At 35.7% G+C, this 1135941-nt stretch overlaps 1 protein-coding gene across 9 annotated transcripts; it reads left to right on the top strand.

Annotated features, from left to right (window-relative positions):
• Window positions 1–206109: 206109 nt before the first annotated feature.
• On the top strand, window positions 206110–1126230 carry SGCZ (sarcoglycan zeta). 9 transcript variants are annotated; one of them, XM_079908976.1, is made up of 13 exons: window positions 208470–208485; window positions 209247–209449; window positions 210918–211028; window positions 494430–494533; window positions 501022–501078; window positions 513516–513631; window positions 807361–807555; window positions 968580–968681; window positions 1031204–1031291; window positions 1083330–1083452; window positions 1107576–1107648; window positions 1119200–1119323; window positions 1125494–1126230. In XM_079908976.1, exons 7-13 carry the CDS (start codon window positions 807361–807363, stop codon window positions 1125686–1125688), a joined length of 900 nt encoding a protein of 299 aa, XP_079765102.1. In that variant the 5' UTR covers window positions 208470–208485; window positions 209247–209449; window positions 210918–211028; window positions 494430–494533; window positions 501022–501078; window positions 513516–513631; the 3' UTR covers window positions 1125689–1126230. The 9 variants fall into 9 exon arrangements, with proteins under 9 accessions (XP_079765100.1, XP_079765099.1, XP_079765104.1 ...); XM_079908974.1 differs by lacking the exons at window positions 208470–208485; window positions 209247–209449; window positions 501022–501078 and adding exons at window positions 206110–206262; window positions 511082–511304; XM_079908973.1 differs by lacking the exons at window positions 208470–208485; window positions 209247–209449 and adding an exon at window positions 206110–206262.
• The last annotated feature ends 9711 nt before the right edge of the window (window positions 1126231–1135941 follow it).

The raw sequence follows: 1135941 nt of genomic DNA, 5'->3' as shown, positions 1-1135941 counted from the left end.
CATTTTTTATATTTCTCTTTATTTTCTCTGTATTTTTCTACTTTTTTCTCAATATCACACACTATAAGGATAAAACCATAACATGTATAATTTGAGATTATAGTAAATAATCTGACACCAGAAAATTAAGAGCATATTTTATTGTGTAAAAGACTCTCTTTCAAATGGTAAAAGGTAATAATTATAAAAATACTAACCAAATCATAAAGCTAGAAAAGATTCAAGAGATAAGCATAAGCAATATGCTAAGTGACAGAAGCCAGAGATAAAAGGTCACACATTGTATGACTCCATGTATATGATTCCATGTATATCAAACCTAGAGAATGGGTAAATATATCGAGGCTGAAAATAGATTCATGGTTATCAGAAGGGAGGGTGGGGAATAACTGCTAATGCACAGAGATTTTTTTTTTTAACTTTGCGGTTATGAAAATGTTTTGGAATAGATAGTGGTGATGGTAAAAAAACTTTATGAACATAGTAATAACCACTAAATTATACACACTTTTAAAAGGGTAAATTTTATTGCATGTGAATTATGTATCAACTAGAAATAAAAATAAAATTTAAAATGGAGCCAAAAGACAGGACATCTACTCTTTTATTTCAAGATGACACACATCTTGGTGGAGATCTTTTAGTTATGTCCCAGGGGAAAAAAAACAAACAAGCACAAGATTTGGAAATACACAATTGAAGGTGAAATATTTAAGATACGTCTGATGTTTAACAATTGTTTACTGTGATGTTTGGCAACTGTGTAACATGCACCGTATAAAATGAAATATGAAGAAAGTCTCCCTTTGAGGTATATATTGTTGAATTTGATCATTTTGCCAGAAAGTACAATCATCCAATAGCTGTGTACAAAGCTTAAATGTGAATATTGTGGCTTTTTCTTGCCCCATAATAAATATTAGGATGTTCTCACAGCCCTGTATAGTGTAAGTTGTTATTCACCTTCACCCTAATAGGTGTGTGTGTCTATATATCTCCTCGTGTCTGACTTTGTGAGTATGTGCACATGCGTGGTACATAGTAGCACAGGTAGGAATCGGGTGGAGGTCAGTTTGAGGAGGGACATATGACACTGTACTGGTAAGGAGATCTGAGTTATTTTAGCTTTGGGAATAATTTTCTAATGACCTTACACAAATCAATATACTTCTTTGTTTTTAGTTTCTTCATCTCTAAAATAAAAGGATTGGGTTAAGAGAAATTATGGCAAATAGGTATAATCTCAAGTGACAATTCTGAGCTGCTGGTAGAGGCTCCCTGGAGTTCTTTGCTCAGAAGGAAGTCCAGGCTTCCAAGGAAAGTGGGAGTTTTGATTAATGACAGGTCACAGCTGAAAGGGTACAAGGGACTCTAAGCACTGATACCACGAACTAGATGATCTTTAAAGATCTTCATATTTCTAAAGTTCAATCACATTTTATTAAGATCTTTTCCCAGTTGCGATACAATTCAAATAACCATATTAAAAGAAGCATAGAATTAATCAGCTCACTCCCTAAAATTAAACTTAAATGATATAAACATTCTAACATTATATACTACTGTTAAAACCATAGACTCATTTGGAAATATATTCTTTGTAATGGATAACCCACATTTTTATATTTTGCCTGATTGTCTATTACTCATCCTTTTTATTCTTCAACAAACAATGAGGGAATAGTGAGTGACCTTTTATATTTCATAGAATTAATTGTCTAAATATAGCCTGTGTAAATCAGAAGCATTATTGCCCTCTGGTTAATGGTAGTGTGACTGTGAGAGCAAACACTTCACATAATGAATGGCAGAACAGAGAGTTTCATAGAGAAACCAAATTCTTTCAGCTCCAATTTATAAAGCTACCCACTTTAATTAAGAAAAGTAATCTGCATGGTAATAGAAACGCAAACCATTCTGGACGGGAAATCACCTGCTATAGTACCAAGAAGCTATATATGTATCAAGAGAAATACATAGAGCCCAAGTGTAACGTATTGTAAATGAATAATGCCATGAAGTAATCAAAGTGAGAAGCAGGTCTGCAACAAAGGAAGCTAGTAAACAAAATGAAATTGTCAGTAATTAAGGTCAGGTGAGAACATTGGAAACATTTTAGTCACTTGCTTTAAAAAGTTGAAATAGATCATGAATTCTGTATATTGGTTGGCAATACATTCGTCTGTAATTGTTTTAATGGCCGCTCTATGCTGAATATATCAAGGACAGAGTATAGGAAATATATATGAATTCTAAAATCAATGAAGGAATTTGAGGCTGAGAGAGTGTAAGTCAACACGCAAGTAAGCGGCTGAGTCATAATTCTGAAGCCAGATCCACCTGATTCTGGAGCCCGATTCCAAAGGAATCATGAATACCACGCTATGTGATTACTTTCATATGTCTTTATAAAATAAATAAGATAAAGTGGCTTTTGAAAATATTATTATTAACATCAAATAAACATAAGTGTAAAAATAGTTTAATAGGACTTCCTTTGTGGCGCAGTGGTTAAGAATCTGCCTGCCAATGCAGGGGACATGGGTTTGAGCCCTGGTCCGGGAAGATCCCACATGCCAAAGATCAACTAAGCCCATGTGCCACAACACTGAGCCTGCGTGCCACAACTACTGAAGCCTGTGCGCTTAGAGCCCATGCTCCGCAACGAGAAGCCTCCACAATGAGAAGTCTGTGCACTACAGCGACAAGTAACCCTGCTCCCCGCAACGAAGACCCAACACAGCCAAAAATTTAAAAAATGTAAATAGATAAATAAATTTATATAAAAAAGAGAATTCTTTTAAAAATAGTTTAATAAACAAATATAGGAAGCTATTCCATACCAAGAACCAAACACAGCAATTGGGTCCCTTGTTTCAGATTAGATATTGTCTTCATATTTTTAAATAATAGTGTATAATTCTCAATTTATCTCCAACAAATTAAACAGTACCTTTTGATTCTCCCCATGAAGAACAAAGAAAATGGAAATTTTAATTCTAACCACCAACTCCCCATCTCCCCATCTATGGCCATTTTTAAAATGATTTTTTTTAATCCGTTACTATCAAGTTATTGTTTATCTATTACATAGTTTTCCTTTCCTGAATTACAACAATTATACTACATTTGTAGCTACCAAGTTATTTATACTTAATCTATGTTTCTTTGGATCTACTTCTGTTAATCAATTTTTATGTATTATGACACTCATTTGTGAGTTTCTAATTTTTACTTAATATGTGGGTGACTGTATTAAATTTTTAAGTAATATTTTCAGTTATGTTCATGAGTATGATAGTTCACAATGTCCTGAAAGTTTAGGATTATTAGGAATCCTCTCTGGGCAAACACTTCTTGGGTCATGTGCTAGGGTTCTCCAGAGAAACAGAACCAAGCATACACATATATGCAATATACATATAATACGTATAGAGATGTGTGTGTGTGTGTGTGTGTGTGTGTGTGTGTGCGCGCGCGCGCGCAGATTTATTTTAAGGAATTGGCTCATGTGATTGTGGAGGCTTAGTGAACCCAAAATCTCATGGAGGAGGCTGGCAGCTGGACACTCAGGGAACAGTTGATATGTGAGTCCAAAGGCAGTCCACTGGTGGAATTCCTTCTTGTTCAGGGGAGATGTCTTTGTTCTATGAATGCCTTCAACTGATTGGATTAAGCCTACCCCATATTATGGAGCATAATGTACTTTACTCAAAGTCCATTGATTTAAATGTTAATTTCATCCAAAAGACACCTTCATGGAAATATCTAGAATAATGTTTGACCAAATATCTGTGCACTGTGGGCCAGCCAAATTGGCACACAAAACGAACCATCACAGTTTTTTTTTCTTCTACTGTGTTGACACTTCGATTCTCTCCTCTTCTTTCTCCTCCTCCTGATGCTTCTCCTTTTCCTTCATCTTCTTCATTCTCCCTCAGTGAGCTACTAGCTTTAATAGGGACAGAGTAAAGTGACGATGTAGGTGATTAAATAGTTAATCCCACTAGGGGATTGTAAATAGAGGAAAAAGTATGGGAGACCCCTGTAAGTTAATTATCATGCAAGAAAGCAGGTTTGCTTGCCCACAAAACCAAGCAGGCTTGCTTAGCTAAAAACCATGCAACAGAAGCATGAGACATGCCCCAAAACAATAAAACAATGGTAGCATGAGACCCATATCCTGCCCAGTGAGCCCAGTAAATTAATGATTCCTAGGACACGGTCCTCCGTGCACACTGAAAACAAAAATATAAGGAAGAAGTGACATTATACTGAAACCTGAGATGATTTACCATATTTTAGTATATGTTACCGCCTTTTTGCCCATTTCCATTGCGCCACGACAGTCCCAGTTTGACCATGTAGGGACAAGAAATCTCCCCCACCCGACACAGAGGAGGAACTGATGATGGATGCGTGAAGTCTACTCAAGAATGACGAAGAAAGTGGCCTTCTCCCCCTCCCCACTTTTCCTTTGATTATCAAACTGTAGGCCACTAAGTTCTGGGCACAGCACGCCCCACTTGCCCACTGGCTTGTAAGCCTCACAGCATCCTATTCTAATAAATCACTTCTTATCTATCATCTTGCCTCTGGCTGAATTCTTTCTCCTCTGAGATATAAAGAAATGAAGCTCCTTGGAGCTCCCCTTAATGCATTTCTGTGCATTTCAGTTTCTTTTTTCTGAATTCTTGCAAGGTTCCTTTTTTATACTTACATTATAAAACTCCCTTGACTGTGTTCTGGCGGATCTTATTAATTTTTTATTTATTTTCCTTTTTTTAGACATTGAAACTTTTCAGTCCCTACATTTAGGCTTTCTTTTCACTGGACCTTCTTTTCATAATATTTTAATTTTTTTTTCTGTTCCATTTTTCTGTTTTCTTCTGCACATAGCAGGTTGCCATTGTCTATTTACTTGTGATATTATGATTTATAAGAAATATATATTTCATTATTCTAATGACCAAAATATATTTCTCACATATATTTGGTCTTTATTCACAGTTCTTGGCTCGCAGCTCCTAAAACCCTTGGAATTTCCTAAGTGTTTGAGGGTAATAAAGGTGTCTTTTGTGTAAATGAAGTGACCTCTGGAAAGCACCTACAGAAGGGGGCTGGTTGCCAGGAGAACCAATCATGTGATTAGAAGGTTACAACTTTCTGCCCCACCACATGACCTCTGGGGAGGGGAAAAAGGAGGGGCTGGAGGGTGGATCACTTGCCAGTGGTCAATAATTTAATCAATCATGCCTATGTAATGAAGCCTCCATAAAACCGCAGAAGGACAGGGTTCAGAGAGTTTCTGGGTGGGTGAACACATGGAGGTGCTGGAGAGTGGCACCTGGAGAGGCCATGGAAGCTCTGTGCCCTTTCCCTATACCCCACTGTATTCATCTTTTCTGCCTGGCTCTTCCTGAGTTATATCCTTTTATAATAAACCAATAATCTAGTAAGTAAAATATCCTCTTGAGTTCTATAAGCCTCTCTCATGGTCTACCCATACTGCTTAACCTCTTCCTTCTGAGAAAGGACCCTTCATAGAACCCCCTGGTTGCTATCTTCTGCAACGCCAACCGAAATGTATGGTACACGCTTGTCAAGAACTGTGAAGGGTCTGGGATTTTTACAGTACTTGCAAGCTAAAAATTAGCTTACCACAGTTTCATGGATGCCAGCAAAGGACACAGACTCTTGGGTTAGAGACAAAGGACTTTATTATTTATGGCACAGTGGGCAGCATGAGCTTAGTGTTCGAATAGTTTCTTCTTGTCCTGCAAGTCTCACAAGGGCAAAACACAGGTCGTCCCAGGTGGCTACTATACACACAGCTGAGCTTAAGAAACCACCAATCTATTAATAGGCTGAGAGCAAATCTGCATAAACTTTGCCTCAGAGGGAGAAATTATCGTTATTATTTTGGTGAAGAAGCAACTAGAACCTCAATCCTGATGGCAGACACTATGTCTATCTTCCAAAGTCTAGAACATAGATGTCAATTCTTCTTGCTCAGAAGAGGAAGAAAAACAAGCAATCCATGAAAAATTGTCTCCCAAAATCTTGACCTCATTGTTCAATTTGTTTCACATTTTAGGGTCTTAATTATTTGTGACCTCCCCCCATTTTTGTTCTTTGTTTGTTTGTTTTGGTACATTTTAATACTGAAAGTTACACAAGTGTCATTCTAATCCCTGGAGGATGGGATCTTCCTGATGATGAACCTGGTGAAAGATGCAGAAGTTCCTGATGACTATAAACTCTATTTTATCTTTCAGAATGGTGATCTAATCTCATTACAGAAGAGCTATTGAGTAGTGAGAGGTCAACACTTTTCTCAGCACTGACAGGACCCCTCGACTGTATAATGGTGAAGAGTTACAGGCAAGAATGTATCCCTTTAGGGACCAAAGATGACCTACATAGATGATCATACTCTAAAGTGAGCCCCATCAGTCCCTGCTTTCTGTAACTACCTTGTTTTGCTGTAGTCTGTCCTTCAGGCCTCATAAATCCAGAATTTACAGCAGGAGTGTGGATGTTATCTCTTCCTAAATCAATAACTTGCCTGCCATGCAGCACTAATCTGAGATGTGCAACATTTTTTGGTAAACAGTGTAGAGCCATTAGAGATTCAGGCATGCTCCTAGTGACACAGAAGGATGATTCAACTACAAGCATATACAGGATTGACTGGAATATGAGAGATGATGAATAGAGAAATATTTTTATAACTTTGAATATGATATAAAAATTAACAACCTTATGTTTTCTTATATTGTTTGCCTCAAATAGAAAAAAATTCATTTTATTTTCAAAAACAGTGATACACGCACTTATTAAAAAATTAATACCAAAAGCACTTTGTTAAAATAATGCAATTGCTTGCACCCAATGTCTCTCAGCCAATTTTGGCCTCTCAGAAGCAACGATATTCAACTCTTTCAGCTACTTCTTTGGGGATTCTTGAAGTATAATTGACATAAATAAAATGAGTATTTTTAAAGCATAAAATCTGCAAGATTTTACATGTGTACACACTCATGAAACCATCACCATAATCAAGATAATGACCACATTAATCACCCACAAAACATTACTCATGCCCCTTTATAATCTCTTCCTCCTGTTCTATCCCTTTCTCTCTTATATTGATATCTCTGAGGTTTTAACTTGAATTTCACCAATGATTAATGATGATGAACATCTTTTTCTGCCCTTAATTGAAGTACATCCACCATCTTTCATGAGGATCTGTTCAAATCATTTGCCTGTTTTTTTTTTTTTTTTTTGCGGTACGCGGGCCTCTCACTGTTGTGGCCTCTCCCGTTGCGGAGCAGGCTCCGGGCGCGCAGGCTCAGCGGCCATGGCTCACGGGTCCAGCCGCTCCGCGGCATGTGAGATCTTCCCGGACCGGGGCACGAACCCGTGTCCCCCGCATCGGCAGGTGGACTCTCAACCACTGCGCCACCAGGGAAGCCCTTTTGCCTGTTTTTTATTGGGCTTTTTTTTTTTTTCTATTACAGAATTTTGAGAGTCATTTACATATTTTGGGAACAGTTCCTTTGTCATATCCCAATCCATGGCTTATCTTTTCATTTTGTTAAGAGTGTCTTGCAAAGAAAAAAGTTCTTAATTTTGATGAAATCCATTTTAGTAATTTTTTATGAATCAAACTTTTGGTGTTATATCTAAAAACCTGTTGCCTTACCCAAGGTCCAAAAGATTTTCTCCATTGTTTTCTTCTAGAAGTTTTATAGTTTTAAAATTTAGGACTATGATCTATTTTGAGTTAATTTTTGTATATAGTATGAGATATTAATTGAAGTTTATTTTTTGCTTGTCAGGTCTAATTTTTCCATCACCATTCGTTAAACAGAATTTCCTTTTTTAATTAAATTGCCTTTGTACCTATGCCAAAAATCAGTTGACCATACATTTGTGGGTCTATTTCTGGAATCCCTCTCCTGTTTCATTGATTTATTTCTCTGTCTTTTCACAAATATCTCACAGTCCCAATTATTGTAGCTTTATAATCAGTTTTTTCCTTTTATTTATTTTTATTTTATTTTATTTTAAAAATAAATTTATTTATTTATTTTATTTTTGGCTGCTTTGGGTCTTTGTTGCTGCACACAGACTTTCTCTAGTTGCAGCAAGCAGGGGCTACTCTTTTTTGTGGTGTGCAGGCTTCTCACTGTGGTGGCTTCTCTTGTTGTGGAGCATGGGCTCTACCTAGAACTTCAGTAGGCTTGTGTGGGCTTCAGTAGTTGTGGCTTGGAGGCTTTAGAGCACAGGCTCAGTAGTTGTGGTTCATGGGCTTAGTTGCTCCACGGCATGTGGGATCTTCCCAGACCAGGGCTCGAACCTGTGTCCCCTGCATTGGCAAGCAGATTCTTAACCACTGTGCAACCAGGGAATTCCCTATTTATTTTTTAAATTGAAGTATAGTTGATTTACAATACTATATTAGTTTCAGGTATACAGCATATTGAGTCAGTATTTTTGCAGATTATACTCCATTTCAAGTTATTATAAGACATAATCAGGGATTTCCCTGGTGGTCCAGTGGGTAAGACTCCATGCTCCCAATGCAGGGGGCCTGGGTTGAAACCCTGGTCGGGGAACTAGATCCTGCATGCATGCCGCCACTAAGAGTTCGCATGCTGCAACTAAAGATACTGCATGCTGCAACTAAGACCCAGTGCACCCTAAATAAATAAATAAAAGATATAATCGTTTTTTTAAATTACATAGTGAAAAATCTTTCAACATTGTCCCTGTTTATTAAAGTTGATCTTCCAGGTTCCTTGCATTTCCATATGAACTTTAAACTCAACTTGTCAATTTCTACAAAGTGCCTGCTAGAATCTTGATTGAGATTGCATTAAATCTATAGAAAAATTTAGGAACAATTGACATTTTAACAATATTGAGTCTTCTGATCCATGGACACAGTATATGTCTCCAGTCATTTAGATCTTCTTTAAGTACTCTCAGCACTGTCTTGTAGTTTTCAAAGTGTAAGTCTTGCACTTTTTTGTCATATTTATTTATAAGTTTTCATATTCTTGATATTATTATAATTTGTGGCATTGCTTTTTTTTTTTTGTGGTACGCGGGCCTCTCACTGCTGTGGCCTCTTCCGTTGTGGAGCACAGGCTCCGGACGCGCAGGCTCAGCGGCCATGGCTCACGGGCCCAGCCGCTCCGCGGCATGCGGGATCCTCCCGGACCAGGGCTCGAACCCGCGTCCCCCACATCCGCAGGCAGACTCCCAACTCCTGTGCCACCAGGGAAGCCCGTGGCATTGCTTTTTAAATTTCAGTTTCTAACTGTTCATTGCTAATGTATAGAAATAGAACTCATTTTTTTATATTGACTTTCATTTCTACAACCACACTAAACACACTTATTAGTTCTAGTAGCTATTCTGTATATTTCATCACATTTTCTACATACTTAACTATATCATTTTCCAATAATGACCATTTACTTCTTCCTTTTCAATTTTTACGCCTTTTGTTTTTTATTCTTGCTTTATTGCACTGGATAGATGACCTTCCAGTACTATGTTGGTAATAGGGGACATTCTTGTCTTCTTCCTGAACTTAGGGGAAAGCATTCAGGCTTTCATTAAGTTTGATATTAGCTGTAAGTTTTTTGTGGATGCGCTTTATCAGGTAGAGGAAGTTCTATTCCTAGATTGCTGAATACTTTCCCAGGAATTGACGTTAATTTTTAAAAAATATTTTTCTGCATCTATGGAGAATATTAAAGGGTTTTCTTTTTTAGTTTGTTAATAAGGTGATTTGCATTTATTGACTTCACAGACATGAAAACAATTTTGCATTCTAGGAATGAACTTCCCCCCATTTACATAGTGATGCATAATCCTTTTTACACACAATGTCAAATTAAATTTGCTAAGATTTTATTTGGAATCTTTGCAGCCATAGTCATGAGGGATATTGGTCCTTGGTTTTATTTTCTTATAGTATCTTTGGTTATGTGATCAGGGTTATACTGACTTCATAGAATAAGTTGGGAAGTATTCCCTCCTCTTCAATTTTCTGGAAGAGTTAGTGTAAAATTTGTGTCATCTTTTCTTCAAAAATTTGATAAAATTTACCAGTAGAGCCATCTGGGTCTGGAGTTTCCTCTTCAGGAAAATTTTAAACTACAAATTCTTTTTTAAAAAAAAGATATAGAATTATTAGGTTATTTAGTTCTTCTTGAGTGAGTGTTGGTAGTTATCATTCAAGTAAATTGTCATTTCATATTAGTTGTTGAAATTATTGATGTACATTTGTACATAGTATTCCCCCATCATCACTTAAATACCTGTAATTTCTGTAATGATGTTACCGGTCTTCTTCCTGGTATTGGTAATTTGTATTTTTTGTTTTCCTGATCAGTCTTTTAGAAGTTTATCAATTTTATTGATCTTCACAAAGAACCAGCTTTCAGTTCCTTTGATTTTTTTTTCTTTTCTTATTTTTTTTCTGTTTTCTATTACTTTGGTTTCTGCTTTGATCTCTGATATATCCTTACTGCTTACTTTGGGTTTAATTCTTTTCATTTCTAGATTTTTTAAGGTTTGAAGCTGAAGGCTTTGACTTGAGGTCTTTTTTTTTCTTTTTTTCAGTTATAGGTGTTGAAGGCCAAAAATATCTCACTAAGTACTGCATTAGCAGCAGCCCACGCTTTTGATATGTTGTATTTTCATTTCATTCAGCTCAAAATAGTTTTTAATTTCCATTTTAATTTCTTTTTTGACCTACACATTATTTAGAAATATGTTATTTGGCTTCCAAATAATGGGGGATATTCCAGATACATTTCTGTTATTCGTTTCTAATTCAATTCCATTTTGATAGAGAACGTACTTGGTATGAATGGGATCCTTTGAAATCTATTGAGCCATGATATACATTCAGAATATACTCTCTTGTAAATGTTCCATGTACACTTGAAAAAGTATGTGTATTCTCTTTTAAACTTATTTTTGTTTATAAACTTAATCAGTTCAGTTGTTTTCCCAGGGAAAAGCAAAACAAAATCTGAGTTATAATGCCCTAGTAAATAAATTTAGTCAAGTAGAAATTTACCCTACAAGTTTCCTGAAGATGATCACCACTGTTGAAACTTTACTAAATAGGACTCCATTCCAACTAACTTGGAAACTTTCAGACATGGAGCTTCTCTTTGCCTTGAGGTTTGATTTAAATCTGACTATTGAATTAAACTGGAAACTAGATATTTAAGAAGACAGAGGATGAATCAAATCTTGTTACTCCAAAGCACATATAAAATAAAAAGATTAGGACTTCCCTGGTGGTGCAGTGGTTAAGAATCCACCTGCCAATGCAGGGGACGGGTTTGAACCCTGGTCAGGGAAGATCCCATATGCCACGGAGCAATGAAGCCGGTGTACCATAACTACTGAGCCTGCGCTCTAGAGCCTGCAAGCCACAACTACTGAGCCCACATGCCACAACTACTGAAGGCTGTGCACCTAGAGCCCGTGCTCTGCAACAAGAGAAGCCACCACAATGAGAAGTTCACGCACCGCAACGAAGAGTAGCCCCTGCTCGCTGCAACTAGAGAAAGCCTGCATCCAGCAATGAAGACCCAATGCAGCCAAAAATAACTAAATAACTAAATTGATTTAAAAAAGATTAATTTTATTACTATCAACATGTTTGAACTGTCAACGCTTTCTCGAATCTCCTGTTTAGCATTACATAAACAGAAAATAACTTGTTAAAACATATATACATATGCATGTTTTGATCAAGTTGATCAACCAAAGCACAAGAAGACAGTCCCTTTGTGTATTCACATTCATCTCATTTCTAAATGATTATGTCAGTTAATTTACAGGGATGGAATGTGAACTTCAAGATGATTTGCATTTTAAAGATGAGATGAACCCCAGAGATATTAAAAATTACAAATCCAAAGTTAGGACTACAAGTTTGTTCTGATAATACCAAATCTGATGTTTTTGCACTGTTATATCACAATTTCAAATTTCACAGAGCATTAGATTAAAAAGAAAAGGAACCTGACATAGGGTGTTGCTGCTTATTTATTGACAAGTAAGTACATTAAAAAAGAAAACAAAAGTGGTCACTAATGTTCTCCAATATCCACGCTTCTCTTTCATTGGAAAAGAAACTTGATTTTTATCAGACCAAAGGATTTCACTCTTACCTGGGCCCTCAGTGTTCCTCAACTATTCTTTTCTCTTTCCCCATTGGCTTCTTCTCCAATTCTCAAGAGAGTTTATCCACATCGTTCACAGCTTTCCCTAACTGTCCCTCTCATTCTGAGCCAATGCTCTTATCTTGAATTACAACTCTATCAATCAAGACTTGTACAACCTGGGGCAGTTACATAATTTCTTAAATTTTCAAATTCCTGTTTGGTAGAATGGAGTCAGTAACAGTACCAACCCTGTTGGGAGGAATTAATTAAGGTAACACATTTAAAGCTCTATATTTATTTAATATAAAATGGGAAAGAGACAGTCTCTTCAAGTGGTGCTGGGAAAGTTGGACAGCTGCATGTAAATCAATGAAGTTAGAACACACCTTCACACTATGCACAAAAATAAACTCAAAATGGCTTAAAGACTTAAATAAGAGACAATAAGAGACAAGACACCATAAAACTCCTAGAAGAGATCATAGGCAAAACATTCTCTGACATAAATTCTACCAATGTTTTCTTAGGTCAGTCTCCCAAGGCAATAGAAATAAAAACAAAAATAAACAAACAGGACCTAATCAAACTTACAAGCTTTTGCACAGCAAAGGAAACTATAAACAAGATGAAAATTCAACCTATGGAATGGGAGAAACTATTTGCAAATGATGTGACTGACAAGGGCTTAATTTCCAAAATATATGAACTCATACAACTCAACAGCAAACAAACAAAAAAAACCCAATAGAAAATGGACAGAAGACCTAAATAGACATTTCTAAAAAGAAGTCGTACAGATGGCCAATAGGCACATGAAAAGATTCTCAACATCACTAATTATTAGACAAATGAAAATCAAAACTACAATGAGGGACCACTTCACACCGGTCAGAATGGCCATCATTAACAAGTCTACAAATAACAAATGCTGGAGAGGGTGTGGAGAAAAGGGAACCCTTCTACGCAGTTGGTGAAGTGTCAGTGGTACAGCCACTATGGAAAACAGTATGGAGTTTCCTCAGAAAACTAAAAATAGGATTACTATATGATCCAGCAATCCCACTCATGGGCATATATCTGGACATAACTATAATGCAAAAAGATACATGCATTCGTATGTTCATTGCAGCACTATTCACAATAGTCAAGGCATGGAAACAACCTAAATGTCCACTGAGAGATGAATGGATAAAGAAGATGTGGTACATATGTACAACAGAATACTACCCAGCCATAAAAAAGAATGAAATAATGCCATTTGCAGCAACATGGATGGACCTAGAGATTATCATACTGAGTGAAGTAAGTCAGAAAGAGAAAGACAAATACCATATGATACCACTTATATATGGAATCTAAACTATGCCACAAATGAACCTATCTATGAAATAGAAACAGACTCACAGACATAGAGAACAGACTTGTAGTTACCAAGGTGGGTAGGTGGGGGAGGGATGGACTGGGAGTTTGGGGTTAGTAGATACAAATTATTACATATAGAATGGATGGGCAACAAGGTCCTACCGTATAGCCCAGGGAACTATATTCAGTATCTTGGGATAAACTATAATGGAAAAGAATATATAAAAGAATGTACATATGTGTATAACTGATTCACTTTGCTGTACAGTAGAAATTAACACAACATTGTAAAGCAATTATACTCCAATAAAGATGTTGAAAAATAAAATAAAATAAAATAAAAAATAAGAAAAAATAAAAGAACGGAAGTCTAGATTCCTAAACTACCTTAATGTTTTGCCTTTGGACTACACACTTGTCTACAATCTCACTTCATCCCATTTAACCATTTTGTCAGTTTTCTAAGGAAGAGGCCTCCATCTCTAGTTTTAGCTAATCTGACCTTCTGCTTTTTCGATCGTATGCCCTCCTTCCCTCTTTGAGATCTTGTCAATCATCCACCCCTTTTCTTCCCCACAGATTCCTTCACTTCAGTTAATGGAATATCCTCAAATCTGTCCCACAAAGAACGAATGCTCAGAGCAAGTTTCAGCTCATCCTACGTTACTCTGGCTCACATACTACCTCTTCTGTTAAGATTTGTTCACCTCCCTCCGTTCTGTCTGGCTTTACCTCTTTGTTAGGCAATTCCTCTCCTTTATTCCCTTTGCATGTTTATCACTTAACTGTAATTCTTTCTACTTCCTCCCCATCCCCCGCCCAGTATTAACTCCAAGAAGGCAAAGACTTATTAGTTGAACCTTCAGCAGCTGTCAGATTCTCAGTACTTAGTGCTTGTGAAATAATTCTTGAATTAGAATATGAGAGGTTATAGAAATCATCCTCATTTACATCCATTTTCTTTGTCTTGTCTTTGTTCTTATAGATTCCTTTGACTTCAAAAGAGCATTATCTAACTTTTGAAAAATTTGATAAAACTGAGAAAGGGCAAAAACTCTTAATTTTCTGTAACTATAAAAAGAGCTGGAATCTAAAAGACACATGGAAGATGGATGTTTTCCCATTTTTTTTTTCCAGATCACCATCTGTCTGATTTTCAACAAATATTCCACTTTAAGAGAATTTTGGTAAGGCATGAACTATAAAGGGATCAGAGTTATGTATATGGAAGATATCTGAAAAAACAACCACCAATAGACACTTCTTCCTCCCAATTAAAAAGGACCCTGAGGCCAGGGAATTAAAATATGCAATAGGAGAAATCATGTTTAAAATGGTAAACTAAAGCTTACCTTATTATTCTTTCTGTCCCCGTAATGAATGCAGATGCCAAGTTCTTCTATAGTTTAGGTAATTTACTACGTGTTCCAGCATGAGATGGGAGTTACTCTCTTTTTTGCCCTCTCTTCACTCAAGGCATTTTTACAATTTTTGGTGCAGACTCTCTCATCTAGAAGCTATTGCAAACACTAGTACAGCAGCTTGCTGTGGACAGGGATCGTGGGTTGGTAAATTGATTCTTGAATTGTTTTTAACCTCTTCACTGTGTCCTATTGTTTGTGTGGCCAGATTAGGCAAGAATATATTCCTTAGGATTTTACAGAGATCTGTAATGAAGTGCTAGAAAGGAATGTTCTCCTTCAACCACTGGAAGCCTATATCGAATCCTTTCATGTGTTTACTATCAATCCTTGCTTCCTTTGAGGATTTAAAGCAAAAAAAAAAAAAAAAGTAACTTTACAAATATAAAGTAGTGTAAATTAGTGTTCCCATTTTGGCATAGGATTCATCAGTTAAAAATATAGTTTTTCTGGCCCCTCTTTCAGCCCTACTAAATCAGATTTCCCACAGGAGAGGCCTGAGTACCTCTATTTTTACTTCATGAGTCTTAGGACAGAGAAGTTTGCAAAATTCTGTGGTAAAGGAAGCCACAGAATGGGAAGGAACAACTAGTGTGGCAATGGAACAGGCAATCAGGAAACGGTCTGTTGTTCACTGCTGAAGACTTTACCAACAGGAATAATAATGTTGCTAAGATTATGCACCAGCAATTAACACTCAAATTGACTGATAAAGAAATAGACATGGTACATTAAGTACAGACCTAAAAATATGTCAGAAAACAACTAGACTTGGCACAATGCCATAATAACAGACAAACCCCCTGGATATCAAATTATCAGAATAACATCCTAACTCCTTCTTTCCTCCCTTCTTCCTCCCTCCCTTCCTTCCTTCCTTCCTTCCTCCCTTTTCTCCTTCCTTCCTTCCTCTTCCCTCTCTTTCTTTTGAACTGACAGTGCACTTTCACTTACTGATATAGATGTCTTCTTTAGAAGAAATATTCCTAAAATATTTTATCACAGAAAAGTAGCTGTGGCAAAGGACATGAATCATATAAGGAAACAGTTGCAAAGTAAAGCCAGTTCTCATGTTGATAACTGAGATGATTTATTCCAACTGATGGATATTTTGTAGGCTTGGCGGATGGAAGGCAATCTGTCCTATTTTCATTATGTGGGAGCCAGATTTCCTCTTACCATATGGAAATAAGATTTTTATTATTTTGTTTAATGTTTAATGCATATTGAAATAGTATTGTTTAGGAAGTCTCTACCTATTTTGAAATGGAAAACACATGAATTACAGAAAAGAAAAAACAAACTTCAAAAATGTCGCTCAAAAATATTACCTTTAATAGGAGAATTTGGTTTGGCAACAGCAGACATAGTCCCAAAGAAAGAGCACTAACAATATGGTGTGATAGGAATGTATTTCCTTTTGAATAATTTAATAAACTGGTGTTAATAATAATGATGATAACTAATACTAATACTAACTTATCCTTGCTGAGGGCTTATAGCTACGTTGTCTCCGGCATTATGCTAAGTAATTTACATGGATTAATTTACTTCTCACAAAACCTCTATGAATTGGGAATTCTAATGATCTCACTATTTTACAGTCAAGGAAACTGAGGCTTACAAACTGAGAAAGCTGGCTAGTAGTAGAGCCAGCATTTGAACCCAGGCCCACATTATTAACCAGCACTCTGTAGAATTAAAGATTTGCCTTTGCTGGAAGCATTGCGTGCCTGACTGAAATCTAGTCCGAAGTGAGCAGTGGATGGGGAGATAAACTGTGTGCTCTTTTCTACAGAAATTCTTTTTATATCCATACCTCTTGGGTCTTATAACCCAGGCACATGAGGTTCTTAGTTATAAAGTGAAAGTTCAGTATCTAATCCCCAAAAGAGATTGGTACAGAATCGGTCAATAAGTACTATAATTATATGTTAAAGTTAGATTAATATAATTTCCAAAAATGATGAGCTAGTAAACTGACATATTATTTCCTATTTTTGCTCTAACAAATTATCACAATTTTGGTATCTTAGAACAATACAAATCCATCATTTCATAGTTTCGGGAAGTCAGGAGTCTACTGGGCTAAAATCAAATTGTCAGTACGGCTGGTTCCTCCTGGAGGCTCTAGGGGAGAATGCCTCCTTTTCTGGCTTCTAGAGGAAGATGCCTTCCTCCATCTTCGAAGCCAGCAGGATAGCATATTGAAATCTCTTTCTCTCTCAGACCTCTGATTCCACCAACACATCTCCCCTTCTCACTTTGGCCCTCCTGCCTCCCCCTTGTAAGGACCCTGTGATCGTGTTGAGCCCATCAGGATCATTCAGAGTAATCTCCCATCTTAAGAGCCTCAGCCTAATCACATCAGCAAAGTCTCTTTCCCATGTAAGGTAACACGTTCCCAGGTTCTGGAGTTTAGGATACAGCATCTTCAGAGGGCATTATTCAGCCTACCACAACAGGACTGATAAATTCAAAGACATTGTGTGTATATTTTATTTATCCTACAGAATTTTATTGCAGAAAAAGACTGATTTCTACTGATGGAGAAATCGAGGTCAAGAAAGAATAAAAGAGTGTTGAAAAATAGCTTAGGCTCTTCAAGTTTCTTTTAAAACCTTAAATTAGAAGAGAAAATGGAAACTACGTGACAGCATGTTTGCACACGAGCCAAGTGAAAATAAAAATAAGAGGCTGGCCTAGATAAGCAGTTGTGCAAAAATATACTCCCATTTCTTTTGCCATCCTAGATGCTTTTACTGATGAAACTTTTACAGTGATAAGATCATGCACTGACAATTCTTGTCTTTCGCAGAATCACTCAAAAACGGCAAATTTTATGCATGCAGTCAAATTTGCTGAAGCGTATGAATCCCTAGATTTAAAACTCACTCTGAGGGCACAGCACAGTAAATTTAAAAGACCCATGTCAAGGCATATTAGAGTAAAATTACAGACAGTAGGGCATAAAAGGAAGATCCTAGAAATATCCAGAAAGAAAAATGGCTCTCATGCAAGAATCAATCTCAGAATGGTACCAAATTTCGCTAACACTGGAAGTCAATGGAGAAATACCTTCAAAATTCTGACGTTTCTAAACTCAGCTAAATTATTGACCAGATGAAAAACAGAATGAAGACACCTTAAAAAATACAAACACTAAAAATAGTATCTAACTTGCACTCTCTTTGGGAAGGTACTGAAAGATGTGCTTCTGCAAAATGTAGGATAAAGAAGAGATAGAAAAAAACATAGGATCCAGGAAATGGTGATCCAGTAAAGGCACTCTAATAAAAGGAGGTTCCAATCAGGTTCCAGAGGGTGGAATTCTGGAAAGAGATCGCAGTGCTGAGAAGGCTGAGATAAATTACAGATTATATGATGTATTTGAGTTGGAAATATATTGCTTAGGTATTTGACAAATTAGTTGGGGCATTTGGGGGAAAACAGGAATGTATATATAAAACTAAGCAAGTGAAGAAATGATGGATATATAGACTCCAGCCAAAAAAAAGTACAAAGGAAGACACAAGCATAGTTTACTATTTGGCTTAAATGTGAACATTGTTTACATTGTCAAAATAATCTAAACTCTGCAGCTTTAACTAAAAATTGTGATGTAACTATATTGAGAGCGTGGATGTTGAAAAGATATAAGAAATGATGGCAGAAAGGAGTTCAATCCTCATAATAACATGAAACTAATAGACGATGACTAAAATTGAAATATCAAGAAATAGAATTATGAGCATAATTGTTTGGAAATATGGAGGTAAATACCAGAAGGAATAGACTAAAAGTGATAAGAGGTACTTCTACAGATCAATGCTGGAGGAAGGTGGGGACAGGTAGGATAAGAGTCTGCTGTTATTAAATATGTTTTCAAATACAATTTGCTTTTTAACTTTATACCAGAATAACTTAGACAGAAAGGAAAACTTTAAAAGAGCACTGGAAACAAATTAGTAAAGCAACCAGCATCCTATTAGGTATACAGTAAGCACTCAATAAGTATTCTCCATCATTCTTATTGTTGCCCTTTTCTGGAGGGAGAAGACAGGAGTAGGAGGAGAGGTGAGTGCCTTGCAGACTCACTGACACTTTGGGTGCCTATGGGAGTCTTCCGTCTGGTTGAGGACGACTGCCACGCTCAACCTGGCTTCGTCCTCCCTGCTCCCAAATAGTGTACCAACTTGAAAGGATGAAAAGAAAATCTACCACCATTCCAGATTCAATAAGCAGCTACTGTTTTCAAGGCACTAGTGATTCAAAGATGAATATGACACCATCCTGCTTTCCAATAATTGAAGACCTACTGAGCATTATAAAGGTGGCAAGTTTTGCTAATTGCTGAAGTGAAATATAAGCAAAGTGCCACGTGTGAACCAAAGAGAGAACAACTGGTCAAGATTTGCCTTCAAAGGTGGATTCATGGAGGAGGAGGTACATATTTTATTTAGGTCTTGAGAGTATCTTCATGGATTTCATTCAGAAATGGAGAAAAGGTACGGCCAAGAAGACAAGTTAAGCAGAGCCTCTAAAGGGAAAAAAATATGAGAGAAGCCTCATAGTTTTTTGTATGAAGGCACAGAGAGATTTCAACAGTTCTATATCTGATTTGGTGATGATAACATGGCTGTATCTCGATCTGACAAAACTCATTTAATTGCACACTTTAATCTTTGCATTGTATTGTATAGAAAGTATACCTCAATAAGGAAAATATATTAAAAAATAAAAATGTTAAAAAATTTCAGACATGAAAAGAGAGACAGAAAGAGAGAGATAGGAGAAAGGAAGAAGGAGGCTGGCTTGACATTGGAGAGATTGACACTGAATCCAGAAAGAAAGCATCAAGATGAAAGCAGCAATGGAACGTAGTGGTGGTATAATTGATAAGAAGAGATCTGAAACTGAGATGGGGCAGAGGTTAGGGAAGAGGAGAGACAGTAATTGGGCAGCAACAATGAACAAACAAGGAAAACACCTAGCTGACCTCCAGGCCCAGTTTCCAAAGGTCTGTGGGAAAAAATAAAGAGGCACCTGGATCGGCTGAGGTTTAATCAGGTAAGCAGAAACACTCTGAATGATGTGGAAATGAGAGAATTTATCATATGGCTTAGACCTTACACGTTGGTAAGAACGGGAAAAGAAGTCTATGGAAAGCTCTAGTGTTTGCATCTGGGATGGCTAAAAGTCGCTGTAGGTGAGCGGGGCCGACAACTGGGAGAAAAACCTTGAAGGGAGGAAAACAAGCAGAAGTGGAGGGTCACCAGAACCTGTATATTTTTCACTATTTCCAACGTTGACAACGCAGGTGACCTGCAGAAGATGGGAAAACCCAAAGCACTGGTTATTTCCAACGCTCCACCTAATCTACACCTGCACTTGTGCAACTAATCGAAGTTGGAAAAAGACAAAACCATGCTGAGTGATTTAACTTCAAATTCATGGCTAGGAGCCTCAGGAAGATTCCTTGGCCACCATACTGTAGTTTTCTGGTCTATGCACTCTCCTAGAATAGTATTTCATACCTACTCTTCTCTACTCAAATCTCCAACATTTTCTTATTTTCATTTTCAACTTTTGCTCTTACTTCCTACTTCACTGAGAAAATTGAAGCGATCAGAAGAAAACTTCCACAAACTCAACACCACATCTATTTATCTATTCAGTCTCTATTCTTATGATCTCTTCCCTCTGGAAGCTGTAATCTTAAGGTTGAAACCTATACTTTCAAATAAATCTCCCCCCTTTCTCTACTCAAATGCACCATCGAGTAATTTTGCATCCCCTTTCCCAGATTACCAATTTTTCCTCATTTAATAGGTAATTTTTTATCAGCCTACAAACGTACTTTTGTCCCTTCCACCTTAAAAAAAACAAAAAGAGAAAACCTGTTTCAAGTACACTTCCCTTTTAGCTACTATCCCATCTACTGGAGCAAAACATTTCAAAAGACAATAACTATAGACCTGTAATTGTTGCCTCTAAATCCTCTCCTCTCATTCTTTCTAGAACTTAACTGCGATTAGGCTTTAAATCCCATCACCAATTGCTCTTGTCAAGGTCTCAGTCACTGGAAGACCATTCCTTATGGGTCTACAGCGTTTCTGTAAGTTTTGTGAGAAGAGGCACTGACTCTCTTTTCTAAAATATCTTTTAAGGATGTTTGTGTAGTGAACAACCTTGGATGATAGAAATAGTGTCTTTCTCTGGGACAAAAGTCAAGCAGGATTACTACTCATTATAAAAGTTTTGGATACCCTCGTTTAGGGATTTTTCTGCCGTGTAACCCACTGCCTGTGTACTCATTACCTGGCCCTCTTTACATCATCCTGTGGAAATTAGGGCTTGAGAACAAACACTGACACTCTGATTCATTTCTCCATCAAGTCTCTGCTCAAACTTAAACTTCTTAGAGATTTTTACAATGAATATCTCATTAATTTTTAAATAGCATCATCACACTTTTTAATCCCCCTTACCTTGCTCATTTGCCCCCCAGCACTTATCACATTTTCCACATTATATCATTTACTTATTTATTATGTTTATTGTTCATCGTCTACCTCCCTCATCTTCCTGGGGACAGAGATCTTTTTCTCGTTTGTTCACTGATATATTCCTAGTGTCTAAAACAGGGTCTGGCACATAGTAGATGCTCAATAACTATGTTAAAACAATGAGTAAATTCACATTTATTCTTGCTAGATTTCTACTCCCAGCTTCTTTTAATTCTGCTATGAAAATTTTCTATGCATACAAATCAAGGTTTTGAAAATTCATTCAAACCAAAATATTAATTCTTAAGATTTAACGTAAGACACAAACATTGAAAAGAAATTGTCAGATGAATTTTCCAGCATTGTTTTTATTTTTCTCTGATTAAATTTTACACATTTGATAGAATTTGATGTAACTGCATGGTCATGAATAGAAATTTCTACTTCCTCTCTGTTCCACTCTTTAATGAATATCCTGCCTGCTAAACTACATCTAAGAATTTGCTTCACAGGGAATCCAAACTGACCAGTGATACTTGATGCCAGGAATGTTCTGAGAAAGCAGGAGCTAAAATGGGGTTTGGAGCTGCATCGCTCATTGACTGCTGGCAAAGAGGGCCCTAGAGCTGGTAGAAGGTAGAAAACAGATAGCCCCCCACACTAATTGTTAAAACCTTTACCAGTAGTGAATTGGTATAGTATGCAAATGGAAGGACTGAATTAGCTGGTGTAATGTATCATGAGTTTGAGGTTTATGGGAGAAATAATAAGTTTAAAGAAAGTAAGATGCTAAAATGGCCCAGCCCTCCCTATTCAAATAAGTCACTCCTTTTGGCTTCAAGGTAATGAGGCTTCTTCCATGCAAGATAACGTGTTCCGTCTTCAGGATCTGTTCCTATTCCCTACTTGGTCACTGGGTCAATAGCTAGGCTTAACTCACAAAGCAGCTCAGCTGGGAATGTGCTGAGAATGATAAGTGAGGAAAATGATTCTATATCTAAGGACACACAAGGCCTTGCTAGAAACATGCCAACAAAAGCCAAGAAAGTATGTGTCGGCTTGAACTCAGGGTATTTGATCAAGAGGGCCAGTGCAGGGCTTCCCTGGTGGCGCAGTGGTTGAGAGTCCGCCTGCCGATGCAGGGGACACGGGTTTGTGCCCCGGTCCAGGAAGATCCCACATGCCGCTGAGCGGCTGGGCCCGTGAGCCATGGCCGCTGAGCCTGCGCGTCCGGAGCCGGTGCTCTGCAACGGGAGAGGCCACAACAGTGAGAGGCCCACGTACCTCAAAAAAAAAAAAAAAAAAAAAAGAGGGCCAGTGCATAAGGTTGGATAAAGAAAAGGTTATTAATTTGAGATCACTCTCCCAGAATACTGTATTTAACACTCTGGTAATGACCCTAGGAGATGGTGCAAATTTGCTAATAGGATGGCCCCCAGAAGCCTGGGGTAGTCAATGGCCTGGGCTAAGTGAGGATGAAGTGCCAGACACTGCTTTGGCAGAGAACAGACAATGTGTTTACGGGCTCAGGGAAGCGGGCTGGCTATGTAAAGCCAAGAGGTGTACCAGGTGATTATGCGCCATAGGAAGACCCAGAGGGTACACCATTTACCAAAGCCACAAGGAACGCTGCTGAGAGTGGCACCAGCATCACTGGGATTAGTGGTGGTGGTTCTCTGTAGGACAAGGCTGGTGATAAAAGAGGGTATTAGGGAGCTAGCAACACTAATAGCAACAGGACCATTGCTAGGGGATGACAGGCTTGGAGCAGTGGAGGAAACCTGGTAGGGTTACCTGTTGGAAGTAAGGTGGATGAAATTTTCATATTTAATTGCAAAGTAGGAGAAGCAGAAGTTCACTAATTTAATAGAGCATGAAGACCCTAGGGACAAAATAAGTGAGAAGTAAACAAAGATACATTCAATCTGTAAGAGCAAAAGAAACTAAAGGTGGATGATTATGAGTTCAAGGGCAATTTCTCCAATATAAAGCTCTAATGTTCTTCCCAGTTTCTCTACTGATCCAGTTTTTGGAGCTGGAGCCCACTGATGAAAGAAAAAGCTGCTTTCCCTGGAATAATGACCCTGAAAGATTATGGCAAGTACACTTGGCAAAGGTTCCCATCCTTACCCAATAGGGACCAATTTCTTGGGTAGAATTGTACAGTAGAGACTGGGGAATACACAAACATATCAAGGGCTACAATATACAGAATCTGAGTTATCACTAACATCTGGAGAATGAAAGTGTCATCACAGAATCCTGCTAGAAATGGGGCATGTATGGGACAGGGGACCAGCTCCCATCCAGGTGTTCATCAAAGTCACCTCATTAAAACAAAAGACACTGCTATCACTCAGCAAATTCCAAGGGATTTAGGAGCTCTGTGTCAGAAACTGGGGCCAAAGACCAAATGTTAGAACACAAGACACTCTTAATGCTTTTATCACTTAGGAAATTACAAGAATTTTAGGAGGTCTGTGCCAGGAACTGGGAACAGAGACCAATACATATATTTTCTATTATCTCACAGTTCTACGCACCTTTCTCTTCTAAGTTTCCCTCTAGAAGAGTGGTCTATTGGATTCTTGGAGGACCTTTTCACAGAATGTGTATGAATTGTGACTCCCAAGTAGCACAAGGGAAGGGCTGTAGCTGACACTGTGATGTGCTGCCCAGATCCCTCTTCAATGAAGTACTTGTTTCTCTAGCGGCTAAAAAAGCTGCTGGGAAGCCCTTGGCAGCCAGACCTCTTCTGAAATTGCCTTGACCCCAGAAAGCCTCCTTGTCCAAGATCACAACCCTTCCTGATTAACCCACACCCAATGACAGACCTCAGAGTGACTGTGGCTACTCTGAAGAGGACCTTCTAGCCCGAGAATCCCTCATGGGGTCAGCTGAGGCTGGCATTTGTCCCACATCAGAATTCAACTTATCTCTCTGTTCATTTTTTCTTCTTCTTCTCCCTTCCACAGATACCCCTTAATAAATATCCTACATGCTAAACACCATCTCAGAGTCTGCTTCCCCCCAAAAGTTAATCTGTAACAGATATCTTAAGTATCCATTGATTAAAAAATGATAAAACTATATAAATTCAGTAACCGTTTGAATAAATTTGTTTTCTTAATCATACATATATGAAAATAGTAGTACATCTATGCTTGTGTACATTCCTTATTCTGCCTGTGGCAGGAATATGAGTTTGAGAACTGCTTGTAATAATTCTTTAGTCCAGTAGAGATATACTGCCCATAGGTTGGAAATTGGAATAGAGGTGTCTCATTGTTCCATAGGTATCTTTCATCTACGGTACATAATTTCATTACCTGTTAGACAGAACACTACTCCATGTCACTCATACAATTTAGACGGTAGACTCCAAATTAGACGATATGACAGCCATATGACAACCATGAAGGGCTTTCGATTCAAAATTAATCGACTATATATGGCACAGGAAGACCACTTGAAGCAACACAGCCTAGTGGACACTGTGAGGACAGTAGCGGTGGCCGAGAGCAGGGCAGCTCGTGGCGCCTCAGGCTGGTATGGGGGGCTATTCTTGAACAAAGATCCAAGTATGTTACGAGTCTAAAGGGAAGGACGTGCAAATAATACCATGTTGTGTAAAGAGCGGCTGGACTTGTAAATCAAAGGGCAAATTTTATGGGCACAAATCACTGAAGAGGTTATGGCATATTTATTGGCCTTTTCAGTGAAAATCATTAGTATAGTCCTTCAGCTATGGAAAAGGGCACTATTTAGACATTTTATATCTTGGTTTCCAAACTCAATCAAAATAATGGTTATAACTGGCTAATTGATTACCTAATTGATTGGGTAAGTGACTACTAGGAAGGAAAATTATAACTTTTATATTCTAGATGTAAAATTAAGGTTGATGTGCTGCACTCAACTTTTTTTTTTTGCACTCATCTTCTTGATGTGATTGTTAGTTAGCCTTTAATATACAGTATTTTCTTTTCCTAACTGGATAGTTCAACTCCTAAGGGCAAGAACTACATTTTATATTTATTTAAAAATTTTATTAAACCTACCAGCAGCAAGCATTCAATAAATATTTAGTGCTTCATTTTTTTTAAAGTTGATGTCTCAAAGTGGGACCCATAGAATGTAGTAAATTAGTACAGAATCTGGAGTCAGACTAAGATAGAATTTTTAGCTCTTTGATTCACTGTGTGACTTTGGATACGTTACTTAACCACTCTGTCTTAGTCTGTTAATAATAACTACCTTGCAGAACTTTTATGAGGATTAAAGATTATGTTTACCAAGCACCTAGCACTGTGTGTGGAACACATCAAAGGTTCAGTAAATGGTAGCCACTGTAATCAGTTCTCTCTTTTTTACAATGTATTATAGGACTTGGTGAAGAGAAGAAAAATCAACTCCATTATTTTTGTACGCTTGTACATTTTGAATATTTTATATATATCCATGAGGATAAAACTTCATGGATATCATAACTAATGATATATTTAAAAATTTACATAATTTATGTCTAAAGTAATCTGCAAATCACTACGTAAAATCTCCTACCCAATGCATTATCTATAATGTTCCTAGGACCACCCAGTTTCTGTTTAAACACTTCCAGAAATAGGGTTTCTACCACCTCAAGTTTCAGTTTTGGGGCAGTTCTTAATATTAGAATACTTCATCTTTAGGGACTTCCCTGGTTAGTCCAGTGGCTAAGGCTCCTTCCAATGCAGGGGGCCCAGGTTCAATCCCTGGTCAGGGAACTAGATCCCACATGCCGCAGCTAAAGACCCCGCATGCCACAACAAATATCTCACGTGCAACAACTGAGACCCGGCGCAGCCAAATAAATAAATACATATTAAAAAAAAAAAGAATGCTTCATCCTTAAGGTGAAAACAAATTAGGAAGATGGCGATCTTCCTCCTACTGGCCTTAATCCTGTCTTCTGGAACTGTGTAGAGGAGACTTTATTGCATACAAGGTCTTCAAAGAACAAAATGCAAAGAATAGTAATACGGAGAAGCTAATGTTAACTGTCATATTCATATCATTAATATGAGGGGGAGGTCAATCGGGTAAGACGTCAAAGTGTGGGCATTTCTGAAGTTGCTGCTAACTCCTATTGCCCTTCATGTCATCACTCTGCCCAAATAGGATTCACACACCTATCCTCTGTGTTCCCACAGCCCCTGCACGTACCTACAGACCGATGAGCCCCTAGATGGTGGCAAAGAGACTTCCATGTGGTGAGTACTCAACACATATTTTACAAATAAATGAATGAATAAGGTAGATTAGGGGTAGAGGCACTTCAGGAAGCGGGAACCATGTGGAAAAACCTGAAAGTATGAGACTGCATAGTTATTTGAGGTAACTCTAGGTAGTTATATGCAATTAGCTGTACTAATGAATATTAAAGTTGTCGATATACAAAAAAAATCATTTAGAACCGTTAACACATGGGAACTGCTTAGAACAGAGCCTTGCATGTTGGCCCTGTTTTCTTTAGGTCATGTCTCTGGGTTGATGGGTAGCAGCTAAATATGCCTGTGGTTCCCAGAGGATGCTTAGCCCTGGTTTCTCCACCCTCTGACTTGTGAGTCAGCTGGACAGGGTACAGCACAGAAAGGTTAGGGACTTGCTTCCTAAGGACAGTCAGCCATATTTAGCAGAGTGTGTGTAAGCAGAGAGAGAATTCAGCGTGGAAGAGGTCTGTAATTCTACCTCTTCACTAGAAATCTGGCCTTGTCTTCGGGTTTCCCAGAGACTCATTCTGATTTGTAATACAGATCTAGCTAATGAAATTCTGAGAAAAATATCTCCTGCATTGTATTGTTTCGGTGAATTTCTTTCATTTTGCTAAGTAATATGAAACGATGTACTTTCTTTGATAAATATCATCCTTATTGCAGAAAAGAGTGATTTATTTTTTATCAGATATAAAACAAATCAGCACCTCTCTCAGACAAAGGATGGACTGTTTTATAAGAGGAGGAAACCAGCATGCCTATTATGTATACTTGGGCTGTCCTGGGCTTATTGGCCCTCAGGTCCACTCCTTTCTCTTGCCCTGTAGGGCTGGCCTCTGCAGGCTGCATTTCCCAGGCTTCATGTCAGCAAGGCTGCAGCTGGGTGCAGCCAATGGGAGGCACTGCTGGAAATTGCAGGGTGATATTAGGGTTGTGGAGGGAGCGGTGAAGAAGGAGAGGAGAAAGGTGGAGTGTTTTTCCTCCTCTTCCTCCTCCCCCTGGGGCAGCTCTCTGGTGGGGGCCATATGCCTTCTCTGTGGTTCCAGCTCCCGGTGAAGTCCTGCCATGATTCTACTTTCATGTGGTCGTGATTCTGGCTCTTGCCCTTTGATAACGGTACCTCTTTTCTTTGTCTCTCCTGCCTAGGGGTGGTGATAGTTTCATGTTGGTCCTAATATCTGACATTACTCACCACCACCTATTTGGCTTTCTAGTCCTCCATCATCCATGTAAAAAAGAAATCTCTGTAATAGACTCCTTCTATTGTAAATACTTTTTGAGGGCTCTTTCTTTCTGATTAAAGCCTCATTGATACAATGTCTTAGTAAAGCAACACAAAAGAAAACATCTTTTCTTCTCACTGTGTCAGCACCAACAGAATGACAATATTTTATAATATATTATCATCTAATCATAATGGAATTAATCTTTACTACCTTATATGCCTGATTTTGGGGGAATAGAATAGGTTCTGATATAATGTATTTTGAATGGCTAGGAATCTTTAGAAACAATAATTGAAACTATGGGGGGCAGGAGTCTCAAAGTTAACATACTTATATTCCTAAAGAGGTTACCATAGTGACAGAAATATTTTAGAGATAAATGCATATATTCAAAGTTGATATTGAAGGAAAATTTTAAGTGACACAGGAAAAGGAAACTTCAATCAGGATGGGATACAAAGTCAAAGAAACATACAAATTGTCTACTTTAGATCTTCCCTTCCCAAATGTGTATCATTTTACAGATAATGAAACTGATGCTCAGAAAAATTGATTTTCTAGAGGCCACACTGCTTAGATTAGAGCTAGGAGTAGAATTCAAGTCACTTGAATTCTATACCACTTTTTAAAAAAATTTTATTTATTTATTTATTTTTGTCTGCGTTGGGTCTTCATTGCTGCACGCGGGTTTTCTCTAGTTGCGGCGAGCGGGGGCTACTCCTCGTTGCGGTGCGCGGACTTCTTATTGTGGTGGCTTCTCTTGTTGAGGAGCATGGGCTCTAGGCGCACGGGCTTCAGTATTTGTGGCACGTAGGCTCAGTAGTTGTGGCTCGCGGGCTCTAGAGCGCAGGCTCAGTAGTTGTGGCGCACAGGCTTAGTTGCTCCATGGCATGTGGGATCTTCCCAGACGAGAGATCGAACACGTGTCCCCTGCATTGGCAGGCGGATTCTTAACCACTGTGCCACCAGGGAAGTCCCAAGGTCACCTGCATTCTAGATGAACGTGTTTTCAACAACTCCATACTGCCAATCTTCTTTTTAGTGGAAAATATCTTTGTAAGCATATTGACTAGTCTAATGACAAGAACAATAAACTAAGACTAGATAAGAAATTTGGTAAAGTTTGCTTTGAAATTTAAGGGAATGGTGCCAAAAATATGTGATTATTGGAAATATCTAACATGGAAGATAGAATTTAGGAAAAATAATAGGATAACTTGGAAAATGTTTTGTATGTAAATGTAGGAAGATAGAATTACTTAGGGAAATAAGTGCTTTAGCTTATGAAAGAAGCAAGATATGAAACAAGCTGAGAGGATTAAAATACACAAATAAAACTAAATAGATGATTAAATCAGGAAACTATTCCTCAAATATAGTAGGCAATAAAGAAAAAAAAAAGAGATAGAATTTTATTGCTCTGCCAGAGAAGAAGGGAAACTAATAACAGATAATGGTATAAAAACTGAAGGTTTTCAATGTATACATTCCTGACACTTCAGTTATTTAAAAATAAAAAAAAAAAAGTTAAAAATAAAATAAAACCCAACTATATGTTACTTTAAGAAAGCAATGACTGGGTGACTCACATTCCAATTATATTCAAAAGATGTAAGGCATAACTTAGTAGGAAAATATATACAGTACCTGGATATATCCCTATTATTAAGAGGCATACTTAAGGAACTACATTGTTATTAATTTCAAATTTTGAAATAAAAAATATAGAATAAATTCCTGAAAATTAATAAAAGAAAAGTAATATGTTTATCTTAAATAATTGTAGAATAGTAAGAGAGGATTATTCTTGGAAATTACAGAATAATCAATCTAAAAAATATTACAACCAAGTACAGGCAGTCTCACTTTGTATAGCCTGGATATGCACAAATTTCAGTTACCACATTTTAGTTAAGTAACACCAGGCCCCTAGCAACACAGTTCAAGTTTCAGTTACCCTATATATTAACTATAAATAATTGCATAAAGGACAAAATTAGCTGATAGATCTTCAGTCCACAAATCACCACAAAAATAATAGATGTATATTATGATCAACGACCAATCATATCTCTTTTCTCAAAATCTGTGGCTAATTGATCACTGTGCATCTGTTATTCAGTTCCTGCCCAGACAGCAAAGTGTGTAGTTATGTTGCTTACTTGTTCCCCAATGATAAACCTATGTGACATTTTATGAAAATGGTAGTTGAAAGAGGGAATTAACCAATAAAGATGAAAGTGCAGCAAAGAAAACAAAAGTGATAACACTGGAAATGAGATGCACACTGAACAGTGGAATTACAATGGCTGGTAACGGTGATTTATAATTGCTGCCATTTGAAAGACTCTAGTTATTGAGCCAGAAGAACTTGGTGACGGTGAAATTATAGACACAAAGGAGGAATGTGGTTGTGATAAAAGGGATAAAAGTGTCCTAGAGGAAGTGATGCTGGCAAAAAACTTCACTTTCAAGGTTCTCTTGGAGATATTTTCTGATACTGAAAGTGCAAAAGATAAGTAAATTACCTGATCCAAACTTAGAATGGAGCATTATGATTCTTTAAGGCATAGACAAGATGCTCACTCCAGTCATAAACTATACTGTGAGAAGAAAGCAAGTACTGTTCAAATTACTCTTGATAAGTTTTTTGCACAGAAATAAAACATGTCTCAATTTTCTAATGTTTTAAATTAGAAATTTATACATTTATAAATGTTTAAATTTATATCTAATGTTTAAATTTATACATTATAAAATGTATAAAATACACACTTCTTTTACTCTTTTTCACTTCCTTCTATATTTATAGCCAACAGTAAGAGTTCTTAATATTGACAAAATTTTTAATGGTCTTTGAACAATCATAAATTTTCCCATAGATTTTTAAGATTGCTTTGCATGGTTTCAGCTTGCACAGTCATCTTCATGACTCTGCATGACTTTGCAAAGCAAGAACTGCCTACATTAAGCAACTGGTTCATATGTACCAAGAATAATATAGTATAATGCCTAATTATTTTTGTGAAGAACAAGGAGCTCAAGATTAATGTTGCATTTTATCTATCTCATTCCTACTATGGAATGAGAAAGGGATAGACATGTTAGATCTCATTTGACTGAACACTTAGATGTATCTCTCATAAATACTGTAACACTTATGGGGTTACTGAGTATTTACTGTGTGTCCTCTATTACACCAGAAAGTGTGGAGAAAATTAAAGAAGCTTTTACTTCAGTGGCTTCATAAAATAATCATAAATATAAATGAGCACAAATGAAGCAACTAGAGAACAATTAAGTGGTGAACTATGTTCATTTCTGATACAGAGTGATTGATGTGGTGTTATGCTTCCTGGGGAACTGGGCTCAGGGCAGAGTGGGGATTTGAGTTAAGAGGTGAATCATGAGATGGATTTGGAAAAGTGGAGACAATTATATTCTAAGAAGGAGATGCATTACATCAGCATAAGATCATAAGTGGTTGTTGTCTCTGTCTGTGTGCCTAGTATCCCTAGGGCTCGGAATAGCAAAGGAGTTTGCTAGAATACACAAATAAATACTTGGGAGTCCACAGATGAAAGAGTGCATAGATCTTCTGGAGCCAAATGTGTTACCCTCTGTAGGTCAGTGCCCAGGTCAGAACAAGAGAAGAATCAGTGTGAGAAAATAGAGGGTGAATTTACCACTTCCCAAGGACCACACAAAGTAGATGTTGAATTCCAAAGGCTAGAAAAAGAGACAGGAATTCGAAGGATAGCATAAACTCTAAGAATACTATTTTTGTACCTAACCTTATATTTACACTCCATCAGGAAATATATATTTCCTTTTAAGGAAGGCATCAATTCATAATTTCCAGTTGTATTTCACCCAGGACCTGAAGGTGGCAGCATTGCACTGGTGGGTTTAAATAAATGGGGGTAAGACAGATTAGAAGATTAGAAGGGGATAAGACAATTGTTGACAGAGTATGAGAAAAAGGGCAGATAAATAATCATACTATGAAAAAGTGGATGGAATAACACTTAGTTTTCAAATGATAGCTCGTAGAAGACGATACATGATTCTCTAATTAACGGGAAGAGGGTCAGAGATAGTTTATCTAATATATTAGAGCAAAAGGGTCTGCACAGAGCTGCTTTATGTAATCATGAATAAGATTCTAGGAAATAAAAAGAAGTCAACTCCAAACAGTGAAAATCAGACTGGTCTTAGACTTTTTCACAGTAACGTTCACTGCAAGAAGGAGATGAAACAAAGTCTACTAACGAAAGAAAATCTGACTCTAAAATAGGCATAAATGTAGAAGGCAGATTTCCTTGAACATGAAGATCTCAGGTAATAGATCAGGGACGAGCCCCCATTAAAAAAAAAAAAAAAAACAACTACATGATGGTAACACTCCCAGCCAACCAAGAGGATCCAGAAACGGAAAGCGTGTGGCAAAGAGCTGGTGGAGAACACTGAATCCACTTAAGTCAAAAGCAAACAATTTGAAAAGTTTGGGTTGCGTAACCAAATATAAATATTAAAAATTTCACTAAAGTAGACATAATGTAACATATGTGACAGGATAGTGGGAGAGAAAAGAAGAACATATAGCCATGCTCATCGTCTCATCTTTTACAGTGGAGATACAGCATGTAGTTAGAAGTCACAATGGCTTCCTTTATTCTTAACTTCAGAGGATTTTTTTAAGGAAATAATAACTCATTATTTAAAAATATGTATCTGAAAAATTAAATGTATTCAACTTTACTCCAGTTTTTCTTTTGTGAACTGTAATTAACAATAAAATTTAATACAATTTAACTTCAAAAGAATATATATGGTATTAACACATTTCTCCCTTCTCTCTTTTCTCTTGTTCAATATATATGAATAGAGATGGATCTTGTATGTTCTGCAAATGTTTAAGGTGGTTTTTAATCTGCGAGTGTTTGCAGTTTAAGATGATTTTTTTCCTTGACATTTTTATATGATTTGAATTTCTGTGTTTTGTACTGGTACTATTTTAATTTATTAAGAGTCATTGTGTGAAGTAATATGTACTCAAGGTACAAACTCTGGAACCCAAAAGAAAGTTGAAAAAGGAGAAAAAAGTCACTCATCCTATTATTTAAAGACACTGCAATTAAAATTGTGTTTCCTGGATTTTTCTAATTTTTTTCCTATTCCTAAGAATTTCAGTAGAAACAAATTTGTTATTATTTTGTGTATATTATGTGTTACTCTACCACAGTATTAATTTCCCATGTCATTATAAACTCTTCATAAGCACCCCTTTAATGATTGTTTAATATTTCATTGTGTATATATACCGTAGTTTAGATTAAGTACATCTAATACAGTTGAAAGGGCAATTACACAAATAGCCTTGAATATGCTGTAGTGGTTCAAACATATGATTAAAGGAACAGTGATTGGCATACTAATATTCAACTTCTTTCTGAATTATATTGATTTTTAACTATGAAATCACCAGTAGAAGCTATAACTTTTCTTTACATGTCTTGAAGAATAAGGTCTTGGAGAGTGACATTGAATGCACAAGACTCCTGGATTTAAGATGAAATATATAATTCATGACATTTTATATATCCATTTTATTAATCAATAAAATAATTTAATTTCTTATTTTCAGAGCCATTGTAAACAAAACAAGGGATCAGGTACTCAATTTTTACCCTTAGGGTATAAGGAATCACAGAGGATTTAATAGGACATCAATGATGTACATATATACGAATCAAAATAAACTGTATGCTACAAAAACAAATGATCCCCCGAATATTAGTGGCTTATATAAACAAAGATATATTTCTTGCTCACTATAGATATCCACAGAAGACAAGCTTCAGATAAGCTCTACATTATCTTTACTCTAGGATCCAGACTGTTAAAGAAGCATTTATCTTTAATAGTGCCCAAGGGAAAAGAGATCATGTGAGCCACAAGGTAGCCTTTAAAAGTTCTGCTTATATTTCATTGGCCAGACCAAGGACCAAGAGGTAAAGAGGTAGCAACGTATAATGACAACCGTTCCACAGGGAAGGGTACTGGAGTGAGGGAAAGTAGATTATTTGGCAGAAGAGTAGTTTAGTCATGTTATGGACTAAATTGTATACTCCTCCCACCAAATTTATGTCTTGAAATCCTAACTGCAAGTACCTTAGAATGTGTCTGCTTGGAGACAGGGCCAAAGAAGTAATTAAGCTTAAATGAGGTTGAATGGATGGGCTCTCATCCAACTGATAGGTGTCTTTATGAGAAGAGGAGATTAGGACACACGGACAGACACGAGGGGTGTGTGTGCACAGAGGGACAACCCTGTGAAAAGGGAGCAGGTGGGTGGCCACCTGCCAGCCATGGAGAGAGAGCTCAGAAGAAGCTACCCACACCAACCCCTTGATTTTGGACTCCTGGCCTGTGAGAAAATACATTTTTTGTTGTTTAAGCCACTCAGTCTGTTATGACAGCCCTAGCAAACCAAGGCATGTCAAGTATAACATATCTTCATGAAAGCTTCTGTGAATATTTTACTGATTTGTGTAGCGTTATGGAGCCTAATTCGGAAATAGGCAAGAAGGAGAAAAATAAGAAAAAAAAATAAAGCAGGAAAGCAAGGAGATAATTTAGCCATCATGTGATTTAGGACCTACAATTCTTTGACAATTTATATGAAAACACCATAGTGTATAACATACATTTCTCACTATACTTAGTTCTTGTAAACTGTCCAATGTGAAAAGTGAAATTGATTTTCGAAGTTAGTTAATTGATTGCAACTCGCTATTTGCAGAAGTAAACTATCTTTACAATAAAAATTTGATGTTAGGTTGTAGGTTTTTTGAGTCTCCATCCCAGGAAACTTAAAAAAAGGTGAGCTTGTGGGTGTGGGTGGACAACTAAATGGAGGCTTTCTGGGCAATGGAATTGGAAAATTCCAATTTTTGAGCACAACACAGAATAAATTCCTTTGTAAATAACATTTTACGAATATAAGTGAGCCCAGTGTTAAACCTTAATCTCTGAGGATTTACTGGCTTTGGTGATATAGCTACTGTGCTCCATAGAGGGGAAAAAAAATCACTTTAATCAATCAGTAAAAAGACCACAGTGTGTTAAAGTCAAAACACTCTGTAAACTTCTGAACTATTCAAAAAAGATAAGCTATAATAGAACATAAATGAATATAATACATTAAGAAATAAGACACATATTTTGGGTGACTAAATACATTTCCTAGGGTTTACTGTAGGTTTTCAAATTATTATACTCTGCTCAGTGTTCACACTGAATTAGACATTACTAACTTCTTTTTTCTTTAAATGGATTCTTTTCTTACATAAGAATATAAAACCTATTTGAAAAATCACACAATTACATAGTCATTCCTTGGGTACAGGCTGCACTTTGGTATGTTAAAAAAATTCACTTTATTCAGAATGAAATTTCTAAGTTGTAGCAAACAAGTATTGTAGGAATAATTTTAAAGATATTTTTGAAAGCTTGATGCACAGAAAGCCAAAAAATACCTCATTATGTTGTTAAAATTCTAGAAGTTCTACGCTATTGAGTTCTAAATGTTCATCAAACTGAGTTATCCTTGTTAGAACAATCTCATTAGAAAGGAATATATTCCAGAATCACTTAAACCTATCAGGGAAGAGAATTAATGCAACTATATCACCTAGACTTTCAGAGTGCATACATCCTGTTAATGCTAATTATATTTATAAAATGCAAATTACTTACTTCCCTTTGCTCTGTGTATTTATGTTAATGTGCACAATTTAAACGAAGGCAAAAACACACAAGCTGATAATGTTCATGTAAACTTAAAATGATCAGTTTATTTTAAAAAATAACTATTGTAATGGTGCATATCCCCCAATACTCTAAAGCTCCAATTTTCCAGTTTATTTATTTATACTTTTTCTTTCGACTCTATAAAAATGAAAGTATCTGTACAGGGTTAAATAGTTTCTGGTCTCTAAGTTTATCTAGGGGAATTTAAATATCACTTTTGGGATTTGGCTAAGAGGCTGAGAGATAAACGGAAAACTGACAGATGGGAAGAATAATATTGGTACTAATTAACTGAATATGAAGATGATACAACCTAAAAATTATCTCAAATGCTACCTTAACTAATAGGTAAGCACCATACAAGAGCACAGGGTAATAGTGCCCACCTCTGGGGACAGACTGATTTAGATTCTGCTCTTAGCTCTGTCCTTCATCAGTTCTATAACTTTAGGCAAGTTTCTTAACATCTCTAGACTCATCTATAAAAGGATCTAATAATCATATAAACCTCTCAGGGTTGTTGTGAAGATGACAGAGGATAATTTAAGCCCTCAGGGCTTAGCAGCAGTGCCTGGCAATATAATAATTGCTCAGTAAAATTAGCTATTATTATCATGTAGCAGCAAACCACATAAAAAGGGGACACATAAATGCAGTAGTTAGATCATATCAGTTGATAATTATCCAAACATTTAAGTAGCTAATAGCAAAATAAACTAAATGAATCTCTGTATCAACACATGACACAGAAGAGAGGGGTGGCTTGAAGATAGAAGAATGCGTTCTTGAACAGAGTGAACAGAGTCTGGCAGTGATGCTCAGGGTTGGAGTGGGATGAAAATGGGATGTGGGTGTGTGCGTACAGGGGAAGAATACAGCAGGTGAGATTATGAAATAAACCCCAAGTTCTAAACTACCCAAAATTCCTAGTTATTTCACTTATATTTAAATGTATTCTCATTTCTTTGAACATTCAGTTTTAAGTTTTTTCTACTATGCAGAAACAAACACACATAGTTACTAGTTTAAAAATATCACCACAAACCCACAGCTGTAAAATGATGCATTATTTTTTTTCCTGAATTTTCAATAAAGAAGTCAAATTCCAGGATGCATGCAGCTTTTCTTATTCCATTTGTTACTCCTAGTGAAACTCAATGACTTTGTCAATGAAATTAGGTAACTTTGCTCAGTAGAACTGCAGGTTTTTTCTTGTTCTGTGAACCTATTAACTCTAAACCAATGCTTTGAGTGACAATGCCAACAAGACTTCAACTTGAAGAACAATTTCAGATGAAGCAAGCTTTTTTCATATAATGTTTCATATTAAAGTAAGAAGCCCCACTACTGGTTTTATGGATCCTGATCTGTATATCAAAACACCTGAGATATCAGTAGCCACCACAGGAAAGTTTGATTATTTTCAGAGATAACCTCAATGTTGAAATTATACCGTATACTGAAAATACCTATTCTCCAGATTGGTATAGAGAGTCATACAATTGCCTTCCAAATTCCAACAGAAGTTTTCAAATTTGCAACCTGATTCTAAAGGCTATATGGTAGAGCCAAGTTACAATACTAGGCATAACAACCTCACACCTGTCAGAATGGCTATCATCAAAAAGACCACAGATAACGAATGTTGGAGAGGATGTAGAGAAAAGGGAATCCTCCTTCACTATTGGTGGGAATGTAGTTTGGTACAGTCACTGTGAAAAACAGTATGGAAGCTTCTCAAAAAAAACTAAAGATATAAGTACCATATGACCAAGCAATTCCACTCCTGGGTATATATCCAAAAAACCAAATACACTAATTCGAAAAGATATGTGCACCCCAATGTTCATAGCAGCATTATTTACCATAGACAAGATACAGAAGCAACCTAAGCATCTATCAACAGATGAGTGGATAAAGATGTGGTATATATATACAACGGAATACTACTCAGCCATAAAAAAGAATGAAATTTTGCCATTTGTAACGACATGGATGGCCTTGGAAGGTATTACGCTAAGTGAAATGTCAGACAAAGACAAATACTCTATACTATTACTTATATATGGAATCTAAAAAATAAAACAAATGAAAGAATATAACAAAACAAATATACTCACAGATACAGAGAACAAACTAGAGGTTACCAGTGGGAGGAGGTGAGAGGGGAGGGGCAGGACAGGGGTCTGGGGTTAAGAAATACAAACTACTATGTATGAAATATATAAGCTACAAGGATATAATGTATAGCTCAGGGAATATAGTCACTTTTTTATAATAACTATATATGGAATATAATCTTTAAGAATTGTGAATCACGATGTCGTACATCTGAAACTTATATAATACAGTACATCAACTATACCTCAATTTAAAAAAAGAATAGTCATAATACTCTTGAATAAGAAGATAAAACCAGAGGAATTTCCCAGAGAGACATCAAGGCATATGATAAAGCTGTACTAACTCAGATAATGAGACCTTGCCTCATATTGATCAGTATATGAGAGCTCGTCTAAATAGGCTCATACGTATAAAGACATTTTCAATATCATGGAGTGGATGCCACAAATCACTAGGATAAAATAGCAGACCTGAACAACCTGTACTACACGAAAAAAAGAAAAATCAATTGGATTTCTACTTCAATTCAGATAGGGTGCTACAAAACACCACACAAACCTTTAAAAAAATGATGTGGCAAAACTTCATTGGTGCTTTCTCTAACAGTAGCTAATCGTTTGGCCAATTATAGTAATATTTCAGACATTCAGGGAGGGCCCGTGTGACCCAATTCATTGGCTCAAACTTAAAATAACATTATTTGCACCCTGTGTAAATACCAATATTTCTGGTAAGGGTAACATTTTAATCCACTGAGTAACATTTATATCAATCACAGTGGGAGCTAAGTATATGAAAGTGGATTTTTATTGAGATAGGAGCAACAAAGACATCAAATAACCACATACTTTCTTGAAGGTCACTAAGAAATCAGTCCATTTTCAGTTTATAGCACTGTCTTTTCCAGAAGACTTTTAAACAAATCTGCCTATTAAGACAGTATTACTTTTTGGTTCCTTCCTTTGCAAGTATAAACTACATGGGCTTAGTTTTTTTTCATCCCTGACTGATAAACATGTTCAGGCAAATATTTCTGAAAACCAACTGTATAGATTAGTTCTTAGTAAGTCTAGGAAGTTGTGTCATTGATGCTATACCCAAGAAAAGGCTCAGTAATTTTTTGTCTCTTGAAATACTTTTCTGTATTTGAAGAATTTATAGAATTAAAACATTATTTCTCACATCAACCTGAGACTCAAATGATGTAATTTATTCAAGTTCACATCTCTTGTGAGGCTCACAGCTGAGATTAGAATCCAGGTCTGCCTGATTCCAAAGTTGGTATTTTTTCTACCACGTTTATCATTCATACACAGAAGGAATGAAATAGTGAAACAGAGTCATGCAGCTGATATAAATAACATTAATGTGAAAATGTGGTAAATTATTTCAGATTTTGCTTTAGGTATAGGTCCAGAGTTCATGAATAATTTCAGATACAGCTTCAGGGAACATAACTACAAACTAATGTATGTGTCTGATCAGTGAATATATGTCATCCTAGGCATAGGCATTCTGCCTAATTATATCTGTAATGCATTTATCATTTCATTGCATAAAATATTTGACCATATTTATGCAGCATAATAGATTTGACCTTGATGTTTAGTAGTAGAAATGTGGATAACTGGCTACGTGGAGTAAACAATTTTAAATTGACATCATTTCCAGTTTACAACTTGAGTCCCAGGACACTACCTTCTTGCCTACGTCCTTGTGTCATACTCAATATCACTAAAGTGAGCTTTATTTCAGAAGAAAATAATATGATTCACTTTGATGTCCCACTTGAAACAGAAAGTTGGGGCTTGATGAATACTTAGGAAGGACATTAAGATGATGAGAGAGGTTTTGACTACTTCGAATGTACTTTTGTCCATAATGGAAGGAATGGCCAGAGACAAAATTCAGACCTTCAAATATCACTTTCAAAAATGATTTGTTCATGGTTATATCACAAATTGATGTAAGTATGATATTGAATCTTTCGTTCAACCTCATGGATGACAAAGTTTTAGGAATTTATTTTATGTTCGTTTTTGTGGCCAATTATCCTTGATCTAAAAATATTTCACCATCTCTTAGGCTTTGAATTACAGAAATCATTTGAGGCAGACATTTTGGACGTTTACCACAGAAAAGCAAGTCAAGTTTTAGGCATAAGTTAGAGAGACCTTTATTTTGCTTTCTTTATATGGTATTTGAAACAAGCTAGTTCCAATTTGGAAAATTCCTCATAAATATTCCCATCAGAAATACACCAAAGATATTTTCTCAAAGCTAAGAATTATTTTATATATTTCTCATGTATTATTGAATAATTACAAATCTGTTCACTATAACTTGGTTGAATAGGGTAGCCTATTTTAATTAATTTTTCCTTGCGCACATAGCCAGAAGACACATTGAAATTACGAATTATGTTATTCAATTATGATATTAAATCAGTGGAACTAGAACGAAATTTCACAGTTGTAAATTTATAACGCTATGATTCATGAGGTCTTTTATGTGAATGTCCACTTCTTCCCTAAAAAATTGAGTAAACTTAAGATAGTTTCTCTCAGAGGTGAAGTGAAGAAAAAATTTTCATGGTAATGAATAGATAGAAAATATCTTCTTCCAGGGACAATAATACATTCTTTCAGAACAGCGTTTTTTAGTTTGCAAGTGGCCAGAAAATGAAAGTAACAACAATTGTTATAATGAATGAGCACCGGAGAGCAAATTTCATGCAAATTATTTTGCATCCGTTTCTCAATGAAACAGATAACACTACACTTGAGAGGCAATGTGATATTGTGAAAATAGTATGCTTTGGGAGTAATATAGAAGGTCTTTGGACTTCAAGGGCAGTAAATATTTTCTTATTGTTATGTTCCATCTTGCTGTTAATTCAATCAATCTTTTTCCATTAAGCAAATTTGATGTTATAGCAATTTTGACACTATTAAAACAATTTGCCACTTAAAATTGATAAGAGAATATAGGAAATGCGCAAATTTTAAAAAATTATTGGTTTGCCATTATCTTAAAGTTTGAAGAAAAATTAGCCTTTGGAGATAAAATATTAAAATAATCTCTAAAACTGCAGTACTGAAAAGTTCTATGTTTTCTTTGAAACGCTGTACTAAGCATTAGTACCATTGTTATTGTATTAATTATATTATGTGAAAAAAATAGTAGATCACCGCAAAGTTCAAAGGGCAAAACTTTTTCAGCAGTTCATGTGTTCCTCTTATTTCATCAGATAAAAGCAAAAGAGGTTGGAAGCTTGAGGCCGTTTGGTCTAGTCAGTACATAAGTCTGTTCACTACATTTCTAAGCAGATTTTATTTTTCCTAATGTATCTTGCATGTTTCTTAATTTTTCGTGGCTAATGTCATCCTGGAAGAGTTTCACAATTTTATTCTGTGGCTATTGTAAGCGCTCAGAGCTCAGCTATTTAGTTTGAATTTGAAGGATGTAGTAATGATAAGGATTTTTAACTTACCCTTGCACTATTGTAGAATTCTGAAAGCATTAAGAAAATGTAATACAGATGAAATACATTAGGACAATCATCTTATATTAAGAAATAAGCTCTACTCAGATATTAAAAGGTATACGTATAGCTCAAAACAGGACAGGCTTTGAGATCACAGAAAGAGGCAAAGCTTGTCTCTGCATCCTTTCGGCCGTGCCCTTTGGACATTCCCAGAAACAAGACACCTTATTTCTTCATGGAAACCAGTATCCATATTTCTAGTTTCATATTTTCTTCCACAGACATATCCTCAAGAACTCAGGACACAAACACCTTCTCTGCATACTAATCTATTTAATTCAGGTCTGCTGATGCATAAAATGAACACACTCTATTCAGAGAATAGGATAGTTCCAACTTGAATAGTAATGCCAGAATGGTAGTGTGAGAAGTAGACAGAATAATGGCTTCACAACCAGCTAGATCTATGTTTTAAACTCCTTCCAGCCACTACTAGCAAGTTGTTCACTTTTTTATGAATATCAGTTTTCTCATCTGTGAAATGGAGTTGTTGTGTGGACTAGAGAGCACATGGGGTATATATTGAAGCAGTGATGAACGCTCCCATGAATTGCCCTGTGTGGTCCACAATGAATGACTCGACAGTGTGGATGACTTAGAGCTTTTTGATTGTGCTTCTCTAAGCAAAATGTGGAGTAAACAAAGGATCTTCATAGATACCAACCATACTAATGGATTTTTTTTTTTTTTTTGCGGTACGCGGGCTTCTCACTGTTGTGGCCTCTCCCGTTGCAGATTAATGGATATTTTGATGATCTGAAAGCAGATCCCTAGGAGAGATTTCTATCCAGTATCATTTCCTAAATAGTTGCTATTTTCCTGAGAACTTGCTTTTTTGTTGTTGTTTATTTGTTTGTTTGTTTTTTGGTTTGTTTGCTTTTGCCTTGCGGGAACTTGAATTGATCAGGTTTCCCTTTTTGGGAGAAAAGTTTAGTATCAGAAGTGACATAAAACTATTAAATATGAATGTTGTTTGACTCTTTCATGGATTTAGTTTTTCTTCTATTCCTGTTTACTTTTCTTCTTTTGTCATAAATATATATATTTATATACATTTATATATACACACATATGTATGTATTCACATGCACACATATATATGATTTTTTCAATTATCTCTCTACATAAATTTATACTATCTATATTATTTATACCATCATGTTGTATTTTAATTACAGTTTTAAGTTACATAATTTTTTCTGTAGGACAGTAATTAAAAGTAACTTGAAGTATTTTAAAAAGTAAAGTATTTATTATTTCACAAAATTATAGGGAAGAGTAAAGAACAGAAAAAAGGATAAAGTTTATTAGAAGGGCTGATTTAAAATATTGAGTGCATTACTGAGCACTGAATTCTTATTCCTCTTTCTATTTTAAATTCCAGTGAAAGAAATATGGTGCTGACTGTGAACTTGTTACCTTCTAATAAAACGGGTAGAGTTCTGTGGGAAAGGATATCTGATTATCTGTTCCCAGTGGATTATTTATTTATATTCTTACTAAAATTCCATAAAAATGTAGTACAGGATGAACATGTACAATATGGGAAAGTAGGACTGATAAATAGCCCGATGAAATGATCTAGAAGGAATTAATGACATTAGTGACAAAGATTCCTCTTTGACCAAACTTTGGTCAAAATCCTGTGAGCCCTCATCTAGACTAGACCTCAACCCTGGTCTTCTGTGTCTATGCCTGGTTTTGGTGTGAATCCCCTGATCCTTGATATGTGATCAACTTCTTCATCCCCAATCCTTGATATGTAAGTTTTTTGGTCTGTCTTTAGCAAGAAACAAATTAAACCAGTTTAGCAAGAATTCCACTATGCATGATGTCTCCTTTTAGTAATTTTTCATCCACTGATCCCTTCACTCTGCTTGTGGGTATAAATCTGTCTTTGTTTTATTCAGAGATGAGCTTGGTTCTCAGCTGAGTTCAACTGAACTGAAGTCTCTCTCCTCTACTACAACAGTTTGAATAAAAGCTGTCTTGCCATTTTTAACCAACGTCTGGAGAAAAATTTTTCTTTATACTAGTAAGCAATTAATTGATGCAATTACACACACACATTATCCAGGCTATAGCATACAATACATTGCATCTTTGCCTTATAAAATAGACCACTTAAAAGTAAGAAGAGGCTCCATATTGTTAAAGAAAAAATTATTCATGAAACTTGTTAATGAACAGTGAGGCTGACTTTATATAGGAGGGCTACTGCAATAGATACAGAGTCTACTGTATGGGGTTTTACAGTAGGGGGAGAGATTGGGCTCAACTACAAAGACAACAGGAAAAATGGAAAATTACAGCCAAGGAGCAGGGTGTGTGTGTGTGTGTGTGTGTGGCAGGGGGTGATCAGTGAATGGAAAATTACTAAGAGGAAACACCAGGAGTAAGGGGGTATTCTGGCTGAAATGACCTAACAGAATTTTTGCTGTAGGCAAGCTAGGGTGATTAGACACCACCTGGGGATGGTGGAAGGTGAGAAACCTGATCAGATACTGAGATTGATCAGATATTGAGAGTAGGGAAATCTGGCTAAACTGACTCAGCAGGATTCCTGCTAAAATTGGACAATGCAGAGATGAACATTGAAGCCCCAAATCCAGGATCAAGTTGAGAAGAGAGTTCAGAGGATCCTCATTAGAGTTGGGTCAAGAAGAGAATCTTTGTCAGTAGCTCCCAAATATCTGTTCTCTGACTCAGAAATTTAGAATTTATGATATATAAAGAGAATGATAAATGTTTTCCTGTATCCTTAAAAGAGTACCAAGTGAGGCAGGTAGATACCATTTCCTGTACCTCATCTCTCCATTTGTCAGTATTCTTCATCTTGAGAGAAACACAAAAATCCCAGCAAACTACTGGAAAGGAAGTAGAAGGAGAGTGCTGACAGAGAACATTCTGGGAACTTCAGACCCAGGAGAAGGGTAAGCTGGGAAATGTATTGTTTTACTCTGCTATGTCAGTTTATATAACAGAAAACTGGGCAGTGGAGGAAAGCAGCAGATTAACTAGCAGAAAGCACAGTAGAAACAAGAAATTTGAAATGAAGCTATTAACATCAACAGCCCTTCCAGTGCAGGTCTGAGGACGGAGAGGAGGAACAGGGAATGAGGAAAATTAAATGATCTCATGTCTGTATAGATCTCCTTGACCTAAGGGTGAGTAAGAATAAAAACTAACTGTAGGCTATTAAAATCATTGCAGAATAAGGAGAAAAAGTCTCTCCTGGTGGGGAAAAGCAAAACTCTAAAAATGATCTATTCCAGGATCTATTAAAAAATTCCAGGGAAATGTTTGTGATAATCTACAGACTGAAAAAAGATAATGGCCTGTTTAGAAAAGATGTAACAGGTCACATGGAGAGAACAAATTGAGATGAAAAGTGAACAAAATGGAAGTGTAGGTAACAGAATAGGACAACAAAAGGAGGTAAATAAAGTAAAATAAGGATCTGAAGTAAATAGCAACACTATTCAAATGGAAATTCAGACTTAAAGAATGGAAGGGTTTCTGATGAAAATTCAGTTGGTGATATGGAGGCAACTTAACACTGTTTCCTAACTGAAGAGGATGAAACATACAATTAAAATAATGAGATGAGATAACAGAGAATGTAGAGTGTTCTCTGCATAACAGATGTTCCTAAATTTAGTTCAAGACAAAGTATAAGGAGAAATCTGAAAAGCATCTATATTACTCTGTTAGGACTGACAAGGTTATTTCTGGTGAGGCCTCTCTTCCTAGCTTGCAGACAGCTGCCTTCTCACCGTGTCCTTACGGCATCTTCTCGCTGTACAGGTTATAAGAATCTCTGGATCTTTTCCTCTTATAAGGACACCAGTCTTACTGGATTAGAGCCCACCCTTATGACCTCATTTAACCTAACACCTCCAGAAAGGCCTTATCTCCAAATATAGTCACATTGGGGGTTAGGGCCCCAACCTATGAAGTTTGGAGGAGACACAATTCAGTCCATAACAATATCTATTCAGGAAAAAAAAAAAAATTCAACCCCCCCCCCCCCAAACAACCAGTATCATACTTCAAGGGACGTACACTTAAAATTCAGAAGACAACAGAACAAGATCTGCGGAGTTTTGATGAGAAAATGCTATAACTCAATTTATATACCTGATAGTACTTCATGTGCTAGAAAAACAGAGACAAAAATTGAAAATAAATAAAAGCATGTGAATGAGGAAGAAATGGCATTAATGGAGATTAAAGATGCAAATTTAAATTACTGTTAGATACCTCATTATAAAACTAAAAATTAAAAAGTTTTCTAAGAAGAAATTTTAAATATAATAGAATATTTCTAAATTGAAATGCTCAAAAACTGAAAAGTTTATGGTACAGGAGTAAGAAAAGAAGCAGTAAAAATGTAGCAAATGCTTTGTTTAAAATAGATTTGACACACAGCTTCTGTCACTTTGACACTCTTGATACTAACATGCTTCAGAAATATAGGCTAATGATTACCTTTGAAAAACATAAAGGCAATTATGTCACTTGTTCAGTTATTTTTATTTTTCCTATTTAGAGGACATTATGTTCACTTCTCTGCAGGAAATCAAATGTATGTGATGTAAAATGTCAAAAAATTATTACCAATACAAGAAATGTTAAGGAGGGCTTCCCTGGTGGCACAGTGGTTAAGAATCGGCCTGCCAATGCAGGGAACATGGGTTTGAGCCCTGGTCCGGGAGGATCCCACATGCAGCGGAGCAACTAAGCCTGTGCGCCACAACTGCTGAACCTGCGCTCTAGAGCCTGTGAGCCACAACTACTGAGCCCGAGTGCCACAACTACTGAAGCCTGCATGCCTAGAGCCCATGCACTGCAACAAGAGAAGCCCGCGTACAGCAACGAGGAGTAGCCCCCGCTCGCAGCAACAAAGACTCAATGCAGCCAAAGAAAAAAAAAGTACCAATGTCATTAAAGGCCAAAGGAAACTAATTAAAAAAAAAAGAAAGAAAGAAACGTTAAGGGATTTCACACAAGAACATACAAAACCAGAGATAGCCTCATAATGTTTTAATGTATAGTTCAAAAAACAGTCATAAAGGATGAAGAGCTGCATTATTTGACATGGTAGCCCCTGGATACATGTGGTATCTAAATTTTAAAACATTTAAATTAATTAAAAATTAAAAGTGCAGTTCCTCAATTCCACTACATCAAGCAATCAACAGCCATGCATGGTTAGTGGTTACTGTATTGCATGGCATAGACACAGAACATTTCCATCATGGCAGAAAAGCCAACTGAACAGTACTGTTCTAAAGGGTATTATGCTGAAGGAAATAAGTCAGATGGAAAACGACACATCAAATGATTTTACTCAACTGTGGAATATAAAAGACAAACAAAAAACCAAAATTAATGAACAAACCGAACCGAACCGAACTGAACCAAACACACAGATACAAAGAACAAAGTAATGGTTACCAGAGAGAAAGAGGCAGGGAGAGAGGCAAATGGGTCAAGATGATCAACTGTATGAGAATGGATGGAAACTAAATTTTTGGTGGTGAGCACGCTGCAGTGTACAGAGAAGTAGAAACATAATGCTGTACACATGAAACATACAATGTTATAAACCAATGTTACCTCAAAAAAAAATCTAAAAAGAAGAGTAAATAAATATTGATACAAGCTAAAAGGCACATATCAGAATCACCTTTGGAACTTTCTCCTATTTTAAGATGGACCTACTCAGTCCTTCACATGTTCTATTATTTGAAGAAAATAATAGGGCAGATGTGAAAAAAATGTACATAGAGTAGTGTCCATTATAGTATTATTTACAAGCTTGAAAGAGTCGATATAAAGCTTTGCCCAATAATATTACAGTGCTGGTTAAATAATGAGTATAACACTATCAGGCAAATATTAAAATGATTTAGACTTTTTAATTGAAGTGGAAGGATATTTATGATGCATTGTAAAAAAGAAAGAAAAGAGTAGTGCTAAAATGGATATATGACATAATTATATATACACACACACACACACACACACACACACACACACACACACACACACACACAAACTCATATAGAAAAGCTTAGGAGGATTTACTCTTAACAATATTTATCTCTGGGTAGTGGAATTTTAAAGTTTGTGTGTGTGTGTGTATTTACATGCTTATCAGTATTCTCTTTTTTTTTTTTAAAGCAAGAATCAGGGTTTTTTTGTGTAATGAGTTTAAAAATTATTATTAAAAGGTAATTTAGAAAACTGCTGCTTTATACGTATTTGATACATACTTTATTTGGTGAACTGAGTATTTAGGGCTCTTTTTTCCCACTGAAAAGACTTTTTTTTTTAAATCACACAATGAATACATTCTTCTGGAGAGAGTTTCAATAACACTAAAGTTCTATCACATATCTTAATTACATGTAAACAGAAATTGACTCTGGCTGACTGTTTTAAGCAGGCAAGAAACTAATTAAAAGGATACTTAGGTAGCTCATAGACCCTCCAGGGAGCTACGCAGGCGTACTTAGAACCTCCAAAGCTGGAAGAAATGCCTGCATGGCCTATTGGGAGGACACTGCTGGAGTCTGCACGGGCGGCTTGGTTTGCTGACCCTGCAGGTAATGGACTGGGCACCACTTCTAGCATCTGCCACTCCAGGTTGAGAACGGCATCTGCCAGAGAGGACTCACTACATACCCCTTTCCTGGACATCATTAACTCTTGATTCAAAATTCACTTGATGACCTTTGGTCATGAGTCCGCGTCCTCCCTGCAAAGGAAGGCTTGAGGAGCAAGTACGTGGCATTTTTAGCTTCTATAATGTGAGAAGGTTCTAGATCATGGGCAGCTCCAAAAGATGATGCTGTCTCACATGAGTGATTAGACTAAAATAGGAACGCACTCAACAGCATCACCATTGTCTCCTTCTAACTCCTTCCCGCGCCTGTAGTAATTATGATAGGAACTTAATGGTAACAGTACTTTGTAGGACTTGAACCATGAAATTATTGAGGGTTTGCTATGTGCATAAAAAACACTTTTAAAAGTGTTTTAACCGTAAAATCACATTTAATTTCTACAAATGACCACATCAAGTAGTTCTTGTTAGTATCCCTATAAATTTAGCAACAGAGAAGTTGGGAAAATTGACCAGGGTCACAGCGCTGATGAGAAATATGACAAGATTTTAATCCAGTAAATTTGGTGCCAGAGCTCACACGCCGAAGTCTGCGGTTATGCTGCCTCCCATATCTTCAAAGAACTCTGCTGTGGTGATGATTTATATTTCCCTTAACCAGATTTATTAGAATATCTTTCCATGCCAGTAATAAAGTGAGAAAAAACTGTCATTTTCCCATCAGTGTAGCTGCTTTATTTTACCTTGCTCAGGGTGAACCTGGGGATGTTTTTGCTTGTTTGGTTTATCTTGGACGTGAGGCTGTGATAGGCAGGCAAAATGTTAGGTTTTTTGTTTTTTTTGTTTTTTTTCAGGAAAGAAAACATTTGTCAACAATGGAACATTTTGTTTGCTGACTTTCTTCTCACTTCCCTTTCTTTCCAAACCTGTTTAAAAACGTTTTGAGCTCTTGGTTTAAATACTACATTTTCAAAGTCAAAAAGAAATTGGGATGAACTTGTAAATTAAATATCAGAAGATCCATCAGTTAAGGCAAAGGGGCAATGATTACCAATTCCTTTAATTATATGCATGTAGAAATTATTCTTTCCCTACCAGAGTAATAGTTTGCTAGTTGTAGATATCTACTTAAGTTCTACAACTTTCCCGAACTTTAAGAAAAGGCAAAACATATTACTAGGACTCCTTTTCAAATAGAGATACCATAGTATACAGGTGAACTACGTAACTAGAATTAGTGGCTAGGATAGAACGTAACATACACATAAGCTGGCGATTTTAGTATGCAGACATGGGTGACCACGTCCACCCATTTTGCTTTCTGTAAAGGTCAATGCATGGTTTATACGGGTGATTGCAGAAAAACTGCCAACTGGAATAATTTTTTTGAAGAATGCCTGTGTGTGTGACTTTACATTAGTATGCTAATAATTATTATAATTATTTCAAATTTTAATAATGTCCACAAACCATGAAAGCAATAGACTCTTCTTTCCCAATCATTCAAATAAATTGAATAAGTATGTATATTTATTCCATGTTCATTTCTCTCTCAATGACATTGCCTGTTTACTTTTACGGCACCAGCAAAATAGCATGTAGCTCCTTTCCTGTCAGCATCTTTCAAGAAAAAGTGATTTTCCATCAGACCTTTGACTTGTCAACTTGAGCAAAATGACTCCATGCAGCTGCTGCGAAGCATTTAACAAATCACTTTCTTTTCCCATCCAGTTGCAGATTCATTAGCTACGGTGGCCACATTTTCAACACATGCATAAATGCATGGATTTCTTGAATCACCAAGAGGTAGACAAACAGGATTTAAATATATTCATAGAACATTCTACTTGGGGCAATCACTTGGGACTTCATAAAATTACACAGAGGACTAATTCTCAGGAATAGGGTAACTATTTATTCCCAATGTGGAGCCTATAGATTATGTATAGATTATTTTAGCTACAGGATTCTGTTTTGTCTTTCCAGATTTTCTGTCAGGCATTGACGCTCTATCTAGCCTCCAGCCAGCTATTTGATTCAATTCCGTCATCTATCAGGAACACAACTTTCTCTGACTAGCTATTCCTTTCTTCTTTTAGGGTTCCTTTTATTTTGTAAAATCACTCAAATATTGCTGTAACTCAGAGGGAGCCCTTATTTTGTATGTTATGTAACCAGAAATAACTTTGAGAAGGAGGTATTGAACTTGCCTGCCCAATTCTTACAGTTAAGTAGGCAGAGTTGATTTGGAAAATTATATCCTAAGCCTGTCAGGATATAACTTAATCAATGATTCAATAAGCACGTTAATTGCCTTGTGTGTATTTTTCATACTAAATATAAACTTTTTTTCTGTACAATTTCCAACGTTGTGTAAAGCATATCAGTTTAAAATGTTAGAATATTCTCTTAGCCGCTAGTACTAGTTCCCTCTTTCAAGATGAATCCTGAAGGAATTAAAGAGGAAAAAGACCAAGAATACCATGGGAAACCCTTAAGGCAACGGGTGATGGGAGCAAGCAGGGTGTTTTGAGATAACTGGAAGGTGACGACTTTGACCTGGGGGAGGAGACAGGCTCAATGGGCTAAGGCAGAGTAGAATGGTAAAGAAGACATTTGTCCTGTTCCTGCCTCTCTACACTACCGCCTTGAGATAGACACCTGTGAATGAAGATCCCAGAAAAATAAGTTCATACTAACTGATCACTAGCATTTACTTCCCATCCCTTTTTCTCCAAAGTCTCAGGGCTGGCAAATCATGATCTAAGGAGAATCTAATGTGGCTTCTCTCTGGGAAGTGAAGAGAAAATTCCTAATCTGTAGATCTGTTTTATAGACTGAGGAGCCAGTGGCTGGCTTTCTGATGCCTGGGTTTCTTCATCATAGGGCCAATAGGTTAAAATGATATTTGAGAAGTATAACTATTTAAAAGAGGAAAGAAGGCATATCGGACTATGGAATTTCATTAGGAGCAGACATATTAGAAAGATGAATTGAGAATATGTTCACTGCAGCACTATTTACAATAGCCAGGACATGGAAGCAACCTAAATGACCATCAACAGAGGACTGGATAAAGAAGATGTGGTACATATATACAATGGAATATTACTCAGCCATAAAAAAGAACAAAATTGGGTCATTTGTAGAGATAGGGATGGACCTAGAGAGTGTCATACAGAGTGAAGTAAGTCAGAAAGAGAAAAAGAAATACCGTATATTAATGCATATATGTGGAATCTAGAAAAATGGTATAGATGACCTTATTTACAAAGCAGAAATAGAGACACAGATGTAGAGAACAAATGTATGGATACCAAGAGGAAAAGGGGGGTGGTGGGAGGAATTGGGAGACTGGGATGACATATATACACTATTGATACTCTGTATTAAATAGATAACTATTGAGAACAGACTGTATAGCACAGGGAACTCTACTTAATACTCTGTGGTGACCTGAATGGGAAGAAAATCCAAAAAAGAGGGGATATATGTATATGTATAGCTGATTCATTTTGCTGTACAGTAGAAACTACCACAACATTGTAAAGCAACTATACGCCAATAAAAATTAATTTAAAAAAAAAAACGAGCCAAATGAAACGTTCTAAAGTTATTAGGAAGGGATTAGCCATAAGTCTATGAACAAGAAAACATGAGAAAAGACCAAACATAAATATCAGGCCTAATTTTTTTGAACAATTGCACAACATATATGAACTAAATACCAAAAACATAAAATTGAAGAATGAAATAATGCGTTGGAAGTCTAAATTGAGAAAATCTTCTAGAATGAGTTGGGAGATTTTTTTTCAGTATAGAGCCAGAGAGTAGACTTTTCGTTTTGTGGCCACAGATGGCCTCTGTCATATATAGGCATGCCTCATTCCATTGTGCTTTGCTTTATTGTGCTTTACATTTTTTACAAAACGAAGGTTTGTGGCAACCTTACATGGAGCAAGTCTATTGGCACCATTTTTTCAACAGCGTTTGCTTACTTTGTGTCTCTGTGTCACATTTTGGTAATTCTCACAATATTTTAAACTTTTCCGTTATTATTATATTTGTTACGGTGATCTGTGATCAGTGATCGCTGATATTACTATTGTAATTGTTTTTGGGTGCTGTGAACAGCATCCATGTAAAATGGCAAACTTAATCCATGAATGTTGCCTGTATTCTGATTGCTCCACCAACTAGCCATTCTCCCATCTCTCTCCTTCTCCTTAGGCCTCCCTATTCCCTGAAACACAGCAATATTGAAATTAAGCCAAGTAATAACCCTACAATGTCCTCTAAGTGCTCAAGTGAAAGGAAGAGTCATGTGTCTCCCACCTTAAATCAAAATCTAGAAATGACTAAGCTTAGGGGGAAGGCAGGCTGAAAGCTAAGACAGGCCAAAAGCTAGGCCTCTTTTGCAAACAATTAGCTAAGTTGTGAATGAAAAGGAAAAGTTCTTGAAGGAAATTAAAAGTGCAACTCCAGTAAACACAGGAATGATAAGAAAGTGAAACAGTCTTAATGCTGATATGGAGAACGTTGTAGTGATCTGGACAAAAGATCAAAACAGTCACAACATTGCCTTAAACCAAAGCCCAATCCAGAGCAAGGACCTAACTCTCTTCAATTCTACAAAGGCTGAGAGAGATGAGGAAGCTGCAGAAGAAGAGTTTGGAGGTTTAAGAAAAGAATCTGTCTCCATAACGAAAAAGCAAAATGTGAAGCAGCAAGTGCTGATGCAGAAGTTGCAGCAAGTTATCCAGAAGATCTAGCTAAAATAACTAATGAAGGGGGTTACACTAAACCACAGATCTTCAATGTAGACGAAACAGACTTTTATTAGAAGACAATGCCACCTAAGACTCTAGGAATTTCATAGCTAGAAAGGAGAAGTCAATGCCTGACTTCAAACCTTCAAAGGACAAGCTGACTCTTTTGTTAGGGGCTAATGTAGCTGGTGAGTTTAAGTTGAAGCCAATGCTCATTTTATCATTCTGAAAATCCTAGAGCCTTTAAGAATTATGCTAAATCGATTCTGCCTGTGCTTTATAAATGCAACAACAAAGTCTGGATGATAACACATCTATTTACAACATGGTTTACCAAATATTTTAAGCCCGATATTGAGAACTACTTCTCAGAAAAAAAGATTCCTTTCAAAACATTACTGCTCATTGGCAATGCACCTGGTCACCCAACAACTCTGAGGGAGATGTATAAGATGAATGTTGTCATGCCTGTTAACAAAATACCTGTTCTTCAGTCCATGGATCAAGGAGTCATTTTGACTTTCAAGCTTTATTATTTAAGAAATACATTTCAAAAGGCTATAGCTGACATAGGTAGTGATTCCTCTGAGGAATCTGGGCAAAGTCAATAGAAAACCTTCTGAAAAGGATTCACCACTCTAGATGCCATTAAGAAGATTTGTGATTCATGGGAAAAGATCAAAATATCCACATTCACTGGAGTTTGGAAGAAGGTGATTCCAACCCTCATGGATAACTTTGAGGGATGCTAGACTTCAGTGGAGGAAGTAACTGCAGATGTGGTGGAAATAGGAAGAGAACTAGAATTAGAAGTAGAGCCTGAAGATGTGACTGAATTGCTGCAATCTCATGAACTTTAACAGATGAGGATTTGCTTCTTATGGATGAGCAAAGAAAGTGGTTCTTGAGATGAAATCAACTTCTGGTGAAGATGCTGTGAAGACTGTTGAAATGACAACAAAGGATTTAGAATGTTACATAAACTTAGTTGATAAAGCAGCAGCAGAGTCTGAGAGAACTGAATCCAAGTTTGAAACAAGCTCTACTGTGGGCAAAACACTATCAAACAGCATGGCATGCTACAAAGAAACTGCTTCATGAAAGGAAGGGTCAAACAATGCAGCAAACTTCGTTGTTGCTTTTTTTTTTTTAACTTTTTCTTTTATGTTGGAATATAGTTGGTTAACAATGTTGTGATAGTTTCAGGTGTACAGCAAAGTGGTTCAGTTATACATATACATGTATTTATTCTTTTTCAAATTCTTTTCCCATTTAAGTTGCTGCATAATATTGAGCAAAGTTCCCTGTGCTAAACAGTAGGTTCTTGTTGGTTATCTATCTTAAACATAGCAGTGTGTACATGTCAATCCCAAAGTCGCTAACTATCCCTTCCCCCCAGCCCGCCCTGTAACTATAAGTTCGTTCTCTAAGTCTGTGAGTCTGTTTCTGTTTTGTAAATAAGTTCACTTGTATCATTTCTTTTTAGGTTCTGCATATAAGTGATATCATTTGATATTTGTCTTTCTCTGTCTGACTTACTTCACTCAGTATGACAATCTCTAGGTCCATCCATGTTGCTGCAAATCGCATTATTTCATTCCTTTTTATGGCTGAGTAGTATTCCACTGTATATATGTACCACAACTTCTTTATCCACTCCTCTGTCGATGGACATTTAGGTTGCTCCCATGTCATGGCTACTGTGAACAGTACTGCAGTGAACACTGGGGTGCGTGCATCCTTGCCTTATTATAAGAAATTGTCACAGCTGCCCCAACCTTCAGCAACTATGACCCTGACCAGTCAGCAGCCATCAACACTGAGGCAAGACTCTTCAGTGGCAAAAGGATTACAACTCACTGAAGGCTCATATGATGGTTAGCATCTTTTTTTAGCAATAATGTATTTTTAAATTAAGGTATGTACTTTGTTTTTTAGACATAATATTATTTTACCCCTAACAGACTATAGTATAGTGTAAACATAACTTTTATCAAAAAAATTTGTGACTCTCTTTATTGCAATAGTGGTCTGGAACCAAACCCACAATATCTCTGTGGTACGTCCGTATATATTTAAAAAAAAAAACTATTTAAAAATGGAAAAACCATTCTCAGCCTCTGGTTATACAGAAACAGGCTTTATGTCAATTTGGCCCATAGTCTGATAACATTTCAACCAGAAGGAAGAAGAAAAGTAAACTGAAGAGAAAACAGAAAAGACCATTCTAAAATATACATGGAAATGTAAGTTAATAATAGCCAGATACCACAGAAGAATAAGGGCACTTATGGTCAGTTAATCTATGACAAAGGAGGCAAGAACATAAAATGGAGGAAAGACAGTCTCTTCAATAAATGGTGCTGGGGAAACTGGAGAGCTACATGTAAAAGAATGAAATTAGAATACCATATACAAAGTAAACTCAAAATGGATTAAAGCCCTAATGTAAGACTGCATACTATAAAGCTCCTAGAGGAAAACAGGCAGAACACTCTCTGATATAAATTGCAGAAATATTTTTTTGGATCCATCTCCTAGAGTAATGGAAATAAAAACAAAAAGAAACATATGGGACCGAATTAAACGTAAAAGCTTTTGCACAGCAAAGGAAACCATAAAGGAAACAAAAAGACAGCCTACAGAATGGGAGAAAACATTTGCAAACAATGTTACTGACAAGGGATTAATTTCCAAAATATACAAACAACACATACAGCTTAATATTAAAACAACAAACAACCCAATCAAAAAAATGGGCAGAAGACCTAAATAGACATTTCTCCAAAGAAGACATACAGATGGTCAACAGCACATGAAAAGATGCTCAATATCACTACTTGTTAGAGAAATGCAAATCAAACTACAATAAGGTATCACCTCACACCAGTCAGAATGGCCATCAATAAAAAGTCTACAAATAATAAATGCTGGAGAGGGAATGGAGAAAAAGGAACCCTCCTAACACTGTTGGTGGGAATGTAAATGGATACAGCCACTGTGGAGAACAGTTTGGAGGTTCCTTAAAAAACTAAAAATAGGGCTTCCCTGGTGACACAGTGGTTGAGAGTCCGCCTGCCAATGCAGGGGACACAGGTTCGTGCCCCGGTCCGGGAAGATCCCACATGCCGCGGAGTGGCTGGGCCCGTGAGCCATGGCTGCTGAGCCTGCGCGTCTGGAGCCTGTGTTCCGCAACGGGAGAGGCCACAACAGTGAGAGGCCCGTGTACCACAAAATAAAAAAAAAAAACAAAAAATAGAGCTACCATATGATCCTGCAATCCCACTCCTGGGCATATATCCAGAGAAAACTCTAATTTGAAAATATAAATGCACCCCAATGTTCACTACAGCATTATTTACAATAGCCAATACATGGAAGCAGCCTAAATGTCCATCGACAGTTGAATGGATAAAGAAGATGTGGTATATATGTACAATGGAATATACTCAGCCATAATGAAGAATGAAATAGTGCCATTTGCAGCAACATGAATGGACCTAGAGATTGTCATGGTGAGTGAAGTAAGTCATACAAAGATAAATATCATAATATCACTTATATGCAGAATATAAGAAATGATACAAATGAACTTATTTACAAAACAGAAATAGACTCATAGACATAGAAAACAAACTTATGGTTACCAAAGGGGATAGCGGGGGGGGGGGGGCAGATAACTTAGGAGTTTGGGATTAACATATACTTACTACTATATATAAAATAGGTAAACAACAGGGACCTACTGTATAGCACCGGGAACTATATTCATTATCTTGTAATAACCTACAATGGAAAAGAATCTGAAGAAGAATATATATCTATATTCTTTATATATATATATATATATATATATATATATAACTGAATCACTTTGCTGTACACTTGAAACTAACACAATGTTGTAAATTAACTATACTTCAATAAATAAAAGAACACGCACACCCAAAAAGAAAGTGTGTTGCTTAATTAGAAAACAGTTGTCTGTGGAACAAAATAGCGAGCCTAGAAATAGAGCCATTTGTCTATGAAAGGTTGATATAGACAGAGGGAGGGAAAAGAGGAATTCTTCAAGAAATAAAACTGGAAAAAAAGAGTTGTCCATATAGATAAAGACAAAATAGGATTCCTGTCTCAGAGGTGGGTTTACGAGAAGTAAACCAAAAAAAGGAGAACAAGAAAAAGGAAGAGGAAGAAGAGGAGAGAAATCAACATCTTTAAAATTCTTAAAAGAAAATGTGTTGTGTATCTTTAAGATCTAGTGGCAGAAAAATATTTCTAAATAAGATTCAAAAGACATTGTCTCAAATAAGAAAATAGACATAATTAATTCTATTAAAATAAAACATTTATTTACATTTATCACTTTTATGAAAGTGATAAGACAATTATGAGTTGACAGAAGATATTCATGATTCAGAAAACCAGCAAAGGGGCCGGGGTAAGATGGCGGAAGAGTAAGACGCGGAGATCACCTTCCTCCCCACAGATACATCAGGAATACATCTACACGTGGAACAACTCCTACAGAACACCTACTGAACGCTGGCAGAAGACCTCAGACCTCCTAAAAGGCAAGAAACTCCCCACGCACCTGGGTAGGGTAAAAGAAAAAAAAAATAAACAGAGACAAAAGAATAGGGACGGGACCTGCACCAGTGGGAGGGAGCTGTGAAGGAGGAAAGGTTTCCACACACTAGGAGCCCCTTCGCGGGCAGAGACTGCAGGTGGCGGAGTGGGGGAAGCTTCAGAGCCGCGGAGGAGAGCACAGCAACAGGGGTGTGGAGGGCAAAGCGGAGAGATTCCCGCACAGAGGATCGGTGCCGACCAGCACTCACCAGCCCGAGAGGCTTGTCTGCTCACCCGCCGGGGCGGGCGGGGCTGGGAGCTGAGGCTCGGGCTTCGGTCGGATCCCAGGGAGAGGACTGGGGTTAGTGGCGTGAACACAGCCTGCAGGAGGTTAGTGCACCATGGCTAGCGGAGAGGGAGTCCGGGAAAAAGTCTGGACCTGCCGAAGAGGCAAGAGACATTTTCTTCCCTCTTTGTTTCCTGGTGCGTGAGGAGAAGGGATTAAGAGCGCTGCTTAAAGGAGCTCCAGAGACGGGCGTGAGCCCCGGCTAACAGCGCGGACCCCAGAGACGGGCATGAGATGCTAAGGCTGCTGCTGCCGCCACCAAGAAGACTGTGAACAAACACAGGTCACTCTCCACACCTCCCTTCCGGGGAGCCAGTACAGCCCGCCACTGCTAGGGTCCTGGGATCCAGGGACAACTTCCCCGGGAGAACGCACGGCGCGCCTCAGGCTGGTGCAACGTCCCGCCGGCTTCTGCCGCTGCTGGCTCACCCCGCGCTCCGTGCCCCTCCCTCCCCCGGCCTGAGTGAGCCGGAGCCCCCGAATCAGCGGCTCCTTTAACCCCGTCCTGTCTGAGTGAAGAACAGACGCCCTCCGGCGACCTACACGCAGAGGCAGGGCCAAATCCAAAGCTGAACTCCGGGAGCTGTGCGAACAAAGAAGAGAAAGGGAAATCTCGCCCAGCAGCCTCAGGAGCAGCGGATTAAATCTCCACAATCAACTTGATGTACCCTGCATCTGTGGAATACATGAATAGACAACCAATCATCCCAAATTGAGGAGGTGGACTTTGAGAGCAAGATTTATGACTTTTTCCCCTTTTCCTCTTTTTGTGAGTGTGTATGTGTATGCTTCTGTATGAGATTTTGTCTGTATAGCTTTGCTTCCACCATTTGTCCTAGGGTTCTATCTGTCCGTTTTTGTTTTCTACTTAAAAATAATTTATTTTTCTTAATAATTATTTTTTATTTAATTTTACCTTACTTTATTTTCTTTTCTCTTTCTTTCTTTCTTTCTTTCTTTCTCCCTCCCTCTCTTTCTTTCTTTCTTTCTTTCCTTCTTTCTTTCTTTTCTTTCTACTTTTTCTCCCTTTTATTCTGAGCCATGTGGATGAAAGGTTCTTGGTGCTGCAGCCAGGAGTCAGTGCTGTGCCTCTGAGGTGGCAGAGCCAACTTGAGGACACTGGTCCTCAAGAGACCTCCCAGCTCCACGTAATATCAAATGGCGAAAATCTCCCAGAGATCTTCATCTCAACACCAACACCCAGCTTCATTCAACGACCAGCAAGCTACAGTGCTGGACACCCTATGCTAAACAACTAGCAAGACAGGAACACAACCCCACCCATTAGCAGAGAGGCCGCCTAAAATTATAATAAGTCCACAGACACCCCAAAATACACCACCAGACGTGGACCTCCCCACCAGAAAGACAAGATCCAGCCTCATCCACCAGAACACAGGCACTAGTCCCTTCCACCAGGAAGCCTACACAACGCACTGAACCAACTTTAGCCACTGGGGACAGACACCAAAAACAACGGGGACTACAAACCTGCAGCCTGCAAAAAGGAGACTCCAAACACAGTTAGATAAGCAAAATGAGAAGACAGAAAAACACACAGCAGATGAAGGAGCAAGATAAAAACCCACCAGACCTGACAAATGAAGAGGAAATAGGCAGCCTACCTGAAAAAGAATTCAGAATAATGATAGTAAAGATGATCCAAAATCTTGGAAATAGAATAGAGAAAATGCAAGAAACATTTAACAAGGACCTAGAAGAACTAAAGAGGAAACAAGCAACAATCAACAACACAATAAATGAAATTAAAAATACTCCAGAAGGGATCAATAGCAGAATAACTGAGGCAGAAGAACGGATAAGTGACCTGGAAGATAAAATAGTGGAAATAACTACTGCAGAGAAGAATAAAGAAAAAAGAATGAAAAGAACTGAGGACAGTCTCAGAGACCTCTGGGACAACATTAAACACACCAACATTCGAATTACAGGGGTTTCAGAAGAGGAAGAGAAAAAGAAAGGGACTGAGAAAATATTTGAAGAGATTATAGTTGAAAACTTCCCTAATATGGGAAAGGAAATAGTTAATCAAGTCCAGGAAGCACAGAGAGTCCCATACAGGATAAATCCAAGGAGAAACACGCCAAGACACATATTAATCAAACGGTCAAAAATTAAGTACAAAGAAAGCATATTAAAAGCAGCAAGGGAAAAACAACAAATTACACACAAGGGAATCCCCATAAGGTTAACAGCTGATCTCTCAGCAGAAATCCTACAAGCCAGAAGGGAGTGGCAGGACATACTGAAAGTGATGAAGGAGAAAAACCTGCAACCAAGAGTACTCTACCCAGCAAGGATCTCATTCAGATTTGATGGAGAAATTACAACCTTTACAGACAAACAAAAGCTGAGAGAGTTCAGCACCACCAAACCAGCTTTACAACAACTGCTAAAGGAACTTCTCTAGACAAGAAATACAACAGAAGGAAAAGACCTATAATAACGAACCCAAAACAATTAAGAAAATGGGAATGGGAACATACATATCGATAATTACCTTAAATGTAAATGGACCAAATGTTCCCACCAAAAGACACAGATTGGCTGAATGGATACAAAAACAAGACCCTTATATATGCTGTCTACAAGAGACCTACTTCAGACCTAGAGACACATACAGACTGAAAGTAAGGGGATGGAAAAAGATATTCCATGCAAATGGAAACCAAAAGAAAGCTGGAGTAGCAATTCTCATATCAGACAAAATAGACTTTAAAATAAGGACTATTAGAAGAGACAAAGAAGGACACTACATAATGATCAAGGGATCGATCCAAGAAGAAGATATAACAATTGTAAATATTTATGCACCCAACATAGGAGCACCTCAATACATAAGGCAAATACTAACAGCCAGAAAAGGGGAAATCGACAGTAACACATTCATAGTAGGGGACTTTAACACCCCACTTTCACGAATGGACAGATCATCCAAAACGAAAATAAATAAGGAAACACAAGCTTTAAATGATACATTAAACAAGATGGACTTAATTGATATTTATAGGACACTCCATCCAAAAACAACAGAATACACATTTTTCTCAAGTGCTCATGGAACATTCTCCAGGATAGATCATATCTTGGGTCACAAATCAAGCCTTGGTAAATTTAAGAAAATTGAAATTGTATCAAGTATCTTTTCCGACCACAACGCCATGAGACTAGATATCAATTACAGGAAAAGATCTGTAAAAAATACAAACCCATGGAGGCTAAACAATACACTACTTAATAATGAAGTGATCACTGAAGAAATCAAAGAGGAAATCAAAAAATACCTAGAAACAAATGACAATGGAGACACAACGACCCAAAACCTACGGGATGCAGCAAAAGCAGTTCTAAGGGGGAATTTTATAGCAATACAAGCCCACCTTAAGAAGCAGGAAACATCTCGAATAAACAACCTAACATGGCACCTAAAGCAATTAGAGAATGAAGAACAAAAAAACCCCAAAGCTACCAGAAGGAAAGAAATCATAAAAATCAGATCAGAAATAAATGAAAAAGAAATGAAGGAAACAATAGCAAAGATCAATAAAACTAAAAGCTGGTTCTTTGAGAAGATAAACAAAATAGATAAACCACTAGCCAGACTCATCAAAAAAAAAGGGAGAAGACTCAAATCAATAGAATTAGAAATGAAAAAGGAGAAGTAACAACTGACACTGCAGAAATACAAAAGATCATGAGAGATTACTACAAGCAACTCTATGCCAATAAAATGGACAATCTGGAAGAAATGGAAAAATTCTTAGAAATGCACAACCTGCCAAGACTGAATCAGGAAGAAACAGAAAATATGAACAGACCAATCACAAGCACTGAAATTGAAACTGTGATTAAAAATCTTCCAAAAAACAAAAGCCCAGGACCAGATGGCTTCACATGCAAATTCTGTCAAACATTTAGAGAAGAGCTAACACCTATCCTTCTCAAACTCTTCCAAAATATAGCAGAGGGAGGAACACTCCCAAATTCATTCTATGAGGCCACCATCACCTTGATACCAAAACCAGACAAGGATGTCACAAAGAAAGAAAACTACAGGCCAATATCACTGATGAACATAGATGCAAAAATCCTCAACAAAATACTAGCAAACAGAATCCAACAGCACATTAAAAGGATTATACGCCATGATCAAGTGGGGTTTATTCCAGGAATGCAAGGATTCTTCAATATACGCAAATCTATCAATGTGATAAACCATATTAACAAATTGAAGGAGAAAAACCATATGGTCATCTCAATAGATGCGGAGAAAGCTTTTGACAAAATTCAACACCGATTTATGATAAAAACCCTGCAGAAAGTAGGCATAGAGGGAACTTTCCTCAACATAATAAAGGCCATATATGACAAGCCCACAGCCAACATCATCCTCAATGGTGAAAAACTGAAAGCATTTCCACTAAGATCAGGAACAAGACAAGGTTGCCCACTCTCACCACTCTTATTCAACATAGTTTTGGAAGTTTTAGCCACAGCAATCAGAGAAGAAAAGGAAATAAAAGGAATCCAAATCGGAAAAGAAGAAGTAAAGCTGTCACTCTTTGCAGATGACATGATACTATACATAGACAATCCTAAAGATGCTACCAGAAAACTACTAGAGCTAATCAACGAATTTGGTAAAGTAGCAGGATACAAAATTAATGCACAGAAATCCCTGGCATTCCTATATACTAATGATGAAAAATCTGAAAGTGAAATCAAGAAAACACTCCTATTTACCATTGCAACAAAAAGAATAAAATATCTAGGAATAAACCTACCTAAGGAGACAAAAGACCTGTATGCAGAAAATTATAAGACACTGATGAAAAAAATTAAAGCTGATACAAATAGATGGAGAGATATACCATGTTCTTGGATTGGAAGAATCAACATTGTGAAAATGACTCTACTACCCAAAGCAATCTATAGATTCAGTGCAATCCCTATCAAACTACCACTGGCATTTTTCACAGAACTAGAACAAAAAATTTTGCAATTTGTTTGGAAACACAAAAGACCCCGAATAGCCAAAGCAATCTTGAGAACAAAAAACGGAGCTGGAGGAATCAGGCTTCCTGACTTCAGACTATACTACAAAGCTACAGTAATCAAGACAGTATGGTACTGGCACAAAAACAGAAAGATAGATCAATGGAACAGGATAGAAAGCCCAGAGATAAACTCATGCACATATGGACACCTTATCTTTGATAAAGGAGGCAGAAATGTACAGTGGAGAAAGTACAGCCTCTTCAATAAGTGGTGCTGGGGAAACTGGACAGGTACATGTAAAAGTATGAGATTAGATCACTCCCTAACACCATACACAAAAATAAGCTCAAAATGGATTAAAGACCTAAATGTAAGGCCAGAAACTATCAAATTCTTAGAGGAAAACATAGGAAGAACACTCTGTGACATAAATCACAGCAAGATCCTTTCTGACCCACCTCCTAGAGTAATGGAAATAAAAACAAAAATAAACAAATGGGACCTAATGAAACTTCAAAGCTTTTGCACAGCAAAGGAAACCATAAACAAGACCAAAAGACAACCCTCAGAATGGGAGAAAATATTTGCAAATGAAGCAACCTACAAAGGATTAATTTCTAAAATTTACAAGCAGCTCATGCAGCTCAATAACAAAAAAACAAACAACCCAATCCAAAAATGGGCAGAAGAGCTAAATAGACATTTCTTCAAAGAAGATATACAGACTGCTAACAAACACATGAAAGAATGCTCAACATCATTAATCATTAGAGAAATGCAAATCAGAACTACAATGAGATATCATCTCACACCAGTCAGAATGGCCATCATCAAAAAATCTAGAAACAATAAATGCTGGAGAGGGTGTGGAGAAAAGGGAACCCTCTTGCACTGCTGGTGGGAATGTGAATTGGTACAGCCACTATGGAGAACAGTATGGAGGTTCCTTAAAAAACTACAAATAGAACTACCATATGATCCAGCAATCCCACTACTGGGCATATACCCAGAGAAAACCAAAATTCAAAAAGAGTCATGTACCAAAATGTTCATTGCAGCTCTATTTACAATAGCCCGGAGATGGAAACAACCTAAGTGCCCATCATCGGATGAATGGATAAAGAAGATGTGGCACATATATACAATGGAATATTACTCAGCCATAAAAAGAAACGAAATTGAGCTATTTGTAATGAGGTGGATAGACCTAGAGTCTGTCATACAGAGTGAAGTAAGTCAGAAAGAAAAAGACAAATACCGTATGCTAACACATATATATGGAATTTTAGGGAAAAAAATGTCATGAAGAACCTAGGGGTAAGACAGGAATAAAGACGCAGACCTACTGGAGAACGGACTTGAGGATATGGGGAGGGGGAAGGGTGAGCTGTGACAGGGCAAGAGAGAGTCATGGACATATACACACTAACAAACTTAAGGTAGATAGCTAGTGGGAAGCAGCCACATGGCACAGGGTTATTGGCTCGGTGCTTTGTGACAGCCTGGAGGGGTGGGATAGGGAGGGTGGGAGGGAGGGAGATGCAAGAGGGAAGACATATGGGAACATATGTTTATGTATGACTGATTCACTTTGTTATAAAGCAGAAACTAACACACCATTGTAAAGCAATTATACCCCAATAAAGATGTTTAAAAAAAAAATTTGACCAGTAATAATATGTAATCAGTAAAACGCAAAAGAAGCCCATGATCTCTTCTATGGTCAAAATTTAAAAGCTGCACAAAACCAAGTTTGGGGGTTCATATGTATTTACATGTACACACCCTATGACCCAGTTATTTCTGCAACCAAGAGACATTTTTGCACCCATGCATCAATAGAGATGTACAGAAATTTCACAGCAGTGTTGTTCACAATAGCAAAACCCTGGAACCAATTCAAAAGTCCATTACAGGAAAGTGAAAAATCGCATTATATTCACAAACCAGAATAATTTACAACATTCAAGTTATGGGTGAATCTTAGCTATATAATATTAATTAAAAAACAGGTTCCAGATAATATCATACAGCCTGACACACTTTCTATAAAATTTATAAAAATGCTAATGTTTAACAGCACATGGTACGCGGGCCCCTCACTGTCGTGGCCTCTCCTGTTGTGGCGCACATGCTCCGGACGCGCAGGCTCAGCGGCCATGGCTCACGGGCCCAGCCGCTCTGCGGCATGTGGTATCCTCCCGGACCGGGACACAAACTCGTGTCCCCTGCATCGGCAGGCGGACTCTCAACCACTGCGCCACCAGAGAAGCCCTTAACAGCACACTTTTAAGGAATACATCTAGATGCATTAATACCATGTAAAATGGAAAGCAAGGGAATGGGGAGTATGGAATTCAGGATGGGGGTTACCTGTAGTGGGGGAAGTAGAGGGACGGGTTGGGGTCGAAATCATGCGGCAAAGTGTAGGCTAAAGGTCAAGGTCCTCACTTTTGTTTGGGATGATGTACTTGCAGGTGCTTATTTTGTCATTACAAATAGCCAGTTAAATAAAATCAGGCCATGTAGGGGCCAATGATGAGTGTGCCATGTATCAATAATTAAGATGAATCTATAACCCAACTCTTACACTGTAGGTCCAATTTAAAAGAGTTAGAGTGCATATCCTTCCTCCCAATTTTTTAAATAAGAACTAATTTTCTATAGAATTTAGAGTGATAATTAACTTGGGACTGAAAACTATCCATCTGTAGGAAAGAAACATCAGTTTGTATTTGCTAGGACAAAAGCCAATTCCTTCTAGGTAATATTTTTTAAATGTCTTAGCTTTGCAGATGACAAAGCATTAATACGTAAGTTCCTGTACTTGGGAAAGCTTGTTCTGAGACTACTAGTTCCATAAGCCCAAGGACACTAAATGGGTTTAAGCTCAAGAGTGAGTCTTGGTAAGTGTTAAAACCAGACCTAGTCTTGCTTTTCCTGATACAAATTTAACTTGAATTTTTTCACCAAATAAACCAGGTTCATTTTTATTAAATACATACTGGGGTAACTAACCTTCATTTATGATTTCCCCAAATGTTCTACATCTGATATTTCCTTGAGTATCTACATTCATAGCCTTATCACTCAGTTTTATGTTTTGTAGGTTTGAAAAAAGCTCTGGAAATATCCCTGACATGACAAAATTTCATCAGTATGATATTTATCATACTTAGCTTTAAGCTGTCAACAAACTCCTAGTTGAATTAGTATTAGTTTGCATTCAGTAATGGTGTTGACTTTCTAGTTCTGAAAATTCTTCAGTTCTAAAGTGATAACAGAAATTGTTTCACGTATTTATTTTGTTGCTATTAATGACTCAGTATTCTTGCTCTGTTGGGAATGGAAAAAACTCCTTTTTTAATAACCAATTAACATAGACATTTGTTTGTATGTCAAATTAAAGGATGCAAAAAAAATAACAGGTGTGTATATATGCTCAAATTAAAAGATTAAAATTATATAAGGTTTTATTTTAAAAATAAATTTACTTACTTCAATATAAAGAAAAGGGTTATGAAAATATAACCCAGGTACTTGGAAGTTATAGTGAAATCATGAAGGTAAAAAAAGTATGCTAACACATATATATGGAATTTAAGAAAAAAAAAAAATGTCATGAAGAACCTAGGGGTAAGGCAGGAATAAAGACGCAGACCTCCTAGAGAACGGACTTGAGGTTATGGGGAGGGGGAAGGGTGAGCTGTGACGGGGCGAGAGAGAGTCATGGACATATACACACTAACAAACGTAGTAAGGTAGATAGCTAGAGGGAAGCAGCCGCATGGCACGGGGATATTGGCTCGGTGCTCTGTGACAGCCTGGAGGGGTGGGATAGGGAGGGTGGGAGGGAGGGAGACGCAAGAGGGAAGAGATATGGGAACATATGTATATGTATAACTGATTCACTTTGTTATAAAGCAGAAACTAACACACCATTGTAAAGTAATTATACCCCAATAAAGATGTTAATAAAAAAAAAAAAAAAAAAAAAAAAAAAAAAAAAAAGTGAATGGGTGGCTGAAGTGTGGCTAACATTCCTTCAGGCGATGGTACCGGCATCAAATCTTTGGCCGTAATTGTTTTCTTTCTTCACTTTCTTTTGAGAAAATTGTATTATAAGACCCCTAGATTCTACGAAATATCAATGTTTCTTTAACAGATGAAAAGTGTTTAAGGGCCATGGCTATTAGGTTAATAAGAGAACCTGGTCCAAGCTGCACAATAATAAATATTTAGTGCATGCCCAATGTCAGGCCTAATTCTGAACGCTCTGCATGTTTTAAATAATTTCATCCTCACATCAGTTCTATGAGGCAGAACATTTTTGCAAATTATATATCTGTTTTCACTTTTTAGATGAGGAAGGCGAGATGCAGCAGGGCTAAAGAGATCGGCCATGGTGACAAAGGCAGGATTTGAATCTATGCAAACTGGATCATAATCTTTACGTGATGACTACCTTTTGAAGTTATCTCCTTTATGTTATTAAATTCATTTTCAGAATTCAGAATGCTGTTTCTCCAGAAGAATCTAAGTATTGCTGCCTTAACAAACTGCATTATTTTGAATAGAAGCCAACACTGTGTTTAAACCAGGACTTTTTCTTAACAGACATGGCAAAAAGTTGGGTTAGAGGCCTTTCCTTCTTAAAATTCTGTCTCTTTTACTGGCCTGTGGTGGTACTGGTATCTCTTTCCCTGCTTGACAATTTACCTTTGCACCTGTACAAAGCTGTTAATGCTCTGGTTTCAGAAATACAGTCCAACAATGAGCAGAAGGGATGCTGTTCTCTTATCGATAATTCTGAGTCACTAACTCCTTGGATCAGAGAAGCCAAGGGAAAGACAATTTACTTCTTTTCTAGCAAGTGTGAAACAAGTCCAAAACCAATTTCTCAACTGTAAATGGGTAGTAAAGGGAGACAATAAAAAGAATGTTTTTGGTAGTAACTTCAATTCTTTTCTTTTTTTTCTCTTCCTTTTCTTTTCCTTTCCTCTCTCCCTCTCTCTGGTTTACAGACATTTAGGAGACTACTGTTTTGATCCATCAACACATAAGTATTGCAACTCAGTAGCAACTGTATAAAATATATGGAATAAAATCTTTTATCAGGAGACCAGTTGACTACAAATTATTTAGCCTGAATTTTAAAATACCTTATACATATTGGTAAGAATAAAAATACATGCTGTTATTTTAGCTACAATTAGAGAGGGCTTCCACTCCATGATTCAGATAATAAACTAGGCTCAGAGGGGATTTTTTATGGGCTTAGAATAGCGGCAATATGAATATTAGTAATTGTCTTGGTCAAAATTATAATAAAAGCATTTATTTTTGGCATCAAAATTGGACTGGATAAACTTATCCGATTGTGCACTTCATGTTATTCCCCTTTTATATGCTCTTAATTAGGAAGCAGCTGGTGAATGAACACCTAAGTGGCAGGAAGGTAGTAGGATGGGGTAATAGCTCTTCATATTGTTTAATGGGCTGTACTGAAACAACTTTTTCAGATCATGAAACCTTTTGATTATTACCAAATAATTAGTGCTGCAAAGCACCATTAAGTTATCTTTTTCATTCACCTGCATTAAAGAGGATATCAAGGCAAAACTCACACGGCTTGGCTTATCTTCTGCTGTCAGAGATGGTTATCAGTTTATAGTCTCTCTAAAACCACGATGATTATGTTGCTGCGGTTTATACTCGTTATCAAGTACCCCAGCGTTTACTATGACATCACATCTTTTCAAAACTACACTTATAAAGTTCTATTATTTCCTTCCCATTAAGCTCTACTTGCCTTTTTGATCATTAGTGCACTTGGGCATTTCTTTAGTAGTGTACAGTTTTATGAATGAAGGAACTGTTGGACTTGTGAAAAGGATTCCTGAAGTTGCTATAAGATGCTATTTAGTAAGAATCTATCAAACTGTACTCTAAAATCCTCAGCGTTAATCAAGCCGTAAGCGTATACAGTCAGCTGGTGCATGGCAAATTGGTCAGTATGATTTACTGGTTACCAAGATTATTGATTCTTCCAGATAAGAACTGGAGTTTATTTAACTACTGTGTATCTCAACAGAGCAGATATGGAGCGACTAATGTCAGCCAGGTTGATGGTTCCGCTTACAGAGTTGAGTCTCGTTAAATAGGCCCAAGAATGAAATAAACATAGACTCAAGCTACAAGCACTTGATAATTCAGGAGGGACCATAATATGTATACAAATAGCTATGCACCACAGGATGTGATTTGATCCATTAATTAACTAACTCAACAAATATTTCTTGAGTCCTTATTACGTGTCAAACAATATTCTAAACCTAGGCATAACAGCACTAAACAGTGAGAGAAAAATCTTTGTTTTCATGATGCTTTCTCTCAAGTGATCTATTTGAAGCATGAAAAAAATATATGTGTTAAGATAAAGTTAGCCAATATTTAAATATGATTGCATATTTATTAATATACTATTTTTTCAACAAATAAATTTTAATCTACCTCCTTTTACCAGTAAGTTTTACTTTTTCAGTTGAAGATATGGAACCTTCACATTTAACCAAAGCAAGTGTATAATAGAGTTCTAAACTTTGATTTTCTGCAAAGCAAATGGGCTTATAACCCATTTTATTTGTAGGCAGTTTCTTATCCCTCAGTGATACCTTCGTGAGGCATTCAATGGCTCTTTTCTCTGCCCAAAACTTGGTCATGATTGATATCTTCTAGGAATTCTTGAAAATTTGTAAGACAAGTTTCAGTTTTACACTGAATGTAAGAAATCTTCCATTGTCAGATGGGTTGTTATTTTTGCATAGTATTATGAAAGCAGAAACACCCAAGGTAGGATATCAAAGGGCCTCACAATTAAGTGTAAGAGAAAAAATAGATGAAACCAATATGAGGAAAGAGAGAGCAAGGAAACGTACATGTCTCAATCCTAGTACCATGTAGTAGGAGGAAAAAAAGTGTATCTCCTCTGAGAATTTGAACCACAACCAGATTTGTGTTCTGAATTCACACCACCAACGTGGTCCAAAAGCTCATGAAGAAGTTTTAATTTAAATTGGTCTCAGTGTATTCCAACAATGATGGAAGGACACTGCAGATTATAAAATGCAAACTGATTTAACAAATGTTAAAATGTTTAAAAAATACACCTTATATTCAATAAAATGCGATCAAAGTGTTGCTGCATAAAACTGCATTTAGTGTCCCTGATAGCGAGTTATTAAAGGCTTATTTCTCAGATCGGGAAGTCAAGATCATGGAGGAGTTTCACTTGCAAACATCTTTCATCAACACGTGCTTAAAATAAGCCATAACATTTTGAAATTAAAGCTCAAACATAGGGACTTACCTGGCGGTCCAGTGGTTAAGACTCTGCACTTCCACTGCAGGGGACTTGGGTTCAACCCCTGCTTGGGGAACTAAGATCCGGCATGAAGCGCTGTGTGGTCAAAAAAATAAATAAAGCTCAAACATAAAGGTCCTTTATGAAATAGTTACTTCTCTGCAGTGCATATCTATTCATTTGTCTTAAATGGCTTGTATGCTGAATTGGTCAGTTTTCTCTTGGGCCTGCTTTAGGTTCTAGGTGCCCTCAAAGTTAACAAGCATTTGTTCATTTCTTGTCACGATCCACTTAGTGGCCCCTAGTTCAGTACGGAATACGCAGGGAACACTCAACAGATATCAAAATGAATTAAATCTGTGTTTTGTAATGTTTTGGTTTATAGTACAAATCTCTCAAAAAAAAAACATTATTAGAGTAACTTGATAAAAACTCAAATTCAAAATTTTTTGTCTGGGGGAACTTTTGAATTTGTAAACTTTAGTATATACTTCTTTTACTGCCTGGGAACAATACCTAACATTATAAATAGTCAAATAGTGTTACATTAGTTTACCTAAACAAACTGTAATGAAATCACTATTTTTCTGAAAGGCGCATCTTTAAAGTTGTTTTTCTCTTCAAGGTAACATCTTTTCTACCAGGGCCTAATTGTAGCAGACACATTCCTTTGGAACAATTTCAGTACACCTAAAGAACTCTTTACATCAAGAGGAAAACACTTAAAAATTACCTTTCTCTAGAGAATCTCTTTGGGACTGAAATAGTTTTTTATGTTGCACAGAATCTTAATATTCAAAGTAATTATATGACTTTATATACTTTAGAACCTTATATGAGTTAACTCAGTATTTCAGAATTATAAAAGCCTAAATTTACAGTCAAAGAGGTGCATTCGATATAGGGAAAATGTTTATATAAAAATTTAAAAAATGGTTCTTAGCTAACTTTTTCAGTAAAATTCAATATTGCGTGCACAATTAAGCTATTAAGAATCTTGAAAGAGTTTTTATTCTTAACGTTTGAGTTGAGACTTCCAGTCTTGTTTCAACTCACATACTAGTTATCTAACTTAAACAACTAAACTAGTTACCTAACTTCAACAGGGCATTTCTCAAATGTTCTTTTGAACTTGTGAATAGTGGAAGAAGGCAAGTATTACTCGCTTTTTTATGTTTCCTTTTGTTGTTGTTTTGTTTTCAAATGAGTCATTCTTTTTAAATTCACTGTTTCCCTTTCTGGTTTTCCTACAGGGGAGTGTACTTTTCCCTGTCATGATGGAATTCTCAATTGTTCCACTTTTGATTTGTCACTGCAAGGGGCATTGATCATTGAACATGGCTGCTCTTGTCTCCTTATGTAAAAGACTTCTTCCCTTTAGTTAAAGGACTTAGTTTCTAATATTTAAATTCATGACTTCACCTTCCTTTTGATTGTAACTTCATTGACATTTGTGAAATGCTTTTCCCTTTATATGCAGGAAAGGATAGACAAGGACACGTGTACAATTTTGGCTACACGGTTTAAGAGCTTGGAATATTTGGAAAGGATTCAGAAAAGACATTGATGAAGAAGTAGTGAAATAAAATCTATGGGGAAATGATTAAAAGGCAACATTGATAGGTTTTTTTTTTAAGGGTAGTCAACAATGTTTAATGTGCATTACGATGATATTCTACTTGGGATTCATTCTTATCTCATTCTAAGGTACCAAATAGAAAAGTTTTCTAGTCAAAAAATTGTGAGTGTGAAAACTTCTCTATTGATTTTCTTCTCTCATAATAACCTTTCTCTCTTAGATGCAGTCAACAGCTTGGTTTGAAAGCATGATGTGAAGGAATTTGAGTGAACCCATTCTAATCAGAATCAATTACAGGAAACTACAAATACAGCCTTATAGCATAACTCTGCTTTACGCTAAGACACTTTCTAATTCCTCAGTCTTGTGGTTACAGTTCTTTGCACTAATTTATCTTGCTTTCACCTCCCTAGTCCTTAAAAAATAAAGTCTTTTCTTCTTTGCACCTTGGGAACACACCTATTTGGCTTCCCATGGAAACTGCTGCCAGTATGGTAAGTTCCTTCATCAAAATCAGCAAGTGGTCCATGGCTTTGACTTTATTCCTCCTTGACGTCTTTGACCCGCTAAAGTCCTTGTATGTGTAATCAATCATCTGAAATTATATTTCTTCTCTGTCTCTCTCTCTCTTTTTTTTTATCGCTCTACTGTTTTTCAGTACCCTGCATTTTATTTTAGATAAATCTGCTTCTTACTTAGGACTTATTATCCGCAATATCTTCCTACAATATTCCTTAGAGTCCAAAAATATAACTTACTCTCTTTGCCATGGAAAAAGCTTGTAATTTCATGTTATACATATTAAAACATTTGAATCTAGATTTGTTGGCAAGATGGTGGTGTCAATATAAGAATGTATTACAAAACAGAAGATAATTCATAAATAGGTAAAATATAATGTAAATAGAGTAAATTTAGATAATATAACATAGATTGGTAATTAAAAAGATGATGGATATCATGTGCCTATCATATATATATATAAAAATTTTTTTATACAGCAGGTTCTTATTAGTCATCAATTTTATACACATCAGTGTATACATGTCAATCCCAATCACCCAATTCATCACCCCACACCACCCCCACCCCTCCACCGCTTTTCCCCCTTGGTGTCCATACCTTTGTTCTCTACATCTGTGTTTCGATTTCTGACCTGCAAACCGGTTCATCTGTACCATTTTTCTAGGTTCCACATATATGCGTTAATATATTTGTTTTTCTCTTTCTGACTTACTTCACTCTGTATGACGCTCTAGATCCATCCATGTCTCAACAAATGACCCAGATTCATTCCTTTTTATGGCTGAGTAATATTCCATTGTATATATGTATCACATCTTCTTTATCCATTTGTCTGTCGATGGGCATTTAGGTTGCTTCCATGACCTGGCTATTGTAAATAGCGCTGCAATGAACATTGGGTGCATGTGTCTTTTTGAATTATGGTTTTCTGTGGGTATATGCCCAGTAGTGGGATTGCTGGGTCATATGGTAATTCTATTTTTAGTTTTTTAAGGAACCTCCGTACTGTTCTCCATAGTGGCTGTATCAATTTACATTCACACCAACAGTGCAAGAGGGTTCCCTTTTCTCCACACCCTCTCCAGCATTTGTTGTTTGTAGATTTTCTGATGATGCCCATTTTAACTAGCGTGAGGTGATACCTCATTGTAGTTTTGATTTACATTTCTCTAATACTTAGTGATCTTGAGCAGCTTTTCATGTGCTTCTTGGTCACCTGTATGTCTTCTTTGGAGAAATGCCTATTTAGGTGTTGTGCCCATTTTTGGATTAGGTTGTTTGTTTTTTTAATATTGAGGTGCATGAGCTGTTTATATATTTTGGAGATTAATCCTTTGTCCATTGATTCATTTGCAAATATTTTCTCCCATTCTGAGGGTTGTCTTTTTGTCTTGTTTATGGTTTCCTTTGCTGTGTAAAAGCTTTGAACTTTCATTAGGTCCCATTTGTTTTTGTTTTTATTTCCATTACTTTAGGAGGTGGATCAAAAAGATCTTGCTGTGATTTATGTCAAAGAGTGTTTTTCCTATGTTTTCCTCTAAGGCTTTTATAGTGTCTGGTCTTACATTTAGGTCTCTAATCTATTTTGAGTTTATTTTTGTGTATGGTGTTAGGGAGTGTTCTAATTTCTTTCTTTTGCATGTAGCTGTCCACTTTTCCCAGCACCATTTATTGAAAAGACTGTCTTTTCTCCACTGTATATCCTTGCCTCCTTTGTCATAGATTAGTTGACCACAGGTGTGTGGGTTTATCTCTGGGCTTTCTATCTTGTTCCATTGATTTATGTTTCTGTTTTTGTGCCAGTACCATATTGTCTTGATTACTGTAGCTTTGTAGTATAGTCTGAAGTCAGGGAGTTTGATCCCTCCAGCTCCATTTTTTCCCCTCAAGACTGCTTTGGCTCTTCGGGGTTTTTTGTGTCTCCATACAAAATTTAAGATTTTTTGTTCTAGTTCTGTAAAATATACCATTGGTAATTTGAGAGGGATTACATTGAATCTGTAGATTGCTTTGGGTAGTATAGTCATTTTCTCAATATTGATTGCTCCAATCCAAGAACATGGTATATCTCTCCACCTGTTGGTATCATCTTTCATTAGTGTCTTACAGTTTTCTGCATACAGGTCTTTTGTCTCCCTAGGTAGGTTTATTCCTAGGTATTTTATTCTTTTTGTTGCAGTGGTAAATGGGAGTGTTTCCTTAATTTCTCTTTCAGATTTTTCATCATTAGTGTATAAGAATGCAAGAGATTTCTGTGCATTAATTTTGTATCCTGCAAATTTACCAAATTCATTGATTAGCTCTACTAGTTTTCTGGTGGCATCTTTAGGATTCTCTATGTATAGTATCATGTCATTGCCAATAGTGAGAGTTTTACTTCTTCTTTGCCAATTTCTATTCCTTTTATTTCTTTTTCTTCTCTGATTACTATGTCTAGGACTTCCAAAACTATGTTGAATAATAGTGGTGACAGTGGACACTCTTGTCTTGTTCCTGATCTTAGAGGAAATGCTTTCAGTTTTTCACCATTGAAAACAATGTTTGCTGTGAATTTGTCGTACATGGCCTTTATTATGTTGAGGTAGGTTCCCTCTATGCCCACTTTCTGGAGAGTTTTTATCATAAATGGGTGTTGAATTTTGTCGAAAGCTTTTTCTGCATCTATTGACATGATCATATGGTTTTTATCCTTTAATTTGTTAATATGGTGTATCACATTGATTGATTTGTGTATATTGAAGAATCCTTGCATCCCTGGGATAAATCCCACTTGATCATGTTGTATGATCCTTTTAATGTGTTGTTGGATTCTGTTTACTAGTATTTTGTTGAGGATTTTTGCATCTATATTCATCAGTGATATTGGTCTATAATTTTCTTTTTTTGTAGTATCTTTGTCTGGTTTTGGTATAAGCGTGATGGTGGCCGCAGATAATGAGTTTGGGAGTGCTCCTTCCTCTGCAACTTTTTGGAAGAGTTTGAGAAGGATGGGTGTTAGGTCTTCTCTGAATGTTTGATAGAATTCACCTTTGAAGCCATCTAGTCCCGGACTTCTGTTTGTTGGAAGATTTTTAATCACAGTTTCAATTTCATTACTTGTGATTAGTCTGTTCATATTTTCTATTTCTTCCTGGTTCAGTCTTGGAAGGTTGTACCTTTCTAAGAGTTTGTCCATTTCTTCCAGGTTGTCCATTTTATTGGCATAGAGTTGCTTGTAGTAGTCTCTTAGGATGCTTTGTATTTCTGCAGTGTCTGTTGCAACTTCTCCTTTTTTATTTCTAATTTTATTGATTTGAGTCCTCTCCCTCTTTTTCTTGATGATGAGTTTGGCTAATGGTTTATCAATTTTGCTTATCTTCTCAAAGAACCAGATTTTAATTTTATTGATCTTTGCTACTGTTTTCTTTGTTTCTATTTCATTTATTTCTGCTCTGATCTTTGTAATTTCTTTCCTCCTGCTAACTCTGTATTTTCTTTGTTCTTCTTTCTCTAGTTTCTTTAGGTGTAAGGTTAGATTGTTTATTTGAGACTTTTGTTTCTTGAGGTAGGCTTGTATAGCTATAAACTTCCCTCTTAGAACTGCTTTTGCTGCATCCCATAGGTTTTGGATCGTCATGTTTTCCTTGTCATTTGTCTCTAGGTATTTTTTGATTTCCTCTTTGATTTCTTCAGTGAGCTCTTGGTTATTTAGTAACATATTGTTTAGCCTCCATGTGCTTGTGTTTTTTACGTTTCTTGATCCCTCGATCATTATGTAGTGTCCTTCTTTGTCTCTTGTAATAGTCTTTATTTTAAAGTCTATTTTGTCTGATATGAGAATTGATACTCCAGCTTTCTTTTGATTTCCATTTGCATGGAATAACTTTTTCCATCCCCTCACTTTCAATGTGTATGTGTCCCTAGGTCTGAAGTGGGTCTCTTGTAGACAGCATACATATGGGTCTTGTTTTTGTATCCATTCAGGAAGCCTGTGTCTTTTGGTTGGAGCATTTAATCCAATCACGTTTAAGGTAATTGTCGATATGTATGTTCCTATTACCATTTTCATAATTGTTTTGGGTTTGATTTTGTAGGTCCTTTTCTTCTCTTGTGTTTCTCACTTAGAGAAGTTCCTTTAGCATTTGTTGTAGAGCTAATTTGGTGGTGCTGAATTCTCTTAGCTTTTGCTTGTCTGTAAAGCTTTTGATTTCTCCATCAAATCTGAATGAGATCCTTGCTGGGTAGAGTTATGTTGGTTGTAGGCTCTTCCCTTTCATCACTTTAAGTGTATCATGCCACTCCCTTCTGGCTTGTAGAGTTTCTGCTGAGAAATCAGCTGTTAACCTTATGGGAGTTCCTTTGTATGTTACTTGTCATTTTTCCCTTGCTGCTTTCAATAATTTTTCTTTGTCCTTAATTTTTGCCAGTTTGATTACTATGTGTCTCAGTGTGTTTCTCCTTGGGCTTATCCTGTATGGGACTCGCTGTGCTTCCTGGACTTGGGTGGTTATTTTCTTTCCCATGTTAGAGAAGTTTTCGACTATAATCCCTTCAAATATTTTCTCGGGTCTTTTCTCTCTCTCTTCTCCTTCTGGGACCCCCTATAATGCGAATGTTGTTGCATTTAATGTTGTCCCAGAGGTCTCTTAGGCTGTCTCCATTTCTTTTCATTCTTTTTTCTTTATTGTGTTCTGCAGCAGTGAATTCCACCATTCTGTCTTCCAGGTCACTTATCCATTCTTCTGCCTCAGTTATTCTGCTATTGATTCCTTCTAGTGTAGTTTTCATTTCAGTTATTGTATTGTTCATCTCTGTTTGTTTGTTCTTTAATTCTTGTAGGTCTTTGTCAAAGATTTCTTGCATCTTCTCGAGCTTTGCCTCCATTCTTTTTCTGAGGTCCTGGATCATCTTCACTATCAGTATTCTGAATTGTTTTTCTGGAAGGTTGCCCACCTCCACTTCATTTAGTTGTTTTTCTGGGGTTTTATCTTGTTCCTTCATCTGGAACATAGCCCTCTGCCTTTTCATCTTGTCTGTCTTTCTGTGAATGTGGTTTTTGTTCCACAGGCTGCAGGACTGTAGTTCTTCTTGCTTCTGCTGTCTGCCCTCTCATGTGCCTATCATAAATTTGAAGTATTTCTCCTAAATGTATGAAACCATGTGGAAAAGCAAAACTGAAGACTATTGTGTAATTATCTTCCTGAGAGAAGCAGAATGTTCCTCCTTCCTCCTCCATGCAGGAGAGAAGAAGACAAATGCCCTGGTAAAATCCCACAGAAGACCCTTTTGTCTCAGAGGTTAAAATTGTGTTTTCCTAAGAGATGGAAGCTCACAGGGAATTGAGAGGCTAATGAAGCATCTCCATTTTACTACCTAGCACCTCTGTGGACAAAAACATTTCATCAGGTGCATTAAGAGTGAACTACCTCAAAAACAAAAAGACCAGGCATTGCCATGGACCTTTCTCCAATGGTACTATCTATATTTATGCAGAGAGATGACTCATGATCATAGCTCTGCCAGGGATGAGAGGTTCATTTTCCTTCCCACTCTTTCAAATTAGTAAGGGTATGTACTGTCAAACTTTTTTCCCCTTAAATTCAGATCTGATGTTTTCTTTAGGAAATATTTGAGTTTTGAAGTAATGCTCATCTTGGTGATAAGTAATTCATTTTTTGCCAGCTTATACCACAACCCCAGACTAGCATGGGAGCTTCTTAGAAAAGAATGAAGAAGCAAAGAAAAATGACAGTGAGTGTGCAAAAGATCCTTCATATCAGTAGAAGGGTTTCAAGAGATTTAGCTCTTCTGAATATATACCTTAAGATATATTCACAAAATATTTTAACTCTGTTTTCAAATATAATACAAAATTAAATGCTGGAAAGGGTGTGGAGAAAAGGGAACCCTCCTACACTGTTGGTGGGAATGTAAATTGGTACAACCATTTTGGAGAATAGTACAGAGGTTCCTAAAAAACTAAATATTGAACTACCATATAATCCAGCAATCTCTCTCCTGAGCATATATCTGGAGAAAACCATAATTTGAAAAGATACATGCACCCCAGTGTTCATTGCAGCACTATTCACAATAGCTAAGACATGGAAGCAACCTAAATGTCCATCAACAGATTAATGGATAAGGAAGATGTGGTACATATATACAATGGAATATTACTCAGCCATAGAACGGAATGAGATAGTGCCATTTGCAGCAACATGGATGGACCTAGAGATTAGCAAATTAAGTGAAGGAAGTCAGACAGAGAAAGACAAATATCATATGATATCACTTATATGCAGAATATAAGAAATGATACCAATGAGCTTATTTACAAAACAGAAATAGACTCACAGACATAGGAAACAAACTTATGGTTACCAAAGGGGATAGCAAGGAGTGGGGGATAAATAAGGAGTTTGGGATTAACATATACACACTACTATATATAAAATAGATAAACAGCAAGGACCTACTATATAGCACAGGGAACTATATTCAATATCTTGTAATAACCTATAATGGAAAAAATCTTAAAAATGTTGACATGTATATGTATAACTGATTCACTTTCCTGGACACCTGAAACTAACACAACATTGTAAATCAACTATATTCCAAAAAAAAAGAAAGAAAAGACTAAAGAAATTAGTTTCCATGAAAGTCTTCAGTGAAAAGGGAATAATCTGAGTTAAGTAAAGAATGCAGAAAGATGAAAAACTCAGATGCTGAATAAAAAATAATGAAGGAGGCAGATGAATAGATTTGACCCAGAAGAAAAGTAATTAATAAAAGGTAAAGACAAGCCACAGAGATTCCCCTAGAACAAAGAGGGAAAAATGAGACTCAGGATCAGAGGATAATAATAAAATACACATCTGATCCTGTAGATTATAAGCTTCTCAAGAGATAATTAAACAATTGGAACCACAAAGTCATGATCCATGAAAAAAAATTGAAAAGCTGGACTTCATTAAAATTAAAAATTTCTACCTTGTGAAAGACTCTGTCAAAAGAGTCAGAAGATAAGCTACAGATTGTGAGAAAATATTTGCAAAAGACACATCTGGAAAAGGACTGTTATCCAAAATATACACAGAACTCTTAAAACTCAACAATAAGAAAATGAACAACCTGATTCAAAAATGGACAAAAGACCTGAAATGACACCTCACCAAAGAAGATATACAGAGGCAGATAAATTTACGGAAAGATGTTCAATATCATATGTCATTAGGGAGTTACAAATTTAAACAGTCAGATACCACTACGCATCTACTGGAATGGCCAACATCAAAAACCCTGTCAACATCAAATGCTGGAGAGAATGTGGAGCAACAGCATTCACTGCATGTGGAAATGCAAATTGGTACAAACTCTTTGGAAGGCAGTTTGACAGCCTCTTATAAAATTAAACATATTCTTACCATATGATGCTCCTTGATATTTCTCCAAATGACTTGAAAATTTATGTCCACATAAAAACATGTGCAAGGATATTTATAGCAGCTTTATTCATAATTGTCAAAGTTGGAAGCAACCAAGATGTCCTTCAGTAAGTGAATGGATAAATAAACAGTGGCATATTCAGACAACAGAATATTAGTCAGTACTTAAAAAGAAGTGAGTTATCAAGGAATGAAAAGACATAGAGGAATCTTAAATTCATATTACTATGTGAAAGAACCCAGCCTGAAAAGGCTACATACTGTATGATTCCAATCATATGACATTTTGGAAAAGGCAACTATGAAGACAGAAAAAAGATCAGCTGTTTTCAGGGGTTAGGGAGGAGGGAGGAATGAGTAGGCAGAAAGCAAAGGATTTTCAGGGTGAAGCCATTCTCTACGATACTACAATGGTGGAATATGTCACTATACATTTGTCCAAACTCATAGAATGTACAACACCAAGAGTGAACTCTAATGTAATCTATGGGCCTTGGGTGATGACGTGCCAGTGTCGGTTCATCGATTTTATAAATGTTGATGGTGGGGAGGTCGTGCGTGTGAGGGGACAGGGGTATGTGGGAATTCTCTGTACTTTCTCCTCCATTTTGCTGGGAATCTAAAACTGCTCTCAAGTCTATTAATTTAAAAATATAGAAGAAACCATTTCTAACCTAAAAATTTTAGTGGAGTTTACTGCTATGTAAGGATGATAGTTGTATAACTTGACTACCTGTATTTTATCTCTACTCTGTCAATATCAGCAGCAAATTCCTAAAGAACAACCAAAAAATGTTCCAGTTTTCTGACTCTAAGCACATAATAAGCAGAACTGACCACCTAGATGAGGTACCTATCCTTGAGAGAGGTAGAGGTATCACAGTGGAAAACACCCAGAGACAATGATGTTGGTGATTTCTGGATGGCTGGAATGAGTAAGAGAGGATCATTTAATCTGAATATTTAAAGGAATATATTTGCATATCTTGACTGTGATTTGTGATGCAGAATAAATTGATCTTTGTGGGAGGGTATTGGTGATCAGGCAACCTGGCATAACCCCTGTCCTTTTACAGGCACAGATAACTAGTGCAGAATTTTCTAGCCACAAGAACAAGGCGATGAGAGATTTGTCTGAATAAAAGGTAGAGACTAATATAATCTTTGGCTTTGGTCCACAGGGCCTCAGCATTTAGCCTCTTGAATTTCAAGCCCTGATGGCTCAGACTCAGCACCACTTTGAACTTATATGCAAACATCTGTTCCCCAAGGTCTCCCCACAGTGCCTGAGGGATGAGTTTTCCAGGCAACATGTATTCTCTACTTGAAAAACCATCTCTCTTGTCTTCTGCATCTTCTATCCCCCAAGTAAAGAAATCTCCCTTCTCTCAGTCCAGAAGTCTTCCCTTAATTTTTGTCATAGGATTCTGGCACCTCTTTGGAGAGGAAATTTCACCTTGCTGCATATCCAATCAGAGGCTGCTCAAGCACTCTTAAGGAAAGAAGAATCACACAGCTGTGAAGGTTGGTAGCATAACAAATTTATAGTTTCCAAACTCAACCAGGCCCTGAATATGGCTTAGCAATTTTTTCACTGGTTTCCTTCTGACATTCCTCATTGCAAATTAAAAACTTTACTACTCCATTTAATCCCCATCTCCTCGCTAGCAGGAGATGATCTTTCATTTTAATCATGCTATTCCTTTGCCTACCTTGGCAAAGCTTAATTACTCATAAAGAGATCTCAGTTCTGCCTCTTTTTCCAAGCAAACGTTTTGATCTCCACAAGTGGAATTGAGCACTTTTAGCCCTAAGGAAATAGCATGTTTTTAATACCTTTGTTATAGCACCATCATTGATATAATCGCTTTGCACATGTCTACTCACCCCCAGAAGCTAGTAACAAAGGGGGTGCACTGGCTATTTTTTATTCAGCTTTGCATCCCTAAGGCTGAACACCGCAGTGCTGGGCACATGGAGAGCTGGAGTAGGCAGATGGTACTTTTGTTTGCCCAGAAAATTTGATTTGGGAAATCACATTTATTCCACTTCCTATTGGTTTTCTAGGTTATTATTTAGAGTATTGTAGTTTTTCCTCCCTCCCTCCCTTTAGACATAGTCCGATTTGGTTAGTCATGTCTTATTTTGAGACTGATAAACAAATATTGGGAGAGGGAAGAAACCTTCCCATTTGCTAGACTTGCTAAGTTGAGATGATGTCTTCCTGGAGCTGCCAGTGACTGTCATCTCTGATGGGGTAAGAAAGAGAAAAATGAAGATATTCCCAGAAACATCTGGGGTTAATAAGAAGTCCTAAACACCCTCTCCCAACAGGGATCAAAAATGACCTCAGAAATGGCAATTTCTAGTCCTTTCCCTATTATGAGGGCTCATGAGGGCAGGAAGGTCTGTGGAGCTCAGAAACATACCCATTTATCTCAGGCAGACTTCATAAAGGAGAGGGTAAAGGTAAACCTCTGACTTGTTCTTTCACTTGGAGTGTGTCTACCTACTCCCCTGGGAGGGTCCAGAGTGGACGCTTGGAGGGACTTGCACTCCTAGTGATGGTCAGTAGCTACATCAGACCTACTCTCCTACTGAGGACAATTAGAAAATCAGACTAAAATTTAACAAACACTGGGAGCAAACAAGGAGTTGAAAAATTATTGGGTCAAGATTCAGATACAGATGGATATTGAGAGAAGCAAATTTAGAATTTAAAGATAACAATAATTACACGTGTCATTATAAGAAAAAATAAAATCAAACTAGTTAAAACTAAATTGGAATTTTTTGGATGATGTAACTCTGGGCATGTGTCACCCTATCATAATGCCAAATATGCCCGTATTTCATGGTTTCAGGTGATGTGCAGACCTCATTCTCTTTGCCTTTCAGCTCGGTTTAGTGAACAGGTACCTATAGAGTTCAGTACCTGCTATGTTCTTTGTTCGTTGTCTCATGAGTGCAGAGAACTGACAAAAATCCCCTTCTGTATGGAGCTTGCATTCCAGTTGGGAAATAGAGACAATAACAAATAAATATAATAAATAAATTAACTTTATAGTTGATTAGATGGAAATAAGTGATACCAAAAGATAGAATGAAGTAAGGGGACTGGGAGTGCAGGTTGTTATTTTAAATAGGTTGGTTGGGGATACTTTTTTGAGCAGGTGATACTTGAGCAAAGACTTGAAGAAGGTGAAGGAATTGGCAATTAGGATATCCGAAAGATCGTTTCAGAGAATAATGGCCCTAACATAGTGGGTGCTTTATGTCTTCTTTGAATAAATAGAGATTAGTAGAAATTCAATCAGAAGGTAATAAAGAGTCAGATGTCCTTGTAGGTCCTTGTTGGCTGTTGTGAGGACCTTGGCTTTTACTTTCAATGAGATGGGGGCTACTGGAGGGGCAGAGGAGTGACAAGATCTAACTTTTGTTTTTAAAAGGATCACTCTGGCTGCTGTTGAGAACAGGCTGTAGAGGAGTCAATGTTGGAAGTAGCAAGACCACTCTGAAAATCACTGGGGAGGAATCCAGCTAATTGATGATGGTATCTCCAACCATGCATGGAGATGATGACAAGAGATACTTAGTCCACATAGGATTTGAAGGCCGTCAGGATTTTATGATTGATCAGATAGTAAATCTATGAAGAACCAAGGAAGACTCTCAGAATTTTAGCTTGAGTAACTGGAAGGATAGACTTGCTATCAAGTAAGATAGGGAAGAATATAAATGGAATACTTTGGGAAAGGGAGCCAAAACTAGTAGTTCCGTTTCGGACATATTAATTTGGATACAGCTATGCCACATCCTAGCAGATGTTGAGTAGGCAGTTGTATATACAAGTCTAGAGCTCAGGATAGAAATCTTGGCAGGAGATTAAAAAAAAAATTAGAGTCATTTGCATATAAAGGGTATGAAATCAAAGAGACTAGATGAAATCACCAAGAGATTGTGTGTTGTTAAAGAAGAATAGAAGATAAAAGACTGAGCCCTAGGCCAATCCAAAGTTAAGACACTAGGGAGATAAGCAAGCATCCATGGAAGAGACAGAATTAGTGACCCATAAGGTCAGCTGAAGGAGGGTTTATAGGGCCAGGGGAAGAAAGTGTATCAGTGAAGAGGGAGTGGACACCATTGTTAAAATCTGCTGAACAATGAGGTCACTGGTCACCTTGACAAAGGCACTGTTTGGAAGCGTGCAAGAGAAGCCTGACTGGACATGGTTGGAGAGACAATAGAAAGAAGTGAGGTAAAGAGAAGTTATAATCTTTCGAGGAGTTTTGTAGGGAAGAGGAGCGGACAAATGGGGTGGTAGCTGGTGGGAAAAATGAGGTCAGAGGATACAGAAACAGATCCCACATTACTTTTACTTAATGTGACCTTTTTAAAAGCCAAAGATTTATCACTAAAACATAACTTTTCAAAGGTGAATTTTCAAAGGCCAGGACAAAACTCCATTTAGTGTGTATAAGCTTGGTTAAAATGTTATCTTTTGCCACATTACATTAAAAAAAACCTAATATATTGATTACAAGCTACCTACTGATATATTTTATTTTTTGATGGAAAAAAACTGCAATATATTGACCTTTACCTGGTGATTTTAATTGAATATGTGGAACACTTCAAGAGATCCAAGAATATGGATTTATAAAAGATAGTATAAATGCTCTGCAAAAATGTAAAATTTCTCAATGTATTTACAATGCATTGTGCTAAATGATCTTTTTCTCCATTGTACTTTGCACAAAATTGAATATATATGATATTAAACACATACCCTCATTTATTAGATGAGGAAAGTGATGCTTAGTTACATACAAAAGGCAAGTTGTAGAAGACTGTACATATACTATAGTCTCCTTTCTAAAACTTCAGCTTAAATTCTAGATGTTACGGACGAAAATCTTTGGCATTTATGTTTATATTAGTTCTTTACATTCATTGCTTTGCATTATTTCATGCATATATATCCCTAGACGGAAACTTTTTGAAAGGAAGAACTTTTGTATTGCTACTTCTTTTCCATATGTGCATCACACCAAATTTGGTACCATATGTGTTCAACAAATATTTGCAAAATTTATGAATAAACACCCTAAGATATTATGACTGCTACCTCCTAATTAAAGCAAAGAGTAAAAATCAGAAGATAACTGACTTTAGTTATAAGATATAAAAAACTCAAACTGGACTCAGTTCAGTCGTCTCCATCAGCTGCTCAATCATCTCCATCAGCTGCTTTTCTCCCTCTTACAATTAAATCACTGTGATGCTTGACAATTTTTGAAAGTATTTTTAATCTTTTTTTTGCCATATCTTTTATCATGAGACAGAAAGCTTTTTTCCTTTCTCACAGTTACCCTTCAGAGCCTTTGTTCACTGGGATAAGACAGAAGGACTTCTTTACACAAGGAGGTCAAAGGAAATATTTGGAAAAAGGGAAATGTATAATCATTCTCTCTTAGGATGCTAGAATGAAATTTAGCAGCAATGTACTTTTCATGTTTAGTTTTTAATTTTACCTCTTTAGTATTGGCCAAAACCCAGCTCTGGACTCTTAAACTTACTGTCTTTACTCTCATTATACCCACTCCTTTCCTGCTATTTCACATTCCTTCTCATTGCCTTTTGCTGCCAAATTTATTAATTTTTATTTTCTGACATAAAAGCTGCTGATTCCTAACTGTTCCCCTTCCCTATCTATCAGTAGTGTTTCTTGACAGTCCTGTGGGGCTAATGACAGCTTTGTAAAATAAACTTGTCACACGTAGCAGTAGTTGGAGAAATGATACTTGAAGTAAATACTTGTAAAGACCTAAAACTTTTAGGACTCTGGCAGATGAAAATGGTTTTGTTTGGAAAAACAGTATAATCTGAGTCGGCAAATGTCTATTCAGAAAGTACCCTTTGTTGACATTCCTCAGCCTGTCCACATAGGAAGATCACCTCTCTCTCTATAACAGGAAAGACAAGCTATGCGCGTATTGCTAATAGGTTACCAAGGGAGCTGACCCAACCACAGGAAGCCTGAACGTGTTTAATGATGAATTTTATAGTAGGCACTCAGGGACTGCTGTAGACTAGCTTACTCATTGTGCTTATTTGTAACTGAGTCTCAGTTTCTTTCTCTTCAACATGAAATAGTACATTGCTTTCTCCTTTTTTTTTTTTATTGAGTAGGAAATTCTCATAACTGTCTATCAAATGGAACAGACACCTGAAAGCTTTTGTTTTCAAGTGTTATAAAATGTCACAGTTTCCCAGGCGTATAGAGTTTTAATAATTGGTTCTGTAATGTTGCTAAGAACTTCCCCACATTGCACAAATATTGGCAGGTTTCCACACCTTCCTCCCTTTCCTCCACTTAATTGAGATAGCTTCATACTGAGAAAGGACAAAAAGACCACAGTCTTATTTAACAGTACGACCACTTAACCATAAGCCAACACTCATCAGGAACATTCACTGAAGGTACTACAGCTGGCCACATCACAGTCTGTCTCACCAGCTGTGTGAAGGGTAGCCCTCAGACGATGGCTGCTTACACATTACACATTGTATGGGTAGAGCTATTTCCCACCTAGTACACGTTTACTCTAACTCATTCTTTACATTCTTCCCTGGAATAAACATTTTAAGTCCTAACTAAGTAAAAATCTTGCAGTAGCTTGTGATGACATGACTCCTTAGCTAGACATACATGAGTTTACAGGGAAGGACCCAAGTCTATGTTGTAGCCTCATCTCCTGACACTGATCTCATGTAGTCCATGCAACATCAGACTGAGCTCACTCACTGTGACTGCAGTCTGTTCTCTTTGCCTGATGTTCTTCCCCTCCTTTTGTATTTGGTGAATTTTTGCCTACTTTCAGCTCAAATATTGACACCACTCTGAAGCCTTTCCTTTTTCATGCAGAATTAGTCACTCCCTCATTTCTGTCACCATATATATGCCCCTTATAGCATCACATTGCCATAAATAGTTATTTGCCTGTTCCTCCACCCAAGAGTCAAAATTAGAGCTTATACGTGGTTTGTCCAGCCCCAAGCACAGTGCTTGGGTATCATGAAGGCTCCTCAATGTTTAGTGAATGGGCGGCTCCTGTTAGTATTTTTGTTTTAGTGTTATTTCATAAAATACTACTCCCTTGTATCTGGAATACTTTTCTTCAAATATTTTATTAAATAAAATAGCATATAATTTGGGATGCCCTTTTTGTCTTAAGAACTTGAAGTTGACACATGGATGTAGAATTATAAAAAAAAGAAAGGATGGTAAATGATAATTGGCCAATTCCATGACTGTGGATTATACTATACATCCTACGTGGAAAAGTGCTCTCCCTGCAAGTCACATAAGAGGCATCAGTTCTCTAGAGAAGCAATAAAATATCCTTCCCTAGTGTTTAGGAACCTTGAATGTCACAAAGCTCTTCTTATGGGCTAAATGAAATCTTTCTTAATGAAGTTTAATTCTGTTTCTTGGTTCATTCCTCAAGGATAATTGATAGTGGCTGAGTCTTATCAGTCAATTAACAAATAAGCAAGTGCTATTTATTGAGTTCTTACTACATGGTCACCACTGTAATTACAAAATTGGGAAACCTAAGATGTATAAGACATCATGATTTTCCTGTTGCAGTTTCAATTTTCTTCTGAGATGCTACATGGAAAAATCATTCAATCATTAATCCAAAAATGTTTATTGAGAATCTGATTTGTTCCAGGGACTGGAACAAAGGGACTAGAGTTACAGAAAGAAGACCTGATCTCTGCAAGAAATGCAGAAATAGAGTTTATTCTCTCCCCAAATTTACCCTTCCTATTATGAACACTTGCACTAAAATGTCATAAGTTTTGTTTGAAGCATGGTTGCTGACCATATTCTGTAGCTATAGTAGAGGTCATGGGTACTAGAGTAGCATTGATTGTTGCATGTATCAATTATGTGTTGCCACGATAATACTATATAACAAACACCCGCCAAACTTAGCAGATTAAAGCAATAATGATTTATTATTACTCTCAAATTTATGGGTAAGTTGATTCTGCTGAGCGGGGCACTCTAAGGCTTACCTATGTACCTTTGGTTAGCTGTAGGTTGGCTAGGTGACTCTGCTGACATTGACTGGGCTCTCTTACTTGTCTAGGGTCTCACCTAAGACAAATGACTAGGCTTTGCTTAATGTGTCTCATCCTCCAGCAACCTAGCCTGAGCATGTTGACATGTTAGCAAGGCAAAGGCAGAAGAGGCAGATGAAGAGAGAAAGAGCAGAAATGTGGAAGGAATTTTTCAAAACTTAACTTGAATAGCATTTATTCCATTGGCCAAAGCAAGTGACTTGGCCAAGCTCAGCATCAGAGTATATACTAATGGGCATAGACACAGAAAGACATAAAAAATGTGTCCACTAACACCATGAATCTGCCACAATAGAGTAGCTAAGGCTTGAGAGGTGGGTTCCAAGCCAAAGTGACCAGAATGCTTATGTTAAAGATTTTCCAATCCTTTGCCCCTTCGAATGCAGGAGGTATGGGAGGTTGAGTTGATCTTACTTATACAGATGATGATCTGATGGATATGACTGTAGAATCACTAACTGCACATAAGCATCCTTGCAACAAGTGAGTTTTCCGGGCAAAGACAGAGGCTATGGGAGTATGAAGAACCCACCTATATCACAAATCTGTTTTCAAAGTTCATGTCTATAGTTTAGCAATAAAGACATTTCTCTGCTCCAGCTGCTGCCTGTATGGTTCTTTTTGGAAGAGCAATTTCCCATTATCGCACATAGTTGAGGGGCCGTCATGCCTAAAAGGCCTGAATTACTGGCATTGTTCAAGTTACATACTGTTATGGGTTGCATTGGATCCTCCAAAAAGATATGTTGAAGATCTAACCCTCATTATTTCAGAAGGCTCTCTTATTTGGAAACAGTGTCATTATAGATGCAATTAGTTAAGATGAGATTATACTGGAGTAGGTACGATAGACCCTTATTTCAATATAATTAATGTCCTTATAAGAAGAGGAGAGAGGGCTTCTCTGGCGGCGCAGTGGTTGAGAGTCCGCCTGCCGATGCAGGGGACACGGGTTTGTGCCCCGGTCCGGGAAGATCCCACATGCCGCGGAGCAGCTGGGCCCGTGAGCCATGGCGACTGAGCCTGTACGTCCAGAGCCTGTGCTCCGCAACAAGAGAGGCCACAGCCGTGAGAGGCCCGCGTACCGCAAAAAAAAAAAAAAAGAAGAGGAGAGAGAACCATAGAGAGGAGAACGCCCCGTGAAGGTACAGAGAAACACAGGGAGAAGACAACCATGAGATGACAGAGGCAGAGGTTGGAGTCAAGGAATACCAAGGATTGCTAATAACCTCCAGAAGCTAGGAGAGAGGCATGGAACAGATTCTCCCTCAGAGGTCTCAGAAGGAGCCAACCCTGCTGACCCTTTGATTTCAGAAATCTAGCCTCCAAAGCTGTGAGAGAATACATTTCTGTTGTTTTAAGCCAACCAGTTTGTGCAAGTGTCTTTGGAATTGTGTCATGGGTAGGATTAGCCCCAGGAGAGCTGTTCTGGGTGAGGTACCAGTGCCCAAAGCTCTCCAGAACTAGAACCCCCAGTTCCTCTTCCTCTTCTGTGACCAACTCTCTATGGCATAGCTTTAAAAAAATTCTCAAAACTCATGTCTTATTGAGGCTATTCTCCCAGGATTATTGGAGCCAATTGCTGTGCACCTCTGTTTCTAAGAGACTGCCAAACGCAACGATCCCAGGGTGACTGACCCATCCTAACTTTACTGTGACATTTTTGGTTACTATTCTGACTTAAAAAAATCACACATTTATTCTCCGAGCACCCCAGTAGGGCTGCTTGCTAACTACCCATCTAAATAATTTTACCTTGTGAGGCTTTAAGCATGTCCCATGCCCTTCTGCATCCCCTCAAGCACTGTAGGCACTACAGGACACTTCTGTTCTCTAACTCCTTCAGCCTTTATTACAAGGACCCCCAGGAGCGCCTGCTGGCCCATCTTGCTCTCTTGTGATCATCAGGGATGAGGATTCTTGTTTTACACCCCCTAGAAGAAGCCTTCACTTCTTTCTATATTCCCAAGGTGCCTAGCACACTGTCAGGAGTGTACTGGCGCTCTCCACCGGGTGATGAACTGATTCTTGACCTTTCTGTCAGGCAAGCAGTTGTCATAAATCCATGGAGAAAGTTCTCTGGAGCTTTATTGGTGGTGGTGGCGTGGGGAGATGAATTAAAGGGAGGAAAAGCATTACACAGAGCTGGCAAGGCAGCTGTCTTTATGCTCCAAGTACTATCTGTCCCAGCCATTGACCAAAGGGCCCTGGAATGATTTCCATTAGAGTCACTTCTCAGTGATGTTTGAGGGATACTGGATTCTAACTGGTAAATAGGAGATGGAACATATTGGGGAGTTGGCCCAGGAGACATGTTACCTAGTGTAAGTACTCACAGCGCGCAGAGGGAGGGGGGATGGGGAAGGGAGGTTTCCGGCAAGGGGAGGTAGAGGTCTGGGGAAAACAATCCCCCTTTGTTCCAGCAGCAGCCTCTGAATGACCGGAAGCAGTTGAGGGGTCTCTAGGGAGAAAGGAGTTCAATCAGCACGAAGGTATCAAAAGTGAAAAGGTAGAGTAAGATGTGGAGGAACCAACTTCGCCAATTTCTTAGGCTGATCTCTGGTTGGAGACCTGGGGTGTTTCTCTCCCCAGTTTGGTCTGACAGGTGAGCAGGTACGTCTGGATTTCTGCTTCATCCATGAAAGATTTCATATTATAGAAAATATACTACGAATACTTAATTTTTTTTTTTTTTTTTTTTTTTTTTTTACAGAGCCCAGGGAGCTTTTCACAGAAGCGATTAAAAAAACCTCTCCAGCTTTGATCCACTCCTTTGCAATGTTTTGGTTTTAAATCAGACACGAGTCCTCTATAAAAATAGCAAGCAAATTTCACAACCACAGACATACATTTTAAAGTGTAAATGTTCTTAAATTATATTTAGACTAAATCAGGATTAGCTTCATGTTTTTAAGTAAAAAAGCCTCCTATAAATTATGAATATATTTTGATTTGGAGTAAGTAAATGACTTTTAAGCAAAGCAAAGTATTTTTATGCCAACATGAAACTTTACTATAAGAAAGGTACTTTTTGGTGCCAGTGTTTTTCTTCTTGTTTAAGTATGAAGAAATGTTACATCTTTGAAACAGCAGGTAACCCTTGAAGCACTGACACTGCTTAACAAGCGACACAACGAGGCATTTCAGGTTTGGATCGTTTGGAAATAATCTCACGAGGTTAAGGACTCTGGAAGTGAAGGCCTCTGATTTAAAGGGATTTTAGTGTTTGCCCAGGTCTCTGTTTCACGGAAACTGTGGTTTGAAACAACATGGCTCAAGCAAGATAGAGAATCTGCAACCTGTAAAACCCAGGCAGATAAGATGCTCTAAATCCTTAAAAGAGCTGTGGTGAGTAACAAGCTCTTGGACATTCAATCATTTTATCCTGTTGATGTCGTGTTACCTGGTAACCACCTTAACTATTTAAGTATCTATATAGATACTATATAGATACTTAAATATAGATACTTAAGTATCTATTTTCCTAGATACTCCGAGAAATTAGAAAATAACAACGGAACATTTCTTCTATGGTACTATTCAACCATCAGCCAAGAGATTGAAGAAATCTTGTTTGAAGACCCTACCCCTAAAACCGCTAAGACCCTACCCCTAAAACTGCTAAGACCCTACCCCTAAAACCGCTAAGACCTCTTTACTGCTCCAAGTCTAAAACAACCGCGAAGGAGATCACCAAGAAAATGAACACGTCTTGCTTTAGAAATTATAAATTAAGATGCAAATGCTTACTAGACTGAGCGATGGATTTTTCAGTGACCAGCCCCTTAGCTAATCATATTAAATCACAGGTGCTAAGTGGGCAGGCCATTTCCCTCCAAAGGAAGATGGCTCACCAGAAAAATCCCTCCTGGCTATTTTGTAAGCCTCATACAATTCCCTCTGTTTTCCTGACATTTGCTTTTCACACCTCAACCAGCTTCTTGTCTTGTTTAGGATCCCCGTGGAGTCAATGTGAAGGCAGAGTGAGAGGAGGAAGGTGCCCAGTTGTAGGCAGTGGCCAGTAAGGATGACCTACATTTCTGCTCCCAACGGTTGAGCTTACCAACTTGGAGTGAGACTGTGTAGGTCATTGCAAAGAGTGTAAGACACAGAACTTGTCTACAAGAAAAGAATTTTCAAGAGGCTTTGGGAATAGTTCCTCCTACTGAAAGAAAGGCGCTATCTCTGAAGGAAAGAAAAGAGAAAGCTTTAGAAATAAAGCGTGAATTCCCTTCTATGTGTTTCGATTCTTAAGTCTGCAGGGAAACAAGGCAGCAGGGAGCATCTACACGCAGGATGATGAAGAAGGCAAGCAGGGGGAGATTACCACTCATTACACACTTGACATTAATTAAACGTCTTTTAAATAAAGAAGGTGTTAGATTACTTTTCTATTGCAGGCAATATTTACATTAATTATGCCAAATGCCGAAACTGTTTTCTATAACCAAGTCATCTGCGCTTGTAATCAACTCATGCGTTTTGGAGACCAACAGGTTAGGTTAGCAGAGGATGCTAGCAGGCTTTCCTCTGTGCATGTGAAATTAAAACGCGCTGCTTGAGAGAGCTAGTCCTTCGTTTCCACATCAGATAACCCTCCCGTTTCTTTCTCCCCTGTGGAATCATCGGTGAGCACGATTCTGCTGAAGCACACTGGGGTGAGGACTTAAGTCCTCCACTCTCAGCTTGTGGCCTGGAATGTTATTTCCTGGGGCTGCAACTCTGACCAAGGGCTGATGGTTTACATAAATTGCAGGTGACTCTGGCAGTGTCCTTACTGTTTTATTATTGGTCTCCTGTACCAATTGATTTGCAATGCTTCTAATTTTGCACCTGGTAAGATGGCAATGGATATCATTCCATAGAACCCATGCTCCCCTGCCCCCTCCTCCATCCAGGCACCTAGACCTCCTTCCAGGCACCTGTACCCACCTTATTCCTTCTCCCTGTAGATCTTTGCACATGCCAACTTCTAGACCTGGAAAGCTATTCCTTCCTCACTTTGCCTAGTTTCCTCTATTATATCTTCCCATAGGCCCATGAGTCTTTTTTTTACAGGACAGCACAATGACAATTATACATTTGCAGTGTGATTATTTGACTAACTCCATTTCTCCTATTAACATATGAGCCTCTCAGGGACAGGGGTGTGTCTATTCTTCTCCACCAATATATCTCAGGATCTCCCATTGATCTCAGAGGGCCTGGCATAAAGAAGGTCTATAAAAATACACGTGGAGTAAATTTAATATATGAGTGGAGTGGATGAATGAATGAAAATAAAACCCACACATATTGCATCCATCCAAATTATACTTCTTATAATATTCACTGGTCTTTCGATATTTTGATTACCTTCTTCCCATCATTTGAGAGAGGTCAAGGGCCAACTCCTTCATGATGTGGTTTTTAACTATTAAATCCTCACCTAATCCCTTCTTTCTCCAAATTTCACATATCATGGATATACATGCCTTGTATTTATGGTAGGTTTTCCCCCTACATCTGTAAACTTTGTCTTCCTTAACAGATTGCAGGTTTATGATGACACAGAGATACTTTCTACCACGCTAAGCACAGCGTCTGACACATAGAAGATGCACAAATAAATTTGATCTATTTCTGGAATCATTGAGATTCTATCTCAAGCTATCTGAAGCAATATATTTATGGCTATGAGGATAACTACTCCACTCTTTCAAAAATGGATTGGGCTGGGTTAGGAAAGAAGGATGGGGATAATGGCACAGTGAGAAAGACTGTATCTGTCTAGGTCTAGTCAGGAAAACGTAAACCACACCAGTTATTTTAACAAATACCTGAACACAGGGAATTGGCTAAACAGGTATGAGAGAGCTGAAAAAGTGAAATGGGGGGCACTAAGACAGCACAGAGATAGTAAACACAGGCAGCAATTACCATCCTCAGGGTTGGAAACAACGTGAAAAAGTTGAGACCATTAGGATCTAGAAGCTTGGAGAAGGCACTCAGTGAAGCTGGGACTCAGAGTCTACAGCTCATCTGGTGCTGGTACACCAGAGAGGTCCCAAGGAGTCTGGTTCTGGGTGTGAGAAGAAGGTTGGAAACTGGAACCAACTGCTCCTGGAACAACCAGCTGCTGCTGGGGCGACGCTGATAAGAACAGGGAGCATCCACTGGTCCCCTCTCCCTCCACCTGCCTTCTAGTCTCATCCCGATGGCAGAACTTAGCAGCTGAGAAAAGAAACATGTACTTTGTCTCAGCTGTAGCATCACACAGTAGAGTATAGATGGGAAGGCTTAGAGCTGAGAGACAACAGCTTCAAAACTGACACAGCAGGTTAGAGGAAGAACGAAAACTCCTGTTACGATAAACTGTCAAGAATGCAGATATTTGGCAAAATATATGTAACATAGTAATCCTTATTTAAGTGATAATTCAGGATTTTTAAAAAATGACTTTTTATTACCTAGTTTTAAAATTGATCACTCTGATATGAGAACAACCTAAGAATCCATTGATAGATGAATAAAGAAGATGTGATATATATGTACAATGGAACACAATTCAGCCATAAAAAATGTAATTCTGCAATTTATGACAACATGGATGGACCTTGAGGGTATAATGCTAAGTGAAACAGTCATATGGAGAAAGACAAATACCATGTGATTCCACTCATAAGTGGCATCTAAAACCAAACCAAACCAAACCAATGAACAAACAAAGTAAAACAAAAACAAACTCGTAGGTACAGCAAACAATTAATGGCTACCAAAGGCAATGGGGGTTTGAGGGGTGGGAAAAATGAAGGAAGGGGGTCAACTGTATGGTGATGGATGGAAACTAGATTTGTAGTGGTGATTACTGTAATGTATATAGATATTGAACTATAATGCTGTATACCTAGAACTTATATAATAAAAAATTTTAATGAAATTGATCACTTCACATAATTATTATTTTGGGACTAGTTTATTACCCTTTCCACAGAATCATAATTAGTAAATTATCTCACCTTGAAGTATCTGGGGAAGAGAAGTTTCTAGTTTCTAGCCCCTCTAAGCCTTCCTGGCCATTCTCTGTTCCTGATGCCCTTCTACCCTCCATCCCTCAACATACTCACCCCAAATCCAATTTCCACCTTTCCCTGCTTTACCCTGTGCCCCAGAAGGTTGACAGCTAGGGACTTAACACCCATACTTTCTTGCCACGTGGATTCCAATTGGATTTGGTCAGTGGTATATATGAGCAGATCAGAGGAGAGGATGAGAGAGACATTGGGATACATTTTCCTGACCTTGAACCTCATTTCGTTGTATTTCTGGCAGTGGCTGCCATCTCTTCTTGATTACCACACCTGTTGTGTGGTCCCTTTCCATGGCTTCAGTACTCACTGGGTTCCAATTATATTATTTCTCCTCCTTAACCTTTTTCTTCTAAAGGTAGCAGTGGCTTTCTTCTCTTGGTCTCTGAGCACCACAGATTCTCTGTCCATTCCCTTAGTACTGTCCCTGCCTCTATAAGTTTTCCTTTCTTTAAAATCTTTTGAATCATTGGAATTAGATTCTGTTTACTGGTAAACCTGAGTGATTCATAGGTGCACGGAAGCATCATCTAGGTGCCAGTTGCAACATCAGAAATAATGTATAGCCTTCATATATTTATTTATGTGACTCTTGATAAATGTTTGTTTTAATTATTGGAGCATAAGCTACATGAGGGCAGGGATGATGATTGTACCCCTCACTATATTCCCAGCAAATAACACTGCATCACACAGAATAGTAGATAAATATTAGTTAATGAGTGATTTCATCCATTCAATAAATATTTATTGCATTTATTATATACTATGTACATTAATTGACATTGGGAGTACTATAGTGGGGAGGCAAGGGGCTATGTGGAAGAGGTCTCATGATAAAGGAATTGAGAATTATGGTGGAATAGCTGGCTGTGTTTGGAGTTACTTTGGATGGGTGGTCAGGGAATGTCTCTTTGTGAAAGGTGATACTTGAACAAAAACTCAAATAAGGAACAAGCAAACTAAATGAAATGAGAGATGAACAGCTTCCACTAAAACCTGCAATAGCCAAGTGTACTACCATGGAAAATCATCAGTTCACAAAGAAAGACAGCAAGAAAAGAAGAAAGAAACAAGGGAACTATAAGACAGCCAGGAAAGAATTAATAAGATGACATTAATAAGTCCTTACCTATCAATAATTACTTTAAATGTAGATGGATTAAATTCTTCAGTCAAAAGGCACAGAGTGGCTGAACATGTTAAAAGACAAGACCCAATTATGTTCTGCTTACAAGAGATTCACTTCAGCTTTAAGGAGTCTCACTGGCTCAAAGTGCAGGAGAGGAAAAATGTATTCCACACAAATGTAAACCGAAAGAGAGCAGGGGTAGCTATATTATATCATATCAGACAAAGTAGACTTGAAGTCAAAAACTGTAAAAAGAGACAATGAAGGTTATTACGTAATGATAAAGGATCAATTCACCAGGTGGATATAACAATTAAAAATATTTTTTTTTCCTCTAAGTTTATAAACAAGAGAACGGTCCTGACTATCTAACTCCTATTCAACATAGTCCTGGAAGTCTTAGTCAAAGGTATTTGGCAAGAAAGAGGAATAAGTGGCAACCACATCAGAAAGGAAAAAGTAAAATTGTCTGTCTGCAGACGATATGATCTTATATAGAGAAAAATTCTAAAGATTCCACAAAAAGACCCTGTCACAACTAATAAACAAGTTCAGTAAAGTTGCAGGTTATGAAATCAACATACAAAAATCAGTTGCATTTCTATACACTAATAATAAATTTTCTATCTGAAAAAGAAATAAAGAAAACCATCCCATTTACAATAGCATTAAAAATAATAAAATACTTAGGAATAAATTTAACCAAGGAGGTGAAAGACCTGTACATTCAAAACTTTAAGACACTGATGAAAGAAACTGAAGAAGGCACAAATAAATGAAAAATATCCTGTGTTCATCGATGGGAGGAATTAATATTGTTAAAGTGCCCAAACTGCCCAAAGGCATCTAGAGATTCAATGTAAACCCTATCAAAATTTCAGCAAAATTTTTCACAGAAATAGAAAAAAAAAATTACCAAAATTTGTATGAAACCACAAAAGATTCCAAATAGCCAAAGCCATCCTGAGAAGGAGAAACAAAGCAGGAGGCACACACTTCCCGATTTCAATCTTTATTACAAAGCTATAGTATGGTATTGATATCAAAACAGACACATAGACCAAAGGAACAGAACCAATAGCCTAGAAATAAAACCATGAATATATGGTCAACTATATGGTCAACTAATAGTTGACATGGGGGCCAAGAATATTTGATGGGGAAAGTTGATAATTGGTGTTAGTAAAACTGAATATTCACATGCAAAAGAATGAAATTGGACTCCTATCTTTCCTCATTCACAAAAACTTAACTGTAAATGGATGAAAGACTTAAATGTAAAACCTAAAACCATAAAACTCCTATAACAAAACACAGGGAAAAATACCTTGACATTGGTCTTGGCAATGATTTCTTTGATAAGCAACAAAGCAAAATCAAGCGAGGCTGCAACAAACTACAAAGTGAATGCACAGCAAAAGAAATAGTCAACAAAATGAAAAGATAACCTATAGAATTGGAGAAAATATTTGTAAATCATCTATTTGATAAGGGGTTAATCTTCAAAATATATAAGGAATTTGTACAACTCCATAGCAGAAAAACAATCTGATGAAAAATGGGCAGAGGTTTTGAACAGACATTTTTCCAAGGAAGACATACAAATGGCCAACAGGTACATGAAAAGATGTTTGACATCACTAATTGTCAAGGAAATGCAAATCAAACCCCAAATGAGCTATCACCGCACACCTGTTACAATGTTATCACCAAAAAGAGCAAACATAACAAGTGTTGGTGAGGGTGTGGAGAAACGAGAACCCTTGTGCACTGTTGGTGGGAATGTAAACTGCTACGTTCACTATGAAAAAAGAGTATGGAGTTTCCTCCAAAAACTAAAAATAGAACTACTATATGATCCAGCAGTCCCACCTGTGGGTATATATACTGAGGAAATGAAATCACTATTTAAAGAGATATCTACACCACCACGTTCATTGCAGCATTATTCAAAATAGCTAAGACATGGAAACAACCTAAGTGTCTGTCACGGATGAATGAATAAAGAAGATGTACTATGTGTGTGTGTGTGTGTATGTATGTGTATATATATATATATATATACACATACATACACACACACACACAATGGAATATTATTCAGCCATAAGAGAGAAGGAAATCTTGCCATTTGTGACAACATGATTAGACCTTGAGGGCATTATGCTAAGCAAAACAAGTCAAACAGAGGAAGAAAAATAGCGTATGTCCTCCTTTATATGTGGAATCTAAGAAAGCAGAAACCATAGAAATAGAAAGTAGAATGGTGGTTGCCAGGGACTGAGCTGCTGGAGGAATTGGAGAGATGTTGGTCAAGGTGTAGACCCTCCAGCTATAGGATGAATAAGTTCTAAGGTGAATAAGGCATGCTGGCTTTAGTTAATAATACTGCATAATATACTTGAAAGTCGCTAAGACTGTAGATCTTAAATGCTATAAACACACACCAAAAAAATGGTAATTATGTGAGGTGATAGAGGTGTTGCCAATGTTATTGTGGTGTTTCATAACATATATGTGTATCAAATCATCACACTGTACACCTTAAACTTACATATGTTATACGTCAATTATTTTTCAGTAGAGCTGGAGAAATATAATTTTTTTTTTTTTTCTGTACGCCGGCCTCTCACTGTTGTGGCCTCTCCCGTTGCGGAGCACAGGCTCCGGATCTTCTATAAACCCTAATTGCCACTTTTGCATGGTTTTTGTTTGCCAGGACCTGCGGGTTTCTATGTCTCCTGGGATATCCTGAGTGTGAGGTAACATACTTCCCAAACTAGCTGTAAACAACCCAACCAGCCCTTGGCCTTCTAAGATTGTGGGTGAAATTTAAACCTGAGCGTCACAGTCAGAATTAGAGCCAGAATATACTGAGTGTTATACATTCTCCTATCCACAATATTGTTTCAGACTTTGCAAAATGGTATCTAATTTCATCATATGTCTTCCCACAGTGCCAGGGATGTAAGGCTCTACATACCAGAAGGAAAGGTAGACTGGATTTTAGAACTAGATAGAGAAGAAGCTTCATTGTATTTAGGGCATAAATCACAAGTGTGGCCTAAGTATTGATAATGCATCAGTTTATTTTATAATAAATAAAAAATGCTTAGAGGTGATGGAGTGCTTTTCATCCAGAGAGCATTTTATGAACATTGACTAATTTATCATTATTTGCAAGCCAATTAATTTTCACTACCCCAAGGTAGAAATTGTAATTACACCAGACTGGCAGATGGGAAAAAAGAAATTGGGGAGAGAGTAAAGAAGAATTGTGAGTTTGATAGTCCTGAATTACATGGATATTTACTGTTCAATTTAAATACCATACAATAAAATTTGCAGTGGATATTTTGGTAAGACACTATTTCAGGTCTTACCTGAAATAGGTAAGGTCCCCAACATACTCTCATCTTCCCTTCCTCCTTCACTTTTTTATTTTACTTATTTTTTATTTATTTTTTATTTTTGCAGTATGCGGGCCTCTCACTGTTGTGGCCTCTCCCGTTGCGGAGCACAGGCTCCGGATGCGCAGGCTCAGCGGCCATGGCTCACGGGCCCAGCCGCTCCGCGGCATGTAGGATCTTCCCGGACCGGGGCACGAACCCGTGTCCCCTGCATCGGCAGGCGGACTCCCAACCACTGCGCCACCAGGGAAGCCCTTCACTTATTTATTTACTCAATTAATCCCTTTAACAAATGTTTCTTGAGCACTGTGTTAGGTATTAAAAATATAAACTTAGGTACGATATATTAGTAGTTCTTAAGAAGCTCAGGGTCCTCTAAACGAAACAAGTATGTAAGCAAATAATGGCCAAGTGGTGTTGTAGGGACTATCAGATAAGCAAGAAGTGACTTACCAAATTGAAACAGGGAATTGAGGACAGTAAAATCTTCCCAGGTAAAGATGTTGCTTCCACTGAGTCTTGAGGGATGACTGATATTTATTATACAGATATGGTGGCAAAGGGTAGCCCAGACAGAAGAAACGTTATGCTTGAAAATTCAGATGTATGAAAGATCACAAACTTTTAAGGGGACACAAGCAATTCTTAAGGGCTATGATACAAGTATAGGTTGAAAGTGCAGGAGGATATAAAATTAGAAGGTAGACAGGAACAATATCATTGTGGCATGTGAGTTAGACGTTAACCTGAAGGCAAATGGGATGTAATATTATTATTTCAGAGTCTTTTAAAAATTCTTGTCCAGTAATCTGAAGCAGGATCTGAGAATCTATGTTTTAAGCAAAAACCCCTAATTCTTCAGATGCAGGTGACCTTTGGCTATGCTTTGAGAAATTGATATAGGTGATGGTGAGTTATTGAAGGAACTTCTGTAAGAAAACATAATCAGATTTATATTTTAGAACAATAATTCTGATAGTAATGTGAAGGGTGGATTAGGAGAGGCTGCAAATGAGGCAAAAGTTGGGAGGGGAGACTGAAATCTACTTTAACTGTTCAAGAAGGAAAGAGGGCAGTTTGATCTAAAGTAGCTGAGAGGGTTTAGGAAGGAGAGGTTAATTTGGAGGATATTTAGGAAGAGGACTGGGGATTGATTTAAGGTGAGGGGATGGAGAAAAAAGAGTTTAGGATTACTCCTAAGTTTTTAAAAAACAAGGTGATACAATCGTTCTGGAAGGAGAGAACATTTCCACTTACACTTACTGCCTCCTAAGTCTGTGCTTGAAGAAAACAAATTTGTGTTTAAAACTTAGATGTGCTCATGATCTGTGTGGAGCAAAATTAATGGCTACGATGGGCTGCAATTCCACCATTTGAATAACAAGAAAGATGAAGTCATTTTTTTTGTTGGATTGTAAAAGGGAGACACCAGAGTCAGGGCGACTAGTTAGTTGGCTGTTAGGATTATCAGTGAGGTTATGAATGTCATTGTAATAAACAATAGGAGGGGAATCAAAATTTTAAAATATTTCAAAAGAAGAGTTGACAGGGTTTTACTGCTGGTTAAAGATGGTTAATGAGGGAGATGAAAGAGAAAATTAATATTTCAAGCCAAATATTGGAAAGAAGTTGAAGTTGATGATGAAACAGAGTAATTGATAAAGAGGAGAGTGGGATAAAGGGTGGGTGAGCAGCTGGGTTTAATTTTGGGTTCAAATAATGACCTCGAGCTGTTAGTGGGGTATTCAAGGGAATGAAGACTCAATAGGCACTTGAAGCTACTGAACCGGATCTCAGATGAAAGGTTTATGTACCGGTTGCACTGACCTCAGGCCCTAATCATGACACTGCTTCAGGATGAGAAGCTGGAATTACTACCAGTTACTGTACAGTGGCCAGCTAGTCCGTGGGTTTGTCAGAGGACACAGCTATTTACAACACTGGAAATTCTGCCTCCTGTTGATTTCCTTCCAATTGCTGAAATAAGAATAGTGTAGAATATTAATCAAGAATATGTGTATAATATTCTTGGAGGTGAATCCTTTCTTGTTCTTACATAGAAAGTCTGTAACTCAGAGTTCTTTTTCTTTTGTATTCCACCAGCAGCAGTAACTAAATAACTGTCTTCAAAAACATATGTGTTTAGATGAGTTCTTCAAGGCGAAAGTTAACCTCAAACCTACAGGGATAAACCTCAAATGATTTCCTGTTTCAAATGAAAGAAAGGGTTGAGAGACTTATCTAAGCACAGGTCATTTAGAGTGGACTTACATACCAATATAAACATAGTTTTAACCACTTCTAATTTCTTTGCTTACAAAATTCATATTCATCCTTATGCCAAGTTAAATTGTCTATCCTATATAGATTGAAAATGATAAAGAATGCCGCCAGAATCTAATTACTGATTATGGGACTTAGGACAAGCAGTTATAGGAAAGGCTATTTCATAGTTACTTTATGTTTTTTTTTTTTTTTCAGAAGGAAGGAAACTTACTCCATTCTCAACCTGGTGAAACATTTACAGTGCAAATGCATTGGTACAGTGGGTTTGCTAGTGATAATATCTTCTCTAGTGAATTCCAATTATTCTTTTCCAGGCTATTTTGAAAGAACTGTAAGTCTGTTTCATGGTCTCCATGTTTTCAAAGTGGTTTCCACTAATTTATTTCAATCCAAATTAGAACTTTTTGACCTGGCTTTAGCTATTTCAGACAATCAAGGGGCATAATTGCAAATACTTCAAGTAGCAAGTGAAAACAAATTACTGTAGATTTTAAAACTCACTTGTTTTCTATCTAAAGAATTTCTATGAATAAGCCATGAAAGGAATTTCTAAAAACATTTACCAGCTGAGCAAGTGTTACATGCTTGTTCTCTGATGACATCTTGACCCCAAAACTGCAATGGGAAAGCAATTTACCGATAAGAACCTATAGATCACCGTCTATAATCATGGGCTTGAAACCAGAGAACCCTCCTTTATGTGTATTAGAGTAATTTTGTTGAATGAATGAATCTTCCCCATTTCTTATTTAAAGAATTTACTAAAACTTTTTTGAATTTTATTTTGCTGTTTATACATTTCTGTACAAATCCCTAAATTAGTGAGAAAGCAATGATGCTACAAATCCCTATTTTACATTTCATATCACAGTGTAAACCACCTTCACATACATGATCTCATTTGTACTTTAGGTGCAAGATACTCAATGGTACAAATACCACACTAGTGAATTTGTGTTTCAGATATTTTCCATATGCTTCACAGAAATCTTAATTCAGACTGATCACATATGTGCACTCCAGCATTAATCATTAGGCCATTAATCTTAATAACTTTGATGCGTTGTTACTGCATGTCAAGTAGATAAAAAATGGTGACGACCACTTAATATAGGATAGCATGCTGCTCACCATGCCATTTGGGCTCTGTCTCATGTAATCTTGTAGTTGTGAATTCATATTGGAGGTTCTCATCATTTGAAAGAGAAAAAAACGATGGGTAACCCATTATTTGTATACCTGTAACTATATGAGCAATGATAAATTTTAATAGGATCATACTTGGTATATTAGCTAAATATAAAGAATGAAATTTACTGGAAATTACCTATAGATAACTCTTGATTAGACTCAAAAGATGTTACAGTTTTTGCAATATTCCTGGACACAGACTACTACAAAGCCATGTGCTAAGCATGATGGGAAATATAAACTAGAGCAAACCCCTTGATATTCTCGAGGTATTTACTCTGTGTCTATATAAACTTTAATTTTAGTGATAACTGTTTTTCTTATCTTGGGGCCCATGGGTGATCCTCAGGGATCTGTAAAATCTTGAACTTGTGCGAAAAATTGTGTTTATATATAAAAACATTTTTCTGAGATGAGTACTGTTTCATCAATTCGCCAAAGTTTTCTTAATCTCAAAGGGGTTGAGAACTACTGAACTAGATATATAATTTCCTTCATAAAATACAGGAAATAACTTTCATACCTGTAATGAATATATAAATATGAATCTAAAGTAATTTAAATAACAAATACCAGGATTTTCTGTTGAATAATACTTCTGTCAAAGTAAGAAAACTCGCAGTCTTAATTTTCTTTCCAGTTTTAGCTCTCGCTTGTTATGTGCTTACTGTTCTGGCTGCAGCAGTCACTGTAACAGTTTCACAAATCTCTTATTTCCATGCAAAGTATATGGTACCCTATCTACATCATCGATTTGATTCACTATCAATTTCAACATTTCACTTTGTTTTTTAATCTAAAGATCTCGACTGTGTTTAAACTGGCACAACGAATTGGCTTTATTTTCAAAATCATTTTAAAAGAATCACTTCACAGGATTTTTTATATATAGGGTGGTGGGTGGAGAACACAAAAACCTGCATTGAGACATGGATGCTGGGCAGTTACATAAGTTTCCTCATTACCTAAGTAATGCTTCTGCACAGCAATCTTACATCATATACTATTCAAATTTTACTTTAGAAAAAGTGCATCTTATGTGACTCATTACTTCTCTGTGTTTCTCATAATAGTTGAAATGATAAAGTTAAATCCAGGAAGACAGTGGTCTTCTGTAGTCCTAAAGTAATGAGATGACTGTAAATAATGACTGATTAAGAAATAAACAACAACTAAATGACAATTGGCAGTAAAATAAAAATAATCTCTTTCGGTTTTAAAATGAGCTCTGATGGCAATTCCAAAGTGGAATTTTTAAAAATGTTTTCAACAATGGTAACCACGTTATAATAAATATGTAGATACTCCCTAGGTTTTACTTTAAAGAAAAGTATCTATTGCATATACAAATACAATGTTTTGTTTAAAGGAAAATTATGCTAGAAAGGTTATGAAGAAGAACCATAGCATTTCAAATATTTGGGGATGACTTCCTCTGGTGAAATAGTGATGGTAAATATTGAGAGATACAATTAGATCTGAGCTTTGAACATTTCTAGGGTAGGGAGAGTGGAGAAGAGTATACAGAATAAGTACATGCCCAGAGGAAGGAAAATGCCAGACATTTCAACATGATAATATGTTTGCTTTGAGCTATTTGTGTAGGAAAGTAAGAAACAATAATTCTGGAAAATTAGGTTGAGATCATGTTGTAAAGTCTAATTCCAAATCTTCTGGGCATTTTGTACCCACCAAGGTTAAGATTGTTTTTTTCCTTTGACCCCTAGTAACACTTTGTATCTGTACTATTCATAAGCATTTATTATTTATAGCTTTTTACCATCAGATACCTTTTCATATATGTCATTTCTCCAACTAGATTGTAAGTTTTTTTTCAACGGAAGAGCCCCTTTTACCTTTGTTTGCAAGCTGTGTGGCCTAAGTTTTCAGCATATTATATAGTTAACCAAACAAATACGTGTGTGTGGATAGAAAACTGTCTTGTACTTTTGAAAAGTTATCAATGTTGCAGAATCAATCTATATAGCACAATCCCCACCTTACTCTCTTCAATCACATTCAGGAACAAGGAAGTATTACATGGTATAGGAGAAAGATTACTAGCTTAGGTTTATATTCAGGGTTCTAATTCCAGTTATATTACTCACTTTCTTCTGGACCTAGGCTTCCTGGATCCTCTGCTGTCTCATTTTTAAAGTTGGGTTATTACTATCTGTCTTTTATTTTAAAAGAATTTTCTCACAGTTAGAGCTGACCAATAACAAAAAAGGTAGAGTACTTTAAATAAGAGATGGATGACCACATGCCTGACAGGGTGTAGAAAGAACTGCCCTGCACAAGAGAGAACCTCTGCAGTCCCAGCGAACTTAAAGATTGCATAATTTCATTATTTTAAGTGATAAACAGCAAAAGCTCGACAAATAATGACAGTAGCTGCAGGTCAAAGGCTGATCTTTAATCCAATACTGTGAAAAAAGAACATTTGAGCACACTCTGGTCTGCTAAGCCACGTTGGTGTAAAGACAACAGTCATAAAGATTCAGGGCAAGGAACTGTAACGATTAACCTCTCTGGATGGAAATTTCTTCACCTGTAAAATAGAAGAGATGGCGTGGCAACCATCAAAGATGCTTCTAATTCTAAGCTTGTTTGGAATTCTTCAGCTCCTAAATCGTTTCTGCTGGAAAAATGGGGGAAAGTCTAATTTTGCCCTCTCTTGGTGGAATAGCAGAGCTGGCTTGCGCAGCCTGGCCAGAGGAGATTGTTAAATTACCACGAGTTTAGTAAGCCAGTTGACATCACGTTGGTAGCTGGAAATGAGCCAGCTTACACCACAGAAATCAGCAGCTCTACAAATCAGGACCCCTCCCCAAGAGTTGGCTTTTTAAACTTTTCCCAGCCCATCATTGGTCTTACTTGATCATGCCATCCTGAAAGTGAGAATTATTCCGCTGTGGATAGCAAAAAGGATAGAAGACTGACATGACTGCTTGGGAATACTGTAGCATGAGAGAATACCCAACAGGAACAAGGCATTGTGGTCAGAAAACAGAAGGCATTTAGGTAGGGGAGAACAGACTTCTGACATGAACGACTACAAAGTACAGACTTGTTAAGAGACTCTGAGTAGTAGTCCTGATACCACAATGCAAATGTGGCAGGGGACATTGAGTCCACTTAACAAGCTTAATTCATACAATATGTAATTGTTTATATTCAAATTAAAAGCATAGATTCTATTGTTATTCATCTGAGTATGGGTATGATAGTTCTATCAACATATTTTAATATGTTGATATTAATATTTGATATCTGGTTAGCAGATATATATATATATTTACTCTTTTTTTAATTGAAGTATAGTTGATTTACAATGTCATGTTAGTTTCAGCATGAGTTCATGATTGCCACATCTGGTAATCTTATGACATTTTTTTCCCTCAAAATCTATTTCTTTATGGTCAAAATTACATTATAATATTTTTTCCTACAGTTTTGTTATTTTATTTTCAAGAATACTTGAGTTTCGTTTGAAAATCTTAGACCATTATATTTTCAAGTGGAAACAGTCTGGGCCAATAGAAATCAATATAAATAACTAACTTTTAATATGTTCTTGCTACATCCCAGACCTTGTGCTGGATTTTATATAAATGTTATTTAATGTATACGGCAACCCAATGAGGTAGGTACTTGTTATGTGCTGAATCGTGTGTTTCTCTAAATCATACGTTGATGTCCAAACCCGCAATACATCAGAATGTGACTGTATTTGGAGATAGGCCTTTAAAGAGGTAATCAAGGTAAAATGAAGTCACTCGGTGGGCTCTAATCCAGCAAGAGTGGTGTTTCTATGCATGATCAACACACAGACAGGCAAACATGTGAAGACAAAGGGAGAAGATGGCCATCTACAAGCCAAGAAGAGAGCCCTCAGAATTAAACCAACCCTGCTGACACCTTGACCTTGGATTTCTAGCCTCAAAAATTGTGGGAAAAAATTTTGTTATTTAAGCCACCCAGTCTATGTTATTTTGTTATGGTAGCCCCAGTAGACCAGTAAAGTACTATTATTATTTCCATTTACGTATGAATAATCTAAGGTTTAAAGAGATTAGACAAAGTGTCACATGAATAGAAAGTGATTGAGTAGAGACAGACTATAGTTATTTGCTAAGCAAATATCTCTTTATCACATACCATGTACCAGGCACTATTATATCTAAAGGTGCAAATGTTGTAAAAAATTCCAAAAATAGATCAGGATTAAGGCTTCCAAACTGTTAATAGTTGGATAGTCCTTGCATCAAAGTCAAGCACTGTGAAATCATTGTACATGTGCCTGTTGACAGTGATGGTGTTCTCAGGATTCCTGCCATGTCCTTCCTGGCGTTACAAGTGTATTTTTACTGACTGTCCCCATTGTTCTGAGAAACACAGGGAAGACAAACAAATCCTTTGCCAAACAAAAAAAAAAAAGAAGGAATTCTTCACAAAGTTGGGAGATTCTCTTTAACACTGTTTTAGAGCTTCCCATTATATATTAATTAACATATTAAAGATTCTAGAGTAAGGAAATGTCTTTATCTTTGTCTAAACCTGTGTCTCCTAACTTGACTGGTCATAAGAACTTCATTTTCTGCAACAGCTATTTACATTCTGTAGCACTAGTGTTCCTCAGTACACATTAAAAACATGCTCACCTAGAGGGAAGAGATATGGGAACATATGTATATGTATAACTGATTCACTTTGTTATAAAGCAGAAACTAACACACCATTGTAAAGCAATTATAATCCAATAAAGATGTTAAAACAAACAAACAAACAAAAAAAACATGCTCACCTAGAAGCGATGGAGGCATTAGCTAGAGCCACAGTGGTAATCAGACTGCAATATATAAGTGCATCAAATCAACACATTGGACATCTTAAACTTATACAAGGTTATATGTCAATTATATCTCAATAAAGCTGGAAAAAGTGCTCACAGAGGTAACAGGCTCTTTGAAGTAAGAGGGTGTTAATACTGAATCTTCTATTTCACAATTAGGTATTTGAACTGAATTTAAAAAATTAGAAACCCATTATAATTTATATCATTATTTTAAAATCTCACAAATACCAAGCATACATGTTCAGTCCAAACTAAGAATTTCTAAATCTACAAACAATAAATTCTGGAGAGGGTGTGGAGAAAAGGGAACCCTCTTGCACTGTTGGTGGGAATCTAAATTGATACAGCCACTATGGAGAACAGTATGGAGGTTCCTTAAAAAACTACAAATAGAACTACCATATGACCCAGCAATCCCACTACTGGGCATATATCCAGAGAAAACCATAACTCAAAAAGACACGTGCACCCCAATGTTCATTGAAGCACTATTTACAATAGCTAGGTCATGGAAGCAACCTAAATGTCCATCAATAGACGAATGGATAAAGAAGATGTGGTACATATATACAATGGAATATTACTGAACCATAAAAAGGGACGAAACTGGGTCATTTGTAGAGACGTGGATGGACCTAGGGACTGTCATACAGAGTGAAGTAAGTCAGAAAGAGAAAAACAAATATCGTATATTAATGCATATATGTGGAATCTAGAAAAATGGTACAGATGAACCATTTGCAAGGTTTGCAAGGCAGAAATAGAGATACAGATGTAGAGAACAAATGTATGGACACCAAGGGGGGAAAGCGGGGGGTGGATGGTGGGATGAACTGGGAGATTGGGATTGACTTATATACACTAATATGTATAAAATAGATAACTAATAAGAACAAAAAAAAGAATTTCTAAAAAGCAGTTTATGTTTAAGTGGGAAAAATATTAAGCATGGTTATATGCAGTACAAATTAGTTGTAACAAAACAAACTTACATCTACATCTGAGGATCAGCTGTATCAAACTCATTAATCTGAATGAAAAGTTTAAAAATTTTCAACACAATAATTTTCATGTTTTTCCATTGCATCTAAGATAATGCTATCTCTATGACACAGGGGATGAGGACATATTTTGTTGAAAGCTAAATATGGTAAAAAAAAAATACGTGGGTATTACCTGGCATCTTATGCCTCATCTTTAAAATTGATTTTCAGAGAAAATCTGTAAGCTAACAGTAATTTTCTAAGCTATAACATGTTAGGGGTAGCTAGGCAAATGACTTGAAAAACCCAGAGAAATTGTGGTTTGGTAATTTTTTTAGAGTCTGTAAATATCACATTCTACTTGTTTCTACGTCTGCCTGTATTTACAAACACCAGCTCCATCTCACAGGCAGACTTAACCTGTGTTCTTTCCGAGGTTGGTGGGTCCAGCATCAGTCCTGTGCTCAATGATTTTGAAATGACATTACTTCACACATGTCTTATTTAAGAAAATTCAGAAATTTAAAAGGAGAAATTAAGACTCATTCATTTTGGGGACTTCCCTGGTGGTCCAGTGGTAAAGAATCTGCCTTCCAATGCAGGGGACATGGGTTTGACCCCTGGTCAGGGAACTAAGATCCCACATGCCACAGGGCAACTAAGCCCGCGTGCCACAACTACTGAGCTCACACACCTCAACTAGAGCCCTCCTGCTGCAAACTACAAAGCCCACGTGCTCTGTAGCCCTCGCGGCACAACTAGAGAAGAGAAAACCTGCACTCCACAACCAGAGAGAAGCCCGTGCCACAACAAAAGATCCTGCGTGCCACAAGACACTGATGCAGCCAAAAATAAATAAATCTTAAAAAAAAAAAGACATTCATTTTACAAGACATTGCAAACTCAAAAAAAAAATCATTTTAAAGAGAAACCAATTGTAAGTTTTCCTTATATATCCTTTCAAATATAGCCCAATTTACACAGAACTTTCCAAGAAAGTATTTGTTGCTTAGAGTGAGGTACATCATCATAATATTAGATTTTCTCCCATAATTATTTTGCATATATTCAGTTATATTTAGCCTTTAGGGCACAGAAACTTACTTAGATGATTTTAAAGTTATAATTATTTTGTGCCATAGATAGAATTTTAATTAATGGGATAACCCCACACAGTCTAAATTATGATCTTTACTATATTGCAATGGTTATATATTTGAGGAAAGGACTAAAAGTATTTAAAAATAAATGCCTTGAGTAATTAGAGATAAAATATTCATGTATGTAGAAGTAATTTAATGCCTTCTAAGGCAATGGTGTTTTTTGTAGATCAGAGAAGGCTAATGTGATACTAGTTGTAAACAATTCTCTTATACATATTAATAGTCCCTAATAAGAAACTAGATTACATGCTATTTTAATAAATTATAACAGTATTCTTTACATTACATAATGGTTAAATACAGAGAATAATTATTTTTAAAAAATGATTAAAATTCAGACATATTTCCTTAAAGTAATTTTAAACCTAATTACTGCGTTTTGAGCTTTCTTTTTCTTTATCTATTAATGTGATTACCTAAATTTCACTTACTTACATGTAGGCAAAGAGACATATATAAATGAAAATACCTCTAGAGTATATAGAACTTGATAGAAAGCTAAGTCCTGTGTAACCTAATTACATTTTATAATAATAAAATTTTAATAAAAAATTGGAAGATACTCTGTTAGAGTAGTTTTTTGGTTTTGCTAAGGAAAAAAACTACATCTTTTGCTTAATATATTTCAATGCTTACCTTTTTTTCCTGAAATTGCAAAAAATGTATTTAAAATATTGTTTATTTTTTGGTTTAAGAATTTTTAGAAACATTTCTGATGGGGCATGTTGCTAATTTGAAAATGGAATTACTCAAACAAGGATAGACTTTTTTGTTTGTTGCTTGTTTGTTTTTTATGTTAGATTTTCCATGGGCTGGATTTCATGTTAAAGAAAATAACAAAGAAACAAAAAAAATCAATGTTTCCTAGGTCTTCCTCAGTTCTAGAGTAAATATAAATTTTTGTCTGTCCAGCATTCCATTTGGGGGAAATCACCTGTTCCCCTTCCTAGAGATAGCCTGCCCCATCATGTGACCCTGATGTGTTTACACTGCACCTCACCTCAGGCTCTTAGGGAGGGGCCCCTCATTAGTTTAAATGCTAAATTTGGCTTTTAAAAAAAATTCTCTTTCATCCTTTAAGACCTAGAACAAGAGCCAAACACTCCATAAAGCATTACCCGGCTCCCTCGGGCAGAAGGAACCACTTCTTCCACTTGTTTATGTGTCTCTAAATTCTGAATTTTAAACTTTAAGTTCTGAATTCATTGTATGTGAAGCATAGCCTTGTGTAATCTTCATGCACGTCTTGGTGTGGTGTTTAGCTGATAGTAAGCTCTCAAATATTGGTTGGATGAATAGCTGCTTTGACACCAGCCAGGTAGAATGAGCTCACCGTAGATCTTTGGTATTGTAAAGGGCAGCTCAGAGAAAGACTTGCTCTCACCAGTGTTAGCAGATCAAAAGGGGAATCGACGCTGAGTTCAGACATGTATATCAGAGAGATCTCTGAGCAAGGACTCCTTCAAAAGGACCAAACACATCATTGAGGTTTGCTTCAGAAGTGTGACAACTCCTGTCCATTCCAGAGGGGGGGAAAAAAAAAGATGAAGAAGAAAAGCCCAGCTATGATGAAATGCTAATGGACAGCTGAACTTGACCAAGGACAGTTCTCAACTTGCAACTATTTCTTAGTAGGGTGGTGAGTATAAAGGCAACAGTAGCATAGAACTCTCCATGGAAAATTATGAGAAGCCAGCTGTTAAGGGGTGTGTGAGAGAAAGAGTGTTCTAAGACTCGTCAGAGAAGCCAGTGCAGGCAACCCTTCAACTGAGAGCACTCAGCTTAAAAAGACACAGAAAGAAAATAATGTCATAATAGGAGATGCGCCTCAAATTAGAATTTGTACAACATTTTGCCAGAGCTATTTTAGCTTAACACACTCTCAATAAGGCTCTCCAGTTTTTGGTGTGGTTTATTCCGGGTATAACCACCACTGGCGAATGTGGTGAAGTGGGGTCCCAAGTTCTCATTGGCTGGTTTTCCTCCAGTAACGCTCAGTAAGATGCTTGCTGCATGCTCTACTTTTTGTCCTGAAAAATGGCTCAATTTTTGAGTCTGCAGAACTTTATCTAATCTGAGTAGTCAATCCTGTTTCTATCTCTTGTCAGCTACACTCTGAGAGTTCACTGTTTATTCTAGCTTGGATTTTTAAAATCTCTTTTATTTAGCTCCTTTTGAATATGAAGGTCACTTTTTCCTTGGGGTTCAAGCTAAAAACAACCTCCACCTCCCTTGGTTAATGCTATGACACTGCTCATGAACGAAGTTAATCATCCCAACCAGTGATGACAGTTACAATTTAGCACTTCACACCAACAGCAATACAGGAATGAACAAATTTCCATCAGGATACTAAAAGAAAACCATCAATCTAGTGTAAATTTTCATAGTTTTAAGCTTTGTATATACACTGGAGTTAAGAGGACAATTCCTTTCTTCAGCTTAGGTAATTAAAGCTCCAAGGCTACTTTTCCTAGAAGACTTGATTTTTCCTCACCTGCTGTTCCCTGCCACACTTTATCATGTTATTTCAAAACTGCTTAATTTTCTCAGTTTACTTTATCTACATTCATAAGACTTGTTAACTGAAGCTCAATTTCAAAACACTTGCATAATATTAATTCCTCTAATATTTATTGAGTGCCTTCAGGGTGCACAGAATTATATTCTGCATAAGCTGCTTGGGGAGGAGACTTGGGGCTGGGAGAGGAGAGCCCTTACCTTTGCCTGGAGCCCTGGTATACAAGTATACCGACATAAAAGAAGAGATAGGGAACATTACTAACAAAGGTCAACAACTTTGATCATAGAAGTTCAGAAACTGTGCTGGAAAGGGAGAGGTTAAATTTGATAGCATGATGTAGTTTGACAGAATTTGATCTGGATTTTCTAAGTAACTAAGAAATTATTAATGCAAATTTCCCATAATATAGGTTCAGCTTTCACTGCATTTTAACAAGAGCTTATTTTTCTTCCACCTCATCTTTTGACGCTCCAGAAGCCATTCCGTTGCCAGGAAACAGACTGACGAATCACTAGCAAGCACATTTTACAAGACTAGCACATACCTCACAGCTGATGATAGTTTTGTAAAAACATTCCTGAGTTTTTAAAGGGTTTCATTTATAGTAAGCTGTAATAAAATTAATGTGAGTTATTCTCAGATAGTTAATAAATAAAAGACATGTAAATCATGAAAATGGATACTAATCATAGCAGTATCTCTCCAGAGATTAATAGAAATGAAACAACCAATGGCATCACTCACCCTTACACACACACACACACACACTTCACATCATCTGTGTAACAGAAGGCCACAGATTCTGCTGAAATTAGAATCTCCCTGGTTGTATTAGTTGCTTGGGCTGCCATCACAAAATACCACAGACTGGGAGGCTTAAACCATAGAAACGTATCTTCTCACTGTTCTAAGGGCTTGAAGCCCAAGATCTAGGTGTCTGCAGGTTTGGTTTCTCTCTGTGTCCTCACATGACCTGTCTCCTTAGTGAGTAGATTCCTTGTGTTTCTTCTGCTTCTTATAATATAAGGACCCAAGTCATATTGGATTAGGGCCCAACCCTTGCGACTCATTTAACCCTTGTCACCCCTTTAAAGGCTCTATCTCCAAATACAGTCACATTCTGAGGTACTAGGGGTGAGGGCTTGAATATACGAATTTGGGGGAGGAACACAATTCATTGCATAACCGTGGTGGTTGTTTGCATTGACCTGTAAATCAGTGAATACTCCCGGGCAGTTTTAAACATTATGTTGTAACATTGAATTGGGGTGTGTTTCTAAAGATGCTGAGGGGCAAAGGCAAATAAATGACCCCCTTGGAATGTGTGACCTCTTTCTCTGGCAGCCCATAAATATTTTGCATAAAAGGAGATGGAGTTATTCATTTCTAGAATAAGAGAAAAGTTCATTGTGCCTTATTGCTGTAGGACTTACCTATACAACATCTATCCTAATGTTATTTACTAGCTATTTTTAGCATGTACCTAGTTGTTGAGGGGAGGCGCTATAACGACAAAGAGACATTTGGCTGAGAACTAGAACTTGTGGAGTTTAGTGTCTGCCAAAACCACTGGGTAGGAGGTGACTGGAATTTCGGTGGGATATATCAATGACAGGGTAGGGATGCAATAGGGGTGGAGGGGGAGGAGGGGGGACTGCAGACTGACTTGAACCTGAGTCTTAAATCTTCCTGGTTGCGTGACCTTGATTAAACTAAGTTTCTTCAGTCTCCATTGTATCACACTGAATTTGATCTGGATCTTCTAAGAGCGTTAGATATGAGAAATGGTAAATTTCTAGAAAAATAACAGTAGTCTTTACCCCAAAGCGAGCTCATTATTTCTACCAAGCCCCATCTTAATATCAGTCTGTATTTACTTCCTAAAGTATTTTGTAATCTCCCTTCATTAACTGTGAATTATAAGCATTTATTAAGTGTCTACTGTTTACCAGCACTAAACAGACTGTTGGATATATAAAACGAATGAATGCATATTTTCTGTTCTCAATAAGCTTGTCTATTCTATTGATGGAAAGGGCATATAGATAGTTTCCTACATATTGCTTGCATTGAACATTTATATATAGTACCTAAATTAAATTCAAATAACTAGTAAAACTTGAGTGTCTACTCTGTGCTAAGCCCTATGTTAGGAGCCAGGGTTACAAAGACTGTGGCACTTGGGGAAGCATTTATTGACTTTGTTCTTATTCAAAGCACTAACATTAGATATTAAAAATTCTAAACTCATATATGTCAGTTTATTCTCTATTTATACACTTCAGTCAATCACATATTTGCATCATTTTTATTTTATGAAAATCATTTAGTCATTTCAAAGTGTTTCATAGTGTTAAGATATTTATAAAATCCCATTACATTTCTGGTAATATTCATTTTGTATGGATTTGCTCCAAAATTAGTCTACAGAGCACGATAGTAGAAATTAAGAGTGCTTTTAATTAGGTAAAGCTTTCTGTTCAAATTGCACTTTACAGAAATCATTTTGTGCCATAGGCTATATGTCAACAAGTGACTTCTTGGATATAGGGGCTGCCATTCAATCATTCAACAAAAACTGAATACTTATTGTTTACTGGAAACTATGCTAGGCGCCCTCTTCTGGTGACTGCAAGATAGGCACAACCAGGAATGACACCTGCTTTCATGGAAAGTACAATGATCTTTTTCTGTTTTTAAATGACCACTGAATAAAATTATTAAAAGATAACATTTAATAATGTAACACAAAGTATTCAATTGTGTAATTCATTTAATATATTGGTATTTTCAAATTAATTTAATCTTCGCAGCTTTATTTTTTTGCCCCCTTCAATCTACACTAAGCTTTATGCATGTGGTCCTGTACACAATTGCAGTGCCCAATGTTCCCAGCAGATGGCGATATATGGGGAATGACAGCTGCACCTGAGCCAAGTCTTCCCTTTCTCAGCCTTCATTTCAACTTGGTCGCTTTCTAACAAGACTATAAACTTATCTCAGAAACTGACTAAATGCTTGGAGTATATTGAACTTATCTGATAGGGCTCATAAAGCTTTGTTTACATCTGTAAGATCCATGCATTTGAAGTGCCTAATATGAGAAAGGGGAATTAGATTTCCACTCTTTCATTTCCCTGAATTAGTATAAAAAGAATCAACGTGCATTTAGGGAGGATTAAAATTTAAGCCTTCTGTACAATTCATTTTAAAGGTAGATTGTTTTTGCTTTTATTCTAACCGTACAAATCCATACAAGAAATGAAAAATATTATAGTGATTAACATAAAACTCATGTAATTTTGTTTGGGAGAGAAAGATAGAATGACATTACTGAAAGAGCTATAAAATAAATATTATAAGAATACAGAGTAGCTATTTGATTAGAAATTGATCTTAGACGGTTTGACCTACTTTTCTCTGAATTAAATGCAGCCCCCGAAGGTATTTTGGACACATGCAGCGCTTTTAGAAATACAGTTATCTATTCTTTTTCTTTAAAATCTTTAAAGCTGCTTTCTTAAAATGCTATATTGTGAATTTCATTCTCTTAAAAAAACCTCTGTCACAGACAATAGTATATCATTCAGACAGGTAAAAGAGAATGAGTAAATTATGGAAAGTAGAAATTGCTTGAAAGATAGAGTATTATTAAAATAAAACATTAATAAATTTTTGCCAGGATTTTTGCTGATTTGTGCTATTCAATTTTCCCACAGTTGGGAGTATAGGAGTTAGATATTGTACAAGTTCAAGTGGAAAATCAGGCTCTGGCTTGATCACATTCACAGCTGAAGGAGAGCAATGTATGCCTGTCTATGGAAGGCTTGCCTCTGAAGAGGACTCATGAACTGGAATTTATTACCTGATTTTATCAACATACCAAAAGAAGATCCATCTCTTTGAGATGGACTCATTAACCAAACCCCTGGGACAGAAGTATGAAAATCTAATGCCAATTTATTGCATTCACAATGAGAAGTTCAATTCTCACAGAAAGTGGGAAACTTGTAATGGATCATGTAATTTTCTCTCTGTAGGCAGAATTACTTGAGAGGCCAAATTATCATCACAAGGTTTCCTTGTGATTATGTCTTTTAAGACATTGTTTAAGACATTTTGGTTCTTCTAAAATAGCAATAAATTTGAAGCTTCATGATAACAAGAAATCTGAAGATCAGTCAAAATGTAATGATGCTACTTCTTCATTCTCTATTCAGAACAATATTACCAGATATCAATCAACAGCAAAATGCGTAAATCAACTATTGTACATTCATACCATAAATTATTACACACAATGAAAATGATTAAACCAAAGCTACATGTAACACATGCTAAATCTCACAGATGCATACTGTTACATGTATTATGACTCCATTTTCATAAAAGTAAAAATAGAAAATACTGTATAGTTATGGACTACATACTTAGATGTCAAAGCTTCCTTTATGTATAAAGTAAGTAGAAAAATAATCATTTCAAACATTAGGAGAGGATTTGCTTCTAGGGAGAAAGAGTCCAAGGTGGGGAAGTGTGTGTTGGCAATGCTCCCTTTTTTTCTTTTTTTAACTGAGTCTGGGTTACACGGATATTCGTTAAACTGTACATTTTTGTTTTATGCTCTTTTCTGTATCTAACAGATTGAGCCATGTAAAACATCATTTTTTGATACACAAAATAGCAATTTTGTATAGTTTGACCTAATAAGTTATATTTTATCAATTAAAACTTATATTACTGGGCTTCCCTGGTGGCGCAGTGGTTGAGAGTCCGCCTGCCGATGCAGGGGTCACGGGTTCGTGCCCCAGTCTGGGAAGATCCCACAGGCCACGGAGCGGCTGGACCCGTGAGCCATGGCCGCTGAGCCTGCACGTCCGGAGCCTGTGCTCCGCAACGGGAGAGGCTACAGCAGTGAGAGGCCCGTGTACCGCCAAAAAAAAAAAAAAAAAAAAAAAAAAAAACATATTACTTAATATACTATCTGCATCTATACAGATGGTTAGGTAAATGAATAGTAATAGAAATGTATATATACATGATTTTCTTGTATACATACATATTTCCTTGTTCTGTCAATTGAGAGGGTCTAGAAGCAACGACACCCCAGTAGCAGTGAACACACCTAACACTGTAATCAAGGTCTTTAACACCATTATCCAATAAAAGTAACCAGGGATCCCTGGAGAAATAGCTGATTATAGGACCAAAGCTGGAAATATACAAGATGTGCCTAGAGTATCTTACAGTGCCAGAACATAAGGAAATGCTCAAACACACACACACATACACACACACACAAACACATACACAGTGATGGGGTTAAGTCAAAGGGACATAAGAGTCAACTAAAATAGCTCCCAACGGCCAAAACTAAAACAATTTGAGCAACAAAATAAATTAAGTCATATTGGATTATAACTCTGATTATAAAATACATATCCATGATCCATGCTCATATAAATGAATGATTGAATGAATAAATAAATGAGAGAGAATAGACAAATACCTCATTTAGAAGAATTACAAATACTTTATGCAGATACTCCGCCCTCAAGGTGAGGGGGAAGCATAACTCCCCATTCCTTAAGTACTGCACACAAAGGTTTTAAAATATTGTTTAACTCAGAGGTGGTCCTAATTTTGGTTCTTTTAAAATAGAAATGAATTTGATCCCTCAGCCTGGTGATCAAGGTCGACATCAACAGTAATAAGTTGTATGGGTAGCATGTACCCTTGACAGGATGTGATGAGAATGGTACTTTATCCCTGTATTCTTCCTTTCTCAAACCCATAATCCCAGTCTAACTATGAAAAAAAAATCAGATAAATCCCAATTGAGAGATACTCTACAAAGTATCAAAACTGTCAAGGTCATAAAAACCATGAAAAGTCTGAGGAACTGTCATAGCCAACATTAGCCTAAGAAGAGATGATGACTAAATGGAATGTGATAACCTGAATGAGATCCCGGAACAGAGACAGGGCATTAGGGGAAAACTAATGAAATCTGAATAAAGTATGGACTTCAATTAATAATAATATGTTGAGGCTTCCCTGGTGGCGCAGTGGTTGAGAATCTGCCTGCCAATGCAGGGGACACGGGTTCGAGCCCTGGTCTGGGAAGATCCCACGTGCCGCGGAGCAACTAGGCCTGTGAGCCACAATTACTGAGCCTGCGCGTCTGGAGCTTGTGCTCTGCAACAAGAGAGGCCGCGACAGTGAGAGGCCCTTGCACCGCGATGAAGAGTGGCCCCTGCTCACTGCAACTAGAGAAAGCCCTCGCACAGAAACGAAGACCCAACACAGCCATAAATAAATAAATAAATAAAATTTTAAAAATAATAATAATATATTAATACTGGTTTATTGATTACGACAAATGCACCATACTAACGTGGGTATTTTAATGGGGGAATCTAGGTGTGGAGTTTATATGAATACTCTGTACTATCTTTGCAATTTTTCTGTAAATCTAAAACTGTTCTAAAATAAGAGTTAAATAAGTTGCTATATGCTCTTTTTATCCCCTGAATATCTGAACAAATTAGTACTTCTCACTTTTGGGGGTACTACACAGAAAGCATTGCCCATAACTGGACATATTTTTCAAAGCAGGGAGGAGTTTAGACATTATTTGTAAATTATTTGATTGGTTGTGGTAAAGTCCAATTGAAACTTCATTACAATGCAATGGGCAGAACACTTACTGATTCTTGTCAGCAAAATTAAACAATTCATTCAGTCAAGTCATGGTCAAAAGGGATTGATAACACACCCATTCTGAGAGGGGGATTGATCGACCCAGAGGGCTTCTGTGATAACAGGTTGGGAGAAATAGGGTCATTTTAGTGTCTCTTCATTGGCTCAGCAATATTGGGTGGAAATAAATATTTCAAAAGGCTCCAGAGCCTCTGAATAAAAATATTCAGGTGGTGGGACCAAAGCCAGTTATTCTTACTTGCAGATAGAATTTTGTGTACCTAGGTGGAGATAGCTGAAGTATGTTGCCAATTTTCAAATTGGCAAACTACTGCAAGGAGTTTGGGAGGGGATGGTCAAGCTGGGTGGCCAGAGTTTATCATTATTAGATGTGACCATGAGGACTGAAATACCCTTAGAAAAATGAATATCTGTATAGGACATACAGTGAGACTGAGGATGCTTATATGCAGGAAGTGGAATTGTCACAGGGAATATATAAATAGGTGATGAGTCCCATGAGGAGATGATCAAAGTGGTGCAGAATTCTTTAGATACAAGAAGAGTTGTTCTTCTTTTTGCATTGGTCAGACCATAGCTGAGGCCTGTACTCACTTCAGGGCAGCACTGTTTAAAAGGGCCACAGACACATTGACCTGTGTTAAAGGAAAGCAAACGGGGAAATGAGAGAACTAGGAACCATGATATTATAGGAGGAAACATGAGGTATTTCTAGTTTGAGGGAAAGGCATGGTTTCTATTTTCAGGATTTTTAGAGTTGTTATGATAAAGAAGGATTAGACTTATCTTATGTTGCCCCAGGTAGATCGAAGTAGTAATAGGTCAAATTTACCGGAAAACAGATTTTGGAATCCTATAAGGAACCAATTTCTAATAGAACTTTTGGGAGATAGGTTAGGCTATCTTACAATGTAGTGAGATGCTTGTCTCTGCAACTTTCTAGGCAAAAGCTAAACAACTTCTTGAGAATGTTGAGAAAGGCAGTCACTCAGAATGTAGCCAGGTGATGGTATAAAGAAGGACCAGAGGTATGTGAAGTGTAGGGCAGGGGACTAGAAGGAATGCTTCTGTATCTGGAAGTCACCGTGAATGGGCGATTCAGCAACCACGATGCATGAGGGCAAGGCAATGCAGTATACTGTTAGTTAGGGTTCTCCAGAGAACAAATCCTAAGATCTGCAGTCGGCAGGCCAGAGACCAGGAGAGCCAATGATGTGGTTCAGTCTGAAGGCAGGCAAGCTCAAGACCCAGGAAAAGCTGATGTTTCAGCCTTCAACTGATTGGATGAGGCCCACCCACATTAGAGAGGGCAATCTGCTTTACTCAATCTACCAATTTAAATGTTAAACTCATCTAAAAACACCCTTACATAAACACCCAAAATAATGTTCGATCCAATATCTGGGCACCTGATGGCCCAGTCAAGTTGACACATAAAACTAACCATCACAGATACAAGCCACTAGGAGATGAAGTTCTGGATAAGGCAATAGGCAAGAGTCCTAGACCAGCTGAATCGGCCTGGAGTGAAGGAGGCATAGAGGGGATGATGGAGGAGGGAGGTGATGAATATCAGTTATGGACTTGGGGCCAGCTAGGCAAGAGGGCTGTTATTAATAACCTCACATCCTTTCAGGTATTGTGGCTGGCCACCACCAAAGGTTTGGGTTTAACAGAGGGAACAAGTGGATCTAAGAAGTGAAAGTGGTGCATTCTTGTGAGCACATACCAAATCCTCTTAGCTTTTCTCTTACATCCACCACTCTTGGGGAGACCAGTATTACACAGCTTCATGCACGTACAACATGACACCTCCTTGTGGTTTCTTTGTTGCCACAGCTTAGATGCCCACAGCAACCTACCTGGCACTCTTACACACATAAACAAGAAAGGCAGATGAGTCAATGCCCTGAGGCCACTCTCAACCAGTGGGGGGCAGGGGCGGGGACACTGATGGATAAATGCTTTTCCCTTTCATTTCACTTATGAGATGTACTTCATAAGCCTCCTCAGAAGAATTCTCAGGATTCAGCATGAGCCCCCAAGAGTTGTGGCCAACTTGAAGGCACATTCTTTCCTGTTTTACTCACCCTGACCTTTACTATTGCTCCCTGAAATCACTTTGCTCAGGTTCTGCTTTCCTAGGGAAGCCAGACCAAGACACCACCTTCATTCTTACAACTGTGTGAAGAACCAAACTGGTTTCCTTATCGTTTTCTGAATATATTTGTCCTACATTTCTTCCAGGTATTCCACCATTTGCATACTTCTTCAGTTTTCTGAAGGTAAGTAATGCCCATGCCAACGTAAAAATGGTCTAAAGAGGGTAAGACAGAAGCAAGAGCCATTTACCTTCTCTGGTCTCTTTTCATCTGAACTCTCCTCCACCTTGGAATCATTTGTGGTGGGCGTTACGTAAATTCAATACCCCACATTCGCCAGAGAGGCTAGAGATTCTAAGTTTCTGATATCCTTTTAACATTCTTGCCTGTTAGGGTCTGATCCAGTGAATTTGTTATTTCAACCCTGCTATCATCCTGGCATACCTTGCATTATTCCCAAACTCCAGAAACAAGAAATACAGGATCTATCCTGAAAGTTTGGTAGCATTCTCTTTCAGTGTATTTTTGTTCACATTGTAGGGCAGGGATGACAGTTCAAGCTGCAGAACCTGTAAAATTAATGTTTTTGTTAAAGTGTTCAACCACACAGTTTAGAAGGAAAAAGGGCTTTAGGTTTTTCTGTAGGTATCTTGATACTGCCTCTGCCCCCCCAAATAGTGTCCACTTTATATTCACAGATTTCTTTCTAAAATGGTTGCCATTCTCAAGACAAGGATTAGCAACAATGTTTATAGCAAATAGTCAAAAATAGAATCCATTATGTAACTATATAATACGGAAATTTGGAGTGAAGATGGCATATGTTTTAAATTTGAGAGCTATCCAAGTGTAAATGCCTTATATTTATGCTATACTAAAATACCCTTTCATGGGGAATTCTGTGCAACCGAACTGATCAACAGTGTATGCATTTAAAACTGATACACTTATAGCATAATTATTATAAGTGTGTCATATACAAAATGAATATCTCTAAATGTAGTATCAAATTCTTAATGATTCCAAATCTACTTTCTCACTTTGTTCTGTACACTTGTAAAGATTTGGTGACTTGAAGCTTGGAAAAGAAAGGCAGAAACTGTTTAGTTACCAGGTTATACCAACTAGAAGTGCTGAGTCAGTAAAAACAACCCCTAAAATTCATGACTAGTTCGTTGTCCAATGAGCTCCAGGACAGTATAATTTGGGGGGGGTGATATCAGGGTAAGAAAAATTCATATCAATAAAATCAAAAATATATTGCTATCTTTTGATATTTTGGAAAGCAATGCCAGTTTTGTGCCAAAAGTTATGTCTAGCAATATCTAAGTATTCTAGGTAATAAGCTGCATATTTTTCAGTGTCTCATTAGAATAATTCTAGTTACACTTTCCTTGGCCTAAACACCAGATTTTAAAATATTAATAAAAGCTCTTTAAGTGAAACTCATATTGGAACATTTGAAACTCAAGTTTTAATTAAATATTAAATTCTAACGTAAGGGGAAAGAGCTGGTAAAGTTGGACCATTACCGTGATCTATGAATGAGAATTTAGCAGTATTAATTTTTCTCCTTCCTCCCCTTGCTCTCATATTCTCTCCTTCCTACACTTTTTCCTGCTGGTGGCTTCAACAACAGAGATTTATTGTCTCAGTTCTGGAGGCTGGAAGTCCAAGATCAAAGTGTTGGCAGGGTTGACTTCTCCTGAGGCCTCTCTCCTTGGCTTGCAAAAGGCAGCCTTCTTGCTGTATCCTCACATGGCCTTTCGTCCATGCACAAGCATCCCTGATGTCTCTTCCTCTTCTTAAAAGGGCATCAGTCCTATTGGATTAGGGCCCCACACTACGACTTCATTCAACCTTGATTACCTCTTTAAAGGCCTTATCTCCAAATACAGTTACATTGGGGGTTAAGGCTTCAACATACAAATTTTGGCAGGGGGAACATAATTCAGCCCCTAATATATATGTAAGCAGGAGTTCATCAATAAGTTTTCTATTCCCTTATGACTACATAATTTTCTCTAGCAAATTATGAAACGGAAGAAGTAAATGCAACAGAAATTTTACTGAAGGAAATAAAATCAATATCCTAGATAATGTATGTTGCTATGTTCACAAGGCCCCAACTTGGCTGATCTGTGAGTTAGATAAAGTTTATTTCTAATGTTCTTCTTCTCTTCTTGCACCTTCTTTCAACATTGGTCTCTCCAGTAAACTTGTTCTTCTGCCAATGCCTTATTTTCTTGTGACTCATCTATCTTGGCTTTCCAATTGAGGACCTAACTTGTCCCCAGCCTCTACAATCAGTGTCTACCAATTTAAAAAAAAATATCCAGTTGAAACAAATCTTTATTTTCTATATAACCATTTAGCATTATTTGACAATCTTCACATTTCTCTCTCACTTGCCCACTCATTCATTTTTCTTTCAGTTCCCCAGTCACATCTTTGCCTCCTTCCTCTCTTCCAACAGCCAATCTACTCTGTTTCATTGATTCCACAGTGTACAATTCCCCCCACATCTTACATCTCTGAAATTGTGCTTTTTACAATCAATGGTGTGTCATCTTTTATTAACTGGCAGGTTTTTCGTTCTAGTGCTATATAAAATGATATACTTTAAATCAATGGAATTGTAGATTCCATGAAATACAATACTGTCGCATCTAGTAGATTGTATAACCTCATATCTTTGAAATATGCCCCCTTTTCTCCATTTCCTCTGCCACTTCTCAAGGTCACACTACTATCATTTCTCCTGAGGATGATTGCAACAGTCTCATCACTTCTAGTATAGTTCACTAGTCACCGGGGTTACCCTTTACCCCCAATTGTCTACTTTGAAACTAAAATAATCTTTTAAAGTGAAATTCTAATTTTGTCTTCCCCTTCATTTGAATGACTTCCTGTTGCTCACAGGGTAAAAAACAGACTCCTTACTATGGCTTACAGGCTTCTGCATCAATCTAACCTATGTGTAACTCTCAATAGTTTCTTTATCTCATTTTGTGATACGCAGATGCACTGAATTTATTCCAATGTTTCAAACATGCCTTTTTGCTTTCCTCAGAGACTACACACACTAGCTTCCCAGCCCACTCCCTTTCACTAGCTATCTCTTTCTCATCTCTCAAGTTTCACCTAGACATTAGTTCTTCCATGAAATTCCCCTGACCTCCCCAAGTGCAGGTTAAAGATGCCTCTTCTATAACGTTTGATAATTCTCCAATGAGCATTTACTTCTGTTTGAATTCCCTATTTGTCTCTGGAATAGGGTAAATTGTATATTTATTCCTATGATTTGTATTTCTTTTGTTTCATTTCCCTTCTTCCAGTAAGAAGTCAGATCCTTTGCGTATTCTTTGCTTTGGGCATTTTTATAGGGCTAAAAAAGCTTCTGTTTTGTAAAACCTAAACTCATTGAAGAGATTAAGAAATAAATGACTTTAGGACAGCCTTGGGAATGAAGGCGATTTCCCTCTGTGCATGCTGCAAGAAGTGAGGACTTGCTCCTTATTCACTGAAAGCATCCAAGAAAAGTGCCGATTTCAGAGCCTTGCACTGTGACACCTAGGAAAACTGATTCCTAGACACAGGGGTCCCCAGCCTCATCTAAAATTCTAGGGCCCAAGGAAGATATATACAGATACATTAGAGTAGGGGACATGAGGTGGGAGACCACATGGAATGAGACAATGGGACCTGATGCACATGGCCAGATATAGAAAAGAGGGTTACCTCTGGAGATGGGGTGGGAAGGTGGATGAGAGAAATGACATACTGAGCTTCTTGCCACACTGTTGAGGTGAGGACTATGAAACAGATTTAGCCTGATTAAAGAAAATTAAAGAATGCTATGTATCTTGCATGGTCAACTTTGTGGACTGAGATTCAAATTCATAATGTCTGCATCTTCTACCACACTTTCAGGGCATTTCTCTTCTGCTCCTCTATCTTGTTATTTATTTATTCATTCATTCCTTTACTTATTTCTCAAATCCTTTTTGCATCCACTGATATGATCATGGGATTTTTCTTTTTTAGTCTGTTGACATAATAAGTAACATTAGTTGATTGTTGAAGGTTGAACCAGCATTTCATACCTGGGATAAATCCCACTTGTTCTTGATGTATAAATCTCACTACACTTTTTTGGATTCAATTTGTTAATATTTTGTTGATTTTTGCGTCTATGTTCATGAGAGATATTGTCTGTAGTTCTCTTTCCTTAAACTGTCTTTGTTTTGTTTTGTTATTAGGCTAATGCTGGCCTTATAGAATGAATTAGGATGTATTCTCTCTGTTTCTATTCTCTGAAAGAGACTGTAGAGGATTGGTGTATTTCTCCCCTAAATGATTGATAGAATTCATCAGTGAACCCAGCAGGGCCTGGTGCTTTCTGTTTGGGAAGGTTATTACATATTGATTTAACCTCTTTAATCAATAGAGGCCTATTCAGACCATCTGTTTCTTCTGAGTTCTGGAAGATTTTGTCTTTCAGGAAATTGAAACTGAAATTCAAATATCAAATTTGTGGGCAAAGAGTAAGTCAACTTGGTTGATAGTGTTGATCATCAGTTCACTAAAGCTCTGTTTATATTTTTTCAGGCTTTTTTTTTGTCCTCTCTATGTTTTATTTTGGATAGTTTACTTGACATTGCTATGTCTTTCAGTTTCATAATTGTTTTTTCTGCAATTTCTAAACTGCCGTTAATCTCATCTAGTTCATTTTTAAAATTAATTTTTAATTTTTAAAGCAGTTTTACTTTCATAGCAAAATTGAGCAGAAAGTACAGAGAATTCCTCCATGCTCTCACCCCTCCCTGAAAGCCTTCCCACCGTCAATATCTCTCTCCAGCATAGTACATTTGTTATAATTAATGAACCATCATTGATACATCATTATCAACTGAAGTCATAGTATATATTATGGTTCGTTATTTGTATTGTGCCTTCTGTGGTTTTTGACAGATGTATAATGACACGCACCCACCCTTACTGTATCATACAGAATAGTTTCACTTCCCCAAAAGTCCCCTGTGCTCCACCTATTCCTCTGGTTTATCCTTTCCTGTCCCCCAACCCCAAGTCCTCAGCAACTACTGATTTTTTTTTAATTGAGATATAATTGACATATAACATTGCATTAATTTTAGGTGTACAACATAATGATTTGATACATGTATATACTATAAAACAATTACCACAGTAAGTTTAGTTAATATCTCTAACCACACAGTTACAAAATTTTCTTTTCTTGTGATGAGAACTTTTAAGATCTACTCTCTTAGCAACGTTCAAATATACAAAACAATATTGTTAACTATAGTCACAATGCTGGACATCACATCCCCAGGACTAATATATCTTGTAACTGGAAGTTTGTACCTTCTGACTCCCTCATGCATTTTACCCATTCCCCACCCCTTGCCTCTGGCAACCACCCATTTGTTCTATGACTAACTTTTTTTTTTATTCCACATGTAAGTGAGATCATACAATATTTGTCTTTGTCTGTCTATTTAATTTAGCATCTGCTTATCTATCTTGAGAGCTTTTCTTGTCTTCCTCCTTCCCTCCCTCCCTTCTTCCCTTTTTATCTACCTCAAGAAAAATCTTATAATTCTTAATTCCTGAGTTAAAAAGTATTTTAAAAGATTAAGGAGATATCCCAGGGTTGCCCCTGGTTCCAGACATATTTCACCCTGACTGGACTGGATCTTGGAAGAGAAAAAGGACAATAGTGGCATAACAGGTGAAATTTGAAAAAGCTCCATCGTTTAGTTACTAGCACTACACCAGTGTTAATTTCTTGGTTTTGATTATTGTGCTAAAGTTATGTAGGTTGGTAACATCAGAGGAAGATGAATGAAGAGTATATATGAACTCTCTGTACTATTTTAAAATTTCTTCTTTGAAAGATATAGGGCTTTAGTGTTTTTCTATTAGATTCTGTGTTGGATTTGCCTGTTATTGACATTCATATAATATGTGTCTTTTTGTGACTGGTTTCTTTCACTTGGTGTAATGTTTTCAAGGTTCATCACTATTGTAACATGTCTGAATACTTCATTCCTTTTTACAGTTGAATAACACTCCACTGTATGGATATACCACATTTGTTTATCCATTCATCAGCTGATGGGCATTGGGCTGTTTCCTATTTTAGTCATGATGAATAATGCTACTATGAACATTCGCATGAATGTTTTTGTGTGGAGATATGTTTTCCATTTTCTTAGGTACATACCTAGAAGTAGAATTGTAGTTCATGTGGTAACTCTATGTTTAATACTTTGAAGAAAGTTCAAACTCTTCCAAAATGGCTTCACCATTTTATATTTCCACTAGCAACACGGAGGTTCCAATTTCTACGTATCCTTCTAAGCACTTATAATTGTCTGTCTTTCTACTTTTAGCCATCCTACTGGGTATGAAGTGATATATCTCATTGAGGGTTTGACTTGCATTTCCCTAATGACTAATGATGTTGACCATCTTTTCATGTACTTATTGGCCACTTACATATCTTTTTCGGAGTAATGGCTATTCAGATCATTTGCCCATTTTAAAATTGGATTACTTGTTTCTGTTTTTGAGTTATAAGGATTTTTTATATATTCAAAACAAAAGTCCCTTATCTAATATATTACTTACAAATATTTTCCCTTCTTCTGTGAGTTTTTTTATTTTCTTTATGGTGTCTTTTGAAGCACAAAGTTCGTAATTTTTAAAAAGAATTTTATTGGAGTATAGTTGCTTTACAATGTTTTGTTAGTTTCTGCTGTACAACAAAGTGAATCAGTTCTACATATACACATATATACTCTTCTTTAGATTTCCTTCCCATTTAGGTCACCACAGAGCAGTGAGTAAAAAGTTTGTAATTTTGATACTAATTTATCTATTTTTTATTTTTTTACTTGAGTTTCAGTGTCGTATTAAAAAAAAACATTGCTAAATCCAAGGTCATGTAGATTTACTTCTATGTTTTCTTCTAAATGTTTTATAGTTTTAGCTATTACATTTAGACCAATGATTCATTTTGAGTTAATTCTGGTATATGGTGTGAAGTAGGGGGTCCAATTTAATTCTTTTGTATGTGGATATCCAGTTGTCCCAATGCCATTTGTTGAAAAGATTTCTTTGTGATATTTTTTCTATTTTTCTGTTAGTGTAAAATTATTTCAAAATAAAAAGTAAATAAAAAGATAAATAAATAAAATTTTGACTTTAAGGACTACCTCTTGCCTCAGATTCTGGAATCTCATCTCCCCTATGATTCTAGGGAGTCCAGAGTCATGAGAGTATGTCCTATGGGCATCTCAAAGATACTCATGTCTGCCTTACCAGTACAACCTTTTCTTTTGCCCAACCAAAGGGCCATCCATGAAACATAAGAGGGAAGGAGAGAATCTTCCACTTTCATGTAATAAATCCATTCTCACAATCCCACCTCTCTGAGACTTTCGATCTGTTTCTTAGTGCTCTACCAAGCAATTCTCTAATTTCTACCTCATTTACTATAGCCCATTATCACGTCCAAGCTTCAAAAAGCCATACCAGCAGTGTATTAGGCTATGTTGCAAGTATTCTTTTTTTTTTTTTTTTTTTTTGCGGTACGCGGGCCTCTCACTGTTGTGGCCTCTCCCGTTGCGGAGCATAGGCTCCGGACGCGCAGGCTCAGCGGCCATGACTCACGGGCCCAGCCGCTCCGCGGCATGTGGGATCTTCCCGGACCGGGGCACGAACCCGCGTCCCCTGCATCGGCAGGTGGACTCCCAACCACTGCGCCACCAGGGAAGCCCTGTTGCAAGTATTCTTGCTATAAGGTTGAACACTGAATTATTTCAATAAATTCTCCCTTAACCATCCTATATTCTACACCTACCTAGTCGAAAGCCGTCTCACATACATTTCCAAGGATCCTGCTGGTATGTGTTAGCCAGGTCCTATATTTCTTTCATTTTATAAACATTTCCTTCTGTACTATAAATTGTTTTCCTGCTCAGGCTGTGCTGAGCCCTGATCTTGGTTATTTTCCTGGAGGCAGTGGGGAATTCTGGAAGCAGATGCTGAGGAGGATTAGCATTATATCTCAAGATATTTGCCAAATGTTTAGATTTCCAGGTAAGGGAAGGCTATTCTCCTTTATTAGGAACTAGGTAACTTAATTAAATAAATAATTCGTTTACTCAACAAGTGCTTTTTGTTTTTTTGCGGTACACGGGCCTCTCACTGTTGTGGCCTCTCCCGTGTGGAGCACAGGCTCTGGACACGCAGGCTCAGCGGCCATGGCTCACGGGCCCAGCCGCTCCACAGCATGTGGGATCTTCCCGGACTGGGGCACGAACCCGTGTCCCCTGTATCGGCAGGTGGACTCTCAATCACTGCGCCACCAGGGAAGCCCCAACAAGTACTTTTGAGTCATTACAACTCCCAGGGACTGTTTTTTTTTCCTTTTTTTTTTTCCCTCGTTTTCTGGAGATTAATGTCTTCTGTTAGAGGTAACAGGTTTTTTTACTGCCTGCCAAAATTCCCTAAGAACAATTAACTATTGATTTCATCTTTTGTAACTGGATTTACTCAGTGGTTTAAACTTTAAAGTTAATGTAGTCGTTACAGACGAACAGGAAATCAAATAGAAATGTGGTTTTATCAATATATTTAACAAGACCTTACCCCTGGTCAGTCTTAACTATTGTTATGAATTCATAGTGTATCCTGTGTGTTCACTAAGGAAGCAATTGTGTAACAAGAGAAAATTAGTTGAGAAAAGAAATAAGAGCATTAAACCCTTGTAAATATATAATTACTGAACTGATATGGAAAAGACATAATAAATGCAGACTCTGAGATATTGATAAGGAAGCAGCTATTCAAAGTTAACTCTGGGAGTGTGCTAGTTTTCAAATGCCTTTTTCTTCTCTTACCATATCTCTAGAATTACTCTCAAATAGTGAAGGAAAAGAGGTGGGGAGGGGGAAAAATCCTGTATTGGAGAAACAGAAGAATTTACGAAAGGATATTCAATGTCATCCTTACTTACCCTCAGTAACCTAAGAAATATGATAATGTAAAAGGGGCCAGTATTCTTGACTTATTTTTGACCCATGGGAATAATTTTCTTTCAGTACAGTACTCATAGTCATTTTTTCCCCATGTATCTAAATTGGAAAATTAATCATAACCTATGCAATAAGCAGTTTCTTTTCAGCCATAGGGTGCATTTGAGGCTATACTTTGAAGAGTTCAGAAGATTCATTTTTCTGTTTTTGCTTCTGGTTGTCATCAAGAGTAGCTCTCTTTATCACTCTGGCTCACACTGAAGTTTTCACTTCAACCAACTTTTGAAAGGGTCATAGATGGAAGAGCAGCAATGTTAACTACACCAGCTTACAAGGGATATAAATGTGAATCTCTCACTTCATAAGAAATAATCTATTTGGAAATTTGTGTTTTCTCCCCCTGCAACCCTGCACTCTTCTAACAAGTTAGGCTGCCACAGTTCTATAGTAAAGATATAGATATGTAGGTATGTGCATGTGGGTATGTATACATATATGTGCGTATATACATACACACACATCTCTATCTTCATCTCCATCTCTGTCTGCTGACCACCCCAGTTCAGAGAAAGACACCATTTTTACTAACAGCAAAAATGGCAGTCAGAGCAACATCTTGCCTCAAATTCCCATGTCCTAATACCCATCAGAGTGATGTGATAAGGACTTATGATATATATAGCAGGTTTAGGTGAGAGGGCCTAAAATTGGCAGACTCTGAGTTTTTATGGGGCTGCTGGAGGTGGATATTACTCAGGACCTTGGAATTTAAGAAAGTATGCTCTAAGGAAATGTGGGGAGAGGCATCTCTAGATCTACTACCCTAGAATACAGGGTATTCTTTCTGGGGAGAGAAAGAAGGCTTATTCTCAGCTCATTAACTCAACAAGAATTCTGTTAAATGTTGTAAAACGTGTATCTATCTTAAGAAAAAATTGAGTAAACTGTTTTGAAAAAATACTATATATTTTTCCTTATTGCATTTCTGTTTTCATTTTCTTTAAAAAACAGACCCATGATTGGTTCTCAGTGAGGCATGACCATGCAAATTAGATTAAATTCAATAGTTACTGATTATTTACTACATCTAGGTGATATAGGCTCTAAACTTATAAGTATTTATAATGTGTTCCTTGTATGCTTGTAGGCCAAAATACAAGGATAAAAATATGTAATTCTATAAAGTTTGGAAGTTCTTTTTCAATTAAACAAACAAACAAAAAATAACACTAGAGAGCAAGCTTAAGAATACAGAAATGTCAGGTCTTGAGTAAACAAAGACAAAATTCAGACCATTTTATGTGGAAGTTTTAGAAAGTACTTATTTCTAGAGTATGAGATTTACTCTTTGACTTATTTAAAGATACCATATGTTTATTACACAATAATAAATTCACAGTAGGCATATTCAAAAGAACGTTTATGTATACACTACAAGAGGTTGTTATCATAGGCGATTCTAACCATCTTATCAACATGTAATATGATTCTGAATACAGGCATCCAAGATACCAATAATGTATAATCCGAAAAGAAATTGTAACTTATAGATGTTCATATTTCTTTAGTAGTGACAATTTACAGATGTCACTGCTGTACTATAATACTAACATAATGTTCTCATTTTAAGAGTTTCTTGCAAAGCTCTCAATAATTTTACTATTTTATTTTTTAAGATGTATTTGCACTTTAAGTTATATGTTTAAAAATTATTTTTCTATAAAGTCACAATAGCTTCAGAACAAAGCTGTATAAAATTCTTTGAACTAATTGACAATTAAATCCTAACATATTTACCGTGGTAGCAACAAAGTGCATAGATATAACAAAAAGGCATGATACATGGTATTATACTTTGGGAATTCTTGTGCAGGCTCATTGGAAAGTAATTTGGCTCAAATCCCTTTTCTCTCACTAGCATAAGCCTGCATATTTTAGCATTTAATAAGAGTGTTCAACAAGTTCCCTTTTCACACAATACAAGTTAAATGATAACAATGACTATATGTATCAACTTGTTAATGAGATATTTTCATTAAATTCAATAATTTAGTGGATTGTATCTAACCAGCAGTAACCCTGTACCTCACTTTCCTTACTCAGTAAGACAGAGACAGAAAGGAAAACTCCTATAAGGTCACAGAAAGACTTCTTCAATGTTTCTTTTTATATTTTCGCAGAAAGATGAAGCAAAGGGAAACTGTACTTTATCTGTGCCAGGGTATCCCAGGGTATCCCCAGGGGATTTGCATATGAAATCTTGTTTAATCCTTTGATGTGTCTACAATATTATGTGATCCTACAGACCAGGAAATTGAGGGTTCAAGAAGCTAATCATCCCAGCCAATCTAGGGAATGGAAGTCATCCTAGATTCCTCCTACTTTCCTCCACATACAAACAAGTAGGCTCTAGCTATTTTCATCTCCTCAGTAAATTTTTAACCCCTATTCTCCTATTCTGCTAGTTAGGTTTTTATCTTATTTTGTCTCACGTAATGCAATAGCTTCCTATCTAGTCTCTCTAACTCCAGTCTTCATCTGCAAACCAACCACTAAAAATATTGATAGAGTACTTTATTTAAAATACAAATCAGAAAATGTCATTTCCTTTCTTATACCCCTGTAGTATCAAGCCCAGGTTTCTAAGCATGGCATACAAATACTTCCACGCATGGATTCTAACAATCTCTCTACTTCCACGCATGGATTCTAACAATCTCTTTACAACTACTCTCTCACATTGTATGCTTTAATAAAATAGAAATGTTGGTTGTTCCTGTTCAAGAAGGGCAAGGAAAACTACTTTATCCTTGCCCTTGGTATTCACTATATGCAACAACCTTTCTTCTCATATCTCTGTACTTAGATAACTCTTAGACTTCCTTTTAGATGTCATCCTCTCCAGGAAGATGTGGATCCTTTTTTAAACTAAGTGTTCCTCCTATATATTTCATAGCATCCTGTGACTAGCTCTACAATCACACTTACTGATTGTTCCAAATTATTCTCTCTATATAAAATAAAATAAAATCTCCAAATAAAATCTCTCTCTATATAATTGAAAATCCGTGTTATTGAGAAATGTACAGTTAGGGATATAACATTATTATTCAATGTGATTATGCTTTCATAAATCCGTCATGGTCTTTATTAGGATTCCCTCTGGGTTCAGTAAATTTAGGACTCTGACTACCTTCTGACTACCTGAATAAAAATGTCAGTAACTCATAAAAATTAATAAATCATTAGCTCCTTTACACGAAGAGAAATCCAAGTTATTTTAATTTTTATCATTATGGAAAAACTGTACCAGTTAAAAATATTGAAATGTCTTTGATTCCTCAAATATTTTTTCTAAGTTATATTTAATGTAAAACTGAATATCTAAATTGGAATGAAAAAACTTGTCTCTTTGATTGGATCTAAGATTGGGAATCAATAGGTCCATTTGTCTCCTAAGGCCACCCATGGAGAACTTTCAGGAAAACCTAGGATTCCACAGCATGCTGTTTGAGAATTATTGATTTATTGCAGCCTACCACTTTCTGCTTAAATTATAATGCATCTTAAAATAATATTTTCTTATTTTCTAAATATTGCCATTTATTTTATAATAGTTTGACACATGGTCTATGTAAACTCAGACTCATATCTTGAAAGAATATATGGGGGTGATGTCAGGAAGATGGTGGACTCCAGGCCATTGTTCCCCCATGGAGATATGAATAAACAACAATAAATGGACCAAAACACCTTTGTGAGAACTCTAGATACTAGTTAAAAAAGCTGTAGCAATCAAGTGAACACTACATAGTAGCTGAAAGCTTCAAGAAAAAAAATATATATATATATATATTTATTTATCATAAATCCTTCCTATCAGTGATTACTTTAAGTGTAAATGGATTAAACTCCCCAATGAAAAGATATATTTTGAGTAAATGGATTACAAAAACAGACTCTAGTTATACTCTTTCTACAGGGACTTGCTTTAGACATAAGGATACACATAGGTTGAAAGTGGAAGGATGGAAAAAGATATTCCACGCAAATAGTAACCAAAAGAGAGTGGGCTGGCTATACAAATATCAGACAAAATGGACTTCCAGTCAAAAACTGTTACCAGAGACAGGACATTATATAAAAAAGGGGGCAATTGACCAAGAAGATATAACAATTATAACTGTATATGCACCAAACATCAGAGCTTCTAAATATATGAGACAAACATTGACATAACTGAAGGGAGAAACAGACAACAACACAATAATAGCAAGAGAATTTAATACTACACTTTCAAAATAGATAGAATAATCGATAAGGAAATAAATTTGACTAATACTAGAGAACATTCAGACCTAACAGGCATATAGAACACTCCACCCAACAACATCAGAATACAGATTCTTCTCAAGTGCACATGAAATATTCTTCAATATAGACTTAACAAAGCTGTTAATTAAGTCTCAATTAATTATAAAACACTAAAAGCATGCAAGCTATCTTTGCCGACCACAATGTATTGGAACTAGAAATCAGTAGTAGAAATAAAACTGGAAAATCCACTGTCAAATAACCACTGGGTTAAAGGAGAAATCACAAAGGAAATTAGAAAATATTTTGAGACAAATGATATGAAAACATAACATATCAAAACTTATAAAATGCAATGAAAGCAGTACCAAGAGGGAAATTATAACTGCAAATGCTTACCTTAAGAAAGAATAAAGATCTCAGATCAACAACCTACTTTACACCTTAACTAGCTGAAGAAGAAAAAACTAAGCCCAAAACTATCAGAGGAAAAACATAATAAATAATAGAGCAGAGACAAATAAAACAGAGAAAATAAAAACAACAGAGAAAAAACAATAAGATGAAGAAGTAGGTTTTTGAAAATATCAACAAACATTTAGCTACATTAACTAAGAAAAAAACAAAGAGTAAAATAACTGAAATCAAAAATTAAAGATGGGGCCTTACAACTGATCTTAGAGAAATGAAAAGGATCATAAGGGAATACTATGAAATATTATAACATATGCCAAATTAGATTACCTAGGTGAAGTGTATAAATTCCTAGAAAAACACAACCTACCAAGACTAAATCCTGAAGAAAGAAAACTACAAACAAACCTACATCTAGTAAGGAGACTGAATCAGAAATCAAAAACCTCCTAACAAAGAAAAGCCCAGGAACAGATGACTTCACATATTTAAGTAAGAATTAATACTAATCCTCCTCAAATTATTCCAAAAACTTGAAGTGGAGAGAATATTTACAAACTCATTCTGTGAGGTTAGTATTACCCTGATACCAAAGCCAGAAAAGAGTCTGCAACAAAACTATAGACCAATATCCCTATGAACAATGATGCAAAAATCCTCAACAAAAATACTAGCAAATTGAATTCAATCACCCATCAAAAGGATTATACACCATAACGAGTGGGATTTATTGAAGAAATGCAAGGATAGTTCAACATACAAAAATCAATCAATGTAATTATAACATTAACAGAATAACAAAAAAATGATCATCTCAATTGATGTAGAGAAAGCATTTGACAAAATTCAACAGTATTTCGTGATAAAAGTGCTCAACAAACTAGCAATAGAAGGAAACTACTTCAACATAATAAAAGCTGTATATGAAAAGTCCACAGCTAACATCATACTTAATGGTGAAAGACTGAAAGCTTTCAGGAGCAAGACAAGGATCTTTGCTTTTGTCACTTCTACTCAACAAAATATTTGGAGGTCCTATCCAGAGCAGTTAGGCAAGAATAAAGAAGTATTCTAAATTGGAAAAAACAGTAAAATTATTTCTATTCATAGATAACATGGTCTTATATGTAGAAAAAATGTATTTAGCAAAGTAGCAGAATACAAAGTTAACACACTAGAATCCACTGTATTTTCATACACTAACAATGAGTAATCTGAAAAGGATATTAAGAAAAGACATCCATTTATAATAATATCAAAAATAATGAATTATTTAAGAATAAACTTAAGCAAAAAAGCAAAAGACTTGTACACTAAAAACTACAAACCTTGCTGAAAGACATCACAAATGGAAAGACATCCTATGCTCATGGATCAGAAAGCTTAATATTGTCAACTTGTCAGTACTTCCAAAAGTGATCCACAGATTTAATGCAACCCATATAAAAATCCCAATGGCCTTTTTTACAAATTTCATGTGTAATCTCAAGGTACTCTGAGTAGCCAAAACAATCTTGAAAAACAAATGTAAAGTTGAGAGTCTCACATTTCCTGAATCAAAACTTACTGCAGATCTACAGTAATCAAAAAAGTGTGGAACCAGCATAAAGACAGACATACAGAACAATAGAACAGAATTAAGAGTCTAGGTAAACCCTCACATATACGGTCAAATGCTTTTTTGACAAGGGTGCCAAAACCATTCAGCAGGAAAGGGCAGTCTTTTCAACATGTAGTTCTGGGAAAATGAGACATCCACGTGAAAAAAAATAAGTTATATTCTTATCTCTTATCACATATAAAAATTAAAAATGGGTCAAAGACCCACATGCAAAACCTAAAACTATAAAACTCTTAGAAAAAAATAGGGGAAAGCTTCATGACATTGGATTTTCACTGATTTCTTGAATATGACACAAAAGCACAGGCAACAAAGGTGAAAATAAATTGGAATACATCAAAACAAAAAAAAATTCTGTGAGTCAAAGGATACATCAACAGAGTGAAAAGGCAACCTACAGAATGGCAGAAATATTTGTAAATCATACATCTGATAAGAGGTTAATATCCAGAATATATATAGAACTTCTACAATTCAACAACAACAAAAACAAATATCCCTATTAAAAAATTAGCAATGGACTTTAATAGATATTTTTCCAAAGAAGACATACAAATGGTCAAAAAGCATATGAAATGATGCTCAACATCACTAATCATTAGGGGAATACAAATCAAAACCACAATGAGATATTTCTTCACTTCCATGTGGATAACTGCTACAAAAAAAAGACAGAAAATAACAAATGTTGACAAGGATGTGGGAAAATTGAACCCTTGTACACTGTTGTTGGAAATGTAAAATGGTGCAGCTGCTATGGAAAACAGTATGGCAGTTCTTCAAAAAATTAAAAAAAAAATTATCTTATGACCTAGCAAATTCTACTTCTGGGTTGTAGCCAGAAGAATTGAATTTTGAGTCTCAAAGAGATATTTGGAAAACTATGTTCACGGCAGCATCATTTATAACATCCAAAGGGTGAGAGCAACCAAAGTTTCCACTGATGGACAAAATGTGGTATATACACATAATGACTATTATTCATCCTTAAAAAGGAAGGGAATTCTGACACATGGTACAATATGGACGAATCTTGAGGACATTATGCTAAGTTAAAAAATCTAGTCACACACAAATATTGTATGATTTCACTTATATGAGTTATCTAATACAGTCAAATTCTCAGGAATAGAAAGTAAAATGGTGGTTTCCTGAGGCTGGGGTGAAGGGAAAATGAGGAGTTGTTTTAAACAAGTATAGGTTTTTTTAAGATGAAAAAGTTCTAGATATCTGTTATACAACAATGTGACTATACCTAACACTATTGAACTGTACACTTAAAAATGATCAAGATGGTAGATTTAAGATGTGTGTATTTTATCACAATAAAAAATTAAGATGTATAAATCCACAGCCTATATTAAACAGTACATCAGAAATAACTAACATATTATTTATGTATCTTCTAAAAAATTTACTATAATTTATAAAATTCCTAAATAGCATTTAATAATTATTACAAACAATTTCATAGGGAGTTGGAGATATGCAATATATCTTTGTTTTCAAATTTCTGAATCTCCATTTCAACTGGGAAATCTATAATTGTTTTTGAGACATTGTGGGCTTCTTTATGGCCATTTGAATTTGGTCTTTTTCTTACTGTATTCTACATTCTGATTGTTTTCCTGTATTCATTATATGTACTTATTCAAACTGACATACTACTCCAACTCTTAATACTGAATTGCCTATCCTAGGTTTCTCACCTTTTTTTTTTTTTTTTGCTTATCTATACTCACTTTTCACTTCAAAATATTTGACTTTATATTACTAGAAAATTTTCCTCTACTGTAACCCACGTGACTGTCCTTAGGTTCTCTAGCTTTCTTTAGATCATTTTCACTTTCCCATTTGGATGAAGATATCCTGATTCCTCATCATACATATGGTTGGAAAACTAGCATTTTTTCCAGTAACTCTTAGGAATTTCATTGGCAGCATGTTTTTCCTAGTCCCATTTTATTCTGGTATCCTATTCATGCTGAATTCTCTGTTAAGTATTCCACCTGGTGTTGTGCTTTCTCTCCGCTAAGTGGAAGCAGATGAGCAAGGCTGTATTTCTTCGATTTTCACAAAATCACGGTCGTAAAGCAGTTTCATACAGCAGATTTTATAGCTAACTCGTAAGTCACACCCAGCCACTTCACACCCAGTGAAGATTCATTACTGCTCTTCTTAAAACTCCTTCGGCTGTTTCTGCTAAACAGAATTTACTTTTGGATAAATTTCCTTACACCCTTTTTGTCCTTGCAGGGACATGATCCCTGCTCCCCACACATTTTTCCTTCTCTGGTCTTTCCTCCTTCTCATTTGTCAGGTCCTCATACCTTCAGGCTGAATCCTACAAGCACTTCCTCTCACTTAAAATTTTTTGCAACATCTAATTTTAGTCATAATTTTAAAAATACTGAAGTATAATATATGTATAGAAAAGTGCACAGATCTTTAAAGTATAGATCAATGAATTATCATAAAAGGAACACATCTGTGTGACCACCACTTAAGTCAAAAAACAAAATGTTATCAGTCCCTGAAAGCCCCCATTATATTCAAATTCCTCACCCTTCTTCCTCCTCTGAGGTAACTACTACCCTGACTTTTAACTCTGTGGAAGATTTATCTGTTTATTTAATCTTTTAACTTTGTCAAAATGAAGTCATCACTATGTATTCTGTTTGTCTGGATTGCTTTGATCAATATTTTTTGTGAGATTATTCCATGTATTTTTTTTTTTTTTTTTGCGGTACACGGGCCTCTCACTGCTGTGGCCTCTCCCGTTGCGGAGCACAGGCTCCGGACGTGCAGGCTCAGCGGCCATGGCTCACGGGCCCAGCCGCTCCGCGGCATGTGGGATCCTCCCGGACCGGGGCACGAACCCGTGTCCCCTGCATCGGCAGGCGGACTCTCAACCACTGCGCCACCAGGGAAGCCCTATTCCATGTTTTTGTATGAAGTTGTAGTTCTTCCATTTTCTTTGCTCAACATAATTTATTTAGCTATCATGCAGTTGATGGATAGTTGGGTAGTTGACACTTTGGAACTATTATGAATAATGACACATGGAATTCATTTTCATATCTTTTGGTTCACATATACAGGCATTTCAGCTCAGTAGAGGCCCAGAAATGGAATTCCCAGGCCCTACGGTACATATAGGTTCACAATTATTAGCCAATGCTAAACAGTTTTCCAAAGAAGTTGTACAAATTTACTCCCATCAATAATGTATGAGATTTCCAGTTGCTCTGCATTTTCTCCAAACACTTTATATCTTTCATCTTTCTCAATTTATTTATCTGGGGGGGCATACAGTAGTATCACTTTGTGGTTTTAATTTGTATATCCCTGATGATTAATGAGGCTGAGTATCTTTTCATGTACTTTTTGGCCACTTGGATAACCTCTTCTGTGAAGCACCTGTTCTTATCTCTTGTCCATTCCTCTATCAGTGTGCCTGTTTTTTCTTATCGTTTTGTAGAAGTTCTTTATATATTCTGAACATTACTCGTTTGAGAGTTTTACATGTTTCAATATCTTTTACCCATGATTTTCCTTTTAAATAACTTTTTATTAAAATAGCATATACATAGAAAAAGTATATAAATTGCATCTATACAGCTTTCTGAATTTTGACTATGGGACACAACCATATTACCAACATAATGTTTAAAGAACAGATTATAGCCATCTGTGTATGCAACCAACAATTTATGCTGTGACATGTTTTCATTCTTATTTACTTTCTCATTTTCATTAAATTTCTCCCTTGATGTGTTATTTATAAGTGACTAATTTCCAAATGTTTGGAGATTTAATATTATCTTTTTGTATTGATTTCTAGCTTAATTGCAGTGTGGCAAACAATATACTCTTTCATGTTTTCCTTTTGAAATTCCCTTTGAATCCAACTTTATGAACCAGATGATAATTAGTTTTTGTGATTGTTCCATGTGAACTTGAAAAAAGTATATTCATTCTGCAATTGTTGGAGCAGCGCACTATATGTCAACAAGATTCATTCTGTTAATTGTGTTGTTCAAGTTTCCTATTTTTTTCCTGCTTGTTCTAACAGTTGCTGACATGGGTGTATAAAATGCTCACTGTGATTGTTAATTTGACTCTTTAATTTCTAAGTATGTCAATGTTTGCTTTACATGTTTGAAATCACATTGTTATTCATGTATATAGAAATTTATAATTATTTTATTTTCCAAGTGAATAAATTATTTTTTTATTATAAAACATCTCTTTTTATATCTAGTGGTGACTTTTGCCTTAACATCTACTTTGAAATTTGGAGACTTCAGCCACTTGTGGATGCTGTTTTCATCCTTTTTTTCTATGTGTATATGTGTGTATGCATGTGTATGTGTGTGTATTTTTAAATCTTATAATAAACTATTATAATTACTTTACATAATTATTATTCACTTAAATTTAAACACAAAATCCTTCTTTCTTTTGCTATTTGTCTGACCCTGTATCTTTGAGTTTTCATCTAGGATAAATTTTCTTCTATCTGAGAACACTTACTACAGACTCATTAATACAAGTATATTTGTTAAAAGTTCCATCACCTTTTATTTGTTTAAAGTGTCTTTGTTTCAACTTCCTTTTAAAATGATATTTTGCTCAGTATAGAATTTTAGATTGGCAATTGTTTTAGTTCATCACTATTAAAATATAATTCCATTGGCTTCTGACTTACTTGTTTTGAAGCATCAGCTAACGGTTTATTTCTATGCAAACTTCCAAGTATTTCTCTTTGTCATTTTTTTCAGCAATTTTATTATTATATATATCTGTAGCAGATTAAATAGTGTCTCCCCGAAAATTCATATCTACCCAGAACGTCAGTATATGATCTTATTTGGAAATAGGTCTTTGCAAATGTAATTAGGATAAGGATAAAGATGAGATCATATTGGATTAGGACAGGCCCTAGATCCAATGGGAATGTCCTTATAATCGACAGAAAAGGACACACAGAGGCAGAGAGAAGGCCATGTGAAAAAATAGACAGAGATTTTAATGATGAAGCCATGAGCCAAGGAATGTCAAGAATTGCTGGGAGAAATCAGAAGCTAGGAAATAGCAAAGGAGATTTTCTATAGGGTCTTCTGGGGGAGCGTAGCCCTACTGACACCTTGATTTCAGACTTCTGGCCTCAGTAACAGGGAGATAATAAATTTATGTTGGCTGAAGCTACTAAGTTTGTGGTAATTTTTTATCAAAGTTCTAGGAAAATAATTCAATACTTAAGAGAGTGTGTGTGTGTGTGTTTATATGTGTGTTTTCTAATAGGGATATGTAGATACCTCTCGAAACTGTAGTTTAATGACTTGTCAGAATTAATACATTCTCGGGCATTCTTTTCAAATATTTCTGATCTTGTACCTTTCTTCTCAATCTGGGACTCCAGTTGCACACATGTAAGACATTTTCACCATACCCACATATGACTCAAACACTTCCTATATTTTGTATACATTCTGTTCTCTGTGTTTCACTATGAATATGCTAATCTTAGAAATATCCCAGTTAACCAAAGTTCTCTTCAGTTGTCTAATATACTAAACCTATCCGTGAGTTTTTAATCTCAGTTTTCACATTTTTCAGTTTTGAGTTTACACTTGGTTCCTATTTATAGCTTTGTAGCTTACAGTACTCTGTGAAAATTCTTAATGATATATTTTAATTCCTTGGGCATATTAAGCAAAATTGTTTTAAAATTCTGTGTGATATCTCCTTTTTCTGGATTCTTTGTAGGTGTGATTTCTGATTTCTTTGTGGATGTGATTATATGTCATGTTGTTTTCTTTGGTTTTAACTAACATGGTCTTATCTTCTCATATGCTGGTATTTTTATTGAGTGCTCACCATGGTATAGGAAAAAAATTAGAAGTAATTTGAGGCTCTGGATGATGTTTTCTTTCTCCAGAGAGCAATGGTGTTGGCTTCTGGTTGGCTGTTACTTAAGGGAGAGTTGTAGCATAGATAATCTTAATCAATCAACACTTGAGATTCAAAACTAGCTTTTAGTTTTGCTTATTGAATTTTCAGGTCAGCCTTTCTTAAATGTTTAACTTGTTGGGTTTATCAACCATCTTTTTGGTGGCTCTAAAATTTACTTTTTCTTCTTCTAGTTCCATGAGTCTTTTGAAACCTATGGTCAACTTCCAGTCTCTTAGTATCGCTTCAGTTTCAGTAGAAACATCTGGAGGAAAAGCAGCTCCAAATGCTGGGTTAACTTCTCTGGGTTCTTTTCTCCTGCCTGATTTGTTCAAAACATATTGCATAGTTTCTCTGAAAAAGGAGGTTGGTCTGAACCATCTCATCTACCATGCTTGAAGTGAAGCTCCTGCCTTTTCATTTTACCGTAATACAAAGTAATTTTTGCCTCTATCATCTACTTGTCTAAGGGTTTAACTTCACATTGCCAAAAATTAATTAACATGCTTTACTTAAAAAATACAAAAAAGTCAATTGTTTCAGACTTTACTGTTTAGCAGCACTAAGTCTCTGATATTTCAGATATCACATCTATGTCCATCTAAGTGGAAGGAAGACATACAAGCCTTTATTTATTCCATTAATATGAATTATGCTATCCTTACAGGAAGCAGAAAGAACTAGTTTGTTGCTTTTTGGCGCTAAAAGAGTAACCAGTTTTTTCCTCTGGCTAGATCAATGGTAAATTTATCAAGGGCAAGGGTAGTTATCTTAATGCTTCTTTTTACATATTAACCATCCAATAAGTAGTTGTTGAATGAATAAACACATGAAACAAAAACTGAGGCAGTGCTACCTGTCGAGCGCACCACTGAAATAGTATTTTAGAGTTCCAGAGCACAAGGAGTTGGAGGTTACTTGACTGTCTTTGAAATGCTACCCATGAAAGACAACCATTTTCTTCTTATTAGGAAGTAAAAGAGAAATCAGGAAACATTTGATAATCTGACAATTAGACAATTTTATATTTGTCATGTGCTCAGTTGTATCATGTGAGTGATATGAAGAGGAAAGTTTTTTTTTCTCTTCTTAGGCTCAATGAAAATTATATTTAATTTCACATTATGTTAGGCATTAATTTATTTCCACATCATGATTTCATAAGGCATACAGTTATAGAAGGAAAAAGAATTTTCAAAAGTTTTGGGTAGGTTAATACATAACTTTATGTAGATATGGTTATACAAACTGGGTTGAATATAAACTTACTTCAATAATAAGAAGGGATATCTAACATCTTCTAAAGTGAGGCAAATAATATATGTGAAAGTACATGAAAAGAATAAATCTCAGACATTAGTCTGAGAAGAATTTACTTTGCTAATGTCATACATATACATAAATATGTATGTTATACATACATATGTACTTTGCTAAGGCACACTGTAATGCAATTAAATAAAAGAACACTATTTCAAGCCTACTGACAGTTCAACTCATTTGTTAATTTAAAGTCTTCAAATCAGAATTTGGATGCATCGACAGGCTTAGGGGTAAAATTATGGTGTTGTATCATTTCTTAGAGAACACAAAAAAATTCTAAAACGCGACAGCACTTAGTTAAATGACATAGTACCCTACTTAAGCTTAGGCTTGGATATGTTGTCAGTTATTAAAGCTTGATTTATGATAACTATGCCTCCCCACATACCCAAATTATCTTATGGTGTTTTTCAACTTCCTTTCTATTGTGATATGCAAACTGAAGCTTATTAAGTGACAAGAGAAATTCAAGGACAGAAAACCAACACATGTAGAAGCACGATGTGACAAAAATACAACCTGAGATTTTCTCTAGGATTACCTCTAACTTAGATGGGATAACTGAAACAAAGAACAAGTCTTTGGATATTAGCTACCCTAAATTAAAATTAAAGATAAACCAGATGATTTTAATGTTCTTTCCACTTGTGGAGAATCTCATGACAAGACTAAGCTGAGTACTGTTCCCAGGACTGAGTATGTGAAGAGGCGGGGAGAGGCCAGGAGCTACACTCATAGCTTTCTTTGTACATGGGAGGAACGTCCTCAGAGGTAGTGAAGAAACATCTCTCTCTTTTTTTAAATTGACATTATTTCTACTGAAATTTTATTTTATTATTTTATTTTTATACAATTTTTCAAGATTACACTCCATTTACAGTTATTACAAAATATTGGCTATATTCCCCACGTTGTAAAATACAACCTCATAGCCTATCTTATACCCAATAGTTTGTACCTCTTACTCCTGTACCTCAATATTTTCCCTCCCCGCTTCCCTCTCCCCACTGGTAACCACTAGTTTGTTCTCTATATCTGTAGAAGTTTGCTTCTTTTTTGTTATACTCACTAGTTTGTTGTATTTTTTAGATTCCACAAATAAATGATACCACAGTATATGTCTTTGTCTGTCTGACTTATTTCACTTAGCATAATGCCCTCCAAGTCCATCCATGTTGCTGCAGATGGCAAGATTTTGTTCTTTTTTATGGTTGAGTGGTATACCATTGTATATGTATACCACACCTTCCTTATCCATTCATCTGTTGATGGACACTTAGGTTCGTTCCATATCTTGGCAATTGTAAATAATGCTGCTATGAATGTTGGGGTGCACATATCTTTTCAAATTAGTGTTTTTGTTTTTTTCAGATATATATCCAGGAGTGGAATAAGAAACATCTTTCTTTAATATCAGCTTCTGCCCCTCTCCAGATTTCCAATTCCACAGCTGCGGAGTATTAATTGGACACTGTATTTGTAAATTACTTTTACTCTCTGCTGGTTTATACGTTTCCATAAACTTCCACTCTCAAAGTACTTATGGGGTGATTAAGTACATGTAATATGTATTTTTAAAAATTCTTTTTGGGGGAATAATTACCTAGCAAATGGCTCTGTTAAGGTACAATATTAAAAAGTGGTGCTTCATTGCAACAGTTACTAAAAAAAACCCAACACTGTCCTCAAAAATGTGCTCTACCAAAAAAGCTCTCATAGTTCATTTGGATAGCCTCTATCTTGCTTAGTTTGCAAGATTTGCTCTTACACACTAAAGCATTAATAACATACAGTAAATTTCCACTCATTTGCAAGCCTTTCTAGTAAGCAATAATGTATTTGTGATTTTAATTGCAAATTGTGCCCTTAGAACCCCCCCATAAATATTTTCTTAGTGAAGTGCTGCAAGAGCATATGCATCTTTTTTGCCAGTCAGTATAATATTTGCATTTAAGTAATACTATATGTGATAGAAGCATGCAAATTTCTGCACTGAAATTTTCATTTGTCCTCACTATTTTTTCTAGGAAGACAAGTCATACTACAAATCTCGATAATTTAACTCAAAGAGACACTGCTCTTCTAAGACAAAAGACCTGTCCCAGATGTGACATATGACTAGGTGACTAGACATTTTGGTTTGCCCAGGACAGGTCTGGTTTTTGCCAGTTGTCTTAGCATAATTATTAATAGTCCTCTCTCTCATTCATATAAAGTATCTAGGGCTTGAATAGTAAATTATACAGTCATTCTATATACAAATATAGTATTTGAACAAGATTTATGACAAATCATATATGAAGGTCTACACTCACAAATAGTTAGATCTCAGGCTTAAATCATAGTAAATTTAACTAAAGGTAAGCATTTCTTGGGAGAAAATATTTGTAAACTATATGTATGATAAAAACTATATGCAAACTATATGTCTGATAAAACTATATGTCTGATAAACTATGTTTGATAAACTATATGTCTGATAAACTATATGTCTGATAACTATATGTCTGATAAAAACTATATGCAAACTATATGTCTGATAAAAACTGTATGTCTGATAAAACTGTATGTCTGATAAAAACTATATGCAAACTATATGTCTGATAAAACTATATGTCTGATAAACTATATGTCTGATAACTATATGTCTGATAAAAACTATATGCAAACTATATGTCTGATAAAAACTATATGCAAACTGTATGTCTGATAAAAAAATATTTGCAAACTATATGTCTATATGTTTGTAAAGGAGACATATAAATGGCCAATAGGTATATGAAAAGATGTTCAACGTCACTAATCATCAGGGAAATGCAAATCAAAATCACAATAAGATATTATCTTATTCTTGTTGAGATAGTTATCAAAAAGTCAGAAGTAAAATGTTGGTAAGTATGTGGAGAAAATGAGTATGTGAGTATTTTTTCACTGTTGGTAGAAATGTAACTTGTACAGCCGTTACGGTAAACAGTATGGAGGTTCCTCCAAAAATTAAAATTAGAACTACCATATGATCCAACAATCATATCCAGAGGAAACAGAATAAGGATCTCAAAGAGATATCTGTACTCCCATATTCACTGAAGCATTATTCATAGTAACCAAGACAACCTAAGGGTCTGTCAGCAGATGAATGGATAAAGAAAATGTGATCTATACATATACATATATATAATTTAATATTATGGAATGGAATTTATAATGTATATATAATAGAATATTACTCAGCCTTTAAAAAAAAGGAAATCCATTTGTTGAAAATATTACCCTTTCCCCATTGAATGGCCTTGATATCCTTGTTGAAAATCCATTGGCCATATACCTGAGGTTTATTTCTGGGCCTCTATTTTATTCCATTTGTCTATTTGTCCTTATCCTAGTACCACACTGTTTTTGATTACTTTCATAATCTTTTATAGCTTTGTAGTAAGTTTTGAAATCAGGAAATGTGAGTTTTCCAGTTTTGTTCTTTTTTAAGATTGTTTGACTATTCAGAGCCCTTTGATATTCCATATGAAAATTAGGATGGGTTTTTCTATTTCTGCAAAAAACGCCATTGGGATTTTGACAGGAATTGCATAGAATCTGTAGAGTGATTTGGGTAATACTGTCATCTTAACAATATTAGGTCTTCCCTTACAGAAACACAGGCTGTCTTTCCACTTATTTATGTATTCTTTATTTTATTTCAGCAATGTTTTATATTTTTCAGTATAACAAGTTCATGCCTCCTTGGTAAAATTTATTCTAAATATTTTATTCTTTTGGATACAATTGTATGGGGAGTTGTTTTCTTAATTTCCCTTTTGGATTGTTCATGTATAGAAATGTATCTTTTTGTCTGGGGGTGTGGGGATGGTGGTGGGATGAATTGGGTGATTGGGATTGACATGTATACACTGATGTGTATAAAATTGATGACTAATAAGAACCTGCTGTATTAAAAAAAACGAAATGTATCTTTTTTTTTAACACCTTTATTGGAGTATAATTGCTTTACATTGCTGTGTTAGTTTCTGCTATACAACACAGTGAATCAGTTATACTTATACATATATCCCCATATCCCCTCCCTCTTGCGTCTCCTTCCCACCCTCCCTATCCCACCCCTCTAGGTGGTCACAAAGAACCGAGCTGGTCTCCCTGTGCTATGTGGCTGCTTCCCACTAGCTATCTGTTTTACGTTTGGTAGTGTATATATGTCCATGCCACTCTCTCACTTCATCCCAGCTTACCCTTCCCCCTCCCTGTGTCCTCAAGTCCATTCTCTATGTCTGCATCTTTATTTCTGTCCTGCCCCTAGGTTCTTCAAAACTATTTTTTTTTTTAGATTCCATATATATGTGTTAGCATATGGTATTTGTTTTTCTCTTTCTGATTTACTTCACTCTGTATGACAGATACTAGGTCCATCCAACTCACTACAAATAACTCAATTTCATTTCTTTTTATGGCTGACTAAGATTCCATTGTATATATGTGCCACGTCTTCTTTACCCATTCATCTGTCGATGGACACTTAGGTTGCTTCCATGTCCTGGGTAATGTAAATAGTGTTGCAATGAACATTGTGGTACATGTCTCTTTCTGAATTATGGTTTTCTCAGGGTATATGCCCAGTAGTGGGATTGCTGGGTCATATGGTAGTTCGATTTTTAGTTTTTTAAGGAACCTCCATACTGTTCTCCATAGTGGCTGTATCAGTTTACATTCCCACCAACAGTGCAAGAGGGTTCCCTTTTCTCCACACCCTCTCCAGCATTTATTGTTTGTAGATTTTTTGATGATGAGAAATACGTCTTTTTGTATTGATTTTATATTCTGCAAGATTGCTAAATTTATTAGCTTTAATAGTATTTTTGTGGAATCAGGATTTTCTACACAGGAGAGCAGGTTATCTGCAAACAGGATGATTTTACTTCTTCCTTTCCAATCTAGGTGTGGTTTTGTTTTTCATGCCTAATTTCTCTAGCTAGAATTTCCAATACCACACTGAATATTAGTGGCAGAAGTGGCACCCTTGTCTTGTTCCTTATCATAGGGTCTTTTACCATTGAGTATGATGTTAGCTGTGTGAATATAATTTAGTTTTAAAAATTAACTTTATAATTCTTAGAAAAAGAATTTTATGATGCTTAAAATGAAGTTGAAATATTGTTCATAGTTTCAGGTTGAGAACTCTTTTTGTAGATTTGTCTAGATTTATCAAGAAAGAAATAATTAAGCTCCTGGTTTCTGGAAAACACAACTGGACAAATAATACTTACAAAAATACTTGTTGGTGTCTGAGAAATGATCAGATAACATTGACCTGGGATAGCAATAAGTGTCTTTTCCAGTTGACATTTGCCAGAAAATTTAATCTGTGAATGGGACAAGGATGAAGGATGAATTCTAGAAACAAAGCACATCAAACACACACACCCCGAAAATCCTTCTTCTTACATTAAACATATTTTAAGAAAAATTTTCTCTTAAGTTATTGGAGGAAGCCTCTGATACTAAGAGCAATAAATAGCTTAATAGATTTTAATGTGTAAGGTGAGTTGATTTAATAGTTGTTTCCCAGCCATTACTATCACTATTTCAATACTTTATCATTAGGCACTCTTCATATAGGGGCTTGGCCATCTTGCTGCACACACTGAGTAGTTTGTCAAACAGTGAACAGTTGAGAAAATATTTTCTCTATGTCTTTGGACTGTCATAAAACAAAACCAAAAACCATCATCATTTGAAGTAATGAAGGAACTCAACCACAGTTCTTTTGATTTTTAAAAAATAACTATTTTTGCCTACATTAAGAAAATACTAAAGAAACCAGGCATTTTAAGCATGATTTTATCTTTAACAGATAAATGCATCTTTTTTGCGGTACGAGGGTCTCTCACCGTTGCGGCCTCTCCTGCTGCGGAGCACAGGCTCCGGACGCGCAGGCCCAGCGGCCATGGCTCACGGGCCCAGCCGCTCCGAGGCACGTGGGATCTTCCCGGCCCGGGGCACGAACCCGTATCCCCTGCATCGGCAGGTGGACTCTCAACCACTGCGCCACCAGGGAAGCCCAGATAAATGCATCTTTGAAGAAATCATCCGTATTGCATTACCACTGAATTAAAGAAGCTATTTTTTTATATGCCTCCGGTTAATTTTTTTTCAGCTTTATGTATGCAGTGAGAAGACTGAAGAATTAAATACAGTTTATTAATAAAAAAAATAAGTTCAAGCTAAAAAAAAGCCATGTCTAAATGTTTGGATGTTGAAGAAGTGATTTATCATTGTGTGGAAGGTTAAACCGCATGACCTCTTTAAATCATTCCAATTCTAAATTCCGCAATTTAAGAAATTGCCATTGTGTTTAACTGTTTGGTAGGATCCAATTATCCATCCTGTCAGGACCTTTGTGAACCCAGCAAAAATTATGCAAACTTGTAATGAGTGTTAACAAGGAGTTGGGTAACCCCTTTATCTGGCATGAGGAAATTCATTTTAATAATACTAGGGTGATACAGTTGCCTTAATTGCCTGAGCAATGTCATTTAAAGTTAACCAAGTGCATATGAACATATAAGGCACTGCACAGAAAATAAAGATGAACGAACTACATCCTAGACTTATATTATTCACAGGAAGCTAAATACAGACCACCAGTTTCATGAATTTACTGCTAAGTTTCCAGTTTAACTAAGTGTCAAGAAACAAGATGAAAATAATTACACCTTTAGTCAAAATGACTCTAGAATGTCTATTTTATGCAACCATGCAGTTTTCCTGATACATACAATTATGTGTATGTATGCATATAAGCTATTAAATAAAATAGCTTTTTAAAATTACTTTTATGTACATATATATGGTTCTGTTTGTATAACACATATGGGTAAATTAGTCTTCAATTTCTAAAATCTGATTATTGTATGAGTTATATTAGACAGAGTAACCATGTCAAGTTTGGCATAATGAAATAATACTTTGTCAAAAAATGACAATCCATTAAAAATGAATATAAAATGAGTCTGTCTCATATAGGAGCTTAAGTATCAATACCAAGTAGAGAAAGATGGAAAAAATAGCAACTTGTGTCAGTGTAGATCCTATAAATTATTAGTTTAAAATCATTATTATTGTTATTGCTATTTACCACCAGTGAGTAGGAAGGAGCTTTAGAGTGCCATTTTACATGTTGATTTTGATCACATGATGGTGATAGCTGTTGTGATGATGCTGTAGTAGGTGAAAGACCCAAAGATCATGAAGATAGAATCAGTCAGGAAGGTGCTTATGGGTGAGATTGACCTTCATCTGGACCTCAAATAACTGGTAGAATTTGGATAACCACAGAAAACTCAGAAATCCTACCACTCTGAATGAATTTAAAACAATATTTTTATGTTTTTATTTTTCAAATGGCTTAATTTCTTATCTGATTATAAAAGTAAGGATCACATAAGGACATGGGTGGTGAGGCTATGAGTTTGGTGTGTATGTGTAGGGGAGAAATAGAAATTTTACATTTAAAACTATTTATACATGAACTCTGTATTGATGGATATCAAATAATTACTGGTCAATTGAAAAATTATATATAGGCAATGTAATAATTTGACCATGCTTTCTTATCTAAAGTACACAGAATTATACTATATTATAGTCAGGATATATAGCTGAGAAATCAACATAATTTTGCAGGACTGAAAGAAGTGCAAGTTCACCATCTCAAAAAAGATCTCATTTGGGAACCCAGATTTATGGAAGCAGCTTCAACTGAGTGACTAAGAGTCATATGAAATCTCCTGGAATCATTACTTTCTACTTACAGGTTCAGTCTTATACACATAAATTTTAAATTCATGAAGTTGGGAGTATTTCTGCACAAGGCCTTGTATGACAAGGTACTGAGCAACACTTTACCTGGGCCTTGAGTACATGATAAATTTTGTGATTTATGAATGCAACATGTGATTGCAGAATGCAGTACATAATGTATTAGGAGCAATCAAAGTGGAAATGCAGGCTCATTTAGCCTGACCTGAGTCCATTTCTCAGCATGGTGCTGTGGAATCAGAACAGAGGATATTTCCCCAGATACCCTTGGGCATCATGTAGGAAACTATTTGGATCAGTTGCAAAGAAGCATCCTAAAATAAATAAATAAATAAAGAGATTTAAAAAGTAATTATTAATAATTTGGTGTATGTTCTTTTACTTTCTCTGCCTGTCTCTGACTCTATCTCTCTGTCTCTCCCTCTCTATCTACACACAGACGCACATACACACACACACACACACTTATACCTAGTCACATATGAATAGAAATAAAGTGGATTAAATGATACAGTCTGTTTGCTAAATAGCTTTAAATGATCAAGGGCATGTTTCAATGTTAAAATATTGGGGTCTGCATCATTTAAAAGTAATTTTGAACTTCTCTTTCCTTCCATCATACTGGCCTGATAAAAACCCCAACCTCGGTTTAATGCATAATTATCTGCTCTGCATGTGCAGAATGTGTTTGGAGAAAACACAACCACGGGGACTGTGCTTACTTTAAATGTATGGCTACAAATCTCAGGAAGGTACTCAGTACTGCCTTGGCACATGTAACTGTACTGCCTTGGTTAACTCAGTCTTTTATTTTGATGAATCCACTATTTTGCACATTCTTCTCTCTCCAGCTTCCATCCACTTCTCTTTAGAAACAATCAGAAGAAAACCTCGTATTCCTTCTACCACAGATGCCCAAACTAATAGCAGTTAAATCCAAATATTCTGTTTCCTCACCCATCACAGTGGGTCATCATTATGGCCAAACTCCACTTGAACACTGGATCCCTTGCCCTGCTTTCTACTTAAGGTCTTTGCTCCTACAATTCTCTTTTTTTCCTCCAGTATCATCAGCTTTTTCCTCCCTAATTAATGGATCATTTCCACCAACATATAAACCTGATGAAATGTTTTCAATCTTAGGAAAACACTCCTCCTTTTCATTATATCCCCTACTCCAGCTACCACTTCATTTTTCTTCTCCTCTTTCTAGCAAAATCTCTTGCAGAAATTGTCTATATTATGTCTCCACATCCTCAATATCTTTTTTATTTTTAACTTGAACCCACTCAGTTTAAGCTTTTCTTTGCCCATCTATTGTTTGAAGTTCACCAATGGACTTCATGTTGCCAGACTGAAGGTTCAGTTATGAGTCCTCACTAACTTGACCTCCCATTGACATTTGATTACCCCTCCTTCCTGGAGCACATTCTTCACTTTGTTATGAGGGACACTGCCTGCTTCTGTTTCCTCCCAGCTCACCTGATGCTAATTCTTAGTCTCATTGCTAGAACCTCTTCCTTTTTCTTTCCTCTAAATGCTAGCTTGCTCCAGGGTCCCATTTCTCCACAGGAGAAACCTTCTCCATAGGCTTTCTTATCTCCACTTATTCCTTAGATGATTTCATCCATTCTTAAGGCTTTACCTATATGTATATGCTAAAGATTCACAGGAATCTTCTTCTTGAAATTTAAACTCAAATATCCAGCTGTCACTTGACATGTCTCTTTGGATAGCCCACAGTTCACATGTTTCAAACTGAACTTTTGATGTCTTACCCTTTCTCCCTCACTAAATTTTTTGGGCAGACACTGATAATTTCTACTCAGTTTCCATTCAGCCTTTTTAACCTACAGAATCTTGATTATGTTCAAGACTGGCAATGTGCTCAGCTGAAATTTCCCACTTGCCCAGAACTATGTCATATAGGCAACCCTAGCCTCCATAAAAAGGATGAGGGAAGAGTCCCTTTTATTCTAGTCTCTGGAATAATGTGCATAGTACAGGGATTAACTGTTCACTGAACGATATGATAAAACTAACCCATAAATCTGATTGCACTTCGTTGGGTATGCATGTGTTTGTGGTAGAGAGTTAAATTAGATTCATCTTAAAGGAGAATATGTAATAAGTATCCATTTACATTTGGGTGCAAAACATTCATTGTGAATGACTAAAACATGAGGAAGAAATAATTTTTTCAGTATATTTGTGAAGAACAGCTAAACTGGCTAGACAGGGTGTACAACTGTTTGGAATACACACATAAATGGTATAATGTGCCCATTTCCTGGTACAGTGGACACTCAATAAGAACTTAACAACCATAACGTGATTTACCTTAATATCTTCAAGGCTACAATTGTCCATAGAAACGGTCATTCAGAAGTTTACTTCAGTTTTTTAAGACTTTACTTTTTTAGAGCACTTTTGTGTTTATAAAAAAATTGAGAGGAAGTGTGGAGATTTCCCATACACCCCTGCCCCCGCACACGCAGAGCATCCCCCATTATCAACCTCACTCACCAAAATGGTACTTTTTTGTTTTTGCAGTACGCGGGCCTCCCACTGCTGTGGCCTCTCCCGTTGCGGAGCACAGGCTCTGGACGTGCAGGCTCAGCGGCCATGGCTCACGGGCCCAGCCGCTCCGCGGCACGTGGGATCTTCCCAGACCAGGGCACGAACCCGTGTCCCCTGCATCGGCAGGCGGACTCCCAACCACTACGCCACCAGGGAAGACCCGGTACCTTTTTTTTAAACCAAAGATGAATCTACACTAACACATCATGCTCGCTCAAAGTCCATAGTTTACTTTAGAGTTCACTCTTGGGGTTGTACATGCCAAGGATTTGAACAAATGTATAACGATGCATATCAATATTTAAAATATCCTACAGAGTGTGTACACTGCCCTAAATTCCTCTCTGCTCTGCCTTCTCATCTTTGCCTTCTATCCATGCAGCCACTGATCTTTGTATCATTTCCATGGTTTTCCTTTTTCCAAAATGTTATATAGTTGGAATCATACAGTAGTATGTAGCCTTATCAGATCATATTCTTTCCCTTAGTAATAGGCATGACTTTTTGTGGCTTGAAAACTCATTATTTTAGTGCTGAATAATATCCCATTGTGTGGATAAACCACAGTTTAACCATTTACCTACTGAGGGACATCTTGGTGACTTTCAAGTTTTTGGCAATTATGTATAAAGGTGCTACAAACATCTGCAGGCAGGTTTTTGTGTGGACATAAGTTTTCGACTCCTTTGGGTAAATATCAAGGTGTGCATGGCTGTATTGAATGGTAAGAGTATGTTTTAATTTTGTAAGAAACTGCCAAAATGTCTTCCAAAGTGGCTGTACCATTTTGTATTCCTACCAACTGTTCCACATCCTTGTCAGCATTTGGTGTTGTCAGGTTTCCAGATTTTGGCCATTCTAATAGATGTGTAACCGTATCTCATTGTTTTAGTTTGCATTTCCCTGATGACATATGATGTGGAGCATTTTTTCGTACGCTTATTTGCCATCTTTATATCTTATCTGGTGAGGTATCTGTTAAGGTCTTTGGCCCATATTTTAATCAGGTTTTTTTTTCCCTTACCATGGTATTTAAAGAGTTCTTTGCTCATTTTGGATAATAGCACTTTGTGAGATGTGTCTTTTACAAGTATTTTCTCCCAGTCTGTGTCTTGCCTTCTAACTCTTTTGATGTTGTCTCTCACAAATCAGAAAATTCTAATTTTAATGAAGTCCAGTTTATCAATTCTTTCTTTAATGGATTATGTATGTCTTTGGTGTTTTATCTAAAGAGGCCCAAGGTCATGCAGGTTTTCACCTATGCTATCTTCTAAGAGTTTTTGGTTCTGTGTTTTACATTTAGGGACATGGTATATTTTGAGTTGGTTTTTGTGAAGGATGTAAGGTCTGTGCCTAGATTCATTTTTTGCATGTGGATGACCTGTTGTTCCAGAACCATTTGTTGAAGAGACTTTGCTTCATTGTGTTGCCTTTGCTCTTTGCCAAAAATCAGTTGACTATATTTATGGGAGTTTGTTCTCTGGGTTCTTTATTCTGTTCTATCTAATTCTGATCAATTGTTATCTGATGTAAACCTGAATTTTTTCTTTTTTATACATTATGTCTCTTTAGGGCCACAGGGTTCTTATGGACCTTAACATGATATATGATTGGAATTTGGATTTCTTTCATGGTTATAACTTCTAAAGTGTTTTACTGAATAACTTGGATGGCTAAATGTTGTAATTGCCATTGATGCCAAAGCAATTGTATATATTTAAAGAAGTAAACTATGTAGAATAAGAGTGGCAGTCTCGGTCAATTGTGTGCTGATCAACAATACTTGCCAAATTTAAGCGTGTAGAAAAGGACTTTTAGAAAGTTGAGAAAGCTTTTAATTATAGAAAACATTCTAAAGAAACTACACTGCAAAAGAGGAGATTTAAAACCAAAATGGGAGCTGTCTTCAAATAAGAGAAGAGCTGTTCTTTGGAAGAACAGAAGAGACTTTATCTACAATGCCTCAAGGGCAGAACTGGTGCCCCTGTATGAAGCCACCAGTATGGCTGATGGATTGTTTCAACAAGAGGAAGAGTCAAAATATCTGAAAATAGAATAGGCTGCTTTCAGAGATTGTGAATTGAAGGGATTTAAGAATCAGACAGGGAATAGGATTAGACTGTCTCTAACATTTATTCAAACTCTGAGAATCTGTGCTTCTGTGAAGTTTAAGACTTGTACATTATCTGGTACATAATGCCATTAATGAAAGGGAATATTGAAACCAGCAGCTGGCAATATTTTCTTTACCCACATCCACGTTAATAAGGTTATCACAGTGCAGTCATATTACTGCAATTTATTATGACTTTCTAATATTGATGATTAGGAAAAAAAAGTCAAGTCCTAAGTCACAGATGGAGCAGGGAATTAGGAGGGTCATGCCTGTATTGTTTGGAGAGATGACACTGTTGGGAAAGGCATCTATAATTAGGTCATTTTACAAAGAATGCAAATCCACTTTAATCTCATCCTCTCCTGTCTTTTCCTTTATTATTATAACCCATTCCAGTTTCCTACCTTCTTTTCCTTCCTACTCCCAATAACGCAGTAGAATAGAAGGAATGCTTTTCTTTTCTCCTGTTATCTACCCTTTCATATTAAGCATGAAAACATTTGATGTTTTAATAAAGCTTTGTTTTATTCAACATATGTTTATTGAGCACATACTATGGGCCCAGAACTCTACTAGGAATTTAGGATATAACAATGAATGTAATAGACAAACACTTGGCAGTTCTTAGTTTAGGGGTTGGGAGAGGGAGAACATACACTAAGTAAACAGAATAAACAGGTAAATGATTATATATACTAGAAGGTGATAAGTGCTTTAGCTATAAGACAAAGTTGACCAGGATAAAGGCAGTCAGTAGGACAAGTAGGTACTTATGGGTGGTTTGCTGGGCAGGTGGTAGTAAATAGGGTGGTTACAGTAGGCCTTTCTCTTATTGAAAAGGTGAGGTTTGAGCAAAGACTTAAGGAGAGGGATTTTAACCAAGAAGATATCTAAGGGAAGAATATCCCAGATGGAGGAAATAGCTGGGTCAAATGCTCTTTAAAATAGCCATTTTTGAAATTATAAATTTAATGTCCATTAAATTAAAAATGAAATCTATAATGAAAGAATGCAAATTCCTGCAAGGATGGTAGCAAGTGATCTCTGACTTTGTAGCATTTGACAACCAGGAAGTTGTTCTTACACTGATCCCCAACATTACCAGCTCTTACTATGTTTTGTTGGGTTGTTTATTCTGACTTGGTCTGGGAGATGGCTCCTCCCTCTGATTCATTGGCCTATGTGGTTAATGTTGGTCATTTTTGTAAAGATGAATGAGTTGTTAGATAATTAGAATATAGAAGAATTATCCATGGACAAAATAAGTCCATACAAACATAGTTAAAGGCATGATCAGACTTAATTGATCATGGTGAACATGTCAAGTGGCCAAATGGGAAATTTAAATACACATAGAGCTATAAATTTAGGAGGAAAAAGACACTAAACAAATACAATTCTGGGCACAGCTCACAATGCACAGATATAACACAAGAACCTAGGAGCTATAAGAGCAGAAAACTATAGTGATAAATCACAGTTAAGAAAACTAGCATGAGAATTGAGTATGGTAAAATAGTAATATTGAATTTAAATATAATGTGGTGACCTTTCTTACTATGTCTTGGATTTTACAATGAATAAGGACCAAGAAAAGCTTGCTATGGTTTGGATTTCATCCACATAGAGTTTGGATTAACTTACCTTTCCACCCCAATTTTCTCAGAGGCTGTATTTTATAGCTTTGCAGTTGAGTGCCAAAAGGTGATTAAAATTCAACTAATAAAAAAAGAAAGAAATTTGGGTGATTTGGTCTGAATGAAGTAGGCTGGGGAATGATTTGATTGCTCTTAATCAGATAATGGGAACTAGACTATTTATATTTCCTCACACTATAGAGTAAGTGGAAGTCCATACATTTTCTCTAGAAGATTTTAAAGAAATGAGTTCCATGCCTAATGTATTTTCAGATGTAGGCTGGGTTGGAGTTTATTTTTATTTTTTTAATTTTTTTTTTTTTGCGGTACGCGGGCCTCTCACTGTTGTGGTCTCTCCCATTGTGGAGCACAGGCTCCGGACGCGCAGCTCAGCGGCCATGGCTCACGGGCCCAGCTGCTCCGCGGCATGTGAGATCTTCCCAGACCGGGGCACGAACCCGTGTCCCCTGCATCGGCAGGCAGACTCTCAACAACTGCGCCACCAGGGAAGCCCTGGAGTTTATTAAAAGTTGGGTGGGGTGGGATTTATTAAGTGGTCTCTCAATATACCACCCATTTCTGTGATAGAGAGTTAATTTTTCTTAACCCTTTTAAAATAGAGTCTGTTCAGTTTTTCAATATATATTCTATTTTTTTAACATCTTTATTGGAGTATAATTGCTTTACAATGGTGTGTTTCTTTCTGCTTTATAACAAAATGAATCAGCTATACATATACATATATCCCCATATCTCCTCTCTCTTGTGTCTCCCTCCCTCCTACCCTCCCTATCCCACCCCTCTAGGTGGTCACAAAGCACTCAAGATATATTCTTTTTGGTGACGTTAGTTTCTTGCTCGTGTTATTTTAAAATTAAGGTTACCAATATTGAGGTCAAATTCTCTCACTGATAAATACTAATATATCAATTTTCAGGTTTCAGCATTATTCCTCTCATGATATAAGACAACTGAAGATTGTCCCAAGTTATACAAAATCAATAGGTTCAGAGGACAAGTTAATTATCACAAAATAGTTATTTTTAATAATACAGGTTTGCTCTTCTAATCTTGTTACCAATGACTTAAGGAAAATAAGAAAATAGCTGTCTAAATCTATATTTGTATCTATATTTATATGGCTATATATATATTTTATTTGTATGTATATATATTTATATATATGCATGACTGTGTACATATACATACATTTAAAGCTAGAAAGAAATGGAGTAATGTAAAATGTATCTCTCCAATCAATAGTGTAAGAAAAAATGTATTTTCAAATCTATTCATTCTCTTTTAAAGTCAAATACCAAGAGCATGGAGATATATAGAGTTCAGAATAGGTAAAACTCCAATTTTGGGTAATAAATATATGAAAGCTGAATATTGCCTACTGAGTTAATGACACAGTTAAAGGAAGAAGAGAGATATTTGGAAACACACTCCATTTTTAAAATATCTGCTTGTTTTCTTATTCCAAGGAAAATAGATATCTCTAAGTTTAAAAGAAGATGACAGCATTCAGATAATGTCAACTATAATCCTAATGGGATTCTGGAATGGTATATAAATATATCAATAGTAAAGGGCTGTGAAGACCTTATTATTTAGGCTTAAGCTTGAATGTAAAAGAAGTGACTGGGTGAAAGCTATTCCTAGGAGACTGTAGTCAAGGAAATCATTTTGTGTAGTCAGTTTCTTATGCTAATAAATAACCTGATATAAAGAAGAAGAAAAAATACACAGTACTACATACAAGTGGAATATAACTTACAATAGTTAATTTTTATTAAGTTTGTGACTATCAGGTATTAGGTCTAAAATAGTGGAAAGTGATCTTTTGTGAAAATTCACTTAAAAGAGTTTTATAAGAGAGAACATTGGCAAGCATCAATTTTTAAGACTTTTAAACTTAATCTGTGAAGCCCATAATTAAAAAACATTCAAAGACTAGGCATTTGTTTTGTTTTTTCTTACTATCAGCCACAAGTCAAATATTTTAAAAAGTGAATAATAATACTAAATGTAGGTAATTTGAAGAGAGTAAAAATCATATACGATTAGACAATATTCTTACTTTTTTAAGTAAGTTAATTATTCCCATATAAGTGAGCTTCTAACTAAAATTATCCAGATTTACAACATTATTTATCATCAGTTGATTTTTTTTCTTCTTTTCTTCCTTGCCTCCTTCCTTCTTTCCTTCCTTATATAATTTATAATTTACTATGGACTTAATCTTTGTGCTCCTCCAAAATTCATATACTGAAATCCTAATCTTCAATGTGATGATATTTGGGAGTGGAGACTTTGGGAGGTTATTAGGTCATGAGGGTGGAGCCCTCATGAATGGGATTAGTGTCTTCATCAAAGAGACCCCGGAGAGCTAGCTCACTCTCTTTCTGCCATGTGAAGATGCAAGACATCCACAGTGTGCAACCAGAAGAGGGCTCTCATCAGAACCTGACCAAGCTGGCACCGTGATTGGACTTCAGCCTCCAGAACTATGAGAAATAAATTTCTGTTGTTTACAAGCCATCTGATTTATGGCATTTGGTTGTGGCAGCCCAAACTGAATAAGATATATTTTCATACTGAATATTCCATTTACTAAAGTTCAAAACAAAACACACCCAATCTATGGTGTTAGAACTAAAGAGAGTGGTTATCTTTGCAGGGCAGGGTGGTTATGATTGGGAGGCCATGAGTATAGCTTCTGGGATGTTGATATATTCTTGTTCAATTGAATCTTATGCAATTCTTGACATAGGCAGAGGTTACAATAATGGATTTATTTTGTATGATTACTTGAGCTATATAACTGATTCAACACATCTTTTTTTTTTTTTTTTTGAGAGTCTACGATGTACCAAACATTGAACGAGACTTTGGATTTAGAACATCACAGATGACAGACACTGTCCCTATCATCATGGAGTGTACAATCTAGTAGTGAGAAAGGCAACTAAACACATCATTACAAGACAGTGGGATCTGTGCACATGGGAAACAATAGTGGTGGCCCCCAAATTTGAATGTGGTATGGAATTTAGCAAAAACTTTATGTTAAAACTTGAAAGAGTCATACCATTTTTACTTGAAAAGAAGTTTGCAACCATGTTCCATTAGAGGAAATAACACGTACATGGGCCTAGAAATGGGAAAGTACATTGGTCTTTTAGCTAACTGAAATTTGTATAGACGTGCGTAAGACCTAAGTCCTCCTCTCAAGACATAGAAATATTCAATTTTTTCCTTTGCAACTACATTTGTAACTTCTTCTTAATATATTTTATATACTGGAAATGTATAAGCCTTTTCTCTTCAGCTAGTCTACTGATTAAATTGCAGGCTAAGCTTGTACAAAAAAGACCCCAAAATACAGTTGTTTAAAGAGATAAAAATGTATTTATCTGATATGTGTTAGCCCAGAATTTGGTGGTAATTTAAGGCAAGAAAGCAGCTCTGATTCCAGAAAGCTTTTCAGTGATCTAATTTCTTCCATCTTATTGTTCCCAGAATATAGTCTTCATTTGCCTTGTTACCACTGACTCAGTTCCTTCTAGTCCATGGGAAGAAGAGAGATAAAGATTGTGGCAAACAATTTTCTTTTGAGGAAATGATGTGGAAGTTTTATACATCATTTCCACGCTCATCTGCCACTAGTAATCTCATGGTCAGATGGCTGCACTTAGCTGCAAGGGAGGCTGGAATGTGTTGTCCTAGCAGGATGTCTCTGTGCTCAGCTAAAACTCTATTATAAAAGAAGAAGGGCAGAAGGAACTGGGGAAAAACTAGCAGCCTATCATGACTAATCATTTTTAAAGCCCCTTTGTGACTGTGAGAAAATATCATGAATCAAACATGGGTCAATAGGTGGGAGATCCCAAGAGACCTTTCATATAAAAATTAAATGTTTCTATTTTATTTTAAAACAGTTTGGAGTCTTTTATGACTTGTAGTCAAGGAGTATACATTTTCATTTTAGAAAAGTATGCTCTGGATGCAGGTTAGGGAAAACACCAGAGGGAAGGAGACAAATTCTGAAGCACTGGCAGGAATCTGGTTGATATATTATGGTGACCTGAACTAAAGAAATTAGTAGTGAATACAGGAGGTCAGATGGAGAGAAATCTATGAGGTAAAATGATTAAATACATGCTCATCAATAAGATGTGAGGACAGAAAGTTTAGGGGTAAATAATAATGACAAGGCTATATAGGCTGGATGAGTTGTCACCTGTCAGTACACAGAAGGAGAGTGAAAAAGATGAGATTAATGTAGCACACAGAAAACTTCAATCACTGTGCTAATTAGACAAAACTGTGGAAATAGATTCAGCCCAAAGGCATCTGTTCAGGACTCTGTTTTAGAGTGAAGAAGGGAACCTAGAATGGGATCCCAAGGAAAGCCAACATTTCAGGGTAGACGGAAAAGGGAAAGCTGTGTTCACTGACAACTATTGGCCAATAATTGATCAAAGTCACATAAACCTCATTTACCAAATACCACCTCACAGAATAGTAAGTCACTGATTCTCGATGTACTGCTGATTTGTTAAACTCAGTTTGGTAAAAATCTTGTCCATTTGTGCACCCACATTTTATAACAATTTCATTTTGTTGAAGATATCCAAAGAATCAGTCTTTAATTGCTAAAAAAGGATATTGCTACTATGTGATTTGAAGTTAAGTAAATTAGGAGGGAAGAAAACTGGGAGTTTAGTGTCATGTAATATTTAAATGGAGAGAGTGTTTCATAGGGAAGGTCTGCTCAAGCAGTGTCAATGCTCAGAGTTCACAATGACCTTGCATGACGATGTATCATGAAAAATAGGAATTACTTAATTCCTATCTGCATTTCTGTATAGTCTCTGAGGCTACAGTGAGAATTCCCTAAAAGTAACTTAGCTTAAGGACAGATGCTGGATCTGGTGGCAGGAGCTCATAACCCTTCAACCATTTTGCCAACCACCTTGGTCCACTGCCACTCACCACGCCAGGTCTCTCTGATCTAGAGTGAAATGGAATTCTGGGGGGTCAGTCATTTTATCCACCTACACTGAGTGGAAAGCTAGGTACCACTGTATGATTCTATAGGCTTCTATCTTATAGAAATTTATCGATTTTCAAAAAAAACTCTTTCGAATTTTTTCATACTTTCACATTTAAAAAATTCTTCCATCATTTCCATGGGATTGTATTTCCAGCACACTTCATTCTTTTCTCTAGATCCATATTTCTATCTGATATCAGTTTACTTGTGCCTGAAGGACTTCCTTAAACATTTCTTAACAGTGTAGTCTGATGATGGTAAATCCTTTCAGCTTTCAAATGTCTGAAAATATGTTATTACAATTTTATTTTGGGAATATACTTTCACTGAGTTTAAAATTCTAGGTTGAAAACTTTTTCTTTCAGTCCTCTAGAGATGTGCTCTATTGTTTCAGGCATTTTTTTTCCAAAAAATGCTATCATTATTTTGCTTTTCTGTACATAACATGCCTTTTTATTTTGTATGCTTTTGAGATTTCTTGGTTTTTAGCAGTCTGATTATGATTCATCTTGGTTTTCTTCATATTCCTTGCACTAAAGGGCTGAGCTTCGTAGATCCATCAGTACCGGTTAATTTTTACTTTGCATATCAGGAAGGTGAGGAAGGCCCTATCTGATGGCTGCCTCTTTTTTTGTGAAGTAAGAGGTTGTTCATCTATTGTGAATGAGTTCAAAGCAGTGTGTCAGAAGTCTGAAGAGATGAAAAATATTTACTGTGAAAAATGTAAGGGTCTTGTGGATATTTACGACTGCTAATGTGTAGTTTTCATTAGTCTCAAGCTTTTGTTATGTTCTCAAGCAGTTCTTTCCTTTTCTGATGTGGGCATCAAGGAGACAGTTGGAAAAAATTAAGATATAAAATTTGCCAGTTGATATACCCTGAGAAAACCATTCAAGAAGAGTCATGTACCACAATGTTCATTGCAGCTCTATTTACAATAGCCAGGACATGGAAGCAACCTAATTGTCCATTGACAGATGAACGGATAAAGAAGATGTGGCACATATATACAATGGAATATTACTCAGCCATAAAAAGAAACGGAACTGAGTTATTTGTAGTGAGGTGGATGGACCTAGAGTCTGTCATACAGAGTGATGTAAGTCAGAAAGAGAGAAACAAATACCATATACTAACACATATATATGGAATTAAAAAAAAAGGAAAAGGTTATGAAGAACCTAGGGGCAGGACAGGAATAAAGACGCAGACATAGAGAATGGACTTGAGGACACAGGGAGGGAGAAGGGTAAGCTGGGATGAAGTGAGAGAGTGGCACGGACATATATACACTACCAAACGTAAAATAGATAGCTAGTGGGAAGCAGCCGCATAGCACAGGGAGACCAGCTCGGTGCTTTATGACCACCTAGAGGGGTGGGATAGGGAGGGTGGGAGGCAGATGCAAGAGGAAGGGGATATGGGGATATACGTATATGTATAGCTGATTCACTTTGTTATAAAGCAGAAGCTAACACACCATTGTAAAGCAATTATACTCCAATAAAGATGTTTAAAAAAAATTGCCAGTTGAAAGATGGTCTATTCAATTTATATTACATAGAGAAGGAAATGAACAGAAGAGGGAGTTGAATGAGGAGAAATTTAGGGAGGTAAAAAATGATAGATTCTGAGGTGATGAAGGAATAGGTATAGATGCACAATTCAGAGATCTAAAAGATTAGGAATCTAGGGATAAAATATGGAATTAAGCACTTCAGAGTTGCCGCAGTTCTGTGCTATGGCATGATCCAGAATGTAGCCATGAGAGAGCACTGCTAAAGACACGTGGAGAAGGGCTCTCCAAGAGGTTATAAGGCAGAGAATAGAAGAGATGATCCACATGAAGGTTGAAAGCACCCAGTGTATTAACCGGTGCTTTGGGTTGAAAAGAAAATCAGAGAACCAGGTGTCACATCGTTACTAAATCAGGTGGAGTTCTAGGCGTTCAGTAGTTGGTCATCAAGGAAGAGAAGTAGACTGTGGTAGAGATGGAGGGGCCTTGAAAGGAACACAGGTTTTACAGGATGGTGGAGAAATAACAGGAGGAGAAATGGGAAGGTGAGAGCGCTCACTCCCAACATCTAAAGCAAGGGATGTGGGACATGGCTGAATGAGCAGACTCACTTGAAGGGGGATCATCTCTCAAATGGATAGAAAATGAAGTCAAAAGAATCAGCATTCTGTTTTATTGGTTAAAACATATTCTGAATGGAGCAGGTCATAGCACAAATGAATGAAAAAAAAGAATGAAGAGGAAAAATAAATCATATGGAGAAAAGTACTCCAGAAAATGGAAGAACATATTACATCTGCAGTAAGAGGATGATGATAATTTGGAAAATAATTTCTCATAGAACACTATGAGAAAACATCAAGAAAATGTTTGATGTTTTAAAGTGCAACAAGATATGGACTCTATTAGATAAAAAGGGGAACATTTCAAGGATACCCCAAATATGAAAACAAGAAGCCACTGCAATGAGAAGCCCGTGCACCGCAATGACGAGTAGACCCCGCTCGTCGCAACTAGAGAAAGCCTGCGCGCAGCAACAAAGACCCAATGCAGCCAAAAATAAATAAATTAAAATAAATTAAAAATTTTAAAAAAAAATCCACATTGGAGTCAGTAAATTGAATGTGTATGAAAAATGGACCAGAGAAAAGAGAAAAAAATGATAATAAATGTGAAAGAAGAGTAATTTCTTCAATTAGGTTGAAAGGGCTCCCTGTGCTCCAGAAAAAAGAAAAGTATGAATAAAAATATCTAAAAGAAAGTCTTGAATTAGAAGGATGTAAGCATCTCAGCAGAGAACCTGGTCACCCCCGTTTATACAGGTTTTGCGTTTTGGTTGATTTTTTTTTTCTGCATGCATTTTTATATTTTAAAAATTCTGGTAGTAAACACATTCATTTTATGATTAAAAACTCATGATTTAAAAAATGAGTGGAAAAGAAATGCCAAAAGTGTAAGTAGGCTTCTACGTAAATACTGAAAAAATTTCTAGAAAACTGCATTTTTATTTTAGGTTTTGTTCAGCAAAGAAATAAATACATGCTTCATAAACAGTCGAGAGTTGTTTGATAGCTGTGGAAATCTCCCTCTCTGAAATAAAGAGTATACAGCACAAGTTATTAAGTGGTGAAGTGGATATCATCACATAGTCTGTGAAAAGACCTCTTAGTGTTATGGGAAAGTATCTTTACCTAATAGAAATGGGCTCATTTATTGTTTGGGAGTGCACCAAAGTTTGCTTCATTCCTATCAGATATCAAGGTCAACACTATTATTTCCAGTTAAACCCTACAGAGTTCTCATTGAACGTTAAATAAAAGTCACCTTGTTTCACTGTAGCTACCACAGTGATATTAAGAAGGTGGAAAAGTCTAAATCTGAAGTCTTTAAAAAGGTTTATTTATTTTACTGCCTCTGATACAGAGCAGCACTGACTTCCAAACTGAGATTTAGAGTCCTCTGAACACTGGGAACCAAACTCATATGTAAATAAACATTCTTCAGTAAATATCAGAATGTTTCCCTCCTCAGAAAGAAACCCTTCAGAAAGACAACTGAAAGGATTAAATGAGGGAAAATGTTTTTGTATTATTTAAAACAGAGTAGAAAACTATGTTGGAGGATAGGAATCTACAGGATGAGTTGGAAAATATTTATCCCTAAAAAACTTCAAGTATTTGGGGGAAAGGACCTGAGAATAGAATATAGTATCAGACTTGCATGCTGTTAGTGGATAAACTAAATGACCTAAAACACTTTTCACATCAGTTGTCATTTCTTGTAAGATTCTTTTGTTTACAAAAATGGCAAGAGCACAGAGCTTCCTGTCACTGTTTCCAATGATTTTATTCTATGACTGAGAAATAACTACCCAAAAAGTTTTTGTAAGAGGAATTTAGAAGGGCTTCTTAATCCCCCCCCAAAAAAATACAATCCTCCTTTTTCAGTTAAGAACGTGGCAAAATACTATATCAGAAGCATCTAGGGGTTCTTACCTGCCATTTGCTGGAATGTCAGATTTAATGTGGTCTCTCTTTCTCCTGAGATGTTCAACGTTTTTTTTAACAGTTTATAATCTCATTAATTTTCTCAAAATCCCTGTGAGCTATGATACTGATATTATTCTCTTAAAGTGAAAGAATTTGAGGCAGAGCTACAAAATGACTGATGATAAAGCAGCAAAAAACCCCTGCTTGGGCTTCCCTGGTGGCGCAGTGGTTGGGAGTCCGCCTGCCGATGCAGGGGACGCGGGTTCGTGCCCCGGTCCGGGAAGATCCTACATGCCGCAGAGCGGCTGGGCCCGTGAGCCATGGCCGCTGAGCCTGCGCGTCCAGAGCCTGTGCTCCGCAACGGGAGAGGCCACAACAGTGAGAGGCCTGCGTGCCGCAAATAAGAAACAAAAAAAACCCCTGCTTATACAACCTCAGACAATCGGTGTGGACACTCAAGTAACGAAACTCAGCTTGTTCTTCTTTTTGAATGAGTCTCCTGGTGCTATCAGCAGTCTGTTTTAAAGGTCTCTGGGAATGTGGAGAAGCGAGCACTAACTGGAGATGTAGGTCAGCTCAGGAAATAAAATGTTATTTGTATGATTTCCTTTCTCCGTATTTCTGTGAAGCTCTATCTTCTTCCTAATTTTTAGCATGTTAGAATTTACAGATAAGAGTTAAAGATAAAATGGAAATGTATAGATGGGCAGAATAGATGGGCAACTGGAAAATTACCTATTTTCAGAAAAATTGGTTTTTAGTCTTATTTTAGAGATAAAACAACTGAAGCCCTGAAGTAGATGACTTTTTTTCTTAGATCCCTAGTTTTATTGGACAGCATCTTATACGGAGGGAAGGCATATGAGTTGAAGCCTTAAAGGAATCTGCCTAGATTAGTGAAAATGGGAAAAATAAAAAGAAAGGAAAGGAGTTTAAGATCCAAAATAGAGCGAGCGAAATCCTATTTACGGACTTCCCTGGCAGTCCAGTGGTTAAGACTTCTTCTTCAAATGAAGGAGGTGTGGGTTCGATCCCTGGTCAGGGAGCCAAGATCCCACATGCCTCTCGGCCAGAAAACCAAAGCAATATCGTAACAAATTTAATAAAGACTTTAAAAAATGTTCCACATCAAAAATATCTTTAAAAAAAAGAAATCCTATTTAGAATTTTTTCCTATTTTTACTGAAATTCATTTTAACAAATGATAGCTACTACTATTCATTGAACATGACGTGACATGGACTATTTTAAGGGCTTTACCCATATTAACTCATGTAACCTGAACAAATCCCAAGAGGTAGCCATTGTAATTTCCCCCCACTTTATAGATGAGAAAACTGAGGAAAATGAAATTATGTGTTTTGCCTGAAGTTGAATGTGGGGCAACGTAGTTAGCCTTGCCCCAGGACCTGCATTCTTAATGGCTGTGACATACTACGTCTCTAACGCTAAAAGATCATTTCTTTATATTGTGGTTAACGCTGCTTCCAGTTCTGTGGAAGAGGCACCAAACACTGTGATGCTTTCTCTGACAGCTCATGGGGTTAAAATATAGCTTGGCAACTATCAAAGGCATTCTCCAGGTGTATCACCAATGCGGTTAGACTCGACTACTCCATAGGAACGACAGAGAAGAGGAGCCAAAAGCATCTTGCCCATGGCAAATCAGCAGCTGTGATAATTTGAGGTGGAAAGGTTTATCAGCTGTGTGGGTTTCTGGGACCTAATGTGCAGTAGATATAGATAGATGGATGGAAAGACAGACAAATGATAGATCCATAGATCGATAGATCAATAGGTAGATAGATAGATTCTGCCCAATACATTTATTTGGCTGCCATTCACATGAAAGCTCAAATCTTTCTACTCTGGGTAAACCTGCTTTATTTTAACCATTCAACATTTCCCGAGACACTATCCTTTGTTCAGATGAAACAGCATTTGAACAAAACAATAGGGCACCACTCACTCTTGGAGCCCCACAGACATGCAGTGGCTGCTTCTACTGGGAGAGAAAGTCAGAGAACAGAAGGGTCCACCCACTTGACTGCTCCTACTGAGGTACAGAAACGTATCCCTGTGTATTGGTCCCTCACTGTCTTTTTGTTCATGGTTCCTGGGGCCTCTCTGGAGTTGCTTCTACTTTTGTTGGCTGTACTTTCTGGACTCTTAGAATCTGGGCTAAGATTTTAATTTATTACTCTTTAATTTATTACTCTTTAATTTATTACTCTCTGCACTTAGTTTTGTGTATATTCTTTACGCTTTCTGGTCCTCAGAAATTAAACTATAGTACTATTTAAAAAAGTATCTTTCAATTATTTCTAGGGTTTTGTGCTGAGGAAAGAGAACTCAGTGTGCACTTGTCTGCCATATGAAAAGTGAAAACTGATATCTCCACTGTTAAAAAGTGTTTTTGAAAATGCTGCTTTGAAACTGTGTTCAGACCCTGAAATATAGGCCTTGGAATTTATTAGTGTACTTATTTTTTTCACGCTTTGATTGGCCACAAGCAATTTGAAGTCAATCCTGGGTAAAACAGGTGATTAAATAGAATAAAAACATTATTGGCAGAAAAGGAAGTTAAAGAGTGGCATGGCCGTATAGTCATGAGACTGATTTTCTTTCTGAAGGTAGAGTTAATGCTCAGCATATCAGAATCCTCACTTATTTATTGGCTCATTTATTGTATTTGTTCAGTAAATATTTATTATGTGCCATATATTTGTATGTATTATTTAGGCATGTATGTTCCCTGATCATTTTGAAAAATATTACAGTTGAACATACAACCCCAGAGTCTTTATGGGTACAGAGTGTTTACAGAATACTTCTGTCTCCCAGGAGCACTGCCATTCAAGGATACTTTTCAGTTGCAATATTATCTCCAGAAAAAATACAGTGAGATTTTTGTATTACCCTATTATTAACAAACTTACTTTCACAAAGCTATAATGAAATCATATTCTCTGTAATTCAGAGACATTCATGTTATCGCTACTAAACTCTTCAACCACGCTCAGAGTACAAGAATTACAAAATCTTGTCCTTTGCAGTTGTCTCAGCTAAAAGTTAAACTCCTAAATTACTTATCCATGATGTCTAGTTGGTAAGTTGTGACTGTATAGCGTTTTCTTTTATCTCATAGTATCTTTATTAGTGGGTTTGACCAATGCAGAGTTAAGACCTCAAGAGTTTCTGCTATTTTCCTCAAGTGTTAAAATGGCATTTGTGGCCCTAATAGCCTCAAAATTCTGACATCTGAGTTTTCTGTTTTTTCTCCAGTAAAAAAATTATCCTGGTGGAAATGTTTTCTATCTCACACTCCACATATGGAATCCAGATGTACAATGTGTAAAAGAAATAACATTAGTGTTTTAATAAGTTCATAGTTAAGGAGACTATAAAGATACTGGCCTCTAAGAAAGTTTTATAAAGAACATTGTCACTCATATTTTGAGTGATATGGTAACAGAATTATGCATGTATATATGAATATGTTATGTATATGTATAGAATTTATGTAAACTGTCTGATTAATTAGCTCTGCACTAGAGGTTAGTATTTTACTAAAACATTTTACTCCTGTTTTCACTATGGCTTACTATAGAAAGCTGTTTAAAATATACATTAATTGATTCTTTTCTGTGTGAAAAAATCATGAAACTGATAATTTGCTGCTAGTTTTCTTTTACTTTGTTACCAGAACAGCTTAAGCTTGATAAATAACTTACTCTTTATTTGATAAAGAATAACTTAAAAATGATAATGTACAATCTTAACCACCTATCCTCTGCAAAAACAATGTAAGGGAAGAAATCCAATATTAACCATCAATACAACGAGTAGTGTTAAATAATGCAGAAATCAAAGAAATTATTTAGATAAGTCATGTCTTATATAGTAAGACTTTCATAGTAAAAAGAAAAAAAAAAAGCATTTATCAGCCAATCTAGACAACCACAATAATTCCCTACTTTGCTAAGATAGGTTTAAGATTCAGCAATCTCTAACTTTCAGATTATTCTTTTTTTTTTTTTTTTTTTTTTTTTTGCGGTACGCGGGCCTCTCACTGTTGTGGCCTCTCCCGTTGCGGGGCACAGGCTCCGGACGCGCAGGCTCCGCAGCCATGGCTCACGGGCCCAGCGGCTCCACGCCATGTGGGATCTTCCCGGCCGGGGCACGAACCCGTGTCCTGTGCATCGGCAGGCGGACTCTCAACCACTACGCCACCAGGGAGGCCCCAGATTATTCTTTTTTAAAAATATTTATTTATTTATTTGGTTGTGGTGGGTCTTAGTTGTGGCAGGTAGGCTCCTTAGTTGTGGCATGCAAACTCTTAGTTGCGGCATGTGTGTGGGATCTAGTTCTCTGAGTAGGGATCAAACCTGGGCCCACTGCATTGGGAGTGTGGAATCTTATCCACCGTGCTACCAGGGAAGTCCCTCAGATTTTTCTTAAATGTTGTACTTTGAAATTTCCAACGACATCAAATACTTCTACGTTTGACCACTCAAATTCATGGTTTCAGTGTAAATTTGAAGTTACTAATCTATTTCATAATATTTATAATAATTTGAAGGTTAAGTTTATCTTGCTTCTTGGCTCGGATTACTTTTAATTTGCCTAGTATATTAAAAATTGGTGGTGCACTGGTTAAGACTTCGTGCTTCCACTGCAGGGGGCACGGGTTCAACCCCTGGTTGGAGAACTAAGATTCCACGTGCCATGCAGCACGGCCAAAAAAATAAATTAAATTAAATTAAAAAAAAAATAGTATTGCTAGCAAAAGGCCAATAGTGTAAATGGGGTACCTCCCTTATTTAAGTGCAGCTATTAAACTATGGCCAACTTTAGTGAATATATTCAAGGAACTATATGTAACAGAAGGTAGTGCTCTAGTGCCACATGGGTCAGTGCAGGGAAGAATTGGAGGGGGGATGGGGATGAAGGGGGGTAAAGAAGAGAGCAGACCAAGAAGAGAACTTTGTTTTGACTAGGATTTTGAGGTTTTTAAATAAAAGAAGCAAAGACTTTAAAACTAAAAGTGATAAACATTTAAGAAGTGGATTGATTTGTCTTTAAGGAAGCTCAATACCCAGGGAAAGAGTGAATAGAACTAAAGTGGTAACAACTGTTGAAAAAAATACCCCAAATCTTGTGGTTACTTTTCAAGTGTAGACTATTAGAGATGGGAGGACCTTAGAGACAACAACTTTCTCCTCTTTGAATGACTAACCCACAGTCTCTGCTCAATAGATACTGCTGAACAAATGAATCCTCATAATTTACCAACTAAGTATTTTCTCTAAATTCAGTTAGTAGGACGTGTCAGAAGAAAGCCAGGTGATCATCCTGGAACCATGTTACTTGATTCTCAGTCCAGTACTTTTTTAGCTTTAAAGTTAAGTTATATCTAAATTTGGATATAAACACTGTCTAGATTACTTTTTATTTTTTTAATTTTTTAAAAGGGCTTCAAAATCTTGGCTTTTTATTTATTTATTTATTTATTTATGGCTGTGTTGGGTCTTCATTTCTGTGCGAGGGCTTTCTCTAGTTGTGGAAAGCGGGGACCACTCTTCATCGCGGTGCGCGGGCCTCTCACTGTCGCGGCCTCTCTTGTTGCGGAGCACAGGCTCCAGACGCGCAGGCTCAGTAGTTGTGGCTCACGGGCCTAGTTGCTCCGCGGCATGTGGGATGTTCCCAGACCAGGGCTCGAACCCTTGTCCTCTGCATTAGCAGGCAGATTCTCAACCACTGCGCCACCAGGGAAGCCCTAGATTACTTTTTAGATCTGAATTAAAATGCTACATTAAAGACCTGAACTGTGGAGATTTTATAAATGACAGAATCTTCTGGACTTTGCTTTTTGATCATTGCTAACTTACATGGTTTAGTTAGAAAAACACAGGGACCACTTTATATCCTCCTGAAGAAAATCTTGGGTGTCATTCAAGGCTTCTCTGACTCTGCCTTGTGTATGATCGATGTCTTCTTAAGAAATACCATCAGTTACTACGACAATGTGAAGATGCAGAACTTTTTGGATGGTTCAAATTTAGAAACATTGGCATTAAGAGTTCCTGAATGTCCACCACAAGAATCTCTGATCAAATTAAAAGCTTATGGAGAGCAAAATAACTTTTCATTATACGGGGAAACAGTTCTGGGGTTCCTTGTTACATTTTTGAAGAACAATGAGTAAAAATATTAAGTAAAATGGGACATTTGTATTATCCTGTTGGTGAACAGAGCAGGATAGGAAGATAATATAACTGAACACACTCTGATGATATTAGCAAAAACGTTCGGCAAGCCAAACTTGCAGGACCCTGGAGATACCGATGATGAACTGTTAATGGACACGTCATTAATTCTGCACTCTGTACTTCCATTTTTGCAGAAAAGCACATCCATAGACACTACAGACGACTTATATGGTTACTGACAAAAATGTATCCAGCAAAGTAAGTGGTGTGATATGTCCTGATCATTGCCACTACCAGCTTTCTTACTCCTAGAAGGAGTTCATGGTTTGGAAAATTTGAAATTCTGGCACACTGTGTGATCTCCTTAGCGCTCCATCTGCTGACGGTAACCTGTGCAGATGTCTATGTGCCATTGTCCTTCTTGCAACAGTGAGTTGATTGCAATTGCTATACAATGGATAGGCTATACAACTGCAAAGGCTATACAATGGATAATTGACAACATAAATGATGCACATACTTGTGAATTTTATAAATTAAATCCTACCTTTTATGGAGCATACAAATAGAATTAAAGTGATAATAACTTTCAGTAACAGATAATTCAGACACTTTTAACCACATTGCTAGACTGATTTAATTGCAAATATCCTCAAGGCTATTCTCAAAGCTCTATTATGTAAGATCATAGAGGAATTTTTCCAATATAATATATATATATATTTTTGTAAATGGAAACTCTCAGAAGGAAAAGTTGATTTAAAAATAAATTTCTATAATACAAAATCAAATTTCATGCAATTTGTTCCTATGACTGATTTAAATACTTAGAGTTCCAATCCAGCCACTTTATTTATGAGCCTTCTGCTCTATGGAAACCACAGGAGGTAGCAGATGTTACTTAGGAAAAAGGCAAAACAAGCCAGTGTAGAGAGACAAAGCTTTCCCCAAACCTATGAAATTCCTTCAAATAAAATTTTGGTCTAGTTCTCTTATTCCTATTTCTTCCAACTTTAAATGTAGAGTGTCAGGAATGGTGTCACCACTAGTTGTATGTCTGAGATGAGTATCTGAGGACCTTGTTCCTGGTGAACAGGTTTCAAGCATTTATCAAGAAGTAGAGAGTGAGTAATAGAATATTATCATTTACTCTGTACGATATATTTTATTAATTGTGGCTCCTTACCTTTCAGGAAGTAGTAGAGAAGTCAGAGATAAGTTGGGGACAAATAAATATGACTATTCATTATGAAAAAGCATCACTGTCAGGATGGTTATCAAGTACTTTCCAGGTGGAGGACCATATACTAAAGAGTAAACATGGTCCCATCACTACAAGAGATGGTATCATCCAAAAACCAATATAAGTAAATAGATCATAGATTAATAACCGATGATTGAAGTGTAAGTCTTGTGTACAGGCTGCATTGTTAGCTGAAGTTATTCTGGAAGAAAGCAAGCATGTCCTCCCTTGGTAACCACAACTGAGGGACAAAATAAGGATTGGATTGGTCTGAATAAGATATATTTTTACTGGTCTTTTGTCACTGTGTACTGAACGTAGATGACATATAATGACAAATTCAACTTTAATTGTTTGAATCACCTAATCATATATTTGAGAAATTGAAATTGCATGCCTTTTATATATCCAGCACTGTGTTAAGTGCTAGGGGTAGCGTGATGAGGCTGACAAAGCTTAAAAGCTAGTGTGTGAGATAGAAAAATAAGTAAATAAATAAGCACTAAAATGCCAGGTACTAAGAAGGGCTCTGCAGAGAAATAACAGAGTGTAATGAAGTAAACAGTGACCAGAGGCAGCTTTAAGACTGAGTTGTAATGTCACTTAAGTATATTTAAACAGAAATCTGAATAGTAAAGAGGAACCGTGGTGAAGGGGACTTCCTGGCAGAGGGAATGGACACTATAAAGACTGTAAGGTGAGAAGATCTTAGAAACGTCTAATAACAAGAAGAAGGGGTGAATGGTCACCAATGAGGCTGGGTGTGTCATCAGGGGAATCATCACAGAGGATTATGCAGGGCATGGTGAGGACTTTGGATTTTATTATCAATTCAAAGGGATTCACTGCAGGGCTTTAATCCAAAGAGAAACAATTTTGTATTTGGGCTTTAAAAGGATTGTTTTGGCTGCTTTGTGGAGAACAGTTTGTTAGGGGGTGAGGGTGGCAACAGAACCAGAATCCAGCATTCCATTGCTGTAGTCCAGTTGAAACATGAGGGTGGAAGTGAAGATGCCATTTCCAGCTTCAGAATAGGTGCTAGAATGACAGTAGGTGGGCTCTGTGGATGAATTAGGTGTGGGTGATACAGGGGGTGGAGGGAAAGGGTATCAAGGATGGTTTCTAGGCTCTTGGCTTGAGCAGCTTGGGATGGCCGTGTAGGTGAGTGTAATGGGAAATTCTAGGAAGGAGCAGGCTCAAAGGTTTGGTTTTGAAATGGAGATGTCAGATATGCAGCTGAATATAATGAAAATAATGAAATTAAGAGGTGATGAAAGAGCTGGAGAAATAGCTTTGAGGGTCATGTACAGACATGATACGCAAAGCCTTGGCACTGGACATTACTGATACAGGGAAGAAAAAGCGGCACAGGACCATGTCTTGGGTCACTTCAAAATTTAGTGGCCAAGTAGAAGTGGATGCAGCCAGCAAAGGAGTTGCGGAGAGTCACCCTTTCTCTCTCCATTTTGGCCCAATTGCATCATGACATTACTCTGGGTCTTGGCCCAGAAGAGGGAGGATCTTACTTCTAATCACAACTTATCAATGTTTAAGCTCACTCACGTGATCACCCCTGCTGAATTTCCCACCTTTATCATAACATTTTAGCCCTTCATTTCTCTTCATTAATAAAGGTTTTCATGTTCTGTTCTGTTTGTTTGTTTCCCTTCCTACTCTGGTCATAATCACAATACCTTTATCAGAAATATAGAATTCCTGACTCTCCTGAATTTCTCTTGTGCAGCCCTAGAGTCCCCAGCTCTGGATGAGTTTTATCACTTGATTTCATTGTTCCTTGTCCTAAACTGAGGAGCATTCCTTCAGTAATTCATAAAAGCATCTTGGAGCATCCACTACCAATGCTTCGTATCTTAACATAACTGATGGGCTTGAGATGTGAGCTCTGTCCATTCCTAGGCAGTTTTCTATTTGCCCCTTATTGACTGTCAATCCTACCAATCATCATCATTTTCCAAAAATATGTCCCATTACTTTTTAGCTCTACCTCAATTACCTGTTCCCTCACTCTCAGAAGATGTTGCTTCTATTTTAATTTGATCGTGACAACATTTCTTCTGAATCCTTATAACTTTATGTGCCTTCCATTCAAATCCTTCCATTCTTTCAGTATTCTTTCATTTTGACCAGTTCCAACACATGTGCTCTATATCCCCATTCCTTTATTTTCTCTTAGTAATGTGCTTTGTGAATGACTCTCCCAGATCTCATTTCTAGCATATATTTCTTTTTTGTATGAGTATTGCCACCCTCTGCCTGCAAACACAAGTATTCCTCTCTCGAAACAATCTTTCCTTCAAGGTACCATTCTTCATTTCTTGTCTTCCTTGCCGCACATCTTGAAAAAGTGGTTTACACTTGCCTCTCACACTCATTGCCACCTTTCCACCTATTATCATTTAATTCGTAGCCCACCACTTTAATGACTCCCTAATCACCGATTCTTCCCTAACCTTCCAAGTTTTCCTCCTCTTTCCTTTGTGCACCTGGTAACAACCTCCGCCTTCCTTTGTAAGTTTCCCTTGTTTCCAGAACAGTAACCTATTTTTCCCACTTATTTTTAACTTTTTCTTTCTTGTGCTTGATCTTCCTACTTTCTCTACATTCTATTTATTATGTTTTGCTTAAGTTTAATTTTTACTGTTACTGTTGTTGTCGTCGTCATCATCATCATCGTTGTCATCATCTCCTCTTTTCTATGTTCACAATCTGTTCACCCCCATGGTCTCCTCTTTTCAGACATGCTCTCTACAGAGTGCTTCTCTTGCATTTCTAGCTGTCAGATCTACTTCTATATTCTGCTGGATTTTTTATTAGTACATTAACCGAACCGATATAAAAGTGAACTCACTCTATTTTCTCCAAACAGATTCTTTCTCTAGACTTTGAAATTTTGATTTATAATAGTATCATTCTTTTAGTTACTAGGGACGGAAACTGTTGGAGACATAGTTGTGTTTTTTGCTGTTGCTCACACTTCCCAGTCATTTCACCAACTGGCCACTTTTTTAGATTCAAAATCCTTTCATCTTTATCTCTGGACATTGTCTTGCCTGTCTATTCTCTTTGCCAATTGCTAGTCCCTCTAGCTTGAACGTGTGCACAGTTTCCTGGGTTACCTTTGATATTCCCATTGATTCATGATAGAATTTATATATCCATTCCAATTTTTTACATATAACATCCATATGAATCTTCCCTAAGCACAGAATTAATCATTTAATTCTCCAATGCAAAATGGTTTTCCATTTCCCTAATAAATTAAATTATATACATCCAATCCAAAATATGATTACAATTTTCCTTTCCAAACTTATGTCCATTACTTCTTTTTGTGTGTATTTTCCATTGACATTACCATATGCATCAAACTCTAACTACTCTTTGCATTTTTTCAAAACATATTCATTTATTAATTTTTTATACTATTACCTCTGCCTGGTGTATTTCATTTTCTGTCTCTATTTATTGAAACTTTAAAATTGCCCTTTTATGTGAAGCCCTCCCTGATTTCTCCTGACTTCTGAAACTAGAAGTGTTTGCCTCTCTTGAAAAAGTCACTTTCTAATTAAAAGCAAGACAGAAACTGGAGACGTGTTAACAGGTAAACTAGGTGATCATCTGATCTGAAAGGGTAAATGGTAAAGCCAAGGTCAATTACTGGGTCTCTTAAACATAGATACTCTATACTAAATGGGGGCAGTTAATTCTATTGTATTGGGAAATATAAGAAAGCAGTAAACTAAATAATGCAGCAGAGATGATGTACTGTCTTGAATTCTAGTTAACTGTGTTGTCCTTGTTTTCATCTCCTCTCCCTTTTTTTACAATAACAAAGACAACAATTCTGATATCCTTTTCCATAATAGTGACTCTGACTCATCATGGCACTCATTGATTGAGACAGGAATGGGTCAGTAACATCGCCACAGCAGGGAACATATTCAAATCTTAGTAAAGGTGTCATGAATAGATTAAAGAAGATGCACGTCCACTCTCCCACTCAACTCCCCCCGCCCCCCCCCCCCCCCCCCCCGGCCAAAATACCCGCTATTGTATATTATGTCTTATACGAAATGATAAACGTTTTGAAGGCAGGTATTATCCATTCTTGCATCTTCCGGATCACAAAATATAGTATATGGCACATAGTTGAGACTAAAATAATCTCTGTTATGATTGGATGAATAGGCGATTTGGATAAAAAAGTTCCACATAGTTTCCTTAATTACAGAATTAGGGTAATTTTTCCTACTTGAATATAATGTAAGATCTTCATTTATAAGGCTTGAGGGCAGATACCATGATTTCATACTTCCGAGAATTATTTAACAAAATATCTCATTCTTCTCTCTTACTTATTGGAAAATTGAAGCCTGGAAAATCATAATTTTAATAATTGACAATGGAGTATAATTTTATTCCAGGCACTAGAGTCTCCTAATTTTTAAATTACTTTTCTTTGGTGAATATGATGAGATCTTAAAGAGGGAAGAGAAGAAAATATGAATGAATGTAGCTGATTGCTTAAGATTCTTATTAAAGGGAAATTTATGCCTTATACAAATTATTTTGTTAAGAGACAAAGTGAAATATTTGACAAAGTATCTCAACCAATATTTCATTTTCTTTTCAAAAACAATTTGATATCTATCAAAAGACAAGTCTAGGAAAAAATATAAAAGGGACTTAGTTTAAATGACGTATTTTTAAGGAAGTATTAATAAAAATATCTGTGAACTTCTATCAAGCCCAAGATGTAATAAAAACATCCCTCTTGACAAGCAAATTTTATATTATTTCTAATCTCAGACACATGTTAAAGAGTAATACTAAAATAATATCAACGATTTGAGGTCCCACTCTGTATCAGGCACTTTTCTTAGTATACTGCATACCCTATATTATTGGGTTATTAATGCTACCAAATGCTTTACTTATATTATCTCTAATAGCTCAACAACTTTACAATGAAAATATTGTTATCTTCACTAGACATAATAAAACAATAAAGCTCTTATAAATTAGTGCCAGACTAGATATGGATATAAGTGTGCCTAACTCCGAAGATTTTTATGTCATCACAAAGAGAATATTTTCCAATTGTCCTGCAGGATTTGATGTAGAATGCTGTGATAAGTCTTAAGTATTCTATCTTCTCTTTTGCTTTCTTCTATGTTTAGATATAAGTCAAGTAAAAGTAGGGTTACCAAGAGATGACTTATTGTCCACCAGTGAAGAAGCTTTCCTGTATAAACAGTTCTCTTGCTATACTATTACATCCATTTTGATTTGAATATTTTTAATAAAATGCTTCATACTCTCTCTCTCATACACACCACACACACGTGCATATGCAAGTTATGTTTTGCATAGTTAGAATTCCAAAAATAGGGACAAGAAACCTGGGTATAAGTATTTCTTAAAGAGACAGGAACACAAACAAAATGTAAGCAAAAATTCAAAATCTCCCGTATAAAAAAAAAGGTAGAATTTTTACTATACAAGTGCTCCAAAAATAAGAACATCCAAAAAGCTACCAAGTTCTACCAAACCACTTGAAGAAAGCACTTGCTATGTGCTGTTGCCTCATACACTGCATCTGAGTGAACCCATCTGTTATTAACAGATGTTTAGTTGCCAAAGAGAGGAATTAAGGCTCATGATTTATGGTGAAATGATATTATATAAAGCCATGCTTTATGTCATCATTTCTGAATTGATAACTGTAACCATAAATTGGCCCAAGTCAAACGGTGACTCTTTTGAAGGGGTTGATAAGAAAAGAATCAATAGAGCAGGTGTTTATAGGGTTTGACAGAAGAAGGCAAGGGATATTTTAGATGTCTCAGTCAAGAGAAGTCATTCAATAATTCATGTGCATAAATAGAAACATGTTGTTTAGTTACATGATGTTTGTTCATCTGCCTTTGTATGTGTGGCATCCTAAAATGGAACAAACTATTGGGGTCTATTAATAGGGCCTTCTGTACGGTAGAGATCTAAAATTAGAGAATCCACTGTTCACACTCATGAGCATGGATCTTGCAGCCCTGCTTTTCTTCATTAGATCATAGCACTAAATCTGTCACTGTGACCCTGTCTTAGTCCACTTGGGATGCTGTAGCAAAAGCACCATCAATTGGGTGGCTTACAAGTAACAGAAACTTATCCTCACAGTTCTGGAGGATGGGAAATCCAAGTCTACACTGGCAGACTTGGTGTCAATGATGACCATCTTCCTACTGTAATTTCACGTGGCAAGAGTGAGGGATCTCTTTCATAAGGGCACAAATCCCATTCATGAGGGATCCACCTTCATGACCTAATCACCTTCCACTTCCTAATACCATTACATTGGGGTGAAGATTTCAACATATCAATTTTGGGAGGGAGGACACAAACATTCAGACCATAGTAGTCTCTATATAAATAAGATTCATATAACACAGTACAATTACATGAGTCAGGTGGAGGTTGTGCATTGTACGTAGAATTAACATAGATAAATTACTTAATGATTTTACATCCACTTCGAGTTTAGAATATTTGGATAATATTAAGTAGATTATAGACCTACATGCACTGTTGGGATGCTTAAATATAGCCTCTATCTGAGGGCATTATATTGCTAAACACAGACCTAACCGAATATGTTGATAAGGTCACATGATCTCTACGTATTTATTTTCCCAGAAGAAAACTACCAGTAGTTTATGGATTTTAAAAACTTATTGGTTTTATTTCAGAACAGTGGTTTTGAAAATGTATTCCTGAGGAATAATGATTCTGTAAGTTGTTAGTAAACATTAGGTGAAAACTGGATTCTGAGGATAAATATATTTGAGAGAATATGGTAAGAAAAGTATCTTGCAGGACTTCTTAGAACTTTTAAAATGCTAATGAGGGGTGTGCTGGCTCTGGGTGTGAGTGTAAGCATGCCCATCCTGTCTCTCTTACTGAATGTAGCTTCAAAAATAAGGCAGAATGCATGGAGCAGCTATTTGAGATCTCTTAAAAGTAAATAGTAGCAGATGGATTGGGGAAGAAGGCCAGAATCAAAGTACCACCAAAATAGCTGTGAGTTTACCATTTTCACCCCTGTTGTGTCTACTGGCCTGGAGTCAAGGCATGTGGAATGCTTGAGCGGACTTCTGTGTGGACAAAAGGAGTCCCAGGAGAAGTCCTCTAGTTTACATTTGAGGAGTAGGAAAGGGATCCTCTGGCAGTGACAGTGGGAACAGCAGGGACTTGCAGTCATCTACAGTTATGAAGAAAAGGAAGCTGCCTCTCCATTCAGAGGAGCTGTGGGCCAAGAGGATGGGAATGAAATTTTTTATTTTTTTTTCTCTGTCCTGCTCCTTGGCTTCAGACATGAATTCATTTAAGGCAAGTACATAGCAGAGCAAGGTAAATCAAGTCCCCGCTTTGTGACCAAAGGTCCAGAAAAGGGAGCCCTAAGGGGAACAAAAGTACCAGGGAGAGCACAGAGTTCAGAAAAGTGACCCAATAAAGTTGTTAATGAATTCCTGTGCTCAGTCCAGAGCTACACATGCAGGGATCTAATCGTACACAATGTACCAAAGACTTTGAGAACTGTACTAAGTGATAGACTATCATTCAAGCCTCGGAATGGCCACAGGTGCTGCATACAGGGGACAGACTGTAAAACAGTTCAGAGACATCCAAAATACAAATGGCATTGAAACAATAATACACAAAAAAGGCTGATCTGAATATGTGGCTGGAACCAAACCGTGTTTATGATTTGTTAAAACACAAATATCAACATTCTCCAAAGGGTTTAAACCAGCCTCAAAAGATAATATTTAAAATGTGTAAGATACAGACCAAACCTGCTTGGCGTACAATACCTACGAACATTTTGAAATGAATAGGGGAGGTTTGGGGGTTGGTAAAAAGAGTAGGTGGGCTTTTTCTGTTCCTATAAAGGCTCAATCTATAAGACAAGTTGTACCAGTTGTCCTCAATTTGTAGGACAGTTGTTTTTAATTCCTCAAAGAATTGGGTTGCAACCTGAATGATATTAAGACATTGACCCATCCATCCAACTACATTATTTTCAATTTGCTTTTTTATATCAGAGAGCTCTTCAACTAAGACTGAAATCAAGATTCCTATGTTCTAGATTTAGAGCTGTTTGTCTTTGGAATGTTTTCTTTTCCTCTGGGTACACGGTGTCATTTAGCTTAGGGCAAAGGCCTAAAGACAAGTTCCCATCAGGCTCTGAATATCATCTTCCAATTTGGCCAACTTCTGACCATAGAGCTACTTAAAAAAAAAAAAAATGCTTTCAAATATCTTGTCAGGTTTTAGCCAGTACAAATAGTAAATATTCATGGAAGCACTGAATGAGCTTATGGACGAAAGAGGCAACCCCCAAAAGAATGCAAAAGACACTACTCGCCCAAGATCCAGAGCCATTCCCCAAAATAGCCAAAAGAAAGACTTCGACAATTCCCCTGAGAGCTGGCAACAGTTGGTAGGACCGTAATCACAAATGAAGTGCAACCCACACTTCTGTCCAACCATATTTTCGGAACCCCAATGTGACAGTTGAGCAGTGTGTGTACATAAGAGCTGACAACCTGCAAGTCCCAGGCAGGCAGAGAGCCAAGCCAAGCTCTGAGGACACAAAAGGAGCCAAACAAGAAGGCAGTATCTGTTCCTAGGAATAAAGGTTTGGCAACCAATGGGTACCCCAAAACCAAATGCATAGGAGTCTGGATTTAGAAAGGAGGAAACAGTGTGAAATTTTACTTTCCTCTCTTAATGGGACACTACAGAGATCAGGGAAAGCTGACTCCGATAAGAATTCTCACCCTTTTCCAGCTTCTGCCAGTTTTCCCAGGATCCCATCTGCAGGCTCTGGAGAGAGTAAGGTTTAAAGTGGAGAGCGTAACTCAGAATCTGGTAAGATTTTCCATTAATATTAATTTTAGTTTCTCCTTGACTATTTAAGCGGTTTACCAGGGAATCTCTTGGGAGTCCCACTGACCCTGGGAGGGCCCACATGGGGGCATTTAAGTTGGTGTGGAAGAATTTGACAAAACCTTCGAGAACCATCTTTCTTCCAGTATCCTAGTTGATTGAAGATGAAACACCAATTTCTGGTCCAATGTTTTGATGATGGAGCCCTGGGAAGGTGCAGCAGGGGAAGCCCAAGTGTTTTAGGTTTCTAGCCTTGGAGCTGTTGCAGTTGTCAGGCCACTAACTGGGTGGCCTCTTGTTTTCAGTCTTATGGTATCTTCAAAGTGGGTAGGTAATTCAGAAACAGGACCAGTAGAATGAACATCAAGTAAAGGAGGAGAGGGGGAGTAGTAAGGGTCAGGTCGGTCTCCTGTCTTTTCTTTCAGGTACCTCTTGCATTTTTAATTTTTCCTTAGCCTTTGTGATGAAACTTTCAGTGAAACTCTTTTGGAATCTTGAAGCCTATTGGAAGCTTCTGCGTGTCAATTAAAACATTCTGTTTGATTTGGGAAAACTCACTTTCAAGTTCCCTTTTTAAATGAATAAGTTTGTCTAATTGGAACATTCCCAGTTGTAATTCTAGACTGTCTTTATAAGACTTCGCTATATTTGTTGATAGCTACAGCTTCTTGGCCCACGGTTCTTTGACATAAAAGAAGCAGGTGTGCCAGAAGGTGCTGTGCTCAACTCTTTGAAACATGAGGATCCTATTTTGTTAGCTCAGTGTTGGGTCTCAGAGCTAAATTAATACTTAAAAGGGATGTGCCACTGGGTTGGGGATTATTTTGTGACGCTTTACGGTGTACGTCGTCACGTGGAAATTTTCTTAAGGTGTTGATCTAGCCCTTCTGTGACCAACTTATCTGAGCATAAGAGTCTTAGAGTTAGGTGGTGAGCCCTCTAACAGGTTTAAGTGCTCTATCCATGCCCAATTCCGTGGATTTGGCTTCCGAGATTTCCATTAGCAAGAGATCTAATATTCCTTCCACGAGATTTCTTTACTGTATTGGATGCCCTGATGACTTTTAATAGACTGGCTTGTACCTACTTAGGATTTGATTTTGATGTTCAAAACAATCTGAATTCCTTGTCTTAATTTATTTTCCCAAGTTTCCCAGCAGTTTATGTTATGGACTTAACTTTGAGGCTTCGTGAGTCCCCTAAGGACTGCCACCCATTGTGAACTCCCAGTATAACTCTCCCAGAACTTTTCTGGGAATTTTAATACACCCCAGGATCTTTCCAGAGCCCCAGAAACTTCCTGAGAAATAAGTAAATAAAAAAAAATAGTTTTTTTTTTTAAATAAAGTTTTTTTTGGATCAGAGAGCTTCACACAAGGGAGCGGAGCTCAAATCCGAGTGACTTACCCCAGCCCTCCAAAATGATGAGAGGAACAGTGAACTCAAAGAGATCTTGCCCAGGTGTCATAGGCTGTTAGCAGTCAGATTCGAATCCCATTCTTCATCGTCAAAAACTGTTTAAAAAATGGAAACAAATTTAGGTGATACAACAAACATTAACACTTCATGAAGTGGACAGTCTCCTGTGGAAAACTGCAAAATGGGGTGGAAGGCAGGATGCTTTTATAGGATAATGAATAAAGAAAAAGAAAGAGACAAATAGAAAATGTCTGATGGGCCGGGGTCACAGAGTCAACCTTGTTTGGGGTGAGAAGGCCTAGAGTTGGTTTGGCATCGGGGGATTGGCTGACTGGATATACTGTGTTTCTGGTCAAGTTTTGGTTTGCCAACCTGTCACCCCAGGCAGAAGTGGCTTCATCTTGGGTTCAGAAAGTTATTTCAACACAGGTGAGTTGTCATAATCTCATTTGAAATGTGTGCTGAAGCTGTAAGATAACTGATCATCCATTATTCTAGGCGAATAAGGGTTTAAATGGAATTCAACATTTGTTCAGGCATTAGTTTTACTGTCCATAAATAACAGAAAGACAATCGAGAAAAGGGAGGCCACGAATGAGACATAAAATCTCCTGTTGGCTTTATGCCTAGAACTAATGAAGGAAAAAGAAGGTGGGCCAAAATGAACAATAATTCAAAAGGGCCAGCTGCATATCCTCTAATTGATTTTATTCACAGGGTTCATAACCCTGAGATATCAGAACTTGTGACCAAAATTAGGGTGGGTCAAGTCCACAGCAGAGGTGTCACCTTGGGCACTATGCACATCAGAAACTTAGGTAGAAAATAAATTACACACACACACACACACACACACAAAGTAATTTCTTGATAGTGACATTGGCCTAGTCTAGCGGCAGCCAACTTCCTGTCTTTTACCAGCATAGATAGTGACATTGGCCTAGTCTAGCAGCAGCCAACTTCCTGTCTTTTACCAGCATAGATAGTGACATTGGCCTAGTATAGCGGCAGCCAACTTCCTGTCTTTTACCAGCATAGATAGTGCCATTGGCCTAGTCTAGCGGCAGCCAACTTCCTGTCTTTTACCAGCATAGATAGTGACATTGGCCTAGTCTAGCGGCAGCCAACTTCCTGTCCTTTACCAGCATATTTGGCCCAAGAGTTACAATCCAAGATTGATGGCACTTTCCTTTATAACGTGAGTCATGGTAGAAAAAAAAAGGCTTTTGAAAAACTACTCAATTTTTTCTGATACTCTCAAATAATTAGTTATTGCTCTACAGAAAAAAAAAAAAACATTAAAACAAGCCATGGCAACTACTTATATTTATCAACTCAATTAATTTACTTACCTTTCAATGTTAAAAAAGTATCCCTCCTTCTAAATAATCTCTGATAATCTCCTAATACTTGCATATGTTAGGAAAATAAAAAAAAAAACAAGAGGTATGATTTTAAGATCTGGTTTGCAAGTAGGGGCCACAACCATAATACTGTGAAGGACATGTTAAGCATATTTTTGTTAGAAGAGAAAGTGAAATGTAGAACATTGTTTTTAACTCTTCATTTCCTTTAGTTTACGGGGAAGGTTTACACATGTTTTGCAGTACTTATTCCATACAGTGCTTTGTGTTTCCTTCCTCCACAGATTCTTCCTTCCATTTAGAAAATGTTGTAAAAAAGCAGACATGCAGGGCAGCCACGTGTGCTTGGCAGTAGTATTTCATCCTTCCCTAACTTCAGTTCCCTTACCTATAAGGTAGAAAATAATTTCTGTCCTGCCTACATCACCAGGTTATTGTGAGGATCCAATGAACTTACTGCACTTCATAAATTAAGATACCATAAAAATCTGGATTCCTAGCGTCATCACAATTGTTACCTCTTTTATATTCTCCACCATTCCATGCCTATCCAAATACCACTTTATTTTTTTTTTTTAAGTATTTATTTATTTATTTTGGCTGTGGCGGGTCTTAGCTGCTTCACGCGGGATCTTCATTGCAGCATGTGGACTCTTAGTTGCGGCATGCATGTGGGATCCAGTTCCCCGACTAGGGATCAAACCTGGGCCCCCTGCATTGGGAGCATGGAGTCTTTATACCACTTTAATTAAAATTGCTTTGTCAAAGTTTATTTCTATGTGAACTTTACATTTATGCATTGTCCCTTTAATCCTTTTGTTTGGATTGCTTCTCTAAGGGTTCATACTGATAGAAGAATGTGTGTAAATGAATGTATAAGATATCAAAGCATCTACGGCAGTGCTCTGTACATCGCTTGAATTCAATAAATGTTCATTACAGGAACCCATGAACCCCAGTGCGAGGGTAGATGTGTCCATTCCCTGCTGAAGCCTTCACTGGTTGTTTGCTGCCCAATCTAGAGCTGGGAGAGAAAACACTGGAGCAAGACCACCTGGGTCATATCCCAACTCGCTCAATTCTCAGTTGCATAATCTTGGGCAAGTGACCTAAACTTCTTCGCACCCTGTGCAGCTGGTTGAAGGATAGGCACACGGTAAGTGCTTAACGGGCATTTGCTGTTAGTGGACATGATGGAAACCTATAGCAAGATTTTGCATGATTTGGCCACTACATAGCTTATCTTGACTATTCTACAACCCCTGCCCCTCCACACCCTGTCCACACACACACATTTTGAGCCCAGCCATACCTGCTTTCATTAAATTCTTGGATCATGGACCTTGGACTACTTTATCCTGCCTTAAGGCATTGCTTTGTCATCGACTTGGACTAGTCTTTCCACTTCCTAATTCCTACTTGTCTTTCAGAGCTCACGTAAAATATCACTTCCCTGGGGATGTCTTCCTTAATTTACAAGATTGGGTCAAGTCTTCCTGTTAGTTAACATGATTTCCTGTACTTCTTTTTCGGGGCACTTATCACAAGTATCATGAAATAATTAATTTTGCAAGTCACTCTTTATCATCCGTTCTGCTAAAATTCTGTCTTACTTACTTCTGTTTTCCTAGAGCTTAGCACAGGGTCCAATAAATTTTGTGGAAGGTATGAGTATAAGAATAAGTAATCAAACCACTGGGCAATCTCAAAGGCTCAACTTTCATTAAAAAAAAGGCAAATTTTAAAATGTCAAACAACCATGGTTTAGAGTACATTTAAATTGTAAATATCAATGGAGTTAATACATGAAAAAGAACCTGGTATCTAGTTAATACTCTGCAAATTTAAAGGATTATTGTGATTACTATTATCCAGTATCATTCAATTTCCTTCAGACCAAAACAAAAACAGTTCATGACCTGTAAAATTTCCTGTATAATCCATGCTCCCCAGAAATGATGGAGGCTGGGGAAAGGCTATCCCAAAGATGTCCATATACAGTATAGTTTTGGAAAATGAGCAGGTTGTTCAGAATATTTCTATAGCACACTTTGGAGGAAGTATAGTGGATAATTATTAAATAACACACCACTAGACTAAATTAGACTTGAAAAAACTGATCAACCTCCCTTTCAAGGAAGAGATTTGAACGGGTTTTCATTAACATCTGGTATTTCCCAACTCACTTTTCTCATTATTAAAGCCAATAAATGGCTCAGGTTGAGATTACTCTCAGAGGGTCTTTAGATGAGAATTGACCAGATCTATTTATTACTTGGCTTTCCAAATGTTGCCCAAAATATCCTTTGGTAGTCAATGCATGACTAGCATTCTAGAACCTATTAAGAACAGAATTTGGAATCTGCTCCGCTCTAGGCTTCATTCCTAGTGGAAACTCTGTTAATTAATTTGCTAAGAAACCTTTTATACAAGAGACCTATTTAAAATATTCATTCCTCCTTGAAATTCCATTCAAGTAAGAAGTTTGCCCTTGCAGATAAACTTGTCTCTTTTTTCTCTGATTAATCATGAATTCTGCATAATTCAAAATATTTTCATTTGTTCTTTTGCTTTTGATACAATCTTGACTGACTGCAGCCACTAACTTACACTAATTTTCCATGAATATCTATATATTTTCCACTTGCTGAAAATTTCATTCTATGCTCTGTGTAATTGCCCTGTATAATATACTGTCAAATCTTGTAAGGAGACTCAAAATCAAGCAAACATATGTCGATTCTAATTTAAAAACAAGGAAACAAAAAAACTAACATTAACGCTGCACAATGCCTTTTGTACACAGGTGGTAAGTCCAAGCTCCAGACATTTCCTAAGTTTGCTTCATGTTTAATAAAGCTTTAAGAAAACATATTAGTTACTTTCTTTTTCTGACATGTAATAACAATTTCGATAAAAATATATGTTATGATTTTTTTCTGAAGCGTCAGGAAAGGGACATCACGGTGGTTTACTAGCTCTTAACTCCAGCAGGATTCTTTCCTTGTCCTCTTTTATATTGACTTGTCCTCAAGGATACGCCTCATTTCCAAGATGTATGGTATGCAACCAACCAACCACGTAGCAACTGACACCACAGAGCCAAGGAGATGCTGTCTGGAGGTAGAGCAATGAACTTTCCTCTTTCCCTTTCTTACAAATTACAGAAAAATGGCAGGGGATCCTGGCAGAACAGAAATACAGTGTGATTTGCGGTCAGTCAGTGATAGGTTTGGATCCTAATTACTCCACTAACTACCATGAAATTAGCCAAGATTCTTGACTTCTCTGTGCCTCAGTATCTTCTCAGTTAAATCCTGGTCACGCTGTTATGAGCATTACATGAAATCATGTGTATGAATAGCCAGCCAGAGAGTAGGTGATTTCAAGGATTGGTTATTGGTGATAGTGCTGTTGCTAAGAGCATTGGTGATCTCTGCACGTCCTCTTTACTCTCTCCTCAGTGAGGTGAAATGAGGATGCAGGGGCTTTTGTGGTTCCAACATGGAACAAACTAAAATAAAATCCTAACTCAAAAGAAACCAATAAGCCAACCAGTAAGAATCCTAGTATCTTTTCACTTATATGCACCACATTGGAGGCTTAAAAAAATTACCATGTAATAAACCCACTAGCCACAACGGGTCGAGGAGGAAACGTAAGCTTCTTTCACCAGTGTAACCTTTCTCTTGGGCTCCTCCCAGGTCTTTGCCCTCACTGTGCCCCCTGGGTGTCTGGAGTCCTTCCTGGAGTCTTTACTCCAGGATCCAGTCTCTCTACACAAGGCTCTCTGTTAGTTAAGTTGACAAACTCACTTTCGGTGTGGTATTAATGGCTCACAGTGGATTTCTAGAGTGACCTTCCAGGTGACATTTGCATTTAAGTAATAATTTTGGCAAATAGAGCAGACAGCATTTTGGAATATGGGTCATTTTTGGTTTTACTGTGGCAACATTTACCAAAGGATTTTTTTAACTGAATATTAATTATAAGAGATACTGATGGAACCGGAGAAACAATGATCAAATACATTGTGGAGACACTAGGTTAAACAAAATTAAGTAGATTTATACTATGCAAAGCCTTTAATCAGCCATGTGCCTTGTGTACCAGGAGACACCGGATTATGCAAAATCACTAAGTGGGCAACAATTTATCGAGCACTTCCTGCGTATCAGGCACTGGTCAGTAGGTGCTGGTGATACAGTGTCAAGGCAGGTAAGATCCTTGCTCTCATGAAGCTGACAACCCAGTGTTAAGGCTTGTGGGGGGTGGAGAGGGGAGCAGAAAATGAATATGTCAACAAGTACATAAACCAGGCACTTTGAGAGAATGTTAGCTTTTAAGGAGGAAATAAAATACAGTGATACGGTAGAAATTAATTGGTGAGAAAAGGCTACTTTAGATGCAGTGGTCTGGAAACTTCTCTGACTGAGAAGAAAGAGCTCTACAGAGTTCTGAAAGTGGGAGGGGGGGATGAGCTTGGCATGTTCACTGTATATAACATTGACTTTGGAAATCGCTTTCCCTGAACTTCACAGAAGAATAGTGTTACACAGAAAATTTTGAGAAAGAGTGCTCTATAGTTTAGGCATCCTTACATTGTTAAGTCCCTCTCTGCCTCCCGCTATCACCTGTGAGGTGGGCTGAAATACCTATCTCAGTGAAACGTTAGAAGATTTTTAAAAAGAGCCACACAGAATGTTTGGTACAAGTAGATACTCAAAACCTATTAATTTCTTTTCACTCTCTCACATTGAAAATCGTCTAGAAAGGAGATATTTAATGCTTAGTGCTATATATCTGCACTGTTTACCAGTCTCTACTGTTAAGTATTATTGCTAATTTGTTCATGCTGTAATCACTTAATCTTATTATTAATAAAATCTGATTTTATACTAGCAATATCAGAGAGAGAAAAGTAAGTGTAAAGCTGTAAAATGCATAAATACCATAATAAAAGATAAATTCTTTTTTCCCCACCAAATGGCATCCTCAGAAAATTACCACCGGGTTCAGATAAAATCCTAGAGTAACATACATTTTTTTTCCTGAAAGTGAGTTTTAATCATAAATACATGTATTAGTAAATACAGAAGGCATTCTAAATATAATTATAGAGGACCACTTGTTCTGTTAATCCTATAGAAAGAAATATGATCCCGGGTTATCTAAATTAAATCGAGTTTCTTACTTAAGAAAAAGGAAAGGGTATTAATTTTTCAATCTGTTCAAGAGGAAAACGTTAGGTGAACTTTTTTAGTGACTCATTTTCCACAGTTTCAGAGGAAAAAAAAGTTGGAAATGGAGTAGGTTTTAAACGTGAACAGAAAATTATCTGTCAAAACAAATACTTTCATATGACTTAGAAAGGACCTATTTAAAGGAATTATAGAGATATCTGTCTAAAAGATTTTAATCTTAAACTACAGTATTAACATGTTTCACACCTTTTACTTCCATTATTATAGGCAACTTAGAGGTAAAATAAGATTATGCTTAAGTAATTTGTTTTCATCTTTGCTGCCACAGAATTCATAGGGGGATTTTTGATGGGCAAATTAGTTAAATATGGATAAATGAGTACAATGGAAATGGAAGGGCTAGTGTGATAAAGCAAAGTTGTAAAATGACTAAGGCTTTTAAAAAATAAAATACTGCCTGCTCATCATTTAAATACAAAACAGTACAGAAATGTAGAAAGGGAAAAGTCTTCCATAGTCCCCCAACCCACATTACCACTTTGGAGGGATAGTCATTAGTGAGAGCATATTTTGAATGCTTCAAAATATCAAATATTTTTTACACAAATGGGTGTACTATTAAACATAATATTCTTCATCTTTTTTTAACTTTTCAATATATTTTGGAAAATGTTTCTATCAGACACAGAGCCTAGCTTCTCCTATTAATGATACCTGGTTTCTACTTAATAGATTTGTAATAATTTGTTTAGCTAATCTCCAATTAGGGTGGGCATTTAATTGTGTCTATTGTTTTGCTTTCGCAAAAAATGCTATTCTTTTTTTTTTTTTTTTGGCTGCCCCTTAGTTCCGTGGCCAGGGATCGAACCCAGGCCCTGGCAGTGAAAGCGCAGAGTTGTAACCACTGGACCACCAGGGAATTCCCCCCACAAACAATGCTATTCTGAAATTATATTTACAAGCCCTACCATGTTTTCTGTTGGTTGCTTTCCCTAACATCTCCCCAGCAGTATGTAGAACTAGGCAGTATAGTCTACAGAAGAAGTGGCTAGAACACACTTGCATGAAAATAGTTGCAACTGAGTGGGTCAGACAGTAAGAATCAGGAGAGGAATGAGGACGCGGGCTTTGCCATACTACCTCATTCTGTAAAGCTGTTACACGTGGAGTACTTTAACTGTTTTCATACTTTTTCACTTGCAAGTTCATTGACATACTTGGAAGTAATTTTGTACCATCAGAACATTGAAGGTAAATCCTAAACTAAAGGACATTGGATAAGCACATTTCAAGTTTTTCTACCCTCTTTCTCCAGTGCGCAAACACACACACACATACACACACACACACACACACACACTCACTAAAACCACCACTGCCATCGCCTATCACTTTGGTAGGCCTCAGTACAGGGGCTAGTCTATCGTGAGAACAGCTTCCGGCGGAAGTGTCTTTCTACACATATTTTGGCACCTCTTTTTGTGACACCATCCCCACCCCCACGTTTTTCAGTCCCACTTCTAGAGACGACAGTTCTCTAACTTGAATTGTGTTAGTGGGTGTTAGAGCCATACAAGAGAATGCTTCCTAAGCAATATCTGTGTTGTGCATGCAATTCAACGACTATAAATTATGCAGCTACCATATAGGAAATAAATGAGTAAGGTAGAGTTCCCTACACTGGAGAAGCTCATAGTATAATAAGAAGGTGGCTGTAAAAGGGGATGGAATACAACAAGTTCAGAATCCGCTAAAATAAAGGAAAGGGAAGAGGAACGCTGCTTAACGAACTGCCAGCAAAATTTGGTAGAGATACACAGGAGAGAGACTTCCGGGATACACAGGAGAGAGACTTCCGGGATACACAGGAGAGAGAGACTTCCGGGATACACAGGAGAGAGAGACTTCCGGGATACACAGGAGAGAGAGACTTCCGGGATACACAGGAGAGAGAGACTTCCGGGATACACAGGAGAGAGAGACTTCCGGGTGCTGGTGTTAGAAACAATTGATGAAGAATCTGGCAACTTACCTAGGTCTTGAGGATTCAAATATTTGTTTTTTTAGGAAAGGTATGAGAAGCAGCCATTCTAAACTGAGGAATAACATGAGTCAAAGGTGGGTATCGGGAAACTCTGAATGCAGAGCGATGAGTACTCCAGCTCTGCAGGAATGTAGGATGAAGAAGAGTGGTGGGAGAGTGGGTAGCAGGGAATTTGGCCCTCAAGGAGAAGTGTGGTCTTTGTCGTGGCTCCTGGAGGTAACCTCTAAACCCTTGGATAGAAGTGTCTTTGTTAATCATGGGGGGTCTCATAGACCCTTGTTGATAGTTTATGCTAAGGGTTGGCTTATGCTAGGCCCCTGGATAGTATCTGCTCACAAAATGACTTAGGATGGGGCTTGCCACACCAGAAGGACCAGTGATGTGATTAGAGCATTGAGACTTGGGGGCACATATCACTGGCCTGACCTCCACAGAGGGAAAGGGGGCTGGAGACTGAGTTCGACCACACGGGCAATGATCCAGTCAAATGTGCCTACGTTATGAAGCCTCAATAAAAACTTTGGACCCTGAAGCTCCAGTGAGCTCTCTGGCTTCCTAGTTCTCTGTGTGTATTCTCACACCTCAATGCCAGAAGATAACTTATGCTGAGGGTGACTGAAGCTTTGCACTTGGAGCCCTCCTAGATTCTGCCCTATATGTCTCTTCTTTTAGCTAGTTCAAACTTATATTCTTGGCAGAGAGAAATGTAGAAAGGAGAGTTGCTGTCATATTGTTAACGACCTTGATTGAGGCTGAGAAATAATAAATATGATATGTAATAAAAATAATTAAAGTTTTGAGCTGAGCAGTGGTATGTTATGATGTTATCTCTCTCTGCATGTGTGTGTGCGTGTGTGTGTGTGTGTAATTTTGAACTGGTGGAGAAAATTGACTTAAAGGCAGAGGAGAATGAAGATAAGGAAAATAGTTGGGAGACTTATATTAGTTTTATTTTGCTACTGTAACAAACACAGCAAATACACTTAGCAGCCTAATATAACAAGAATCTGTTATCTCACAATTCTGTAGACCAAAAGCAAGGTGTCATCAAGGCTGCATTCTTTCCACAAGGCTCCAGGGAAAAATCTGCTTTGGGGCTCATTCAGGTGGTTGGCAGAATTGTAGTCCTTGGGGTTGTAAGACTGAGGTCCCTGTTTCCTTGCTGGCTGTTGCTCAGGGAACCATTCTCATCTTCTAGAAGCCAACTGCATCTCCTGGCTTTATCTTCAAAGGCAGTAACAATGGGTCAAGTCTCTCTCATGCTTTGAATTCCTCCTGCTTCTTGCCTGTCTGATATCTTTGACTGACTCTTCTGCTTCCCTCTCCCACTTTTAAGTGCCCATGTGATAATGTTGGGTACATTCAGATAATCAAGATAACCTCTTTAAGGATGGCATATTAGCCACCTTAATCCTACCTGCAAAGTCTATTTTGCCACAAAAGGTAAAGAGTGTGACATCAAGGGATGAAGATTATGGAGCCAAAATCCTGCCTACAGCAGAAATGAAATGAAAGTGGTGGCCATGGAAATGTAAAGGAGTAGAGAACAAATGAGACATTGTAGAATTGTACAGCTAGGGACTGTTATCTGATTGGATGTGAAGAACAAATAGAGGGGAAGCTCAGAAGTGATGCTCAGGGTTCAACAATAGGAGATCGAAAAACTAGTGATGACAATAATATTGATTAGTTATGGTGAAGTTGATCAGTTGTGCTTTAGAGTTTGAGATGCTCATAGGCTATCTAATTGGAAATGGCCAGTAGGAAATTGATAATAAAGGATTCTGTCCTGGGAAAGGGTAAGCTTATAAATAAATATTCAGGACTCACCCATGTAAAGCTCGTAATTTAAATTGTAGAAATGGATAAGAGTACACACCATCTCTTCTAGATTATTAAATAGTTGCATAAATGTTTGTCTTGCCTACACTCTTACTCCATGCTCCAAATCATGCTCTAAAACATCTACACAAATTATTATTATAAATCTATAAACATTTAGTGTTTCTATCTCCCTCCTAAACACAAGGTTCTTAGGGTGCTTTAAAATCCATATATATATATATATATATATATATATATATATATATATTGCTTCCTGGAGATTTACTTTTATCAAAAACCAATTATTAGTTTTACTATCAACTATTAATTAAATTTTCTAACATAATTTTATCAATGTCTTCATTTATTGATGTTCTTTTAGTCTCATTTGTCTTCATTTATTGATGTTCTTTTAGTCTCATATTATCCCTCTGGGCATACATTATTAAAAAAAATATTTGAGAAGATGCAAGAAATGTTTAACAAAGACCTAGAAGAATTAAGGAACAAACAAACGGAGATGAACAATACAATAACTGAAATGAAAACTACACTAGAAGGAATCAATAGCAGAATAACTGAGGCAGAATAACGGATAAGTGACCTGGAAGACAAAATGGTGGAATTCACTGCTGCAGAACAGAATAAAGAAAAAAGAATGAAAAGAAATGAAGACAGCCTAAGAGACTTCTGGGACAATATTAAACGCAACAACATTCACATTATAGGGGTCCCAGAAGAAGAGAGAGATAAAACACCAGAGAAAATATTTGAAGAGATTATAGTCAAAAAATTCCCTAACATGGGAAAGGAAACAGCCATCCAAGTCCAGGAAGCACAGCAAGTCCCACACAGGATAAATCCAAGGAGAAACACGCTGAGACACATAGTAATAAAATTGGCAAAAATTAAAGACAAAGAAAAATTATTGAAAGCAGCAAGGGAAAAATGACAAATACCATACAAGGGAACACCCATAAGGTTAACAGGTGATTTCTCAGCAGACTCTACAAGCCAGAAGGAAGTGGCATGATATACTTAAAGTGATGAAAGGGAAGAACCTACAACCAACATACTCTACCCAGCAAGGATCTCATTCAGATTTGATGGGGAAATCAAAAGCTTTACAGAAAAGCAAAAGCTAAGAGAATTCAGCACCACCAAATCAGCTCTACAACAAATGCTAAAGGAACTTCTCTAAGTGAGAAACACAAGAGAAGAAAAGGACCTACAAAAACAAACCCAAAACAATTAAGAAAATGGTCAGAGGAACATACATATTGATAATTACCTTAAACATGAATGGATTAAAAGCTCCAACCAAAAGACCCAGGCTTGCTGAATGGATACAAAAACAAGACCCATATATATGCTGTCTACAAGAGACCCACTTCAGACCTAGGGACACATACAGACTGAAAGTGAGGGATTGGAAAAAGATATTCCATGCAAATGGAAATCAAAAGAAAGCTGGAGTATCAATACTCATATCAGATAAAATAGATTTTAAAATAAAGAATGTTGCAAGAGACAAGGAAGGACACTACGTAATGATCAAGGGATCAATCCAAGAAGAAGATATAACAATTATAAATATATATGCACCCAACATAGGAGCCACCTCAATGCATAAGGCAACTGCTAACAGCTATAAAAGAGGAAATCGACAGTAACACAATAAGAGTGGGGGACGTTAACACCTCACTTAAACTGATGGACAGATCATCCAAAATGAAAATAGATAAGGAAACAGAAGCATTAAATGACACAACAGACCAGATAGATTTAATTGAATTTTATAGGACATTACATCCCAAAACAGTAGATTACACTTTCTTCTCAAGTGCGCATGGAACATTCTCCAGGATAGATCACATCTTGGGTCACAAATCAAGCCTCAGTAAATTTAAGAAAATTGAAATCATATCAAGGATCTTTTCTGATCACAACGCTATGAGATTTGAAATGAATTACAGGGAAAAAAACGTAAAAAACACAAACACATGGAGGCTAAACAATACGTTACTAAGTAACCAAGAGATCACTGAAGAAATCAAAGACGAAATAAAAAAATACCTAGAGACAAATGACAATGAAAAAACGATGATCCAAAACCTATACGATGCAGCAAAAGCAGTTCTAAGAGGGAAGTTTATAGCTATACAGGCCTACCTCAAGAAACAAGAAAAATCACAAACAATCTAAACTTACACTTAAAGGAACTAGAGAAGGAAGAACAAACAAAACCAAAAGTTAGCAGAAGGAAAGAAATCATAAAGATCAGAGCAGAAATAAATGAAATGGAAACAAAGAAAACAATAGCAAAGATCAATAAAACTAAAAGCTGGTTCTTTGAGAAGATAAACAAAATTGATAAATCATTAGCCAGACTAATCAAGAAAAAGAGGGAGAGGACTCAAATCAATAAAATTAGAAATAAAAAAGGAGAAGTTGCAACAGACACTGTAGAAATGCAAAGCATCCTAAGAGACTACTACAAGCAATTCTAGACCAATAAAATGGACAACCTGGAAGAAATGGACAAACTCTTAGAAAGGTATAGCCTTCCAAGACTGAACCAGGAATAAATAGAAAATATGAACAGACCAATCACAAGTAATGAAATTGAAACTGTGAAAAAAGTTCTTCCAACAAACAAAAGCCCAGGACCAGATGGCTTCACAGGTGAATTCTATCAAACATTTAGAGAAGAGTTAACACCCATCCTTCTCAAACTCTTCCAAAAAACTGTGGAGGAAAGAACACTCCCAAATGCATTCTAAGAGGCCACCATCACCCTGATACCAAAACTAGACAAGGATACTACAAAAAAAGAAAATTACAGACCAATATAACTGATGAATATAGATGCAAAAATCCTCAACAAAATACTAGCAAACAGAATCCAAAAACACATTAAAAGGATCATACACCATGATCAAGTGGGATTTATCCCAGAGATGAAAGTATTCTTCACTATACGCAAATCAATGTGATACACCATATTAAGAAATTGAAGATTAAAAACCATATGATCATCTCATAGATTCAGAAAAAGCTTTTGACAAAATTCAACACCCATTTATGATAAAAACTCTCTGGAAAGTGGGCATAGAGGGAACCTACCTTAACATAATAAAGGCCATATACAACAAACCCACAGCAAACATCATTCTCAATGGTGAAAAACTGAAAGCATTTTCTCTAAGATCTGGAACAAGACAAGGATGTCCACTCTCACCACTATTATTCAACATAGTTTTGGAAGTCTTAGCCACAGCAATCAGAGAAGAAAAAGAAATAAAAGGAATACAAATTGGAAAAGAAGAAGTAAAACTGTATCTGTTGGCAGATGACATGATACTACACATAGAGAATTCTAAAGATGCCACCAGAAAACTACTACAGCTAATCAATGAATTTGGTAAAGTTGCAGGATACAAAATTAATGCACTGAAATCTGTTGCATTCCTATACACTAATGATGAAAAATCTGAAAGAGAAATTAAGGAAACACTCCCATTTACCACTGCAACAAAAAGAATAAAATACCTAGGAATAAACCTACCTAGGGAGACAAAAGACCTGTATGCAGAAAACTATAAGACACCAATGAAAGAAATTAAAGATGATGCCAACAGATGAGAGATAAACCATGTTCCTGGATTGGAAGAATCAACACTGTGAAAATGACTATACTACCCAAAGCAATCTACAGATTCAATGCAATCCCTCTCAAATTACCAGTGACATTTTTTACAGAACTAGAACAAAAAATCTTAAAATTTGTATGGAGACACAAAAGGTCCCGAATAGCCAAAGCAGTTTTGAGGGAAAAAAACGGAGCTGGAGGAATCAGACTCCCTGACTTCAGACTATACTATACAGCTACAGTAATCAAGACAATATGGTACTGGCACAAAAACAGAAACATAGATCAATGGCAGAAGATAGAAAGCACAGAGATAAACCCATGCACCTATGGTCAACTAATCTACGACAAAGGAGGCAAGGATATACCATGGAGAAACAACAGTCTCTTCAATAAGTGTTGCTGGGGAAACTGGACAGCTACATGTAAAAGAATGAAATCAGAACACTCCCTAACACTGTTCACAAAAATAAAATCAAAATGGATTAGAGACCTAAATGTAAGACTGGACACTATAAAACCCTTAGAGGAAAACATAGGAAGAACACTCTTTGACATAAATCACAGCAAGATCTTTTTTGATCCACCTCCTAGAGTAATGGAAATAAAAAGAAAAATGAACAAATGGGACCTAATGAAACTTAAAAGCTTTTGCACAGCAAAAGAAATCGTAAACAAGACAAAAAGACAACCCTCAGAATGGGAGAAAATATTTGTAAACGAATCAAAGGACAAAGGATTAATCTCCAACATATACAAACAGCTCATGGAGCTCAATATTAAAAAATCCAACAACCCAATCCAAAATGGGCAGAAGACATAAATAGACATTTCTCCAAAGAAGACATACAGATGGCCAAGAAGCACGTGAAAAGCTGCTCAATATCACTAATTATTAGAGAAATGCAAATTAAAAGTACAATGAGGTATCACCTCACACCAGCTAGTATGGGCATCATCAGAAAATCTACAAACAACAAATGCTGGAGAGGGTGTGGATAAAATGGAACCCTCTTGCACTGTTGGTGGGAATGTAAACTGATACAGCCACTATGGAGAACAGTATGGAGGTTCCTTAAAAAATTAAAAATAGAATTACCATATGACTCAGCAATCTCACTACTGGGCATATACCCACAGAAATCCATAATTCAAAAAGACACATGCACCCCAATGTTCATTGCAGCACTATTTACAATAGCCAGGTCATGGAAGCACCTAAATGCCCATCGACAGACGAATGGACAAAGAAGATGTGGTACCTATATGCAATGGAATATTACTCAGCCATAAAAAGGAACAAAATTGGGCCATTTGTTGAGACGTGGATGGATTTAGAGACTGTCATACAGAGTGAAGTAAGCCAGAAAGGGAGAAACAAATATCGTATATTAACACATGTATGTGGAACCTAGAAAATTGGTACAGATGAACCAGTTTGCCGGGCAGAAGTTGAGCCACAGATATAGAGAACAAACGTATGGATACCAAAGGGGGAAAGCTGCGGGGTTTGGGGATGGTGGTGTGATGAATTGGGCGATGGGGACTGACATGTATACACTGATGTGTATAAAATTGATGACCAATAAGAACCTGCTGTATAAAAAAATAAATAAAATAAAATTCAAAAATTAAAAAAAAATTTGAATGAGGATCTGTGAGCTGTAAACTCTCTTACTTAGTGTTTTTGCGTTTGAAATGCCTTTATTTTGCCTTTTGCTCTAAAATAACTATTTAGATGAGTGTAACACTGTGTTCTTTTCTCTTAGTACTTTGAAGATACTGTTCTATTATTTTTTAGTTTTTATTATTGCTGTTACGAAGTCAGCTTCAGGCTAATTTGTGATCCTTTGTAGGTAATCTTTTTCCCTATGGTAAATTTCAAGAATTTTTAACAAAAATCTTTGATGATTTGAAGTTTTACAAGGTTGTACCTATGTCTGAATTTATGTTTATATGCCATTCAGTTCCTGTAGCCAACGTTTGAGCTGAGATGCTTTTTTTTAAAAATATTCTGGAAAACTCTCAATTCTGCTATTGACAGGTATAGCTTCTCTGTCATTCTCTCTTCTTTTCTTCTGAAACTGATTGAATATACTTTGCAGTCTTTTAATCATCTAACCATATAACCTAATTGCAATTTTCATATTTATTACCTCCTTATCTGTGAATAGATTTTTGGGTACCTATTATTACTTTTTTTCTTTTCTCTTCAATCAGGTCTAGCTTTGAGTTTATCTCTTATGTAGCTCTTTAATTCAAAGGTTATTATTCATTTTTAAGATTTCTAAATTTTCATACCCATTTTTGTTTATTACAAGCTGATTTTTCAAGGATTTTAGCTTTATTTTTATCTTGTTGAGCTTTATGTACATACTTATTTTAAAATCTTTCTTTTCAGTTGAGTTGATTTCATGATCTGATTTTTAATTCTGTTATCTATTTTTACTAGCTTTTGCTTGTTTAATGTTTTGAAGTTGTCATTTGTGGAGTAATCTTGAGTGTTCATTTTCTTTTCTCCTTTCTGTCTTCGTAGCTATCTAGTTGGTTTTTAGTTTTGTATATGCTTCTCCTGCTCTCTCTTCCCATTGACACTCAGGCCAGAGTCACATCTTATAACAGCTGTTTTATGGCTCTGGGTATATCTAGGATGTGGTCACCAAACTCTCAGCTGCCTTGGCTAGGTCCTGGTCAATAGACTATGTCTTTGTCTTACAACTTCTGTAGGTTCACAGTTTTCTGTAGTCATAGTGTATTAGTTTTCTAGGGTTGCCTTAGCAAAGTACCACAAATTAGGTGAATTAAACAGTAGAAGTTCATTGTCTCACAATTCTGGGTCCTATAAATCTGAGACCAAGATGTTGACATTGTTGGTTCTCTATGAGTGCTCTAAGGAAGAATCTGTTCCATGCCTCTTCTCTAGCTTTTTGTGGTTTCCTGGCAATCTTTGGCACGCCTTGAATTTTAGAAGCATCAGATCATCACTGCTTTCACCTGCACATGGTTTTCTCCCTGTGTGCATGTCTCCAGAATTTCCCCTTTTTATCAGGACACCAGTCATATTAGATTAGGGCCCACCCCACCTTAATGACCTCATTTTAACTTGATTGCTTCAAGGTACTAGGGGTTAGGACCTCAACATATGCATTTGGGGGGGGGGGACACAATTTGATCCATAACACATACCCACAGGAAATTTTCCTTGAAGGCACCCCCTTTTTATCTTTTTTAACTTCCCTATGCTGCTGACTTTAAGCTACAAACCTAGCTTCAGACCCTCTTCTCAAGTGGAGCGTTGTGGTTGTCTTTGACTCACAAGAGCTGACCTTGGATGCAAAGTGGAGTAAATTCTTAGCTTCAGCTATTTTTGTTATGTATTTTCAGTTGCCTTTCAATTTTTTAATCTAGAGTTATTATATGTTGGGTATAAAGAAGATATGTTGAAGTATGAACTAACACCAAGTTGATGCATATTTCTAGTTCAATTGCCCTAAGAATACTAAATGAATCATACTTTTGGAACTAAAGTTAACATAAAACACATACAATCAAAGTAACTTTGGAAAAATAAGAACGACAGGAGAATGGAACTAACATGAACAGCTAGATATTAAAATGTATTCCAAAACTTAGTTATTAAAACAATATGGTACTGACAAGAAGACAAATCAGTAGAACAAACTGCAAAGCTCAGAAATAGACCCATGTCCATGGAAATATTTTGGAGATATTCTTGGGGTACAATTAAAATCAGCAGAACAAATATGGGTTACTCAATAAGTGAATATATTTGGCTAACTATTTGGAAAGATGAAGTACGAACGCTACTTCATGCCTCTCAACACGATGATAATTCAATATTAAAAATGAATAAAATTACTTGAAAATATAGCTGAATATTAATTAGAACATGGTTGAAAGGTGATTTTTTAAAGGAATAATAAAAGAGAAAGAAACCACAAAGAGGAAAAGAGACATATTAAAACAACTAATAAATAAAGGAAACAATAAACTATAAATTAGGAAACTCTAAATATGTGGAGAATACTTTCAAAACCCTAAGAATGGGATTAGAGTACCCACTGGAAAAGTGGGTGGTCATTTTATTAAAGAGAGCGAAAACAATAATGAAAATAATACAAAGTAAAACAAAGATGAAAGAAATACAAACAAAAGTAGACCAAGGACATTCATACATTTGCTGTTAGGAGTTAAACTGAAACAGTCATTCTGAAGGGTAACTTTACAACATGAAACAGAATATTTATACCCATCAAATTTGCATGTTCTGTGAATTTACACCAAGGAAAAAGAAATCAAATATGTGCACAGTTTACTGTATAAGATTATTCATCAAAGTATTAAATATAGCAAAAGGATATATAGTGGAAATGTGAGATATATGACTTATTAAATTATTAATGGCACATCTATGAGATATAATGATGAAAATAAAAATCATGTTGTAGAGGAATATTTACTGATTTGAAGATACGTCCCATGAAAAAAATCATGTTCAAAATATCACAAATGTGTGTATATACATATATATATATCTGAAAAAATATATACCAATGTTTCCTTTTGTCTGGGTTATCTTTGGATAATAGGATTATGTGTGATTTTTACTCCTTGATTTTATTTTTGCACTTTAAAAACCTTTCTGCGGGCTTCCCTGGTGGCGCAGTGGTTAAGAATCCACCTGCCAATGACTGCCAATGCAGGTTCCAGCCCTGGCCCGGGAAGATCCCACATGCCGCAGAGCAACTAAGCCCGTGTGCCACAACTACTCTACCTGTGCTCTAGAGCTCCTGTGCCACAACTACTGAGCCTGTGTGCCACAACTACCGAAGCCCATGTGCCTAGAGCCCGTGCTCCGCAACAAGAGAAGCCACCGCAATGGGAAGTCCACGCACCGCAACGAAGAGTAGTCCCCTCTCGCCGCAACTAGAGAAAGCCTGGGCACGGCAAAGAAGACGCAACGCAACCAAAAAATAAAATAAAATAAAATAAAAACCTTTCTGCATAAACTATACACATCTTTTGTGATGAGACTAAAATAACAAGTTTTACAAAAACCACTGTCAAAAATTTTTTCCTTATTTTTAAACCAAACCTCTCATGTTACTGTCAAGATAATTTTTTTCCCTTTTTTTATCTGCAATGGAGATACAGAACAAGTAACTACTATTTTTGTGCAGAATATCACCTATACATTACAAACCTCAGGTATTTTAGGACTGTTTTAAAATTGCCTTCAACGTTCTTGTTTTTTGAGTAAATTAATCAATTCTTCCAGAATTTTACCTTATGTATTATTTTCAAGCCTTTCCTATCACTATGGATTCACTGAACTTTCTGAACTCTTAGATAACCAAAAGTCTTTATTACAGAATCAGATAAAATAGAACACGTGAAAAACTGTCAATATGGCAAATTGGAGATCTGCTCCAGAGAAATACCATAATGGAAAGTCAGTGGTTAATGGTAAGAATGTGTCCCCTAGCACTTTTGTGCATCCAGGCCATCCTGTATGGATGTCTCCTGGCAACAAATGGTACTCTTGGTGCAGAAAGAGTTGATGTAGCTTCCCAATGCACCTAATTTATTTCCGGAGACTGTTTTATTCACTTCTAGAATTTGGCCTATCATTATACAGGTCCTTTTGCTAATAGTATTAGAAAAAAAGAACAAAAAAACTATTTTCATTTTCTTATAGTTTACTGACATAATTATTTATTTTTCTACTGTCCACAAATCAAGTTAGTTTAGTGCAGAAATTCTCATTTTGGGAGATTTTGAGGATTATCATTTCGGGCATGTTATAGACTGCTCTGTGAACGCAGCCTGGTTAAACTAACATTTCTGCCAGCCCTGAAATTTGAATGATGTTATAGAGAAAAACAGGTTGGTTTGTTAAAAACAAATTTATTGACCTTGACATACACATCTGGTAACTTCATAAAGTTAGAACCAATCCATCATTGGATTATGGAACTATTGTTAGAATAGGCAAATAAATTAAAATATATATTGCATGAAACATTAATATATTTTTAAGAAACACAATGGATTTGGAATGCATCCAGTTTTTCATTTAATGCCGTTTCATTTGATGCCATATTGCAATGATATGAAGGATTACTAGATTTGTTTATATAAGGACACAATACATATTTAGATAAATATCTATTATTAGATTTCAAGTTCTGCAACTAGTTAGCAGCTTACACAGAAATATCTCAATTAACCTCATCTTTCATGCCTATCTGTGATGCTTTATATATTTGAGACGGAGTCTTCCAAACCAGAAAATAATCCCTGATTATAAATTAAGCCCCTTTCAAAGCAGCATGTAATATTTGAGACCACGATATTTCTATTTAAGAAACAGAAATATTAGTTTGGATTGTGTGGCTAAGAATGTAACCCTCATTTTTATGAGATAGATATAATGTTTTCTTGTGTACTCATCAATTCTTAGAATGTTGCTTATTGATTCTTAAAATATTTTTTCACAAGTAAAAGGTTCAACGCATAGAGATTTATACACCGTGAAAAGTTTGGTGCTATAAAGTTGGACAAAGAATTATTTTATACCTTTAGCACTTTGGCTATTGGATGCTGTGCTTCTATGTATCCACTCTGCTGTAACTTTATATGTAAGTCATTGTGCCGGTTAAAGATAACCTAAGAATGGTCTTTCTTTACAAAGAAATCTTCATGAGTTTTTGTATAAACTCAAATGGCTTTTTCCCCCCATACATTGTATAACCTTGAGCATGGACACTGAGCGTTATCTTTTAAGAAATGATAATACTCAGTGTTTTAGAATTTCTGGCGGCGTAGGAGGAGGTCATCAAGAGGACATGACCGCCAGACGACCCCTGAGCGCTCTTTCTCACTCGTGTCCTTGCAAAGTACGCTCCACCCACCCTTTCCACAGCTGGAGCCATTTTCCAGGATGTAAGCTTGAGAGAGTAATGTGTTACTGAGACCATCTGCACGGTATACCTGACTGAACACCAAAAAGGTCTCCCTATAAACTGTTAGGATTATGGCAGGCCGATTCCGAGACTCAATTTTCGTCGCCCAAGACAAGCCTTGTTTGTAAGTTTCCTTATTAAACCTGCCACCCGCCAATCTGGAGCGGTTTATCTCTTTCTTTTTTGGGGGGTGGGGGCGTGGGGAATTTCAGATTTCACCTGGGAAGCTCCCGAGGTTTTGAACCAAAGGGCAGTGATATAAATTTGAAATGTTCTGAGTGTCTTTGAGCTTTGTGGTTTCTTGCTGCCTTGAACTTTTGAGTATAACTGTGCATGTCTGAACAAGTTCCCCGCGTTTGTCTTACCTTCTCATGAAGAAGCCAGAAAACTTGCTTCCCATCTTCCTCGGAGGCTGGAGCCCAGACATGTGCCCTCATCTCCTCCAGGCATGTCAGCAGGAGAGTCCAACGTGGAAGTAAGCAGTCTGAGGAAGGATGTCCTGCGCAGAATCCATTTTTGGGGGTGCGGGGGGTGGGGCGTGACGAGGGCAGGCACCTCCGGCTTGAGTGATGGTGGTGGGTGTCTGGTCTGTGTCCGACTGCAGGAGCGGCATTCCGGCAAACACCGGGAGCAGTGGAGTAGTGAAGTACTCAGGTTCTTTGCCACAAATTTAAAAAACCTGTGGTACCTGCAGCTTGTTAGTAGGAGTGCCCGTGGCAGTTGATTTTCTCGTTACCCTTGGGCGGCGTGGCTCAGAGCATTTTGTTTTCAAAGTTTAGTCTTAAGCCTGGTTCTCCAACCCTCTCAACTAATCTTTAGCCATTAAACTTTCTTCCTTTCTTTCTTTCTATCTCTCTCTTTCTCCCCTCCCTCTCTCCCCCCTCCCTCTCTCCCTCCCTCCCTTCCTCTGTCTCTGTCTGTCTGTCTGTCTCTCTTTCTTGCTTGCTTGACCAGACACACTCAGCTTCTGTGGTTTCAACTGAGAATCCTGCCACAGATATTTTTTTTTTTGCGGTACGCGGGCCTTTCACTGTTGTGGCCTCTCCCGTTGCGGAGCACAGGTTCCGGACGCGCAGGCCCAGCGGCCATGGCTCACGGGCCCAGCCGCTCCGCCGGCCCGCGTCCCCTGCATCGGCAGGCAGACTCTCAACCACTGCGCCACCAGGGAAGCCCATTTTTAATTGCTTTCTTATTGTGAAAATTTTTTTTTTTATGCTTAGACACCTGATTTTATCTCCTCTCTTAGCATACCAACTTATACTTTTGAAACCTTTTTTTTACTGGTTATCGTAGAGTTTCCCTTACACTTTTTTAACCATTCCAAATCCATCTTCAATTAAAACTATCCTGATTCATGGGTAGTGCAGGTACTTTATACGTGAGTGTTCCTAATATCTCCTTCAGTGTCTTATAATATTTCTGCCATTTATACACTTACTCATATGCTATAATTGCACAAAAATGCACTATTGCTATTACTATTTTAAATAATCAGTTATCTTGTAGCTCAATAAAGAATAAGAAAAATGATAGATTTAATTTTACCTTAATTTATTGCTTTTCCATACATAGCTCTTCCTTTCTTTGTAAGATGAGTTTCTGAACTGCGTTTTTTCCTTTCTACCTAAAGAACTTCTTTTAACAGTTCTTGCAAGGAAAGTCTAGTAGCAATGAATTCCCTCAGTTTTTTGTTTGTTTGTTTGCCAGAGATGTCTTTATTTCTCTCTCACATTTGAGGAGAATTTTGCTGGATATAGAGTTCTACGTGTTTGTTTTTTTCTTTTTTCAACGCTTTAAACATTTCATTCCACTCTCCATTAGAGCCCTTGGCATGTTAACCATAAGTATTTTCATTTCTGTTTTATAATTCCAAAGTCTGTGTCATATCTCAGTCTTAATCTGATGATTTCTTTGTCTCTTCAGGATTTATTTATTTATTTTTGATGTTATTTTTTGGTACATATTGTTATTTTTATTAGTAGCTAGATGTGTTTCATGGAGTAATGGGAACTAAGGTAAATAGATCTTTATCATGAGGATTTTTGTTAATCTGGTTAGGAGTTGAGCTGTGTTGAGTGTTTGCTGTAGCTGTAGGTAGGAGAGGCTTAAAATCCCTTTAGTGTACTTATTTTTGTTTCTCCTCTTGACTTTGGGCTTCCCTAAGAAATCCTTCTTTTAAAAAAAATTCTTTTAATTAAAAAAAAGATTTATTATTTATTTAATTAATTTAATTTTGGCTGCATCGGGTCTTAGTTGCAGCACTTGGGATCTTCCTTGAGGCATGTGGGATCTTCTGTTGCAGCGCACAGGATCTGCATTGTGATGCATGGGCTTCTCTCTCGTTGAGGTATGTGGGTTTTCTCTTCTCTAGTGTGGTGCGCAGGCTCCAGGGCACATAGGCTCTGTAGTTGCGGCGCGTGGGCTCTGTAGTTTGCAGCACGTGGTCTCTAGTTGAGGCGCACAAGCTCAGTAGTTGTGGTGCATGGGCTTATTTGCTCCCCAGCTGTGTGGGATCCGAGTTCCCTGACCAGGGATGGAACCTGCATCCCCTGCATTGTAAGGCGGTTTCTTTACCGCTGGACCACCAGGGAAGTACCTAAGTTTTTAATTAAAAAAAAATTTTTATTGGAGTATAGTTGCTTTACAATGTTGTGCTAGTTTCTGCTCTACAGCAAAGTGAATCAGCTATATGTTTACATACATCCGATTTTTTCTGGAAGGAAATCCTTCTTAGAGTCCGAGGCTTGCAGCTCTTTCAGCTGTAATCCACGGTTATTCTGTTGGAGCCCTGTGTGCAGTGGTGAGGTGTGGGCAGAGGAAGCACCGCATAGTCTTGTGATTGAATCTTTTAGTGGGGCCTGTTTCCCACCTTCACAAGTTGTTGCTCTCATACTATAGCTTTTACCCCTTGAGGTGAGACAGGAAGGATAAAGAAGCCTGGATTGGGAGAAATGCCCTCCCCCCAGGTAAAACAAGGCTCTGCCGAAGTTTTCTCCCCTGGAGGGTAAGCTTTTGTTATGGAGAACACTGGCTTTATTTCCTAATCATTACCCCTTTCTCCCCCCGCCCCCCCCCCCCCCCCCCCCCCCCCCCCCCCCCCCCCGCCAGACCCAAGAGAGAATCCTTCTTCACCATAAGATCCTGGTGGGTTTCCCAGAGGTAAAATTCACAAATATATGAGGTCCCGTTTAAAAGTGAAGTCCCTGGAGTTTTTCACTGTCATGGTGGTTTACACTCAGCCTTCAGCAGTTTGTTAAAATTACCAGTTAAGTGTTCCTGCTATTTTATATTTCGAGTGGCTTCTGCTCCAGGTAAGCAGCTATCACTGTGACTCTCCCGGTTCACCTGTCTCTCCAGATTTAGGAGTGACTAACTGTCCTGCAACCACAGTTTTCTGATGTGTCCAATAAAAGTCACTGATTTTTAGTTTGTTAGAGTTTTCTTATTTTAAGGGTGGGAGTGACAACTTCCAAGCTCTTGCCGTGTTGTAGCTGAAACCATATATCCCTGGATTTACTTTTTTTTTTTTTTTTTTTTTTTGCGGTACGCGGGCCTCTCACTGCTGTGGCCTCTCCCGTTGCGGAGCACAGGCTCCGGACGCGCAGGCTCAGCGGCCATGGCTCACGGGCCCAGCCGCTCCGCGTCACGTGGGATCTTCCCAGACCGGGGCACGAACCCGTGTCCCCTGCATTGGCAGGCGGGCTCTCAACCACTGTGCCACCAGGGAAGGCCTACTGTTCTTTATTCAACACTATTACCCAGAGTAAAAGCCTAGGTCTGCACAATGGCCGAAAATGCCTATTAGCTCTCTGATCTCACCTCCTTGTTCTCTTCCCCTCATAACTTCCCTCTGTCTATGGCTTTCTTGCTGTTTCTTGAACACATTATGTGTGTTCTCATTGTAGAACTTTTGTACTGGCTATTCCTTCTGCCTGAACTGTTTTTTATTCCTAATAAATGCATGTGTAACTCTCTTGACTCCTTCATCTCAATTAGACCTACCTTGACCACCTTGTTTAATTTCTAACTTGCCCTCCCCTTGTTTTCTTTATCCCTGTTAATCCAATCTTCTTTCTTTTCTCCTGAGTCACTTTCCATGCTAACATGCTAATAATTTACTCATTTATATTTTTAAATTATTTATTGTCTATTGTCTCCTGCTAGAATGTAAGTTTGAGGAAGGTGGTATCTTTCCAGATTTTGTCCCATGATAGAACCAGAGCATCTAGAGCCCTGTAGGTGCTTGCTATACTGTGGTTGAATGAAGGAATGATCAAGCCTTTATACTGTGCTAATTCTATGTCCCAGGCACTGTGCTAGGGAAAATGATGATGAATTAGACATAGGTCTTGCACTTGATAAAGAGACCAGTGAAAGACATGACACTGGTAGTAAAAAAGAATATGGTTTGGAGAGTGTTGAGGAAAAAATGATGCATATCTAAACTAGAGCTATGGCAGTGGAAATGATTTAAGGATAAAATTTGGAGAAATATTCATAGGAAAAACTAAAGAAGTTTTGGCAATTGATTGGATGGTAGAGCATGAAGGAGAAACATGTAAAAATAATTCAGATATTTCTAAATTGTGATTAGCAATGCGGGGAAATAAACACACTTAGGAAGTGAATATATAGACTCAATTATATATATGTTAAATATAAGATTCTGGTGGTATGTTCAGGGGTTGATGTTAAATATGATATAAATGGAGAGCATGAGAGAAAGATCTGAGCTGCAGATGTAAATCTGAGGGTCATTACTATTTTGGATATTTTCAGAGATGGGGAAAGTGAAGTGGATCTAGATGAGCAGAGAGGACACTGAGAACAGCAGTTTGAAAGGAAAAGAAAGACCTGTGAAGGAGAGAATGGCAAGATGAGCCTGGAAAGGTAAGAGAAAAATCAAAGAAGAAAGGTTTAGGCAAGGAGCAGGAAATAGTGACAACGTTTGCAGAGACATGCACACACCATGCAGAGATTAAATGACAGTACATTATCTGAAATATATCAACTTAGAACTTATATATCCCAGTTTAAAAATAGATGTGTTTGAAAGACATGTGTGCCTATGATTTTGGGAGGAAAGAGTTTTAGTAGCATATGATTGATTGCAGTTCAGAAAATTCAGTCATAAAAGCTCCATGTACTCTTTGCTATATTGCAATATCATGCAGTGCTTATTATTTAATTTGGAAAGATTCTAGAAAGGATATGTTTTCATGAGCTGTCGGTTGATGGATTTATAGTGTGAAGAGTGCATCTTTCTATTTGATAGAAAACGTATATCTATATGCGCTTTAAGTATATGCAAATGTGTATGTACAGGTCTTTTATCTATACATAGAGAAATGAGTGCCACTGAGGGTGATTCAGTTATTTTGTTTAATACAGTGTGATACTAGTTTCCTGGAGGAATTTGCCAGCCTTAATAATGAGGCGTATTGCTCTGAATGTTTAGTATGAATGTGAAATATTGATTATCTTTATTTCCTTGGACATTTAAAAGCTTTTCATGAAGAAAGGTAGTATGCCTTTACTGAACATTATAATGTATATCTTTATGAGTGTCAATGTTTATATGTTAAACTTCATTATGTGGGGGCTCCATAAAAATACCTTATGCTTCTGGCATCTGGATTTTCACTTAATTTGTGGCTGTTTTCTCCATGTATATTACTGACTGAGAGGATAATAACGGGAAGAACACATATTGTTAATATTTCTTATTCTATCATTGGAGAGATTCTAATCCTGGCTTTGGCACTTTCTGCTTTAGATAATGCTATTTATGTATGCATCTGCGTTTTTTTTTTTTGTTTTGTTTTGTTTTTTTTATAAAAGGAAGGTTTGCCAACATTGTCTTTATGGTCTCTGTCCAGTTTTTAAAAATTTTATGCTTCTGCAAGATGGTATGCAGAAAAGTCAAAGGCGTTAAGTGTTCCTTTTGTGCTTTGTTATGAACATTCCTCCAATAATTTGCTGGAACACAGTGTCTGGAGATGAATATTTGGAATAATTTGTGTTGTTTGCCTTGACCATTCTATTTCTGACCTAATGGGTTGTTTAACTATTAGGAGGTGTTCCCATTAGAGGCTTTTACTTTGGCAAAGGGCTGGCTTTTGTTAATAGTTGCAGGGCTTTTTTACTAGATCTGAGACAATGTTAAGAGCTCAGGGCCTGAGAGGTAGATGGTTCTCAATGAGTGTTTGTGAAGGAATACACCAGTGGGTGGGTGGACCTATGGGGTGTGATGAGCACAGGCGCGAATAAATATGCCACCTGCATTGACCTCCCACACCTATGAATTTCTTTATAGTTTAACAACATATATTTATGTAATTAAATAATATTAACCATATTAATATCTTATTCAGTTTTACATTTTTGCACTTAAGTCTATGGAACTAGACTCTGAATGCATGTATGTATACATTAATTTCAGTGTTAATGTAATTGTGTGTTATTCTGTATTTTTTTTTGGTTACAACCAACAAGTGTGTAAAATATTCCCTAGAGTCTTGTGTTAGAGAATGCCAGCGCTCACACAGCTCCTTTCCAGCCACATAGCAATACTGCACTTCCCAGGCTCCTCCGCAGTTAGGCAGGGCTATGGGACCACATTCTGGTCAATGCAGTGCGAACAGAAGTGGTGTACACCATTTCCTGGCTTATTCCCAGGAGTCTCCCCAATGCCCATCCCTTTTCCTTAACTCCTAGCCGGAAACACCTAAAATGTGGTATTGGCTTATCCATGACAAGGGATCAGATATCAGACACTTAAAGCCTGGAGAGCCCTGTTATAGCAGGTAAAAATCTGGTAAGACTGTTGCCAGTGATAGTCTGGAAGGCAGATCTACTGAGCTTTCAGCATAAGAGGAAAAAGTTGGAAAAATGTTTGTAGTGTGCATTCACTAAAATTAGCTGCCTTTGGCAAAGTATTGTAAGGAAGAGATGTAAGGAATAGAGACAGTCTAGAAATTTAAGGCACCAAAAAGATAGAAATATCAACTGCTCTGAGGCCCCACAATGTAAGAGATAAAAATTTTAAGAAGCTTTGTGTGGCAAAGGGTCAGCAAAATTTTTCAGTTTAATAAACTTGAACAGATTTGTGGCAAAACTCAGATTAAGGGTGGTCTTCCAGCCAAGTCTACTGTCCCTATGTCATCATGTAAGTCACCCATTAGTTTAACAAAGGGGACACTAAGAAGGAAGCAAAGATGTAATGCACATCTGAGAGTTTTATCTTGGAAAGAAATTTGGATGTGGTCATGGACACATGAAATTAAACGGAAGGAAATAGATTGTAAGCCTACTAATAATTTGAGGGAATTTCACTGCCAAAGAAACAACCTTTAATATTGGATGTTCCAACTGCAAAACAACTGAGATTTTGTTACATGTTGAATTGTGTCCCCTCCAAGATTCACATGTTGAAACACTAGCCCCCAGTACCTCAACATGTGATTGTATTTGGAGGTAGAGCCCTTAAAGAGGTGATTAGGTTAAGATGAGGCCATTTGGTGGGCCCTAGCCCAATCTGACTGAGACCTTATAATGATAAGAAATTGGGACACACAAAGAGACATAAGGATACACACATACATATGAAGACACAGTGGGCAGGCAGCCCACTGCAGGTCAAGGAGAGATGTCTGGAGCAGATCTTTCCCTCACATCTCTCAGAAGAAACCAAAATGCTGACACCTTGATCTGACACCTTGAGCTCAAACTTCTAGCCTCCAGAACTGTGAGAAAATACATTTATTTAGCTACCAGCGGGTGATATCTTGTTATGGTAGCTCTAGAAAATGAATACAGCTCCCAAATTATCTCCAGCAGGAAGTGGCTTGCAAAAGTGTCCCAGCCCTTAAGGAGAGCTTACTCCTCAGCACCCTTATCAGATGTGGACAAGAAGAATGATAAATGCAGAATAAACTCCTAGGGTGTGCAGACAAAACAACTTATAAAATATATTTAGAAAATGTATTTTTGTGAAATTAGTTTTTAATGAAGATATAGAAAATTTGTATTTTGCTTCCAGGTCAGAAAAACAGGTAGAAAAATAGGTTTACAACTTTACCATATGATTAAGAACAATACAGTAACAAAGAATTATGAAAGTGATTATAACATGAGCTACAATTTACCTTAGACGGAGACTGCTTCTAAAATGGATTATTGAAAGAAAAATCTAGAAGGGTGTTTCATTCTGTCTTTAATGTTCAGACCTCTAGTCAACATGCATTTTATCCATATGTACTTTACAAATCAAAACAAAAATAATCACAGATAAAAATTGTCTTTATTCTCTAGATGGAAGAAATTAACATGCCCAGTTATGTTTTTAGGGAATTTTGCCCTTTCAAACATACATTTCCAAATGCATCAACTTTGAAAAATAAGGATGTTTGCAATCTTTATTATGAATACATTCTGAGGAGCATCAGGAAAACAAGACAAATCTTGAAGTATTCAAAGAGGAAGGTGACTGCATTCAGAGCAGGAAGTTTAAGGAAAAAGCTAAGGACCCCGCGTTTGGGAAGGAACCTTCTTGTCTAAAAGTCATTGCCAAGCATATGAAATTTTATTTGCAATTAGGGCAAAGATAGATATTCCTGGGCTCTTTAGAAAACCTCTTGTCATGATGACATATGGCATTAGTCAGGCTGCGGCTTATGGAGAATTACTCTCAGTCCAATATCAAGAGTACATCAGTTTATGTAACGAAATTGTCACGCATAACTAAGCTTTTAAAAAACTCAAATACGTGCTCCCTAACTGGGTCCTCTCAACAGTCATAAATGGGTAGACTATGAAAAGAACCCAGGTGGTATCATGCTGCATGGGCTTCAATGTTGCTATGGCTGATTAAGCAGTTTGGGGACCACTCGATGTAAGCATAGTTTGTCATCCAAGATAGATGATTCCAGCTAACTCACGGCTGCATAGGCCTCCACTTTGCCTTCCTGCTTTATTTTTTTATTTTAAGCAAGTTAACGACAGTTTTAAACACTACAGAATTGTACTTATTTATTAATTTTTAATGTTTTCATTCTGTGTTCTTGGAGAACTTTAAAGTATTTCATATACAATAAGAATGTTAACAATGACCAAAAGACCAAAATTCTCCTTGGAGAAAATTGTCAAAATTTTAAAGATCCATGACAACACTACATATTGATGGTAATAGGAAACTGATTGCCAAAAGATACTAGTAAAATTCAACTTTGGAAAGTCTTTGGACCCTACCCCTTCTGCAAAAGTAAGAAAGAATTGAAAAAAAAAACTCAATCAAAATCTTATTATTTAGGGATACCAAATTGTTTAGAAATCAACTTTATAGCTAGGTAATTCCTTAAGGTACATATCGTAAGAGATTAACTTATTAAATATAATTCCATTCATTTAATCTTTATTTTATTTTGTTTAGTGCAGGCATGGGAATAAAAAGAGAAGAAATTTCACATTAACTAATTTCCTAAAAACAAGTTTCAAAGAACAATTGTATGCCAGCAAACAACAGAAAAAACAATAATGTTCTATTTTATGGTATTATTCTTTGTTATTCTCAGAATAGGAAAAATTGCAAACTAGAAGTTAATTGAAAGTAAGGGACTTGTTTTAGAATTTAATCACCCTAAGTATTTTCTACCAGATTCCTTAGTATTTTTTTTTTTTCTGCTCCGAAATTACTCCATCCAAGGCCGATGCTACTTTCAGTTCCTCCTGGCTATTCAGATCATTTTTTTAGAATCAATTACTGTTTTACTCAATCTCTCACCAAATCCATGGCCCTGTCCCTCATATGTCTTCATTTCTTGTTAGAGTGATGCCAGTAGAACACATCGAAAGACTGACAGTTCATAAAGATTTTATTGTAGGTATTATATTGGTTTATCACTGTGTATATGGCGATGACCTAAGAGTCTCAGGTTCTTCTGCTGAAATAAAAAATATTTTCAGAAAAGTCACTTTCCGTCCAAAGGGTTAGTTTAAAAAATTAATATTAAGCCTGTTTATAGAGATTAGTTTTGCTAAAGAATTGAGCTCTTGAAATTAAATGAACTAACTTATACAGTCAATATACATAATGAAAGCCAAAGGCTTTCCTTTTTTTCCTAATAGTAAAAGATTTTGGGTCTGAGGGTGAAGGTTGCAATTTAACAGATTCTGCAGTTGTATTTTATTTGGTGTGTGGTTATAATTTTAGGGTTCACTGTCTCTGACCTTTTAAAGCTTCTATGTAAACTGATAATCATTTCTGATGGGAAAGTGCACTGAGGATCAACAGTGCCTTTGGGTTGAAGAGTTCGACATCATTCTTCCCCATTTATTTGTGTTTATATAATAGTAATGCGATATTCTTTGGTGCTGGCATGTTTCTCTTTTGTTTTAATTATTACTGTATTATAGTGTTAACTGCTATGCATTTGTTGTGAACTTTAATTCAAGTTTTGATCAGGCTTTTTTTTTTTTCGTAGATTTGTTATGTTTCTAATTCTTATATGCCATATGAAGTTTAACACTGCTGTGGGTTGTTTTTAAAATTTCCAACTATAATTACCAATGTTCATGACTCTGAGCTGCACTAAATAATGGTTTGGGGGATGCTTTTAAAACTGTTAGCATTAATCACGAATCTCTAAATTCTGCAAAGAAAATTCTCCATTATCTTTGATAAACTAATCTATGCTATACAAAGCATGTGTATTCTCATGACTGAGGTACTTTTAAAATCATATGTGGCTAAATAATTAAGTATAATTTTAACTAAATATATGCAGTTGCCTGTAGTTTTCGCCATTAAATCTAAAAGGAATGGGAGATGTGTTCCCAGTTTCGATTTTTTAGTAGCTTTAATTCTATATTCTGGCTTCTTGTTTATGGCCAAAAGCCATAAACAGGCATGTCTTTGTCCTCTTATTCTCTTTATCCTTTGCTTTCTCTTGTTGTCTGAGCTAATCCTATTTTTCTTTTCCTTTTTTTTTCTTGAAGAAAATTTTGAGTAGGAACATGACCTAGGTTGAAGTTGAGCAGAAATTATTGTAACATAATTTCAACATTGATTTTTTTAAATAAAAAATATACATCTATGTTATAATAAAGGTTATCATTTGTGGGAAGAGCCAAAGGATATCCTTTCCACTACATCACACTATTAAATGCTAATAGCTCGTTTAATTTATTATTCCTCATCTGTTCACATAAAAACAGTTGCATTTCTTATATAAAAATAAAAACAACCAAGTATTTTATATTTTCTGAATTTTCTAGTGCATATTTTTAAAACATCATGGAGTGAAGAGTAACATTTTTGAGAAATAAACCTTTTCTGTGACAAGTGTCTAGATCATATGAATACAAATGCTAATCACTAGAAGCTAACTGGGGCAACTATGTAAATAAGTTATTACTCTCTTTTAATGAATCATAACACATTACTTATCCCTTTAATAATTACAGAAAATGTAAATAAAATATGATCTTACTATGTAGTACACTAAGATACACAAAATATAAAGCATTAAAATTTTAAATTTGGCTCAAGATTTGGGAGAGGGGAATATAAAGGCCTATAAAATTGAAAATTGTAGAAGGGTTTTTCAGGCATATACGATGAATAAAAATTATATTGTCTATTAGAAAAAAAGGAATCTTTCTGTTTCCCACTTGTGTAAATTAGTTAAAATAAAGAAGCTCCTAATGACTTGTGTACATTTCCTTTGATACCTTATGGTAGAAGGGGACATTGATGAATGTGTCCACGGATGAGTGATCCTGAAATGTAACATCTCATGACCTGCAGGTGTTTCCAAACTGCCTTCCCCCTGCTTGGGGGCTGTAATTGCTATTTGCAGTTTGCCTGTGAATTATACATCTTTGCTAAAATTGAATCTTGCTTCTTCCACATACCCTGCCATGTGCCAACTTGATCTCCTGGAGCAGCCATGGGTAGCTGTTCTTCATCTTAATGTTGTGATTTCAGGACATCTAGATAATATTCTTTAACTCAGTTCGCTTCTCCATCTTTCCATTGCCTTATTTCAAATTTATTTAAAGTTATTTCATTTTCTTACATTGTCTCCCTTAATCACATGCCAGTTGAAGTGGAATCAGGTCCTGATTGCTTTGAAAAGTTATATAAATATATTTCAGAAAACCATATTTTGTGATCAATTTCATTTTTTAATTTTAGGCGTATTTAGCTTAATGAATTTGCATAGGAATTCATGAAATAGTAAAAGACTTGAAGTCTCTTGCTTTGTAGACATTTAATTAGACTCAAATTTGGAAGTGATTTCGGAAATCACTTATAGTTTCTGTAGCTCATATAATGTCAGTCTGGTCAACATCAAATGTTGGATATAGTTTCATATTACTAAAGATTTATTAGGGCTTCCCTGGTGGCACAGTGGTTGAGAGTCCGTCTGCCGATGCGGGAGACACGGGTTCGTGCCCTGGTCTGGGAAGATCCCACATGCCGCGGAGCGGCTGGGCCCATGAGCCATGGCCTCTGAGCCTGCGCGTCCGGAGCCTGTGCTGCGCAACGGGAGAGGCCGCAGCAGTGAGAGGCCCGCGTACCGCAAAAAAAAAAAAAAAAAAAAAAAATTATTAAAGTCGTTATATATGACTATATACAACTTTAAAAAATATGGTTAAGCTTATCCTTTATTATTTAGTACAATATCACTTCTTCCAACTAAAATTTTATGCCTTACTAAGAAACTTTCTGGAGTCTCCCCTTTCTGAATAGTGTTCAGACATTAATGTTTATTTTTGCAGATATCTTTCTTGAACTGTGTTTTCACAATTGCACATTTTAAAGTTATCTCAGAGATAGTATCACTTTGTTAATGTGCTCAAAATAAATGTGCTGATTATATTCAATTTTCTAAAGTTAAGCAATAACAAATTGATAGGGAATGTAAAATTACTTTATATGGAAAAAACTTGACTTTTAAAAAACATACGTAATGATGTTTATTAATGTTCTATTATTGATCATTGCTAGAAAAGATCTTTTTTAGACATACATTTTACATAAGTTCATTCATTCTCCACCTGCAGCCTTATTATTTTTCATCATGTATTAATAAAATAATTATACAAAGTGAACATTTAAAATTTATTTTGAGAACTTGAAATTCAGCTCCACTAATTATGGACTGTTGGCTACTTGATGCTAGCCTTGAAAGCTGTAGGTACAAGTCAAAATTTGAAGGAAAGCTAGCTTTGATAAGTTTAAGGAGTAGACTAGGTGAAAACTGAAGAACTCTGCATGCTTGATTATAAAGCTGAGCTACAGACTGGGAGGGGAAGAAGTGGTCTTTGCATGTTGAGGAGTGAGGGAGTCATGGAGGTTTTTCCACAGTAATGAAATAACTGTAAAAGATTTATCTGTTCCAGACATATTTGTGGACTTATATTGTGCCAAATTCTTGGGATATATTGGCGAATAAGAAAGGTATAGAATTTGCCCTCCAGAGCTTATAGTCAGTGTGCTAGAGGAGACAGACAAAAAGATAACAGATGCGCACATGGAATAATGGGAAAGCAAGTAACTGCCACAAAGAGATGACAGAGGAGGGGAAGGTCTGAGGGATCCACCTGAGGAAAATCCTCTCTGAAGAGATGGCTTTAGTTTCATGAAGCATGAGGGTTAAACATGCAAAGAGCAGAGGGAGAGAGAGCAGTGGTCCTGACTGAGGGACAAGAGCTGGTGTTAAAGAGCCAGTGGCAGAAAAAAACGGCAGGTGGGCGGGGTAGACCAGGGCTGGAGCAGAGTGAGGGAAGAAGGCGAAAATAAAGTCAGAGAGGCTGGCCGGGAGACAGGAGCCTAGACACATCGAGTGCCCATGTAAATCCAAAACAAAAAAAATTCTTTTTAGAAACACAGGTAATTATTTATTCAGTTATTTTCTGAATCTGAAAACATTTTTAAGTCTCACCAGTTTATGTGACATAATAAAATAAGAGGAGACTGTTTAAATCCCTTCAAATTCCAGCTTTCATAAGTGAAATAAGTCAGAGAAAGACAAATAGTGTATCATAACCAATTATATGTGGAATCTAAAAAGAACAACAAACTAGTGACTGTGACATAAAAGAAACAGACTCACAGATATAGAGAACACACATTTATCTGTTCCAGTGGTTTACACAGTGAGGAAAAGGAAGGGGGGAGGGGCAATATAGGGGTAGGGGACTTAAGAGGTACAAAATATTATGTATTAAATAAGCTACAAGGATATATTGTACAACACGGAATATAGCTGATATCTTATAATAACTGTAAGTGGAATATAACCTTTAAAAATTATGAATCACTCTGTTATACACCTATAACACATAATATTGTACAACTATACTTCAATGAAAAATATTTTTAAAAAGTCAAGCTTGTTTTACACTAAGACCTTCAAATGAAGAAAATGAGACCTTTCCCCACATCTACACCCTACAAGTTAAGCATACTCACCTGTCAGGATCTATTTAAAAAATAATTTTTCTGATAAAAGATTGCTTTCTCCTAAGCATCAGCACAGGACATTTCCTCTGTTTGTCACTTTCTTTCAAAGTCTTACGTTTAAAAAAAAAAGTCGCTGACACTGAAAGCTGCAGTGATGTAAAGCAAAGACGTGTATGATGCACTCATGCGTTTCTCCCAGATCTATGGGAACAAGATGAGGCAACATGCGAGACGAATTAAAAGGCTCGTCGCCTAGTGGATTCTGGGCAGAGGACAGTCTTTAAGACCCAGCAGCATAGTATTTGTCTGGAGAGGAGTTGTTGCTTTTTGACAGATGAGAGAAATCCCCTTAGTGCTGGCTGTGGGAAGAGAGAAGTGAAGTCAGTCCCCTGGTGGTGAAGTCCAGTAAAACAGCGAAGCAGGAGGAAAATTTTTCTCTTCCTCTCTGGCTTTTCTCTCTCTCTCTCTCTTTTTTCTCCTCTGTAGGAGCCACCTCCTATTCTCTCAACTCTTTTAGCATAACCTTCAAAGGAGAACGTTCCCTTCAGACTTGATCATCTTGTTTTCCCCACTGAGAGAATACCTCGTAGCTGCAAGACATTTTTTAAGTCTATGCAGGACTTCGGGGATTTGGTTATCCTGCCGCGGAAATTGATCATTGCTGAAGCTTGGGACTCACAGTGTGCTAAATTAGCTACCAGAGTAAGCCTGACCGAGGAAGGCTTTTATCATATACTCTTCTGTTCAGTTTGAACACATTTGCTTGAAATTTGCCGCATGATGCTGTCCAGGGAAGCAGCTTTTTTTCTTGGGATGCAGCAATTCGCTGGTTTCTAAGCTTATTGCAGAAGAAGAATAAATCTTAGAGTGGATTTTCCCCCGCCCCCCTTCGCGCCCCCCGCTTGATTCCACTGAGCTGTGTTGCACCGCGGTAAAGATCACCTGTCACTAAATCTTTGAGGAAGTAAAACAAAGTGAATTATAATTATTATTTATTTATTTTTATTATTTTTAACCGGCGGAGGCGGCGTGATCACGGAGAATGAGACTGAGAGATGCTGCCAGGGCTTGGAGGAGGATAAAGCTGAGTTTAGGCTGGAAACTAAAAGACTGATTGTTTTTTGGTACAACTTGCCCGGTTCCTCTTCACTTCCTTTAGTTTCGCTTCATGGACAGATCAACAAACCTGGACATTGAGGAACTCAAGGTACGTGATGTTCGGGGCTGGCGTCGTTCCTTCCTTCCTGGCCCTCGCCTGCTCTCTTGCTCTCCTGTCTGTCTTTTTTCTCTGCCTCTTCCTTGCGCTGCTGGAATAGTTAGTGGCCCCGTGGGACGGCGAGTGGGCATTTGGGGTGAAGTGTACCCGGGCGCCCCTCCTAGGGCCGAGGACGAGCATGGAGGGCGGCTTTCTGGAGTTCGGCGTGCACTCTCGGGCCAGGTACCCCCCCCCCCCCCAACGCCTGCTCCTGCTCCTCCCGGCCACAGCCATCCTGTCCTCCCCTCGTCAGTTACAGCAGCACTTTGGGTACCAGACCCGGCGCCGCGTGCCCGTTAACCTCGCCCGGGAAACGGAGGCGGCGGGCGGCACAGTCTCTGCCCGCTGTCGCCTGGTTGCCCAGCAAAGTTGCCCGAGCTGCGCGGCCACTTTGCCTCCTCTTCCCGCTCCGAGCTGCTTGTCCCCTGGCCCGACACGGGGCCAGCCTCTTTCCTCTCAGAAATTCTCAGTACAGAGGCGTCTGCAGCGACGGCTCATTATCATTCCGGCTCTTCATGAGACCCCTTTCTCCCGCGAGCACTGACACGGTCTCAGCCACAGTTGAATGGCCCTGGGCGCGAACTCGTGTGCAGTGGGGGGACCCGCTGCAATCGAAGGGACTGGAGAGGTTCCCCCGCTGGCCCGGGGGACGCGAGCACAGCGAACGTGCCTGCCCTGAGCACCCAGCGCAGAGCGGGCCTGGGGGAGTAGGGAGGGGCTGGGGAGGCGGGAGTGGATCTGGGCTGAAAGGAGTGGGGCGGGAAGCGGTACCCAGGGAGATTCTGTGCATCCTTCCCACTGTCGGAGAAAGAGCTGTCCTGACCCGCGCGGAACCCACTCTGCCCCCACCGCTCCGCTGGGTCCTCTCAAGGCACCCTCTCCCTCCCGGGTCCCCGGCTCCACAGAGAGGGGTTGGCTGGCAGGCGCGTTCAGGCTGACAGTATACCCCTCTGTCTGTGGGCACGGCTTTAAGAAAGCGATGAGCACCGCTGCAGTGCCCATTAAAATTTTTTTTTAAAAAAATCAGCAAACCACAAAATCATTTAAATGTCCCGCTCACTGTAAATGAGAAAACAGGAAAGGGGGCAGTGCTTGGGAGCATCCTTTCTTTTTATTCTTCCCTCTTCTTTACCCGCAGGCATTTTCTACCCTCTACTCCATTGCTTCAGGGGATTATTTGACACTAGAGATCAGTTCAGATGGACTCTGTTCAGGTGAGGACTTTCAGACGCATCCTCACCAACTGGGGAAACTTCGCTAGCAGAGGTTTTCCCAGAAATGTCAGGAAAATGGGTTTGCCCAGTAAGAGGAAAGAGCTGGAGAAATCCCCTGTAGAGGGCAAAAGCCTCTCGTCTGCAGCCTGCTCTCTGCCCTGGCCACAGCGCATGAGCTTGCCCACCCAGGAGCCCGGTTCTCCTGGAACGTGCACCCCAAATCTCCTGGTGCTCTAAATTGCATATTAGGGAAAGGAGGCACAGAGAGAGAATTGGCCCTGCCACCCATTGTAGTTGAAGGTGGGGTGGAGGAAGATAATTAGAAGAACTAAGACACCCCTTCATTTAAGACTCGGGGTTTGCTGGAAAAAGCAAGTAGGGAGGAGACATATTTGTTGCCCTAGTTAAAGTTGGGGAACAATAAGTTTCTGTGTTACGGCCAAGGTCACCATCCGTAGACCTTGGCCTGGAAAAGAGGTCTCCTATTACCTGTATACTAAGGTAGGACGCAATGCCTTTGTGTTTGAAAGGATCTCTTGCTGCCTTTTCCCAAGCATCCCAGTCTCTTGGGAGCGAGGTACATGAACAACATTTGTGATGTACATTTCGTGCAGAAGCAGAGTATCCAGATTATTTTTTTTTTGTTAAAAATAGAATATGGTACAGAGACAAGCTTTTGCTCATGGGAAATGGAAGGGAAAAATGATTTGGGGTGATCACTTTCCCTGATATTCCATTAGTTTCCTACCAGCTTATCCCCCTCTGAACCCTGGCATCACTAAATTTTTTAAATCAGTGAAAGAGCAAACCCACGGTGGAAACTTCTGTCAGTTTAGTAGAAGATCCCAGCTTGCATTCACTCAGGGCTTCTCACAGCCAGAATGTGCTAGACTCAGTAGAAACTGGAAGAGCCTGTGTGTAAGGGAACATTTGGGCAATGACCTACGGGGAAGAAATGAAGGAATGTCAGAGGCAAAGATGTGTTGAGGGTGCTGAAAAATTATGTGAGGGCCACGATGCTGTGGAAAGTCAAAACTGGCAAGAGAGGAAAGGTAGTCAAACCTTACTAGAAAACATTGAGATCCTCCAGTTTGAGAAATAAAATTGGTGTTGTCATGTTTTTGACTACACTCCTGGAACAAGGAGGCTTTAAAACACTTACACTCTGGCATATATACACTTTGCAGAGATGGGTGCACTACATGTGGAAAAACTTGTCTGGATTTCCTCTTATCAGCAGAATCCATTGGCTTGGGTTTTCTAGACCATCCCAGTTGAAGTTATTTTCTGGTGGCTTCTTGCTGAAGAGTCCCTCATGTGGAGAGAGGGGAGAAAAAAGCTGGGGATACTTATTTTTGACATTGTTTGCTTTTTGGCTTTTCTGCCTGTGATCCAAGGATGCTCCAAGGATGCTCACTTTGAGACAGATTTGCATAAGTACTTTAGTTTCTGAGATGCTTTAAATACATGAAAAGGAAAACAGTGTTCACTGGGATTTGATGGATAAATAAATGTACATAATACTATAAGAATTCCATTTAGCTTAGTTTTAGGTCATTAAAGGAAGATTCTGCTAATTCTTCATCTATGTGCCAGACTATTTTCTCTTTATGAGATTTTTAACAGAGAGTATATGTATTTTTTTGCTATGCTGCATGTGTGGATATGGATTTTTAAAACTGCTGTTTAGTAAATAGTATTACTTTTTGCAAGTTTTTAAACTGAAGGTAAGCTTCAATAATTAAGTGTTAAGCTATTGCTGTCATTATCATAAGACTAAATTTAATCTGCATATTAAAAGATTTACTGGTGGGAAACTAACATATACTTATTTGTATAAAACTTGCAAATGAAGACATGCATGTTTCATCTTCTCTTCTGCACACACGTGCCTGATGAAACAGATCAGTGGCGAAGGGAGCGAGTTCTCATTCAAAGAATTCTGGTCTTTCTTTTCCCTTTGATCTCTATCTGTTTCTTTCTCCAATAAATGTATAACTTTACTCTGGATTTTGCCCTGGTGTTTGTTTTCAAGAAGAAACAACATCAAACAACTCAGCATATGGGTGACTGCTTTGGAAATGTGAGTGCTAATGAATATTGATATTAAGGAAAGTACCCTCTGTCCTGGAATATCTCTGAGTTACAGAGTACTCTTAGTAGTTGATATTTAAAAGAATAACTGTAGCTTTTATTTTAGCCCCGGGGTTGCCCTCTTTTAAACTACATATCTTAGGCACTGGAACACAGAATGCCACTAATTTGTAGAGCTGGCACTTATACATTTGCTTTTTGTAGTGTTTATTTGTAAGAGATATTAGGCTGAGTAAATGGTATGTTTAAGTAACACATACGTCTTTGGCGATTCTTTTACTTAGCTTTTGAAATATGTTTTAATTCACTTGTATTTAGCAATCAAGAAATTAAGCTTTCAGATGCTAAGTGTATATTTGTGGATAACTGTAATTTGCTTTGAGATCAAAAACATAAAACACATCAGGAATATAGTACAATTTTTGCAGTATTATACCAGCTGTTATTTATTTATTTGTCAGGACTGTTCCCACTAAAGGAAATGGGATGATTAGCTAGAAGTTAAAAGTTAAAATGGAATTTTTCCATTACGTGTAGAACATAAACAGTATGCTTCTGGAATATTTTCTTAATTATCAATTAAGGTACAAAATTATAAACTATATAGTTGTAAACTATATAGTTAATCCTGAGGTGCATGAGACAACTTTTCAATAAATATAATTGTACTTGTTTGAGTTAATTAAATATAGTTCAGTCACTGTTGTTTAATTTCATCTCTTTCATTTAAATAAAATTCCATTTACCAAGAGCTTGAAACTTGCAAGGTAAAAGCTTCCCTGAATAATACAACTGGGTCATTAAGAAAGTACACGGTGAGAAATGATAATCTAGCTAAAGAATGCATAGGCGTTTAAACAAGTGGTTGATTGAAAAATGCTGAGGTCTAAAACCAAGTCTCATAGTACATTCTTCTACAATTTCAATCAAGTAAGAGAGTTGGCACTTAGAAGAATTCTAAAAATGTTTTTTTTTTTTTTTGCTTCATCAATAAACCACTCAGCCCAGGAAAGTCGGCTTACTGCAGTGTAGGAGGCTTTGTGATGCGTGTAAGTAGGTGGTATTTTTTTGTTAGTCATTCCATAGTGAAAAATAGTACTCTCCAACAAACATCATAATTTTAGCAACCTGCCTTATATATTCATTTCTTGGCTTAGAATAAGGAAACATAATTGTGAGTACTGAATTATTTGACCTCTTTCACATCTAAATGAATTATAACTTGTCCATCCAGGTCAAGTTCCAATTCTCTTTTGATAACAGGGACCAGTCACAAAGATGGAGAAACAGTTAACCTTGATTTCTTTGTGTGCAGAGTGTAGACTTGTTTCACTGAAGTTAAAGTAAACTTCAAGTAGCCCTAGGGAAACATTCATTCTTTTATATGACTAGGAGGGATGAGGGAACATTTTTGATATAAGTGGAAAGAGAATTAAGAAAAATACCTTTGAGGGAAGTTGTGCAAATGATAATTTTAGACATATTCAGTGGGCCACTGTCATCACCAAGTGTATATTTCAATCTCTGTACTGGCTATTATAGTTTTGCTGATCTCCAGACTTTACCAATTGAAAATACATCAAATTTTGAAGGCCCAGTAAAAAAGAATATTTTAGGATTTATGAACTCAAAATCATAGCTACACAAGATGGCTTCATGCTGTAAGACAATAAATCAACATGCGTCTTTGGGGTCTTGCCTTTTATATAATATTTAGTGAGGTGTTTCTTGTACTGTATTGGAATTTCAGCTAAAATACGATTTAGCAGAGCTTACAACTTTAAGTTCTTAAGGAAAATGACCATGTACTTTTGTTCAAATCTCTGTGAAGTGTTTGAGTATATGCATTTAAATAGGTAACTGTATAAATGAATAAATGTTTTGTGTCAAAATACAAGTTTTTAATTGTTTAGAATTGTGCTTGATTTGTGACAAAATTCTTAGCTTCTAAATCTCTATGTGACTAAAAGTGAGCTACCTCATTTTATACAAGTACAGATTTTATCATACTAACATCTAAGTTTTTATTTTACTCTAAGTCTTTTCTTTTTCTTGGCAAATGTTTAGAAGCATGAGGTAATCTTATATCCTCAGTGAAACTTTTTAGAGACTTCTAGGCCAACCACAGAATGAACAAACTTAAGGATTACCATCCCTCCAAGAGAATTACAGAGACTCCCATCCTAAAAATTAAAAACTGTGCTAGTGTCTTGAGAGATTTTTTGATACTCCTAAATTATATTTTCGTAGATTGACTGAAAAATGCTGTAAGCCCTTATCTGATCTTAGAACATTTATACTGCTTTGTTGGAATTAAATAGGTTATCTAGAGTGGTCTATGCCAAGTTGAGATCAGAAATCTTTTTTAAAAAAAGGATTTCATTATGTAGCCAGAAGAGCTTTAATTGCCATGGCAATGCCCATCAGTGAAACAGGAGCTGAAGCTTCAGCCTTAGATATTAATTGAAACAATCACCCCACACCAAAATGGAGTTCAGTGGCATTTGGAAGTCAGAAACACCCCAACGTACTAAATCTCTCACTCCAAATCTAACAGCTTGTAACCTTTAAGGGGATTGATTGGTATGGTGGGAAGGGCACAGATCTTGTTGAAGGAGTACTTAGAAGACCTTGTTTAAACCCTGGCTTTGCCATCAACCAGAGGTGATCCCTTGGGTGTATCATACGTTTCTCAGGTGATGGTGGTATTGCAAGGTAGGAATTGGATTTGGTTCCTGGGTTTTGTTGTAATCATTTTTAGCCACAGCTAAAGAACCTGTTCAAACAGAATTTTCTAAACAAGTGCAATATCTAATACCAATAAAAGGGGAGCAGTTCTGGCGGGGGCAGGAGAGGTTGGGGGCTCTGTCTAACCCACTTCCCCTTTGCCCCTGCACTTGACCCCAGGACATTGCCTAGAACTGTAAGACTGAGGAACACAAAGTAAAAACCTCAGGACCAGTTGATCTCTATCTTCCAAGTCTGAGAGTCTAGGGCTCTGAATACTTTTTTGAGAATGACATTTTGGTGCCCTCCTGGGAGAAAATCATTTTCAAATTGATAAATAAAGTTAATATGGCTCTTTTTATTCCCCCAATATAGCCTCATTTGAACATCATAGTAAATTTGTCTGTTGAATATTATATTCTCATTTAAGGGTACCAAAATGGAGACTCAGAAAAATCAAGTAAAATGCCTAAGATCACAGGGTGAATAAAAAATGGAATAAGAACTCAAATCTATGCTCTCTATATCCAAATACTATGCTCTTATATGTAGGCTAGAATTCCAGGATGTTTGTAGAACTTCTTATGGTAGATATTTTTCACTGAATTTCTCTAATATTCTTGTTTCAAAGAAAAGTGACAGTATTTGAGCCATACTCATAGTATTTATTCTTGTTACAGAAGAAGTGTTATTTCTTTTCTTTTTCTTTTTTTTTTTTTAACTAATATTCTCATTCCTAATCAGTTACTTTGGGTCAAATTACTGTTGGTTGATGGTTGTGGATAAAACCTAAGAGAAAGTGGTAGATAAATCATGAATTTAGGCCACTGAGGAACAGTTTCATAACCTTGTACCAGTCTTTTAAAATAGACCCTCTATATTTTGTCTAGCTCCACGAGTCTTCCTCATTCTCTTGCCTCTTGAATCACTGCAAATAATTTTGATTTTGTTAGGGCCATAAATTGGATTTAACCTGTAACATGGCTTTGGCATTTCAGCTTGTTGTATGTTTAGTATCAGTCTTGAAATTGAAAAAAACAATAGACCTAAATGATTATACTTACACTATTATTATGTATGTAGCTTTTATGATAGCCCCAAAACCTGGAAATAAATACCAGATGATTTAATCCATAATAAAACTAAAGTTCTCACTGGCAATCTTTGAGACTTAATATACCAACAATCACAAATGAAGATATACAGATAACTGAACATTATTTTGGAGGGACATTTCTTTTATATTCTTAAGGGGATCAATATTGAATAACACCATTTTTGAAGAACACTTTTCAAAGCCTTTGCAAGTCTCAACATTTAAGGGTCTAACTAGATGGTATGATTGTATGATAACACATATTTTCTGCCTAAGAACCATCATTTTCTCTAATTTCTTCCCTTTCATTGTCAGAGCTAGATTTGGGCATCCTTCTAGAGAACACAGTTGTGACTGGTTGTGACATAATGAAGAGTACACAACCAAGTTGATTTGAGCTTTGGCTTCTGGGTGGGAGATCAGGTTGACTTAAAATCTTAGTGCATCACACAAGCACACCTGCTTTGTCAGTGCCTCGGCTGAATTATTAATGGCTGTAAAGCACGAACATTCTGGGTTACTCCTAAATAATTAGAAATACAACCTTAAATCCAAGAGAGGCAAGAGCCTACCATCATCTTCTTTGCTGGAGGCATGTAATGCTTCAATATTAACCCACACATTATCATTATCTTACTTCTTTTCATACTGGTTTTTAGACTTCTGTCTTTGTTTAGAATGGCTAGAAAAAAACATATTATCTACCTGAATAAAAGAGCCTTTGATTCTTTCTTGGGTAGAAACAACCAATTCAGCTGCCATGAGCAAGAGTGTTTTTGTGAAACATGATTTAATAAATCAATGTAATGAATGGGAAAATACTGTTATCACTGCAATTCCACAAGTTTCTACCTACTCAGAGTATTTGAGGGTTTTTAAAATCCACGTCAGAAGGAGAAGCTAACTAATCCAAGTAAGAAATTGCTTATCTAAGACTTACTGAATTACATTCTGGGTTTCCACATCCCTCTCAATGTGAGACTCATGAGAGAGAAATACTATCTAGTCTGAGTACCAGAATTAGTTACGCTTCTAAGTAACCGGTTGGTATTCAATCTTAATCTTTTTCATCATAAAACTGATTGTGTTTTCTACTTTGCCTTAGTTGCTAAAAAGCTCAGAGGCAAGTTTGTGACCCAGCTCTAACAAGTATACTTGCGTCTTAACCTAATTCCTAGCCTCATAATACGTTTTTCTCCCACTATTCTTAAATACTTTCATAAAGAATTAGTGGCCATAAATTTGTTTATACTTAGAGATTATTAAGACCTTTTGCAGAGACTCAGTTATTTTCATAATGTTTCAGTGGACATACCTCAGTATTTCTCATCTCTTCTGAGCAGCTTATACCTCTGTAGGCATTTACTTCCATTTGTCAGGGGCTACAAAGTTTTAAGTTTGAATGCACGCTATGTATATCCAGTTATGCTGTGTGCATGATTTCCATTGCACATAATAGCTGCATTACTTGTGAACCTGCTTGCCACAAAGTGAAACTCACTGTACACCCCAAGACTGCTATTTAGCACTTATGGTTTCGAAACTTCTACTTGTTCTAAGACATTCTGTTTTAAATCATTATTATTAGTTCTTAATGTTCTCAAATTTGGCCTTTGTGTAGAATGATCATCTACATTTCTAAATCTCTGCCTTTCTAATGCTTATGACTTTTGTCTCCTGTGGTGACATTATTTTAAGAAAAGTTAGAATAAATGAGCCCATCTGAATCAGCATATTGTTTAACTCTTTTTCAGATTCGCTTTGTAAAAATCAATGTTTTAATCAGTTGAATTGCTCTAGGCAGCAGAGGCAGCTGGACTTTGAGGTATTTTATCTCATCAAGTTTCTTAAAGTTCACGCTTGTGTCATGGTTCAAAGAGCAAGCAGTTCCACGAATAGTGTTGTGTCTTAATCATAAAGATCCTCATTATTAAAGCATTCTTGGGAGACATTTTAAGCATTTAGTAGTTATGTATGTGAAATATACAGCTGGATTAGTTAAACACATTTTCGGCAGGTGGCGAGTACAAGTGAGGATCTTTCATTTGCGTCTGAGCCCAATTACTATACAAAACCTTATTTCATTTTAGAAATACTGCTGTGTTGCTACATATATGTTTATTTCACTTAGTTCCTAAATCAAGAGGAGCTCTTTGCACATAATAAATAAAAACACAACTGACTTTAAAGCGTTTAGCATTGACAACTAGTCATTTTTTTTCAATACCTGTTTCATATGTATACACACCTGAAGGGAATTTCGGCAACCTTTGGAAAAATATGATTCAAGAATGCCAAAAATGTAACGTTATATGCAATGATATTCTATCTCAAAAGATTAAGTAATTAATGCTATACTTTAACTTGGTTTCATAGACTTACATAATTGTCAAAATTATCTGTGATCATGCTCAGTGTATAATTTTTTGTCTTCTTTGCCTCATTTTCTGATGTTTAGTGAGATGCCCTACCCATCTTACCTTAAACTCAGTGCTCATTCAAAGTTGTAGAACTGTACGTTAAGTGTATTCCAACATGCACAGTGCGATCAAAAATCCAGAGATTGAGATCTTGTTTTTTCCACTTCTTGTTTTACGATGAATAGTATCGGAGTATGGATGAATGAAGATGACAAGAAGAAACATCAACTAAAATTTGGGAAAGTTATCAGCAGTTTAAAGCTTAATTGAAAAAGACAGAATGACTCCAAGTAAACAGAATAAACATGATGCTCCTCCCCCAAAAACATTTGACTTAACTGGTAATTCTCTCTTTCTCTTTGGTTTAAATAATCCAGTGTCTAAATTATTACATTACAAAACCTGTGATTCACTATGGTGTTAGTAGACGTGACTCTTATAGATCTTTGATATATGCATTACCCAATTCTTAGCAAGAATTTGTCTTTTTTATATTTTCAATGGGAATGCAATATATGAACTCTTCCAATTTGATCTTTCACTCTCAAAATCTTTACTTTTTACCCTAAGCTCCAAAGTTCCTATTGCCTGGGATTTTGTCCATGGTATTTTTCAGGTCCCTCTTTATACATACTTTCTAAGTGGTCTTATCTACTCATAGCTTCTATTTTTACCTGCAAGGCGATGATACGCAATAAGACACATCCACCTTACACCTTTGGTGGCCCAAAGACCATATGCATCTCCTCCTCCCTAGTCTTCAACAATCTACTCTAGAAATCCCTTTCTGGATATTTCACACTCACCTCAGTCTAACAAAACTTCTCCTCTATTCGCTTAGTGTTTCACCGTTCACTTAAGCACCCCCGCTGGTGCTCTTGGGATCCTTTTCTTCTGATCCCGTTGACTCATCCCACTCATCTAATTGATCCACAAGTCCATCATACCACAGAGCCAGAGTTCTCCCCTTTTACGCTTTTTGTTAAAACCCTAGATCAAATTCTCATCTTCTTTATTCTGAATTTTTGTTGAATGTTCTCTTATTCTGGCAATTATGCTGGTCTTATTGCAGTGACTTCTAATGCGATGTTGCAGTTGTGGCCCTAGTGTTAGGGGTATAGTTGGAATCACTGTTAAGGGATTTATACATTCTCTTTCTTATTCTTAGTAAGTCATCTCAGAGTAAGGTGGGAAAGAATGGAAATGGGCGCACCAAGGCTGGGCCTGATGCTGAATAGAAAGGGATTTAGAGGTTTCTAGAAACGCAAAAAGGTACCCTCAAAAATGAAGAAAAGATGGTTTCTGGAAGCTAGACCTGATAGCAGCCACTGATTAACTATGACTAAAATGTTCAGGTTGGGAGAAGGGAGCCACAGATCATTTGTAGATAATTGTGATTCATTTTATAGTTTCTTTTTTTGTCTTGATGAAATCTTTGCATTACACTGTCCCAGAACCATGAATTATGTTTGACAATTTCCTTAGCTGATTTTCTGTATTTTTGACATTTTGATCAGATTTCTTATAGTCAAACATGTTTATGTGCCTCTGGGAATTTGACAGCTCTGTCTCTGAGAGGTGGCCCAAGGACCATATGCTAACAGAGTAAGCCACCTAACCAGGCAGGGAGGCATAGAAAAAAATATGAAGAAATCTCAATAAATATAGGCCAAGGTGTTTGTATTCTGAAATGCACAGCACAGCTAATGAAACTGGTTTGTTATTGACCTGTAAGTCTCAGCTGGTGGTTAGATGGCTTCACAGTTATTTTATTTTTATATCCTTAGTCTTTCAGTAAAAGCTACTTAGTCATCACAGCTGTGTTCTATGGGACTTATAATATGAGCTAATAAGAGTGAGGTAACCTAGATGTGCATATTTCAAAGTAGGAATGGGGAACCAATATCTCACTGAAGATGGCTGGTGATAACGATGGCTAGTGAGGGATCTCCTAAGAAAATGTAATTTATAAGAATGGGGAAGTCCAGGAAGCAAGATCTGTTCATAGTTCTTCAAAGGGAGATTATTCCTTATTAAGGGACCAGCCAGGTTCTTGACACTTTCTAACTGATCTTCCTTTGTCCAGCCTATTCGACAAGCAATCCTCATTCCACAATTCAGATTTCCCATTTAGGATAAGATAATAATATTTGGTCCCTCACCTGCTTAAAAGTCTTTGTCGATTCCCTGTTGCTTATTTTATAGTCCATACTCCTCAACATGATACAACGTGATATAGAGATTGCTCTATGACCACTCTCTTACCTACCTTCCAACACACACACACACACACACACACACACACACACACACACACACACATTCTACAATAATGTCACCGAATAACTCACTTCTCCTTGATCATGCCAGCTCCGTTTCCTCTTTTATAATATTTTATATTCACTTGCCTAGACTACATCTCTGCTTCTTTGCTGAAAGAACTTCTGCTTGTTGACTGGTACCTAGATCCAGGAAGAGATGGTTGTTTCTTTCTTTGTGTTTCTGCACACTTGTATATTTAACTCCACTCTACATTCTTAACTAAATTCTGTGTGGTAGAAAAAATGGTTGGTATGATAACCAGTCTTTTTAGGCTTGGTGAAAATTGCTTAACTGCCAGTAGAAGTTCAATATTTATAAATGTTCTCAGTTTCCTTGAAAAGAACGTGTATCTTTTCATTTGTTGGAGGCCAAATCCTATTAGATTAAGTTTATTATTTACATAGCTTTCACCTTCCCTAATCTTTCTATTTTGTTTGTTTAAGCTGTAATTATGAAAGAGATAGGTTAAAATTTCCTGTTATGATGGCATTCTTGCAGATCTCTTAGCTTTTGCCTTATATATTTGAGACTATGTTATCAGATATGTATAAATTTAAATTGTTATATTTCTCTGGTGAGTTGAGACCATTATCATTATGTAATGACCTCTTTATTTCTGGTAATTTTCTTTTTTCCTGATTTTAATATACATAGATCGCCTTTAACTAAAGCACTGTACTATTACACATCTTTATTTTGGTTAGTGTTTCTGATGTGTATTTCTTTCGTCCTTTTTTCAGCCTCTTTGTTGTAAGTGTAAAATGAAGGTGCTAAAATAAATAATTGCAAAGAATCTTTTCTAGTTTTGTGATAGGTAACTGCTGCTGAAAGCTAATACATTAAATCATTTCTGAGCATTAATATCTTAGTGCAAACTTACTTATCAGATTTGCTAGCCGAGCAGGACTCTGGGGGCATTTTTTCGTAGGATAGGATATTTTCCATGACAGAAAAGGAAGAAATTCCTCCCAGGTATTCCGTATCATATCATAACGTCTCATATTCTCTTAGTGACAGTTTCACATTCCAAAGTAAGTTGTAAAAAATATTTTTGTTTATTTTTTTTCTTGCTATAAAGTATATGTTCCGTGAAGTCAGTGATCTTGTTTGATCACTTCATTCCCAGTATTTAGATGGATGCCTGGCATAGAGTAAGCGCTTAGAAGTTTTATTAAATGAATGAAGGAGTGAATAATTGAATGAATGAAGGGGCCTGGTATGAGGTCCTGCATAATCAGAGAACAGAACAAATACCTTGTAAGTGTAGAGAAAGGAATAGGGAAGGGAAAAGTGGAATGCTGGAAGTGGGTAATGCTAGTCGGGGAAAGTGACCTAATTTATGAAATCATCTATGATTATTCCTGTGCCAGACCTGTAACATTACAGGAAAAATCTATAATAGGCTGTCTGTCCGCATCGCTGGGATGGCCTGCCCTTCTAATTTCTTGAGTCTAGCTACTTTACTATAGCTAATTGGGGCATGGCCGATACATCTGACCCAAGTGGGACCAATTAAATTCCTTCTCCATGGTATATGGATGAAATAACTTGATTTCAACCCTATTGGATCCAATATTCACTTTTAATGGTGAATAATTTTTATAAAGCCTCCTTTAAAATTATCTCATAAAATACTTTGATAATATAACTTACTTGCAAATAATTTTTACAAAGCCCCCTTTAGAATTCTCTTATAAGTGCTTCCACAGTATAATCTACTTGCACATAATTTTGAAAATACCATGCCCTAATTGCAATATACAAGAGAAATAAAAGGAAATAAGAGGAAAGCATTATCTGATGAGGTTCTGTGTATTTCAAAATGTAAATGCTAGGACACAGTGAATGCAGAAGCTACAATTTAAGATCGACAGAGATGTGTATGCCACTCAAATTCCAAGAGTGTTTTTTCCTGATGATATTTTTTTGAAGTTTTGAGGACCTCTTGGTAAATTCTGAACAAAATAAAAGACAGCAGTTCTTTCCATTTATATAGATGTTGTATTCCTGGACAGCTCATTAATTGTGTAAAAATTTACTAACTTTTATTTTAAAAATGTGTACAACGGACTAGGATTCAAGCCCCAGTTTGTACACAACTGTTCCACACATTGCTGGGATTTTAGTCTTCTCCCCCCCAACCCCCAGCCCAATCACTGTGACAACCAAAAATGTCTCAATACATTTTAAATATTCATTCTAGGGGGCAGTATATCCCCTGTTGGAATTTATTGGATTAGCTGATGATAAAGTGGACCTTTTTTTTTTTTTTAGCATTGCTAGATTTTTTTTTTTTTTTTGAGTTTGGAGCAGAGAAAGGTTTATTGCAAGGCACGTTGCTAGAATTTTAAATGGCTGGAAAATAAGCTTTCAGTCAACTAAGTGCAGTGCACAGCTGTGGACTCTGCTGCTGAAAAAGAATGAAACCCAACAGAGAGGAAAGAATTCCATTCTTTCTAGAGTCCTGTTATATTCCCCTGAAAATAAATTTTGCTTTTTACTCCTCTTCTATCTCCCCTTTCTCATACACATACTAGCTTATTTTGACTTCTCTCACTTGGGATTAAAATAATCTGTTTTAATACTATCCCTCTCTTCTTAAATCCAGAGGAACTCTGGGGTTTTTCATATTGACTTCTACTTCTTAAAGCAAATAAAATTATTTCAGTGTACAATAGTTTATGCAGTTTTCTAAAAGCTTATAGCCTAGTTGAGTCTAAACAGTCCAGAAACTGAATGCTTAGGACCCGACTTGTCTCTGATTCTAACCAGCATTACCCAGACTATTAGAGGTGGAGGTGAGGCAGGACCCATTTGCTAGAGCCCTGTGGTTTTGACGTCTTCACTTCCTCTCTTTTCAGCCCCCCTTCACCACTGCTGTAGATAACTGTTAGTAAGAAGGCATGCTTGCTACTATATCTATGATTCTCCTACTTCATGGAACAGGGCCATGTAACGAGAAGTTTGGAGTAAGACTTCTATTTTTATAAACATTGGTTTATTTAAAGAGAGCTATAAAAATGACTTTTGAAATCCCAATTCCTCATATATTAATTAACTCAAAAACTTCTCATTTTAGTATATACTTTTGACCAGTGGTCCCCAACCTTTGAGGCACCAGGGTCCAGTTTCGTGGAAGACAATTTTTCCATAGATGGGGGCGGAGGGGAGGGCATGGTTCAGGCATAACGAAAGCGACGGGGAGCGGCAGATGCAGCCTCGCCTGCTCGCCGCTCACCTCTCGCTATGCTGGCCCGGTTCCTGACAGGCCGTGGACCGGTACTGGTTCTTTGGACTCTATTGAGAAAAGTGATTTTCTCCTAGTATTTCAGCTGCTAAGTATGTTTGTAGATGGATGTTTTCTATTTGTTCTTGAAATTATTTTAAGATTAGTATTTGTCAGTTATAAGTTTATATTACAGGTACATGCATTTCAAAGGCATCGTTAAAACCATACGTATGATCCTCATAAGAGTTACGTTGAACAAAATGAATACATTTTATTTCTTATATCTCTTTACAGCTACCATCAAATTATTTTTGTTACTAATTTTTTTTTGTTTTATCCCCAACATCTAGAAAAGTGCATTACATATAGTAGGTGCTTAATAAATATGTCAAATTAATTAACCTTTAAATGAAAGTTGTTTTCTAATACTAATCTTACTGCTCTTCCTCCTCCAAATTCATTATGAGACACAAGTGAGTATGTGATTAGAAATGATCTATGTGCTCAGGACAGATTTCTCCTTAGTAAAGCACCTGGGTGAGGTTGATAATAGTCAACATTCAGGTAAATATGTCATCCACTCAGGCTCCCGAGACACTTGCCCTGTTGTGTAATAAAACTATTGGGATAGGGCTTCCCTGGTGGCGCAGTGGTTGAGAGTCCGCCTGCCGATGCAGGGGACACGGATTCATGACCCGGTCCGGGAAGATCCCACATGCCGCGGAGCGGCTGGGCCCGTGAGCCATGGCCGCTGAGCCTGCGCGTCCGGAGCCTGTGCTCTGCAACGGGAGAGGCCACAACAGTGAGAGGCCCGCGTACCGCAAAAATAAATAAATAAATAAAAACTATTGGGATAAAAGTGTCACACTTCATCCTGGGGTAAAATTCCCACCACCATCTGACAGGCATAAAAAGAAAAACACACCTTTCCCAAATGACCAATCTGTTGAATTTGGTATTCAATCTTTACCTGCGAGTAATAGGAAATAAATGATGGTAGATGAAAGTAGAACCTCCAGTAGAAGCTTTGCATCGGATGCATCAGAGTTTATAGATTATATTGACTCGGCAGTGTATTTTAACACAGACAAATCAAGATTGTTAGTTTGTATTTTGTACAAATCACAGAATTCCATGTTTATGTAAAACATATCAAAACTGTTTTGGAGAGATACAAGAGAAAGTTAAGGAGAATAGTATCATGACCGTCACCCACACATACAATCTCTGAGAGAGTTCAATCCGGAGAATGTTAAACTCTGAAGAAAAATGAATTTAAATAATAACTAATAAATAAATATACTATGAAGACAGCCACCCACTTAGCCAAGTATCTTGTACAAAAAGTACTTAATCCATAGTTATTGAACAGAGTTTAATTTGAGTATAAAAGATACTTACTTTCTTAATCATGGAAAATTCCTAATCATGGAGTAAATGAGTTGCAGGCTTCTCATTGAAGAAGGAATCTAATACGACCTAACAGCCTTTGAGACGCTGATTTTAGCACCCACTCTCTCTTTGCTCAGCTTTGGAGCCACATAGACGTGGGTTCATTTCCAGCTCCACTTGTGAGCTGTTTGAACTTGGCCAAGTTACTTAACTTCACTAAATGTCAATGTCCTCAAATAGCAAAATTGGATAAATAATTGTACCTACCCCTTATAGGTTGTAAGACTAAAATGAGAGAGTTATGTGGGTACAGTCATCAGTGACTGGCACTGAGCTGTCCATCTATATCTCAATTATTATTTCATTATTATTGTTAGCATGATATTCATGAGAGCGGGCAAGCATGAGTGAAACATGATGGAGATGTAAGAAAAAATGAGTGTATTCACCTGAGAAGGGTGGCAGGTTCACCCTAGAAAGAGAAGCTGATGAGCAGGCTGCATGGGACAGTATTGCCAGCTGGCCACGTAAATATCTAGCTTTGGATGAGACTTGTGTTAGTCTTTCCATGGTAGAACTAAATGAAAGTGCTTGAATTTAATAATATCAAAAGCTCTCCAAAGGTTCTTAACTGCCTAAAGGCAGCTTTTAATTTTAAACACTGAAAAAAGCCAATCAGCCTACACCTAAAAATATGCATTGGAATGTGTTTTGCATGCATTAAAACCTAATTTCACATCTCACCAAGTTTAACTACTTTTTTGCTCAACTAGTCTCAGATTCTGGGTATTTTATTTATTTATAATAGAGCACATAGGTTGTTTAAACGTACACAGGCCTGCATTAAATAGCTATTCTGCCTATATGTATGCATGCTTTCAGCAATGTTGTTTCCTTGAGATGTTTTAAAATCTAAAGGCTTTCATCAAAAACCTAAGAAAAACTATATACCATAAGTAAGTTCCCTCTCAACCCATTGGGGAAAGCAAAATCAAATAGAATAGAAAAACAAAATTTTATTAAAATGCATTCATATTACATAATAAATGGTCTTTATTTTACATAGAATTTATTGCATGTATGTTTACCAAAGTAAAATTAAAATGACACTTTTATTTGTTCTGGTATGCAGAGCACTTCAATATGCAGAGCCTTTGTTTTGTAAATTTTATTGCTATTGCTTCACTTTGCTCAAAGACTTTATACAGGAGAATTTCATCTTTTAATTTGTATAAGTAGACAAGCTAGTCTACTGGTGTATGCTGATATTTCAAAACTACCAAGTGGAAAAATGAATGCCTGCAAACCAGGAAAGAAAAAAAGAGAGAGAGAAGGCATTGCTGGTGATATTTTCTCCACATTTTTCAGTGTTGGGTTCGGGGCAAGGGGGGCAAGGACCTTGATTTTAGCCCTTCCTGGGATTGGTGTGATTTGTCATGACTGAGAGTCCAGCCTTACGGTTACGGGACTTAAGCTGACACTATCACTGAAATTTCCAAGAAGTTAGTTCAGTGAGTTCAGTTCTTATCCCAGCTTTGTGGGGCTAATATGAGCTGTAATGATAGTCACTTTTTTGATCCTATTAATTTTGTAACATAACATAAGCAGGACATGATGCCTGAAAGGTAAAAAGATTCTCAGTCTTACCAAAAGATTGTCTTCAGTATGATGGTAGAATTCTTTCCCCTTTGATCTTCCCTCCTGGCCAAATATCTTTCCACAACTTTCTTATAGCCTTGTATAAAAAGAAATAGTTCAAGAAAAGGTGAATTTTATTCTCTCCCAATTCTAGTGTTGTCTGTTAGTAACTCCATTTCTACTACAGCTGCAATTGTTATAACCATATTTTATCCTTTCACTTCTTTAAAATACTTGACATTTAGAAGATACAATTCCAGGAATCTAAAGTAACAAGATATTTTCTGTATTTTCTTTAATAGTGAGTTAATAACAGTAGTGATATCAATGTAGTCCTCTTGAAAGTTTTCTGGGAATTCTGTATGGTGATACAGAACTTGTACAGGGTCTTTGATATGGCCGACTTCCTTTAGAACAATTTTGGAATAAAGTAGTACATAAAAACTTCCTTTTTCTTGAAACTGGAAATGCCTTTTCCCTCAACCTTATCCCTAGGGAAGGAATTACTGGCTCTGGGCAGATGTTACTCATAATGGGTACCAGAGTAGATGGGGCCATACAGATGTTCTGGACATTCCTGGGCGGCATTAGCTCCATTTTTTCCTAAACTACAAGGGTGCATTAAAAATGCGCTCTTGAGGAAGGAAGGCTCAAACCAGGCTCAAGCATGAACTTCCAATATTCAGCCATCATGAAGGAAAAGTGGCATTCTTGAGAACACTAATGACTTCTATCTTTGGATTAATGTTTGTACTGCCTCATCACTATCTTACTTTGAACACAGACCCACAACATATTTATTTATTTATTTTTTGGAAAAATGTGTTTAATCAGTTTACTATCTATAAAAGTGTGTATAATCCTTTTTATGAGTGACTGTTAGTGGTTTGTTACTATTCCAGAGCTCACCAGAACTGATCAGAGATTGGCGAGGTCAGACTGCTTTAGTGAATGGTTTGGTTCAGCTTGTCTTGGTGATGCTTTGTAATTTGGACCAAGAAAACTTACACTTACTGCTCCTCTCGTGCTTAAAAAGACCCTTGGCAGCCTTTACCATAGCCTCAGATCCAGCTGACTCTAATCATCCTGAGTAACCATTAAGTGGCTAGACCAACCGTAAACATCTATAGACATCACTAGATAGATGGGTGTGGGCATCCATGTGCTCTAGACAGAAATCTGAAATCTAGACTTCCCCTAAAGCAAGTAAAACAGTGCCTGTAAAGATAACAAGTTCAGCAAGATTTTGGTTGTTTGTGTTATATTCAGATAATAGAATTTTCCTGAAACTTAAGTAAGTTTCTTTTTGTGGTTACCAAATGTGATGAATTTCAGGAAAAGTATTTTATAGGGAGTCTACCTATAACTACTTTTTTTTAAGTAGAAAGCTTTATACAAATGCAAAGTACTCACTTATTAATCTCTTGAAGAGCAAGGATTATCTAATTGTAATTCTCATGTGTCTAGTTTAATGTCACAAGATGCTCCAATCTACTTCAGTTAACTAAGAGACTTATAAACTAATTTCTTACAGTGTTTGCATATTCAGCAATCTACACTGTCATTATTTAAAGATGAAAAGAGGGAGTTGTTTCAAGATTAAATGTTAAAAGATGCAAACTAACATGCTCATTTAATTAAGGAATCATGCAGATGAGTGTGTGGGAAGAATATCAACCTTAACATTGTGTTTTATATATTGTATCTGCCACTAGTTTTCATCATAGTCTCATTATCTGAAACTTCTCATTTCTTTCTAATTGAAAGAACACCTGCTGTTCATTTCTGATTGAGTTTGCTCTTTTCATTTGCTCTTAGGAACATCTCTAAAGACCACTTGCCAAACTATATCCTTAAACTTGCTTCTTCAGCGTTTGAATGGACAGCTACCTTGAAAAGAAGTTGTCAAAGTGTTCAAAATTTGTGTCTGAGGTTTCCTATATATGACCTCTATAAGGACTATGCCTCTTTTAGGAAGACAAGTTATATATAATGTGAGCTCCCCCACTCTTTAGGAAACTGGCCTGAGATTGCACAGGAAGAGAGGTACATGTCTAGCATGACAAAATATTCTGACAAAACCCAAGAACCAATTAGAAACTGTACAGAAGTTTTAGATTTCAAATCTAATTTTTATTAGCTAGTATACTGGATATCATATAAGTGATTATACTCACAGACACATCAAAGATGGAACAGTCAAAATTACAACAATCAAATGAACCTCAGTGAATGTTAATTTTCAAAACATTAAATAAAAGAAGCAGTGTTGAGATTTTAGATTTTCCTGTAAAGTAAGGTAAATGTTTTAAATAATAATTATCTTTGCTAAAATGTGTGTTTTTAGACTCGTATTTTGTGTATTCCTTTATGGTAAAAACAAAAAATATATAAAATTTTATCTACAATATTTTATAATTCCAAAAAATAAACAATTTTATGTTCTGGATCATTCATATTATAATGATTGTTTTTCAGTGTCACTTTTGGTGCCTAACTTTTATTATATATAAAAACAGACTTTCTTTTAGATGGCTGAGCATCAATTAGCATTTTTTATATTAGAATAAAATTATGAAAGGCTAAAGTGAATATACAAAAGTTTCTATCAGTCAATGAAATTAAACAGGGGCACATTTTAAAACAAAATAGTGGAAACTTAAACAAATTAAAAACTATCTCTCTTCTTTTTTTTTTTTTTTTTTTTGTGGTACGCGGGCCTCTCACCGCTGTGGCCTCTCCCGTCGCGGAGCAGAGGCTCCGGACGCGCAGGCTTAGTGGCCATGGCGGCATGTGGGATCTTCCCGGACCGGGGCACGAACCCTTGTCCCCTGCATCGGCAGGCAGACTCCCAACCACTGCGCCACCAGGGAAGCCCATCTATTCTTAAAGGTCATAGAGTACAGCTGAACACCAACAAAACACTTATAATTTTATGGTTTTAATAACCATTCATAGCCACAATGCTTAGAATTGTTCATTTTCTTTTCCAGAGAAATTTTGTTTATTAGGACAGGTAGAAAACATTCTCCTCCTTTTATTAAAAATTATTCCAATAATTACAGATTTTGAGTTTACCACTTTTCCAACACATATGGCATCATTATATTATTTTGTAGAACAAGAAGTTCATGGGGTTCATGTCAAGCATCTTCTTGCTTTTTTTGCTATAGGAATCCTCTGAAAATTATCAAATGTAAAGAGATTTCTGTATATCCATGAGATTTATGAATCTATATAGGAATAACACATTTAGGATTCATAACTTGTTTCACATGTAGACTGATGCTGTTTAGTAAATGGAAAGTCACTAGAGAGAATTTTAACTAATATTTTACATAATTATTAATACTAATAAGCCTATATTAGAAAATTATTTTTTTCACAAATATAATTCTTTTTTCTTTGGCTCTTCAAATGCTTTATATGTAGAAACATTGATTTTTTCCTGCAATAAATGTATGTATATTTTCTATATGATTTCCCAACGGAAAAAAAAAAGTGTGTATTTTACTTAGTGTATATCTTACTTCTGTATGATGTAACATTTAAAAAAATCAAAACCCCTAGAAGATACATCAATGTATTTAGGGGTAGAGTCACTCTTGTTGCAGTTATGTGGTTAAGACTTTATTTCCCTTAAACTAATTTATTTTAAACTTCACATGGGCTTATCTCCAATTAAGGGGAATTATTTTAAAAAGCATTTAGTTTAAATTATGCTCACCTGATAGAATCAATTTTCTCACTTCTTTCTTTATGTTACCCCTCAATGGTGGGAAAAAGGTACTAAATGATTTTATGCATTTAAATTGTTAATCTTACTGAATTCCATGTATTAGAATTCTGATTTTTATTATGAAGAGCACAAACATCTAGAGGCAAATATCTAATCCATGTTTCTATGTTTTTTCACTCCAATAGACCTGTGGTCAGCTATAATCTGTTGCCCCAAAGAGGGAAGCTAAATACCATCTTTTTTCTTTCTTTTATGATCTAATGCATGAATATGGAGGAATGAATATACAAGAAAGTAAACATGACATTTTAATAAAGAAAAACGTGAAGAGACTGAAAAGAAAAACACACTAAAATAGCTATAAGTAGAATATATTACCCTATTGAAAGACAAGGACTTTTATATTAATAGAAAAATGTTCAGATGTATAGTTTCCAAGACATGGCTCTTCAGAAAAAATTGGAAAAGCAGTGTTGTAAATACAGAATAGGCCTGCTATCCCATGCAATGAAACATTAACTGGGAGAGAAGAGTGTTATCTTTTTTTATATATATATACAGCAGGTTCTTATTAGTCATCAGTTTTATACACATCAGTGTATACATGTCAATCCCAATCTCCCAATTCAGCACACCCCCACCCCCATCCCCCCATGTCTTTCCCCGCTTGGTGTCCATAAGTTTGTTCTCTACATCTGTGTCTCAATTTCTGCCCTGAAAACCGGTTCATCTGTACCATTTTTCTAGATTCCACATATATGCATTAATATACAATATTTGTTTTTCTCTTTCTGACTTACTTCACTCCGTATGAGAGTCTCTACATCCATCCATGTCTCAACAAATGGCCCAATTTCATTCCTTTTTATGGCTGAGTAATATTCCATTGTATATATGTACCACATCTTCTTTATCCATTTGTCTGTCGATGGGCATTTAGGTTGCTTCCATGACCTGGCTATTGTAAATAGTGCTGCAGTGAGCATTGGGGTGCATTTGTCTTTTTGAATTATGGTTTTCTCTTGGTATGTGCCCAGCAGTGGGATTGCTGGATCATAAAGTAATTCTATTTTTAGTTTTTTAAGGAAGCTCCATACTGTTCTTCATAGTGGCTGTATCAGTTTACATTCCTACCAACAGTGTAAGAGGGTTCCCTTTTCTTCACACCCTCTCCAGCATTTGTTGTTTGTAGATTTTCTAATGAAGCCCATTCTAACTGGTGTGAAGTGATAACTCATTGTTGTTTTGATTTGCATTTCTCTAATAATTAGTGATGTTGAGCTGCTTTTCTTGTGTTTCTTGGCCATCTGTATGTCTTCATTGGAGAAATGTCTATTTAGGTCTTCTGCCCATCTTTGGATTGGGTTCTTTGTTTTTTTTAATATCGAGATGGTGAGCTGTTTATATATTTTGGAGATTAATCCTTTGTCCGTTTATTTGTTTGCAAATATTTTCTCCCATTCTGAGGGTTGTCGTTTTGTCTTGTTTACGGTTTCCTTTGCTGTGCAAAAGCTTTGAAGTTACATTAGGTACCATTTGTTCATTTTTGTTTTTATTTCCATTACTCTAGGAGGTAGATCAAAAAAGATCTTGCTGTGATTTATGTCAAAGAGTGTTCTTCCTATATTTTCCTCTAAGAGTTTTATAGTGTCTGGTCTTGCATTTAGGTCTCTAGTCCATTTTGAGTTTATTTTTGTGTATGGTGTTAGGGAGTGTTCTAATTTCATTCTTTTACATGTAGCTGTCCAGTTTCCCCAGCACCACTTATTGAAGAGACTGTCTTTTCTCCATTGTATATCCTTCACTCCTTTGTCATAGATTAGTTGACCATAGGTAGATGGGTTTATCTCTGGGCTTTCTATCTTGTGCCATTGATCTATGCTTCTGTTTTGTGCCAGTACCATATTGTCTTGATTACTGTAGCTTTGTAGTATAGTCTGAAGTCAGGGAGTCTGATCCCTCCAGCTCTGTTTTTTTCCCTCAAGACAGCTTTGGCTATTCAGGGTCTTTTGTGTCTCCATACAAATTTTAAGATTTTTTGTTCTGGTTCTGTAAAAAATGCCATTGGTAATTTGAGAGGGATTGCATCGAATCTGTAGATTGCTTTGGGTAGTATAGTCATTTTCACAATATTGATTCTTCCAATCCAAGAACATGGTATATCTCTCCATCTGTTGGTATCATCTTTAATTTCTTTCATCAGTGTCTTATAGTTTTCTGCATACAGGTCTTTTGTCTCCCTAGGTAGGTTTATTCCTAGGTATTTTATTCTTTTTGTTGCAGTGGTAAATGGGAGTGTTTCCTTAACTTCTCTTTCAGATTTTTCATCATTAGTGTATAGGAATGCAACAGATTTCTGTGCATTAATTTTGTATCCTACAACTTTACCAAATTCATTGATTAGCTCTAGTAGTTTTCTGGTGGCATCTTTAGGATTCTCTATGTATAGTATCATGTCGTCTGCCAACAGTGAGAGTTTTACTTCTTCTTTTCCAATTTGTATTCCTTTTATTTCTTTTTCTTCTCTGATTGCCATGCCTAGGACTTCCAAAACTATGTTGAATAATAGCTGTGAGAGTGGACATCCTTGTCTTTTTCCAGATCTTAGAGGAAATGCTTTCAGTTTTTCACCATTGAAAATGATGTTTGCTGTGGTTTTGTTGTATATGGCCTTTATTATGTTGAGGTACTTTCCGTCTATGCCCACTTTCTGGAGAGTTTTTATCATAAATCGGTGTTGAATTTTGTCAAAAGCTTTTTCTGCATCTGTTGAGATGATCATATGGTTTTTATTCTTCAATTTGTTAATATGGTGTATCACATTGATTGATTTGCATATATTGAAGAATCCTTGCATCCCTGGTATAAATCGCACTTGATCATGGTGTATGATCCTTTTAATATGCTGTTGGATTTTGTTTGCTAGTATTTTGTTGAGGATTTTTGCATCTATATTCATCAGTTATATTGGTCTGTAATTCTCTTTTTTTGTAGTATCTTTGTCTGGTTTTGGTATCAGGGTGATGGTGGCCTCATAGAATGAGTTTGGGAGTGTTCCTTCCTCTGCAAATTTTCGGAAGAGTTTGAGAAGGATGGGTGATTGCTCTTCTCTAATTGTTTGATAGAATTCACCTGTGAAGCCATCTGGTCCTGGGCTTTTGTTTGTTGGAAGAACTTTTTTCACAGTTTCAATTTCATTACTTGTGATTGGTCTGTTCATATTTTCTATTTCTTCCTGGTTCAGTCTTGGAAGTTTATACCTTTCTAAGAATTTGTCCATTTCTTCCAGGTTGTCCATTTTATTGGCATAGAGTTGCTTGTAGTAGTCTCTTAGGATGCTTTGTATTTCTACAGTGTCTGTTATAACTTCTCCTTTTTCATTTCTAATTTTATTGACTTGAGTCCTCTCCCTCTTTTTCTTGATGAGTCTGGCTAATGGTTAATCAATTTTGTTTATCTTCTCAAAGAACCAGCTTTTACTTTTATTAATCTTTGCTATTGTTTTCTTTGTTTCCATTTCATTTATTTCTGCTCTGATCTTTATGATTTCTTTCCTTCTGCTAACTTTCGGTTTTGTTTGTTCCTCTTTCTCTAGTTACTTTAGATGTAAGGTTAGATTATTTATTTGAGATTTCTCTTGTTTCTTGAGGTAGGCTCGTATAGCTATAAAATTCCCTCTTAGAACTGCTTTTGCTGCATCCCATATGTTTTGGATTGCCGTGTTTTTTGTTTGTTTGTTTGTTTTTGTTTTTTTTTTTTGCGGTACATGGGCCTCTCACTGTTGTGGCCTCTCCCATTGCGGAGCACAGGCTCCGTATGCGCAGGCTCAGTGGCCATGGCTCACGGGCCTAGCCGCTCTGCAGCGTGTGGGATCTTCCTGGACCGGGGCATGAACCCGTGCCCCCTTCATCAGCAGGCAGACTCTCAACCACTGCGCCACCAGGGAAGCCCTACTTGCTCTTTAATGTCTCAATTTACCCACTGCAAATGTAAGGCACTAATAATTAGTAAGATCCTAATAATACCTACCTTATTGAATTCTTGAGAGATTTCAATGAGGTAACTATCACTAAAAATGCCTCTTCTTTCCGATACACTATGGAATAAGTTAGCTTTTGTAGGTTACTGTGTTAACAGAATCATCATGTTCTATACTATCTTGGGGGAAAAATCTATGAAAAATACATTCTGAGTGTCTGACAACTGGTTTATAATTTCATTTCTGGAAAACACTCTATTTATGAGATTGGAATTGCTAGTAATTAAATATAAAACAAACTTCAGAATAGATTACAAGAAAATTATTTGGATGGGTTAGTTAGAAATTATGTCTTAAATTATACCTGCCACTGGTAATAATTGATTTTTTGCTATAATGTGCCACACCTTATGCTGGAAATAATCAATGACATCATTGGCCTGGCTCTGATGAGCCCCTCCCCATCTCTTTTCCTGCATGAGGATCACTTTCTTTAACATCCTTACACATTTTTCCAAGGAAATCCTTTTGGCCTTGAAAGGACTTATCTTTCACTATATGTCTTCCAATGTGGCTGTACTGTTTTATGACTCATCTTTAAACAACAGAGGTAAACTATTTTTAGTAGACATCTGAACCTATTGAACATAGATTAAGAAATTTAAGTTAAAGGTTCCTGAGATTTTGGAGCAATCTGAAAGCACATTAGGAAACCAAAGGAAGCACAAGGCTTCCATCAGTCATTATTTCTTAGAGCGTCGCAGTTCAAGGAACATTAAAATTGTCAACACTAAATATAAACTTTCTCTTAGAATAGGTGTGTTTTCTATGTCAAACTCCCTTTTAAACCTATCCAATTTTTTTTAAGGATCTTCCTCACCTTGTACCTTCCCTCTTTGTATGAAAATGCTCTGGTTTCTCCTATCTTAAGCCCCTCCCCTAAATCTTATTGTTCTTTCAAGCTAATTTCTCTTCTTTTCACTTCCGAACTTTCTGGTCAGATGGGGGAAATTTTTGCTTCTATTTCTTCAATAGACCTTCTTTCCCAAACTCCTGTGTCTGCTGCCGTCACCTCTGCTCCCCCGACCCCTCTCCCCAAATGCTCTTTCATCCCTGGCTTCTACCTTCCAGCTCTCCTCGTCCCTCTCGTAAACATGGATACTTTGTCAGTTTCAAGTCTAACGTAATTTTTCTCGGTGCTCTCTTTTTGGCATACCTCCCTTATTCTCAGGACTTAAAAACTTTATCCCGAAAAATGATTCCCAGTAAATGCGTGGTCTCTTCTCTCAGAGGTCCACTTTTCCAATCACTAGCCTGCCATCAGCTGAAACGTCGTGTGTCTGGAATGAAACAGCTTTTCTCTTTGTAAAACTCCTTAGCCTCTTGACTTCCCTTTCTCTCTTAGTGACTCCAAAATTCTCACTTTACAAAGACTTGAAACTTAATAGCTTTCCTTTTGCTCTGTCTGCCTTCTTAAGCTCCATATCCCTTCAGTCTTGGAGTTTCTGTGAATTATTTCTTGACAGTATCACTTGCATTTAATCCTTTTTTTTTTATTGCAAGCTTTTCTACTCTAGGTCCTTATTGGATAATATTTATCTTACTGCAGCAACCTTCCAGACCATATCCTCCCATCTCATCTTTCACTCCGGTTCTTATCCATTCTGCACTCTAAAGGTAAATTCATCTTTCTACAGTACTGCTTTGATTATGCCATTAAAAACAAAATCTTTGATGACTCCTATATTGGAAAAAAATCTCTTTAGTCACTCATTAAAGACTCTTCCCAATGTAAAAGCAGCTTGTCTTCCTGTTCTTATCTTTCTTCACAAAAGAACCCTTTGCTCCAGCTAATTGGATCAGTCACCACTTTCATGAAATGCTGACGCTCTTATTGGCGCCTTTCCCAGAAGGCCCTTTGTACTGCTCACAACGAACTCAGCCTATAACAGGGAGCTCAGTTCTCACCTCTTCTGCAAAGCCTTCCTGGATCACCTGGCACGACGTAATCTCTGCTTCTGGAAACTTTGACAGCATTTGTTAACTGATTAATTCATTTTGCAGAGCGTCGTGTGCTGGCATGACAACCTATTCCATCATTATCTTGAACTACTTTCAGAAATCTATTTTCAAGAACTAAATCTATTTTAAGTTTTACTGTAGATATGCTTCTTTCTGGGTGCTTAATTAGAGTAAAAGACCTTAATGACAAGCGCCATGTTCATTCATTCAACTTTTACTAACAATTTTCTGTGAAATTTTTGAGAAACATGGAGCTGAATCAAGCATGATCCTGCCTATGAAAAGTGCCGCTTTGGTGGTACAGACTGGTAGATAAACGGATAATTGCTGGAGCTTGTTTTAAATGTTATAATAAAAGTTATGTGTGGGATACAGTTAGGATGAAAAGGAGAGATGACCATCACGAGGAGTGTTTAGAAAAGGTCACGCTGATAGATGAATCTGGAAAGGCTTTCTAGAGGGTAGTAATCAAGATGGGTCCTCCTTTTCTATCATGTTTTATTCTTATAAGGTGCTGTGAGCATTTCAAAAGAAGGGGAGACCCCCGTTGGGTGAGGAAATACATCACAGGAAAGCTAACCCTTTAGATGTATATTTTCCAGTAAAATAGAATACATAAAAATTCAGGTCATTTTTAAGAATAAAGTAAGCTGTCCAGTTTGACTGAAGCGTGGTGTTTTATTGGTGGTGATAAAAATTAAAAGTAATATGCTTATGTATAATGTGGATACTTGTTATTTTCCAATACCTATCTAAAGTGATGTTTGTTCATGCATTTCCTTCTATAAACAGCTGTTGAGATAAAACCCTTATGTCTATCGTTTGCATTTTATGTTGGAGAAAACATTATTTGACTTTGGCTTTCTAGAATTTATAAATTGCAAAATCTACCTGGTGGCCTCAACTCCAGATTATAATTCATAATTATTGTGAAACAATCTTAAGGTGACCATTTTTCTCTTTAATACCTTTAGATATAGAAAGTTTTCTTCAACAGTTTTCAAGAAACTAGAGATGTAGGAAAATAGGAAGCAGTACTTTTTAAAGGTGGAAGGAAATATCTACTGTAATTGGTCATGGTTTGAAAAATTAATAATTCTGGCCATACGAATTTTTGCTTTCTCATATGTGATAAATATACAGATAAAGCAATAAGAAAATGAGAAATATTTTTATTGTGAGTCACCTAAAGGTAGCCCAAAGAGAATTTTATTAAGTAAGAGAAACTTTAGTTTTGTAGCCAAAGCTATATAACACATGAGTAGGAAAAATACATCAGTTTGAATTCTGTTTGTATAGGATGTAAATGAATTGCAAAATTATTCTACTTCTTTTAAAATTATTGTCATTTTTTGGATAAGAAACAAAAAAGGAAATTATTGATCCTTAGATGGAAAAGGAAACGACTGACCCTGAAGCACATGTATGCTTTTTTTTTTTTTTTTGGCTGCATCGGGTTTTAGTTGCAGCATCCAGGCTCTTTCGTTGGGGTGCGTGGGCTCTTCGTTTTGGCGTGTGGGTTTTCTCTCTCTAGTTGTGGTGCACAGGCTCCAGGGTGTGTGGGCTCTGTAGTTGTGGCACGTGGGTTCTAGAGTCTGTGGGCTCTGTAGTTTGCGGCATGCAGGATCTCTAGTTGAGGCACGCAAGCTCAGTAGTTGTGGCACTTGGGCTTAGTTGCCCTGTGGCATGTGGCATCTTAGTTCCCTGACCAGGGATTGAACCTACGTCCCCTGCATTTGCAAGGCAGATTCTTTACCACTGGATCAGTAGGGAAGTCCTACGTGTATGCTTTTTTAATTGAAGTGTAGTTGATTTACAATATTATATTAGTTTCAGATGTACAGCAAATGATTCAATATTTTTAGAGATTATATTTCATTTAAAGTTATAAAATACTGGCTATATTGCCAGTACTGTACATTACATCCTCATATCTTCTTTATTTTATACCCGGTTGTTTGTACCTCTTGATCCTCTTCCCCAGTCTTACCCTTCCCTCTGTTCCTCTGCCTACTGGTAACCACTAGTTTGTTCTCTGTATCTGTGAGTCTGTTTCTGTTTTGTTACATTCATCAATTTATTTTTTTAGATTCTACATACAAGTGAAAATATACAGTAGCTGTCTGTCTCTGATTTATTTCACTGAACATAATACCCTTCAGGTCCATCCATGTTGTTGCAAATGGCAAATTTTCATTTTTTTGAATGGCTGAGCAATATTCCATTGTATATACACACACCACATCTTCCTTATCCACTCATCTGTTGATGGACACTTAGCTTGCTTCTATGTCTTGGTTCTTGTAAATAATGCTACTGTGAACATTGGGGTGCATATATCTTTTCAAATTAGTGTTTTCTTCAGACATATACCCAGGAGTGGAATTGCTGGATCACATTGTAGTTCTATTTTTAATATTTTGAGGAATCTCTATACTATTGTCCATAGTGACTATATCAATTTACATTCCCACCAACATATTATGTTCTAAATGAACTTCCTGATGGTAGGCCTTACAAGGTCTTGGTGACTTACTTATTCTCCCTTTTATCTGCACTCTGTTTTTACCACCTACTACAATAACTATGTGATATATATGAATACCACATTTCTCTATTTGAAAAAAGCAAAATCAAAACAAATTTAGGTTTTAAGTAGCCTGTGGCATTTGCATGAAGAATCAATATGCTTCTTGCTGTATAGTTAAATCCACAAAGTCAAGATCATGTTTTACATAAGTCCTGTGTACTCTGAGCCAAGCCTGATAAAAATGTCCATATGAAACTGCAGTTCTGTCAGGGGGTTTGGACATTCAGGCTTGACACTGGTCTAGCTGAGAGGCCAAATACAAGTCCCATCCCTATAGATTTTCTTATCCCAGTAACAGTGGAGATAAAAGGTAAAGGAATGTTTAGGAACCTTTAGAATATGCATGTATGTCTGAATTTTGATTAGAATACTTACAATAGGCAAATATTCTTGCTGAGAGTGGAATGGAATACAGACTTCCAGAAGAGGCACCTAGGCAGAGTGTCACGGAAGCAATGGGCCTTTGGGGTCAGACAGGACGGGTTTGTGCTTTAGTCTAGCTTTCTGCTAGCTCTCTGGCCCTGCCCAGGTTCCTTTCAATTTTTCTCATTTCTAAGTGTTGTTGATAGTTCCTACAATTTAGGAATATATATAAAATGTCTGACTATAGAAAACACTTAAGAAATATTCCTATCAGACATGCTATTACTTAGGCAAATATTAACATTGATAAAATATTACCTTTGGAATCCTACTTTGCTTTGAGGTTTTTGACCCATGATCTTGGGTTGTGAAATTGTTATCCAGTTCATTATAAGGCATCTTAATATGAGAATGTTGTTTTTCTGACCCTTACCTGGACCCACTAGCAACGAGTGGTTGTGCCTGTGAAACAAGAGACCATGTCTCTAATTATTTTAGTCATACATAAAAAATGAAAACAAAAGTGCATTAGTGGATAAGCCCTTTAAAAGCACAACAAGTGAATATAGAAAGAGCGTATTTACTCTTAGGGTAAACAGAGAAATGATTCTGCTGTGAAAAACCTGTCTGTATCTTGATTTTTCAAAGAAATTACCAAAAGGGGAAAAAGCTCAAATTTTATAGATTGCAATATGTGTTTCTTTTCGGTTGTGTAATTGCAATGGTTGAGCATAATTTTCCCTGTGAGCTGAGGGCAGCAACATAGCAGTTTCACAAACCCTTGGACAGTATCCATCAGAAAGCCTAGATGTAGAATCGAAGACTGTTAACTCAGGTGGCTCATGGAGTTCCAACACTGACAGGGGTTCAGGCTTGGCCTTGAGCTAACAGTTACTAATCACGTGTCCTTCGGCAAGTTACATTTCTCCAATATTATCTCTTCACCTGTGAAGTGAAGGGTTGATAATAGCTGCTCTACCTTGCTGGGTTGTTGTGAAGATTAAATTTGATTATAGATGATTAAATTGAAGAAAACTCTGAGTCGTTGGCAGGTGTCAGGTCTCTTCTGTTCGAATCCTTTTATATGGATCTGATTTTGAGGGTAGGCGTGGGTGGAGAGTTTGCTATCCCCAGTGACAGTGGAGACACAAGAGGAAAAGAATGCTTAGGAACTTTCCAAATGTCCATTTATATTTGAATTTTGATTACAACTCTTATAAGAAGCGAATATTACTTCTGAGAATGAAATAGAATATGACATTCCAAAAGGGGGACTGACATGGAGTGTAACAGAGGCAAGAGGGACTTTGGAGTCAGACAGACACGGGTTTGTATCTCAGCCTCGCTTTTTCCTATCTCCATGACCCTGCCGGCGCTCTTTTCATTTCTCTCATCTCTTATGACCTTGATAGTTCCTACAATTAGGGAATATTGTTGAGGGAACTTCCATTTCTGACCTACTCTGTTTTGTTCTCTAACCATCTTGCCTTATTTCTGCTCATGTGACAGAAAGGACCCGAGGTGTTGTGACTACACATGACAGTAATTGGAGTGAAGAGAGAACCATGGAAGCTAAGTTTGGTAGTTACTTCTCACACATCATACCCTAAGGCCACCCCTGATGCTCCCCGACCCCTCTCCAGGGAACTCTGGATCCTGTTCATAGAATCCGTGGCACTCAGCCCTTATCTATCTCACGGTGTTCACGGCAGAACAGCGAGATCATATTCTGATACCTTGTAGGAGGTACAGCAATTGCCAGGAACAACGTGAGAAACCCAAGGGCTCAAGTTCTGGTGGAATACCAGTGAGGCTCTTACTGAATGTTTCACATTTTTAGATCTGGTAACAAGAGATAATTTATTTAAATTCTAGGAACTTAAACCAGTCTGAAGCCACAGATGTAAAAGAGCACGTATGCCCTCAGAACTGACTAAATTTGAAGATTCTGTGCAGGAGCTTTGAAAACCCACCAAGCACACACCCAGAGAGCTCATCCTGGATACAAAGTAACATGTTTCTTTTGGTTAAGTAATTTTCCCAACTGAAAATTGAAAACTTGACTTGGGTCATTTACAATCAAGAAAAATGAAAGTATAGACCACAGCAAACATGCCACATCATCTGCAGGTGGTGTCCTTCTTTTTTACAAATCCTCCTGTTTATTTTTGTGATTGGTACTTAGAGTTTCATCATGTTGTGACGGGTTGGGTAGAGAAAAAGAAAGCACTTAAAAATTCTTACCCTATTTCACCCAATTGAAAACAACAAGAAAAATATTTCACCTCCCCCTACTGGTTTGATACTTTAAGTAAATATTTCTTAACCATCATTTGTTTCTTTTGCCGCTCTGCGGCATGTGGGATCCTCCTGGACTGGGGCATGAACCCGTGTCCCCTGCATCAGCAGGCGGACTCTCAACCACTGCGCCACCAGGGAAGCCCCATCATTTGTTTCTTAATTGAGGGTTATTTTTTTCTGAAGTTAGTAAAGTATATCCTTTGGTTCCCTGAGAGATAATTTATATGGTAATTACTAATTTCTGCTTTAATATTATTGGCAGGTGTTAGCAAACTGTGAATTTATATGTTCTTGCTTGTAAAGGAATATCAGCTGCTTTATCCCTTGTTTATAGGATGATCTATTAACTTACTTTCTAATCCTTAACGGAAGCCATTATTTCCTTCATGCTTTCCGTCTTGGCTGAAAATCGTGATTAGTTCTGATTCTAGCGTACTATGGGGTGACAATGATTTTGATGGATAATTCCTTGCTCAAGTTTATTACACAAATTGAAAAGATTAAAAAATTAAACATTAGACAGAAATAAATTCTGTGTTTAATGGAGATTAAAGTGTTTCACTGGTTGAGAGAATTGCGTCTCAGATCTAGACCGAAAGTAAGCTTCAGATTTTTGCTGTTTTCTGCTATCACTACCATAATGCACATTTTATTTATTTATTTTTAATTTTTATTGGAGTAAAGTTGACTTACAATGTTGTGTTAGTGTCAGGTGTACAGCAAAGTGAATCAGATATATATATATATATATATATATGGCACATTTTAAGAAAGGACTAGCATTATGTTTACACTTTGCAGTCATTCAAGAAGCATTTGTTAAATAAAGGAAGTAATGAGGAATGAATGAATGAATTGGAAATACCATCCCAACTTCTGTGAAAATTCCAAATCCTGGGCATCATTTCTGTCCAAAAATGAATGTTTCTAAAATTTACAAAACTTTGGTAGCTAGTGTGTAAACAAGAAGGTCAAGAAGTATCTTTTAAACAAATCATTGCATTATAAAAGGAGATTTAAGTTACTTTGTGTGGTAAAAATTATATTAAATGTGAATTGCACATTGCGTAGATGTTCCATTAGCCTGCTAACCTGTGCTTTTCCCTGATACTCAAATCCGACTGTAGATTGATTTCCTTGACAAAAAACACAGTAGAAGGTAAAGAACAGAAGTCGCAAGGTCACACTGAATCTGAGGCTGAAAGTTAGCTGTGCATCATTGAGCTAGAAGCGTCTCTCACGCTCCGTGTTGTGTGCCTACTTGGCAAGGAGATGGGCACTCAGTAATTCATAGTCAATAGCAGCCATTATTGTGGTGGTTATTTTCACTATTATATTAAAGAGTATATTATAATAACTCCTTTTAGGGCATACATTTAACCACATCTAAGGGGGAGCTGTAGCCATATGCTACTGTTATGCATCAATTTGAATTCTTTTTATTCTAAAGTATAATTATTCTTTTCATAAAATTTTTACATGTATGAACTAACCCAGATTAATGTCATACAGATGTGCAGATGACATTAATGTCATAATGTCATACAGATGTCCAGCTGACATCTGTCATCTGGATACAGATGCTTAAAATAAAAAGATGAGTATCTTATTGTAATGGAAACATTTTTAATAATGCCTTTTGCATTCTTTTAAACACCATGTCCCAGGTCCCAAACCTAATAGTTTCTTATTGCTACTGTAACAAATTTGTCACAAAGTTACTGCTTAAAACAGCATAAATTTGTTTTCTCATAGTCTGGGAGGTCAGAAGTCCAAAATGGGTTTCACTGGGCTAAAATCAAGTTGTCATTAGGGCTGTATGTCAGTAAGCCTCTAGAGAAGAATCTGCTTCCTTGCCTTTTTCCAGCCTAAAGGCTGCCTATATTCTTTGGCTAATGGCCCCTTCCATCTGCAAAGTCAGAAGTGTAGCATTTTCAACCCTTGCCCATTATTTTTCCATCCTTACATCTTCTCCCCCTGACTCTGACCTTCCTGCATCCCTCGTATAAGGATCCTCATGATTACATGAGGCCTACTCTGCTATCTAGGATAATCTCCCCACTTCAATGTCATTAATGACATCAGCAAACTCCCTTTTGCCAAGTAAAGTGACATATTTACAGGTTCATGGGATTAGGATGTGGACACCTTTCGGAGGCAAGTGGTGAATTATTGTGTCCACCATACTAAGTTAGGTACCAATATCTGTCTGAAAGTGTAACCTATCTGACCTTTATGATGGGGCTCTGATGCCCGTGATGAATGAGGCACCATCTCTTACAGGTTGCTTTACTAATGAGGCTAACTTCATTCTGGGTGAGTTATATCAAAGGGAGGGCTGTGTGTGTGTGTGTGTGTGTGTGTGTGTGTGTGTGTGTGTGTGTGTTTAGGGGTGGAGCATAGGGAATAGCTCAGGTCAAAACCTTGCTGAATAAGAAGTACTAAAACTACATAGAAACTCTGTTTATTTAAGCAAAGAGAAAAAAAATATTTTTGCCTAAAAGTCAACTCAGAAAACATTAAATGTTAACAGGCCTGATTTTATTTTAAGCAAAGTGAAAAATAGCTTCATCAAGTCTGTAAGTGGGAGAATATATTTTTTAACAAATTATATTGCCTAATTCAAGGGTAGAAGAAGGCCAGTGAGAATTTTGTTCCACTTTTTTAGCTACTAGAACATTAACATAGGAACATGTTTGAGAAGTAGCAATTTTAAGGTAACTGCTTATATTTTATCTTAAAATGAGTTCCATGGTTTTACATGTAAGAGCTAACTCAGCTTTGTTTTATTCTTGTCTGCTTCAGCTAAATTGTTGATTATGTATGGCCAAATGAATGCTAAGTAGCAGTTATAAGAGAATCATGCTTGAGAATATGGTTACCACGTGTAGACTACGTGAGTTCAAATTCTTCAGTCTACCATTTCTAGGTTGTGGGTGTTGAGCAAGTTATTTGACTATTCTGTGCCTCAGTTTTGATAGATATATTTTTTTATTTGCAAAATACCATTTGAGAGCACCTGCTGTATAGGATTGTTACAATGATTAAATGAGTTAATACATGGGAAGTGCTTAAAACAGCACTTAATACATAGAAAATACTTGATAAGTATTAATATAAATAGTAAGTTAGTCCAAATTTGTCAAAAATCCCATGTGTGGCGGTTATAAAGGTATCATCACAAGTGCCTTGGACCTAAATGCTTTAGCAGGCTTGGCTAAGTATAAAATTATATTCAACACTATATTCAAATAATCTTCCATAATTCTGATACTTATCCTTCTACTGAATGTCTTCCATAAATGCTCTTATGATTTCTATTCTTAGTCACATTGGAAAGTTGAGAGGAAAAATATATATTATCAGAATCAGGGAAACTAACCTGAAGGATGTTAGCCTTTTCAGTCAGATGCTTCAGCTGGGCTTACCTGTCTAAGTTAGGTTCCAGACAGCCATATCCCCAATTTCCATTTCCACTCCCAGTATTTACCATTTTAAGTGGCAAAATTTTAGTGGCAGGCATGAAATAATTTCCACTAAATGAGCAATGTGTGCGAGTTGTAATGCCTCTTTAAAACACTTTTTGGTATGAATCTATTTCTTTATCTGGGAATTCTTATTTCAATACATTTTTTGAAAGTCATCTTTCCTCTATAGATATAGCTTAAAATAAACCAGTTCAGGCTGTTTTTGCTTTTTTCTTGGAATAAGAAACCACAAGGACACAGAATCCAGAAGGATTTCCTTAAAGCAGCTCAAAATTCTCTGTGAAGTTAACTGCGAGGGAGCAGAAGACTTGAACAAAAATGACAATTTTAGGAGCTGTACAATTCCAGAATAAGAAAACATCATAGAACTTCATGGTTGTGAAGCTGGTTTGTTTTACTACTAGTATATGGGATCTCTTGATGTGTTTGACATTGGTGGCAATCAACCATTAAACATTGATTCTGAGATTTTGGAGTAGAAGTTAGCAGCTTTTCCTCCCCAAAATGAAGATTTGGAAATCCAAATTTCAAAGTTGTAGAAGAGAGTGAAGAAGGAATCTTTTCAATTGTTGCTTAGTCACAACTAGAAGACATGCAAATGGAATGATATGATTCTGCTTTCAAAATATTTTCTAGCATCCTTGATTTACTATAAATTAAACGGTTAGGTTTCAACCTTTTTCAAGAAGATTCTGAAATACAGGTGTATTTTAAGAGATGGTAATGTTCATTCTTCATTTTTTTCCCCTATATTATTCATTAAAACAATGTTCTGAAGAAGCTAGAACTATGTTAACATCATTTGAAGGGATTTGGGCCATTGAAAGGAATAAAAGGATATCACCAGGGCAATTATCTCTACAGGCAAGGGGATTCAGGAGCAAAATTTTACACTGATGAAGAAATAATACAAAAACCAGTAGCATTTTGGAGTAGGAATATTGCTGTTATTGGAGAAGGGGTTATCATGGCAGAATTAAAAGCACTGGACTATAATGGAGCTCTTATATTGTATAAAGTTCCATGTAATTTATACATATTAACTGATTTAATCTTCATAATCCTTTGATGTAGGTACTACTTTTATGCCATTTTTCAGATAAGAAAACTGAGACACCATTTTTCCCAGGTTTGTTTAACTAGAGCTGAATTTCAAAGCCAGCAATCTGGCCCCTTCAAGATCCTACCATAGAGTGTGGGGAGATGGAAGTGTAATATTTTTCTCCCAGGTTATTTTATCTTCAATATTTTAGAATAATTTTGTATAAGTAGCACTGCTGAAAATTTTAAACAAAAGCTTTACTTCTCTCCTGAAAATGATACTTTTCAACTTTTTTTTACTTTTATAATGTATTATTTTGTGCACATGCCTTTTTACTACAGGTAACATTCATGTGAGGCATGTACTAAATATCAGTTATGTTTATATCCTTGCTGTCTGTTTTTTCTAAATCACACATTAACTGCTTTCATATATAGTAAGAATTTAGTAAATATTTTTGGAAACAATGTGGGTAAAGAGAGACATGTTATCTAGGAGAACTTTAGGTCCTAACACATCTAGTTTAAAAATACTAAGGATTAAAAAAAAATAACCCTTTAAAACCTTAACTCAAGTTGTTCTCAAGGTTAAATATGATTCACATTCTCAAATTTATAGTTTAGTTTAAATCCCTTAAGCAGTGACATTCAACTTGGTCAAACATACTTTCCACATCACTGGTTATGATAAGTTTACCTGCCTGGGCTAGGTATATTTGCAAATATGACGTGAATACAAACTATTTTCTTTGGGAGAATGAATCAAATGAATACAGACTGGATCAGAAGAAAATTTCAAATTTTTTGGTCTTGAGCAGTGTATATATTTCAGTTTAGATCCCTTTTAATTCATCAGATGAATTATGTGCCAATAATAATCCTGGAAAAATAAACCCAAAGACTTTTGTTTACATTGTTTACATACGTTGCATAATTATTAAGCTTTTATATTTATTTCAATTACAATTATTATTGTAATTAAAGTGTATTTGGGAGTTTTAATTTTTGGGACACTGTATTCTTTTTTTTTTTTTCTTTTTTTTTGCGGTACGCGGGCCTCTCACTGTTGTGGCCTCTCCCGTTGCGGAGCACAGGCTCCGGACGCGCAGGCTCAACGGGCCTTGGCTCAGGGGCCCAGCCGCGTGGCATGTGGGATCTTCCCGGACCGGGGCCCGAACCCGTGTCCCCTGCATTGGCAGGCGGACTCTCAACCACTGCGTCACCAGGAAAGCCCTGGGACACTGTATTCTTGATATTTAGAATAGAAAGTTATGAAAGAGTAAAAAGATAGGGGCCAGATTAGGTCATTGGATACCACTGAAAACTTGAAATAAATAATTGTACACCTTGTCCAAATGTAATTGCAGTAAAAGAAATAGTCATTTAGCTGCTACAAACCTATTTTGGAAACACTATTTCTCATACTATTACTACTGAAGAAGACTTTTTATTAAATTGCCGATCTTTGTTGATTAGTTTTGATTGCTAGCAAACCAACACAGGCATATGCACACACACACAATTTTAAATGAGGGTTTAGGCAAGCACTTTGATGACCTTGAAATAATCTGAAAAGTATCTGAATGTATCAACCTATATGTATCACGCTTCATGCCGGGAGGACTCTGACATCTGAGACAAGCTGATTGTAGAGAGCGTTTCAAGAGGTCTTACTGTAACCAGGAAGTGTTTGGTTGGTAATCTTTGGATTCTTTGTTTCTCTGATTAGACTGTCAATTCAGAGCAGCACTCCATCTTGCTTACCACTGTCTTTTCTGAGCCTGGCTGTGCCTGGTGCATGGTAGGTGCTTAATACATATTGGATGGATTAATGAATAAATAAGGGAATTAGTTGTCCTTTTATCTCTCCTTTCCTGATTTGCCCACAAATACTATGCATAGACTGCTCTGTGAAGATGAGGACACTAATATCAGGGTTACATAAATCTGAACGAGCTATAGCATAACGGATACAAAAATAAATTCAGCCCCCGCGATGTGAGGGCGGGGAGCAGGGATTGAGTGTAGCAGAGGAAAAGCAGGCACCCAGTCATGGATTTGTGAAAGGGCCTAGGATGAGAAAGTCAGGTGGGTGTATCACTGGCAGTTTTGTGGAGAATGCCAGGAAATGAAGGTAAGTAGGTTGTAACTAGGTTGTTATGGGCCTGGAATGCAAAGGTAAGGCTTTTGGTCTGTAGAATACAGGAAGTCAATAGAGAGCTAAGGAGGAGATGAAATAAAGAGAATCTTGAAGATGGCAGGAGGTTTCACGTGGGAAAATGGATCACCGTCCTCATCAAATATTTTGAAATGATAACTGCACCTGAGGAGTCCTGAAACTTAATAGGAAATGAGTGCCAAGTCTACTGTTTTGGCTATCGTGACTTAGGTGCCAGGTAAATTTTTGGATGGAAAATTTCCCTTACAAAAACTTAGAATGACCATTTGAAGCAGGTGTTTCAAGGAAACATCCCTCGGGAGGTTATAAATCCACTGGTGAAACTTGTTTGCTTTTGTATAAAGAGTGTGTTAATACAATGAACAAATACAAATCATCATGGAGACCTAGGTCAAATTCTTTGCTCTTTATGTTTTTTTTTTTTAGTCCCTTGAAAAATTGACCTGCCAAATTTATTTTCTCTTAGAATGTAACCGAGTACATTTTCCTTACAGAAAATCCTACTTCTAAACTGAAAGAAATGCACTTGATCTATATTAAAGCAAAAACAAAATATGTTTTAGTAAAAGTACGGCCAACTTCCTGAACCACTTTCAATTAACAAATGTATTTATTGTCTACTATGCGCTACACTCTTAAAAGTTTTATAGTCTTCCATGTCTAAGAGCATATCCGTGCTACTTACTGGATATTCAATTCACGTTTGAGTGAATGGAGATTAAATGTCAAAGTGGGACTATTGCAAAACACAAGGGAAGATGTTACCATATTGTCTTCAAACTTCTTTCTTTCTTCATCCTCAGACCTCTCGCTATCTCTCTCTGTCTTCCTTCTTTCCTTCCTTTCCTTCCTCTTTCTTCCCTTTGCGAGTTAACACCTCCTGATACAATATGACAAAGAAATCTTAAAGGAAACAAATACGAGTGACAATGAAATTGCAGAATGTATATTTATTATTCCTCAAGTGAAATGGCAGATTGAAAACCTTTAGCACATTAATTGTTTATATGCAAATAAATTCTGCTAAGTACAAATGATCCTTATCTTTTTATTGAAACAAGCACAACAGGACTTTTACTTGGAAAATGTTTTTCATATTTAGAGCTGTTCTTTGTAGGAAATGCTAAATGAGTCATGCTAATGAGTGAAAACAAAACAAAATAATCCCAACACATTTCATGACTACCAAGTAGAAAGACAAAGACAAAAATTTTCCCCAGTAAATTTATTTCTTACACTGGCATATATAAACTCTGCGTTTACAGTTTTAGCTAATTTAGATCTATAGATACACTAAGAAGGACATTTTAAAATATACTATAGAATATGTTTGTACAGAACAATTCCTCTAGTGACAGACATTCTAGGGCTAATTGAATTTAAAAGCTCATAAGAATGGAAAAGAGGACATGTAATCTATTGATCACATCAATTTTGGGGCGGTCCGTTCTTCTTTATTTTATTCAACTTGTATACGTCCCACTTCATTTAACTCTCAGATTGATGAATTATGACATTTGGGGAGGTATGCTGCTGTTAAATTCTCTAAAGAATATTAGAACCATGGAAAGTGGAAATTATAATATTATTATGTTCATATGGTTAAGATTGCATATGCATACGTTCATTGTATTGTTCATGAGTAAAAAAATGTTATATACAATCTTAAATAATTTGTAATTATTATATATCATATACAAATGCGTGATACAGACACATAGATATGTTTTCTCCTAACCCTTAATCATTTTCATCAATAATATTTGATGAGTTTTTTGTTTTATATCATAAACTAGTTCAAATAGTTTTCTTGGAGTTGAAATTCTACATTTGGAAATGTCATTTGAATTAAAAAAAAATCTTCTTCCCCCATCTAATAAACTGCCATGATTGATTAAACCAACCAGGAGCTTCTATATAAACTTTTTAAAACTTCTGTCCATAGTTATCCTGGTGTTTAGAAATAGAAAAAATATATTGGCTTTTAAGTCAATAAACTGTTGGTTCTTTACTTGGAGGGTGGTCTAGGGAGGAGAAAGAATGTGCCGAAAAATTACTATGATGTTAAAATTTCTTTAGGTGATTTTGCTTCTATTTCCTCCATAAATTTGAATATATATATTCAAATTTCTGGGAAATAGATGAGAAAATACCAATTTTTAAAGAAAATTCATGAGTGTCCATGTTTGGATAATATAATGGTTTTGTATTAGAAGCATTACCTTAAACATGAATATGGAGCTGATTTGGAATACAAAGTTGAAATGAGAGAAAAGGGCTGAAAGAAGATATTGTACAGTGAACATAAGTGGCTTCATCTACTTCAAGGAATAATAAGAATAATTGGACTTAATTCAAGAATCAGCTAGTAGAACTAAATAAACAAAATTGCAATTTTTTTTTTTTTTTGCAAAAACTTAAAACTTCTTATTGGCTGATGTATGCCTCTTCCTGGAAATCATTGTTCATAGTGTTTTATATCAGGTTAATTTTAGCTATGAGTAATAGAAAAATCTCCACTTAGACATTAAACCATTAAAAAAGTAATTATCTCATATAAAAAGTAATCCAGAGGCAAAGTTGTCCCAGGGTCTGTTAATTCAGTGGCTCAACAATGCAATAACGTTCTCAGATGTGCGGTTAACCTGTATTCCCTCTGACTCCCCTCATGGCTACAAAAATGCTGCAGTTAATCTGTGCAGATTCTGTGTATCCACTGCATGAAGAGAGAAGACAATCTTCCTTTCTTCTGTCTCTTTTTCAGAGGGAGGAAATTTTACCCATAGGCTGTTCCTGCCCCAAACCTTCCCTCAAGCCTTGTTTTTAAGATTTAAGTCAGATGTACCTTTTTTACTTTATCAGATTCTATCAGGATGTGCTTCTAATCATGTAGAAACTTGAATAACATTTGGATTCTACCATACAGGAAAAAGAGAGAAATGGAAATGGCTGTTGAGTGGGTAATGAGTATCTACTACATGAGTCTTAAAAAAAAAAGAGAGAGAAAATAAACATTTTAAATAGCAGAATGGGAAATGTTTAGTTTTACATTTATTTGCTGATTCAAAAATTAAGAATGTCAATAAAACTGAATACCAAGAGTCTTCAGCAAATGTTTGTTGAGTAATACTTGTGCACAGACATTTGCACAGAATAGGAATTGAGATTACTTTAGATAAATTTTAGAGCTATTAGAAAGAAAAAACAATGATTTACTAAATAATTACTATAATCATATAATTAATAATTAAATATCAGTTGATTGTATAATAATTAAGTTATTAAATAATAACTTGTTAAAGGAGAGAGTATAACAAATACAACTTTTTTTTTTTTTTGGTAAAATGCAAAGTTTGCTTTATTTCAGAGACCGCAGCTTGTGGAGAGGGTGAACTCTTGTCCAAAGGCCCCGCGCCCGCCCCCAACAATCAGTGTGCAAGAACTTTTAAAGGGTAGTTTCAGGCAGAGAGAGGTAGCTACGTGCAGAAACAGAACAGTGAGCTCTGACAGTCATCTTGAAATTGGCCATGTGGTGGTCTGATCAGCGTCATCTTGATTGTTTTAAGAACAGTTAATCTTCAGTTCCAGGGTCAGTTTGTTCCCATTTCTTTGATGCCAGTTCTCAGAATTGTGGCAGCTTGTCTCATGGCTACAGTCTGGTCATCACATAGTTAACTTCTTACACTTGGTGAGGGTTTCAGTATCTACAAAACAGCTCTAATGATATGGCTTCAGAATATCTATAACTCTTGAGGAGGAACTAAAGGTCCTTGGCTTTGCTTAATGACTAAATTATTATTAAAAAATAAATATATTTTAAGTGATTTTTATCTAGTTCTTTTGTATTTAATCACAGGATTTCTTTTCAGTTGAATAGAACTCTCAACCTAAAGTATCACATCTCATTGACCTTGCATAATTATGGTTCTTGAAATAAAATGGACCCCATTCTTGAAGCATTGTAACGGAAATGTAATCATAGCTTCCCTCAAACTGTCTCCAAAACTTCCACAATGTGCAATCTATCTGTTTAAATTTGAAGTCATGGACAGTTGAATACTAGGCAACAGAGCCAATAAGATCTGCTTAAATGCTTAAAAACACCAGTAGCTAAAAAACAAGCTTTCAAGGTTAATATTTTGGACAAAATCAGTGTTGTAGACTTTTTTGTCTCTTAATTATAGACAAAAGTCTTATACAATTGTTAATTGCTGATTGAAATCAGAGTATTCAAATTAAAGTGAAATACCTTTCATTCACTCAATAAATATTTATTGATTGCCTAACGTGCAGTTTTATGAAGTATGAATTGTTTATACTTAGAATGGAATTTTACTGCCTTCCTTTTGAAGATAAATTAAAAACTATGACTATGAGTTAGGAATTGATATTATTTCAAAACTCCAGGAGTAATGCTTTATAGATACTGATGATTTATAATTAGAAAGGGGTGTGTTCACCTGAAAATGAAAAATTCTACCTTTATTTGGAAAGAAAAAAGAATACCAAATAAAGATTTTCCTCCAATAGTAAGAACCTAGGTGCTTCCTATTAACCAGGGTAGGGGGCCCAACATTTGTAATTATCAGCACTTTGATTATTCTTTACTCTTAGCTCCCATGCTTGACCCTAAGTGCTTAACTTTCTCCCACTCTCCCCAGTCTTATTGCTGTGCTGTTGGCAAGAAACGAACATTCAGTAAATCTAAAGATTCTAGGGATGATGTAGATGTCCCAAATTTACTTTTCGACTGCTTGGTCAGAAATGCTGTGAACTTACACAGGACACTATGTATAAATGAAAGCCAAAGGCTACATGAAGAGTCCTTACTTCCCTGAACATGGTGTTAGCACAAGCTATTAACTAAGAACATGTTTCCCGAATAAGGAAATAAATAAATGAATACTCAAGCTCCAAATCTGAAACTTGAAAGGAAAGGAATTCCTTAGTGCAAGATGTATCTTTCAAACAGTTTGAAAATTATCTCCCTTTACTAGTAATTTAAAGCACATCACAAAATAACTAATATTTTCACTGTGAGATGTTTGATTAAAGAACAGATGATTGAAACTTAGAAAATGGAGAAGAAAAGAGAAAGGCTGAATGTGGACAACATAGTAGTCCATTCGGAAGTAGAAAAATATATTAGAGACATAATGAAGTACATTTTTATAGTATATTACATTTCCATCCAATTATTGAATAGATAGCTATACTTTTTATGTTTTCCAACCCAAACCAAGTATCTATCAACATACTATTTTGTAAACAGATATTTTAATTGTCATATAAATAAAATCACTTCCCTACAAATCCTTGACAAATGCTTACTCGCTATAGATTAGACAAATGACTACTCTTTAGACTTGTAAGTATCAATAGCAACTGTTTCAGAGGCTATATGCTTAAGAAAACATGCTATGCCTCTGATTTAGTGATTTTTCTACTTAATTCATTTTTGAAAACATAATAAATAGTTCAACAGTTATTTCAAATGGCTTCTCTTACTGTGATCCATTATACTTGCTTAAGAAGCTCTCTAAAGTTTGGGAACAAATCAGCAACACATGCAGAAGAAATGTCCACCAATTTAAAGGAGACTATTGTAGTTCTTCTAATTCTATATGTTTAGTGTAAAATCAGCATGAGGTCGGTGGTCTCATATTTCAGCTAATAGATGGGGGATAGCAATTAGTGGAAAGGAAAGTTTGAGTGGAAGATGCATCAATGTGAACAGAGCAACGAGGCAACACTTCCACTTTCTCCCCAGTATTTCTTCTCTTTTTGTCTTGGAACAGAAGTGTTAGTTGGGTCTATGTCCAACAACTAATGAATAAATTCCTCAGTCTTCCTGGAACCCAGATTTGGTAGTGCTATTTGGTTCTGAACAATAGAATATTAACTGAAATGAGAGATGTGACTGTCTAGAGTGTGTATGCCCTTTCTCTTTTCTCTTCTTTCTTTTTGCTGGAACAGCAGCTGGGATCGTGTGTAAGATCACACTCACAATCCTACTTAATTATGAGTAGAAGCCTGATTTGGGGATGGAAGATGCTGAATCTTCCACTGAAGTCACCATATCAGCCCTTGGAAACTCTTTCTGTTTGGACTATTTTGTGTGAGAGAAATTAACTTCTATGGTGCTTAAGTCAATATTATTTTGACCTTTGTTTTATTTTAACCGAAAGAAAAACTAAAAAAAAAGATGCTCAATTTATTTATAAAGCGTGCATATTTACATATGAAGGTTTGGTAGGCAGAAAATATCATTAACCAAGTTGCAGATCTTAAGGATTTAGATGTCTCAAGTAGTGCAGTCCCAGAGAATTTGCCGTGATGATCTAAAGGGATCTATTGTGCGCTGTCCAATAGGATAGCTACGGGTCCTTGAAATGGGGCTGAGGCACTGAATTTTAAATTTTATTTAACTTCAATTAGTTTGTGTTTTAGTAGGCACATATGGATAGTGGCTACCATAAGGACAGCGTAGGTAGAGGGAATGAAACATTTACAGAGTAGGGAAGGTGTCCTGAGAATAGCTGTTAGCAACGTAAGCAGCATGGTTTCAGCTGCTTCTCTGCCTTCCTCCACACAACTTGCCTTCTTTCATCTCTGTCTCATTTTTTTTCATTTGCCATTTTTTTTGAGAAGGCATAGATGAGTAGGTAGATAGCTAGAGCTGTAGATAGTAGAGCGATAAGAGTCCCTGTATTTCAAGTGAGTAAATACACAAAAGAGGACTTTAAACAAGTAGGAACCTATGTGTATATCAAGCTGGACACATGGGAGTGTCCCAATGAGCACCTAAAGCTGTATGATCACCATGCTGCGTTTTTCTGAAGTAGCAGTTTACCTAATTATTTTGATGGAACTAATTATTTTACCTTACGAAAAAATTACGTAACGTAATTCTCAGACATTTATAGCAGAACTCAGGAGTTCTGTTTGTCTCTTCAGTATACAAAATCTATTGGCATTGCTAATCCCTCACGGGAAACAATTAGGAACACCCAGGAGGCTCACCTCAAGCCCTGATCTTCCCTCTGTTTCTTTCTCCACACTCTAAGTTTCCAAACTTTGTTTTAGAGAGTGTATTGGGAGGTTTATTTCATCCCTAATTAAAATTCCCATTTTGTTTATATTGCTCCTAATCTGAGTTCAGATTTCCACTTTATATGAAGCAGGATGACATTTGCCTCTGGACCTGAAAGATACCCTGGGAGATAAAGGGGACCTTCCCAGTACAAGGTTGTTTTAGATCTAATTGCTCTTAGACTCCCCAATTTTTAGTCTCCACTTATTAGTTAGTGGCCAGGCAGGAAACAGATGACATGCTTATCTGGGCTTTTGATGAAAATTTAATAAAGAGACTAAAGGGAACCAGTGAGAGATGCTGAGGCAGATAGAGATTAGCAAGAGCTAGAAACCATCGCAAGCCAGGGTTGAGAGGGAGAGTCAGCATTACTAAAGCCTGGTGAAGATGAGATCCATGGATGCCGCTGCCAGAACAGCAAAGCAGGAAGGGAGTGGGTGATGAAATAGCCTGTCCTCTTTCTTCCCGCTTCCCCAGTCTCTTACCGTGTCTCCCATTGCCTAGTGAAAACAGAGTGCAAGAGAGCAAAGGAAGTGGAACCCTGGGGCATGGAGCAGGACAACAACAAAAAAGTAGAACATGGGGCTTCCCTGGTGGCGCAGTGGTTGAGAGTCCACCTGCCGATGCAGGGGATGTGGGTTCCTGCCCTGGTGTGGGAGGATCCCACGTGCCGCAGAGCGGTTGGGCCCGTGGGCCATGGCCACTGGGCCTGCGCGTCCGGAGCCTGTGCTCCGCAGCGGGAGAGGCCAGAACAGTGAGAGGCCCACATACTGCAAAAAAAAAAAAAAAAAAAAAAAAAGGTAGAACATGGATGGAAGGGGGCAAGCAAAGAATAACCAGCAGCTGAGTTCTCAACAAAACTCCCCAACTTTGAGCCTGCCACTAAGAAATACACGCAGACTCAGCGGCCATGGCTCACGGGCCCAGCCGCTACGCGGCATATGGGATCTTCCCTGACCGGGCCGCGAACCCGTGTCCCCTGCATCGGCAGGCAGACTCTCAACCACTGTGCCACCAGGGAAGCCCAGAACCTAGTGTTTTTTAAATGAGATGGTCTTTCCTATTTTGGAGGGATGTAGCTGCACCTGTTTTAGCTTTTTAAATTAGTTTAATTCTGTGATAATTACATATTTGTGGCCAAAGTAGAAATGACACATTTTGGTGTTTTGAGTTTTAAATATGATTGGAATTTTTAAAAAGTGTTAGGTAATCTCTGTCGTGAAATGGGTTTTTGTTCCCTACCAAAAGTCTTCCGGATGAAGGCATATAAAAAGGTTTAGTGTATCATTTTACTTGAAATGAAAAAGAATTTATCATACTTATAATTTTCTTTTATGAGCAAGTGTGCTAAGGAAAATTAAACATTTTGAGCATAATCATCATTCAGAAAATATAGAAAATGTGTAATTGGAATGTACTGTTGAAATGGAGGATGAAAATAAATAAAATACATATATTTTCAGCACTGTAAAAGCAGCTAACTGGGTATTCACTCCCCCTTTAAGCATGTATGTCGATTTTGCTCATCATTCTTTCTTATAACGATTCTTTTCTCTATTTGCTTTACATGGACCTTTATTACTCTGTACACCATGTAGTAATTATGCTTGATCACAGAAAATATTTTTGAGTCATATATGCTAGCTAGTAATTTTTATAAAATGTGGGTAGATTTTGTGAGAAGAAACTGTATTTTGTAACTAAGCATCATTATAATGTCCATCAAAGCATGCTTTCCTTTATCTCGAATCACGATCACTAGTAAAAATAAATTATTGGGAAAACTATCTTGGCATATTTTAATCCTGTATTTTCATAAGAAATATATATGTCAATAAACAAGCAGATATTAGTGATTTTTCTTCTCAAGATGGTAACTTAAATAATGTGTCATAGGATCATTTTGGATTAAACCCAATCCCCTAAAACTTTCACTTTCATTTAGAGCCCAATAATCATTAACACACAAAATCACCCATAGACTATTTCAAGATCAGGTGACATCTTTTGAGTTTCCAGTTATGTTGTAGATATTTAGTATACTAATAATTTCTATTATATTCTTTTATAGTTTGATGATGTAGGTTTGGCGTAATCCTATGTCAATTAATCTAAAAATTAAATTAAGGATACTATCCACATATGGATAAACATTTATGACACATCAAATACACATATCTAGTTTTGTTTGATGATGAAAAATTGTCATTTTTTTAAAAGAGGGGACCACTTTGAGATTTTGCTGTTTCATCATTTTAGAAAAAATAAAGTGATTTCTTCATTAATTCTTTAAAGAATGTAGTCAGAACAATGGTTTATCTACTATTCTTAGAAGCCTTTTTGCCACTGCATGGGATGTACCAGAGGTTCAAAAATTGAAAGTTAAAAAATTCAACGCATTAGAAGTTATCAAGAGAGTGAAGAAACAAAGTACAACTCTCCAAATAATCCTATTTTATTTTTTTATTCTAGATCCAAATATAACTTTTTATCTTACAGATTTCTATCCATCTTTTACTTAATGCAGTTATGAATTATACACACAGACACATACATACATCTCTATAGATACTTACCTCATATAAAACTGTTTGGTTAATGACTTTTTGTCATAACAATTCTTGAAAAGTTATCCTCTTTTTGGATGACATTTTGTTTTCATTATATCAAAATCTTCACTGCAGTATACATTAGGTAAGTATATTCTAAGAAGTTGCAGTTCAACATTACGGTTGTAGGCAAAAACACACTCACCAATTTACTTAACACTACAGTTTCTTATGAAAAATGTCATATGGAACAAATTTCAATTTCGTGCTATGTATGTATGAACCAAAGCTTCTTGCTTTGCCAAGAGTTATGTTAAGAAGGCTTCTCAGTCTGATGGGCACACACACTATTTTGTAGGGGGGGCGCTGTCTAAGCTCTCTCCTGTTTATTAGTCTTTATTTTGGCCTTTAGGTGTTTTTTGAGTGTGTGCTCTATTCCTAGGTACAGTTTGAATACAAGATAAACTCTAAGAGGACTGAAAATTGGTGAAGAAAAAGGTGTGGAAAGTAAAAAATAAATATAATAAACCTTCATTCTATTTTATATAAAACTATTTATTTACTTTCAAATTGTTATTTGTAACTTCCATAACTTGTTTTCATTATTCGCTGGGTGTGCTTTTTCCTCAGTGACAATTGTTTGGGTATTTTGAAATGAAACACATGAAATGAAGCATACCATAATTTTTCCTCATTGAAATTAATGGAAGTATATTTTTTCACTTAATTACTTTTTATTGAAGTGCCTTGATTTTCAGGAATAAGTTAGTATTGCTAATTGAGAGATGGGGTGTGTGTGTGTGTGTGTGTGTGTGTGTGTGTGTGTGTGTGTATACGTGTGCGTGAGTGAATGTATTTTCATTGAGAATACATACACTTACTCTTTTATTATTTTAGTTTACTGTGAACCATGTAGGTTCATGTGCTGGCATTCTGTTTTGTCCTTTTCTTTGTCAACTTGTCTTTTGCATCTATTCTCAATTTGTGACTGCTTTTATGCCTGGATCAGAGTGAGTATTGCTTTTAATCAAAGATAGGATTTACATAAAACAAAGTAAATGCAAATTTTTGGTACTTTTTGGACTAAGTCTTACTTTCAGTACCTGTTTCTGAGCCCCAAAGCATGTAATATTGCAAATAGTATTTCATAAGGGGTCTTATCAAGTCAGTTTATGAACATGTTAGTTCAACTGCAGCGTCTCTAATAGATTTACATGAGAGTTTTGAAATAGCCAGCAAGAAAGATGACTTTGAGTTCATGCCAGTTACTCTTAATGGATTATTCTAATTGTCATTCATGTTTGAACATCTGTTTTTTTCGTGTGTGTGTGTGTGTTTTCTTTTTCATTTTAACATCTTTATTGGAGTATAATTACTTTACAATGGTATGTTAGCTTCAGCTTCACAAAAAAATCAATCAGTTATATATATACATATGTTCCCATATCTCTTCCCGCTTGCGTCTCCCTCCCTCCCACCCTCCCTATCCCAGCCCTCCAGGCGGTCACAAAGACCGAGCTGATCTCCCTGTGCTATGCGGCTGCTTCCCACTAGCTATCTACCTTACGTTTGGTAGTGTATATATGTCCATGCCACTCTCTCGCTTTGTGACGGTTTACCCTTCCCCCTCCCCATAGCCTCAAGTCCATTCTCTAGTAGGTCTGTGTCTTTATTCCTGTTTCATCCCTAGGTTTTTCATCACGTTTTTTTTCTTAAATTCCATATATATGTGTTAGCATACAGTATTTGTCTCTCTCTTTCTGACTTACTTCACACTGTATGACAGACTCTAGGTCCATCCACCTCATTACAAATAGCTCAATTTCGTTTCTTTTTACGGCTGAGTAATATTCCATTGTATATATGTGCCACCTCTTCTTTATCCATTCATCCGATGATGGACACTTAGGTTGTTTCCATGTCCTGGCTATTGTAAATAGAGCTGCAATGAACATTTTGGTACATGACTCTTTTTGAATTATGGTTTTCTCAGGGTATATGCCAGTAGTGGGATTGCTGGGTCATATGGTAGTTCTATTTGTAGTTTTTTAAGGAACCTCCATACTGTTCTCCACAGTGGCTGTATCAATTTACATTCCCACCAACAGTGCAAGAGGGTTCCCTTTTCTCCACACCCTCTCCAGCATTTATTGTTTGTAGATTTTTTGATGATGGCCATTCTGACTGGTGTGAGATGATATCTCATTGTAGTTTTGATTTGCATTTCTCTAATGATTAATGATGTTGCGCATTCTTTAATGTGTTTGTTGGCAATCAGTATATCTTCTTTGGAGAAATGTCTATTTAGGTCTTCTGCCCATTTTTGGATTGGGTTGTTTGTTTTTTTGTTATTAAGCTGCATGAGCTGCTTATAAATTTTGGAGATTAATCCTTTGTCAGTTGCTTCATTTGCAAATATTTTCTCCCATTCTGAGGGTTGTCTTTTGGTCTTCCTTATGGTTTCCTTTGCTGTGCAGAAGCTTTGAAGTTTCATTAGGTCCCATTTGTTTATTTTTGTTTTTATTTCCGTTTCTCTAGCAGGTGGGTCAAAAAGGACCTTGCTGTGATTTATGTCATAGAGTGTCCTGCCTATGTTTTCCTCTGAGTTTGATAGTTTCTGGCCTTACATTTAGGTCTTTAATCCATTTTGAGCTTATTTTTGTGTATGGTGTTAGGGAGTGATCTAATCTCATACTTTTACATGTAGCTGTCCAGTTTTCCCAGCACCACTTATTGAAGAGGCTGTCCTTTCTCCACTGTACATTCCTGCCTCCTTTATCAAAGATAAGGTGACCATATGTGCGGGGGTTTATCTCTGGGCTTTCTATCCTGTTCCATTGATCTATATTTCTGTTTTTGTGCCAGTACCATACTGTCTTGATTACTGTAGCTTTGTAGTATAGTCTGAAGTCAGGAAGCCTGATTCCTCCAGCTCCGTTTTTCGTTCTCAAGATTGCTTTCGCTATTCGGGGTCTTTTGTGTTTCCATACAAATTGTGAAATTTTTTGTTCTAGTTCTGTGAAAAATGCCAGTGGTAGTTTGATAGGGATTGCATTGAATCTGTAGATTGCTTTGGGTAGTAGAGTCATTTTCACAATATTGATTCTTCCAATCCAAGAACATGGTATATCTCTCCATCTATTTGTATCATCTTTAATTTCCTTCATCAGTGTCTTATAATTTTCTGCATACAGGTCTTTTGTCTCCTTAGGTAGGTTTATTCCTAGATATTTTATTCTTTTTGTTGCAATGGTAAATAGGAGTGTTTTCTTGATTTCACTTTCAGATTTTTCATCCTTAGTATATAGGAATGCCAGAGATTTCTGTGCATTAATTTTGTATCCTGCTACTTTACCAAATTCATTGATTAGCTCTAGTAGTTTTCTGGTAGCATCTTTAGGATTCTCTATGTATAGTATCATGTCATCTGCAAAGAGTGACAGCTTTACTTCTTCTTTTCCGATTCAGTTTCCTTTTATTTCCTTTTCTTCTCTGATTGCAGTGGCTAAAACTTCCAAAACTATGTTGAATAAGAGTGGTGAGAGTGGGCAACCTTGTCTTGTTCCTGATCTTAGTGGAAATGCTTTCAGTTTTTCACCATTGAGGATGATGTTGGCTGTGGGCTTGTCATATATGGCCTTTATTATGTTGAGGAAAGTTCCCTCTGTGCCTACTTTCTGCAGGGTTTTTATCATAAATGGGTGTTGAATTTTGTCAAAAGCTTTCTCTGCATCTATGGAGATGATCATATGGTTTTTCTCCTTCAATTTGTTAATATGGTGTATCACGTTGATTGATTTGCGTATATTGAAGAATCCTTGCATTCCTGGAATAAACCCCACTTGATCATGGTGTATGATCCGTTTAATGTGCTGTTGGATTCTGTTTGCTAGTATTTTGTTGAGCATTTTTGCATCTATGTTCATCAGTGATATTGGCCTGTAGTTTTCTTTCTTTGTGACATCCTTGTCTGGTTTTGGTATCAGGGTGATGGTGGCCTCGTAGAATGAGCTGGGGAGTGTTCCTCCCTCTGCTATACTTTGGAAGAGTTTGAGAAGGATAGGTGATAGCTCTTCTCTAAATGTTTGATAGAATTCACCTGTGAAGCCATCTGGTCCTGGGCTTTTGCTTGTTGGAAGATTTTTAATCACAGTTTCAATTTCAGTGCTTGTGATTGGTCTGTTCATATTTTCTGTTTCTTCCTGATTCAGTCTTGGCAGGTTGTGCATTTCTAAGAATTTGTCCATTTCTTCCAGGTTGTCCATTTTATTGGCATAGAGTTGCTTGTAGTAATCTCTCATGATCTTTTGTATTTCTGCAGTGTCAGTTGTTACTTCTCCATTTTCATTTCTAATTCTATTGATTTGAGTCTTCTCCCTTTTTTTCTTGATGAGTCTGGCTAATGGTTTATCAATTTTGTTTATCCTTTCAAGAACCAGCTTTTAGTTTTATTGATCTTTGCTATCGTTTCCTTCATTTCTTTTTCATTTATTTCTGATCTGATTTTTATGATTTCTTTCCTTCTGCTAACTTTGGGGTTTTTTTGTTCTTCTTTCTCTAATTGCTTTAGGTGCAAGGTTAGGTTGTTTATTCGAGATGTTTCCTGTTTCTTAAGGTAGGATTGTATTGCTATAAACTTCCCTCTTAGAACTGCTTTTGCTGCATCCCATAGATTTTGAGTCATCGTGTCTCCATTGTCATTTGTTTTTAGGTATTTTTTGATTTCCTCTTTGATTTCTTCAGTGATCACTTCGTTATTAAGTAGTGTATTGTTTAGCCTCCATGTATTTGTATTTTTTACAGATCTTTTCCTGTAATTGATATCTAGTCTCATAGCATTGTGGTCGGAAAAGATACTTGATACAATTTCAATTTTCTTAAATTTACCAAGGCTTGATTTGTGACCCAAGATATGATCTCTCCTGGAGAATGTTCCATGAGCACTTGAGAAAAATGTGTATTCTGTTGTTTTGGGATGGAATATCCTATAAATATCAATTAAGTCCATCTTGTTTAATGTATCATTTAAAGCTTGTGTTTCCTTATTTATTTTCATTTTGGATGATCTGTCCATTGGTGAAAGTGGGGTGTTAAAGTCCCCTACTATGAATGTGTTACTGTCGATTTCCCCTTTTATGGCTCTTAGCATTTGCCTTATGTATTGAGGTGCTCCTATGTTGCATGCATAAATATTTACAATTGTTATATCTTCTTCTTGGATCGATCCCTTGATCATTATGTAGTGTCCTTCTTTGTCTCTTCTAATAGTCTTTATTTTAAAGTCTTTTGTCTGATATGAGAATTGCTACTCCAGCTTTCTTTTGATTTCCATTTGCATGAAATACCTTTTTCTATCCCCTTACTTTCAGTCTGTATGTGTCTTTAGGTCTGAAGTGGGTCTCTTGTAGACAGCAAATATATGCGTCTTGTTTCTGTATCCATTCAGCCAATCTGTGTCTTTTGGTGGGAGCATTTAGTCCATTTACATTTAAGGTAATTATCGATATGTATGTTCCCATTCCCATTTTCTTAATTGTTTTGGGTTCGTTATTGTAGGTCTTTTCCTTCTTTTGTGTTTCTTGCCTAGAGTAGTTCCTTTAGCAGTTGTTGTAGAGCTGGTTTGGTGGTGCTGAACTCTCTGAGCTTTTGCTTGTCTGTAAAGGTTTTAATTTCTCCATCAAATCTGAATGAGATACTTGCTGGGTAGAGTAATCTTGGTTGCAGGTTTTTCTCCTTCAACACTTTCAGTATGTCTTGCCACTCCCTTCTGGCTTGCAGAGTTTCTGCTGAAAGATCAGCTGTTAACCTTACGGGGATTCCCTTGTGTGTTTTTCCCTTGCTGCTTTTAATATGCTTTCTTTGTATTTAATTTTTGACAGTTTGATTAATGTGTGTCTTGGCGTATTTCTCCTTGGATTTATCCTGTATGGGACTCTTTGTGCTTCCTGGACTTGATTAACTATTTCCTTTCCCATATTAGGGAAGTTTTCAACTATAATCTCTTCAAATATTTTCTCAGTCCCTTTCTTTTTCTCTTCTTCTTCTGGAACCCCTATAATTCGAATGTTGGTGCATTTAATGTTGTCCCAGAGGTCTCTGAGACTGTCCTCAGTTCTTTTCATTCTTTTTTCTTTATTCTGCTCTGCATTAGTTATTTCCACTATTTTATCTTCCAGGTCACTTGTCCGTTCTTCTGCCTCAGGTATTCTGCTATTGATCCCATCTAGAGTATTTTTCATTTCATTTATTGTGTTGTTCATCATTGTTTGTTTCATCTTTAGTTCTTCTAGGTCCTTGTTAACTGTTTCTTGCATTTTGTCTATTCTATTTCCAAGATTTTGGATCATCTTTACTATCATTATTCTGAATTCTTTTTCAGTTAGACTGCCTATTTCCTCTTCATTTGTTAAGTCTGGTGCGTTTTTATCTTGCTCCTTCATCTGCTGTGTGTTTTTCTGTCTTTTCATTTTGCTTATCTTACTGTGTTTGGGGTCTCCTTTTTGCAGGCTGAAGGTTCGTAGTTCCTGTTGTTTTTAGTGTCTGTCCCCAGTGGCTAAGGTTGTTCCAGTGGGTTGTGTAGGCTTCCTGGTGGAGGGTACTAGTGCCTGTGTTCTGGTGGATGAGGCTGGATCTTGTCTTTCTGGTGGGCAGGTCCACGTCTGGTGGTGTGTTTTGGGGTGTCTGTAGACTTATTATGATTTTGGGCAGCCTCTCTGCTAATGGGTGGGGTTGTGTTCCTGTCTTGCTAGTTGTTTGGCATAGGATGTCCAGCACTCTAGCTTTCTGGTCGTTGAGTGAAGCTGAGTGCTGGCATTGAGATGGAGATCTCTGGGAGATTTTCCCCGTTTGATATTATGTGCAGCTGGGAGGCCTCTTGTGGACCAGTGTCCTGAAGTTGGCTCTCCCACCTTAGAGGCACAGCACTGACTCCTGGCTGCAGCACCAAGAGCCTTTCATCCACACGGCTCCTTAATTTGGGATGATTCGTTGTCTATTCATGTATTCCACAGATGCAGGTACATCAAGTTGATTGTGGAGCTTTAATCCGCTGCTTCTGAGGCTGCTGGGAGAGATTTCCCTTTCTCTTCTTTGTTCTCACAGCTCCCGGGGGCTCAGCTTTGGATTTGGCCCCGTCTGTGCGTGTAGGTCGCTGGAGAGTGTCTGTTCTTTGCTCAGACAGGACGGGGTTAAAGGAGCCGCTGATTCGGAGGCTCTGGCTCACTCAGGCCTGGGGGTAGGGAGGGTCATGGAGTGCGGGGCGGGCCTGCGGCGGCCGTTGCCAGCTTGAGGCGCGCCGTGCGTTCTCCTGGGGGTAGTTTTCCCTGGATTCTGGGACCCTGGCAGTGGCGGGCTGCACAGGCTCCCCGGAAGGGTGGTGTGGATAGTGACCTGTGTTCGCACACAGGCTTCTTGTTGGCGGCAGCAGCAGCCTTAGCGTCTCATGCCCGTCTCTGGGGTCCGCGCTTTTAGCCGCGGCTCGCGCCCGTCTCTGGAGCTCCCTTAAGCAGCATTCTTAATCCCCTCTCCTCGCGCACCAGGAAACAAAGAGGGAAGGAAAAGTCTCTTGCCTCTTGGGCAGGTCCAGACTTTTCCCCGGACTCGCTCCCGGCTAACCGCGGTGCACTAACGCCCTGCAGGCTGTTCACGCCGCCAACCCCAGTCCTCTCCCTGCGCTCCGACCGAAGCCGGAGCCTCAGCTCCCAGCCCCGCCCGCCCCGGCGGGGGAGCAGACAAGCCTCTCGGCTGGTGAGTGCCGGTCGGCCCCGATCCTCTGCGCTGGAATCTCCCCACTTTGCCCTCCGCACCCCTGTTGCTGCGCTCTCCTCCGCAGTCCCGAAGCTCCCCCACTCCACCACCTGCAGTCTCCGCCCGCGAAGGTGCTTCCTAGTGTGTGGACACTTTTCCTCCTTCACAGCTCCCTCCTGCTGGTGCAGGACCCGTCCCTATCCTTTTGTCTCTGTTTATTTTTTTCTTTTGCTCTAACCAGGTACGTGGGGGGTTCCTTGCCTTTTGGGAGGTCTGAGGTCTTCTGCCAGTGTTCAATAGGTGCTCCGTAGGAGTTGTTCCACACGTAGATGTATTTCTGGTGTATCTGTGGGGAGGAAGGTGATCTCTGCGTCTTACTCTTCCGCCATCTTCTGAACATGTTTTGATTTTACCTTTCAGTGCTGTAGGAGGGATTTTTTTTAAAAAAATTCTAAATGGTTCCAATTGTTTTCAGTTAATCTTTTCTTATTAAGTTTTAGTTTTATTATATTCAGAAAATTTCCCTGAATAATTTCTACTTCCAGGAATTTATCATGGTTTACTTTAAGGCATAATATGCAGTCAATTTTTGTATTTATTCCATAGAAATTTGAAAACAGTGTTATCAAGTAAAAGTGTCTTGACACAAATTAGAAAGCAGATATTGTTAGACTGGATTAAAAATAAAAAGATCCAACTACCTCTTGTCAATTACAAGCTGCTTATTTTTAATGTAAAGAAACGGGTTAAAGGTTAAAGGATGGAGTAGTGGTAAACATTTCTATAGTGCTTTTTATATCTCAAGAACTGTTCTAAGTACTTTACATGTATTAGCTCACTTATCTTCATAAGCATCCGATTATGAAGGAGATACTATTACTGTCCCCATTTTACAGAGGAGAAAACTGAATCAAGTAACTTTTCTAAGGTTACACATTGGTCACACGAAGTTTTAATTTTTATATTTTACAGAGCATTCAGTTACAATGGATTTAGTGTGAACAAGATTGTAAAGCAAAAAGTATACAAAAATTTATTTATATATCTATGTAAGATAATACCTTTCTGCATCTTTGAAATACTGAGGTAAATGGGGAAGAATAAAGTGTGGAATCTCTCCCCGTTTTTGGTGACATCATAATTTTAGTTCTGCTGGACTAGAAGCTAATGGTTTCTCCTTGTGATGGTGACCAGGGTCATTTTTCTTAAAACTACCTGTATAAAGACTTGCCTGAATGTAGGAACAATAGGAGGAATCTGGGAAAGCCATCTTCTATAATCACTTTTAATCACTTTATACTATGTAGGAAAAAAAATATGTCTATAGCATAGCCAGGCTATTAAACAGAACATTTTGATCTGAATTTCACTGCTGGGATGGGAGCTGGCATGTCCAGTGCTTTGCACGGCTCAGTATGAATCAGTCCAGCTGTTTTACATTCTTGCAGAGCTATTGTTTTACATGGCACAGTTTAGCTCATACCTTCTTCCTAGCCTCTCTCATTCTGTTTGAGAAAGCTACCTTTACTTGCTTCTGCTAGTGATCCGATTAAGTGCCCTCCAGCCTGTTGTTATTTTGCCGCTTATCCTTGATTTCTTGTCATTCTCCTTGATTAAATTGGCAGAACGATGCTGGTGAGACTGTCACTTTTTTAGCCCTTAGGGTTACCCTCAAATAGTACTCATTTTCTGTTTCAGTCGTAAGTTACTTCCAAAAGCAAAGGCTGTGTACATACTTCATACCATTTAGAATGTGGAATAATGTATTTCCCAGCATCAATTGCAAACTGTTCCCATTACTGAAACAATGAAAATTACTTGTGATTTTTGGTTTTCTGGTTTACAGTTATCAGAACATCTTGGGATCATGAGAACCCTTTAATGCTAGTTTTGGGGTGATTGCTGATCACAAATCATATGTAGTATTATATCAAAACTGTGAAGTCCTAAAGAATAATGCTAGAAGATACAAAGTCTGTCATCTTATTTTTTTCTTTTTCTTTATGATTTGTTTCTAGTTGAAGCAAATGAATTAGGACAGAGAGGTTTAGAGAAGGGGTACTTCACTATTCATTCACATTCCTCATTCCCTCTACCTAAAAGAAAAAAAAAATTGAGATTACCTGAGATTACTTTTTATTGCTTTATTACTTGGACTTCTTCAGATTAATAGAATAAAAAATTATTTTTCCTTAAACATGTCAATTATTATTTAAATAATATCTCTAGACATTTTTGAAATTTGTTCTTTCAGGTTTATTTTCTTCTGAGTGTTTTAGGCAAAACAAAATAGCTCTTTAGTTTTATGCCTATATATATGTATAATTTATAGTTCTTTAATCTAGTACATCAACTTAACAGAAAGACAGTCTTACAATGTATCCACGTGATAAAACAATAGCTCAATATTTTTTATCATATCATTTCTAAATTGACTCACCATGTTTAGTATTAACATTCTATATCCTCATTAAAAATAAGTAATATTTATTGGATAGAGTTTATGTTCAAGGGCAAAAGTATCATTTGTGAAACATTTGTTTGCCTCGCTGTGGACAAAAAAAATGTTGCCTGTCATTTCAGGAAACAGTGAATATCGCCTGCCATCAGCCACCAAGCCGTTAGTCACTGTAGCCACCGGAAAGGTGTGCCCCGCAGGAATTTAGGATAGAGAAAAACAGAATACTGGTCGTAGATAGTTAAGATGCATAATTAAGGAATAATTTCAATAAGCGCAGGCTCTTACATCTTCCCATATATAGAAAAGCACTAAAATCATTAACTTGAGATGTCCGTTTTTTGTGATTAGCAGTAATCTTTTGATGTTTTTTTTTTTTTTTTTTTTTTTTTTTGCGTTACGCGGGCCTCTCACTGTTGTGGCCTCTCCCGTTGCGGACGCGCAGGCTCAGCGGCCATGGCTCACGGGCCCAGCCGCTCCGCGGCATGTGGGATCTTCCCGGACCGGGGCACGAACCCGTGTCCCCTGTATCGGCAGGCGAACTCTCAACCATTGCGCCACCAGGGAAGCCCCTATCTTTTGATGTTTGACTACATGGTTTGTTTGTTTGTTTTTTCTCAGCAAAAACTTTATATGTCCTGGCTCCTTCCTAACTTTTTGGAACAGTTCCTCAGAGCTATCTGAGAGGCTGTCTCCGAGGCTGTCGTCCTTAGTAAGGTCCCCAAATAAAACATAACTCACAACTTTTAGGTTGTGTGTTTTGCTTTTTTTTTTCAGTCCACATTCCTCTATATTTTTCTTCCCTGCATTTAATACCCTAGGCCAGGCTTTGTAATCATTGCCTCAGGGATTTGGATGGATAGAATGCAGGGATGTCTGAAGTCAATGGATTTCCCAGTCTTCAGTTAAAACTCCAACACTCGATAGTTTGTAGCAGGTGTCATACAGGTGTGGGAGAGAAAGAGAGTGCTTTAGAGAAGTTCCTTGGCAGAAAGAGGAGTGCCTCAGAGGAAGGGGAAGGAATGTTGTGGGAAAAAGTCAGGGAATGCGAAAGGGAATGTTGTATAGAGCTCCAGTTAAGGCTAGGTCTCAAGCTCAGAGCTCAGGGCAGAAGTTCTAGGAAGCAGTAATACCCACAGGGCAATGGCCATGTGGGGCACATGAGAAGGCTGGACCTTAGATTGGAGAGGGAGCTTCTCAGCTTCCACAAGTGTGTGGAATGGAAGCTCAAGAGCCTGCCCCTCTGAAGGGTCCACATAGATTGGTACTAGGGTGTCTCAGGAAATTTTCAGGATGGACTGATGTCGTAAGTGCGGAGCCCTCATCTCTTTGTTTTTGGGTCATAGAACAAATTTACTTCATTGATGTTGCATATTGTACATTTTAGATCTTTATCTTTCCTTGAATATTGACCTTAGCTCTTTGATTTGTTTCTTTTTTAATTACTCAATTTACGGGTCTATCAGAAATTTGCAAACTTCTTTTATCCTTTTTCATGGGAAAAAATGAACACTTCTGATGCCTCCTATTGTAAGATTAAATGTCTCTAATTTTCCTTATCAAGTAGTTGATATAGTCAACATTTATGGGTAAAACAAAATAAGGCCTCATAATCTGGAATGGTACTTGGTCCTGGAAAATTGCTGGATTTCTTGTTAATTAGTCTCTTAGTCCTATCAGGTGAGATCAGGCTTCAGCTCCTCTTTCTAGAACGTATGGTAGCCCACCTGTTGCACTGGTTCCTATCAGCTGCCGTGAGAGGAACATCCCCCTACCTGCCCCCTCATGGCATAACTTTTACCATCAGGGCACATTGGCATGTCCTTTATTTGCTGTGTTGCGTTTCCTTTATTCTAGAGGTATGTTCATGATTCTATACTGCTATTTGATTCCGGCTATGATTCATATTTGATTTAATAAAGTTTTTCAAGAGCTTTGAGTTAAGTTGTTCCTTAAAGTAAGCCTCACAAATTTTAAAGAACTGTTAACATATAGTTTCTTTTGATAAGATTTGTTTACCCGAGGAAACTATTTACTCCCTTGTGATAAGAAAATTGTTTAAATTTGTAAATCTTTCAAAGTATATTTTGCAATCATTTGCTTTAAATTGTTCACTAATAGTTTAGTTGGATCACATAATAAGTATTCTATGAAACATTAACTTTGGAATTTCTATGGTAATTTTTAGTATAAAGCTAATATGTTTAAAATCTATTCTTTGAAAATGATATATTCGTATACTGTGTTTTTTAACACAAATATTTTTGAGACTTTTCAATTATAGTGTATTGCCACCAAACACTAAATATTTATAGGTGTGAGATATTTAAGAAAAGAAAATCGATGTCTTTAAAATTGAAAATATGACATATGATGCATGAAATAAAAAAGGAGGATAATAAAATTCTATGTCAAAGGAAGAGATAACTCATAGCTGTGGGTTCCATTAACACATCAGTGGAGAGTAACTTTCTTGCTACGGTGTGGAAGGTGGGCCAGCAGAAAGCCTCTGTTTTCAATTACCACATTTATTAAACTAAGCTTTCCGTTTGATGTGTAAGAACTTTCACTTATCTAAAAATGTGATAGCATATTCATTATAATGTGGATAGTAAGAACATGTTTAATTTATAATTATAGAATTCCTTTTTGTTTTTCATTTAAAATAATTTTCAAAGTTCATATGGACAGTAAATTTTAGTAGAGTTAACCTCTTCATCTTGCTATTCAATGCTGTACCCAGGAAAGCCTCAAATTATTTTTCTGTTCTTACCTGCAATTAGCCCATCTTCCTACAAACATCACTGCTTTCTGTTCCTGAAATGGCCCTTCTCCTTTTTAACTTTGTTCCTTCATTTTGCAGTCTTCCTCACCGAGAAGTCCTTGTCTTTCTCCATTTATCTTAATTCCGCCGTGTTTCATCCTTATTTAGTAGGCTTCTACAGCTTGAAGCCCCATCTGGATATAATGTGAGTTTATTTTATATGCTCCTAGCACACCTACCCTACGGGACCTAGCAGGTCAGCTCTTGATGAGCTGTACTAATCCCTCTACTAGAGACTTCAGGATGAGGACAATGTCTTACTCAACTGTGACCACCAAGGCACTCATGAAGTGTTTTGTACTTCTTTGCATGAATTGCATCTGTTTGTAGAATATGCAGCATGATAAATGATGACTCATAACTGAAGTGCAAACGAGAAAGAATATTTAAATGAAATATCTATTCATGAAGAAGTTGTGTCTGAGAAGAAATATAAATGCCACTGAATAATTGTCTAGTCACCATTCTAAATGTATAATGTGTGAATATTAAGGAGTGCTCTGTGTACTACCAAGGATAATTTTCAAATGAATCTCCAAGAATGCCATAAAAAATGAGCTTTTTTAAAAATGTGTATCCTAGAATTTTGTTTTCTTCCAGCTTTATTGAGCTATGATTGACAAGTAAAATCGTATATGTTTAGGGTATATAATATGATGTTTTGATATACATATATATTGTGAAATGGTCAGCACAATCACTCATATCACTTATATCTATCACCTCACAGTTATCATTTTGTGTGTGTGTTGACAATACATGAGACCTACTCTGTTAGCAAATTTCAAGTATACAGTACATTATTATTAACTATGGTTACCATGGTATAACCAGAACTTATTCATCTTATAACTGGAAGTTTACATTCTTTTACCAATGTCTCCCCTTTTCCTTTACCCCCTAGCCCCTGATAACCACCATTCTACTATCTTACTATGAGTTTGATTCTTTTAGATTCTACGTAAGAGTGATGTTATGCAGTGTTTGTCTTTCTGTGCCTGATTTTTTTTATTTTATTTTATTTTTTTAAAACATCTTTATTGGAGTATAATTGCTTTACAATGGTGTGTTAGTTTCTGCTTTATAACAAAGTGAATCAGTTATACATATACATATGTCCCCATATCTCTTCCCTCTTGCGTCTCCCTCCCTCCCACCCTCCCTATCCCACCCCTCCAGGCGGTCACAAAACACCGAGCTGATCTCCCTGTGCTATGCGGCTGCTTCCCACTAGCTATCTATTTTACGTTTGGTAGTGTATATATGTCCATGCCACTCTCTCACTTCGTCCCAGCTTACCCTTCCCCCTCCCCGTATCCTCAAATCCATTCTCTAGTAGGTCTGTGTCTTTATTCCCATCTTGCCCCTATGTTCTTCATGACAATTTTTTTTTTTTTTTAGATTCCATATATATGTGTTGGCATATGGTAATTTTTTTTCTCTTTCAGACTTCACTCTGTATGCAGACTCTAGGTCCATCCACCTCACTACAAATAACTCAATTTCATTTCTTTTTACGGCTGAGTAATATTCCATTGTATATATGTGTCAGATGTGGCACATATATACAATGATTTATTTTACATAGCATAATGTCCCCCAGGTTCATACATGCTGTTGCAAATGGCAGAATTTCTTTCATTTTAAAGGCTGAATAATATCTATTAATATTATATCTATCTGTCTATCTATCTATCTACCTAGCATTTTCTTTATCTATTCACCTGTTGATGAACATTTAGGTTGTTTCCATACCTTAGCTACTGTGTATAATATTTCAATGAACATGGAGTGCAGATATCTCTTTGATTTTATTTCCTTTGGGAAAACCCAGAAATGGGTTTGCTGGATTATAGGATAGTTCTCTTTTTAATTTTTTGAGGAAACTCCATACTGCTTTCCATAGTGGCTGTATCAATTTACATTCCCCTTCTATCCCATTTTAAGACCTTTGGTTTTCACACCTCTTTGTGAAGACATACTACAATTATAATACAAAAGACACTTCTCTATTTATCATACAATGAAAGAGATTCATGTGATAATTCCTGACATTTAGTGGGTCCTAGGTATGTGCCAGGTGCTGTGTTATGTGCTTGATAGAGGTTATCTCATTTAGTCACCTTGGGAACATTATCTCATTTAGTCACCTTGGGAGCATTTGCTCAGTGTCACACCACACTAATAGTAAGTCAGGCTTATAGCAGTAAGTCTGGGCTTTTCAGTCCTGGATTTACTGCCATCTTCTTCTTGAGGTTGCCGCAAACTTTTAGACTCCAACGAGAAAAAATTAGTTGACCATTTCTATTTTTGAATGTTGTAATGAGTAAATCACTACAATATTTTTATTTCCTCCAATAATGAGAGTAAAATAGGCTTAAAATAATGATTTATTTGATTTTACCGGCTAATAGTTTTTAGTAATAAGTAATTCCTTTACTTTTTTTCTTTTTTGTATACAACTTACCAATAAAACTATCCATCTTTATTGATGTGAAGAATTCAAGTAAAATCTGTGTCTGTGGTATTGGATGATTTAAAAATTATCCACCATTGCCAAATGTTCTGAAGAGATAAAGCACACACTGAAAATGCTTCAACACGTTTCAGTAAGGGTACAATTCTATTCTAGGAAGTTTTTTAATAGACTCCAAGACTGAGTATATTTGTCAGGGATTGGCACTCCTTTTGAGGTTTGGAAAGGGGTTCTTTGATGTTTCATTAGCCATATGTACACATGAGTTGTGCACATAAATTGGGGGAAAGTCTTTAGATTTAAAAAATACTTTATTCATTAATATCATGAGATTTAGAGTGGTTATTAAATGGTTTGCTTTATTTCCTGAATCCTAATCCAGTGTATCTTCCACTAGTCATATCCATAAAATATTTGGTTTCTATTTTACTAAAAAATAAAACTAAAAGGGATTATTTTCCCTGAAGACGAGGCAAAAGATAACGTTGAATAAGTCTGTTTAGGTTAACTGCATTTGGCTTAACATAGAAACCTCCAGTTTTAAGGTATTAGTTCTCTTTGCTTGCAGAAGGGATCAAGATCGCTTTTTTTTTTTCCTTTTCAATGGAGTGAAGATGCACACTGTTCAATTGATTTGGCTGTTCTCTTGGCCTATGTTCAAGGGTGATCTCTGTAAACATAGGGTATAAGCCATTAGGTATAAAAAACTAGATGGGAAATGAGTATACAATAGCTCATGACTTTAGATGAAATTGACGAAAGGTTTTACTACGGGTCCCTACAGTTCAGACCACGATATGGCATTTGACACACTCCAAAATCTAAGACTGCAAATAAACCATCTGCAACAGGCTTGATATTTGCCTTAGTCGTAAAGGAAGACCGTCAGGGGCTCACACATTAACAAGATTAAGAAGGAAAAAATGATTCAAACTGAAACCAAAAGACCTTCCAACGGGTGGAAATAAAGTTTGTTGTCACAGAGAAATCTGAACTTAATAGAACTTTTATGTGATACCCAATTGGGTCTCCAGCCAAGAAGAGAAATAGCTTTCAGAGTATGAATGATGATCAGAGTACAGAGGCCCTGAAGGGCTGGTGGCTTTTCAGTGGGTGCTTCTTCCGCTCTAAGGAGATCACCCTTTTATCTCATGTGTCTGATAAAATTATATGAAATGCAAGGAAACATTTTAAATGGAAAGGGTATTTATGTCTCTAGATTTGTTTTCAGCTACTCAAGCACGATGTACTTTTTCATGAGGCTGAGCAACTCTGCTGGGAATCAATGCTGGGTTCTCTTACCCTGCAAAATCCGTTTTTTTTACTTTAAGCTTTTAAAATATACTTCTTTGATTATTATAATGCAGGAAAGCTAATTACCTCCAAGACTACTTTATCTGTTTTCGATTAAAGGAGTGGGTAGCAGATAATATCTGCATCCAGAGTTAAGTCCAACAAGGAAGTATTTAGAGGTCATTCTCCTTATCTTTCTTCTATGTAAATTGGTTTTGTTGTTGTTGCTGTTTTAAACTATTAGTCTTACTTTTCTTTATATTTCAGAGAACCTGGTGATATTTTTGTTAGTCTAAATATCAAGTGTAACAATCAACACTTAGAATACAGACTGCTCCAAATAACCTACATTTTGTCATTTTCATTTCTCCAAAGAATTTCATAGGATTACATAATAGTACGTCTCCTTTTGTTGGATTAAATGGGTTTTGCAATTTCATACCCCTTTCCTCATTTTTAAAGTCCATATCAAAACTCAGGTTAATTTTTTTTTATTCTGATGGATAACTTAGAAGTATTATATGGATACCCTGTAAGCCCTGTATACTGAGATAATTAAAAGCTATGTAATTCTAATTAAAGAGCTATCAAATATCTATACTGTATAAAGCACTTTTCTAGTGGCTTTTGGAAGAGAGTGGCTAGAATGATTAAAAACATAGGGTGCCGGGTTCCAGGGATGCATGATCTAGTGGACTCTAGTTTAAAATGGATTGTCAAATTCCCTAGTCTGTTGAATTAAAAGAAAAAGTTCAGTAGCTGGAGCACAAGAAAGAATTTGAGCTACAGTAACAGAATGGTCTCTAAGAGGTGACTTGTCTAAGCAGGTGTGGGCAATTGTCTATGAATCCAATTTCCTTTTAGACATGACTTCTTCAAGGCCAGGAAATTCTAATTTCTCTTTTCTCTTTATATCTTTGGGGAAGAGGAGGTGCTCAACATGTGCTTGCTTTATGAATGACTGACCGAATGAATGAAGAAATTGAAGCTCGAGAGCAAAGGTTTCACTGAGCAGGGATGGGCCGATCACGATTTTATGGTTTCCATACATGTTTCAAAAGTCTCAGCGACCAGCAAACTTCAGATGTTGGGCAGACATAGACAAGGTGGTCAGAGAGCAGATATATATGACTTCAGTTTACACGTGGACAAACGTAATTACTGATCTTCAGTTACTTATATTAATAGAAAGGTTTTCAGTTGCCATCTAAAACTTATTTTGGGGCTTCCCTGGTGGCGCAGTGGTTGAGAGTCCGCCTGCCGATGCAGGGGACACGGGTTCGTGCCCCAGTCCGGGAAGATCCCATATGCGGCAGAGCTGCTGGGCCCGTGAGCCATGGCCGCTGAGCCTGCGTGTCCAGAGCCTGTGCTCCGCAACGGGAGAGGCCACAACAGTGAGAGGCCCGCGTACCGCAAAAAAATAATAATAAAATAAAAAAATAAATAAAACTTATTTTGAATGGTTAACTTCTCAGTTATCCATCTGAAGTGTATCATTTAGCTGTTTCCTCTGACCACAACAGTTTAAATACTTTGATGCAATATTTTTATTGGAAACTATTATCTATGTTGTTTTAAATAGCTTATTCTTTACTAAGACAGTGTCAAATAAGATATGTCAATCATAGAAATGGTAAACCGTGGTATAGAAAGTTAAATGTTTCCCTGGACAATGGGACCTAGTTTATTCTCTAAACCTCTGCTTGGCACATTTTACTCATATTTGGCTTATTAAAGGGCAAACTGTCCTAAGTATTAGAGATTTTTAAGGGTAAAAGAGTCCTCCAGATCAGAGTAACAAAAGTAGTCAGCTAATGACAACTCTAAGCAAATAAATCAGCATTAAATTTAATACTTTACTTTAGGATCTCTAGTTAGGCAATGGGTAGTAGACCTTTTACTTTAAGAAATAGGTAAGTAAAATCATTAAATATATTTAGTACAGCTTCAAGAGTGAGTGAAGGAAAAAGAAAACATGAAGTCAAAGAAAATAGAGTGAAAGGAAGTTAATTAAGAAGGGTCTAGTATTAATATTTTGTAGCCTAAGAGCAGATATAAATTCAGTTTATTGTAATGGTCAATGGCATGGCTTCTGATAGCGACAGGCTTGAGGCCAGCCTTGGATCTGCCATTTAGTAGCTGTGCCTCTGTTTCCTTAGCTCTGAAGTGAGGCTAATAATGGTGTTTCCCTTATAGGACATTGTGAGAATTAAATATGTTCATGCTTATAAAGTGTTTAGAACAGTGGCTAGCACAGTTACATGTTATGTAAGTGTAGGCCAATGCTATTTAAATAATATGGGTGTAGCTCTTCGAATATGATCCTGAGTAAGACCTGCTATACATAGATGGCTATGTAACTGCTATGTATGTAATAAAAGGTATATGACAGGTTCCCTGGTCATCTTTCTGCAGTCCCAGTCACAGTACGTCTGGAAGATACAAGTGAGCATGAAAGGATTTTAGAAGAGTGCTTGAAAGGAGTTAGATTTATTATGTAAATGTACTACTATCTACTCTCACCACTTTTCTTTCTTTTCCATTTTCATCTTCATTTTCCTCGTCTAAGTTACTTAGGCTCTTTCAATGGTTTCACTGTTGCTTTACTAGTGTAGCACAATGCTTAGAAAACGTCTATTAAATGTTACTGCCAGAAACTCTCCATATAGGATTTGAACTCTTTAGAGGTAAGATGCTATAAAAACCCAATAAATAATTAAAAGCATGCAGAGACAATAAGAGGAGAAATATATGGAATGATGCATTTAGAGGATGACAATAAGGAGTCCTGGGTATCATCCATTTCGGAGAGCCATGATTTTCCTAACTCTCGTAAAAAATGCAACATGATTCTAGACTGAGTGTGATTTCAAAGGCTGCTGCTTTTAGGGTATGGTTCATGAAAAGTTGGAGAGGGGAAGCTGTCTTCTCACATTGATGTTCTCTGAGTATCAAACCACTTTGGAAACGCAGAACTGAGTCATAAAGAAATATCTGTTCATGTGTCTTGAAGCTGTAGGATATATAACTAGTCCTGAAAGTAATTTACATGTAGCTTGTGATAAATAAAAGGATCAACTTAGTAAAACGAGAATGTTTTCCAGTGACTCCATTTAAAATGTTCCTTTTGGTGAGGGCTAGGACAGGGGCTGACTAGAAGATTTTTGAGTAGTTTGAAAAATTCTTGTTTATTTCTTCATCTGTCTTTAGTGTGACTAACATAAAGCTATGAGCATGTCTTGAGTTATTTGTCCACCATCTTACCGAGTCTAAGAAAACTTTTGCTCTTATGAGTTGATAAAATGAGACACTCAAAGCATCATTGGTGTCTTCATTCTACACAAGTGTTGTCCAGAGTATAAGATTAAAATAACTTCAAGATAAACTGATTTTGTTAGGGTGAATCTCTACAATCATGAAGTCAAAGCTGTTTTCCTCTTTCTTTTTCATAATTTCTTAATTGCTGACTATTTGGCGATTAGGAAATTATGAAATATAAATATATTTATTTATATTTAAATATATTTATTTAAATATAAATAAATTTAAATATATATATTTAAATTAAATATAATTATAATATATAATATATATAAATATAATTTTATTTATATTTAAATATATTTATATATTTTATTTATATAAAAATAAATAAAATATAAATAAGCCATATTTATATTTTGTCAACTAAATAAAATGCAAACATCTTAGTTGACACGTGCTGGTTTCCACTTTTTACAACATTTCTGCTTATTTCTCTTCTTTCCTAAAACTTCACTCTTTGCTTTCATTCATGCCTTCATTCTTACACATTTAATTAATTCAACAAAAACCTATTAAGCACTCACTTGCTGCCAGGCACTGCTCACTGCTGAGAATACATTAACAGGCAAAACAGGTAAAATCCTGACTCTCATGAAGCATACGTTCTGGTGGTAGAAGATAGACACTGTCTAAAAAAAGTAAGTAAAGTGCATAGTATATTGAGAGGTGGTAAACGCTATGGAGAAAAATAAGGCAGGGAAGGAGGATGGGGAGTGTTTCAGGGAATGAGAACATTTGCCATTTTAACTATGGTTTTCTGGGAAAGACCTAACAGGAAAGGTGACATTAAGGGAGGTGAGAAAGGGAGCCAAGGATGATCTGAGGGGAGAGCATTTAAGGTGAACACTGTAAAGTTGGGGAAGGCTGGCATATTCAAGGGACAGTGGAGAGGGCAGTGTTTCTGGAGCTATATAAGGAGAGCGGGGAGTAGTAACGGGTCAGTTCAGAGAGACAACAGAAAACCAGATCCTATAAGGATTTAGAAGTCATTGCAAGGTCTTTGGATCGTCCACAGAGAGGGAGGGTGTTGAAAGATTGAGCAGGGGAGCATCATGATTTAAGTCTTAAAAGGTCCCTGTTGAGAATAGACAGAATAGGAGCAAGAACAGTGACAGGTGTTAGGAGGCCACTGCAATGATCCAAGTAAGAGATGAGCGTGGCTTAGACTAGAGGTGGTGGGAAATGGCTGGGATAAGGATATAATTTGAAGCTGCAATATATAGGATTTCCCAACAAAAAATAAAGAGAGGAGTAAAGGGTGGCATTATGCCTTTTGGCCTGAGCAAATGGAAGGATGCTGTTGCCCTTAACTGATAAGAGAAGAGCATCAATGGCAGCTTGATTTGAAGGGAGGATCAGATTAGTTTTGATGTTAAATTAGAGACGCTTATTGGAAGTTTAAGTGGAAGTGTCTGCTTTACTATATAGTTTTTATATGAAAATCTGTTTTCTACAAAGCTTAGACAAGTTTGGTGATGGATGGATGGATGCAGTAGAAAAAAGTTTGCGTATGTAACTCACATGTCTGTCTTTTCCTCTTTCAAGTTGTCCCTCTTGGGAAATAGGGTTATGTTGCTGGGTCAGTCTATGCTTATGGACTGACTCCTATTGATTCCTACTGAAAACTCTCACCTCACACCCATGTGCATAGAAGCATTATTCACAATAGCCAAAAGGTGGAAGCAACCCAAGTGTCCATCACCAGATGAATGGCTAAACACAGTGTGGTATATGCAGAATAAGGAATATTATTCAGCCTTAACAAGAAAGGAAATTCTGAACCACGCTATGAACCTTGAGGACATTATGCTGAGTGAAACAAGCCAGTCATAAAAAAGCAAATACTATTTGAGTCCACATATATAAGGTACCTAGAGTAGTCAAGTTCATAGGTGCAGAAATTTTAATGGGTATAGAGTTTCAGTTTTGCAAGATAAAGAGTTTTGAAGTGCGAATGCACTTAAGACTAGTAAACTGTATACTTAAACTTGTTAAGATGGTAATTTTTATGTCACGCGTATTTCATCACAATTAAAAATGTAAAGAACACCTCATACCTTGATGCTGCTGTTCTCTCTTACTGGTCCATCCTGGACACCTTCTCTCTTTCATCATTCTACCAAGACCCCATCGGCATAAGATCATAGCTGCCTTACAGCTTGTAGATGGCAAGATTAGTGAGTAGAGAAAGACAGGAATTAAAAGGTAGGAGTCAACCTCAAACTCGATGTCAGATGCAAGAAGCCCCAGAAAATTATCTGCCATTACCTGACACAGACTGATCATAACCCTCCTCAGACTTCACATCATATTTCTAGGGTCTTTCTTTCTCCTTAGGTCTTTGGTCATCACTCTTGGTCTTTTATCCCTCGCCTTCCATCTCCAAAGCAAATTTGTCCTTGGGAAATTCTAAACTCCTCTACTTTCATTTTGTAGAACATGCCTTGAAGGCCTTGCCATTTATATTCAAAGAGCCTATCAAGGTATTTTCTACATGAATTATGAATTCCAAATGAATTATAAGTTCTAAATGAATTTTTAAAGGAGAAGAATTATTACCCCTCCTTAGTATTCTGAATATGCTTCAGTAGGCTTTAGCATAAAATAGTAATATTTTTTTTCTTTATACCACTCATGGAAAATATTAAATCACCCTATGCACCTTGTAGATTAAATATTGAGGGAGTCTTTTTAACCCAAGTATATATCAAATGCTACAGCTCTAATTTCATATTTATTGCTACATGTGTATAAGAAAATGAATGCATATATCAGCTGTGTGGAGAACAACCTTCTTGGGACCTCAGATTCCACCAACAGCTAGCGCAAAGGGTAAGAGTTGTGAGGGACGTTTTGGCCTGTAGGACCTGCTAGAAAGATGACAGGTGATGAGCAGGTAGAGAAACCTGGCACATGGTGATGTGGGGAAGAAAGTGATGCCCCAATGATTGAGGGCTTTTTTTTTTTTTGCAGAAAAGTAGGAAAGATCTGATAAAAATGGAGAAGAGAAGAAATAAGAGATAGCAGCAGAAGAGAGGAAAGACAGTGGCAGGCCTGAGAGATGACAACATTTGTGTAGGGGGTGGTCAGCTGCAGGTGTATAGACAAGGAAAAGAAAAGACAACCAGCAACAGGGAAGCAAAAGTTAGGGCAGCTCTGCGAGTTGTTGGGCAGGAAGAGGCCTGGGTGATGGGGAGGGGAAGGAATGGGCCCTCAGAAGGAGGAGGGACGAGGTCAGATCTCTCAGTGTCCCCTTTGTACAGCAAGGAGTTATCTTGTTTCCTTCGTGCATCTGTTTATAGAAAGAGGGCTGGGTGGGATGGCATATCCCAGACGGAGGGTCCTTCTTTGGCACAGCTCTCTCAGTGAAGCACTTCCAGTGAAGTGTTAGGGCCACAGTGATCTAACACTTGAGAGGTTCATTCGGGGTGTGTGTGTGTGTGTGTGTGTGTGTGTGTGTTGTCTAGGAGGGGAGAACAAGAAATTGTCATGTGCTCCAGAATTATATGCCTAAGAGAACCCAGGGCATCAGTCTGAGCGTGCAGCCTCTTGGGCCCGCGTAGTGTAAGCCAGGAAAATGTAAGGCATGAATCCTGCAAGTGTAGAATTTATACATTGTGTCAACCCCAAAGGTCTCTTTTGTTTATTTTTAATTTTCTTTTCTTTGTGAAAGCAAAGGAAAAAGTACTGTGTTCCTCTTATAAGAAAAAAACCACATTGTGAGCAAAAGAAAAAATATTCATGAATAAGTATAAAATAAAATCATCTACCTATATGACGTGAGGCATTTGTCGGCAGAACTGTTTAATTATTCCTCTACTTCTGTATTATCTCAAGGGATAAATCAACAGCAGGTGTATATGCTCACCTAAATTTTAGGTCTTCTGCTCATGTACTTAATGAATGATTCTCAGAGAAAAGAAAATATTTGAGAGTTCTTCTCTTTAAATTAGTACTTACTGCAATGTCAGAGTTTTGAGAAAATGCCCTTCACTAGGATATGAATGGGCATTTTCAAAAATATGGTTTTATTTCAAGTTGGGGAGGTGATAGAAAGTTAGTGAGAAATAGCAAATCATGACAATCAAAAATTTTGTAGCTTTTTAGGTATTTCTGTTGGAGTACATTCTATCTCAAGAATGATTTCACTGTGCAGATACAATGAGTCTGTTCCTTGTCATGCTTGCTGGATTGTCTTACGGTTATGACAGTGGCAAGCCGTCCAATCCCCCTCACTTTTTCCTCTGTGGAGCATTCTGTTTTTGCGAATGCACATCATTTTTCAAGCCAATTTTATGGCTTAATTATGACATTGTTTCCAGTTGGTTGGTTTTAGATACATTGCTGTGCTGGATATGCTTGTGAATGTATCTTTTATGCTACTTTAAGAATGTCTCATTAGAGGAAATTCCAAAAATTGAAATTTCTAGGTCAAGATAAGGATATATTCATGGTTTTTGACAAGTTTTACCAAATTTTCCTTAAAAGATATATTTATACAAATGCTGTCACGGTGTGAACCATTGGGGACCAGAGTCTTGACTGAAAGTCTCATTTGAATTACACAATATTCCCAGATTTTGTTTATAATTGCTTGACGTTCAACTTTAAATGCAAAAGCTTCTTGAATAATTTCTGGAGGCTGTTTGCTTCCTCCAGTATTCGGTACAAATTGTTGACTACCTTTCACTTGTAGCCCAGGCAGGGTGTGGTGTTACAGTATTCTGCTCCTTCTAACTCTGTTTGTTTGTATTATTTGCTCAACATATTCTCTGCCCTCTGAGCTGGGGCCTATTCCTACATGTCGCCTCTCTGGTGGCCCTCTCTATGGAAGGCGTATCATCCCTACCCCTTCATGTAAGCCTTGTGCATGTGACACTCTGGCCAATGCATGCTGAGATTAAACAAAACCATGGCTCACGGGCCCAGCCGCTCCGCGGCACGCGGGATCCTCCCGGACGGGGGCACGAACCCGTGTCTCCTGCATCGGCAGGCGGACTCTCAACCACTGCACCACCAGGGAAGCCCTAAACAAAAGTTTTTAGTCCCATCTTTCCTCTTCTCTCCAGAGAATGGCCTATTCCAGGTGGGGACCTCCTTCTTTAGCATGGCTCGCCCAGTGGAACCAAGCATGGAACCGAGAAGAGGCTCGCCCACAGCCAACAGGTGTTGTGGATGAGAAATAACACATTTGTAGCTTTGAGCCATTGGGATGTTATTAGCAAGACTAGCGAAAGCTGACTAGATATAATCTATGAGCTGTATCTGAATCTGACAAGCTGCTTTGGTATTTTCCCATTACTGAGGTGATGGAGTGAGTTTTATAATGCTCTGGTTGCAAGTTCCACTTTGGCTACAACATGGCTTTCAATACATTTCTTGTGAGTATTGTATATGAGATGTTTACTTTGGTTGCAGTTGCTCAAAAGTTTACTGTTTATTTTCAGTCCAGCCACGCAATTGGGTTTGCATGAGAATTAGCTCCTGATGGCCTGAGCCATTCACTGTCTGTGATGGGTTCACTTGTCTCCTCTCATCTAGAATGGTACTAGTTATATGCAATCCTGGTAGTATTGAGAAAATAGTCTTTCAAATAGTTCATGTGAAAAAACTTGGATAAGTTATTGGAGGCCACGAACAAAACCACTATTTTGTGGTTATGAAAGTGCACTATTCTACACTTTCATATATTTATTTATCTGAGGCTTAGAGAGTACAAGGAAGGACTCCAAACATATATAGTCCCTTTCCTCTACCAGGTAGGCTGGTGGTAATGAGGTTGACTGCCTTTGCTGGGAATCACTGTAGCAGTGAGCAGATCAGTCAGATATATTTGGGTTCAGGTACTTTTGCTCCAGAGAATACAATAATGTTCTTAACTGAGACATTAAACACAGTTTGTTTTACAAATAAAATATACATACTCTGGCACAGCTCCATAAAATTTTTGAGCTGGTAAGTTAAGCATATTAAAGAAATAAAGTTATCTCAAATGAATATGATTTATGTCCTCTCATTCTCCTCAATGTCTTCTCATTTTCTCAAGTTGAGGATAACCGTTTTCATTGCCCTTCTGTCATGTTTTGTATCTGTTGCGGCTATTATCTCTTTTGACATCTGTGGCCTGGAGCTTGCAATGATCTGTTTTTACTGTGTCTGGATATCCTACCACGAGGCGACTGGCTTCCCTAACCCTCTCGCCAGGGCAGCCGTTTATTTCTTACTGATTGCTCTCCATCTACTCTGCTTCAGTATCACTGCTGCTATTCCTTTAAGTCTGCGATTTCCACTTAGTCTTTCTTTACATGTCTGTTCGGACACTGAGCTCAACGTTCTTTAAGCATTCTTCCTTTGCCTTTTTGCCAGTCCTACTAAAGCAACCTGTTTCCTGTGATTCTGCAGTTCTTAGCTATATTGCTAACAGCTTGCCACCCTTCATTATTAGAAGTTGGGTTCTTTTCAAGATACTTCAGGACACCTCGCTTTTTAACAGAAAACAAGGAAACAAACAACGCAAAAAGGTGATTTTCTCACAAGGAAATTAAAATTTTAAAAAATAAAAACTTTATGACTTTATGATATTTTCTTGTTCTTACTTGAAAGCTTTCCTTAACCACGATTCCAAAGGCTATTGAGATCAGTCACTTTGGGTTTTTGGTGTTTCAAATCTTTTCGCCTTAATATATGTGATTTATACACAGATTAATAGGTTCTATCACAAGAGATTGTTTCACAGCCAAGGGTCCTCTGAAGATAATAAAACTTATTAAAGTATATTGAGGGGTAATTATACAGTTGAAAAAAGCAGTGTTCTTGCTGGATAACTTGTTCATTTACTAATTGATTCATTCAATATTTATTCAGTGGTTTGATCTCGTTAGTACTGTTTCTGGATCAGTGTCGTTCCTTAATCTGAAATATTATTAAAAAGCAATTCCATGATACTTCGTATTGTCTTGTCATGTGTATATAATATATATTTATGTAAATAGTGGATAGATAGATATTTTATACCCAGAGAACTAAGAATTACAAAATTCCTATTTAGACCTGAAATTTTCAATGTTTTCAGATTTTCCAGATTTTCACTGATATTACTCAATCATCTGTTTCTCTCACAATAGAATATAGACTTATTTCAGTGAGATTGTATATTTGCAGTCTATTACAGCATATTAAAATACCCTAGGATTTAGTGTCTTAAACAGCAAATATTTATTATTTCACAGTTTATGTTGGTCAGGATTCTGGGAGTGGCTTAGCTGCATGGTTCTGCCTTAGGGTCTCTCTTGCAGCCTCACTATTGGCTGGGGGTGCAGCATCTGAAGCCCTGACTAGGGCTGGAAGGTGTCCTTCCAAGCAGCTCATTCACATGCTTGGCAGTTGGTGCTGGTTATTGGCTGAGGTGCCTTCTTACTCGTCCGTGTGGCCTCTCACCTTCCAAGGCCCTTCCAATAGAGTAGCCTGGAGTTTTCTACACGGCAGCTGGACTCTGAGAGAAAGAAAGAGACAAAAAGGAGGAGAGACAAGAGTCAGAGAGTTAAGACAGACAGAGAGAAAGAAAGACAAGACAGAGGTAGAGACAGAGAGAGAGATGAAGACAGAAAGACAGGGACAGAGAGAGAATCTAAGACAGAAGCCCATCACTTAGGGCCCATCACTTCTGCTATATTCCATTAGTTAGAAGCAAGACATGTTAGGTCCAGTGCACACTCCAGGGGAATGAATTACACAGGGTGTGAGTACCAGAAGGTGAGGGTCACTGCGGACCGTTTTAGAGACTGCCCATCAGAGATTCATTAGTTGCAAATGGTAGAAAGTCAAACAAATTTAGCTTAAGCCAAAAGGAGAATTTATGGTATCTTCCAGAAATGAATACATCAGTTTCTTTCTGTGGGTACAAATTTTCCTTATCTCTGCTTCTCTTTTGGCGTCTAGGTGGAAATAGTCTTCCAAAAATCCCAATATATTTTTTCAACTCAAGCACCAAAAGGGACCAACTTCTGTTGCTTTGGTCTGAACCAAATCCCTTTGAAAGAGGGATTAACCCAGTTGAATCTTGTTCCAATCAATTCTGTGTGTGAGTGGATGAAGGGGGAAGGGTCGGGCGTGGAAGCATGAGTGGGGATGAGGTCACATGACTTTATCTGTGCTCATCGGGGGTTATGGAGCATTTGAGAAGAGGCCTTCTCGAGAGGGAAATGCAGGTCAATTAATTCATCTTTAAAATAACTGGCTGACTTAAGTCTAATGCAGTTCTGAGACATTAAACTGTATATGTTTGGCAAAGCTAACAATGTTTATTTTTTCTCAGTTGTAATAACTGTAAAAATTATCAACTTTTTTAGTATGTTCATTTACTGATTCCACTAAGTTTTAAAAAGCAACACACAAAATGCAAACAATTATACCAACACCACTGTTCAGACAGATCATGTGTTGCTTTAAAACAGAGCTCTTGCATGTCAGTGTGATTTTCAAGATACTTGCTTATCAGATGATGTTATCGTTTTTTTGTATCAGATTTTGTACGAAAGCTGTTTGGGGTGTGTCAGTGCCCAGTGAAGGAAAGTGCGGATAAGCTTTACATGAAATGTGACTATTGTACATATAAGTATAAATAATATTATAGTAGAGTATATATAATTATATACAATTATAAAAGCAATACATTTTCCTTATAAACTATCCAGAGAATACACACTTTTGTAAAGAAAGAAGTGAAAATCACTTATAAATCCATGAGTCTGGATAACCACCACATACATTTTGGTGTAGAACCTTTCAGACTTTTTCTCAATGAAAATTTTCCACAGGTAGCTGTTCTGTAGCTTGCTTTTTGCATTTGCCAACATATTGCAGATTTTTCCTGTATAACTAAATATAGACATATACAATTAATTTTAATGGCTACAGTGTATTTCTTTGTATGGTGTCCCATAACATTTCCAGATCCCTATTGATGTACATTTTTTTTCTGGTTTCTGATTATTCTCTATTATCAGTAGAATATCCTTGTACTATATCTTTGAACACTCATCTGATTATTAGTGCGTATTTTTAGAAATGGAATTGCTGGGTCAGTGAATATGCATTTGAAGCAGATTGCCAAATTACCCTCCAGGAAGATTTTTTTGCAGTTGATGTTTCTACCAGCAGCCTTTGAGGGTCCCTGTTTCCTTCAACTTCCTTGAGTTGGCTATTATCAATGTTTGTAATCTTAGCGATGATATAAGTGAAAAGTGATATTTCATTGTTGTTTTAATTTGCATTTAAAATCTTATCTTTAAAACAGAAGGGCTTGGCCAGAGCATATCAAGTTTAGTTTGCAGAGACTCTGGGGCCTGGGAAAGTGTGAAAAAGTGGGATATAGGAGAACTTTTTGTGCCTTTTATCCAAATAATTTGCAGCCAGTGCATTGATATTAGGTGCTCAAAATTGTTTGATTGTCCTCGGCACATTTGTGAGAAGTCAAGGTAGCCTTTCTGTCTTGTTGGGCACCTTTTATATCTTGAAACTATGCTTTGCTCTTAAACTGTGCTAAATTGGTGGCCAGTTACTTGGTAAATTTGGGTTTCTGTCTCTGGGATCCACTTTTCCTTCCAGACCTTACCTCTTACAGGAGGAAGGATTATCTTTCAAACATCATCATGATTAATTAGTTGTTTAGTTAACAATTAAATGAAAGAAGTAATTGCTCCTTCCAATTCCAGTCTGGCTTCCAGAGCCTCTCATCTGCAGGTCAGAGAGGGGCCCACATCACCAGCACTCGCTCCTTCAAAACAGAGACTATGAACGGAGACTTCCAGAATATTCTCTGATCATTTTCTGCTGCTTTGTGCCAGCTTTCTCAGGAAGGTAAATTCTGGGCAGTGTCCTGTGATTTTCCTCGCTTTGGTTCACACAGCAGTGGATCTGTAACATGTGGTTGGTCATCCTGCTGGTTTCAGTGCTGGTGCAATTTTATTCCCAGTTTTTGCTTCCCCTTGTCCTTCTCAGTCAGTTTTTTGATGACTGTGACAGCACATGGAACAAGTGGTTATATGATTCTTTCACCATTCTCTTTCCTGGAGGTTAACGTGTCTGAATTTAATCTTGTTATGGCATCCAACGTCCAATTTCTGTATTAGCTTGTGTCTGAAATTCAGTTATAAGTCAAGGATCCAGGCTTGCTTGGAGAACAGTATCAGTATCGCCTGACAAACTCGTGTAATGGGGAAGCGTCTTCCGTCTTCACACCTACTAACCATAGTATGTATAAGGGAGACACAAGAATATAGTAAATTCAGGGTTATATTACTCGAGCAAAAATAACTGACGGTGGGCTTCCCTGGTGGCTCAGTGGTTGAGAGTCCATCTGCCGATGCAGGGGACTCGGGTTTGTGCCCTGGTCCGGGAGGATCCCACATGCCGCGGAGCGGCTGGGCCCGTGAGCCATGGCCGCTGAGCCTGCGCGTCTGGAGCCTGTGCTCCGCAACGGGAGGGGCCACAACAGTGAGAGGCACGCGTACTGCAAAAAAATAAATAAAAAAATAATAATTGATGGTTACTAGACAGAGGATAGTGAGAACGACAGGGAGCATGTCTCCTTGCAATTCCTATCACTCTGGAGAAGACTGCTTTAACCTTTGATTTGCTAATTAATTATGGAGAGGGACAGTCATGCTATAATACCCAGGAGGTCACACAGCTGTACACCTAACTCACTTTCATGTGAAGGAAGCAAATGAGCAAAACTCAAGCTGACAGCAAGGCAGCCTCTTTTTTTTTTTTTTTTTTTTCAAAATGAAGCTCATTAACCATCAATGAGCTATTCAGCCTGTGTCCTGTATCAGCTTTATGCTCTCAGATCCTCAGTGTGTCCCAACAATTGTTGCCTCAGTTACTGGCTCAGTCATCAAGGACAGGGTGAATTGTTTTGTTCAATTTATTAAAAAAGGCATCCGTGTGTGTATCTTATTTTAGAAAAGTTCTCACTGCAAAGAAATTAGCTAAGTAGAAAATATATGTATTTTCACATAGTCTTTTAGGGGCTGCCTCACCTCTGCCCTAGCAGAAGCCTTTGGAGTAAGTGACTTTATAATTTATCATCCAATTCGGGACCCTTCTGAGAAGGAAAGGCATCCCTATCCTTACTGATTCCAGGGCAGTAGGTATACATTTGGACTGCTGGACCGAACTGGAAGTTCTAGTTTTTCTACTTAGGAGTCTAGACTCAATGCTGTGCCACAACCCCAGAAAAGCAAGCCCAGCCCCGCCATGTAAAATGAAAAACTGCATTTTATAAAGGTTGCCCAGAGGATTCAGAGACAAGTGTTCACATTTCTTCTTATGGAGAGATATGTAATAAACACCCATCTTTAGCATGTCTGCCCTTCCACACCAAAGTGCTTCCCCAGGGACACCCAGGAACATGCGCTCTGTCCCTTCAAAGAGGCTTCCTGCACCGTGGATTGAGTTCTGGTCCCCGGCCCAGATCTCCTTCTGCACCCAGTCAGGTCTGGGAGGAACCAGCCTCCCTTGGAAGCCTCTTCTCAAGCATTCTCTCTGAGGGGCGTCCCCCACCCAGTCGCAAGTGGAATATCACAAATTAACCCAATAAAACAGATCTTTCTCTTTTTTCTTTTCCTTTTCTTTCTTTTTAACTTTTTTTAAATAGAAGATACAGATAGGTTGGGAGGCTTTACTGTCATCTTATTCAAGTTTTGGAGAGGCAGAGGAGATAAAAACATGTGCTTAATCACCTGTGATTAATAGACATTTCTGTGCCACGTTCTTTAAATCTTTTACTGAGTCTTCATACCAGTCTAAATGGTTGATGCTACTGTAACGATTCAATATGCAAGAAGATGGAAGTTCAGAAATATTAAGGGGCTTGATCCTTCAAATTTGTTCACATCGTAGATCTGGGATTTCAAAGCCTCAGTAGCCTGCAAAGCCCAAACCTTCCTCGGCCTGCATCACAGAACATCTTTTTAATATGAGGATACTAACAATTCGTAAGCTCCATGAAAAGTTTCCTATCAAAATAATATTTTAATTTTTGTGGTGTTTTAGATCAGTTTCATTGCTGGTCCACTGAATTTAATAGTTGATCAGACATAGGCAGAAAAAATAATATCTAACGAGCATGTCTGAATTCCAGAACATTAAAGAATGAGTTAAAACCTTCCCAGAGCAGCCAGAAGAACTGAGGAGGTGTGGCAGTACTTGGGGTACAGTGTGCTCTGACCAAAGGCTGCCTAGTGACCCTGTGCAATCATTTGAAAATAAAAGGAAAACAAAATCTGCAAGTGCTTAGGGAACACTCAGAGAACAATTTATAGGGAAAAGTCATAAGAGTTTATTATGCTAGACAAACTTGATTTCTAGTGTTTTGTAAAATGACATAGTGGATGAAGAAAATGTAAGCAGCAGATGGAAGGTATCAGGGCTTTCACACAACACTTGATACACCAGAAAATGTTTGGTAAATAATTAATTAAAATTAGTGTCTCTCTAAGCATTGTTGCTTGCACTGAAAATTAACTGAAGTTAAACATAACTTTTAAAAGATGAATGTCAGCCTGCTGAGATGAAGAACATTTCCAAAAGCAAATGGTAGGACCACTTTTAAGCATGCTGCGTTGAATATCCTCATTACACTCATGACCATAGATACATAAACACAATGACCAGGTTATAAGAAAATCCTACCTTACTTTAGAGATGGAAAAAGCAAGCCCGAGGAGATGGGTTAATTCATCTAGTCTCAAATATAGAGAGAAAGTTATTAAATAAACCATTAGTTTTTCTGTGTACTCTTGTTTTAATAAGACATGGTTTTCAGAATGGAATAATTTAGCCAAAACAAATTTAAAACGGCACTGTTAACTAATTTCTGAAGATTTGGCTATTATCAATACCTTTGTAAAACTGGAGAATGAGAATATTATAAACGCAAATGTCCCTTTATAATTTTCTTAAAGCATTCCATTTCTTTTCCTAAGAGAATTACCTGACTTGAGCCATATAGAAATTATTCTGCTTTTGAGTACTAGTGAGAAGAAACATCTTTATTTCTTCAATAGACATTTTTGCATGCCTACTCTGTACTAGTGTTGTGCTAGGCTAGGGGTAGAGGGATAAACTAACATATCAGGTTCCTCTAATGTTGGAGTGTTCATTTCAGTGGAGAACTAGACTTTATATTATGGTTGTAAGCAGGCAATCTAATTAAAATTTTCCTTATTTCCAATGTCCAAGATTTCTGGTTTTCACAACAGCTATCACATAATTATTCTGACATTCTACACATATGGTATTACTAGATAGCCATGGCTGTGAAACGTGGTTCCTTAGCAACTGCAGATGTACCTTGGAAAGGCAAAGAAATTGTCATGAAATGCTCTAGGACAACAAGTCCTTATCCAAAACTGTAGGTTAACCCACAATATAATAGTTTTTAGTATGCGGTGAAAAATATTTCAAGTAGAAAGCATAATTCAAAATAGCATTTTTTTCTGGTGATTTCTTAATGTCGGAAGTCACACTGTTGCCTAAATGATAAGGTTTACCTTAAATTTTTTGCCCAGGGTTTGCGGTGTATGCGCAGTGCAGGGCTAGGCTTCCACATTCACTGGCTGCTCCTCTAGCATCACATTATTCTGAATTAAAATGATTTGAAGGGAAAATTCTTTAAGCTCTAGGTGCTCCCAATTTTACAGGCTCCACACTATAATATATCAAATATGTAAAAATGTACCACATCCCATATTAAATATGTAATTTAGCGAGCATTATGTTCAGAAAGTAGAACTTCTCAGAGTGCAATCGGAAGCAGCTTCCCCGCTGCCAATCTGAACACACTCTGGGGTAAATTCTTTCCCCACCCCTGGATAAAATCTTAGACCCCAGAACCCATCTGCTTAGTCATAGATGGTTAAATCTACTCTAGTCATTTTGTCAAAAGAATTATCTCATGTAATTGTAACAGATGTTGCCATTCCAGTGTGATGCTCAATTCAAACTTCAGAGTCGGAGGGTTTCTTTTCCTCCAGATTTGGTGGAGGGCCGTGGTCAACTCTTGCTCTTGTGGGAGCATTTCCGAGCTCCTGAGAAACCCTCTCTGTTGACAGGTCCCTCTAACTGAGCTTTTTTCAGTGCAGTCAATGCCTAGGGCTGTCCAAAGCTCTGCATTCCACAGCTCTTTTCACTGAGGTTCTCACTTTGCCCAAAACCTTCTTGCACAGGACCTTGGACAGGACAGAAATAAGTACCCAGATCACACATTTTACTCTGTCATCATTGAAAGCACCGTTACTTCCTAAAAGTTGTCCTTTTTCTGCAACTACTGGAAACTTCAGCTAACCACTGATGCGTAGACATCTTGTTCAGGTGTGAATCAGCTACAAGTGTCCAAAACTCTGGGTCCCACGTGTAATATAGCCCGGGCCCTAAGAGTCTATATCCAAGTCAGCGTGACTCATTGCAATATGAAGTTAGTATGGGAGCCATAGGCCCTACAGAGAAGGACCTGGGCTGTGAAATCAGGCTGAACTGTGTTCAAATCCACAACCTCCAGCTCCAGTCTCTGGCATTGCAGGGTGGTGTGGAAAATACAAGTTACTCAAGTTCTTTGAGTTCCAAATTAGCTAATCGATCGTTCATTTTTCAGTGTTTGGCATAACATATATATAAGTGAATGATTTTAGATGTAAAATTATACAGCAGGGTGAAAGTTAAATAAATCAAGAAATCAGGGCAAAAGAAAAATGTGACCATAAATTTAAGATATAGTCAGAATTAATTTTAGTACACAAAGTGCATGTCATCACAGTTTCCTCATCACTTAAGTGGACATATGAGTCTCTGACATGTAATAGTCACTCATTAGTTATATGGTGGTCATCATTATTGCAGATATGCACAACTTGTCACTGCAAAGACTGCAAAGATGTATTTGTTTTCACTTTATACTCAGTTTTCAATTCTTCTGAGGTTATCATGAGAAGATAGAAATGAATGGGTTTTGAAATGAAGATGGGCTGGGCAGAATGAGTGAGCTGTCTTGATGGATAGTAGATAAAGTGCAATCCGAACTATAAAAGCTCTCAGAATATAGAAGCAAACAATAAAGGCAGAGAAGTAAATTATGCAGTTACTTATAGAAAAATGTAAATATTTGTAAAAATCATTATAGGAGAGGAAGGAGGCCTTAAGGGTAAACTATTTGGATGATTTTTGGTTTTGTGGGTATTACTATTATTATTTTCAACTAATTTTTGTTGAATTATAAATATGAGCTAAACCCTTAATGTGTGTTTTCACTTAATTCTCAAGAGTGAAAACATTTGTTATCTTCCAATAGATGGATGAGGGTATTGAGGTTCAATTTGCCCAAGTTAACACAGAATTCAAGTCCAAGACTGATTTTAAAGCACCTCTTAACCATTACATGGCTTACATTATTTATAAGCCATAAATAAACACAGTAACCAGAGCCTATCCACCCACTTCTAAGGCATAAAATAGAGGTACAAACACTTTATCATATAACCTGCTCTAGCATAGAATTAGGTAGGTAGTAATGAATTTGACAGTAGCTCTTATAATGTGACATGACATGGGGGAACTTCAGTGACCACCATGGTCATTTTTAGCCTATCTCTGATAATAAAAAAGCAGTAGTCATCACAATAATAATGATGCTTTTGTTATGGACCACTGACCTTATACAAAGTATAAATAATAACATCTTTAGGAAATTTGACCACATTTATTGATCCCTAACATATACTCTGGAAAAACAGTGTGCTTGATGTGTAAACATTCCTTTGAAAAAAGTCCCCAAGGCATACCCCTACCTTTCCCACATTTGATAAATATTATTATCCATTGATCTTTCTTTAGAGAATTCTGGAAGCATTAAGGGTATGAACTATGTTCAAGAAATTTTAATACTGAAATTACTAGAGGAATGTAGTTTTGGTGCTTATTATCTGATAATATTTAGCAGCAGGAACTGGAGAGCCACCAAGCTCTGGCCTGTTTATATTGATATTAATTTACCTTGTTTGTCAGGGAGGAAAAGAAAATTTAGAGAAATACATATAAAGAGCAAAATGCTTAACCCAGGTCATGCTTAAATTCAGCATTAACTATCAATCTGTTTAGAAATAGATGAAACCATGGAGCTGATACGAAACTATTTGATTCCTCTAATTGGCATTTTCACATTACATGATTTAGACTGTCCTTTTCTATCTTGAACTCCATCTTCTCTATGCTTTCAGTTCAGCAAGGCTTCATTTTGGTTCTTCTTTCCAAGACATGTGGTATAAAACATTTCTAATCTGAGCATCCTTCTCTAACGACCACTCCATCCCACCATCACAAATAAGTCATCTGTGTATCATTACAATGTGGTACTTGTAATGGAATGTGCTGGAGTGACACCTGATATTCAGAGGGCACATGTAGCACCTCCCCCGTCACTGTGATATTCTCTCAAATAGCTTAAAGCATTGAACCATACAATCATGTTGGTTAGAAGCAGTCAATTGAGGCAAAGAATGTTTAAATACCCACAGACCAGGTATAATGGTCCTGAGCAGGGGCGTGTACACGATCTAAACATCATTTGATATGTTTACCTAATGGAAATACAGAGTCACAATTTGTAAAAGCCACTGTAATTTGTAGAAGTCCACCACCTATACTTTAAAGACAAAAAAAAAAAAGGTTTCTAGACCCAAATTTAGCTCCATCTATTAGAGTTGGTAAATATTTAGAAAACAGCATATACAGATATCTGCACATTTTAATAAGATACTGAGTCTTGTTGACAAGGTGACTTTGTTTCCTTTATACGCTGGGAAAATGTGAATGGAAGAATTATAGAATGTCATTCTTTTAATTTAGCATCATTCTATAGCCTTCTTTGCAAGTGAAAAGCTAGATTAAAATGAAAAATCAGCTAAAATGATCCAGTTTAAGGAACTCTGCTTTTCTTGACTTGCTTATTTATCTGAAAATGTTCAGCAATATTTTAGGTGGAAAATATTATCAGAAATAGATATAGGGAAATAGATATAGGGATAGATACAGGGAATAGATATAGGGAAATAGATATAGGGAAATTTCCCTATAGGGAAATACATTGATCCATTTAACATGAAAAATAAATGGTAAATTGAATGCTCAGAACCATAATTTATCTACAATTTGGAAAGGGTCAAAATTCAAGAAATAAACTTGCACATAATTTTTTCTCAGCTTGCTGGCTGTGGGGAACTAGATGTAGGACAGCATCTTGGATATTAAGATGCCTAAATGGACCCAAGTCACTCTAATTTATCTATTGAAGGGCAAAAATGCAAGCAAGCCAGTAACAAACTCTCACAATAATGGCATTTCAAAACAACACTTTTTGAAAAACTGTTGTCTTTCAAAAACAAAGAAGATACTTAGAACAAACTGTTTTACATTCAAACGTGTTTTGGAAACATTGAATACTATATTCCTTCTTTAGAGATTCAAAAAATATATTCATAGATTAAAAGCTGTAATGTATTTATTTATGTATTTATTTTCTGTGACACAGAGTTTTCCCAATTTGCCCATTATAGCATTTTTGGAATATCAACTATAACATTTTGTCAAACACAAGTGTTTCAAAAGAAATAACTTGAGAACGCTGAATTGGACTTTTTGGTGACTTTACCTGCATTACTTAAAAATCTTGCACATTTACACAAAGAGTACATGCTATATTGAGAGTTCTCCAAAGCTTGGTTTTAGTTGTTTCTTTGAGTCATATCCTATAATTGAAAGGATTTATTCATACAAAAGGAAAAGGCCCTACTTTTCAATACAGTTACAGAAACCTCCTTACTGCTTAGTTAGGGAAGACCTTCTGCTTGGGGATTGCGATTATTCATGAACGTGCCTTAGGGTATATTGCTTAAATTAGATTTTCTGGTGGTTTCGTGACCATGTAATTTAGTTTGTGTTCGAAGGCTAAAATCGACAAATGATTGGAAGTTAAAAAAAAATTTTTATATTACTACTCTTTCCACTTTTGTGTATGTTTGAAATTTTCCATAATAAAAAAGTTAAAAAAAATAGGCCCCCCCAACATTCCTACCATAAACATGTTTACAAGTTGATATTACCCATGGAAGTGACACTTTTCCAACTAATATCAGAAAGATGTTTTTTTTTCCCCTACTGTAAAGGGAAAGGGAATGTAAACACAGATAATAAAGCTTGATTTAAAAAGGATGCTTAAATATTTATGGAATAGTCTTACAAAAGCCAAATACATTAATTGGTCTCAGTCGTATGCCTTAATCAAGGATATTATAGATGTTAATCAGCGTGTACTTAATGAAGCTGACACATCTGATACTGTTAATATTAATTTTCTAGAACACTTTAATTTTCTTTGGTAATGCTAAATAACAGAAAATTGAAACAGATGCCTCATAGTAGGCTTACTCGGAATTAAGAATCTAGTAAGTTCTTTTCCTGCTCAGAGCAAATATATACTTCAACCACTAACCTCTTTGGATATGGTCTGATTTTATTAGCTTTGCTGTAAAGGCTGCTGTTTTGTTTTGCTGTTGCTGTTGCTAAACTGAAAGGACATTACTCATAATTAAGGACAAAAAGGTGAAAGGCATCATTCTGCTGTGGTTATGTTACAGATACTTTTTCCTCTACAAGTGAGATACTGCAAACGGTTCTGAATGCAGCATTCGAGAAAAGACTGAACTGGAATAGGTCCAGAAAAGAGTGCCTAAAAAGAGCTGAGGGGAAGAGCAGCAGTATAAGGAAAGTCTAAAATAAATAGGCTTTTTTCAGCCTGAAAAAACCAAGGCTGAGAAGGGATTTCATTGGTGGCTATAAAATCAGGAAGTGTATAGATAGAGAGGACATGGCTTGTTGACCAAATTCATTGACGTTTTAAAGAATCATTTGTCAACTTATTAAAAGAAGTACTTATTTACAAAATGACTAATATTCGTACTACAGTTAAAATCCCAAGAAGTAGACTTGATAAAAACATGTATACAAAAAGAATTTTGGAAAGAAAATGGGAATGTCACATCGTGAGCTGATTATTAGGAAGTTAGGAACATTGGGAATCCTCTTTTTTTTGGTCAGAGGCTTATGAAGGACTTTGCAATAGTAATGTGGCAAACAGACTCTCAAAAAAAAAAAAAAAAACACAAACCAAAAAACCCTGATTGTTAGCATTTGCTGATTTCCGTGGTGTAAATAGTCACTCACCATGATTGATTTCAAGCTACCAAGAGTTTAACAACTGGCTTCCACAACCCATCAAATACACCACTTACATCATATTTACAACCTGTAAACAAAGTCACTGTCGGAGAGGACTGTTATATTTAGACTGAGTGACCAGGAGGGAAGAAACCTACAATACTCCCATAACTTAGCATAATTGGGTTAAAATGATCATTTAAAAATCTAATTTCATATGTCTTCTCCCATTTGTATGCATTTTGCCTTTGGTTTTCATTCATTCATTCATTTATTCAGTCTCTATGTCTTCACCACTTGGCATGTGATGTGGGCTCTAAGAACAGGAAGACTTGGCTGGAGAGGAGATTGGGGTGCAGGCCTCCATAGTCTGATGGTATATGTCTTCTTGGGTAATGAAGAGCAGTGTACAGGGCGGGCAGATATTACATACACAGCATCTGTAGGCAAGTAAAAGATGATGGCTCTGTGGGTATGAGAACCACAGGGCCTCTGGTGCGCCCTTTCCCAAATATAATTGCTCTTGAGTCTCTTGCTTTCTTTAACTGCACTCAAGTATGCATGGTTCTTCCTAAATAAATGGCTGTGTTGAAAGAAACTGTAGGAAAAAAATAATAGCAAGACAATGACTTGTAGTTAACTGAGTTAACAGCTTCACGTAAGCAAAATGAACAATATCCAGGGGCTTTTCCACCAAAGCACTGAAAGAATTATGATTATACATTTGTTCTAGAAAGTGGCTGGAAGGAGTTAAATTTGTTTAGCTCTATTACTAATAAAAAGACCTGCTTAGTAATTAACATCAAGGCATTCATTTCATAAAAGGGCATTAGTGTCTTGTCATAAAATAGGAAAGATTAAAAATCGAAAAGCGGAAGGGCTAGCAGCTCTTTCAGGCTGAGAGATATCTTTTACCTGCACCAAAACTCTATTCTTTTCAAGATATTTTCAGCCATTTACTATGCCAGCTTCATGGTTGGCTCTGTGGGATAAGCAGGAGGTTGGCCTTTGGTGATGTATATGACGGATAGAGCTAGTTCAAACTGGAAGCCTCACTAACTGCTTTAACTAGGAAGCAACTGTTCGTTGATTAAAAAAAAAAATGCTTTCAGTTAAAGAAAGTCTTGTGTTTATTCAGCTAGTCAATATAAATTAGAGTGCAATGCTTAGATAAATACTTACTAGTCCCTCAGAAATCAGGATTTCCTTTGGTTAAAATGTATAAAAGACCTAGAATATTTCTGACTTCACTCTATTTCGACATAAGAGTAACATGTTACGTGGTTGCACACATAAGATACATATTTGGAACTTCAAGAGGCAACATTATTTATTCTATGTCATTAAGTAATAACCTAATGCATCACGATTATTTATTATTAACACATTTTCAAATATTGGTATGTAAATCCCAAAGTGTCCTAAACTTGCTTACAGATCACATTCTGAGAAAGAACTGGCAGCTTCGTGGTGAGACTGCAGGGCTTCTCGGTTCATCCACCTCCATAAACCCCAAGCCTAGCGCAATGCCTGGCAACTAGTGAGAGTTCCATGAGTGACTGTAAAACAGATAGAATGTGTTCGGAAATATTAAGTAATAACACAGTATCTTCCACTTGATGGATTTACTAATAATTTTGTCACTCGGATCTCTTCTGTAGACCTAGGTGATGAATATTCAGAAAACATAAGAAATGTAATCTTAGGTAGTATGCATAATTTTGAAATATAATCACTGCTTATCATGCTTACAATTATTTACAGTATTTCATAGCTGTGGAAAATATTTTCATCAGAGTTGTCACCACCCCATTATGTCATTTATTCTTAACGTAACAGACATTGCAAGGGATTGAAGTGCCTTAACCAGTGATATAATTAAACAGAAGGTAAATATTGCTTTTCAAAGGTGAACGTCAACCAGCTGACATGAGGAACATTTTTAAAAACTATTTAGCTTACTAGAGTTTAGCTTACTGTAGTCTTTATTTACTGTTGATACAGAACATTGCCTTTTTGTATTTGCTACAAAATTACAACACTCTTAGTAATCATGTTTATTAATCGTTCCCATTTGCAGGGTTTTGTTTTTCTTTTAGAGCATTCGTATCCCTGGCCTGAATCTGAGCAGTCTGGGCATGTGGAGCTTTGTGTCAAGTGCTGAGGCTATAGATTTGTGTCCCCAGGGGTCCTTCCAGCCAAGTGGCTTACTCTGAACTGTAGCCCTCATGGCTGATGAACCACTGCAGGGCCGCTCAGAACCACACCACAGCCAAGCTGTGCAGGCTTCCTCTCCTTGGCTCTATGGCAGCCCTTAAAGCAAAGAACAAAGCATCCAGGTAGACCCAACACATTCCTGTGGGAAATGCCACAGCCAACTGGTAAAGAAAGGCCTCAAATGTCAGCTCAGATAACACCCAAACTGACCGAAATATGATGTCTCATAACAATTAGGAGAGGAAAAAACAACTCATGCTTTCTGGCCTACTTAGTCATACAGGATGCTTCACTAGTATCATTTTAAAAATACTGAGATTACTAAATATATACGTATGTATATGTATATATGCAATTGTGGGAATGCGTTTGTCTGACTTTATAACACAAGCCCCCGTGTAGCTGTCTGGGGACACAGAGGAAGCACAGCAGAGGGTTACTCACTACCCACCGCCCCTGGGTCCTTTCCCATGCCACCTGAGGCATAGCAGCTTCCTGCAAAGGGAGTGACACTTAGTCCAGGTGTTTTTGCAAGGAGATTGAAGGCAGAACGGTGATTTTTAAAAAACACATCTCTGAATTTACCTAAACTGAATATTGTGAGCTTAATGCTTTTACAACTTCATATTAAATGATGCTGTCTCTACATATGGCTTGTGATCAAACACCTTTCTCAAGTAACAAGAAACACTTAAAAAATAGATTATTATTTCTTTCCTTACTTGTGAGTTTCTGACAAATTCATTAAAATCTTTAAGACTTCCGTTCTGGATGTATGAGAGGCGAGGACATTTTGTGGCAATGAATTTGAGGTGTCTTGGAAGAATATTAGGTAAAAAAAGTTGGAGATTGCCTTTAGGATTTTGACTACTAAAAGATATTGTGGACTGAATGAATTTTAAAATAAGAAGGCCAGTGTAATGACTTGAGTTGCAAAGACTCCATAAGCTTTGAGAGATGGGCAGGGTCTAGGGAGTCGTGTTTGGGTGTGGTTGTGAGAGTGTATGCCTCAATAGGTGCAGTTAGTGGGAGGGAGAGACAAAAACTACCCTAGGCAAGAGGAAGAAGTCCAATCATTTGAGTTATGCAGGCAGAAACCTTAGTGGCCCATGTTGAGTAAAAAAATTCAGAGTTAACAAAGGAGAGACTGTATTCTAAAGCATTATTGCCAGAGAGGGGAAAGGAAATACAGCCGTAGGAAGATTTCTCCAACCATAGATCCATGAGGGGTTTTCTTTTGTAAAGAGAAGTGAGTAAGGCTCAAAAGAACAAGGTTTAGGGAAGTGAGTGAGGGTTGCTGGTGGGTGATGGGTTGGTAGATCAGTGAATGGTTTACTCTGAGGTCAAGCCTGCTCTCTAGAGGGCCTGTGAAGGATGAGTGTTGTATGCTGGCTCAGACTGAGGGTGGCCCAAAATTTAGGGGCTTGGGGAAGCAGAGATTCCTAGTGAAGGTTGGTTAATATTGTAAGTTTTGTCCTGATTGATCAGTTCATGAGCAAAGAATGGACATTTGAAGGCTGTCTGTGTGCCCTTGTCACAGTACACAAGGGCATCCATGAGTCTTAATCTAAGTCATGTGGGGAAGGGTGTTTTTTTACAGGGGCACATTTTTTGGATCATAAAAGTTTGGAGAATTTAACGTTTACTTTTTCCTAGGATGATAGGGCTCAGGTAAAATTCAGCATTTTCACCAGCCATGGCGGGGCGGGTGTGCAGAAGATCAGTTGGGTCAGAACTCCAAGAAGGACCAATGAGAGTGTCTGGAGAAACAGCGTGTGGTGATGGGGAGGAATCTCGGCACAGATGGCAGGCTGGGACCCAGGCAATCAGGCCTGAAAAACATCCCTGGCAGGAATATGTATCCCAGCAGCAGGGTCTCAGGCATAGGGCTGAAGATCAGAGGCAAAATTTCATTCCTCAGAGCTCAGGTGTTGAGAGTAAGATGGGGTCCCAAGTCTCAAAATATGTAAAGTGGCTCCTGGCTTCTGGAACAGGAAAGCATTTCCGTGTAGAGTAACCAAGACCTCAGTAGCACTGAAATAAATCAGAGGTATGTTGGAGTTTATTGAAAACAAAGCTTCTTCCAACAATGAGGGAAACTGATTCCCAACTCTGAAGCTTAGTTCAGCTTTTATGGGATGGGTGGGAAAGATAGCAGGCAGAACCTAGCACATAATATCTTTAAAAAGGAATTTCTTCTTCAAGAAAGCCAATTTATTTTCAGCCTGAATAATGACCCACTGCATCATGAACCTCTGTCATTTCCATACTAGATACTTAGGAATTTCTTTTTGTTTTATAGGTCAGCATCCTGAGTCTCATGTGGAAAAAGCGTAGTTAAATTTAGGAAGGAAATAGAATATAAATAGCTATATTAAAGGATTGTAAGGTTTGAAAAATTACACGTCAAAACTGAAAATGTATAAGTTAGTTTTTGGGGTTTCTCTATTTTTAAATTCCTGTTTCTCCTCTGTTGATAACATTAATGTTGAATACTGAGTTATTTTTCTTCCAAATGTTGAGTATAGTTTTTATATGCAATATATGAGACTTTTATAAACGTTATGCATGTGGTTTACCGGTTGCTTTCCTTAGGTTATCTTAAGTTTATTTAAATATCCCAGAAGTGCTGATAATACATAAACATGAATGTATGATAGAAAAGTCTGTTTTATTTTTTTACTTCATAAGAATATTTGTGAAAGTTTTATGTATGGGAAGAAAACATATCATTTTCCTGACCCTGTGTAACACAGTTCCCAAGGATAAATTCAAATACAGCAATGGCTACAGAACTTCTCTCTCTGTATCTGGTCTAGTTAAGCCCTGGCTTATTTATTCAAATTTCAAATGTTTATTCAACATACAGAGTGGCTTAAGAAGATTTCTCTGATGAATGCTATCTAGTAGCATGTAGTTGTAACTTTGCTATAACACCTATCCTGATGTGACTTATATTCTGGTTATATAAATAGCAAATTTAAAACTTCTTACACCTTACACTGATGTAGGAATACATATATATCTCCCTTCCACATCAGTGTAAGGCTCAAGAAGTATTAGAGGATGATAGATGTACTTTTTTTTTTTTTTGCGGTACGCGGGCCTCTCACTGTGGTGGCCTCTCCCGTTGCGGAGCACAGGCTCCGGACGCGCAGGCTCAGCGGCCATGGCTCACGGGCCCAGCTGCTTTGTACATATTTGACAGCGCTACAGTTCTCAGAACAGCGTCTCATTCACAATCAGCATTCATTATATGTGGTGATATAAATAAAAAATTACATCTTAAAATGGAGTGTTATCCTTTTAATCCTATGCATTCCTATCAATCGTTAAAACAATTAATGTGTATAATTATGAATTATGCATAGAATTAGAATGTGTCTAGAGATGTGTATGAGATGTCAAAGATAAGCTGCCGGGCTCTGTCCCTTAGTTCCTGATCACAGCCCACCCTCTGGTCTCTGCTCCCTGTCCTGGGCCCCACTTCCTCCCCATAAGATACGTGCACAGAGTGCCCTTGGAATTGGAGTCCTTTAGAGATCTGACCTCCGTCTGCTCCTCTAACATCAGTTCCTGATTTCCTCCACTTAGGCCCTATGCTTTAATCATCCTTAACCATGGGCAGGTTGCTGAATGAGCCATGGTTTTCAAGCCTCTTCGGCCTTTGTCCATAGTGTTCCATTTTCCTGGTGAGCTTCCACACAACAATGGGCATTTTCTCTGACTTCCCAGGTGGACTTTGCCGTTGGCATCTCTGCATCCTCACTATACCTCATCCTTACCTCTGCTTTAACATTGACTCCTCTGTACTGCATTTACCTGTTCTTATTCCTGGCTAGCTCACTTCACCAAGAGCTCTTTGAGGATGGGGGTCCAATCTTATTCTGTTTACATTCCAGTCCTTTGCCTTGCACAGTGCCGTGCTGAAAGATTGTCAACGAGTTCCTATTAAATTAATTAATGAAAGTTTGTTTTTCAATATTTTTTTCTTCTATGGAATAACAGGGGTAGATTTAAGTAAATCGATGCCCTTGGAAATTATTCCTCAATATTATCAGATCTATGCAGATAAAAAATCCTATAAATGTGATACTTTTAGCTGTTATGTATGTAAAATTTTAAGATATCTTGATACAACTAGCACTATGTTAATTCATCTACTTTAGTCAATCATCATACTTTTATTTTTTATTATTATTTTTTAACATCTTTATTGGAGTATAATTGCTTCACAATGGTGTGTTAGTTTCTGCTTTATAACAAAGTGAATCAGTTATACATACACATATGTTCCCATATCTCTTCCCTCTTGCGTCTCCCTCCCTCCCAACCTCGCTATCCCACCCCTCTAGGTGGTCACAAAGCACAGAGCTGACCTCCCTGTGCTATGCGGCTGCTTCCCACTAGCTATCTATTTTACGTTTGGTAGTGTATATATGTCCATGCCACTCTCTCACTTTGTCACAGCTTACCCTTCCCCCTCCCCATATCCTCAAGTCCATTCTCTAGTACGTCTGTGTCTTTATTCCCGTCTTGTCCCAAAGTTCTTCATGACCATTTTATTTTCTTAGATTCCATATATATGTGTTAGCATATGGTATTTGTTTTCCTCTTTCTGACTTCAATCTGTATGACAGATTCTAGGTCCATCTACCTCACTACAAAAAACTAAATTTCGTTTCTTTTTATGGCTGAGTAATATTCCATTGTATATATGTGCCACATCTTTATCCGTTCATCTGCTGATGGACACTTAGGTTGCTTCCATTTCCGGGCTATTGTAAATAGGGCTGCAATGAACATTTTGGTACATGACTCTTTTTTTTTTTTTTTTTTTGCGGTACGCGGGCCTCTCACTGTTGTGGCCTCTCCCCTTGCGGAGCACAGGCTCCGGACGTGCAGGCTCAGCGGCCATGGCTCACGGGCCTAGCCACTCCATGGCATGTGGGAGCTTCCCAGACTGGGACATGAACCCATGTCCCCTGCATTGGCAGGTGGGCTCTCAACCACTGTGCCACCAGGGAAGCCCCATGGCTATTTTTGAATTATGGTTTTCTCAGGATATATGCCCAGTAGTGGGATTGCTGGGTCATATGGTAGTTCTATTTTTAGCTTTTTAAGGAACCTACATACTGTTCTCCATAGTGGCTTTATCAATTTACATTTCCACCAACAGTGCAGGAGGGTTCATTTTTCTCCACACCCTCTCCAGCATTTACTGTTTGTAGATTTTTTGATGATGGCCATTCTGACAAGGGTGAGATGATATTTCATTGTAGTTTTGATTTGCATTTCTCTAATGATTAATGATGTTGAGCATTCTTTCATGTGTTTGTTGGCAATCAGTATATCTTCTTTGGAGAAATGTCTATTTAGGTCTTCTGCCCATTTTTGGATTGGGTTGTTTGTTTTTTTGATATTGAGCTGCATGAGCTGCTTGTACATTTTGGAGATTAATCCTTTGTGAGTTGCTTCATTTGCAAATATTTTCTCCCATTCTGAGGGTTGTCTTTTGGTCTTCTTTATGGTTTCCTTTGCTGTGCAAAAGCTTTTAAGTTTCATTAGGTCCCATTTGTTTATTTTTGTTTTTATTTCCATTTCTCTAAGAGGTGGGTCAAAAAGGATCTTGCTATGATTTATGTCATAGTGTGTTCTGCCTATGTTTTCCTCAAAGAGTTTGATAGTGTCTGGTCTTACGTTTAGGTCTTTAATCCATTTTGAGTTTATTTTTGTGTATGGTGTTAGGCAGTATTCTAATTTCATTCTTTTACATGTAGCTGTCCAATTTTCCCAGCACCACTTATTGAAGAGGCTGTCTTTTCTCCACTGTATATTCTTGCTTCCTTTATCAAAGATAAGGTGACCATATGTGTGTGGGTTTATCTCTGGGATTTCTATCCTGTTCCATTGGTCTAGATTTCTGTTTTTGTCCAGTACCATACTGTCTTGATTACTGTAGCTTTGTAGTATAGTCTGAAGTCAGGGAGCCTGATTCCTCCAGCTCCGTTTTTCTTTCTCAAGATTGCTTTGGCTATTCAGGGTCTTTTGTGTTTCCATACAAATTGTGAAGTTTTTGGTTCTAGTTCTGTGAAAAATGCCAGTGGTAGTTTGATAGGGATTGCATTGAATCTGTAGATTGCTTTTGGTAGTAGAGTCATTTTCACAATGTTGATTCTTCCAATCCAAGAACATGGTATATCTCTCCATCTGTTTGTATCATCATCAATATCTTTAAGCAGTGTCTTATAATTTTCTGCATATAGGTCTTTTGTCTCCTTAGGTCAGTTTATTCCTAGATATTTTATTCTTTTTGTCGCAATGGTAAATGGGAGTGTTTCCTTAATTTCACTTTCAGATTTTTCATCTTTAATGTATAGGAATACTAGAGATTTCTGTGCATTAATTTTGTATCCTGCTACTTTAGCAAATTCATTGATTAGCTCTAATAGTTTTCTCGTAGCATCTTTAGGATTCTCTATATATAGTATCATGTCATCTGCAAACAGTGACAGCTTTACTTCTTCTTTTCCGATTCGGTTTCCTTTTATTTCTTTTTCTTCTCTGATTGCTGTGGCTAAAACTTCCAAAACTCTGTTGCATAATAGTGGTGAGAGTGGGCAACCTTGTCTTGTTCCTGATCTTAGTGGAAATGCTTTCAGTTTTTCACCATTGAGGACGATGTTGGCTGTGGGTTTGTCATATATGGCCTTTATTATGTTGAGGAAAGTTCCCTGTATGCCTGCTTTCTGGAGGGTTTTTATCATAAATCGGTGTTGACTTTTGTCAAAAGCTTTCTCTGCATCTATGGAGATGATCATATGGTTTTTCTCCTTCAATTTGTTAATATGGTGAATCACATTGATTTGCCTACATTGAAGAATCCTTGCATTCCTGGGATAAACCCCAGTTGGTCATGGTGTATGATCCTTTAATGTGCTGTTGGATTCTGTTTGCTAGTACTTTGTTAAGGAATTTTGCATCTATATTCATCAGTGATATTGGCCTGTAGTGTTCTTTCTTTGTAACATTTTTGTCTGGTTTGGTATCAGGGTGATGGTGGCCTCATAGAATGAATTTGGGAGTGTTCCTCCCTCTGCTATATTTTGGAAGAGTTTGAGAAGGATAGGTGTTAGCTCTTCTCTAAATGTTTGATAGAATTTACCTGTGTATCCATCTGGTCCAGGGCTTTTGTTTGTTGGAAGATTTTTAATAACAGTTTCAATTTAAGTGTTTGTGATTGGACTGTTCATATTTTCTATTTCTTCCTGGTTCAGTCTCAGAAGATTATGTATTTCTAAGAATTTGTCCATTTTTTCCAGGTTGTCCATTTTATTGGCATAGAGTTGCTTGTAGTAATCTCTCATGATCCTTTGTATTTCTGCAGTGTCAGTTGTTACTTCTCCTTTTTCATTTCTAATTGTATTGATTTGAGTCTTCTCCCTTTTTTTCTTGATGAGTGTGGCTAATGGTTTATCAATTTTGTTTATCTTCTCAAAGAACCAGCTTTTAGTTTTATTGATCTTTGCTATCGTTTCCTTCATTTCATTTATTTCTGATCTGATTTTTATGATTTCCTTCCTTCTGCTAACTTTGGGTAATTTTGTTCTTCTTTCTCTAATTGCTTTAGATGTAAGGATACGTTGTTTGTTTGAGATGTTCCTTGTTTCTTGAGGTAGGATTGTATTACTATAAACTTCCCTCTTAGAACTGTTTTTGCTCTATCCCATAGGTTTTGGGTCATCGTGTTTTCATTGTCATTTGTTTCTAGGTATTTTTTGATTTCCCCTTTGAGTTCTTCAGTGATCTCTTGGTGATTAAGTAGTGTATTGTTTAGCCTCCATGTGTTTGTATTTTTTACAGATTTCTTCCTATAATTGATATGTAGTCTCATAGTGTTGTGGTTGGAAAAGATACTTGAAACGATTTCAGTTTTCTTAAATGTACCAAGGCTTGATTTGTGACCCAAGATATGATCTATCCTGGAGAATGTTCCGTGAACACTTGAGAAAAATGTGTATTGTGTTGTTTTTGTATGGAATGTCCTATAAATATCAAGTAAGTCCATCTTGTTTAATGTATCATTTAAAGTTTGTGTTTCTTTCTTTATTTTCATTTTGGACGATCTGTCCATTGGTGAAAGTGGGGTGTTAAATTCCCCTAATATGATTGTGTTACTGTCGATTTCCTCTTTTATGGCTGTTAGCATTTGCCTTATGTATTGAGGTGCTCCTATGTTGGGTGCATAAATATTTACAATTGTTATATCTTCTTCTTGGATCGATCCCTTGATCATTATGTAGTGTCCTTCTTTGTCTCTTCTAATAGTCTTTATTTTAGTGTCTATTTTATTTGATATGAGAATTGCTACTGCAGCTTTCTTTTGATTTCCATTTGCATGGAATATCTTTTTCCATTCCCTCACTTTCAGTCTGTATGTATGTGTCCCTAGGTCTGAAGTGGGTCTCTTGTAGACAGCATATATACTGGTCTTGTTTTTGTATCCATTCAGCCAGTCTATGTCTTTTGGTTGGAGCATTTAATCCATTTACATTTAAGGTAGTTATCTATATGTATGTTCCTATTACCATTTTCTTAATTGTTTTGGGGTGTTATTGTAGGTCTTTTCCTTCTCTTGTGTTTCCTGCCTAGAGAAGTTCCTTTACCATTTGTAGTAAAGCTGGTTTGGTGGTGCTGAATTCCCTTACCTTTTGTTTGTCTGTAAAAGTTTTAATTTCTCCTTCGAATCTGAATGAGATCCGTGCTGGGTAGAGTAATCTTGGTTGTAGGATTTTCTCCTTCATCACTTTAAATATGTCCTGCCACTCCCTTCTGCCTTGCAGAGCTTCTGCTGAAAGATCAGCTGTTAACCTTATGGGGATTCCCTTGTGTGTTATTTGTTGTTTTTCCCTTGCTGCTTTTAATATTTTTTCTTCATTTTTAATTTTTGATAGTTGGATTAATATGTGTCTTGGCGTGTTTCTCCTTGGATTTATCCTGTATGGGTCTCTCTGTGCTTCCTGGACTTGATTAACTATTTCCTTTCCCAAATTAGGAAAATTCTCAACTCTCAATCTCTTCAAATCGTTTCTCAGTCCCTTTCTTTTTTTCTTCTTCTTCTTGGACCCCTATAATTCGAATGTTGGTGCGTTTAATGTTGTCCCAGAGGTCTCTGAGACTGTCCTCAATTCTCTTCATTGTTTTTTCTTTATTCTGCTCTACAGTAGTTATTTCCACTATTTTATCTTCCAGGTCATGTATCTGTTCTCTGCCTCAGTTATTCTGCTATTGATTCCTTCTAGAGAATTTGTAATTTCATTTATTATGTTGTTCATCTCTGTTTGCTCTTTAGTTCTTCTAGGTCCTTGTTAAATGTTTCTTGTATTTTCTCTATTCTATTTCAAGATTTTGGATCATCTTTACTATCATTATTCTGAATTCTTTTTCAGGTAGACTGCCTATTTCCTCTTCATTTGTTTGGTCTGTTGGGTTTCTGCCCTGCTCCTTCATCTGCTGTGTGTTTATCTGTCTTCTCATTTTGCTTCACTTGCTGTGTTTCAGGTCTCCTTTTTGCAGGCTGCAGGTTTGTAGTTCCCGTTGTTTTTGGTGTATGTCCCCAGTGGCTAAGGTCGGTTCAGTGGATTGTATAGGCTTCCTCGTGGAGGGGACTAGTGCCTGTGTTCTGGTGGATGAGGCTGTATCTTGCCTTTCTGGTGGCAGGTTCACGTCTGGTGGTGTGTTTTGGGGTGTCTGTGGCATTATTATGATTTTAGGCAGCCTTTCTACTAATGGATGGTGTTGTGTTCCTGTCTTGCTAGTTGTTTGGCATAGGGTGTGCAGCACTGTAGCTTGCTGGTCATTGAGTGAAGCTGGGTCTTGGCGTTGAGATGCAGATCTCTGGGAGATTTTCACCCTTTGATATTACGTGCAGCTGGGAGGTCTCTTGTGGACCAGTGTCCTGAACTTGGCTCTCCTACCTCAGAGGCACAGCCCTGATGCCTGCCTGGAGCACCAAGAGCCTTTCATCCACATGGCTCAGAATAAAAGGGAGAAAAAAAAGAAAGAAAGAAGAATATAAAATAAAATAAAGTAAAGTAAAATAAAGTTATTAAAATAAAAAATAATTATTAAGAAAAAAATTTTTTAAGTAATAAAAAGAAAATACGGACAGACAGAACCCTAGGACAAATGGTAAAAGCAAAGCTATAAAGACAAAATTACACATAGAAGTGTACACATACATACTCACAAAAAGAGAAAAAGGAAAAAAAATATATACGTATATATCTTTGCTCCCACAATCCACCTCCTCAATGTGGGATGATTCGTTGTCTATTCAGGTATTCCAGAGATGCAGGGTACATCAAGTTCATTGTGGAGATTTAATCCACTGCTCCTGAGGCTGGGGGGAGAAAGTTCCCTTTCTCTTCTTTGTTCGCACAGCTCCCGGGGTTCAGTTTTGGATTTGGCCCGGCCTCTGTGTGTATGTTGCCGGAGGGCGTCTGTCCTTCGCTCAGACAGGACGGGGTTAAAGGAGCAGCTGATTCAAGGGCTCTGGCTTACTCAGGCTGCGGGGAGGGAGGGGTACAGATGCGGGGTAAGCCTGTGGCGGCAGAGGCCCGCGTGATGTTGCACCAGCCGGAGGCGCGCCGTGCGTTCTTCTGGGGAAGTTGTCCCTGGATCACGGGACCCTGGCAGTGGCTGGCTGCACAGGCTCCCTGGAAGGGAGGTGTGGAGAGTAACCTGTGCTTGCACACAGGCTTCCTGGTGGTGGCAGCAGCAGTCTTAGCGTCTCATGCCCGTCTCTGGGGTCTGCGCTGATAGCCGCGGCTCCCGCCTGTCTCTGGAGCGCCTTTAAGCGGCGCTCTGAATACCCTCTCCTCCTGCACCACAAAACAAAGAGGCAAGAAAAAGTCTCTTGCCTCTTTGGCAGGTCCAGACCTTTTCCGGGACTCCCTCCCGGCTAGCTGTGGCACACTAGCCCCCTTCAGGCTGTGTTCACGCCACCAACCCCAGTCCTCTCCCTGGGATCCGACCACCGAAGCCCGAGCCTCAGCTCCCAGCCCTGCCCGCCCCGACGGGTGAGCAGACGAGCCTCTCGGGCTGGTGAGTGCCGGTCAGCACCGATCATCTGTGCGGGAATCTCTCCGCTTTGCCTCCCGCACCCCTGTTGCTGCGATCTCCTCCGCGGCCCCAAAGCTTCCCCCCTCCGCCACCCGCAGTCTCCGCCTGCGAAGGGGCTTCTAGTGTGTGGAAACCTCTCCTTCTTCACAGCTTCCTCCCACTGGCGCAGTCCCGTCCCTATTCTTTTGTCTTTGTTTATTCTTTTTTCTTTTGCCCTATCCAGGTACGTGGGGGAGTTTCTTGCCTTTTGGGAGGTCTGATGTCTTCTGCCAGCGTTCAGTAAATGTTCTGTAGGAGTTGTTCCATGTAGATGTATTTCTGATGTATTTGTGGAGAGGAAGGTGATCTCCGCGTCTTACTCTTCTGCCATCTTGAAGCTCCTCCCCGTCATACTTTTTTAAGTAACAGATTATAGCACAAGAACTGCGGACATGGCACATCATGAAAATGAATATTTATTATTATGAATTAAATAAGTTTATGTGTACATATGTCAATATTATTTATACATGTTTATATCTGTATCTCTATTCTCTATCATCTATTTCATTAAGATCCTATAAGAGTATATCAGAGAATATAAAAAATAGCAAAGTAAAAATGGCGTTTTGTATTTTTCTATTTATGAACCTTGTAAATCAAAAGCATACTAGGAGAGTTGATGGAAGCATACAGAAGAGAATAATTAATTCTTCTTGGAGAGATCAGAGAAGTTGGCACGATGGAGATAATTTTTAATTTAGTTCTTTGATGATGACTAAGACTTTTTCAGATGGAGCGCACCATTCTACCCAGAAAAATAGTACCATGAGCAACCGAAAAGTGGCCTGATCACGCTGGGTGTGTTTGGAAAGCTGGAGCGCAGGTCAAAGGGGCCATGGTCCCAGTGTAGATAAGGGAAGATGAATATGGAAAGACAGAGAGGAACCAGTTGTTTGAAAAATCTTAGGACCAAAAAAAAAAAAAAAAAGTAGCAATTATATGCAGATATCCTTTCTTATTTAGTCTAAAGAATAAAGGGTCAACATCCACAGAATGAATATAAATCTCTGCCGATTCTTATTAGTTTTACATTGTAACCATTTTTCATAATGTGTATAAAATACCACGTTTGAGTGTGCTTTCTTAAAGCAACTACTGCTATGTGTAATACTTCAATACGGTCTCTATTTTTAGACCTCATTTTCAGAATTCATTTGCCATAATATATTATGGCACGAAATAAAATTTTGTACTGATTTCTCTTTGAAGAAAAACTTAAGAATTTCTTCAAGTAAACCACATACTTTTTGTCTTTTAAAAGACCATATTGCATCCTCTTGCCTGTGTAATGGATGCATTTAGCTAAAATGCAATCACATTGTTTGACCTTGTTTTTCCCCTTTGGCATTTCCAGCGTTTAGACCTCGTAATAGTTTAAAAAAATTAAGCTGGCGCAGGAGAAACTGCACAACCGCAAAACTAGTTGGAATTGGCAGAGCAATCGAGAGCTTGGCTGATATTTCAGCACTTGCTTTTGTAATTGAAGAGGAACTCTTCAAGTAAATAGACTCTTCCAGTATTGGGGGTTTTGAGAATATTTATTCTAAAATTCTTTTCTATTTTGAATTAAGCCATGTCTATGCGTGGCTAGACAAGCTGCCCAGGCATTGAGAGCACATCTACAGTCCTCATCTGTAGTTGAGGACTGATGTCCTTAGAACTCAAACACTTCTGCCCCATCAGTGGGTTGCAATAAACCAATTCAATAATTAAGGTTAATAATCTTAATTCCCACAATATGAAATTCTTCCTTGCCAAGTTTTATTTACTTCTCAAAGATAAACACATTCTCTTTTTTTTCCATCCTGGTAGTACAGATGCAATATCAAAGGCCTACTTTCAAAATATTAGAGCAGGCTCACTCCGTTTTGGAATGCAATAATAACGGCTGTCACTGTCTGTCACATGGATTATTACAATAGTCTTCTAACTGGTTTTCTGGCTTCTATCTCAGCCTCTTCCACCCTGTCCATTCCCCACTTCACAGCTAAAGTTATTCTAAAATACAAATTTGATGAAGTCTCCTTCCTACTTAAAATGTAGTAATAGATTTCAAAATAGAAATTGTAAATTTACTGGTAAGGCCATTCATGATCTATCCTCACCTACCTGTCTAGTCTCTTTCTTCCCTGCTCCCAGTATGTAGACTGTCTTCTGTACCCCAACCTTCATTTTGTTAACTCACTCTTCTCTTCTCACATGATATATATTTATCTCCACAAAGCCTCATTTGACTCTCTGAGCCTAGATAACTGTTGCTCCAGTGTACTTATGATAATGCTACACTCTCACATTATATTTACTATGTATTCTCTATTTCTACACGTGAAGCAGAAACTATAAGAGTGGGTGCTTTGTTTACCTTTTTTCCTTGCATCATTCTTGTCACTTAGAATGTACTTATTTATTAAGTGGATGAGATAAGAAATGTGAAAAGCATGAGATAAGTAAGTCACCGAAGTTCTCGTCATCTTGTCAGCTGACAAGTCTTGATCAAATTATTTTAACCTCTGAGCCTATCCCCATTTCATCAGCTGTAAAATGAGGACGTCGGGATTACATAAATTCTGTATCCCATCTGGTCTAAAATTCTATGATCCTATTTATCATTAAGCCAAAAACTACTGAGTATCATGTTTTCCGAGCAAAATGTTAGATATAAGATCCAATGCAAAATATTTGAAAGAAAGAAACTAATAATCTAGCTGGAGAAAGAAGGCCTGGATATGATAAACAACAAGAATGAAAGACATAAATCTTTATAAAATGTGTAAGTCTTTGTATATTTGCCAAGGATAGGGAGCTAAAGAGTGGTAGAATTAGTTGGTTTTATTTTGAGAAATGTTCTTGGAAAAAACGTATGATGCTACATAAAGTTAGAAAATACCTTGAAGTGAAAAGGCAGTGTGGAAAATGACATCAGTGTCATGGCTGTGAGCCCTTTATAACAGCAGAAGAGCATGAAAGCTTCACAAAATGGGATTTCCTATTTACAGAGCAGTATCAGAGTGCTATTGGGTGACAAATATCTGCAAGTAGGTTTTTTTTGGGAAATGTTTTTGGGTCAGTTTACTTACAATGTAATTATAGATATTGACTCAATACTACTTGCATGGGAAGCTCCAAGTTTCCAAATAATAATAAGAACCCTTTTGTTAACCTTAAACAAATAGACTGCCAGTTATTTCTCCAGTAAAAATGGGATCATTTGGGATCAGCAAAGAATTGAAATTCGAGGTCTGCAACCCGGGCAAGTTACTGTGCTAGTCCCGCAGAACACGGAGAAGAGAACTCTCTTAAAGACGGGAAAAGGAAGCCTGGAGGGCTAGAGTAAATAAAGAGTCCACTGGAGGAATTGAAAGTTCAGTGTATAGCGGCTTTTCATTGGCTGAGTTGTGACAGTCTCTCATTGGCTGAGCTCTTGCCAGGCAGGAAGAGGAAGTCTTTCTTCTTCCTGTTGAACTCTGCTATTGCTGTAGGGCATGAGATCCTCCTCTTCTGGTCTCCTGACTCTATTTTAATTGAGGTTTCCGTTTATTCATTTTTATGCTTTTCATGGCATAACATTATGAACAATATGTCACATCTATGCATTTTGGTATTCCTTATCTTCAGTGGACAAACTTAGTTTTCCCAGACCACCTGAGTCCTGTGATACCTTTATAGGTAAAATTTAACAAACAGGAATTGTTACTGACTGATATTTATAGCTAAGCTTATTTGTAGGAATTTGATTTTTAGTAGTGTAAGGGGTCAAGACAGGAAATCTGGAAAACATTTATAATCGGCCTTAATTGTTAAATGAAATAGTATAAATGAAGCACCTAAGACAGAGAGAGACATATGCTAGGCACTCAGTTAATGTCATTCCCATTACTTGTGTTTTCTGCCTTCTTGGTCAAGATAATGAGCCATTAAAATATGTGTATCTTCACCTCTTAGTTGTTTGTGCTTTTCCTTTTTTATTTATGACTTTCCTTTCCAGAAAGATACTCTATCCTAAAGATATCCTATCCTAAAGATATACTACAAAAAATTTCAGCTCCCAGGAAATAAAGTATTTGAATCCATTTTCTAATATGTATGACTGGAAGACGATTTTCTAGAATGGAGGGAAAATGAAAAAAACAATTTATCAAAGAGTCTAAGTCTTGAATGTCCCTATTTTCCACTTCACTTTAAATTTCTATGACACTTTGAGAACCTATTCAATGTGCCACAATTCGCATTAAGCCGTTCCCAAGTTCCTCACTTGGAAGGAATGGATTTTTTTTCACACCCATTGCAGATTGTCTATCTATATTGCAGAGTTTTTATTTGTTTATTTATTTAATATTTTTGAAATGCAGAGTTTTTAGGTTGAGTGAGCCCATGAAATATTAGAGCTGGGAGGGAATTTGGAGTTATTTTATCCAAACTGCAAATTTAAAAAACGAAGAAATAGTGCCAGAGAAATTAGTAAATTAGTCGTTGTCTATTTTTATATAAAAATGTTCAGATTTTTGTATTAAACTTACGTGGTATTCCTGCACATCAATATCTCTGCCGCTTTCAGCAACTCTAACTGGTTCAAAAGTTTCTCTAAAATTCTTGTATATCCAACTGATGTTTATTTTCTGCAACCGTTCACGAGAAAACCTCTTTTCAAGTCAGGAGTTTTTGTCTTTGTTTTTATTTTTCCAGAATATATTTTCTTCTTCCCACATATTAGCATCATTTTTGAAACTTTGCTTATTGGATTTTATTTGTTTTCTTGCTTGAAGTGATTTCCATTTATTTATCCTGCCAATCTACCTATTATTTAGGGCCTAAAGCCCTATTTCAGGTTATAGTGAAGCTTTCTAAATTATTGCAACATGTGGTCTTTGCTAAATCTTTATGCATTTATTTCCTGTATTATAAACTCCCACATTATTATATATGTATAGATTCATTCATTGGTTGTTTCATGCACTTATGCTGTACTCTAACAACTAGATCAATATATGCATCTTATGGGTGGAGCTTTTTGCCCAGAGCTGTTGCGTTGTGTGTGTTCAATGATTATTCAAAGCATCTTCTTGGTACTGGGGAGAATAATTTATTGGTCACATTTTGTAATCTTTGAGGTTCGATGAGAAGTTCTCTGGGATGTGTTAAAAGTTCTGTGCCTAGAGCCAATATATCAACTGTGTCTAAAAGAAATGTCATTTGTTGTAGCTTTTAGAAGAAATTGCAAAGATCTGAGAGGGAGGGTGAATGGTTTTGGTGTGATTAGGGTGAATGGAGATTTTTTTTGGACAATACTGGTTTGTAAAGCTATGAGATATAACTTCAAACGGTGCTTTGAGGAGATGGCTCACAGTAACCAAATAAGGGTAAAATGAAATTGTATCACACATTCAGTGTAAATACTTATTAACCAGTTTATGTTCCCATTACAAAATCATTGTGGCAACCCAATGAAAAATCAGAAAAAATGGTTATTTGAAACCACTTATCCATTGGGTCACTTATCCAATGTGTTCAGATAAATGGAATCTGACAGGATTCCCAGCAGGGCTCTGTCATGGCACTGATGGTTCTGATTAGATACCAAAGAAGGCCATCTTCAGAGGCTGTTATTTGGATTAATTCCCAGGGCTGATTGCTACCTCAGTATCTTTAAAAGAAATACTGTTACAAGGTATTCATATGCAAATGGAACAGTGATTTAATATTGCAAAGTTTGAGAGAATTGGGAAAATCAACAAAACCCTTCTTTGAAAATTTTGTTGTTATCTAGTTGAACTGAAAGAGATAACAGTTTTGTGAGGTAGACCTAAAGCATGGGTGATGGACATAGCATGTCAATTTATTGTCTCAGGGAATATAATGGAGTCTTTATAGAAGTCTCTATCTATTACATCACAGGATGAGATTTCTAAACCTTAATACCAGATTGCTAACATTATCACTGTAGTGACTGTAACATCTGCTAAATTGAAAAGGAAGGATAAGCATTTTTTTTCTTTTTTTTAAATCTGAAAGTGCCACTTTAAAAGAAAAATCCTTGGTAACAGTAGGTATTAACCACTTAAATTAAGTAAAAAATCTAAATAGTTGGAATAGTGGGGAAAATATAGCCTTGAACTGAAATATATTTGACAGTGTTGGGGTTAAATATTATACATATAAAATTTTGATAGAAAACATCTGAATAGTCTTATGAAAGACAGCTTAATTATAGTTGCATCTGATTTTCTCACAATTTACATATGCTTACAGTTTTTATCAAATGTGATAATCTCGAACAAAATCATAGGAATTTTTAAATCTACAAGATCTCATTTTTTATTTATTTATTTATTTTATAACTCTTTGTCAGTATCAGTGAAACACTGTTCGAAAAATATAAAAGCAGAATTGAAAGGTGTTAAGGCCAGAATATTAACGCATGGCAGTGATAGGGGAGTGAAGGAACTAAAATGAAGGGTAGGGAAAGAAGAAATTTCTGTGCAGGATAGAATGCATCTGACAAAAACGCAAGAGGAACCATATCACTAAAACAGAGCTAGTTGTGAGGGGAATTGAGCTGTCGTCTAACCTAAAAATACTCTGACCCAATTTTACCATGCATGGACATTTTCTATTAGAAAAATAAGAAGATTTTTAAAGGAATTATTTGCTATTTTAAACTGTCTGCTACCATATAAATATTTGTATAGCTCATTGCTATTTCTATCACCTGTGCTCTATTTAGAGTGTTAACAAATGGTTCATTGCATCCTTAAAACAGGGTAAGGACTAAAGCATAAAGATGTACTTCTGAAAAAAAATCGAATCATAATTTATTGCCTAGTGTAAGTTTCCGACAGAGTGCCTATTACTCAAATAGCAGTGAACTGGGAGAAAATGTTCACTTTGTAATTTAGAAAGCCCACATTAAGAGTAAAATCTCAGAGATTTTCTCTGTATAATGTACAAGATTTCATCTGGTACATATTTATACTCCTTTAAAAAGCCAGTACCGTAGCCACAGACTCCTTATTACTTAAAGGCACATATTTATAACTATTTGGAGATGATCTGCAGGGCTGTCCCATGGGGATAATAACCTGTCGTAATATGGAAAGCTTGGTTTCCTAGGGTGCCGTTAAATTTTTTTTTTCTAATATATTTCAGATTGGACAGAATAGAGATTTTATTCCCATTACAGTCTAAGCTCCTCCTGATCAGGTGTTCTCAACTTTATTTTTGATCGACCTATTAACTACATTAGGAAAAAAAGACTGTAAGCCTCCCACTCAGATGTCTCTGTATCTTTCACAAACAGGAGCAGGCAGAGAGATTTACCTAAACTGGCTCCCTAGAGGGATGGAGAAAAGAAATGTCTGGACAGGGGTGTGCTTCATCTCAGCAGTGGCCAGGAAGGCAGTTCTGGGGGTCCTAGTTAGTGTGTCTGCTACCCCTTTATCTAGCTTCTTTCTTCCTTTGCTCTCTGGAAGCCACACAAAGACCTTAGAGAATCCAACTGAAACCAAGGATGGGCTTAAAGCCCCACAACTTCTTGGTACATAAAAATATAAAAATATTCTCCTGAAGACTTTTTACCACTTTCTTTGCCCTATTCAGAAATATAGGAAATCACTAGGAAAGACCTACTGTGTCGATTGAATATCAAACCTTAATTTCTTTTCTTATTTAGCTGTTGAATTCTATAAATAAAGCCTTGGTATGTGATTTATAAATCTTATAGTAAAATGAGATTTGAAGATTATTTTTCTGCCCTAAATATTAAAGTGCTCCATGAAAATCTGACAAAGTATAAGGAAATTCTTATCTTTCATGATAATTTGGCATAGATTTAATCATTCCATTTTAGCTATGTGCATATTAGTATAAACAAATATTTTTCCAAGGGTAAAATCCACATTTATTACATCGAGCATAGCAATAAATACCTAAGGTATATCTAGGTAATATTGAGTTTTTGCATTTGGCCTAATATACAGAATATGTATTTGTTCTAACATATGGAAATCTTGGCCTTAAAGCACAGCTGACTGGTTACATGATATTGTTTATGAATGTGATAAGGCAGTCATTTATTTCCTGAGTGGTTAAATTGTCAATTTAGTAAATGACTTTTCTTATCGAAAAGGGATATTGGGAAGTAATAACAATAACTCACATTTGTACAGCATTTTGCAGTGTATAAGATAACTTGTTTACAAGTATATTATCTTATAATATCCTCACAAAGTAATGAAAAGTAGGTAGAGCATGTGTCCTTTCCTATGTTTTACAGATGATAAGACAGAAATCAGAAAAGTTATAACCTGATCAACATCACACAGCTAATCAGTATCAGACCCAAGGATTAAAGTCTCATCTTCTGACCCTGCCTTCTGGTTTTTCCATTCTGCTATGATTGATTTATAAATTAATGAGATTTGAAAGGAGATAATATTTGCTTTAAAAAGTAATCAACACCCAGCATATTTGGAATAAATAATACACTTACTCTTACAAGTGACATAATTTAAACGAACTGTTACAGAGCTGTAATTTGAAGAAATAGCATTTTAGAAATGATATAACTGTTATTGTACTTGATAAATTGAGTGATGGCATGAAAATTCATGAGCATGGCTATCTTAAAACTGCCAATCTAGAAGAAAAATCATACGATGTACACCCCTAAAATTATACCTGTATGGAGAGCATATATCTATGATTGCAGTTGTATTTCTAGAACAATGAGTTCTAACATTACTTGATGACAGTATTTATATATTACTAAGTTACTTGTAGTTTTAAAACTACTATATAATGAGTTTCTGATCCTTTAGGAATGAGAAAAATGATAAAGCACCAAACAAAAATATTTTGAGAGGTAGTAAGCAAGCTCTTTCCACTGATATTTGTATAAAGTTGAATGCTTTTCCTTTATTCTTCACTGTTCATGTGTACTTTATTATGTATATTTTATTTGTGATATACACTTTTTTCTTACCATAAGCCTTCTCTTATACCAGTTTTATTGAGAAGCAATAGTTCAACGTGGTTTAATAAAGTAGGACTGATCACTCAGCCAAAACACCCTTGACAAAATCTACTCTACATTTTCAAGCTGATTAAAAGCCATTTTTATCCAATATACTAAAATTTTTACCCATTTCTTGTTGGAGTATATTGTGTATGCAGGGAATCTATGTTTGAATTTAAACTAATAATTTAAAGAAATTCTTTTAACCCAAAGCTGTCACTGGACTACTTTACACAATATGAATTGGAACAAAAAGTACATAACCCATTCGAACTTAATTAATTTTGAAATTTAGTATAGCCAAATATTGCAGATAATAACAAATATGTATAGTCTGCTTCTGACTGATTTATTTTCCTTTTTTTTTTTTGGCCTAGAGCTAAATTTTAAAGTGATTAGAAGCATAGTATCCAGCACCATTTCAGGATTGTAGATCAGGGCTTGCCAAACTATTGCCTGCAGATCCAATCTGGCCACACCATTTTTTGTTAATAAAGTTTTATTGGAACATAACCAGTCTCATTTACTTACATGTTATTTAGGGTTGCTTTTATGCTGTAAGGGCCAGATTGAGTAAATACAACAAAGATCACATGTCCTATATAGCTTAATGTATTTACTACCTGGCTTGTTGCAGACAAAGTTTGCTGACCCTTTATAAAGATTCCTATTTGTAGACTAACTGGTACTGTTTTCTACACTAATTTTCTTAATTATCTTTAATATTTTCCACCTTTGGAAATATGACTACTTTCAGCAGAAGAACAGATTTTCATCTGTGAATGAATCTTACACTTTTTAAATATGTCAGGAAGCTCTGTGTTTTCAAATAGTTTACATTTCTTCAAAAATATCATTAAATAACAGGACCTAAAAGACATTTGAACAATAGAACATCTGAATCCAGAACAATTAAGACTGAGTTTTTATGTGCAAATTAATATTTCTTAGACATCTAGCAGTAAGCCCTGAAAATATTTCTCTCTGTGAACCCTGATAACATAGTGTATGTTTTGAGAGGAAAACCTCTGGCATGTTTTTAAATTAATAGTCCTTTATAGCTAATGTGTAATCTGCAACATATGATTAACAATTTATGTAGACATCCTAAGTGTATATGCTTGTCCTAAAATCCTAGACTTCCATCAGGTCACACAGTCATACCATTTCGAGTAGAGAGCTTTAGTGCTTACATATATCCAGTTTTCTACTAGTCATGATCTCACAGGAAGACTCCATTTCCAAGATCGTTGCAGTTAGGTGGGGCTCCATAATTAGTTCTAGCCAATGAAATGTACCAGAAATCATGTGTGTGTCACTTGCTGCCAAGGCATTTAAAAGCCAGTGTGCCTCTTCCATGCTCTGATTTTCCCTGCCTCTGATACCGCAGAAGCCTTGGGTAGAGATGGCAACACCACAAGATGGTGGAAGCCTGGGTCCCTGAATCACTGGATGGAGGCAAGGCCCTGTTGAACCGTCTGACTTTGTGTGACCAGAAATAAAATTTCTCTTTTCCTTTTTCGAACTTGTCAGACACTTAGATTTTGGAGTGTATTGATTATTTTCCATGGCCAATTTTATCATAACTAATGCACTATTGTATTGTAGCCTTGCTTGCAATTATTTATTAATGCCTACTTATTGTCTCTATTAATGGTTTTGAAATAGAAATTTTTCCTTTTTCTGTGCTGAGTTCAGAGGAACACTCATTGGATATAGAATCAAAAGTTCAGCGTTCAAGTTCGCTCTCTGACAGTTTTGACTACGTAGCTCTCTTTACTACTTGCACCTAGGTGATTTGAGATAGTTAAGGAAAAAAGTAAAGCAAATATCTGTATTCTAGGATTGAGAATCAGGGAGGCTACACTGAATATAAATTTATAGCTCAGATCCATATATCTGTGTGGTTTGAGTAACTATTCTTACTTCAAGTGTCAGGTCAAGATTATTTCATATGTCCAATAATAGGCATAGCTCCCTATAGATATAGGTTTCTGGAAAACAATCACAATTTTGTTGCTGTTGTTACTCAAAGTAGTGATTTAAATATATTGGAAAGGCTTGCTATCAAAGGAGTTTCTTTCTGAATCATCTTATAAATAAAAATACATTTATAAAGAGAGAATACTGTCTTACTTTTTATTTGAATATTAGTTTGAATTTTGATATTACTCATCTCAGACTGGGAAAAAAATCTAAAGCCATCTAATACAACTATTTGATTTTAGAGTGAAGCAAACTAAAGATCATGGAAGGAAAATAATTTGAGGCCATGCAGCCAGTGAGAGAGAAGATGATAACAAGAACTCAAATGTCTAGATATCCAGGACAGGGTTCTTTCTACTTTTAACCACAAAAATTATATAGGCCAGTGATATGCATTTCAATCAAAAACTTGATTAACTAGAGATAGAAGTAATATATTAGGATATAGATGTATATATTTATATATGTATATGTTTATATGTCACATATATAATATATTGCAGTCTTTTAGATGAAGTTTACACCAAAATAAGTAAATTAAATGTCAGATTTATCAGGAAACAATTTATTTCTCTAATACTGAGGGACAAAAGGAAGGAAAGACAAATCCTCATTTAAAATTAGAGAGAGATTGTGCTCTCTCAGTTAAAGAATGATTGCAGAACCGTAAGCCTGGAGAAAATTGGAAAACAGGGCTGATTGACAGACAGAGCTATCTGGAGCAATGTGGGCTCCATGATGGAGCAAGAAGATGGGGCTTTGGGGGAAACTGTATAAAAGCAGGGTGACAATATGGTGAAGAAAATGGATTGGAGGTGGATTGTGGAAAGTCAGGCTAACAAGTTAGGACCTTAGTAAAAGAGCTAGTGGGAACATTTGCATAATTTTAAGCAATGATTTTGGAAAGTGACTGTTAGGCTGCATGAGGAATTTGAGAGGGAAAGGCTGGAAACAGGAATACAGCTGACACCATTTGTATCTCGTGGTGCTAGTTCAAGTGCAAGGGCTACAACTTGGGCGGTTAAAATAGTAATGAGAAAGAAGACGCTGAAGCCAGAAATATTTTGAGGAGGAGGGTATTGTATGTGGTTATGGACTAGCCATTGGGCAGGAGTGAAAGAGGGAGAAAATGAGTGAAATTTAGAGCCAAGTGTAAAGACAGACCAGTTGTTATCATTAGCTGAATGAAGGATTTGGGGGAGAAAATTTGGTATGTTTGGGAGAAGAGGCAATGGACTATATAGATGAGTAGGAACATTTGCTAAGGATTTTTGAGATGCAGTTAAATTAGGGCTTTCACATGAAGAACTCATTTATGTTTTGCTGTTTAACAAGTGACCCCCAAACTTATGGCATCAAAGGAGAGCAATGATTTATTTTGCTTATGAATTGCAAGTAAGGCAGAAGTTGTCAGGGGCACCTCATTTCTGTTCCACACAGCATCAGTTGTGGCAGCTCGACTGTAAGCTGGAGGGTACACCAGTAAGATGACTCTCTTACACAGCTGGTAAGCAGGTGCTGGCTGTCATCTGAGAGCTCCTTTGAGACTATGGGCTGGGAGCCTTATTTCCTCCCCAAGGGGCTGCTTGGGCTTCCTCATGTCATGGCTGGGTTTCAAGAGCAACATGCACAAGAAACAGGAAGTAAAACTGCCTGTTTATTATGGCCTGTGCTCCCAAACTGGCATAGTATATTTTCCACTGATTCTATTTGTCCAGGACTCACAGAGCTGAGATTCAAAGTGAGGGAATGTGTGCTCCATATCTCAGTTGAGAGAATATTAAATAACTGTAAGGCCATGTTTTTAAACCACCACAAACAGAAGATCAAACATAAGATCTAATCGAACTAACAGAGAGAGAGAGAGAGAGAGAGGGAGAGAGAGAGATCACAGGACTAGTTGTTTTAATACCTATAGCAAAGCTTTCTCACCAAGGTGATGGCTTGTGACGTGCTACTTTGCTCATTGTGTACTAGGGACCAAGGAGGTGGCAGACTCAGGTGTCCTGTGGGGTGGGATGGGCACCCTTTGATTTACTTTGATTTCACTTTGGTGAACCCTGTGGCCTGCACTGTGTGGACCAGAGGACCATAGTTCTATGATGATAAGTAACTGAAGGCTCTCTGGCTACCTTGCTAGAAAACCATGCACATATTTTACAGTAAATACTGACTTTCATGCAGCATTCAGCTGGGTCAGCCGTCTCCATGGATCTTACAGGAACTACCAGATGACATCTTGAACACAGTTTTACGAGCCTACATTTTTTACTAAAATCTCCAGAGCACAATGTATCTCATTAATAATTTTCTGATAATACTGCAGTACAGAAGTCTTTTTGAAGCAACTCTGGAGCCCTGAGGTAACTCACGGGTCATCTAGTTGGTCTGCCTCCCCCTCCCTCCAAAAGCAATAATAACCCCTTAAATGCTTGCACTTTAAAGTAGTAATTTAGCTCCATCCAGAAGTCTCACGAGTGTGCCCTTTGTTTTCTAAGTTCCCTCTAGATTTCTCACTCATGCTAGATTTTTTTTAAGTCATAAAATGACTCTAGGTTATTAACTCATGAAAATGTCTCTGGGGCCTGAAGAGAGATGAAGAGAGACAGAAAGAAAACATTGCTCACAAGATATGTATTTGCAAAATGCCCTATGGAAAACTGTAATGTCTATTTTCAAGATTCTTTCATTTGGTAACATATTAAAATTTTAAAAATATATTTTGAATATATACAGAGAATATACATATATATGTATATATATTTCTATTATCTTGGTTACTTTTTTTTTTAACATCCTTATTGGAATATAATTGCTTTACATTGTTGTGTTACTTTCTGCTGTATAACAAAGTAAATCAGCTATACATATACATATATCTCCATGTCTCCTCCCTCTTGTGTCTCCCTCCAACCCTCCCTATCCCACCCCTCTAGGTGGTCACAAAGCACCAAGCTAATCTCCCTGTGCTATGCGGCTGCTTCCCACTAGCTATCTATTTTACATTTGGTAGTGTATATATGTCCATGCCACTCTCATTTCTCCCTTCCCTCTCCCCATGTCCTCAAGTCCATTCTCTACGTCTGCATCTTTATTCCTGTCCTGCCCCTAGGTTCTTCAGAACTTTTTTTTTTAGATTCCATATATGTGTTAGCATACGGTATTTGTTTACCTCTTTCTGACTTATTTCACTCTGTATCACAGACTCTGGGTCCGTCTACCTCACTACAAATAACTCAGTTTCGTTTCTTTTTATGGCTGAGTAATATTCCATTGTATATATGTGCTACATCTTCTTTATCCATTCATCTGTTGATGGACACTTAGGTTGCTTCCATGTCCTGGCTATTGTAAATAGTGCTGCACTGAACATTGTGGTACATGACTCTTTCTGAATTATGGTTTTCTCAGGGTATACGCCTAGTAGTGGGATGCTGGGTCACATGGTAGTTCTATTTGTAGTTTTTTAAGGAACCTCCATACTGTTCTCCATAGTGGCTGTATCAATTTACATTCCCACCAACAGTGCAAGAGGGTTCCCTTTTCTCCACACCCTCTCCAGCATTTATTGTTTATAGACTTTTTGATGATGGCTGTTCTGACCGGTGTGAGATGATATTTCATTGTAGTTTTGATTTGCATTTCTCTAATGATTAATGATGTTGAGCATTCTTTCATGTGTTTGTTGGCAATCTGTATTTCTTCTTTGGAGAAATGTCTATTTAGGTCTTCTGCCCATTTTTGGTTTGGGTTGTTTGTTTTTTTGATATTGAGCTGCATGAGCTGCTTGTATCTGTTGGAGATTAATCCTTTGTCAGTTGCTTCATTTGAAAATATTTTCTCCCATTCGGAGGGTTGTCTTTTTGTCTTGTTTATGGTTTCCTTTGCTATGCAGAAGCTTTTAAGTTTCATTAGGTCCCATTTGTTTATTTTTGTTTTTATTTCCATTTCTCTAGGTGGTGGATCAAAAAGGATATTGCTGTAATTGATGTCATAGATTGTTCTGCCTATGTTTTCCGCTAAGAGTTTTAGAGTGTCTGGCACTACATTTAGGTCTTTAATCCATTTTGAGTTTATTTTTGTGTATGGTATTAGGGAGCGTTCGAATTTCATTCTTTTACATGTAGCTGTCCAGTTTTCCCAGCACCACTTATTGAAGAGGCTGTCTTTTCTCCATTGTATATTCTTGCCTCCTTTATCAAAGATAAGGAGATCATATGTGCGTGGGTTATCTATGGGTTTTCTATCCTGTTCCATTGATCTAGATTTCTGTTTTTGTGCCAGTATCATACTGTCTTGATTAATGTAGCTTTGTATTATACTCTGAAGTCCAGGAGCCTGATTCCTCCGGCTCCATTTTTCTTTCTCAAGCTTGCTGTGGCTATTAGGGGTCTTTTGTGTTTCCATACAAATTTTAAGATTTTTTGTTCTAATTCTGTGATAAATGTCATTGGTAGTTTGATAGGGATTGCATTGAAACTGTAGATTGCTTTTGGTAGTAGAGTCATTTTCACAATATTGATTCTTCCAATCCAAGAACATGGTATATCTCTCCATCTGTTTGTATCATCTTTAATTTCTTTCATCAGTGTCTTATAGTTTTCTGCATACAGGTTTTTTGTCTCCTTAGGTAGGTTTATTCCTAGGTATTTTATTCTTTTTGTTGCAATGGTAAATGGCAGTGTTTCGTTAATTTTTCCTTCAGATTTTTCATCATTAGTGTATAGGAATGCAAGAGATTTCTGTGCATTAATTTTGTATCCTGCACCTTTACCAAATTCATTGATTAGCTCTAGTAGCTTTCTGGTGGCATCTTTAGGATTCTCTATGTATAGTATCACATCATCTGCAAACAGTGACACTTTTACTTCTTCTTTCCGATTTGGATTCCTTTTATTTATTTTTCTTCTCTGATTGCTGTAACTAAAACTTCCAAAACTCCGTTGAATAATAGTGGTGAGAGTGGGCAACCTTGGGTTGTTCCTGATCTTAGTGGAAATGGTTTCATTTTTTCACCATTGAGAATGATATGGCTGTGGATTTGTCATATATGGCCTTTAATATGTTGAGGTAAGTTCCTTCTATGCCTACTTTCTGGAGGGTTTCTAATCATAAATCGGTTTTGAACTTTGTCAAAAGCTTTTTCTGTATCTATTGAGATTATCATATGGTATGGTTTTTATCCTTCAACTTGTTAATATGATGTATCATGTTGATTGATTTGCGTATATTGAAGAATCCTTGCATTCCTGGGATAAACACCACTTGATCATGGTTTATGATCCTTTAATGTGCTGCTGGATTCTGTTTGCTAGTATTTTGTTGTGTATTTTCAGACCTATGTTCATCAGTGATATTGGCCTGTAGTTTTCTTTTTTTGTGACATCTTTGTCTGGTTTTGGTATCAGGGTGATGGTGGTCTCGTAGAGTGAGTTTAGGAGTGTTCCCCCCTCTGCTATATTTTGGTAGAATTTGAGAGGATAGGTGTTAGGTTTCGTCTAAATGTTTGATAGAATTCGCCTGTGAGTCCATCTGGTCCTGGGCTTTTGTTTGTTGGAAGGTTTTTAATCACAGTTTCAATTTCAGTGCTTCTGATTGGTCTATTTCTATTTTCTATTTCTTTCTAGTTAAGTCTCGGAAGGTTATGCTTTTCTAAGAGTTTGTCTATGTCTTCCAGGTTGTACATTTTGTTTTCATATAGTTGCTTGTAGTAATCTCTCATGATCCTTTGTATTTCTGCAGTGTCAGTTGTTATTTCTCCTTTTTCATTTCTAATTTTGTTGATTTGAGTCTTCTCCCTTTTTTTTCTTGATGAGTCTGGCTAATGGTTTATCAATTTTGTTTATCTTCTTAAACAACCAGTTTTTAGTTTTATTGATCTTTGCTATTGTTTCCTTCATTTCTTTTCCATTTATTTCTGATCTGATCTTTATGATTTCTTTCCTTCTGCTAACTTTGAGGGGTTTTTTTGTTCTTCTTTCTCCAGTTGGTTTAGGTGTAAGGTTAGGTTGTTTATTTGAGATTTTTCTTGTTTCCTGAGGTAAGATTGTATAGCTATATACTTCCCTGTTAGAACTGCTTTTGCTGCATCTCATAGGTTTGGGTCATTGTGTTTTCATTGTCATTTGTTTCCAGGTATTTTCTGATTTCCTCTTTGATATCTTCAGTGATCTCTTGGTTATTTAGTAGCATATTGTTTAGCCTCCATGTGTTTGTATTTTTTACAGTTTTTTTCCCTGTATTGATATCTAGTCTCATAGTGTTGTGGTCCGAAAATATACTTGATACGATTTCAATTTTATTGAATTTACCAAGGCTTGATTTGTGACCCAAGATATGATCTATCCTGGAGAATATTTCATGAGCACTTGAGAAGAAAGTGTATTCTGTTATTTCTTTTTTATTAGAATGTCCTATAAATATCAAGTAAGTCCATCTCGTCTACTGTGTCATTTAAAGCTTGTGTTTCCATATTTATTTTCATTTTGGTTGATCTGTCCATTGGTGAAAGTGGGATGTTAAATTACCCTACTATTACTGTGTTACTGTTGATTTCCCCTTTTATGGCTCTTAGCATTTGCCTTATGTATTGAGGTCCTCCTATGTTGGATGCATAAATATTTACAATTGTTATATCTTCTTCTTGGATTGATCCCTTGATCATTATGTAGTGTCCTTTGTCTCTTGTAATAGTCTTTATTTTAACATCTATTTTGTCTGATATGAGAATTGCTACTCCAGCTTTCTTTTGATTTCCATTTGCATGGATATCTTTTTCTATCCCCTCACTTTCAGTCTGTATGTGTCCCTAGGTCTGAAGTGGGTCTCTTGTAGACAGCATATATACGGGTCTTGTTTTCGTATCCCTTCAGCCAGTCTATGTCTTTTGGTTGGAGCATTTCATCCATTTACATTTAAGGTAATTATCGATATGTATGTTCCTATTACCATTTTCTTAATTGTTTTGGGTTTGTTTTTGTAGGTCTTTTCCTTCTCTTGTGTTTCCTGCCTAGAGAAGTTCCTTTACCATTTGTTGTAAAGCTGGTTTGGTGGTGCTGAATTCTCTTAGCTTTTGTTTGTCTGTAAATGTTTTAATTTCTCCGTCAAAACTGAATGAGATCCTTGCTGGGTAGAGTAATCTTGGTTGTAGGTTTTTCCCTTTCATCACTTTAAATATGTCCTGCCACTCCCTCTGGCTTGCAGAGTTTCTGCGGAAGGATCAGCTGTTAACCTTATGGGAAGTCCCTTGTATGTTATTTGTTGCTTTTCCCTTGCTGCTTTTAATATTTCTTCTTTGTATTTAATTTTTGATAATTTGATTAATATGTGTCTTGACGTGTTTCTCTTTGGATTTATCCTATATGGGACTTTCTGTGCTTCCTGGATTGATTGACTATTTCCTTTCCCATATTAGGGAAGTTTTCAACTACAATCTCTTCAAATATTTTCTCAGTACCTTTCTTTTTTCTCTTCTTCTTCTGGGAGCCCTGTAATTCGAATGTTGGTGCATTTAATGTTGTCCCAGAGGTCTCTGAGACTGCCCTCAATTCTTTTCATTCTTTTTTCTTTATTCTCCTCTGCAGTAGTTATTTCCACTATTTTATCTTCCAGTGCACTTATCTGTTTTTCTGCCTCAGTTATTCTGCTATTGAATACTTCTAGAGAATTTTAAATTTCATTTATTGTGTTGTTCTTCATTGTTTGTTTGCTCTTTAGTTCTTTTTTTTGCATTTAATTGAATTAAATTTAATTTTACTCTTTCTTTTATTTATAACATTTTTTTATTCAAACAGAAAGTCCCCAAATTTATAATCATTCTCATCAGTTCACTCAGTCCCATGTAATTAATTTTTTTTTCACCTTGAGCTTTTGTTAGCACTTTTATGAATTCATCAGTTTTCCATTAGAGTTCTGAAAGTGCTTATTCATTCAGTTCAGCAGTATAGTCAGTTACCAGAAACCTGTACTTGTCAGAGTCTTCTCCATGAATTCCTTGAAGATGAAACCCTTTTATAGGAACATTTTTGCAAAAGCATCAGAGTACACCCAGAACTGTCTGTAAATGACAAAAGACTTAAAAATGACCATGGTTCAAGATTTGATGAAAGTTCATAATAATGCAATTGACAAGGAAATTTAGTTATTTCTGAGATATACATTTTCAAGTAATAACTAGAATATGACTTATAACATTATACCTGAATGCTCATTAGTTCTTCTAGGTCCTTGTTAAACTTTTCTTTTATTTTCTCTATTCTATTTCCAAGATTTGGGATCAACTTTACCATCATTACTTTGAATTGTTTTTCAGGTAGACTGCCTATTTCCTCTTCATTTGTTTGGTCTGGTGGGTTTTTTACCTTGCTCCTTCACCTGTTGCGTATTTCTCTGTCTTCTCATTTTGTTTAACTTAACTGTGTTTGGGGTCTCGTTTTTGCATGCTGCAGGTTCGTAGTTCCCGTTGTTTTTTTCTGTCTGCTCCCAGTCGGTAAAGTTGGTTCAGTGGGTTGTGTAGGCTTCCTGGTGGCAGGGACTGGTGCCTGTGTTCTGGTGGATGAGGCTGGATCTTGTCTTTCTGGTGGGCAGGACTGCGTTCAGTGGTGTGTTTTGGGGTGTCTGTGAACATATTATGATTTTAGGCAGCCTCTCTGCTAATGGATGGTGCTGTGTTCCTGTCTTGCTAGTTGTTTGGCATGGGGTGTCCAGCACTGGAGCTTGCTGACTGTTGAGTCTTGCTGGGTCTTAGCATTGAGATGGAGATCTCTGGGAGATCTCTCGCCAATTGATATTACATGGGGCCAGGAGGTCTCTGGTGGCCAAATGTCCTGAACTCGGAACTCGGCTCTCCCACCTCCGAGGCTCAGGCCTGACATCTGGCCGGAGCACCAAGACCCTGTCAGCCACATGCTCAGAAGAAAAGGGAGAAAAAAAAAAAAGAAAGAAAGAATAAAATAAAGTTATTAAAACACAAGATTAAAAAATATATTATTAAAGTAGAAAATAAAAAAGGTAATTAAAAAAAATGAAGAAGAGAGCAACAAAACCAATAAACAAATCCACCAATTGTAACAAGTGCTAAAAACTAAACTAAGATAAACATATAAATCAGAAACTAGTCAGTGGCATATAGCAAACCCCAAGTCTATAGTTGCTCCCAATGTCCACTGCCTCAATTTCGGCATGATTCGTTGTGTATTCAGGTATTCCACAGATGCAGGGTATATCAAATTGATTGTGGAGATTTAATCTGCTGCTCCTGAGGATGCTGGGAGATATTTTCCTTTCTCTTCTTTGTTCACACAGCTTCTGGGGTTCAGCTTTGGATTTGGACCCACCTCTGCATGTAGGTCGCCTAAGGGTGTCTCTTCTTCACCCAGATGGGGTGGGGGGAGCTTAAAGGAGCAGCTGATTCGGGGGCTCTGGCTCACTCAGGCCCGAGAGAGGGAGGGGTACAGAATGAGGGGTGAACCTGTGGCAGCAGAGTCCCGTGTAACATTGCAACATCCTGAGGCACACCGTGCGTTCTCCCGGGGAAGTTGTCCCTGGATCACGGGACCCTGGCAGTGGCGGGCTGCACAGGGTCCCGGGAGGTGAGGTGTGGATAGTGACCTGTGCTTGCACACAGGCTTCTTGGTGGCTACAGCAGCAGCCTTAGTGTCTCATGCCCGTCTCTGGGGTCCGCGCCTATAGCAGCGACTCGCATCCGTCTCTGGGGCTTGTTTAGGTAGTGCTCTCCATCCCCTCTCCTCAAGCATCCTGAAACAATAGTCTCTTGACTCTTCGGCAGGTCCAGACTTTTTCCCGGCCTCCCTCCCGGCTAGCTGTGGCGCACTAACCCCTTCAGGCTGTGTTCACACAGCCAACACCAGTCCTCTCCTGAGATCTGACTGAAGCCCAAGCCTCAGCTCCCAGCCCCACCCACCCCGGCGAGTGAGCAGACAAGCCTCTCTGGCTGGTGAGTGCTGGTCGGCACCGATCCTCCGTGCGGGAATCTCTCTGCTTTGCCCTCCGCATCCCTGTTGCTGCGCTCTCCTCCATGGCTCTGAAGCTTCCCCCTGTCTCTACCAGTGAAGGGGCTTTCTAGTGTGTAGAAACCTTTCTTCCTTCACAGCTCCCTCCCACTGGTGCAGGTCCCGTCTCTATTCTTTTGTCTCTGATTTTTCTTTTGCCCTACCCGGGTATTTGGGGAGTTTCTTGCCTTTTGGGAAGTCTGAGGTCTTCTGCCAGCGTTCAGTAGGTGTTCTGCAGGAGCTGTTCCACATGTAATTGTATTTTGATGTAATTGTGGGGAGGAAGGTGATTTTCAATTCTTACTCCTCCACCATCTTGAAGGTCCTCCTATCTTGGTTACATTTTAACAGAAATTTGTCCATGAAGACGTTTCTTTATTGCTTTTATGGGCTACTTAAATTATAGGTAGGGCTGCTATAAGAATAATCATGAAAAAAATTAGTACCACATGTTTAACACATATATTACTAATTAAGAAAGAATTTAATGGGGTTTATTAAAATTCAAATTAAGAAGATATTAAAAGAGCAACCAGTTGAACCCACAGAAAACAGAAGGAATAAATCACCGAAAACAAAAGGGAAAATTAGTGAATTATCAAACAGAAAGTAGTAGAATTGATAAATAAATCAAAACCTCTTTTGTAGAAGTGAAAAGAAAACTACTAGTAAATCTAATAAAAGAAAAAGAAGACTATGTAAATTAGAATGAGGTTGGCAGAATAATCACAGCTACAGAGTGAATTAAAACCCTTGTAAAAGCATAATTTGCCTGAGTCTATTCAAATAAATATAAAAACTGAATGAAATAGATGACTTCTAAGAAAATATAAATCTCACAAGTTGGTCTCAGAAGAGATCCATGACCACAGAAGAAATGAAAAATGTTTTCAGTGAGTAAACCTCACAGAAGTACTAGGCCAGTAGTTTCAGAAGGAAATTCTCTAAAATCTTTGAGGCATAGAGAACGTCAATTCTATTCAACTTGTTCCAGGCCTGAGAAAACATAGAAGTATTAAAATATTTTTATAAATTAGCAGACTATGATGACAAAACTTTTAAAAGTGTACACAAAATTAAGTAAACTAATCTTATTTATTAATATCTGTTAAAACCATAAAAATGTGATTCAGAAATTAGCAGTGCATTGACAAACATTATATCCTGATCATGTGATGAAGGGTATTTGTGTTAGGAATACAAGTGTAGGTCTGTGTTGGGCAATCTCTCAACATAATTTATCATATTAATAGGTTAAAGGAGAAAAATGCTTTATAAGTCTACACATAAATTAATCTGGCAAAATTCAACACCAAATCCTGAATTAATAAAAAATATGAATATAGTAGAAATTGAGAATAGTTTCTTTCCTCTGATATGGAGCATAAAACATCTCATAATTAATTGTGAAACAGAAGATTTCTCAGTAAAGTCAGAAACAAGAATGATGACTACTATCACCATCACTATTTAAAATTACTAGGAATTTTAACTCCATAATTAGATAAGAGGAAGAAATATTAGAAAATAGGGATTGAGATAGACTATTGGAATTATTTGTATATAATATGACATATACCAAAAGTTCAAGAAATACAACTACAAATGGAAATAGTGAGCGAATTGAATAAAGTGGTGAATTATAAAAGATGAAAACATAAAAATTAGTAGTCTGTATGCAATAATAGGTGATAAAATACAGTGGATAGAAAGGTTTTATTTATTTATTTTTAATTTTTTAGGATTCTATTTTTTAAATTTTTTTTACATCTTTATTGGAGTATAATTGCTTTACAATGGTGTGTTAGTTTCTGCTTTATAACAAAGTGAATCAGTTATACATATACGTATGTTCCCATATCTCTTCCCTCTTGTGTCTCCCTCCCTCGCAACCTCCCAATCCCACCCCTCTAGGTGGTCACAAAGCACCGAGCTGATCTCCCTGTGCTATGCGGCTGCTTCCCACTAGCTATGTATTTTACATTTGGTAGTGTATATATGTCCATGCCACTCTCTCACCCTGTCACAGCTCACCCTTCCCCCTCCCCATATCCTCAAGTCCATTCTCTAGTAGGTCCGTGTCTTTATTCCTGTCTTACCCCTAGGTTCTTCATGACATTTTTTTTCTTAAATTCCATATATATATGTTAGCATACGGTATTTGTCTTTCTCTTTCTGACTTACTTCACTCTGTATGACAGACTCTAGGTCCATCTACCTCATTACAAATAGCTCAATTTCATTCCTTTTTATGGCTGAGTAATATTCCATTGTATATATATGCCACATCTTCTTTATCCATTCAACCAATGATGGACACTTAGGTTGTTTCCATCTCCTGGCTATTGTAAATAGAGCTGCAATGAACATTTTGGTACATGACTCTTTTTGAATTATGGTTTTCTCAGGGTATATGCCCAGTAGTGGGATTGCTGGGTCATATGGTAGCTCTATTTGTAGTTTTTTAAGGAACCTCCATACTGTTCTCCATAGTGGCTGTACCAGTTCACATTCCCACCAGCAGTGCAAGAGTGTTCCCTTTTCTCCACACCCTCTCCAGCATTTATTGTTTGTAGATTTTTTGATGATGGCCATTCTGACTGGTGTGAGATGATATCTCATTGTAGTTTTGATTTGCGTTTCTCTAATGATTAATGATGTTGAGCATTCTTTCATGTGTTTGTTGGCAATCAGTATATCTTCTTTGGAGAAATGTCTATTTAGGTCTTCTGCCCATTTTTGGATTGGGTTGTTTGTTTCTTTGATACTGAGCTGCATGAGCTGCTTGTCAATTTTGGAGATTAATCCTTTGTGAGTTGCTTCATTTGCAAATATTTTCTCCCATTCTGAGGGTTGTCTTTTCGTCTTCTTTATGGTTTCCTTTGCTGTGCAGAAGCTTTTAAGTTTCATTAGGTCCCAATTTGTTTATTTTTGTTTTTATTTCCATTTCTCTAGGAGGTGGGTCAAAAAGGATCTTGCTGTGATTTATGTCATAGCGTGTTCTGCCTATGCTTTCCTCTAAGAGTTTGATAGTTTCTGGCCTTACATTTCTGGCCTTACAAAATGGATTAAGGAATCCATTTTGAGCTTATTTTTGTGTATGGTTTTAGGGAGTGATCTAATCTCATATTTTTACATGTACCTGTCCAGTTTTCCCAGCACCACTTATTGAAGAGACTGTCCTTTCTCCAGTGTACATTCCTGCCTCCTTTATCAAAGATAATGTGACCATATGTGCGTAGGTTTATCTCTGGGCTTTCTATCCTGTTCCATTGATCTATCTTTCTGTTTTTGTGCCAGTACCATACTGTCTTGATTACTGTAGCTTTGTAGTTTAGTCTGAAGTCAGGGAGTCTGATTCCTCCAGCTCCATTTTTCATTCTCAAGATTGCTTTGGCTATTCGGGGTCTTTTGTGTTTCCATACAAATTGTGAAATTTTTTGTTCTTGTTCTGTGAAAAATGCCAGTGGTAGTTTGATAGGGATTGCATTGAATCTGTAGATTGCTTTGGGTAGTAGAGTCATTTTCACAATGTTGATTCTTCCAATCCAAGAACATGGTATATCTCTCCATCTATTTGTATCATCTTTAATTTCTTTCATCAGTGTCTTATAGTTTTCTGCATACAGGTCTTTTGTCTCCTTAGGTAGGTTTATTCCTAGATATTTTATTCTTTTTGTTGCAATTGTAAATGGGAGTGTTTTCTTGATTTCGCTTTCAGATTTTTCATCATTAGTGTGTAGGAATGCCAGAGATTTCTGTGCATTAATTTTGTATCCTGCTACTTTACCAAATTCATTGATTAGCTCTAGTGGAAGGTTTTATTTAGAATAGCAAGTATATTTAGACTATCTAGGCATAAACATTTAGTCTATGTGGACATAAATGTGGAAAAAGGCTTACAAGAGAGAGTTTAAAAATTAAACTAGAGTACATTAATGGGATTTGACTCAATGGGAAGAAATCTTATTCATATATAGAAATACTCAGTAGTGTTAATATGTCAGTTCTCCCTAAATCAATTTATAGATGCATGTAATGTCTTCAAAAATATCAAGAATTCTTATAAAATTTACAAATGATACTGATGTTTATGTGGGAAAATAAGTGTATGAGAGTTGCCAAGTAATTTCTAAAAAAAGAAGAGTAATAAAGGGGATATCCACACTGATATTAAAACATATAATAATTCCACAATAATTTAAACAGTTTGGGATTGGTATAAGCAGATTAGTGGAACCAGAACTATTCAAGGTAGTTGGAAAATCCCCTCAAAAAAATACCAAGTTTCACAGGTTAAATTCATGGGGAACAAGATAGGCTATTCAATAATTATTCGAGAAGAACTGGCTAGTTCTCTTGGCAAAAAGTTAAGCCGGGGTTCTACCTGTGTCCCGCTGTACAGGTAAATGAAGGATTTTAAAAGATGATACCACTGAATTATAGAAAATAAGTTTGGTGAAATTTGGTATATATGTGAGTGCTGTATGCCTTCGCATACATCATCATAAGCTCAGAAGCCATGATTAAAGACTGAGAAATTTGACCATAATCAGAAACATCTTCAAACATCTTCAGATAAATTTGACCATAATCAGAAACATCTTCAGTGACCATAATCAGAAACATCATCATAAGCTCAGAAGCCGTGATTAAGGACTGAGAAATTTGACCATAATCAGAAACATCTTCAGATAAATTTGACCATAATCAGAAACATCTTCATCTTTCTGATTCTGCAGAAACATTATGTAGAATCAAAACTGCAAAAATTAAACTGGGAATAAACTTGATTTTCTTAATATAGAAAGAACACAGCAAATAGTAAAAAATAATTAGTGAAAAAAATGTGCAAGGTCATGCATGGACTGTGTATTATAAAAGGAATTTAAGTGGCCAGTAACTTTAAAAATGTTTAATTTCACAGCAAAAGTGGCAATTAAATAGTCTTTCAGGATAGCAAAGATGTTTTAAAATGACAAGATTCAGTTAGCAATAGTTTAGTGAAATAGACTTTCCCATACACTTAGGGTATAAAGGAGAGAATAAACTCTTTGGGTGACAGTTTGGTAGTATTTCAACAAAAATTGCTCATACCCTGTGATTCAGAAAATTTAAGTGGGAAAAGGATTAAAAAATGTTTGTTGTGTTATTCGTAACAGCAAAAATTAGACAATCTAAGTAGGTACTAGTTAAATAACTTGTAGCATATGTGATAGGTTTATATGTGCCACTTTGGAAAGCTATATGAACTCAAAAGATGCCCAAGAGAAAAGCAAGTTTTACATATGGTCATATAATAAATAGGTGTAAATATTAGCATATGACATATACATACTTATGTAATAGTTTATACATAGAAACTTTTTAGGAAGAATGTGCAAGAAACTCTTTAAGTGGCTATTTCTGTGGATTGAAAATGCAAATGAAGCAAGAATTTTACTTTTCACTTTTTAACCTTTTGTAATATCTAATTATGAATTTAGTTTTAAGAACTTAAAAACACTGGATACATATGTATATATAAATATAAAATATATTTTCTTGTGTGGTTTGTCTCCTTTGATATTGCAGCCTATGCATGGTTTTCAATTTTTCTTTGTAGTCTTCATCTAATACTTTGTATACATTGCTTCAGACACAAATTTTCATTGTAAACTGACCTCTGTGTAAGAGGCTATATGATATAACTGGCCTCTGGGTGGCTTAGATGGAATGGGTCAGAATCCTGAATGAGGGATTAGTTTGAAGATGACCTAAAAAAATAGATCACTGAAAGCAGAAGGAGGGGACAAGTTGGGGCAGAGCTGAAGTTCACCCCTGACGATTTCCTAATTGGGAAATGGGAGTAGTTCCTCTAATTTAGAGAAACATGCTGCTTGAAAGGGTGTTTCCATTGCTAGGTTGCTTGTCATCTAGAGTTTCTGGTAATCAACACTTTGCATGACTTTGACACTTTTTCTGTTGCTTCATATTTGTATGTGTTGCAGCACCAATTAGATTTAATATTATCTTGAGTGGGAACTGCTTTTCTTCCTTTCATGTTTTTATTTTTTCCTATTATGCTAGGCATTTCCTGGAGTGTTTAATAGTAGCAAACTTTCTCTTGCAGTTTATTCTTTTATTAGCTTCAGATTTTATGCATTTTACCCTTTGATCCTGTTTATGATTCCTCTTCCCTGATTTCAACACTATGACCCCTATTTTATTACAGACTATGTATTATTGGCAAAAGTATAGAGTCTTTTCAATTATTTTGTTGTTGACAGAAAGAAATTAAATATGATATAATACTAGGTATACTTAGTAATGTGCATCATTATGGTTTTATTTAGTATTTTACAAGTACTAAATATAAATTTTATTTAGTATTTTATCCAAGCTTTGGATATCATCTAAATCTCTGAGAGGAGGAATAAAAACTGACCCATACCTGTCTCAGAAAGGTGTTGCAAGTGTCAATTAGATAATGAAACTAAGAGTTTAAGGTCCCTAGAAAACCAACCAAAAAACTGTGCTGGTTTATTTACTACTAGTAGTCAATCAGATAAATCAATTTTAGGTGCCAGGCTCCTAAATATATATAAAAATATATAACATAAAAGTAGTTTTAGTTCTTTTAATACCCAAATCACATTACTCTTCCTCTAGTTCCTCTTGTTTAGACTCCTGTATTAGCTTCTTATTACTTAAGGAATGAAACCCAAATGAAAATCCCAACTTCTTGGTGTCTCACTCTATGAGTCTAGTTATCTTTCTAACTTTAATACATTTTCTACAAGAGATTTCACTGCAACCAAACTGGTTTTGCCATGGCCCATTGAACCTGTTCATTGCCTCTTCAATTTCTCCTTCCTCAAATCCAGCTTTTCCACAGGCTGAAGTTTCATTTTTCTGTTATGAACTCCTCCATCTTTCATTTGACATTCAGCATATACAACATTGTATTGTTCTTTAACATATTATACCTGTGTTCTATTTATACTACACTGTGTTTTATGTAATATATCTGCTTTCTATTTGCACAGAAAGACAATATATTCCTTGAAGCGAGGAATAAAATTTATATTCCTTTGTGTTTGTAGCAACTACGTACAGTCTTGGAGAAAAGAAGTTCTTGATGAGTGTTACTACGTTAACAGTGGTTTGAATGAGGTAGTAAGATTCACTAGAAATAGAAGATTTGAGAAAAAGTAGAGCTTCCATGCAAAGATATTCTTCTACACAAATCATGATCACTTTAATGAAAGTTTTAATACCTTCCTCCATAAATTGGTCCTTTTTACCAATATAACCATTGTAGGATTTTTTTAAAGAGAATTATTAGATTTACAGAAAAATTGTACAGTAAGTACAGAGAGTTCCCATATACCCTCCTCATCTTCAGTTCTCAAAGTTTCTACCTATTTATCATTCTGTCCACCCCTGAGCCTCTTCCAACCACTGATCTTTTTACTCTCTCCATAGTTTTGCCTTTTCCAGAATGTCAGACAGTTGGAATCATACAGCATGTAGCCATTTCATACTGGCTTCTTTCGCTTAGAGATATGCATTTAAATTTCCTCCATGACGTTCTGTGGCTTCCTAGCTTATTTCCTTTTATCACTGAATAATACTCAGTTGTATGGCTGTACCACAGTTTGTTTACTCATTCCTATTGAAGGACATCTTACTTGCTTCCAAGTTTTGGCAATTATGACTAAAGCTGCTATAAACATCTTTGTGCATGTTTTTGTATGAACATAAGTTTTCACTTCATTTTAGCTAATTCCTAGGAGTGTGGTTTCTGGATTCCATGGTAAATCTATGTTTAGCTTTGTATAAAATTGTCAAGCAGTCTTCCAAATTGGCTATACCAATTTTAATTTTCAGTAGCAGTAGATGAAACTTTGTTTTTCTATATCCTCACCATCATTATGCTGTCAGGATTTTGGATTTTAGCTATTCGGATAGATGTTTAGTTGTATTTCACTTTTGTTTTAATTTTTGGTTTCCTAATGACATGATACAGAGCATATGCTTATTTGCCATCTGTGCATCTTCTTTGCTGATGTGTCTTTTCAGATCTCCTGCCCATTTTTTTAAAAAAATAAATTTATTTTATTTATTTATTTTTGGCTGCTTTGGGTCTTTATTGCTGTGTGCGGGCTTTCTCTAGTTGCGGTAAGCAGGGGCTACTCTTAATTGAGGTGCATGGGCTTCTCATCGCGGTGGCTTCTCTTGTTGTGGAGTACAGGCTCTAGGCACACGGGCTTCTGTAGTTGTGGCACAAGGGCTCAGCAGTGGTGGCTCACGGGCTCTAGAGCACAGGCTCAGTAGTTGTGGCACATGGGCTTAGTTGCTCCACAGCATGTGGGATCTTCCTGGACCAGGGCTTGAACCTGTGTCCCCTGCATTGGCAGGCAGATTCTTAACCACTGTGCCACCAGGGAAGCCCCTGACCTTTTTTTTTTTTTTTTTTTTTTTCTCCCGGTACGCGGGCCTCTCACTGTTGTGGCCTCTCCCGTTGCGGAGCACAGGCTCCGGACGCGCAGGCCCAGTGGCCATGGCTCACGGGCCCAGCCGCTCCGCGGCATGTGGGATCTTTCCGGACCGGGGCACAAACCCGTGTCCCCTGCATTGGCAGGCGGACTCTCAACCACTGCGCCACCAGGGAAGCCCTAGCATTATGTTTTAAATTTCATATTCCAAGTGTTTGTTGTTGAAATACAGAAAAGAAATTGAGTTTGTTTTTTAATCTTATAACCTGCAACTTTGCAATACTCACTTAACAGTTCCAGGAGGTTTTGTTATCTATTCTTTGGCATCTTCCACATAGACAATCATGTCATCTGAGAACAAAGACAGTTTTATTTCTCCCTTCCCAATCTATATACCTTTTATTTACTTTTCTTATCTCATTGCATTAGTTAGGACTTCCAGTACAGTGTTGAATAGGAATAGTAAGAGGGGACATCCTTGTCCTTTTCCTGGTCTTTAAGAAAACATCTAGTTTGTTGATGTTGTTCTTTTGTTTTGTTTTTGTTTTTTTACCATTACGTATAATGTTGACTCTTGAGTTTCTTCGTAGATTTCTTTTTTATTACATCGAGGAAGTTTCCTTTTATTCCCAGTTTTATCATGAATGTATGTTGAATTTCCTCAAATGCTTTTTCTGAATCTATTGATATAATCATTGATTTTTTTCCTCTTTAGCCTGTTTATGTGGTAGATTACATTAACTGATTTTTAATTTTGAACCAGCCTTGCATAAATGGAAAAAATCTCTCTTGGTTCTAGTGTATACCTTTTTATACATAGCTGGATTTGATTTGCTATATTTCATTGAGGATTTTTGGAGAGATATTCATCTACAATTGTCTTTTCTTGTGATACCTTTGGTTTTGGTATTAGGGTAATGCTGGCCTCATAGAAAGACGTAGCAAGCGTTCCTTTCTCTTTAATTCTTTTGGCAGAGATTGAGGAGAATTGGTATCATTTCTTCCTTAAATGTTTTGTAGAATTTACCATTGAAACCATCTGGGCCTCTTGCTTTCTGTTTTGGAAAGTTATTTAATTATTGGTTCCATATTTTTATTCAAATTGTCTATGTCTCCATGTGTGAGTTTTGGTAATTGTGTCTTTCAAGGAATTGGTCTGTTTCATCTTAGATGTCAAATTTGTGTTGCATAGAGTTATTAATAATATTCTTTTATTATATTTTTAATGCCATGAGATCAGTAGTAATGACCCCTCTTTCTTTTCTGATGCTAGTAATTTGCAGTTTATGATTTTTTTACATTTATACTTGGTTACTCTATATTTGTTTATATTTATGTCTTAACAGATTATAAAGAAGACTTAGAATAGAACTTACCGTAGATGATTCATGTACAGTACCCAAGGCCTGGTTCTCCTGGTGAATATATATGTGGTACATTACATATTCAAAAGCACATAGAAAAGAGCAGACAAATAACATTAAAAGTATGAGATCCATTTCTAATTGAAGAGTTTCATTATTCAGGTACAGGCAATCACACATGGTCAGAAAGACAATTTAATTATTTATTTGCATTTTGGTTCTACAGCGTTTATCAAGAAAAGACATATTTGGCCAATCCATTTCATTTAGAAGTATTCAGTTGTTCAATAAAGCCTGCAGGAGTACTACCTTTTATTCATTCATTTACTAAATCAGAATTGTTTTTTCCTAGTTTTATTGAGAAATAATTGATATACTTCACTGTATGAGTTTAAGGTGTACAAGACGATGGTTTGATTTATATATATTGTGAAATGATTACCACCATAGGTTTAGTTAACATCCATCATCTCATATAGATACAATAAAAAGAAAAGAAAAAAAATTCTCCTTGTGATGAGAACTCTTAATATCTAGTCTCTTAACTTTCCTCTATATCATAGAGCAATGTTAACTTCAGTCATCATGTTGTACATTACACCCCTAACACTTATTTATCTAATAACTGGAGTGATATGTATAATATATCATTTAGGTTGTTTCTATGTTTTGGCTATTGTAAATATTGCTGTATGAAAATGGGGGTACAGATATTTCGGGTTAGTGTTATCATTTCCTTTGCATATATTCCCAGAAATGGAATTGCTCAATCATACGGTAGTTCTATTTTTAATTTTTGGAGGAAACTTTGTACTGTTTTCCACAGTGGCTGTACCAGTTTACAATCCCACCAACCATGCACAAGGGCTTCCTTTTCTCCACATTGTTGGAAGCATTTGTTATCTCTTACCTTTTTGGTGATGGTCATTCTAATAGGCGTTTAATTTGCATTTCCCTAATGACTAGTGAAGTTGAATATATTTTCATGGACCTGTTGGCCATTCATATATCTTTGTTGGAAAAATCCATATTCAGGTTCTGTACATATTTTTAAATTGGATTTAAAAAAATTTTTTGCTATTCAGTTGCTTGGATATTAACCCCTTATCAAATATATGGTTTGCAAATATTTTTCTCCTTCCATAGGTTGTTTTCTCACTTTGTTGATGTGAATCAAGCCTTACTGAGTACCAAAATTTAAATTATTTCTATAAAGAGAAGTACACGGTATATTAAAATTTAAAAACTGGGGAAACAGGAGAAGCAGGTGAACATTTCAGAAATAGATATGCTTGAGTTCTTCAAAATAAGTATAGCATTTATAAAGTGATGAAACCAGAATTTAATAGAAAACTCCAATTTGATGTTTTATAAGATAAAAATGCACATTCTAAAAGCAAAACACTTTTGTAAATAAAAAACTGGGCTCAAGAGTCAGGAGGCATGGATTTTAGAACTAGCTTTTCCACTGACCAGCTGTGTGATACTGAGCAGGCCACAGTTTTTTGTGTTTTTTTTTTTTGATTCTGACATATTTCTGATGATCTGTATGATTTTTTTCAGTTCTGTAAAACTCTACCTGCATCCAACATGCTCAGCTAACCCCAGGTCAAAAGAGTAGTGAAGATGTGAGGAAGGCTATGTGACATTTTAGTTTCACTCGTATTTCAGTTTTTTCTCCTTCGTTTTCTCCCTTCTTCCTATTTTTCCTTTTCCTTTTCCTCTATCTCTTCTTCCTCCTTATTCCTTTAACTTCCTTCTATAACACCTCTTTTCTTATCACCTTTCTCTCTCCTGCTCTGCCTGTAAGAGGGGGCAGTTAATTATAAGTGTAGAATTAGCAGTTAATATTCAAGGCTAGGTAGATTTCCAAGCCACAAGTTTAAACTTAGTGTTAGTAAGGCTGACAGTAGTTTAATTCCCAAGGGTAGCCTGATAATGAGAGGAGATGCGTACCTGTAACTATTTCTAGAGAAATACGCAGCATCTGGTCTTCCAGCAGTGGGATTTTTTTTTCAAACTTGGTGACAAATGGGTTAAGTGTGGATACACTGCGACTATTTTTGCATTGAGGTCAGTCTGTTGTATGTCACAATTATGTTTCCATGTTCAAGAGCAGCTGAAGAGTTTGGTGCTTTTCTCCAAAAAGCTCAGAGACTCTATATTCATGTTTATGTACATTATAAAGTCGGTGAAACTAAGGGGAAGCTGTAAGGCTTAGAGGTTTTAGATAATAGTGCCTCAAACAGTCTTTTCCTTCATCAAAGATGTTTACAATTTATTATGCTTCATATTTCTCTGTGGGGAGATAAAGGATAATTTTCTAAAGGCTTCCCGGGCCTGTGCTTCATAGATAGTGAGAACACGTGTCCCAGTTAATGCCTGCGGTCCCTCCATAGTGGTTAATAGAGCCTCCTTTTAATCTTAAAAGTGTCCCAGTTTGGAAGATATATTATATGTTCCCTCTATTCATAGACCGTCTTGAAGCTGAAGGAGCTATTTCTTGTATGCATTAGATAAGGCACAGTTTGGTTTTCCTCCTCCAAGCAAAGGCCTTGCTGGTGAGTCCTTGCAGCCGAAAGACAGCACACAGCCTTTTTCTTGCAGGGTATCTTGAGATATTTTCGATTGGTTCAAAATACTGAATTGCTCACTTTTGTGAACCAGTTCATCCGTCTGCGAATTAGTTGGAAATAGACGAAGTAAATTGTTTCTTGAAAAGGCTTGATCCTTGTTGAAAATAAGCCTGATTTAGGGAGGAGTAGAACTTTTAGCTTAGTTTTCCTGGGAACATCAGTTGGTTGAATTTGCAGAAATTAAAGACACATTTTCTTTGATTTGCCAGCTCTTTAATTACTGTTCATTGAAAAGTGTAAAGTTTTAAAACTCTGAGCTATGACTGCATTCACCCTCCTTAGCCTGCTGCTTGCTTCCATCAGATGAGTGCGCAAAAGAAACCCTTACTGATTAGATAGAGTGGAGCTTTTTGGCTGAATGAGTTATGCTTGGTAATAGAAAACATTTGGGAGAATATGCAGAGTGTATACTTCTTTTCCAAAAATCTGAAGTCCTCATGTTTTAGGGAGTCTAATTTCATTTTAATTTAAAGGAAAACTGCTAATATAACTGTATGCAAACAATTAGGGGATAATTTATCATAATGAGAAAGGTATAGAAAGGAAAACCTAGTAAGGGACAAACAGAAATCGCACAACTGAAATGAATAGATCACATGTTATCATATAATTAAGATGCTTTCTCAAAATCTGTTTGAAATAGAAGTGTTATAGTTTTCCTGACTTCACAATATAGAGCCTATTGGTTTTGGGTAAAATGAAGGTCACATTGTGTCTCATCTCATGCCCCTCTCCATCTTGCTTACCATGGTCCAGTCACATGTCAACTCCCTGATCCTGGAATATGCTAGTCTCCAAATAACTATTCCAGCTCATTCTTTAGGCCTTGTTTTGGTCACTGGTCTTCTCCTCCTCCCCTTTTCCACTGCATGTCTCTCTAAGGTGCTCCTGTGTAATAACATGCCATAGGAGGCGTAGGCATGCTTTTCAAACTGCAGGGCTTAACTGTCTGTATCTTTCGCTAGACTGTGAGCTCTGCGATGCTGGCTTATGTTTGCAGTAACTCTGGGCTTTCGTATTGTTATTCTTTATTTTGGGAGCTCTTTTCACAGGAATATCTCCTTTCTATCATTTAATTCCCAGCTCAAATGGCTCCTCAGAAACTGTCCAATCTAGAGGAGTTTCCCAATCATTGTCTGTTTCAGCCAAGGGACTCTATTTAGATTTATTTTTAGATTTACTTAGTTTCTTTTCCCCCCACTAGCAGGTAAGGACCACTTGAACAGAGGTCTCTCGCTTATCTTGTACATTGCTGTACCCCAAGGACCCATAAAAGACCTGGTATACAGAACCTATTTAAATATTATTTGTGAATAAATGATACTGCTGTATTTCTCTAAGTTGGTAGTCATATGAAATGATCGAGCATGCATATAGATTGCTTAATGAATGGGTTATTGTTGCAACTTCCAGTCTCAATTTTATAATGTAAATTGTGCCTAACACATCAAATCATTACAAATCAATTAACCTTGAGGTCAAAATAAACAATAAAACACAACTTTTCACTTTGAGGTATATTAATCAAGTGCTAATGTTCTAACATTCCTTAATGAAGGGAAATATTGTATGAAATCCCTTGTATGCAGAATCCAGAAAGAAATGATACAAATGAACTTATTTACAAAACAGAAACAGACTCATAGACTTAGAGAAAGAACTTACTGTTACTGGGAAGAAGGGTAGGGGGAAGGGATAGTTAGGGAGTTTGGGATTGACATGTACACACTGCTGCATTTAAAATGCATAACCATCAGGGACCTACTGTATAGCACAGGGAACTCTGCTCAATGTTATACGGCAGCCTGGCTGGGAGGGGAGTTTGTGGGAGAATAGATACATGTATATGTTTGGCTGAGTCGCTTTGCTGTGCACCTGAAACTATCACAACATTGTTAATCGGCTATACTCCGGTATAAAATAAGAAGTTAAAAAAAAAGAGGTACAACAAGCTGCTATTTAAACCAAACACAGAATTGGGAAATTGAGAAATTTTATACCTCAATTTATACAGTACATACTTGTTTCTCCTAAATGAATCTTATTCATGTTGACATACATGGGGGAAAATAACTGAAACATTTTTCTGAGCAGTTGTGCTGATTATAATGGAAAAATATTAGAAATGAAGAAAACAATCATCATGGTGGACAGACCATAAAAGAATGACTTTTAATGTGTATATCAAACTACTCTTTTATTGAGTTAGGATAACACAGCCTTAATTCCTGCTGAGAAATATGAACTTCTAATAGAAGTCAAAGCGTGTCCAGTAAGTGTACATGCATTTGTGACCTTCCATGAAAGTCATCCAGGCTTATGTATTCTTAAAATCTATGCAGAAATTCTTTATCATGTTACCTATGTCTAAGAAAACTTAACATTATCTTTTTCAAGTCACAGAGAACTTATTTCATTGTTTTATTATTATTACTGAGGCTGATGAACTACTAGAGAACAGGACCAGGGTTGAACTTTGTATTTTTATAATAATGGCCAAGTCATCTTCAGAAAAATTCTAACAACACCCTGGGGAGTGTGGTACTAAGAGCATGTATTTGTCACGTGTGGCCACAAGCAATCTGCAAATGATTTCCAAATGACATTCTGCATATCCAAGCTTTATTTTGATGCCTACGCATCTGCTCTCCTGTTAGCAGTATTATCAAGTAGCTTTAAGCGGGTGTACTTTAAATATTTGAAAGCTTTTACATTCTTCAGAAGCCCTGATAATGCATGTGATGATGATCTCAATTCTTTTCTGTTAGGATGAATTTTACAGGGCTTGATCAGTATGTGACAGAAAGATATTAAAATATGGTTTTCCTGGTTCTTTTGAAATGTAGAATTTTAAAAGTTTTATTAATAAGGTCACCAGGGATATTTTACAATGGTAGGTTACTTTTACATCTTAAGTATACAGAAGTTAATATATAAAATAGCTTCTTAATAATTTGTTTTCTTTCTCTCAGTATAAAACAACGAATAATCATTTAATTTATGTAAATGAGAATTTTTCTCCCAACACTTTTCTGATTTAATACTCAGGCTAGCTGTATTTTGTTAAAAAAAATCTTTCTCACTTCCAAATTGTTGTAAACACAAAGTAAGCATTTAATAGTTATAGTGATATAGTTCGGTGATAGCAATAAATACAGATTTACACATAACTATTAAAAATTGATATATAATAAGTTATGTGTATCCAATACTAATTATAGAGTTCTCAGGATTTATAGTACCAATGCAGCAGTATAGTACTAATTCTGGAATTCTGGCATGTAGGACTGGGAGAAAAACAGTCCTTAACTACTCAATGAAACAGATGGTTAAACCGAACATTACAGAAGTTAAAAGACTTGTGCAAGGTTGCAGAGCTACTAAGGCACACGCTTTACATTCCAAGATTCTAAGTCCAGTGTTCTCACTGACCATATCATGTGCTTTTCATAGAGACATTATTAAAGTAGTGGGAATAACAGCAGTGCTTTAAGATTTGGAGTCTTCTTAGTGAATCTCAGAATTCAAAAGGGTGCATAAGATTTATATCAGATGGTTATTTAAAATAAAGATTTTTGAGTTCCATCTCCAGTAGGTCTGGGAGGCAATCTGTAGTAGAATCTGGGTCTTCATTTTTAACAAGGTTGTCTGGTGATCCTGATTAATTTGGTAAACATTTTGGCGTATGATCTTTACATTCAAGCATACTGTGTGTATATAAAATAGTATCTGAAACGTGTATCGAAAGCATAGATCTCTATGTGGCACTGGATGATTAAGTCTTCCAGAATGATGATTTCTAGAGATACAAGTGAACATAAAAAGTACGGATAAAATACAACTTTCTTTTTGAGATTCATAAGGAGTTTTGTGTAATTGAATTATCTCAGTGAAAAGTTTGTTAACAGCATGCCCATCTACCATCCATCCTGGCCAAAAGAGGTAACGAAAAAGTGTCTATTTGAGAAGACTGATTACCTTATCAATTCAAACATGTCTATGGTAATAAATCAAAACATTTATTTTAATATGAAAACATTATTAAATGACTCCATTTTCTATTCTAAATCAGTATATAACTGTCAATCAACAAGATGCCACAAGATTAACGTGCAGAATCAAAGTAATCAGCCTTAATTGTTCAAGAAAAAATTCAGGTCACCTATCAACCTAGAAGAAGAAAGATGTCCAGATTTTATTTTGGCTATTTAGCATTTCCCCTGTTAATTTCCTATTTTAATTTGCCAGCCTCCTAAATTAACTATTCAACATTTCACTATTCAGATTTCCACACACCTGTTTGGCATGAAGACAAAAAGGGTAAGAAGAAATGGTGTTTGTGAGATTAGTCCCAAACCAGCCCTTTCATCACCCACAAGTCATTAACCATCTGTTTGCTTCCTATCAGTCCCTGGCGGTATCTTCCTGCACCCACCTGCTGGAGCCCTTGCAGACAAATTCCTGTTTAATCAGTTTCTCTGGCTCTTAATCTTTCACTTAATTCCTAAAATGAGAGCATATCTCTTCCTTTCAGGAATATGCTAAAGTTTGAATTGTGCTTCTGGAGATGCAGACCTTTGATCTGGATTTAGTACTGTCTGTGCACTGCCCCCTGAGTTGCCTCATTGGAAGTAACTTATAGCTCTTTCTCTCTAGCGTTCTTCGGGCTTGCACACCCAGTGATATCGTCATATATCGACACAATGTTCAAATATAGAAAATGCATAGATATTGGTCTTGGGAACTATATTTGGGGATGTGTAAGTCAAGCCTCATACATTAATTCTAAAGACTAGGCAGTATAGTTTGACCAAACTGTATGGTATTTTTTGCCGTTACTGCACTTATAACTTTTGGGCTTGAACCCTGGGTCAGATTGTAAGTAAATGGCAAATAGTGATTGATTCAATTTCTTTCTCAGGGATGTTATGACCTTTGTCTGAAAACTGTAAAATTCAACCAGTTTTTTTATCTGAGAACCAAATTTCCATTTTTAATGCACTCTGTCAGCAACTGTAAAGTTGGCAAAGAACATGTTAACTAATTACATAGAACAACACTGTACTAGCAGTGCCAACTATTTTTTCTACCTTGTTCAGGCCACAGACTTTGAATTTAGATGGTCTGACAACTGTATTGTCTCATACAATATGTCTGACCCACATTTTGTGGAACAATGCTTACATACGTGATTGTTTTTTTCTCATTTGTCCTTCTCTGAACACAGTACGAACTCACTCAGCAGTAACTTCATCCATAAATTAAAGTTGCATTATTACATTTTGACAGCTGTATTGATAAAATATGACCCACAACAATAGCTGAGATTTATTGAGCGCTTAGTGTGTGCATGACACCATTGTAAGCACTTTTTGTTTATGTCCTCAGTTCCCACAATACACTTAGGAGGTGAGTACTGTGATTGTGAAACTGTGGCACACAAAGGCTAAGGAACTCACCCAAGGTCAGACAGGTACAAAGTGGCAGAGCCACGTGTGTGAGTGGCCTAGAGCCAGAGGTCTTAATTATATGCATTTTACATCTCAATCTTTTGTAAAATTTTATTTTGTTGAAGTATAGTTGATTTACAATATTGTGTGAATTTCTGCTGTACAGCAAATTGATTCAGTTATAGAAATATATATACACACATATATATATTCCTTTTCATATTCTTTTCCATTATAGTTTATTACAGGATATTGAATATAGTTCCCTGTGCTATACAGTAGGACCTTGTTGTTTATCTATCCTATACATAAGAGGTTGCATCTGCTAACCCCAGGCTCCCAATCCATCCCTCCCCAATCATCCCTCCACCTTGGCAACCACAAATCTATTCTCTATATCTGTGAGTCTGCTTTTGTTTTTAGTCTCAATCTTGAACATAAACTTGATGAAAGTTAGCTTTCCATTCATATTCTTTCCGTGAGGTGTATCACTGTATTATAAAAATTAAATTTTGGTAAGTCTCAAAAAAGGCAGGAGAAGTGAAAGAACTACAAGCTGAGTCAGTCTTTGAATGTTTAGAGGGGGGGTGGTTCAAGGAATTTACACTAATTTGAATTCAAGAAGTATTTTAGTTGTCCAGGTCCTAGACAGGAGAAATGTTGAAATTAGGATCACGCTGCTTTGAACATGTTAAAATCTACTCATTTCTAGTCAACTTAATGTACTAGAAACTAAAACAAAGGGGATAGGGAACTTAAAGAAATGAATACTAGCTAGTCACAGTTTGTTAAATAATTTTATATCAAATTATTAAACTTCAGTATATACAGATTAGTCATGTATGATTATAAAATTAGATTAAACATTTATATTATAAAACTTTGTCAATAAACCAATATTTTAATGTCAAATTTTCAATAGTTTGGAGGCATTTCTTCTACCTTTAATAGAGATAAAATGTATTACAGTTAATGTCTTACATGCAAATAAATTTAGACAAAGAGTGATATTTATTCTCTTGACAGTTAGGAGCACCCATGACTATTGTTAAATTCTAAGCACCATTTACGCCATTGCTAAATTCCAAGCAAAACGAGAAATTTAAAACACAGGTTCATTTTTGTCTGTAGTTTCCAGAAGGAAAGCTAAAAGTGAAATAGTTATTGGTGATTGTGATGCAAAAGCCATGTGTGATCTGAGCCTATTTTTCTGATTGTTTCTGGAGGATGGTGTATGTTTTATGACACATTGATGGTTTAGGGACCGGCATCTGTAAGGATGAGATCTGTGCTTGATGGCATACAAGCCGAAGAGGCTCCTGTGAGGACAGTGGGGTGGGATGTCCCATCAGCAAGGCACAGCAGCATTCTCACCCAGACTCTGTTCTTCTTTAGTGAGGAAAATGCATATTTCCCCTGGTTTTAGGTCTTGGCTGTCTAGTTCATGCCTAGCATCGTTCATTGTACCTCAGCAATTCTCAACTCTGCAGTTTACTCCAATAATTAACATCTCCACTTATGTAAAACAAATGAATTGCAACTGTGCTTTTTTGAACAAGTTCAGGCCAAGTCATTTTTATAGTAGAGAAACAGTGAAATTTTCTGATGTGGTTGCAGGAAAATGTATTCCTCCTTTAAAAATACAGCGTTAATATAACCATACAGCAGAAAAGTAACTATAAACTTCCTTTGAAGGACAGATTCTCATTCAGTAGATGGAAAAGCATGGGCCAAGGAGATAGCTTGAATCTCAGCTCCAGTACGTACTGTGTGTGTGAATTTAGTCACATCCCTAATCACAGTTACCTTATTATGTAAAACGTGGATGATCAATAATATGATCAAACACCAACATATATAAAGTGTTGTATATGTTACACAGCACAGGAGTACTCAGAAAATGGTAGATTTATACTTTCAGATTCTTCTTCTATTCAGTGAGATTGGTGATTTGACATTTACTTTGTCTGCTGGACATTTACATTATTCCCTGCTGCTGTGTTAATAACAGGAGATCAAAAAGAAATGAAATATGAGGCATACGATGATGATGATGGTAACTGAAAAATAACATTTTAGTTGAATGTCATAAATTAAAATAAAGCCTCATTTTAATTTGCATGGTAAGTGTTAAGAAATCTAGGTTAATAGACTCATACTATGCATTATATTTTCTTAGTTGTATGTTGTGTATACTAGCTTATTTGCGGAAAATGCCTTAATACTCTGAGTAAATTTAAGGTTTTGACACTCTTCTTTAGCTTTTTTTTTCTCTAAGCCTTTGAAGCTTTAATGCTAGCTTAGCTGAACCCACGTAAAAAAAGAGATTTACATTAATGAATAATTAATTACAGTACCTGAAATTAAAATCAATCTCATTAAGTGAAAACTGTCAGCTTTTCTGGTAGATTATTTATAGACCCATGTGTATAAGATTTATCCCAAATGAAGATTCACTGATCACCATACTATCTGAAAATACTTTGATACCAATCGGACTTTTGTCTATTGGTAGAAATTCATCAAGCTCCTCAAACTTTTGAGTTTCCCCAAAACAATGGGAAGTAAAACCAGTCTTTGAGTTGTTGAGAATCTGTCTCATTTCTGCCTTTACAGCAGAGATGTTCACAATGACATCTCATACATAAATATCCCAACATGTACGTAAGATTGTGTTGAGAAGCATATAGGAAAGACTGGAAAATTACAAGTCACCACCTCCATCAGATAGAAAAATCCCTGAGCCTCTTGATTTGTGTAGTAGATTCTGGTCAAAATTTACTATGTCCAGAAGAATGTCACGAATTAACAATTCTGGACTGCTGACTATGTGTTGGATACTTTTAATCTCCACGGTAGCTCTATGAAGTGAGTTTTATTACCCTCATTTTACAGATGAGGAAGCAGAAATACAGAGAGGTTAAGTGATTTACTCAATTTTACCGTTTTAACAGAAAGCTTAGTACAAATACGAACTAAATCCCATGTGTGAGTCAAAATCTCATGTCCTTCTATGTCGTGTCATCTTCTGAGAAAATAAGCTGATTAACCATTTTGCTAAAACTTGCTCTCAGACAACTAGGAAATATGCAAGGTAAGAAATTCAGAAATTCACTGACAGTTTGAAATTCCCCTTGACTAAAGTTTCCAGCTGGCTGGAAAAATAGGTCAAACCCACTTTCAAGGAAGAAAATGTAGAGGAGAAAAAATTAATTTTCTTTATATTTGAAAATATTCAAGGTCCACAAAGCTAGTGGAGAAATAAGTAAAGATTTGGGGGGAGGATGACATATAAAAAATTCCAGAATTATTTGGATTGTAGAAGAGAAGATGAAGCAAGGATTAATATGGTTAAAACTCCACAGCACGTACATTCAGGTAACTAAGTAGTTTTCAAAAGGTGCTGAATTGACTTAAGGGCAGAGCTGCACAAATCTCTGTCTAAGAGACAACTGGATTAAGGATCATGAATGGTCTTTTCCAAACCTAAGCTTGTGTCTGTCTTTAGTAACTACAGTGTATTTTTAGGATTAAGGAAAATATTTTCCTGATTTCTGAGCACAGAGATTTAAGGAGAAATTGATATATTGTTCAAACATTGCAATAAGAATCTTTCATGTTCCCCTAGGATTTTCCTATTTTGCTTATTAGAATGTGCCCTTTTTAAATAGTGCTAAATAGTGTTCTTCTTTGAAGAATGATTACTAAGTTTAGATTTTATTATTCAACATCCATGGCATTTCACAAAATTGCCAGGTTCCAAATCAAGACGCAGACTTAAATATACATGTAATGTATCTTCTTAACCACAAAAGAATAAAATCTCATTTCAGAACCTCAAGTAAATGGAAACCTCAAAACCCCACGCTTTGGGCTTCCCTGGTGGCGCAGTGGTTGAGAGTCCGCCTGCCGATGCAGGGGACACGGGTTCGTGCCCCGGTCCGGGAAGATCCCACATGCCGCGGAGCGTCTGGGCCCGTGAGCCATGGCCGCTGAGCCTGTGCGTCCGGAGCCTGTGCTCGGCAACGGGAGAGGCCACAACAGTGAGAGGCCCGTGTACCGCAAACAAACAAAAAACCCCACACTTTGAATCATGTATAGGTTCCGTACTGGGATGGTGGGTAGGTGAGGCTGGATGTGAGAAATACTCCCAGGAGCACGCAAACATGAGAGGCAGAGGCTGACTCTGATTGGAAACAACAGAAGAAAGTGTGACGGCTTGTTAGCAAAATGTAGAGAGGGATCCCGGAAGAATGGCTAATTCATAACTAGGGGAGACGTGTGGACGGGAGTGGAAAAAGGTGTAGCAAAGCTGATGGCTAGGATAGCAGGGAAACATGGAGCAAAAGAAAATGTACGTGGTGGTTCAGGCTGTCCCGGAACTAATGTTTACAGAGGGATTGTGTGTCAGGTGTTATTTTCTTACCATAGCCAAGGTATCAGGGCACTTAAAAGTGCTGGTTTAGACTGAACACATGTAGACACGTGTCATTTTCCACATCCTCCCGTTTTAGTGAAATTGGTAATGCCACTCCTGAGCCATTGATTTCTCTTTCGTTAGAAACTGAAGCAAGTTTTTTTGTTTTTGTTCTTCTGACAAATGGAGCCGCAGTGTATGTGTAGTCTTAGATTTCAGTGGTTTGTCTAATGGTTTACAGAATCACCGGTACTGATCATTACCCCTTCTTTTGTAAATCAAAGATAACTTACTTGAGATTCTGGGCATTATGGGAGCACAAAGAGTGTTTCTATCTTCAAGGAACTCCATGTCCAAATAAGAATATAAGACTTAGGGACATGAAAATTCAATAACCACGGGTGGAGTTTGGATTTTGGAGTTAAACAAACATGGGTCAAACACTGGCCCCATCTCATTTGACTGTCTATGTTTGTCTAAGTTATTTAACCTTCGGAAGCCTCATTTCCTTCAGCAAAACCAGGATAATTGATTACATAGATCTCCTGCGGTTATTTTGAGGATACAATTAGATAATGTGCATTTATCAAATTACTTGGTCGCTTGGCACGTACTAGATTGAGCACATACTCATAATTATCGTTACTGAATTATATTGACCATTGCTAATGGATCTAAGGGGGAAAGGAGATGTATTTGGTGTGAGTTTATAAGATAAAATCTATTAAAAAGTCTTTGGTGTGTTGCTAAGTAAAAAACACATCATATTAGAGATTAATAACCAAAAATGTATTACATTAGCCATCAGGACTCTGATTTCTTTGGAAAATCTAATATTGCCAGCTTCATTGATTGGAACAACTTATTTAATGTCTTCATGTATTTGGTTTGCTCATCTGAATATGCAGTGATGTGTAATCAATAATCTTTGTGGTGCCTTATAATTCATAACAGACATCAAATGATTAATATATTAGTATAGGCTAAACTTCTTTGTTATCATTAAAATCATCATAGACATACTAATAAAAAGAAGATATTAGAAGAAGATATCTGTGATATCTATGAAGAACATAGAACAGTGACCATGCACATTATTGAAATCAAGGACCTTAATGACCAAGATTCCACATTCTTCTTCAAAACCGACTTGCTCATTTGGAGATTTACCACAACGACAGGCAATCACTTCCTAAAAAATTGCAAATGCATAGTAGATATTTTCAACTGTGTTCTTATGGCCATGAGAATATTTCATGATTATTTCACTGATTTTTTTGTAAAATGGTCACTGAACATAAAGGACTATAACTTGGCAACTTATACGTCAAAGACTATGAAACATAAGGAAGAATTTAACACTTGAAAAAAATCCAATTCTCATAAGAAGAAATGACAGAAAATTATTCTGAATTTAATGAAATAGTAAATCCATTTTATTAATGAGAACCCCATGTTTTTAAAAGTCCATTTTAGTAAAGAAACATTTTAATATGTCAGAAGATCTACCTAAGACATTTTTTTAAATGAGTAAAATTTAGGTTGTATGAATTATATCTGTAAAAATTAATGATTCTCATTTTTAAAGGGAGATGATCTGTTATATGCTAACTGATTCTACAGTGATTACAAGACTTATTATTTGATTTAGCTTTGATAGCAATATGGGAAATTAATAGATTTGTAACTGACCAAAGAAAGGTGGGAACTTGATATGAACGTTTATAATCTATGGTTTCCTTGCTTTCATGTTACAGTCCCAATGTTCTCTACGCATCTATGTAATCCAGTATGTATTATTTTTTTTGTGGTAAGATCTATCTATCTGTTTACTTTTAAGGGTAGATATTTCATATGACCATGACTATTATATCATAAGCTACCGACGTAAGAGAGCATTCCTGTTCTCAAAAAGAAATTTGTCTGTAGAAAAAAATCAAATGAATAAATAAATAATGTAAAGTCCAACTGTGAAATACCGTGCTTTGATCTTCAGTTTTGGGGAAAAAAAAGAGAAAAAAAGAACCAGGAAGTTAAGTACTGTCTGAATAAACCTTTTGTACATAAACGATCTTCAATGTCAGCCTTTTAGAATAAGGTCATTTTCAGAAATGACAGAAAGTCAAGTGAGCAATAATAACAGAATTGTTGCTTGATTCAATTAGAGCCCCATTAATGGTTGTTTAAGTCCTATTGACTTTATAAGAAGGTGGAAAGGGAAACAACCCCAAAGTACCAAAGGTCCTCTCAGGGGTAATAGATGTAAATTGTAGACAAATAAGTATTGAAACATCATTCCTACTTCTAGGTCCCTTGGTGATGCCTTTGCACTGGACATTTACATATTCTATGCCATATGTCCCTGTTTACAAGAATGAAGACAGAGATCTCACTCTTTTTGATCTTTACATGGATTTAATAATTTCTGTAAATCATCTAGTGTTTTGGAAACTCTCTCCCATCCTCCCTAATCCTCTTTCTCTTTCTCTCTTATTTGGCCAATGTGTGTTTATTGATACTTAAGGTAGACTAAATCCATGCTGTAGAGGGGCTGGGTGGGTGGTGGAGATTCAAAAGAAGTCAAACTAAGCCACTTTGTCTGTTTCAAATATGTATAATACATGACATATGGCTCTTATCATTAAGAAAGTCACATTCTATTTAAGGGCCCAGAGTAATAAAAGCAACAAATCTAAAGAACTACAGAGGATAGTATAGAGCCTAACTCTATCAGGCAACTTGGGTGCTTACATTTTTTTCTCACTTAACTCATTTCCTTTTTCTTCATTACAGTCAATTCCTTACCAATGCAGTCACATTCTGAGGTCCTGGGGGTTAGGACTTTGCCATATGAATTTTGTGGGGACACAATTCAGCCCATAACACATGCCATCAACCCACTCTTTGGAGGAGGGAATTATGCTCAGGATGGTACTTGGAACTTTCTTGGGCCCCTTTGACACTGAGAAGGTGTGGGTGAGGTCAAGTTCACATGGAGAGTCTTTCAGTGAGGCAGGATGGATGGAGGAGAGTTACTGGGCATTGTGAATACCATTGCTGCTTCCGAGAAACTGGCTGGAGAAAAAGAAAACATAAAAGCCACGTTCATAAAGCGCATCTTGTTGTGTAAAATCTCATTGAAAATCAGCATGGAACATGGCCTGGAGCCACCTCATCACTGCCTCCACATAAATATGTGGTCCAAGACTCAAAGATGAGGGATAACTGATAGGGAACCGGCATGGAATCTTTACAGAGATGCCACCAGAAAAAATTTTAAAAAGAATAAGAGAAACAAATGGCAGACAAAAAAAATTCACTAGAGGATAGGCTAAAGAAGAAATTGGACATAAATGAAGGATTGAAGAGGGTTAGAGAGAAAAAATGGCAAGAAATATGAAATGCACTCCGGTGGTATCTCTGAATAAAAGAACCAAAATAAGGAACAGAAAACCTTTGATCAAGACAATTGAGGAAAATTTTCCGGAAAAAGAGGAGGCTTGAATCTACAGAATGAATGGACATGTCCTAGGAGAAATTAACAGAGAATAATTGATTGAGACATAGCCCAGTAACATGTTTAATTGCTAAAGACAAAGATATTTGCCTAAGTAGACTTGTAAAATTCAATTCATCTATAAGGCAAAAAATTTAATTTAGTCTTATAGTTACTCACAGCAGTGGTCAAGATTGAAAGAAAATGTAGCCTATGAAGTTCTCAAAAGAAAAGTTTAAACCAAAGAGTTTAGACCCAAGCAAGCAAAATATCTATAAATGAAGCAGATAAACATTTTTTGAACATGTAAGAAATCAATGAATATAGTTTCCACCATCTTTGATAAAAACATGATGATAAAATCCAGCTAATAATAAATTTAATAAAGACTGGCAATGAGAATTGAATCCAATTATATAGGATAAAAGACTAAAATAAGTGTGAGAATTAAGGCTTCAAAACAGAATGTGAAAGTTATAAGCCCTGACAGTGTAAAATTTACATATCTTTAAAAGACTGAGCTTGGGAGAGGGAAGAGGAAAATAGTTGGGAGACTCCAAAGATGCAGATTTATAAAGCTGAGGGTCAAAAGATAAAATTTAAAACTCATAAATCAGGTAACATACGTATTAGTATGCTTAAATAGCATAAAGATAAACATTAAGAAAATTATATTCAATAAAATTGAGAGGGAAGTTTAAATATATTACTTAAATTCTTGCTTTAGAGGAATAAGAGAGAAAAGAGTATTAAGATACTATATAAAATTAGAGTTATAAGTGTAACCATGCAAACAAAAATAAATCTAAATTATCAGAAGAAATGCAAAGAAAGCAAAGACCATACATTAGAATAAATATATCAGAGAATGTAACCTATGATGACAGAACTAAGGTCAAACACGTGTCACATTAAAAAAATGTAGATAAATATAAAGGGACCAAACATCATATTAAACCAAAGGACTCACCGATTGGATCAAAAGGCAAAATCCAACATATGCTGTGTACAGCAGATATCAGATCCCTCCAATGTGGGTGGATTTAAAAGAGACAAATCTGGAAATGGGGAGACCAGTCAAAACACTACCACAGTTTTTCCACAGGAGTGATGATGAAATATTGACCTGAGACAGAGAGTAGATTTCAGGAATCATGAGGATCTGAAAACAGAAGGATTTTATGTTACCCACCGGATGTGGTATGGAGAAAGAAGGAGGGTGCCTCCTAGGTTTCTCATGGGATCACCATCAACTGAGATGGGGAATATTGATTGGATAAGGATGTTGAAGAGAAAGATGGTCCATTTATCTTGCACCTCTTGAGCTGGGTGGGTCTATGGGCTGCCTAAGTAGATCTGCTGAGTGGGTAGTATCTACGTTTGTCTAAACTCATTGGACAGGTCTGGGAGGAAAATACTAATTTGGAACTTTCCCCAGTACAGGGAATAGAAGGAAGTTCATGTGTAGTGTATGAACTATATGTTAAAGACAAACATTAAATGCAGGACTGTTCCTGGAGTTCAGCATAGAAGGAGGGTAACATTATAGTGTTAGAATGAAGATGGTATAATGAAGATGGTAAATGGGAGAGAAAAAAAAATCCCATTCTTCTTCCTCATATAGAAAAATTGAGTTTCTTTGATTGGTTGCCACATTTAATAGGTTTTTGTGACACACATTCATTTTTAAAATATGCAAATAAGTTAAAGATTTTCTAATATTTATGGTAATCTGATTCCCATAGCAAACTCTTATTTCTATTATTTTATAGTAGAAAATCTGCCAAGCACAGCAAATTACTGCTATAACTGTTGTAAATACATGCAACACACTTGTGTTCTATCGCATGGACTTATTCAATGTCAATAGCTTGATTTCTCTAATGTATTTCTTGTCAGATTCATATTTTGAAATGATTTGGTAACTGTTCTTGACTTCAAAGCCATTGTAATGCCTATTAATGATACAGTGAAGTCAAATACATCCTCAAAATACTCTGACTGAAATTCTCACTTTTCCTATTATTTATGACCAAAAAAATTCCATTTCATTACAGCAATGAGTCTCCATAAGGAACATTCCACACAAGTAATTTAACATTTCAAGTTGTTAAAATCACTTTGCTCTTGGCTTCATAACTTAAAATGCTACCCAAAGCGCGCTGTAATTATGTAAGAATGCACAGCTTGTCAAATATCATAGATTTTAAACTCCCAATCAATTGAAATGAAGCATATTCCATGGAAGTCTTTGCCTAACTGATGTTTCTTAGAGAGGGGTGGCAGTCTAAGGAAATATCCCACTTTTTTTCTCTTTGAGACAGAAGAAGAGACTAGTAAAAGAGGGGATGCAAGGGGAGGGGAGTGAAGAAAGGGTGGCTGGACCTATGCAGATAAAGACAGACAGGAAGGCAGAAGAAAAGATACTTTTTTGACTTCCTTATTATACTTAAGTACTTTCAGGAGTTGACCCTCGGTTTCTGTGTGGTATTGGTTCCAGGATCCCCTCGGTTAACCAAATCCGGGGATGCTCAAGTCCCTTATATAAAATGGCATATATAACTTACACAATCCTCCTGTATATTTAAAATCATCTCTAGATTACTTATAGTACCTAATATGATGTAAATGCTATGTAAGTACTTGCTGGTCTGTGGCAAACTCACGTGTTGCTTTTGAGAAATTTCTGTATTTTTTTTTCAAATATTTCGGATCCGGGGTTGGTTGAATTCACAGATGTAGAACCGCGGATATGAAGGGCTCACTACACTACTGAAAGGTTTGAAGACACAAATTTAGAGCAACTTCTGCCTTCTGGCTGGATTGAGACTGAGATGCGGATGGGAGCGGAAGGAGGCAAACAGGGCAGCGGAAGTCCTAGAGAACAGGTACAGGGTAGCATAGGATACAGGTTAGGAAACTAAAGTGATAGCTGACCTCAGTGCTAAAAGGACAGGAGTGGAAGGCATGTTTACAGGGCAGTGGAATTATGCAAGAAAAGTAAATGCTGAGTGATGTGCTCGTGGGAACTTTGAAGAGATCATCTAATTGTCCTCTTTTTTATTTATCGCCTTTCCGACTACTTTTTTTTTTAACTTTTAATTTTATATTGGAGTACAGTGGATTAACAATGTTGTGTTAGTTTCAGGTGTACAACAAAGTGATTCAGTTATACGTGTGCATGCATCTATTCTTTTTCAATTTCTTTTCCCAATTAGGTTGTGACATAATATTGAGCAGAGTTCCCTGTGCTATACAGTAGGTCCTTGTTGGTTATCCATTTTGAATACATCAGTGTGTACGTGTCAGTCTCAAACTCCCCACCACCCATCCCTCCTGGTAACCATAAATTCATTCTCTAAGTCTGTGAGTCTGTTTCTGTTTTGCAAATAACTCCATTTGTATCATGTTTTTTTAGATTCTGCATATAAGCATAACTTCTAACTCTTTGACTGCAGTCACAATCTTCCCTCCCATCCCCTCCTTCTCTTTCTACCCCCTCCCCACTTCCTCCTGCCTGCTGTCTTTCTCTTTCCAATTGCCCTCTGGCCTCCATCGTCACCCATGTCACCTCTAACATGCTTCCCTTTCCCAAAAGTCCTGCAAATTTTCAGGGAAAAAAAAAAAAAACCCTCTCATCATAGCCAAATGTATTTGGATGTGTTTAAGTTTCCTTCGTCTTCTTAGACTGTGGAAGGGAAAAAGAGAACCCGTTGTATGTGCTGGCTTTATCTTTTAGGTATCTATTAGAAGTCATGATATTTCAGCAAAAGAGCCATATCTTTTACTTTTATCTATGTACAATGTTGGTTTTGTGAGAAATCATGAGTTCATAAGATGCTGACTTCTGTGCGGAGGGTCTGGTATATGTCTAGTGGTTTGTGTTTATACCCAGTACTTATCAGTGGTTCATTGATGCTTACGTTGCTTTAGGAAAAAAAAATGATAGGCAAGCACAAATTTCTTTCAGTGAATTAGGCTTTACAGCAGGAAAATATTGTCTCAAAATAGCAATGTGTGCAAAAAATTGGATGCATTTGTCTATCTTGCAGGTAATACTAATGGCATTTTGTGTAATTGCTCTTGAACTATGAGTAGCTTATGTTAGTGCCTGGAGTAAAAAAGAGGTAACCGATGTGACAATCTCCAGGGCAGAGTTGTAGTCTAGGTTCTGCCACTAACCAGTTTTGTGCCTTTCATTACTCAAAATTCTTGGGCCTCAATTTCCTCTGTTGCTAAAATCTGAGAGTACTATGCTAGAGCTGCAATGCCTCTTTTAGCTCTCCATCACCATGTTCCTTTCTAAAAGATGCTTTATAAGTTATCGTCATGCTCATTTCCTTCGTAAAGTTCAGTATGCTTTTAAAAGAAAATGACCCCATGAAATGTCAGGGCATTTTAAAAATGAATGCCACCTTGGAATTTAAGTATGTTCAATGTCTAAAGTATTTAGATACACTCTAAATATGGGAAGTGCATTTCTTAGCCTAGAAGCACCTATCCCTAAAGTAGGAATGATATCCCACATTTATGTCTGATTACTATATATTATAATTGTATTCTCTAGAACAAATGCAAAAAATGGTATTTCACATAATTTGAATTCTGAAGATAAGAGATATATAAAGAAAGATGTTAATTTACATAATATATTACGAAGTTTAGTTTCCAAGGAGCTGATTGAAAAGAGAGTAAAGCTATAGGCATTTAATACAGTCTTGTTTAGGGCATACTCTGTGACAGCTGGTGGGTTAGGTGTTGAGGGTGCAGAAAAGAATGAGACAATTCCACAGTCTAGCCAAGCAGACTGAGAGGCACCGTCGGATCCATAGATCCAGGGGCGGCACAGAGGGGGCAGTTGATGTACTGGGCTGAGCTAAGGTGATGTCACATTCATCACATAAGGTGATGCCTCCATTCAGTTCAGTTAGAAAAGATGTAAAAGTGTATCCCAAGAGGCAAGAGGTGTAGGGGAAGAGGAAAAGTCATGGCAGGCAGATGACAGAGCTTGGGCAAAGGCCCAGATGTGAAAGCAGTGTCATGAGTTTGGAGAAACAGAGGTTTATATTCTTGGAAAATAAAAGGCAGAGAACGTTTCAGTGGCAGGAGAGGAGGGAAGGGAACAAGCAAGGGTGCATGAGACTGATGCCTTGTATACTATCTTAAGGAACTTAGAATTTACCCTGAGTGCATCAAGGAATGACGAAAAAATGATGAATGGGGTGGCTTTTAGCGATATTATTTTAAAATAGTATGGAGAGTAATGTGGTAGGGTGGAGGCGAGATACAAGGACACCAGTCAGGAAGCCCTTGTAAAAGTCTCTGGGAAAGATGATGAGCTATGACCTGTGTATTAGGGTTCTTCAGAGAAACAGACCCGTATAAAAAAGATTTTAAGGCATTGACTCATGACATTGTGGGGACTGGCAAGTCTGAAATTTATAGAGCAATCTGGAAGACTGGAAATTGAGGTAAGAGTTGACATTGCAGCCTTACGTCTAAAATCCTCCAGGGCAGGCCAGGTAGGCTGGATGCTCAGGCAGGTTTCTATGTTGCAGTCTTGAGGTTGAATTCCTTCTTCTTCAGGAAACCTCAGTCTTTGTTCTTAAGGCCTTCAACTGATCGGATGAGCCCCTCCCACATTATCCAGGTTAGTCTGCATTACTCAAAGGCTATTGACTTAAATGTCACTCAGAGCTAAATGTACCTTCACAGCAATATCTAAACTGGTGTTTGATCAAACTGGGCACCATAGTCTAGCCAAACTGGTGTGTAAATTAGCCATCACAGCTTGTCATTTTTTTAATCTTGTATATTAATTTATTGTGAATCATTACGCAGGATTTTCACGTGGGATTCATTCTCTCTCTCTCTCTCTCTCTCTCTCTCTGTCTCACTTCCTCCTCATATTAATTCAGAAAACAAAATTAGGTTAGCACCAAAAAATGCAAAATGAAATTATAGTCAAGCAATATTTTTATACGTTGTTATCAGCCAGGTTGTGAAGCTAGTCTGATTATTAAAGCGGTGGAAAAGAGCACTTCTTTGAATGAAAAACACAGTAACAGCAACAAAGATCCCCCAATGATATGGGATATTTACAGTCACCTTCCTCTGTTGCCTTGTCAGCTCGGGAGCCCTGACCTTTAGTATCTGTGGTCTCCACATGAAGCTGGTGCTGGGGTGGATTATGATCAGTTTATAGGAAACTGAACATGTCTCTGCCCTTAACATGTGTCTTTTCTAGAGCAGCTCTGAATGGAATTGCACGTAACTCTTTAAAGGCTCAGAAAATCACTCCCAGCGTCAGAAAAGCCACAGCTCTGTGGATAGTCTTTGCAAGCCTAGGTATGAGGTTCATTCTAAACTCTTGAAAGAACATCCTTCTAAGAGGCATATGTTGCTCTCTAGAAATAAGTTTTTCACTTGGGGGCAGAACATGTGTTTATTTGGACTAAAAGGTCATTTAACAGATTAAATGATTTTAGTAATTATTAAGTGGATAAAATGTATCATAAAGCCTCTTTAATCTTCCTTTTGGAGGTCTTTTCTTTCTTCAGAACTCCCCATTGTGACCCCTGCCTCAATCTTGACCTTCTTGGTTTCATCCCGGTCCCACACTGCTGGCCTTCATCCCCAGTTTAATGTTCTATATCCAATTTCTGCACAGCTAAACTAAAAAAAGCAATGAAATTAATATGTGACAATAGGTAAGGGGTAGGTCAGGATAGGTTGGTGTGCCTTAAATTTCAGGCAGTGTGTAAGCCTTTTAACATACTGTCCTTGCAGAGAAAATGCTTTGACCACTGATGTGAAGTTAATGGGAGGGATTTGGAGTTTCAAAGAAATCTATTGGGAAGGGGCAATGGGATTTTGTTACTGTTCTTTTGGGTATTCTTCAAACCACACTATGGTATATAAATAATTTCAACTATACATTTCATTTTTTTAAATAATCAGCCCCACCTTGATGTCTGTTTCACATAAACAAGTTTCATATATAAAAACACACTTCCTAGATGTCCAGGCTCTAGACTTAATCTGAATTCCCTTCCTATGACTGGGGATGAGGCAAGTGCAGCATTACAAACTGCCTAGAAAATAAAGTCCAGGTGAGCGGGGAGAGTGGCCGCCCTGAAGCTTGATCAGTTGCTGGGAAATGAGGAAGAGAATATCAATGTGTAACCAAAACCAAGGAGAAAGAAACAGACTTCACATGCTGGAGTTTGTGTCAAGGGACTAAGGGTCTATGGAGATGGATACAAGCTGGTCCCTAGTCAATGAGAGAAGTCCTGAGGAATTTCCTGAAAAGAAGGTGTCTGCCTCTGATTATTATAGATCACCCGTCTGTGCCCTGTGGGAGGCCCAGGTAGGGTAGACAGTCTTTAATATTTATTTATTTAGGCTGCACACGAGATCTTCGTCGTGGCATGTTTAGTTGCGGCATGCGGACTTCTTAGTTGCAGTATGCATGGGGGATCAAGTTCCCCGACCAGGGATCGAACCTGGGCCCCCTGCATTGGGAGTGTGGAGTTTTACCCACTGGACCACCAGGGAAGTCCCTATACTCACTTTTGAAACCATCTTCCTAAGCTACTCCCCTCTGAAAGGTCAATGAGATCAGACAAGCAACCTATCCAAATATGCTACCCGTGGAGAACCACCAAAGCAGGTGTTTGTTTTGACTTTGAGGCTGGGACTCAAACACAAATGACACTCTTACATTTCAGAAGTCATGGATATACTTTGAATTTATGAATGCTGATTTTCCTGAATTAAAATAAATTTTATGAATAAGATAAAAGAGCATAGTTGCATAGCTCTTTTAGACTGCTATATATTTATATTCTTTTATTTGATCCTTATACCCCTGTGAAGTAGACATGGCAAGTGTTTTGATCCAGTAATACAGAAAATCTAAAGTATCTTGCTTAAGATTGCATGGGTAATAAATAGAAAAGTTGTGAGTAGAACTTGGATTTTTCTCAAGTTCAGTCTTGCTCCTTGCATCATATCTCATTCAGCTTTAAGGATTTCTCAAAGAAACCTAGCTACCCTTCAAAGAAATCATGGAATTCTATGCTAATTGTTCAGATTAAAGAACAAATAGAAAAACACTTTCTAAGAAGCTCGTAGGAAGAATATGATCATCTCTCATTTTATCAAGTTGCCTTTCTCAGTACTTAAAATTATAAAATATCAACTTTATTACTAAACACTATAAATTAAAGAGGAAACTTTACTTAAGTGATGATTAAAAATCAGGGTTTTCTAAAGAATTGTTTTTCCTTCCCTTGAAAAATGAAGAAGCTTTCATAGGAAGTCAGAATCTTCTTAGGTATTTCCTAGGATGAAAGTTACCTACCACTTACTGAGCATCTGCAATGTACATATTACCTCAGCTCTTCTAAGAGAGGCATGTTATTATCCCCCCATTTTAGTTAGCACTTTAGTAATGTGTCTGAGGACCCCTAGCAGAGTGGCAAGTCTAAGATGGAAACCTCAGTGGTTTGGCAGCAAATCCTATGCTTCTTTCTGCTATACTCTACTAGCCTGGTCTCTAAAACCACAAGGAATGAAAGGCTAATACACTCATTCAGCTAGAAGACTACATCATGTTTGTATTTCCAAAGAGTTAAAAGAAGTTAATTATAAAGCTTGTAAAATATTAAATCTAAATATCACACTGAGCCTTGATTTACTCTTTAAGTAACATCCCTGTGCTGTAAAAATCCATTTGCAATAAATTTTTATATGCAAGCTAAAGGATTTCAAACTCTTTCTGGAAAGCCCATGGGCCCTATGCAATGTGTACTCCTTACATTTTTTCCTCTGAGTGCTTAGAAATTCATTGTTAGAAGGGTTTAGTCTATTACCTTAAACTCAAGTTCCAGGCAATTACTACATGATCATTTTCATTTTATGTGTACAAGCGTCTTACTGTTCCAAGAAAAGCTGCATATAGTGAAAGTGTCAGAGGTGCATTATCAATAGCAGAACAATGAAACAAATCATGTGGATATAGGAGGATTTTACAGGGGTCCTTGAATACAGGAAAGCCTTCAGAGAAGATGACCCTTAAAACTGAGCTTTCATGATAATATGTAAATGGATCTAGTGTTTACAATTTTCTGAATTCAATTATATGTGTATTGCAGCCCTCCCAAATTGTAATTATGGTGATCAGAGGAATACTTTGAAGCTTGCTGAGAGTAGCTAATATAACCATCAAAATTTTATGTGTCTTTTTTTTGGCTAGTTAGTAGAAATGACATGTAGCTGAGGAAGGAAAATGCTACACAGTTCACACTGGAAGAATTTTTATTGGACATTGATAATTTTGCTCAGTGTTGAGAGGCAGAAGTCTTAACTCTAAATTCACATATTTCTTTGCCCCAGCTACTTCATCTGTCAGTTTCTTCTGCAGATATGTATGTGTTTGTGTGTGCATGAATGCACTTTCATACATGTGCCTAGGCATAATGAAGAAACACATAAAATGAAACACATATGCACACATTTCTATAGCTTACAAAGAATAGAGTTTATTTTTTAAAGGAGATTAAAAAAGGAAAGTGGAAAATTTCAAGATATATGTGCATTATTTAATATTGGGCTGAGTGATTTGGAAAAGGATGTGGGAAATGCATTCTCTGACTTTGCAGGTGATATTAAATTCTTCAGGTTAATTCTACACCAACATGACCAAAATAAATGATGGATGTTAGAGAAGACAATGAGTGTGAAATAGTGATATTGAATTCCACGATGAGCAAAAGTGAAGCAGTACATTTAGGGGCAATGATCAAAACTGAACTAACAGGATGTCGGAAGTGAAATTAACAATGGAATCCAGGAAAAGAAACTGCAGGTTACTATTTCCAAACACTCTGGGCCAGCATACTGCTGGGTAGCCTTAACCGGAAAGAATTTTAGAAAAACCATGAAGGCAAATTCAACTCCTATATAAAATCTTGAGGTGTTCACACGTGAAAAATAGTAACACTTATGTGCATTTGTGTGATATTTATAATAACCTTGTAAATAGAAAGCAATTCTAGACTTTGAACAATAATGCTTTCAAAACTTTGCACTATCATAAATCATGGGGTGAAATCTATATGATTGTGTTTTGGTACTCAGAATATGGACTTTTATTATCAAATTAAGAAAGAACTTTTTAGGAAATTGTGTAACGGTGCTGCCTATCAGCCAGTATGTCACCTTTAGCAGTAGTTTTTTTTGTCCAGTAAGATTTAATTTTTTGAATATTAGATTTCATTGTATTTTGATCTTCTTGTTTCATAAAAGCAATTGTAAAATAGAAAAATAAAAGTGCTGACACTAGTATTAGAAGCACAGAGCCAGTAAACCTACTATGATAGAAAAAAATTGGACCCAAAGAAATCAGCAAATATTTAAACTCAGTCTATGTCTTGCTGGGTTTAATTGAATTGACTATGTGTAAAATGAGGAAGAAATGTTTTTTAAAAAGATGTTTTATTAAATTAAGGAAATATCTTTTTTTTTAACATCTTTATTGGGGTATAATTGCTTTACAATGGTGTGTTAGTTTCTGCTTTATAACAAAGTGAATCAGTCATACATAAACATATGTTCCCATATGTCTTCCCTCTTGAGGAAATATCTTAAATGGTAGTAATCTACCTTTGAAGATTGTAGCAAGAAGGGACTTTCTTTATATAAAAGGTACTTTCTATTTTCAAGTTTTACATACTAGACTTACAGTATTTTTTGCAAGAACACATTTTATGTTAAGGAGGTATGGGTATAAAAAGATCATGAGTACAGAACTGATACTACAAGTTTACTAGCTATATGATTTTTAACAAATTACTTAACTTCTCTGAATATCAATATTCTCATCTGTATTTAGGGGATAAAAAGGACTATATCATAGGTTTTTATGATGATACATCAAGATAACAAATGTAAAACACTTAGCACAGTTTCTAATACTTTAGGTACGCAGATTGTGGTAATTAGTATTTTTACATGTTCTAACACTAAAGCCTAAGTTGTTCCAAAGTGGACAGACTTGAAGATGGATATTAAATTCGAAAACCTCTGAGTAGGGTGATTACCATAACGGTAAGTCTCTTTAGAATGGGAATTGAACCCAAGAATAAATATCACAGTGATGTTGAATGCTTTATGCACCAAATAATGGGACTAATGATAATAATAATTGGAATGAGAGATTAAGTCTCTACTTATTGCCTTTAGGACAAAATCTAACTTCTTTTGTAAGGATTTTAAAGTTCATGTTGATATGATCCCTGTTCACATCTTCACACCTTTTTATATTCTATAACTTAGACATTCTAAACTACTTTTAGTCACCAAAATGTGCCATGACCTCTGTGTATGGTACTTTCTATGCCTAGAAAATGATTTTTTCAGGTCAATTGGCTATTCCAACTCATCCTTTAAGTCTTTTTTTGGTCACTGGTCTTCTCTCCATCCCCATTTCCATTCTATATCTCTCTAATGTGCTCCTCTATAATAACATGGCATAGGAGGCATAGGGATAGTATTTAAACTGCAGTGTTTAATTGGCTGTATCTTTCACTTGACTGTGAGCTCTGTGATTATGGCTTATGTGTGCATTCCTTACCTTGCACGGTGCATGGCCTATATAGAAGGACAATAAATATTTATGAATGAAAGAAAGGATGAATGAATTCTGAGGATGATGATGGTAAATATATGTATAATCAAGGAAACTCATATGAAATAATTTTGTCAAGTTCAGAAAACCAAGAAGTGGTATAAATTAAGTATAAAATGTTTCAAAAGAAGACTTTGCAAAGTCAATGGATAGCAGTTAGAGATATTTACATAAGCACTGTCCAGGGAACTAGGGAATAGGATTAAGAGCCTTTATGCTCAGACATCAAGACCTACTGTTCACTGGATAATATTTGTAAATTCATTTAACTTTCTTTTGGCTTTAGTAAGTATATCTATAGAGTAAAGATAAGAAAATCTATATAAGCACAGGGAAATCAGCTCAGTGCTTTGTGTCCACCTAGAGGGGTGGGATAGGGAGGGTGGGAGGGAGACACAAGAGGGAGGAGATATGGTGATATATGTTTATGTATAGCTTATTCACTTTGTTATACAGCAGAAACTAACACATCATTGTAAAGCAATTATACTCCAATAAGGATGTTAAAAAAATAAAATAAATTATATATTAAAAAAAGAAAATATATATAACTAAATGCAAAAGGTTGAATAATTCCTTGAGGTTGCTTCTAGTCCTAAGACACGTAATTCTTTAGCTCAATTGTGAAGTTAAACACAAGATTTTGTGATATAAAATTTTCAGTATGCACATTTAAAAATTAATCATTATGAGGATAGCATGTGTATGTGTGTGTTGTATACATAAGCAAAAGCATATTGTTTTTGCAATGAAATAGGGTCCAATATGGAAATAAATGAATGAAAATTATACAAAGTTAGAAATTTTAAACAGACATAGTCATTTCAATATAAACATTATAGCTATTTACATACAATTTACATATATATTTTAAAGGATACAAACTATTGTATATGCAACCAAATATTGAGATATAGTTCACAATTATTTTAGTATTATAAAGAAAATGTTCTCCCTAGTTATTGATTATTTATATCTTATAAAAACCTCAATAAATACAGATGATTTGTATAAAGATATTACTTTTGAGAAAGATTGCATTTGCTTGTCAGTTCAGGTCATTTTTTATATACAGAGAAATTCTCCTGCTTTCCAGCTGTAATATTCCTCCATGATAATGTATCGGGCTTGGTGTCAAAAATTTTCTGTGAATAAAATTCTCATAGTGAGAGACTGGGTGGCAGAATTTGAGAGTTATGAAATGGAAATAAGCTGGTCTAAAAGCCCAGAGATGCACCTTTTTAAAAGAAAGAGAAAAGTAATCTATTCAATGTGCAGGAATTTTTAAGAAATGGAAAGTCCCCCACTTACATCAATGGATAGATCATCCAGACAGAAAATCAGTAAGGAAACGTTGGCCTTAAATGACACATCAGAGCAGATAGACTTAGAAGATAGATACAGAACATTCCGTCCAAAAGAGACAGAATACACATTCTTCTCAACTGCATATGCAACATTCTCCAGGATAGATCATATGTTAGGCCACAAAATAAGTCTTAATAAATTAAAGAGAACTGAAATTATATCAAGCATCTCTTCCATCCACAATGATATGAAACCAGAAATTAATTACATGAAGAAAATTGGAAAATTCACAAATATGTGGAGGTTAAACAACATGCTACTGAACAACAAATGGGTCAAAGAAGAAATCAAAAATACCTTGAGACAAATGAAAATGGAAATATAACATACCAGGATTTGTGGGATGCACTAAAACAGTTCTAAGAGGGAGGTTCATGGCAATAAATGCCTGTCTTAGGAAAGTCTTAAATAACCTAACTTTACACCTCAAGGAATTAGAAAAAGAAGAACAAACAAAGCCCAAAGGTAGTAGAAGGAAGGAAATAACAAAGATGAAATAAATAAAATGGAAACTAAAAAGACAATAGAGAAGGCCAGTGAAACCAATTGATGGTTCTTTGAAAAAGATAAGCAAAATTTGATAAGCCCTTAGCTAGGTTAACTAAGAAAAAAGAGAGGACTCAAATAAATAATATCAGAAATGAAAAAGAAGATATTACAACTGATACCACAGAAATACAAAGAATCATGAGAGACTGCTATGAACAATTACATGCCAACAAATTGAACAACCTAGAAGAAATGACTAAATTTCTAGAAACATACAACCTACCAAGACTAAATCTTGATAAACTAGAAAATCTGAAGAGACCTGTTACTAATAAGGAGATCAAATCAGTAATAAAAGAAACCTCCCAACAAACAAAAGTCCAGCACCAGTCACTCCACTAGTGAATTCTATCATACATTCAAGGAAGAATTAATACCAATCCTTCTCAAACTGTTCCAAAAAATAGAAGAGAATGGAATGCTTCTAAACTCATTTTATGAGACCAGCAATACCCTGATACCAAAACCAGACAAGGACATCACAAGGAAAGAAAATTATAGGCCAGTATCCGTGATGAACATAGATGTAAAACTCCTCAACAAAATATTAGCAATCCAAATTCAACAATACATTAAACAGATCATAAACCATGATTAAGTGGGATTTATTCTGGGAATGGTTCAATATTTGCTAATCGGTCAGTGTGATGCATCATATTAACAAAATGAAGGATAAAAAGCATATAATCATCTCAATAGGTGCAGAAAAAGTATTTGACAAAATTCAAAATCTATTCATGCTTAAAAACTCTCAATAGAGTGGGTATAGAGGGAACATACCTCAACATAATAAAGGTTATATATGACAACCCCACAGCTAACATCATACTCAGCATTGAAAAGCTGAAAGCATTCCCTCTAAGATCAGGAAGAAGACAAACATGCCCATTCTTGTCACTTTTATTCAAAGTAGTATTGGAAGTCCTAGCCAGAGCCATTAGGCAGTAAAAATAAAAGGCATCCAAATTGGAAAGGAAGAAGCAAAACTGTCACTCTTCACAGATGACATGATATTATATATATAGAAAACCCTAAAGACTTCATAAAAAATTGTTAGAACTGATAAACTCAGTAAAGTTGCAGGATACAAAATCAACACACAAAAATCTGTTATTTTCTATACATCAGTAAAGAACTATCAGAAAAAGAAATTTAAAAAAAATCCCACTTACCACTGCATCAACCAGAAATAAATAACAAGGAATAAATTTAAACAAGAAGATGAAAACCTGTATATTAAACAGGTTTAATAAGCCATTAATGAAAGAAATTGCTTTCTTATGTGATTTCACCAGTGGTTGTGTACATTTCTCTAAATTCATGTTTTCAAATGCTAGTGGACATACCTATTTGTATGTTTCAAAAGCGCAAAACCACAAACATCTCAAGGAGAATTCATCACTTACCACCTTAGGCCTTTAGTATTCCATACCTCTGTAAATGACACCATCATTCTTCATCACTCAACCCCAAAACTTAGCCATTCTCTCTTTTTTTTCTTCTCCTATCCAAAATTTCCAGTATGGGAAATTTTGGAGAACATTGACATTTGAAAAGTAGGTAGAGAGAAAATATATGACAGAACCTCAAAGGAGTGTCCTAAAATGTAGAAAATTTGAGTCTTATATGAAGACCTATGTTATTATATGAGGACCAGAATAAAATATTAGAATAATGGGAAATAAAATAACTTCAGGGAATCAAATATTTTTCCTAATATAGAGAGAAATACGAACCTTGAATCAAGGCAACCCTTAACTATAAGCCTTAGGCATGAAATGAAATAAGAAAGATGAAGCAGTTAAAATTCTTAGAATGCAACTACAGTAAGTTAAATCTGAATAATACTGGTGACTCAGTTTCAAGGAGAAATGTCCCATGACCTCACCTAAGTCTTGTTCCAGATGTCTTTCAAATTGTGACAGTCATGCGTACTGGCTCACTGGGCTTCTCTGAAGCTCTATGTCTGTAAAAATACGTAATTTAAATCTTTGGACAATATTCAAAGTCACTTCAGAATAATGAAGACAGTGCAGCTCTGGCACAAGTTGAAGTGTATTAAAGCAGCGGTCCCAACCTTTTTGGCACCAGGGACCGGTTTCATGGAAGACAGTTTTTCTATGGACTGAGGAGGGGGTGATGGTTTCGGGATAATTCGAGTGCATTACATTTATTGCACACTTTATTTCTGTTATTGTTACATTGTAACATATAATGAAATAATTACACAGCTCACCATAATGCAGAATCAGTGGGAGCCCTGAGCTTGTTTTCCTGCAACTAGATGGTCCCATTGGGGGTGATGGAGACGGTGACACCCAAAGTGTGTTGCTTATGTCCAGTCTACTCTGTAAGTTGCAGCTTAATTGTCACTTGCCACTCACTGCTAGGGTTTTGATATGAGTCTGCAAGCAATTGATTTATGATGGCCTCTGTGCAGTCAAACCTCTCTGCTAATGATAATCTATATTTGCCGCTGCTCGCCAACGCTAGCATCACGGCCTCAGCTCCACCTCAGATCATCAGGCATTAGATTCTCATAAGGAGCATGAAACCTAGATCCCTTGCATGCTTGGTTCACAGTAGGGTTCGCGCTCCTATGAGAATCTAATGCCACCGCTGATCTGACAGGAGGCGGAGCTCAGGCATTAATGCGAGCGATGGGGAGCGGCTGTAAATACAGATGGAGCTTCACTCGCTCGCCGCTGCTCACCCACTGCTGTGCAGCCCAGTTCCTAACAGGCCATGGATCGGAACTGGTCCGTGGCCTGGGGGTTGGGGACCCCTGCATTAAAAGGATGTGTACTTTAAAAGAGGTTCTAAAAGATCATTGACAGTCATGAAGCAATACACTGGGCTACATTTTCATTGTGATAAAACTTAAATTATTGCCCAATGATTTGTCAGTAAAGTTTCTGATTTCTTTTGTCAAACTCAGTATTGTTGCTTTCTTTCTAATGTACTTTTTTCTACATGTAAGAAATTATTATGTAGGCCACCTTTTAACAAGCTATGCAAAAATTATTCCAATAGAAGAAGGACAATATAAGCAAGCAAATAACCAATCACATTCCTGAACGGGGCCTAGTATTGCATATTAAATGTGCCTGTGTTAGTTGGCACATCACAATTTTGATTGTTTATATATTATAGTAATTTTTACTGGAGTGTGTTTTTTTCCTAGGCAGTTCCAAAGAAAATGAAGTTTGTTAAAATAGTGGGAAATCAGACATAGTACAATGGAACTGCATTAATATTGGGCCAGAGAAAAGTTTATTTATTTATTTTTACATCTTTATTGGAGTATAATTGCTTTACAATGGTGTGTTAGTTTCTGCTTTATAACAAAGTGAATCAGTTATACATATACATATGTTCCCATATCTCCTCCCTCTTGCATCTCCCTCCCTCCCACCCTCCCTATCCCACCCCTCCAGGTGGTCACAAAGCACTGAGCTGATCTCCCTGTGCTATGCGGCTGCTTCCTGCTAGCTATCTGCCTTATGTTTCGTAGTGTATATATGTCCATGACTCTCTCGCACTTTGTCACCGTTTACCCTTCCCCCTCCCCATATCCTCAAGTCCATTCTCTAGTAGGTCTGTGTCTTTATTCCTGTCTTACGCCTAGGTTCTTCAGGACATTTTTTCCCTTAAATTCCATATATATATGTTAGCATACGGTATTTGTCTTTCTCTTTCTGACTAACTTCACTCTGTATGACAGACTCTAGGTCCATCCACCTCATTACAAATAGCTCAATTTCGTTTCTTTTTACGGCTGAGTAATATTCCATTGTATATATGTGCCACCTCTTCTTTATCCATTCATCCGATGATGGACACTTAGGTTGTTTCCATCTCTGGGCTATTGTAAATAGAGCTGCAATGAACATTTTGGTACATGACTCTTTTTGAATTATGGTTTTCTCAGGGTATATGCCCAGTAGTGGGATTGCTGGGTCATATGGTAGCTCTATTTGTAGTTTTTTAAGGAACCTCCATACTGTTCTCCATAGTAGCTGAACCAATTCACATTCCCACCAGCAGTGCAAGAGTGTTCCCTTTTCTCCACACCCTCTCCAGCATTTATTGGTCCTAGATTTTTTGATGATGGCCATTCTGACTGGTGTGAGATGATATCTCGTTGTAGTTTTGATTTGCATTTCTCTAATGATTAATGATGTTGAGCATTCTTTCATGTGTTTGTTGGCAATCAGTATATCTTCTTTGGAGAAATGTCTATTTAGGTCTTCTGCCCATTTTTGGATTGGGTTGTTTGTTTTTTTGTTATTGAGCTGCATGAGCTGCTTATAAATTTTGGAAATTAATCCTTTGTCAGTCGCTTCATTTGCAAATATTTTCACCCATTCTGAGGGTTGTCTTTTGGTCTTGTTTATGTTCTCCTTTGCTGTGCAAAAGCTTTGAAGTTTCATTAGGTCCCATTTGTTTATTTTTGCTTTTATTTCCATTTCTCTAGGAGGTGGGTCAAAAAGGACCTTGCTGTGATTTATGTCATAGCGTGTTCTGCCTATGTTTTCCTCTAAGAGTTTGATAGTTTCTGGCTTTACATTTAGGTCTTTAATCCATTTTGAGTGAGAGAAGTTTATTTTTGATTTATTCTCTAAAGAAAGGATTTTCTAGGCAAACCCAAGAGGTATATGAGATATGAGAAAGAAATTAAATGCCTTCAAACCATCCTCAAGTACATTGAAAGTGCCACTCTAAACAATTGATATTCTTCCTAGCATGTTCCTTGAGGACTCCTACTAGGCAATACTTTGTTAGCCAAGATCTATTTATTGAGTACCCTTGAAAAAAAAAATTAAAACTACATGTCCTTGAATACATTTCCTAGTTCTATATTTTTACTAACTTAAAGTTGCCAAATCAATTAATCATATTTTACTGTACATGTGACACTCTTTGAAAAGGAAGAGGCACGGTAGCTTTTATAAGCTGATTAATCTGGAGAGTAAAAGGCAGGTCACTAAAATAATCCAAGTAGAAAATTATGAAGCTCTTAACTAAGGTCATAATTGTTCAGCCATCATTTTCTCTGTCTAATGTGTGTAAATACTGTGTTAAAAACCCTGGGCTAGAAAAGACTGGAAAACTTGGGCATCCTTTGTGCCTTTGTGTTACTGTCTCCTAAGAAGCTATACCAGGACCTTAGATATCCTTCACAGTGAGTGGCTTATGCTGCGTGATAAACATGATGCTGGGATAGTGACCCACAAGGTGTTCTTTGCTGAATTTTGTTTGGGTTTCCAGTTGTTTATATGCATTTACTTTGGTATCAAGTATTGTCAGACTTTCCTAGTGAATCATGTACAAAGTTTCCGACTCATTCAATATCCAGGTCTTTTCATTTCTTGACAGTCTCGTTGCCATATGCTAGTCTCGTTGCCTAATGCTAGGCCTTGTCATGGCCAGGAATTGTACCGTGTCTGGTTACGTCAGAAACCATTAGCTTAAGTAGAAAATGAATTTATCAAAGGATATTTGGTAGCACATAAAAAACCTTTGCAGAGGTCCAAGGCTTTGCAGTCTGAAACAATGCCGAGATTACCCCCCAGGATGGCGCCAGAAGAGACAGCACGGCGGCTTTGCCTGGACTAGGGCAGGCCCCATGGCTGCGGCACGGGCACTGCCTCTGCCGTCACTGTCTCTGGGAGCTAGACAAGCGGGTTGTCACATCTTCTGAGTGGATCCTTTAGGGTACATACTTCTTCTGGCCACCAACTTCTAATTCAGATTCTACCATAAGGTCTCATTGATGGATCCTAGATCACAGTGCTCCAAGGGGGCTGGGGAAGTGAATTTTAATATCTAACTTGGGGAAGCATGAACTCCTACGGTGGGGAACTTCTCAGATAAGGGAGGGATGGTCATTACTTCTTAGCAGCTCCTCCAGTTTGAGGGACAGAGAGGGACTGAGAGAAAAAGAGAGATAAAGAGAGAGAGAGAGGGCTTCCCTGGTGGCACAGTGGTTGAGAGTCCGCCTGCCGATGCAGGGGACACGGGTTTGTGCTCCGGTCCGGGAAGATCTCACATGCCGCAGAGCGGCTGGGCCCGTGAGCCATGGCCACTGAGCCTGCGCGTCCGGAGCCTGTGCTCGGCAACGGGAGAGGCCACAACAGTGAGAGGCCCGTGTAACGCAAAAAACAAAACAAAACAAAACAAAACAAAACAAAAAAAAAAAAAAGAGAGAGACAGAGCAAAAGAGAAGGAAAGAGAGAAGAGTCAATATTCTTAATATCTCTGAAATATTCATTGCAGCATTCCAACATTTCACTGTCTCACAATCAGCTTCTGCTCTGTCTGCTCTTTTATTCTAGCACCTCTTCCCCAAAGTTCTGCAAGCACATGGGGACCTCGAAATCATTGACTCTACTACTTATTTATCCTCCGTGAAATATTCTTGCTCCTTTCTTATCCAGTTTATGTTGTTGCTGCTTTATAATTCCACCCCTTTACTGCCCCCTTAGATACGACTCCCATGCAGGCCACGCTCCATGGGGCTGGATCTGCCCAGGAGAGAAGCTTCTGCTACATGACCATTTTAGGATGTGTGGCCTGACCCTTTGCCATCTCAGGATTGAAGCCAATGCTTCATCGTGACAACCACTTCCTGGCAAACATGCTTTGCTCCCATGTTGATGTTTCCCTCTGTCCTACTCATCAGGCGAAAGCCCAGTCCTGGGTAAATTTCTCAGTAGGGCTGCTGCATAACTGCTGCTCAAAAAAAAAAATTCACACAGTTCTACTGATTCATTTCCCTTTTACTTAAGTGTTGAATTTAAATCTTCAATTAAAACCAAAAATCTTGAATAGTCTTTCAACACTGCCTGGCGTTTTACGCTACCCCTTTAATAAGTCAGCACATGCAGATGGCCCCATACTCTCCTGGCTTTCTTTCTGCCCCTATTCAGTCTATTTCCTGCCCCTCCTCCTCACTTCAACCTCTTGAGATCCTACTGCACAGATTTCAGTCTCCACAAGTCTCCTCCAAGTTGACAAATACAATCTCAGTCTTCTTTTTTGCTCAAGTGAAAATTAGGAGTTATCTTAAGTCCTGGTTTTCTCTGCCCTCATATCCCATCTCTCATGAACTTACCTACTTTGCTTCATTTCCATCACTTTCGCTCCAGAGGAAGCCACTGCTGTCTTTTCCCTGACCTTCTGAGTACCACTCATGGTTCTCCGGCTTCTTACCTTACCCCTCCGACAATCCACTCTCCAAGCATAACAGCCAGCACCCACTTCCTGTAGTATAAAATTGTCATGCCAATCCCTGGTGTAAAAGCATTCATTGAACCTGAAATGATAACCTTAATTCCCTAAGATGGTCTTAAAGTCCCACATGACCTACGGCCTCACTCCTTTCACTTGCTATCATATTCCTTTTGTTAAGGAATATGTCTAAAAGTATCTTGTGACTGATTGGTGTCCATGTTTATTGTTGGTATCTTCCCATTAAAATGTGATAGAAACATCTACTTTGACCATCCTAACTAAATTCATCACCTAATGCTCTCTATTTTATGTCTTTGTTTTACTTTTCTTCACAGTCCTGTTGACTTCTGGATAGGATGTTATTTTACGCACTTATTTACGTGTTAAACTGTGTCCTGCCATAGCCAGAATGTGGGCTTAGGTGTCTTATGGCCAAAATGTCTCCACCACCTAGAACTATGCCTGGAACAGATTAGGCTCTGAGATTCTTGAATAGATGAAAACATTAATTAATACATTAATCACATGATAGGGAAATAAAGAATATATTCATATCATAAAATTCATAACATTTTAGACATAGAAGGGGCATTTGTAATCATTTAGTTGAACATGATTAGCTCTGAGTGAGAAAACTGAGGCCCAGAGAGCACAGCTAATTATCAGAAGAATTGGGGCTAATTCCTTAGCTGTCATCTAATTTATATGTCACCATGCCATATTTTGTCCTTTGTAAGTAAATGAATCCCTTTTTTCTGGCCTCCACTTTTCTGCATGCCTAGGTCCATTATCCCTTCACTGTTTCTGGTGTATTGGCGTAAACTTGCTTAATTAATAAATGAATAAATAATGAATACTATAGTAACATATATCTCTAATTTATGTGATCTGGTAACATTTAGATTCCTTTTGTTCTCCCTGCCCTGGGAGAATCTTTGATTTTCTTCGTATATGATATGACTGATCTCTTTCCTTTCAGTCACAGGAAGAGGGAGGTAGTGTTTGTGTGCTCCAAGGATACAGTTTTAAGTCATGGTGCCTAATGGGAGAACCAAGTGGGGAGTCCCTGATCAGACTCTTTCTCAGCCAGCAAGTTTATGCAGATCCCTCCTGCCTGTACGTACTCAAGATAGGATATGATCATTCTTCAAGGCCGGCTGCTGGCTGCACGGAGGGTGAAGCCACCCTTTGAACATCTGCACTTCCCATATGCTCTTCCCACAAAGTGCCACGCTCCAGCCTCGTGCCGACCGGCCCACACATGGTGCTAATCAGGGCACAGCGATGCCAAAGCATGTGCACCAAATTCAGGGCACTCCAGCCCTCACTGCTATCCTGGCTGTTGGCAGCGTGACCTCGTACCCTCAGAGCCTCGCACACACAATCTGGCAGAGGTCAGTGCTTGGCTGTATTCCGCTGTTTATACATCCATCCCCTTCACCTTCAACTTGCCTGTCATAAACCTTGCCTGTCAGAATGCTAAGCAATAGCTTCGAGAGGCGAACTGGGTCCGTGATGACTAACAGGTGCTGCATTGCTGATGTGGGCACAATTTGGGGACTTTTAAAGAAATAAATTTGTCCCAGTCCAAGTCACTAGGAAGGTGGATTTAATGAAGTGGAGCAATATGAATATTGACATTTAGGCTCACATGAAACCTGCCTATACACTGAGTTTTGCAAAATCTCCTTCAGCCCATTCTGAATGTGACAGAGATCTTTATTTAGGAGAGGAAAAAAATGTTTAGGTCAAGATACAATACAACAAAATAAATGTAGGCATGTGATATCTGGATTTAGACCCTATCATATGTTAGTGTTTGTTTTTTCATGTACATTAAGGCAAAGAAGTCTTCAAAAAACAGCATCCATTCATTCATTTATTCACCCATTTACTCATTAAATAATACATTTATTGTCCTTCTTACAATGGACCTGGCATTGTTTTTGGATGACAAAATAAGAGTTCCTGTTTTCAAGTCACAGAAAATATAATGGGAGGCACAAGAAAAAAAGATATTTTTTTTCTTTCTAATTAATGTTCACAATAGAACAGGAAATCGCATATTCCTCTCAGATCTGTTCATATTATCCCATGAAAGCGCACAAAAGGATGAGAACTGTTCCTTGTCCGCAGCTGAAATCTCCAAAGGGTACTTCCAAGGGTCTGGAAGGAAAGAGTCCTTGTGATTAGTGTTATAAACAGCAGTACTTGACCTGGAGCTGGGGGCAAGGGGCGAGGAGGGCTGTTTTAGAGGAAAGACATTCTGGACCAAGGCCTTCAGAAAGGAATTGAATTGTCCAGGGACAAAGCGATCCTTAAGTACATTTTCTAAACAGGTTAAAAGTGAACAGTAGGAAGGCATCTTTATCACTACATATCTTTACCCAGTTTTACTCTTGGTATAATTCTCTGAAGCAAAATATTTAGTTTAGTTATTGGATAGATAAAGGAAGGCAGAGATTTAGGTGAAAAGGACAAGTCAAGGAGCACAGGCCTTTCAGGCAGGTGGAGCAGCAAAGGCTTGAAGAGGTATTTCCAAGGCATTAGGCTGGGTTTGTGGATGGAAATGCAACTCAAGGACGGTAATCTGTTCTGCTCACAAGCTTTGTTGAGCATCATGATATGACTGAGCTTTGAGAGCTGAGTACACACCGCTTCTCAAGATCTCCTGCATGATCCTCATTGGCTGGCAGTGGCAGCCAGCAGTGCTTACAGGAGGAATTTACATGGTCTCAGGAGCCTTGGGCAAAGGGGCTCCCAGGCTCTGACCCTCTCAAGCCCACCACCACTGCCTGGAAATGATTCCTGCTTCCATGTAAACCAATAACACATCACACCCTGTTCCCAGACCTAGCTTTCATGTTTCCTCTGAAATTCTTGTTCAATCATACATTTTCTGTTCCTACGTAGGACCTGGAAATTTTCCACTTATGTGCACACAGATGCATGTTTTGGGCAAGGCCTACCACAATTATGAAGGATAGCAAAAATAATAAAAATAATACTAATAGCTACCATTTCTTGAGAATTTATATGTCAGACATTATTTCGAGTATAATACCCATATGATATTATTAGAGTATCTAGTCTATGGATGTAGAAACTGGAGCACAAGAATTTACCCAAGTTGCACAGTAAATCATTGGTAATGATTGGGCCTAACTGGAGATGAGTGTGTGTTGGAAGGGTGAGCCCCATATTATGAAGAGCCCTGCATGCTCTACCACGAGGACTGGACTTTAGCCTGCAAGTGATGAGGAGCTACGCAGGGATTATAAGCAAAGAAGTGACATGGTCATGTATAAATGTTCATACCTGTTGCTCTTAATCTTTCTCTCCTCCTCATGAGGAAATTTGATGACCTCCTAGGGACAAACAACCCAGCTCGAATGATCCCTTTCTCAACACTGAACGGTCTAAATGATGGCTAGATTGTTCCTCTCACCATCTGTGTTTTGACACTAACATTAGTGACTTCCATGGACACATCCATGCCGGCCTCTGTTTCTTGACAGCCTCGTCTCTAGTGAGTCTTCTTCTTTTCCCTGCAGCATCCCAGTTTTGAGGTAAATCTAAACTAGGCTGCCTCCTCCCAGCTTCTTCATACTTCCTATCCTTCCAGCTTAAATGCTAGACTACACACCCAGAGGCAATTCTTCAACTCCAAGCTGCTTAAGACAGTGGTTTCAAACCTGGATGCACATTAAATCACCCAAGGAGCTTTTAAAAAAATGCTAATTCCATAAAAGCTATAAAATTTTAAACCATAATGAGATATTGCTCACATTTATCAAGAGAGCTAAAATGTAAAAGAATGACAATGTCAAGGGTTTGTAAGACTTCAGAGCAACAAAACTCTCACATATCGCTGGAATTAGTACCGTTACTTTGGAAAACTATTTGTCAGTAACTCCTAAAGCTGAACATACAGCTACCCTACCACCCAACAGTTCCAGTCCTAGCTATGTTCTTAAGAGAAATAAATGTCTATGTCCACCAAAAAAGGCCTATAAGAATGGCCGTAGCATCATTATTCATAATGGGCCCCAACTTGAAGTAACGTACAAGTCTGTCAATAGGAGATGACTAATTAAAAATTTTGGTATTCATACTACATCACAATTTAAAAGAATAAGCTATAGATAAACAGCAACAAGAATAAATCTCATATGGAGTGAAAAAGGCCAGATGTATTAAGGATACATATTCTTTTCCTCTTTAGCTTTCCTCCCCAAGTCCTTTCCCCAGCTTTGCTCCTCTCCACCTCTTTTTCTACACTTTTGACCTCGATGGTGAATCATTCATTTTTCACTTGGATGCATCTGAAGAGGTCTTTGAATCTTCGCAGGTGAAGAAGGGTTTGAAGGAGAAGAAAGCAGCTGTCAGCAGTCTGGTCTCAGAATAAATCATCTTTAAGACTGTCAAACCTATTATACGGCCAAGTTTGAGAACCTCTTAACTGAATTTCAATGAGTTATTGTACTAAAAATGTATCACATTTCTTGACTTTGCAACTTGTTACAGATGGCACTTGATCCCAGGAAGAGGAGTGTATTTGAAGAATAAATCCTAATCATAGATTATAACTCACTGAATGAGGTGAGAGTCCATGAGATCATATTGATATAAGTAAATAAATAAAAAAGATTTTTGAAAATTAATTTTAGTGTCCATTAGCTTGATGTTTGATTTATTTTTCAGCTACTATACTTATTTTACTAATAACTTGAATAGTTGTTTATCTGGCACTTACACATTCTTCAATGATGCACACGGTATACGTGAAAAGTAGTAAGCATGCAAGATGTTAGACTTCTTCAATAGGAAAGTAAAAATTCCGCTATTTTAGTGGGTTTTTTTTCTTCTATTTTAGTTTTTTTAACATGTGCGCTATATTGTATTAAAAATGCTCTTCACTATGGAATGAAACCAGTATGAACACAAGGAGCCAAAATAGAAAGTGCTCAATGTAAATAAGTGTACTAACAACATAATTTAATAGAATGTAGTCTACATGGTATCAATATGTGAATGGATGTTAAAGACTATGACAGGCTTCTTCATTAATGTTCGAATATATATTTGAGTGGAAAAAAATCTATTGGCCAGTATCTGGGTGTTAGTTCATCTCATTAAACAGTGTGATGGAAAATGCTCCCTGTCCTTTTCTTCTAATTTGGTCTCGCCTTGGCCAGTGAGGGCCTGTCTGATTGGATTGTCTCTACACTGAAGAGAACTGACTACCGCTCTGATTAGCCACTTTGTCAAATGTCACTTGCAATCAATCTGGTTGAAGGAAGGAGCCTTCAACTCTGATCAGATATCTGTTTTGTCAGGGTAGCAGAGTACCGAGGTACAGATCAATGCAGTCACACTGGGGAAGTAAACATAAACAAAAGCGCTTTGCAAGCATAGATAATAATAAGTGATACGTGCAAACATGACATCTCAGAATTACTTTAACACTGGCCTGCTAAACTCATCTCAGTCTTACACCCCAACTACTGTGGCTCAGTCCCAAGAAAAAAGAATTGATGGTTACTGATTTAAACTACACATATATGAACACATTTTAACTCAGGTCTCAGAATATAAAATTTGTTAAGCCATGTATATTTGTACTTGTCCCTATCTGTAGGATGTTATTTTCTTTTCCTTCCCACATGAGACACTCACAAAACAAAGTCACTTTTATTCATTCTGAATTTACCAATCCTTTAAGGCCCAGCTCAATTGCCCTTAACTCTACAAAGGGTCTCTGACCCCTCCCCTGAATTCTGTATATTATTCCAAGTCTCTTCTAGTGTTTGTTGATCTCTCTAAAATAATATTTAATACATGGTCTGCCTTGAATGATAGCCACTTCTTTCTGTGTGAATTTCTTTCCGCTAGTTAGATATTTTACATTGCTTATTAACCCAAGTATGGTGTTTATTAATCATGTCGATAGAGAAATATAAAAGCTCATGACATTTCCTGTGTACAAGCCCTCTGTATCTAATACCCAAAATGTACACCCATGTCCGTATAAATCCAACAACCATGAGTCAAGGAGATTTTGTTGAGCTGTACTTTCTGTAGTCTAAACATATACAAAGCAACAAAATCGTTATAATTTACTATTATATCATTCTGTATTCACTATTATAGCCATTATTATTCATTATAATGAAATAATCTAAAATTACTTTTACAAAACCACCTATAGCATTTCTTGTCTTCATTCTAGTTGTACTTGTGATAAGTGCTAAGTTTTCCTAGCACTATCCAGCCCTCACCAGATCCTATGAAGACTAACTCACCCCAATCCATCCTAATTTTATCCATTTTTGCAATCCTCACAGCACCAAATGAATAATTTTCATCTAGCAGATCTCAATTAACAGTTCTCAAATTGAACACAATTACGAGCATTAATATGTCCTAAACTCAATCCTAACTTTTATTCACTGTAGATATTTGGAAAACTCTGGAATTTTACTGTTTTTCATAATTATTTCTGGTTCTCTATGTACTTGGGGGGAAAATCATTTCTTCTACTCCAAAGTAAAATATTTTCACAAAAAGGCAAAGGCAGACTCTATCAAGAGTATGGCAGAAAACTACATACAGGATACCCGTTAGATGCCTGACAAAGAGTTTCAACTTTCCCAGTGGGGCAATTCATAAGCTAATGAACCCAAAGGTAAAGTGAATTTTTCTAATTGACTTAATAAGAGTGGGCAGAACTAGAAGGGTTTAACTGATGGAGAACCAGGTTTAACAGTGCATGCCTGCCAAATGGACATGTGGCAAACAAAAAATAATTCTGGGTTGAGTAGTTTTGTAGCCCATGGTATTTAGGCTTATTCAATGTAGAACGGGCACTGTACATATTATATATGAAATATATATATATATATATATATATACACACATGCATACATTAACTAGATATGTTCAGTATGTATTTATATATATTTTATATATAATATATATTTATATACATAAAATATGAATCATTTTCTAATTTTCTTGAGACTGAAGCTTTTACACTGTTCTGCTAAAAGAGGGGGGGAAAGAGTTATTTTATTTACTGATTTAAAAAATGAAATCAAAACAATATCCATGTCTTCTTTAACATACTGAATTCTTAAGACTCCCAATTGGTGGTTGGAGAAGCTATGGTAACACATTCTGTGCACTCATTCTAGGCAGAGTATGTTGCCATGACAGCATTGTCCTATGGTTAAGGGTTAAGTGATTAAGGAAATGAACAAGACTAACAAAGCTTCTAGTCAGGAAGTTCTAATATGCCTTTTGAGAAAGCGCTAATGACTCCACTTATTGAAGTACAAGGCACTGCAGTTGAAGAACTAATGATACAGACAATGTATGCCCCCATGTAAAACAAAGTTATTCCCTCCGTTTTCCTCACATGGGAGACCTGGGTTTGAATGAGCAAAAACTAGCTATGTTTTCATTTGATGTGGGAAGGGAGAAAGTGCTGTAAATACAAACAGCATTTATTATATATAACATTTCTCAAGAGTTTATAAATATGTTTATATTTAGACATGTGCACAAAGAGCTTCATACCAAATAATTACTGGATTAGATGGTAGGAATATAGAGACTTTCAATACGGAAGAAAACTGTTTAAAAGTGGCAGTATGTTAAAAAAAAAAGTGGCAGTATATTAACCCACATCAGGTAATACTCTGGATGTGGATTTGGTATATTATTTCCAAAGGATGTATTTGTTAGTTTGTGTTAGGTCACCTTTAAATCTTGCTAAATTAGAGGAAATATAATGAGCTATTCAGAAATGAATTATTTTGAGACACAGTGGGGTGTATTACCTTGTAGTGCTGCAGCTGACTTGGCAGCTCCCCAAGCTGTGTTGTGATTTAAAACCTTGCTTACTCTCTCAGAAATGTGCAGCAAGATGACCAAGGGCTGGGGAGCTGACACGAGGGCTGCGGACCTCAGCAGAGAGGCGTCAGCTCAGAAGGACCATCAACTGTACTTTAGCTTTCTTCTGATCCATGGTGGGGTTGTTTAGAGAAGGCAAAGGTTGGTTGAAACATGTGTGGATTTTCTATAGGTAAATTTAGGTTTGTTTTTCAAAAGTTTTTCATCATCTTAACTCAGTGCCAGAATGTGCTGGTAAAACAACATCTTTATCATCTTATTATGAACACAAATGATATTTCCCACAAAAATGACCCTTTCCCACAAAAACCAGTAAGAAAATTAATGTAGTCAGAAATAAACTAGAACATATATACTTATTATTTTCCTTCACATGCTTTAGCCTTTCCCATGTTCTTATATTCAGCATTACATTGTATTTCAGAATTAGTTGCATGAATGAGAACGAAATAGAAGGCACTGGGACCAGATCTAAATAGTGAAAGAATATATTATAAACTGATTAATCCTTTGGTCTCTTTTGGATAGTAAGTTAACATGTTCTATATTCTTGGATTTCAATTGTCTGGCTTATATATCTTCTGTTGTTTATAAATTTAAAACAACTTTTATTTTATATTAGAGCATAGTTGATTAACAATGTTGTGTTAGTTTCAGGTGTACAGCAAAGTGATTCAGTTATTTTTGTTGTTTATAATTTTTAAAAATTTTTTATTTTATATTGGAGCATTCTAGCTTATATATTTCACTGGTGTATAATTGCGGACATCCGTTTGTTCCCCACGTAAGGATTCAACAGTCTTTCCCCACATGAAAAGTTATTTGTATATTTGTGTGCGTGCTTGGATTTCATTATAAAATTGTTTCTTATTTTTGATAAAGGAAAATTATTAAATGCAATAAAGTCAAAATATGAATTTCTATGCAAATACTTATACCAAATTTGACTAGGAAATGCTTTTTATGATTGTTTGTTTGGTTAACCCATTGCCTATGTGCTTTAACTATGTGTACATAGCCAAATAAAGAAAATTATATAAAATGTATAATTATTATTATTATATGGTGTATATTCAGCTTTATTTGATGATATAGTAGTCCTTCTTATGTGTTGATAAGACAACTAATAATTATTCCCAATATATATACTTTAAAACACATTTTATCTTGTGATTTAAATTATAATACAATAACAAGAATTGTATAATTTTCTAAGTTATATTGGAAATATATAACCAATATAATTATAACCATAATTTTAAAATTACTTTTTAAAAAATTACTTTTTAAAACTGATACCCAAACATTCATAAATATAATGATCTTATCTAAAAAGTTGAAACCAGTTCTGTGAATTTTTCTCATGGTGTTAGATCATGGTGAAATATCTATTTAATATGAACTGATTTAACCAAATTCTTTAGAAAAAAATTAATTTCTAAGGTTCCTATAATGTAAGCTACCTCATTACTATGAATAATAGAGGCTACATTTTATATATTTCATATTAGAAAGTATATTTCCACTTGTTAATAATTTTTAATCATTTCATTTATTTCGATTCTGAAGAGAAATTAAATTAAGACAAATGTCTTTCATAAACATTTTTTCCGAGAATATACTTGAATTGAAATTACATAGTTTGCAATCAAATTTTTAACAAAATTTACCAGTTTGCAATTTTATCAGTTTATCCTGACTTTGGTAAGCATAGAAACTTAAAAACAAAAATTTATCTTTTTATATGCTTGAAATAATAGATAGCAGCTTACCCTAGTTTGGTGATCTTTTCTGAGACTAGACAGATACCTCTTTCCATAAAAAAAAAACAAAAACTAAAAAACAATTACCATGAAGAAGCAGTTTATTTAAAGTAAAGCATTATGATCAACTAAATATAATCATACACTTTCACTTGGAAACAAAATCACTTAAAAAGATAGGAGACTTCAGGTCAATTCATTAGCATGTATGATATACTCCTACTATACCATTAGCATGGAGAAAAGGAAATGAGGAGGAATGTGGTTAAAAGAACTGAAACTGATGTTTTCTTAGAACCGTCAGTATTTAAATATATGTCGAATACAATTGGAATCTATCCACAAAGCTACTTAAATTAAAAAATTGTTACTTCATTGTCTTGTATAATAACTCATATACAACTGAAATAGACTTTAGGGAAATAGGTTCTACTGTACTGCTGGTGAGAGTGTGTGTTGCGTTGCTACACTTTTTTGGAGACAATGTGCTAAGAAGTATAAAAATTCTCAAAAAACTTGCACACGTTGACTGAAGATTTCAGTTTGAATAGTGTATTCTGAGGAAATGCTTAAAGATTTTTACAAAGAATATATAGACTATTGATTAATATAGGAAAGTGGAAATCAACTTAAATGCCTTCATTTGGCCTTTTATAAAAAATGTATAGTATGTACAAATGATAAAAATCATTTAAATCAATTAAAAAAATGGCAAAGAACTGAATAGACATTTTTCCAGAAAGGAAAGGCAGATGACCAACAAGCACATGAAAAGATGCTCAAAATCGTTGATCATCAGGGAAAAGTCAATCAAAACCACAATGAGATATCACCTCACACCTGTCAGAATGGCCATCATCAAAAAGAACAAAAATAATAAATGTTGGAGAGGGTGTGGAGAAAAGAAAACCCTTGTACACTGTTGGTAGGAATGTAAATTGGTGCAGCCACTGTGGAAAATAGCATGGAGACTTCTCAAAATAGAACTACCATATGACCCAGCAATTTTCGTCCTGGGTATATATCAAACAAACAAACAAACAAAACCAAAAAACTAATTTGAAAAGATACATGAACCCCAATGTTCATAGTAGCATTGTTTACAATTGCCGAGATATGGAAGCCACCTAAGTGCCCGTCAACACACGAATGGATAAAGAAGTTGTGGTATATATATATATATATATATATATATATATAATGGAATACTACTCAGCCATAAAGAGGAATGAAATTTTGCCATTTGCAGCTACATAGATGGACATGGAGGACATTATGCTAAGTGAAATATGTCAGACAGAGAAAGACAAATACTGTACGATATCACTTATATGTGGAATCAAAAAATACAACCAACTACTGAATATAACAAGAAAGAAGCAGACTCACAGACTCACAGATATAGAGAACAAACTAGAGGTTACCCATGGGGGTAGGGGCATTATAGAGGTGGGGCAGTGGGAGGTACAAACTATCGGGTGTAAGGTAGGCTCAAGGATGTATTGTACAACTCGGGGAATAGAGCCAACATTTTGTTAATAACTGTAAAGGGAAAGTAATGTTTAAAGATTGTATAAACATTTTTTTAATTAAAAAAATCAATGAAGCCATTAAAACTCATACTTTGAACAATATATAATGGGTATTTTTTTTCTTTGCTGAAATATTGGTTACTAAGTAACATAAACACCCTGCTCTGATCAAAGTAAGGTACTGGCAAATCACACAGCTGGTAAGCCACCTTAGACACAAACTTTCTGATTCCTAAGCCTTCTTACACTCTTAATCACTTGCCACAGATGAAGAAACTAATGTTAATGAACATAGCTCATGATTATAATGATGATAAGAGGGTCATGTCATAACCACAATCTAATACCTTAACATAATTTCTGTAATCAAGAAGCCTGCTAAAATGAAATTACGCTGGAGGATTATATCAGTTAATCAATGTATTTTTATAGAAATGATTTTGAATGAACACATCTTAGAGAATTGCCTAAATCTCAGTATTACTTAATAAATCAAAGATTTATCCAGAGTGCAAACCCATATTCAGTATAAGAGTTTTTAAGAAAAAACATCTTTTGCTCTTAGCAATTTTACTCACAGGAATGAGCCATAATTTCATTAAACAAAAACATAACATGGAAAAATAGTCTTTTTTCTAATGTTCTAAGAAACCTTTATTAGCTGGTAAGAAACAAAACGTAATTAAAGAAATAATAGCAGAAGATTCTCTGTATCTGACTATATAAATAAATGGCTTATAGTCTATGACCCACAATTTTTTTTTTTTTTTTTTTGCGGTACGCAGGCCTCTCACTGCCGCGGCCTCTCCCGTTGCGGACAGGCTCCGGACGCGCAGGCCCAGCGTCCATGGCTCACGGGCCCAGCCGCTCCGCGGCATGTGGGATCCTCCCCGACCAGGGCACGAACCCATGTCCCCTGCATCGGCAGGCGGACTCTCAACCACTGTGCCACCAGGGAATCCCAGACCCACACTTATTAATATGGATTGTGTTTTTTTATTAGGTAACAAAATACAGGTTTGAACTTATGTGGTCCATTAACTATGTATCTAATAGCATTCTGTAATAGAGCATAATTACCCCCCCCAACACACACAGTAAAATTTTCTTAAACACACTGGTGTCAGTGTGAAAAGTACCAGATCTAGAGAATGAGAGTTATAAGATTTTCCTGAAAATATTATAATAAGCTATTTTTAAAAAGCCATTACAGAACTATAGAATTCACGTGGCCCTCTTCTGAAAATACGACATTTATTCAATATCTTTTTTTTAAAATCTCCGTTCATCCAAACTACCCAGTTCCTGCAAAATATAATGTCAAAGGAATACATGGAAAATGGAAACTCTACCTAATTCATTGGAAAGTAATAAGCACAGATGAAATCCTCTCTTTTATATTCAAATAATTAAAAACAGAAAATTTGCATTTAAGATAGTATCCTAACTTATTTATTCGTGTACAATGATGTATAAGCAAGCAATAGAAAATAACTTTTAGAAGATAAGCTGTATGTCAGGCATTGAGCTAGGTATTCCGGTGTGTGTCGTGTTGGTCCCAGCCTACTGATAGTGATGCTCTGGGCTAGGAATTGCCTAAGGCTATTTACTCTTAGTGAGCCCCACAGACATCCCTCCCAGCACAACCAGGGACAATGTTGTGGCTGGACTGGCCCCTGTGGTTCTTAATATGATTGCCGGATGCACCTCGGCAAACGATTAGGGAACTCTGAAGAATAAGATTTATCACTCACAGGTTCTGGAGGGCATGCCGTATGCTTGAGGACCGCAAAGAGAGGGAGAGAGAGAAAGAAAGAGAGAGAGATATTAAGGAAGTATAGACCTGGGGCTCCGCCTTTATTAGGGTTGGGGGTGGGGTGCCTAGGGTTTCAAAGTTTCACTCTTTATTTTTATTATTTTTATATAAATTTATTTATTTTTTGGCTGCGTTTTGGTCTTCATTGCTGCATGCGGGTTTTCTCTAGTTGCAGAGAGCAGGGGCTACCCTTCGTTGAGGTGCATAGGCTTCTCATTGTGGTGGCTTCTCTTGTTGCAGAACACAGGCTCTAGGTGCGCGGGCTCAGTAGTTGTGGCTCGCGGGCTCTAGAGTGCAGGCTTAGTAGTTGTGGCGCACGGGCTTAGTTGCTCCGTGGCATGTGAGATCTTCCCAGACCAGGGATCAAAACGGTGTCCCCTGCATTGGCAGGCAGATTCTTAACCACTGCGCCACCAGGGAAGTCCCCAAAGGTTCACTCTTTATTTGGTGAATTTAAAGCATAAAACGGGGAATTGGAACATGGGAAAGGAAGGGTGAGGTCATACAACAGGTCAAGTTTCTAGGTTACCCAGTGCTTTCTGAAAGGGGAAATTTATGTGTGGGTTTAGCCTGGTTCCTTATCTCCTTGTTTTGATAGTAGCGAGACTAGTAGTGAAATGGATGTGGTTTTTTGTTGTTGTTTTTTTTAAGCTTTAGAGTAAAATGTTTTATTTTTTATTTATTCTAAACTGGTTACCAACTTTTAATAATGATTTTTTAAATTTTATTGGAGTATAGTTACAATGTTATGTTAGTTTCTGTAATAACCTATATGGGAAGAGACAGATGTCTAAAATGGATGCTTCAGCAATGAAAAGCTCGAAGTCAGGAACTCATACTGCAATTGAAACCTTAACGTCAGGCATTTATGATACAGTATGTCACCTCATTTTACCTTGCTTAGGCAAATATATGATGTTTTATATACTCCCATTTTAGATATGAAGACCCTGAAGCTCAGATAAGTTATTTGTGCAATATCACAGACATTGGGATTTGAGTCTGTGAAACTCCCAAACCATACTCTTTTCCCTCTCACACATTTGGTGTGTGTTACATGAAAATGAAACCCAGTTAGAGGACTGCAGAATTGAAAACTGCTCTGGTGGGCTCCAAAGTAGAGATGCTCGAAGAAGTTGCTATGCCTGCATGATTCCTGTAGACTGTTTATGTGAATGGTATTTGAATGTGCATTACTACTTTGGGGGCATGACTGATATAGCTGCCACTGTGCTGTCAGTAATTTAGTGTGGATGGTTGACAGGGAGGCGCTATGGCAAGACCATTTCCCCTAGAGTTCACTGCCAGGGTTGGAAGCCTTACTAGCTTACAATCTTGTATACCTTCCTTGACTTTCTTGGGCCTTAGTTTCTACCTCACAAGGCTGTTGTGAGGTTAAATGAATTAATGCATGAAAAGTTGTTCTGTGGTGGAAAGCACTTTGTAAGTGCTTAATAAATGTTAGCCATCATTGATATTATGGATTTTGTTCACATGGATCTTAGGCTAATGCAAAATAAATAAGGGATTAGGGATTCTTAAGGGATTAGGTGGAGATTTAACTCTCCTTCCTCCCTGATGAGTGGCAGACACCACTAATCAAACATGGCCCTCTTTACCTCCAGGACGAGACAAGGCCTTAGGATCCTTACCGCAAATGCCTCAACCAAATATCTAAGAAGTAGGTGGGTTTGGCATGTAGTAGAGAACTTATTTTTTGCCATACTGGGTGATAAGACTTTCTTTTTTAATGAATAACTTCATGTACTAAAAAGAAATGCCACAGCATCCCAGGTAGAATAAAGCTACTTCAGTGCAGATTGGCTTTATGATGGACCTTTCTAATAGTTCTTTTTAAATGAGGTAAGTCGCACACACACAAATGAAATGTGGCATAATGATCTAAAATGAAATACGAATTTCATTCCTGAAGGACTCCCCCTCAGGAAATTTGTCTCCATATATTGTGTTCTCCAAAACTGCAGTGGGTGTGATCTGCTTTGCAGCGTCCGTAGGTTGTTTCCTTCACTTTAAACTGCAAGTCACAGTTTCTTTTAAGTGACTAACTAACTCTTTATTTAGGTAGCCTTTTCTTTGTTAGCGTCCCTCCATGTAATTTTGTGGCTCACCTCTGCCATGTTCTTTAATCACGCAATCATCACTTGGTAAGCTTTCTCTTTAGCCATATTGTGGACTCTCTGAGGAAAGAAAATTGCTTTCATCTCTATATTCTAGGAGCCTAGAATGGTCCCTTGTGGGCAATACAAAGTCATTTAATGAAGTTCTGGTGACTTTGCCTAAGTCAGAGGATACAGATCCTTTACATTTTTTCCTCAGACTTTACATCCCTTCTCATTATTTCTTCCAGCTCCTCCAAGTGCTTTGGACAGCTAACATATACTACTTTAGACACAATTGTATCCTAAAACTTCATCAGACATTACCATGAAAATATGAAATCTTTACCATGAGGCTAACATTATCACATCATTGTTAAAAATCTTTATTTTACTATTCAAAGGATATTATAACTATTTAATTAAACCTTTTCCTTGTTGCCATTCTAGTATGGGAACATTGTCACAGAAGGAAATTAAATCTTAGTTATAGGAAGAATAAGATCTTTGGCATTAAGAAAACTTGTATTCATTCTTCACAACCCATATTAGATATCATTTTATGCACAGTTTCTTGTCTGCTCCTTCCATGGGGATTCTTGCCAATTTCTGTGCTGCTTCCAAGTCTGTACCCATTGCTATTATTGCATGCACTACTCTATACTGTAATTATTATCATTTTTTTAACTTTTTATTTTATATTGGAGTATAGTAGATTAACAATGTTGTGATAGTTTCAGGTGTACAGCAAAGTGATTCAGTTATACATATACAAGTGTCTATTCTTTTTCAAATTCTTTTCCCATTTAGGTTGTTACATAATATTGAGCAGAGTTTCCCTGTGCTATTCAGTAGGTCCTTGTTGATATCCATTTTAAAAACAGCAGTGTGTATGTGTAAATCCCAAACTCCCTAACTATCCCTCCCCCCCCACCCCCATAACCATGAGTTCCTTCTCTTAAGTCTGTGAATCTGCTTCGGTTTTGTAAATAAATTCTTTTGTATCATTTCTTTTTAGATTCTGCATATAAGCGATATCATATGATATTTCTCTTTCTCTTGTCTGACTTATTTCACTCAGTATGACAATCTCTAGGTCCATCCATGTTGCTGTAAACGGCATTATTTCATATTTTTAAATGTATAAGTCCTGTAATTATTACTTTAATAGATTTTATATTTAGAGAATTTTAGGTTCACAGCAAAACTGAGCAGAATGTACAGAGATTTCCCATATGCCCTGGCCCCTAGCCTCCTCCAGTACCAGCCTCCCCTCCACATCACTACCACCCAGAGACCATAGCTTAAGGTACACTCTTGGCGTTGTGCATTCTGTGGGTTCGGACAAATGTTAACGACATGTATCCACCATTATAGTATCATACAGGGTAGTTTCACTGCCCTGAAAATCCTTTATGCTCCGCCTATTCATCCCTTTCTTCCCCTAATCCCTAGCAGTCACTGATCTTTTTGCTATCTCCATAGTTTTGCCTTTTCCGGAAGGTCATATTGTTGAAATTATATACTATGTAGACTTTTTAAATTGGTTTCTTTCACTTAATAATAACTATTTAAGGTTCCTTTATGTCTTTTTATGGCTTTATATAGCTAATTTCTTTTTAGTGCCCAGTAATATTCCATTGTCTGGATGTACCACAGTTTATCCATTTATCTGCTGAAGGGCATCCTGGTTGCTTCCAGGTTTTGGTGATTCTGAATAAAGCAGCTGTAAACATCCACATGCAGGATTTTGTGTGGGTGGAATTCTTTTTCATGTCTATTGCCTTAACAAAAGTGTGTGCTCTCTGAAGTCACCTTTCATCTTTTTGTTCCCTGCACTGAAAACAGGGCCTGGCACAGAGTAGGTACTCGGGAAACTTGTTGAATTGATAGTGTGCAGCACAGTGAATGGAATAAAGAAGCGCATATTCCATTGCAGATCACTTTCTTGCTTTGAGAGAGGCTACATAAAGGATTTCTAATTCAGGATGATCTATTTTCAACGTCTTGTGGAAGCCATTAGTTTCAGAAGGCATGATGATAGTTTTGCTTTGTTGAAATAGATTGTAAAGGATTTGGCTTGAAACTCAGCTACTCAAAACAGTGAAAGCATAATCAAAAATTGATAAACTTGTAGGGAAACAAAAATGGGATTCAGTGTTTTTTCTTATTCTACAATGGACAAGGGAGGGATTTCTGGATTGGTCTTTAAATCCTCAAATAACATTTTCTTCTCATGAGTAAAAGAAAGAAGGAATATATATTCTTTTTTTTTTTTTTTTTTTTTTTTTGCGGTACGCGGGCCTCTCACTGCTGTGGCCTCTCCCGTCGCAGAGCACAGGCTCCGGACACACAGGCTCAGCGGCCATGGCTCATGGGCCCAGCCGCTCCGCGGCATGTGGGATCTTCCCAGACTGGGGCACGAATCCATGTCTCCTGCATCGGTAGGCGGACTCTCAACCACTGCACCACCAGGGAAGCCCCGATTCTTTTTAACTATTCACTGGGGAATTGTTTCAAAATTTCAGTTGTTACACTAAAATTCTTTGACCCAATTTTAAGAACCCAATCTAATTTAACTTTAAGCTTCTTTTTTGCATATATGTACAAACCCCCATCCACCCCACCCCCGGGATATGCAGTAAAAACCTCATAGATAAAAAGAACATTGCATATATTTGGAATATGGCCTACATGCAATATTATGTAATATTGTCCTAAATACATGCACATATGGGCATAAGTTTTGTTTCCATAAATAAAATCCCACTGTTCAAATGCTAATTCTGAACGCTTGAACTCCAGTTTTCCAAGGCACATTTATCAGAGTCTTCAAAATTATTTAAGCAGGATACCAGAGCTCAGTGAATTTTTCCTTTTGTATTATAACATGGTTTATGTTTGGTTTTGTTAGTACGTATATATTATATATAGAACATCTACAAGTCAAGATTTTTTCTGTAACAGTATCTAATTTAGGATGCTAATCATTGTGTCTCCCGATCATCTCTGCTTAGGCATGTGTTATAATATTTATGTCTCATGTAGACAGTGACTTTTAGTTCATCAAAATGCAGGAGAATGTTTTTCTCTGCACATTTATACTGATTCAGAAAACTTGAATTATGTACACCTTGCAACCTGGTCTTTAAATTTTCTTGGATATAGTCTAAATGAATAGCATTTGGAGGATTTACAGACCTTTAAGTGCCATGAAAGTACATGATTTTAGTTTAGTAATGTGTGAGGATGGACAATGCAGTCTTTGGTTTAGATATGCAGAACCTAATCTCATAAATAAAAGTACCTATTCCTTGCATCCAGAAAAAGAACAATTGAGCTAATGTTTTTTAAGTGATAGGTTATTTTTCCATATATATAAATTTATTTATTTTATTTATTTATTTTTGGCTGTGTTGGGTCTTCCTTGCTGCTCGCGGGCCTCCTCTAGTTGTGGGACTAGTCTTCCTTGCGGTGCACGTGCTTCTCATTGCAGTGGCTTCTCTTGTTTTGGAGCATGGGCTCTAGGCGCATGGGCTTCAGTAGTTGTGGCACGAGGGCTCAGTAGTTTTGGCTTACGGGCTCTAGAGCACAGACTCAGTAGTTGTGGTGCACGGGCTTAGTTGCTCTGCAGCATGTGGGATCTTCCTGGACCAGGACCAGGGATCGAACCCATGTCCCCTGCATTGGCAGGCGGATTCTTAACCAATGTGCCGCCAGGGAAGTCCCAAAGCTATTTGTATAAGAGTCATCTCTGAGATCAATGTACTTAGTTAGCATTTATACCATCATTTACAGGGTTTATATTTTATTCACTTGAATCAACATGACTGAAGGAACCGACGAAGCAACAAGCAAGTTTATTTGGAAAATGTGTTTCTTACGAATCTGACTTCTACTAATGAAAACTTCAAAAGGAAACAAAGAACATCCATGACTTTCTAACCTTCATTAAAGCTATGGAATTGCTAGAATCCAAAAGATGAAAAACAAACTATTTAGGGCAACCTCATTCTAAATTCTGATAGAATTAAATTTTTCTGATAATTATGATTCAAATTCTTATTATTTGACCAGTCAAGGGACAGTTGTAGTAACATCTTATAATCTCTAGAAGTAGAGCAAAGCTCTTAGGCAGCATTGAGTAGTGGTTAGAGTATGAGTGCATTTTTATGCTTTATTTAATAAATGTGTGATCTTGGTCAAGATTCTTAACCTATCTGTGCCTTTATTATTTCACCTTAACATGGAGGTAAAAAAGAATTCCTGCCTCCTAGGTTTGTTATGAGGAATAAATGTGTCAATAGATATTATACATGCTTAGAACACTGCCAGACACAGAGTAAGCTAAATAAATATATACTATAAATAGATCTTACATTTTCAATAAAATTATGGGGTAGTATTTTTACCCCTCCCTCTTCTCTTTCTTTAAGGATTATGGTCACAAATCAAAACTAGTATATAGAACAAGGGATGTGGATTTAATAAGGACAAGGAATTTAATACAGTTTTGAAATTTGAAGGTACCATCTGATATTCAGCATATCTGAAGTAATAACTATCTCTTGCAATATCTTCAGATTTATTAATGGAATTCTGCTTCCTGTTACATAACTTCTCTGCATCTTTAGGTATAAATATTATTGTATATAATTAGAAGGTAAGATATTTACCTGTAAGTATTCTTGAAAGACAGAGTTTTACTCAGAATGTGTCAAACTCAATACAATTTATGCCATAAAAGATCAAAATCTCTTGGTAGCAGAGTGTTATATGGTAGTGTCTCAAAAAGTATTCCTTTTTTTATTTGATCGAAGACAAATTTTGATTGTAACAAGGATTCTTTTTAAATCAACAATCCCTAAAATAACTTTCCCATTTTTGTTACATAAAGCATTGGGCTGTTGATTAGAATTAGGGAGAAGTGTCCTATAGAGAAACAATCCTACACTGAACGAAGACAAATAATGTTTCTTTATTCCAGGACTTCTTGGAGTCTTTAAAAAGTCAGTGCGCATTATTACTCTGTAAGAGAAGGATCAAAAACTTATCTGATCCATGATGTCTTTGGGGTGGCAGAGCAAAAACAAAAATATCTCATGTGGCTGGGATTTCATAGAGACACAATAGTTTGTGGAAGCTGCCGTAATGGTGGCACATAGTACACCCTAGGCAATGGAGACTTCATTTTAGGTGCAAAACAATACTGATGGCAGTTGTGCTTCTTTGTGTGATTCTGTCAGCGGTGCTGCCTTTGTCCTTTGAAACCATTTTCAAAGGAGGTTAAAAGGATATTAACCCTCAATAGAACTGCTGATTGCTGAGTAACATGAGACTTGTTATGGCTCTCTGATATTCTACCTCATGTGTCTCCGCGGAAAGGAGAAATTTAAAGTGATAAGGGAAATCCTCTGTTGAACTGTGTTTCAAAGCTAAAGTACCTTACAATAAATAAGAGAGAAATTGTGCAATGTCTTGAGTTGTACAATGCAGGTTTGTCCATGGAGAAAATACCTGAAGCAGACACGGAGTTCCAGAAGCTTTATTAGGGAGTGGCTTGGGCAGTGAATCACTCAAGCCAAGCTCTGACTGGCAGTCGAGTCCCTTTTATAATGTCACAGCTGTGCCCTAAGCTCTAGTGGTATCTACGCACAGCTGGAATCTGCCGTTGACAATATATATACATTGGAATTACGGCACTTTTGTTTGAACTTCTTCCTGCCTTACTTTGAGGCACAATAGCAAACGTTTTGTCTACAATTTTTACCTTAATCCATGATTTGTGTTCCTTTTCTTTCTGGAAAAATCCACCACATGGTCATGACAAAATCCCCTGTGGATGATTTAAAAATTAGGATTCCTTCTTCACCCAGAAAATGTCACTGCTTTAAAATAAACAGAAAATTGGAGGACATTAGGAAATCATGTCTTGCTCTCATCTTAGGTATTTTCTTTTAGAAAAGAGATCAAACAGGTTTTTCCCCCCTTTTTTGGATGAATCTAGAGGTAAATTTGGGTCATTCAAATTAGAATTTGATATAAACATTAAAAATACAATTTCTGTATAGAAGCCCTATTGGAGTACCACGGATACTTAGCAACTGAAAAAATGTTGTTTTAAAGGATAGTCTACAAAGCAAGTGCATACAGTATGACCTTTGATATTTTAATTTTATATATTTAAGTTTTTAGGATTACCTTTGAAGAGACAAAATTTGAAGCTAGATATACCAGACTCTGTGATAATATGTAATATGCTTGCATGGTCTAAAGCACCAGGTGAAGTTTACATATGCCAAACAAAAAGTAAGACTAGTAGATAAAAGCAGATATTAAATAATTTCATATAAACATTTCTAAACATTACAGCTTAGAATTACTTCATATGTATAGATGATGCACATGGAGCAAGATTTAAAGAAAAAAAAATGCTTATGTACAATCTGGTGCTTTTCTCACTAATTTCTAAACTCAAATATTAGAAACTGTTCCAAGACTAATTTTCTCTCCATATCAAATGAGAATGTGGTTTAAAAATCAAAACCTGAATAAATCCTTGATTGGTTATAAGATTCTACATGGCTTATTAGTAGGTCTGGAATTTCAGGTGTTGGGTTGTCATCAAATCTCTAGTGGATTCTTAGAAGAATGGGATCTCAAACTAAGAAGCTTTTGACCACTATCTGCTTTCTTTCTCAATCTGTTGTTTCTTACACTCTTTTATCATCTTTTCAGCCTCTTCACCTCTCACCTAGCCCAAGAAAAACTGCCTGAGGAGGAAAGGTTTTATTTTCCAGGCTTTTCTACCCTTTGAAACTGTAGCAGAAAGAAGAAAAGAGGCAAAGATCCAATTATATGCCTTCAGGATGACAGCCTGAAACTCGTGTGTCTCCCTTGTCTCAATAAGAAAAAAATAGAGTATTTCTCTATTAAAGGATGGAGAGAAATTTGTAGCAGATATGATTGACCTTCTCAGTTATATGCACACGTGAAGCTCACATTATTTTGTTCAACTGCTTCACAGGCCAGGTGGGAGTCTCACATAATCTTTTTGTCTATTATTTAGTACTTTAGTTGTGGGCATACCAAAATTTATGCTTCTCAAATTCACTATGGCATAGGACCACTTAAAAAAAACCAACAACAAACTTCCAATCTGTTGCATACCAATGTTTTAAAAAAAATGATAAAATTGTTGCATCAATGTCAAATTGCTAAAAAACCTCTCTAAATGCTTACTCTTAATTTCTTTTTTTTTCTACATTTAAAATTATTTTATTTAAAAATTTTTTATACATCTTTTTTGGAGTATAAATGCTTTACAATGCTGTGTAAGTTTCTGCTGTACAACGAAGTGAATCAGCTATATGTATACACATATCCCAATATCCCCTCCCTCTTGAGCCTCCCTCCCACCCTCCCTGTCCCACCCCTTTAGGTCATCACAAAGCACCAAGCTGATCTCCCTGTGCTGTAATTTCTTTACTTATTTTGTTGAATGGTAACAAATTGATTAGACACTGGCATTAGATTGAGGTCCGCACTTTGAGTGGCATGGGCAACCATACACTGAGTGTCCATTAATGGCCCATCTTAGAATCCTGGAACAAATTGGAGTCCAGGCAGAAGAGGCAGGTGTGAAGGCAAGAAGGCATGGCTGTTGGTATGTTATTGTCCCATACTTGAGGACAAAATATAAACATAGCCACACTTTACTTGCCCAGTGAGCAGGGTTAACAGTAGGTTCTCCCTTCTAAGACCTAGTCACGAGCCAAGAAGCTGCTGGAGGAAGCTCATGAGGTACTGTGATAGTTGGTCTGCAACTTGTACATCAAAGCCATGAACTTGATTGACTCCAAAGCAGAAGCTGTCCCTCAGATGCTTTGTAATCTGTTCCATGTCCAATTTCAGCAAGCTTGATTATCTGATTTTCCAGCTCACAGAGTAGAAACAGATGATGACAGCTGGCAGTAGGAAGAAATGACTGTTACTGTTCTCTGGCAACTGGAGGAGTTGATAGCTGACTGAATAATCAGACAAAAGGTTGAAGAAAATGTGCACCGTAGTCTAGGGCCACTTAGTGTAGTGCTAACAATTCCTATTGGCCTGTCCATAGCCTACTGTTCAAACATGGGGCTTTGCTCTGTGCTTGCTGAGAACCTTAAGTTACTTAAACTCTCTAAGCCCCACCTTCATCCATGAAATGTGGAAATTTCTATTTCATAGACTTTTGGACTGTCAATTAATACAACATATATTAACTACTTTGCAATTGCTAAAATAACTATATCACTGAAAGTTATTATAATTATTATTTCTATGTTTCAGCCTACTAGAATTGTGTTATTTAGTATACTGATCCTGTATCATCAATGTAAGTGAAATTTTGTTCTATTTAGAAATAATTCAACCTAAATCTCTTAACATTTCATCCTTAAAACAGTAGATTATACTAATTGAAACATTCACTTACCCATCACATAATAAAGAGTCTAACAATTTTTTTATTTTATATATATATATATATATATTTTTTTTTTTTTTTTTTTTTTTTGCGGTACGCGGGCCTCTCACCATTGTGGCCTCTCCCGTTGCAGAGCACAGGCTCCGGACGCGCAGGCCCAGCGGCCATGGCTCACGGGCCCAGCCGCTCCGTGGCACGTGGGATCCTTCTGGACCGGGGCACGAACCCGTGTCCCCTGCATCGGCAGGCGGACTCTCAACCACTGCGCCACCAGGGAAGCCCCTATATGTATTTTTGAACAAAATTAAAGTATAAATAATCAATGCTAGTAATTCATTTGTATGGAAGGCCTCATTCCCTGACAATGACCAATGGTAGAATTTGGAATTGCCAAGGCTTAACGTTTTTTAGCCTGTCTTGTTATGAATGCATGACAGCACCCTCAGGGCCAGTTCATGGTATTATCACAAAGACCGAAATAGGAAAGGCAATTTATAGGCAAGGTTATGTTTTTATGTTATTACCTTATTTCTATAACATGGGGTCATCAGCATGTTTCTTGGGCAAAGTTATAATGTGAACTTGGTCTGAGAGAGAGTGAGTAATACTTCAGTAATCCCAGAGAATTATAGAGCGCCTTCCAGGCGGTGGTCAGGGTGCGCTTAATGGCTTAGACGCAGTGATGCAGCTCACTTGCAAGTTCCAGGAACAACAACAGTAACAACAATATATGGATCATTTAGGTCAAAGGAATATGGAAGACTTTGGCAACGAAAGGAGGGCATGGAGACAAGTCCTAATGAATAGAGAAGTGTGAGTCTTGTAGTAGAAAGCCGGACACGTGTTGACAGTTCACATTACATGGACAGTGGGTGGTGTTTCCTGTAATCTGTTCATCTCTTTCTTCTCCTAAATCCCGGTGGAAGAGTTTTGCAGCAGGTTAGTTGAGAGCTCTCAGTTTCTAGCCAGTTGTTCTAAACTGAGTAAGCCTTGTTCATTCACTTCTTGCTTGTAAATTGGTAGTCAGAAGGGTGTACCACCTCAGATTAGCCAGGGGATTCTGATCTACGTGCAATGACTGAGGTCCTTCAACACAAGTCTGAACAGGCCTTTCCCTTACACAGCTACCAGCGTGTGCAGCATTCAGGAGATTCGAGGCATTGTTTTATCCAGTTGTAGACAATGCCAAGAGGTTTGAATTCATCATCCTCTTCAGATATAATCAAATTAATTTGCAGCAAAACATGAATTGCAGTTCTTTTGCTTTATTCCACAACTTACAGAATTGATATCAATTCTAAATCTGTCAGATATGTAAGCACAGCAGTATTTTAACTTGATACCAGTTTTAATATGTTTAACTTTCAAAACAATATAGCTCCTCATATTGGACTATTTTATTCATTCTACTAACATTTAAATCCAAAGCATTTTAGTCAGATGAACTTTCTGAGTTGAAATGCTGGCAAAGGTTCATGCATATATAACGTCTCTTTAGCCAAATCCTGAAATATTGATGGATTTAAATATGTTTAAAGATCTTTTTGAAAAGAAAAAATGCAGTAATTCTGAATTTTTAGGCTATTTGATTTGATTTCAAGAAACTAAGCATTTAAAAAATGTAGGGACTTTTCTCAAATCCACTAAAATGATCACTTTTAGCTGAATTTTAAAATGTTACCCCCAAAATGGTATGAATAATGAGGTTTTTGTCTGCAGTAAGATTGCATGAGAAAAAGCCTACATTTATGGAAAGAGAAAACAAGTGCGACTACTTTAAATAAGTACTGTTATGTTAACTACTTTTCATTGTTTATTAAGATATATTATCTAGGCACTTGACAGGTGGATTACTGACCATAAGGAAAAGAAGTATTCTGTAATTAAGATAAATTGTAATCCATCCTGTTGATTACTGACAATGCCAACCATATTTCATATTGCCCATTCATGCACCATAACAGAATTGTGTATTTGACTGAGGTGACTTCAAAAGTTAAAGTTGCTATTTTCTGGTGTTGAACTGACAATGGATATATTTTAGTTTTTTATAATTTTTTAAATTAATTAATTAAGTTATTTATTTTTGGCTGCATTGGTCTTCACTGCTGCGCGCAGGCTTTCTTTAGTTGCGGCGTGTGGGTGGCCGTACTCTTTGCTGCGGTGCGCCGGCTTCTCATTGAAGTGGCCTCTCTTGTCTCGGGGCACAGGCTCTAGGCACGCGGGCTTCAGTAGTTGTGGCACGTAGGCTCAGTAGTTGTGGTGCACGGGCTTAGTTGCTCCTCGGCATGTGAGGTTTTCCCAGACCAGGGCTCAAACCTGTGTCCCCTGCGTTGGCAGGCAGATTCTTAATCACTGCACCACCAGGGAAGCCCGACAATGGGTATATTTTCATCAAGAATGATAATAAGAGCTAGAAACCTTGACAGTGTCTGTGAGCACATCTCCTCACCTATACATATACCTCTGTCCCCAGCCTTCATCACCCCCTTCAGTTCTACATGAGGTAATCACTTACCCAGTGTGGGAGGTTCAGCTGCGTGAGTCTGTTCCTGTATTGTTCAGTAGGGCAGATGTCTCCAATTACTATGGCAGTGTGCACCTTGGATGAGTCAGAGGTGAAGTGTGTAGGATTTTTAATTGAATTTGATTTGCATCAAATCATTTACACCGAGCCAGCCAAGGATAATTGCTGATGGTTGATGTATAGGAGTACACCTGGAAGGCCTTCTGGGGTAGAGTGACTCAGCAGACATGATCTTCTCAGTCAGTTGGCATGGTGACACCCAATCTGGTTTAAAGAGTCTTATCGCTTCTAAAAAATACAGTGATGTTGCTGGCTGCAGCTCGAATCCATTCTGGCTCCTGTTACACACTCATAGACTATATTTATTTGTTTAACAACAACTTGCCAAGAAAATCACACATGCATTTTTATAATATACCAACCAATGACTCTAAAGTCTACATCTCCACCTCTGACCTCTCCCCCGAATTCAAAACTAATCTTCATGACTCTTCTTGAAATATCCAGTTATCTGTCTTTTAACTGTAATGTGTCCCAAGCAGATCTCTTGCTTCCTGATTCCCCTGAATAGGCTACCCTCCCAATATTTCTTCAGAGCATCCTGAGATCTAAGTCGATTAATAGAGAGACACTTGAGTCACAAAGATAAAGTGACAAATGCCAGGTTTGTTAGTGATCAAAGCCAGGTTGGAGGACAGGCTTAGTTGCAGAGTCACGGTGAGATCCCTATGACCACACCTGCTCCCAGGCTGAGCTTCGACCCACATCTCCACCATCTGCCTACCTACATGAAACACACAGGCTGGAGGGGCTGAGAGTGTGTGCTTTCTGAAGCCAAGCAGCCAGGAAAAGCAGAAAGGAAGGGGCTGACTCCGCATTGCTTAGCTTCTTTCAAATTTACCAGTCGTGTAAGTCCAACCTCTTCCCCTAGAGAGGAGTGACGGGGCTGAGAGAGGGTCCTCAATTTGCAAATGTGCCTCTATGAGAGAGCATGTACCGCATCACGGTAAGCGGCTCTAAACTCTGCTCGGGTGCGTAAGCCACAAATCAACAGCGTCCTCGATTCCTCCTTTTTTCCTGATCTGCCCAAATCAAGTTCTGTTCCCCTTCTCTTCAAAACATATCCTGAATTCCTCTACTTCTCTGCACCTGGAGAACTACAATGGCCTCATACTGCACCCACCCCACCAACATCCATGCTTTTGTCCCAGCACCAAATATCGTATCAAATCACATTTCTTTTTAAAACGCTCTAGTGGTTTCCACATTCCTTAGGATGATACAGTAGCCTCTATATATCCTCATCCTTGTCTCTTCCCTTACCTTCTCTCTCTCCCTCACCCGATTTTAGTACCCTAGTCTTCTTTTAATTCCTTAAGTGCAGCAAAAAGCCTTAGGGCCTTTGCACCAGCTCTCTCCTCTGCCCTGACTGCTTTTGCACCTGATCTTTTTGTAGCTGGTTCCCTTCTCTTATTCAGATCTCAGCTTAAATACCTCCTCAGAGTGCCATTTCCTGACTATCCAACTTCAAGTAGCTGCGTGGTGATTTCCAATCACCATAGTACTCCTTCCTCCCTGGTATTTTCTTGTTCATTTTCTTCCACTTATTGCTTTCACCCATTCATTCATTGCTTATTTCCCTCCTCCCACCTAAAAATAAGCTATCTGTCTTGTTTATTTATTTATTTAATTTATTATTTTTTTTGCGGTACGCGGGCCTCTCACTATTGTGGCCTCTCCCATTGCGGAGCACAGGCTCCGGACACGCAGGCTCAGAGGCCATGGCTCACGGGCCCAGCCGCTCCGCGGCATGTGGGATCTTCCTGGACCGGGGCGCGAACCCGTGTCCCCTGCATCGGCAGGCGGACTCTCAACCACTGCGCCACGAGGGAAGCCCTGTCTTGTTTATTTATGATAGCGAAGATATCTCTGAGCCTAGAACAGTGTCTGTGACATAAAGAAAGCTTAATAACATGTGCTGAATGTGTAAGTATGTGTGTACAGGATAAAATACCTCGAATACCTCTGAAGGATGTCTTCTTGGTGCTGGGGAGTATGAGATGGGAGAGGAAAATTGATATGATTGACTTGTGCTTAGCTGTCTGATAGCATTTCAGCATCAGTATCTTAAATGGAATTCTTCTGCATAAACTTTTGAGTTTCGTAGACAGCAGAGCATTTATGAAAAACAAATTCGGTTTCTACATAAGTTAGTGGAGCCCAAGAGCTGCTCAGTGCCTCTGGAGAGGGATACAATTTTAAAGAGTGGTGCCAATATCAGTTTGACCTTAGCCTGTGTCAACGTCTGAGATTTGGATGTGCCTATTGACTAGAACAATAGGCCTTTCAAAAATTTACACGGAGCTGAGGGGTAAATTTCAAAAATTTACCTGTGTCCGAAGCTGATCAGGCAGAATGGTACACATCCCGTGAACGGCCGCATAACAATGATAATAGAAGCTGTTTTTTCTTGACTAGGTGCCTGGAAGCCTGCTAAGCTCTTTGCATATATTGTCTTATTGAATATTATACAAAAATCCTCTGGTGTAGGTATAATTATTACTCCTACTTACTGATGAGGCAACCGAGTCTCAGAGAGATTAAAAAACTTATCATGCGGGGCTTCCCTGGTGGCACAGTGGTTGAGAGTCCACCTGCCGATGCAGGGGACATGGGTTCGTGCCCTGGTCGGGGAGGATCCCACATGCTGCGGAGCGGCTCCATGGCCACTGGGCCTACGCGTCCGGAGCCTGTGCTGCGCAACGGGAGAGGCCACAGCAGTGAGAGGCCCGCGTACTGCAAAAAAAACAACAACAACAACAACAAAAAACTTATCATGCAGTGAATGTTTCCATGCCAGGATCCAAATCTAGGCTTGAATCCAGCAATTGATTTTTAAAATATTATTTCTCCAGATAATTTTCAAGGATACTGGGAAAGGGTCTGTGAGGCCACTTGTGAGGTCCCATGTTTTTGATCCAGTCCACAACCATGGGGGTTTCTGAGTGTAGAAAGAGGAATGATCATAATGGTGCGTCCTTGGTCAAACCTCAAGAAAGAAGTTGCCCGATTCTTTCTCCCATTCCTTCCCCCTCTCTTCTTTCTTTCACCCAGGTCACACTACCTTGTGATCTTACCAACAGAGTGTGATACAAAGTGGGAGAAAGCCATGTTCCAGCATCTCCCAACCCACTCACCACCACCACCAGCATGTCGTCCCCCTGGTAGAACAGTTAATGTGGCTCATTCTCCGCTTACTTGCCCGTTACTTCAGCAGCCACCACTGGCAGAGCTGCCATGAGTGTAGGAGACGTGGATAAGAGTGGATCCAGCAGAATGGGCAGTGTGAGCCCATGTAAGGCACAGCCCAGAGGAGTCCCAGGAATATTTAGGGGAAACTCTGTGGAAGCATGGAGTCCCTGGATTAACTGTGGGTGGATAATGAGACCCACAAATTTTAGCTTTTTTCGGTTGATTTGCAAATATAATGGAGGGCAGTGCATTTTTTTCTTAAGCAATAAAGGCTGTGAAGTGAATGTAAACCTTTAGCACCCGGAAGTACAGAGAATAAGAATTGTTGCAAATGTTTCTCGCACAGAAACAGAAAACAATGGAAGGGAAAAGGAGAGGCTGAAGCAAAAGAAGCAGCAGAAAATCAGGATGAGACCATAAAAAAAGCGATCAATAAGTTACAAACAAACAGGAAATTTTAATACATTACAAGACGGGAGGTGCTATGGTCTGAATGTCTGTGTCTCCCCAAATTCACGTGTTGGAATCCTAATGCTCACGGTGTTAGAAGGTAGGGCCTTTGGGAGGTGGTTAGGTGATGGGGGTGGTACCCTCATGAGTGGAATTAGTGCTCTTATAAAAGAGAGCCCACAGAGCTCCCTAGCCACTTTCACCATGTGAGGACACAAGAAGTTTGCCACCTGGAAGAGGGCCCTCATCTGACCATGCTGGCACTCTGATCTCAGACTTCAGCCTCCAGAACTGTGAGAAACACATTCCTGTTGCTTATAAGCCACCCAGTCTGTGGTATTTTGTCAGAGCTGCCCAAAAAGACTAAGGCAGGAGGAATTGGAAACCGGTATCACAACCAATAAGTTGTTTATTACTTATTGCTTGTTCTATCTACTTATGTTTCAGGTGACAATGAATTGTACTCAGTTTTATTTTATGTTGTTCATTCAGATATTCTCAAATAGTCCATTTATCATCAGTGGTTGTCAGTTGACAAATAAAGTTTCGAAGTTTTACTGTAAACGTTTTATTCCAGTAGACTCAGAATTTTGAAGTCTGTAATAAGCAGACCAGTTCTTATGGAAGCCTGCTTGGGCTGGTCTATTTCTTCCTGGAGATACTGGCTCTGTAGCAGTCGCTGAGGAATCATGAACTGCTCTCTTATCTAGAGCTGTAACTGTCCCGACAGAATTGTGAGTGCTAATGCCTGTTCTGAAGAAATCAATCCTCTTAGAAGGTCAAGAAGGACTGTTGGTCATGGAACCACCTCTAGTTTTGGTGAGTCATTGTGCACTGAAGAGCTGTCCATATAGAGCCCATATCAGATGGGGTGTTTTAGGGAAAAGAACCACATGTTTGTGCTGAGTGGTCAAATGCTATGGACACCTGACCATAGATACAGGTAGCTGGTGACCAGAGCCTAGTGTTTCTTGGGTAGAAATGTGTTGGGGCTTAAGGCCAGTTAGAACAGCCATATTGAAACTTTTTCAGCAATAAGCACAGATTTAAAGTAACTATTTGTTTAGTTCTCTGGGAAGAGATGAATCATAAACAGTCTTCACCCACAGAGAAACATACAAATGAAGACACCATTCCTGAGAAAGTGGATAAAATCATTCTGGACCTGCATCTGTGGCCACGTATAAAACCAGTGTGAATATTGCCCAGTATTGATGCCTTGGGGACCTGACTCTATGCCCAGCACATCTTTTGGCCACCATGGAATTGATCTGTCTACAGAATGGTTGGACCATTTCTTTATTGACAGCTGCATACCAGCAGGTCCTGTCAACTGTGGTGGATTCCCAGCTGCCTACATAAATGCTGCAGTGCCTCGGGCTTGTTTTCTGTACATCCTTGAAGTGTTTCTTGAGACCACTCACCGTTGGCCTATTTACCCTTTCTCATTTCAGAAGGGAGATGTTTGAACAAACAAATAGCTTTTATTATCCTCACTAGCCCTGAGAAATTGAGTAGATTTTGACCTGTCTTGGATCCAGCTCCCAAATGGGGCTACATTTTAGGTTTTGCTTCTGGTCATCCCATCTTGACTGTGGATAAAAAGTAACAGTAACACGAATAGCATTTAACTAGGAAAGTGTGCACCTTAACTGTCTCTGCTTAATGGAAGCAAACTGTTTCTTCTCCGGGTATCCCAAACATGCCTTATTGTGTCAATTTCTTCATGTTTTGTCAGTTTAACTTTTAAAGTGTATATATGTTTCTCCTTAATCATAATGACTACTATTTATTGAGCATATAATATAGAACAGGTGTCTTTTGCATATTACTTCTTATTCTCAAGACAACCCTGCAGTGAGGAAAACTAAACATCAGAAAAGTTTGGTAATTGGTCTAAGTGCAGAGAGTTGGTAAGTGGTAGAGTCAAAATTTGAAACCAAGGTTGCCTGTTCTAATTCTGAGTTCTTTGTATAACATCATGCTTAGTTCTTTTTTCCTTCCTAGGCATTAATTATCTCAAAAGGTTACTTTAGAGAAATCAAAGGATCAAAGAAGAAAGGAAAGAAAAAATGAAGGAAGGAAGGAAGGGAGAGGTTTATTGAGGAAAAGGAAATAGGCATTACTATAGTGATTTTAAGTACACTTAGAGGAACTATTTGTGGTCATGTATTCCTTTGTATTATACATAGTAAGGGAAAGATTAAATACTCCCCACTTTAATTGTGGGCATAAAATACATGCTCAAAGAAGCTCTTTCCATCCATAACAACTGTATGATTCCATTATTCAGATCATTTTATTTTCAGTCTACTGGTTTCTTCATAGGGGTTCATAGCTAAGAATTTTATTTCAGTACAACCGAAGAGAAATGTATTGAGATAATCCAATGCATCAAGATTTTCATTTCAGGAAAGGGATATATATCTGTGCATCAAATAATCAAATAAGGGAGATAAGTCTACTATATTTTCACTTAATGAGTCACCATGTGATGCATACATTTTTCTCTAATGTACACTGGGTATCATTTTTAAAATTTTACTATAACTCCGTTCCTTGAAAATCCACTTATTTACCATTAGGAAGTTGGCACCAGACACCATTTCTGCAGAATAGCTTTTCAAAATATAAACTTAAGAGTGGGATAACTTTTAACATTTTATATGTGGTTTGGTCACTTACCAGTGCATGAGAAAACAAAATGAAATACCATATTCTGGCCTTAAAAATGAATTTTAAAAATCACTGGAAAGAAAATGCTTAGCAGTGATAAAGAATAAGTATTTAATTTATACTGTCAGCTGTTGGATTAATAGGTAAGCAGATAATATAATGTATATGAAGGGTATCATTTGAAACATCTCTACCCATCCAGTTAGTGCATTAATATGGATAAGGATGGATTTTAATAGCTTTAATAATACAATGGAGTAGATACACAGAGAATTCTATATATAGGTTCAAAAATAGATGCAAATGTGACCTACTAATTGAGATCTCCCTGTTTTGGTATAATTGCTTGGTAAATTATGCCAAGACTAGATGATATATTTTTACTGTTAATCACTGTAGTTAAAGAAAAGAATGAATTTATAGTATACATGCACTCATAATTTTGTGATTTTTTATTTTGCATCTATATAATTAACATTATCGCATTTCATGTACAATGGATATTCAAGGTGATAATTTCATGCAACAATAAATATTTTGGAGAAATACCATTAAAATGATATTTTAAACAGAGATGTAATTTTGCTTTTAGCAGAATAGAGAGTATGGAGTTTGACAACTGTACAATTTTCTGTGGGAAAAAACATTTATTACCAATTACACATTACTAAGATGTGACAGAAGAATTCATTTTCATTCAAAATTGAGACAGTTTGGAATTTAAGTATTAAAATCTAGTATATAGAATTCAGCTATCATAATTAAAAATATAATTTGCCATTGGCGGTCCTTAATATGCTCTTTCAAATGAGGTTATGTTAAATATTTGTTGAACAATTTTAGATTATTTCTTAATCTTAATCATTGGAGAAAGCCAAATTTAACTATTTTATTTAGATTGTTCATTTGAGTAGTTAGAAAAGCAAAACTTGAATTACTTTAAATATACAAACAAAATCATCAGGACTTTTCCTGACAAACTCTATAATGGCAAATCGTTTCCTTTCAGGTTCAAAGAGACAGAGTACGGTTAACAGGCTTATAACTCTTGGGAGATTCTGGATAAACTTTAGTAACCCCTATCCTAATATTCAGTTAAAAAATGCATAATCAGAGTTAAACTGCTTTGAACACATAAGGATAAATGAAATTTTTTCAAACATTTAAGCAAAATTTCTATGTTTACATGACTCTTACTGCCTTGAATGCATAAAAATATATAAAAATTAAAAGAAAATCAAACAGATAAGATTGGCTTTGTGAATTTTTGAAATTTAAAGACAAATAGTAGAAACAATAATCCTGGCTTAATTATGTTATGATTCATCAATAGATAAAACATCTGTATAGTAGATAAAACAGTATATAATGACTAAATTTCAGAAACCAGGGAAGAAGCTTCAGTGCCTCTCAAGTTTGCCAGAGGGCTAAGTTTCTGATAATTACCATGTACAGGAAGTGGCACCTGTGCAAAGGATTGTTTTGTACAGAGCATTTCTAAGCTTGAGGGGCACGTGGTGGCTTTGGATGACAAGGACCTTGGGAGGAGAACCAGAACATCTCTGGAGTTCCTCTGATGTGCTTTTCCAACAGTAGCTATAACTGAGAAAATGCTGGGTGGGTACAGAGCCTCTCAGCTATTAGAGTCAGTTCTGATTTCCTTTGTCTCACTTTCTGTGATACCAATGTGGGAGCCATCACCAGGCTTTTGGAAAAACTTTCATTCCCATGGCTGTGTATGTTTAAGGTGATATGCTTTCTGATTATTTTAAATGAATTTTCTCTTAATCAGAATCTTAATTTTTTTTTTTTTGTGGTATGCGGGCCTCTCACTGTTGTGGCCTCTCCCGTTGTGGAGCACAGGCTCCAGACGCACAGGCCCAGCGGCCATGGCTCACAGGCCCAGCCGCTCCGCGGCATGTGGGATCTTTGCGGACCGGGGCACGAACCCGTGTCCCCTGCATCAGCAGGCAGACTCTCAACCACTGCGCCACCAGGGAAGCCCCCAGAATCTTAAATTTTTATATAAATTAGTACTTCTCAGAAATGACCGCTGACAGAAAAGTAAATAAATAAATGCTACCTCTTAAAATTAGGAAGTGAATACAAGAAAGGTAACAATGTAACTCTGAAAGTCTTGAAATATTTTTAATTGAGATGTCTATGCATATAAGATAGGTAGCATCCTACATTTTAGTAAAACTGCAGAAACTAATATTCCTGGTTAAATTATTTCCAACTCATCAATAGGTAAAATATCAAAACCATAAATTAAGAATTTTAATTAAGAAATAAACAAATTATCTATAAACTGTTTGCATTGAAAGTACTATTCTTTTTGTTTCTCTATAGAACAAATATTTAGATTTGTTTTCTTTTACTTAAACATCGCATTTCAAGGCCAATTTTTTTTTAACTATTATTAACAAGAGGCTAACATTATTCCTGTTGCTAGAGGATAATTATTCATTTCTCAATAAAATCACATATTCTGGGCTTCCCTGGTGGCGCAGTGGCTGAGAGTCCGCTTGCTGATGCAGGGGACGCGGGTTCGTGTCCCGGTCTGGGAGGATCCCACATGCCGCGGAGCGGCTGGGCCCGTGAGCCATGGACGCTGAGCCTGAGCGTCCAGAGCCTGTGCTCTGCAGCGGGAGAGGCCACAACAGTGAGAGGCCCGTGTGCCGAAAAGAAAAATCACATATTCTCTCTTTTTATTAAAGGCAGCAGAAATGTATATGTACTACTAAATATTTTCTTCAAAAACTTGAAGCAAAGGTTCCTTTATAAATAAATGTTTATTATTAGTATTATTAATAATTATTAAGAATTCTAATATTATTACATATTCTTACCTTTAAGCTTGAGTAAAACAAGACTTTTTAAAAATTTGCATGGTTTTGGTCAGGGTTATGTAATTATCTTTACTGAGGAAATTAATTTAGGATGCATTACTAAAATTATTTTGAGAATTACTGGAAAAAAATGGACAAATGCCCATCCATATTAGAAATGCCAGCTTATTCAAATTCTACATTTGTAAAATATGCCTGTATATCTTCAATAGTGATGAAGAGAGGGATGGGCATATACAAGGAATACATTTTCAGGAGCCCCAGAGTTAGCTTCTGACCCAGAAACTTCTTAGGGCTTATTCTCTATGTCATTGGTAATTAGCTGCTAAGAAATGGTTAACTGATTTTTTCATCATCCTCACTAAATAGTTGTATGACATCGTATGACAATTTGTTTCATCTAAGAGTACATAGATTCCTAACGCTTTCCTGAGAAAGTTAGACAGGATCTATCTCTAAATATTCTTACTGAAATTGACTGCTAAAACTATGATATTGATATAAATGGAGATTTGCACTAATTCCAAACATAGAAGGGACAATTGTATAGTTTGGGCCAGGATATGTGAAACACAGGAAATAGGGAATGTGTTACAATTTTGTCTGTGTGTGTGTTTTGTTGGCAACGAATTTACTATGAGGACAGTTTTTTACTTAAGAATAATTTTATTGTCAGAGGATCGAAATTGTCCGTTTCTAGGTTCATTCTCTTCTTTTTTTTTTTAACACACCCAGTTATTGTTTTCCAGCTTCTCCATTTTACAGTGGATGATCTTGGGCCAATGAAATAGATTTTGTTGATCTTTGAATTGGTTTTCATAACTGTGATCACATCTATTATACTTTTATTGTAATTTCAAAGGCTCCTCAGATGAGAAATAAGAGGGAAGTAACCATTTCTATTGCGATATTTCCAGGACCCAAGTCGACTTGGAGGGTCTGCACAGGGACAGGACCCAGGTCTATATGGGGGGGAATGGAAATAAAAATAGAAATATCACAGTGAAAATATCACAGTCATTGATCAAACATGACAGAAAGGTAATGCACCCATTTGACAAACGTAAACAGCCCCACCAATTAATGGGGGAATACCTCAGCAGATAAGAGAAGATTAAAAGCAAATTGAAGAGGATATGCCACTTGAAATGAGGGTCACAAGTGGTTGGAGAGGTACAAAAAGGCACAGAAAATGAGATAATATCCTAGTTTAAGATTATTTTGATAAGAGGAGTTCGAATGAGGACTTTTTAAAGGGTTATTTTTCTGCTTAGACATCTTTACAGAAAATTTGGAAAATGCAAGCAAAAAGGCAGTACATTTATGAAGTTAGAATTAATTTATTTGTACTTGGGAGATATAAAATTAGTATTTTATGTGGAAATACTAAATAGATTAAAAGGCAAATGTGAACTGTACTGAATGCATATTTGAAGTGATTTTAAAATTTCCATTTGTAACATATTATGATTCTATCTAACATATTCCCATAGCTAAGTTTTCAATACCTTTATATCCTCAAGGTTATACAATAATAAATGGTGCTGTCGATTCCAAATAGTAGTTATACTTCAGCTAGTATTTTAGTATTTTTAGTGTGATACTTAAGCCCAGTGTTTTTTAGTCATTTCAATATTAGTATACATGCATGTTTAGGATATCCTTTCATTTAAATTTGTTATTTATCATTTAATAGAATTACAACAAATGCTTAAGAATTTAAAATATATCAGGCATATTAATCCCATTTTACAGATGAGAAAATTGAGGAACAGAGATGTGCCCAGGGTCACATAGTAAGCAAGTGCCAGAGCCAGAATGTGCCCCCAGCCATAGGGCTTAAGAGACCATGGTTCTATCATTACCCTTTGTTGTGTATCACACTGTACTGCTACTTGTAAGAAATTAGAATAATTTTACAAAACTATAATGCTTTTTTTTAAGAATTTAAGGTAAAATTTGCAAGATCTTCTTTAGACAAAACCCAGAATTTTTCAAAAGGCACTTTATTTTTTAATTTATTTTTTATTGAAGTATAGTTGATTTATAATGTTTCAGGTGTACAGCAAAGTGATTCAGTTACATATATATGTATATATATATATATATATGTTCTTTTTCATATTCTTTTACGTTATAGCTTATAACAAGATACTGAATATAGTTCCCTGTGCCACAGTAGGTCCTTGCTGTTTATCTATTTTACATATAGCAGGGTGTATCTGTTAATCCCAAATTCCCAATTTATCTCTCCCCTCCACTTTCCCCTTTGGTAACCATAAATTTGTTTTCTATGTCTGTGAGTCTATTTCTGTTCAAAAGCCATTTTAAATGGTCTTTAACACTGTATTCTCTACAGTCGTTTTGTAACATAATATCAGAATCTGACATACAAAAATGGAGATAATTGATATCTTATCTAAACATACTTTTGTATTTGAGGTGGGAAGTGCTCATGGTAAGAGCATTTTGATATTGTAATTAACTGTCAAATGGAACATTTCCATTTTGTTTTTCTTTTACTGTCCTTTTGCAGATATATTTTTTGTTTGGAAAAGCTAATTGCTTGTCTATGGAGGGCAGAATGTTTTCACTCAGCCCTTAAATTTCAGTACTAATGTTGCTGCAACAATTAAATGTACCAGCCGAAGTGCTAACTTAGCGTACTACACTTCCCTGTTAAGTTATTTTCAAGAGTTATTATTTCCTTTCTTTGAAAATAACTAATAATGTGTTCCTTCACAACACTTTGCTCCTTGATATTTTAATATGCAAAAATCAGCATTTCTGCTAGCTTTCTTTGCATTATAGAAATGTCTAAAGAGGCATATTTAAAATTCCCTTATGGTATAATTTCCAATATTAGCAGTCTTGTGAAGTGCAGATTGAAAATTTCAGCATAGATTTTTACAATTTGTCTATGAAAATATCTTTGGATTAAAATATAATCACATTACAGAATTTTTAAGTGTCTAATTTATCTTTTGACACATTCCACCAAATTCCAACATGAGTCCTATGATTTTCTATATTAGTGAATATAAATTCATTAACTTTTGTCATTTTGGTGATGTTTGAACAGTATGAAAATTGGTTATCTTTTCTTCCAAGGGCCAGTAATTGAGCTTTCCTTTAACATCAATGGACTCATAATTTTCAAATGAAAATCAGACTTTCTCACTTGCTTGACTTTGTGTTTTTCAATGTTGGATGTCAAATCAGTATTTACCTTTCTCCAAATCATACCATTGGAGAGCAGAATTTTCACCATTTCTTATTCTGCTTCAGCACCAATAACTTTTTGATAGTATTGCCAGATACTGGTCAATATTAATAACAATAGTAATGACAACTATTAATGTTATTGAGCATTTAATACTTACGGGCAATGTTCTAATTTACTTATATTATTACCTTATTTAATTTTCTCTACAACCATTTGTGGTTGAGGTTAAGTAGCTCTCCCCAAGGTCACACAGCTAGTAAGTCGAGAATCTAGGCTTAAACTCCACACAGTGTGTCCTCAGAGCCCCTAATTTTCACTGTAGCCTCTCTAAATGATTCACTCTGACAATGTGACTTCATTTTCCACATTATTAACTTAAAAACTTCATAGGAAGCAAATTGAACCTTATTATCGAAAGATTCAACTAATCCTTATTATGCTGACACCGGTCTCCTAAAATGAAATAGTTCTGACCTTATAAGGTTTAAATGTTTCATTGTAATGTGATATTTCAGATTTCTGGAAATAATTGCTGTGCTATTTTATTTTAATTGCCATGCATAGCATACCGTGGAATGGAGAATTCTTCCATCAAACTTGAACTCTCAGGTACTCCTATGGTAATAAATCTTGGAATTTTAAATATTTGGTTCTGTTTAATTTATTTGGTGGTTGATGGTGCTCACACTGTGTTAGCACAGCTTACATTGACTGCAGAGTGATATCACCCTACACATTATTATATTTTTATACTTTCAATTTATGTATTGTGGGGAAAAAAGTAGGGGGGATACAGATGAACTGGTTTTAATGTCTTAAAAAATTCCACAATGTGGCAGAGCACTCTAAAAATAACATTAAACATGTCCATGGTAAGTAACTTTAGTCCCCAGCACATACAGCAAGGACTCTCATTGTCTGTAAAAGTCTGTTATTCATTTGCATCTCTTCAGAACTGTGTCTCTATCTGACTGGAACTCTTTACTGCCTGTTACTGCTATCATACTGCAAACTTACCAGATGTTCCAGGAAACAGTGTATCTTTCTTTAGGGTTCTCTTGGTCTTACCCAAGTTTCTTGCCTTTTGTTAGCTGTAAATTGAACCTGGCAGCTCTATACCGTGCATGGCCAGTTCCTCCATAGTAGAAAAAATAAATTACACATATTAATCAAAATTTAGTGGTTGTACTGTAGCTCACAAGGTGATAACTCATGGCTTTAGGAAATGTAATATCTGTAGATATTCCTGTGGTATATTCAGAGATCCTTATGCTGTGTGATGACATGGATTTAGAGTGAATTAGAAGGTTGTGAAATTAGAACAGGACTCTCTCTTTTACTTAAATATATGAGTGACTAGGTACAATATCTCACAATTATCTATAAACATCAGAAGCTACTTGAAATTTGGAATCTTCATTATAATGGTATCACCATTTGGAGAAGGACTGTGCCTTTCGAAACCAGGGACTTTACTTCTATTTATGAAAGTAATGTAAATGGTCCCACCATAGGTAACTTACTAAAAGGTAGGATGCTTCTTAACCCCTTGGAATCCTGTGGCATCAGAACACCGTCTAAAACTATCTAGAGAGAAAAGCACAGGCTAGAACCACAGTTCTCAGGATCTACATGGATAGAACCAGGATCTACATGGGAGCTTATTTAGAAACACATATTCACAGATACCACTTCAGAAACGCTGGATCAGAACTTGGGGGTGGGAGTGGGGTAGTGGTGAGAATCTGTATTTCAACTGTCCACAAATATACATTCAAGAATTCTTAGGTTTCTTCTGAGGATCCCTTGGGAATCCCTGTTGTAAACTAGTGTTTGCAGTCAGACATCCTGATTTTGGATTCAGCTTTACCATTTACTGGCTCGTCAGTACTTCAATTCCCCCTCTATACTATATACTTGAGGAGTGGTTGGGGAGAATGAGACATATTACATGTTCACTGCCTTCCGCGAGGCTTGATCCCTATTATGGTTTCTGTATTGAGGGCAATTACTGTTAAAATTGTCATCCTCAGCTACACTTGTGAGGTAGGCGTCACAGATAATACCTGTTGGGCCTGGGTGTGAAGGCATTACATTCTTGGAAAAGAAAATGAATCCTCCTTTGTAACCACTCTGGAAGTTGAGACTTGATTCAAAAAACTTGATTTCTCATTTTCACTGGAATATATACATGTAGATAGATATCTATATCTATATCAAGACCATGAATCAACATAAAGATTCTTTGTATGTAAATCTTTATTGTATAAAGAATCTATATGTAGGTCTTCCCTGCTGGCACAGTGGTTAAGAATCCGCCTGCCAACGCAGGGGAAACGGGTTCGAGCCCTGGTGCAGGAAGATCCCACATGCCACGGAGCAACTAAGCCCGTGCGCCACAACTACTGAGCCTGTGCTCTAGAGCCCGTGAGCCACAACTACTGAGCCCACGTGCAATGAAGAGTAGCCCCCGCTCGCTGCAACTAGAGAAAGCCCACGTGCAGCAACGAAGACCCAACGCAGCCAAAAAAAAAAAAAAAAAAAGAGATGTGCACTTAAGATTTAATGAAATTAATAATTTCCTTGCTTTATCAAGGACCTTTTTAAAAAAGAATCTATATGTAAAGATTATATATGTATAAAGATTAGATAGATAAAATAGCCATGTCTTCCAAAAGCTAAAGAGTGATGTAAAAACTTATCTTTTTCAGAGTTCTTTTTGATATTCTATTTGTGCAGTTGGCTGTATTCATTCAAGGCAAACCATTCCATTTTCCACTTTGTATTGTTTGGTTTTACTAACTTAGTTTGCAGTGCTACAAGCAAATAATGATAGCAACAACATATCAATTTTGTATCAATATAACTTCTAGTGCACTTGTAAAATGCCCTGTTTAGCCGTCAGTCATTTCTGTGAAAGGTTATCAATGCCTCAGATGAAAGAGGTGGTGCACATCTATCTGGTTTTGCGTGATAATCCTTCTGAAATACAAAAGAGTATCTGTGGATGCAGGAAAGAACAACTTCTTGCTGTGGTCGTGGTTGTCCTTTAAAAATCTGGGTGGATTTAAGACGGGGAAATGGAAACTAGAGCTTCTTTGAAAAAAGCTGAGAAGGGTGATGGGATGAGCACACGTATCCTTGCCAGGTTTCCTTTTGCTGCTGTAGTCAGGCTTTCTTCTCACTTAAATTTTTATTGTGCTTCATGCAACCTTCAACAACTTGTCAGTTGCAACCATGATCCTTCTGGGTTTCTATATCAAGAGTAATGACACAGCCACACACATTCCCAGAAATGAGTCTAGCAACCTTATATAGAACTAAGAGGCCCCCCAATCCTCATAAATCATATAAAAGGTACTAAGCTATTTAATTTTTATTATATCTTATCTCCTTAGAGGAGAACAACCATGTAATTTGTATTCTACAAATGTCTTTAGAACTATATCTTTTTAAAATATTAATTTAAATGGTTAAATAATTACCTCTTAGCTTTCTTTTTATAAAATCAAATATCAGTGCACTAACTTTTTTATTGACTAAATATTGGTGACTTTTTATAGCTAACTTGTACATTGTCAATAACTTTTGTGCTTATTCTGTTATTCTGTGATTTATATCTTATATGTCTTGCTATTCATTTCTTTTTTTTTTTTCTTGCTATTCATTTCTAAGCATGTTTGCCTACCATTCACAGGGCAAATCTATGCAACAACTTTAAAGAAGAGTGAAACTTATTTTTGCTGTGTGCTCTCCTAGGCACTCAGAGTTCCCAAACTCCCTTCACTCTATACTGAACTTTCCAAAAGTGGTATCCTTGGGGACCAAACTGCCTGGTGTGAAATCCCAGCCTGATCACTTACTAACTGTGCAACCAGGAACTAGCTTGTAGCTTCTTCTTTATCTTAATTTCTATGTATACAAAATGAAGATAATAATAGTATGTATTCCGTAGAAATGCTTGATAAATATCATCATTACACTCAGCTCTTTAATTCACACTAACAGGTACATGACTGATTCAGATTCCTTGTGATAAATATCCTGGTGAATTTGCATAGCATTTCCACAAAGCAAGCTCTCCCACCCCGCCCGGCGAAGGCAACATCAACCAGAGGCAGGAAGTCTGGGGGATGGGCCTTGATGTTCCACATTTTTGAAATCTTACCTTAGAAATGTGATGATGCAGTTCATCCTTACATTAGCAAACCATTCTCCATCTTGTCAAATTGTATTATTTCTGAATTTATTTCATCTGAAACTCAGAGAACCACTTTATCCCCTTAATGTTTGGTATTGACCTTGAATCCCAAGAAGCAAGTTGCTCTTCTGTCGCTGAGCTAGTCCTGAAGCATCACTCAGTCCTGTCAGTCCTTCTTGCCAGAGACTCAGTTTGGGTCTTCATTTCTTCTCACCTGTGATACAGAAACAACCTGCAAACATCCATTCCTGGATGGCTTTACCCCCTTGTATTAGTTTGCTAGAGAAGTCATGACAAAATCCCACAGACCGGTGTCTTAAACAACAGAGGTTTATTTTCTTATGGTTCTGGAGTCTGGAAGTCCAAGATCAAGGTGCCATTGGCTTCCTCTGAGACCTCTCTCATTGGCTTGCAATGCCTATCTTCTTGCTGCTTCTTCCTATGGTCTTTCCTCTGTGTGTGTGTGCCCCTGTTACCACTTTGTATGTCCAAATTTCCCCTTATAAGGACTCAAATCAAATGGGATTAGGGATGACCCCCTACGACTTCATTTAACTTTCATTATCCCTTTAAATGCTCTGTCTTCAAAACAGTCCCATTTTGAAGTCCTAGGGCTTTGGGCTTCAGCATATAAAATCAGGGTGGGATAGAGGGCATTCAACCCGTAGCCCCCCCTTCTAATACCTTGTTCACACTTCTGTCCTAATAATGTTTCTAAAACAAGGGACTGATCTTGTTGATCGTATGTTTTGAACCTTTCACTGTTTCTCTCCTCTTCCACAGAAATCCACATGACTTTGTATAGCATACATAACCTGACCCTTTTAATAAATTAATTGAGACTGCCAGGGATGCTGTAATGAGGATTATCCAGGTGTGGATAAGACCATTCACTTGACATCAAATCCAGGTATACCCAAAATTACAGAAGTAGCTAAATTCCTGCTAATAATCCTAAAGTGGAACATAAATTCAATACATTGTTTGAGTCCCATCATGAACCACTTTGGCTCAACAGCCAATATCAACAGCTATAATGATATGGATACATTCACAGTAGTTTTTAGCATAATTTAAAAAATCAATTATCATATACAGACTTGCATTGAATGTGAGCATAAAAGCACGTTCAACATACCGCTGCATCCATATCCCTGTTTTATAAAAGAATTGCAAATCTGAACAAGACAAGACTCTGATATTAATAATTGCCTTCAAGTAGAGATTTATACCTAGTATAACTCCTGGCCTTTGCTGTTGAAATTTGTAATGGAAAACTAAAGCTGCTTTAAAGCCACAAGAGAAGTCAAGATGAGTCTTTGATTCTGACTGGTAAGTGGGATTGATCCTTAATGAAAAAGTTAACTTTTTAATGAATTTAACTGGAATTTATACTCCAAAGCGCTAAATGCAGGTAATTAGCGATGCCATGCTACCTATCATCACCTTTGCTATTAAAAGCATGCCGCCACTTAGGTACTGAATACATGTATAATTATATCATTTTCTAACTGGAAAGTTTATAACTGTAACCCAGGAGTTTATTCAGAGGTTACTTTCTACCAAGGAGTATTTGTATTTTTCACGTGAAAGATGCCTTACTCTTAGTTTAAAAGGCTTGTTCTATTCTAAACAGTTTTTTCATTGCCTTTGCTGAGGAGTTGGAAAAACTTGTTTATGTACAGTTTTTCACTTTTTTTCCCCTTGTAAGTTAGTGCTTCTGGGCCTTCAAGTACTGATGATTTTGCACTAGCTACACTATTTTTCCATTATTTGTTTGAAAAAGGCACAGCGCTTTAGTGTATCTCTTACTCCTTACCTGAATCTTCTTAATGTTTCTGACAAAAGAAAAGTACAGATGGGAAGTTACATTTCTTTACTTCATATGTTGAAAGCAGTGACATGACTAATCCTATTTATAATAGCACAAATTTTAAATATAACGACGCCTTACATTTTAGTGGTGCAGAAAATAATGGAAAGCTGATGCCCCTGATTAATATCATTGCATGTTGAGAACAGCTACTTAGCTTTCAACTGAAGCATTTGCAGCTGGATTATATGATCTTTGAGTAAATTTTACTGTGATAAAAGGACCTGCATGCTAACATATTTTTGCTTTAATCTTTATTAATAATTAATTCACTCACAGAAACATGCAGCTTATTTACAGAGACAGTATCAATAGGATTTTGCCGACTGCATCAATAGGATTTTTTTTCAGATGGGATAATATGTGCTTTATCATAAAATTGTATGATGGATAATATTTTCAGTCATCTGCTGGAATAACCCACAAAAGACTGTATATGTATTTTTTATTTAAATTTTAAAAAAATATTTATTATTTATTCATTTAGTTAGTTTTTAGTTTTGGCTGCATTGGGTCTCAGTTATGGCATGCAGGATCTTTGCTGAGGCATGCGGGATCTTCCGTTGTGGTGCACAGGCTTCTCTCTAGTTGTGGCGTGTGGGTTTTCTCTCTCTAGTTGTGGCGCGAGGGCTCCAGAGTGCGTGGGCTCTACTTGAGGTGTGTGAGCTCAGTAGTTGTGGTGCGCGGGCTTAGTTGCCCCGCAGCATGTGGGATCCTAGATCCCCGACCAGGGATCAAACCTGCATCCCCTGCATTGTAAGGCAGATTCTTTACCACTGGACCACCAGGGAAGTCCCTTGTATGTATTTTAGAGTAGAAAAATAATATTTTATCATCGATTAAAATTCTAATAATTTTAAAGGAAGTTCCTAGAACTGAATATTATTAGCTTAATGAATATGCGAATAGAATACTGAGAAGAAGAAACTGGATGGCTGTGTGAATGTGGGGAAAGAAAAGAAAATTTTAAAATATGTAATCATAAAATAAATGCTTAGCCTTAAATATCATAAATATAAAGGGAGATTAACTTCTATAAAGAACACTAAGAAAGATACCAGTGCCCTCAAGTAAAAAAAATTAGCACCCCACCCAGTTTTTAAAAATTTAACACAAAACAGCATCATCTTTTTACCACCTCTTGGTTGACAGCAATATTATGAGTATTTTCATTAAAGGCAAACTGGACTTAGAGCAGTAATTATGGGCTATTAACTGTGTATCACCCTGTATAACTGGGGGTACGCTGTGTAATGACTACATTTTAGAAGTCAAGTCAGAATTTCAGTCTCTCAGGTGCGCCAAGGTTTGGAATGATTACCACGTACAGGAGTAGCACCTGGGCAAATTATTGCGGGGCACAGAGTGTTTCTTAGCCAAAGTGTCACTTTGTGGCCATGGATGACCAGGATTTGGGAGGAGAGCCAGAAGATCTCTGGAGTTCCCCTGATGTGCTTTTCCAACTGTAGCTATAACTTCGAGAAAAAGCCAGGTGGATACAGAGCCTCTCAGTTTTAACTTTAGAGTCAGTTCTGATCTCCTTCTTCTCACTTTCTGTGATGCCAGTGTGGGAGCCTTCACCAGGCTGTTACAAGAACTTTCATTCCAGTCACCCCTCCCATGGTTGTGCCAGTTGTCTAAGTGCATGTTTAAGGAGATATGCTTTTTGGCAATTTTTAAGTGGATTTCGTCTTAGAATCTTAAATCTTTATATAAATTATTATTTCTCAGAAATGACCACTGACATAAAAGTAAATAAATAAATGTTGCTGCCTTCTTTAAAAATTAAGAATTGGATACAATAAAAAGCATAGTAATACAATGTAACTCTGAAAGCTTAGAATTTTGTCTGTCGAGATTTCTATGAATATTAGATATCAGAGTACATTTTTTTTTTTTTTTTTTTTTTGCGGTACGCGGGCCTCTCACTGCTGTGGCCTCTCCCGCTGCGGAGCACAGGCTCCAGACGCGCAGGCTCAGCGGCCACGGCTCACGGGCCCAGCCGCTCCGCGGCATGTGGGATCTTCCCAGACCGGGGCACGAACCCGTGTCCCCTGCATCGGCAGGCGGACTCTCAACCACTGCGCCACCAGGGAAGCCCCAGAGTACGTTTTAGTAGTAATATTGATACCTGATATTTTATATAATGTATAAAATTTATAAAGTACTTTTCATCTGTGTTATTTAATCTTCATAATAAACTATGAGACACATAATGTAGTTTTTCCTATAATATAGTTATTATTATGCCATTTTACATATGAAAAAACTGAGTTCAGGAGGGGTTAAGGAACAGCTTGAGATCAGCATTCTCCAAGGATGATCTTCTTCTCTCTTCACTGAATTGCCGTTGAGTGGTAGCTACAGTTGCCAGAACAGTTCCCAGCGCTTTATGACATGAACATAGATAAAGGTAGTTTCCCACTTGGATGTATCCCAAAATTAACCTGCTGGCGACTGAACTCACAAACATGCTCTCTAGAGAGCTCTTCATCTCCTGGACGTTCTCACAATTAATGGTACCAACATCCTTTCAATCACCCAAAGTAGAACCAGGAACCATCTTAGAAAATTATTTTCCTTTGTCCTCATCCCTGATTAATCATCTCCAAGGACCACTTCTTAATTATTTTTCACTCTCTATCTTCTTCTCTCTCCATCCTGCCACCATCTTTCATCAGGTGGTCATCACCCAGCTTCTACACTGTTGCAGTGTTCCCTAGGTTGATTACTCTCTTTGTCTCGTCTCTCATGCTTGTCACCTATCCTACACAAAGATGCCCAGATGACCTTTCTGAAGCAAAAATACGACCAAATCATTCCCTAACACACTTCACTGTCTCCTTGTCCAAATGTCTCACCATGGCCCTAAGCTCTCCCATGACCTCTCTTTATTGACTTCTGTGGCCATTTCTCCCTTGAACTCCCACTTCAAACAGTATATCCTAGAGATATTAAACTTCTCAAGGTCCTAAGCCCACAGAATGCAGTTTTTTCTTGCTATTTTCTCCACTAGAGAAAAGAACACATAAAATTAGGGGAAGCTTCGTGGAGAAAGTGTTTTCTAAGTATGTAGACATGGACGGTGTTTAGGAATTTTCCAGCTGACAGTGGCAAGTAGCATTTCAGAGAAGGAAGCCACTAATTGCCCAATATTTTAAGAAAAAAGGTGTATGGTATTTGAGAAATGAAATTGTAGAGGTATCTAAAATATGAAGAGCTTCATCTGAATTTTATACTAGGAATAAACACTCATAAGTTTATTCACTCAACAAATAACAAATGCTCATTCAGTACCTAAGATGGGTGAGCTATGCTGTATTCTAGGTGTTGTAGATGTAGCAGTGAGTACCGCCCCCCCGACACACACACACTCCATGAGGAGTCCCTTCCCTCATGGATCTTAAAACAAATAGTCACAAATATAAGTGTGAAGTTTGCACTGTGATTGAAGCACGTGTGAAGAGGTAGTTCTAATACAGCCTATGATAGGGGATTTGACATGGGGAGGTCGGAGGGCTTTCCTATGGAAGAAAAATTGATCAAAGTTTTATTTAAAGAAAACAATGCCTTTGAAAGAGGTAACAATAACTCCTGGCAGCTTTACAATCAAAATATATCCAGAATCTAATCACTTCTCACTATACCCAGAGCTACTATTCGTGACCAAGCCCCCAACATATTCTCAGGTGGATGGCTGCCATATCTTATCACAGCAGCCAGAGTGACCCCGTTAAAACCTAAGCAAGGCCATGTCATGCTCTCACAAAGTTCTCCAATAGCTTCCCATTTCATGTAGAGAAAAAGCCAAAATCCTAACAAAGACCCATAAGAGTCCACCTTATCTTGCCCCGTTATCTAATTCCCACTCCTCCACTTGGTACCCACGTTGCTATAGGTACACTGGACTGCTTGGCTCCAATCAAACCTGCCATTCAGGCTCTCCACCTCCGGACATTTATTTACTGCTCTGCCTAGGATGCTCCTTCCTTACCCATTTCAGGTCTTTGCTCAAATTATGCTTTCTCAATGAGACTTTTCCAACTATTCTGTATGGAATTGTGAGCATATACCCCTCTTTAGTCCAAGCATTTCCCATCCTATCCTTTTTTTTCTCCTTTATTTTTCTTCATAGCACTCATCATCATCATGGGAAACTACTTATTTGCTCATTTGTGTCTGTCTGCATATGACTAGAATATAAGCTCCATCATTTTCATGTGTTATTTTAACCATCTATTATTTTAACCATCTATTATTTTGCTTCTTAATTGTCATTTCTAGAATAGCGTCTGGCTTGTGCACAAATAGTTAATGTTTAGTAAATATTTGCTGAGTGTATGAGAAGCCAACTGAAAGATGAAAATGAGGAGAATTTATGCAAAGTTAAGAAATATACAAAGGACCTGTGATAGGAAAAACTTAGAACTTAAGAGTAATGGGCATAAGGTCAGTGTGAGATTAGGCTAGAATGTCAGGTATGTATCAAATGATGAAGAATCTCATAATATTGGTATTTAACCTAAGCACAATGAAAAGATCTTGAATGTATAAGTGGGACACGTGACTCAATCAGCTTTAAATTTTGCAGAACTGTTGGGAACATATCAATTAGGGGTTGTAATATTACCTTGAGTAAGACGGGAGATAGAAAGAAGCCGATGGATTCAAGAGCTAGTTTACAAGATTCAAGAGTAGATTGGATGTGGAGGATAGGTATGAGATAGATTTTAAGGATAACTCTAGTTTTCTTCCACTACCCTAAGGAGTTCTAGAAGAAGACCAGATTTGGAGAGCAGAAACTCATGAGTTAACTGTGGATATATTGGGCCTAAGTGCTTTGGTGACATCCAAGGGGAGCATCGAGTGGCCAGTTGATACAAAGGTCTGGAGCTGAGGTGAAGGTAGATATTTAAGAGTCACTTGAGGCCATAGAATTTAGGAATGAAAGGTCTTCCAGGGCCTCTCAAATTTTAATAAATCACTTGCAGATTTTGTTACAGTGCAGATTCTGCTGGAATAGGTCAGGGGTGAGTCTGATATTCTACATTTCAACAAGCCTTTTGGTGATGATACTGCTGCTGGTCCTTGTATCATATTTTGACTTGCAAAGTACCTATTACTAGGTAGCCTGTTTAATTACTGAAAGAAATGAGAATAAAGACTTCCAGTGGGAGATAGCCTCATCCACCAGAGGGCAGACAGCAGAAGCAAGAAGAACGACAACTCTGCAGCCTGTGGAAGGAAAACCACATTCACAGAAAGATAGACAAAATGAAAAGGCAGAGGAATTTGCACCAGATGAAGGAACAAGATAAAACCCCAGAAAAACAAATAAATGAAGTGGAGATAGGCAACCTTCCAGAAAAAAAAATCAGAATAATGATAGTGAAGATGATCCAGGACCTCGGAAAAAGAATGGAGGCAAAGATCGAGAAGATGCAAGAAATGTTTAACAAAGACCTAGAAGAATTAAAGAACAAAGACCTAGAAGAATTAAAGAACGAACAAACAGAGATGAACAATGCAATAACTGAAATGAAAAATGCACTAGAAAGACTCAATAGCAGAATAACTGAGGCAGAAGAATAGATAAATGACCTGGAAGACAGAATGGTGGTATTCACTGCTGCACAACAGAATAAAGAAAAATGAATGAAAAGAAATGAAGACAGCCTAAGAGACCTTTGGAACAACATTAAACGCAAAAACATTCACATTATAAGGGTCCCAGAAGGAGAAGAGAGAGAGAAAGGACCCAAGAAAATGTTTGAAGAGATTATAGTCAAAAACTTCCCTAACATGGGAAAGGAAATAGCCACCCAAGTCCTGGAAGTGCAGACAGTCCCAGGCAGGATAAACCCAAGGAGAAACACGCCGAGACACATAGTAATCAAACTGACAAAAATTAAATACCAGAAAAATTATTGACAGCAACAAGGGAAAAAAGACAAATAACATACAAGGGAACTTCCATAAGGTTAACAGCTGATTTCTCAGCAGAAACTCTACAAGCCAGAAGGCAGGGGCAAAATATATTTAAAGTGATGAAAGGGAAGAACCTACAACAAAGACTACTCTACCTAGCAAGGATCTCATTCAGATTCGATGGAGAAATCAAAAGCTTTACAGACAAGGAAAAGCTAAGAGAATTCAGCACCACCAAACCAGCTCTACAACAAATGCTAAAGGAACTTCTGTAAGTGGGAAAGGCAAGAGAAGAAAAGGACCTACAAAAACAAACCCATAACAGTTAAGAAAATGGTAATAGGAAGGTACATATCGATAATTACCTTAAACGTGAATGGATTTAATGCTCCAACCAAAAGACACAGACTAGCTGAATGGATACAAAAGCAAGGCCCATATAGATGCTCCCTAAAAAAGACCCATTTCACACCTAGGGACTGAAAGTGAGGGGATGGAAAAAATATTCCATGCAAATGGAAATCAAAAGAAAGCTGGAGTAGCAATAACCATATCAGATAAAATCGACTGTAAAATAAAGATTAGTATAAGGGACAAGGAAGGACACTACATAATGATCAAGGGATCAATCCCAGAAGAAGCTATAACAGTTATAAATATATACACACCCAACACAGGAGCATTTCAATACATAGGGAACTGCCAACAGCTATAAAAGAAGAAATCAACAGTAATACAAAAATAGTGTGGGACTTTAACGCCTCACTTACACCAATGGACAGATCATCCAGACAGAAAATTAATAAGGAAACACAAGCTTTAAATGACACAATAGACCAGATAGATTTAATTGATATTTATAGGACATTCCCTCCAAAAACAGCAGATTACAGATTACACTTTGTTCTCAAGTTCGCATGGAACATTCTCCAGGATAGATCACATCTTGGGTCACAAATCAAGCCTCGGTACATTTAAGAAAATTGAAATCATATCAAACATCTTTTCCAACCACAACGCTATGGTATTAGAAATCAATTACAGGGAAAAAATGGTAAAAAAACACAAACACATGGAGGCTAAATAATACATTACTAAATAACCAAGAGATCACTGAAGAAATCAAAGGGGAAATCAAAAAATACCTAGAGACAAATGACAATGCAAACACGACCATCCAAAACCTATGGGTTGCAGCAAAAGCAGTTCTAAAAGGGAAATGTATATCAATACAAGCCTACCTCAAGAAACAAGAAAAATCTCAAATAAACAATCTAAACTTACACCTAAAGGAACTAGGGTAAGAAGAACAAACAAAACCCAAAGTTGGTTGAAGGAAAGAAATCATAAAGATAAGAGCAGGAATAAATGAAATAGAAACAAAGAAAACAATTGCAAAGATCAACAAAACTAAAATCTGGTTCTTTGAGAAGATAAACAAAATTGATAAACCTTTAGCCAGATTCATCAAGAAAAGGAGGGAGAGGATCAAATCAATAAAATTAGAAATGAAAAGGGAGAAGTTACAAATGACACTACAGAAATACAAAGCATCATAAGAGACTACTACAAGCAACTCTATGCCAATAAAAAGGACAACCTGGAAGAAATGGACAAATTCTTAGGAAGGTATAACCTTCCAAGACATGACCTTCCAAGAAATAGAAAATATGAACAGACCAATCACAAGCAATGAAACTGAAACTGTGATTAAAAATCTTCCAACAAACAAAAGTTCAGGACCAAATGCCTTCACAGGTGAATTCTATCAAACATTTAGAGAGGAGCTAACACCCATTCTTCTCAAACTATTCCAAAAAATTGCAGAGGAAGGAACACTCCCAAACTCTTTCTATGAGGCCACCATCACCCTGATACCAAAACCAGACAAAGATACTACAAAAAAGAAAATTACTGACCAATATCACTGTTGAATATAGATGCAAAAATCCTCAACAAAATACTAGCAAACAGAATCCAACAACACATTAAACACACATTAAAAGGATCATAGGGCTTCCCTGGTGGCGCAGTGCTTGAGAGTCCACCTGCCGATGCAGGGGACATGGGTTCGTGCCCCGGTCCGGGAGGATCCCACATGCCGCGGAGCAGCTGGGCCTGTGAGCCTTGGCCACTGGGCCTGCGCGTCTGGAGCCTGTGCTTCGCAAGGGGAGAGGCCACAACAGTAAGAGGCCCGCATACTGAAAAAAAAAAAAAAATGATCATACACCATGACTAAGTGGGATTTATCCCAGGGATATGAGGATTCTTCAATATATGCAAATCAATCAATGTGATACACCATATTAACAAATTGAAGGAGAAAAACCATATAATCATCTCAATAGATGCAGAAAAAGCTTTTGACAAAATTTAATACCCATTTATTATAAAAAACCCTCCAGAAAGTGGGCATAGAGGGAACCTACCTCAACATAATAAAGGCCGTATACGACAAACCCATAGCAAACATCATTCTCAATGGTGAAAAACCGAAAGCATTTCCTCTAAGATCAGGAACAAGACAAGGATGTCCACTCTCACCACTGTTATTCAACATAGTTTTGGAAGTTCTAGCCACGGCAATCAGAGAAGAAAAAGAAAAAAAAGGAATCCAAATTGGAAAAGAAGAAGTAAAACTGTCACTGTTTGCAGATGACATGATACTATAAATAGAAAATCCTAAAGATGCCACCAGAAGACTACTAGAGCTAATCAATGAATTTGGTAAAGTTGCAGGATACAAAATTAATGCACAGAAATCTCTTACATTCCTATACACTAACAGCGAAAGATCGGAAAGAGAAATTAAGGAAACACTCCCATTCTCCATTGCAGCAAAAAGAATAAAATATCTAGGCATAAACCTACCGTGGGAGACAAAAGACCTGTATGCAGAAAACTATAAGACACTGATGAAAGAAATCAAAGATGACACAAACAGATGGAGAGATATACCAAGTTCTTGGATTGGAAGAATCAATATTGTGAAGGTGACTATACTACCCAAAGCAATCTACAGATTCAATGCAATCTCTATAAAATTATCTGTGGCATTTTTTACAGAACTAGAACCAAAAATCTTAAAATTTGTATGGTGACACAAAAGACCCCGAATAGCCAAAGCAGTCTTGAGGGAAAAAAACAGAGCTGGAGGAATGAGACTCCCTGACTTCAGACTATACTACAAAGCTACACTAGTCAAGACAATATGGTACTAGCACAAGAACAGAAACATAGATCAATGGAACAAGACATAAAGCCCAGAGATAAACCCACACACCTATGGTCAACTAATCTATGACAAAGGAGGCAAGGATATACAATGGAGAACAGACAGTCTCTTCAGTAAGTGGTGCTGGGAAAAGTGGACAGCTACATGCAAAAGAAAGAAATTAGAACACTCCCTAACACCATACACAAAAATAAACTCAAAATGGATTAGAGACCTAAATGTAAGGCTAGACACTATAAAACTCTTAGAGGAAAACGTAGGAAGAACACTCTTTGACATAAATCACGGCAAGATCTTTTTTGATCTACCTCCTAGAGTAATGGAAATAAACAAATGGGACCTAATGAAACTTAAAAGATTTTGCAAAGCAAAGGAAACTACAAACAAGACAAAAAGACAACTCTCAGAATGGGAGAAAATATTTGCAAACAAATCAACCGACAAAGGATTAATCTCCAAAATATACAAGCAACTCATGCAGCTCAATATCAAAAAACAAACAACCCAATCCAAAAATGGGCAGAAGACCTAAATAGACATTTCTCCAAAGAAGACATACAGATGGCCAAGAAGCACATGAAAAGCTGCTCAACATCACTAATTATTAGAGAAATGCAAATCAAAACTACAATGAGGTATCACCTCACAGCAGTTAGAATGGGCATCATCAGAAAATCTACAAACAACAAATGCTGGAGAGGGTGTGGAGAAAAGGGAACCCTCTTGCACTGTTGGTGGGAATGTAAATTGATACAGCCACTATGGAGAACAGTATGGAGGTTCCTGAAAAAACTAAAAATAGAATTACCATATGACCCAGCAATCCCACTACTAGGCATATACCCAGAGAAAACCATAATTCAAAAAGACACATGCACCCTAATGTTCATTGCAGCACTATTTACAATAGCAGGTCGTGGAAGCAGTGTAAATGCCCATCGACAGACGAATGGATAAAGAAGAAGTGGTACATATATACAATGGAATATTACTCAGCCATAAAAAGGAACGAAATTGGGTCATTTTTAGAGACAATGGATGGATCTAGAGACTGTCATACAGAGTGAAATAAATCAGAAAGAGAAAAACATGTATCGTATATTAACGCATATATGTGGAACCAAGAAAAATGGTACAGATGAACCGGTTTGCAGGGCAGAAGTTGAGCCACAGATGTAGAGAACAAACGTATGGGCACCAAGGGGGGAAAGCAGGGGTGGGGGGTGGTGGTGGTGGTGGTGGGATGAATTTGGAGACTGGGATTGACATGTATACACTAATATGTATAAAATAGATAACTAATAAGAACCTGCTGTATAAAAAATAAAATAAAATTCAAAAACAGAATAAAACTGCTTTAAATATAAAGTCTATTAAAAATTAAAGAAAAAAAGACTTCCAGCAGAATAAGGAAGTGATTATCTTTAACATCTGAAAAACATAAAGCAATAAATGAAATAATAAATAATAACCTTTTGCTTTCCAAAATGTTAATAATATTTTGAAGTGGTATCATTATGAGTGGGTTAAATTCATTAAGTTTTTCAGTCTTCTGCATTTTTAATGGTTTTCTGTATTTTCCAGTTTAAAAAATGAGACTGTATAAACAATGTTATAGAAAAGAATTGTGTTTGAATGTAACCCACTTTCAGCCTCCTGGATGCCCCTAAATCATATGCTAAGTTGGGCTGGGAGTTCCAAAGTCCTCTGAGGTTTAAATGAATTTGGATCACACTTCTGCCTCTGTATCTCAAGAGACCTTTTATGTCGAGTGGGAGGTGCAGGCTATTCCTTGAGGTTACCTCTTGCTCTGAATCCCACTAAATTTTCAGTTGATACTCTGATTTTCCACACCAAGCATGGTGGTCTGTTTTCTTAACGCATATTGTACTAAATGCCACTGCTTTGATCCCTTTACTTTACAAAGTACCAAAAGACATGATTAGTTGTGGGTGGAGGGGGCAACATTTGACTGAAGATTTTGGAACTGAGCGAGGAGGGCACTGGTCATCAGCAAACAACAAGTGAAACAGCTTAAAATTAAAATAGAGACAATATGTTATTAATAGTGCCTCAGTAGGTCCTTCCTCCAGGGACTTTCCACCAGCCATCCCTCTATATGGCAGCAACCTGCTCCCACGCCATGGTACTTCTCTCGTCCCTCTGTTGCTCAGCCTCCAGCTCTCTTCCCTTTAGCTGTTCATCCAGGAGCCCAGATTACTACTTATTTCTGGAATGCATATGGATGCTTTTTCTAACAAGGACAGGGTATGAAAACAATGAAACTCTATTTCTCTTATTTTCTCTTTTTCTTTTTTCTCTATGTCTGCCTAACTAAGGAGTGTCCATTTCTGGTGATGACAGAAAAAATTACCTTGACAGCGGAGGGTAACTAGGTTATTCTAGATTGATACATGATCAGTTTAGGGTTTTCCTCAATCAATTCAGGATTTTCATGGGATCCATGCTTCCTTAGTGGACAGAATTCCTGAGGTTTCTTCTGCTCTGTGGACTCTGATTACCCACCTCCATTCTCCTCTTGGGGCCCAAGAAACTTGTCTCCTCTTTCCTACACCCTATTAGGGAGCACAGGACACTGATGTAGGCACCCTTAGGATCATCCTAGCTCCCTCAATTATTACTGAAGTACCACTCAAAAATCATTCTGCATACGTATTCCCTATTGGTTACATCTGTCAAGTTACCATTTTAAAATCGGGTTACAGACCCTTCTGTTCTGGGAATCCCCTAAATTCAACTGGAATTTCCATTGCTCTGGCCACTCCTCTTGGAATAAACCCAGGGAAATTTTACTCTCCTATTTACTGTCCAGAGTACAAACTCTGTGCCCAGAGTTCTTAATGAAAATCCATGCTGTTAGAGTCCCATGAAAGAACACTTCTTTCCTTCTTAAGAGCCTGAAATAACAAAATTGTGTTTTGAAACTCTAAGTTAACCAATTACTAATATTTCTAGCCTCATAACCACACTACCCACCAATGGCATTGATTCAATTAGCAGAGAGCCATATGGCAACTTTTCATATCCAGGAATAAAGATTAAAACTTTATCTGTTAATATCTCCAAAATATTTTTCCTCTACGTTTCTTAAGAAAAAAACATTAGTTATATATTTCTTTCTTAGCCCAAAGTGTGTTATTTTCACAGTGAAACATTTCTATTGATATGTATTTTTACATATATAGTTCATGTTTTGGCACTATCTATGGTCAACTGTTAGATTAACAGCCTTTTGTTTTGTTTTATTTTTGTCATACTGTATGAAAAATGTTAAAAAAGAACACAGATTCATCAGCTACATAAAAACTATAAGATGACTTGAATTTCATTCAATTCTACCTCATAGTAAAAAGAAGAAAACTATTTTTGAATCACATTTAGGTTAATAATGAACCGTATAATATAGGAAAAATCAAGCTTGTCAAGATGGCTAGTGTAAATCTAAGTTTCCACAGGAACTCTAAGGAAGAGCATAGAAGCTGTCAGTTTTTTGTGACCACTATTGCCTATAGAGAGTGTATTATACATATATCATGTGGAATATGGGTGACTGTTAGCAAGCCTGTCCTTTATTTTTATTTATTTATTTTGCGGTACGCGGGCCTCTCACTGTTGTGGCCTCTCTCGTTGCGGAGCACAGGCTCCAGACTCAGGCTCAGCGGCCATGGCTCACGGGCCTAGCCGCTCCGCAGCATGTGGGATCTTCCCGGACCTGGGCACGAACCCGCGTCCCCTGCATCGGCAGGCGGACTCTCAACCACTGCGCCACCAGGGAAGCCCCTGTCCTTTATTTTTAAAGGATGTGATATTTAACTTAAAATTCACACATAGTTGATTTTTATTAATATTACTATATAAACTAGTTATATTCTTCAAATATGACAGATTCTGTGTTTTTTAAAGAATGAGATGTTTTCATGTATCTCCCAGAATGATACGTTGAGAATCACTATTTTATAACCAGAAAAAATTAGTGGTATATGGAGGGTCTCTTGGGTTATATCATAAAAATTAGGATGGAACGCTCATAAGAAAAGTTAAACCATAATTATATTCTTAGTGATTATTGTAATTAAATTCACCCTGTGTCTTACTTGTGAATTACTTGACATTGAGATGACACTGACAAAAGTTCAGCTGCTCTGAAAGTTCGGGAGAAAATTAATTTTTCAAAACACTACTGGCAATTTAATACACATATTAGTTGATATTTAACTATATGCAATGAAATTGTTCCCTGAAAAATTAATTACCTTATTCTCTATTTGGGTTAATTATGAAGCAATACAGCTTCAAATTAAAAGTGTAAACGGTTTTGGTTTAATTACATTGTGATCATTAATAATGTAGGTATGTTTCTTCCACTTAAGAGACCCATGATCAAAGAATATTTTCTCCAAAAATGCTTAGAATATTTTTACTATATTTTGGAGAGGGATGCCTGGGTATATAAGTGGAAAATGAAAATGTATTAATAAGAAAAGTTACCGGTGGGATTCCTATGCAGAGTCAGAATTTAAAAATTAACAGCCATTAGAGTATTTGTTAAGTACGATGAATTCAAGATTTAGTAGCAGGAACATGATCAGATTATCCTGTGCATGTCAAGTATTGGCAGAAATGTTGAAAAAATTATTCTATAAAATATATCACATACTATAAGAAGGATATGTAAAGGGCACATATTATTTTCCTGTCTCTAAGAGAGGTTTGATATTTTAAATGATTTCATTTCTCTTTTGAATATTTCCTTTCCTGGGGAAATTTAGCTCTGAAATTTTCAGTGTTTTGAGCCAATGCCACAATATATCTTCTTAGAAAAAGTATACTTTATCCTTCTCCATAAAGGAAAATTCTTGCTTTTTAGCTGATAATCTTTAAGTACCTGGAGGGATAACTTAGCAAATCATAGAAACACTGTAATTCACAGCTTTCTAACCAGTCACTTTTGATAACTTTTATTCTTTAATATATTGTCTGTGTGGAATAGAAGACTTAAATTTGACCTACAGACACTGAGACATAATATTTAATTTAAAAATTATTTAAACTCGGGCTTCCCTGGTGGCACAGTTGTTGAGAGTCCGCCTGCCGATGCAGAGGACACGGGTTCGTGCCCCGGTCCGGGAAGATCCCACATGCCGCAGAGCGGCTGGGCCCGTGAGCCATGGCCGCTGAGCCTGCGCGTCTGGAGCCTGTGCTCCGCAACGGGAGAGGCCACGACAGGGAGAGGCCACGACAGTGAGAGGCCCGCGTACCGCAAAAAATATAAATAAATATATAAATTACTTAAACTCATTTTAGGAAAATTATTTCATCATGAATCATCAATTTAAGTTTATAAATTGACCATTTATAGTCTCCTGTTTTAATATTTTCCACAATTATATTTTTAAAAACCTTTTACACTTCACCTTTTACTGGACAGTGATAACAGAATTTTAATCCATGATCCTGCATATAAAAATAATGTGGCAATTTATGAAAAACTCAGGTAGACTAAAACTTTTATTATCAAATTAACAGGTCATTAAAGTTTGCCTTGGGCTTCTACAGCTTAGTCTTACATGGAGAAGAATCAGGTCGGACAGAGTATTTTGCATTTAAAATATTTTCTCCAGCTAGATTTCAAGCTGACAGTCTCTCTAAAATAAAAAAGTTGTGTAAAATTTAAAAACATTGGATGGTATAGCACTTAGCCTAAAGGTATAATTGGCAAGTATATAAAACAAATCAGCAAAACACTATTCCAAATTTTTACATATTCAGCAGGAAAATATAATTTACCTAAGATCAAATAATTCATCAAGAGCAAATCACTTCAGATTTGTTCAGTTACTACTAAGAATTTGAAAGTGATAACTAAAAGTCTCCAAGTAATTTACTCTACCATAGTTAATATTGACAGTACTGTGTGTTTTCACTGATAGCCTCCCATTTAACAATTTTGTTTTTATAAATATCTGGGGTATATGACAATAAAATATATTTTTTGCAATTTACCATAATAACATGAATAATACTTGTATTTGTCAATTTACTATGTCAGTAATGCTTACTGATTTACCACAATTTACAATATAGAATATTAATAAATGCTCTATAATTATAAATATTGTTTGTATTTAACACAAGTGGTTTCTAATTCAATAACCCCACATCTGCTTATTTCAGAATTTAATAGTCATTAGGTCCCCCACCAAAGATCAAAGCATCTGAAAGTTTTCACTTATTTTCTTCTACAGTTATTTCCTTTGGAAACTAGGCATTTGCTATTGGATTTGAAGCTTTATTGTCCCATAAACTTCTGGTCTTAAAATAATTCTAAATATTCAGTGAGTAAGTGTAAGCTTTCATTGGTGTTTCATGGGATGTTTTTCAGCTACCTGTCCTTTCAGATATTGCCTATGTTGTTTTTTCATGCCCTAAATGGACAACTGGGAACCCCTCTCCTTGAGCTCATCCTTGAATCATTCCTGGATGCTTTGACTTGTACACAATGCAACAGTTCATTTCTGGCAGTGAACTGAATAGAATACATTAAGCACACATCCTGCATTCCAAACTGCTTTCTGTTTACTTTGAATTGTAATTCAAGGCATTGAGGTCAGGCTCTAAATCTCCGGACATTTTAGCCCCTGGTTTTCTCATAAATTTTTAGCCCCGTTTGCTCTGTCCTATGGCAGAAAATGGCCTGAGATAAGATGACTTCATGTGTGTTATTTGGGTGTGGGGAAAGGAACAATGCTCTCCTTTCTCCCTTCCTAGAGGGGCCTGACAATATGCCTTCTCACGCATAGAACAGGACATGAGAGCATGCCAAAGCCTGTTTTCTTCCAAAAACTTGCCAGATAAAGAGAGATGGTGGGGAAAAAACATCTATTGATTAAAGGAGAATTAAGATATACAAAGAAGAATCTCTAAATGTGGACTTCATTGTTCAAATGTGTTTGGCTTAAAACAAGTATTTTAAAAAAAATCTTAAGACAGGGAAATGTGGATTCTGACTTGTGATTTGCTTATACAGTGCAATTTTAACTGTTTTATGGATGATAATGGAATTGCAGTTGTGTTTTGTCAAAGTGCCACTATTTCATACTGAAATAGTTACAGACTAAATGCTATGCTCTCTGGAAATTGCTTCAGAATAATTTAAGAGGATTGGGCATATGGATGAAGCAAAATTGGCCATGCGTTCATGAGCTGATAATTATACATGTGGGGGGTCCATTATACGCTTCTCTATATTTATGTATATGATGCAATTTTCAGTAATAGAAAAAAGAGGTTCTTGAAGATAATTTTTTATGAGAATAGCATTGACATTAGGCTAAATGTTCCTATATCACTCCACTCTGGTATCTTTATAATGTTTGGTACTGTTATGGTATAGTTCTGAGAACCTGAGATAGTAAAGAGTTTGTGGTACCTCTATAATAAAATATAATTTTATAAAGTTGAATATATAAAGAAACAGATGAATATAAATGTATAATAGATATGGAGTATACTTCAGGATTTATTATGATATCCTAAAATAAAAGATACAAATCAACCTATTTACAAAACAGAAACAGGCTCACAGACATAGAAAACAAATTTATGGTTACCAAAGGGGAAAGGGGAGAGGGGAGGGATAAATTAGGAGTTTGGGATTAACATATACACACTACTATATATAAAATAGATAATCAGCAAGGGCCTACTGTATCGCACAGAGAACTCTGCTCAGTATTCTGTAATAACCTAAATGGGAAAAGAATCTGAAAAAGAATGGATAAGTATATATATATAACTAAATCACTTTGCTGCACATCTGAAACAAACACCATATTGTAAATCAACTATACGCCAATAAAAAAGAATAAAGAAACAGAGAATATAAAGGGATAATAGATATAGAGTATACTTCGGGATTTATTATGGTGTACTGAAATATAGATGAATTTAGACGATGAAAAAAACAGTCTGATGCCCTCATATGCTACTTGTCTAGTTAGGAAAGCCATTGAGCCTCCAAGCCTCAACGTCCTCTTCTATAAAAATGGTAATATGTGTGCCCACCTCCAAGGAGTACTGTGGAATTGAATATTTTGTGAAAGCTCCTAATGCAATGAAATAAGCCCTGGTACTTACATAACTCTTACTATGTTCTAAATTTGTTACCAACATATATTAACTCATTTAATCCTTACCACAACCCTGTGAGCTAAGTGTCTATCATGAAGTCTTACAGACCAGTAAATAAAGGCACAGGATTAAAGGAATCATTCAGGTACGAACGGGTAGGAGGTGGCTGCACTGGGATACACACTCTGCCATCTGACTCCAGAAGCTGTGCTCTTTATCTGGATATATGACGTAGAGCAAAATGACGCATAGTGGATACTTAATAAATGTTTACAGGATGAGTAGCGGTGGTTGCTTTCAGTGGTAGGATATGCATGAAAGAAGTTAATTTTTATGTTGTTTTCATTAGTGTCATCCCCTCCCAAAATTTATATCTTACATTTGAAAAGTTAAGGTAAAAAATTCTGGAATTTAGCTTCTCTATGGCAAACTGTTAACTTGAGCACTTACAATGGTACTTAACACTGCACATGTCAACTTAGTTTATGCGTCCAGCAGCCATAGCAGCCAGATAAGGTAGGAAAGATTGTCCTTATTGAACAGAGGAGGCGAGTGGCGTTAGAAGTTAGCGAATAACTTGCCAGACAGCACATAGCTTGTAAATGAGTGAAACTCTGTATACATGAAAGGTGGTAGAGTTGATTTAAAAGCCCATTTGGATAATTTTATTATCCAAGTATCTCAAGAAGGGACGAGAAACTAGCAATTAATATGTACCTCTTGTGCCCCCAAATTTTTAGCAATGATGTTACATTATACCCTTCATTATAATCTTCTGAGAAAGGTGCTACTATCTTATTTGTCTATGAGACTGAGGCTCAGTGAACTTAAATAATCTGCTTAAAATCACACAACTAGTAAATTGTGAAGCAGGTATTTAAACCCAGCTTAACCTATCTTCAAAGTCCAGGCATTTGGCGCTGTATCAAATAACGGCACTTTTTGCCTTCAATCACTTAAGACAGTAATCACCAGCTCTAGCGTCCAGCCAAATATGATTAATTTCATTTTCATACGACGGCACTCCCTTTTGAAATGCTATTTTCTTGACTAGAGAATACACTTGATGTGGTTATTCCATTTCCAAGTGGCAAATGTTTTATGATTAAAATAAGTCATAGGTCTTATTCACTAGGGCTTCTAAGCCCTGCTTATCAGTTGTCATGCTTGCTCCTCTTATGTGTACTTATGCATGTGCCATTCGTAGAATCATGCGTATCGCCTGTAGTAAACTGGAACCGTCAAGGTTTTGGATCATCTGAACAAAAACTCACCAGGATTTGAGTTGGGATACAGGAAAGTATAAAAGGCTATTATCCCAATCTAGTTTGTAATGCATTGCTTGAAGAGTTACGGTAATTTAATGCTGAGGATTATTCTTATGAATATATGTACCCACTCTTCTTGCTTTTTCACATAGGAAGCCTACAGAATTCACTCCGTTTATTTCAGTAGCCTCCAGACTTCTACCACACGACTTTTTGTCCTCAGTGAGTCAAGGAAGAGGGCCTAAAAGAAATCTAAATTGTGCTCCTTTCCTTTTGGCAGCATCTTAATACAGATGGACAGATAAAAATAGTTATAAAAATATATTCCGATGATAATGAGAAGTATGCAAGATTAAGAAGCCAATTAATTGGGGGCTAATTTAATTGGGCAAAATTTGATAGAAGAGTTGGGGTTTGAACTGAGTGGCTAAGGTGTAATTTCAGTAAAGGAGATATGAGGAGATCAGATTAGAAGGGCTTTCAGTGAAAGGCTAAGAGAATGTGCTTTATTCCAAAGCACATAGACGTCGATAGTGATTCTGAGCAAGGGAAACAATCTTTTTTTTAAAAAAAAATAAATAACTTTATTTATTTATTTATTTTTGGCTGCATTGGGTCTTCGTTGCTGTGCGCGGGCTTCCTCTAGTTGCGGTGAGTGGGGGCTACTATTCATTGCGGTGCACGGGCTTCTCACTGCGGTGGCTTCTCTTGTTGGGGAGCACGGGCTCTAGGCACGCGGGCTTCAGTAGTTGTGGCACGCGGGCTCAGTAGTTGTGGCTCGCGGGCTCTAGAGCGCAGCCTCAGTAGTTCTGGTACACGGGTTTAGTTGCTCCGCGGCATGTGGGGTCTTCCCGGACCAGGGCTCGAACCCATGTTCCCTGCATTGGCAGGCAGATTCTCAACCACTGCGCCGCCAGGGAAGCCCAAGGGAAACAATCTTACACAAGCCATATTTAAGTAAGATTTGGTATGGCAGTCTTATGTTCAGTGGATTGTGTCAAGGAGAGTTTATGAGCAAAGGGAATGCTGTTGTAGCCATCCTGATGTCAAGGAATGAGCTATGGTGTGGAATGGGTGAGGAATTTTGAAGGAAAACGGACTAAGGATGAGAATGTATAGAGCATGCATGCATGGATGATGATAGATGGACAGATTGATATTTCTATACTAATTAAAGAAAGCATAAAGATCTTATAATAAAAATTAAACCCTCAAAATATCGTGGCGTAAAAATGGTAGGAGAACATTTCTGGTTTTATGTCAATACTTTGGGCTTCCCATTCCCAGGCTCTTTGATCAGTGAGAAGTAGTTTCCTTTCTACTTTGAACTCTGCTTTCCTCTAGGTTATTCTCCACATCTGCATGATCAAGTTGGCACACTTACTTTCCTTAGTGTGGTGGAAAGAGCACAACCACACCAAGAAATTTCCTTTACAGCCAGTGAGACAGTGTCCTGTAATACATGCATCAGAGTCCACAGATAAGGATGCTGTCACAGAGCCATGCTGAGCTGCCAGAGAGCCCAAGCCGTGGCCTCTGTGCATTTACCTGATTTCCATCATTTTACTTCTCTAAATGTTGATTTCGCTATTTGTTGCATATTTCCTAAGTTTGTTATGAGGAGTATTTGAGGTAATTATTCCAAAGATGATTGTTACAATTTTAAAACGTTGTACAAATATGTTGTTACTAGTGTTAAACACACAGTGAGAAAAAAATATAAAGCAAAAGATTAGCAGAAACTAGGAAAAGGCAAAACTGTCTTTTTAATCATTTCTTTTCATTTTAAGGATGATCTGTTAGCACCTACCCAAAGCTAACACTATCTATTCATATCCTAATAATCAGTCTAGCACATTTAGGGAAAAGTAAAAGAAGAACTTCCTCAGTGCTGAATGTTAGTTGATTTAAAAGGCATGGCTTTGAATTGTAGGGACTGGTATTAATAATGGTGCCTTTGATTCAAGTGCAGTTAGCAAACATCTTCTAAAATGCAGTCTTTGCCTCATTTACTTCTTTAAGTGAAGTTTTCTCAGGGGAGATAATGAGGTAGCAGTTAACATTAAAAAGCAACACTGAACAACTGTAGCAGAAAAGGTGTAAAAAAGGTACATCCATTTGAAATTCCGAAGGGATTATGTAAGCATTTTGCATGTTCCTTTCCCATATTTGTAGATTTAATTTTTAATGGTTACAAATTTTCTGGATCCTGGGTTCTGAATTATAGATGCAGATAATTGAATATCAATACTTCAAAAATGAAAGTTAGCAATTCCAAAATGTTTATCTATTGGAATTAAACGTGTGTATGTATGTACGTGTGTGTGTGTTATGGTCACACACACTTACTGTTGTTATGACAAGAATATACCCTCATTAAAATTCATTTTTGAGGTCACCCAGGTCAAAACCCTTGATTATTTTCAAGTTAGTTCCTTTTTAGTATTTTCATCATTTTGAATATTGTTTGGTACTTATGTCTTGTCTCTATAAGAAAATAGTAAACCCTCTGATAGCAGGAAATGGGTAATCGATTTATTGGTCTCTCTCTTTGTGTTAAGAAAATAGTAGATGCCTCATAAAACCTTACTTTATTAAAGAAAAGTGTTTAATGGCAGAGAAAGGAGAGGAAAGAGATCTGAAGGCATGTTTCTGGTCTGCTAGAAGTTGAGGTTCAGGTAGAAAAACACAACAAAAACTAAATAGTGATAAAAGCTGGTATATAAAATTAAGCAAATGCCACTCTGACAGAAGTTTAGAGTAAAAGGCATCAAAGGCAAGCAGATATAAATTATGTAAAATAACTTTTAGGGACGAAAGCAAAATTTTAAAGAAATAGAGAAGAGTTGAGATGGCATATGAGAAGCTGGTAGAACTCATTTAACAATTGCTGAGAAAGGGAAGCCTTAGTGCTAGAAATAGTATATTATGAATTGGGTGATTGGGATTGACATGTATACCCTGATGTGTATAAAATTGATGACTAATAAGAACCTGCTGTATAAAAAAATAAATAAAATAAAATTCAAAAATTCAGAAAAAAAACCTAATACTAAACTTTCTTTGGGTTGTTTGTATGGAAATATGTTAATATAAATGTTTCAGACATTACATGAAATTCCTAAAAATCTTATATGTTCTGGTATGATGTTATAAGTCGTAGTTCTAGTTATTAGTTTAAAATGTGTATCTCAGAAATAACTAATTTTCCTTGTCTATTGCATTATTATGAACTTTCATCAACTCTTTAACCGTGGTCATTTTTAAGTCTTTTGTCATTTACAGACAGTTCTGGGTGTACTCTGATGCTTTTGCAAAAATGTTCCTATAAAAGGGTTTCATCTTCAAGGAATTCATGGAAAAGACTCTGACAAGTACAGGTTTCTGGTAACTGACTATACTGCTGAACTGAATGAATAAGCATTTTCAGAACTCTAATGGAAAACTGATGAATTCATAAAAGTGCTAACAAAAGATCAAGATGAAAAAAATTAATTACATGGGACTGAGTGAACTGATGAGGATGATTATAATTTTTGTGACTTTCTGTTTGAATAAAAAAAAGTAATGGGCTTCCCTGGTGGCGCAGTGGTTGAGAGTCCGCCTGCCAATGCAGGGGACACGGGTTTGTGCCCCGGTCCGGGAAGATCCCACATGCCGCGGAGCGGCTAGGTCCGTGAGCCATGGCCGCTGAGCCTGCGCGTCCGGAGCCTGTGCTCCACAATGGGAAGAGGCCACAGCAGTGAGAGGCCCGTGTACCGCAAAAAAAATAAAATAAAAGTAATGCCACAATGAATATACGTGTACATTAAAAAAAAAAAAAAAGACAACCTTAAGTCCCCTGAGAAATTTTAAATAACTTTTACTTTCAAGAGAATACACACCCCCTGGCAACCACTAACCTGTTATCCATCTCTGTAATTTTATCATTTCAAGAATGGTATATAATGGAATCGTATGGTATATAACCTTTTGGAATTGACTTTTTTCACTCAGCATAATTCTCTTGAGATTCACCAATTTGTTATCCTCAAGGATAGGTATGGGTGGGGACATTTGGAGGTGGGTATGGTTATAAAAGAGCAATTGGAGGGATTCTTGTGGCAGGAGAATAGTTTTGTGTCTTGACTGAGGTGGTGGATACATGAACCAATAAAGGTGATCAAATTATATAAACTAAATACACACACACCAATGAGTACAATTAAAATTGGGGAAATCTGAATAAGAGCATTGGATTGTATCCATGTTGATATCCTGGTTGTGACACTGCACTATAATTTTGTAAGATGTTACCATTTGATTTTACCAACTGGATAGAGGGCACATCGGATCGCTTTTATTTCTTACTACTACATGTGAATCTATAATGATCTCAAAATAAAAGGTTCTAGAATACAAAAAAAAAAACAAAACACTTAAGAGGAAAGCTAGTAGCATAAAATAATCCCCAAGTTGTAAGAAAAGATAAGAAAATTTATAATTTTGAAAAAAATAATTATTACACATACATAATACATGCATATAGTTTTTCCTGATTTTTAAAGCTGATAAATAATATATAATTTGCTTAATATTCCTAGAAAAATGTAACACAATCATTAGAAAGGTTTTTGTTTTCCAAGTGTGAGGGGTAAGCTCTAAGCCTTAGGGCTGACCTTGGTGTGTTGTTTATATACTTCAGGCAGGTTTTTTCCATATCTCTAAGTTTTTATTTTCCTGTATTTTAAAAGTTAATGATAACATCATTAGGCTTAAACGAGCTGACAAAGTACCTTATAGTGTGCCTGGCACATAATAAGTTCTCAGTGTTACAATGTAAGGAAATAGTATTATGATGATATGGACGAAAAAGGATGATGTTGTAGCTATGGAAAATGATAAAGCACTATTGCTTAGAGCTGGTGATAAAGTTCACCAGCATATTAAGTAAATATTAAAGAGATGTTCAGTGCTGTGTGCAAGGATTCCCTGAGCAGTCATTCAGCAAATGTTCGTTTAGTACCTCCTTTCTACCTTGTGGTGCTCTGTGTGCTAGTGATAGGGCAGTCAGCAAGGGGGGGTCCTCATTCTTAAAGAGATCTGGGTGCTGGAGGATGGGGGCTCAACTGTAAGGAAGACATAACAGCTGCCTTCAATGAGTTCATTCGAGCAAAACACTCTTACATGTGTTTCTGCATCCGAGTTTGTTTGGGAAACTGTTTTTAGATGAATGAATGATATCGGTGAAAAGGGGTTACAACAACAACAGAAAGCACTAAATTTCCTGGAGGGAAAATACTTGTAGACTCCTGTATTCTCTATATGCCCTAACTCTTTGATGTGCATCCTTCACAGAGAAGTGACAACTACAAATACTTCTAGGTAAGTCTAATTTTAAATGTCACAATATACTTCACCCAAATTTCCAAGCCAATTACTTCCAGAACTTACAGCACTACCTATGGTAGGTCCGATGCTAAACTTGGCCTATCTACACTTTTTTGATTCTTAGCACTCAGAGATTCATACAAGTGGAAGAAGCATTGCAAATTCTGTAATTCATGAGTTTTAGAGTAGGATTAACATTTATCTCAAGATTAACACGGGTATGTGATAGTATAACTTTTCATCTTTGTCATATTTTTGCACTATATATCTATTCTACTTCTCCATTGATGCTGCAAGAATTTTCCTACTAACTTGAGAGTAACTCTGCTGTAAGTAAAAATGTGTTTTTGACCTTATGTGTTGGTGTCAGAAATTTCACAGCTAGAGGTAGCCACGTTGCAGTGGTTAGATGAATAAGTATCTGTAACTATGTTTATGAGATACAAGGGAGATTATGAAACACACACAGGAAGTTTAAAATATGAAGCCAGGGATGGTAAAGGTAATTAAAGGCAGTAATATTATTTCAGAGGGAATATTAGTATGTAAAATTTTGTATGTCTAGATTTTTTGATTATAAAACAGGGGAACACATTTGGGTCTGAAGTTCCTGGTCAAAACACATAGGGAAAAAGTGGAATTACAAAAATTATATTGTCAATAAGATGAAAACACCATCTTCTATGGGAAAGCACAGCATTTCCTGACCACAGAAACTGGGGAGAAATAGCTCCCATGGATTATCCATGAAACATCTACTGAGTTCTATATTAGACAACTAAGGAACTACAAATATTTCTTTCAGCACCTCTCAATACAAGCTGAAAATCCCATGTTAAAATATAATCCACTGAAAACAATCCTGCAGGATAAAAAATTAAAAAAAGGTCGAAGAGGGTCAGCTGTCCTCATTGAGAGAAAAACCTATACTCCCTAGCATGGGAGCTTACATATGCATCTGATCATTGTTTATCTATATTATTTTATGCATCTAAGCTTTTGATAAGAACCAGACCCTGTTTTTCCCTCCAGGTTTGACTGATCATTGTTACACAATTCCCTTTTAAATGAGGCTGGAATCCTTTGGTATTGTCTCTTTTTGGACATTGCCACGACCTAGATCTTGGAGACATAAAAGGGAAATAGCCTGAAATCTTTTCCCACTTCTGAAGGCTGGGAATTTCAAATGTCCAGTCACTGGACCACCTAGATTGCTGAAGTCATGTCATTCAATTCCTTCCTCACTTACCTTATTTTTTCACCCAGGTGAATTTGCTAAAAGTAACTTTGTTTCCAAGTACTTTGTTAATTCTAGTATTATGGACCATAGTTTATAACAAGATGTATACCCCATAGGGTGGTTGTGCGAATCACCATGGAATCATGCATGTAAAGTACTGAGTACAGAGCCCAGCACAGCGGTTCCCGTGATTGCACTTTGGAAAATCCGGGGCACTTTGAAAAAGACTGAGGCTGCTTTTCACCTCCAGAGACTGTGATTTAATTGGTCTGGGGTGTGACCTGGGCTTTGGAAGTTTTAAAAGATCTATAAGTAATTCTAAAGTAGACAGGAATATGGGAATCACTGACCCAGCACTTAATAAATGCTCCCAAGATTAACTCTCCCCTACTTCCAGGTATGCTTTGATGAAAACTGTGGTACCAAAGGCATCACATTGCTAATTGTAATTTCCCAGATATGTTTTAATATTACAGCAGATACCATATAAAGCAGCATTTCTGTATTTCTGTTTAAGGTGAGAAATTACACACACACTTTCTTAAAGTATCATAAAAATGTATTGTGCAACTTACACCATTAATCACATCTTTTTCTACATTGAAATAAAAAAAAGCAAATCATGAGTCCAACAATTATGGGTAGTTCAAGAGCTGACTTTGCACCATGTCAACAAGTAAAAAGATGTGCTGAAGCATTCAGCAATGATCTGCAAGTCAGCAAACAGTGATAGCAGCTGCTTTATAGGTAGAGGAAAATTGTACCTCGTTTTCACCCTCAGGGAGTATACGTGTTTGATTCACTTCCTGTTATAAATGTGAAAATGTTCCTTAGACTTAAAAATGCGTAGTCCCGTGTCATGCACATAAAGTTGATGTAAATTAACTGATTAAAAACATGGATACACTGGGTTAGCCTAAATAATCAGCAGGGCTCCAGCAAGAATAGAATCAAAGAGGTTCAGAATTCAAAGGCAAATTTACAGGTCTCCTTACCCAATCCTCTCACGTTGCAGAGGAGGAAATCCTTTTCCAAAGTATGAGCGACTTTTTCAAGGTCATAAGAAGATCGAGTAGAAGAATCCAGGTTAATTCCATCTATCTTCTAAACCATTGAACTTTTTTGGTTATGTGATTGATGATGACTTCCGAGAAAGTGAGCTGCATTGGATGCCAAAGCTTAAAAGTCCAAGTCTAGATTCCTTTATATCAGAGAAGAAAGCACATTCATTAAGGTGGTACCAAAGCAAATACTGCATCGACAAAGTGAAACAAGCAAGAGACTTTATTCAAAGCAATTGCAGTAGAGGAGAGAGACCAAAACAGTGTCTAAGCTCAATTCTGCTGAAACAGAAGGTGGGAGTGGAGTGGGAGTGAATGGTGTGTGTGCGTGCGCGCTGAGCTGAGAAGAACGCAGACCATCTTTGTTGGCTAATTGTCTTTATGCAGAGGAAAAGTAAGCATTGTCTAGTAGTTCTACACCTCCATGGTTAGGTTCTTACCTTCCCACAGAGACTGGGAAATAGGAGCACTAACTCTCTGCGAGGGTTATAGCTCAACGAGATGGTGCCCAGGTCCTTGCGAAAGATATTATATAACTGTTAAGAGGTTTTGAACTTTATAGCTCACAGGGGCAAAGAGAGAATGGTTAAATGATAATAATAATTTTAAAATAACAATATATTTAAAATTTAAAATATTAAATTAAAAAATTTTAGGGGCTTCCCTGGTGGCGCGGTGGTTGAGAGTCTGCCTGCTGATGCAGGGGACATGGGTTCGTGCCCCGGTCCGGGAAGATCCCACATGCCGCGGAGCGGCTACGCCCATGAGCCATGGCCGCTGAGCCTGCGCGTCCGGAGCCTGTGCTCCGCAACAGGAGAGGCCACAACAGTGAGAGGCCCGCGTACCGCAAAAAAAAAAAAAAAAAAAAATTAACTTAAGTTTTTAAAAAAATTTTAAAGATTGGATTATAAAATTAAGTTTCTACTATCTCTCCATTACCTTGAGTCTTGAGTAAAACATAACTTTTACTATCACTGCTTAATAAAAAGAATGGACAATTGTAAGTTTTCTAGAGTAAATGATCTAAGAAAAGGCGGGTGGGGGGCGTAGAGTCAAGAAGAAGCCTGTTTAAAGTTCTGTCAAGCCAAGGCAAAGGTTAAAGCTGTTTTGGTCAGAAGAAATGCCCTGATTTAAGTTTAGATGATGCCATATTTTTAAACTCTTTGTATATTCATATCCACTTTCTTATTTGATTTTCATAGCAAGTTATGAATTTGCAGCAACCAAAGTCATGCTTATTCAGTGGATTAGAATATTGAGTCACTAGGATATTAACCATCCTAAGTAAGTCGCAGAACTGACAGATGATAAAGCCAGGATCAATCACAGCCCAATGGCTAGAAGTCTTCATAATAGCCGAAGATAGTGTTGGTAATTTTAAGCATGTACTATAGTAGGAATGTGAGCAAAATATGACTTACTGCATGCCATAGAAATCAAATCCTAACACTGACTTACTGCAGTTGCTGAAAATGACCTCCAATATATTATTTATGTCTAACTTATCCAATATGGTAGGCACTAACTATATGTGGCTATCGAGCGCTTGAAAAGTGGCTAGTCTGATTGAGATGTGCTACAAACGTAAAATACGCACTGGGTTTTGAAGTCAGTATAAACAAAGAATATAAAATATATCATCATTTTTCTTATTGACTAATGTTGAAGTGATGATGTTTTGGATATTTTGAGCCAAATAAAATATGATATTAAAATTAATTCCACCTCTTTCTCTTTGCATTTAAAATTTTTCTACTAGAAAATTTTAAATGACACATGTGGCTTACAGTTTATTTCTATTGGACAGCATTGGTTTTAGGCAATTAAATCAATATAAAAATTAAATAAGGTCTGTCATACAAAATTACTTATTATGTGGATAACGAATCAAATACTCTTGTGAATATTTGGGAAGCTATGACACCGATAGTGCATTTAAATGAAAAGAAATTTTACACTGGCAGTTAAAGAAGACCTATGAAGAAGGTGAAGCTAATTTTAAATGCTTTGGGTGTTTTGAAACTGACTTTTAGTCGAATCATTTTGATGAAATGATTCCAAAAAAATTACATATATGAAAAGAGGTATCAAGAAAGGGCGGTAGGGAAGCTCAGATACACAGTCATACAAAGCCACAAATCAAGAAGGCATTATATACACAAAATAGCTGCTATAAGTGTGCCTGGGAACATTCACTCTTTAGTGCTAAATGTAAGGTGCTCTATAACATCATAGGAGAGGTGCAAAAGTGAGAAATACAGAATCTGTACTAAAGTTTTAGATTCTTATTTCAGACATGCAGTTTTAACCAGGACCTTGACAGAGGGACCAAAGCATGTGCATGTTAAAAAATTTCTGGTCTATACATCAATCATTTTAACTCTGTTAGACATTATACTCTTGTGCCCTTATAAAAATAAAATACATCTATAAAATAGACAATATTGACTCCATCTTCAGCTGACAGTTGATTCCATTTTTAGTTTATAGCCAAGATGGAGTAAAAGGAACCAGCTTTATTCTGTCACTTGAAACAAGAATAATGGACAAACATGTGAAACAACCGTTTTTAAGTCACTGTACAATAGACAATGGTTCCTGAGAGATGTGAAACCAAGAAGTAAGCCTTATCATTAATCTGTCTGTGTTTCTTAAGAGAGTTCCCAGGCCATAAAGATGGGCAGTAAAAATCAAGAGACCTGGTCGACTCCCTGGATTGAGAGGTGGAGCTCAAAGTCCCATTTACAACTTATTCTATGAGGCGTGGAGTAACCTGAAAGCAAACACAGACAAAGGTATTTGGGGGGAAAAAATGCAACACTACAGACCAAGGTACCTTATTGATAGATTCAGAAACTCTAACCAAAATTTTAGCAAATAGCACCCAACAACATTTATTAATGTTAAAGTTTCATCACTGAATAGGATTTATCTCAGGAATGCAAGAGATTGGTTTAACGTTTGTAAATCAGTTGTAATTTACTATATTAACAAAATAAAGAAGCGACACTGTAAAATCATCTCAGAAAAAGCACTTGACAAAATCCAGCCTTCACTCCTGATAAAAACGCTCAGCAAACGAGGAATAGAAGTGAACTTTTTCAAAATGATAGAGAATCCTTATGAAAAACCTTCAGCTAGCATCATGCTTAATGATGAAAGACTTCATGCTTTCCCCCTAAAATGAGTAATAAAATACAAGTATGTTTGCTCTGACTTCTTCTATTCAATATTATACCAGAGGTGTTGGCCAATGAAATAACGTGCACACAGACACACACACACACACACACACACACACACACACACACACACACACACACACACACACACACACACCCCCAAGCAAACACTGAGAAGGCATCTTCTGGAAAAGGAGATATTAAACTGTCTTTATTGAAAGATGACATGATCATCCAAGTGGACAATCAAATGGAATCTTTAAAAGGGCTTCCAGACTAATAATAGTAAGGTTGCAAGATAAAAGATCAATATACAAAGTTAATTGTATGTCTATAAACTAGCAACAAAAAATTGGAAATAAAAAAATACCATTTACAAAAGTATCAAACATATGAAATTCTTTGGGATAAATTTTACAGAAAATGTGAAAAACACAGAAAAATGTAAAATGATGCTAAGAGAAATGAAAAATACCTACATAAATGGAGATATATGGTGTGTTCATAAGTGGGAAGAGACAATATTTTTAGCATTGCAGTGCTCCCCAAATTGATCTATAGCTTCAATGCAATGCCAATCAATATGTCAACAGGCTTTTGAAAAGTGAAAATTGCCAAACAAAAATTCAGTGGAAATGGAAAGAAATTAAAACAGCAAAAATGACATTGAAAAAGGAGAACCAAATTGGAGGACTAACACTACCTGATTTCAAGACTTATAAAACTACAATAATCAAGCCGGTGTAGTGTTGGCACAAAGGTAGACCATTTATCAATGGAAGTGAATAGAGTCCAGAAATAGGAACATGCATATGTGAACAACTCATTTCAACATAAAAACACAAGTAATTGTATGAAGAGGTGAGTCTTTTCAAGGAGTGGTGCTAGAACTGTCAGATATTCTTATGCAAATAGATGGGTTTCAATCTGTACCTTGCACAATATAAAAAATAACTCAGAATTTATCATAGGCTTAACTGTGAAGTCCAAAATTATAAAACGTCTAAAAGAAAACTTTCTAAAAGAAAATATGGGGGTGGAGTGTCTTCCCTGGTGGCGCAGTGGTTGAGAGTCCGCCTGCCGATGCAGGGGACACGGGTTCGTGCCCCGGTCCGGGAAGATCCATATGCCGCGGAGCAGCTGGTCCCGTGAGCCCATGGCCACTGAGCCTGCGCGTCCGGAGCCTGTGCTCCGCAACGGGAGAGGCCGCAATGGTTAGAGGCCCGCGTACCGCAAAAAAAAAAAAAAGAAAAGAAAATATAGGGGGAAAAGCAAGCCTTTTTGCCTTAGGCAATGAAGACCCAACGCAGCCAAAAATTAATTAATTAATAAAAAAAAGAATACATAAGGAATTCTTAGAACTCAATAATAACAAAACAAACAATCCAGTTTAAATGAGCAAATTATTTGAACAGTCATTTTACCAAAGAAGGTACAGGGATGGGAAGCATGCTGATTAAAAGATACTCAACATCATTAGTTGTTAGAGAAGTGTGAATTAAAACTGCAGTGAGATACTACAATCCACCTATTAGAATGGCGAAAATTAAAATGACTGATCTTACCAAGTGTTGGAGAGAGCGTGGAAGGACAAGAACTCTCATACAACAGGAAATGTACAAGTGTACAACCATGTTGGAATATAGTCGGACAGTTTCCTAAAGTTGAAACGTACGCCTCACATTTCAGTCCTGAGTATTTAACCAATATATTTGAAATGCATATATTCCTACAAAGACTTATACATGAGTGTCCCTATCACCTTTATTTATAGTAGCCAAATACTGGGAATAACCCAGATGTCCATCAACAGGTGAATGGATAAAAATTCTGTGGTACATCATACAATGGTCTACTACTCAGCAATAAAAAAAAAGAATAAACAATTTATAGATGCTACAGCATGGATGGATCTCAAAATAATTATGCTGAGTGAAAGAAGCCAGATTAAATAAAGAAAAGGTACATTCTGTATGATCCCGTTTATATAAAACCATAAAAAATAAAACAATAAGTAAGCTGATATACGATGTCTTAAAGTAGATTGGAGATTGACTGGAGGCAAGGGTTGGGGACTGTCAAGAAGAGAGAGGTATTACAAACTAGCAAGAGAAAGTATTTTTGGGTGATGAATATGTTCGTTATCTATATTGTGATGATAGTGTTATGGTTGTACACATATGTCAAAACTTACCAAATCATACACTTTACATGCTGTTTATGTCAATTACAACTCAATGAAGCTTTAAAAAATGATGAGAGTAAATGTTTGAGTGTGCAGTTGTGGGAAATAGATAGGATAGGGTGTCACAAGACAATTACTGCCGTGACCTAAAAATTTAATATCTCATAGATATCCAAATTTAATAATGTGTCTTAATAACAAACGTATGTTGGATATTATGGGAGAAACATTGGATTTTTTTAAACTTTTTATTTTAAAATATATATTGGAGTATATATATACTCCATATATATACTCCATATATACTGGAGTATAGTTGATTAACAATGTTGTGTTAGTTGCAGGTGTACAGCAAAGTGATTCAGTTATACATATACATGTACCTATCTTCTTCAAATTCTTTTCCCATTTAGGTTGTAACATAATATTGATCAGAGTTCCCTGTGCTATATAGTACCTCCTTATTGGTTATCCATTTTAAATAAAGCAGTGTGTACATGTCAATCTCAAACTCCCTAACTATCTTCCCCACCCACCCTTCCCCGCTGGTAACCATAAGTTTGTTTTCTAAGTCTGTGAGTCTGTTTCTGTTTTGCAAATAAGATTTATATCATTTATTTAGATTCCACATGTGAGCGGAATTTATTGGATTTGGATTTTAAGCAGCAAATACAAGCCAAGGTTTTTATTTAAAAGAGGGCAAGAATCTAATTTTAGTAGATGTAAGAGTACTCTGTTAATTGGGTCATAGTTTCTCAATAGCTTTACATCTTTTCTAGCCCAGTCGCACTTGCCAAAAAATATAGTAGTATTAGAAGCAGGATGACTTAAATCTTCTCCTAATGCTAAAGTAGGCTGTATGGGTAAAGGAAATATTCTGTACTTCACAATTCCATCTTTTATCTGCACAGGAAAATATTGTTTTCGAGAGAAACAAAGCCCAAGTGAAAAGTCATCCAGGTCATTAAAAGAGTTTACACTGCTATATTTAAATGGATAACCAACAATGACCTACTGTATAGCACAGGGAACTCTGTTCAATATTCTGTAATAACCTAATTGGGAAAAGAATTTGAAAAGAACAGATACATGTATATGTCTAACTGAATCACTTTGCTGGACAACTGAAACAAGTGCAACATTGTTAATCAACTGTACTCCAATATAAAATAAAAAGTTAGAAAAATTTAAAAATTAAAAAAAATATTTACAATGTCATAAAATTTGAAAGCCTTAGCCTCCAATTATTACCAATAGTATATAGACAAATGGAATCTCAAAATGTTTCCTCTGCCCAGATTGCCTTCCCAAACACCACGACCAAGAGGATATTTTCTTCTAGCCTTTCAATAGTCATATTTGGAGTCATTTTCTCAAGGCAGTATATTTAAACCTCCTCCCCATACCAATAGCATCTTCCTTAACTGTTTATGTTTCACTTTCTTTGTGTTTGTGCAACCATCTGTACAAACATCTTCTATAGCCCTGAGCCCCTTGATTTTAATTATCCATTGACTGGTCTGTCTTGCCCATTAGACTTCTAATATCCTAAGAGAATGCAATGTAATATTTTCATAATATCTTAATCTAGAATCTGCTATATGATAAATAAATAACTAAATGTTAACTAAATTGATCTATTTGGAGGGTATAACCCTGGTTTAGAGAAAACCCTGATAAATCTCACATTTTCTACATGCTTCTTTTGCCACCATGTCTGCTCTATAGATATAAATCAGTAAGTTTAAATAAAATGCTGAAGTTCTAAATGTTCCCAGCTGATCTATTCAAGTGATTTTAATCAATCTGTCACAAAAATCATACTAGAAACTACAGTCATGTCGTATACTATATGTTTGATAGTATCAAGATGAGATACCACAAATTGCTTGAATAAATCAAATGAAAGAGCCATATGGAGTGTGAATTCTGATAGTAATTCAGCCACTCAACTAGAGTCACACATTCATTTTAACCAATTGGATGAGACACCAGAATTGTTACATTTTATTCTTATGCTTATTATACAGCCGTGCCCAGTTTGGGCTCAATAAATTCTAGGTGGATTAAATTCTGTACAAGATGGGTACATTGCATCACCTATTTTTTTAATTCAAACAAATGCATACTGGACACTTTGTATTTGAAAGTAATTTCCCGGTGGAAAACTGTGTAATAGGAGTGACTGGCTCTGGCGTGGAGCTTTAGAGCTCCTCTGGGTTATACAGTTATCCGATTGTAAGTACAGACATGTAGGCACAGATCATTTTAAATTAACATTTTATTCCAGGTACTTCTTGAGTATTTACTTTGTTCAAATGCCATGCTAGTGCCTGAAATTAAATGACAAATAAAATCAAGCACTGTTTCTTGCCTGATGGAGTTTACAGGTATCAATCAAATAATCATATAAAGCATGAGGGGAAACTCAGTTGTGATAAGTGCCCCAAACAAGAGGTAAACCTAGTAGGAGAGACTAATCGAGGCATTTGACCTACACAGGGAAGTCAGCAAAGGTTTCTCTGAGAAATTGATGATTAAGCTGAGATAGGAAGTGTCAATAGAAATTAACTAGGAAAAGAGAGGAGAACATTCCAGGCAAAAGAGAGAGGAGGTACACAGGCGTGTCCGGAGGGAGCATTGTGACTAAAGGTGATCAAAAGAAGATCATCCTGTCTGTGGAGACGCAACAGAGGAAAGTGTTGGTCGTAGACAAAACCTCTGAAAAATAAATGAAGAACAAGGCTTTCTCACCGTAAAAACAAGGCAAGCCTTTGGCTAGAGTGTTGCTGCAGTATGGAGAAAGGATTGGGTGGGATGAAGTGGAAACTCATAATCACTGGTGAGGCCGTTGTTATCCAGATGAGAGATGAGTGGATTTCAGACCAGCCTGGCGGTAGTAGAGGGGGAGAGAATGAATGAAATAGAAATAAATTTCTGAGGTTCAGTGGACTTTGTGTGGATTGGATAAGGTGGGGAGTCTTAAGATTTGGGGCTTTGCAGGGCTGGATGCTTTAATGACTGAGATATGAAATGCTCAAATTGGCCAGTATTTTCTGATTGGCTGGGGGTGGACAAGTACACTGGTTTCATTGTTAGACATGTTGAGTTTGAGATGCTTTTGCAGATAAAAAAGTTAATGTCAAACAGACAGCCGAGTAGGAGAATCTGGAGCTCAGAAGAGGGTTAGAGATAGTTGTGGGCTTTTTTCATTTAAGTCATAATTAAAGACAGAGGTGTGGGTGAGCTCAGGAGAAAGTAAAGACTGAGTGGCTAAGATGAAGATGAAAATAGGAAAAAACGGATGGAAAATGAGAAGCCATGTGTGCGCTGTGCACCTTGGGCAAGTGGACTGGAGACAGAACACAGGTTAGAGGCTCAATAAATTTGTACCTCAAACTATAATCAAAGACTGGTGATGTTGAGTAGGAATTCCAAATCTTAGATACCACAGGAGACATGCATTTTAATAAGATCTCCAGATGATTTTAATGCAAGAAAGTTTGAAAAGTGCAACTCTATGACACTCTGTGCTATAGAGTAGGGACTTTGCAGTTTACTCATTCCACTCCTTACAGGACCATGAGTGACTTAAAACGAGAGACTGACTCTAAACTGTGTATTCGTGGAGTTTAGCACACTTCCTGGAATATATTAAATTTGTAATAATTATGTAATGAATGAATAAATACAAAACTGGGAGAGAATGGAAAGTGAATGAAGTGAATGAGAGCATCTTTTTTTTAATCCACCACTTTTTTTTCTATACTCCTTTCATAAAATTCACATATACCTTCACTCAAATTTGACCCTGGCTGTAGTTTAAATTCATAGCTTTCCTATATCTCTTTGTCATTTATTCTCTTTCCTTTGAATATTCTATTGAAATAAAGCTGAGTTCCCTACCCTTCTCCATGTTGGACAGCATATCTCTTCTATGCTGTTTCCTTACAACAAATAACCTCAGACCAATTTAGAGAAGGTGCATGCATGTTAAAATTGTGTTACGTTTCACTTTTTAAAAAAACTTTGGCACTTTCACAGGAGCAAATCGGTGATATTATGCATTGCATTCATAACTAGAAACTGGTAAATATGGTATTATTAAAATGAAGTTTTAAAATATTTTGTTTTCCTTTGAAATTGCAATACTTTTTGGATATCTTGTAATTAATACTTGTACTTTACAAAAATTAATAATACACAAAATCCTTTATAATCTTATATTCCCCTAGAGTTAATGATTGTTAACAATTTGTGTATATACTTCCAGATTTTTAAAAAACATATACAATTATATGGTGGGATAAAATAGAACATTTTTCTTTGTTACAAAATAAAAATATACAGTTGAATGCAGATTATTTATGATCAATCTCTTTTTTTAACTTAAGAGCTTATCATCTCCTCTTGATCTGATTATTTATTTTCCTTTTCTTATGTCTGATAACATGAATCCATTTCCCACTCCTCCTCATTCTGTTCTTTTCTAGAATACATTCTTGCCCTAGTTTTGTCTATATTTTTGGTTATCTGTTTTTCCGTGTATTTTTGTTTTCTAATTTATTTATTTATTCTGCATTTAAAGCCTTTAGTTTTTCGAGTGTCTCTTCTTGTTCATTTTTTCCAGCTTTCTGGAGTTCATTATTTTAATGACTTACATAATGGCAAAAGGACTTAAGACAATTTTCTGAGTGCTCATTTGACAGCATTCTATACATCTCTTAATCTAAAAAGTCTACCATTTTAATTTTTGTTTCTTCTTTAATCTAAAAATTATGGAGCAGTATTTTTCTTTTAATTCCAAAATTTTAATTTAACATTATTATTAGATCCTCTGTTGTGCAGTTTGAGGTTATATCTTGAAAGCTGTCTACTTTTAGCATTTATCAAGATTGAAATTATGGCCCAGTATATGATGAATTTTGATATAATTATTGTATGAGCTTGAGAAGATTGTGTTACTTCACTGTTTTAGCAGTAAAATACTATAAATAGAGATCTTGGTATTAGTACAGATAACCAAAATCATTGGTTGTATTATACAAATACTCCATATCATTTCTTCTCTACATAATCTATTGATTTATATTTTTAAAAAATGGTGTCTTATTATCTTTGATTAAGACTGTGGTGCTTTAAATTTCTCCCTATATTGCTAGCAATTTTTCATTCCTTTTATATTGTAGTACATTTGCTAGGTGCATAAAGATTTGTGATTATTACATAATATCCTGTTTGTATCTATTTAACATCCTGGCCTAAAATTCTACATTTTTGATAAGAATTATGTATCACCACCTGTGTTTTCTTTTGTTTGCATTTTCTAATATAGTCATTTTGGCCTACTTTTATTTTCAACTTTCTTGTCATTTTTTTCAGGTGTGTGCTTCTCTAACCCCAATCCAAAATGGCATGTGGCTCTAGGAATTTTACTCTAGAAACACTGAGCAGCTACTGTCAATGGGCCAGATATGAGTGGTGCCAGGGAGGAGGAGATACCAAATGAGTTAGGTTCATAATCAAGTCAACTACTGATCTCAACTGGCTTTACCTTGAATTCTGGGAATTGTGGCATGAATAGTTGTCCTCAATGGATCCCCTCCTGAATTTACAGATCATCCTAACACACTGTTATCTCCCCACTCCCAGTAAACCAGTTATGTGACTTTTAGCATCATATACAATAATTGCTTTGGATTAGTATACAGAGGTGCGTCTCCTCTTGGGTGGATTAGAGCTAAGTGGGTTCATCCTCTGAGAAACCACAACGGAGTGGAGGGCCTTGGTGTTTATGAGCTTCATATGGTTTGAGGGACTCTGAATAGTGGTGACAGTAGAAGGACCGGCACAGCTTTCTACCTCACTTTTACATGTTCATCAGTAGTGGGTGCTGTGGAACACCCCCGGATCCCTCTTCAGGACTGAAGCACTCATTCCTCTAGGTCCGGGAGTGTTGGAAGCTGACAGCTCCTAGCTGCCTCCTTCTCTGAGTATTGCTCTGGACTGAAAGGAGCCACTTTTCCTGGGGGCAACCCATATCTGATAACTACTCAAAGCAGGGTTATAAAGAACTGTCCTCCTTGCTTCCGTGCAGGACAATGCTTCAGAGCCACCGTATCTCCAGAGCTCCCTGTGGGATTGGCTGTGTTAAAATTCTCCTACCCGACCCTGTTTTCTGTACTCCCTACAAGTATGGATCCTAAGAGTTTGCCCCAGTAAAATTCCTACATGCAATTTCTATCTCAGAGTCTGCTTTTCAGGGAACCTGGCTAGCAACAGCATCTCTGCAGAAATATGAAGCTCAAAAGGTCTAGGCAGACCATCTTTCTGCTTTATAGTGGTGGGAAAGTTTTTCTCTATATATGTTGAGTCATCTCAGTAGGGAATAAGAAACAAGCAGCAAAGTTGTATGTCAAGGATCCACCTTGGTCACATGTCTCATGATGTTATGATTTATCTGTGTCCACTGTAATGGATTAAAGTGTTTTGTGTTGGAATCTTGCACGATCGTCACAGTTAGGCTAAATCAGGGAAGAAAGATTTGGCTAGGTGACCAAGCAGTTCTGAGGGTGACCGAATCACAGAATGGAAGAAGGGGGTGGAATGTCAATTAAACCAAACCTTTCAATTTACAGACACATATGGCTTATTCTGTTCCTTCAACACATGGCTTATAAGATCAATTTATTTATTCCTGTAAATTTTACATAGGAGTTAAAGGAGAAGGGTTTAATTTATTCTTGTAACCTTATAGTATCCATGTGCCGTCATTTTAGAAACTCTATTGAACAACTTAGAAGAAGTTTTATTTTCTGGGATAAAAAAGAATGATTTTGACTTAAGAAAGCACTGGAAAGAAATGAATAAATTTGAAGGAAAGTATGAAACTTTAAGACTGCAATGAGTGATCCCTGCTATAGAGGAATAAACATTATCTTAAATAGTGGACTTTGAGAAGGGCTGCAAAGTATGAACTGCCTGAAAATGTTTTCCCTATGGCTCCTTAAGTTCTAACAATTAGCAGTGAATTTCCTTGAGGTAGCTTGAACTCTGAACAAATACTATTTTGAAAATTAGAAAAGGATTTTATACCTTACTGGGTAGCTCCCATTTTGGGGAATTTTTATCAATTTACCAATCTACTTCCGTTTTGTCATATGTATACATTTATTCAATAGATATTTACTGAGTACTAGTATATGTCTTATACTGTGGTAGGGCTACCTGCCTAATCTCTATTTCTCCAGCAGTATTAATTATGATTTCAAATTTGTGGGCATTGGGTTTAGTGAAAGAATGTAAAGGAAAAAATGTTTCCAAAGCAATGCCGGAACATGAGGCATCCTGGAATTGGCCATGATAGCAAATGATTCTAAGCAGCTATGAGGCAGCAAAAGAGCATGGAGACTGATAACTGGAGATGAGAAAAGAGGTTCTGCTTGCTAGCATGTATGAGAAAGGAGTAAGTGGGTGTGATGGAATCCAAAGAAGACAGACTTAGAGGCTTTGGTAATTAATTGTAAGGGGATTCAGAGATACTTATTTTTAAAGGTAATCAAAATAAGATACAGATAAATTAAGAGACTTGGACAAACATGTTGCCATTTAGTTCAAAAATTGAAGAAAATGCAAAAATTTGAACTTTCAGTCCACGAATTTTTCCCACTCTGTTAACTAGTTCCTCCTCCTATTTCACAATTTTGTCTAGAGCAAGCCCTGAGGAGACCTACTTTTTACTAGAACAGGGCTAATGCCCTATTGCCAGTGACATTTTATATGGATTTTCTTTTTTTCATGTCTACAATGGAAAAGAACAAACTGTTCTCACAATATATGACAGAAATTATTCAAACTTTCTTGTTCTGCATATCTTATCTCTGGTGAATTTCTTAATGTGGGACACTTGCCCAAGTGCAAATATCATTTAAGGCATAGTCCTTGTACTATGTTTAAACATACTGTTTAAATGTCTTTGTGCCAACCTTTCCTATGAAATCCAATTGATCTAGCATTTACTTAGATGACTAGTGATTGTGTTGCTATTCTTATTCAGTTACTATGTCAAACATACCAAAATGAATTTTCCGTATTTTCAAATTAGAAAATATTTTCACATTGTAGTAATAAAGAACAGGGACACCAATAAATACTCAAGCTGGATAATGCTGTGTATTTTTTAAATTAGTACTTGAGAAGCTTCTATATAAATAAATAATATTTATTCTATCTATAAATAAAAATAGAATACTAATTCATTTTTCTTGTGTGCATGATAGATCATAAATTGTAGAGACATATATGTGATGACCTTGATCTAATTTTTTTTTTTTTTTTTAGTATTCCTTATTAGGAAGGGCAATGGCTATTACCATCTGAGTCAATATGTCTTTTCTTAATCTCATGGTGCAATATACTAAAGAATAAAATTATAAACTACTGTCTATATAAGAAACCCTCATCCCTTGAGGGGAAGAGAGACTGGGGAAAATAAATCAGAACTGATAGACATCATAATTCATACACCATTTAGGGAATTCAATGACACACTCGATGTTGCAGGAGGCAAAGGAATAAAACTTCTTTCTTCCCTGCCCATTTCCTTGTCCTTCTTTCTGTCCTACATTTATTGAATGCTTATTACCTGGTCTTGAAAATTTGCAGACTAATTGGAGAGGGAAACATACAATAAGATAAAGAATGATATAATAAATTCCCTACAAGAAGGGATAAGAAAAGTATTCAGAAACCCAAATGAATTGCAAAATAGATTGACTTACTCCCTTGTCACTGTGTAAAGTGAGTGGTTTGGGGCCTTATTCCTATACACACTGAGGGCCTGCTTCCATGTTCTGCACTGGGCAATCTTGTACTGCCCATCCACTTCTACTGCTTGTGAGATTCTTTTCTCTATGTTCTAGTTCCTCCTGTGATTACACTTGTAGTATGCATTCTGTTCCTCTGAAGTCAGCCTGGATTTTCCTCATGTGAGTCAAGAAGGCAACAACAGTTTTCCAAAACGTTTCAGAGAAGTTCACTCTTCCTACAACCAGCAACTGGTCAGTAGGTAGCTCCTCTGAATCTAGGCTGGTACTTAGGATTTGGAGAGATTTACCCGCAGATAAAAATACTGATGAAAGGAAAATGATGGAGCAGAAAATGTTAGCAGATTGTTTAAGCTCATTTGTAGACAAAAAGTACCCACAGAATAGAAGGCATAATTCAGTGTACTTCAGGCATCACTGAAGCATTGATTCAGACCTTGTTGCCAAAGAGCTTACAGTTAAAATGGTAAGCACATAAAAGGATATCCATGTATAGACAATAATACACTCTATTCTTTGGCAAAATGTAAAATTGGCTTTGCAATTTCTGTTTGTGTGTGTGTGTGTGTGTGTGTGTTTGTATAGTCACCATTTCCTTGGAATAGGAAGATGATATTCTTTGTTCTCTTCTGAATGGTTACAATTCTACTTTAAATGGCTATGCATTTCTGTTTTCATAGCACTAAACTACTTGCAGGGTGTGAAAATATTATTATTAATTTCTTTAATTGACATAGTAGACAATAACAACTATTGCTTGATGCTATGTAAATGGGCTTCTTTGGCTATTTAGTTCATAGTTCAGAAGTGGTTCCGTATTTATGGGCACTGGTTAATTATATAATGTATTTTATTACGACTTGATTATTTCACACTGATGTCTTGGTAATGCACAAACTTCTAAGACAGGGATGGATTAATTTTCCTCACGCTTCTGGTACTGCATAACCCCTAGCCCAGAAATGTGATTATAGCAGTTGCTCAAAAGAAAGATGAAGCTGTTCAAGATATAAAAGAAAGATTATGTTCTTCAATTGCTTGTGGTGGGGTTAGACAGAGATCCATACACTGTAGAACTTCTAGTGTATGAAAATCTGACTGCCAACATTTTCTTAGAATCATTGCATCTTAAATGTCAGTTCCTGCTGTCAGACGTGCTCCTTTGGTACAATCCCCAATGCCATCAGAGAAAAATGGGGAAGCAACTTGTGTTCCATGGTATCTTAACCCATGGCTAAAAATAAAATGATCAAGCCACACAAATCATGGAATTTTATTATAATAAATAATAAATTTTATTATAAAACAGCAAGTGATCCATGGGACATAGTAATTAGAAAGTCTATATTGTAGTGACTTTTACAGAAAAAATACCGTCTCTTCTCTCAGGAAAAAAGCTCTGGTAAAAATTGTCATTTATTGATATATAAGTTGATATCTTAAAAAAACTTTCTGGAAAAACTTTCATCATATTTTGGTTTTGCACATGTATTTTATTCTTCACCTTTACAATCTAAACAAACTTTGCTTCTTGGTTGGTGCATGACTGATTTGGCAGCAAAGTAAAACTAAAGGCTATTGAAATGGCAGCATGAACTCTGTAATGAAAAGCTTTTGTAAAACTTTTGATTGGTTGCTTAATTCCATGGTAATCAAGTAAAACTGGCATTTCTTTCAGGGCATGCTGTAAGATCAGGAAAAGCTAATTACCTGTTCCCTGCATTTTGCTTCTACTCTCCTTTTGTAAAACAGGGTAGTGACTCTTCTTTTTTATTTGGAGTAAAGATTACTTTCAAATACAAACAGATAGATGGTAAAGAGAATGATACACTTACCAGTAGAATTAAAAAGTGAATAGTTATGTAGAATCTTTAAAATGCCATGTAGGAACAGTTTGTTCTTAATGGACACATGTTTTGCTATTGAATATATATATACGATATTACATGAACTTAAGTGTTCGATAATGGTACTTATAGCTGCTGTGGGTAGATATTAAACAGAAGAATCCAAAAACCCATATATGGATATCAGATTTTTTTTATAAAATAGGCATCTGCATTAAGTAAAGTTAAATTATTTATTCATTTCTTTTGTATTTTTTAAAACAAACCATCTTATGTTATTAAGAAAAGATTACGACACATATATCCCAGGCAACATTGGATTTACTCATTCATTTGGGTATTACTTCATGTTTGATCTCTCAATTTTGAGTCGTTCTTTGAAAATTTACCATCTGCTAATTTTGAGTCTTTTCTTCTGTCTCACTCCCAGTGCACCAAAATCAATATACTGGTCAACCAACCAAGCAAAGAAAACAATATTATCATCAGTTATAAAGAAATCATGAATATGTAGCCTGCATTCAGTTTCACCTTCATTGTATCACTATGAATATAATGATTTCTCAACAAAATATCATGTCCATGGGCCTCTAGGTGAATAACCTCTCATATCGGTTAGACCCCTAAAACATTTATGACTTGTTGCTGCTACATTTTGGTTTTACTGTTGAGGAAAAAAAGTCTTTGCAATCTATTGGTTAATATATGTAGTTGACAGCAGTGTTTATACAGTAAGTTGGCATTCATGTTTGCAAACCATAATGAAGAAGAAAATATTTGTTCCACATATGTAGTAGGAGTTATTGATATCTTTTTAATTTTGTTCTAACATGTTAGAAATTTTTCAAATTTATAGAAAGATTAAAGGGATTGTACAGTGAACCTATATACCTAACACCTAGATTCTAAAATTAATATTTTTTATCATCTTACACTTAAGTATCCATCTACCCATCTCTCTATTCCTCCATCAAAGAACCATGGGATTTTTATGTATCTCAAAGTAAGTTGCAGACATCAGAGTGCTCCCTCCTATATATTTCAGCATGTACATCATACCGTTCAATATTGTTTAGTTTTTATGCTTTTGAGATAAAATTTACATACAATAAAATGCACAAATCTCAAGAGTAAATTTTCTGAGTTTATGCAAATGCACACAACCTGTGTAAATCAAATCCCTATCAAGATATAGATCTAAAGGCCTAAAATGTTCTCTCATGTCTCTTCCCAGTCATCTGCTCCACAGGCAACTGCTGTTCTTCTTCTTTTTTTTTTTTCCCACTAAGGATTAGATTTGCTGTACTAGAACTTCATGCAGATGATGTCACACAGAATGTATTCTTGTGAAAGTCTTCTTTATTCAGCATTATGTTTTGTGACTTTATTCATGTTACCTCATGTATCAGTTTTATATTTTTTTATTGCTAAGTATACATTTGTTCCAGTTTTGGGGTATCATATATAAAGCTACCATTAACCGTCTTGTACCAGCAAATTTTTATGGATATATATTTCTATTTCTCTTGGGTGAAACCTAGGAGTGAAATTTCTGGGTCCTTCTCAAATTTTACTTATAAAAATAAATAAAATAAATTATTATTCCTTTTTTTTTTGCAAAAATATAAAAAAGGAAAGAACACAAAAATAGCCCAAATAAAATAGCCCAAAGGACCCCTACTGATTCTAATCATCATGATACAAAGTGAAATTATCCTTTCATGAGTAATGAGCTAAAGTATACCTCAGTATGTGATAAACTAAACTCAGTTTTATGACTTTTAATGTGTTATTGTTTATTTCCTTAAAAGACTGTAGATTCACTTAGTAGTTGAAAGTATTTTGGTAAATTTATTTCAGAGTCTCAGATTCTCACATAAGATTTTCTATAAGTCTTGTTTTTATCTATTATTGAATGAATGAATATGCATTACATAAGGCATCTTAGGCTTTCAGGTAGCAAAAGCTAGCATTTGGTGACTTTTGTTTCATGTGTATTTCTGACTACAGCATCTAACACGAGTACTTGAATTTACAATATGTAAATATATATTTAAACTGAATTTTAAACTGAATATTTAAACTGAATTTTAAACTGAATTAAAACATATTAAACTGAATTTGCAATATATAAAGTTACCATTAAAAATAAGGGACTAAAATAATTACTCTGAATACTACAGATCCCCAAATAGCTTTAAAAAAATGTGTCTGGACATCATCTATATAAGAAAGTTTAACAGTGTCCCTCACGTAAAACATGGAAACTAAGGTAGTTTCATCTCATTGAACATTACGTGAATGATTTGTAAAATTCAGGCTTGGGAGCCAAACGTGTATATTAATTATATTAAATATGTTTCAGTGTCAAAAATAAATCTATTTTTGAAAATCAGCAATAAACCGAGTGATTAGAAATGGAAAGCTTAATATATTTTTCCACAGCTTCCTTGAAAAATACATCTAAATAATGTAAATAGATATAAATTTTCCACATACGTACTGCAGCTTACATTTACTTTACCACTAAAGTTTTATGTTAACCATTACATTTAAAAAGAAGAAGAAAATTTATATTCGCCAAATAAATTTGGATGCATATGTTAATACATATTCATTCTACTGAACAATATCACCATCTGTTTCCGTATTTACATGTTTTTTTGCATAAGAAAGATAAAACAAAATTACACATTTTTACAGAATTTAATGATAATAATTGTAATCAAGTCCAACTTTATGTGGAGACAGGTCTTCTTGGCACTTAAGTATTTTTCCAAGTCCTTCAAATTAATTTAACTGTAAAAGATGACAAAACTTAGCATAGTCTGCCTTTACATTGTATAAAGTTCCAGGTTTATTTTTCCTTCATGCTAGGGCACATATATTTGTGTGTGTGTGTGTGTGTGTGTGTGTGTGTGTATTGGCAACTCACCAAAACTGTCAAATGGTAAAATTCATTACCCTTCCTAAAAAGTAGAAGAAAAGAAAAAATATATTATTCTCTTAACAATTTAACAGAATGCAAAAACAAGGAAACAAACTGGGCATTGTACTCTGAGCTTAGATTCTAGAAATATTTTATAGCAAAATCTGAAAATCAATGAAATGTGAATTTAGTTGCATGATGACTTTTACATTAACCACTTATCTGTAATTTCATCAAAAAATAGAGTTTTATACACTGCACTGTATTATAAAAGGTTTTCTCTATCGCTTATCAGATATCCATGTATGAAATATAAAAATTACCATATTTATTTCTATTTGAGACCTAGCCTAGAGTTTTGCAATGTTGATTTCAATTACAGTTGTATCCAATTACCTATCTTTTCTCCAGGAGGGTTTTGGGCATAGAGTAAGATGTGCAGAACACTTTGTATGAGACCTTTCCTTTAAAGAGTATTGCTAGGAAGAATTTCCTGGGTAACATTAAGTACTTTAGAAATTTAGAGTTCAAGGAAAATCAGTATTCTTGTCATTTTTTTGGTACTTATTTAGAACCTCATTTTAATGAAACCAAAGTCATGGAGACTATCTCCCATGAGCCCCTAAAATATTCTTCAACTTGGTCAGAGTTCTACTAGCTCAGCATTATTACACATTCTATTAGTTGCTAGAGGATGAAGATAAAAAAGTGAAAAAAAAATTAGGGCAAATCCATCAACACTATCAAATGAAGGTCAACTTAATTACACTCACCTTTTTGATGATGGATCCAGAGCTTAAGTTTGGCATAAAAAATTCAGTGTTACCACTAAATCAGCACCTCCTGGATAGAACTGAAAATGTTAAGAGATTCAAATATAGATATAACTTCTAAGTGCTTTTAAAATAAACAAAGCCAGAGCAAAGATGCCTGACCTATGACCAAAACTGTGCCTATAACTTTTATTATCTTGGTGAAATGATAGTAAATAATTCAGATTATGCTTAGTAATAACTTGTATTTAGAAAAAATAAATTCAAGTGTTACTATGTAAGTTACTATGTAAGTTTAAGAATATGATTTGCCTTATAATTCTTCCTTGTATTTCGCATCAAATATTAACACAGAACAATATTTAACTCAAGTTGTATAAAGCATATGAGATAAAAAATAATACAAATATGTTAGTTAAAAAACATATCAAATGAATGCATGAATTCAGAAGACTGGCAGGTCCATCAGATGTTTAAGAATGCCCACTAGGTAAACAAAAGCTTGTTTGAAATAAAAATAGCTCTCTTTAGAAGTGATTTGAAATGTTCATTTTAAAAAGGAGGTAGATTTCCTTCATTTGCTGTGCAGGACCAATTTATGTGTTTGACAACATGCTGGTAACGTAACTGAAAAGTTTTGCTATACGCAGGTATACAGACGTTGAACATATCCCATGTTCTTGAAATAAACTCTGAATTTGGAGGTGTTGCTACTTTTTAAAGCCTGTGACTATGTCTTTAATGACCATTCCAAATTGCAACTTATCACTTAGCTGTAGAGTTTTACACTGGTGATTAATTGTAATTTTTTATGTTAGACTGCTATAATGTAAACCTAACAATATTTAAACTACTATAAATTCACTAGTATCAGATAAGACTTCACATGTTATGGAAACATTTAAGAATTATCTTGTAGTAAATATATCTAATATCTTACCGTATAATTTCATAGCAGTATTTAAGAGTAATTTAGCATGGCCAGCATGTAAAAAATAATCCTGTTTTCTTTCTCTTTCTAAAGACAATGAATTTGACATGCATCATAGGTATTTAAATTCACTCCCTAGAAATCTTGTTTATGTGATGTGAGTAGTATAAGGAAATAATTGTTTTTAAAGTTCCTAATATAATGCTAAATTTTTACAGCTTATTTCTTAAACTAATTTTGTATACATTTTCTACATAAAATTAATAATTTATATGTTTTAATTTGGCACCACAAATAAGATTGAGGTATAACTATAAAAAGTAAACTGTTTAGTCCAACTTCTGCGATAGGTGTTACTCTTTAAGATGTTAGGACCATTGTTTAAATAGTGTCCTCTCTAATATAATACTCAGATTAAAAAAATTTTTGGGTCCTTCATCTGATTTTCTCCAGAAAATTGATGTAAAATGTTCATTTACATATGGACTATAATTTTCTTACTCTCCAAATTGGACTTATCTTAACCCACTTTTGAACGTTTTGACTTCAGCCCACAATATTCATTAATGTTTGCTCTTCCCATTTAAATTTGACTTTAAATTATTCTATTATCAACTATTTAACTTTTCTCTTACATTTTTTATTAAAACACTATGGACCAAATTTTATTATAAATAATGTCATTGATAATACAGATTTAATTTTAAATGGTTTCAGCTACATATCCTCATGTATACAACTCTCATTTATTGCTTGTTTTATTTTTGTTCATTTCTCAAATCATATCCCTCCTTCATGAATGCCTGTGTCTCTAGAAATTTTCACTGAATTATAATTTCATTGCCAACAGTCTAACTGTAAAAGTACCATTTCTACTGTCAAGTTGAAAACACAAACCCACTTAGACATATCCAGTGTTGTTTCCACCAAAGATGACTGCTAATCAAAAGATTATGTTAATAGTGGTTGTTACATGTTGTTTAACCCTTGGCCTTTTTGGTACTTCTGAAGAAAGGAGAGAGAAGAAGAAAGAGGAGAGGAGAGGAGAGAGGGAGGAAGGAAGGAAGGAAGGAAGGGAGGGAGGGAGGAAACCACATATATATTGATATTTGGCAATACAGAACTTTTTCTTTTGGTCTGTATTTATCAATTCCTATAAAGGCCTTCTGTCCCATTTTCCACCTTCTCTGCAGAATTCTAAGAGTGGCCATTCATTTATTGAATGTTCCAGAAAATGGAACTCATTTTGCAAAAGAGAATAGACTACTCCCAGAAAGAGGATAGTTTCATTGTTTCAGGAATGGTTTAGAATCACCTGAATCCTGATTTACTGAAATCTGTTGTGAAAGCTTTTAATAGGGAGCCAGGTACTGTATTTGAGAAGAACAGAATCTAAGAAAGAAATAAGCTGGTGGTTTCATTTACTGTTGCACTCAAAGATAAAATAACTCACTTTTATTTACATTTACAACATTGGTTTTAAACATGAATTACTTTAACTTTCCATCTTTTGCCAAACTCTTTTATACTTCCTTTGGATAAAATGGTTTTTGTTCTAGAATTATTACATTGACTATAAACTTTTATTACTTCATTTCTCACCTGCTTTGGTTTTATTGATCACAGTTATAGAGCAAAACAAAACTTTGAAATCAAATGTTGAGTAGCATACATTGTTAAAACATTCGGCAGAGATAATCCGAAGAGATAATTTGTTTTCCTTTGTTTTAGACTGAAATGAAATGAAGAATGTCAGCAAAATGACCTCCCGAGTTCTCAAAATATAAATTCCCCAATGCCCCAGTAAAATATCCTGCCTTCAGTGCTCAACTTACGCCAAGATTTAATGATCTCCAAAGTATTGATTTTATCTTCAGTTTCCTGAAATAATAACTTCTTATGCTAATAAATCTTCATACTCTAGACAACTCATTCATGTGTAGTGAAATCCATCTTCTTTTTACACAATAATTTTTGGTCTATATAGCGAAGTCTTTTCTTTTTAAAGAAATAGGTGCCTATTTCAACGTTAATCATCTGTCCTTTTTTATTCAATTTGCATAAAATAGTCTAAGGTCGAAAGTAAAGCAATATTTCTAGCTATTACTTTTCCCAATAGAATCTGATCAGTATCTTCTTCCTTATAAAGTGAAAATATCTCATCATTGTTATTATGTTCATCTAAACTTATTATTTATTTATTACTTGGACTGCCATCCCTCTCACAGTTTAAAGATAAATGTGAAAACCTAGCTAAAATATTTAATACATAAACAAATTTTGTAGTTGTCTTTTTAGGTTGATTTTTGGGTTTCTGGCTGGAAACATGAGAGATTAAATTCTGAGTCAGTGCAAGTTTCAATAGAAATAAGCTGAATGTATTTTGGACACAGTGAGTTGGACGTATGTGTAGGGAATGTTTGTGGATATGTCTGTACATAAGGTCACCTGGGGGAAATGAGGAGGAAAATAGAACAAGAGAAACACAAATGAGGACAAAAGCTGAGAAATCCCAGCTTTGAAGGGTAGGTTGGAGAAAGGGAAGACTGAAACTGAGTAAAAGAATGAACGTGCAGAAAGAAGTAAGAAACCAAACGCCAGCAGTATGCCTTGAATGTGGAAGTCAGAAGAGGGTTCTAGTAGGAAAGAAGGGTTGACCTAGTAAAATGTTTCAGTTGATGGAACTGATATTAGAAGCATCCACTGAGTTTGCCAAACAGGAAGTTGTTAATAATCTTGGTGGGAAGAGTTTCATTAAGAAAGAAAAATGGGAGACTTCCCTGGCAGTCCAATGGTTAAGACTTTGCCTTCCAGTGCAGGGGGTGCAGGTTCGATCCCTGGTTGGGGAGCTAAGATCCCACATGCCTTGCAGCCTAAAAAAACAAAACATAAAGGAGAAGCAAGATTGTAACAAATTCAGTAAAGACTTTAAACATGGTCCACATAAAAAAAAATCATTAAAAAAAAGGAAAAATGAAAACCATGTGGAGTAGGTTACAGAATAAATGAGATGTGAGAAGTCAAGACTACAAACTTAGGTTCCACTTTGAAAAAGCTTGAGTGTTAAGAAACTGGGAAAAAGTGGTTATTTGAAGGAGATAGATTTGTTTTATTCTGTATTCCATCTGTATTGTGATTTTTTGAAACCAAGAGTATACGTTAATTTTTCCAGTAAAAAATTACTTAATAAAAAATAACAAAAATCACCTGTAAGCTCACTATTCAGAAAATGTGTTAACATTTTAGAGTCTATTCTTCTGGGCTTTACTTTAACTCATATATGGCATATGTCAGATAATGTAGTACAGCCATTTTGTCATTTTTTTTTCCCAAATAAAAATTTCTCATATGAAAAAAAAGAAAAAAAAAATGAAAAAGCTTGAGTGTGAAGGGAAGAAAAGTAGTAATAGCTAGGTATAGCTCTTTTTCTTTTCTTTCTTTTTTTTTTTTTTTTTAGATGAGAGAGATGAGTTTGAGGACAATCTTTCCAAATACCTTTCTGTGAAGACAGATTTAATGATCTCTCCATTTCTTTCTTAGTACTGTGAGTAAATTTTAGGAGTTAGATGGTCTGCTTAATTTTAAATTTCCCATAGCCAGTATATTAGGGAGGAAGAATAATCAGCGGCCTTCATTTTTTTTCAGGATGCAAAATCCTTTTATAGCTTCTATCTCAACCAACTAAGAAATGTTAAATATGATATTTTTTCATACATCTTCACTCAGCAAGTTAAATCTTGATCAGTCCTAGGAGTATCCCTAGTGAGAGAATAAATACAAACATTCTGCCTACAGAAAAGGGGACAATGTCAGGGCTGTTCCTCTACAAACCTGTAGCCCCCAAATCCTCTGGCAGCTCCTTCCCTCTTCCCCTTCCCCACAATAAAAGTCCCAGAAGCTTGCCTTCTTCAAACAGTACAAAAATGCCTTTAAAAAAGCCTTTGCTCGTTGCGAATACAGCTTTAGTGGAGAGAGGTAGAAAAAATAATTGGATCAACTCACATCATGAGATTTTAAGATACAATCCGATAAGTTTTATAAAGAATTTTTTGTTCCTCGGTAGCCACCTACAAGGCAAATCAAATGGCTTATTAAAACATTAATGCTGTGCTTGCAGTCAAAGTTATGCTGAATGAGATGCCCTAATGCCTTATACATTAAAATGACAGGATCCTTGTAAAATGGCATCATATTTAATGCTTTTTTTTCAAGTGTCATCTATAATGGATTAAACACAGTGAATAAAATATGTAATGACATTTCCTCTTGCTCACCTTGCAAAACTGATTATTGGCAGTGAAGAGGCACTATGTCTTTACTAAATAAGCATAAAAATTTTATGTTCAGTGTAGTTATAGAGCAATGTGGACTCATGCTGCTCCCCCTACCTTCCCACTGCACTACTTTTCCAGTAGAAAAACATCTTTTTTAAAAGGATCAGAGATCTGGGAATTTTAAAACCTTACAGGGGTTGTCCACATCAGAACAGAGAAACAGTTATAAATGAACAAATACATTTAAAAGATCCAGTCAGAGTTCTGTGGGGTATCGTAATGTCTGAATCGATCTCACTCTTAGATTTCAGTCACTGATCAAAACAGTACCGTCCACACAAATCCAGAGCTCTGCCTCACCTATGGTTGGTTAACTGTCCGTTAAGGAACTTGAATTGCTTCCAAGACATTTTGTTCTCCTTGTGGTAGGAGCAACTTGTCTTTCCTCAAACACTCACAGCTACCAACACTCATGATGGATGGGAGTGTGCCTACTCAAAACTGGGTTTGATGTACATACACTGGGGTTAATTTTTTTGAGGTGGGAGGGATAAGAAGATACAGAGGTTTTTGTTTTGTTTCATTTTCTCAAAACAGGTTATGTTTTTGAACTCAATATGGAAAGAGGAAACACTTCATATTTCTAATAATTCCTCTGATTTAAGTATGAAGTGAGTTCAACCCTGCTGTTCAATAACATATTTGAACCCTGGATATGTGTACAAGCACGGGGCCAGACACCCAGCAGAGTACAAAAGGTAAAGATTTGTGTGCTGCATGGTACTTTGCAACTTAGATGGAGAACCTAATTACCAAATGCAAATACCTGAAGCACTAATGTGAAAGAACACACTCATGTGCACAGAAAATATCCTGCTGAGATTGGCCATGGAGCAGCTGGAAATGGAACATAAAGTACTATTGTTAGGTGCTGAGTGGATGTGGACAGCCCCAGACTAGCATCATATGAGACCGTAGGCCTGCAGGTTTTTACCTTTTCCAGCTTATGGGTCTGCACTCTCTCTGGACTCTTTTGACCACTGTAAGGAACTAGGGAGGCTTCAGGGATCCACACGTCCTCACTGTGAAAGTGATATTATCCTTTGCTCTGCTTGCTCTTCATTCAGTAATAAGGCAACATAAAAGTAGTCTTGAACCAATAATGAATTGTCATTCTTGCCAGTCTTTGAAATTCAACCAACTGTTCATGGTATTTCGAATAACGACTTCCACGCACAAAAGGCTAAGAGAGTACTAGAATACGCAATCTTATAATTATCACTGAATACCTACTATGAGTCTTGCACAGGATGTGAGAGAATTCATTAAGAAAGACTAACATGTGGCAGAGCTCATAGAGGAAGTGGGGAGATTATAATGCAAATTTGATCTGTATATCTTTTTTTTAAACATCTTTATTGGAGTATAATTGCTTTACATTGCTGTGTTAGTTTCTGCTGTATAACAAAGTGAATCAGCTATACATATACATATATCCCCATATCCCCTCCCTCTTGCATCTCCCTCCCACCCTCCCAATCCCACCCCTCTAGGTGGTCACAAAGCACAGAGCTGATCTCCCTGTGCTATGCGGCTGCTTCCCACTAGCTATCTATTTTACATTTGGTAGTGTATATATGTCAGTGCCATTCTCTCACTTCGTCCCAGCTTACCCTTCCCCCTCCCCGTGTCCTCAAGTCCCTTCTCTACTTCTGTGTCTTTATTCCTGTCCTACCCCTAGGTTCTTCAGAACCCTGTTGTTTTTTTATTTAGATTCCATATATATGTGTTAGCATATGGTATTTTCTCTTTCTGACTTACTTCACTCTGTATGACAGACTCTGTGTCCATCCACTTCACTACAAATAACTCAGTTTCGTTTCTTTTTATGGCTGAGTAATATTCCATTGTATATATGTGCCACATCTTCTTTATCCATACAACTATTGATGGACACTTAGGTTGCTTCCATGTCCTGGCTATCGTTAATACTGCTGCAATGAACATTGTGGTACATGACTCTTTTTGAATTATGGTTTTCTCAGGGTATATGCCCAGTAGTGGGATTGCTGGGCTGTATGGTAGTTCTATTTCAAGTTTTTTAAGGACCCTCCATACTGTTCTCCATAGTGGCTTTATCAATTTACATTCCCACCAACAGTGCAAGAGCGTTTCCTTTTCTCCACACCCTCTCCAATATTTATTGTTTTTAGATTTTTTGATAATGGCCATTCTGACTGGTGTGAGGTGATACCTCATGGTAGTTTTGATTTGCATTTCTCTAATGATTAGTGATGTTGAGCATCTTTTCATGTGTTTGTTGGCAATCTGTATATCTTCTTTGGGAAAATGTCTATTTAGGTCTTCTGCCCATTTTTGGCTTGGGTTGTTTGTTTGTTTTGATATTGAGCTGCATGAGCTCCTTGTATATTTTGGAGATTAATCCTTTGTCAGTTGCTTTGTCTGCAAATATTTTCTCCCATTTGGAGGGTTGTCTTTTAGTCTTGTTTATGGTTTGCTTTGCTGTGCAAAAGCTTTGAAGTTTCATTAGGTCCCATTTGTTTATTTTTCTTTTTATTTCCATTTCTCTAGCAGGTGGGTCAAAAAGGATCTTGCTGTGATTTATGTCATAGAGTGTTCTGCCTATGTTTTCCTCTAAGAGTTTTACAGTGTCTGGCCTTACATTTAGGTCTTGAATCCATTTTGAGTTTATTTTTATGTATAGTATTAGGGAGTGTTCTAATTTCATTCTTTTACATGTAGCTGCCAGTTTTCCCAGCACCACTTATCGAAGAGTCTGTCTTTTCTCCATTGTATATTCTTGCCTCCTTTATCAAAGATAAGGTGACCATATGTGCTTGGGTTTATCTATGGACTTTCTATCCTGTTCCATTGATCTATATTTCTGTTTTTGTGCCAGTACCATACTGTCTTGATTACTGTAGCTTTGTAGTATAGTCTGAAGTCAGGGAGCCTGATTCCTCTAGCTCCGTTTTTCTTTCTCAAGCTTGCTTTGACTATTCAGGGTCTTTTGTGTTTCCATACAAATTGTGAATTTTTTGTTCTAGTTCTGTGAAAAATTGATAGTTTGATAAGGAATGCATTGAATCTATAGATTGCTTTGGGAAGTATAGTGATTTTCACATCGTTGATTCTTCCAATCCAAGATTGGATTCTTCCAATCCAAGAACATGGTATATCTCTCCCTCTGTTTGTATCATCTTTAATTTCTTTCATGAGTGTCTTATAGTTTTCTGCATACAGGTATTTTGTCTCCTTAGGTAGGTTTATTCCTAGGTATTTTATTCTTTTTTTTGCAGTGATAAATGGGACTGTTTCCTTAATTTCTCTTTCAGATTTTTCATCGTTAGTGTATAGGAATGCAAGAGATTTCTGTGCATTAATTTTGTATCCTGCAACTTCATTGAACCAAATGGAACCAAATTCATTGATTAGCTTTAGTAGTCTTCTGGTAGCATCTTTAGGATTCTCTATGTATACTATCATGTCATCTGCAAACACTGACAGTTTTACTTCTTCTTTTCCCATTTGGATTCCTTTTATTTCTTTTCCATCTCTGATTGCTATGGCTAAAACTTCCAAAACTCTGTTGAATAATGGTGGTGAGTGTGGGCAACCTTGTCTTGTTCCTGATCTTAATGGAAATGGTTTCAGTTTTTCAACATTGAGAATGTTGGCTCTGTTTATATCATATATGGCCTTTATTATGTTGAGGTAAGTTGCTTCTATGCCTCCTTTCTGGAGAGTTTTTATCATAAATGGGTGTTGAATTTCGTCAAAAGGTTTTTCTTCATCTATTCAGATTATCATATGGTTTTTTTCCTTCAATTTGTTAATATGGTGTATCACATTGATTGATTTGCATATATTGAAGAATTCTTGCGTTCCTGGGGAAAACCCCACTTGATCATGGTGTATGATCATTTTAATGTGCTGTTGGATTCTGTTTGCTAGTATTTTGTTGAGGATTTTTGCATCTGTGTTCATCAGTGATATTGGCCTGTAGTTTGCTTTTTTTGTGACATCTTTGTGTGGTTTTGGTATCAGAGTGATGGTGGCCTCGTAGAATGAGTTTGGGAATGTTCCTCCCTCCGCTATATTTTGGAAGGGTTTGAGAAGGATACGTGTTAGCTCTTCTCTAAATGTTTGATATAATTCGCCTGTGAAGCCATCTGGTCATTGGCTTTTGTTTGTTGGAAGATTTTTAATCACAGTTTCAGTTTCAGTGCTTGTGATTAGTCTGTTCATATTTTCTGTTTCTTCCTGGTTCAGTTTCGGATGGTTGTGCTTTTCTAAGAATTTGTCCAGTGTCCATTTTATTGGCATATAGTTGCTTGTAGTAATCTCTCATGATCCTTTGTATTTCTGCAGTGTCAGTTGTTATTTCTCCTTTTTCATTTCGAATTTTGTTGATTTGAGTCTTCTCCCTTTTTCTTGATGAGTCTGGCTAATGGTTTATCAATTTTGTTTATCTTCTCAAAGAACCAGCTTTTAGTTTTATTGATCTTTTCTAATGTTTCCTTCATTTCTTTTTCATTTATTTCTGATCTGATCTTTATGATTTCTTTCCTTCTGCTAACTTCGGGCGTTTTTTTTAATTCTTCTTTCTCTAATTGCTTTAGGTCTAAGGTTAGGTTGTTTATTTGAGATTTTTGTTGGTTCTTGAGGTAGCATGTAGTCTGGGCAGCCTAACAGGAATTTTGAGACTGCAGCTCATGTAACTTGATTTTCATGACTAAAAATATTATAATATGGACATACATAAGTATATATATATATATATATAGCTAAATATATGTAAATATAAGCATATATTTATTTTATTTATATAATTTGGGTAATTGTTTACCATTACCAACTAGTATAATCTATTGGTCTATTGTTTTACTAGAAAACTGGGTTCTATGGTATTTTACCTACATCTTGTACCTATTCTCTTTCATTAAGGTAAAGTGACATAACTACCTAAAGTTCATTTTCAGGTTAATGATCAAAGAAAATATGTTTCAATTTTCCAATACACTCATGAGTCATATATTCAGTCCATTGTTATCAAAATCACACCCCTACTGGCAGACTGTGTTATATTGTTTTTGTTCAGAAAATCCAATCACAGATTTGGATTTGTGTTGACTGTTTGGACAGAAACGACTGTAGTGTCCTGTTACCTCTTCCTATTCATGACTACCTGGTGACACTACCTTGTGCAGTGACATACTTTGTGACTTTGAGGACTTATAAGACTAATACAGTTTGTTATATGGGAATAAGGCTTGTCTTATTAACACCCTACTGGCAACGAGGTTCTAAAATTGAGGACTAAGATGTGCTTAAGAGAGCTGCCCAAATTGCAGCAGGACCCCCTACAGCTTACCAAGAGGTGGAAGAGTCAGCTATGTTCAGCCTGCAGGCTCCCCATTCTCTAGTCTATATGATCAGAATGAAGAAGAGACAAAGGTTGGATCAGAATCCCAAATTCTCAGTTTAACAGGAAATGTGCTGGCTCTTCCCTTCCAGTCTCAGTGAGGGGAAAAAGATTAAGAAAGGGCTAGTTAATTCTTGCTTGGACCCAGCAAGCCCCATAGAGTCAACATGCTTCCAAAGACTCCACAGTTTTCTTGTTCCAAATGTCAATTGGCTTGACTTAGAATGTGAGGTACTTCGTGGGTTTTTTATCTTGTTTGACAGTTTAGGAGCAACAAACCTGTTTCACTCCACATCCTGTTTGTTACATGTTTACAGTGGAAGAATAAAATAATTATTTTTCACCTCTTCAAAGTATATAGCCACCTTTTAAAAATGTCACTTCCATCTTCATTCAGAGGCTCTGTTTTATATCTTTGAAAATGGATCCTTTGCTGACACTTAAATAGTCTAGATTTAGTGAGTCAAAGGAAGAGTACAAGTATTTTGAATGCGATGTTGTGAATCACTTTTTGTACATTCTGTTAATACTAGTGAAATATTACTGCATTATAAGGATTCTTCATTGTAACTAATGTTTTATTTTTCACTGTTGGAAGATATGAGTTGAATGTGTCTGAATAAGACTGGCATGATTCAGTAATCAATCAAGGTGCATATGTTAAGCAATACTCTCTGAAGAGTAGTAATATAGCCTATTTTCAGTATCTGGGGAACTGCAATAAAATGCCTGTAAGAACAGAAAAATGAGAGATGTAAGATGGCTTTTTTTTAAACTGCAAGATGAATACCCAATGAATCAATATGCAGGTATGGAATCGCCTAAAAGAGACAAAATTGTTTTTACCACAGCAATACTTGGGCTATAATGTGAATGAATGTATTAATATATTCAAAGGGGAAAATGTGGTTGAGAATGAGTTTGTCAGCCATGGAGACATGGGAAAAGGAGTATTTCAGAGGGAAAGCTGGCTCATTCAGATGCTGCCAAACAGAAGGCACTTTCACCAGTGGCCAGTCTTACCTTGATATATTTAAGTATTTGGTAATTTAATTGGCTTTAAATATCTGATTGCTTGGATATCAAGCAGTCTTTTGCTTATACTTTGACTTCCCATTTATGTCATCCCACATGTCAATTTCTCTAATCCATGTTACTGTTATTTCTCATGGTAAATGAATACATTAGGGTTTTGATTTTATTCTGATTGAAACTATGTTTTAAAGGAGTACATTAGCATTCTGATTTTATATATCTCTCTCGGTTGAACGTGAGCTCTCCCATGAGAGAAGGGTACTTATCTCTACAGGGACAAAGCGGGGTTAAGGTACACTCAAGGTACAGGACCAGACCTGGGACCCAGACAATCCTCACCAGTCTAAGAGTCTTCTGTGGAAACAGCCCAGCTTCAAGGTATGTCTCCTGCTGAGGATTCCTAATGACATTCTGGATCCATTGTAAGGGTTTTAACCAATTCTTCTGGTTAGCAAAACTCCAATGTTGTATGATAACATATATCAATAATAAATATAGTGAAGTTATATAACTATCACATTAGGCTCATGCATTTTAAATTTTATATTTTAACTTTTAAAAATTTGAACTACTTTACCTTATATGGTTATTACATTTAACATATACATAATCTTTATTCCATACCCCATAATTTCCTACATATTGTGTTGGAGTTTTAGTAGTTGTTAGAAAAATACAAACATATTATACATGCTACTTTGCCACAAGTATTTATTTTCCTGTTAATTATACAAATACAAGTTTTAAGAGCACTTTTTAAGTACTATTTCATAGTATGCTTGTACCATTAATGTATTTTTGATTCTGTCTAGATAAATATTCAGATGGCTTTCTGGTTTTGCCACCGTTAGTAAAGGTATAATAAGTATCCTTAAATGTAGATGCTTTCACACCATTATTTTTATATTTGTAGGATAGTTTCCCAAAGATGGTGTTACTGTGTTAAAATTTGCATTTTTTAAAAATGTGAAAGCTATATTGGATTATTTTCTAAAATGAAGTTAGTGTTTCACATTTCTGCATGTATAAAAGAGTCCAATCCCCAGATTCCTCACCAACTCTCCATGTTAACTCTTTGTAAACTTTGCTTATATGATGGGCAAAAATGGTATTTTTTTGCCATCTTAATTAGCATTTTACTAAATATTAAAGAGATTACACATCTATTAATATGTTTTTTTGAGATGTGCATTCTCTTCTATAAATTATCTTTTCATATGCTTTTCCGATTAGAATGTCTTTTTCTTATTAATTTGTAGGTGCCCTTTATTTATTAACACTGTAGTTCCTTTTTGGTTCATATATGTTGTAAATCTCTCCCCCCATTCTGTGGTTTCTCTTCTGACTTCATTTTTGGTGTCTTTGGTTATCTATAAATACACACATTTTACTCATACATAGTCAGATATGCTTATCTCTTCCTTTTGGCTTCAGGTTTTCTGCCTTACAGACCTCTCCCAACAGATAACAGAAAATTTTATAAATTTCCTGTAATACTTTATCCTCTTATTTATATGTGTAAATCATTAGCCCACCTCAATTTAAATTATATACTTTGACTTGGGATTCTAAGTTTGTTTTCTTCAAGTAGGTATATTATAGGTAGAAAAACTCAGAACATTACTAATGATATTAAGATTTACATTCTTTGCTGCCTGTTGGTATAGTTTTGAGAGCATAAATATAGCATCTAATCAAGAAATAAACTTATTATGTAAGTAAGTCTATTTAGACTACTGGTCTTCAAATTTGAAGACATGTTGTAAATATTTTATATGATGCACAATGCATTAGGTAAGATGACAAACACCTTAGGTGGTCAAAAGGTGAAGGTGGGTTATATTATTGTCCCTATAGTGATATGTTCCTAGGTTGCTACTTTCCAGAAATCTCAGGATGTTGCCAGGCTTTTTGGCTTTTCTAGGGTGAATCCCAAGAGACTGGGTGGTTATGCTACTCTGAATTTTTGATTATTACCAGTATCAGAAGGTAGAATTAATAGGTTAAAAGGGAATTTTTTCCCAGTGACTTAAGAATGGACCTTAAGCACATATCTCTTTATAAACATAAACAAAACTTATAAACAGCTGCCTAGTTGAATTAATTATACCATTTATAACTAGTCCATTAAACTAGGTAGGGGTGACAGTTACTAATACCTAGTTGAAATCAATGTGATTTTAGTTCTTTTAATTGTGACAAGGTGGGGTGGAAGCTAGAGTGGAGAGGAAATCAGGAGGGTAGAATGTGGAAACCTTGAAGTCCCCAAAGCTGCTTCCCCGAGTGAATACTATGTGCATTAGTCTTACCTGGCACTTCCTTTGTTTTCATGTGAAATATGTCTGTAGACCGGTGATGAATTTTCACCAGCTCTTAGCAAAATGAATATTTACATAGGGCAGTATTAATCTGCAGCGGTCCAGTATTCTGAGATGGTGTCATTTCCCTTACTGTTTTTTGTTAAAATACCACTTATTTTATGAATCTATAGTGATCACTTTTGTTGCTTGATTAGTGCAATTTTGTTTAACTATCCTCACATGACAAAAAGTCTGCTCTGTTTTACTATCTTATTAAATTTGTTTAGGGGTGTGTCTGTGTGTGTGTGTGTGTGTGTGTGTGTGTGTGTGTGTGTGGTGGTCTATGAAATTCAAAAATTTAGAAACCACTGTTTCAGAAAGCATTATAGTCTGAGGTATATTCATCCCAACCATGTTTTGAAGAAGATATTGACTGTAAGGTAGGTGCTTAGCAGTTGTAGCTAGTTTTAAATTTTTACTTTTGTACATATCAGGCTTACAGTTGGCTTTAGTGATCCTAAGAGTATAAATCGAGGCAAGAGTAGCTTTAGGTGCAGGATTCCAGCTTGTAGTTATTCTGCCAAAGGTGGCCTAGACCAGGAACAGGCATAACGTCTTAGTCCCTAGTGTACACTGGAATAGGATCCTGACTGGCAAAGAGCATCTAAGTTGAAATAGAAATCGGAAATCCTGGAATGAAGTACCTGGAAAGTGTCTGGGGCTAGTGAATGAGTTCTCTGTGTGGGTGCGGGCTCTGACTTTGATTGGCTCCATTGCTTTGGTCCAGCTTTGCCAGGGCTGAGGCACAGACTGAGAGGCACTGCAGCAGTGCTGGGCTTCGTGGGAAAGGCTGCAATACTTTGTTAGTAATGTCTCCTCTGGCTCAGCCGGGATGAATTGTGGAGAACTAGCCAGGTATTTGTCATGCCTGTTTCAGTTCTTTCTTCTAAAACAGCTGATGCAACATAAGGAAATATTTTGCAGCATGGTAAATATGAAATAAATGAGAACATGTATAATAAGAGAGTAATTATATGTGGGAAATTGAACGAAACATAAACGTAATGAGTGTAGAAAAAAATCAAAATTTCTTTTTGTTAGCTGAAAGTTTAATAATACAGTTATATATTTCAATTTTTAGAAATTAATAAAAATTTATTTATAGGGTTATGTGTGTTCAGAAGCAATAGAACTTTTAAACTAAAATATATTTTAAATCTTAATTTTCAAAAATTAGTTCAGTTTTGGTAATGTGTATCAGCTTTTAACCATGCTAGTATAATAAAAACATTAAGAAAATAAATTTTAATTGGCCGTTTGAAAACAGAGAAAAATCCGTTGCTCCTGTGTCACTATTTTTTAAAGAATATACTCAAAGTTCTATTACTGACAAAACTTTGAAATAAATTAACTTCCAAGATAAGTGCTAAAAATATATTTAAGTAATTTAATGAGCTTGTTCTTTAAAATGCTGACTCTCTCTCTCTCTCTCTCTATATATATATATATGTATTTTTACATATTCAAGTCACACACAGTGACTTGCAAATATATGTATTTTTGGACTCATATCTGCTAATTTGCATTGCTGGCTTACTCTGTCTACCGTTGTTTCCATTATAGTTACACTATAAAATTGGGTGACTCCACTTTCTTCTAACACGTAAAATCTATATAAGCCAATGTACAACAGTGAACAATACTAAAAAATCATTTTATAAATAAAATATACATTGTTATGCATATGTGTGTTAATGTATATATATTTTTCTAAGAGTGGGTGGGTTATAGAGATGAATTTCCAATGGTTCAAGTATTTTCAAATCAAATATTTCTTTAGCTGACTTTGCAAAATGAAAATATCTACTAAGCTCATAAATTGTGACCTTCCCCTATATTACTAGTAAAATGTATTATTTTACTTATCCCTTCATTATGAAATTTTAAATATCTGGTTTTATTCTCTGTAACATTTTTGATACTTCAATATATATTTTTATTTACTACAATCTCATTTATGAGATGATTTATGGATGTTATATGACATTTAAAAATAAAACTGGCAAAACATTTACTTGATGAAAAGTGCCAATTTTTAGAAAAAGGATTTGTAAAATAAATTATGCTAAGCAAATACACAAAATACTGGCTATATTCCCCGTGTTGTACAATACATTCTCATAGCCTATCTTATACCCAGTGGTTTGTACCTCTTACTCCCTTACCTCTGTGTTGCCCTTCCACCCCCTCTTCCCATTGGTAGCCACTAGTTTTTTCTCTATATCTGTGAGTCTGCTTCTTTTTGGTTATACTCACTGTTTGTTGTACTTTTTAGATTCCACGTATAAGTAATATCATACAGTGTTTGTCTTTCTCTGAGTTATTTCACTTTTTCAATCCATGTTACTGTAGATGGGAAGATTTTGTTCTTTTTTATGGCTGAGTAGTATCCTATGGTATGTATATACCATGTCTTCTTTATCCATTCATCTGCTGATGGACACTTAGGTTGCTTCCATGTCTGGGCAATTGTAAATAGTGCTGCTGTGAACATTGGGATGCATGTATCTTTTCAACTTAGTGATTTTTTAAAAATATACATCCAGGAGTGGAATTGCTGGGTAACATGGCTGCTCTATTTTTTTTTTTTTTTTTTTTTTTTTGCGGTATGCGGGCCTCTCACTGTTGTGGCCTCTCCCATCGCGGAGCACATGCTCCGGATGCACAGGCTCAGCGGCCACGGCTAACGGGCCCAGCCGCTCCACGGCATGTGGGATCCTCCCAGACCGGGGCACGAACCCGTATCCCTTGCGTCGGCAGGCGGACTCTCAACCACTGCACCACCAGGGAAGCCCGGCCGTTCTATTTTTAATAAGACATTAATATTATTGTCTAAAAACAAATCGGTCTATTTTAAACATGATAATTTCTTTTTACACCTTTCATGTTTCTATATGATTTTCATTATAATTTTCTTTAGTTAAAATATAATGTTTGGCAATTATCACCGTTTTGCTTTTATAAAATTGTCCTTTTTTTTTTTCCTCCTTTTGTCTTCCTCTTTAAAAGCTACTTTTTCTGGATAAACAATTCTAGGTTGATTTTTTTTTTTTTTACAGTGACATTATTACTTAATGACTTTAGGCTTTTGCTGTTCATATTTAAGAGACACCTCTCAGTCTAGCTCTTATTCCTTTGTAGATAACTTGTGGTATTTCCTGGGATGCATTTGGACATTTTCCTTGTCTTTTTAGTTTCACTTTGCTACTTCTAGGTATGATATTTCTTCACACCTCTTGAATTTGAAGATTTACATCTTTCATAACTTTTAAAAATTCTCCTTTAACATTATTTCTTAACATACTGTTTCTGCCTCATCCTGTCTTTATTTTACTTCTAGAAATGTAGGAAGTTCTTAATCTATCTTTATGTGTCTTAACCTCTTTTTCATATTTCTCTATTCTTTAACTCTGAGATGCAGCCTGGGTACTTACTTCTGCTCTCTCTTCCGATTTGTGAATTCTTTCTTCATCTATGGATAAATTGCTGTTTCAACTGTCTAATTATTACCTTAAATTACTTTACTTTTTTAATTACTAGAAGTTCCCTTTGGTTCTTTTTAAAATAATCTTGGTCATTTTATAGTCTCTTATTCCTTATTCACATATTCAGTCCTGACACAAATGTGTATCTTTATATTTGTTTATTATATACAGTAAGTCCCCTACATAGGAACCTTCAAGTTGTGAACTTTCAAAGATGCAAACGTGCATTCGCATGTCCAATCATGTAAGTTAATTCACGTGGCTGGCATACATTGTCATGTATGTGCATCCTCTACAAGTGGTTGTGCTTTTGTGTACTTTACTGTACAATACTGTATAGAGTACAGTAGCAGAGTATCTTTATTTCAAGCCCAGGATGTCATCTATGACGAGAAAAAAAGAACTACCGCCCAGACATCACTGGATCGTTTTTTCAATAGGGTAGATAGAATTGAATCCAGCAAGGAACCAGGGCGTGTGCTATCAACGTCAGGCGTGAGTGAAATTGCAGCTCGCCCTCTGTCTCCTGTTGTTGACTATCCCTCAGCTCTACCATCTCCCACCTCCTTTCCTTCCTCCAGTCAGTAACCCTTCTTTCAGATGCCAGCCCTGGTATGCCAGCTGTTGTACTGTAGTACTGTACTTTTCAAGGTACTCTACTGTAAGATTAAAAATGTTTTCTTTATTTTTTGTGTTTGTTTTTATGTATTATTTGCGTGAAAAATATTATAAACCTATTACAGTACAGTACTATATAGCCAATTGTGTTACTTGGGTACCTAGGCTAACTTTGTTGGACTTACAAAAAAATTGGACTTATGAACGCACTCTTGGAACGGAACTCGTTCATATGTAGGGGACTTACTGTGTGTGTATATGTGTGTGTGTGTGTCTATGTGTATATATATATATATATATATATATATATATATATATATATATATATATATATTCCATATATGATATTCCCAGTATTTAATGTTCATCCAGATTTGATTCTGCTGTCTACTATTTCTTCTAGATTTCATGCAGAGTTGCCTTGTTCCATTTCTGGTTTTGTGCTTGGTGACTTTTGATTGTGAGTATATGCTCTTTAGAACTTTATTGATGGGAATTATTTGAAAGTACGTATCTCAACAAAGGATGTGTTTTTGGAAGTACTAAGAACTTGGGAACATTTAACACGAATTATTGGGCATTAGGTCTTAGAAAAACAATGGTAGTGGTGAAACCATCTGGGGTTCTATTTTTCTAGAGGTCTCCTCTCAGACCTCTCTCCAGGATGAGACCTAGGTTCTGAGTCCTCTTGCTGTGTCTAGTGCAGTCTTCAAAAGGGAGGCCCCAAATTACCAGATTTTGGCAGATGCCCTAGAAGCGAATGCTTGATTGAATGCTCTCTCACCACTAGGTACATACATCTACTGTTTTATTTTAATCTCTGCAATGCATTTAGAAATTTTTTTTTTTTTTAGAAAATTTTTTTTTAATCCAGAAATTTTAGTTACTTTGAAGTGAGAAGTTTGTTTAGGTTGTTAATTTTCTAAAAATTACATACATTTTTGAAAGTAATGTGTATCCTCTATTGGATACACAATTCTACACTATTAGCTCTTTCTGCTTACTTCTTTTTGTTTTGCCTTATTTAGCGGGTACACATTGCAAGGATCTTCATTCTTTGGGTAAAATGTGTCATGATGTCAACAGCTAAGGTGACATATTGAATCTGCAATTGCTGTTTCCCTCTTTTCAAATTAAGTGAAAATTTGGAAGGCCAAATTCTTTATACAGAATGAATGTACCAACTTTATAGAGCATGAAGTAAGATTCAGTTTTATTGCATTCCTTGCATCATGATGGAAGATATGTTGCAATTCATCAGTTATATTAGAAGGACAAATAATTTCTGTCTTCTGAGATGAATAAATGAAATTGCTATTAGAGTTTGCCAGAAGCCACTTAAGAACAAATTGAGAACTTTTAGAACCAGTGGTCTTATGTTATTTTGAATCTTTAAAAATTTAAGCATTCTAACTTACATAATTTATTAATATGGATTTAATTTTATCAAGGCAGGCATAATTTTTAGTTATCACACTATATAATTTTCCTTCTTAAAGGAAATTTAAAACAAATTTCAAAGAATAAAATTCATAGAGGTCAGATTCAGTTGCCAGCAGGACAGTGATAATGATGAAGCTATCACAACTGTAAATATTCAAGAAATAATTAATATAGTTTAGATTTACAACAATGTATGCTTAACCATAAACAATACATTAGGATGCGACTTTAATATTGTACAAGCTGTCTCCACAAAAGGCACACTTAACGAAACGTCTTATCAGTGATTGTTCCAGATAGTATTTCAAACTGGGGTCACAGCAGTGTCAAGGTTAAAACAAAAGTGACTAAAAAACAAACATGGAAACAAAGAATTTACTGAAAAAAGGGCATAATATTGTTGGAAGTAACTTATCCAAAAATTCCCATTAAATGTTCATCTCGTGGACAAAGGTATTTTTAGGACCTCTAAAAACAGCCTTAATATCAAAAGAAAGAATGTTTGAGCTACTTTATGAATTTTGTAAACTTCTATAATTCACATATATAAAAGAAAATTAATATTTTCAGTGTAATAATCTGAAAATTATCTAAATGGCTTTACAGCTCACTTTGAAAGAAAGATGGAATCATCATCAGATTTCTTGCAAAGAAAGACCAGGTTGCTAAAATATATTAAGATCATTTGGGAAGGAAGAATTCCACTTTAGTCTACAAGGATGTATTGTACAAAATGGGGAGTATAAGTAATATTCTGTAATTTTGTACTGTAAATGGAGTATAATCTTTAAAATTGTATAAAAATTAAAAATTTTAAACAATAATAATAAAGAAAAAAGATCATTTGGCATGTCATGTTACTTTCGCTCCTGATCTTTACAGTGGCACTAATCTGGGAATTATAAGAATGTAAAAGTGGGTTTCTAGAAACATTAGTAAATATGCCCAAGGTACAATATGAATATCTTTCTGGAATAATTCATTTTATCAATTATTTATTTTAAAACAGAAGTAAAGTAGAAATCATTAAATTAGATGGGAATATTTGAAAATTGACCAAAAAAGTTGTAAAATGAATGAAAATTCATATCATTATGAAGCAACAAGCTATGAGTAAATAAAGTGATTTTTTGAGCAGTATAATTGAGATTAAATAGATGATGTGTATTATGTGATTAAGAATCTAAGTCCCTTGTGCTTCCTTGGTGGCGCAGTGGTTGAGAGTCTGCCTGCCGATGCAGGGGACACGGGTTCGTGCCCCGGTCCGGGAACATCCCACATGCCACGGAGCGGCTGGGCCCGTGAGCCATGGCCACTGAGCCTGCGCGTTCTGAGCCTGTGCTCTGCAACGGGAGAGGCCACAACAGTGAGAGGCCCGCATACCGCAAAAAAAAAAAAAAAAAAAAAAAAGAATCTAAGTCCTGAAAATTTGATAACCTAGAAAAAATACAACAATTTCATGAAAGACACAACGTGCCAAAACTCACACAAGAGAAAATAAACAATCTGTATAGGCTTATATCTATTAAAGAAATTGAGCTAGTAACTAATAATCTTCCAAAGAAGAAAGTACCATACCTGAATGGATTCAACTGGTGAATTCTACCAAACTTGTAAGGAAGAAATCATACTGGTTCTCTACAATCTCCTTCAGAGGATAGAAGCAGAAGGAATGCTTCCTAACTCATTCCATGAGTCTGGCATTATCCAAATACCAAAACCAGGCAAAGCAATCATATGAAAAGAAAACTACATACAAATATCTCAGGAACATATGCAAAAATCCTTAACAAAATATTAGCAAATCAAATCCAAAAATGTGTGAAAAGAATTATACGCCACTACTAAGTGAAACTTATACCAGGTATGCAAGGCTGGTTCAACATTCAGAAATAAATTAATGTAATCCATTATATCGATAGACCATGATCATACCAATAGATGCAGAAAAACCATTTGACAAAATCCACTACCCATTCATGATTAAAAACTCTCAATAAACTAGAAATAGAGGGGAACATCCATAGCTTGATAAAACAATATCTACAAAAAACTAAACTTAACATCATACTTAATAGTGAGAGACTCGAGGTTTTCCACTAAGATTTGGTACAAAATGAATATAGTCAACTGATCTTTGTTTTGACAAAGGAGAAAATGTAATACAATGAAGCAAAGATAGTCTCTTCAACAAATAGTGCTGGAACAACTGGACATCCACATGCAAATAAATGAATCTAGACACAGACCTTATACTCTTCTCAAAAAATTAACTTGAATTAAAGACCTAAGTGTAAAATGCAAACTTATACAATCCTAGAAGGTAACAAAGGAGGAAACCTAGATAGCATTGGGTATGGTGAGTGTTTTTTAGATGTTAACACCAAAGACATGATCCATGAAGAAATAATTGGTAAGCTGGACTTCATTAAAATTATAAACTTCTGCTCTGTGAAAGACAATGTCAAGAGAATTAGAAAACAAGCCACAGACTGGGAGAATATATTTACAAAAGATGTATATGATAAAGGACTGTTATCTCACATATACAAAGAACCCATAAAACTCAACAAGAAGAATACAAACAGCCCTATGATAAAATGGGCCAAAGAACTTAACAGACACCTCACCAAAGAAGATATATATATATGGCGAATAAGCATATGAAAAGGCTCCTCATCATATGTGAACAGATAAGTGCAAATCAGAGCAACAATGAGATACCATTACAAACCTATCAGAATAGCCAGAATCTAGAACACTGATGCCACCAAGTGCTAGCCAGGATGTGGAGGAAGAGGCACTCTCATGCATTGCTGGTGGGAATGCTAAATTGTATGGACACTTTGAAGGACAGTTTGGCAGTTTCTTGTGAAACTAACATACTTCTACTGTGGATCCATCAATCACACTTCATGGTATTTACCCAAAGAAGATGAAAACTTAGGTCCACACAAAAACCTGTACACGGATATTTATAGCAACTTTATTCATAATGGCCAAAATTTGGAAGCAACCATGAGGTCCTTCAGCAGGTGAATGGATAAATAAACTGTGATACATCCAGATGGTGGAACATTAGTCAGCACTGAAAAGAAATGAGCTATCAAACCATGAGAAGATATGGAGTTATCTTAAATGTATTTTACTAAGAAAAATAAGTCAATCTGGAAAAGGCTACATACTGTATGATTTCAACTGTATGGCATTCTGGAAAAGGTAAAACTATCTAGAACCCCTCCCCCCCCCAAAAAAAATTAGTGGTTGCCAGAGTTGGGAGGCAGAGAGAGATGTACAGGCAGAACACAGAGCATTTTTAATACAGTGAAAGTAATCTGTTTGATATTATAATAATGGACATATGTCATAATGCTTTTTTCCAAATTTGTGGAATTCACAACACCAAGAGTGAACCCTCAAGTTAAGCTGTGGACTTTGGTTAATATGTTGTGTTGATGTATGTTCATCTTTGCTAAAAAATGTACCATTCTGGTTAATGTTCACAATGTGGGAGGCTACACATATGTGGCGGCCAGGAGTATATGGGAAATCTCTGTACATTCCTCTTAATTTGGCTATAAACCTAAAACTGCTACACAAAATACAGTCTTTTAAAAAAGTAAAAAATAATAAAATAATCAATCAAAGAACTCAATGAAAAATTAATGTGAAATGGTGAAGGAAGTAATAGAGCCAATATTATATCTGAGAAAGGTATCAGAAAACCCTATTCTAGATTTTGGATATTAAGGAATGTAAATTATTTGAGAAAGGTAAGCAAGAGGATTTATCCAAATCACAGTTAATTCACAACTCATCTGACTCATAAACCATTCATGAGGTAATAAATAACAGCTCTGAGTTTTCTAAATATCTACTAGGACTCTAAAACAATCTTCTCTCAAGGTACAGAAATACCAGGATTTACCCCTGAAACTGGGAAATAGTACTGAAAATCCAAGTTTAGAACATTGAAAGAGCTATTATTTAAAAATTCAGTAACTTGGTTTCTGACCATAATTATTTGGTGAGTGACTGCCGTCAACTTTAGGTCCTAGCTGGTGCCTGTCGTTCTGTTGAAATAATAATGAGGATCTGTTTCTGCCAGATTCCACATCCTTATAATGTTAAAGCACCATCTGTTACTGAGCAAGAAAGACATTAATTACCCATGAAAACCTGAATTCAAATCCGCAGTGTCAGCCTTGGATTTCATCTGTGGTTTATTTCTGACATACCAAAGGACATTACAATAGGTGGTCCCAAAATGTAGATTCAGAGACTAATGGGGAGCCGCTAGGTGTGTTTTCATGGTTTGGAAGACTAACAATAGGTTAACAAAATCTCTTCCTTTAGATTGATTTGACTCAGACCCTCTGAGGCCCATAGGCCAATGATCAGTGTGTTGGACCGCCTCAGCCTCAGATTCTGCTAACATTTATAGAGCGTTTATTTTGCAGGCATTGTGTAAGGCACTTCCATCACACTGTGTCGGGGTGAGAATATAAGCTGAGCCCTTGCATAATAACAATTCAGTCTCCCTCTCGTATTCAAAGCCCATGCCTCTTACTTGATACAGCAGCACAGAGTAGCTACATTAGGGGAGTTTTAAGAATGCAATTGTGAATTGAATATAATCAAGCTCCTGTCAAACAAAGGCATTTGCTATTTGAAGAAATTTAATATTTGAGAGATGATCGACTGGGCATGGTAGACCTCCATTTCTCTATATTAAAATAACACATTTAAGTCTCTAAATTCAATTAGATCTCTAAGAAGGAAAATACATAGACTAACTTGTCACAAGTCCTACATGTAGGAATACTTCAAAGTTGTTATGCCTTTAGCATTTATAGCAATTTTATATTTTAAAATGTCAATTTCTATAACAATTCTGTCTTTAATAAATCTGCAGTGAAATACTTTCTGCCAGTGAGGACCCAAACAATATGATTTTCTACAAGAATTTAATAAAATGAAAACTGTGTAAACCAATGTTCTCATTTTTTTACCTTAACTAGCAGCACACCTAAAGCCAAATTCAGAGATAAAATTCTAAGAATCAGCAAATCTCTTATGTCTGGTAATATATATTTCTTCTATACCCTTCAGGAAGTTTCTATTTTATTTTTTATCTCCCTTTGTCTTATTTTATATTACTTTTCACATTCATATAATCAATTAGCTTAGAGTTCTGTAGGATATAAGAAGAGTTACCACAGTTGTATCATTGAGCATAGACATATTTATGGGAACAATACACCAGAATATTTGACTTTGAGAATTAATTAGTAATTCCAAGGCATATGCTCACCATAACTATAAGTTATATGCCAATATTTAGTTTTAAATATTTGATGTGGTCAGCCTTCAATCTTGAATGATGTCATTGATATTAATTTTTTATTACTTGGAAAAGTCCTGCCAAGAGATAAATGTATCTGAAACATCTAGGTTTTCAAAAAATATTTTCACGTGGCATGGGTGGCAGTGTGACAAGCCACTCAGAAGGGACCAAGACCTGAAACTATATAAAAGCAGAGACATCTGGCAGATATGTACAAGTAATCAAGTCTCAAGAGGTCAACTAAGGCCAGAAAGAGTTGACTATGATAGGACATTTATCAATAATGGCCACGTTCTTGGGATGTTCCAAAGTCTTTAAATGTGTACTAATGAGGATGGTTGAACTCCATCGTAGCTGTTTCTCTTTATGCTGATTTGTGTGGGGAATCGTGGTATTTATTAGTATTGTTGACAGTAGGAACACGTAAGGTAGAATTTAACCCCTTAATGAAGCAGGATGATGCTAAGTTACCTCATTTTGCTTTTAAGTCTCAAATAGAATTTTCCTTTTCTGCGATATGCTAACGTATTGAAAAGATAAACACCCTAGACAAATTATTTCAAAACTTTTCTCAAATAAATATCCAGCTATTTTCCTTCCAGCGCTCTACCATCTTCCTCCTTATACCTCTCTCCTCCTGCCTTTTTTCTATACTACTTTCTTTCCCCCTTTTTCTCTATGACATTCCCCTCCTCCTTCCTTCTTTATTCTCTTCCTCCTTTACATTTATATACTATAAATAAAATCCCAGCTTTCAAGTTTTTTGTTTATCTTTTTGAGTTTAAGAATCATATACTTTGCTATGGCATATGTCAAATTTAAATTTTCTATCAAAGTAGAGTTGATACTGAGAGACCATCTATATAGTATGTCCGTTGGACTCTGACTTTCGGGAAATTTAAGTTAATTTTTTGATGCTCAGTTCTTTTTCAAAATCAAGGTTATCAACTGAGTTCATCCAGCAGTCCTAACAAACCAGGACAACAAAATATAGTCTCATTGTTTAGAATTAAGAAGCTCAGGGCATTTGAGGCGCTTAGATGAAAAGTATCCATGCTCCAGTAAGGTTTTCATTTGAGGCGCTTAGATGAAAAGTATCCATGCTCCAGTAAGGTTTTCATAGGAATGATGCTTACCTAGATCCAAAAACTTAGTAAAGTCAAAAAATAAAGTTTTTAGGGGGCTTCCCTGGTGGCGCAGTGGTTGAGAGTCCGCCTGCCAATGCAGGGGACACGGGTTCGTGCCCCGGTCCAGGAAGGTCCCACATGCCGCAGAGTGGCGGGGCCCGTGAGCCATGGCCACTGAGCCTGCGCGTCCAGAGCCTGTGCTCCGCAACGGGAGAGGCCACAGAAGTGAGAGGCCCACATACCGCAAAAAAAAATATTTAAAGTTTTTAATATTAATGTTTCTATGTATATTTATCTTTCCAATATAATTTAATGTAAAAACCAGGATTAGGTATAATAATTTGTATAAGTGAAACATGATGACAAAAATCCTTCCTTATAACCACTTATTATCCTGTATGCTTATTTTCTATAAAATTGGCTAAAATTAGCCTTACAAATGAAAGAACATGTATGTGTTGTTAAAAATCTTTCACTTAATATCTATGTTGCTGAAATATGAATTATTTTCATTGAAATCAAAGTTTAACCTTGATGACCAGTATTCTTCAGAGTGACTGTCCTATACGTTAATCATAATTTATATTTTCCCTTGTGAATTCATCTACAGTTTTCAGATGATTAACTTTAAGACTCATTGAGATAATCTGCACTTCAGCTATCTACTTGCAAATGATATCCTTGGTGTTCACCAGTGTAAAATCAACTCTTCTCTGGTATAATTATCGTGTTTATAAAATATTGTCCAGAATAGTTACACTTCCCTTTATGCATTGTTTTTTTTGCTAAATTCCTAAGGTATCCCCTGTTATTAGACCTCACATTCCTTCTTTCATGCTCACAGAAAACAAGGACCGTGGTACTGATTAGTCTAAGCTTTTTCTGTCCATTTGGGGTGGCTATGGAAAAGTGAAGCCAAATCCAACCCCAGAAAAATAGCAGCTTTGTTGTGCCTGGACCAGGAATCTTGTCACCTGGACCAGTAATATCAGGGTTCTTTAAGGAGTTGCTTGCCTTTTCAAGCAACCTCAGGCAGCCATCAGGTCTCTGCCATTTCTGCCCATCTATTTATAAGTATGCATTTTCTTGAGAAGAAAGCCTTTGAGAAGCATCTTTTTATGAATTTCTCTATCTGTTACGTCAATTCTTAAAACATGTCGATTCTTGGTATATAAAAGTAAAGGACAAAACGCTTAGCACCTAATTTCCTTTTTTTTATTTTTTTTAAGCTGGTACTCTCATGCTGTGAGTGCAGTAAGATTTCTGATATTAGGAAATTAAAAAATGCCACGTGTAGTAGAATAGTGTTCTTTTCAAAAGAGAATTTTGGTACTTTTTATTATCTTTGATAATGATAAGGACCATATTAATATTGCATGTGTGCATACATATACATTAAATAAGACAATCAAATTTTAAATTTAAGTGCTGCAGTACAGAAAATTTCTTAAATACCTAAAAATATAAGAGAATATACTTGAAATAAACATAATACAATATGAATATTATAACTATTAGTATTATTATTGTTGTTAAAACTTTTGTTTTTATTGTTGTTAAAACTTTAACAAATTAAGCTTTGTTAAAAATGTTGGGATTTTTAGCTTCAAAATCAGTTTGCTATGTTGAAAAAGACTTAAGGAATGTATTTCATCTTATTATTACCTTTCTGAAGTTTATTTATATAGAAAATAAAAACTAAGTAAATGTCACTAACAAATACATCCCCACGCTGAGCACTATTTTGTCTTATTTAAAGCATCTAGAATTATATGGATAAGCCTGTGTTTCATGTAAATTGGAAGGCATGGGTTGTTTGTTTGTTTGTTTGGTATATAGTCTTGATTATTTGAATTATCTTCCTTAAAGGATACCAAAATATGTGAAACTCATGAATGGCTTTTGCTCTTTTATTTTAAGTTAATTTTGATTGGATTATAGTTGCTTTACAATGTTGTGTTAGTGGGCTTTTGCTCTTAATAAAGCTAAGTTACATTTTTCTAATATCCTTCATCTCTGTCAAATGACAAAATGGTGAGCCCTCTAACAGCTTCTAAGTGTTCCACCATGCCCATCAATTTTGCAACTTTGGCTTCTAAGATTCTTCTTAGCAGTAGATCTGTTATTCCTTTCAGGAGAAGATTTCTTTTTGGTGGTGACACCTTAATGGTTTTTAATAGTCCCACTTGTGCCTACTAACATTTTGATGCGCCATTGATCAAAACAGTTTGAATTACTTGTCTTATTTCCCCAAGACCCTCAATGCTTTATTCTGTGGACTTACCTGAGGCTTTGGTGAGGGACTTACCCTCACCACTGCCATCTTGCCTTCTTAGATTGAGGGGTACCTATTTATTTCCCCTTGTTGACCCTTCCTAATTCAACCAGATTTACTGTTTCTGGCTGCCTCTGCACAGTTCTGTAGACCTTTCAGGACCTCCAGGAGGCACTACCTTGTAAATGAGGTCAGCCACAAACCCAAATGTTGTGGCCCATAGTCTCACCCAGAAAAACCTAGAATCTCTCACACCTCAATTTTCCACCAGGAAGGATTAAGACCAACACACTCAAAGAGCTCAGATCGCAAAATAAGCAGAGCTCCATCTGAGAAAAGCTTACTTGAAATTCTGGAGAGCAGCCAGAGGCAGCAAATCAAAGTGGCTCTTCGGGTACCTTCACGTGCATCTGGGAGTCATCTCTGGAATCTTCGGCAACTGCCTTCTGGTTCCATCTTGTCACCAGAATTGTGAAGTGACAACACTAAAACAAGTTAGTAACGAGTTTGATTTTTTTTATTCAAGGGAGAACAATCCAGGGATTGGGGAGTACAGTGGCTCACAAGGAGTGGCGTACTCCTCCCCAGGAATTTTTGGCAAGAACAGATTTTATAGAGCTTAGAGAGGCAATGCCAGAACTGGGAACAATTGGCCAGGAGGTCAGGGATGTCCTTATAAGGTGATCAGGTCCTATTTTCAAGGGGAAGATAAGTTAGTCAAAGATGAGTTGGAGGATTGTGATTGGTTTCTGTTCAGTTTCCTTGACAGGCTGACTTGGGTTTAGATGTGTGATGTGAGCTGGGCCAGTGGGGCAGCCTCCATTTTGTGGGTCCTGATACATGAATTGACTTTACTGTATCTGATACTTGAAATGCTGTTTATGTGCTTTGATTGCAATTGTCTGGGAGGAAAAAAAACAACATATCTTCTACCCTCTTAGTTTAGTAAATGTGAGACTGAATTAAATTGACAAAAGGCGATTAACTGGAGAAAAAGATTTATTCATATGCATGAAAGAGCAAATAAAAGAAGTAGCTAACTCACTACATGGTTATAGTTGAAAGCATATGTACCTAATATAGTAGGGGAAAGGGAAGAAAAGACTTTTAGAAGAGGAACAAATAAGTTTCTTTAGGAAAGGCTAATGTGTTTTTAGGAGAACTAACAGGAGATTTAAAAAAAAAAAACTGTGGTAATATTTGTTTATGGAAGTGCGACTGGTCTTCCTTCCCCCACCCCCAGAGAATATTTATGGTAGGTTTACTCTTGGTCTCTCTCCGGAGAGTAATTTAAGGAGGCCTCATTTTCTAGAAGTAGCTGCTTTTAGTCAGGTAAGGGAAGCTCTGAGAAAGCTTTTTTCTGCATCTGTCGAATTTCAAATGTCTTCGGCTAAAATAATGGTCATACCAACTCTGGGATTCTGAGTGGGTCCTACAAGGGTCAGTCTCTAATTCTGTGTCAGATGTTCTTGTAGCAAAATCACTAGCTGTACCGATGATTAATAAAATAAAATTTGAAAACATGAATCAAAAAAAAGACAAAAAAAAAAAAAGCAAAAGACTAAGCTTTTGCTTAAACAGCAACAATTGTTCTCTTGTGACGTAGTTTACCATGCAACTTTATGTTTCCAATGGATTTGAAAGTGTTCTTTGGCTTTGAGTTCCATCCCATACATAGTGAAGTACAGAAGGAATCTTGAAATGATTTTTAATAAATAGAACATATAGGGGTACAATTAATCTATGACCTCCTGGGAGCTTTGCACAGTATCATAAAAAGAAATAACTTCTGGGACTTTCCTGGTGGTGCAGTGGTTAAGAATGTGCCTGCCAATGCAGAGGACACAGGTTCGATCCCTGGTCCGGGAAGATCCCACATGCCGCAGAGCAGCTAAGCCCGTGCACCGCAACTACTGAGCCTGCGCTCTAGAGCCCGAGAGCCATAACTACTGAAGCCCGCGAGCCTAGACCCTGTGCTCCGCAACAAGAGAAGCCACCGCAATGAGAAGCCCATGCACCGCAACGAAGAGTAGCCCCCGCTCACCGCAACTAGAGAAAAGCCCACGCACAGCAAAGAAGACCCAATGCAGCCAAAAAAAAAGAAAAAGAAATAAGTTCTTTCACTCAGTTTATAATGGGGCATTTTGTAGCTGTAGAAAAATTCCGTATGAGAAGCAAACACTATGGGAGCAATCTTTATTTGTTTAACTGCTACCATATCTATATTTTGTCTCTGCATATCCAATTCTGTTATCTTGGTAGTTCCGGATATACATTCAGAGAGGTTCATTTTTTTTCCCTGAAAATTAAGAAAGCTAAATTTACACATTTTTAGTAAAAATATACTGAACGGAGAAATTTCAATTTTCTATTAGAAATATCACAGTAGATAATATTTAGCAGCCATTCCATCAGGTCAAGAATTAAAGGACATCTGGATTAGTCAGTCTTCTAGATGCCAGTACTATTTTGCTTGTGAAAGCACACATCACCCAAACCACCACAGTAAGTCCCCTACCTACAAACCTTCAAGTTGCAAACTTTCAAAGATGCAAACATCCATTTGCATGTCCAATCACATAAGCTAGTTCACATGTCTGGCATACATTGTCACGTGCGTGCATCCTCTACAAGTGATTGTGCTTTTGTGTACTTTAATGTACATTACTGCATAGAGTACAGTAGTACAATATCTTTATTTCCAGCCCGGGATGTCCAGAAGCAAGCGTAAAAGCAGCAGTGATGTATCTGGTACTTGCCTGTTCTCTCAATGACAGCCCCTGCATGACAGCTGTTAAGCTGTACTACTATACTTTTCAAGGTACTGTACTGTAAGATTAAAAGTGTTTACTTTTCTGTGTTTGTTTTTTATGTATTATTTGTGTGAAAAGTATTATAAACCTATTACAGTACAGTACTATATAGCCGATTGTGTTAGCTGGGTACCTCCTTAGTTGGACTTATGAACACATTGGATTTAGGACTGCACTCTCAGAATGGAACTCATTTGTATGTAGGGGACTTACTGTTCTCTGAACTTACCAAGCGATTTTAGTTGAGTTCACAGTTTCCTACCAGAAAATGGTCTTTCAAACACAAACATTTTTAAATTCTAGTTCGGAAAAACGTATTTCTTTTTTTTTTTTTTTTTTTTTTGCGGTACGCAGGCCTCTCACTGTTGTGGCCTCTCCCGTTGCGGAGCACAGGCTCCGGATGCGCAGGCTCAGTGGCCATGGCTCACAGGCCCAGCCGCTCCACGGCATGTGGGATGTTCCCGGACCGTGGCACAAACCCGTATCCCCTGCATCGGCAGGCGGACTCTCAACCACTGCGCCACCAGAGAAGCCCACATATTTCATTTTTAACAGTTTTAAATCCATTTGAAATACAAAGGTATAGCCTAATATGTAGAAGTTCAACTTGCCATTGTAAAATTAATCCAACCAGTGTTAGAAATTAATGATGGAAATTTCAGTTCTTCCTCTGTGGTTGAGTTTAAAATACATAAGTCTGTATAAGAAAACAACTTCCAGGAATTCCCCAGTGGTCCAGTGGTTAGGATCTCACACTTTCACTGCTGAGGGCCGGGGTTTGATCCCTGGTTGGGGAGCTAAGATCCCATAAGCCTTGTGCTGTGGCCAATAAAAAAGACAACTTCCTCCAAGAACCTTTCTTTCTTTCCTTAACCTCCCTGGGTCTTGGCAATTAAGTCTTTATTTTGTTTCCTCTTGTTTTGTTCTCCATATTTAACAGATACATATTGCCTTGAACTGTTGTTTTGTCTTAGATATATGCAAAAGTACTTACATTCAATTGAATCACTATTTTCTCAAATAATATTAATTGAGCAAAAAATTTTTGTTCTGAAAACACACTTGATGGAATGAATCATTTTAAAATTGAAGCATCATTTCTTAAAGATTATCTTTATTTAATCCTTCAATATCAAATATATTAGGGCATGGTGGCAACAAGACTAATTGCCTAGCCCAGTAACAATGTCATAATAAAAGATAGTTGTAAGCAGTCCTTTCATACTTGTGTATTTCTGTAGCTGCTACTGCTTCACCTCTTACTTAGCTGGTTCTCCAAAGTCTGAAGCTGACTAAGGGATATTTGAAATAAAGCAGCCAAAGCAGGGATAAGCATGACTTGGCATGGCTTCAAGTCCTATCAGCATCTTGGTGGTTAGGATAATAAAATTATTCAGAGAAAGTAAACATGAGTTGAATGCTCTTAAACCACCAGAAATGATTTGTTATTCTATAGCATTGCCTAAAGTATGTTTTCATGAATTACTATTGCTTCGTATGTAAAAGCCATGCCAATTGCTTAGTGCCATTTTCGCTTTTATTTTCTAATCTAGTGTTTCCATCGTTCAGCCAATCCTTTACATGTCTACAGCCCTTTCATTGGTTGAAAATATTTGGACTCCTATAAAAAGGGATCTTTTATTAAATTGTAACAAAATCTACAGAAAGAAAACTACAAGTCATCATCACACGAGTTGTTCAGTTTGTCGATTGTTGCAAACTTTTTGTCTGTAAAAGATGTCAGGGACTTGTGCAGTCCCTCTGGAAGGAAATTCTGACCATGATGGCTTCAGCTTTGGGCGTGCCAATGATTGACTGGAGTTGTTTATCTAGGGGAGCAAATGTCCACTGAGTAGCTTTTTCTAAAAATGTGGATTTAGAGAAGCACAGTTTATATTAACTTTACAACTCCAGCTAACAGTTGTTAAATATTCAATATTTATTAAGGATTTATGTTGTACACATATGCATTATGCTATTTAAACTTCACAACAATTCTATAGGTAGGGGCTAATAGTCCCCTCAACGTTTAATGGAGAAATTGCCTGAGATCACACAGATTGTAAGTGAGGAGCTGATAACTGAACACAGGTTTTCCTGACTTGAGTGTTCAAGATCTGACCACTCCACTCTTCAGGGGGACTTCAACCACATCTCATATTGTCTTAGTTTCTGAAAGGGAGGCTGGAATGCAGGGCCACTATTGGAGAGTGTTCTCCAGAACTTTCCTAAAGGAATGATGGAAGCTGAATTGGGCAGAAGGAGAGGTTGAACTGTGATGCAATTGTAACAGTGTCCTCAGACTATCTGCAGAAGTTGTGAAGCTGAGATGGCCCTTCAGGACTGTCCTGAATTGAGGTAAGAGGGCTAGGCCCCTTATCACACTCATTGGTAAATGGATGTGTGTTGCCTGGTATGGAGGGTGTGAGCTTGGGTGAAGCAGCTCGTCTTTTGTCTCAATATCTTGAGTCTTTAGAAGCTAGTACTCTGATGGTGGGTTGGGGGGTGGTTATTGCCTCACTTCTGAAGAGAAGACACTGTGTCCACCACAGGGTCTCTCCAGTATGCTTTTAAAAAATAATTCTTTTTTTAAAAAAATATGTATTCTTTTAAAAAATAAATTTATATATTTATTTATTTTATTTTTGGCTGTGTTGGGTCTTTGTTGTGGTACACGGGCTTCTCATTGTGGTGGCTTCTCTTGTGGAGCGCGGGCTCTAGGCGTGCAACTTCAGTAGATGCAGCACGTGGGCTCAGTAGCTGTGGCTCTCAGGCTCTAGAGCGCAGGCTCAGTAGTTGTGGCGCATGGGTTTAGTTGCTCCGCGGCATGTGGGATCTTCCTGGACCAGGGATAGAACCCGTGTCTCCTGCATTGGCAGGCAGATTCTTAACCACTGCGCCACCAGGGAGGTCCCTAAAAAATAATTCTTAACAAAATACTCCAGGATAAGCAATCAATGATGTATATTAAAATGAATTAAACAAATACACTTAGGTGCAAAATTAAGTATCCTAATAATTTTTAATTGAATACAAGTTAACTGTATAACTTTTTAACTGCCTAGCTCTGCTTACTTTCATCTTTCCTGTGTATTTCTAGGGTACATTCATAACATTTTCAGAGCTCCTTCCTCTCCGTTTGTCCATCTTTATTGGGTCTCTCTTCAGAGATGTTAACAGCCTCCTTCACACTATCCCCTTAATTTATTATTATTTTCTCTTCTTTTTCCTCAAGAGTGTCTTTGGCCCATCTTCTGGACTAGAATGCTATCTTTCTGTTGCTTTTCTCTGAATTTTTTTTTTTTTAATTGGAGGTGCGTTGACTCCCATATGTTCATTGCCCCACCTCTACTGACATTTTCTCCTGTAAATATAGTCTTTGTAAGTGGTTCACAACTTTTTGATAAAAACAGTGAATTTCAACAAGATTGCCCAGTTTTCTTTGTAATGCAGACAGTGATACTTGAAGTGACAGATTTGCTGGCATGTGATCCAGGAATAATTAAGTGTCACTTTCAAGTCTTATTATAGCAGCACTTCAGTTTGGGTTATTATGATCTTCTGAGGCTGTGCTCCTGGGTGTCTGACAGCCTAGTCCAGTAGAGAGCAATCCCAGCCCGGCACAAAGTCGTGAGCTAGAACGCACTCCATTTATTATTTAGTTCATCCAGCTTTCAAACAATATATAATTTACTCAAAGCAGCCCAGATAAGTGGGAATCTTACCTCTACAATTTTCTGGTATTAGTTTCTACATTTTTCAAATGGAAAAATAAGCTGTATGTAAAGGATGATGGTGAAGCTAAATAGAAAGATGTATAAGGACAAGAGTGTAGTAAATATAACTAGAAGATGTTTAATAAATTGTAGACATTGTTAGTGTTAAAATTATCATGAGGATAACGGTTGTAATTGTTTAAACAGAATCTGTATTTGAACTTTTAACATTTTCTAATACTATTTGTGTGCTCTCCAAGATGAGTACAAAATTGACAATTGAGATATTTTTATTTGTTTGACAAACATAAATATTACCAGCATGTAAGTTACACTATTCTAAATAAGTTTTAAATGTTAACTGGTTGAATCATCCTAACAATGTAAAAACTAAGTATTTTATTGTCCCCACTGATGTTTAGAAATGTGAAAATCTTACGCAAGGTCACAGAACATCATGGCAGAGGCCTTGAAACCATTCAGTCAACACCACTAACCAAAACATATGCTGCCTCCAGATCAATTAGTCATATTTATGTACCAATTTACATTTTTCAAAATATTTTCACAGAATCCATTAGCTAGCTCTTGGCAGCAATCCTGTAATGTATGCTGGTCAGTACTATTGGTCTTACAATGAGGAAAACTGAGTCTCTGATGGTAACTGGACATTCTTATGCCTCTACACAAAGCAGTAGAAGAAGCAGGAACCCCATCTAAGATCTATGGGACAGTAAGGAAGCCCTCCCCAAATACATTAAGAACCAAAATTACTGGTTGTTTAATCAGAGGAACTAATCTCTTAGAAGTTTCAGTGAGAATGTAAAGTACCGAGTTGCTTCCATTATAGAAAATTATTCCATTTAATTGATGGGCCACTTTATTATCATTTTTTTTGTTTACACATGAATAGCTTTAGACTTCAGAAGAGTATTGCACATTTCAAAGGGATAGGAATATCCTTCTTATTAAAGGACTCGGGTTTATAAAACTGTTATGTAAAATTTGTTTGAAAGTGAAATGATAAATTTTATTTTAAAATGACGTTGCAAGAGACTCTAAGAATACTACCCAGAGAAGTGTGTTTAATCCTTCATGAATTAAAGTGTTCTTAACTGTCCAGAAACTGTGGGCTTTGTTCTGAGAAATAGTAAGATGAAGCCAACAGGTGATATATCAATAGATAGTCTATGGCTACACTTACTTAAGATGCAGCAATCTAATCACACTCTCCCTTAGACGGATGAGTAAAAAAAACTGGGAAGAAGGAAATATGAGGGTATTCATCTCATCTGTCCCTTAAGAAAACTGCACAGTATCTTCTTGAATCTCAAGTACAAAATTAGACAATCACTTTTAATGGAAGTCTTGGCTTTGCTACTATCTATATGACATGACTTCTAAGAGGGCAACAATTCTTTGGTTTCTTTTTATGAATATATTTTTCATATTTAAGGGAAGTAATAATAACTAGTATAAAAATAATTGACCTAAAATCTTACAGAAGTGTACTATGTGTACCATGAGATAATAGAACTGAAATCACCCTGAAATGTTAAAAGCCAAACAAATACAGTGCATTATGACTTCATATTTTATATTCACCTCAATTATTCTAATGACGTGAGAAAGGTACAGATGATACAAAATGGAAAAGACAACAAGAATCATTTAGTTTGTTCTTTTTAAATGCAGTCAGAACATACACTTGGAGAAAAATGCACTTTACAAATACATAATCTCCCTTTGACTTCTCCTTCAGTTCAGCTCTGTTGAGTGTTCTGGAACCTTATATACATGGAGTTAGGTTGCAAAGTTAGTGATCTATTAACAGAGTTCAGAACGGACAGAGTCTGTATTTGGTTGGTTAATTTATAATAAGAGTTGTTTGGCATGGATCAATAGATCACTGTGAAATGTCTACACCAAAGGAAGAATTGAAAATTTAAATAAAGAATCTAATCCTAGTGTTACATTACTAGGAATGATTTGGAAAGTCTCTTTTGCCCAGTAGTTTTATTGATTAAACTTCGTGAGAAACTGAATTAGAAATAAAATCGGTATTCAGGATCCCCTCAATAAATTTTCCTTCTACTTGGTTAAAGTTATAATGGAAAAAAGGAATAATCGTAGGTCAGCTGAAAAATATCTCATGTTTAAATGGGCTACTTTGTTATTGGAATTTTCAAAGTTTCACTCATTTTAAGTTAATTTTCTCAATACAGCATTATATAAAATTATAAAATTAAGTATAAGATTGCAGTGACGCTGATAAATTATAATTCAGGCAGAGAGAGATTTATTTGGCAATGTAAACCTTGATAAGCTAATAGCTATACTTGCTGAGTACAATAGGATATATTTTATCTAATGAATCTGATTACAACTGTCCCTTTTTAAAGATGTGATGACTTCCAAAATTATATTGCCTAAAGGAAAGTTATATTATGCTTTCAGTTCGACTGCTTTTTCTGGCACTGATAAAGATATCTGTGCAGAAACCTAGCAGCAGATTAATACAGTAAACAAAGTCCATAAATAACCAAAGGACTAGGAATTGTTCTTTTGAAAATAGTTACGCCGTAGCTGCGGTGTGCACCCATCCAAACCCTCTGATGTACCTACATGTGAGTATAGGTTAATGCCACTTATGTATATAGGACTAGTTACCCAGAACAGCTTTCTGTAGAGAAAGAGGAACTTTGCTCACGTCTAGATGGACAAAGTTAAATCAAGATAAAGTGCCATCTTGCAGAATGGGATCTTAGTTGTAGAACTAAATTGCTTGTTTGTCTTTAAAGAAAGGTGTGTTAATTTTTTTTTTTTTTTTTTTTTTTTTTTTTTGCGGTACGGGGGCCTCTCACTGTTGTGGCCTCTCCCGTTGCGGAGCACAGGCTCCGGACGCGCAGGCTCAGCGGCCATGGCTCACGGGCCCAGCCGCTCCGCGGCATGTGGGATCTTCCCGGACCGGGCACGAACCCGTGTCCCCTGCATCGGCAGGCGGACTCTCAACCACTGCGCCACCAGGGAAGCCCAAAATTTTTTATACAGATTACAAAATATAATGTTCCACAACCAAGTATTGCCTTACACTAGATACGGTTCGCGGTGTGATAAGGTCACTGGCAAATTTGGGACATACTTGAAAAAATAGCCTGGCACAGTAACAATTCCACAATTCTGCTAACATTTGGTTGAGAAAAACATCTTCTTACAGCATTACCCCTTACCCGCGGTGTTGCTTTCTGCAGTTTCAGTTACCCGCGGTCAACCAGGATCTGAAATATTACATGGAAAAATCCAGAAATAAACAGTTCATAAGTTTTACATTGCTGTTCAGAGTCGCATTATGATCTCGCGAGGTCTTGCCTGAGACGTAACAACGTCCCCTCCCCCGCATATCCCGACCGACCGTTAGTTACCTAGTAGCCGCCTCAGGGCTTGAGGTAGAGGGGAGCCTCGTTTTAATTAATAATGACCCCAAAGTGCAAAAGTAGAGTTGCTGGCAGTTTGAACATGCCAAAGCGAAGCCGTAAAGCGCTTCCTTTAAGTGAAAAGGTGAAAGCTCTTGACTTAGGAAAAAAGAAAAGTCATACTCTGACATTGCTAAGATCTACGGTAAAACTGAATCTTCGTGAAACTATGGAGAAAGGAAAGATTGTGCTCATTTTGCTGTCGCACCTCAGACTGACAGTTACAGCCACAGAGCGCAGTAAGTGCTAAGATGGAAAAAGCCTTAAATTTGTACGTAAGATACTTTGAGAGAGGCCGTGTTCACGTAACTTTGTTGTTCTAATTGTTCTATTTTATTATTGTTGTTGTCAGTCTCTTGCTGTGCCTGGTTTACGAATTAAACTTTATCACAAGTATGTCTGCAGTGGAAACAAACATAAGTGTCTCAAGGGTTTGGTGCCATTTGCGGTTTCAGGCGTCTGGGGGTCTTGGAATGTATTTCCTGGGGATAAGGGTTGGGGGGCACTTGTTTCTTCACCTTATTTTTGAACTATTTCCTTCTTTCTTCCATGGTGTGTGTGTCCTGGTAGCACTTCTATCAAGGATTCACTAAAAGTTATTGTTTGTTGTTTAGCATGTCAAAAAGTTTTGGCTTTCTCGAGTACGGAATTTTGTTTTGTTTCTCTGTGCTACACCTGTGCTATCTAAACAGCATGACTATTGCTTTATTTCTAGTTATAAATGTTTCATAATCTTAAGGCAGTGGATAAGAAATCAAAGAGCTTTAGTAGAAGTCTGGCATATTACTTTGTTATTTACCAATTGCTCATACACGGTATTTTAAAACCTCCTTTTTGAAATGTATCTACCATGCAAAAATGCTTTTAATCCTTGTAGTCTATAAGTAGTGCCATTATTATCTTATTCTACAAACCTACATGTATATTAACATACTGTGTGTTTAGGTTGTACTTTCAATACAAAAACTAGTTGTGACTTTTTAAAAATCCCAACAATTTATTTATCAAGCTACTGGAGAACCTGTTAAAATGTTTAACATTTATTGGAAATATAAAACTAGTTATATTTTATTTCTCAAGTACCCAGTCTCTGAAGTTAAATTGCTGTGATAGCTGATGTACACATACAAATAGACTTTTGTTTCCCCAAATGGCTTGCTATTGAATTTACAGATACTTTTGTATGGTGCCATGGTGCTAGATTCATGATAACTGCATAAACTTTGTACATCTTTAAAGCTATGGAAGATATCCATACTTTTTACAAAAAAAATCTCTGAACTCTTCAGGAAAGGGGATGGAAAAACAGTAAGATAGTTATGAAAGAGCTTTTACTGGCTGAAAAAAAATTATTTTTACTTCAGTAAGAAACACAAATGAGATGTAGCAAATATGTGTCATGCTCAGTTCCAAGTGATGCCACCTGCCAATCCTCCTTTTCCTTGCAAAGGCTTTGCAGTGTTAGCAATCTAATAGAAATGATCTGGGGGCCCTTGGGTCGGCTCCCAGCAAAGTAACAAGTTCTTCTGCAACGTGAGACCTTCTGAATTGCATGTATAACAGTATTTCCCAAAATAGCTTGCCAGTGTGCTGAAAGGAATAATGTGTTTTCCAAAAGTATACAAAGGAATTACTAATAATTGTGGAGAATATCTTCCTGTACCTTTGCCTATTTGTTTGATAAGATTTGGGGAACAACATTTGAAAGAGCATTTTACAAATTACTTTAAGTGCCTGTGTTATTTTGTATATTTTCTCCGTTGGATTTTAAAGTGTTATTCAGGTAGGGGTTATTCTTGGAATGTATGTACTGTGGCTAAGAGAACTCTCTTGATATGCCTCTAGTGTAGGCATTTTTCACCGTATCTTACCTGCTTCCAAACAACCTTTAGTCAAATAGATTTCTTTGTTGGCCAGGAAATGAACAGAGGCAACTCCCTGACTTAAAAGCTTTCAGATGTAACCAGGAGCACAGGTATAGGATGATTGGGAGAAGCTAACATTGCCAGTGTGAGAAGGAATTAGGCGTGTAATGGAGGGATGCAGAGGCTACCATAGAGACAGAAATTGAAGTTAAGATATTGATGCCCCAGATACTCCCTTATTTTGTTTTGTTTATGACATCAGTACATTCATATTATGTGTATATGTATGCAGTGTGTGTGTACATCTTCGGTATATGTTTGCATAATATGTATGTTTGATTGTAGGTTGCACAATTTCTCTGAACACGTTTTACACTTTAGAAGTGTTTATTTCTGAATAATCTTTTATACCCTTTAAAAGGAAAGCATTCTCACAACAGTGATTATCCATGCATTTTTCTACATCCTAACTATTAAAAATGTGAAAAAGAAGATGGTTGCTATGTGAGGTGATGGATGTTAATTAGCTTGATTGTGGCTATTATTTCACAATGTATACATACATTATTGCCGAAATTCGGCCTCTGTACACCAGTGACACATTAAATCTCGGGGCCAGAGTTTTGGGTGAAGCAGAACGAAATAGCTTAATTGCTTTGCCAGGGAAAAGGGGCCACAGCGGGTTTAATGCCCTCAAGACTGTGTGTCCCGCCCTGGAGGGGGTAGTGAGGAATCTTACGGTGTTCAAGGAGCAGGGCGTGATCAGCTCGTGGACGTTCTGATTAGTTGGTGGTGAGGTAATCAGGAGTCAACACCATCAACCTGGTGCCAATCAGTCTGGCGTCTGCGTGCTTGTGGGCGGCAGTTTATTTCTCCCACCTGGCGGGGGTTTTAGTATCTACCAAACAGCTCACAGGACGCGGCTCAGAACAGTATCTATAGTACTTGAGGAGGAACTAAAGGTCCTGGACTTTGTTTAATGGCTAAAGTATTATTATTTTGTCTTACTTGACTGTTTTCCTCTTTCTGCATTTTCTCACTTCTCTGATTAAATTTATTCTTTGACTAAAGTGTTTCTACAGACAAAAGGCAGGCGGAGGACATGGGTGGGGGGGGGTCTATTGTGGGAAGGCCTCCCAGGGGGTCCTGCTCCGTTACGGTGTCACATCATGAAGTTGTATACGTTAAATATGGACAATTTTAAATTGTCAATTATACCTGTATAAATGTGGGGGAAATGTGAATTTCATGAGTATGCTCTAAACTAGAACATTTTTGCTTATTCTTCTAAAAACTTAATTCTTATTTTTTCGTCTCAAGTTTATGAAGATCAGCTGTCCTAGGGATTTCTCTGAAACAAGGTAGCTTTAATTTTATCATCCTCATGACCAGAGAGCTGTATTGATTTTTCTTTTAAGGGACTTCATTTGGAAAACCTGTTACTAAAGAATCTTCTTTGCCTTTCTGCCTGCTGCCATTTTCCCACATTGATTTCTGACTGATATCTTTCCAAGACCTGTTATTATATACAAATGTTTTTTAATGAGCATAGTACTCTCATTTATTAAATATGTCACATATAAAATTTACCATAATGGTTGCATTAATACGTTTTGCTTACGTTCATGAGAAAATTAAATAAATGGGCAGCACTCTGGTGGAGGGAAGTCTGTCTGAAGGACACACTTGCTTCATACTTTGGTTGCAGACATCTTTGTATATTCTTCCAGGGAAACAATAAACTTTTCAGGCCTAGATGATGAAAGTTTGTTATGAGAAAAGATGTTATGAAATAAACAAAGTTAAACTAGTATTGTTATATTTTTCTCTAACATTTCAAAGCATGCAAAGATGAATTAGAACTGTTCGCTGATGTAGTTCTCCCAAATGTATTTAACGCAAGACCTACTTTTCAAAGACCCTATGGTTTTTAGCACACAGTTTAGGAAATATTGGTCTACATATTTAGAATTGTAATAAGAAGGTACTTAAGTACTTATTTTTCTACTCATTGTATTTATTAAGTAATTACGTATAGTTTTTAAAGTCATGCAAATAAGTATTTGAAATTTTTATTAGTTAATGTCAAAATCCTAATTTGTAAAGGCTACACTGAACAATTAGGATGAGATTTTCTCTATTTTTAATTAATTGAAAATGAGTTATAAAAATATTTGCCAATACAGATATACCTTTCCACATTTTTGTTTCTGTTGACTACATTGGGCACACTTATTTATGGTAACACATATTATTAAAATTTATAAAAATATTTTTATTAAATAGAACAAACTAAATTGCAGTCTAAACCAAACAAGAATGATTAAATAAGTGGGTAGCTACACAGTGTATTCTCTCACTGTGGGGTGTTAGTCTTTTTCCTTTCTGGAACCCAGTTAAGAATTGGAAGCAGATCTGATACAAGGAGACGTTGTTGGTAGTCCTCCAAAGAAATCGAAAGATGTATTTCATTTCCTGTTGAGATCACAATCAACTCAAAATTTCATTTTTCATTAGTTCTGGAAGCTTCTGGGTTCTGGCAAAACAGTGGTGTTTCACATTGCAGCCAAGATCTGTATATAGGCCATCGTTTCTGACATTTTTATCTTGGCGTTCTCAGGTGAGGGGTGACTTTCAGAATTTTGCCATGCTGTTGTATTGCTGACAGACATGGTCCTGTGAGTTAGAAACCTTATTTGACAAGTAATCCATGACAGCTTGGAAACATCATTACTATATTTCACATTATTTTGTCCTCATTTGAAGTGTACAGTTACTTAAAATGATTTTATTGAGATGAAACATTAGAAAGAATCTATGTTCTAAAATTTTATAGTTCTAAACATACAGTATAAAGTAATATTTAATGATTCCTGTGCTGAAGTGAGATGGATTTTATATTCTTACAAAGGGACATTTTATGAAGTGTCAATCTGGAAGACTTTTCGTTTTGGAGTCTTAAGTCAGTTTTGGTGTATCGCGTATGCATAGCAAACCTATAAACCATAACTTCAATTTTTTAAGTCATTAAGTGGAGCAACAACAACATGCGTCTGTCCAATGTGTGTAATCATAAGAGAAGAATTTTGAAAGGGAATATTTTCTTGTTATATCTCTAGTTTATTATTTAAGACACCACTCTATCTTTTAAAATTATTTTTTGATACTTAAGTGTCTATAAACCAGAAAAAAATATATGTAAATAAAATAGATACAGATAACTAACACAGCATTAAAGCAGCTACTCCTCACCTTGGGTATGTAAATGAAGAAACAAATAGCGAAAGTGATGGTTTATTAGAAGATTATCATTATTTAAAGTCTTTGACATGTGCAGGATCCTTTTATCATTTCAATAAAGAGATAAAAGTTACTTCATATTATTTTTTATTCTTTCAAAATTTTATTTGAATTTGTATGTAAGATATAAAATATGCTTAGTTTCTGAAACTAATTAGTTTTTTTTAGGAAATAAACGACAAGAGAGATTGAAAGATAGAGGTAAAATAGTATGTATACATATATAAAGTACTTCAAACAGTACTTTATAGTCCTATAAAGATATATTCTCATTGTCACAAACTGTAATACTTCTACAATCAGTAAAGCATTTCTGCAAGCAGGTTTTGGTATGAAATCTGAAGTTAAATTTCTCCATAGAGCATTCATTATTTCTGAAATTTTATATTTATTAAAATTTTTATATCTGATTCTTAAATTAACAAATGATTAGTAGTCCAGGGTTAGCTGTCAGGGATTATGTAATTGACAGCATGCTGTGTTTTTTCTTGTTTACCAAATGCTTGCATGTGTTTGTGTGTGTGTGTGTAACTGCTTTTTATTCGATAGATACCTTAGTATCCCGGATTGGATTTGATGCTGTCTTTCCACAGGAAGAATGGGCTATGGTGTCAGCATATTCTGTGAGATATGGGGAGCAGGAAATCATCCAGGATCACTGTTTTTATTGGGATGTAATAGATTGTGGTAGATTAGAAATGTGAGCCATTAGGATCTAACTAATCCAGATCTGGACACCATGATCACTCTGACAATTTGAAGTACACCCACTGCCCACAGGCATTTTCTGCTCACTGCATCACTTCTCAGGAGGTGGAAAAATAAACCTGAAATATGTCAAAGAATTCAGAGTGCTTCTCATCTGATGAAGACAGGCAAAATTATCTCTATCTCACCACCCATCAAAACAAAACAGAATAAAACAAAAAACACATAAGTATCATCTAATGTATGGCATCATAATGAAATTTAGAATATTTTATCACTTATGAACAAATTAGTGATCTGATTGTTAGAACCTTTGAGATAATTATTCTGGTATAGATTGCCAAATGTATTTGTTATTATATCTACTTTAGGGTTATTGCTCAAACTGACAATCGTCTAGGATGTATTCTTCTACACTTCTGAAAAATACCATGTGGTTTTTAATAAGAATATTAAAGTACAATATAAACCAAGTTAAATAACTTTTCTAATGACTTACAAAGCGTGGCATCACATGATTATCATCCTCTTGTCAGCATAAGAGATATAATAGATATCTAACAATAATATAAATTTGAAGAAATTATCGGCTAGGTAGTCTAAAGAAATCAGTAACTCAGTCTGTTTTTACTTTAGCATTTTCTGTTAATGTGTATTATCAAATATATATCAATAGACTCAGACCAAAGTCAGACCAAAACTCTAGATTCAGCTACTAAGAAAAAATATTTATTAATCTCAGTCAAAATTTTGAGAACATTATTAAATACAAGGTTTATGTGTACTTAAAAAGATAGCAATAAGATTATAAATTTACTAAAAATAAGTTTTAAGGACGTGCCACAAATAATCAGTCATTTGGCCAGTTGTTCCCTGATATTCTTATGTGTAAAATGATTGAGGAATGTATAATGGAGTTTAACCAGTTGAATGAGTTTATCCCAATATATGTTGATGACAGTAATTGCTAATTGAAGAGTTCTGTTTTAACCAATTGAGAGTTACCTTATTAATTTTTTATCATGTTAAGTGAGGGTATGGAAACTATATCATTGATTTTGATGATACAAACTTGAAAGACTAACTAGGATCATAAGTTTAATAGACTGCCATAACTTAAGTAAGATGAAAAGTAATTATAATAAATAGAACATTTTATATTTAGATAAGCTGACTATTAAAGCACGGAGTGTGGATATAGTTGACGTGATAGAAGTTCATGTATTATAAATAGAGGAATTAGTGGAGTATAAGCTCTATTAACCACTAATAGTTACTCAAAGCATGATTCAGTTTTTGGCTGTACATATAAATATGCTGTCCAAAATATCTGGTTTCACTATATGTCTACACTGCTCAAAGAATACATGGAGAATTGTTGATTTCTAGGTGACAGAATTGAGGGATGTTTTTAAGCACGAAAATAATATAAATGGACAAGCCAGAGTTCCTAGAGGGGGGTGATTAGTAGTTAAAACCATGCCTTATAATTAAAATCATCATATTTTCCCAGATCAACATCTGACATGTTAGCTGACAAGGAATTCCTCAAATTTAAGTATTTATGTAAAAAGTTTTCACTTAGCATAATACCCTCAGGGTCCATCCATGTTGTCCCAAATGGCAAGAGTTCATTCTTTTTTATGGCTGAGTGGTAATCCTGTGTGTGTGTGTGTGTGTGTGTGTGTGTGTGTGTGTGTGTGTGTGTGTGTGTGTGTGTGTGTGTGTGTGTGTGTGTGTGTGTACATATCTCACAAGTTTCTTTATTCATTCATCCATCAAGGGACACTTAGGTTGTTTCCTTATCTTGGCCATGTAAATAATCCTACAATGAACATAGGTGTGCATATATCTTTTCAAATTAAGTTCTTGTTTTGTTTTTTTTTAGATAAATATCTAGTAGTGGAATTGCCATCATATGGTAGCTGTAGTTTTAATTTTTTGAGGAACCTCCGTGCTGTTTTCCATAGTGGTTGCACCAATTTACATTTCCACCAACTGTTCATGAGAGTTCCCTTTTCTCTACATCTTCAAGTAACCATTAGTTGTTTGTTGTCCTTTTGATGATAGCCATTCTGACAGGTATAAGGTGATATCTCATGGTGATTTTGATTTGCATTTTCCTAATGATTGGTGATGTTGAGCGTCTTTTTATGTGCCTGTTGGCCATATGTATGTCTTTTTTGGAAAAATGTCTATTCAGATCCTCTCCCCAGTTTTTAATCAGATTTTTTTTTTTTTTTTTTTGCGGCACGCGGGCCTCTCACTGTTGTGGCCTCTCCCGTTGCGGAGCACAGGCTCCGGACGCGCAGGCTCAGCGGCCATGGCTCACGGGCCCAGCCGCTCCACGGCATGTGGGATCCTCCCGGACCGGGGCACGAACCTGTGTCCCCTGCATCGGCAGGCAGACTCTCAACCACTGCGCCACCAGGGAAGCCATATTTGGGTTTTTTTGTATTATATGAGTTGTATGAGTTTTATATATTTTGGACAGTAATCCCTTTTTGGATAGTAACCCCTTTTTGGATATATACTTTACAAATATCTTCTTCCATTCTGTAGGTTGCCTTTTCATTTGGTTGATGGTTTCCTTTGCTGTACAGAAGCTTTTTGGTTTGATACAGTCCCATTGCTTATTTTTGCTTTTGTTTCTCTTGCCTTTGGAGTCAGATCCAAACAAATATTGCATTATCTCACCTATATTTGGAATCTAAAAAACAAAACAAACAAAAAAAACCCAGACTTAATAGATACAGAGAACAGTTTGGTGGTTGCCAGAGGAGAGGGGTTTTGGAGGATGGGGGAAATGGATGAAGGAAATTAATAAGTACAAACTTCCAATAACAAAATAAGTCATGGGGATATAATGTACAGAAGGGACAATATAGTTAATAGTATAGTATTAACTTTGTATGGTGATGGATGGTCATTGGACTTATTGTGGTGACCATTTTACAGTGTATACAAATATCAAATCACAATGTTGTACAACTGAAACTAATATGATATTGTATGTCAATTATACTGCAACGGAAAACCCTCAGTGATAGACAATAAGTACACTGTGCTAACTTTGTATAGCTTTCTTTCCATTTGTACTTGATTTTGATTTACATTTATCTTTTTGGCAGGTAAGGGGCTATACTTGTGCCTTCTTAGTTAAAACTATTATGGCCTAAAAAGAAAAAAAAGTCTTAAAAGCCTAATAATTAAATCATATTTATTCACAAAATTTACTGAAAAAATAATATTACATAAAGTTAAGACTTGTGAATGTTTAGCATGGATAAACCAGATGTGGGGAAGTTAAGGTAATTTCTTCAGATTTTGAAAGGAAAAACAAGCAAAAATTAATTGAGACATATTTCTAGTCAATAGAGGAAAGACATAACAAAATTAAAACATGGAATTACTCATTTTGCTAAAGAACTGTACATCAAGGAAAATATTAAATATTTTTAAAGGAATTACCTAAAAGTGATTTATTTGGGGAAGTAGAAAATTAGATTAAAACTCAGATAGCTTCAGAATTTAACAGTTTTTCCTTGAGGCCAGGTAGATATCAATACATAAAAAAAGCCTTGTTTAATTTGGGTTCTGCTAATTGAAAATTATAGTGATTGACATGAGGAGTGGGCTGGAAGGTAAGGTAAAATGATTAACTGAATGGATTAATAGCATAAACAGGATGAGATACTTAATCAACGTGATACAAGTAATTTGCAAACCTCTCCTTAGTAATTTTGGAAAAATGGATCCACATCACTAAAGTCCCTGTTTTATGCCCAGCATTGTCCTAGGTGCTATGAGAGAGATAATGACATATTATACATGGCCCATGTTATCAGAATCTTACAGAATAATTAGGGAGATAAATATCTGAAAGAAAAAAATAGAGGACACACAACAGTGCAGTAGAAAATTAAGTAACCAATTATTGGTCTCATATTAGTATAATAAGAATCTAGGAATTCAAAATATCAGAAACTTTGTTTTCTTGACTTATATTTGCTAACAGTCTGAATGGGGTTCTCTGAACCTTGATAAAAATCTGTAACTTGCCCATTCCTGTGTTTCTTTATCATATTCCCTCCTTGGATGTGACCTCATGGGGAGTTTGCCATGTCCTCAGTCAGTACATGTTATACAATGGCCATTAGTTAAATACGTGTTGAATAAATAAACTTTTTTTCCCCTTATTTTCAAAATTAAGCATCATACCTATCTTTCTAAACTTATTGAACATTTTGAGTACCAATTGCAGTAACTTAGATAAAAATAATTTAAAAGAAATTGTTGTAATACATAAATATATCATATAATTGTTATAAATTATTCCTATCAGCTTATCAAAGAGATGTGGAAAATTCTATCAACAATCTTTTTCAGTCTAACTGCAGACACAGTGTACAGCAGCACATAACAAGCCAGAAATTTTCTTTTCTAATGGTTCCTATTTGTTTGGCTTTGACCTGAAAATAAGTACACTGATTTCACATGATTTAAACTAATGTATAACTTTCCCTAGTACAAATTATCCTTTCCAAAAAGCATTAATTAATGATATTAATACACTGTTCCTAGCTCCAATATTGTTGTTTGCCCTTGGTTGTATACATTATGAATATTAAATATTATTTAGTATTTTTTGATAATAAGAGTTAGAATAGGTGTAATTAGCCATCTTATTCCAGAAATGTTAGTAAATTGTGCTTTTTTTTTTTTTCCCCCTATTCTCATAACTTACATACACCCCAGGGAAGAGGGAGAGATGCAAGAGGTAACAGATGAGGTCAAGCAGTTTTCATTCTTCATTAAGAAAAAAAATTTACTAACAAGCACAAGTTAGTTACTGGAGACATCTAGTCATAGGTGAAGCAGTACTTTTTAATAATTAACTGGAAGTCAAAAAAAAAAAAAAAACTTTGGGGAAGATTAGACCCCATACCTTGGAGGTGCCTGGATAAAGTAAATTACCATCATTTTATAAACAAATGATTTACATTTCAATGATCCACTAACATGTATAAAACTAGTATCATGTTTGCAGGCAGAATAAAATTAAAAGAATATGTTTTGGTGACAGTTTGAGTTATCTATGAGACATAATTTAAAGTTATTGAATTGTTATAAATTCAGAGTGGCAGAAATATCACTGATATTTGTATATATTTGAAAGTACTCTGACTTCATAACAAGAGCATAGTTTATTACCTTAGTTGCTCTATTTGTGACATGTACTACTCACAAAGAAAGGTTTTTCTCATAAGGACCCAAGTGAGGCAAACGATAATGTTCTAAAGCTAAACAGATCTATACACACCTCATGGATGGTCTCCAGTAGATTTCACAGAAGTACGTGTGCATCACACAATGTTCTGTGGTTTAACCTTCATTCTTATCAGTCCTAGTTTGTTGATTTCAGTATAGATGAGAGACATAAAGTGATTGTAGATTTAGGACAATTACTCAACTGAATAACTTTCAAATGTTTTAGAAGCCAATTAGTAGCAGTGTAAATTTTCATCGTTTGGTAGAAACAAGCAAAAATACCCTTTGCTTGTGGATGACGTGATACATCTTCATAGTAGTTAAGTTTTCCAGAGCATGATTTAAGAACTATTGGTTTAGTAGACACCTAGTATCTTTCTGAATATTTATTTTTTTTAAGGTTTGTAGGCATTTATGTAAAAGTATTCTGTTTTTTAAAATCTTCAAAAAGTAACATTTACAAAATGTTCAAATAGTCTCAAGTGTTATTTGAATATGCACATTTATTATGATCCTCAGTTTCCACAAGCAGTTCATTATATAAAATAATAGGGGACATCTTAAAACTAATAAATTGTAGCTATTGCAGTATGTGAAACAGAGTGCTGATACTCAATATATTATTAGCCTTTTCTTTATTGCTTTTATTTTTCTTTCTATGTCTCAAACACACAGCATTTTATTTATCTCAGTGAATGGCACAAAAACTGTGTCTTTGGGAAGCTTTTCTTTGGGCTTTTAAAACCTTGTTTTGTTTTATATTTCACCCAAACCCTAACACTATCTCTTCCTCATAGGTAGACCCTTTATTGTATTTATAAATGTGCTTGCAGTGTACTTTTCTTACATGTACTAAGATATTTGTATATCCTTGTAAGTATGTATGTGTGTATATATGTGTATGAATGCATATAGATATTATTTTCTGTGTGTGTTTAGCTTATATAAATAGTTTTGAGTTTAAAATTTTATTCTTATTTTTTCCAACTCAGTGTTTAATTGAACATTTGTCCATGCTGTTACCCTCTGGTCTGTAGCTTATGACTTCTTATAAGTCTTTATGTATGCATTTCCCTAGATGAATTCCTAGGTTGATTCCAACTATTTGATATGATGATTAACACCGTGATTAGTTTAATCATACACTACTTTTCATAGGGGTGTGTGTGTGTGTGTGTGTGTGTTTCTCTGGTATATTTGAGAAATTTCTAGGTGATAGAATGTACACATACTCAGTTGCAGCAAATACTGGAGATTGTGCCCCAGATTTATTGTTCCAGTTTCAACTCCAACCAATAGTGGATAAGGGTCGTTAGTCCCCTTTTTTCTCTAGGATTTAATATTATCTGACTTATTTATTTTTCCAATAATGAGAAATGTCATGTTAACATGACGTTTAACATAACATGTCATGTTACATTCTTTCATAACTATCATTAATCTGACTATTATTGAGGTAGAGCATCTTTTTACCATGAACCATTACCAGCTTACACAGTTTTTCCTTCGTGCAGATTTCCTCTTCGTAACCTTGACAGTTTTCCTTTTGGGATTCCAGATCTTTTCCTTGATGAATGAAGAAGTTCCTAGTATATTTTAGATAGTAAATTCGTATCTGTTAACTTTGTCTATGGTGTCACTACTTGACAAAAGAAAATATTTAAGCTTGAAGAAATGAAATCCATCAATTTTTCTCCTTATAATCTGTGACTTAAGAATGGGAGTGGGACTAGTGTTAAGAAGTATTTCCCATTTCATTAAGTCACAAGGATATTGTCTTGTATTTTCTTTGATTAGCTTTACGGGTTTACTTTTTCTTTATTAATATAATCTTTATTATGAAACATCTACTTTTGCCTAAATGTAAAAATTAACATTAAAAAAGAAACATCAGGAAGGTTAAAATGAAAATAATGGTTATCTAAGGAAGAAATAATACTCAATGAAAAATCATAAAGAAATGAAATAACAAAAGAAATACTAAAGCAGTTTTAAGAAGAAAGAATTATTGACAGAATATGTAAAATAATTCAAAAAACAGATGTCCTTAGCAGAATAACAGAATATCAGAATATCTAATATCTAATAACAGAATATCTAATTATAAAATATAAATATTGAATATTATCTAATTAAACTTAATTTTTTTAGAAGAATAGTTCATTTAAAATATTATATTAGCTTTAGGTGTATAACATAGTGATTCAAAATTTTTATAGTATAATACTTAATTTGAATTAATCTTATTGAGAAAATTTCTTTCACTAAAAACATCAACAAATTGTGCTGTTGGCCAAATTACAAATTCATCAGGAGTTTTATTCTGATAAGAATATATAATTTTACAGATAAATTTTAAAACATTTCTGCTGAAATTATTTTTTAATGAGTTTGAGATATAAATGAAAGATAAAATTTTCCTTCTAGTTCACAGAAAGGGGAAGTATGTATATTATTTGATAATGAGATGTTTTGCATGACATTTTGAACTATATCTAATCTTTTCTGAAAAGGAATAAGTTATTTGGGAATAACTTTGACATTTGTACCAAAACATTATGCTATACTCTCTATACTTGGAAGCAATGTTGTTTTCAGGGAAGACACAAGGGATTGACAGATAAAGTGTGTTTTCCCAAAGAAACAAAGTCAGGGGAAAGAATTTGCAGAAAAAGCAATTCAAGGGGTATTTTCCCGTATGTCCAGCTTAACCTATTTTAGGGTAAACCCATTTTACAAAACACTTTAAGGTAGATAACAGTGTAAGATTATAAATTGAGAAAGAATATGACTATTTTTACACAAAATTTAATAAATTATTTCCTTTAACTGACTTTGTCAATTATTCCAGACTCCAAATGGCCATTCCCTCGTCTAATAATATTGAATAAATGACCCAAAATTCCTGATATAATATTACTAATTATGAGGAAGGTCATGATTAGAGTTTGTGTTTTAACCCTCCTGAGGTAAATGCATCCAATAAGTCTCTTCTTTTCTGTTATTTCTTCCATCTGAGTTCTTGTCACTTCTACCCGAGTCCAGCAATGTATCTCCTCTCTTTATATTTCTGAATTGTTTCATGGTCTGTTGTAATAATCATCATACTTGGTCTACTATATAATGTAGCCCAACTGGCCCTATATACCACTATTAAAGGCTACACGTAGCTCCCATACCAGCTGTCCTTCAAATTCTGAGGTTTGAGTCCTTCAGGATAATTTTCCTATTTTTTTAAAACTGAAACTTTTCTAATATTTTATCCATCTTAGTGGCTAATGTCTATCTATCCATCTATCTGTCCTTCAACATGTAGACTCAAATATACCCTAAGTTACTTTAATAGCCATCCATTTGCATATACATTTTCTGGTCAATACTTTTATTTGGAGGGGTCAGAATTTTAAGATTTATGTTCTGTTACAAACTAACCTAAGCCAATATATTATCTGGCTCTTTTTGATAATTACTGGTATCCTTCAGTGATTAGAGGTGAGGGTCGTAAGTTTTATGTGCTGCTGTATCACTATTAGATATGGTGGCAAGTCTTAGAATTTGGTACACATACCATCATTTATTTGCCAGTAGTCTTGTGAACATTTTAAAACCTGTTGCTTAATAATGAAATTGCAGTTCTCTGTCCTTTTAGTTGCCCTGACAACATATTGTATGAAAGACTCATTGAGGCAAATGCTATAGTATCTAGAGGCAGGGTTTAGTTAAACTTACTGTGGGCATAGCCATTTACTGAGCAGAATAGTTTAAAATAAATAAGATGCCTCTGTTAATATTTACACTGATGTATATACTAAAATGGTGAATCATAATTACTGATAGATATTACCAATTAGTGAGTGATTTTTGCCCCCTCCAAAAAAATTGACTGTCAGCATTTATTCCTGGTACTAGATGTAAACAAGAATCATTTTCCCATAACTTGTTTCATGTCTTATTTTCACTTATTTTAGTTAGAACACTTCTCTTGCACAGTTGGCTTACATTAATGTGACATTTCCTGCACATGAAAAAAGAAAAAAATACATAAAATCTCTAAGTTGGACAATCTGTTGTTTAAGTCCCATTTGTATATTGTCTGATATATTGCTTGGCACAATTTTATGAATTTTTTTCCCAAATAATTGCAGTCCTTCACACATTGTATATATACAGTCTTCTTTAAATAAAATTTTGACTTAGCAATTTTTTCAATCTGAAACCAGGTAAACTTTTAATAGTAACTAAAAATGCTCTTTTGTCATAGGGAAAAATTTTATACCCCTAAATTTTATTCTCTTAATGTCCTTGTTTTCTTATCAGCACAGGGCAATGAACTTGTGTGTGGTGACTCACTAGACCTGCTGTGAGGCACCTCCATGGATAATGGAGAGTTTTCTTTTCATTCCTTCAACTCATCATAAAACTGCTGCCACCAGTGAGTCATCACAGGAGGATTTTATTGGCCAATTACTTCCTAACTATGCTTATCTAATTTAGGGTTCATTAAGGATGATAGAAGAGTCTCCCAACTAGAAGTTGTAACTTGATCCAAGATTTTGTAGTTCATATGTATAACTGAAGGAATATTTAGGCTGCGAATGTAACAGGAATTAAAGCTCTCTTCCTTTGAGTAAGCATTCTTGCCCAACATAAATTACAACTTATTAAACAAAATCTTATTGTTAATAAATTAGATTATAAACTCTCAAAGTCTGAGCTATTTAAACAGTCACAGAGGAAAAAAAAATCATATTTGGTAGACAGGGTTTTCAATTCATGGCATAAATCTTATCAATCAGAGAGTACAAATTAATCAAAAACATTTTAATTTCAACATTCCTACAATGTGTTTATATGCAAAGTGCCTATTTTTTAAGGGATTCTGAATTTTGGAGTATGTTATCTTTGGAAGTGTAAATAAAAGCCAGTGATATTCATGATTATTAAATGAATTCAACTGCACTTTGTCTTGACTTCAGTGATCAAATATCTTCCAGATTTCCTATTGTAATCTAAAAATGAGACTCAGCATGAGTTTCACTGATGTCTAAATTGAAGTCAAACCTGATATTTAGTTTAAACTGACAAACCTTCAATGAGTTCAGCATTGATGAATAAACTGATTTTTTTTATATGGGCTAATAGATATAATCAGCGCTGCCATTCAGCCAGTACACAGCAGAATAGTTGAGTTGGTTGTTTAGGAAACAATCCTCAGTGCTGTTGGTGTGTTGATTTTGATGGGTTGGTTTCTCTGTGCCGTACAGGTTACTGAATATCACTTTTAGGTATAAGCTTCCTGTGCAGTGTTATTGACAATAGTATCCCTTTCACCACGATTCACTCATCAAATGTATGAAGAAATGGTAGAAACTAGAATCACTGGAGATTTATCAAATTATTATTTAGGGAAAGTAAATAATTTGATTTTTAAATGTTACTTTCTGTTCATAACTTATTCCTTCTAAAATGTATCAGTGTTTATAGTTATCAGTGTTCTGTTTGATTTTCTTTTTTAAAACTACTACCTAGAGTCAAATAGATATCATTTATATAGATAAAGTTTTTATGGAAAATGTATAAAAAAGTTACTCTGATAGTTTGGAAGAGTTTATGGTATTCATAAAATATTCAGCTTCTGGAGAGTAACTAGAGAAAAATTGGGTTCACTGAAGGGTCTCCCCTCAGAGAATGAGGAAGATCCTCATGTCATACATTTTCACCAGTAGGGTACCCTGAGCTACAATCACTCACAGGGTGTCCATGTCCCTTCATCTCCTTGCTCTTGTTGCAGTGTTTAAACATTCTCCTCTTCTCCTCATCTTTCTCATCTCTTCCCTCCTTTTTCCTCCCTTCCTTCCTTTCTTCCTTCCTCCCTCCCTTCGTTCCTTCCTTCCTTCTTTCCTACCTTCCTTCCTTCCCTCCCTTCTTCCCTTCCCTCCTTTCCTTCCTTCCTTCCTTCCTTCCTTCCTTCCTTCCTTCCTCATTCTGAGGCATAGTCTTGTATATATGTTGCCTTATCTTCCTACGCCCCTCCTTCCTATTCAACCTCCCAGGTAAAAACAACAACAACAACAACAACAACAACAAAAACCTATTTTGTTGTTTAACTCCGTAAACTCTCCAGATTACTGTCCCTAGCATAGCGGTTCACTGCAGGGAACCTCAGAACCCATAGCTGCTTTTCTCTGCAGGGCTAAGGGAATGGCAAGCTTTCTCCAGCTTGTCCAGTGCACCTCCCTTGTCTGTGGAGGAAATGGCTACTTATTTTCAAAGATCAACATCTTTGCAGAGCCTTCGCCGAGTCACAGTCAGTCTTCCTTTATTATAGCAATTTACAAATCTCTTAACTGGACTATAAAATCTTTAAAGGCAGGAAATACTTTACTCATTTCATATATCTTCAAACTGTAGTAATTGTTATATAAATATTTGATGGATGGATGGAGGAAGGAAGAGAGGGAGGGAGGGGGGATGGAAGGACTACAGGAAATGCTTAAACTGCAAGTTGATGTAGTGGTTATGACAATTATCAAACATTTTAACTCATAATTTTTCCTAAAATATATGGTCATTGCACCCAGTTGGTGTTATGTAAGGATTTTTGATAAATTATGACTAAGGGAGCTGTTATGTCATTAACCTTGACTCCAGGAACATAATGACAATTCCTTTTTAAATAAAATGGTTGTCTTTTCAAAAATAAATAAAATTACATATGGTAACAAACCTATTATTCAAATAGACCCAATCATCTGGGCAGCCTCTTATTACCCTATGTTCTCTTCATTCTCATACACTTACTTATTGATAACCCAAAATCTCCTAAATTTATTTCCCTAACAAATTTCTTCTCCAACTTCCAGGCTCAATTATTCAACTGCCTACACAACTTTCTCACTTGGATGCCTGTAATATACGTCTTCAACAGAAGGTATCACCATCGAATCATCCTTTTATGTACTCAACAAGTATTCTCTATATTGCAGATTAGCACCCCTATTCATCCTGTCAACCCAAACAGCAGGGGATTATTCTTAAAGTATTCTCTCACCTCTCACATGTAAATATGTGAGAGCACCTCTCCTTTATCAAATCCCTTTGATTCTACTCATACACATTCTAGAATCTTTTCACTTCTACTCTTCTCATCCAAGTCCAAAAATCATCTTTCATTTTACTCTTGCTTTTTAAAATCTTCTTTTCACACTGAAACCCAAAGAATATTTTAAGAAAACAAGCCTAATCATATCACTCCCCTACTCAATACCTTCTCTTTGATTCTAGAATAAAGTGCCAAATCCTTAAATGAACCTGCATACTTATGCAAAGTCCAGCCTTTCAAACCTCTCGTACGCGCTCGGACCATGTTCCTATTGCTTTCTGAGATTCAGCCGCTGTCCCCACTGTTGTTCCCTCCTGTCGCCGCACCTTGGCACAGGCTCTTCCCATTACACAGGTGTTTCTTCCCATCATTCTCTGCTCCTGGATCATTGCTTCTCTTTGGTGAAACTCATCCTAAAAGTTACCTCCTCAGAGTACCTTACTTGATGACCCAAATCTATACACCCTAAGCACATCTGTTCTTTTCACTTAATCATAGTGCTAATTAAATAATTTTATCTTACCATTAATTTAAAAACAGGATATAAGATTCATGAGGACAAGGAGTGCATCTCTTTTGTTGATAGGTGTGCATCAGATACTTTCAAAGCCAGAGATATGTATACCAATGCCAAAATCTTTTGGAGAGGGTAACGATGGCCTTTAGTTGATAAGATAAAGTTGTAGAAAAATAGAGTTTAGTATCATGGTTGTGTGGTCTATGCAGAGATATATGCATTATGTCTCATAATCTTCATAATAATCTATACCTGGTGATTAGTCAGTGGTTAGAAATAGCACTGAACTCTAATTTGATCTGTACAATAATTGGGTTGAAGACATAATTTGGGAGCCTGCCTAACCATCCACATGTTGATGAGGGAAGGAACTCTGTGAAGACAGAAGAAATAAATCATCCCCACCTATAGGGTATCGATCCAAGGAAACCCTGAAAAAAGAGAGAATCTAGATGTTACAAACTATTCTTAGGGGAGATTCAGTATAACAGGTTGGCTTTAACTGTTATTTCCTTTTATTTTTTTTTAACATCTTTATTGGAGTATAATTGCTTTACAGTGGTGTGTTAGTTTCTGCTTTATAACAAAGTGAATCAGCTATACATATACATATATCTCCATATCTCCTCCCTCTTGCATCTCCCTCCCACTCTCCCTATCCCACCCCTCTAGGTGGTCACAAAGCACCGAGCTGATCTCCCTGTGCTATGTAGCTGCTTCCCACTAGCTGTTTTACATTTGGTAGTGTATATATGTCCATGTCACTTTCTCACTTCATCCCAGGTTATCCTTCCCCCTCCCTGTGTCCTCAAGTCCATTCTCTATGTCTGAGTCTTTATTCCTGTCCTGCCCCTAAGTTCTTCAGAACCTTTTTTTTTTTTTTAAGATACCATATATGTGTGTTAGCATATGGTATTTGTTTTTCTCTTTCTGACTTACTTCACTCTGTATGACAGACTCTAGGTCGGTCCATCCACCTCACTACAAATAACTCAATTTCTAACTGTTATTTCTTAAGCTAAGCTTTCAGTGTTTGCCTATTATCAGATAAGAACTTCCTAGGGAGCACCAGACATTAATTTTGTCATCAGTGGCTCATTATGTATATCGTTATGTGTTAATATTCACTGACCATTTACTCTGTGTTAGGCATTATATTAACCAAAATATTTACATGAATGTCTCATTTATTTCTTTGAACACTATCAAACTAGTACTATTACCCCTCTTTTTTTTGCAGATGAGGAAAGAAAGGTCTAGAAAAGTTAAGAAGGTTTTCCATGATCAGTCAACACAAAATGTAGAGTCAGTATTTACCCCCGATAACCTTGACTGACGTCAGAGCTGTCATCATGCTATATGGGGATAGGAGGCAGGCACCTGGGAACCAGGCACTCTTCTTCCCCTCAGATATCCTTAATTTAGGGGGACAAGAGGCAACTAAGGAGGTACATTCTCTTTCTTGAAAGTCAACATTCCAGGGTAAGAGAAAGAGAACCTACAACATGACCAAAATAAAAGCAGATGAACCAAAATTCAACTCACCTACCTATAGTAATTTCTTCACCTCTTATTTAGGGGGATTAATAAAAATAGTGATTTTTTGTTTACTTGGAGTATTTTTTAAAATTGTTTTTTGGCGGTACGCGGGCCTCTCACTGTTGTGGCCTCTCCCATTGCGGAGCACAGGCTCAGGACGTGCAGGCTCAGCGGCCATGGCTCACGGGCCCAGCCACTCCGCGGCACGTGGGATCTTCCCGGACTGGGGCACGAACCCGTGTCCCCTGCATCGGCAGGCGGACTCTCAACCACTGCACCACCAGGGAAGCCCAAACTATTTATATTTTTAACATACCTCTCTTTCATTGTATAGCCTTTGAATTGTCAAGAACCTCTGAAAAGAAATGTTTGTGTTTGATTTTAATTAGGTGTCATTTGTTTATTTATTTTTGATTTTTGGTAAAGAGGTGACAAACATTTTACTTGAAGTAGTTTCCAAAACTACTGGTTTGTCTGGGAATTTAAAAGATTGCTCAGTGAGATCAGTAATGTCTCCCTTGGGTAATGTAAAAACTGTATCACCAATATGAGAGACCCAGCAAACATAAGAAACAAAAAGAAACAAAAAAATAAAAACTCATGTTCATTGTGACCTGAAGGAAGGACCCTTGCGGAGCAAATTTGGAGAATCCTTGTCCATTTCTGTCTGGACTCATTGCCAAGGGGACGCTGACAGGCTTTTTAAAGGCAGTGAAAGAGCATAGTCGATCTTTCCCTTTAAGTCTGCACATTGACATTCAATTATCTATGCCAGATGGAAATCGATTTTATATCGATGAATTCATATAGGTTTGAAGTATGCTGTTTGCAACAACGGACAGGTTATGACAGAGGCATTTACTTCATTAATCGTAGTGGCTTAATTTCTCAAAGCAGTTTTTCATTTGAAAACTAATACTGAATTTTTTTTTAAAAAGTCTAAATAATGTAGAATCATTGCACATCTTTTATATTTACTGAATGTTTTGTTGAATTTTCTTAAGTATCTTAAAACTCATTTGCATGTTATAAATTTAAGCTTTATATAGTTATGTTTATTAAGTTAAATATTTCCCATGCTTTCTATGAGAGCGTTTCAGTCTTATTGAAAGGAAAATTCAAGCCAAGCAGCAGCTGCTTTTGATAACAGTCATCAATTATTCTCTGGACTTAAGAATTTACAAATGGCATAGGAGTAAGAATTGAGGGAGGAAACTGTCACTACTGCAATAATAAAGCTAAATAAAATAGCATGAATAATGCTGAAGTTATTAAGTCAAGTTGGCACTTTAGACTTTTAGCATCTTATAAAAATACCAAAGTCTTGTGAAGAGATGATTATTAGCGATGTTTTCTTCAGATCAGCAAAGTGAGGGCATTAAATTACTTAACATACTATTTAAGATTCTGTGTAACATTGGTAGGTAAGTTATATTTATCATAGCTAAAGAAGGTCATGAGTACTTGTCAGTGCAGTTCTTGTCTCTTGCCTGGGACTCAGTATGGGATCACTGATAAAGGACAGCAACATTTATAAAACTTTATGAAAAAATTTTAAATTATGGAGATCAGATGAAAGCTTCAGCTAATCATTCACAATCTAGCACAAACCATTTCTTTTAAAGAGAGAAAATAAATACATTTGGTACTTTTTTGGAATGTATTAATTTTTATTGCTCCTGTAACAAATTGCCACATTTTATAGTTTAAAACAATATAAATTTATTATCTTGCTATTTTGGATATCAGAAATTTGACAAGAGTCCTACTGGGTTAATCAATCCACATTGTTGGCTAGACTGTTTCCTTTATGGAAGCTCCAGGAAAGAATCTCTTTCCTAGCCTTTTCCAGCTTCTAGAAGCCACTGACATTCCCTGGCTTTTAGCCCCCTCCTTCCATCCTCAAAGCAGCAAGGTAGCATCTCTCTGACCCTACGCTTGTCGCTGATCTCTTTTTCTGACCACTGACTGAAAAGGTTCCCACTTTTATGGACCCATGTGATTAGATTGGACCAACTTGGATAATCCAGGAAAACCTCCCCTTCTCAAGGTTCTTAACTTAATCACATAACTTAATCACCTTAGCCATGTAAGGTGCAGGGTGTGGACCCTGCCATCATTCTGCCAAACACATGGACTATATGGAAGAATAGCTCCATTGTAGTTGACTATTGGCTTAGCGGTTGTTACGTGTAGTGTGGGTACTTCTTTCTCTAATCACCACTCAATCATATCAGATTTTAGAACCACAGAATGTTGGATTTGGAAGGGAAACATAGAACTCAACTAGTTCAAACATTCCATTTTAAGGGGGAGATGAATGAAATTCACCAGTGAAAGTAATTGATCACAGGAATTGTGGGTTTTTTTTAAGACTTTTTTAGAACAGTTTTAGGTTACAACAAAACTGAGCAGAAGGTGCACAGATTTCCCATATATTCCCCATCATCAATCTTCCCCTTCAGAGTGGTACATTTCGTACAATTGATGAACCTGTACTGACACATCATTATCACCCAAAGTCTATAGTTTACTATAGGGTTTATTCTCAGTGTCATATATTCTGTGGGTTTGGATAAATATATAATTATATATATATATCTCCATAATTATGGTATCAGATAGTTTTACTGCCCAAAAAATCCTCTGTGCTCCTCCCATTCATCACTCCTCTTTGCCAGCTGCTGGCAACCACTGATCTTTTTGTGATCTCCATAATTTGTCTTGTCCAGAAGGTCATGTAGTTGGAATCACACAAATACATAGCCTTTTCAAATTGACTTATTTCACTTAGTGATATACACTTATTTCCTACATGACTTTTCAAGGTTTAATAGCTCATTTCTTTTTAGTGCTGAGTAATATTCCATTGTCTGGATGTACCATACTTTATCTATTCCTACTGTCTTAGTCTATTCAGGCTGCTATAACAGAAAGCCATAGACTTGAGAAATATAAACAGCAGAAATTTATTTCTGGAGGCTAAGTCCAGGAGGCACAGGCAGATTCCATGTCTGGTGAGGATCCATTTCTTCGTTTATAGATGGCAGTCTTTTTGCTGCATTCTCATTTGGCAGAAGGGGCAAGAGACCTCTCTGGGGTTTCTTTTATAAAGGCATTAATTCCATTCATGAGGGCTTTGCTCATGAATCACTTCCCACCAGCCCTACCTCCTAACACCATTGGAGATTAGATTTCAACATTTGAATTGTGAGAAGACACTAATTTTCGGTCTATAGCACCTACTGGAGGACATGTTGGCTGCTTCTAAGTTTGGCAGTTATGAATAAACTGCTGTCAGCATCCGTGTGCAGGTTTGGTGTGGACAGGGCATTGACTCTTTAATGGTGATGACCATGTTTCCCAATTTAATTTCCTATTAAGTTGTTAAAAATTCATCATAATTTAAAAAATAAGTTCCAGTGCAGTTTTATGTGGAAACAAGCCTTATTTATTCTTCTATAGTATATTTATTTTTCCTCAACACATGTCTAAAACCTAGTGATATAGGTGTACCTGTAATATGTTGACTGATAAACTCTTAAGAAAACAAACATTTAATTTTGGTTTTCTAAGAAAAGAGAACAGAACTTTGGCTTTTGCCAAAGAAGAGTGATGCAATAAAAATTTGTGTGTGTGTGTGATAGCTAGGATTTCCAGACTTCCCTTTTTAATGTTTCAGAGTTATTTTTTGCAGTCATATCTCACAGAAATCCGTTATTCGGAAGAATAGGCAGCTTCTTTTTCAGTGCAGTGAGCTCACTCTTATTTACATTGTGTGTCATGCTATTGAATGAGAGAAATATCAGAGGAGAAAATGAGCTATGTTGTGATATACCCACACTCAGGAGATGCATCCTGATGTCACATGTTACATTACTTGATAACCCAGGGAGTGCTTGGAACTGTGGTCTAGAAAGGAGGGGGACTTGGGATACACTCATTGGAGAATATTTTGAAATTGTCTAGGAGCCATAAGATAATTTTTTTATCTAAGCTTAGATGTAAACTAAATTTGAGATAAATTCTGATTAGAAATATTATGCTTATTTGAAATGTATATACTAACACTATATGTTAGCATATTTCTTGAGAGCATATTTATGGCAGGTGTTTTTGTCATCATCTTATAGATAACAGTTTGAGCCCAAGCGAAGTTACTTGCCCAGTCTTTGACCCCTTAACCACCCTCCCATTTTCCTTAACCAATTAGTTTGTACGTATGAACTAATACCAACATAATAAATTAATATGAAAGAAATAGTGTGAACTCTACATCCCATTTTAGAATTTCCTTATTAGGAGCTTTTTCTCTATAGAAAATTAATATTAAACGAATATTTTTAAATGCAATTTTTTATTTTTAAAGATAACTTTATTGAGATACAATTCATATACCATAAATGCCAGTCATTTGTTTATTTATTTATTGACTGCCTTGGTTCGTTCCTGCGCGTGGGCTTTCTCTAGTTGCGGTGAGCAGGGGCTGCTCTTCATTGCGGTGCGCAGGCTTCTCGTTGCGGTGGCTTCTCTTGTTGCAGACAGGGTACGGGCTCTAGGTGTGCCGACTCAGTAGTTGTGGCATGCAGGTCCTAGAGCCCACGGGCTTCAGTAGTTGTGGCACGTGGTCTCAGTAGTGGTGCACGGGCTTAGTTGCTCCGCGGAATGTGGGATCTTCCTGGACCAGGGATCACACCCTTGTCCCCTGCACTGGCAGGCAGGTTCTTAACCACTGCACCACCAGGGAAGTCCTGCCAGTCTTTTAAAGTGTATAATTCAGTGAGTTTTTGTATATTCACAAAGTTGGGCCGTTATCACCACTCTGCAATTTCAGAACATTTTCACCTCCCCAGGGAGAAACCCATGCTCTTTAGCATTTATTCCCTATTCCTTTTTCCTGCAGCCCTAGCAAGCACTAATCTACTTTCCTTTGTTTCTGGGGATTTGCCTATTCTGGTCACTTCATATATTGGGTTGGCCAAAATTGCCTTCAGTTTTGAAGTAAAAATAAAAGACACATTTTTCATTTTTACCAAGGACTTTACTGAACAATGTATTCACCCTTTTGTTCCACCACCTTCTGCCATTTTTCAGGCAACTTCATAATTCCATCTTCCCAAAACTTTTTACCTTCTCGAGCAAATAACTGTTCCAGGTGCTTTTTACAGTCTTCCAGGGAATTGAAATTTTTTCCATTAAGAGAATTCTGTAAAGATATGAATAAATGGAAATCCGAAGGTGCAGTGTCTGGTGAATATGGCGGATGAATCAGAACCTTGCAGCCAAGCTGTAACAGTTTTTGTCTGGTCATCAAAGAAACATGCAGTCTTGCATTATCCTTATGGAAAATTATACGTTTTTTGTTGACTAATTCCAGACGCTTTTTGTCGAGTGCTGCTTTCAGTTGATCTAATTGGGAACAGTACTCGTTGGAATTAATCTTTTCATTTTCCTGAAGGAGCTTATAATAGAGAACTCCCAATCTGACCATATATACAACATCACCTTCTTTGGATGAAGACTGACCTTTGGTGTGGTTGGTGGTGTTTCATTTCCCTTGCCCTGTGATCTCTTCCATTCCTCATTATTGTACAGTATCCACGTTTCATCACCCATCAAAATTTGTTTTAAAAACAGAACATTTTGATTACGTTTAAGTAGAGAATTGCATGTGGAAATACAGTCAAGAAGGTTTTTTTCTTTGCTTAACTTATGTGGAACCAGAACATCAAAGTGATTAACATAACCAAGCTGCTGCAAATGATTTCCAACTCTTGATTTGGATATTTTGAGTATGTCATCTGTCTCCCACGTGGTGTAACGTTGATCTCAATTAATGTCTCCATTTGATCGCTATCAGCTTCAACTGGTCTACCCGACCATGGAGCATCACCCAGCAAGAAATCTCCAGCATGTAACTTCACAAACCACTTTTGACACAGTCACTCAGTCGCAGCACGTTCTCCAAACACTGCACAAATCTTTTTATGCATTTCAGTTGGGTTTTTAACTTTCTTGAAATAATAAAGCATAATATGCCAAAAATGTTGCTTTTTTCTTCCATCTTCAATACTAAAATGGCTACACAAAAATTAACCAGTTTTGATGAGGTTTTTTTTTTTAAGTGCATGCCGATATGAAAGCTGTCAAAACGTAATCTAACAAAATTGTTTCGAATGAAGTTAAAGACATCTAAGTGCTACTAGAGCTGTCTTATGGAAAAAAAATGAACCCAGTGAATGGAATCATATCATATTTGGCCTATTAGGACTGGCTTCTTTCACTCAGCATATTTTCAAGGTGCCTGATGTTGTAGCATGTGTCAGAACTTCTATCTTTTTTATTGCCAAATAAAATTCCGTTGTATAGATATACCATATTTTATTCATTTCTCAGTTGATGGAGACTTGAGTTATTTCTCCTTTTTGCCTATTATGAATAATGCTGCTATGAACATTGGTATAGAGGTTTTTGTGTGGACATTATGTTTTCAAATTTCATGGGCTGTACCTAGGAGTGGGATTGCTGGGTCATATGATAACTTTGTATTTAACCTTTTTCAGGAACTGCCAGATTGTTTTCCAAAATGGCAGTTTAAAATGCCAGGAAGCTCACTGTTCTTAGCAAGATTTATCCATTTTTGTTCAATACATGCTTCTCAGAGTGTTTTAAACCTTTGGTTAATTTCTAGAATTCTGAAAGAGTTTAACAATTTGGGTTTGATTGCTTTTATGGAAGAGCAGGTTTTCAGAGTTCCTTACTTTGCCATTCCATAAATGTTTCCTAGGATCTCCTAAAATTGAAACAATGAGCCTAGGGAGAGGGAGAGGTAATTAGAGCCTCTAATGAAACCCAATTTTAAAAAATTCAATTACAGGCAAAATACTTTTTACAGGATTTTTATCTATCTACATTTTTTCGTTAGTCCTCCCTCTATAAAGAGGAGCTGAACTTGGTGAAAGAAAGCTGAGGGGGTGGAATTTAAAAATAGTTTTTTTGTCACAAATACCACACATTCATATTCTGATGATATATTGTACTCTTGGCATTTTTTTCTTTTGAGTAAGAGAAGGTATGATATTAAATGTTTTAAATTGAAACTGAAGAGTGTGTAGTAGGTTCTAGGAGTATCATGCTTACTTCAAGCACTCTAAGAAAAATTGTTGGAGGTGGGGGAAAGGGATTGGGGAAATCCAGAAAGTCATGCTAATTTGAATCCACCTTGGACAAAGGTAAATGGACTAGATAATATTCTGATTCCTCTTAGATGATTACTGGAAATGTGCCCCAAGTTTTATTAAAAGGGAAAGATCATGTAGCCATGTACCATATCATTTAAATTAATATTTTAAACCATATCCATCACAACCTGCTAAAAAATAAACCTATAAGGGAAAATAATCCTTACTTCCCTATTACAGGAGGAGTTGCTTTAAACTTGTGTAGTTTTGAGAAAAACAAACATGAGAAAAGAGACAGTGGATTTCACTGGCAGATCAAAGGCATTATGCTTTATTGAATGAACTAGAATTGATATTTGTAATATTCTTTTGCTTCGCACAAACAGTGAGGCAATTTAATATGCATTTGCATAATTACTTTGAAAGAAATCAATGTTTTCTTTGGTTCTTAGGCTAATGATTTATATGGATTCTTCTCATAAACTTTCTTTTTAAATTTTTTTTTTGATGTGGACCATTTTTAAAGTCTTTATTGAATTTGTCACAATACTGCTCTTTTATGTTTTTGGCTTTTTGGCTATGAGGCATGTGGGAGCTTTGTTCCCCAACCAGGGCTTGAACCCGTATCCCCCTGCATTGGAAGGTGAAGTCTTGACTACTGGACCACCAGGGAAGTCCCTCATAAACTTTCTATGTCTTTCAAAATTATAATAAGGAATATTATTATTGTTTGCTTCTTTATTTTTTGCTCATAAAGTGATCATGCATACTTTCTATATTCAGTCTCTCACTTATGTTCCTTCATTCCTTTAATCTGATCAGACAACTTTTTAAAATCAAAATCACTGAATAAGTGCAGGAAGGGTTGATAAAAGTTGGTGAGGTTCAGATACGGGCATAACAAAATGAAAACTAGAGATTGTGATGAAATCGTGTTTGGCAAAAGAGTACCTTTCAGGTATTCACTTCTGTTAATCAGCTCATTCACTTCACCCACAAAACAGTGTCCTGGAAACTTATCAATTAACGTCTTTCTCATTTAAGAATAAATGTCACTATTTTGTGTATTGGTCCTTCACTTAACAAAAAAAACTTGTGATCCCCAGTTTATATTCTTTTTCCATTTCTTTTAAGAACCTTAATGCTTTTCTAATAAGTTTATATGAGCTTTGACTATCAAGATTATTAACTTTCCTGTCATACTTATTACAGCTGTTTTTCCATTTGTTGGTGACCACTGAATATTGTTTACATACACACAGGACTATTTTTATTGTTTTGTAAGTTCTTCTATTTAAGTTTAGAAATGTATTTCCCTAATTAGAAATTAGGAAATATCCTCCAAATTTCTTCTAGTTTTAAAAAATATGGATAGATTTTTACATAATTAATTACTTTAATTATAATTATGTATGTACTTTATGTTGTATTCAGCAGGAGGCAAAGAACTAAACTATTTTTTTCCAAATGGAATAATAATTCATTATATCTTGACTCTCTCATATTTTCCCCCAATTTGTGATACCACCTTTGTCATATAGTAATTTAAATAAGTACAGTGGCCTGTCTGCAAATTTGTCTGTTTGTTTTGGGGGACAGTATTGTACTAATTTAATTATTTTAGCTTCCACATATGATTAAATATTTAATAGGGGTAATGTTCCATTACTCTTAGGCCTTTTTTAAACCCATTTATCTTTTCAAACAAACTCTAGATTAATATTTTAAATATTGCAAAGTGGAATTCTGTGGCTGCATGGATACATACATGTTTGCAGATTTTGCTATTTTTGATGGAATCATGTTCCCATTTTAGTGTCTAATTTAAGAATGTCTTCATCAATAATCAAAGTAATGCAAAATGAAGGTACAAAACTATATATGTATATGTAGTTTTTGTTCTTTAAGTTACCGTGTCCAAAGATGCAAAATGATAATGCAGGTAGAAAACTTAAATTGTCACAGTGTTTTAGGGAAATAACTTATATGAATTAATCAGGTAACGCCAACTCCAATATCCCAGGCATAGTTATTGAAATCATATGATGAAAAAATCTGAATAAATATTTATGCATGAAAGTGTTGTATTTTGAATATAATCTCTATGCTGAAGACACCCAAATTTATATCTCTGGTAAGAACTTGTTCTTTGAATTCCAGATTCATGCATTCAACTGACTACTTGACATCTCCACTTAGATATCCAACTGAAGGATGTGGAAAATGGACATGACCTTGACTCTCAACCTGTTCCTCTACCAATCTGCTTTGTCTCACTAAATGGCATCTCCTTTCTTGCAACTGCTCAAGCCTAAAAACCTGACATCATCCTTGACCCCTTTTATTCTCTCATACACCACATTCAATCTAATAATAAATTCCACAATTAACTTCTCCTTCCCACCTCCATCACCACACTCTGGCCCATGTCATTATGCCCTCCCCGATTTTATATCAGAAGCTTCTCAGTTGGCATTCCTGCCTGTGACTTTCCCCTTTCAGTCTATTTCATCCCAGAAACAGAGTGATCTTGTTCAAATGCCACTTATGTCGTGCTGCTCCAGTGACATCTCAGCTCGTTTAGAGTAGTAGCCAAGCCTGAAAAGCCAAAAAATTAGTCCTCCTGAGATAGCTCTGATTTTATCTCTTATTTCCCTCCTCCTCAATCAGTGTGAGCTTCTGCTGCTCCTTAAACATACCAGGCATACTCTTTCTCAGGTCTTGCTTATACATTCCCCTGCAATTGGTCTTTCTCCCTTCCCCAACTCCACCCCATTTCAAGATGATTTTGTTCCCTTACCTCCTGGAGGTATTTACCCAAATTTCTTCTCAGTGAGACCTTCTTTAGCCACTTCAACCCAAATGTGTGACCACCCTCTGACACTCTTACACTTCCCTCCTGTATTTTATTTCCCCTCAGCATCCATTTCTGTCTAATGTAGCACATGTTATTTTATCATGTTTGTTTTTTGTCTCTTCAATTAGTATGTAAGTTCTATGAGGGTAAGGATTTTTGTCAGTTTCTTCTCTGCTATATCCCAGCCCATAAAACAACAGAAAGCCAGGTACATAGAAATAATATGTTATTCATTGAAATAATGCAAAATTACTTACAGTTGTGAAAAATTAAAAAACAATCTTCAACAAACAGTATTCAGTTACCAAGGAAGTGGCTTAAAAAACCATGGGCATTTATGGGGTGGAATATAATGTCGAAAAATTTATAGTGGTAGAAAATAATATGCTATTATATTAAGTGAAAAGACTAAGTATAAAATAATTTATATGATATAAGGTTATCATTGGTTGAAGAAGACAGATTGGATGGAAATGTACTAAAATTCTAACATAAACTGATCTCCACTATTCAGGTAAATTTAATTCTGCTTTATATGTTTTTGTGTTCTTTCCAAAATTTTCCAAATACGAGTTGCATTATTTTTTAATCAGAAAAGTGTAAAAACAACAATAGCAACAACAAAACCCCCCCAGAGTTCTGTACTTATTTTGAAAGGACTGATTAAAAAAAAAAATCTGACTTTGGCTTGGCCTTTGCGTAATCAGGTACCAGCTCAGTTCTATAATTGCTGCACCTCTTCTGTGTGCCAGGCACTGTGGGAAATATAAGATTGAAAAAAGACTCTTTCCTGCCTTCAAGGCCTAAATGAAGAGAGCAAGGACACGTTCCGTCAACTACAAGGGATCTCAATGCAGGCTGTGATGGAGGTTCAAAGAAGTGTCAGACGAGGCAGGGGAAACAGTGATCCCATCTGGCTGAGCTATTGAGAATGAGATCACTCTTATTTAAAAAAAATTTCAGTCAAACAGGGGTGCAACCCAGGTAATTACACATTTTGCCTGACAGCATGTATTTGATGTATCATACTCAATAATCACACTACAGAGCTCTTGAAATGACAAGTAAAATTGGTATTAGTACATAGGCATAACAAATAGATAATATACTACTCTATCTAAAACCATAGGGGCATCCATTAATCCTACAACACCAAGTACCACTGTCAATCAAGCACTATGCTGGGTGCCAAGGATACAGTGCTGGGCAAGACCCAGTGCCTTTCTTCAAGGGGATAACTGAACTGATTTGGAAACACATAGTCACATGGGAATATTAAATAGCAAGTGGTAAGTGGTACAAAGCGAGGGTATCTAGCAGATTTTGCTTATGAAAACCCACTGGAACAACATTTAACCCAGCCTGGGATGGGATTTTCAGTAAAGGAGTCAGGGAAGGCTTTCCAGAGAAGGTGATATTTGAATGGAGAAATAAATACAATTAGGAGTTTAAGAAGGCAAGGGAGAGGTCATAGCAGTGGGTGGGGAATACTGTATACTTTCTGGAAGAAGAAAGATTATGCACAGGCTAGCTGAGACAGAGAGAGAGGGAGCAAGAGAGAGAGGGAGCGAGAGAGAGAACGAGGACCTGCAAACAAATAGAACCACAGTGACTTCAGTATGATTGAAACCAAGAAGACCGGAGGATTGAAAAAAAGGACAAATAGGGAGACATAACTCTGGAGTTTTCTTTTAATATTAGTTATATTGTGATGTTGACAATTTGCAACATAAAATACAATGTGAAAATATGTATTAAAAGTGGTTAAGCGCTTCCCTGGTGGCGCAGTGGTTGAGAGTCCGCCTGCCGATGCAGGGGACGTGGGTTCGTGCCCCGGTCCGGGAAGATCCCACATGCCACAGAGCGGCTAGGCCTGTGAGCCATGGCCCCTGAGCCTGCGCGTCCAGAGCCTGTGCTCTGCAACGGAAGAGGCCACAACAGTGAGAGGCCCGCATACCACACACACAAAAAAAAGTGGTTAAATTTTTATGCAACATATTAAACATCTAATTATCTTTTTTAAAGTAATTGAATTCTAAATGTTTGAATTCTAAATGTTTATCCTGTTGGTATTATACACACTTAGGAAATCCCCAACACTTTTTTCTGCAAGCAGAAGGGCCTTTAAAAATCATGAACATAATACTGTTTCTAATTTTGATTGAGATTTACTTTGTAGAAACTTTTATATATGTGGATGTTGAGTCTAAACTAGACACTGAGTACATGTTAGTTCTTTACCATCCACCCACCAAGAAGGGAAGTGCATAAGAAAAAAAATCCTATTTATTTATAGTTGATTGCATAAGGAAATAGTTCGTTTACCTTCTGCTAATATGGAAATAATTATTTGTGAACGTTATTAATACAGATTATGTGACATTGTCCTTAACTCAGTGTCTTTATAAACCTTACAGTAGACTCAGTCCTATAAGATGCGTCAAAAACAGGACCTGTTTGGAAAGCTTTTTGGCATTAAGGGAAAGATGTGCATTGCATATCTTTTAGTGCATTCTAAACAAGACGTTTATATTTAGAATTAATCAGACTCTTAGAGAAACATAGTGATTGTTTATTCAACCCAACGCTTCAAATTATCTCTTTCCATGGTCTTTGAAACCAATCTGTCAGATAATCGTCAAGAGTAATTAGTTTATGCTAAACTCCCCATATGAAATTTAAGGATGACAAAACAAATGATTGGCTCCATTACAATTCATTTTGTTATTACTTGATTGCTATTCTAATATATAGTAAGAGGATAATGCTTCCATCATTATATCTATCCCAAGTTGCCTTCAAGTATTTACTTCCCTAAACATAAAAGATAACCTTTAATGCTACTGTCAAGGCCCATGACATTTAACGGTAGAAGAGAAACCAAGCAAGGGAAGACTGCTATTAGCAAAAACAGAAACCAAAACCAGATCTCAGGGAGAATAGCTATGAGGAATAGGTGTGAGCTTCAGGCCAGGTCAAAGCCACAGTCTTGCTTAGAAGGAGCTGGAGTCTAGAAACTGGGCTGGGTTATGATTTCAGGACACATAAGGCTACTAAAGCCAACAGCCAAAGAGCTATTAATAATAAGTTCTGAAATAGAGTAAAATATGAAGTTAGAGAATATCATTGGATCTTGGACAAGTGAATTCCATGCTGGGCCTGTGTATTTCAATATTAAGTGAGGTAAGGCTTAGTAATTTTCAACTCTCTGTCTCTGTTTCTTTCAGCAGGGAAACTCATTTTTTAAACTAAATATTACAGATATTTAATACATTATATTTAATATAGTTGAGACGTAAACCCAGGTGAGCCCAGAGTCCTGCCTTCTCCGTAGCCTCTCACCCTACAGTGGTCCCTGAATCCTTACTAACCCAGGAGTCTAAGGAACACAGCTGAGAAACGCAGGGAGAGCTTCCTTCTGGTTCTCACCTTGTGCTCTGGGGTTTAGAGATAGGCCAACACTAGATGAAGGAGGTTCATAGGTTTCCCTGTTTATGTCAGAAGATGAAGTAGTCTGAAAGACAATGTATAAAATCAGAAGGAGTTTGCCTCTGAATTGAGAAAACAAACAAAAACATGAGACTAGGGAAGCATTAACCTTTTGCAATGTCTTTCCAAAAATGATACATATAATTTATTTCAAAAAAATCTTTATTTCTCCCTTTCATTTAAAATTACATATAATTTACATAGATGTAAAAAGAGATGCAATCAATAGAATTAGGAATGCTCAAACATCACAAATCAACAATATTGTGCCCTTGTTCCATATCATATATTTTGTTATATTCTGCGGGAAAACATTTGTGAAGTTGGACCTGACTCCAAATGATGCTGATACTGCAGTGGTGAAGGCAGGTAGGAAAGAAGAGAAAGCCAAAACAGAGTGGAACTGAAGATATAAAACAGGAGGTGAACTGAAGAAGGGATTGGAAGGAGTCATGCTACTGTCAGGAACCACGCTAGTCTAATCAAACAGTGGGGCTTAGGGAAAAAATACAGACAGTGAGCAATACGCAAAGCAAACTGGAGTGGCAGAATTGCTGTTCTGAGCGATAGGTTAATTGATCATAAAACCAAAGCAGTGTGTGCGCAACAGACTAATCTATTTTAGTTTAACACTGTCTCTTCTACCCAGCAATGATAAATGTGTTGGGATTGTGTCTATTGATACAGTACCAGCAGTGTTCATTCTATTACGTAGAAGGAAATATAGAAAAGAATTTTATATTAACCAGATCTATGACTGTCAGCATGGATAGATCTGACAGACATACACCAAAGGTAAAATAGAAACAGAGCGAAATATCCTACACAATGCCATTTATGTACTTAAATACCTAGAATTCGGAGCCTCTGATGGGTACTGTGATACACTGTTGAAATGTCCCCTCAAGGAAGGACGAATTGCTCCAACTTCTGGGGATGTTGTGAGCAGATAGCCTCCAGCCATTTGTTAATCCCTTTAGGGATTGCCTTAACCACAGAGCATCACCTTGCCCAAGGTCTCACAACCTATGACACACTGAGACTGGTATAGAGTCTCAGCCACTTGGCCAATGCAGGACAACTCTGAGGGGCCAGAGCTCCAGAGCTCCTCTTGAAGTTGGCTGAGGCTGCCATGGCCTGCATCCCAGCTGGACTTCTCCCTCTGTTCAAACCTGCTTCCCTTCTACTCTCTTCCATGGGATACTCCCTAATGAACATCCCATCCATTACATTGTGTCTCAGAGTCTGTTTCCTGGAAAATTCAACCAATGACAGGGTGTATGGAGGAGAGAGAGAGAAGGGGATTGGGAATAGAACAAAGGGAACAAAAAGTAATGTCTATTTGAAGTAAATACAAATAAAGTTTTTATGCACTAATTGATAATGATACTGTGCCACTATATAATGATTATGATTAATCCATTTAAAGGCTCCTAAAAGAAATTGCATAATCTGAGCATAATATTATCATGGAAATTGTATTTTCATTTCAGTTTCCTTATGTAAAGTAAGTGGAAGGCATTATTATTTCCATTAGCTATAAAGAGGAAGCTGAAGTTCAAAGAGGTTAAGTCACACAGTTAGTAAATAACAGAGCTTGACCTAAGACTCTGACTCCATGTTTTGTGCTCTTATCTAAATTGTCCATGAGATAGTCCCATATTGATAAGTAGGGCAGGAGTGCATACAAGTTCAATGAAAATACACAGTTCAGTGGAGTTGTGCCACCATCACTAAAATCTAGTTTACTTTCTCCTTGGATTTGCCTGTTCTGGACATTTCATATAAATGGATTAATACAATATGTGGCCTTTTGTGACTGTCTTTTATCACTCAGCATAGTATTTTCAACGTTCATCCATGCTGTAGCATGAATCAGTACTACATTTATTTTTGTGGCTCAGTAACATTCCATTGTTTGGATATATCACGTTATTTATCCACTTATCAGTTGATGGGCATTTAGGTTGTTTCTACCTTTTCTCTATTATGAATAATGCTACTATGAAATCATGCAGAAGTTTCTGTGTTGTCCCCATGTTTTCAATTCCCTTGGATATATATCTGGGAGTGGAACTGCTGGGTCATAACTGCTGGGTCATAAGTGGAACTGCATGAAATCATGCAGAAGTTTCTGTGTTGTCCCCATGTTTTCAATTCCCTTGGATATATATCTGGGAGTGGAACTGCTGGGTCATAAGCTAACTCTGTATTTAACATTTGAGAAACTGCCAGACTGTTTTCCGAAGTGGCTGCACTGTTTTAACAATCCCATAAGCAATGTATGAAGGTTCTAGTTTCTCCATATCCTCACCAACTCTTATTATTTCTCTCTTTTATATTTTGGACATCTAGTAGACATGAAGTAGTTTCTCATTGTGTTTTGATTTGCATTTCTCTAATGATTAATGATTTGAGCATCCTTTTATGTGTCTGTTGACTATATGTCTTCTTTGGAGAAATATCTATTCAAATCTTTTATTCAATTTTTAATTGGGCTAGTTTTCTTTTTATTGTTGAATGGTAAGAGTTCTTTGTATGTTCTGTATAGAAGTTCTGTCATATATATGATTTGCAAATATTTTATCTTATCCTGTGGGTTTTCTTTTCACTGTATTACTGGTGTCCTTTGACACAAAAAAGGTTTTTTTTTTTTAACTTAACAAAGTCAATTTATCTTTGTAAAAATTTTATTCCTTCTACTTTGTGTGTCATAACTGAGAAATCATTGCCTAACCCAAGATCACGAAAATTTACTCCTGTGTTTTTTTCTAGGGGTTTTATTGTTTTAGCTCTTACAATTAAATCTAAGATTTGAATGATTTTTGTGTGTGTGGTGTGAAGACTTCAAATTCATTCTTTTGCATGTGGATATCCAGTTGTTCCAGCAACATTTCCTGAATGGCTATATTTTTCTTTATAAATTATTCTGGCATCCTTGTCCAAATCAATTGTCCCTAAACGTAGGGATGTATTTCTGAACTCCCAATTCTATTCCATTGATGTGTATGTCTGTTGTTACACTAGTACTATGATGACTTGATTATTGTAGCTTTGTACTGGGTTTTGAAATTGGAAACTGTGAGCTTTCCAACTTTTTTCTTTTTCAAGAAGATTTTGGTTATTTTGGTCCCTTGTATTTTTTCTATGAGGGCTTCAGATAAGGGGGTTATGAATTTGAGATCAGCTTGTAAATTCCTGCCCCTGCCAAAAGCTGGGATATTGAAAATGATTGTGTTGACTCTGTACCTCAATTTGTGAAGTATTGCCATCTTAACAGTGTTAGGTCTTCTGACCCATGAACCTGGTATGTCTATTTATTTATAGCATCTTTAATTTCTTTCAGTTGTTTTATATATTTAGTATATGTCTTGTACTTTAAAAAATTATTAGAAATTTTATTATTTTTATTATTTAAGAGTGTTTTATAAATTTTATTTTCAGATTATTCATTGCTAATGTATAGAAAGTTTTTGATTTTTTCAAAGAGCCGACTTTTGTTTTTTTTGATATTCTCTATTGTTTTTCTATTCTGGATTTCACTTATTTGTAATCTAATCTTTACAGTTCCTGCCTTCTCCTTGATAAAGGAGAAGTTTGCTGTTCTTTTTTGAAGTTTAAAAAGAACAAAATATATAAAGTTTGATAAAGTTTGCTGCTCTTTTTTCTTGAGGTGGAAGATGAGATTGATTTGAGCTCTTCTTTCTCAATGTGGGCATTTAGAGCTATAAATTTTCTTCTGTGCATGGCTTTACCTGTATTGCATAAGCTTTGGCCTAATGTGTTGTTGTCTTCATTTATCTCAAAGTATTTTCTCATGTGATTTTTTTTCTTTGATGCACTAGTTATGTAGAAGTGTGTTGTTTGATTTCTACATATTTGTGTATTTCACAGAGATCTAAATGTTTGGACAAAGTATTAAGTGTGTTCTGGGGATGGTGCTTTTAACAGAGTTCCAAAGATGGTCAGATATCTATACTGTCTGCTTCCAGATTTTGGCTACCACACCAAGGAGGTGGGAGGAAAGAATGGGAATAGTCCCAAGTGAAAATGTCACAGACCTTCTCTCTTATAGAGATTCAGCAGTTTCTCTTGAATAGATGATTTTTCATTTGTTCTGAGGCTTTGTTAATACCAGGATTCTGAAATGGTTCATGGCAGTTGTTTTGGCCATATTTTCATTGTTTTAGAGAGTGAGTGAGTTCACAAAGTTCCTCACTGCCATCCTGGAAGTAAGTTACCCAGAATAACTCTTTTCACAAAGGGTTTTGAGTCATGGTGGTTTTATCCCCATTTTCAACCAAGTGAATCACAGTCCAGAAATGAAACAGTTTATTTAAGATCAATGCTCCTTGTTTACGACATAGAATTTAACCCAAGTCTTTTTCTCCTTTTCTCTAGTACTGTATTCTTTCCACCATATCATAGCTTCTTCACTTTACTACTATTTAGTTAAATCATACGTTTCTTAACCTGGAATAAATCTCAGAAATAATCAGGATCTAGCTTCTTATTTTGCAGTTAGAAACAACTGCAGTCCAAAGGGGTAAAGTGCCTTGCAAGAGATTTTATTGCTAGCCACTCTAATATATGCTGTTTGTATTTTATTCCCACTGACCCCAATTGAATGGTGAGTTAATGAAGAAGTTTGTTATAGACGTAAGGAGACAATTATTATCTTCAAATGAATTCTTTATTCTGATTTGAGTCTCAGTACAGCCACACAAATTTCCTTTATCTAAAATGGTGATGCTCTATTTAGCTACATCATAGATTTATTAGTTTTCTACTGCTGTATAAAAAATTTCCACAAGGTTTGCAGCTGAAAGCAATACCCATTTATTACTTCACAGCTCTGTAGTCAGACAAAGAAAAAAATCAACGTGTTGAAAGGATGCATTCTTATGTGTTACTTGGGGTACTCTTTCAAGCTCATTCAGGTTGTTGTCAGAGTTTAGTTCCTTGCAATTGTAGGAATGAGGTCTCTGTTATCTTTCTGGATTTTAGCTTGGACTGCTCCCAGTTCTTGCCCCAAAGCCATCAGTGAAAAATCTTCCTCCCATTGAATCCCTCTTACATTTTAAGTCTCTTTAGGAAGAGCTAAGCCCCTTTTAAGCATGAACTCACCTCTGAATAGGCCAGGATAATATCCTTTTCTAAAATCAGTTCATTTGGGACCATAATTATACCCAAAAATGGTTTCACGGAGGCGTGTAGATTACCCTTTAACTGGATAACTGGGAGAAAATGAATGTGCCCAAGGGTGTGGAAATCTTGGGAACCATCTTAAAATTCTAACATGATAGATATGCATTTCTTTTCTTTTATAACAATTTTATTTGGCTTTCAGAGAACAGTACTTAGGACCATATGCATTCACTGATAATAGTACATCACCTGATACACGCTCTGGAATTCACTATGTCCAGCTGTCGTTAGGTTTAAGACAGAAAGCTTAAGGTTCAGTCTAGGTTTGATATTAGTAGATAGAAGAGAATCTGCATATCAAGGACACATAGGGGAAACAAAGTAAAGCATATATACTATAACATAATATTAAAACACATTATAATATAAATATAATGCATATTATAATATAAATATATATTTTCCCTATTTTAATCAAATTTAGTCAAATTTAAGCCAATAGTTTTTGTTGATTAGTTAAACATCAGTTGATGAGTTAAAAAAAATCAACCCCACCCACAGAATTTATATTTGGAAACAAATTTCCTTCATAAAATTGTAATCAAAAATGATCTACAAAATTGTGCTTGTAGAAGATGTCAGGTAACAATTACGACCCAATCACATTAGCTCTGGACAATTAACTTTTAAGCAGTCCAAGGTAAATTATTATGTTTAATTAAACAATATAGCACAATTGTCAGGTTGACTATAAGAAGACCATTTTCTTTTCAAAGATATTGAAATACATGAATTATGTCCAGGGCAAACTAAAAAGTCCCATTACTGAAAACATTTTCTTTGTCACTGAAAGAAAATGAAGTTAGAACTTCTCAAATTGCTGAATAGTATTTTCAGTTGAAAAGTATGTTTCTGACACTTACTACACTTTAATCTTTTTCTTCAGAATTCCAAAGATCAATCACAATTTTCCTTTGCTTTCAGCATTTTTTATAATTATTTTTGCCCTATAATATTGCTAAATCTTATGACTATGGTACAAGTAAGGCCAAATGTCTTAATTTCATACCTTTCTTTCCAGAAGTTATAAATTCCTACTGCTTCCAAGCAGCGTAAGAGAATGGTAGTGGACAAATAATATTATAGAAGCACCCTTCTGAAATTTAATTTCCATTTTTAAAGGTTGCTTTTCCTAATTAGGTATGCATGTGGCCAAGGGTTTTTAAAAGTAAAATGATGTTCCTTAAATAGTATCTGAATATTGGTTGGCCAGCATCAGCTGAAGGAGCTGGGGTTCCTCATGAAATTCTAATGAAAATTAACCTCTTCTCATCTTTATCCTTGTAGGAACTGTAGTCAAATCTTGGTTGATTGAGGAAATTCTGTTCTATCAGTGAGTTAGGTCCATGAACTTATCTAAGTGTTTTAACTCTGAAAATGTGTAATTCAGTAATGACTACTCTTGATCTTATATAATGAACATCCGCATATTCCAACTTGAGGAATTTTTTCAGGACTCCAGCCACCCTACCTTGCGATCACTTGTAGGGTAGTTTATGACCAGTCCTGAAGTTCACAGGACTCTAGAGTCCCAGAAGTTGTCCAGAGGCAATCTACAACTCAATAATATTGAGGACATGTATTATAGACTATAAAAATATATGGTATCACTTTATTAAGATAACAGAATAAACCGACACATGAACTGAATATATAGTCGGCCTTCCATATATTTGGGTTCCATGTTCGTGGATTCAACCAAGCCCAGATCAAAACTATTTTTTTTTTAATCTGGAAATTTCCAAAAAGCAAGATTGAATATGCTGCATGCCTACAATTATTTACATAGCATTTACATTGTATTTACAACTATTTACATAGCATTTACATTATATTAGGTATTATGAGTAATCTAAAAATGATGACTCTGCATTACTCATAATACTGAATCTAAGGTCTGAGGATGTGTGTAGGTTATATGCAAATACCATACCATTTTATATAAGCAACTTGAACATCTGACAATTTTGGTATTCTTGTAGGTCCTAGAACCAATACCTTGCAGATACCAAGGGATGACTGTACCCATCTATGCCCTTTTCTCTTTACAGCACTTAAAGAACAGTTATTGTCTCACAGAATCTGGCCAAAGATAGTCCTCTGCTGCCTCCAGACATTCTTTTTCACAATGTCCACCAGTGGGAAACAGCTTACCTTACAAGAAATCCATTCTATTATTAGGTAACTGCTGTTATGAAAACAGTTTCCATTAAATTTACCCAAAATCTAACTTCATCTAACTTATGGCATGGATCTACATGGCTCTTTGGAACCACACATACTTCCAAATCTGTCAAATATTTGCAAAAAATGTATTAAACATTCATCCCCTGTTTTATTTCTAAGTCCCCAAATCAGTGAAATCTGCCCAAGTTTCTTTTAGTAGGAGTAGGTAACCCAAATAAAACTGACTTCTATTTACTGAGAATCTACTGTGGTCAAGTCAGTGTGCTAGGAAGTGCGGTAGATAAAAAGATGAATAAGTAATATAGTGATATTCAAGGAATTTACAATTAATTCAATAAAGTATCCGACTCTGATATTTAAAAAAAAATTTCCAAGAAGGACGGAAAAAATTAGCTGATGACTCCAACCTAGCAGTGTGTATGGTGCCTTTAGGTTCCATTGAAATCTAATGTATATATACATTGTGTGGTTGAAAGAGCTGCCTACAAATTTCTAAACTGCATTCTGTTCATAGAGAATTAGGAGTCTTCTTTCTCCAAACCCAACTTTTCAGCTTTCATAAAAGATGCTGATTCTATTACCATTGTGAATTTCCAATTAATAGCATATTTCTTCTGAAGAGTTCAACCACTCTAATATTAATAATAACCACCTTTGTAATAAAATACCCTCATATACAGACAGAACCACGTAATAATTGTGACTACTTTGGAGAATAGTAGAAGAGCATCATAACTCTTATATTTCAGGTAACAAAATTGAGGAATTTTGAGATTTATTATAAGAGCATGTCATACTCATGTAAGAGATTACATTCATTGTAGCTTCTGTAACTTCACATTTTAAAATTCTGTGCTAATTGTCTCTTTCAGATCAATATGTGCTTTGCAAAGGCTTAGATTAGTACATGTTAAAACAATATTCAGATTGAAATTCAATTTACTCTCCCCAGAAAAATCAGTTATGCAGTTTAGTCATTCTATCAATTAATTAATTCATTCAGTGCTAAGCACTGTGCTAACAATACAAAAATGAAAGAGATACAGCAAGTTCACTGTTTCATGAGGGAATCAGAAATTATGGGAAATAACCATATTAAAAGCATGTTGGTCAGGACTATAATAGGACTATTAAAGCTGTACCAGTGTCTCAAAAGAAGGATTGATAAGTCTTGACTGGACGGTCAGGGAACAAGTCCCGGAGAAAGAAGCACAAAAGATGCAACATGCAAACAGAGTTTGCCAGGGAAGAAGGATGCTGAGTCATGTGTGGGCAGCAACTGTGAATATCATATCGTTTTCACTGCTGTATTCCCAGGACCTAGCACCATTCTCTGCAGAGAGTAGATTTCAGTAAAAATATTCAGTGAATATATGATTTCCAGGCAATGAAAATGGCAAAGGCAAAGGCATGGGAGTATGAAACAGTTTGACAGATTCTTAAAAGTGACATTAGCTGAGAATGTCTACAATATAGAGAGGATGCTAAGGAGGGAGGCAGAAACTCAGATGCGGGGCGTTTTCCAGGTCACATAGGGTTTCCGGCAGAGATTTTCACCACGTGGTTACTAACTTCCTCAGGCATTTCAACTTGATTGTCTTAACATGGAATGCATGCACAAATTTTAGAAACATATCTCTGTTTTTCCAAGAAAGAAGGAAAGAAAGAAAGGAGGGAGGAAGGGCGGGAGAATATCAAATAAATTGCATTTGTGGTAGGGATTGGCCTAGAAATGGGGAAATAAGATTGAAACCAATAAATGGTTTATGGAAATTTTAGCTTCTCTAGAATTTCAAATACTTTTACCAAAACCACCCATATACATGTGTATCCTAGGTGCAACAAAACAAAACAAAAACCAGTGTGCTTACAGAGAAACTGCAATTTGGAGGCGATATCCTAGTGCTTGCTCTGATTCATCCTGCCCTAGGCATATTGCCACCCCCAGAAATTTGTCATGTATGGAAATTCTGGAGCTTACAATTTTTGAAAAATAGGGCTCAATAAACAAGGATTGATGAGTGTGTTCCTTTTCTTTTTTACATTCATAGTACCAGCATTAATAACCACGTTTGTTTTCAAAGCTTTTGAATGTTGTTGATAAAATACTCAAAGTAAAACCAGAGCTTTAACTCTTAATCCATAGGAAGAATTCAATTCCTCTGCCCTTGGGAGGAGAATTATTTTAAAAAGAAGAAGAACAACAATAAACTTCACAGTAGACTTTAAAAATTATTGTTCCTTAGACTGAGAACAAAGTTTTGCTCCAAATCAAAGATATATAAATAACACAATAGACTCTTTCTTTTAATCATAGAAAACTTTTATTGCTTTTTTGCCTGAATCAAAAGGAAGTTAATATTAGAATGCTACTTGCGGAGATTCTTTTGTCTATACTATGCTTTAAGGCTTAAATAAGAAAGCAAATACAGTCTTATTAACATTCTTCTGTAGAATATCAAAATTAACAGCTTAAATCATCTACAACCCAATTTTCTCCAGAATCTTAGCTATTCCTTCTGAGTTAGGTGTTTACAGAGGCAGATTAATGACAAGGGGTCCCTAAATTTGGTGATACTGTAAGCACCTAACTTCATAAGTACTTTATAAATTAAGGGTTGGTTATTTGCTTTGCCAAAGAATTCTTCTCATTATAGGATATTCGCCAGAGGGTTTCTTTAATTAGCTAGCTCCCTAAGTGCATGTAAAATAGTAGAGAAGAAGGTTCCAAGCCTCATAGCTCCTTTTAGAAGATGATCCTGTTTCTAACTTTTTGGATTAAGTATTGTCTTTTTGTAGATCTCCTGCTTGATCCCTTACATTATCCAAGTGCACAGAGATTCTCTGAACATCATGCTAGGCTCTGGTTTAGGTCAAGGAGTACACAGAGATGAGTGATGCCTGTACCTGCAGTCAAAGAACAGATACACTGCCACCACCCTCTTTCAGGCAGCCTCATCCAGCTCTGTTGCCAGAATAATGCAGAGAGTGAGTTATTCACATGGGTTTATTGTGCTTCTTTTCTGTTAGCAGGGGAAGAAATTATTAACTTATAGAGGAGAACTCTTTGGGTTTAATAGTAGACATCACAAAGAGGTGAGGTAGAGAGCTTTCTAGAAAGAAGATATGCATGAAAAAAGAGGATCCTTATGAATCATGGGGTATGTTCTGACAGCAGTTTAACTGGAAGTAAGGGGCAGAAGTGATATAGAGGTGGGACAATGGGATGAGGAGAGGAAGGTAAAGGAATGATAGTGTAGCTTGAGTCCGATGGTAAAGGACCTTGAATGCAATGCTGAAGATACTATATTTTGCTTTATAGGTAGCAGGTATCATTAAACATTTTCAATAACTGAGTATTGTGATTATATCATGGTTTTCCTCACCAAAACTTGAGTTCTTGCAACAGAGTATAGGAAGTAATTGAGGACAGAGAGAAAATTTCATAAAAGCCCATCTGAAAGAGAATAACAGACTTGAACTGTGGTATCAGCATTAAAAAGGGAAGATAGGGAACAGATTGAAATGCTGTATGAAAAGGAGAAGTGCAGAATTTGCAGACCAACTAGATAGGGATTGCGGAGGAGAGGGAAGAGACCCTTATGCTCTCTGGTCCTGTGACCACAAGACGACTGGCAACACCACAAACCAGGAAACAGACTAGAGCAGGAGGAGAATTTGATTTTTTTTGTATTTATCAAAAAGTTTTGTGTTTCTAACCATTTGTTAAACCATCCCTTCTATTTTATACTGTAATAATGCTAAAGAGAATGGTAGAGGTATTGTGATTTTAAAACAACTTAATTATAAAAAATAAGTTTTTGACTATTTTTAAATATCTAAAATAATTCATTACCTACATGCAGTTAAATTACTTGTTTCCCATTGTTTCGATTGAAATTTCTCTTCCCACTGGGAAATACTCTATTACAAGAGTCCATCACTTGATTCTATTAATTTAACTGGATTTAAGAGTTGGAGAAATATCTTCTTAATCAGGGTAGAATTTCTCTTCTTGTACATGTCACCTGTTCTCTTTACTTCTCTGACTCTAAGCAAATGTTAATAAGACTATATTTGCTGTTTCAGAATTACCTGGGGCTGGAGGTAGGTAAGAAACACTGCTTCCTGGGCCTCATGCCCAGAGACTCTGATTTAATTTTTTAATTATTTTCTATTGGAATAACCAGCAGAAACTGTGGAACTAAAAGTTTTAGTCTTTATTTTGGAGAGAGCTTTACTATTGTCAAACTGTTCTCTAGAAAAGCTCTATTCAGTTACATTCTCAGTAGATTACAAGGGTGCCCAGCTTCTTATCAACAGCAGATATTGCCATCTTTTAAAAAACTTTACCGAGTTGATATTGGAAAAATGTTGCTCAAGAATAATAATTTGCAGTTGTTTGGGAACTAGATAGCATTTAATATATTTTGTACTATTATCCATTTACATTTCTTTTTCTTTGAATCTCTTCACCTCAAACCTGAACTGTTGGCGGTTGATGTGGGATTTATGGCAGTGTATACTATTGATGTGCCAGTGTGGTGATTCTTCCTTTTGTTCTAATTGAATCATAACATAGCAGTCTTACATCATCTCTTAGCCAAGTTTTAAACATTACAAGACATGCGTTAAGAATTGAACTTATATCTTGACTCCAGGTACCATCCTTAACCCTGCCCTCAACTTAAATAGTTAACGATATGCTTTATTTCAATTAACTCAGAAAATACTAGTCATGGATTTAAACACTTCAAATAAAAATTCTGGAGAAATTAATCTATAAAGGTTAAATTGATTTGTTAACCCTTGTATTACCATTAGGGCTGGTCTGCTGATAGAAATAAAACTGGTTTTTCCACTAAAAAAAAAAAATTCTGGAGAAATTATGTACTGCAAAGAGGAAGTGAATTGTCAGTGACTATGTTATAGACTTGTTTATCACTGGAAAATGTCTTGCAAAATTCAGGTAGACGCTTATGAAAAGTTGAGTCTGTTCCTTTTGTGGCCCTAATCTCAAATCACCAACAGTGAGAATCATGAGAAACGAAAGCCTTAGAATTCTATTAAGTGAATTATATGCTGGCAAAGGTATCACAAGGCTGCCTTTGGAATTTGACATTACTGTTGTGTTACTGGGCACTATTATGTTTCTGCTTTCAAGCTCATGAAAACCAAAAGGGCAACATTCCTGGGAAAACTTCCTAAAGCTCCTGCCTCTGTGGGCCTTTACAATAATACAACCACAATCTGACCGTATGTTTCCTTTCAGAATTTTTGATAAGTTTTCAGAGTTGGCTTCAGTTAGTCAGTATTGATAAAAGCCACTAGGTACCTGGCAGAGGTACCTCGAGTTGAGAGGCCAGGAGTTGACCTTCCAGTCAAGGCTGGTTTTAAATTGAACCTCATGACTATCATCTGTCATTCAACCTGGACACTGTTGAAAGTAAAATGGGTATTGAGTTTGCATGAGAATACCAAGCGTAAACCAGGATTGGGCCCAGGTGTAGTGAGAGCACTAAGTACAGAATTTTGATTCCCAAAGTGGGGAAAATAAGAATAGACACTCTTAGGAATTCACATCGAAGCTGGATCCTGGAGGAAGAGTGAGCTAGCCAAATACAGGGAAGGTCAGGACGTCCCAGGAAAGGCCACAGAGTAGGACTGCTCAGTCCTTGATGACTCTGCCGGGTCTTATCTTGTGAATAGTGGTCATGGGCATTTGATGGCTGGGGTGGGGGAGACCCGAGAGGGGCACACTTTGAAGGGCTTATTGTGCCCAGCTAGGACTCTGATGTCAGTTGACCTACTCTCCCCATACCTTCTTGTTAAAGAAATAATAAAATGTTCAGACAAATGTCCTGCTGATGTTTCTGAGAAGATCCACAAAAATATTTATATAGTCAGAAGAACCAGTTAATCCTTGCCCTTTCTCCTGGGTAACATAGAAACAGATAGATAGATAGATATAGATATTGTACATTTATCATAATCATAATATTTAGAAAGACTGTTGACAACAGCAAAAACAACTGGTTTCCTATGATGAGAACAAATTTAGGGATTTTTGCATTTAATATATTGGTTTTAGAAGTGACTTAGTTTAACTTGGTAATTTATTCTTAGTATATATTGTTAAAATAAATGTGTACATTTGTGAGTTTCTTACTGCTTTGAATTCTTTATAGAACAATGTGGAGTCTAACAAACTATAAGTTTTATATGTATATATATATTTTTAATTCCCATGTATTAACTCATGTAGTGCAAATTAACATTCTGTTTTGTGAATTTTGAACGAAGTGGTATGGTGAATCATTTTTCCTATAATTTTTAAAGCACTAACTCTTTGTTAAAAGCCCAGTGTATGCAAGGTGAAAGTCTTTGTGCCTAAGAATTACTGAATAGTTAAGGAAATGAGGTAAACACAAAAAAAGCAAAAGAACAATGATGTATTTCAGTTATGCTTTGTGACTGAACTGGAAGAGATTATTAGAAGTTCTGACAGCATGTGTATAACTGTCAGAGGAATCACAGGAAAATTGGCGTTGTTACAAAATGGATGACTGTGGAGCAGATAACATTTGACCTTTAATATAGGCCTTGAAAAATGCTTGAAGGATGGGTATAATTTGTATTGGCAAGGAGGAAGGAAGGCTTAGGACAAAATGGTGTGTAGGAAAGACGTATATTGTGCATAAATTGGTCTTCTTATTCAGAGAAAGAATGGAAAAAGTAAAATTTCAAAGGCTGTTAAAATAACCTTGTTTATATTCCTCCCTTCCTCTCTCCTTTCCCAAACATTTCATTATTTGGTACCAATGTAGTACTAATTTCCCAGTATTGTCATGCTAAGGGCTGTCAGTGATTGATGATGAGCTATCTAGATTCAGTTTATAAAAGGACAAAGCAAACCACTCTAGGGACTGACTTTTTTTTTTAACCTGCTGTGTGTATTGTTTGATATGCCTGCATAATTTATCAAGACACTTCAGAATCTCCACGTCACCTGCTCCTCAGATCAGAAGGTGATTGTGGCTTTGGGTGGATATTAATCAGCCACAGCACTGCCTGGTCAGAAAGAGCAAGTGTCCTAGCCTTTTACCTCATGAGACCTTGTGTGTCCATCCAGCGTAGGTCCCAAGGGAACTGCATTTGGTGGACTGGAGTGGCCGGCGTGCTTCAGGTGAGATGCAAAGGACAATGTTTGACCTGTGTTTAGAAGCCTCTCTTTCTCATAAAGCAACTAATTGTTACTCACAGGAGCACTTTTATTGTTACTTCCTCTTACCATTCTCTGAAAGTTTTATACTATAAAGAGGAAATGAGGTTACATGCAGAAGTTAGAAATCCATGGGCAAAACTATTTAAACTGCCAATAGCACAAATTTACATATGCATGCTTTCATTTTACTTTCTTCGAACATGAATGCTGATTTAATTAATGAACAATCAGGTTATTATTGGAAGACACTTTCTATGTATACTCAGAAGGCAGAGATGGCTTTTTGATGGTGAATGTGGCTACCTTCATGAGCAGTGCCTATCTTGTCTTCTATTATCAGATTTCCATTCTGGTTCCCATTATCAGGAAAGCAAAAGCCTCATAGAAGTATAAACATATGTTTTTAGGAGCTAACCCCTCAGTAGAGTTTAGCAAAGAGAATCTGGGAATAGTACCCCGGGTATCCAGAAAAGACATTGATAGAAATGCTTTTACTCTATGAAACACTAGAGGTGGGAGATAAGCCAAAGAAAAAATTTTTGGACTTTATAATTTTTCTACATTGGATCCTGGGTCCAACATAATTATACAAGCTTCAGTTGCCAAAAACTAAATATGATTAAAAATGGAAAAGACAAGATGTTTGTAGGGAAGATTACAGATACCTGGTGATAAGGAAAAAAGTCAATAAAATGTTTAATTGATATGAAAAATAAGTAATTCTAGAAATGTTTTCAGGCAGTTGTTGAGGAGGCATTTCCTCAGGATTACATGTATCCAATAGTAACTCTTGTTGAATGACGTTTTCATTTTGATAGATTTTTACTCAATCATATAAAAAATAAGAGCTTCCCTTCTTAATATTTTCCTAATATTTAGAAAAAATCAGAATCTTCTATAGGCATACATCAACTGGAGACATATTTGAATATTTTATATTCTATCAACTATTTACAAAGTGTCAAGACTTTGTAAAATATTTTGTACTTTGATGTGATGTTTCTATGTTCCAAATGATTCTTAGACTTAAAGCTTAAGGCTATACTGTACATGTTCCAAATATTTAAAGGTATTATTTTGTACCACTTGGAGAAATATTACACTTGAATGTTTGTGCTTTTATTTCCCAAGATGGCTTGGGCAGAGAAGCTTTAAGATATGGTCTCTTTTAAAAGTTTGATCATGGAAGTTTAGGGATCAACAGTACCCTTAACTGCAAAAACTGAGACAAAGGAACCTTTAACCTGAGGGGACAAATAGATTGCTGAAGTGTATTTCCTTGGTAGAAGAAATGTCAAAGATTGGTCTAATGAATATCCTTATGTCAAATACTTTACTTCTGTGTGTTTTCAAGGATCACAGCTACCTTTGTTTTCCTTGAATAAAACTAGTTATCCTGTGCATAATCCTCCTTTTATTCTTGGGGTGGGGGGAAAGAAAAGTCATGAAATTAGAGAAGATGGGCACAATTTCCTTTCTCAATCAACTTAGATTCCCAAGAAAGTGTTTCCTCTAAAGCCCAGAAGTGTCCAGCAATAGGCTAAGACTAGTAATTACAAAGAGGATGGATACAAATGGAAAACACTATTATACACATGGATTACCTCAAAGATGCAAACAGTTTTAAAATATATTTCTTATGTAAAATGTTATGGCCATCTCTTTAGTCAATAATGTGTTGTGACAGAACAACAATATAATGAAAGTATTTGGGTTTCAAAGTCATCAACAAATCATTACTTTAAGAGATTTAGATAAGCCATTGATAATTGTTTGGTAAAAGTGTTCCTATATTGTAAGAAACTAAGGCTAAACATTAATGTGTTTATTTCTTCTCCACATAGATGTGATCATACCACTATCTTGTATACTGCCCCACCAACTCTTACCCTTCAAAACTCAGCATATTTGGTTCTAATTCCAGAAGCCTTCCCTGAAACATACCTGCCAGCACTCCATCAACTCCCTAGACAAAATTAACCATTCATTTTGTTTCTCACAATTCTGTCTATGATTCTCGATTATTATATGTATGATACAGTATATTAATTATTCATTTGAATGGGACTCTCCCCTTTAAAAGACTCTTAACTACTTAGAACAATGGCCGTGCCATTTTTCATTATTGTAACCTCACAACCCAGTACGGTGCCTGCATAGTTTGGCTGCTCTTACTAAATGAACATTTGAATGAAAAATTTACATGAATACTATATATATGAAGTTTAACAGTGAGGGAATATGAAATTATTTGATATAAAGCAAACATCAGATATGTAATTGTCCAAAGGCACTGCAAACAAATTGTTTCTCTGAACACAAAGGGAGATATGATTTAGCCTATATGCAGAAGAGAGCAAATGGGTATATCATCTTGCAAAATCCAAAGTAGGACTGTTTAATAGAATATACTCTTCTCAATGCCTGTATAAAAAGAAGTAAAAAAACCTTTAACTTTCTGTGTTAAGGTGATTTAAAAATGATAAAGAAAAAAGACACATTGCTGTTTTTATTGTGTTTAATTTAAATATATTTCTATCCTAGGTAGGGGTAGGAGCTATATAGTTTCCAATTTCAACCTCGCTTTGTTTTCTCTTTTAACAACTTTATTGAAGCATAATTGCACATATTTAAAATGTAAGCATTGATAAGTTTGATATAAGTATACATCCAGGAAATAATTACCACTTTCAAAATAGTGCACCTATATACAACTCACCAAAGATTCCTTGTTCCCTGCCTCTCCCCCACCTATGTGTTAGGCAATCACTAATCTGGTTCCTGTCATGATACATTAGTTGTCATTTTCTAGAATTTTATGTAATAGGAATCATACAGTATTTACTACTTATTGTCTGGCTTCTTTCAGTTAGCACAATTATTTTGAGATTAATCCATGTTGTAGTGTATATCACTAATTTCTCTTTATTGATGACTAGTATCCATTGTGTGGATATACCATAGCTTGTTTATCCATTCACTTGTTGTTTCCACGTTTTGGCTATTGAAATTAAAGTTGCTCTGAAAATTAAGGTAAATGTATTTTTATTGACATATACTTTTATTTTCTTTTGGATAAATAGCTAGGAGTGGAATGGCTAGATCATATGGTTGGTGTGTATTTAACATTTTAAGAAGCTGACAAACTGTCTTCAAAGTGGATTTACCATTTTGCATTCCCACCAGTATTGTGTAAGAGGTTCAGTTCCTCTACATATTCAGCGCTGTTTGCCATGATCAATCTTTTTAATCTAGGTATTCCAGTATATGTGTAGTGATATCTAATTGTGATTTTTAATTGCATTTCTTTAATAACCAATGATAGTAAGCATTTTTCTTTGTGCTTATTTGCCATCCATATACCTTCCCTGGTGAGCTGTTTGTTCAAATATTTTACTAAATTTTTAATTGGGTTGCTGGTTTACTTATTATTGATTTTTATAGTCATTTATATATTCTGATACAAATCCTTTATGTGATGTAATAATTCTTTCCCATTTTTGTGGTTTGTCTCATTTTTTAACAGAGTCCTTCAAAGAGGAGATGTTTTTGACTTTGCTGATGTCCATTTTATCAATTCATTCTTTCATGGATCATAGTTTTGGAATTGTACCTAAGAAATCTTTGCCTGATACAATGTGATATTTTAGCCTATGCTTTCTTTTAGATTTTTTATAGTTTTAGGATTTATATTCAGGTCTGAAATGTAAAATATGTGTGTATATATATATATATATATATATATAATTTTTATATACAGTGAGAGCGATCAATCAGAGTTCATTTTCTTGCATATGCCTACCTAGTTGTTCCAACATCATTTATTGAAAATATTATCTTTCTTCCATGAAAATGCTTTTCCGTCTTTGCAAGGGATAGCCATATATGTGTGGGTCTGTCTGGTCTCTCTATTTGTTCCATTCATCAGTGTGTCTGTCATTTCTCCAACACAACATCATCTTGATTTTTATAATTTTGTAATACGCTCTGAAACCAGACAGTGTTAGTCCTCCAATTCTTTCCTCTTTTTCAGTGTTATTGTGGTTATTTTAGGCCTTTTGTATTTAAACATGAATTCTGAATGATTTTCTCAATTTCTATAGAAAAGCCTGCTGGGATATTAACTGACATTGTATTGAAATTGTAGATCCATTTGGAGAGACAATATATTGATGTCTTAACAAGGTATTGAGGTTTCCTACACATGAACACAGGCTATGTCTTCATTTATTTTTTGTCCTTGTTTATTTCTTTGAGAAATATTTTATAGAGTGTGTAACATTTTCCATCACATTTATTCCTAAGAATTTAATAGGCTATCATAGATAGAAGTTTTAAGCTATTGTACATGGAATTTAAATTTTTATTTTCCAAGTGTTTATTGCTAGTTTACGGACATTTATTATTTTGTATTGATCTTTTATCCTGCATCTTGCTGAACTCACTTTTTAGTTCTGGTAACTTCTTTGTAGATGCCATCTAATAGTCTAGATGGATGATCATGTTGTCTGGAACAAAGACATTTTTGCTTCTTTTCCAATTTGGATGATTTCTATTTTTTTATGAAATCACTGCCTAGCACCTTGAGTACAAATGTTGAGTAAAAATGGTGCAACCAAAATAATCGAACTCATATATGTAGAGAGAGCAGATCGGTGTTTGCCAGAGGCAGAGGGTGAGGGGTGGGTGAAGGTCAGAAGGTACAAACTTCCAGTTATAAAATAAACGTCATAGGTCTGTAATCTACAGCATGGTGACTGTAATAATAATATTGTATTGTAAATTTGAAAGTTGCTAAGAGAATAGATCTTAAAAGTTCTCATCACAGGAAAAAAATTGTAGCTATGTGTGATGATGGATGTTAGTTAGACTTATTGAGGTGATCATTTTGTAATATATACAAATATTGAACTATTGTGTGGTACACCTCAAACTAATATAATGTTATATGTCAATTATATCTCAATAAAAAAAAGAAATGGTGAGAGCAGACATACTTGACTTACTCTGATTTTAGGGAGAAAGCACTCAGATTTTTTTATCATTGAGTATGATATTAGCTCCAGGTTTTATATATATATATATGTGTGTGTGTGTGTGTGTGTGTGTATCTATCTATCTATCTATCTATATATGTTCTTTATCAAGTTGAGGATTTTTCTTTCTATTTCTGGTTTGCTGAGGATTTTTATCTGGAATGAATTCTGGATTTTTATAATGATTTTTCAGTGTCTAATGAGATGATCACATGATTTTCCTTCCTGTTTTTATTTTTTTCTTTGTGAATACGATAGATTACACAGATTCACTTAATTTCACAGTCAACCTTGCATTTCTGTGATGAACCTATCTTAGTTATATTGCATTACCTTTTTTATGTTTTGTTGGATAGATTCAATCTGCTGAAAAAGAAAGTAGGGTTTTCATACCTGTGTTCATGAGGGATATTGGTCTGCAATCTTCTTTTATTGGAATGGCTTTATCAAGTTTGGGAATTAGAGTAATTTAGACTTAGAGAATGAATTGGGAAGTAGAACCTCTTCTATTTTCTGGAATTTTGTATAGAATTGACTTTTTTTTTCTTCCTTAAATGTTTGGTAGTATTCACCGGTGCAGCCATATGGGCTTGAAGTTTCTTTTCCTGTGGAAGGATTTTTAGATACAAATTCAATTTTTGAAGTAAATATAGGGCTATTCAAGTTTTCTGTTTCTTCTGGAGTGATTTTTAGCAGTTTGTGTTTTTAAAGAAACTTTACTATTTTTTCCTGGTGGTCAAATTTAGGTACAAAGTTATAATAATTATTTTCCTTTTAATATCTGTAGAATCTGTAGTGCTATGATCTCATTCTTAATATTGATAATTTATATTTTCATTCTTTTCATTCCTGGTAATTGGCTGGGATATATTAATTTATTCATCTCCTCAGAGATCCAGCTTCTTAAAAATTTTTCCATATTGTTTTCTATTTCACTGAATTTCACTTTGATGTTTATTATATCTCTTTCTCTGTGTATGCTAGGTTTAATTACCTCTTCCTTGTATCTTGAGGTGAAAGCTAAGAAAATTGATTTACAACCTTTCTTTTTTTCCAACGTAAGTATTTAGTGGATAAAGCATTCCATAAATGTAAATTAAGTAAGTGGGTTGATAGTATTCTAGTCTGCTAAAAGCTAACTGACTTTCTGTCTTCTTGTTCATTCAGTTATTGATAGAGTATTAACGTCTTTGACTATAATTATGGATTTGTCTATTTCTTCTTGCAATGCCATCAATTTTTGCTTCCTGTATTTTGAAATTCTGTGATGAGGTGCACAGATGTTGAGCATTGTGATGTCTCCAGAGGAACTGTTACTTTTATCCTTATGAAATGGCCATTTTATCTCTGGTAGTATTCTTTGCTCTGAAGTCTACTTTGTCTGATATTAATATAGTCATTCCTTACTTCTTTTTATTTATGTTAGCTTGTTATGTCTTTTTTCCATCCATTTATCACTGTGTCTTTATATTTGGAGTGCATTGTTTTAGGAAGCACATAGTTATGTCTTACTTTTTTTTTTTAATCTCCTATGACAAATTATTTTCTCTCTGTGTTTTATTTTGGATAGTTTTTATTGCTCCATCATTGAGTTTTTAATCTTTTCTTCTCTATATCTAATCTGTCATTAATTTCATACTGTGAATTTTTAACCTCAAATACTGTAGTTTTCATCTCTAGAAGTTTAATGTATTTTTTTTAACATCTTCCATGTCTCTACATAAATTGTAGAACATATGGAATACTGTTAAAATGACTGTTTTAATTTCCTTGTCTGCTAATTCTAACATCTTTGTCAATTACAGGTAAGTTTCTGTTGAGTGACTTTTCTCATTATGAGTCATCGTTTTCTGCTTTTATGCGTGCCTGGTAATTTTTATTAGTTTCCAGACATTGTGAATTTTGCTCTTTGGATGCTGTTTTTTATATTCTTATAAATGTTATTAGCCTTGTTTAGTATGCAGTTAAGTTACTTGAAAATAGTTTGATCATTTCATCTCCTTTTAAAAGTTGTTAGGCATATCTGGAATAGTACTCAGTTTAGGATTATTTATTCCCTACTAATGAGGCAAGGCGCTTCTCTGTGTTCCAGTCAATACCTGTGAGTCATAACTTTTTCCAGTCTGGCGGAGGGAATAGGCACTTTACCCTAACGTGAGTGCTGGGCACCAAACCTCTTATCTTTTTGGTGTTCTTTACTTAGTGTTGGGTAGTTTCCTGCTATGATTAGGTAACTGCTCATGTGGGAACTCTGCAGATTTCCAGAGATGTCTCTCTCAAACTTTGTACTGCAAAGTCTGCCTTTTTCATCCCAGACTCTATGTCCCCAGTTTAGGGAATCTACTTACTTGGGCTTTCTTTGGATATTCTCTGCCTTCACCGTGACCTGGTAAAACAGGCCCTAAATCTCTTCATCTTACAACAACAATTTCTTTCTCACTCATGTTCCGTGTCAGCTGAGGATCTCTGCTGCATGTGTGTTCTTCACTCCAATATCTAGGTGAAAGGGGCCGCCTAGTATGACAAACAATTTTCATAGTAGGAGGAAAAAAGCAAGGCAGACGGAACCAATGACATCGCGGAATTTGAAGCTACTTATATTTTGGCGTCATGTGTGTTATATCCCATTGGAAAAACTGGTCCCAGTAGAGAGACATGTACTCCTCCCACTGAGGTATTGTAAATCACGTGGCAGTGGGAAAGAATATATCATTCTTGTATAGAGAAGGGAAATAATTAGCAACAATAACATACCTATTCTTGTAACTATTCTTTAAAAGTATGTAGGGAATAAATATAACAATGAATAACAATAAATTGTTTTCCTGTACAGCATTTTAAATGCTTATAATGGAAACAGCATCAAATACTTTTTCTTCCACACTTACTTATCTTTTCAGTAGAACCCCTTTAAAATTATCTGAACAAAGAGAAATAAAAGAGAAATACACATTTAGTAAAAATTATAGAACATTCAAAGAATATGTAGATAAAAATCAGAATTGCATCAGTTAAAACTGTGCTGCAGTCTTAACCTGAAGAAACAGTCCAGCAAGGCTAGTTGTGGAGACAGACTTCTGAATTTAAATCTTCATTCTTCTACTTAGAAGCTGGGAAAACCTAGGCATGTCATTTAACATCACTGAGGATGTTCTCTCATCTGTGTAAAAGGATAATAGTAGTACCTGCCTCATAGGGTTGACATAAATACTATAGGAGTTAATATGTTTGAAGCACTTACTATCAAGCACAAAATAAGTACTTGATGCATATTTGCTCTTATTATTACAAAATAAACTAATTTTCTGTGACATCTTACTTTTACTCTAAATTATTGGGTTGGCCAAAAAGTTCATTTGGGTTTTTCTATAAGATCTTATAGAAAAAGATCTATAAGGTCTTATAGAAAAGATAAGGATGCTCACCACCTCACACACTGATGGTCAACTAATCTAAGACAAAGGAGGCAAGGATATAGAATGGAGAAAATGACAGCCTCTTCAATAAGTGGTGCTGGGAAAACTGGACAGCTACCTGTAAAAGAATGAAATTAGAAGACTCCCTAACACCATACATAAAAATAAACTCAAAATCGATTAGAGACCTAAATGTAAGACTGGACACTATAAAACTCTTAGAGGAAAACATAGGAAGAACGGTCTTTGACGTATCACAGCAAGATCTTTTTTGATCCATCTCCTAGAGAAATGGAAATAGAAACAAAAATAAACAAATGGGACCTAATGAAACTTAAAAGCTTTTGCAAAGCAAAGGAAACTACAAACAAGACGAAAAGATAAGCCTCAGAATGGGAGAAAATATTTGCAAATGAATCAATGGACAAAGGATTAATCTCCAAAATATATAAACAGCTCATACAGCTCAATATTAAAAAAAAACAAACAACCCAATCCAAAAATGGGCAGAAGACCTAAATAGACATTTATCCAAAGAAGACATACAGATTGCCAAGAAGCACATGAAAAGCTGCTCAACATCACTAATTATTAGAGAAATGAAAATTAAAACTACAATGAGTATCACCTCACACCAGTTAGAATGGGCATCATCAGAAAATCTACAAACAACAAATGCTGGAGAGGGTGTGGAGAAAAGGGAACCCTTTTGCCCTGCTGGTGGGAATGTAAATGGATACAGACACTATGGAGAACAGTATGGAGGTTCCTTAAAAAACTAAAAATAGAGCTACATATAACCCAGCAATGCCACTACTGGGCATATACCCTGAGAAAACCATAATTCGAAAAGACACATGCACCCCAGTGTTCACTGCAGCACTATTTACAATAGCAGGTCATGGAAGCAACCTAAATGCCCATCGACAGACAAATGGATAAAGAAGATGTGGTACATATATAAAATGATACATTACTTAGCCATAAAAAGGAATGCGTGGATGGATCTAGAGACTGTCATACAGAGTGAAGTAAGTTAGAAAGAGGAAAACAAATATCGTATATTAGCGCGTATATGTGGAACCTAGAAAAATGTTACAGATGAACTGGTTTGCAGGGCAGAAATTGAGACACAGATGTAGAGGACAAACGGATGGACACCAAGGGGGGAAAGTGGTGGAGGGTGGTGGTGGTGGGATGAATTGAGAGATAGGGATTGACATGTATCTAATATGTATAAAATGATTAACTAATAAGAAACTGCTGTATAAAAAAATAAAATAAAATTCAAAAAAAAAGACAAATATGTGGTTAACATTTAAAAAACAAAGGAAAAACCCAAGTGAACTTTTTGGCCAACCCAATAATTATAAATAATATGTAAATTATATATGTATATATATCATATAAATATAACTTGCAAATTATAAATTATATAAATAATATATATTTGTAAATAATATATATAATTTATATGATATATATTCCATTGGAATACAAACAAAACAAACTTCCCCAATAATATAAAACTTCTTTCACTTCCTAAAATTATTTGGGGCATAATACAACTGTTCATAGGAAAATGGATGATATTTGGGCAGCCTTCTGCTGAACAGAACTAAGGTTAGGCTAGGAACACAAGTAATGTTGATTCTGATCGGGCTTAAAAGTTGATAAGGCAATATAAGAATAATAAGCTAAGTCTACTATCTATGAATATTTCTTAAATTCTTAGAAGTATTTCATAAATACCATATTCAGTCATCTCTTTGTAGTATTTGATTTTCAGTGTTTTTTTTCACAATTATGTTCTGTTAATTAGGATATGCTGTGTGTGTATATATATTCAAATTTCTCTATAAACAGACACATTTATTACTTACACATGTGTCTTTTTTATTCTAACTGAAACAATTTTTAAAATTTGACTTTAGAAGAAACAGGAAGACTTAATTTAGTGTTTGGTTACCATGAATGAATGGACAGAATGATTAAAGGGCATTTAGTAAAACCTTAACCACGTGCCACACACTCCACAAGGTATGTGTATAGATACTAAGTCATTTTCACATAACAGATATGTAGAATTATAATCAGTCTGTCTTGATTTTACCATTTACATATAAGACAGTAAATCAGAAACAATAAAACAATAGTTTTGAGAATGTACTTGTGGGTAATATTTTAAATTCTTTACATAAATAAAAAAGGCTTAAACTGATTTTCTTGTTGCAAATATCTACATACATAGAAAATTATTGTTCTGATAACTTGGAAGAAAATAACTACCACTGGTGGATGAAAAAAATGCAAGGAATCTCGGAGTCTCCCTGGGAACCTCTCTTCCAAATTGCCATCAGCACTAACCTGAACTGCTAAAATACGCTTTTCTCCCTGAAAGGTCTTCATTTATCCTGTGTGGGCTTTTTCAAGGCAGCTGTACAAACTGCAAGCATAACAGCCTTTGCAAGATGCAAATTTGATCATGTTACTTCTTGGGCTTACACATTTTAAAAGTTTCTGGTTTCTCTTTCCATAAAGATAAAAAGCAGTTCTTAAATAGCTGTATTAGTTAGGATTCTCCAGAGAAACAGAACCAAAAAGGTGTGTGTGAGTGTGTTTGTGTGTGTGTGTAAAGAAATGTATTATAAGGAATTGGCTCATAAGATTATGGAGGCTGACAATTTCAGACTCAGAAGAGCTGAGGTGCAAATTCTAGTCCAAGTTTGAGTTCAAGAGCTAGGAGAGCCGATGGTAGAAATTCCAGTTTTAGTCCAAGTCTGAAGGCAGCAGAAGAGTGATAGCCCAACTCGAGGACAGGCAGAGAGAGTGAACTCTCTCTTACTCCACCTTCTTCAGCGGATTGGGTGATACTAACCCACAGTGAGGAGGGCAATCTGCTTTACTCATTCTGCCAATTCAAATGTTAACCTTATCCAGAAATATCCTCACAGACACACCCAGAATAACATTTAACCTAATATCAGAGTACCAAAGAGGCTGGTACCTGGTGGCCCAGTCACCTTGACACAAAAAATTATTCACTACCACAGGCTTATAAGCATTGTGCATTGTAGACCTTGCCTGGCTCCATCGCATCCTGTATGACTCTGCCCTGTGTCCTCTATGTCCCTGTTAAGTAAACTTTCTTCCTTCCTTTCTAAAAAATCTTCTTACCTGCCCGTGGTACTTGCTCATATTTGGCCCTCTAAAACTCATCATCTGTTTTTTGTATTTTTTTTTTTAACTTATCCTTCAGATGTCAGTTCGGGTATCATCGATTCAGGAAAATATTTCGCTGCTCTCAGTTTGCCCCTTCCAACTCCATTTTCTTCACAACGTTTATCCTCATATGTAATTATCCACTGACAAAAGTTGCATGCCTGACTCCTTATCACTTTTGTCCTACCATATTACTAGAGTCTCCTGCAGGGTCTGACACAAAGTGGATGCTTAGCAGCTACTTGCGAAATGAATAAAAATTGTCTTCGCACACCCACACCCACACCCAGGTAATTCAGACCTGGAATGAAGGACTGGTCACGAATGTGGACCCTGGGATGAAAATCAGAACAATGCAAAGAGCCCTTGGTTGTGTGTTAGGAGGTTCAGTTCTTGGTTGTCCCCTTAACATTGACCTTTTGATTTGAATAAGAAAAAATTTGTCCAGCTCTCAATTTTCCTCGCTTGTAGGATGAGAACCCCGGACAAAATGATTTTGGAAATCCCTTAATAGTCTTTGATTTTATGACAATTTTCAATTGATTATTTGTGTTTTCTGTTTCCATTTTACATGAGCTTGCTTTTTCCATACCACCCACAATGTAAGTCTTAGCCATTGACATTAAAATTCCAAGAATTTTTTAAAGATGGAAGAAATGATTATTATATGATATGAAACTTTTATTTTTTTCTGGAAATCTACTACTTAAAATTTTCCCAAGCTACTACATTTCCTGCTCCAGTAGCTGAAACTTCCCACTGACCAATCATGTAATTATGTGGAGAGTAGAATTCTCAGAAAGAATAGAATTTTAGTTTTTTAAATGCCATGAATATGAATTCTCCCATTAGAATATTTGCAGAAATACAAGGTAAAATCCAATTAATAATTCTAGATAGTAGACTTTTATAACTGTTTGTCTCTTTCATTAGGTTAGCATGTAAGCCTTTTTTTAAGCTTGTGTTTGTAAATACAGTAGAAGAGAAGAATCTATTTGCATAGCTCTTTAGTTTGCATTTGAAGATTGTAAAATATTCTTTTTATTATTCTTTGAAATATTTTATTATTCTTTGAAGATTCAGTCAAGACATAGCATAGCATTAATCTATATTTCTAGCAGCAATATTTATTTTTTATTTTTTTTATTGAAATATAGTTGATTTCCAATATTGTGCCCGTCTCCCAGCATGCAATATTTAAAGTGAAGAAGTCCAGTTTGTAGCCTGGTTTTCTTTTTGTTCTTCTTACACCCTAGTCTTAATAGTGTTAGAATGGATTCAGTTCTCCATTATCCTGCTCTAGGACCTCAGGCAAAATATTTGTATTCTCTGATAATATTTCTTCATTTATAAGATGCAAATAGTTAAGACTAACTTCATAGAAATGATGGGAAGATTAAGTTAACATTCTTGATACAACATCTAAAATACAGGTATTATATATCTATATATAGATGTCCCCATTACAATAATCATTGTTACAGAATTGATATCTTGCTACCAAATGTAAATGCACAAAAATGACGCAGCAACATATTTGACATTTTTTAGAGTCTTATAAGGCTGAGGTAAAAATACATTTAAGATATATTCTAATCAAATCCCCTCCTTTTATAGATGAAACTAAGTTCTATGAAGATTAAACAGCTTATGAAAGATAGTTCCTGACAAGAAAATATGATTTAGGTCTCCTTAATTTATGTGTCATGCTGTACATCTCAGTGACCTGAAGGTAGTTCTCAGTAAAGGAGACAGGCTTGTTTTAGAGAAAGAAGATTGGATTGCTTTGACATTGATTCTGATCATCTTCTCCATTAGCCCCAATTACCTGGATACAGAATTTTAATGGGCAATATCAGAAATAATGTTTTCTAGAATTTGATAAAGCACTATGTATTGTGGTTTTTACTAGCTCTAGCATCATATATATTATATTGCTTAAAATTGTTTTCTTATTACCACTGAAGCATGATTACCTCAAATTCAAATACTGTCTTTAATGTCTCAAATGGATATTTCCTTTTTGAATTTTAATACTGCTCTAATACCTATCCCTTAAAATATAATAGTTGGCAAGAAACTTTCCTGATCATTCTGATCAATAGTCAATTCTCTTGTGTTTAAAAATCCTTTAAGCACAAGTAGTCTTTTCTTCACTTTCAAGCAGATAATTATATTCAAGTCATATCAACAGACTTCACTGGGCATCTACTATACTTAAGGCTCACTTGTTTGTCAAGATGTGTTTCATTAATTCAGATCTTTACAAAATGTGAGCAGTGCAGGTCTAATAGTGATGTTTGGTTCCTTTGCATCAGTGCTGAAGTGCAAAGCACATGAATCTTTAAAAGATGTGAAAAATCGAAGGAATCATACCATGCCCTTTGCTTTGGGATTACTCACTGGCTCAGCTGATTGCTTGGCAGTGATTCAGTAAGAAAGTGAATGGGATGGAGGAAGAAGCTACTTCTCTTTAGCAGTAACTGGGGCTTTATCCATTATCCAATTCCTCGCTAAAGTAATCAGGGCTCCCAGGGGTTAGCATCCTTGAGCCCTGGGATAGGCAGAAGACAGATAGGTATTGAGAGTATTCATGACACTCACTATAGATTGAAAAAGGATTTTCAAAAATAGTATAATGTTTGAGTTTGCTATACAGTCGGTTTGAAGAGAAAGCAGACATACAGGACAGCTATCAATGACAAGATGGTAGACAAAGATAATAAGGAAGAGTCAGAAAATGTGGAAAATGGTTAACTTGAAAACTTGGATGAGAAGCCTCCTTTGTGAAGTTGTCAAGCAACACTGTGAGAAGTAGACGAAGAATAGGATGCACACTATTTTTGAAAGCATACTGTAAATTATTAAATGGGTGGTGATATAACATGTGAAACTAATAAATAGATGAGAATGTCCCTGATTGACTGAAGGGGACTCTCCAGTGGAGACTGAAAATATGTAAGAGTATGAATCCTCCATGACACAGAGGTAATATTGGTACAATTACAAGAGTCATTGTAAAATAGTAGGAACTTTTTCTATGTCTATATTGTAAGGTATTGTACATTCTAGTTTGTAGTATTGTATACCAAACATTTAAATGCATCAAAGTTTCCTAGTTTCATATTTTATGCTTTATAAGAAATTATGACACTCAAGTGGTTGACAGTGGTTGCCCCTTCTCCACACTGTCAGCTTTGAGAGAGGTGGTAAGAGTGATAGCTCACTCCAACAGTAGAGAATGGATTGAGAAGAGGCCGAATAGGTAAAATAAGCATTGCTAGTAGCATGCTAATCATTTCAGTGGGTGTATTTGTGCCACCAAAAATTAAGGCTTTCATTAAAGTCCCTAATGAATTTTAAGACTATGTCTGTAGCTAAGCCTTTACGGTCTATAGGTAACTGCTAATATCGAAGCTATAAATGATCAATAGAAACTGTACTCTAAGTATCCCTTCCTCCTCACCTGTCCAGCCACTGATGCCTTGCACACATTCATCCTTTTCAACCCTTGCCAAGTAGACGAATCCAAGTAAATAGGCTAAAATAGATGAATTAATAGGTACATAAATGAATGACTGCTGTTGTCTTAAGATTCTTTTGGTTTGTAAATAATGGATACCAAATTGAGATGGCTTAAGCCAAAGGGTTATTCTTGGAATTCTAATAACTCAATAATTCTTTGAGTTATTAGAATTAACTCAAAATATCAGAGTTAAAAAAGTAAAGCTTTAAGAAGGATGGAAATCAGCGTATCGCTGGGTGAATGGATCTTTAAGACAAGGCATTCACTGTAACACGGTGGATGGCATAAGAAAAGTGTTTACTACACTGTATCATGCAGATAAATGAAAAATAATGTATTGTAAAAACAAATATGCATTCTATGGCCATAAATACACAGGTACTTTGATGACTCTCAACTTACATCTTTATTTTAACCTCTCTCCTGAACTCCAGACTTACAAATCCAACTGCCTACTTGACATCTATCATTGGATGTCTCAGAGACATCTCAAAATGAATATTTCTCAACAGAGCTCTTACACATGCCCCCACAAATGGGTCCTCTACTAATATTTACTTTCACAGTAAGTGGCACCTCTGTTTACCCAACTACTCATGCATAAATCGTGGAGTTATTATCGACATTTCTCTCTCACAGTCCCATATCAAATATTGTTAACCTCTGCTTTCAAAATGTCATTGAACTATGACTTTGCCACATTTTCATCATTACTGTACTAATCTGTTCTGAGTGGCAGTCAGTTCTCAGGTAGGTTACTGCGTGAGTCTCTTGACTCTTGAGGAATTTAGTCTCCCACACCCCACACCCCACAGCCCCTTGACAGTCAGTCCTCTTCAGGATTATTCCTCCAAAATAAAATCAGTCTTTCTTTCTTTCTTTCTTTTTTCTTAAATTCAACCAGAATCTTTCTTTACTTGGTCTGCTTACTTCCTGGGCACCTTTCAGAGACTTCTGCATCACTTCGTTCACTCTGTCCCAGCAGTGTTGACTTGGATTCATTGGCGAAAGGCTCTGGCATCTATCCTGAAGAACTGTTTTGTGTTCTTTTATGTGATGGTCAGTCAGGTGTAACCACAAGTGGAGACACAGGAGACACAAGAAAACAGTTTGTTTTAGTCGCAGGTCCTAGAGATGGGGTTACCACATGCCATACAATGTCACAGAGACATGCCAGGTTTTAGTCAGGTAGTAGAAGACAGGAGTAAGGGGAAAGCTTAGGACCTTTATTGGGGTTTTCACAGGCAGACAAGACAGAGCAGGGCAAACAGGTTACAATGGGATTGGCTAGTTTGAATAATTTCAGAGGATTTTAAACTATAGGGGTGGTCGCTAGATACCTGGTACTTGGCCCTAGGGATGATTCGGGCAGAGGAGTTTTGCCTACAGGGATGCATGGGCCCGATAGAAGAGGTAAGGCTCTGAATTGGTTCATTTGCATATCAAAGGTGATGCTTCCTGCTGAGTCCTTTGCTTTCTCTAAGGATTGGCTAGCCCCAGGAGGGACAGTCTCTCCCCAACCAAAAAGGATTTTTTAAGATTTAAAACATTATAATACACAAAATTTTAAAAAATATAGAATACAAGAGCACAGATTTTTCTGCATTCAAATGAGGGAATAGAGGGTGGGGTGCACACCTTTTTTTTTTTTTATGATTTAGGCCAGGATGTGTCACTTATCCGTTTGGGTATTTTTAAAATAGATCTTTATTGGAATATAATTGCTTCACAATACTGTGTTAGTTTCTGTTGCACAACAAAGTGAATCAGCCATATGCACACACATGCCCCCATATCCCCTCCCTCTTGAGCCTCCCTCCCATCCTCCCTATCCCACCCCTCTAGGTCATCGAAAAGCACAGAGCTGATATCCTTGTGCTATGCTGCTGCTTCCCACCAGCCGACTATTTTACAGTCGGTAGTGTATGTACGTCGATGCTACTCTCACTTCGCCCCAGCTTTGCCCTCCCACCCCATATGTATCAGTTTTGCTTACATCTTATTTTCAAGAATTAGCCACAAGGACACAGATGTAAAGGATGCTGGGAAATGTAGTCCATGGATGGGCAGCCAATTCCCAGAAACAAGTCTACATTCTGGAAGGGGAGCACTTGAATCTTGGAATCTTGGGTGGAGCCCCCCATGCCTGATTAACCTTCCTGCTATTTCTTTAAAACACTAGGAATGTTCTCTGTAAGGTTGGATCTTAACAAACGGCACCGTGAAACAGAGGAAAGCTTCAAGTGAGCTTTATTAGGGAGCGCTCCCGGGCGAGGTTCACTGGTCCGAGAGAAAGGGGCCAGAGAAGTCGCGTCCAGTACTGGATGAGGGGGATTTTTATTGGGGTAAAAGCAGAAGGCGGCTTGCAAGGGGAGGGGGTGGTTTGCTATACACGGTAATTCCTTATTTGGTGAGGATACAGCAGGGCCAGGTGTTGGTTGGTCTGTTGTGGGGCGTAAGCCCATTTTCCTTTGCCGTCAGCCCCATTGTTTTCTGGGCAGGAAGTTAGAGTCTCTTGTTGATTCCCAGAACAGGTGAGGTCGTTATGTCCCGATGCCTCTCCTACCTCATACTGGTCGATGTTTTCTCTTACCCCCCGGGCCTCCTTTCACCCGGGCCAACGGGCCTTACATTCTCTTGTTGGTCATTTTATTTGACATTTCTTTTGTTGGGAACACTTTTCTCAGACCTATTCATGGCTCATCTCTTCACTTTATTCTGTTCTTTGTTTAAACATCACCTGTTCACAATGGTTTTCTTGACAACCCGCTATAGCTCAATAGCACCTGACTCTAACTGATGCTGTAGCACATATTTACTGTTTATTTTCTCTGTCCCCAAGAGAAAGTAAACTCCACAATTACAAAGATGACCTGTTTTATTTCCTGCCATATCCTCAGTGCCAAAACCAGCGTCTAGCAAATTCTGGGAGCTAAAAATATTTAAATTGAGAGCTTTGAAAGTTAAGAAAAGAATGATTATTTTACATAGGGAAGGAAGTATAAATTCTTTGAACAAACATGCAAAGACTTATATAGTCTCAGAAGTGGGAAGTATGTATTATAATCGCAGGCTGTACAAGTGGGTTCATACGAGATGCCATTCTGGACTGTGGATATTATTTTCCATAGAAGTAGTAGCCATACAATATTTTTGAGCAGGAAATTACATAATTTAATTTGTTATCCAGAAAAGTCACTGTGAGTGCCGTTTGAATGCACAGAGGGAGAGAAGAGAGGCTGGAAGAAGGGATACAGGGACTTGTATAGAAAAGGAAAGGAAAATGTATTATAACACCTCAATTTTCCAGACAGGATACTGAGGATTTAATAATGGTCCCTTCCTTAATATGGACTCCCAACCATCTTGTGACATAGTGATTATTTCCCTTTCTTTTAAAGGTAAGGGTAACACATTTCAGAAAATAAGTAATTTGCTCAAGATTATAGAGTTAATAATTGGCTCAGATCTGTGTGCCTATAAATTGAATTTTTGTTTTTAGGAATTAGAGCAAACAGTGCAATAGATCCTACCAAGGTTAAGAGGGCCTATTTATCAGTGTCAGTTGATGATGGTGTGGGAGGCGAATTGTGGGTGAGGCAGTGGAAAGGATGGGGTGAAGAGTTAACGGCACTTGATGGTATTAATCAAGATAGACGGCTTACGGGAGGAATAGATTCACCAAGGAAGGCAGGGATGACTTCAGCTGCCTTGCTTTAGGTCTCAAATTCTGAGCAACTTATTCTGTGTTTATGTGTAGCCAAGTGTTGGAAATTTGATTCCAACTACTAATTTACAGATGAAGATTAGTTAACAGCTTTATTCTGCAAGCCTTAGTTTCACAGATTATTATTTTTAAGATTTTGTGATTAATAGTCCTACCAACAACACTTCCTAGCAATGAACACATAAAGAAATCTCCCATTGGACTGAGAATCACTGGCTTTTGGCCTCAGCACTGTAAATACTTTCACACAGTCAGTTTTATCAAGAATCACAGAGATTCTGTTACGAGGCCAATCACAGGTTGGCTGAAGAACTGCAAACTAAGTAATGATAAATCATGGGATATCAAATTAGAACAGGTGTCAAGTGGGAGGCCTCGAGGATTGGTACTGGGCCCAGACTTAAATTTAACACTCTCGTCAATGAACCGGAAAAGCAGGTAAAGCAGTATGTCAAGCTTGAAGAGATGCTGTAAAAAGCAGAGGGGAATGCAATCACCTGCAGACACCTTGAATTCCAAAATACAGTCTAGTTTCAAGTGAGTGGGGAGAAAACAGTTATGCAGTTTGGAGCTCTGTTTAATTAGATGTATAGAATTGGAAAGTAAGTAATGAAATATACAGGTCATCATTTGGATTAGTATTTTCCAACTTTTTAATACATAAAAGACATAACAGCATTTCTGTGGAACCCTAGTGTAAAAGGAGGGGTCAGCTTGTTCAGGAAATGACAGATTTCAGCTGCCACGGGCTATGTCTAGCTGCTCAAGCATTGAGAAAATAGACACCTCCCCACATCTGTCACCCACCCATTCAAGGAAAAATGTGCGGTGCTCTAGGAAAAATCCATTTGGGAGCCAATCTCTTAGGAAGCTAATTCCTTTGATTAGATATGGAAATACACCTGTTCAGGAGGGAAGACTAAAATTTGGGGCCTTTTAACTTTACATTAATTTTAGAAAGATGTTTCAGAGCCACCAGCAGAGACACCTCAGTTGTCTCAGAGGGCAATTGGGGAGATATGTTAAAGAGGAGAATTTATTTTTATCTGCTTCTTTGTTATTGTAGTTCCTCTGAAGATGTTGCTAAAAATCAGGGAGAGGGAGGGGCCCCTTTCGTAGGCAATCCAGTCCTGGGCACTGCGAGACAATGACTTGCCCAGGCTCCTGTGTGGCGGGACTGGCAGAGATACAACCAGAATCTAGGTCCCTTGACCACCTGGTTCTCTGCTCTTTCCATTTTATCAGGGAAGGTATGATCTGAAAACATTCTGTTTGCTTCCCTATGTTTCCTGGCTCTTTCACAATTAATTGGGGCCATGTGATGAACGTGGGTCAATGAAATGGGAGCAGAAGTTGTCTAGAATGAGACCATGAAAGGCTCATAAAATAGTCTCCAGTTTCTCTCTTCCCCTTGCTATGAGGAGTAGCATCTTTCCAGATGGGGAATTGTTTGACAGCCTGAATCCCTGAGCAACTATGTGTAGAAAAGAATTTGTTCAATCTGTGATGAAAAATAAACCTTGGCTGTGCTTAGGAATTGATTTGTTAATTCAGTATTTCTCAGCCTGTTTTGGCTGATACAGTATGAGTAACCAAAGAAGGAAGTACAGTGACCCTAACGATATAAACAAAATGGCTAAATTCAAACATTATAAGTATTTCACACAACTTAAATCCATGCAATCTATCCAAGTTAAAATCATTTATTTATTGACATCAGGAATTTCTTTAAGGAAGGACATAATTGTTCTGTAAAATACCAGTAAGTAGTTACATTAATGTCTTAAGAGTCATGAGTCTTAAAACATCTAAACTCAACTCATTTATATTTTCAGTCTTAGTAAATTTCCTGTCATTTGTCCAATTTCCTAATAAGACACAATTTTAGTGTTTTGGAAATTATTGAATAAGGCTGTGTTTGTTTTCAAAGTAGGCTTCCCAGTATTTTTAGGTGAGGCTAAAAACATACTTTCTTCACCTTTTTTTCCCCCAAACTGTTGACTTTTAATTTTTTGTAGGCATTCTTGGATAGGAGAATCCATTCATTTGATTTGATTTAATTTAATGCATTTTTTCTTTCTGAACCATACCAAACTCCATTATATCTCCTGTTTTCCTAGACCTCAAGACTCCTACTCACCTCTTCTCTTTGGAGTTTATTCCCCTTCTTCAGCCCCTTTTGGTACCTCTCTCTATTCCAGGAGAGTGGAATGCAGCTGCCTGAGTGAACTCTTTCCTTTTGCTCCATCTACAAGGACATTCGCACTTTGTAGTTTATTCATGTTAACTGAGAATCAACTGAAAACCTGAGGTATTGAGGGTATTCTCCCTTTCAAATCATGTACTAAAATAAATGAGATCAATCCTAGCAAGAATGTCAATTCACAGAAGTGCCCAGAAATTGCAGCCTCATGTTTCTTGTACCTGTGCCAACTGGTCAGAAACATTCATTAAAGTACATTATAAACAGGAACCTACAGGCAAGATGCAGCCGTAGGTTTGTATTGTTTGGTCCTTTCAGAGTTTTAATAAAATGTGAATTCGAGTGCCTCAAATTTTCCCTCTCCAGTTGACTTCATCTTCCACTGCCTGCAGCTGTTTCAGTCATAAGTGACACTCTGTTGATACTTGAATTTATGATCTCTACCTAAACCCACCACACTGCTACATTTTTATTTAATGTCATTGATGTGAGCTTATTATACTTTGCTATATTAATATACTTTTTTTACATTAACTAAGAAAGAAAACATAGGAGGAGTTGCAGTTTGGAATAGTGAGGAAAATAATATTTTCAGTTTGGGACTGTGCTAATTCGGGGCTGTTTGTTGGTCTTGTAGATGAATATATACAACAGAGTCTAAGGCTCACAAGACCAAACAGAATGCAGACCAAAACTTGGGGTCCATAAGCATATGAACCATAGTTAACAATTCAGAGTAGGAAGATATTGGTCCAGGAGAATCGATGGAATGAGAAGGGCAGTGGTAAGATGGATGCCTGGAGAATGCCCCTGCACATTTAAGGGGTTCATGTAGAAGATATTTGGGGATAAGGAGATCCAGGGAAAATAGGTTCAAAGACGCACAAATGATCACACATATTAATGATCAATCTTGCCCCAAATAGCAGGAACATTTGTTAATAAGGTCTGAAAAGCAAAGGTTTTTAGGATTTAGGTCTTGCTAGACAAATAGGATGTGAAAACAGGATGCAATTTATACATGGTGTTGGTCTTGACAAGGTAAGTAAACAAATGGGGTCTTTAAAAATGCAAATGGTCTTTGTTAGGGGAGTTAGGACATGTGAGAATTAGGAGATTATATTGAGACTAAGATTCTGGATTTTAAGAGTTATTATACAGAAAAATTTCAAGTGATGACAAGGTATATTTGGTTTTTGGTATGGGTGAGTAGACATAAAGGTTCTTGAACTTTAGAAAAGTAAGAGTCTGAGTTTCTGTTAGGTGCTAGATGGGTCATTCACAGTAATTTTGAGGTTGCTTGTGATGGTAACAGAACCTAAGAATGCAAAACATTATAACCCAGGAGTCATACATTTCACTGATCATTAGGAAATATGAAGAGCTCAGTAGATGAAAAGAATGAATAGATGAAGAGATAAATAAGGACAGGGGAACAGTGTATGCAGCATCAGGAACTTTTCTCTGCAGCAAGAGTATGAAGGAGCATTCTGCAGTGGGACTGAGTGTGCAAAGTGTAATGAAGCACTGCGTGATCCTTGGGAGGGGCGAGGAAGCCAAGGACACTATGGAGTGTGGGAAGCGCTAGCACCTCAGGTCGTAATATGGGTACAGTTTTTAATATGAATTTGAGGAATAGTGACATCATCTGACCTTCAGTTTCTATGTCAATCCCTAGTATCAATCGTGAATTTAGACATAGTCATATTAAAAATAATTGTGATATATGTATATTGGTCTTAGGACTGAAATTAATAAATGTTAACACAGAGAAACTTTCCTCTTCTATTGGTAGATGCATTTTCTTTATTCAGTACATTTAGCTAATCAAATGAGTCAGGAAGATATATGTCAGGGAGGCTAGACAGAGCCTATAATTATTTTATTAGTAGACTTCCTGTGTTGGTGAATTCAGTATTGCTAAACTTTCCTCTGACTTTTATATGGTTTATTCTTATATTTCTTATATTCACCTCATGGTCTAACAGCCATGAACTGAAGCAGAGTAACTTTTAGTTATAAGAAATTAATATCTTGAAAATTTTTGTTCATTTAAATTCATTTCCATTGTTTGCTTTTCATGATATATCATTTGCATATTTACTTATATTGATAAACAAAAAATTGGGTTTCATAATTAGCTATATGCCTACACATGAAAGAAAAAAATTGACTAACCAATGATTATAACATTGAACTCTCTGACTAATCGGTAAGGTCTGAGGTACCGGTATTAGGTACTGGTAACACATAATTTTAACTAATTTTCAGAGTATTTAAAAAATGTCTGATGATGTGTTTCCTAGCCTAATGGGAGCACAAGAACAAGTAAAGAGATGTTGAACAGGTGCTATAGAGCTATGTTGTCCAATCCCAATAACCAGTCACATGTAGCTATTGAGCATTTGAAATGTAGCTGGACTGAATTGAGATATGCTAAAAGTGTAAAATTTACACTGGATTTTAAAGAATTAATATGAACAAAGAAGGTAAAATATTTTATTAAAAAATTTTAAAATACTGATTATACATTGAAATAATTGAAATATGCTTGACATATTATGTTAAATAAAATACATTAAAATTAATTTCATCAGCTTTTAATTTTTTTAATGGGACTACTAGCAAATTCAAAATCACATATGTGGCTTGTATTATATTTTTATTTGACAGTGCTGCTAGAGAGGGTGAACTAAAGCCAAATATTGGCTTTAATGGATTAAATGGACCTCGTGTTTCTTTTGATAGGAATATGTTATTTATGCACACCACACTGAGTGAAGTCTTGAAAATCTCCTATATACTTTCCTACATAATCCCAGTTTTCCTCTATAACATCATACCTAATATCACAGATTATCATGTGATATTCTAGATCACCTTCAATTGTGAAGGAATCTTCACCTGTCTTTCTCCCCCATCTGCCTGGAAGCCTCATGCCAAATGGGATCGCTTTGCACTATTACTGATGCAATAGCTTGAACAGGAAGAGAGAGCCCAAATTTGCCTACTTATCCTGCTGTGGTGGTAGCAGTAATTGTTGCACAGGTAGTAAAAACTGAGGAATGCCCTACTGGAGTCTAATATTACTATGACATTTAAAGATAAAGTGCTGGCATAGCTGCAACAGTGTCTGAATATTCCAGAGAGATTTACTTCTGTCAGAAACACTGACAGAGGGATATTTTCTTCATAAAGATCTTATTCCCACTTCTCCATTGCTAAATAGATGTAGTTCTATTTTTTTAAAGTAGATAGTTATGAACCATATGCAAAAGATATCATACAAATTGAAAAATTGTCAAATGTTATAACAATTTGGCAAATTTTACTTTTACCATTTTCCACTAAAAACAAAGGTTATTAAATGGATTCGTCCTATCCAATTTTTTTATTTGCTTCTAAATTCCTTTTAAAAGTCTAAAAAAACCCCTGAGATATAACCTGTTCAGTAAGTGAATGACTCTGTAGAATAATCCAAGCAATCTATGAAGATATTGAGCACTTTCTTCCCAATGTACACTGAGTAAGTGAAGCATAAACAGACTGGCTTTTGACAGAATGTCATGTTGGGACAAATTGTTCCAATTAATAAAGTGAATTACCACACATCAGAGAATCTCAGCTTTAAAATCAGACACATCAGAAACAAGAAAAGGGGGAGGAAGAGCAAGTAATCAAGTTAGAAAGAGTAGTTTTTTTGCAATGAGCTATTGTGAAAACAGTAAACATTAATTAGAAAATAGCAACTATGTATATATATATATTTTTTTTAAAACTACATTTGATTTACAATATCGTGTTAGTTTCAGGTATACAGCTTCAGATTCTTTTCCATTATATGTTATTGCAAGATATTGAATATAATTCCCTGTGCTATACAGTAGGTCCTTGTTGCTTATCTCTTTTATATATAGTAGTGAGTATCTGTTAATGCCAAACTCCTAATTTATCCCTCCCCTTCCCCTTTCCCCTTCGGTAACCATAAATTTGTTTTCTTTGTCTGTGAGTCCGTTTCTGTTTTGTAAATAAGTTCATTTGTATTATTTTTTTATTAGATTCCACATATAAGTGATATCATATGATATTTAAAATAACAACTGTATCTATTAAAATTTCTATTTCTAATGTGTGACACAAATTGCTGTAAGTATAGAATTACCAGGGTTTGGTTAAAAAAAAAACTATATTTCAAAGTCATAATACCCTCCTCAAATAAAAAAGGAACAAAACCTTAATTGACCTCTGCAAGATCATGGGGACATTTGGGGGGCAGATAGAACAACCAGGCTTAGCCGGGCAAAGTGATGAGGCCAGGTATTTTTGGATAAGACCTACCAGACCTCTCTTCTCAGGACTTTTCTCTCTTGGAAGCCTCCATTCTTCATTCTCAGGGAACAGTGTCTTCCTCTTGCCTCCTGAATATCAAGGACTCTATGCTACCCATGTGTAATGACTATAAATATTAGTGGACAAAAAGGTTATATATACACACACACACACACACACATATATATATATATATATAATTTGGCAAGAAATACAATGCTAGCAAGTGCCTTCTGTTCTCTGGACCCTTACAAGAATTCCTGTACTTAGTAGGGCCAGGTAACAGAAGAGGTATCTGATCGATTTGTTCTTTGGCAACAAACTCTGAGCAAGTGGAGCCGTAGCTCTGAAGCTCTGCCTTTTCCTCTCCCACCTGCTCCCCATGCGCAGGAGAAATTCAAACATGTTCCCTTGTTCTAGAGCTCGAGCCCCTCCTGCTCCCCTCCCTCAGGCTCTCTGCAGAGGCAGAGCACATCGGGTCGACTCAGACTTTCAAAACTAAGGCAAATATGGCTTCTTTGTTCTGAGATATGAAATGTTAACACCAGTCATTTCTTTCTGAGCTGTCTCTATTCTGTATCTTATCAGCGATTTAGGTCTCAAGGTGAAATTCTCTTTCCTATGTTCAGTCCTTAATATTGTTTGAAGTTATTTACTGTGTGTGTTGTAGAAGGCATGTCTAGTAAGTACTGGATACTGTGCTAGGGACTCCACACACAGAACCTAACTATCCTTTCCAGTACTAGTGGGTATTCAATGTTATTTCCCTCAGCTCACAGATCAGATAATGGTGACCCCAGAAGTTGAAAGGACTTGGCTAACCCCAGTGCATCGTGAAGCTCGAGTTCCAGAGATGGGCCTTCTCAATCTAAAGCTTTTTATGATGACGTTAGACTTTCCCTTTTACTTGAGCTTACTTAATTTCATTATTATTAAACAAAATAAATATATATAGTTTCCCCAAAGGAGCAAAGAAACACTGTGGAACTAAAAATTTCAGGGTGCACATCCCTGAAGGGGATGTGGGTTAACCTGCCCACTCCGCCTTCCATGCCTTTCCCTGCATTTTCTCTATTCTCTTCTTTCTGGGAATGGGTGAATTAAGATTCAGAATTCTTTTCCTCACTCTTAAAATAGAGATTATAAAAGACCAATGAAATTTCAATGAAATGAATGAAATGTATATTAGAGGGGAAAATTTCAGATGAGTGATAATCCTCAGTATCTCAGGGTACTTCATGCATTAAAAACAGATCATCAAATTGGGAGATTAGGATTGACATAAGCAAACCTACCATGTGTAAAACTGATAGCTAGTGGGAACTTTCTGTATAGCACAGGGAGCTCAGCTCGGTGCTCTGTGATGACCTAGATGGGTGGGATGGGGGTGGTCGGTGGGAGGGAGGACCTAAAAGGAGGGGATATATGCATACGTAGAGCGGACTCACTTCGTTGTACAGCAGAAACTAACACAACATTGTAAAGGAACTATACTCCAATAAAAAGAAATCATCATATTGGAACTCTTGGAGGTGTCAGATAGCTGGTTATAGCCCTCTCCCAGTATCTGCAATGCACCAGTTTTCCACAGCCAGCAAAATACCTCACACTCTTTATAGTTTTCAACTTTAAAAACACTTAACATTTCAATTATCCCAATATATTTTAGGCTCTCTTCAGATTTACTGAGACATAGCATTCAGGGCCTTGGAAAGACATTTCTTGCATTTTATAGCTCTGTAGGTCTGGCATATTTCTTAAGAACATTAGTGAGTATACTCAAAGGAGTTTTCTGAGGGTTTGCAGAAATGCAGTGCTCTTTTCAAAGTTCAATAAGCATGCCTGATAATTGTGGAAGCTCATACATTAAATAAATGAGACACTCAGCAGTTACTATGAAAATACTGCTAAGTTAAATCTCCTAGAAGTTAGATAGGATAGTGAATGCAGATTAGCCATTTAAACGATCTGATTGTCTCCAGAATCATCTAGTTATTCATTAATTATAATGCACATGGATCATATGGTATTTTAGCTGACTCATATAGTTTGGTGCTGTATATATTATATTTGGAAGCCATTTAGGTTATGATACTATCAAAACAAGATAGTCTCAAATTATGAGAAGAATTCAAATGAACTAAGCCTTTGAGGAGCTTAAATATTCAAATGAGTTGCTTTTCTGAGTCATTCCATTGGGTCATATTCAGGGCTGCCGTTTTACGTTTGTTGCTGACAGAAAAGTACACAGTCATATATTCAAAAGATCTGAAGGAACTGCATGATTTGTGTATCAATGTACAGACATTTGAATTTTAAATGACTACCAATTGTTAATATTCTTCTTGCTTTATCAGGGCAGAGCTTTTCTCCAGACACAGGTTAAAAGTTAAATGTGGATCATTGTGGCAAAAAATAAATTGTTTTAAAAGTAAATTTTTTCATACCAAAATATTGTAAATTACTTTCAAAATTTGTATTATTTCAGTTGGGTTTAAGAAAAGTAATATTTGCTGACTATGAGCCTGGCCCCTATTTATCCCCATAACCATTTTCTCAACTCTTCTCCATAAGCACTCCTGAAGCACATTTCATTGCCATTGTAGTACAGATGAGGACTACAGCTCAGAAAAATGAAACCATTACCCCAGGAGTGCACAACCTAAAGAAAAGGATATCCACCTCAAGACCTTTTGGGGTGAAGTAGAATAAAAACAGATAAGAAGAGGAAGCCACCATCTGTTAAACATAGATCTAATGCCTATGAGACTGAATTCTACTAGAATCAGTCGATGAATGGAAGGGGAAGAGAGTTATAATTACTTTAAAACCAAAAGCTTATCTAAAAGTGAAAGACAAGGACGGCTACCTTTGTGGTTCCACTAAAAACATTCATTGTTCCAAGGTTCTGTTTCATCTGAAAGAGAATTAAGATAGCTTTGAAAATGACTGAGGTGAATAGCTTCATAGGTAGTTTCTCAAATCTGTAATTACTCCTTTTTGATCATGAGCAGTGCATCTAACAGTCAGGAGCTGTGCTTTTGGGAAGAGGAGACGATGGGTGATTTCATTGGCTTTTCCCTAACCTCTTCTATGCAATTTGTGTGGGGAAAAGGTTTGTTCAAGCAAAGATTATCCTGTTCTGCTATAAGAAATATGAAGTGTAAAGCTTGAGTGTGGTGCGGGGAAAATAAAAAGACACTGTGTCTATCTGTGAGTATATTACTGTAGGTGAGTCACTTCATATCTTTGGCACCCTGTTTCATGTTTATGTATGGTTTATGCTTAATCTGTAAGCAAGGCAATTGGATTAGACCAATGCTTTTCAAATTTATTTAAGCAGTATAACTCCTTTATTCACATGAAGTCTTTACTGTAATTTGTTATATATAAATACCTAGTATACCAGTGAAATTTTATTAGTGTAAATTTTTCTTATACTTTCCAATTCATCAGGTTTATATATTATAAAGGCATTAAATGAAATACAACTCATTTTAATGAACATTAAAAAATGAAATTAAGTTTATGCTTAACAAATTATTCCATCAATATTTGATTCCAATTTGGTTTTGTATTCTATTTACAGAAAATCCTGCCAGTTTTTAAAAACTTGTTTTTCTTTTTTTAAGCTTGGCTTTCTATTTCAGGATACTCTAAACGAATCCAGAAATTATAAAGGAAGCACTAGGAAAATTTTATGTCAAAGTTTAGTCACTCACAATATCTATAAACTGCCCGCATTCCTCTTAAAATTTTTCCAAGTGGAGGGAATTAATGGCAGCTTTTAAGCAGGTTTAATTTTCCAAGTTATGCAGAAAACAACTTGAAATATTTTGTGTTATAGTCAGTGATGTGTTGGTAAATGCTTAATAACAGGCCAAATAGAAAACAAACAAACAAAAGCCTGAAATTTTCTAAAATTATATGAGGGTCTGTTAAAGCTGATCTGAAAGATATATTTTCTCATTTGTCAAGCATTTCATATATATGCCTGCATGAGTTCGTTAAAACTGAAAAACAGACCACAGGAAAATAGAAAGATTGTGAACATCTAAATATTTCACCAGATCAGTCAAATGCTAGCCTTCTAACTATTCAAAACATTTCTTCTGGCTTGTATTTTTAAACAGCAGAATTCATTACACTTTTGTAGTGTCTTGCTAATGTTAACATATATGTTGTATTATCAATAGTATAGTATTGAGAAAGATTTTCCCTGAGAGTGAGTGATTCTTCCTCATGTATGCTGCAGTCACTTAACTTGCATTTCTGTCTTCATATTTAAATTACAAATGCATGAATTGTTTGATAATGTTAAAGCTATACACTTTAAGCTGCAGAGAACTTAGTGTCTTACGTTTGTGCTCTGTCCAGTTCTACCTTACAGTGATGTTACAGTTTAATGGCAACCACGGAAATATTGTCAAAACGTTTTTCACTAAAAAAACTCAAAGCTGCTAATATTTATTACCATAGAAAGTGAAGTCTTTGACAAATTATATATATACAATTTAATAAATTACATATATACATAAGTATAAATATATATTACATTATTATATAAATGCAGGTATCTATAAATACATATTTACTGACATTTATATAAAATATATCTAAATATTGACAAATTATAGATATACGTTATATATGTATATCTTGTCTTCAGGTTTTTGACACAAAACATCTGTTTTATATCCTTCTATCAATATTTCAGCATTAGTTAAAGAATCCTTTGGTGCTAGTATAGTATAATTTTTTTCATTTCGTCTTGAGCCTGACATAGATGCAGTATGAACTTGTGCATTTATTCTTTCTAACCAGTTTATTCTTTCACAGGTAATTATTTTAGATTTTCTATTAAAGATATAACTCATATACATTATTTTATATGTTATATAAGAACCCTCCCCCAAGCCCAAACTGAAAAGTGCTAAAACATTTTAAAATATACTAGCCTCAAGAACCAATGTTTGTACATTCCTTTTCTGAGAAGGATAGGGGAAGGAAGAGTAGGTTCGATGCTGAAAATATACGCAGCCTATCTTATTTACGGAAAACAGGTCAACAGCAAGTGATCGTTACTGATTTTAATAAAATGCTGGTTTTGAACCATTGGACTGCTTATTTCCTTGCCTGTTTAAGGGAACGCTTCGTAAAATGTAGATACCTGCACGGGAGTGTATCCTGAATGTGGGTATCCGTGAGATGCCTCTGTTTAAAATTAGTTTTCAACGGTTGAATTAAAAAGTGATGTCACTAAAACACTAGCCTATTCAGATAGCTGGCAGTATTCTTTATTTTGTCAAGACTCTTTGTTTTTGTTTAGTCGCAGCTGAGGCACAGCAGCTGAGTGATTTACTTATTGACTAGCACCTTCTAAATACACTTAAGGGGTTTAAACATTTTCTCTTTTTCCCCTTTGTGAAGTGTGTGGGAGTGGGCGGCAGCAGGTTCCAAGGTCTTCCTCTTGCCTTTCCAGCGTGCTTATGCCAGAGGTTGAATTTAACTCAAGATCTTCAACCTCCTGGTTAAAACACGCCTAACCAGTTCATCATTTTCAACATTCCCTCTCCTTCGGGGGGATGATTTGTTCCTGTTCTAACACCGTTCTCTTTCATAATTTCTTCTGCGAATTCTCAAAACTGGCCCTACCTAGGATTGAGCTTTGCTAGAGATTACTTCTCTCCGGTTTGAACTGCATTTGATGTGATTTGGTTGGTATTTGGTCTCCAGTCTGTCAGATTATCCCTTGGATATATGTAACTAGCCAGGACTTCGCATATTTGGGGTTGTCCTTATAAGCCTCCTCTTCTGTATTTTGAAACCCATAAAAATTCAGTGCTCTCTTCCCTTATCTCAACATTTTGATTTTTTGTCAGTGAATCATTTCAGTCAATTCTTAATTTGCTGACCACATCATCTTAATCCTTCTATCAATATTTCTCTATCCTTTTAGTTTTCTCCCTGATTTTCCTTCACCTCCAAATACAATTCAGTAATTTTTCTTCAGTAATTATTTTTGCTATCCTATACGGTGGCTCTCTGATCTTCACTCTGCTTGTATTTTGGCCATTTCTTTCATCATCTTTTCTCTCTGTAGAAACAGAAAGAATGAAAATCACCATTATTTATCTACCTGTAACTTTTACATTTGGGAGTTTAAGCCTTTCAGTGTTAATAGGGAAATTATTGTTAGATTATTTTGTGCTTAACACCGACTTGCCAAATTTATTATTTGCTTTGTAAACGACTGAAAATAATGATACTATTTTACCACACTTCACAGAAATTGTTGTTCATCTAAAATGATTCAATGTTTCCTTAGTAAACAAATAAGATTACATATTCCAATAGTCACTGAGTGTCAGTAGTATATGTATATATTCACTGTTGTAATGGCCAGCCTGCATAATTACTTTTTAACCATCTCTGTTTTAATGAACTGAGTTCCTGTACACAGGTGCACATACATGCATACACATCTCTAAGTTCCCCAGTATTCAGTATTCGTAGATCTTTTGAAGGTTGGCTGGAGAGAATACCACTTTTCTTCTTTTGCCTTGTAACCTGTCAGTCACTCAATGCCACTTAGAGTTATTCATAATTAGAATTGTAATTATCCAAAAAAATTAGATATAGTATTTGGACCCAGTTTCCCTTATTCTTGATGTCTTTTGGTGTTTATTATACTGAGATGAGCAGAGGATAGGGCCATTCTGATTATCTTTTTGTTTTGTTGATGTTTTTCCATTTGCTTGCTTGGTTTATAAATGAGACCAGCATTCTGCCTCTGTAGTTAGTTTAATGCTGAACAGGGTAACTAATGAAATTCAAAGTGATGTAAAACAGAAAATGCCCCTTTCCATCTTTATATGTGCCACCCATAAACATATGGACCAGGATTAAACCCTACCCTATTCTTTTTCTGCTCTGTTTGTAGTATTAAGTATATGCAGTAGGTATCAAAAATAATTTAGACACTCACTAGAGTGATAAATATTTTTATGTCTTTTTGGTGTTTAAAGTTCACCTGATTTCTTCTAAATACATATAATATGATCATGTATTTTTAAATCATTATTTAAAGTTTATAGTGTTCAAATAGAAAAGGAAGGGAGATGTAATACTTAAGTCTTGAGAAGCATAAATGCTGGCTCGATCATGAGATTTAATCCTGAAGAGTATTTTTTATTGGTGGGACACATAACAGTTTTGAAATAGGTAGCCTATAAGTAAGACAGGGGTTCACTGCTTATCCACTCTTCCTCTTTAAATATTTATGAATTAAATACTTTTTTTTCTTTTTACTGAAATACATCCCTTTATATAACTTAAAACTCAATCTAATATTACAGAACAACAGAGTATTATCAAAGTATGATCTGCAAAGATCAAAGGATGATCCGCAGCTTATTGAAATAATCTTTTGCCTCAACTGCCATCTCCAATTGCCACAGTACTTGGTTTTCCATGTCTACAGATTAATTCTGTTAACACAGTTAACACCTGAGGGATAGTAATTCACAATTCTCCGTTAGCATATTAGGTAAATCAATTGATCCAAAATAACTTTACAGTCACAACTAACTCAGGTCACTCACTGGAAGGAGTGAACAATCAGAAAATCAACTTTTATTGGGTGGAGACAAAGCCATGTGGATCATGTAAAGTGAATGGACAGGTGTAAGCTTTGTATCTCTCTTGAGGAGAGAGTGTTAGAATAGGACTTTGTACTAGGATGTTAGAAAACACTCAAGTTCTGGGAGGATAAGAATAATGAAAATCAAAGGGAATGTGTCAGAGACTGCTTGTTGATACCCAGCCTCCACTTCCCCTTGTTCTCTAGTAGAAGAAACATGAGCTCAGCTAGAAGACTGCATTTGCCAGCTTGGGACTGGATGTGGTAATGAGACTAACTTCAGGCTAGTGACAAGTAAGCAGAGAGTGTGAGATTTCAGAGAAGGTTTATTCAAAGGAGCTGATTTAGCTGGAAGGTCTACATTTTTTTTTGGCATGGGGGCCTTGTCCCTCACTCCTTATCCTACCTGCCTAGAATGTAGAGATGATGGCTGATCTTTTTATTTACTTCTTAGGGCAAAGATGACCTAGAGTTAGAAGCCAAATGCTAAGGATAGTGGAGTGAAGGACAGAAGGCTATTGAGTCCCTAATGACTCTGCAGTCTCCATGCCAGCACTAGAGTGGTTAATTCTCGATCTTTCTTTCATGAGAGAGGTAGTTCAGATTCTATTACAAGTGGCAAATGGATTCCTATCAGATATGAAAGGAAAATAAGGGACGTCCTGAGACACCTTGTCTTAAAGCCAATCCTGATTTGGAGGACTTATTTTTACAAAATAAATCAAACTTTTGCTGAAGAGTATGTTAACTAGAAAAATCAAAAGTTTTAATATGTCATTAAAGTCTGATTTCATTAAGCCCCCAAAACACTTTTAATTATCTTGATACAAGAGTAAATGGATTTGAATTTTTACGTTCATCAAACAATGTTTGATCCCCCAGAAGTAGCCAAGTATTTTTAAGGGGCATTGAATCTAGGAGGTACTTAATAAATATTGGTTTGAACATAAATACATTATTTTTTTATTTTTATTTTTTTTGGTTTTCAGTGTTTTACATTCTATTTAATGAAACAGGTTGGCGTACTTCTAAATATTTTTATCAAATCAGTGTCTTAATGGCTAGGGAATTCCCTGGCAGTCCAGTGGTTAGTGGATTTCTCTGCTTTCTTCATTGTTTCTAAGGGAGTTTTTATTTTTATTTATTTATTTATTTATTTATTTTAAACATCTTTATTGGAGTATAATTGCTTTACAATGGTGTGTTAGTTTCTGCTTTATAATGAAGTGAATCAGTTATACGTATACATATGTCCTCATATCTCTTCCCTCTTGCGTCTCCCTCCCTCCCACCCTGCCTATCCCACCCCTCTAGGTGGTCACAAACCACCCAGCTGATCTCCCTGTGCTATGTGGCTGCTTCCCACTAGCTATCTATTTTACATTTGGTAGCATATATATGTCCATGCCACTCTCTCACTTTGTCCCATCTTACCCTTCCCCCTCCCGTATCCTCAAATCCATTCTCTAGTAGGTCTGTGTCTTTATTCCCTTCTTGCCCCTAGGTTCTTCATGACCACTTTTTTTTTTTTTTTTTTAGATTCCATATATATGTGTTAGCATACGGTATTTGCTTTTCTCTTTGACTTACTTCACTCTGTATGACAGACTCTAGGTCCATCCAGCTCACTACAAATAATTCAATTTCATTTCTTTTTATGGCTGAGTAATACTCCATTGTATATATATGTGCCACATCTTCTTTATCCATTCATCTGTTGATGGACACTGAGGTTGCTTCCATGTCCTGGCTATTGTAAATAGAGCTGCAATGAACATTTTGGTACATGACTCTTTTTGAATTCTGGTTTTCTCAGTGTATATGCCCAGTAGTGGGATTGCTGGGTTGTAAGGTAGTTCTATTTTTAGTTTTTTAAGGAACCTCCAAAGGGTTCTCCATAGTGGCTGTATCAATTTACATTCCCACCAACAGTGCAAGAGGGTTCCCTTTTCTCCACACCCTCTCCAGCGTTTACTGTTTGTAAATTTTTTGATGATGGCCATTCTGACCGGTGTGAGATGATATCTCATTGTAGTTTTGATTTGCATTTCTCTAATGATTAATGCTGTTAAGCATTCTTTCATGTGTTTGTTGGAAATCTGTATATCTTCTTTGGAGAAATGTCTATTTAAGTCTTCAGCCCATTTTTGGATTGGGTTGTTTGTTTTTTTGATATTGAGCTGCATGAACTGCTTGTAAATTTTGGAGATTAATCCTTTGTCAGTTGCTTCATTTGCAAATATTTTCATCCATTCTGAGGGTTGTCTTTTGGTCTTGTTTATGGTTTCCTTTGCTGTGCAAAAGCTTTGAAGTTTCATTAGGTCCCATTTGTTTATTTTTGTTTTTATTTCCATTTCTCTAGGAGGTGGGTCAAAAAGGATCTTGCTGTGATTTATGTCATACATTATTCTGCCTATGTTTTCCTCTAAGAGTTTGATAGTGTCTGGCCTTACATTTAGGTCTTGAATCCATTTTGAGTTATTTTTGTGTATGGTGTTAGGGAGTGTTCTAATTTCATTCTTTTACTAGCTGTCTAGTTTTCCCAGCACCACGTATTGAAGAGGCTGTCTTTTCTCCACTGTATATTCTTGCCTTCTTTATCAAAGATAAGGTGACCATATGTGCGTGGATTTATCTCTGAGCTTTCTATCCTGTTCCATTGATCTATATTTCTGTTTTTGTGCCAGTACCATACTGTCTTGATTACTGTAGCTTTGTAGTATAGTCTGAAGTTAGGGAACCTGATTTGGGAGTTTTTAGATCAACCGGATGGGAGTTTTAAAAAATATTTCTGTACATAATAAAGTTTTCTAAAAATAAAATGACCAACCTACAATGTTATGGGAAATCTTGAAAGCAAACATATGTTTATTTGTTGCTTAAAATGTACTGGACACTGTACTGAAACATTTAATACAGAATTCCATTAATGCAAAGATACACAGCAGGATGAGTTCTCTTAACTAGCCTCCAATTATCACACAGCCTGGATAGTCCCTACTTTCAATATAGAATATATTGACTGATGTCCTTGGAACAACAAATATTCATGGCTAATACTTTTAATTCCCTTAGCTCAGTCCGGTTGGATTGTGTGTTTACTATGAGTTTTCTTTATTTGCATAATGATCTGCCAATTTATATGTGATTTCCATTAAGTCATAAGAGAATACAATATTTGTACGTATGTATAGAGAATTTTTATGAAAATTAAATTGAATGCTTTGGAATTATTTCATAATATAAATATTGGGAAAGAATGCATAAAAGTCTTTACTTGAGTGGTTCTCTAAAGAGAAATTGAAGCCAGAAATTGTAAGCGATGGATGTGGTTTATGCAAGAAATACTACCTGGCCTTCCAGTCAGTTTTTCCCTGTTCAGAGTATGTCCTTGGTTATGCATCAAAATATTTTGTGTGTGAATAAATATAGATCCATACAGTTTAAGTTAATAAAATGTTTAAGGAATAGATATACATACATTCTCACGTATCTTTTCTAATCAACATTTTTTTTTTTTTTTTTGCGGTACACGGACCTCTCACTGTTGTGGCCTCTCCCATTGTGGAGCACAGGCTCCGGACACGCAGGCTCAGCGGCCATGGCTCATGGGCCCAGCCGCTCCGCGGCATGTGGGATCTTCCCAGACCGGGGCACGAACCCGTGTCCCCTGCATCGGCAGGTGGGCTCTCAACCGCTGCGCCACCAGGGAAGCCCTCTAATCAACATTTTGATTAACCATTCAGTCATGCATCCTGATTTTGGGGGCTTCTACTTACCTTTAATCTGTGTTGGATCTCCCATTTTTCATACATGTTGAATTCTTATTTCTTGGTTTACTTCCTCATTTTTGTAAACCAAATTCTCCATTAGATTTTTGACCAAGAGTATTTTACAGGGTGTTTATTTGAAAATGATAATATCCTGCTCCTTATCTTGGTTGATAGTTAACTGGGATATAGAATTCTCCATTGGAAATAATTTTTTTTTTTTTAGAATTTGTAAGGCATTTCTGTAGTATTGTCTAACTTCCATTATTGTTGAGAACGCTGAAGCCATTTCATTGCTGATCTTTTGAATGAGGTCAGTTTTATTCCACTAAGATAATTCTATGGTATTCTTCTTAATCCCAGTGTTCTGAAAATTCAGAATGATATAAATTTGTGTGAGTCCATTTTCATCCTACATGCTGGATGTGTGGAACTTTTCAGTCTGGGTCTCATATTTTTCACTCATGGAAAACATAATGAAAATGTTGATGATGACATCCTCTTTATTTTCTAAATTTGTCTCTGTGAACCTACTTTTATCTGGAAGGTAGACTTCCTGGACTGGTCCTCTAATTTTGTATAGATGTATATATTTTTAACATCTTTATTAGAGTATAATTGCTTTAAAATGGTGTGTTAGTTTCTGCTTTATCACAATATATTTTTTATATTGTATATTCCTTTGGTGGTATTTATTTCAAATATAGTATGTTAACGCATATATGTGGAATCTAGAAAAATGGTATAGATGGTCTTATTTGCAAAGCAGAAATAGAGACACAGATGTAAAGAAAAAATACATGAATAGCAAGGGGGAAAGGGGGTTGGGAGGAATTGGGAGATTGGGATTGCCATATATACACTATTGTGTATATATTTATCTATATCTATATATATCTATATATCTTTAAAATAGATATATCTATTTTATAGATATGTATCTATAAAATATCTATATAGATATCTATATAGATATCTATAAATATAATATCTATATCTATAATATCTATAAATATCTATATAGATATCTATATAGATATCTATAAATATATCTATATCTATAATATCTATAAATATCTATATAGAAATCTATAGATATCTATAAAATAGATAACTAATGAGAACCTACGGTATAGCACAGGGAACTCTACTCAATGCTCTGTGGTGACCTAAATGGGAAGGAAATCCAAAACAGATGGGATATATGTATACATATAGCTGATTCACTTTTCTGTACAGTAGAAACTAACACAACATTGTAAAGTTGTGTAAAAATTGTAAAAATTAATTAAAAAAATTAAATCCCTATAGTAGCTGAAAAAAAAAATTCTGGGAAGTTTCCTCAATTTATTTTCCATTCCTTCTATTGAGTTTTCAGAGTTTTAAAAATATTTTAATTTTCTGTAGCCCCTTTTGCCTCTATAAAAGAAATATTCATGATATTCTCTGAATATTCATGAAAAATTTCTTTTTAAGTTTTCTTCCCCCTGCATATTCTTTGTTGCTGTTTTCTTTGGTTCTCTTTTTATAAGTTGGTCTTTATCTTCCACATCAGCTTTCTTTTGATATTACATAATATTTTTGTTGTGTCATCTAGTCATGACTGAGTGGAGGACTCAAAAACTGATATGAAGCTCAAATTATATAAGTTATATATGTTGATTTTGAATTTCTGTAAAGACGATCTTGGTGGGTTATTTATTGGGGAAACAGTCTCTATTATTTTGCATTCTTCTCTCCTGGAATGGTCAGATTTCCAAAAGTAAAGTATTTCAGTCTTTTTCCTAGAAGGTAAAATATGGCTGGCACAGTTCTGGAAGCAGTGTGGGAGAGCCAGTCTGAAAGTTTTAGAATTCGGTATTCCTTAAGCATGTATTTTCTATTTCTCATATTTTGATATATCTCAGGTCCTCTAGTCCAAAGACTCTCTATTTTACCTTCTCTAAAGAGAATATCCCTAGGTTTCTGCCCAGGTGAAATACCGGTAACCAGTAGCTTCGAGGAGTGCAGTTGTCTAGTAATCTAGGTGCTTCTCAAATAGCTTTCACCCACGTGTCCTCATCTAGCATCCTCTTTACCCCAGGTTCCTAAGGTTCCTGGAGCTGCCAGTTCCCAGGACTTTTGAGTTATCGCCCATCTTCATTGGATTATTCCTCAGCTTTCCTCATTGCCAGTTAAGAAAGTAGCTTTCTCCAACATGCTATCCACCTGCTTTCAAGTTTTCAAAAGTTTGTTGTTGTGTCTCCTTTCCTGCTGTACCATATTTATGGTTTGTGCATTTTTGAAATAGTTTATTTGATGTAGTTTATGCAGTTTTTAAAAAGAGCAAGATTAGAAGTATTTGGTCAGTCCTCTTAATCTAGAAGTTCCTGGATTACATTTTAATAAATTATCATTGGTCGCTCTGTGAAAGTTGGATTAAAATGGTACGAAAGTGGAAGCAGGACAACGGTTACAGGTTATTTTAGTAGTTAGTGCAAAAGAGGATAATGCCTTGGGCAAGATGGTAGCAGTGAAGATAAAGTGAGTAGTTTCAAATTTATTCGGGAGATACCATCCAAAACTGCTGATAAATATTGGGAGTAAAAAAAAAAAAGAGAGTCTGGGAGTTTGGCTTTTTGTTTTTAATTTAATCAGCTGAGTATTATTTTTCTGAAATAGGAAAAAATATAATAAGAACAGGGTGAGGGTATAGATCAAAAATCGTATTTTGGATATTTTCTATTGTGATGCCTGTTAAAGATTCAATAGTGATGTCAAACGAATATTAGAGTCAATAGTTAAAGATTGAGAGATCAGAGCTGGAAATATATATTTGATTGTCATCAGCATGTCAAAGATATTTAAAGCTACAGATCTTCTTGAGATCATGTACAAAGAGAGTCTATCAAATAAAAGTTTTGGAGCAAGGTCTTAGACCTCCAAAATTTAAAGGTAAGGAAGAAAATGACAAGCAAGCAAAGGGAATTGGAAGGTGGTTAGTGAGAGAGAAAGAAAACCCTGGAAGCCAAAGGAGAAAGTGCTTAAAGAGGGAGAGGATGTAGATTCTGTTGAAAGATGCTGACAGGTCAAGTAAAATGACGGCAAAAAGTGATTATTGGATTTTGTAACTTGGAACTTATTGTTACCCTTGATCAGCGTAGTGCAGAGGATAGAACCTTGTCTGAAAGGGGTTGGATATAGAATTGGTGATTATGAGACTTAATGCAGTCTTCTCTTTTATATAAAAAAGAAAACATTTTTTCCATAGAAAAAGAGTTGACAACAGGAACAACATCTGCAATCAGATGATGGATTTTTTTCAAAGATATTGCTTAGGGATACTGAAGTCATCTTAATATTAAGAAAGAACATTTATATCCATATATGTTACAACTCCTTGCAGGACATTTAGTCCTATCTGAACATCCATGAGCATATTTGATCCATGACAAATGGTTTTGGAGAGGACTACATATCAAGGACTTTTTGGTGTGGACCAAATGTCTTAAGAACCAAATGTCTTATGGACATTTTGAACAGGACCAAATGTCTGCTAACTGTTATGACCAAATGACCATATGCTATATGGTTATAGCACTTCATGGAAAATGTGACATTCAATTATAGATGAAATATGTCGATTATATATTTCTATGCACAGTTGCTATTTTTTATGACAGTAGGTGAAAAAGCAGAATCTATGAAATCCTGGATTAATGCAATGTTTCCTTTCTATGTGTTGGTAGCTGTTTTTTATGACACCCCTGAGCACCTGCTATACTGCCTTATTACTTTTTCAAATAGATTACATCATTATTTACATCCTATAATTTTACTTATTTTTTATTTATTTATTTATTTTTTGGTACGCAGGCCTCTCACTGTTGTGGCCTCTCCCGTTGTGGAGCACAGGCTCCGGACGCGCAGGCTCAGCGGCCATGGCTCACGGGCCCAGCCGCTCCACGGCATGTGGGATCTTCCCAGACCGGGGCACGAACCCGTGTCCCCTGCATCGGCAGGCGGACTCTCAACCACTGCACCGCCAGGGAAGCCCTCATTTCACTTCTCTTTTGCAAAATAATAAGCTTGAAGCTGTGCTTTGCATGTTAGCAGTGTGGCTAGAATGATTTAGGTAACCCTTCTACACCATTGTAATGCATAGCAGAACACAGGTTTATTATTGCCTAATTTTTAAAAAAACCCTGAAGATGTCTAATTTGCTGGTGGTTCAGGACTGCTCATTGGACCCTATTGCTATTGCTTCACGGGGATTACTGAGAGTTGGATCCAAACTACAGAATCATATGAATATAATAGTCTTTTGGTTTGCTGTGAGCCACAAAGGCTGCTGCTGATGTGCAGGATTGTTTAAACATAGAGTGTTTACTTTGAGCTATACAGTTGGTCATATTATAAAGTAAAACCTGAGGATGGGATTCGGGAGTGGAGTGGGAGATGGTTTAGCCAAATCCAGAGATGTCTAGTAAGTAAATGGTTTTAGACAGGTAACTACAGGGAGATATAAATTTCAGGCTGTCAAAAGACAAATAGAGAGTTGTTTTTGCCTGTGAACTAGTCCTGTTACAGAAAACTACTTAACAGCTGGTCATCTGCCTCACAGGATAACTCCAGGGCAGCATTTACATCATGGTGAGGTGAATGGGGCCTGCTAGTGCTTGCATAGAGCACACCTGGCACACGTGTCATGGTCAGTGTCTGAAAGCATTTGATTGAAACTCTTTAACTCAAGAGTAACCTCTGCAAAACTAAGAAATAATGCAGAATTTGAAGAATGTGTTAGAATGAAAAGATTTTGAAAAAATAATGATTGTTCCAAGAATTAATATATACACATTATAGGAAGTGTTGAAAATTAAACGAAAGAAATATCCATGATCCTACCACTCAGAAACTTGTTTTTTTGGTTATAACAATAATGATTATAGGATACATAATATTTATTGTGTCCTGTTTTTCAGCTACAATATAATCATTTTCCAGTGTTAGTATAGTTATCATTATTTTAAATGATTTTAGATAATCACGTGATTACTTAACCATTTTCATTTGCTTTCTGTTGGTGACTTCTCAGTTTAAAATAAGCCCCAAATTTAGTACCAAGTACTTCCTGTATTCCTGAGTGCAAGAAGGCTGTTACGTGCCTTTCAGAGAAAATGTGTGTGTTATATAAGCTTTGTTCAGGCATGAGGTATAGTGTTTTTAGCTATGAGTTCAATGTTAATCAGTATATGCTATAATGTGTCTTTAGACAGAAATGCACAGAAAACAAAGTTACATATTGATTGGTTGACGATATGTATCAAAAATATTAAAAACATTCATAATCTTGATCCAGTATTTTAACTTCTAGGCCAAATCTCTCTGCCATCAGACAGAGTACTTACTAAATTGTTCACTAGAATTAAAAGTGATTCAGGTATTCACTACTTCATAGTTGATAGCAATGTTATAGAACATAACTATTATTAATAAAGAGAAGATATTGTATTTATTAAAAATAATAAGAATCACTAACATTTATTGTGCTTATAGATATACTAATTCTTTAACCCTCCCACTAATATATGAGGTTGGTATTATAATTATTACACCTCACGTTTTAAATGAAGAAACTTAGGAGCTAGGTTTTAGGGTAGATACTGTCCAAGTCAACAACAATAACAGCAGCAACAGCAAATGCAACAACAAAATCCCACCGTTAACAGAATATTTTCCCTTTTCTAGGTCATTCAATTCCTACACACTTCTCTGAGGCTGATAGGGGACATTCTTTCTCCTAATTGACTAGGCAGAAAGCCAAAGCTTAGAGAATTTAATTGCCCAATTCCTTCTCCCAACACACCTTGTACAGGGCTCTTTTCCACGCAGTCTACACTTCTTGGAGCTAAGATGTGATTAGCATGGAATACATACCCATATTACTTGCATTATGTGCTTTATTCTGGAGACCTTAAAAAGGACCTTAAAAGAGAGAGTGCTTAGCTCTCTATCCCCAGGGGAAGGAAAAAGAATGAAGAAATTTTTGAATAAAATACTTCCATGATTTGTACAAAAGTTAGGATCACAAAGTGCTTTCTTCCATACACAATAATTTCCCTCTTGGTAAACATGATGTATCTTTATCCAAAATCTATCAACATTTCTGGGGAAAAAAAAGTAAAGAGCTTGACTGGAAGAACAAATGATTGTGTAAAAGTAGGTTCCTCTGATCTATTTAATATCTTTTTAATAAATGGCCACTAGGGATTGCCTGAAGGGGCCTTCAATATGTTTGTATTTGCTGTTGAGATTTTTAGCAATATTTTTTCTATTATACAGAATAGGAATAGTCCCTTTAACTTAGAATGAAACTCAGATACTCCTTTTTTTTTTTTACAAAAATGAGTGATTCTTGGAGATTATAAAATTTATATTTTTGAGTTTGCTAGGTATAGTAAGTAATCTCAGGATACAAATTTAGCCATTTAATAATCTCCTATTTCTCAGTTTAATATCTATGAAGAACCCCTATTCTGCTAAGTGACAAAATCATAATCTCAGTTCACCTTTTTCTTCAGGATCACATATAAGTTCTGCAGGCTTACAAAGCTCCAAGTTATTGTATTTTGGGGGCTCACTTGAATCTCAATATTCTGCACTGATGCTAACATCCCACAGAAGTTCTTGGTTTCTTCTGGTTACATCATCCCTACTGATCACGGATTTGTAAGAACTGGCTTTCTCTCAGCTCTTGAGCACATGGGGATCTTTCTGCTGCTTCCATATCATACTGCTCCAAGCAAACTTAAGTGGGCTATTGTAATCCATTTCCATATATTTCTATGCATTCTATTTTCCTGCCATTTTCAGTCACACAAGTTCATACTGTTGCTCCTGGGTCACACTGGGTTATAGAGAATGTGGTTAGGAAGCTCGGGCTATATGTATCTTTTTAGATACACCATCCAGATATGCTTCCTAAGGAACTTGCAGGCTCCCAGATGCTCTAATTCCCCATACCTACCAGATACCCAGACATTTCTATTTCCACCCCCGCCCATACACACACACTGCTCTCACCCCACCTCCCCCCCCATACACAGTGTGTGAGACGATTGTGTTTTTTTTTTTTTATCAATGACCTTCTGAATCTATGCATTCTTTACCTCCTTTCTGACTCTTCCACTCTCCTAAAATGTGGAATCTTTATCTCCTTTCTGGGTTAGAAAGTCTTATTCTAACTTATGACATATTTATATTCCCTGAGTCCCTTTAGAGATGAGTAATTCCAAAAACCACTAGTATTAAAAATCCATCACATTTTCTGTGTGTTTGCTTGCCTACTTATTTATTTATTGCACTGCATTTCTTCCCGGAGGCAGTGAATAGTTTAAGAAGGCTTAAGATAGCTTATATTTGAATGGAAAGGAAAAATAGCACCCAAATCGTTGGTTAGCATTTGAAAATGGTTGCACACTGCATACCATCATGTTCATGTACACTGCAGCATTGTACATAAAACTGAACTGTGATGAAATATGGTCATTTTTTCTCAAGTTATATGGAAACTTATACACAAAATGTGTATGTCATTTTCTGTGAAACTATTGTCAGTCCACTAGAGATGATTTGAATTGAACAGTTCTGTTCTGAATGATGTATTTTCAAATCTTCAACATAATTTCTTACAAATATTTCTTTGCTCAAATATATTATTGAACGTCTTTCACAAAACATACTAATTCTTTAGAGGAAAAGTTAAGAGTATTATATATTGTCTACCAGTATGCCAACCATGGTTTTAAAATGCCCCTTTGTATTGAAAATATTTAACAACACATTACAGGGCTTCCCTGGTGGTGCAGTGGTTAAGAATCCGCCTGCCAATGCAGGGGACACAGGTTCGAGCCCTGGTCCAGGAAGATCCCACATGCCGCGGAGCAACTAAGCCCGCGCACCACAATTACTGAGCCTGTGCTCTAGAGCCTGTGAGCCACAACTACTGAGCCCACATGCCACAACTACTGAGCCCACGTGCCACAACTACTGAAGCCCACATGCCTAGAGCCCGTGCTCTGCAACAAGAGAAGCCACCGCAATGAGAAGCCCGCACACCGCAATGAAGAGTAGCCCCCGCTCGCTGCAACTAGAGAAAACCCGCGTGCAGCAATCAAGACCCAACACAGCCAAAGATAAATAAATTAAATAAATAAATAAATTTATAAAAAGAAAATATTTAACAACACATTACAAACCATTCTGAATAAAAACTATTGTCGAGTAAAATCTATCAAAGATACATTTGAAAAAAAAATCAACTGGGCTTCCCTGGTGGCGCAGTGGTTGAGAGTCCGCCTGACGATGCAGGGGACACGGGTTCGTGCCCCAGTCCGGGAGGATCCCACATGCCGCGGAGCGGCTGGGCCCGTGAGCCATGGCCGCTGAGCCTGCGCGTCCGGAGCCTGTGCTCCGCAACGGGAGAGGCCACAACAGTGAGAGGCCCGCGTACAGCAAAAAAAAAAAAAAAAAAAAAAAAAATCAACTGATATTTCTATTGACCCAAGATTTGAGAACTTAAAGTAACAACTTTATTTTATTTCTGTATACTACTTATTATCTGATAATGTTAGAAACTAGAAAATGTCTTAAAAGTATAGAAATGTACCTCTAAACAGAAATTTTCTTGCATTTTCATGTTAAGTATCTGCAGATTGTGAGTTACTCCTTTTGGAGATGATTTTTAAAATGGAAACTGGGTTCTGGGAATAGAAAAAAAGACATAAAGCAAATAGCACAGCAGGAATAGAAATATATGCAATTATCCTTAAGATAAAGGAAGAAATTTCAAGAAAGTCAAAATAAATAATGTATACCACAATTCTCTGCCTGTTAAAAAGAACTGAAATGTACAGAAATAATAACAAGTCAGATTCTATGCAAATCTGTTTATTTGGGATGGGGTGAGTAGTGGAAGTCTCAAGAAATACCAAATGGGCTCTATTATAAATAGGATAAATTAAACTAAAACCTCCAAGATCAGGATACTGCAAAAATAGTCAGAATTGTGTTAGCCTTTTAGTTAAAGGTCCAGATGCTGGGGGCTTCCCTGGTGGCGCAGTGGTTGAGAGTCTGCCTGCCGATGCAGGGGACACGAGTCCGTGCCCCGGTCTGGGAAGATCCCACGTGCGGCGGAGCTGCTAGGCCTGTGAGCCATGGCTGTTGAGCCTGCGCGTCCGGAGCCTGTGCTCCGCGACGGGAGAGGCCACAACAGTGAGAGGCCCGCGTACCGCAAAAAAAAAAAAGAAAAAATCCAGACGCTGCGAGGGGGCAGGGGTCAGGGGATGAGAACCATTTACCTGTAACAAAGCAATAACTATTGATAAGTACCTCATTGAAACGTTAGGAAAGTTTCAAGATCAATTGTTGACAATTAGACATTTTCGATAATGACTAATTTTAAGTTTCTTACCATATAATTTAAATTTTGATGTCTGTTTTTTGAGTGTGTGTGTGTGTAGTAAAAAATGCTTAAAAATAGAGGTTTTTAGTTTTCTTGCAACCTTGCATTCTCATCAGTGCATTATATTTAATATTTCAAATTACGCATGTAAACTAAGCTCTTATACTCTCATAATTGAGGAAAGACAACTATGTGGCTTTGTACCACCTTGGTAAATGTGTACTTTGTATACATTATTAAAATATACACTTAATATTAAAAGTGTTGTTAAATTATCAAAATATATATTGTTTATCCTATAAAGATCTCACTGGAAAATGTTAAATAGGAGCCTACAACAATAGCAATTATTATATTCAGATATTTATTTAATCCAAACTCTAAATATACATTACAATAGAATGTAAATTAATTATTTCAAATGATAATACACTTGAATTTCATTAAGTATGTAAAAGTGAGAGATCAGATTTCTTAATAGAGAATGATTATTTTTTAATTTTAGGAGTAGAACAAAAACTCAACTAATATATAAATGTGCTAAGTTACTCTTATGTATTATAGCTACACTTCTCACCTTCCACCCATGTCCTGACACTTCTTGTTTAGGGTTTGTTTTGTCAAGGATGGAAACATAGTAAATACAAAATTAGAAACTATTACTATTTCTGATGTTAGATTTAAAAAAAAAAAGAGAAATGAACTCTGTGAATTCATCAACAACTTCTAATCAGTGCTATAATATTTTGTAGTGTGTGTGTGTAGATGTATAAATTTTGCATGTATGTATATACATATATGTACACACGTATATATATATTTCATCCCACTAAATAAATGTATATTATCTCTTAAAAGATAAACTAAGGCACATTAAAATTTTCAAGACTTTATCTGAGCAAAATGTTGATTTAAATTGGGTAGTACCAAACAGGAAGTGGTTAGTGGCCTCCAACAACAGGAGCTAGTGGAGAGGTTTTTATAGAGAGGACACAGAAACAAAGCAAGGGAATTATCAGATTGGTCATAATTTAAGCAGTGGCATCATTTGGAAAAGCCTAATTGGTTGTTTGTGACTAGTCATTCTTAAGTTTTATTTTCTCAGATTCTGGTGTATTAACTCTGGCTTAAGTTTTGGTTTACCCATGTTGGCTACGAGGGCGTTAGAGCCACCTCAGTCTGATGGCCCTCTTGTTTAATTACTTTAACATATCCCATTATTTACATAAAACATAATTTACAATGCCTAATTCATACATCTTTAACATGATTATAATTTTTCATTGTAAAAAGCATTGTGGTAAGCAACCTTGTGTATACATCTCAACTTTTAGTCCAATACTTGTCCACTAATATTTATTGGAAAAATATTTGGTAGTAGAATTTGTACCATTGAGTCTATACTTGTGAACTTCATAAATTCATTTCCAGAAAGCAGTCAAGATAAACTCTGGAATTATCATTTTATTCAGTTGCTGCCAAAATGATATGCAAAAGTCACAACTTATTTTAAGCTGACATTTTTCATTTTCATTAAGGCTGAGTATTATTTCATATCTTTATTGACCATATATGTTTCCTCTTTTGTAAGTTACCTATTTATGTCTTTGCCTATATTTTTGGATAATTTCTATTTTTCTCACTTAAAATTATTTGACATTTAAAAAGTAAAGGCATTAACCCTTTTTTGTCATATTATATCAAATGTCTCTCAATTTGCATTCGTGTCTTTATTGACTGCTTTTGCATGTGTGGTAGGGGAGGCACTGGTATGTATTTTCTTTGCCATATATAAGTTTTAATATAATTAATATTAATGATATTATTTCATGTAGATACATCTTCCTTTACCTTTAGAATATCAATTTTTGGTGTACTGATAAAAAATTATTTCCAAATCTAAAGATTTTTTAAATAATATTTTCTATTTCCTATAATACTGGTATTTTTTATTCCAGATTTTAAACAGTTAATCCATTATAAAATTATTATTGAGGATAATGCAAGTTTTATAGATTTTTTTTCAAATGGAGATCAAATTTTTCCTGATTTAAAAATATCCTTATGTTTAATACAGAAATAACTAAAGTCTTTACCTTGCATAATCATGGTGCAGTGTCACACTCAAGGAAATGTGGGAGTAAATCCATCCCTCTCTAGAACTGGACAGTGATCGGTGCAGAATGTTCAACTTGCAATCCGGAGTATCACTTCTTGAAAGCCCTTGTTGCTTTTTCCTCTTACTGGCCATCCTCCCAGCTGTACCATCTTTTCATTCTTGGCACAAGTTATAGAGTGATTTGCTAATAATTAATTTAACTATTGGTGTGTATAATCTGTATTATTTCCCATAAAATCATTTTGCTTATACAGCAATATAATACATTTTAAAGTAATGACATAAAACAAATACTAACATAATTCATTAATTTTCCCTTGATTACCACTAGATTAGTTTTCAAAATATTAAGAAATATTCAACATAATTGCCAACTCCTTTAATTACTTATTGGCAATATATTCCTTAATTTATTCAGAAAGGAATGGCCTTGATTATTGTAAGCTACTAATGTTGTTATTTATTAAATATCAAGCAATATTGATTTTTTTACTAGAATAAAAAATTTTGCAGAATATTCTTAATCTTAATTTTCTATAGGCGAAGAAAAATTCACCAATCTAATTCAGTTAATATCATTTTAATAAAGTGATAAATACTACCACAGGGATGAATGAATAAATGCTAAGATATGTTTTCTTACTTAAAATTATAATTAATTCTATTTACGTTTATCTTGTTAAATTTATTATATGTTTAGAATGTGTTTATAATATATTTTGAATATATTTTGAACACTTTTAAAGGAAGATCTCATTGTGAATAAAACAATGTAATTCCTTAAAAGTGTTTATTGACTATTTTCTTGCTATCAGTTGGCTTTGTATACTATTAAAACTCATTTCTTGATAGTCTTAAATTATATTGTATTTGTGGAAGCTATCTAGATTGATTCCCTCTGTCTTTTTTTTTTTTTTTTAGTAAATTTATTTATTTATTTTTGGCTGTATTGGGTCTTCGTTGCTGTGCACGTCTCTCTAGTTGCAGTGAGCTGAGGCTACTCTTTGTTGTGGTGCATGGGCTTCTCATTGCAGTGGCTTCTCTTGTTGCAGAGCTCAGCCTCTAGCCTCATGAGCTTCAGTAGTTGTGGCATGTGGGCTCAGTAGTTGTGGCGCACGGGGTTAGTTGCTACGCAGCATGTGGGATCTTCCCTGACCCGGCCTCGAACCCAGGTCACCTGCATTGGCAGGCAGATTCTTAACCACTATGCCACCAGGGAAGCCACCCTCTGTCTTTTTTAAAAATGATTTTAAGTCAGGATATTTTCTGCTTCTAAAGCAGTATTACCGTGCATCTTAGCATTTGTCTAAAAATTTTCATACATCAAATGTCAAGCTAACTCTTCTTAATAGTGGTACTACTAGTTAATCACTCAGTGACTGGTATGAGTTATATATGACTCCAGATCTATTTTATTCAAAATCTTAAACTGCTTTTTAAGATGACATGCCTTTTTCTGATATACGTATGTTAAATTAATTCATAAAATGCATACATACAGAGTTTATAAGAGAATTATTTTAAGATCCCCATATGTGAAATTGACCAATAAATCTGAAAAATGAGAATGATCCTTCAAATACTCCAATTTATTACAACGTAAGTTTTAAAATAAACTCCAAAGTGTCCCATTTGGTATAGATTCTGCATTTTTCATCACTATATAGTAAACAACAACTTTTGAATAAAATTTGGGAAATTGAAAAAAATTGGAATTAGAAACAAAAAACAACCAGTGTCTCAGATTGCTAGTTGTTTCCAAATGATTGATGACTTTACTGTCCTAGAAAGAAAAAACCTAAACTCAGAACTGAAATTTAATCATTTAAGTGAAAAACTACATTAGCATATGTCAAATAGGTTTTAGCCCACACAAGAAACTAGCAGGAAACACTGTTGTCAATATCTGAGGAAAATGCTAACATAGTACTATATTACAGTCATATTTAAATTTTACATTCAGTTGTTTCATTTTTAGAAAGGCTGAGTTTTCAGTTGTAATTTTGTTTTTCTTCTGTACTGTTCTTCTGCTTTTTCACTATCACTTCTAAATTCACTCATTTATTTTATTTTCAATTGTCTGTGACCATAAGCTCCCAGATTTCATGTGTTAAGAATGAACTTGTAAGATATTTGAATTTAAAATTATAAAACCCTAAGTTTATTTACTTAAATTATTCTGTAGAAATATTTAAGTTTATCATATACATTATTGCCTGTGTTAAAAGCATATAAGGAGAAATTATTAAAAAACACATAAATTTCTACTCATCTTATTTCTAGACTACATAAGATACTGTGATGGTGAGTTTTATATATCAACTTGACTGGGTTAAGGGATGCCCAGATAGTTGGTAAAACATTATTTCTGGGTGTGCTCATAAGAGTGTTTCTGGAAGAGATTAGAGTGTGCATTGGTAAACTGAGTAAAGAAGATCTGCCCTCACCAATGTGGGCTGACATCATGCACTCTGTGGAGAACCCAAATAGAACAAAATGGCAGAGGAAGGGCTAATTTGCTATCGCTTCTTGACCTGGAATTTTCTTCTCCTTCTGCCCTTGGACATCAGAGCTACTGATTTTTAGGCTTTAGGACTCCAGGATTTATACCAGCAATCCCCTCCCCATTCCTAGTCCTCAGGCCTTTGGCCTTGGACTGAATTATCCCACCAGCTTTCCTGCTTCTCCAGTTTGCAGACAGCATATATACCATACTTCAGACACGATAATTGCTTGTGCTAATTCCCATGATAAATCTCCTCTTAAATATCTATATTGTTTTATTGGTTCTGTTTTTCTGGAGAGCCCTGACTAATGTAGATACTATTTGTGTATTGAATCACAGCAACAATTTGATCAATGGCATAGACTCTCAGGGCTACAGTGTACCTGTGTTCAAGAAATGCATCAAATTACGTTCGTAATAAACACCAGCAAATATAGTGTAGAATTTATGGATAGTCTCCTTGGAGTGAGAAGTTTCTTGTTGTTTGTTTCTGTTCATTGTTGTCTCATCTGGTAATAATTTCCTTCTATAACCATCTCAGTAGTTCATTCAAAACCCTTATCTTTTCTCAGTCTGGGTCACAGTTGGATTCTTTATTCATGTTTATATAGCAGATTGTCAGTGCTGGAATGAGTGTTGTTTAGGTGTTCCAGATGGTTAATTTCTTTATTTCTGCAAAATGTTGTGACAGTTCTGTGAGATGTATTTTTTTTTGAAGTTTGAGTTCTACAATGTGAAGGAAAGGGACATTAGACCTTAGATGAATACAAGATCAAACACACACACACACACACACACACACACACACACACACACACACACACACACGAAAGTCCCAGAGACTCACATTATGATTCAGCACATTTGTGATGAAAGGTGGGGTGCAGGGATTTGCATTTTTCACACATAGACAAAACCCGTCTTCATGAAATCTGATTTTCCTCATTAAAATGGCAGATTTTTTACTCAAATAATTTCAGAATATTACTGCAAACTAAGGAAGTGCTCAATAATTATTAGCATAGATCATAGATCCTAAAGTTTTGTTCTGACAGATATTCAGCAAATATTTAAACCAACTTCTTTATTTTATTGATAAGGGGATTGGGCCCAGATGGGTGAAGTTATTTGCTGAAGACATCAACGTCAGAGTGGCATCATTGAAACATGTTACCTAAGTCTCTTAGCTGCTAGTCAAGTAGTATCTATTAACTGGTCACTGTATATGTTATATTATTAAAAATGAATGAATCAGAATACCCAAACACTTATTATTAATACATAGCCATCAGAAAAAAATGATATTTTAAAAGAGAAGAGACTTCTATTTGTGTTTCAGACTTCTTAGAGCACAGCCACTTAGAAGGTGGGACAGTGAATTCAATGAATTGTCTTTCTAATGATGTAGGACAAGGGTACCACTATCAAAGGGTTGGCTTTATCCTTCAGGGATATGTAATAATTTAGTTCCATACAAAATATCTTTGAATTGATTAAGAAATTCTGCTGGTGTAAACTAACTGTTTCAGGTCTTAGTTTCAAGATGATATCCTGTTTCTTATCTATCTCTGACAACAGAAAATTTACTTACTCATTTTCTTTAACTTTGAGCATTTTCTCTTTTCCTGAGAGTTTCTTCTTTCAATTAAATTTTAGAATTCTTTATTCCAAAAAGAAAAATTAAATCTAGGTAATGTAATTTACCAATTTCAGGAGTGAAACAGAGAGGCTGAAAATATTCAGGACAGTGAAATTGAAGTTACGCATATTAAAAAAAATCAATCTTCCTGTTCTGTATTCAGATTATTTTAAAAAAAGAAAAAGGTTTACTTTGTCTTTACTTGAGTTTCTGTGAGCAGCTCCTTTCCTGGAGCGCGGGTTGATCCTGGGGAGCTTTAACTTTTATTCTGCCTGCTTCTAAAGACTGTTTTAAAAAATGTTTAAGGAAGACAATTTAGGTGAATCAAACAAACTTTAACACTTTATGAAGTGAACAGCTTCCTTGTGGAGAATTGCAAAATAGGGCAAAAGGCAAGGAGTCTTCTTTAGGATAAAAAATGAAGAGCAAGGAAAAAGTAGAAAATATCTGACTAGCTGGGGAAGGTCAACCTTGTTTGGGGTGAGAAGACTCAGAGTTGGCTTTGGCATTTGGCGATTGGCTGACTGGGTGTACTGCATTGCTGGGTGAGTGGATCATTTAAAGGGATGTGAGAGTTTTGGTTTGCTGACAGGGTACCTCGAGCAGGAGCAGATCCATCTTGGGCCAAGAAAGTTATGTCAGTAGTCCCCTTTTTGATCATTCTCTCAACCATTCAAGCAGTTTGATCAAAAATACAGGTGGTAGAGCTTCCCTGGTGGCACAGTGGTTGAGAGTCCGCCTGCCGATGCAGGGAACACGGGTTCGTGCCCCGGTCCGGGAAGATCCCACATGCCACGGAGCGGCTGGGCCTGTGAACCATGGCCGCTGAGCCTGCATGTACAGAGCCTGTGCTCCGCAACGGGAGAGGCCACAACAGTGAGAGGCCCGCGTACCGCAAAAAAAAAACACAAACAAACAGGTAGTAGCATGACTTTCAGTTATGCTGAGCCTTTTCAATTCTCAGTACTGTATTCACAAGAAATGATGTCAGACCCCTATTCTTGGAGCTGGTTATGTTCTTCTGTTCCTTTTGTCATTCCAGTCAGAGAGAGACCATTTGTCTGTGGGTCAGTTGCTGCCCTCATGCATTTAAAAGTTTTGAGAGAATGTAGAGTATTAGGGAAACAATAATAATCATTAACAGCAAAACTATGCCCACGGTTTGGAGAGTGATCCTGAGAAAGGGTCCCCATAACCCAAACCAGCTAGAATCAAATAAGTCAAGAAATCCCAAAGAGAGGGATCATTCTTTAAGCCAGTTGTCCTATTTATGGATTTTGTGTAACTGTATCTCCACTTCCCCCAAAGTGTTTATCCAATGAGCTTGTTTCAGAGAATCCGAGGCACTGAGAATCAGGGAGAAATTTATAAGATCACCAGCATCATAGAAAATTCAACAGCTGGTTGGAGTTTGGAATACTCTTCTTTGTAGTGGCCTGAGATACATGAACAATGACTCTATTTTTTCAGGCCAGGGCAAGGCAAAGGGTGGACAAAAGAATCATAAAGCCTTTCACGGTCTAAGAATTAGGAAAATGACAGTCAGAGAGGGAAGGAGGAATGGAAAGAAACATTCTTGATCTGACATCTTGGAAGGAACTAGTTTACCCCCAATGTTGGCTACTTCTCTTCCCAGTCAGTTTGATTTTGAGGGTCTCCTGCAGATATCAGGTGGGACCTTCTTCATTTGTGAAATATGTACCTAAGGTTTGAAACACTGTAATTTGGTAGTGGGGTCAATGATCAAGAGCAGGTAATTTGGTAGGGTCCTTTTCAGGAAATTTACTTTCATGCAAAAGCATCAAAGTAAACTTTTAACAGTCTGTAAATAACAGAAGACTTAAAAGTGCCCAGTTAAAGATCTGATGAGAGTTCATTATAATGAAATTGACAAGGAAATTTGGCTATTTCTGTGACACAAATTTTAAGTTAATAACTGGAATTATGACCAATAGTATACCGGGATATATAAGATTTTTAGGAGTTTCATATAGTTTCTGAAACACTTATATTAATAACATATACCTATACAAATACAAACTAAGAAGCTTAAACATCACTTCTTGTTTGACAGTGTTTCCTCTGTAATTTGGCATATCAAAAATGCCTGATAAGTTTAATATTTCTCTTTGTATAAAGGTTAGTGAACAAATGATTTGAGATGCTCCAGGGCCCTCTGGAAAATCCCAAATTTAGCTCCAGGTCAAAAAGCTCTCATTTAGAATTTGATTTATGTGAAGTTTCTCAAAAAATATCCATTTAATCAAAGTGACAAGTTAAGATTTTGAAGGCAAATATAGAACATCACATAGTTGTTAATAGAACAAAAACAAAACAAACCCTTAGCTCTCTTGATGTTTAGAACAGATTTATTTATTTTTTTTTAAGTGATGAAAAGCCTGCTAAAGACAAGGTGAAGTACAGTAAATTATTCTGGTAAGACACAAAATCTTTGCTTTCCAGGCAGATTACTTAAAAGATAAAGAAAAAACATTACTTACAATTTTTTATTAAGAGCAGACCAATAATCTAAGGCAACTTTGTCCTTTTAACACAGAGAGACCAACATCTAATTTTGCACCAGTGTCCTTTTGATATTAAAACTCTTTTTTTTGTAAAGTTAAATAATCTTAGCCAGCTTGACCACAGGTAAACTTCCTTTCCCAAGATTCATTCTTCACAAACCTTCTACAATTCTTTTATATCCATTCAGGTTTGTCTTTTCTTTCTTTCTTTCTTTCTTTTCTCATCCTGGAACAGTCATTTCACTGTAGGACAAAAACCACTTTACTTTTTTCCTTCAAAACAGAGCACAACACAACAAAACAAACGAACACTTATTTTCCATGCCTTTCCTACGTAAAACCCACAATCTACTTTCCTTACCTACTTTTCATACACAGTTGTCTTATTTCACCCTTTTTTATTTCTAAGTAGCTTTAAATCATTAGAATTCTTAACCCTTAAGATACTTAATTTCTTTTGAAAACTAAGATATAAGCAATTGTGGACCCTGTTACACTAGCATTCTGTGAACTGAAAAATTTATAAATACCTTTCATAATTTCTAGAAATATATTCTTCCTCATAATAAAATTTTTAATGTGGCACAAAGCATGTTCTTTAGTTCCTCTGTAAAAGGAAGCCAAAAGTGGATAAATCTATGTTCATTAAATAGTGTTTCAGTATTTTATCTTATTTAGAAATAATCTAGATATTCAATCAGTATCTATCATTTAACTTATCTCAGTATAACTTTAAGGTTTTAAGTTATCAAAAAGATTTGGGGAACTATTTTTAAGTAGACATACCATAGAGTATAATTATTGTTGCAATGTTCATTTGTAAACTTATATCTTACTTACAGCCACTTAATTTACTTGTTTTTAACAATTATGTTTATATTACTCATAAAAATTTCACAAGACATTAACCAGCTAACCATCATCTTAAGTCATCTTCCTTGCTGACAAATTCTGTAACAGAAATAACATGAGCTTATATGACTTTTAATAAACATTGGTAGAATAAAAGTATCATTTGATGCTGATAACTCTAAAGACATGTTTGGTTTAGTTAAACCAACAAACATAGACTAACTTTTATTTACCAAAGATTATCGTAGATCATGTTGATCTCCAGTGGCCTCGGCCAGCAGCGGCTTGAAGTAAGATTTCAGTTCCCTGGCCAGAGATTGAAGTCAGGCCATGGCAGTGAGAATGCTGAATCCTAGCCACGACCAGTGGCCAGTGACAAGGCCCTGGCCCATCAGCTGTATAGAAACGAATTTCCACAGAGAGAAAGTAGTGAAACAAGTAAAGTGTTTATTAGGAGGAAAAAGGGTATGTGTGGGTAGACATACGGGCATGCTCAGAGAAAGAGTAGTGCCCTTGTGGTAGTTTGAATCACTTATATGGGGCATTACTTCCAGGTTTCCTTTGGCCAGTCATCTTGCTTTGCCTGGTTCTGAGTCTGTATTTGGTTTATCTCAGGGTCCTCCCATGTACGCGCACATCTCTTAGCCAAGATGGATTCTAGCGATGAGGCCTATGGGTAGGTTGACATCGCTCCCTTTTTGACCTCCAAGGAACCTTTCTGCACATGTATAGTCAGGAAGGTCTCCTTGACCTCAAGAATAAGAAATATGTTGTCTCTTATCTGGGCGGGACTCAGCTGCTCCCCCTCTTCATCTTGGAGTATCTGTCCACAGGGGACAAACTGCAGCTGCTCAGCCAGGGGCCCATCTGTCTCCTGCCTCAATGTAAACATTTGAGTTAGATTCTATATTTCTGAGACTTTAAACTCTTTTAAATGTTTGTCTGTCTTTAAGCAAATTAAATACAACTCTTTACACATTAATTTTGGCAATACCATCATGGGGCAGAAAATGGCACACATCTGTAACATACATACATAGACATACATAAACATACAACCATGAGACAGGTACAATAATGCAAAACTAGTCTATAAATACAAGTGTTGGATCTAAATTGTGTTTCTGACAAATGAAAAGTTATTTGGAAACTAGGTGAAGGAAAAATCTTAAACATAAATATTAGTGAAAAGTTTAAGCCATCTGGGCAAGTAACCTTAACTTATTCCTTTTTTTCTTTCTTTTTTCCTTCTGATAAGAATTACCTTTGTGGTTTGCATTTCAAAGGGATGCCCCTCAGTTCTTAGAAAACACAGGATAGAACATTTACATCTCAAAAGATACAGAGAAAGAATGTAAGTTCCACCAAGAAGGACCTTTCTTCCCTATATCCAGATCTTTGACAATATCTACAAGCCTTTTGAGATGAACAGGGGAGGTTTTGGAGACTGGTAAAAAAAAAAAAAAAAAAAAAAAAAGGTGTACTTCTTCTGTTCTTGTAAAGACTCATTTTGTAAGACAAGTTATACAAATTGTCCTCAGTTTGTAGGACAGTTGTTTCTACTCTCTCAAAGAATTGGGATGCAACCTAAATGATAATCAAGTGGCTGATCTATTGATACTTATCCCACAATATTATCTTCAGTGTGCTTTTTTATATAAGGAGAAGATCTTCAACTAAGATAGAAATCCAAAGATTCCTATGTCTTAGATTAGAGCTGTTTGTCTTTGAAATTTTTACCCTTTTGTGTGCACAGTTTCATTTAGCTTAGGGGAGAAAGCCTAGGAATAGTTGCTGTCAGGCTCTGAATATCAGCTTTCAATTCGGCCAACTTCCGAACATAGAGTTACTTAAAACAAACAAACAAAATCCTTTCAAATATCTTGTCAAGTTTCAGCTGGGACAGACAGTAAATATTCCTGGTAGTATTGACCAACCCCAGAAGTTGCTACCCTCCCAAGATCTAGAGCCATACTCTAACATAGCCAAAAGAAAGGAGGATTTAGACAATTCCCCTGAGACCTGGCAACAGTTGGTAGGACCCTAACCACAAATGGAGTGAAACCCACCTTTCTGTCCAGCCATACTTTGGGGTCCCCAGCCTGAGAGTTGAGCTGCCTGTGTACACAAATGTCGACAACCTGTGTGTCCCAGGCAGGAAGAAAGCTAAGCCAAGTTCTCAGGACACAAAAGGAGACAAACAAGAAGGAAAGAGCTGCCCCTAGGAGAGAAAAGATTGACCACCAATGGGTACCCCAAACCAAATTCACAGGAGTCTGAATTCGGAAAGAAAGGAACAATGTGAAATCTTACCTTCCTTTCTTGACTGGGCACTGCAGAGATCCAGGAGAGCTGACTCTTGTAAGGATTCTCACCCTTTCCCAGCTTCTGCTGGTTTTACCAGGATCCCATCTTCAAGGTCCTGAGCAAATGGAGTTTAAAGTAGATAATGTAGCTCTGGTATCTACCAGAATTTGGCAAGGCTGAGCTAGTGTGAATCTGACCCACTCTGTGACCAACTTATCTAAGACATGAGAGTCTTAGAGTTAGGTAATGAGTCCTCTGACAGCTTTTAAGTGCTCTGTCTTTGCCCATCAATTCTGTGGCTTGGATTCCAATTCCCATTAGCAAAAGACCTATTTTTTCATTTCAAGGGATTTCTTTATGGTGGTGGACACCCTAATGGCACCCTCAAGTCCCCCAGTGGTTTATGCTATGGACTTACCTTGAGGCTTTGTGAGTCCCCTAACAGCTACCACTCATTGGGAACTCTTAATAGAACTACCACAGAAACTTTCCAGAACCCACAACATTTCTGGGAACTTTAACAAAGCACAGAGCCTTTCTAGGATCCCAGAACAGTTCTGGGAACAATTTTTATTTAAAAAATCAAGTTTGCTTGGATCCAAGAACTGTATGCAAAGGAGCAGAGTTGAAATCTGAGTGGCTTACCCTAGGCCCTCCATTATGGGGAACGGAAGAGTGGAGCAGTGAAGTCAGAGGGTTCAGTTAAGTGTCTCACCTGTGAGTCTCCTTGTCCCAAAGGCCATTAGCCATCAGCTCTTGATCCCATTCCTCATCACCAAGAGCTCAAAAGAATGTTTGAAGAAGACAATTTAGGTGATACAGACAAACTTTGACACTTCGTGAAGCAGACAGTCTTCTTGTGGAGAACTGCAAAATGAGGTAGAAGGTAAGCTTTTATAGGATAATGAATAAAGAACAAGGAAGAGAATAATAGGAAATACCTGATTGGCTGGGTCCACATAGTCAACCTTATTTGGGATGAGAAGAAAGCCTAGCACTGGCTTGGCATTTGGGGATTGGCTGACTGGATATATTTACCTTTCTAGTCAAGCAGAGAATTTACAGGAACATGAAAGTTATTTAAGTTTTTATTTATTGATGTAGTACCCTGAATAGGAGTTGCATCATCTTGGGTCTAGAAAGTTACTTTAAGAAGGTAAATTTCATTATTCTTCCCATCTCTCTACCACCACCTGCCTTTCTGAGGAGGAGACCCTCTTCTTTTCATCAGGAAAAGTGTTTATCTTCTTTGTTACAAGTCTAATAGATACTATAAAATGATAAAAAATAGATGATAAATGATGGGTAATATTAAATTCTCTCAACCGAATATGTTTCTATCTCAGGGATAACTAGGGCATTATATTTTTTCATGTTCATTTTCCCTTTTTGAATGGCCAACCTCTGATAGATTATATCTTACAAAAATTGGTAAAGCACTCTGACTCTAAGGGGGTAATATTATTTTCCACCCTGCCATGTCCCTCAAAAACTCTCAGTGGATCTGCAATTCACAGAATTCAAAATACACATAATCCCTGGATGAGAAAACACTGTATTCTTTGGTCCATGCATGAGTTTTTAAAATCAAATTAAACGTAATTATTAATAATTCAGTGATCAACTATGAAAGCACTACTCATTAGAACATTGCTGATACATTTCTTCTATTTATGTGCTCCTCAACTGTTCAATCCCATTTCCTTTGCACACAAAAAGTAAACATTATTCTTAATTTTCGATGTTATTAAAACAGTCTTACAGGATATGTATATATGTTTAGCAATATTTAGTTTCAGTTGATTTTGAGCTTTATAAAATTTTACCATAATTTAATTTGCATTAGGTATTTATTTCTGCTTATCGAGTACCTCTAAAACTTAGTGGATTAAAACAATAATTTATTGTTTCCTGGTTTCTGTGGGTCACGAGTTGGGAAGCAGACGTCATGCCTTGTAAATAGTTTAGCGCATGTTTCTTGTGAACATGGATATGCATGTGTCCTAAGTACCACATTGCAACTATTAAAAGGCTAATGAAGCATTTCAGAATATATAAGATTAAAGATACGTGAGGACTAAATGCAGTACACAATTCTTGACTGGATCTTCAACTAAAAGAAAGAAATTCTTTTAAAGATATTAAGGAAAGTGATTTTAATATTTTTAAATTAAGCTGTGGTAATTTCTCCAATGGATTGCATTAGTCATCTAAAATCAAAGTACTTTTTTCCTCCGTGAACTGTGAACTTTTTTCCTCCGTGAAAATACTGACACATTCTTTGTTATCCCAGTGTCTCTTTAAAAAACTGAATATGTCATTTATTTGATCAGCTGATCATATCTGTAATTATAATATTGCTATATATTATGGCTTCTGAAATAAGGGCATATTTCTTATTTTACTGCTCTAATTCATGTCTTAGTAATGAAATTTTTAGTGAAATACTCTAGCTTCTATTAGGGTGTATTAATTCTAAATTTAAATTAAATTTATTAATTCTAAATAAACTTCCATGTATTTCAAATGCTACATCCTTAAGCATTTGCTAAATTTAAGTCACAATGACATAATCTGATAGTCTACATTCACTGTGGGGATTCACCACACTTGAGACTCATATCTTCCTCCTTGCAGGCCTGATACATGCGGGACTGCATCTGGCTGTCTCCAAAGCTGTCTAAACATTGGGTATTATTTAGTAAAGTGAAAATTGTATTTCATTCCACTGTCTTCTCTCTAAGGTGCACATCAAGTGATTGTGCTTTTCTGAGGCTAATCTACTAGTTACTCTACAACTTGACATTTAATTAATTTCAGTGTTTTAACAAAATGAAGAGTATAGCCATTTTCACTTTCTAGATATTTTCTTTGAAAAGTAAATTAAAAAGCATAAAATAGGCCTTAATCTACCATATTAAAAATTCTGTAAAGTAAGAGTTTGGAGTTCACTTTCTTTCTCCTCCAGTCCCGCTATCTATCAGCTTTTAAATGCTTCAGTTTGTTTCCATATGCATCCCTTTAATGATATTGTTGTATACAAATTATAATGTTTCTATTTTCCCATGATGGACTTAGTTGGGGAAAGCCCATATGCAAGAGAATTCATCTTCCTTTCTCTCCCACCATCCTGCATCCTTCCATTACTGAAGCTGTAACCAGCTGAGGCCCATTGCCCTTTTTGCACATCTGTTTAGTGTAATTGTCTTCACAATTTAGTACATTATAGTTGTGAATATTTGTTTACATATTTGAATATTTTCATTGTAAGCATGTTTTTCTTCACGTGGTGTTTGAGTCAAAGTCACTACAGTGATAATTTTCGTAGACTATTGGAATGAAACCTTCAAAGATTCTTAGTATAACCATTACCTACATGTAAGGTAATTAAATGAGTACTTAATAGATAATCATTTGATTAAAGAAGTAATTAGGGAGCAAATCGGTAAGGATAATAAGAGATTAGGGAACCTTTTGAAAGCTTAGTAATACTTGTTCATGTTGGCTTACTTATATCGCCTTCATGCTAACAAGGATCATTGGTTCAGTTAATGACATCTCAAGCTAATGATTTTTAAATACTTTGCACAAAGTCATATCCAGGATGTCCTCCAAACCTGGAGTTGATGAGGGCATCTATGGCAAGGAGAAATAATCATATATTATTCATTTTAATACAGGTATCTTTTTAAAGTTGTGTTCATAGACCATGTGGATTGATTCAGTTAATCAAACACTAAGCTCCTACCATGTGCCAGACATTTTTGTGGAACTAGCCATAAAGGCACTAAAATGTGGTTCCTATCTTAATAGATTTATTATTTAGTCAGGGAGGGAGGCATGGGCAACCATTCACCTTAACTGAAAAGAGTATGAGCTAAGTTCCAGATGGCAATAGCATGTTGTGGGGTGTTTAATCAGGGTTCTCCAGAGGGGAAAAAAAACAATAGGTTGTGTATGAGTATATCCACATAAATCTCCTATATACAGATGTATTTTTAAAAATTGGCTTGTAGAATTCTGGTGGTTGGCAAATTCAAACTCTGCCGATTAACCTGGCAGGCTGGAGGCTCAGAGAACCAAATCAAGAGTGCAAGTCTGAACTTGGTCAGGCTGCAGAATTCCTTCCTGTTTGAGGGATATCGGTCAGGCTGCAGAATTCCTTCTTGTTTGAGGGAGGTCAGTCTTTTGTGCTATTAAGACTTTCAACTGATTGGTTGAGGCCCACCCTCATTTTAGAGGACACTGCTTTAAATGTCAATCTCACGCAAAAATACCCTCACAGAAACATCCAGAATAATATTTGATGATGTATCTGGATACTACAGCCCAGACAAGTTGACACATAATATTAAACATCACGTGGAGTGAATATGTGAGACGATTGTGTTCTCTCCTCTTCAGGAAGATTGTGACATTTCAATTCAGATTTTAATAATAAAAAGGGTTAAAGAAAAACAAGGATGAAGGCATTCTGCGTTGAGAGATGTTACCTGATGAATGAAAGCACAAAGTCAGGGAAGTATCTGTGGGATGGTAGGTTGTAAGTTGACCAAAGAAGGTTGTTTGGAGAGAAATTCATTAGAAAGTAAACCTAGAGCCAAATTTGCAGCCTGATTACAAAGATATACAAAAGTCGTGCTAAAGAGAATGGACCACAGTGAAGTTTCTGAGAAGGGGAGTGATACTACCTGAGTTTTGGAAGAATCAGTCTGTCTGCATTAAGAGGGCAGAGGTTAAAGTAGATGAGAAAAGGGAGGGAAACCAACAAGCTAGTATACAATGGCAACAGTGGTGGTAAAATAAAGTGAGGCTCTGAGCAAGAGCAATAACAAGGGGGGTGGAAGAGAGCAAGGGTATAAGAAGGAGATAGCAATTGTCAGATCTCTGACTTTGACGGGATGTGATGACGTCGTGATGAAGTGTAAGGAAATCCTATGCCAGGATCCTGTGTTCCTGTTTCTCATTGAAAACCAGAAGAAACTAGAAGTGGTTTTCAATCAGTTCTTCCTTTCAATTTGTGCAAAATATATAGACGTTAAAACTAAACAAAAACAAACAACTATAGGAACAAAACACTATTTCATCTGAGTTAAAATGTTGAGCCAGCTCTTTATGTTAACGTGTAAAATGTAATCATTTTTACAGACTAACTGGTGGAAATATTCTTAGCTCTGTAGACTACTGTGAAGGTTATATGCTCACCAGGTCCACGCTAATTTAACTTTGGCTACAATAAGAGAGGCAGTCACTTAGGAGAGAGTGAGATCAGCCTTCAGTTGCCTGTTTCAATTAATACTGTCAGGTATTTAAAATTAATATTAAATACCTTCTTTCTTTAAACATAACATCCCACTTCCTTTCTTGCCTTTTTCCAATTTTTAGAGAAATTGAGGCAATTGTGTGTAGAGTGTTCTCTTCCTTCTTTGTTTAAGGGGCTCTGCTGTGACTTATGGACCTTCACTCACCTTGTCAGTCTTACAGCTTTATATGGTGTGTGTTGCTTTTCCGCTTTTGTTCAGGAGCAGAAAGGATGCATTGTAGTGTTGGCAATATAGAGGAAGATTAGAAGTAATTTGATTTTTATCATTGTGTCTATTCTAAAAAATGCTTGTGTTACAGTGGAAGGGCATGACCCTTTCTAAAAAGAAAGTGCACTCTGTCCCCTGAATGGCAGGAATTAGGCAGGCAACCAGAAGAGTTTGAAATGTTGATCACATGGCTTAGCTTCTCCCATCTGGATATATAATGGTATCATTAATCTTGATAGAAAACCCAAGAGCAGGAACAACAGGGTTTTGTTTTTCCCTTTGTTTGGGCATAGAGGGCAAATATGAATCAATATTACATATGAAAACTTGCAAGGGGGAATGTGCAAGAAGTTATGGTCCAGAAAAAATTTAGAGCACATTGAAAAGTCCATCTTATTCTTTGAAATATTAGGAGCCACATGTATTTTTTTTTAATTAAGATTGATGAAAATATGCAAACATTTATGTTCTTTTAAAATAATGTTTATAGTATATTATATGAAATATATGATATATCTAAGATGTTAAGAATATTCCCAGTTATGACAATATTATGTTGATTCAAGTTGGAACCACTTGCACGAAAATTTCTCTAGAAAAAAATAACTTTTCCCTATGTAGTGTTCTAATACAAATAATTCATCATTAATGTATCTTTGGTTTGAATAATGGAAGTCTTTTTCTCCTTAAGTAATGGAATATGAAACTTAGTTTTTCCTGAGCCTGTCTGTCTTTGCAAAAAGAACAGAACATGTCACTGCTTCACAAATGCATTTGACTGCAAACATATTTAGATAACTTGATGAATTAAAATAATATATCTTAACTAATATTTTACAGTGCATCACTTTCAATATATTTATACTGATATTGAATCAATATTCTTTTATGTTCTACAGAAGTTAAAAAAAAAGGGTTTAACTCAGAAACTTGGATTGAGTTGACATAGTAAATGTGACATGAAAAACTGAAACATTAATATGGTAATTCTAGAAAATCTAAAATGAGTTCACTTCACTCCATGAACATAAACTTGCCTGGCTTAATTTTCAAATTTCCTATGTGATATTCAATATTATACACATTACTCTAAATTTTAAAAGAAGCATCTCAATCTTCTCCCTCCATAATATATGTAATATATATATATAAAACATCATATATTATTTTATATTTACATTATATATACTATGTATTATTACATTTATATTTATATAATTTATATTATATGTATCTATTGCATTTTAATAATATATAATTATATATCATTGATAATATATATATCATTTAATATTATATTATGTATACACAATATAATATATGCTATTAAACATTGTTTATTATATTATTAAATATACATTTTAATGTAATTAGATGTATATAATATTGGTAATGACTATGAATATATAGTTTCATTTAGGTTTTTTTCTCTTTGCTGAGAGAAAAAACATTGCAGTTAACATTTTACTGCATTTCTTTTCAGTGTAAAAACACACATAAACTTTATAGGCTTGTATCTATAACTTTTCACTTAAAATTATATTGTCTTTTGCTGACCACTTTCCACTTCACAATTTTGTCTATTCTATGAATTTTTAAACTGTGTAGTTACTGTCTTATTCAGTTTTACATTGTAATAGTTCTCACCCCAGCATGACCATGAATTTTCTGTAGGTGTACGCCATGCCTCTTCTTTATTCTGTGACTCCCACAGCAGAAAGATAGACAAAGAGAATGACAGACATGGAGAATTTATTCTATAATCGGCCCTGCACCAGGCATTTTATAGACACCATCTCACTTAATTTATAATGGCTCAATAAAGCAGGTAGAATCTTTCTTTTATAGATGAAGAAATTAAAGATAAAAGCTACTTCTTAAAAAACAGCCCCAGAGAGGGTCATACCTTGTCCAAGTCACATAGCAATAAGGCCTGGTCTCACTGGCTCCAAAGTGTGTGCTCCTTTTTCATTTACACTACAATTCATTTGTGATTCAACTTAATTTAGAGGTAATTATTAAATCAATATGAAATAAAGAGCAGATTGCATCTAGGCTGTCATGTATATAAGCTATGTTATGTCTAAATGATTCACTAGGTGTAAATGTTTTGGGGATGTCCTGTGGTCATTTGAATGTAACACAGTTCTATTGAATACCTTCCCTTTTTCTCATTCACTAGGTTATCTTCTGTTTTTCCCCTCTTTCCTTATCTTTGAGTAGTCCCAGAAGACTACTCAAAGGTACTGCTCCTTTGCCGGTTCACCATTGATATGTGATTTAGACTTGCCTGCCTCTCCTTTTGCCCTGAGTCCTTCTTCTTGGGTACCAAAGTCTGTTCTCTTCTGAAAATCCTTATGATTTCTATGTGTCAAATCCTTATCATGAAATACCATACATCCATGATTGGAACTTCCACCTTCAGCTTCATCTTAACCTCTCCCTCACACTTTTTGGTTTTTGTTTTGACTTTTTGGTCTGAAAAAGCAAAGCTGCTGAATGCACTTGTGTTCCTGTAAAAGATGTCCTTCTTCCTGGAAAACTCATCTGTCAGTCTGACACATTCTATTTATCTTCAATACTTCTTTCAATTTTCAACTTATTTATTTACAAAAATATATTTTTTGATGAGTTCCCTGGATTCCCTGGATACACCATGCACATGTTCAATTACTTCTGCCTTTTTTGCCCCAAAAATGGCACTTTTTGCATTTTATTGATATCATTAGTTTATGTGTCTATCTTAACTGCAGAACTGTGAACTTTCTGGGGTAGATACCATGTCTTATTCTTTCTTTTTTTTTTTAAATAAATCTATTTATTTACTTATTTTTGGCTGCATTGGGTCTTCGTTGCTGCATGCGAGCTTTCTCTGGTTGCGGTGAGCAGGGGTTACTCTTCGTTGCAGTGTGCGGGCTTCTCACTGCGGTGGCTTCTCTTGTTGTGGAGCACGGGCTTTAGACGCACGGGCTTCAGTAGTTGCAGCACACGGGCTCAGTAGTTGTGGCTCCCGTGCTCTAGAGCGCAGGCTCAGTAGCTGTGGTGCACGGGCTTAGTTGCTCCGTGGCATGTGGGATTTTCCCGGACCAGGGCTCAAACCCATGTCCCCTGCACTGGCAGGCAGATTCTTATCCGCTGCGCCACCGGGGAAGTCCCCATGTCTTACTCTTTATTTTAACAATATATCTGACATAGAATGCACATTCAGTGGAAGTTTCCTGAATTAGTGAACAAATAATGGATATCTGTGCTCATGATGGTCATCTGCGCCTACTCAAACAAATAATGAAAATGCAAAAATACCATGGGTATATTTTTAAAAACCTTTATAATATTTAACTATGTAAATTGTCCATGAGTTTACCTCTTGACCATCCCCCTCCCAATATACTGACCACTGGAGGAAAGAATAGAAAATAGTTAAATTTTAAATGCATTCATTCAACACAAAAAGTACTCTGAGCCCCACTTATGTATCAGGTTCTATATTAGACAAACTGAAGATAAAATTTTACCAAGTATAATTTTTCAAAACATTCTCATTTTCAACTACCAATGTGTTTAGAGCTCTTTTCAAATCTAGGTTAGTGTCATTGAACTATATAAACTACATTTTTAAGCATGCTTCAAAATGATTCTGTTATATATGGACAATTATTGTTTTCATTTTGTTTTTAACAAAGGAAAAAAAAAAACAAGCTTAAATGTTTTTAAAGGTCACAGTACAGTCACTGTTGGAACTTGCATTCAACCCTAGTAAGTCTGACTCCAGAATCTATGTTCTTAACCACTACGTATTTGTGAGCTGATATTTTCAAGGAATTCAGTTTTGAAGAAATGGTAGCTTGGAGAAAGGCAATATAAACAACAAAGTACTATAAAATAAGGCAAAGGAGTACCTGGCCTTGGAGTGTATTAGGGACAGTTTCACAAATCAATATTTGTTTGAATTAGGGATCAGCAAACTGCCCTCCATGAGTCAAATATGGCTAACCATTTGTTTTTGTACTGCCTACTGTCCCAGAATGTTTTTTACACTTTTCAAATGGTTATTAGAAAAACAAAAAAAAATAATAATATTTTTTGACATGCAAAATCATATGAAATTTAAACTTTGATGTCTGGAAATAAAGCTTTATTGGAACACAGACACACTCATTTGTTTATGTATTATGGACAGCTCCCTTCCTGCTACAATAGAGTTGAATGATGGCAACAGAGATCACATGGCCTGTAAGGCCTAAAATATTTACTATCTGGCTCTTTACAGAAAGGTTCTGTTGGTACTGGTCTAGAGACTTGTTATTTTTCAAGTGAACTTTGGGAGGAAGAGTATGAGCAAATACAAAGTCATGGAGACATGGAGGAGTAAGATGTGTTCAGGAAACCACAGGTAGTTGACCATAGTTAATGTGACCAGCCAATTGAGTTGCAGCTTATGGAAAGAAATTTGATTTTTTTTTCAGCAGAGAGTGGGAACTATTGAATTGCTTTAATGGGCCAGTCCTTCCTTTCCTAAGTACATATAAATAAAAGTAGATTTGCTTTTTAAGCTTAACCCATGTTGGTTTTCTATCTTTTTAAAAAGAGTTCTTCCTTTCTTCTCATCTTTCTATCTTATAAACTGTGCTTCCTACCATTATCCACAAAATTTTCCCACATGATGAATCGTTTATCTGCAATCTGTTTGTCATATGCTAAGCCCCTTATGAGTTTCTTAGATGAGACATACCATAAAAAGGTATGTTCATTATTCTCATTTTTTTATTTACATAATTGTCATTATCATTACTAGCATAATTTGTCTTTCTCCATCTGTTTTTCCCTGTTCCCTAAGGTTTTTCTGCTACACTTTATTCCTTATTAGGAATTTATTTGGTAGATTTATCTTCTTTATTTTCTTACTGCCTTGTTTCCACCTACCCGGTGAGTGGGGTGTGTGTGTGCAAATATATCAGAGGGGGTCCAAGCATGTTAAATAATTCATCCAGTATCTGCATCTGTGTATAATGGTCAGGACTTAAGATCCATTATGCTGCCAGTGAAGTTTCTGGATATTCATCTGATTTATAAGAAATATTTTGGCATTATTCCATCAGTTAAGTGAATGCTCTGTTAATGATCTACTCACTGGTATCATGAACAATGGCCACAATGGGACAAGCAGAGACTCATTTCAAATGGGAGTTCTGTGAAGGATCAACATATTTCTGTTCCCTTCCTCCCTCCCCAAGTGTCCTGTGATGCTGTATTACAAAAAGAGTAAATCATATTCAAGGGTCTCTTTATGTAAGGTGAATGAATTTGATGGGACATGGTGACTGCCTACAGCTTGGTTCTGGATCCTGATGGGGAAGGGATACTGGCTGATATGAGGTCATAGTCAAGAAACTACATAATGTTAACTGGCATTTATGATTATTGTTCTTGAACAGATATTTATTTAAATATCAAAACAAAATTTTAGGTTTGGAGAAATACTTTTAGATAGATAAAATATTATTTTCTTTCTTTCTTTTCCCCACAGTGCTTAAGTCATTCCTTGGTGTTGGGGTAAGCAATGAAAAGGAAGAATTATTTCAGTTCAGTTTCACTATAGGACACTACACAGGAGCTCAGTCAGTAGAAAAAATTATTGCAATTCACAAAGTCTCTAAATACATTTTTCTGAATAGTTCAGTCTTGGAAGAACACAGCCTCTTCTTCATTCAGTGTTTTCCTTTAGAGAACATTTGAAGGTCACATGTGAAAGCGTTTTATAGAATCAGAAATTTCACACAGATGTCATAAATCCCCATAATGTATAGGTAGGCATAGTTAAAAATCATATGGACTTTGTTACTACTATTTTGTTGTTCTCTAGCTTTTTTCTCTGTATTCACTTGTCAAATAGCAACCAAGGATCTGTGTCACACAAAGCATTGTTCTGGTAGTGAGGAAGAATCTAAATATGAATTAGATCATCTCTACTCTCATAGAGCCTTTAGCTGTTTTCACAGTGCCTTGCACAGCATTCAGAGCTGCAGAGGTGTCTCAGAAACAGCCCGAGGCTGTGTGCTGCACCAGGACTGCTTGTTGACACCCTTTCCTCTACTGTGACTCTAGACGTTCCATTCATGCCTAACTTCTGTATTAAGATGCTGAATAACGTTCATTTGAAATAAGGGTGCAAAAAAATTTCTGCTAGAAAGTAGAGAGGCAGATTTCAGAATTACCTTCATCCCTCTGCTACTGGGGAGCTCATTATACATTCTCAGTCACATTCCTTTGTCTAACTAGTTAAATTATTCAGTTTCTTTCCCCAAAACGCTAACGTAAATTTGATGGTGAGTGATTGTAAAATTGAGAAAATGTGATGTTAATGCTACAGTCATGGTGTTGTACTGGCGTTGTTCCTGGGTCCACTAAAACCGTTTCTGCATTGTTGATGATAATAGCTTCCTTATTTAAATTTACTTTGGTCTAGAACTAAGCAGACTATGTATAAACTAAAACACGCATCCCACAATACTAGCCTGGGTTTCCTTAAATGGCTGCACCAAGAGGGTACTGCAGGGTCTTGGAGGCCTAAGCTTTAGAACTTGAGCAGTGTCACTTTTGCCATAGCTCATCATCTCATGGGACAGAGTGGTGAAAAGCTAGCCCAGATTCAAGGGTAGGAGTAGCTTCTAAGTATTATGAAGGAAGATTAAGAGAAGTGTTTTAAAATACAACACTATATAATAGAATTTATATAATTCTACACCTTATTGTTAAGCATAGGGTTTTTTTGTTTGTTTCAAAATTAGCCTCTGCAAGAACTTTATATTCTTCTCAAGATATTTCTTTTCTAATGTGCTTCTCTGTAAAACTCCCTTTGATGTTAAACCAAGTCGAGCTTAATGAAGACTATATTAAAATGGATTATTGTTATTGTCCTAACTAAACAAATATCTATTGAGTTTATATAAGCCAGGAATTTTCTTATATGCTGGGCTAAAGTTGAGAAGATACAGTTCAAATCTTAAGAAGTTCATCATTCAGGAAAAAAGTCCAATACATGAACAAATGAATACATTGTTTTGAATTACAACATTTCTCTAGGTCATATATAACCCTGTTAAACTATACCACAAGTAAGCCTAAGAATAATTTTTATTTTTCCATACTTAATGGGATTTCTTTAAAATAGGAATATTGTACATGAGTTGGTCGAAAAATAATTGGTGAATATGGCAATGATGATGGTGTACCTAGCATCTTATCTCCTCCAAGATTAAATGCCTCCTTTAAATGTTTCTATTTTATTTTTTACTTTGATTTTACTTTTTGCAGGATAAGTCATGGGCATAATTTGAACCGTTTTATAGCAAAAGAATTTGATGACTGCTCTTTACCAAGGCTTTCTCCCCACACTTTGTCTCATCATTTCTGTTAGCTTTTGTCATGCTATAAAATGCACTTGTTTACTGAGGCTTTTAGATAATTGTAATTTTATGTCTCCTGCTTAATAGTTTTATGTGTAACTGGTACTTTATTGTTGTACAACATTCTTTCCTGCAGTATATATAGTAGGGTGATATATTCATCCTGTCTACATATCTGCCTTTCCATTCTGTGGGAGTTTCTGCCAGAAGACAGTGTGCACTTGTCTATGAATGGATAAAGGGTGAAATTTATTTAGTTTCATAGCAATAGAATTAAATTATATTTCAGGCTTCCAGTTATGAGTCTGTATAGGCCTCATCTCTGTACCATATGAGAAAATAAAATGTTTTATATATTAGTATTTTATATAACAGAGGCTTGCCCTTTCAAAAAATTTCAAAATATAATCACTTTGATGGAAAATTTTATTCTACTTAATTTATATTTCTATCATAAAATAAGGTTATTAAATATATTTGAAACTTCTTTTTTGATGACTCTGGGAGGGTATAGGAGAATATACATCAGGTCTCTAAAATAGGTTAGGGGCATCATTTATTGAGGTTGTAGGGAAGGCTGATTCATAGAAACTTGTCAGAAACTATGAGACCCAGGACATCATACCAGATGTGAAATCTTGTGTACTTGATATGTATCTAGCACTTTGCTAGGCATTTTACATATTATTTTTATTTCCATCTTGTGTTTTTTTTATTTTTTTTATTGAGATATAATGGACATACAACACTGTATAAGTTGAAGGTGTACAGCACAATGATTTAATTTACATTCATCATGAAATGATAAGATTAGTGAATATCCATCATAGCATATAGATACAAAATTAAAGACATAAGAAAAAAAAACTTTTTTCTTACGATGAGAACTCTTGGATTTACTCTCTTAACAACTTTCATATATAACATACAGCAATGTTAATTACATTTATTATGTTTTACATTACATATCTTTTACTTGTTTATCTTATAACTGGAAGTTTGTACTATTTGACAACCTTCATCCAATTCCCCCTCCCCCATCCCCTCTCCATCTTGTTTTGAAAAGATTTTAAAGTTCTAGGAAAATTAAAAGAATAGTATAGTACAATGACCACCCTTCACCAGCTGGCAACATTTTACCACATTTTCTGTTGTCAAACCATTTGAAAGTAATGGTTCATACATTACTACATACATCATGATTCTGCATGCATAAATATTATCCTAAGTATTTCTTAAGAAAAAGGATATTTTCCTATATATTAGTAGCATGATTATCATTCTCCAATATGTAGTAGTGTCTCAATATTACCTAATTTTTTGTCCATGTTCACATTTTTCAAATTGTTCTCAATTTTTTAAAAAATTTGGTCCAGGATCCAATCAAGGGGCAAGCATTACATTTGTTCATGTGTCTTTAGTCTCCTTTAACCTAGAACAGCTGCCCTTACTCCCATGATGTTTGTCTTTCTTGACAGGGACATTTTTGATGAGTTGAGGCCAGTTGCTATTTAAAATATCTCGTATTTGGATGTAGCTTATGGTTTCTTCACGTGTAGATTCATTTTGGCAAGAATATTACATTGGTGTTGATTTACACTTATTTTTGCACCACATCAGGAGAAATTATGTCTGTTTACTCCATTATTGAGGAAACTGTGTGATCACTTGTTTAATGTGTTAACCGTTAGATTTCCTCATTTTAAGGCTGTGCATTTCCACCTGTAATTAAGAAGTAATCTCTTAGGTAATACTTTGAGATTGTGTATCAGTCTTTTTTCCCAATAATCCATTGGTATTTTATCTGAGTTCTAGTATTACATCTGTGTTCAGTATCTGAAATTTTTTTGCGAAGAAGTGCTTTACTCCCCCCAAATCTCAAGTTTGGTTAGGGAGAATTCTTTAATGTGGCTCCTGCGTGCTTTATGATATGTTGCATTTTTAAGCATTTACTCACTTTCCCATTTAAGCATTTACTCATTTTCTGGTAAAACAAAATGTTTTTCTTATACTTCCCCTGCACCGACCTGGAATTAGCCATTTCTCCAAGAACACTTGATAAAGGAATAGTATTTAGAAATTAACATCTGGACACTAGATATACTCATTGCTGCTTGAGTGTCATTTCTTCAAGTTACTTTAATGGATGGTTTTAGGATGACTATATTCTAAGAGTAAAAACAACTTCAAAGAACTCTTGAGCTGTATAGAAATGACCGTGCATTATGCTTGCTGCAATTCAAATCCAGCATTTATAGGGTTTTTCTTCACCTTTCCCATGCTGTATTTTTTTCTCCCAAAGTGAAACCCATATTTCCCAACTATCTTTGTGTATACTCATTTATAATACTCAAAGTATTTTCAGTATTAAATACTTCTTTGCAGGGGCTACATAGAACTAAGGTTATATGGAACTATTAGGTAATTCTCTCCTTTTGTGATTTAAATCTTACTTATTGTGGGTAGGTATTAAGCCATCACTGAATTTTCTTTATACCTGCTCTGTGGTATTAGTACATCTCCAGGTATTTACCACTGTTCTCCACACTTACGTATTTGGTGAGCAGATATCAACTGGGTTGGGAATTATTCTTCAAAGTCTTTTGGTCTACAACACGGTGTCTCCTCTGTAGACATTCAAAGAGCTAAGAACATCAAGTGCTTACTATCCAGAAGGAAGAGAGTTTCTGAGATAAAAGTGCAGTAGGGGGGCTTCCCTGGTGGCGCAGTGGTTGAGAGTCCTCCTGCTGATGCAGGGGACACGGGTTCGTGCTCCGGTCCGGGAAGATCCCACATGCCGCAGAGCGGCTGGACCCGTGAGCCATGGCCGCTGAGCCTGCGCGTCCGGAGCCTGTGCTCCGCAACGGGAGAGACCACAACAGTGAGAGGCCCGCGTACCGCTAAAAAAAAAATAAAATAAAAAAGCTCAGTAGGATGCAGAGCTGAACGTTATGAAGGCCTGGAGAAGAAAGGGACAGTGAATTCAGCTGTGCTTGTAAGTGAGCAGATGTGAGGGATTTGGAGGCTCTGTGGCTTGTTTCAGCAGCCCTGGAGAATGAACTTTTCCACACTATTAGGTTGGAAAGACACTGAGCTTCTTTTTGGTTCAAAATTTGACTGCATTGAATCATATTTCACAGGCTTGTAATAGCATAAAATGCTTCTAAAAGGCTGAAAGCCAGGGCTTTCCTAAGAACTTGACAAGCAGAGCAATCTCAGAGACTGTGTTAACCAGTATCTGACTGTAGAGGAGAACCAAACATATAAATGACATTTTGAAGAACTTAGGAAATATCAGTAACTAGCTTAAATAACTTTTTTAAACTAATAAAGGTGGTTATTATTTTTAACATTTACTATGTTGGATATGTGATTTTATCTAACCTATATACTAGATTACGAATTAAATGTTATTAATCCTGTTTTGTAAATGTGGATACTGATGATCAGAGAGGTTCAGCAAGTTTTGTAAGGTCACACAGCTAATAATGTCACAGATTAAATCTGAATTTAACATTATCTGACTTCAAACCCCATGACTTCTCCACCATACTGATTGTTCTTTAGAATAGAGAAATATCTCTGTGCAAAGCCCACTGATGTTTACTTCCTCTATGATAACTTATACATATAGTTCATTATTTATAAAAGGATCAAAGTAAACTGAGTATCCATTTATCCAGCAAATAAGCATAATGAACTTTAAAAGACAGAGAGAACACAGAGTTCAGCGAATCATAGGGTAGGAAATCCCTACTTTTTTTTTTTCGTATTTTTGGTTTGCCTTGAATTTATCATGATACTAACAACTAGTTATGGAATCTGATTTTAGTTGTATTAAGATAGCTCTCAGATTTTTGTGTGATGTTCCTCCTTACTCATTCAGCACTTATACTAGGCACTGTACTAATTACTTTGTATAAATTAACTCATTAACCTCACAGCAAACCTGTAATATGTGAATTATTATTTCCAGTTTACATATGAGGAAACTGAGGCATGGTGAAGTTAAATGACTTTCTATCAAATAGCACTGTAAGTATCTGATCCTGTGCTCTTTACTTCTCATTTTATACAGCCCTCCTCTGTGAGATTTTACTGCTTTCTGGTCAATATAATTTTTTTAAAAATTGCTATTCTTTTAAAAATGGGAAGTTGCATTGTATAATTAGATGATTCAAAGCACTTATTTTCAAATATATACTCTTAGCTGTGATCTGAATCAAAATATTATGATAATTTGGGAAGATAAAAGAGGCAAAAAATTCATTTTGTTTCTGGACAGTAGTTCAAATCAGATACATTGGTTTATGATATATTACTCTATTGAATCATACTACTCTGTTCTATCAACAAAGATTCATAATTTGTCTACTCTGTGCCTGGCACTGCTCTAGGCCCTGGAAAGGAGGAAAGCAGATAAAACACCTTCCCTCATGGAGCTTACACACTTGTATGTTGTGTAACACTGATCTATAAGCAAGAAACCTGGAGATTCAGTAGATGTGATTTAGTCTTGATGTGGGTGTTGTGGAGCTTTTTAGGTTATAGGTATTGACCCAAAGAAATTACACAACTGACTTCTAAAGAGGACTCTTTTAAATTATTTACTCTAATTAGAAAAAAGGATTTAACACCCCTTGAAATACATTGATAAGCTCTGACAATACTTCCTATCACTATATTCAAGGTATCATGGTTGTACCTTGCCAAAAATCATAAAAAGTCTGAGATTTTGCCTTCTTGCAAGCAAACACGTTGGCCTGCCACAGTTTCATACATGATGGTAGAAGATCAAGACTCCTGGGTTGGAAACAAAGTGCTTTATGACTGGCAAACAGCAAGCAGCATGACCTTTATGTTCACATCCATTCCCTGTGCCTCCCAAGTCCCTTGGGGGCCATAAGGAAGCAGCCCCAGGAGGAGGACTGATGGATTTTCATTACAGTCAAGGGATCTTGAGTTTAAGAAATTCGATGATCCTCTAGAAGAGATAGCAAGCTGCATATGTCCCAGAGGGAATTATTTCTTTATTATACTGGACAGTAAAAAAAATCCTGCCCCGGAGGGGAGGGAGACACTATCTCTATCTTCCAGGGTTACAAATGTCTTTAAATACTTAATCTTCAAGAGAGGACATCAGTGTTTATGCCCACAAAATGAGCAGAAATGAAAGCGATCCATAGAGAATTGTCTTCCAATATTTCCCTCTCTGTATTACCAGTTTGTCATGACTTGAAAATGATCTATCACTAAAAGTAATTACTTGTATATATTACATATAGGCAAGAATGACATATTTAGATCATGTATGTGATGGGATTGGTCATCATGTGTCTAATTTACAGGTGAGGAAAGAGAGGCTCATAGAGATACATTTATGACTCATCCCATATTTAATAAATCTCAATGCCAGGATTTAATCCCAGATGTTTTCAATAATCAAAAGAACTCAATATCCAGGATGTAAATATATCTCTGCAATCTCTAGCATAAATAGAACGGTTCGGTGCTGCAAAACAAGGCTTTCAAAATTTCATGTCATTGTGACATCCACATCTATTTGACATTCACCAACATCATCAGCTTTCACCTGAGGAAAACTTTCCATTATGTAGTTCAGTCTATTGGAAATGTGCTGGCATGAACCTCCTCTCACAGCTTCTTAGAGAAATTGGTGCAGTTCTGGGCTCTATGCAGCTGGAAAGGTGGTCTCTTCAGGGCAACCTGCTGATGGACATTTTAGCCCTAGAGTTGTAAATGTGTTTAGATTAGAAACATCTACAATTCATTCAAGAGTCGTAGATCAAAGCAGGATGTAATAACAACTTGTGGGTGTTGTGGAAGAAGAGCTTTTTTTCTTTTTCAACACAATAAGGTTTGTTTTATAGAGATTAGTAAACGTTTAAGTGTCCTTAGTGAGCATATCAGTGTTACTTTAAATATCAATATGATATATCAACTGGGAGCTGTTCAATATAATATTTACGGCCATCACAAATAAACTTTTAGAAATTGGCTTTGTTAGAGTAATTTTTTGTGTGTGAATTCTTTTTTTTTTAATTAATTAATTAATTAATTTTGACTGCATTGGGTCTTCATTGCTGCGTGTGGTCTTTCTCTAGTTGCGGCGAGCGGGGGCTACTCTTTGTTGTGGTGTGCGGGCTTCTCATTGCGGTGGCTTCTCTTGTTGTGGAGCACAAGCTCTAGGCGTGCAGGCTTCAGTAGTTGTGGCTCTCAGGCTCCAAAGTGCAGGCTCAGTCGTTGCAGCGTGTGGGTTCAGTATTTGTGGCTCTCGGGCTCTAGAGCACAGGCTCAGTAGTTGTGGCGCATGGGCTTAGTTGCTCTGCAGCATGTGGGATCTTCCCGGATCAGGGATCGAACTCGTGTCCCCTACACTGGCAGGCGGATTCTTAACCACTGCGCCACCAGGGAAGTTCCTGTGTGTGAATTCTTAAATCTCCCTTTTCCAGCTGACCAAAATTCATGCAATTATATATTTGAATTAATGAAGACCATGAAAGCACTGTGACAGAATAATTATCTTTAATTATACTAATTACATAAATGGATAAAAATTGATGATTAGGGCATTACTCTGTGAAAATAATAGCTTTATATTAATGATTGGATCTTCCTGCAACTTATCTTCACCATCCCCCCTACTTCTTATAACCTACATTTGACATTTAAAAGTTTAAGAAAAACTTTGAACTAAAAGTCCTCCAAATATACCCTGAGTTTCTGTGCTTTTTTGAATTCACTAAGATGACTCAGGTTGCCAGATTTAGCAAATAAGAATACAGAGCTCTCAGTTAAACTTGAATTTCAGATGAACAGTGAATAAGCTTTGTAGTATAAATAAGTCCCAAATATTGCAACATTAGAGATGATTCCTGTAAGGCAATACACTCAGTAACTGTTGGTTGGATGTGTTTTTAGAGGATATATATAACTAGTACTCTATCCACTATCCCCACAGAATATAGGAAGTGCTTACAAATTTTATTGAAATTTGAATTAGTCCCACAGGTAAATATTTATTGTTTAACTTTAAGCTATAAAAATAATTTGCCAGTCGCACACTACAAACAGGTTAAATGAGGGTTACATGTCATTCTCTGGTTATGAAATCCACTCCTAACATTTTTTGTTAAATGATGTTTGTATTCTAGTGCATGCATTATTAAGGCCAGCAAATGCATCTGAGGATATATACTTTCCCCCAATCTAGTTTTAAAAGAAGGACAGATATTTTCATGATTTTCATTGATTAACACAAGTTAAATCCCCACAAGTCTTTATCGAACAGCAGTTCTTCCATCGTGTTGTTAATTGACAGTGTCTTTGAATTATTTATCAAATAGTATTATTTAGTGATTTCCTCCTTTATTTACTTACTGAGTATAAATGAATATGCAGGGATTACCTTATTCCTATCATGCTCTGGTTATTCGGTGAAGCTAACAAAGCCACAAGTAATATCACTATTTCTGGGCATAAGGATGATTTGTTTGCATATGGGGTCTGAGATCTTGAAACACAAAACTATACATCTCCCCCTCAATTTGAGAGCAGTTGTGCTTGTCATGAAAAGAGAAGTTAAACTCGATGCATTGTGCCATGAAAATATACTTGAAACTCTACTGCAGACTTTAAAACGCCACTCAAGAGCTAATGATTTTCTTAGAAAACTGTTTCTAATTACAAGTTTTTAAATAAAAAGGAGATTTGTCCCAGAGTCAAGTCTTCATGACTGCTTTGCTCTTTTGATCCTGGGACCTGGCCCTCATTGTGGAGTTCTAACCTTTCTGCCTTTTAAAATAGCCCTGAAGCAGTTGTATTAAGACGTCTTTGTGGACTTTCACTAATGTGAGTTTAAATACTGTGGTGTCCTTTATGAAGGAGAGTTGACACACTTCCAGAGCTGTCACAACTGGTCCGATTCATAAGGGATTAATTGGCCATGGATGCTTGTGAGCTGAAATACTGTCACAGCGGCTGTAGATCTGTCACTTTGATACACAAGGTAATCAAGTCCAGTTAACATTCCGGACTCTCCCAGAATGTTAACAGCTTACCTGTTACCTTCTTAAGCAAGAAGTCCTTAGAGGCTGTTTACTCCATGTCATGTGGAAGAGCATAGTCTGGACTTTTAGTTAAAGATCATTTGATATTTTGTGGGATAAACTTTGTTTCCAAAGCTGTACTAAAATATAAAATATACTCTGGTTGTCTTGAGACTGGCTCCAAAGGGAAATGAAGCTTTAAGAACCTAAGCTTCAGAAAACAACCTCAAACAGAAAAATAAAATAGAATTTTTTCTAAGTTCTTTTTTACTTTTTTTCTTTTTTTGGTAAGGGTTCAAACAATCAGAAAAAAATAGTTTACTTTTCACTTGTCTCCAGTTTTCTTCCCAGAGGCAACCTGGTTTCTCAGGTATGAAATCCTTCCAGAACACTTACTGTTCATTTACAAATAGAGTTTTACATACACACACACGGAAATAGATCTATGTATTTTTTTATGTGAATGTGATTGTAGTATACTTTTTTGGGCAGCATTTTGGTTGTCAGTATATGTAAGTATACAGTCTTCTAACAGATGCATAATATTCCCCAAAGAGGTGTACTTTAATTTTTAAAAATACTAATTGCATTTCAACTGTAAAAATTTTTTCTAAGAAAATAAAGAAATGATAAATAAATTATTTAATGTCTAGGTTACTTATCTGAAATATTATTTGCCTGTGCGCCTATCACATATTTTAATGTGTAAGGCAGAGTTTACTGCAGCATTGCACAGTGTCCAAGGCACTGAATTTTTAATATGAAATTTCACACTTTGATTGGTATCCTAGATTTCTCAGGAATGATTAAACTTCTAACTGGATACCACTTGAGAATATTTGTCTGTGGCTTCTGTCCTTAGCAGTAATTATCTTATGTTAGGAAATTATTGAAGAGAGGGGAGAATGCTAAAACCTATAAAGTGATCAGACAAGAAGCTGACTTGGCTGAAAAAGGAATTTCAGCACTTACAATGGAGTTGAGGAATATGGGCAATCCCAAAGTGCAGGGAGGAAGCTGTGAGGACTGCCAAAGGATTCCTGAGACTAACCCCTGTGGGTGTCACTCGCTTAAGCACCACACCGTACAGGAAGAACTTATTACAAGACGTTGGCACATATTCTACATACAAGCTTTTATAAGCCAGGTGAATGACTGTATATGCTTCTGTAAAGTTAGCATATCTGAATATGTGCATAGGGAGAGAAATAAACACAGTTACACTTTATCAGCCATATAAATAAAAAAAAGTAGCTACAGTAAACAATCATGTAGAAAAAAATTAAAGCTACTGGATTTTAAAATTCTAAAATCTTTAAATGGAACATATAATTGACTTATGAAATTTTGTTATCACTGTATTTAGACTCTTGTTAGTAATGAAGAATCCTAGTAGTTTCTTATTACTCCTAATGTGAAAAATCAGCTGGGTATTCAATATGTTTAAAAACAATTCAATTTGGAACACCTGTACTATAATAAATTGAAGAATTTAAGACAACATATAAAACTGTTGTGTGAAAACAATAACAAAGTTACTGGAAGTGGGCATAATGGGATATATAGAAATATTTCTATATACTCCATAGAAAGAGAACATTCCTAGAGTTACTGGGAGAATCGACACTTTTAAAGCATCTTCACACTTAAATCAAATTTAACACGTTTAAAGCAACTAGTATGGAAAGTTTTAGTTGTATTTACTTACTAAATTGTGATTTCCATATTACAGTTACCACTCAGTTGATAGATCCTTATAAATGGGCACATATGTTCATAAAATAATAGTAAAATCAAATCTGTGACCGTTTGCTAGGGATCTTAAGGTTTATTAACAAAATTATATTTATTTTTAGGTTCTGATTATGTTTTGACATGCAGTTGTTTTAGCTGGTTAGTATTGTTATGGAACCAAAAGTATACTTCATTCTCTCTATTGTACTCAAAACAGAGGTTGGTCTGGAAAGTTATTTCTGCCACATTTTTATGTAACAGGCAAATGACTGTTTAATTTTAAAGAAAAGATTTATACTGCAAGAGTCCAGACTACTCTGAGATATATATTCCATGAACCCTCAGGTGTAAGTGGAGAAGAAGAAAGAATGTCTATACTGGTTCCATCCATACCTCTCTTTCAGAAAGCCAGGCAGCCCTGGAAGTAGCCTAAAAAATTGGTGGCACCTGGATAGAAAGAGCTGTAGTTGAAAAAGCAGATGACATAATGAATTGGTTGGTGAGTTAAGTGCAGAAGGAGAGAAAGACTTAGATGTGCTTGGGACATGTGGATATTTCCAGAAGTAATTCCATTATCTCAAACAGATAAAGTAACTATTCTGCAATTTTACAAGTTTGTAATAGCAACATTTTGTTGGAGTGTTACACTTAACCAGTGTGATACTCTTTATTCTCAGCTTTTTACAACTTGTGAGATTTCATGAAATAGTATTAACATCAGAACAATTCCGGATACATCTCCTGAATGTTGAAAAAGTATATTAGTTATGTTTTCACCCATCTGAGTCAAAGGTTTATTATTTTTGGACACAAAGGATAATTCTTTCCATCACCATTTACTGATCACCTTGCATATGTAGACAATGAAGACAGCTCTGAGAATAAAGAAAATGAATTAGACAAATGACTAGAGTAGAGACATAGGTAGTATTGTGAGAAAGGAGAAAGCAGCATATGGAAGGCCTCTGAAAGTTGGCTCTTCCACTACAATAATTTCTAATAGAATCTTGCTTGCCTATCACAACTTAGTCCAGCCTGCATGTCTCTCACAGTGATGCCAGTCTCCACAGATAAATAGTTACTAAAATATGACCATGAGAAACTCCTTTCTGAATAGTTAGGTCAGAGTTTAACTCTTCTTAGTAAAATTATCTTAGAATTTATGTGATGATTCTCCTTGACCTACACATTTATGTGATTATCTTGAGCTTGGTCTTAAAGCACTAAAATGGAATTATCCCGAATTTGCCCCCAGTGTAATGTTCATCTCCTTTTTTCTCTTTTATTTATGCCCTGTACATTGCAGAGTACCTGTTTTCCTTGTCTGTAGAGGACACAGACTGCATCTATAATTTTGTTTGTAAAGCATTCATCCCAGTTATGTGTAGTCAGGGCCCTTGGCAGAGCTATATTGGAGATGAATTTTACTAACAGAGGTCATGGACCTGATGTAGAAGTTTATGTGAACCTCATTCAATACTAAATTATTCCTTTGTATATATTTTCCTGCATGGTCCTATCACTTACAAATAAGGGCTTATCAAGAGTCATTACTCTTAGAAATTGAGGGCTTAAAAATTGCTGTTAAGAGCGTATAACAAGAAGACTCTCACAGACAGTTATAAAATATTGTTCCTTTGCACTTCCTGCTTGTGAGGAGACATGTGAACCTTCCCAAGAGTTTTATGAAAAAAGTAGGGAACACTTAAAAAAGCCAATCAGTAGAGCTACTTAATTGTTCATTTGGATTTATGCCCCCTAAGTCAGTTTGCTTGCTAATGTTTTCAATAACAACAAATAGGAAGTGCAGTTTAATGTGAAAATAAATACACAGTAGAGATCACCAAAACCATAGCCACAAACGAACAGCAACCTAGTTTTTTTTTTTTAAATCAGTTCAAACAACAGTTTGAATTCTATTATACTGAATCCATCCAAAGAAAGATTTTGAAAAAAAATGAGTCAATGGTACAAGTGAGACAAGACCAAACAAAAAATGCAGGAAATATATTCTCAAATGTACTTTGAATTGTGAATAAGACATAGAAACATTAAAACTCATTTTGAGATCCAACATAATATTAAGGTTTATAAATGTAAATTTCTTAAATGCAATCTTTGAGTATTCGGCAGTTGAAGAACTGTAGCTGAAAAACTCTTGACTAATAATTCTTTCTACAAGTATTTATTGGGCACCTATAATGTGCCAGACATTATTCTAGATTTCTAGAGTGCATCTGTAAATAGAACAAAGAAACTCCCCCTCATGGAACTTAGATTTAATGGAAGGAGAGATAAAAAAATAAGCAATATATATTATATAGCATTATATATATATAAAATGTTAATTGTGGTATCTGTTATGAAAAAAAAGTGTGGAGCAGGTTAAAACAATCAGTAATGACAGTGGTGAGAAGGGGAAGGTTGTAATTCTACGTGGGGTAACCACTGCAGCCCTCATTGGGACCTGTTGTTTCAAATATTAGAAGTACATGAGGGTCTTCTTAAAGTCATATATTTGTCAAGGCGATATAAGGATAATCAGATTTAGCTATTGGCCAGAACTACTTCTTTCTCTCTTTGAGGCCCCTAAGATATAATCAAGGACAGAATGTCAGTTATATTAGCTAGAACTGTGGCTTCAAAATTTAATACAGAACTCTATTGACATGAGCTGATCTCAGAAAAAAAAAACGTTTCCCCTGTGTTCGGTCATCCTGAATGGAAAGTGTAGATAAGGTCTGCTTCATCTATTTCTGTTTTGAAGATAACCAGCCTTAGAGCAGCCCGTTTGTATGCAAGGACAGTGCACTCACGTGTATGCCTTCCTGTGCCAGAGCAGCACACATACCGGGGGAAGTGATCGCCCCATTGCAGCTGGTACAAGTTGTCTGCCTTGAACCTCTCCATCTGGAACCATAAAGCCAGGCTTAGCTCCCACTCAGGGGCAAGAGAGAGAAAGAGAGACCACTCAGACAATGAGTCCTCTCTACTTTTTCACTTTGGATCATGAGAAGAAGGAAGCCATACAAACGGCACATCCCATTCTGGTGCTCCACTAACTGTGGACTCATTCTGATATTCTGTAATTTTATCAGCCAGACCAGGGAGTGGACTAAGGAATCTGACTTATTTTAAAATGATATAGTAAGGAGTGAGGGCCTTGAGATTCCTCGAAAGTGAGGAAATAAAAACAATGTACGCAGTGTACAATGTACGTAGTGTATGCATATTTGAAAACAAGTTTTCTTGAAAGCTACTGCAGTGTCTCTCACAAACAATATATAGTAAATCTCTTTACCTTGTTTTTATTCTTTGTGTTTGAATTTTTTATTTTATTTTATTTTTTTTTACTTTGGCTCCTCTCCTTGTAGCAAAACACTGACAACACTTCCACCGAATCCTAAAATCCCCTAAGATTTTAAATGCTTGGCCCACCTCAGAACCAGTGCCTCTTCTCAGGCAATACTACACCTGAACTCCTCAAGTGGATCAGACCTTCCCAAACTGCACAGCTACTATTAAATGGGAAAGGGGGGTGGGGGATGGGAATTGAGGAACCAACTGTAGACCAAACTGTCCATCTCTGTAACTAAGGGAAACAGAATAGTCTAGATCCTAACATATGTACTGTGTAAATGTTATGTGTGATTTTTATATCAGTTAGATTACAGTGCTTATTGTGGTCTTTATGATTTTATTACCATTATGTTCAATATATAATAAATAATTGGCTTTACTTTTTACCAGAATATAGATGTCAAAAATACTCCAGATCCCACTGGTAGATGGACTAGTAAATGTTTTTTCTAATGAATCCTACTACTGATTCCATTCTTTTAACTGCATAGTGCTACTTTAGGAAGTAACCAACTTTTAAATTTTCTTTATAAAATACATGTCATGTGAAAATTCACCAAACTACCTGGAGAGAGAAAACGTGTCCCTCTCTATCACTCATCTGCTCACACTTTTTATTGATGATTTTAAACAAGATATACAAAGATATTAAGAACAATACATTGAAAATGTATTTACTTAAAGATAGGCTCACACCAAGAAAAATATCTTAGAATCTATTAATTTTTCTTACTTTTATGTCCAATTTAAAAAGGAGAATTGCACATTTGATAACAATAGCAGATTTCATATTTAGTAAAGAAATGTCATATTAATTTAGTTTGTGATGATGCTTCAATAGAAACTCCTGCTATTAACCATGTCAGCTTGATTACTTTCTGACTGCAGTTTTCAATTAGACATAGTCTGTTCTATTCATACAAAGGGAGGCAAAGAGAAAAGAATTCAGTTAAGAAACCGTGAACTTGAATAGGCACTTGTAGTAATTCACATTTTGCAAGGCTGTTTTACTTTGTATGGAAGTGATTCTTCTTGATTTAAATAAATGTAGCTAACTTGATTAAAGGTGTTGCCTGGAGATAGAATCTTTTACGGTGCTTTCAGTATTCTAGTGTATAATCAGATGAGCTTTTACTCACGTTGCATCATGGCATCACTAAATCCCTGTCTTCTTTCTTGTTTAATGTGTTTTAAAGTCTTAAAAAAATAAGATTCTTGAAAGCTACGTTGATAAATATTCTACAATGGCAAGAAAATGAATGTCTGAGATCTCCCATAATAATAAGAGTGAGAAATAAAGACAGCTCTCTCCCTAGTTCCTTAGAGAGAAAGGTCTTACATTTCTACCTATTGAAGGAGAAATGGGAGGAAAATTGTCCTCTGTTTGCTCCAGCAAAGTAAATCTTAATCAGCTCTCCTACTCCACTAGATTCTAAAGGTATTTTTTTGTATTCTCTCTCCATTAAAATAAATATTTCTGTGGATTTTTAATATGTGAAAACTTTTAGATGACATCACAATATTAAAAATTACTTTTTCACCTGGGCCTAAAAGTAGCACTGCTTTCTCAGGACAGGAAACAAGAAAGCAGTCTTTTTAGTTTATCTTATTTAATGATTTAATCTTATTTAATTATCTTACTTTCTTATCTTATCTCTGCTTACCCTTCTTCCTCCCAGATGTAAAATGTCCTCCTTCAATCATACGTCAAAAGGCATTATACATATCAATTTACTTTACTCAATTTAATTCACTTGAATTAATAATTTCAACTATTGAGAGTAAGAAACAATCTTTAAGTTTTCTGTCTTCATAATGTAATTCTCCCAATTTGTTGTTTTTTTTCTAATTTATTTTGATTTCCTTTCTAACAAGTAGCTTGAGTGATAAACTTTAATAATACTTATCATACTTAGATTTCACAGATATATTGATTCAACAAAACAACGTGTATCTTGGATTTTTGTATATGATGTTCTTCATTCAGTTTGCCATTTTGGATTTAAATAGTGTTACTTATGTTGAGATTTTAACCGTAAAAATGTGTATAGGTAATATTTAAAGAATTCTTTCTTCCAGTGGAGGCAAATCACAGACTTTGGGCAAAGATAATAAAATTTTAGTTTTTTCATTCTAAATCTTGCCTCTGATTTTGTAAAATACACTTTTTTTTACTTATTTTTTTCTGTGTATTTCTTTGCTATGGTGACAATTCTATTAAGCATGGGAGAGATATTTACCCAGTAAATTATCTGAACCTGGACAAATTCCTTTTAAAATCTGTCCTACAAAAGCCATCATCATCCAAAAAAGTTTTGGTATTGCAGTAACACAGAACTGAATTTTCCAAATAAAACACTTCCAACATGATAGTTCTCTGCAGATAGGAACCCTACATTTGTTATTTGTTATTTGATTGTTATTACATTGATGTACTTTGACCAAAAGCCACACATGCACGCACGCGCGCACACACACACACACACACACACACACACACACACACACACTCACCAGTGGAGTGCTCATCCTAGAAGCTGTAGTAGTGAATTTGGGAGTATTTCCATTTGCAATTTAAAAAGTGACTTCTCTTGCTGGTTAACAGTGTGTTGGGAATTATAGTGGCAGAAGTAATATTACAATGTTAACGTTATATTTTTTAAGAAACATTTCAATTAAAATAATTTCCTTATTTGATGAAACTTTCTGCTCTCACTAGGAACAAAATTAGAGTGAGGAACATATAGGACCATTGGAAGATTTTCACCGTATCCACATTTATTGCCGAAGAAATCAGGCAGAGAACACTGTAACCATTTGGACCTGATTGCAGCATGGTTGGTTCATTTTGGTTTTAACATCATCAGTTGGGTAATAGAGTAAATCACATAGTAATACTAAATCAGACAGGTTTAGCTTTCTTATTTTGTAATGATAAATATAATCTAGGTTTTAAAGAGCGTAGGCTTATTGGCAAATTAAATATAATTTAATATTATAAATACAAGATTAATTTAATGACCTGAAATATTATAATAAATTGGATGGAAATTGGATGAAAAGAAGTCAGCCTAATTGTTGTGTATGAAATCCTACCAAAAATTTATATGTAAAATGTGGTATATATATTTATATATATATATACACATAAAATTTATTTTCTGGAATTCGGATACATTATTTAACCTACTCCAGCTTCCATTAAATCATTTGTAAAATGGGTAAAATAACACTATGTACCTCATAAACTGCTGTGAAGATCATATAAAATAAAAGCATGTCAGGATCGTAACACAGCACCGACACACCATAAATAGATATCACAATCAACTTTATTCCTGGGGTTAGACATGCACTGCTTTAAAATAGTCACTTAATTTTGTTTAGATTTCTTACTCATAGGTTATTCTTTTTCTCGAGGAAGCATCCCTTGCCCCTTTTAGCTTTTGCTAAATATCTTTTTTGGTGGTCTCTTTTATGTATTTCCAGATAGAGAATCATGCATAAACATTTTAATGCATTACACTCCAAGGAGTGTATTGAAAAAGCTGAGTCATATTTTCCTGAGGAGTCCTTATGGTTCACAATGAATGAGCCTGGGGCATAGCTGAGCTGAAATTCTCACTCAGCTACTTAAACTTTTTTAGCCAATTTTTCAGAGCCTAAATGGTAGGAGTCAGGTGAAACTCCCAATCTGTTTGCTTGCCAATCCAAGCCACCATATTGCCGCTGGGGATAAAGAATTTTGAGATTGTGCAATACAATACGTAAAAGCTTGGACCTTGAATTCAGTTAAACCAGGGTTTGAATTTTGCCGCTGGACCTTCTACTTAAAATTCAGATTCTTCAACTATAAGATGGAGATAATTATTACTACCTCAAAAAGCTGTTATGGAGACTAAATGAAGTAATATGTGTAAAGACTGTAGCTCAGTGATATATTAGAAGATCTTCATACATGCGATTCACTATTCATAGAGCTTGGGGATATGAGAAGCACTTGAAAAATGTATGTAACACCTCCGTGCCATGTACTGTTTGGAGACCAGAGTCCTGGAAGGTGTTTGCCATGGGTTTCTATCTTTTTATACAATAATAATATATCAGTATTTGAACATCCAAAAATTGTCATGTGCCCTCTCCCTCTATCATGAACAACACTGCAGATAATTCAGTCTTAATGGGTTTTTTAATTGAAATATATATTTTTTATATTATATATATAAATATAATATATATAAATATATAAATAAATAAATAAATAATATAATAATATATAATTGATTTACAATGTTGATTGTATTTAATTGAAATATAGTTGATTTACAATGTTAGTTTCAGGTGTACAGAAAATTGAATCAGTTATACATATATGTTATAAATTTTCTCAATTATAAAAACAGTAACACAAAAAATGTGTTACTGTTTTTTCAATTGAGAAAATTTATAACAAATACATTAATTCAAAAACAATTCAAAATTGATTTTTTCTCCTTATTTATCACACACTTCTACCTACATTAGAATAAAAGTAATTACATGTTCAGGGATAGAGTATATTGTTAGAATTCTCTATGTGTGTGTGTGTGTGTGTGTGCATGCACGCATGTGTGTTTGCCTCTCTCTGTTTTGTCATGTGTACTAGCTTTGTCACCTGTATTGTTGAAGGCTGCAGAAAATATGGCCAAGGCTACCAATAGCTCTAGAGTTTTAAATCTTAAAGTTTTAGTTGCTGTATAAGGGTGGCTAGATGCACTCACTGAGTTCCAGGTTCTGACATCCTGGGGACAGGGGATAAGTGTTCATCATGGGACTCAGAAGCTCTGGCTGTATTCAGATACACAGGTCCTAACAAGGTGGCTCAGTGAGAAAGTAATTCCCAGGTGGAGTATCTTCAGCTGGGCAGAAAGTACCTAAACTACAAAAAGAAACCAAATATATGGTCTTATCCTTATTGAAACAGCACTCATAAAAGAGACATATCAAAAATAAAAATGAGCATCAGTCAGATTCAGTGCATAACTTGTTTCTAGGAAGACTCTTTGGCTCTCTAGGGAATAAATTATATGAGGTATGAACCCTCAAATCGTTGAACTCATTTCATGAAGATTTCTCTAATGAAGTCACAGCTGAACTTTGGAATCAGTGGTGTAGGATGTAAAGTGATGGATACTTATATTGAGAAAAGTATGTCTGGATTCACCTGTCTTCATTTCAAAGGAAGTTGATTTTCTTTAAAAAATTATTCTTTGATATATACAAAAATTCCGTGTACTATTTTAAGTTTAAATGGTTTATGTTTGGGGAGTTAGAATTCACAGTACGATGCTGTTAAATTTTGAAATAAGTGAGAGTGTGTTTTTTTAGCATGTGTGATATCTATTCCATTTACTGTGTAATAAATTGACTATCCTTTATGCTAGAAGTGTTTCTATACTTCTTAATTTTAATTTGAAAGGTAGGCTTATTCATTCCATTTATATTTACCTATGAAGACTACGGTTAAAAGAGGGAAGGAAGTAAAAGACTAAATGAGAGAATATGAATATTTTGATTTTGCCTTCATGGAGGTACCAAATAACTTTAATTTAGTACTAAACACTGTATTGTTATTCACTACTAATTCAGTATTTGACTTGTCTATTATTATTGGTTAAGCTTATCAGCTATTTTAAATTTTTATTCATGTCATAAAAGTTAAGCATAATAAGTAAAAGACATTTTTAAGGAAAAGTGAGCAATCTTCTTACCCTTTGTGAAACTTGAAAAATGTATATCTATAAAATATACTTGGATGTGGGTTTGGGGATGTGGGGAAGGTGGGTGTTAAGGCACTTCTAATACTGTGCTTAATGAGATAACTGGTCCTAGTCATCTGCCTATTGCCATAAAAAGAATGCATGAGTAGTCACATCATTAACATGAAATCATTGTATTAATAGAGATTTCTAAATGTCTATCAGAATGTAGAATTTTTCCATCTGCATATACTTTATTAAAATAAGTCTTTGACAGAGAAAAAAATTTGTATATAAAATTTCTGAAGAATCAAAGATGAGAATAGAAAGGCCATGTTTAAAATTCTACTGAAACTAAATTTCCATTACTTTAAAAAATCTCTAAATTTCAATACCTCATTGAATGGAATCTCTATTATGCTGATGACTTTTTAAGGTTTGATACTGTATGAATAACCTTATGGAAAAGATGCATATGGTGGGAGGGGACCTTCAAGATGGCGGAGGATTAAGACGTGGAGATCACCCTCCTCCTCACAAATACATCAAAAATACATCTACGTGTGGAACAGCTCCTACAGAACACCTACTGAATGCTGGTAGAGGACCTCAGACTTCCCAAAAGGCAAGAAAATTGCCACATACCTGTGTAGGGCAAAATAAAAAGACAAAAGAATAGGGACAGGACCTGCACCTCTGGTAGGGAGCTGTGAAGGAGGAAAAGTTTCCACACACTAGGAATCCCCTTCACTAGCAGAGACAGGGGAGTGGGCGGGGGGCAAGCTTCAGAGCCATGGAGGAGAGCACGGCAACAGGGGTGCAGAAGGCAAAGCGGAGAGATTCCTGCACAGAGGATCGGTGCCGACCAGCACTCACCAGCCCGAGAGGCTTGTCTGCAACCAGGGCAGGTTGGGGCTGGGAGCAGACACCAGGGAGAGGACTGGAATTGACTGTGTGAACACAGCCTGAAGGGAGCTAGTGCACCACAGCTAGCCAGGAAGGAGTCGGGGAAAGTCTAGACCTGCCGAAGAGGCAAGAGACCATTGTTTCAGGGTGCGTGAGGAGAGGGGATTCCTTCCCTGTCTGCCCACAGAAAGCAGAGCACCACCTAAATGAACTCCAGATATGGGTGCTCATTGGCTATCAGCTCAGACTCCAGAGATGGGCATGAAATGCTAAGGCTGCTACTGCAGCCACCAGGAATCCTGTATGCAAGCACAGGTCACTATCTACACGCCTGGGAGCCTGTGCAACACACCACTGCCAGGGTCCCATGATCCAGGGATAACTTCCCAGGAGAACAAACAGTGTGCCTCAGGCTGTTTTCACTTCATGCTGGCCTCTGCCAGCACAGGCTGGCCCTGCATTCCAATTATAACTACCTAACCACTCCCACCCCCACCCCCCACACTATGGCATGAGTTAGCCAGAGCCCCCTACTCAGCTGCTGCTTTAACTCTGCCCTGTCTGGGCAGGAATACATGCCTAAGGGTGACCTACACGCAAAGGTGGGGCCAAATCCAAAGCTGAACCCATGAACTGTGGAAACAAAGAAGAGAAAGGGAAATCTCTCCCAGCAGCTTCAGGAGCAGTGGATTAAATCTCCACATTCAACTTGATGTACCCTGCATCTGTGGAATACCTGAATAGACAATGAATCAACCCAATATTGAGGTAGTGGACTTTGGGAGCAACTGTAGACTTCGGGTTTGCTGGCTGCAACTGATTTGTTTCTGATTTTTATGCTTACCTTAGTGTATGTTTTAGTGCTTGTTATCATTGGTGGATTTGTTTATTGGTTTGGTTGCTCTTCTGGGTTTTTTTATTTTTTTCTATTTTAATAATTTTTATTTATTTATTTATTTATTTATTTTCTCCCTTTTCTTCTGAGACGTGTGGCTGATACGGTCTTGGTGCTCTGCCCTGCTGTCAGGCCTGAGCCTCTGAGGTGGGAGAGCTGAGTTCAAGACATTGGCCCACCAGAGACCTCCCAGCCCAGTGTAATATCAATTGGCAAGAGCTCTCCCAGAGATCTCTGTCTCAATGCTAAGACCCATCTCCACCCAACAGCCAGCAAGCTCCAGTGCTGGGCACCCCATGCCAATCACATAACAAGACAGGAACACAACCTCACCCATTAGCAGAGAGGCTGCCTAAAATCATACTAAGTTCACAGACACCACAAATCACATCACCAGATGTGGCCCTGACCCCCAGAAAGACAAGGTCAAGCCCCACCCACCAGAACACAGTCACCAGTCCCTTCCACCAGGAAGCCTACACAAGCCACTGAACCAACCTCACCCACTGGGGGCAGACACCAGAAACAATGGGAACTACAAACTTGCAGCCTGCGAAAAGGAGACCCCAGACACAGTAAGGTAAGCAAAGTGAGAAGACAGAGAAATATGCAGCAGATGAAGGAGCAACATAAAAACCCACTAGATCTAACAAATGAGGAAGAAATAGGCAGTCTACCTGAAAAAGAATTCAGAGTGATGATAGTAAAGATGATCCAAAATCTTGGAAATATAATGGAGAAAATACAAGAAACGTTTAACAAGGATCTAGAAAACAAGAGGGCAAACAAACAATGATGAACAACAAAATAAATGAAATTAAAAATTCTCTAGAAGGAATCAGTAGCAGAAGAACTGGGGCAGAAGAACAGAGAAGTGACCTGGAAGATAAAATAGTGGAAATAACTACTGCAGAGCAGAATAAAGAAAAAAGAATGAAAATAATTGAGGACAGTCTCAGAGACCTCTGGGACAACATTAAACGCACCAACATTCGAATTATAGGGGTTCCAGAAGAAGAAGAGAAAAAGAAAGTGTCTGAGAAAATATTTGAAGAGATTATAGTTGAAAATTTCCCTAACATGGAAAAGGAAATAGTCAGTCAAGTCCAGGAAGTGCAAAGAGTCCCATACAGGATAGATCCAAGGAGAAACACACCAAGACACATATTAATCAAACTATCAAAAATTAAATACAAAGAAGAAATATTAAAAGCAGCAAGGGAAAAGCAACAAATAACATACAAGGGAATCCCCATAAGGTTAACAGCTGATCTTTCAGCAGAAACTGCACGCCAGAAGGGTGTGGCAGGACATATTTAAAGAGATGAAAGGGAAAAACCTACAACCAAGATTACTCTACCCAGCAAGGATCTCATTCAGATTTGATGGAGAAATTAAAAGCTTTAAAGACAAACAAAAGCTAAGAGAATTCAGCACCACCAAACCAGCTTTATAACAAATGCTAAAGGAACTTCTCTAGGCAGAAAACACAAGGGAAGGAAAAGACCTATAATAACGAACCCAAAACAATTAAGAAAATGGTAATAGGAACATACATATCGATAACTACCTTAAATGTAAATGAATTAAATGCTCCAACCAAAAGACATAGACTGGCTGAATGGATACAAAAACAAGACCCATATATATACTGTCTACAAGAGACCCACTTCAGACCTAGGGACACATACAGACTGAAAGTGAGGGGATGGAAAAAGATTTTCCATGCAAATGGAAATTGGAAGAAAGCTGGAGTAGCAAATCTCATATCAGAAAAAATAGACTTTGAAATAAAGACTATTACAAGAGACAAAGAAGGACACTACATAATGATCAAGGGATCAATCCAAGAAGAAGATATAACAATTGTAAATGTTTATGCACCCAACATAGGAGCACCTCAATACATAAGACAAATGCTAACAGCCATACAAGGGGAAATTGACAGTAACACAGTAATAGTAGGGGACTTTAACACCCCACTTTCACCAATGGACAGAACATGTAAAATGAAAATAAATAAGGAAATACAAGCTTTAAATTACACATTAAACAAGATGGACTTAATTGATATTTATAGGACATTCCATCCAAAAACAACAGAATACACTTTCTTCTCAAGTGCTTGTGGAACATCCTCCAGGATAGATCATATCTTGGGTCACAAATCAAGCCTTGGTAACTGTAAGAAATCGTATCAAGTATCTTTTCTGACCACAATGTTATAAGACTAGATATCAATTACAGGAAACAAATGTAAAATATACAGACATTTGGAGGCTAAACAATACGCTACTAAATAAACAAGAGATCACTGAAGAAATCAAAGAGGATATCAAAAAAAAAAATAGAAACAAATGACAATGAAAACACAATGACCCAAATCTATGGGATGCAGCAAAAACAGTTCTAAGAGGGAAGTTTATAGCAATACAGTCCTACCTCAAGAAACAAGAAAAATCTCAAATAAACAATCTAACCTTACACCTAAAGGAACTAGAGAAAGAAGAACAAGCAAAACCCAAAGTTAGCAGAAGGAAAGAAATCATAAAGATCAGAGCAGAAATAAATGAAATAGAAACATAGAAAACAATAGCAAAGATCAATAAAACTAAAAACTGGTTCTTTGAGAAGATAAACAAAATTGATAAACCATTAGCCAGGCTCATCAAGAAAAAGAGGGAGAGGACTTAAATCATTAAATTTAGAAATGAAAAAGGAGAAGTTACAACAGACACGGCAGAAATACAAAGTATTCTAAGAGACTGCTACAAGCAACTCTGCCAATAAAATGGACAACATGGAAGAAATGGACAAATTCTTAGAAAGGTATAATCTTCCAAGACTGGACCAGGAAGAAATAGAAAATATGAACAGACCAATCACAAGTAATGAAATTGAACCTGTGATTAAAAATCTTCCAACAAAGAAAAGTCCAGGACCACATGCCTTCACAGGTGAATTCTGTCAAACATTTAGAGAAGAGTTAACACCCATTTTTCTCAAACTCTTCCAAAAAATTGCAGGGGAAGGAACACTCCCAAACTCACTCTATGAGGCCACCATCACCCTGATACCAAAACCAGACAAAGATACTACAAAAAAAGAAAATTACAGACCAATATTACTGATGAATATAGACGCAAAAATCCTCAACAAAATATTAGCAAACAGAATCCAACAACACTTTAAAAGGCTCATACACCATGATCAAGTGGGGTTTATCCCAGGGATGCAAGGATTCTTTAATATATGCAAATCAATCAGTGTGATACACCATATTAAATAAATGAAGAATAAAAACCGTATGGTCATCTCAATATATGCAGAAAAAGCTTTTGACAAAATTCAACACCCATTTATGATAAAAACTCTCCAGAAAGTGGGCATAGAGGGAATCTACCTCAACATAGTAAAGGCCATATACGAAAAACCCACAGCAAACATCATTCTCCATGGTGAAAAACTAAAAGCATTTCCTCTAAGATCAGGAACAAGACAAGGATGTCCACTCCCGCCACTATTATTCAACATAGTTTTGGAAGTCCTAGCCATGGCAATCAGAGAAGAAAAAGAAATAAAAGGAATACAAATTGGAAAAGAAGGAGTAACACTGTCACTCTTTGCAGATGACATGATACTATACATAGAGAATACTAAAATGCTACCACAAAACTACTAGAGCTAATCAATGAATTTGGTAAAGTAGCAGGATACAAAATTAATGCACAGAAATCTCTTGCATTCCTCTACACTAATGATGAAAAATCTGAAAGGCAAATTAAGGAAACACTCCCATTTACCATTGCAACAAAAATAAAATACCTGGGAATAAATCTACCTAAGTAGACAAATGACCTGTATGCAGAAAGCTATGAAACACTGATGAAAGAAATTAGAGATGATACAAACAGATGGAAAGGTATACCATGTTCTTGGATTGGAAGAATCAACATTGTGAAAATGACTCTACTACCCAAAGCAATCTACAGATTCAGTGCCATCCCTGTTGAACTACCAGTGGCGTTTTTCACAGAACTAGAACAAAAAAATTCATAATTTGTATGGAAACACAAAAGACCCCGAATAACCAAAGCAAACTTGAGAAGGTAAAATGGAGCTGGTGGAATCAGGCTTCTTGGCTTCAGACTATACTACAAAGCTACAGTAATTAAGACAGTATGGTACTGGCACAAAAACAGAAATATAGATCAATGGAACAGGATAGAAAGCCCTGAGATAAAGCCATGCACATATGGCCACCTTATCTTTAATAAAGGAGGCAAGAATATACAATGGAGAAAACACAGCCTCTTCAATAAGTGGTGCTGGGAAAACTGGTCAGCTACATGTAAAAGAATGAAGTTAGAACACTCCCTAACACTGTATACAAAAATATACTCAAAATGGATTAAAGACTTAAATGTAAGGCCAGACACAATAAAACTCTTAGAGGAAAACATAAAACACTCTATGACATAAATCACAGCAAGATCCTTTTTGACCCACCTCCTAGAGAAATGGAAATAAAAACAAAAATAAACAAATGGGACCTAATGAAACTTAAAAGCTTTTGCACAGCAAAGGTAACCATAATCAAGTTGGAAAGATTACCCTCAGAATGGGAGAAAATATTTGCAAACGAAGCAACTGACAAAGGATTAATCTCCAAAATATACAAGCAGCTCATGCAGCTCAATATCAAAAGAACAAACAACCCAATCCAAAAATGGGCAGAAGACCTAAATAGACATTTCTCCAAAGAAGTTATACAGATTGCCAACAAACACATGAAAGGATGCTCAACATCACTAATTGTTACAGAAATGCACATGAAAACTACAATGAGGTATCACCTCATACCAGTCAGAATGACCATCATCAAAAAATCTACAAACAATAAATGCTGGAGAGGGTGTGGAGAAAAGGGAACCCTCTTGCACTGTTGATGGGAATGTAAATTGATACAGCCACTATGGAGAACTATGGAGGTTCCTTAAAAAACTAAAAATAGAACTACCGTATGACCCAGCAATCACATTACTGGGCATGTACCCTGAGAAAACCATAATTCAAAAAGAGTCATGTACCACAATGTTCACTGCAATATCTAAGCAGCAGTATTTGCAATAGCCAGGACATGGAAACAACCTAAGTGTCCATCGACAGATGAATCAATAAAGAAGATGTGGCATATATATATACACAATGGAATATTACTTAGCCATAAAAAGAAACAAAATTGCACTATTTGTAGTGAGGTGGATGGACCTAGAGTCTGTCATACAGAGTGAAGTAAGGCAGAAAGAGATAAATACCATATGCTAACATATATATATATATATATATGGAATCTAAAAAAGAAAAAAAAATGGTTCTGATGAACCTAGGGGCAGGACAGGAATAAAGATGCAGACATAGAGAATGGACTTGAGGACATGGGGAGGGTGAATGGTAAGCTGGGATGAAGTGAGAGAGTGGCATTGACATATATACACTACCAAATGTAAAATAGATAGCTAGTGGGAAGCAGCTGCATAGCACAGGGAGATCAGCTCAGTGCTTTGTGACCACCTAGAGGGCTGGGATAGGGAGGGTGGGAAGGAGATGCAAGAGGGAGGGGATATGGGGATATACGTGTACATATAGCTGATTCACTTTGTTATACAGCAGAAACTAACACAACGTTGTAAAGCAATTATAATCCAATAAAGATGTTTAAAAGAAAAAAGATGCATATGGAAAATTGTTACAGATTTAAACATAAGTAATTTCTAAGCATGTAAATGATGCTTTCATAATGGTTTCCTGGTGCTTTGCATTGTTAAATAGTATTTTTGTCAGTAAATATCTTCACTCATATTAACTAACTTGAAATTTGTGGACTATAATTTTTGCTGAGGATGAATCAGAGTATCCAGACTGTATATGTTTATGGCAAAATATTATTAAAACAGAAATTCAAGTAAATTGAATAGATAATTTAGCTAGCTTACTCTTTATTTCCCTGAATGTCCTATACTGTAAACAGGCAGCGTGATTTGATTTTTCTACATTTTCTTGTTCACTAAATGGATATCATAGTTGCTTAAACTTTCCTCTTAATGCACACAAGTGAGTCTAAGAAAAGGCAACATGAGCAATTAGACTAAGTCATTGTTGAGTTTTAGAAGTTTGATAATTTTGCGAAACTAACATAAGTCACTGGTGTGTGTGTGTGTGTGCGTCCGCATGCGCCTGCATACATATGCACGTGGGCTTGTATATTTTAATTCAAGAGATCTACTGTGACTGTTCACCTGTGCTGTCAGTGTTTAAATATCCCCACAAATGGATCAGCAGGACAACTACAGATGGTATATTTGAATTGCATGTTTAGATTGTTAGTATGTTGAGTAAACTTTAGGCCCGTGTTTCTTCTCTAGAACATATAAATGTTTATAAAGTTAAATCTAGTTCTTCCCTCTAAATGCAGTACTCCAGTCATGATTTTAATACTGTTGCAATCATAGATCAATAAATAGTTATACTTTTGTATTCTGTATGTGTAAGACTAAGCAGATGGGAATATTTAACTAGTTATTTTGAACCAAGTGTATGTAGGAGTTGAAACAGCTTCAGAAAAATAGTTTTTTAAAAAAATCGAGCTGTTAAAATAGAAGTTGATATTGATATTATCCTAAGATCATTTAATTAAGCTTTACCAATGTAATTAACTCTTTCTATATCTTTTGCAATGCTTTGAATTTATTTAATGATTCATGTTCAAAGACCACATTTAATTTTCCTTTCAGACGTGCTTTTGGAAAAGCAATTTAGAAAACTATATATCTGCTCACATATTGCTCTAACGTGGTTTATTGCTGACCAATTCTGGCAATATTATAAAAAGCATTTATTTAAGTTAATATAATTTTCTCAAATGATACATTTAACAGATCTTTGAAATAAGAGCATGTTAATATTTTTAATGTAAATATTTATTAGTTATTGCCCATAAAATGTTATGTTATGGGGAAGCTAAAGTGCTTAAAATATTTGAAAAATTGTAAATGCTTATCCATTAAAAAATCTGAAATTATTATAATATCATATATTTAGAAGAGAGGTAGAATAGAATGGAACAATGTATACAAGGGGCTGTTAAAGCTTCCCTTGTGAGGATCTACTATAAATACATAAACTTACAGTTAAATCAGTTGCTAATCTCTTGGTTAATGTGGTCCACAGGATAGGCTTCATTTTAGCACATGTCAGTTGTGTAACAGTGGTTATTTCTCAAAATACAGTGTGAATCAAAGGAAGGGTAGGAAGCAGAATAAGTATATCTCATCTCCCTGGAAAGCAAGGAAACAATTATGAGCCAGAGCTGTTTAACAGTTATAGACCCAAGATTTAGACTTACCCAGAGCTGGGTTTTAATTTTCATTTAGCTGATTAGCATAGGTACCAGGAAAACTTTTGTTTCCTCATATGTTTTAGAGGTCAGATATTTTAAGGCAAAATAATAAGTACATAATTAAAAGTGCCAGTCATTTTTTATGACATATTTAACTGATTGCGTATGTTGTAGTATTAATAGTTTTCATGCTTTATCCCGATTTATCCATGTCATCTGAAGATTACTGGCAAAAGAAACAATATATATTCAGGAAGTGAATGGCTCCCTGACACAGCACATGCTCTTACATCTGCGGGTTACTTTTGCAAAGATGATTTTTTTTAAATTTCTTTTGAGAAAGACTTCAGACCAACTCAGGGAAAAGGGGGCAATAATAATGCTCAAGTGAAATATGTAATTTTATTCCCCTATGTGATTCAAAGTATGTGGTAAGCACTCCAGTAACCCAGAATGACAGAGAAAGCACAGAGTTGACGAATATTAACTGTGTAGCCCCTGAGGAAACAGAGTTGTGCCTGTGTCAGCTCTCAATTACTGCAGCTCCACACGGAGAAGGAGATTTTCAAACAATGGGACATCATTAGTGGACACTCATAGTACAGTATTTTGCCAGCATACCAAATGTCTGTTTCTGAGCCATCCGCAGGGTCCCGCTAAAAAAGAAAGCAATTTCTTAGCTCCTTTGGTAGTCCTTGAGGTAAAACCTGGGCCACAAAGGTGGGGTTATAAAGGGAAGGGGAGAGAAAAACCACACACCCACCCATTGATGGATCTGTGTTTGTTAGTAAACCTGACACGGTTCAGTGCGAAGTCAATATTAAATCACTTAAGGATATTTCTCTTGAATTAGCAATTTGAAGAATTCCAACTATCTTGATTGAAAGGTAAGCATTTGAATATACCAAGGCTTTGATTTGGAACGCTTTTACGACATCTTCCAGGAGACAGTGACTCAGTCTAGAGTCAAGGCTGAAAGTAACCTCTTGAAGTTGTGAAATGCCCAATAGCTGCAGTCACTTATCTTTCAATATGCTCTCCAATTTTAACCCCACCCACAAAGGATATAGAAAGAATTTACTTTGCAATAGGGCCTAAGAGTGTGCTTGGAAAAGGAGCCAGGGAGACCGTTTCCATATGCTGCTTATTATGTGTGAACTTAGGTATGTCTTTTCTTTTCCCTGGTACCAAAAGATTATGTTGTAATAAAATTAAATATGAAATTGCAATAGCACTTCTGCCGAATAAAAATGGAAGTCTTTAATGACCTAGTATGATAAGCATTCCCCCTGGAATATGCATAGAGATCACATCAGAGAGTGCCCTTTCCTCTTCTTTTTTTATGTTGAGAACCTTTGTTAGTTAGGAGATTAATTGTAAGTAATATCATCATTATCATCTTTGATGCTTCTGTTACTCATTATATGCATGGCGGTACAGAATTGGAACAGTTTTCTAAAAGGAAAACTAATATAAGAAAAAAGGAGTATTTATATGAAAAAATGAATACGACTGGTCAGTTTCAGAGAATAGTTTTAGAATTCTGTGGTGTATAGTATCTCGCCATTGAATAATTTTTGAGTTCACCAACAAGGAGAAATAGAAGTACATGATCTCTATTTTCCTAAATGGTAAGCTGGATAATTAATCTTCCAACCAGTTAATGTGTGTGTGTGTTTGTATGTATGTGTGTGTTTTTATGTGTGTGCGTGTGATCTAAAGGTGCTTTTAAATCATATCAAATTTCTAGAGAATTAAGTTCAATTTTATTTTCCTATGTAGACAAACTTACTGAATATAAGTAAGTGCAATTAATCATTTAATCATCACTGGATAATATACTAGAAATCATTTGTTTTTATGTGTTCATTTTTCTTTTTCACTTTAACTTTCTTTGAAGATGCTAAACTATTTAGATATTAGCTGACCCCTTCTCATCATGGCTTTTACATCCCATTTCCCACCTTAGAAATTAAAAGCTCTGAATACCCCTAAAGGATCTACTCGCACAAAAAACAATAGTGAACAACATATAACTATTGAAGATTTTTCAGGGAGACAGATAAAGATGGGATATATTCTACAATCCACAGCTAACACATTTAAATCCCTCACAATATATGTATATTCTCCGAGGTCCCTTGTCAACCCTTTAGCCACCAATGTTTGTTGTTGTAGTAGTTTTTGGTAGTTACATGTCTAGGTTCTCTTTCCCAGAAGTATCCTACCTGGTGAAGCATCTTATATACATTAGTCAAAACAATTCAATCCAACCTAACTTTTACCTGCCCCCTACACCCACTTTCCTTTTTAGACTCCCTTTAGAAAAACAAACAAATTGTTTTTGTTTTTTAGTTAACAAAACACAGATGCCAGGACGTCTTCAGAAATTACTGACTTTTGTTACCACTTTATGTCCTTGAGATATCTTCACTTCTCTTCATTTTGGCTCTCCACTGAAGGAAGGAATCTTAATGAATGTAATATTTTGTCTATTAAACCCAAAGGGGCTTTAGCAAGTCTTGTAAAAACTCTTTGCAAACCATCAGAGGTGTCAGAGGAAAAGAAAGAGTGTTGTATCAGAGTAGTAAGTGCAGAGGAAATTTTATGAATTAGGTACATGGCTCCCAATGAGGACTGGCTGAGAAAAAGGCTATTAGTTAAATGATCTGAGTTTCACTGGTGAAGGAAAAGAAAAAGTTATTTCAGTTGGGTGTAGCTGACTAGCTGACATCACTTATTTTTAAAGAGGTATTTGATAGTAAATGGAATGGGAAAGAGAACCTTTGAGAGTACTTTAGATCAAACACTGTGATGGAAAAAGGAGACCATGAAAATCTGGTAAAAAGAAAGATTGAAGCTCTGTAAAAGGGGAATTTGTAGCACAAAGCTAAAGTCTTGTCAGTAAGGTAATATCTTTCTACTTTAGAAAGAAGAAAAATGATTCAAAATAATGTTGATAGATACAGAGAGGTTTTTGAGATGTAAAGGAGAGATTCTGAAGAAATTCATATAGGAGAGATTTCATCTAGAAGGTTAGCTAATCTCAATAACAATATTGGGTGGTTGTGAATAGCACGGGTACTGAAGTGAGAATGTCAGGATTTATACGTGAGAGCGTCTTCACTTACTGCCTGTGTGAACTTGGGCTAGTTATTAACCATCCCTTTGCTTACTTTTCTCATCTGTAAAATGTATATAAAAATAGTGTCTCACAGGTTGGTTTTTACGATCAAATAAAATCATGTATATAAAGTAGTCTATCTTTTATGGACTGAATTGTGTCCCCCAAAACTTCATATGTTAGAGTCCTAACCTACAGTGCCTCAGAATGTGACTGTATTTGGAGATAGGTCTTTAAAGAGGTAATTAAGTTAAAATAAGGTAATTAGGGTAGGCCCTAATCCAGTATGACTGATGTCCTTATAAGAAGGTGATATCTGTGCACAGACAGGTTCAGGGAGAAGACCCTGTAAAGACACAGGAAGAAGACAACCATTTACCAGCCAAGGAGAGAGGCCTCTGAAGAAACCAACTTTTCCTAGACCTTAATTTTGGACTTCCAGCCTCCAGAAAGTAAATTTCTGTTGTTTAAGCCACCCAGTCGGTGGTAATTTTTTATGGCAGCCCTAGAAAATTAATGCAGTACCTGAATCAGTGAGCACAAAATGGATGTTGGCTGTTTCTGAAGTTAGGAACCTTGGATTCTCAGTGACAATGGAAAGTGTACATCTTAATAGCCTTCTATCAAAAGAGGTCACATTAGCTTGCTTCCAATTGACGATCTATAATTCTGAAGTTTTGGGTTTTGTTAGAACTTCTGGGAATAACTTTCAAACTGACAATACTCTGTACCTCTTTTGAACGAGAATATAAGACTCTGAGAAATCTCTACTATCAAAGAAAAATACCAAAGTACCATTCATTCATTTTGCTTTTATAGCTACTTTGCTTTTGGAATATTTTGAGGCAAGTTACTTTGTTTAACTTAAAATAGAATACAACAACTAAGGACTAAGAAAAATGTAACAGAAGCTACTTAAAGAAAACATATTCCTCTTGGATATAGTAAGGATTCAATTACATATGTTTGCACTGTACTACTCTGAGATTTATGAGTTCTCAAAGCCAGAAGAATAAACAGTGGTTTACTTGAACTTCCACAACATATGGACCGTATTTCACACTTCTGGCATGAGGTAGATTCAAGCAAGGGAGGATGGTCTGAAAACATATTAGGTAAAGGTACTTACAGTTAAGGTCTATGATCTGAAGAAATTTAGATGAACGCATAACTTCAGAGTAGACATCACAAACTGAGATGGAATGTTCGTTAAATCTCAGTCTGCTTTCTTTTTCTTTTTTAAATTAATTTATATATTGTTGGCTGCGTTGAGTCTTCGTTGCTGCGTGCAGGCTTTTCTCTAGTTGCAGCGAGCGGGGTCGGTCTACTCTTCGTTGCAGTACATGGGCTTCTCATTGCAGTGGCTTTTCTTTGTTGCACAGCACGGGCTCTAGGCGTGCGGGCTTCAGGAGCTGTGGTGCACAGGCTCAGTAGTTGTGGCTCGCGGGCCCTAGAGTGCAGGCTCAGTAGATGTGGCACACGGGCTTAGTTGCTCTGCGGCATGTGGGATCTTCTTGGACCAGGGCTCAAACCTGTGTCCCCTGCACTGGCAGGCGGATTCTTAACCACTGTGCCACCAGCAAAGTCCTCAGTCTGCTTTTGATCACTGTATTCATCTATACTTATCAAAAGTTCTAGGGTTTACAATGGACTTCGATGCATGCCTTGGTGCTTTTCCTCATGATTCTCACTCAGGCTGGAATGGCTCTACTCATTCTTGCTGCCTCCACCCATGATAAACTCCTTCTCAGGTTGATTGTCATCAACTAACCCTGCCTCTTTAAGAGCACAAAGTAAAAATTTCTGTCATTTGTGTTTCCATGACATGTTGCAGTGATATATTTAATTAATATCATTCAATAATTCAGAAAAATTTTGGATCATCTACTTTGGGTTAGGCATTCTGCTAGGTACTAGGTCTACTTCTGAGAAAGCATCAAAATCAATGTTTCACCTTCATTTCTTCTCAGATCTTTTTGTGAGGTACTTTAGAGTGAAAAATTTATACGCCTGGCTTCAGTCTTTATATCTTCTATGACGAATGCTTGTTTGGATAAACTAAGTTTATTTTTTGTAGTCTTACTGTTCTGAAGTTGATGCTCTATTTACTGTATAGACAAGGTATTATTCAGTATTTGATGGACCAGAAGTCCCATTCCCATACCAAGTTGAGCAAGATAAAAGTAGCTTTATCACATTTTATGTAATTATTGAATGTTTTTATATTTTTAATCATGGTAAAATACATATAAATTTCTGTTATAACAATGAATGATGAGGAAATACCAGACTTTAAGTAGGACTACTTATTAGCATTAAATAGAATAGTAGACAGTTTTTCTTATTAAATACTGTATTTTCCAACATAGTTTATATTGTGGAGAAGGGTGTTTGGAGAAGGTGGTGGTACAGAAACAACACATTTGAATTGTCTCTTCATATATCAGTGTATGTGAATGTGGTTATAATATCCCTTCGATATTCTATTCATACATTAGGTATTTAGAAAAAGAATGTTGGGTAAATACTTATGGACTATGGCAACAATACTAAGTTCCCTGGGGTGTCAGACCTTCATTATGCCTCTTGGAAGATTTAAAAAGATGCACTTTGTTGTAAAATTTCTGGGCAAATGCATATATATTCTTTATTATAGCATTTCTTTGTACTTTGTTTAGATTAAGAGAGTCAAGTACTCTGACTTCTTATTGCTGGACTTTTCTTACCATTTATTATTCAGTGGTAGATTCCTAGTATTTTATTATATTTTTACAGATACCTGTCTTCTGTTCTTATTTTTTACCTCAACTCACATGCTTGGGAATTCAATCTTGATAACATAACATAACCTTGTCATAGCCTTTTTTTAAGCCAGCTACTGCAGTAGCAATGCATTTAGACATTTCCTGTTTTATTTCATAAATTTATGTTCAAAACCTGTGACACTCTCCTCTGACTTCTTCATCTGTAACAGAATCCATGATTGCTGCTTCTGTTATTATGTCAAAGTCCTTTCAAGGTACATAAATGGTAAACACAATGGTTTAGAAAACTAGTTCAGTTTCTCCATTAACTGATTTATGGACTGAAAATAGAAGAGGATAAAAAAAATCTTTCCAGTGTAGGTTTATTCTCTGCTTTGATTCACTATTCAGACAAGTGTCTAGTCAAAGGAAGAGAAAAATAAGAAATTCATGGGTATATAATTAACAAATATGATTCCAAAGCCTTGAAATTACTTTTCACTCATTCTATTTTACATCAAGTTTTCACAACTAAGTTAAAATTAATCCTATGGTCCTCTGTGGATTCTTACAGATATGTTTTAATGTTATGATTATTATTTAAATTCTCCATGTTTCCTTCATCTGAACATATCTGCATTTATACAAATTCATTTAAAATATTTTTGTAAACAAGTTGGAATTACAAAAAAAGTGATCAACAGTCCCTATTTAAAGAACTAACATCTTGTAAAACAAGAAAATACTGGACAGAAAATGTTCAAAGAGCATAATTATTCTTTTAAGGTTACCCAGGACTTGTTTGCTAACAGGTGGGGTAAAATATACAGACACTGTCATGGAAGGAGAAGTTTTTATAGTCACAGGTTCTTAGAAACAGGGAAGAACAGCATGCCACTCAAGGCCACACAGGGAAGCACCAGGGTCATGAGGAAAGGAGTAAGGGGAAAACATGGGCCAAAGACTTAATTGTGGTTGCAATGGGAAGGAATGGGCAAGGGTAGCAGGCTTAGCAGGTTTAGGATTGGATAGTTAGAGTAATTTTGGCAGATTCTGGGCTGTAAGGACTGTCACTAATTGGCTGATCTCTGTCTCTGGGATGATAGAATAGGTGGGTAGTGGCCCAGAGTATAAGCCTTCCGAGAGCCAAAGGATCTGTTCTGGGTATGGGCTCCTGACTGACTGGTTTGCATATCAAAGATATGCTTACAAGTGAGTTGTTTAGTACCTCTAGGAATTAGCTAGCCTTGTGTGGGCATTCTCTCCAGGGCCAGTAAGTCATCAGATGTCAAATAATCTGAAATACATGGTTAATATGTGTTTAACATTGGAAACCTATGTACAATCCATGAAATTTGTAGATAAGATTTAAAAAATGTGTTTTAGAGCATGATATCCAAGACATCATTGCTAGACCATTAGTTATACTGCCAGTATAAGGAAAATACAGTGCTTAGTTTCTTGTGCCTGAACTATAAAATATATATATATATATATTACAGTTTAGAGTGAGTTCTAGTTTATAAAGACTTACACAAAGTATTTTGTTTGTCACGCCTCAAATCTTGCATGTGTGTTTTTTTCCCCATTATAGAGAGGAAGAGATATGTTTAAAGAGGTTAAATAATAGTGGTGAGAGTAGACAACCTTGTCTTGTTTCTGATCTTAGAGGAAATGGTTTCAGTTTTTCACCATTGAAAACGATGTTGGCTGTGGGTTTGTCATATATGGCCTGTATTATGTTGAGGTAAGTTCCCTCTATGCCTACTTTCTGGAGGGTTTTTATCGTAAATCAGTGTTGAATGTTGTGGAAAGCTTTTTCTGCATCTATGGAGATGATCATATGGTTTTTCTCCTTCAATTTGTTAATATGATGTATCACATTGATTGATTTGTGTATATTGAAGAATCCTTGCATTCCTGGGATAAACCCCACTTGATCATGGTGTATGATCCTTTTAATGTGCCGTTGGATTCTGTCTGCTAGTATTTTGTTGAGGATTTTTGCATCTATGTTCATCAGTGATATTGGCCTGTGGTTTTCTTTTTTTTGTTACATCTTTGTCTGGTTTTGGTATCAGGGTGATGGTGGCCTCGTAGAATGAGTTTGGGAGTGTTCCTCCCTCTGCTGTATTTTGGAAGAGTTTGAGAAGGATAGGTGTTAGCTCTTCTCTAAATGTTTGATAGAATTCGCCTGTGAAGCCATCTGGTCCTGGTCATTTGTCTGTTGGAAGATTTTTAATCACAGTCTCAATTTCAGTGCTTGTGATTGGTCTGTTTATATTTTCTATTTCTTTGTAAGAGGGAGGAGATATGGGGATATATGTATTTGTATAGCTGAGTCACTTTGTTATAAAGCAGAAACTAACACACCATTGAAAAGCAATTATACTCCAATAAAGATGTTAAAAAATAAATAAATAGGGGCTTCCCTGGTGGTGCAGTGGTTGAGAGTCCTCCTGCCGATGCAGGAGACGCGGGTTTGTGCCCCGGTCCGGGAAGATCCCACGTGCCGCGGAGCGGCTGGGCCCGTGAGCCACGGCCGCTGAGCCTGCGCGTCCAGAGCCTGTGCTCCACAACGGGAGAGGCCACAACAGTGAGAGCCCCGCGTACCGCAAAAATAAATAAATAAATATATAAATAAAAAATAAAGAGGTTAAGTTACCAATTAGAATCACTCTATCAGTAAATGGCAATAGAAGCCCAGTCATCTGCTTCTAAATCTCACTGACCCCACTGCTTTACTGACTACTCCTCCGGTGAGTGTGAGGGGCTTAGCCTGCAAACTTTGATAGCTGTGGGTCTGACTGAACTTTAGCAGCTTCCTGATCATGCAAAAGGCTTAAAGAAATTGAAACCATTTTGAACTATTTTCCCCACTACTGTTTTATCTCTTCCATACAGCATCAGTCATCCATTTTTTATCTCTTTATCTATTTTTTGTTAGCTGCTATACTGAGAGAAGAATCAGTGGGTGATGAAGTTGGAGCTGAGAAGGGCGTAGAATCAGGGAGTCTACACTCATAATACTGTTCTCAGCAGGGCTGGCGATATCCCAACTTACTTTAATTAGAGTGAGGTCTGCGGGCAAGGATGGGCTTACAGGCTGTGAGGAGAGAGTTACAGAGAGTGAGAAAGCAAGGAAGAAAGGACCTGGATTCTGTTATCACTTAAATAACCTGAGTATAGTGTGGCCCCGTTGGCATTAAGACTGAGTTCAGAAGTAATATTACTTCTAAAGTAAAGGCTTAACAAGTTCTACTGGAATCATAGTTATGCTTGAGATTCATTTTAATTTTTGGTTTCATTAAGCATACTTCATTTTAGTATCATAGGACACATTAATGTTATCAAGAATGGAAAAGGCATGTGATTTGATACAATAGATATTTAAACGTATTAGCATGATAATGAGTTGGAGATGGTCTAGATATACTGGGGAGAAAGATTCAGACTATCCAGTGGAGGAATATATTGCAGTAAAAACAGAACTCAGATTGGCTAAGCATTTTAGCTTTTAAAATTTTATATTGATTTTGGAGATTTTGTGAGAAGTAGAATTTAATAACAGACTGGCCCAGAAGGGAAAGAAAGTGAAAATATGTAATATTTACAAGTATGTCATATGTACACTAAAATGGAGAAGTAAAGATAGACGGAGTCATCCACACAGAGCAAAGAGAGGGTAGAGAAGACATGGTAAAAAAAAAAAATGAGTAGTGAAATACCATTTCTGCAAGTGTTGCTGAATTGAACAGGAACACCATATTTATCCATTTTGTTAATTGGAAAATACAATTGTTAATTGCTTTTAACAACTATTCAGTTCTAATTCAACAAATATTTGTTGACCTTCCTGAGATAAACATAAATCCTAAATAATGGAGATGCAGTGATGAACATGCTGGCCACAGTTCCTGGTGTCAGAGGGATGACATGCAAAAAAGGGTCTTAGTGACGCTTTCCAGAATGTATTATCAGTGGATCAAATGTTTACTTAGAATTGTTTCCAGCTGAATGTTGTTCCAGATTCCCTTACTCTAACCATGTCATGTATCGAAAAAATACTAGCCAAGGCGTCAGGTATCTTCAAACATAACATTTAGGGCTTCCCTGGTGGCACAGTGGTCGAGAGTCTGCCTGCCGATGCAGGGGACACGGGTTCGTGACCCGGTCCGGGAAGATCCCACATGCCGTGGAGCGGCTGGGCCCGTGAGCCATGGCTGCTGAGCCTGTGCGTCCGGAGCCTGTGCTCCACAACGGGAGAGACAACAGCAGTGAGAGTCCTGCGTACTGCAAAAAACAAAAACAAAAAACCCCATAACATTTAATAGGGGAAAAGGAACAAATTGGAACATGCAAGGAGTAATTGCAGTTTAATATTCTAATTGATTTTACTAATTTTTGCTTATTCTTACAGCTTTCTCACCCCATCGCCCCACTCCTGTATGCACATGAACATATACTGCCACTTTTTTTTCCCCCCAGAACTTTGTTTTTGCCATTTGGACTTACATTTTGTAATCAGTCTATCTTTATACTTTTTGTATTTATCTCCATATCTGTATCTTTTTTCAAATGAATATACATTAATACATCAAAAAAAGAAGAGAATATGCCAGTTGGAGCATAAAGCTTCTTGTGGCACTGCAGATCCCTCATCCAGTGATGATGTCTAATAAGATTTTGTTCATGTGATTTTGATCAGGGATCCAAACTTGTCGAAAAGCTAAAGAGGTACTATTTATTTCAACCAGAATGGCAGGTGTTTTTAAAAAAATCTTTTCATTTTGAAATAATTATGCACTCACAGGAAATTAAAAAGATAGTACAGAGAGAATCTGTGTATTCTTTACTTAGTTTCCCATAATGTTACTTTTTTTTTTTTTTTTTTTGCGGTACTCGGGCCTATCACTGTTGTGGCCTGTCCCGTTGTGGAGCACAGGCTCCGGACACACAGGCTCCAGACACACAGGCTCAGCGGCCATGGCTCACGGGCCCAGCCGCTCTGCGGCATGTGGGATATTCCCAGACCGGGGTGCGAACCCGTGTCCCCTGCATCGGCAGGTGGACTCTCAACCACTGCACCACCAGGGAAGCCCATAATGTTACATCTTATATAACCATAGTAAAATGTCAAAACCAGGAATTTGACATTGGTCCAATGAGTGTGTATTGTTCTATAACATTTTATAGCGTGTGTAGAAAGGTGTAACCACCACTACAATCAAGATGCAGAATGATTCCATCCCCTGCAAGATCTCCCGCATACTGTTCTTTACAGTCACACTCATTCCTTCCCCTCCCCCATCCTTAATTTCTAGCAAAAACTAGTCTGATCTCCACATCTATAATTTGTCATTCTAAGAATGGTATATAAAGGAAATCATACAATATGTGACACTGGGAGATTTTTTTTTTATTCATAGAACGGCAGGTTTTATAGCAATGTTTTGTATATAAAATATATTAGTTTGCTAGAGCTACCATAACAAAATACTACAGACCAGGTCACTTAAACAACAAGAATTTATTTTCTCACAGTTCGGGAGGCTGAAAGTCCGAGACCCAGGTTCCTACAGGCTTCATTTCATCCACTTGCAGATGGCCACCTTCTTGCTGTATCCTCACATAGCCTTTTCTGGTGTCTCTTCCTCTTCTAAAAGGATATCAGTCCTACTGGATTAAAGTCTGACTCTTATGACTTCATTTAGCTTTAATTACCTCTTTAAGGCCCTATCTCCAAGTTAGGGCTTCAACATATGAATTTTGAGGGTACAAAAGTCAGTCTTTCTTGATTTGCCTAGTGACAAAGTTACACAGTCTGGTTTACAAACTAGGTTACTCAGAAAAATTGACTTAGCATGAATGAATGTATCAAGCAAGTTTATATGATAGGTAACGTTCAAATACTTTCTATAAAATTAGTTCAAAAATTATAATGGCTCAAATTTGAAGCATGTTCTGTTGCTTCAGAATTTACAGTATATTTGCTCCTCTGAGGAATTCTGTTTACCACTATAATTCAATTTCTTTCTGTCTACTCTTTTGCCTGATGAGCATTTAATTTTTTAGATCTTGTTGTCTTTTTTGGTAGATTTATGTTTAATTTTATAAGACACAGCCAAACAATTTTCCAACATATTTGTGCTGTTTAACTTCTCAACAGCAATGAATAATAGTTTCAATTTTTACAAATCTTCTCCAACATTTGGTATTGTGAAAAGTTCTTAATTTTTACTCTTCTAATGAGTATTTAAATGGAACATAATCGTGGTTTTAATTTTTATAACCCTGATGAGTAAAGATGTTGAGCATTTTTTAATGTGGTTTTGGCCATTTATATTTCTTCCTTGGTAAAGAGTCTGTTCAGCTGTTTTTCTAACTTATTACTTGAGTCATATGTCTTTTTATTATTTTGTGTGTGTGAGTTCTTTATATATTCTGGTTAAAAGTCATTTGCCAGATAAGTGTCTTATAAATATTTTTTCCCAGGTTGTGGCTTAAGTACATAAACTCTTAAAGATGTCTTTGGGTGAAAAACAAATTTTAATTTTGATGAAGTCAGTTTATCAGACTTTTCCTTTATGGTTAGTGAATCCCATAAGTTTTGAAGTCTAGTATTTCTTTGTTATTTATTAGTTAATATTTATAATATTCACCAATTTTTCTTCTTCATTGTGTGGCAGGGTATATTTTTCAGTTTACAAAAAAAAGTTTTCTTTTTTATCGTATTTTTTATTGTTGATATCTGAATTAGTTTACTTCATGCAAAAATCATACTAGTGCAGGGTTACATATTAAGTTAAATTTTCTAATTTTATTATTGTTCATATCTTCTATACCCTTGTTAATCTTTTGTATGCTTAATCTTTCAATTACTGATAGATGTGTATTATAATCTCATACTAGTATTGTGAATATTTATATTTTTTTCTTTTTTAATTGTCTGGGTTTATGGCTGGGAGGAAGCAGGTATATAATGGTTATATTTTCTCAGTCAAGTACCACAGTGCCTCTCTGTCATGAAAGCATTTTCAGTCTTAAATTTATTTCTTTTTGACATGAATATTAACTGATTAATAACTTTTAAAATAAATTGTACAAAGTACATGCTTATCTACACTTTTATTTTCATTCTTCCTGTATGACTTCTTAATAACATGTACGGATTGTGTATCTGAAATTTAAAAATACAATGTGCTAATGTCTTACTTTAATGAAATATTACTTTATTTATATATTTTTCCTTTGCTGATTTCCAAGCTCTATATGATGTTTCTAATTTTTCAGCAATTGCCTTTACATCTTTAAATAGCTCCTTAACTGTGAATTATTCTAATAAATGTAAATCTTTTGTATAACTCATTCTTCCTTTTAAGTAAGACAAGGGGTGATTTAGGGGTAAGTAATAATTACAGTGTGTGTAGAAAACCCCTTCTCTATTTTCCTTGGAATCATTATCTAGAATTTTAGTTCTCTTTTTAACTTAATACAGAAATAGATATTATTAATATTGAAATGAGAAAAAATGTACATTATATTGGTATTCACACTTTTATACCAATTTTTTGTGCTCCCCATACCTCTGTCTTCTATTTTCTTTGGATTCAGTTTTCTGTTTGTTAAGTTAAATCATTTCGTTGTAATTCTTTCAATCATGGCATGTAGGTGGTAAAGAAACTCTTAGTCTTTATTTCATCCTCACTCTGAATTTACAGATCATGTGTGAACATTGAATTAAAAGATGCAAACTAAATTCAGAGTAGTGGTTGCCTCTCAGACATAGAAGGCAAATGGGATTTTTGGAGGAGCAAAATGTGGATTTCAGCTCTAGCTAATGCTTCATTTTATTTAAAATAATTTTTGTAAACATAGTAAATCATTAGCCTTTATTAAGTTTTAATGATATCTACCTGGGTTTTTGTTATACATCTCTCTGAATTTTTATTTTTGGAAGATTTTATAAAAGAAAAGGAAAATAAAGTAAATATATATTTTTTCATCCTGCCTTCTCTTCAGTACTGTTTCCAATCCCTTATATCTCTAAAGCAGTATAGAGCAGAAGAAAGTATTTAGGGTCAAATACTGGAAACCTTTGCCGTTCACTTATTTAGCCTTAGAATGATTACTAAACATGAAGTACATTTTTCTCAATCTCTCATTTTATGTCATAATTTAGTTGATATAGCTCTTTAGAGATTTTACAGACTTTCAGCAATTGTTTTTTAACACCAAGAACGTGAATAAAATAGTCATTGCACGAAGCTATTCATTTTTCTTAAACATCAGTCCATCAATACAGTCAGAACTCGTCCCTATCATGTTATGCTTCAGTGACCATTCTGTTGCTATAAAGGCAATGAAAACCTTTTGAAAGAGAGTAAGGAAACACTAAAATTTTATTGACATAATTTTGGAGATCCTTTTTACTGCATAATTTTTGTTTCATTTAAAACATTAAATATTGGGCTTCCCTGGTGGCGCAGTGGACACGGGTTCGTGCCCCGGTCTGGGAAGATCTCACATGCCGCGGAGCGGCTGGGCCCGTGAGCCATGGCCGCTGAGCCTGCGCGTCCGGAGCCTGTGCTCCGCAACGGGAGAGGCCACAACAGTGAGACGCCCGCGTACCGCAAAAAAAAAAAAAAAAAATAAATAAATAAATATTATATATATATACGTATGTATGTATAATATACATTCAGGTGTGTATATATAATATATATATAAAAATATATTGTAGATATGTGTGCATGCATACTTAGATGCACTGTTTATATATATACACATATATAAAATTACATATATATAATACACATATAAAATAAATAAAATTTTATATGATTTAAACTTGTTTTTTGTATCTGGTTTTAAATTTCTAGCTCTATGCCTTGTTTTATACAGATTAAGAATTCATCTTTGTTTGACTCAGAAGGTTAATTAATAGTTTTAACATGTGTTTTCACGATTGCAGTCAAGTTCTTTTGAAAACATGCTCCATTAGAAGTAGGATCACCTGTTATTTTTTTAAACCTATATTGACTGGTTCGTATGCTGTCATATTTCTGAGATGATGACCAACATCATCATCATTATACTAGTTAGTATACCTCCATGATGCCAACCACCTTACCAACTATCCTCACATCATTAACTTTGTCTTCAGTGAAGCAGGTGTTTGAGAATGTGATACGCTTTGTGTAGAAGCAGTTTTAGAATAGGGAGAAAGAGAAAATTAGGGAATGTATTTCTTTCTCTTTTCCTCTACTATTTCCACTTTTTCCTGACTCTTGCTGATAGAATGAACACATGACTAAAACCATTCAATAACATTTATCACTTCATTATATTAGCTTGGAATTAAATCATTTAAACATAATGATAAAGTAAACATACATATGCAAAGAAACCATGCCTCATTCTGGTGATTAGCTACTGTTTGTAAATTAACATTTATGTATTTCATCAAAACCTAGCCGGCAAAATAGACATACAAAAGAAACAAATAAAAGTGAGGAACTTGAAATTTGGGGTCTGAATGACTTGAGTTGAATTGTGGTCCTGCTTTCTATTGAATTGGTACTTGGATTATTCAGAGATTAAATCGTAGTTGGGTCTGTGTGTAGCAATGTAAAACTACAACAAATGTTAGTTCCTGCTTTTATACACATAAATACATGTGTACAGACTCATATGAATATGCATAAAAGCACAAATAAATATGCATATAGATCTCTCATTTTAGGGAGAAAGGTAATGAATATATAGTATACCCACAAAAATACATACTCAGTATGCACAAATACATGTATAAAAGTGTTTCAACATATTGAGAAAATTCTATGTAGTTTATCAAATATTTATCAAATAATAATTATTTGATTATGCTTAGAAAGTCTTCAGTAATAAGCTTCCACATCTATTTTTATTTTATTCCACTTCTAAATCATGGCTGAAGTATCAGTTATTATTAGAGAAATACACACTTTTGAAAATGATTTCATCGTTCTAAATGAAGACAATAATTTCATTTTTTTCAAGAAACATTTTTTGGTCTCTACTGCCTATCAGATTATGTTCTAGTTAGTGGATTTAACAGTGGTTAACAAAATAATCATAAATATCTGCCCTTGTAGGAGTTAATTTTAATGGTGGAAAAAGATAAAATAATAAAATACATTAATGAAATAAATGACATGTTAGATATTTATAAGTGCAAAGCAGGAAAAATAAAGAAGGAAAGGGGAATAAGAAAAAGCAAGAGGAATAGAGTTGACATTTTAGATAGATTAACCAGAAAAGATAACTGAGAAAACAGCTGGGAAAAGATGAGAAGGAAGTGAAGGAGAGAATCATGGAAACACATGAGGGAGAATATTCTAGGCAGAGGGAAAATAAAATTAAAATATGAAATTCATTGAAAAGGAATTGCTTTTATATCATTTTCCAAAAATGTCACTTCTATGCAGATTTCCTGCCTCAACATTCACTCTTTTTTGACCTTTATCAACCCAGGACTGATGAAACCTTTTCATGCATTATTGATAATGTGGAATGTAACTGCACTTATATAAGATGGACATTTTGAAAGTAATATAGTATTGCAGAGATTAGGCTTTATAAAAAGTTTAAGAACATTAAATATAAATACAGGAGCAATAAGAGTAGAATGATCATAAAATCTGCTCTTTCCATCTACAGTGCCAGAAAGTAAATGGAATTAAAGGTAAAACATCAGATATAAAGCTACATTTTCCTTAATAACCTGTGCATTCAGAGACTTGTAATGAGTTAACAGTGTTTTAGCTATTTTACCTATATGTAATGATGAGCTACAAAAATGTGTGAAGAAAGAAATATAAAATGGTTTGGTTTTAACTTTTCAATTACAAGCAAAGGACATTTTGAGTATGAAAAGAACTCAAAAGAAATTACTTTTAGTTTCCTATGATATATGTAAATGATGTAATTTTAATTTAAGTTATAATTCCAGTATGTTATAAACCAAACTCACTGTTGAGGATCCCCCAAAATAACTATAATTGTGTATTCAATTTTGGAAGATGTAAGTCCTTACAGCATGAGTAGTCAATTTACTATAAAATATCATTTCAAACATAACATTTGACAGTTTTTAAAATATACATAAAAACTGCAAGGTATTTTTTTTTAATTCATGATTTTTCTCTCAGGCAGTTCAAGAAAAAAAAATCTGGGCTCTTATTTTTCTCTTTCTAGGCTTTGTTTTCTATTTCATTTATTTCTATTACTAACTGTATTTTTTCCTCTTAACTTCTGTGTGTATTCTGTTGTATTTTTACTATATTCTAAAGTTTGGCTTAGCTCAGTTATTTTATTCTTCCCATTTTTTTTAACATAAGAAGATTATAAATTTCTTTCTATGTACCACTTTATCTGCCTCTCACGTTTTGCTAGGTGATATTTTCCTTAGCATTTTTAAATGATTGAGAAATGTATTTGAGTTATCTTTTCATTATCCTTTGATACTGCTTTCTGATTTGTATAATATACAAAGCATGTGTTCTCCATCATAATGATTTTCAAAACATTCATTGTGACTTACTACCCATGATGTTGTCATTTTTGTAGTTGTTTCATGTAGATACAGTTCTCTCTCTCTCCATATATATATATACACATATCTATACATGTATATACTATTCAAATCACATATATCCATCTTGATTTGTTTAATGGATAAATTACTAAGAGAAATGGTTAAAATACACTATAATGATGGAGATTAGTGACTTTCTCCTATAACTTCATCAGTTTAGCTTTTGAAGTTGGTAATTGGGAGCCCTCAGCTTTGCAATTGTTATCCTCTCTGGTGAGTTGAATATCTTAACAGCATATAGTGATGTCTTTATGTCAAATGTTTGTGTTCATGCATCTCACTGATGATGATTTGTTTCCCAATATATTTTGTGACCATTTTTTAAATTGTGAACTCCTCTTGATTAGATTTTTCCTTTGAAAATACATTCAGGCCAGTTTTAAAGTATAAACTTATAGAATGGCTCCTAACAAGCCCATGTGTATTGAGAGCTTCTGTGACTATCCTTCTGTGGGCTATTTTGCTATTTGTGACATGAGATAGACAGTTGCTGTGGGTGTCATCAAATCAGTGCAGCCGGCAGAGCTGGAGCTGGCAAGGTCACCAAGTCTGCCCAGAAAGCTCAGAAGGCTAAATAAATATTATCCCCAATTTCTGCCACCCCAGTCTGAGCCAGTGGTGGAAAAACTGTCTCAGAACTGTTTGTCTCAATTGGCCATTTCAGTTTAATAGTGAAAGGCTGATTAGTGGTTAACAATGCATTCTGAAACCTTCAAAAGAAAAGGAGAATGTTATATAGACCATTTGTTTTCTGTGTTGCAATTTTAAGTTATTAGTTTTTAAAATTAGGACTTTTTAAATGGAAACAACTTGACCAAAAATCTGTCACAGAAATTTGAACCCATTAAAACAAAGTTTAATTAGGAAGAATAAAACAGCCATGGGCACTACCAAAACAAGATGACATTAATCTAAATTTTCTGCTTAGCGCTTTTTTGCAATTGAGATATAATTGCATATAACATTGTGTGAGTCTGTGGTGTAGTGTGTTGCTTTGGTACATTTATATATTATGCTATGATTACTACAGTAGAGTTAGCTTACACCTTTATCATATCACATAATTACCATTTTTTGTGTGTGTTGGGAAGAGTTAAGATCTGGTGTCTTAGCAACTTTGATGTTTATAATACAGTATTGTTGACTATAATCACTGTTGTGCATTAGATTTCCAGAACTTATTTATCTACTAGCTGCAAGTTTGTACCCTTAAATGACATCTCCGCAATTCTGCCATACACCCCCCAGCCATATAGAGCTTTTCTAAGTTGTAGGAGTGGCAGGCTTATCTTTAAAAAATATCTGGAAAGATATTTCTCCCCACTGTCATTAATCATGTTTTTCTACAGAGTCCTGAGTTTTGTACTGGTAGAAGACGTCTTTCTAACCTTCCCCATGCTTAAAGCCCTAGTTTTTGTTACAGTTTTTTGTATGCAGGCTTTAGAGCATAGATGGATGAACAGGTACCTTTGTGAGTTTACATATTGCAGTCCTTGCTTAGGTAAGCTCTTTCCTGTTCTTTCTGGCCTCTAAGGAGTTACCTTACTCTTCTTTAGCTGACCCATGCATTAAAAGACTACGTGTGTGTGTGTGTGTGTGTGTGTGTGTGTGTGTGTGTTTCCAAAAGTTGTCAGTATACACTACTAAGAGGAGTTTTCTCTGAACATTTGGAGAAGGACCAAACCATATATGTTGATTTGATTTCTATTTTCATATATTTACCCTCAACCAAAAGCTCAATATTTTTGAGGTTTTAAGCTCTCAACTATTTACTTGCCAGTTTCATTGAATATACAACAGAGAAGTGTTCTTTTCCTGTTTAAAAATTTTTTAAAGAAAGCAGCCTGAAGCATACGAATTTAAAAAAATAAATCCATGTGCTCAAATGTTATCCTTAGGCCACACCAGACTATCAAAAGGCTACAATCTAAGAGCACCTTACAATGGCCCTTGAAAAATATCAGCTTTATTTATATCCTTGGCTTTACAGCAGGAAGCTACAAGTTTCGGCCACATTAAACCACTACATTTGATATAGTAATATCACTAAGGACATTTGCCACTTGTGTCTGTTTCTCACTTCTATAATGTAAAACCTCACATTGATTTAATTTTAAAATTTAGCACTAAGAAAATCTGCATTTCCTGGTGAGTCTTCCAGTTTCTGACAGTGAGGATTGTGAAACTGACTATTTTTGCCCGCTAAGATGTTCAATTCCATTTGAAATTTAACTGTCCTTAAATATGAAAGCCCTATGACTTACTTTTTTTTTCTTTTTCTTAATGTTTCATTTCTATTTCTGGGTTCATTTTCCTGATCCTAATGCTTTGTTTATTTTTAATCACAATTTTATTCTAGGTATTTTCATTTGAATTCTTTTTTAATCGTATGCAGATTGAGGCACAGTATAAAGTAAAACAAAAACATGTGTGTGCCATTAGAAAACAAAGTTATTATTGGCCAAGACAAATGAAGTGATTTAATAGGAAAACATTTTAGGAAACCTTTCTGGATATAAGACATATATTTATTGCAAAAAATACAAACCATATTGCTTTTTTTAGAGGTATACTTAGTTTTTAATATCTGTTTATGTTGTGTGAAAATAAATCATGTTATTAAATCTTTGACTCAAAGTAATTATGAGCTTGAAATGAATATTGTACTTCAGCTGCAGTGTGGCACTGTTTCTTTCTTTAACCTTCACAAACTTTTTCAAACTTTTAAAACCTCAGCAAATGGTAAAGAAAATTTCAGTTGTTTTACTTATACCATAAAAAATAGTCTTTCAGGGGCTTCCCTGGTGGCGCAGTGGTTGAGAGTCCGCCTGCCGATGCAGGGGACGCGGGTTCGTGCCCTGGTCTGGGAAGATCCCACATGCCGCGGAGCAGCTGGGCCCGTGAGCCATGGCCGCTGGGCCTGCGCGTCCGGAGCCTGTGCTCTGCAATGGGAGAGGCCACAACAGTGAGAAGCCCGCGTACCGCAAAAAAAAAAAAAAAAAAAAAATAGTCTTTCAAAATAAACTATATGCACCAATTAAAAGAGTGATTTTCCTCAAAGAACCCCCAAAATTATACATAAAGTGTTAGTATAACAAATTAACATGCATTACATTGCTATATTGAATGTTTCTACTAGTACATGAATATTTTTGAATATGTTTTACTGTCCTTTAAAAAAATTTTATTATTACTATTTTTCAAATGTTGGATTTTTCTTCTCTCTTTGATACACTTGGACATTTATTTAACTTCCTCCAGATTTCTAATACACATTACTAGGTATCTTATCTGAACCACTTTTGGAATTAAATCTGGTACTCTTGGAGATTTCATTACTTCTAATCATAGCTAATTTATTTAAATTCCCAAGAAACTTTCCTAATAAGCTTGGAACTCTTATACGGTGCTTAGTTAATTACTTTTTAGTAAAAATGGGCAACTAGGGGCTCACACAGTAGTTTAGCAAATGAATACATTTGTCACCCAGATGTCCTAGTCTTGAGGAGAAAGTGTTTTATGTCTTGGCAGTGCAGGTCAATCTCCTAATTGGCTTATTCTTAAAGAACCAGGTCATAATTTGGAACAGCCATTCTTCTATATGCTCTTTTGGCAGCACAATGGAGAATCCAATGACTCATTCCCTTTACAAAAGTAACAGTAAGGTCATGTTTTGCATATGGTTTCTGCAGCTTGTAGGAAGGCATGTTGAGTCTGAGTTTAGAATTTAAAATGCAAAAACAAAAAAATATATGTGCTAAGTAATAAAATAAATGAATCATCAGATAAATAAAAGTATTCTCAGGGCTACCTCATACAGTTGTGTAGTATGGTAATGCTCAAAGGCACCCAGCTAAGGGGATGAATGGGGGCTAGAATCCAAGAGATGTTTCCCTTGCCAAGTCATGGGCTTGTTTCTGTTTTAGAGGTTCCATTTGTCTCCCCAGGAGGAGTTCATTTTTCTAATATTTCTGCCCAAAACAGGAACTTTTAAAAATCAGTTCATAGGCACCCTACAAGCTTGAAGCAATCCTGTATAACCTTACATGCTGCATACTTGTACCTTTATGAACAGCTTTGAAATAAGCTAAATGTCTCTAATGATGCCTGGATAAAAACGGTCTCTGTGAGATTTAAGTGAAGGAATATTAATAGAAATGTCTTCCATAAGTATCTAGTTCCCTGTCCATCTCCTGTCATAGCACACCAAATAAGATAGACTAGTGTTACTGTGTATGGTTTACTGTATTAGTAATGAAACCAGTATGACAAAGGCTCACTAACATTATTGCTACATGGTAAATATTACTCATTATATGTGTTCTCATTGTTTTCTACTAGTACAGTTGCCATATGCCATACATACTAATTTAATAACAATAAAAGGTTAAATGTTGGAATGAATTAAGATGAAAAAAGTTAAATCTTTTTTATGTAAACTAAATTATCTCTATGATATTCTATTTGTATTTTTTATTTTAAGATATTTTCGATAAATAATAAATAAGGAGCACATATAGTTAATATGCTAACTGAAAATAATTTTACAAAATCATTAAAGCAGTAAAAAAGTTTGTAAAAACAGCATTTTCTAAATTCTTGAACATGGACCAAGGATTGGTTACATCAGAAGCACAGGACATTTTCTTAAACTGTAAATTCAAATTCTCCTAGTGAATTCTAAGGTCTACTTCAGAGACAATGTGCATTAATTTATTTTTAAGAAGTCTCTTCAGGATTGGAAATTTCTCACTGGCTGCGACAAATGGGAGTGGAATAGGATTCTAGTGTAAATACTGTGACTATTACCTGGTTGAGTCCTAGTTCCTCTATTATTTTGTTATAAAGACTTCACCAAGTAATTAATATAAAGATTATCATTTGTCTTCTCATAAAATGGGGACACTATTTGCTTCATAAAAGTCTAGTGTGGATGTCAGACACCCATGGAAAAATTCCTTGCACATAGTAATCAGTAAGTGATATAGTCATCAAGATTAGTGGCATTTGAATATAGCCCAATGTACTAATTTCCAGTCAATTCAATAAATTATTTCAGCATTGCCATTTTTACTTCATAAAGAGTTAGTTCCAAATAGTTTGTCTCTCTCTTTCTCTCTTTTTTTTTCCTTGCAAACCTGGGTCACAGTAAATGAAATAGTTTTGTATATCATTGTGAATTTGATTTTTAAACCACTGTGAAAGATTAATTTTAACAATGATTTAACTCTGCATTCCTGCTTATGTAGTAAGGCCATGAATTAGCAAAAGTGTTTATTGAGGGCTACACAATTAAAAAGGGCACTATTTCCACACAGAGCTGGATTTAGTAAATGATGTCCCTCCATTTCTTTCCCTGTCAGTTATTATCCTAAGAATAACTGAGAATTCAGTCAATGATTAAATTACATGTTTGTGATATTATACAGAAAGAATATGCATTTATAGTTCACTATTTCAGCTAAATTAATAAGGTGTGGCTTATAGCTTTCACTTGGGCAGAGGGACTATCTATGCATTCTTTAAGGCATTCAGCATTTCTTGAGGATCAAATTTCTTATTTGAGGGTTTGATAGAAGCTAGATCAGTTCAAGGTGATGTACAGATAATCTCTGCTGTTGACTGGTAATAGCGCAGTATGCTTTTAGATAAGATTCTTTTAGATCTTGACAAAATATTTATAATATCTGGTAAGAACACAAAAAAAGAGAAGGAATAAAATTCAACTTTTCATTTTTCTCTGCATTTAATCACAATTTGGTTTAAATATTTGGACTTTGAATCTGTTGAATTAGAGTGTTTAGCCACAATTAAGGACTTATAAATCAGATTAAAGTTCATAAAATTCTGGGCATAAAATTTCTTTTCTTTTCCAATAGGCTGTTGTTGAAGCAGCACCAAATGGGAAGAATTTGAGAGTACTAACTGTGAAAAAATTATTGTAGGGTTATAAAACTGATGAAAACATAATTTCAAATAGTAGAAAGCATAATGTCAAATTTACCCTTACAGAAGCCTTTTCCTGTAGGACCTTGTCCATTTTTTAAAAACAACCCAATACTCTTCTGTTATTATAGAAAGCTAACATATTTTTTAAAAGTAGGAAGTTTATAAATACCTGGATATAAGATGTTTGCGTGTTGTCTCTGTGTATTCTATTATTCTTTTTGACAAAATGCCAAGTTTTCTGTTCAGTTCCTGAGTAACATTTTCAAGAAGTTGATCAGGCACAGACTCAGGAATGTCAGAAATCTCATATATTCTATACACAGAGTAATCAATAATAAATAGCAAATAGCTACTATTTAAATGCTTTTTGCTGCAAGTTAAAACCTAGTGCACAAATGTCCAGCTTTTACAAAACAGATAGCAAATATAGGGATAATTACTTGTTTTTAAAATATCTTCACCTAGGGTTGCTTTAAATGATTAAATCTCCTAATATATGTAAAATATTTATACTGATCAAACTGATAGGTATTTAATGCATTGAGAGATTCTTGACACATAAATTAGTATTCTATGAAATATTCACAATTGCATAAGTGTTTTAAAGAAGTTGAATATGTTGATATTTTGCTGAAAAAATCTGCCTTGTGGTTTTATAATTTCATTTTTTAATTTTAAAATATTGTAGACAAAATTAAGATTTATTATAATTTAATAAAATTAGTTAATTTAAATGTAATTTAAAATTACTACAGAAAATTTTAAATTATTATAGAAAAAGCATTGTAGAAAATTTGAACTTGGGGTTTTTTTAAAGTGCTCATATTCCTACATACACAACAGATATTATTCTGTTTCATTTCCTTCCAGTTCTTTTCTTACCTCTGCCTTTTCTTATGTTGTTGGTAATTACATGTATTTGTGTTTTTACCTACCTAACACTACATTATAACCGTTTTCCACTCACATTATTTTAGTGGCTGCATCCTATGTTAATATAATTGAGAGTTAATAAAAGCTGGAGTTAAATCCAGTTGCAACAAAGATTAATTGTGATTTATTCCGCCTCAGGAAAATGGCAATAAGAAAGACACCGTGGGTGTGTTCTTATGGTCCAACGCTACTCAGATGGATTGGTTCGTTCCTTCAGCATGTGTTCTAAAAGTTGTTGATTTTAGTTTCCTATTAAATAAATGCTGTGATCATGGTTAGAGTTTTAGAAATGTTGCTATGATTTGAAATAAGAAAATTGTAATCAGGTAGAAAGCAATCTTCTTCTCCTTATTCTCAGGATGAAAAAAAAAATCACAAAGGAAGGCATTTGTGAAGTTTCTAATTTTTCAGTCTTTTATAGGAGCAGGTTTGAGGTTCTCTAGTTTTTTTTTTCCCTGATAGACTTCTGAGCAGTAACTGGAGCTGAAACTGAAATTTTAAAGACTAGTTTTGTTGGTTTTTCTCCTTGTTCTGGGAAATGTCAATCTTGTTTATATGTCCTACAACTATTTCTATAACATTTTCCATTATTAATCTTGCTCATCAAGTCTTCTAATCACTGAAACATATATGGATAAATGAAAATCCTTTATTTAAAAAACAAAAAACTCTGACCAAATGACAAAATAATTTCGTAAATAATTTTGAGAACTTTTCTCTAGATGATAAGAATATCTGGTTATATTTTACATTTATAATGAAACCACTTTCATAAACTTAGGGAAAAATTTAACACCAACTCAGTGTCGTCTGGCTCTAACATAAGCACATGAGCCTTACATACAGAAAAGTGTAGTATTGTGATATTAATAATCCTATAATTTAAAATATTTGAAATAACTTAAATCTTCTTAATGCATTTGCATTAGCGTTGTAAGAATAATTCATTTTAACTAATCAGTAGCTTTGGTTTCTCCATTGCTGGCTAATGCCTGGTTTCTAATGTAGTAGACTCAGAAGCTGGCTATGGCTATGGGATATAATCAGAGGGTTAGAACTTGAAATTCCAATGCATAATTGCTAAACTTGATAAACTCTAAGAAATTTTTCAACTTTGGTTATTAAGAATAAGAAATGGAACAACAACTGGAATACTTGGAAAAGATTTGTAGATATGTCTTTAGTTATGAAGGCAAAACAGTAGAGTCTCTGAATGTAATTTAATTCCTACAGAGCTTAAGAACACCCTTAAGTAAAATTAAATATGACATTTGGTAAAATGTTGGCTTTTACAAACATCCCAGAGATTTCACCTAAAATATACTTGTCAAAAGAGAATCCTTATAGTGAGTTAGGATTTTGATTACTCTAAAGAGGGTGAATAAGACTTTATTTTATTCTGGTTTAAAAAATGGCAGTTGACATGGATTCCTCTAATTTTTAATTCAGAAACTCATTTAGAACAAATGATTATGTTCTTAATGTAAAACTAATATTTCAATAAAGACTGGTCATTAAGCCATGACAAAAGAAACAAAAAAACAACTAGGTTTTGGAGGAAAGGGTTTTTGAATAGGAAATCATGATACTTTTTATTTTAATTTTTGAATACATCTTAATTGGAGTATAATTGCTTCACAATGCCATGTTAGTTTCTGCTGTACAGCACAGTGAATCAGCCATATGCATACATATATCCCCATATCCCCTCCCACTTGACCCTGCCTCCCATCCTCCCTATCACACCCCTCTAGGTCGTCGCAAAGCACTGAGCTGATCTCCCTGTGCTATACTGCTACTTCCTACTAGCTATCTGTTTTACATTTGGTAGAGTATATATGTCGATGCTACTCTCACTTCGCCCCAGCTTCCCCCCCCACCCCGTATCCTCAAGTCCATTCTCAATGTTTACATCTTTATTCCTGCCCTGCCACTAGGTTCATCAGTACCATTTTTCTTTTTTTTTTTAGATTCCGTATATATGCGTTAGCATACAGTATTTGTTTTTCTCTTTCTGACTTACTTCACTCTGTATAACAGACTCTAGGTCCATCCACCTCACTACAAATAGCTCAATTTCGTTTCTTTTTATGGCTGACTAATATTCCATTGTATACATGTGCCACATCTTCTTTATCCATTCATCTGATGATGGGCGTTTAGGTTGCTTCCATGTTCTGGCTATTGTAAATAGTGCTGCAGTGAACACTGTGGTACATGACTCTTTTTGAGTTATGGTTTTCTCAGGGTATATGCCCAGTAGTGGGATTGCTGGGTCATATGGTAGTTCTATTTGTAGTTTTTTAAGGGACCATCATACTGTTCTCCATAGTGGCTGTATCAATTTACATTCCCACCAACAGTGCAAGAGGGTTGCCTTTTCTCCACACACTCTCTAGCATTTATTTGTCGATTTTTTTGATAATGGCCATTCTGACCAGTGTGAGGTGATACCTCATTGTAGTTTTGATTTGCATTGCTCTAATAATTAGTGATGTTGAGCATCATTTCATGTGCCTTTTGACCATCTCTATGTCTTCTTTGGTAAAATATCTATTTAGGTCTTCTGTCCAATTTTTAATTGGGTTGTTTGTTTTTTTGATATTGAGCTCCAGGTGCTGTTTGTATATTTTGGAGATTAATCTTTTGTCTGTTGTTTCATTTGCAAATATTTTCTCCCATTATGAGCATTGTCTTTTCATCTTGTTTATGGTTTCCTTTGCTATGCAAAAGCTTTTAAGTTTCATTAGGTCCCATTTGTTTATTTTGTTTTTATTTTCATTACTCTAGGAGATGAGTCAAAAAAGATCTTGCTGTGGTTTATGTCAAAGAGTATTCTTCCTGTGTTTTCCACTAAGAGTTTTATAGTGTCTGGTCCTAAATTTAGGTCTTTAATCTATTTTGAGTTTATTTTTGTGTATGGTGTTAGGGAGTGTTCTAATTTCATTCTTTTACATATAGCTGTCCAGTTTTCCCAGCAGGACTTATTGAAGAGGCTGTCTTTTCTCCATTGTATGTTCTTGTCTCCTTTGTTGTAAATTAGGTGACCATATGTGCATGGGTTTATCTCTGGGCTTTCTATCCTGATCTATATTTCTGTTTTTGTGCCAGTACCGTACTGTCTTGATTACTGTAGCTTTGTAGTATAGTCTGAAGTCAGGGAACCTGATTCCTCCAGCTCCGTTTTTCTTTATCAGGATTGCTTTGGCTATTCGGGGTCTTTTGTGTTTCCATAAGAATTGTAAAATTTTTCGTTCAAATTCTGTGAAGAATGCCATTGGTAGTTTGATAGGGATTGCATTGAATCTGTAGATTGCTTTCGGTAGTATAGTCATTTTTACAATATTGATTCTTCCAATCCAAGAACATGGTATATTTCTCCATCTGGTTATGCCATCTTTGATTTCTTTCATCAGTGTTTTATAGTTTTCTGAGTACAAGTCTTTTGCCTCCTTAGATACATTTATTCCTCAGTATTTTATTCTTTTTGTTGCGATGGTAAATGGAATCCTTTCCTTAATTTCTCTGATTTTTCATTGTTAGGAAAATGGTTCCTGGTATATAGGAATGCCAGAGATTTCTGTGCTTCAATTTTGTATCCTGCAACCTTACCAAATTCATTGATTAATTCTAGTAGTTTTCTGGTGGCATCTTTACGATTTTCTATGTATGGTATCATGTCATCTGCAAACAGTGACAGTTTTACTTCTTTTCCAATTTCTATTTCTTTTATTCCTATTTCTTCTCTAATTGTCATGGCTAGGACTTCCAAAACTATGTTGAATAAAAATGGCAAGAGTGGGCATCCTTGTCTTATACCTCATCTTAGTGAAAATGCTTTCAGGTTTTCACCATTGAGTATGATGTTTGCTGTGGGCTTATCATATATGGCCTTTATTATGTTGAGGTAGCTTCCCTCTATGCCTATTTTCTGGAGATTTTTTATCATAAATGCATGTTGAATTGTGTCAGAAGCTTTTTCTGCATCTTTTTAGATGAATCTATGGTTTTTATTCCTTAATTTGTTAATATGGTGTATGACATTGATTGATTTGTGTATACTGAAGAATCCTTGCATCCCTGGGATAAATTCCACTTGATCATGGTGTATGACCCTTTTAATATATTGTTGGATTCCGTTTGCCAGTATTTTGTTTAGGATTTTTGCATCTATATTCATCAGTGATGTTGGTCTATAATTTTCTTAATTTGTGATATCTTTTTCTGGTTTTGGTATCAGGGTGATGGTGGCTTCGCAGAATGAATTTGGGAGTGTTCCTCCCTCTGTAATTTTTTGGGAGAGTTTGAGAAGGATCAGTGTTAGCTCTTTCTAAATGTTTGATAGAATTAGCCTGTGAAGCCATCTGGTCCTGGAATTTTGTTTGTTGGAAGAGTTTTAATTACAGTTTCAATTTCATTACTTGGAAAATTGTACCTTTCCAAGAATTTGTCCATTTCTTCCTGGTTGTCCATTTTATTGACATATACTTGTTGTTTGTAGTAGTCTTTTATAATCCTGTGTATTTCTGCAGTGTCAGTTGTGATTTCTCCTTTTTCATTTCTAATTTTAGTGAATTACATCCTCTCCCTTTTTTTCTTGATGAGTCTGGCTAAGGGTTTATCAATTTTGTTTATCTTCTCAAAGAACCAGCTTTTAGTTTTATTGATCTTTGCTATTGTTTTCTTTGTTTCTATTTCATTTATTTCTGCTCTCATCTTTATGCTTTCTTTCTTTCTACTGACTTTGGATTTTCTTTGTTCTTCTTTCTCTAGTTGCTTTAGATGTAGGGTTAGATGGCTTATTTGAGATTTTTTTTTGTTTCTTGAGGTGAGATTAATTTGCTATAAACTTCACTCTTAGAACTGCTTTTGCTGCACCCCATAGGTTTTGGGTCATCGTGTTTTCATTGTCATTTGTTCCTATGTACTTCTTAAATTTCTTCTTTGATATCTTAAGTGATCTCTTTGTTATTTAGTTGCACACTGTTTAGGCTCCATGTATTTGTGTCTTTTTCCTATAATTGATTTCTAATCTCATAACGTTGTGGTCAGAAAAGATGCTTGATACAATTTCAGTTTTCTTAAAATTTCCAAGGCTTGATTTGTGACCCAAGATATGATCTATCCTGGTGAATGTTCTGTGTGCACTTGAGAAGAAAGTGTATTCTGCCACTTTCAGGTGGAATGTTCTATATCAGTTAAATCAATCTGGTCTATTTTGTCATTTAAAGCTTGTGTTTCCTTATTTATTTTCTGTTTGGATGATCTGTCCATTGGTGTAAGTGGGGTGTTAAAGTCCCCTATTATTATTGTGTTACTGTTGATTTCCCCTATCATGGTTGTTAGCATTTGCCTTATGTATTGAGGTGCTCCTACGTTGGGTGTGTAAACATTTATAATTGTTATATCTTCTTCTTGGATTGATCCCTTAATCATTATATAGTGTCCTTTCTTATCTTTTGTAACAGTTTTTATTTTAATGTCTATTTTATGTGATATGAGTACTGCTACTCCAACTTTCTTTTGATTTCCATTTGCATGGAATATCTTTTTCCATCCCTTCACTTTCAGTCTGTATGCATCCTTAGGTCTGAAGTGGGTCTCTTGTAGAGAACATATATATGGCTCTTGTTTTTGTATCCATTCAGCCAGTCTGTGTCTTTACGTTGAGGCATTTAATCCATTTACATTCAAGGTTATTATTGATATGTATGTTCCTATTTCTATTTTCTTAATTGTTTTGGGTTTGTTTTTGTGGGTCTTTTTCTTCTTTTGTGTTTCCCACCTAGAGAAGTTCCTTTAGCATTTGTTGTAAAGCTGGTTTGGTGGTGCTGAATTCTCTTAGCTTTTGCTTGTCTGAAAAGCTTTTGATTTCTCCGTTGAATATGAATGAGATCCTTGCTGGGTAGGGTAATCTTGGTTGTAGGTTTTTCTCTTTCATCACTTTAAGTATATTCTGCCACTCCCTTCTGGTCTGCAGAGTTTCTGCTGAAAAATAAGCTGATAACCTTATGGGGATTCCCTTGTATGTTCATTTTTGCTTTTTCTTTGCTGCTTTTAATATTCTTTCTTTGAATTTAATTTTTGTTAGTTTGATTAATATGTGTCTTGGTGTGTTTCTCCTAGGGTTTATCCTGTATGGGACTCTTTGCGTTTCCTGGACTTGTGTGACTATTTCCTTTCTTGTGTTAGGGAAGTTTTCCACTATATGCTCTTTAAATATTTTCTCAGACTCTTTGTTTCTCTGTTCTTCTCGCACCCCTATAATTCGAATGTTGCAGCATTTAGTGTTGTCCCAGAGGTCTCTGAGATTGTCGTCAATTCTTTTCATCCTTTTTTTTATTCTTCTCCTTAGCAGTTATTTCCACCATTTTGTCTTCCAGTTCACTTATTTGTTCTTCTGCCTCAGTTATTCTGTTATTGATTCCTTCTAGTGTATTTTTCATTTCAGTTATTGCATTGTTCATCTCTGTTTGTTTGTTCTTTAGTTTTTCTAGATCTTTGTTAAACATTTCTTGTATTTTCTCCATCCGTGCCTCAATTCTATTTCTGAGATTCTGGATCATTTTTACTATCATTACTCTGAATTCTTTTTCAGGTAGATTGCTTATTTCCTCTTCATTTATTTCGTCTTGTAGGTTTTTACCTTGCTCCTTCATTTGTGACATATTCTTTTGCCATCTCATTTTTTTTTTTTGATGGGTGAGATTGTGTTCCTGTCTTACTGGTGGTTTGGCCTGAGGCTTGCAACACTGGAGTTTGTAGGCTGTTGGGTAGAGCTGGGTCTTGGTGCTGAGATGAGGACCTCCAGGAAACCACATTCGGATGAATATTCCCTGGGGTCTGTGTTTCTCTGTTAATCCAGTGGTTTGGACTCAGAACTCCTACTGCAGGAGCTTCTGCCTGACCCCTGACTCATGAACCAAGATCCCGCAAGCCACGCGGGGTGACCCCCCAAAAAAAAGAAAAAAAGGAGAACAATAACAAAGAGTAAAAAATAAAATTAGACTAGGAAACTAACAGATATGTTAGAAAGAATATAAAAATAAAAATATAGATGAAATGACAACCAGAGGGTAAAATAGAACCACAATAGTAAAAAAGAGAAGAAAAAAATAAATAAATAAAAGGGGGGAAAAAGAAACGTGGGAAAGGCCTTGGCTGTGGAGGGTGGGGTATAGGCAGGGGTGGGGTTTGGGCATTGGTTGGTCCTATGCTTAGGATCAGCAGGGCTGGAAAAGGCCATGGGGGGTGGTGGATGGGGCTTAGGCTCAACAGAACAGAAGGGGCCCAGGTGTGCCTCTGGTCTCAGAGGCTGGGGGACCCGGCCTGGGAGCCCAGCAGACTCCCCAGGCTGAGTAGGCAGGGCAAACGTCCTCCGCTCCTTCTCCTCTCCTCCAGTCCTGGAGAGACCCTCCCACCTGCCTCTCCTGTTCTCCCCCAACCTCCCTCCTGTGCTCCCAGGACCAACACGGCCCAGAGGGGGCCTCTGAGGGCATAGGACCTGGCCTGAGAGCTGGGCAGCCTTCCTGGGTTGATTGGGCAGGGGAAACACTCGGCACACTCTCCCTGATCCAAACCCTGGAGGGTCCCTCTAGGAGTGGGAACCCCTTCCCCCTCTCAGCCACCCCTCGGGGGCACTGGTCCTGTCCAGCCTCCACTTCTCCTCCCCCCTCAGTCCCCCCACGTCCTACCGGTTTGGTTCGCTTGGGTGTTCCTCCCATCTCCTTGGGCATTGAGGTCCCCCACCAGCGTCCAGCAGGCGCCCTAGCTGTGGAGAGACACGAACTCCACATCTTCCCATGCTGCCATCTTGACTCAGCCTTCACGTGATACTTTTCAAAAGGGAAATAAATCTCTTTTATTATCTTATATTCCCAGACTGCTCTCTCTTTCTATTATGATTCTAAGCTATTAATTCAACAAATAATTGTGGGATGCCAAGCATTGTAAGTGAACCTATGCCCTTAAAGAACTCATTCTGGTGGGAAGTACAGACTTAGTTCAAAACAATGGTATAGTATTCAGAAAGTCAGTATAGATATAAAATTTGTTCAAAGTTCTGTAGACTGACGAAAAGAGAGTAAAAGATTAGCCTGAAGGCAGATTAATCATTTAGATGTATTGCTTTCCATAGCTTTTGATACTTTTACTAACTTCTATTCAAAACCTCTGCCTCCCAGAATTCCATGTAATCTGAAGATAACAAAGTCTCTTTGATGCACTCGTAAGAAACTAGGGCTCCAGAACACAGCATTCATTTGGAAACCAAATGCATAATCATTCTCCAGGAAAACAGAAACATTTTCATCCACTTACATACTTAAAAACTGTAACTAAATAAAGTAATTTGAGACAAAGTTTGGGAAAAAAACACCAACACTCTGTTTTTATTGTATGGCAAACATTTTGCTTTTTACCACTTCTAATACTCAAGACACACTTTACAGATGAGGAAATTGAAGGTAATTTGATTAAAATCACATACATATTTCATGTTCCATAGCCAGGCTCAGAAATCTCGACTGTCAAACTTCAAAGTGAATGTTCTTCAAGCAGAACCAGTAGACCCAAAACCTTTATGCCTGTAATAAATGATCTTAAAAACCATGTAGTCTTTACTCCCCACAAAGTTACATATTGACTAGCAATATTATTTAACCTAGTCATTAGAATTTGCTTACGTACTTGTCATGAGGACAGTAAAATTCTTCTGAATTAATGAGCATTGACTTTATCCCTGAAATACTTTATTCCTGGTCTCCATTTGCACAGTTTTAAACTTTATAACTGGAAGAAAGATTAACCTTTTAAATTAAATATAACCATAAAATCGCTGTTTTAATGATTATTAATCCATGTGAACATTTTCTACTAAATGTGCATTTAAGATCTATTAAGGTAATCAGGCTTTTTGGACATTTGGTTTTTTTGTGAGGTTTTTTTGGTGCCAGTAGCAATGAACAGAAAAATGATTGACGGTGCCTCAGTTCTTACAATGTCTTTGAAGTAAGGAAGTTTGGCTTGCATATCATTATATTTGGAATATCTGGCATTTAATTTATGCCTAAGAAATTTTTTTGGTAAAGAATGGCAGAATGAATAGGTCAGTATTTCAAGAAGGGTAGTGGAGTGGGAAAGAAGACTTATTAAATGCCTGCCATGAGTCACCATTTGATATAAGTGTATGTAGTTAAGCCACACAGCAATTCTCTGCAACAGATTTACCCTTATTTTAAAGTTGGAGAAATTGAGCCTTTGAGAGATTAAGCTAACTGCCCAAGGTCACAGTTACTAAATGACTGATCTGGTGTTAAATTCAGTTCTATCTGACTTCAAAACGTATGATTTTGAGAAATGCACTTTTCTCTGCCGTAATCATCATGAAGGTGACTTCCTAAAGGGTGTATGAAATTTGACTACATATGGAAGAAAGAAGAGTTTTGGCCTTTAAAAAAGCCTATCAAGATTAAAGTTTGGGTGCAAAAGCAGCATGATTTTAAAAGAGCATTATGAAGTGAACGTATATGTGTGAATTAGTAGTTAAGTTTTTTTAAAAATGGATCAGTGGATTTTCCCCTTTAATGATAATAAAAGTTGTTATATTAAAGAAAGAATTTTTAAAAGTATGTAGGGTGAGTATTAAGGGTCTTGGCAGTAGTTACTGCTATTATTATTAGTTTACTCTCTTAGACGAACATATTAGAAAAATCTATGAATATGCATTTTTGTGTAAATGTGAACTAGTTACCACAAGGCTACAGCCAGGGTATTGAAGTGCGTGCTGTGTAATGTATTTAAACCCTATAAATTATATGATTTCTCATTTCTCACACTGGTACAACTGATATATGTGAGTGTGAGTTAGAGGCTATGTAGGCTAATTTCTCATGAAGAAGGAAGTAGAGGAGAAATCACAATTATTAAAGCATCAATTCAGTTCACTGACATCTCACTGCTTCAGAAAAATTAGAGGGAAAATTTCTGCTCATTAAACTTCAGAGCCACCATAGCAAATTCTAATGAGTTGCTTATTAAATTAGCAATTTTCTGTAACTGGTATGATTTATCAACTTCTCTTTCATTCTCAGTTTTTAAATTAATAACTAAAAGCCCAAATTGCTTGACATGGCTCTTCAATCAAAGTTATTGTTATTAAGAAACCACAGCCACTGAAGCCATTTTATATAATCAAGTGAAGAGCAATATTTTAGGAAACATTGTTTTCCAGCTGCTGTCCACAAAGCTTTTGGACTATATATGAATTTATCGCTGCAAGTGAGGCCGAAACTCAGCCTCTGTGCACTGGTGCCGAATGTATCTTGGAGACAGAGTTTTGGGTGATGGAGAAAAGACTAGCTTTATTGCTTTGCCAGGCAAAGGGGGACACAGTGGGCTAATACCCTCAAAACTGTGTTTCCCAACCCTAGGGGATTTGGCGAGGAGTTTTATTGCCGTGGTTCAAGGGTGGGGTTGCTGATAAGGATCAGGGTGTCTGCAGGGCCTGCATTCCTTCAGTCTGGCCTCAGGGGTGTCTCCTGATGAGGTTCTGTGGTTCTCGAGGTTATCAAACTGTGACCTCTCAGGAATGAAGAGTACTTCTTCAAGTAGTTAACATCTTCCATTTGTTGGGGGTTTTAGTTCTGCAGAAGAGTTCGATGATATCATTATGTGTATCCCTTGAGGTGGAACCAGCATCCTGTACCAAGGCTGCACTGTTGTGTCTTGCCTGCTCCTTCCTCGTCTCTGCTTCACCTCCCTTCCCTGATTAGCTGTTGGAACCTGCCCTTTGAGACTCAGGGAAGATCATGGAGGCTGAAACTTATTCCCTACAATCAAGAAATGGGGGATACAGAAGGGTTTTCTTGCTCAGGAGCCCCACAGAGTCCTGCTCATTTTCACGAGGAATGCCATATGATTTATTTGCTCATTCAACATATATTGAGGGTCTTCTATGTATCAGAGCAGAACAGAGTTTCTGCCCTCGTGGAGCTTATGTAAAATAACATAAGGTAGTATTTGATGTCATGAGAAAAAGTAAAGCAGCGTAAGGAGACGGAGAGTGTGGAGGTGATACCTTAGCGTGCATAAATGGGGAAACCTCTCAGGGGCCTAATACTTGAGCAGAAATCCTAAGGAAAAGGTTAAGTCATGCAAATATCTGGAATAAGACCATTCAGGCAAAGAGAGGAGCAAATGCAAATGCTCTAAGGTAACAGTGTGCTTGCTGTTTTCAAGGACCAACAGGAGGCCCTTGTGGCCAAGGAGAGTGAGCAAAGACATAAATGATAGGAGATGAAATTTTTTAAAGTAGCCAGAGCCAGATTCATATAGTGCCTCAGAGACCAAAGTAAGTATCTTGAATTCAGTTCTGATTGTGATGAGAAGCCGTGGAATGTTCTGATTAGAGTGGTAACATAATCAGATTTAATGTTAAAGGAATACATTTGTTGTACTGAAAATACGTTACTGAAGACTAGTTATAAGGCTATTGCATCAGTCCCAGGGGAAAATGATGGAAGCTTGCTCCAAGGTGATAGTGATGGAGGAGGTGAAGATTGGAGATTAAGGATAGACATGAATTCCCCAGCCAGCAAAATTTACTGATATATATGAAGTGGCGTTTGAGAGAAGGTCATTAGTGATTCCAAGGTGTAAATAGTGGTGTAAATAGTGGTCAGAGATTAATTCAACAGAGAGGAAGTGATCAATTATGTCCTTGCTTCCAAGAGATTGAGTACTATGGGACTGAGAATTCATCACTGGATTTGACAAAGTGAACGTGATTGGTGAACCTGTCAAGAACAGTTTGGTTGAGTGGGGAGAGCCAGAGCCTGATGAGAGAATCTTAAGAGGAAATGGGACTAGAGAAGGTATAGGCACTGACTATAACAACTTTTAAGAAGTGTAGCCAGTAATAGGACACAATTAGGACATAGCTAGAGGCAAATGTAGATCAAGAAAGATTTGTTTGTTTGCTTTTTTTAAAGATGAGAGATATTTTCACATATTTTAAGCTGATGAGAATGACCAAGTAAAGAGAGAGAAAAAAAAGCTGATATTGAAAGAGAGATAGGGGCTTCTTGAGGAGCTGTGTGGATGAGTGGATGAGATTGGATGGAATCCAGTGCTCCAGGGAGAAAGCTCATGTTAGGCAGGGGTAGCAGAAAGGCATGCTGTTAATGGTAGTGAGACAGCGTATAGAGCAAGGAGGCTAGTAGGGTGGTAGATCTGGTGGTGGCGAAACAATTACTCTTATGACTGCCTCTACTCTCTCAGTATAAGGAGCAAGATAGCTAACTGACCATGAGAAATGAAGAGGAAGTTGTAAGATTGAGGAGAATGTATATGTTAGGTGTCTTGGAAAGTGGGAGAGGTCACTGACAAAGGGGCTATAGTAGCATCATCAGGCAGCCTGGAGGGACCCTAGAATTTGTGATAATAAATTTAAAGTGATGAAACCAGGAAGCCTCGATGGTTGTTTTCTTCTGTACTCATCTACTTCAGAGTAGGTGCTGAGGAGAAGAGAATTGGTTGAAACAGGGCTGAGGCTTTATTTTAGATGAGTACATAAGGGGGGAAAAAGTTGTGAGGGTAGTATGTTGTATTTAGTGGTCGTATTTTCACAATTTAAAGGAGAATTACTTTTGTCAATAAAAATATCGTTCATTTCTACAATACTTGGAAAATTTCTTCCCAAATAGTTTATATGACAGAAAAAAGAGAAGCTTGACAGGGTTCTGCAAAAGATGAATATTTGAACTATGCTATGTTGCAATTCCTTTAATGAAATATACTTGTTCTAACATTTAATTTAGATTCAGTTTCTCAGAGTGTATTTTTTCTTTTGCAACAAGACCCATATAAGGAGTTTTGTTCTGGATATTGTATGCCTCTATCTTGTCCTTTTACATAATTTTAGTTCTTTTCTGTCACTAAAATTTAATAACCCAATGAAATAAAAATATTTAAATAAAGGAATTAACTTCATGCTTGTGTGAGCCTCTTCACCTGCCTTTCTTTTACTTACCTATTACTCTTCCCCCATTCCTTCTTCTTGCTAATTATTTTAAAAGTTTTCCCATCTTCCTCCTATTACTTACTCCCTGATAAGCCTTTTCTTTTACCACCTTCCTTTTGTGGTAGGAATTAGCCTTTTATTAAAAAGAAGTACTAGTTGTTTAAGAATTAACTTTTTTTCATGTACTTTATTGTATTCACAACATGTTAGCATTCAAAATGTGTTAGGTATTCTGTGGTTGCTTGAGGAAGAGATTTCCTAAACATTATGCATATTCCTAATCTTATAAACATATTATAAAACTAAGAGTTCGGTAATTATCACGTTTCTTTTTAAAGAGTGGAATTTCATTTATAGAATGACATTACCAAATACAATAACAATTTCTACTTATTTGATCATCTACTATTTGTAAGGCATCATATATATATACACACACACATACACTCTCTGGGACTCCCAGAGCATATACTGCAAGGCCTGGATTCTAAACCATCAATGTACTTCTTTCGTGCCATACTAGTCTCTGCCAGTGGAGTCATGTTTATACAAGAATGTGAATGATACATTTATATTTAACATGAGAAAATGTAAAACATAGATGAGAAATTTATAAATATTTAATATTATTTTCTAGCAAAAAAATGGTCAAAAAATACAAAATAGATACTGCTTAAATTGATTTTTTTGTTTTTAATAATCTTTTAGGGTAATATAATTCAAAACTGAAAGGGATCTTCTCACCTCTATTTGTATATTAAAGCTAAAAAAAAGAAAACCAGAAGAAAATGTGACATATTTGAAGTGTACATCTTAATGAGTTGTGACATATGTATACATACATAAAACTATCACTGTAATCAAGAATATACACATGTAAGTCACCTAAAGATTTCTTTGTATTCCTTTTAAATATCCCCCACCTCTTTTGCCCTCCTATCCCAGACAACCACGGTTCAATTTTTATCACTAGAGATTAGGTTGTATTTTTAGGAATTTTATAAAAAATTAATAATGCAAAAAAAAAAAAAGCTCAAGGTGCTTAAGTGATTCTCATAACATTGGTTTATTATTCTTTATTTAATTTTCTAACTTTTTGTTATATTCTATTGCCATATTTTATTTTGTCTCCTTTTTTTTGCGGTACACAGGCCTCTCACTGTTGTGGCCTCTCCCGTCGCAGAGCACAGGCTCCGGACGCACAGGCTCAGCAGCCATGGCTCACGGGCCTAGCCGCTTTGCGGCATGTGGGATCTTCCCGGACCGGAGCACGAACCCATGTCCCCTGCATTGGCAGGCGGACTCTCAAACACTGCACCACCAGGGAAGCCCTATTTTGTCTCCTTTTATTTACTTATGGCCGGAGGCTCTTTTCTGGTTGAGAATTCACTCCTTCAAGGCTTTCAGGATTACCCTGATATCTGGTCTGCCTTGGTTTACCTTTCTAGCCCATAATGGGTAAGGACAAGAACACATGTGTTTATATTGGTCACACTACTCTCACTTCCGGAAGTGCAACTCAGTTTGTTCCTCTTGTATCTCACTCGCTTCAAATACAGGATGGCAGCGATATGACAACATCAAGTCTCTGGGTGACTTAGTGAGTGTCCACTGGCTCAGCCTTAGTGCAAAACACTCTACCCTGACTGAGGGCAGCAGGTTTCTGAAGCTGAGGGTTATTTGGCTCTATTTATAGATTAGAATATAGAGTGTCATGTAGTAAACAATTATCTATATATGCACACATGTGTATATATATCTATGATTTATAGATACATATGCTGAATGCAGAAAACATGCAATTTGTTAGTAACAAGTTAGCTCAGTAATTAGCTACTTTTCAAGAAAATATTTTATCTAGTGCCAGATTTCTATAATTATATGATTTGGGTTATAATTAGAAATTGTGCTTCTAAATTTTATGGTTTTAATAACATGAAATAACCTTTAATAAAATTGACTTGACTCTTGATATAATATTGTAATTAGTTAAATTCAAAAATTTAATATGAAGTTAAACTGTAGCAACCTTGGGTACCAGAAAATTTTGTCCAGCAATCTGCAATGTATATTTCACTTTCCCAAGACCAATGCTTAATGAGATCATATTAGGAACTATGATGTACTTTTTGAGGGTCTTAATAATAATATCACTTAGAAGCACATTTTATTATGTTATTGGTGCTAAAACAATCAAGTCATATGACATTTCATTCTTGCAGGAAAAGGACCACGTCTGTAGTTTGTTTGACCTCTGGAAAGGTGATCATTGGAATGATGAGTAGTTATTAAATAGGAAGGGATACTTTTAGTCTTCAAAACTTTAAATGGCTAAATCTGATATGTTGCCTTTTTAAAATGAAGATAATACTCAGAAGCTAACTGAACAGTCAGCAAATACCAGAGTGGTTCAAACATATGCTTGAACTTTCTGATTGTGGATTCTAATATATAGGTAGGGAAGATTAGCAATGGAGGAAGAGAGAAAGCGATCAAGGATTCCAAAAGTCAGTAGTGAAAAGAGCAGATTTTGAGGAGTGAGGGAATAAGATGGCTGGAGAGACTGTTGTTTTTAATATAAAATAAGATTTTAGAGTTGAGGTGCTAAAAGTAAAGCTGTTGAAGATATTGTGAGATGCAGAGTGTTGGATTTGTAGTGCATACCTGTAGGAAGATGGAGATAATTGACAATGAGGTAAAGAGATTCTCAAGCACATTTTAGAAGGGTTTATTGGTGGAATTATTAAATTTAGTAAATATTATGTATGGGACAAGATGAAAAGAAAAACATGAACTAATTGTTGAATTCACTAAAGAATTATATAATCAGCAGAAACAGGGTATACCTGTCTTACCTGTAGGGATTGCATCTTGTATGTTATGTCAGAATTTAGCATGGGGAGTGGCATTCAGATTTCTTGTGAATGGAGGAGCTAATATATTTTTAAGATAAGTAATACATTTACAAAGTATTATTATGTGCCTGGCACCATGCTGATTGCTTTACATGAATAGTCTCATTTAATCCTCTCAACAATCGAGTGAGTTAGGCATGATTATTTTTGTCATTGTCTAGATAAGAAAACTGAAGTTTAGAGAGACTTGCGAACAGTCATTTCTAGTGAGTAGTAAAGCCAAACTTTGAATCCAAGCATTCTGACTCCAGGACCTTTCTCCTAACCAGTGTCCTGGCCACTTTAAAAACTGTATGGAATGAATCCATATCTATTACCTGTCCTCGGTATATAATGTTTTGTTATACCACATAAATGGAGGGGGGAATGCATTTCTAGATTTTAATCTCTAGTACTGATTATAGAACATCGGACAATTCTCCTAAACCCTGTAGGTTGCTATTTCCCCATATCTAATGTAAGACTACACTAGGCTCATTTCTAACTAATGTTCTAATATTTTCTTTTTCCTTTTTCACTTTACCAATATTAAATTTCCAAATTATTGTCTACTATAACTGTTTGGGAAAAACATGTCTTTTTTGTCTCTGGACTTTAACACTGTGTTTTAGGATATATCCAAAATATACCAATGAATTCTCTGTGTTACTTGTGTTAAAGCTGCTATATAATATGCAAGGTAAAATGGGACAACACGACAACTCACAAAAGCAAATTCACAGTGCAGAAAAGGGAAGGCAGATGAGTGGGAGAAAGACTGAATAAAGAGAGGGTCATAATGATAAATCCTGAAAATAAAACCATCAGAAAAGAAACTTGGAAATGAGTATTTTTAGAACTAATTTCGAATATAACATAAGGTAATTTTTTGCCCCCTACTACAAATGCGAAGCAGCGTTCTTTCTTGCTCTGTAATTATTTTTCCATGGATGTGTGAGAAGAGGCTTTGACATTCTTTAAGCTCAGGGAGGCTAATGCTTTAATGAACAGCTTGTTATCAGCTGGCTTTCACTTTGCCTTTCTTGCAATTCCCAGCCTCATTCAGTCAGGGGAGAATCTTTGCGATAAGTGTAAACATCTTTCATCCCGATACAGCCTCAATTTGTTAGTCCCTAAAGTTCTCATACTTGGTATTTAATTATCTGTTAATTAAATCACACAGTTTAGAGGGGTTTTAGATTAAAGGAATATTAAATGTCTGATTCACTTTTACAAATGTGTTACAATGTCAACCCTTATACAATGAAGGCATTAATGGAAAATGCATTTTAGAAAAATGTAATTTCCTATAACCTGAAAAAGCAACCAAAATATAACTGCATTAATCAGTTATTTATATTAAACCACTATTAATTGTCACATAAACTCTCTGGAGATTTAAGGTGAAACAAGAAACTGATACCTTAAAAATTTCCTCTGATGTAGTATTGCTGTAGGAGACAAATTAGGTTTTAGCTTTTATTTTAATATTTATGTTTTCATCTTGGTTGCACAGATTTGAAGTACTCATGTTCCTCAGTTTATTAACTATTTTCTTTATTGGTAATGCCTTTGTCTTGTTCTATTATATGTTCCCATCGTTTCTAGGACTCTTCCCATTCCCATCACCTTTGTAGGTAATCATCTCAATGAATTTATGTCCTTAGATATGCATACGTTTTCAAAAACTATATAGCATTGGTTTGTGTATTGTGTGTCTAATTTGTAATGTGTAAATTATATTGTGTTATATAGATTTCAGACTATTTCCTACTTTTATCTTTAAACTATAATCAGAATATCTACTCATGTTACTATATGTAAGTTAAGGTCATTAAATCTGATCTCTGCACAGGATGCCATCTAATGATGCACCACATTCTACTTATTTAATCTTTTGGTGATGATACCCGGGTTGTATCCTACTCCACACTGCCCCAACAAATGTCATGATATGTATCATCTTATATGTAATTTTCAACATGAGGTAAATTCTTTGGAATTTTGCTAGTGATGCTTGTTTCATGTACATTTACTGCTATTTCTTCTGCTGTCTTACATAGTTGTGATAAACTGTGTATTCCTTTAAGAGTTTATTTTCTAACTTTCTTTATTGTTCTAGGTTATTGCTCTGTGAAAAAAGCTCTTCACAAGATAGTTGTTCATACTCTGTAATGGCAAAATATCATTAATATCATCACTACCACCATAAAAAAAATATCTCTAGCGTTTGCTATTACCTTATTTTTACACCCAAATCAGCTCTGATTGACCATTCTCTTTCCTGAAACATCTCTGGACATCTGAAACATCACTTTTCCTTGGGTGTTAGCAACTTTCTTTTCTTTAGGCAAGACAAGTAAGTTATTTTCCAAAGCACTGAAAGTTCCTTCTTCTTTATTCCTTGTCCTGGTTCATGTTGACGTGTATGTTAAATTCCTACTGTAAGGTAACTTTTTGAAATCATTTTTGTTTCTTTTCTGTTCGCATTAAATATTACATTTTGAATCTAAATTTGGGATGAATTTTGGAGAGGCAAACTGATTTTTTTTTTCCTGGAAGGTATTGAACACATACTTCACTAACCTAGCAATCTTCTTAAGTGAGACTTTTAGATGCAAAAAGAATAATTTATAAAAATCAGCTTGAGATTTTTCATTTAATTAAGCATAACTCTGTAAGAAATTCTATATTGAATTGACAGTAAGGTTTACTCAACTACAGTTTACTGAGCCTGACACTCTGCTAAATGCTGGGGTGTTAAGTGTGAACAAGACAATCACAACCCTGTCCCCATGGAAATTTAGAATCTATCAGGGCAGACTGGAGGTAGCAAATCTTCAACAAGTTGGTTGAGTTCTAGAATCAAATTTCCCATTCTGAAGACAAAAATATCTCTACTTACTAGGATTAAAGGATGATCAAGCCTTGAGGGACTGATTCATGACAATTATAATGAGCAAAGACTGAAGTAAACTGTAGAATGCTAATTAATTAATTTACATTTAATATCAATTGTAAGGAGAATCTGAATGTGCAAAATACCCCAGATCAATAGATTCTCTCCATGTATTAAAGGACAGTCAACATTTTAAAGAGTGTTTTTGTAAGAATAGAATAAAAGAAAACTTATACCATATTATAGGTTTCTCAGTTAAAATAGGTTCATCAAGATAGCCTTGCCCTTGGAACCAAGGTCATCGATATTGGCCAAAGTTCTCTTTTGCCCTCATTGTGCTGAATATGCACTAAGCATAATATATTTACCCTCTGCCTGTTTTTTTTTTCTGTGTATCATATTTCATCAATTTTCTAACACACTTTCTCCAAATATTAATATCTGTAGATTTTTTCTGTTTTGTAATCAATGGCATCTTATAATTTCTATCAGCCAGGCAGTAGTCACAATATATAGTTGTCATTGCCAACAAATGTGCAGATTTGGTCATAACTGTTCAATTGCGTGATGTGTGTTAATGATGAGATTAGAAATTAATTGCTATTTAAAATATCCTCAAAAAGATTAACGCTGATTTTACATTAAAACAAACAAAATATTGTGTACACAGAAAGGCAACAAAATAGAGCTGCCTGGTAGGATAAAAATCCACATCTAAATTTGCCTCAAATAGCCCTTTCAACAAGTATAAAATAAAGATTCAAAGCAGTTAAGAAAGCATTGTGTCAGAGATCAATTGACTGCATTTTTGCTTTCTTGGTGAGACATAATATAATGTCGTGTGTTGCAGTCAGTGCTGGCTAAGATTGGATGAAAACCTCAGAGCTTAACATGTTGTGCAGCCTGGATTTGCCTAGAGTAGGTGTTTGAACTGAGGCATTAGGGAAGGATTTCTTGAAACTTCTGGAAATAAGAGTAAAACTTTGCATATATATATATGCACTTACTTCCTTGAGGAAATGGGTGGGTCAGAGGTTTCATAAGATTCTCAAAGTTTAGAACTGCAGACCTATAGCCACATGCTGACTACTGTCATGGACAACTTTCTTAAGTCTATTGTTTACAGTTATTATTTAGGGTGGTGTTTAGTTTTTCTACTCATATTCTCAGTTGATAATCATGCCTCACCTCCTACAAGTGTTTAGGAAACACCCCTTTATGCTGACAGTATATATCTTCAAAATACTAAGATATTGAATTAATCTTTTTTCTTGTAATGAAAGTGTAATTATTAAGGAATAAAATTATTGTAGGCATTTTAACATACTGGAATATTCAATCAATGGCTGTTTCAATTATTTTGCCAGTTAGCAGTCGAAGAATATTTATTTACACAGAAAACACGGAAATCACAATAAACTCAGTGTAGGTAACCTTTACCACAATACCTGTGTCTGCTTAATTGTTTATAATCCATTTTACTATGCCTGAATTGTATAAACAGAGAAAATGAATTTTGGAGCCACAATTGCAACTTAACTGCCCTGCTTTAAAGTTTTACAGGTAGCTCTGGGGATATTTTGACTATCACTCCATGGTCTCTCCTGGGTGAAAACCAATCATAGCAAATTTTCTTTCCATCAGGGTTGGGGATCGTTATTTGTTTCTGTATCTGAGACATCACACCTAGTGAGATTAGAAAATTGAAGAGTTCTTGTCCCAGGTGATACTCCATTAGGGAACGAAACACTTGCCGTGATTAACTAACTTTAAACTCTGAAAGAAAGAATTTAGATAATTTTTTTTCAAGATAGGAATGAAATAATTCCAATAATTTAGGCATAGTTTTAAAATAAGCTTTGTTCAGTTTGTCTCAAATGACAATAAACCAAAGTTCAAACTCTCTGTATTAGATAGCAATGTATATTTTTGCCAAAAGCAGTTACTTTATTCATATGTGCTATAAAGACACTTGGTAAAGACCAAATGAAAATATGCCTGAAAATTTTACTGAATGTGTGTGGCCAGAAAGGCTTAATATTAAAAAATAAGTTAAAATGATGTTCCCTATAGCTCCTCTTGATGTGTATGTGAGTACGTGCATAAAATAAATTTCTCTGACAATAGTCCTAGTCATAGCAATGGGACCATCTCGGGAGATATGTTAATTATAAATCACCTTTTTTCATAGATGCTTCATAAGGAATATCTTTAATTATGCTTCCCTCCCAGCTCATTTGATCATTTCCCATCCATTGTTTTAGTCGAAAATATATCTTTAACTTAATGATTTAAGTTTTTGAGATTCATAAAAATTACTCATTCTTCTATAACATCAATTTAAGTATATAATTTAAGTATCAAAAAAAAAATTGTGGATAGATGCAGCCAGGGTTTCATTGTTCTTAATTATACTTTGTCACAAGAAATTCCTAAGTAAGAATAATAAGATACATTGTTGATATTTTTAAGGAATTTAAAAATAAGACTAGAAATTAAGTTTTCTACAAATTGATAATGAGTAAAAAATTTTTTCTAACCTTTTATATATAAATTATGGAAATGTAATAAACAAAATATTTGACAGAAACAGAAGAACATATGTGTAGAAGCTAAATTAGTGGTTTATTTTCTCACAAAATAATTTTAAAGGCCTGTCTTAGGATAACATTTTTGTTTTGTTATGCTAACTTGGACTTCTGATTTTGCCTCCTTTATAATTATAATTACAATAAAAATTACTCCCAGTCACATTTCAACTTGTCCACTATTGCTATTTTGTCCTTCTATATGTGGGCATGATTTTTAAAAATGGTGTTTCAATTGACCGACATAAATCATGTTCTTTTTATTAATTAATTTTTACTGGAGTGTAGTTGATTTACAATGTTGTGTTAGTTTCTGCTGTACAGCAAAGTCAATCAGTTATACATCTATCCACTCTTTTTTAGATTCTTTTCCCATATAGATCATTACAGATTATTGAGTAGAGTTCCCTGTGCTATACAATAGCTTCTTATTAGTTATCTATTTTATATATAGTAGTGTGTACATGTCAATCCCAATCTAACAGTTTATAGAAATATTTTCACTATACTAATCAATTATTCCCCTTTTAGGGGATATTATTCATACTTGTGATGTTTAAGTTTAGCTCACCCTTTCCAAGAGGCACTTGTGCTTATTAATGTAGAAATATTTTGGTTCTGTTTGGTATTGCCTGTGTTCCACAATCATGCAAATTGGATCACTAAACATAGGAATTAAACAACTCTCCCAGTTTTCCAAATGGAATCTTCCTCTTTTGTTTCCTTTCTGTTTTATCTCATTCACAACTCATTTGGCCATTCACTAACTGAAATAATTTATAGATTCTCTGCCACCTAAGTATATTTATGAAAACTTCTGGCTTTTTTAAAACTAAGATAAATACTTCAACATTCTTTTTAAAATGCACACAACAACATGAGTATTTGTTTCTTCTGTATTTTTCAGATGAAGATCATTCAATCACTCAGCAAATACTGAGAATCTCAACCAGTATCATATACTCTTTCAGATAGGGTTCATCCATCACTGAAGAGAAAGACATTCTATTATGTAGGAGCTTAAGTATCAGTGAAGAGACAGACAGTAAGATAATAAATAGGTAAATTTATGGTATATTAAAAAGGGATTCCTATGATAAGACTCATATTATCTTCTTGATTCTTTCACATATTTCTCTCATAGATGTAGGTGGAATTCTAAGCTTATCTTTGCCTGGAATATTGTCCATAATGCCTTTGTAATCTGAAATACTTTGAGTTCAGTGTTTACATCACATACATAACTGTAAATCTTGTGACACTAACACAGTGTCTGGCCTATCATATGTATATGATCACAAATGCACAAACCCATATTCCATGAATAAGTGCTTGAAGGGACTTTTGAAATCGTGGAACTATTCAAACAAGGAGGAGAAACTACTTGAAGATAAGATGCATGAATGATTTTCAGACCATAACATAATTCTTCCTCTGAAAACATTTAATGCACTTGCTGCAGTATCTTCTACACACATGAGGTGGTCAAAAATAACCTTTGTGGGAAGTCATAGACTTAGAAATGGCTTAGAAATGTTTGTGGGGCTTTTCTTCCATTTCCAAACCGATTCTCTATTCTAAAATCTTCCTTTAAAAGTAAGTGGATTCACCATAGTCTGGTGTATTAAACTTTTTTTCTAACTGTATTCTTTATCCTTTAATCGCTGGACTTTCTTGGGTAATTCTCTCAGTGTCCCGTGTAGGAGATAGGTGGTGTTGTCATAAACACCCAGTCTCCTCCCATTCTTCTCCCTGGTGGCTTCTGCACCCATGTCGCTCACTCTTTAACAAAGCCAGGCTAATACAGCAGATGGGGATTCTCTTTAGTTATGTTTCTGTTGTATTAATGGTTATCTTCTGCCTAGATCTGGAAGAACTGACAGTGATTACACAGTTTCATGCTGCATATATGAGCAGGTGCAGCTGTAAATAGTCCCTGATCAACAATTTCATTTAAATACTATAACAGATTTCTGTAGGGCAAATTACTCCCACTGGTAAGTAGGTGTACTTTTGTATGTAATACAATTCACTAAATGTAGAATTTAATTATGTCAGCAATAACAAAGCCCTGAGTGTGCTAAAAGATTTCCAAATATATTGGCCCTTCTATCAAAATAACTACTGCAAAACGAATGAATTATTATTTGAAATATTACTTATGGAGCGAAATTGTAAATTATCTCTTATAGTCTTACTTCTGGGGGTCATGTGTTAATGGAATAAGAAAGAAATAATTGTTTTAATGTTAGCATGTAATTTGTATTTTTTCAATATTAACTTTAATTATACATACTAAAGCTTCTAAATGAAGTAAAACGTTTGGAGATTTTTGAGAAATGTCACATTTAAGATCTTTCAATATCTGTTAGGAGCAGAATATGTTAAAATTAAAGAAAAAACTAAGGTTCCAAATATATAATTTGATGTAGATTGAAAATAAATTTGTAATTAAGTAAAAATGTTTTTACTTTAATTCATAAGATGTGGTCATCAACTAAGCAAATTGACAGTTTATTTTTAGAGCTGCAGACTGTAGAAGAGAAGGTTTAATTTTGCTTTCCCCTCTTCAGTTGTCTTGTTTGTATCTCGTGGCCTCTTTACTATTGTTGCAGATTTAAGTTTGTTTCTTCTCTCCTTTCATGGCTATACCACACAGTTTGCAGGATCTTAGTCCCCAACTACGGATGGAACCTGGGCCCCTGCACTGGAAGTGCAGAGTCCTAACCACTGGACTGCCAAGAAAGTCTCTTTAGATATTTTTAATAAAATAAACTAGTAGGGCTTCCCTGGTGGCGCAGTGGTTGAGAGTCCTCCTGCCGATGCAGGGGACACAGGTTCGTGCCCCGGTCCGGGAAGATCCCACATGCCGCAGAGCGGCTGGGCCTGTGAGCCATGGCCACTGAGCCTGCGCATCCGGAGCCTGTGCTCCGCAACGGGAGTGGCCACAACAGTGAGAGGCCCGCGTACCGCAAAAAAACAAACTTGTAGTAGAATTAATAGATAAAATATGCCCAATTTTTCACTTTTAATATCCATTTCAAAATTGCTCTTAAGAAAGCTATCAATTATCTTCCCAGCAGTAGTCAAATATTATTTTATGTTAGCATTAAAATGAACTATTGTAATAGCTTTAACAATTGAAACAAGGAAATTTACTCTGCTTGCTTTTAAAAAAAATATTTGATAAAATAGATTTTTCTGTAAGTTAGAAAAAGAGCCTTCGGAAAAAATGCTCAATATTTCAAGTCTTATTCTTATAATCAAAATTTTATTAAGGTTTTAAAATTACATTCATAACCATTTCAAAATAGAGTGTACAAATCTTGGAAGTAGACTATTTTTTAAAAGTAGAGAATGCTAGGGGTGGGGGCGTTGTTTTGTTTTTAAGTGTGACTGTGTAATCCTGTATCAAAAATAATGACTGAAGATCTTGTGAGGTGCAATATGAAGACAATTACAATTCATAGGCTTGGTTTAAAGGTGTTAATAATGGTGTGCTGCCTTCTTCCTCCTGTTGGTGGTGCAGCCACATGGAAGTATCACCTCACTCTCTTTTGCTGTGTCATCTTCTTTTGGGCATCAGACCTTGATCATCTCTGTGAATTCACTAATGTTTATCATAATCAAACCCATGCATTAAAATATAGGTTGCTATTCCAAACTGCTTTCTTGAGCTGTTCTACACCACCATATATGCAATCTCAGATACCACAACATGTCTAAACCTGAACTTCCTATAGTACCCCAGATCTGCTTCATCTTTCAGGGGTCCCTTCTCCTAATTAATAGTCCAGGAACTCCAGAAACTGAAAATCTGATGTCATCCCATCTCTCTGCACCTCGCTCCTCCCGTAATATGACTTACTGACTACATCTATTGATGACCAAATTTTATCAATTCCACTTTAATAACACGTTTCCTATCAGAACTCTTCTCTCTCACCCTCGCTCCTGATTTAGTTTCTGATTTCATTTTGTTTTATTTATTGTGTGTGTATATGTGTGTTTAAAAATACATTGTATTCTTGAAGCAGAGAGCAAATGACTTATGAAGAAAAATGAAATGACATTTAATAAGTGATGGGTACTTAACTGGATTTATAAAATTCTATTGATAATCACTAGTTATCCTTCTAGTAATATACAGGATTCACTTCAACAGAACCAAAACTGCCATGGAGAAATTACTTCTTATAAGCCATCTAGGACTTTAGATTGTAGTAAAAGTTTATGATTTTGTATCAGGGCTTGTGAGATGCATTTGAGATTGACTGGATATTGATTCAGAGTAACTGGCAGGTGTAGCCGGATACAAATGAAATGTGTCTCACCTGGATTACAGCAGTAGCCTCTGAGTTTCTGATTTTATTATCTCTCATCTGAATTTTTCAAATAACCTTCTAATTGTTCTCTCTGTTTTTTAGAGTCCTGTACCTTCTGCCTGTTCCTTGTAAACATTTCTTTGCTGCTCCAAGCAGATTGATTTTTCTTTCATTTGTTGATGTATTATATGTTGTACATATCTCTATCATAGTGCTTATAACATAATACAGTAATTAATCATTATATTATACTCCCTATAGCCTGAAAGCAGGAGTGGATTTAAGACTGCTTAATCAGTTCTAAATATATAATGTAAAATAATAGTCAATGAAGTGTTTGGAGGACAAGAATAACCTTCTCTATCAATTGTCCAGATTAGTTTTTATACAGAGCCACTAGGTCAGACGGATGAAAGTATGGAAGTTCAGTGTGGATGTTAAAGTCCTGGTTGAAAAGAAACATTCAGTTTATAAGAAGTAATTAATAGAAATATGGGCTTCTGTAATTTCTCTTTTAGACTACCATATTGAGGCTGAATATCTACAAGTTTAATTAGTGTAACAGCTAAACCCAAGCCTTGCTGCTATAAATTCTAGTACAGTGGTTTGGGGAGGTAAACTAGGTAAATGCTTTTTACTTTAATGAATGCTCTGATAATTGTTAGGTGAATATTCATTGGTAGTATCACTTTGTTAACTTGCCAGTTTGTTTTTAAATTTATCTTTTTATTGAAGTGTAGTTGCTTTACAATGTTGTGTTAATTTCTGCTGTACAGCAAAGTGACTCAGTTATATGCATTGATTTTTATATTCTTTTCCATTATGGTTTATCCCAGGATACTGAATATAGTTCCCTGTGCTACACAGTAGGACCTTGTTGTTTATCCATCCTGTATGTAATAATTTGCATCTACTAACCCCAAACTCCTAGTCCATCCCTCCCCTACATGCCCTCCCCCTTGGCAACCACAAGTCTGTTCTCTGTGACTGTGAGTCTGTTTCTGTTTCGTAGATAGGTTCATTTGTGCCATATTTTAGATTCCACATATAAGTGATATCATATGGTATTTGTCTTTCTCTTTCTGACTTACTTCACTTAGTATGATAATCTCTAGTTGCATCCATGTTGCTGAAAATAGCATTATTCCATTCATTTTTATGGCTAAGGAATATTCCATTGTATATATGTACCTACTTTATCCATTCATCTGTCGATGAACATTTAGGTTACTTCTGTGTCTTGGCTGATGGCATAATGCCCCAGCCCATTAGGTAATGTCAGCTCTTAAAAATGGGTGTGGCCTTACTGAAGCATGACAGTGAATAGCAATGCTATTCACTATAGATATGGGTTACTCAAAGTATGTTATAAGTTCAGATTTTCATATAACAGGGTGCTGCCAGTACCATAACCTATGAGATTAAAAAGGTTAAAAGTTGTTAATTTAGAAAAATTAACTGCCTTTTCATTTTTAGTTGCACTTTAAAATGTGCCCTAATAGCTCAAGCTAAACTTTCAATTGTGTCCAGTTCTCAACAGTAACTAAGAAATATTTTGTATCCTTCTTACTGTATAATTAGAAATGTCTGCCCAAAACACTACATAGCATCTAGAAACTTTCCTTTTATTCATATGAATTTATTATTTTAATTGTTCTTGATATAAATAACTGCTTTTTCAGAGAATATAAAAAGAGCCCAGCATAAATATTATTTGAAGCTTCAGTTTTCCTTCTGTAACAGTATCAATTTCATAATATTTAAACTCAAGTTCAATTAATATAGTTCAAATAATTTCTAAAAGAAATGAATCTCATGGTGTGGTCAAGATGGTGAAGACTTGCCCCACAGATTTCAAATTAATCGCTTTTAACGATTATAAATCATAATTCATTATACATGCCAATACATAGACAAAGTTTGGACATACGGTTAGAAATTTAATTACATTGGAAATACCACTGCGTATTTAAACAGATGACCAGCGATTACAGCCCGCACAGATGACAGAACACCCTCCTCCACATGTGTGTTTCATTGAAGGCTGTGCTATCTATTGAAATGACAAGGACCAGCTGCCAACAGGGTATGAAGGACTACTGGCTTGTTTTTCTTTTTAAAGGGAATACTTCCTTGCAATAACTTCAGATGTGATGTGGTTTGTTAACTTTTTTTTTATTGTTGCAACCTTATAATTTCTCCTTTAATGGCAATCAAGTTTAAAAAATGTACAGTTCAACTTATCCATACTATTCTTTTATAAAAGGCAGATTTCAGGTAAGCTTCTAAATGCATGCATAATGTAGAGGCTAATGATAACACAATACAGTACTCTCCATTGTGTCATCATTAACTTTTTTTTTTTTTAAAAGGTGGCTGCAAAAATTGCAGCCTGGACCCCACTCTTGATCAACTGGTTAAGCCCATGAAGACAATGGGTTAATTTTGAAATCAAAGACGTTTTTGTTGCTTAGGAAATTTATCTGTAAATTCCATGTTTACAATAATAAGCATGAAACTTCATTATAACTAAAAATTAGATTTCATTAAAGAGGAGAGTTTTGGAATTGTGATTGGCCACCAAAATAAAGTTTAAGACTCATCACATGGGTTTTGCCAACAACTGCTTTAACAGCAACAACAAATAAATCGCCTCATTTATTTCTTGGAAGACTTAACCCAGTTACAACAGAAATATCCCCATGTTTGCAGAATGTATGCTCTGAGAATCTTAGGTAGCAAACCTCCGGCAGCTCCAAGAGCATCAGCCAGCTACAGGGTCCCAAATCTCTTTTAGCCACAGTCAGTGAGGGAGAGTACAAAAATATTTATTAACTACTTTTAAGTTATATGAAATGTGATTTAACAAACCTAAATGTGTCTGTATGTAACTGTGTTATCCTGCCTTTTTTCAAGACTTTATTTTTCAGAGCAGTTTTAGATTAAAAACAAAAATGAGAGGAGTTATAGAGCTTTCCCACAAACCCTTTGCCTCCCCGATGTGTTGCGTCCCCTATTCTCAACATCACTCACCAGAATGGTACAGTTTTATGAAGAGTGGACCTACACTGACATATTATCACTCAAAGGCAATAATTTTCCTTAAGTTTCACTCTTGTTTATTGTACATTCTATGGGTTTGACAAATGGATAATGACATATATCCATCATTATAATATCATACAGAGTATTTTCACTGCCCTAAAACTCCACTCTGCCTATTCATCTCTCCCCCACTCCCACTCCTGGCAACCACTGATCTTTTTAGTGTCTCTATAGTTTTGCCTTTTTTAGAATGTCATATAGTTGGAATCATACAGCCTTTTCATACTGGCTTCTTTCACTTAGAAATATGCATTTAGGTTTCCTCCCTATCTTTTCATGACTTGATAGCTTATTTCTTTTTAGTGCTGAATAATATTCCATTGTCTGGATATACCACAGTTTATCCATTCACCTATTGGAGGACATCCTGGTGTGTTCCAGATTTTGACAATTATGAATAAAGCTGCTTTAAACATCCCCCTTCAGGTTTTTGTGTGGACATAAGTTTTCAACTGCTTGAGTAAATACCAAGGACCATGATGGCTAAGTAATATGGAAAGAATAGGTTTAGTTTTGTAAGTAACTGCCAAACTATCTTCTAAAATGGCTGTGCCATTCTGCATTCCCACCAGCAACATATGAGAGTTCCTGCTTCTCCGCTTCATCTCTACAGTGTGAGGTCAGTGTTCCAGATTTTGGTCATTCTAATAGGTGTGTAATGTCATCTCGTTGTTTTAATTTGCATTTCCCTGATGACATACAATGTGGAATCTGAATATTTTCATTTGCAATCTGAATATCTTCTTAGGTGAGGTTTCTGGTAAGATCATTGACCTATTTTTTAATCGGGTTTTTTTTGTTGTTGTTGTTGAGTTTTAAGAGTTCTTTGTATATTTGGGGTAACAGTTCTTTATCAGATGTATCTTTGCAAATATTTATGGTCAGTGGCTTTTCTCCTAATTCTTTTGATAGTGTCCTTCACAGACTTTTAAATTTTAATGAAGTCCAGCCTGTCAGTTATTTCTTTCATGGATCTCATTTTTGGTTTTATATCTAGAAAGTCATTGCCATACCCAAGGCCATTTAGATTTTCTCCTGTAATCTTCTAGGAGTTTTATAGTTTTGCATTTTACATTTAGGTCTATGATGCATTTTGTGTTGCTTTTTGTAAGGGGTATAAGGTCTGTATTTAGATTCTTTTTCTTTTCCATGTGGATGTGCAGTTGTTTCAGCACCATTTATTGAAGAGACTGTTTTTGCTCCATCATATTGCTTTTACTCCTTTGTCAAATACCAGTTGACTTTATTTATGAGAGTCTATTTTGGGGCTGTCTGTTTTATTCCATTGACCTATTTTTCTCTTCTTTAGACAATAACACACTGTCTTGATTATGGTAGCTTTGTAATAACTCTTGAAGTTGAGTAGCATCAGTCCTCCAACTTTGTTCTTCAGTATTGTGTTGGCTACTCTGGGACTTCTGCTTCTCCACGTAAACTTTAGAATCAGTTTGCCAATAGCCCATAAAATAACTTGCTGGGCTTCTTATTGTAATCACATTGATTCTATAGATCGAGTTGGGAAGAACTGACATCTTCACCGTACTGAATCTTCCTCTCCATCCATATGGAATACCTCTCCATTTATTTAGTTTTTCTTTGATTTCATTCATCAGAGTTTTGTAGTTTTCCTCATTATATCTTGTAAATATCTTTTTAGATTTACATCTAAGTATTTCATTTTGGGGAATGCAAATGTAAATGATATTACATTTTAATTTTCAAATTTCTCTTGTTCATTGTTGATATAAAGAGAAGCAATTGATTTTTGCATATTAACTTTGTATCCCGCAAACTTGCTAAAATCACTTATTAGTTCTAGAAGATTTTTTGTTGAATCTTTTGGATTTTCTCCATAGACAATCATGTCATCTGAGAACAGACAGTTGTATGTCTTCCTTCCCAGTCTGTATACCTTTTGTTTCCTTTCCTTTCCTCATTGAATTAACAAGGACTTCTAGGACAATGTTGAAAAGGAGTGGTGAGAGGAACATCCTTGCTTGTTTTTTATCTTAGTGAGTAAACTTTTAATTTCTCCCCATTAAGTATGATGGTATCTATAGGTTCTTTGTGGATATTCTTTATCAAGTTCAGGAAGTTCTCCCCTATTCCTAGTTTACTGATTTTTTTTTTTTTTATCACAAATGGGTGTTGGATTTTGTCAAATACTTTTTCTGCATCTATTAATATCATCACATGATAGATCTCATTTAACCTGATGATATGATAGATTACATTATTATTATTAATATTTCTAATTTGAGCAAGCCTTGCATAGCTGGGAGAAATCATACTGGTTGTGATATATAATTCTTTTTATACTTTTTCAGGGTTTTTTTCTAATATTTTGTTGAGGATTTTTGTGTCATGAGAAGTATTGGTTTGTACTTTCTTCTAGTATCTTTGTCTGTTTTGGTGTTAGTATGATAATTGGCCTCGTGAATTGAGTTGGGAAGTATTCTTTCTGCTGCTATATTCTGAAAGAGACTAGAGAATCAGTATGATTTCTTCTTTAAATGTTTGGTAGAATTGACCAGTGAACCCTCTGGGCCTGGGGCTTTCTGTTTGGGAAGTTTATTAATTGTGATTTAATTTCCGTAATAGATAGAAAGCGATTCAGATTGTCTAGTTCTCCTTGTGTGAGTTTTGACAAATAGTTTTTTTCAAAGAATTTGTCCATTTCATCTAAGTTATCAAATTTATGAGCATAGAGTTGATCATAACGTTTCTTGACTATTTGTTTAATGTCCATAGGATCTGTAGTGATGTCCCCTCTTTCGTTTCTGATATTAGTAATTTGTGTCTTCTCTCTTTTTTTCCTAGTTAGTTTGGCTAGAGGATTATCAGTTTTATTGATTTTTTTCAAAGAACCAGCTCTTAGTTTCCTTGATGTTCTCTTTTGATTCCTGCTTTCAACTTCACTGATTTCTGCTCTTATTTTTATTATTTCTTTTCTTCTGCTTAGTTTGGATTTAGTTTTCTTTTTATACTTTCCTAAGATAGAAGCTTAGTTTATTGATTTTAGATATTTTTTTCATTTCTGATATATGCATTCACTTCTATGAATTTCTATCTAATCACTGCTTTCTCTGCATTTCATAAATTTTGATAAGTCGTGTTTTCATTTTCATTTAGTTCTAAACATTTAAAATTTTTCCTGTCTATTAGGTCTATTTGGTCTAAGGTATAGTTCAAGTCCAGTATTTCCTTATTGGTTTCTTGTCTGGATGATCTTCCCATTGTTGAAAGTAGGGTATTGAAGTTTTCTACTATTACTGCATTGTCATTTATTTCTCCCTCCATATATGTTACTATTTTATTAATACACTTAGGTGCTCCAATGTTGGGTGCATATATATTTATGATTGTTATTTCTTATTGCTGAATTGACCCCTTTATCATTATATAGGGATCTTCTTTGTCTTTTGTTACAATCTTTATTTAAATTCTATTTTGTGTGATATTAGTATAGCTACTTCTGCTCTTTTTTGGTTTCCATTTGCATGGAATAGCTTTTTCTAGCCCTTAGTTTTGAACCTATATGTGTCCTTAAAGCTGAAGTGAGCCTTTTGTAGGCAGCTGTTGTGTCTTGTTTTTCAATCCATTCATCCACTCTATGCCTTTTGATTGGAGAATTTGATTCCTTTATGTTAAGGTAATTATTGATAGAGAAGTACTAACTAATGCCATCTTATTGTTTTCTTTCTGTTTTATAGTTTTCTTTCTTCCTTTTTTGCTTTCTTTCTTTGTGAATTGATGATTTTCCTTAGTTATATGCTTGATTCTCTTATCTTTAGTGAATCTACTATAGATTTTTGTTTTGTGTTTACCATGAAGTTTACATAAAAATATCTTAAAGATATAACAGTCTGATAACAACTTAACTTTGACTACATACAAATATTCTACCCTTGTACTCCCCCCGTATTCTTACGTATTTGTGTCACAATTTATTTCTTTTTTTATTATACATTCATTAACAAAGTTTTGTAGCTGTAGCTATATGTAATACTTTGGTCCTTTAACTTTTATACTAGAGTTTCAATTAATATACCACCATATTACAGGCTTCAGGAGTTGGCCTGGTGCTGGGCAGGCCAGCACTGGGGTCTGCAGTAAATTTGGGCACTCACTTCACTCTCCTTCTCCAAGGGGGAGGGTGTCTCTTTTCATGCTGGGCTGCCTAGGGTTTGAGGAGGGATGATGCAGGTAATGTGAATCTATCTTTCCTACCCTCATCATTGCATCTTTTCTTATTTATATGTTTCACTGAGGTGCTGAAATTCCTTGTCTGGAGTCCTTAGCTCTTGTGAAAGTAGTTTTGTGCATGAATAATTTTTCAAATTGACGTTTCTGGGAGGGGGCAGGTGCTAGAAATTCCTGTACTGCCATTTTGCTGACGTTACACTATACGATTTCTATTCTTTTAAATTTGTTAAGGTTTGTGTCATGGCCCAGGAATCATTCTTTAACAGTGTAGCTCTTCACTGATGATTGTTGAATCATGGAAGTAATAAAAAAAAAGTAATAAAAAAAACTAACCACCGTCTTGTAACTCAATGCCTTATGAATATCTTGCAAAAATATTCTTTAAATAGCGCATCTGAGCAATCAACAAACGTTTGCAGCCAGCCTATCAAGTACAGAGTATAGACACAGAGTGTTAGATGCTTAGGAAATCACACATTGCTAATAACTTATCCCCTGAGTAGTTTAATGGCCTCATATTTTAGATAGGTCAGTGAAATAGCTTTCAAAAATGAGTTTATAATTAACTGATAAATCAGTGATATAGTTAGCACAATACTTGTTCAAGGAATTTAGAAGACACAGAAAACTCCTGGCGCCTTTTGAAATTCCTACAGCATTTTCTATTCTCAGAGCTATTCTCCTGTTTTCAAACAAAAAAGAGTCAAAGTAACTTCTGGGTCTGTATGTAAGATTTGTAATATTTATTCCAAAACTGGAAAATAGTCTTTGTTTTCAGTGTAGCTATGTCCTCAGCTTTTAGAAATGCTGTCTTATGAAATTACTAAGAAAAACTGGCAAAAGGCACTAAGATAATTAAATATGTATTATATTAGTATATTTACACTGGGAAAAAGACCAGTTCTAGGATTAGGCTGTATGGGGGAAATGGCCTCCAGTGTATATTTATAATTAATTGAGAATTAAAGCATTTATTCTGAGGAGATTCTTTTTTTCTTTTGTTTGTGATTTATTTTTTTGAAATTATTCATATTATTATCCCTACTTTACCTACAAATATTTATCGGTAGTAATATGGCTTAGAAGTGAAAATGAAGGGTCTGAGTACTAAGAATATAAACTAGTCATGTTTAATTTATGAGTTTTCTTTTTTTACTTTCTTAATCATAGTCTTTATAATCCTCGCCCTTAGCTGGACACTCTGAAGTGAAATTTGTAATAGAAAGTTACACAGTAAGTCCTTCTTGAGGAAATTAAATTGTGTTTATGCTAGCCTATGATTATGCCTTTCCAAAGAATTGTAAGACCATTAGTAGAAATAGGCAGCATTGAATGTCTAAAACCTTTCAAAGTTGGCTTTTTCCTTGCCTGAGTAAAAATTAAAATCAAGTGATGTCATCCCATCTATTAAGGAAAGGAATTTTATTTTAACACCTGATAAGGAACTTTTGTTAAATAAGTTGGGTCCCCAAAATTGAGGCCCAATTATGCAAAGCCAGAGCAGAGACAGGCAGAAGAGGCCATGCAAGATACCACATTACGTTGCACCGTTGTCAGACATACACACCTGCATATTTTCAAACATTTTGAGAGGTCACAGAAGAAATTAGTTCTATAGATGGATGACTCTGTACTTCACATGTCTCAGTCTGCAGTACAGAGGACCTATGACTTGTATAAACTTGGAGGAATTAAAGGAGAGATAGAGGAAGGCACACTGGACTGCTGCTTTCCTCAGCTCCTGCCAGGCATTGAGGAAACCTAAGGGCTGGAAACTGGGCTTCTTTCTTTACACACATACAAACAAACCAGTTGTTTTTCTTCAGCCAGTCTCTTCCTTGGCTCCAACCTGTGCACTGTCATTAGCACTTTAGTGCAGTAGCTTAAGAACATGAACTATGTGGTCAGGTTGCTCGGATTTGAATATCAGCTTTGCTACTTACTAGTTGTGTAAATTTGGGCAAGTTATTAATCCCTTTGGACCTCAGTTTCCTCTTCTTTAAAATGAGGGACAAGAATATCACCCTCCGCACGGGTTATTTAAGGAGTAAATGAGTCAAAATATGCAAAGAGGGCTTCGCTGCTGGCGCAGTGGTTGAGAGTCCACCTGCCGGTGGATTCGTGCCCCGGTCCGGGAGGATCCCACATGCTGCGGAGCGGCTGGGCCCGTGAGCCATGGCCGCTGAGCCTGCACGTCCGGAGCCTGTGCTCCGCGGCGGGAGAGGCCACAGCAGGGAGAGGCCCGCGCGTACCGCAAAAAAAAAAAAAAAAATATATATATATATATATATATATATATATGTAAAGAACTTAGCATAGGGCTCAGAACATTAAAAGCACCATTTTTGGGGTTATTGTTGCTTTTATTATTACAGCATGTGTCCCAGTTCATATATTAGTTGGATCATTTTCCTCAGGTATGAGCACTTTTAGTAGTTTACATCTGTTGATATTTTGTTGGTCTCCGATTCATCTAACTGATTATTCCTATCCTCACTGGATTTCCTTGGCACATTGAAACACTAAAAGACACATGAAAGTACTTTAACTCTGTTACTGCAAATAATTATTGACTTTACCATGCTCACTGAAACATACCAATTTGAGGGACTAATGATAAACTGACAGCAATAGTATGCAATACAACTAAGACAGTATTAGATATAAACTGAAGTACAGACTATTTTGTTCTGATTTGGGGGTAAATTATAAATATTTATTCTACAAATTAATATATCCAAACCACCAAACACAATGGGTGCACTACAGCCGCTATAGAAAACTTTACTTTTTCAGTATATTTGGAAACACAGCCTCTCATTGATCTAATTCTAAAGTCTGGATTATAGGCAGGCTGGAGCAGTTCTTACAGATGCATGAACATATTGTGATTACTTCAACACAACTGCCGAAGGCAAATGACTTTTACAATTCCTGCTGGGATGGATGAACCAGTGACTGCTTTTGACAAACTATTTTAGCTAACAAAAACATAAACTTTGTTATTGCTTCCAAAATATCATAGGAAACTGGTATGTGTTGTTTAATGAGCAACAAGGGGAAAAATCTGTCCCCATTCCTGGATCTTCTAGTTTTTGTTGGCTTCGTTTCTTTGTGGATTGGAAAGAATACAATGATAATGAGACTGCATGATGCTGGCATTTTCACTCACCTCCTTATGTAAATCCTTTCACGTTAGCCTCTTTGCTGTTCTATGACAAAACAGTGCCTCCATATTTCCTCACATTTTCAGCCTAGGGTCATATCGGAATTTATTGCTTTTGGACAAAGGCTACTTTTTATAAGACATATAGAGGAAAGAGTAGTCAAAATTTAGATTTTAAAATAAGTTATGAAGTTTAAAACAGAGCTAAGAGTAAATTCCTGATTATAAATCTGGGTAGAATTTTAAGTTTTAAATTTTATCTAGGAAGTCCACAGCTCAATTTCGTGCCTTTTTTTTTTTTTAATGTCAAAGACTGAAACAACATGAGGTCTTATTTTTTTAAGCAACCAAAGCAAGTAGAGTTTAAAGTCAGGGGTGTGACTAAGCAGAAAAAATTATATGTTCACATGCTGGATATGATCATAACAAAAATTTCTGCCTATGAACATGAATTGAATTTATCTGAAAATGAATCCAGGTTGCTCAGTGGATCACAGATCAAATTTTCCTTGAAGAGGTATATGCAAACTCTGTTTTTAGGTATCCTTAATAGAGCTGAGCTCCTTATATGGAGGAAAAACATTTATTTTAACAGTGATCTCTTCATTATTTTTCGCTATCTTTTTTTTTTAAATGACCTGTGTCAATTACTAGCCCTTTGATTCAAGGGGACATGTTTTATTCCTTCTGAAATAATAACAAAATGCTCCAAGCATAATGAAAATCAACAAATGTTCAATAATATCAGTAATTCAAAATATCATGAGTTTACTATTCTAGAGTAATAACAGATTTTTATATGTCTTTGTGGTCTAAACTGCATGTAAATGCACAGTATTCAATGCAGTGTCAGACAAGGAGAGAAAAGTTTGCTAGTGTTCAATACTTCAAAAATAGAATAAGACTGTTTTATTAATATCTCTTTTTAAAAATAACAGTTCAGATATATTTCTCTGGAAGTTTATGTGGTCTGGTGAAAAGAGCTTTTATGACAACATAAGGCCAGGTACTACAGGGGCTGTGATCTCCCACATTGTTTGTACTTGGTTCCTAATGCGTCACGTGATACATCATGAAATGATGCTTTGAAAGTATGTTCTATAAATATCTTGTAAACGCAGTTTGTAAATCCACATCTCTAGTGTTCAAACAATTTTTCTAATTTTGTGGAAGGCTTATTTATGAATTAAACATGCCAGAGGGAACGTGTGAGATTGGTTTAGGAACTAGTGTCCTCCAGACATTTTGGATTACTCTCAGCTCTTCTTCCATTCAGAAAAATGGTTTAAAAATCATTATTGAAACTTTGAAGTTTTCATTTATATCATACCTACTTTCAGGGAAACTGAGTATTAAAGATGATACTGTAACATCTATGTATCTATCTATCCATCCATCTATTTATCCTCTATCTTTGTAGAGTTTATTCTTATATAATATCTTAGTATTTACTTAGATGGAAATTAAAATAACTCTGTTTTTTACTAAGGCTGAAGAGTTACTACCCCACACCCCCCAACCCGTAGATACAAGCACAGTGATGCCTGATGTTATTTCTCTCAACAAGATTAAAAAAACACTATTAAATGTACCCTAGCTTTATCTTTTTTCTTAGAAACTTATACTTCAGTTCTTTTTTGCAAGTCTTAGAAGCAAAAGATATGTCCTTGTCTCTCTATCAGGGTATTGAGAAAATAACTTGTGCTCTCTTTCTCAGTTCCAAACTCTGGTAAATATCTTTTAGCTAATCTATGGAAAAAGCCAAGCAAAATATTTGTGCATTTATCTGTGTGCTGATAGGATATAATTGACATCTTATTTCTGATTTGCTTTTATAGCCTTCAACCTGCTGTTTGTTAAGCAGACAAAAGATTGTTAGGTTGAAAGGACGCTAACATGTTTTCTGATTCACTGCAGCTGGTCACCAATTACGATCATAAAATGAAAAATATTAATTCATTTGCAAGACAGCTTTTTAAAGACCTTGCATGTGAGTTCTGTCATCCCATAAGCCCCTGATGGTGAATAACTGGTGAAAACAGCAATGTGGGAATTACCTACAATAGAGAGGGCATTTTTACTACTTCACATGCTGCCAGTATTTCTTTTATGCCCTACAAACATTTCAGTAATGAGATGCTTCATGGGATTTGGATGCAATAGAAGCATTTGTTAGGACATTTCAAAGGCAGGTGAATACTTGGCAGAAACATCAGAAGTCATGTGGTTTTTGTAGACGAACAGGGATGTTGTTTAAAAACTGAGTGGGAACAAATGATTGTTCATTTGCCAGGATTGGTTTCTTGTCCATGCTTATGTCCCAGGGACTAATGTTGCAAGTGTCACATGCTGCCCAGGAGGTGGGGCTGCTGTCCACGTCTTTTTCTCAAAGCACGTTATGTAGAATTATTTGCGTTTGTGAAGCTTAAATTCACTAAAATAGAAAGTGGAAAGCTTAACTTTTTCAATTCAAATAATCTATACACATTACTCCTTAAATTAATTCATTTAATTTCAGAATTAACATAAGATTTTTGTCATCTTTTAGTGGCAGTTGGTAAAGATTAGTACACAGGGATTAAAACAATGGAAGAAGGAAATATGTACATACCTTATCTTTTCCTTGGTTGGTTGCATTAATACTATAAAGATGATTAATGCGATATGGAAATGTCTTGGGAATTGATTTGATGTGATTTGAGTAAAACTACAAGGAAAACATTGCTTTTTCAAAAACAGGAATAAAATAACTTTAATGTTCATGGGATACTTATTGAATGGCAGATAGAGTTCTAAGAGCTTTAAATGCCAAGTGTCCTTTATCTCCTAAAAATGTCAATGCCATTTTACAGATAACTTGGCCAGGATCATGTAGCGACAGAGAGTTTGGATCCAAAACTAGGTGACCTGGCGGCAGATCTAGCTTCCTTAACCATAATCTGTATCTTAGAGCTTTGGAACAACACAAGATATTTAGCAGCAGATGCTATTTACTTTTCCTGGAACATGTTTCTCAGAACATGGAATCCAAATTACTAATCCTAGTGATATCAACAGTTGATATAAGATTTTAAAATCAGTGATTTAATGACACTTAAGGGAAATCATACACTAACTGAGACCCATGAGAGAATGGAATGTACTAAAATAAGTCATTAAAAAAATGTAATACCACTAGTTGGTCTCACCCTGGTTTTAATGAGAAGAGTCTGAATTGATGGGTTGTCCTCTTTAAAGAGATGCTGATAATATGAATGTTATATTTGTTTTTCTGTTCAAACCCTGATTTCCTAGTTGAATCCCCATATTTTTATTTCTACTGCTACATACTCTGCTAAACAACATTTAGAGCCATGCAATTCAATTAAACAAATATTGAAATTTCATTTTTAAGACACTTCCAAGCACAAGGAAGATCACGAGTAAAATATGGCCTCTATCTTCAAGCAACTTAATGTAATTATAGTTAGAGATTCCCACCCCCACCTGCGTTAGGAAAGTGCTTATAACAGACTCACTGAGGCAGGTGTGAACTGTGCCATCCTATCTTCATTCACTGAATCAGCCTTTTTGTGTGTTCAGTGAAATGGCAAAATGTCTAATGCTGAGTTCAAATAGTATGGCTGGCTATTCTCTTTTTCAGGGAGAACAGCCAAATGCAATGATTACTTTATATACAATTTTATATTGGAATAGATATAATGTTACTATTTACTGTTATAATTAGAACTGGAAATCCCTATGTTTAGCAATTAACTTTCTGTTTGTTTTCTAGTTACAGAAAAACCTGAACTTATTTCACTTAACATAATATCCTCTACTTCCGTCCATATTGTCACAGATGGCAAGATTTCATTCTTTTTTATGGCTGAGTAATATTCCATTGTATATTTATACCACATCTGCTTTATCCATTTATCTATCGATGGGCACTTAGGTTACTTCCATATCTTGGCTATTGTAAATAATGCTGCAGTGAACATAGGGATGCACATATATTTTCAAATTAGTGTTTTTACTTTGTGTAAATACCCAGAGTGGAATGGCTGGGTTGTGTGGTACTTACATTTTTTTAATTTTTGAAGAACCTCCACATTGTTTTCCATAGTGGTTGCACCAATTTAAATTCCTAGCAAAAGGTCATCAGAATTTCCTTTTCTCCACATCCTAGCCAACGCTTCTTATTTTGTCTTTTGGATAATAGCCATTTTGACAGGTGTAGGGTGATATTTCATTGTCATTTTGATTTGCATTTCCCTGAGGATTAGTGATGTGGAGCATCTTTTCATGTGCCTGTTTGCCATCTGTATATCTTCTTTGGAGAAATGTCTATTCAGGTCCTCTGCCCACGTTTAAATCAGATTTTTTCTTTTGATATCAATATGTATGGTTTCTTTGTATATATTGTGTATTAACCCTTTGTTGGATGTATCATTTGCAAACATCTTTTTCCATTCAGTAGGTCGCCTTTCATTTTGTTAATGGTTTCCTTCGCTGTGCGAGGTTTTTACTTTGATGTAGTCCCATTTGTTTATTTTTGCTTTGGTTGCCCTTGACTAAGGAGACAGATCCAAAAAAATATTTCTGAGACTGATGTCACAGAGTGTACTCCCTGTTTTTTTCTAGACGTTTTATGGTTTTCGGTCTTACATTTAAGTCTTTAAGCCATTTTGAGTTTATTTTTGCATGTAGTGTAAGAAAATGGCCCAATTTCATTCTTTTGCATGTAGCTGAATTTCACTTATATATGTGAAATCTAAAACATAACAAACAAACAAAACAGAATAGCAACAGACTTACAGATATGGAAAGCAAACTCGTGGTTGTCAGAGGGGTGGGGGATGGGAGGTTGGGCAAAATAGGTGAAGGGGATTAAGAGGTACAAACTTCCAGTTATAAAATAAATGTTATAGGAATGTAATATACATATGAAATATAGTTAATAAAACTAATAATTTTGTATGGTGACACATGGTTACTAGACTTATGATGGTCATGGCATTTAAATTTGAATCACTGTGTTTTACATCTGAAACTAACATAATACTGTATGTCACTCGAAGAACTGAGCCTTAAACAGTTTAAAGATTAGTGCTTCTCATATCCAATAATTCTGGAGGCATGAAGTCCAGAGTTTGGTGCTATTGCTCAAGGAGGATATCTCGGTTATAAATTCCTTCTATTCTCCAGTCCTTTTATGTTTAGCACATACTTTTTGTCTTTGGAATCACATGATAGCTGTTGCAGCTCCAGCCATTAAGTCTGCATTCCAGACTGGAAGAATTAATAATCAATAAATGGTGTTGGGAAAATTGGATATCCACATGCAAAAAAAATGAAACTGGACCCTTATCTTAACACCATACACAGGGCTTCCCTGGTGGCGCAGTGGTTGAGAATCCACCTGCCGATGCAGGGGACACAGGTTCGTGCCCCGGTTTGGGAAGATCCCGCATGCTGCGGAGCAGCTAGGCCCATGAGCCATGTCCACTGAGCCTGCGTGTCCGGAGCCTGTGCTCCGCAATGGGAGAGGCCACAATGGTGACAGGCCTGTGTACCGCAAAAAAAAAAAAAAAAAAATACACAAAAATCAACTTAAAATGCATTAAAGACTTAAAGTAAGACCTGAACCCTTAAAATTCCTAGGAGAAAACATAGGGAAAAGCTCCTTGACACTGGTCTTGACAATGACTTTTTGGATATGACACTATAATCACAGGCAGCAAAAGCAAATTTAAAAAAATGCTGCACAGCAAAGGAGACAATCAACAAAATGAAAGACAATTTTACAGATTGGAAGAAAAGCTGAGATGTAAGTGGGGGAGAGAGGGAGCAAGTTTAGTGTCCCTCTCTGTCTTCCTCTAAGATGAGTAGACCAGAAAAGGGCCGTCCAGATCATTTAAAGCTCCTAAACATTTCCTAGTCCAGGAATTACCAAGTGAGTGAGGCGGAAGGCACACAGCAGAATCTCCTGGGAGCAGACTGACTCACGATGCAGCTCTTGACATGAACAAAAATTTTTAAAAAGGAGAAATAGAAATGAGAATAAACATAAAAAATGTGCCTCACAATTGCAAAGAAATCCAATGCTAAAACATTTTTAGAAAGCTTATCAAATTATCAGAAAATTTAGAAAAGAAGTAGTTGTAGTGAAGGTAGAGTGAGAGAAGCATTCTTAAACACTGTTGGGTGGAGTGTACATTGTTACAAAGTTACCAAACGGTACTTGGGAATATCTTTTTCAAGACACATATTTGAAATCATTTGTTCTTAGAATTTGTCTTAAGGAAATAGAGAGGTGAAGGAAGATTTATACCCAGTGCTCTAGTGATACATAGCCTTATTTAGCACAACATTAAAAATTAGGAAATGTTATTTAAATGTCTACAATTAGAGCTAATAAATGATGTTACATCGATTTGATGGAATATTATGCAACCATTAAAATGATGTTCATGAGTATAAAAGCAAAACACAAAATTACGTATACAAAATGATAAAAATTACATTAAAACATAGACAAAATACTGTAAGAAAATGTAATCCAACATTAAGAGTGATTTTTTTCTCAGCAGAATTAAAAAAAAATCTACACAGCAAAGGAGACAACCAACAAAATGAAAGACAATCTACAGATTGGAAGAAAATATTTGCTAAGCATAACTCTGATAAAAATATCTGAATTGTGTCTGTATTTGTGTTTTCTGGAGATATGTGTGTGTGTGTATGCATGTGTATACATACATGTATATATATAGAGAGAGACAGAGACAGAGAAACTGAATACTCTCTATATACACATCATATAGCTACATTTTGTATACCCATAGAGATTGATAGGCAGCTGGTAATGTAGATAAAATTAATCCAGGTCTCTAAATAAAAGCAATAAACTTCTTCATCTTTACATCTCATTTATGCCTTTTTATATTAAATATATGCCCTTTTATGTTGTATAATAGCACCTATTTTCTACTCAACATTTTGATATCAGTAAAACAATGAGATCATTGATAATGACAGAGAAATGTTATACATGTCCTATAAGAGAAGGTAAATGCTGGAGGATTATAGTCTCATTTCTTTGGTATCAGTCCAAAGAGCTATATTGTTTATCGTTAGTCATATCTCTATAAACACATTGTCTATGAAAACACAGTCTACATATTTCTGCCCAAATGAGATGTTGGAAAGATTGGAGTATGTGGGAGTGGAAGTCATGACATAAAACAGAGTTTGCAGGTTCCACCAAAACGGGCTAAAGTAGTATGCCTCAAGGAAGCACTCCAGTCTGAATCCCCTGGGCTTGCTTTCTGAAATGTGAGCCTAGAGACAGCTGGACCTACAATTTTGAAAAAGAATATTTGTCTTTATTTGCTAAATATTATTCTTATTACAAATGAAAATCCTTTAGAAAAGAGACTGTGTCTTGCTTTCATATTCCTTGTTCCTGGTATATAGTTCATGCCTAAAATATATGTTCTGAATTGAAGAATGGATGTATAAATTAATACTCAATACATAATGAATATACTTAATATTTTAATACATAATATTATTTTTAAAATATTTGTACCACTGTTTCCAAAGAGCAACTTTTAGACAAAATATTTCTATTTTTAGTAATAATTTATATAGTTTAGTAAACTATCTATATGTGACATTTTAGTTTAATTTGTTCAGGATTCTGAGATTATGAATTTCCAGTTTTGCTCATTTTTTAAAAAATTATTTATTTTTGGCTGCGTTGGGTCTTTGTTGCTGCGTGCGGGCTTTCTCTAGTTGCGGCGAGTGGGGGCTACTCTTTGCTGTGGTGCGTGGGCTTCTCATTGCGGTGGCTTCTCTTGTTGCGGAGCACGGGCTCTAGGCATGTAGGCTTCAGTAGTTGTGGCACGCGGACTCAGTAGATGTGGCTCACAGGCTCTAGAGCGCAGGCTCAGTAGTTGTCATGTGTACTAAGATAACAGTTTGAAGAAACCAAGATAATTACATGAAGTATTTTATGGAACATCTCAATTTAGTTGAATTAAGGCAATGCTTCCTTAATGCCGAGAAAATGAAATTTGTTTTAAATGTCTAAATATGCCTGTATTTTCAATCAGTGTATCAGTTAATCAACATATATTATTTGTGGACCTACTGCATAGAAATTCACAAAATTTAAATTAATGGAGATTGAGTGTCTGTATGTGTGTGTGTAGGTAGGATATAAGAAGCTAATTAGGACACCTGGAAAGACCAGACACAAAGCAGGGATCATTTTTGATCTGATACTACTTAGGAAAACTTAGAAGATATCAGGAATATATTTTTATCTGTTTACTCATAACAGATTCAAATATATGTAATCAATGGTAATTTTGTAAGTGGTCCTATAGAAGTATGCAAATAATTTCAATCAAAATTTCATCTCAAATATTTATTCTGGGAATTGCCAACATGTGTTAGAAGGTTAAATGAAAGTTTTGTCTCTAATTGTATTTTAAATTACAAAAAATATCATTATAATTTCTAAAGCAAAAATATTTTTCACAATTAGAAAGATATCTTGTTACATTGAAAATTTAAACAACTTGTGGCCATCGTAAAAACATTTTTCACAGCCAAAAATCTTGTATATAAATGCAAAAATCATTTAGACATTTTTAATTTGGTAGTTTAAATTGCAATTTCAACTACCTTTAATACCTATTTAAAAATCATTGGTTTTTAAACTTTGGTAGCGTAAGAATGCCCTGGGATGCTTGACAAATAGAAAAATTGCTAAGTTCCTTCCACAAGATTTGATTCAGGAAGGCTCAGATGGTACCAAGGACCTGCCTTTTAATAGACACCTCAGGTGATTCTGATATGGATACTGTATCTGGACTGTAGGCCACAGTCTAAGAAATACTGTTTGAGATGTTTTTCCTTTACTTATGTAACCATACAGCAACTTTATATGTATGTCAAGATGTTGGCATCTAAACAATGGGAAAGAGATGACTGGTCTCCTCAGTCATCAACTTATTTGACTAATTTCTCCCTTATATAAATTAACCAGTTATTCAAATTAATTGTCAAGTTCACTCAACAAGTAGAACTAGTCCTGTTATCTACCTAAGAAGCAAATTATCTACCTAAGAAGCAAATTTTGAACCTCAAATTTACCCTAGTATCTTTAGATTTGCCCTTGATTTTTGACTAGTCTGCTAGAATTTACAAAGCATTGAGGAATAGAACCAGTGACCAGATAGGGCATCGCCTGAGATAAGAATTCAAGAGCCACAGCCTCCCTGACCCCAGTGCCCCTTGATTTGATAACTACTGTATAATTTAGAGTTCTTCAGAGATACAGAAGCAATAATAGCATGTATGCATATCCCATTATATGGATCTTATATGCTATGTATCTTACTATATTAATATCCTAATATAATAGGATAAATACATATTTGAATATGTTCATATATAATATATGCTAATGTATGATATAAATATATAGTATATAATAAAATGTTACATGTAATATGTAGTAATATATAATGAAACGTATAATAATAATAATAGTATAAAAAGAGAGAGAAAGAGATTGAGAGAGAGAGAGAGAGGAGAGAGATATTTAATGGAACTGGCTCACATGATTGTGGGAGATGGCATACCTGTGGGGCAGCCTGACAGACTGGAAGCACAGGTAAAAGTCTGAATTCTACAGGGCAGCAGGGTTTCTGTGTTGCAGTCTTGATGCAAAATTTCTTTGTCTTTGGGGAACTCCAGTCTTTCCTCTTAAGGCCTTCAAGTGATTGGATAAGTTCCATGCACGCTCTGAAAAATAATCTTCTTTACTCACAGTCAACTGATTTAAATTTAAATCTTATCCGAAAAGAGTACCTTCAGAGCAACATCTAGACTATTGTTTGACCAAACAGCTGGGCACCATAGCCAAGTTGACAAGATAACGTTAACCATCACAGTAATATAGATATGTAGATAAGTAACAACTCCTAAAAGGGATTTTTATTTTTATTTCAACTTGCTTTTGCTAGACCTTACATGCGGGAAAACTACTAGGTAGCAAATCTATTTTTAAGGATTGTAAAGGTATTGGTCTTTGTTTATTCATGCTGACTTCTAATAATCTTTTTATCTTAAATTGCATTTTTATTTATTAGCTTTTGGTTACATACAACTCTATCTCGATTTATTCATTGGATTGTGCTGTTAATAGGTTTCTGTGGCTCATGACAGAGGCAACCTTCATGTTCAGGATATGACTTTTTGAAGGGAATTAAATGAAAATTTATTATATTATGCAAGACAGCTCTGTTTTGTCTTTTAGTTATTTCCATGCTTTGATTTTTCAGTGCCTTAGAATGATTCTGTCATCAACACATATTAGTAATGTCCCAGCTAAATGTAATTTATCTATCATGTCTATCAGTATTCTTTACTGGGAAAAACGTTGGAGGCAGAGTCATTATCACACAATACTTTTCTTGCAATGGATTAAGCTTCTCCTGTTTTGAATAATGTTTTCATCTATCTTTCTGCCCTCTCCTTTTTCCCATCTGCTCATTGCATATGATTTATGTTTATAAATCTCTACTACCTCTAATTGTCCCAGCCACTAAATCTCTTTTACTCAGTCTTTAATTTGAAATTATTTACTGTACTTTGATTACTTGAGATATGCCCCATCTAACATTTGTGTTGTAAAATAGTTTTACTGTGTTGTATTACATTGCATTTGACTACTCTTTCAATCCTGGCATCTGCATCTTCAGTTCCAGTGTTCCCAATGTAACAGTGTTATTCATTGAGGAAGTGAGAAAGAATTTTCCTGTAGAAACAGTAAGAACTATATGATAATCATGGAAACTTATTACGGACAGAGAATTAGATCTGAAGAGAGACTACTTCACTAACCATCTGTGTGATTTAAGGAGCCACTGATCTCTCTACTATTGTTTCCGTGTGTGTGTGTGTGTGTGTGTGTGTGTGTGTGTGTGTGTGTGAGTGAAATGAGCTAGCACAAATTTATTATTAAAGCATCCTTCCATTGCAAATACACACTTTTTCAAATATGATGAGGTTAAGCCTCCAGTACCTCCTCAAATCATGCACCTTTCAGATATCTTGGTTCTGAGAAGGCTCTGCCATTCTTGATGCTCCTCTGAAAGTAGAGCCAGTTGTGCTCCAGAGAAAAAGCAGAAATAAAAATGCCATTCCCTCACCCACACCAATTTTGGAGTTCAGGGCTGGTTATAGGGAATTTTTGAAATGGAATGCTCATAATTCCGTCCCTCCCTTTGCACTTCTTTTCTGTTTCCTGGAGCGTTTCCCACAATCTCAAAATCCAGATAAACTCAGATTGTCTTGTATTTTCCTGGCCGGCTTCTTAACAAGGATGTTTCGAAATCACCCATGTTTTTCTTGCAAGAAAGCCTTTTATCTACTTGGTTGAAAGGATAGTAAATAAATTTTGGGTGCTAAGTAATCTAATTAAGATACTTTATTAATTATTCCTTAACCTTCTGAGCTATTTGCATTTATAAGAGACATGCATGAATTTACATAAATTGCTATTAGACAACATTTCAGGTAGAGTGACAAAGTGAAAAGTAATAATGTAACCTGATTAAATTTGAACAAGAATCACCACCTCTGAAGCCAAACTGCCTAAGCTGACTCTTTACCTTCAGTTACGCTAATAAAGAACAGCTTTCTTACTTTACACTGCTTTTTCCCTTAGTCTATTTTGCTACTAATTTTCTGTTTAAATTTATTCTTTTGGAAGAAGAATATAGAGGGAAAAGAGAAGAAAAAATTCCATTGTAAGCATTAATACAGTATCTTTCCTTATAAAAAAGAGCACCAAGTAAAAAATATATTCATTTAACAAATATTACTGAGCACCTCCTATGTGCAGGTCACTTTTTCAGGGGTTCGGAATGTATCAGTGAGTGAAACAGAAATCTTTACACATTTAGGCTTACATTCTAGTGTATACTAAATAACATAAGTCAAAGCAATTTATTGTTCTAGACTTTACAAGACAATATAAATCCTTCTTTGCTTTATTGAAAAATCATGTGGTGTTTCCTTGGATATGCTAAGTTATTTATTTCCTTATAGCTGATAAATTTTTAAATCTGGCTAAGAAATTAACTATCTACATAAAAAAAATAACCAGTTTCCAATGTCTAAATTGGTTTTAAATGGGAACAGCATTGAAAATAAGAAAGGAAGCTATTGGTGAATATTAACATAACAATTAGAAGAAAAAATATTTGCTGTGTAGAGTTCCAGACAACAAATAGCACTTTCATCTGGCTGAGATTTGAGCCAAGGTGTTAGAAAAGGCACATAGGTGACATAACTAGTAACTCTCCATGATACTTTCTTACTTACTTTGGAACGGAATCTTCCTAATTATCAAGGAAAGGGCTATACATACAGATACTAAAAATGAGTATGACTTTATATTTCACATCTCTTGAAAGGAAAGGAAGTAACAACTTATTCTGATTTATCGAGTATACGTTATGCTTTCTTTATAATTTCCTACCAGTTATATAAACACAACTAATAGAAATAAAAGTGATGCTGTTGCAGTTATTTTATACACTTTGTAAATAATTTTATCTCATGTCATTTTTTTTTTCAGTACATTCCCATCTGAGCAGAGAGCAAGGAAATACTCATATTTTCACTTTTTCATTGGCCATAACTCAGATATTTAACTGGGCTAAAAGGTCATACTCTGAGACTCTGGGTGCTTTTCCATTATTAAAATACTCCCAGGTGAATTGGACAAACAATGATGAATATTACTTTTTAATTTGCCAAGTACTAATGAACCATTGATAAATGGATTTACTGTATGGCAGTAAAGTTTTCCCAGGTCCTTCATCCCTGGAGAGATACTCCTTTAGGAAGCAGGTAGCTTTTGTTTCAATATAACTCTGCCTGTCATTATCACCTTAGTCCATGTGATTTGCTTATTTTCACTACCAACAATTGCAAACAGTAGAATTACACTAAAACTGCCTCTTATTCCCAATGTGGTAAGTATTACAGGAATGGGAAAAGAACTCGAGATTTTTCCCTAGACCATGGTCCAGAAAGTGGGTTTACAATTTCTTGAAATTTACACTAAACCTCATAGAACAGCTTTTCATAACAATAATTTCCATATTCTTCAAGAATGAATAGGAAATAATGTACTTTTAAATGAGATATAGTGTGTTTTGAAGACTGTGACTAAATAATTCCTGAGTAATGTTTAGGTATTACCGCACATACAATGCATTGTTTCCGTCTGTGTCTCTGAACAAAGGACAAAGCAGAATGAAAGATTTCTGACTCGTAAACTCTAATACTGCTTTAAACATAAGGTTAGCCTTTAGGAGACATGTAGGGCTCAGAATTGGTTCTAACGAATTACTGTGAGTTATTTCAAACTATTTGCTAAATTATGTTTCAAATGTTAGTTTTCTTTACAAAAATAATGTTAAAATACTTAAAAAATATAATTTATATGAAAAGCAACTTGAATAATGGAGACATTTTAGAATTTTATTTAAATATTATATCATATTTTATTTAAATATTATATTAAATTTTGTTTAAATATTTGTACTTATGTGTGTGCATGTATGTTTTGAGGGTTTTGTTGTTGTTAACTGATTTAAAGTAATGCTGTAATAGTGTAAGCCTGGAGCCAAAACATAATTGACAGCATTGTTGCCACAGCAACTAAAGCACATTTGACACAGGTTGGGGAAAGAGACTTGAGAAGTATCCTTGGAATCCTACTTCCTCATTTTAAAGTTTTTAGTTATCATTTAAAAGTTTTTAGTCCAGTTTGGACTATGGGAGAAGATAGGACCAGAGTATACTTGCCTGTTTATAATTTGCTAAAGGACTTCTCAGATTTATATTGTCTGCATTGCATAGAGCAAGGTTTTATACCAATGTTACCAATATCAGGAATGAGGAGCATATTTTAATGACTACTAGCCACATGTCTCCAGGTTTTATCCTAGATATGACATGGGCCCCGGTTGGTTGGAACTCTTTGGTCCACCACATCCGCAGGATGCAAACGTTGCAGGGACTCTAATTATCAGTAGAGATGAGATGTGCCTGCTTCTCTGGGCAGAGGATGAGCTGTCTGGGGGCTTTTCAAATTGGAACTGACTTTGATCTCCAAGAAATTCTCTAAGTTAAAAACTCAAGCAATTTTCATTGCTTTTACTATTCTGCCCAATTTTCTGTTTCTTAATATCTTGTTTTAAATCTAATCTTCCCTTAAAGTTAGGTTGTAAATACAGGCAATAAGTACTTAAAATTTATGTAACTATTTAAATAAAGCACTTTTATTCAGAAAAATTTCAGTGTAATACATGAATATGTGTGGTTTATTCCCAGTGTGAATAAAGACTTGAGTAGGCCTAGGGCATTTATTTTTTTCCTCTAAGCTAAGTACCCAACTATCATTTTTTGACAGTATCTGAATTTCTCATGCTGGATCTCTAAGGAAAATAGCTCTACCTAGTCGGGCCTAATAGAATCACATGAATCACATGAATTCACTTTTCTTAAAATTCCCCCTACACCAAGAGGGAAAATAGCCTTTTGCGTGAGGATAATTTTCTATCTCATTATAAAATCCTTATCCGTTTTAATATATTTCTAGATATTTTTGTTAAAAGTAGTATTCAGGATTGTTCTCATACTTTTTGGATTAAATATTAGACAATGAGTAATTAAACATTGTTTACATTACGTGACATTACATTAAAATGTGTAAAAATAGTGCATAGGTGAATATATTCATAGGCAGGCCTTCAAAATTATCCAATACTATGTTAACTACTAATACTACTGAGTCATTAGCTTTCTGTGTTATATTTTGAAATCTACTGATTTTCCTGAAAAAATAAGGTACACTGGAAGTGATTTGATTTATCCTCTTGGTAATTCCTAATATCTTTATGAAGTAACCTATTCCCTTGTTAAAGAATATGGCCCTCAACAGCTTTTGCTCTTTGTCTTTATGAGTTCATTACTAATGCAGGGAGCTTGAAGAAAAGTCATTTTTAATGGCAGTTCTCAGATGAGGAAGAATATATTCTTGGTAAACTGTAACACAAGTGGACGGTAACCGTAACTTTCAGCAGAATTTTCTGACTAACATAGTTGTTTTCCAGGTTTTCATTAAAACTAGTCCCACTTCCTTGAAGTGGTATTTCTAAAGATCCTTTTTCTGTATTCTATATCATTGTCTTACCTTTGGTATATTATTGTTGGTGCAAGTGTATTATGAGATTTTTACAGGTAATGTATTTATTCTTTCACTAGATCAACTTATGTTGAGTGCCTCACATGACTTTGTAACTTTTCTAAATGTGGAAGGTAGGAAAATAGATTTTTTTAAAAATATTTGCTTAAATTCACAATATAGCTGAGAGTGATTACAGGTTAACTAACCACTAAAATCTCTAGAATCACAAAAGAGGGAGTGCTCACGTCTCTCGGTTAAGTAGAAGAGCTGGGATAACTTTTAGGGGAGATGGCAACTGAGCTGAATCTGAGGAGAAATAGGAGTTCACTAGAGTGGAAAGAAGAGCTGTGAATACTAAAACATGCTAAAAAGTTTACCTTTGTATTGTAGGAGGAAGGAAAAATTGATTAACTTTAAGAACATGATTGAACCCATTAAATTTAAATTTATAAACTTTATACCAAATAAAATTTAGTAAAGTACATAAAAATTACTTTGGCTTCAATTTAAAGGATGAGTTGGAGGAAGGAAAATGATTTATATTGGGTGATTTATTGAGAACGCATTCCAATATGTAAGAAAAGAGTAATGAGGAACACAAACTCAGGTAAGGGCAGAGGGAAGAGGAATTCGTTCATTCATTCAAAAACCATCTTTGAACACCTACTCGGGACCTAGCACTGTGATAATTGATGAGACAATGTAGTAGACTTCAAGAAATGTGAAATAGTGGAATAAGCAGGATTTCTTGGCCAACTGGATAAGAGAAGGGGGAAAAGTGAGGAGCTTAGGCTATGACTCTGGGTTATACCTGCTTAACTTGGCTAGGTAAGTAGAGATTATATTAGTGGAAATTGGATATAGAAAAGGAGAGGGCAGGTTTGGAGGGAATAATGAACTGAACTACTAGTATTTAATTGAGAGGTTCAGTAGGCAGTTAGACTGAACTGGTCTCCCTCCATAGAGAGATCTGGGGTAGAGGATGTAAAATTTAGAGTTGTCCACATATAGGTGATAGGCACACTCAGAGCTACGAGAAATGCTTCAAGAATGGGAGCATGACATGGTAAGTGGAGACTGTCAAAGAGAAAAGCCTAGGATACATAGACAAAGAAATAGGCGTCTCCAGTGAAGCCGAGAAGCAGAAAGATAACTAAAATAAAAATATTGTTTTAGAAGCTAGAATAATGGAACCACGTAAAATGTTAAATTCAGCCATAGTAGAGATATATATGGATTTAAAAGTGTCCAGTGGATTTAGTAATAAATTATTTCCATAGGTCTTTTAATCTTCTGAGTTTTCATAAGGACACTCTTTTTTGTTTTGTTCTGAGGTTTTGGAGTTTTGTTTTGTTTTGTTTTGTTTTTGTGGTACGCGGGCCTCTCACTGTTGTGGCCTCTCCCGTTGCGGAGCACAGGCTCCGGACACGCAGGCTCAGCGGCCGTGGCTCACGGGCCCAGCCGCTCCGCGGCACGTGGGATCTTCCCGGACCGGGACACGAAGCCGTGTCCCCTGCATCAGCAGGCCGACTCTCAACCACTGCGCCACCAGGGAAGCCCTGTTTTTTTTTTGTTGTTGTTGTTGTTCTTTGATAAGTAAAACTATTTATACCATCTCAACTGGAACTGTTCTTAGCATTTATTTTCATCCATTCTTTCAATCATTCATTCAGTCTCATCCAGTCTCATGGCTTAAGTTACTTTCCAGGTAATACTGATGCTCAAATTCATTTCCAGATATACTTTCTCTTCTGAACTTCTGACACATGCACCAGCTGTCAAGTAGACATTCCCAGGGGGCTGTCTAGGTCACACCTGAGAGTCAAAATGCCCTAAATTGGCCTGTCATCCACCATCCCCGACACACAAGCTCTTCCTGCTGAAATTCCATTTGTCCAAACAAGAAATCTGGCATCAATGTAGATTGTTCTATCCCTCTTTAATTCACATCCATTTCATAATATTATCTTGAATTTGTCCTCTTCAATCTCACGATCACTGAGTTCACCATCTCTTGCCCTTAGAGTTCAGTAAACCTCTACCTGGTTCTCCTTTTTTCTGTTTGGAATCTATTGATTCTGTTATTTATATTGTAGTTAAAGTAATCTTTCTAAAGTGAAAATTGAATCATATTATCTTCCTGCTTAAAACCCTTCATGATTTCCTAATTGTTCTTGTGAAACAGCTCATTCTTAAGCTCCCAACAGGGTTCTCTGTAATCAGATTCCACTTATGTCCCAGCTTTACCTGTCAGGATGTTTCCTCTCACCTTCACTCTCCAACCACACAGAGCTTCTTTCAAGTCCTGAAACATCTTAACCTTTTACTCACCTCTAGCTCTTTGTATATGCTGTTTCAGATAGTATCAGTATTAATAATTCAAGTACTTAATATTCCAATCCTCCCACTTGATTAATTCTTTCTCAGTCTTCAGGCCTAGTTTGGGCACCTTTCCTTCTGCAAGCCTTTGTTGGCTAACCAAGTCTTTGTTGGGTGTCATTTATCAACATTTAATTTATTTCTGAATTATCAGAGTTAGCAATTATTTCTTGATTTAGGCATGGGCATTAGTTTCTTGTTCTTAGTAATGCCAGGAAGGGTTTGTGGGATTTTATTTTTTCAACGTGTATCTGAGAGTCATTCATTCCTGTCAGGTTTCTCTTAATATCCATGGGGTATTTCAGTGAAATTGAAGACCTCAATGGTTTTACTCCTTCAAGGCATCTTTCTTTCACAGTCATTTCTTACATGAATTACCTGGTTCTGCTCAACTAAGTAAGGGCTCAATCTGACTTATTCAAAAGGCTTTTACTAACATCTTAAAAGATGAACTTTTTTCTGAGTATTTTCTGCAATAATTGCTACACTATGGATTCATGAAATTTTAAATTTTATTTGTAAGTGGCCTAATATTGTAAATGTGTGACATTGAGTCTGGGTGGTTTAAAAAATATAAAACAAACAGGGAAATGAAACCAATATCCCTTTAAAATTGACTATCATTTTTTTGTTCTGTTAAATAAACAACAAAGAACACTATTTCTCCTTCATCTCATGATTTAGTTTGGTACTGTAGACACAAATATATTCATTACAACTCATAAAAATATTGGTATGTCAACTTGACAGAAATTGGAGGTGGGGAATAAAAATTTATTCAAGGCTTTCACAAAACTTGCTGAAATGAAAAAATATCAATAGAATAGCTGTTTTTCTTTATTGAAAAAAAGTAAAAAGTCAAACTGCATTTCATCTTGACATACTTAAATCATGTCCTTTTTGTCAAAATTTCTGGAAAATGTATTAGAATTATTTATGCTGATAGTCTTGGGTCTCAACCAAAAGCAAAAGGACTGTTAGTATTCACTTGTGGACTGCCAAAATTGATCCTTGCATTTACAGACTAAGAACTTTTTTTGTTTAATGTTAAAATAAGCAGAAAGGAAAGCAATTTGTCTGTGAGGTTAAATGAATGCTAATAAAACTGGATACATGAATTTACTTTTCAGATTTAACTTTTAACATCAGGATTTTTTAAAAAGATACAAAGTTGTATCTTTCTGCAAGCTGTACTTTCCCTGGGACTAAACTTACTGCTGAAGCCAAAAATCAAAGTAAAAAAGAGTTAACCAGAAATTAGAAGTAAATGAGCAAGGCATAAAATTTGTAATAATTGACCTAAGTAGATAAAAACAGCTGCATATTGTGGGCAGTGTATTTTCCTACACCCATACAGATGTATGCAACATACTTCCTATAATCATTTGCCAACATTTTTTCTAGTTATGAAAATAATAATAATGATAAATAATAAATGCTTTTTCTTAAGAATGTATTTATTTTGTTGTAATAACTTTTCTTTCATGCTTGATAAATATTAAGCCGTATTTCATTTTTTCAAAACATCTTGTGAGTTATTATGTCTATTTTAGGTGAGAGAAAACTGTAAAACCTGGAAGGGTAGCAGGTAGCTTGCTCAAGGTCACAGAGCTAATACAGAGAGAGCCAGAATCGAAACTTCAGTGTGTCCCATCCCAAAAATTAATTTCTTATCCAATAAACAATGCTCTCTGTATATAGAAAAAAAGGAGAGAAAGATAAATAGAATAATGCCAAATGATAAATGCAGGTAATAAATATTAAAGGATGCATTTATTCATGAAATATTAATGCAATTGGAGTCAACAAACATTCATTGTGTTGCAAATATTCTGTAAACATCGTTGTTATGACAGTTACAAGACAGGCCTGGAGAGGGGATCCATGCTATTAGACCACTTTTCACCCTTTTTGGATCTAAATTCTTAAACAAAATTTCTTTTTAAATAATGTTATATATAATGAACTTATTGACAATTTAAAGCAAATGCAAAAAAAGTTTTCATAGAGTTTTCAACAGTTTTGCTTCCTATTGAATTACTATTTGCTTACATATTAGCCATTTTTATATAATTTAAAGGACTTTATTGATGTATTTTATTTACCTTTATTCATTCATCATATTTCTATTTCTTCTATTTAGAGTGCTGTAAGTGCTGTAAAACTTTTCTTTACAACCTACTCCAATATGACCTCATCCTAACGTTACTACTTCTGCTATGACCCTGTTTTCAAATACGTTCATATTCTAAGGGGGTTAGTACTTCAATGAATTGAGGGAGGGAGTCAAATTCAACTCATAACGACCAGGAACAAATGTTAAATCTAAGTCCGGAGTTGTCTAAAGCGAGGGGGAAAAGGAGAGTGTATTATGAGGAAATTTGTGATTTTTAGGGTATGCGTGGAAGAGAAAGAGATAGCAAAGAAGTAATACTCCTGAGTTAGTTACTGCCCCTTTTGCCTTGTAAATGGACTCTAGCTTTGGATGAAATTTTGCTACCTAAATTCGTTTCTTTAGGACCTCACCATATTTTTCTAAGCAGTTCAGAATGTTGTGAATTCTAGTTTGACCTTTCAAGGTGATGATAATTCTGCTGCTTTTAATGTCATCTTCAAATTTAATGAACCAACTTGGGATTCATCTGTATCAGTAATGTGGAGGCTATATATTACGATCCCCAGAATTGAAACGCGGGGAACTATTCTAAGACTGTTTGCCTTCAACTAACGGTCAGTTATTGTTAATTAAAGGATCCTCTGGGTATAAAGCCCCAGCTAGACTTTCCTCCACATGTCGTCTGCCCATATCGAGCTCAAAGGATGATAAAAAATACTATGCAGTAAAGCAAGAATAGCATGATACTCCATATATTCTGCAGGCTTGATCATGAGTTGCAGAAAAGCAGAGATTGTCTGCTTTCTTTCTGAAAAGCCTATCCTCCGCACCAAGTGGCCATGCATCAGGAGAAGCTGCTCCAGTAAAACGTCACCGAATGATCCATGAAAAGAAAACAGTAATCAATTATAAAGATTTCAAAATATGCAATTTAATCAAGACATATTGTAGTATGTTCAAAAACGTTTCAATTTTACCAAGAGAACAATTACTTATCTTTAAATTATGGAGCACTTAACAAAGTGAACAGATTTAAATAGCAATGCATAAAAACTTCAACAACAGTATTGTCAGTTTAAATGTCAGAGAAGGTGGCAAAAGGGACAATTTGCACGTTTATTAACTGATAGTATAAAATAGATTGTTTTCAACATTTAAAAAGTTGACGAATAGGTAGAAGACACAAGTACAATAAATGAAAATACCTAAGGAAGAATTTTAGATATAAAGGAGGTTGTGTCCCCTTTGTGGAACCTCATTTTTAGAAGAATTGATGTCAGGAATTTGATCATCGTGATGCATTACCACTTCCTTACAATTCTTTTTCTTTGACCATAGACATGCATACGAAAAGCTGCTGGCTTTATTGATGCGTGTTTTCTGTGAGCACTGTTATCTATCTTTAGTCAACTCCTCTATTATTAACATTATTTACAGTCCACTAGTTTTATTTTCTATGCTCCCAAATAATTTGCAACTAATTTAGCACAACAGATACTAGAACCCTAAAAAAGTAACTTTTTTGGCATTAAAAACATTTGTCATTGGGGAATTTCTAAGGCTTTCGACAGAGATGAAGGTTCAGTTGAGGTTTACTTCCTTTGTGAGATTTTTTATTCATGTGCCTTCATTGGCCCTTTCAGAAGTTAAATATGCATAAAGTTTTCAAAAATTTCAGGACTCATAGAGGCACATGGGCATCTGCTATATATTTATTGAATATATATTGGGGGAAAAAGGAAAAGAGGAGTAGACTTTATGTGCTAGGGACTTCTATGTGAATTGGTTAGGGTATATGCTAAGCTACAACAACAAAGAAACTCCAGAACGCAGTGGCCAAATATAACATTTATTTTTCGCTCATAGAAAAGTCCAGAAATGGGTGTTTTATGCTGTCCAGGGTGGGGAAACAGTTCTGTTCCCAAGATCATTCAGAACTCAGGCTCTTGTCTTGTTGCACTGCCATTCTTTAAGTCATTGAGATATTCTACATGAAATCTGGCTGTCAGCGAGGTGACCACATCCCAGCCCCAGGGGAGAAGACAAAGAGTAAAAGGCAATCTGCTTCTTCATGGAAATGGGTTGAAAATGGTAAACATCACTTCCGTTCAAAACCCATTGGCCACATGAAGGTACAAAGGAGCTTGGATAAAATGTAATCTCTAATTGAGATTCTATAAAAAGGGAAGAGAGGAGCATATGTTTTGGGTAAAATTTTGACATTTCTGTCTAAGGACATGCATGCTGATTTTTCCCTTCTGTGGTCCTCACAAGGTATAATCATTTTTCCTATTGTCCTGAGAGAGACAGAGGTCAAAGAAATCTGTTATCTTTGCTTGTTATGTGCTCAACAGTGGGATAGCCCCATGCTTCTTGGGTTGTTTTACTTCATACAAAGAGATGTTCCCTTTAATTACAAGAATATTCAGATAGCATTTATGTACATTTATGTAAATAGCATTTATTTACATAGCATTTATGTACTTTCTCTTTATGTTTTGGTGCAAACTAATGTGGTATGAATGTTGCTTTCCAACAACCTAATTCATTTTTCAAGCTTGATTTGAATTTCTAATTTTTCTTTGTATTAACATTTTATTCTTTGTGGTGAGTTATTATGGCTATTTTGCCTTCTTGTGTCTGCACTATTTTAAATTAAAATAATACTTTATGATAAGGCATTGCTAAATTTAAAGCGACTAAATTGAGTTCTAATAAGGAGGGCCCATGAAGGTGGTTCTTGTTTTGGTGTGTTCCCAGAGAGAATTCTGTCCTCTGAGGTATCAGAAAAACAGGACCTTTCAGTGCAGGCATGATCTTTCCTCTCTGCTACTGGGGAGACCAAGTAGATGCATGGGGCTTGCCTGAACACAGGAGAAGGTTGGAGCATTACCTGCTTTTATTTCAATAATCCACTTAGATAACTAATGTACAATGAAATGTTTTATTTTATTAACTAACTACGTTTAGAATTTTAAAAATACTTGAAGTCAATAATAACATCAGTATAAGTGATTCCAGTGTATCACTGGCACCCTTACTCTTCTGGTTTCCTGATGTACATCTTTTACATTATTTTCACATATCATTGTTTCTTCCTTAGTGTCACCCCAGGAACTTGCCAACTTTGAAAAGTCACTTAAATTATTTTCTCATCACATTTTTCGACTAGCTTTTAATCTTGTTTTTATTAAAAAAAAAAAAAGAAAAAAGAACCATAAACAATAACACACGTTCATGCAATGACTGTTTATTTTTCCTAACTATTTAAAATTTGTGTGATCTAACTGATTGAACCTCTCTGTATTCTGATAGCACTTTACCTAGAGAATGAGATTTTGTGACAGAAAAAAATAATGCACTTGGGTTTTTTCGATTTCGCTGCTGGACTATAGGACAAAGAAATAAATAAGAACACAGTCCTGCCCTCAAGAAACTCATACGAGGGTCTCATGATGTTGAATCCAATGGTCAATTCTCAGTAGGCAAAAGCTGCATTTGATGGTTACTTACTGCCCTTCCTTGATACATTTTCTTTGTTTTCTTCCCAGGACAACACATACTGTGAGTTTTTCTCCGAATTCACCAATTAATCCATTTCAGTCACCTTTGCTAGTTTCTCTCCTCATAAACCTCTTCTCTTTGGAGGGCTGAGTCCTCAGGCTTCTTCTCTTCTCTATCTATACAAACTCTTTTGATGACCTCATCTACTCTTAGGTCTCTAAACACCATCTACAAGATGATTTATAGCTCAGAATTTATATCTATAGACCATATTGCTCTGTTGAACTCCAGATTCATATATCCACATGGACATCCAAAAGACTAACTGGATTTCTGTTGTTTTCCACAAAACATGTTCTAACCCAGTCTTCCCCATCTCCAGTTATCCTTACTTCATTATTCCATTTACCAAGGCCAAATCTTGGCATTATCCTTGACTCTTCTCTTTTCCTCATCCCCCCCATTCAGTTGGTTAACACATCCTTTGGGTGTATGTTAAAAATATGCTACATCACAGTCTGCTCACTTCTTGTGACTTCTATGGCTGTTCCCCTGGATGAACCTCTATCATCTTTTGCTTGAATTACTTCTTCAACCTCTTAAACAGTCTGCCTAAGTCAGATCATGTTTCCCTCTTTTCAAAATCCTCCAATAGTTCTCCTTTCTACTGAGTAAAAGATAGTCTTTTTAATGATTACAAATCACTGCATGAGCTGCTTGCCCCATCCCCACCCTTGTTTACCCTTCTGCCTCCCCCTGAATTACCCATACGTTCTTCCACCAGAGCTATCCTGCTCTTCTTGTTATCCTTTGAATATGAAGGAGAATTTATCATTTAGGGCATCTGCATTGGCCCTTGTCTCTCCTGGAATTATCTTGGTTCAGATATCCGCATGGGCTCCTCTCAATAAAGAGGACTAACATATTTAAAAACGCAATGGGACCAAGTCAACCTGTCTTTCAAATGACACCGTATTCCTGCTCTGTTTCTTTCCTCTGAAGAATTTACATAATACATCATACAATTTTCTTTTTATTATATTTATTATCTTCCTTCCATAATAAAATATAGCCTTTGCAAGGGTAGATATTTTAATCTGTTTTATTGTTAAATTAGTCTAAGTACCCAGAATAGTGCCTACCACATGGTAGCCACTCTGTAAATATTTGTTGGGTATATGAAATGGCATGAAGTTAGAATTATTCCCATTTTACTGAGAAAAATCCAGGCTCAAGGAGGTCTCTGGACTGCACATTTTTACTTGTTACAGAGAAATTATATCTATTTTATTTACTTTCTAATGTTTCCTGAAGGTGAAATAAGTCCAAGTTTCTGGAAGTAACTTTTATATTTTGAAGTTCTACACACAGGAAAAAGAATTACACAAAATTACTCTCTCACATTTTTCTTTTTTAAAAATTTTTATTGGAATATAGTTGATTTACGATGTTGTATTAGTTTCTGCTGTACAGCAAAGTGAATCAGTTATACATGTACATATATCAACTCTTTTTTTACATTCTTTCCCCATATAGGCAATTACAGAGTATTGAATAGAGTTTCCTGGGCTATATAGTAGGTCCTTATTAGTTATCTATCTTATATATAGTAGTGTTTATATGTCAACCCCAATCTCCCAATTTATCCCTCCCCCCTTACCCCCTGGTAACCATAAATTTGTTTTCTACATCTGTAACTCCATTTCTGTTTTGTAGATAAGTTCATTTGTACCCCTTTTTTTATAGATTCCACATATAAGTGATATCATATGATATTTGTCTTTCTCTGTCTAACTTACTACACTCAGTGTGAGAATCTCTAGGTCCATCCATGTTGCTTCAAATGACATTATTTCATTCTTTTTTATGGCTGAGTAGTATTTCATTGTATATATGTACCACATCTCCACTTTCCAGTCTTCTGTTGATGGACATGTAGGTTGCTTCCACATCCTCACTATTGTAAACAGTGCTGCAATGAACCTTGGGGTGCATGTATCTTTTCGAATTATGGTTTTCTTCAGGTATATGGCCAGGAGTGAGATTGCTGGATGATATGGTAGGTCTATTTTTAGTTTTTTAGGAACCTCCATACTGTTCTCCATAGTGGCTGTACCAATTTACATTCCCACCAACAGAGTAGGAAGGTTCCCTTTTCTCCACATGCTCTCCAGCATTTATTGTTCCTAGATTTTTTGATGATGGCCATTCTGACCAGTGTGAGGTGATATACCTCATTGTAGTTTTGATTTGCATTTCTCTAATCGTTAGTGATGTTGAGCATCTTTTCATGTGCTTTTTGGCCATCTGTATATCGTCTTTGGAGAAATGTCTACTTAGGTCTTCTGCCCATTTTTCAATTGGGTTGTTTGTTTTTTTGATATTGAGCTGCATGAGTTGTTTGTATATTTTGGAGATTAATCCCTTGTCAGTTGCTTCATTTGCAAATATTTTCTCCCATTCCGAGGGTTGTCTTTTGGTTTTGCTTATGGTTTCCTTTGCTGTGCAAAAACTTTTAAGTTTAATTAGCTACCATTTGTTTATTTTTGTTTTTATTTCCATTACTCTAGGAGGTGGGTCAAAAAAGATCTTGCTGCAATTTATGTCAAAGAGTGTTCTGCCTATGTTTTCCTCTCAGAGTTTTATAGTATCTGGCCTTACATTTATGTCTTTAATTCATTTTGAGTTCATTTTTGTGCATGGTGTTAGGGAGTGTTCTCATTTCATTCGTTTACATGTAGCTGTCCAGTTTTCCCAGCACCACTTATTGAAGAGACTGTCTTTTCTCCATTGCATATTCTTGCCTCCTTTGTTATAGACTAGGTGCCCATAGGTGCGTGAGTTTATCTCTGGACTTTCTGTCCTGTTCCATTGATCTATATTTCTGTTTTTGTGCTAGTACCATTTTTCAACATGAACTCCCTTTTCCAACTGGGAAGAAGTTTACAATATTTTTTTCCCTTATATTCTTCTATCTCTATATCTTCTTTCTTGCCTTATGACCCTTTGCTTTACAACCTAGCTAAATACTACTTTTTCTTGAAAGCTCAGCAAAAGCCATTTCTCTAACTGGAAGTTTTCCCTGAATAATGTACTTCATATTTATTTCTTTGTTCTCTAAACTTTAAGCACATTATAGTTAGGACTCTAAAGCTTAGAAACAAGCATCCCTGGATTTTTGCCAAAGTAAATTTCTGGAAACTATGTCATAAAGCTCATCGTTTGAAAGCTTAAAATTCTAAAGATAAAATTCTCTGACCAAGGACATAGCTTATATAAATAAGAGCTGTGACTAAGAGACATCATAAAAGTCCAGATAAAAGAGACATGGTCATTTAGAACAGTAAAATGATGCTCCAAATATTATTAAACAGTGAAAAAATGTGTATGTATTGATTTTCCCAAGGTCCCTAATGTTCTTTATAGTTATGAATAACACATATAAATACAACTTTATTGTATTATAAATTTGGTAAAAACACATGTGGTAAATATGAATACAACTGTTAATGATATAACTAATACTTCTTACTTTCTTAGTATGCAGAAAGGCTTTGGGGAATTAAAAAAAATCTGTCAAGGGAAGTTAAAATTGATACATTCTTTTCTTCACAGTTTTCTGTCAACCAAGATTGCTCTGTCTTTTTTAGAACTTTGCTCCGGTTTGGAATCCTTTCTTTCCATAAATATCTGGATTGCTCTTTTCTTCTTACTAAAAGGCATGATAGTATATGAAAGTCTATTGAAGGAGTGTGAAAAGTAGGAAAAAAGAAATAGATTGCTGTTTAAAATATTTGAGATATTAATGAAAAAAACTAAATGTAATTGTGCTGTGCCTCTCTTATTGAATTTTTAAGTTCTTGGGGACAGAGCTGAGGCCATTTCTTTGATTTAATTTATGTTCCCGCTACCTACTTATGAGTGCCCCATGCCTCATATAGAATGGGGCATATGGTATTCTATTTGTTACTTATTGCATGATTACATAATTACTTTTCATTGTTGGTATAAAAATAAAACATTTTGATACTCATTACTTAACAATAGGAGAAAGAAAATTTAAAATGATGCATTGCATTGCAGTGTCCCAATATTCACACAGTTTAAGTAAAATTTAAATATCTACTCAATATTAATGCCCAAAGCCTGAGAGTCAGAAACCAATATAGGGATGCTATTGTTGCAGGTCGGCTCCAGTTAAGACCCATGTTAGGAGAGTCTGGGGTGGGACTCTGAGCGGAAAGAGATAAGGGGCCTCTGTGTGGTGGGCATGGAGATGAAGACAAGATGTCTGCAGTGGTATGGTGAGAACAAAGGTTACCAAACTGAGAGAATTAACAAATGGACATGGAATAATAAAGACAATGAGTAAAACCATGATTGTCCAAGCCCTCACCAAATAACTATGAAAAGGGCTTACGGTGATCATCTCTGAAGCAGAACAACTTTCCTTTTTGACTATTATCTAGAATAACAGGATCTGCTGGGCTCTCATTCACTAGAGACAGAAGATGGGGCTCAGTTTGTCACTCTTCCAAGACCCACAGTACTCCAAGAGCCCAGTCTAAACCCTGAAAGGAAAAGGTTAAAATATTTTAATAAATGTCTGTGAAGGGCAATGTGTAAATAAAGAGGATTATAGAGTTGGAGGATGAATATCCACTCTCTTATTAAAAGTTATCCTACCTAGAGACATTCTAAAATTTATAAAGGTAAAGTTTATGCATTTTAAAACTGCAAATAATACCATTTGAGTTTTACTCTTGTTGGAGTTTTACAGTGTCCTTTATTGGTTCTTGTCAAAGTTCTAAATCAGGATCTGGTTATATCTAGAGTAAATTAAACTTGTTCTACAAAACAATCAATTGCTTTAAGTAGTAGGCAATTATACCTCACTGAGGTTATTGAGAGGCTGGACCACACTTTGGCAGGAGGAATGTTTTAGACAATTTTCATGGATCATATAAGTTTTGCATTAAATTATTTCTATGTCTTGGATAACATTAAGTTTATATGATTTTCCAGATTAAAAATAAATATTAATTCACTGTCCAAACCTCCTTGGTAAACTGTAATAATAGACTGATGAAGCATGTGTGTGGTAAGATTACTTTTTAGAGAACTAGAGCAGAGATAATGTCATCCCATTATTTTTTATCTTTATTGTTATTATGATCAGTTTGCTTCCGTTTAGCAGTGTTTTTTACACTACAGTCCTGATCCATTAATGAGTCATGTAATCATTTTGATGGGTTATAACTAGAAATTATTTCAAATAAAATAGAATAAAGTAGAATAAGTAGGAGAGAATAGAATAGGATAGAATGAAATGTCATGGGGTGGAACAGAAAGGAACCTCTGTAGAGTAGAATGGAGTAAACACTTGCAGAAGCAGTAGATTTAACTGTGTACTTACATATGTAAATATTCACAGAGTCCTGATGTAAAATGCATTTCTTACTCCAAGTTGTGAAAAATATTTGAAACTTTAGTTTAGGTTGGAATAATTGTTGTTTTATTTAAGAACATTTTCCCCAAATCTGATGCGTAATATTTTCTGTTTGGAAAAGATCCAGGTAGCAGAGATTTTACTGTTCTCTTCAAAGGTGATGCTGAGATCATGTTAGAATCCATTATTTGTGAAAGAAAAAAAGGAGGTTTTCAGTGTATTTTTCTTACTATTGTCTTCATGCTGTTATTAGGAGAATGTGCCCAAATGTGTATACGAGCATAATTCTTCTCCTTTATTCTCATAATAATATATATTTTAAATGATATTATGTTAACTGTAATTTTCATTATGTTAAATGTAATTATGTTTAATTAAAATTTTATGATAAGCTTTCCTTATACATATGAAATGATAAAATGTTTGATTGGGTCATGTAACATTGTAACGTTCAACAACAGTAGATACAATTAATATGGTTCATATTTCTTCACATATTTTACTGTTCATTTTTTATTCTTTTATTAGATGCTATAGATTTCAAATGTGCCCCAACTCCATGTTTTCTTAACTCTCTTCTCTTATAAAATACTTAATAGTCTCTTTTTCTTTTATACCTACATACTGTCTTTCTACAGTAAAGTCTTTCTTTCTTTCTTTTCTTCAAGCATTTTCTAACTCTAACTACAAACCACCTACCAACTCAAAAATGAAGTAGAATCAAAGTGGTTGAGAGTCCGCCTGCCGATGCAGCGGACACGGGTTCGTGTCCCGGTCCGGGAGGATCCCACAGGCAGCGGAGCGGCTGGGCCCATGAGCCATGGCCGCTGAGCCTGCGCGTCCAGAGCCTGTGCTCCGCAACGGGAGAGGCCACAGAAGTGACAGGCCCGCGTGCCGCAAAAAAAAAAATGTTTGAAGAAAGTTTGGAAGCTGAAGCATGTTCAGTCAAGCTGCCATTCACACACACACACACACACACACACACACACACACACAGAGTATTTCAAATATTCCCTAGTAATGCATGTTGAAAGGCAAATAGTCACAAATATCTTTCTGAATAAATTGATATTAGAGATAAATAGAAGAACATAACCATGTTTCCTATTTAATTTATATACAGACCTATGTGCATGTTATAAATTTTAGTTTACATGTTTCTTTTTCTTTTTTTTTTACATTTTTTTCCTTATGTGTTGGTTCGAGGGGAATGAGAATTATAAATTTAGATAAGTGGATGCAGGGAATATAATATTGTCAGTATTCTAATTATACAGAAAAATATGTGCTTCACTTTCCATTTTTTTATATTTTGCTATATTATTTAAAAATGCATTAGTTTTTCAAGGTTGTTTTGGGACATTTAATTCATTTTCAGTTCAAAAGGTAACTATAATTTTGTATGCTACTTTTCCTTTCACTTGGATGTCTGTTATATGACTGAGGCATTTGTCTTGAATTCTTATATATCTATGTTCTATTGCTTTGTCCAGGAAAATAACAGGAATCTCTAGCTATAGATTCATTCATCACCTATTTGTTCTTTATTTAACACATGCTCACTGCACACCAAGTCTGTGCAAAATCTTTTACGGGGCTTTGGGAGAGATGCAAGGAATACTGGAAGGAAAGGGGGATGTCTAAAGATAATACATTAATAATAATAATAATAATAATAATACATTTATTATGCCCTCACAATGCTTTTAATATAATTAAAATGTTTAATAATTAATATTAAAAGAGAACTTTATTAAAACAAAGCATAGATATTGAACCTTCTTTTAAGGACTTTATGTATTTCACCTTACCATTGTATTTTTGACATTTACTGTTTTCAGTTAGTTTAGTGGACATTTGACCATGGAACATTTCATCTCTTTCAAGGACTCCTTTGTTTTATAGCATGATAGAGTCTGAGTTTGCTAAAGCCTATTAAGAAACTTCACTAAAGAGAGAGAAAGAGGGCTTCCCTGGTGGTGCAGTGCTTGGGGGTCCGCCTGCCGATGCAGGGGACACGGGTTCGTGCCCCGGTCTGGGAGGATCCCACGTGCTGCAGAGCGGCTGCGCCCGTGAACCATGGCCGCTGGGCCTGCGCGTCCGGAGCCTGTTGCTCCGCAGCGGGAGAGGTCACAGGGATGGGAGGCCCATGTACCGCAAAAAAAAAAAAAAAAAAGAGAGAGAAAGAAATTCCACCACAGAAATACTCGTCTGCAAACTGGTTACAGGTCTCCAAATGCATCTCGCTCTTTCACACTTTTATGCAGTTGCTTCACTCTGAATATTCCTTTTTTCCTTTTGAACTCCTTCAAGACTCACCTTACAGGTAACCTAATTTGTGAAGTCTTCACCCAAGGGAAGGGGCTATGTCATGTGCTCCCCTCTTTCTTCTTTCTACTTGCCTCTACTATGGAACATTTTTATTTCTGATCATTTGCCTCTCTGTCTCTTCTCATATACCATGTCCTCCTTAAAAGCAGGAACTTAGCCTTCATCACTCAGGCCTGGTAGAGTGTGAGGCATTTGTTCCAAAAACCTTGGTTCATTAAATGAATAGAGTCTTTCTCTAAATTGTCCATATTTCCTGCCTGATTCCATCACTGAACACCCTCTTGAGCCATTTCTCCAGGTGGAAGAAGCAGGTTATCTTATCAATTTCTTGACAGCACATTTAATCTAGATGCAAATGTTAGGAAAGTTGTACTAGATGACATAATTTACTGTACTTTAATCTGAAGGATCAAATCTATTACTAGTCATAGAACTCACTGTATGTTTTCACATGAGGTTCAGTGAAGGACCTGTGCTCACTGAAGGCAGTGGCTGAACTGACATAGTATAAACTATCAATGATTTTAGTTTTAAAATATCAAGCTGTTAATGTCATTAACAAGTCAGTTGTTTGGTGGTAAAAGAACATGTGCTTGATTCTAATATTTTTTCTTTCTACTTCTTTTGAGAGTGTCAGTTGATACCATGTAAATAATGTGAATTGGTTGCCATTTTGATTAAGATTTTCTTCTATCTATGGATGGCCAACTTCATCAGACTCTTGTTCACCCTCACATCTTACCCAAACCCTTTCTAAAATATATGCCTCCAAATCTTGGTAAATAGCAAAAATGATTCAAGCAGACTTGGTTCAGATTTTATCATCAATATCTCATGGCTGTTCTTTTCTACAGCCAGTTGCACAGTAAAAGATTGTACTTTCATCTCCCTAATCTCTCTCTCTGTGTTTGGCCTTTTTGTAGAATGCTGGCTTTCTGTGTGTATTTGCTAGCTGGTTTAATATTAGCTCTTTTATTCCTTTATGTAAAGGGGTAATGCCTACTTTGTTTTTCCCTAAGCCAAGTTACATAGTTAAAATTAGGTTTTAAATGTGTAATTTAAAAGTTTATTATAGCCGTTGCATACTTTTGTGTTAATTACTCCAACCCATTCAAACTTTATCTTTGCCTTGAAAGGTAATTATGTGAAGTGTGGTTTGCATATTATTTGTAAAACCTAACGGAGTGAACTATTGCAAATTCTGCATGGACTGTGATTTAGGAGAATGTGTTTTTAATGATTGAGGGTAGTAAGAAATAACTCGATTTGTACTTGGGAGGGCCCAGCAGAGTCCTGCTCAGTTTCATGCCTGCTTAAACTAGTATGACTAAGCAAAAGCAATCGAATACAAAGTTTAAAGTATAAGACACTAATCCAGTATGTAGTCAGATTTGTTCTTCCCTATTACGCATTGAGTTTCTGCGATGGACCAGGCATTGTAATTTGCACTAGAGAAACAATGATATTCCCTGCCCTGAAGGATATTCCCTTCTGGTTTGCAAGGAAATGTTCTGGAGGCTGGGAAGTCTAAGATAAAAAGTGCTGGCCAATTCATTTCCTGAAGAACTGAAACCTACCTCATCTAGATTACCAGATTTTGGGGAGTTTCAAACAAGATGGTGGCTGTGTGGCTGACAGGGTCTTGGGACTCTGGCCGGGTGTTGGGCCTGAACCTCTGAGGTGGGAGAGCTGAGTTCAAGACATTGGACCACCAGAGACCTCCCGGTCCCACGTAACATCAATTGGCAGGACCTCTCCCAGAGATCTCCATCTCAACAATAAGACCCTGCTCGACTCAATGACCAGAAAGCTCCAGTGCTGGACACCCCATGCCAAACAACTAGCAAGACAGAACACAACCCCCCCCCACCCCACATTAGCAGAGAGGCTGCCTAAAATCATGCTAAACTCACAGACACCCCAGAACACACCACCAGATGTGGTCCTGCCCACCATAAAGACAAGATCCAGCCTCATCCATGAGAACACAGGCACAAGTCCCCTCCACCAGGAAGCCTACACAACCCACTGAACCAACCTTACCTACTGGGGGCAGACACCAAAAACAACAAAAACTACAATCCTGCAGACTTCAAAAAGGAGACCTCAGACACAGTAAGTTAAGCAAAAATGAGAAGACAGAGAAATATGCAGCAGATGAAGGAGCAAGGTAAAAACCCACCAGACCAAACAAATGAGGAAGAAATACGCAGTCAATCTGAAAAAGAATTCAGAGTAATGATAGTAAAGATGATCCAAAATCTTGGATATAGAATGGAGAAAATACAAGAAATATTTAACAAGGACCTAGAAGAACTAGAGAGCAAACAAACAATGATGAACATCACAATAAATGAAATTAAAAATTCTCTAGAAGGAATCAATAGCAGAATAACTGAGGCAGAAGAATGGATAAGTGACCTGGAAGATAAAATAGTGGAAATAACTACTGCAGAGCAGAATAAAGAAAAAAGAATGAAAAGAATAGAGGACAGTCTGAGAGAGCTCTGGGGCAATATTAAATGCACCAATGTTTGAATTAAAGGGGTCCCAGAAGAAGAAGAGAAAAAGAAAGGGACTGAGAAAATATTTCAAGAGATTATAGTTGAAAAATTCCCTAATATGGGAAAGGAAATAGTCAGTCAAGTCCAGGAAATGCAGAGAGTCCCATACAGGATAAATCCAAGGAGAAACACACCAAGACACATATTAATCAAACTATCAAAAATTAAATACAAAGAAAAAAAATAAAAACAGCAAGGGAAAAACAACAAATAACATACAAGGGAATGCCCATAAGCTTAACAGCTGGTCTTTCAGCAGAAACTCTGCAAGCCAGAAGGTAGTGACAGGACATTTTTAAAGTGCTTAAAGCGAAGAACCTACAACCAAGATTACTCTACCCAGCAAGGATCTCATTCAGATTCAATGGAGAAATTAAAAGCTTTACAGACAAGCGAAAGTTAAGAGAATTCAGCACCACCAAACCAGCTTTACAACAAATGCTAAAGGAACTTCTCTAGGCAGGAAACACAACAGGAGGAAAAGACCCACAAAAACAAACCCAAGACAATTAAGAAAATGGTAATAAGAACATACACATCAGTAATTACCTTAAATGTAAATGGATTAAATGCTCCAACCAAAAGACATAGACTGGCTGAATGGCTACACAAACAAGACCCATATATATACTGTCTACCAGAGACCCACTTCAGACCTAGGGACACATACAGACTGAAAGTGAGGGGATGGAAAAAGATTTACCATGCAAATTGAAATGAAAAGAAAGCTGGAGTAGCAATTCTCATATCAGACAAAATAGACTTTAAAATAAAGACTATTACAAAAGACAAAGAAGGACACTACATAATGATCAAGGGATCGATTCAAGAAGAAGATATAACAATTGTAAATATTTATTCATCTAACAAAGGAACAGCTCAATACATAAGGCAAATGCTAACAGCCATAAATGGGGAAATCAACAGTAACACAATAATAGTAGGGGACTTTAACACCCCACTTTCACCAATGGAGAGACCATCCAAAATGAAAATAATAAGGAAACACAAGCTTTAGATGACACATTAAACCAGATGGACTTAACTGATACTATAGAATGTTCCATCCAAAAACAACAGAATACACTTTCTTCTCAAGTGCTCATGGAACATTCTCCAGGATAGATCATATCTTGGGTCACAAATCAAGCCTTGGTAAATTTAAGAATATTGAAATCATATGAAGTTACTTCTCCAACCACAACGCTATGAGACTAGATATCAATTACAGGAAAAAAACCTGTAAAAAATACAAACACACGGAGGTTAAACAATACACTACTAAATAACCAAGAGACCACTAAGAAGTCAAAGAGGAAATCAAAAAATATCCAGAAACAAATGACAGTGAAAAAAACGATGACCCAAAAGTATGGGATGCAGCAAAAGCAGTTCTAAGAGGGAAGTTTATAGCAATACAATCCTACCTCAAGAAACAAGAAACATCTCAAATAAACAGCCTAACCTTACACCTAAAGAAATTAGAGAAAAAAGAACAAAAAAAACCCAAAGTTAGGAGAAGGAATGAAATCATAAAGATCAGATCAGAAATGAATGAAAAAAATGATGGAAACAGTAGCAAAGATCAATAAAACTAAAAACTGGTTCTTTGAGAAGTTAAACAAAATTGATAAGCCACTAGCCAGACTCAAGACAAAGAGGGAGAAGACTCAAATCAACAGAATTAGAAATGAAGAAGGAGAAGTAACAATTGACCGTGCAGAAATACAAAGAATCATGAGGGATTACTACAAGCATCTATATCCCAATAAAATGGACAACCTGGAAGAAATGGACAAATTCTTAGAAAAGCACAACTTTCTGAGACTGAACCAGGAAGAAATAGAAAATATAAACAGACCAATCACAAACACTGAAATTTATAGTGTGATTAAAAATCTTCCAACAAACAAAAGCCCAGGACCAGATGGCTTCACAGGCAAATTCTATCAAACATTTAAAGAGCTAACACCTATTCTTCTTGAACTCTTCCAAAATATAGCAGAGGGAGGAACACTCCCAAACTCATTCTAGCATGCCACCATGACCTTGATGCCAAAACCAGACAAAGATGTCACAAGGAAGGAAACTACAGGCCAATATCACTGATGAACATAAATGCAAAAATCCTCAACAAAATACTAGCAAACAGAATCCAACAGCACATTAAAAGGACCATACACCATGATCAAGTAGGGTTTATCCCAGGAATGCAAGGATTCTTCAATATATGCAAATCAATCAATGTGATACACCAGATTAACAAACTGAAGTATAAAAACCATATGATCATCTAAATAGATACAGAAAAAGCTTTCGACAAAATTCACCACTGGTTTATGATAAAAGCTCCCCAGAAAGTAGGCATAGAGGAAACTTCCTTAACATAATACAGGCCATATATGACGAACCCACAGCTGACATCGTTCTCAAAGGTGAAAATCTGAAACCATTTCCTCTAAAATCAGGAACAAGACAAGGATGTCCACTCTCAGCACTGTTATTCAACATAATTTTGGAAGTTTTAGCCACAGCAATCAGAGAAGAAAAAGAAATAAAAGGAATCCAAATCAGAAAAGAAGAAGTAAAGCTGCCACTGTTTGCAGATGACATGATACTCTACATAGAGAATCCTAAAGATGCTACCAGAAAACTACTAGAGCTAATCAATGAATTTGGAAAAGTAGCAGGATACAAAATTAATGCACAGAAATCTCTTGCATTCCTATACACTAATGATGAAAAATCTGAAAGAGAAATTAAGGAAACACTCCCATTTACCACTGCAACAAAAAGATTAAAATATCTAGGAATATACCTACCTGAGGAGACAGAAGACCTGTATGCAGAAAACTATAAGACACTCATGAAAGAAGTTAAAGGTGATGCAAACATATGGAGAGATATACCATGTTCTTGGATTGGAAGAATCAACATTGTGAAAATCAATATACTACCCAAAGCAATCTACAGGTTCAATGCACTCCCTATCAAACTACCAATGACATTTTTCACAAAACTACAACAAAAAATTTTCACAATTTGTATGGAAACACAAAAGACCCCAAATAGCCAAAGCCATCTTGAGAAAGAAAAACAGAGCTGGAGGAATCAGGCTCTCAGTTTCACTATACTACAAAGCTACAGTAGTCAAGACAGTATGGTACTGGCACAAAAACAGAAATATAGATCAATGGAACAGGATAGAAAGCCCAGAGATAAACCCACACACCTATGGTCACCTTATCTTTGATAAAGGAGGCAAGATTATACAATGAAGAAAAGACAGCCTCTTCAATAATTGGTGCTGGGGGCTTCCCTGGTGGTGCAGTGGTTGGGAGTCTGCCTGCCGATGCAGGGGACACGGGTTCGTGCCCCAGTCCAGAAGGATCCCACATGCCGTGGAGCGGCTGGGCCCGTGATCCATGGCCACTGAGCCTGCGTGTCCGGAGCCTGTGCTCTGTGGTGGGAGAGGCCACAGCAGTGGCCTGCGTACCATAAAAAAAAAAAAAAAAAAAAAAAAATTGGTGCTGGGAAAACTGGACAGCTACATGTAAAAGAATGAAATTAGAATGCTCCCTCACACCATACACAAAAATAAATTCACGATGGATTAAAGACCTAAATGTAAGGCCAGACACTATAAAACTCTTAGAGGAAAACATAGGCAGAACACCCTATGACATAAATCACAGCAAGATCCTTTTTGACTCACCTCCTAGAGAAATGGAAATAAAAAGAAAAATAAACAAATGGGACCTAATGAAACTTAAAAGCTTTTTCAGAGCAAAGGAAACCATAAACAAGATGAAAAGACAACTCTCAGAATGGGAGAAAATATTTGCAAATGAAGCAACTGACAAAGGATTAATTTCCAAAATATACAAGCAGCTCATGCAGCTCAATAACAAAAAAACAACGCAATCCAAAAATGCGCAGAAGAACTAAATAGACGTTTCTCCGAAGAAGATATACAGATTGCCAACAAACACATGAAAGGATGCTCAACATCATTAATCATTAGAGAAATGCAAATCAAAATTGCAATGAGAATAAAAAAAGAAAAACTGCAATGAGGTATCACGTCACACAGGTCAGAATGGCCATCATGAAAAAAATCTAGAAACAATAAATGCTGGAGAGGGTGTGGAGAAAAGGGAACCCTCTTGCACTGTTGGTGGGAATGTAAATTGATATAGCCACTGTGGAGAACAGTATGGAGGTTCCTTAAAAAACGGAAAGTAGAACTACCACATTACCCAGCAATCCTACTACTGGGCATATACCCTGAGAAATCCATAATTCAAAAAGAGACATGTACCACAATGTTCATTGCAGCACTATTTACAATAGCCAGGACATGGAAGCAACCTAGGTGTCCATCGACACAAGTGTGGATAAAGAAGTTGTGGCACAAATATACAGTGGAATATTACTCAGCCATAAAAAGAAACGAAATTGAGTTATTTGTAGTGAGATGCATGGGCCCAGAGTCTGTCATACAGAGTGAAGTAAGTCAGAAAGAGTAAAACAAATACCATATGCTAACAAATGTATATGGAATCTAAAAAAAAAAAAAAATGGTTTTGAAGAATCTAGGGGCAGGATAGGAATAAAGCCACAGACGTAGAGAATGGGCTTGAGGACACAGGGACGGGGAAGGGTAAGCTGGGATGAAGTGAGATAGTAACATTGATATATATACACTACCAAATGTAAAATAGATACCTAGTCGGAAGCAGCCGCATAGCACAGGGAGATCAGTTCGGTGCTTTGTGACCACCTAGAACGGTGGGATAGGGAGGGTGGGAAGGAGACGCAAGATGGAGGGGATATGGGGATATACGTATACATATAGCTGATTCACTTTGTTATACAGCAGAAACTAACACAATATTGTAAAGCAATTATACTCTAATAAATTTGTTAAAAAAATAAAGGGAAGATACAACAAATTAGTGAATAAAACAAAACAGAAGCAGACTCATAGATACAGAGAATAAACTAGTAGTTACCAGTCGGGAGAGGGAAGGGGGAACGGTAACACAGGAGTAGGGGAGAACAGATAGGTTATTATGGGATTATATGAAATCATGTGTGTGAAACTTGTGAAAATTACAAAGCATTATAGAATTTAAAAACTGTTTCATTCAATAAAATGTTAACTTAAAAAAAAGAAATAACTCATCAGCTCTTGTTACACAAGGGACAAACAAAATACTATTTGCAAGAGTATATAATCTTAAGATTGTTATTAAATACATTTCAGTTTAAGCTACCTGAACTTCACAGTCCCAAAAGAACAGGCTTTATAAACTTTATCCAGGGAGACTCTATGAGAAAAAAAAATGTTCTCATTAGCATTTGAAGGAGTTTTATGCTGAACATATTTTTCAGCAAAGGACAATATAAATCATTCTGAATCAATGTATGACTTCATTAATTCATGAAATTTTGTTAATTTATGACATTATTAATTTGTATAAATTTTGGCATAGAGACCAATGGAAATGGAATTAAAACAATTCTGGAATATTTTCATTTCCCCCCAAAATTTTTTAAAGTACTACTTAAAAATCAATTTTTCCAGAAAGAGTTTCCCAGTCCGTCTCATACTTGCACATAAACACAGATGCATACACACTCCCTTCACCTATCCCCTGAGGTACTGAAAATTTTCTCAAAACTAAAAATGATAGACTTGTTAATGGGGAAGAATCAGTGTTTAGATATTTCATAGTAAGTGTCACTTTTGAGTCAGAGATTTAAAAATGAGAAATAAACTATTAAAATAAAGAAAATAAATAGACATTTTAGGTGATTCTAATACCTGGATCTCTGTCAAGCTGATGATTATTTTTTGACTATTTTGAAACAAAAGATTTCTTCCATGAGTTTTGTTTATATTTTAATTATTAAATATACATTTAAGTTTTTTGTGGCTGGGAATGTCTATCAAATCAGTAAATTTAATTTTAAAAGAAAGAACTAATTTGATCTTTAAGTGTATGTTGTAAAAACTTTGGGTTTCAATCCCATTAACGTTATCTGAATATTGGATTATGACTATCTTACATTCTGTTATTCATCTTCACAGTTCAATTTCTGAAGACACAATCTGTATGTTCATGTGTGTACTCTTGTGAGCACTTAACTCTCCTGTTAATTCCTACAGATATGACTCTTTATTCCCTTGCAGTAAGGTCTTACATATGTCTTATCTCTTTCTTTTAATGAAACACATTTTCTACCTTATATCATGGTCATCTCTATGAATTCTCCTTCTCTACTTAAAAGGCTGGCCCCTACCCTACAGTCAGAAGCTTGTCTTACTCATTGTGGATAACCAGCAGGACCTGAGTCAGTGCCTTACACCTAGTAGATCTTCAAAATATATCAATTGAAGTAAAAAAAAAAAAAATAGATGTTGAAACCCTCACTATAAGCGGACTTATAAACACCAATACGGACCGAAGTCAATATTTTATTTAACTTGAGTTTATTTGCTGACTCATTACACAAATCAGGGTAGTAAAAGCTGTCATACTCATTCCTTTATATATTAAGGAAGAAGAAAATTGAGAACTCTGCTTCAACATATTCCTGCTTTCTTATTTCCTCCTTCTGATTATTTCCCTTTTTGTACTACTTAAGAGGGAAATGAAAGATATATATGAACCAATGCTGTTTGAGAAAGCACACATTATATACCTCTAAAAAAGCAAATTTAGCTCAGAATTCAGTTCTGGGTACCAGGTTTGAAAATCATGTATCGGAAATGCTGGTTTCTAAAGTGCTGAATAGCGTGGCACCTGTTTTATTTCTAAACCTTATATAGGCTTGATCAATGGATGAAATTTACCTCAATATAATCAGTTAAACTTTACTTTTTCATGTAGTACTTCTCATTATGCCAGAAGGCCTAATTAAGGATTTTTCAAAGAAAATTATAATATTATTTATCTAATATCTTCCTTCCAGGGATCTCCAAGTGACTTATAGACATCTGGTGGTAGATATTATCACTTGGAAACTTATGTTCACATAATTTGGTACTGTTCCAAAGAATTTTCAGCCAAGAAATGAATTCATTTTATTATAATCCCGGCACTGACGTAGTATAATATTAAAATAAGGGAATACATAAGTAAATAAATAAAATATCACCACCGGCAAAACTCCTGTGTACTCTTAAATATTAATGAGCTCATTTCCATATTATAATCTCAAATGGAATCTATATTTAGCAACAGGCAGCCATTGAGATCTTCAAATTGTCTTTCCTAAAAATAAAATGATACGTAATTAATTAAAAGGTTTAACAATAGTTCATAAATGAAACACACATTTGATCACTTTATTATACAAAACAAATGAAACAATACAAGTAAAGAATGCCTCCATCATTCATAATGAATTTTAAATATGAAATTGTTTCTTCTAATGTTTTTCCTACTATTCAGTTACTTGAGTTTATTTTTATCTAAATTGTCCAAATAATTATATTATTAACTTGGAGTACTAGTGATCTTGGGGGAGGTTGGATCTTCATTTTGTCATTTTTTTCAAGTCCAAAACTTTAAAATGATACGTTTGCGTTTAGGGCACCTTTTAATAGAAGCCTCAAATAAAGCACTCTAAGTTGAAATCAATTTGTAAAAAGCTGTATTTATAGGTTATTTTCATTACACTTTGCGGGGAGTTTTGACACCTCATTTTTAAAAAGCAGTCCTTTAGAGTCTTTTGTACTGTAATTATATTTTTGTTGTGCTCACAGTAATCAAGTGACAAAGGAGGAGGATGTGCTTTTCTTCCTGACAATAATCGATCACAGTGCAATCTTAGTTCGTATTCTTAGGAGGATCATATAATCTTTCCTATAATCCATTGGAAACTCTCAGAAAGCTGGTTTTGTCTCTTACAGCACGAACAAGTGTACAAGTGACTCAATCAGATTTTTAACTACGATTTAAAAAATGTTTTAGAGTCATATTCTGAAATCTTTTTGCTAATATTGTGGAAATATATTTATTAGGTTACACAAGGCACACTTGTATAGTTTGTGTACGTGCTTCCATCTGTCAGTGTTAACATAATAATCAAGATAAGCCTGAAAAGCCAGTTCTTTTGGACACTTCATTTTCCATTTCCCTTTTCTTGATTGAGTAGGTCCCACAAGTTGAGGTCAATAATCCTTTCTAGCTATTTGATAATTGTCACTTTACTTCTGTGCATTTTTCTGGGACTCACAGTTTGGATAGTTAATTGAAATTGTTGTCAATTTGGGCAGCATTCAAAAGTGCATGTGTTTTATAACTGCTGCCAAGTTTTCTTACATAAATGTTATGAAGAATCAATGTACCATAGTGGGAGGAAAATGATGTCTGTTTGAAAATGGATTATTTTAAATCAGGACATAAACTATTGTTGGATTACCAAATTGAATGAATTAATAGTATAGGAGATCAAGTTTATCATAGACCTTGAAAGAGAAAGAGATTTTACAAAAATTATAGTTAAGCAATAATTATCTTGGTGCAGAGGAGAAAAATATCAATGCTGGAAATTTGCAATCCGAAGGACATTTTACGCTTTGGCAAACAAAGGACACCAAATGTGTGCTGATGATCATTGGAAAAGAGAAGAGACACATTTTATTTTGTTTAGTTCCTTTTATATGCCCATTGCTTTATGTGGATATGTATATTTATAATTTTGGTCCATATCCAAAAGGGGTCCATTAGGTAGAGGTTATTATACCCAATTTACAGATAAGAAACTGAAGACTAGACACAGTCAATGAATAGAGGAGCCAAGGTTTAAATCCAGGGTTGTTGGACAATAGACCAATAATTTTTCCATTTCAGTATGCTCCCTGAATGTATGATGAATATGAAAACAGTATCATGTACTATTAGAAACAATGATATTGGCCTTAGACACTGAATTATATCCTGGCTTCTCTACTTGTTAATTTGCCTAATATCTCTGATACTTAACAGTCTCAACAGTAAAAACTTACCACAAATAGGCCAACAACCCATCACCATCACTAAAGACAGCCACACCATCATCGACAATAACAGTAACCACAAATAAACCACATCAGAGATTCTTTTTTAGTCATTCTTTCTACAAATACATATCTAGCCCTTATTGTATGTCAGACATTTTGCTAGATACTGCAGGTACCGTGGTGAATAAAATATTCTACACCCATCCGTTTAGAAGTTTAGGGGAGTGAGGAAAATAATAAACACATTTTAATTGCAACTGCCGGAAGAACTATGATACATTAAATAGACTGCTATGAGGAAGAATGGAGGTTACTTAGGCAATGCGGTCATAGAACACACAGCAGCTAAGTTGATACCTGAAGACCTGGAAGGATGCGAAAGAGCCAGAAGGTTGAGAGGTCAGAGCAAGAAAATAATGGCTAGTGGAAACAACACAGACTAAGTCCTAAGGACAGAAGGTTTTTGTGGTGCTGAGGAACTACCAGACCTTTGTAGCTAAACTTGTAGAGAAAGGAGGGTGGTATGGGTTGAGAGGTTTATAAACCAAATAAGGGGTGCAATAAGAAAACCGCTGGTGGATATGAGGCAAGAAAATGGAATAATCAGATATATGTGTTGAAAGCAAGTCAAATTGGTAGATAAAAAATGGATTGGAGGAGATGGTGCCACTAATAAAGGGGGCATTTTAGCACTATTAGTAAGGCTTGATTCTCTCTTGCATCTAGGCAGTAGTAGAAAAGTTAAAGAAAAATACATGTATCAATGATATATTTTAACGGTGCAGTTGGAAGAGTTGTTGATAAATTAGATGTGATGCTGATGTAGAGGAAGGTAAAATAATGAGTCTCAGTTTTCTGGCATATTATAAGAAGTTTCATACAAATTATAGTTGTTTATTTCATTATATATAAGTAAAATAACAGAATTAGGAAGCAACATTTACTTCATTGCCTCATTTCAGCACAAAGATCCATCTCATTCATTGATTCTTTTCTAATCCTTACATAAAATTTCATTATGTTTTCTAATTTGAGGATGTTAGTCTTGACTACTATTCCTCAAAGTGACCACATTACAGAATCCCTAGAGGAGCATTGCCTAGATCTGCAAATTAGAAATTAAGTCAATTATCTCTGTAATTTTTTCTCTTTGATATGAAACATGAATGCGTGAAATTCCAAAATTTCCCAAATATTTTTGTACCCAATGGAGATAGCATTTACTATTACTTATGGATTGCTGCATTTCAAGGAAGCATTTTTTCCAGGTAAGGGGATGAGTATTCTGCTGAATCTTTCTGGGTGGTTAATGTAGCCAGAGTACAGTCCAAAATCAAAGGATTGAAAACAGGGCATCAAGAAAGTTAGACAAAGGAACTGGACTCAGGTAACTGAAACTAGGTTCAAAATCAGATATCAAGATTGGGGATAAAAGCAGATAGTACATAATAATACTAGCATTAATTAATATTCTTTTGGTACAAACAGAGAACTTTGACAGTTATTAGTACTTAATTTGATCCCCATAGTCACTGCTACCAAGTGGTCTGTCTGGAGATCAAAGCCAGATCTTATTCTGAAATAAAGGGACAGTAGAAGGCTGTGGAGTTAAACAATTACCTCTCCGAACTTCCATTTTTTCCTTTTTTGACATCAGTAGACACATCTGAATACATTTAAGTAAAAATAACAAATATTCTCCTGGCTATTTTTTTTTCTGGAAAACTAATAGTCTATCCTTAGAAAGGAAACAGTAGAATGAAATGTGACATTCTATTACTCTGACAGTAGTATCCTGGAAGAATGGTGATCCTGTTAGAGGTCTATTATCACTTCATTGGAGCATGTAGTAAGCACGGCTCCTAAAAGTCAGTGTACATTCTTAAAGTTTATTGTTCCTGTCATGACATTCATCTGGCAAGAATATGCCTATCTCTTAATAATTAAAATGACTACATATTTCAAGCTCTAGTGCACAGATAAGAAAGTTCATGGCTTATATATTGTCATTCACTCTCTTGTCTACCCATGGCAGACATCAATAATTGATCTTGGCTTGCTTTCCTGCTGAGCCTACACTAGGTTCCACAATTCCTCTCAAAAAAGAACACTCCAGGCAGCCACTGACAATTGGTTGAGGCTGGCAATGGAATGAAGGTGATTTGCCATTCCTCTTTTCTGGGAGTCAGTTTGTACCTTGCTTAATATAGACAATGACTTCCTAACATTACATTAACATTTTTGATATATGTTTCATAGGTTAAAACAAAAGTAACAGATGAGAGTAGAATATTTTAAATAAACAGTGGTAGTAGACAATTTCTCACAGAATAAGCAGTGTGATTTCTGAGCTTTAGTTGGGCTGCTGTGTTATGGAAATTGAATCATTTTTAGGAGATATATATATATATTTAACCATAGTAACAATGTGAGATTTGTTGCTATGCAGTCTTACTTTGACAAGATCAGCAGGTCATGTACAGCTAAAGCGTTTCATCATATAGTTTTTGAATACTTAAAATGCAGTCAAAAACTGCATTGTATTTCATGAGAAGCACAAAACAGAGATAGGACTGGGGTCCTGACCTCAAGGAGCTTAATCACCAAAGAGAGTGGAATTTCCCAGGAGAAAGTAGCAACTTCACTTTATTTGAAAACCTGTGACAAATAAAAACCTGCTATCAGGGAAATAAGGTAAATTTGTACCTTACAGCTAATAAAACTCGTTTACATCAGTGGCAAGAAAAATTAATCATATCTAAATTCTATCTGTGGATCTTTCTGTCTCACAATATAAACTTAAATGAAGATTTAAGTTTTACCTGAAACAAACCCTAAAATCTTTATGATGACCTTGTTTAAAAAATTCCATTAATGTTAAAATGCTGTTAACTTAAAGCTATTTGAAATCAGAAGCCATTTCTTTTATATCTTTGTCGCTTAACCTTCTTTACTAGTATTTTTAATTAAAAGTTGGTTTTGAATGAACATAACTAAAATATTTACATAGGTGACAACCATTCCTTGGCATTTTAATTTGATGTGTGACCATGCTCAAGTGATATAACTTATCAGGTTCGCAGTATTCCTGGCTGTATGATGTAGGGTTTGTCTTGTGTTATTCTGAACTTCTGTAGCTTCTATTTCTGAAATCCTCCTTGTGCCTCTGAAGTCATGCCTGAATTTTTTCTTGGCTTGTTCCCTGTTTCCTTTCCCTACTGATTCTATTATTGCATGAGTACTATACGATTTCCCAATATCCTGTGACAACCATGCCTTGCTATTCTCTTGCCATTTCCTTAGGTAATGATCTTACGTTCTTTTGTGCTGTAATTTCCTAGGTTTGCCTCTTAGGCACTGGACTTTTGGCTAAGCAGTGGTGACTAGGAGATACCACAGATATGCAGTTTAGGTATAGACTTTCAAGAAGCTTAAATTTTGGTGTGGGATATTATATTAACAGTTTTCACAGACAACTGCAGAATAGTACAGTAGAGTATAAAATGATAGCATAGAAGAAGAAAAATCTCAGTCTACAAATAGAGACAGGCTTCTAAGAGAATTGGAATTTGGACTCTTGAAACATAGTTAAGATTTTGATATGCAAAACCTATATTAATTACTTACATATTATTAATTAAACTCAGTTGACCTAAGTATCATCCATATAAGCCAACTTCATACCATGTTATGAGATAAATTTGAGTTAGAATCCAGGTTTTTTTCATTTATTAGCTGTGTAACTTGGGGACAGTTGTTTCTCCAAAGCAGCAAAATTGGTATATATTAGCATTCTAGGGTTTTGAGGATTAAAGAAGTATACATAAATCTTCTAGCATAGGACCTGAAACATAAAAGAAAGGCCATTTTCTCTGCATTCTTGTCTAATGCAATACTGGAACGTATCCTTAGAGATTTTCTCAGATGTGTCATTTTGAAAAAAATTCTACTACCAGTGAGAAAAGATAATCCCAGGGAAGGTCAGAAACTGCTTTTCTAAGGAGATAAATAGCAGGCACCATTCAGTATGTTCCACATATGGGAATGGATTCAGGGGAGAATAAACTTCTGCCTCTAAGCATAAAAGACATGTGAATTGTCCAAAAAGTCAACTTTACAAACATTTCTTTAAATATTTATTTTCACTCTTCTTAACAAAAAGGAACCAAATGCAAGAAACTAAGTGCATAGTTCTACTTATTTAATTATAGTAATATTTGAACTGACCCTTCTATCTTTCAGTTGCACTCTCTGGGTATAAATCTAGAGAAAACCTCAAATATGTTCACAAAGAAGTATGGACTGGAATGTTTAATCAATTATTTTTATAATAAGAAAGAAAGAAAAACATCTACCTGCCCATCAAAAGGATATTGAATATATAAATTATGATATAATCATACATGGGATTAGTAATGAAATGAATAAATTATAGCCACACATAAAGCATGAATGAATCTCACAAATAATGTTAGCAGAAAAATAATTGTTTAGAGAAATATGGTCAGTATGATTCATTTTATGTAAGTATAAAAGCATGTATTTTGTTAATCATAAAGACATATGTAGTCAAAGTATAAAAATATCGTTGAAAATTTCATACTCAATTCATAGTTGCAATTACTCTGAAATTAAAGTGATTAGAGAAAGGTCATCAGAAAGCTTAGACTCTATTTTAAAGTTTTGTTTCCCAAGCAAAGTGTTGTTATACTATTCTGTAATTGTGTATATGCTTGATCTAATTTATACCTAAAGACAATAATGGATTAATTTGATTCTTTTTTAAAAACTTTGTACTTAAAAATAATAAAGTACAAGGCCATCTGTAAAAAGATATATACTTTTTTAAAGTTAAATCCGTGACACAGTTACCACATACTTATTCCAGAGTGCAGAATGTGCTTTTGTTGCCTTGCCAAGATCCTCTTTACCAGCCGATTTAATCATCTCCTAGGTGTACATATTGACTGCTATTACATTATACTTGTACCTTCCTTTGGAGACTTGCACTTAGCTGATGGGGACCTGCGTATCAGGAAATGCCTGAGAAGTTTGAGTCCCCTGTATTGGGAAGGCCCTTAGCTAATGGCTGTCGTCATAGGGTATAAAATTCCAACATTCTCATTTCCGGGCGGAACAATCTTTGTGGGGATAGATCCCAATGAGGATGTTGAGTAGGCAGTTTATCCCAGTAAAGATGACAGATCCCAGATTCCAAGGGAGCATATGGAGATTTATATTTCTGAGTTACCAGTACATATAGATGTGATTAGCAAATAGATGGAGAAACAAACAAGACTGAGCCCTCAGGCACTCAACAAATCAGAGGCTGGGTGAATGCAGAAAATCCAGCAACGAATACTAAGAATATAAGGCAGTGAGGTAGAGTGAGAACCAAGAAAGAATAGTTCTCAGAAGGCCAAGTAAAGAAACTGTTGGAGAAGAAAAAAATAACTGGGCTATATGCTACTACCAGATGTATCAGGTAGGAAAGAAATCTTGTAATCAGTCACTGGTGACTTCGAATAGTTTTGTCCCACTAGTGAGGATAAAATCCTGGTATAGATGAGGTTCCAGAGAAAATGTGAAGATTACAACAATAAACAATTCTCTTGAGGAGCTTTTTTGTTCAATTTTTATGTGTTCGTTTTATTTGTTTCTCCCTATAGTATGAAGCTAAGAAACAAGGCAGTAGCTAGAGGAGATTGCAGAGAGTGTGGACTCAAGAGTCTTTGTTTTATAAAATGGAAAATACAACATGTTTATAAGATGATAGAGATTCTACAAAGAGGGATCCACTGATGGTTCAGGGGTGAGGACTGCTGTCAGAGCTTTAATAAGAAGAAAGAGTAAACAATGTGTCTTACAGGGGGACACAGGGGGACACAGATGGCTCATGCACTGAAGGAAGGACTGTGTTTGTGTGTGTAAATGAAAGTATGATTCCAGATTTAGTGGGGGGAAAGTTGAGAAGCTCTTTTCTGCCTTAGTCAGTTTTGTCTTATGAGAATGAAGATAAGAAGGGGATAGAGATTAGAGGAGAGAGGAAACTGGTGTGAAATAGTCTTTTGGCCCAGTAGAAGAGTAAACTGACAAGAGAAATGTAATGGGCCACTAAAAGCCGCTGTGAGATTTGCTGTTGTGAAATTAGTATGAGGTAGAATAATGTGGATGGCTGTGTGTCTTTCTACCATTACATTTGCCTCTGAGAATGTATGTGCAGAGAATTTGATTTAAATATGGAAGCGGTTTTGATAAATGGGTGTGTAAAAGCAAGCTTGGAACAAGGGATTTGAGGATATATGAAAGAGAATGATTATGATGATGAGCATTGCATCTAAAATAGGTGAAGATGGATATGAGGAAATAAGTGACGTGTTGGTTTAACCACTATATTGGAGCCCCAAAGAGAAGAGTCCTTGAGAAGTAGTTACTTTAAAAGATAAGAGGAAGTAGCCAAAGGAAAAGATGTTTGAAACTGAATTATGGAGAGTATGAAGATTTTGCCCATGACAAAGTTTTGCATATGATTCTGTTCTTGAATGAATGAGTTAGGGTAGAGTACAAAAATCACTGGAGGACAGGAGGACGAGGGTCTAAGATGCCAGAGTTTTATAAAGATTATCTAAGTGGATATTGAAAGTATCAAAAATTAATATAGAGTAGGGGTGGAGAGAGACAGAGAGACTGTGAGCCTACTGCTAACATCTTTGTCCTGGGTGGGTGCGGGGTAGGAGGTGTAGCCTGGAGTTCCCTGGCTGATTGCCACAAGGGGAATCAAAGTCTTAAAAAACTTCTTTCAAGGTACAGACATAAAATGATACAAAATTAGGAAAGATACTAGCAATTAGGAAAATATTTGTAAAAAATATGCAAAATCTTGATAAATTTAGTATATAAAGGGCATATACAAAATAGCAAGAAAAATCAAATCCAGTTAGTAAAATTAGCAGATTTAAACAAATAATTCAAGGAAGCAATATAAATTGCTAATAAATATATGAGAAAAATACCTCACCTGAAATCAGATAAAATAAAAATTTTTAGTATAAAATTATCTAAACACTTAAAATGATAATTATCAACCATTTTCCAGGTCCAGTGAAAGGGGCACCGTTATGTATAACATTTTTGGAAATCAGTTTAGTATATAGCAAAACCTTAAATAAGTTCTTGACTTTTGTCCTTTCTCCAATAGTATCTCCTAAAAATCAGTAATTCAGACAAAGATTTATACGTATTCTTCAAAGGATTATTTGCCATAGGAATAATTGAAAACTATATAAATGCTCAGAGATGGTTGTGCCAGCAGGAATCCTTGTTTTGTGTATTTACTCTTTAGACCACTAAAGTTGGAGAAAGAAAAACGTGACTGTACAGTTTTACCATTATGCACCTCAGTGCTCCTAGTTGAGTCAACACTGGAGGAAAACAATGAAGTAAATAAAAACATAAATCACGTTTTCCTAGCCCGTTTTCCTGTGAAGAGACTTGCACCTCTGTAGTCTATTGATTCAATTATTCATATCTGCCATTACTATTGAAAGCAGTGATATTAGCTTAATACCTTTACGCTCCCAAACTAACTTCAAAATCCTTGGACTTCTTTTATGTCCTCCATGGGCCTATAGGACTATGTTCCAAAGGTTCCTTAAGCAAAGCTTACCGAATGCCTTCGTTGGAGAAATAAACCAGCAGTCCTCTCATAAAGCCTGATATTGTTAAGGGAGTGCAATTGCAGCTTGTTCAATTTAAAATCTTTTAACACATTCTAAAAATAGTTAAAACTGTCTAAGAATGTCTATAAGCAATTCATAGCTGCTTATAGTTTAACTTTTGAAAATGCTATAAATATTGGAAAAATACTACACTACCTCAGGCATTTAAAGGCAACCATGAGTTGTTTTGAATTCTCTAGTCTATTACCCTGACTTAGGTTTCAGCATTTCCAAAAGGTTGATGACAGTGGTTTTTTTTTTTTTGAGGCTGTTTATTTTTAACTGAAGCACATCAAAGATATTCTACACCGATCACTTAATGTTACTGAAGTTGCTGCAGTTACTGCAGTCCAAGGAAATTCTGGTTCAATTTTCAAAGAAGAAAAGAATAAACAATAGGTATTTTTATTACCAAACATTTTTCATAACCTGTTATTGTCATTTAAGCCATATAGAAATATCTATTTATGGAAAATTAAAATAAAGTGTATATTTGGTATATCAAAATGCTAATGACCCTAGTTAAAAGTTTGAATTATTTTTTTATTATTGAATGATAAAATTATCTTTCTCCAAATATGCTTACATGCAAATAAATTTATCCCTTCTTTCACATTTGCTCTGAAACACTTTCTATGGTAGTGTTATCCCATGTGCTGGGTAGAAGGAGGTTAATGCAAAACTTTTCACTTCTGCCAAGAGTACATGGTCTAATTGAGGAGGTTCTGTAAAATATCTTGCTGGAAGCCTGTCATAAAGAGCCGCATCTGGGGCTGTCAGTCCATTAAGATGAAAGGCTTTACAAATACTGCAGAGTATATTTTCACCTATCATTATGACAGATACTAAATGAGATAAAGACCGCAGCCTGTCTCGAGGATTTAAAGTCCATCTGTCTGAAGGTAACAGGTTTTATCCTTCTCATTATTTAACACTGTAAACTGATTAGCTGGAGGACCCAGAGCTGCCCGTTTCTGTGGTGTCTTCTTGAACATGCATTTTCCATTCATTTTGAGTAGGTCTGTTATTTTTCCTACCTACTAGACAACCTTAAAATCTTTTCTTCAATCAAATTGTTATAGAGTTCAGGACATCTGCTATGTTAGCATGGCAGAGTTGCATTTTTGAAAATGGGAACATTATCAGAACAAGTGAGGTTTCACTTGTGTTTTCTCCATAAGCTATTATAGAAAGGATTTTGTGCCTTATTAATTTTCTTCTGAAGGCATTCTACCAAGGCCAAATCACAGAATATTCAAGGTGGAAGGGTTTTAGAAGTTGAGCGTTCGGATACCCTCATTGTTACAGAAAAGAGATGAAGCTGCAAACAGACGGAATTTGCTTAAGGCCAGCCAGCTACTTATTGATGGAGCTCTGTGGGATCTGAGAGCAGCCACCAGACTTTCAACCCACGGTTCTGTCTGTCAAACATGCTGTGTCATTATAGTTCTACCTATGGATCAATTCCTTTTCCCTTTCCAGCTGCCTGTCAGTTCATGGTTTGTGTGTGTGTGTGTGTGTGTGTGTGTGTGTGTGTGTGTGTGTGTGTGTGAGTGCGCATTCATGTTACGTATTTATATATATATGTGAATATACACATACATACATATAGACACAGATACATATGTACTTGTTTTGATATCTTCCAGGTATAGATGTACCTTGACTTTGAGGAAATATTTAGTATATTTTCTAAAAAAAAATAAATCACCACTATTTTGAGATGACTTGTATTTAACCTTGCCTGCAGGGCTTTAAATAAAGGGTAACGAATGACAGTGGTTTTCCAGGAGCAAATGGCCTAGTGGGACACATGAAAGAGTAGATCTAAGCCCAGTTTCATGCATTATAATTATTGATGTTAATAAAATTTTCAGGTGATAATAAATTAAGAAGCAAAGCACACACAAATAAAGCCATTTATATGATGCAAAAAAGTTAAAATTAGATTAGGTATTATATAATAATTTAGTACAGAAAAAGTCTAAAATAAGAAAACAAATGTTTTACTAATTAAGATAAATAAATATCTCCTTTTCTCCATGCTGAGTATCTACTGAGTCTTCAATAATGAACTGTAACAATATAGATATAGCAATGTCTCTATAATAGTAGGCACAAAAATAATTTTAAAGGCTTAAATTGGAATGTTAACTGATTCTCAAATAAGGAAACATTGAATTATTAGAGTTCACATAATCATTATATTACATACACATGCACATATGCACACACACATTCATGCATATTTTCTTTTTAATTTGAAAAGTAACCAATGTACATACAGAAAGTATGTATGGCAAGTAAATACTTAAAATGCCCATTCACAGAAAACTATGCAGAATATTAAATAACATTACCATAGGCATAAACTCCTGCCTTTTATTAATTATAGTCACTGTGTTTCTATATGACTTTACTGTCTTCATTAATTTTTATAAATAATGTATTTGATCATTCCAGCAGACCTATAAGATTGTTTGGACAGAAAGGAAGCTGAAAGTCACTTGAGTTAAGGGATTACATAGCTAGAAAGTGGCAAATACATGAACCGAGATTTCTGTGTTTCATGTTTTTTCTACCACATTAAGGTTTCTTAAGGTCTGGTCTATAAACCAGCAGAATCAACATCATTGAAAAACCATTAAAATGCAAATTCTTGGGCTCTCGTCCCAAACTCTGAGGCTGGGGTCCAACCATCTGTATTTTAGCAATCTCTCTGGTTGATTCTGGTAAACTCAAGTCTGAAGACTGCTGTCTCATCAAATAATTAACTGTGGATCCAAATTCAGCCTATTCCCTTGAAGGAGCAGGTATGACTCTGGGCATGAAACCCAGTCCAGTGTAAGATGTTCCAACATGTAATACATTCCAATATAGGATCATTTTTTTCAGAAACAGTATGCCTTATTTTTCATCATTTGTCTTCTGTAGCTTTTCTTAGGTTCATGTAAAAGTTCTCAATATTTTGGAAACATTTATCCTTTCACTGCTATAACAGTGCTTGCCAAATTAAAAATCAATTCATATAAGTGTGAGGACAAAAGAAAGCACTTTAATTGGGCAGTTTCTTGAAAAGCAAGTGTACTAATTTCCTGTTGCTACTCTAACAAATTACCACAACCTTAGTGGCTTAAACAACTCAGAGTTATTGTCTTCCCATCCTGGGAATTTGAAGTCTAAAGTTGAGATGCTGGTAATACTGTATTCCTGCTGGATGGATGAGGGGAGAATCCCTTTCCTCGTCTTTTTCAGCCTGTATATTCTGCCTGTATTTCTTGGCTAGTGGTCTTTCCCTCAGATCACTGCAATCACTTGCTTCTGTCATCATATTGCATACATCCTACTGCTAACTCTGATCCCTCTGCTTCCCTTTTATATAGAGCTTTGTGATAATCAAGAATAATTTTCCCCCATCCCAAGATCCCTAATTTAACTCCCTCTGCAAAGTCTCTTTACCATTAAGGTAATATACTCATAGATTCTAGGGATTGGGACATGGACATCTTTAGGGAGAAAAGGCGTTATTCAATCTGAAACACCAGGGCAGATGTAGCTGGTACAATTTATTTGACGAAGATAATTCAGTACTTATCTGTAGGCACTATGCCAGAGGGACAGAAACAAGCAAGCAAAAAATGTAGTAGACTTGTACATTATAAACTTCATGCTTGAATTAAATAGACTGTTGGAATACTCAGTGATAAATGGTTTCACATCACTGAGCTAGGGAGCCCAGAATGACACTTACTGCACTATATTGTCATTATTTTGCTACTAGTCTGTCTTGCTAAACTCTGAGCGCCTTTAAGAGACAACCCCATTTCCTTCAATAATTTTGCAATCTCTGAGCCCATCTCAGAGTCTGTCATGTAGTAAGCACTCAGTAAAATTTAGTTCAATACAATCGTAACATAAAATAAAATTTTTCCAGTAAAAGAGTCTTGAAATTTGGGGGTAAGAGAAATTTCATAACTATCAACCTTTCATTTGCTTGTTTGAAAGTGTTGTTTATTTTTTTTCACAGACAGTTGCTTTTAAGAATAAGGAAAGTAGTGAAATGTGCCAATTTTTAAGACTTAATAATGTGCATGAGATATATCAAGGCAGATGGCAGAAAATAGAGAATAATACTCAGAAGAGATAAACTTTGTATAATTAAGAAAGAAAGACGTTAATTAGTATGCCACTTGGAAGTAGAATTCTGGATATGAATCCTAACATATACAGTTTAAAGCTATGGTGGTGAGAAAGAATACTGGACAATATCAGCATAAGATATAAACGTCGGTTCTGAAGTTGGTACTGTTATGAGCAAACAACAATCTAATCAAGAGGAATATTTCATTATTCTTCATTTTTACACATTTATTTGAAAGCATATCAGATATCCATAAATTCTAACTCCCTCAAATTTCACACTAAGAATCTAAGGCTTGGGGATAATATGCAATCTGAGTTACGTCTAAGTGAATAAATGAGAAACAACTGATTTGTAGTAACCTTCCCAAATCAGACTAATGGTAAAAGCAGGATTTCCATTGCATTAACATTTTTTAAGTTTGGTGATCTTTTATCAGGTGATATAATGGTATAGCAATATTTAAGACAGCAGCTTTTATTGCCCATTTGCAGACCATTGTTCCAATAAGTGTTTAATAGTGCTGGCATCATAGGAAGAAAATTGTATACCTCAGCTGCTGTCCTCCCTGTGGCTGTAATGAAGTCCCTGTAGTAATCTAACTGTATCGACTTAGCAATAAAGTGGAATTATAATTGACAGTATAAAGCCAAGCAAATTGCACTATCAGAACAGACATGCTGACTTAAGCCCCATTGACATGAATGTCAAAAGTACTTTTTTTAATGGCTAAAGTTTCCTTTCTCTAAATTATTCAGCTTTCAAACATTAAAATTATGTAGGAAACTTAATGTTTTGAGTTAAAACTTTCCATTTCATTCCTCACTTCTGTACTCCCATAGTGAAATGATTTAGAAAAATGTTGATGGATGTTATCAACATCCATTTACGCTAACATCTGACAAATCTGAAAAATATGAATTCAAGGATAAAAATAATTAGTGAAATGCTTGCATCACAGATTCTGATCCTGTTTTGTGTATCTTTGGGGGATATTGAATCTTTTCTATATTCTAAATATATATTCTATATATTTGTATTTCATATATTTTTAAGTTTATATACCTAGGTATATAAATAGCTAGGTATATTATTTAATACCTAGCTATTAAATAATAGCTAGGTTGGAATATATAAAAACACTGCAAATCAGCATTATAATATGAAATAACATATCAAGTGGTTTAATTAAAGGGGGCCTGGATTACTAAAGTTAGGAATTTCAGTAAAACATAAAGTTTAGCTTTTAAAGAGACATAGTTTGCAATCCCCAGAGAAGTTAGAGAAACAGTTGAGCTTTTGAAAAACAGAACCTTAGAGCTCCAATTTGATCAGGAATTTATTTGATATTATTAAAATAATTGTACTATTTTGAATTATTTAGTCATTATTTACGATGAGAGGTAATATAAGCATTGAATAGTGCATGAGATTTATCAGGTGATTCTGGCCTGTGGTTCCTTGGAATTTAACTTGGTGAAATTTGTGACAGGTAAAATAATATTAAATAAAGCACTGTGTGTGTGTGTGTGTGTGTGTGTGTGTGTGTGTGCGTGTGTAATTATCTTTACAAAGAGAACACACAACTCAGTAGGAGATTTTGGTGGTTTTGCCATCTGTTCCATTTTTATAAAATAAACTTTAAACCAAACCCTGATCCACAATTATGAAAATAATAGGAAAAAATAAAGACTAAAATAATAATTTAATATAAATATGGTATATCTGATTAAAATGATAATTTCTTGATATTAATAATTCATCATAATGGGACACAGAAAAAAGGTTTTGATCAATTAAAATGTATTCTTTACATCTTTTAGGAAACCTTACTGATTTTCCAAAATAGTAGTGATTTCTCCCTCTCTTTAACTCCTTTATCATTTTTTCTTAATCTCCTATTTATATTTTAAGGAAATTATTTATTCTAACCCTTTATTATTCTCATTTACTTATTCATCTTCTTTGTCCTACTAGATAAGAAGTATAGTAAGAACTAATACTAGTTCTTCTTGTATTCAAGGGATGCATAAGATAAGAAACTTATTGAATAAAATAAAAACACGCAAATGCTCGATTCTTGTTGAGTGGCAGTGCATTTTTACCAGAGAACTTTCCTCATGTATTTGGGAAGGCAATTCATCCAAAGTACACACAAGACTTAGACAGGAAGGACAACTAGCTAGACAGATCAGCTGAATAACTCCAGTGATCAGTGAGATGACCATTGTACCCATCAGATTGCTCTTATATCTGGGTGAAAGCAATTACATGCTTCAGGAAAGAATACTGAACTAGAACATTGGTGTCAAATTCTGTCAGGGCCAGATCCAGTTGGGCAAATTGTGGAAGATTTCTTCTTGGCCTCAGTTTCCATATATGTAAAATGAAGAAGTTGCATAACTTAGTTCAAAATTTATCCAGATAGATCTTTCTATTTTAATGGACTGTGCTGCATATTTTGTTCTTTTCCTCTAATCTTATTAATATTTAGTTATAGTTTATTAGAGAAACTTCTACCTATGACCTTTCAAATTAAAATCAAATAATGGTACTACGTGTAATAATAACACTTACTAAGGTTTTGAGGTATACTTCTTCAATTTTAGAAAAAAGAAATTTGAAGTTTAAAGAGATCAAGTGATTTGTTCAAATTTCCGTGTGAAAGACTGGTCAAGCTAGTGTTGTCTAAAACTCAGTTTTGTCTGATTCCAACTATATTATATAGTTTTTGTCTTCTGACATTATTTATTATTTAATTATATATATAACACAAATCCTATATATAAATTCACAATATTATCACCCAGTCTTCTAAAAATCTTTGTTTAAAATCAGAAGCCACTGAGAAAGATGTGATCCATGATGTAGTCTATAAAATTCACAAGGGAACAGTGGATATCATTTTGAGTTGCTTACAGACTTAGCCAATAAATCTATTTATAACACAGCCCCTTTGGCAAAACTACTTGCTGGATTATTTTAATATTTGTTATTTGGGGCAGGTAAAAAAGAAGGCTTTTCTTCCTTGATTCAATTTTATTGATTTATGGCCTACACTTAGGATTCAACATCATTTAAAAATCAGTGACCTAAGACATTACCAAACTGATAGAGATGAAGTATAAGAACTGCTTCCTATTAGAGTGAGAGCATCTATTATATCGATGGCTGCAAGATCTAAGATATGCTTAGATTTTATAAGATTTTAAATCTTATACATCATTTTATAAGATTTTCACTCTGTTAAAAATTTAATTGAAAAATTTGAACAAGTTGAAGGCATATTTTAAGATGGATTTTGTCACAATTCTAGGTAACTAACAGGCCTACTTTTATGGTGATTGTCAAAGTGTAACTGATGAATTGCCTGTTTGATGTTTTGAAGTTCTAGATTTATAAACAGAACACAGATCACTTTGGCCTCCCTCCTTACTAATTGTTTTTGCTTTTTTAACTCCAAATGCAAGTGTAGGTAATTCCATTTTATCATATCCATTCATGTATTTCTTAATGTTTTCTGTTCTATTTTTTTAATTATAAAATTTTATTTTTTAAAGGACATGACATTTCAAAGAACATCTTGCTATACCCTCTGCTAAAGTTTCATTTGAACTCAATTATTTAGAAATCTTCTGAATCTCATAATGAAATGAGAAGTTTTTATATGACACATAAATGAAATATTCATTACAGATTGCATATATTGTCTTTAATGCTTATGCCTAACTTTAAAAATTGCTTTCTCAAATTTTAACATAAAATAAATAATAAAAATCAAAGTTTGTCTTGTTTTATTCACTTAAGAATTAGGTAAGAATAATTTGCAAATATTTGATATTCTAAATTATGTATTTTAATGAAATTGTTCTACAGGGTATAAGGACATGAACTTGTGTAATCTGTATTTTAAGCAGGTGATTACCATCCTCAAATGACTTTGTCCCATCTAAATATAAATCATTTAGAAATAATATTATACACAATATTTAAAACATAGATATTCAAAACAGAACTTGCAATGACAAACAGTATTTTTCTAATACAACTGTAGTCATCCCTGGATATGCCTTATTGATCACAATAATTAGACTTTGTGAGGTGCTTCACTGAGTAACTTTGCTTTGCTTAATGACATCTCACTTTGCATTTATGAGGACTTATTTGGATTTTGTTTTGTCTGAGCAACTTGAAATGAAAGCAATCCTGTGGTTAGTTTCACTATTGCATTGTTAGCCAAGGGCAATTTAAATTCTCTTCTTGGAATACTCATGGTTTGCTAGTATATATACAGAATTGACAATCACCTGAAACCTTTGCTTTATTTTTAATTAATCCTCTTACCCATTTTGGACAGTAAGCATTTAATTAATTTTTGTGTATCAGATATATCAAGAATGTATAAGCATTTTTTTGTTAAGTATTGAACTAATCTTGTATTATTAATTTCAACTGTAGTTATATTTTCAAGTTCAGAGAATGCACCATATATATTTTTCATAAATGAATAACCTTTGTAGGGTGAGAGTAAAACTTTACAGGTTTCTGAAAGACTCTAAAAGGTTTGTTTTTGCCTTGGTTCCATGTCAACTCTCTTAAAAATTATAGATGTTGAAACCTTTGAGAGAATACAATCTGCATAATATGGAAGTCATAGTTATTAAAATAGTTGAGTAGCCCTACAATAAAACATGAAAAAAATACCAAAGAGTCTAGGAATATTAACTCATTATTTTCAAAACTAAAAAGGTAGAAAAATAGACATAAAGTGTCATTCATTCAAAGTTTTTGTTAAATATTTGTGCAGCTACAATTGAGGTTTCAAGATAAATAAGTAAGGTGTGGTACATATATACAATGGAATATTACTCAGCCATAAAAAGGAATGAAATTGGGTCATTTGTAGAGATGTGGATGGACCTAGAGACTGTCATACAGAGTGAAGTAAGTCAGAAAGAGAAAAACAAATGTTGTATATTAGTGCATATATGTGGAATCTAGAAAAATGATATAGATGAACTTACTTGCAAAGCAGAAATAGAGACACAGACGTAGAAAACAAAAATATGGATACCAAGCCGGGGGAGGGGGATGGCGTGGATTGGGAGATTGGGATTGATGTATATACACTACTATGTATAAAATAGATAACTAATGAGAACAGACTGTATAGCACGGGGAACTTTACTGAATGCTCTGTGGTGACCTAAATAGGAAGGAAATACAAGGAAGAAGGGATATATGTATACGTGTGGCTGATTCACTTTGCTGTACAGCAGAAACTAACACAACATTGTAAAGCAACTATACTCCAATAAAAAAATAATACAAATGAAAATGCAAACACTTCTTGAGGTTTTTATATTTGAGTGGGGAAACTAAAAACTAATGTTTATTGGTAGAGATTATCTAAATTCAGGGAATTACTTAAATATTGACATTTTCAGGATACTTTCATACTTATTTCATGACCTGTAAGCATCTTTACCTTGCAACTCAAGTAAATTAGAATTTTTCTTACTGTTTCCTGTAGCTCAAGATGGTGGAGAGTATCTGAGCTCAAGATTTATGCAAACTTTTCAGCTGCGAATTTAAGACATAATTTGCTTGTCAAGTGATTCTGAATAAACTTTCTAACCTCATTTAGTCTGTCTCTTTATGTGAAAATGGGCATAATGAAATTATCTTCTAGGTTATTATAACATATAATGAATATTGTATGTGAAATTAACTAGCCCAGTGCTTACACAGAACATGTGTTTAATAACTGTTTTGCTATCTGCCTCTTTCCCATCTTTTTTTATATATTATGGAATTCTACTGTATTCTAGACATTGTCCTCAGTACTGTGAAAAAAAATTAAATTTATCCTGTCTTTGGCCCTAAATGACCCATAACTCTTTTGTTTTCACTTTTACTATCTTTGCTCAGAATCAATGTACATCAAAACCTAATCTTTTTTTTTTTTTTTGCGGTATGCGGGCCTCTCACTGTTGTGGCCTCTCCCGTTGTGGAGCACAGGCTCCGGACGCCCAGGCTCAGCGGCCATGGCTCACGGGCCCAGCCGCTCTGCGGCATGTGGGATCCTCCCAGACCAGGGCACGAACCCGTGTCCCCTGCATCGGCAGGCGGACTCGCAACCACTGCGCCACCAGGGAAGCCCAAAACCTAATCTTTTATAATAATCTTGTTTTCATGTATGACCACTTCTCACCTGTCTTCTGTTTCCTTTCCTTTTTTTAATGTCACAACACACTAATTACATCTATCTATTCACTAGCTCAAATTCTTCCAATGTTCTTCATTACACACATATTATTTTTATCATAAAATTAAAATTTTTGCCTAAAATATAAGCCCTCCATGATCTAACCCAAGTCCATATCATAAAAATAAATTCATACTAATTTTCAATCTACTTCCCACACAACCGTTACCTGCATGTTCCAGCTTCCATCATTTTCTCATGTTGTCTGGGCTTTTGGCCTCTTGAGAATCATGTCTTTTCTCCTGACAATCTATTCACATTCTACTTGTCTTTCAATGCCCATTTGTGACCCATCTCCTTCTCCAAGTCAAACACCTAATAATTGTTCTCACTTCTGCCTCATAAATATATGTGGTGTGTAACCCTCAATGTGTGCCCAGATCTACACCTTATATTAACATCTAAATATACAAATAGATTGTAAACTCCTTGAGAAAAAGGACAAGATCTTATAGTCTTGTATCCCTAACAGAGTCAATTTTAGGAAAAACAAATCCATTATTTAATACCCTGCCCTGTTACAGAAATAATTTAGAAAATCTTAACATAGATGTGTACCTCAAAAGGGGAACATAAAAGTTTTTAAAAGAAAGAAGGAAAGAAAGAAAGAAAGAAAATGCCTATATAAATTAAGAGGTAAATCATTCATTGATTGATATAAATTATGATTTATAATTTATAAGTATTTTTGAATGTAAAATTGCATAATTATTTTGGATATATGTTATTTTGGAAAGAAAGCTAGAGAATTTGGAGATGATAATTGAATATAGATGATAGACATGATTATTGATGAACAATTGAAATTTTTCCTCTGAAAAATATTAAAGACAAATAATCACAGATTTCTCATCTTTCTGGAATTATTAAAGAGTATGGTGATTTCATGAGAGTTTAATCTTAATGATAGACTCCAAAATATATGAGTATATTATTGTACATGTATGTGTGTCTATGTGCATATATATATATACATATATACACACTTCTTTTGTAATAATGTGTATGAAAAGCATTCAGACTAATTAAAGGTTTTTAAGTAGTATGCTCTAACTTTGCTTTTTGTTCACCAATTTCCCTTTGTTACCTTTATCGTAATATTCTCAACTCTTTTCAGAGTGTCCTGGCATAACTGACAGTTTGAAAAGTTGTAGGAAGTGCTTTGCTTTTTGTCTTTATGAAGAGCAGTAACTCTTGGGGAGCTATCCAGACTCCGAAGCTACATTATACGAAACATGAGTGATTCTGTTTTGTCTCTGGAAAAACTAGTATAATTCACTCTCTCTCTTCCCCTGAATCTATTACCTCATGCTGTGAGATTTGGAAGTTTATTATGGACTTGGACTCTAATATATTCTGTCAATAATGTACACTGAGCACTGTGAAAAAAATAGTAACAAATGTATGAGACAACTCATTCCCTAACCTTGGAATTTTACCGTTTTAGGAGAAAATCTCACGGGTACATGTGTCTGTGTGGTGCAGTAGATACGAATCTCAAAAAAGGCATTTACTTTTGAAATTGTAGTGTTAATGTTTGCTTACCTTCTTCTTTGAAAGTGAGAAAGGATGGTAAATAGGAGCAAGTGTGCTGGACTGAGTCAGCCTCCTGCACCATAATCATTCATTGCACTCCTTCCCCCAGAGTATGGGAGAAGTTCCCTCCATCCATCTCTCCAAGCAGCTACTACAGATTGATCAGAATGGGCACTTACGATATAACCAATTTGCCATCCCTATGTTAAACATCTCCCACAGATTGTTTAAACCATTTTTTTGTTTGTGTGAACCATAAAGATAATTATTTACCAAGAATTTTTTTCAAAAATTTTAAACTTCTATTTTATTCTAGTCCATTTATTGATAAATGTAACGCATTTCTGAGAAATCAATTTGTACTACTTAACTTCTTAATGTTTTCTCTGTATAAATGTTTTATTTCTACTACTATTTACTTCTTTGTCAGTTTATTTATTTACTTGTTTATACTACCATTATCCTCTAAATATTTCCATTAAAGTTTTCTTCAGATAATTAGTACAAGAATGATTATAATACACTGAATAAGCTTATAATCTCTTATTTCTACATTAACTTTTAGTATTTTTGAAGGTTTCTGTCATAAGGACCCTTCCATTTAAAGTATTATTTTTTTAAACTTCCAAAATTGTTTTCTTGAAACTTGTCCCAATGAGTGAAAAATCATAATTGAAATTAGCCCTTAATTTTATGACCTATTTTAGTACTGATATTCTAAAGTATTTTAATTTTATTTTTGAAAATTGTGGCCCTGGACATTCTTTTTCTAATACTTACCCACATTACAGTTTGTCTGTTCTTGCCTTTCCCTTCCACAGCTTACTGTGTGTTCTGTATTTGTGATTTTTTTTTTTTTAATCAACTCTATCGTTCTCCAGGACCCTTTCTCCACACTGTCTTTCTGTTGGGTAGCAGTAGAACACACTATGCATGAGTAAATCTTCAACCCAACAGACCCACAGTACTTCAAAACCACTCATGGTTAACTGCACCTTAAATCACTTCAGTAGACAACCAGAGTACTCAATGGAACAAAAATATTCATCTTAAACCATATCACTCTCTGGCATATATAACATCTGCTTAGACTCAAGGGAACTTACACAGATTTTTTTAGTCTGTTTGTCTATCTAGTTGCAGAATTGTATTTAAACTAAATACACAAAAGAAAACCAACAGAAAAAATGATTATGCGTATACACACAAAATCCACGTTTTTTTACATTTCCATATACCACTCCCTAGCCACTCCATAAGTCTCCGCTGATTTCCTTTGCCCAGAAGGCTCATTAATTAAGCAGCCTCAAAACAGCAAATTGGGACAGCTTAACACAACTGATTATATGGGATATAAAGGTTGCAAACAAGTGATTGTTAGAAATCCAATGTTCTCAGAAAATTGTGTATTCTCATAGTGCCATACTTGATACAATTTCCCAAAGGTTTAACTAATCTTGATAATGTAAAGAAGCAGTGGATTAATTCAGTATATACCCAGTGCAAGATCTTGATACTACATTATTTGATTTTAAAAAATAAGTGTGCAAGGCACAGTGCCTGATTAGAAAGAGTGTTAAGGGCAGAGGGACTGCATTGTTGGCTCAGCATGGGGTAAGGAGGGAAGAATGAGAACATGCACTTCTGATTAGGGTCTCTGTTTATACATTTGTTCATTTACACGCAGGTAAATTTTAGTTTTTATTTTCTAAATACTTAAACATACTTAATACATTCACTCCTTCGTGTTTTCATGGGCGGCTCATTTAGTAAACCACTCCACACTTGAGATACTTTGGTAACATTGGTTGTTGACATTTTAGCTAATAGTGTATAAATAAAAAATGACGAGCTGGCCTAAGTTCTAAATACTTCCCTTGCTCTTCCTGTTTCTGGGGAGCAAACAGAAATTAATTATTTAAACATTTTCTGTGAGCTTGCTATGTGTAAATGATGATATTGCTAGAGGTAGGGATAAAGGCAAAAAATTATGTCACTGTGGACATTACAAATCTAGATAACTTTTCCAAAATTTAGAGCACATGCCCTTTTTAGATCCTAAAATAAACAGTAGAGTAAGAAAAAAATGATCCATAAAAACCCCACAGATTTTCAACAATAAAATTAATTAAACAGTGATAAATTCACAAATGAGATATTATTTAGTAAGAATTAAGTTTTGTATATTCTATTTGTACACAGAGAGATAAAGTCTTAATGAATATGCTAGACCCTTACAGAACAGGGTTTTTCTTTGATGGGCTAATGAATCCAAATTTTATTCCCTTTTCTTCCTCAATCTTTTTGAAGATATTTAAAAAAATTAGAAGTCACCTCCTCATTCATTGCTGAATTTACTAAAATGGCCCTCACTGTGTCTACTAGAATTTATCAAACATTTAAACACTTATACATATTAATGTTAACTCTAATTAAATTATATTTACTTTTTCTAAATCTCCCAAACTATTTTTGAGAGTAGTGATAATATATAACCTCGGTTGCAGTGAAATTCTAGAAGAATACTTCTGATTGGTTATTCAGTCACATGGGCAGAGAAAATGTGACACTACCTGTAGTGAGTGCCCAAGCCTGCGAGGTAGCTGGAAGGAGGGGAGGCAGAGGAGAGCTCATCCCCTGGATCTGGCTGTTCTGCTAAAAACTAGTAGACATGGGAATGCCCCCCTTCCTGGGGTGGGCTGTGGAGGCTTAGGTATGGACTGGAAAAAGTGTGCACACAGGTGGTGGCTAGGGGGAGCTTGACACCTGTGTGAGTCACCTAGTTACAATAAATGGTTCTATTTGTCATCAGACCTTTGCCATCTCTCTATCACCAAATCTGCATGTATATTTCCAAAATGTATATTGTTCCCCCAAATTCCACACAAATTTAATAAAATAGGTTTCAGAGTTCAAGGTGGAGTATAGGAAAGGAAAGGTATACAAGGACTGTGAAAGTCTGTCATAATTTCCCGGATCCCTTGTGTACTGTAGAGTGTACGTTATTGCAGTTCATATCAACTTATTATGCTGCAAATAGAAACAGAAAAGTAAAAATTACTCACTAATAGAAACAGAAAGGAGAAAAGTGGTTGCCAGGGGCTGAAGGTAGGGGAAATACAGAGAGGCTGGTAAAAGTGTTAGAAACTTTCAGCTATAAGATGAATAAGGTCTGAGGAGCTCACATAAAACAGTGGCTATTTGATAACATTGTATTGTATTGTATAGTTGAAATTTGCTAAGAGAATAGATCTTAAATATTATCACACAAAAAAGATAGGTATGTGAAGTGATGGATATGTTAATTAACTAGATGGGAGGAAATCCTTTCACAGTGTACACATATATCAAATCACTAGGATGAGCACTCTAAATATCTTACAATTTTACATCAATTATAAATCAATAAAGCTGAAATTTTAAAAATCACACTCTTTCACTCTTTTCCACATTTTTTCAGTGACTATTCATTATTTTAATGAGTCAGGCATGGTTTGTCCCTGGAAATAAATAAGTGAACAGAATATGTTCAATTAGTAAAACATGGCCTATTGGCTAGAAAGGACACATAAAATTTTACCCAATTCATGAAATTCAGATAAAAACATGTATATATTTCATTACTGTGAGCAGATTAGAATGTTGAATATCATTCCAATATATCGTTGAGAATGTTTTATTTCTTTTATTTCTTTCTTGTTTGAAAGTACATAAAATAGTTGTAAAGTTAATTTGATAATATCAAAGATAAGATCAGGTAAAAATTGAAATATCTAAGATGTTTCTATATGATAGCAGAAAAATAATGGTAAGTTGTAAGCACAGACTCTCACAGTGGAGAAGCACAGATTACATTCATTTGCCTATTTGTTTATGCATACTAGAGATGGTTTGGTGTATACGTAAATGCATTTTAAATGCTTTGCATGGAGTAGGTGTTCAGTAAATATTTGTTGGGACAGTAGTGTGACATAATTTAAAAAGCCAAAACACCAACAATAACTCCCATATCAATCTCTACACCCGAATCCAAAAATCAATTTCTACTAAAATGAGACTTGCAATAGTCAACTTCTGTAGAGTGGTGTTGATGAATACATGAGATAACCTAGGTCAAGGGCTGGCTGAGTACTCAGGCCACAGGCAGCGTGGGCTCCGGTTGTGGTGGTTAGGATTAAATGAGTAACACTTGTTGGACATTACTATCTAGCACATGACAATCTCAATGAGATCATTTTCCTGTTACTATTATTATTGTTAGTTCCCTTTCTTTCCCTCAAATGAAGAATCATTCAGTGTTAAAATGTGGTTCTTTTTTCACTGAAAAGGATTCTTTTTCATTTCTTAATAGAAAGTAATTTGGGTGGGTATTATTTAAAGTAAACTAACTCATTTTGCTTTATTTTCAGATTACATGGAAACATGTAGCTTTCTAGTTTAAGAATATGACCAAACACAAGCTGGGCATAAACACATGTGATAGGGAGCACCGAAGTACTGTTAAAGTGCAAAATTCTGCACATGGCACTGGACCATGCATTATTGCAATTTCACCTTAATACTGTATCGTGAAAATAATGTAGTGAATGAGTACTTTGTAATTCATCATTAAATCCATACAATGATTCAAATGAATTAAAATATGTGGATTTTAGGTCTTTTAAATTAGATTTTTTAAAGTGTTTTAAACCAGTGATTTTTATTATTGTTTCTTTTTCTATTCATTCCAACCTACCTTTTCTAAAGTATACTATGTACTATAAGTAAATAATATAAATGTATTATAAATGTATTTATGTATACATATAAATTATACACACACACACACATATACACACACACATACACGCACACACACACAAATATCTCAAGGTTCACCTTGGCTACTGATATTTTCAGTTATTCTTAGAACTAGCAATTGACATGCTTTTAAACATTTCTTTTATATTCTTCTAGTCGAACTTTCTATCTGTGCAGTTTCTTGACTGTAAGATGGGTACTTTTAAACTAGCTAAATGCAATTTACGAAGGTCACCAATTTATAATATGGCCATGGCCTTTTCAGATCATCAGGTGGAAGCCTGAATTAAGTATTGTGGCCTGGAATACAGCTCTCCAGATCTTTGGAGAGAATACAATTATTAAAAAGGTATAATTTTGTATAATGCAATAAGAGAACAAGTGGGAGAATATGGAGCCTGGCCTCTGTGTAAGCTCTTCAGAAAGCTTTGTTTACCACACAGAGAAAGCGCAGGGCGGGTCATACGAGAGCACAACAACCAGCTGTGTGCAGCCAGCTGGTTTCCTGCCCCATGGACCAGTGTTCATAGTGTGAGGGAGTAAAAAATAATTTTCTGTCTACACTTCTGAGTTCTTGGCTGAGGCCCTAGTAATAAAGGACAGATTAACAAGAGAGAACCAAACAGATTATTAACATGTATCCCTCGTGTATACCTGAGAGATAGCGGAGAAAAATAAGTAACCCAAAGAAGTGGCTTAGAATTTAGGCTTAAATGCCATCTTAATAGGGAAAGGGGAGGGGAAAGTAGGCCTCTTAGGGGAGAGTAAGGATTTTTACTGAAGATGAATGGGTCCTTAGAAGAATAGATGGGAGGTGAAGATGGGGCCTTAGAAGAATAGATGGGAGGTGTGATAGTTTGGACAAAGTGTGTCTGGGTGTGGTGTCACCTTCTAGTCTCCTCTCCCATGACAAGACTTAATCTTCCCTGGTTGATGAAACTCCTGGGTGGGTGGGGGGGGAACCTGTGACAACTGAATTTTTGTTTGTCATCTTCACTGCTGCGTCTGTAGCTTCTAGAAAGATGCCTTGTGAGTAGAAAGTGCTAAACTGACTTTTATTTAATATACGAATAAACATGATGGTATTTGCGCTTTGGGAATATGTGTTGAGACTAAGCAATAGAGGCAAGAAATAAGTCAGAAGGGAGAAAACTGTAATCTTGCTATGATAAATTCTAAAACAGAATGCTGACAATAAGGACTGATACAAACAGATATATGTGGAAAATATGAAAAATAAATAAAGATGGAGCTATATGCTCCCCACCTCCCAAAAAAGAGACCTAGGATCTTAGCATCAATAAAATTCTTTGTTTTTTAAGTACAGTGACTTAAAATATTGTGCTATTATCCATAGAATCAGAGACACGGGGACGAATAAATAGCTCAATTGTACATACTTAAATGGATTCAGAAGCTTCCGAATTTAGAGTGCTGGAGATTATATTTGAAGTTCAAATTAGAGCTATGTTTTTAAGTATCATTGTCTCAAGAGTACCCCCCTACCATCCCTGAGATATCATCTGATCCATTAAGGACATGAAAAAGCTACAGCTTTCCAATTCACAAATGGAAAAAATATGTCCACAATTGTATATTATTTTGAATCTCATATAATTCCATTCACTCTCACCATGTTCCCTAAATATGTTTCCAATTGCCTGAAGTCTATGCTTTCTAAATATATTCATCCATCCATAGAGTCAACAAATATTTATTGAGTTATTTAATGAAGGCCATGGATGTAATAGTAATATACTAAATGGCATCTTTATGATTCCTAAAGTGTCCCCTTTTCTGAGTTAATATAAAAATCAATTTGATTTCAGCTGAATCAACAATAAAGGTACCAGTAGAATGCCTAGCATGGAGCAGGTATTCAGTAAAAGTGGGTATTAATCTCAATTTATCATTGGTAGCATATCTAGCTCTGTGTTTGGTGCTAGGGTGACTATAAAAGAATTCTAAGCAAAGGCATTTATTGTGAGTGTAAAGCAGGAAAAATAATTTCCCCTCTACGCTTATGCATTCTTGGCTGAGAATCTTATAATAAAACACAGATTAACAAGAGAAAAAACAAACAGAATTTTATTAAAATGTATCCCTCCTACATGCCCGAGAGATGCCCAGGGAAATAATTCAAAGAAGTGGCTTAGAATTCAGGCTTAAATACCACCTTAATAGGGAAAGAAGAAGGAAATGTAGGTCTCTTAGGGGAGAGTAAATGACGTTTAGGAAATATGAATGGTCCTTAGAAGAATAGATGGGAGGTGTGAATAGTTTGTGACAAAGTGGGTCTGGGTGTAATGTCATTTCTAGTCTCCTGTCCGGTGACACGAGTCAATTTGCCCTGGTTGATGCAACTCCTGGGGAGGGGATTTATGACAATTGAGTTCCTTTTACTAAATCCATCTATAGGCAGGGAAGGGGAGTTCAGAGCAATCCTCTCCCTGTATTTGCTGTTTTTCAAGTGCCAGTAGCTCAAAAGAATCAATGTGCCAAAGTGGCATATTTGGGGGTGGCATATTCTGCTACCCTTCCTCAGCTAAGACAAGAAACAATAAAACAACTGAAAAGGAAAGGAATACAACACATACATCGTCATCAAATCTCCTCAGCTGAGAAGAATAACCAGTTAATCTTATTTAGTTTTCTAATACCAGCACTGAAAAGAGCCTGATTTGTGGTGTATAAACTAAAATCAGAGTGCCATCAGTCCATTTCTCTTTCCAATTTTCACCCCTGGTGGACAGACAGGTTATACTCACAATCTAGGTGTGCCTGACCAAGGTTAGTATGAGTAATGATGGACGAAGCATTCACCTCTTCTCCTAGCCCATGCTCTCCCGAGTGGCTCCTACTGAGATTCCACAGAGGGAGAGTCAGAGGATCAGGGCCAACCCTCAGGTGGCATCTCCCCAGCACTGATGGAGATATCTGTCCACACAGGTCCCACTTCATGATGACTATTCAGGCTTCTTTCTACACCCTTCCTTCATGGCATCAGATGCTGAACTGGTCTGCATTTCCTCTCTGCCACTAACTTGTTATATCAAAAATGGGCCCTATCTTTTTCCCCCACTTTAAAGCAAAACTTCAAGAGATTTGAAATCTAATTATTGGCCCAGTGGCTTTGTCTTCATCCAGGTAGTTAACATTTAGTTATGCTGGGGATAAAAACTTTGTTTTGACGAGATCATGTGGATCTTTACAAAGTCATCTTTAATTCATTTAAAGCAGTACATTCTAAATTAAAATATATTCTCCATGAATCTCCTCTTTTCCTCATCTCCAAAACTGAGCTTAACCTCAAGCAGAACACATTTCTTAAGAGCTCATTACACATCAGAGAATTTTACCAAAAAACAGAACAAAACAAAACAAAGAAACCCCAAATTTGACTATGCTATAAATAATATAAATTAATGTAGTAAAATGTAACTAAGTTTGTGAAAGTGGGAAAAAAGTGACTTTCAATAGAATAAGTATTTTGAAATTTGTTTGCAAGATTTTTCACAACCAGTGGTGCTTTCCAATTAATCATCAAGGCTGTGGAAGCCATACTTTATCTTTCTTGTTCTCTTGAAGTTTTTCTGCTTGCCGTTTGAAAAAAAGCCAATAAGCCTTACTCTTTCTCCTATTCTCTTTCTTACTATTGCCCTTTAAACATGTTTTCCTGTTGATCCTTATTGCTTTAAATATTATGGGCTTTCTCGTTGCCCAGTTAAGCTCTCCAGCCATGTTTCTGGCAAATTTGTGTTTCCTTAAAGATTTTTCCCTTTCCTCCTGCTGTGCATGTGTAGCAGTGCTTTCCTATGGGCTTCTCATGCATGCAATCTTAGTGTGAACAATGCTCACAACCACCTATGTTGTTTATTGTTTTTTAAAATTAATTAATTAATTAATTTATCCTTGGCTGCATTGGGTCTTCGTTGCTGCGCCAGGGCTTTCTCTAGTTGCGGTGAGCGGGGGCTACTCTTCGTTGCGGCGCATGGGCTTCTCATTGTGGTGGCTTCTCTTGTAGAGCACGGGCTCTAGGCAGATGGGCTTCAGTAGTTGTGGCTCACGGGCTCTAGAGCACAGGCTCAGTGGTTGCGGTGCACAGGCTTAGTTGGTCCACGGCATGTGGGATATTCCCGGAACAGGAATCGAACCCGTGTCCCCTGCATTGGCAGGTTTATTCTTAACCACCACGCCACCAGGGAAATCCCATACCTGTGTTGTTTCATCTCTTGGTGATGATACAACTCTGAGTGGGCAAAAGACTTCCCAGCCTCCTTCAAAATCACTTTAATGGCTAAGATTTTCTGTTAATAGCACATGAGGGGGTCTGAGAATTGAGTGACTTTATTGTTAGGAACCTAAATCTAAGTCTGTGACTGAATAAATGCCAAAAACTGTGATGGAGTTTTCATCCAATTAAATACTGGAAAAGTATTTTCTATGTAAAAGTGCTTCATTTTAGAGTACATGAAATATGCAAAAATAAGCTCAGAATGACGACTGGGTCCACATTTTTCTAAAATTTTTATTCGTTTGGGAATGTGTTGCCCTTTTAATGTCTATTCAGGTTTCTTTTTTACTGTCAGCCTTGGCTGGAGTCCTCTTCTATTTCATCTCAAGAGGTAGCTCCGTTTGACTGAGATATCTTTCATCATTCTTGAAATTCAGTTGCTAGGCTGCTACTTTTCCAGGCTATAAAATCTGACTACAGCATTTTCCATAAACCAACTGGAAAAAAAATTCATTCCAAATGGACATTTTTCTTAAATAGAAATTTTTAACTGCCGTCTTCTTGGAATGTGCCTTTGAGAATTAAGTATCACAGGTAGGGAGAAGTTTCAATTGCCATGGTAAGTGGACTTTATTGTTTTCAGTCTCTCTCAACATTAGTAGCTGTTTAGAGACTCATTTTCTGGGAACAGAAAACAAAATGCCTTTCTGCTGTGTAAAGTTAATGCCGTATAATTTGGACACTTCAAGCATCTAGTGTTTTAAATGATATTTCCAGCATGTCTTTTAAAATGAATTCCAATATAAATACTTATACGGCACTGAAGGAGGGGACCACTAGCTAAAAGGTGGAAGATCAGTTTCTTAAATGAGGATTTTTACTGTTTAAAAGGAAAGGGGAACTTTAGCATTCTACTTTTCTCCTCCCGCGTTGCTCTTATATAAGTCAGTGTAACGTTCATTTGAGAGCAGAGGGCATTGGGGGAGAGGAAGGCTAAGTGGCTTGCCCTAGGATGTACAGAATAGAATGGCCAGACTGGGATTACAGGTTGGCATGTAAATCTGAGATTGCACTTAGCTTGCTGTGCCCATTCCTTGTCTGAACAAATAACAGACAATTGTAGTGTTAAATCTAACATGATCAACACTTAATGAGCAGTGACACCAACATGATTTACCACTTCTCCTGGAATCTAAGATATTCCCAGTGAGGAAGTTAAGGGGTTTTGGAACTGAGATTCAATTTTTATGGTCACAACGCTGTTGCATATTGCTACTTGAATGTGCCAAGTGTTAGCTCTGTAATCAGAAATTAAAAGCAATTTCCCAAATTATCTAGCTTACTTTCCAGGAGACACATGCTTCTCTTTTATATTCATATTTCCCATAACAGGGAACACAGGGAACAGGTCTGAGCAAAGCTGAGATTCTTAATTTATATTTTAATTTTAAGGAATGAAATAGTGGGTTAAACAAATAATCTGCTACTTCCTTCCAGTCTGTGTGCTTACATCTCTGTGTTATAGCCAGTATTGATGTGAGTAGTATTATAATAGTGTTAAATGTGGTATTTTAAAAACAATTACATCAATTATATGATTTGAAATATAAAATTGGGTTCTCTTTACACCTTTGTCATCAGATTGACAATGTAGTGGTAAAATCTGGACTGGAGAGAACAGGTTCTCAATACCTGGGCTTGAACTAACTTTCTAATGTCCTCATGCTTTTGGGCAAAGTCCGAGAGTCCTTTTTCTATTCTTAGTAAAACTCAGATTTAAAAAAGTGATGACTTACAATTCACTTCCGTACTTCTCAGTTCTCACTGCCATATTTAAGTTGTTCAGACCACCCCCCCCCCCCCGCCACCATTAGGATCATAAGGATACAAACGTGAGCGGGTCACTTGATCATCCTTTCAGACAATATTTCTTCCTTACAAAACATAAAACAGAGCATTCCATTAATAGCTTTTATTTTTACCCTTAATTTAGCCATGGCAATGTAAAACAATTATCTCAGACGTTGTAATCTCTTTTAACCTCTTCTTTTCTTCTAGTCTCATGAATATTAAGACATGTCGAATTTGCTTTAGCCTTTCCTGTCTAACTAGAGAGATGCCACGTCTAATTATATTCACAAATGCCCTCCTTTCTCTACTCCCAATTTTAGAAAATAATAATAAAACCTTACTTAAAGAGAGGAAAGACTGTGGGGATGGAAAGGAGAAGATGGTACTTATACCCATGAGCATTCTAGGTCTTACACAGTGAAATCCAAATGAGCAAGTTTGTAGTGATGGAGCCTCTGATAAAGTGGGCTGTGGAGCAGGTGAGTCTCAGTGCCACATGTCCCAGAGCCAGGCACCTGCGAACTCTAACCACGGTGCAGCTACCTTCAGTTTTGCATATGCTGATGTGAGTCAGAATACTAGTGCATGACTAAGACCAAGAACTCTTCTCATTGGATTATGATCATTATAACCTGTCTACTTTATTCCCACCTTGTAAAGCCCAGCTGCCTGGCTGATCTTCTGTCATTGTCACTAGTTCCTTGGCCACCACACCTCTGAGAATGCAGAACTTGTCTCTGTACCCCAGATTTCACCTCGACTATTGGTCCCATATTAAGTAACCTCATTGCTTTTCCATTTTCTCTCTCATATCCTTCACATAAACTCACACTGGTCCCTGATTTAATACTCCAACATCTGACTTCATATTCTCATCTGAAATCCCATTCCTTTGCTCTTCTCTACCCCTCAAAAACTGTCTATACTCTCTCCACTTCCTCATATTTCATTTTCTATTTAGCCCACTCTAATTTGGCCTTCAGATAAATCTTCAAAGATCTCCTTTAACTTTCTTTATAGAAGATTTCTATCCTTTTAATTTCATCTTAGGGGTCACTTCCTTGGTGAGGCATTCTCTTTCTACCACTTTCAAAGTAGTTTCCCACGCCCCCATTGTATCACCATGCCTATTATCTTCATAGCATCTATCACTATTTAATATTTTATTGCTTATATCATGAATCCATTATATTGTATTTATCATCTCCAGAACATATTACTATTTGATATGTTATTTTCTATATACACATACTTTTTTACATTATTGGTTTATTGTGTTTTCCATAACTATGTGAAATTCATGAGTGCAGCAAACTTGAACTCTACCTGCACATAGTTGTCACTAAAAACATATTTTGTCGAATGAAGACTAGAGTCTCAAATACTGTGCCTTGCTCTGAGTATTTATACAAAATACCGAAATAATGATGCCAGGTAGATTGGAATATTTATAACGTTACCTTGGCTTTAGTATTTTGTATTGTTGTCCCCTTCTGTGAGGCAGGGGAGTAGTAGCCAATGGACTCTGATGCTTTAGTTAATTTTTCTCCCATTCCATCCAGCTCAGTAGACTTTACCAGAATTCTCCAGAGCTAGATTATTAGTGATGAATCATGTTTAGGTCATTAGTGATTAATGAATGATTAATTCATTCTCTTCTAGTATTTACACACTAAGTTATTAAATTTACTGAACAAAATAACCCTTTCTGAAAACCAGATTTTCCATACCTTTGGAGAAAAATGTTGAAAAGTTCACAAGGTCTAGAAAGTGCAAAGTCCAGAATTAAATCAGCCCTTCCCTGAATGACAAGAGGATACAAATAAATGCATTTATCTTAACGTGAATGCTGATGAACATCTGGATCCAAGAAGGCTGAAGACTTCCTCAACCCTAGCTAAGAAAGACTGTGTTTTAGAAGTTACTTGACTCTAACGAATGCTTTTAAACATAAAATCTAGTATGAAATAGAAGTGCAAAACTAAGATGAAGGAAGTCCTAATTATTTTAAGTAATAACCAATAATAGGGGTAGTCACAACCTTGAAAACCAAAAGAATTGCAAAGCAATAATTTTGTGAATGTTGAATTTATATTTCAGAAGGAAGTAGAGAGGACTAACCAGAGAGACAGCACAGTGATATATATTCTCTCAGGAAATCTTGGCCATTTCTCTTTCAGGAAGTTTACTTAGCTCTTCTGAGAAAATAAGTATATCTGCAAGTGTACGTTTGTTACATTCCTTTAGAATGACAATAAACACTTAAACAATTTTCTATTTTGTTTATGGAATTCTCATAATGCCAAGGGAACCAAGATATTTCAGAATATGTTTAATACTTGAAAATGGGTCAGCATTTAACATTTCAGGCAAAGGTTGTAAAAGTTTCAAATATAGGGTAGTTTGCTTAATCTCTTAAGCATTTTATGTTGTTCTCTACAGAGCACTGTAACCACTGTGAACGCATTTGTGATCTTGAAAAACACTCAGGTCTGTGAGACTTAAGAAAGAAGGAAATTTTTAAAGAAAACTCTATAGTCTTGTTGTCTTTTTGCAGCTTGGATATTCTGAAGTATTTTGTGATGAACAACATATATAAAGTAAAAATGTTAAACTCATCTTTATTTAAGAAAATATCATTGAATTCCTTGAGGTAGTAAAATAGTTTAATTAAATAACAGATTTTTTGTTTTCTTGACAACTTTTTCTCTTGGCTTTTTGTTATGCTATTTGCTTTTTCAAATTGTTAGAGGCATTTGATATATTTACTGAATTTCTGATGCTTTACCAAAAAAAATCAATTCTATTGTTGAAAGCCCATTTTCTTTGTAATGTGTGTTTGTTTTGTTTCAGATACTTATTCAGTTCTCATTTCTTTTCTAAGGCATGTTAATCTCACCTTCATGTCTAAACAGAATTTGTAGAAATAGAATATTCTAAAAAGGAAGTTTGCTTTAATATGAGATTAAAGACAATGCATGGTGTGAATAGTCACAGCATTTTGCTTGTGACTTCAGAGACCAGCTATACCAGGCAAGGTCTCTTCCTTGTCAGCTGGACATTAATCAGGTTTCTGGGCTCTTTTGCTCCACTCTCACGTCCATCCTCTTCCTCTTTTGAAGAACATGGCTCTTCCTTTTTCTTCCCTTTAACTGTGGTGGTTCTTAGAGTTCCCTTTATCATCTTCCTATAATGTATTTTCTGCTTCGTAATAATAGCCATTGTCAGATATAAAATCTCCACCAGAATCTTCAGGCAAATTCCTGTGGTGTTCTGTCACCTGTTGTATAACTTTACGTTTTGTAGCAGTTAGTAAGTTACACATCTCCACTCCAAATTGGAATTAAGGTCTAAAGCTTTTGGGCTACTTTCAAGAAAATATTAAATATTAATTTAAATAATAACAATGACAATAAAGAAAAAGGTAATGTTTTATATTATGAAAGAATTTGTTCTTAATCATCTAATAGTATTAGCTCTTCTAATACATTTTAAATTATAATTTAACATATGAAAGTATTTTTATTTTCTTACATATAATATACGTCACTCATAAAAAATTGGAACGATAGTATTTAACAGTGCATTAATACAATTTGAAGTTATAGCTCTAAAATAAAAAGAAAAATGGGAGAAAGCCAAATAACTTGAGTATTTTGCATTTCTCAGTATATAGTTCAACATTTTATTTAGTGTAGGATTAAGTCAGTTAACACCATAAATTAATAATCTTACATTATATATTTTGTACTACTTAATAAGTAATTTAAATTCTTCGTTATGTTGTTTTTATCATTGCATAATTTATTCAGCATTATTTCTGTTGGTGTATTAATTATTAATTGCATGCACAAGAAATCTGAGAAAAACCTAAAAAGAAAAAAAGAACAATTATTGTTCTATAGAAAATCATATTTTATAAAATTTAAAGTTTCCATCCTTCAGGTAATGAATATATTATTATGAAAATTGTATACCCAGTACATATGCCTTGACATTTCTTATCCATATTTTTAGGTTTTATCAGATAGTAAATAATGCATTTGCTCTTTGAAAGAACTAATTTAGAACCTAAATTTATATACTACCATAGAATACCATCTCCTCTTTCCCAAAACTGACTTCTGCTGATATCATTGTATTATGTTACAGGATAGTAAATATGCTGTTTGTTCTTTCAGAGATCAATTTTATACTGATAACTCATTGAAATACAACTAAAATAAATAACATTCTAAATAAAAGTTTTGATTAAATAGTTATATCTATATAATTCTAAATAAAAGTGATTTTCTTTCCATAGGTTTTTGCAAACACACTGACATTTTATTAAAACATATACACTGAGCTCCTTATATCCTGCTCTTTGTTTTGTTTTGTTTTGTTTTTGCGGTACGCGGGTCTCTCACTGCTGTGGCCTCTCCCGTTGCGGAGCACAGGCTCCGGACGCGAAGGCTCAGCGGCCATGGCTCACGGGCCCAGCCGCTCCGCGGCATGTGGGATTTTCCCGGACCGGGGCGCAAACCCGTGTCCCCTGCATCGGAAGGCGGACTCTCAACCACTGTGCCACCAGGGAAGCCCTATCCTGCATTTTTAAAGCCACAAAAATATCTTGTGGTACAGTTGGCCTCTGTCTACTCCGAAAAACAGATAAAGTCCATTCCAAGAGTAGCATGGCTGTGCATACAGTTACTGGGCTTTAGACAAATGGAAGTATTGCTGAGAATCTTCACAGACTCCTGAGAGCAAAGGTCAATGTTAGGATTGGACAAACCCCGCTGAAAATGATACACATCTTAGAGATGTAACAGGTAGTTAAATAGCTTTGAAAAGCAAAACTAGTGATAAGCATTTGAGGGGGTTTATAACATTTCAATTAATTTTAATTAAATAAATTAATTTTAATTACTCATCAATAATTGTGTGAGCACTCACCATTATTCTTAGATATCTTGTGCCTTTTGATTTTAAAAAATCTTTGGTTTTATTTTTGAATACTTCTTTTCTTTCTTTCTTTCTTTTTTTTTTTTTAGATGACACGAGAACAGTACATACTAGCAACACAACAAAATAACCTGCCAAGGGCTGAGAATGCACAACTTTACCCAGTGGGAATTTATGGATGGCGAAAGAGGTGCTTATACTTCTTTGTCCTTCTGCTGTTGGTTACCATGATAGTTAACTTAGCCATGACAATTTGGATATTGAAAGTGATGAACTTCACCGTGGTAAGTACCACCATGATTTTATATCTGTTGCCTTTGGTTCAAAGAAGATATAGCTTTATTATTTTTTTAATTGACAGTTATTCATCTTAATCTTTACATGTTTGCCTTGAAATTTCGAAGACTGTCATATATTATTTTATGACTGTATTCAATAGGTAATCATGATACATATATTTTACTACCTGCCATTTGAGTGTGGGGAATTTAGATCATGAGACAGCACAGCACATTGATTTATTAGGAAGCTAGAAAACTTTCAATCAATAAGCATAAAGCATTGTTTGCTAAACCTGGGAATCTAAAAAATGAGTCTGCTTTTAGAAATGATATTTCATGTTAAAATTAATATAGGAAATCACAAGTTTCCTTTGAAATACTTTATACAGAATATTTACCTCTCTACATTTGCTTTCTATGTAATATACTGCATGATCAAATCTAAACCCTGGAATTTTCCTGGGCTGCATGGAACAATGTCTATAATTGTCATCACATGGTGATCTCATTCTATCAGAGAGCATGGCCATGGTAAATAAAAGATAAACCAAGAATTAAATCTCTATTTTACAAAAATCAGTAATTAGCAAAATCATTGTCTGATCCACAGATGAATTTTGCTTCAGTTTTTTGACCATGTACAATAAACCTATGAGGATGTCTTATCTGGGAAAAATTAGCTGCTTCAGCAAAGTCTAGTTTAGCCATTTTATATTTGCTGGCTAAATTCTTAAATTTCTCTACTCTGTCTTTAAACCATTCTGCCTTTGCTTAGAAACCTGATAGCTTCACATCCAAGCAGGTATCTTTCTTTGCTGACCAAATTGCTATTATTCTTTAGAACTCTGCATCCTCAGGGGTGAGTGGAAGGCTGGCTATTTAACTTCACTGATCTTCCGATGTGGGGCTGTCTTTTAAAAAAAAAAAAAAACAACTCTGCTGTGTATTGATTTAGCAAGAGTAGTTTCTTTCTGACTTCACGAATACCGAATTCTGACTAGAAAATGAGCCCAGCATCTGTCCACAGTGTAGGGCACTGCGGTTGTGTGCAGTAGGAGCCTGGGGGGCAGGTGGCCTAACCTTCCAAAGAGGAAAAACTATAATTGTGCAAATCATGATAAAACAGCATATGCTCATGGAGAAAAATGAGCTCAGCAAGAGTTCCGTGTTTTCCAATACAGTGCAAATTCTGAAGGATATTCATCAAAAAAAGGAATGAAAGAGAAAGAGAAGATGGGCGGGACTCAGTGTGTTCCAGGATTAGAGAAAATAACTGCTTCCTAGACATGGATATATGTTCAGGGTCATTGATCAAGGCCTGTGAGCCTGTGGGTGGCTAGAGGTGGAGCTGGGGGCTACTAGGCAAATGATAGCTTTATGAGACTCTGGTAACACATGAACCATTCCTTTGTCCCGTACCCCCACCCCCCAAGAAAAAACAGTCTTGAGAATATCTGACACAAATGTCATTAATTCTATCTGTCGTCTTTCTGTTCTTCTGAGCTCTGCTCCTGTGTTCACTTACTCATGCCTTCTTTATTCGTGGTTTGTGTATCACACAGTAGGGACAACATGTATACCCCTGCAAATTTTTTTATGCTCTCTTAACTATCAGGCAAACTAGCAGTTGCTGACAGCAAGTTCTTCAACATCATTTTTCAAAAAAAAAATTTTTTTCTTAAAGAGAAGAAGAGTAGATTTTTCTCCAAGTCTTACAATTTCAAGCATTCTTTTTCCTCTATCAAGAGACATCTTTAAAAAGCTCATGAAAAATAGGATCAACTCTCTCACCTTAGGGAGCCTTGATCCTATCCAGTGACCAGGCCACAGGAATTTTCAGATTAAATGCATGTATGTTTATGAAGCATGTTTAAATTAATTAAGAAAATAGACTTAAAATGCGTAATTTCATGGCTGCATGCATCAGCCTCCCAATACCTTGCCCCATGCTGAGGCCAAAGCTGAATAAGCCATTCAGGGAAAATAACTGAACCGTCATCTTTGTCCTCCAGATCCTCACAGGCCTCTGGGTCTCTGTTACCTATGGAGCTATCTAATTTGAACCTCAGCTGGCCAAAATGTAAATGTCAACATATACCTTGGGATAATGAAAAGGAATTTATTTCTGTAGGAATCTTGACATTTATTTACTTATTTTAATTTAGGCATATCTTTCTTTTTTGTTGTTTTTTAAATCACAATTTTATTTTTTTATAATCGAAATAGAAAACTATCCTTCCTTTAGCTATGTAAGCTATTTATATGTACCTGAAATAAATGGAAAGATAAAGTTGTAATTTTTGTATCAAGATAATTTTTATAAGGTAACATATTCTTTATATCCATGCAGAGATTCGTAATTGTTCAGAAAAATTCCAAATTACTTAGTAATTGCAGATTTTAGCAGTCCTAAATACTACACATCAGATTAAGCTGCATGTACTTGCATAGTGAAATAATTTGTAATCCTCTTACATTAGAGCAGTAAAAAAAAATCAACTTTAGTTTTCACTAGTACATTAGGATTGTACCTATCTCTAGAATGAATACCAAAAACCACTTGCCATACTATAGTGAGAAGTAGTAAATGGTGTGTAAATTGTTTAGGGAGTGTTATTGATCTGCACAAAATGTATTTCACTTTCATTACAACTGTTGCCATTCAATACATGGAAATATGTGGCTGTTAACATCTCTTATTTGGGCAAACTTGACATGTTATTGCTCTCAAAATATTGTGTTTCCAGCACAGCACGTGTAGCTGCCAACCTGTTCTATGATGCTTCTTTGGGTCCATCATTATGACCAGTATTACACATGATCTCTATGGTTGATATGACCTTATTCTGTTTCTCATTTTGTGGAAAATAATATCACTCTACTATTGAGATATCCAGCTGCAGAAAATCAAGAAAAAGGAAATGACTTTATACCACAGGGTGAAAAACTGAGGGTAGATATAAACAATAATTTCCTGGCCATGAGAGTTGGTAAGTGTAGGCATGAGTTGTAAGGGAGAGATTTTGAAACAACATTCTCTCGAGATCAGTATAACCCAATTACAAGCTTCTGTTGTTGTTGTTTGGTTGTTTGGTATAATATCTTTGTGATTCAATATAATAAACTAGTCCAGCAGATCTGTCAAACCAGACATTCTGCTGAGGCAATGTTCTTTTCTTCCAGTGCCCATGGTAAGTCAATTAGCTCTATACTTGAAAATTGAAAATGAATATAATAATAAAGTATTCATTTTAGTCATGAGAGTACTAAGTAAAAGTTGGTGGCATCCAACTGCAACTTAATTTGATTAGACATGTTCACAAGCCAGCAAAAGAAAGAATGGAAACTTAAGTGCCATTTATGAAGTGAAGATTGAGAGGAAGGTCATGAATGTTGTGACTGAAAAGTCAAGAGTACCCAGATATGGATAATAATTGAAGCAATCAATTAATTGAATAAATCAGAAAAAAAATTCTTAGAGGCTTATATGATGAGTGGGATGAATGTTGGATGAAGGGAAATCCCAGGAGAAGCTGGATTGAATATCTTAGTTTTTAAGGATTGAAAAGGAACTGGGACATTTTTAGTTCAACCATCCACGTATTTCTAGAGTTCACTCTACAATGTTCTCTCTATTTGGTCACTCAGCATCTGCTTAAATCCTCCTTTGGTTGATAAGCAAACCATCCCATTATATCACTGGATAGTTTTGTTGTTATTGATATCTTGGTATCTTGTTGCAATCTTCCTGTATGTTAACTCCAGTCTTAGGATCCTAATTCCATTCTTTCAGTCTGACATCAATTTATCAATTAATCAAGACCACAATATGTTCCAATATACACACATATACATACATATATAAACAAACATGTACAAGTATACACATATATATACTTTTATACATATACACATCAAGGATATATATATCTTTGATCATATTGCATTTTACTGTCTAAAGATCAGAATATGTAAGGGATTCTTATGCAATCCCTTTGGTTTCCTTAGTTGCGACTTCCTTTTTTCATCTCATATTCTCTTTATTACATATTTATAAGTATATGTGTACAAGATGATCAACCCTTTTATGATATCTTTCTGTTTATGGCTGTTGTCTATAGAGTCACTGATACTTTTTATCATATTTTCTTTTAGTGTACCTTTCTAAAGTTGAGATTGCACATAATACTATATTTAGCTTTCTGCTTTCTCACTTTTTAAAGCTAAATGTGTTTTTTTAAACTTTTGAATTTTCTTTGCCACTCTTTTTTTTTTTTTAAGAAGATGTTGTGGGTAAGAGTTTATTAATTAATTAATTAATTTTTGCTGTGTTGCGTCTTCATTTCTGTGCGAGGGCTTTCTCTAGTTGTGGCAAGCGGGGGCCACTCTTCATCGCGGTGCGCGGGCCTCTCACTATCGCGGCCTCTCTTGTTACGGAGCACAGGCTCCAGACGCGCAGGCTCAATAGTTGTGGCTCACGGGCCTAGTTGCTCCACGGCATGTGGGATTTTCCCGGACCAGGGCTCGAACCCGTGTCCCCTGCATTAGCAGGCGGATTCTCAACCACTGCGCCACCAGGGAAGCCCTAAAGCTAAATGTTTTTAAAGTTAATTCGGGCGGAATATGAAACAATATACTTTTTCTGATTCTTAAATCCTGTACTCCTTCTAATACTTTGGTAAATGACACATCACACATCCCCATCTCACACTTGTAACTATTTATTCCTTTTTTTGAAATCTTCATCAGTAACCAAGTGATGTATTATCTATAGCCATTTCCAATCTACCTAAGATGGCTAAAGTGTGTATGCAATATGCTATCATCTGTGTGTCCATCCAAAAACTTGCTACTCTCACAGTTTTCTTCATTTCACTTTCTAATAGGACCATTACTTTGGAATGAACTTTCCCATCTCCATTTATCCAACCAGTTCTTATATTTATCAAAGCTGTGTCCTAATCTCAGATGCATTTTATTTCTTACTCAGAATCTATGGATATGGATAAACATATGTGAAGCTTAAATATGAACTAACCATATTTCATTGATTTTTAATTGTTTTTTTCTCCTCTCCTTAGCATGTTTATCACAAAATATTTTCTTTCTGTATGACCTTGTTTACTGTCTGTTCCCCTCTCCACAAATGGAATATAAGCTCCGTGAGGCCTTCCACTGCTGTATTCCCAAAGCAGAGGATAATCCCTTCCAGATAATTAGCCCCTCACAAGTATTTGTGGGATAAATGTCAGTCTTTAATATTACCTGCGTTGAAAACCAGTTAGCTGTTCATTCCACTATGATGTGTGCCTTTCCAAAGGCCCAGCTTGACCTAGGAAGAATTGAGGCAAAACTACTAGTTATCCCAGGTCTCTTTGCTACTATTTAAGGTCTCATAAGCACAGGGGATGGTTCGTGGTCTATGCAGTGGTATTTATTAACTTCTACATTGAAAAAGCAGTTTTGTGTTCTAAACACCAAGATTAATAATTCCCAGTGGCTCCTGATTTAAGAGCCAACACATTCCAAGAAGGCAGGCCCAACCTTGATTATCCATTATCAGTGGTACAGAGAGCTGCCATTATTAACATTTATTTAATATGAAATATTTTATCCTACAAAAGAATATACATATATATATATATTTAAGGCACAAATGATTATAATAACAATCATAAACAATGAAATGAACACTGTGCCACATCCCCCAGTTATAAAAATAAACATTACCAATGTCTCCTAACTCTATCTATAGAGAACCACATTCCTGAATGTTTTTTTTTTTTGATTTTTTAGTTTCATGTGAGTGTATGTGTGTGTATAAACCTCAAACATTATATTGCTTTTAGGTCAACAGTCTGTTTGCAAGATTTATTCCTGTTAATGTGTATAGCTGCAATTTATTTAGTTACTGCTGTAAATTTCATTATGAGTCTACCTTATTTATTTATCAATTTTCCTTTTGAGTTATTTCCAAAGTATTTTTTGTTGTTTAATTTGCTCTCACAAACAGTGATCCTAAGAATATTTTTGTATATTGATAAGTGTAGTTGCAAATGTACAAGAGTTTCTCTAGGCTCTAGATTCTAGAGTGTATGTCTAGAAATATTGGCTTTTAACATGAATTTTTTTCCCTAAAGTGATTGAGTCAGTTTGCTACCACCACGAGCAACCTGTAAGGGTTTCTTTTGTTCTCCTTAACTCTTAACAGAGAACTGCCAGCTAAACTAAACTGCTACCTCTTAAGCCACAAATCTGACAGCCAGCTAGCTCATAAAGATCCTCTTTGTTTATTGGTTCGTTTGTTTATCTGGATGTCCCTTTCTGACAGATTTATTCCTTTATTTTTAGTCATATGTCTTATCTCTGCAATTAGATGTATAATTATGGTTCATCTAAATATGTACTCTTCTCCACCCGTTTTCCCAAAGCCCCATTAATGTGGGAATTCCTCATGGAGCAGAATCGGGTCTTATTATCTTTTTTATCTTGGTATCTTTGCCAGGCACATAGTAGGTAATACATTATTTTCAGTTGACCATTACATCACTTATTACAATCCCTCTAGAAAACGTAATCAGAACCTCAAGTGTGAGAGAAACTAACTGTGTTTCCTGACTTCCAGCCTCTCTTGGGAGGGAAACTTCTGCAGTGGAGGCTCAGCCTGCCCACCACACTCATAACTTCCCCAAGTCTCTTCATTAGCAATTGAAATCAATGGAATATTGAGATTGTCTAGAGAAATTTGTTGACCCAGCTTGGTCTCATCTTAAGGATATTTGCGATTTTCTAAATTTACTTTGATCAAAAAAAAATAAAAAGATACAAATAAAAATAAAAGATACAAATAATTAGTGGGGACAAAATAAGTCCCCACTAATTATAAACTAGTCTCCGGTTACTGAAAAAAGATGAAATGGATCAATAACAGGAGAAAGTAGAAAAGGGGAAGAATTTTATTCAAGTGGCCCACAGGGCAAAAGCAGGGGTGTGGGTTTTTATTTGCATTTCTCACAGAATTGTTATAAAACATGGACTCAGAATCAGACTTCCAAAACTTCTGAAGCTTATGCTCTTTATTCATTCCTTTCAAAAACCCACAGACATATCACCATCTGTTTTGTGTATGCAACAGTTTAAGAACAGAACATGAATTCATTTTTATAACCATAACTATTATATAACCAAGGAAAAAGCTTGAGTCTCTACTACATATTGTTAAGATATTTTCCCATAGAAAATTGGTGTCAGTAGCAGATTCCCTTAGATTGCTTGTACTGCCAAAAACACCTCTCATCATCCATGAGCAGTGGTTAAACGAATGAACTTTGGACCAGCCCTTTGCATCCAAATCCTGGTTTTACCACTGATTCGCTATGTTACCTTCAACAAATTAAACTGTGGTTCAGTTTCCTACTCTGTACAATGGGTGCAATATTATTCTTTTTATTAGATCGTTGTAAACGTCAAAACAATTAAAGTAATGAAAGTTCTTCAGAAGTGCCTGGCATATCCTAACAGCTAAGATTTTGCCATTATTATTATTATTATTATTACTCTTATTTCTGCTGTTCTGACTTCTCAGTTATTCCATACATCATGTGAGTTAACGATTTTTTTCTATTAATGTTGAGCATAAAACAGTCCTAGAAATGTAAAAATGTCTAAAAACATGTGTATTAATGAATAAGTAGTAAAGAAATGAGGGTGTTTATAAACTTGTTTCATACTAATAATATGCATAAAGGTTAAGAGCATGAGCTATGGAGACAGACAGCCTGATTCCCATTCTGGCTCCAGAACAGCTGCTTAGAAGGATGGTCTTGTGCGAGTCACTTAACCTCTCTAACTCCAGTTTCTTCATCTGCAAAATGGTCAATGGTGTTGACCCATAGACATATTAGAAGTAATAAGCGAGTGAACTCTTATAAAAGTGCTTAACATAGAGCCTCAGAGTAAGTACTAATTAGTGCTAGCTATATGTAATGACCTACATTATTTCCAGGCTGTGATTAGCTGTTCATAATGATTAGCTGTTCATAATTAGTTATTTATTTTATAGGATACATTGTATAAGAGAAAATGTCTTACTTCCTTGGGATGATGGATGGATAATAAAGATTTCTTTTGAAATTCTAAGTTGACACTCAGATATAAAAATTTACCCAAAACTTTTAAGAGGAACAGTTCAGCTGTCAAAACGTCATCATGGTTTGGATGACCCTACGACGTTTAGTTTGAAAATGTGCATTACCTGAAAGGGACCCTACTGGCCTGTCTGAATGGTGGAGCTTATTTTCCAGAGCTAATCTCTTTTTTGAACCATTTTGACAAATATACTACTTAAAAATTGGATGACAGAGTGGGATTTCTGTTTTTGATCCTAAATGTTCTGAGTTTCTTTAACGTTCAGAGCTTTAAATGCTTACCTGATAGAGATATTGCATTCTGAATTATAGCCCTTAGGTTATAACTTTTAGATCTGGGAGTGAAAGTTTGAGATGCCCGGCAGCCCATATTTATTTAGCATGTAGTTTGTATTCAGCCAGATTATATGCTTTATAGACCAGACCTTACTGAATTTCACAACACTGCAAATTAAATATTATATCCCCTTTGGCAGTTGAAGACACAGAGGCTTAGGGAAATTAGATAAACTTCCCCAGGTCACACTGATGAGCAAGGTTAGAAGCTCGGGCTCTACAGTTTTAAAGTTCATGCTCTTTTTGCCACCTTTCACTGCATTAATGTTATCAAGATTCGGTTAAAATTAAATTAGTTCAATGTTCTTCATTAAATAATTTACTTTCCTGTCTACTTTAGTGCATTCACACAATACCATTAGATACATAACTATGACATCACTGCTTTTTAAGTATATTTAATATTCATTGGACAAAAGATACCTCAATCCTCTGAACTATTTTAATTTAATGGGGAAGCGTGCCTAATCTCTCATAGTCAGTGAGTAATTAGAACAGTGAAAACTCTTCTGTAAGTTCCAAACATGACTATCTTTTGAGTTTGCCAGAATGAGCATTAAGCTTAATTTCTGGATAGAGAAATGGTGCTTATTAATGGCACCTTTATAAAAGGGACAATGATTTTCATAAAGGCTGTTTTATCCCTGTGTGACTCCAATCTAGTCTTTGCCCTCGTTAAACTATATTTTGCTGAGGAGTAACTAATTGCTCATGGTGAAAAACCATTCTGAAGGTGATTTAGGACCATAGCTTTTGTCCACCTTTCTGGGCTGCCATTTCCATTTTTTCCAGTTAATTCCTCAGTACATGAATCATGGCTCCCGCCCCAAGCAAAGGTGGGTGGGGCGCTATCTTCTGTGGCATGACGACCACTCCACAGGGGGAGTGCCGGCAGTGGGAGCCCGCCTGCCGGAGAGCCATCCGGCCTGCACCGCCCCTCCGTGTGGCGTGTGTGGATTTACTACAGAATTTATGAGAGTGAATAGTACAGTTAATGTTGCAAGACTGCTTCCATTATAACTCTCTGTTTGTACCTCCTCATAATTTTCTGACAAATTGTCCCTCTCAGGTGAAATCATTCATGCTTAGTCTTAGCCTAGCAGGACATTTCCTTCCCTTGCCTTTAGAAAGAAAAATTTAGTCACTTTTATCCAAGTTCAAACAAGTACCAAGCAGTCATTCCTTTGACTGAATTAAAGTACAAAAACAGGGGCATAAGATAAACCGTGAACTCTACATGGCATGTGCTAAATGAACTACATTAGAATACCAGATATTTTGCAGGAGAAAACAAAGAATTAAGAAAATCAGCCATTGAATAGAAAGTTATAGCAAGTACAGACTTGTTAGTTCATATGTTTTTATAATACAGAGAGATGGAAAAGACTTTTTTTCAGTGCCTGTTTTACACAGAGAAGATGGAAATCCAGAAAGATAAAATCACTCACCCATGTTGGTGACTTGCAACCAGACTATAAAATGTGTTAGATCACATTGAACTTAATGTAATAAGTGCATTGTGCTTGTCCTCACATGTAATAGCATATAGTATGACCTATACTTTGACTAACTTAGTAGGAAATTTAGAGGGAATTTTAAGTTTTAAAATGAAACAATGCTAATTATCTTAAGAAGAGTTAACATTTTGCTATTGTGTAAAAAAAATGAAGCAACCATTTGTTTTTCAAAAGCCTAATTGAAATGTCATGTTTGTTTCTAAGAAAATATATTTTTAATAAAGGTCATCTTTTAGGCAGGGATTCATATGAATTTAATTTAAATAATAATTTCACCATAGACCTTCTTGTTAGTTTGTAAACTCATTCCCAGATCAAATATATGTTAGTACTACATAATAAATTAATAGTACTATACAACATGTTAACACTATTTATTATAAGCAGATTTAGTTTGCTAAATAGTTTAATATTTAGTTTTAAATCTTTCCAGAAATTCACCATTACAGCGCCTCTGCAGATACTTACACTGTTTCAGAAGCTGTTTATATCAGCTGATGGCTATCATCTTTGGGGTAGCTCACAGCTTCCTTCCCAAAGCATGCATGACGGTCCATAATACAACTTCAACAGTGTTCAGCTGTATTCCAACTTGTAAATTCCACTGAATAATGTCATTAGAGAATTATATATCTGTTCTCTCGTGATTCACATATTTCTGCTATTGAAAATTGTGTATATTTCTGAGCTTAAGAAATTTTGAAATAGGCTAAGCCTCTGTTATCTCTCATATCCTCTTTATTTCTTCTTGATCAAGGGGTTAACTTAAACTAAACAGAAAAAGCACTGGGCATTTGTTAAAAGTCTTCATATAAATTGACCAAGTTTATCTCCTGATGCTAGTTTTAGTTTTAGTCGGAGGAGGGAAGTGTAAAACCTAAATTTCAGCATGACCCAAATATGCATGTGTGTGCACTTGTTACAAAAGAAGTATTTATTTTCAGTGTTCATTAAAGTCCAAAAAATATGATTATTAAGAAGCAATACAAATTGCTTAAACAATGTGTAAAACCTGTGTGCGTCTCCACTGTAATATGCCTTTGAATCTCACTTCCAGTGAGTTGCAATTTTATGAATTGGACTCTGTTTTTCGGTTAACCTAGTTAATTTTTCTCTGATATGCTTCAGTCTTGATTGATGACTTAAAAGCAATCTTGTCACTTTATGTTTCTCTAAGAGCTCTGGTTAGTGAGCTGCAAAAAAACAGACAAAATAACCAGATTTGCACTAGGAAGACTCTTATAAATTTATTTAAAATACCTGAATACCTAGGTATTTAAAGAAACATAGGAATTGGTGTTAGTAAAGAAGGAAAGAGAACAAGTATTCATGCAACAGTTTGTTAGGTACTTTACATAGTTTGTGTTACATAGTAGGACATTCCCATGAGATGCATATTATTATCTCTTTTAAAATAAAAAACTTTGCCCAAATTCACGTAATTAAAAAGTGACTGAATTAATGTTTGAATATTTGTTTATCTAACACCACAGGCTTCACCTGCTTAGGAATCATTCTACTGTTGATGTTATTCACACGTCAGTGTAGCCAAAATACAATTTTTCTACATAAGCAATATTCTACTATTCGACAATAATTTAATAAGTTCACATATAAGACCTCATACATTTTTATAGGGGCATGAGATTGAATATTTTCTAGTTAATTTTGAAATGGGGTGAGGTTCTTACTTTACTGTCTGCTAATATTAGTTTATGTTCTGTTTCTCTATTTTTGATTCATTATCATATTCATAGTATATTAATTATAACAGAACTGCAGAATCATGATACTTGCTATAACTTTTTCTGCCATTTGTACAAATAAGAAATGTGAGCTCTGTTTTAACTATAGGCATACTCAACTTTTCATATACTAACAGGCATTTTAAACAAGTTCAATGTATTGGTGATCTGTTGCCACAAGAATGCTGTGTAACGGACACAAATCCCAGTAGCTTAAAATAATCAACATTAATTTAAATCGGGAATCTGTGGATTAACTGGGTGATTCCGTCGTCTGATGTTGGTAGCACTTCCTCATGGGTCTGCAGTCAGCTGTCCTAGCCAGCTTGTAGCTTGGCTGGTTTAGGATGCCTCATCCCCATACTTGACAGTCATTTCACTTGGATCACATGTCTTTCTTCCTCCAGTAAACTAGCCATTGTTAAACAGGTTAGAAGTTCCAAGGAAGAGCGTAGATATATGCAAGACCTCTAGATGTCTAAGACCCAAACTCGTCGGCCGTCATCACTCAAGTCTGAGCCTTCTATTAGCCAAAGAAATCACATGTGCAGTCAAGATTCATAGGATGAATAGACTCCACTTCACTTGTATCCTAAGAAATGCAATTAAAACAAGAGCTAAATATCTCTTTTATTTTTAGAATTTCAAATAGGCTTGATTTTTTTTTTTTACAGCACTTTTAGGTTCACAGCAAGTACAGAGTTCCCCCATGCCCTCTGACCCCACACATGTACACCATCAACATCTCCACCGTAGAGGCACATGTGTTAAAATCAGTGGACACATCATGGATTACCCAAAATGAATAGTTTACATCAGGATTCACACTTGATGTTATACATTCTGTGGGTTTGGACAATTAAACAATGACATGTGTCAAACATGATATAATAGTATCATACAGAGCAGTTTCACTGATATAAAATTCCTCTGTCCTCTACCTATTCATCCCCGCCTCTCCACTAATACCGGAAATCCCCAAAACCTGGCAACCCTCCATAGTGTTGCCAGTTTTCTGGTGCGTTTCATAGTGCGTTTTCTAGAATGTCGTGTTGTTGAAATTATACAGCATGTAGCCTTTTCAGATTGGCTTTTTTCACTTGGTTAAACGCATTTAAGTTTCCTCCATGTATTTCATGGCTTGACAACTCATTTCTTTTTAGTGTTAAATAATTGTCTGGATGTACCACAATTTACTTATACATTCACCTACTGAAGGGCATGTTGATTGCTTCCAGGTTTTGGCAATCATGAATAAAGCTCCTGTAAACATCCACGTGCAGGTTTTTGTGTGAACGTAACTTTTCAATGCGTTTGAGTTATACCAAAGAGCATGATTGTTGGGTCATATGGTAGGAGTATGTTTAGTTTTGTGAGAAACTGCCAAGTGGCCATACACAGTGGCTGCACCATTTTGCATTTCCACCAGCGGTGAATGGGGGTGTTTGTTGCTCCACAGCTTCACAAGCATTTGGTGTTGTCAGTGTTTTAAGTACCATTTTCAAACTTATCAAATTACCATATATTTATTATTTTCCCTTTAGTACTGGTTTACCTGCAGAAATATTACACACTTTAATATGTCTATATTCAATATATATGTGTATATATGTGCATGTGTATGTGTGTATCTATATTTAGATGCAAATACACCACATACTTACTTTTATAATCACCAGATATCCTACAGCTTAAAGATAGTTACCCTGAAGTTTTATTAAAAGTAATGACAATATTAAGTCATTGCTTGACAGCACAAAAGGGTTTTTCCTTTCCTTTATAAAGAATAATTTGAAACTTGTACAATTGTTTAGAATTCTAGGCCTTTAGAGTAACTTGACATCAGGTATGTACCCTAAGAAAATAATCAGAAGAGTAGAGAAAAATTTATGTCCAAATAAGTATATCTTCTGTATGTAAAAAGCAACATAAAGATCTAAACACAAGAGGGAGTTAAGGTTATAGTAATAAATTTATGTATGCAATATTAATCATTAAAAATTAAGTTCCAAAATCATATTAATGATTTTGAATAAGTGTTTATACTATAGAATCAAGTAAAAAGACATATTTAAAATAACATATGCAGTATTATATCATCTCTAAAAAGAGTTGCTTAGAAAAATATTGGTTTGGCCAAAAAGTTCGTTCTGGTTTTTGTATGTTACAGAAAAACCTGAACGAACTTTTTGGCCAACCCAGTATCTTAAATAAAAGCAAAATATTAAATAGTAATTACCTTTTAGTGGTGCTCTTATAAGTTTCTTTTTCCAACTTTCTTCTTGTACTTTTTTGTAAACTTTATTCAGTGGCTATGTATTTTATAATCAGTAGAAATCTGTGTGAACCATAGTGAGTTCACTATACTCAATATAAAAAGGCTTGTTTTCTTTTCTGGAATTAAATCCAAAACTATGGGTTATTAGTGAAATCTAAATGTTTTAAAGACCTTATGAAATAATAATGGGAACTTAAAAATACTACTGTGCCAATTGTCTTGTTTTACTTAAGAAAATGGAGAAATTAGTATTTGATTTTCAGAGACAACAAGCTATTTTCTTTAGGATGAAATTAGACTTTCATCTGCCAAGATGGGACCAATCCATATTTTACAAAAGACACACCTGATCCTAGATCAGCACCTTTTTCTGATGTCTGCCTTCTAAAAATAATATTAAGTGCATCAGAAAAATCTTACTGACCTGGAAAAACCCATATGGAAATCTAATCTTTAGTTATGAGCCATTGAATATTAGATCAAGAAATATTTTCATTTTCCTCATCAATGATTTTTATATGAAAGTGAATTTAGTCCCTAGGAAACAGATTAAGCTGTGTAACTAGACTTCTGACCTCTATTTTCCCTCTGGGTAGGAAGAAGCCTAACCTGACTGCCCTGATTATATTTTATTAATGATGAAAGTACTTGACTTTTCCTCTGGCTGACTAGGTCTGATTCCTATACATACAGTGATATATGTGCATATTTTAAAACAGGGCGTTGCTTTTCTGCTTTTTTCAATTGGTAGCTTCATTCAGTTAACTTGACTTGATAATTTTGTTGTGAATATTCTTTACTTTTGCTTAAATCCAAAATAAGCTTATAAGTCTTATAAAGTAGCAAAACTTATGTAGTTCTACCACAACCACTGTGTGGACTACCTCCTTCATTTATTTAACTGATGCATTGTATCCAATCAAGACTCCTATTTAGAATTCAATCCATGTTTTGCATGAAGAGCTGTGTTCATGAAGCCAATAAACAATATATATTCAGTTCTTCCTAAAAATCATGTTTAAAGTAGCAAGTGCAATATACTATTACTCTGAAATAGTTTTCCAATTGTAATCTTATTTTAATAAAAATTGTGAAGGATAACAAATCATTCACTAAATAAACACTTTTATTTGTATTTCCCCCCTTCTAAAAATAAATAACAGTGGTTTATTTCATTAAAATTGTGGATAGGAATTCTTCCTGGGAATCATTTATCTCTAGCTCTATAAAATTTCCTACTATTAATTCTCCTAGTACTTGAGTAATTTTATACTCATTTGGCCTAAGCTTTTTAAGTGTCTCCCAAATGGAGGAATACTGAGATTGGAGGCAAACAAAAATTGCTGATGCCTTACAAAGTTTCGCCAATCAGAAAAATCAAGCAACTATGGAGTTTGGTTGATAATGATGTGTTGATGTAGGTTCATCAGTTGTAATAAATGTACCACTCTGGCTGGAATGCTGATAATGGGGAAGGGTGTCCATTTATGGGGGTAAGGGGTATATGAAAATCTCTGTATCTTTCATTACATTTTACTGTGAACCTAAAATGGCCATCAAAAAAGAAAATCTATTGACATTATATATAAAATATAAATATGTATACATTTTAAAAATCAACCAAAACCGTATTCCTGTACTTAATAGAGCTCTGGCCTTCCAATACAAAATGTCATGCTTAGTCATATCTACAGTAAAGAATAAATATATTCCCTTGATTGTTCACTAAACTGTGAATCTTGAGTTATTCCAGGGGCATTAATGTTGTTCGAGTCAACTCAATACAACTATTTGTATTATTCCTTGTAGACAACGTAGAGTGTAATTGGCTGATTTCTCTATTTTTTAGTTAAAAAGTGCATTCTTAATGTTTTTTAGTAACCTGTTGATAGTTTAGGTATTGGTATGTCACCTTAAAGAAATAATTATGGAAAAGTTAGACCTGTTTTGTTGCCATTCCCCATATTGAATGTTGTCCCCCAAATCCTCCTTTAACCCTTTAATTTAGCCCTTTGTGATACAAGTCTATACCTATAGAGGTTCATTTTGAGATATGGTAAGCTAATATTTGCAACCCTAATTTTGCAAATTGTATGGCTAGTGGAAGACATTAACATGTGATTCATATTAGTTCTCATTTTTTCTCCTGTAATCAATATGGAGACACTGACTTTACTCTTTTTATTTTAGAAAAAAATAACTGCTATCATAGCATCTTTCCACCAAAGGCAACTGACACTCTTTTTTAGTCAAATGTATTACCTGACAAATTGATTTCTGATCAATGATGTAGCTCCATATTCTCAGAGAAGTCATATAATTCAGTAAATGTGCAACAAAAAGTTTGATAAGTCATTTTACCTTAATAATTTGTTTTATAAACTTTTGCTTATAAATTTTGTTTCATAAAGCTTCTGTTTCAGAAGATGTTATTTATAAACAAATATAGAAATTATCAATCTAAAATTTAAATCCATGATTCTGCGTCACTTCGGCATTGGCAGGGTATTGGTGAATAATTATTAAACAGTGCTTTCCAGAATGCTGATAATTGGGTATTTGGGTAGCAAAATTGTAATTGCAAATCACCTATCCTTGAATTCCAGCATAATTCTGACAGGCTCTTGACAGCACACAATCAGTGTCTGCTCACGGCCACATCACAGTCATAAGCAAACACATAAACAACACGAAATAAAATCTTCATTTTGAATCATTACAAAATTAAATATTTCAAGCAATACTACTATATTCCAACTAATAACCTGAATCTAAATTCTGAAACTCCAAGCAGAATTTAACAGTGTCAGCGATGCAAACCTGTCCTGACCTTTTGTTCTTTTTTGGTCTCTCAAATAAAACCCAGGAGCTAATTAGCCAGTGTTTGTGCCTGAGAGGAAGGAAGGGAAAGAGCAGTATATAATGTGTAAATTCTAAACTCCAGGTGCCTTAAATCTTTCTTGAATTTCTTGCTTTTTCTGCTTATTCTTTCTAGATTAGAACGAGAATAGAAATTAGCCCTCAGATAAAGCTGTGTTAATAAACTAAGGTCAGGTAAGTTTTTAATGTAAATTCAATAATTTACATTCCAATAATTAGCAGAATTGGGAATGGGAAATGTAGATTGTTGTTTTGAATGTATGGTTAATATTTTACAGGTGTTTACTTTCTCTGACCTCTAGCTTCACACAATTCTAATTACATTTTAAAAATTTACCTCCATTTTATTGCATTCCTATACATGGACTCGTTAACTCAATAAATATTTAGAATATAGCAAAAATGAATTCATTAAAGAACAGTGTGGGAAAATACACCTAAAATCAATCGAAACAATACTACATAAGGATAACTTTTTGGTATTAAATATTCATAATCAGCTTTTATAATCTGAGATTTCATGAATTTAAAATATTCATTAATGTTTTACAAATTTTGTTTGGAAAACAACATTAGAATTATTTATGAGCTGACTTTTCTAAATTAATAGAATCTACAAAATTAATGGAAAAGGTATATTTATGATATTAATGACACTACCATATTTTCTAGAGATCATTAAATTAAATTTGAAAATATACAGTATCTTGAAAATAAAATATGGAATAATATATTTTATCTTTATATAATGAATTTATAGCTTCATTTATTAATTGACACTTTGTCACATTATTTTCAGTGTAAGACAAACCATTATATTTCCCACAGAAATACTCTGGAAAATTATCTGAGCTGCCTGACTTAGAATTTATTATTTCATCTCAGTGATTAAGCTAAGGATTTAATTCTATTTACAGTAATCTCCTCCTTAAGATTCTGTGTTTGAATGGTATTTTTAACCTTGCTTACAAGAGTGCAACATATACTACTTATAATTACAAAGAATCAGACTTTTATAATCCTAATTTCTGAAGGAGATAGTTCTCTAGAGAGTAACCTAATAGAGAAGGTGTCTTGTTTGAGTTTTTTAATAAAATTAATAATGAATATATCAAATTTGGCATTAAGTATATACATTTAATATATAAATGGACAGCTGCCATTTGCTATGAAAAGAAATTGTTTGCCAATTAAGCACAGCCTGAGACAATGCCTGTTAATATAAATGCATCTATTAAAAATAGCAGTGAATATTAATAGTCAAATGTTTTAGCTTTCAAAGAAACTTTTGCTTTTTATAATGGTAGCTTTAGTTATTCTGTTTATATTTAATCATGTAGTATCATAGATGGTCAAGATCTTATAATACAGTAAGTGGTTGGGATTATGTCTTTTTATTCAAGAAGTATAGTCTTTTATTTGGTGGATAACTATAATGAGTAAATTACCTCATTGTAGTCACTGAGGAAACAATACTAAATAATAAAATAGATAATTATGAGAATTACAAATCATAATAGCTACTATTATTCACATGTTAACTAATTTCTCCTAACAACCCAAGAAAGCAGTTACTGTTATTAGCCCCACCTAGAGGTTAAATTAACTTGTCCAAAACACATGGCTAGTAAGTGGAGGAGCCAGAATCGTAACTCAGATCTAAGATGCTGTATACTACTGTGGTTTTTGTTTATTCTTTACTGGATATATCCAAGATTATTTATTTTTATTTTTAGATGAATAATAACTTTAACAGGCCTGCCTCACCAGCTCTAAATGTCCAGTTTAGTAATGGTTCAGTGTTCTTAAAGTAGAAAATCTTTCCTTTTTCCAATAAATTACATTTCATAATATATCTGGATTAATGTCATAATAGGGAAATGTTTTTGAGAAATGTTTATAAGCTCTCAATTGACATTTGAAACTAGTTAGAATTAACAGGTTAAAAGACTACGTGTACTGTGACAAATGGACAGATAGCCAGACCACCTATGAGAGCAGAATTCCGACTCACAGCCTCTATAGCAATTAACCCAGAGCGGTCAGGACTTAGTCACTGACTGCCAGCTTTTTTATCTTTTGCCCCAGCTTCGAACTCAAGACAAAATCAAAGCAATCACATAAAATTCTCCACATCTAGTTAGTCCATCTCCAGCTTTCCCAGCTCAACAGCCTGTAATGACAGCATATTGAAGCCTTTTCTTTTTTCACTCTTAAGACTTCCCACATTCCTATCTGATTTAGAGGCTCCACCAAACTCAAATGATAGTGACAGATTTCTTTGTTAGGTCACCATAGAGCATTAACCAGAGTTCCCTGTGCTATACAGTAGGTTCTCATTAGTTATCTATTTTATACATAGTATCATTAATGTATATATGTCAATCTCAGTCTCCCGATTCATCCCAGCCACCTCCCTTTCACCACTATTATTTAGCATAGTTTTGGAAGTCCTAGCCACGGCAACCTACTTTTCTTTTAAGACCTTTAAATGACTTGATGTAGCCTACCCACATTATGGAGGGTAAACTGCTTTACTCAAAGTCTATTGATTTAAATATTAGTCTCACCTAAAAATATCTTCACAGCAACATCCAGACCAGTGTTTGACCAAATGCATGGGTACTATGACACGTGAAATTAATCATCATGTACTTCAAATAGCTTCCCGATTGATCCACCTCAAAGTCATTCTTCCTTACTGGAATTATAGTCAGCTTTCTAAATGCATAGTTGATAGGCCTTAAAAATATTTCAAAGGCTTCTTATTGCCTAATAGGTAGAATCAAGTGGCTCCTTAGTGTGGCGTACAAAGTCTTTAACAGCCTGATTTCTGCCTAACTTTCCTGCCTCATTTGCACCACTGAATATCCAAAATTTTATGCTCCAGTAATGGACATCTGCTGGTAGATGCTTTTCCTTTTATTGTTCCTTCCTCCTGGAAGATGTTTCTGTGTGTGTCTAAGAGGAAAATCTTAATCATTCTTCTAACCTCTGCTCTGACACCAGCCCCTGGGGTTGGATTTATATTGCATCCTTGGTGCTCCATGGAATCTAGAGTGTTCCACTTGCATCCTTGGTGCTCCATGGATGCATCCTTGGTGCTCCATGGAATCTAGAGTGTTCCACTCTTACCCCATTTATATCACCTGCTTATGTTTCATCCTCTCCCACTTGACTATGGAATTCCTGAAGGCAAAGCTTGTCTGTTATTTGTATTTATATTCTCAGTAATTAAACATAGCTTCACATAAAATTGTGCACAATAAATCCTTCTTTAAAATTACCTTAGCTAAACATTGAAATCAGATGGAAACATGGCTACAAATAAGTAAAGATACCAAAAACAAATGTGGGATGGAGGAAGAGCTGATATGTTTCAATAACTAAACTATTGTAACAAAGGAAAATGTGTATTTGAAAAGATGTACAAGATAGACCATCTTGACATACATTTTAAAATTATGTTCTCTCAGAGTGAAAGACATCTAGTTGACCTAACCACTTTTAGGGGTATCTCTCATGAACCATTTAGAATGGAGAGGAGTACAGGAGTCAGATTTATGACTGACCTCGTAATCTCTATGATGGAAAAAAATAAAACAATTGCACTTGTTAATAGACGTCTTCCTCTATTTTTATCTGTTCAATCTTATACTCCCCTTTCTCCTGACAAGGAAATATAGCTTGGCCACCCATGTTACACTCCTCCATAGAAACTATAACAGCTTTTTAGAGTTCACAAACATTTTTTTCTTGTGTTACTAATCTCTGTGTGCAAACACTAAATGACTGGGGATATTAAGTAAAACAATTGAATATTCAGATTCATATCAGCATCTTTGTTTTATCATATTTTGAAATAACTGCTATAAATTGTCTCCTATTAACCGGTTCTTTAAACAGTAAGTCATAGTAAGAGAGAGTAGTCTCTGAGGAACAGGAAGAAGAAGGTAAAAAGAGATTTACCAGTTCAGGAAGGAGGTCTCAAGAAGTGAAAGAAGTTAGCAAGAGGAAGTTAGATGCTAGGGTTCTTAAACTTTCAAGTTTTTAAAAATACATCTTTATTTCTCAAATTCCAAGCTTTATTTAGTGATTTCATCTGCATCATTTAAGAAGGTCAGTGACCATTACAAAGAGAAAACCTCACACATCCTAGGAGCCACTAAGAAATTACTATTTCAAAGGCTATGCAAATACAGAATAATAAGAAAGCTTCCAATTTAGTCTAATAGATATCTAACTTTTTGTCTATATTAAATTGGAAGTTAATGGATTAAAAACTCTTAGTCTATCTCAAGCAGCTATCTTTTAATCCATTAAAAAGAAAAAGACCAGATGGCTTAAGGTTTAAAACACCCATAAATCCATATTATTTTATATCTCTATATATATTTTAACATCTTTATTGGAGTATAATTGCTTTACAGTATTTTAAGGACTTCCTCCTTAGTGGATAGTCTTCTAACCTTCCAATGCAAATACACATGACGATTTGCACCAACTCTTACTAGCCCAGGAAAATCCCCTAGCATTTTCTTTCACTTACACTTAAACTATTAAGTGGTAGGTAAGTAAGATTTAGAACTTAAACTCACAAAAGAAAAGTGTTTGGTTTCTTTATCCTCACTTTGGAGGAAGAAAAAGGATAAACTATTGAAATACCATCTAGGTTGAAGAACACCAATTATATTTTTCCTACCTCTTTTTTGAATTTTGGGGAGCCTTACACTGAGCCCCCACATTGATATGTGTTACTAAAGCAGAGTGGGAATGTGATTGGCCTGTTTAGGCAGGGAGATAGATGATAGATAGATAGATAGATAGATAGATAGATAGATAGATAGATAGATAGATAGATACTGTCTTAAATCCCCCTCAACAACTGTGTGATTTTGAAGAAATCCAGGAGTTCTTGTAGGCTTCCAAGAGAATAGAAATTAGTATGATGGGAGAACATATGGCTTCCATTGGACTTCTGATGCCCTGGATGAGGAAATTCTATTATAGAGCTTGCAGAGTAGATATCTTTAGCCAGGAGGTAGATCATGAATATGTCTGGGGACTCAAAAGATCTGTGAGAGCCAGATAGGGTTATGTCAACAGCAACAGTAATTGCACTGCCTTGATTTTGCCAAAATCACAACACACAATTCACCAAGAGTGAAGTATGGCCTAATGCCAATATGATGTCCAGAAATAAGGCAGGACAATGGCTATAATTATCGTGGGCCAGAAAGGATTCTAAAATACAAGAAAAAGATCCACATGTGCATGACGAGCCCCCATCTCCAAGTTGATATGGCCACTTAAGCTCCCCTGAAGTTCACACATCATCATAAAAAATGACTGCTGTAAAGCTGGACTACGAGTTGGCTGACTATCGTGCTGACCTCATAGGAGACTGTTGATGCTGGAAAACTGAAATAACTTCAATTGAAAAGTATATGTTATTTACCCTTCCTCACTCTCTTCCACCTCAACATCATCCATAGAAATTGGCACTCAAGAAGTTTAAATCAGTTATGTAAAGTACAGAAAACCTATATATTTACTTTTCATGTTTTTTTGTTGTCTACATTTTTTTATCCTCTTACACTTTAAAAAAATGTATTTGGAATGAGATGCAGGCAAGTTAAAGTTGAAAATTTGAGTTAGCTGCTCTTTCTCTTATTCCATATCCAAAATGTTTGAACAACTAGACCCCAGAAAAGGTTATATTCTACCAACTTCCACATTCTTTCTCTTCATTTATTCTATAATGTTTGGCTGTTTTTATCTAATATTCTGCTCTTTTACAAAGCATCTCCTTCTTTACAAACTTTTCTTTCTCTCTTTTTCAAACACACGCGCGCACACACACACACAGACGCACACCCCTTATGCGTTTCATTTACCATTGGTCCATTGTTTCCATTTCTTTCAATCATCTTAATGCATATTTAAATACATGTTTGTAATTTACATTTGCAGAAATGTGTTTACGTAAGCTAGCCCGCGTCTTCAGCTTCAAAAAGCTATTTGTTGTAAAGGGATTTTTTAGAAAACAAAAGAATGGGCCATTCTCAAGGCCCTACTGTGCTCCTTTCCATTTTTTACAACTTATACACTGTAATGCCCAGAGCACATACTTGGTACAGAATGCAAGTGTAGAGAAATGGTTGTCTCTGAAATTCAGAAACAAAAATCCAAAAACAAAAAGCAAAGAAAGTTTAGAGTTTTGTGATAGTTCTTCACTTAAAGCAACAATGAGTTAAGTTATATTTAAAGAACCACTTAAGTTTCAGTTTACAAACTAGTATGTGAGATTCTGACTGCCTAATGGATCAAATGAGTTGGAAAAGTTTATTTGAGTGATGTGTGATTACATTTATCTGAGTGATATGTGATTACTAGGACATTTTTTCTGACTCATTATTAAAATACAAAACAAGACACAAAATGGACTCTTTGGATGCATAGGAAGAGTACCACCATACCTACATTTCTGTAGAAAAGGTCAGTAGCTGTAGAATAGTTCTCCTTAGCCACTGTTCACTCAGGACCATTCAATGTCTAAGGTGTTTGATATTATATACCACTAGAGCTACTTGTAGGTAGTAGGGAAAAGATATTCCTTCCAAATTGTTGGTGGAAAACATATACAGCTTCAAATTATATCACTGGAAAATTTTTCAGTGTTTCTTTGCAGATTCTAGAATTATTAATGTTTTTTAGATATATCCCCTTTCATAAACTGAAATTTTAGTATACTCTTCATACTCAAAGAAATTTTGCTAGGTTTATAAGTTTTACAGGTACAATAAGCCACAGAGTTTATTCAGAAGTATACATCAAAGAAACATCAAATATCAAGTGGTCCAAATTTGATGCGTAACCCATGTAATTAATGAGGTGCCACACAATCAAAACCTCTCAGTGTGGAAAACAGGAGCTGAAAGTCCATAAAAAGAGCAGAGTAGCAGAGTAGAGACGTAATTGGAGGTAATTAGCAATGATTATATTTAGCTAGATAGGCAATTTATATGTGTAACTTTTCTCATTATAACATACTTTAGTACTTTAGTGCCTACTAGTAAATAGAAAGATTTACAAAAATTCCCTAAAATTATGAAGACGACTTTCCTAAATGTTTCTACTCCTTAAGGTAATTTGAATGGATCATATTAAACTTGAATTCAGAAAATTCTTTATTTTTATTTTGGTAAGAAAATCAACTTTACAGATCCTAAGTATAATGCACAGTGATTAATAAATTCTGTCTAAAGGATTAACTGAGTGTTAATGAGGAACACTGTCAGCTGCTTACTGATAACAGTAACAAGAAATTATTATAATTGCTTTCATGTATACCTTGTTGGCAAATTGTATAGATATATTGAACACAATAACATTATATTTAAGTCATTTTAACCAAGAAGTCTGATTTTTTCAGATAAAAGTGGCAGATATATTTATATTTAATGTTAAGGTTATGAGTTCAGAGGATTTGAAAAACATTTAACTCATTAGTAGCAACAGTATATATCTTTTGTAACTTGGACATTGCCTGCAAAAAACACATTTGATTATTAGCATTGATTATAAACCTCGTTTGAGGTACTAGGCTTTGTGGATTACTGCAATATAAAATTGACATGAAAAAGAAAGCCAAAATTCCTTACATCCTTTGTAAGTTTGATATTATAAAGAGTGTATATGTGTGTATGTATGTACATGCCTGTATGTGTGCTGTACCTGCCTAGGGTAAAAAATGATACAAAAGAGTATATATTATTTCATGAATTTACCTTAGTCTACACTATAGCCTTCAGGGTCACAATCTTGGAAAACTGACCATATTATCACACCTACGGGGCATCCATTACTCAATATTAAACTCACATTCACTATCTTATAACCCTGATGCTTATACTCAGAATGCAAACTTATCAGTGGATGAGAAGTATAGTTGTCTTGAGTACCAGCAAACTCAGTGTCTCCTGCTGTTTCTCCTAGTAGGCAGATATATAAATCATACTCAGAAAGTTATATTATAACCACAGGATCAAAACTAGGAAAGTAACATGAATTCACTGTTTAGGGTCATCAGGATGAAAATACTGGAAACATTCACTGCCCAAGGTTAATGCTCCCCCATATGGATTGGTACTGTCAAAGTTTATCTCTGGGCTTTCTTTTCTCTGAGTTTCCATAACAGGGCACGATAGTTTCTGGCTGACCCAGTCTTTTACATAAATTAATATGTTCAATCTGTAAATCTTGGAAATTTCTGTGGGCAGTACTGCCAACTGGTTAACAGGGCCACCCCTGGAGTCAGATGTTCTGAGTGCACTAACTGGCCTTGACATTTCTAAGATATTTGACACAATATAAAACTTTCTGAATCTTAAGTTTCCTTTCATATAAGTTGGGATGATAATACCTGCAGTATTAAGTGGCTAGAGGCAAATGCATAAGGGAGCGGGAATGAGGAGTAATTTACTAAAGGACTTCACAGCAATGAAAGAATTTGTGGTCAGTAAATTGCTATCTACTCCTTCACCCAAAGAAAATAAAGTGCCTCTAATATTCTATGATTCTAAAAAAGAACTGCAAGAAAAATAGAACTTTGTTAATTAGGCTTTTCTGAAAAACTTAACCTTTTTCTAAAGCCGCTTAACTATTCTTACATACGGGTTTTAGCAACTCAACATGTTTCAAATATAAATCTCTTTGATAGTAAACTCAAATATTTTGCCTTTTAAAAACCTGTGTGCTTGTGAACCTATGTAAATACATGATTTATCTTTCTTCTTGGAGGGTATGGAAAATACATTTTCTTGCTGACAAACTATTTAAAATGTATGCACTTCTGCTATTTTCCTTATTGATATAGGTACTAGGCTATTGATATAGATTGTATCAATGCCTCCTTAGCCGGAAATGAAAAGGCAAAGAATTTTCTGAGGATTGTTTTTATGCTTCCCAAGAATGAACATAAACACTAATGCACATATGTGTATGTATAAAATGAACATATAGATACATATTATATGGAGGTATTACATATAGATACTATTATATATTATATGGAGGATCAACATTTATTTATAACTATAATTTTTAAATATTGATGTATTTTGGATTAAAATTTGCATAATTCCCCAAAGATAGGGATATTTTAATATTTATATCAGTAAACATTTCTACCCACTATCCAATTTCTCAGTAATTACAAAAATCATAACTTATAAATATGATATTGCTCATATACAGGGAAGAACATCCATAAAGACCAATAAAGTATTGATATATAATAAAATATTAAATCTATATTTTAAAAATACATAAAACTTTATAGCTTTTTACATTTGGCATAACCTAATTTTTTCATTAAGTGTTCTTGCTTTTGCATGTTAAGCTGTGATGAAGTGCACACACATGCACCAATCTCAAAATAGCCCATCAATAGAAGTAATTTTAAAAAGTCTGACCTGGGGTCCAGGCTCAATAGCAATAACTTTTGAAATCTATCTAATCCTCCAGTGTGTAATGGGTTAGATTTCAAATATTCTGTGATGAGATTTTTCTCTTTTTCATAAATATCCATGGCAAGTCCATTCAAGGTTAGGTCAAAAGATGACCAAAGTGAATATGACTGGTTCCAACCCTTGAGGAGGTTTGAGAACAGGTCCCATGATCAGAAGTAATATCAGGATGTGGTAAGACCAAAAACCAAAGTCATCCAAAAGTGCTAAGGACTTTTGTGATATTTCCTATCTTTCTGCCTAGTTTATCTGGAGTTGACTTCAATTTGTTTTCTAATGTTTGAATGTTCCCTATTGTTTGCCCCTGTGTTACTTGCAGTCTGTAAGACAATGCAGCATAATGAAATGCCTGGCAAAAAGTATTTAATTAGTCAAGTAAAAGACAACATGATGTGAGTTCAGATTCAACAAGCACTGGTTTAGCACTATGTTAATATTTTCTAATTCTTATGTAAGTTTTATTCCAGATAGTCTTGGAACTAGCACTTCTGAAATATATAATTTGCCCAAGAACTTAATTAGTCATTGTCAGTGTTGTCAGATACTACAGGTTCTTATTGTTGTTGCTGTTTTTTAAGTGCTGCTCCTACATGGTCTGTGTATTCTGGGACATTGGAAGATTCTTTAATATTCTTTTTTAAATGTGTGTGCTATTTTTTCCTACTAGATTATGAAGGGCTTTTGCAGTTTGACTATTTCTTGGCCATTAAAACTTTTCCTTGGATTATGACATTGGGCAAATGTGGAATGAGCCATACCTTGTGTCTTATGATTTACTATATAATTATACTTGGATTTGGTTTCTTTGACCACTCAGTTTAACTGTGCATTTGTAATTAAAGCTATTTTCATCATTACACATTTTAATTAATTAGTTATTCTCAACTGTACTGCCCTGCTTTCCAATAATACCCCTAAAAGTGATTTATCCAAATACGTTTATTCATTCTATCCTTATAATTATCTTGTTTGTATTTTCAGAAAGTAGCAATATAATAAAATTATTTTTACTGGCATAATGTTGTTCAACTTAGACTCCTAAGAAATCTATAATCAAGATACAGTTATTATATTTTAGTTTAATCAATATTAAATGCATTCTGGTTTTAGAATGACTAGTGATTATATCAGATGCTTAACAATTCACAAATCAAATAAAAACCATATTATGACAAATTTTAAAGTCTTATGCTATAATCATTACTTTTTTTTGTAATCAAGAATATTGATAAAATTTATATTGATTTTTATACTCCTTAACTTGTAATTAGATTGGACTACCCAAGGGCATCCCAGGGAGAGAAAATTCTGATGACAAATTATCAACATTACTGTGATAAAAATTGACCTAAAAGTCAATTAAAACAATTGGCAAAAAGATACAGATTATTATTCTCAAATTAATTTACAGTTAAGTAGCAAATGACTAGAAATTTTCAACCCCTGTATTATATACAGATCATTTCAAAAATATTTTGTATCCCATCACACATATTTATAAGGGACATGATACTGTCCATTTTGTGGGTGTTTGTACATCTTTTTATTCCATAGTTATATGGGTTTCATTCACTTTTAAAATGTAAATATTCTGTTCTTGATCAAAGGTATGAAATGAAGGATACTTACGTTTAATAATCAGTGAGGGTGGATTCCAGTTTCTCTTGCCTAAAATTATTTAGACTGATCATAGTAGAAGCTTGAAGACTCTCCTGCTCATATTCTCTTAGTTCTTCATTCACTTCTTTGCTCTCTTTAAATGAGTATATTTTTCTTTCCAATACCAGTGAGCATATAAGCAATGACCAAAGCCTCAGAGTACAGCTTTTTGTTGCAAAATGGGAGATTGAAAAAGAAAGCCAGTAACCAAAAGAAAAAAAAAAAGAAGGTAGAGACTTAGAGTAATGATTGACAAAGAGTCTTCCCTACAACCTATAAGCTGAAATTGTCTGTGCTCTCCACCATATAAATTCTCATCATGTTTAGGTAATAAGTATGAGTACTTTTAGTTTCTCTGACATAGTAGTTTGGCCAGGATATCTTCTTTAAGGCATTCTCTACTTCCAAACGCTTTGGCAGGTAGCTGCTTCAGAGTTTGGGCCTGTAAAAACCAGACCTGAGTTCAAATTTTGTTTTGACAACAAATTATAAAATGTAACCATAAGCAGGTTAGTTAAGCTCTATGAATCTCAGTTGTCTCTTTTGCTAAATGTTAGTGATAATAACTAATAGAATTGTTGTGAATATTCAATGAATACTAAATGAAATATTGCTTGAAAGGGTTTCTCCCAGTGCTTGGCAAATAGCAGATACAGAATAGGTTTCATTAAGCTTTAGTTATTGATCCCTAAGGAACTGCATGAAGTATGATTTTAACCATTGCCCCCAAAATGCTCCTATTGCTTAGAAAGGTCACTGCCTACTTTTACAATTCAAAAGGGGTGTTTTGAATCTCTTTTTATAGGATTTTGGCTTATGACCTACATAATAATTTTTTATAGCTTTCCAATAAGTAAAATGCTTTATAAGAGTCACTTCTCTGCTGGGCAGTGAAACCGAAGGACAGTAAAAAGGATTGCTCCTATTTTTTTGTGGCACATGTACCTTTTCATTAACCCATGATGAAATTGAGAGTGAATGGGAACAATATTGAAAGTCCTTGATTTGTTAAAATGTTCATTATGATCTTCTACACACACACTCACACACACAGTATTTTGAGCATATACTAGAGTCAAAGGAATGATATCTAAACACTTCAATGTCCCATAATAATATTTTACTCAGAGAAAAAAGCAGTTCAAATCCTTTAGAGAGTTTCAGTTGGCTGGTATTATAGAAATAATTTTTCTAAAATTCCATTTATTTATTTTTGCCTGCCCTGGGTCTTAGTTGTGGCATGCAGGATCTTTGTTGTGGCACGTGGGATCTCCAGTTGCAGCATGTGAGCTCTTAGTTGCAGCATGCATGTGGGATCCAGTTCCCTGACCAGGGTTTGAACCTGGGCCCCTGCATGGGGAGCGTGGAGTCTTACCCACAGTACCACCAGGGAAGTCCCTCTATTGAATAATTTTTTAATTCAAAAACTTTATTTATTGACGCCTACATTCCAGGGAATCAGTTGTGTTCAGTGGGAACCATGAAGAAAAATTAGATGTAGATCCTGTCTTCAAACACCAGACCCTTACTTTTTGATCAAGTTAGACGGTGCTTGATCATGTTGTATGTTCACATTATGATACAGAAGGACTCTTCATAAAATCAGTATCTTCAGGTCACTTTTTCTGATTTTATAGCAATTTCAGGCATAACAATGATTGTTTTATACTTAGTGCGTGGGCATATTTGCTTATTGATATATATATGATGAATTGGTGCTTATTTCTGTGATTTACTTGATGCTGGGTTCTTGGGTAGAAATGCACCAGTTCTGTATTTCATCCATAGTATATTTCTGAAAAGTATAGTATGTATGAGTAGAGTATAATTTTAAAAAGATAAATATGATCTACTCATACATACTATACTTTTCAGAAATACACTATGGATGAGATACAGAACTGGTAGGATATTATGACACAGTTTATTTTTAAGACAGTGAGAATCAACACTGAGATTTAAATGTACTTCACCAGTTTTGGGGTTTTTTTTTACTGATATTTATCGAAGTTATTGTCTGCCTTAAACTTCATTGTTTAATTATTATATGTTTTTTATTTTGTGATAGTTTAAAACTACAAGAATTTGTAACAGTAGTATAGAATCCCCATGTATCCTTCACACAGATTTCCCCAGTGATAATATTTTACATAACTACCTATTGCTTAATCTCAATTCATGAATTTTTCTCTCCCTTAGATTATTATAACATTACCTAATTCATTACATTGTTTCTTAGTATCCCTAGAACATCCCCTAAAATGTCCCCAGAGCTATCTTGACATTTCACTGTCACTGTAAACTCATCTTAAAATTGGAGCAATCCTGAATACATTGAATGATCTGATGGTAGTTATAAATGAAAAAAAAATATCAGTGAGTTATGTAATTCTAATAGATTGCATTTTTCTTTTCAGAAAACTTGATTATTATGTAACACTACAAAACAAATTTAGTTATATTAGGATGTCTTTGCTTCCTGTACTAGAAGGGTGAACACCTCAAATATAAGACAGCTTCTTATTTATCTGCCCATGCCTACATAGTGGCCTTTATGTATTAGATGATCAATAAATATTTAGTTATTGATTGGATGAAGGAAGGAGGAAGGAAAGCAAATAATGCAAATGACAATTCCAAAAATTAAAGTGTGGTTGTCTTTCCCAGAAACCTTTAAGTATGAGGGAAAAATAATCACTTGTCTCATCTCAAATATTGAGAAGCCAAGAGTGCTTAGGCAGTCAGAATGAAGTGGCTCTAGTAAACAGCTTCTCTACCATCTTTTTCACACGTCTCTAATTATCCCCTCATCTCTCGGTGTACCTGCTCCGCTCTCCTCTCTGTGCTCCCTCATAGTGTCTGCTGCCTCACCTCTTCCACTTCCACCTGGCGCTTCAAGACTTCTCTGGTCTCGACATTTCAACCACAGTTCCCACCACTCAGTAGTCAGATTCCCTCGGCGTGTATGTGGGTCTGTTGAGCTCAGCTCACGTGTCTTCCTGCATCATTCGATGTGCTGCTGTGGTGCCCGTGGACTGACTGACTGCCTGCATCTGCTGAACACCCACCCCTGACAGAATAGGCTGTGTCTCACCAGCCTTGTTCACACGACGCAGATCCTCTTACTCCGTAGTGGCCTTCTTTCCTTTGTATTTGCTCTCATTTTTGTTTTCATGACCTCTGCTAACACGTTATACTTTTTTTTTTTTTTTTTTTTTTTTTGCCATACGCGGGCCTCTCACTGTTGTGGCCTCTCCCGTTGCGGAGCGCAGGCTCAGCGGCCATGGCTCACGGGCCCAGCCGCTCCGCGGCATGTGGGATCTTCCCAGACCGGGGCACGAACCCGTGTCCCCTGCATCGGCAGGCGGACTCTCAACCACTGCGCCACCAGGGAAGCCCTAACACGTTATACTTTTAATGGCATTCAGCCACCATGTGAACATGAAAATCTAGGGCCAGGTAGCCATATCTTACACAGAAAGTCTTCTGGAACTTCTCTGGATGCTACTCAAATTAATTCAGTAATTATTCTTATTCACAGGGGATAAACAGTTTTGATTAATGTGGTTAAAACTAATCATTGGCTATGAATTATAAAAACTGTAATGTAGGGCTTCCCTGGTGGTGCAGTGGTTGGGATTCCGCCTGCCAATGCAAGGGACACAGGTTCGGGCCCCGGTCCGGGAGGACCCCACATGCCGTGGAGCGGCTGGGCCTGTGAGCCAGGGCCGCTGAGCCTGCGTGTCCAGAGCCTGTGCTCCGCAATGGGAGAGGCCACAGCAGTGAGAGGCCCGCGTGCCGCAAAAAAACAAAAAACAAAACAAAAAAAAACTGTAATGTAAGGAGGGAAAAAATATCAATATATTGATCAAAAAAACAGTACACTTAGCTTCCTAAAATGAATCTGGCTGTTCCCCAGATCGGGGTCCGCTCCATACACTATATTCTTTTAATTTTTGCATTTAGAGATTCAAAATTATGTCATCATGAATTTCCTTGAAACAATCACTAAATTTATTCCATATTTCTAAATTAACTGCTATCTGAGAATATTTTAAATATAATTGTATTTCTCCTCTACATTACTTAGTAGCATAAAAAATTTTTTAAAAACTTTATTGATCAACCTGAATCAATAATAAGCAGTAAACTTCTGTATTATTCAATAAACTCTTTATTTTTTATATAATCTTAAAAAATTAAATTAATTAAATTTTGCCTTTAAATATTTAATTAATCCAGAATAAGTATGATTTATTTTCAAGAGTGGTTAATATGAAAATATAGTATTAATCACTTGACTTTCAAATTTTATAAGGATGCATTGGACATACACAAATATTTTGAAGAGAAAGTAATAGAGTTTTATTGTAGGGAGAAAAATTTATGTGGTCTGCTTGCTGTGGGAACTGGCAAACCTTCAAAGTTGTAAACTGACTTATTTGTGAAATGACATCATCTGACATTTCACGTAAACTAAGAGCTAAAGAAGGAGAGAGTTATATCGTTCAAATTATCACTAGTGAATCAGAACTTGCTCCATGCTTTTGCAAAGTGGAATGGTTTAGTCTTCCTCTTCACTTATACTATTGTGTAAACACTCTCCTACACACAACACACACACACAGATACACATACTACAAACTGACTGTAAGTCAGCTCCTGGCTGGTTTCCTCTTGTATTTTTCTACATTACCATTTTCTATGAAGGGGATGCTCTTCAACTTGCTTTCACAACGTTTAACTGTTAGCTCTCTTTGTCTCATCTAGATTCTTCTTCCAAAATGCCACAGTTTTAAAATCTTGAGCCAATTCAAGGTCTGTCTCATTCACCCACGGAATCTGTGCAGTTTTCATGGAGATAACAGGTGATTACTTTGTTGGTGTCCATTTTTCACTTAACTTTCTACTGAAGAGTGCTAATACTCCATTTAGGTTTAGTAGAAGGTTTCAAGCTTCTGCTCCTTAAAAGTAAATACACTCTTGCAATGGAAATTTTATTTTCTTCAGATTCTGGGGCACAAATCATTTTCTTCTCCATGATCTTGATAGCTCTGTGATTTTTAATGCTGTACCTTGGACACACAGGCATATCTGGGCCTCCAGGGTCCTTATATAATGCTATTCAGGTATTCAACAATATTTTCAATATATTTAAATTTTTTTTAACTAAAACAATTACCTGGCAAGATTTATAACATAGCCTGTTTGCTAGAGGGAAAAGATTTTCTGTTGAAACCATTGAAATAATTGCTTCTATATATTTTTATGTGATGAAATTAGCTCTGTTTTAAATCAAGTTCTCTACCTGGGATTTTAAATGCGATATTTATTCAATTAAAGCTGGTTTCATAAAGTCTATTAAGTTCTTCCCTAGAGATCCAAATATCTTCTAATATTGTTTAACTTTTAGCTTCTTCGCATATGATAATGTTAGTTGCATCAATGAAACTACAGTCTAGTAGCTATAAGTTATGGTGCTCAGAAGTCTTGGATGTGATTAGAGTTTGAAAGGAAAGGAAAATAAATTAATAGGAAAGGAGACAGTATTTGGGATTGGGAAGCAAAAGAGAGGAGAGTCTATTAACTGACATGCATTAGATTCCTTCTCATGATCTTTGTTCCTATTCTTTGCATCCTCTTCATAACTATCAGGGTTATTTCAGGATTCTTGTCTTCTTGGGAACGTCTAGACTGCCAGGTACCATAGAGTCTTAGGTCTCATCTGTACACATATAGTAGAACTTCACTTATCCTTTCTAGTCAAGAAAATTAATTTTCCACGTAAGTGAATTTTCTTGATAATGTCGTTACTACTCGAGTACTATTAAAATCATTCTTCATAAAAATATTTTAACCTATATAGTTTCAAAGTAGTTTAACTACTTTTGGTGACTCATTTTCATTATTAAATATTCCATAGTGAACTATACATTACTACAGGTATATGCCAACTTCATTGTCCCTTCAAAGAAGTCACAAGAACAATTCTGTATTTAATACATTTAAATGTTATCAGCTAAATGCCAGATATTCAGGACTGCTCTGCAATGTGAATGTGAAAGCTGAAATGTTCAGAAAACACTTGATCAATTTTATATAAACTGTTAATAAATAAAAACGTGATCAGAGTCAGATGATTCTTCTTGTCAAAAAAGGGAAAAACTAAAACTTTAAATTAGAAATAATAATGTTATAATTCATTGGTTGAATCATCTGTGAGAAGGTCATAAGTTATAAACAAATAGTACATATTAGATTACTGATATTTTGGGCCAGATTAGAAGAAGAAAGGGCATTACCATGTTTCAGGTTGATAAAATACATTTTCATTTATCTCCACAATTTTTTTTTTCCTTAGCTTAAGAACAGGCATATAACTTTTATGAGAATTCAAATGATTATCTATAATAGCATAATATGCAAATAAATGTTTCGTATTCTGGGAAATGTGGAGATATTTACTTAGAATCTTTCAGATTAACCATTTGGCGGATTAAGGATGTTTAAATTTTAAATGTCTTTATGTGTATAAAGCCTAAAATTAGGCATTGCCTATTATGCAGCACTTGTGCATTCCTAATTTATAAAATAATTTTTGTTTAATTACCATTCCGGAGAGGAAACCCAAATAGATCTTATTTCAAAATGCATTACAAATTTTAGAAATGTGTTTCTGCAAAGGGGCACTAATACCTTTTAATTTTATTATTGTCTACAAGGAAGATGAGATTAAGGGAATGCTTGAGGAGTTAAAGTCAAAAGCGTTTATCAAAGCCTTTAGTGAAGCATTTTAAGAAGAAAGATAAACACAAACAGTAGTTGCTAAAAGGTGTGCTATTTGTCCCAGGAGATATACTTAACATTCAGATCTCATTAAACACATAGACATATTAGGGCAAAATTTAAGAGATTTCTCTTTTGGTAATATAGGCACATTAACATTAAACCTCTCCATTGCATACCTAGGTGTCTTATGTGAAGGTGTGATCTTGTAAAGAGGAATTCTAGATGAAGACTAATGCTTCTTAGTAGAGTTCTCTACCGAGCTGATTGAAGCTGACAGCCCTGTGCTGTTTGCAAAGAAAACTTCATGGGGAGTTAGGAACAGATGCTAAACAACATGGCACATTTGATTTCATGCTGCTCACGTGTGCCAGCCCCTGGCAGTCTTTATGGGGTCAGAGGATTAGTAAAATTGTAATCAGCAGGAATACAGGGTATATAAGCGGAAAGAACCAAGCAGGTGTGCTGAAATGAGTTAGGTGTGGGCTTTCTGCAGGTGTGTCTTACTTGCCCTTCAGCATATGGCTGTAGGATCATAAGGGAAAAAACGAATGCTCAAATAACTCAATCCAAATAATGCAACCAGTTAGAACATTATACATGTTAAATATGAAATACACATATATGTTGGACTAAACATACTGAACTGAATATTAATGTTTCTTTAAAAAATCTAAATGTTGATCATTCCTAAAAATGCATTAATATAAAACAGGAAATATATTGATGACAAAGAATTCAGTGAAGGTTGTAAGCCATATTTGATTGAGATGGTTCTGATTTTCTTGGTTTCAATTTATTCATCCATAAAATGAGGATAGTGGGCTGGGTGATATCTGAGATCCCTTCCATATATGAAAAACCAATGCCTGTTTATAAATCTCAAAATTTCAGAGTTTTTTCTTTGTTATTTTTGTTTGGTTGTTTTTGTTTTGTTACATAAGGCGGGGTGCAATTTATCCAGTGGTCATCAACTTGGAGGAAGGAGGCAGCGCAGAAAAAGAAATTGGGCCAGGGAAGGAGGTCGTCCTCGGCTTCTTTCCACTACAAGTATCTGCTTTCTCGTTTAAGTTATTAACAGAAGTCTAGTCTGTAGTTTTGGGGTTGTGTTGGAGCAAGGGGTTGGGGGCATAAAACTGAGATGGCCACTGAGAGAGTTTGTTTTAAATAAGAGGAAGCTAAGGCCCTGAGTGACTAACTGTCCCAAAGCTGGATAACGACAAATTCAGAGTGTGTATGACGTTCATTTGGTATGTGTGGCTCTATACCACCCTGCCTCTTTTAATCTACTTGAGATCCTGAACTAAGAGACAGAAGTTGCTTGAAGTGGGGTTCACACACACACACACACACACACACACACACACACACATACACATTAACTATAATCTTACATAGCATTGTTACTAAAGTCCTGTGCTGCCTTTTCATCCTCTGTCTGCTTTTTCCTACTCTAAGAGAACAACCTCTGAGAATAAAGGCAAACATTGCAGATGGTGTAGTTCATTTACAAATTCATTGTCAAAAATTGTCACTGCCTTCTTTCCAAGACTTGAGAAGATTCTGGGCTTACAGTGATTCACTCGGTACATATCCATAAGTGTGGTTTCAATCTCCTGTGTTACTATTCTCTATAAAAACATACCACAGAGGGGACTCAGAACACAAGTATCATGTATACCAACAACATAAGGTCTAGGTTTGGATCTATTTTTTGAGACTGAGAAATTAGATTTACTTATGAGATGAGTGAGGAGTCACTTCTCATCTACACTTCTAGTTAGTTTTGAAATATAAGTTCGCACATGATGGAAAGCCTTGCAGCTATTGCTGCTCATAGCATATTTCTGAATGGGATCTCTCCTTTTTCTTTTTTACTATTTTACTAACTTACAGAATTTTTTAAGAATCTTAACAACGATCATTTTGGCAGTATAAATGTATCATGTTAATAGGCTAAAAATGCTGTAGATATGGGCTGTACAAAAGAACTTTCTGACATGAAGGAAATGGTATTTTGTGCTCTGTTCGTTAGCACGTGTGTCTATTGAGCACTTGAAATATGGCCAGCATGATGGAGATACTGAATTTTTAATTTAATTTTAATTAATTAAACTTTAAGCTTAAGTAACCATGAGTAAATTGTGGCTACAAATTCCAATATCATAGTTAATAGATAGTGACATATCATTATTGTTATTGAAATTGAAGCATATGAGTAGTTTAAATGCTCACAACAGAGATTATGCATCATGGAAAATACACACCCCAAACATCTATTGACAATTCCTTATTTACCAAACCCCTCTTCACACTAACACTTTGTTTTCTAATTCAGTGTTGCATAATCTGTGAAAGGAAGGGCTGATTACCTTCGAAGAGTATCATGAGAATTTTCATAACGTTTTTGTCTTATGTGAAATTTATTCACATGGTAGTGAGTACAAGTGAGTCATTTCTTGTTAAGAAGGTAATGACAAATGCCTCAGAATATTGAAAACACGATAGTGTTCAAAAATATTCATGAGTGCAAGTGGGCAGTTGACTGGTTATGCCTGGTAAATAATTGGCCAACGATCTTTGCAAAAGTCCCTGCAACCACAAAACTTTCAAGATGATCACAGAGTAGAAGTTGCTAGAAGCTCAGTTTTGGGTATGTAGTATGAATCTGTCATAAAGAAATTTTCCTGTTTCAGTGTAAGGAGAGAAGATAGAAACCTCCTGAGAAGAAAGAGTTCACATACTGAGAACTGGTGTGATATGCATTTTACATCCTCAGAGCAATGAAACTGGTAGGGTGAGTCAGCAGCTTTACTGAAGTATTCCCTGGGTAACAAAAGGATCCAAGAGATCAAGAAATGCACTAACTAGCTTGAGAAATAGGTATGCATCTTTTGCTCAAAGGAAAATAATTTCTTATCAACTTTGTGGAAATTAATATAATCAGAGAAAAAAATCACAATGTGTGTCTGAAGTCTGCAAATACTGTAGTTCAAAGGTAACACTGGTGTAAATTATATTTTTTAATTTAGGTTTATAGGTTTTCCATGTACTTGAGTTCTTTGTACAATAGCTGCTTTATCAGTTTCTTAAATCTACAGTTCTGAAGATTGAGGCACCTTTCCTCAAAGAGAAAACAATTACAGCTATTGTGACCTCAACTACTAACATTTCACCATATACTAACAGATCTAGAAATAGAGGAGAGGCAGAACATACCAAGCTTATGTGAAAATTTTAAGATTTCTGTGAAAGTTACTGCTAAATATTGTACGCTTATGTGAGATTAATTCCAGGTATGAGACATTGTTTAGTCATTTTTGTAGGTGATAAAAACAGCTAATGCATGTAAGTTTGACAGCCTAAGAAGCATTACTGCGTTGTACACTCACATCAAACTTTTTCTGTCAAGTTGTAAAATACTATTTTTGAATATGGTCAGAAAAAAATATCTTACAAAATTTCAAATGAAGCATTACAAAAATCGAATACCAACACTTTATGATATTTTTTGTGACTGAACACTTTACCTTGGCTTTCTCTCACTTTAGCACGTTTCTATTAAAGGTATTAATAGACATAGTAAAACACTCTGCACCCTCTATTCCTTCTGTGGAAAATAATATCTGAAGACTAGATGTATGAGATTCCTGGAGTATCATATATTGTTCTGCATTTTGTGCCTACCTGGCTGTGGGTACATCTTGCTACCTCTCTTAGAGTTGTTATTCAACAGTTGACTGAGCTATTTAACATTAGTAATTAGCTAGATATTTCTTCCTTGCACAGGTTCAATTATTGGTGTTAAATTTGCTTTTTAATGTGTTGGTGAATGTTTTCCTTTATGTTGTGACCAGTTAACCATATAAAGAAACATGTAAATGGAGTTATGTGCAAATAAAATTACAGGCAAAGGATCTGAAACAGTTTAAAGAAATATGTAATCTTTTTCATGAGACATGATAACTACCTTTACACATAAACAATATTACTATTATACTGTTCAATTAGTAGTTACATATTAGGAGTGTGCTAGAAAGATGAAAGCAAAGTACAAAACAGGAAATACACTTTTTTTAAGAAAATGTTTTGATTTCCTTCAGAAGTTTTAGAATCAGTTAGTAATAGGACAGAGGAAGACATTATTTTTATTTTGTGTATTTCAGGAACATAAAATAACAGGAATATCTATCTCAAGAAGCAGGGGGCAAGGACAAGTAGGGAACTCGATTTCCAGGTTTCACCTGCTTAAAGATGAAGTTATTCTGTCAATTGATAATGAACAGTTAGATATATCAATCTACTATCTACCTACCTATCTATCTATCTATCTATCTATTTATCTTGGAAAGAAAAAAAGGACAAAAACAGAGAAACTTAAAAAAAATATACCTATAGGTAACATTATGGTTAAAGACAGTGCTTTATCCAGGAGATCGGACACAAGGCAATAGTGTCCCCACTCGCCACTCACTTAGTGTAGTACTGGAAGTTCTAGACAGTGCAGTAAGGCAAGAAAGACCTGCAGATAGAAAGGAAGAAAGAAAACAGTCTCCATTTTCAGAGGACATGAAGAAAATCCTAAGGAATCTTAAAAAGAATTCCTAGAATTGATGAGTCCAGTAAAGTTATAGGATATAAGATAAACATTACAAATCAATATTATTCCCGCATTAGCAATGGATCTGTTTATACCAAAATTTAAAATAAGTACCAATTATAATGGCTCAAAATTTAGATACTTAGATGTAAATGTTTTTTAAAAATGTACAGCATTTTGTGTTGAAAAACAATGCAAATGAAAGAAATCAAAGAACGTCTAAGTAAAGGAGACAGACATTGGAATACTCACCATATTAAATAAGTCAATATTCTCCAAATTATATATATATATATATATTTATATATATTTATATATATACACACACATTTAACAAAAGTTCTGTCAAAATCTCAGAAAGATTTTTTGGAGATATAGTCAGAATTCTTCTCAAATTTATATAGAAAAGCAAAGGAACTGTAATGGTACAACAATTTTGTCAAAGTTAATTATGTAAGAGGAATTAGTCTACTCAACTTTCAGACTTATATAGCTACAGTAGTCAGGGTTGTGTGGTATTTGTGTAGAGATGGGTAGATCAATGGAATAAGAAAGAAAACCTGGAAATAAACCTACAAAAGCAAGTCAGTAGAGGTTAGATATTCTTTCCAACAAATAGTGTTGGAGTAATTGAGCATCTATAGACATAAAACAATCAAACTGACTAAAAACCTAGGCTTCAAACCTTCAAAAATGAACTAAAATCGATCACAGTCTTAAATATAAGATGTAGAACTATAAAACTTTTAGAAAAATACAGGAGAAAATGTTCAGGACTTAGGGCTAGGCAGTTTTTAGGCTTGTCACCAAAGCATGATCTTTAAAAGGAAATTTTATAAGCTGAATTCATCAAAATGAAAAACTTTTGCTCTGCAAAAGAATGTTAAGTGAACCAAGAGAGAAGCTACTGACCAGAAGATGTTTTCATAACACTTGCTTGACAAAAGTGTAGTATCTGAAATATATACTGTATTATTAAAACTCACCAGTAAACACACACACACACACACACACACACACACACACACACACACACACACACACACACACACACACACACACACACACACACCCCCCCACTCAAAGTAGAAAACGGACAAAAGACATGAACAAACATTTTGCTGGAGGAAATATATGGGGGGAAAATTGGCACATGGAAAGAGGTTAAATATTATTAGCTGTCAGAGAAATGCAAGTTAAAAAACACAGTCATATCACCACGTACCTTCCAGAATGGCTAATATAATAAAAAACAATGTCACTAGCAAATGCTAACGAGAATATAGAGAAACTGGGTTTCTCATACATTGTTGGTAGAAATGTAAAATGGTATAGGCATTCTGGAAATTCACTTGCAAGGTTTTTTTTTTTAATATATGTGTAAAACTAAGCATTTAATTACCAAAGTAATTGCGCTCCTGGGCACTTATCCTAGAGCAATGAAGACTTGTGTTCACAGAAAACTCGTACATAAATGTTTATAGTAGCTTTGTTTGCAATAGTCAAAATTTGGAAACAGCCCAAATGTCTTTCAATAGGTTGATGGTTAAACAAACTGGGACACAACCACGCTACAGAATACTACTCAACAATATAAAGGAATACATTATTGATACACACAAAATCCTGGATGAATCTTCAGAAAATTATGCTCAGTGTAAAAATCACCCCACCAAAGTTGAATTTTTTGTGATTCCATTTACATAACATTCCTGAAATGACAAAATTATAGAAACGGAAAAGAAATCCGTGTTTGCAGGGATTATGGAGGATGGAGTCAGGAGGGAAACATGTGACCGTAAAAGGCAACATGAGGGATCCTTCTGGGGATGGAAATGTTCTGTATCTCTACTGCTCAATGTCAATATCCTAGTTGTGACTTTTTAATAGTTTTATAAGATAGATGTTATGAATGGGGGAAGTTAAGTACAGTGTACAAAGGAACACTTTGTATCATTTTTTACAAACTGCATGTGAATCTACAATTATTTCAGGATAAAATTTTAATTAAATCAACTATATGCTAGAGAAAATATCTTCTTGATTTAAGTTTTGCTATTGCTAAAGTTAGTTGTTACATTTATAGCAAATGCATACACGCTTAGTATATAATATTGATTTTAGAAAAGTAGAACCCAAAAATGTATGCTGTTATTACAAGGAGAGAAATAGAGACAGAGAGAGTGAGAATTTCCCAAATTAACATTTTCAAATACAATAATAAAAGAAGGTCAAAATTAGCATAAAATTCCTTTTGAGTGCCAGATTGAAAATAATGCATTCTAATGTATATTCTGCATGCTCTCAGTTCTTTTTTATCATCTGTCTATTTCATTTTCACATAGGAATATAATATGTCTTCATCCCTGCTTCACTTATTCTATTAAGTGACTGTTATATGACAATTTTTGGTTCAGTACTGTTGCATCTAGGGAGAAAATTGATGTGTTTTATATTATTTTCCTTGCTGAATTATTTCCCTGATTAAGCATTCATTTATTAACATACTTGGATGTTTAGTACATGCCAGCAATGTGCCAAGAGATATATCTAAAGCACTTCTGTCTGGTACCTGTGTCCAAATTAAATTTTAATGTTATTAAACAGTTTCAATTGCCATTGATTACAACATTCTCAAGTCTCACTGGGCTGACATGAGCTACAACAACTATGAATAGTAAGAGCTACTTTCCTGAACAGAAGATTCCTGTAGGGAAGCTGTCATTAGAAACCGTGTGACTGCTAGAGAGCACTTCAATATGTCAATTCCCCAATGTTCTGTAGTCATCAAGACACTATCAAACTTTGTTTTCGTAGTTCAAATGCATTGTTAAATAACGAGAGCCGAGTTCCAACTTGGTAATATCCCTTAAAGGATTTTACAGGTTGTTCTATAAACCACGTTGTGTATAACCTGTCACTGTGGAATGATTGTTATTCAGATATTTGTTGTGACAAATTCTTTGTCATAATGAATTTATCATCATGCCTTTATTCTAAAGTTTCTTAAAGGAGAGCTAACTCAGTGTTTTCACAACCAGTAGCTCTTGAGCGAATGCAATATTTTAAACACTATGATATATGTTGGTAATATGAGGTAAGACATGACCACTATTCAAGAAGCTAATATTGAAGGGTGTAAAACAGCCTTGTATATACACATATATATAATATATAGTGCACATAAGCACAATGATATATATATGTATATGATCAATGGTATGCTGTAGTTTATTTTAAAATGTTTGTAAACATAGCTAATGAAATAGCTGATTATACTTATGGAGACTCAACAATAAAACAAATGTATTCTAAGACAGGACTTGAAAAATGAGTAGAAGAGCACAAAGGAGAGGTGATTGCAGATATAGAGACAACAAAGACTGAATTTTCAAGATATGAAAGTGCATGAAGAAAGGTAGAGGAAGCCAAAAGGTGTTCTTTTGTTCTTTATGGATTCTTAGTATCTAACATTCTCTAATACTGCAGATGATTTTTAACAGTATTATTTTAAAATATAAAATAAGATGTTTCTTAACATGAGAATTAAAATAGATTGAAAACTAACAAATAATGTAATAACATATTAAAATATACTCTAAATCATCCATCTTCAAAACAAATCTTAGCAAAGCACTTATTTGATTACAAAACAACAACATTTTTTAATAAGTGATAGTGCCTAAGTGCTGGAAAACTGGCTAACTCCTGTACCATTATTGGAAGTGTGAATTAAGCTAATTCATGTACCATTATTGGAAGTGTGAATTAAAGTGTCCACCTTGAAATTCAGTGGGCAATACCCGTGAATATTTTTAAACAAAACACATACCAGAAATTTTGTTTCTTACATATAAACTCACAAATAGATGCAAAGACATTTATATAACAATGTATATTGTGTAATGGTTTATAATACAATTAATTAGAGATACACTAAATGTGCATTAACAAGGCTAGGTCCATCTCTTTTGATGAACCCTTGAAATGGATATTTATACAGAAATAAGGTGCTTTTACATATGGAAATATTTATAGGTTTATTGAATATTTGTTCATGACAAATTGCTAATTAAAAACCAAGATACAAAGCAAGGAGCCATCGTGTTGTGTCTTATGCTGGAAATATAATGCAGTTGATATCCTTTATGCTATTGAAACTTCCTAATAATGCTAAATATTTTAAAATAGCTTTTCTACAAATGTTACAATACAAGAAGGTGTTTGAAAACCTCTGAGGCAGGAATACAGAAGGAGCACAAACTTAACGAAGCCAGTGAGTGCTGAAACCATCAGTTTGCCCTGAGCACATCTATCACTCCCAGTGGCCTAGAAATTCAGGTTTAATAGAAGAGGGATGAGGACACGTGAAGCAGTTTTAATGAAGTGACTCAACACAGCTCAGGCTGTTGGAATATGGACCGCCCGAGAGTTGGGACCAATAATTGGAGGGAGGATTATTTACCCTAGAGATAAGTTGACCATTTCGTATTTGTCATGTTCATGGTTGTGTGACATATAAAACCATATTTCTTGTACTCTAATTTTTTTCAGAAAACAAGGAAATTTCAATACCTGAATTATATGCTGTTTATTTGAAATATTCCACTAGTCATTTCCCTAGGGTATAATATAATATAGAGAAAAGAAATCAAATGGAAGTCATATTTTAGTAATTTGTCTGTGAGCACATATATAGCAAAGATACTAGTTTTAATAAATGGTAGATCAACACATACTGTCTCCTCTCTCTCTCCCCATACATATGTATATATATAATATATATATGTGTGTGTATAGATATACTCACATAGATAAATCTACCTAAAATTTATACATATAAATAAATATTATATATATATATATATATATATATATATATATATATATATATATATATATAGTTGCTTACCAGCCTTGGAAAAAACCATACACTGATGATAAAATTAAATCAGAATATTGACTTCATCTCAGCTCCTATTTGCCAAATCCTTACCATATTCTTGAAAGTATACATATTCTTCTCATTTGAGCTTTACAAGGTTAGATATTATTCCTATCCTACAGGTGAGGAACTGAAAGATAAAGAAATTAGGAGTAGGCAGCAGAAACAGACTTCAAATTTTGTCTTTTTATATCTAAAGTCTTTTCCACAGTGCCAGTTTGCCTCTTTATTTGTTGACATCTCTGATACCATTAGCATCAAGTGATAGCCTAAAATAGTGTATTTCTCTTTTTTTATAAATGTATTTACTTATTTATTTGTTTATTTATTTGGTTGCGTTGAGTCTTCGTTGCCACGTGTGGGCTTTCTCTAGTTGGCGGCGAGCGGGGGCTACTCTTCGTTGCGGTGCGCGGGCTTCTCATTGCGGTGGCTTCTTTTGTTGTGGAGCACGGGCTTTAGGTGCGCAGGCTTCGGTAGTTGTGGCTCGTGGGCTTAGTTGCTCTGTGACATGTGGGATCTTCCCGGACCAGGGCTCGAACCCGTGTCCCCTGCATTGGCAGGCAGATTCTTAACCGCTGCATCATCAGGGAAGTCCCTAAAATAGTGTATTTCTAATGGTAGTGAGTTAGTACTCAGCACTTGAAGTGATGCCATTATAATATTTTCAGTTTGGCCTATCATGTTATTAAGTAAGATATCACTCTTATCCATCTGGTTTTTCTGGCTTAAAAAACCCTCTCAGAGAAATTCATGGGCTTCTACCATCAGCGGCCACTCCTAAAATCTCCTAAAATACTGTTATCATTGACCATCAAAGTCCAAAACACCTTAGTTGTAAACTCCCAAAATATTGAAAATGTGTCCCAGTTAGTTCCTCGTCAACAGCTTTGCCACAAACAATTCTGTTTCTTGAGAGACCGCTAAGAGAATAATGAATTTTATCTAGTTCACATCCCCCTAAAAATATTTTGGGAGGGTACAGAAGGCGTTTAGGCCATTGACTTTTTTCAGAGGAAGATACAAATTAATTGTAATATATTGAGGTTAGTTCATATTTTTTAAATAGATCTTTATTGGAGTATAATGGCTTCACATTACTGTTAGTTTCTGTTGTACAACAAAGTGAATCAGCCATATGCATACATATATCCCCATATCCCCTCCCTCTGGAGCCTCCCTCCCACCCTCCCTATCCCACCCCTCTGGGTCATCGCAAAGCACCGAGCTGATCTCCCTGTGCTATGCTGCTGCTTCCCACTAGCTATTTTACGTTCGGTAGTGTATATATGTGGATGCTACTCTCACTTCACCCCAGCTTCCCCCTCCCTCACCGTGTCCTCCAGTCCATTCTCTAAGAGTTCTGGCCAGACTACCTGTATCCGAGGGACCTTTCTGAGGCATTATTGAGGGAGACTGGTTTTATTTGCTTCCTATTAAATCACTGACACAATCTTAATTGGACCGATCTTTAAAAAGTGTGCATCAAGTATGTACCTAAAGGACGAGATTCTATTCCTGGGTATGGCCTAGACTGAAAAAAAGCTGTAGACAAACATTCAGATTTATAGAATTGTTTTATAATGTATATTATAAATCATTTTAGGGAGGGCCATATTTAGGAATGAATTAGTTTAAAATATAGTACAATGGTTTATAGCCAAACATTATGGACTTAAGCGGTTTCTTTTTTCATTTTAGCCTTTGAAAACAATTTTTCTCTAACACGGCTGTGTGCTAAAACAGACTAATTTTTCATGTTGAAATTGATGATAGTGCTCATGTTCTTCTAAGGTTAATATTACTACTTGCATTTTGGTTGCACAAGCAAATATGTGTATCAGTGTGCGGAAGTGAAAAAGTCACTGAATGCCAAATCAGGAGATGTGGGTTCTACTCTTTACTATGAGACTTACTGTGTACCCTTGGGCAGGGCACTATGTACAAAAAGGAATTTGAACTTGATAAGCTTTTCCTTATATACCCCTGATGATAGGAATTACTAGGGATGCCTCCTAACAGTATAAATTCCCAGGCCTCATTCCACAGTCACAGAAACATAATCTCCAGGGAGGGAGCTGGGAAGATCCATGTTTAAAAAGCACCTAGAGGAGTCTTTAATGAAATTTGAGAAACACCAGGCTAGACAATTCCTAAAGTTTCTTAAAGTTCTTAAATTCTAAAATTCTAAATATTAAATTTTGAGCATCAGCTATGATTTATATATTCACAAGGAACTATTGGTGAGCAGGAAACACACACACCAAACAGAAAAAAATATGTGTGTATTGGCAGGCAACAAGGGATTTATGATTTAGTTAGAGATTTTTACATAGGTAAGTGTAAAATGTTACAGTAAATGTAAAATGTTACTGTAAAGAGTGTAACATTTTTATACTTCTCTTATTATTAATTTGGTTTAAGAAAAATTTATCTACCTCTAGCTATCTCTATCAAAGTAAGATCATGTCTAGATTTTTATTGTCAACCAAAAACGTTTGTACTAATTTTTACAAACATTAATGATGAGTCATACTGACCCATGACTATTTATGCGCAAACCGTCTTAGATTTATTGAACAATTCCTAAGCAACGAATGGCAAGAGTTTTATTGTTCTACAATGAAAAAGGATTTATAGTATCTAGGCTTCTGACATATTTTTGAAAATTCATTTCTGTGTGGGTCAAGATTTAAATGTCAGTGATACACGATCCAAATATATTCTCCAACATGAGCTATTAAAATGAAATACCAAAGAGGTTCCCCAAGATACTAATTTATAATCTGTATGTGCAGAAGCAGGTTACTAGACCAAAGCACAGGGTAAAGGTGAGTAATTTATTTCTTGACTTCTTTTCCATAAGATGTTTCTCATTTCCAGTAACCTAAAAAGATATATATTTCAAGCAAAGGAAAATGGACAAAAATGGATATAAATTTAAAATATATTGGTATCAGCTTTGCTTTATCTATTAAGTATATAATAAACTTGCATTTTCAAGATCTTATAACTCCTTTTTCATTGGAAAGTACACATTCTTTAAAGACCCAAGAGCACTATATAGGGTATTACTACAATAGTGTCCTCCACTAGTAACAAATAACCTTAGAAACCTCTGTATACTCACCTCAACTGAATACTCTTAGGAATTTACAGGAGCATATATTGCACTAAGAGATTGTTGATGTATGATGTCTTTTCCCTTAAAAGTATTTTATCGTTCAACCTGGTGGAGTGTGTGTGTATGCATGGGTCTGTGTGTCTCTGTGTGTGTGCTTGTATTGTGATGTGTGTCCATCAAGGAGCGGCCATTAGGGGTTTGGAAGAGAGAGGATCATGACCTTGTAAACTTTCCTACATAATCACTGTAGGAAGTGTACCTAAAGTGGTCAAAAGTAATTAAACCAAGTCAACAAAATAGACATTAAACAATTTTAATGCTGGATAGGAAAGAAGTCTTCAAGATCAAGAAAAATGAAGAAATATAACCAAAGACATGAGTTAGATTTTAAAAATTGATGACTAGGGCTTCCCTGGTGGCACAGTGGTTGAGAGTCTGCCTGCCGATGCAGGGGACACGGGTTCGTGCCCCGGACCGGGAGGATCCCACGTGCCGCGGAGCGGCTGGGCCCGTGAGCCACGGCTGATGAGCCTGCGCGTCCGGAGCTTGTGCTCCGCAACGGCAGAGGCCACAACAGTGAGAGGCCTGCGTACCGCAAAAAAAAAAAAAAAAAGAAAAAATTGATGAGTAGAGTGAATCAGAAATATTTTTAAAGTTTTTTAATATCTGATGAATGTGAGTATATTAAACTAGGAATAATGAGGTTGTCAATTAATTAAGAACAGTAGTTAAGATCTGAGCTAGTAGAACATGCCTCCACCATCTTCTACTTCCATTATTCTGTCTCAAAAACGACTTGTTAAAAGGAGGGATATTTTTCCTTTTGTGATTCTGACTACAAAAGAGCTTAATAGAGCTTTTTTAAAACAATGGAATATGTGTATTTCTGTTATGTACATGGATGTTAAAAATCCGTTGATTTCCTGAGCTGTTATCTAAAACACAGCCTATAAATAGTCACTCAATAAATAGTTGTTGTGGTCTATAGTCACTCAATAAATGGTTGTTGGCTGATCAAATCAACACATTGATTCCATGAATTTTAACTTCACATTGAAACTACTGAGTTTTTTTATTCATCAGAGAGGGATGTGAGAGAAGAGGGAATGGAGAGGAAGAGGGAGAGAGGAAGGAAGGAGTGAAGAACAGGGGATAGACTGAGACTAAGAGGATGAGAATCGGCAGGCTTCACTTTGCAGTGTATTGAGTTCTGTCATTGAGTTCCATTTCTGAGCCAAGTGAAACTTATGCTTGGAAGCACTTAGCATCATGCGCAAGCAATATTTTTATTTCCCAGGCAGAATATGGAAGGTCACAGATATTCTATATTTTCATACTACAATAAATAACAATATAGTCCACTGAAGCTGTTGACTTACAAACCATTTCATTTACGTAAAATGTAGTTAAACTCGCATAAGCAAGATGTTAGACAAAGGTCAGTAATCGGTCTGAGTGTGTCTGTGAGACCCAGTCAGATGTATTCCTTACACACTGAAGTCTCATAAAATGCCAATGACAAGTATTTTCACTGGTTTTTACCACACCATTGTTTCTTAGTACATATGTTTTGTGTATAATAAAAGTGCAACTAAGTTAACCCACTCCTCTTCTTCTTACTTTCCATTACACTTCCATTCACAGTGTAAACTGCCATTTACACACACACACACACACATGCACACACACTGACCAAAATTAATTCAGATAGACAAACAGGGTCGTTGGGGCAAACAGTTTATTTAGATTAGTAGAAGTGTCAAGCCAGTTAGATTATATTCGTAGTCCTTTTAAGAAGAGAGATCTTGCTTAATTTTTTGAGGAGGCTATTCTGTATCCGTTTCATAATTTTGTGGCTGCTGAAGCAGATTTGTCTACCCACAGGCACAGTGAGCAAACTTAGTAATAATTTAAAATGAAGTTTTTCAGATCATTGTTCTCATTTTAATTTTTTTTTTTTTTTTTTTTTTTTTTTGCGGTACGCGGGCCTCTCACTGTTGTGGCCTCTCCCGCTGCGGAGCACAGGCTCCGGACGCGCAGGCTCACTGGCCATGGCTCAGTGGCCATGGCTCACGGGCCCAGCCGCTCCGCGGCATGTGGGATCTTCCCGGACCGGGGCACGAACCCGTGACCCCTGCATCAGCAGGCGGACTGTGCCACTAGGGAAGCCCTCGTTTTAATTTTTGAATGCAGTCATAGCCTCTTACAAAATGGCCTTGTTAATCTAATTTTCTGGTAATGAATTGTTAAGTAAAATGAGAATTCTGCAAGTATTTTTATTACTTTTTCATATTTAATAAAACTAAGAGCGTGAAAGAATGGACGTGTTCTGTAAAACTGAATTCTATTTGTATTCGAATTGAATTCTGAATTTCTATTCAGCTCCATTAGTTTGTGGTATTTTATCTTTGCATTTAAAAAATATATAATATAATATATATGACTGGTGAAATTTTTTCATCTAGAAGATTCCACCGCTTCCATGAATAACAATGTGTAAATTCCCAGAAATTAATTTAAATTAATCTTTAGTTAAGTCTCAAAAAATTGCACTGGACAAAGTTAGCCAGTTTGAAGACTTTATTCAAGAGTACTGCAAGCGAAGAGAGAGATCGAACTCAAGTCTCTTGAATCAAAGGGCAGGAGAAGATTAAAGGGCATTTAGAGGATCTGTGGGAATGTAATGGAGGATGTTAACAGGGAGGCTGGGCCTGTGATTAGGCTAGAGGCAGAGGCATTTGCTAATTGATGTTAATGGAGGCTAGGCACCTACCTTCCCACAGAGACTGGGAGATGGGGTTACTATCTTTCTTGATGCTTACTTTTCAAAGGATGGTTCTCATGTCCTTGAGAAAGACATTCCTGTGTTGTAAAAGTGGCAAAGGCTTGGAGAAGATTTACAGCTCTAAGGGGCAGAGAAAGCGTTTACGATTGAAAGTTTTCTAGAGAAAATGCTCTAAGAAATAGCATTTTTCTGGAGTCAAAAGAAAATCTGTCTAATATTTATTCAAACTGAGGGAGAACTTTAATGCTGTCACTGGCATGAGCAACAAACCAAAAACAATTTGTTTTAAACATGATGATAGGATACAGAATAATATTTCAAACTTTTATTCAAAATACAATGTAAGGCAAATATCAATCCATCAGTCTTTAGATTCTAATAGCAGAATAAAAATGTACATTTTTATATTCACTTTACATTTTTTAAATTTATTTTGACTGAGTTATTATCAACATACAATATTATGTAATATTATATTAGTTTCAGGTGTGACTCGACATTTTTATACATTATAAAATGATCACCACTATATGGCAAGTTACTATTTGTCATCATACAAAGTTGTTACTATATTATGGACAATATTCCCTGTGTGTACATGACATCCTCATGACTTATTTATTTTATACCTGGAAGTTTGGACCTCTTAACTCCTTTCACCTGTTTTGTTGCTCCTCCCACCTGTCTCCCCTCTGGCAACAAAACAAAACAGAAACATACTCATAGATAGAGATAAATGTCTTCTTATTATCATCAAAGACTATTAAGATAGTAGGGGATAATCAGGCTGTGATCTTAGAAAGGACCAGAAGAAGCCAGATGAATCTAGCATTCAAATGTCTTTTCAAGTTGGGGTATTTGACCCTCTGGAGGAAACAGCTGAAAAACTAAAGTGTGCATTCAGGAGACTTGGGGATTTAGAGGGAGAAAAATTGTTTTTTATGGCCTGTCAAGAGTAGGGAACCACCCAGATGGTCTTGGGAACCCAAAGGACTGTGTCCTAGGAGAAAGCTTTGTCTTTTCCAGATGTATAGATGGCATCATATAATATTTTCACACTGGCTTTTTTCCCACTAAACAAATTCCTCCATATTTTTTCATGGCTTAATAGCTCATTTCTTTTTAACGCTGAATAAAATTCCATTGTCTGGATATACCACTGTTTATTCACTCACCTACTGAAGGGCATCTTGGTTGTTTCCAAGTGTTGGCAATTATGAATAAAGCTGCTAGAAACCTCTGTCTACAGGTTATTTTGTGAACATACTTTTTCAACTCTGTGGGTAAATACCAAGGAGCACAATTGTTAGATCCTATGATAAGAGTACATGTAGTTTTATAAGACAACTGCTAAATTGTCTTCCAAAGCAGCTGTACCGTTTTGCATTCCCACCAGCAATGGGTTAGTTTCCATTGCTCCACACCCCCAGTAGCATTTGGTGTTGTCTGCCCTTCATTTTCAAGGTTCCGTCTCCATTATTTTCTTAAGACTTTCAATTATTAAAATAAATATCTTCAACTCATCCCCTACCTCCTTTTATGGACAATATTTAGTGAGTTCCTTGAATTCTAAAAAAAACTCCTGGAAAAACAAAACAAAAAGCAAAAAGAAATTGTTAACCATATATAAAGAGCTAAAGATTGCAGAGTAAACGACAATACTAAGTTTATGATGACAGAAACCTCATGTCCAATAGCTTCATGCTCCAATAGCTGAAGAAGGGGTATGGCGTTTCATCATACGTTTCCTTCTCTTTTACATTTTTGAAAATAAGATGATATGGAGTGTTGTGTGTTTTGATGAAAATCAGAACACTTCAAAAAATTGCTTATGATGTTTAGAAATTTAGGAAATACAGACCTAATATTTTCATGGTTATTAAACCAGAGTAGATTTAGGTAAACATAACCATTTATTAGCCTGTTGTACATATTGTTTTAGACAGGTTTAGTAGATGATAAACTATGTAAAGAGAATACAATAGTGTAAAACTACTATGAGGAGGTATCTAATAAAAATAATTGTGTCATTTCTACTACCCAAACTCAATTTAGAATACTAATAGGATATAAAAATCACTAGTATATAAAACAACTCACAGTGCTAAGAAGCATAAAAATACAGGTAGTAAATTTCAATGAATAAGATTAACTTTCATTAATGAGCTCATAAAGTCAAATGCTTAAAACCAAAGTACTTCAGTATCTCAGAGTTTATTTTAAAGGTTTTTGCCGTAGGTTTGGGCTTTTTCTTGCTAATGGAATGAAAAAGTAGCGTGCCAGTGGGAATTCACACAAGTAATTTTATGGACAGACATTTTATAGAATTAAAAATTAATAAGTGTATAATTTATTAACTATAAATTACAGAAGTAAAAAGAAACAAAGCATGAACTTAAAAGGAAAGAAATATTATGCAAAGTAGAATAAATTGAATATATCCAAATTATAAATTAGGGGAAGAAGCACTTACTACCAGCAGCAGTTCTTCAGAGATTTCCCAAAGACAAAAAAGTATTGTGTTCTGTGGGTCTTAGGTGGGGTATTTAGGAAAGGACAAGTAGGGAATTATAAGTTTGTTAAAGAATAGATGAGTTTCTGCCTCCTTTTGTAAGTTCATGGAAGAGTTTGGGAACTGTTTCTCCAAGACAGTGAGACACAGGCAAAACACATGAAGGTAGAATTTTAAACAGGACTGGGTTTTAGTTCTTGTTTGGTTTTTAACTGTACAAGACTGGCAAGTATCTTAACTTGTGACAGCCCCATCATGTCATCTCAAAGTGGGGATGATAATAACTACTTCACCAAGTTGTTGTAGGAATCAGTGCATTAGCATTTATAATGGTACTTGTTCAAGGTTTGGAATATAGAAAATACTTGATAAATGGAAGCATATTATTCTTATTAAATTTTGATTAGCTATAGAGTTAGACAAAGAGATTTGATATCACATGGGTTTTGCTTTAATTATTAGTTCATTTAAAAGAATAAGCTATTTTAAACTTATGTATCATTTTAATAAATTAGACATACATATATACATGTCTGTCCAATATTGAACCATTTAAACTAATATATTTGTTGTGTCGCCCATATTGACCTTGCCATATACTTCCTTAAATTGGAATTGTTTCTGATTATTTTATCCTCTGGATTTAAGACTGATTATAAGGTCCTGGAAAGTTGAAATAGGGATTTTGGCTTTATTGTACTTCCAACAAATGGTAGCACAAAGCTTTATTGTAAATAGAAACCAACAAATGGAGGTGTGAAATAAGTTAAAATATTAGCTTCACTTTGGACCATCAGTGAAGATTTAATCAGATGTATTTTCTTCTGTTTTAATAACAATCACATTATTAAAATGAATCCTTCATGGAAATGTCAGTTGTTTAAATGACAACAGAAGGGAATTTCTATTTAAAAACTCTTAAGTTAATGACTTTACTATCTTATCTTTTACTTTATTTTTTGGTTTTATTGCATTTGTAATAATTGTATTCTGGCACCAATCCCACAATTCTTTTACTATGAATTGGAAACAATGCCATTTATATAAGGGGATAATGCTTAGAAAATTGGTGTGCACATGAAATAAAAAATAAGATAAAACTGTATATTTTTGTTAATAGTATATTAAAATATGATTCTTTTGATCTTTAACACTACAAAATTAAATATAAATCTGTTCAGTTTGTAATGTAAAATACAGAGCTCTACCACAATATTATTGTATGATTTGAAATATTTTATTTTATAAAACAGTAATATAATAACTCGTTGAACAAATCCACATTATGATGTCAGACTGCTGAAGAAAGAATATAAACCAGAATACTTCAATCTTTTGGTATTCAGCCTAGATTTTTGGCAATGTCAACTGTAAAGAAATCCAAAGAATGGCTTTCATTATAACATTATAGCAGATTTGACCTTTTCAAATTTATCTCACATATTTTGGAATGATGCACTTGCAGATTAAAGCTGTCTCTGACTTAATTTTTTTTTCAATATCTTTTTGGTGGTTAAAATCATTTGGATATAATAAAAGATTTTGTCAAGGGCAAGTAATTGATTTTTCAGTGTGAATCAAAATCTAATAGTAAATTTAAGTATTTTAGCTTCTAAATATAGTTTCAAAGTTCTTTGGAGGTGAATGTCTGCAATATATAGTTTAGAAAAGTATTTTGTTCTTTCTAATGGACAGATATATTTTAATTTTGCCTGAAGGGCTACCTCGTATGATTTATCTTTTCCATTCTTGAAATTAATTCTTAGAGCTCTCTATAAAGTAAAAATATGCCTAAACATTGAAAGAGAATTATGATAACTGTTACTGCAAAATGAACTTCTGATATTAATTAAATGGGTTTAAGAACTAATTTCTAGCATTTCTTTCTATGTGAACACATGAGCTTGTATGTGTATTCATGTATGTATGAGGGTATGCCTATACATTTAGGGGTACACAGACCAAAAAAAGCATCTGAATCATCCACACTAAATATGCAAGACTTGAAAAATAACTTAGAAGTTTGGATATTTGCATGCACAGAAGGCAGATTAGGTATTACATGAATCCAAATTGAAAAGGATTTGATTGTCTGATTCATATATTTTTACACAAATTGCATAAATCTTTAATACTTCAAATTTGAGTGCAAAGTAAGCTTTTTAGAGAATGTTACATTATGTTGTTGCAAGTCACTCTTCCCAATGGCAGATGCCCTTCATCAGTGGAAAGGTTTCTATTCCTTTCAATTAGGGATTTCTAAATTTCATCTGTACATTTTTTCCCCATATGGGGAAAAAATTTGGCAATGAATACTACTACACATGATGAAATTATTTAAAGATATTATTTTTCATAGAAGCTATTTTTACTTCTGTTGAAAAATAGTAAGAACATTTAATTCTATTTATTTATGAATTTTCATCAAATGTTTTCACTAACACCTATGTAATTTAAAATACTGGTGGAAATTAATATTATTTTTGGTAGAAATATTGACTTATGTAATGAATTTATTATTTTCATGTTATATATACTTCCTTGCCTAATATTTATTCCAGGGTTAAGGATAGGAAATCAGCAATGTATTTAATGAGGTTATCTCATATGTATATTGCAATAATAAAATTAAAGAGATTTGGTTAAACATGAGGGCAATAGCAGATGTGGAAGAAAGTTTTTTCATTCTTAATTATCTTATACATAAAAATGTAATTTGAGGGCTTCCTTGGTGGCGCAGTGGTTGAGAGTCCGCCTGCCGATGCAGGGGACATGGGTTCGTGCTCGGTCCGGGAAGATCCCACATGCCGCGGAGCAGCTAGGCCCGTGAGCCATGGCCGCTGAGCCTGCGCGTCCGGAGCCTGTGCTCCGCAACGGGAGAGGCCACAACAGTGAGAGGCCTGCATACCGCTAAAAAAAAAAAAAAAGTAATTTGAAAATAGTTATAATTTTAAGCTATTATCTTATTGTAATAGAAATTTATTTCTGTAATAAGAGATAAAGAGAGTACTTCATAAACCATTGTAATATATTTTAATATATATGGGAGCAGGTGTGAATTTTATTACAGGTTTCAATTTATTCTAAATTGCCTTTGAATGTTCAGTGACCCATTCAGTTATTTATTTTAACTGAACATTTCTCTTAGATATTATTCAGAATTAGTAAAACCCATGAAATGTAAATGCTATGTATTTTTTATAAAGACTCACTGATTACCACTTCACCATCAGTAAACACAAACTGGGTCATGCAGTTCTTCAAACACCATAAGAAGAGCGGCTACTTTGGTGGTTTAGGGTGGAGACCTCGGCTAAAATTACTTCAGGGATTATTATTTAGGAATGATGCTATAATCTTCTTTATTTTTTTTTTTGCATTTACAATAAGAAACAGAAAATTTTATTTTAGAGTTGTTTACAAAAACAATATTGGTTTTAAAACCATAATACACACATATACATACAATTGTCTGAAGAGAATATTTTTATTTGTACTGGAAGAGCATTTACATATTGCAATATTCCTTCTCCTAGTTCAACAGGAATTATACTGTGCCTTGTGAGATCAGCATAAGAGAGGAGAATCCTTTTAATATGGAGAAACATGTATTACCACATCTCATACATCACCGTTGAGTTTCTTATAATTTAATGATAGCCCAGCATGTGGATGAAATAAGTATCATGAAACAAGTTTGGGTTATACTATGTGTAGCTTAGACTTGACAGCATAATTATAAAGTGAATATGTGAATGTCAGGTCTTGAGTTCATCAACTCATTAACCATATTAAGTCTGTGAAGTGTCTATAGCTTGGAGACAATGATACTGTAGGTCTCTGAGAGGAGTGATGATTGGACAAGTATCTCTATTTGGCTTTTAATCCAATTAAAATCATGAACAAGCAGATTTATTAAATTAAGACATTAGTGGAGATTCATATTTTTTTCTAGTATATCAAAAAGTTTGATGGAAATTGTACCCACAGTAAAACTGCACAAACCAACTAAAGGTCAATGTGTTTGCTTGTAGTTGGAACCATTTAAAACTACTTATGTTCACATGCTGAAAACCATGAATACTGAAAACTGAGACAGCAAATTTCTTATGACTTGAGTAACGTAGTTTGATGGGAAAAGCCTTGCAAAAACAGGGGAAAATAATAAAAGCGGTCCTTAGAGAATAACAAGTAAAAAAAGTATTTGAAAATTAAAATTTACAGTGAATGAAACCTAACCTTGATGTATTTTTACATTAGAAATATGATAACAGGTTTAGGTAGATAAAAATCAAGTAAAAATGGAAAGAGCAAAGCAATGATGGGTTTCCAGAAAAAGGTGCAGCACACCAGAAGAGTTTTCACAAATCTACTTAATTTCTACAATTTCTTGGTGTTTACATCACAATTATTACCACTGTCTACCGTACTTTAGGATTATAATTAGTTCTGAGTTTAATGATGTGATTGTATATAGAAGTCTTTTGGAGCTCAAAAGACAATTTTTAAGAGAAGTGATTTATTATTTTTGTTTTACTACAGTGTTATCTTTGTTAAAAACAAGGTGTCTTTTGGAAGGGATCATGACCACTTTTTATAAAATTGAATATATTAGCTTATTTTTAGGTGGAGTGAAAAATGCTAGCCATTCTGTGACCCAACCTGTTAGGTAAAAAAATCACAAAAGTGCCATCAACTTGGGAAATGAACACTGATTGGTGTTTCCTGACCTTGGGTGCAATTATTTTTAATAAATATTATATAGAAAGCATAGTACTATTTTAACACTGACACTGCTCTTTTTAAGTATATATATATATATATATATATATATATATATATATATATATTTTTTTTTTTTTTTTTTTTTTTTTTTTTTTTTTTTGCTGTACTCAGGCCTCTCACTGCTGTGGCCCCTCCCGTTGCGGAGCACAGGCTCCAGACGCGCAGGCTCAGCGGCCACAACTCACAGGCCCAGCCGCTCCGCGGCATGTGGGATCTTCCCAGACCGGGGCACGAACCCGTGTCCCCTGCATCGGCAGGCGGACTCTCAACCACTGTGCCACCAGGGAAGCCCCTTTTTAAGTATATTTTTGATTTGTGTTTGTAAAACCAAAAATATTTTAATTTGAACTATGTTAACACCAATAACTGTTCATCAAGAAAGTATTTTCCAAAGTAATTTACCATAAGATAGTATAATTTTGTGATTATTTTTTATGATGTCCAGCCATTTAAAATGGTTTTTACTAGCATTTTTTTTAAATCTGGATTAACATCTGTATATGAATATTTTACAATGACATTTTTTCCATTGATAAGTTTTTGTTCTTGTCAAAATTTATTGTTACCATTATAAATTATTTCTGTCTTTTTCTGCCTTATTCATCATTTATTTCAAAAAGTGTTTTTCATGTTCATATTGTACATTTATATTTTATCAATTTTTTTCTAACAGTTTTCAGTTAACAAGAAATCTTATGTTTATTGTGTGGTTTTTACTCTCATGTTGATGATAGTCAGCAGTCTTTATGATTAACAAGGTAGTAATTCTTCTCAAGAAGTTTACATTCAAAAAATTTATTTTTAATCATTTTATATTAAAATCATTATTTTTGGTAGAAATTATTATTTGAAATATGTGAATTTAAGGTTTTCCAGTATCCAGGTGACCCTCCTTCCATCTTGTTTCCGTACTGCTGTAATAGATAGTAAAAGGTCTCTTTCCTTAGTTCACCTTGAATCACTGTAGGCCCCAAATTGCACATCTTAAATAATGAACAGTTGATCTGTATTACTAGTGGATTTGTGAATTTGTCTATTTGCAAAAATCATGTGTAACTCCCAGATAAATATTCGCAATACTTTGTGAATTCAGGAACATTTGAGTCACCTCAGGTGCACATTCCCAGCTGAGGAGGAACAAGGGGACTGAGCCTTGGTGTGGCAACTCTCATATGGTAAATAGTGTCCTTTTTGTCATCTACTTAGTACCAGGTTTGAGGGTTTTTTTGCATTTTTATGCTTTTTGTTGGTGAAGAAGCTGTTTGCAGTGGTCTGGTGCTGGAGTGCTGTCCAGTGTCCCTAACCACAAGAAGGCAGTGATGTGCCTTGTGGGGAAAATGCACGTGTGTTAGATAACCTTCCTTCCGGAACGAGTTATAGTGCTGCTGGTCACGCGTTCAGTGTTAGTGAATCCAAAATACATACTAGATCTGATGTGTTAAAATGAGAAACAAGCATAAATCAGAGTTATGCATTGAGAAATTGACAAAAATGCCGTGAGCAGAAGCTTGAAGGAAGTTAACCCTGGATTTCCCCTGGGAGCAATGTTTCTGTATACACAAATTGTGTTTACAATGTTTTTATTACATAATTACTATGATTTATAAGAGTCAGATTTAGGATAAGAGTCTGTAAAATGTTATACACATTTAATTTTCTCTGAGTAATCTATTCCTGATACAAATAAATTCCTGATATATTAGAACAAATAAGAATACTGGTATTTTTAGGGCTTCCCTGGTGGTCCAGTGGTTAAGACTCCATGCTTCCAATGCAGGGGTCACAGGTTTGATCCCTCATCGGGGAACTAAAATCCCACGTGCTGCAAGCCTAAAAAAAAATCAAAAAAGAATATTGGCAACTTTTAATGGTATCATAAGTAGGTAAATGAATCACTACATTTGGAGATAGTTTACATCTGGAAAAGCTAATGGACATTTTAAATTATTTTAGACACCAATGTATTTATTTAAAATGATTAATTAGATGTGGATATGATACTCATTTGAACCCTTTGTAAATCTACTTACCAATAAAGTAAAATTATTCATTTATTTAGAATCATTATAATAGCAATTTTTGACAGATCTTTATTTGGTATTTAAATTGTATGTGGAACAGTGTATTCAATTCAACATTGTTAAATGGGCACTAATAATGGTTATTTGTATTAATTTAATAGCTTATTCAGAGTATTTAGTAAATATTAAATTGGCTTTCAAATTTAGGTAGCTAATGTGACATTTGTGATAAATTACTTTTCAAGTGAGTTGGTAATAATTAGAGGATATACTAAATAATTTATTAACAAAAGGGATCTTCATTTGAGGCAATTTGTATGGGAAGAATAACCTCCATTGACATACTCAATCCAGAGATTAGGTCCTCCGTGTATATGCCATCAAAATAATTGAAGATTGTATCATATATTTAGTATTAGATTGGACTGAAATATATGGTTGCTGCCAGAAAAATAGCATACGTCTTATGAGTTGTAATCAGCACCTTTAATAATATAGTCCCATTGCTAAAAAGTACGAGTCATAAACTTATGCTAATTATTGTATTTATCAGCACTGCAAATCATTCAGTCTTCTGTCATACCAAGTACACTAAATGAGTAGAGTATAATGACATTCTTCATGACACAGATAGTCTACATTTCAAATTATTTAATCATTCTGGAAAACATTCATTTGGCATGCTTTCATCTATTACATTTTTGAAGAAAACAGTTATTAAAAGTTTATGGAGTTATTAAAGGTAATAAATATTCCAATAAAATAGGATGTAGGCTTTGCTTAAAGCAGGGTTAGAAAAAATTAAAATGTACATACATCTGTCTGCCTGAGAATATTTTTTTCCAAAGCATTCAAAAACATAAAAGCAGGTTTTTTGAAGGCACTCTATCAGTCAGTCTAGGGTTTCTCCTGCTAGCAGTGGTGAAGTATCATTGTACCTGGGGCCTAGATCATTAAAGATCTAATAAGCAAGCAGAATTGTTAAGACCACTTATTCCTTGTTAAGGCAACTATCTAAATACACCAGAGGACCTGCTATTTTAGTATCAGTGAGGGCTATGGCAAACCAGTCTTTTCTTAGCAGTCTTCCCAAATGACTTTCTCTTGAGCTCTTTCAAAGAGGACGGTTTTATCCCTGGCACTTTTCATCCACACCTTTCTGTGCTCATCTCTCTTCTGTATCAGAATGGTGTCATTTAATTACTGATTTTCCCCAATCATCATATATTTAGACCTCATTATATGCTCAGAAATGCACTAGGACAGAAAATTGTGTGAATAAATATATCAGAAGTAGTTTTCTAAAAGTGGTTTTCCAAGAATACAGAGGCCAAGACTAGTGTTGGGTCTGGAATTAAATGACTGTATTTCTTGCTCTGGAATTTTTTAGAAGTGACTTTTGACAATTTTTCATAACGTTTAAAAAAGTTTGTTCACAAAATAGCCTTAAAAAGAAAAATCTTTAAAGGATGTATTTAAGCTATGTTTATTAGAACTTTACATTGAATATCTTGCCAGTCTAAAGCCTTTATGTGTAGTGTGTGGAAGAGTTCTGAAGCAAGCTGTCACTCAAAAACTCCTCAGTGACCCTGGCGTGAGCTGGCTTTTAAATATGGTACTGAAACTGCCACATTGACTCATTTATGTCAGGGCATCTTTAACTTTAATGGCAAATGAATCACCTGGGGATCTTGTTAAAATGCAGTTTCTGATTCAGTAGGTCTAGGTAGGGCCTGAGATTCTGCATTTCTAAAAGGCTCTACAGACTACAGTGTGAGTGGCAAGAGCTAGCTATGAAAGTGATTAGACACATGTAAGTTGGCGAGATTCACTGAGGATATTACAAATGCTGCCATGCGTGAAAGCTGGACAAAGCTATATTCCTTCTAGAAAGGACAGAATGCTAAAACTCAGAGTGGCTCTGAATGGAAGCCATTAGAATTGAAGAAGGTATATCCTATGGGACTAGCTGTTGACAGTACTGCTGTCAAGACAAGTTATCACCATGAGAGAATCATCTATAAGAAATACAGGCAGGGCTTCCCTGGTGGCGCAGTGGTTGAGAGTCCGCCTGCCGATGCAGGGGACACGGGTTCGTGCCCCGGTCCGGGAAGATCCCACGTGCCGTGGAGCGGCTGGGCCCATGAGCCATGGCCGCTGAGCCTGCGTGTCCGGAGCCTGTGCTCCACAACGGGAGAGGCCACAACAGTAAGAGGCCTGCGTACCGCAAAAAAAAAAAAAAAAAAAAAGAAAAGAAAAGAAATACAGGGGCTACCGTGAATGGGTGCTGACAGTGAATCACACAGCCAGCACATCTATTGAAAGTACCTTATTGTAGAAAGATAACATTCTGATCCACCAACCCACTATGAGTCCCTTTTCACACCTGTTATTAGGGTAGTGTGTTGATTTTTCCCTATGCTAAGTAATGAGGAAAGAAAGTAACATTTTTTCTATTGGGAAATGTATTGAGATTGATCGAAGTTTAGGCTGGATATCTGATTTTAACAAACAGATATGCACCAAATAAAAGTGTTGCTTATCACTTTGCTAACATATTAAACAACATTTAAATTAATTGACATTGCTGTTTTGAAACGTTTATCTGAAATGAATAAGAATCTGGTACTCCCAACTTTAGCTCCAGGGTTAAGCAAGATGTCAGCACTCAGCTCTTTACCTTTTCACACAGTTTTAACTTTCCTAATCTAATAAACAGGGCCGAGCAGTGACAAAATCTACTTCTTCAGACTTAGAAGGCCTTTCTGTATTCCTGTCAGTGTTTCTCAATGAGTGGGTGTACTCTTGGTCTTTGGAAATGTCAGTTGTTACTGTACAAAACTTTCCTACAAACTGCAGAGCTATTAGCATCCCTGGCTCCTTCGTACTAGGCATCGAGGATCCAAGTAATCTGGGCAACCATTCGTGCTGCCCTTCCTGATTTCCACGCACTGGGAGTGAGCACTCATGCCCGCTGAAAGCCATTCTGTTGTTAATACAGAATGTCTATGTAGGTTAGGGATTTTTAATTTTTGAATTCTCTTATATTGGTTGAGAGCTTGTAATAATCTTAACTTTGTGTGAATGTTTTAGAATATAATTTCACAATTCAGGCTTCTAGGTTTTGAATTGTGCCTACACACCTGTTTGACCTCAGGCAATTTGCATTACCTTTTCTTGGTCAATTTCCAAATTTTTAAATGTGGATTTAAAAAAGTATCTCATATTCTTTTTAATATATTATTTGAGGCAATTTTAGACTTATTGGAGAGTTGAAAACTAGTAAAAAGGGTCCGTGTATACCCTTCACCCAACTTCTCCTTATGTCAACGACTTATATAAGCATGATACATTTATCAAAATTAATAAATTAATATTTGTACAAAAATAGTAACTACACATACTACAATACTACTATTTGAATTTTACCCTGTTTCAGGATATAAATCATTGTCCCACGTGGCATTTCTTTCTGTCTCCTTAGTCTTCTCCACTTGGGAGCACGGTGGCTCTTGTGTCCTTCTGACATTTCCTCATATCTTTTCTGAGTGATTTTTATATTTCTGACACCACAAGATATTCCAGGTTCATCTGTATTTTCCTTCAGATCAACTACTCTCCTAAGTATGGACATTTAGCTTATTTCCAAATTTTTCCAATTACAAACAATACACAAATAATTTTTGTATGTATTATTTTTATGTTTTCGAAGGTATGCCTTCATGGTAGATTCCTAGAAGTGGGATGCCTGGTCAGAAAGCAACAGTGAGTGTGTATATATATTTATTGACAAACGTGTCTAGGTATTGACAAATTTCCCTCCCAGACTTTTAGGCTGATGACCATTTTCACCAGCAATATGTAAGACTGCCTTTACCCGAATTCACCAACATCACACTTTTCATTTTTGCCCATCTGAGAGATAAGAAATTATATGTTAGTGCTGTTTAAATTTGGTTTCCCTAATTATGATTGAGTTAAAACTTTTTATCTCTTTGAGGGTCACTTTAAAATACGTATTTATGACTTGTTCATGTACTTAGTCCATTTTTCTATCTGGTTTTTATTACTCTGTCCTTTAAATTTCAGGGATTCCTTATATAGTAGGGGTTTTAGCCCTACAACCATGGTATATATTACACATATCTCCTCACTGTTTTTCAGCTGTCTTTTGATTTAGCTTGTGGCATGTTTTGGATGCATTTTCTAAAATGTGGAGTCAAATATATCAGTCTTCTGTTTTACTGTTTCTGAATTTGCGTTGTCCTTAGAAAAACTTTTCTATCCCAAGTTCAAAGAAGAATTCACTCACCTTTTCTTCTCGTACTTGTATGGTTTCATTTTTACAAACCCCTTTTAAAGGGAAAACCATTTCTAAACATATAGGAACATTCATTTAGATTAAACCTTTGAATTATTGGTCTTTTTACACAGGATGTTTCATGCTTCCTGTTTCTTTTCTTTTTAAAGACACTACTTTCTTAGGGCAGTTTTAAGTTCACAGCAAAAGTGAGCAAGAGATCCAGAGTGTTCTCACGTACCCTCTCTCCCCAAAAGCCCATGGCCTCCGCCACTGATGACGTCCTCCGCCACAGCAGTACATTCATTACAACAGCTGAACCTACACTGACTCATCGTTATCACCCAAAGCGCATGAGTTTACATTAGGGTTTACTCTTGGTGTTGTACCTTTTACAGGTTTTGACAGATGTATAACGATAAACAGCTACCATCATAGTGTCATACAGAGCAGTTCCACTACCCTAAAAGTATGCTGGGCTCCACCTAGCCATCCTCCCTCCCCTCACCCCCTGGAAGCCATCATTTTTTTTACTGTCTCCATAGTTTTGCCTTTTTCAGAACGTTGTCGAGTCGGAAGCATAGTATGTGGCCTTTTTAGATTGGCTTCTTTCGCTGAGTGTTTCCTCCATGTCTTTCCATGACTTTATAGCTCCTTTCTTTCTAACGCTGAATGTATTCCATTGTCTGGTTGTACTGTGGTTTATTTGTCCATTCACCTACTGAAGGACATCTGGTTGCTTCCAGGTTTGGGCAATTATGATTAAAGTTGCTGTAGATAACTGTCTGCAGGTTTTTCTGTGGACATTAGTTTTCAATTCATTTGAGTAAATACCAAGGACCATGATTGCTGGCTTGTATTGTAAGAATATGTTTAGTTTTGTCAGGGTGCGGCCAAACTGTCTTCAGTGCAATGAATGAAAGTTCCTGCTGTTCCACATCCCTCCCAGAATTTCATGTTGTCAGTGTTTTGGATTTTGGTTATTTTAATAGGTGTGTAGTAGTGTCTCATTGTTGTTTTAATTTGCAATTCCCTAGTGACGTATGATGTTGAGTATCTTTTCATATGCTTACTTGTCATCTGCATATCTTCTTTGGTGAGGTGCCCACCTCTTTCCCCATTTTTACTTAGGTTCTTCACTTACTTATTGTTGAGATTTAAGAGTTCTTTGTATATTTTAGTTAACAGCCCTTTATGAAATATATGTCTCTTTACATTTTCTCCCTGTCTGTGGCTTGTCTTCTCATTCTGTTGATCCTGTTTCTTTTTAAACTTAGCTATGCGTAATTATTTTTTTATCTCATATTAAAAGTGAAAAAGTAACTTTCTCAAATATAAGCAAAAATATAAACTGTAAGGGAAACCATCTGTTTCTTAGTTTAATGATATGTCCGCTAGGTTGCACTGTACCCTGACACATAATTGGATTTCACTGTTAACAATAGACTCCTAACAGATTGTATATTTTCTAGTTTAAAATCACTGAACCTGTCATCATATAAATATTCATCAAAAATAAATATAGGACTGAAAAAAGGAAGACATGCAGGGAGCTAAATTTCCTATGGAATCTGTTTTTGTTTTTATCAGTCTTCAAATAGTTCACTTTTAGTATCAAAGAGAGAAGTCTGTTTATAGATCCCTGAATGCTTTAAAAGAGACTCTGCTTTTAACGTGAGTAGTGAGATGGATAATTTTCTAACTGTGAAATCGCTAACTAGTTTTTGACCTTGGGGACCACTTAAAACAAGTACCCTCTGCTCTCCTGGTGGGCTTGGAGCAAAGCAGCTGTATTTTGCACAGCACACTGAATCATAATGGGCCATGTGCTGCTATGAGTATTCATAAAGCTACCATATTCTGCCTGCCCCAAGATGATTCCAGTGGATGCTGCTAGAGGGATTTGAAATATCACTTTTGTAGCATCCTTGAAAAGAATACACACATCAGGAAAAATAGATCTGGAGCCCAGGTAATTCTGTCCTTAGTGTGCACTTCAGAACTCTCCTCCAAACAATTTTGCCCTGTAGCAACGGCACAGAAATCCATTGTAATGGCATAGATGAGAGGTTTAAACTTTCTGAGAATCTTAAAATACGCTAAATTAAAATCTAAGTGGTCACTGTGGTACGTTTCTACTGACTGGCATACTTCCTCATATGTGAAAAGAACTGATCTAATTTTGTATAAGCAGAAGCGGTCACTGGAGGTTGTGATTTCCTGATGATACATTTAACCAAAATTATAGCTGCTTTCATATTACTACCAAAGATACTGGGACACTCTTGATAAGGCAGAGGATTATATTTCAACACAGACATTTTCACCTATGCTTGCAAGTTAATTCAATACTACTCATTACACTCCTGACCCTTTATGTTAAGCTATGCTGACTATAAAGCCTATTTCTTTGCACTTTGTTTTTTTTTTTATTCCACAGTGGAGATTGAAATCAAATAAGCATAGCCCACATACTTGCATGCTAAGCCATCCTTGAGATGCCTTTGTAGAAAGGATCATGAATGCTTGTGCATTCAACTGCTCTCATTGACAGAATGGTAGGTTGTTAGTATAGATCCTTGCTGGGGATTGATCCTTGCTGTGTATCTTGGCTTCATCACATAACCGTGGCCTTGCTGCACATTCACAGTGGCACCTCTGTTGACAATGACTGGCAGATTCTTGTTTCCTTTCTGCTTCAGTGTTACACATTTTGGATAGATAGATTTATTTTTCACGTTTTCCTTTTTATTTCCTTTTTGTTCTAAAGGAGTTCTGGATTATATTATGTTACTATTTTATCGTATATGTTATATATACATCATATGTGATTTACATTATGTTGTTCACATTATTATGTTCCCTTTTGTACACAATAATTGCTCTGTTTACTATGGTAAGGGAGAGGATTTCGGGGTGAATTCAGTAGTATTCCATCTCAAGTTCAGAATCTGATCCTCATTAATAAATGCACATCAAAGTTATTTTCTGAGTCTCTGCAGAAGGAACTGAGTCCTGGGGAATTTCCCTAACTGCCCAAATTCATAAGTCTGATACGCTAAGAATAATATCAGTTTCTTAATTTAATATTTGAGAGTCTGTCTAACATTCAATAGACTATTCATGGAATCATTTTTTCTACATGGCACATAATATTTTCATGGATTCTGTTTTGCCTGTCAGTGAAAGAGCAACCTATCCTGATAAATAATATATTCAAGAAACATCATCTTGAATGAAATCCCCATTCTGAGGGACAGTCCTGGAGATAATTTGTTGTATTTTTTTCTATAGACTTTATTCATGACATAACATTTTGTCATTGTAACACTAAATTAAGAAAGCTATTAAATCTAATTTAAATTATATTTTGTGTGTTAACTACATTGATATTGCAAACTACTGTACATATTTTAATAGAGACATATTCAACAAAAATTTCTTAGGATGAGTACTTTCAGAGAAGAGTTCTCCTCAGTGGATACATGGAGGAGAAAGAGTGTTGCAAGTGAAGAGCATGGTAGTTTTCTAACAGGGCTGCTCTAAAAAGAACCACATGTAAAGTGGCTTAAACAACAGTGATTTTGTCTCGCAAAAGTTTTAGAGGTGAGAAGTCTGAATCAAGATGTCAGCAGGGTTGGTTCTTTCTGAGGGCTGTGAGGTAGAATCTGTTACACACCATCGTCCTAGCTTCCAGAATCCTCCTGTGTCTTCATGTGATCGTTCATCTGTATGTATCTATCTCTGTGTCCAACTTTCCCCTTTTAAAAGGATACCTGTCATATTGGATTCAAGGCAGCTCTAACGACCTCATCTTGACTTGATCATCTGCAAAGACCCTATTTTCACATAAGGTCACATTGAGAGGTACTGGTGGATAGGAATTCAACATCTGTTTTGAAAGACACGATTCAACCCATAACAAAGGTCTATAATCCGAAGATGAAAATTTCTGTGATTCTACAAACCCCATGGGTCATTATAAGACTGATTGTTTTATACCCCTTTAGAAGTTGATATTTGGATAAAAGGGCCTCTAAGTTATTTTACCCTTATCTAGAAATGACATCAAAGGAATGATAAAGTCTTTCTAGTATGAAAATATTTTTCAGTCATGTAATAGAAGTATTAGATTATCAGAAGTAGAATTAACTATAGAAATAACATGAACGTGAACGTGACAGCAACCAAGAATTACTGAATATATAGTAAAGGCCAGCTATTTGCCAAGTATTTCATCTACATTATTATAAAGTTACATAACAAAATAAAACCTATGAGATAGCTACAATCCCCATTTTACAAATTTGAAAAATAAGACTCAGAAATGCAAAAAAAAAAAAAAAAAAAAGAGTTCAAGGTAACACCCTTAGTAATTGGCAAAGCTGGAATGCAAATTAAAATTTTTCTCGTTTAGCATTTCTTGGACCTCACACTAAATCAGACACCTTCTTTCCAAAGCTAAAAGTGCAGTGATAATCTGAGTTTAAGCCCAGGCTATGTCCACAATTTTCATCTGGTCAACTGCCAAAAAGGGAAAACAAATCTCCTTTAATGAGTGAGGAGTAGCTTCCTGTGTGGAGACCCAAGCTGGTTCTATTTGTAGAGCTATTGACAAGCTTTTTGTAAGGATGCTTCCTATGGTGAAGGGTGAGGGTGGTGGAGAGGCACAGGCACAACATCTGATCTAGATGCAAAGCCTTTATATGTCATCTAGGAAGAGTGATTCTGAGGACCAAGTGGTCACATGAATATGTCACTGAGTGTACGGCGGTGGTGAGTAGTAGAAGTGAGAATTAAAAGAATGCTTTCACCAAACAAAATCTATAGAATATTGGGACACAAACGTTTTGAATTTAGAAAAGAGATGCTCCAGGGCCAGTGTATCTATTATACAATGCCATTCAGATAGTATTCTTTGAGAATAAAGTGGGTAAGAAAATAGTACTGAAGTGGGAAACATTGAGCAGGGCTGCATATAGATCCTGTATTTTGTCTGGAAAGAGAACAAGGACGTTCATGACTGTGGCCTAACACGGAATTTGTTTAAAAGGTAGTAAGCAGACCTTTGAGTGCTGTTTAATGTGATAAAGTCAGTAAGACCTCTTTGCAGCACTTTTTCTCCCCAGCAGGCTCCTTGCTCTGATTGGATTGCAGGGACCTCCTGACAGGACTTACTCTGCACCCTGTGAAGAGCTAAGGAGCCATCAGGGAATATGTCCACTAACTTATATGTGTTAGTCTGGGATATAATATGTTTGTTTGCATGGCAAATATAATCAATCCTGAATGAAAGCCACGTGGTCATTGGCATTAATCTTTGAACTCAGATTAACCTTTTTGTTCCCTGCTAGTGTAAAGGGAGACATTCTCGTAAGTGTCAGGCTTAGCTTTGTCAGTTTAGATCTCAAGTGCATATACAGATGTATAGGGAAGAAGTGAAGGACAAACAGACAGTAGGGTGGTGATAGAACAATAGAGGAGATGGTGGTGTTGGCCACTGCATCACCCAGGATCATGGAGTCATATCCAAGGCTAGAGGAGACCAAAATCCTTAACCAACCAATGCAGAGGTTGGTGGAGAGCAGTGACAGCAGTGGCAGTGGATAAGCAAAGCAGCATCCAGAAAGTTCATAAGAAAGATGCTAAACCTCTGTGACACTAGGTTTTTGACCCTCAAAGACACTAAGAAAAGATTCTAAGAACACCAATGAGCTGAGAAAATTCAAATTACTGTTTGTTGTTGCTCTTATTACCTCATTCATATAAATAGCCTCTGTGCCTGAGCATAATCATGGAGTTAGTTCTTCCCAAATGTTTTTTTGGCTTTTTTAGTTATCAGACTCAACAACTGCCATGGTCTTAGCTAATATCACTATTTTGTGAATATTTATAGATTTCTCCTCTCAGTTCTGCAAAGCCAAGATTCATGGTTCAGTCTTTTTAGATAGATTATGCAGTAACTAAAAGGTGGCTCGAATTCACTGACTGATGCATGAGGTCCAGTGTTACAGTTTTACTGTAGAGGAAGTTGGCAACATGTAGAGAATTGTAGTTAATCTGGTCTCTTGGTATCAGGAAAGTGTCTGCCATGTGGTCTTTTTCTGTGTTTTCTTAATATGGATCTTCATCTTAGCCAGTGGCAGTGGCCATATATAAGAGGTACTTGGCAACAGAGTACTACAGATGGGGGTCCCTGAATCTGCTTTTTAGTAGCAAGAGCATCTGGAGTCTTATGCTTTCCCTATTGACATCTTCTTAGCATCTGTATACCACCTCTGGTCAGTCTACTGTTGTAACTGTTACTAGTTCCACAACAGTTCTTTCATTTGGAATGTACTTCGGTGTTATTTGTAGGCTCCCCTTCTTTTTTTCATTTTTTCACCCCATTTGCTACTATTCTAACATCAAAAAGAAAATTCACCTCTATGAGCATGTGTGTACTTTGGAACTTGAGATGGTACATATATGTACCTTTTCTGTATATGTTAGGTAAGCTGACTTATCTTTCCTAACATGACCTTTTATGACGGACCTTGTCAATTATGTATCCCAAAGAGATGGTTGTCAATGATTAAGAAATAGTGCAAAGTCTTTCATTACGTATGCTTCAAAACATTGCCAAGATAAAACCTGATGGAGTTTTCAACTGCACCAGCTACTTTTTTTCTTGCTGCTACAGTATCAAGGGTAATCCTTCTTTAATTAATCTCTCTGGTTGTTCTAACTCATCTTTCATTGTGGGTTATGTGAGAGAATGAATGAATGAATGCATTTAGGTTCTTGTACATTTAAAAGCATACATTGATTGCTTTTACTTAATGCTATTAGAAAAATCAACTCATTTCATTAGTAGTGATTTAATTTTCTCTTACATATTTAACTTTATATTTTAATAAATTACTATAATTGGATTTTATTAGATGGCTAAAAATATTAAATTCCATCTTTTTTACCCAAGAGACATATTAAAATGACTCAAGGTTAGTATGTTTTATCTTATACACCGCAAACAAATACGCATTAAGCCTCATAGAAAGCCCAATAATTTGAGTAAGAGAATCTTGGTTTGGCAGATGGCTTCCTCTGTTGAACTAAATAAGCTGTTGAACTAAAATAAGTCACTACAATATCTTAGCCTCAGGTTTTGCCTCACTAGGCTGGCTGAGTGAGTATAGGTCTAAGGCCTTTTGTGATGTTGGGCCTATTGTGCAAGATTAATATTCTAATATCCTAAAGAGAGTTCACTTCTTATAAGCATATATTTCCTGGAAAATGTGGAATATTTCTTGGAAAACTGCTTCAATGAATTATGTACCTTTCCTATTTTTATCTTTAATTCCATTACTTTCAAAGATCTAAAGCTTTTGCATAAAAATTACTTAATCTTTTGGACACAAACTGCTTTGAAACTAACATTAAACTATATTTCACTAGGGGTAATAAATATAAAGACTGATTTCTTCTAATCTTCTTGTTATATTTCAAAATATATTTCTCTCTTGCTTTTGGGAAAATAATAGCATAATACTTCATATCTGTATTGGTTTTCACAATAAATTTGTCTGAGCCCTTAATTTATACCAGTGTGTAGGCTGACTCAGAGGCTGCCTAGTCAGCACAATACAAATGAAAAAAAAATAAGAGCCTTCAATTTCTTCACACCATTATATCTAATATAAATCTTATGTAAAATAAAGAATCCTTTAAATTCATATAAATTAATCACAGATTCATATATAAAGTAGGCAGAGAAAAAAGATTAAACATTTTATAGCACAGTGAAATACACTTCTAAATTGACTTTGCATTGTTATGGAAAATACCCTTCCTGAATACCGGATCAGAGTTTATCACTGCTAATAATTTAGAATGCTCACATAATTTATAAAAGCATGTACATAGATGCTGTACTTTGTCATCTAAACTATTTTTAGAGATAATATCCATCTGGATATCAAAAGCTATTTTTGTATGAGATTTAACATTAGGGTAATGCCTGCCTTATCGTTTGTTATTATCAACAAACATTATGTTTGTTGCACCTGATTTACTTGAGCTGTATCTCCAGTTAGGGGTAAAGTAATATAAGTAGAGTTTATAGTTTATCTAGACAATGCCATGATTCTTTTAACTGGAGAGAGTAAGCACCTTCTTACCATATGCTGAAGAATAAATGTTTTTATGTGCCATATAAGAATATATACAACTGATAATTTGTGATGGTGTAACATTATTATTTATATCAAAGTTTACATCTCAGAAGAATTTATATTAATGAATAAACAGTTAAAAAGAAGGTAAACATTTCCTTCTTTATTGACTGCATGGAAATCACATGAAGATGATAAATGTCATTTTTTACTGTAAAATTACATTAGAGAAACAAATCTGAATCCAAACATGAATGCAATTAGTAGACATGATAGATAGGAGGAATTGGGAGACGGGGATTGACATATATACAGTACTGATACTATGTATAAAATAGATAACTAATGAGAATATACTGTATAGCACAGGGAACTCTACTTAATGCACTGTGGTGACCTAAATGGGAAGGAAATCCAAAAAAGAGGGCATATATGTATACGTATAGCTGATTCATCTTGCTGTACAGTAGAAACTGGCACAACATTGTAAAACAACTATACTCCAATAAAAATTATTTAAAGAGAAAATAAGAAAGAGATTAAGATAAATTTTGGAGTTGGTTCTAAACAGTGTCTTTCACTTGCTGGGTTACTTAGACTTTCAAATTTGTACACATTCGCTTAAAGCTCAGTTGACATTTAAGATGAATTGATCAGTCTTACTCAAATCTAGATTTAGGAGTTAAGTACATGAAATCTAAGGAATACCAAAAAATGGAAATAAATATTTTGTTTTACATATATTAAATGACATAAATAGAGGAATTTTGTGGGTGGGAGAAATGTCTTGACTAGAGTTACATGAGTATACACATTTAAAAAACTTAGAAATACGTGCAATTAAAATCCGTACATTTTATGTTATATAAATCAAGCTTCAAACTTTTTTTTTTACAATGGAAGACTCTGACAAATGATGAATTAGATTGGTAGTTTTGTTGGGGTAAATATGTTGCAAATTAGAAGCATTTAGAGTCAATACAATGAAATAAGTGCTGAGGCTTTTTAAAGTTAAAATTTTATTTTAAAATAATTATACATTCTCATGCAGTTTTAAGAAATAATATAGAGACAATCCCTGTATCCTCTACCCATTCCCACCAAAGGGAGCATCCTTCAAATCTGTAAACATCTCACCAGGATGTTAACATTGGTATAATCATGATGCAAACATTTCTGTTAAAAAGGCATCGGTCATGCTGTACTTTTATAGCTACATCTGTTTCTTTTATTCTCACACCCCCTCCTTAACCCCTGATCTTTTCTATGTTTCAATAATTTTATTACCTCAAAAATGTTATATAACTGGAATCATATAGTAGGTAACCTTTAGAACTGGCATTTTTTATTCAACATAATTCTCTGGAGATTCATCCAAGTTTTCGTGTGTATCAGAAATTTGTTCTTTCTTATTGATGAGTAGCATAAATGCATTATGGTGGCATAAATGCATTCAGCTTGTTTAACTAGTCACCGGTTGAAGGTGGTCTGAGCTGTTTTCAATTTTCACTACTATTAGCATAGCTGTTATAAAGCATTACTGTACAGATTTGTGCATGAAGGTAAATTTTCATTTCTCTGGGATAAATACTCAAGAGTGCAATCACTTGGTTGTATGGTAACTGCAAACTGAGTTTTATAAGAAGCTACCAAACTGTTTTCCAGGGTGGTTTTACCATTTTACATTTCCCCCTTTAATGTATGAGAATCTATTTCTCCCTCATTCTTTCCAGAATTTGGTATTCACTATTCTGTATATAGGCTTTCTAAGTAGATATAAAGTGATATCTCATTGTGGTTTTAATTTGCATCAGGGATAATGATGTTGATCACCTTTCATGTATTCACATGCTATGTGCATATCCTCTTCAATGAAATATCTTTTCATATGTTTTGCACAGTTTCTAATTGGATTGTTCATTTCTATACTGGACATTTTGGGATATTATGTTATGAGACTGTGGATCTTTTTTAAACTTTCTCTTTTAGCTAGCTTCCTTTGACACTATCCTGTCAAAGGGCAGGGAGTCCTCACGCTGTTGGATGGGATAGAACTCTAGGCCCCCCACATGGTCTCTCCAGATTCTCTGTGTAGGGGGAGAAAGAAAGGGGAGGGACTACTTCCTGCCCTTGGTAAGCCTTGGCTAGCTTTTGTCCTTCTCCAGTAACACCCACCAGGCAGTGGAGGAGTTGGTATCGGTCATTACAATCTGGTTTGGGTGGAAGTTTGTGCTCCCCCCTTGGCTTTTGCTGCCCTGGGTGAGACTAGCACCTCAGTGTTTTATTTTGTTTTTCTTGAGATTCTGACTGGAGTAGAGAAATGATTGCCTAAAATTTTCCCTCTTGCTAGGCTGTTCCTCTCCTGGTCCTTTGGGTATAGAAAGAAAGCTTTTGTGGGAATTTTTTTTTTTTGGTCTGCATCTGTTTTATATATATATATATCATTTAGATATGAAATATCAAGTAATACTGAAATGTTGTTCTTTAAAGAACTAGAAATATCTGGAAATTAAAGGAATATTTGAGGTAAGATAGTGTTCGTGGCAGTGATATTTGAAAGTATTGCATTTTATATTAAAACAACGTCTTTGATTTTAAAATGAAGAGCTTTGAAATGGTAAGGTCAGTGAGAATAGAATGGGCAACTTGCAGTGTTAAAGGTCAGCTTCACCTCTTTGAGTCATGCTTTTACAAAATGTTATTACAGGATTTGAGGCAGCATTTGCAATTTTCAGCAATTTTTCTTGAAAGCTGGCTCTAACGGTTTTGCCTTGAATAATCCTGAACAGCACGGAGTAGACCCTGACAATTCCTCCACTTATTCCATGATTGTTTTTCAGCACCTAGTCAATAATCCATATTTAGAGGGGTTTTCTTTTTTATATCGTTAAATTCAAGGTACCACTTGATTTTCATTGCAGTTGTTCTCACACCAGTGAGACAGAATACAGCTAAACCTAATCCTTTAAACAAAAGCAAGTCAATTTTTCTAAAAAAATTACATATAATATAAATAGATTATATATATTCTTAAATCAGGAGATTAAAAGCAATTACATCAGACTGAAAATTCCTATAAAACTTATTAAAAACCTTAAATCAGTATTTTTCAAACACAGTTTCTCATTAAAAAATAAATAAAATCACTCCCTTTAACAAACATATAATGGTTAGAGGCAGAGCCCATGGGGGGGATTCAAATCCCTTCAACCTTGATGTCATAAAATAGCTCACCATGCCACTAGGCAGGGTTAATCCTTGGCATCTATAAAACTCTGCAGAGGACACTTTGTAAAAGATCCTCTGTCTTAATTATCTCTGGTCTTCTGAGATTTACAAAATATCCTTTTGGATTATAAAAGTATTATTGAAAGGAAAAGGAAGTGCCTCTTTCTGAAGTTCATTATAATACCATTGCAGTTGGAAAAAATGTTTCTTTTCTAACAAATAATAAGCTAAGAGTTTTGTGATAGATAATATAGTGTTGATATAATTACAGTTATGGTTTTCTAATTATTTTAGTACAGTCACTGTGTTTTACATTAGACCTAGGAATTTATATAGTATTTGTCTTCCTCTGATTTATTTCACTTAGTATACTGCCTGTAAGTTTCATCCATGTTGTTGCAAATGACAAGATTTTCTTCTTTTTATGACTGAATAACATTCCATTATATATATGTATATATAATGGAATTTTATACACATACGGCTGTTTCTCAGAGAAAGTTTCAAAGTTTTAAATTATTTTGGTTTCCAGGTGCATATAAAAATTATGTTTAGTCTACACTGTAGTCTATTAAATGTACCATAGCATCATGTCTATAAAACAATGTATAGACCTTAATTAAAAAATACTTTATTGCTAAAAAACGCTAACCATCATCTGAGCCTTCAGAGAGTTGTAATAGTAACATCAAAGATCACTGATCACAGGTTACCAGAACAAATATAATATTAATGGAATATTGCAAAAATTGTGAAAATATGACACAAATATGAAGTGAGCAAATGCTGTTGGAAAAATGGCACTAATACACTTGCTCAATGCAAGGTTGCCATAAACCTTCAATGCGTAAAAAATACAGTATCCACAAAGCATTAGAAAAGGAAGCACAATAAAATGAAGTGTGCCTGTATTTACAATACATGTCAACAATTTCATGTAGCTCTACTTCTGTGTTTTTTGAGATATAACTTCATACAGTGTTGCCCAAAGGGCACAAATCCTTATACTGAAATTGTATTTTTCTTTTCATATAATGTACAAAATGTAGAATTATTCTGACTGTTGTATCCGTTGTGGAAAGAATTTTTGTATACCTGAGGAAAATTAGGCTTATAAAAGTTAAGTAAGTTGGACAAGGTCACATTGTTACATGGTAGAACTGAGTCTTCTTTTCTAAAAAGGATACTAGTCGTTGGATTTAAAGCTCATACTAAATCCAGTATGATCTCATCTCAAAATTTTTACTATAATTACATCTGCAAAAATCATATTGCAAATAAGGTGACATTCCCAGTTATGGGTGGCAGTCTTTTAGGTGTCGCTATTCAAATTACGACATGTGTGTAATACATGTAGCGACCCTGTGTGACCTGGCCCACTCTTACCTCATCTTCTCCACTGTCCTTCCCCACTCCGCCCTAGCCATGCTGTTGGCCTCCTTTCCATTTCTGGAAAAAACCATGTAGTGTTTGCCTTAGGGACTTTGCTCTGGCTATTGCCTCTGCTAGAAAATTCCCCAGATAGCCATGTGCCTCACTCCACTTCCTTCAAATCTTTGCTTAAACCTTACCTCTTACCCTGACAAACATTTTTCAAATTGTAACCCTCCTCAAACTCCGTCCTCAACACCAGCATTCCCAATTCCCCTTAGCAGGACCTACTCTACATTTTTATTTTTCATAACATTTATTGCCTCTTAAAACACTAAAAATTATTTGCTATATTATTTTTACTGTGTGCATCAGCCCAATGGAATGTAGGTTGCAAAGGGAGAGAGAGATCTTTGTCTGTAGTGTTCACTGATGCACCCCAGGAATGCAGGTTTCTTCAAAGCAAAGTTTGTAAAATGTACTAGGTCCTTCATAACACCTTGGATAATTAGTACCCTACACATAGTTAAATATTCAATAATGGTATTATCATTGGTGTATTATAAGATAACAGCAGGTTTAGGTATTATTTTTCATGGCTTATTATGAAATAAATGTGATTTTCTATTTTGGAAATAAAATACCTCTTCCCTAACCTAGTTTCCCAACCAAAATTAAAACAAAATTTTTTTACCCTAATTCACAAATCATGTATTTAAACTGTGAAGGCATGTCATAAACTTATAAAAAGTATTTTAAATCAACATGTAGAATCATTACATTTTGGTGTGAATTGATGCCCAAGTGCAGGAAATCAACAAGTGAAAGCACTGCTTGTCACTTCATAGTACTATTTCCTCTATGTATGAATTACCAGAGTTGTGTCATCTGCGTGACCATCCACGTATCCCCATAAATCAGTCTGACACAAATAACTAGCTCTACTTTTGTTGAATTTCAAACTGAACACATGGTTTCATTTTGAATGTGTTTTTTAAACTTCAAAGTACCTTTTCAGAGATGAGGAGAAATACATTTTAAACAAAATCTCTAATAATAGAATGTTTTTAACCAATCATTAGTAAAATTACACTTTGTACGTAAAACTCATTAAATGCTGATAGTATACAGAAAAACGTATGGTTAATTCCTTCTACATGTAAAAATAATCTACAACCACAGTGATGTGCAAAGATATAAATACTGCAACATTTGGCTTCTTTATATGACTGAAAAGGAAAAAATGTGATTAGAAAAGTAACACTGTAGATCAGTCAAAGCCCCCGCATCCCCTCTGAGTTGAAAACTAATTGAAAAATATGCACTAGAGCTAGAGGAGTTAGTATAATAAAGAAATAAGTGCATATATCTATAGATAAATAGTGTATGCATTTTTACTATTTTGATATATTGACCTTACATATAATATTAATGAAATACAAAGTTGGAGACAACCGGAAACTTCCTTTATTTTATTTTAGACAATTTTTCCATTCTCCTCATCATCTATTCATTCCCTTCAGGATATATTTCCAAATAATAGCACTCTATTTTAAAAAACCACCTTGTACACTTTTCTATACATACGCATTGCATCATCTCTGGTTTCCTCCTATTAGAGGGTAATGTTCTTTATCCTGTCTTCTCACATTTCATCCAGAGCCCAGTTTGCATTAATTATTCATTCTCTAGCTTTTTCTTCAGCTCAGAAACATGCTAAAGTTTTCCTTAATTAAACTAAACCAGAAATGGCAAACACATCCTCTTTCTCAACCTTAAGATCCCTTTCATCTCTTTCGCCATCTCTCTCCTTTTCATTACTAAAACTCACCCAAGCGTGTTTTCTCCTTCTGCTTCTCTAACTACTTATTCAACCCTCTGCCATTTGTCTTACACTACCGACACCATAATACATTTCTTTTACGATTGTCACTACCTTCTATTAACCAAATGGGTGGGCACAAATGTCCCCTCACCACCCTATATTAAAATGTCATTCCTTGGGCTTCCCTGGTGGCACAGTGGTTAAGAATCCACCTGCCAATGCAGGGGACATGGGTTTGAGCCCTGGTCCGGGAAGACCCCACGTGCCAAGGAGCAACTAAGCCCATGCACCACAACTACTGAGCCCACACGCCACAACTACTGAAGCTCACGTGCTAGAGCCCATGCTCCGCAACAAAGACAAGCCACTGCAATGAGAAGCCCGCGCACCGCGACGAAGAGTAGCGGGGAGAGAAAGCCCACGTGCAGCAACGAAGACCCAATGCAGCCAAAAACAAATTAATTAATTAATTAATTTTAAAAAAAGAAGGCGTGAATTTTGCCTTAAAAAAAAAAAAATGTTGTTCCCAGTTGCTTCCCACACCCTGACAATTATCCCTATTCCCCCACTACCTGTTTTATTTTCTCTATAACACATTCGATGTGCCACAAATTTTATTTATTATCCTTTTATAATATGCCTTTATTTTCTAGAATTGAAGCTATACAAGAGAGGAATATGCTTTTTTTCTGTTCATGGCTGAATCTCTTGCATGCAGAAGAGGACTTAAAACATATTAGACACTCAATAAATAGTATTGAATGGACAAATGAATTCTGACCCTTACTAGGAAAACAACAAATAGAGTCCTTTATATATTAAATTACAGTTAGAGTTAATAATACTTAGGTACATATTTACTTTAAAATGTCTGAATCTAGGTTCTTCTTTTGGCTTCTTTAGCCTTATTCTCTTTTTGTCCTTCTAATTTGCTGATCTTTCTTTAATAAATGGTAACTGCTAAAAATATCTTCTTTATGTTATTATTATTCCTCACTCTTCATTTAATTCACAGCGACATTTTATTGGCTTAGGCCGACAGCCTTTCTCACTTGTACTACTTTTAAAATTATATATATATATATATGATCATAAATGTAACTACAGAAACTAAAAAAATCTAGTAAAAATCTTATAAACTCAATAAATAAAAAATTAGAAAATAAAAGCCCTATTTGCAATACATTTTCAAGATGTACATCTCAATCTTTATTACATCATAGTACAGATAAAAAATGATAATATTTATATACCAAACCAGGATAAACAAGGATCCCATTCTCAGCCAGAAGTGACAAGACCAATGCAGCTGACCTCGTCTTTAGCAAGCCACTGTGAAGCTAAGGGAATCCATCTCTTGGCATCCTGTGCTATTCATGGAACACTGGGGTGTTTCAGTTCCCTAGTTAGGAAGCTCTGGCCAATATCCTTGCTGTATGAAGATGTTTACAAATTGATTAGAAATAGTTGATTATATAAATAAAAATAGATAATTAGAAAAAACTTAAAATTGGGAAAATTGGTAAGTAATCTTTTGAAAATATGTTGGTATTACTCAGTATGAGTGGTTAAGTTGATAATATGTGTTAATATTAAAATTGTTCATTTTTGTACCAATTAGCTTAATGTGCAATGCTAAATGTATAACGAGTTAGAGATTTTTTAAAAAGGTTATTGTCTTTCACAGTATTAAAAAATTCAATTGTAGCATTGATTAAAATACTAAGTAATTTGGAAATAAATCAGATGTTCATCAATAAATGAGTGGTTAGATAATAATAGAAATATCAACATACATGTAAATATGTACCAACATATAAAATGTAAATATATTGTGTTAAGTAAAAAAATAAGTCAGAGAATGTTATAATAGTCCTAAATAAAGAATGCATAGTATGATGCTATATGAAATATATATATGCACACATGGGTGTATATATGTGTGTTTCAGTATATTCATACAGAAATATAGACCAAACTGTCTTTGTAATGGGGGTGGAAGAATGGAGTATTTTAGATAGAAATTTAATTTTCTCATTAACATATAGTTGGAAACCCAACGTTTACTGAGTGCTGCTGTGTGTCAATCACCTCTTTAAAAGCTTTGCATATATCACCTCTCTTAATCTATAATCTTTGAATATTTTAGAAATGTGTCTTTCATTATAATGAGAAAAACAAGCTTTAATACCTAACATTGTGTAGATCATAATCTGATCATAGTGTCTTCTACTCTTTTATTTATTTTTTTAATATATTTTTTATTAAAATGTAGTTGCTATACAATATTATATGTTGCAGATGTACAATATGGTGATTCAAAATTTTTAAAGGTTACACTCCAGTTATAGTTATTATAAAATATTGACCATATTCCCTTTGTAGCTTATTTTATACCTAATAGCTTGTAACCTCTTACTCCCCTATCCCTAAGTTGCCCCTCTCCCCACTGGTTTGTTCTCCATACCTGTGAGTCTGCTTCATTTTATTATATTGACTAGTTTGTTGTATTTTTTTAGATTCCACATATAACTGATATCATACAGTATTTGTCTTTCTCTGTCTGAGTTATTTCACTTAGCATAATGCCCTCCAAGTCCATCCATGTTGCTGCGAATGGCAAAATTTCATTGTTTCTCATGGCTAATATTCCCTTGGTATACATATACCACAGCTTCTTGATCATTCATCTATTGATGGGCACTGAGGTTGCTTCCACATCTTGGCTATTGTAAATAATGCTGCTGTGAACGTTGGGATGCATGTATCTTTTAGGATTAGTGTTTTTGTTTCTTTCGTATATACCCAGCAGTGGAATTGCTGGGTCATATGCTAGTTCTATTTTTAGGTTTTTGAGAGACGTCCATACTCTCCTCTACAGTGGCTGTACCAATTTACATTCCCACCAACAGTGCATGAGGGTTCCCTTTTCTCCATATCCTTGCCAATATTTCTTACTTGTGTTCTTTTTGGCAATTGCCATTCTGACAGGTATGAGGTGATGTCTCATTGTGGTTTTGATTTGCATTTCCCTGATGATTACCCATGTTGAGCATCTTTTCACGTGCCTGTTGGCTATCTGCATTGGAAAATGTCTATTTAGGTCTTCTGCCCATTTTTTTATTTGTGTTATTTGTTTCTTTGATGTTAAGTTGTATGAGCTGTTTATATATGTTGGATATTAATCCCTATCAGTCATATCATTTGCAAATATCTTCTCCCATCCAGTAGTTTGTCTTTTCATTTTGTTGTTGGTTTCCCTTGTTGTGCAAAAGCTTGTAAGTTTAATTAGGTCCCACTTGTTTGGTTTTGCTTTTATTTCCTTTAAGAGATGGATCCAAAAACTATATAATACTGCAATTTATGTCAAAGAGTGTTCTACCTATGTTTTCCTCTAGGAGTTTTATAGTATTCAGTGTTACATTTTTAGGCCTTTAATCCATTTTGAGTTTACTTTTGTATGTGGTGTTAGAGAATGTTCTAATTCCATTCTTTTACCCTCCTCTCTCCTCACATTTCAGAACACTGAGTTTTCTGTGAAATTTGTAATGAGTTGCATTATTTCACATGTCTGTCCCCTTGAAGCCTTTCATTACTTCTCTAAATCAGCATTAACTTATACTATTTACTATCTTATCATTATACACTATAGGTTTTCTGTTTTGCGTTTATTATACGTTAATGATTCATGAATTACCTGAATATGAATATATCTGGTATTTAGCAGGGAGGGAGGGAGAAAAGGAGAAAGGAAGGAAGGAAAGAAGGGAGGAAGGAAGGAAGGAAGGAGGGAGGGAGGAAGGAAGGAAGAGAGGGAGGGTAAGAAAAGCAAAGTAGAATATTAATTATAGCAGTGTATTTATTGAAAATGTTATTTTTTAATTAACAGTGTCTTCTGAAAATTTAGGAGGATAGAATTTGTAGTCAGAAAAATTCTGGAACACGTGATACTGCCAAGAAAGTGTTTAAATATGGGCACTGGTGATTACTAAATCAAAGTTAGTAGTATTAATAACTAGGAAAGATCTAGGGTAGCAAAAGCAATTGTTATGTACTTCTGAGTTGTCTAGGCTGGTCCTGAAAACTACACTAGCTCATCTACATTTCCCCACAGGCCTTGCTTATTCAACAAATCCAGTAAGTCTACGCTCTTTTTCTTAAAGCATTATTTTTTTATATAAGAAATCTTTTACATTACGCAGAAAAATAACTCAAGATAAATGTGAGTTTTCTTTATAGTTTCCAATTACAGTATTTCAGTCTGCTTTGCGCCAATGAGTGCCTGAAGCATCTGTGACACACTTGAAGCTGAAATTCAAAATGAGATTTTCAGTGTTTAAATTAAGTAGTCTGAAATTGCCTGCAAGACAATTTCCATCAAGGGAAGTAACATAGTGTAGCTAAGTCTTGCCTATTAAATCAACTAAATATAAATATATATTTATATATATACAGTTATATATAGGTATATATTTATACATGTCCTATCTTTTTATTTAGCATATTAAATCAGCATAAAAATAGCCTAACAGATCCAAATTATTAAACAAAAAACCAAACTGATCTCATTGCTGGAGATTAAATACTTATTCCATGAACATTTATTTAATCTAGTATTTCTGGATGAAGCATAAATCTCATGCACTTTGCCATATTTTGGATTATTTCCTGATGACAGACTTCAGATAGAGTTGTGTTTTCTCATTTTTGAAATTTTAAATTAACTTACTATTAAAGGCATGTGGGTTTTAAGCCTTTGCAGTTGAATGTATATCCAGGAAGTATGAGTAATTAAAAATATACGTATAGTTTGCATAACTGAGAGACTTTATTAAAATAAGACTAAAAACTTTGTGGTTAAAAAAGTCTTAGTTCATACATTTCCAAACAGAATTCTTAAAATGTTTCGTTATAGAAATCTAAGTTCTAAATAAACTTTTCCACTTTGTGTAATCTATTTTTCCTTTAGATTTTTTTTTTTTCTTTTCTTTTTGCGGTACGCGGGCCTCTCACTGTTGTGGCCTCTCCCGTTGCGGAGCACAGGCTCCGGACGCGCAGGCTCAGCGGCCATGGCTCACGGGCCTAGCCGCTCCGCGGCAGGTGGGATCCTCCCGGACCGGGGCACGAACCCGTGTCCCCTGCATCGGCAGGCGGACTCTCAACCACTGCACCACCAGGGAAGCCCTTTCCTTTAGATTTTTAAATTTAAGAGATATTTTATTAATTGCTTATTGGGTATCAAGCTCTATTCTGGCCTCTTGGATGTATGATGGCAAAAGATAGACAAAAATCCCTATCCTCAAGGTTTATTCCTACACTCTGATTTCTATGAGTCTTTATATTTAAGAAATTATTTAACATTTATTGAAGTATAATTGACATGAAATTTTGAGATATAAAAGTGTGCATCATGGTGATTTGATGTATATGCATTGTGAAACATTCCCTCATTCAGTTAATTAACACATCTATTACCTCACACATTTTTCTTTTTCTCTTTTTCTTTTCTATCTTCTTTTTTCTTTCTTTTTTTTTTTTTTGTTGAGAACACATAAGCCCTACTCTCTTAGCAAATTTCAACTATGTACAGTGAAGTGTTATCGACTGTAGTCACCATGTTTTATATTAAATCCTCAGACCTTACTCCTTTTATAGCTGGAAGTTTGTACCCTTTTACCAAACTTTCCATGTTTCCTCCACCCCATAGCCCCTGGCAACACATTTTCTATTCTGTTTCTACTTGACTATTTTATTTTTTTAGTTTCCACATGTGACTCCATGCAGTATTTGCCATTTTCTGTCTCTCTCTAGCTATCTCATTTAGTGTAATGCGTATATTTATATAAATATTTATGCATATTTTGACTGTTATAAATAATGATGCAATAAACATGGGATTGCAAAGCTTTTTGATACCCTGTTTTCATTTTCTTTGGATATATACCCAGAAGTGGGATTGCTGGATTATATGGTATTTTGTTTTAATTTCTTGAGGAACCTCCATACTGTTTTCCATAGTGGCTGTACCAATTTGCACTCCCACTGGGAGTGCATAAGGGTTCCCTTTTCTCCATATCCTTGTCAACACTTGTTTTTTCTTATTTTTTGATTATAGCCATTCTAACAGGTGCAAGATGATATCTCATTATGGTTTTGATTTGCATTTCCCTCATGAAGAGTTGCGTTGAGCACATTTTTCATGTACCTGTTGGCCATTTATATGTCTTCATTGGAAAAATGTCTATTCAGTTCTTCTGCTAATTTTTTGTTTGTTTGTTTTGTTTTGTTTTTTTGCGATACACGGGCCTTTCGCTGTTGTGGCCTCTCCCGTTGCGGAGCACAGGCTCCGGACGCGCAGGCTTAGCGGCCATGGCTCACGGGCCCAGCCGCTCCGCGGCATGTGGGATCTTCCCGGACCGGGGCACGAACCCGTGTCCCCTGCATCGGCAGGCGGACTCTCAACCACTGCGCCACCAGGGAAGCCCTGCTAATTTTTTAATAGAATTCTTTTGTTTTTGCCATTGAGTTCTTCGTAAATTTTGGACGTTAACTCCTTATCAGCTATATAGTGTGCAAATATTTTCTCTCATTCTATACATTGACTTTTTGTTTATGGTTTCCTTTGCTGTGCAGAAGCTTTTTACTTGGATGTAGTCCCACTTGTTTATTTTTGCTTTTGTTGCCTTTGCCTTTGGTGTCAAATCCAAAAAAATCCTCACCAAGAGCAGTGTCAAGTAGCTTACCACCTACATTTTCACTTAGAAGTTTTATGGTTTCATGTCTTACTTTCAAGTCTTTAATCTCTTTTGACTTGGTTTCTGTTTATGGTGTAAGATAGGGGTCCAATTTCACTCTTTTGCATGTAGCCATCCAGTTGTATGAACATCATTTTTTGAAGAGACTGTCCTTCCCTCAGCTGGGCGTCAGCTGCAAAAGCTGGGGCTCCAGATTGGGTACACAAGCTCCTTCCAGGGACACACTGGCAACCTGAAGCAGGCCAGAGGGAGAATGTGGAAACAGTGCCCACCCACCTCTCCATTCTCAGGGGGAGGATCAATCACCCTGACAGGTGTGCTAAATTAGGAGCCTGACCTTCAGGTAGCAGCTTTTGGAGTATGCAAATAGACCACTTTCAAGGAAAGACCAGGAGATATGCATTTCTATCTGCTCCCTTTGTACCGAGCCCTGGGTTACCAGCCAGAGCTCGTTCTTGTGAGTCCATTAAAAGCTCTTTGTTTTCTGTAGACACATGGGCTTCATGGACACAAGGCCTGGTGGCTTTCAGAGCTAGGTGTTCATTCCTCAGATGGAAGTCTTAAAAGTTAGGGTAGTAAATGCTGGGTCCAAACCCTTCTCTCCTCAGGGAGAAACTGGGAGCTTGAGTTTCCTCTCAATTGTATATTTCTGTGTCAGGGTGAAGTTTGTGGTGAGAGTGTATCTCAGCCTTTCCTACCTATTTCATTGTGGGTATTTTCTTGTTTACCTCACATATAGGAGTTGCTCAGGTAGTTTCTGGATTTCTTTCAGAGGCAGTTGTTCCTTATTTGTTGCAGATTCAATGTGTCCATTAAAGGAGGTGAATTCAGGAGCCTCCTATGTTGTCCTATGTTGCCACTGAAACCACAGAAATGCATCTTGGGGGGCTCTGAGGAGCTCCAGTTCTTTATGTCTCAGCACAGAAAGAATTCAGCGATAGGCAAAATGATAGCTAAGAAGTGATTTATTAGAATAGGACACTTGTGAGGCTTACAGGCAGACAGGTGAGAGAGTGACACGCCCTGAGAACATAGTGGGCTACAGTTTTATAATCAAAGGAGAAGTGGGAAGGGGGAAAAGACCACCTTCTTCCTTATTCTTGAGTAGACATCAGGCTACCATCATCAGCTCCTTCTCCACATCAGGTGGGGGAGTCTTCTTGTCCCTACTTGGTCAAGCCAGGACTATCATGGTGCTATTTAAGTTAGCAGAAGGGTGGTAACATATGATAAAAATGGTAAATCATCTCAGGTTTTAGTATAATGTCACCTTTTCCTTATTTTTTTGTTTTTGGTGCACATGGAGGAGGGTGCACCATCTCCTAGGAATCGTTAACTTACTGAGCTCACTGGGCAGGATGTGGGTCTCATGCTACCATATTTTTTATCATTTGGGGGTATGTTTCATGTTTCTGTTGCCTGGTTTTGTTGCTAAGCAAGCCTGCTTGGTTTTGTGGTTAAGCAAACCTGCTTTCATGAGTGATCATTAACTTACAGGGTCTCTCATACTTTTTCTTTACTTACAATCCCTTAGTGGGAGTAACTATTCAATCAACTACTTTTTCCCTTTACTCTGTCCCAATTACCATCTTGAACCAGAACCCCTTGTCAACTGAGAAAAAATGCACAATCTAAAAGTAGAGAGGGGGAGGGCCAGGATATAGAGGAGTTTTTGCAACAGAGGCCAAGTAGTCAGAACATCAAAAGATTATTGTTAACTAAAGAAAACCAGACATCTCAAGTTAATGAAATTAGCATTTTTTTATGTATGGGAAGATGCAAAATCTGGACTCATTGAAATCATTCCTTTGATATGCACCTCAGCTGTCTGGGGCCAGTATCGTGTGTTTTCTCATTCTGAGTCTCCTCATTGTACACCATCAGGGGTGGCTGCAGCAGTTGACTGCTAGGCAGCAGGCATTCTTTGTTTCCATCCTGAGTTCCCTCAGAGCTTACCTTCAGGGTGGCTGTAATGTGGTGGTTTGATGGCTGCAACATCCTTTGTTTACTGATATAGCAGGCGGCATTCTTATTTCACACCCTGTAGGAGTCTTTATTTTGAAGGTTGAAAAGATTAGAACAGTTCTGTAGTCCTAGCTGACTAAACTTTATATTTCTCTGGATATTTCGCCATAGATTTTTATGTCCTTGTCTGATATTATATATATGAGTTAGGTGGATATGCCTTTTCAAACCTGGACTTTGGAATAAAAATGTCTCGGAGTTGTCATTGATGTAACATGGTTGTATTTGCTCTGGGACCCTAAGACCAGGTATGTATCCATGGTTTGATCCAGTGTGAATGAATCATACTTTTTAGAAAAAACAGTGACTCTTCTGATGTGGGGAATTCTGTTAAAATTTTAGAAAATGTTACCAGTTGTCTGGTATTGTTCTATAGGGTGAAAGGAAGAAAGAATGAAGAGTGATGTTATTTAAAAAGACAGTGTGAAGTAATGCTGAGCTCAAGTGGTATGACAGGAGAAGAAAAGGAAGAGTGACATCAGTATTTCTCAGACTTTTGGTATATATAATCCAATTTCAAATATGGGAATGTTAGACTATTCACATGAATGGGTTCTAACAAAATTCTCTCACATTTTTTAATATATATTTTTGATTAATGAAGGAAGAATGGAAAAGAAAATCACAATTCAGAATAACTTAGAATAGAGTCATCATATTAATTTTAAAGCACTTTTATTACAAAGACTTCAGAGTGCTAACCAATTGAAACAGTGCAGTCAATCCAAGGTATAATATACTATGTGACTGCGAAGATTTACTTGTATTTTCTTTTGTAATATTTCAGCCATCTTTGAGAGGACTGAAAACAGACAAACAAATATAAGATTGAGAATTTTGAAAGTCAAATTAGGGGATAATATACTACAGAAAAAAGGTAGAATTATTATATGTTCAGAGTCATAAGCCATTCAATACAGTTTAACAGGCTGTATTATAATATAGAAGGTGAATGTACTAAATACAATAAGATTAGTATGATCTGTACAGTGGTGAGACTGGAAAGGGTTTTTAACAGCAAATAAAGAAAACATACTTTCAGTAAATCACATTTGATTCTCACTGTTCTGGAATCATATTGAGGGTGAGAAGGGTACATGCTTTCTATCACTGTGAAAACAAATGCTAGTCATTTCAGCCTGACGGTTGGACTTTGAATTCAGTAAAATCAACATTCAGTATTCTTAATTCCAATAAATTTATAATAGCACGCACTAATTAAGCCTAAATTGGAAATTTAACAGAAATGGAAATCACGCCCACATTACTCAAAAGCAGGTCTACCTTGTTTGTCGTAAATTGGGGTAATATAGAAATGGGTGGTTGAGATTGTTTTCATCAAGCACTATAGTTGCCGTTATATTAAGAAATAATTAAAAACATGCAGTTTCTGTATCACTTGAGCAAGAAAGGGAATAAATAATTGAAATAAGTTTTTATGCTCCCTAGATTCACAAAGGAGACAAAATAGCTTAGGCTAACAGCAAAAGTAAAATGAGACAAAAAAAAAACACCTCAGATGGAACAAAAATTTAAAAGAGAATTGATAAGAGGTGGGGAGAAAAGTATATCAACAACTTTAAATGAGGCAGGACTTACGGAAAGTTATTTCTTATTTCTTAGCAGTCAAAACAATGAGTGGAATCAGATGAGTTACATAACTCACATTATCTAGCTATTAGGGTATTTTTCTGTGTCTAAGAACTCAGGTGAATTTTTGTTTTTCACTTCAGCTCACTCACTAAACTTCTGGCTTTCCATTTCCTTTTAGCGTCTGAATTAACGTGTGTGGATGGTAGATCATTCTTTTTATTTTATGAGTTTGACAATATATTAAATATTGTTGTTATACTTTTCTCAAACTCTAAAGTATTTGCTCTTGGTCTGTCTCTGGGTTTCTCAGGCTGCCATGTGGTTGAAAGCAAACATTCTGGTAGATACTTAATATTAACATATAGATGATATTGCCCTGCAGTTGAATCAGAAAAGCCAGTAGATAGTTAACATTAAGATATAGGTGACTTTATTCCAAACCTGCATTTATGAAATGTACATTTGAGCCATCCAATGGGTGTCTTCCTGATATATTCCCGATTAAAATGCTTTAAACCCACAAAACTTTTGATTAAATTATATCCGATTTCAGTATGTTCTTGATTATGTGTGGCAGCAGTGGTCTGCTTCCTGAACTATCTGTGGAGAAGGATGCTTTTAATTGCCTTTCTTTATTTCATTTCTAGTTCCATATAGACAAATACTTTCATAAAGCACAATAAATTTGTGTGGCAAAGTCAAACTTCCATAAAATTTTCAAGCTAGTATTTAGTCTCAATTTCTATATTTATCTTATTGTTGGTCATTAACCAGTAGTTCTCAGACTTTGAAAACCAACACCATTCTGTGAACTATGTGTAAATAGTCTTAGATAAAACACTAAGACAAACTGTTTCGTAAACAAAGATTGATAAAAATAGTTTCCTTTCCGCAAAAGTAGTTTTTGTAGGAAGGCCTCCTAATATGTAAACATACTACAGGAGTGTGACTGTCACTCTGTTTTCTGCATACCCCTAAGGAGTCCCTTTTCTTGTATAGCTTTGATTTCTTAGGACTAATACTTCCACAAGCAGTTCTTTAGATCCACTCAATTTTCAATTCTTCACTGTTGTTAAATATTAACTCTCAATTCTCCAACCTTTGAGAAGAATGCCTTAGAGCTCGAATCATGATTAAATACGTTTAATGTGATGGAAAATGTCTTCATGGTATACACCTCCTTAAAATGCTTTTCCTTCTTTTTTTTAAATTAATTTTTATTGGAATACAGTTGATTTACAATGTTGTGTTAGTTTCTGCTGTTCAGCAAAGTGAATCAGTTATACATATACATATATCTACTCTTTTTTAGATTTTTTTTTCCCATATAGGTCATTACAGAGTATTGAGTAGTGTTCCCTGTGCTGTGCAGTAGGTTCTTATTAGGTATCTATTTTATATATAGTAGTGTGTATATGTCAATCCCAATCTCCCAATTTACCCCCCTTCTACCTTTCCCTCTTGGTAACTGTAAGTTTGTTTTCTACATCTGTGACTCAATTTCTGTTTTGTAAATAAGTTCATTTGTATCCTTTTTTTTAGACTTCACATATAAGCGATATCATATGATATTTGTCTTTGTCTGACTTACTTCACTCAGTATGACAATCTCTAGGTCCATCCATGTCACTGCAGATGGCATTATTTCGTTCCTTTTTATGGCTAATATTCCATTCTATATATGTACCAGATATTCTTTATCCATTTATCTGTCGATGGACGTTTAGGTTGGTTGCTTTTCTTTCTTTTTTAAAAAAAATTATTTATTTATTTTTGAGTGTGTTGAGTCTTCATTGCTGTGCGTGGGCTTTTCTCTAGTTGTGGCAAGGGGGGACTACTCTTCATTGCGGTGCATGGGCTTCTCGTTGTGGTGGCTTCTCCTGTTGTGGAGCACAGGCTCTAGGCTCATGGGGTTCAGTAGTTGTGGCACACAGGCTCAGTAGTTGTGGCACACGGGCTTAGTTGCTCCATGGCATGTGGGATCTTCCCGGACCAGGGCTCGAACCGGTGTCTCCTGAATTGGCAGGCAGGTTCTTAACCACTGCACCACCAGGGAAGTCCCTAGGTTGCTTTTCTTAATATGTTAAATTCCTTCCTTCCCTGAAGTAGAAGTCCAATGAAGGCAGGACATGTGTGTGTTCTTAACCTACCCCTGTATCTCCACCACCTAACAAAGAATCTAACACAAGGCAAGCATAGCCTACAAAACAGCTGGTACAAAAAGATGTGGCTCAGGGAGGACACTGAAGGATTAGGAGGGGAAATATGTTTCTTCAACAAATGCTAGTAAATGCATCATGGAAAATTTGAATCTATGATAAAAATCTAAAAACCTAAAAAAGCCAACTCAAAATTCAAAGATAAACAAAAATTTAGAGGTCTTAACATTATAAAAAGGACATAGTTTTAAACAATTATTTGACTATATAAAAATAAATTATTGGCCTCTAAGGCTAGAAACACTTTCCTTTAAGTGAACCAGAAAAATCGACATGGAAATAGTAAAGAAGAATACATCTAGCACATCTGACTTAACATTAAACAAAATTTATGTATTTTTAATAATGTAATTTATCTTCATTGGTTTTCAACTTTTTTTGCTGGCATGTGGAGGAAGAACACACAGCTTTGTTATGGTTGTAGAAAGAATGTAAATATTAATGACAGTGACAATGCAGTAAAAATGTAGCTGGCAGTATATATAAGTGAAATTGAGGGAAGGAAAAAAAGGTAATGATTACAGTTGATGGGACAACTGATATATATGTATATATACATATCATATACATGTAATATATATATCCTCTCAAAGTTGAAAAATAATAAACAGATCAACAAAAATAATGATCATTGCAGAAATAGTTCAGAGGAAGAGTGGTGATAAGAGTGAGGTATCTATACTTGATGAATAAAAAACTGAATTATAAGTCTATTTTCATAAGCACCAGAGGAATACAAAGTTGAACCATTTAAAATTTGTATAAAGAAAAGAATATATGCCTCACTGCATAGAATTACTGAAGGAAGAAATGGATTACGTGTTTCATTTGAGACCATACTTGCCAATTGCATTAAGAACTGTGTCAAACAGTCTTAGGTCAATATTCAAACATCTTACACATTAGAACTACTTTTCTAGGTACCCTCATTTTCACGTCTCAGACAGGCTCAAATCTCAGACAGGCTCTTATAATGTGAGCTCAGAAACAGATTGAGCATGGAGGAAGAGCTCTCCATGTCCTCAGGTTCACTATCTTCTTGAGGAATTTCAAGCAGCCGGCATGATTCTGAGAACAAATATTAAAAATAAAGAAAGAAAGAAACCAAAAATCATGACATAACCCCCAGCACTCCTTCCGTAATCCTCACCTATGTTGGCCTCATTGGTGACATGAAAACAGTATAATCTACATGCTATTTTTTCTCATAATAATACTTTATACATAGGATATAAGCACTTTTGGGTCCATATTTTATTTGGTTTTCAATAAGCTATGAGATGCGTATTGCTCTCTCCATTTTACAAAAGAGAAAATTGAGACCCAGACAGACTAAATGACAGACATCATGCCGTTAAGCTAACAAACTGGCAGATATGGTGCTAACTTTTGCCTGCAATAAAATTTTCCTTGTATAAAATCAGCGCACCTCTTCCAATAATGACGGGAAAAAACGCCTACGGTAAAAATGTAGCAAAAATTTATTAGGTCTAATTTTGATACATTTAAACACGGAATTATATTTTTGAATCCAAGTAAGAGAGTCATTAATATCCATGTAAAATTTTACTACTTTTGGCAAATTTGGGCGAAATTTTAGACAAGTAAACATTTTATTTCTTGGCTCAACCTTTCTCTGTCTGGGTCATCTGGGGCCTCACCTCGCTTCCAGGCTACTCAGACTCTTATCGGTGCCACTGTGGTCTCTAGATAATTTCAAGTACTTTCCCATTCTCTAGAACATGCTTTTACTATTTTTTTTAATTGTCCTAATATAACAAGATTATGTATTCAGAGTATAAAATTCTACATTGGAATTGAACACTAAATGGAAGCCAAATATAAGATTTTTATATAGGACAACAGTTGCTCAATCTTATAAATACATTCATCTCTAATTCAATGTCTAGGTATGTAACTTCCCATAGGAAATATCCATCTTTAAAGAGACCTTCTGGAAATAATTTGTTTCCTCTCTTGGTATAAAAGTGTGTGTATGTGTGTGTGTGTGTGCGCACGCGCGTGTGCGTGGGTGTGTGCTTGCGCACGCGTGCACAGAGGTGTGTTTTAATTACAAGATCTGGTCTAAAACCAGCTCCTCTGCTTTACTCTATGAACATGCTGTATAATCTCAGGTAGTATCAGAATATTAACAGAAATTGCCTTTTCCAACTCACAGGGTTTTCTGGTGATAAAATTAAATAACTTATTGGAAAGTTCTTTGCAAACTGTAAAATAAATAAGCATGTTTCCATTATTGCAAAGAAGTGATTATAATGAATAGGTTTTCTTATATTAAAGCAAGCCAGGGAAGGATATAGTTTTTGGCAGTCAGGGCAGTCCTAAGTCCTATGAGTCACACCGGCCAGCTTATATTCACTCAATCCACTGACTATGTGTGCAATGCGGTGTGACCAAATTCATGAACTCTTTTATTTCTGTCAAAGATTGGAAGTGGTTTATCTGCACCTTCTCTTAAATTTTAAGGTATGTTATCACCTATTCCCAAGGGAAAATCTAAACAAACAAAATATATCTTTAATAAAGCCACTTTATTCTTGAGGAGCTATTCAAAAGTGTTAAGCCTGGATCTGAATCAAAGGAACTAAAATTCCATGGAAGATGTCAACTAATTTACTTACACTAATTTTCTTGTTAAGCAGACTGATAGGATTTCTATGACAACATGCACATTTTCCTGACTCAGTAATGCTTTATTTATTTCATCTTTGCTATTTTCAGGAGCTATAAGAGTATGGTTTTTTTTTTTTTGCTCAAATATGCATTAATCATTCAAAAATATTCAGTTCTGAAATAGAGTTACCTGATTGTCTCCTTCTTATTTTTCAGTAATTTTCCTGTATGTTTTTTACAGTTAGAAAAGTGTAATGTTCTTCTCCTGCTATTTCTGAAAACACTCATATTCTGTTATGATAAACTGAATTTTTTATTAGTTTAAAGACATTCCTTATAATGTAATTTTGGTGCCTGTATGGCTGAAAACTTGTATTTATATTTAAATGAATTATGAACACTTGCAAAGCATTATTTAATGTTCTTCTTTTCATTAGTATCAAAGGATCCAATGAATCAAGTGTTATTTCTTTGAAATTCGCTGAAATTATAGAGAATTCCTACTTCAGGGCATTGTAAAAACATTCTTCTATTAATGAAAAAGATAGAAGTAGCAGGATAATTTTGTAATGTCTTCAAGTACCCCACTAAGCACAACTTTCTAAAATATTATTAAATGAGCTCAGGAATGAATAACAGTGATTTTTTTGTAGTGCTTTTCCAATTTTGGGTGTCTACTTTAATCAGCATTTCTAGAAACAATAATTTCAAAGTAGATTGTCAACTATATTAAATCTTCCAATTTCAATTTTATGATCACAATTTCATATGTATCTTATTGTAACAATTGTTATGAAATATTTCAAATACTAACATATGTATTTATTTACCTACCTCTTCATATACTAGAAGGCACTCCATTTCCAAAATGTGCCTTTGGTTCAACACATTTGAGCATGATTGGTCAGACTTATTGTTATGCTATTATAGTGGGTTAATTATGAGTCATGCTTGTGCCTATAGTACTGGTTTGAGGTGGCATATCACACATTTTATTCTGCTCTTAAATCCTTTTTGAATTCCATTATTCATAAATACTCTTGAGGTGGTTTATAAGTTTATCAGGTAGTAGATAAAGTGATGATGGGTTTTTATTTGCCTAAATTTATCTTAGACAGGTTTCAAAGCATAATAGTTAAAACCTTTCAGGTCCCACCCTAGGCTTACATAGTCAGGATGGGTCCTGAGAATGGAACCCAGGAATCCAACTTGAACTCTCTAGGGAGTTCTTATGCACACTCATATATGAGAAGTACTGATTTAAGGGTATGCGGAGCAGAGTGTCATAAGTATATGACCTATCTAAGCTAAACAACAACAAAATACAAATTGATAATTGGTTAGGAATATAAAATCAAGTTTTTATTTAAAAGATTTCTCTGTGTATGTTTCTGTGTGTGATGCTGCATTTTTTTCTGTTGTTTTCCTTTCTTTCTGGTCTCTTAAAATTCATGTGCAAGTCCCACTAAATAGCTAAGATTGCAAACTCTTATCTGATTTTAAAAATAACAATCTTAGAGATACAGCTGTTGTGAAACATATAAATTCAAGCCATGTTAATTTATTTTTATGAGTTATGAATTGAGAAAAAAGACTAAATTAAATATTTAAATAACAGTAGGGGTAGAAACCAGTCTTTCAGAGAAGAGTAGATGATGTTTTTACTCATTGACTACATCTTCATTGTGAATTTACAAAGTTCTGGGAGTGTAGATATATCAGAGAACTAAACAGACCAAAGAAAAGACTCTCTTCCCTAGGGCTTATGATCTATCTAAAAGATAAATATATGAATGGATTTATAAGACAGATTCTGTGTTTAGTATGCAGGTGTCTTCTTATAAGGTTGCAAAGGACAATTAAGCAGGTAGATACAAAAGAAATCTGATTTTAGTGCTCTAGAAAAAAGGAAATGTCAGAGAGAGGTGTTGTGGGCGTTATCTTCAGAACATTTAGCAACTTAAAAGACTGAGTGAAATCTAAGGAATCAACATCGCCAGCATGAATTAGAAAGATACTTAACCTAACATTATAAAACAATGACATAGAGAGACCTAACACATTTTGCTATGTACTTCTGAGACATCCATTTAGCTTGAACAAGATTACTGCATTCAACAGGATCCATTAGGACATTCACTTATGATGGGCATCTTAAAACATAACAGGAAATAACTTTTTTTTTTAACAAAGCAGGAAAAGATAGAAACAACAGAATTTTTGAACTTCGTAAATAGAGAGTAAGGGTAACTTTACAATAAGAGAGGTGAGCTCATAATGTGTTCTAGAATTCCTTCCAATTAACCACACCCTTTGTGGATTAACATAAAGTAATGAGATCTAAGAGCCCATCAGTGCAATATCGTAGAAGCATATTTTCATATTATTATGTTGCTATGGTCTATGGTATTATCATGCTACCTTATCACCTGGAGGAAAGTTGTTGATAAAATTGCTAATGTTAAAATAGTAATTAATAGTAAGAATTTATCATTAATAGTAAAAAAATTTTAATGGATTTATTTGATGCAAAACATAATAATTCTAACTTTATCTTAAAATTTGAAGTAAATCTTGACTTTTGCAGCTTATAGTAAGAGCTTAACATCTAGGTTGTAAATGCTATTTATTTGTTATGATTTTATTTTTCTCACATAATGCACCTGATTAAGTGCTACTCAACTAATAATTCAAACGATAAAAAATATTTTTTTCTTACTTGTAGCCTATATCCATCGTTTTTGAATGCCAAACACTCTACGAATTCAACTATTTTAATGAAAATTATGTCATCCTTGTAGTTGCAGCTGAGTATTTTGCTACCTTGTCATGTGTACATCCTTAGTGAGCTTTTTAATATGCAGCATAGTTGTTTATTGAATACATTAGCCTCTGTGAGAAATTTCTACCATGGTTGGTTGTAATATTTGATCAAATAGCTCAAGAAAATGAAACAGTAAAATGTTAGCTTAGTCATTAAGATGCTCACTGTTGTGTACTTCTTTAAAGTTAATGCAGAGTATGTGTTTCTACCTGATGATTAGCTGAATTATTTAAACAGAACAGCTGCAGAAGGCAAACCCTGGCAGCATTTACGCTGAGATTATCTATTTAAACTGCAAATGCAATTCATTTGAATATTTCACCACATTTTTTTATCTATATGAATTAGACATTCATATGTACACATACCCATGGATCCAAAGGGAAACACACATAATTATAATAGCTGTTGTGCATTATGTACAATCTATGTGCCAGACTGTCTACTAGATGCTTTACATACATTATCTTTAACACTCTCACCTCAAATACCAGGGGATCTGAACTATCAATACTTTTGAATTTTATAGTAGAGGAAACTGAGACTGGGTTTCTCAGTAGTATAATATTAAGAGTTAGGATTTGAGTGGGGTCTCTGAGAACACAGTCCATAGTGTTCTTTCCATTACTAGCCCTCAGTGTCAATTAGAATTTGATACTAACCAAACAACACATGTCATCCTTTAATGCGAGTCGATTTTTTAATGTCAACTGTACGCTCAACACTGGCTTGGTGTTGAGGATGTACATACAGTTATGAACAAGAGATGCATGCCTCTGCCTTTGAGGAAAGTGAAGTATATTTTCACTCATCACCTCCCTGCTGTCAACGTCCTTCAGCTTTCCTTCTGAGATACTGTGTGATTAAAATATGACACTTGCTGGCTCTCCTTCCCTTAGATCATCTGGGCATGTTGAAAGTATTTGTATTGGAAACAGAACACATTTCTAAGATTTTGTTGAAGGACTGTGTTTCATTGATGACCAGTATTGAATATCTTTACATATAATCAGGTAATTCTAGAATGCTACTATTAAAATAGTGTTTATTTGTGAGACAGATATTTAGTGAAGATTAACTATGTGCTAGATGTTTTATTAGAGGGCAGGTTTACAATGGTCTACAATAATAGATATGGCCCATACCCTCAGGGATTTTTGAGTTTGGGGGAAGTAAGAAATATACAATTACTCTTTTGTAATCTTGGACTTTATATACTATAGGCAGCAAAGTGAAATCTTGTATTCTCCATCTTCTCTTGGTATGTCATTAGAGACTTGATCTTGGTTTCAGCATAGTTAGGCATTGTGTGAAATGAACCAAAAGTTTTCTAAATTGAAGGAGACACAAACTTAAGAGTTTTACCAAGTAACAGAATGCTAATGTATTTTATACGTCTTATAGCTTAAAATAATATGACAATGTTTATACAAAAAGTTTAGCTTTTTGGTTTTTTTTCAAGAGAAGAAATATGTTTTAAGGATGACTCCTTCATTAGCATAACATTGTAAATCAACTATAATTCAATTAAAAAAATAGAGAAAAAAAGAATTGCAGAGTTGTTTCTAAGGAAAAAATGCTTATGTTCTTATAACTATTATTAAGTAAAAATATTTCTAATTTGAAAAGTAAATCGGAAGAATAGCAAAAAAAAAAAAACCCATTGGTTATATCAGTAATCACATTATTTTAATTGCATAATACAATGGTTTGTGATCCAAATGCTCTTTAGCTTTTTAATTTTTTTTCTTCAGGATTCATAGTTGTTTTGAAGAACACAAACTTCTTGACTCTGTTTTTAAAATTGCTTTTGAAAAAAAAATATAAAGAAAAACACATTGAAGAAAAAGTCAGCACTATCATTTGATTTAAACTGACAAACTAAAGATTTCTATTTGTTTTAACTTTTCTGTTAGAGAGTAGCAGTGTGGAGTAGAAGCAGTAGAAGTGTGTTTGAAATGAAAGCTTCATTGAAACTCTAACTCCTGCTTATTTATTTATTTAAATTTTTACTGTGTTAAAGTATATATAACATAAAGTTTATAATTTTAATAATTTTAAAGTGTACAGTTCAGTGGCTTTAAGTACATTCATTGTTGTATAACCATCACTGCTCTATCTCTAGAACATTTTCATCATCTCAGTCTGAAACTCTGTAACCATTCCTCCTCCCCTCAGCCCCTAGCAGCTTCTATTCTCCTTTCTGTTTCTATGAATTTGACTGCTCTAAGCTCCTCATATAGATGGAATTATATAATATTTTTTCTTCTGTGACTGGCTTATTTCACATAGCATAATGTTCTCAAGGTTCATCCATCCTGTAGCCTGTGTCAGAATTTCCTTCCTTTTTAAGGCTGATCCTATTTATTTTTTATGCTAAATTAGAATTATACAGAATACCCATGTTACAATCCCCAAATATAATTCTGTCCATTTACAGAATTTGATACAGAGCCAATTATACATAGAGATCCATTTGGGTCATTAAAATCAACCCTTTCTTATCTTTCTTTATTTTGTTGTACAATTAGAAGTTAACTTTGCCTTTCAGAGTCATCAACCTACTGTATTCAAAGCCTGTATATCTAAGCAAGAATCTTCTAGTTAATTCATTGATTTTTTACTCTGTTTCTCTCTTGTGAGAGCTGTAAGCACACTTTCTAAGTGAGTGATTTTTTTCTCCCATATATTATCGTAGTTGTTATGCCTATAGTAATTGTTCATATTTTGAAATGGCATAGCAATATAGTCACACTGGTAATCTACTTTGCAAATCAGTATATATCTAAATCTCTTTTGCAATATATGCACATCAATATATTTCATGTATGTAAGACAAAAAGAGGGATTGAATCAAAGTTCTCAGCAAGTGATCATTAGTATTTTCAGAAGTATGCTGTTTAGCTTTAACTATTTTTACTTATAGATAATAGCAGGAGTGTCTTAAATAACAAATATGTTTCTAATATAATTAATGTAAATTTTGCATCTGGCCTTTCTATAGAGTAAAAGTTTGACAATGTTCCTTGTCTCTGATACTAAGTTCAATGAGGTAGCATGTGGGACATTTTTATGAAAGTTAATGCACTTTTGATTAACTCAACTTCTGAGCCGGACTTCCTCAATGACCAAAGGCTGGATGTCTAAACTATCAAAATAGAAGGTATAGGAATAGTCACTTACTTGATGATGTTCATGTCGAAACCACATATTTTGTTTGTTTGTTTTTATTTATTTTTTAAAGAGGTCCCCTCCTAAAGCCACATGTCAGAATATCTAATGAGGAAGCGTAATTTGAGTCGTTATTTTAAAGCTTTGTATTATAAATGCTCATGTGAATTTCTCCTATAGATAAATGCTGAATAAATGTTTGTTGGTTGTTTGAATGAATGACTGGTGGATTTTTACCACTGTATCTCTGTAATAGTTGATTCCAAAACTTGAATTACACTACACCATTGAGAATTCATTAACAGCTAAACAGTGTGCTCTGTGTTGTGTATAAAAGACAGAAAATAGGGACTTCCCTGGCGGTAGTTAAGACTTCACCTTCCAATGCAGTGGGGGTGGGTTTGATCCCTGGTAGGGGAGCTAAGATCCCACATGCCTCGTGGCCATAAAACCAAAACACAAAACAGAAGCAATATTATAACAAACTCAATAAACACTTTAAAAATGGTCCACATCATGCAGTGAGAGAGTGGCATGGACATATATACACTACCAAATGTAAAATAGATAGCTAGTGGGAAGCGGCCACATAGCACAGGGAGATCAGCTTGGTGCTTTGTGACCACCTAGAGGGGTGGGATAGGGAGGGTGGGAGGGAGATGCAAGAGGGAGGAGATATGGAGATATATGTATATGTATAGCTGATTCACTTTGTTACAAAGCAGAAACTAACACACCATTGTAAAGCAATTATACTCCAATAAAGATGTTAAAAAAAAATGGTCCACATCAAAATAATCTTAAAAATATATATATGGAAAATAATCCTGACACTGAAAACCTACTTAATGAGGCAGACATTGACCAAATAAATGCATGCATAATTAAAAGTTTTGTTATGTGTTTTGGAGGAATATAAAAATATCTTTATAAAAGAGAAGAATAATTCAGAATAGGGTAGGCGTCAGGGGAAGTTTCAATCATAAAATAATGTTTAATCTAAAACCGGATATTGTTAGCCAGCTCAAGATTGAGAGGAATAACAAAGACCCTAAGCAGACAGAAACATGGAAAATTCTCTAAAATGAAAGAATGCTGGAGCCTGGCAAGCAAGGTGCCATGCAGGACTAGCTGAGGTTAGAGTGGTAGATCTGATAACCTAGGTCCACACGACCATCTAATGGCAGTGAGATGTTACTGAGGGGTTTTAAATAAGGGAGTCATATAAATTGATTTATATAGAAAAAGTCACTCTGGCTATAAAAAAAAAATGAAAAAGAATTGGAGAGAAGTAAATTTGGAGATGTAAGAACGAGAAGATGTGCCCAGAAGTTCAGGTGAGAGATGGTGGCAACATGGGCAAAGGTGGTGGCAGAGATGATGGAGAGAATGAGAAAAATTAAAGATCTATTTAGTAAGGGTTGGATTTTTGAGAATGAGAGCAGTGGAGGAAAGATGTATACACAACTCACAGGGTCTAGAAGGAGCTGCTTATGACATTAGGGCATATCTATAAGTAGCTAACTTTTGTTTGAATACATCTTGTGGTCAGAAAGTTTAGTAACTGTACAGCTGATGCTCCAAATCAAAAAGAGCAGTAATTCTCTTCGGGTCCTTGAACTGTGATTATTTATCTTACACAGTCTCCCTAATTCTATGATGTCTGATTAGCCCCTACATTTTTTCTCAATTTCTACTTCTTTTAATTTATTATATAGTATATCTATGTTCCCCAATGACTATTGAGGTAGAAAAGGTAGTTGAGAAATGTGAAAAAGGCAGTGAATTTCCAATTAAAATCAGTCTCTAAAATGCAATCCCCATTTTTCCCCCTCATTTACACATACTACCTTTTTGCCCTGAAATAACTATCCCTCTACCTCCTGTCTACTTCAGTACCTTGACTTAAGACAAAACAATCAAGAGAAAAACAAAAACGTGAGATTCAAGACCTTCCTTCTTTCCCCACAATCAGAATTCAAAGACTGCCTATAAGCACATTTAGGTGCTTTGGAAGCTACTTTGGAAAGAATGAACAAAGTCACCATTTTGAAAATCTCTCCTTGATACAGAGAAATATATGCAAAGAAAAAAATGCCTTGGCTGTATGTTTTTGGAATGATTCTTCAGTGACAGATGGGCATGTTTTCCTTTTGGATGAGAACCTTTCTCAGTTTTTGACGTTGAAACTATATTATGCTTAACGAAATATTTAGTAGGAATACTGTATAATAGAAGTGAATCATATGTTTATATATTATATGCCTGTGTTGTGATGCTTTAATGCCTCTGATTATTATTTATTATCTAATGTTAATTAACATTGTCTGAGACTTAAGGAAGATATTATATAATAGGTGGAAACATGAAAGTAGTTGTATGGAGATCTTTGTCCTAATCCTGAATTCACCACTATTTGGGTAATATTTGGCTACCATGATAAATTTTCTGAATCTCAATGTTTTTATCTGTAAAACATGACAGTTAGACATAGTTTAGTTTTTAAATTAGCTAGGGCAGATGATTAAGAAAGTTTAGTTTTAAAATTAACTATGGCAAGTGATTAAAAAACCTGTCATAACACATAGAATTGGTCTGTGTCTATGTTTATAAGATGCTAAGTCATAGGTCAGATTTACTCAAACAGTCTTTTAGTGCCTACTATATGTCAAGTTCTGTTTGAGGAGATAGCCTTACAGCAGTGAACAAGACACACAAGGTCCTTCTTCTCATGGGATTTATATCCAAAAGTTGGAAAATAATTAAGAAGATAAAAAAATTCTGGAAAATGATTTCAGTGATCTGTACTGTGGAAAACAAATAAACAAAATCTCGAAAGAGAGTGACCAGCATGTGGTGTGTGAGATCATCTAGATCATTTAATCAAGGAGTTTCTTTGAGACAGAGAGCTGAGCCCTATGCTGGGAGAAAGAACCAGTCTTGCAAAGACTCACAGGCAGAGGGAAGTGCAGGGACTGAGGCAAAGCTTTCTCTGTGGAAGACATAAGCTTGCCATGTTCAAGAACCAGAAGGAAGATGGGCAACTATAACTTTTAAAGCAAGCTACAGTGTTGTGTGAGATGAGGAGATACAAATGTCACAGGCAAACAACTGTTCACAGGAATGTAAATAACTGTGGAAGGTGAGCTTACTAGACTGCTCCTGATGCAAACTTGCCTGCAGCCCTTGTTCAAAGTTACCTGCTTAGCTCTCATTGAAAAGAAACATTTTAGTGAAATGCCAGTGATTGAGATATTGTTGTAAAACTAATACTGAAATATTCTAATGTATTAAAAATCATTTATTTGCAAACTTTTAATTCTTAGCCATTATAAGTAGCAATGGTTACTTGACGTATGTCACAGCTGTGCAGTACAGTATGGCTGGAAATCACAGGCTTGAAAATCAGGAATTTTAAGACTTTGATACGGTCACATATACAGAACCTTAAGGCAGAATTACGTCAACATTTCCATCACATTTAATTCTACACTTCATCTGTTTTTTAAATGTGCAAATCAGCCAGAATGTAGGCAAGCATGATTCTAGACATAAGGGTATATTAAAAGCAAGTTAGTCTCCCTGCCATCCTTGATATTCTGTGGAAGAGGGTGTATTATTTAAATAAGCAATGGTGTGCACACTGAGGTGGATAAAAACAATTCACAAGTCAAAATAATTTTTTTATCCAATGGTAGTGTGATGGAATGTTATGTGTTCATTTTAGTTTAAATCTTAATGGAATATGTGTGAGAAAAAATAATAGTTTCATGGGGAGGATATGTAAAGCAGTAATAACTCACATCATAGGTTTAAAACAGGGATATAACTTGCAAAGCTAAACTATATTTTATCTGTCAGTCTCCAGTCAGAAAAACAGAATCCATGTTAGCGGTGTCAGCAGAGGGGATTTAGCACAAGGAACTAATTACAGAGGAGTAAGGAAGATAAGGCAGCTCAGAGTCAACACTTGCAGGCAGCCCTTATCAAATCTAGGGCTGGGGAGAGGGAAAGGATTTGGTGGTCCCAGAGTTCGGGAGCCAGCGCCACCCAGAGGGTAAAAAGTGATAAGCGGACACTTGAGGATTTAGGCAGGCGGACCCATCAGGTTGGACCGTAAATCATGGAGAAAAGGTCACCTGGTCAGATCTGAAGTCCAAGATTTAAAGCTAATGCCATGATTGTCAAACGGCAAGAAGCAAACACACCCCTCTTTTCTGTTGCCCTCTGGTCTCCCATCAGTGTCCCTTATTAGCCAAAACTAACTTGAAACTTTGTGGGAAAAGAAAACCTAGACAATGTCATTTTCTGGTTTCAGCTCTGTGACCTATAAGCAGAGCAAGGTAAAAACAAGGCATGGATCTCAGAGCCAAAAGGAAAAGGACTGGCACACATGTCAATTATAAGATTTAAATGCAGGATTGGAGAAAGAACGTGCCAGAAAATCTGTCCTTCCTTTCAGAATCGAAGTCAAATATCCTCATGAATTCTCAGTGGAGCCAAATCAGAAAGATGTAGGATTTAAGAAAAACAGTAAGTACAACATGTAATTTGAAATGACAACCCGAGGCCTGACTTTTCTCACCTAATTTGAAAATCTCAATGCTGTTTTTAATCATTTATCATTATTTCTGAGTATGAAAAGAACTTCTAAGATTATTTGACTCCCCTTTTAACTTCCCCCCCACCTCTTCCAATGCTCATAAATGCGCAAATACTCTAAAATACAGTCTTCTTTCAAAAGGATGTGCTGCTATTAAATTGATGCTCATATTTCACAAAAATGGACAGTATTTTCTTAGCATTTACTAGGGAATGTATTTAGTACAGTATAAAGTTAAAGATTTTCTAGCAGTTTTATACACACCAAGCACTGGCAAAATTTTATATAGTTAGAAAAAGAAAATTGCACTAGATAAAAGTAAATATATGGGGTGTTTACAGCTTGGTCTAAGTATATGATCATTATAACATGAGAGTGAAATTTAAAACTGAGCAAAAGATAATGCATCTGTGCCTCCGGCACCTTCCCTCCTCTGATCTCATATTGTCTCTTCGTCTATTCTCTCTCCTTCATGATTCTCAGGTACATCATTTATTAGTCTCCGCATCCATCTTCTCTGTCTCCTTCTGGGTCTTCCTCTCTGAGCTTTATTCATGACACATAGCCAGTTGCCAGAACACTCATTTCTCTTCCTCCACTTTCCTATCAAAATACTTTTCCCAGCTGAGACCTAGCCTTCCTGCTCTGCCTGGTGATTTTTAAAGCTCTGAGGAATAAAAAGTGTCTAACTGACAAATTTAACAGATTTTTAGCTCCAGGTAAAACGATCTTTACACATAGTTTACATGACTATTGTCTGCATATTTTTCCTCAAACTAGAGTAGTGCACAGACCTCTTTGGGGGAAAAAAGCATGCTAGTTTGAGAAATATTGACTTATGAAACTCAGTTTTTCTATGGAAACTTAGATAATTTATACTTCATAACTATGCTGTATTACCACAAAGACAGTTTTGTTTTATAACACAGATGTATGGGGTTTTATTTTTTTAAGATGATAATTGACAGGCTAGTAGAATTTTTTTTTAGAAAATGTTTTTGTAGAAATTCTCAGACCCCAAAGAACAAGAAAAACGTTTTTATAAGACCTTCATTTTTTAAAACCTGTTGCTTCCAACCTACTGAAAAAATAAGACAACAATACGAGAAGAAAAGAATCAATGTGCTTTTCATAAGGGTCATTATCTACTATGAGCTAGGAGTTTTATTGATTTTATGGATAATGCAAAGAAAGTTAAGAAATAGTATATGTGGCTGCATTGTTAATGGGCAAAGCTAATCCGGGAAAGTTACTAGTTGTAGGTGTAAAATGAGCTGTAACTTGAATGACTTGGATTGGTGGAGTAGAAGGAAGGCTATGCCAGGGGCATTAATAACAGAGAAAAATTAATGCATAGGGTGGGACTGGCCTGCTTGCAGTGAACTATTGGCTTTCAAATTACGTTCCACTGACTGCCAGGACTTCAGATGTTATGCAAATGTGTGGTTAGACTTTCATTGTTAGAAACATATTTAACATAACCAAACAGAAATATAATTGCCACACATACTCAGTTATAAAAATTAATCTGAAGTCTTAGAAGATCAACAAATAAATTAATTTATGTTGCCAAGCTAACTCATTGTTGAGTATTCCATGGGTGCAGGCCCTATTTCATCTCTGTACATATATTTTACTCTTCTGTAATTAAGCTATTGATTAGGAAGCTGTAGCTTTGCACTTTTAAAAATACAGATGTGAGAATGGGCACCCATTAAAAAATTGCACATAATAGCACAAGCATGCCACATTTAATTAAGACATGCAAGATTCATATATTAAGTACATGGTCTGGCCATATACTAATATAATAGTCATGGTATAAAACAAGTGAATATGATAATTCAAATGATGTTTCTGTCACATTATATTTAATTTTTTCTTGGAATGGAAAACTCAGTATGTTCCAACAATTCCACTTGGAGGTACCAACCAAGGATAAATGCAAACATATACCCACACAAAAATTTGCATATGTTTGCTCATAGCAGCATTATTCATAATAGTTGAAAACGTGAACAGTTGAAATATTCATCAACTGATGAATGGATAAACAAAATGTGGTATCTCCATACAATGGGATATTATTTTTACAATAGAAAGGAATGAAGTGCTGTTACATGCCATTACATGAATGTAGTATCTCTAAAACAGTATGCTAAGTGAAAGAAGCTAGTCATAAAAGACCACATCATATATGATACCATTTACAGGAAATGTCCAGAAAAGGCAAATATACAGAGACATAAAGTAGATTAATGATTGTCTGGGGCTGCTTGGTGGAGGGGGAACGGAAGGGGAGCAGGAAGAGGAAGTGGACACTGATAGCTAATGGGTACAGAGTTTCTGTGTGCGATGGTGGTAATGTTCTAAAATTAGATTATGTTGATGGTTGCACAACATATGCATGTATAATAGAAATTGTTGAATTGCATACTTTAAATAGGTAAATGTTATAACGTGAATTATAGCTCAACAAAGCTGTTAAAATTAAATTTTAGAAGTGCATTATCAGGTATTAGGTTGTTAGTACCTGAAAGAGTCTGATTAAGACATGTAAAATGTATCACCAATTAATTGAAAAGTATTGATTAAGCTCAAACATGGTGATGGGGTCTGAAGAGGTTACAAACAACTAATAAGATTTGCCCTTGTTTTTAAGTAGCTCATTATACCGTTGAAATAAAGATATATAATTTTGAAATTGCAAAGTACCAAAAAACATGTTGCAAAATGTCTCTCTAAAAGAAGATCATTTTAACTTCCAGCTAGTAAGATTATGAAAAAATTTCTTCATATTAATAAATCATCTGTTAGGTAGGAAAGAACCTATGCATCTAGAACATAAATGAAGCTACCCATGAGAAAGTCATTAAAAACTTCTGGCCTCTCAGGTTTGATAGAACATCATTGGACAAAGGCATCGTAGGCATTATTAAAAAGTGGGTGGGGGCTTCCCTGGTGGCGCAGTGGTTGAGAGTCCGCCTGCCGATGCAGGGGACACGGATTCGTGCCCCGGTCCGGGAAGATCCCACATGCTGCGGAGCGGCTGCGCCCGTGAGCCATGGCCGCCGAGCCTGCGCGTCCGGAGCCTGTTGCTCCGCAACGGGAGAGGCCACAACAGTGAGAGGCCCGCGTACCGGGGGTGGGGTGGGGGGGGTGGGTGGATTCCCAGTCCTATGGGATTCTACCGGTGATGTAAAAAATTGGTAAGCGAATTCTGATTTACCAATCATCTAAGCAATTATAATCACAGGTTATTTTGTAATAAACAATAACTATTATATAAAAATCTCTACAAAAATGTGCCTGAAGAAGTCTGATATATAACTGAAAAATAATATAACATTTATAGCCAACAAAATTTTAAGTTCTGAAATACTGCGCTACTCAACAAAAGCAATGAGAGTGTCACCCTCTACTCATACCTCAAAAGAATAAGGATCAAATCCAGTTTCTGAACCCAACATATTTGGGAGATTGGAGCTTAGAAAAAGAAATGTTTCTTTTAGAAGTAATAAATAATTGCAAGTAAACACCTCAGTTTTATAGAAGTAAATATTCAAATTTATTATTTGAATCTGTTATTTCAATAAGCATTTAATATCAATAAGCATTTACACTTGTTGAAATGGCATTTCATAATTGATGTCCAAAGGCTTGTATATACTACATGGTCCTAAACTTGATCTTTGGTGGTAAAAGTACAAAAACAGGACAGGATTTGCATCTAGGAGGAAAAGATACATGGATGACAGAGAACTATCAATAATAGGGTGCTTTAAAGATATAACTTTATGTAATCTAAAAAGCAATTCTAAAGGGTAGATAATGTTATTCTCATTTTAAAGATGAGAAAATTGAGTTTTAGAACATTTGAATAACTTGCACACCTGTACACAGCTAAGAGAAGCAGGTCTGTCTGACTCCACATTCTTGTCCTTTCACTTTACTCTTGGTTTTTCCATTCAGGGAAAATCCAGCTGACTTGATGTCAACTGAGGGTCACAAAAAGCTCTTACTTGAGTTGATAGCCTGAATCATTAACTTAAATGGACATTCTTAGAGGAAAACGATTTCTTAGACCGAGGAAATTTTTCAGGTGTTTGCCAGTAGTCAGAGCACAGAGCTTCGGGGAATGAAATACAGGGACAGGATGTTTTGATGAAGAGAAGTGATTTAAGTGTCCAAGACTCTGCGCAGGTTGACAACCCTAAATAGGTTGAATTGCCCGTGAAACACCTTAGATGTTCCAGCACTTCTGTTAAAGACGCTGGTGACAGATGCTGAAAGGGGATCACTGATAAGCTTCTGTGATGTTTGAAGGATATCTTTGGATACCAAATAATTTTGTGTGTCCTCCATATTTAATCACTAGGAGAAATTATGAACATTTTTAGTAAAGATGAGATTGTGCTCATCTCTGACTGCCTGAATTGTAGAGATTAATGTTATGTTTTATATGTTAGAATAAAAACATGTTACTACAATATTTATTATGTACAATAATATTGCAGGCTCTTGAATATTATGAAATTGGTAGTTATTTCCATTCTTTACATAAAATTTAAGGTAGGTAATACCACAGCTTGATTAGAAGTATTATGTGTCAATGCAACAGAAAAGAAAAAAGAAAAAAAAATATTCCTGTGGAGCAATTACTCCCACCATTTAAAGTGTTGAATGCCTATTCAAGGCAGGAACAGTTATTTTAATTGAGAAAAAAAAAACACAAAAAATGGAAAGTGATTTATGCAGTTTGACCTAACTGTAAATTGTCTAATTTTATTCTCATGCTTTCTGTTGCACCAGAAATGCTATTATTTTGGAATATTACTAGCTTCTATTATCAACTTTAAAAAGATATTTAAAGCCTCACATGTCCATAATATTTCTCAAAAGGGAGTGAAGAATAAACATCTCTCAAGGAGAAATGAGAAGTCAGTCAAAATTTTGTCCCTCCCATTAGCAGAGAACACCAAAGCTTAGAGATTTCATATGAATAGGGTTAGGTAATATTATTCTCATTTTAAAGATGAGAAAATTTAGTCTTTGAAAGCTCAGATAACTTTGTAACTAGTTTTAGCATTCTTCTATATATTGTCATCAATTCTCAGCAACCTTATAAGGGAGGATGGGTGTGACCATGTTACCAATGAGAGAACTACTTCTTAATGTGAATAAGCAAATTTCCCTTGGTTAAAGCATGAACTCTGCAGTACACCAGTCTGTTTATTTGGCTTCCTCCAAATAGTACAGTTTTGCTGTTTAATCCCTTCCAGATGTTCCTTAGGCATTTGGTTTATCTTGAGTATAAGGGATGAGACAGGATGACCAGAGTCAAAATAAGCCTCTATGTAGACTCACCATGAAAATGCTTGTGGAAAAACCCTGAGGAATTTGAAAAGATGATGAATCTGTCTATTATATTAGCTATCAGTTAGTCTCAATGCAACGTTCAGTGAAAATAGGGACTTTGTCTGTCTGGTCTACCTCAATACACCTAGCACCAAGAAAAGAGCCTGGTAAAGAGGAAGTTCTCAGTAAGTGTGTACTGAGTATTGAATGCATGAATGAATGTGACTTTATTAGGCATAAAAGGGGAAAGGCCAGATAATATTTCTAAGTGCCCCAAGCTTAACTTGTCTAATTCTCGTCGTTGTCCATGAAGATTTGCTATCAAATAGGGATTTCAGTGAACCAATTGCCCACTCCCATCAAAGGTTAGAAACAGCAATAAGAAGTCAGAGCAATAAAGGGAGACATTATCAGAATATCTGTTTTTCCTGTTCACAAAATATGTTCATTTGAAGTCCTCGCCTTACACTAAGTTAAAAGCATACTGCCCAGGAGTTAAAAGAAGAAACAGAGAGTAAAGTTAGTCATAGATGACATGGGTAATCTTTCCAGCCAGACCTCAAGAGCAATGAAGAAAATATTGGCAAGGTATAAGCACCTATAATGGTGATGGTAAGAACTGCCAGGAAGAGGAAGCAATTAACACCCATACCCCAGTCTTGCTTTAAAAAAAAAAAGGAAATATTTTTTGTTTGTACTTATCCTCTACCTTATCTTAAATATACATAAAATGAAGATACATTGAATGTAGATAATTTTATTTTGATTCTTATCCTGATCCTTTTGAAACTAGACGTGTCAAACCAGAATTTATTGACAAGCTAACAGGTATTGTTTGCATTTATCTTATTTGAAGTTTCTACTTGTTTTGATAGCCCCTCAATTAGACACTGTGTGCCAGATATCGTAAGTTTGCCCCTGCAAATATATTCTCCACCCTTCTCCCTGATATTTATTTTGGGTTCCTTGCCCTCTGATTTCTGGTGGTGTTCATCCAACGGGTGGCCCTGATGGGGCAGTAGAGGAAGTAGGGAAAATGAGGTCAAGATATTTTGGATAGTTATTCCCTTGACATTCTCCTTGTGTAGTCACTTCTGACTGGCTGTGTCCTGTGCTGAAGATTAATGATCCTTTTAACATTGCCTTTTCCATTAAGTGTTCTCCTTCTGCGTTAGGAAAACCATTCCCTCCTGATGTCTCTGGGGACCTGAGGGCTCCACCATTACTAGCACTAGTGTGTTTCACTATTCCCTGTCATGTAGGAAACAGCCCTGTGTCAAAGATCCTCCCTGTTTTAAATTTTCCTCAAACATCCTAATCTGAGTGTGCTTTCTGTTTCCTTCCGCTCACCTGATTGATAAACACAGCCTCCTCTTCTCTTTAAGAACCCTACTCTTCTCTTTCTATGCTATTCCCTTAACAGTAACTTCTAGTTAAGTGCATGAGTTTAAACCTCAAGGGCAAAGTCTGTTTGATACAGAAATTCTTGAATCATCAGGTGATAGTGGAAACCATCACAGTAAATAAAATGACCAAGGGAGATTATACAGACTATGACCAAAAGGCTAAGGGCAGAATAAATATAGGTAGAATTTAGTGAGTACATTCATTGTCACTTAACGTTTTATAAGTACTTTTCCTATTATTTTGATTTAAGGCTCAGAATTCTCTGAGGCAATAGTTATTATTATGGCAACTTTACAGCTTTGAAAATGAAGGTCCCAAATGGTTAAACAACCTGCCCATGCCACCATCTAGCACACAGCGGAACCAGGATGAAAACCCAAGTAGTCTGACAATGGTGTTCTCGATACCTGCACAATAACATCCATGAATTGATAGAATCCCTGGAAACATGAATGGCTCTGACATATCCAAGGATGACCTTAGACTCCATATGTTCATTATTTATCCTTCTCTCCCTTCCTGTTTTTTATTCTCTATTTAAAGTTATATCTCCAGCCAATCACCAAACTAAGATCCTGACCCCTTTTATATCCCCAAATATCTCTACCTGATCTCTTCTACAGTGCAAATTTAGGCCTTTGTCATTCTGCCCACAGATTACTAGCTATGAGAGGGTCAGAGATTCACATCTGTCAATGGATGAGAATCTGAGAGCAGGCATTTAAGCCAGACGTGACCTCAAGTATTTGAGTTTGACTCAATTGGTATATGTGTCATCTTAAAAAGTGTTTTTAAAATACCAATATGTGTTTCGAGGATATTGGCGATAGGGAAGTGCACAAAGTAGTTCAGGGTATAAAAGTGTGCATTCATATTTTGCTTCTGTTTTCATACTAAACATATAAAACATTTAAAATAAAACTCAGCAATTATTGAGTGTTAATATCTGCCTTAAAGAAAAGGTGTTTCTAGTTAAAGCCTACACATTAATTAAGGGACAAGGCCAGGAAATTAATGCATATAAAAAATTGGCCAGATTTGAAAGTTAATTTACACAAAGGTGACAACTGGAAATTTCCTCCTAGGATTTTATGCTTTGTGCAATGCTCAGAGTTCATTAGAATCTATAAATTAATAGTCTTATTGGAATAATTCTGGGAGCATCTAAAGGCACAAGATATACCTGCCCTTCTTGTTTATAAATACAAGATATAGCACTACTTTATTTCTTGTATACAGGGGACAATTATATTAAGCTGTAGAAAACAAAGATATTAAAATTTAGAAAGGCGGCCAAATCAAGATAATACAGAAGTATTTTTCTACTCCTTCCCTCCATTGGGCCCAGACAGAAATCAATACATAGAATAATTTTCTAATTATTAGAAGTAGATTTTGAGTTTTGTTCTCTATTGTATATCTTCTAAAAAAACCCAAAGTATAAAGTATAATCAAAAGTAAATTAATATAACAGCAATTTGCTAACTTAAAGGACAGAAATACTAACTGTAACTTTATTTTTATTATTAAAGCATGAAAATTATTTAGAAAAGTAGAACCCATATGTAAATCTCAAACATTTTTGTATGGTAGAGTTTAATCTTTTTAGGCTAAAGGTATTAAATATGTATGCATTACTCAAAGGAAAAAAAATCATGATTAATATGTGTGATATTAACTTCCATGTAATTTTATCATAATTTCTTAAATTCAGAATAATTATACTTGCTCATTTATATATATGCTCAGAGAACTTATAACTGTGCACTAATGTATGGCTGTTATCACATTAAAATGACTGATAATTGTCTTTGTTTGATTTATCTAAAATATTAAATTTAGGAGATTAAGCCAGAACACTGGGAATCATTTAAAATTTCTCCCTCTCCCTTATTCCTTACAATAGTTCTATATTGCAATGAATCACAAAATACTGTTCACTCTGCCTTTTACTGCACTAATTCATACCTGTCTCTCTGCAATACTCAAGTGGTCTCCTAACTGGTCCCCCTCCAGTAGACTGGCTTTTTTTGTATCCATCCATTTTAGTTCTGCCACTGAGCACAGACATCCCTGCTTAAGTATGTCAGTAGCTTCCCATGGCTGTAACACAAATCAATACATACAATATTAGTCTTTTTTGGATACATATGGAATCTCTTAAGAATATATGCATAGAATATAGACCAAAGTCTTAATAATGACTATTTCTACATTGTACGGTTATGCATGCATTGGTATTTTTGTTGCTGTTGTTCTTATTTATTTATATCTACAATAATTGTATGCTGCTTTTTATAAGAAGAAAAAAAAATTTTAAAAAGCCTCTATCAGGAGACTGATCATCTGGGGGAAGAAATGTTTCCAATGATGAAATAAGATCATTTTGCTAGGTCAGTCTTACTGTTTCCAGTTGTGAACCAGGCATTGTATCAATCCTTATCCAGATCATCCCTGGAGCCTCAATTAAGGGCATATATACTTGACCTTGTTGAATCCTAGAGACTTGTTACTGGATCGTGTTGGAGATAGGGGACACATGTTTTATTTAATTCTATGCATCTTGAAGTAGGACAGAAGTTTATTTGCCATCACTTTTCATTGCGTATTTCCCCCACCTTTTCTTCTTTCTGGGTTGAATGTATTCACTTTATTCCTCTGATTTCTTGCTAGGAGTATGGAAGTTATATCCTATAGTATTGTTATTTCAATAGCTACCCTTAATAAGTTTGAAAATAATGAATAGCTCTATCTTCTTCTAGAAAAAAAGAGACTCTTTAGAATAGTGTTCAACAATTCATTTGCTAATATACGGTTAAGAAAATGAAAAAAGTATGTGTTCCCAGCATACAAAGTCAGCATCTAAATATTTTTATGTAATTTTAAATAGCTACAAATGATCTTTATGTAAATATAGAATGACTGTAAAGCTATTTTAAATATATATAATGGAATCTGCATACCATACCAATTCAATCCTTACCATAATCTATTTAAATAATAAAGATTTTTAACAGTCAGATTTTTTCAATGTTTCATACTGTTTCTGAACTTGCATTTTAATTTTATTTTCTCATAGAATGTTATCCGAACATAATTATGCTTAAAAGTCTCACATATCTCTGCAAAAATAAATAATTTTTAAAATCTTAATATTTTTCACCATAAGGCTATAAACATTATTTTCTTGTCAAATTACTTGTTATTACAATTATAATTAGAATAGTTGGAAAGCTTTATACATAATACATATTTTCAAATTATTAAACAAAGTAATATTTCATTAGAAACAAACTTGAGGGTTATTTTATTATTGCCCCTCTAATGTCTCTTATATCCAAGAATATATGCTAGGGTAAAATACATTTCAGTTGTATTCCCATTACTTGTTTTTATGACTACAAGTACTGCGTAAGTCCTAAATAAGTAGATGGGAATGGAATTTTTATTTAGCAATCACAATTTGTTATAACAATAATGACATTCATAGTGATCTACCTATTATTAAAGTTATTTTTAATGTTATACAAACAGACATCTCAATTCAGTCTACCTTTAATTTTGTAGAAAGAAAAGAATTGAAACTACCTCAACTGTAAGAATCATTAGTCTTTCAGCCTGTCGATACTGACACCCAGATCAACTTTCCTTTACTTGGTGACTTACTGGTTCTTATGCTTTTGACAGTGGTTCAGGATTACTCTCAGTATGTCTGGGCAGATCAGTTTTTGGGAAACTGAAACACAAAACAATAATTAAAAGCATTTTCAAATATTAATCATACTAATTATTTTTATATTTAATACTTGTTCAGTTTTAGACAACTGTTTACCAGTTTCTTTGATTTCCATTCCCTCTCACATCTTAACCCTTCTTCCTGGGCATTTTTTTTTACTTACTTAAGCATATCCTTTTATGTTTCTATAAGGATCTATGGAAACAAATTATCTTAGCCTTTGTCTAAAAATGTCTTTATTTTCCACTCGCATTACAGAGTTTCAAGTTTGATAGAATTGGAACTCCAAGTTGATAGTTACTTTGTTTCAGCTCTTTGTAATTTGCATTTCATTGTATTTCTATTGTCACAAAAGTATTTTTTTCCTGTGTGGCTGTCACCACTTTTGTTAATCCATTTTTTTCCCTGTCAGGTTAGTTTTATAATTTTCTTTTTGTCTTTGATGTTCAACAGTTTCATCAAGATGTCTACTTTGAATTTGCTTCTATCTACTCTGAACATGATTTCTTGTTTTAACTTGAGCATTTATATTTTTCTTTAATTCTGAAAAATTCTAAGTTGTTATTTTTGAAACATTATTTTTCTGCCATTTTTCTCTCTTCTACACTCTTGTTGGGACCATTTCTATTATATTCTCATTGATTTAGCAAAAAGCCCCATTTTACATGAATTTTCTTCAAAATTAGAGCTTTTTACTTTTGATACTGTAATTAACTCTGAACGTTAATTGGTTTTATAAAACTAATTTTGAAATGGCTTGTACATAACAGAGATTTCAGCTTGAGTTATAGCTTTCTGACATCTACCACAGGGTTTATATTTGGAGGATGGTTGGGCCAGACCCAATAGATATCATTCTTCATAAGGTTAGGAAAATTTCTGGGAATTGAACATAAGTTGTATCTCTGCTGGGTTGTAAACAGGCACATGAAATTGTAGGGTGATTCCGCCTGTTTCTTCTCAGGACAGAGCAGCTTTCTGGGAGAGAAGTGATCCTGAGAGAAGAAAAAGTCAGGCCTAATGAGTCATACCTAGTATCAAAACTTTAGTCACTGGAGGACAGTAATGCATCTTAGTACACAATTCTAGCTGTTCAATTTGAATCTGGTCTCTGGAAAAAACCCCTGGACACTCCTGTGTATTCCAAGGAATGAGAGGGCCATAAGTAACTTTACAAAACTGCTTCATGCAACTCAGTTATATATTTAATACTTTGCCCACTGGTGAGTATTCATATGTCACATTTATAAATCTTGTTGCTCTCGGCACTTATCTTTTCACCTAGCAAAAAATTTGTTGTTGTTTTTTTTCTTGGAAACTCCTCCTCAAATATTCTTGAACATCACTAATAATGACTGCTTGTGACACATCCTTCTTCTGACTTTAAGGGTCCTCTGTGAGCTGATGTGTGTACTAGGAGTCCCAGGGAAGGAGTAGACTCATATATATAATCATATATATAATATTATGATTATATATATGAGACTCATATATATAATCATCTCACATTCAGCTTGTGCCTGCTTTGTGCCAAACAATGGCCTATGTGCTGTGATATCATGGTATTTCACTTTAGTTGGTGACTGTCAGACAGTTCTATATATTTGTGAACCTTCTCTCTTGGATCTTAGAGTTTTTCCACAGGTCTTTGTTCTTACGAAAAATAAATGATACTGGTACAGACAGAATCTCTGGGATATAAAAAAGTTCTGTACATATTCTTGGAAGATCTCAAGGGGGTAATGATGCCTAATTCCATCATCAGTTTAACAGAAGCTTAGCTCTGGTTTAGCAGGAAGATTCCGTTACACAAACAACACATTTATTATTGTGTAGTAAGAAAGGCTGGAGGGATTATTCATTCCTTCTGTCACTTTAACTCATTAATCTTTTTCCAAAAGTTGGCAAGGTAAGGCTCAGGAAATGGTAAAGCTGTACAGTGAGCATGTGTGACCAAGAAGGAACGATTCTCCCCAGGTCCTAAGAACTAGTGAGGTGTCAGTAGAACTGGAATACTTAGCAGAAAGCTAGAAGCATCTCTCAGGGAATGACTGACAAATGAACCCATAACATATGTATGGACATGGGGCTTCATTACATTTACGGAACAACCCTATCGGACAATAAGTCATATGGGAACAATAGAGCAAGACCTGGTAAAATATGCATTATCATTCATAGTGTGACCCCCATCAATGCTATCAGGGTGGCTAGGCCTGAACAGTTTCTGATTTTAGAATATTGCATATTTGCATACTCAGAACCTCTTTCTAACTCTGCTCTCTGAACCTTTATAGCTTTTTCTGAGGAGCAAATTATATGCTTCTTTGTCAAAGAAGTTTTGTAATTGCCTCTGGCCAAAATGTTAGCATTCAAACTCAACCATTAAGACAATTAACACAAATCCTAAATTAATCGCTAAATCCTATGAATTCTTAGGCAGGCCAGTTCGAATTTTTATCAAATATTACAAAATATGTTTTTTACCACTTTTGCCCATCACCAGGTCCGATGACAAAATAAAATGGGTCAGAAGCTGACTCTAGTTATGAAAAGAAATAAATTTATGTGCAGTAAAGAATATGTCAAGAATCATTGGGAATATACACTAAAATGTTTAAAATGGTTACCTCTGGGGATAGAATTGAGAGCAGGAAGGGTAGTTTTACATTTTACATTATAGACTTCCTTATTGTTTGAATTTTGATGGCTGTAAGTCTTAAAGTAGAACGAAAACAAAATCAATAGAGAATTAGTACATTATTTGGTACATTGAATTGGAAAAATTGACTAGATACTTGGAAAATATATTTTGATAACAGTTCATTATATTTCAAAATAAGTTCTAGATGGATTAGAGTTAAAGCTAATCCTATGATATCCAAATGTCATGGGAAAATATAGATGATTATGATGAAAATATAGATGATATAGATGATTGAAGAAAGCCTTCTAACAAAACATCAAAGAAAGCAAAGGTTAATGTATTTGACAATGTGAATGACATAATAATTGCAAACCTTAGACTGGGAAAAATATTCACAACAAATTGGCCTGTGTAATGTTAATGTGACATACAAACTTGCATATATCAATAAGCAAAAAATTTCTCATGCCCCTATGAAAGAACATTACAGACTTACAGAAGAGGAAGTTCAAATAGCTAAGATTAGAAGTAGTCAATGTTATTAGAAGTGAAAATTAAAACGGCATTCTAATTCTAATCTTTTAATAACTGGTAGGGCAAGACACCTCTTCCTCTAAGAGCTTTTTTCTTATGGAGTTTGCCTAGTACTACTACCTACTTATTTATTCATATAAACATATCATGTAATTGATTAGGTCCAACAATAGTGTACCAGCATTTTATTGGAATATTATAAATTATCATAAGACAATTTGACATTTTTTTGATATTCAGTTATTCTGTCTGAGAGTAGGGGGATGTCTTTCCATTTGCTCAAGATTACGCCGTCACTTAGAGAAAGACTTTAATGTTTTCCTCATATAAATTTTGCAGTTTTTAAGTTTATTCCTATGTATTTGATCTGTGTTTTGTTATCACAAATGGGGTTTTCTCTGCCATTACATCATCTATCTAGTTACTGTTTGTGTAATCTATGAAGTTTACTTATTTCTGTAAGTTAATTTTATCTCTTGCTACCTTACTAAATTCTTTTATTGTTAACTTAAAATGGTGGGTTTGGGGTTTTTTTCCATTGATTCTTCAGGATTTTCTAGGTATGCAGCACATAGAAGTAGGTTCAGTATTTCTTTCCCAGTTCTTAAGATTCTAATTGATCTTTTCTGTTTGCATTTGGTGATACTTTTAGAAGAATTATAACTAGCAGTGAAAAGAGTGTGCATACTTGTCTTTTTCCTTATATTAGTGGAAAGTCTTTAGTTAGTCTCTATTTAACTAAGATGCTAGGTTAAGGATCAAGGTAAATATATCATCTAAGAAAGCTCCATCAATTCCTATTTTTAAGTGTTTTGTAAAGAAACAAATGGGTTTGTCAAAGTCTTTTAAAGTCTAAAAAATAATTATATGTTTCTTAGGTCTATTAATATGGTATATTGTGTCAGTGGGTTTCCCAATATTTAAACAACATTGCATTCCTTAAATAAACCCTATCTGGTTATGCATTATTTTCTTAATGTGATACTGAATTCTGCTTGCTAAAATTCTATTTAGGATATTTACCTTGGTATTTACAAGTAATATTGTTTTGCACTTTTTTGTGGCATCTTTATCTGACTTAGATATTCATATTATATTTTTTGCTAATAAAAATTGGAACTCTTTTTCAGTTTCCATGCTCTGGAAAACTATATGTAGCATTAGGAACTGATCTGTTTTTGAAGGCTGAGTGAATTCCCTTGTAAAACAATCTGTCTGGTACATATCTTTCTCTGTTTCTTCAGTGGTAATTGATTTAGGTTTTCTATCACTAATGGAATTAATTTTCATACACTGTGCTTTCTTAGGAAATTACACATTTCAGTTAACTTTTTAAATTAATTTACATAGAAGTCTTCAAAATAAGCTCCTTTTAGTAAATTTGCTTTTGTTTCAACAGTTATTTTCCCTTGTTTTTTTCTTATTTTGTATCTTTTTATTTATGCTTTTTTTTACTCAATTACATTAGGTAGTGATTTGAATATAGTATTAGCTATTCCAAGGACCAGCATTTTGACATGACAATTGAAGTTCTCATTTTTCTTTTCTCTATCTTATTCATTTGTTTTTATCTTTATTTTTGCCTTTCTTATGATTTCCTTTAGCTTGTTTTTCTGTTTCTGGTTTATAGCTGGGAATTTATTAATTTTCATTCTTTCCTTTTAATTACTACACATGTTCAAGTCTACGTGCCTTCCTCTGATCACTGCCTTAAATATTTCCCATATGTTTGGGTATAAAGTGTTTTTATTGTTATTATTTTATACCATCATGTAATTTTGGTTTATATATCCCCTTTCAGCTGGAAATCCAGGTGTTGTTTAATAGGCAGATACCTTTATTTCCATAGTGAAGGCCTTTTAACTTTCTATTACCAATTTTGAATTTTATTACATTGTGACCAGTTTAATTTTAATAATTCTACTTTATGGCATTTACTCAATGCCTTTTAGAGATATAATGTATTATAAAGATCTCTAGATAGATAGATTGCTATAGATATAGATAGATAGATAAAGATAGAAGCTAGTTAGGCAATCTCCTTAATGATTATGTTATTGATTATGAGGCTTAAGTCTTCTCTATCCTTACTTATACTTTTGGCCACTTGACCTTTCTTATGCTGAGAGTTGTTTTTTAAAATATCTAATTATGAACGTGTTTCTACCTACTTCTCTTTATATTCCCTGTAGTTTCCTGCTTTACAAAGGGTCTGCTCTGTTGTTCAGTGTACAAGTATCATATCTACACTGGCTTTGTAGCTTTTAGCACTAAATATCATTCTTCTGTTTCATCACACTTCGTATCATAATCCATGCTAAATATCCACGTACTAGGTTGGCCAAAAAGTTCGTCCGGGTTTTTCTGTAATAGCTTACAGAAAACTGAATGAACTTTTTGGCCAGCCCAGCCCAATAGATGATTGTCCCCATTTCCTGGCCTCTCAATTCCTTCATCTTTTCTTCTCCAGTGATTTTTCTCATCAGTTCAAACTCAATGACTCACTCTCATGATCATCCCTAGAACTTGTAATTGCCCAAGACTGAAATCTTCCATAACTCCACTCCAAACAACTCCCTTTTTGATTTCCAGTTCCTACTATTGCAACTCATTCTTTCTTTTTTTTTTTTTTTGGCAGTACGCGAGCCTCTCACTGTTGTGGCCTCTCCCGTTGCGGAGCACAGGCTCCGGATGTGCAGGCTCAGCGGCCATGGCTCACGGGCCCAGCCGCTGTGCGGCATGTGGGATCTTCCCGGACCGGGGCACGAACCCGTGTCCCCCGCATCAGCAGGCGGACTCTCAACCACTGCGCCACCAGGGAAGCCCACAACTCATTCTTTCTTGTTTCAAAACTAAATAATTTGACTTCACCATGATTTACAGTCAATTATGACATCTTTTCAGCTTCCATGACTCCGTAACGCTTTTTCACTGTATTGTTCCCAGCAAACTCCATGGTCCATTCATATACCCTCAACAACCTTATCCTTCTCTTGCTTCCTTGTTTTCCTTTGGAAAACTGATTTTCTGTTTACTGCATCTCTATTTCCAAATAGATGAATTTTTTCTGAGGAACAACATAGTAGCATGTGGTCTAGTCTCTCCATACATTCATGGCCATTAATCGTATATTTACCCTTACTATCCAGCTGTCCAATGTGTCTAATTTTTTCTCTAGTAAATGTTTTACACTTTTTCTTCTTTACTCATCTATCTTATACCTGCTGTTCTCACTGACAGCATATGTCCATTCATCACTGAAAAAAATATATTCAATTTGTTAATAATTTTATCAAATGCATTCTACCAGGTTGATGAACACTTGTGCATTTGTGCCTTCCCACTTATTGCTAAAGGAGATCCACTTATGCTTAGAAATATTTTAAAATATATATATTTAAAAATATATTTAAATTCAGGGTAAATCAATGCAGAAAGTTATAGAGTGTCTTATTTTAATGAACATATTCATAAAACACAGATTTTAAATAGTTTTTATAGCAAAGATTTCTTTCTAAAACCAGAAAATGTTATCACTTTACTGAACTGACTTGCTTAGAAAAAGACTTTTTAATGTTTCTAATGATACTTGTTTCTGATCTCTTACTCAGGAGACTTAGTCACTAATTGTTCCATGAATATGTTACAGAAAATTATATTTTTTGTGGACATCTGGCATTTTTGAAAGCAGAGTTTACTTTAAATTCCAAATTTGATAAATGCCAGAGATTTCCTAAAGGTGCCTACCATCTGGCAGGAATCTTACTTTTTCTTTGAATATTTTAAGCATTTTCATATACAACAAAGAGCAAAAAGAGTAATTTTATCAGCTTCCATAATGTAAAAGTTATACATCTCCTTTTCAACACAAACTTATTCACTTGTGTGTTTCACTTATAACCTCCATGGAATGATATATTCATGATTGTGAGCAGCAAAAATGCTTAGACATGTACTCAAGTTCCTCATTCAGTGGGACTTCCATATTACATTTGTACTAATGCCTAGTAAGACAAATGCAAGCTATATTTGTATTAGCTTAAAATTTAAAATTTTACCTATAAATATAGTTTTATTAAGTAGTGTAGTTACTGTATACATACTTATTCAGTGGATACTATATGCTCATCTTTGAGCTTGGTTTTGGTACTTAATGAGTGGAAAAAAATCAAGACGTCTACCTGTATTACTAGTATACCAACTAGAGTTTCCAAGATGCTCTTTATTAATTAATTGTGTAAGTATTAATAAATAATTATTTTTTCAATATAAATATAAATAGAAGATATTTTGGATTAGTAATGGAAGAAATTTTGAGTTAAAATATTCAAATTTATTCAAATCTACTTATTAGTTGTATTATTTTTATTGAATTATATAAATTCTAAGAGCTTTATATTTTTCATATTTAGAATTTTGTCATTTATGTATAATTGATTTGCTTCAGGAACTTTAAATTTCTAAATGACTTACTGTGTTGTGCTTGGCAGAATACCTGATTTTTGATAGTCAATATATTTATAAAAATTAATAAAGCCAATTAAAACAATATACCACAGGCTGTTTAATTGAGGAATATCAGATGATTGCCCTGACAGTTTTCATGCATTTAATAGCCAATTGATAAAACATGTCTTTGTCTACTATGCTCTAGAATCCTTTTGATTTAGAGGACTGAGAAATGTGTTTCTATGCCAATTTACTCTTTGCCATTTAAAACTCTCCATTCTTCTCCTGTGCCAGCTCTTGTGTCAGACTTATCACCCCATCAGAACTAAAGGTCTTTTCAAACCCCCAGCAGAGCTCTGAAATTAATTTGTTGCCTGCAGCTGTGGGATCTGAACTCCCTCTGAATTGCTCTGTAACGTTCCTTAGTTGTGTACGGAGACAAAGATATGTCAGATTAGATTTGAAACATAATCTACATCTTAAAAAATATTTCCAGTGGACTTCCCTGGTGATCCAGTGATTAGGACACTGTGCTTCCACTGCAGGGGGCATGGGTTTGATCCCTGGTATGGGAACTAAATCCCTGTATACCACTGGCATGGACGAAAAAAATATATTTCCTAGACACGTCATTAGTTTTGTCTTTGTCCTTTTTTTTAAATTTCAAACATCATAACATATTTTGAACAGATTAAAACTAACTCTAAATCATTATGTACTGCAATCCCTAAGAGTCCCAAAGTAAACTTTCTTCTTAAGGATACGGTAAAAGCTACAAAATATTTAAGCATATTTAGTTCAGTATACTGTTCATATTATAAATATCACCTAAGCTCATACAGATCTAAATTTTAAAAAGCACACAAAATAATTCAGTTGATCTAATAAATTTTGAAAATTACCACTTTGCCTTTTTTTTCTGTAGATTGTTTTGTTTACCATGTGTATGACTCTGTGAAGTACTTTCTGTGTACTACCTGATTTAATTTTAAATAACTCTACGAAGTATAGGAGTAAAGAGTTTAGATAAGTTAGTCGAATTGTATGAAGTTTCATGCCCAGTTAACAATAGAACTACGGTGCAAATAAAGTATTATATGGCTCCAAAATCTATATTTTTAACCATTAGCCTATGATGCCTTTGAAAAAATAAGCCAGTATTTAATTTTGATTTAAAAAAAGCCAAAATAGCTGGCTCGAATGAGGTATCCTCCCCAATTTAAGTAATTTGAGTGGGTGATAAAATCTGTAATCTATAATTTGAGTGTTCTTAAATTATAGGTAGTCATTTTTGCTTTTATTAGTTACTTTTGGTGAGATCTCACAGAAAACTAAAGATAAAAGCTTGGATGAGAAAGAAAGACTTAAAAAGATGAATAATGCTGCTTTGTAGTCAACCACAAATTAATATATAATACGTTTATAGTAATTCTAAACCATATAATCTGTATTTAATGTGATGTATTTTAATATTTAAGTAATCAAACCATACTAGATACATTATAATAGTTTCCACTTAATATACTTTTAAGAGTATCAGAATAGTTTTTAAAAGTACAGATGGATATAATTATGAATACTAATACAAAAATAATAACTTATTAGTAAACAGAATCCTAAAACATTTACAGAAAAAGCACACCATAACCAAGCAAAGCTCGTTCTAAGAATGAAAGGTTGGTTGAATACTAAGAAAGTTGTTACTATATTACATTAATATATGTACAGGTAATGGAAGGAAAGATCTAAAAGTAATTCGGCAATATTAAACATTCACTTCAGAAAAAACTTCCTCAAAATAGTCATTAATGGATAGTTGTTAATATGAATATATCTGTATCTTTCTCTCCCTGTCTCAAATTCTATCTCTACTTTATCTACATACCTTATCCCAGAAGCCAGGCATATTATTCAGTAGGGAAATAGAGGCATTTTCACCAACATCAGATACAGCTAGGGGTGAAACAGCCAGGGCTCCAATCTTTTTATTTATTTTATTTTTAATTGAAGTATAGTTGATTTACAGTATTATATCAGTTTCAAATTCAATATTTTGTAGCTTATCGTCTATTTAAAATTATTATAAAACAATGGCTATATTTCCCTGTGCATATATATATATATATATATATGTATTTCACTATATATCCTTGTTGCTTATTTATTTTGTATATAGTAGTTTGTGTCTCTTAATTCCATACCCCTGTCTTGCCCCTCCCTTCCTTCTGCCCACTGGTAACCACTAGTTTGTTCTCTATAGCTGTGAAACCGTTTCTGTTTTGTTATATACATTCATACATTTGTTATATACATGTGTTTTATTATTAAGATTCCACATATAAGTGATAACATACAGTGTTTGTCTTTCTCTGTCTGACATAATACCTTTTAGGTCCATCCACATTGTTGCAAATGGCAGAATTTCATTCTTTTTTATGGCTGAGTAACATTCCATTGTATATATTGATATGTACCACAGCTTCTTTATCCATTAATCTGTTGGTGGACACTGAGGTTGCTTCTGTATTTTGGCAGATTTATTTATTTGTTTGTTTGTTTTTTTATGCATGCCACGCAGCATGCAGGATCTTGGTTCCCCGACCAGGGATCGAACCCATGCCCTCTGCAGTGGAAACCCAGAGTCTTAACCACTAGACCACCAGGGAAGTCCCATTAGCAATTATAAATAATGCTGCTATGAACACTGAAGTGCATGTATCTCTTCAAATTAGTGCTTTTGTTTTCTATGGATATATACCCAGGTGTGGAATTGGTAGATCATATGGTAGTTCTATTTTTAGTTTTCTGAGGAACCTCTATATTGTTTTACATAGTGTGTGCACCAATTTAATTTCCCACCAACAGTGTAGGAGTGTTCCCTTTTCACCACATCCTTGCCAACATTTGTTATTTGTAGACCTTTTTGTTGCTAGCCATTTTGACAGGTGTAAGGTTATATCTCATTATGGTTTTTATTTGCATTTCACTGATGATTAGTGGTGTTGAGCATATTTTCATGTGCCTTTTGGCCATCTGTATATATTCTTTGGAAAAATGTCTATTCAGATCTACTGCACATTTTTAAATCAAGTTGTTTGGGTTTTCTTGGTATTGAATTTTTGAGCTGTGTATAAATTTTGGATATTAACTTTTTATCAGTCATATCATTTGCAAATATTTTCTCCTACTCAGTAGGTTGTCTTTTCATTTTGTTGATAGTTTCCTTTGCTATGCAAAAGGTTTTATGTTTTGTTAGGTCCCATTCATTTATTTTTGTTTTTGTTTCTTTTGCCTTAGGAGACAGACCCAAAAAATTATTGCTACAATTTATCTCAAAGATTGTTCTACTTAAGTTCTTTTCTAGGAGTTGTATGATTTCAGGTCTTACATTAAAGTCTTTAATCTATCTTGAGTATATTTTTGTTTATATCCTATTTCTCAAGGACCCTTTCACATGGTCTCTCTAACATGGGAAATCATAAACACTGAACTTTTGTTATGGTGGTGCAGAGTTGTATGTTCTTAGAGGGTCTCAGGCAGAGGCTGTAAGTCTGAAGACCCATAGGATCACTTCTGATATAGTTGTAGGTACATCTAGAGTCAAGGGGAGAGATCACCACCCCACTTCTCAATGTAAGATATCAACACTATATTGTAAGAAGAATGTGTGAGCTGGGATATATTGAAGTGGCAAACTTTAGAAAATAAAATCTTCCCTAAACAGGTAGAGGAATTAATAGGAGTACAGATGTCATTTATAATAGTAATAAAGAAGATATAGTTTTATTGATCTTTGCTATCGTTTCCTTCATTTATTTCTGATCTGATCTTTATGATTTCTTTCCTTCTGCTAACTTTGGGGGTTTTGTTCTTCTTTCTCTAATTGCTTTAGGTGCAAGGTTAGGTTGTTTATTTGAGATGTTTCCTGTTTCTTAAGGTAGGATTGTACTGCTATAAACATCCCTCTTAGAACTGCTTTTGCTGCATCCCATAGGTTTTGGGTCATCGTGTCTCCATTGTCATTTGTTTCTAGGTATTTTTTGATTTCCTCTTTGATTTCTTCAGTGATCACTTGGTTATTAAGTAGTGTATTGTTTAGCCTCCATGTGTTTGTATTTTATACAGATCTTTTCCTGTAATTGATATCTAGTCTCATAGCATTGTGCTCAGAAAAGATACTTGATATGATTTCAATTTTCTTAAGTTTACCAAGGCTTGATTTGTGACCCAAGATATGATCTATTCTGGAGAATGTTCCATGAGCACATGATGAAAAATCTGAAAGTGAAGTTAAGAAAACACTCCCATTTACCATTGCAACAAAGAGAAAAAATATGTAGGAATAAGCATACCTAAGGAGACAAAAGACCTGTATGCAGAAAATTATAAGACACTGATGAAAGAAATTAAAGATGATACAAATAGATGGAGAGATATACCATGTTCTTGGATTGGAAGAATCAACATTGTGAAAATGACTCTACTACCCAAAGCAATCTACAGATTCAATGCAAACCCTATCAAACTACCACTGGCATTTTTCACAGAACTAGAACAAAAAATTTCACAATTTGTATGGAAACACAGACGACCCCAAGTAGCCAAACCAATCTTGAGAATGAAAAATGGAGCTGGAGGAATCAGGCTCCCTGACCTCAGGCTATACTACAAAGCTACAGTAATCAAGACAGTATGGTACTGGCACATAAACAGAAATATAGATCAATGGAACAGGAAAGAAAGCCCAGAGATAAACCCATGCACATATGGTCACCTTATCTTTGATAAAGGAGGCAAGAATATACAGTGGAGAAAAGACAGCCTCTTCAATAAGTGGTGCTGGGAAAACTGGACAGCTACATGTAAAAGTATGAAATTAGGACACTCCCTAACACCATACACAAAAATAAACTCAAAATGGATTCAAGACCTAAATGTAAGGCCAGACACTATCAAACTCTTAGAGGAAAACATAAGCAGAACACTCTGTGACATAAATCATAGCAAGATCCTTTTTCACCCACCTCCTAGAGAAATGGAAATAAAAACAAAAATAAACTAATGGGACCTAATGAAACTTCAAACCTTTTGCACAGCAAAGGAAACCATAAACAAGACCAAAAGACAACCCTGAGAATGGGAGAAAATATTTGCAAATGAAGCAACTGACAAAGGATTAATCTCCAAAATTTACAAGCAGCTCATGCAGCTCAATAACAAAAAAGCAAACAACCCAATCCAAAAATGGGCAGAAGACCTAAATAGACATTTCTCCAAAGAAGATATACAGATTGCCAACAAACACATGAAAGAATGCTCAACATCATTAATCATTAGAGAAATGCAAATCAAAACTACAGTGAGCTATCATCTCACAGCAGTCAGAATGGCCATCATCAAAAAATCTAGAAACAATAAATGCTGGAGAGGATGTGGAGAAAAGGGAACCCTCTTGCACTGTTGGTGGGAATGTAAATTGATACAGCCACTATGGAGAACAGTATGGAGGTTCCTTAAAAAACTAAAAATAGAACTACCATATGACCCAGCAGTCCCACTACTGGGCATGCACCCTGAGAAAACCATAATTCAAAAAGAGTCATGTACCAAAATGTTCACTGCAGCTCTATTTACAATAGCCAGGACATGGAAGCAACCTAAGTGTCCATCATCGGATGAATGGATAAAGAAGATGTGGCCCATATATACAATGGAATATTACTCAGCCATAAAAAGAAACAAAATTGAGATATTTGTAGTGAGGTGGATGGACCTAGAGTCTGTCATAGAGAGTGAAGTAAGTCAGAAAGAGAAAAACAAATACCGTATGCTAACACATATATATGGAACCTAAGAAAAAAAAAAGGTCATGAAGAACCTAGGGTTAAGACGGGAATAAAGATGCAGACCTACTAGAGAATGGACTTGAGGATATGGGGAGGGGGAAGGGTAAGCTGGGACAAAGTGAGAGAGTGGCATGGACATATATACACTACCAAATGTAAAATAGATAGCTAGTGGGAAGCAGCCGCATAGCACAGGGAGATGAGCTTGGTGCTTTGTGACCACCTAGAGGGGTGGGATAGGGAGGGTGGCAGGGAGGGAGACACAAGAGGGAAGAGATATGGGAACATATGTATATGTATAACTGATTCACTTTGTTATAAAGCAGAAACTAACACACCATTGTAAAGCAATTATACTCCAATAAAGATGTTAAAAAAAAAAGAAGATATAGTACTTTGGAATAAACAAAAAATATGCAAAATTTACATGGGAAATACTTTCAATGGTCCCTAAAGACACAAAAGTAGACTTGAACAAATGGGAAGGCAACTCTTGTCCTTTTAAATAATACAATGCACCCTCCCTGACTTAATTTATAAATTAAATGCTAAGTATATCAGAAATATTTATTATGTAATACCTGCTGTTTTTCATGCTTCATACACAACACAAATTATACAGTAATTTTTGTCTTTAGTAGTACCAAATTACTAATAACAATAGAGAAACTATCCTCTACTGCTACTGTTTCCAAGATTTATTATGAAAATACCCTTCTATCCTCCCCCAATGAACACACACACTTGACTAACATTTAGTTAAGCCAAGAAATTTTGATATTTAGCTTTAGCAAGCATTTCATGTTATTAATAGAAAATTTATAAATAATGTAGCTTTCATTTATATGTTAACTAAAACATTCAATTTGCAATCCAACAATTAAGTTACTTAAATAATTGCATATAATTTTAAACTTTCAGAAAATTTATAACAATATTACAAGGATTACCCAGGAGTCCTGTCTGTAGGTCACAATATTTCCTTTCTCCTTTTTTCTTCCTTTCCTTCTCTCTCTCTCTATGTATGTTATAGAAGTATACACATATATCTGTATATGTGTATATATAGTATATATCCATGCATTTTTCTAATGTGTATACATTTCTAATATATATTCATACATTTAATAATGAGTTGAGAACATGATGCTCCTTTACTTCTGAATAGTTCAGCATGACTTCTGATGAACAAAGTAGTAATTTACATAAAACTACTAAATCAGTAAATCAGCATTAATACTAAACTATTATCTAATCTATAGACTTTCATGTAGATTTTGCTACTTATCCTAATGTTGTCCTTCACATCACCCCTTCCTCCCCAACTTTAAAATAATCAGTTATTATCAGTTGCTATTTATGTTTAATATCTTTTCATTGGGAATAGTTCTAGACTCTGTCTTTGTATTTCATGGCATTGATATTTTTGAACAGTACAAGCTAATTATTTTGTAATCTGTCCCTCAGTGTGGGTTTGTCTCCTTCCTTCATGATTAGAATCAGGTTAAATACATTTGGCAGGAATACCACAAACTTGAGGTGGGGTTATTCTCAGTGAATCCTAACATGTGCACATGCCATATATTAGTCCCTTTGCTGGGAATGCTAACTTTGACCATAATGTTTGCCATTGTCAGTTTTTGCCACTGTAGAGTTATTATTTTATTATCTATTCATTGCAGTTAATTAGTACCATGCAGGGAGATGTTTTGAAACTATATAAGTATCCTCCAACCTCACACTTCTACCAGTGAGCTTTTGCACCTGTTGATAATTTTGCTTAATTGCCAAATTGTGGACTTAATTCCATTCTTCTGTATTCATGAGTTGGCATTTGACTGTATGGGAGAGTGTTTCCTTCCCCTGAGTGTATTTATTTATGTTAGTGCAAACTCATATATTCTTACTTTTATTAAATAGGTTATAACTTTCATATCATTAATTATTCTAATGTTCAACTTGTCCCAGATTCCCTTGTAACTGGATTCTATGTCTCTTTGATAAGTCCCAATCATTTTGTATTGGTCTGCTTTTTGGTACAAGAGGATATTTTGTGCTCATCTTGTTCTTTCCCTGCCCCAGCTGTGAAAACAGCTATTTTTCCCAGGTTCTTTCCGTTGAAAATGGTATTAAGAGAATGTCTGGGCACTGGGTGTACTCATTGCTCATTGCAACTAGCCTGTGCAGTGGACAGAACTGGGAAATAGGTATTTGTATAGACATGAACACATTCTGTGTGTGTGTGTGTATGAGTGTGAAAAGGGAGAGAAAGGCATATAAATTTTAAAAAAAGACACAGATAATGGAGAAAATCATTAAAGCCAGAAGTTAGTTCTTTGAAAAGATTAATAAAGTTGACAACACACTTTCAATATTAGTCAAGAAATATAGAAAAATACAACACTGTAATACCATGTATCAAAATGAGGAAAATCAATATGATCATGCACAGAGAATATGATAATAAGATAATCTTATTAAGTATCTTATGCCAATAAATGCAACAGTTTAGATAAAATGAACAAATTCTTTGAAAAACAGCATCTACCAAAAATGAAAAAAGTAGAAAAATGTAAGTTAAATGTTGTTGAAAGAAAAAATGTTACCTATTTTTAAATGTATTTGTTATTTCTAATCTTCTCAGTTAGATTTCCTGATACATTTCTCCAAATGTCTAAGTAAGGAATAACACTAATACTAATATTGATATTCCAGGGAATATCAACTATGAAAACAATTCCCAATTTATTTGATGAGACCAGTATGACCTTGCTTCCAAATCTTTGGCAAACATTATAAAAAATGAAATTACAAGTTTGCATCATGGACATAGAGGCAAACAAATTCTACATGATATAATAGAAAATTAAATCAATTAATATATAAAAATGATGATATATCAAAACTTTGTCAATTGATTTAGAGGCCTTAGAGTTATTGAAGTAATTGTTCAATGGATAAAACAAAGTGCAGAAAATTTTGTGTATATGATTCAAAGATTATTTGAAAAAATAATTATTTGTTAGTGAAATGGCCAAAATGACACAGAAGGGTGTTAGAGAATGCATGTTTTTGAGAGACTCAATGCAAGTCTAAAATGTATATTTAAGTAAAAAATCTATGTGTGAGTGACCCATCAATAACTCTTTCATTATATGAGCCAGAGAAAATTGCAGAAGGGGATGTACCAAAATGTTCAGCATTGTTTATGTTAGCAGGCAAAGAGAAACGATCTAAAGTCCATCAACAGGGGAATGTGTAAATAAAATAAGCTACATATTTTTCATAGTATCTATATAACATTAAAAGCACTTAATTATTTGTGCACAAAACAATCTGAAATGATTTCAAAAGCACGTATGGAAAATAGGATGTGTATAAATATAAAATGCATTTACATAAATGTTGAAACAACATGTAGAAAATAATTTATAAACTAAATGATAGTATTTATGGGATAGAGAGGAAAAGAATTGGAAATTATAGTTGAAAGGGGAGATATGATTGCTGATGATAGTATGCCATGAATTTAGGGGTGGAATTATCTCAATTCTGTACTGAATTCAAACAAGTAAAAAGGCAAACAAGGAAATAGTAACATGTAAACCTGATAAGCATCTTCTAAATAAACAATAATTAAAGAGAAAATATATCTGTCAAATACGAGCGGTATCAGAGAAATGTGGATCATGAAATTAAAATACCAGACAAATGTAAATGGCTTCAGACAGGAAACGTTGCAAAAGGAGAATAAGTAGTGCCAGTGGTGCCATTTCCAAATAAAGTTTGTGCAGCCTCAATACTTGGTCCAGTCGCTGTCACAAAACAGTCGTGCAATAACTGTTAGCTGAATAAAAATGAAGGATTGAATGTTTCCTATTTTTTGTTAGCCAGTTGGTAAGGTGAAATTTGGTAAAAGCACCAAAGTATCAGATCTTCTGTACTGTTGAAAGTAAACTGTTGCTTAAGGAAAATAAATAAATAGAAAAAGAGAAAGAAAATGCCATCTGGCTACAAATACCCTTCTGTTCTAACTGCACGTCTTGCGCTTACTACCTATGAGTATAAAGCCAAAATGCCAAAGTGCTGCTTGAAACCCATCCAGAATTAAATAGTGCTGTATCGTAGCTTCTGGATGTGAAAGATATCATCTCTAGATGGTAACTGTATGAGTTTAGTCTCAGCCTGAAAGTCAATATCTTTCCCTTATTACCTGGCTCTCGACATTCACAGTATATAAGACTGCCAGTGAATGAAGAATGAGAGAAAAATAGCATGGTATGAAAGGTCTCATATATTTCAAATTGTCTTTATAGAACCTGTCTACACCCAAGGTACAATATGTCACCTGTCACTCACACTGCTGTTTACAGATGTCTTTAGTCCTATGGAGGTAGCAAGGTAATAAAGGACGTTTTTGCGTTTAGACTCCCGATTAGGAACACTTTATCACTGTCTCTCCTTTCTCCAGACTGTCACCTTGAAAGTAGCCTTGACGATAACATGCAAAATTATTATCCCCATGTTCAGTAGTTTCCAAACATCATTGATTTGCTATACCTTTTCAATCTTTTAATCAAATCTGTCAAGTAGAATGGATATACATGATAATTGAATTGTATGTTAATAAGTGAAATCTCAGATTAAGTGACTATACCAAGATCTTAAAATAGTGTATCTAGAGATTCAGAAAATCTGGATTTAAGTCGAATAAATATGCCAATTTTCACTGAAGAATAAAATAAATTTTTTGTTAGGTTTGTGAAATTTACCTCACAAATAAAAGAAATAAGCTACTACTCTTGGTATGATTAGCAATTAAATTATGAATTTATTTGGAATCAAGAATAAAGAGAATACATGCTGAGGTTTTTAGTACAAATAAAAATGTTGTCCTTGTTTTACTGCTGATCAAATATATAAATTATCTTGAATTCCTGACATGGTTATAGCAAAACATCTGCTTGTAGCTTATAAACCAGCAAAGTACACAAACACTATGAATGAATAAAATATGCAATAAAGATTGAAGAGATTGACATCGTAAGTTAGATATAATAATAACACATTTGGATTCAACAAAATATTAGGACAAATGTCTTATTTGTAGCATTGGAATGCGAGCTTGCCAAATTAAATATGAAATATACTTATAATTTTTGAAAATATTCATTCAGCAAATACATTTGTTATCAAAGGTGTACTACAGAAAATTGCTTGGGAATAAATCCAGATGCTTACAGCTCAATTATGTCAGCTATTGAGAGAATGAAATTTTATCATTTGTATATGACTTTGTGTAACATTTAGTTGCCTCACGAACAAAATATTTGAGCATATAAGTGCTAAGAATTGGTCAGGAAATAGAAGTTATATGAGAATTTAAGGTAATGTTTTAACTTCAGAAGTTCATGTCAGAAGTTTTTTTAGAAATTTAAAAAATCAGTCTATCAAGATAATATTTTATATTCTGTACATATATGTTGGGGAATACATAAATTATGTACATATGTGTGTACACATTTATTTATTTAATGGTAATGCTTATGTGCTTAGGAATTCAATACTACACAGACACTATAATATCATGTTTTACTCATTTAGTTTATGTGTTCACATGTGAACGGTGGCATTATGGGAATTCCTTTTTAATGCTTTTCTACATTTTTCCATATTTTGTGCAATAAAACATATTACTTTCCTAATAAAAACACAAGATTACTTTCTAATAACATTAATTTCAAATTATTTTCTTAAAATCTACACTGTCTAGTTAGTCACTCAACAAACATTTATTGTTTTCCTTTTTCTAGGGACTGTGTTAGCTACTAAGATTACAAAGTTTGACTTATTGTTTATTGTGGGAACAAATATATAAAACATAATTAAATTACAGAGAGAAAGATGCACTTGTGTAAGTAGATATAAAATGCTGCTCTACCTAAAATTAAAGAAAAAGACTTAGTGTCTAAGCTGGTAACTGAAAACAGGTAGAAAATAATCCACAAAATTGTTAAGAGAATGACTTTCCAGGTTCAAGGTGTACTTATCAGAACTTAATTCAGGGAAAAGCCTGAATTCTTCAAATCATGTCTGCTAGTCCATAAAGCCAACCTATAGAATGGAAGTAGTTGAGGGGGAAATACATAAAGACAAAGCTAAAAATAAAAACAAATTCAAAGTGAGCTGATTATTTTTATCATCTTATAAATTTTGTTTATCATTATTATATTACTGGAGAACATCTAAAATTTGTAAAGAGGTTAATAACATGAACAGCATTTCACTAATCCTAAAGTTCACTATCGTACTTCAGAATGAAAAATCCATTGATAGTAGTTCAAGATGATGTAGTATTATTGACTCCAGAACCAAAGAATTTTAAAGTTACAGAAACTTTAAGTTTGTTCATATATTTCTATAAATAAATAAATTCCTAGGTTTATTTTTAGCTTCCCCTCCAGAATCTACCCCAGAGTAAATTATTTTCCAAAAAAAAGTTGTGAAAATTTGTCCTAAGTGTCAGCTACTCTAAAGGATAATGAGCTATTTCATTGATGTTCTGTCACATGGCTCCCAAAGTTAATTTCATATATGACACATAAAATATATTTTAGTCTAGAAATATACTCTACCTATTTGATAAAAAGGACTGTATTTAATCCTGACATTTACATATATATGTGTGTATTACTTTTCTCTTTTATAAAAGAATTTATAACAACTTATTTTATAAAGCACCTGTAATTGGATTAGTAAAATAGAAAGTAAAATGTGTAGGATTAAAAATTAAATATAAAGACTATGATAATTTTTATGACTAAATGTAAAGTTTAAATATGATAAACTAAAAGTTGAGGAAAATGTGATAGCTCAAATATGAGAAAAGAAGCAGCATACCATTTCCTAAGGAACGCATTATTTTTTCCTATTATTGTATTCCTAAGCAGGTTCCTTCATGTGAAAAACAATGGGTGATATAAACAAAAGTACCCCCAGTAAAAGTTTTCTGGAAATTTTAAAAAGTGTAATTCATGTGGCTGGTTATTTTAGAAATGTTCAATAAAATTCAAGACACTGCATTGAAGTTCACTTCAGTGCAGGAATTCTGCCAGTGGCTATACTCATATTATCCCAATATGGAGTCCTTTGGCTGCCAGACTCTACCAAATGCTAGAATGTAGACTTCTAAGAAAAACGAGTAGTTTTTCTTTTATATTATATTCTTTAAAACAATATAATCTCTGTCAGCTGGAATTTTGACAAGAAATTACAGCCTCTGGCAAGTAACTCGGGCTAATAATCTCTATGCTGATTAAGGACAGATACATTAGTCTTCTTCAGCAGCTGTTAGAATTAGCAAGTTTTATAAATATTAAGAAAACAAACCTAATAGAAGACTTATTTACAAACATGTTGTCAAAAATTTCTGTCTTGAACAATTTCTTTTCATTGGAATATTTATAAAATGTAAGAAAAATAAAGGAAACAACCTGAATTTTATTCTTAGTTAAAAAAATACACATAGGTACACACACTCACATATGTATGTATCACAGAGAAAGATAAAAGATCATTTTTTTCTAGGCCATTACCCACAAAAATTACTAAACATATTAAAGTGTGCTTAGCTTCTTATCTTTAGTGTACTCTAATTAATCTTATAATTCAAAATAGCTTACTTTATTTCCCTTTAGTTGTGTAACTCCCATGTTATTTAATGCTTTGTGCTGAGATAAATGACAGGTATATTACTTAAGGCATTTGATATATACCTATTTTAAAATTTTTCATGCAAAATAAATGATATAACTCTATGGCTTAAAATAGGCAATATATTTATCTGACCAGTCTCCTTAATCCATTAATTTTATTTTTCATTTCTATGTATTTCTTTTGTTTTAACAGGCTTTACTGTTTAGAGCACTTTAGGTCCACAGCAAAACTGAGCATAAAGTCCAGAGACTTCCCATGTATCCCCTGCTCGGCACGTGCACAGCCTCCCCCATTATCAACATCCCCCAGCAGAGTGGTACCTTTGTTACAATTGATGAACCTACACAGACACCTCATTATCACCCAAAGCCCATAGTTTACATTAGGGTTCACTTTTAATGTTGTACATTCTATAGATTTGGCAAAATTTATGGTGGCATATAACCATCCTTATAGTATTATACAAAGTAGTTTCACAGCCCTAAAAATCCTCTGTGCTTTGCCTATTCATCTTCTCCCCTGCCCAACCCTTTGCAAACACTAATTGACTGTCTCTTTAGTTTTTCCCTTTCCAGAATGTCATGTAATTGGAATTATACAGTATGTAGCCTTTACAGACTGGCTTCTTATACTTAGTAATACACATTTAATGTCCCCCCATGCCTTCTGATGGCTCGATAGTTCATTTCTTTTTATTGCTGAATAGTATTCCATTGGATGTACCACAGTTTTAAAAAATCATTCACCTACTGAAGGACATCCTGATTGCTTCCAAGTTTTGACAGTTATGAATAAAGCTGCTATAAACATTAGCATGCAGGTTTTGCAGTGGAAATAAATTTTAATCTCCTTTGGGTAAGTACCAAGGAACATGATTGCTGGATCTTATGATAAAACTATGTTTAGTTTTGTAAGAGACTGCTGAACTGTCTTCCAAAGTGGCTGTAGTATCTTGCATTCCCACCAGCCATGAATGAGAGTTCCTGTTGTTCCACATCTTCACCAGCATTTGGTGCTCTCAGTCTTCTGGAATGTGGCCAGTCTATAGATGTGTAGTGGTATCTCAGTGTTGGCTTAATTTGCATTTCCCTGATGATATATGATGTGGAACATCTTTTCATATGCTTATTTGCCATCTGTATATCCTCTTTGATACCTGTTAAGGTATTTGGCCCACTTTTTATTTTTCTTTTATTGTTGAGTTCTAAGAGTTCTTTGTATATTTTGGATAATAGCACTTTATCAGATATTTTACAAATATTTTCTTTTGTAAATATTTTCTCTTAGTCTGCCTTTTCATTTTCTTGACAGTGTCTTTCATGGAGCATAAAACTTTAATTTTAATGAAATTCAGTTTATCAATTGTTTCTTTCAACATATAATTATTTTCAACAAATAATTATTCTAATCTCAGAATTCTGCTAAATTACCCAACTCAAAGAATGCAAAATCAGTGAAGAAAATTAAATGTATAACACTTATATTGAAATCTATTTAATTTTTTTATTCTCAAAGTTATTAAAATATTAGAGTGGATTTTTTAACACTACATTTAATTTTTAAGTAGTTTTAGGTTTGTAGAAGAGTGAGCACAAAGTACAGAGTTTCTATATATATACCCCCTGTCTGCCTACCCATTTCCCCTATTATTAAAATCTTACATTATTGTGATACATTTGTAACAATTGATGAGCCAATAATTATTAACTAAAGTTCATAGTTTACATTGTTTCATTCTTTGTGCTATACATTCCAAGAGTATTGACAAATTTATAATATGTATCCACCATTTATAGTATCATACAGAATAGTCTCCCTGCCCTAAACATCTCCTGCTCTACCTATTCATTCATTCCTCTCTTCCCTGAATTCCTGGAAATCACTGATCTTTTTACTGTCTCCATGATTTTGCCTTTTACCTGTTATATAATTGGAATCATACACATGTAATCTTTTCAGGTTCACCTATTTCCATAGTAGAATATTTATGTCATTATTCATCAATATTAGGATAACAGAGGTTTCCCAGATACCTTAATATACATGAGAAAAATGTACCTGGAATGTATAATCATTCATATATTTATTTTAAATGGTCAAGCATATTTTTGAAGTGTTTTCATTAAGCAAATAAGAAACCTTGCTAGCTAATACAAGTGAAACCAAATAAATGTCAAATGAAGACAAATATAAGTCAAATGAAGCCATGGTATTGATAGTGGAGGAGGGGAATAAAATTATCATTTGAAGAATAACAGTACGGTTCTGCCTGACCCTAAAATCAGATCCTGGAAAGTTAAAGTAAGAAAGGACCTAGGTGCCTGTCTACTTCTATTTCCTAATTAAGTCAAGGAACTTGGAATGCAAAAAGATTTGATAAACTCACACACTAGAAAGGAGTACAATTTGATGTAGAATCCAGGTTCCTGAGGTTGCAATATTTTCTTTCTACTGAATTCAGTATTATTAAACTTTGGAATATCTACTAGCTTAGCCTAGGCTGCTTCGAAATCTTTTTCTCTTAAGTAACCTATCGGTCTTATTGTTCTTACTGTGTAGTTAGTATCTTCTTTTTCTACTATGTTACTGATTTGAAGGGTTTTTTTTTTTTTCTTTTTGATTTTCAGAGGAGTTACTACACTGTGCCTCGTATGGCTTTATTTGTATTTTTCCTTTTTGAGTTTCACAGATTTTCTTGAATCTCTTACTGGATATTTGCTTGGCAAATTCATTATCCACATTCCTCAGTTAAAATGTCTTAGATATTTTCCTCATGGTCCACTTTTGTGTTTTGCTATTTTCTGTATCTTTCATTCCATTTTCTGCTTTTGGTTCAATCTGCATATTAGCTAATGGCCTCTTTTCACTTCATTGGTTCTCTCTTCAGCTGTTTCCAATGCCCTGCCCATCCATCAAGCTCTTAATATAAATTATTGAATTGTTCAGTTCTAGAATTTCCACTTCATTTTTTGTGTGGATTTCCTTGATAGTGTTTTCTATCATATCATATATTTTCTTGAATATATGAGTCATAATTATTTTGGATCTATAGCTGCAGTCTCAAACAATTGGGACACTTCTTGCCTGTTTGCACTGGTTAGTTTTTTTGTTTTTGTTTTTTTTCGGTACTGATTCTTGGTGTAATTGGTAATTTGGGATCAATTCTAGACTTGGTGTCTGAAAAGTTATAGAGGCTCTAGACAATGTTGTCTTTGTCTAAAAAGGATTTACTCTAAGCCCCTTTATTCAAAATCGAGGTGGGAGATTACTTGATAATAAGATTTGTATGGTTTGAGTCTCTTCTGAATATGGATTATGACCTCTCTAAGGTATAATCCTCTGTGGTTCCCAAATGAACTTTTCAGTGTTTACCTGGGTCCCCTTAGTGATTTTTGTTCTCCAGCATTATACAACTGCTAAATGTTCCCATGAAATTCTCAGGCGTTTTTAGTTCAGCCTTTTAGCCTCACCCTGAGCAGTCTAATAGCCAACAAATGACTTAAAGAAAACTCCACACAGAGTCCAGGTTTCATTTTTCTTCACCTACCCTTTCTCTGGTATGTTAGTCCCTCAAGATCTAGGTGCTTTGACAAGCCTGGAATTTAATTTTTGTCTCCTCAGGACCATGAGATTACAGACAGCATTGTTGCCTCTCTACCACTTATCGATTCTCTTCTAGCTTCTTAACCTCAGCCTCTTGTCTTGAGCTATTTAAGTTGGCAGGTGCTTTGAAAGGAAAATAAGTAAACAAGAAGCTAAGCTATAAGTATCTTTTCTTTCAGCATCTTGGCCCTTCAAGTCTAACTATCTTGAAATATGTTACCCCTCTTCACACTAATTAGGATTGCTATGATATTAAAACACAAAGCAAAACAAAACAAAATAAGTAGAGAAATTGGAACCCTTGTGCACTGCTGATAGGGATGTAAAATGGTACAGCCATTGTGAAAAACAGTATAGGGTAACTCAGAAAATTAAATACAGAATTTAAAGAATAACACAGTCTATTATTGGATCCAGTAAATCCACTTCTGAGTATATACCCAAAAGAATTGAAAGCAGTGTCTCAAAGAGATATTTGTACACACATGTTTATATTCATAATTGCCAAAATGTGGAAGCAACCTAAGTGTCCAGCCATGGATGAATGGATAAAGAAAATGTGGCATATACGTACAATGAAATATTATCCAGACTGAAGAAAAAAGGAAGGGAATTCTGACACACACTACAACAAGGATGAATTTTGAAGACATTATGCTAAGTGAAATAAGCCAGACACAGGAGCACAAATATTATATGATTATAGTTACATTAAACACCTAGAGTTGTCAAATTTATAGAGAAATAAAGTAGAATAGTGGCTACTGGGAACTGGGGGAGGGGTATTGGGAAGCTGTTATTTAATAGGTACAGAGTTTCAGTTGCAGATGGTGAAAATTTCAGATGATGTATAGTGGTCATGATTGCACAATAATGTGAATGTACTTAATGCCACTGAACTATGTACTTAGAAATGGTTAAAATAGTAAATATTATATGACGTATACTTCACCACAACAAAAAGGTATGTTACCTTCAAAGACAATGGATTTGCACTTTATTATTTTATTAAACATTTTGTAGATATTTTCAGTGGGTGCTTTAGTCTGCTATGAACTACTCTGCCATAGGCACTCTGATTACTCTTAGATATTATAAAAATTCATTTTAACCTCAATTGATATTTATCAAGGATTTACTAGTACTTGTGCTTGTATATACTGTCATTATGATAAATTCTAGAGATGAAAATAGTAGTGAAATAATACAAAATATACAGTTGACTCTTGAACGACATGGATTTGAACAGATCCACTTACATGTGGATAGTTTTCAGTAAATCTGTATTACAGAACTACACAATCCTAGGTTGGTTGAATCCACAGATGTGGAACTGTGGGTACGGAAGGTCAATTGTAAATTTATGTGCGGATTTTTGACTGCAAAGAAGGTCTGTGTCCCTAACCCTGACGTTGTTCAAGGCTCAACTGTGTGTATTGATCTCTGCTCCTGGTTCCTGGCACAGCGCTTCCAGGACCCTTGTAATTTCCTGAGAAGAGCAGTAGGAGCATCTTGGTCCTACTATTTGGTCTTTGACCCTGGTTTCTTGGTGAATTTTCTGGTGAATTACTTGGGTGATAGAAGCGTCTTTTGTTCTATTGAGGCTACTCTTCCTGGGCTCCTAGATAGATTCAGGATGGGGGCTGGTCATCAGAAAGACCAACCTATGATTAGAAGCTTGGAACATTCAACCTGACCCCCCTCCAAAGAATAGAAGAGGGGCTAAAGATTGAGGCTTACATGCTGAAGCCTGCATAACAATTACAAAGGTTGGAGAGCTTCTAGGTTGGTGAACGTGTGGAGGTGCTGGGACTATGGTGCCTAGAGAGGGCATGGAAGCTCCGTGCCTCTCCCACATACCTGGCCCTGGGCATCTCTTCCATCTGGCTCTTCCTGAGTTATATCTTTTCTAATAAGCCAGTAATCTAGTAAATAACGTGTTCCCCTGAGTTCTGTGAGCTGCTCTGTCAATGTAATCAAACCTGAGGAGGGGGCCATGGGAACTTCTGATGTATAGACAGTTGGTCAGGAGCACAGGTAACAAACTGAACTTGCAAGTGGCATCTGAAATGGGGTGGAGGGGCAATCTCGTGGGACTGAAACCTTAACCTGTGGAGTCTGTGTCCAGGTACGTAGTCTCAGAATTGGGTTAAATTGTAGGACACCCGCCTAGTGTCTTAGAGAATGCTTGATGTGTGGAAAACGCACATATCTAGTGTCAGGAGTATTGTGAATATAGAAGTAAAGGAAAAACACAAGAGATTTTTTCCAACTCAGAAGACATAATACCTTCTCTTAATAAAGACAGAACACAGTGAGAGATTTTCAAGTAAACAATGATGTATAAGGCACAAAGAAAAGGAATAGAATACTTTATGGGAATGTTTGTGAAACAATAAACTGTTGTTGTTATTAAATCACAATTTACTAGAATGTGGTTTGGAATATGAAAGACATTTTTAGGTTAACTTTATCCTTGGACACTGCTAAAATAAAATTCACCTTATAAGAGGATAAGGACATCAACAATATGAAAAAGGATTTTAATTGGGTACATTAATGATAATGAGGACATTTAAGAAACTAGTATAGGCAGAAAGTGAACAAAAAAACTGAATTAAAACAATAGCAGTAAGGATAGACAAAGAGGGAGAGAGAGAGTTGACGATTCTGCAGCAGATTTTACTTTATTTTTAAATTCAGGTGCAGAAGATTGAGATAATTATGTACATCAGTTATGGAACATTGTCACTATTACATCATTGGTCCATACAAATTCTCTCACTTACTGTTTCCATTTATTGTCTATTCATTTATTTATTCTTTCATTCCTTTTACTTATATCTCCATTTTTACTCCCTTTATCAGCACTTGCCCTCTCTTTGTAGTCCATCGTTGTATCCTTTTTGGTGATCCTGTGTGTTCTGAGAAATAGATTTCATCTGTTATGGAAACATTTTAAATGTATATAAATATTATTTTATTTCTTTTTGAATTTTCTAAGTACTGTTGCTAGGTGCACATTTATTCATGTGCTGCACATGGCTGCATGCTATGCCGTATATTTTACTCATCCACTTTTCCTGGGATAGATGCCCATATTTCCTCCAAGTACCAAAACACATCCCAAAGCACGCACACACACACTCACACACACACACAAAGAGACTACACAAGCCTATCCCCCACATATTCATAGGACATGGCAACTGATTCATCGTGTGGAAGAAAAAGAAAGCATTTACCATGACTCTGAATTGTGTACTAAAAGCTAGAAATAGGATCAATAGTGAAGCTATTACCTACAATAACTTCTAAATCAATACCCCACCAAACACCATATTTTATCTCTTAAAAGTTTCCAAATGTTTAAAAATTTGAAAAACCACAAGTCTAAGCAACCATTTTCAAACTTTTGATTTAACATTCAGGTGGAGAAGAGATGTCCTTTCTCTGGCATCCAGGTAGATAGAAACTAACCCAGATCTACATTATTTGTTTGGACCTGAGTTATTATAAAAATTACAGGGACTTCCCTGGTGATGCAGTGGTTAAGAATCCGCCTGCCAATGCAGGGGATACAGGTTCAATCCCTGGTCTGGGAAGGTCCCACATGCCACGGAGCAGCTAACCCCATGCACCACAACTACTGAGTCCACGTGCCGCAACTACTGAAGCCTGCGCGCCTAGAGCCCATGCTCCTCAGAGAAGCCACCGTGATGAGAAGCCCGCACACCGCAACGAAGAGTAGCCCCCACTCACCACAACTAGAGAAAGCCCACGTGCAGCAACGAAGACCCAACGCTTTTGCGCTAAAAAAAAAAAAAGTAAAAAAAGAAAATTACCGTTGTCTATAAACAAATATTTTAAGGAAGTCTGTGGTAAATGAATAACCACAGAGGAAAGACTGCAGTGCAGGCATTAAAGATGAAAGAGCTTTCCTGGTGATGATGGTATCTTAATAAAGCACTCTCTGGAAGAAAAAAAAAATCATATTTTTGACTTCTCAATATGAATGACTTCTCATCTTATCCTACTTTTCTTCTCAACTGCCAGAAATATTAATGTACTGATTTCTCTAATATAGATTATAGTTCACTTTCATTTTTAGCATCAGTCTTATCCTTGCCCTAAGTTTTAATTTAATTTTTAATTTAATTTTAGTTTAAAAAATATCATGGAGTTAGTTGCATTTTGATTAAAAGATTTCTCAGTAATCTGGATAATAACATCACATCAAGCAAGCAGAGTTGAGCAGAGAGAAGAGAGAAGTCAAAGTGTGATGCAAAGGAATGGCAACCTTGACTCACCCCACAGGGAGCTCTGGAGCTAAAATAAACCTGAGAATTGTCCAGAGTGGTTCATATGGTGGCCAGATCTTTATATCCTCATATTGATCAATCAGTCATGAAAGCCATCCCAGGTGGGGTTTGGGGGACATGATTTTGGACGAGATGGATCTTTGAGCTAAGATATTTCCTGACAAGACTGAAAGTTAAAGGTTTTCTGCCTTTGGTAATCCCAGTAGGTGGGGCAGGTCCTTCACTGAAGTGAGACCTCAGTTTTGCTGGATTTAGTGGCTCACCTGGCGGCATAACCAACATCCTCATTTCTGAGGAATCTCAGGCTAAGGCAGCTGCACTTGTCCATTTACTGTCTAAATTCGGCAAGAGAGGTCATTGGATTCTGGGTCAAAAAATTGGCTCATGGCCAAAATTTGGCAACGAGTCATGACTTGTTGATTGGCGCAACTGCCTTCTGTGGGCTATTCATCCAATCTTGACATTCACCTAAAATCCCCTCAGTCCCAGGCTAATAGGATAGCTATAATTTGGGGTTCAGTAAGTTATTAATTTTACCTACCCTTCCTATGCAATTCACCTCTTCTAAATACACACACACACACACACACACATATATATATACATATACACACAACTTAGTTTTATAGAATGAGGGTAATTATAAAGCAGTTATAGGAATAAGAAGTGACATATATATGCAATAGGAAGAATGTGAAACAGTGAATTTTTTATTTACAGAAAATATTGTTTTGAGACTCCTTTAAAATGGTCTATGACTGTAAAAATATCAATAAGTTTTTCTAGGGGGCTTCATTGTCAAGATGAACTTTGTAATTATTTAGAAGTAGAGTTTTGTCTTACCAGAAATAATTTGCTTTCAGGATACCATGATGCAGATCCAAGCCAGAAGAGAAATATGTGCTGGTAGATGAAGTCAGTGAGAGAAGGAAAGTTTTTAAAAGTTAAAAGTCAAACAATCTAAGAAAGAAGAGATACACATTAATTCGGAAATAGTAATGAAAAATATTAGAATATTCCTAATAGAGTTACATAATAAAATAAATTTAACTTACATTTTCTGTCCCTACAGTTGTTAGATTGACTAAGAGTGAGAGGACTAAACTTTAGGCTAACTTACTAGCTGCATACAATTCACTTAACTTTGTGTGTGTGTGTGTGTGTGTGTGTGTGTGTGTGTGTGTGTGTGTGTGTGTGCTTGAAATAAAAGGAGGGCAATATTGTTTCTATTTTACAGGGTGGTTGTGACAATGCACTATTGTCTCAGGAGCTGCTAAATTGCTCTACGAACTTAGCTCTTAGGATTAATTCCATAGTTTGGGTAGAAATTAAAGATGTCTTGGGCATTTAGAAGGAATTCTCAGACAAGACCTTACCATGAGGATTACCTATGTAGAGTTACCATACCCTGAGGTCTTATTCTTAATTTACAGGTCCAGAATGTGATTTTGTTCAAAGTAAGAAGTGATTCTCCTTTTAGGAACTAAATTATCCTTATAGTAACTGACATATATATGCAAAAACTAGAGGTGTGCTCAACATTGCCTCTCTTTCTTATTGACAACAAGTTACATCTCAGAAGCAGCCCAGATTCTTAGCAGTGTTCAACATAGACTCTCCAGTTTTTAAATACAGCTGGGAAGCCAAAAATAAACAGAATTTAGTGGTATGATACATAGGCTCTCAATAAATATCTGTGGAGACACGGTAGCTTTTAATTCTTTAATCACCTCTTTTTAAGGCTTCATGCTAAACAACGCATCTTCTTTTTACATAGATCTTCCTTCAGGGTTTATAAAATATAAGTGAACACAGTGTGTTCAAAGGGACATTATTCCACCTATTCCAAAAGATGGATGAGTGAGTGGGGGGTCCCTTTGGACAAATGTTTAGGGAACTTTGTATTAGAGGAAGTAAAGTATTTCTCTCCTCCAGACCTCTCAGTGTGTTGAGTATGCTAATATGCATTATGAATCTCTGAGTGGGAATATATCATGCAGTCATTTCCTAAATTTATTTGAAAACTGAACTTTTTCCACTGGGATTATTATAATTGTTACATACTATTAAGCATGTTTGGGGAAGACAGACACACTAATAGTGAAGCTCTAGGCTTTATAATTTTGTTACACAGATTACAATGTGGATTTTTTTCAGTCACCCATTTACGGATGACTGTCTTTAGGGTACGTAGTGTTATTATTAATTCTTTATTATTTTTCTTAAGCAAATACCTAAGGTTCTTTGCAGCTGTCTCTACTTAACCACCAAGAAATATGATTTGTTATAATAGCATGTTTGGTTTTCCTACAGCACTCTTCATTAACAAATCTCTGTCTCTTGCGCATCCTCCGAGTGTAACTTTAACTTCATGTTAAAGTGGCACAATGCTGCTGCTTCCATGCACATTTAAGTTTGTATCATATGATTAATTGGATTATTAGACTGAGCCACACCAATTTCTTTTCCTGATAGTGATTCCAAAAGATGTCCTATAAAAGGCAAAAGATTTATTCTATCTGAAGAGAAACTAAAGACTGAGATTGACATATATACACTAGTATGTAAAAAATAGATAACTAATAAGAACCTGTTGTATAAAAAAATAAATAAAATAAAATACAAAAAGAAAAAGATGTGCTGTAAGGATTTTCTTCAAAAGGATTATTTTTTATTGAACATAAAATGCTTATGTATTCAAAACGTTCTTAGTGGATTGAATAGCTATGTCTATTTCTCCATCATTTTAAGTAGTTTATATATGTGTGTGTATATATATATATATATATGTAATATGTGTGTATATACATATATGTAATATATATTGCTGGTCCCTTATATGCAGTCTTATTGGGTTTATTGAATGTATCTATTTTTTTCTCTATTAACCAGATAATTATAATCACATATACCATGTCAGATTAATATAGTTTTGTTTTGGGTTTTATTTTGTTTCAGCATATATTCACTATGATGATTTTGTTGTTAAACAATGACATGTTCTATGAGACTAGTGATAGGTGGATTGTTAGAAAAAGAAGGAGATGTTTGTCAAGGAATTGTATCATAAGTCGAGAAAAACTTGGAAAACAAATTACATTTTATTTTATTATGCTTTTAAAAAAATCATTCACATTGCCAAAAGAACACCAAATAATAGATACAAAGTACAGTATTTATTATCTTATTCAATATATCATATATTCAAAAACTTTTCAAAACTCTTATAATTGGTGAAGCATAAATTGTGAAACTTAGAACAATTATTGGCTAAGAACAAAAAGAATTAATCATACTCCGGATGACAGAAGTTATGTTATTAAAAACAATCTCTAAAGATGTTTCTATACAAGCTGAATTAGAGGTCAAATTCCTAAGTCTATCAATCCTTATTACTGTAGAGTTTATTTTCTAATAATAGGCAGGAATAAGGAGGGCCAATTAAAATGAAAATAAAATACAGGATTACAGCAAACAACATAGTAAAAACACATATATAAAGCAGGCTTCCTTCCAACTTATATTTTATTTGTTCTTTCTCTTATGCTTGAGGAAAAACAGCTCATTATAAATTATAAAAAACCTCAGCATAAAACAGGTAAGAAAAAGAAAATGCTTAGATGTTTTAAAGAGAATTTCCTCTTTTTAATTAGCAGTTGGATTTTTTATTCCTTTAGCATGCAGGAAAGAATAAATAACAAAAAGAAATCTTTTTTAAACATCTTTATTGGAGTATAATTGCTTTACAATGGTGTGTTAGTTTCTGCTTTCTAACAAAGTGAATCAGCTATACATATAGATATATCCCCATATCTCTTCCCTCTTGTGTCTCCCTCCCTGCCACCCTCCCTATCCCACCCCTCTAAGTGGTCTCAAAGCACCAAGCTGATCTCCCTGTGCTATGTGGCTGCTTCCCACTAGCTATCTATTTTACATTTGGTAGTGTATATAAGTCCATGCCACTATAACTTTGTCCCAAATTACCCTTCCCCTACCCGTGTCCTCAAGTCCATTCCCTAGTAGGTCTGGGTCTTTATTCTTGTCCTGCCCCTAGGTTCTTCATAACCATTTTTTTTTTTAGAGTCCATATATATGGGTTAGCATACAGTATTTGTTTTTCTCTTTCTGACTTCACTCTATATGACAGACTCCAGATCCATGCACCTCACTACAAATAACTCAATTTCTTTTCTTTTTATGGCTGAGTATTATTCCATTGTATATATGTGCCACATCTTCTTTATCCATTCATCTGTCGAGGGACACGTAGGTTGCTTCCATGTCCTGGCTATTGTAAATAGAGCTGCAATGAACATTGTGGTACATGACTCTTTTTGAATTATGGTTTTCACAGGGTATATGCCCAGTAGTGGGACTGCTAGGTCGTATGGTAGTTCTATTTTAATTTATTTAAGGAACTGCCATACTGTTCTCCATAGTGGCTGTATCAATTTACATTCCCATTAACAGTGCAAGAGGGTTCTCTTTTCTCCACACCCTGTCCAGCATTTATTGTTTGCAGATTTTTTTGGTGATGGCCATTCTGACTGGTGTGATGTGACACCTCATTGTAGTTTTGATTTGCATTTCTCTAATGATTAGTGATTTTGAGCATCCTTTCATGTGTTTGTTGCCAATCTGTATACCTTCTTTGGAGAATAGTCTGTTTAGGTCTTCTGCCCATTTTTGGATTGGGTTGTTTGTTTTTTTGATATTGAGCTGCACGAGCTGCTTATAAATTTTGGAGATTAATCCTTTGTCAGTTGCTTCATTTGCAAATATTTTCTCCGATTCTGAGGGTTGTCTTTTTGTCTTGTTCATGGTTTCCTTTGCTGTGCAAAAGCTTTAAAGTTTCGGGGTCTTTTCTGTTTCCATACAAATTGTGAAATTGTTTGTTCTAGTTCTATGAAAACTGCCAGTGGTAGTTTGATAGGGATTGCATTGAATGTGTAGATTGCTTTGGGTAGTATAGTCATTTTCACAATGTTGATTCTTCCAATCCAAGAACATGATATAACTCTCCATCTGTTTCTATCATATTTAATTTCTTTCATCAGTGTCTTATAGTTTTCTGCATAAAGGTCTTTTGTCTCTGTAGGTAGGTTTATTCTCAGGTATTTTATTCTTTTTGTTGCAGTGGTAAATGGGAGTGTTTCCTTAAGGTCTCGTTCAGATTTTTCATCACTAGTGTACAAGAATGCAAGAGATTTCTGTGCATTAATTTTGTATCCTGCTACTTTACCAAATTCATTGATTAGCTCTAGTAGTTTTCTGGTAGCATCTTTAGAATTCTATGTATAGTATCATGTCGTCTGCAAACACTCACAGCTTTACATCTTCTCTTCCAATTTGGATTCCTTTTATTTCCTTTTCTTCTCTGATTGCTGTGGCTAAAACATCCAATACTGTGTTGAATAATAGTGGTGAGAGTGGGCAACCTTGTCTTCTTCCTGATCTTAGTAGAAATGATTTCAGTTTTTCACCATTGAGAACAATGGTGGCTGTGGATTTGTCATATATGGCTTTTATTATGTTGAGATAATTTCCCTCTATGCCTAATAATGGAGGGTTTTTATAATAAATCGGTGTTCAATTTTGTCAGAAGCTTTTTCTGCATGTATTGATATGATCATATGGTTTTTATTCTTCAGTTTGTTAATATGGTGTATCACATTGACTGATTTGTGTATGTTGAAGAATACTTGCGTTCCTGGAATAAACCCCACTTGATCATGGTGTATGATCCTTTTAATGTGCTGTTGGATTCTGTTTGCTAGTATTTTGTTGAGGATATTTGCATCTATATTCATCAGTGATATTGGCCTTTAGTTTTCTTTCTTTGTGACATCTTTGTCTGGTTTTGATATCAGGATGATGGTGGCCTCGTAGAAAGAGTTTGGGAGTGTTCCACCCGCTACTATATTTTGGAAGAGTTTGAGAAGGCTAGGTGTTAGCTCTTCTCTAAATATTTGATAGAATTCACCTGTGAAGCCATCTGGTCCTGGATTTTGTTTGTTGGAAGGTTTTTAATCACAGTTTCAATTACAGTGCTTGTGATTGGTCTTTTTATATTTTTTGTTTCTTCCTGGTTCAGGCTTGGAAGGTTGTGCTTTCCTAAGAATTTGTCCATTTCTTGCAGGTTGTACATTTTATTGGCATAGAGTTGCTTTTAGTAATCTCTCATGTTCCTTTGTATTTCTGCAGTGTCAGTTGTTATTTCTCCTTTTTCATTTCTAATTCTATTGATTTGATCTTCTCCCCTTTTTTTGTGATGAGTCTGGCTAGTGGTTTAACAATTTTGTTCATCTTCTCAAAGAACCAGCTTTTAGTTTTATTGATCTTTGCTATTGTTCCCTTCATTTCTTTTTCATTTATTTCTGATCTGATCTTTTTGATTTCTTTCCTTCTGCTAACTTTGGGTTTTTGTTCTTCTTCTTTCTCTAATTGCTTTAGGTGTAAGGTTAAGTTGTTTAGTTAGATATTTCTTGTTTCTTAAAGTAGGATTGTATTGCTGTAAACTTCCCTCTTTAGAATGGCTTTTGCTGCATCCCGGAGGTTTTGGGTTGTCGTGTTTTCATTGTCATTTGTTTCTCGGTATTTTTTTATTTCCTCGTTGACTTCTTCAGTGATCTCTTGGTTAAGTAGTGTGTTGTTTAGCCTCCATGTGTTTGTGTGCTTTACAGATTTTTTCCTGTAATTGATATCTAGTCTCATAGCGTTGTGGTCGGAAAAAGTACTTGATATGATTTCAGCTTTCTTAAATTTACCAAGGCTTGATTTATGACCCAGGATATGATCTATCCTGGAGAATATTCTGTGAGCACTTGAGAAGAAAGTGTATTCTGTGCTTTTCAGATGGAATGTCCTATAAATATTAATTAAGTCCACCTTGTTTAATATTTCATTTAAAGCTTGTGTTTCCTTATTTATTTTCATTTTAGATGATCTGTCCATTGGTGAAAGTGGGGTGTTAAAGCCCCCTACTATGATTGTGGTACTGTGAATTTCCCCATTTATCGGTGTTAGCATTTGGCTCATGTATTGAGGTGCTCCCATGTTGGGTGCATAAATATTTACAATTATTATACCTTCTTCTTAGATTGATCCCTTGATCATTATGTAGTGTCCTTCTTTGTCTCTTGTAATACTCTTTATTTTAAAGTCTATTTTGTCTGATATGAGAATTGCTATTCCAGCTTTCTTTTGATTTCCATTTGCATGGAATATCTTTTCCATCCCCTCACTTTCAGTCCGTATATGTCACTCGGTCTGAAGTGGGTCTCTTGTAGACAGCATATATATGGGGCTTGTTTTTGTATCCATTCAGCCAGTCTACATGTTTTGGTTGGAGCTTTTAATTCATTGACATTTAAGGTAGTTATCGATATGTATTTCCTATTACCATTTTCTTAATTGTTTTGGATTTCTTATTGTAGATCTTTTCCTTCTCTTGTGTTTCCTGCCTAGAGAAGTTCCTTTAGCATTTGTTGTAAAGCTGGTTTAGTGGTGCTGAATTCTCTTTGCTTTTGCTTGTCTTTAAAGTTTTTAATTTCTCTGTCAAATCTGAATGAGATCCTTGCTGGGTAGAGTAATCTTGGTTGTAGCTTTTTCCCTTTCATCACTTTAAATATGTCCTGCCAGTCCCTTCTGGCTTGCAGAGTTTCTTCTGAAAGATCATCTGTTAACCTTACAGGGATTCACTTGTGTGTTATTTTTTGTTTTTCCTTTGCTGCTTTTAATATTTTTTCATTGTATTTTATATTTGATAGTTTGATTAGTATGTGTCTTGGCGTGTTTCTCCTTTGATTTATCCCGTATGGGACTCTCTGTGCTTCCTGGAGTTGATTAACTATTTCCTTTCCCATATTAGGGAAGTTTCAACTATAATCTCTTTACATATTTTCTTAGTCCCTTTCTTTTTCTCCTCTTCTTCTGGGACCCCTATAATTTGAATATTGGTGCATTTAATGTCCCAGGGTTCTCTGAGACTGTCTTCAATTCTTTTCATTCTTTATTCTGCTCTGAAGTAGTTATTTCCACTATTTTATCTTCCAGGTCACTTATCTGTTCTTCTGCCTCAGTTATTCTGCTGTTTATTTCCTCTACAGAATTTTTAATTTCATTTATTTTGTTGTTCATCATTGTTTGTTTGCTTGTTAGTTCTTCTAGGTCCTTGTTAAACATTTCTTGTATTTTCTCCATTCTCCAAGCTTTTAGATCATCTTCACTATCATTACTCTGAATTCTTTTCCAGATAGACTGCACATTTCCTCTTCATTTTTTAGGTCTGGTGGGTTTTTACCTTGCTCCTTCATCTGCTGTGTGTTTCTCTGTCTTCTCATTTTGCTTAACTTACTGTGTTTGGAGTTTCCTTTTCACAGGCTGCAGGTTCATAGTTCCTTTTGTTTTTGGTGTCTGCCCCCAGTGGCTGAGCTTTGTTCAGTGGGTTGTGTAGGCTTCCTGGTGGAGGGGACTAGCGCCTGTGTTCTGGTGGAGGAGGCTGGATTTTGTCCTTCTGGTGGGTAGGTACGCATCTGGTGGTGTGTTTTGCAGTGTCTGTGCCCTTATTATGATTTTAGGCAGCCTTTCTGCTAGTGGATGGGGTTGTGTTCCTGTCTTGCTAGTTGTTTGGCATAGGGTGTCCAGCACTCTAGCTTGCTGGTAGTTGAATAGAGCTGGATTGGCATATTGGCATTGAGAAGAAGATCTCTGGGAGATTTTCACCATTTGATTTGATTCGCCATTTCGCCACCTGAAAAAGAATTCAGAATAATGATAGTAAAGATGATCCAAAATCTTGGAAATAGAATGGAGAAAATGCAAGAAATGTTTAACAAGGAACTAGAAGAACTAAAGAGCAAACAAACAGTGATGAACAACACAATAAATGAAATTAAAAATTCTCTAGAAGGGATCAAGAGCACAATAACTGAGGCAGAAGAATGAATAAGTGACCTTGAAGATACAGTAGTGGAAATAGCTACGTCAGAGCAGAATAAAGGAAAAAGAATGAAAAGAATTCAGGACAGTCTCAGAGACCTCTGGTACAACATTAAATGCACCAACATTTGAATTATAGGGGTCCCAGAAGAAGAAGAGAAAATGAAAGGGACTGAGAAAATATTTGAAGAGATTATAGATGAAAACTTCCCTAATAAAGGAAAGGAAATAGTTATTCAAGTCCAGGAAGCACAGAGAGTCTCATACAGGATAAATCAAAGGAGAAACATGATAAGACACATATTAATCAAACTATCAAAAATTGAATACAAAGAAAATATATTAAAAGCAGCAAGGGAAAGACAACTAATAATACACAAGGGAATCCCCATAAGGTTAACAGCTGATCTTTCCACAGAAACTCTGCAAGCCAGAAGTGAGTGGCAGGACATATTTAAAGTGATGAAGGGGAAAAACCTACAACCAAGATTACTGTACCCAGCAAGGATCTCATTCAGATTTGAAGGAGAAATTAAAACCTTTACAGGCAATCAAAAGCTAAGAGAATTCAGCACCACCAAAGCAGCTTTACAACAAATGTTAAAGGAACTTCTCTAGGCAGGAAACACAAGACGAGGAAAAGAGATACAATAAGAAACCCAAAACAATAAAGAAAATGGTAATAGGAACATACATATTGATAATTACCTTAAATGTAAATGGATTAAAAGCTCCAACCAAAAGACCTAGACTGGCTGAATGGATACGAAAGCAAGACCCGTAATATGATGTCTACAAGAGATCCACTTTGGACCTAGGGACACATACAGACTGAAAGGGAGGAGATGGACAAAGACGTTCCATGCAAATGGAAATCAAAAGAAAGCTGGAGTAGCAATTCTCATATCAGACAAAACAGACTTTAAAACAAAGACTATTACAAGAGACAAAAAGGACACTACATAATAATCAAGGGATCAATCCAAAAAGATATAACAATTGTAAATATTTATGCACCCAACATGGGAGCACCTCAATGCATAAGGCAAATACTAACAGCCATAAAAGGGGAAATTGACAGTACCGCAATCATAGTAGGGGACTTTAACACCCCACTTTCACCAATGGACAGATCATCCAAAATAAAATAAGGAAACACAAGCTTTAAATGATACATTAAACAAGATGGACTTAATTGATATTTATAGGACATTCCATCCAAAAGCCACAGAATACACTTTTATCTCAAGTGCTCATGGAACATTCTCCAGGATATATCATATCTTGGGTCACAGGTCAAGCCTTGGTAAATGTAACAAAATTGAAATCATATCAAGTATCTTTTCTGACCACAACTCTATGAGGCTAGATAACAATTACAGGAAATAATCTGTAAAAAATACAAACACATGGAGGCTAAACAATACACGACTTAATAACCAAGAGATCACTGAAGAAATCAAAGAGGAAATCAAAAAAACCTGGAAACAAAAGACAATGAATACATGACAACCAAAAACCTATGGGATGCAGCAAATGCAGTTCTAAGAGGGATTTTATAGCAATACAATCCTACCTTAAGAAACAAGAAAAATCTCAAATATACAACCTAACCTTACACCTAAAGCAATTAGAGAAAGAACAACAACAACAAAAAAAAAACCCAAAGTTAGCAGAAGGAAAGAAATCATAAAGATCAGATCAGAAATAAATGAAAAAGAAATGAAGGAAATGATAGCAAAGATCAATAAAGCTAAAAGCTGGTTCTTTGAGAAGATAAACAAAATTGATAAGCCATTAGCCAGACTCATCAAGAAAAAAAGCGAGAAGACTCAAATCAATCGAATTAGAAATGAAAAAGGAGAAGTAACAACTGACCCTGCAGAAATACAAAGGATCATGAGAGATTACTAAAAGCAACTATATGCCAATAAAATGGACGAAATGGATAAATTCTTAGAAATGCACAACCTTCCGAGACTGAACCAGGAAGAAATAGAAAATATGAGCAGACCAATCACAAGCACTGTAATTGAAACTGTGATTAAAAATTTCCATCAAACAAAAGCCTGGGACCAGATGGCTTCACAGGCAAATTCCATCAAACATTTACAGAAGAGTTAACACCTGTTCTCCTCAAACTCTTCTAAAATATAGTAGTGGGAGGAACACTCCCAAACTCATTCTAGAAGCCCACCATCACCCTGATACCAAAAGCAGACAAAGATGTCGCAAAGAAAGAAAACTACAGGCCAATATCACTGATGAACATAGATGCAAAACTCCTAACAAAATATTAGCAAACAGAATCCAGCAATACTTTAAAAGGATCATAAACAATGATAAAGTGGGATTTTTACCAGGAATGCAAGGATTCTTCAATATATGCAAATCAATCAATGTGATACACCATATTAAAAAATTGAAGGAGAAAAACCATATGATCATCTCAATAGATGCAGAGAAAGCTTTCAACAAAATTCAACACCCATTTATGATAAAAAAAAAAAAAACCCTTCAGAAAGTAGGCATAGAGGGAACTTACCTCAGCATAATAAAGGCCATATATGAGAAACCCACAGGCAGCATCGTTCTCACTGGTGAAAAACTGAAACCATTTCCACTAAGATCAGGAACAAGAAAAGTTGCCCACTCTCACCACTGTTATTCAACATAGTCTTGGAAGTTTTAGCCACAGCAATCAGAGAAGAAAAGGAAATAAAGGGAATCCAAATGGGAAAAGAAGAAGTAAAGCTGTGAGTGTTTGCAGACGACATGATACTATACATAGAGAATCTGAAAGATGCTACCAGAAAACTACTAGAGCTAATCAACGAATTTGGTAAAGTAGCAGGATACAAAATTAATGCACAGAAATCTCTTGCATTCCTATACACTAATGATGAAAAATCTGACAGTGAATGTATGGAAACACTCCCATTTACCATTGCAACAAAAAGAATATAATATCTAGGAATAAACCTACCTAAGGAGACAAAAGACCTGTTTGCAGAAAATTATAAGACACTGTTGAAAGAAAAGATGATACAAACAGATGGAGAGATATAGCATGTTCTTGGATGGAAGAATAAACGTTGTGAAAATGACTATACTACCCCAAACTATCTACAGATTCAATGCAATCCCTATCAAACTACCACTGGCATTTTTCACAGAACTAGAACAAATAATTTCACAATTTGTGTGGAAACACAAAAGACCCCGAATAGCCAAAGCAATCTTGAGAAAGAAAAAACGGAGCTGGAGGAATCAGGCTCCCTGACTTCAGACTATACTACAAAGCTTCAGTAATCAAGACAGTATGGTGCTGGCACAAAAACAGAAATACAGATCAATGGAACAGGATAGAAAGCCCAGAGATAAACCCACGCACATATGGTCACCTTATCTTTGATAAAGCAGCTAAGAATATACAGTGGAGAAAAGACAGCCTTTTCAATAAGTGGTGCTGGGAAAACTGGATAGCTACATGTAAAAGAATGAAATTAGAACACTCCCTAACACCATACACAAAAATAAACTCCAAATGGATTAAAGACCTAAATGTAAGGCCAGAGACTATCAAACTCTTAGAGGAAAACATTGGCAGAGCACTCTTTGACATAAATCACAGCAAGATCCTATTTGACCTGCCTCCTAGAGAAATGGAAGTAAAAACAAAAGGAAACAAATGGGACTTAATGTAACTTAAAAGCTTTTGCACAGCAAAGGAAACTATAAACAATACCAAAAGACAACCCTCAGAATGGGAGAAAATATTTGCCAATGAAGCAACTGACAAAGGATTAATCTCCAAAATTTACAAGCAGCTCATGCAGCTCAATATCAAAAAAAACAAACAACCCAAGCCAAAAATGGGCGAAAAACCTAAACAGACATTTCTCCAAAGAACATATACAGATTGCAACAAACATATGATAGAATGCTCACCATCACTAATCATTAGAGAAATGCAAATCAAAACTACAATGAGGTATCACATCACACCAGTCAGAATGGCCATCATCAAAAAATCTACAAATAACAAATGCTGGAGAGGGTGTGGAGAAAAGGGAACCCTCTTGCACTGTTGGTGGGAATGTAAATTGATACAGCCACTGTGGAGAACAGTATGGCGGCGGTTCCTTAAATAAATAAAAATAGAACTACCATACGAACTAGCAGTCCCACTACTGGGCATATACCCTGAGAAAACCATAATTCAAAAAGAATCATGTAGGGCTTCCCTGGTGGCTCAGTGGTTGAGAGTCCACCTGCCGATGCAGGGGACGCAGGTTCGTGCCCCGGTCCAGGAGCATCCCGCATGCTGCGGAGTGGCTGGGCCCGTGAGCCATGGCCGCTGAGCCTGCGCGTCCGGAGCCTGTGCTCCGCAACGGAAGAGGCCACAACAGTGAGAGGCCGGCATACCGCAAAAAAAAAAAAAATGAGTCATGTACCACAGTGTTCATTGCCGCTCTATTTACAATAGCCAGGACATGGAAGCAACCTAAGTGTCCATCAACAGATGAATGGATAAAGAAGATGTGGCACATATATGCAATGGAATACTACTCAGCCATAAAAAGAAACGAAATTGAGTTATTTGTAGTGAGGTGGATGGACCTAGAGTCTGTCATACAGAGTGAAGTAAGTTCAGAAAGAGAAAAACAAATACCTATGCTAACCCATATATGTGGAATCTAAAAAAAAAAAAAATGGTCATGAAGAACCTAGGGGCAAGATGGGAATAAAGATGCAGACCTACTAGAGAATGGACTTGAGGATATGGGGAGGGGGAAGGGTGAGCTGGGACAAAGTGAGAGAGTGGCATGGACATATATACACTACCAAACGTAAGGTAGATAGCTAGTGGGAAGCAGCAGCATAGCACAGGGAGATGAGCTGGGTGCTTTGTGACTACCTAGAGGGGTGGGATAGGGAGGGTGGGAGGGAGGGAGATGCAAGAGGGAAGAGATATGGGGACGTATGTTTATGTATATCTGATTCATTTTGTTATAAAGCAGAAAGTAACACACCATTGTAAAGCAATTATACTCCAATAAAGATGTTAAAAAATTTTTAAATTAAATAAATGGAATATAACTATATATCTGCCGCCACTTTTTTTTTTTTTTTTTTTTTTTTGCGGTACGCGGGCCTCTCACTGTTGTGGCCTCTCCCATTGCGGAGCACAGGCTCCGGACGGGCAGGCTCAGCGGCCATGGCTCATGGGCCTAGCCGCTCTGCGCAGCATGTGGGATCTTCCCGGACTGGGGCACGAACCTGTGTCCCCTGCATCGGCAGGCGGACTCCCAACCACTGCACCACCAGGGAAGCCACACATTTTATGTTATATAGAAAATATAAGAAGAAAACACTGAGCTTAAGAATCAAAACTTTCCAAAATTGAATATGCATATAGCATAGGTAATATCACATTTAACTTTGGATGCCCAATTCTTTTATTTTTAGCCATCTTATAAAAACATTTTTTAAGATTAATATTGAACTGGGAATTACATTCATGATAGAATTTGTTTCTCTTTACTTGAGATAGTCTAATATTTGCCTTAAACATTTGCAAAGCAACTCCATGGAGAGCACTCCCGAACATTGCCTTTAGGCAGGCATTTGAGAATATACATGGACAGTCAGTGTGTGAGATTTAGCCAAGAAAATCCCTCTGAAACAAAATAATATTTTAAAGCCGCACATCACTTTACATGTACTATTATTCTAGGCTCTGTGCAATATACAGGGTTGTGTCTCCAGTCTACATCTGCAGCCACTCCTCAGGTGTTCTCTGGACCTCATGTCCGGAAATGTTCTCACCTTCAAGATCTCAAAATCTGAGTTTCCATTTTCTGATGATAAACCTGTCTTAGCATTTCTCGTATTTTTTTAACTCCTATTGAACTTGATGATTAATTTATCATCTGTTGCTATTCTTTACCCTATGCTATTTTTGCAGCCAGACACAATTGTTCTGGCTTTACATGTCTCTATCCAACAAGAAAAAAATAATAGCCTTTTAAGGGGCATCATTTTTTTGTTACTTTAGAACACCACGTACCTATGACTTTCTGCCACTCCTGTCTAGTAAATCCTCAGTTTTGAATCTCTCTCACTGTTAATTCTGCCTGTTTCTGTTGCATAATGTTGCAAAACTAATTAGAGCCAGTGAATGAGCAACCCTGTAATTAATGTCTATATCAGAGACACTTCAGTTTCAAAAGTGAGAGAGGATATTATAAAACTGGTGTAAACTAGCTCTGTCTGAGAGAAACAAAAGTAGGCCTATTTTCCCATCAGAATTTGTCTTCAGAGATGCTTGAAATTTTCTTATTTTTAAAAACTTTTAGGCATTTCTAGTGTCAGCTTTAAGTTTAAGCTGACAAGAAGTTCAAGCTCAAGAAGTGAATTCCTCTGTCTCATCCCAAATTCAGTTCAACCAGAATCAATTCCTTTCTCCTTCCATGAGAAGACAGATCTCACCACCTCAAAATATTTCTCTCGGTCTTCTTAGTCCTTTTCTTTGTCTGAGTTTAAAAAATAGTTCTTCAGTTCTTACTCAAAATTCTATTCATCGTTCTACTTCTCCGTTGGCTTTCTTTTGAGGTCAGAGCAGAGGGTTGAGGCTGGCCATCATAATCTCTCGCCTTTCCTCTTCTACTAATCCCAGCCTCCCTGGAGGTAGAAAATACGTCTTTCCAAGCCACAGACCTAGGCGTTATCTAGGAGTCCCTCTTTGGTTTTATATACATTTTTTCCACACAGGACTTGCTCATCCATCATGATAGATTCAAGCGAGACTTAAGCAACTGTCACACCCCAGCCTGCTTTCTACAGATGCGTTGGTTGATGGATAAAATTCTTTTTTCCAGGGTTGCTACTGGAAGTAGTTAGAAAGTCCAAAGTTAGAAAGTTCAAAGCTGAACTTATTTTTTCCATTGAGCCTACAAATTTTACTAGTCCAAGTGTAAAAATCACTACATATCCTTACATAGTCATAGTTGTGAAACCTTGGGTCAGTCATAAATGGCCCTCTTTTCAGTATCTCCAGATAAAATTAGTCACCAGGTCTTGAAGGTTGCTCTTCCACCACACTTCTCACACTTATTACCAAGGTGTGCATTATTATTGATACTCTGTCAGATAGCTCCACATAGTACTTCTACCAGTTTCATCTTAAAGCATAACTCTGATCATTTCAAGACACTGAGCTATTCGAGAACTTTTTACATTCCGTCTCTTGGACGCTGTTGTACATACAGACCCCTTAGTTTGCATTCATGGCTTTTCTTTCTCTGGCCTCAAAACATACTCCCAGTTGTTTTTGCTCACAATATTCCATGAGCCAGTTTGGATGGCATGCTATTTCCTAATTGTGTCCAGAATGGTCATTTTGTTCCTCCCTCTAGGGACATCTTCTGTTGAAACTCCGTATTCTTAAGGACTTTATCGTAGTCAGTATCTTCCATGACAAATGGTTTACTCTCCAACCAGATGTGAATTCTCCTTTCTTTAATTCCGATGTTCTTACTATTTTTACTTTTTGTCTCATAAATATTATTTGTATACTGGTTTACCCTCCTCATAGAGTATTATTTTCTAAAGAAAAGGATGTATGATTAACCCATGGTTAAAACACTGGGACACCATTCTTACTTACACTAGTCAATCATTTATTGCTTGTACAAATGTGACTATTTGATTGTAGTAGAAATATGTGTATAACTGTCATGTAAAAATAATACTAGATCTCTCTGCAAAGTTGTTTTCAATAATCAGGTAGTAAGTATCATTTTACCTAATAAATAGTTAAAAGGATTGATGCATGAAGAAAGTACAGGATTTATTCACAGATGAGTCCCAGTCTCTGTTAGAACTTGAAAGAGATACTAGGTCCTTTATAATCCTCTTTCCCTGTTCATTTTAAACAGAGCCCACCATATGCATGCAAACTGCTGCAATCATTCATTAAGTAGATTCAACCTCTCATTTTCCTTAAATCATCACTGATTTGAGCTTACTGTTTTCTCAACTTAGGCCTAAGAAAATTATGGCCAGTTATTCATTCTCTAATTAACCTAAAAGTGAACTATATTTCATTGCTTGTAGGATGGTATGGGAAATCTGAGAGTCACCAAGAAGGGAATCCGACTTGAAGGTATATCTGAGTTTCTACTTCCATTGTATGTGAAAGAAATTCATTCCCGAAAGGTATGTGATACTGGCTTTGGCTTACTGTAAAAGATAATTTAGAGGTTATGTTTTAGTTTAAAATAGGAGGACAGATACCCCTTATCTCTTCAGTATGCATTTAGTTATTTTAAGCTAAAGACTTATTTGAAGAAATCAAAACAATGAAACAATTGAAAAACCAGTGGAGAAGTTAATTTCAAACTGACAAATTAGAGAGCCTCCAATTAAACTGCAGTGTTGCTTTTGTTAGTCTCTAAAATATGCCCTTCTGTTTTCAATGGATGGACCTTAAAAATCCAGTTATATTAATTCCAAAAGGGGCATTTAACATATTTTGAGTAATTTCTGCAAGAACCTTGACTTGAATAAATGATATTAATTCAATGTATTTTACATCTTTTCAGCTTTAACGGACATGCATTTTCTAAAAGTGGTGACAAAAAGTCTTAGTACAGAAATTAACTTTATTTCTGGATGTACATTATTTAAAACCAGTAAGAATATTTATTCTTTCAAATGTATGTGTGTATGTGTGTGTGCTGTGTGTGTTTTATCACCTAGCAGCATGCTAAAACTCAAAACATTATAGCTTAGACATTGTTCATTTTGGCTTAAGTGTGTTATTTCTCAGAAGGTAGTATCTTTGGTACATCAGAATCTCACTAGACTCTTTCAAATGTAATAGACTTTCCCCTGGGATATGTGTGTATGTGTGGAAATAAATTTAGTGAAACAGAATAATTAGAAAGATTGTTATATAAAACGTGGAAAGATTACTAACCTTATTTCTTAAATATGAAAGTGTATTTTCGACTAGAATGTTTTAATATTAGCAATATTTTAGCAAATGAGTTGCATAGTAAGCCAAAATTTTATAATTTGCTTCGAGGCTATTTTTCCCTTAAATATCAAAGTGAACACAGAACAAAGGATTCTTTTTCATAAAAATTTTAATTAGGATAATTATATTAAGGTTAAATTTTATTTTGTTATGTGTGAACTTGCAGAGCTTCCTAATATACTCTATTGACTGCTGCTCTGGGTACTGGAAATTTTTTATTAAAATTACTTTCTGGATTTAGGTCAGAGAATAAATAATACAATAGACACATGTATGAACACCTGACCTTACTGATTAAACTATCAAAACTAATTAAACTTAAAATAAAAAGTTTGGTGTTTTTATTTGATTTGATTGTTAGGAAAACTGAAAAAATATAGCATGCTTACACATATTGGCATCTTCCCTTTGACTGGAAGTTATCACCACTCTGTTATTTTCTGGTTCCTTCTTGTGTTTCACACCACTAAGCAGTTTCATATTTGAAGAAATGAAAACTCATACTTGGAAATAAAAACAGTACTTAACATAGGACAAAGGTGAGAGTCATCATAGGCGGGAACTTCTTTGAAAGTATATCCTATTGATAAGTCTGGGGACGGCAAGAAAAAAAAAAAAAGATTTATCTTCAAAGCCATTTTAGACCAATTTGGAGCAGCTTCCTGGGAGTACAGTTTAGAGAAGAATTGTGAAGCCTGCTGCCAGCAGGAGGGTCATAGAATTTACCTTCCTAGTAGGAACATTTTTGAGAGCAAGCAACAGGTGTAAACGAGGATACTCCTGGGAAACAGGGATGTATGTTGACTCCAACTATGGACCAAATAAGAAAGAATTCACTGATGTTATAGCATTAAAATGTGAGGTGGTGGCACATGGGCTTTCTAACTTTTATCCCTGGGAAAGTTCACAAGCATTTCTTTTTTTTTTTTTTTTTGCGGTATGCGGGCCTCTCACTGTTGTGGCCTCTCCCGTTGCGGAGCACAGGCTCCGGACGCGCAGGCTCAGCGGCCATGGCTCATGGGCCCAGCTGCTCCGCGGCATGTGGGAGCTTCCCGGACCGGGGCACGAACCCGTGTCCCTTGCATCGGCAGGCGGACCTTCAACCACTGCGCCACCAGGGAAGCCTGTTCACAAGCAATTCTAAAACTCACCGTATTGATGGAAATTTATATGCTCCCTTTCACATCCCCTGTCCTGTCGCTTCTCCTCTCGTTATCATTTGCCTCTCAGTAACTGCGAAGCATGATACAGCCCAGGCAGGTGGCAGCATGTTCCATCAGCAGTCAGATGGGAGGACTGGTTTGAGAACAGAAAAAGAAGGAGACTCATTTATTCCGTGGAAATGTCTCTACCCACATACCACACAAAAAAATAAATATTTAAAATAAAGAGAAATATATCTTTTATAAGCAGTCCCCATTTTAGGATTCTCTTGTCCATGAATGCATGCAGTTGTTTTTTCTCTGCCATGAAGTTTATTCAGTGTTTCAAAAAGCCAGCCACAATGTTCCTGAGCCTTAGTTTTCTCATTAATAAAGTGAGTTTGGTAGAAACTTATCAAAATACGTGATTCTTAGGTTAAGAAAGAACACAACAAATTCAGTAATACTAGTAGAGATGAGGTTTTACATTATTTTTTTAATTCCACTTAGTCCAGTCTTTCCACACATTTTCATGTATTCAAATGTTTTTATGATGAAATGTCAAAATTCCTGTAGGTAAGATAAAATCTATTAAATTCAACAGGTACTTACAAAGATTCAATTAAGCTGAGAAAAATAGTAGTGTACAAACAATTTTGATTTGTGCAGGTTTTTTTTCCTGCAGTTTTGATTTGTGTGTGTGTTTGTGTGTGTGTTTTCCTGGACTAATGCCAGTGGATTGCCTTCTTTCTATTTAGCCAGTATTCCACTCTGAAATAATTTTCTTATTTAAAATTATTTTCTGGTTACATAGGTATTTATTTAATACTATACATGGAAATGTAATACATTTCTATTGGTCAGAAAATGCAGTTGCCCACAGACACACACACCTAGCCTCCTAACTTAATAAACCATGGGCTGTTTCTACCCTACAAGCTAACTGTAGGGTAATTGGCTGTCTCCACCACCAAATTTCTATAGATACTTGAAATTCTATTATTATCCAATGCAGTTTACTCTCTTATTCATGCTTTAAAAAAAAAACAAACCTTTTTGAGTGGTTGATCATATCAGCACACAGAAAAACATATTCTATGTTTAAAGTATCTTAGAATTCAATGCATCTTCAAAATTAACATTATTTTCAGAGAGTAGGTACTCACCGAACATTTGTGAAGTTAAATATATAGTTTTCTTCAGATACAAAATATTCAAAGAACTTGGAATTTGACCTTGCATATATTATAACGTTCTGAATGGGTCTTTAGTGCATGTGGTCTAACTTTAGGTTAAATATTTGAAGTATCAGGAAATTAGGACTTGTAATCACCAGTTTTTTAATGTAATTGAAAAGTTTCTCAAGGTTTCATGAATTCAGAGTGCTCAGGTGGTTAGATTATATTTCACTGATTGTTACCAGAAAAAAATTGCATCATTAGTTCTCTAGGACTATCTTAAGTATTATCCAACTTCATCTGATATTAGCTGAATACCTCTCTTACTTTTTTCCGTTTAAGGATCCTCAGTTAAGGTGGTACCTCACTATTGCCCCTCATCCCAGCATCCTGCATGACAGATTGATAATTGTGTCAGGAGAATGGCTACCAGATAATTCCAGTTCCTGTAACTCCACAGCAAAACAAAGAAGTCTGCATTTTTTTTTAGGATTCCTGTGTTAGCAGAGCTGTGAGCAATGTTCTACCCTCTCTTCACTTCCAGTCATTTCACTTGGCTTCAGAGCTGTGATACTAACTGGGTTCTTGGTTACAATCAGTTTTTCATCTCCTGTGTTCAATTCTTCTTTATATAATTCAGACAGAAAGCCATGGAGACAAGCAAGTTCAGCAAACCTCTTCCCTGGTTACACAACATGATAAATCTCCTGACCCTGTGTCCTCCAGCTACCTTGGCAAATCTCTTCTATGCAAGTTTCTTTCTCCCATGCAAACCAATCATAAATAGATATCTGCAAGCTTCTATAATCTTTTTATTATTATCATTCTTATTATTTCACATTCAGTTGTTTAATACTGACGAACTTTATTATTTACTGTAATGTCTTTATTCAAGTTAAAACACACCCAACACACAAATCATCCCAAAATCTTTACACTCAAGAAAAAAAACCTGTTAACATATGGTGAACATCATGACAGTTATATAATTATATATTTGCACAAATAAAAAAGATAAATATATAGGGAGACATGTACCTGCTATTTATAATTAGTATATTATACATAATTAAATAGAAGAAACATAAACTGACATAAATTGGAAAGAATTGCTGACCTTTAATATTTTTTTACCACAAAAATGTTTTTTTTTAACTGTCTTTATGGTTAAGAATAAAAGACAATGAAAACCATTAGGAAGTTGGATGCATTAGCTCCATGTTTTCATTTCAGACGGTGTTCATTAACTCCCTGCAGTGCAATTTGGGGTGATTAGCTTCTCTCCAGTTTGTCTTCACCCCTATTCATTTTCAGGTTTTTCTGATAATTATATGATTTTAACTTTGTCAGCGTTCATAATATTTACATTCTGTTCTGCAAATTTAATTGCCTTGGCACTCTGGTCTTAATTCACAATACAGATGCCTGCCATCCTCACCACCAGTCCTTTTTTTATGGATTCTCCAGGGCTGAGTTCATTATTCAAATCATTCCTTCCTTTCTTGTATTTCATTGTTAATTAGTTTCGTGTGTTTGTTTGCTGATACTTGAAATATTGCATGGGAAAGGTGTCTGACTGTTGTCTTTATTCTTTTCTGGAATGTTATTAACGGTTCATCCCTTCTTTTCCTGTTAGCTCATTGCTCTGTGGAATTCTAGCACTGAATATTGCCATAAAGAGTCTCAGGAAAGTCTGGTATTTTTCTCCTGTTGATGACAGGCACGTTCTACCTGGATGTCTGATACATTTTTGCCATTTCATTTCTTTCATTTCATGAACCTTTTCTATATTATATCATTCAATATCTTTCAGTTACATTTGTTAAGGTTTTCAGAGAAAGCAATAATTCTTATGTTGGATCTTCTTTGTCCTCCACAGCTATCATAATTTCTTTAATTATTTTAAACTTTGTATATTTCCTCTGAATACAAGTAAGTTAATATCTATAGCAGTGGTCCCCAACTGTTTTGGCACCAGAGACCAGTTTTGTGGAAGACAGTTTTTCCATGGACCAGGGTAGCAGGGGGATGGTTTCGGGATGATTCAAGTGCATTACGTTTATTGTGCACTTTATTTCTATTATTATTACACTGTAATATATAATGAAATAATTATACAGATCATCATAATGCTGACAGGAGGCAGAGCTCAGGCGGTAATGCAAGCGATGGAAGAAAGCTTCCTTCCTTCCTTCCTTCCTTCCTTCCTTCCTTCCTTCCTTCCTTCCTTCCTTCCCTTTTTATTTCCTTCATGACCAATAGCTCCCAATACCATAATTTGAATAGTCCATTTTTCCCATCGCTGATTTGTAGTACAACTTTCCTCATATACTACATTCTTAAATGTACATAGATTTATTTATGGCCCCTCTATCTGTTCTATTGATATATTTGGACTAAAACCAAACTGTAACTTTAAGGAACTGTTACAGCAAGTTCTTTTTTATTGCTCTTTTTCAAAACCTTTTCACTATTGTGCATTTTCTCTTCCAAATGAACTTAATAATCAGCTGTCAAGTTTCATAAAAACTCCAATTGGAAACTTAATTATGGTTGCATTTAATTTGAGAAAATTGACATCTTTATAGTTTTGAGATTTTTCTATCTAGAAATATGGCTTCTCTCCTGATTTTTTTTTCTTTTGAAAACTTACTTTGTGTTGCTCAGGAACATTTCTTAACATTCTTTTTCATATAAGCATTACAAGTTTCTTGTCAATCACTTTATGTTTCATATTGTGTATGGGAATGGTTTTCCATTCCGTTTTCTCTTCACCTTTGTGCTTGTGGAGAAAAACTATTCCTTTTGGTGTTGTGAATGTAAGCTGGCCATTTTCTTGAAAGTTTTTCATTTCTATTATATTTCAAATCATTTTTGTGGCTGTTTGACAGATAATGGTTTTTAACACTAGCTAACATTCAGCATAGAGTAAATTTCTGAAGTCCAATTCCTGGCTTCAAATCCTGGCTCTGTTACTTAGCAGTTGTGACTTGTTACCTGATTTCACCTCTCTGTGCCTTACTTTTATCATCTGCAAAAGTTCATAGTAGCCCCTAATATTTTTAGGGACTAGAATGTTATGGTTTTTATTAGAAGACATAAACGAGGTAGAACCTTTACCACAGAGTCCAACACAAGAAACAGTATTGCTTATTATTTTTAATGAAAGCCAAACATTATACTAAATCCTTTGCATATTTTTCATCCTTTGTATATATTTAATCCTCACTATGTGATGAGTATTATGATCAAAGACAGTATATTTTAAAAGTAGAATATAAGGATTTGATAACACATTGCAAATGGGATGTGAGAATAAGAGAGAATCACATATGTATCAAGGTTTTTTGTTCTGAGTAGTCACTATTAGCCAATTTGGGGCAAAGTAGGGAGTGGGGGAAGATTTTGAGCACAATTTTGGAGCTGATAATTTTGTCTACCAGAAGAGCAGGCATTTCACGTTAACAGGTGGCTATCTGAGTGTAGATTTCATGTTGAGGTATAAGCTTGAGACACAAATTAGAAACATTTTTATATCAATATTAATATCTATCTCTATCTATGTATCTAATTTAAATACATGAGATCAGACAAGAATGTCAGTAAGTGTGGATAGAATACTGAATGTTCTACCTATAATCACTATAATCCATCACTCCATTATTGAAGAGTTTGGAAAGAAGTGCAAGAACCAACCACAGACTAAGAAGGAGAGATGGGTGAAGTAGTAAGAAAACCAAAAGAGTATGGTGTCCTGAAAGGAAAGAGAAGAAAGTGTTTCCAAGTTGATAGAGTGAAGAACTGTTTCTGATGGGTCAAGTAACATGAAGTCTGAAAATCCATCCATTATTAGCTTGATTATAGTCTAGTCAGAAATCAATGTTTTTTCCATACTTTTAGCTATCTATCAATGTAATTTTTATTATTTCTCTCATTTAATATATTCAGTGGGTTCCATGAAAAGATATCTAAATGTCAAAGCAACAACCCTGTGAGGTGAACAGAGCAGATAATTTTATTGCCATTTTGCCGATACTTTACCTCAAGACTGAGGTAATTTAAGTGATGTGTCCAAGGTCTGAGGACTCAAAAGTGAGCCAGAACTCACATCTCAAGTCATTGCTTCTTGTTCTATCCACCTCGTCTTTGCAAAAGTTTCTTCTATAGTTGTCTCTCTGTAAATTGTAGACCTGCTGTTCTAAGTAATTAATGACTGTAAATATTTACAGTCTGACAGCACTAGAAATAATAGGACTTTAAGTTCCTCATTTTTTTTTATTATTGGAGTATAGTTGATTTACAATGTTGTGTTAGTTTCTGATGTAGAGCAAAATGAGTCAGTTATACATACACATACATCCACTCTTATTTTAGATTCTATTCCATATAGGTCATTACAGAGTTTTGAATAGAGTTCTGTGTGCTATAAGAATAGTAGTTCTTATTAATTATCTATTTTATATATATAGTAGTGTGTATATGTCAATCCCAATTTATCCCTCCCCCCTTTTCCCCCTTGGTAACAATAAATTTGACTCAATTTCTGTTTGTAAATAGCTTCATTTGTACCATTTTTTAAGATTCCACATATAAGTGATATCGTATGATATTTATCTTTCTCTGTCTGACTTCACTCAGTATGATAACCTCTGGGTCCATCCACATCACTGCAAATGGCATTATTTTGTTCCTTTTTATGGCTGAGTAATATTCCATTGTATATATGTACCATATTTTCTTTATCCATTTTTCCATCAGTGGACATTTAGGTTGTTTCCATATGCTGGCTATTGTAAATAGTGTTGCAATGAATATTGGGTTGCATGTATCCTTTCAAATTACGGTCTTCTATGGATATGTGCCCAGGAGTGGAATTGCAGGGTCATATGGTAGCTTTATTTTTAGTTTTTTAAGGAATCTCCATACTGTTCTCCAAGTGGCTGTACCAATTTACGTTCCTCAGTTTTGATGAACTTAAGCTTCTGTTATATTTAACAAACATCTACAAATAATTAATCTGAGCCTCTTTATTGAGGTTATGTGTACATGCTGGTTAAGGAACACTAGTAGTGAATACAGAAAAGATAACACAAATTTGTGCAACAAAGTGCTTTTCAGTGTTTGTAAATTCAGACATCTTTGGTAAAATCCACTCAAAGCTGAGGAAAATATCTAAATACAAGGATAAAAAAGAAATAATTATATACAGTTTTTTAAGTGGTTCATAGATGCCCCTCAACCATGTGTCAACCGATGAAAACACTGAAACCACCTATGTAACTACTCACTATAGTTTAATAATCCTGAACATTAAACTTTGCAATTTACAAAGCATTTTTATACATATTACCTTAATTCATACTGCTGTACAGGAGGAGATATTGTCTTCATTTGCGTATGGCAATTTAGCTGTCTCAAGTTGTGCAAAGAAAAGTCTTAATACTATGACTCAAACCTAAATTCCCCATTCTGATTCATTGCTTTTAAGCAATTCATAAAATTAAAAATTATTCCAGGTAAAAGGAAGAATATATCTTAGGTAACTCTATAGATAGTCTCATTTGACCATTGAAAATTTTTATTTGAAAGGAAAATTAAAACCTTTGAGCTATCAGAAGATACATTTTAAGTACTGATTAAAAATGTGTCTTATTGGGCTTTCCTGGTGGAGCAGTGGTTGAGAGTCCACCTGACGATGCAGGGGACACGGGTTCGTGCCCTGGTCCGGGAAGATCCCACATGCCGCGGAGCGGATAGGCCTGTGAGCCATGGCCGCTAGGCCTGCGCATCCGGAGACTGTGCTCCGCAACGGGAGAGGCCACGACAGTGAGAGGCCCACGTACCCCCCAAAAAAAAAAAAAAAAATGTGTCTTATTACTTGTCCAAAATGAAAAAAATTATCTTTCATTACCAAATAAAAAAACTTTTTTAAAACAATTCATCGTATTCTCCAAAGTAATTTTTTTACATATTCTCCAGGAAATCCATATTTCTATTTCTGTGTATGGTGTTCTGGGCTAGACCCACAGAAGAAAGAATGTGAATAATTTGAACACAATGAATCTTGTTTAAAAATAAGACAAAAAAATAGCATGGTAGGAAATCCTCATTAAGCTAGGACATGGTTTGATGTTGCTAAATATATAAGTGTAGGTGAGCTTGGTTATAGAAATGCAGTAATCCATGGAGTTAAAAAAATGTAGGAGGTTCTAAAAGGAATTCTACTTACCATATATTTTTTCCAGAGATGATACTATTGTCCTCTCACAGGTGTTATCTCTCACACACTGCAGAAGCCTTACAAAGACATGAAGATTCCCTCCTTACCTCAAATGTAGTTGTTTTTATAAACAAACACATAAACCAATTACCTGTAGTGTCCCAACTTGTTCTCTACCAAACACACACACACACACACACACACACACACACACAGACACACACACACATGTACACACTTAGCCCTACACTTATTTCTTCCTCCAGAAAAGATGTGAGATAACGAGATAGCAAACCTAGAACAAAAGGGAAGCACATTATTTTTTATTTTGTAGTTCCTTGTCCTTAGAGGTCAGGCCTGAGAACTGAGTATGGGAACAATCTTAGTGACAATATTTTTACTTTCAATTGGGCCTTCCATACTAAATAACTCTCCATGGGTCAAGTTTGTATGCTTCCATATGAAAGCATATGAGCTGTACTTTGAAGAATGATTGAGATTTTGATTCTGAATTAGATAATTTGTGAGCAAGAAAATAGTTTATAGAAGACATAGTTTTTTTCAGGAAAAAGGGAGTAGAACAATTTGGTTTGATTGAGGAGTCCTGTGAGGTAACTGTCTCAAACCCAGGCAGGCGTACCCCTGTGGGTGTTTCAAGACTATCCATGGGGAACTGATGCATGAAGATCTGTTTCCTGAGTCTCAAGTTTCAAATGCACTTGTTCCTAAATTTGATCTGCCCAAGAATGACCCTGTAGCTGCTACTTCTCTTTCTTCCAACTTCTCTACCATTACCACGTCCATTTTTTTTCTTTTTTTTTTTTTTCCTCACTGTTGTGGCCTCTCCCGTTGCAGAGCACAGGCTCCGGATGCGCAGGCTCAGTGGCCATGGCTCACGGGCCCAGCCGCTCCGCTGCATGTGGGATCTTCCCGGACCGGGGCACGAACCCGTGTCCCCTGCATCGGCTGGCAGACTCTCAACCACTGAGCCATCAGGGAAACCCCGTCCATTATTTTTCAGAAGTAACAGATAACTGTCATCAATCCTTTGTTTTTACATTAAAAAATATATTGCTCAGGACATAAAAAGTTGAAAATGAGGGATGAGTGGTTGGCTAAACAAAGTGGGAGTATGAGGACACATTACACCTGAATTAAAAGTAAAAAGATAGATAGATAGATTGATAGGTAGGCAGATAGATGTAAAAAAGTAGAGAGAAGAAAGTACTAGTCACTAGATAAGAACAATTGAAGGAGAAACCTATCCATCCAGGCTATATGGATGGCAAAATCCTCTGTCTTAGAATTATAAATCAAAAATAAGTTAGTTATCATGGGGTAATATTAATATATTTATTTGAAATGAAACATTCAAATATTTTTCTGATAGAGAGTAAGGCTGGGTTTACTGATGAATTAGGTTATATGGCAAACATGTTCTGTCATTTGGATAAGCTCAATGCAGGGCTCCACAAAGTTGGAGCATTCTACAAAATATATTTAAAATACATATATAATATGTGGGGTCAGCTATTTTATCCCTTGCAAAAAATAAACTTTTGAAACCAAAAATATTTCAAATATCAGCTTAAAAATATTCAAGGACATATAGTTTAAAAAAATATTTTAGGAAATGAGTGAGCAAAAAATATTTGACGAACATGGATATAAAGGAGCAGAGAAACATTGATTTGGAATGCACCTTAGGGCTTCACACGTGCAGGGTGTGAATGCTAAGGAATTTGGAATTTATCCTCAAGGCAATGAAACTCTAAAGTGCCTGTGTTATCTTATATTTGCTTAGTTTACTGTATTTCAAATTAATGAAATGCAGTTTTTTGCAAATAACAAAAGCTCTCCACTCTTTCCCCTTATTTTGGGTTACTGCATTTTAATGTGTTAGATAATCATTCTTTTAATATTTCTAAGAGTGATAGAAATTTTATTAAAAAGCACTATACTGAGTCACAGATAAATACATAATGTTTTTTTTTTTTTTGCGGTACGCGGGCCTCTCACCGCTGTGGCCTCTCCCGTCGCAGAGCACAAGCTCCGGACGCGCAGGCCCAGCGGCCATGGCTCACAGGCGCAGCCGCTCCGCGGCATGTGGGATCCTTCCGGACCGGGGCACGAACCCGCGTCCCCTGCATTGGCAGGCGGACTCCCAACCACTGCGCCACCAGGGAAGCCCATACATAATGTTTTAAATAGAAGTATTCAGTATCTTAATACTAAAATTTGTTACTCAGTTATTACAAATTAAATATTGCTTTTAGCTGGATTGATGCTTTATAAATGATTTGTAGATATGGGAGTGTTCCATCAAATAAAATATTACCGAAAACTAAAAGCAGGATAAAGCAAACAGACATAGAGGCTGCCTGATCTGTGATAGGAATCTGTGAAACCTTTCATACTCTTGCCTTCTAGCTTGAAAAACACTGGTTTTGACCAATATCATCTTTAGTCTTGCCCTACACTTTACTCATTGTACTCTCTGTAGAGCTATCATAATAAAATTCAATCACAAATATTAATACTATAACTACTTTACTGTCCATATTTTATCATAGTAAGCTTCCTCATCACTGTAAAAGCTCGTAATTTATTATAGTCATGATTTTGCATTTTCACATACTTCCACCACCCTTCTCTGATTTTTCTTTGACTTGAATTAATAAAAAAAAAAAGGAAAGGTTTAGGGTATAATCTCTTCTTGTTAATTTTCCATCTCCATAGCAATTGAAATCTCTTTTGAAGTAATAAGCAGCCTCCTATAAATCAGAATTTGCTTTAAATAAGCACATCTGTGGCAAAATATATAATCTTTATCACAAACTATGAAGACACATCAAGATCCTGAAATTCTTGAAAAGAAATAAGAAGAAAAGAAATTAAAAAAATAAAAAGAAATTAAGAAAAGAAGTAAAAAACTACATTCAATATAATTTTGGTTTTATGATTTTATCATTGCTAAGCAACATTTTCATTACAGTGAATCCATACGTTGCCTTTGATCACCTTGCTTTTTAGAAACTTGAGAGATTTATATCCTGCAGATTTATTGAATTCGTTGATTAGTTCCAACAGTTTTTCAGCTGATTCTGTAGTATTTTCTATATGTAGCTTCAACTCTTGTTCTGTACCCTATGGATGATTCAGTTATATCCATAAGATTTCTGTTTCTGGGGGCTTAGGTCCTCTGGCTCCCAGTATCTGTCACCATTTAATTGTTTTCCCCTATATGACATGAAAGTTCTTTCCTTTGCCATGACATCTACCCAAATATGGATCTCTGGCATCTCCTAGATTTTCCTACTTTTTAAACTCTCTATAACATGCACACATATTCACACATAATTCTTTCTTCTGTAAAGACTTCACTAATGTCTTAAGGAGATGGAGTGTTTACATTGTGGTATGCAAACCATTTTCAAGGAAATGTTAGACATCCTATTATTTAAATGTATTTTGTCATATTGCTGAGTCCTTCTTGTTCTCCTGTCCATCCTCTTTTTCTCTTTCCCTCCCTCTCAAAAGCAACCACCAAAAAATTCTTTCATCTATGAGAATAATTTATGTATTTCTCTATAAGAAAGGAAAATAGTTGGAAAAATGCCCATCATTTTGTTAAGAGAATTTAGATAAGATAATGGAATTAAACATAAAGACAGGAAACAATTTGAACTTAGTTACCTTTGTGTTTTTAAAATTATTACAACATGCATATATCACAGGACAACAATTTTAATTCAATTCAGGGCCCTAGTTTTAACACTGTTCCTCAGAGCCAAAAAGCATCTTGTAATTAATTATCCTTAGTTACAAAACTAAAGAAGAAAGAGTCTTCTTTGCTAAGTAAAGTTTAGGTCAACCTCTGTAATTTAGGAAAGGAGAAGAAAAGGAGAGAGAAAATGAAAATCTAGGAAGAATTAGAGGTATTTTTCAGATTCTGTAAAAAAGCATGTGGCAGAAAAAGATTCAGATTTTATTTTCATGGATTTAAGGTGTGCAAATAAAGGTTCCGAACTGCTAAAACTTACTTGGTTCCGCTGAACTGTTTCTTTGACACTGACACCAGTCTGAAGCTGAATTACATGTTTCTAGTCTTCAACTAGGTTACAAATTATTAATCTTAAAATTTGAATGAATAGGAAATAAGGAAAGAGACAGTAAGAGGAATAGTTAATTAAATGCCATATTTTTTGTGTCCCATATTCACTACTTCCACTCCTACTTATGCTCTAGTTGTGAATAGTAAAGTAAGTCATTTTAGCAGTATTCTTTTATTTCCCTGATAAAGTATTTGTTAAATTCATGAATTTTCTCTTTTTCTTATTTCATGAAATGCCAATTACTGAAAATATTCCCCTTCAATATATTTTAGGTGTAATTAGTAACTATTTGCCATTTCATTTCTTTCTAGAAAGTATTTGAGAAGTGAATTATTAAAACAAGCTGCTATAAAGCTGCATCGTCTTTTTGTCTTTTATCCTCTGTACGTGTGGAAGATAAAAAAGCAATTTAATACCTGTTTGTTTGTTTTACTTTTCTTCTATTCTTTTTCTAAGTTTAATTTTGATCTGATACTGCAAATTGCCTTACTTTTATTGTATCCTGAGGTAGAAAAAGAGGAATTTAACATAATTTATGCAAATGCCTTCACTTACTGCTTTTTTTAAAAAATCAGCACCAGTGTAATACCATGCCATTCTTGTCCTCTTCATCTATCTATGATTTGCAATAAGCATGCCATGTTGTATTTCACTCAGCTTACCATACTTTTGCCATATTGGCTTCTTTTGATCATCACAAACCAAATCAGGAATTTAGAATCAAAATACTCCTGAGCATGCTGGGTAGCAGAGATTATCAAAGAGAGAACTTGGGAGATCATCCAGTAAAGTAAAAGGCTTTTGTAGAGAAATTAATTTTAATATTTGAAGTGCTTTACATTTTATTTGGAGTATTGATTAATTAGCTAAATAGTCAATCAAACATCTAACCTTGTATATTATTTCAAAATTCATGAAATGAATGGGAAGTATGTAGTTTCTATGGGAAGCATAGAAAATATTATTTTTTGATTAAGAATTTTATGTCATTCTGTAATGTCATCACATTTAACTTATTATTTTGCTCTGATCATGTTTTGTAGACTTTTTTTGTTGTTATGATAGTTATGAAAAATAGTTGTATAAAAGCAATAATGAAGACTGATCGAGCTAGCTTTCGCTGCAAATTAAAAGCTTTTGCTCAAAACTTAATAGGATAGAACCATACATTTTTATTATTCCCCTCGAAGTTGTGAATAAGAAGCACTAGGCTGTTTTTCTAGTTTGTACTAACTGGCCTGGGGCTGGCTAATCTAGAATGTCCTCACAGGCGTGTCTCGGCTGGCTATGAGGGCTGAGATGGTACACCACGGGGTCTCTCCTCCTGTGGGAAGTTAGCCCCAGCTTGATCACACGGTGACAAATGGTTCCCAGCAGCAAGAGAGGGCAGCCCTAACGTGGTGCAAATGCTTCCATTAGCCAGTAAAAGTCACAAGGCTGAGCCCAGATTCTAGGGCTGGAAAGTTGACTCGTTCCTGGTAGAGCAGTAGACACTTCACAAAGCAGCGTACAGCAATGGGAGAAATGTGTGACCATTTTGCAAACCAACACAAAGACTCTCATTTCTTGTCTTAATAATTTAATAGCCTGTTTTTATTTTGTAGCTTATCAGTCGCACTTTCTATGAATGATTGAATTGTGTACTTATGCATTTGTTTAAAAAGTGAACATTTTTAATTAAAACTTAAGGAGATTTTAATTTAAACTTATGGAGATGATTTTTTTTTTCACTTAAAATCAGATAAAATCCCTAGATTTTTGCTATTCTATCGTATTTCAGAACTAAGAATAACATTTGAAGATATGGACAACCTGCTTATTTGAGTTATTTTGAAAGCCTTAGTTTTGAGGCACTGACTCTTTCCTGAAATTTTAAAATAAGCAATATAATTATTAAAATGTTGGATCCTGTGATCAAATCAACACATGTAATTTATGTGGCATTACTATGATTCATAAGGCATCTATCATGCTAATCATTATTCATCTCTTTGAATTTATGTGATTATGTTCTTATGATAGTAATATTGGTGGATTATTTGTTGACGTTAATTTCCCTCTGAAGATTTATAGCTTGGCTTTATATTATGGTAAGCACCAGCAGATAAGATATATGTCCAATCTATTTTATCTAGACTCTTTATACAATAAAGCACCCTAAGCTAGGATAGATCATTATAATATCTTGTATGCGCTACTTGTCTCAACACTTGATTTAATGAATATTATAGATTTTGATGTAATTATGACAGTTTATCTTTCCTAAATTATGATTAATTGAAAATTTCACTAAGGCTACAAATCTCTGAAATTTGATTCTCTTTTATTTTTTTAATCAGGCAATGTCTTATTACTGTGATATAAACAAATTATATCCGTAATTAATGTGAGAATAGGTGTACTATTTCCAGAATGGTTACAATTTTCATTTTACCCAGTTAAAATAACCCTAAAGTTTGAGATTATAGCCATAGAGAACATTTATTAAATACTTTAGCCACTTTTTTAGGAAGTGAAATAAATCCCAAGAAGGATGGTGCATTACCATAGCAATGGGATGTAGAGCTATATAATTATGAGATATATATTTTTTAGTTTTTTCTGGTATTAAAATATACCTATTATTTTCATTTGAAAATGATTTGTGGCATCATTTATAGGGGACCTTATGATTTTACTATTTCTTTTTTCACAAATGTAAAGCCATGTTAAAACTATACCAAACTATATGAATTGTCATTTTCATTATAGTGTTTCAGAGAAATACTAAGAATAAATAGGAAAAAGAATAAATGATAGAGTGGAAATGAAAATTTCACTGTCTTAGAAATGTATTTAGGAAAGAAACTAACTGTTTGGCCAACTAAGTGAATAATTTCTATCAACAATGTAGCTATAATGCAACTCCATTTATTATTCTAGTGATAAAAAATAACAGTCTCTAACATTATTGTAATTACTAAAAATGATTGAGTCAATAATGAAATGAACATGAAGAAATACTCTTTTTTATTTTTAGAGTAAAATATTATATTCATTGATATTTTGCTACTGAATGTAATTGGTTATCCATTATTTCCACTGACAATCAAGAGGACTCTGATGTTTCAGGATGTTGATGTGTTCTGCTTTGTTGGAACTTTTTTGGAGTCATTCAGTTGTAACAAAAATATATATGTATTTGGGGCTTCCCTGGTGGCGCAGTGGTTGAGAGTCCGCCTGCCGATGCAGGGGACGCGGGTTCGTGCCCCGGTCCGGGAAGATCCCACATGCCGCGGAGCGGCTGGGCCCGTGAGGCATGGCCGCTGGGCCTGCGTGTCCGGAGCCTATGCTCGGCAACGGGAGAGGCCACAACAGTGAGAGGCCCGCATACAGCCAAAAAAAAAAAAATATATATATATATATATGTATGTATTTGGAGCACATAATTTCAGTGTGGCACTTCTTCTATAAATCCACTGACTCGTTGTTCATTGAAGCAACATTTGCTTTTCCATATGAGTATTCAGAGTTTATTATCAGAGGACTTCTAGCCTGTTGAACGTCCAGTATCTGTGTGAGTGTGTATAATATTGGTTTTTAAACAAACCCATGTCCTTTTTAATATTTAGAATTTCTAATCTTGATATTTTGTTTCTGTGTGAAATAAGTGAAAAATTACATTTTATTTTTAAAGTACCTCTATCCTCTGTATTTACGTTATTCCCCTCATATATATTTTAACTAGGGTTAATTAGTTTCCCTTATATAATACTTCTTATTATGGCTTTGCTTTTTAGCTAATTTGAGAATACATTGAGGTACATTATACCTTGCAGATGCTACTTCCAAAATATGTGTGGATATTTTAAATAAGTTTGTTTTACTTTATATTTAAGAATATTTCGCTTCCCAAATTATCTCAGACAAAAGTGGCCTTTGAATGCCTCATAGGGTTAATGGCCTTTGATGAGGGTCTTATGAGATGATAGATAGAAAGAGAAAACTAGACAGAGGGAGAGCTTGAACAAACATGGCTGAAGTACAAACATGGCTGAAACTGGAAAGAAAGCATGAAGTCATGCTAGCTGTCCCTGTGAATATGAATCAAGAATTTAGATTTTACTCACTGAAAGCTAGAGAGCTGTTAAATACTTTTTGAGCATTTAAGTGACTTAGAGTTTTACTTAGGAATGAGATTCTGGCAGTTACATACAGAATGAATTTGAGGCAGGGAGAAAAATATTAAGGTCAGTGTTTCAGTGTATTTCTTAGCAAAAATAGCATTAGTTTGGGACAGATGAAGCTTGAGTTCACAGAGAGACATTTTGATGGAAATAACTACAGGTCTTTGGAAAATAGTAGCTCATTAAAGCATACAGCTGGAGGGACAGGTGAGGGAACAAGCACATGATGAGATGGTCAAAACTCTCTAAGTGAATGACAATTGAGTGCAGTTGGGGCGACAGAAGCACCAGGTATGGGTTAGAACTTTGGGAATCATGTTTTCTTGGGGAGAAAAATGTCTCTATGAACAGTGCATAGAGAAGTAAGAAAATTAAAGTGTGAAACCAAAAAATATAAAAAATATAAAATACATATAAAAATATATGTATATGCATATATACATATGTAAATATATAATAGAAGCTTCTCTGAATAAATACTGGGCAGATAAAATATACCTAATTTGATAAACAAGAAAACTAAACACCTAGAAGCATAGTTTTTATTTGTCAAAATCATATGTTCAATCAACTCATGAGAAAATACCAAATACCCAATCCAGTGCTTTCACAGAAGTGCTTAAATTTCATGTCAGATGTTGTTATTTTATTTTCCTTTTGGGAAAGATTATATAAAAATGTTTTGTATTTTTTAAGAGCTTGATTTAACTTAAAAATTTTAAAAAGCGGTTATTAAAAGAGTGTAATAGATTCTCTCCTGTCTCCCATTTTGGTCCAATTACAGTGATGTATGTGCCTTTAAATTGTAATCTTAGAGAAAGAGAAGACATTTTAGAGGCATAACTTCATTTTCTGTACTCCCTCGAGGCTTTCTGTGTGAGTGTATATACATATATGTGTCTGAAAAATCACCCTTTATAAATCAGTGACTTCTTTTAATTAGTGCTTATAAAGCAGTTGACAGATATTTCTAAACAATTGGGGGAAAACATCAATGAGCTCTAAATGAAAGGCAGCCTTTGAAAAGAGGATTTTGAAAATGTTCACACAGCTACAAAGTTATCATTTTCATCTGAAAATGCTTGGTTGTGCTTAAAAATCTGTTTTCTAAAGGAGACAGATGAACAACAAAATAAAGTTATAACTTAAAAACTATGTGTGCAGTACTTGATAAATAAATATTGTAATCAGTTTCAAATGTTTTCCCAAACTTTCAACTTATTCACCTCAATGTAGTTTTATTTTTCTAACATTTATTCAAATGGATTTGGGAGCAGAGATAATACATTGAATAGATAAAAGTATCCAGTTAAATACACTGATGTCAAGTAAAATTATTCTCATTTTAGAAGAACAAAAGTTGAAACACTGAGAAATAATATTTCTCACTGTAGATTCTATGTTAAACCAATTGAAAAGGCCCAAATTTTATTCTTTTGGTAAAAGGCTTCCATGAGATTTGGTATCACATGCTCTATAAAATATTAAAATAAAAATCAGACAAAGGCACATCTGAGTGTAAACAGGTAACGATTTATAGTTAACTCCAGAAAAGGAGTTATTAGACTTTTCAAAAGTCTTTGTGAGATTTGAATTCCTATCCAGGTAGAAATTGTATTACAAACTTCCATAATCCTGTCCTTTCTTTCATCAGAAAGCATTAATCAGCTTCACCAAGCAGTGGAGAAACTAAGGAAAATGTGTACAGACTCTTTTGTTTTGGTTTAAATAATGTGCACATTTGGGGAATTTTATACATAGATCTCAACAAGATAGTTTTAAGTAGTAAAACTAGATAAACCAGATACAGCGTGTGAGCATATAAGTGTTCCATCAATGGACGATGATGATGATTTCCTTGTATATCAAAGTTGATTCACACCTTTACAGTGGGACAGGAGAATTTTAGCTACATGAGTACTTGCTGGGTATACCTTTCCTGATCTGATACTGGCTGGATCTTCACTCCATCTCCACTCCTTATTATTGCCTTTTCGATCCATGTTGTTTGGCCACCTTTAAGATTTGTGCAGTGAAACTGTCCTGTTTGCTGCAGATCCTGCTTCTGTGAGATTCAATACCTCACCTCTGTCTACTCTGTAGCTAGAATTCATAGTAGTCACAAAGGATCTCTTATTTTTTTCCCATTTACTGAAAGCATTTTGAGGTAATTTGCCTCAGGAACAGTAGTGGGGAATTAAATATTTTAGTGACTATTACACACTGAAATCCTCTTACTTTTTAAAACTTATTTTATTGAGGTATATTTGATTTATAATGTTTTGTTTATTTCTCTGTACAGCAAAGTGATTCAGTTATGCACATAAATACATTCTTTTTATATTCTTTTCCATTATGGTTTATCCCAGGACATTGAATATAGTTCCCTGTGCTATACAGTAGGATCTTATTGTTTATCTATTCCATATAAAATAATTTGCATCTGCTAATCCCACACTCCTGGTCCATCCTTCCTCCACCACCCCCACCTTTGCAGCCACAAGTCTGTTCTCTATGCCTGAGAGTCTGTTCTGTTTTGTGTCATATTTTAGATTCCACATATAAGTGATATCATATGCTATTTGTCTTTCTCTTTCTGACTTCACTTAGTATAATAATCTCTAGGTCTATCCACATTGCTGCAAATGACATTATTTCATTCTTTGTTATGGCTGAGTAATATTCCATTGTATATAGGTACCACATCTTCTTTATTCATTCACCTGTCGATGGACATTTAGGTTTGCTTCCATGTCTTGGCTATTGTGAACAGTGCTGCTATGAACATAGGGGTGCATGTATCCTTTTAAATTACACTTTTGTCCAAATATATGCCAAGGAGGGGGATTAATAGATTATAACTTTAGTTTTTACTTTTTTGAGGAAACACCATACTGTTTTCCATAGTGGCTGCACCAATTTACATTCCCACCAACAGTGTAGCAGTGTTCCCTTTTCTCCACACCCTCTCCAGCATTTGTTATTTGTAGATTTTTTAATGATGGCCATTCTGACTGGTGTGGGGTGATACTTCATTGTAGTTTTGACTGAAATCCTTTTAATGGACTCCTTCCCCCTAAGACCTTTCTTAACAATACTCATTGTCCCACCTCTACTTTAAGAAGATGTTTGTATTCCCACACTATACTCACCATCCATCACCATTATAACTGCCATCCAGCAATTATTAACTGGAATGTAGTCCAGTGTTAAAGACTTTTCATACATGTCATGTTATTTAATCTTCATAACAATCATGTTTTATCTTCATAATAATCTTACAAATATTATGAAAAGCTCCTTTATTTAAGTAACAAAATCAAAAATTAGACAAGCTTACTAATATGGCTAATGTCATGCTGTAAGTAGCAGACCTGGGAGGATGAACTGTATTTATTAATCTCAGAGCCCAAGGGTGCTCCCTCCTTCCCTCCGTCTGCATCTTCCTTCCTTCATTTGGCTGTAGAACATTTTGTTAATTGAAATATAATATATGTACAGTGAAATGCATAGCTTTGAAATGTAATTCAAAAGTATATACTCTTGGGACTTCCCTGGTGGCACAGTGGTTGAGACTCCACCTGCTGATGCAGGGGACACGGGTTCGTGCCCCGGTCCGGGAAGATCCCACATGCCGCGGAGCGGCTGGGCCCGTGAGCCATGGCCGCTGAGCCTGCGCGTCCGGAGCCTGTGCTCCGCAACGGGAGAGGCCACAACAGTGGGAGCCCCGCGTACCGCAAAAAAAAAAAAAAAAAAAAAAAAAAAAAAGTGTATACTCTTGTGACCCACCCCAATGTCAAGATAGAAACATTCCTGTTTCTCTAGGGAGTTCCCTAACCCAAGCCTCGCCCTGCCACCCAGAGCAATCACTGTTCTAATACTACAGATTTATAAAAAGCCATAGATCGTTTCTGTCTGTTCTCGATCTTCATATAAATGAAGTCAAGGTGTGTACAATTTTGTCTTTTATCTCTCAGCCTAATATTTTTGAGATTTATCCATGTTGTTTCATCATTTAGTAGTTCATTCCTTTTAATTGCTGAGTAGTATTTTATTGGATGAATATGTCAACCTTTGTTTTCGAATAAAGATACCGTGAACATTCCCAGAGATAGACTATCAGATCATACAAATTATATAGCCTCGTTTTCCTACCTCTGTCTTTCTGGTCTTTTCCTCCTCTGCCTACTGTGGATCAGAACCTGTGACCCCCTCCCCTCCTCTTAGTCACCCCGAATAGAACTCTCTTATTTAGAACTCTACAGGCTGTTCCATCAAACCTCATTTTCAAGTCTGTTTTTCCTTCTTTTATTTTCCCAGAGAAGTCAAGTGCCCACCCTGTGCAACCCTATGGTAATCAGTGCCAGGGCCTCAGAAGAGGGATAAAGAGGCATTCAAGAAAGGTCGCTATTATAGTGTCTCGTGTATGGGGCTTCTGGGTTTTGCACTTAACTCAGGACCTTACGTGCTGTGACAGGAGTAGATTATTTGGTTCACTCTTCCAAGGACCAGTAGGAACCACAGGGCAGGAGGAGGAACAGAGAATGTGTTTAAGCTGTTGTCTCCGATGATTTTAATGTAAATACCCACAAGTTTGTACTAGAAAGAATGTAGTAAACATTGTAAGGAACATCCAGAATTTACATTAAAATAAAATACTTTAGGTTATTTTTATTGTTCTTAAACTTGAGTAAAATGAGCTCTAAGCTCATTCATACCAGAATCTTGAGGGACATGGCCATTGTGAACCAAATCCAAGGTAATTATAAAACTGAGAGGAGACCTAGGCTAGGTTCTGTCTGTTGTCATTTTCTGTTACCAGTGTGGGCCAGTAAGGAGGCAGCACAACATTTTAATTACTCATCTGGCTTAATTAGGTGTTCAATGTCTATTTCTAATTCTCTCAAAGGGGTTGAGTTACATAGAAAGTAAGAAGATGCTTAATTATAATTCTCTTTGAAGAGGTTTCTCCATCTCAGATCAATAATTGCCTATCATTTCATCATACTTTCAGAGATCCATGAACTTCAACAGATAATTGACCTCCTTCAGATGGCCTTTACTAGTTTGAAGATTTTATATAGATTGGAGCATGATTGAAATACATTATTTTATATTTATAAAACAGAGCAATTCCTAACACTATTTAGAAATCATTGGTGTATATATATCAAAACTAACTCATTTTGAGGGGGTTAAAAGTCCAAGTTACTGAAGAAGAGTCTATGTAATGTGAAATCATTGGTTGTCTGTAGGTAGACATGAGATATGTAATTTTGACCCTAAGCATTTTATTATTCCAAAGCTCTGTCTTTGTGAAAATTGAAATATCTCTATTTTCTAGATCCTATTTGTCTATGTAGATGAAAACAAAAACAAATTTAAAAAGAACTTTTGGACATTTACACAATGACCTCTTATTCTCAACAATATGTTTCTACTAATGTGACTGTGATTGTTTTAGTTTTTGACAGCCATAACACCCTTATTTTATATTTACTTGCAGGCAATTACACACATAGGTCTTTTCACATGTACTGATAAGCTAATTCTTGCCCATTTGCTATATATATATACATTTTGTCACTGTGATGTATCACTTTAAATATATTTTTATTTAGTTTTATAAATGCAACACTTTTTGTTTTGAGGTACATTACTTATTCCGGTCTCTGATATAAACAATTTGATAAATATGTCTTATGGGCTTCATCCAAATACATATTTTTTAAATTTGAACAGGATAAACCAAACAGAGTACCCTCTAGCACACCTTGAGAAACGTCCTTTAAAATTGACATTAACCTTGCTGTATGAGTATTGAAAATGATTGTGTAAAATACAGTGAACACACTTTACTGTAACCTGCTCAGATCTCACTATCTTGTGCAAAAATTGTCATGTTAGTCAGTCAAAGGTCTGGCAAATACTAGCATATATTTATAACATTTATTTGTTCTAGTAACTGAATAATAAAAAATTAGTGACTTTTAACATCCACTGTTAAAGAGGACATAGGAAATTTCAGCCAACTAAAACTCTCACTGCTACAAATAGAATAAGGTGAATAAATTAAACAAACTTTTTTAAAAGTTTTACAGATACGAGAGAACTTTGTAATCACTAAGGACTAAATAAATTGGAACTATACAGGGAGGTTTTATGAGGTAGACTGATGGTCCCAGCGCTTTTTCTTCCTTGGCGTTAATTGAAAATCCCCTCTGTGAACTACGGATTTGGCTTATCCTACGCAGATGGATTTTACCTGGAGAATAAGAAGCCATTGACGTTTTGTTAGTCTCACAGGTCTGACATGACTGGATGGAAGTATACTGATTCCAAATATAAGACTATGTCTCCCACAGGAGAGCTAAAGTTTTCTGGAGCTAGAAAGCTAGGCTGGAAAGGTTCAGACATCAGAGTGAGTGCATCGAAAATCAGAATAAACTCTCTGATAATGTCTGGGTACTTAGAGTACAAGGTTCCAATAGAGAGAGGAGATCAGTCTCAAGCACACAGGTTGTTCCTTCCTTAAAACCTTTGGCAGGATTTCCACCTTGGAGGGTGCACTTCTAAAGCCAACCTCAAAAGCCCCCAGAAGGAAGAAAGGAATTTCAAATATCTTTTCTGTGGAAGAGCAAGAGATTTATCCAGCTGTCAATAAAAGCCTAAAAAGATCATGACCAAGGAACTGACATAACCCAGGGAAGGTTGAGATTTAATAAGCCTGAAGCCCAGCCTTCATCCAAACCAAACTCTCAAAGGATTGATGTAATAAGTATCTCACCTTAACTACCTAATGTAAAAAAGAGAAAATATTTTCTGGTGTAAAGTATCATCTGGAGGCAACTTTCATACACCTTGTATACAATACTCAGCATAGAATTAAATATTACTGAACATGCAAAGAGGCAGGAATAACCAAAAATCAAGAGTCAAACGGCAATATAAGACATACAGATGATCTCAGCATTGGAGTAAGCAGAAAAGGTCATTAACATAATTATGAATGTTATATCAATGAAAAATAATGGAGAAGATGCATATAAAAATTTCAACTGAAAGCACCAAATACACATTCTGTAATGAAAAAAAAGTCAATATTCAAAATTATGGAAAAGCATTGTTTGGTTTGAATAGTAAGATTGATGCAGATACAGGCAGGATCAATCTCAGCTGGGATAAATTGAAATCAAATAATAATACAGGTTTAAATTCAACCACTTCAATACTAATATTAAATTTAAATGGCATGAACTCCAAGTGGAAGACAAAGATTGTCAGAATGAATAGAGATAAACCCAGCTGTTTACAGGAGGAACACCTTAAAGTTAGAGATGCGTAATTTGAAAATAAAAAGAAAAAAACATATACCAGGCACATAATTACAAAAGGACATAGTATAGCTATATTTAAATCAGATAAAGTCTACTTCAGTATAAGAATATTATCACTAGAAACAAAAAGGGACATGTATTAATAAAACGGTCAATTCAAGAGGAAGATATAACAATCCTTAATTTCCAGAGGTCTAATATCACTTCAAAATATATAAAGCAGAAGTTGAAAGAAAGAAAAGGAAAAATCAAACAAGCAAAAAAATAAGTTCTAAACCAGAGAAAAATTCTATTACATTTTTTACTTGACAAGTTTGGGATATAAACTGTAGTTTAATTCAGGGCCTCCAACTTGTTTTTGTAAATAAAGTTGTAGGAGACACAGCCACACTCATCGGGTTATGTATCACCTGTGGCTGCGTTTGCACTACTACAGTAAAGTTGATTGGTTGTGACGGAGACCATATGGCCTACAAATCCTAAAATGTTTACTATCTGGCCTCCTGCCCAAAAAAAAAAAAAAGTTTGCCAATTCTTGTGTTAGATAATTGTATCTTAGCAATGTTGAAAATGCTGATTTGAAAATTGTACCATGGTTATATAAGAGAATGCTGTTCTTGTTGTTTTATAATACGCACTTAAGTATTCAGCATACAGGAACGCAAAGTACTCAAAACACTCTCAAATGGTTCAGGAAAAGTAATTTTTATTTACATATGGAAAATTACTGGGATGATCAGAGGGTAAGTTTTCAGAGCACATGTAAATGACTGGGCATTTTAGTAAGTAGGGAGACTTTATCTGCTGAACATGAAAAATTTAGGTACTCTCATCTCTTGCATTCTCTTAAAGAGAACTTATAGTAATATGCTGAGAGTTATTAGAGGAAAGGAGATGGAAGGTTTCTGAAAAGTAAAAAGGATTACAATTTAATTGAACAGAATGGGAAAAACGGATCTATGAGGATACTTAGGATTACTGGGTAATATTAAGGTTCTACTTGAGTTTGGTCATTGTGAACCCGTTATGATATCAGCTTCCTTGTTCGTGTGATTATTTCCAGCAATTCTGTTATGTGGGAAAAGACAGAATATCACCTAGATATTCATTCAGAGTTGGCATTTCTCAGTCTATGTGAACAAATGGAGAAGGAACAAGCATATTGAAAGTATTTGAAAGAGAATGATTATAGTGATGACCTAGAGAAAGGGGATTTGAAAAGAAAGATGGCATAGTCAGAAAGGAATAAGGGGTAAGGAGAAGAGGACCATGCAAAGGATCAGAGGTCTTGGTAAACTGAAACTAAATATTGTAGTAGAGGCACTGGGGCAAGTGAAATGGATGAAGATGGCAGTGACCAGAGTGTGGGAAGCTTTATTTGTGATTTTGAGAGTCTGTTTTCTGATTTCAGTGTGCAAACCATAGAGGTTGGTGGCTGAGGAAGAGTTGAGGAAAAGTAATTGTATGTGGAGAGGTAAAATAAATGACACCGAGTGCTTAAAATACAAAGAATGATCACAGGAATACAGAGTAAGAGAGTGAGCTGGTTTATAAAATATTCATGAATATGAGTGTGTGTGTGTGTGTGTGTGTGTGTGTGTGTGTGTGTGTGTAAGTCACAGTGGGAATGACCAAGAGATGATGAGTGGCATAAATGAGGACAGGAAGGGGGATGGAATAAATTGATGACAGGATTCTCAAAAATATATGGTATTTAGGAGAAAGAGGAACAATAGTGTGGATGTGGAACAAAGATATATAATGTACCTTCTGACTCTGAGCTACAGTGGTGTCTGAGAATTAATAGCTTTTAGGGAGGGATGCAGGTGGATCAGTATCCATAGGGGCTGATCAGAATTCAATTAAAGCGAAGAGGGAGAAAAATATTCTGAATAATGTTCGGGACATATGAGGATTTCCTTTGATCCTTCACATAGTTGATGTACAATAAACATTTATTGAATTCCTTGTTTTGATAGCATGTAAGGAATAAAAAGAAGACTAAGTTTACTGCCTTTAGACAGAGCCAATATGGCTTGAAGACTGGTTTGATATAGACTAAGATGAATACATCTAGTTATATCAATGTTGGTAGGATATTGATGACATTCAGAAATATTAGAACACAGTGCAAGGAAAATATGTATTTATTTGGGCACATTGAATTTGAGATGCAAAAAGAATTTTGTTTCAGGAATAATGTCCTTTTAAGTCTCAAGACTCCCACATATACATACACATGTCGTGAAAGTATATTTGTATTATAATAAGGTGTCATATCACAGTCCCCTCTATGTGTTCTGGATTGACCCCAAGATTCTTTGTTTTTCTCTCAGATTATATATTTTTAATTCAGAAAGAGTGCCTTTTATTGCATATTTTTATTAAGAGAGTTGACTACGATCATCTTGTTTCTATTTACTTAGCGTTTAGATTTTATGTATCTCTTTATAGTCTATACATTTGAGTCCCCACTTTTTAAAATTCATTTGATTGGGTAGTGAAAGGGTAGTTTGCATCTGATTCTCAAAGATTTGTAATATAAATAAGTGAAGAACTACCTAGTGGATAAAATATTGCATAAATTAAAAACAGCAGAAAACTCAAGACAGCAAGACATAGTAGAACTAATGGTGGTAGATTGCACTTAGCTATTTTAAACAATATACATAAAGCATTGTGACATACTACCTGGCACATAAGAACTCATGAAATAATTTATTATTAATATTATATAAACTTATTATCTCATTTAATTATACTAACTAATGAGGTATGCATGCTTATGTCAGTTCACTAAGTAGAAGCTTATGTCAGTTCACTAAGTAGAAAGCTAAGTATCATGGCTTCTCTATTCTAAATTACTATCTTGAATACACCCATTTTATAAAACAATAAAACTAGGACACCATCCCAAGAATGTGAATATAAAATCTTTTGTCCCATTATAGTAATGAAAATCACGTAAGGTCTCAAAATTTATAGTTGTGATAAAATATAGACAGTAGCAAAGGAAAACTTTGTCTGATCTGTAATAACATCAACCTCATCGTTTAAGGAGGGATATAATTATCAAACTATAAACACTACTTTTATTCTCTATTATGCCATTCTCTTTTCTTATATACTTTCCCCCTCTCTTGTCTTACCAGTCCTTCCTGCCATCACGCATATGATAACTGGCCAAGCAATTCATCTTTGCTATAAGCTTGGTGAAAAAGCCAAAACATATGAGCTAAGTGCACTGAAGAAAGGGTAAAATTAATAGCAACAAAAGCATAAAAACATGACTTGCTTGGTGGAAAGTTGTTCAGAGTCAATGTCACACAAATTTTCTTTCCAACCCAAGGAATCAACAGTAATAATCATTATTAGTGGTGGTGTTTCCCAATATTTAGTAAGACAGTGTATAAAATCTAAGTGCCTTGAAGAAACCACCAGAAATTTAAGATTTAAGGGCTCAGGAACAATAGTATTAAAAGAAGTCAAAGCAAGATTCTTCTTAGAGTCATACTTTATATGACTACAGTATTAATGATGAACTTGCATTTAGCCTAGTCCCTTAGAAAATTTAGTGTTAACAATATTCCTATTTTTTAAAGGGAAGAATTTAGTAGTGTTAGGCAGAGGAGTAAAATCTTACCTTTAGGTTACAGAAACATTTAATCATCTTGATTCTCTCCTACTCTGCTATAATGTATATTATAACTAGATTTATATTCCTACCTATCTTTGAAAATGCAATTTTTAAGACATTTTCCACGTTTTGTTATATCAGAACAAGCAGACCATTCATTTATGTGGATTCAGAATAGGACAGTCCTAGTTATCATCCATAGCATTATGTTATTATATTTGATGATGATGGAAGCTTGTGTATGTAGTATGCCTCTACCAGTAATAAAAGTAGATTAGATTAATTTGTTCCTAATTCAAATTTGATTCCATTTGAACAAAATCCCAAATCCTATGGCTCGGAACAAAGTCTGTATTTGACTTCCACAACTTAAAAAGACATTGACAAAATGAAAAGGAGTTGAGCAAATCCCCAAAGCTGATTAGTATTTATATTTAGACCTAGTTCATTTTCACCAAGATCAAGTTGTTATTTAACAGACCAAGTTAAAGAATGAGTTTTCACCAGAGGCCAGCTAATATTTATTTTCTCTAAGGACTAAAAAATTGGAACCTGATACATGATGATTCAGATTAGAAAAAATAGAAAATGTTTTGAAATTTCAGAGTTATTAACTATCACAATGAATATTATTGAGGCTGTGAATTGCCTTTTCATATGTTAAGACTGGCCTCTTTCTATCATCCATGTGGGATAATATATGCATCTTTAGCTGCCAGAAGTTGTGCAGTGAAAACAGCTACATTTAACATTGTGGTGTGATAATATACGCTATAGTTGAGGATTCTCCTTGTGCCTCTGCTTTTTTGTTAATAAAGTAGATTCAGATTTTATTTTTATTGTGAAATAATTAGAGAGATTTATGGAGTCATCTATCCTAGTCAGCTTGTTCTCTTTATTATAGAATGGGTTAAAAAGAAAGTTTAATCTTTAAAAAAAATCCTCTAAGAATTCAAGATTTGCATGCATGTCATTGTGGTAACCTGTAGCTTTTGTGTACCCAGTTGTCTACAGTTATAGTTTTTTTTTTTAAAAAAAAAGCAGTAAACAGATGAACCTAAACCTTAAATTATTTAACATATTGTAAAGTTTGTAAATTTATGTTTTAGGAATGTTCTGTATAAGTTCTCAAAGAAAATCAGAGATGAACTCACATAACTAGTTTTTGTACATTTCCATGAAAAATAGCATGTTACACATTGCAGGTTTTCAATCACTTGTCTGCAGCTACACTCAACATGCTGCTGAATATTTCATTGCACTGGTTGTACATGTAGTTGTTGTTATTTTTAACAACAGCTGTGTAAAAATAACCCAGAGGCTGAATTCAGGAAATGAAGTTGAAGTTTATTGAAATTTGAGGAAAGACTGTCCAATGATATATAGAAACAAGAAAATAAGTTGATTTTGCCCTTTATAAATGAACAAAATTGACTAGTAAATGAGCCAAGTTGTCCTTCAATTCTGTAACAAATGTCCACTGAAAGTTTTGATTATTAAAATCTATACAATTAAAACATATACCCCTTGTTACTTGGGTATACTATCAAAACCTTTACCTTTACCTTATTTCAGCAATAAGCATAATTGACAATGTTATAGCTCTGAGGTTTTATGTAGACATTAAAAACTCGTATAATGAAAATTAAGCAAAAATGAGGACTTTTTCAGTAACAATAATTAACCAAGTTTTTTCAAGTTAAAAATAAATGTACAATTTTAAATTAAATGGCGAACTAATATGGCTACTGATTCTCTTCCTCTTAAAAGCTTAACCTGAGAGAGGTTCCAGAAACAAGAGAGGTTTATGAGTCTTGTAACCTAACAGAAAAACTCTGATAACACAGTTATAAAATGAGTGTAGGGCTTCCCTGGTGGCGCAGTGGCTGAGAGTCCGCCTGCCGATGCAGGGGACGCGGGTTCGTGCCCCGGTCCGGGAAGATCCCACATGCCGCGGAGCGGCTGAGCCCGTGAGCCATGGCCGCTGAGCCTGCGCGTCCGGAGCCTGTGCTCCACAACGGGAGAGGCCACAACAGTGAGAGGCCCGCGTACCGCAAAAAGAAAAAAAAAAAAGTGTTAACTGTGTTCTAATAAAACTTCATTTATGGACCACTTACGTTTAAATTTCATACAATTTTCATGTGTCATAAAATATTCTTAATTTTTTAATTTTAATTTAAAAGTGTAAAAAATATTCTTAACTTGTAGGCTGTTGAAAAACAAACAGCAGGTAGGATTTACCAAGTGAGCTGTAATTTACTGATCCCTAAGCCAAAAGGAAAAAGACTGGGTCTAAGGGGTCTTCCAAAAGAGGGGTGGGATAGGGAGGATGGGAGAGAGACACAAGAGGGAGGAGATATGAGGTTTTATGTGAATGTGTAGCTGATGCACTATGTTATAAAGCAGAAACTAACACGTTGTAAAGCAATTAGACTCCAATAAAGATGTTAAAAAAAAAAAGTCATCAGAAATGATTGAAGAAAGAATTAGAAAAAAGTTGAGCTATGAAGTAAAAAATTATGTAATCTAAGTACCCATCAATAAATATATATCTAAAATTCACACAGTGATCATTTCTAGAGGTAGGAATTTAGGGTACTTTTATTTTTTTTCCTATTTTTCTAAAATCCCCATAATGAACATGTTATGTTTTTATTATTAGGAAATAAATCATTTTAAATCTGGAGAAAAAATTTGATCTCTAAATTTTTTAATATCTATTTTTCCAATTTGCCTAGTGTATATCAAGTAGTCATCAGTTTTCATAACATTGTTTAAGAGAGAAGTGGGACACAAAGTTTCAGATTAATGTATCTCAAAATTAGCTGTAGTCAGAATCTTTTGTTTGGACAATAGAGTTCATCTCTGGTGGATTTTAAAACGATAAGACATGCCTACATCTTTTTGCTTTCTTTTTACCTCTAATGGTACCTCTGCAAATGCTCAATTAGGCCCTTGATTTTGCATTTTCAAAAATAAATTGGATAGCTGCAGTTTGATGATCAGAAGCTAAAAGAACACCTCATGATATTGTTTAGTTTGTAGTCTCGACAAATACTTCTTCAGATTAAAAGCTCAAAATACTGCAATTTTTTTTACAGGAGATTTGGTTCTATTAGTGACCCCTGAATTGATCTCTGCAACATAACCGTCCTTCTCCATCAGACGTCACCAAAATGCTATGTGATTCACTACAAGTACTAGCACTGATTCTTTTGCCAAAAGCAAATGGTGACGAATCACAGCAACTGTTTGTTACTAAAAAAGGAAAATTTATCATTTTGACCAAAAAGATACTTGTGACTGATGAATAACATAAACATTAGAAAATATGGTCTCCTTTTGATGTGGTTCATCAGATTGGTACCACTCTTTATGCCATTACTGCCACCCACTGTTGGCAGTCTATAATTATCCTTGCCTGGAGTCAGGAAGGAAACTCCAGGCCAGAGTTTTGATGGTGAGAAGACATGTGTGCATATAATCTCCAGATCCAGTGACTTATTTTCTTTTTTCTTTATTTGTTGCAATTCTAGAGTTTTTTGGTAAAACTGGAAGTGGATTGCCTATTTATTCTTGATTGGTCAACTCAAGAATGGTGTACAACTGCTTCCTCTGATGCAAGCAAACCAAGAAAAAGTAAATAAACCAGCCATCTAAGGTAGTTAGATAAACCTCAGGTAACACTGGCTTTTACATGTTGGTGTCATGAAAAGTCATGAGATAGTAGAGGAATGGGTTCTGTTTTTGCTTCACTACGGCTCCATCCATTCACCTGGCTTGCTAGAGGTCCCAGTGACTGCTTGTAATGGTATCCAGTTATGCAGCCAGATCTCTACTGTTGCTGCTGTAACTGTTCCTATAAGAGATCGTGAAACCCCATGCTTGACATTGACAGAAAAAAGATCCCTGCAAGCTTGACTGACCAGTTCCGTGAGAGCTCTGAATTCCTTAAACACAACCCAGGAGTGTGGGGGGAGTTAGGACCTTGTGGCACAGCCTTTGATCAGTAGGGTTTAGGGAACCAGGTCATTATTGCCCCTGACAGATGATTATCCTCAGATATCACTGTTTATAAGGCTTCTCTGATGATGAATGTCAATCAGTGGCCAGCTGGGTAACTCTTCTCATTATATGTGTTCTTCCTTCTTCCCTGTCTCACTGCCCCCCACTTCCCCGCCACTATTTCCCAGGGACAACTTGCACTCCTTAATTTAGTGTTAGCACATAAACTTTTATCTCAGGCTCTGATTTCTAGAGACTTCAAGCTAGGATAGGCAATTAAGGTTAAATTAGGTAGCAAAACAAAAGTGGAGCAATGGCTTCCTATTGTTTCACTTTTAAGAGACATTTCCTCATTAAATGCCTAGACTGAGAACTAGGGCCTTTTCCTTAAAACATCCATTTATCAGGGGAGAGACATGGCATTCTAGGAGTTTATGACAGCAACTGACATATTTTTGTGGGCTGAGAATTTAAAAGCATCCTGTGAATTGTTAGAGATAATTCTCATGGGCATTGTGTGTATTTTGAGTCCATCAAAAATGTGAAGTCCTATGTAGACGTAGAGCATAGCAGAACAGCAACTTCTTCATTATGATATTTTAATGGGGTACTACTGCTGTTAGTAAGCCAACTATTTGGTCTGGTAATTGCAAGCAGATTCAACTTTATAGCTGGAAGATTATACCTATAGATGCCAAACCCGTTGGCAGAATACATGCTGCTTGGAAAGTAGCGATGTAAAGAATACGGAAACCTCTGAGAGCCTGTTATCACCATCTCCCAATCTTTCATCCTCCTTTAAGACCTTTTCAGCTTGACATGAGTTGCCCGATAACAAGTAGTTGATCAGGAGAATCTTAATGCACTCGCTACCTTACAATATTGCTTCTATGCGTACTTTCACCATTGAGGTCATTTTGCTCCTTGTGGTCTTGATTTAACTATTTAGAGGTCTGAGTAAGAGGAAGCAGATCACTTAGATGTTGTGATATTCTAGTGGCTATTAAACTGTTTGAAAATAAGTAGAATTAATAAATATTATGTATTTTACACAATCAATCCTTTCATTTCAATCTTCCCACTTATGTTCCAGCTGATATGCTTGTGATGCTTTTTTCCTCCCATCAACATACTAACAGTTTAGCAACTCTTAATTCATTGATCATTTATTGATTGATTGATTATAATAAGGAGACCACCCTTCTGTCAAGTTGAAAAGACAGATAGATATGTGAACAAATAATATAGTGTGATACCTGTATTAAGAGCATACTGTCTGGAGGTAGAAGAAATTAGGAAGTGACTATTTCTGAGTGGAGGAGTAAAATATCATTTGTGCTGGCATTTGAAGTTCAGCAGATAAACAAAGAGGAAGGTATTTCATGAAAAGGAAACAGGTTTGCAAAAGTTGGAAATTATGAAAGAACATGGCCCGTTCAGCGATCTCTTGTAGTGGAATATTGCTGAACTTTAAGGAAGTGGAAGTGGAGCATGATGGCAGTCAGTAATGGGGAGTTAGGCAGATGTCACACTGAAAAAGTTGGCTGTATCATTCTGGGGAAGTTGGACTCTATTTGATATGTGAAAGAAAACCAGAAATGATTTAAACAGTGGGCAGACTGGTAGGAGAGAATAAAATGATCAAATTAAAATTTTTAGAATCATACCCTTGAAGACAGCATAGGGTCCTGACTAGAAGGAGAAGAAAGTATTGTAGGGAAATAGTTAGGAATGTTTTAGAACATTCCAAGTAAGGGGTAAGCACCTAAATTAAGTCAGTAGATATCACATAGGTGTGGAGGGAGACAAAGATTCTAGTGATAGAAAAGATGTAAAATCATTAAGAACTGATAAAAACTTTGTTGATGATCTCATGGGAGAGAAATAAATCAAGAATCACTTACATGTTTCTTTATGAGAACACATGGTGCAGGATCTAAATTAAAAATCACTTCAATCATTCAAAAAAAGCACAGTTATTGAATACCTGCTACATTTCAATCACTGTGATAAGCACTGGGGATGCAATAATGAATGCTACATGTTCTCCAAACGTTTATGACAAGATGATTAAATGGAATTCTTTTAATCACAGTTTCAGTTGAGACCCAAGAAAATACACACTACATTTCAAAGTAAAGTGTAAGACTACCATACCGGACTTGTAAAAGAGGCATCGGAAAATAAGTTATACTATTCATAACGCCCAGCAAACTGAGTGTACACCAGTACAGGGGTTCTGTATAATAGAAGAGAGTTTTTAAAGAGCTTTTCATGTATGAGTGCTCTGCTGTTCCCCAAAGGAGAAGTGTGCTCACCTCTAGCCCAGGGAGTGGCTCCAATTGGGGAATGCGATATGTTCCCTTGGACTCAGTAGGCAAAGTGGACCAATGTTTGACTCAAGCCTGAGAGATTAAAAGGTGAGAGGCTGGCACATTGGTTCGGCTTTCACTGCTCAAGTTTGGCAGACTAAGAATGCTGAGTGTTTCTCCTGAACCAGAGCTGGCTTGGGGCTGTCTTCCAGCTAAAGTGGGCTATCAGCAGGGATAAAGTAGCTTGTACACGCTGGGCTTCAGGGTTCCCAGGTGTAAGGAAACAGTTTCAAACTACAGGCTGGAGGAGAAGCATTCCATTGTATAAAGGATCCTGCAAGGGAGGGATCTCCAGCAGCTGGGAGGTGTCCCCAGTGAATCAAAGTAACAAGTTTTCCAGAAAGATGAAACAGAGTCTCCTCTAAGCATCTTCAATGGGCATAAAGTGCTAACTCCAGCCCAGGGCAGTATTAGTGAAGGAAGAACATGCCCTGTCCCTTCATTTCTTCCCCCACCCCCCTCGTGTTCTGATACTGAATAGAAGTAAAAGGATGTGTAGAAGTTCTGAGTGGTCAAAGAGAGGAAGGAAATATATCTCCTCTTTTAAGTGTAAAGGCAGCTAGAGTCAGCAGTCCCCAGCTGAGGGAGAAGAGAGGAAGTGTGAAGCGCTTGAAAAGTACACCAGATTAAATGCATTGCTTACTACAAAGAGGACTTTCCATTTTCTGAGAGTATCCAGAAGATTCATTGGGCTTTGACTAGATTTCATCCAAAGGGATGGGGAAGAAGTACTGAGTGGGTTGGAATAAGCAATGGAGGAGAACCAAACTGAGATCTAATGTCCCTCCATGGGTTGACATTTGGTTTCCATGATTAGAAAGCTTGCAGTTTTCAAATGTTTGAATAATTGACCTTGGTTAGTTAACTGAAATTTGACTATGAGTCAGGAGACCTAGACACTAGCTCTGACCTTTGTAACTGTGGGCACATGGTCAGACCACCCCATGTTCTCTGTGTTCCCATGTGTACATTAAGGAGTTAAACTAGTTGGTCTCCATGAAGTCTCATGTAAAAATCTAAAATTCTGAGTTTAGATGAATAATATTTCTCTGACATATCTCTCTTGTTTAAGAAATGCTAATGACTGGAAAAATCTGAAGTAAGGATATGGGTCTGCCAAAAGTCTAGGGAGCAAAAGAATGTGAGGCCACAATTTCTACTTTACAGTCCTCAAAGAATTATTACTGTTATTCTCATAGCAGCTTTGCAGTTTATATAATAATGTCTCTGATTTGAATGCCTTGGAAACATGAATACAAAAGTATAAACAGCAAAATTTTTGTGGAAAAAAAAAGCATAGAGAAAGGACATATTTGAGGTTGTTGAAATAAATGTTTATGAAATCTCCAAATGACTATCATTTGAAAAAAAAACTGAATTTGGGATACCTTTTGAAGGAGACTGTCATATAATAACATGTTTGGAAAGTAAGAGACGTCTGCATTAAATTTTGGTAACACACACACACACACACACACACAAGAACAGTTAGTGTACAGATTTTTAGTTTTTTATAACTTAAACCTGTAATCTAAAATCAAGCTCAGTTTGGTCTCTTCAAACGTTTCTAGTTAAAGTCCATCAGAATTTAAAACAAATGGCTTGTGCATAATTTGGTAAGATGAAATATTTATATAAATCAACTATTTCCTTTTGTGGGCAAAATTAGTCATAAACTTTAAAAATGCTGAAAGAAAGGTGTTGAATTCACTTGAAATTTCTATTAAACTCCTATTATTTTCAGTACTTTATTTTTTCTATGAAATGTTTAGAATAAAATTAATTTTACTATAATTTAAAACAGCAATAATAGTTTAAGAAATTGAGTTCTTAAAATTCTGTTAATATATACAAATAAAATATCAATAAAATAAGCAAATATTTAAATACTAGAATATATTTAGAAAGAGATTTAACAAAAGAAAGATAACCTGAAGACTTTCCCCCTGAAGCCTGTTTCTAACAAATAGTATCAGGAGAGAAGGCCATCTGTCTGAGTGCTTACTTGTTAGAAATCTATAGGTATATTTACTAAAAATAATCCCAATCCTTTCTTGTAAAACAACAAAAAGAATTTAACAACTTTAAAATCTCTAAGATATTGACAGTATTCAGGTTGCATTTGATATTGTCTGTTTCTTTTCTTTGCTAAGGATAAGTACTGAAATACTTGTACTTAACAAGTATTTACCCAACACACATGATAGTATATTAAAATGCATGCTATCCCATATCTTTGGATTTTATTGGTTGAAGATTCAGGATAGAATATTTAAATATTCTAAACCTTTAAACATAGGGATTGGGTAGTGTGGTAGTGTAATTAGACATTTTAATTGATAGTATTAGAAATCTACATTTAAATGCTATTATAAGGATTGAGAAATTTCACCAGAAGATTCGATGAGCACTAACTTCTGGGAATGTCCTGGGAGAGTGGGAAGACTTGAGTTGGATGTCCATCTCAGGGCTCTTTGTGTGGGAGAAATGTGTGGCATATGAGCATCATTTTAGGAAGAGTAAGAGAGAGGATTTCTTCCGTTCAAAACCAGAGACATTTTACTGGAATATAAAGGAAGGAATTATTAAGTCCTTTTCAAGGTGTAATATGTGTTGTAAATAAAATATAATAACTGAGCCTAGGACAAAGCAACTAGGAAGAATAACACAGAAAAGGAACCATATTCTATTGTTTTTATTTTATGTATTATAAACTTTTATAAATATTTTGTACCTATTTAAAAGTCTTAATGAATTATTGTCATTAAGGAAAAACTCTTTATTATGACACTTAGGTGATCAAAACATTCCACAAATAAAATTAGAAGATTTTATAGCACTCTTATTTTACTTAAATGTAAACTTCATTTATTTTTAATTTGACATTCACACTTATGTTTCACTTGATGTATATAGGGGAAATAGATTGTCATCATCCTTTCCATTTCAGAGTCAATCCAAGTTAATTCATGAAACAACAAATTTCCACATATGACATTAGGTTACAAGTCAAGATATGACTATTCAGAGCAAAGGAAACAAAAACAAAAATAAACAAATGGGACCACAGCAAACTAAACTATTTTTTATTTGCTACCACAGATTCTTCTATCCAGCACAAGTCAAAGAGGAGGTTATAGCAAGCTGTTCAATATTATTATGAATACAGTACTGATATTTTGAAATAAATTTGGAGTCCTTCCCTAGTACGTCAGAAACATCCAGTAGCATAGTATTATGGTGAATATTATTTACTCTCCAAACCAGACGTGTTAAAGATTGAAAGAGTGTCCCACTGTTACCGAATTCAGGTTTGGCTGCTCGCCACCTGAAAGCCAGTACTCCAGACGCAAATGTTGGTAGAAACAGAAAAGGGGCTTTAATCATAAAGCCAGCAATCTGGGGAGAAGGTGGACTCGTGTTCCAAAATCAGCTCCAAAATTCTGCTCGGCCATGACAGATTTTACATATAGTCACTGAAAGCTCGCCTACATCTGCTTATTCGAAATGGTACACTGTATCTCCCCTACTGCATGTTGTGTGGCTATGATAACACAGATCCCAGTGCTTTCTTCATGATGACTGGCCCACACCACAGCTATTTCTGAGGTTACCTCGTTAATCCATCTACTCAGACATCATGGATTTTGCTCTTGGTTGCTTTGAGCATAGACAACAGGAAGGGTTTCAGAGGCTCATCTTTGCTTAGAAGATCCGAGCATGTGAGAACGGCCTTTCAGGTGCCCCATGATTTCCACACTCTTCACTACGGTTTCATGTCATAATCTTCTCTACAGTTCATTGTATGGAAGTGAATGGACTTCAGTTCCCCATTTTGCTCTTTTCCTTCTGCCTTTCCTTGGTCTCTTACCACTACCAGAAATGTCTTCCATTTTCCTTAGGTTTTTCCCTTCTCCTGGCTAACTCCCACACCCTAGTTATCACTCAGTGTGAATATCGTGTCTTGAAGAAAACTTTCCCTACCTAAGTCTGGCTGTCTTCCAGACTTTGACATTTTCTTTAGCCTTTTTCAAAAAGAACTGTCGGACCAACAAGAAATAGTACTGGCCAAAAAATACATAGGACTGTGTGGGTTGTGGGTTTCAGACACTTCTAGAAAATAACAAACACTTTAATCCTTCTTAGGAAAGTAAATGAGGCAGGTAAATGAATACTGTCAATTAAATGTTGAGTTTGTAAGTATGCTGTAAATCCAAAACGACTCAAAAAGTGTCAAATTTGAGATATCAGAAGTGTCAGAATTGAAGACTGTAGTGAACTGATACTGGTTTTCATAGTTGTGCTAGACATTCAAGGTTGGTACTCAAAAAGAGTCAGATGAGGTAGCACTGGACAGGGTTCAAATAGACAGACATATAGTGGTCCAACATAATTCCAGTAGACTCTTGCTGGCCAGGGCTGGCCTTCCCAGTTATGCTAAGAGCTGTCTTAAAGGTGCCACATGGAATCAGACACTAGTACAGGTTAATTTTTTTTAATGACAGTTTTGATGATTTTGGTTAAGGATGAAATGATTGGTCTTATTGTAAATTCCAGAGCTTGAAAACTGACCAAAAAAGTCATTTTCTTGTCTTGTGGATGTTATCAAAGATAGCACACAGACCTCAAAATACAAATCTTCACAATAGTATTCTTAATGATCTTTAAATCTTTTCATGGACTGAAACTGTAGTACCATGCCCTTCTGTATTTTCCTCTCATAAACCACTATACTTCTATGTGCCTTCTACAACTGGTTTAAGGAAATTTTCAAATGTTATTGTTTACTACATAGTGTTTAAGAATATCCCTACTTCCATTAAACACAAACATAACAGTGAAAACAGAACTAAAGCAAAAAATATTTATTTTAATGTGAACTGATTCCAATACCAGATCTATCTTCTTACTCTTCAGAAAATGCTTACTTAATTTAAAATTTCAGGAAAAAAAATTGTGTAAAAAACATAAATGCAGATAAATGTTAGTATAAAAGAAGGTGATAAAGGATTTCTCAATTTTGTTTTTGTTTATTTAGTTCTTGTGACACAGTGGGTACTTGGGGTATAGGATTATGCCTCTCACATCTGACTTTTTTTTAATTTAGAAAGCTGTGTGTGTGTGTGTGTGTGTGCGCGCACACATTGTTTTTTTAAGCATTGTTTAAACACCTCTTGATTGGGCTTTGCATCTTTTTTTTCTAGGTTTTATTGTTATATGTCATGATATATATTTTATGATGATAAATTATATATGGGTTATTTATTCAAGGCCGTTGACATTTTTAAATTTGAATACAGTAAAAAGGCAAAAGACTAATATAATAAATTATTTTAACAATATAAAAAAGATAATATATGTCTTTTTAAAATTGAACATAGAAATTAGAGGGAACAAATTCTTTATAGATGATACTTTGATGGGACTAGATAGTTCTGTCTAATTAATTCTTATACTTTCCAGTACTACTAGCCAAATGGGGTATTAGATTTTAAATTGATTGACATTAAATTTTTTTTAAATTACTTCCTCATTTGGTCAATATTTTGACAAGTAAATTTAAGGATAACTATAAATCATCTAGTTAGCTCAGTCAGCTTATACTTGACATTGATCCAAATGAACAGGTTAACTTTGCATTGTTCTACAGAGGCTGATAAATACTATGTTCAGTCAAACTTTTTAAGGAAGTAAACATTATAGACCTTTAGTAAAAAAATAATTTTTTTTTTTTTTTTTTTTTTGCGGTACACGGGCCTCTCACTGTTGTGGCCTCTCGCGTTGCGGAGCACAGGCTCCGGGCGCGCAGGCTCAGCGGCCATGGCTCACGGGCCCAGCCGCTCCGCGGCATGTGGGATCTTCCCAGACCAGGGCACGAACCCGTGTCCCCTGCATCGTCAGGTGGACTCTCAACCAATGCGCCACCAGGGAAGCCCGAAATTGAAATTTTTAAAAATTGGTGATCTGTGTGACCTCAATACCAAAGAAATATTTACAGTAAACTCACACTTTAATAACAAGAACATAAACTATCAAAACATTTATTTGCTTTAAATAAATTAAATGTAATTGTTTAGAGAGGGTCTCTCTTCTTAAAATATTTTACTAAGTATCATTCTACTAGTTTCAAGTATCAGCTCAGTTTTTTATGTGTTAGAGGTAAGGGAATATAATTCTGCTTGGGCAATATCTGATGGCTTAACAATATAGTAAAATTTCGTATTGCAAAATTTGGTTTTCTTTTCTAAAGGAATATAATTTGCCTTTTTCTTAAACATTTTTGTGGGACCACTTCTATCAATGTGTCTTTTTTAATAAACCAGGTATATATATTATATATGGTATAACTGGAACACCCCATGATAAATTGAAAATTGGATTTACATTGTAAAATGTAATGTCTCAAATCCACATACGGAGGTTACATAAGGCTAAAAATGTTTCTTCATAACATAAATGACTAAAATGTAGAAGGTAGTGTTTTAGCCTCTGGAATCAAACACAAAGATGCAGCCAAGTACATGTCATGATGATGGTGAAGCTGCTTATTGAACATTTTGTAAGGTTAAAAACCTGCTCTCTGCCTTTGCATTATGCTGCACTACTTAGAATGTCTAATGATCTTTAGAAATCAGGTTGCCAGCATGAAGAAGGCAAGGACATATTGCTGCAATAGTTTCTATTTCTCATTTATTTCTATCATGATACACATAATTCTCACACGTGAAGATTATAAAAGTTCACTTAAAATACCTTAAGATGTAGAAACTAATTTAATGCCTGTTTTCCCTGCTTGCAGGTAATCACAAGCACACCACATTAATCCAGTAAAATATTTATGTATTATTTTATGTTATATGGAAGGCACTTTATGAAAGCTCACTCACAATATTTCTGAAGATTTGAATGCTGTTTTTTGTCAGTTGACATAAATCTCAGCACTTGTTTTATTTGGAGAAGTAGTAGATCTTCTGCTAAATTTCTATCTATCCTGTCCATTAACTTACTGTACCTACAACCTGTGAGCCTAATGTTAACCTGTAACCTGTTAACCTTGGCTCATTCAGAATGTCAAGTGGATTTCTTGGGCTAGTCTAAGGTTCTGGACTATCTTTTTCAGTGTGAATTTGACTTTGTTCTAATGCATAACTAGAAGCTTCCCAGGAGATTAGGGTTGTATAGGTCATGTGTAGTTTTCAGCATGCAGAGGACTAATGCACTGCTCCATATTTTTAATGAAATATCTCAGACTGGTGATTAATGGTGTAACTTTGGAGTCCAGAGAAACTCTGAATTGAAGGAAAAATTATATCCTTTTATTCCTTAAAAGGACATACCTACCTTTTAATTATTTCCATTATAATCTTCATATGTGGAGAAAAATAATATTTTGCTTAAATTATCTTAAGATGTGCAAATGATCGTCTAATATCCATATTCTCTGCTAGGATGTAAGGTAATCCTTCTTAAAATATAAAGAGATCTACTGATTAATGGTACTTCTTTTAAATAACACTACTGCATTACTTTGATTGATTTATAATTACAAACCTAGCATCATCCAAAATGTCTGCAAGGTTCTTATTTCAACCAATTACCAAATACCCCTGCCATTTCATTGTATAAGTATATTGAAGCAAATTATCCATTTGTTGATCTTGAATTGTTAGGTAATATTATCTGTATTTATATCTAGACTTTCAGCATTGCTTAGTAACAGTTTAAATTGTCACAGCATTTATTATTTCATGTTATGTTCATATGCATAGTAACATAAATCTATACTATTATACATTACTTAACTTTTCTATTCCAGAAACGTAATATAATGAAAATAATGAAAATGCACAAATATTTGGCAAAATATAAAAAAGAATACCAAGAAAGGCAGAACTGGATAAACTTAAAATAGAAATAGGACAAGATCAAAAAAAAGGAACCTCATATTGTTTTTACCCTTCAGTTTCAATTTTGACTTCAAGAATAAAAAAGGAACAGAAACACGGTTGCTTACATGATTTTAGTTTCTAAAATAAAGAAACATAACCAATTAATTAAAGAAAACAAAACTCTTCTTAACATAAATTGCCAAAGAAATTTGTTAAGTAGAATTTCATAAGGAGATCATGGAGCAAAATAGTAGAAAGTGTGAAAATAGTTTTAGAGTAAAAGCAGAAACATGTTTAATATAGTTTTATATTGTACCTTCCATAATATTTATGAGAACTTTTTTTTTTTTTTTTTTTTTTTTTTTTTTCCCGGTACGCGGGCCTCTCACTGTTGCTCCGGCGCAGGCTCAGCGGCCATGGTTCATGGGCCCAGCCGCTCCGCGGCATGTGGGATCTTCCCGGACCGGGGCACGAACCCGTGTCCCCTGCATTGGCAGGCGGACTCTCAACCACTGCGCCACCAGGGAAGCCCTATGAGAACTATTTTTAAATTGAGCTAAATAAACTGATTTTTGAGAAGGATTAACAAAGGAATAATCTTCAATTTATGTGTAATCAATCCACATAACTAGACAATAATAGATCTTTCAAGCAATCTTCTATAAATATTTTTCTCAGCTGAGATTGTAACAGGAATAAATATCAGAGAGTTTGATGGCATAGCTTCTGATAAAAGTCTGGAAAGATCATAATTTAGATTTGCTTGTTGTGAGTGGATTCATGTGATTGAGAACAACGCAAACAGATTGTAAGGTTAACTTGGTAGTGTAAAAATTTAAGAATTCTTATCTGATGGAAAGTTTTAGAGGAGTTGGTGGAAGCAAAGCCAGATCTTCCTCGTGTAAAAATATGGATTTTACCTTTAAAATTCATTGTCTTGGTATATAAAAACCTTCAGAGTAAAAAAAAAAAAAAGAAGAAAGAAAGAGAAAGAAAGCAATTTACAAACTGGGTGTCAAAAACTCATGGTAGGATTTATCAATATATAGGGGATGTTATGTTAAGCAGGAGGCAAGTTATTTTGAGACCTGAGATATTCTGAGTTCAATTATCTTGCATAACGGCACAGCAGGAGTGTTAACAAGTTCCCTAGGCATCTCATGTTTTCCAACCCTAGTTATCAAGTGCATCTTCTCTGAGGAGTGTCCTGTAACAAAAAAGTAAATAATGCCACAAAAGGAGGCATTCATGGCACCTTATTTAATGTAGCCGCTGATTACACGGCAAAATCCATGTCTCATCTATGTATCTCTCTTATATCTTTCTTAGCCTTAGGTTATGTGGCACATTTTTCATGAATAGAATAAAGTAAATCTTAAGCTCCAAAGTTATGATAAAATATGGGTGAAGCACATGATCAAATAAAAGCATTTTATATATCACAAGCTTCAACCATCTCTGAACTTCCCCAACATATTCCAAAGAATATCGGATTAAACAAAGTACCTCTTGGAGAGAGAATAAGAGATAAACAATCATTTATTGAATAATTCATTTTAGTAAAGTCTTTTAGACATGCTTCCTAACAAATGAGAAAGGTAATAACTCTAATGGCTGGGTAATAGAATATTTTGCAAGTTACTTGGTTTCCAATCAACTCCTTATTGCAAAATTGGAGATGTACCTAATTGAGTTGTTATCAATTATAAGATTAATGATAAATCAGTGTGATGTGATTTTTTTAATGTACTTCAAAAAGCTTTCAAAAATTAAGTAACATTTGTATAATGAATCTCTTTTTTTCTACCTACTTAATTATGAGAACAACTTTCTCAATCATACAGGAAAGGTAGAATATATCTCATGCTGAAGCCTTTTAAATTCCAGCAATTCATTCACAAATATGTCAACTAATTGGGGGAAAAGAAGTGTCTAAATCATTTTAAAAAGTGATTTTTATAAATTTCTGATAAGCTTTGGGGGGGGGTAGTATCTTTTTAAAAATTTTAACTGGGGTACGCATTTCTGATAAATGTGTACTTTTTGAAGTTTATAAACAAATTTGTAATATAATTGTCTTTTTATTCATTAAATATTAATTTTAATTTTACCTCAATCCAGAAGAATTATTTTTAAATCCATTGTCAGGAACTACAAAGAGCAAGCTGAAAGGATAGATGTGGTGTGTTTTGTTGACTGGAAAAAGAAAACTGCACAACCTAAAAGTTGCAAATTATTCAGAGACATTACTGAGGACTGTAGCCGGGAAGGCAGCCTCTCAGATATCTCTGAGGAACTGTTCCAAAGAGCAAAGGCAGGATCCAGGATACATAGGAGTTTTTGCTAAAAAAAAGAAAACATGTCGTCAGACTTCAAAAGATTACTGCTAATCACAAAAAATGTACATCTCAAGTTAACGATTTTAGTGTTTTCCTAAGTATGGGAAGATGCAAGATTCTGGACTCACTGAAATTATTTTTCCGTATGCATTTTTTTAACATCTTTATTGGAGTATAATTGCTTTACAATGGTGTATTAGTTTCTGCTTTATGACAAAGTGAATCAGTTATACATATACATATGTTCCCATATCTCTTCCCTCTTGTGTCTCCCTCCCTCCACCCTCCCTCTTCCACCCCTCTAGGTGGTCACAAAGCATGAGCTGATCTCCCTGTGCTATGCGGCTGCTTCTCACTAGCTATTTTACGTTAGGTAGTGTATATATGTCCATGCCACTCGCTCACTTTGTCCCAGCTTACCCTTCCCCCTCCCCATATCCTCAAGTCCATTCTCTAGTAGGTCTGCGTCTTTATTCCTGTCTTGCCCCTAGGTTAGTCATGACCATTTTTTTTTCTTTCTTTTTTTTTAGATTCCATATATATGGGTTAGGATATGGTATTTGTTTTTCTCTTTCTGACTTACTTCACTCTGTATGACAGACGCTAGGTCCATCCACCTCACTACAAATAACTCATTTTCATTCCTTTTTCTGCCTGAGTAATATTCCATTATATATATATGTGCCATATTTTCTTTATCCATTCATCTGTTGATGGCCACTTAGGTTGCTTCCATGTCCTGGCTATTGTAAATAGAGCTGCAATGAACATTGTGGTACATGACTCTTTTTTTTTTTTTTTTACATCTTTATTAGAGTATAATTGCTTTACAAGTGTGTGTTAGTTTCTACTTTATAACAAAGTGAATCACTTATACATATGTTCCCATATCTCTTCCCTCTTGCATCTCCCTCCCTCCCAACCTCCCTATCCCACCCCTCCAGGTGGTCACAAAGCACCGAGCTGATCTCCCTGTGCTATGCGGCTGCTTCCCACTAGCTATCTACCTTACGTTTGGTAGTGTATATGTGTCATGTTTCTCTCTCGCTTTGTCACAGCTTACCCTTCCCCCTCCCCATATCCTCAAGTCCATTCTCTAGTAGGTCTGTGTCTTTATTCCTGTCTTACCCCTAGGTTCTACATGACATTTTTTTTTCTTAAATTCCATATATATGTGTTAGCATACAGTATTTGTCTTTCTCTTTCTGGCTTACTTCACTCTGTATGACAGACTCTAGATCTATCCACCTCATTACAAATATCTCAATTTCATTTCATTTTATGGCTGAGTAATATTCCATTGTATATATGTGCCACATCTTCTTTATGCATTCATCCGATGATGGACACTTAGGTTGTTTCCATCTCTGGGCTATTGTAAATAGAGCTGCAATGAACATTTTGGTACATGACTCTTTTTAAATTATGGTTTTCTCAGGGCATATACCCAGTAGTGGGATTGCTGGGTCATATGGAAGTTCTATTTTTAGTTTTTTAAGGAACCTCCATACCGTTCTCCATAGTGGCTGTATCAATTTACATTCCTACCAACAGTGCAAGAGGGTTCCCTTTTCTCCACAACCTCTCGAGCATTTATTGTTTGTAGATATATATATATATATATATATATTTTTTTTTTTTTTCCGTATGCGGGCCTCTCACTGTTGTAGCCCCTCCCGCTGCGGAGCACAGGCTCCAGACGCGCAGGCTCAGCGGCCATGGCTCACGGGCCCAGCGGCTTCGCGGCATGTGGGATCTTCCCGGACCGGGGCACGAACCTGTGTCCCCTGCATCGGCAGGCGGACTCCCAACGACTGCACCACCAGGGAAGCCCTGTTTGTAGATATTTTGATGATGGCCATTCTGACCAGTGTGAGATGATATCTCATTGTAGTTTTGATTTGCGTTTCACTAATGATTAGTGATGTTCAGCATTCTTTCATGTGTTTGTTGGCAATCTGTATTCCTTCTTTGGAGCAATGTCTATTAAGGTCTTCTGCCCATTTTTGGATTAGGTTGTTTGGGTTTTTTTTGATATTGAGCTGCATGAGTTGCTTGTATGTTTTGGAGATCAATCCTTTGTCAGTTGCTTCATTTGCAAGTATTATCTCCCATTCTGAGGGCTGTCTTTTCATCTTGTTTACGGTTTCCTTTGTTGTGCAAAAGCTTTTAAGTTTCATTAAGTCCCATTTGTTTATTTTTGTTTTTATTTCCATTTCTCTAGGAGATGGGTCAAAAAGGATCTTGCTGTGATTTATGTCATAGAGTGTTCTGCCTATGTTTCCTCTAAGAGTTTGATGGTGTCTAGCCTTACATTTAGGTCTTGAATCCATTTTGAGTTTATTTTTGTGTATGGTGTTAGGGAGTGTTCTAATTTCATTCTTTTACATGTAGCTGTCCATTTTTCCCAGCACCGCTTATTGAAGAGGTTGTCTTTTCTCCACTGTATATTCTTGCCTCCTTTATCAAAGATTAGGTGACCATATGTGCCTGGGTTTATCTCTGGACTTTCTTTCCTGTTCCATTGTTCTATATGTCTGTTTTTGTGCCAGTACCATACTGTCTTCATTACTTTAACTTTGTAGTATAGTCTGAAGTCAGGGAGCCTGATTCCTCCAGCTCCGTTTTTCGTTCTCAAGATTGCTTTGGCTGTTTGGGGTCTTTTGTGTTTCCTTACAAATTGTGAAATTTTTTGATCTAGTTCTGTGAAAAATGCCAGTGATAGTTAGGTAGGGATTGCATTGAATCTGTAGATTGCTTTGGGTAGTAGAGTCATTTTCACAGTGTTGACTCTTCCAATCCAAAAACATGGTATATCTCTCCATCTATTTGTATCATCTTTAATTTCTTTCATCAGTGTCTTAAATTTTTTCTGCATACAGGTATTTTGTCTCCTTAGGTAGGTTTATTCCTAGGTATTTTAATCTTTTTGTTGCAAAGGTAAATGTGAGTGTTTTCTTAATTTCACTTTCAGATTTTTCATCATTAGTGTATAGGAATGCAAGAGATTTCTGTGCATTAATTTTGTATCCTGCTACTTTACCAAATTCACTGATTAGCTCTAGTAGTTTTCTGGTAGCATCTTTCAGATTCTCTATGTATAGTATCATGTCGTCTGCAAACACTCACAGCTTTACTTCTTCTTTTCCGATTTGGATTCCTTTTATTTCCTTTTCTTCTCTGATTGCTGTGGCTAAAACTTCCAAAGCTATGTTGAATAATAGTGGTGAGAGTGGGCAACCTCGTCTTGTTCCTGATCTTAGTGGAAATGGCTTCAGTTTTTCACCACTGAGGACGATGTTGACTGTGGGTTTGTCATATATGGCCTTTATTATGTTGAGGAAAGTTTACTCTATGCCTACATTCTGGAGGGTTTTTATCATAAATGGGTGTTGAATTTTGTCGAAAGCTTTCTCTGCATCTATTGAGATGATCATGTTTTTTCTCCTTCAGTTTGTTAATATGGTGTATCACGTTGATTGATTTGCAGATATTGAAGAATCCTTGCATTCCTGGGATAAGCCCCACATGATCATAATGTATGCTCCTTTTAATGTGCTGTTGGATTCTGTTTCTAATATTTTGTTGAGGATTTTTGCATCTATGTTCATCAGTGACATTGGCCTGTAGTTTTCTATCTTTGTGACATCTTTGTCTGGTTTTAGTATCAGAGTGATGGTGGCCTCATAGAATGAGTTTGGGAGTGTTCCTCCCTCTGCTATATTTTGGAAAAGTTTGAGGAGGATAGGTGTTAGCTCTTCTCTAAATGTTTATTAGAATTCTGAATGTTTGATAGAATTCTCCTGTGAAGCCTTCTGGTCCTGGGCTTTTGTTTGTTAGAAGATTTTTAATCACCGTTTCAATTTCAGTGCTTGTGATTGGTCTGTTCATATTTTCTATTTCTTCCTGGTTCAGTCTTGGAACGTTGTGCATTTCTAAGAATTTGTCCATTCCTTCCAGTTTGTCCATTTTATTGGCATATAGTTGCTTCTAGTAATCTCTCATGATCCTTTGTATTTCTGCAGTGTCATTTGTTACTTCTCCTTTTTCATTTCTAATTTTATTGATTTGAGACTTCTCCCTTTTTTTCTTGATGAGTCTGGCTAATGGTTTATCAATTTTGTTTATCATCTCAAAGAACCAGCTTTTAGTTTTATTGATCTTTGCTATCATTTCCTTCATTTCTTTTTCATTTATTTCTTTATGAAATTTATTTCGTATGAAATTTATTTCATATGATCTTTATGATTTCTTTCCTTCTGCTAACTTTGGGGTTTTTTTTTTTTTTTGTTCTTCTTTCTCTACTTGCTTTAGGTCTAAGGTTAGCGTGTTTATTTGAGAGGTTTCTTGTTTCTTAAGGTAGGCTTGTGTAGCTATAAACTTCCCTCTTAGAACTGCTTTTGCTGCATCTCATAGGTTTTGGGTCATCGTGTTTTCATTGTCATTTGTTTCTAGGTATTTTTTAATTTCCTCTGATTTCTTCAGTGGTACCTTCGTTATTAAGTAGTGTGTTGTTTAACCACCATGTGTTTGTATTTCTTATTTTCCTGTAATTGAGATCTCATCTCATAGCGTTGTGGTTGGAAAAGATACTTGATACAATTTCAATTTTCTTAAATTTACCAAGGCTTGATTTGTGACCCAAGATATGATCTATCCTGGAGAACATTCCATGAGCACTTGAGAAGAATGTGTATTCTGTTGTTTTTGGATGGAATGTCCTATAAATGTCAATTAAGTCCATCTTGTTTAATGTATCATTTAAAGCTTGTGTTTCCTTATTTATTTTCATTTTGGATGATCTGTCCATTGGTGAAAGTGGGGTGTTAAAGTCTCCTACTATGGTTGTGTTACTGTCGATTTCCCCTTTTATGGCTGTTCGCATTTGCCTTATGTATTGAGGTGCTCCTATGTTGGGTGCATAAATATTTACAATTGTTATATCTTCTTCTTGGATCGATCCCTTGATCATGATGTAGTGTCCTTCTTTGTCTCTTGTAATAGTCTTTGTTTTAAAGTCTATTTTGTCTAATATGAGAATTGCTACTCCAGCTTCCTTTTTATTTCCATTTGCATGGAATATCTTTCTCCATCCCCTTACTTTCAGTCTGTATGTGTCCCTAGGTCTGAAGTGGTTCTCTTGTAGACAGCATATATATGGGTCTTGTTTTTGTATCCATTCAGCCAATCTATGTCTTTTGTTTGGAGCATTTAATCCATTTATTGATCCAATTATCGATATGTATGTTCCTATTACCATTTTCTTAATTGTTTTGGGTTTATTATTGTAGGTCTTTTCCTTCTCTTGTGTTTCCTGCCTAGAGAAGTTCCTTTAGCATTTGTTGTAAATCTGCTTTGGTGCTGAATTCTCTTAGCCTTTGCTTATCTGTAATGGTTTTAATATCTCCATCAAATCTGAATGAGATCCTTGCTGGGTAGAGTAATCTTTGTTGTAGGTTTCTCTTTCATCACTTTAAATATGTCCTGCCACTGCCTTCTGGCTTGTACAGTTTCTGCTGAAAGATCAGCTGTTAACCTTATGGGGATTCCCTTATGTGTTACTTGCTTTTCCCTTGCTGCTTTTAATATGTTTTCTTTGTATTTAATTTTTGATAGTTTGCTTAATATGTGTCTTGGCATGTTTCTCCTTTGATTTATCCTGTATGGGACTCTCTGTGCTTCCTGGACTTGATTAACTATTTCCTTTCCCATATTAGGGAAGTTTTCAACTATAATCTCTTCAAGTATTTTCTCAGTCCCTTTCTTTTTCTATTCTTCTTCTGGGACCCCTGTAATTCAAATGTTGGTATGTTTAATGTTGTCGCAGAGGTCTCTGAGAGTGTCCTCTATTCTTTTCCGTCTTTTTTCTTTATTCTGCTCTGCAGTACTTATTTCCACTATTTTATCTTTCAGGTCACTTATCTGTTCTTTTGCCTCAGTTATTCCGCTATTGATCCCTTCTAGAGAATTTTTAATTTCATTTATTGTGTTGTTCATCTCTGTTTGTTAGCTCTTTAGTTCTTCTAGGTCCTTTTTAAACATTTCTTGTATTTTCTCCATTCTATTTCCAAGATTTTGTATCATCTTTACTACCATTATTCTGAATTCTTTTTCAGGTAGACTGCCTATTTCCTCTTCATTTGTTAGGTCTGGTGGGTTTTTGCCTTGCTCCTTCATTTGCTGTATGTTTCTCTGTCTTCTCATTTTGCTTATCTTACTGTGTTTGGGGTCTCCTTTTCACAGGCTGCAGGTTCGTAGTTCCCATTGTTTTTGGTGTCTGTCCCCAGTGGCTAACGTTGGTTCAGTGGGTTTGTAGGCTTCCTGGTGAGGGGACTAGTGCCTTTGTTCTGGTGATGAGGCTGGATCTTGTCTTTCTGGTAGGCAGGTCCACATCTGGTGGTGTGTTTTGGGGTGTATGTGGCCTTATTATGATTTTAGGCAGCCTCTGTGCTAATGGATGGGGTTGTGTTCCTGTCTTGCTAGTTATTTGGCATAGGGTGTCCTGCACTGTAGCTTGCTGGTTGTTGAGTGCATCTGGGTCCTGGCGTTGAGATGGAGATCTCTGGGAGATTTTTGCCATTTGATATTACATGGAGCTGGGAGGTCTCTTGTTGACCAGTGCCCTGAACTTGGCTCTCCCACCTCAGTGGCACAGCCCTGACGCCTGGCTGGAGCACCAAGAGCCTGTCCTCCACACGGCTCAGAATAAAAGGGAGGAAAAAAAAGAAAGAATGAATGAAGATAAAATAAAATAAAGTAAAATAAAATAAGGCTATTAAAATAAAAAGTTATTAAGAAAAAAAATTTTTTTAAGTAATAAAAAAAAAAGGACAGAACCCTAGGACAAATGTTAAAAGCAAAGCTATACAGACAAAATCACACACAGAAGCATACACATACACACTCAGAAGAGAAAAAGAGGAAAAAAATAATATATCATTGCTCCCAAAGTCCATCTCCTTAATTTGGGATGATTCGTTATCTATTCAGGTATTCCACAGATGCAGGGTACATCAAGTTGATTGTGGAGATTTAATCCGCTGCTCCTGAGGCTGCTGAGAGAAATTTCCCTTTCTCTTCTTTGTTCACACAGCTCCCAGGGGTTCATCTTTGCATTTGGCCCCATCTCTGCGTGTAGGTCGCCTGAGGGCGTCTGTTCTTCGCTCAGATAGGACGGGGTTAAAGGAGCAGCTGATTCAAGGGCTCTGGCTCACTCAGGCCGGGGGCGGGGGCGGGGGCGGGGTGGTGGGGGGGGGCCTGCGGCGGCAGAGGCCAGCGTGACGTTGCACCAGCCTGAGGCGCGCCGTGCGTTCTCCCGGGGAAGTTTCCCTGGATCCCGGGACCCTGGCAGTGGCGGGCTGCACAGGCTCCCGGGAGGGGAGGTGTGGATAGTGACCTGTGCTCGCACACAGGCTTCTTGGTGGCGGCAGCAGCGGCCTTAGGGTCTCATGCCCGTCTCTGGGGTCCGTGCTGATAGCCATGGCTCGCGCCCGTCTCTGGAACTCCTTTAAGCAGTGCTCTTAATCCCCTCTCCTCGCGCACCAGGAAACAAAGAGGGAAGAAAAAGTCTTTTGCCTTTTCGGCTGCTCCAGACAGTTTCCCGGGCTCCCTCCCGGCTATCTGTGGCGCACTAGCCCCTTTTGGCTGTGTTCACGCAGCCAACCCCAATCCGTCTCCCTGGGGTCCGACCTCCGAAGCCCGAGCCTCAGCTCCCAGCCCCGCCCTCCGCGGCGGGTGAGCAGACAAGCCTCTCGGGCTGGTGAGTGCTGGTCGGCACCGGTCCTCCGTGTGGGAATCTCTCTGCTTTGCCCTCCGCATCCCTGTTGCTGTGCTCTCCTCCGTGGCTCCGAAGCTTTCCCCTCCGTCACCCGCAGTCTCTGCCCGCGAAGGGGCTTCCTAGTGTGTGGAAACGTTTCCTCCTTCACAGCTCCCTCCCACTGGTGCAGGTACCGTCCCTATTCTTTTGTCTCTGTTTTTTCTCATTTCTTTTGCCCTACCCAGGTACGTGGGGCTTTTTTTGCCTTTGGGGAGGTCTGAGGTCTTCTGCCACTGTTCAGTAGGTGTTCTGTAGGAGTTGTTCCACATATAGATGTATTTCTGATGTATTTGTGGGGGGGGAAGTTGATCTCCGCGTCTCACCCTTCCGCCATCTTGAAGCGCCTTCTTCCTTATGCATCTTAACTATCTAAGGCCAGTATCCTGTTTTTCTCCATCCTGAATTCCCCTCAGTGTGTACCATCAGGGCAGCTGCAGTGGCTGATGGATTGATGCAGGCAACATTCGTTGTTTACTGAAATGGTAGTCAACATTTTTTGTCCACAGCTTCAACTGGAGCTAATGGAAGAGTTTCAGTTATTAGTAGTGACAAAATCTTAGTATGATTACCAGGGAGGCTAATGCAGGGTATATGACAAAATCATGGGAGGAGGGACCAAGAATTTGACAATTCAGAGTATCAGAAAATTGTCTATGTAGTAATTAAAACAGCTGAGAGTTATGACTGTGATGATGCTGGAATGACGAGGAGTGAGTTAAGAAATAAAATCTTCCAGCAATGAGGGCAACTAGGAGCAGTAGATTATGTAGTGTGATGATGTGAGATTCAAAGTTTAGGGAGGAGGAAAGAGGAAGGGAGGATTATCTGGAACTAGCTCTGAGGTGCACAGAAGATACATCCCCCATCTTCCTGCCCTAGAAAAGGGAGCAAAACCAGCTACAGTTGGAGAGATAATAGGAACTCAATATATGATTGTTCTGAGTCTACTTCAGTACTTCACTTCATAGATGAGGAAGTTATTTTTAACATTTTGCAAATTCATAGTTACTAAATTGTGAAGAATTTTCCAGTGCAAAATGTGAATATATATAAACACAGATTAGTCCCATACACTCTGTACAGATTTATTAAATTCATCACTCATATTTAGAATAATGAATCTCAGGCATTAAAAATTCCTCCTACAGATAACAAGGTAAATTATATCTTTCACTTTCTAAAATGGTAAGTACATGCATTTATTCTACTTCTAAATATGTTCAGCAGAAGAATTAAATAGGAAAAGGTTTTTTATCTTGTATGTTATTAATGTAAATCAGTAATGGGTAAATAATATATTACTTTTGCGTACATATAATGGGAGATGAAACAAATCTAACAACTGGACTCTTTTTAAAAAAAAGAGTTTTTGAACATTGTTCATTCATTCATTCATTCATTTTTGCCACTTCACTGATTTTTTGACATAAGTAGAAATTCTGACTCCTTCTTTTGTATTCAACATCTGGTTGCCAATGGCGCTGGGTCAGGCTAGCCCCCGGGGCGGACAGTACAGTACACCATTTGATTTGCCTGAATTTGAAACCAAATGCTTTAAACGAGTGTATTTAAACTTTTCAGAAAGAGAAGATTAAATACTAGTATTAGGGGAAAATATTTTTCCCTACAAATTCCTTGGCTTGCTTTTATCAGGCAATGAAAATTTTATAATATAGCATTTTTATTTTGCCTTAACTGCCAAGAAAGTCAAAGTAAAATTTGGGGTTCAACTCCAGCAACAAGATATGTGTTTGGACACAATTATTTCTCATGGTTTAAAATGTCTTTAGTTCTGTTTATAGATTTTAGTGCCCAATTTAACATTGTGTTTAAGTTTATAACATGCTTAATATCTTTTAGGAAGAAGTACCATTTTAATAAAACCATAAATATTTTATGTTTTTCTCCTCTTAGTGTTTGCTCTTCATATGGCATCTGCCTTCTATTTTTTCATGAAAAACAGAACAATTAAGGAAAACTGTAATACTTTTTACACTTAAAAAAAATTCAAAAAGCCTGTGATAATTTTTCAACTAGGAAAGAGTTCACTTATTTCCCATATATCACTAATTCTATGTTTTAATAGAAAAAAATGCCTTTAAATACAATATTTACTAATATTAAATTGGTTAATTTATTACATTTAAAAATTCCTAGCTGTTTCTACTTTTTTAATATAGATTGCGTCAAAAGATAAGAAATAGCAGAAGTAAAACAAATTAATCACTGAAGGAGTAATTAGTAAAACTTTATTGTGCACACACCAAAAAGACAGCTTGAAAACTGGGAGCTTTCAAATCAAAACACAAAAAGAGGCTCAGAGGGATATTGTTATAAAGCAGCTTATATAGTAAAGAGTGACTATCCTTCACAGTGATTTTGTCTTAAATGATAGGGAATTGGTTAATGGTTACCTCATATCAACCTTGGGAAACAGTTTAAGTTTTGCTTATGATTTCCAGAGGCATAAGCAAGAGATGACCCAGTTCAAGCTAGTCTTGCAAAATAAGTTACATTAAGCTTTGCTTGTAGGACTAAACTGGTTTTGTCTGCTTAGGGAATTTTCAAGGCTGGTCTCCATTTTTTAAAATTTTAACAGTAACTTGTTTTGTAAAACAACTTATTCTTTCTCTGTGATTTAAAAATATATTTTGAAAATAATGGATCAGCTTTAGACACATATAAAGATTACTTTCTTCATATATGAAGTCCACTAACCTTTCTAGGAAATAAAATTAAATCTATTTTTAAGAATGAGACTAACTAGGAACCAAATAGAACAGGTAACTGCTGTGCTATTATTGTATGTGATCTGGCAACTCAATAAAACTGTTGGAGTAGAAATACAGAAAAGATGATTGATGAAGAAATGCTCTCTCTCCTGTACCAGTTCACATTCAAGTTAAAATGTGAACATGGAGAATTTGGAGAAAGCAGTTTAACAGCTCTAGATATTTTCTTGATTAATACTTCTACCTTAAAATACAAATTTCAACAATTAAATGATTTTCATTCTGAAGGAAATGGAATTGCAAGTAATTGTTTTAATTAACCAAAGAATTAAAAAACTACCTATTTTTCATCTTCTTAAGTGGATCAAACTCTTAGGAAAGGAATGAAGTGGCTGCCTTGGGCAGAGACATGATGAATATAGATCAAATCAAAATGTGATATGACTTGTTCCACTTAAATGGCTTTTTAGAAAGCTTGCTCTGGGTCAAAAAAGAAAAAAAAATGGTGCAAGAGCTTGGTAAGTTTCGTGTGACCTGAACTCAAATTCAGGTAAACACATGTAGCCTGAGTGCATTAGCTTGTAAATATACCCAGTTCAGTTCACTCACTTAACAGACATTTATTGGACAGGAGCGAGTTGCCAAGCAGGACACAAACTGTACTTTCAAAAGTCTGTGTGTGTAAAAGAAAATGACAACACACACTATGCTTTCAGGACCATTCAGTCTAATGGAGGGTATAAACAAAGGAATGATGGAAAGCAAAGCAAAGCAAAGATCCTGTGACAGCTACTGTGATAGACATCAACACAGATGGAGAAACCGGAGGGTGGGAGGTAAATCTGAACTCTGGAGGAGCAGGAAAGCTTCACGGGGGACATACTGAATTAGGACTTGAAAAATATCCAGTTATGGAGAAGTGGATAAGAATTTCAGGCCTAGGGAACAGATGATGAGAATGCACAGAAGTGGCATGTTTTCAGAAACATGGAAATTTGGGTAATTCTTGCACGGTGAAGTGGTGTGAAATAGAGCTATAAAAGTAGAATTGAATTGTATCATGAAGTGGCCTATATAAATGTGAATTTTGTTCCAAGCAGAGATTGAGGAATCAATAAATGTATTATTTTGTTTTGCTTTAATTCAAGAATATCAATATTTTTAATTTTAAAATATTTTATAAGAATAACAGTGGATATGAAGAATTAATGTAAGGAGGAAATGGTTATTGTGATGTGAGCTACAAGTCTATTACAGGAGTGATCACAGGGAAAACAGGTTTAAGAAACATCTCTGACATAGCTGATTGGATATTGAGGAAAAGGAAGATAGAGAGTTTAGTGATAATGTAGGTTTATTGAAAAAATGAATAATATCTATCAGTGAAGGTAAGAAAACTTACTTGGTAAAGCTGTATAAATTCAAGAAATGACATATCAAATTTTTGCCGTCTACACTGAACAATATGGATAATTAATTATGCTCTCTTTTAGGATTGCAAGTAGGGAGACTCTCATAGGTGGTATACTTTAAAATATGTGTGCAGAGGACTGTCAGAAGTACACTCTCTTCCTCTAGAACCTGAGAAAAAATTTTTAAATTTGCAGGGCAGGTATAGAGACACAGATGTAGAGAATGGGCATGTGGACACTGGGGGTGGGGAAGGGGAGGGTGGGACGAAATGGGAGATTAGGACTGACATATATACACTACCATCTGTAAAATAGATAGCTAGTGGGAACCTGCTATAAAGCACAGGAAGCTCAGCTCTGTGCTCTGTGATGACCTAGATGGGCGGGATGGGGGGGGGCATGGGAAGGAGGTCCAAGAGGGAGGGGCTATATGTATACATATAGCTGATTCACTTCGTTGTACAACAGAAACCAACACTACATTGTAAAGCAACTATGCTCCAATTAAAAAAGAAAAAAAATGAACCAGACTCTTACTGAAACGTAGATAATGGCAGTGTGAGGTTGTATCTTACCATTTAAGACCGTGCATGTATCAGATATTTATTTAAGAGACTGAAATGTTTAAAGGAATTTTAAAATATATTTTGTTCAATTAATCTTTAAATATTTGCAGTTTAGAAAGCCTAGACTGTAATCACCCACCAGAGACAAAGTATCTCATAATAGTTGACAGGGGAGATTCTTTACCCATATATCTGGGTTCAAATACTTCCTGTTATTTATTAGCTGTGTGACTTAGAGCAAGTGACTTATACTCTCCTTGCTGAAGTGTCTTCATCTGTAAAACAAGAATGATAATAGACAATACTATTATTAGTAGAGTACTGTAATTACAATGAGGAATAAATAATAAAAGTAAACACTAAGAGTGCCCTTAGCAAAGGCTAGTAAGCACTGATCTAAGCATTTTAATACATGTTCTTATTAATTCCTTATGCGAAGCCCACAGATTATGTATTATTACCCTATTTACAGATGAGGAAATCATGGGAGAGATGCTGACTGACTTGCCAAGTCAAGAAGCCAGTGTTTGTCAGACTCACTCTTTGAACTCAAACAGTCAGGATTCACTGTCTGTCTTACAACCACTTTATTTCCTGATTCTTTCATGGGTGATTTTATTTTAAGCTTTAAAGGTAGGTGAGCTCACATATGTAAAGTATTTAAATCTTTACATGTATGTCTGGCATTGACTAAGTGCCAGTAAATGTTAGTTGCTTTTCTTACTACTACTCTTTCTACTACAATTTAATAGTTAACCTATGAATGTCAGAAACTGAAGTGCCTGATATACATATAACATCTTATGTGCATAAGTGCACAGCATCTTCTCGTCAGTGTAACTGATACTTTGTTAGAGAAGTCTCTATCACAGCAGCTTGTTACTAGTAACATTCTCTCTCTCTCTTTTTATATGCCTGGCTTATTGTTTGTCTGCTTTAAACTACATAAGAGAAGAAAGTTTGTCTACCCTTTTTCTGTTTCATACCCAGCAAACAGCTGGACACATCATAGGCCCTTAGTAAATATTTGTGATAAACAAAGGTGAACACAATAGAAATAAGAAGAAAAGGATCTTTTTTCCCTTAGTAAATATTTTTGATAAACAAAGGTGAACATAATAGAAATAAGAAGAAAAGGATCTTTTTCTTCCCTCAGTCACTTGCATAGCCTATCAACAACATCGAAATGAGGACACAGTGCATTATTTTTCTATAACCATTAACAAGGTGACAAGCAGGCCCTTGGCATAAAGAATGTGAGCATAAGAGAATTGTAAGAGAGGGCTCTCAGGCCCCCTTAATGGTACCATTGCCTCTCTCCCTGGATTACCTACCTCCTTTGTCTCAAGAGAAGCGTAAGAAGGCAAATATATTTCCTAGAGTCGCAGCCAAGATGCAGGTCAGCTCCAGAAAACTATGAAATACCTGCTACAGGAGATTTCTTGGTTTTGGAGGAAAAATATTTGAATTCAAAGAAGAAATTTTTCTTCCTCCAAAAGAGATATGTATACTAATATATTGTGCAGAATAATACTTACTTACCCTTATAGACTTACATATCTTATTTCTATTTGAGAGTTAATACTACCAGATAACTTTTCTCCCCTTCATGTTCTCAGCAAGAATAAACCATAAGGAGTATTGATATGTTTATTTTAATATCTGAAACTAGACCCTAGCTTTCAAAGTTTTGGAGCACAGAATTATAATATAAAGAAACATGAAGAGGGAATATTTTTTAAAAAGAGTGAAAACCAATGATTTATTAGTGGAAGTTATTTTCTTATATGGAGACCTTTGGAGAAATGAACACAAGAAAGAAGATATGAAACCTTCTTAAATGTCAGTTTTTTGGTAAGAAGTAATTTCTTGGTACTGATTTTCACCTAAGAATGTGTTTGCGATAAGATTTATAAATTGTTTAGGATTGATTGAAAGAGTTGCTCTTAGTCTTATCATATATTTTTTTATCACATATGTATATTTTAATTAATCATGTTATAATTAATATATGAGTGTATATTGTGTAAAAGGTCATGCTGTGGACCTAAAATGTATAAGCCATGGTTCTAATCCCAAAAAATGTCATCGGGGTGATATATCAGTATAATGCAGAAAGGACAGTGTGATTCGTCAGTGAAAACAATGCTCTTACATGCATTGCATTTTGTTTACCAACAACAGTTACTCGATTTTGACTCAGTTCACCTGATCACATTTTAATAAATCAGTAAAACATACTGATGTCACCTGAATACAGTGTGAAGAATTGTCTGTGACCTCTGATAGCTATATGTTTGTAGCTTTAGTCAGTAAAATGATTGCTGTTTTTACCATAGTAGAATTTTAATCTAGATACAAAAATTTAATTCAGAGGGGAAATTTGGTGGAATCATGTAATGAAAAGGAAAGAATGCCAGGGATAGAACCTCAATAGGATCTCTCTGGTTAGAGTAAGAGAAAGAAGTTGATATGTTGTAAACAAAGAGACGTGATGATGAAACTCTCAATTCTAACCCAGAGCTCTTTCTCTAGTAAATCAAATTAAATACTTATTGCCTCTTTAAAATGGACTTTTCTCTCATCTTAAAATATTTAATAAAGTAATACTTATTTTAATATACTTACATAGTTCTTATAGTGTACATTCTAATGGTTATGCTTTTTTATGCTACAGTTCACAGAAACTTATGTTTAGTAATTCAAATATGAGCATATAGTGTCATCAATTTTTTAAAATCTAAACAACAGTCATATATGTTATATCATGAAAATATTGAAATATATGAATGAAAATTCAACCAACATATATTTACAATGTTTTGAACCATGAGGTGCTTTATAGGCTTCTGCTCTTTCTTAACATTCAAATTAATTTTATTTAATTCAAAGCTCCTTCTTTAAATATAGGGGCAACATGTATTTAATTTTGCCAATTTAAAATAAAATATTTTGTGCTTTAATTAGCCATTCTCTTTGTGCAGTATCCTTACTGGGTATACTGTAATTATTTGCAAATAGTCCTTACTCCACAATCCATATTGTAAACAGAATTTGAATACGCCCTTTGAAAGGAATGAGGGAATTAATTAAATATATTTGATATATTTTCAAAAAAGAACGTCTGCAGCCTAGAAATACCAATGCAAAAAGGACTAGATTTTTTTTTAACTGCAGGTGTAATACTTTTGATTTGTTGCAAAAATAAATGAGTTGCGATGAGACAGAATGAAATTAGCGTGGTTTTGTACAGCTGTGTCTCATTTCAGAGAATAAATCTATTCTTAAAAATGCAGAAAATTACTTTAAAATATTAAGCCTTAGTTTAGACATACTAGCAAACCCCACTTTTAAAGGAACATTTGTTTGTGTATGTGTGTGTGTGTGTATGCGTGTGTATCTTTGCTCAGTGCTTTGCATATAGTCAGAAGGGACAAAACAGCTTTAGGGGAAAAAAACTATAAAATCTTTATTATGTATATCCAAATCACAAATTTCAAATTCTTTTCTCGAAAGAGTTTTTATATGGCTCATGTATGAAAGCACTTGTGTATTTACATTGGCATAGAAGTGACAAAGCACCTACATGTTGAGGATGGTATTGGGAGAGATTTTCATAGAATTTCAATATCTAGATTACAAGCTCCATGAGGACAGGTACTGTTTTATGTTTTGATCCCTGAAATGTTCCAAGCCTGTATGTTGTACAGAGTGAGCACTCAATATATTCATTATTCTCAGAATACTTATGTTGAATGAATGAATGGACAATTTGTAAATGATCACCATGCTTGTTTTAGATAATAAAAAGGAGAATGTAGCCAGTTGTAAGTTACTTGTTTGAGACAGGTAGTGGCAATACCTCATACATAGGTTCCTAAGGCAGTGATATTGTCTTCAGTAAAATATTTTATTCTTAAGTGCTAAATCAATGATAAAAGTAAACATCTAACCCAGGTTATTTGTACTAAAATGTTATACTCTTTTATTCTATATACCTCCTTTCTTAAATCATCCTATGATTTACAAAGCATTTCTCCGTGATCTAGGTACATAAAGTAATATCAATTTTATTATGACAATTTATTTGTCCATTCAATAAACACTTAGTAAATGCTTTCCTTCAGCAGTATGCTAAGTAGTGGGAATAAAATTGTGTACACGTGACTGCCACAGTCCCTGCCCCATGGACATCTCCTCTTGTGACAGAAACAAATAAAAAACAAGTAAACACATACATTAGCAAAATAAATTTGTCTTGTGATAGTGCTTTGAACAAAATTAATGGAGATTGGGAGTTTGGGGATTGAATGAGTCTGTAGTTACAGTGATCAGGGGATGCACTTTCAAGGAAGTAACATTTAAGCTGAGATCTGAAAGTTGCAAGTTCAGCTTAAAAGTGACTTCCCCATTTGTATAGGGTCTAAAATATCTCCAAAGGCAGGTATCTATGCCACTGGGAGGGGGGCAAGGAGAGAGGTTACTACAGCTGTGATGTGCAGTCATCAGTAGAGTTGGAAATGTTTGCATCGAGTAGTTAATTCCTATTTACCAAAATGGAAACGTCCCTATTATGTCAAATAGTTATTATGAGGCACCCATATTTTTTATGTTGGTCAACCAATGTTTGGGATGTTAAAATAACTGCCTAATAGAAAACAAAGAAATAGAATTTTAATAATACCCAAGCAAGTGCAGTATAAATTTATATATCAAATCTTGACTATATTTCTATTTTTTATTTGATTTCTTTATTTTATACATGTTTCCCAGGATAGTCCACTGGTCTTACAGTCTGACAGGAATGTAACAGTGAATGCAAGAAATCACATGGGGCAGTTAACTGGACAGCTGACAGTAGGTGAGTGCTTTGGGGTAAAGATTGCTCATACCATCTTACTCCATTTAAAACTCTGTGGTTGTTTAAATTGGGAAAAGCAGAAGTATATTATTTCTCTAATATATATTTAGGCATCCCATTCCAGCCCAATTAGCTTGCACATGATTTGATTTGTCATAGGCTAGTTATGGTCATTGTTACTCTTGTCACTGTGTTATTGTGATACTGAATTACATATATTTTGCTGTTATTACTCTTGAATTATGAAATGTAGCACTTTCCTAACAATATCTCCCTAGTATATGTTAAATTATAGTAAATAGGCTAAAACAAACATGAGATGTAACATCTATGTATCCTTTGTTCTAAACAAATAATTTACTAATTATTATCTGCTTATAAAATTAGAAAAAATAATACAGTAATTGAATATAAAAAATCTTAACATTGATCAATTACTTATAAATTTGATGTTGAAATTATATATATCTTAAGGTTTATAGGGTTTAGAAGTTGTAAATATAAGTTTATGATAAAATATTACTAATGTTTTCTCATATTGTCAAAAATTAATTTAGAGATTCGTTAGTGGCAGTATTATTTGAATTTTTATAAGAAAAAAGGGAAACTAAAAGTCAGTTGTAATTATGTAAAATGATACAAAGACTTGATTTGTGTGTAATTGCTAAAATATTTTTAAAATACTGTATTTTTCTGTGGGAAAATTACCTAATACTTACTGATATTGTATATGTATGATAGTATATTATAAAGAGTAAATTGCAATTTTGAGGGCTGAGTTATCCTTATCTTGAGAAATTAATCATCATGTAATGCAAATGTATGTTTCCAGTATTTCTAATTAAATTACAAAAGAGTATGACATATGAAATGTGAGATTTATAAACATGAACTTGATTCTGTCCACTTATTTCTAGGTATATGAAACACTTTTTGATGTTACTCACTTTAATGAAGCCAAAAGTGAAACTTACATTGTGGCATATGTGTATTTTGAAAAAATATGATTGCATTTTATTATAATTATTAAATTTTATTTTGCATTTTATTTACATTATAAAAGTTGGTCAGTAGATATCTATCAATTGCTACATTTGATAGTATTTTGTGACATGATATCAATTACAAGGGGGGGCTATAGACAAATGGATTAAAATTAGAGAAAAGAAATATGTCTGTGGACACAGAACTGATTCAGAAGCACCAGGTGCTTAATTTAAATGTCCATGCCAATTTACTATTGCTATGTTGGAACTGCAGAAACAGGCCTAAACTGGGCAGATTTTCCATATCATAATTTTTTTTAATGTTGAGAACTCTTTAGCTAGATAGAACTTTATTCTGCATCCTTTTCTTGGTTAAAAAAAATAAAAAAAAGTCCATAGTGGAAATGCCAACCTGTAAATTAAACACGCAAAGACCATATACCAATGTCCATTGTCACATGCAATCACTACATAACTACTGTACTACCTATAGAGCAAAGAGGCTGTTTGATTTTATGAAGGATAATCAAATGCCATTTACATTTTGCTACCTGCTTTCCTGCAGTAAATAAAGAATAATAGTATTGTGATTGTGTTTTCAACCACTGTTCCAAGTTGATTTTAACGTAGAATCAATATTTTCCAATTACACGAAAAGAAAGAGAGAAGAATGAAGAGGAACAGAAAGGGTGATAGGTTAAGGAGAAAGATTAAGCTTAGTTTTAAATGAAGCAAGTCTATTTAATGATGCAGCATCTTATTTCTGTGGATAGAAACATACTCATTCCAGTGAGGCTTAAGCTGAAAACTGTTTAATATCCTGGTCCTCTGAATGTACTGTTGGTGACCTCCATCTTTTCACTGCTTTGTATGTTTCAATAAACATACAGAGAACAAAGGAAGAAGTAGATAAAGGGGAGTAGGTCAGGCATAATGTATTCATTTTCGGAGTCAAACCATATGGGACTCCAAAACAATAATTATCTCTTGGAGACTCACTTTTCTCATCTCTAAAATAGAGATACGGACATTTATTTAGAATCATACATAAGAATTGGGGCAATTTCATTGTCTGCAAATCTTAGGCAATTAAATCTCGAATTGGTTATTATTTGGATGATGGTGATTGTAATTTTTGGTATCACTTAAGTTACAAATACATTGCTATCATGTGAAAAATTTCATGATGCTTTTCTATCCAATGTGTCTCTGGGATAGTATCACAGAAAGTGTGCCTGATGTGTGGATAATGTTTTAATCATGTCATGATAAAATTATCTTTAGGTAGACTTTGAAGAGATAAATGGATGGATTCAAGCAATGTATTCAGTCAGGATTCATTTTTAATTATATTGACATAAAGTAACTGTTTTAAGCCTCTTTTCCTATTTCCTTTTTTTCATTCTTTCAGTTTTTGTTTAGGGGCATGGTCTTGATTATAGTTTAGGCATGACATTACTTGGCAATATTTTAAAAAATATGCTACTGCAAAATAGACTAATATTTATGGAAAATAAATTCAGTTATTCTTCACTGTCTAGGTAAAAAAATTCTAATCTCTACCCTAAATCTATCAATCATGATTAGGAAAGTATAGTCAATTCTACCAATGTGACAGACTTTGAATATTTTCCACATTTTATTTTCATTGTAAATGGGAAAAGAAAATTTCCCTTATCAGTAGCTACTTGTAACATTTTTCTCAAAAATACATATAAGATTGTTCAACCAAGCAAATATCCACTGCCCTTGTACTCTGCCCTTCTAGTTTTGTTTACAAGTCTACCTTCCTACTGATCCAGTTCTCAGGGATACGTGTAGTCCATGGCCTAGGCAGACCGGTGTGTTAATTCTAATCCAAACTCACTCTAAGAATATGAAACCAGATTATTTATAATCCAATAAGGCAAATAAAATATTTTATATATATGCCAGCTCAAGACATAATCAAAACTAAAACGAAACATTTTTAGAATTTGGGTAAATTTTAAAAATGACAAATATTGTTGTATGCTTAAAGTGCCAGGCTTTATGTAAATTTCTGATATATCAGAATCTCCCTATGAAATTTAAGACTGTAATTTCTTTTTGACTCTCATTTGTTTTTTTTTTATTTATATATTTTTAACATCTTTATTGGAACATAATTGCTTTAAAATGGTCTGTTAGTTTCTACTTTATAACGAAGTGAATCAGTTATACATATACCTATATCCCCATATCTCCTCCCTCTTGGCGTCTCCCTCCCGCCCTCCCTATCCCACCCCTCTAGGTGGTCACAAAGAACCTAGCTCATCTCCCTGTGCTATGTGGCTGCTTCCCACTAGCTATCTATTTTACATTTGGTAGTGTATATATGTCCATGCCACTCTCTCACTTTGTCCCAGCTTACCCTTCCCATATCCTCAAGTCCATTCTCTACTACATCTGTGTCTTTGTTCCTGTCTTAGCCCTAGGTTCTTCATGAACTTTCTATTTTTTCCCCTCAGATTCCATATATATGTGTTACCATACGGTATGTCTTTCTCTTTCTGACTTACTTTGAATATTTTTCCACATTTTTTCATTGTAAACTAAACATTTTTAGAATTTGGGTAAATTTAAAAAATGACAAATATTGTTGTATGCTTAAAGTTCCAGGCTTCACTCTCTATGACAGACTCTAGGTCCTTCCACCCACCACTACACCACTAATAACTCAATTTTGTTTCTTTTTATGGCAGAGTAATATTTCATTCTGTATATGTGCCACACTTTCTTTATCCATTCATCTGTTGATGGACACTTAGGTTGCTTCCATGTCCTGGCTATTGTACATAGACCTGCAGTGAACATTTTGGTACATGACTCTTTTTGAATTATGGTTTTCTCAGGGAATATGCCCAGTAGTGGTATTGCTGGGTCATATGGTAGTTCTATTTTTAGTTGTTGTTGTTTTTTTTGAGGTACGCGGGCCTCTCACTGTTGTGGCCTCTCCCGTTGTGGAGTACAGGCTCTGGATGTGCAGGCTCAGTGGCCATGGCTCATGGGCCCAGCCGCTCCGCAGCATGTGGGATCTTCCCAGACCAGGGCACGAACCCGTGTCCCCTTCATCAGCAGGTGGACTCTCGACCACTGCGCCACCAGGAAAGCCCTATTTTTAGTTTTTTAAGGAACCTCCATACTGTTCTCCATAGTGGCTGTATCAATTTACATTCCCACCAACAGTGCAAGAGGGTTCCCTTTTCTCCACACCCTCTCCAGCATTCATTTTTTGTAGATTTTTTGATGATGGCCATTCTGACCGCTGTGAGATGATATCTCATTGTAGTTTTGATTTGCATTTCTCTAATGATTAATGATGTTGAGCACACTTTCAAGTGTTTGTTGGCAATCTGTTTCGTCTTTGGAGAAATGTCTGTTTAGGTCTTCTGCCCAATTTTGGATTGGGTTGTTTGTTTTTTTGATATTGAGCCTCATGAGCTACTTGTATATTTTGGAGATTAATCCTTTGTCAGTTGCTTCATTTGCAAATATTTTCTCCCATTCTCAGGGTTGTGTTATCATCTTGTTTATGATTTCCTTTGCTGTGCAAAAGCTTATAAATTTCATTAGGTCCCATCTGTTTATTTTTGTTTTTATTTCCATTTCTCTAGGAGGTGGGTCAAAATGGATCTTGCTGTGATTTATGTCATAGAGTGTTCTACCTATGTTTTCCTCTAAGAGTTTGATGGTGTCTGGGCTTACATTTAGGTCTTGAATCCATTTTGAGTTTATTTTTGTGTATGGTGTGAAGGAGTGTTCTAATTACATACTTTTACATGTACCTGTACAGTTTTCCCAGCACCACGTATTGAAGAGGCTGTCTTTTCTCCACTGTATATTCTTGCCTCCTTTATCAAAGATTAGGTGACCATATGTGCGTGCATTTATCTGTGGGCTTTCTATCCTGTTCCATTGATCTATATGTCTGTTTTTGTGCCAGTACCATACTATCTTGATTACTGTAGCTTTGTAGTATAGTCTGAAGTCAGGGAACCTGATTCCGCCAGCTCCATTTTTCTTTCTCAAGATTGCTTTAGCTATTCAGGGTCTTTTGTGTTTCCATACATATTGTGAAATTTTTTGATCTAGTTCTGTGAAAAATGCCAGTGGTAGTTTGATAGGGATTGCATTGAATCTGTAGATTGCTTTGGGTAGTAGAGTCATTTTCACGATGTTGATACTTCCAATCCAAAAACATGGTATATCTCTCCATCTATTTGTATCATCTTTAATTTCTTTCATCAGTGTCTTATAATTTTCTGCATACAGGTATTTTGTCTCCTTAGGTAGATTTATTCCTAGGTATTTTATTCTTTTTGTTGCAGTGGTAAATGGGAGTGTGTCCTTAATTTCACTTTCAGATTTTTCATCATTAGTGTACAAGAATGCAAGAGGTTTCTGTGCATTAATTTTGTATCCTGCTACTTTACCAAATTCACTGATTAGCTCTAGTAGTTTTCTGGTAGCATCTTTTGGATTCTCTATGTATAGTATCATGTCATCTGCAAACAGTGACAGCTTTACTTCTTCTTTTCCCATTTGGATTCCTTTTATTTCTTTTTCTTCTCTGATTGCTGTGGCTAAAACTTCCAAAACTATGTTGAATAATAGTGTTGAGAGCAGGCAACCTTGTCTTGTTCCTGATCTTAGTGGAAATGGTTTCAGTTTTTCACCATTGAGGAAGATGTTGGCTGTGGGTTTGTCATATATGGCCTTTATTATGTTGAGGTAAGTTCCCTCTATGCCTACTTTCTGGAGGGTTTTTATCATAAATGGGTGTGAATTTTGACGAAAGCTTTTTCATCTATTGAGTTCATCATATGGTTTTTATTCTTCAATTTGTTAATATGGTGTATCACATTGATTGATTTGCGTAAATTGAAGAATCCTTGCATTCTTGGGATAAACCCCACTTGATCATGGTGTATGATCCTTTTAATGTGCTATTGGATTCTGTTTGCTAGTATTTTGTTGAGGATTTTTGCATCTATGTGCATCAGCAATGTTCGCCTGTAGTTTTCTTTCTTTGTGGTTTCTTTCTGGTTTTGGTATCAGGGTGATGGTGGCCACGTAGAATGAGTTTGGGAGTGTTCCTCCCTCTGCTATATTTTGGAAGAGCTTGAGAGGGATGGGTGTTAGCTCTTTTCTAAATGTTTGAAAGAATTCGCCTGTGAATCCATCTGGTCCTGGGCTTTTGTTTGTTGGAAGATTTTTAATCACAGTTTCAATTTCAGTGCTTGTGATTAGTCTGTTCATATTTTCTATTTCTCCCTGGTTCAGTCTGGGAAGGTTGTGCATTTCTAAAAATTTGTCCCTTTCTTCCACCTTGTCCATTTTATTGGCATATAGTTGCTTGTAGTAATCTCTCATGATCCTTTATATTTCTGCGGTGTCTGTTGTTACTTCTCCTTTTTCCTTTCTAATTCTATTGATCTGAGTCTTCTCCCTTTTTTTCTTGATGAGTCTGGGTAATGCTTTATCAATTTTATCTTCTCAAAGAACCAGCTTTTAGTTTTATTGATCTTTGCTATTGTTTCCTTCATTTCTTTTTCATTTATTTCTGATCTGATCTTTATGATTTCTTTCCTTACGCTAACTTTGGGGATTTTTTTCTTCTTCTTTCTCTAATTGCTTTAGGTGTAAGGTTACGTTTTTTATTTGAGATGTTTCTTGTTTCTTAAGGTAGGCTTGTATAGCTATAAACTTCCCTCTTAGAACTGCTTTTGCTGCATACCAAAAGTTTTGGGTCATCGTGTTTTCATTGTCATTTGTTTCTAGGTATTTTTTGATTTCCTCTTTGATTTCTTCAGTGATCTCTTGGTTATTAAGTAGTGTATTGTTTAGCCTCCATGTGTTTGTATTTTTTACAGATTTTTTCCTGTAATTAATATCTAGTCTTATAGTGTTGTGATCGGAAAAGATACTTGATATGACTTCAATTTTCTTAAATTTACCAAGGCTTGATTTGTGACCCAAGATATGATCTATCCTGGAGAATGTTCCATGAGCACTTGAGAAGAATGAGTATTCTGTTGTTTTTGAATGGAATGTCCTATAAATATCAATTAAGTCCATCATATTTAATGTGTCATTTAAAGCTTGTGTTTCCTTATTTATTTTCATTTTCATTATCTTTCCATTGGTGAAAGTGGGGTGTTAAAGTCCCCTACTATGATTGTGGTACTGTCAATTTCCCCTTTTATGGCTGTTAGTATTTGCCTTATGCATTGACGTGCTCCTATGTTGGGTGTATAAATATTTACAATTGTTATATCTTCTTCTTGGATTGATCCCTTGATCATTATGTAGTGTTCTTCTTTGTCTGTTGTAATAGTCTTTGTTTTAAAGTCTATTTTGTCTGATATGACAATTGCTACTCCAGCTTTCTTTTGATTTCCATTTGCATGGGATATCTTTTTCCATCTTTTTCCATAGGTCTGAAGTGGTTCTCTTGTAGACAGCATATAAATGGGTCTTGTTTTTGTATACATTCAGCCAGTCTACGTCTTTTGGTTGGAGCCTTTAATCCATTGACATTTAAGGTAATTATCAATATGTATGTTCCTATTACCATTTTCTTAATTGTTTTGTGTTTGTTATTGTAGGTCTTTTCCTTCTCTTGTGTTTCCTCCCTAGAGAAGTTCCTTTAGCATTTGTTGTAAAGCTGCTTTGGTGGTGCTGAATTCTCTTAGCTTTTGCTTGTCTGTAAAGTTTTTAATTTCTCCATCAATTCTGAATGAGATCCTTGCTGGGTAGCATAATCTTGGTTGTATGTTTTTCTCCTTCATCACTTTAAATATGTCCTGCCACTCCCTTCTGGCTTGCAGAGTTTCTTCTGAAAGATCATCTGTTAACCTTACGGGGATTCACTTGTGTGTTATTTTTTGTTTTTCCTTTGCTGCTTTTAATATTTTTTCATTGTATTTAATTTTTGATAGTTTGATTAGTATGTGTCTTGGCGTGTTTCTCCTTGGATTTATCCTTTATGGGACTCTCTGTGCTTCCTGGACTTGATTAACTATTTCCTTTCCCATATTAGGGAAGTTTTCAACTATAATCTCTTCAAATATTTTCTCAGTTCCTTTCTTTTTCTCTTCTTCTTCTGGGACCCCTATAATTCGAATGTTGGTGTGTTTAATGTTGTCCCAGAGGTCTCTGAATCTGTCTTCAATTGTTTTCATTCTTTTTTCTTTATTCTGCTCTGCAGTACTTATTTCCACTATTTTATCTTCCAGGTCACTTATCCGTTCTTCTGCCTCAGTTAATCCACTATTGATCCCTTCTAGATAATTTTTAAATTCATTTACTGTGTTGTTCATCACTGTTTGTTTGCTCTGTCGTTCTTCTAGGTCCTTTTTAAACATTTCTTGTATCTTCTCCATTCTATTTCCAAGATTTTGTATCATCTCTACTATAATTATTCTGAATTCCTTTTCAGGTAGACTGCCTATTTCCTCTTCATTTGTTAGGTCTGGTGGGTTTTTACTTTGTTCCTTCATCTGCTGTGTGTTTCTCTGTCTTCTCATTTTGCTTAACTTACTGTGTTTGGGGTCTCCTTTTCACAGGCTGCAGGTTCGTAGTTCCTGTTGTTTTTGGTGTCTGCCCCCAGTGGCTAAGGTTGGTTCAGTGGGCTGTGTAGGCTTCTTGGTGGAGGGGACTGGTGTTCTGGTGGATGAAGCTGGATCTTGTCTTTCTGGTAGGCAGGTCCACATCTGGTGGTGTGTTTTGGGGTATCTGTGGCCTTATTATGATTTTAGGCAGGCTCTGTGCTAATGGGTGGTGTTGTGTTCCTGTCTTGCTAGCTGTTTGACATAGGGTGGCCAGCACTGTAGCTTGTTGGTCGTTGAGTGGAGCTGGGTCTTGGTATAGAGATGGAGATCTCTGGGAAATTTTCACCGTTTGATGTTATGTGGAACTGGTAGGTCTGTTGTGGACCAATGTCCTGAACTTGGCTCTCCCACCTCAGAGGCACAGCCCTGAAGCCTGGCGGGAGTACTAAGAGCCTGTCACCCACACAGCTCAGAATAAAAGGGAGAAAATATACGAAAGATAGAAAAAAAGAAAGAAAGAAAGAAAGAAAGAAAGAGAGAGAGAGAGAGGGAGGGAGGGAGGAAAGAAGGAAAGAAAGAAAGGAGATAAAATAAAATAAAATAAAACAAAATAAAATAGTTATTGAAATAAAAAATAATTATTAAGAAAACATTTTTAAAAAGTAAAAATAAATAAATAAATAACGGACAGACAGAACCCTAGGTCAAATGGTAAAAGTAAAGCTGTAAAGACAAAATCACACACAGAAGCATACACATACACATTCACAAAAAGAGAAAAAGGGAGAAAAAAAAAAATATATATATATATATATATATCTTTGCTCCCAAAGTCCACCTCCTCAATGTGGGATGATTCGTTGTCTATTCAGGTATTCCACAGATGCAGGGTACATCTAGTTGATTGTGGAGATTTAATCCGCTGCTCCTGAGGCTGCTGGGAGAAATTTCCCTTTCTCTTCTTTGTTCGCACAGCTCTCCGGGGTTCAGCTTTGGATTTGGCCCCGCCTCTGCGTGTAGGTCGCCTGAGGGCATCTGTTCTTCGCTCAGACAGGACAGGGTTAAAGGAGCAGCTGATTCGGGGGCTCTGGCTCACTCAGGCCTGGGAGAGGGAGGGGTACGGATGTGGGGCGATCCTGCGGGGCAGAGGCCGACGTGACTTTGCACCAGCCTGTGACGCGCCGTGTGGTCTCCCGCGGAAGTTTCCCTGGATCGCAGGACCCTGGCAGTGGCGGGCTGCACAGGCTTCCGGGAGGGGAGGCGTGGATAGTGACCTGTGCTCGCACACAGGCTGCTTGGTGGCAGCAGCAGCGGCCTTAGGGTCTTATTCCCGTCTCTGGGGTCCGCGCTGATAGCCGCGTCTCACGCCCGTCTCTGGAGCTTCTTTAAGCGGCGCTCTGAATCCCCTCTCCTCACACACCAGGAAACAAAGAGGCAAGAAAAAGTCTCTTGCCTCTTCAGCAGCTCCAGACTTTTCCCCGGACTCCCTCCCAGCTATCCGTGGTGCACTAACCCCGCAGGCTGGGTTCACGCCGCCAACCCCAGTCCTCTCCCTGGGGTCCGGCCTCTGAAGTCCGAGCCTCAGCTCCCAGCCCCGCCCACCCCGGCGGGTGAGCAGACAAGCCCCTCGGGCTGGTGAGTGCCGGTCGGCACCGATCCTCTGTGCGGGAGTCTCTCCGCTTTGCCCTCCGCACCCCTGTGGCTGTGCTCTCCTCCGTGGCTCCGAAGCTTCCCCCTCCACCACCCGCAGTCTCCGCCCGCGAAGGGGCTTCTAGTGTGTGGAAACCTTTCCTCCTTCACAGCTCCCTCCCACTGGTGCGGTCCCATCCCTATTCTTTTGTCTCTGTTTTTTCTTTTTTATTTTGCCCTACCCAGGTACATGGGGAGTTTCTTGCCTTTGGGGAGGTCTGAGGTCTTCTGCCAGCGTTCTAGTGGGTGTTCTGTAGGAGTTGTTCCACATGTAGATGTATTTCTGATGTATTTGTGGAAAGGAAGTTGATCTCCAAGTCTTATTCTTCCGCCATCTTGGAGCTCCTCCAAGACTCTAATTTCTTATGACCTTCATAAGGTAGGAGAAGATGAATGAACTCCAGATTTCTTCTTACAAATTTCTCTTCTTAGAATAAAGCTGAAAGAGAGGTATCGGATTGTTTGGGGGAAGTAGTTTAAGAAAGTACAGAATCCCAGGAGTTCAGACTCCTTGAAAACCAACAAGAACTTAATTCTCAGAATCCTTCTCCAGGTCAAATTTTCTATTTTTCAATCTGTAATTGCTATGCTAGCAGGACATTCCTTTTTTATATAAGTGACAAAAACAATGTGTGATATTAAGTGTTATATGTTCATATGTGTTGATAGTACTATATTTTATATTTTTCAGGACATTTCCATCAAATAACTTAGATAAAATATGCACCATTATTGTGAAGCTTATTATAGTCTCTTAGGAAACTGCTACAATGTGATATATAGAATAAAAATCATTTCCTTAGGGAAGTGCAGATGAAATATTGTCATGTAGTTTTGATATAGACATTGTTCATAATACTGATAATAGTGATAATTAATGCTGTAGGAATTGGATTTGCTAAAAATGTAATAACCTTTCCCACGGCATGATTCAGATAATGACTTATCTTTTATTTAACAATAATATTACATTGATCAATAATAGAAAATATTTAAACTACTTTCATAAATAGTTTAAACAATATAAATGTTGATTTCAGCAAAACAATTAAGGTTTTCAGTAACTCTTTGTCAATTTGATTAAGGTATGAAAATTATATGTTACTTTTTCTTACATTCCATTACAAAGCATTATTTATCTTTGAAAAAGCAATGGCTGAAAAATAATAAGATTTTTTTTCCTTCTCTTATGCCTTCTGTCATCAGTCTATACCTGGAGGATAAAAGTAAAAGGAAGAATAATTGAAAAGTTGAACAAGGAATGATAGTACTGTGTAGAACTAGTTTTTGTTTTTAATTCTTTTTATTTGGTAGCCTCCCTCATTTAAATTTCAGTCACAAACAATGATGTTTGAGCAACCTGGCATGGCTGTTATGTGGTCCTGTGTCATAAACATGATAAGTTCCACGATGCCGTGTCTATCATTATCCCAGTAAAACATTAAGACTAATTGTGTATTAAATAATTGTAATGTCATTGTTCTAAAATTTTACTTTTAAAATATGTTTAAAATCACAACCATATGCTTCAAATGGAATCTCATATGTCATCATAATTTTCCTTTTTGAGTGATCAACACATATAGGAGAATCAATTAACTCCTAGGAACTGCTAGCTATTATCGTCTTTGATATTCTTAATTCCAGTTACATTTATCAAAAATCAGTGACATACCAAATTATATAAAAACCTTAATTACAATCAATAACTCCTCATTTTTTCTTTCTTCCGTACTTCTTCAGTGCCCAAAGTCATGGTTGTTTTAATGTAATAAGAAAGAATGTTATTTGCAAGAAATTAAAGTATTTACATTTAGTGCTAATTTTCTTTTCATATTTCAAATTTTGAGGATTAAATACCATATAATGATGAAAACAGTTATGGACAGCTTTTGCAGCAGGGTCAACTGTGGTTTCTTCTGAAGTCTGAGGCGCTTTCCTTCATCACCTTAAGGGGATTTATGAGGGAGCCGGACAGGGAGTGGGACATATAAGCAGCCCATGTGCCCAAAGACAGGTGTCAGTACCAGTCCTTTGCCTTTTCCAGGGGCTGTCGATCAGCTACACACTTAAAAATCAAATTTGTTTTATTCTTGTTTAGAGAAGATGAGCTTGGTAAACAATCCTCACATTAGGATTCTGTAAGGCAAATATATTTTTATTTGTTTTCTTACCATTTTGGGTCAATATACATGAATAATACAGTCTACAGGATGAAACAATCACTTTTGAGATACATTAAGTTTATAAGGAGATAAGTAAAAATGGACTAACATACAAAATTACGTTAAAATTAGTACATTGTTTATCCATAGGAAAGCTATTTGTATCCTATCAAGAGATTGATTAAACTGCATTGAGCTTTCCAGTAGTAAAGGTGTAAAGGGAAATGTGACTAATGACATGATCCCACTGTATTTAAGGAGAAAACATCTAAACATCTTATGGGAAACCCGGTATTTTTCCTCACATACACTGAACAAAAGTTACAATAGTTTAACAGCAAGAAAATGAGATGACATATTATAGACTATTTTTAGCAACTCTATATCAAAAGAAGCATTGGGTCTGCTAATACTCTGGTAGAGTGCTTTAAAGAAGGCTGAGAACACAACAGCAAAATGCAGTTAGATAAAATCATTGTAGGGGGCAAGAAATAAAACATGTTTACTGGTTCAACTTAATTCAATGATGAGAATCTAGATTTATCTGCAAGAAATCATATGTGTGTCTTTTAAATATTCCTTAATTGACATATACTTTCATCCAGGCTTATTATTGGTCAAATGGGGTGAGAGCCCAAATAGTTAGTGATTTTTGCTGGCTCTTTTCATTTCAGAAATAAAGTGAACTGATGATAAAATTGACATCCTTTAGTAAAAACTGAAAACCCTAAGTCTCTTAACTGTGTTGATGCCTCTGCCCACCTCAGTACATCCCCCAACATCCAAGACAGACACACACACACACACACACACACACACACACACACACACACACACACACACAGCACAGCACACAGGCCTCCCCACAGAACTGGTACAAGGAGAGTTCTGGGAAGTAAAGCCAGTACAACTTTAAAGAAACATTTCTAAGTCTACTATCACACACAGCAGGCTTCATTGACACATGAGCATTTTATTTCATGCAATATGCTACAAACTAATTTGTCTTGAAGCTTTTCCAAAAATCTTTGCTAGCCACCTATCACAGCAAAATAAAAACTCAGTAATTCAAGCAGTGAGTACAATCACATAATTTTAAGGGAACTGTTACTAGTAAGAATTTTATATACACTTAGTGTGTATTAGATTGTTGAAACCACTGAGCACGTTTTTAATGTTCCACAGACTTAAGTTAATCGATATATCCAAAGATTTCACCATATCAGACACAAAACATGCTTGCTAGAAAGGCATTTTTATTGTGACTAGTTACTAAGAGATGTTTTAGAAACCAAAAAAATCAGAGCATAAGTTCAATGAAAATAATCGTTAAAATATAGGAATATATCAATTTTTCCTAATACTATTATGAAGAAATCATATGAATTATGTAATATATCAAAATGTTGTAGAAGGGTATGTTCACCTAGAAATCATAATTTCCTCAGAAACTAGTTTTAGGAAGAAATTATATTTTTATAGTTAATAACATAGATTCAGGAGCCAGCTAAATCCTAGATGTATCACTTCCAACTCTGTGACCTTATGCAAGTTACTCAGGGCATCCTCTCCAAGCTTCCATGGGGATAATACAAGCACTCATCTTATACAGCAGATGTGAGAATTAAATAAGTAAATATATGTGAATTGCTAGGAACACTTCCTGGAGCATAGTACACATTATGTATATGTTAGTAATTGTAAATTTTATTAAATGTACCTGTAAATAATTCTGTATACTTGACCAAGCCTCTGGGTTTTATTTTCCTTATCTATAAAAGGAATATTTTATGAGATTGTCTCCATGGTTCTTTGCTGTTCCAAGTCTAAAAGTGAAAAATTATTTTTTTGCCTTTAAAGAAAGAAATTGGCTGATAAATCCTCTGGTCCATTAAATTCCCCATATTCCACACTCCTGACAAAAATGACATCTAATTTGATTATTGACATCTTAGCCCCAAATTATAAGTACATATTTTTCATTTAAAATGAAGACTGCAAATAAGCATAACTAATCAGCATATTATGTTTTCATTCTTTCATCAAATTTTGGCTTATAAAAAAGTTTTTTTTTAATGAAAGCTAATCTACAAAATAATTCAACAAGTGCAATCAGCTTATTTTTGTCGATACTAAACATCAGCATGTTTTTTCTCTAAATGACTGGAGAAAATGTAGATGAGGGTTTTATAATAAATATTTAAAGACCCCTAAAGTGGCATGTAATCTTGCATTAAAGCAGTTACTGTGAACACCTGGGGATCACTTAATTGACTGCAGATGTGGTGTAGGACATACAAAAAGTAGAAGGTTACAGATTATTCTCACGTACCAAATTTATGTTATTTGTCATTGACTCATTTTTTTTTTAACTTAGAAAATGCTGTAATAGTCTGGGACAACTTAATAAGGATGAATACTTTATGTAAAATGGGTTGTGCAAATCTTGGAAGAGTGAATCAACACAACACTTAGGATTAATATTACACATACATTTTAAATGATTAAATACATTGATTTTTTAGTTCATTATTAATTCATTCATTGATATTAATTAAACTACCAATTAGTTTAATATTAATTAATCAGTTTGGGAAAATAGATGCCTGTGATATTAGGAAAAAGATGGCATTCTTATAAATTAGGACCCTAAATTGGTGTAACTCAGGTATAAAGAGAATGATAATGCCTGAAGAAAAGACAATAATGTACATGTTTTGAAACATTATATCACAGTATTTTATATCATGTGTTAACAACCTGAATCATTATGCTACCTTTTGAAGTTACTGCTTGTTATTACCTTAAAAAGAGAAAAATGCATTGTCTCAAGTATTTAGTTTAATTCTCAAGTATTTGTATATTTAGAAGTGCAGAATCAAGGCATACCAAGAATCTTTCTGGTTTTTTTTTTTTATGGTGAAATCATGGCTTTTTTTTAACATCTTTATTGGAGTATAATTGCTTTACAATGGTGTGTTAGTTTCTGCTGTATAACAAAGTAAATCAACTATACATATGCATATATCCCCATGTCTACTCCCTGTTGCGTCTCCCTCCCACCCTATCCCACCCCTCTAGGTGGTCACAAAGCACCAAGCTGATCTCCCTGTGCTATGCAGCTGCTTCCCACTAGCTGTCTATTTTCATGGCTTTTTATTTATTGATACTTTATAACATATATGTATGTTGTATAAAACATAATTTTTTATTTCTAAGTATTATATTTTAAAACATAATAAAGTAATAATTACCAAGAATGTTTCTTCCTGGAGAACCTAGACCATTTTCTGAAATGAATGGTTTCGCTAGTCATGTCCCTCCTGTGCTGGCCTCCGTCCTCCTTCTCTTCCAGGCACTCAGTGCCTTAGTCTGGGGTCAATCATTACAATTCTGCTAGGCCAGCTCCACTTAACAGTGCTCTGTGTTATGGTTCTAAGGCCAGCCCTGCAAGGTGTCAGCCTCCACTTCTCAGAACCATGGGTAGTTCATCAACTAGAATTGTCAGTGGATGACAATGCTTTGATTGACAGGAAAATGTCTTTGAACTTTCTCCCCTTCCAGGCAAAATATATATTTCAAAATATAGTCTTTGGTAATAATGCCCTTAGTTGTCAAAGAAATAAATCTAGTGTTGAATATTTAGGCATGAGAGAGGATAAGATGAAATATGGTAATTCTACTAATATTAATGGTGTAAAAGTGGCAGACTCCTCCATCTTAGCACTCCCACGCCAGTCCATCTCCTTATATAATGATAAAAGGAGATTATATAGATTTTTTCAACAAATATAATGCAAGAACTTGTTAAGTGTTTCTAACTTTGTAATACTGAGGAAAGCACTGACGAGGTGGATAATCATTTTATTCATTCTATGATTACATAAAGTTATTCAAAATATGTTATGACTATAGCTCAGTGTTTCAATTTTAATATTAAGAAGTTGTAATGAAATTTTTAAAATGATATATTAGAGAGCTCATTAAAGGATAAAAGTAGAATAAACAAAATAGCAAAAGAGTGGTTTCTGCCTTCATATTTTAGATATTTCATTAGCGTTATAGCTATATGACTTGCCTGGAATTAACAAGTCTACAGTTTATGCACTGAGCCAAGCTTTGTTTTTAATGAGGCTCCATTTGTGGGACCTCAGAACTGCAGGTGTATTTGAGTTTCATATGTAATTGACTTATGGAACATGCAATTTTGTGTTGGCCAATTTTGTGTTGGTCTTTGGAAATGTGGTTAATAGGGCACACTGTTCACAAATGTAAGGTTATGAGACTAATTATCGGAAAACATCTGGTGGTAGGAAGCTAAATAAAATTTAGGGCTCCGTGTGTACACAGTAGATTATTTACTTCAGCATTAGGGCCCTTAGATGACATCGCAGCCAAACCCAGACTACTGAAGAACAATCCCAATTGCCCAGTCATGGAATAGAGGGAGATAAGCCATCAGGGGCCCTTACTTATAATGGTCTAGGTCTATCAACTACATTAGCTTTTTTCGCTTGAGATTCACTTTGGGTTATGTCTCTATTTTTATGTGTTATTTTGGAGAAATTCCAAGTCAGATAATGCATACATCAGAAAAATAAAGGGAAGTGGGAATAGAAAATTGAGTATAGGAACAAGGGAAAAAATAAACCAGAGCAGTTCTTCTGTTTCCAAGTATTTATTGGACTTTGGACAACACCCTCCTCCTAATGAGGAAACGTTCCCAAAGTGTCTAAAAACTACCTTAAAATTACTATCAATCCCTTAATCTACATTCATTGGTTAAAGTATTTAATCAGCTTTGAATTCACTTGCAGCCTTTCCACAATATTATCTTTAGATATTTTGCCTTGTATTTGCCTGAAATCGGTAATATCTGCTCCTATACATTCCCTTCATGTAATGATCTTGGCATGGCTTGTTTTGAATCTTCCATCCTGAGGTCATATGCCTGCTGCTTTGTTTTCTAAACGCTCACAAACACATCAGTCTGATGTATGTTTAATATTCCATCCTCCTTTACCCCTTCCCAAGGAATTAAAGCATGTTAACAACTCAGACTTTTCGGAACTCACCTTCTCTCATGTCACAGTATCTAGAACAAAATCTCTTATTTCTAATCTTACATTGTTTTGCCATTCTTTATCATTCTACGAATATTACTGGAAATAATTCACAGGCCAGTCGTACAAGTGTTTTACGGGGGAGGGTTGTGGGACAGGCGGCTCTAAATGAATAAGCTCCCTTTCCCCATATCTCTGTCTTCTTGAGTCTTTGTGATTGGCTCCCCTTCCTCTCCTCACCTGCAGCCTCATTCCTCACCCAATTTGTGAACTACTTCTGACGGGATCAAAATTTATTCACAACCTAAGCCACACTGGAGAAGTATGGGTAAATATATCTGGGGCATAAAGCCTTCAGTGTTATACACTGAGACATTAAGCATACATATTTCCTATTAATCATACATATTTTCACATTAAAAGCTCTGAGGAATCATAAACCATAATAATTGCAATTACTGAAATAAAAGATGCTGACAGTACCAAGCGCTGGAATGAATGCAGAGCTCCTGGAACATGCACACTCTGATGCTGGAGATGCAGAATGATACAGCCACTCAGGAATAGATTGTCTGTGTCCTATCAAGTTAACAAGGTCACACAAGTCTTGTTAAATCACTTTAGGAAACTTTTTATAAAGTCTGTGGTACAGATCTAACCACAGTTCTTTCTCAGGTATCAGCAAGTGTATAATAAAGTGGCGTTTGCTGCCAAGATCCTTATTAATTGTATTGAAATAACTGAGTCCTCCTTGTTGAGTGAAAGTGAGCTTAGTATCATTTCATTTTCAGTCTTAATATTGACATATATACACTACCACATGTAAAATAGATAGCTAGCGGGAAGCTGCTGCATAGAACAGGGAGATCAGCTCGGTGCTTTGTGACCATCTAGAGGGGTGGGATAGGGAGGGTGGGAGGGAGGGAGACGCAAGAGGGAAGAGATATATGTATACATATAGCTGATTCACTTTGTTGTACAGCAGAAAATAACACATTGTAGAGCAATTATACTCCAATAAAGATATTAAAAAAAATTACTAAAATTATTTGCAAATAGTTTCCGGTGGGCACTACCATCACTAAAGCTTGTTCTATCTGTTTTTACGCTGTCTATATCCTTTTCCTAACTAGGTTACATGATATGATCTTTTATCACACATATGTGGATGGCTACCAAATAAACCCCTCTAACTTTTTCTCTCTTTTTCTTCAATCACAAGAAACCAACAAGCCAACCATTCTTGCTGTGTCTACCTGATGATCATGCTGATCTCAAACTCATTGTGAATTCACTACTGGCTGCTTTCAAGAAGCTAACAATCTATACCTGCCTCCATTTTTAGTTTTAAAAGACAGTGGTATCTGAGTTTCCTTTCAACATTAATATTCCATATTTTTAGAAATTTTTTCTTACTTTAATGAAACTAATCAGCTTTCCTTCAAAAGTCAGCTCCTGTTTCTGTTTTCTCACCCATCAACTTATTATTTAGAATAGCCATAACTCGTTTGAGTGGGACATGAAATAGGATACCTCAACTTCTTAATAACCTCCTTAAAGCTCAATGAAAATAGGAATTATCTATGAGTACCATAGATAGTGTTGAAATGATATTGATAACAAAGGGAATGAGATGAATGCAAACAATGTCAGCTACTGAAAATTAAACATACTCTGTTGAATAGTTCATGGTTTTTAGGAATAAGTCGTTTCAAATGAGATTACATTTAGAATATAAAAGAAAGAAACACTGCAAAGCTGCTTTACTGTCGAATAGAAGTTCATGAGGTCACTGGCTGAGCACAGAGAATGATGAACACCAAATGTACCTTTCAAAATACACCAAAGAATTTTCTTTACGTGAAGAAATTTAACAGATGGAGGAAAATGTTAGTGGGGTCACAGTTAAGTATCAAGACTAAATAGTTTTGAAAGAGAATCTGGTAAGTGTTTCAAGGAAAGTGTATCATGTTGCGTTAGAAATAATTTAATAATGATTATGATGATCTTTAATGGGCTTTCTGGCCTCCTTTCATTTTCTCTTTAATTGTGCCTCTTTCCCCCGAGTCATTTTATAATTTTTATGGTAACATAATAAAAGCTTTTCTATGGCAGAATATCAATAGATCTACAATTATACTTTTCTTCCTTTCTATGTAGCAGACACAAGCAAAGTAATCAAAATAAAGAAATACTATTTTAGCATAACTGAGCTTTTTCATATGGACATATTTAAAGAAGCACAAAGTTACATAACATATACTAAATAGTGATGGTGATTTTTGGCTCCAAAGCCATGTAAGGCACAATTAGAAAGTCTAAGCACTTTTCTGACTCATGAACTCTGCATCCTTCTAGCCTTCAGAGCTAGAGATATTTTCCATGCCTTTGCCACCAGCTTTACCCCCACCATAGTTTACACCCGCCCCCCTCTGCCCAGTGTTATCTTATCTGCCAACAAGGAGAATACTAAACTTACTGCAGTGTTACCACTGGTTCTGTTGTATCCTTGGTATTCCCATCCCCTAGTAAATATATTCTGGATGTATTCACGTAACAAATAATGATCTAGCTTGTCTGGAGAAATAATTTGTGTATGGAAGAACTAGGCTTAAACTTGAAAAACTGATTGGGTTTGAATTTTATCATTTTCAATGTAAGTCCAAAACTTTGACCATTATTTGTTATGAAGAATCACTTTAAAAGTTTGAGCTCGGGGTGGCACAGTAGTATTAAGGATATGCTTTGTGATGTAAATTAAAAATAAACCAGTTAATGGGTACAAGTAGAGTATGTCTAGAAATGCAAGTATATTTAATGTGTCTATGTTTGGTTTCCTGAAAACAGAGATAGCCAGCTGTGTGCAGAAATTATATAGGGAGTGGTTTTGAGAGGCACACATGTAAGAGAATGAGAAAAGCAGGAAGACAGGACTGGGGGAAGGGAAGAAGCTGATCCTTAAGGCCCTGCAATTGAGGCTTCAGCTTATCCTGCGAGGAGGATCTCGGGCACCCAACTGCTGCTGGGAGTTCAGCATCAGTTCAAAGTTTCCTGGGAACGAGGAGCATGGACTCTGGAGCCAGACTACATGAGTCTAAATCTCATGCAGTCATTTACTATCTGTGTGACTTGATCAAGTTAGTTAACCTCTCTGTGCCTGAGCTTTCTAACTGTGAAATGGGCATAATGATAATATTGTACTTGTCTTGTGGAATTATTTTGATAATTAAGTGAGCTTACGTAAGTGAAGATCTTAGCAAATTTTAAGCACTATAGCAATGCTGCCTGCTATCATTAGTAGTAGTAGCAGCAATAGTTTCTTAAGGGGAGAACAAGCAGAAAACAGTCTTTACTAAGAATTATCCTGACTTCTATTGGATGGTGTAGATGATCACTCAAGGTAACATTTCATTGTAGCATCTTAAGTTTATTAAGCGTTATCACTTGATTTATCGGTATAGGCAGGTGCTTCCACATGTCATGACACTCATGATGCTGCTGCTGGGCGATAAGCCAATTAAATTACCCGTAGCATCTGGCCCTTTAACCAGTCACTGACGGGACATTAAGGTTTTATATTTGTTCCCTCTTAGTTTTCTGACATTCCAACAGCTCATTAATTCTGATAAAAAAATTACTATTGTAGATGTGAATATATTAGATGGACATAAAAATGAATAGTGAATTTCATATCTTCTATCAATTGCATCATTTTAGATTGATATTTATTGAATATATATACATTAGTAAACAATCTGAACTCTATAATGTACAACTTTCTTTATTAAAATAATCAGCTCTCTCCAAAATTAACTTAAAAATGTAAAGCAATTCAAATACTAATGGATATTTTACAACTGGATGAAACATTTCCAAAACAATATTATTTAAATGAAAAGCCTAGAGAATTTTAATAAGTGTACATCAAATATTATAAGCGCAATAACTAATAAAGTCAGGGATTAGAAATACCAAGAACAGTAGAGCATGATATAAAACTAAGAAAGATACCATGTATTTACAATAATTCAATATAAGATAAAGGTACCTTTTCAAATCAACAGGGATGTGACAAGTGGAATTACTTATTTAAAAAATGATGTTGACATAATTGTTTAACAGTTTAGAGGCAAAAGTTAAATCTCTATGTCTTTAATCAATAAAACAATAAATTAACCCTAAAGGTTTTATTTTAAATTTTAAACAAATAATGGAAATATATGTTAGAAGAGCTATCTGATTTTGTGTAGAGAAGGTCTTCCAGGGTACACTCCACATCAGAAGCTGCAGAAAAAAGATTTATTCATTTACATGCATGAAAGTTAAAATTCTTCTGAAGGTCAATAGTCCATAAACAAAACTGAAGTAATTAAATATCAGAAAAAGTTCCATCTCACATGCGGTTTTAATGAAGGCATCCAGTAGGTGGCGTCATTCCTCTCAGTCTCCTAGAGAATTCCTGTTGCTGTCATGGTTTTCCCACTCTTCTGGTTTTGAGTCCCCACGCCCACTTGTGAATGGAATCCACTCTTCAATAGACTAATTGGGATTACATCTACATCGACATCATGAGAATTTATGTGTATAAAGCATGATGCCTACTAAGTAGAAACCACTCTGTACTAGCTATTGTATTTTGTTGTTATTATTTTTATTTTAGTGGGTTAGTTGAGTATCTATTTTTTTTAACAAGTATTTATTGAGTGCCACCAAGTATCAGGCACTCTGCTAGAACTGGAGATAAAGTGGTGAGCAAAAACAACAATGGTTGTCTCTAGCGGGAATTACAGATGTTAATCAATCAATCATAAAATCACATCTAAATGTACATATGTGATATGTGCCAAGAAAGTATTTAATAATTTATCGATTGTCTTCCAACATACACTTTCCCAGTTTAGAACTACCATTTTTCTAGAAGTTGACCAAATCTTCTTTTCCGGGTTTTACATACACATACACATGCAATGACACATGCACATAAGATGCTGAATATACACTATCTACAATTTGAGTTTATAGAAGAGATTTGTATTTCTATTTGTTGGCCTTTTAATCCCCAAGGCTCCTGGCCTCTCTATTTTATGTCTCTTTCCTTAGTTTCTGCTGGAAATTTAATTTTCTTTTCCAATTTTCGCAGGCCAAATGTATCCTTTGCTCCAGTTTGTTTTTTGACCTCAGAGTCCCTGGCCAAGTACTTATGAATGTGCTATCTCAACAATTAACATAAAATAACTTGTACAGATTTTGAAATTTGCCTTTCCTTTTGTGCTTCTCACAACTTTAGATGATGGAAGTAGCTACATTTTTTTTATCATGTTGAGGAAGCTCCCTTTATTTTTTTTACTATTTGCACCTTTGAAAAAAATTGTTAGTGGATTCTAAATGTTCTGAAATACTTTTCCTTCATCTATTAAAATAATCATGACTTTTTTTCTCTTTTATTCTGCCAGTGGAGTGAATTACATTATTTGTTCATACTTTTATTTTGAAATAATCATAAATACACTGGAAGTTGCATAGACGTGTCCAAGGAGATCCCGAACACCTTTCACCCCAGCTCTCGAAATGCTTTGTCTTGTATAACTGTATTATATAATATCAAAGCCAGGAAGTGGACCTTGGTACAATACACAGTTTATTTAGACTTCACCAGTTTTACGTGCGCTCATTAGTTTGTGTGTGTATGTGTGTGTATAGACTTCTGTGCAATTTTACCACTTACGTAGCTTTGTCTAACGACTACCACATCAAGATACATAACTGTTCCACCCCAAAGTTTTCTTGTGCTCTTACAGCCCCTAATTTTTTATTGTCTTATTTTGCTGACTAGAACATTTAGAACTACAGTGAATAAGAGTGGGGAGAGCCCACATACTTGTGTGGTTACTGATCTTAGGAGAAAAGTATAGTTGACCCTTGAACAACATGGGCTTGAACTGTGAGGGTCCACTTATAAGCAGATTTTTTTTCAATAGTAAATACTACAAAACTACACAACCTGAGATTGGTTGAGCCAGCAGATGTGGAACCACAGATATGGAAGAACCTCAGTTAAGGAGTAACCTTGGAAATGATGAGGGCAGACTTAAATTATACCTGGATGTTTGATTGCAAGGAGGGTCATCACCCCTAACTCCCAGCTGATCAAGGGTCAACAGTATTCAGCCTTTCTAATGTTAGGTATAGGTTTTATTTTAAGTTGAAGAAGTTCTCTTTACTTCTCGTTTGCTGAGAATTCTTACCATGTATAGATGTTAGACTTTGACAAATATTTTTCTGCCTCAATTTATACTATTACATGATTTGTCTTTTTTATAACTTTCAATTTTTTAGTTGAATTATAGTTGACATACAATACTGTATTAGTTTCAGGTGTGTAATATAGTGATTCAACATTTTATATACATTGTAAATTGATCACTACAGTAATCTAGTAACCATCTGTCACCATACAAAATTATTGCAATGTTATTGACTATATTCATTACACTGTACATTACATCAGGTGACTTATTTATTTTATAACTGGGTGTTTATACCACTTCATCCCTTTCTCCTGTTTTATCCAACACCCTATTCTGCCTCCTCTCTGGTGAATACCTGTTTGTTCTCTGTATCTATGAGTCTTTTTCTGTTTTGTTTGGTCATTTATTTGGGTTTTTTTTTTTTTAGATTCCACATATAAGTGAAATCATACAGTATTTGTCTTTATCTGTCTGACTTCTTTCAGTTAGCTTAATACCCTCCAAGTCCATGTAAGTTGACCCAAATGGCAAAATTTCATTTCAAAATTTTTAATGTCTGAGTAATATTCCATTGTGTATATATACAACATCTTCTTTATCCATTCATCTATCGATGGACACTTAGGTTGCTTCCATATCTTGGCTATTGTAAATAATGCTACAATGAACATAGGGGTACACATATCTTTTCAAATTAGTGTTTTTGTTTTCTTTGGATAAACACCCAGAAGTGGAATTGCTGGATCATTTGGTATATCTAGTTGTAATTTTTTGAGGAACCTACATACTGTTTTCCATAGTGGTTGAACCAGTTTACATTCCTAGCAACAGTGTACCAGGGTTCCCTTTTCTCACATCCTCGTCAACACATTTTTGTTGTTGTCTTTTTGATGCTGGCCATTCTGACAGGTGTGAGGTGAAACTAATATAAGTATAAGTTGTAAACTTATAAGTATATAAGTATACTATATAAGTAAACTATATAAGTAAGTATACTATATAAGTAAAGTATATAAGTATATAAGTAAAGTATATAAGTAAAGTATATAAGTAAGTATATACTATACTTACTTATATACTTTACTTATATACTTTATATACTTATATACTTTACTTATATACTTTATATACTTATATACTTTACTTATATACTTATAAGTATACTATATAAGTAAACTACATAAGTAAGTATACTATATAAGTAAACTATATAAGTAAGTATACTATATAAGTAAACTATATAAGTATAGTTGTAAATCAACTATACTTCAATTAAAGAAAGAATTTGAGGTTGACAGTTCTTTTGTTTCAACATCTGGACAATGTTGTGCCACTTCTTTCTGGTTTCCATGGTTCTAGATGAGAAATCAGTCATAAGAATTGGTGTTTTCCTAAAGGTAATGCATCCTTTCTCTCTGTTTGCTGTCTAAACTTTTTTCTTTGTTTTCAGAAGATTAATTATGTGTGTTTTGTATTTCTTTGTTTTTATCCTATTTTAGTTCCTTAAATCTGTAGTTTATGTCTTTCCCCAAATTTGGGAAGAATTCATCCATTATTTCTTTGAATACCTTTTCAGCCCCTCATTCTTCCTCCTTTCCTTCTGGCACTCTGATGATACAAATGGTAGATCTGTTGCTACTGTCCCACAGTGCCTGAGGATCTGTTTACCATTTCTGGTCATTTTTTTTTTCTGTTTTTCTAATTAAATATTATTGATACATCCTGAAGTTCACTGATTCTATCTTCTGTTATCTCCACTCTTAGCCTATCCAACAGGTTTTTATTTTATTTTCATTATACTAGTATTCAATTTTAAAATTTCCATTTGGTTCTTTTTCATAACTTTGATTTCTCTGCTTAGATTTTCTGTTTATAATTAGTTTCAGGAGAATTTGTACTTGCTTGTAGAGGTGATTTTATTATCAGTGCTTTAAAATCTTTGTCCCTTAATTCCAACATCGAATTCATCTCATTGGCTTCAATTGACTGTCTTGTCCCATTCAATTGTGATTTCCCTGCTTCTCAGTATGATGTGTAATTTCTGATTGTATGCTGGACATCATGGATATTATCTTAAGAGATTTTCGATCCTATTTAAATTTTCTATTTTAACAAGGAGTCACTCTCTTTAAGTTTAGTGCGTAGGTTCTGGGCTACTTTGAGGGATGTAGTTCCAATGACAATTTGGTTTTCTATGCCCTTGCAATGTTTTTCTGACCGACTTTTTTTGGGGGGTGGGAATGGGAAGGAGAGGCTTTTGGCTCTGCTTAAGCTCCTGCTTGATCCATACTGGTGCCACCTGAGGGGGCAGAAGCATTTTTCTGGGTCACTCAGTGTTCACAGGCAAGGGGTTGAAGATACCAGGCCCTCAGGATACCTAGTGATTCCCCTGGCCTGTTCTCCAGCTGCCTGTTTCTCTCAGGCTTTTCGTCCGATCTCTGCTGGTACTGCCAGGAAAAGGAAGGGCCGATGTAAGCCATCTTCTGCTTCTGGGGAAGAGATCAAGAAACACCAGTTCTGGGTTGCTTTTTGCTATTAGGCAAACAGCTGGGAGATGCTGGGCCTGGGTCGCCCTTTGCTGCAGGATGGAGGAATGAGAGATTTGGCTCTTAGGAAGTAAAGAGAGCTCTACACAATGCAGAGATAGCAGATATAAGGAGCAGCCACTAAACTACAACTGAGGTAGAACCCAAAGAAGGAGCTCCCTCTCCCCAGCCCCTGAACTGAGATCCAGAACTTGTTGGAGAGGGCAGAGCTGTGACTCGCTAGATGACTACCTTAATATTGGATGTGAGCTACCTGGCCACTTAGATTAAATACAAAACAAGACCACAAGCAAACAAAAGTGCTTATATTTGATTATATAGTTCTCTTGGTCAGGTGAAAATAATGCCCATTAGCTCATCTAGGAAAAGGAACTTCTCCTCAGGCCCTGAACTGTAGACTTATCCTTCCATAAGGAACATCAGATGACATAATGGACAATGTTTTGGACCATGGTTTTAGGGGAAAAATACTGAAATATTCATCAATTGAACATTTCTTATATAACCTTCACATAAAATTCAAGGAATAGCATTAAATTTTAACTCTCTAAAAAGCATTTTATCAGGTTTCTAGGAAAATATGATCCAGGTACATTGCTTTCTGAAGATTTGATAATATACAAAAGAAGAAAAGCCCGGAGAACATTGTCTAATGACTAGTTAGCATGTTGAGGGGGAGTCTATTTCAATTGATGTCTTAAGTGAATCTTTGACAAGTGTCATTTTGTAGTCTGCTTATAGACTGATTCTCTTTTAAAGAAAATTACTAAGATGCTACTTGGGTACATAGTTGATTAAAGGCTGACACGTAATTTTTAAAATGGATTTACGTGATTTTAGAGTCCTGATAGGCAAGTGGGTAAAAAAAATCACATTCTTAACTACTGGAGAGCAGGTCAACACTAGTTTTGAAAGATTTGGGAAGAACTCAAATTCATCCAAGGTAGATTTGAGCTTCTCAAATAATCTATCTCTTAAATAAGAATGTAGAATTCCATGTTCTGAGTCATACTGGTATTGGTGTAAAGCAGAGACTTAGGTGTTAGCTGAAAAAAAAAAAAAATCTGTTCAGAATGAAATGAGAAGAGCCTGAAAACCAAGATTAGTCTCCAAGTAACAGAAATGAGAGAAAAAAGAGGAAAAGCCAGTTACACTTGTCTCTTTCTTACCGTGCCACATTTTTCCATACGACGCCCTTGCTGGGGCAAAGGTTCAAAGGTTTGGCAAAGAAGGACAGAAACTGATACCAGATCCATAGATGGAGTTATTCTCCATCAAAATAAAAATGACTGCAGTTTCCACAGTGCACTAGACTCTCTCTATACATTTTCAAATCCTACTCTTTCTGCTTGGACACTCTTCTTCTGACTCTTTTCCTTGGTAACTCTTACAACAACATTTACATTTCAGTTCCATGTATTACCTGCATGATGACCTGCTCCAGTTGTGTGCACCAAAAGTGCCCTCTAATTCACCCTTTCATAGTGTTAATTTATTTCTGCTGTAATTACCTGGTTCTTTATTAGGCCATAAGGTCCTTATGCCACCTGAGGGCATAAGGTCCTTATGCCACCTGAGGGCATAAGGTCCTTAAGGACAAGGTCCTTAAGGACAAGAACCATGTTTCATTTGGCATTGCCTTCCTGGTGTTCACCTCCAGTGACCTCCAGTGACCTCTGTTTCTCTTCATCCAGACATTCCCATGGTAACAACTTTGACCTTGCCATCACTGAAAATGAAGTCAGATATCTAATTTTCTGATCAAAACGCATTATCCCACTGTAGTTGCCAAAAAGTATGCCAAAAATAAAATTTAGGGTATCAAATTGATACTAGGAAAACAAGAATTTGTACATATGAGTGGGGGAGATTTGCTATGAAAATCAAGGGGAATAGATTTACAGTAAGTATTAAAAACTTGTAAAAGTTCTGTGTTAACTGAAGTAAGTGGTTTTCTCCAATAACATTACTCATTTATGAACCTAGATTAGAAAAGTTCCTCAGCTCTCTTCTGGTCTTACAGCATCTACCAATTTGTTTTGTATAGAGTAGTATCAGTACCTTTGCTGATTGAACTTAAACTAAAAGCCAAATAGACAAATATATCATTAGAATTATTAAGATTCAGAGAAATGCATTTTTATTCTATTTTAAAATGTTCCAGGGGACATCAATAAATCACTGGGTAGTGCACTGAACAACTTTAAGTTCTAGGAAAAAGGAAGATGAGTTTATATACACAAAGAAGGAACTCAATATAACTTCCATACTAGATTAATGCTACAAAATCACCAAGGGGTCCTTAAGCCTTTCATAAAATATCTTGGAAGGAAGTGAAATAGAAAGTCTTTAATCAAATATTTGCATATATTCTCACATTAACTTGGCTTTAGAATAAAACTTATTACATAAATCTGCCTTTCATCAATGTATGGTATTAAAAGATTCTCCTAGTATGGATTATTTTTCTTTTTTTTTTTCTTTGTGAAACTCAGTAAGAAATTGCACAGAGTTGATAATTATCTTGAGAAAGAATTTTAAATATAAAACTAGTTTTATTCACTGAAAAACTGTTTAAAGAGCAATAGATAAAAACCTTCTTCCAAATAAAATTGTGAATAGGGAGATCTTTAGCTCATATACAGGGAAAATAAAATTACGATGAATTGTAAGGCCCAGTCATCAAAGTTATGTTCAATCCCATGTCTACTAATGTACTTACAAACAGATGGTCCTTAACCCTGCTTTCCACTCTGAAAATTTAGTAGGTGACATTGCTTTTAAATTTTCTTAATTAGATCTTTAAGCTGGTGAATTTAAAGAGGTTGACCATTCCTTAATTTATGTAAATTAAGAAGTAGAAAAATATGTAAGAGAAGTCTCAGAAAGTAATAGAAGAAAAAAAATGTACTGATAGCAGCCACCACATACTGAGAATCTACTAGGAATAGGCGGTGTGTTAGAAAATGTATTTTCCAATTCTTAAACAAACAAAATTAAAACAGAAACCAGAAACCAAACCTGGACTTCCAGTTTTCAAGCCAGCATATAAGAAGCGTAGGACAACACCACTGTGTTCTAATAAGCAAAAAGCTGGACAAGCTGAAAAGGCAACAACTCTTCTTAGATCTGTAAGAGAAGGGAAGTCACAGGGCAAACTGCTGCACTCAGAATTGGAGAGACCAACAGGCAATTACAGAGAATCTCAACTTAATGGAGTTTCTTCATGAGCTAAAACCTCTGGTCCTGGGGGAATCACTGCCAGAGGTAGGAAAACCTGAACTGTAACAGATGAATTGGGGGAGGCTAGTGTATACAATTCCTTTTATCACTGAGGAGTATTCCATTGCCCAGATGTGCCACCGTCTGTTTATCCTCTGATTGGTGAAAGGACATTTAGATGTTTTCTGGGTTTTGGTGATTGTGAATATAAAGCCACTATAAACATATGCATACAGCTTTTTATGTAAACATAAATTTTCATTTGATGTGGGTAAATACCTAGGAGAGGGGTTACAACGTCATATGGTTAGTGTAAGTTTAACTTTATAAGAAGCTTTCAAACCGTTTTCCAAAGTGGCAGTACCATTGTGTATTACTGCCTGCCTAAATGACCATTTCCACTTGCTCTATATCCAAGCCAGAACTTGTACTGTTTTGTTTTGTTTTAATTCTAGCCATTCTAATGTGTATGTAACGGTTTTGACTTGTATTTCTCTAATGACTAATAATACTGAGTTTCTTTTCATGTGTTTATCTTCTATTTGCATTTCTTCTTCGATGAAATGTCTGTTTAAATGTTGGGTTGATTTCTAAGTATTGAATCTTGAGAGTCCTTTGTATATGTTGAACAGAAGTTCAGATATTTATTTCATAAATAATTTATTCGAGTATGTGGCTTCTCTTTTCATTTCTTAACAGTGTATTTTAAAGAGCAGATGTTTTTAATTTTGATGAACTTGAATGCATCAATTTTCTAAAATGGATTATACTTGGAATGACATTTCTAAAAATATCATTGATTCATCCAAGGTCACAAAGATTTTATTCTATGTTCTACTCACAAGGTTTATAGTTTACAATCCATTTTGACTTTATGGCTCAATTTTCATATATATTGTGAGGTAGGGACCAAGTTTCTTTCTTTTTTTTTTTAATGAATATCTGAATGTTTTATTACCATTTGTTGAAAAGACTATCTCCCCTCTTTTAAATTGCATTGGCATTTATACCAAAAATCATTAATTTTATAATATATGTGGTTCTATCCCTGGACTCTCCATTTTGTTACATTGATCTATGGATCTGTCCTTTCATAAGTACCACACTGTCATGGTTCTTGCAGTATTCTATGTGATTATTTATAGTAAACTATTAAATTAGTTACTGTGGGTTGTCCAACATTGTTCTTCATAAAAATAGTTTTGAGTGTTCTAGATTACCTCCTTTTCCATAAAAATTTAGGATCCACTTGTCAATCTGTACAAAAATTCTTGCTGGGATTTTTATTGGGACTACATTGAATATGCAGATCTTTGGGGGGAGAATTGATATCTTAGGAATATTGAGTCTTGATACATGAACACAGTGTATCTCACCATTTATTTAGGTCTTTAATTTTCTTCCTTAGTGATTCAGATTTTTCAGCATACAGGACTTGTATGTGTTCAGTTAGATTTAAAGCAAGTAATGATTTGGGGGCTATTATAAATAGCATTACATTTAATTTAAATTTCCACTAATTCATTGCTAGTGTAAACATGTACATTTAATTTTTTTGTATGTTGACCTTATATCCTGCAAACTAGCTAAAATCACATTACTTTTAGTAACTTTTTTCTAGATTTCTAGAATCATGCCATCTACAAATCCCTTCATTCTTTTCCAAACTGTATGCAAATCCCTTCATTCCTTTCCAAACTATATGCTATTTATTTATTTTTCTTGTTTTTATTCTGATTAGGCCCTCCCGTACAATGTTCAATAGGAGTAGTGAAAGGAGACATTCTTTGTTCAGGCTTTGAAGATATTGTTAGCTTTAGGAGTTTTATAAATACCCTTCATCAGGGAGAGGAAGTTCCCTTCGATTGCCAGTTAACTAAGGATTTTTATAATAAATGAAATTTGAATTCTGCAAATGCCTTTTTTCTAGCTAATGAGATGATCATATGATTTTTCTTATTTAGTCTGGCATGATGTAGTGAATTATACTGATTTGTTTACAGATGCTGAACATTGATTTTTATGTTTATCCTGAGATAAACATCATGATGTATTATCCTTTTTATAAACACTGCTTGATTTGATTTGCTCATATATATGATTACATTGAAACTTTAAGATGTTCTTTATTCAAGACAGATATTGGCCTGTAGTTTTTTCTTCTTGTAATATCTGTCACGTTTTGGTATCAGAATAATACTGGCCTTGTAATAAGTTGAGAAATGTCCCTTCCATTTCTGTTTTCAGGAACAGTATAGAAATAGTATTATTTCTTGCTTAAATGTGTATTAAATGTATAAGTGAAGTTATTTGGACCTTATGTTTTCTTTAAGGAAACTTTATTAACAGCTTTGTTGGTGCTTAATTTACATAATATTAAATACATTCATTTTAAATGTATTTAAAATGTTTTTTTAAATGTTTTTTTAAATGTTTTTTAGTAAATTTACAGAGGAGTGCAACCATTGTCACAATCCAATTTTAAATCATTTCTGTTACCTCCAAAAGGTACCTATTCCCCATTTGCAGTCATTTCCCTTTCCTATATGCCTTCCCAGTCAATCAATAATTTATTTCCTCTATAGTGTACAAATTTGCCTTTTCTGGATATTTGATATAAATGGAATCACATAATACGTGGTCCTTGAGGCTCATCTATGTGGTGGCATGTGTTTCAGTAACCCCATTACTTTTATTTCTGAATACATACCACTGTACAACTTTACCACATTTTGTTTGTTCATTCACCAGTTAATAAATCTAAGGATCATTTTCAGCTTGGGGCTATCAAGAATAACACTGCTGTGAAGATCCATGTACAAATCTTTGTGTATACTCAGGCTTTCATTTCTCTTAGGTAGATATCTAGGAGTGGAATTGCTGAGTAAATTTGTGTTTATTTAAAACACTACCAAACTATTTTCTAAAGAGGCTGAAAATTTTTGCATTTCAAGGTTCTCCACAAATTTGCCAACACTTGCTCTTGTCTCTCTTTAGGGATAGTCATTCTAGTGGGTGTGAAGTGGTATCTCCTATGGCATTAATTTGCATTTTCTCGCTGACTAATATTGTTGAGCATCTTTTCAGGGGCTCATTAAACATTCTTTTTTTTTTTTTTTTTTTGGTGAAATGTCTGTTCAAATATGTTGTCCACGCTGAAATTGGGTCACTTGTTCCCTGACCAGGGATCAAACCCAGGCCCCCTGCATTGGGAATGCGGAGTCTTAACCGCTGGACCACCAGGGAAGTCCCTACGGAATGTTTTTAAACATAAATTCATATCTTTAATAAATATAGGGCCATGAAATTTATCTATTTTTCCTTGAGTGAGCTTTTGTAGTTTGAGTCTTTCAAGAAATATGTCCATTTCATCCAAGTTTCCAAATTTGTAGGCATAAGTCATGTATAATATATATATTTATTAACTTTTTAGTATCTTTTGAATCTGTTGTGATGCCACTTACTCATTACTGATATTGGTAATTTGTGTCTTCTCACTTTTTTCCTGACTAGATGTTTACCACTTTTACTGATCTTTTCTCAAACAATAAGGTTTGGTTTTATTGATATTCTCCTTTGTTTTTCTTTTTCTATTTCATTGATTTCTACTTTGATCTTTATTTTACTTTTTTGCTACTTTAGTTTGCTCTCCTTTTTCTAGTTTTCTGAGATGAAAACTGAGGTCATTGATTTTAGATTTTTCCACTTTTCTTATATAGATGCTTAGTGTTATAAATTTATACAAATTCAACTTTAGTCTTAATCCAACACATATATTTTGTTTTCATTTTCATTCATTTCTAAATAAATACTTTCTATTTTGGTTTCTTCTTTGGCTGATGGTTCAAAACTGTACTGTTTAGTTTTTGTGTGTGTGTGTGTGTGGTACGCGTGTTGTGGCCTCTCCCGTTGCGGAGCCCAGGCTCCGGACGCGCAGGCTTCAGCAGCCATGGCTCATGGGCTCAGCCGCTCTGCGGCACGTGGGATCTTCCTGGACCGGGTCACAAACCTGTGTCCCGTGCATCGGCAGGCGGACTCTCAACCACTGTGCCACCAGGGAAGCCCCATGTACTGTTTAGTTTTTTAAATATTTGCTGATTTTTTGGTCTGCTTATCATAGTTATTATTGGGAGATGGGGCTTGAAATTTCTGACTGTAATTTGGGGTTTGTTTCAGTTTTATAAATTTTTCCTTTGTATATTTTGTAGCTCTGTCATTAAGTGTATAAACTTTTGGTATTTTTTTTGCCCCTTAGATGAACTGACCTTTTTATCACTATAAAATGAACTTTTTCATCCTTGGTAATATGATTTGCACTAAAATTTATTTTATTTAATATTGAAACAGTCACTCCTGTTTTCATTTGACTAGAGTAATGTGGCATATCTTTTTCCATCTTTTTAGTTTTAACTTATTTGTGTCTTTTTACTTAAAGTGGATTCGTTGTAGGTAAGGTCTTGCTTTTTATCCAATCTGCAAGTCTTTACTTTGACCAGAGTGTTTAAATTATTTATGTCCAATTGATGTGGTTTACTTTAAGTCTATCATCATGCTATTTGTTTTCCACGTATTGCCTTCTTTGTTTCCTTTTTATTTCTTTTCGGTCTTCTTTTGGATTAGCTGAGTATTTCATGTGATGCTATTGGTCTCCTTATTGGCTTATTTGTTTTATTATTTTTCTGGTTGCTTTAGTGCTTATAATATACATCTTTAACTTAAAACAGTCTGCCTTCAAGTGATAACATGCCTCTTCAATAGGACCTTAGAATAGTTTAATTTCATTTCTCCCCTCCCAGTTTTTAGGATAGTATAGTCACAGATTTTAGGTACACAAGTTATAAATTCCACAATACATTGTCATTATTTTTGTTTAAATAGTTAATTATCTTTTAAACAGTTTAAATAATTAGAAAATTATACTTACCAAACCAATATAGTTACCATTACCCTTTTTCCTTCTGTATAGATCCCTATTTCCATCTGAAATTATCTTCCTTCTAAGAACTTCCTTTAACATTTCCTAGAGTGCAGATTGCTGATAATAAATTCTTCAATGTTTTACATCTTTTTTTCCCCCTTTTTTTGAAAAATATTTTCACTAGGTATAGAATTTTAGGTTGTTCTTCTTTTGGCGGGGGCAGGGGACAAGGGTTCTTTAAAGACGTCCATGTCCATCTTACCCCTTGCATTATTCCCAGTAAGTATCTGCTGCCCTTCTTATCTTTGATACTCTGTGTATAAAAAGTGTCTTTTACTTATGATTACTTTTATAATTTGCACTCCATCACTTGTTTTGAGCAGTTTGACTATGGTTTTATTTGGCATCATATTCTTAGTATTTTTGTGCTTAGGATTTGTTGAGATATGGGTTTCTAGTTTTCATCACATTCGGAAATGTTCTGTCCATTATATCTTCAAGTATTTTCCTATCCTCAGTCCTCCTTCTGTTCTTCTTCAGGGTATCCAATTACAAGTATATAAACTCACAGGAAGTTATTTTAAATAGCACTGATGTTATTTTCATTTTTAAAAAAATCCATTTTCTCTTTATGTTTTATTATGGATCAGGCTCACTTTTCTTTTGCAACATCTAATGTACTGCTAATCCCACTTAGTGTATTTTTCATTTCATTGTAGTTTTCATCACCAGAAGTTTTATTTGGGTCTTTTTTTAATCTGTGTCTCTAACTTTGGGGCATACAATTATAATAACTGCTTTATTGTCCCTTTCTGCTAATTTAAACATTTTTTTCAATTCTAAGCCACATTTTATTAGTAATTATCCTCATTATGGGCCATGTTTTTCTGCTTCTTTTCATGCCTAGTAATCTTTCAGGGTTTGATGTGAGGCATGGTACATTTTTTTTCTTTTGGTGCTGGTTATTTTTTGATAAATAGTCTCAAACTTTGTCCTGGATGTAGTTAAGTTAATTGAAAACAGATTTTTCCCTTCAGCGTTCTGCATTTGATGTTTCTTTGACAGACCTCTGGCTTTGCTAGGTCTAGGGCTAATTATTTCCTATTATGACTGAAGATTTTCCTGAGTCCTCTAACCATGTCCCATGAATTATGATGTTTGTTTTATTTTGCTTGTTTTTTGATTTTGTTATGTTCAAATCTGGTAGGTACTATTCCGAGCACTCTGTGAATGCCAGTCACTATTCCCTCTATTTCCTTCCCTGACCTGGGGTAGTTGTCTCACATACTTACACTAATATGTAATCTGCTGATTATTTAAGGGCAATCCTCTGCAGATATCTGGAGTTCCTTTCTCTCCGCATCTCTGTTCTCTTTGGTACTCTGTCCTAAAAACTACCTGTCGGGGCTTCGCTGGTGGCGCAGTGGTTGAGAGTCTGCCTGCCGATGCAGGGGATGCAGGCTCGTGCCCCAGTCCGGGAGGGTCCCACATGCCGCTGAGCGGCTGGATCCGTGGGCCATGGCCGCTGAGCCTGCACATCCGGAGCCTGTGCTCCGCAACGGGAGAGGCCACAACAGTGAGAGGCCCGCATACAGCAAAAAAAATAAAAAATAAATAAAAATAAAACTACCTGTCATAGTTTCTGTTCCATCTCCACAATTCAGGAAGTCTGCTGGGTTCCACCTGGGTTCCCCTTCTAGGCACCACAGCCTGGGAACTCCCTTAACAGTAACTTGCAGTAATTGTGTGACTCATCTCATTTGTTTCTGTCTCTCAGGTATCACTGTCCATCATTTCCTGAGGTCCAGTGTCTTGAAAATCATAGTTTTATATATTTTGTCCTTTTTGTTGTCATTTCAGACTAGAAGGTAAATCTAATCCCAGATATTCCATCTTGGTCAGAAGCACAAAAATATATATATACACACACACACACACACACACACACACACACACACATATATGTATATAGTTTTGATCATTTTCTTATCATGCCCAGCTATGTTAACATCCTTCTGAAACCTTAGAATTCAAAAGGTAGCTGAATACACCAGCAATGTATAACCAAAATGTGTGGCACACTTATCCTCTCTTTATATGACACTCTTATTCATTCAAACTAAGATTACACTAGACTTCTGATAGTAGTTTTATTATATTGACTAATTGATTAATTTTATATCTCTTCCCTAGCAGGGGTGCTCTTACTCTGGTCACATTTTTATTTCACACCAACGATCAGCCATCACAGAAAGCCTGTAATAAAATGCAGCAATCCAGACAGATATGATTTGATCAACCCAGAGTTCAGCTTGATCACTTTCTTGTTCATCAGCATTGCATTTCCATTTATACAGTCTAAGATGATGTTTACTCCTCAAACACATGGGGCATAGTTCTCTAACAGATAAAGCACTTTTATCCCACAAATGTTGATAATTCTCCTCCCTCATATTCTGTTTTTGTGTCACTTTTCAAAGGATGTCTCTTGATGCCTACGAAAAATATAATTTATTTATCTCAAAGTTTATTTTAAAAACTATTATCTGATCCCATCATGACTTGTCAAAATCCTTTGGAATTCTGATTGTGTAGTTATTCCTCCATTTTCTGTGTTACGTGAAAATTTAATTAACATGGCACCAATGTATTCACCAAAATGATTAATAAAACATGTTATTGAACTTCCCTGGTGGCACAGTGGTTAAGAATCCACCTGCCAATGCAGGGGACACGGGTTCGAACCCTGGTCCGGGAAGATTGCACATTCCGTGGAGCAGCTAAGCCCGTGCACCACAACTACAGAACCTGTGCTCCAGAGCCCACGAGCCACAACTACTGAGCCCATGTGCCACAGCTACTGGAGCCCACGCACCTGGAGCCCACACGCCTGGAGCCTGTGCTCTGCAACAAGAGAAGCCACTGCAATGAGAAGCATGTGCACCGCAACGAAGAGTAGCCCCGGCTCACCGCAGCTAGAGAAAGCCCATGCACAGCAACAAAGACCCAACACAGCCAAAAATAAATAAATAAAATAAACAAATTTATTTTAAAAAATAAAATAAAAATCCACGTTGTTGAAGATAGGAGTTTCCTTATTAAACTATAAGGAGTCGTAACTTATCAGAATAATTTCATGCAAATATAAAATAAACACATGTTGAACCAGACAAAGCTAGACAGATTTGGGTGTCTGCATTATTATATCCCTTTATTCATTTAGATTGTCATGAGTTGAAAGAATATTTAAAATTGGACTACAATTGTTATAGGAAAAGCAATGGACAAACATTGTAGAAATGTGTATTTTGTTTAAGAAAGAGAGATATAATTGTCTGTGCTTCTATTTGCTAAAAATTAAAAGAAAAATTCAAAAGGAACCACAGAAATTTTCCACTTAGGGGAAATAGCAGAAAAGGATTTCTAGGGCAGAGGTAGAAGTGAGACTTCACTGGTGTACATTATGCTTTTAACTGTTGTATCCTATAAATGCATTATCTTGTCAAAAAAGAAAACTTGATTTATGACAATAATGTAGGAGAAAAGATTTTGACAGCCTATAAGATATAGTTTTCCATGAAGAGATCTTTGAAAAAAGTACTAATTCTGCCAGTGTAACTACAATTAATATATTTAAAAAGCTATCTCAGCATATACATAACTGTGGCAAATTAAAAATATTATCATTTCTTTCAGTATATGTGGATATACATACCCATCATATACATATATCTAATTTTTAATAGGTGAGAGTATAGTCTCTTACAGCATCATCTTAATTCTTTCAGGTTCTATTAAACTTTTTCAGGTTGCTTGCCATGATGATTTCATTTTCAAAATGAAAATTGTATTCTAAATTCAAATGTGTACTCCGTGAAGGCTATCTTCTGTTCTCCTTTATAGTAGTTTATATCTTAAATAGCTAGATATAGTGCTTGAATGACATTAAGGTAATATTGAGAAACTACTGACATCAATTTCATTCTCATCTAATTAGTGAAGATGAAAGCTCGAAAGAAAAGAAATATAGAACCAGGTAAAAGAAATAAAGTACTAAGGATAGGCTTAGATAGAATTCTGGAATAAAAGCTCAAACATCATATGCAATTTATTCATGGTAATTTACTGGTAATTTTTATTAAAGAGTGCTTGGAGGTAGCAAAGCATTTTAACATCTGAATGTGATATTACTTTTCCAAAATATACATGTTATGGGAAGAAATATTGGAGATTTAATTTTAAAAAGTGAAGAGTGTTTAACAGTATGCAAATTATGTGTTATTGAGAAAAAAATTCAGATTGGATGAGGATATTTGGTGCTAATTATCAAGGACACCGCTATCAGCAATAGATACAGCGGTGTTCTTTTCCTTCTTATTATTTATATTCCTTTAAATGCAAAAATGTACTAAAAGACAACATAGTAATTTGCTAAAGAAAAACAATAAAATTATCTATTTTCTGTTTTGACTATAAAGCACCACCCAGTTGGAATTTTCAGAGGAGATGTAGCAAGTACTTTCTTATATATGTGATTTGTTTTTTGAAGTCATGAATTGTATGGCATTTTTTCAGTAAGTCATAAATATTTTGTGTTAACAAAATACTGTGTTTACAAAGTACATATGACTGAAATCTAACTGGTTTCTGCTCCTGTTAGCCTTACTCTCGTTCATTTATAGGCAAAGGGATCAGTATTATTTTAGATTAACTAGTACGACTAAAATTAGGATGAGAAATCCTGCAGGATACGGAATCTAGGCATTAGTAGCAAAAGAATAGTAAGAAAGATGCATATAAACGTTGACTTTAGGGTTTTCCAAAGTCTGAGCAATTATCAAGATTAATTTCTGAAATAAAAGCTCTCATATGATGTTATAGATACCGTTAGTTGCTCCCTCCTCATAACTATTCTTTCCTTCTCTTTTAGTAATACAATCTCAGGTCTAAGCTGGGCATATGACTACTCAACTCAAGACTATATGTCTCCCTTACAGCTAGATGTGCCTGAGTTCTAGCCAATGAGATATAAATAAGGTGGTGTGTACAATTTTAGATGGTGTCTTTTTAAAAAATGGACCTGCCCTTTATTCTGTCTTCCTGCTCTCTAGAATGAGACTCATTAAAATGACCAGTAGCACCTATATTGGTCTCCAAGATAGAAGCATAGTTTGAGAGTGGCAGAGAAAAAAATAGAAAAGGCCTGCATTCCCAAGACCCCATATCTCCATTCTAACCATGGACCACATACCAAACATGTATCAGAAAGAGAAACAGCCTAATGAGTATTCTGATATACAGTAATATCCAGAATGAATATTTTGGAAATATAATTTCAACTCTTAGATATGCCTGCAATAAATAAGTGATGATAAAAGAATTTGCCCTACAAGTTTTTCAGATATCCTAATAATATTCCATTTAAACTCATCATCAGATTACTTACATTCTCTGAACACCAAAAAGCTATTTTCAGGGAAAGACAGGTGGAGGTATGCTGGTGAGGGAAATTTGGACTAGTATTTAAAATGTGCTGCACATGTGGCTATAAAACTTTCTTTTCTTATTGAGCTGGATAATCTGATAACAAGGAGTGCTTTGAATTGGAAAATTCCCTTGGAGTTTAAAAAAATATATTAAAGTGAAGGACAATATGTTGAAAAGAATTAAAAGCTTCATTTGGATGATAACAGCGTAGGAAGTTACTTTAGATGACTCTAAAAACACACACACACTCTTTTAAATACCTATTCTGAAAGGGGGAGATGAGGCGTGAAAAGAGAATACACACTGAGTAATAGATATCAGTAAATAAGAAAACTAAAAGTCCATTCTGCAAATTATTTTTAACAAATTCAAGTGATCTCTACTGAAACACAGTTAACTGCCTAAAAGCATCGGAAGTTTCCCCAAATATTTAATTAAATAAATGACTTCATCATATCCTCGCCCCAAATATTACTAGTATGTTCAAAAATTTAGCTTGGGCGGAGGGGCAGTTTAGTTATTTATAATTGTTCTTGAATATTTTGAAATATTCAGGATACCAAGAAATCTTTCCAGAGACTAAGGAAAGTAAGAATGTTATTAGAAAGATGAATGTAGGGGAAAAGTAGATCTTAGAGAGATATTGTTTATTTTATTTATCTGAAAACCCCGTTACCTTATTTAAATAACTCATTAGACAGCCGTTTTATTAAACTGGAAGAAAGCAATGGGTTAGAGACATGCTGTTTCTGAATTAACAGAAATTTTAATTTAATTTAAAAGACTCAATCTTTATTCACTACCTTTGCTTTTGTCATTCCATTTTGAAAATAAATATTTCAATGTATTTACCTCTTTCTTTGGGTTTCTGTATCAGTTAGGGGCTTGGAAGAAAAAAAAAATGGCACAGAGGAAAAAAAGTGGAAGTGGGACCTGAGATAAACCTTGAAGGTAGAGAGCTAAACGATTGGGGTAAATTGTGGCCCTATTCACTGAGGAGATTACTGAGGAAAAAATAATTTGGCAAGTGTGTGAAAATCAGGAGTTCTTATTGAGACAAACTATATTTCAGTACCTTTTAGACATCTATAAAAGGTGTTTATATAAACTTGGATTTCCAGGTAAATATTAGTGCACATGTTAGAAATCTTGGACTCAACACATACATGTTACTTAAAGCCATGATCCCGAATGAGAACCCCCAGATGCATGGAGAAGTGAGAGGAGTAAATAGAGAGGATTTCCTTCCGTTCTTTTTGGGATTTTTCTTTTGCTCTGGAGACTTTTCACACAGAATACAGTTTAAGAGGGAAGAGATATGGGGATATATGTATATGTATAACTGATTCACTTCGTTATAAATCAGAGACTAACGCACCATTGTAAAACAATTATACTCCCATAAAAATGTTAAAAGAAAAAGAATCATTATTCTGACCTCTGAGACATGTAAATGTTTAGAGAATAGGAAGAAAAGAAGAAAGCAAGGCTATAGCCTGGAAAAGTATGACTAGGGAGCTAGTAAAAATGCCAAGAGTGTGGTTTCTCAAGTCTAATGAAAAAAGCTTTTAAGGAAAAACGTGTTGAATGAGTCAGATGCTACCGAGAGATCCTATAAGATGAGGTCTATGGCTATTAAATTTTGAAAAATGTTTATTCCAGATCGTGATAAGACCAATTAGAGTGGAGTAGAGAGAATGAAATCCTGATGTGATTGACCATTTGAAGTGGAAAATGTTTGTAGTCCGGATGTGTAACTAAACTATTGATTAGATATTACAGATTGAAATGAAACTTAAATGTTATAAAGCCTCATTAAAAAGAAAATTACTTCCTCTTAGTATTAGTTCGTACATGTACACTGATAAAGTTGTTGTTGCCATACAGCCATTAGGGTGGGATACTCTATTTTAGAAAGTACTAAATCTCATTGTGCTCTAATGAATTTTCCGGTAGTTTCAAGTTAGAAATATACTTTTATTAAGCACATGTTGCTCTGGTAGTATCATCAAGTAAACTGATCCAAAATCACAAGAGATTACGCACACATAGGGGAAATTGTAATCTACAGCACTTCTCTTCAAAAACATTTTCTTTTTAAAATATGTGGTTTTAGTTTAAAAAGCTATGCTATTTAAAGCTGCTATTTAAAGTTGTACCTGTGAGGATGTGTACATTGATTGTGATGCCTCTAATGAGGAAGTAACACTGATAAACCTGATCAAACAGTCAATATAGATTTTGGTTTATCAGCCTTGTATAATTGTTTAGCAATTCTAATATACTATAATCTCCTTGGGTACAAAACCCTTTTCTTCTTTATTTTCACATACTCAGCGTTAACCTAGTTTGTGAAATATAGTGAATATTTAATAAATACTTTAAAATTATTGATAATTAATACTTTGGATCATATAAGACTGAAAAAAACATGGTTTAAATACCACTTCAACGTAAATGAATGCTTCTTAGTGTGTAATTTGTGTCCAGGACAAGGGCGTATAATATAGAAGTGTTATTGCAAGAAGGATTTATCATCTACTGATACAACAGCACAGACAACCTGTAGACTTTGGACTATACAAAACTAAACTTGGTTCCAAAACCTGGAATCAAGACTCATTCTTGACTATCTAAGCAGTATGTTAAATTCTTAATCATTTAATTATTTTTCAGTAGATTCTTTGTTATTCTTTAAATAAATTCTTATTATTTGAAAATGATGAGTTTTATCTAATTCTGTTATACATAATATCATTTACCTTTTATTATCTAAGATAAAATTGATATTTATATATTGACCTTGCATTCAGAGACTTTGATACATTGATTTCCTAATTCTAAGAATATCTTTGTGGATTCTTTGGATTTTCTACATATAGAATTATGTCATCAGTGAATAATCTAGTTTTGTTTCTACCTTTACAATTCTTATAAATTATCAAACCATTTTCTAGTTGTATTCCACTGGCTATGATATCTAGAACGAATATAACCGTTGAATATAACTGTTAATAGTAGGTATCCTTTTCTACTTCCTTATGTTACAAGGAAAGCTTTCAATACATCATTATTAAGTGTCAGGGGTTTAATATGTTTTTATGGATCCCTTTATCAGGAAAGGATACAAAGTTTGGTAAATGGTTTTCTTATGAACAATGTTGAATTATGTCAAAAAATTTTTATACCTCTATGAGCTAATCCTGTCTTTTCTCTTTAAAACTTCAAAGATAGTTAAATACATTTACTGAGTGTCAGATATAAACCACTCTTACATGCCTGGAGTAAACATGGTGGGCTAATGCGTTACTTAGGCTTTTTGATTTTTTGTTTATGAGTATAATTATACTGTAATTTTTACTCAGTGTGCTATCTCTGTAAGGTTTTCGTGTCAGAATTACGCTAGCTTCATGAAATCAGTTGGGGAGTGTTTCGTATTATTCTGTTCTCATTAAGAGTTGTAATTTGTATTCAAGTTAATTCTTTCCTGAATAGCACAGACTAGGATTTCTGTGTGTGTGTGTGTGCATGTCTGTATGTGTATATATGTAAAGATTTTAAACTATTTATGTAATTTCTGTACTGTGTTGTACTATATTATAACGGGAGTGCTCAGGTTTTCTGTTTATTCCTAAGTCAATATGGTAAGTAATATTTTGTAGGCATTTTTTCAAGTCAAACAGATTTTCAAATTTATTGATACAATGTTGCTATAAAATATTTGTACCATTTGAACGTCTATAATATCTGTAGTAATGTCCCTTTTTATTACTGATATGTATTGTTATATTTAAATATTTTATTAATTAATTTCACCATAAATTGGTCTATTTTATTAGTTGTAATAAATCTACTTTTGACCTCATTGATCTAATGTATTATAGATTTGTACTCTATTTCATTAATATCTGCCCTTCATTATTTGTTTCCATCTACATTTTGAGGATTTTTGTTGTTGTTTTATTGCTGTTGTTTTCTACTACTCAGCATAGGGGGATGTTTGATCATTAATTTTTAGCATCTCTTCTCTTCCAATATAGCTATGTGAGGCTAGACATTTTGTTGTAAGTACTGATTTAGTGTATTTTACAAGTGTTGATAATAATATTGTAATCATTGTTTAGTTTGGAACACTTTCTAATTTCAACTATTATTAGAATTTTGCCCAGTGCTTATTTTAATGTGTGTTTTAAGATTTCTAAACATATGGGGATATATCAGTTAACTTTTGTTATTTAAGATTGATTGCAATGTGGTCAGATAAAAATCTCTATAATTTTCATGCTGTAATCTGTTAAGATTTGCATTAAGTCAGAGTAATGATACACTTTTTAAGGTATTTAATAGAGTAGGTTGAGATAAAATAGTCAAATAAAATATTCAATTATTCCCCAATATATATAAGTCATTTTGCTGAAAACTTTATACTTATATAATGTAGTAGACAATTATATTCCAATAAAATGGAAAAAATATTCAATTGAAAAGGAGCACTTTAAAGTATTTATTTTATTTATATATGCATATATATATTTGGGTTTTTTTTTTTTTTTTTTGGCCACACTGTGCGTCATGTGAGATCTTAGTTCCCTGCCCAGGGAACAAACCCATGCCCCCTGCATTGGAAATACAGAGTCTTAATCACTGGACCACCAGGGAAGTCCCTAAAGTATTTAGATTAAGGATTCAATGCACGACCAATATGCCAACGTTGATAAAAATGTTTTAATTGTCCCATTATTATTTTTTTTTTTGCTGTGTTACTGAGAAAAGATTTTATAATCTGTCAAGAATCTGCAATTGGCTAGTTTTTCTTGTAGTTTTGTCAAATGTTGCTTTGTTTTGACATCATGTTTCTACATCTATAATAATTTAAATTGCTAAATATTCATGGTGAATCAATTTTTTGTCGTTATGAAGTAACATTTGATATATTATTAATGCTTTTTAATTTAGAGGTACAGAGCATATTTTTTTCCTTTTAATTAAAGACTGATGAATTTTTTGTGGGGAAATTCAGTGATACTTAAAAGGTGGAACATTCCCAGAATTTCTGTTTAATAAAGATGAACATGACAGAAAGGAGAATACATAGAAACTTAAAGAAGAAAATAAAGAGTAAAAGAATTCAGCTAAAGGAAACCCAATTCAAAATTTATGAACTCTTCAAAATGAGTGGGGTCAATGAGTAATTTATTGATTTCTAAAATTGGAAAGTTCAGAGCTTGATTCATTCGTTTCTAACTGGATCTGACTATTTAAGCAGTAGTTTCAGGAATGTCTCTCTGTCCTTCTCTTTCTCTTCTTTTTTTTTCTCCTTTTCACTGATTGGCTGATTTCTCAGGCAGACTTTCTCCATGTTGGAAGTACAGCTAAAAGCTTCAAGTTTATATCATGCTCAGTGTCTGATCTCAAAGAAGAATGTGCCTCTTTTTCAAAACTTAGAGCAAAAATCAGGAGAGCATTTGAGTCACATGCTTGTGTATGGATTAACTGCTTTGGTCTGAGAGAATAAAATCCTATGAGAACTGAACCACTTCTAGAGAAAGAGCTGGCCTCCCATGCCCCCATGGGGAGTATATTGTCAGGAAAGAGTCTGTGGAGCAATGGCATAAAAAAGATGTTTACTCCAACAGCAATCAGGGAATTGTAAATTTAAACCATAGTGGCATACCTTTTAACATGCAGATTGGTAAAAATTAAAGTCTTTTAACGTTCAGTGTTTGCAATGATGTGGAGTTACAGGAACACTCATACTTTCTCCGTAGGAATGTAAATCAATACAACCAGTTTGGAAAGCAACTTTTTATTATTTAGTAAAATTAAAGTACACACTCTGCTGTCCAGCCATCCCACACCCAAGTAAAAGCCCTAGAACGCGTTTGCCCAAGTGTAGAAGGATCCTTACACAAAAACATTTATAGCATAATTGTTACAGATTCTGATATCCTAGAAACAACCTAAAAGATTTTCAATGGAAAATGGATCACTAATTTGTGGTATATCCGTACGATAGAATATCACAGTGAAGGTGAATAAACCAGAGCTACAATTTAACAAAATAAATCTAGTCACTGAAAAATACAAATAATATAAAATGGTGTGTCTGTTCATGTGTGTGTGTATCTTGTGCAAAACATGCAAAAATAAAAAGCTTTGATGGATACATACATAAGTAGTAAGGTTATAAAATGGGAGTGATAAAGACTCATTTGGGGACATTGCTGACATCTGGAACTCCCTGAGGATCAAGGGACATATGATTAAGGAAAGGTTACACTGAAAGGTTCACCTATTTTGGAAATAGTAGATATGTATTCAGTGGGGTGGTGGGTAACATTATTTATATAATTATTATATGCATAAGTTTTTCATAACTTTTTAGAAAAGGATGACGGTGAGCAATAGTGTGTGATCGCAGGGATAGTATAGATGGGCAAGGAAGTGATACACAAGGCTCAAAAGAACAAATGGTGGAGAGTCATGGAATTCATTTCAACTTAAAAACACACTTTAATTGAGGAATATTGTGCACAGGCATCGGTCTAGACACAGGACTGTAGGGAGTCCCAGGTAGGGCTACAAAGGTGAATATAGCCTCAGAGTAAATATAACAACCTTATTTGCTGATGGAAGAATGGCTGCTCCTCCAGTTCCAAAACAGAAGGCAGTTCCTGAGGGTAGGGGGAAAGAAACAAAGACTGATCTCTGGCAAGATGCCATGAGGATTGCAGATCCCCAAGGCTCAATAGCCCTTCTTCTGAGACAAGCTTCCCAGCCTGGCCCTGGTGACCTTCCCTTTCTTCTGCTGCTGCTTCTCCTCTTGTCCCCCGTACACTCAGAGTGCACTTTCCACGTGCAAGATTTTAATGACACACATCGTGTAAAATAAAATAAACCTCAGGCTTATTTACACTCATATTTCATGAAAGCAGCTTACTTTGTTTCAAACTTGGTTTGTTTTTTTTCCTGACCCATGATAATTCTAAATCAGCAATTTCAGAACACTGAATTTAGTTGACTGTATTGAATCTTGTTTTTGTTTTTCTTGTGGGAATTTCTAATCTTTTAATAATGCTCTTCTTTAAGACCTTGAAAATATTGACAGACATACAAAATTAGAGTTATATAGGAAGAAAGGATTCACCCTGCTATGCTTGAGGAAAACACACCAGACATATCCATTTTGATCTTTGCCTTGTTTTCTTTTTATTGAAGAAAACTTTCCAGTTCATGTCTTCGACTGATTTAACATAGAAAATGCAAAGCCAGTACATAATTAACGGAGCCTCTCTACTTGTCTGCAAAACATGCATTTGGACACTAAATATGACTGTAAGAAATGTGAACCTTCCAAAAAGGGCAGTGGAGCCATCTCTGAGGGAAATAAGAAATTAACATTGTTGTTGTTTTGTTTGCTTTTAAAGAATCTATACAGAACATTAAATGGACTAGAGAAAATATTAGGATATGTATTGAACACTTCAATCCTTTTAAAAAACCTATTATTTTGCTTACATATTTTCTTTTTTTCCTGCCAGTTCTCTTTTCTTGTTCTTTTTTAAGTTGAAGTATAGCTAATTTACAATATTATGTTAGTTTCAGGTGTACAGCATAGTGTTTCAGTATTTTTACAGATTATAGTTTATTGAAAGTTGTTACAAGATAATGACTATGATTCCCTGTGCTGTACAATAATATATCCTTGTTGCATGTCTATTTTATACATAGTAGTTTGTATCTCTTAATCCCATATGTCGATCTTGCCCCATTTCCCTCTCCACTCTGGTAACCACTAGTTTGCTTTCTATATCTGTGAGTCTGTTTCTGTTTTGCTACATACATTCCTTTGTTTTATTTTTTAGATTCCACATATAAGTGATATTATACAGTATTTGTCTTTCTCTGTCTGACTTATTTCACTAAGCATAATATTTCCTAGGTCCATTCACACTGTTGCAAATGGCAGAATTTCATTATTTTTTATGGCTGAGTAATATCCCACATCTTCTTTGTCCAGTCGTCCATTGATGGACACTTAAGTTGTTCCATAATGTTTTGGCAATTGTAAGTAATGCTGCTATGAACCTTGGGGTGCATGTATCTTTTCGAATTAGTGTTTTTGGTGTTTTGGGATATATACCCAGTAGTGGAATTGCTTGGTCATATGGCAGTCCTAGTTTTAGTTTTTTGAGAAACCTCCATACTGTCTTCCACAGTGGCTGCACCAGTTTACATTCCCACCAACAGTATACAGATGGCCAACAGGCACATGAAAATACGCTCAGCATCGCCAGAGTGTTTGCCTGGCTCGGTCTGGGGCACACGCGGAGGTGGTCATGGGAAACCCAACAGCTCCAGAGCAGTCCTCTCTCTGCCCTCTCAGTCCTGCCTCGAGAGCGAGCCAGTGAGCACACTCCTCACCATCAGAGTCCATCCTTCCCACAGCCCTCCTGCCTGTCCCAGAGGTCCTCCAACCAGCCAAGGCAGCTGGTCTTCCCCACATAGGACCCCAGGACCCAGGCACCCAGTCTGTGGCTCTCACCTCTCACTCCCCAGTGTGCTCACCTTTGTATTCTCCCTTTCCTCTGAGTCTCCTCCCGGGGAGCACAGGTCCCAAACTGATCACTTTTCTTCCCTTCCTGCGCAATTATGTGTGGACCTTTCTCACAGCCTTGGTTGTAAAGGAGTCCTTCTGCCAGTTTCCAGTTAGTTTTCAATGAGAAATTTTCCACATGTAGATGTATTTTTGATATGTTAGTGGGGGGAGATGAACTCCACATCCTCTTACTCTGCCGTCTGGATCCATCTCCCTCTTTTCTTGCTCTATACCAAATCGTTCTTTGATTTTTGAAGTTGCTGACATGAACTTCTCAGAGATATTCTGAAAGAAGCCCTTAGTCTTGATACTTTAGTTAGCAATTTGGTGTTTAAGATGACTAATAAAATACAGAGCTTCCAGGATAACTTGTCTCCCATGATCTATTTGCTAAGGAATCAGAGCTCTTTACCCAGAGACATTCAGACATATTGCTTTCCTGCAACTCTGGAGGCATCTTTCATTGAGATAAGGTTAAACTGGACATCACTGCCCCTCTGAACAACTGGCTTCTAAGGTGATCTAGCCTAGAGAATATGAGATGCTAACTTGAAACCTGAAACACAGCATAAGACAACACAAAGCACGTTAGGATATAATAAATTCAGTTCCATATATATAGCCTAATATATTTATTTTAAACATAAATATTCACAACAATGCAATATATGTCCAATTACATATATTAAGTGCTTTCCATTTGCAGAAAGGTAATATACAGAAGCACAATACATTCAAAATTATTTTCTGACTTAAAATATTTACTTATTATCAATGCACTGCTAATTGCTTGCAATTTTGCCTTCTGTACTTATACTAATATGTTGAATAGAGTGTAGTCTGCTGTGTTAATTTATATATCTATTTTTCAATTGGATGAGTCTTTATCCATTTATTTATGGCCTAGATGCATCTCTTCTATTCCAGGTGCATAAATGTTTTCTAATCTGCTTATTTTCTTTTGCTTATTTAAATGCAATGAATTAAGATTTCAGCTTACTTTGCCACATCCAGACACTTAACTTATATTTCTAATAGTTTCTGTGACTTATAATATAGCATTTTTATGTTAATAAATTGTCTCCCATATAACAACATTAAGTATTATGCCAAGAAAAGTCTTGCTGCTGTGTGTGTGTATATAGTGTGTATGTATGTATGTATCTATAAGCACAGAGATCTGTATACTTCAATGTCATTAAAGTCAGAGATATATTTTGTGGATCAATTCACCCAATAATTAAATATATTTGAAGGAAGCAAGGTAGTGTACATGTTAAGTTTTACATGTATAGTATCTGTAATATCTTTTTGGCAGTTCATATTTAAGGTAGGCCTCAGTTCCCTGAAGATAGATTGAAACACAGAAGCCTCAAAACTCAGAAATCACTTTTATCAACACATGTGGCCTCAAACATGGCTTTTTGAACATCATCCATTTGAGTTATTATGGTTCAAAGATTAAAAGCTCAATACAGGAAAGTTAGGCCATGATGAGAAGAAAACAAAATCAGCTGAACACAGGCTGCTGAAATAATGTTTGCAAGATCAAATGCAATGACTGTGACCAGGAATGATAGGTCTTCCATGGTTTCTCCAATATTACCATTAAATCCCAGAAGGAAAGTTATTTGCTTAAAAAAACAGACTTTAAAATACAATTGATGCTGTTTTGAACTTGATAGCTTGCATGGTTAACACCAGTTTTTAAGTATTTAGCATTGTTCTTATTGGAGGTTTTCACATTTTCTTTGTGGACCTGAAAACATATATGTAGTTTCAGAATATAAGAAAAATTTCTTGTTTTCAGAGAAATTATCCCATATATTACCAGTTTGGAATAATGTCATCCTCTTATTAAGTACTCCTCAGGAGCTATGATGATGGGGAAGTGTAAGTTACTAAAGTGTAACTACTAAAACCCATGGACTAGGGTTGAGAGTAGGGCTGAGGTGGGGTTGAGGACTAAGGAAATGGGAAGAAAGTTAAGTCTTGCACTCATTCACCTCTACAACATTCTCCTACTAAAAGCCTACTAGAAACTAGACACAGTTTTAAATTTAGAGGGCGTTTTGGAATACAAATATAATCTCCTGTTTTGAATTCCTGGGGGTCATATAGCTAACAAAAAATGGTAGTACATTGTCTTACTCCATTTGGATTGCTGTAACAAAATACCATAGACTGGGTGGCTGAAAAACAGATTTTTATTTCTCACAGTTGTGGAGGCTGGAAGTCCAAGATCAAGGTGTCAGCAAATCCAGTGTCTGGTGAGAGGCTGCTTCCTGGCTTACAGACAGCCAGCTTCTCCCTGTGTCCTCACTCCATAGACTGCATAGAGAGAGAAAGCAAACTTATTTGTGTCTTTTTATAAGGGCACCAATCCCATTCAGGAGGGCTCCATTCTCATGACCTAATTACCTTCCAAAGACCCCATATCCTAACACCATCACATTATGAATTAGGATTTCAACATATGAATTTAGGGCATACACAAATATTCAGTCCATAGCATATGTAGACAGAAATGAAAAGAAATATGCACAAAGGGTGCTATGCCCAGGTCCCTGAGTGGACCACATTGTACTTGCCAGGAGCTTCTGATGTAGATAGCAGCAGAGGGATGTTCCAGATCTTAACAGGAGGGGAAGACACAGATACATATTGCCAAATGCATTACGCCAAAAGGAAGAAATCAGTGTTATGGAAATAGCAGTTGCTCAGCCCCTGACCCGTTTGATCTTCTTGCTGAAGCCCTGCTCACTCTCAAATTAATTATGTTTTCCACATATGGGAGCTGGCTTTGTGGATTGTGGATGAATCAATGTGCAAAATTGTCCAATAAATTGAAAATAGATTTCAATTGCATAATGTAATTGCATTTCTTTAAAATATTTTAATAAAGAAAATTATTGATTAGAAGATACATTGGAGAACACTAAATATATATGTTATGTATGTATATATAGATATACATTTGCAATATTGAATCTAAAATGGATTCACATTCAGTAGTAATAAAGAGTGAACAAATTGCAGTATTAAATGTATGAAGTGTAGAGTAACTAAAGGTTCACAACTGAATAATGCTTTATAAGTACCTTGTGATGTAGCAAGCGTGGGCACTATTGTCTACTTGCAGAGAGAAAACACGAGAATCCTTCAGTCCACAAGTCCTTATTAAGCATCCAGTACATGCCAGGTAAAATGCCAAGTCTTCAGGCTGCCACCAAGAACAAAGCAGACATTGTCTCCCTTGTGTATATGCAGAGATTTTCTAACTGGCTAAACCCACACAGACCTTGTCAGGACTATGTCAGGATTTAGAGGTCAGATGTGTACCCAACCAACCTAGCCCAGCAATACCTTACCAAATTAGATAGCCTCCTGAAAAGGATGGTAATTTTAAAATATTAATTTAGGTATAAAACATACTGTAGAGATTAAATAATGTATATATTTCTCTTCTTTTTTTAAAAAAATACATGTTAATGGTTTCCTGGATACCAGATTCATTTTTAAACCTTTCCTCTGACCATAGGAGCTGATGCTGTGGAAGCTCAGTGTAAAAGATTTGAAGTGAGAGCAAGTGAAGATGGCAGGGTGCTGTTTTCTGCAGATGAAGATGGGATTACCATTGGGGCTGAAAAGCTGAAAGTTACAGGTACTGTAGATGGAGGTCTTGGAACATTGTTTACTTCTTGAAAGAATACGCAACTGAACGAGAAACTACTTTTTTATATCTATGGTCCCCATGCCTGAAATTGAGTCTTGCATAATATCATGATATCACATCATTTGATTTTCCAGTAGTCATAAACAGAAAGCTCTGGTCGTGGTTGCAGAAGACACTATAAATATTAGCCTTAACGATATAAAAGCAAAGCTGCACGTCTCAGGCAGGGTTAGGTGGAGGAAACTGAGTGTGGATGGTGGAAGAAAAGGTGGGGTGCAAACAGTGATTAAAGATTACTCAAGGTGATAGATAAATACAATTTAGAGGTGTTACTCAACAGTAAAAGATATGCAAAAGAAGAACTAAAACATCAACTTTAGAATGAAGTAAGGGGAAGGTTTTAAGTAAATTAAATTCCTGTTCTTTAGGGCTCATAATTATCTTCAAAAGTATATAAATCAAGAAATAGCGCTAATCACCTATTACTGAGACATTATTAAAGTCATTATTCTAATATTAGGGCCATTAGTGTCAACCACCAACTGAAATGAAAAAGCAACAACAAGAACAAAATAACAGAAAGTTAAAAGCACGATTGGGAATGGGGAAGAATTTTATTAATACTATTTTAAGCATTTTGAGTACAATCGCTTTTGAATAATTTGATTTACAACCACAACACATATTATTTTTATAAAATGTTTTTAAAAGACAAAGAGGCCTATATTAAAAAAATTAAATATGTTTGGCTTAGTGTTTCCCAAATTTGAGTTTGGGGACAGTTCATGGGATATCTATCATATCTAGGTAGAACAGCGCCTGTGGGCCATGTGAGAGCAGTTTGCATGGTAAATGACCTCAGCTCTTGGGCTGTTTGGGTTAAATTCTGCCTCCACCATTCAATAATTTGAGTAAATCTATGCTGTCTATTTTCCTTCATCTAAATGATTGAAATGATCGTGCGCACATGCCTGTGTGTGCATGTGTGTTTTTAGAATGTTTTGGGCACGTAATGAAGACATTGTAAAGGTTAGCTTTTTGTTTTTATTAATAAAGATAATATTGATATTGCCAATATCCCAGACACGAGGGTCTGCGTGGATTTCAAGAAAGATACACTATTAATTAGCAATGAAATTCAACAAAGATTGTAGAATGGGGATCTTCACTGGGCATCTCTGGTCTGGCTCACAATCTACCACCACCATCCTTATTGTCCCCGAGGACCTCCTTTCTTTCTTTCGTGAGTTTTCTGATGAGTAGCTGGAGCCTGCACCATTGGGTTAGTGCTTGGGCTGGTTCCCAGGACTGCCCATCAGCCTCATTTCTCTTTCTTTCTTAAGACTCCTTAAAAAGGTCAGGAGTAAACATGTACATGGGATAAACATTGGCCTTCCTAAGTCTTGAGTTGGCAGTCAGGGAGCCAAAAAAATTTTTTTAATTAAAAAATCATGAGGAGAGCTTCCCTGGTCGTGCAGTGGTTAAGAATCCACCTGCCAGTGCAGGGGACACAGGTTCAAGCCCTGGTCTGGGAAGATCCCACATGCCGCGGAGCAACTAAGCCCGTGCACCACAACTACTGAGCCTGCACCCTAGAGCCCCTGAGCTACAACTACTGAGCCCGCGTGCCACAACTACGGAAGCCCGTGCACCCAGAGCCCATGCTCCGCAGCAAGAGAAGCCACCACAATGAGAAGCCTGCACACCACAACAAAGAGTAGCCCCTGCTCGCTGCAACTAGAGAAAGCCTGCGCGCAGCAACAAAGACGCAACATAGCCAAAAATAAATAAATAGATAAAATAAATTTATTTTAAAAAAATCATGAGGATTTTCCTTGGCAAAGAGCACAAACAAATCAGAAAGGACATTGACTTTAGGGCCCTTGATGCTAATGTCTGAGTTGCTAGTTGGTGAGAAAGTCAGGAACCAGAGTAAAAACGCACTCAGAGGGATTGGGCAGATGTGATTTTAATATTTAACAATCTTTAAACCTTGGTAGTGCCTGCAGTTATCAGCTTTGATACCAAAATAATCCTCATAGCTTTTAGGATATTACACACGTAACCAAAAATTATTTCATCCATTTCAGATATTTGCATTGGGTACTTTGTATTCATAAGTGAAGGGTAGTTCTGGAGCTCTTGACGGCTTTTATGATCTCATGGAATTCTAACTTTCTCTGATCTTTATATTACCTTGATTTTTCTCATAACTATTGCAGTGAAGTACTGTCTTCACAAAATTAGACCCAATAACTAGTTTTTATAATTTTTCTTGGAGGTAGATGGATACTCACATTCATTTCCTCTTTTTCTTGGTAGCCTGGTTGCCATCTTTGAATTGTTAATTGGGCTATTAAGTCAGAGGAAAAGTGTTCCGTAAAAAATCTAAGGATTTTTTGCTTTTCAGTTAACTGTCTTAGGGCAGTCATCTCTGCTGACCTATTATTCATTCTTTCTCTTTTCTCCCCTTTGTATGTGTGTGATGTATGCATGGTATATTGTATGATGTATAGATGGATAAATACATATATCTCACTCTAGCTCTGTTTTTCCATTTCTTTCTCTGTCACAAACATATACACACAGCTTTGAGTTTATTTTTCATAATACTCTTGTTTAATCTATATTTTCCAATTATCTCAAAAAATTAATCAGTTTTACAATATGTTTATGTATCATATGACTCCAGAAGATCCTAAATAATAAACTAATACAATTTTGAGTTCATAATTACAGAATCCAGGCAGATTTTTGTAAAGGATGGAAGCGTCACACAGGAGGGAATAATGAGAGTGTCTATAACAAGTAACCCTGGCTTTTAACCTGATGCGGGTATGCAAGGGCCACATCTTTCATAAATAATGCTAAGTTAGGGAATACTTTTATTTTTATTTTTTAAATAAATTTATTTATCTATTTATTTCTTTATTTTTGGCTGCCTTGGGTCTTTGTTGCTGAGCATGGGCTTTCTCTAGTTGTGGTGAGCGGGGGCTACTCTTCATTGTGGCACACGGGCCTCTCATTGCGGTGGCTTCTCTTGCTGTGGAGCACGGGCTCTAGGCACGCAGGCTTCAGTAGCTGTGGCACGCAGGCTCAGTAGTTGTGGCTCGCAGGCTCAGTAGTTATGGCATACGGGCTTAACTGCTCAGCGGCATGTGGGATCTTCCCGGACCAGGGCTCAAACCCGTGTCCCCTGCATTGACAGGTGGATTCTCAACCACAGCACCACCAGGGAAGTCCTAGGGGAGTACTTTAATATGATTAAAATTCCCCTCAGTATCCAGTCACACTTCTGTTTCTCACAGAAGAACCCAGATAGACCCACAGACAAAGACACAAACATACACACATACACACTCATTCTCAAATTCCTGTGAGGTCCTTACTCCATTACCAGAATACGGCATAGGAACTTTATAGTAGCTTTATTCTTTCCTGCAATACTTCTAAAATAAAGGAAAATAAAGTTATCAATGGCAAATATAATTTAGAATTTCACATGCTTAGAGGAGAAAATTGTGCATAACGTAGCATGCAATTTAAGGGCACTGGGATTGATTAGTAACCTCATGTGTACTTTAAAGCAGTGCTTAAATATTTAACAAACTATACTACAAAGAAACAGTGACTCCAAGGTATTTCATGTAAATTAGGTAGCAGTGCTGACAAGACTTCAAAGTTGCATGTGACAAGAGATCTGTGTGAGGTTGATTCTAGAATTTTAAATTTGTGACACAGAAATTTTCCATTTAAGCAATATCCATAGGGATTAAAATGGAATCTTTCTAATTTATATTTTAAGAAAAATGGCATTTCGTACATGGACTTCTCTTTCCAGGTGGCAGAAGTAGTTGAATTTATTTAGATAATAAGTGTGTCTATCCAGCTGAGGCAAAATCACTTATGACTAAAATTATTTGTAGATCTAGTGTGGCTCCGGATACTCAAATTTACTCTACTTGGAGCATAGCAGGGATGTACTTGATGCATTTAAATACTTTCAGGGTGCAGGAGGGTGGAAGTAAAGTGGCAGGTAGTTACCTGAATACCACCAGCCCTCATTACCCCATCGGCATGTTCAGCAATCAGTCAGTCACATGCTTTCAATTTTTAATGTTTTTACTCTTGATATTACTTGACTTGCTCTGTAGTACTTTACTTAAATTTTAATTTGAATATACTTATTTGACCTTAACTTACCCTGTCTATATCATTGAATATATGGGAGTTTTACACTTTAGCTCTCATATGCATACTTGACAACTTTATTTTCCTTTGTATTCCGTAATATTGGTCAAAGATACTACTTAATGCAATTATCTTTTGAGACCAGGTCAATAAATAAAATATATGAACCCTTACACGCAGAAGACTCTTAAATTTAGTGCTTTCAGGCAGAATCAATCAACTGCGATTTGTACTTTCACTTTTATTCCAAGTAGTATATTAACTTAGAAAACAAAGTGCAGGTCATTTGACTTTATAAAGTGAAAGACTTTAGTCCTTTAGGATACTTTCATGTTAAATTAAAAGCCATTAGTTGGAGTTAGATCTCTCTGTTTTGCCTTTGAGAGAAAAGTAGAAAATGGCTCAATGTATGAGAAGAAAGGATGTCTCTTTTTTATCAGGCAGTAGAAATTAAAACTGTCAATTTGAAAGAATAGTGAATCCGAATCATGCATCCACCCTGTTCCCTAGTGTTTGCTTGAAAGCCAAGAGTGTCATTCCTTTGTCTCTGTTCTAATTGAATGATTGGAAAGATAGGTTCCAATGCTTATTTGACAACAGAAGAAAGAGTTTTCCAAAGAGCTGCCTTTAAATTAAACACTGTGTTTCTGGGTTGAAATCAGTATTTTCTGGTTTGTCTTTATTAGTTAGTCTTCTACATCCTTCTTCTCGTCTGTTAAATTGGGACATTGTGATGGGTTGAGCTTTGGAATCAACCTTTCTATTACATAGGACTGTTGTTCCTCCAGGCTGTCCAAATGCTAAGAACATGATAACACTCAACCAGCAGGATGGAGCTGCTTGGTCTGAATGGCACCTGAAGAAATGTGATGAGATCAGGTGCTGAGGAAAGGGAGGTGCAATCACTTCATTTTCTTCGGTGTGGCATTTCAAGTCTGTAGACTTGAGTAAATCACTCAACTCAATTTTCTAGTTGTTTTTTTAAATTAGTCCTCCTCCTCCTTTCCTCCCACCCCAGCGAGCCTGAGGAAATGCTTCAAAAGCACATCTGCATGGTTACTGTCTCTAGTTTTTTAAACTTACAGAGGATAAAGCTTTTAGAGATGTTAAAGATGAGTACCACTCTGACCCCCAAATTTCTGGGTGAAAACTGATTGCAGGTTTTGAAATGTATTAATAATGAACTATGCCATCGTCAGAAAATAGCTGCTTCCTCTGAGCACCTTACTGACAGTCTTCTCTGTGACTTATTTTATTTCTCTGAGTTCTGACTTAAATGTTTCCTAATTTTGTTAAAGCAAAACTTCTTGAAAATATGATTGGTGCAATAGAAATGTGAAGAAAGTCATAAAAGAGGACCCGCTTTCCCTTTATGAGTTTCAAAGAATTTGTGGATTTGTTTTTAAAGCCAATCACATTTAGCAAAACTTGAATGGGGCTCCAGAGCAAGGGGTATACAAGAGTTTTTTGTTTTCTTTTTTAAATTATACTCATGACTTTTCTTCAGACTTGACATTGTTTCAAACAATAAAATATAAATTTGAACAATGTAATTAATAAACCACAGATAACGTTTTTCAGAGTATAGAAAAATATTCTCCACATATGTCTTAGTCAACTCAGGCTGCTGTAATAAAATATCATAAACTGACTGGCTTAAAAAATAGAAATTAATTTTTCTCACAGTTCTGGAGTCTGGAAGTCCAAGATCAAGGTGACAGGATGGTTGGGTTCTGATTAGAGCATTCTTCCTGGCTTGCAGATAGTTGCCTTCTCAATGTGTCCTCACCAGGCAGAGAGAGAGCGAGCCCTGGTGTCTCTGACTCTTCTTATAAGGTCACTAATCTTATAATGAGCATCCCACCATCTCCCTCCTCTAAATCTGATTTTCTCCCAAAGGCTCTGTCTGCAAATACCATTACACTGGGAGAGATAGCCACCACACATTTATTTTGAAGAGACAAAATTCAGTCCATAGCAGTATGGTAAATTATTTTATTAAATATGGAAAAAATGAAGTATATAATATTAACTTTCAATGCTGTAAGATCTTCATACAGGGATATATAATTATACAGGGTAGGTTTGTAGCTATTTGATGATGTGGCTTTAATACAATGGTCAATCTCAGAGAATCTAGACACATCAATGACTATGTGGTCCCTTAGCCTAGTCCCCTTGAATATCAATTGTCAAATTGATAAAACCAAACCAGAAGTAGGATTCTAAGGTAGTTGGATTGCAAACAGTGGAAGACTGTAGTCCCTGTTGAGTGAGTGAAAGACAGGCCTTCTGTATTATTGACTGAAAGGGAATCCTGCAGATTCAGTCCATTTCACTTCTCCTTTTGTTCCTTTCTCAGTGGATGTGTCAAACTTCTGGTCACCTTACTCTGTAGGATACATCATTTTATCACTGAAATAGAGTCTCAATCCTGATTTCACTGGCCTGATTAGATAACTCCAATTCTTTTAAACCTCCCATGCATGCTCACAGGTAGGCCGGAGATCACTTTTTGGCAAGTTCAAAACTGTCCTCAGGAACACGTTTTGAATAGGCTTAAGTGTCAAGGTAAGTGCTCAGGTTGAAGCCCCAAAATTATGACTTTAGGAGGGAAATTGCCAACCGAAGAGTAACTGTCAACTTTTATTTTGAAATGATTATAAATTCACAAATGGAGGCACTCCAGGATCGTGACAAGTTGTGGCAGGGATAAGGGAGGATGGGGGCATCAGCTGCTTCTTCTAGATGCTAGGGAATGCAGCTGGACCTGGATCCAAAGCAGGCTCTCCATATGGAAAAGGCCCAGAAGACAATGCTCGGCTGGAGGACTGAGCTGAGTGCAGAAGGCCAGTGACCCTGTGCCTTTGGATTGGAGAATGTAACCCATTTACATGTAAGCCGTGTGGCTGACAGAGTCTTGGTGCTCCGGCCAGGTGTCAGACCTGAGCCTCTGAGGTGGGAGAGCCAAGTTCAGGACATTGGACACCAGAGACCTCCCAGCCCCACATAATACCAATTGGCGAGAGTTGTCCCACAGATCTCTGTCTCAGTGCTCGGACCCAGCTCCACTCAATGACCAGCAAGCTCCAGTGCTGGACACCCCACGATGAACAACTAGCAAGACAGGAACACAACCCCACCCATTAGCAGAAAGGCTACCTAAAATCATACTAAGTTCACAGGCACCCCAAAACACACCACCGGATGCGGTCCTGCCCATCAGAAGGACAAGATCCAGCCTCATCCACCAGAACACAGGCACCAGTGCCCTCCACCAGGAAGGCTACACAACCCACAGAACCAACCTTACCCACTGGGGACACACCAAAAACAATGAGAACTATGAACCTGCAGACTGCAAAAAGGAGACAACAAACACAGTAAGTTAAGAAAAATGAGAAGACAGAGAAATACACAGCAGATGAAGGAACAAAGTAAAAGCCCACCAGACCAAACAAATGAAGAGGAAATAGGCAGTCTACCTGAAAAAGAATTCAGAGTAATCATACTAAAGATCATACAAAATCTTGGAAGCAGAATGAAGAAAACACAAGAAACATTTAACAAGGACCTAGAAGAACTAAAGAGCATACAAACAATGATGAGCAACACAATATATGAAATTAAAACTTCTCTAGAAGGAATCAATAGCAGAATAACTGAAGCAGAATTTCGGATAAGTGAGCTAGAAGATAAAATAGTGTAAATAACTACCACAGAGCAGAATAAAGAAAAAAGAATGAAAAGAATTGAGGACAGTCTCAGAGACCTCTGGGACAACATTAAATGCACCAACATTAGAATTATAGGGCCTTCCAGAGGAAGAAGAGAAAAAGAAAGGGACTGAGAAAATATTTGAAGAAATTATAGTTGAAAACTTCCCTAACATGGGAAAGGAAACAGTCAATCAAGTCCAGGAAGAACAGAAAGTCCAATACAGGATAAATCCAAGGAGAAACACGCCAAGACACTTACTAATCAAACTATCAAAAATTACGTACAAAGAATAAAAATTAAAAGCAGCAAGGGAAAAGAAACAAATAACATACAAAGGAATCCCTATAAGGTTAACAGCTAATCTTTCAGAAGAAACTCTGCAAGCCAGAAGGGAGTGGCAGAATATATTTAAAGTGATGAAAGAGGAAAACCTACAACCAAGATTACTCTACCCAGCAAGGATCTCATTCAGATTTGACAGAGAAGTTAAAACCTTTACAGACAAGCAAAAACTAAGAGAATTCAGCACCACGAAACTGGCTTTACAACAAATGCTAAAGGAACTTCTCTAGGCTGGAAATACAAGAGAAGGAAAAGACTTACAAAAGCAAACCCAAAACAATTAAGAAAACGGTAATAGGAACATACACATCAGTAATTACCTTAAATGTAAACGGATTAAGTGCTCCAACCAAAAGACACAGACAGGCTGAATGGATAGAAAAACAAGACCCGTATATATGCTCTCTACAAGAGACCCACTTCAGACCTAGGGACACATACAGAATGAAAGTGAAGGGATGGAAAAAGATATCCCATGCAAATGGAAATCAGAAGAAAGCTGAAGTAACAATTCTCATATCAGAAAAAATAGACTTTAAAACAAAGACTATTACAAGAGACAAAGAATGACACTACATAATTATCAAGGGATCAATCTAAGAAGAAGGTATAACAATTGTAATATTTATGCACCCAACATAGGAGCACCTCAATACATAAGGCAAAGCTAACAACCATAACAGGGGAAATCGACTGTAACACAATCATAGTAGGGGACTTTAACATCCCACTTTCACCAATGGACAGATCATCCAAAATGAAAATAAATAAGGAAACACAAGATTTAAATGATACATTAAACCAAATGGACTTAATTGATATTTATATGACATTCCATCCAAAAACAACAGAATACACTTTCTTCTCAACTGCTCATGGAACATTCTGCAGGATAGATCATATCTTGGGTCAGAAATCAAGCCTTGGTAAATTTAAGAAAATTGAAATTGTATCAAGTATCTTTTCCGACCACAACACTATGAGACTAGATATCAATTACAGGAAAAAAACTTTTAAAAATACAAACACTTGGAAGCTAAACAATACACTACTAAATAACCAAGAGATCACTGAAGAAATCAAAGAGGAAATCAAAACATACCTAGAAACAAATGACAATGAAAACACTACAACCCAAAACCTGTGGGATGCAGCAAAAGCAGTTCAAAGAGGGAAGTTTACAGCAATAAAATCCTGCCTCAAGAAACAAGAAATATCTCAAATAAACAACCGCAGCTTACACCTAAAACAATTAGAGAAAGAAGAACAAAAAACCCCCCGAATTTAGCAGAAGGAAAGAAATCATAAAAATCAGATGAGAAATAAATAAATAAGGGCTTCCCTGGTGGCGCAGTGGTTAAGAATCTGCCTGGCAATGCAGGAGACGTGGGTTCGAGCCCTGGTCCAGGAAGATCCCACATGCTATGAAGCAACTAAGCCCAGGCACCACAACTACTGAGCCTGTGCTCTAGAGCTTGCATGCCACAACTACTGAAGGCCACGTGCCTAGAGCCCGTGCTCCACAGCAAGAGAAGCCACCGCAATGAGAAGCCCACGCACTGCAAAGAAGAATACCCCAAGCTTGCCTCAACTAGAGAAAGGCTTTGAGCAGCAATGAAGACCCAACGCAGCCAAAAATAAATTAATTAATTAAAATTACTTTGAAGTAAATGAAAAAGAAATGAAGAAAACAATAGCAAAGATCAATAAAACTAAAAGCTGTTTCTTTGAGATGTTAAACAAAATTGATAAACCATTAGCCAGACTCATCAAGAAAAACCAGGAGGATTCAAATCAACTGAATTAGAAATGAAAAGGAGAAGTAATAACTGACACTGCAGAACTACAAAGGATCATGAGAGATTACTACAAGCAACTATATGCCATAAAATGGACAACCTGGAAGAAATGGACAAATTCTTAGAAAAGCACAACCTTCCAAGGCTGAACCAGGAAGAAATAGAAAATATGAACAGACCAATCACAAGCACTGAAATTGAAACTGTGATTAGAAATCTTCCAACAAACAAAAGCTCAGGACTAGATGGATTCACAGGCAAAATCTATCAAACATTTAGAGAAGAGCTAACACCTATCCTTCTCAAACTCTTCCAAAATATAGCAGAGGGAGGAACACTCCCAAACTCATTCTACGTGGCCACCATCACCCTGATACCAAAACCAGACAAAGATGTCACAAAGAAAGAAAACTACAGGCCAATATCACTGATGAACACAGATGCAAAAATCATGAACAAAATTGTAGCAAACAGAATCCAACAGCACATTAAAAGGATCATACACCATGATCAAGTGGGGTTTACCCCAGGAATGCAAGGATTCTTCAATTTACACAAATCATTCAATGTGATACACCATATTAACAAACTGAAGGATAAAAACCATATGATCATCTCAATAGATGGAGAAAAAGCTTTCAACAAAATTCAACACCCATTTATGATAAAAACCCTCCAGAAAGTAGACATAGAGGGAACTTACCTCAACATAATAAAGGCCATATATGAGAAACCCACAGCCAACATCATTCTCAATCGTGAAAAACTGAAACCATTTCCACTAAGATCAAGAGCAAGCCAAGGTTGCCCACTCTCACCACTATTATTCAACATAGTTTTGGAAGTTTTAGCCTCAGCAATCAGAGAAGAAAAAGAAATAAAAGGACTCCAAGTCAGAAAAGAAGAAGTAAAACTGTCACTGTTTGCAGATTATATGAAACTATACATAGAGAATCCTAAAGATGCTACCAGAAAACTACTAGAGCTAATCAATGAATTTGGTAAAGTAGCAGGATACAAATTAATGCACAGAAATCTCTTGCATTCCTATATGCTAAGATGAAATATCTGAAAGAGAAATTAAGGAAACACTCCCATTTACCACTGCAACAAAAAGAATAAAATACCTAGGAATAAACCTGCCTAAGGAGATAAAAGACCTGTATGTGGAAAATTATAAGACACTGATGAAAGAAATTAAAGATGATACAAACAGATGGAGAGATATACCACGTTCTTGGATTGGAAGAGTCAACATAGTGAAAATGACTATCCTACCCAAAACAATCTACAGATTCAATGCAATCCCTATCAAACTACCAATGGCATTTTTCACAGAACTAGAACAAAAAAAATTCACAATTTGTATGTAAACACAAAAGACCCTGAATAGCCAAAAGCAATCTTGAGAAAGAAAAACTGAGCTGGAGGAATCATGCTCCCTGACTTCAGACTATAAAATACAAAGCTACAGTAATCGAGACAGTATGGTACTGGCACAAAAACAGAAATGTAGATCAATGCAACAGGACAGAAAGCCCAGAGAGTAACCCACGCACATATGGTCACCTTATCTTTGATAAAGGAGGCAAGAATATACAATGGAGAAAAGACAGCCTCTTCAATTAGCAGTGCTGGGAAAACTGGACAGATACATGTAAAAGAATGATATTAGAACACTCCCTAACACCATACACAAAAATAAACTCAAAATGGATTAAAGACCTAAATGTAAGGCCAGACACTATAAAACTCTTAGAGCAAAACATAGGCAGAACACCCTGTGACGTACATCGCAGCAAGATCCTTTTTGACCCACCTGCTAGAGAAATGGAAATAAAAACAAAAATAAACAAATGGGACCTAATGAAACTTAAAAGCTTTGGCACAGCAAAGGAAACCATAAACAAGACAAAAAGACAACCCTCAGAATGGGAGAAAATATTTGCAAATGAAGCAACTGACAAAGGATTAATCGCCAAAATATACAAGCAGCTCATGCAGTTCAATATCAAAAAAACAAACAACCCAATCAAAAATGGGCAGAAGACCTAAACAGACATTTCTCCAAAGAATATATACAGATTGCCAACAAACACATGAAAGGATGCTCAATATCACTAATCATTAAAGAAATGCAGTTCAAAACTGCGATGAGGTATCACCTCACACCAGTCAGAATGGCCATCGTCAAAAAATCTACAAACAATAAATGCTGGAGAAGGTGTGGAGAAAAGGGAACCCTCTTGCACTGTTGGTGGGAATGTAAATTGATACAGCCACTATGGAGAACAGTATGGAGGTCCCTTAAAAAACTAAAAATAGAACTACCATATGACCCAGCAATCCCACTACTGGGCATATACCCTGAGAAAACCATAATTCAAAAAGAGTCATGTACCACAATGTTCATTGCAGCACTATTTACAATAGCCAGGACATGGAAGCAACCTAAGTGTCCAACGACAGATGAATGAATAAAGATGTGGTAGGGCTTCCCTGGTGGCTCAGTGGTTGAGAGTCCACCTGCCGATGCAGGGGACACGGGTTCATGCCCCGGTCTGGGAGGATCCCATATGCCGCAGAGCGGCTGGGCCCGTGAGCCATGGCCGCTGTGCCTGTGCGTCCGGAGCCTGTGCTTCGCAATGGGAGAGGCCACAACAGTGAGAGGCCCTCATACCACAAAAAAAAAAAAAAAAAAAAAAAATATGTGTTACACATATACAATGGAATATTACTCAGCCATTAGAAGAAACAAAATTGATTTATTTGTAATCAGGTGGATGGACCTAGAATCTCTCATGCAGAGTGAAGTAAATCAGAAAGAGAAAAACAAATACTGTATGCTAACACATATATATGGAATCTAAAAAAAAAAAGGTTCTGAAGAACCTAGGGGCAGGACAGGAATAAAGACGCAGACATAGTGAATGGACTTCAGGACACGGGGAGGGGGAAGGGTAAGCTGAGAGGAAGTGAGAGAGTGGCATTTACATATATACACTATCAAATGTAAAGCAGATATCTAGAAGGAAGCAGCAGGGAGATCAGCTGGGATAGCAGCCGGGATAGCACAGGGAGATCAGCTCTGTGCTTTGTGACCACCTAGAGGGGTGGGATAGGGAGGGTGGGAGGGAGACACAAGGGGAAGGAGATATGGGGATATTCATATACTATAGCTCATTCACTTTGTTATACAGCAGAAACTAACACAACATTGTAAAGCAATTATACTCCAATAAAGACGTTAAAAAAGTAATGCTACCTAACCTCTTGTGAATAGAAAACAAACACAGATAAATGAGCTCTCTTTGTTTCCCTATTGGCACACAATGAATTACATGGCAGGTGATAACATAAAATTCACAGGAGCATGTGGAACAATAAGAGGTTAAAAAAAAAAACAAAAAACTCATAGGAACAAAAGGATGGAAGGGAGTTTGTTTCGGCATTAGCAAGTGCTTTCTTCCTAGCTGTTTCCCAACTGGTCTCTATCTATGAATGCCACATTATCCTGTTATTGGAGGATAGACTTTTTGATACTTGCATTTTTCACCTCAATGTTTATAAAACGATTATTACTAAAAGAGTGGAAACATGTTTTAAGGCAGGTTGCCAAATGAAAATTCCAAATTATGACTTTGTCCACAACTGCACAGACACTCAGAAAATGACAGGTTAAACTCTGATGTTTCATTTATTTTTTAAAAATATTTTTTGATGTGAACCTTTTTTTTTTTTTTTTTGCGGTACGCGGGCCTCTCACTGTTGTGACCTCTCCCGTTGCATAGCACAGGCTCCGGACGCGCAGGCTCAGCGGCCATGGCTCATGGGCCCAGCCGCTTTGCGGCACGTGGGATCTTCCCGGACTGGGGCACGAACCCATGTCCCCTGCATCGGCAGGCGGACTCTCAACCACTGCGCCACCAGGGAAACCCGATGTAAACCATTTTTGATGCCTTTATTGTTTGTTACAATATTGCTTCTATGTTATGTTTTGGTTTTTTGACCCCTAGGCATGGGGGATCGTTAGCTCCCCGATCAGGGATCAAACCCGCACCCCCCTGCGTTGAAAGAGCAGAATCTTAACCACTGGACCGCCAGGGAAGTCCCTCTGATATTTTAGAATCACTTAGCTATATTGCGATAAGAAGGAAAGTCTAACTCAACTGTGTTTAATAAGGTACCGTGTTAGAAGTCCTAGTTGCGTTCAGATGCTGATTTATATATATTAACTCTGTGGCTCAGGTCCATAAAGCCATTTATAGAATTAGCATCTTTTGAACACACAAGTTTTTTTTTTTTATTGAAAAAATGATTGTGGAAAGTTTCAGATACAGGCATAGCTCATTTTATTTCTCTTTGCTTTATTGCACTTTGCAGATACTGTGTTTTTTACAAACTGAAGGTGTGTGACTATCCTGTATTAAGCAAATCTATGGGCACCATTTTTCCAACAGCATTTGCTCAGTTCATATCTTTGTGTCACATTTTGGTAATTCTTGCAATATTTTAAATCCTTCACCAGCAAAAAAAATTATGACTGACTGAAGGCTCAGTTGATGGTTGGCATTTATTTAGCAATAAAATATTTTAAATTAAGGTATGTACATTGTTTTTTTAGATGTAATGGTATTGCACACTTAACAGACTGCAGTATGGTAGAAACATAACTTTTATATGCTCTGGGAAACCAAAACATTTGTGTAACTTGCTTTATTGCATTTATTTGCTTTCTTGCCATGGTTTGGAACCGAACCTGCAGTATCTCCAGGGTATGCCTGTAAATCCATAAACACATGTAGTATCTGAAGCCACTACAGACCGTTGGGTACCACCACTTTTGGATAAATTTCTATGGATTTCTATCTTCCATATAATGTGCTTTAGTGGCAATGTATCAGAAGTATCAGGGGTAGTAGCTGTCCTTGTGCATTCCACTTGAAATGATCAGCGTGGTGTGCCAGTTGGAAACACAGTCTTCCTGCCTATGACCAACAGCAGTAGAAAGCCCATCTTACTTTTCTCCAGAAACTAGTTTAAATAGGGGTGAAGAATCTAAATAAAATAAGACAAAAAGGCAGGATTAAGGTATTCCTTTATTTTCCCAAAGAACCTGAGTTTATGGTACGACTAACAGTACATTTTTAGATAAAGAATTTCCACAGGGATCAGAAAAGCTTAAATTGCATGTGGATTAAGTAATGATAAAGTTTGTAAAGGAAAGGGCTATACAGAAAATATTCCTGCATAAAAATGAATGTGACCTCAAAGAAGCAAAACTAGCACTAGCTATGCTATCTGTATTTAGGTAAAATGTCCAAACCTCAGAACAAAATATACTACTAGATTAAGTGTCTCAAAGCTTGCAAAGATAACTTAAATGTAGTAAAAAGGTAATTCACGTAGAGATCTTGTTTTATTAATTTTCCAAATCACATCATGAACTGATATTTTTATGAAATATTTTGCAAAATAAAAAAATATATAGGTAGTTCATTTGTTTTCAAGTTATTTCACATTTTTATGTTTCAGTTTCTGTTAGAATGTGCATAATGGAGTGATCAGTCAATTCAAATGTAGCCGCCTTTTGATAAATCCATAACAAAAGAATCTTATGATTGTGTTTGCTAAAGATATGCTGTTGGTAATACTTGTTCATTTAAGATTTTTTAAATGTCTCAGGTGTGTATTGCTTCTTATTCCTTTAGTGGTTATTAAGGTAAAGGGCAAAATGACAACCTTAGTAATTATAGACCTTGGAATTACTTATTATTTTCTGAAAATATATATCCTAAAAGTGAATGATGAAAGCTCTGCTTGAGCTTCTGATATTCTTTTCCGAAGGTGGAAATTTGAAAGAGGGATTATTTCTATATCTTTTTCCTAGATGTAGTTTCCATCAAGTATCATTCAATTTGAACATTTTTTTTCTTTTTTGTTTTCTCCACACACTTTTAAATTTCAGTTATTTTTTGCTTCATTAAAAGGAATAGAAGGAATTAACAAAAGAAGAGCTTTTTCCCCCCAAGACATCAGAGATAAATGCTAGAAAAATACAAGCTACTTGAAGGTTAGAAAATATGAGCAAGAAGGGTCTCTGCGTAATTTCAAATCTTGATATATTTAAGTTTAATTTTCTTTATTAGTGATAAAACATTTCATTTTTGAATATATTTCATCTTGAGGAAAATAGGTTTATTCTAATGTATTGTCAATCTGATCATCTAAGTATCTTTTCCATGATCTCTTTTTATCTTCTGAAAACATTAAAAGTTGAAAAGAGGACATGATTTGGCATCTGAGAGTAAATGCCTTGAGGTATTTTTTAAATTATGAAAACTGCTGACTGAAAAGTAAAAACAGATTTTGAAATAATTTATTTTCAGAAATATTGGCAGCTTATCCTCTGCTTTCAAATGAACAACATGGTAGGGGTTTGTTTCTGTTTCAGAGAGACAATTTAACAGTACCGTTTCCCTGTTTTAATAGAAAAATGAACATTGAATAGGCTCATAATAACAGTTTTAATAAATTCAGATCATCACCTCAGGATATTAATAACCTGATTTGTTTTGAAGTATTAAATGAAGAAATATACTGGGAAACAGAAACTTAGCAAGTTTTACATATCAATCATAAAATACTGCAGAATAATTTTTAATTTATTCACGCTTTTATTAATTTTTTCATTCCCATTCTTTGATTTACTGATCCTTAACTGTATATCAGAATTCAAGATCAGTACTAAGCATACAAAATTTATTAAGACAAAGTCCTTGAGTTCAAGGAACTCATAAATTACTGGGTAGAAGTTTAACGTGAATTGCAAAGCAGTATAACTGCTGTGTATAGTAATTTTCACAAGGAGCTCGGGAAACTGAGCAGAAAGAGGAAAAGCAGGAAGGACACAGAAAATGGTTCACAGAGAAAATCATTTAGAATCAGATCCTGAAAATGAGTAGAGATGACCATTAAAGGGACAAGAGAGGTATGTCGGGAAGAAGTGGTACTCTTTTTTTTTTTTTTTTTTTTTTTTTGCGTTACGCGGGCCTCTCACTGCTGTGGCCTCTCCCGTTGCGGAGCACAGGCTTCGGATGCGCAGGCTCAGCGGCCATGGCTCACGGGCCCAGCCGCTCCGCGGCATGTGGGATCCTCCCAGACTGGGGCACGAACCCGGGTCCCCTGCATTGGCAGGCAGAGTCTCAACCACTGCGCCACCAGGGAAGCCCCAGAAGTGGTACTCTTAACAGTTTATAAACATTTCAAAATATGCAAAAGTTTTATTGTCACTGGAGTATAAAATGCAGAAAACTGCTAACAGGTAAGTCCTACTAAGGAATTTGGGTTTGACTTCCACAGACTTTTGGATTCCAGAAGCATTTTAAGTGAGAATTACACAGTCAGCTTTGAATTTCAGAACATTAGTTGGCTGTGGTATCGAGGAATAACTGGGAGAAAATATAAGTGATACTGAAGTGGTAAAAAGAAGTAAACTAATAGGGAAGTTGAACAAGAAGGGGCATCTCAGTATATTTCCCCATTTCTGACTTGAGTTTTTAGGGCATGATTGTACCATTAATCAACCTAGGAGGGTTAAAAACGGGAAAAAGCTTTCAAGAAGAAAGTCCTTGAAATATTGATCCTTACCAATATTTATTAATTACCTCACATATGTAAGATACCATGTTGCTCACAAGAATACAATGGAATATAAGGAACGTCTTTGATATATATATATATTTTTTAGCCTAGATGGGGAGTAATATATAATTTAGCATGTAAAATTTCAGAATAGATATGATAGCTTCTCAATGAGTGCTATAGGTAGTAAACCCCAAATATAGTCAGAGAATGAACAGATTGTATTTACCTTAACAGGTGGGAAAATTAGTAAATAGATTTATAGATGAGTAGAGGAAAATAAGTCTGAATGAATGGATTTTGCATTCAAGCAGAAGTCTTGAATGGTGGGCAAAAGCATTATACAAGAAAATAATTACAGGTTTTTGTACAGGTGAGATATCAAGAGGTTTGGTAAGATTAATATAGCAATGTATAGGTGGTATTTTGTGCAGTTAGCTGGAAGCAGGAACACCATTTAGACTCTTAAAATAACACAAGTAAGAGATGTATGTTGAAATGGGTTGACATTTCTCCTTTTAAAGGGTAATGATGCTTTCAGGATTCAGAGGAACTCATTTTAACGGAGTAAAAGATATGATAGTTAATAATTTACTTTTTCCAATATGATTATTCCATCCCTTCCCCCAAATAATTTTTCTGTCGATCTGCAGGGGCAAACTTATTTCCACTTGTATTTAAGGAGAAATGAGAAGAGGTATACAGGTTTCGACATGTCAGAAAAAATTATGTAACTTGTGACAGTTAGAAATTGAAGGTACCTTAGAGATCATGTTATTTAGAGCTTAATTTTACAAATAGCAATGGAGGGGCGGCTTTAAATACTTGTCAAAGATCAAAGAATGAATTAGAGGCAGATTTGGGAATAAAATGAAACTGTTCCCTGTCCAATCTTTTACTCTACCAATTTAGATCTGGGGGGAAAGAGATTCAAATAAAGAAAAAAGAAAGCAAAGTGTGAAGACTTCCAAAGAATTTGAAATATTCAGTAGCGTAAGTTTAAATTTGAAGATAATGAATAAATAAGAATCCTTCTGGCCCTTAAGATCTAAATGAACTTACCCTGAACCTCATCCCTATTCTAGTGCAGGAATTTAAAATGCTGCCTAAGTTCCCATTAATTGTCAGGGGAAGAGGGCAGGCGGACAGATACTCATGCTCTCTTAACATCCTTTGCCTCATGCCTCCTATTATTTCTTCTGTCCCGTGTAGAGCTGGGTGTGACATTCATTCCCTTCTTTGTCCCTCTCCAAAACAAAACCTCAAAAAAATACAAAGATCATTGTAGATTTTCTTGAAAAACTGAAAGCACTAGGAGATCTCATTGGCAAACATCAAGACAAATAACAATAGAATTTAACTCAACATTGTTTCTACTCCTCTTTAGCTTCTTTTCCCACAGAGTGCCCCAGTCTTTCTTCATTCCTTTGTTCCCAATCCACCTGGCTTTTCTCTTTTTTATTTTTCTTTCTGGTTTTCCAGAACAGCAAGCACTCTGTGCCAGACCTTAGCCTCCTCCGTTGAAACCTTTCGAGCAGCATATGGGGGCCCTAGTGAGGACTGCTCTCCTTCTAGGAGCTTCCTGCTGCTGTGTTCTTCATCTTACTTCCAAACCAAAGAAAACATTTATTTATTCAACAACTTCAGAGAGACATACTAATGAATGTCTCTATTATACTAGATAAAGTGCCAGGAAGTGGAGCTACAGGAGTGAAAAAGGCTCCTGATCTCAAATAGAATAATAATTAAAAAGAAAATATTGTAAAGTGTCTTTCAGTTTAATTAACCGAGTAATTTATATGCATTTAATAGCACAGGATCAAACTTGAAGATAATGAATAAACAGGAATATTTTTGTCCCTGAAATCTACATGAATTCACCCTAGACTTCAGCCCTATTCAGTATAGCAATTTAAAATGCTGCCTACTGTTAATTAATTTTTTGATTATTTAAGTCTCCTAACAATTCCATGGATTAGATAAGAGAGGTGGTATGTTGACATTACTCAGATTCCTCTACCTTAAGCTTTTAGGTTGGAATTCTTACCAATTCATGACTAAAATTTCACTTTGAGAAGAGAAATATTCTAAGGAATGATGCCCTGTACTACTCTTTCTTTAACTTCTCCTTTGATTTTTGAATGGAAACTAAAACCCTGGTAGAGTTAATGACTGTTTTACCTACTACAATTATTCAAATGATATCATTTCTGTTATATCCTGCACAAAGAACTAGTAAGTGTAAAACATGAAAAAAATCATCATCCATCCACTTCAGTTATTAAAGGCTCTACTATGCATTTTTGTTTTCATGTTTCCTCAATTTTTTAAATATTATGATGAAGTCAATTAAAAGTAAGATAATGCTGGACATTTTTTTTAGAAGAAACTTCGTTCTCAGAGCTTATTTGAGCATTGATTGATCTTATCTGGTACCTAAGCGGCTGCATTAGAAAATTCCTTGATTTAGTGAAGAGAGTTTTGATTAATAAAATGCATTTAATATTTAACATTCAAGAATATCTTTTCAGTGTCTAAACTTCAGATTTCAAAATTCAGCATGAGACTATGTTACTTGAAGCTATGACATTTGGGGAATAGAGATTTCACATATTAATGAGTAGACCCATGCTGGGACATTAACTCTACAGATACAACGTGTACATCTTCTGTGGCTGACTTTCATAAAGGAAATTGATAGAGAGAGGGAATTAAGAAATACTGAATTCTTACAGTGAACCAAATATCCTATTTAGTTAAAACCTAACCCAAACTGCAAGGTTGGCATTACTATACGTATTTGTATCAATGGAAATTGAAGTTTGGAGAGATTAAATAACTTGCTCAAGGTCACTTAGATGGAATGAAGCAGCTGGCATTGCTTCCCAAAATGGCTAATTTCAAAGTTCATAGTGTATCCATAAGAAAACCTGAACTCCAAGATTCTAGCCTCATCGATAAGGTATTTACTTTCTCTGAGTAGAGCATCCTCATTTTTCAAGTGTAAACAATCTATTATCTACATATATTAAAAATGTTGGTGAGAAAAAATTAGATAATTTATATAAAACTAATATTTCAAAGCATAGAGGTATTTTTGCCTTGCTTGTATATATATTACTGATCACAGGTTCTTCTACACAAACCCAATAACCCCATAAAATAGTATCTGAAATTAACCACAGTAGAATTCATGAAGCTGGTGGCTGGAGAGATGCTATATTTCACAGAATTTTCTTTTCAGTTACTATGAAGTTGAGGACCTGGGAATACCAGGAATTTTTGGTTTCCTTTTCTTGTCCTGCCTTCTGAAGCAAATGCCCTCCCAAAGGATATATGGAGGCCAATGGGTTGATAATGAGTAGCTTAGAGTATAGCACTTAGAGTATAGATAGCCATACTAGTAGGGATACATAAATTTATTTTTAATGATGTTTTTAATTGGGTGAGATTATTTTATGTTAGGCATTTGTAAAGAGTAGCATCCTAGCATATGGCTAAAACTGTTTTTAAGTATAAAGTAGGACCACAATTCATATATACTCTTTCTTCTTTCTAACAAAAAATATGCCATTCTTATTCTTTTGTTTAAAGGCTAGAAATTGTCCTATGAATGAGATCCAGTATTTTTTGACCATGAGGTTTGCCTGCATCATTTTTCCTGACGATGACAAGAGTTAACAGTCTATGTTTCTCTGTATCTTATAACATTGTCATCACTTTAAATTATCTGAAATATCCTTTAGCATCTATACAATCAGGCAAAACTGACATTGTGCCCTTTTGAACAGTCCTTTTCAAAAGCAATAAATATTTATTTAGTCAACAAGTTTAAATATACATATTAATAAATGTCTATGTTATGTTCTTTTTTCTCCTTTTTCTGTCCCTTTTCCTTTTTGGTTTCCATGGTTTCTATAACTTAAGATGTGAGAATTCATAATACATTTTTTTTTTCCTGAAGTGAGGATAAAGCAGATCTTTTTGTTCCAAATAAATGTTGACTAAGGGTTAGATTTATCAGGTAAAATATATGATGCCCAGTTAATTTTGAATTTCAGACAAACAAAAAATGATTTTTAGTATAAGTATATCCTCTGCAAGTATTGCATACTTATACTAAAATATGATTTTATGTTTAACTGAACTTCAAAATTAATTGTGTCCAATATTTTTCATTGCTAAGTCTGGCAACCCTACCAATGGTCTGATGTTTGTAAAATTTTCCCGTTCACGGGAAATATATATTTTTTGATTTTTTATGCTGTGAGAGTTTGTTTCTGGCTCAGATGGCTTTTATTTTTCCTCACTGATTTCCTTTTAAGATTATCATTGTTGCTTATTAATTGTTGCCCTTTTGGCTCATTTTAGAACAAAAAGTGAGAGGATGAGATTAATTTTCTCATTATCTGGAAGTCTATAGTTAGTTAATTATTTATGATATTTTATGCAGTTTTCAATGTAGCCCCTTAGGTGGTATGATTATACATTTATTTCTTCAAGTATCTTTTTTTTAATCATCAATAGTTTTCTATATTGATACTTAGAATCAACACCTTTATCAGTCTTTCATCCTCATTGTAAAATTAAACTTTTGATAACATTCTACTTTCACTTTCATTGATATATTCTGTACTAAGTTATTATACTATATGTGCCATTCTGTGTTTTAAAATAAATATTGCTACTGTTCTTTAATTATATTTCTGCCATCTTGTCTGGGAAGTTTTCAAAATTATAAAATAGTAGAAATTAACTTGTGAACTTTGCCTATGGATAGCTATCTCACTTGGAAATTATATCTTATTTTAAAATGCCAAAGGGGTCTGTCCTTGAGACTTAGAAATTTGTGCCTTAGAATGTTGTTTCAAATGCCAGCCCCTCCACAGTCACAAAATCAGTGTTTTATCTAAAACTGTTACTTTACTTTCAAAGACCTATTTCTAAAAATTGTCCACTCACAGAAATAAAATATTTTAAAAAATACCAAAAGAGGAAACTCCTTAAAGAAATAATTTGTGAAAACAGTTAAATAAATAAACAGTATATGCCTTACATATCCTCTCTAGGAAAAAACAAAACAAACAAAAAACCACCAGCAACTAATAAAATCCAATAAGAGGTCAACAAATGTGGATAGCTTTTAGCTTATAAACTGAAATCCGCAATCTAAGGAATTTACTGGAGCAGAACCTTGTACACTTACCCTTAGAACCATAATATAGATGTTACAGACTGAAAAAAACCTCTTCCTCTGTGATTCAAGACCAAATCTGCATTGCTGTTTACTGTAGAGGAGTCCTCTGGTGATTCTAGCATATTTCCCTACATATACACTTACTTTTAAGGAATTTAAATGTTAGCTCTAATTTCCTAGTGGCAATTTTTTCATTGCTTATTGAATCAATATATTTAATATTGTTCTTCATGATAAGTAGAAGAAGCTTCACTTTGTAGGTGTAAAATTCGTATTTTTTACTTGCATTGTATTGTTGAGCTACTGTTGGGGCCATTGATGGAGCAGCCATGACATTGTTACACCGAGATGTTTGAAGATGATTAAACCAAAAGAAAATAAAGTTTATTCTGAAGGGAATGATCTCATTTATGTAAAATTACAAAAGAAAAAAAAAAGAAGGCTGTTTTTTCATCTTTAACGAGTGTTTTTGCATTTGATTTTTGGAAAGGAAAATCATTTTATTTGCTCAGTTAAATTAGAAAAAAGCTCTGTCAACCTGGAAAATCAAATGGAGTCAATAAATGGAAGTTTAGATAGAGTATCATTCAACTACCTGAGCATGTGACCTCTTCAGATAGCTGTGATCCCAGGTGAAGTCCACTCTAATGAACTCAAGCCGTTCATGGTTTTAGATTGAGCCTTAATTCCAGAAAGGTCAAAGTAAGGTGCCCTGTTCTCTGTAGTTCGATGATCACTCTAACTAAAGGCTAGTGCTGCTTGTGGGCAAATTGCTAAATGCCCTATGGACCTATGTCTTGAAACAATTAATACTATACTACATCAGAGCTCACTCTCCACATTTTCATTCAAGCTTTGCTGCTTGTAGAAAGAACTGAATATTGTGACCTATACATGCCTCAAATTCACTTACCTGGAAATAAAGAAAAGGGAAGGAAATGGATCTTGCTCTATGATCAGAAGGTGAAAATTCTCACTCAGTCTGAACTTTTATAAATAAGATCATTTTAAAAAGGGTCAACATGGTGAAACTTAGATTTACCCTCCTTGGCCCTTCACTACCTTAAACTCCTTTTCCAATTTTTCTCTTTTATTTTCTGTACTTCTATTTTCAGTTGTCCCATTTTTAGAAGAATATTTGGTGCATAACAGTAGTAATGAAAACCAGTGTGTCTGTACACTTGCTTATACTGACTCCTGGATTCACGTTATCCTCAGGCACTGAAGGAGCAGTGTTCGGGCACTCTGTTGAAACACCTCACATCAGAGCAGAACCTTCCCAAGACCTCAGGTAAGTCCTGGCATTTATACCTGTGTCATTGTTTCCACCACTGATGATGGTCCTTGATATATAAAGAACTAAAGCAGAAAATATGCTACGTAACTGTATAAAGAATTGACATTCCCTGCCTACATGGTAAATACGTAATTGGATATTTCATTGAGGGTAAGAAAATGTGAGTTATTATTCTGTCCTTCTGTATATTTTTCCTTTACAAACATACAATGGATATAAAATAAACATATCGGACAGGAGGAGTGTAGAAAAAGAAAAGAAAAGGCAGTTATAGAGGATGTTGAGGGGAGGACTAATAAAAATAGGGATTTCAGAAAATCTGCTATAGATAATGAAATATATGGCACGCATAGGCATAAAGAAAGGGGAGGCAGAGAGTGAGAGAAAGCTGTAAATAGTCAGGGAGGCTTAAGTAGAGGGAAATCAGAAACAAATGTAAACAGTGATCAGTAAAAGGCAGAACTTAATTGCCCTGTGATATGCTCCTCAATTTAATATTTCCAGTGGAATAAGCTCCATCTGTCAGTTTGAGAGGACAACATTATAAGGTATTCTCCCCTTATGATTATTCTCCCATAATCATGGCAATCACTGATAAAAGTTGAAATACTAAAATCTATTAACTTATCTATTGTTCTTAATTCAGTAAATATATATTTAATATATACTTTATATATTTTATATAAAATTATGCCTATTATAATAACTTGTGGTAATCATTTTGTGATATATACATTTATCAAAATAATTATGTTGTATACCTTAAACCAATACAATGTTATATGCCAATAAAAAAGATGTTTCCTCTAATTTCAAATAGGTATCTTTTTTTTAACATCTTTATTGGAGTATAATTGCTTTACAATGGTGTGTTAGTTTCTGTTATATAGCAAAGTGAATCAGCTATACATATACATACATCCCCATATTTCTTCCCTGTTGCATCTCCCTCCCTCCCAGCCTCCCTATCCCGCCCCTCTAGGTGGTCACAAAGCACCAGGGTGATCGCCCTGTGCTATGTGGCTGCTTCCCACTAGCTATCGGTTTTACATTTGGTAGTGTATATATGTCCATTTGCTATGATATGAAAAAAGACAACCCATATTGATATAAAAAACTAAATTACATATTTAAAATCATTTTTAAAGCTGAATTAAATTATTAACCTGACAGATAAAGTCTTTGTCTTGAAACACAATAAAATATTACGCAAAATACCCATTTTATTTCATAAAGAGCAGGCTCAGCCCTTCCTACTTGGATGAGTGGAAAAAATGCTCAAATAAAAATAGAAAAATAAAGTTGAAAAATGCTAATTAAAAAAAAAGTCATACTTTGGACTTCCCTGGTGGTGTGGTGGTTAAGAATCTGCCTGCCAATGCAGGGGACACAGGTTCGAGCCCTGGTCCAGGAAGATCCCACATGCCACGGAGCAACTAAGCCTGTGCGCCACAACTACTGAGCCTGTGCTCTAGAGCTCGTGAGCCACAACTACTGAGCCCACGTGCCACAACTACTGAAGCCTTCACGCCTAGAGCCTGTGCTCCTCAACAAGAGAAGCCACTGCAATGAGAAGCCCGCACACCCCAAGGAAGAGTAACCCCTGCTCGCCACAACTAGAGAAAGCCCGCACGCGGCAACAAAGAACCAACGCAGCCAAAAATAAATAAATTTATTTTTAAAAAGTCATACTTTTACAACAGTAAATATTGCAGACCTTTATAGTTCATTGATAAAATTCCTTTAAAAAACTCAGTTTTTCACTAGTTGAGTAGCCCAGATTCAAACAAGCTAGTTAAGAATAACAGGAGAAGGTGCCCCTCTTCATGCGATCAGGCATTTTTTAATAAGACAAATATAATAATTATTTACTTTATGCTGAAACCCCAAGGATTTAGGAGGGTTGAAGAATATGTGAAAACAGTGTCTCATAGTGTGTTATAGTCTTGATTTATGACTATTCTCATTTAGGACCTCTACATTTTTGTATAAATTATCTTTTCCTTCTTTACTTAACAAGGTTGTGTTGCCACTAGAATGGGATCTACGTCTTCCTTGCTTACCTTTAGTTCAATAACAGCCAGCCACTCTATCTCACACATAATAGTGTTATTATAATTGGTTAACATGAATTACTGAAACTTAGTAAAACTGAATAATGAGGATGCTAGATGCCTGTATATAAGGAATGTGTTATCATTTGTTTTTGTATTACTAAGACATGTGACTAACGTTGATTCCAACTGTTCTTGAGCTGTGTTTTAACATAGATACCAGAGTTTCATTCAATAAAAAAATTGTAATTACTAAGTTCTAAAAGAAACTTTTTTTTACTTCTAACGTTTTAGTAATTATGTACTCGTTTCACAGATTTTCATTATGAAAAGCCTATTGCCAAAAAAGGATAAGAACCAACTGCTATTTTAATTACTTTACTGACATGTCTCAACATTCATAAGTATGAATGTGAATTAAATTATAATTAGTATATCATGTCTCCAGTTTTTATTTTCTAATTATTCATAAATTATTTAAACATTGACCTAAGCGAGGCTTAGCTGCTAGTACTAAAAGCAGATTGGCAGCCCCCAAGATGAGTGGTACTGATCTAAATTCCAAAATAGAAACAGAAGCAAAGCACAGTAATGACGAGGTTATTCAATTATTCATTTGTGTACTGAAGATTAAAAGCAGTGTCTGAGGAGAGCCTTACGAGTCTTGCTGACAAGTTTCCTTTCAGGGCAATAAGAAGTACCCTTGGTTGACACCTAAGTCTAATCAACAAGGTGACAGCAGTTCACCAAGTAAATAAAATGTAATTTAGGGAGTAAGAAGCCATGTTGTCTTTGATTTTGCTTTTGTCAAGAATAAAAGACTTTAGAAAGAAACATTTCAAAAAGTTTACTGTAGAGTTTAGGTAATATTTTGGTGTGGGAATGTAGTAGATTGCTATAATTTATTTACTCAACGGCTGTTTGATGAATGCTTGCTATGTGCCAAGGTCTTGCTAGTAGTCTTCATGTGCATTTTAACAATACAGGTGTAGATTTTCTTTAATTTTTTTTAATATAAGGTGATATTGTTTTTCGGCAGGGACTTATTTGTTAAAAGGCTAAACAACAAATAGTAAGGACATCATAGCACTTTGCCTGAAATAGTCCAAGTATAAATGTTCTTTTTATTTTTTCTTAAATTAATATGTAGCTAAATTATTATAGCTCAATAGGATTTTTGCCCTCTTTGGTGGGAAGTGATAAAATCTATAATGTAATGCCCATTGTCCAAGGATTGTTTGGATCTGAGTTTTATTAACTGCTCCAAGAATAAGGCAAGAATTTAGACTTTGGTTTAGTAAAATGAGTTACTATTTAATGACATAATTGGTATCATTTCCATTCTTGTATGCATATAATTTAAAACTGAAATGTGAGGTTTGCAGGCTCCAAATTAATCTCTGGAAACACATAGCTTTGATTTACATAGTTCCCGTGTTCAAGGAAAAGCCACCATTTATTAAATGGTAAGGATTTTCCCTGAGACAATTTGTCAATAAAGGGGTAATATACTTTACTGGTATTTTTCCACCTATGAGAAAAAAATGGTAATAAAGTAGTATTTTTCTCCTCCCCACTTCCCTTCCCCAAACCTCTCCTTCTCTCCCCTTTTCCCTCTTCCTTCCCTTTCTTTCCTCCTTCCTTCCTTTTATTCTTTCATTCTATGTATGTGTTTGTATATTACAGTTTGTAGCAAATGTGGGTAATGAGAAGCTTGCCTACCCTTCCAGTCATGGGAACAGGGAGCAAAAATTGACCTAGGGATTTTTTGATCTAATTTTCAGGAAGAGACCATAAGGGGTGTGTAAGTGGGCAGGAAACAATACAAATGGTGGAAACAAAAACAATGTGATTTGCAGCTGAAAAAAGCTCAGGGTAGCCCTAAGTGATAAGACAGTAAAAGTGGTAAGATAGTATAAGAATATATGTTCAGGTCACAGTTTGCATTGGATTTTTTTTCTAAAAACACTTTTCTGTGCAATTCTCCATTTATTTCATCCTTGAAATGGCAGATAACGAGTGCCAACTCTGTCTCTCTTACTGTATTAAATATTTAGCAAGAACAAGGCACATGATACTCAAGTTCTGCTTAAGTTTCCATTTAGTAATTGCATCGTGCAGCTTAGTTTAAGAGAAGTCTAAATGATTTTCTCAGAGTAATTGCATCGTGCAACTTAGTTTAAGAGAAGTCTAAATCATTTTCTCAGAATATTGAGAATTCTGGAAATCTAGGCCACTCATTTTCAAATTTGAAAATTATGTAACACCTTAAAAACAAAATCTTGTTATGGCTTCGGTATCTAAACACCAAAACTGAATTGCTTGGAAAAAATAGGCAGCAGAGTGACTCGAGTTCAACATTAATCCTTCTCTCTACTATAATCCCTGGATACCCACTATAAAAACTCCTCTGAAATGCACTGCTGTGATCACTATAATGCTATAAAAATGAACACAATTGTTCTTCACTAATTCCAGTGACTAATTGCATAGAAATTCACAAGTTTTGCCAATACATGTGGACTTCATTTTTCAACAGGCCTTTTAGAAAGTATTTTGTAGTAAAATAAATAGTTTAAGTATATGTTGTAAACCCTCAGTGGAAGCTTGAGAATTTCCATGGAGAAGAGAATCAGGGCATCATTTAACTGTTGATATTCTGTTACCAAAAGTCTACTTAGTAGATGGTTCTAGAAGAAAATCCAGGTTTAGTCTGATTCGAGTTCCAAGATCTGAGCCCAGGACATTCTAGAGGGATTCTAGGCTGATTTGAGAAGTGGAGGGTATCTGGAGAAAACCAGTCCAACCAAAAACTGACATTGTAAACTATATAAATGATTTTTCTTTATGATTTCTAGGCTTCAGTCTTGTTTCAAAGGTTTCCCTTTTCTAGAGTTGGATATTTCCTGGGTTTTTTCTTCTAATTTTGTTGTTTATTTTGTACACTAGGTCATTTCTTAGTTTTATATTTTGAGTAAATAAAATGGGAAATTATGTTCTGAATTTTCTTCCAATTTTCTATTGAAAATTACAGTCTATAATTTATTAGTTTTTATATTTTGAATAGATAAAACTGGAAATTATTCTTGCAGAGCATGTTAAGGATTTAATGTTATTTCTTCAGTATGGATAGTCAATTTATTAAGCATCATTTATTAAATAACCTCATATTTTCCACCCCAAAATGATTGCTACAACTTGTCAAATATTAACTTCTCATAAATACTTGCCATCTGTTTTAGATTGTATTGTGTTTCATTGACCAAATTTCCATTTCTAATTTTGATATCATTTTTTAATTAAAATACCTTTATATTAAGTTCTAATTTTAAAAGGAAAATCTCCTACTGTATCTTCATTTAACAAATCTGGTAATTGTCACACATATTTTTCCCCTCAAAATATTTTGACATAAAGTTTTAAGTTTCAAGAGACTCTACTGAGATTCTTGTTGGAATTTTATTACATATATTTATTATTTTTGATATATTGGAATTTTCATGATATGGAAGTATAAATATGAGCTTATTTTTATCCAGGAATACCTCAAAACTCTTGAATTTTCAGGTAAAGTAAAGAATATCAGATGTCCTTTCTAGGTATCTCTTTCCTGGAAATAATTGTAAAATACAGACTTTGAATAATATAGCATTTATGTTAATATAGTGATATAACAACAGGAATTACATATTTTTATAGTATCCCTGTATGTCTTTAATATCTTTATTGCATTGTAATACAGTCAATAACAGTCAAATATTAGCATCAATTAACAGTTTTCCTATTTATATTTTCATAGTATACAGTTCTACAAATTTTACCAAAAAAGACAAAAGATAATCCTGTAAGATCTGTGACCACACTTTCTTTCCCGACATCGTATTATGAAAATTCTCAAACATACTACATGTTGAGAGTATCTTATAGAAAGCGCCTATATAACCCCCAGCCAGATTCTCCTAGTATCATTTTTCTGTATGTCTTAAATTATGTATACATTTCCACTGTCCATCCACCAGTATATCTTAATTTTTATGCATTGAACATAAATTGTATAAATCTGTACACTTTTCCTGATCACTTCAGCATGTACATCATTAGTATCCAAGATCATTTACAGCTTCTTTCCTTTTGTTGTAAAATAATTATGCAATGACATTCACAAAGCCTAAATGCATATTTGCTGGGTTTTGAAAAATGCATGCACCTGTGTAATCCAAATTCTTCTCAAGATATAAAGCATTATCATCACTCAAGAAAGTTCCCTCATTTCCTTCCTGGTAAATCCCCACCACCACCCACCAGAAGCAAACTACTCTCAGTTTTTTTTACCCTGTATTAGATTAGGCTGACTTAGTACTAATATAAATTGATCATACAAGATGTACTTCTTTGTAAGATTTATTTCATTCCACATAATGTTTTTGAGAGCCATTCATGATGTTGTCTGTATCAATAGTTCCTTCTGCTTTATTGCTGATCCATTATATGAACATACAGTATTTTATCTATGCATTTTCATAATTGAAGGATGCTTGGGACGTATCTGGCTATGTTAAGTTTTATATAAAAATTCCAGAGCTTTCCAAAGTGGTTGTATCATTTTACTCTTTGTCGACGAAAATTCAATTAACAATCAAGTTAAGAAGAATTAATGAAAGGGAATTTTATTCAAGCCAAATTGAGGATTATAATCCAGGAGACAGACTCTCAGAAGCCCTGAGAACTGTTCCACCTGTCAGAAGTGGAAAGCACAGTCATGTACATTTTTGAGACAAAGGATCAAACATCAAAATGGCATACTGGTATTTTACATAAAGTTCACTGAAGATTCACAGTCCAGGTAAGCATAAGCGTCGTACAAAGGGAACAGCAAGTCATTATGACCCCCTAAGATTTGGGAAAGAATGCTATTCTTTTAAGAAGTTGCATAGCTAGTGTCAGAAGAAAGGAAAAAAAAGATCTTTCTGTGGAGCAGGCAGGCATTCCCACCTTTGAGGCGCTCTGGTTCATGTTTAATGGAGATGCACACTGCACATTAGGGACAGAGGGAGGAGGACCAAACTAAGAGAGGGAATTTTATTTTTAAATTTTCTTGTCCTTCCTTAAAATAGCTTTTAGTGTATTACTATAAATATATGGCTAACACACTAATAAAGAACAGATCTAATGATGTTCTGCAATTAATAAAATATTTTATGTTTAAGGTGCGCTGTAATTTTATTTATTAGGTAACTGAGCCCCAGTGAGGTTAACTGGATTGAAAATTTCTAGTAGAACTCGTGTAGAAACTATGAGCTTATTATTCAAAGTCCTATGTTTAATTCTTTCATTAGACTGATGTAACTTTTGCTGAATTTCCCAGACTGCTTCTTGGAAATAACTTTCATTACTTCATAGTATGCAGCAACACTTTTAATACATATAGGAAATACTTTTTCTATATCCTGCAGTTTATAATATAGCCTCTAGAAGTACCCAGCTTCTAGTAAGAGCCTGGGAAAATATTATTTATAAAATAGTCAATGAAATATATTATTACACCATCATCAAATCCTTTTGATAAATTGGGATAACTGGTAACATGATGTCTACTTTTTATTTTATATATTTTAAGTTTTGTGTCTACATCTACTTTTTCTATAATGTTCTTTGGATAGTTAATATCATGATCATATGCTTACCTGATTTCAGAACCTTTTAAAAGTGCCACATTGTGCTTAAATGCAAATATTACTTTCTTATTGTCAGAATTCATGGAGTTTAACACTTGCAGTTTGGATGGAAATATAGGACAAAATTTGCACACCGCTTGTGAAAAATGTGTTTTTTCCTTATTCACCAAGTGATAGACCTAGAGACAATGGGCAGTTCTAGGTAGGTAATGTGTGTAAATGTAATATTTAAATGTAAGTATACATGTAATTGTGAATATTGATATTGGATGATTCAGGTTAATACATGCATCTGTAAATGCTCACACTGAACGTATGCTATTCACAGTAGTGTTAATTTGAAGATTTTAGGTCTCCATATACATTGTAGTCCTGCTATGAAATTTTTGCTGCCCAAAATTTAGTTTATTTGCTTATGCTAAATAGTCAGTCAAGCTTGTAAAAACTAGTTTGCAGCTTACTTTAATTTTCATGTTCATAAGAAATATTTGAATACCACAACATGTTCCTTTGAAAATAGAATTATGAAATCCTCCAAATGATCTAATAAATTTTTATTATATACTCTATCTGCACGCTCTCCATAATTAAAGTTCCTAGTGTATATTACTTACCCGAGTGATGGATGCTATATAAAACAGTGCTATTTTTAATAAAACTTATATCATTTCTTAGTGAGCACTACTTTTAATTTTATCAAGATTAGCAAAGCATACAGTTGAAGCCTGTTTAATTCAAAGTCTTAATCACTTTCAGTCTTTATCACTTTCAGAACTTGAAGGATTTAGCAATACTGTAAAATTGCCATGTTTTTTATGTTTTATGTACCCCTTGATAAGTTATATATATGTACTCCTTGATAAGTTTTATATATATATTATATATATCATATAACGTGTTTTATGTACCCCTTTACCCCTTGATAGGTTTTATATATATATACACACACATATATATGTATATATATATATATGGCAGGTATATATTGTCTTAGGGCACAAAATTATCTGTAGAAGAAATGAAAATATTCCTGTAAAACTTTAATTTACATGTATGGTCTCCATTGTGCTCACTATCAGAAACTAAGCCCCAGTCTATTCACTTCTCTTCTTTCTCGCTGGGGTTGCATCGTTATACCAAGATGCTTACACTGCCTAAGCATTTGGGGTGACATTTGGTCCTTGGTAGCCTCATGATCCAACTGGCATTTGCCAAGATGTTCTTCTTACCGTCACTTAGTCCTCAGTCACTGCAGGTCACCACTCTTTTCTCCTTTGAGGATCTTGTGGTCTCTTGTCCTCAGTTGTCCTGAAATATCACTCTCTCCTCAGACCTCTAACACCTAAAGAATAAAGGTCCCACAAACCTAGGACTTGACCTCAGGTAGCAGAACACAGAGAGCCATTCAAGACCAATTCTGTTTATTTCTCTCCAAATCTTCTCTAGCCTGTGAATCAAGAAAACAGTTCCTCCAACTCGTGAAATAAACAACAAGGTCTTACTGATGTTGGTTTTCTTCTCTGTTTTTGTTTATGTGCTGAATCATTTTCAACGCAATAAATGGCTAGGGTTTTTTTTCAACTCAAAATGTCTGTAACATTAGGAAACACAAAATATCTTTAACAGCTTCTCTGCTCTATGGTCCACCATTTTTGGCAAAGGATAGTGTTTAGTGAATGGGGAATGGCAAAGGAAGCAAGGAAAGGGGACAGGGAGGAAATCCCATACATTTCAAACTACTATCCCACTACATAGCTATTTCCCTTAATCAGTTTAAGAGATTCCTTACAATCCTATAAGAAAACATTATAATTGTCAATTTTAGAGATGATAAAACTGAAATTTATTGCTGCTGGCTCACTTTCCTGAACCCAGGTCTAGCCAGCTCTCCATCTTTACTGCCTCTTTGAATAGGGATCCTCTAAGTCAATGCTAGCAAAACACTCCATAGCAAGACTGGCAATGGGTACCTGAGGTCTAAAATGAAGATGAAGACAATTAAGATTTTTTAATTAAATATTTAGTAAGGATGAGAATGGAAAAACTCAAAAGCCCAGAAGTACTTACTATATTTTAATGCTCTAGCAGAAATAGGGTAAAAATATAGTATAAAAAATGTTCACACTTATTACAGATATTTTACTGTCAAATATATAAGTATCCCAACCCCTTATCCTTGGAAACAAACTACACCATATCAATTATTTGATAAAATAAGCGTGTTTTTCCTCCCACTTACAAGTTGTGTTTCCTTCAGATTCATAATGTTTCAGAACATTAATTCATGTTAATTAAGTTCTTATCTGACTTCTGATTGAGTGGTTCAGTCATACCCAAACTTATGTAATTACGTTTAATGTTATAGAAATGGTCTATAACAAGTGGAAATAGAAATGGTCACAGATATATTATTCAAGATGGTGAATATTTGGGGGTGTATCAGAGGACATCACTTATAAATATATATTTAAATATTCAGATTTTGAAATTTAGATACTCTGTGCAAAGTATAAATATTATGAATGAAAAAATTATGGGTGATTCTTTTTGAAGTTTTCAAATATTCTGTGAAAATGTGTAATTTGTGTTTAAAAAAAAAACAGACATTTCTTTAAAATATATATATTGAAAACCTCACCCTCAAGGGATTTTATGAAGATATCCAAAAGGCCTATAGGGATGAAAGTTTCAAAGTTGCTTTAGTGAGTGAAAAAAAATTTAAAGTGTTGAAATCACTTCTTCAAAATGCTGGCTTTAGTCCTTCAATATCACTTTCAAGTTTTTAAGTTCAACTTTACTACTGAGAGAGAGGGCTGATCTTCAGTGCTCAAACTATTTGGTGTGATTCTCTCTGAAAAACCACACTGGGATGGTAGCCTCGAAGGAGACCTGTTGCTCTCGATGATGGTGAATATGAGCCTGAAGGGACTCTTGTCCTGAAGTCCTGAGGTCACGAGGAACACAGGCAGTTACAGCCCCAGAGCAAGCTATTATCCAAAACGATCAACTCCAGGATAAGATCTCTTATCACACCAAGTGCTTTTTACGACTATATTCTTGTTTCTGTATTTTGCCTTCCTTTGCTCTTTCTCTACGTTTATATTTGGAGATAATTTTGAAAATCCCTCCCAACTATCTTTTTTGCAGGCACAGCTATCTAAAACACTTGTGTATCTCCCCTCATTTAATTTTTCTTTCTCAGACTAATGTCATTCATTCTGTGGACATTTTCTTGGGCCGATAGAGGTCAGGTGATGTAGGAATTATCTTACGTCCTCATTTTAATTAATGTCTAGAAGTGTAAAAAGTCCCTTGAGAATTTTTTAGTTTACAGAATTTTGACTGGGCACATTTGGAAGTTTGCAATATTAATGATTTTCATTAAAACTCTCTCATCTTTGCAAGACAAGGACACTTTACTGAGGGATACTTACATGCTAACTTTCTAGAAATTTATTTCTTAAGACTCCATCATTAATATTGAAAATATGTAAAAGATTTAAACTAGTAAACTACCACGACCTACTTTTCATGTGCATTGTGAAGGGAAACAACACAAGAAACGGTTACTAAATCATTATACAAATTAGAGTAAATAATTGATGCTAACAAATGAAGAAAGAGCCAAAAAATAGATAAAGCAATCAAAAATCTTTCTAAAACTCATTTTAGCATTTTTCCTTTTTGGAAATGACAAGGATTTGTATTTATGCCTGCCTGTTTGTTTTAGTTGACTAACATTATCTTTGAGTCCAATGTAAACTTTTTTTCTTATCAATATTAAGGTGTTTTTGTTTGTTTGTTTGTTTGTTTAAGGCTTGAATCACCAACCAGGTCCTTGATAATGGAAGCTCCCCGGGGGGTCCAGGTGAGTGCTGCAGCTGGAGACTTCAAGGCTGCCTGCAGGAAGGAGCTCCACTTGCAGTCCACAGAGGGGGAGGTGAGTTCTGAGGTGTAGACCCTGGCCTTTTACTGTGGAGGGTGCTTCTTCTCAAATTATACGCATATGATTCCAGGAGAAACATAAGGAACTACTTCATAAGAGGGCTCAAATTATGAAAATATTAATACTTCTTAAATATGAAACTGGGTAAACCTAATGTTATTTTCATAAGTCAAAGCTCCATTTATTTTTCTACTGAAAGATATTCATTCATAAGTCATTTATAAGTGGGGCATCTAAGTTCCTGCAGTTTCAAAAATCGACAGATGAATGGAATGAATATCAAGGTAATACCCAGAATGAAGGCAAGTCTTTGCTGTCTTGGTTCCATTTTGGTCTTCAAAAAGTTTTTCCAAAAAGTGCTTTGAAAGTTTGTGTGTTTGTCTCAGTAGAAATAGTACTATATTTTTCTAAAAGGGAAACAAAAAGCAAAAGTTTATTTTGCTATTTCACCCAGTTATTTCCTAGATGAGATACATGCTGTTTTTCTTCCATGTTGCTTTATTTCACCCAAGAGTCTGTTTAAACTCTGTTGTCCTCATTCCTTTAAAGATCCTCTTCTTTCTCTTACTGCCTGATTTAAAGAACCCTTTGTCTTTGGGCTTCCATTCTTTCACTGGAATGTGATAGGCAGGTATTTATTTTGTCTCCTTTACTTGCTGTATACATTGTGACTATTGGGTCTGCCGAATCACATTTTTGTCCATTCTGGAAATTCCTCAACATTACGTCTTCAGATAGTCCCTCTCCCCCTTTTCTCTATGGCCTTTTTCAGACTCTCTGAAGAAATGTTGTCTTTTCATTCCCTTATCTTCCAGATCTCTTAGCCTCTCCTTCCTCATTTCTATTTCTTTATTGCCCTATGCCTCACTCTGCCTATTTATTCAGATCCACATGCCAGGTTCCTCCTCAGTATCTAATCTCTTCTTCAATCCCTACATTGGGCTTTTAATTTCAGTAATTTTGTTATTCATTTCTAGGATTCTCATCTGTTGCTTTTTTTCAAATCTGCCTGGACATCTTGGTAGTTGCTCTCGTTTGCTTGTTTGTTTTTAATTCTACCTTCATTATTTCAAAGCCTTATGCATAATACATATTCGATTCTGTATATTTTTACCACAATTCCCAAAGTCCTTGAAGGTCTAAATCTGTTGTGCTGCTGTTTCCACCAAGTAATTCCCTTAATATTTTCTTCCTTCGTGTGCTTATTTATTTTTTTAATGAGTTTATAAAGGTCAAGCTGAGAAGAAAAAGCTTGGAAGGATGATTTGAGAGTGATGCTCTGGCGCATCTCGGACCTCTTCAGATGTAAATACGAGGGCAGACATTAACAGAATCAAAAAGAGGATGTTCCTTTCTTACCTTTATACCAGTATCTCAGTTATTGATTCAAGATAAATTTGTATTACACATTTGGCTTCCTTTTTATAAACAAACTTATTGCCAGGGTTATTAGCATCTTATCTGATATTACAGCTTAAATAATCTAGAAATATGTTTTATAATATTGAAAACATATATCCGTATTACCTTTCAGGATTTCTCCCCACTACAATTGCAGACTACAATACTTTGTCTACCACAGCAAGAGAGAAATCTTTCTTAAATATCTCACATCTTTTTTAAAGTATTTTTATCATGCTAATCATTTCATTCAAATTATTCATAATGAATCATCTCATAATAAATATTGATGGTTATTAATCTCCATTCTGCTTCTATTTATGCTCCACTTTACTTATGTTCTTTTATTCAGAGTATCAGCAGAATCCTTGAATTCAATTACAGATTAGCATTTAATTATGAATTGAGTATTATGCTGTAAATAAGTCACAGCCAAAAGCTTTCAGCTGTGGCCATTTTTTATATTAATAAAATAAATATACAGAAAAGCACAGCACTTTCTATTAGAATGAAATCGCATGTAATTTTTCTAGGAAGAAGTATGAAATGATATAAAATCTTTCTCTTTGCTTCATTGACTATGCCACAGAAAGGCAGATCCACCAATTATTAAATAATACAGAAAGATATAAAGTCCCTCCTCTTAGGTAGTGTTTAAATTAATTAAGATCAGGGCAAACATGGTGTTGAGGTAACCAAAATAAGTAAGAATGAAATTGCACACAAAGTTCTGCACTGCAGAAGTTTCATTCATTTCAGACACCGTATTGCAAGGAATTTCAAATTCAGCTCTGAAAACAACATGAATGACAATTGTAGGTAAAACATTGAAAGTTATAATAGCATATGCAATGCAGTAACTTAATAACGTATGTTACAAGATGACACAATTTTTTTATCTTGCAAACTGATTAAATGTTCTACTACAGGGATAGGTCTGATTTCAACAGGTAAGAATGGAATAAATGGATTCTTGGTAGAGAGAAGACAATGGGCTGTGACTTAAAAGCTCGGGGGTGTCATTCTGAGTACCAGGAAGAGTTTCACAACAAATGGATTATATGGTTTATAGGGTGATCTGGAATAGAAATATCAATTTTAGAAGTTGGAAAGTGAGCAGTGTCATCGGAAGTGCCTTAAGCAGAACAGAAAGAGTTATGAGGGGGTCCATCCAAGCTGCAGAAGCCTGGAAAAGCTGAGCTACGTGGGGTTGGAAAGAATCAATATATGACACCCCTTTTTATCTCATAACTTAGTTTTCTGTCTCAAACCAAGAAAATATTTTTTCTCCCCTTTCTTTTCTTTTTCTTTCTTTTTCTTTTTTAAATGTAAAGCCATCATTTATTCAGTCTTTCATCCTTCTATGGATGGATGTTATATCTGTGAGGCTAACTTTCGAAATTCAGAATTTTATTTATATTCCTTCTTTTTCTTTATCCTTTCTTTGTTCCTTTATTATTTCTTCTTTAATTTTATATTATTATTGAGGTAAAAGTGGTATATAACACTGTAAGTTTCAGGTGTACAGCATTATAATTTCACATCTGTATATACTACAAAGTGATCACCACCAAAGTTCTAGTTATCATCCATCCCCATATAATCAGCTCCCATTTTCTCTTTTAAAGACCCCATTCATTTAAATTTACCTATTAATAAAAATCTACCTCCCATATATGGGTGAAGCTACAATGTGGATCTCAGAAGATGATGGAATTAAGTATTGCCACATAGCCAAATATGATCAAGAGTCACCCGTAAATGGATAGGAGAGCTGGAGGGCACAGCTATAGCTAAACTGAAGCAGGCCACATACCATAAGCTTCAAGGCTAACTCCATTGATAAGGCCACCACAGCTGGGCTTGCTTTCTGAGGCTGCCACCTGCATGTCCTACCTGTATAAAAACAGCTACTCTCCACATTTATTCAGTCAGGCTACACCAACGGAAAGGCAATCAGTTCCAAACTATAAAACCCAGCGATGTGGCCTGGTGTTAGCAAGCCTCTGAAACTCACCAGGGCTTGCCAGTAACACTTGCTTCTGTGCTTACTAAGAAATGAACCACTGACAATATCTTAGAGTCATTTGATGAATCCTACATGAGCCTCCTTATCCACATGTTCTTTAGCTTTCCATGTTGCATTCTTTATTGTCTACGTCACAAGGTTTCTTGGACAAAACACCAGCTCCTAACACTTTTTCAGCATGAACTAACCTCCACATATGCAGACCTAAACCCCACAGTCCCAGAGCTTGTCTTTATAATACGTTTGGCATTGGCGAAGCTTGAGAATATCTACTCTCTGCAAGCATGCCAACTCCTCAGCAGAAGGGAAGAAAGGGGGATGTGCTGTGCAAGCCCAGTTCCTCTGTCAAACTCAACCAGTAAGAGGAATCATCCCTCCTCCCCCCGTGGAGAAGTGAGTGAAAGAACCCACAGCACGTAGCAATTGGTATTACACTCATTGATGTCCCTCTTTATGGAAACACAGAGCAGGAAGAAATGAGGCCCAGCATTTATAACCCAAAAATACGTTGTCATTTTTTTTTACTTAGTTTTGTGCACTTTTAACTTTTGAATCAGAAAAACAAAAATTCATCTTAAAAAAAATAGAAGTCCTTTCTCTTTGCTTTCTTGTCACTTACCGTAGAAGAAATTATGAAGTAATAAATTTCAACATTTGATACCTACAAACAAAAACTTTAATTATTCTTTCTTAACTTTGAATACTGTTGGTAAATGCAATCATTTTTATTTCATAATCTATCCATTTATTCAGCAACTATTTGTATTACATGGAAGCTGTACATGCAGGGTCAAGCACTGTGAAGTTATAAAAAAATTCAGACTTAATTCTACCTTCAAGAAGGACATAGTTTATTAGAGAAAGTAATACATCAATATGACTATAAAATAAGCTACCAAGTGATGAGCAAAATAAGATATTAATAATAAACTGCTACAGGAGAACCAAATAAGAAGAGTCTTTCCGTCTTGGGGCACTAGGGAAAGGTCCATAGAGGATGAAGCAGATGAACTGGGCTTTGGTGGAGGGTGAGAATTGTACCCTAGAGGAGAGAGACATGTACAAGGTGAAGGAAAAGCATTACTTCATGCAACTTGTACTGGCATAATTCTATGCACTCTTCTATAGTCTTGAACCAATGACAGGCCCTGCCCTCATAGATATTACTTGCAAGTAAGAGAAATAAACAATAAATGAACAAATACACAATATAATGTTAGGAAGAGATTGTTACTACAGAGTAAAGTAAAGCTGGTAAGGAGAGATTAATGGATTTGTGTTACTTCAGTAGGGTGGTTAGGAAAGTCCTCTTTTAGAGTGTGACCTTTTAGTAGAGATCAGGACAAATAAGCTCACATCTAAAATTAAAGTTAATCTAAAGTATACATGTCTATGGTATAGGAATTCTTTTTCTGGCTTATTCTTAGTGTGCCATAGATTCCTATATTTCAAAAAAATTTAAAGCATAAAAAGGCAAACAGAGGAAATCTCCCTCCTACCCCTGTTCTCTAACCACCCTGTTAATATCTGTCCCCACTTGTAAATATTTGGAGAAAAGTTTTTCAGGCTAGGAAAATGAGGAGTTAAAAAGCCCTGAGGCCAGGGTTGTTTTGATGTGTTTGAGAAAACGTGAGAGTTCGTGCAAGAAGAATTGTAGGAAGTGATGTTAGAGAGATAGGCCAGATCATACAGGGCTTGTGGGCCGTGGAAAGGAATCAAGATTCATTTTAAGCATGGTGGGAGGCCGTTAGAGAAACTTGAGCGCTGGTAGGACATGATTTGGTTTGCATTTCTTAGAAGTTCACTCCAACAGCATGTACAATAGACTGTAAGAGGACAAGAGTGGCCACTGGGAGGCCAATTAGGGGGCTATTGCAAGAGTCTTAGTAAGAAATGATTAGGACTTAGGTGAGAGCAAATGTGTAGAAAATGGAATATTCTCTGGTTCTCTTGTCAATTTAGAGATGCCTTTAGGCCGTAATTAGCTACATAACAATAGAATCAAGACATAGCTAGAGAGAGTTTGTTTTTTTGCTCATTCAAATTCATGATCTAGTTTTCCTTTTTTTAGACCATTCCCCATGCATGTCAAAACCATATGATCCCTGGCCCTGAAAGTGTTGTGTCCATGATTTGGAATAAGTGAAGTAATTTTGCAAGTTAGAAGATTTAGCAACATGGGTGTTAAGTACAGGTCATATATTTCATGGAGTCTTCAAACCTGGTTATATCTAATAGTTATCTGTTATTTACTATGCACATTATCTACTTGGTGTAGATTGGGAGTCAATGTGACTTTATGAGTATTTAAAAAAAAATTAAACCAGAGAGTAAAATTGTTTTAATTAATTGCCCATCACTTCACTAATGGCATCTCCATAAACATCCTTATTTCTTTGTATTTTAGACTGGCATGTTTAAGTTAAATTAACTGACAGTCAAAAGCATTCATTTTCTGTGGTGTCTGAATAACCGAGTTGGCCCCGTAAGCAGATTATACAATCTTGCTTTCATTTCGAGGGCATTCTCTCACAATATACCGTGTCTCAAAGGCTCAGGTAGCCACAGAGCGTTTGGGCTGTACCGTAGGAACGCAATTTGTTGGTTCAGCGAGGTTTGGCAGCTAAACCAACAAAATTGTTTGTCCTGTGGTCTTTCTTATTAGACCATGCTGTAAAGCTCTTAAGAATATAGGATGCTAAAAGGAATTAAAATGCAATTTCTTTCCCCCTAGATATTTTTGAATGCGGCTACAATCCGGCTGGGAAACCTGCCGACCGGCTCTCCTTCCTCTTCTTCACCCAGCCCCTCCCACTCTCGGCAGACAGTGCATGAACTGTGTGTCTGCCCCAACGGCAAACTGTACCTGTCTCCAGCTGGGGCCGGGTCTACTTGTCAGTCCAGTAGCAACATCTGCTTGTGGAGCTGAACTGACTGATTTCTCCTCACACCAGAATAGCCTTTTGTTCCCGTACGTCTCCTTCACAGTTCTGCTCCGTTTCCCTCGTGATCAGTCCAGAGCTTCTCCAAATGGTCCACAGAGCAACTCCTTCCAGTGTAAGCAGGGATTCGCACCACCTTCTCTCGTGATTTTCTGTACTGCTCAACACGGAGAGGGTGAGTGACAGAACAGTGGAAAAACCACCTTCAGCAGGAAAACTGGATCATAACTTTTGCTCAGAAGGGAGAATAACATAGGTGCCTTTGCTACATGAAGTGAAGCACACAGTTTTAGATTTTTGCAGGACCTGGATGTGGACTGCCACATGTACATGACATAGATGAAATTCCCAGTATCCAATGGCAAGATGAAATGGTTAACCCTGTAAGAAAACTAGTTCTACAGTCTGAAAGCACAATTTTCCATTCATCTTTTTGGATGTAAACTTTTATCCCTGAATTTTAAAATTTTAAAGCATTATGTAATGCTTGCTTTACTAAAAATTAAATTCAATACATGGTTTTTAACAAAACAAGACAAGACAGAATCCCACCCTGAGTTTTATTTGTTTCTTTAAATTCAGTGTGTTGTTACTCTTTGTCTACTAACTCTAGAATTTGGTACATTAGGTAATTTTGAAAGCTCTCAGCAATAGAATCTTTACAGAATTAACAAAATGCCATTATACCGTCATTTGTCAGATCTGAACGGCCTTATATAGTATGTACTTGGCTATTGCATGTGACGTATTTGCTTTTAACCAAACATCCAATTGATTGCAATATAAGGTAGGATTAAGAGGGACCTACCGATGGTGTGGAATCCATAGATTTTTTTTTTTTTAATTCACATGATATCCTTTACAGCTAGGTTCTAAGAGTACAATTTTTGTTTGCTTCCTTCCCTTTATACTTGACTCGGACTGCTAAAATTCAAACATCCTCTAAATAAATAAAAACTACTGTGATGCCTAATGCTGAGAATGAATTCACTTTCCATTGGAATATCATCTACAGAATTATATCTATGTACTTTTTATTGGAGATTAAGACTTAAGGGTGGTAGAAATTAAAGTGAAAATCCCCGCTTAAACAGTAAGACATACAAATGTTAGCGAATGTGTTGAAAATGTGTTTACTCCATTAGATTCATATTTTAAAGAATTTAGTCACATTCCTTTGCAGCTCTTAATATTTGATTACTTTTGTTAGACCGCTAAGCTACCCCGAATCAGAGAGCATAGTTGCTTCCGTCCTCTGTTGCTTCTTTTTGTAAATTAGCTGCTGATAAATAACTCCAGAATACTGCCCATGCATTTACTACAACACTGCTTAACTCGAACTCTCGCACCTTATAGAACCCAAGAACATAAAATTGTATTAGCTATTTCCTGTTCTGGGAAGATGACTTGATTACCATAAGGTAAGTCTTTCATTTTCACATGTCAGTCCATCTTTTTCTCCCCCATGCACACACGATTACAGGTGTGTGGAAGTTTTCAGTTTGGAAGTCCGTGACTGTAGAATCTTTGGAGTTCAGGACTCTGCAGGGTGAAGTGGGAGACTGGAATTTATAGAAATAATCTGATTAGCGAAAGTAAGAAATCTGAGTAAGGCAAGCAACAAAGTGAACCGTTTGACCAGAATTCTCTTGTTGGGATAACGTAACACATTGAATACCTGAAAAACCTCCATTTCACTAAATGTATTCTGTACTCAGCAGAAAAGTCAGAAAGCTAGTGCAGTTTTATTACTCTTAAAATAGAACTTGTGTTTGGGGGTTACTATATAAAACCTTAAGTCAATATTGGAGTAAAAGTTAAGATGTGCAATGGCTTAAAAAGTCATATCCTAACACAGGAGTTTAATTTATTTAAGCTAAAACATTAGAAGTTACTATGAGAAATCCTCCCATTGGTTTTTGCAAAATACTCACACAAAGTATAACACAAGAAATTTTGATAAATTATGGGTGCTAATCACTGTACACACCTTTTAGGAAAATGCTATGTATTAATTTGAGACATATTCAAGTTCTAAATTAAAACAATGAGAAAGTTTCTTAGTCAAATGGGAACAATTCTTTTGATTAGTGATTAGCCCTGTTTCTAATCTCAGCTCTGTCTTCTACTAATCAGTAAACTGATTTAGGCAGTCTGGGAATATCTCCAGGCTTCAGTTTACTCAATTTTGCAACAAAAGCATTGAATCAAATGGTCTCTTAAGATTTCTTCCAGCTCTAACATGTTCTAATTCCAAGAGCAAATATTATAGAAGGTGAAAGGGGCCGTCGAAATTTTAAACTGTATGTCATGAGAGGAGAAAAGATAAAAAGTGTTAAAACCAATGCCAGTGAGGGGCTGTCAAATTTTGAATTCACATGTATTTTGAAATGTTATAAACGCAATTCAAAAGAAATGTGTAAGAGAGTTAGACTATGTCTAGATGATGTAAAAATATCTGCTCAGTGTGGTAGGAAAACAGCATAGAGATACAGGTAGCTTTCCTACTCAGCACTAAATGGGTGGTTTAAATTACTTGACTTGCTGTTTTAGATTCCTTAGAATCTAAGTATAAACTCAGCCTCAGAGTTTAGGCGTCTATTAAAGGCACAGAAGATTGCTCTGAAAGGTCCTTAATTTCCTCATAAAGAAGGCTTGATTCTTTCTTGATACAGAGTTTCTTTCCTTAATTGCAGACTACCCAAACAGATTCATTATCTGTTTTTCCAGTACCATTTTTGTGTTACAAAATACATACAGTGCAGTTTACTTAGATGCAAATTTCATTTTTCCCAAATTAAACTCAGAAAAGTGATTCCTTTCAAATGTATTACATGGACCCTAAACTTGGTATCCAGTTTAAGTGGAGAAGGCAGGCAAACAGGCAGGAAGGAGGGATAGAGAGAAGGAAGGGGACTGACAGCATTCCTAGCCATTTAAATTCTTAGCTGAGAATGGACAGAGAAGTATTTGCGCTCATGTTTTGAGATCCAAAGGAGAGAAGCAGAAAAGACAAATTATTTTTTTTCTTTCAGAATATTTCAGTAAGGCACTTCCAAAAAAAAAACTTCCAAATCTCCTCCAAAATTTCTATTCTGTACTTCTTGGTCCTACTTTTTTTCTCTTATTTTATTATGAACCATAAGCTGTATAATCTGGTGCAAAACTGTTTATCTAAGAATTTAAGATAATTTTATGCTTCATATTTTACATTAACCTGGAAATCTTAGATTTCAGTACTTCACATCTCTGAAAATGGAGCCAGGAGTTCCAGGTGTGTTTCTGCCCCTCTACCTACTCATGTGACCTTAAGAAATATATTTAATTATCTTGGTCACCATTTACTTCTCTTGGGGAGGGGTACGCCAAACTAGAAGTTTTCTTTGGTTACCTTCATCTCTAAATGTCACTGATTCCCTTAAGAAAAGACTCAGCAATCTTGAGTTCAGTACCCTGCTCTGAACTTGTTATTATTGACCTCCTTCTATACCTAGACATTGTTGTTTATAAATGTTGAAATGCACATCTTTCCAGCAGCCAAACGCTATTTTTTTCTACACTCCCTTTCTTGCTCTAATCATTTGAACGTCAACGTCCCTTTCAGAAAACGATGCTTTGTTGACAGGCTTCAGTAATATGGTTAACATTAAAGAGAAAAAGAATGTATTTAGGTCTTATTAAAAATGACTATTTAGGAAATTAATAGAAGTATTTACCAAATATCAATACGCTGTTGATCATTCTATGATTACTTATCTCCATCAAACTAAAAAGCATTGGTCTTTTGAAGAAATGGTAATTTGATCACAAAGGTCGGTTGCTGAACTCTTTGTAACCTGTTATGCCATTCAAAATTCCTACATATTCTGCCATTTGAATCACTCAGTTGGACAGTGCCTCATTTTATAAAACTGACATTTGATACAGTAAAACTCCTAATGAATTATATCACTGCAAACCTGGCATCCCTGTATGAGGCAGCAATAGATAGAGAGATTGAGGGTGTTTAAGGCATTTAAGTGCTGTATTTTATAGCAGGTAATATCAATATCGTAATATTAAATTATTAAAATAGTTGAAGATATTTAATGACCAAATTCTCTATTTAGCCATCAAAACCAAACTCACATTCGAGTCTCTTATAAGTGAGGTCTTGTCACCTTATTCTTCCAGTAGCTTTGGTCTAATTAGAATTGCTCATGTGACCCTATTTAAAGATACTTGGAGAAATGATTTTCCTCTGTGTACTAGTGTGTATTATAGTAATGAATATTGCAAAATGTTATGATCACAAAGTAAAATAATATTGCATTTTAATTCTTTTAAAACAATCATAAACTAATGAATGACCTCATTGAACACTGTTATTCATATTGTTTTATACTGCGGTTCATTAGTTGTTTAAATGTCAAAGACCAAAGACTGGGATTTCTATTGTATTTAACCCTACAACACTGCTGCTTCTACTAATTTATTCAAATGAATAGGAGGGCTTATAATTACAACATAAGGTAGTGAACATCCTCCTTTGCAGGATTCTGAGCTATGGATCATGATTAATGCTTTTGCTTTAAAAGAAAAAATGTGTTAGTGTAATCCACGTACCTTTTATATGTGCATAATAAACACCTTGATATTCATAAAACCGGTATATAAAGACTATATCCTAAAATGGGCCCAGGATGGATTTACCCAGCTGAGTTTAAACTTTCATTGCTTGCTAAAAATCCTTTGGAAAATATAATTAATTTGAAATTCTTTTAGAACCAGAGGGCTATTTTTTTAAGTGTTGATTGAAGCGATTCCATTCTTTGAGAAAGTCAGTGAAAAACATTAAAGGAAATGAGGTATAATGAGCTGCGATTCTTTTGATTTTTGCAGTCTTAATATCTCCTTTGTTTGAATATTCATAAATAAAAGCCAAACAGGGTTAAAAATGTGCAAGGACATTTACTAACAATGGAAATATGTAATTTCAAGTTTGCGTGTCTCGTTATTTATACAGTTCTTTAAACCAGGTCCACTACTCATATATTTTGCTTTGTAATTTTCATGTAAATATTTTCTTGTATATAGAGAAATATGAAAAATGGAACTATTTTCTTACACATACTATGCAATATGTTTGTAAAATTGCAATATTACCAAAATTACAAAAGCTGTGCTTTTGTACTCTATCTCGCTTTATGTAAAATCAATCTTTTTCTATTTAAATGGACTATCTGTCCCATAAATTGTAGATAACATATCTATTCAAAACTCAGTCTATTGTATCTTTTGTTTAGTTTGGGGTGGATTGGGTTATATTTCTTTTGGGAGAAAATGCAGCAAAGTTTGGCAGTAGGAAACTTCTTTTTTTTCCTCAGAAAATGAGAACTTCGAAGCATGCAATGAGCTCATATGATTTAAGATCTCTCCTGTAATTCTTGTATTTTGTCCTAATTTTGGTGCTACTGTGTAACCATGATTAAATACGATAGTTAAAACAAAGAGGATCAGAACTCATATGCTATCATTTCATTCATTTTATTGAGAAAAAAGTTCAAAGAGGAGGGATATGAGTATTAGTACTGCACAGAGACCGTTTTTGATAATGCATTTTAAATATCAACTCCATTAAGATATACATTTTTGAAAAGTTAGTTAATCTATATATTTATACTTGCTAAAGATGCTTCTCTTATGAAAGCTGAACATATTTTTCCTCTTAAATATATAACCAATGAAACTAAAGAATTCAAATTGACTTAAAAGTCATGGTCACTGCATTTTACAAGATGACTAGCTAATAGTTTATCCATTCTGAAACCTCAGTGATTTGACTTTGAGGATAAGACTAGACAAACTGCTGTTTGCTCAAACACACACCCTACATGGTACATAGCATCACCCACAAATATACATGTACAGCATTGAACATACATGCATGCTAATTGTCATTTACTTATTTGATGCTGAATTTCTTCACTTCCTTGTTACACGCAAAATATCAAGAACACGCATCAAGACAATAACATGGACTTTATTACCTTTTAGAGATGTAATTCCCAGTGCAATACCTTACAAGCTTTGAGAGTGACTGTATTCCTCTTAGGTTCCAAAAAAGCAACAGGAGCCATTGAAAGTTTTTTTTTTTTTTAATTCACTATTACTTTTTTTTCTTTGCTGTCCAAATATCTCTATACACTAGTTTGGATATTAGAAATAAACAAAACCAGAATCATTTACACTCCTTACAAAAGCTTTCAAATGTTAAATCTAAATAGAAAATAAATGAGTGCTTTTACTTTGGGGAATCAAATATACATTTTATAGCTTTATTTAATCTACAACAAAGTTTTGGATGGTTCTAGTAAGCAACCAGACACTCGCAAACTTATTTCCAGCAGATCCTTCACACCATTTACCAACGAAAGTAGTGCCTGGTGTTTGGTAAACTCTTTTCTCCATTAAGTGGGGTATTGGAGAGTGGAGATTGGCAATGGATATTAAGCCAGATAATTCCAATGCAATATTATACTAGTGTTTTCAGAACAATGGCGTATTGCTAAAGGAACAGCTACTGAAGACAACTTGTATAAACTGAAATTGTTGCTGTTGTTTCTTGTTAGTTACCAAACAGAAGTTTACCTTCTTTTCTGTGTCACGTGAAAAATTTTAGAGACAAGAGCTATCACCATGCAACATTTTATTGAGAATGATTCTAGAACTAAGTTCAAGCTCTCCAGGAAGGAGTGGCATGGTGGTCTATCCTGTCAAAGGTTCTGGAGTGATTGATTAATTGCACTACCTCTGCTCTATTTTAGCAGTGAGATGGTCTCAAGGTCTTTCAACTCAATACAGGGCCTAGCTTTCCCAAAATGTAAACTAAGGGGGTTAAATTCAAAATATCTTTAAATGCATCAATGTTATCTTAATATCCTTTAAAATATTAACGTTTAAGTCTGTGCTATATAGAATTTACTTTTACACTAATGTGGAAGTGTAACATATAGAATAATGTACTGAAATGAAATAAACAAGGAACAGAAGTGAGGTGTTGTCAAGCCCTTGATAAATTATGGTCCATTACATAATTCAGAGCATGCAATGGAATTACCTGGGTTATGAGAGTTATCTGAGCTCCAGATAACAATCTTACTTGATAATCAACTGTTCAAAGAGAGAAGTACATGAACCAACATTGGTTAAGCATATATTCTTTATTTTACACTGAATTAAGACAATTTATGTTACTCCTTTAATTATAATCTCATATATTTTTGTATTAAATTTAATTAATCCCAGTTTTATAAACATGAAAGCTGTGTTTAGGAGTGGTTAAGTAAATCACCTGTTACACTTTTTTGCTTTTTAGTTTTAGTGCATGCATTGCTCATTTATTTACTAAATGGTAACAAGTATCTCCATGTCAGGCACTATTCTACTCTTCTAGACACTGGTGAACAAACAGTAGTTTACCAAACAGATAGAGAATTCCATGACTCTTGGGGAGTTTTGGGGCTGGTAAGAGAATGCAAAAAAATTAATAAACAAAATAATGTGGTAATATGAGAAGTTCTATGAAGAAAATAAGCAATGAGATATTGATAGGGTGAGTCTCACTCATTATGGTAAGCAGTTTAAGAAGAAGGAGAACCTTATAATTTCAAGTCACAAAGACTTTTGTCATTACATTTTCCAGGTGTTGTGCAGTAGGCTATATGCCAACCCAACCACTTGAATACCAGGATGCCAATTTGGAAAACAGTCATGAGAACAGAGACTGAGAAAATTTATTAGATTTGGATAACATAAACAATGTTTTACTGCTAAAATATAAAGCAAGAATAAATGTACACTACAGTTTTTAAATCTACAGCTGGATTCTAAGTCATAACATTATATCACAGTTTTCATCTCAATCTCTTGTGAGATTTCATGTTTTGGCTTTGGACATACTCTCTTCTAACACAGACCATTATCCCTGTTGATTTTATCTCCTGGCTGCATGTGGGAAATGATGCTTGCTTGAGTGTGAGCATGATACATTACTCAGCATTGACAAAAAGTTTTGTACTATGGAATGCCTCTCCCCATCAAAATAAATCTCAGAACGGTATTCTAATGATAAAAAATATGAGCTTTGATGTCCTGGGGGGAAAAAAAGACCGCTAATTCATTGTGCAATCACATTCTACCGGAAGGATTCTGGTAGACTCACAGTCTACTTTTGGAATCTAACCCATTCAAAACGCTTAAAACCCTCCGTGTTGCTTATGTTATGTTGAATGACTTATTAGTTGCTTTTCCTTTTGATGGGTCTGTTAGAATAAGTTAGTAAAATTAACCTGAGTATTATCACAAAACATATTCCAAGCTAAGACAGTTTTGTCTCTCTCTGGGACGAATCTGTTGAGTCAGGTGTTCCTACATTATTCTGGAATGTTTTAGGGGTAGTTCTAAAACGGAGTTGCAAGATTCTCCTTATGGTTTGACAAGATTCTTTCTATCCCTGCAATTCTATAATGATTGAATAGTAAATTATCAATCTTAGTATCTTGAATTTCTCTGAAGGCATTTTTAAAATATTTGTCATTGAACATAATAAATAATGAACTTATACCTTGGTCATGTGCCCCTAAGGGAAAGTGGAATCATATAAATGGGGTAGGGTTTGGGGTACTTTATTCTTTTAAAATTGGGCATCCTAAAGTTTTGTATTGTTAAGGTGACCCCAGAGTACAGTCTAATAAATCTTTATGGCCAACCATATTGATTGATCTAAAAATGGTATGGTATTTGAAGCTCCAATATTTAACTCGCAAAATATTTAACAAATTATATAAAGACAGTTAGACCAGATAATTGTCCAATTCAGAAACTTTAGATTTTATGGTTTTTTAAAAAGAGTACACAGACCAGTTCATTTTCCTGAATACAGCTTGTTATTATGTTGGTTGGTTATCTTAGCATGGTTACCATGGAAAAATTCATGGTGGTAAATATTTATTAATTGGAACAATTAAAACAGAGAAAAACAATTGAATCAGAGAACCAGTATTTAATATTATCAATTTGTAGGTAACCACCATTTTCATTGCAATAACTCTGCGGTTTTCAAGGATGATTTAGATTCAGTTTGAAGCTACAACTATTGTCAATGATGACATGGAAAGTATATTTCCAGGCTCTGACTGATTCATCAGCTTCCCACACTGCTTTAAAGAAAATTGACCTACCATATTTTCACCACCCCTGAATGTGTACAACTGAATAACGCAAATATCCTCTAGACTTCTAAAAAATATACATGTTTCTTCTCAGAAGTGGTAAGTGTCATTTGATAACTTATTTTAAGTTATTTCTTTAAGAGTGGCCCAGAATAATCTCCTGTCAATATTCAGATCATGATTATGAAGGTCAAAAGATCATTTATCTTACCAAAGATCAGGAAATGGAAATAAAACTAATCGAACTTATTCTGCCTCAGCTTTCTCTATTTGTTTTTGTTCCATGTTATTTATAATCAGAGTTTTATTCTGCAGTTTGCAAATGCTTATATAGGATAGTTCTCTACTTTACATATTTCCAGAGTTGAAGTAAGATTGATCTAGGTGGATTAATGTGATAATGTGGTAAATGCAAAAACTGTTAAAATTTTTCCTGGCGTAAACTCTTAAGATAAACTAGAGGAATATTTTAACATGGTGGCTACTTTGTCTAAAATGTATAGTATTTTTTAATGTAGTTTAGCCACATATTTTCAAATTTAAGATGTGCTGAAAATGTCAAAGAAAATTGACATTATATCTGCAATGTTGTGTTAAATTGTTCTGCTATGGTAGGGAAATATATTTTAATCCATTTTGTGTAACAGCAAGACTTGACCTGAATTGTCAGGAAATGATTTTAGGTTTTGGCTTACCTACCATCTCTCTACATTCTGTAATGCTGTGCAAATGGATAGTCAAAGGGAATTCAGATGCCTATTTACCGATAACAATGTTCAGTCATTGTCCATAAAACACACTGTTCAAATATGGGAATGAATTATAGGAACTATATTACATTTTGAAAATTAAAGGGAAATGAATAACCAAAAAATAGTCAAAGATTAAAGGCAGTTACTCTCATTAAAATGCATAATTTGCTTTGAGCTCAAAGCCATTGTTTGCAAATATGATCTTCTCTATGGTGGCTTCAACAAATTCAATAATATATATTGAGAAAATAAAAGGCAAATGATATCCTTCCAAGT

This window comes from Stenella coeruleoalba (genome assembly GCF_951394435.1).
Source record: "Stenella coeruleoalba genome assembly, chromosome: 21".
NCBI classification, from domain to species: domain Eukaryota; kingdom Metazoa; phylum Chordata; class Mammalia; order Artiodactyla; family Delphinidae; genus Stenella; species Stenella coeruleoalba.
The sequence above is the reverse complement of the archived record's forward strand: the minus strand, read 5'-3'. Positions and strand labels throughout refer to the sequence as shown.

Coding starts and splice junctions, on each gene's coding strand:
- SGCZ (XM_079908972.1), top strand. CDS start 644,459: ATGGTGAAGTTAAATGACTTTCTATCAAATAGCACT. Junction 1,083,453..1,107,575: donor TGAAAAGCTGAAAGTTACAG/GTACTGTAGATG, acceptor CGTTATCCTCAG/GCACTGAAGGAGCAGTGTTC. Junction 1,119,324..1,125,493: donor TGCAGTCCACAGAGGGGGAG/GTGAGTTCTGAG, acceptor CTTTCCCCCTAG/ATATTTTTGAATGCGGCTAC.